General features: G+C 42.4%; 1 protein-coding gene, 1 non-coding gene and 1 pseudogene across 3 annotated transcripts; all 3 read right to left on the reverse strand.

Moving 5' to 3' along the window:
- Positions 1-43,643: 43,643 nt before the first annotated feature.
- Positions 43,644-43,718, reverse strand: Trnat-ugu (transfer RNA threonine (anticodon UGU)). Its single transcript has one exon. It is a non-coding gene; the product is annotated as a tRNA-Thr (tRNA).
- A 104,740-nt stretch (positions 43,719-148,458) lies between these two features.
- Positions 148,459-775,314, reverse strand: LOC126238059 (ecdysone-induced protein 75B-like). 2 transcript variants are annotated; one of them, XM_049947765.1, is made up of 13 exons: positions 775,091-775,314; positions 501,206-501,246; positions 470,507-470,615; positions 356,559-356,635; positions 320,869-320,977; positions 245,539-245,660; positions 233,057-233,108; positions 219,873-220,356; positions 206,474-206,578; positions 191,808-191,945; positions 191,452-191,629; positions 166,125-166,307; positions 148,459-149,867 (listed from the first exon to the last, which is right to left on the reverse strand). In XM_049947765.1, the coding sequence occupies exons 1-13, from the start codon at positions 775,149-775,151 to the stop codon at positions 149,766-149,768; spliced, it is 1,761 nt and encodes a 586-aa protein (XP_049803722.1). In that variant the 5' UTR covers positions 775,152-775,314; the 3' UTR covers positions 148,459-149,765. The 2 variants fall into 2 exon arrangements, with proteins under 2 accessions (XP_049803722.1, XP_049803723.1); XM_049947766.1 differs by lacking the exon at positions 206,474-206,578.
- Positions 775,315-857,823: 82,509 nt separating this feature from the next.
- Positions 857,824-857,941, reverse strand: LOC126209196 (5S ribosomal RNA; annotated as a pseudogene).
- Positions 857,942-1,153,433: the final 295,492 nt, after the last annotated feature.

A 1,153,433-nucleotide genomic window follows, 5' to 3' on the forward strand; every position in this document is an offset into this window, starting at 1 on the left:
AGAAAGAGATAGTTTTGTTATTTTTCAGCGGCGAACGACGCAGGCAGCACTCGTTGCAGCTCACGGTATTAAGAGCTACAGCGCAGGCGAGCCCCATCTTTCCTCCATTAGAAATAACGTACTTCATTCACGTCACTCCATTATATTTCTCACCTGACAGCCTGGACCGTACTCAGAAAAATTCAATTGGATAGTTATTGAAGTTGAGTAGACGTGGCTCTCAGCCATTCTGCCGAGTAAATAACATTCTTAAAGAAAAGCGATAAAAGAGCTTTCCCACACTTTATATATAAATGTCATTAACAGGATTCCTATCCATAAGAGGTAACCTCCTATTCCGAAAAGAACATGGAAATTTGTGTATCAGTTTATAAAGAAAAGTTTCATTTAATTTTTCTTTAATTTTGCAATAAATAATATTTTTCGTTCGTTTAATGTTTTTCTTAGACTAACTAGCAATACTCCAGTTCCCAGATATCTCACTAGATCCGTAAGAAAATAAAATATTTTGTGTCTTTTCCTTACAGCGGTAGACTCCAGAAGATATTTACTGCTGAAAGTTTTTCAGGCAATTCGTTTTGGTCCGTTAGGATCGTCTGTCTGACTTCTGTAGTAGAGTCGGGTGGAACTGGCTTCTTGCAGGAGCCAAAGGGTACTTGTCAGATCAATCCTTTGCACAACTCATCAACATAACACCCACACACTGACAGGGTTGATAGGTTTTATGGGAACATGGGCCACTACAGTATCAGAGACGGTCTTCTGGAGAAAAGATGAGGTGTGAGCAATGTTGTCAGTATGGTGGTTGTGGACGGGATGGTTTTCAACCTGGCTGTCAATTGGTTCCTGGTAGGCATTCTAATGAGCACAGTGGTAGCCCTGAAAGACCATGGGAGTAGTGAGAAGATGGGTGTGAAGGAGATGGTGAAAAGGACTGGGAGGGGGTCACTGCCAATAGGATCGAGGACTTCCACAATGGTATGCCTAAGTAGGTTGGGGGAAGTGAGGACACTGCTGGGACAAGGTCGCCTTGGAGGGTGGAAAGGAACTAATAACACCACCAGAGAATGGCAGCGTCACAGCTACGCATGTTAAGGTCCGCAGCAATCAAAAGGTGCAGTCAGTATGGGAGACGAATTCACCGCCGATGGGAACAGCAGGACGGATGTATATTGTGGAACAGGCGACGGTTAGGGCAAGGTAATAGGCGCTGAGGATAAGGTGTTTGGTAGGATCAATGAATAGGGGTTTTCAATGATGGGGACATGCTTAAGGTGGCCAATAGCAACCCCACCTCGCGCTAAGGGGCGGGGATTATCCTTACAGTTGCGGACATAGGGAGAGGTATGGGTATATGCTAAAATTGGAGGATGGTAAAACTGAGGAGGAGGGCGTCAACCTGCTGCCAGGACAGTGTATGCATGAACAGGGTCTGGTTGGCAGAGGAGGAGGGACGTTTTGATAAAGGAAGTGATACTGTCATCGCGCCAGGATGGAGAGAGAGGACGGGAAAGGAGGGGGGGGGGGGGGGTTCAAATGGTTCAAATGGCTCTGAGCACTATGGGACTTAACTTCTGAGGTCATCAGTCCCCTAGAACTTTTTAAACCTAACTATCCTAAGAACATCACACACATCCAAGCCTGAAGCAGGATTCGAACCTGCGAACGTATCAGTCGCGCGGTTCCAGACTGAAGCGCCTAGAACCGCTCGGCCAGTCCAGCCGGAAAAGGAGGGGAGCGAAAGAGGCTTAAATGAGGTTGTCAGCGGAGATAAAGACGTATTACGCATGGCTGTGGGAGTAAGTGGCGTAGGTGTTCAGGTGGAAAACTGAACAGGTGATGAGGGAGATCTGCTGGAGGGTGTGTGGGCGTTGGATGGGGTGGATGTTTTGAAGGACGATAGAAAGTAGCCAGATGATGTCTTCAGTTTTAGGGGGTACATGGAGTGAATTGTTGGCGTGGAGGAGTTAATCAATGGAAAGAACAAGGGCGGTGAGCTTACATTAAGAGCAATAGGTGGGGCGAGCTTCATTACATGTATTGTAGGAAGGATGGGCGGCAGTTTGAGGACACGAAATGCTTTGAAGTGCGGGCAGGTGGGAGGATTCTTAAAGGCAGGGGTAAGGTTATAGTTATAGACCAGGCCCTTTTGGACCGGTCAGAGGGGGTATCCATGTTCTAGGGTAGAGTCTTTGATTAATAATCAAAAAATTCTCGGTCCTAAGTTCGTAACCTGCCACCACTTAAATTGTTATTAATAATCAGCATTGGCGGCCAAAGATTTCTGGCATAAGAAGTCACTCTCATTCTGCAAACAGCCTTGTCAGAGAGGATGGATGAGCGGACAGAGGTTCAGGGCACTCTCTAGCCCTTGAGATGGGAAACTGCCGCTTAAGGCGGAAGAATCAACAATGATCAACGGCATGAGGATGCCAAAGTCAATGGAAACCACTGTATTAAGGATATATGTTACTTATAAATGGTGGAAAAATCGAAATTTTTTATGACTTTATTAAATTCTATAGTTTTTCTTGATTACATGGATATATAGATGATAGGGTTTCAAATGAAAAATGACCTATATATCCAAAATTTTAAAGTTGCCGTTATGTGTGGCGCCACGACCCCTTTATTTCTGTTACAGAGACCAGTATTATTTCGAAACGAACTGTGAAATTTCTGTTTCCAGCGATTATACGTATGATACATTGTGTAAAGCAAGCCACACTGTTGAAAGTAACCTATGTATCAGTTCTTTAGGGAAGAAACTCCCACATGACCCGCCACCTGGTGATTGAAATTTTTGTGTTAATGGTTCAAATGGCTCGGAGCACTATGGGACTTAACTGCTGAGGTCATCAGTCCCCTAGAACTTAGAACTACTTAAACCTAACTAACCTAAGGACATCATACACATCCATGCCCTAGGCAGGTTTCGAACCTGCGACCGTAGCGGTCGCGCGGTTCCAGACTGAAGCGCCTAGAACCGCTCGGCCACATCGGTCGGCTTTTGTGTTAACAATGACGCTATTTGTAGCGGATTTTTGTTGTTCATGTGGGCGTCTTGTCTTCTTTGATAAAGGAAGTGGCGAAAAGTAAACAATGCGACGGTGTAGGCTGTCTGGAAATAACTGAACAAGAAAGTAGCAGGAAGGGTTTAGCGTCAAAATTAGTTGTTTTGTGTAGATCCTGCAAAAAATATGCCTCGAAAATGATTTCGAACATTGTGCATAATTCATATGACGTGAATTTGAAGCTAATGTATCCAATGCGTGCAATAGAAAAAGGAAAAGAGGCTGCTGAAACGTTTTGAGGTTTGATGGACCTTCCTCCTCCTTCCAGTAGGGTCAGCAAGTACATAAAAATACTTTTAGGTGCCTTGACGTTTATGTCTAAAGCATGGTTCCTTGAATGGTGTTGTAAGTGCTACTTCATTGAAAATGGAAAAGTTGTGGATTTTGAGTGCTTATTTAAGTACTGATACGCCTGCCATGCAAACACTGTCGGACATATTGAACATCAGTGTTCTAAGAATTGTGATGGTTTCAGTGGAGGTGTGGAGTGTGGTGGAGATATAAAAATATTTCAGAAGTCTGTGCCCATTTATAACGTTAGATATACGAAGTACCTAGGCGATGGGGACCCTAAAGCTTTCAATAAAATTAATGAGTTCAATGTTAATGGTGATACCTTGGTAACAAAACTGGAGTGTTGTGGACATGTGCAAAAGAGAATGGGTGCTAGATTGAGGAAGATACGAAGAGAAATGAGAGGAAAGTTGCTATCTGATAGAAAATCTCAGTCTGGTCTAGGCAGATTGACAGAAACTGAAGTAAACCTTCTTCAGAGTTATTACGGACTGGCCAGTAAAGGAACTGAACCTCTAAATGAAGTTACAGCAATCAGGAAAGCTGTATGGGTCACCTACTTTTATAAGGTTTCCACAGGTGACTACCGTGTTCACGGGCTTCGTCCTAAAGGAGCAGACTCTTGGTGTGGTTACCAAAAAGCAACAGAAAATGGTCAAATATACCATCATAAGCATTCTCTTCCTGAGCCTGTTATGAATAAAATAAAACGAAGTTTTAGAGTCCTGAGTGAGCCTGTTTTGCTTAGTAATTGTCTTCATGTGAGCACTCAGAATACAAATGAAAGTTTCAACCGTTCCACATGGGTAAGATAACCCAAGAATATTTTTGTAAGACTAAATTCATTACTAGTTGGTGTACTAGATGCAGTGATATGTTTCAATGATGGAGTGATAGGAAGGTTGCAGGTCCTGAGAAATTTAAGCATAAAATGTGGTTCTGATATGGAAGATCAGCTGAAAAATTGGCTCTTCAAGTTACTAAAGGAGCAAGAAGTGCTGAAAGGAGTGCCAAGAGGACGTTTGAATATGAAGAAACGCTGCAGGATGAAGATTATGCTTCAGGAATGTTCTGAGGCATAGTATAATTGGACTCATATCTTCATTTGCAATTTCCCACAAGTTATGTTTCTCAGAATTTAGGTACAAATATTTCCTGAAGTTTATAAAGCACTGATCTAATTTTTTTCTGTAACTTGCAATAGTCCATAATTCTGTAGTGGACCTAAGCTTTATTGCGGAATCAACTAAATTACAAAAAAGTAACATTTTTATTAGGAAAAAATTATAAAAATTAAAATGTAAGGTGTGATTTTTTTTATCCTTGTAATATACATAATAAGTGGAATGAAATAGGTCTAGTACCTCAGCCATCATGTCACTTATATCTGGTAAAAATTTGGTCTCCTTCAAATGTATAACATTGGATAAAATGGTACCTCAATTTGACGAAGCATTTTGAAAAAAAATTACATCAGTTTCTTTGTAATTTTTAATAATCATAAACAGGTTTAAAAATATTCAAAATACTTTTAATTTCTTTAGAAAGAGTGCTGCATTACCTGCTACCAAAAAAAGTCTGTAAAACATTTACAGTATAAACAGTGCTTGAAAGAAATACGTGTTGATTTTTACGTAATATTGAGCTGGAAAAGTGTCCTGTATCCTTAAAGACATATAACGGGATATGTGGACTATAACTGAAAAAGTGTCATGATGATCTCTGCATTAGCAAAAGATTCCGGTACAGTCCCTCATTCGGATCTTCAGGAGGGGACTGCCAAGGGGGAAATGGCCACGAGAAAAAGATTGAATCACCAGCGAAAGGATAACGGTCTACGAGTTGGGGCGTGGAATGTCAGAAGCTCTAACGTGGTAGGGAAGCTAGAAAATCTGAAAAGGGAAATGCAAAGGCTCAGTATGGGTATAGAAGGGATCAGTGAAGTGAAATGGAAAGAAGAGAAGGATTTATGGTCATATTAATATAGGGTAACATCAACAGCAGTAGAAAATGGTATAACGGGAGTAGGACTCGTTACGAGTAGGAAGGTAGGGCGGGGAGTATGTTACTGTGAACAGTTCAGTGATAGCGTTGTTCCTATCAGAATCGACATCAAACCAACACCACAACGATACTTCAGGTAGACACGTCGACGTCGCAAGTTGAAGAAGAAGAGGCAGAGAAAGTGTATGATAATATTGAAGGGATACTACAGTTCATAAAGGGAGAAGAAAGTCTAACAGACATGGGGGACTGGAATGCAGTTGTAGGGGAAGGAGTAGAAGAAAAGGTTACAAGAGAACATGGGCTTGGGCAAGTGAATAAGAGAGCAGGGAGACTAATTGAGTTCTGTAAAAAAATTGTACTAGTAATAGCGAATACTCTGTTCAGGAGTCAAAAGGGCAGGAGTTATAAAAGGCTGGTTGACACGGGAGGATTTCAGTTAGATTACGTCATGGTCATGCAGAGATTCGCAAATCACATACTCGATTGTAAAGCGTACCCAGGAGCAGATATAAATTCAGATCACCATATAGTAGTGGTTTGTTTGTTCGTTTGTTTTGTTTTAGGTCGCAAGGACAACTAGGCTCATACGCACTCATGTCAGGGTGTAGAAAGCGAAGATAATGAGAGGAGTTAAAAACGACTACACGATAATCCAAATCGACGGAAGAGAAGACATGGAGAAAGGTTTATAAAATACGACTAAGAGAAACTGAGAGCCTAAACCAAAACTTTAATTGCCTTCGTCATATTGTTACCATGGATTAAATGGTAAACGCAGTCGAACCCGCACAGCTTTCGCTAAAACAGCCGATAACGCACACGCCAAACACAAACGAGAAAATACTTGAGTAAAAAAAGGATATTCCGTCAGGTAATGGTGGACCATCAACGGTTGAGCGCAATGGGCACAAAGTTGTGGGGGAGCACCCGTTAACGAATGGCAATGGCTAAAAAGAAAGTGCCCGATATGCAACCTCGCTAAAATGATCTCACAGTGAGACGGTCAAGCTTGTGGGAGTGGCTTGATAACCTGGAGCTTGTTCCCTTGGAAGGAGGAGCAGTGGTGCCAAAGTGACACCACCCACTGACAGACGGAAACACAGAGATCATCAAAGGGAATGTAAGAACCTGCGGACTGAATATGGGGACTGCAGCCTTAGCAGCAGCGTCAGCTGTCTCGTTTCCTGTCAGACCGACGTGACCAGGAGCTCAAATAAACATCACAGTGGCTCCATCAAGAGTGAGCAAGTGACTGCTTTGCTGGACCCGTGACTGTTTTAATATCTTGCCGTTCATATCGACAGCTGTTGAGGTTTAATTGTTACAGAAGTAACTAGTAAGTAGAGCAAAGAAATTCAAGGCAGTGTGCGATATTACATTACATACGGCCTAGGTAAGCCGGGAATTTAATTTTTTAATTCGAAATATTTTATAACAATTCCTCTAGCATGATTGTTTTTCAATATTTTAGCAAAACGACCAATTCCTCGATTATTCCGCGTAGTCGTCATAAAAATTTGAAGTGTCCATAGTACGATGAAAAGAAACAGTTTCATTCATCAAGCAAAACTGATAAAAAGAAACGTTAACGCATTCTGGCACTTAATAATAATTGCTACACTTACTTAGACAAAATTGGAATGGAGGGAGGAATGGTCGCGGCTGTTGTTCTGCATACTTAATCAAATTCGTAAAACATGGTGTTTCAGTCTGGTAACGCACAAATGTCTGAAGTTCAACAATACTGTTCCCACATCAGAAATGACAAATAATTAACGGAAATTATATTGTCCGACAATTTTCTGAGAAATGCTTTACACTGTCGAAAAATTTCATGATCTACAGGCTGAATCCTACTATCAGTTCTCGTCGAATTCGAATTATGTTAAAACTCCTCTCGTTGTCCTCCATACGACAGGTGTGCTGTTATGTCCCAGAAAGCTGGCCGCGGTGGCCGAGCGGTTCTAGGTGCTACAGTCTGGAACCGCGTGACTGCTACGGTCGCAGGTTCGAATCCTGCCTCTGGCATGGATGTGTGTGATGTCCTTAGGTTAGTTAGGTTTAAGTAGTTCGAAGTTCTAGGGGACTGATGACCTCAGAAGTTAAGTCCCATAGTGCTCAGAACCATTTGAACCATTTGAACCGACCCACAATCGTAACAATTACTCAGAATATGTATTAGAGGTAGAAGAAGAACAGATAGTTATCCTGATATAAATCTTTACCACCATATTCTAATACGAAGGGCGTAACGGCATTCTGGGGCGAGCAGAAGTACTGTCCGAAGCTGTAGATGACAGATGCTTACCTCTGCGTCACATCCACGTCCGTTGAGCTGTTACCGAAGACGATTTCCGGACAAGAATTGGCTTTCTCTCCTGGTTTCCAAATTAGAATCCGGGCTTCACGAGAGTCATGCCAAGGGCCGGTGATGATATATTCAAACCTAATGACGAGCTGAATGTCCTAAATGATCCCTATAGCTTGGAAGAAAACTCAAATTGCACGTTAGCCAGAAAAGAAGTACGTAGGAAGCATAAGTACCGGTTGTGCACTCATCCAAAAAACTGTTATATTGCAGTGCCTGTGTTGGCTCTGGTTCAAATGGCTCTGAGCACTATGCGACTTAACTTCTGAGGTCATCAGTCGCCTAGAACTTAGAACTAATTAAATCTAACTAACCTAAGGACATCACACACGTCCATGCCCGAGGCAGGATTCGAAACTGCGACCGTAGCGGTCGCCCGGCTCCAGACTGTAGCGCCTAGAACCGCACGGCCACTCCGGCCGGCTAGGGCCTGTGTTATTCAAAAGTACGATGTAATGTTTCTTCAGACGCGCTTGCATTTCAGGAGGAATATTGCATCGTACCCCTGATTAACACAGGTATTGCAATATCGTACTTATCCGCCACCACCGGCGATTAAAATATTTTCCCTGTACGGGAAGATTCGCAATGGATGTATGAGTGCAGGCTGTTGACTCATAGTAGACGACATAAGGAAGTTTGTGTGTGGCCGTGACACGTGCTCAGATAACCTAATGGTCTGCCGGCATGGTAGCTCAACGGATGTCATGTGACGTCCACTGCGATCAAATACAATGAACAATAACGAACAAAATGTAAATAAAACAATGGTAAGGTGACTACTCGCGATAAGCGTGAAATCCGGGTTCGAGTGCCGATGCGGCACAGATTTTTACTGTCGTAATTCCTTTATACAGCTGATGGTTGCCGAAATTCGCAACTGCGAATACATTTCATGCGTCCAAGATAAAGTTATAAATTATTAACTGGTAAGAGACAGTCTGAGTTTCTGGAGTTTGTCCCGACTAAGTTGGTGGAAAATTTTCCTTTAGCACCACGATATTGCTGTCAGACACATTCACAGGCGAAACTGGAATCAAATCTCGGTTGGTAGAGGGCGGCCAATGAGATGGCCAACGCTGTCCCCAGATTTAATTACCTTTGATTACATTTTGGAGATGTATCAAAGCCGTGGTGTATCAAGAGCGTCTTACAACGCACAATGATACGAAAGACAGTATTTGCGAAGAATGGAGGTCGTTCCCAAGTGGAGAGACCACTTTGGTAGTAAAAGTGCACAAAGGTGGCCATGATTGGGCTTTTAATGAGAAGGAAATTCTTTTAAACACTTGTTACCGCTAACAGAAACAGAAAAATGTTTGTTTCCTTATAATTTGCTTTAATTGTCAAAGTTAGAAGCAAATGTTACACAAAGACGAAAGTATAGGGAAACGTTTTTATATGTGTTCAACAATTAGAAAAGCATATTTATTTTCCAACAATTCATTTTACTTACTTCCGCGTTTTTAATTCGTCAGCCTTTGATAATACCAAATAAACAGCGTTAGGAGAGGAAAGATTTGATCGTTTTGAGAGTAATTTTTTTGTCCTAAATTGTCACTTGTTCACATTTGAAATTTTGGAGGTCCTCCACTTTTCAACAGCTTCCGCATAGTGTACAGTTCGTTTTTAATGGCTATAAAGATTTGTAGCCGCGCTGACGGTTCCATGCTTTGCCTGTCGACAACATGCAACCTGATTATAAGGTACTGGTAGACATCTAAGCAGAGTCCGAAATGTCACTTGTGAACTGCCAGCTGTTGCCAGCAAGCCGCCGCGAAGCGTCGAATCGCTGGCAGCGTGCGAACAGCACACTGCAGTGACGCACTTGAAACAAGCGCTACTCATCTAGTGCAACACTGAGCACTAACCGCGATCTGTCACCGAGCATAGCAGACAACAGGGCGTTCTAACCACTGAACATTTCACACCATGCAATAACGAGACTTATCCGAGGTAGAGCTGACAGACGTTAACGTGAGGCAATATCGGCGCGCGATAACGTCTCTAGCAACTAACGATCCAATCCGACATTTCTAAACCTGTCCTGAAATCTTTTACAGAGGAAGAATACACCTACAGAAACACTGTGTCAAAATTTTAGCTGCTAAGACACACCTCAAGTATTTTCTAAAACAAGAGTTGAAAACTGTCAGTTTCGTAGCTCGCCAGGCGGCCGGAGACGTTTACACCTCTACCTCAGCCGTAACATACAGCGTAACCGCAACGCGACAAGTGTATAATGGCTCTGAGCACTATGGGACTTAAACTTCTGAGGTCATCAGTCCCCTAGAACTTAGAACTACTTAAACCTAACTAACCTAAGGACATCACACACATCCATGCCCGAGGCAGGATTCGAACCTGCGACCGTAGCGGTCTCGTGGTTCCAAACTGTAGCGCCTAGAACCGCTCGGCCACTCTGGCCGGGTGGGTCGGTTCCATAAGGACACAGTTGCGAATCTGTGCCTCCAATGTTCCTAACAACATGTCGCGACCAGCTCGGAGGATCCTGATCCCTCCCTGCATAAACACTCCCTGCTTTTTGATAACTTTTGCCTCATTCTCCGAGAACAATAAACGTGTCTAATGTCCAATGGAGCGGTAGGGGAGCAGTAGGAATGGGTTGGTAACGTGTTCTAAGCTTCACAATATTTGTAAAAAGCCGCTGCACAATAGAAAATCAATCTGGCAGTCATTTAATTTCCGAATAAAACACTTCAAAGACAATAAACAGACAAAGCTCTTCAACAGTATAATAATCTATATGAGTAAGGCAAATTCCCGACAGACTGACTCATTCGCTGACTCATCGTACCCGCCTCGTTAACAGGGACAGATGTTTGAAACTTGCAGAGGCTGTTGATCTCATTTGTAGGGTCCATTTAAGAACGGATTTTTCGATATTCTGTCCGTAAGGGGGTGATATAGGGGACGAAATGTTTAGTGAAAATATGTCGCTATTAAGGTTATTTTTAAGGCAGTACTACGAAAATTGCAATTTCACTTCTCGGTCAGAAATGAAAACAAATAAAAATACGAAAGCATTTATTTGACCTCCTTAGGGTTTGAAATTCCAAGAACATTGAAACACATAAATCCATGTATCTGTGAAGTCACATACCAGCTTTCATGGATTTATCTTTAGCTTCAGTAGTTCTTTAATAATGACATTTCTTCGCCAAATAAACATTGAGCATCTATTTTCACTCTTTAGGGGATACATTTCCAGAAATGTTGCAACACGTGTATTTTTATTTGTGGTAGAGAACCCAAATATTAATTTTCGTTTTTATAGCTACCATAATCGCTTTTTGTACTGTGTGAAGATTTACACATGAGATTTGAGAGTAACAAACCACTAATTCAATTAAAGGAAAAGGAAAAAAAAAAATGTGCACACAATAGAGTCTACACGAGTGAAGCGGCAGGCATTAAGCTGGTTTTTCTGTAAAAAACACTGGCGGTTGACCTTGGAGAATAAATGAAATTAAAAATGATCTACTGCTGTAGAAGTGCTGTTAGTAGTTACACTATACTTGTAGACAACGCCCGGCATAGAATGTATTTGACTCTCACGGTGGAGTCCCAACACATTCGGCGACACATCCAACTTGACGGCCAGGTGAAACAGATGCACCTCGTCTACTTGCGCGACGGTGTGGTAAATGTACCGTCCAACTCTGGGCGTTGACCCGTGGCTTCGGCGACTGCCCTATGCGGCGTTCCGGCTCGGGCAATGTAGGGACAACGGCGACATGTGTATGGTCCGGCGACGTCGCTCGACAGCCCCAGCAGGAAATTCATATCCACAACGCCACCACTGGAACGGTGGAATTTCCGTCAGGGCATATAACGCATCTTCATTAGAGTATGCCGTTAATGAGCGAATAAAATGAACACGTCAAGACAATTATACAAGACTGTGCTTAAACTGACACACAATATTTTTTAGCTCAACGCAATCTGACTTTCAAAAATCTCTGCAAAAGAATGGCCCTGACTAACATTAACCTATACCTTTCACAAATCACTTACCTCACCAAAAATCTTCGTTACTCGAACTACTGCAATACAGCGAGCGCCACTACTGCCAGCTAAATAAAAGATTCAAACTACTGAAGGCAAAAACTACTAATAGGCACAGTTAGCAAATGAAAGATTTTGATAGAGAACAAACAATGCATTTACCTGAATAGTATTCAAAAGTCATAATGTATATAGCAGTTCATGACATCCAGTCTTACAAATTTCAAAACTCCGCCATCTCTCTCCCCACATCCACCACTGCTGGAGGCTCACCTCCAACTGCGCAACGCTACAGGGCAGACAACAATGCAAACTAGCCACAGACTGCACACAGCACAGCCAGTGATTCTCATACAGAGCGCTACGTAACGTTGCCAATAAGAAAACATAAACAGCCTACTTACATAGCCCCCATGCTCCCCACAAAAAATTTTACAAATTGTTTTGGGCAGTGGCCAATTATGATTTGATAAAATTTTTCATAATTACAATAACAAAGATATCAAATGCACACACTTATTGATACAATGTTGGTCAAAAGCTAAAATTTTCTCACAGTCCATAAAGACAGTCCTGATCATTCATCACAGTAAAATTGCAGTGTTTTTCTCAAAGTCTGAGCAGTAAAAGAAAATGCACACGGAAGTAGAGGATTTCCATGCAGTCTTGAAGAAGTAGTGTTGTCCTTCCAACGGAAAGACAGTGCTGACTCTCGACATGCAGACAGGTAATGGGCCACAAACAGAGCAAACCCACAGCAGAGTCAATCGACGTTTTGAAGAATATTGGTAGGTAGGTCATCACAGAGTAGACCCACTGTAGTCCTGGTAGAGATTACGGTATTGGTGGGCCACCAGAGGTGCAGACCCACTGCAGTCCTTGTAGAAATAATGGTATTGGTGGGCCATCAAAGATGCAGATCCACTGTAGTCCACGTAGGGATAATGGTATTGGTGGGTCATCAAAGATGCAGATCCACTGTAGTCCATGTAGAGATAATGGTATTGGTGGGTCATCAAAGATGCAGACCCACTGTAGTCCTTGTAGAGATGGCCAGCAGCCATCTGTTGTGACTTATGACCACAGCAGTTGAGTCCCATAGTGCTCAGACCCATCTGTTGTGACTGTGCAGGTGCACAATCACCATTTAAGAGTCTTGCGGATAATATAGCAAGTCCATAACCACCACTTGTGCACTCACAAAGTTTTTGGAATTGTCCTTAGAACCAGCAATGCTGTTATCCAGTCCCTTGCTGAATTATTAACACACATGCAAACACTAACAGTCCCTACTTCTCACATATTGTCCATATAGTATTACCAACAGAAACGTGTGCAGTGAAATGGAACTTACAAGTCACTTAATTTGATGAACTGCTGTCAATTACAATTTTGTAACATAAGAATACAATAACAAAGCTACAAAATACATCATTAAAACATAATAATACAGATAACATTTGTAGTAATACAGGCTTTAGAAAACAATAGAAATAAACATATACATCAGTGTTACAGGAATTATGAGATAAGTAGATACATAAAAGATCAGAATTAATTTTGAAACATCAACTTCACACATGAGCATTAAAACAAAACAGAATAAATAATCTCTAAACATCTTTACAAAGTAAATAGCATATTATTCATGCCAGTTATATTTGAGGATAACAGTATTCCTCATCATAGTGAATGTAGCTAAGTATTAGTAGAGAGAAAAATTCTATGAAACAGTACACAGAGACAGGAAGAAAACAAATACACAAGGGTACACAAACACATAGTGGGATAACACAAAAGGAAAGGACAGGGTTCGTTTTCAGTGTAACATTTAGTACTGCAGTCCAACCCAAAACTTCATTCCATAGATCTTTTTTTTCTTATTTCAACATTTGTTTCCACCAAAAAAATCCTATCCAAGCATGCTTTCTGTATTCTGTTCACATCCTCTTTCAAAAATAATTTTTCACCACTGTACACTACTTTTTTGGCCACACCATTTTCTTATAGCTTCTCAATGCATTTCTTCCAATCCATCATAGTTTCTTACATCGTCTACCCCCTCTTAAGCTAACTTAAATCTACTGAGCTCAGATACTAAACTAAGGGACGAGGCAATGCAGCAGTACAAAACAATTAACGCAAACAGCAATGGCAAAAAAATGGAAATTGGCGAAGCAATTGCAATATTACAATTAATATAAGGCAATGAGCAGCAAACAAGAAAAATAAATCAGTTGTAATACTGGCTTAACAGAGTAATATAAAGTGAAATCTTGTAGCACTATGCCTGGCAAACAGCAGCAGCAAATGCAATAACTTATATCTAAACATGACAAAGCTCAAGCAGAAAAAATATTACAGGGAAAATGGCCATGTTTAATACCTATGTCACATCTTAACACTAGATTGATGCATCACTGTAACTTGCTCAAGCAGACAAGTTACCAAGTCACTGACAAAAATTATGTATGCAATTCCTGTGAAGTGGAAATGTCTTATTGTGCTCCCTCATTTTTTTGGAGTACATCCATCATAAAGTTATTTTTTACTGGATATGTAGGCATAAAATATTTATATTAGTACATCTATAAAATTTTATTTTAACCAATGCTGCAGTGCAGCTAGGAACTAGATATTAAACAAAATAGGCAAAGCAAGGCGTGAAACGTCATTCACTAGCCATATGGCATTTCATAATGCAGTAAACAATCTTTCAACTAGCAAGACAATAGACACGAAATGTTTCTCATCATTTCATTTCAGTAAATATCATAAATTAAGAGCTCTACAGTGTAATCATGTTTTCAAGTTTGAAGGTGTCGTATTTACGATGCTTTCTACAAAGGAATGTCAATAGCGAGGATAATGGCCTCTTTTTTTTTTCTTCTCCACCTGTGCCTCTGTAAGGCACACACTAATGGCTTTTTTCCAGGCGTCTGTTGCGCAGCAGGGTGCCCACGACGCATTACGTGAAGGTGGTCACTTAACTTTCTTACCGAAATATTTACAACACCAGTTTGCACTACAGTGGCAGTCTCATATACAAAATTTCACGGGTCGAGAATTTGCGTTGCAAATGTGTAGAAACAAAATCTTATGAATATAACAGTGTCCAAAAAATTTTCGCCAGCATTGTGATACATACACGCATTTACACACATTTCATAGCTCTTAAAGTACGATTCTTGGTTTCCAACAACCTTTTTCACAAGTCAGAATCCCTAAGCACTATTCATTACTCCTTACCTTATTACACATATACATATTCGTCGACACGTCAATCTTGCGACGACACTTCAATATTTCATCGTAATAAATACATAGCATAATCAAATTCCCCATATTGCATCAGATTGTTGATCATAAACGTACCTCAACAGCATAATACACATCGTCGTCGTAAAAATAACATCATAATACCTCAGTCAAATCTCAAAAACGTCGTTGCTTTCTGTAATAATGTCAAAACGTAAAAAAATTCTCTGTTCATTTCAATAGTGTCATCTACCTCAAACGTACTTTAAAAATCATGATCCCATACCAAATACATCATTCAAAGCTCTCATAGTATCACAATGGTTCTGAAAAAATATGAACAGTTCACAAAGTACAGACTAAATACAGTTTCATAAGTGTGAAGTTATCCAACTGTGTAATTACGTAAACATCTGTCACTGATGTAGTAAAAAAAAATGTTTGTCTCTCAGTTAAATGATCAGATAGCTGTGTAATTTGTGTGTTAGAGAAATATGGTACCGATGTGTACAGTTGTATAAGCAAATACCATATTAGCTAGGGCTCCTTGTGCTTGCCAAACACATGGTACACAAAGTAAGCGTGTACCCCCCTGAGGATTAATGTAATTATACCCTCAGGTGTTACAGATTACAGCAATGGAATGACAAGTATCACGGAAAACCTTTGTATCATTGTACTTCAAATATCTTTAAAAATAAATGTTTTAAGTACAAAATTAATCACTCAAATACGTGTACTGTAGCGCTAAACTGTGCGTCTTGGTGTAAGATAATCTCTGTGGAAGTGTCGTAGTTATCGTCCTCCGAAAGCTAAGTTCTGCAGAAGTCAATGTACTTACCTCATGATACACAAAAGTGAAATGCTTTGCGTATAGATATCTTAGTTCTTACGCTTATTGCCGTGATGAAGAAATTACTGTGCTGTAACGTATTGTTGTCCTACAGAAAAGGCTGTCTGCTTGTAGCTACACCACAAAAGTTACTACTAAAACATGTTTTACTTTACAGAAGAATTCAGAAAAACTGTGAAGATATAAAACAGATACACCGCAAAAGCAACATTGTAAATTGTCACTCATTAGTAGCGTCGTGATAAAATCGTGTAGCTGTCACATAAACTAACCACTGTGTCATCTGGTATTTCACAGAAAGTACTTTAAATCCAGAATGTATTTTCAAGTAAACTAAAATGTTGCATGAAAATCTCATTAGCAGTACTGGTAAATGTTCTAAGTATGTGAGCCTTATAGTCGTTACGTAATCGTGCAGCTAACAAGCAAGAATGTACACACACAATAACACTGTGTCGTCTGTTCACAATAACAATGCATTCGTAGTTTCTGTTTAAATAAGTTCTCTTGGTTCTTGATTGGATATTTAACTTCAAACATTGTTGCATGGTAACAGTTTCTAAGTCTGACAATCCATACTAGAAATGTGAAGTGATAAGTTGTATGGCAAAGACAAACTTAAAAAGCAGATTATCTTTCAAGAAACGGTTTTACATGTGAAATGTGGTGCAATCCTTTATTCTTACTACTATGCAGAGCTCCAGCTTCAAAGGAATCATCGTGTGGTATATGTCGGTAAAGAATACAGGAATTTTTCTCAAGGTTAGCATCTATGTTATTTTTCTGTGAGCCAGCTGGCGCACACGGCTGCCTGCTGTGCGAGTCATTGTCTGTCTCTTTGTTGGCACGCGTCGTTATTAGGATTAGGAGACCTAACTTCTACAAATTCACCTTGTCGAGAGTGCCCTGCTCTGTTTGAATCCCGCCAGTTCTGATGCAATTCAGGTCTGTCGTTACGATCATATCGTCTGTCGTCATGTCGGTAGATTCCATAGTTCCTTTCTTGTCGGTCACGTGGTGTAGAATTTCTCCCTGAATCTTAACTGCGCGCTGGACCGTTGCATCTAAAGCTATTCTTTCTCCCTTGATAATAATTATTTTGGTTCCCATATTGTCTGTTTCTCTGATTGTCTCTGTGATAGTCATTACTGCGGAGAAGTGATCTTTCCCTGTAATTATTACTACTCTGCCAACGGTTGTCATACGGGTGGTGTCTGTTTTGGTCACGATTTACGTTGTAAGAATAGCCTTGTCGTGTATTACTTCTGTCATCACGGAAAAGTGACAGATGTGACCTGTAATTGTCGTGCTCCTGTTTTCGCGTTCCGCGATTGTCAGGGTCAATTTCCAGTTCTTGTAACAGTCCCTGAAAAGCTTCAATGTCGTCTTTGCAACGACCTGTTAAAATAACATGTCGTAAATGTTCAGGCAATTTGATTAAGCAAATGCGGATGAGTTCTGAGGGGCTGTATGGGTTTGAAAGCTACTGATTCTTATGCAACATGTCTTCAAAATATTTCATAAAACTGGAAGATTCAGATTGTTCGAAACGTTTCATCATTATGATGCTATGTTTTACTTGGTCTTGTGTAGCTTGAGACCAATAGACTGAGAGGAAGGCATGATAAAAATCTCCTTCACTGTGGCAATCGTGAATGACCGATCGCATTCTTACAGCTGGTTCATTCTCTAAATAGCCACACATAAATTCTAACCTGTGTTCCAATGACCAGTTGGGAGGAAAACAATGAGAGAATTGATGGAGCCACGCTTGTGGATGAATGTCGTTGCCAGAATTCTTAAATGTTTTAAATTTACGTGTAGTAATGAACAGCTTATAGTCAAAATCATCATGTTGGCGAGTCGCATATCGGTCATTGTTACGTCGTTTCGGCGGTTCCATCTCAAAATCCAATGCGCCTTTCAATTTCTCTCATAATTTCCGAAGTGTCCTGTGTTATTATTTTGTGGTTGTTCCGTATTTCTATGTCCCTCTTGCCGTACTGGAGCGCAAGTGTCCGCTGAAATATGTAATTCTTGTATTACTTGTGCCAACTGATCTTGTACTTCCCGGATTTCTCTTTTGTACTGTGTATTGATTTGATTTTGATTTTGTTTGAATTTTCTAATTTGTTCATACTCTACAGTGTCTGTGAAGGCTACAGGTCTTGTGTCATTCAGATCATCATCTACCTTTGTAGATAAGTTAGTGAACTGATCCGAATGTTTGGCTACTTTCTCCGATAGTGTACTTATTTCCTCAGTGTGTTTTTCTGAACCAAGTTTCAGAGTGTCCATTTGTGTTGAAATTGTAACTACTGTGTCCTTTAAGTTTTCTTGTGTTTTTGCAAGTTGCGTAACCGAATCGGTAGATGCAACTGAGTCAATTTTAGCTTGCAAGGTGTCGTGAGTTTCATGAACAATAGTTTGCAGTTCTTTTATGGCTGCTGCGTGATTCTGTAATGCATTTTCATGACGCGAAAAAATAGGTTGGAAATGCTCACAAATTTGTGTTTTTACGTCATTACAGACTTTTTGACATTTCGATTCGATGTTATGTAACTCAGTAGTTAAATCTTCACGTGTTTGTTCAAGTGTGGTTTCTAACGTTTGAAGATTTTGTTCCATTGTGTCTAACTTTTTAAGATTTTGCTCCACTGTGTCTAAATTTTGAAGATTTTGTTCAGTTGTGTCTAACTGTTGCTGTGTTTGTCTCTGGTGTTGTTCCATCGTGTCTAACTTTTGAAGATTTTGTTCCATTGTGTCTAACTTTTGAAGCCTTTGTCCCATTTGTTGCATTAACTGTAATAACAGTGCACTGGTGTCTGAAACATGTTCCTCAGTGCTTTTCGGCAGTGAATTTGCACTGGCAACATTCACATTTTGACAAGCAGAAAATATGTCATGACTTATTTGAGAAAACGGTGAGGACCCAAAACCTGAATCTACAGTATTTGCGAAATTGTGTCCTGTCATTTCGGATTCCTGAGGCGAGCTATTGCCGACCGAGCGATCGATCGATAATGCTTCCCTGTTCACTAATTGTTTCACTGCCTACACCATTATTTGCAGCCCACTCCATTTCCCTATGCACAATTACCAAATTACTACTTTGAACATTAGTTAATTCATTACATGGTGGCGCTAACACACTGCTTTCGTCTTCACTGTCATTTCTGAGTTTAGTTTGGAGCCTAGTATTAGGTTTTTCACACGCCATTATTGTCACAATATTTCACATGACAACACAGAAAAACACAATTTGAAGAGCAAAAATAAGAGAACACATTAACATAGCACTGAAAATAATATCTAGTTAATTGCAAGCGCAGCTGCGAAATACTTGGTGCAAATCTACATGCATGCCACCACAACAATGAAAGACTGCAACTACAAAGGAGATTCTCTCTACCATTACGCACTAGCAATAAACAAAATCTACACTAATTACACAAACTACAAGACAAAATCAGAAGATTCCAGTGATGTATCCTGGCAGGGTCGCCATATGAAACGTCCCCTTTGAACAATTATACAAGACTGTGATTAAACTGACACACAATATCTTTTAGCGCAACACAATCTGACTTTCAAAAATCTCTACAATAGAGTGGCCCTGACTAACATTAACCTATACCTTTCACAAATCACTTACCTCACCAAAAATCTTCGTTACTCGAACTTCTGCAATACAGCGAGCACCACTACTGCCAGCTAAATAAAAGATTCAAACTACTGAAGGCACTAACTACTAATAGGCATAGTTAGCAAATGAAAGATTTTGATAGAGAACAAACAATGTATTTACTTGAATAGTGTTCAAAAGTCATAATGTACACTCCTGGAAATGGGAAAAAGAACACATTGACACCGGTGTGTCAGACCCACCATACTTGCTCCGGACACTGCGAGAGGGCTGTACAAGCAATGATCACACGCACGGCACAGCGGACACACCAGGAACCGCGGTGTTGGCCGTCGAATGGCGCTAGCTGCGCAGCATTTGTGCACCGCCGCCGTCAGTGTCAGCCAGTTTGCCGTGGCATACGGAGCTCCATCGCAGTCTTTAACACTGGTAGCATGCCGCGACAGCGTGGACGTGAACCGTATGTGCAGTTGACGGACTTTGAGCGAGGGCATATAGTGGGCATGCGGGGGGCCGGGTGGACGTACCGCCGAACTGCTCAACACGTGGGGCGTGAGGTCTCCACAGTACATCGATGTTGTCGCCAGTGGTCGGCGGAAGGTGCACGTGCCCGTCGACCTGGGACCGGACCGCAGCGAGGCACGGATGCACGCCAAGACCGTAGGATCCTACGCAGTGCCGTAGGGGACCGCACCGCCACTTCCCAGCAAATTAGGGACACTGTAGCTCCTGGGGTATCGGCGAGGACCATTTGCAACCGTCTCCATGCAGCTGGGCTACGGTCCCGCACACCGTTAGGCCGTCTTCCGCTCACGTCCCAACATCGTGCAGCCCGCCTCCAGTGGTGTCGCGACAGGCGTGAATGGAGGGACGAATGGAGACGTGTCGTCTTCAGCGATGAGAGTCGCTTCTGCCTTGGTGCCAGTGATGGTCGTATGCGTGTTTGGCGCCGTGCAGGTGAGCGCCACAATCAGGACTGCATACGACCGAGGCACACAGGGCCAACACCCGGCATCATGGTGTGGGGAGCGATCTCCTACACTGGCCGTACACCACTGGTGATCGTCGAGGGGACACTGAATAGTGCACGGTACATCCAAACCGTCATCGAACCCATCGTTCTACCATTCCTAGACCAGCAAGGGAACTTGCTGTTCCAACAGGACAATGCACGTCCGCATGTATCCCGTGCCACCCAACGTGCTCTAGAAGGTGTAAGTCAACTACCCTGGCCAGCAAGATCTCCGGATGTGTCCCCCATTGAGCATGTTTGGGACTGGATGAAGCGTCGTCTCACGCGGTCTGCACGTCCAGCACGAACGCTGGTCCAACTGAGGCGCCAGGTGGAAATGGCATGGCAAGCCGTTCCACAGGACTACATCCAGCATCTCTACGATCGTCTCCATGGGAGAATAGCAGCCTGCATTGCTGCGAAAGGTGGATATACACTGTACTAGTGCCGACATTGTGCATGCTCTGTTGCCTGTGTCTATGTGCCTGTGGTTCTGTCAGTGTGATCATGTGATGTATCTGACCCCAGGAATGTGTCAATAAAGTTTCCCCTTCCTGGGACAATGAATTCACGGTGTTCTTATTTCAATTTCCAGGAGTGTATATAGCAGTTCATGACATCCAGTCTTACAGATTTCAAAACTCGGCCATCTCTCTCCCCACATCCACCACTGCTGGCGGCTCACCTCCAACTGCGCAACGCTACGCGCTGTTAACAGCCAACATCCCAACACTACAATGGCAGACAACAATGCAAACTAGCCACAGACTGCACACAGCACAGCCAGTGATTCTCATACAGAGCGCTACGCAACGTTGCCCATAAGAAAACATAAACAGCCTACTTACAGAGCCTCTGAAACCTTTGACAGTGTAGCCCCTACAAGACTCTTACCAATGGGAGTGATGTAACTATCAGTAAAAATGAAATCTAATTCAGAAACAACTGGTGTTTCCACCTGCGTACTTTAGTGGCGTGGAGATTTGCGAGGAAGCTATGGTATCGCAGAAGCGGCGTACAGGAGGAAAAAGAGATTTCGAAATGTCCAGCTTCAAGAGTAAGTCTCACGTGTACTAATTTTTATTCCCCTCGTTCCCAAATGATATTCTTAAGTTAACGTAGTTTACCTCCCCCCCCCCCCCCCGCCTGCCATCCCCAACAGCTACCAAATTTCACCATTTTGTTCCTCCTTGTGGTTTTCCTGGAATGCTGGAATGTATGTGCCTCTTAAGGTCTGATGTGTTGTTTCTAAGCCACCCTGTACACATCATATACATTCTGTGCACTTGCACTGTAATTCTTATCTGTGTGGAGACGACAGGAAAATATAAAAGTAATTTGAATGATATTAATGAGTACAACTACGTCTACTTTTTTGGCTAGAGGAACCGTGAATCTCATCGAAACGTGTATTCGAGGATGTCCCTGTCCTTGAAAGAGGTCAGTATTATTCTGTGTCAATAAAACACACCAACCCTAGAAAGAATTTATGTTGGCACCACTACTGGTATGATGGTTCAGGATGACTTACTAATGTGAACACAAAACTTTGTCAGATCACGATGTGACTACTGTACACGCACCTGGTAGGGCCGATGCTGCGAGCATAGTGATAGTATACGTTTACATTGTTTCCTTGTAAACAGAACTCTGTAAACTGATATATTGATTTCGTTCCACGTCCCTCATAATGCGTGTGAGCTAGTAGTCGTGCTAGTTACCCGATTGAGGGATGGTCGCCACTTTCGGTTTTCGCGGCTTATATTTCGTTGTTCCCTTAGGAGAGACAGGCTTCGGAGTAACAGAGAAACAGTAGCACCATTTATTTTAAAAACACTACGGAAACAGCGTGTGTACTTAAACTATTCGGTTGTATGGTTTTAATAATTCCGTAAGAATTATTTGTGGTATGGACTTACGTGTTGTGGCAACGAATCGATAGCTCAACATTCCTGCTACCTTTGGAAACAAAAATCCCTTTGCACACACGATACTTTTGTGACACGTGCAGCTTTGAAAGAACTCTACAAAACTCGCGAAACCACACGTGGCACTCGTGCACCAAATAAAACAATACTCTCGAAAGCTTTCGGTGTTGCGTTACGCAATGTACGGCGGGGTGTTACATTTTCCTTTCTTTCTAAAAAAAACTAAAAAGGGCTACGGAATATGCACATCTATATGTATTTCCAATTCTTCGTGATTATATATATTACATTAGGTGAGTCCTCAGTGCTCCTAGCTAATAACGTTCGTGAGCAAATCTAAGGGTCTTCTGTTTATTCAGTTCGACATGGAGATGAGCGTATGGCATGGTTGGCCGGGAGGCCTCTATTCGGGGAGGTTCAGCCGCCAAGAGCAAGTCTTACTGCATTCTACGCAACATTGGACGACTTGTGCGCCGGTGATGAGGATGAAATGATGATGAGGACAACACAACACCCAGTCACCCAGCTGAGAAAATCTTAAACCCGGCAGGGAATCGAATCCGGGCCCGCTAGCTTGGGAGGCGAGCACGTTACCACCCAGCTAAGCAGGCGGACATTCAGCTAGAAATGGCTGCTTTTCAGTAGCTGTCAAAGAAATTCATGCTATTTTCTTCTGACATACAGCATTAAATTGTCCAAATGGAACCTAAATATTTCCTATATGCATAGAGGAGTAACCACAACGTTCAAGAAGATAAGTTGCTGTTTTCTTTAAGTACAATTAAATATATGCTCCCTTACTTAACATTTATATGTATGTTTAATATGGGGAACGTGTTGTAAATGGTAATATGAGCGTTTTTATTCCAGAAATGATAGTGTACTGAAAACGTCAATACCACCAAAAGAAAAGTAATGTGATGTGATAGAATAAAGTGAGCTCATGCAAAGTGTGTGTGAGACAAGATTAGGAAATGACAGACTGAAAACTGTCTATGAGGTTTTTAATCTGGACAGGAAAAGGAATGACGAGATCAGAAGCGAAAAATATAAAGTTTAGACTAGCGATAAACCGTATATTTTCTGAAGATCGTCAAAGTGTTACAATCAAATATAAATTTAAGTGTTAGGAAGCTGACTCCAAAAGTAATTGTTTGGATCGTAGCCCTGTATGAAACTGAAATGTGGATGACAGTAGAGATGAGACAATGATAGAAGCCATTAGAAACGTTAGTTTGAGGACGAAACTATGTGTTATGGTAAGGAAAAGAAATTCATGTTTTTACTACAGCAAGGCAGTTCAAATGGTTGTAGGATGCAGCAGTAATGCAGAGATAAAGTGGCTTGTGAAGAATACACTAGAATGACGACCTGCAGCAGACCGATCTACGGATAATCTACGGACAGCAAGCAGATGCATGAGTAGAAATATGAAGTGAACTGAAGAAGGTATGGAAAATTTTAGCCCTGTAATACAGGAATACGCAATTCTGTTGTAACTAGAAAAATTGGAAATTAGTGATAAGGTGTGTGGGATCAAACTATTGAGATCATTGGTCCCTCGGCTTACGCACTACTTAAACTAACATAAACTAACTTATGCTAAGGACAACACTCACACCCATGCATGAGGTAGCATAACTTGATTTTGGACAAATGAAAAGATAACGAGGAAGGGGTGGGGGATGGGGGGTTGAGATTTGGGACGTGATGGGGGAAGAACACTTAAAAAATTGTTACAAACCAGATGTGGAGTTTTACACTTCACTCCAAGAGCCTCTTGAGAGTCAACAAGAGTAATGAAGCATATAAATGGCAATTCGGTTAATGTTGCTAAAAAAAGTAAGGCATTCATCAACCACATACGATGGATTTAATACACAGAAATTAGGCGTGAGTAAAATAGTCTCTTACTGAGGCTTAATTTCTTTACGAGGTATTGTATTTTGAAAATTTTCCAGAGCGAAACTTATTTGTTCCATTCAACCAGCGTAATTACTAAGTACCTTGCTGTTACGTGTGCTTGCAGTGTGCTTGGAACAGAGGAGTGCATTGGGACGTGCTAGTCAGTTGCTGTGTGACAGTCCAAGCTGTAGACCGTGAGTGGACGATGGGATTTACCAATGGACAAACTGCGGACATGTTCATGGTGTGTGGAGAGTGTAGGAAGAATGCAGTTCGTCGTCGCACCGTGTACATGGCGAGATATACAAACACACGTCAACCATCTTGACAATTATTTGTCAATCTCCCCTGTAAATTACTTAAAATTTGGTGTGTAACACCTAGACAACGTATGTAACACCTAGACAACGTAACAGAAAGAAACAAGTGACGACAGAAGATGGGGACATTAACGTTCTTGCTGCTGTCGCAGTTGATCTGCACTTTAGCTCCCGCAATCACTCGAGGAAATGGCACGAATCAGGCAAGTGCCCAATGCATTCTCCATCTCTTTCACACTTTTCTCCATCGAGAGCTGCTTGGAAATGACTAAGAGAATCGTGGTAACTTTGGCACGTGGCCATTAAAACAGGAGAATCTAGATGTATCACATTTCTTACTTAGTTCAAATTCAAATGGCTCTAAGCACTATGGGACTTAACATCTTATGTCATCAGTCCCCTACATTTAACACTACTTAAACCTAACTAACCTAAGAACATCACACGCATCCATGCCTGAGGCAGGATTCGACCCTGTGACCGTAGCAGCAGCGCGGTTCCGGACTGAAGCGCCTGAAACCACTCGGCCACAGTGGCCGGCTCTTACTTAGTCGTGAAACCACATGTACCAATCATGATCGGGTAAACCGCAAAGACATGCACTACTGGTCTGTTGACAATCCCCAATGGCTTCCTCAGTTAAAACCTGTGTCCATTGAGTGTATACGTGTGCTGTAGAATACATCCACATCTACATCATACTCCGCTAGCCACCTAATGGTGTGTAACGGAGGGTACTTTCGGTACCACTATCTGATCCCTCGAAAGCTGCTCTACTCGTGAATAGTGCGTAGGAAGAATGATTGTCGGTAAGCCTCCGTATTCGCTCTAATTTTTTTCGAATTTTCTCCTCGTGGTCAATAGGCGAGATGTATGTGGGGGGAGGTAATGTGTTGTCTGATTCCTCCTGAGATGTGCTGTCCCGAAATTTCAATAGCAAGTCTCTCCGTGATGCACAACGTCTTTCTTGTAACTTCTGCCAGAGGAGTTTGTTTAGCATCTCCGTAACGCACTTTCGCTAGCTAAACGATCCCGTGAAAAAACGCGCCGCTCTTCGTTGAATCTCTTGTATCATTCCTACCTTATAGGGATCCAATATAGATAAACAATACTCAAGAATTGGGCGAACAAGCGCTTTACAAAGCCACTTCTTTCGTGGATGATCTACATTTCCTTAAGATTCTTCCGATGAATCTGAGTTTTGTGTCTGCCTTTCCCACTATCTGTTTTATATGGTCATACCACTTCAGGTCGCTCTGGATAGTTACGCCTAGATATTTTACGGCAGACACTGTCTCCAGCTGTTTTTCATCAATAGTGTAGCTGTACAGTAGTGGATTTCTTTTCCTGTGTATGCGCAATATGTTTTATTTACGTTCAGGGTCAGCTGCCAGAGTCTGCAGCATTCATCAATTCTCTGAAGGTCGTTCTGCAAATTCTTACTATTTTCTGGCGTTGCTACATTGGTATAAACAACTGCATCATCTACGAATAGCCTTGAAGAGCATCCGACGCTTTCTACTGGATCATTTATATATGTTGTGAACAGTAACTGTCCTATCACACTTCCCTGGGGTACTCCGGATATTGCCTTTACATTTGTCGGTTTAAATCCATTAAGAGCGACGTGTTGAGTACTATCTGCAAGAAACTCGTGAATCCAATCGCTGGTCTGCTTCGATACTCCGTAAGCTCCTGTTTTTTCACTGAACGGCAATGCGGGGCGGTGTCAAATGCCTTACTGAAATCAAGGAACACGGTACCAGCCTGAGCACCGTTGTCCATTGCTCTGTGGATCTCATGGAGAAATAGAGCGAGATGAGTTTAGCAGGATCTCTGTTTGCGGAATCCATGTTGATTTTTGTACAGGAGCTGTTCATTTTCCAAAAAACGTCATGATTCTTGAACATAAAACATGTTCCATAATTCTACAACAGGTTGATGTCAACGACATCGGTCTTTAATTGTGTAGATCCGTCTTACGGCCATTCTTAAAAACGGGAATGACCTGCGCTTTTTTCCAGTCGTTAGGTACCTTTCGTTGCTCAAGCGTTCTACGATATATTACATCTACATCTACATCTACATCCATACTCCACAAGCCACCTGACGGTGTGTGGCAGAGGGTACCTTGGGTATCTCTATCGGTTCTCCCTTCTATTCCAGTCTCGTATAGTTCGTGGAAAGAAGGATTGTTGGTATGCTTCTGTGTGGGCTCTAATCTCTCTGATTTTATCCTCATGGTCTCTTCGCGAGATATACGTAGGAGGGAGCAGTATAGTGCTTGACTCCTCGGTGAAGGTATGCTCTCGAAACTTCAACGAAAGCCCGTACCGAGCTAGTGAGCGTCTCTCCTGCAGAGTCTTCCACTGGAGTTTATCTATCATCTCTGTAACGCTTTCGCACGAAGCGCGCTGCTCTCCGTTGGATCTTCTCTATCTCTTCTATCAACCCTATGTGGTACGGATCCCACACTGGTGAGCAGTATTCAAGCAGTGGGCGAACAACCGTACTGTAACCTACTTCCTTTGTTTTCGGATTGCATTTCCTTAGGATTGTTCCAATGAATCTCAGTCTTTCATCTGCTTTACCGACGATCAACTTTATAAGATCATTCCATTTTAAATCACTCCTAATGCGTACTCCTAGATCATTTATGGAATTAACTGCTTCCAGTTGCTGACCTGCTATATTGTAGCTAAATAATAAGAGATCTTTCTTTCTGTGTATTCGCACCACGTTACACTTGTCTACATTGAGATTCAATTGCCATTCCCGGCACCACGCGTCAATTCGCTGCAGATCCTCCTACATTTCAATACAATTTTCCATTGTTACAACCTCTAGATATACCACTGCATCATCCGCAAAAAGCCTCAGTGAACTTCCGATGTCATCAACAAGGTCATTTATGTATATTGTGAATAGCAACGGCCTACGACACTTCCATGTGGCACACCTGAAATCACTCTTACTTCGGAAGACTTTTCTTCATTGAGAATGACATACTGCGTTCTGTATACTGATAGAAGGGGAGCATGTTCTTTCGCATAATCTTTATAGAATCTTATAAGTATCTCATCTGGTCCTGAAGCCTTTGCACTACTAAGCGATTGTAGCTGTCTTTCAATTCCGCTATCGGTTATCTCAATATAAGCCATTTCGTCGTTCGCACGGTATTGAAAGGAGGAATAGTGTTACGATCTTCCACGGTGAAACAGCTTAGGAAGACCGAATTCAGTATTTCCGCCTTCTATCTGTTATCTTCCGTTTCGGTGCCGGTGTGGTCGCTCAGAGAGTGAATAGAGGATTTTGACCCACTTACTGAATTTACATACGACCAAACCTCTCAAGGCTTTTACTCAGGTCGTTTGGCAACGTGTTACTTCCGAAATCATTGAACGCTTCTCTCATTGCTCTCCTTATGCTCGGTTTTGCTTCGTTCAGCTTTTGTTTGAAAGCTAGCATTTTGCTTGCTTTGTATTTGAGATAAAGTGCTCTTCGTTTACTTAGCGCTTTTCTAACACTGCTATTAAACCATGGTGGATCTTTCCGATCCCTTCAAACGTTATTCGGAACACACTTTTCTAGAGCATATTATACGATACCTTTAAATTTTTTCCATTTGTTCTCCACATCATCGTTCTCATCGCCGAATATTTGTTGCTGACTGCTGAGATATTCTGAAATATGCATCCTGTCACCCTTGCTGAGCAAATATATCTTCCTACCTTTCTTAACATTCCTTGTAGGACCCGTTGTCACAGAAGCTGTCGCAGCTGAATCATCAGCTGATAGGCCAGTGTTTCATAGACGGAATAATAAACACGTAGAAGTATCGCAGCCACCTAACACCATCAACCAAAAATGCTAGAAGTTCCTCTACAGCGTAGGAGGAGCCTTTGGTAACAACATGATGGCTGTCCAGACCATAATGCCGAAGTACTACAGCATGTCTTCACGAACTGTTTCCGAATCGTCGGATTGGGCAGGAACTATACCCAGGCCCGTTCGTTCCCAAGATTTGTCGCTTATAGACATTCCATACATGTATTGCTGCTGCCGGTGGTCATTCTGAGCACAAACTGTGATGGTGAGTTGTTTCGTTACTGGTCGGAATCCACATGAGTGTATGCACTTGTGTTATCCTTTAGTGTGTTCTTTCGCGGTTATTATAGAAGTGTCGGTGAGGAACTTTTTGACACACGATCCTAGAAGAAAGACCCCTAACATTCTAATGTACGCTGCTTTAAGTTGGTTAATATCAATAGGCGTTATTCCATTCAAAAAAGTGTATTTTAACGCAGAAAATTCACTTTCTACCTATTATTACAATATTTTAACTGGCCAACCATACGAGCACCTGACTAACAATCCATTCTGTGAAAACAGCACATCAATATCACTTTCCACTTCCACAATATTTCCAGTACCAGTTTTAGGTAAGTCACCCTGTACATATTTCGGGTACCAATTTTAGGTAACTCACCCTGTGCATATTGTACAGGCCGCAGAGTCGTTCACTTGAAAAAAAGTTCACGTCGGCCTCTGATAGGAGCTGTGTCTCCTCCAACCTGCTGCCACTCCATCGAGCGCGTAACCGTCAGTTCCACATGAAGCCCCACTGAAAGTGACCGACTATCTCATGCCAGCGGTAAAGAAGCCTCGGTACACAGCCCAGAGGTTGAGAGAGAGAGAGAGAGAGAGAGAGAGAGAAGAGAGGGATCAGCTGAATGACAGAGGACAGCCAGTGACATACGGTAGTCACATGATAATGTCCGTCTTCTCGCTCTGCAATGTAGCTTTCTTGTTGGGCATCCGCAGAGTGTTCACCACAGATCGGATGCACATTCTTCACTTCGCCATTCTTCACAGAGGCGCCTCTTCGATCTCAGCATTAGCAGTGAGTCCTCTCTGAAACCCACATCCGCAGTCGTTGCAATAACAGCTTATCCTCCACTACGAGGTGACCCGAGAACTGGAACAGGAGAGCAGAGCATAAAACAAGTCTCTCAGCAAAAACACGATGACAGGATCTCCGACTTTGGCCCAAAGCTAATTGTAAGAAGGAAAGCCAGGAATCGTAAAGCAACCACGACAAATCGTAAATTTCAAAAACATTCATGAAGAAATGGGTCACATACGATCTGTGAGGTACCTCTAAAAGAGGTTGCATCACTAGAATATTACATCTCATAATATCTTAACCAGTTAATTATCCGCTTAACTAAACTAGAGACAAATACTCTGTTGATTTTCCGTGTTTGCAGATTTTTAACAAGAAGAGTTACCAGTGTCATGAATTACAGGATCACCCACAGCCCAGGACAGGGGCAACATGTTCTGTCAAAGCTTAATCCTGTGCCTACTACGCTTGTGAAAGTTTTCTTATAAAAACGTTCTGTCTGTGCACAAGTGAGCTTGGCTGCCGACCTGTGTTATAATTTGCATTCGTCTCTCTGATGTACGGTCTGGATGTTGGCCTTTAAACGTTTCTAGTTCTGCCTATGATATTTGGCTTGCTATCCTCGGCAAGCAAATCATTGGTCGATCACAAGTTGCAGACAACAGATTTGGGAGTGTATGAGAGCATCAACGTCGTTGGTGTAGTTCTGTGACACTCTTGACAGGCCGTTTTAAAAGCAAAGCTAATTCAGGGAATTTTGATCGGTCCCACCTGTTCTGACCTCCATCGTGGAAGCAATCAACATGGGCTTCAAATTCCGATTCACCCATCTCTAAGCATAGCATGGAGTTGTAGTGACTTGCAGAATAGAGCTTTCAAATAAAAACTCTCCCGACCCAATGATGACAGTGTTATCGCTTATGGTACCTCTCGGAGGATGAAAACTGTAAACTTTGTTCTTCAAACATTTAACAGTTATAGCTGCCATCGTTATATTGGTCGGTGTTAATCAGTCAAAGCACGAGAAAGCTTCTGTGATAACGAAAATGTACTTATTGCCTTTGCTGGACTTTGGCAAGTGTCCCAGATAATCAATAAAAACTCTTTCCATATGCTCAGTTTCTCTTCTGGATGTTAGTAGCTCAACGTTGCGTGTTTACGTTAGGTTTGCTTATTTTGCAGTTGCTGGCTGACCTTTTAATGACCCCAGTTCCACCTTTCCAAGTAAAGTAGTATTTTATCTTCATCCAGATATTAAAAATTCCTTCTTCAAACCCACCCCCTCGATGGATCCGTGCTAAAATTTAAAATCCACTGGCATCAACTATTCGGGAAGCACTGTTTTATTGTTTCCTTCCTGCTGATCGGTATAGCGACTATGCCGTTCTTGATGCGATATGGCTTCAGTTGTTGCCCGCTCTTTAACTTCTGCTTAATGTCGCAGACGCAAGCGTCTTGATTTTACAGGTGCTTAAATCCCCATAAACCACTGGTAACCCAGTCTATACATGGTTAACACTATGCTGACTACTCGCTTGCTTGATACAGGGTGTTTCAAAAATGACACCGGTATATTTGAAACGGCAATAAAAACTAAACGAGCAGCGATAGAAATACACCGTTTGTTGCAATATGCTTGGGACAACAGTACATTTTCAGGCGGACAAACTTTCGAGATTACAGTAGTTACAATTTTCAACAACAGATGGCGCTGCAAGTGATGTGAAAGATATAGAAGACAACGCAGTCTGTGGGTGCGCCATTCTGTGCGTCGTCTTTCTGCTGTAAGCGTGTGCTGTTCACAACGTGCAAGTGTGCTGTAGACAACATGGTTTATTCCTTAGAACAGAGGATTTTTCTGGTGTTGGAATTCCACCGCCTAGAACACAGTGTTGTTGCAACAAGACGAAGTTTTCAACGGAGGTTTAATGTAACCAAAGGACCGAAAAGCGATACAATAAAGGATCTGTTTGAAAAATTTCAACGGACTGGGAACGTGACGGATGAACGTGCTGGAAAGGTAGGGCGACTGCGTATGGCAACCACAGAGGGCAACGCGCAGCTAGTGGAGCAGGTGATCCAACAGCGGCCTCGGGTTTCCGTTCGCCGTGTTGCAGCTGCGGTCCAAATGACGCCAACGTCCACGTATCGTCTCATGCGCCAGAGTTTACACCTCTATCCATACAAAATTCAAACGCGGCAACCCCTCAGCGCCGCTACCATTGCTGCACGAGAGACATTCGCTAACGATATAGTGCACAGGATTGATGACAGCGATATGCACGTGGGCAGCATTTGGTTTACTGACGAAGCTTATTTTTACCTGGACGGCTTCGTCAATAAACAGAACTGGCGCATATGGGGAACCGAAAAGCCCCATGTTGCAGTCCCATCGTCCCTGCATCCTCAAAAAGTACTGGTCTGGGCCGCCATGTCTTCCAAAGGAATCATTGGCCCATTTTTAAGATCCGAAACGATTACTGCATCACGCTATCTGGACATTCTTCGTGAATTTGTGGCGGTACAAACTGCCTTAGACGACACTGCGAATTCCTCGTGGTTTATGCAAGATGGTGCCCGGCCACATCGCACGGCCGACGTCTTTAATTTCCTGAATGAATATTTCGATGATCGTGTGATTGCTTCGGGCTATCCGAAACATACAGGAGGCGGCGTGGATTGGCCTCCCTATTCGCCAGACATGAACCCCTGTGACTTCTTTCTGTGGGGACACTTGAAAGACCAGGTGTACCGCCAGAATCCAGAAACAATTGAACAGCTGAAGCACAGTACATCTCATCTGCATGTGAAGCCATTCCGCCAGACACGTTGTCAAAGGTTTCGGGTAATTTCATTCAGAGACTACGCCATATTATTGCTACGCATGGTGGATATGTGGAAAATATCGTACTATAGAGTTTCCCAGACCGCAGCGCCATCTGTTGTTGAAAATTGTAACTACAGTAATTTCGAAAGTTTGTCTGCCTGAAAATGTACTGTTGTCCCAAGCATATTGCAACAAACGGTGTATTTCTATCGCTGCTCGTTTAGTTTTTATTGCCGTTTCAAATATACCGGTCATTTTTGAAACACCCTGTAGCTTCATTATAGTTGCAAGCACCGCTCTCAATCTTCCCGTTTTCCGCATCCTCCTGCTAACGTAGGCCTTAAGCTATCCCTGACTACACTCTCCGTACCCCTCACATGTTTAACATTCAGTTGAAATGCACAGTTCATTATGGCCCATTTTGCTATCCGACCTGCCCTACAAAGTCTACCTAGAATCCAACTAATAGCTTCATTATCAGTCCCCAGACTAAGTCGTTTGTGCTCTTAGTAAAACTTTAATTTTTACAGGGCAAATAGGACAACAACGCTTCAAATTGGTACACTGGATGTTTTCTTATAAGTGGTATTAAGCATGGGATGCTGTCTCCCCTTTCCATCTATCCACAATAAAATGGTGGTAGTCCCCATCATAGAGGCATCGGTTTGAGATATAGAGCGCTTAGAAAATCCAGAGACCACCAGTGCCACAGCACTGGCTAACGGTTGCTTTAAGCCATCGAACGCCGTCCACTGAATTTCAGACCGCTCAAAATTGCTTCCTTTCGCAATTAGTTTTGCGTCGCGGCCAACTGTGCAAAGCTGGGTATAGATCTGCTAAAACAAATTCCCATTCCAATTAACTTTTCCACTTCATTACTATTCTTGGGTGGTCGAAACTTCGCGATAGCAGAGGTGCGACATTTATCTATCTGTGCTCCTCGTCCAGACACAATATGCACGAGAAATGATATTTCACGGTGGGCTAAATCAACTTTGAATGGTTTCGCGGTCAGCCCGGTATCTCGTAAACGCTGCAAGAGTGCTCTAAGGTACTCCACATGCCTCTCAAAAGTACTACTAAAAATAATTATAGCATATAAATAGTGAAAGAGAAACTTAAATTTTATTGATCCACAAGTCTTGTCTAACAACGGTGATAATAAGGCAGTCCCTGTTAACAGCCCACATATTACGCGACTAAACTTATAAAGTTTGAAGTCAGTACAGAATATAGTCGCTGCTTTGGACTCCTCAGCCAGATGAATCTGATGATGCACTTTATTGAGCTCTGAGACGGTAAAATATTGAATCCCCATAAACCATGAAAAACATGTGTGCAAATCCGGCTGTGGCGTTGATTTCAGAATAATTATTTTTTTGAAAATTTAAAACTCTGTAACAGGGTAACATCCGGAAACGACCACCCTCAAGCTTAGGAACCAAAACAGTGGGTAAGGAATAGGAAAAGATTGACGGTCTTATAGCCCAGCTCCAATAATTTGTTACTATTTGGCCCAACTGCTTCATTTTGAGTGGTGAAAGCATGTAAGGAGCCTGCCTTAGTGGTCCTTGATCAGTGAGTTGTATCTGATATCCAGTTTTCTCTTTTATGCCTAATTTAGTCTCAACACTTGTGGAATCCTTTATATGATCTGCTGCAACACATTCACTTTAGATTGTGACAATTGTTTCGACGAGATTACTCGGTTTCCTCAGCCACCTGATCTACAATACTACTAATCAACTCTTGCGCCACATGCGGGCAAGCTGCAAAACTCTGCTCGAACCCTCTTGGCTTCGCATCGTGTCACTCAACCTAATACTTCCGATTTCCAAACCCACCTCTTCTAACTTGTTAACACTCTCAATGCGCGTTAAAAGTATTAACGTAAATTCATCTTGTGATTTTAATCGTTCAGCTGCGTTCTGAATAATTCCTATTTCATGTACGTTTATCAGCAGGGCTTCCACACAGGGAAAAATTACAGTTATATAATGGTGAATAATATTTGTTAGTTAGTTCACGTATAAGGCTATCCAGCACAAAATATTCACAAATTTTTCTATGTTGTTGTTGTGGTCTTCAGTGCAGAGACTGGTTTGATGCAGCTGTCATCTCCAAGTATCTACTGCAACCTACATCCTTCTGAATCTCCTTATCGTATTCATCTCTTGGTCTCCCTGTACGAATTTTACCCTCCACGCTACCCTCCAACACTAAATTTGTGATCCCTTGATGCCTTCGAAGATGTCCTACCAACCGATCCCTACTTCTAGAGAAGTTGTGCCACCAACTTCTCTTCTCCCCAATTCTATTCAATAACTCCTCATTAGTTATGTGATCTACCCATCTAATCTTTAGCATTCTTCTGTAGCACCACATTTCGGAAGCTTCTGTTCTCTTCTTGTCCCAAAAATATTTATCGTCCATGTTTCACTTCCATACATGGTTACACTCCATACAGGTATTTTCAGAAACGACTTCCTGACACTTAAATGTATACTCGATGTTAACAAATGTCTCTTCTTCAGAAACGCTTTCCTTGGCATTGCCGGTCTACATTTTATATCCTCTCTAATTCGACCATCATCAGTTATTTTGCTCCCCAAATAGCAAAACGCATTTACTACTTTAAGTGTCTCATTACCTAATCTAATTCCCTCAGCATCAACCGACTTAATTCGACTACATTCCATTATTCATGTTTCGCTTTCGTTGATGTTCATCTTGTATCTCCCTTTCAAGAAACTATCCCTTCTGTTTAACTGCTCTTCCAGGTCCTTTGCTGTCTCTGACAGAATTACCATGTCATCGGTGAACCTCAAATTTTTATTTCTTCTCCATGGATTTCAATTCCTATTCCGAGTTTTCTTTTGTTTCCTTTACTGCTTGCTCAATGTACAGACTAAATAACATCGGGGATAGGCTACAACCCCGTCTCACTCCCTTCCCAAACACTGCTTCCCTTTCATGCCACTCGATTCTTATAAGTGCCATCTGGTTTCTGTACATATTGTAAATAGTGAATTTTTCTATAATAAATGTAAATTAATTCCTGACCCAATTGGCTCCCTAATGTACCGACGTAATTTCCCTTGACAGCAGATACGGCAACGCAAAAAATTCCTTACCTTCCAACAGAAGTACACTTACATGCTCCTGAATTTCAAAGACTAAATAACAGCACATTTTGTGTGTGCTGGACATACTCCCTATCGACAACTCCAGCACTGTCTGAAAGAGACGAAACTGTGGATTATGTGTAATTATAGGTTTATTTGGCGTAGAGAAATCTGCAATAGTTCTCGGGTACTGAACCGAGTGGTGTCGTCCAAAAGGAGCAATATTTCAGCATATCGACTGCTTGCAGCCTTCAGGCACTTCTAATGACTGGTCTTCTGGCATGGCTACAATGCTTCTTCATCCTCTTAGGCAGTTATGACAGGAGCAGACCTCCTCGTAGACTGCCGGCGGTCTTTAGTCACGATCAAGGTGGGTCCCAGGCCTTGCTTAATTGAAAACCGCTGTCCTGATTTATTAGTCTATCATGCAGTCGGGTCTCTGAAACATCTTTGAGAACGCAATCCCTGTAGGTGTTGCTACAGCTTGATCTCGTCAGAATTCATGGTATGTTCGTGAGAGACGCAGTGCTCCGCCCGCAGCGGTCTTCGTCAGCTGAACGTTGTCAGCGTGGCGTTTATGCTCATTGCATATCTCTTGAACTGTCAGGATAGCTGACCTACCCAGATTTTCTCACACTGGAAAGGGATGAGTAGTCTACCCAGGGACATACCGTCAACCATGACGACATCAGGTGTCGCAACACTTCAAGACCTTCTGGGACGATATTCGCAAGAAAACTGTAGCTATCGATTACATGAAGAACTAATTAATACGAACAGCTGTTTTCAATTAAGCAGGGCCTGGGACCCAGCCTTGAGCATGACCAAAGCACAGTGGCAATGTGCGTGTAGGTCCGCTCCAATCGTGACAACTAATGAGGACGAAGAAGCATCGTCGCCACGCCCACAGAGCTCCTCATGCTACTGAAGACCCTGGATCGACGCCCGACGTCGTGCCTCTCCCACCAAAGCAACAGGTCCGCACCCGGAGGCAGCTAGCAGGAGACAGTGCGAAATGATTTAAAGGCGTCACACATCAGATATCACTCAGTAATCAGAAACGCCTGAAGATGGCTAGAAGTCAGCTTGCCGAAATATCACGCCTTTTGGACGGTACTACTCAGCTGACTACGCGGGAACTATTCAGTGCATTAGATAACTTCGTCAAACGACTAAACAAACGTGACAATTGTTGTTCTCTGTTTCCAGCTACTGTTAACTGCGTGGCAGGCATATCATACTCAAACTGCAGCGATACTATTTTCCAACTGCTCTACTGTCGTCTCATAACACATCATTCTGTTTTCCATTTCCTTCACTTGGACTAACTCTCCCAGACACAATTTAAGTGTCTTAACACGAAAGCTGTAATGAATAACCTGTGTCTCTACTTTTTCTTATCTGCTGAATTTAAAGAGGCCAGCAAATAGTCTTAACTCAGAGAAAGCAACAATAATGCTAGTAACAGCCTCAGTCACCTCGCCAAACTGCTACGGCGCGATGGCGATTGGCTGGTAAAACACACTGCGTAGCCTGTACAGCTCCATTACGTTGACTGTCGACAAATAGCCAGTTCGTATTGCACTTGATCTCTCTTACTGACTCCCAATATCTGCCTTGGTTCCATACCACCAATTCTAGCAAGCTGCACACCAGTAAGGCTGTTACATTTGTAATTAAAACATAGTAAATTCTAACTGCTGTCCAGCGTCCAATGCAATTACAATCTGCTAATTATGAAAAGGTAGTGAATATAGGGATGGTATGTGAAAAGTTGTGGAGTTAGCACGGACAAATAAGTAAAAAAATTATTAATAGAATCCAGGGCTAGAGCTGTACATCTCTTTCCAAGAACTACCTTACAATAATCAATGTAGCACAGAGGCATTTATCACCGACGTAAAATGGGTTAATACACAGAAATTAAGCCTTACTAACACACCCTTCAATTATACTTTCAGTCTTCTTCAAAATAAATATTGGTAAATTCCAAAATTATTCTGACATAAAAGAAACTTTTTTTTTTGAACAACGACAATGAAAGTGCAAAATTTCAACTGAAATAGTATACAGTGCCAACTGCACTCTAAATATTTGACATAACAGTTATATTAGGCTACCTTTACTGAAACTGTGGACTACATTAAATATTACACTATGAAGTATATATAGTATCAGCATACGTAACAACTTAAAAGTAAGACTTGAAGCTACATTGTAGACAACCAGAACAAGGCAAAACTTTTTACTTTCGGACAGCCAGACAGAAATGTAGTCATTAGAACTGGTAGGACCACAGTATTCTATTGCACGGTAGGATGCAATCTACTATCAAATTAATAAACAAGGAGCGTAAGTCAGAACCGCTGCCAAGAAATTCAGTGTTATGACAACAACAAAATCTCTTCAAGACAGTGGCGTTGAAACACTACTTCAACGCACTACAGTTCCTCACCCACAGCAAAACAAATCCGTCTTTAATGATTTATACTCGGAAGAAAGTTCATGTTGTCCCCTGCCGGTGGCTACGTTCTAAAATGTTCAAATGTGTGTGAATTCCTAAGGGACCAAACTGATGAGATCATCGGTCCCTAACACACTACCTAAACTAACTTATGCTAAGAACAACACACACACCGATACGCTAGGGAGGACTCGAACCTTCGGCGGGAGAGGCCGCGCAGTCCGTGACATAGCTCCTCAGATCATGCGGCCACTCCTCGCGGCGGCTATGTCCCCTTCAACCCGCTGCCACTACAGCCAATGCGTGACCCCCACTTCCACATAAAGCCTTAATGAAAGTGACTGATGCCAGCGCCGTCCGTGGTAGAGAGAGAGAGAGAGAGAGAGAGAGAGAGAGAGAGGGAGAGAGAGAAATATCAGTCAGTGCTGTATAGTTGTAATTGTAAACTGTTCTTCACCTCACTCCACAGTGTTGCTCTCTTGTTGGGCCTTCGCTGACTGATCAGTCCAGCTTGCAGAGAACTCTTCTTTCCGCCATTTATCAGACGAGCTCCTATTTTACCCCAGCGCTAGCAGAGAGACCTCTCTGGGTTCGATAGTCACAGCAGTTGCAGTAATGGCTCAACGATGTTGTACCCGTTTCACTATGAAAGATATCTTTCCAAGATGGCTAAAATCGTTCACCTGCAACTAACATTGAAATAGCAGGGCTTATTTCAGTTTCATCAGCTCTCACAACACATAAACTGTGAGTTCACGTTTTATGCAACCGAAAGCAGTACGGTTGATAATCAACTCTATCTGGAACCCAAAGTACGCTGGTCGTTTCCTGCACTCACTCAGTCCTTGTCAGCTTTGTTACTATAGTAATGGTGTCGAATGGATGTAGGTTTTCTTTTATTCGTATTGGTCCCATTAAGTGCCATAAACATGCCTCTATGTTTAGAGGTTGTTTGTTCAGGCGTACTGCGAGTCATCGTCCCTATCAATCCAGAGAAACAAGTACCACCTAAGAACTTAGTAGAGAGGTGACTTTAGCTTGTTTCTGAGAAGAGGGGGATTAAAACCCTGGCCGGCAGATCTCAAGTTTGTTTCTTGTTCGCAGAAATGTCTTGAATAGGTCGGAGTACAGACTGTGAACACTTCTAGAATCATTACTCCTAGTATCTGCGGAGAAAGATTAGCTGTTTTTGAACTAATGTACTCTGAAATGGATTCTAGATTACAGTTGCAGGAATCGTTCACCTCTTCCAAACTTTTCTGTTAGGACAAGAGAAAACGTTTTAAAAAGAATTCTAATTTCTTAACTGGTCGGATGGAATGGGGACACAGTGTTCGGCCCATGTGTAAGTGTTGAGGAATCTGAGACCTGCTCAGAAAATGGTATCACAGAGTGATTTTTACTGTCATCTTGAATACAGGAATCGGAGTTGCCCAATTTCTTTTGAAATAATAGACTAAAATGAAAATTGGCCTATGAGCCGTGCGGTCTAACGCACTGCTTTCCGGGAGAGAAAGCGTGCCGGTCCCCGGCACGAGTGCGCCCGGCGGTTTAGTGTCGAGGTCCGGTGTGCCGGCCAATCTGTGGATAATTTTTAAGGCGGTTTTCCATCTGCTTCGGCGAATGTTGGCTGGTTCCCCTTATTCCGACTCAGTTACACTGTGTGGGCGACTGCTTACTCTACCACGCAAACAATGGGGTTTCACTTGTCTGGTGTGAGACGTTCCTGGGGAGGTCCACTTGGGGCCGAACCGCACAATAACCCTGGGTCCGGTGAGGGGGCGGCGGTGGGGTAAGTGGAGTGCTGTAGCCTGTTGTGGGGTTATGAACCACTGAGGGCTATGGCGGGGACAAGTTCACTCCGTCGTTTCTAGGTTCCCAGTTCCATATAATACAATAGAAGATGAAAATTTATAATCCATCTAACTAGTATACCTTTCAAAAATTAATTCTGAATTTTCTTCCGTCGTATTCAAACCGAGAAGTCCATCTTTATTTCGCCTTACCATTAGAAATCTATAGTATGCCACCAAACATCTAGATTTCCAAGGCGTGTGCTACTATACTGTGTGTGATGGGATAGAGTTAAGTTTATTCTCATTCTCTCCATCCAATTGCTTCTGCACCATTCATAATTGTTATGCGTGAATAACAACTTTCAGATTACCTCCACATAATTCGTATTTTGCCGACGTGTTCCCTGTCACACGCGTTTAACGGAAGAAGACGATATGCATGCATGGCCGCGCGGAGTGGCCGCGTGGTTTGAGGCGCCACGTCACGGTTCGCACGGCTCCTCCCGCCGGAGGTTCGAGACCTCCCTCGGGCATGGGTGTGTGTGTTGTTCTTAGCATAATTTAGTTTAAGTAGTGTGGAAGTCTAGCGACCGAGACCTCAGCAGTTTGGTCCCTTAGGAATTCACACACATTTGAACATTTTGCATGTGTGCGTGTCCGAAAAAGCAGGCACTGCGGCGACTACAGCCGTTATGAAATATAAGAAATATGTGAGTAGTAGCAAAAATCTTCATTTATGTGGATACTCTCCGAATCCCACTCATGCGCCTGGCAGAGGTTTTATGGAACCTCGTTCACACTAATTCTCCATTACTCTGCTCTCGAACAGTGCGCTGGAAGAATGAACACATATATCTTTCCACGAGAACTCTGATTTCCTTATTTTATTAAGATTATCGTTTGTCCTTATGTAGGTCGGAAGCAACGAAATATTTTCACATTCGGAGGAATAACTTGAAATTTCGTGATAAGAAGCCGCCGCAACGAGAAACGTCTTTGTTTTAATGATATCCTCTCCAAATCTTGTATCATGTTCGCGACCCTCTGTCCCCTGTTTTGCGATAATACAAAACCAGCTGTCATTCTTTGAACTTTCTCGATGAGCTCCGTTAATCCTGTTTGGTAAGGATCCCACACCGAGCAGTAGTACTCCAAAATAGGACGGACAAGCGTAGTGCAAGCAGTCTCTTTAAAATATCTGTTGCATCTTCTAAATGATCTATCAATAAATCGCAGTCTTTGGTTCTCCCTCCCCACAACATTTTGTACTTGTTCTTCTGAATTTAGGTTGTTCGTGACTGTAATTGTTTGTATTTAGTTGAATTTACGGCCTTTAGATTTGATTGATGTAACGTGTAAACGAAGTTTAAAGGATTCGTTTTAACACACAAGACGATGACCTCACATGTATCATTATTTAGGGTCAATTCTCAGTTTTCCCACCAAACAGATATCTTATCTAAATCGTTCTGTGTTTGGTTTTTATCAAAAATGGTTCAAATGGCTCTGAGCACTATGGGACTTAACTTCTAAGGTCATCAGTCCCCTAGAACTTAGAACTAATTAAACCTAACTAACCTAAGGACATCACACACATCCATGCCCGAGGCAGGATTCGAACCTGCGACAGGAGCGGTCGCGCGGTTCCGGACTGTAGCGCCTAGAACCGCTCGGCCACCCTGGCCGGCTGGTTTTTATCTTCTGATGACTTGGCTAAGAGACAGAATTAACTGCAAACACTTTAAGATGGCTGCTCCAGTTGTCTCCTAAATCAATTATACGAGGGTTGCGCAGAAAGTGATACACCGCAATTTTTTCTCCACCGAAAATAATACTACAAATGCAAAACGTTATTTATGTATTATTTGAAGTCTCCCGAGTGAGCGCGCCAAGTTTACATCACTTCCGACAGATAGCGTAGCTGTGGGACAGTTTCAAAATGGCTTCTGTTGGTGTTCTACGTTACAAGCAACGTGCCGTCATTGAATTTCTCGCTGCAGTGAAAGAAACTGTGGGGAATATTCATAAACGCTGGTGCAAAGTCTATGGAGCATGTACTGCCGACAGAAGTACAGTTAGTCGTTGGGCACGAAGGGTGAGATCATCAGAAGGTATTTCGGTGGAGCTCCACGATTTTTAGCGGTCGGCGAGACCATCCACGGCTGTCACACCTGACATGCTACAGCGAGCTGATGTCATTCGAGAGGACGGACACATTACGACCGGGCAGTTGGCGCTGCATCTGTCTATCGGGAAAGGAAGCACTGGCTCCGCCAGCAGGACAAGGATTGGTACTGACGGGGCATACACGCATTTGTTTCGCGCTGAAGGAAGGCCAGAGAACGATATGGAGATGTGTGTAGATAAAACACCATTCTTTTGTGTGTGTAATTCTCGCTATGTTCAATGAAGAATGGTGAAAAAAAAAATGCGGCGCATTAGTTTCTGGGGAACCTCCGTACGATAAGGAACGGCAGAGGACCAATAACACTACCTTGGGGAACTCCAGAAATCACTTCTGTTGTACTTGAAATGTGATTCTCTGACAGGAAATTAAGAATTCAGTGGCAGAACTGAAATGTCATTCCACAAGCATGAGATTTGATTACTAGCCACTTGTGAAGTACAGTGTTGAAAATCTTCTACAACTCTAGAAATATGGAATAAGTTTTAAATCCCTTCTTAATTGCGCTCAGCACTTCTCGTGAGTCAAAAGCCAGTTGTGTTTTACAAGAACCATGTTTTCTACAACCGTGATGACTGTTTGTCAGTAGACCATTCCCTTCGTTGTAATTCATAATTCGAACACGATATATGTTTCAAAATCCTGCAGCATATCCACGTAAACAATATGGGTTTCTTATTTAGTGGATAACTGCTATTGCCTTCCTTGAATATTGGTATCACCTGTGCAACTTTCTATTGAAAGTAACCTTACTGGTATGCAGTCAGGACCGAAGGACTTGTTTTTATTAACTGATTTAAGCTGCTTGACTACTCCGAGGATATCTGCTTCTAAGTTACTCACGTACGCAGATATTCTTAATTAGAATTCTGGAATATTTACTCCGTCATCTTTGATAAAGGCTGCGTTTCGTTACTCTGCTTTAGCAGAACTGTATCGATAGTATTTGCATTGCTATCGCGCGGAGAAAACATTGATTGTAATTGGAAATGTGTGGTAGTTTCCTACGGGACGAAACTGCTGGGGTTATCGGTCCCTAGGCTTACACACTACTTAATCTAACTAAAACTAACAGGCGCTAAGGACAACACTCATACCCGTGCCCGAGGGAGGCAGCCGCGTGAACCGTGCAAGGCGCCTGAGACCTCGCAGCTACCCCGCGCAGTTCACTGATTGTGTCTTGCCACTAGCATAATTTACGTATGACCAGAATCTCTTGGATTTTCTGCCAGGTTTTGAGAAAAGTTTCCTTGTGGAAATTATCCGCGCTACATTTCGAGCTTGTGTAAAAGATCGCCAATCTTGGTGCTTTTCGTTTGTTTAAATTTTTCATATTTTCTTCCTTGTTTCTGCAACAATGTTCTGCTGTTTTGTCTACCAAGAAGGATCAGCTGCATCGTTTATTAATTTATTTGGTATAAATCTTTGAACTGATGTCGATACTGTTTCTTTGAATTCAAGCCACATCAGGTCTACACTTACATTGTTAATTTGGGAGGAGTGGGGATTTTATCTCCGGAAGACATCAAGCGAATTTTTATCTGCTCTTTTGAGTAGCTATATTTTTAGTAATGAAATGATAATTAAATAGACCGTAGCTGCAAGCAGGCGTTGATACACTTCATTGGGGACATGTTGAAAATGTGTGCCCCGACCGGGACTCGAACCCGGGATCTCCTGCTTACATGGCAGACGCTCTATCCATCTGAGCCACCGCGGGCACAGTGGATAGTGCGTCTGCAGGGACTTATCCCTTGCTTTTAATTTTTTAAAGGATTTGTGGGTTACGGTATTCAGTTTCGCTAAGACAACCCTGTGTTCACTACTCCCTGTATCCGTTTTAATTCTCTCTGAGCTCTGAGCACTATGGGACTCAACATCTGAGGTCATCAGTCCCCTAGAACTTAGAACTACCTAAACCTAACTAACCTAAGGACATCACACACATCTATGCCCGAGGCAGGATTCGAACCTGCGACCGTAGCAGTCACGCGGTTCCGGACTGAAGTGCCTAGAACCGCACGGCCACCGCGGCCGGCGCTAAGAGGTCAAGTGTGTTTTCACAACGATTTACTATTCGAGTGAACTCATGAATTAAGTGCTCGAAATAATTTCCAGAGAATGCGTTTGCACAATTTTTGATGATGTTTTATGCGTACCTCCAGATTTAAACAAGTATTTTCGCTAACGTATCGAGGTTAAATTGAATTACTGCCAGCTATAATTGTGTGAGTTGGGTATATGTTTGAAATTAAACTCAAGTTTTCTTTGAACCTTTGAGCAATAGTATCATCTGAGTTGGGAGGTTTGTAAAATGAGCCAGTTATTATTTTATTTCAGTTGCCACGGATGACCTATACCCACACTAACTCGCAGGGACTAAGTGCTTCAATTTCTTTGCGAGATAAATTTCTTCTAACAGCAGCAAACATCTCATCGACAACTGTGCTTAGTCTATCCTTTCGGCTGAACTTATCTCCGACTTTATCAAGCTTTCAGTGCCTCTAAGGATTTGAGCATCAGTGCTTTCTACGTGGGCTTCATACTCTTATTAGCTATATGGACGACCATCAGCTGTGTGATGGAATGACGACAGCGAAAATTTGCGTCAGAACACAGATATCCCGGTTATCGCGAGCGGTCGCCTCATCATTTGGTTAACAAAGCACGACTCATGGACAGGCTATAACTTCCATATGTCGTCAACTATGTGTCTACAACCTGTGTTATTACATAATTATGTACATTTCCTTACATGGGAGATATTTTACTTGAAAGTCGCTTGCCTGTGTCGGCGGTTAAATACGATAGTGTAGTGCCTGTGCTATCCCGAATTACAATGCAAAGATTCCTCTACGGGAATACGCATAATGGATGCACGAGCACAGATTGTAGACACGGTTGACGACATACGTAAGTTTCGGTCTGGCCATGGGTTGTGCTCGGATAGCCAAGTTGTAAGGCGACTGCACGCGACAAGCGGGAAATCCGGATTCGAGTCCAGGTCAGGCAAAAATTTTCATTGTCATTATTCCTGAGCCGTGCGCGGCTCGTGTTCATGCCGTTTATTGCTTGTCATATTGTCTTTAGGGCACTGTCGCCTCGTTTCTTATTCGATTTACTGGTGTCACTAAGTTGTTGGTTTGCTTGCCCGCGAGTGTCAGCAGCAGCTCTTATCGATAAGTGCACTGTCGTACTATCTCTGAAGCGACTGATAGTATTTCCGGGCCGTCGTATGTGGGACGGTGCGCCAGTTAGGTGCGGATAGTCAGTACTCGCCGACCGTTGGCGACACACATGTACTGTCCGACAGAAGAAGGCTGGAGCCAGAACGACAGTTAGTTGGTAGTTCGGTCGGTCGTCTCATCGGACGACGTGTATTTGGTCGCCGACCGCTTATGGAAACTCTGTGTGTGTCGACTTGTGATTTCTCGTTGTGGTTTCAGTATTGTCGGAGTTCTTGGTGCAAGTGTTTGAGTGGAACTGTGTGTAGTTTCTGTGATTTCCACTGAGCAGTTATGATTGCTGTCTGCGTACTGGTTAAGGCAGTCGGTCGGTTGGGTCAGAGCATCGAGTGTGTGTTTCCTCGCCGTGTTGATACTGTCCGGCACGGCGTGTAGTTAGACAGCCTTTGGTGTTCCTTAATATTTTTGAGTGTATTTAGACGCCAATATTTGAAGACGTAGTGCTTCTGGTATCTTCGTCCTCGTTGACATTTTCCGTTCACGTGCCGTTGAACTGGCTGAAGGGAATTGATCAGATTGTTTGTCGGTCCTTCAGCCGTCTCTGGGTCGAGTTGCCCTCCGATTATTTATTATTACTTTTGGCTGCCTGTCTCACCTACACTTATGTTAGAGTTACCTCCTCAAGCCGACCCTTGGAGCATTTCTAAGCACCACTGTTGTGTTGTTTTAGATTGTGATTTTCTATTAGTTTCAAGTAATGTGTGTGGCTTTCAGCTGAACTTTACGTGAAATATTTTAAGATAGAACCTACAGCTGTCTATTAATTTAGTTTGTTTTAATTTTAAAGTAAGTCCTTCAGCCAACTTAAATTAACGTTTCAAGATTGGATTGTTTAAAACTTACTTTTAAAAAATGGAGATTTTGCTCTATTTCAAATCTTTCTTATTCAGGCCTTAAGCCTTCAGTTCTTCAAAGTTCAGTGTGTGGCCTTCAGCCCATCTTTTACGTAAATTTATTTTCTTTTTTTAACTAAGGCCTTCAGCCGTGTGTATTCCTTAAAGCAATTTTAATAACTGGTTTTTGAATCCTTTTAAGGGTATGTCTGATTAAGTGTTTTTACAAAAATAAAATTTGTGTGTTTTGTGCAACTAACAGTAACTGATTTCAACAACCGTACCCTGATTCGCTCTGTCCTATGAAACCAGATTTCAGTTCCATTATATAGCTATATCGCATATATACGCCGACAACGGGCAATCGCCTTTCAAGTAAAATGTCTCCCCCGTACGGGAATACACATAATGATGTTGTAGACAAATGATTGACGACACATGGAAGTTTGGGTGTGGCCGTGAGTAGTATTCAGATAGCCAAACGGTAAGGAGACCACTCGCGATAAGCCGGGAATCCGGTTTCGAATACGGGTCCGACACAAATTTTCGTTGCCGTCATTCCATTATTCAGCTGATGGTTGTGCGTATTCACCACTGCGAATACATTTCTTGTAATGGAACAAGAGATAATCGACTTGCATTGTCAAGTACAATCTCCATCTTGTAACTGTAAGCATTTCTTGAGGCGCAAATACTTTTCTTCAGTTATCTCACACTGTAGAGACAATCTAAATAATAAAATCGCCCACTGACGATTCCTCGGAAGCTTAATTCTGTAAGCGGGCTGTTCACCCAGTGCGGGGATCGAGAATCTCGACCGTTTCTACCTGTTATCGACATTGACACTGGTGAGGTATCGGTCGTTCGGATTCCAAGACGTGACATAAAGTAATGCAGGAGGCAGATGACTTATTATAATAAACAGCAGTTCTCCATTCAGGATGGTTGGGTTCCAATGGTGAAAGCGAAACATCAGGAATGGAATGACTTTTTTGTTCATGTGACACTTTTTGGAATTTAACCACCATCAGATATCCAGGAGCCATTACTGCATGTAGACATGGCGTTTCAGATTGTATGTAAAACACCGTATCTACATTCAGTAGTCGCTCCTGGATGTTTATCTGACGGATAAATTCCGCAACGCGTCAGAAGAGGAGTAATATCACTCGTATCTCATGTTTGACTTCTACCGTTGCGACCCAGTCAGCCTGAATGCAAAACTACCGACTGCTTCAATTTTAAATTTGACTTTGGATAACAACTAACGGAAAGCTTTTTCGCGTGGCATACTTACAGATTTTCAAGTTTTGGATTTCTTTTTCCTTTGATTGTACTGTAAAACCCTATTTATGGCAAAATTACGTGATTCTAGGCCAACGAAAAGTGCATTATACATTTCGATGAGTGAGTTTGTATTAAAGTATGTGACACAAATGGGCAGACGCTTAGACTGCATTGACATGTAAGGTTAAATTTTGTACACCGCCAAGGCACTGCCGACTTAAACATAATTTCGATATGTTACGTACAGCCGTTCCTGATAAAAATGGTTTTTAACAGTCGAACAAAGAGATAAACAGACAGTCAGACAGACCGACTATAAAGCGATCATATACAGGTTCCGTTTCTCCCGACTGAGGTAGGAAACATGAAAAGGGACGAAATATGATGCTCTATGCCAAAAACTAGTGCGACTGCACCCGAAAAGTAGGAAATTAAAACTTCAGACCAGGTCCTGCCACAGATTATCTGCTGTTCGTTTATATACATTAAACAATAATGCTATTTCGCTCCAGTACGTCAAAATCACTTTAGCGGAACTCAAAATGTGAAAGTGAACATATTTCTCAAATCAAAGTTTGTGGTGGAAAACAGATTTCTCTATTATGTTTGGTAGAAATAGAATTCACATTGTTCGTACCTTTCAATTTCACTGCATTCACACACTCCGCGGAAAGCTTTTTAAGTAAATCGCAGCGAGTAATTTGTCCCACATCTCACAAATGGGCAACTGTACCATCTCTAACAACATCTACGTCGACAGATAGGAAAAACTAATCCATAAAACCTGCCCTCGTTTTAATTTACTTTCTGCTGTTGGACGCTTACGGTCTTCATGGGTAACTACGAAGGAATGTATGAAGTTCGTGCTACACGCAGTGATTTTTCTTAGTTTTTATTTGCATTTGTTTCGAAGTAAACATTGTTTGGAACTTCAGTTCGGCGTTCTCCATTAGCTGTTATAAAATACGCCAGAAACTGCCTGAAGCAATTTATTCTTGTTGGTCTACAAATCCTTTCGGCATGATAAAACCACGGTAAAAGTTTTGATTGGAGGTTCATACACTTTCCACAAAAGCTTTACTAACTTCGCACATTAAATTACAAGAGCTCTCCGCACAGACTTGGAAAGCAAAGCGAAAGGAGCTATTTTCTGTAGAACGAGAGTTGCTAACATCTACCGCCACAAAAAAGTCTAACGGCTTCTAACAAACGGCTTCAAAGAGATCAGAACTCATTAGTGGGGGCAGAAACGACTCTTAAAAAAAAGTAAGAGAAAACTATTCCATCTGGTGTGCAAGATGACGTACTTTCAGACTTTAAGAAGAATTTAACAATTCCAGTTTACAGAGAAATCATGTCTTGTCCGGTGTGAATATTACGGAGCTATCAGTCTGATAAATCGTGATTGCAAAATACTAATGTGAATTTTGTGCAGTAGAATGTAATAACTTGTAGAAGCTGATCTCGGTGAATATCATTTTGAATTAAAGTGATATGTAGGAGCACGCGAGCCCATACTTAGCCTGTGACTTCTCTTAAAGTAAGGAAAGGTAAACGTAGGTTTACAGCATTTTAGACTTAAATAAAATTTTGAAGTGTTGACTGGAATACTAGTAACGAAATTCTGAAGATACCAGGGGTCTAATATAAGGAGCTAAAAGCTATTAACAAATTGAACGGAAATCAGACGGCAGTCATAAGAGCCAAGAGATATGAAAGGGAAGCAGTGGTTGAGAAGCGACAGAAAAAGGGTTGTAGCCTAGCCGTTATTCAATTTGTACACTGAGCAAGCAGTACAGGAAATCAAAGAAAAATTTGAAGGATGAATTAAAGTTCAGAGAGAACAAATGCAGACTTTGAAGTTTGTCGACGACACTGTAATTCTGTCAGATCCGTCAGAGACAGCAAAGGAAATATAGTCTAGTGAAATTAAATCGGGTGATTCTGAGAGAATTTGACTAGGAAATGAGACTTGAAAAGTAGTAGACGAGTTTTGCTATTTAGCCATCAAAGAAACTGATGGTGTCCAAAGTAGAGACGATGTAACATGTAGAGTGGCAGCGGCAAAGAAAGCGTTTCTAAAGGAGAGTAATTTGTTAACATAGAACATAGATTTAAGTGAAGGTATTTGTGTAGAGTGTAGCCATGTACGGAAGTGAAACATGGACAGTAAATATTTTAGCCAAGAACTAATGAGGAGGTACTGCACAGAGTTGCGGATACAAACATATTTGTGACACAACTTGAGTAAAAGAAAGCTCAGTTGATAGGACACATTATGAGACATGAAGGGATCACCAGTTTATTATTGGAGGGAAGTGTGGGGGGCATCAAAATCATGGGAGGAGATCAAAAGATGAATACGGTAAGCAGATTCAGATGGCTGTAGACTGCAGTACATATTCAGAGATAAAGAGGCAAGCAAATGATACAGTAGCTCGGAGAGCTACATCAAACCAACTTTTGCGCTGAAGGCCACTACACAAGACAATTGTAATAACTGTCCTGATTTACTATTAAGATATTTTGCCTGAAATCGTTGTATCGCATAATTATGAATGCTGCGTTAATTATTTTTAATAGGTAATGAAATATATAACGTGTTTCCATTTTATATTATAAATATTAATGTAGTGTTACCTCCATCAAAGGAGTATTTCACCTTGCTCACCAAAAAGTGGCATCTGAAAAGTCGAAACATTTAAACACATTCCGCTTTTATTTTTTTAAATATTGCAATGTAATTTAAATCTGAGAATTGATGAATATAGTTTCTTCTCTATTCTGTCAACTGCGTAATCAAATTTTGTACTTAGAGTTGCCGTTTCGAAACAATCCTAACAAGTACAGAAACTCATAAAAAGATTGAGCTAATGTTGTACTGTGAAAATACAGTTTTATAAGATATAATATGAGTTGGGATACGTGCCAGTATAATTTCGAATTTCAACTTTTGTATGTCTACCTTGGCCAGGCTGTAGATTTGAAGGGAGACATAAGGCCAGAAAACTATCGACGTGAAGGGAGACATAAGGCCAGAAAACTATCGACGCATCAAGCTTGGCTGGCAACCATTTGGGAAGAATTAAAAAGTATTCAGATCAAAAATGCCAGTAAATTTGAAGAAAGCAGTATTTGATCAATGCATTCTTCCTGTGATGACGTATGGCTACGAGACATGGACACTGAACTCATTTACAAAAGGGAAACTTAAGACAGCACAGAGAGCCATAGAGAGATCAATGCTGGGCTATACAAGAAAGGACAGGAAAAGGGCAGATGACATCCGGTCTGTGACGAAGGTTAATGACATCTTAGAGACAGTAGGTTCCTTGAAATGGCAGTGGGCTGGCCACGTCGCAAGAAGAAAAAACAACAGATGGACGAAGCTAGTAGTCCGAGAGAGCACCGGAAGCCTAGAGGAAGACCACCAGACAGATGGGACAAAGACATCAAGAAGATCGCTGGTAACACCTGGCAGAACTGCCCAAGACCGTCCCACTTGGAGAAGACTGCTAAAGCCTACCTGAATCCACGACTCGAAGAGGCCACATCATTTAATGAGTGAATTGGCTGATGATGATGATGATGATGATGTGAGAAGAAGTGATCATAAATCAGGCAATGTCGGTAAAACACTTCTGCCCATTAAAATTGCTACACCTCGAAGATGACGTGCTACATACGCGAAAGTTAACCGACAGGAAGAAGATGCTGTGATATGCAAATGATTAGCTTTTCAGAGCATTCACACAAGGTTGGCGCCGGTGGCGACACCTACAACGTGCTGACATGAGGAAAGTTTCCAACCGATTTCTCATACACAAACAGCAGTTGACCGACGTCGCCTGGTGAAACATTGTTGTCATGCCTCGTGTAAGGAAGAGAAATGCGTACCATCACGTTTCCGACTTTGATAAAGGTCCGATTGCAGCCTTGGTCGAGATACAATGACTGTTAGCAGAATATGGAATCGGTGGGTTCAGGAGGGTAATACGGAACGCCGTGCTGGATCACAACGGCCTCGTATCACTAGCAGTCAGATGATAGGCATCTTATCCGCATGGCTGAAACGGATTATGCAGCCACGTGTAGATCCCTGAGTCAACACATAGGGTCGTTTGCAAGACAACATCCATCTGCACGAACAGTTCGACGAGGTTTGCAGCAGCATGGACCATCAGCTCGGAGACCATGGCAGCGGTTACCATTGACGCTCAATCACAGACATGAGCGCCTGCGATGGTATACTCAACGACGAACCTGGGTGCACGAATGGCAAAACGTCATTTTTTCGGATGAGTCCAGGTTCTGTGTACAGCATCATGACGGTCGCATCCGTGTTTGGCGACATCGCGTTGAACGCACATTGGAAGCGTGTATTAGTCATCACCGTACTGGCGTATCACCCGGCGTGATGGTATGGGGTGCCACTGGTTACACGTCTCGGTCACATCTTGTTCGCATTGACGGCACTTTGAACAGTGGATGTTACATTTCAGATGTGATACGACCCGTGGCTCTACCCTTCACTCAATCCCTGCGAAACCCTACATTTCAGCAGGATAATGCACGACCGCATGTTGCAGGTCTTGTATGGGCCTTTCTGGATACAGAAAATGTTCGAGTGCTGCCCTGGTCAGCACATTCTCCAGATCCCTCACCAATTGAAAACGTCTCGTCAATGTTGGCCGGGCAACTGGCTCGTCACAATACGCCAGTCATTACTCTTGATGAACTGTGGTATCGTGTGGAAGCTGCATGGGCAGCTGTACCTGTACACGCCATCCAAGCTCTGTTTGACCCAATGCCCAGGTGTATCAAGGCTGTTATTACGGCCAGAGGTGGTTGTTCTGGGTACTGATTTCTCAGGATCTATCCACCCAAATTTAGTGAAAATGTAATCACATGTCAGTTCTAGTATAATATATTTGTCCAATGAATATCCGTTTATCATCTGCATTTCTTCTTCGTGTAGCATTTTTAATGGCCAGTAGTGTAAATACTTTTGGTCTATGTTTGATGTTTGGCTCATAGTGTCTCTCTAGATATGAATATCATGGACAGTTTCTGCGAGCACCATAATATGCGTTAATGTATAGGTCTGGCGGTGAAGAGTAACAAAAACTTCAGCGCCCAGTCTGTGTAAAGAGACTGAATTTGACTCTCAGAAGCTAGAAGATCGAAACTTTATTGGAGAGACGATGTACCAAGAATGATGGGTAACACTTCTAATGCTAGGAGGACTGGCCTACAAAGTGAGTGATGTACTTGCTGTTTTTCTGCAGTCGCGTGTCCTGACTGTCTGTCCTGAAATTGAGTACCTTGAGTACCTTACGTTATCTGATTAATAGGCTTCGCACAGAGAATATTCCCTTTAATGTCACTGGTCGGTTTAATGCGCATTGCAATTTTGTTTTAAATCTTATTTTATATTTTTTTGGTCTAAACCCTCTGGGTAAGCCTAAAGGAGAACTGTTAGGTTTTGTTAACTAGTTAATATTTATTTTTCGGGGACCTGCCTAATGTCTTCGTTTTGAGATCACTTACAGAAATTTATCTAGAGCTCAGTTTTAAATATTTTGCTGGTTTATTTAAATTTCTTTAAAAGCAAATATGGTTAAGGTCCTATCATCTTGCATCTTGTTAAGGACCGTTAATAGGTATTATTGTAACTCAGTAACAGCGTTATTCACTATTTCGAACGCTTTTCATGTTTGTAAATTTAACATGGCCATTAACTATGAATTTTCGAGGCTGTTTTTCTTAAAGGGGACCTGTTGTTGCTTTGAAAAATAAATATTTGTTGTCCAAGGATAAATGATGTTAATTGAAGGAGCTTAGTCCTTCCATGGCATTTTCCTAATCCTGGTAATTCCCGATCACACATAGTAAGATAACTGGTTATAGAGAACACTGATGAGCCTAACATTACGTTAACCTGTGTATTAGCGTGTTGGTCCTTTTTTCGAACGCAAAACTGCAGCGATTCTTTATAGTATGAATTTGTCTAGTTCCTGGTACTATTCCGGCGGTATGTTTCACTAAATGTCAACGCAGAGGTCACACAATTCCCGTAAATTACTGATCGCTAGTTTGTGGACGCGGGGCTGTTGTTCTACAGCTTTCCACATAGTGTTCAGGTAAAGTAAATTTCTTGGTCAAGACAGCAACGTGAGTGCCGTGGACTGTTACGACGCAATAGTTAGCGGCTGTGTCCTGTCAACGCTACAGAGCGACTTGTGTTGGTCAGACACTAATAGATTCGATGCTTTCCAAGGATATCAGTCCTAAACCTATCCGTAGTGCTTTAATGACCGTGGACATGTTACAACGTTGTAAGTGATTCGATGTGGGCGTGATGTCATTCAAGTAAGTAGAGCAATTCTGCAAAACTCTTAACTCAGTACGTTGAACATAAACGAGAAAGGAAGGAAGATTAGAGTGCAACTTTTCAACGACTAATTGGAAATGGAGGATGATCTCGGCTTTATGACAGAAGAGGAATTACGTCGGTCATTAATTTTCCGAAAACATCCTAAGCAATATGGATAGTGCGTGGCTAAATCTGGATGGTTAAATGTGGCAACCAGATTACAAATCCAGTTTCTTAACCACTGCGCCATCTCGGATCTGTGTAATCATAATGCTGATCCCTACGATACAGACGAATACCTTACAATTAATAAGGCAAAGGAATTGGCTACATGACTATTTCCTTGTGTAAGTCCTCGTTGTCGCAACGCTCACTAATAAACGTACTTTGTGTTTGTAGTGATCTGTTCTCAACAAAGTCAACAATTCAGGACGGAAACCTAGTAATACTGAACATCTGTAAGCTAAGAGTGTGAGAAGTTATGAGTGCTAGAGTCAGTTATTTGTTAGACAGTTACCTCAAAGTGTGAATAACGCAATAAATACACACAAACACACGATGTGAGACAGAATAATAGAATCTGCTTAAAAACACACACATAATAATATTAAAACATTTGTTTCATTTTAAGTCACGATCGAGTTTAATCCAACGATCTGTATCGTGAGTCTGTTAGCCATTAAAACAGAGAGAAATACATTATCTTGATCCTGTAATCTAAACCAAAGTTGCAAGAGAAAATTACACATTAAATACTGGTACAGCAGCATGTAGCAGACAAGGACAGCATAAAAGTGGTCTTAAAATGATACATGCCTTTAGTAAAGAGATCTATTGCAATCTGCAGGAGTAAGAGTTTTTTTGTGAAGGAATGTTACCTGTTTTTGCTTGCACTACAAAGTACTCTCAATACATGTGAAAACTAACTAAAGAAATGGTAGTCATTCACAAAAGTAACATGCGTATGCGAAAATGACACAATCTTTATAATCATTCACTAATATTCCGAAAATGTTTCAAAATTTTGAGTGCTGCAAAGATAAAATGGATTAATAAAGGCAAGCAACAACATTATTAAAGCAGATACATACATTGAGAGCAGGCTAAGTAAAGTAATGTCCTTTCATCTCATAATACATGAATATTTTTGTCTACTCCAAAGTGAAATTTACTTTCATGTGTCCTTTTCAAATCCAAGATGGTTACAGCGCAACGAATGAGACGAGTACTGTAGCAAAAATATTATAAGAAGAACAACCTGTATGAAGACACATTGGACAGAATAATGAAATGGCCGAGAAACCACAGTAAATTTTCTTTTTGTTAACGTACGCTAACTATTAAGATTAAGGAAAGGCAAACCTACTTTTCTGGCATTTGTAGACTTAGAGAAAGCTTTTGACTGGAATACTCTCTATCAAATTCTGGAGGGGAAGGCAATTTACAATTTGTACAGTAACCAGATGGCAGTTATAAGAGTCGAGGGACATGAAAGGGAAGCAGTGGTTGGGAAGGGAGTGAGACAGGGTTGTAGCCTCTCCCCAATGTTATTCAACCTGTTTACTGAGCAAGCAGTAAAGGAAAGAAAAGAAAAGTTCGGAGAAGGTATTAAAATCCCTGGAGAAAAAATAAAAACTTTGAGGTTCGCCGATGGCATTGTAATTCTGTCAGAGACGGCAAAGGACCTGGAAGAGCAGTTGAATGGAATGGACAGTGTCTTGAAAGGAGGGTATAAGATGAACATCAACAAAAGCAAACCGAGGATATTGGAATGTAGTCGAATTAAATCGGGTGATGCTGAGGGAATTAGATTAGGAGATAAGACACTTAAAGTAGTAAATGACTTTTGCTATTTGGGGAGCAAAATAACTGATGATTGCCGGCCGCGGTGGTCTCGCGGTTCTAGGCGCTCAGTCCGGAGCTGCGCGACTGCTACGGTTGCAGGTTCGAATACTGCCTCTGGCACGGATGTGTGTGATGTCCTTAGGTTAGTTAGGTTTAAGTAGTTCTAAGTTCTAGGGGACTGATGACCACTGATGTTAAGTCCCATAGTGCTCAGAGCCATTTGAACCATTTAACTGATGATTGTCGAAGTAGAGAGGATATAAAATGTAGACTGGCAATGGCAAGGAATGCGTTTCTGAAGAAGAGAAATTTGTTAACATCGAGTATTGATGTAAGTGTCAGGAAGTCGTTTCTGAAAGTATGGAGTGTAGCCATGTATGGAACTGAAACGTAGACGATAAATAGTTTAGACAAGAAGAGAATAGAAGCTTTCGAAATGTGGTGCTACAGAAGAATGCTGAAGATTAGATGGGTAGAGCACATAACTAATGAGGAGGCATTGAATAGAATTGGGGAGAAGAGGAGCTTGTGGCACAACTTGACTAGAAGAAGGGATCGGTTGGTAGGACATGTTCTGAGACATCGAGGGATCACCAATTTAGTATTGGAGGGCAGCGTGGAGGGTAAAAATCGTAGACGGAGACCAAGAGATGAATACACTAAGCAGATTCAGAAGGATGTAGGTTGCAGTAGGTACTGGGAGATGAAGAAGCTTGCACATGATAGAGTTGCATGGAGAGCTGCATCAAACCAGTCTCAGGATTGAAGACCACAACAACAACAACAGCAACGTTAATGATTTATTTAGAGAAAGATAAATACTGCAATTAACTTACATTTCAATGAATGTACATTTCTGAACTTTGGTCGCACTGGCTGCGACTTAATTGTGTTATAAAATGAAATAGATAAGAAAAGTACTGAAATAATATCCTTTCGTAACGCAATTTTTATTACCCTGTTATGACAGCTATGTTTCTCAGGAGCGATATTTGCAGCCTTTCGCGTCAAACTGAGAAATAGCCGCGCCCGTTCGCTTAGGCGGAGCACAGCGCGAGGCCAGTGGGAGATGGATTGCTGCCCGCGCAGACGATTCATCAATCAATTTTGGCAGCAGACAGCTTTGTTAATGGGCCTCCGGCTTCTCTAGTGATGAATGGATAAACCATCTGAGGCTCGGCGCAAGCAGAGCCTAGTAACTCAATAGACCCCTTCCGGTGTAACGCCACTCGTGCCGGCTCATTCCTTCTCATATCGTTCTTCTACGTAACGGCGTTTTAAGTAGCTGGAGTAGAAATACACGTTCCTCCTGCTGCTACGTCCTCTTTCGTCACACCATTATACGTAGCTGAAAATTTGTCCTAGGGCTTTTCATTTCTTATCTCTCACTCTTATAAATATATACCGTTAGATCGTGGATTTCGAAAAATTTTTTCTATACATTCATGTCAGTTAATTGGAAATTTTTTGATGACATTCAACATCTTGAACCTCGGATTACTTAATAATAGTACATGGCCTACAAGTGCATTTTCTCTTTCTGAAATCATTTAATAAAAGGATTAGTTCAGAGACATTTTAATTAGTTTCCGAAACTGTCACATTTAATAAATTTGGGGCAAAAGTTTTCCTCATGATTGAAAGGTAAATATTGTGATCTCTTAAAATAATCAGTCGGCCTAGATTTGCGTTTCTAATTAAGAACTCATATTTAGTATCAACTGGGACGTCACTTACCATTAAGTTCCAGATGGCTGCTGTAACCTACTGACGAAGACTGACAGCGTATCCACGAGATTGGCCCTAGTGAAGAGTAAAATACCGAACATTTGTGTTACGGCTGAAAGCTAGAGACCTCATTCTATTAAAAAACGCCACTACAACTGCATAAACGAAGTGGTCATTCGCCCTCTCCTCAATTTGTTTTATATTTAACAATGAATATTTTGAACAAATTGATTATGTTGCTATAGGAAATCCTTAGCAACATAATCAATTTGTTCAAAATATTCATTGTTAAATACAAAACAAATTGTTGCTATAGGAAATCCTTAGCAACATAATCAATTTGTTCAAAATATTCATTGTTAAATACAAAACAAATTGTTGTTATTGGAAATCCTTCCCCCCATGAACCGTGGACCTTGCCGTTGGTGGAGAGGCTTGCCTGTCTCAGCGATACAGATAGCCGTGCAACCACAACGGAGGGGTATCTGTTGAGAGGCCAGACAAACGCGTGGTTCCTGAAGAGGGGCAGCAGCCTTTTCAGTAGTCGCAGGGGCAACAGTCTGGATGATTGACTGATCTGTCCTTGTAACACTAACCAAAACGGCCTTGCTGTGCTGGTACTGAGAACGGTTGAAAGCAAGGGGAAACTACAGCCGTAGTTTTTCCCGAGGGCATGCAGCTTTACTGTATGGTTAATGATGATGGCGTCCTCTTGGGTAAAATATTCCGGAGGTAAAACAGACCCCCATTCGGATTTCCGGGCGGGGACTACTCAGGAGGATGTCGTTATCAGGAGAAATAAAACTGGCATTCTACGGATCGGAGCGTGGAATGTCAGATCCCTTAATCGGGCAGGTAGCTTAGAAAATTTAAAAAGGGAAATGGATAGTTTAATGTTAGATATAGTGGGATTAGTGAAGTTCGGTGGCAGGAGGAACAAGACATTTGGTCAGGCGAATACAGGGTTATAAATACAAAGTCAAATAGGGGTAATGCAGGAGTAGGTTTAATAATGAATAAAAAAATAGGAATTCGGGTAAGCTACTACAAACAGCATAGTGAACGCATTATTTTGGCCAAGATACACACGAAGCACACGCCAACTACAGTAGTGCAAGTTTATATGCCAACTAGCTCTGCAGATGACGAAGAAATTGAAGAAATGTATGATGAAATAAAAGAAATTATTCACATAGTGAAGGGAGACGAAAATTTAATAGTCATGGGTGACTGGAATTCGGTAGTAGGAAAAGGGAGAGAAGGAAACGTAGTAGGTGAATATGGATTGGGGCTAAGAAATGAAAGAGGAAGGCGCCTGGTAGAATTTTGCACAAAGCACAACTTAATCATAGCTAACACTTGGTCCAAGAGTCATAAAAGAAGGTTGTATACATGGAAGAAGCCTGGAGATACTGACACATTTCAAAGAGATTATATAATGGTAAGACAGACATTTAGGAACCAGGTTTTAAATTTTAAGACATTTCCAGGGGCAGATATGGACTCTGACCACAATCTATTGGTTATGAACTGTAGATTAAAACTGAAGAAACTGCAAAAAGATGGGAATTTAAGGAGATGGGACCTGGATAAATGGACTAAACCAGAGGTTGTACAGAGTTTCAGGGAGAGCGTAAGGGAACAAATGGCAGGAATGGGAGAAAGAAATACAGTAGAGGAAGAATGGGTAGCTTTGAGCGATAAAGTAGTGAAGGCAGCAGAGGATCAAGTAGGTAAAAGACGGGGGCAAGTAGAAGTCCTTGGGTAACAGAAGAAATATTGAATTTAACTGATGAAAGGAGAAAATATAAAAATGCAGTAAATGAAGCAGGCAAAAAGGAATACAAACATCTCAAAAATGAGATCGACAGGAAGCGTAAAATGGCTAAGCAGGGTTGGCTAGAGGATAAATGTAAGGATGTAGAGGCTTATCTCACTAGGTGTAAGTTAGATACTGCCTACAGGAAAATTAAAGTGACCTTTGGAGAAAAGAGAACCACTTGCATGAATATCAAGAGCTCAGATGGAAACCCAGTTCTAAGCAAAGAAGGGATAGCAGAAAGGTGGAAGGAGAATATAGAGGATCTATACAAGTGCGATGTACTTGAGGACAATATTATGGAAATGGAAGAGGATGTAGATGAAGATGAAATGGGAGATATGATACTGCGTTAAGAGTTTGACAGAGCACTGAAAGACCTGAGTCGAAACAAGGCCCCGGGAGTAGACAACATTCCATTAGAACTACTGACTGCCTTGAGAGAGCCAGTCCTGAGAAAACTCTACCATCTGGTGAGCAAGATGTATGAGACAGGCGAAATACCCTCAGACTTCAAGAAGAATATAATAATTCCAATCCCAAAGAAAGCAGGTGTTGACAGATGTGAAAATTACCGAACTATCAGTTTAATAAGTCACAGCTGCAAAATACTAACACGAATTCTTTACAGACGAATAGAAAAACTCGTAGAAGCCAACCTCGGAGACGATCAGTTTGGATTCCGTGGAATCACTGGAACACGTGAGGCAATACTGACCCTACGACTTACCTTAGAGGAAAGATTAAGGAAAGGCAAACCTACGTTTCTAGCATTTGTAGACTTAGAGAAAGCTTTTGACAATGTTGACTGGAATACCCTCTTTCAAATTCTGAAGGTAGCAGGGGTACAATACAGGGAGCGAAAGCCTATTTACAATTTGTATAGAAACCAAATGGCAGTTATAAGAGTTGAGTGGCATGAAAGGGAAGCAGTGGTTGGGAAGGGAGTGAGACAGGGTTGCAGCCTCTCCCCGATGTTGTTCAATCTGTATATTGAGCAAGCAGCAAAGGAAACAAAAGAAAAATTCGGAGTAGGAATTAAAATCCATGGAGAAGAAATAAAAAATTTGAAGTTCGCCGATGACATTGTAATTCTGTCAGAGACAGCAAAGGACTTGGAAGAGCAGTTGAACGGAATAGATAGTGTCTTGAAGGGAGGATATAAGATGAACATCAAGAAAAGCAAAACGAGGATAATGGAATGTAGTCGAATTAGATTAGGAAATGATACACTTAAAGTAGTAAAGGAGTTTTGCTATTTGGGGAGCAAAATAGCTGATGATGGTCGAAGTAGAGAGGATATAAAATGTAGACTGGCAATGGGAAGGAAAGCGTTTCTGTAGAAGCGTTTCTGAAGAAGAGAAATTTGTTAACATCGAGTATAGATTTAAGTGCCAGGAAGTCGTTTCTGAAAGTATTCGTATGGAGTGTAGCCATGTATGGAAGTGAAACATGGATGATAAATAGTTTAGACAAGAAGAGAATAGAAGCTTTCGAAATGTGGTGCTACAGAAGAATGCTGAAGATTAGATGGGTAGATCACATAGCTAATGAGGAGGTGTTGAATAGGATTGTGGAGAAGAGACGTTTGTGGCACAACTTAACTAGAAGAAGGGATCGGTTGGTAGGACATGTTCTGAGGCATCAAGGGATCACCAATTTTGTATTGGAGGGCAGCGTGGAGGGTAAAAACCGTAGAGGGAGACCAAGAGATGAATACACCAAGCATATTCAGAAGGATGTAGGTTGCAGTAGGTGTTGGGAGATGAAGAAGCTGGCGCAGGGTAGAGTAGCATGGAGAACTGCATCAAACCAGTCTCAAGACTGAAGACAACAAAAACAACAACAGGAAATCCTTTGACCCCTAATGGTCCACTTTGAGGAGAGGGAACTGGAGTCGGTGGAACCTGGCTTTTACAGCGTGAACACAAGCTGACGAAGGAGTATTACCTTTTTCAGCCTCTAAGTTAAAAAAAAGCAAAAAAGCGCACTTCTATTGCTCACGTCGGGAAATGAATGGATCATTAGGACATTTCGATTACCGCAAATTCACGTATAAGAAACTACTTTTTACTAAATAATTCTTACTACTTCAGTCACATTTTACTAGTTATTTGTTAGCACAACACTTTTCGGCAGCTTGCTGCCATCATTAGGAGCATGATTTACATGTTCATTAATTTTTAAGTGTGTATAGGATTATTGGCTGTGTGTGCCAGAAACTTACCCCTATATAGAAAGATTCATTTATTTTAGTGTATAGCTTGAGCTGTACCCTACATTTAAATCATTGCATTTAATTAGTTACATATTTGTGGAAATATACCTGTCTGGCTCACAGAGCACAATAATAAACACATCATCGTCACGCAACACTATTATATTCAGATGTTTGCATTGCAAGCACTCTTAAGATGTTTACATTCCAAACGCTCTTAACCGCTGCGAAGAACTTACTTTGATTGCTTGGATAGTAAAACCAACGAAAATACAATGTATTTCAGAAAAGCATACTCATGTCATCGGACTTACCAAGGAGTACGACTATTTGCTACTGCTTGGTTAGTTACTTTTTCTCAGTTTATGTCATGCATTAATAAAAGGGAATTTCACATTAGGGAAATTCATGAAGAAATTACAATGTTAGTTTCTAGATGACCACTTACCCACTCCTTGCCACATAGTGTATCATGAATGTTTACTTCTTTAGACAAGTCCATTTGGCGTCCCTGGCCTATTTTCTGTAAAGCATGACGTGCATTCCCGCACAATACATGAATGATGTGTGGAACTTGATCGGCACCTTCGCAGCGCAGTATGTTAGTCATAGCCAGGTATGGCATAACCACAGCAGATATCATGGACTGTTGAAAAGGAGGGTGGCTGTGGGAGGGATAAGCAGTCTGCTGAAACGAACGCGATTCTTCTGTTGTGCCCATCACGCCAAAAAATGGTTTAAATGGCTCTGAGCACTATAGGACTTAACTGCTGAGGTCATCAGTCCCCTAGAACTTAGAAATACATAAACGTAACTAACCTAAGGACATCACACACATCAATGCCCGAGGCAGGATTCGAACCTGCGACCATAGCGGTCGCGCGGTTCCAGACTGTAGCGCCTAGAACCGCTCGGCCACTCCGGCCGGTGCATCACGCCATTGTGGAACGCTTGGAGTACTTATTTCCAAGTTGAACACTGTTGCAATACCGGTAAGTTGCTTCTATTCAGAGTGCGATTTGTAACTCAACTTGATTGGAATATGTGTAAGCGATCACATTGTACACTATTTGATCAAAAATGTCCTGACACCCCAAAAAACATGCGTTTCTCGTATTAGGTGCATTGTGCTGCCACCTACTGCAAGGTACTCCATATCAGCAACCTCAATAGTCATTAGACATCGTGACACAGCACAATGAGGCGCTCTGCGAACTTCTAACGGGGTCAGGTGATTGGGTGTCGTGTCATACGTCTGTATACGAGATTCCCACACTCCTAACAATCCCTACGTCCACTGTTTCCGATGTGTTAGTGAAGTGAAAACGTGAAGGGACACGTACAGCACAAAAGTGTACTGGCTGACCTCGTCTGTTGACTGACAGAGACCGCCAACGGTTGAACAGGGTCGTAATGTGTAATAGGAAGACGTCTATCCAGATCATCAGACAGGAATTCCAAACTGCATCAGGATCCACTGCAAGTACTATAATAGTCGGGCGGGAGGTGAGAAAATTTGGATGTCATGGTCGAGCGGCTTCTCATAAGCCACACATCACGCCGATAAATGCCAAACGACGCCTCGCTTGGTGTAAGGAGCGTAAACATTGGACGATTGAATAGTGTAAAAACGTTGTGTGGAGTGACGAATCACGGTACACATTGTGGAGATCTGCAGGCAGGGTGTGGGTATGGGGAATGCCCGGTGAACTTCATCTGCCAGGGTGTGTAGTGCCAACAGCGGAATTCAGAGGTGGTGGTGTTATGGTGTGGTCGTGTTTCTCATGGAAGGGTACTTGCACCCCTTGTTGTTTTGCGTGGCACAACCACAGCACAGGCCAACATTGATGTTTTAAGCACCTGCTTGATTCTCACTGTTAAGGAGCAATTCGGAGAAGGCGATTGCATCTTTCAACAAGATCGAGCACCTGTTCATAACGCACGGCCTGTGGCAGAATGGTTACACGATAACATTCTATATTGGACTGGCCTGCACAGAGTCCTGACCAGAATGCTGTAGGACAATTTTGGGATGTTCTGGAAAACCGATTTTATGCCAGGCCTCACCGACCAACTTCAGTACCTATCCTCAGTGCAGAACTCCGTGAAGAATGGTCTGCCATTCCCCAAGAAAACTTCCAGCATGTGATTGAACGTATGCCTGCGAGAGTGGAAGCTGTCAATAAGGCTAAGTGTAGGACAACACCATATAGAATTCTAGCATTACCGATGGAGGCGCCACGAACTTGTAATTCATTTTCAGCCAGGTATCCGAATACTTTTGATCACATAGCGTATGTTATTGTAGAATGCAATTCTTACAGCCGTAAAACAAGAGAGACCGAAATACTGCTTCTTGTTTGGCTTCTATGAGGCAGTTTCCAGAAGATTTGGCTCTTGAAAATCTGTAGCAAAGATGCTGTGAAACTTGCAAGCGATAGAGGAAACGCTCGTAGTTTCCAAGAAGCAATGTTCCAAACATACGCCCGGAACAATAATTTTTACCTTGGAAATGAGGGCTTAGGACAGATACATTTCCGTCGTCTAATTTGCTTGGCAGTGCCACGAGTGATAGCGCACCATGTGAAACAGGGTGGAGTAACTTCTTAACGAACTTGAAATCCACAGAACACGGTTGATGACCTTCCAAAAGCTGTTATGTAACTCTTTGTTTGAAGTTTCGCACTCACAAATTTTTTAGTTTAGTCCAAGATATCGGTTTCCAAAATGGCTGTCATTATGCAAACACAACCTCCAGGGTTTTTCCCTCTCCCTTCTCATACTACTTGATTTTAAATTTCTGTTTACGGACCTGTTTTTGTTTTAAAGGGATGACTCCAGTCACACGGCCACCCAGTATTTAATTACCCTCGAGTCAATTTTTTCCTACAACACGATATATTGTTGTGCGGATGTGCGGACGTCCGTAAGCGGTAACAGTAAAATAACTAAGATTCAGTGACCTACCGTAGCATTTATATAATTAACCTCACTACTTAATGTGTCTGAAAAAACATTCCACAGTTGCATTGGAAACTTAACAGCTTTTGATGAGTCTTACGAATATATCAGTGAGTAACCACTTTTCACTTGTCTTCTGCGGTACACAGTCGAATAGCTGGATGTGGCTGAAGAACTGTGCCAAACTTTCATCTCATAGTAGCAACTGCAAACTAAGTCCTCAATTATTTCCAATCTCGTTATTCGTCTACAATTTTCACCCTCTATGGCTCCCTCTAGTATGATGGAAGTTACTATGTGATGTCTTAACAGATTTACGACCATCCTTTCCCTTCTTCTTATTATTAATTTCCATGTATTTCTTTCCTCGCCGATTCTGTGGAACATTTCATCATTGCATACCTCATCAGTCCACACAGTTTTCAACATTCGTCTGTAGCACCAGATCTCGAATGTTTCGTCTTTTCTCTCGAAGATTTCCCACAGTCCATGCTTCGCTACCATACGGTGCTGTGCTCTATTCTCAGAAATTTCTTCCTTAAGTTAAGGCCTATGTTTTATACCCGCAGAGTCCTCTTGGCCAGGAATGAACTTTATGCTTTTACTAGTCTGCTTTTTATGTCACCCTTGGTTCTTCCGCTGTAGGTTATTTTGCTGCCTAGGCAGCAAAATTCGTTGTCTTTATCTACTTCGTGATTACCAACTGAAGTTGCTCACTGTCCTCGTTTCTAATACTTCCGACTACTTTCACCTTCCATACTTTTCTCTCAGTCATGTTCTGTACTCATTCCACACAGCAGATCCTGTAATTCGTCTTCACTTTCACTCAGGATAGCAATGTCATCAGTCAATCTTATCACTGATATATTTTCACCTTGAATTTTAATTCTACTTTCGAACCTTTCCTTTATTTCCGTCATTGATTCTTCGATGTACAAATTGAACAGTAAGGGTGAAAGAGTTCGTCTCTGCCACTCTTTTTAATACGTACACTTCATTCTTGGTCATGCACTTTAATTGTGCCTTCTTGGCTCAAGCAAAGTTTGTATATTACCCATTTTTTCCTATAGTTTACTCCTAGTTTTCTCCGAATTTCGAACGTGTTGCACCACTTGATACTGTCGAACGCTTTTTCTAGTCTATGAATGTGTCTTGATTTTTCTTCGGTGTTGCCTACATTATCAACCGCAACGTCAGAACTACGTCTCTGGTGCTTCTACCTTTCTTAAAGCCAAGTTGACCGTCGCCTAACACATCCTAAATTTTCCTTTGTAACTTGGATGCGTCAGTTTTTAAGCTAATTGTGCAATAATTTTGCAGTCGTGGTTGGATCTCCGGCTGGTCTTTGGAATTTTCCTGTTATAATTTCTTTCAATTCTATAAGCCGTGTTGTACCACGGTTTCGTCTTCATATTAAATTCCAGGTCCCCCTGTAACTAAGGCTTCTGAGAAGTTGAAGTAAGGCTATTCTGTTAAAAGTTCAATAGTAGCATGGTGAGTAAAGTATTGAGGTGTTCAAACCAATCTGCGATGTAGGGACGGCTTTCTTAAGTCCAAAAACAGAAAATCCAGTAGTTCGTCATAACAACCGAACCACAGTTACGACACCTGCCGTGAGCCCTCAGGATCTGTTGAATGAGGCAGAACCATCTAGTGGGGCGTAACTAGAGGTGGCTATGACTTACCGTTCCTTGGCCAGCACTAGACAATAAAAGCATTTGAAAACCATAGTGAACCGTGATTTATCTATTACACTCACGGATATTGAGAAAAGTTAAGAATAAGACTCGTGTTGGAGTTCGAGACGGGCTCAGTAGGATTGCAGGAAGGTAACGAGAGTGCATTCAAGCACACACAGGTTTGTCGGACATTCATCAAAATATTCGAAAATACTCTGGGAGAGCACTGAATTCCGTTTTACGGAGAGCACACTTCGGCGTTGTTCCATGAAGTATCTTGCATTAATAGTGAAACACTCGCCCTGCCCTACGTTCCAAGCGGCTGGAAAAATGTGCGGGTGACTCCTACATGTAAGTAGCATAACAGAACGGACACTCAAAATATCTTTAACAGGATTCTGGAATTTATTCTCAATCAGAATGTAATTAATTTGCTGGAGATGAAAAGGCTTCTGCCCACCAATGAGTACGGATTTAGATAGCATTATACGTGTGTAACTGAGTTTGCCCTTTTATCACATGGTATCCTGTGAACCATGAATGAAAGGCTAAAGGGGGAGTCCATATTAGTAGATTTACAGAAAGCGTTTGACAAGGTGCCACGGTGCGGACTGATGACGAAGGTCCGGGTGTACTGTTTAGGCTCTCAGATACACGAATGGCTCTAATATTTTTTAGGTAATCGAATCTAATATGTTGTCCGGGACGGCAAGTGTTCCACAGACAAGGCTATCGCAAGGGGTGCCTCAGGGAAGTGCGACAGTACCGCTCTTGTATATAAACGGTGTGACGGACGGAGTGAGCTGAGAACGCTGTAGTTTGAGAAAATGTCGTCGTCGAGTGACTGCAGACAGAACTTCTGTCCGGTACGGCGAAGCACAGCTAGCTCTAAGTGTAGAAATATGTAATTTAATGCATATGAGAAAGAAGAAAAATACTATAATACTGGAATACAGCTTCAGTATTTTGCGGCTTGAGACAGTCATGTCGACTAATGATCTGGGCATGGCGTTACAAATAGATATGAGATGGTCGGGAGCGAAAGGTCGTAGTAGCGACTTCGCTTTTGTGGGAAATGCTCGGAATGCGTAGTTTATGTATAAAGGATAGCGCATATAGAACACTAGTGGAGCCCATTCACGATTACTGCTCGAACGTTTTGGATCCCCACCGGGTCGGGTTAAAGCAAAACGTTACTGCAGTTCAGAGTCATGCTGCTAGATTTGTTAACCGGTAGATTCGACTGACACGTGAGATGCTTTTTGAATTCAAAAGAAAATCCCAATGCAGGACGACGTTTACGGTAGGCACGAGCTGATGTAGTGCCGAAGCATATTCTTAAACTGGTAGTACACAGCAGTGGAAGCCGAGCAACGTTGTGTGTGTGAAATCTTATGGGACTTAACTGCTAAGGTCGTCAGTCCCTAAGATTAGACAATACTTAACCTAAATTAGCCCAAGGACAAACACACAGCCCGCATCTCGTGGTCGCGCGGTAGCGTTCTCGCTTCCCGGGTTCTCGGGTTCGATTCCCGGCGGGGTCAGGGATTTTCTCTGCCTCAAGATGGCTGGGTGTTGTGTGATGTCCTTAGGTTAGTTACGTTTAAGTAGTTCTAAGTTCTAGGGGACTGATGACCACAGGTGTTAAGTCCCATAGTGCTCAGAGCCATTTGAACCATTTGACAAACACACACACCCATGCCCGAGGGAGGACTCGAACCTCCACCGGGAACAGCCGCACAGTGTATGACTGAAGCGCCCCAGACCGCTCGGCTAATCCCCCGCGGCAGCAACGTTGTGAAGCGCTATTAAGCCGTCATATACGGTCTTACATGGAGCGTGAAGGAAGTTCCTCGTTGCAGCAGGTTGAGCTGGCTTTTGTAAGCGTACTGTGGAGCTGAATTTTTGGGAATATGGAATATGATTAACGCTAAGAGCTTTTAGGTGCTGTCACATTGGGAAGGCGTTGTGCGTTGATATAAAATCGTTCTATATGGTTGGCTAGAATTGAGGTTTGCTTCAGCACGACACGAGTGAGCATCTGCAAGTCTGTAAAAGTTCATTCATCGCCTCTGCTTTAATTGTTTAGTGTGCCTTGCACTATTCCTAACAGAACTGAGCTGTATTAGCCTTATGTTAATCTGGTATATCAGTGTGCCGGTTGCTTTTCTGAAAACAGGTGTGTAAATTCATTTAAAAGCGTTTGGCGGTTGAGTTGCTTTAAGCGGGAGAAGTTTATCGAGAACTCTTGTTTAGAAACCTTAAGATTTCAAACATCGGCCCGTTAGTTTGTCACAGAAACCGCTCGCCAACTGTTTGTCGTGGACGGCTATTGTTGGAGTCAATTGCCTTTTCCAAGTAAAGTAACTGCTCAATAATTTTGCGGCGCCATTAGCTGACGCCGTGTATATTTTAAAGTTGGGTTTTAAAGTTTGCTTGTTTATGAACATATTTTATTGATTACAGTTAATGCCGATGTTTTGTACAATCACAAGCGTGGGGCGGGGTGTCGGCTTGTGAAATCACTATGTTTTTTGTTACATGAATACTCGTTTCTTGTTTTAAGTTTCCTGTACAAACCTGTAATCTAGAGATCTGCAAATGGGTCGTTTCGTTCGATCACACTGGCTCGAGCTGACCGCGCTCAGTCATGGCTTTCCGGAATACGAACGCTCGAAGCGGGCTGCGGTCGACCGAGGCCCTGCGCCGTTGGGAGTGCAGAGGCTGGCCCGTGCTGGCACGCTCGCTGCTGCTGCTGCGACCAGTGCAGTACCAGCTCTGTGCGTCTGAGGGCTGGCGCCGCTCCTCACACGCTCCCATCAGCCGATAGAGCCACACTCAGTTTGCTTACGCAGCAGACGTGCACTCTCGGATGGCAGTTTCTAACCGTCACTTACTTCTGAGCCACAGGAGAAAACAGCTTGCTTTATTCAATAACGAAACTTCACATGAAAGCTAAGTAACTGACAACTTTTGTCGGGCTCATAGTGAAAGATCACATTGCTGCTCTTTATAACAACATCTGCTTTTTTGATTCAAATATGAACTTGACAATAACAAATTAGAAATCTCACAAAAAATATTTCCAAGCTTTTCTCCGTTTGCGTCATTACAATGAATCGACTCTTTTCGGATCTAGTCAATCAGAGATAACGTCCCAAACCACGCTGATTGCTTTTTGTTTTTGTGCTTTTCGTTCTAGTTTATCAGAACCCAATACTTCATCGTACATTTGACCCACACTATCTAACGCCTCATCTCTATCAAAAACACACCATTTTCAACAATCGGAAGGGTGAGTGAAATCTGGTTTCGCAGCACAGAGCGGAACATGTTGAGCAAAGGGGCCAAGGTCAATTACTGTTAGTTAAACAAGAACACACGACATTATTCCTCAAACCAATGCACAGTTTTCTCTTTGCCGGACGGAGTGGCCGTGCGGTTCTAGGCGCTACAGTCTGGAACCGAGCGACCGCTACGGTCGCAGGTTCGAATCCTGCCTCGGGCATGGAGGTGTGTTATGTCCTTAGGTTAGTCAGGTTTAATTAGTTCTAAGTTCTAGGCGACTGATGACCTCAGAAGTTAAGTCGCATAGTGCTCAGAGCCATTTTTAGTTTTCTCTTTAAAACAACAAGATCAGTTCACTGCTGAGGGCCCAAGTAACTTCTCCAGAATAAGTTAAATTAATGATTCCTTTTAAAACGCGAGGACCATAAGGCTGAAGGCCTTACTTAAGTAAAATTACAATATATTCTCGGCTAAAGGCCGAAATAATATTTCAGATCAGGTAAGGAAATTCTTTAGAAGCCAAGCGCTTACAATTTTCTGCTAAAGGCTGTATTAAGGAAAATTCAAATAAATTCCTCGGCTGAAAGCCCAATGAAAATATTTTACATAATAAAAGAGAGGGTTCAAAGATAAGCTTTCACACAGTGGAACAGATAAACATCTTAAGAAAACTTGAAGTATCTTGTCGGCTGAAGGCCCAAATAATTACTCAAGAATAATTAGAGACCACCTTCGGATAAACATTTACAGATCACGGCAGAAAGTCGTTTCAAGAACTAAAGATAATTAAAGAGAAACCTTACAGACAAGGATTTACATATTAAAGCCACAGATTCTGAAACAAACTCGGCTGAAGACCTAAATGAAGAGCAACAAGAATTTTAAATAAAACACGGCTGAAGGCCTAATCTTAAAATAGTTGTCATGAAGTTCGGCTGCAGGCCATATACTAAACATAAAACACACAATATTAATACACGGCTGAAGGCCTGGCACAATACATGTGACCAAATAAAATGACGATCACAAACGATAAACAGTGGTGCTCAGAAGTGTTCCAAGGGGAGGCCTGGTGAGGGAACTCTAATCACAGTTTAGGTGAGACAGGCAGCCAAGCGTAAAACTAAGCAATCGCGTTGCAACACGACCTAGGGACGGCTGAAGAACCAACCAACAACCTAATCAATTCCCTCTGTCGCAACCGACGAAGTGCCTATTCCAGTACGCAGGCAGCATTCATTTTCTCTGTGGAAATCACAGAAGCTACACACAGTTCCACGTAAATACAGTTGCACTAGAACTCGCACAATCACTGTGGAACAACAAGGATGAATCAGTTCGACACACAGACAGTCTCCACAAGCGGTCGGCAACCAAATACACGTCGTCCCATGAGACGACCGACCGAACAACCAATCCAGGTCGTTCCCACTCAAGTTACATGTGTCGGTGACGGTCGGGCAAGTCTTGGCTGTACGAAGCTGACTGCAGCTCTATCCCGACTCAACACCATGTCCGTTCGGAACTCGGAGACACGGCGGCTCGGGCACCCTGGTTCGGACCCAACCATGCTGGGGTAACTCTTGCCCATTGGCCACGACGTCTCTGCACAAGGAAGGAACCGACCCACGTCCGGCAGGATGACTAAGTGACGAGGCCCAGAAACGGTCAAAAGACCAAATACACGCCGCCAGATGAGACCACCAACCGAACGACCGACCAACGGTCGTCCCGCTCCAATCTCCTTCCACTGGACAGTCTATGTGTGTCGCAAGCGATCGGCGAACACTGGCTGTCCGCACCTCACTGGTGTTCCGTCCCCGATTTCACTGCTGATGCGTCCGAACCCAACTCTCGACAGACGACGACGCGGAAATACTAGCGGTCGCTAGTGTACTTATCGATAAGCGCTGCTACTACCACTCACGGGCAAGCAAACCAGCAACCTAGTGACGCCAGTAATTCGAATTAAAAGAAAAACGAGGCGACGGAACCACAAAAGCAAAATGACGAGCAATAAACCGCACTGCTCAGTGAGCACATAATTGTTACTACTGTGTGAGTTACTGGAATTTCAACTTTCTCATCTGCGAGACGAAGACAGCGATAATTCAACACTCGTAACGCTTATAGTTAATACATAGAAGTGCGAACTTTCCACTGTACTGCCATAGTACCTGTGACAAGAAAAGTGCCGTTTTGCAAATAACCGCAGTTTTGATTTGCTGGACATGCGGTGTACCTACAGTAATTTGAACGTATGCACTTATGTATTTTCGAGTCCTTGTTTCTGCACCCACAGCTAAGCAAACTTCTCGCCTTCCAGAATTTGTGTTCCATCTTTGAATGGCTCTAAAAATGTCACGAGTTCTTTTGCAGTGTTGTTGCCGCAACTAATAAGTTTTTTAGAGACATCTCTCTCTGGAAGAAGTTCCATGATTTTGTCCTACTGCCTTAGAACATACCGTATCATTTTAAACAAGCTATCATACTAACTCTATGTTTATTGCTTTAAGTTTGTCTCTGTCGCATTCGTATCACTAGTTTTCTCCATTAAATGGTCACTGTCTCTTAGCGGCATAGTCGTGGAATACACTACTGCAAGCCCATAGATCAAATAATCGTCTTCTGACATGTGTTTCAGGAATGTGTTCAAAATATGTGTAATGCATGTATAATGCTGAAAGAATTGCAGTACCTTACAATTATTGGCGCCTTCTCAGTGACAAATGAAATATTATAAAAAAGGCTGGGGATTCACTCCTAACAATTTTAATAATGTTTCCCCGTTGTAGTTCTTAATAAATTCCTCGAACCTTTTTTTTTTTCTTCTCACAAAAGTGATTTGTCACCAGTGACACATTTTGCAGTGCGTAGTCTCGATAAGCAAAGTGCACAGTACTAGATAGGTAACACATTTTCCTATACCTGTCATTCCATAGATACATTATGTCTCCACAAGCATTCATGCCTATGGCCTGGAAAATGCTAGGCATCATACTCTCTCATATTTTATAGGCTTGTCTTTCAGTGCTTCATAGTGCTATCATAGAATATGTAAGAATGTAGGAAACGTATACACCTCCAAGCCACGGGAACTACTAACGATTCAGAACTTACACTTTGTCGCTACCTGAAGACGTATCGTGCCTTCAGATGTGTGGTGGTGGATCTGTAAGACAAGAGAGCAGAGCACTAGCCACAGTACCTGCAGCCTACACCCCTATCAGTCACTGAAGAAAATCTCTCCCAAACATTGTTACAACCATCATCTTTCGAACTCAGGATATATTATTTCCAACCGAGTTTCGCTTTCGCACTCTCCTTCATCTCGCGTTCATTCGAACGTAAACGTCAGATGCGGAGTCCTACTGTAATCATGTGGCAGGCGGCCGCTGTTGACAGGGACATTTTTTTTGGTTGAAAATCTTTATTTGATTCAAAAGATTAGAATAAAATGTTGTGGATAAAAAATTTTTGCCTCTGTGTTATGCTCCTGTGCACTCTCGAGTTTCATCGGAATTTGGTCCTTCCTCTTGTGGTCATGATTGTTCTTGGGCTTTATTCAACTTGTTTGGAATTTAATCCCACCCAAAAAATTTCTTGTTCTATATAGAAAGGGATAGTTCAATAAGATTCAGATAATATAGAGAACTGGCACTTGCGACTTACTGCACAGCTGTATTGTTGGCAACGTTGGAGGACCAGGAAGAAAAATTAGATCTAGCACGTAAAAGTAAGTCGGTTTTTCCATGCTACTTTTGCTAATGAACAAGAATGAAACCGGCTAGTGGTGGTGCAAGGCACCCTCCAGATGAACGGTATGCTGGCTTGCGAAGTATGTATGTAGAGTATCTATGTAAACGTAGATGTAGAAAGCTAAATAAGTGATTCGCTTCTGCTTAGAAGCTTGGTACATAATGAACAAACAAATAGTCTATGGTGCTGGTGCTGCTTAAACAGAGGTTGGTACCCCACATTCCAAAGGTTACGATCCACCTCTTTGCTCGTTATCCCACAGTATCAAGCCTCTTCTATAGAATGCCATGGTATACTCGTACATTCTCAGCAATTTGTTCGTAGCCTAGTAGAGACAAAGGCTTTAGTTTGAGATAGGAAAGGAAGGGCAGAAAAGGAGCTTTCTGTCGCGGCTAGCTAACAAGTTTCCAGGCATCGGTCTAAGAATGGAGAGAAACACGACAGGCAGCAAGAATTGATTGAAGTTGCAGTGGACGTGACAAGGCACATCAAGAGACACAGAGCATTAAAATTAAGACTCTTATACGGAACCATCACTTGTTGGATGTAGCATGTTTAGTCTGATTTTGATGCAGCCTGGCAAGAATTCTTCTTCTGCACTAGCCTCTTCAGCTACGAGTAGCACTCGCAGTCTACGTTCCCCTTTGTTTGCAAGATGTATTCAAATCTCTGTCTTCCCCCACAGTTTTTATATTCTGCATTTCCCTTTAGTACCATAGAGGATACTTCATGTCGCCTTAACACGTGCCCTGTTATCATGTTTCTTCTTCTTGCCAATATCTTCCACATGATCCTTCCTTCGCAGATTCTGCTGAGAAACTCCTCACTCCTTATGTTATTAGTGCATAGATTTTCGGCTTCCTTCTTTAGCAACACACCCCGAAAGCTCCGTTTTTCTTCTTTTTCACTTTTTTCAATACGCACGGTTCACTACAATACAATGCTGTGCTCCAACCATATATTCTACGAAATGTCTTCCTCAAATAGAGGCCAATGTTTGATACCAGTAGACCCCTCTCGGTCCTCTTTGACTGTAGTAGTCTGCTTTTTAAGTCTTTCTTGCGCTGACGCATATTGTCGGTGGATCACGATAGCAAATATCCTTCAACTTTCCACACAGAAAGAAATCTGGGGACGTCAGATTCGGTGAACGTGCGGGCCATGATATGGTGCTTCGACGACCAATCCATCTGTCATGAAATATGCTATTCAATACCGCTTCAACCTCATGCGAACTATGTGCCGCACATTCCTCATGTCGGAAGTACATCGCCATTCTGTCATGCAGTGAAATATCTTGTAGTAACATCGGTAGAACATTACGTAGGAAATCAACATACATTGCACCATTTAGATTGCCATCGATAAAATGGGGGCCAATTGTCCTTCCTCCCATAATACTGCACCATACATTAACCGTCAAGGTCGCTGATGTTCCACTTGTAGCAGCCATCGTGGATTTTCCGTTGCCCAATAGTGCATATTATGACGGTTTACGTTACCGCTGTTGGTGAATGACGCTTCGTCGCTAAATAGAACGCGTGCTAAAAATCCTGGTGCATAAAAATATGGTACGTGTGCAATCGATGTTGATGTATCATTCTCAACACCGACGTTTTTGAGATTCCCGATTCTCGCGCAATTTGTCTGCTACTGGTGTGCGAATTAGCCACGACAGCAGCTAAAACACCGAGGAACATACATAGCACACTCCCGTTTGGCATTTCGATCAAAATAGCCATACATCAACACCGTATCGACTTTTTCCGCAATTGGTAAACGGTCCATTTTAAAACGGATAATGTATCAAGAAGCAAATACCGTCCGCACTGGCAGAATGTTACGCGATACCACGTACTTATACGTTTGTGACTATTACAGCGCCATCTATCACAAAGCGAAAAAAGTGGTCCAACTAAGACATTCATATTTACGTACCACACGAATATGTAATAAAAATGGGGGTTCCTATTTAAAAAGAAACGCAGTTGATATCCGTTTGACCTATGGCACCGCCATGTTGCGGGCCAACCATAGCGCCATCTGTTTTCCCCTTCAAGCTGGACGAGTTTCGTTCATTGTAGTTTTTTCGTTTGATGCTTATTTCGTGAGATATTTGGCCCGGTCACTATCAATGGACCACCCTGTATATAAATATATACCGCCTGCTATGTAACCCTGTGCACAAGCCGTGGGAAGTGAACACTCATAATGCCTACCGGCCGTAGCGTTATTGCTTCCAAGGACTGCTATGGGCCTTAACGTTCTTCCCTAAAGTTAAGTGCAATTTAGGAATCATTCCGAGTCATTATGTCCATTAATTGAGGGCACCTTGTTAATATTGGAGTTTCTGTAAGTCATTTTATTCGTTGAGTTCTTATTTAACACTCATGTTAATCATTTCTGTATCTTTGATGAATTTTCAACTTGTTATTATTCCGGTATGCAAGTTTTGCGACCTAGCTTGGCCCACTTTGTATTTTTAGTATAAGCATGTTTCACTGTGGACCTTTATGTGAGCAGATCAGTTTTATTAAGCTTTAAGATCTCTTTGTTCTTTATGAAGTTGTGGTATTGTGTGGCTGTGTAGCTTTGGTTGTAATTGTATAGTGTTATTACTCTCTTGAAACATGGTTAAACAAGAACGATTGTTTGTGATTGATTATTCACCATGCCTACTATCAATTATTTTGGTTGTGTACGCAAAATAATATGATTCTTATTCATGTTTATGTAATCGGATCAAAGTGAAGATTTGTATATTGCATTAGTAAGAGGGCAAATGTCAAAATTGAAGTTTATAATAGTCTGTTTTGAGTCAAATTAAAATTGTAAAACAATCACAAGCTTGTCCATCACCAGTGATCCTGGGCTTCCTATTTCTTTAAATAACTGTGGTGAGATAGTAATTTTCATTTTCTAAAGAATTGGGTAGAACCACGGTTCACATATGGTACCATTTATTTCAGCCCGTCTTCGTTGTTAGATACTTCACCACCACGAAACATTTTCAGGTGCAAAATGAGGTGGAAGTTGATAGGCGCTACATCAGGGCAGTAAGGAGCATAGTCAGACTGGTTCAGCCACCGTCCTGTAAGAGCCATCTCACCTTCTTCGCAGTTTTACGTGCGCGTTGAGCCGGTCGCGGTGGCCGTACGGTTCTAAGCGCTACAGTCTGGAACCGAGCGACCGCTACGGTCGCAGGTTCGAATCCTGCCTCGGGCATGGATGTGTGTGATGTCCTTAGGTTAGTTAGGTTTAATTAGTTCTAAGTTCTAGGCGACTGATGACCTCAGAAGTTAAGTCGCATAGTGCTCAGAGCCACTTTGAACGTGCGCGTTGTCATTAATTAAATTAATACCGTTTGTATCGATGCAGTTTGATAAGCGTCTCATAGTTAACTTTTGGATTAATTATTACATCTTGTAGCAAAATGGCCTGCCCACCCCAAATGACTGTGTTCATGATTTTACGAGGTATCAAGATCTGCTTGTCTTTGGCCGTTTCTAGTGACACAGGCTGTCTGCATCCCGCTGACTGTCGTTTCGATTCAGTTCCGAAAGAGACCCTTCTCTCATTCTTTGTCAGCACTTTAATTAGACAATCAGCATCGTCTCCGCCGTAACCTGTCAAAAAGTGCAGTACACTGCTCAGACCCTGTGCTCTGTGTTGCTATTTGACAGTTTCTAGCATCCAACGAGCAGAAAGTTTTCAAAAATTCAGTTTTTCGGGAATAAAAGATCATCAAATTTATTTTTGTTTGTAGTTCTGGATTACGAATTAATGTAATCCTGAATACATTTAACGGGTAAAGGAGCACACGAAACTGTCTCAGGAAATAACAGTAAAAGTATGTGGAGATAACATTAAAAAAATGATGCTGCCAGGGTGGCTTATAAAATGTAGCATGGTGAACTAATACTACATTTACCTTTGCTTTTGTTAATGAATGAGAATTTCACTCTGCAGGCGATCCTGCGCTGATATGGAACCTCCTGGCAGATTAAAACTGTGTGCTGGACCGAGACTTGAATGCGAGACCTATGCCATCTCATTCTGAAAACATTCCCCAGGCTGTGGCTGAACCATGTCCCTGCAGCATCCTTTCTTCCAGCAGTGTTAGTTCTGCAAGGTTTTCCGGAGAGCTTCCGTGAAGTTTGGAAGTTAGGACAGGAGGTACTGGCAGAAGTAAAGCTGAGAGGACACGGCCTGAGTCGTGCTTGTCTAGCGCAGGCAGTATAGCACTGGTTCGTGAAAGGGAACGTTCCCGAGTTCGAGTCTCCGTCCGGCACACAGCTTCAATCCCAGAAGTTTTTTACATCTTTCTTTGGTTACGCTCTGATTTACTTACAGTTGGCTGGTGATGTGTTAGAACTGTGCTTTCACATCTGACTCATCGGCCTCTTGAATACGGATACCTCTTTGTTCTTTTCATGTTTCAGTAGTTCCAAAGGAGCTGTGTTCAGATGTTGATATGAAATGACACGACACGTTAATAACACATTAACATCTTTATTGGGTTATAACACGCCACTTGTTAATGTTGCAATCAATTCAGTCCTGTTTGTTTAATAGTTTTCCTGTTATATGCAGATATTGTGAAGGTGATTATTACCGAAAACCATTAGCGATGGGAAAGAAATGCAGACAGTTGCATGTATCGGGAATCATCACGTCTGCACGCATGCCACTAAGAGATGTAATCTGCGCCTCCCTTATTAGAGATCCACGGTCCTAATAAATTTTTGTCGAATAGGAAGGCTTTAATTAAGGAGTATTATCGTATTAAAAGTTCACATATCCATATTCCGTAAACAATTGATACCAGTACCCACTGTTGGCCTGAAGAGTACCAAATGCACGAGAGAATCATTGCTGAAGGACACTCTTGTACTAATGTTTTCTTCCAGATATATTGTGACATATGCGTAAAATAAGTCTTTAGTGTTCAATATCGTCAAACAACCCTTGTTAGCCGGCTGCGGTGGTCTAGCGGTTCTAGGCGCTCAGTCAGGAACCGCGCGACTGCTACGATCGCAGGTTCGAATCCTGCCTCGGGCATGGATGTGTGTGATGTCCTTAGGTTAGTTAGGTTTAAGTAGTTCTAAGTTCTAGGGGACTTATGACCACAGATGTTGAGTCCCATAGTGCTCAGAGCCATTTGAACCAACCCTTGTCCACTCCGAGCTCTTTCTCCGCCTCCAGTATAATGTCGTCGGTTAGGGAATGCTGAGTGATAATTTTTTTTCCTTCCTCCTTTTCATCCTATCAAACACGCCATGTCTGAATTCCATGTGAGCAGTCTCCAATGGATCCCAGATTCGCAACAACCGGCAAGTTTTGCACGATTATTCACGTGAATCAAATCGAGTCAAAACTTTACAACCAGCAGTCTCTCATCTCATTTAGAATTCTGTTTCTGCATTTTCAGTAATGCAGGAAACAGCTCAAGGAGCCTGAGCAGATCCGGCCGGTCAACGCTGGAATTTGTTCCACCTTTACTGAAAAAGACGCCTCGGTGCTACCTTGCTTCTACCTGTACAGACAGAATACTAAAGCGTCTCTTCCTCTTTTCTATATTTATCCGTTTCGTAGGATATTCAATTTGCGTAAATCATATTGAGCTGTTTCAGATCCTTACCCCCTCCCCCCCCCCCCCCCGGGCCCCGTCGCCCCAAGATAATAAACCTCGGAAGTTATGTTCCTTCACGCGTAAAAAATTAACTCACTGTTATCAGCGACAAACTATAATACACTCAGTAATGTACTCGGTTTCATATTACGGTACCTGGTTTGTAAAGGACTGAAAATTATGGAGACGCAAGGGTATACGTTTAACATCAGATAAGATAATATTGCAACTGGAAAACCTATCAAAATAATTATGTGTTCGCCTTGATGCTAGATTTACGTTGAAGTTTTGTACTTCCGTTAGTGGCAGCCTCACAATACTTTATGGGCTTGTCGCCACTATACACACACCCAGTACAGTACCAATTTCTCGTTCAACATTAATAAAATACCTTCACATCTGTATCCGTGACCATGTCCACTGCTCTCACTACAACTATACCTCTGAGTAATAAGAATATTTCACTAGTGTACAGCTCAGTATATAGAATGGATTGTCTCATCAGGCTTCTGAAGGAAAGCTGTGGTTCCATGCACCAGCTGCTGTGTTCATTATTCTTACAAAAGTCGGCAGTCACAAATACACTCCTGGAAATAGAAAAAAGAACACATTGACACCGGTGTGTCATACCCACCATACTTGCTCCGGACACTGCGAGAGGGCTGTACAAGCAATGATCACACGCACGGCACAGCGGACACACCAGGAACCGCGGTGTTGGCCGTCGAATGACGCTAGCTGCGCAGCATTTGTGCACCGCCACCGTCAGTGTCAGCCAGTTTGCCGTGGCATACGGAGCTCCATCGCAGTCTTTAACACTGGTAGCATGCCGCGACAGCGTGGACGTGAACCGTATGTGCAGTTGACGGACTTTGAGCGAGGGCGTATAGTGGGCATGCGGGAGGCCGGGTGGACGTACCGCCGAATTGCTCAACACGTGGGGCGTGAGGTCTCCACAGTACATCGATGTTGTCGCCAGTGGTCGGCGGAAGGTGCACGTGCCCGTCGACCTGGGACCGGACCGCAGCGACGCACGGATGCACGCCAAGACCGTAGGATCCTAAGCAGTGCCGTAGGGGACCGCACCGCCACTTCCCAGCAAATTAGGGACACTGTTGCTCCTGGGGTATCGGCGAGGACCATTCGCAACCGTCTCCATGAAGCTGGGCTACGGTCCCGCACACCGTTAGGCCGTCTTCCGCTCACGCCCCAACATCGTGCAGCCCGCCTCCAGTGGTGTCGCGACAGGCGTGAATGGAGGGACGAATGGAGACGTGTCGTCTTCAGCGATGAGAGTCGCTTCTGCCTTGGTGCCAATGATGGTCGTATGCGTGTTTGGCGCCGTGCAGGTGAGCGCCACAATCAGGACTGCATACGACCGAGGCACACAGGGCCAACACCCGGCATCATGGTGTGGGGAGCGATCTCCTACAGTGGCCGTACACCACTGGTGATCGTCGAGGGGACACTGAATAGTGCACGGTACATCCAAACCGTCATCGAACCCATCGTTCTACCATTCCTAGACCGGCAAGGGAACTTGCTGTTCCAACAGGACAATGCACGTCCGCATGTATCCCGTGCCACCCAACGTGCTCTAGAAGGTGTAAGTCAACTACCCTGGCCAGCAAGATCTCCGGATCTGTCCCCCATTGAGCATGTTTGGGACTGGATGAAGCGTCGTCTCACGCGGTCTGCACGTCCAGCACGAACGCTGGTCCAACTGAGGCGCCAGGTGGAAATGGCATGGCAAGCCGTTCCACAGGACTACATCCAGAATCTCTACGATCGTCTCCATGGGAGAATAGCAGGCTGCATTGCTGCGAAAGGTGGATATACACTGTACTAGTGCCGACATTGTGCATGCTCTGTTGCCTGTGTCTATGTGCCTGTGGTTCTGTCAGTGTGATCATGTGATGTATCTGACCCCAGGAATGTGTCAATAAAGTTTCCCCTTCCTGGGACAATGAATTCACGGTGTTCTTATTTCAATTTCCAGGAGTGTAGATTAGCAGCCACACCTGAACAATCTACATGCATCTGATATACGCTAATGAGTCCAAACTTCTTGACCACCTGCTGAGTAGAGTCTAGATTTACTTTTGGTACGCAGTGCAGTAAAGATTCCACATGACATGGATTCGACAAGTCCCTAGTGGATTTCCGCAGCCATGTGACACTAGATGTCTGCGTACAGGCCAAGCAATTGACTTAAATTACGGGCCGATGTTTCGCGAGAGAGAAGCTAGTTCCCGAGATCGCCCAAGATGGGTTCAGGCGGGTTCCGATAAGGTCACTTGGCTGACCAAGAAAGCATTGCGTTCATTCTCCTCAAAACACTATAGCACGACTCGGAAACTTCGACGTAGACATTTATCTTGCTGAATGATGTCGTTGCCCTCAGGGAAGCCATCAATCAAGAGTGGATGCAATTACTTTGCACTAATGTTCGTGTTCTCCACAGCTTCAATTATGTCTGTGACTACCAGAAAGGGACGCATGGAAGCCCAGATAACTGTCTCCAACAGCATAATACTCCCTCGCGTCTGTAGGGTGGTGCATGTTTCCAGCAGCCAGGCGCTTGGATGGAGGGCATGACCATCAAACATGTCGAGCAAGAAATGTAATTTATCAGATCACAAAACTATTTTCCATTGACCCATGGCCCAAGCAGACTATCCTGTATGCACTGCAATCGTAACAGGCAGTATCGTTAGGCTTACATGGTGACTTGTAGACGTTCGGTTGACCGAAACACGCTGTCAGTAAATAATTACACATTAGCACAGTTTTAGTGGTTTTATGATGGAGTTATTTAATTTAAATACAATAATTTTAATGTGATAAATAGCAATGTTGGTGACACACACGGTTCTTTTACATTAAAATGACAACCCGTCGAACGCCTGAATAACCACCTTCTGCAGCGCAGACTTGCAGAAAGAGAGTTAGTGACGTTCTGGAAAGCTGTGCAAGGTTTCCCGGTTGAGAATCAACGGGGTGAGCAACCGATTGACTTGGTCCCACCAGACTCGATTGTGTTCAACCGCAGAACACAATGCAGTAAAATGTTACGTTGCTACTAAACCATCGTTCACTACTCCACATTTTATTCAAATGAGTCCGCTCACCCTGGTGGTCTTGGAATCACGCATGTACACTGCGAGCTGTGCGACACGTTACGTTATCATGCAGGTAGATGCCATCTGCCGATGAAACACAAAGTGCGTAATGGGGTTCAATGGTGGTTCAAATGGCTCTGAGCACTATGGGACTCAACTGCTGTGGTCATCAGTCCCCTAGAACTTAGAACTACTTAAACCTAACTAACCTAAGGACATCACACACATCCATGCCCGAGGCAGGATTCGAACCTGCGACCGTAGCAGTCGCACGGTTCCGGACTGCGCGCCTAGAACCGCGAGACTACCGCGGCCGGCGGGGTTCAATGGTCTCCAAGGATATATGCGTATCTTTGCTTATTCACTGTGCCTTCCAGAATGACAAGAACATCCTCGGAAGCCCATAAAAACATTCCCCAGACCGTAACGCTCCCTTTTTCGGCTTGGACCCTTACGAACATTGTTGCAGGGCCGTACACGCCAAAGGCGACCTTTCGGATGGAGCGGGAAACGTAATGCATATGGAAGAGAAAACGTGATAAACCTGCCAAGGCCACCTGTCACCATTCAGTGTACGTCTAGTTGCGGCACTGGCGTGAAAATTCCAGCCTTCGTAGCCGCTGAACAGCAGTCAGCCTTGGTGCATGTACCAGACGCCTGCTGCAGAGCCCATACACAGAAACGTTCGCTGAACTTTGTGCATCTGGGCGGTCAGATGCTCAACAGCTGAACGTCTTTTCGCCTATACACGTCTCAGCATATGTCGTCCATCCCTGACTGCGGCTCCTGTGCACCGTAAGAACCTCGGCACTAGTTTTGGATAGTCCCATTTAGCCATGCACAGTGTATTTTAACCACAACAGCATTTAGCCGTGGCCGGCCTGTGTGGCCGAGCGGTTCTAGGTGCTTCAGTCTGGAACTGCGCGACCGCTACGGTCGCAGGTTCGAATCCTGCCTCGGGCATGAATGTGTGTGATGTCCTTATGTCAGTTAGGATTAAGTAGTTCTAAGTTCTAGGGAACTGATGACCTCATATGCTAAGTCCCATAGTGCTCAGAGCGACTGGAAACCATTTGAGCCATTTATCCATGCACAGTATGCTTTAACCACAACAGCAGGGGAACAGTTTACAAACGTAACCGTTTTGGAAATGCTTTTATCCTTGGCATGAAAGCCAATGATCATATCTCTTTGGACGTCAGGTAAATTCCTTCGTTTCCGTATTACGAAAACGACAGTACTGTTCTCCGAATCACCCGACACGCTCCATGAGCCGTGCGTGGCTCGTGTTCGTGCCATATCTCATTTTACACCCTGTTTTTACTGTACTACGACCTCATTATGTTAATTTCAATTACTGGTGTCTCTGAGTTGCCGCCTTGCCTGCCCATGAATGGCAGCAGCGGCGCTTATCGATATAAGCCCTGGCGTATTATCTATGCTGACTGCTATTACTTCCCGGTTGTCGTGTGTTCGGAGTGAGTTGGTATCTGGCAGTGAGTTGGAACGCACCAGCAGTTAGTTCGAACCTGGCAGTGTTTGGGTAGGCACGCAGCACAGATTCAGTTGGGGCGCGGCAGCAGTGAGGTCCGGGCCGCCATGACTCGCCCAACGGTTGCCATCACACATGATTGGAGTGGGGACGACTTTGGTTGGTCGTCGGTCGGTCGTCTTGCCGGACGACGTGTATGTTGGCCGGCGGTCGCTTATGGGCTGGCTGCGTGTGCCGACTCGTGATTCGTCGCTGTTATTGTACAGGCACTGCCATTAACATTGTCTTGTTCTTCGTGCAAGTGTTCGTGTAACTGTGTGTAGTTGTGATATTTTGACTGACAAGTTATTTTAAATGTTGTCGGCGTACTGGCTCTGAGGAGTCGGTCGGTTGGTGTGGATCAGCCAGGAAATCTCCGCAGGGTGCAGTGGGCTGGGCCCGCTGGCAGTCTCTACGCAGTGTCGGAGTGTGTGGGAGCTGTTCAGATTGCTACGGGGTTCGTGGATCAACGACCCAGGACATCAAAGTTGAGGGGTGATTTAATTACCGAAGCCAGACTGTTCACGTTGTGCCGTTGCTTTTCATGGTTGGCTGTTGAGGGGGATATTCCCGTGGGCAACAGCGAGTGTTCGAGTCGGCTAAAGTTTGGCCACCATCCGGTGGAGTTTAACTGTATTTTTGTTATTTGAAGTCCAAGTGCACCAGCGGAATTTTCTACCTTGTGGCCGTTAGCGTTCTGGCTACCTGCCCTGGCCGGTGACGTAAAATTCAGGCAGTGTCCTTTCCTCACCGCCTTGTCGTTGTTCAATATGTGATTATAGTTTTGACAGCTTATGCATACTTGGTTGTGGGCAGCTACGCCTTTTACGATTTGTTTTTGGAGTTCCTTGTGCACTGGTCGGGTGAAGAGCAAGTCGTCTTCTCGGTGGGTCCGTTGACTGTTTCTAGGTTGGGCTGCCGGCGGCTCGGATATAGCTGGACCTGGTACCTGTCTCCCCTCAGCGAACGTTAATATTTCAAGTGCAGACCGACCACCTGAAACTTCTGAGCGCCGCCGGCTGTACTGTCTTTTCTTATTGGTGTTTGATTGTGTATTTTAATGGCTTACAGCAGACGGTTTGAATTTGTATGCTTTTAGTTGGGTTTTAAATAATGGGCCTTCAGCAGCTTTAAAATTGAAAGTTCCTTACTTGTCAAGTCTTGCATCGTTTGGGCCTTCATCCTAATTAAAATTTTTTTTTGGATAAAGCTTTGGGCCTTCTGCCTTTTGAAAATTTGTTGTAGTTGTGTTTTCCAATAATGAGATTTCAGCCGCTTTAAAATTTAAATTCCTTACTTGTTAAACCTTAGATGGTTTGGGCCTTCAGCCTGTGTAAAATATTGTTTAAAGATAAAGCTTTGGGCTTTCTGCCCACTGAAGTTTATTTTAGATGTTTTAAGTAATCGGCCATCAGCCGTTTTTAAATTAGTGTTCTTGTCCTTCAAGTATCAGACTGTGGGAGGCGTTCAGCGTAATTGAAGATAAGGCCTTCTTACTTGTTGTTTTACATAAACTCTTAAATCATGGGGCTTCAGCCGTCTTTAAATTAAACTTGTTTACTTCTCGAGTGTTAGATATGTTGGTCCTTCAGCCATGTTATAGAACTTACTTACGTGAGGCCTTCGGCCTTTATTTAGAGTCTGAAATGTCTGAATTTTAAGTTAATGGCTTTCAGTCGCTTTTAAATTTAAGTGGTTGTGCCCTTAAGGCATAAAATAGTGTGACCTATTCAGCCGACAACTAAATGAAAAAATTTTTGCTGTATTGTTTGGGCAACAAAATAAAGTTATGTGCGTTTGATTGTAACTTACAGCCTCCTTTTGGCCCCTTTCAATAATTCCAGCTACCTGTTCTATCCGGCGGACTTGAGGGGGGCGTTCACTTCATATAGCCTCCACTTCTTTTGTTGCCATATGTCGTCCGTGTGTAGTTACTGCACACTGATGTCGAAGATATGCGGTGGTCACGTTAACGTGACTGGACCGTGCAATTAAAAGTGGTGTCAAGATTTATGTCGAAGATGGCAGCTATTTTACTCTTTAATTTGTCATGTCGTTTTTGATGAAGATATGCACATTAACGACACCAGAAGAGTTGAACCTGACATAGTGGCCGTAGGAATCACCGCTTCTCTCACTCTTACTATTGTACAGATTTACTCATCTCGGCTTGTACCTAGAACATTTCACATCGTTGACTGTCCCGAAGAGTTTCACATGGACGGGAGGAGCGAGCGACAGGTTGATATTTTGTGTCAATCCGTGAGGCGTTATCGGGCAGTGTACCCAATGGCTTATTTTTTGTGAAATGTAGGATATACTTTCGAATGAAGATCTACTTCACTGTGTTAATCTGTCAGAGACGAACATCGCATCAGTAGCTATGCAGTGAGCAAAGAGCATTAGTTGTCGTCGCCAGTGATGACAGGAAATATAGGATTATCCACATACGTATCAAGTGCTACGTTTAGTATTACGAGGAAGCCAGTACCGTGGGGACATCCTCCTATCGCTGCTAACGCTACTTCCCGTTCCTCAGAATCTGCCACTTATATTACAGGTTTTCGTGGCAACAGGTTCCAAAGTGTACTACTCTGCAAGTCCTAGGAACAGTCTTCTGACTGATTTGATGAAACCCACAACGAATTCCTCTCATTTGCCGACCTCTTCATTTCAGAATAGCACTTGTAAGATACATCCTCAATTATTTGCTGAATTATCCCAAACTCTGTCTTTGATTTTTGTAACCTACTGCATTTATTAAACGTGGATTAAAGGGCTACATGCAATGTGACAGTTTTCTACAATATTATTCGATATAGAGGAAAACATTGCGTCAGTGGTATACGAGGGAATAAGGGGGGGTGACCAGAATGTATTTGTTAACAATAAGTCAAGAACTGGAAGATATTAGCCTAATAATAGGCAGAAAAGATGTGCTTTATATCGTGGAACGTTACATCGAAAAGAAAACTACAATCACGAATCAAAAGTCAAAGATCTTGCACTTCTTTTTTCACGCAGGAAAAGGCACTAACTTTGTGTAAAGAAACCCTATAATATTGAGCATTCTCAGTGTGATCATGTAAATCTGTCGGTAATTTATGAACCTTTTAAAGTCTCGGTACCCCGAAGACAGAACTAAAGCTATATAAAAGCAGGGGCAAAATATAAATCTGAAATGAAAATTGTATCATTCGCAGCTGGCTGTTTTGCATTTAATTGCTTTATAGGAGCAGTTTCGGTGTTCCATTACACCATCTTAACGCCCGTTGACCAACGTAGGGGCCTCAAGGTGATGTAATGGAATACCGAAACTGGTTACATACATAAATTAAATGCAATACAGAAGAGCGCAGGTATTTCAATTTTCATTTCATACTGAACAATCGAATTTACGGTAACCACCTACTACAAGGATGGACATGCAAAGTCTAAATATTAGATTAAACCTCGTTTTCTCATCATACTTGTAAAACTAGTGTTGTGAGAGTAGTTGGTACCAGAAGCAAATGTAAGTCTAGTTCTTCTGGAGAGGAAACCACTACACTATTATTTTGTTCAGCAGCTGACGATGAAGTAAAGGCGAAGGCTTTGCGTGTTTAAAGGGAAAGTGTGTAATTCAAAAGTAGAGCGACAGAGGGATTCCTACTTAGACTGCAGTGTTAACACGTGAATGAGATGGAGGTTGAAACTTTACGTACACGCAGGAGTAAAGGACTTGAAACCACTTACCGAGTAAAAGGTAACGTAACTCACTTTGAATAATCGAAGAACAGCTTTTTTTATTGTTCTTCGTCCTTGTCTCCAATTGATTATTGTATAATTATGTAATATACATTGCTATAATTTTTACTATTGTATTTTCGGTCATATGTCTTGCAGTGTAATACAGGGCGATCATTAATAAAACAGAAAAACTGCAGAAGCAGATTTATGACGGCAAATGAAGCAAAAAGGGTCAATGAAAATGTGTCTGGAAATGGACGGTGAGCGTGCAACGACAACAAATCGTTGTGGAATACAAAACAGAGCTGCATCAAATCCACGTCACAATATGTGTCCAAAGTGGCGTCCATGACAAGCAGTGCACGCATTCACACATCGCATCACGGATTGCCTCACTCTTCCGCATGTTCCGGCCTCTCTCCGAATGGTGTCATAGACGTCGTGGACACGCTGTTGAAGGGTCTGTACATCAGGAAATGACTCAACATACACAACGATTTTCAGATGCCCCCAAAGTTAATAATCGAGGGAATACAAGTCCGTTCGCTACAGGGCCTCCGCGCTGTCTTCAGCGTCCGCGTAAGATTTTGTTTCGGTGCCGACGAAGTACAATGCAGAAGTGGGATGGTGCTCAGTCGTGCAGTAACCATATAACCTGTCGTATTGTCAAACGCGCATTCTCAGACAGCCATAGCAGAATATTCTTCAGGATGTTCAGATACGTTCCTCCGTTGAGATATTGTGGAATAAGAACAGGTCCAAGTATGTGGTCACCAAGAATCCCTGCTCACACACCAGCTGAACCAATGCTGAGGCGATGCCTCAATCATTCTCCAGGCTTTTTTGTAACACACAGACGCCGATTATGCAGCTCTGGTAAAGATTGCTCAGTCGGTAAAGAGAACTAATGACACAGATCCCACAATTCTTGTGGTCCGGTGCAAAAACCATCGATAAAATCCTTCCCATAGAGGCAAATCCACTGCTGATAATCCTTGCACTCGTTAAAGATGATAGGGATAGCACCCGTTGTCATTCATGGTACACATAATTGGTATGGACAGTAATTTGCTATGTGTTTAAATGTCTTTCTGTATGTTTGAGCGTAGCGTGGCTACAATGAAATTTAAAGTGAAAGATTAATTTTACGGAAACGTTAGATAGAAGGAAGTAATCGTTCCTCAGTTACTGTTAAAACGGAAGTAATTGATGAAAGATTTTGAGATATGCATGAGCGTTGTAACAGAAATGAAGAATACACAAAATACTTTTACCATTTTCCTTGTAATATAAACATTACATTACATTTCCTCTTAAATTTATTTTTTCTTCAATGCCATTATAATTTACTTTTAATGTTATAAGGTAACCTTATATGGGTACATTTCCTTCTGATAATATTATTTCCAGATCAAATAACTTTTCCTTTCAGGAATCTAAATAGTACTTAATGAAAGTAAAATTCAAAGACATAATTAATCTGTGTAAGCAGTGTTATGTGTCAAAGTGAAGTTCCAGATAGGGAGAGATCAGAAAAAATGAAGATGACTTTTCATTATACTTAGTGTGCCTTAGGAATTAAATTTTTTTATGTGATGCTCGAACTCTATTTAGATTTTATGTATATGTTTGTTGTGTTAATGGATTTGAAAAAGTAGTATCAAACATACAGAGGTTAATTTGTACTGTGAGATGTTGACAGAAATGTATTGTCGGTAACAGATAATGGTAGCTGTGACATATGCAGAATAGTAAATATAAAGCTTATTTAGAATGTAAAGCGCAATACGATAATGCTAAGGTTATATTATGGTAATGGAGTAGGTAAGTTGTCTGGCAGTGATGGAAATACGTGTATTAAAGTAGAGGTATGTGATTCAATATCTGCATGTCCATCTTTTCAGAGATGATTGTGGAACTCGGTTGTTCATCAGAGGATGTCAAATCAAACACCTTCCAGCCGTCTAATTTCCAACTTTATTTTATTTGTCTACCAGTTTCAGCGATTTACTATGCCATCTTCAGGACCCTAACAGACTTACTGGAATATTCGGCCTCGGTTCTGGTCAAAACAGGGGCCAGCATTAGAATACTACGAGGGTCACTACAACAGAAATGCACACTATTTTTTTAATACATCTTTTATTCTACATGTTTGAAAGTTTTACAGTGTATAGATACATCCTTTAGGAACAATATTTTCATTTCTCCACATAATTTCCCTCCCTCTCAACTGCCTTACGCCATCTTGGAACCTGTGCCTGTATACCCGCACGGTAAAATTTTGGACCAACCTGATGCAGCCACTGTTTGGTAGCGTGCACAAAGGAGTCATCGTCTTCAAACCTTGATCCACAAAGAGAGTCTTTCAGTTTCCCACAGACATAATAGTCACCTGAAGCAGTCACCAGTTCGTTAACTCTGTGCGCATTGTCTGGAGTGTGTGCAGTATGAGGCATGCTGCTGCGAGGACAATCCTCAATATTGCCATACCCGCTTTCATCACGTAACCTGCTTGCACACCGACTAACTGTACTGCGATCGACAGCAGGATCTCCATACACCTTTTTCAACCTCTTGTGGATGTTACCCACTGTCTCGTTTTCACAGCACAGGAATTCTATGACAGCACATTGCTTCTGAAGAACGTAAAGTGTAGCAGCCATCTTGAAGACTTGCTGTGACGGCGCGACTCACGGGAACTAAGTTTGAAAAAAAGCGGGAAGGATGTATCTACACACTGTAAAGCTTTCACACATGCAGAATGAAAACTGTATTTTTACAAAAATAGTGTGCATTTCTTTTGGAGCGACTCTCGTAGTAGCTAGATTTCTGCTTGCTATAGCGATCACTTCAACCATCATCGGCATCGTCGGCAATGTGAAGGTTTGCAGGTACATTTGTCACTGAAATGCTTGCTCGCGCGTTATTTATGATGACTTCGAGAAAGTTAAATTATCGGTGTGACTTTTTTCAAATTGATTCGGGTCGGTTAGGTCGATTCTCGAGATGAGATTAAGCAAAACTATCTGCTACAAGCTTGGTATCAGAGTTACAGATTCACCGCTGCTTTACCATTCCATTAACGAACTACATAGGGGAGTAATGTTTATATAGAAGTGAATTTTTTAAAGATAATTGTAAAAGAAAAAAGTCTGTTTTATAATGCAGTTTTGAAATGTTAGCCTTTTATACCATTCAGTAAGTTCAGTCTCTTTCACCGTCGCCTAACTAAAGTTGTAGTTTGTAACCGCGTGCCAGTGTGGTCCCGTAGGAACTTACCACCACCACCATCCAAAAAAAGAGTACCGGTATTTGACAAGTTGATCGTTGTGAAGGAATCGTGATGATAAATGTAAGGATGATGAAGTTTCTGAAAGCACAGTTGTGGTTACTTATGCTGGTTCAAGTTTACGATCTATCAGAATGAAAACTTTGCCCTTTGAAGTTCTAGCTGATAAATCACAATATACTCTGAAGATTCATTACACTGTCTATGATATCAGGGAGGTAGCAGCGTCAGAAAATGTTTCTTTGGTGAACTAAACAAATCAGTGTGGCTATTGTGGATTTGCAGAACCATATCCTGGTCTGTTTATTTGTGGTCACAAAGCGTGTGTAAAATTCGAAAATCAGTTCTGTTCTTGAAACTGCAACTCAAAGGAGAGTTTAAGGGATTCTTGCTATCAAAGAAGTGTTAGGGGCTGCCAGCAGGTAAGCACATACGCGACCGTCTTTTCTAGGCGAAATGAATTCATTGCTTTCCAATCCACTTAAGGGTATGAAGTGGGTAGAAGAAGCATACAGTGAAGTGAAAAGAAAGAAAGTGGAAATAGTGAGGACGTCAGAACCAGCTATACCAGACACATGGCCCATCAGTGTCACGGAAATCCACATGATTAGATGAAAATAAACACAGACAGAGAGCCACAAAATGGACGATAAAGGTCAAGAAATTATCGATCAATAAATGAGTCGTCAATTCATGGGATGGGAGCAGGAAATTATGGATACTATGAGTGAGAAACAAATGAATAGCAGAGGAATAAGTTACGGTAAGTTCGGAGCAAGCGCAGACACGGTTGTAAATCAGTCTCCGAACTGCGAAATTAAGGAATTCCTGTGGACCGTGCAGCAGAAAACAACGTCGTGATACGACCGAACCGCAAGACCACGTCGGTCTCTACCAGCGGAAAACCCAGTAGAAGGCAACAAATAAGGTCATCACAGAAAGAAAGGACTGTGAGGAAAGATACTGACACCCTATCTGTTAGCAAAAACAAAGATCAAGTTGACGTGCCGATCAAGATTTTGTACCCACAAGAGTATGAGGATGTGAGACCAATAAGTGGCATTCGGAAATACGGATCCTGGACAGATGATACTACCGACGCTCCTTGAAAGTTGAAACTCTTTTGTTTTCAACCTATATAAAACACGGGATCATGGAGCAGATCTATACAACTTCCGCAACAAATGTAAATGAAGTAACGAGTAAATTATAAATATCATTATTTGTTAATTTCCTTTGCTAATATCCTGTGGCGGTAATGCTCTTGCGAAAAGTTCGTACAGGTGACGGGATACATATCTTATTTGAATATAGCCAAGATTGGTTCTAGCGGGATAGGTATACTAGAGAGCGAAGACGTTCCATGTTCGGAAGTAGAACAACTGCATTTATGTCGTGGAGTACCTCGATATCCTTTTGACATACCAACAGCGAGTATACACAGTCCAGTCCCATTAATGTGACAACCACCTACGTTCGACGTCAACATGCTATAACCACCTATAGACGATAGGTGGCAGCACTATCAATGGAAGCTACAAACTTTGTCGGGGGACGAGGATATCAGTTCAGTCGTTGTAGCTGAGCCGTGGTGTGCCTTTTCTGGCACACCAGTTCTTTGGCACGACTGTCGATTACCAGGCTGTACTACGATCTTTGCCCCTGTTGTGATCTGGTGGCAAGATTTGCGTTCATGGAGTTGGTCGTCGGACTGGTTACGAGGCTCTAGGACGTGCTTGAGGGGACGAAGGTGCAAACCATGCGGGCTCGACCAGCAGCGGCGCGGCCGGTCTACCTTGCAGGAGGGTCGCGAATTTGTGGTGCACCTGCCTGATCTCAACTCTGGGCGCTGCTCGTCGCATTGCTTTGTTGCCTGTTTTCTCGGACGGACCATTTCCTCGAGACCATCTCGAAAAACGCTATCCATCGGAGGTGTAAGTGGTTTTGGTGCCCTCGTTTCGTGGAACCATTTGCGTTCTAGCACCTGTCACTTGTTGGTTCGTTGGTTGCCCTAAAGTATCTGTTGTTGAAGTAACAGAAGCCGGTAAGGTGTGTGATCGCATGGAGACCAGCAGTCACTACTTCCTTTAAGGAAATCAGCGTCCCCAAAAGATCTAGTAACTGTAAGGTAATGAAGATATTAGGTCATAGTTTAGCTATAATTTTATGCATACCAAGCTTACACAATTGCCAGTTACATTGCAGACCTATGCAAGGAAATTAAAGTGCACCAAACCTAGTTTGTGGTGATGTTGTGCATTTGAATAACGTAATATTATCTTGAAATTATTTCCATTTCATCTTTATACACATTGTCGGCATTAAAGTCTGGTACTATTTCATAACAAAATTCATTTGTGTACACGTCTTAGTTTAAATGTTTGCAGCACTGATATTGCTGCAAAATTTAAGTGGTTATTTTGAAAGCACTTACTGTTTTTTTTAAAATTATATTATTATTTATTGGTTCTTAGCTTATATTGATATTTGTTTGGCGTTTTGCAGCACTGATATTGCTGCAAAATTTAAGTGGTTATTTTGAAAGCACTTACTGTTTTTTTATATTATATTATTATTTATTGGTTCTTAACTTATATTGATGTTTGCTTGGTGTTTGCCGTGCTCTATGCGGTCTGTCTGTGTCCCACTTTTCTGCGAGTTGGACTGTGTGGGAGCGGTGCCACGTTCTGCTTCGGTGCACAGAAGCTGTGACGTGTCGTCTAATGGGAAGTGACTCCCGGTGGGGCAACGGGGTTTAGGTGTTGTTTTGGACGGCTGGTCTGCTGCTTCCGAAATTTTAAGTTAAGTCACCTTTTGTCCAAGGCAACCTGGCGTCACTCCCCGTTTGGTAGTTATTTAAACTATTTTATATAAATGTAAAGAAAGGGTTTTTTAATTGCTTGGGAATCAATTGCATTAATTAACGTGTTGTGTTCCTTTGGGTTCGTAACTAACTGGTGTGCCTTGTAAATCACTTTCATATTATTGATTACTGCCTTTAAAAAAAGGGGGGAACATTATATGTGACACGTTTTAAAATCATCTTCTGATTGTAATTTGTTTCTTAAGTATTGGAATCTCCAGCAAGTTGTTGTAATTGTACATTTGATATTGTCTTAAGAACGGCCAAGTGTTGATTGCCTCTAATTTGTTTTATAAAAGCTTGTTTTGAATAAATTATTAAATATTGATCTGCTAATTGTTGTGTTAAGGAGTGACATACTAGGGGCCTTGACCTTCCATGCTAACAAGGGAACCTCGCCATCGCACCCCCCCCCCCCCCCCTCAGATTTAGTTATAAGTTGGCACAGTGGATGGGCCTTGAAAACCTGAACACAGATCAATCGAGAATACAGGAAGAAGTTGTGTGGAACTATGAAAAAAATAAGCAAAATATACAAACTGAGTAGTTCATGTGCAAGACAGGCAACATGAAGTGTAATGTGGGCTCAGGGGCGTCGTGGTCCAGTGGTTAGCGTGAGCAGCTGCCGAGCGAGAGGTCCTTGGTTCAAGTCTTCCCTCGAGTGAAAAGTTCAATTTTTTTATTTTAAGACCATTATCAAAGTTCAGGCACTCACACATAATCAACTTCGCTCTTTTCAAAATTCCAGGACATGTTCAGATTTGCTTGGACATATGCAGGATTTGACGATCTACACACGGAAAAATTTGAAAACGTTAACAACTTATGTTTTGACAGAGCACAGGGAAAACTGTGAAACTGTGGAACTGTTGCATTCATTTGTTGCAGTTTATGTACAAACTCTTATGTTTTCATCACTTTTTGGCAGTGATTATCACATCCACAAGAAAGCCTAAATCGGGCAAGGTAGAAGAATCTTTTTACCCATTCGTCAAGTGTACAAGTTAGGTTGGTCGACAACATATTCCTGTCATGTGACGCACATGCCGTCACCAGTGTTGTATAGAATATATCAGACGTGTTTTCCTGTGGAGGAGTTGGTTGACCTATGACCTTGTGATCAAATGTTTTCGTCTACTAATCGCACGGTTTTGCGGTGCGGTCGCAAAACCAGACACTAAACTTATTACAGTGAACAGAGACGTCAATGAACGAAAGGACAGATCACAACTTTGCGAAAATAAAGAAAGTAAACTTTTGACTCGAGGGAAGACTTGAACCAAGGACTTCTCGTTCCGCAGCTGCTCATGCTAACCACGGGACCACGGCGGCCCTGAGCCCACATTACACTTGATGTTGCCTATATTGCGCATGGACTACTCAGTTTGTATATTTTGCTTATTTTTTTCATAGTTGCACACAACTTCTTCCTGTTTTCTCGATTGATCTGTGTTCAGTTTTTCAAGGCCTATCCACTGTGCCAACTTATAACTAAATCTTAGGGGAGTGCGATGGGGTGGTTCCCTTGTAAGTGTACCCCTCATCCCGACTTCCTAAGTGACAGTCGCAATGGAGAAGCGGAGCAATTTGTGTAATGTCCAAAAGGGTACATTAACTGGCTATCGGTCCAAGGATGGAAGCATTTCCGAAACAACTAAGTTTGTAAACTGTTTGCATGCCACCGTGGTTAAAGCATAGCGTGCGTGGCAAAATGGAGCTCTCCAAAATTGGCGTCGAAGCAACTGTGGTGCACCACAGGCCATAGACGTCAGGGGTGAACAACATATGTCGAGACGTTTACTGGCGAACAGAGGTGCAACTTTTGAGAAACTGAATTCTCAGATGTACCAAGCGGCTACTTCAGCATCTCCTCAACGACCGTTCAGCTGACGTTTCTGGGTATGGGCCTCTGCAGCAGGGACCTGGTTCATGGATCATATACCCATGCTGACTGCTGTCCATGGGCGATGAGGGCTGGAACTGGCGCTCCAGTACCGCAGCTGGATGTCCACTTAGGACTCAACTGAGGAAGGTAGCGCAGCTGGCCACAGCACTAGCGTCGGCAAGGCTCCACATCCGTATGGGACCTTCCAGAACCTCATTGACTCTATTCCTCCTCGTAACGGGTCTCGTTGCCAAAGGTGGTGACTTAGGTTTCTCACAGTGGTCACGTTAATGTGGACGGAGTGTATGCTCCTTCCGTGTCAGGTAACAGAACGGGCAGTGCAAAATTTTTGAAGACAGAAGTAGTAAACTTGTTTCGTAAGGATTCAGAGAAAAATTATTTTGGGCGGTGATTTCAACTACTGATTAAATATTAATGATCAGCATCCAAGGATCACCGGTTGCCGGCCGGTGTGGCCGTGCGGTTCTAGGCGCTACAGTCTGGAACTGCGTGACCGCTACAGTCGCAGGTTCGAATCCTGCCTCGGGCATGGATGTGTGTGATGTCCTTAGGTTAGTTAGGTTTAAGTAGTTCTAAGTTCTAGGGGACTGATGACCATAGATGTTAAGTCCCATGGTGCTCAGAACCATTTGAACCATTTGATCACCGGGTCCCGGGTTCGATTCCCAGGCGGGTTGGGGATTTTCACTGTATCGGGACTGGGTGTTGATGTTGTCCTCATCGTTTCATCGTTTCATAGGACCGTGTAAAAATTGGGACTTCGTATGGGGGCAGATGACCGCGTAGTTGAGCGCCCCACAAACCAAACATCATCGGTATCCAAATTTATCGTTCACATAGGGAGTGTGAGGAAAGAATTACATTAATTACATCACATACAGACGATTTTAAACAAACATTCTTGCCACTCTCGACATGTCAATGGAACGGGAAAAACGGTAATAACTACTACGGTAGGATGTACCCTCTTCTGTGCGCTTCCAGCAGTTTGCAAAGTCTAGATGTAGATACAGATGAAGAACTAAATACGCTCGTTGAAATCCTTGGCTTCCATGACACGTGGAAACCAGTAGTACCGACGTACACCTACGTAAAGAATACAGTGAGTACGGTGTAAAGAATTTATGTAACTGAGCCATTGAAAACAATGTCTGTCACATGACATAGATCAAGATGCCACTACATGGAGAATTGCAAAACTAATTTCATGGAACATGGCGGACCTGTGTAAATAAAGTGCAAAAATATCCTAATGCACAGGTGGGTAAAACTGACAAAGCCAAGGGTTAGAAAGTTTTTAATACGCTTTCGAAGCTGAAAGGGAGAGAACAAAAAGAGAGATTAAACTTCTGCTACTCATGTGTTCGTGAATTACGCAGTAGACGAACAGATCTACACTGTGGTACACAAAGTATTAACACAGATAATGCTAACATTTTGCGTATGAAACTGTGACAGATGGATGGTCTGAAAGTAAGATCCCAAGTTATCAGTGAAGACGAGGAGACATCCTTGCACGATCTTATAAGACACAACAAATGGAGCAATCTGCAATAGTAAAAGAAATACAAATGGAAGAACGCAACGTTGTGTGAGATTAGAGAGGCTGTCAGCTATATGTTCACAAATACTTTAAAATTTTTGAATGATTTGTTTAAAACCTGTGTAGAGAGCATGAACCCATGATAAACAAACTCATGATCTTTTGAGACCAGTACAGACAAGTATGATGCAGAAAATACTCGGTCACTATACAGCCTCCTCACGGAAGACGAAATTCTTAGATCGGTAAGACAAGCAGGAAAGGGTTGGCCTCAGGTGGAATAGGCCTTAAAATTTATGCGAAGTTTTGGAAACGATAAAATAGCATATCACTGACGATATTATCTGTTAGGGAACTCAATGGTATTCCTCAAGATTTTATCGAAAGGCTAATAGTGTTTTTCTAAAGAGACAGAGCGAAGCGTTCAAGCCCACATACATTTTTTGAGCTCGGATTACAAGATATTAAACAGTGCATTGAATATTATATTGGAAATGTGATGAAGAAAGCACATCAGACAACCAGACAACCTCTGCCCCAGGTAAATCTATACTACATGCTGTATGTGATTTCAAAAATCTTGATAGGGAAAACGGAAGGAACGCGAGTGCCGCCGTATTGTGAGTTGACTTCTTGAGAGCGTTTGACAGAATAAGTCACAAGTTCTTTTACAGCGTAAAAAGAATTTCGTTAAGGATGCGTAACGTAATCAAAATACTGTACAGCTCTCCAAGCACAATAATTGTGGTAAATGATCAACTGACGGATTTAGCACATATAAATCGACTCTTGAAGCAGGGATGTCCATTTGTATAAAGGTTACCCAGTGATCATGGATTTAAAGAGACAGAAACTCACAAAATAATACGTATAGACATAGTCACTAACGTACACAAAATAACTGCAGCTAGTTGAAAAAAAAAACGTTGGAAGTTATTAGAGGAAACCGTAAGAAAATGTCGACGGAGACCTTTCATTCCTCCAAAAAGTGGAGGTTATTAATGATCATGTGTTGATAAAAATACAGTATGTGGCACAGATAATATCAACACCGGAAGTAATCACAAGTAGAATGACATTAAGAACAGTGAAAAATATCATCAATCCGCCTCCCATATAACTTAACTGCTTTTGCCTTATCAAATATGATGGTTTCCCTAATCAGTTTTAGCAGAGAATCTTTTATCTGCCTGCATTTGATGGTGTTCTTCACGCTCATATTTTCCATGCCACAGAAGAACTTGTCATTACAAATGTAAACAAAAGGGCAAATTCAGGAGGAAACTCTTGATTTTGTTTTACAGTTGAATGTTACTTTCCAAACAAGCACCCATGGCGTCCAGTTGTCGCGAAACACCGTCAACGCGAGCGGCGGCGCGTGTACAGGAGTGCGGCGGCGTGGATGGCTATCTCGCATCCGAAAGCTGAGACCCGGTCTTCAAAATTCAAGCTACTGAACGGAATTAAAAATGTTATGCAGACATAAGAGGTAATTTCCTCTCTTGTGTTTTGACTGGGGGAATCGCCGGCTCTTAAGGACGTAAGCATTTTGGTGATAGGTCAGTGCGCACCCATCAAGTTCGTTCGCTCTTTATACGCAGAGGCGAGAAATTTTATATTTGGAGAGAACTCACTGGAGCGCAGACAAGACCACTCACATAGTCTCTGCACTGTGATAAAATAAATACGGATTTCTCTATGGAATTTAGTTCGATTTTGCGTAGGTTTCTCTATAACAAGTAAATCCATTCGTTATGAGCAGTTCGGAATCATTATGAGTGATGATTTCGTATAGTTTTATATAAATTCAGATGTAATCGAATTCGGCGTTTAATCGCTGATAATGCACATCTTGTGTCATGTGCCCAGTTGACTGTTATGGCCGGTCGTTGTGGCCGAGTGGTTCTAGGCGCTAGAGTCTGGAACCGCGCGACCGCTACGGTCGCAGGTTCGAATCCTGCCTCGGGCATGGATGTGTGTGATGTCCTTAGGTTACTTAGGTTTAAGTAGTTCTAAGTTCTAGGGGACTAATGACCTCAGCAGTTAAGTCCCATAGTGCTCAGAGCCATTTGAACCATTTTTTGACTGTTATGATCTTCTCGCAATGAGCTATGAGCCTAATTTGGCGATACATTTAGTGATGTAAAGTGGTGATCTTTGCTTTCGATCTCTCTCTCTCTCTCTCGCTCGCTCCCTCCCTCCCTCTCTCTCTCTCTCTCTCTCTCTCTCTCTCTCTCTGCGTGTGTGCGTGCGTGCGTGTGTGTGTGTGTGTGTGTGTGTGTGTAAGTAATCTGCGCGTCAATTCTGAACGTTGAAAACAAATAACTTACACTCTACGTTTGCTGATCACCTAATAGCACCGAATCATATAGCCTATACCAAAAATTAAAAACTGGAGAAAATTATCACATCCCAAAATCCATACCCCACGAAAGACGATACTACAGGAGCACACATCACTGTAAAGCAAAAATCACCGTAGCCAAAACAGAATTAGTAGCTAGCTACCGCAAACGGGGTATAGTCACCTCCTAAAATTTAGTTCAAATGGTTCAAATGGCTCTGAGCACTATGGGACTCAACTGCTGTGGTCATCAGTCCCCTAGAACTTCGAACTACTTAAACCTAACTAACCTAAGGACATCACACACATCCATGCCCGAGGCAGGATCCGAACCTGCGACCGTAGCAGTCGCACGGTTCCTGACTGCGCGCATAGAGAAATTTAGTTCCCCTGCATATTTTTTTCCTCTTCTGACTGGTTTGATGCGATCCGCCACGAATCCTTCTTCTGTGACAATCTCTCCATCTCAGAGTAACACTTGCGACCGACGTCCTCAGTTATTTGCTGGGTGTATTCCAGACATTCCGAACTATGTCTTCCTCTACAGTTTTAAGCATCTACAGCTGCATCTAGTGCCATGGAAGTTATTCCGTGATTAAAAAGACGACATATCATCCTACCGCTTCTTCTTGACAGATTGTCCACATATTTCCTTCCTCGTCGATTATGCGGAGAACCTTCTCATTCCTTACCTTATCAGTACACCTAATTTTCAACACACTTCCCAGCACCATACCGCAAACGCTTCTGTTGTCTTCTGTAAATGTATATTCTCAGAAATTGCTTCCTTAAAATAAAGCCTCGATGTGGTACTAGTAGACCTCCCATGGCGAGGTATACTCTTTTTCCCAGTGCTAGTCTGCTTTTTCTAGATACTTGCACAGTCCATTATGCGTTATTTGCTGCCTTGGTATTAGAATTACTTAACACCTAATTCTTCGTAATTATCAATTCTGATGTTTCTCTCTATACTGTTTTCTGCTGCCTCTCATTACTTTCGTCTTTCTCCGATTTCCTCTCCAACCATGTTCTACACTCATTACATTTTTAATTCCATCCAACAGAACGAGTAAATATTCTTCACGTTCACTTAGGACAGTAGTGTAACAACAGAACTTTTATATCCCTTCACCTTGAAAATTATTCCTACTACACTGAAGCACCAAGATAACTGGTATAGTCACGTATTTGAATACAAAAATATGTAGACAGGCAGAATAAGCGCTGCGGTCGTCAGCGCCTTAATAAGACACGTGTCTAGCGCAGTTGTTAGATCGCTTCCTGCTGCTACAATGACAGGTTCTCAAGCTTTAAATTAGTTTGAATGTGGCGTTACAGTTGGCGCACGAGCAATAGGACACAGCATCTCCGTGATAGCGATGAAGTGGATATTTTCCGGTACCACCATTTCACGAGTGTCCCGTGAATACATCAAATCTCCGACATCGCTTGGACCGGAAAAAGATCCTGCCAGAACGGGGTCGAAGACGACTACAGAGAATCGTTCTACGTGACGCAAGTGCAACCCTTCCGCAAATTGATACAGATTTCAATGCTGGGCCATCGACAAGTGTCAGCGTGCGAACAATTCAACAAAACAACATCGATATGGGCTTTCGGAGCCGAAGACCCTCTTGTGTATCCCTGATGTCTGCACGACACACCGCTTTACGCCTCGCCTAGGCCAGTCAACACCGACATGACTGGAAACATGTCGCCTCGTCGGACGAATCTCGTTTCAAATTTTGTCAAAGTTATGGATGTTTGCGAGTATGGAGACCACAGTTCCGGTGGCCACCAAACTCCCCAGACAAGATCATTATTGAGCATATCTGGAATGCCTTTGTATGTGCTCTTCAGAGGAGATCTACCAACCTCGTGCTCTTAGGGATTCATGGTGTCATTTCCCTCAAGCAGTACTTCAGACATTAGTCGAGTTCATGACACGTCGTGTTGCGGCACTACTGCGTGCTCTCAGGGACCCTACATGATAATAGGCAGATGTACCAATTTCTTTGGATTTTTATATTTGATTTTAGAGTGGTTCCAGCTTGAGAATAAATGGAATACTTTTTTCGAAGACATATATCTCGGAAATTGCAGCGTCGTCAGGGGTTTTTAATATCATTTTTGTGAAACAGGAAAAATGATTTAACTACTTATACGCATATACGTTTGTGTTTTTAAGAGATATCTGGGAACCAGACAAAGTTTTGTACATATACCTTGTTATCAAATGCAATGGACTTCCAGAATGTAATGTGATTAAATGTAGTTGTTTTACTTTTGAATGCATTATGGGAACAGCAGTGATCAATGTCTTATAAATAATTACTACTAAAAACAGTCTTGATCACGATTTATTTAACAAGGTGACCGGTTTCGACCACTACTGTGGTCATCTTCAGGCAATTGAGTTGGAACCTCTTTCACAGTTCGTTACATACAACCGTATAGAACTTATTTACTTCGGAATTTTGCGACAGGCCTTGTTAAGGTAATGCTTACCGCTAACTAATATTATGTGCAAGACTGTATTTGTGTGTGTGTGTGTGTGTTTCTGAAACACGTGTCATTTACAGTTTATGGTTTACGCACTATATTCACAGTGGAAACTTTCTCTGTTACTGTTTACAACCTACAGAAAAAAGGCGCCAGTGAGTTAGTTAGAATATTCTGTCTGGTACCACTGGCTCACGTGTAGTATCGAGTATCCCTCTTGCGACCCCATTGCCAGCATCTGTGAGGAAGAGTTTGTATCTGTGGGTTGTGTTCTTAGAAGCTCTCTGCTTGCCGATGTATGTACGTGGTTCGCTGGCCCGAAAGGGAGGCACGACGTTTGCGAATTGGCGGTTGCGCCGCGACAAAGACGGTCACGAGTTCCGAGCGGCCAGAGGCACGAGCTGTGCGAGGAGGGACTGCGGGGAGAGAAGGTACCGGAATACTTAACTGGGATCAGTGTCGACTACAAGCAGCAGACCGACATCCCGTCGGCTGGTTGCCAACAATCATGTCGGACGACCGCTCGTGGCCTGGCTGTCCTTCCTACCTGGCTTTCATCGCCACCACTCAGTAACCTCCGTGACGCACCGTGGATCCATGGAGCTGCCTGCTGATAAAGGGGAGTAACAGTCTGTAATCTTGGTGGTGATTTGTTTCATTGTCTACCTGCCCTCCTTATTATTTTCTGGTTTGTACCCGACCCTCAGAGTTTTACTCGGTGGGCCCTTTGGTCGTAAATATAGGCAATAGTACTGTACTAAGACACTAGTTGTCGTTTGAAAATTTCTCCCGCTATTATATTGCCTTTCCTCTCTGGTTTTTACTTCATCATTAATGTTCTAACTAATCAGCTCTTTGTCGTAAATACACCCGGAACAATTGTACTAAGGCAGGCGTTACACCGCCCGGGGTAGCCGCGCGGTCTAGGGTTGTCTTCTCACAGTCTGCACGGCTCCTCCCGTCGGAGGTTCGAGTCCTCCCTCTGCCAGGTGTGTGTGTGTTGTCCTTAGCGTAAGTTAGTTTAAGTTAGGTTAAGTAGTCTGTAAGCATAGAGACCGATGACCTCAGCAGTTTGACCCCATAAGATCTTACCACAAAATTACCATTTTTTTCACAAGTTGCCGTTAAACAAAGGAGAGGCCTCATGATTAGATTTATCTGTTAACCGGCTCAATTCCTTGACTGCAATTGCATTTAATAGTCATTAGCTATAATCTGTTCGTTTCTGTGTTTGAAAGACCGGCTCATTATTGGTTTATTCTAGGTGGATCTTGTGGTTCCGCCAAGTGAGTTCTCTTGCAATGAGTTTTCACAAGTAATATTTTAAGAAGTTCCTTCAGAACGGTCTTGATAACTGACAATCAGTTTAACTTTGAAAATATTAACAGCCAACTGTCACCAGAGCTTTACTCAAAATAAAATTGTCAGAAGGGACGGGTTGGGATCCAGTTTCACCTTGGTCGCCGATTGAAATTAAGAGGTTGGTTGATTTGAAGTAAGCCTTATCACTGTCATATTGTTTGCTAATCTGTTTAACCTTTAAGCACAGGTGCACATCTTAACCTCGAACCTTTCGACATGCAGCTTTCAAATTAAAGGCTAAGTCATCTGTTTTGAGTAATTGAATCACTCTTGTCATCAATGGGGCTTATATAGTTTTCATGTGTTGAAGAAGGGCATTTAATAAGAGAACCTGCATCCAGCAGCCTGCCGCTGTGGCCGAGCGGTTCTAAGCGCTTCCGCCGGGAACCGCGCTGCTGCTACGGTCGCATGTTCGAATCCTGCTTCGAGCATGGATGTGTGTGATTTCCTTAGGTTGGTTAGGTTCAAATAGTTCTAAGTGTAGGGGATTTTTTTTATTTTTTATTTTATTTTATTTTGCATCCAGAGCGGCAGTAAACACCACTGTTTCACCGGATAACGGCTGCAGGTTCGGCCGTCTGGCAATCATTGTCATATTGTTTACTTTTTTGCAATACAGCACTTCAGATTTTCTTTGCAAAGACTACAAGCTTATTCAACTTAAGGTTTAAAGTCAAAAGAATTTTGCAGATTTGTTCATTTTGTTAAAGAAAATGTTATGGTTAAATGCTTCGATTATCTGAAAACAACGTTTATATATTGTTCATTAAACAGGTTGTGTGAAAAGAATGTTATATTGGTGGGTCCTCCCTTTCACGTTTTTCTTATTTCCATTAATTACCACGTCTCAATTAGAACTGGTTATCAAACGAGAAATAGTTTTGCATTGATATTAGTTTTAGAATAATAGCTATTTCTCTTATGTGGGATTTGGGAATGACATTGTGTTGTTCCAATTGCTCTTGATGATGTTGAAGGTTTCAGTGGTAGGGATATTCTCGTACATGGAGGAGATGTCGAATGATGTGAGTACGGCACCTGTGGGTATGTTGACGTCTTTGGTTTTTTGTATTATCTCTTTTCTGTTGCGTATGCTTCTGTTGTCTGTGTACATATTATGTTTCCGCAAGTTAGTGTTCATTTATCTGGCTAGATGATATGTGGACCCTCTTCTGAAATTTGCTACCAAATGTATCTGAATGTTCTTCTTGTGGAACTTCAGTATTCTCTTCAGTATTGGGGCATTTGGGTCCTTTTTTTGGCTAATTCACTTAATGTTTTGTGATTATGTGGCAGATACTTTTTAGATGTGTTTGTGTACTTTTCTGGTATCTTTTGTGTTGGGCAGCTGATTAGAGTTGTCAACTTCTTGCCTTGTAGAAATTTTAAGCTTTTGTGTTTGTATTCCTCCTGTTTTTTACTATCATGGTTTTGCCCTTGTCTGATCTCGTGATGAGAGCCCTCTTGTTTCTAAGTCTGTACATAATTTTATTGGAAGCTTTCCCTTCATCAATTTTTTTTCCTGTCGATATGTTTTTTTTTTTCCTTTGTTATCCATTTTATTTCTTCTGCAACTAACTCTCTTGTGAGACCTCCTTTGAAGTTTGGTTTACTGTTTCTTTCTTGTAATGTACTCACTTTCTGAGATAAGATTCTCTGCTACCTTGTGTGTAATGTGTATATTGATGTTGTATTAAGGTCCTTTTTCTAGAAGAGTTATTACTTGGTTAGTTAGTTGTATGTCGGTAAGGATAACCAGGCGTTTGAAGAGTGTGTGGTTTGACTGCCTCCAGCTTTTTATGAGTAATGATTTTGTTTTGTTTCATTAAGTGTGGCTAGTTTCTGTCGTTTTCCCATTTCATTTTTATTAGTGTGTCGGTTTTTTGTTTAACTGTATTCATGATGTTATTTTGTATTTTAGGGATTTTGATGTTATTTCCTAGTTCCAGATGAATTTTGAGAAATTTGGCTTTGAATTCGTGTCAGCGTGTCGGCTCTTATCGATGGTCGTCTCTACAAACGTTGCCGTCAAGTAGAATGACACCTCGAAACGTGCAGCGCACGGTCGACGCAGGCTGGTGATAGCATTGTTATACTCTCGGAGACGTTCTCCTGCATTTGCAATGGACCTTTTGTGCTAATGGAACACACGCTGACAGATGCGAACAATCTGCACCCGTTCAAGTTTGATGTCTCCTGCGACGGCGATGTCGCCTTTCAGCAATTGAATTCTCCGTGTTTCGGATTCAGAACTGTTCTATAGTGGTTTGAAGAGCATTATAGTGGACTAACGTTGATGTTGATAAAATTCGCCTGATGCAAATCCTATAGAATCCTTCTGGGTGCTAAAAGGAATTCATTAAACTTCGGTTACACGATAAATCAGTCAAATCTAAAGGCCGTAAATTCAACTAAATATTTAGGAATTACAGTTACGAACAACTTAAATTGGAAGGAACACGTAGGAAATGTTGTGAGGAAGGCTAACCAAAGACTGCGTTTTATTGGCAGGACACTTGGAAAATGTAACAGATCTACTAAGGAGACTGCCTACACTAGTCTTGTCCGTAGTCTCTTAGAATACTGCTGCGCAGTGTGGGGTCCTTACCAGATACGGCTGACGAAGTACATCGAAAAATTTCAAAGAAGGGCAGCACGTTTTGTAGTATGGCGAAATATGGGTGTCACTGAAATGGTACAGGATTTGGGCTGGACATCATTAAAAGAAAGGCGTTTTTCGTTGCGAGGGGATCTTCTCACGAAATTCCAATCACCAACTTTCTCCTCCGAATGCGAAAATACTTTGCTGACACCAACCTACGTAGGTAGAAACGACCACCACGATAGAATAAGGGAAATCAGAGCTCGTACGGAAAGATATAGGTTTTAGTTCTTTCCGCGCGCTATGCGAAATTGGAATAATTGAAAATTGTGAAGGTGGTTCGATGAACCCTCTGCCAGGCACTTAAATGTGATGTGCAGAGTATCCGTGTAGATATGGATGTAGATTGGTCGCTATGGACGCAGACACGGCGTACGCAGATCAGTCGCCCTTTATTTATGTGAATTAAATGATCTTATCGTAGACATCTCATGACACATACCTGCACAAACATACAAACAAACTGTCGGATCCCTGATACGCAGAATCTGTGATGTATTTCGTTCCAAAGCCGGACAAACAAACTATTACGCAGGGGTCGTTATGTTTTGGTTCATCAGTGTCTGTATCTTCTTCATTTACAAATTCATTAAAACATTTAGATACATGACAAATGTACGTCATAGAATGCCTGAACTCAGTAATTTATCTCTCAGCTCTGTACTGTGTGCAGAGTAATGTAACATATTTGACAATAATTGCTGCTTTTACAAATGTTTTGGCAAAAATTCGTATAACCCACACGACATTATAACATGTAACAACAATTTTGCAGAAAGAGAATAAAGAAATAAGCCCACGGAAGATAGCACAAAAAGAGCTGAAAAAAGTCTGGGTAAAAACGAAAGTACAAAATGGTGTCTCGCGTTACGTGGAATTCCTCTCTAATTTTCATTAAGAAGCACAAAAATAGGAACTGCAACATTCAAAATATGATTAATAGAAATTCCGAAGCGCAGGAACTTCAGACGGCGTAGCACTCAATGCCGAACATGAAATGTCTTGTACGTTGTATGCGTGATGTATATAGCCAAAGCCTTTGTTATAAAGCGAAGTGAACTTTTAATATGCTGCTGTATTTGATGATATATCGTCAACGTTAAAATGTCATCTTTAGCTTTACCGTAGAGTGAATGAGAATTGGAATTACCTGCTCTCAGATGGCGATGTGGCCCGTTACTTTTGCGTACATCACAGAAGGAAACACAAGCGTTCCCGACTGCAGTTTTGAAACGATATCTCACATCAGTCACTGGGTTAGGCTGTGTTACACAGACCATAGTTTTACACTGGACCAAATGACGCAAAACTTCCATAAAAGCTGCAGATGTGTATAAACAGAAGCTCCATGAACTCGAAGTGAACAGGATCGAAAGGAAACATACTGACAGAAACTGGGCACCAATGCGGGCCGATATATCCTACCAACGTATAACTCTTCAAGGGCAGTAAACGTGGTATCGTGTTGTGAATGAAACAAGAGCAACAGATGATAAGCTTAACACAATTACACAAAGCGAAACTTTTAAATGGTCTTTCTGTGAAGAAGAGGACAATCTAGAGCACATACCTATGTGCATTAAATACGAGTAGATGCTTCTGTGTTCAAAAGTTAAAGTTGCTTTAATGAATAAAACAGACCAAACGTAAATACAGATAGCCAGAGTTGAGAGGCTATCCGCCAATACAACAAGATGCTATACTGAGTCTGAGGTCAACTACATCATAAGTGAAAATGACAAAGAATTGGAGAGTTTCCTAAGTTTCTAAGAGTAGAGAGGCAGAGAATAAGAGGGTTTAAAACTACAAACGTATATATAAAAGCTACGTGGAACGTATTTTACAATAATTTTCTTACTGGGTAATAATTATTTCAAGAATTAAGAGATGATTCTTTCCTCTCCCGCGTTTTCTTTTATTTATCCATTTACGTGTATTTTCTTTACAGAAGTAGAAGTAGTATACTTTCTTCGTATGTTCAGTATTTACGTATAAGTACAATTATAAATAATAATATTACACCAAGAAAAGAAACTGACGACCATAAGGACAAGAAGGAACCCAGTTAATGGACAAACGCAATAAGAAGCGACTCACTGTCTGGAAGAAGAACCAGGCGCCGAATAAAGTGAAATTGGAGAGAACAAGGACTGGCTATTTTAAAAAAATAAAAGAAAAAAGGAAAATGAGTAGATCTGTGGTAAAGTGCTAAATCACATATCCAAAGGTCTCGGGTTCGATGCATGGTCAACATTAGGATTTTTGTGTCACTTATCACTTCTTTCACCATGCCAATGTTTGAGTAGACGAAAATTTCCGAATTGCACCTTGCTTCGGAATCAATCTTTACGTTGTGACCCCGCTTCCCACTGGTCGATTAAGTCAGCTCAAAGGTCTGAGGAAAGCAACGGTATACCACCTCGAACAGGATAATGCCTACTAAAGCACTGTCGAACCCAAAACAATCCTCGGATTGGTAACAGCTTGCCTTACTTTACAATCACACTTCCGATCCATTAGCACTCTAAAGCTGGAATGGCCGTTAGCCCTATTGGGCATTACGAATTGTAATTTCCCTGTGTACTTCAAATGGTTCAAATGGCTCTGAGCACTATGGGACTTAACTTCTAAGGTCATCAGTCCCCTAGAACTTAGAACTACTTAAACATAACTAACATAAGGACATCACACACATCCATGCCCGAGGCAGCATTCGAACCTGCGACGGTAGCGGTCGCGCGGTTCCAGACTGAAGCGCCTAGAACCGCTCGGCCACACTGGTCGGCCCTGTGTACTACAACCACTGTTAAGAGTCGTACCAATAAACGTACAAAGCCGTTTTCACAGTTAATATAAGAAAAGACGAGACAGAATAGTACGCAGCGCTTCCTGTTGTGATGACACCGGCCCGTGAATCTAGTGCGGGGTAATTTTCTGGTAAGCTGCAGAAGGTCAAAGGTCAGTAGGAAGGTCAGCTGGGGCCACGCCGGTCCGCGAGTCGCGTTTGTCGTCCTCAGCACGGCGAGAATGTCTGCGGACAGTGACCAGGAGTTCCTCGGCAAACTGGCACTCCAAGTTTCCAGTGTGGTCGTTTTCATTTTCTAGCACGTTGGCCAAGCGCGAGCAGTGTTAGCTCCGTCTCACTACCCACGAGCACTGCACTCCCTTGCCCCCCCCCCCCCACACACACAGACATACGAATCCCCATGTAAACCACCGTAAATAACTCTTACCAAGTTCATATCAGACAATGACGTCCAATGATGACAATATCAAAGGAAACATGAATTACTTTAACTTACAAACAGAAGCGGAAATGAAATAAAACCGTTGGTAGAAATAATGAAATTTACTGCAATGTAATAACGGCTGTAAAACGTCAGTACAAAGAATGTAAGATTATAACACATGGACACAAAAATAAAATTAAAAAAAAACAAGATGTTAGCAAACAAAAGTGTGCTGGAAAGGCGACCAAAATCACATATAATTTTTAATGTTTACGTTTATAAGGTTATCCAAGACTGGAAGCAATATGTACAAAAAATGGGTCAAAACAATTTATTTAAATATTTTACTTATCATAGATGTGACTTAGTACCGCAGTAAAAATAGGACATCGCCAGATGAGTAATTTATGTAAACAATGCTATGTTTATACCGAAGGTTATACAGGGATGAAGTTATCAGACAGAGTTACTTTCCCATATAAAATTGGTAATCGGAAAAATCGTCTTTAAGCTACTTGGAATGTCGATCTGGCCAAGACAGGAATAAAGATTTAGATGTAAAACTGTTCCATCTGGTTTGATGCTGTCCGTCTCTTCCCTTATTACGTTAACTTATATGTAACTTTGTTTAAATACTACTCCCAAAACCCTTTATAATGACAATGGTATATCGTAGCTTTGATCTTACTGTCCTTTACTGCTCCTTGTAGCATCGAGCTGCCCCGTTTTCTAAACATTTGTGGACGTATCTATAACATGTAAAGACAAAAAAAGGATAGGAAACCCCGCGACGAGGCCCTTAAGACCACACGTTATTGAGCTCACTACCGTGGCATCCAGAGTCGCTCATCATTGGACGCGGTACGGAATGGCATGGGTGTCAGACCGTTGTCGGCGTTCCGACCTTGCACCCGCTACCTCTCAATTGGGTGGTTCCTAAACTGGCGTAAAGAGAAAGAGTTCATCCCGGCCCAGTCCCAGGCAGTACGGAGACTCGAACCGAGACCCACGCATGAGATCCTCTCGTGATGACCACTAGGCTACGGGTTGATTCAAATGGCTGTGAGCACTATGCGACTTAACTTCTGAGGTCATTAGTCGCCCAGAACATAGAAGTAATTAAACGTAAGTAACCAAAGGACATCACATACATCCTTGCCCGAGGCAGGATTCGAACCTGCGACCGTAGCAGTCGCTCGGCTCCAGACTGTAGCGCCTAGAACCGCACGGCCACTCCGGCCGGCTAGGCTACAGGGCTGGACACCTAAAGCATATAATAATATGGGAACAAATACAATGTAAAAAATTTATAAAACTGCGTTTCTCGATGGACATATTTCGTGGGAGTGATTGACAAACTATTATAAAAAGGAAATAAGTATGCTTGACAGCAGACCATATTAGATACAGACCAGTGCAAAAAGAGCCGAAAATGGGGTCAGCTAAGGCTCCAAAATTTAAATATCGCTTACCTAGTATAAACACACACAAACGGTGGGCTGTTTAGCATTATCGTCTAAATTGGCAAATGAAAGAGTTACAGAATAATTCCTAGAAAGTTTTATGATGACAGTTGAAGAAGTTGTGTGTGACAAAGAATATCAGCTCAGGACATTTATGTCCACACATACACACATTTAATCGAGAACTGAGAAAAAGGAAACTGTGCTCAAAGCATCACTAAAAATTAAAATACCTGATCGTACTGGAGCATTTCTGTGGTAGTCAGCTTTAAGATCGTCCACGAGATCCAGAACGCCATAGAGAAGAGTACCTAGGCATGCCATGTTCCTTGTCTCCCTGTAAGCATTCGATTCAGTTCTTACTGGCCTTTAAGAATCAAATACGAGATTACCGAATATCAGAGCAGATTTGTGAATGAATGCGCAACACCGTTCAACATAACGGATCAAAAGTGAGAGATGTAAATGTAATTTTCCCCATTCAACAAGAGCATGTTATAGGCTGTCGACCGTTCACAATTCTCAATAATCTGGTTGAAAATGGAGGCTCCAAGAGATTATTCGCAAACGATTATGTTGTCTATAACGCAGAAGAAGGTCTATGATTGATATAGGTACTGGCAGTCGATCCTAAATGAAAGTAAAGGTAATTTGCTTTAACAAGCAAAAAAACCAACTACTGCTCGATCGGCGAAAAGAACTGAAAACAGTAACTTTCGAGAAATACCTAGGAGTAATCATTCGGAGCGTCCTACGGTGGAATGACAACATATAATGATTCACAGTACCAACGCGAGATGGCACTGATATTCATTATGAGGGCCTTAAGGAAATGTAATTCATTCATGAAAGAAAGCGTCTTGCAAAAAACTTTTCCCAACGATTTGTGAATGTTGTTCATCATTTTGGGTCGCTTAAGAATGTAGGTTTATAAAAGGGAAAAAAACATACTACGAAGAGGGGCACTATTCACTAAGAGATCGTTTCGTAAGATAGCTAGGTGGGGATGTACGCTGCGACAAGTTAGATTCCTCGATAGCACTCGGAGACGAGGTGTTTACTGCAGATGTTTCCTGTCGCTTCACCGTAAGACAAACGAGGTGGAACTTCTTCATAGTCTCGTGGGAAACAACTCGTTGGCGTATTTAGAGTAGCGGAAGGGAGAATGCAGTAGGGTTTTAGAACATATACTGTATTTGAACATTATGAAGTATCTCGAAGAAAACGATTTATTGACACACAGTCAGCAGGGATTCAAAAAATATCGTTCTTGTGAAACACAACTAGCTCTTTATACTCATGAAGTAATAAGTGTTATCGACAGGGGATGTCAAATTGATTCCATATTCTTTGATTTCCAGAAGGCTTTCGACACCATTCCTCACAAGCGTCTTCTAATCAAACTGCGTGGCTACGGATTATCGCCTCAGTTGTGCGACTGGATTCGTGATTTCCTGTCAGAAAGGTCACAGTTCGTAGTAATAGACGGAAAGTCATCGAGAAAACAGAAGTAATATCCGGCGTTCCCCAAGGAAGTGTTATAGGCCCTGTGTTGTTCCTGATCTATATTCACGACATAGGAGACAATCTGAGTGGCCCTCTTAGATTGTTTGCCGATGATGCTGTCATTTACCGTCTTGTCAAGTCATCAGATGATCCAAACGACTTGCAAAATGATTTAGATAAGGTATCTGTATGGTGCGAAAAGTGGCAATTGGCCCTGAATAAAGAAAAGTGTGAAGTTATTCATATGAGTACTGAAAGAAATCAGCTAAATTTCGATTTAAGTCACACAAATCTGAGGGCTGTAAATTCAACTAAATACTTAGGGATTACAATTACAAATAACCTAAATTGGAACGATCACATAGACATTATTGCGGGTAGAGCATTGGTAGAACACTTAGAAAATGCAACAGGTCTACCAAAGAGACTGCTTACACTACGCTTGTCCGCCCTATTCTGGAGTACTTCTGTGCGGTGTTGGATCCGCATCAGGTGGGACTGACGGATGACATCGAAAAAATACAAAGAAGGGCAGCTCGTTTTGTATTATCGCGAAATAGGGGAGATAGTGTCACAGACATGATACGTGAATTGGAGTGGCAATCATTAAAAAAAGGCGCTTTTCGTTGCGACGGGATCTTCTCATGAAATTTCAATCACCAGTTTTCTCCTCCGATTGCAAAAACATTCTGTTGGCACCCACCTACATAGGGAAAAATGATCATCACGATAAAATAAGAGAAATCAGGGGTCCCATGGAAAAATTTAAGTGCTCGTTTTTCACGCGTGCCTTTCGAGAGTGGAACGGTAGAGAGACAGCATGAAGGTGGTTCATTGAACCCTCTGTCAGGCACTTTATAGTGAATAGCAGAGTAATCACGTAGATGTAGTTGTAGATGTAGGTGTGGGGACTCAACTCGGGGAAAACTCTGAAGGCGATATTGGCTAAAATAAGAAACGATCAAAGAGTTTCGTATTGAGGACGTTGCTAAAGAGTATATACAAAATACCACGAGTCAGGTGCGGATATATAAGTATCGATATGTAGGAGAGGGACTAATGTGACATTAGTGTGTCTCCGACGTGCGTGCGATGAATGCAGAAACATGAACTATGGTGATGTCATTAGCAAATACGTCCAAACAGGACCACCGGGCTGTTATTCTTTTCTTGGCTGCCGATGGACAAACACTTGTAGATATCCATCGGAAGATGAAGAATGTGTATGGGGCAGCATGACCGTAGAAAACCACCGTTGCGGAATGGTACTCCTGCTTCATGATAACGCACGTCCACAAATCACGTGTCGTACCTCACAAGTTACTCCAATTCAAGTGGGCGACACTCGAGCACCCTCCCTGTAGTCCTGAGTTCTCCCCATGCGATTATCACCCATTAGGTGCCTTAAAAAAGGCCTTGAATGTTCGAAGTTTCCTGTCGGACGAGGATACACAGCATGCAAGCGAATTTCTCACACAGTAGAAGGCAGTTTATCAAACGGATATCTTCCATCTTGTACGTCAGTGGGATGAGTGCCTCAATTGTTTTTGTCTGGTTGGCATACGTAGTCTGGAGTGCACAGCCTTCGAATGGAAACGTTTTCATCCCTCCTTATGCAATATTTGGTAAATATAAGAATATTAAGTAAAGATTTTTGTAAAAATGTTCGCACTTGGTAGTTCCAGGCCAAACGCAAGCACATGCCTGTAATAAACTAATTATTCACTACAAGCTCAAACTTGTTGCAGTGCAAGGAAACACTGTGAAGTAGCAAAACGAGTGGTCACTAACACGCGAGAACAATTAATTATTCACTCATACTAGCAGCCTGGTTCCCATTGTGAGAATCCTTTCATACATACGATCATTTCAAAGGTTTTGCGGAGAGAGGAAGAAAAAGTTAGCTGCTTGATGGGCTGAAACAAAGTGTTTAAACAATAAAAAAGTCGAATGAACCTACGTGGAAAATACAAAATGCAGGAAAATCTCAATGCCATATAGTATGAAAAAGCAAAATACAGTGAACAAATGAAACCGCTGTCCTTTCACAAACTCTACGTAAAGATTTAAAACGTTTATTGTAAAGAAGTTAAGTTTTATTGTAAAACAATTACGTCCATGACCACAATTACTAACACGATTTTGTGGGAAACATTATACAATACCGCTGCCATTTGAGCCAGAAATAGAGTTTAGAGCATTGCAGCATAACTACATGCATGCGTCCTTGATATTGGAGAGATACTATTACATTCCTTTGTCTGGAATTATCCAATTAGAATGTAATGGCAGAAGAGTCCTACATACAAAAGTTTTAATAACTGATCTTAACAGAGAATTCTTATAGAGATTGACGAGGCCTTAGGTGTCTAGATATAATGGAGCCTTATGAAACGAAAGCATGCTTCATCTCATTACGCCACAAATATGTTTCGAACGAGAAAATTAGTACTGAATGCCAGTCTTCAATAGAAAACAACTTCCATTTGCTATGGTACCGACGAAAGAAGCTGCTACATCACAGTCCCCATGAACGAACTGTGGAGTCCTGAGTTACTGGTTCACTTGTTTGTGTCTTGAAAGAGGTGCCTTGAACAAGTGGTGACCGTAAATACCCGATTTGTGACGCAGCAGATAAAGATAGGAGGTAAGGGTCTGCTGTTACTTGTAACAAGAGACCGCTACAAGAGATTGGGTATAGGACCGACCACACAAATTAAAACAATTTAATCGTAGATGAGATTGACATTATAATTACCCCGTTGAAATAGAGAGTAGATCCCGTTTCGGCCGAATGGTTTTAGGCGCTTCAGTCCGCAACCGCGCGACTGATGTTGTCACAGGTTCGAACCCTGCCTCGGGCATGGATGTGTGTGATGTCCTTAGGTTAGTTAGGTTTAAGTAGTTCTAAGTTCTATGGGACTGATGACCTTAGAACGTAAGTCCCATAGTGCTCAGAGCCATTTCTGATTCCGCTTCCAGGCGCCACAAACTTTAACAAGTATCTATTGAAGTATTTTAAGCCAAGAAATTTTGAGTAAATTAGTGAGAAGTTATGCGGTGATTGGTTACATGACAAAATGCGTGAAAGGAAGTAATATTCCGATCTACAGGTTAGTATGACTAAAATCATACAACAAATACATTAACAAATTTTAGAGCTTAAGCCTAAATGATAGAAAGATGACACTGTTCCCGCCGAAACTGAAAGTTACTCCTTACATAAACCACTATGGGTCAGTTTCGTAATACAGCCATTTTCGTAGGTAACTCCGTAAATACTTAAGGAAAAAGTTAACTTTCACTTGATGAGTCTTTGATAAGTAACAGCTCGAAAAAACTTAGACCCTACGACATATAAGTTTTCTATGTATATGTACCGGTCATATTATACACTCCTGGAAATTGAAATAAGAACACCGTGAATTCATTGTCCCAGGAAGGGGAAACTTTATTGACACATTCCTGGGGTCAGATACATCACATGATCACACTGACAGAACCACAGGCACATAGACACAGGCAACAGAGCATGCACAATGTCGGCACTAGAACAGTGTATATCCACCTTTCGCAGCAATGCAGGCTGCTATTCTCCCATGGAGACGATCGTAGAGATGCTGGATGTAGTCCTGTGGAACGGCTTGCCATGCCATTTCCACCTGGCGCCTCAGTTGGACCAGCGTTCGTGCTGGACGTGCAGACCGCTTGAGACGACGCTTCATCCAGTCCCAAACATGCTCAATGGGGGACAGATCCGGAGATCTTGCTGGCCAGGGTAGTTGACTTACACCTTCTAGAGCACGTTGGGTGGCACGGGATACATGCGGACGTGCATTGTCCTGTTGGAACAGCAAGTTCCCTTGCCGGTCTAGGAATGGTAGAACGATGGGTTCGATGACGGTTTGGATGTACCGTGCACTATTCAGTGTCCCCTCTACGATCACCAGTGGTGTACGGCCAGTGTAGGAGATCGCTCCCCACACCATGATGCCGGGTGTTGGCCCTGTGTGCCTCGGTCGTATGCAGTCCTGATTGTGGCGCTCACCTGCACGGCGCCAAACACGCATACGACCATCATTGGCACCAAGGCAGAAGCGACTCTCATCGCTGAAGACGACACGTCTCCATTCGTCCCTCCATTCACGCCTGTCGCGACACCACTGGAGGCGGGCTGCACGATGGGGCGTGAGCGGAAGACGGCCTAACGGTGTGCGGGACCGTAGCCCAGCTTCATGGAGACGGTTGCGAATGGTCCTCGCCGATACCCCAGGAGCAACAGTGTCCCTAATTTGCTGGGAAGTGGCGGTGCGGTCCCCTACGGCACTGCGTAGGATCCTACGGTCTTGGCGTGCATCCGTGCGTCGCTGCGGTCCGGTCCCAGGTCGACGGGCACGTGCACCTTCCGCCGACCACTGGCGACAACATCGATGTACTGTGGAGACCTCACGCCCCACGTGTTGAGCAATTCGGCGGTACGTCCACCCGGCCTCCCGCATGCCCACTATATGCCCTCGCTCAAAGTCCGTCAACTGCACATACGGTTCACGTCCACGCTGTCGCGGCATGCTACCAGTGTTAAAGACTGCGATGGAGCTCCGTATGCCGCGGCAAACTGGCTGACACTGACGGCGGCGGTGCACAAATGCTGCGCAGCTAGCGCCATTCGACGGCCAACACCGCGGTTCCTGGTGTGTCCGCTGTGCCGTGCGTGTGATCATTGCTTGTACAGCCCTCTCGCAGTGTCCGGAGCAAGTATGGTGGGTCTGACACACCGGTGTCAATGTGTTCTTTTTTCCATTTCCAGGAGTGTATAATACTACTGTTGGAGAAAACCAACTTTTCGGCAACGGTTGCAGCGGACTTCTTTTGGGTCTATTGGTGCGTTCTAGCTATGCAGTGTCCGTTGTACTTTGTTGTTACTGTTCACTGCTCATGCAATTATGTCATAATTTTAAGAAGCTAGTTCATTTCATTGGTCACTTAAGGAGACGGAGTGGGTATTTTATTTTAATAGGTTACTGCGGTTGAGAGATAGCGTAACTTCTGATGGCTCTAGTATTATGTGCCATGATTGGTGGTGACCGGCGAATGAGAAGTTGACTCCTGTTTACCCGATACTGGACGTCGGCCGCGCGGCGTCAGTTATTCGCCAGTAGTGCTCACGCCTCGTGTTGACAGTGCGGTCTCTTGGGCTCTGATGGTAGCCAAGATTGGACAAGCCTGAGCTCTCCTCATGTTCTTAGGGTGTGTACGTATTTTGATGTCCTCTCTTATTTTGCGTTTCGTCATAACTGGCTCCTTGGCCAATACGCAGGCTTCGCTGAATTTTATTTCTTTCCGCAATCTTTCCGATGTTCTGCCACTGCAGATTTGTTGTGTCGCCGTAGACGAATATACCTATCGTGCTCCCGAATGCGCGTTGCTATTGGCCTGCCAGTCTCTTCGGTTTGTGCCTCTCCACATTCGCATTCCACCTTGTACACATGTGCAGTGAGTAATGCATCCACCTTGTCCTTTATCCTGCGACCACTATAGGAGACAGGCTGCACCCCAACCATACGAAGGTGTTAGCCTATTCGGTAAGTAACAATTTTCACATAAGGTAAGCGCACTGCTAGCTACATTTTGTCTGTTTCTTGCTTATCTTGCTTACTTGTATTCGTCGACGAGGCTGTGTGGATCGATTTATATGTGAAAGCGGCGATAACGGCGCCACTATGAGGATGCAAATTAGCTTTTCTTTAAGTACGCGGTTTAACGGTCGTGACCGTTCGTTATCTTACAGACTCGACGTGGTGAGTTGATGATAGTCAAGAATGCCTTTAAGGCGCAAAGACGCAGTTTTCAACACATCACTCAGCGTGTAATAGGGCTACGACAATCTGGATGTTCCTTCTGCGATATTGCAGGAAACCTTGACTGGAATGTAGCCACTGCACATGGTTGCTGGGCGCGGTGATCACGAGAATGTACGGTCGCAAGAAGATCGGGCACTTGATGGTTCAAATAAAATAATGGTTCAAATGGCTCTGAGCACTATGGGACTCAACATCTCAGGTCATAAGTCCCCTAGAACTTAGAACTACTTAAACCTAACTAACCTAAGGACACCACACACACCCATGCCCGAGGCAGGATTCGAACCTGCGACCGTAGCAGTCCCGTGGTTCGGACTGCAGCGCCAGAACCGCTAGACCACCGCGGCCGGCGGCACTTGATGGCCATGCGACAATATCAAGAGGGAAAAACTTCGTATTCAGCGTATGGCTCCGGCGCATCTTACCTGCAATAGCGATTTGAGCAACGACTGGCACCACAGTGACACAACGAACTGTTAAAAATCGGTTACTGTAAGGACAGCTCCGAGCGAGACCACAAACCGCTGCCAGTTGCGACTTCAGTGATGTCAACAAAGAGCATATTTGAGTGGAGGTGTGTCACGTTTTCTGATTATAGCTGGTCCTGCCTCGGTGCCATTGACGGCAGCACGTTGGCTAGAAGGAGGCCAGTCGAGGGCTTGCTGGGTACTAGACACCCTGGAGGTGCACGTGGAGTTATGGTCTGGGGTTCGATTTCGTATGAGCACTCACAGCGACATCCCACTGAAAATTTGTAAGCCAGTTTGGATGACTCTACCCGTTGTGCTACTATACATGTACAGTATTCCAGCTCCAGCATAACGCTCCCCCACAATCCGCTGTTGTAGCGCAACATGCTCTACAGTGTCGACATGTTGTCTTGGCGTTCCCGGTCTCCAGATGTGTCTCCAGTCGAGCACATATGGGATATCAGCGGACGATAACTTCCGCGTCATCCACAACCAGCATTAAACTGTCCCTATGACGACCGACCAAGTGCTACAGGCATGGATGTCCATCTCGTAAACTGACATCCGGCACCTATAAACTACAGGTCATCCACGTTTTCACGATTGCATTCAACGTTCTAACCGTTACACCGGTTATTAATGTACCAGCATTTCACATTCACGATGGCTTATCTCGCGCTTGCATCAAACTTGTGATTTTGCTGTTTTAATCACTTAAATATGTTACCTAGAGAAAAATACTCCCAAAATATCATTTTCCTAATTTAGTTATTTCGTGACGTTGCCATTTTCTTTTTCATAAGTGTATGTTCTACATAACTTAATGGCAGATGAAATACGCAAAAACAATAAAACTGACGTAATGGCGATTCCTACAAGTAGTGCTATGACAGAAGGTAACAAACAGGTGCATTTTGTTGATACAACACCAACGATGGCATACTGAAAGAATATCAGATGTCAACAACAAAAATGCGTCAAGGAATCCTTAGCCTAGTGACACCAAAAACAAGCCTTTATTATCAAAATACACTCCTGGAAATGGAAAAAAGAACACATTGACACCGGTGTGTCAGACCCACCATACTTGCTCCGGACACTGCGAGAGGGCTGTACAAGCAATGATCACACGCACGGCACAGCGCACACACCAGGAACCGCGGTGTTGGCCGTCGAATGGCGCTAGCTGCGCAGCATTTGTGCACCGCCGCCGTCAGTGTCAGCCAGTTTGCCGTGGCATACGGAGCTCCATCGCAGTCTTTAACACTGGTAGCATGCCGCGACAGCGTGGTCGTGAACCGTATGTGCAGTTGACGGACTTTGAGCGAGGGCGTATAGTGGGCATGCGGGAGGCCGGGTGGACGTACCGCCGAATTGCTCGACACGTGGGGCGTGAGGTCTCCACAGTACATCGATGTTGTCGCCAGTGGTCGGCGGAAGGTGCACGTGCCCGTCGACCTGGGACCGGACCGCAGCGACGCACGGATGCACGCCAAGACCGTAGGATCCTACGCAGTGCCGTAGGGGACCGCACCGCCACTTCCCAGCAAATTAGGGACACTGTTGCTCCTGGGGTATCGGCGAGGACCATTCGCAACCGTCTCCATGAAGCTGGGCTACGGTCCCGCACACCGTTAGGCCGTCTTCCGCTCACGTCCCAACATCGTACAGCCCGCCTCCAGTGGTGTCGCGACAGGCGTGAATGGAGGGACGAATGGAGACGTGTCGTCTTCAGCGATGAGAGTCGCTTCTGCCTTGGTGCCAATGATGGTCGTATGCGTGTTTGGCGCCGTGCAGGTGAGCGCCACAATCAGGACTGCATACGACCGAGGCACACAGGGCCAACACCCGGCCTCATGGTGTGGGGAGCGATCTCCTACACTGGCCGTACACCACTGGTGATCGTCGAGGGGACACTGAATAGTGCACGGTACATCCAAACCGTCATCGAACCCATCGTTCTACCATTCCTAGACCGGCAAGGGAACTTGCTGTTCCAACAGGACAATGCACGTCCGCATGTATCCCGTGCCACCCAACGTGTTCTAGAAGGTGTAAGTCAACTACCCTGGCCAGCAAGATCTCCGGATCTGTGCCCCATTGAGCATGTTTGGGACTGGATGAAGCGTCGTCTCATGCGGTCTGCACGTCCAGCACGAACGCTGGTCCAACTGAGGCGCCAGGTGGAAATGGCATGGCAAGCCGTTCCACAGGACTACATCCAGCATCTCTACGATCGTCTCCATGGGAGAATAGCAGCCTGCATTGCTGCGAAAGGTGGATATACACTGTACTAGTTCCGACATTGTGCATGCTCTGTTGCCTGTGTCTATGTGCCTGTGGTTCTGTCAGTGTGATCATGTGATGTATCTGACTCCAGGAATGTGTCAATAAAGTTTCCCCTTCCTGGGACAATGAATTCACGGTGTTCTTATTTCAATTTCCAGGAGTGTATAAGTAATAATCTATAATTAAAACGGAAATAAGCATTGTAAGTAACTGAAACTTCCTATGCAATTTTTTTATGAACAGCATTGTTATATAGCGTGAAAGATTTATCCACTAATTGAAATGCTTGTAAGTCACAGCTAATTTGGTATATTCACTTTCTGCATCTTTGAATGAAAATGTAATAAAGATTGTTTGTTTATTCGTAATATTACCACTTTAAATACGTTTGCGAGCTTAACACGTCAGTGATACACAATCTCTGGTTCCCAAAGGTTAAATTATTGTGAAAAACACAGATATACTAATTGGTGACATTCGAGTTGAGTCGCAGCCTTGTTGAGTTGCGGTTGAGGAGTCAGGGAGAGAGGATGTTTGAAACTAGTGGAATGAGCACCTTGGATAACAGAGGCGCCGCACAGATGTTTCTGTTTGGTATGTGGTGCAGGGGTAGCGTCTTCGATTCGTAATCAAAACGTCTCCAGCCACAGGTTCGAATCCCGCCGATGCTTAAATTTTGATTAATAATCAGCATTGGCGGCAGAAGACATCCAGCATTTGAAGTGACCCTCACTCTGCCAACGGCATAATCAAAGAGGGCGGAAAGAGTGGACAGAGGTTCAGGGCACTCTCTTGTCCTAGGTGTGGGAAACTTCCATTAAAGGCGGAAGAATCAACAATGATCAACGGCATGAGGATGCAGAAGGCAATGGAAACTACCGCATTAAAGAAAGTAAAGTGTATCCACAGGACATGTGGCCTGTAATTGAAGAAGTGTCATTATGAACTCTCCATTGGCAAAAAATTCCGGAATAATCCCCCTTTCGGATCTCCGGGAGGTGACAGCCAAGGGGGAGGTTACCGTGACAAAAAGAGTGAATAATCAACGTCCTACGAGTTGGGGCGTGGAATGTCAGAAGCTTGAACGTGCTAGGGAAACTAGAAAATCTGAACAGAGAAATGCAAAGGCTCAATCCAGATATAGTCGGCGTCCGTGAAGTGAAATGGAAAGAAGACAAGGATTTCTGGTAAGATGAATATAGGATAATATGAACAGCAGCAAAAAATGGTATAACGGCAGTCGCATTCATTATTAATAGGAAGGTTGGGCAGAGAGTGTGTTACTGTGAACAGTTCAGTGACAGGGTTGTTCTCATCAGAATCAACAGCAAACCAACACCGACAACTATAGTTCAAGTACACATGCTGTCGTCGCAAGCTGAAGATGACGAGATAGAGAAAGTGTACGAGGATATTGAAAGGATGATACAGTATGTAAAGGGTGATGAAAATCTAATAGTCATAAGGGACTGGAATGCAGCTGTAGGGGAAGGAGTAGAAGAAAAGTTTACAGGAGAATATGAGCTTGGGACAAGGAATAAGAGAGGTGAAAGACTAATTGAGTTCTGTAACAAGTTTCAGCTGGTAATAGCGAATACTCTGTACAAGATAAACAAGAGGAGGAAGTATCCTTCGAAAAGGCCCGGTGATACGGGAAGATTTCAGTTAGATTACATCGTGGTCAGACAGAGATTCCGAAATCAGATACTAGATTGCAAAGTGTTCGCAGGAGCAGATATAGATTGAGATCACAACATAGCAGTGATGCAGAGTAGGCTTATGTTTAAGCCATTAGTCAGGAAGAATCAATAGGCAATGAAGTGGGATACGGAAGTACTAAGGAATGGCGAGATACGCTTGACGTTCTCTAAGGCTATGGATACAGAAATAAGGAAAAGCTCAGTAGGCAGTACAGTTGAAGAGGAATGGACATTTTTAAAATATGCCATCACTGAAGTTGGAAAGAAAAACAGATACAAAAGGTAATTGGAAAGAACGGGGAACAGAAGAAATATTTCGGTTGATAGATGATAGAAGGAAGTACGAAAATGCCCCGGAAAGTTCAAGAATATAGAAGAGCTAGTTGCTGAGGAATGAAATAAATAGGACGTGAAGGGAAGCTAAGACGAAATGGCTGCATGAAAAATCCGAATAAATAATAAAAAAAAACAATCCTTGTCGGAAGAACAGGCTCAGAATACAGGAAAGTCAAAAAAACCTTCTGGGACGTTAAAAGCAAGGGTGGCAACATAAAGAATGCAACGGAAATTACGTTGTTGAATGGAGAGGAGAGAGAGGATACATGCAAAGAATACATTGAAGGCCTCTATGAAGGAGAAGATAAGCCTGATGTGATAGATGTAGGAACAGGAGTCGATTTAGAAAAGATAGGGGACCAGTATTTGTCTTAGAATTTAAAGAGCTTTGGAGCACTTAAGAACAAATAAGCAGAAGGGATGTATAGTATTACATCATAATTTCTAAAACTATTGGGGGAAGTGGCAACAAACCACTATTCAATTCGATGTGTAGAATGTATGAGTCTGACAACATACTACATACATTCGGAAAAATATCATCCACACAATTCCGAAGACTGTAAGCGTGGACAAGTGCAAGAATAATCGACAATCAGCTTAGCTGCTCATGCATCGAAGTTAATGACAAGAATGATATACAGAAGAATGAGAAAGAAAACTGAGGCTGTGTTAGATAACGATGTGTTTGACCTTCGGAAAGGTAAAGGGCACCAGAGAGGCAATTCTGACGTTGGGGTTGATAATGGGAGCGATTCTAAAGAAAAATCAAGACACGTTCATAGGATTTGTTCACATGGAAAAAGCGTTCGACGATCTAAAATGGTGCAAGATGTTCGAAATTCTGAAAAAAAGTAGGGGTAAGCTATAGAGAGAGACGGGAAATATACAATATTTACAGGTGCCAAGAGGGAATAATAAGAGTGGACGACCAAGAACGAAGAGCTCGTATTTAAAGTAGATGTAGGCCAGGGCTGTAGATTTCACCCCTTCTGTTCAATATGCATATTGAAGAATCAATGATGAAAATAAAAGAAAGGTTAAGGAGTGGAATTAAAATGAAAGAAGAAAGGATGTCAATAATACGTTTCGCTGATGACATTGCCATCCTGAGTGAAAGTGATGAAAAATTACATCATCTGCTAGATGGAACGAACAACTTAATGAATACAGAATGTGGATGGCGAGTAAATTGAGGACAGACGGAAGTAATGAGATGTAGTAGAAATGAGAAACGCGAGAAACTTAACATCAGGGTTGAGGGTCACGAAGTAATTGAAGTTAAGATTTTCTGCTACTTAGGCAGTAAAGTAGCCAATGTCCAAGGGAGCAAGGAGGAAATCAAAAGGGGACTGGAAATTGCAAAAAGTGCATTCCTGGCCAATAGAAGTCTCCTAGTGTCAAACATAGGCCTTGATTTGAGGAAGAAATTTCTGAAAGTGTAAGCCTGCAGTACAGCATTTTATGATAGTGATACATGGACCGTGGGAAAATCGGAACAGAAGAGAATCGTAACATTTCAGATGTGTTGCTACAGACTAATGTTAAAGATTAGGTGGACTGATAATGTAAGGAATGAGCAGGTTCATCGCAGAAAGGAATATGTGGATAACACTGATAAGGAGAAGAGACAGGTTATTGGGCATCTGTTAAGACATGTGGGTATGACTTCCATGGTACATCAGGGATTTGTAGAGGCCAAAATGGTAGAGGAAGACAGAGATTGGAACACATTGCGCAAATAATTGAGCACATAGGTTGCAAGTGCTACTCTGAGGTGAAGAGCCGGCACAGAAAAGTAATTCGTGGCGTGCCGTATGAAGCCAGTCAGAAGACTGATGAACCAAAGAAAAAGTAACAGTAAATGAAATCAGAACCAAATTTGGCCACATAAGAAACATTGCAGATGGTTTCACAACAACGGTAGTAGCGCAGACTAATTTAAGATTAGCTACGCTGTCTTTCTCTCTTTTTGTTCGTCAACGATATGAACCTTATACCTTTAGTTTTAATACATACAAGAGTTCCAGCATTGATCATGTACGGATGGGTCGTTGTTTTGGAACGGTAACATATTTCTGGAGTACGATCATACTTACATCTACATTATGCAGCAATCAACCCTTCAAAGTTTCTGCAGAAGGTTCTAGCTACCAGTTTCCAAGTCTAAGAATTATCCCTAAAACTTGCACCTCTTTCATTTCGTGTACAATTCAAGGTCTGAAAACAAGTTACCGGCAACTAGTAAGATTCAGAGGGTCACGTTGTTTCGTTGTAGGCGTAGCACTCGTAACTCCTATTTCAACTGAGATACTGAAGCAAGCAGGCAATTTCTAATTTCAATTTAGCATATTTTTCGGATAATTTGGGAAAGGGTCCAACGTCAACAGACACAAGCGCTACAGCACTGCGCTTGTGTTTTAAAGAGCTTTCAAATGCCGTTTGGAAAGTACATCGTCCGGTACAAAAATCCGCTTAAGTGAGAATAGGAGTCGCGCACCGGAGGTTCCTTAAAAAAAAAAAAAAAAAAAAAATGGTTCAAATGGCTCTGGGCACTATGGGACTTAACATCTATGGTTATCAGTCCCCTAGAACTTAGAACTACTTAAACCTAACTAACCTAAGGACCTCACACAACACCAGTCATCATGAGGCAGAGAAAAACCCTGACCCCGCCGGGAATCGAACCCGGGAACCCAGGCGCGGGAAGCCAGAACGCTACCGCTCCCCGGGAATTGAGAATTTCGATTATTTTTGCCTATTATCAAGACAGATACTGGCACGATATCAACACATGTGGCATAAGATACCGGATCTTGTGATTGCATTGCCATAGAAGCATAAATTTCTTACTCTGCCTAGGGACCGTAGATTTTACGTGAATCGTTCAATAAGTAATGCAGCACATTTTTTCGGACGGTTTCGGTTAAATTGGAAATTTGCTGTGGGGCATCGTGGAATATTCCCCCTTCACCCCTTACAGTTTCACGAATTTCCCACAGGGTCCGGAACTAAACGTAGCCTTCAAAATGTCGTCTGAAACAGTGGTGCGTTCCAAGCAGAGAGTTGTCTTTGGAGGAAAATCTGAGCATCGGTTTATATTCATAAGCACTTGCAGAATTTATACGGAGCCCTGGAAGAGAACAAAGGAACAGTGAGTCTTTGGGCAAAATCGCGGAAACCAGTCCCTCTCTCACGTGCCGGGTGGCTGCAAACAATTGCAAAGAAACATATTTAATTTACTACCTTAGTTGACAAAAGATATGAGTACTGCATATCGAAAAAAATTACGTGTAACTTTGCTTACTATTATTTATAGAAAACTTCGTTTCAGTACCTCTATCCTTTCACGAAATAAAAGGGGTTCCAAGAATTCTCGAAGGGCGAGTTAGATAAAGGACACTCATATCTGTCCATGTGAACTCTGATTTATCTCATTCTAATGCAATGGTCATTATTCCCTATGTAAATGGGAGGTAGTAGAAGATTTTAGCTTGCTGAACAGGAAGTTCTCGAATGAATTACATAAAGTATTCCGTTAACTTATCTCCTAAGGATTCCACACTAAAGAAAAATACCATGACGTAACTAGCTTCTTCAGTGGATTTCTTGGACAACGCAGTACTTGGTTCGCCTTCCCTACTATGACAGGGGACTTTTACACGACCTATAACGCAGACATTTATCCTGCGATGACGATGTAGAACCTGTTGCACGTTTGGAAGTAAAAAATAAATACCAGTAAGCACATACAAATACCTCTCTGTATTAATGTATGAAGTACAGACTGATTTCCCAACAGACCAGAAAGGTACAGCTTTTTTCCAGTAGTAGTGGGTTCCAAACTGCACAAGGCGATTGCGAGGATGAATTATATTTTATCGAAGTCTTCTCAAAGCTCCAGGGATAAAATATAAGTAACGAAAAGTTATCTACAATTTTCACATAAACCAGTAGGCAATTATAATAGCCGAAGGACGTGAAAAGGAAACAGTATTTCAGAAGAGAGTGACACAGATTTGTAGTGCAACCGTGATTAAATTCAGTCTTTACTTTGAGCAACAAGTAGGAAAAAAGAAATGAAATAAAATGTAAAAGAATCAGCAAGTGAGTCGATGTTTTAAGTGAACAAGTGAGTCGACATTCAAAGAGTACAAACAGAAAATTTGAAGTTTGCCACGAAATACCGAGAAGATCCGTTGAATGGAATAATTAGTGACTGCGAAAGAGGTTATAAGGCTTACATTAACAACAGTAAAGCAAAAAATAATAAAGTCTCTTTTAATTAAATAAAGTGACTCTAAGGCAATGAGATTAGGAAATGAGACCTTAAATATATTAGAGGTGGTCAGTTATTTTGGCAGCAAAATAACTGAGTAGAAGTGATATAAAATACAGACTGGTAAAGCAAGAAAAGTGTTTTTGAAAGAAACGAAGTTTGAAAGAAATGAAGTTCCTAATATCAAGCATAATGTTAGCAGATCTTTTCTGAAGGTAGTTGTCTGGGTGTAGACTTGTACTAAAATGTAACACGGAAGACAAACAGATCATTCGGGAAAATTAAACCTTTCACAAGTGGTGCTGCTTAAGAATGCGAAAGATTGGTTCGTGTAACTAGTTAGGAGGCAGGGAATCTAACTGATGTGAAAAGAAGATTACGATACTACATAGGACAGGAGTCGTTTGAGAGACCCCATCTTGATGTATGAAGGAATCTTGAAGTTGGTGAGGCATGGAAGTATGAGGGATAAAAATTTTGGCAGGAGACGAACGCTTCTGCGCAGTGAAGAAATGAAGGGTCTTGTATAGGATTACATATTCTTGACATCATTCAAGAACTGGGGCAACCAGAAGTAATCTGAAACACAGAAGTAACAACTCCATCATCCGAAATCAACACTTATAATCTTATTTCTGATGACCACTTTCGGCGCGGGCCGGAGTGGTCGAGCGGTTCTAGGCGCTACAGTCTGGAACCGCGCGAACGTTACGGTTGCAGGTTCGAATCCTGCCTCGGGCATGATTGTGTGTAATGTCCTTAGGTTAGTCCCATAGTGCCCAGAGCCATTTGAACCATTTTCAACCACTTTCGGCAGATCTGAGTTGCCATCATCGGACCTTATACAAATACATCTCCATTACGTGTACAATATATCGTGTGAAGTCGTAACACGATGCATTGTACCTACACTGGAGATATATTAAGATATATTTGCATATAATCCGATGTTGGCTACTTAGATTTTCTGAAAACAGTCATCAAAAATGAAATTATAATTAGCAATCTTGGCTGTTGATGTTTTTATTTCTAAGTTTCATCTCGTACAAGAATTCATCTCCAGACTGAACAAACCAAATTCTGACGCAACATACAAAGGCTGTGTTATCATGCGCATGAAATATCTGCTATCTGTAAATCAGGTACTACGATAAGAATACATTTCGCCATAGAGCAATGGTGTCTTATAAAACAATGTGTAATAAAATGCCAACATTTTCCCCGGCAACATTAAGATGACTTGTCTTAAGGACACTTTAAAACAGGGCCAGAAGAGTGTCTCATAATGTCGTTGATTCCTATACAGATACAAACCATAATTAAGCATTTAATCAAAAGTTCCTTTTATTTTCAACGTGAACTGCTTATTTAAATTACTATTTAGCTCGGAAAAATAACGTTTTCTTCGTGTAGACCTAGGGAAGTGTTCTGACCTCTTTACATAATTTACAGCTCACAAGCTTGTGAGGTAGACATGTTTGTTATTCTTAGCACGTCGATTCCAGTTTCATCCATTAATTCCTTAGGTCTATATTTCAGTGTATACGAAGTATGTCCTGGCTTCTTAACTTTCCAGTGTTCTCATTTTCCTAATGGCTCCATTAATCCAGATGCTTTGATGTAGCCGGTAACACCTCGGTTTTGTCACATCTGCGGCTTCTAGATTAGCTGCTACATTAGCGGTGCAAAAAGGCCTTTAAACAAACGCACACACAGCTACAATTCATTTTCAACCTGTATCATCTCTTTCATCAATTACAGTTGCATCCAAATATTTTGAGTGCAGTAGCAGTTTTCGACTTTCACTCACAATAACTGGAAACTAACATATTTCCCCTGCTGCCTGTCCTCTTATTTTTCGTGCTTTGCTAACTAATTATTTCTTATTTAAATGTTAGAACCATGTTATATTATCCTTCAGGTGCGGAAAGAAGTGAAGGTATGAATATAGGCACGTAAAGCTATTGAATTTAAATATGTTTAGCATTTTAGATTCTACAGCCAAATAATTCTCAAAATATGTAATCACATGTCAACTATTGTAACTGACTTCTCTCTCGCTTGCTCAAAGTCTGTCATCATGTTAGCTGAGTGTCCAATCGATCGCGCGTCCATCAACAGGTGCATTTTGAAACCTTCTGAAGCATTCCTAAAAATTTTTCCTGTTCCTTTCATTCGCGTGTACATTGCGTCGGTGATGATGTTTGGTTTGTGGGGCGCTCAGCCGGCCGGGGTGGCCGAGCGGTTCTAGGCGCTACAGTTTGGAACCACGCGACCGCTACGGTCGTAAGAAGTTCTAAGTTCTAGGGGACTGATGACCTCAGAAGTTAAGCCCCATAGTGCTCAGAGCCATTTGAACCATTTGTGGGACGCTCAAAAATGGTTCAAATGGCTCTGAGCGCTATGGGACTTAACATCTGAGGTCATCAGTCCCCTAGACCTTAGAACTACTTAAACCTAACTAACCTAACGACGTCACGCACATCCATGCCCGAGGCAGGATTCGAACCTGCGACCGTAGCGGTCACGCGGTTCCAGACTGAAGCGCCTAGAACCGCTCGGCCACACCGGCCGGCGGGGCGCTCAACTGAGCGGTTATGAGCGCCCGTACAAAGACCCAATCTTCACACAGTCCAGTCTAGCCACTTTCACGAAAGATGATGAAGTGATGAGGACAATACAAACACCCAGTTCCCGCGCAGAGAAAATACCCAACCTCTAATTGAACCCGGGACCCTTTATCCGGAGGTAGCAACGCTAGACACTAGACCACGAGCTGTTCATGACATTCTACTTCCGCCTGTAAAAGAAAACTTGAATTTTATGCGTTACTTTATCGCATTATGTCAGAAGTTTTCCTTCGCATTACTAGAGTTCGCTTTATTTTTGCGAGTTACGCGTTCTCCGTCTCTTTGGTTGTCTGTGCCTATGAATGCAGTGAGTTTATGATCTGTTGACTTTTAGACTGTTGTTTCATTAATAACACCAAAATGAAGTAGTTTTGCGCGAAATTTGTATGCTCCCAGCTATGGTTTGATGGCGGTTTGCCTATAAAAGTTACTTCTAAATATGCTCTTTATTGAAAATGTTCTGTAACTTACAATAATTAGACCCTCGAATTTAATTAGCAACGCGACCTAGAAAGAAAAAGTTAACTAATGTTGTCTAGCCAGATAAGGGTGACTTTGCACAACGATTTATAATGGAAACTGCAAAGGAAGATTTACTTACAAGATCATGATTAATCGTAACGAATCTCTGACTTTCTGTGAGAAACTTGTAATCAACGGCGCTTATAGCTCTGCGTCGTGCAGTGGACATTTAGACCCACACTGTGATTATAGTTCACAAATACGACACATCGCAGAGCAACTCTTCGTAGAATAAAGAACTGCGAATCTGCAGCTGCGACAAACTTGGACACCTACCATGCGTTCTGAAAAATCATGTATAGAAAAGAGAAGTATAATGTTAGCCGCCACTGATTCTAGTTTGGAGCCTGACCCTAGTGATAATTTTAGAAAACTGCTTCCATTTATGACGGAAAATAGTGCGCCCTCCATCGAGTAATATAGAGCTGACTGCTAAGAACAACCCGACGTAAACTCGTTTGAATATGATGAATAAGTGTGGTGAAATGAATGGGAAGGAAACGAGATGGGAAAGAGATAGAAAAAAAAATAGTAACTTCCAGCCGCACAGGGCATTGCGCCAATGCAACGGCGAGAGTTGGAAATTTATGCTGGGCCGGGACTCGAACCAAGAGGCTTTGCTTCTCTAGAATGGTTCCCTTAACTGCCTTTTTTTATCAGGTTGAGTCGGTACTTTCATGAACATTCAGACTACTATAGTCGAAATCACCATATAATATGAGCTGGAAATTGAGGAGACAAATAGTTATCCGCAACAAAACAAAAGTGAGAGGTTCGAAGTCACTAGGAAACTAACTTGAAACAAGCTGTCTACTTATTAATTTTATTTATTTTTCTTTTATTTATATTTTTTGTGTATCAGAAAGAAAAGAGAATAAAACAAGGCTTCAGGGATGAATCAAAGAGCAAACTGGAACTGAACAACACCCTGTCGATCAAAAACAAGAAAAATTATGTTTATAAATTGCGTTCGATAACGTGGCAACCGTAGCCAGTTCCAGTTCGCGGTCTCCAGATACTGGTGAAAGACACAGGTATCAGGGTCGGTCCCTTCTTCAACAACGTAGTGATGGAGGAGCCAGACGATTGTATTTGTTTTCATCTGAGGAAAAAAGGATACTTCCGGTCGAATAAGAAGCTCATCCCGAAAGTGGTTTCAGGACCTCGGGAAAAAAAAGCCTACTGTCGTCGAATCCAGAGTCAATGATCCCGTCCACAAGAGACCAGCCTGTGAACTAAGGTATCAGTGTGATGACATTCGTCGCACTGGTCAGTCGGACCAAGGTGGGTGCCGAAAAATGACGGTCGACAGCGAGTATCAGAAGATGGAAGACCTTGTACCACGACGAAGCGGTCGAAGACTATGTTGCGACCAGGCAGTTTTTCAGGATGTTGATGGGAAAGCTATCTCAGCAAGGGATAGGCAAAATGGTTGACCCCAACGTGTTAACGAGTCTCCAGTAGTAAGGTGCGTCATGGAAGGTAACCCCATTTAAGAATCTTAAATTTATATAATATTCTCCGATATTTCGCAATTTACGCTAAATCGACATCGATGGGAGGTGTCAGACTGATCAGTTGGAGATAGGAAAATAAAGGAAATGTAATGGAATACGGTGCCTTCGTAGATGGAACCTTCAATTTAATATCGGGAAGACCTAACCCCACCAAGCATGCGGGGCGTGGCCACTGATTGATATTGAACTTGAAAGATGTCGCCACAAGAATCGACTGCGGGAAATCATTTAGGGAAGAGGAAATATCTGAGGTACGTGATACACTTTTATTGGAAATATAAGCGTGTAAGACATGCACTTTGTGAAGGGAGCTAAGGGAACGGCTTTCGTACTCATGAACCGCTCCATGAACAGGACCCAGCTACGTGCCACCATTTTGGACGGGTTGCGATCTGCTCTGATCCTCAATTTTCAACCAGATCGTGCGCATCACAGTAGTTAAAAGTTAGATTGAAAAGATCATAATGGGACGTTTATATTCGACCATAGGCATTAGGGAGCGTTCCAATGCAAACACGTTTCCTGCACGCCAGCATAAGGATAAGATGGTACAGTGAAGTCAGTCCACTCTCTAAAGTGGAACGTGAGTGAGATCTCGTACAAAGTCTTTCCATCTGAAACTGTTTTAACTATAGCATTTTGTCTCAATTTCGCCATATATTCATGATCCGAGGAGGATCTTGCCTAGCGCTACCGTGATGTATACGTAATACGAAATAAAAAAAAAATTCTACGATCTCCCGTACGTCTGCCGACATTATAGCACCAAATCGCATAAGAGTCTTACGAGTTTGTGGCTTGACATGCAGTGTCCACCATGCCACAATAGACGAGTACCGTTCTATGGCGCAAGGGCAACGGGCCCTTTCTTCCTGAATGACAAAACCAAGGGAATGGCTAAATTGAGCATCCAGGGAAGACGACACAGCTTTATCAGCTGCGGTAAGTACTTAAATGTGACGGCTACAGCTCAAAGATCAGTAAACCAGGCGGGCCTCCGTAAGCAGTCGGAAATTTAAATGTGATCAATTCCAGAAGTGGGAGTAAAATAAGTGTATCGGACAAGTGTAGGATGCCGACAGGCATCACTTGTAATAGGTGCAAGGATTATACCGTGTCATTGAATTCTTTACTGAAACTTTAATTAGAAGACTGACCACCGGCCGGAGGACACAATTAAAATCACCACTCAATAGAATTTTTGTAGGTAATGTACGGAGAACGTAAAAGATATCCTCTTTGTAGTATCGCGAACGTCCCATACAGCGACCAGAGCCAGAAGAGGCATAGAGAAGAAGTAAAGTGAGATCACAGAAGGTGCATCCTGTTCCCCTGCCATCACTGAGAACCTTGCAATCTCGTAATGGAATGCGTTCCCAAGGTCGAGAGCCCAGGAATTGAACACTAGTTAAATAATACTTTCTGTAAAGAAAAGTAACGTCTGCACAAGAGTGATTCGTAGACTGTGCCGGAGTTCAGAACCAATCCAATAGTGAGAAACGTACGTGCTTGCATAGACAACTGAACTGGAATAAAAACTACTAAATTAAAAAAAAAAAAAAACATCTTCGAACGGAGCTGTGCACCAGTATCCATGGCAGAATTAACGTATAAAGTGGAGGGAGGGGAAGTGTGATCATCTTCCCATCTTCCAAATGTTTTTTCTTCTTCCGTGATGCAACTCTCTCAGTCTGGATACGTTGTTTGCTGTAGCTACTTGGAAGTTACACTACCTCATGTAATTGTATGAGTGAGTCATCCAGAAAATCCATTTCAGACTGAGAGGAAGAGACCTGTGTACGTCATTCTTCGATGGACGGGGTCTCGCATGTGGAGATTCGTTTACTAACAAGGGAACCTCCCCATCGCACCCCCCTCAGATTTAGATATAAGTTGGCACAGTGGATAGGCCTTGAAAAACTGAACACAGATCAATCGAGAAAACAGGAAGAAGTTGTGTGGAACTATGAAAAAAAATTAGTAAAATATACAAACTGAGTAGTCCATGCGCAAGATAAGCAACATCAAGGAAAATGTAAGCTCAGGAGCGCCGTGGTCCCGTGGTTAGCGTGAGTAGCTGCGGAACGAGAGGTACTTGGTTCAAGTCTTCCCTCCAGTGAAAAGTTTAAATTTTTATTTTCAGTTTATGTGACAAAACTCATATGTTTTCATCACTTTTTTGGAAGTGATTATCACATTCACAAGAAACCTAAATCGGGCAAGGTAGAAGAATCTTTTTACCCATTCGCCAGGTGTACAAGTTAGATGGGTAGACAACATATTCCTGTCATGTGACGCACATGCTGTCACCAGTGTCATATAGAATATATCAGACGTGTTTTCCCGTGGAGGAATCTGTTGACCTATGACCTTGCGATCAAATGTTTTCGGTTCCCATTGGAGAGGCACGTCCTTTCGTCTACTAATCGCACGGTTTTGCGGTGCGGTCGCAAAACACAGACACTAAACTTATTGCAGTGAACAGAGACGTCAATGAACGAACGGACAGATCATAACTTCGCGAAAATAAAGAAAGTAAAATTTTCAGTTGAGGGAAGACTTGAACCAAGTACCTCCCGCTCCGTCGCTACTCACGCTAACCACGGGACCACGGCGCTCCTGAGCCTACATTCTTCTTGATGTTGCTTATCTTGCGCATGGACTACTCAGTTTGTATATTTTACTAATTTTTTTCACGGTTCCTCACAATTTCTTCCTGTTTTCTCGATTGATCTGTGTTCAGTTTTTCAAGCCCTATCCACTGTGCCAACTTATAACTAAATCTGAGGGGGGTGCGATCGGGAGGTTCCCTTGTAAGAAAGGGGTCCTGCTGCCCCTGGATATCAATGAAGCTATCCTCATTAATAGATTGTGACGTGGAGGCCTCGACAGAGGTCGCAGAAGTAGTGTCGGAAGCTGCGACAACAGGAGAGGTACCCAGTAGAGACAGGGATGAGAGGTGGGGTCCTGAAACACTTAACAGGTTACGCCTTCGAGACGACCTGTACAATGAGAGAATCGCCCGACGGCTTATCAGTAATCACTTCATCAGGTGCATACGTATCCATTGCTACCTCGTCCACAAATTCGGGCAGGAGAAGAGCGTCCTTTACTGGGGGGCTATCCGAGAGGCGAGCCAAAGGAAAGGAATCCTCCGCTATCTCATCGTCCTGCGACGCTTTTTTTTTTTTTTCAATAATCGAGGCCGGCATTGCCGAAGTGACGGCGGTTATGTCCCTACGGGTGCGCAGCGGGGGAAAAATCGTGAATATTAGTTTTCGAAAAGCCATTTTAATCTTCAATAGACGGAGTTAGCTCAGCTGCATAATTCTGTGGGAGAAGATGCGCTAAAGTCAACTTTTACGCTGTTCGTAATCTGGTATGCGGGCAATTAGTACAAAGGTGGCCGCTCTGGTTACAAATAAAGCAGTCTCCTTCCCTGGCAGTATGAGTTGTATGCATCTGACAGCCACATACCTGCAAGTGAATGGGAATACATTTTTTAATCACCATTTCTACCGACCGAACACCACTACACACCTGTAAGGGGTACCGAGGAGACCAGCGTTCTCTCTGAATATGTCGTACATGCTCGTAAGGGATCCGAATGGACCTCAGAAACAGTCATCTACCTCAGGTGAAAGATCAGACGCCGAACGTCTCTACAGAGCAATTCTGTATTTTAAAAAAGAACCATGCTAGAGGAGCCAAGTTGAGTAAAGGGCACTTGAGTACTGAGACATATCCTCTTGAGAGTTAACGAGCATTGCGCTCTCATTTAAGTATATTGCCGAAAGTGTCAGCCTTGAGCAATTGTGAAACGAACCCTGTCGTCCAGGACCGGATGCCACAATGGGCGCAGATTCACCACGGGATAGGGAAACTCACAAGCGTCTATTTTCTATTGAGGTCTAAGCGCTGTAGTGTGCGAGTGAGACAGACGAGAACCTACGTCATAGGGAAACCCAGCAGAAGCCTTCTGCGGGCAAGGAGACGTAGCAGTGTTAATTATGGCGAATCTAAGATTGGCCATATAGGAAAACATTGTGTAATTCTGTAGTAATGCAGGGAATCAAGCCACAGTACTTTTAATCTGCCATCCTCCATAAATTGTCATGGTGATCCTAATAAAACTTGAATATTGATCATATCTGTAGTAGTTTAGGATTTGCTGTTAAAGTGAAATTAACAGGTTTTGTAACAAAGGCCTTAATGCTAAAATCTGAACGCTTTTGTCGATCTTAACAATTGACATTTAATGCAGAAGCGCGTCATTAAAATGACACCCGTTGTAAATATGAACTCTTTAACTTTATTTGCTTCAAAGATACAGTAAATTTAAATAATCAGTATTTTGTGTTAAGCATCAAATCATCATTTCCTCCACACAAAACACATTGGACGATGACAGCAAGACACTCTATTGATTCATTAGCTAATAGAATATTTGTTGTAAAGTTTAGTGCGTAGTAGTTACTTTTGTTCTTTATTTATCAGAAAGCACATTGGTGACATTCAAAGTTAAGAAGAAAATTGTATTGGTTTTATGTAAGAGAATTTAAGTTTATTATGTAATTGATATTATTGTTACTTTAATTAGAACGAGAAAGTGGTCAAGCTTTGATTATTTAAATATGTTAAAATGCAAAATATCAGAGAATAAGCTGTAGCCAATCAGATGGACGGCTTCAGGAAAGGGAACTGCGTTAGTCAGTTGAGAGAAGCTGTTCGGCGTGCGGGAAACGCGGTCAGAGACGGGCAGAGGTCAGTTCTGGTCGAGACACCAAAGGGGACTGTTCAGATGGAGACTTCAAAATGGGCAGTTCGGCTGGAGACACCAAAGGATACAATTCGGATTGAAATGCGAAAGCGGACAGTCGGTCTTTAGGCAGCTAGGAAGTGAAACGACTTAGAAAATTTCGCGTTGTGTGGTATTGCGTAACTTAGTCTCTGAGCGGTGAGCAGCCGCACGCCTGGTGTGAACTCTTAACTTTTCGCGTAGTTAACGAGGTCGAGTATCGAACTTGTATTTCGCGATGAGATTGTGAATGATCGAAATGTGTCAAATAGATAGGCGCTCGAGTGTAACAGTAACTCTAAATACGACCACTTTCGCTGTTAGTTTGCTTTCTCAATAAACATTATTCTAACAAAATCGTAACCATGTGGCCTAAATTATTTATGAGTCGTTAATTTAGTTCCCGATATTATTATTACCGCTATTATTTGTTATGTTAAGTTTGTATTTCGCAAACTTGCCATCAACCAGCCAATTTAAACAAAGGGTCACAAGTGTCTAATTTAGGGCGTTAAACGCGACACGTGCTGTTCAACCCCTAGACCAGTTTAAGACAAGACATTTCGACAAAGAGGAGCCACATGTAAGGCCGAACATCCTTGGGATGTTAGCTCGCACTCTCAACCCGAAGAGGAGGACGAAATTAAAAAAAAAAAAAAAAAAAAAAAAACATGTAAATCCGAATCAAAGTATGCATTATACACTTGATCTACCGTAATCTTGATCCTGTCCAGCAACCAGTCGTGTATCTCTAAAGAGCTGGGATGTACCGAGCGAGTGGCGCAGTGGTTGGGATACTGGACTAGCATTCTGGACGACGACTATTCACAATCCGCGTCCGGCCATCCTGATACAGGTTTTCCATGATTCCCCTCAACGCTTCAGGCAAATGACGCAATGGTTCCTGTGAAAGGACACGGCCGACATCCTTCCCCACCCTAGCCTAATTCGATGGGACCGATGACCTCTCTGTTTGGTCCCTTCCCCAAAATGAAACAACCAGCCAACTGGGCTGCACATGCCGCGTGGATGGATCAAAACTGAATCCGACGGTATCTCTATGTAGAAGAAACGTGGGGAGCATGCTGGGAGTCATGGTGCGAGACAATGCCGCATCAGGAAGGGCTGCACAAACACCAGACACTGGACGGCAAATAGCAATGCGACACACTCAAGGAATCACACGACACTGAACGTAAACAGCTAACACATGCGATTCTACGGAAAGAGATGGAACTAGGACAGTTTGCTACAACGAGGGGTGAAGCGAGAATGCGAAAACACATCGCAACCGCCTCGGCGATCAGGACATGCTTTTCGTCAGATCCAAATTCCCAACTTCACTCTCGCCACACCAGAACGACCCTCGTCCATAATACATTATCAGTTGTGGGTCCGCACTCAATCTCTTCATGGAACAGTCATCATGCTCATAGAATTATGAATAGAAAAAGGTGTCCGTTCTGCGTGTTCGCAACGGAACAGACACCAGTCACATCTACACCTGCCTGAATAGTAATGCGGTGACGAGGAAGACTAACTAATTTGAAAACTATTTGAATAGAAACCCGTATAATTATCTCCAACAGATACTTAAGTCACTACAGAAAGTGTGAAATTTCTGCTCAGCAATGCAGGGCACACCAAGTTTCAACATGTAACAATTTGAGACGTCTAAATCTATGTACAACGGAGAACTTTAAACAAGAGTCCAGAATGAGATTTTCACTCTGCAGCGGAGTGTACGCTGATATGAAACTTCCTGGCAGATTAAAACTGTGTGCCCGACCGAGACTCGAACTCGGGACCTTTGCCTTTCGCGGGAAAGTGCTCTACCAACTTTTTTTTTCTCTGCAAAAACAAAAAAAACATAACAAAAAAATTGTAAAACAAATCACAAATGTAAAGGAACAGGGATACAGGGATGTTGTTTTTTATTTATTTATTTTCCATAAGGACCACTCTCTTAAAAGGAACATGTAGATCATTTCATGGTATAGTATGTGCATTACATATGGAGCGGTGACAGAAGCATGAGGTTCATTATCAGCTGTCAAATGTGCACACTGACCGCACCCGGCACATCCCAACTACGTGGGGGTTCGAGGAAGACTGCAACCAACTGAGCTACCGAAGCACGACTCATGCCCGGTACTCACAGCTTTACTTCTGCCAGTATCTCGTCTCCTACCTTCCAAACTTTACAGAAGCTCTCCTGCAAACCTTGCAGAACTAGCACTCCTGAAAGAAAGGATATTGCAGAGTGAAAATCTCATTCTGGAAACGTCCCCAAGGCTGTGGCTAAGCCATGTCTCCACAATATCCTTTCTTTCAGGGGTGCTAGTTCTGCAAGGTTCGCAGGAGAGCTTCTGTAAAGTTTGGAAGGTAGGAGACGAGATACTGGCAGAAGTAAAACTGTGAGTACCGTGCGTGAGTCGTGCTTCGGTAGCTCAGTTGGTAGTGCACTTGCCCGTGAAAGGCAAAGGTGAGTCTGCCTTCGGCAGTGACACAGTGCAGACCGTGTTGCCTGCCGGCCGCGCTGTGGTGCGCGCGCCTGTTTGTTTACGCCGGAGCAGCTTCGCGTGTGCGGTGTTGTGAGTCTAGAACGCGATGGCACACTCGTACAGAAAAACGACTTTGAAGTTCAGTTTTGCGAACGACTATACACGACCAAAGGCACACGAGATTGAACGTTTCTTCAGAGAAGAGGTAAAAATCGATCCACAGGAAATCGTGGGAATCAATTTATCGCTCGTTTCAAGCGTCGTCTATGTCAAGCTTGTTGACGAGGCTGCTTGCGAAAGACTTCTACAACGATCACCGAACGGGTATCGTTTCTGTCATGCCGACGGGAATGTTGGTGCGGTTACAGTCGATCACACTGGATTGGGGATCCGCACTATACGAGTCTTCGAACTTCCATTTGAGGTCCCGTCTGAACTTGTTACCGACGCCTTTCGACCATACGGTACAGTTCTATCCCATGTGGCCGAAAAATGGACGAGTTTTACCACGTACCCCGTTTTAAATGGGGTGAGACAAATACGGATATGGTTCAAATGGCTCTGAGCACTATGGGACTCAACTGCTGAGGTCATTAGTCCCCTAGAACTTAGAACTACTTAAACCTAACTAACCTAAGGACATCACAGACATCCATGCCCGAGGCAGGATTCGAACCTGCGACCGTAGCGGTCTTGCGGTTCCAGGCTGCAACGCCTTTAACCGCACGGCCACTTCGGCCGGCTCAAATACGGATAGAACTGCGCAAGCACGTCCCCTCTTATTTGTACATAGGAGGTTGTCGAGCGATTATAATCTATGATGGGCAACCTCGCACTTGCTCGGGGTGCGGAAAAGAAGGTCACGTCCGCTCGGAATGCCTCCAGCGACGTTTAGTGCAAACTCCACGGGATGACGTTCAGGCGCCACAACCGACGACTGTTTTACCGTTGACCTTTGTGGAAGCCCTGAGAGGCGACGTGAGGGAGACTTCCGACGGGCACCAGCAGCTGCCCCCTATAGAGAACATGGACACCAACGGACTGGAACACCGACCACCGGTTCCACCACAGCAGACACAGGACACCACAGAAGAGATGCAGCTGACGGCCGCTCCAGGTTCATCCGTGGTGGCTGCCAGTGCTTCCACCGAGAGCGTCATAGGCCAGGCCCCAGACGGAGGATACGCAACCCCAACAGCCGATGCGGAAGCAAGGCAACGGAAACAGCGTTCGCCGAAAAGAAGAAAGAAGCGTCGACTGACTTCTGCTGACGATATCCATAGTCCCGAGGGGACAGTGGACGACAACGACAGTATCGACCTGAGACCAGTGGATTCAACAGATACCGAGATGACGATGCAGGAACTACACAGCGACGATAACTTGACCTCTCCTTCTGGTGACCGGAAGGCGAAAGTGGAGATGACAACTGTCCAACATCAGAGCGATGTCAACGTTACCTCCCATCCTTCGACCAGTTCCGGAAATATGCTGGGGGACTGGGCGCAAGAAAGGGACCAACAGGAACAGGATGAAAATACGAACGCGACGATTGAGGACAGTCCTGGCCAGAGGCCGGGAGGGGTCGGGAAATGTTGACCAACTTAGTGTGTTGAGGAGTGCCGGGGGCAGATGGACGCTTAATGACACCGCCCTACAACTGATGAACACAAGCCAGGCGTACCGCATTGCCACGATAAACATTAATGGCATACGGACACCGCTTAAAATTCAAATGCTGAAAGATATGTTACGCGCTGCGGACGTGGATATTGTACTCCTACAAGAAGTGCGTTTCACATCGCCGCCAGAGTTCTACGGTTACGAGGCACATTATTCAGTGCACGATGAAAGTGGATGCGGTGTGGCGATTCTCACCAGGGAAGGAATAGGAGTGGAGGACATCAGGTCTCTCCCTTCGGCACGCGGCATAGCGATCACTGTCGACGGCGTTCGTTTCATCAATTTATACGCACCATCTGGCTCCACAAAACGAAGAGAAAGGGCGACTTTTTACACCGAAGAGATAGCACCGTTGTTCGCTGGACGCTTTGATAACTATATAGTGGGCGGCGACTTTAATTGTGTCGTCGACAAAAAGGACCAAGTACCTCATTATGTGTCATGCATGGAACTGCGTGCGTTGATTACCGAAATGGCGCTTCTGGATACCTGGGAACTGCAGCATGGTGACAGACCGGGTTATACGTTTGTCACGGGACACTCGGTGAGTAGACTTGATAGAGTGTACGTGACACGAGCTCTACGGACGACGATACTGGATGCCGAAATCTGGCCAGCGGCTTTTACGGATCGTATGGCGTACGTCTGTACGATTTCACTAACGCGTCAGAAGATATGGCGGAGTAAAGGTCACTGGAAAATGAATTGTGCACTTCTACGTGACACTGAATGTCACCGGTCGATAGAGGCGGCCTGGGAGACCTGCGTTCGCCGCCAACGAGCATACACCTCGGTTCTCCAGTGGTGGATTAAATGCGCAAAACCAACGTTACGGAGAACGTTGATACGATACGGGCAGGACAAATCGCAGTGGAACCGCACAACGGCTGATTTTTATTTTACAGCCCTGAGGGAGCTGATTACCCAACAACCATCGCCGGAAAGGCACACGGCCATGCGAAGGCTAAAAGCCAAGTTATTACAGCTGACGAGACTAAGAATGGAAGGTATAATGGTCCGGGCGAGATTGGCGGACACAGTTGCTGCCGAAACCCCCTCCATGCACCACGTGGTACGTGAACGCCAACGAAGATGCAGGACATTGATCAGGGAACTAATCTCTGAAACTGGCCACCAAGTTGTGCACCAGCGTGATATTGCGCATGTGTTTACCGACTATTTCCGCCAGTTATATGGACCTGTACATGTGAACCACGAGACACTACATGATGTCATCTCGGAAATGCCAAATACAGGACCACCACTGGATGCAGAGACTTTCATCACAGCGATAACAGAGGACGAGCTGACAGACGCAATTGCCAGGGGGGCTCCGAACAAGTCCCCAGGACAGGACGGCTTCCCAATTGAATTTTACCGCGCCTTTGAATACCTCATGGGGCGGACTTGGATTCAGATGTACAACGAACTCCTGTTACCGCAGACTGAGATACCTGCCGAATTCACGGAGGGTATCATCATCCCAATACCCAAACCACGCAGTGGCAGAAATCCAGGAGATTATAGACCACTCACTCTCTTGAACTGCGACTATAAGATTTTCGCGCGCATCCTTGGGGTTCGCCTGCGGTCTTCACTTTCTGATAGACTCCTCATAGATCAAACTTGCCTCGGCGGTAAGAGCAACGTACATACGGCGCTCAGTGACTACCGAGATATCATTGCATTAGCAGCGGCATGCCGAGTGCGTGGGGCACTCGTCGCTATTGACTTCGATCAAGCGTTCGACAGAGTGGATCATACCTTTTTGCGTGCGGTGATGGGCAGATTGGGAATCCTACAGCCCTTCATCCTAGTGATCATGCGACTGTTACACGGCGTACGATCAAAGGTCTCGGTGAATGGGCGGGGCACTGACTACATTGTTATTTCAAGGTCAGTTCGTCAAGGTTGCCCCCTTTCGATATTTTTGTATGCAATGGCTTTGGAACCCTGTCTATATGGTCTCCGAAGACGGTTGGAGGGGGTGCCGTTGCCACAACTGATCTTTCATTGCCGCGCTTATGCTGACGATGTGATGCTGGTGGCACGGACAGGCGAAGAAGTACGTACGGCGTTGGCATGGATACAGCGATACGGGATGGCGGCAGGAAGCGTGCTTAATCTACAAAAATCACGCTGCATGAATGTCGGTCGAGGATTACAACCGGGGGAGGAAGGCCCGCTCATCTTAGTTAAGACCATAAAATGCCTAGGTATTACGTTCCACACGGATGTGCAGCGGACAGCAGCGGATAACTACCGACGCATATTGAAGCTGATGCGGACAATGGTGCTGTTACAGAAATTAAGAGCGTTGGATATGATTCAGAGGGTGACCTATGTTAACGTATACCTAGCACCGAGACTCAGTCACGTAGCGCATGTCCTGCCTTTAACGCGCACAATGGCATCACGGATACAAGCAACTTTCGGAACCTACGTGAGTGTGGGACACCTGTTTAAGATCCGATACACAACGCTTACGCTACCACCTGGAGAGGGTGGCCTTGGTCTAGTGAACGTATATGAAAAGGCACGGGCGTTATTCGTCAGTACGATTTTCCGACAGTGGCGCGGTCAATTTCGCAATATCTCGGGTGCGTTGGCCAATGTACTAGCGCCCACTTCAATGCTGCCCCCAGTCGATGTGGGCCATATTTCACCGAAGCTGTCGCATTTCAAGTCTTTTTTTTTGGAGCTTAGCTATGTCAGAGATTCCTTCCCAACAACACGACTACCGACGACGCGAGACGTATACCAACTCTTACTGCGCCGGTGCCCCGGGAATACCCTGGAAAAGAAGTACCCAGACAAGAACTGGCGACAGATATGGCGCGTTATACGGAACGTTTACCTCCCAACGTCGGTACGCTCAACATGGTATGTGGTGATAAACAGGAAGTTCGCAACGAATCAACGGCGGCACGCAATTCATTTGGCAGACACTCCACTATGTTTAGGCTGCGCAACAGTGGACACTGATGAACATCGTTTAGCATGTAGTGGGACGGCTCCAGTGTGGCACTTGGCACAACAGATATTGGCGTTCCTGTTACGCTCCGCCCCTCACACAATTTCATCAGACACACTTTTTTTCCCCCAAGAATCTTATTTCCCGGTCCAAAAAAACCAATGCAGTGACATGGGTGCGGGGAATGGTGGTGGGCTACGTGTATAACGAATCGGAAAAGGACAAAATTGATTTTTGGCATTTTCTCTTGGATGGACACACGAAGCTGCAACAGCATAAGAAATATAGGCAAGACTTCGCTAATTACTTGCGACTTACATTTACCGACCCGCCGGCCGATGGGGTGTGACGGGTGAGAGATGAGATAGACGAAGAAGCCGAGATAGACATCGATCACACTTACGGACCCTTAGTTAATTTCGAGAAGACGACCCAGTCTTACACCAACGTCTGGAGAACGAGTCGATAGATGGCTCTCTTGCTCTATCGAACGTCGGGTCGTGAGCAGGTGTCGCCCCCGACACGAATTTCATTTCATTGCTACAGGAGCATGTTTCTTTTGTATATGTACTATCCGCAATGTCTTCATGTCTTTCATTTGGACATTTTCAGTTTTATTCATATCCTTAATTAATTAATTTTCAAAAAAAAAAAAAAAAGATGGTAGAGCACTTGCCCGCGAAAGGCAAAGGTCCCGAGTTCGGGTCTCGGTCGGGCACACAGTTTTAATCTGCCAGAAGGTTTTGTTAAATACGAGGGCAGTTCAATAAGTAATGCAACACATTTTTTTTCTCGGCCAATTTTGGTTGAAAGAACCAGAAATTTCTTGTGGAATATTTTCAAACATTCCCGCTTCGTCTCGTATCGTTGTCTAACCGAACACCATAAAGAGCAAAGGAGAACCATCTGTGCGGAATTGCTTGCTCGTCATGTGGCTGAGGGTGACAATTTCTTGTCAAAGATTGTTACAGGCGATGAAACATGGGTTCATCACTTCGAACCTGAAACAAAACGGCAATCAATGGAGTGGCGCCACACCCACTCCCCTACCAAGAAAAAGTTTAAAGCCATACCCTCAGCCGGTAAAGTCATGGTTACAGTCTTCTGGGACGCTGAAGGGGTTATTCTGTTCGATGTCCTTCCCCATGGTCAAACGATCAACTCTGAAATGTATTGTGCTACTCTTCAGAAATTGAAGAAACGACTTCAGCGTGTTCGTAGGCACAAAAATCTGAACGAACTTCTCCTTCTTCATGACAACGCAAGACCTCACACAAGTCTTCGCACCCGAGAGGAGCTCACAAAACTTCAGTGGACTGTTCTTCCTCATGCACCCTACAGCCCCGATCTCGCACCGTCGGATTTCCATATGTTTGGCCCAATGAAGGACGCAATCCGTGGGAGGCACTACGCGGATGATGAAGAAGTTATTGATGTAGTACGACGTTGGCTCCGACATCGACCAGCGGAATGGTACCGTGCAGGCATACAGGTCCTCATTTCAAGGTGGCGTAAGGCCGTAGCATTGAATGGAGATTACGTTGAAAAATAGTGTTGTGTAGCTAAAAGATTGGGGAATAACCTGGTGTATTTCAATGCTGAATAAAATAACCCCTGTTTCAGAAAAAAAATGTGTTGCATTACTTATTGAACTGCCCTCGTAAAAGTCATTAGTAGAGAGTGCGATATTGAGATATTCAGCGAATCGAATAAATTAACAGCACACACACTCAGCACTGCACATGGAATTCTAGTCTCTTCGAGAAAATACAAAGACCATATCACTACATCGACAACATGCTTTAAAGTCATCAAAGATCCATTGTAACTCGCTACCTTAAACATGTCAATGCGACCCAAGAAAATTAATATACATGAACTACACTATTTCCGTCAATGATTAACATACTCATATTGCAATTATGCAAATTTTATATAGAGCCAGACTGAACCTTTCTACCCCGTCCCGTCGCAAATACCGAACGCCACCATTCGACTGCCAAGACAAGGCTTCGCCATATGCTCATTAAAACTTCTGAGTCTCTTCAAACACGATAGCCACAGTTCTCCGTCGAGCGGGAGGATACTTGATTGGCCCGCTCATTGGAACTCAGAGAGTTCTTTATAAAGACGAACTATGTTGGCGGCAAAGGTATGTATCTCTGCAGTAAACCTACAAGAGATAACTAAATAGGTCTCTCACGAAGTCTAAAATTTTAAATCTTAGAGCTGTTTCACATGATTCGTCAATTTATACACTTACCTGGGTGTTGTGTGATGTCCTTAGGTTAGTTAGGTTTAAGTAGTTCTAAGAGCTAGGGAACTGATGACCATAGATGTTAAGTCCCATAGTGCTCAGAGCCATTTGAACCATTTTTATATACTTATCACAGGTATCACCATATACGCACACTTGAGAATTATTGTATGACTAATATTCATTACCACCAATAGATCAATTAGTAGTTCTAAATGCGTGTAGCGTTAGAGTTCGAATTACATACACAGGTTTTTTTCTGCAACTTATATTATCCCATATGTTGGACATTAAGTGTCTTCTAGTTCCCTCCCATTCATATGACATAGTGACTGGTCCTCGTCTGGTAAATAAGAACTGTTGTCAATTACATCTCCCACGAATTATTGCAAGACTCTGAAAACAGAAACTGAAATATCAGGAACATACCACAAGGGAAACACACAACTTTTAAAATACATACACTTTATTGCATCTTACACAGTTACATTATTTCAAGTAAATCAGAATTTACAAACATATGACATTCACTTTATTATACTCAGTAGGCACTGGGTGTGTCTCTTCAAAAAATTTGAAAATTTGAGTGGACTTCAGAAGAATAATTGATCAGTCCGAAATAATTGCTACCTGCTCAATCTCGCTGCTCCTTCAAGTTGCCTAGTACAAAGGCAAATATGATCTCACATGAAATCGGTTATAATATGAATATTACAACATTATTTTCAATTGTTACATATCTCTCACGGCAAATCAGTGGGAAAGAAATTTGTGGCCACACACTTATGGAGACAGATCTTGACACAATCTTTAGTTCTTCGACGAAATAGGATTAAAATGACTGACAGCTACTTTCTTTTCTTTTCCAATATGACAAATAGATCACTATCGTGGAAGTACGGACATAAACCGATACTCAGAATTTTTTGATCAGTTAGTTTCGGATTTAGTCTTATAAAAAGTATGGTTTGAGATCTTGATATATTTTCTTTGAGAAATATTAGCTGAAAACGTATCGCAAACATTTTCACAACCTCTGTCTCCTACCATTTTGCGCACCGTTCTTAGACGTTGGAAAGTCGTTCCTTTTTCACTTTTCCTACTTCTATCTGTTTCTATTAGCCGTACAACTGTAGTTGACAGTACACATACAACACCAAGTCAATTTAGGAAGTCACAGTCGCTTCACAGTAGAGATTTTCAGGTTGAAACTGAGTACAGTTTACAATAAATGATGAAGACTAGATAGAAATAATTCATTGGTTACTTCACTCTAATTCTCCATCGCTTTCTTGTATTTAACAATGAAGTTGCAAATTAGTTTCGCCACATATTTATGTTTGCTGTACAGGACCAACAGAAGGGTCAGTAACAGAAATTTTTCCCAGCTTCATATCGTTCTAATTTCTTTCGGTGCTCTCAAATATCTTCAAATTATTTTATACACAGAATGAGATTTTCACTCTGCAGCGGAGTGTGCGCTGATATGAAACTTCCTGGCAGATTAAAACTGTGTGCCCGACCGAGACTCGAACTCGGGACCTTTGCCTTTCGCGGGCAAGTGCTCTACCAACTGAGCTACCGAAGCACGACTCACGCCCGGTACTCACAGCTTTACTTCTGCCAGTACCTCGTCTCCTACCTTCCAAACTTTACAGAAGCTCTCCTGCGAACCTTGCAGAACTAGCACTCCTGAAAGAAAGGATATTGTGGAGACATGGCTTAGCCACAGCCTGGGGGATGTTTCCAGAATGAGATTTTCACTCTGCAGCGGAGTGTGCGCTGATATGAAACTTCCTGGCAGATTAAAACTGTGTGCCCGACCGAGACTCGAACTCGGGACCTTTGCCTTTCGCGGGCAAGTGCTCTACCAACTGAGCTACCGAAGCACGACTCACGCCCGGTACTCACAGCTTTACTTCTGCCAGTACCTCGTCTCCTACCTTCCAAACTTTACAGAAGCTCTCCTGCGAACCTGCAGAACTAGCACTCCTGAAAGAAAGGATATTGTGGAGACATGGCTTAGCCACAGCCTGGGGGATGTTTCCAGAATGAGATTTTCACTCTGCAGCGGAGTGTGCGCTGATATGAAACTTCCTGGCAGATTAAAACTGTGTGCCCGACCGAGACTCGAACTCGGGACCTTTGCCTTTCGCGGGCAAGTGCTCTACCAACTGAGCTACCGAAGCACGACTCACGCCCGGTACTCACAGCTTTACTTCTGCCAGTACCTTATTTTATACACAGTTTATTCATTGGTCGTAATTTGAAAGGAAATATACTGATAATGTGGGTTTTATTCAAATTAGCTTGTGTATGCAACGACGAGCTTTTAAATGGAAACAATAAATATGCGTGCATCTGATATCGTTAAGATCGTTGAAACTTGTGACGATTGTGACTGTGGTCTAAAGTGCGCACATACTAGGTCACCGAGGTAACAACTGGAATTTCTGAGATTGCAGGGAACACAGCAAATATTATCACGATCCGTAGCGTCAATGAGTTCAGCTTCTTTCGCTGGATGCAAAAATTGTGACACCGTGTACTATTATTACCGCAAGCTTGTGGAAACGAGCTTGATTGCTTCGTACGTTGGTTAGAAAAAAAATATTTGTTTTTCGCAGGCTACTTTAGGAAAGCAGATGTACTGAGGAAAGGGGGTTGTGTTATTAGTAGTGAATGATATTTTAACGGTCAGTTTCTAGTAATAGTCGTATGAAATCAGTGGAATAATGTGTGTCATTTCTCTTTTTTCAGTACGCCGTTGAACGAAATGGAAAACAGATAAGAGATATCTCTATTTTCGCATAGGGGTTCTGTGATGCGCATCCTGTGCCTATTGTGTTCTTTTTAAGAAAATGCTTTGTGCGATTAATTTGCATGCAGTGAGTGGTGTTTGAGTCATAAGATTCGTTTTGTTTTTTTTTTTTTTTTTTTTGCCTCGTTCTGCATCAGAGTGTTTCGTCTCGTCTCGACTTTTCATCCAGTGACACTAGACTATGACTTTGGTATTAGTACATCCTAAAACCTGTGTACTAAGGGCGAAACTCAACCGAAAACCTAGGAGTGAAATGGCTTCTGAAGAGATCAAGGGATCCAGATTATTGACACTTTACTATTACATTGGTACACAATCACAATTTCACGCCTATGATACACTTGCTGTATCTCATATTTTAACTTGCTACGTTGGCATTCCATTTGTGTACATAGATGGTTCTGACACCACAGTATAAATGTCAGCGTTATTGTTTTCCCCTGGGATGACTATGTGAGAATTCCCAAATCGATCCACTCACAATGCAGTTTCTTCCGAACGGTTGCTAATCTAAGAAGCCGTATATTTCTGCTCTCTTTACACAGTGCAGTTCCGGTTTATTAAAAATAGTTTCATACAAACAGTATTGCGAGATAAATGATTCAAGAGATCTGTGGTAGTCATTTTCTAGCACAAATCTTGGTAGAAAATAGTCGCAATCCATTTTCGTGGTCGAATTTATAAATAGTCTTGTGTTCCTACATACCACATTCGCGAAGATTATAAAAATAAAATTAGACACTCAGGTTGTTGCGCGTTTTCCCCACTACCTGTCCGTAAGTGGAACAGAAGGAAACATATTAAATCAATACTCGCATGCATTTCACAGTGCTTTGCAGAATGTAGGTGTTAGTCTAATACAGCTCTCCAAGGTCTTGAGTTTTAAAACCGAAACATTCCGAGTACATCATTCATGTGATCAAACTACTGGGCCACATTACTTTGGTACATCAAAATTCGAGTAACAAATATACAAAAACTGGGTATAATAAGTGACTTCTGTACCATTCTCCAAGTTCACTAGCACTTCCTGTCTCCAAGATATGCATGTAACAGCAAATAATCAGTTATGTTAAATTAGGAGTAGAATTTACTATGTCTTATTCAGTTACAAATAACATATAGAGACTGTGGATACTCAGTCAAGCGAGCTCGAAACAGACGAGTTAAGAAATTCGTCCGGTTTCATTGACATACAGACATAATATTGTCTTTGATTTACTGACAAGACAACACCGAGAGAATATTGAACTTAGGCCGTTGCCAGTCTCTTAGTAACATTCGCGGCCCTAATTTCCAAATAGTCCTCGACACGAAGCATGCACCCTGACAGTAAACAGTACTCTCGCGCCTTTGGTGCTGGAACGTCGATGCGGCGACCAGAAAAAGACTTGTCACCAGGCTACCCTGCGAACTGCTGATGAGGACTCTCCGGGGGCAGGCCAAAGCGTCTTCGTAGCCATTGCTCCTCCCGGTGGCGGTTCATCAGTGCCTCCATAGCGCCCTGCCGACAAACAGAGAATAAGTGTAATGGACAAAGTTTCAATTACAGCATCTGTAGCCATCGCTTAACAAAACCTCAACTATAAACAACCGAAATCGCTATTCATTTGCGCTTGACGGTCGGTTTACATCATACCGTCACACTTAGACCGCGAAATATTGAAAGTAAGCTGGCATTCTCGGCAGCATCAACAAGCTGTTGAATTCACATAACTGACTTCACAGATTCTGCCAACGTTGCAACTTATTGTGGATATTTTGATTTGAGGATGGCTATACACAGTGTTTCAAAACTCGACGCAAGGCTTCAGGAATGGATTTCCCATATAAAAAGAAGCAAAAAAGGCTGTGGATCTGGAAAGGCGTGGTTATTCGAGCATGTTACTCTTACACAGTGCACACTGACAAATTACGTAAACGTGGATGAACGGGATGATTTCGTGATGTAATAAACTTTCAGGGATAATACATAAGGATAAAGTATCAATTTGAGGCAAGGGACCCTGGTCCGGAAACGGTTGAGTCGACAGATATCGTTGTGATAAATATGAGTGACTGTAAGTTATTTGCTTTCCATATCTTCGGAGAAGGCAGTATGACCAGAACAAGAAAATATTTGTAGTAAACATGCGGTCTAAAATGCAGACCTTAAGGGGGGTAGGATGTCAAGAGGGCCGACTTGGAGCAGGAGAGGCACCACACGACATTTTAATTTCCACTGTCTATACTTTTACAAATAAATTCATAAAACTTTGTCAACATGACCAGGAGGGATTCAGAATTCACACTCTTAGCAATGTAGGTTCAGAAATCTAACAAAATATTTTTTTTTTACGTGTGAAATTTCATCATTTTTTCACCTACTATTGGCTGCATTTGGTACTGTAGGTACACTCTTCTTCATAAGTAAGAGAGATTCTTCGACGAATTTTGCACAACATACAAACCATACGTACAGGTGTAAGAAGCTCTAGAATTTATTTAATTAATGAAAAAATGAATGAGCTGTTACATATTAAACTTAATGTTTAGAAAAAACTCAAATTTTATGGTTAATTATCTCATTTTTTACCACAGTTTTTAATAGATTTGGAAAATTCTTGAGTTTCATACACCTGTACGTATGATTTGTATGCTGTGCAAAAATCATCAAAGTATCTCTCTGACTTATAAAGAAAAGTTTACCTATAGTAACAAATGCAGCCAATAGTAAGTGAAAAACTGATGAAATTTCACACGTAAAAAAATTTATTTTGTTATATTTTTGAACTTACATTGCTAAGAGTGTGAATTCTGAATCCCTCCTGGTCATGTTGACAAAGTTTTATGAATTTATTTGTAAAAGTATAGACAGTGCAAATTAAAATGTCGTGTGGTGCCTCTCCTGCTCCAAGTCGGCCCGTTTGATGTCTAACCCCACCTAAAGGCTCTGAGCACACGTCCAGCAAAAGAGATGTGTTCCACAGTAGTAGCAATGAACATATGCAGATAGATTTCAAGGGATGCGCCTTAGGGCTCGCGTTTCTACAGGTAATTTTTCTCTTGTTTTAGTCCATACGACCACCTTTCAAAATACGAAAACAAATATCTGGCAGTAGATGAGATCCATTCTAAGATGTATTAGAAAGTTTTTCGCTCATATCTTTCGACTCGCTCGTTTCCAGATCAGGGTCCTCTGCCTCACGTTGATATATTTATCTTCCTCTGTCACCTCTGAAAGTTTTTAGTATCATTATGGAGGCATCCTGTATATCTAAGTCCTTTAATTTGTCAAATGTGCACTACTTAACAGTAAAATGCTCGAATAATTCGGCAACTATGCATTTCTGGTCTCATGATGACATAGCCTTTTGTTTGATGACGAATCCCTTTCTGAAGTTTTGCCGTCCAGTTTTGAAACACACTGTATAAGCGAAACTGGTCACCAAATAGAAAAACAATTTGTAGTGTTCTATGATCATTTTTTTTAAAGTTGACTACTGATATTTCATGCTATATTTAATTAATCGAACTGTACCGAAAAATTTTAAACGCAATTTTTAATTATTACATAAAACGAAAAATGCATTTGCCTGCAGCAGCAGTAATTAAAGAGGGAAATTTAAGTGTGACCGTCGAACGACATTATGGGATCAATTTTAGATGTTTCTTCACTGAAAGTGAATTGAGAAATTTACTAATATTAAGTAAGATGCAATAAAGTTTATAAAATCTGAGAAACAATAATACTCAGTTTAAAAGGATATCAATGACCACAAACAATAAAACATGTTTGCACTACATAAGACGTGCTTCCACTACTCTTTACTGATCTATTTACATGATGATGATTTTACATAGGCATTTTGTGGGGGGGGGGTGAAAATTTTTCCTAATGTTAAGCCCAATCTTCAGCTTGACGTCTTGCAATATATGTTACTGACATATACTGAATCACATGAAAATGGCATCAAAGGCCGAAACCTAGGACGTAATTAAATAAACAACAATACGGTCAAATGTTTGTGTGTTCATTTAAAAAATAAAAAAATTAACAGTAGACGTAATTGCTTCATACTAGAATTACGCCAGTATTACAGCCCTGTAGCGGCTAACAGTAGGGACGTTATGTTGCACTGAACTGTATTTTGTGCGCCGGTTGAAATATGTGACACTGAGTTTTTCTCCATTCAAAATAATGGTTCTATATACACTAGAATTTTGCATTTAACTAACTCTAACTAGCCTTTGGATCTGCGCATTTCTGTTCTCAATATTTTAAGAGCTCTCCAACCCGTATATTCAGGCTGAGATTCTGGAGGAGTTAGCCGCGAAATTTTCCGTGAACATTGTTCCTAGGTGCTATTTACCAAGTCCCTTGTTGCCGGAGATTTCTGTATTGTACTATCTCTCAGCGTTTGTCCTGGAAATGACCGTAGATTGTGTAGTTCATACTCCCGGCAGTAGCACAAAGCTATAAAAACTGTGTGAGACATTTATAACGGGAGCACCCCAGAAACAGTGATACCAAGAGTCAGGAAGGTGAGCTTCACAGGCACGAATCACTTTTAGGGCAAAGTGAGAGTTTTATAAAAAAATATATGGTGACAAGGGACAAGATCAAGAGCAGGCAGAGGGACCCATCGTGACAAATCGCCCCTTTATCATACGTATGAAAGCGTTAGTGATGGAATGGATAAGACTTCGAGTAAGAGAAAGTTTTAAGGGTGTTGCATAGTTGTCAATGTAGTTTTTAATGTGAATGGGAATCAAATGGATTGAAGGGATAGGATAATAAAGAATACCAGAGGAAGATTAGTACACTTCAAGAGCAGCTAGGAGTAGCCCTCTCCATGTGTGCACGTGTATTTCACCAACAGAATATATTCCATTCAGTCCACGTAATATACGATATACTTCGATAATGTGGCAATCACGTTCATCGACGTCTCTTACTTTCTCGCATTCGTCGATGTCTGGCGACGATAATCAGGTCCACCAGTAATCTAAACGGTCACAAATGCAGCGAGCACGTTATAACATTTCAGGACTTTTCTGGTCCGTTTACACAAATAATTTGATTTTTTGTCAGCTATCAACATTCAATGTATTACGAACTAGATAAATTAGAAAACGAAGGAATTGCTATTCAGACACGAATTTTACTTGGATATAAGGGGGAAAAAACCATATGGAGAGTAAATTTTCTATTCTCTTCAGCAGGGATCTTATAGAAATATTCATCGTGCGAGACGTTACTGCTTTTGCAATTGACTATAATTTTATATAAAGTTGTGTTTAATTTTTTGCACGTAACAGTGAGAAAAAAAAGGAAAATACGCCAACGCGGAAGATGTTACTTTCAGACAAGCAGAAAGAGTTCGTTCTAGATGAGAGCATCGTCAGAAGTTTACCATCGCTGTTTACAAAAAGAAGTAGGCTATATACCTCTCGACCAACGCAAATGAGCCGAACCTGTCTTTCCGGTGGTAATTAGACGCTAGGGCCCAAGCGCTTGGCTGTATGTTTTCCTAGCTAATGAGCTGTGTTTACAGCAAAAGGGGAAAGGCAAACACTAGAGATTACAGAGCACGGAATTGCACCGTATCTGTTTCTATTTATTTAAATATCGAGGAACCGCCGGTCTGTTTGTGGAAGATGAAGCCACACAATCTCAGGCAGCTATGCTAGCAGTCCTACAGCACTCGAGCTTCTACTCGAGTAAACGGAAGTTTTACTTAATTTGTTGTTGTTTTCTGTCTGAAGACTGACGTGAATCTGCTCTCCATGCCACTCTATCCTGTGCAAGCCTCTTCACCTCCGAGTAACTACTGCAACATACATGCTTCTGAATGTGCTTACTGTGTTCATCTCTTGGTCTCCCTCTACGAGTTTTACTTCCATCAAATACTAAACTGGTGATCCTTCGATGTCTCACAATGTGTCCTATTAACCGGTCAACTAGGCCACAACTTTCTTGTCTCGCAAATTCAATTCAGTACTTCCTCATTAGTTACGTGATCGATACATCTAATCTTCAACTTCTTCTGTGGCACCATATTTCTAAAGTTTCTACTCTCATTTTGTCTAAATTGTTTACCGTCCATTTTTCCCTTCCATACGAGGTTACACTCCACATATATACCTTCAGAAAAAACTTCCTAACATTGAAACCTATATTCAATGTTAACACATTTCTCTTCTTAGAAAATGCTTTTCTTGCCCTTGTCAGAACAGATTTTACATCCTCTCTACTTAGGCCATCATCACTTATATTGGTGCCCAAATAGAAAAACTCATCTGCTGCTTTACGTGTCTCGTTCCCTAATCTGATTGCCTTAGCATCACCTGATTTAATTCGATTACGTTCCATTATCCTTATTTTGCTTTTGTCGATGTTAATCTTGTATCCACCTTTGAAAACGCTGTCCATTCCGTTCAAGTCCTTTACTGTCTCTGAAAAAATTACAATGTCAGCGGCAAACCTCAAAGTTTTTATTTCTTCTCTCTGAACTTTAATTCCTACTTCTAATGTTTCTTTGTTTCCCTTTACTCCTTGTTCAGTATACAGACAGAATAACAACGGGGACAGGCTACAACGCTGTCTCACATCTTTCTCAACCACTGCTTCCCTTTCATGCCCCTCGACTCATATTACCGCCATCTGGTTTCAGTAAAAGTTGTATGTAGACTTTCGGTCCTTGTCTTTTACCCTAGCTACCTTCAGAATTTCCAGTAGAGTATTCCGGTAAACATTGTCAAAAGCTCTCTCTAAGTCCAGAAATCCTGTAAATGTAGGTTTGCCTTTCCTTAACCTACCTTCTAAGATAAGCAGTAGGGTGAGTATTGCCTCCCATGTTTCTACATTTCTCTGGCATCCAAACTGATCTTTCCCGAGGTCTGATTCTACCAGTTTCTCCATATTTCTGTAAAGAACTGGTGTTAGTATCTTGTAACCATGATTTGTTAAACTGATAGTTTGGTAATTTTCTCTCCTATCAGCAACTGCTTTCTTTGAATTGGAATTATCACATTCTTCCTGAAGTCTGTGGCTAATGCGCTTGTCTCATACATATTGCACAAAAGATGGAAGACTTTTGTCATTTCTAGCTCTCCCAAGCTGTCAGTAGTTCCGACAGCATGTCATCAAATCCTGGAGTTTTGTTTCGACGTAGACCTTTCAGAGCTTTTTTCGCAGTATCGTATCTCCCATCTCATATTCATCTACGTTCACTTCCATTTCTACAATATTGCTTTCATGTTCGTCTTCCTTGTATATACCCTCTACATACTCCTTCCACCTCCTTCTCTTCTTCGCTTAGGACTGGTTTACCATCTGAGCTCTTAATATGTATATAGTACCGTTGGTTCTATTTTCCCTAAAGGCCTCTTTAATTTTCCCGTAGGCGGTATCTACCTTTCCCTTAGTGAAATATGCTTCTAAATCCTTAGTTTTTTTCCTGTAGGCATTTCGATTTAGCAGTTTTGCACTTCCTGTTATTGTCATTTTTTAGACATTTGTATTCCCTTTCTGATGCGTCATTTCCTGCATTTTTAAATTTGCTCCTTTCATCAGTTAAATTAAATTTATCTTGTGTTATCCGAGAATTCCTGCTAAATCTTTTCTTTTTACTTGTTTGATTCTCAGCTGCGTTCACTATTTCATCTCTTAAAACTACCCATTAGTCTTCTACTGTATTCCTTTCTCCAGTTCTATTCAACCGTTGCCCGATGTTCCCTCCGAAGCTCTCAACAGCCTCTGGTTCTTTGAGCTTATCCAGGTCTCATCCTTCTAATTTCCTATCTTTCTCAAATTTCTTCAGTTTTAATCTACAGCTCACAATCAATAAATTGTGACCAGAGTTCACATCTTCCCCTTTTATAGAGGTGTCAGTCCTCTCCTTTTTGATGACCAACAACTCTACAACACTTCTCTTCCTGAAAATGTCTTACAGTTTAAAATCTGGTTAGTAAATGTCTGTTTAACCATTATGTGATTGACCTGAAACCTTCTGGTATCTCCAGGTCTCTTCCACGTATACAACCTTCTTTTACGATTCTTAAACCAAATATTGGTGATGATTAAATCATGCCCTGTGCAAAACTCCGCCAGGTGGCTTCCTCTTTCATTCCTTTCCTTCGCTCCATATTCACCTACTACTTTTCCCTTCCTTCCTTTTCCTACTATCGAATTCCAGTTTCTATTAGAATTAAATTTTCGTCTCCTGTAGCTAGCTGAATAATTTATTTTACCTCATCATAAATTTCTTAAATATCTTCATTATTTGCGGAGCTAACTGTCATACAAACTTGTACTACTAAGGTGAACGAGGGTTTCGTGTCTATTTTGACTACGATAATGTATTCACTATACTGTTCATAGTAGTTTAACCGCATTCCTTTTTCTTATTCATTATTAAACCCACACCTGCACTACTCCTATTTCACTGTGTATGTATAGCCATGTATTTACCTGACGTTGTCTCAGACTGTTTCATTCACCGTGGAAGACAGTAATGTTCTTAGTGACATCAAATCTAATTTCATATAGAAAGTAGTACATTTTTACATGGTAGGAGGGTTGCTTTGCCGACTGACCCGCTCCACAGGATCACATCCTAATTGCTCTGACCTGCTGCCCAACCATGATATTATTGCACTTAGCCTCCCGTGGCCGTTATTGAAAACGCGTCATGATATTACAGTAAATAAAAATCATATTGTATAAAATGCATGTTTGATGATCAGCTACTTTTATTTTAAATATAAATATCAGCCGGTTTCAGCCATGGACCATCTTCACAGATAAGGGTTAACACTTTTGTTTGTCACTCTTTTGTATTATTGCCTAGAGTGTTACATTTCTGTGACTTTTTATTAAATAAGGTAATTAGTGATTATACTTCATTTAACATTTTATGACGAAAACATAAAAGAGAAATATGTAGATTCACCTGGAACAGAGGAAGGGTCAGTTCTGACCCGCCCGGCGCAGTCGCTATAACAATCGCATTTTTCATGTAGCTTCATGCCTATTGTTAGTGTGTGTTTGGTCAACAATCGCAAAACTCGTTTTTACTTCAGTTACGGCTGACGTTTTGAGCATGGAACGAGAGGGAGAGAGGTTCAAACAAGTCTGACCCTGTATGTAAATATTGCGCACCCAGAGTTTTGTACCACGAAAACGGGTTTTGTAGTGCATTATGGCTGCGTAGATAGTGCTTGTAAATTACGAATATATTATGGCCAAATTTCTACGCACAGAAGAGGACATTATAAATGATCTAAATGAGATTTTAGATAATGAATCTGAGGGCAAACCGCTGGAGTCTTTATCCGAGGAAGAATTTCCATCGCCAATAATTCCGTATTCTTCATCAGAAGACGATGTTACTCCTGAGAAGGTTCTACTAAATGCTGATGAGAAAGTTATGCTTGTTTATGTGTTTGTTTTATAATAATTTTTGTTTATGTATATGTTGCGTAGACACTAATTTCAATTGCAACACTTATGTTTATACTTTGTTTCGTGTTGAATTTTTACAAGTTATATATTACATGTATGAAGGTGTTTCTTTGTTTTAATATTACGCAATATATTCAATATTAAATCGCGTTCTAATACGTATAACTACTACTACAGGAACAGCTGCCACAAAGACTAAGTCAACTCGAGGAAGTGGACGTCCTCAAGGTCGGCGTGGACAACAAAATGCCCAGGGTTCTGGACTACTTCAGTTTCCTTCAGAGACCCGTTACAGTGCATAGCATCTAATGATAACGGACAAAATTTTGAAACATACTGTAAAATGTACAGAAACTGAAGCACGTCGTGTACTGAGGTCAGATGAGTGGACTATAAAAATTGAAGAACTGGAAGATTCTATAGCTATATTGTACGTCCGTGGTGCTATTGGAGCTAAGAGCTCAGAACCAGACACACTGTGGTCAGTGAAGTGGGGAAATAATTTTGTGAAATCAACAATGGCTCGTGACAGATTCAGAGAGATAATGTGTTATCTCAGATTGGCATTAGATCCACAAGATCAGAACGACTAAGAGAAGACAAGTTTGCTTTGGTATCAGAAATCTGGAATGAGTTCATTGCGAATGCACAGCCTAGTTACATACCGGGTCCATATATAACAATCGACGAACAGCTTTTTACTTCAAAGTGACGTGGCAGATTCACGCAGTTTATGGCCTCAAAACCGGACAGATATGGGCAAAAGTATTGGATGGCGGTAGATAAAGACTCAAAATATATTCTGAATGCTATCCCTTATTGAGGAAAGGATGACACTTGGCGGAGTGATGAGCGTCTTGGTGACTTTGTTGTAAAAAAAATTGATGCAACCTTACCTCAACAAAGGAATAAATGTCACATGTGACAATTTTTTCACCTCCTTAATGCTCTCTGAGACACTGAAAGCTAATTCTACGAGTCTTGGGGGCACAATAAATCGATCTCGCAGGGAAATACCAGTCCGTATCAAGAAGGCAAGAGAACAGTTATACAGCACAGTATTGTTGAAAAAAGATGATTCCACACTGACTGTTTATCAGGGTAAGAGCAACAAGAATGTCCTGATTCTGAGCACTATGCATCCTTATGTGACGATTGAGGATGGTATAAAAAAGAAGCCAGATGCAGTTATGTTTTATAACTGCTCTAAATATGGAGTGGACGTGGTCGACCAAATGGCTTGCAAATACTCTGTCAAAGCACCATAGAGACGTTGGCCTGTTCACACATTTTACAACTTGCTGGATTTGGCTGGGATGAATGCGTGGGTATTGTTCAATTCTCTAACTAATAAAAACTGAAACCCAGTGATTCCATCCTGCAGCTGGGGGAGGGGCTTGCTGAGAAGTACACAACGACTAGAAAGACTAGCGTCCCTGTCAGACCTGAAGATATTCCTGACAGACAAAACAAGCGAACACGTTGCCTTCTAAAGTCTAACTGTGAAGGAAACAAATCATTTGTAAAGTGTGACATCTGCAAGAAAAATGTGTGCAACAAATGTACATCAAAAGCCTATTATTTGTGTTCGTTATGTAACGGTAGCCAGTAAAAACACCCAGCAAATACATGTCAGTTTTACTAACTACTACTAACTCCGTCTACAGGCCGCAAGCGACCCATCGGGACCATCCGACCGCCGTATCATCCTCAGGTGAGGATGCGGATAGGAGGGGCATGGGGTCAGCACACCGCTCTCCCGGTCGTTATGACGGTTTTCGTTGACCGGAGCCGCTACTATTCGGTCGAGTAGCTCCTCAATTGGCATCACGAGGCTGAGTGCACCCCGAAAAATGGCAACAGCACGTGGCGGCGGGATGGTGACCCATCCAAGCGCCGGCCACGCCCGACAGCGCTTAACTTCGGTGATCTCACGGGAACCGGTGTAGCCACTGTGGCAAGGCCGTTGCCCAAATACATGTCAGTTTTAAAATATAAAATTATAATTTGTGTAAACCTTGTTTATTTTTGTCAATTTCATTCTAAATTTCCTAGTGCTTCTAACAATAGATTCATTGGCAGTAACAATAACCCACTGACATAGGGCAAATAAAGGAAAAGATCGCGGGTCATTAGTGACCCAGCCGTGGTTCTAGGTGTGTCCAAATATCAGCGGTTCTAGTGTTAAAATGGTTTGAGCCACCACATTACATTTGTCATTACTTAAATAATGTGCGTGTCATGAATATCAAATTACGACTCAGGACTTCTAGAAACAAACGTATTAAGTGTACACAGAACAGTACTGAAGAAAAGATCAGGACTATAAGTACTACCCATACTTATAGTCGTGATCTTATCTTCAGTATTCCTTATAGGATTGCCCCCTTTTATGTGCCTGGCACTACTGGTGGGCGCTCCTCTAAGAGAGTTCAACTGAAATAGCCCAATGAAACATTTCACTCCTGGGTGGACGATGCCGATACTGAGGATGGAAGTTCATGAGGTATACAGGGCGATGGAACTACTTTAAGTGGGGCCGGCTCCCTCCCTGTCACAGTGATGTTCGCTTCCACTGGGACGTAACGGAGATCTCCACATACTTACCCCACGTTCGCGTCGTCAACTCTTCTGACGATGCAGTTTTCGAACTTATTGCATAGCCACGATCTTTTTCAGTACTATCTATGCACAGCATAAACTGGTATTACTCCATGAGATGCAGTATGCTGCAGAAGTTGACCTTACCCTCCGTCAGGAGGTGTGTGTTGGAACTTATTGTATTTCCCATGCTTTACCCACGGTAGAAGACCTGCGATCTTTTTACGTGACAGTAACATGCCAGACCTATGGCTCTCACATCTGGTGGCGTCAGGGTCATCAAAATTTATGCACCATATGTTTCGGGTAGCCGCAACGAATGTCCACTTCATTTTCAAAGGTGGTAGCGCCTCTCTTCTTGGGTCGGCAGGAAGCCGTGATCGTTAGACGTGACTTCATCTCCACGCAGGTGCCAAAAGGCCAATTGCCACACCACTCTCCGAGCGCGGCTTTCGAGGGAACTGTCCAGCAAATCAACCTTGTGGGCTCTTGGAAGCATATTCATGATAACCGTGAAAGGTTTACACATTTCAATAGCCATTAGTTTAGTCGCCTCAGGCGTGTTTATATCTGCCACGTGTTGTCACTGGACTGCAGATGTCTGATGACTGGCCCATTGCATTCTATGATCCTGACATCTAAAACTGTGCCATCAGTCTCTGACGCCATAAGATGTGGCACGGCTGCAGACCGTGGAAACTGACCACGATCCATCTTACTACACCGACAACCAGCACATCATCGAGACCACGTGGACAGCCTGCACTGTCATGGTGGATCTTCTGCGTACAGCCTGCCCACCGCCACAGCGCAGCGGTGACGAGGTACGGAATTTATGCTTCACCACCTTCCGAGAGTGTAGTATGATGCTGCATCCACCAGAGCGTCAGGCGACGGTTAATTGTGCCAAGGCACAGCGCACTACCTTCTCTCGACGTTACCTTGAAGGTGCTACGATCAGAGCACTCAGGAGCGTCCTTCTATGTACCACATGATAGCACACGGCACCACCAGCGGAAGACATTGGTTAATATTCTTACGACTGATGATGGGTGGTTCTTAGATACCTACCGTGATATAGTGTCTGTCCCCTATGCACTTTATTCTGTTACGCTGTACTCTGCACAACGCAACCATCCAGCCAACTTTATGGTGGTCTCCTGACTCTCCTTTGTCTCGGTTCCTGGCACTGTTACTATGGATCTGCTTGCCATCTTTATGGTAGACGAAGTCGATGATGCTATCGATTCGCCTCCTTCAAATAAGTCACCTGATGGCCTTCCTCTAGAGTTTTACCGGACATTTCGTCTGCTATTAGCGCCATTTTGGATGGAAATTTGTCAGGACCTTATGTCGCCTAATGTGCAGATTCCAGACGGTTTCGTCATTTCGTCAACGACCTCCTCGTTCCCATCCTTGGGCCTCTCAGTACATCGCAGATATGCAGTTATCGGCTGTTGACGTTACTCAACAGTGACATGAAGATCTTTCCTCGGATGTTGGCTTAAACGGACGGCCCGGTACGTGGTTTCTCCTGATCAAATCCCTTTGGGAGGTGCCAGTATCATCCGCACTGCCCTTTGTCCTTATCAAGACATACTCTTGCTCATCCTATGCCTGGTCTTTGGCCACACTCAGCTTCAGCCAGGCGCGCGATCGGGTCGATCATGACTACCTGGAATAGGGGCTCCGCGATGTGGGGTCCCCTGATACTACTGTCGACGTCGTGGTGTGTCTCGAGTACTCTATAATGGCTGTCTCATTCTTGTCATCTTGATCTGTCGTACGGTGTTGTATGCTAACGCCATGGATCCATGCTCTGCAGCCTCCATCAATGCTGGTCTGGGATGTCTTTCGGTGGCCACGTCTTTTGCTGTATTGATTATGTGAACGATTTCGTCCTTGTTCTTCCTACTGGTGTTGAGGTCAAGGAGTCAATGGCATAGATTATCATTTATGGCGATGCTTCTGGTAGCTGCCTTAACGTCCACAAATCGAGAGCTATGGTGCGGGGCTCCCTGAGAACAGCACAGTTCCATTGCGTGTAGCTGCTACTATCAGAGGCTTTAGAACCAGATTTTGGTATTGATCTGCGGTGCACTATTGCTCTCAGCTGACGACATCTACTGTTCCACTTAATGACTGGACTCTCTGACCATCGTTTACGAGCCCTCGAGCTTCAACTGTGGACATACAAGGGTTGGAACTTAAATAGTAACACCTATCTGTTCACAACCTATACCAAAGAGTTACATGAAACTTCCTGGCAGATTAAAACTGTGTGCCCGACCGAGACTCGATCTCGGGACCTTTGCCTTTCGCGGGCAAGTGCTCTACCAACTGAGCTACCGAAGCACGACTCACGCCCGGTACTCACAGCTTTACTTCTGTCAGTACCTCGTCTCCTACCTTCCAAACTTTACAGAAGCTCTCCTGCGAACCTTGCAGAACTAGCAGTTCCCTTCTGATGTCTGTTGGCTGGGAATCTTTGGCGGCAGACGACGCCTTCCTTTTCTCCGGACCCGGAACACAGGCGTATTTGCTTTTTGCCGTGGCGGAACTTCCGGCGTCAGGTGCCCCTACCAGCTGCGACGTGGTGGCTCAAGTTAAGGGGCTCCGGAACGCCCTATACTTGCAATGTTAAAATAACGCTTATAAAATACATCTTTCCTCACAAAGTATTTGAGGTAGGAAGTTGAACGTTTTACAATTTATTTATTGGAATATGGGCTACAACTTAACACAGGGATTTTACAAAATTTTAGTTCAGTTATTAAAGATGATTTTTTTTCAATTGTAATGAAAATTCACAACATTTTTTTGCAATTTTTTATTTATATATTCAAAAATATACAGTTTTTTGGAAAAAGGCTGTGTTAAATTATGCAGAAGGTACTGTGTAACATTTACTGAAAGTTTGAAACAAATATGTTTGGAAGATCCTTAGAAAACATGTAATTAGTATGAGAAAATAAAAGTTTTGGGAATCGAGCGACAAAGATTGGATTAACTTTTTAGTGCATTCCAGGTCCATAGGATGGATTATCTTCATCCTCTGCAAACTCCTCCTCCAGCTTCCTCTTGTTCCTCCTCCTGTTTACTCTTGCTTGTATTTCTAGACTCTTTACAGCCCTGTCTGCAGCCCGAAGGCGTTCCTTGTCTAAAGCAAGCATCGCTCGTACCATGTTAGAATCTATCTTCATTCCCATATTTCTAAATACATTTGGCTTTCCAACATTTCTCCTTTTCTTAAAAGCCAAAAGAGGATTTCTAATAACTTTACTTTTACTCATTATTATACTTCAACAAAACAGAGACTCAAGAAACAGAATTAATTACGAATATTTTCGAGATAACGACAGAGTAAATAAACATGAAACAATCGACAATCACACCAGCGATATATATTGAACCATCACAGGTTAGCCACAACACATACTTTATCTCACATCACTAAAATGTACTTGATGAACACGGACGTTAATAATAACACCATTTGACAGCAGTTTAACAGCGCCACCGTGGGTCACGCCCATGTAGAACACATTTCAAAATTTTTTTAAAAATAGTTGTAGTCTTCAGAATTGAATAAATTATATATCTATTAAAAGGTAATAGTCTGCAGATTCAGAAAACGCAAAAAAGTAAAAATTGAACTTTTCATGATTTTGAGCCTTTGCGGAGCCCCTTAAGTAGATTGATGCGTGCAACGGCGGAGTGTCGCCGATTAAGCGGGAACCAGTAGTCTGCTCTATATTGTGAATTTAATAAGCTCAGGAGGTTTAAGGCGTGTTTGGCAAGGCCGAGGTTCCTTCTAATTACACCTCTTTAAATACTCGTTTAAATCTTGTACTCTTGTTAGTGCTTTTCAGCGCATTAAGTTTAAGACCTGTTACTTATCAATATAAATCAATATAAACTGTCGAGTCTTACCTTGATGAATGGTCATCAGCTAACTTCACTCTTTGTGAAACTTGGCTGCTCCTTCCTTGTTGGCTATAACAGCCATTTGCTGTAGCACCCAGCTGACGTTGAATTTTGGTCAATTGTATATTTATTAAAGCTGATTGCCAACGTTCCTGCTGGTCTGTACCAGTTGGGAGTTGCATTTAAATTGCATGCACTCTCGACTTACCGCATTCTGGGCAATTGCGTTTTTATTTAAGCGTTATTTTTTAATTCTTGGCTGGAGTGCACAGTTTGGGATTTATATTTAATTTTTATACGTTCCCAGCATGTTTGTTTTGAGGGATTGTGTACTTTATTGCTCAAGGGATTTTCTATTATACACTGCTAAGCGGCCTTCCACCAGCCACTATCAGTGACGTGGCTTGTGATCCTTTCTGTACTTGGATGAATGTTATCCAATTGTACAACGGTTGCATAAGCTTGGAAGTTGTTAGTACACTTCATGGCTGTCATTGTGATTGATTTGTCGATATAATTGTTTGCTGCACCTGCTTGCAATCACGCCCAGTTGGTGCGAACTTGTCTTGTTTTTGGTAACTGTGTACTTCCGGGTTCAAGCCATGCTCTTAATGGTAGAATTGTAAATATTAGTTTTTTTTATGGATTGAGCCTGTTTAAGTTTTAATTGTGAGGATTGTGATTCTTTTCACATGGATTTTTTTTGAACCGTAGTGATAATATTGTTGTTAAGTAATAAAGTGTATTACGTGAAACAACAAATGACGAAATACGTGGGTCCACCTTCCCTGTGTTTTCCTTAAAGCTATCCCAACCCTAGTTGTAAGGAATCATGTAATTTATACTGAGTCTAGTTTTCGCTCCACGCAAAGATTTGACCAAAACGTTTCGAATGTCAATGATACGACCAAAAACGTTCGCTTTGAGTGCTCGTTTCGATATCTTGGACTGTTTACAAAATACGAAAATTTTTCCAACGGTGATTCCCGATATGCAGGAACTGAATTGAGCACACCGCGCGAAATCCAGTCGCCAATCAGAAAATTCAAAGTCTTCAGAATGAAGAGAGATATCGTTCTGATCTGAAACTAAAATGCAATTTCGATTTGTTGGCTACGCTACATTTCATATGCAGAAAGGTATGGTCTAAAATGAACTAAATGCAAAGGCTACATAATGCGTTTTTACCTCTACATATTTAAAGATTTCATGGAGTCGTTTACTTTGCTCCGTGCAGCACACTAACTACGACGAATAACGAGAAGAAATCGAGTCCTTTACCGAGAGAAGATATCATGCTGTAAGATGCGAAAGAATCAAATGTTTTAACCTAATAGTTTTATTATAATCAGATGATAAGTATTTCATAGTAGCGACCAGTCCAGCGCTCTGCCGAGAAGAATAACACATGTTGCTTTCGCTATCTTGCGCTCTGCAGTGACAAAATTCACTCATGACGAGTTATACAGTGCAACAAGCAGTGGTACGGATGTCGCAGAACTAGGAAACTTCCGTAGCTATAGCTACTGTCCTGTTTTGTGGCCTGAAGCTGTCGCATACTGCCAGTCGCCTATGTCGCTTTTTTTTGGACGCAGCCTAACATCGGTGTTGAATTACGTTCGCCAGCTCGCCGATACCCACGCCATCTGAGGCGGCTGGCGCGCATAACTTACGCTGGCGCAAATTTTTGAGCGAATGGGGAAATCAATCATGCCGCGAAACATCTTATTCACGGCACACTTTCAAGGCAAATGGTAACAGACACAGAGTTGTGACATTACGCACCTTTCGGAAGTGGTTCCTGCCACGATGTCTGAGACGGAACCACGTGGGCAGCGCTTCCAAGCCACCGCTGTCCCAGTAGTCACTGCTCAGGCTGATATCGCCGTCCTCAACCGCCACAGGGAAGAACGAGGAGGCCGTGGTCGTGTCTGGCGTCTCCCATCTCGCTGTTCTCGTGCTCAAGTTCTGCGAATACATAGACACCGTCGCATATGTGCACACATTCTGTATCTTACTTGTAAAATTTGTCATCTAACTAATTATAGCATATGTTGCTCCATTTCAATGTCTAGGTGGATAGCTATTTAACGATATCCTCCTTCTCAGATTAGGGACAGCGCCTAACTTACAAATAGTAATTTTTTCTCCATAATGGACCACAGTCATAATGTACTGTAACTCCGTTGGTGACAATACTCTGAAAAAAAACTAACACATAAGTTTAATAAAATCGTTTTAGGAATTTTACCAAGTAATGCTATAGAGTTTCAGAATTTGGTCACAGAGCGACAGGTATTTACGAGTAATTAATATTGACTTCCAGCAAGGAAGGTGGTACAGTGCTGAGCACGCTGGACTGGCATTCTGGAACCACAGGTGGTCAGCATTCGTTTGTTGGGTTAGGACTTGACAACTCTGGGTTACCTGAGACGTGGAATGGTGAACGGCGCCATGTAAAGTTTGACAATGCTTCAGCGACCGCTGTGACCCTCCGAGGTGGAACGACGTGCGTCACAGCGATCTGGGATGCCTGCTTAACCGCCTGGTCGCGAGGACGGTACACAGCTTGCTACAAGAACCATTTGTCTGAAGGAGTACTGATGAGCTGCAGGACTGTTGAAGTGGAACAGTCGTTATTGGGCTACCGGTGGGGACCTGCCGCACTTCGGTTGTATAAGGATTACTCAGGCAACCAGGATTCTGTATGAGTGGACAATTTCCCTCGCATCTCGTGAGAGTGTGATGGAACCTTCGAAATTTAATCCTCCAATTACCAGCGTTCCTTGTGTACCGTCAGGAAATACTCACAACCACTCATCGAAACGAATGATGAAGGCTCCTAATAATCAATGAGTCGTAAATCAGAAACTGTGTCTAGTGATTAAAAGGAAGAAGAGACATTTGAAAAAGTGTCCCCCTTTTATATTCGTAAACGTGTAGGAGGGCTTGCTGGTACCTTAAAGTCTATTAAGCGGTTATGAAATGTTTCCTTATTGGTCCAGAGTAACAGGGCAAAGCAGGTGGAACTTCGCAGGAACTCAGAAAAACTGAGCGACTGTGACATAATATTTGAGTTGCATAACTCATTCACCTCAAGTAAGTGCGTGATCACATGCTATGACATTATGGACATAGACAAATGGTTCAAATGGCTCTGAGCACTATGGGACTTAACTTCTGTGGTCGTCTGTCCCCTAGAACTCAGAACTACTGAAACCTAACTAACCTAAGGACATCACAAACATCCATGCCCGATGGAGGATTCGAACCTGCGACCGTAGCGGTAGCGCGGTTCCGGACTGTAGCGCCTAGAACCGCTCGGCCACTCCTGCCGTGGACATAGACATTTCAGAACTCAAACAAGAAAGGACGTCACAGAGGATAGAGGATGGGAGCAAACAATACAAAGGAGTATTGAAGGAATTGTGATGAGGGCCTCTTTTATTGTGAAATTCAGTTCTACTATGCTGCCTGAACTCGTTACGGGGGTTTCCTCGAACTAAAGGTTAGGCCTTAGACACTTAAACCTACGCGATGCTACAAAGGCAAGGGATCTGGCCATACGACACTGTCTTGGCTCTGGAAGCTACCCAATCTGGAGCTGAGACTGACTTGCTTTTGATAAGGAATGGTAAATTCAGAAAATAAAAGTGACCAAACGGATCCCCTACACAGAATCCAAAAATAAATGTGACAAAACCCCTGGCCTTTACTAATTCGTATGCTTTCATGGTGCAGAAATGTGTAGCCAAGGTGAACGCTTCGTCGCAGACGGCATTCAAGGTACCATTACCCACCGCTTGTACCTGTATTTGCATCCGTACGTGCCAGAGTAAGATGAATAAAGACGTAGCGATCCAGGCAACTACGACAAAAGAGATGAGCAATATTTTCACAGTGAGCATCTCGAAGGCACCTCAAAAGCAGAATGCCTCTCAATGCCCTCTCTCCCCATCATTCTCAAAGGGAAAGACTCACAATGTTCAGGTTAAAAGCTGTCCCAGGTGTCAACAAGCCGTCATTCTGGCAGATATGACTCATGTGGAAAATATCTTGGATTTCAGTGCCTTGTCACCGGATCCAAGCAGCTCCTTCACTCCGTCTCACTCTACATGTGCCTTACCACCCAACACAAGGGTAGCGGTAAATCAAAATCACACAGCAGAAATGGATCCCATGTCTAATGTGAATGGATACAGGACTCACGTGGAGGAGTTGAGACTCCTAAAACAGAACAGGCCTTTTTGTCCCTGTTTCCAAGAGACTTGGTTTAAACAGAGTGATGCGCCTGTACTAGGAGGTTATCACCTGTACAGAAAAGACGACCCTAGCGGTGACAGGGCGAAACGTGGTGTAACACCATGCGTCAAGGACGCATTTCTCTCCTCATCTTTCACCTTAAACACTACGCTACATTTGGTTGCTGTTCTGTCACAGTGTGCTCTGTAATGTGCCTGTTGACTCTGAGGTCATCTTCTTCGTGAACTACCCCATTCCTTTTTCTTTTTAGGAGACTTTAATGCACGCAATGCGCTATTGGGATTTAACACTGCTTGTCTCAGATCTCACATACTTGACGATCTTACAGGAACTACAGGCCTTTTACTGATGAACATTGCTCAAACTACATGCTTTAGCACGGCTACTGGTTCTCTTACAACCACAGGCCGCATCTCATGCTCGCCTGTTCTTACAAACAATTCTCACTGGGAAGAGGATGAGGACCTTCGGGGTAGCGACCAATACCCCATCTGGATCCATCTGTACGATGGAGCAGATTTCAAAACGAAGCCACTGAAATGTCTGCTCAAAAAGGCTAACTGGATGCTTTACAAGCCGTTAGCTGTTTTCGATTAGTGACACGGCGTCCGGAACTGGGTGCTTCACATTACAACTGTTATCCACCACACTGCTAATGCATCCATCCCGAAGTCAGTGGTAACACGTTGTACGCAGCCTGGACCTTGGTGGAATGATGTGTGTAGTTGTGCATCCAGAGACAGAATGACGACTATTCGAATATTCAGTCGCCACCCTACGGATGTGAATCTTCCAACCTTTTGAATGCCTTGGACAACAATCTGGAGAACAATTTGGGAGAGGAAACACAGGTACTGGCTAGACGTCATGGTTCCTTCAATAGTCTCACTTCCGCAAATAAAGAATGGAAACTGTTAGGAGAATCTCAGGGTGGAACTCACAACTGCCAATAGCAGCAGTACGAGAGCAGGAGTGTTTCATAACATCACCGAGAGACTTCTCAGGCAATGGCTGAGTCGTATAAGATCATTACGCTCGATTCTAACCAGAGTCCAGTGTTCCGTCCTTATCACGAGACTCGCGTGAGGCATGTTTTTCAATTGAATTCCACCAAACATTGAGGAATACAACTAGCCTATGTCTCTGTGGGAGTTGGATTCTGCTTTGTCGGTGGTTTGTGATACCACAACCAGTCACTACGCGATAACGTACAGCATGTTGAAACAATTGTACGCGCAGTGAAGAGGTTCCTCCTTCAGCTCTTAATGGAATTTGGATGACAGGAGACTTTCCCAATTCATGAAAAGTACCTACTTTAAGCCTCATTTTAATATGAGGGAAGCATCGACTAACCGAGTAATTATCATAGCATTAGTCTGACCAGTTGCATAGGAAAGATACAGGAGCATATTTTCAAGCAGAATGTAGTGTGGCCCTCGAAATCAGGTTCCTACACACTCACTCTCAAAGCTGGTTCAGAAGATATCTCTCCACAGACTATAACCTGAATGTGCTCGAAGCAGCAGTTCAATATGCTTTCCTCTGTAAGCAACACCTCATCAGTGTCTTCATCGATTTAGAAAAGGCCTACAATATTTGGTACTCTATCAGAGAAAGAAAGAGAAAAAAGAAAAAAATCAGTGGGGGTTTCGTGGATGTCTACCCACTTTAGTACAGTCTTTTCTCACCGACAAGTATTTTCGATACAAATTGGGAGTGCCCTGTCTGACCGTTTTCAGCAAACGTAAGGTGTTACTCGTTGGAGTGTTCCAAGCGTCATGGGATTCGTCACTGTGATTAACATTATTACGTCCAGAGTACGGCGTCCTCTACTGTGTTCCTTGTTTGTGGACGACTTCTCCGTTTTCTGAACCTCTTACAACCTTCCAACCAGTGATCGGCAATTGCATTTGACGATCAGACAGTTGGAGGGAGGGCCTAACACAAAAGTTTTAAATTATCCTTAGAGACATTTGTTTGTGTTAATTTTAATCACTGCCACTCTCTTTTTAATTTACCCGTTTTAAAACTGGGAGCTACTGTTCTCGCTTTTAACAAAAAGTTGAAATATATTGGCCTCACTTTTTATGAGAAGCTTAAGTGGCTGCCACACCTTAAAGAACTGAAACTGACATGTCTCAGTGCTTTAAAGATCCTACAATGCGTCAGCCTTAGGTCTTAGGGAGCCGATAGCCACGTCTTCTTCAACTTTGCAAAGCCTTTGTGAGGTCCCAGGTTGAATAGGGACACCACTAAAATGTTACACACGGTATACCCCGAGGGGCTTTTCGCACCATACGTTGCTAGCCTGTGGTGAGCCTCTGCTGTCTATTCGCCGTGTCCTCCAAGTGATAGTCTACCCCGGACTCGATAGAATCCTTCTGCGCTGCATGGAAAGGCTGTTCCATCACTATTCACAAGCAATGAAGCCCTCTGGGAGCCATGCGAAGGAGAGTCTTGAGTTCTACATCTACATCTACATTCATACTCCGCAAGCCACCCAACGGTGTGTGGCGGAGGGCACTTTACGTGCCACTGTCATTACCTCCCTTTCCTGTTCCAGTCGCGTATGGTTCGCGGGAAGAACGACTGTCTGAAAGCCTCCGTGCGCGCTCTAATCTCTCTAATTTTACATTTGTCATCTCCTCGGGAGGTATAAGTAGGGGGAAGCAATATACTCGATACCTCATCCAGAAACGCACCCTCTCGAAACCTGGCGAGCAAGCTACACCGCGATGCAGAGCGCCTCTCTTCCAGAGTCTGCCACTTGAGTTTGCTAAACATCTCCGTAACGCTATCACGGTTACCAAATAACCCTGTGACGAAACGCGCCGCTCTTCTTTGGATCTTCTCTATCTCCTCCGTCAACCCGATCTGGTACGGATCCCACACTGATGAGCAATACTCAAGTATAGGTCGAACGAGTGTTTTGTAAGCCACCTCCATTGTTGATGGACTACATTTTCTAAGCACTCTCCCAATGAATCTCAACCTGGCACCCGCCTTACCAACAATTAATTTTATATGATCATTCCACTTCAAATCGTTCCGCACGCATACTCCCAGATATTTTACAGAAGTAACTGCTACCAGTGTTTGTTCCGCTATCATATAATCATACAATAAAGGATCCTTCTTTCTATGTATTCGCAATACATTACATTTGTCCATGTTAAGGGACAGTTGCCACTCCCTGCACCAAGTGCCTATCCGCTGCAGATCTTCCTGCATTTCGCTACAATTTTCTAATGCTGCAACTTCTCTGTATACTACAGCATCATCCGCGAAAAGCCGCATGGAACTTCCGACACTATCTACTAGGTCATTTATATATATTGTGAAAAGCAATGGTCCCCTAACACTCCCCTGTGGCACGCCAGAGGTTATTTTAACGTCTGTAGATGTCTCTCCATTGATAACAACATGCTGTGTTCTGTTTGCTAAAAACTCTTCAATCCAGCCACACAGCTGGTCTGATATTCCGTAGGCTCTTACTTTGTTTATCAGGCGACAGTGCGGAACTGTATCGAACGCCTTCCGGAAGTCAAGAAAAATAGCATCTACCTGGGAGCCTGTATCTAATATTTTCTGGGTCTCATGAACAAATAACGCGAGTTGGGTCTCACACGATCGCTGTTTCCGGAATCCATGTTGATTCCTACATAGTAGATTCTGGGTTTCCAAAAACGACATGATACTCGAGCAAAAAACATGTTCTAAAATTCTACAACAGATCGACGTCAGAGATATAGGTCTATAGTTTTGCGCATCTGCTCGACGACCCTTCTTGAAGACTGGAACTACCTGTGCTCTTTTCCAATCATTTGGAACCCTCCGTTCCTCTAGAGACTTGCGGTACACGGCTGTTAGAAGGGGGGCAAGTTCTTTCGCGTACTCTGTGTAGAATCGAATTGGTATCTCGTCAGGTCCAGTGGACTTTCCTCTGTTGAGTGATTTTAGTTGCTTTTCTATTCCTTGGACACTTATTTCGATGTAAGCCATTTTTTCGTTTGTGCGAGGATTTAGAGAAGGAACTGCAGTGCGGTCTTCCTCTGTGAAACAGCTTTGGAAAAAGGTGTTTAGTATTTCAGCTTTACGCGTGTCGTCCTCTGTTTCAATGCCATCATCATCCCGAAGTGTCTGGATATGCTGTTTCGAGCCACTTACTGATTTAACGTAAGACCAGAACTTCCTAGGATTTTCTGTCAAGTCTGTACATAGAATTTTACTTTCGAATTCACTGAACGCTTCTCGCATAGCCCTCCTTACGCTAACTTTGACATCGCTTAGCTTCTGTTTGTCTGAGAGGTTTTGGCTGCGTTTAAACTTGGAGTGAAGCTCTCTTTGCTTTCGCAGTAGTTTCCTAACTTTGTTGTTGTACCACGGTGGGTTTTTCCCGTCCCTCACAGTTTTACTCGGCACGTACCTGTCTAAAACGCATTTTACGATTGCCTTGAACTTTTTCCATAAACACTCAACATTGTCAGTGTCGGAACAGAAATTTTCGTTTTGATCTGTTAGGTAGTCTGAAATCTGCCTTCTATTACTCTTGCTAAACAGATAAACCTTCCTCCCTTTTTTTATATTCCTATTAACTTCCATATTCAGGGATACTACAACGGCCTTATGATCACTGATTCCCTGTTCTGCACTTACGGAGTCGAAAAGTTCGGGTCTATTTGTTATCAGTAGGTCCAAGATGTTATCTCCACGAGTCGGTTCTCTGTTTAATTGCTCGAGGTAATTTTCGGATAGTGCACTCAGTATAATGTCACTCCATGCTCTGTCCCTACCACCCGTCCTAAACATCTGAGTGTCCCAGTCTATATGTGGTAAATTGAAATCTCCACCTAAGACTATAACATGCTGAGGAAATTTATGTGAAATGTATTCCAAGTTTTCTCTCAGTTGTTCTGCCACTAACGCTGCTGAGTCGGGAGGTCGGTAAAAGGAGCCAATTATTAACCCAGCTCGGTTGTTGAGTGTAACCTCCACCCATAATAATTCACAGGAACTATCCACTTCTACTTCACTACAGGATAAACTACTACTAACAGCGACGAACACTCCACCACCGGTTGCATGCAATCTATCCTTCCTAAACACCGTCTGTACCTTTGTAAAAATTTCGGCAGAATTTATCTCTGGCTTAAGCCAGCTCTCTGTACCTATAACGATTTCAGCTTCGGTGCTTTCTATCAGCGCTTGAAGTTCCGGTACTTTACCAACGCAGCTTCGACAGTTTACAATTACAATACCGATTGCTGCTTGGTCCCCGCATGTCCTGACTTTGCTCCGCACCCTTTGAGGCTGTTGCCCTTTCTGTACTTGCCCGAGGCCATCTAACCTAAAAAACCGCCCAGTCCACGCCACACAACCACTGCTACCCGTGTAGCCGCTTGCTGCGTGTAGTGGACTCCTGACCTATCCAGCGGAACCCGAAACCCCACCACCCTATGGCGCAAGTCGAGGAATCTGCAGCCCACATGGTCGCAGAACCGTCTCAGCCTCTGATTCAGACCCTCCACTCGGCTCTGTACCAAAGGTCCGCAGTCAGTCCTGTCGACGATGCTGCAGATGGTGAGCTCTGCTTTCATCCCGCTAGCGAGACTGGCAGTCTTCACCAAATCAGATAGCCGCCGGAAGCCAGAGAGGATTTCCTCCGATCCATAGCGACACACATCATTGGTGCCGACATGAGCGACCACCTGCAGATGGGTGCACCCTGTACCCTTCATGGCATCCGGAAGGACCCTTTCCACATCTGGAATGACTCCCCCCGGTATGCACACGGAGTGCACATTGGTTTTCTTCCCCTCTCTTGCTGCCATTTCCCTAAGGGGCCCCATTACGCGCCTGACGTTGGAGCTCCCAACTACCAGTAAGCCCACCCTCTGCGACCGCCCGGATCTTGCAGACTGAGGGGCAACCTCTGGAACAGGACAAGCAGCCATGTCAGGCCGAAGATCAGTATCAGCCTGAGACAGAGCCTGAAACCGGTTCGTCAGACAAACTGGAGAGGCCTTCCGTTCAGCCCTCCGGAATGTCTTTCGCCCCCTGCCACACCTTGAGACGACCTCCCACTCTACCACAGGTGAGGGATCAGCCTCAATGCGGGCAGTATCCCGGGCAACCACAGTCTTAGTCCGATCGGGGGATGCGAGGGACGAGCTGGCCGTCCCCGACAAACCCCTATCCAGACCCCCACAGTGATGCCCATTGGCAACAGCCTCAAGCTGTGTGACCGAAGCCAACACTGCCTGAAGCTGGGAGCGAAGGGATGCCAACTCAGCCTGCATCCGAACACAGCAGTTGCAGTCCCTATCCATGCTAAAAACTGTTTTGCAAAGAACGTCTGAACTAATCTACAGAGAGCGCAAACAAATCGACAAAATTTAAACGGCTATTAAAATACAAGATTGCCTAGTAAATGCAGTAATGCTGCTACTTGCGCACTGCTGACACACTGCTCGGAAGCGGAAGGAGACTACGCGATTTTACACTATTCAGGTACTAAAACGCGATGCTACAACTCTCAAATACTATAATACGCCCGAAATTTATGTATCAAACAATGCAAGTACCAAAAACACGCAAAGAAATTAAGAATTAAACTATGTAAGAAATGAGTGAGCTAGGAGTATACGACTTGCTGCTGCAGCTGCTTATCCAACGGCGGCAGATTGGGGACGTTAAGGTCCAAAACCAGGGGCGAAGTAGGGGATCCCCTTCTCCAATAAAGAGGCCCAGGTTACTTTTCGAACTGACTGCTTACTGGAAGAATTGAGCCTAAGGTCACTTTTGTTTTAAATGAAATCTTACGGGATTTTATACTGCCATCCGGATTTTATCAGTTTTTAAACGGGTGTAGGCAGAGAGATTTTATTGGCTTCCAATTCGAGTTCGTAGACATTGTCCTCAATATGGGGCTCCCAGAGCAGTTGCAATTTATTAAGCGGAACTGTTTGCTAGCCTGAGGGAAACGGAGTAGATGAGGTGGCAAGAAATTTCTCATATCCTCACACTCTCCTAGTGTCCTTCTCGCTATTGGTCAGATGCAGCCATCAAATAGGATGATGATAGAATTCCAGGACGCTCTTGTTCTGTTCCAAAAACAGAGCAAGGAAGTAATTTTCTGCTGCGTTCCATGGCAGATAGGGATACGGGGAAACGGACTCGCTGGGCAGCTCCTTTCCACCTGCTGTTCGCTGTTAAGTCCCTGTGCTGGCTGTCACCTCATTTGTGGCGAAGAAGGCCATGTGTCTCTCACCGAGACTCAGTGGATGAAATTGACGAATACTAAGCTACGTTCCGTAAAATCTTCAGTACGGTCGTGGCTAGGCTCCTGCCGACCACGACGAGCTGAAGAAGTGTCTCTTGCAAGGCCTAGTGTGGTACACTTTCTATTAATCCATGTCTTTATCATACGTAGCGAGGAGCCCATTGTGCCACAGATGTGAGACACAGCTGTCAATACATCATATTTATTTTGACTGTGTGTTTTATATTACAACCAGAGGGCTGATTTGCGTTCTTACAGGATCTGCCCTCTATTTTAACCGATAACAGGGCGAGTTGTTTCGTGTTTAAGAGGTTTTGTTTGATTTTTTTCCCAACATACTGGGTATATGATTTTAATGGAATACACAGTGGCTCAGTCCAGCCACTACTACAGTTACCTTTCCATTTTTTAACCCTTTGTGTACACATATTTTATCCCTGATTTTACATAGACAACCTGCTGTGTTTCGGCTGACTTTTATTATATTTTTTGATGCTGAACTCACACAGGTTCTCTTTTCAATTGTCATGTATGGTCGTTCCCGATTTACTATTATTTTGTAATAGATTTTCACCAAGCTCGTTTGAGTACCATTCATGCAAGTGCGGTGATGACCTCGCTTCATGGCGTCCTCATCCACAAATCAAAATCACCATCATCAGGACAACGCTTAAAATTCATGTTCAGCCATCGAATTTTTTGCCCATCATTTCCCACATCGCTTCAGACCACTACCAGGATGGTTCCTTTGGCGGGTCATTACCGATTACCTTCCCCATCCTTCCCCCTGCCCGTCTATAATGAACTTGTCGTGTCCCCACCTTCCGACGCCTCCAGACATACAAAATATTCTATTCACATACCTGTGGACTTCTCACTGAAGAAAAGTTCTTACGATCCCGAAAATGTGTACTCTTTATCTTTGACTAATTAATGAATAGTCATCTTAATCTAATAGGATTGGCCTTCAGTACGTTTATCAACACATTTTATTCTGCAGCATTTTTTTGAGAATTCCCGTGCACCATATTTTTCATGCTCCTTTGGCTACAAAACCCTATTTTTCAATGCAATCTCCGTTCAGTGCGGTGCCCTTACGCTACCTCATTGGGACTGTCTGTTTGCCCATATAGTACCACTCTACTGGTCGACACCGGAGCCAACATCTTGCCTCATTAATAACCACCTTTCAAAATCCCGGAAGACCTTTACCATGACTCTACCGGATGAGGGTACAGCTTTGACCATTGCACCCCGAGGGACGGCATCAAACAGAATGACCCCTAACGAGTCCGTAAGACCATCGCAACGACTTTATCAGCTATGGGTGTGGCTTTTAATTTTTTCTTCAGTGGAAAGGTGGTGTGGAGCCGCTCTATGGACATCCGTTTTGTTTCCGTTTCGAAGTGGTCAAACCATGATTCATCGCCCGTGACGATATTCGACAAAAAGTAGTCGTGGTCAGCCTCGTAAAGCGCAAGCAAATCCGCACAGATTGTAATTCGTTGTTCTTCGTGGTCTTCTGCTAGGCGGCGAGGAAACCAGAGAGCACACACCTTTGAGTACCCCAATCGGGGGACGATAGTTTCAGAACTACCAACAGAGACGTGCAGTAGCAACGAAATGTTTGATTGTGATCCTTCGATTAGCTGGAATGATAGTATCCACACGTTCCAACACTGCAGGAGTCAGTCACATCTGTGTGTGGCCAGCTGGTACGCCGATGGTCTAACAGCACTGTGCAGTCTTATTGCGAAGATGACAGAAGCCTCGTCCAACAACTCAAGTGATTTTGTTCACAGCCTGGTTTCTGATGACATTCTACAAGTGCCAATGAATATCTACGATGTTCTAGTTTTCCTCCAAATGAGACTCGATGACAGCTCTCTGCCTGGAATGCACTCCCATTATAAACGTCATCTTGAATGTTACATGTTATTCCGCCACGTACTGGAATTTCGTGAATCTGCAAGGGCTGAGGCGGGAATATCCCACGATTTCCCACAACAAATTCCATAGTTTTTCCATCGAAACAGACCGAGAAATATGTGTTGCATTACTAATTTAGCACCCCCCCCCCCCTTTAGTCCCCAAATAAGTTCACCCAATAAATAAATACATCAAAAATGACCACTGGAGGTGGTGGTGGTGGTTAGTGTTTAACGTCCCGTCGACAACGAGGTCATTAGAGACGGAGCGCAAGCTCGGGTTAGGGAAGGGTTGGGAAGGAAATCGGCCGTGCCCTTTCAAAGTAACCATCCCGGCATTTGCCTGAAACGATTTAGGGAAATCACGGAAAACCTAAATCAGGATGGCTGGAGACGGGATTGAACCGTCGTCCTCCCGAATGCGAGTCCACTGGACGGTCAAGCGCTGTTACATGAGTCGATGTGGAGATTTGACACAATGGGACCAAGGAGTTGTCATGTTTGAACGTGCCTATGACGACACAGTGTGTGAAGTTGTTATCTTGTTTGGTATACATTGGTGAACTGTCCAGCGCGCCTACAAGGGATAGTGTACCACACGCAGCCATGTTACACGGTGTGTATGATCGTAAAATGATCCTGAAGTTGGGGAGTGGAGAAGAGTGAAACCCCTCAATAATGATTGTTTCAGACCCGAAACAATTGCTCCTGCAAATGAACGCGAATCCGTGTTAATCAGTTTCCCAGTAAACCTAGCGAACATAACTGCCTGTACTGGACATCAGGAGTCGGATAGTAGAGAAAAATTTAATGCTCGTAGAAGCACATAAAAATGCTCATCTACAGTGGGTAAAATAACACAGAAACTTGGAAGTACCTCACTGGAGTCGCACAGCGTTGTTCAGTGAATCCCTTTTTGCCGTTTTTCAAATAATACATGGCGTCGAGTGCAACGATGCTATGGGTTCTTGAATCCATAGTATATTGTGTGGTGCATTTAAGGTCACAGGTGGTTCTGTGATGGTTTGATTTTTCGTGCCAGGACTTGGAACCACTTATTATTGTTTCCTTGAACATGTTCAAGGATTTTATATCACCACTCTTGGAGAACAATGTCCCAGCGGAGGTTCGAGTCCTCCGTCGGGCATTGGTGTGTGTTTGTCCTTAGGATACTTTAGGTTAAGTAATGTGTAAGCTTAGTGACTGATGACCTTAGCAGTTAAGTCCCATAAGATTTCACAGACATTTGAACATTTGGAGAACAAGTGTTGTCCAACTTTCTATATATTCGTAATTGGTATGCTGTCTCAAGATGTCAAAAGCCAAAGTCTCAGGTTTACACATAGAGCTCCATGGCTTGACGAACATCGAGGCATCCCCTTGCATTTCCACTTGTCCTCTAACCCGCTTGAAGTTAATCCCATAGAAACTGTCTGGGTTTACACTGTAAGACAAAACAACAACAAACGATGCACAAATAAGTTATTACAATGGGACGGAATTCGCTAGATGTACATGTACAGACAAATAAATGTCTTCATTTTCAGGAAAAATTGATGATTTATTGAAGAGAAAAAACTTCACAAATTGAGCAAGTCAATACGGCATTGGTTCACCTCTGGCCCTTGTGCAAGCACTTATGCGGTTTGGCATTGATTGATAGAGTTTTAGTAAGTCTTCCTGAAAGACATAGATTCAAATTCTGTCCAATAGGCTCCTTAGATGGTCACAATTCGGAGATTGTTGGAGGAGACTGCTCATAATATGCCAAACATTAACAATAGGCGAGAGACCCGACGACTTCACTGGCCAAGGTAGTGTTCAAGGAACACGATGTCAAGCAGTAGAAACTCTCACACTCATACATAGGCTAATTTCATCATGCTGAAATTTAAGGGTAGAATACCGTTAATATACCTCTGTGCTGCAAAAGTGACGCGGATGAATCCTGATATGAAAGGTAATATCAAACCGGACTACCACTCACAGTTGGCGGGCTATAAGGCGGGCGACAGGCATGTTGGTATCCGACCGCTGTATGAAGTGTCTCCAAACATGTCTTAAGCCTTGAATCTCATGGGCCGGAGTAGAGATGTCTTCAGTGGCTAGTCCGGCTTGGAACTGAGTCCCGACCACCAGCGTAGACATGTCTGGAGGCCCACCAGATGGCGGTAGGATACCTAACTGACTGTCACCCGACATACAGCCCGAAAACCAGGAATGATGGCAAGGGGTGCCATTTCATTTCATTTCTATGAGTCGGGGCGTGGAATGTCACAAGGTTGAACGTGGTAGGGTAGCTACTAGATCTGAGAAGGAAAATGCAAAGATTCAGTTTAGATACACTAGGGATCAGTGAAATGAAATGGACAGAATATAAGGATTTCTATTCAGATGAGTATCAACAACAGCAGAAAACGGTACAACGGGAGTAAGATTCGTTCTGAATAGGAAGGTAGGGTTGAGAGTGTGTTACTGTGAACAGTTTCGTGATAGGGTTGTTCTTATCAGAATCGACAGAAAACCAATACCGAAAACCATATTTCAGGAATACTGTATATGCCGACGTCGCAAGCTGAAGTCGAAGACATAGAGAATGTATACGGTTATACTGAAACTGTAATAGAGTACGTAAAGGGAGATGAAAATTTAATAGTCAGGGCGACTGGAATACAGTTGTAGAGGAATCAGTAGAATAAACGGTTAGAGCACAATATGGGCTCGGGACAAGGAATGAGAGAGGAAAAAGACTGAGTTATGTAATAAATTTCAGTGGACATCTCAAAAAAGGGCCATCACAGAAGTTGGAAAAAAATAATAGGTGCAAAGAAGATAACTGCGAAGAAACCATAGGTAACAGAAGAAATACGTCAGTTGACCGATAAGAGAAGGAAATGCAAAAACATTCACGGAAATTCAGTAATACAGAAATACATGTCACTGAGAAGTGAAATGAATTTGAATAGCAGGGTAGCTAAGACACAATGGCTACATGAAAAACGCGAGAAAATCGAACAAGAAATGATTGTCGAAAGGATTAACTCAGCCTATCATTTAACATTCGGAAAACTATCATCGACACAATTCAGAAGACTGCAAGAGCTGGCAAGTGCGAGAATTATCGCAGTCCATGCATCAAAGTTACTTACAAGCATAATACACAGAAAACTGGAAAAGAAAGTTGCGGATGCGTTAGATGGCGATCAGTTTGGCTTTAAGAAAGGTAAAGGCTTCACAGAGGCAATTCTGACGCTGCAGTTGATAATGGCAGCAAGCCTAAAGAAAAATCAAAACTGGGTCTTAAGATTTGTGGATGTGGATAAAGCGCTCGATAATGTAAAATGAAGTAAGATGTTCAAAATTCTGAGAGAAAAGGGGAAGCTATAGGCAGAGACGGGTAATATACAATATGAACAAGAGCCAAGAGGGAATAATAAGAGTGAACGACCAAGAACGAAGTGCTCAGATTAAAAAAGGGTATGAGACATGGATTTAGTCTTGCCCCTACTGTTCAATCTGTAAATCGAATAAACAATAATGGAAACAAAAGAAAGGTCCAGGAGTGAAATTCAAAGAGAAAAGACATCGATGAAACGATTCACTGATAACATTGTTATCGTGAGTGAATGTGAAAAAGAATTAGATGAGCTGCTAAATGGAATGAAATGTGTAATGAGTACAGAATACGGATTGACAGCAAATCGAAGAAAGACAAAAGTAATGAGAAGCAGCGTACATGAGAACAGCGAAGAACTTAAAATCAGGATGAAGATAATGAATTCTACTACGTACGCAGCAAAATAACCAATGAAGTACGGAGCAAAAAGGACATCAAAAGCAAACTGTCACTGGCAAAAAAGACATTTCTGGCCAAGAGAAGTCTACTAGTATCAAACATAGGCCTTGGTTTGAGGAAGAAATTTTGAGAATGTACGTTTGAAGCACAGCATTGCGTGGTAGAAACATGGACTGTGGAAACTCAGAAGAGAATCGAAGGATTTGAGATGTAGTGCTACAAACGAATATTGAATATTATGTGGACTGATAAGGTAAGAAATGAGGAGGTTCTGGGAGGAGGAAAGGAATGTGAGGAAAACATTGACAAGGAGAAGAGACAGGTTTACAGGACATCTGGGAAGACATCAGGGAATGACTTCCATGGGAGCTGTGGAGGGCAACATCTATAGAGGAATACAGAACTTGGAATACATCCAGCAAATAACTGAGGATATATGATGCAAGTGCTACTCTGAGATGATGAGGTTGGCGCAGGTGAGGAATTCGTCTTGGGTCGCATCAAGCCAGTCACAAGACTGTTGACAAAAAAAAAAAAAAAATTAAAAAAAACATATAAAAAATAAAATAAAAAATAAATAAAAGCAGGGCGGCTTCGGTTATCATCCGCGACACACCAGTACATCGACGATATTATGCTAGACGTTTTGCTTCACTTCATGGCAAGCCATCCTCATCAAGATAATATCCGCCCGCAAAAGCCGAGAGTTTCTATTTCTTGTCTTCGTGCCTGTCATTAAGGTCGGCAGATCTCGCCACAGTTGAGAACGTTTGGAGAATTATGTGCAGCGTCGTCCATCATACTCGCAGTTTAACGATCCAACACGCAAAACTGGACAAAATTTGGCACGATACCCTTCGGGAGGACATCCAAATACTGCTCAACCACTGCCAAGCCGAATAACTGTTTCCATAAGAGTCAGAGGTGATTACGCGTTATTGACTTGTAAGTAGGCTGTTTAGGTTTTTATGTAGCTAATGCCACGTAGTGCTCTATATGAAAATCACTGACAGTGCTGTGTGAAGTCTGTGGCTGGTTTGTATTGTTGGAATATTTGATATTGTAATGTTGGACAGTTGGGTGTGAACAGCGCGTAGCGTTGCAGAGTTGGAGGTGAGCCGCCAGCAGTGGTGGATGTGGGGAGTGAGATGGCGGAGTTATGAGAACAGGCGATCTGGATGTGTGTCCACCAGAAAGAGTAAATTGGTAATACTTGATATCATGAACACTATTAAGGTAAATACATTGTTTGTTCTCTATCAAAATCTTTCATTTGCTAACTACGCCCATCAGTAGTTAGTGGTTCAAATGGCTCTGAGCACTATGGGACTTAACATCTATGGTCATCAGTCCCATAGAACTTAGAACTACTTAAACCTAACTAACCTAAGGACAGCACACAACACGCAGCCATCACGAGGCAGAGAAAATCCCTGACCCCGCCGGGAATCGAACCCGGGAACCCGGGCGTGGGAAGCGAGAACGCTACGCACGACCACGAGATGCGGGCAGTAGTTAGTGGCTTCATTAGTTATAATCTTTTATTTAGCTGGCAATATTGACGCTTGCTGTATTGCAGTAGTTCGAGTAACGAAGATTTTTGTGAGGTAAGTGATTCATGAAAGGTATAGGTTGTTGCCAATCAGGGCCATTCTTTTGTAGGGATTATTGAAAGTCAGATTGTGTTGCGCTAAAAATATTGTGTCTCAGTTTAGCGTTGATCAGAATAGTAAAGAGAGAAATATCTGAGTACGTTCAGTTTTGCTCGGCTGTTTCAAAATCAAATAACGTAGAGGTTTTCCAGCACTGTCATTTATAAATTTTTTCTAAGGGGATGTTTCAGACTTGCCCAATTTGTGAATTTCTTTCTCTTGAATAGCCGGCCGCGGTGGCCGCGCGGTTCTGGCGCTGCAGTCCAGAACCGCGGGACTGCTACGGTCACAGGTTCGAATCCTGCGTCGGGCATGGGTGTGTGTGATGTCCTTAGGTTAGTTAGGTTTAAGTAGTTCTAAGTTCTAGGGGACTTATGACCTAAGGTGTTGAGTCCCATAGTGCTCAGAGCCATTTTTTTTCTCTTGAATAAATTATCCAATCTTTCTGAAATTGTAAGAAATTGTTTATCCGAACATTTACATGTATCAATTTTGGTATGATTCGAGTAATTTCTTGGGAGCGAGTTACTTTTAGTGTCTTAGAGTGTATGTCGAGATCCTAAAATACTGTAATACTACACTATAAATATTAATTTGCGCATATATACTAATAAAACTAAACTTCCCATTTATTATTATTTTGTTTCGTAATTTTAATATGAGACAAAACAATGTCAGTACTGGTAATTGTAACGAGATAGTGTTGGCATTCAAACGATGTTGCAATATAACACGAACATAATTTTAATCTTTTCATCATCGTAAAAAAATTTAACATGAGCTACTGCTCTCAAAATCCTTAAAGGAACTGACAATATTATAAACACTTATTAAATTAAAAATTAATTTTAAACTGAACACGGAAGATATATAAATAACGTTTGCCCTCGTAGAACATTTTGGGTGCTTCGAGAATAATTAGCACGGTTTGTACGAGCATTTCCCGGAAAGTGATGTACCGCATTTTTTTTCTTCAACAGTTCTTTATTGAACACAAGAAGAATTACACACACGAAAGAATGGTATTTTATCTACACATCATGTTCTTCTAGGTAATCTCCATCTCGTTCTACGGCCTTCCTCCAGGGCGAAATATGGTACCAATCCTTGTCCTGTTGGCATAGCCAGTGCATCACTGTGTGAGTCACCTCCGCATCGTCATGAAAATGTCTTCCACGAATGGCATCCTGTATTCTTTCCTCGCGAACGGCAACATCAGATTGCTGCAACTTGTCAGGTGTGACAGTCGTGGAGGGTCTGCTCGACCGCTGCAAATCGTGGAGCTCCGCCGAAGCGCCTTCTGATGACGTCATCCTCCGTGCCCAACGACTAACTGTACTTCTGTCGACAGCAGATTCTCCATAGACCTTGCACAAGCCTTTGTGAATATTCCCCACAGTTTCTTTCTCTGCAGTGAGAAATTCAATGACGGCACATTGCATGTAACGTACGTCACGTACAGACGCCCCTTTGAAACTGGCTGCAGCTACACTATCCTTCGGAAGAGACGGGAACCTGGCGCGCTCACTCGGGAGACTTTAAATATTACATACGTAACGTTTCGCATTCGTAACATTGTTTTCGGCTGAGAAAAAAGTGCGGTGCTTTACTTTCTGGGCAGCTCTCGTGGTGCCATCGCCTGCCGCCTTTCGCGTTAGACTCGTTTTGCTGCTGAAAGAGTTAGTAGCAAGTGAATCTCTTTGCAGACGGTGGTTTTGGAAGAGACAATGAAACAATTTTCAAATCTCTACGTTCGACCTGAAAATGGTTCAAATGGCTCTAAGCACTACGGGACTTAACTTCTGAGGTCATTAGTCCCCTAGAACTTAGAACTACTTAAACCTAACTGAGACATCACACACATCCATGCCCGAGGCAGGATTCGAACCTGCGACCCTAGCGGTCGCGCGGTTCCAAACTGTAGCGCCTATAACCGCTCGGTCACCCCGGCCGGCTTCCACCTGAATCTATGTTTATTTTGTGATACTGAGCTGTGTTTATGAGTGTGGTTTGGTTCACGCATAATGAAAGTAAAACCTAATATTTTGAAAACAAAAATTATTGCTTCAATCCTGTATTAATAACAACCCGGGATCTGATAGTCGGAACTAGTACGACGCCGAACATCAGAGGAACTGACGCCATATACACGTTAATTAAACTACATTTGGTAAAATGTGTTGATGTCCCTCTTAAAATGATTATACATTTTCGTCACTGTTTTGTGCACTCTCAAGACATGTCAAGGGCGGTAAGCATTTTCTACGTACTTAATTAGCAGAGAATCGTTAAACATGAAAGCAAATTTTTGCAGAGTTTCATATAGTCTTATCTAATAATACTTTGTGTGCTTTGCGGTATGTGCGACACGTGGAAGCGACATGAAGGGTTATGTTCCACTGCCCTTCTGTACATCTTTTATGAGATGCATATAGCAAGTCTAGTTTTCAGAATGAATACTCACTCTGCAGCACAATGTGAGATGTTCTGAAATTACCTGGCAAATGAAATCTGTGTACCAGACCGGGACTCGAAACACGGACCTTAACATTTCGCTACACGTACTCTGCCGACTGAGCTCTCGAAGTGCGGCTCATGGCCCGCCTGCGTAGCTTTATTTCCGCCAGTACCTCTTCTCTTACGTTCCAGACTTCAGAGAATATCACCTGTATACCATGAGGGCTCTGGTCACTCAGATATTGGTTTTTATTGCTGTGGGGGAGTAGTGATGGGGAGGGGAGTTTAAGTATCTGTCACCTTGATTGTTTATTTAGTGATATAATGGTTAAAGTAAATTACTGTTAGATATACATTTGTGATTTTCAAGCCAAATTTCACCATGGAGGCGCGGCGTTGTCCGGGGATCAACTTGTTAAGAGTCTACGAAGCTCAGATTCGCTCTCAATTTGACGAGGACAGCGTTTCCTGGTCTTACAGATCGAGTGAGAGCGGCTTTGGATAAGCTCCTCGGCGTCACCGCAGAAACTGTTGGTGAGGCATGCGGACTTTCAAATAAGTAAAAATGAGTAGTGTGTTGGCCCTCAACTACGTACCCTCCGATTCATAGTTCAAATATTAAAAGTTTTGCCTGGTTTCGTTATCTATGGGCTGGGATGCGTAGTTGCCACATTACAAGCCAAATACTGCTGAGTCTACAGTATACAATATGAATACACACATGAATCGAATGGTTGAAGGTTCTTATCATTCGGCAATTTCGAATTAATATAGAAATTTGTAAATGAAAAATTGCAATCAAATAAAATCTGCAGGTACTATTTTAACGACATAAAATGATGAGTACGATAATAGAATTACTTTTGAGAATGCGGTATATTTTTGCAAAACACTTATTGGTGTCAATGGTCCAGCAAGTAAATAAAACATAAGTTGAATAACAGGGAAACAATAGATTCCTACTGCACATAATTAATTATGAACGACAACGTAGCTTGTGAGATATTCACTTCGAGACGCTCACTACGTCTTCACTGTAGAAGCCACGGAAATCCCGTAAGTGCACAAGTCGGCACTCTATTTCTGTATGTCGCAACCACGCGCAAACCGCTCTACACTCTCCAAGTCTCTGCCGCGACCGTGCATTCGTTGCAGCGTCACGTCCAGCATTCAGCCATGCCCTCTCGCGTACCGTCCCTAGCGCCGCATTCTTCAGAACTACCCCTCCATTCACTTTCGTAGCCGCCTCCCTTAGTAATGAGTGCTGTGATTGGCCATAGCGCTCCCTCCATGTCTCCAAGCCAATGTACACTCACAAACGGATTGAAACACATACGAAATACTGGATTTACATTTAAATAAATATTCCTACAGGTGGACCATAAACACGCTCTAACACACTTTATTAAATACATTAACAATAAAATAAACACAAATCAAAAGGATAGAAACAAAGTAGGCCTGTAGCTTAATGTTTCTATGATTTCTAAACACAGTAAATAATTAACCAATTTCTTTATGAATAGTATATCTCCGATATAAGCAAAGACATAAATGAATAAATATAAGCATGCTGCTACCATTTTTTCATGTAACTGTGGAGTACTTATGGCCTGACGTGATCAATAGTAATCGGGCACTTTGACCTCCAATAACTCATGTACTATACAAGTTACATACCTGTTATTTATATCAATTTAGGTTTACACTAATAGCTTTCTAAAGACACGTCGATCGACATAATCAGATGACACGCTTACATTTTGGAAATCCGTTGCTGGGTGTTACAGTCAGATACTAAACTTAAATAATAATAAACTAATAAACATATTGAAAATCTGATTAGACCATCAGAATCTTCGCGCAAATAATGGTAATGTACATGTTTCCTTTTGGGGTATCATTATTCCCCTGGAAACTATTAATTTCTATATGAACTGTGAAATGCCTGCCATTAAGGTTTCACAAAGTCCGCCATCTTTGGCACTCCCGACATACAATTCTCTTTCATCGACACAGTGTCAACATGGAATTCGCAGCCACGCGCTCGGGCTGGACCCTTCTTGCTGCGGCCAACGTCCGGCATCACGTGGTCAGCCTTCCGAGCGGCCCGCACCCACTTAGCGGCCCGTGCGACCACGCCAACTTCGAACTTAGAATATTTTCAGGGCACCACAAGTTGCCCGTTACCTCACAGGCAGGAGACGCGATGCCACATTAAACTGCTGCATTTGACAGTGTAGTTCTGAACATAGATTTTCTTGACGGCGCTTGTCCCACTTGTAAACAACTCGCTCGCCTTCAGGCACTGCTTTTGCGTTGGGAAAGTCAGATTAATCATCTTGGCCATTTTAAGCCTGATGCCAAACAGTTGTAAATTATTCAACAACGGCAGGGTCAGGTTACCGAAGTGCAAGATGTTGCATACCTATTTGCTTTAGAGGATGTAGCAAGTTCGAGTGGGGACCAGGTTTCTCATACCCAAGTCCGTTTGAGTAATCCTAGTCAGGAGCTCACTTACGCTCAGTCCCTTGGTATGAGTAATTTCAGTAAAATACCACACCCTATAGGAATTTTACTGAGGGAAATTGATAAATAGGCTACTGAGTCCGTGAGCGACATCGACGTGGTTTTATGGCTTTTGGTTAAATTTGAGTGTCATCCGGACTCATTGAATTTGCCTCATGATCAGGTTCTTCAGTTACACTATCAGTTAACTAGCGAAAATCTGAGCCAAATATTTGCTGATAATTTGCGCGAGGTAAAAGGGTTGAAGGAGTTATGTCAACGGGTGATTAGTTTCAAGCTGTCACCCTATTTGAACAACAAGTTGCAGTGTCAGCTGCAATCAAGTAATGAGGCCTTGAGTAACTATAAAAAGCGGTTCATAACCTCTGTTTTGGCCTTAGAACTGCAAGTTCCCGAGGGACAATTTGTTGGTAACATACTGGAAGGGATGAGGCCCGAGAATCGACCTCGCATCTCCTTTGCTTGTAAGCCCATTACCTTTGATCAATTAAGCGCTTTGGATTGCAGCATTGAGGGACCTTGTTACACCGATAATCATCGAGTTCAATGATCTTTTGGTTTATTGGGAGCAAGTGATCGTTCCGTCTAACCCAGATTCGACAATGCCCGGCGACAATGATTTAATGTCTGTTTTTGTTGCCGGTAGATGGGACATTTTGTTCGTGAATATCCGGTTCACTGAAAAGGGCCAGTCCCAAAATTCCCAGCTGCGAGTCTGGATGTGGCACACAGTTTTAATCTGCCAGGTAGATTCAGATCAGCGCACACTTCACAGCAGGGTGAAAATACAATTTTGAAAACTGTCCTCAAGGCTGCGGCTAAGCCCTGTCTCCGCAATGCCGTTTCTCCCAGGAGTGCTAATTCCGCGAGGTATACAGGACAGTTACTGTAAAGTTTGGAAAGTAGAAGAAAGAGGTGCTGGCGGGTGTGAAGCAGTGTGGTGACGGGCAGTGAAGGAGAGGGCGTCGTGAGCCTTTCTTGGATAGCTTAGTCAGTAGAGCACTTGCCCACGAAGGGACCTGAACCAAGTTTCGACTTCTAGTCTGACAACCAAGGTTCGACTTCCAGTCTGGCATACAGTCTTAACCCGCCAGGTACTTTCATAACAGCAATTATAGCTCTCGTAACTTGAAGCTTTTCAGTATACAGCGTTACTCAGCTGCATATAACGCTGGATTTTATTGAATCCGGAACACCTTCAAATATCATGTGGAAGATTTTCGTATTCTCTCGCTCGCTACGTACAGGCTATTAGTCCTACTTAGCAAATTATCATGACCTTTTCGTAGGAAATTTAGGCTGGCCTGTGTGGCCGAGTGGTTCTAGGCGCTTCAGTCTGGAACCGCGCGGCCGCTACGGTCGCAGGTTCGAATCCTGCCTCGGGCATGGATGTGTGTGATGTCCTTAGGTTAGTTAGGTTTAAGTAGTTTTAAGTTCTAGGGGACTGATGACCTCAGATGTTACGTCCCATAGTGCTCAGAGCCATTTGAACCATAGGAAATTTAATGCAGTTAAAATTTGTACTGGAATACGTTTCAGCTAAATTCCATAGTTTTGAAATTATTCAAGTGAAACATTCAAAAGGTATCTACAAACTCAGTTATCTAGGATAACTAGAAAACCGTGCCCTTCAACGAAGACATATCGCAGTACAGATTTTAACAATATTTAGTGCTGTTTTTCTGGGGAACGCTGGGGGATGCGTACCCCTAAACTTTTTCGTCGACAAAGTAATCTTTTTATGCTGTTGAGAAATTAGAAGAGTGCCAAAGATTTATTTCACAGACGTAAATTTTTTATTTCATTTTCTCGTGTTGGTAATTGCAACAGGAACAGTACCAGTGCAGTTTTTGGTGGGAAAAGCGATGTCGTTGACTGTTTCAAACATTTCTAATCTGTGGCAACCGTTCTCGACAGCTGAATCGCTGGCAGCCAGTTCGACAAGCATGTGGTGATCTCGCCCGCTAATAGTGAGCGATAGATGTCTCTACAGTCCCACTACCATGATCCTTCGCGATTCATTGCCATCTTTGTTTTGTTGTTCTTTATTCGTTTGCGTTTGCTGGTCCGTTGTGCGAAGTTTTACAGTGTGTCGTATCTTTCGTTGCAACTTTCAATTTAAGTTGTAGGTGACAGATGAGCAGAAAACTAGCAAACTATTTTACTTGTTCTCCTGCATCTAAAACACCAAAAACTGTCAATAATTCGTGTGCGAGTGTAAATCCAGGAAGTTCAACATCAGTGGATGACGAAAGTGATGACGTCATGTCTAAAAGCAGACGGGTAGTATCCCATGCTTCAGTTATTAGTAATTTTCACTGCATTATATCCAATGTCGGAGTACCCTTAAACTTTTGTTTTAGGGAAAAAGCACTGGCTATATTAAATTTCCTACAAAAACGTACCTTTTATTTTCTCTGTAGGTCTAATGGTTTGCGCGTATCGACAGAGAGAATATGAAAATACTACACATGACATTTGAAGGTGTGCCCTGCTATATAAAACCCATTCGAAGGCTCATCTGAATCACGCTATCTAATATCCATTGGTGAATACGAAAGATTTATCTGCTTGAACAAATGGAGATTTACTACAAATACCCAACGACTTCTACGTAGCTAGATCAAGTACTGGAAGTGAGGATAGCAAGAACAATTTCAATCAGCATAATATGACCAGAAAGAGGAAGTCTAGCATAAAGATTTCTTTTCAACTAACTAGCCAAAAAGTTAAATATTAACGTAAACTTTTGATCCTCTACTTTATTTTCTAGGGATGGAGCACGAAAGAAAGGAACGTAAACAGAGAAAGAGAGGGAGAGAGGAAGACGAGGAAAGAGAGCATCATGTGTGTGAGAAATAATTCCAAATCCTGGCAGAATTAAAATGTAAACTTCTGGGCGTATTCGTTACAGTTTTATTAAATGTTTAATTCTTTTGTAGCATAAAAATGGGATCAGATCTGATCCCACCGATAGGAGGAATATTCTCCAACAAAATTCCAAGATGCTATAATGTTTTTGGTATTTAGTACCATTCTCAGTGATGTGCTTCTAGAAACCTACACTTTTTATTTCAGCTGTTAACGGTTCTCGGTTAGTTTTCTTACGTCCTATATTTTGATTATTTTATCGGCAGTGAAAGCGTGATGTTACCAAACCTATTATTAATAACGCCAGCTACTGTACACACGCTGCTGTTCATACCTCGGGTGAGACGTGCTGGTGCTGCTGCTGCTGCGTCTGGTCATCGTTTTTGTTGGAGTGGTTCCGCGAGTGGTTGCCAGGCAGCTCCACCATGGACACGGCGACGAACGCCTCCTGGTGGTGGCTGGCGGCGGCCACGGACTGCGCCTCGGTTACTCTGTGGTACGCGAAGTGTCGGCTGCAGAAGCGAACAGCATTTGCAGCAGCGAAGTGTAAATAGCAATGACTCGGAAGAAAACAAAAGCTTTTGATGATATGGAAAGGCATGTCACTAATATAATCTGGTCACGAACGAGTGGACATGATTTCAAAAGGGAACAGTATAGCCATGACGACAGATTGGGGTTGTCTGTTACCTCTGAGTGGGCGGCGGGTTGTGGGCGGCGCCTGCTGCGGTGACCGGCGTGGCGGACGTGCTGCGACAGGGAGGCGGCGGCGGCGTGGGCGGCGGCGTAGCAGGCATTGGTGGGGGCGGAACTAGGCCGCTGTCCGGCCTGCATGCACAAGCAACCTCACTGTACTCTCCACAACACACCTCACAACTCACGCACTGACTCGGACTAGCGAAGCAGCGCAGGTTAGATGCCGATCGCTTACAAATTACTAGGTGCATTCTTAAATTTCATTGATGGAAATGGAACGTGCCACACGATGGAGCAGAGGTCCGATACCTTTCAGACTTTGTGGGAATGTTAACCACACGTTACGTCGTTATTGTCTTCAGTCCGAAACTGGTTTGATGCAGCTCTCCAAGCTACATTATCCTGTGCAGACGCCGGCCGGAGTGGCCGAGCGGTTCTAGGCGCTACAGTCTGAAACCGCGCAACTGCTACGGTCGCAGGTTCGAATCCTGCCTCGGGCATGGATGTGTGTGATGTCCTCAGGTTGGTTACGTTTAAGTAGTTCTAAGTTCTAGGGGACTGATGACCACAGCACTTAAGTCCCATAGTGCTCAGAGCCATTTGAACCAACCTGTGCAGACGTCTTCATTTACGACTTACCACTGGAACTTACATCCTTCTATATTTGCTTACTCTAATGATCTCTTGGACTTCCTCTACGATTTTTACCCGCCCAAACTTCCCGTCAATGCTAAACTGGTGATCCCTTGATGTCTCAAAATGGGTCCAAGCAACCGATTCCTTCTTCTAGTCAGATTGTGTCAGATTGTGTCACAAATTTCTATCATCCCAAGTTCTGTTCAGTGTCATCTCATCGGTTAAGTGAGCTACCCATCTAATCTTCAGTATTCTCCTATAGCACCACATTTAAAAATCTTCTATCCTATAGAAATTCTTAAAATCCATATGTGGCATACAGCAAACCAGTGCTTAACAGTATTGGTTAAAAACAGTCTTGGTTGCAATTTTATTCTTTTATTTCTCAACGACTCGTTTCGCCTTCTTTAGGCATCTTCAGGTTATCTTTTCTAGATGGACGCAAGAGGCACCAAGATCTGCGTAACGCTTTCCCGTTCTAGCTGTTTACGATCCCTGTTTGACTTCCATAAATAGCTGAAAAATAAAAACTGAACTCCTCCCGAACAAGCCAGGAAGGCCGAACGGTACCGACCGACTGCCGTGTCATTCTCAGCCCATAGGCGTCACTGGATGCGGATATGGTGGGGCATGTGGTCAGCACACCGCTCTCCCAGCCGTATGTCAGTTTCAGAGACCGAATACATACGTGGCTACTCCTGACGCTTAAATCAATATTCCATGCTAACAAATTTCTCTTCTTCAGAAACGATTTTTTTTGAAAACGCCAGTGTAAATATTATGTTCTCTCTACTTCGACCATCGTAAGTTGTTTTGCTGCCCTAACAGCAAAACTCATCTACTACTTTAAGTACCTCGTTTCGTAATCGAATTCACTCAGTATCATTTGATTTAATTCCAATGACCAGTATTAAATGGTACAACTTTCATTCCATTCAGATCGGTTGTCGATCATCATAAGCGTGAGATGTGACTCCACAGGTATGCATACACAGTTGTGTTAGTTGTGGCAACGAAGGAAACAACCTTCGAACGATATCTTGAAGAGTGCCTGAAAAACGTACTGTATCCATTCATGAATTTTACTAGGTAGAGGCTACCATGAACGTGTACGATATCCTATCGAATCCTACATATATTCTGAGAAAGAGGATAACCGGGTAGGCTAGTCAAGGATTCTGACATTCCTCAAGGCGGTTCTGGAGTGGGAGAGATTTGTTAGGTTGCTGGAATATGTCAGTTCGTAGGCTGATGAACGTTTAGCCTCCCTTGAACAATTACCTAATATGTGACAGCTTTGTACACCACAATTACAAGAGTGGAGGGCTATGGCGCCTGAGAAGTGTTCCTTCTTGTGGTCTACGGACCCCTTGACGTAGCCGGCTGCGGTGGTCTAGCGGTTCTAGGCGCTCAGTCCGGAACCGCGCGACTGCTACGGTCGCAGGTTCGCATCCTTCCTCGGGCATGGATGTGTGTGATGTCCTTAGGTTAGTTAGGTTTAAGTAGTTCTGAGTTCTAGGGGACTGATGACCACAGATGTTAAGTCCCATAGTGCTCAGAGCCATTTGAACCCCTTGACGACAGTCTGGCCACCGAACCCATAAGTGTGACTCATTGCCGAACACCACAGGACAGCATTCTGTGTCTCAGTTGCCTGTGGCTCTGCATCATGCAAGTATCTGTTGTCTGTGATACAGTGTCAGCCACAAACAACGGAAACCAGTTCAAGTTTTCAATCCGTCCTTCAGTAAGCTGTTCCCAACGGTCTATGCAAACACAGTGTCTGCAACCTCTGTTGTAGTAATCCGTACGTTGCTCAGAGCCAGTCGAACAATACTACTGTCCTGTCTTGTAGTAGTAGTAGTCCAGGAGGGACGAGTGCTTTCCCTTCCACAATTGTGCTTATTGCATCAGTTACCTATGATTATTCCTTGTCCCTATTACCAATGATTCGACCTTTCTCAAAAACTGAAAGCTAGCGATGATTTACATTTGCATATTGTCTAGGGTGTACTGTTTTCTGATCCCCCCCCCGCACTTAAATTTTCCAGTTACGTTAGAAGCAAACGATTCTTCATATGTAGGAATGGTTTACTTCTGTACTGGAAAAAAAAAAACGAGAAAAGCTCGTATAACAATGAACTTTTACCTAACGTATCCGACAGTCATTCACATATTAGCATCTCTGCTTGTTAGTTTTCAGCTAGTGTAACATTCGTGTATAATATTTTCCACTTCCATCACTCTATATCTCGTCCATCACAGAATATAATAAATACTACCGACACACAAAGTAAATGTCGACGCAATGTTCGTAGTTGCGTAATATTATGGATTCCGTTTTAACTTTAAAATGTGACCAGAGGTAGTAATGAATTTCAGAGAAACCAAATAATTAAATGGCAATGGGAGAACAGTTTACTGCAAATACGTTCTGGCCCTTGCTGGAACCAAAAACACGGAGTCTCCTGAAAAGCCTAACCGGAAAATAAATGCCCAAAACTTTAGCACTGGAGCGAATGAATGAAAATGTATGTGAACTCAAATGGGACCTGTATGGAAAGCGATTTCTACAAACTGAACATAAATGCTAGGTGTCATTATGTAGGTCCACAAAAACGACATTTTCCCCTGATTCCAGACTCCGTAGCTGCGTTCGCTAACGCATTCCCTTGCTGTGGCGTTCGACTCAGCGTGAATACTGGTAGTGAAGGAAACTATCACTGCCGGTGTTAGGCTGGTACGGCGAGGACGCGCAGTGGCGTATTGATCCAAACTTTCAACAAATGTTCTGGATTAAATTTCAAACCTCATCGCAGTGTTTCACGAAGTGAGATCATGCGAAATGGTCGATGACGATCCATTCGTCTGACAGAGGCGCTATACCGGGCTCGCCATGGTGTTATTCAGAGCAGAAGGCTATATGATTGCATCGTGTTTCATTCTACAAAACACAGAGACTACAATGACAGCACACTCAGCATACATCAAAAGATATGCTTGAAATCAACTCTCACATAAGCGTGATAATACGCAACTGTTCGCGCTGGATCGGCCAGAGTGGCCGAGCGGCTCTAGGCCCAACAGTCTGGAACCGCGAGACAGCTACGGTCGCAGGTTCGAATCCTGCCTCGGGCATGGATGTGTGTGATGTTCTTAGGTTAGTTAAGTTTAAGTAGTTCTACGTTCTAGGGGACTTATGACCTCAGAAGTTGAGTCCCATAGTGCTCAGAGCCATTTGAACTATTTGTTCGCGCTGGAATAAAGCCCTCCCCTTCTAGGCGTCGTAATAGCCACCCCGTGTCTACCGCTGAGCGATGCCACACAACTCTTTACCTAATAGCGAGCTTCCGGGTGTGCTTCCAAGTTCTTGTTTCCATTTTATACATATATCGACCACCACCGAGCGAGGTGGCGCAATGGTTAGCACACTGGACTCGCATTAGGGAGGACGACGGTTCAATACCCCGTCAGGCCATCCTGATCTGATTTCCCTAAATCGCTTCAGGCAAATGCCGGGATGGTTCCTTCAAAGGGGCACGGCCGACTTCCTCCCCTTATCCGATGAGACCGATGACCTATCTGTTTGGTCTCTTCCCGCCTATTAACCAAATCCAGTCGACCATCGACCCAGACCGAGCGAGGTGGCGCAGTTGTTAGCACACTGGACTCGCATTCGGGAGGACGACGGTTCAATCATGCGTCCGGCCATCCTGAATTAGGTTTTCCGTGATTTCCATAAATCGCTCCAGGCAAATGCCGGGATGGTTCCTCTGAAAGGGCACGGCTGACTTCTTCCCCCGTCCTTCCCTGATCCGACGAGACCGATGACCTCGCAGTTTGGTCTCTTCCCGCAAACAACCCAACCCGACTACCACCGACCCAGCATTATCTCCAGGTACTGAGAGTTTTGCTATTATCCAATGTGAACTGACTGCTTGGAATCCAACCAAACGGAACTGTTGACGCATGCTTGACGATATACGGAAGTACGTGCCTTTCCGGCAACGATTTTCATCGTCGTCATTCCCTACTACAGTTGTTGGTAGCTCTTGTTCGGAACTGCGAATTTATTTGATGTGTTTCGTAACTGCCGTGGTCGCCGCAGTGACTGTTCCTTAGGACGTACATGCATGTCCAAAGGAAGACTGTTCCTTTCGATATACATGCATGTCCAATGGAACCCTGCATCGTACTCACAATAATGTAGGACTTGCAATTTCATATGACCAGTTGTTTGTCTCTTGCAGCTGTTTATTGTCGATTACGATTCCTGAGGCCGAATAAACTATTCGATGCTCTTTTGTGTCTCAGAACTCCCACTGGCATTTCGTGAAACACAAATTCTGTCAGCTTTTGAGATGTGTGGTAGTTGTGATGGCCGGTGAGTTTTTAACGAATTGAGTGTTGGAACCCAAGGTTATTTAAACTGAAACCGCCTTCCCTGTTTATTCGATTTTCTGAATTTTTATTTCGACAGACTCCTTAATTATGCTGTCCCAGGAGCTTGGCGTCTGTACTACTTTACTGGTCTCATCACATTATTCGAGGGAGGGCTGGGCGACACCTGATTTCCTTAGTTTCTTTAGTCGGATGTGTCACTAATATTCCTAAGATCTATCCTTGAACGTTCTGATAGTCTGGTCGATGTAAGTCATGCCACATTCGCATTGAATACGATACACATCCGGCGTTCGGAGACCTAAATCGTCTATAGCTTTACATGGAATATATTTTATCACAGTTGGAGAGAGAGTAGTGCACTGGATGCTATGTTTCCGTTGAAGTAAACAGATATTTCCATATATTCGCCCAGCTTAAGATAGATAAACGATTTCCAGCTTCTCTGGAGAAATTTGGAAATTTGTGCTAAGATCTAATGGGACCAAACTGCTAAGGTCAGCAGTCCCTAACCTTAGACACTACTTAGTCTAACTTAGATTAACTTACGCTAAGGACAACACACACATGACGATGCCAGAGTGAGGACTCGAACCTTCGGAGAGGGGAGCCGCGCGAACCGTGATAGGGCGCCTCAGACAGCGCGGCTACCCGTCGCGGCTCTAGCTTCTTTCTCTTGGTCTCAGTTTTAGCCGCTTCGTCAGGCGTTCTTCATTTTAGCTGCGACGATCTGAGTACTCAGCCCTTCGGAACGCTATTTCTAGGCATTTTAATTCTTCGGTGAGCCCTGTTTCGTTTGAAAATGTTTGATCTTTCGAGACAAAGGCACAAGAATACGCCACGTTGTAAACCATGCCTTTTAATCGGTACGTGGAAGACACATTTGTAGTGTTGTCGTATGGAGCCGAAAAGGTTCCAAAGATTCTGGAACATAATATTCTCGATAGAACTTGGAAAACAGGGCCAACTACCTTATCTGCCGACGTGTTAGTTGAGATAAGAAAGGATGCCTGAATCACACTGTACATAACAAACCTGCGCACCTCTGGAATATCATCAAAATATTAAATACGAGGCGACTATCGTGATGCAAACACCAAGATTCTGGAACAGCATAAATAACGATCCTATCGAACTAAAAACGTCAGAAAATTAATAAACAGGGAAGGCGGATTCAATCTCAGTAATACTCCTAGTTGAAAAGTATCTTGTAAACTATGTATTATTTTATTTTATTTTTATTACCCTTATAAAGAAATCTTCAGTTTGTAAGAAACCCATATCACAAATTGTGCCTGTAGCCCCAGAGATTACAGATCGAATATTAATTGTACCTTTCTATTCCATAAATAGTTTTGCAAATGTATTTATTTTTGCTTCAGAAGCGAATGTGTTGAAAATGTTGCAGTTTGTACCACAGGTGGGTCTCTTCTGCGTTGGAAAATAGTTTTATTTCTTTTCTTCTTTTACTACCATGTCTGTGTGGATATTCTTACAGCTACAGTTGTGGTAGCCTATCTGCTACGTTAAATGAAGTTAGTATTGCATGCCGTACACGTTTCCTTTGTTCGACATTCACTGATTTGACTGGAAGTGTAGTGACGTAAACTTCACGTTACTGAGTAGATATGCCACGTCTTTCTGCAAAAGGTCAGATCTTTTTTACTACCAGTTTTTTTGTTCTTAAAGGACACGATTGTCTGCAGTTAATATTGTAGGTTACAAGAAATTCGTAAATAAACTGTCCAGGAATGAAGTAGTGCACACCGAGTAGGGTTGTCAGAAAAAAAGTGGGGTCTTCTTCTTGTTGTTCTTGTTGTTGCTGCAATTTATTGCGCTACTGACCTTCCCCTTTGTAAAAACAATTCTACAGACCGATAGGAACAACTAAATTGGGCTTTTGTTTTCAGAATATCTCGTCAAACTCAACAGTGTAAATTTCTGCATTCTTGGCGCGCTGTAATCGCATGGTGTACACCACCGTCTAATGAATACTGCCAGAACACACTCTGATGTGAAAATTGTTACCGTTTTTGCGGCGCGGGGTAGCCGTCCGGTCTCAGTAGTTTGGTCCCATAGAAACTTACCAGGATTTTTTTTTTTTTTTTTTTTTTTTTTGTTACCGTTTGACAGCTGGAGCTACACTAGCGCTCCAAGCGGCGAGAAAGCAGTCAGTCACATGCGTTGTACGAATAATGTTTGTTTTTAATTATTTTTTCACTTAATTAGCGGAATAGTGCTTATGTTTGGTTACCAATAGACGTGAATTATTTTGAAATACATGTAACAACAGTCTTATCACACTGATTCAGCTTGATAATCTACAACTCATTCATGAAGAAGTACTTTCGAGTATGTCCATATCTGCGGCTTATTGCTCTAATAGCAAGAGACTATAAACATATTTCATGCATGACAAGCATATATTTCTGTTAGTGACGGCTATTATTATCATATGCACTTTCCTCCACACTTTAGAAAATTTTTATGGAGTCCAATGAGTCACCGTTTCATACACTTCACTTGACTTTCTAATACAAGAATATTTTTTTAAATGTAATTACTTTTGCTTCAAACGTAAATGTGCTGAAGGTTCTTGCTCAGATTTAGCAACAACCGAGGAACTGGTTTCTCCTCTGTTGGAAACAGTTTTATTGCTTTTGACGATTTACTATTGCCTCTGTGTGGTTTCCCCTTAAGCTAAAGTCGTGATTGGTTATTTGAGGCGTTGAATAATGTAGGTATTACATTCCATACAGGTTTCCTAGGCTACGCATTCACTGATTTGGCTGAAAATGTAGCGAACAAAATTCTGGTTTGCTGTACAGATATGCAACGTCTTCCTCTAATAGGTCAGGTCTTCTGGGGTTTCACTAGCAATTATTTGTTACTTAAGGAAAATGACATTAGTCAGTAAATGTCTATAGTGCGTTACAACAGAAACTGTCCTATAACGCAACGTTTCGTATCTGCCATGGTCCTCGGGAAACTAAATAATCTTAGAGTTATTGTCGATTTTTATGTCACTGCATACATAACCAATTGTAACAACTATGATACAGATCAATATAAATATTGGTTATCGTATTCAGAAATATCTCCTGCTGGCCGCTGGGGGCGTTGCTATCGCTGGGGTAACAAAAACAAAACGGAGTTTCGCGACCGGTATGTCAGACTACGCCATATATAAAGTAATGTAATTAAGTTCCTTCTGATCTTCTCTTCAAACTTTTCAGATTTGTAGGGTGTACATGTTGGAAACCCCGTAAAATATAATATGTATCGAATAATGTTTATCACTTTAGTAGTTAACAATGTTTGCAGTTTTTACAGAAACCTTTTATCACTACCATATTAATTTTATCTGATGAGATCATATTTTCAGATGAATGTGTCAGGAATTGTGCTCACATTATTTGAAAGCAGAACGACCAAATGCTCATTGCATCGTGTTATTACTTAAAATGTCGAATCTGCAGATTTATTTCTACGAAGTCGGGACAAATGCTGGAAGTCAATATAGTACTTTTACGGTCAACGAGATTTCAAAAAAAGATAGTGTACAATAGCCACCAGCACCCGATAATATGGCGTAGCCTTAAGGTATAATGAGAGTGATACTGTATAACAAAGAATCTGACTGGTTTTTGACGTTTATTCTAGTACTAACCGTATCGTGCGTTCCCTTTTGTGACTTGTCATTTCCGAGGCAAACCTTTATTCGTGCACTGCATACTTTTTACACGATTTAAACACTTCTCGCACATTCATATCTGCTAGGGAGGGAAGATACGTTACAAGGTTCGGCACCATGTTTGTTAAACTCTCGTTAGCCATTTCATCCAGCAGAAGAGACAAACTCTGAGAGAATTTAATTAAAACAGAGTATCAGTACGAGCACTGGAAAGCAAAAGAGTATCAAAGGACGTAGTGGGCGGTGAGCGTCGGGAATCGAACTCTGATATGAATAGTTGTGTGAGACCAACAGTAGTTCATAGTCTGGTTGCAATCAAGGCAGTGGGCACCCATAACAGTGAAACTCGTAGGGCCTGAAGAAGATGGCAGCGTTGCTCATCGAAATATTGTACATAAAGTGGAAACAACTAGGCAGAACACCCAGCAGCACACTATAAATCAATCATGCCTCGAAAACCAGAGAGATCATAATTATTTACTTTACTGTACTTATAATACCTTCCGGAAATGGTCCCTACAACGAAATACATAATACGGAAAAAATAGGACAATGTTTTAGTTACTTTATACCTAGGACATGAACGTACTGATTGTTTTGAATGTATTTGTCTACGTTTGCAATGTAAAGAGTGCAACGTATAAAAGAAGTTTGTGGTTGTAAGCTCGCACTCTGCGACTAGTTTTGCGTAAGATATCACTTTTTAAGGACACAGTGGAAGATCTGACATTAGTATCGCACTAAAACGTGACGAAATGAATCTCCTTAGTAATGGGAGTGTACTCGATACTTTGGTCACGGAGGAACATAATCTATCTCGAGGATAGCAACGTAGGGATAATTTAGGATTTCTGTTCCATACCGTCTGGTTCTCTGGCAGTCATCTTAGGGAATATTCAAGGGAAATTTCTGTGAGATGTTTGTTCCCACTTGGATAAAATGTCTTCGAAGTTCTTACAGTGTCAGCTTTAGGAATAACTTCGGTCTTTAGGTAAGGTTTCTCATAGTCATCGGACTCAGTAACTAACTTACGTGACATTTTTCTTTATCTAAAACACGAAATGTGAGTAGTACGTCGTTTTGTAACTGCCACTTGCATTATATTGTTACTGAACTGATACGACTACGTATATATTCTTTGTCCCTGCAATTTCTCAGTTTTCTTGTGGAAAATGGCTAGATATCAATAGTGAAATCATGGAACGTATTATAAATTTTTTCTGAAAGACCAAAGTGAGGGTGACATCCATTAAGAGAAAAGTTATTGGCTTCTTTTTGTACCAGTAACCGGCAACGGTATTGTTGAACACTGAAATAGTGAAGTTGGGAGGAAACCAAAGACAGTAAGGAAACCATGAATCACCAATGAGATGCTTTAGAACCTGGAGAAAAGGAGGAAGCGTAAAACAGTTAATTAATAAGGACACAGAAAACTTAGCGGCACACTCAGGAAATAAACAGGCAAAGCGAATGACTGATCCATAGAAGGAATGTGCCTCGAAATATGGGAACTACAAAGACGTGGAAGGTGCGACCTCATGTGCCAGAAAACGAAGGAATCGGGAGGGAGCGAGAACAAACGACCTCCGGAGTGCATGACTCCAGAGGACAAAAGTCGGAACAAGCGGAGGTGCTGAAAATATGAGAAGGCTGTACAATATGGAACATCGTCCGCAAGACAGCGAAATGAGACAGTGGAGGTTATTGACGAGGACGGAAAAGGTCCCAGTATACTGACAGCCGAAGCAGAGAAAGCGATTAAGGAGATGAAGAAATCTACAGGAGACCGCGGCATGCCCGTGGATTTGTTGAAAGAAGTCGGAAACGAAGGGTTTGTAATCGCTGACGCAACTAGTCACAAGAATCTATGAAATTTGCGAATGGTCGAAGGACTCTCGGGACGCCACAGTGGTGATGTCAAGAAGAAACAACAAGTCAACAAATGTAGTGACTACAGAACGGTCAGTCTGATCTTACACGTGGCGACGATCCTTGAATGAATACTCAACATACGGCTGGAACAAAATATTGAAGAAGTAATGGCAGAGGAGCAGTTGAGATCCAGGAAGAGAACAGAAACCAGTAACGCCATGCCCATGGTGTGTATTTTGTCAGAGTTTTTGCTGTTAACGAAGAAGTTCGCTCTTGTTTTATAGGCTGGCATAAGGCCTTCCACAAAATCAGCTGGATAAAATTGGTGAACATCTGAAAAATCAAGGAAAAAGCTGAAGAGATTACAGACTAATTCTCAACTTGTGCCTGGGAAAATAAAAGAAAGGTGCGATTGAATTTCAGCGTGGAATTAGGAAGTGGAGTCAGGTAAGGATGTTTTCTATCGAAGAGAGACTTAAACCTGTATGGAGAATGGCTTGCGAGGGAAGCTTTGAAAGGATAGGGCAACTTCAGGATTTGGAGATGACTCGAAAACATTATCGAGTAAGCAAATGTTCCCCAAAAATCACAGAGGAGTGTGACATATGACGAATCGGCTGGTGTAATCCCAAAGGGAATATGGGATGCTAATCAACATTGACAAATCAGAAGTGATGCGAATATGAAAATGGGAGAAACCTTTGAGGATTACTGTCGACAATCGAGAACGGGAGAATGTGAAGCATTTGAAGTCCTTGAGAAGCTTGCTTACACCGAATGGCCACTGCAGAAATGAAATTCGAATAAGAGTCGCATTCAGCAAGAAGAGGAGTTGAGGATGGAATTAAGGGATGGAATTAAGAAAGGAACTGGAGCAATGCACTGTATGGAGCAAAGGCGTGGACCATGAGAAAAATGCAGAAAAAATGTCTGCAAAGTTTTGAAATGTGGTGCTGAAGAGGAATAGAGGAGATGAAGTGGACAGTGGGTGAGAGACAATGACGAACTGAGAAGAGTAGGAGAGAGGTATGCTGTTCTGAATACAGCTCTTGAGAGGAACGCCAGCTGGATCGGACACAAAATAGACCCGAGAGGCCCATTAGCGACGTTATCGAACATTGCATTGTAAAATGTTAATTACATCCGGAGATATTGTAACCTAAAGTTGACGCTTGAAACCTCCGACGTTCAGTTGCGTGTTGTAACAAACACGGGCCACGGTCGGCGAGCAGCATCTGCAGGGACATGTTTACGATGACGACCGTGTTTACGAGTGTGGCTGTAGTGCACTGTTGTGGTTTGGTCTAGCTATCGCAGTGTCCGCATGTAGCGCTTGCTGCTGTTGTTATTCTGCATTCGTCTCCGCACGCAGACCAACTGTAGTACACCGTGTTACCAGACGTCTGTGATAGTGTAGTGTTGTGGGAACTGTGACCATGGTGTATTCGAACTCTGAAAAGGCGGAGATGATACTCATCTATGGCGAGTGTCAACGAAATGCAGCTGAAGCCTGCAGGGTGTATGCAGAACGGTACCCGGACAGAGAGCATCCAACGTGCCGCACATTGCAAAACATCTACCGCCAACTGTATGCAACAGGTATGGTCGTAGCACGCAAACGGGTCCGTAACAGGCCCGTCACAGGAGAAGCGGGTGCAGTTGGTGTGTTAGCTGCTGTTGCCATGAACCCACAGATGAGTACACGGGACATTGCGAGAGCCGGTGGACTGAGTCAAAGTAGTGTCATGCGCATACTGCAGCGTCACAGCTTTGACCCGTTTCATGTGTCGCTACATCAGCAATTACATGGTGATGACTTTAATCATCGAGTGCAATTCTGTCAATGGGCATTAACAAAGAATGCGTTGCAGTTTTACCTGTTTACCGATGAAGCGGGTTTCACAAACCACGGGGCAGTGAATCTACGGAACATGCATTACTGGTCCGTGGACAATCCTCGCTGGCTCAGACAGGCAGAGCGACAGCGACCGTGGACGGTAAATGTATGGTGCGGAATCATTGGCGACCACCTCATTGGTCCTCACTTCATTGCAGGGGCCCAAACAGCTGCAACATACATCGCGTTTCTACAGAATGATCTGCCAACGTTGCTCGAAAATGTCCCACTGGAAACGCGTCGACGTAAGTGGTACACCCGCACATTCCGCAATTAACACTAGGCTGACCATTGACAGGATGTTCGACGGGCGTTTCATAGGACGTGGAGGACGCATAAATTGGCCAGCCCGTTCTCCTGATCTTACACCTCTGGACTTCTTTCTGTGGGGTACGTTAAATGAGAATGTGTACCGTGATGTGCCTAAAACCCCAGAGGATATGAAACAACGTATTGTGGCAGCCTGCGGCGACATTACACCAGATGTACTGCGGCGTGTACGACATTCATTACGCCAGAGATTGCAATTGTGTGCAGCAAATGATGGCCACCACATTGAACATCTATTGGCCTGACATTTCGGAACACACTCTATTCCACTCCGTAATTGAAAACGGAAACCACGTGTGTACGTGTACCTCACCCCTCATGGTAATGTACATGTGCGTCAGTGAAAAAGACCAATAAAAAGGTTTTAGCATGTGGACGTAATGTGCTGTTCCAGTCTTTTCTGTACCTAAGGTCCATCACCGTTCCCTTTGGATCCCTACGTAATTCGCTCTCCGATACACACGATCGAACAGCGGAGGAGTGATACTCAAGCGTCAACTTTAGGTTACAATATCTCCGGATGTAATTAACATTTTACAATGCAACAAACGGCACTGATTACGTATTTGTTTATATGTTCAGATGTGCTAACAAAACTAACGGGGTTCCATTTAAAAAAAGTAGGTTTGTGTTAAAAAACAAACTTCCGTGCATTTTTTTATGGTTTGTATTAACCAGTTACACTGTCCCTTCTCCTCACGTTCGGTCTGTGGAATCGATTCGTCAGTATTTGATGTGGTTTACGAAATATATCCAGCGATAATGTTAGATGACTCGCCCTGTATATTACAATGAATTTTTAAACCCTGACAAAGACGGATTCTGTTGAAAGGTCAAAAACACAACAGAAGTTTTCTGTAACCTTCAGTGTTAGACGCCAGGTTACATGTACTACTGAAGCCACGGTCCTCGTTTAATATCTGTACATTTTTATTTTAGCGTCCTTCTGGATGACAGAATTTCAGTGAGTTGCAGTTGTTTAGTTGTCAGTATAACGGAAGCAGAAAAAAGGAATTCCAATATTTTATATAAATAAGATTTTCGAACTGTGGTCACACATATGCACAGTCGTCAGCCGCAACGACTCGTACATAGCAGAGTAGGTTTTATAATGGTGGCTGTGAATGAACTGTTGGTTGCATCTGTTAGACAGCTGGAATACAGCCGTTACAAGGGCTCGTGCTTAGTAACAGAGAGAAATTTCCCGGAACTTGGTATAAATGTACCTTATTTATCACTTCAATCCTGTAGGAACACTGTGGAAGCGTGTTCTGAAACTTACTGCGCTCGACAGTCATAAGAGTACTAAAACTAAAACTAAGACTAAACTCTTCCCGAACAGGCCATTAAGGACCAATGGTAGTGACCGGCCGCCGTGTCATCCTCAGCCCATAGACGTCACTGGATGCGGATATGGAGGGGCATGTGGTCAGCACACCGCTCTCCCAGCCGTATGTCACTTTCCGAGACCGGAGCCACTACTTCTCAATCAAGTAGCTCCTCAGTTTGCCTCACAGGGGCTGAGTGCATCCCGCTTGCCAACAGCGCTCGGCAGACCGGATGGTCACCCATCCAAGTGCTGGCCCATTCTGAAAGCGCTTAACTTCGGTGATCTGACGTGAACCGGTGTTACCGGTGCGACAAGGCCGTTGGCATCATAATAATACAGACATCGTAGAGTTTCAGGAACTACCAGAAAGCTCATACCCCTATTCCAAGGTGGACGCTCGGTAGAACTTATTCAGGCACGAACTAAAGCACACTTTTGAAAAGATGGTGAACAGGCCGGCGAGCCTGAATAAGAGGATGTGTCGGGGTTCGATACTGCACCTGCCTGGGTCCCCGTAGGGCTGCGAACCGCTGCCGCTGCCCAGGACGTGCCACAGGCGCTGGTCCCAGCCGGATGCCCACTCGTCCCGCGCGCTCCATCCGGGGCTGTTGAAGGCAATCCTGTATTTAGTACATTATGCACGGGTCCATTCCACAATTGACTGTAGACAATATCTGGGACACATTCAAAGGTGAACACGTAAACATACTCTACTGGCCATTAAAATTACTACACCACGAAGATGACGTTCTACAGATGCGAAATTTAACCGACAGGAAGAAGATGCTGTGATATGCAAATTATTAGCTTTTCAGAGCATTCGCACAAGGTTGGCGCCGGTGTTCGACTGCTGCCCTGGCCAGCACATTCTCCAGATCTCTCACCAATTGAAAACGTCTGGTCAATGGTGGCCGGGCAAATAGCACGTCACAATACGCCAGTCACTACTCTTGATAAACTGTGGTATCGTGTTGAAGCTGAATGGGCATGGGCAGCTGTACCTGTACACGCCATCCAAGGTCTGTTTGACTCAATGCCAAGGCGTATCAAGGCCGTTATTACGGACAGAGGTTGTTGTTCTGGGTACTGGTTTCTCTGGATCTATGCACCCAAATTTCGTAAAAATGTAATGTCAGTTCTAGTATAATATAATTGTCCAATGAATACCCGTTTATCATCTACATTTCTTCTTGGTGTAGCAAATTTTAATGGACAGTGGTGTAGAATTCATTTATTGACAAAAGCGAAATCGGCATTTTAAACAGTAAGTGTAAGAGCGCGATGAAAATGGTACCAGTGAGAAAAAAAGACAAAAAAAGAAACGATGGATTTATACGAGTGGGATAGAACTCGGTAGAAGCCATGTACGTATAGGAACAAACAAATGGTTACAACTTTAGAAGGGTTGGATGATATATTCAAGAGAAAGAGCTTCACGATTGAGCAGGAAGTAACGCATTGTTCCACTTCTGGTCCTTATGCAAGCAATTAGTCGACTTGCCACTGATTACTATGCCGGCCGGGGTGGCCAAGCGGTTAAAGGCGCTACAGTCTGGAATCGCGCGACCGCTACGGTCGCAGGTTCGAATCCTGCCTCGGGCATGGATGTGTGTGATGTCCTTAGGTTGGTTAGGTTTAAGTAGTTCTAAGTTCTAGGGGACTGATGACCTTAGAAGTTAAGTCCCATCGTGCTCAGAGCCATTTGAACCATTTTGAACTGATTACTATAGTTGATTGACATCCCCCCAAAGGATATCGTGCCGAATTGTGACCAATTGGCGCGTTACATCCTTATAATTTCCAGATATTTTGGGGCCCTGAACATAGCATTCCAAAAGTTCTTATTTGGGGAGAGATGCAGCGACCTTGCTGGTGCAGGTCAGGTTTGGTCAGCACTAAGACGAACAGTAGAGACCCTCGCTGTGTGCTGGAAACGTAAACTGGTAAGGAAGCCCAGATGGCTTGCCATGAAGAGCAATAAAACGGGGCGTAGAATATCGCCGACAAAACGCTGTGCTGTAAGGGTGCCGCGAAAGACAACCAAAGCGGTCCTGCAATGGAAACAAATTGCACCTCTGGTCACCACTCCTGTTTGTTGGACCGCTGGCGGCCAACAGTCAAGTGTGCACCACTACTGTCCGGAACGTTTCCAGACATGATTTCGTTGGTCATCGGAGCTCATTTCGAAGGCGGATTCATCAATGACAATTCTACTACAGTGAATGAGATTCCAGGACGAAGGCGTTTCTGGAGACTACCGGAATAGCGGTTGGCCAGAGGTGGATCAACGCACTAATAACGTGCTCAATTTGTGAAGCTCGTTCTCTTGAATAAATGATCCTGTTGTTCTGAAGTTGTAATCATTACGTTGTCTGTACGTGTACATCACATCTTCCGATTGCCGTCTCATGCGGATAATGAATTTGTGGTGCGTCCTTTTTTATCTTTGTCCTAGTCCTAGTACATTCCAGAAAAATTCATTCGATTTGTAGGCCAATACCCTGTATATGAATGAAAATCCAAGTTTGTTGTGAATATTAACTTGCGCATAATACTAATAGTTCAGTTTGGCTCCAGCAGTGTGTTTCCGGTTCATACGGTGGCCGGTAGGGCACCTCTGTGCAACTAGTTCACCCATTCGCTCGTTCAATGCCCATTGTGCGTGGAGACAAGATGGCGCCCACAGAGCAACAGGAAGCTTTTTGTGTTCTTACATCTGAATTACTGTCGTCCATCCTGAGGTGGTCACACCGAACGTTAGTAGCAGGTAAATGAGAAATTTGATCGATAGTCATAGAAGATGTGTTTCGAAGCCTTGGTAGCCTACAATGTTTGCCAAATTAAGACAACAGGAGGTATAATGCTCTCTATATGATACTCTCCTAGACTACTGCAGAGACGGTGTAGTAGAACGTCAAATGGGCAGATCGGAAAGTAAGCAAACTAGTTACGAAGGGCTGTCCAAGATGGTCGATCTGCGACCCCATCTTCTTGGATACAGCTGTTGAACACTTTCTGTATTTGTTGGATGGGTATAACAGTGCTGAGAGTGTTTTCACGTATGCAAATTATCAACTGGCAGTAGTTTCTGCAAAGAACAGAGCCCAGGGGAACACTCCATGTCATCATTTACTAATGGAGCAATAATAAACTCAAGACACTAGAAAATAAAACAGTTTACACATGTACACCGACGGGAGCCCTAAGAACGGATCCTTCAGTAAATATTGGGGACACAAATATCAAACGAAAAATCGTAACACGATTTCTTCAGGTACATGTAGTTGATAAACTAGAGTTCCTTGAACACTGAAAGTTGACAAAGACAAAGCAGAAGAAAGTGTTACACAATCTGGTAAACTAAATTCAATTGAATACAGAAACCCGAACACACAACTAAGCTAGCTTCGAATCAGTACTTGGGTTGTCAGTACTTAGTTTGAATACAGGGGCACATAGAAAGACTTTAGTTACAAACAAGGCATAAGTCAGACGAGGGCAGAGGATTGTCTGACTCAAGCTATAGGGGGCATTCGGTACCACCTCAGTGGAAGCTTTGTGGTTTGTGTTTGCTACTTGGTGTATGCCCGATCGATATCACCATCAGATATCGGACTGCAGTGTACTGATTACGACTGGGGAGAGTAAACCAGGTGCAAACAATTACCTGTGTAGCTGCACAAACAAAGCGTCAGCTTAAACTCTGACGCATACATGGCAAAGTGAATCGGAAATGATTGATATGAGACGTGGAGTATATGATTTTCTCCCTGTTAGGAAACAAACATACGAATCCTAGACGTGACATAGTGCATTTCCTAACTGGACACGGACCTTATCCTACGCACTTAAACGTCGTCGGTGTGGGACGGACTCCAGTCTCTAAATGCGGGGCTGAAGATTCCCCGTAACACCATGTTTTTCTACAGACAAAACAGAAATTTCAGAAACACTTTACATCTAGACTATGGTAAGACAGAATTAGAAATTAATACGATAATTGGAAAAGAACAGAAATGGACCCTACTGAACACACAGACAGAGAGCTTCACCGAAGCAACGCATGAAGAGTACCTAGAAACAGGATCCCACAGCGACAAGCATATATGCAGCCTCTGAATAGATTCCGTAGAAAAAAATCTCCTTAATGCTAGAACTCAGAACAATGGAGCTGATAGTGTAGTCACAATGCTGTAGTAACAAGCAGTGAGGTGTAAAATACTAGCACGTCCTTTCTGCACAAAGCATCGCCGTGAATATAAGACAGTGACACAACACTGTGGTGGAGCAGTTACATCAGAGATCAACTCAAGAATCAAAACGAGAGACTACAACAATAAAATCCCAATCTGGAGTTAGTCAACTGCAATAACATGTGCTACAAAAACTGTGTGCTACATTTTGTGAAGATATGAAATGGAAACCTTACGCCACTTCAATTCGTAGGTAACCCAGGAGGCAAGTGTCTGTTATTCATTGGTAGGAAACTGAGCAAACTGCTACAGTTTGCGAAGGGCACTGCTTACAAGACAGTAGTGTGACCTGTTGTTGAATGTTGCTCAAGTATATGGATCCCATACACAACAGGAATGACAAGGGACGTTGAACGTATACAAGGCATGGCAGCACGAACGATCGGTCCCTCGCGGAAGAACTTCACGGATGCTGAGAAATCTGAACTGGCACAGATCAACGAAGACGTCAGCTAACGCAGTGTATGCCTAGTTTAGAGGGTTTATGAACTGGTATTAAATGAGGAATCTAGAAGTATACAGCAACATCATACCTATTGACTAATTACAGTACAAACAGAGGCACTTCAGCAGTCATATTCAAGTAATATGTGACATGTACTTCACCATACTTCCGAGGATGTAGTTGTAGATGTAGAAGATTTTTCAGAGAAGGTTGCGTTGTGCGCATGGCATGCTCTTCTTCCAGTACTAAATGAAAAATCCCCTTTATTGGCCTGGTGGCTAATCGGTAGAGGAATTCGATATTATTAGCCCGGAATACGACTGAACTCCACGTTGGTGGGCAACATCAGTCTCCCCTAAATCTGCAGATAACGAAGTACTTGGTTCCATCAAACTGAACAATGCTTCTTCTGACATCCTAATGTTGAAGAAAGCGTACAATACTTCCTTGTACAGGATAAACCAGAATCCTAGAGACAAAATTTCTGAAGTTGTTCAGGGATAATTTTATGTAGGCGCTCGTGGTCTCCAGAGGCTGTTTAATGTAAGTGAGATTCACTCGCTCTGTTATCCAAGTTACACATTTTTCTGTGAAAATGCCTTCACAAGAACTATATACTAGAACTACATACAATCACCAAGACGTACAACACAAAACAGAGAATAGTGCAACAACCCTCACCCAATGCAATAATATAGTACCGTGGTTTCCGTGGATGCGAGATCACTTCAGCATAAGGTTCGTGTGCTGCTCTTCCATTGCGTTCACAAGAACTATATACTAGAACTACATACAATCACCAAGACGTACAACACAAAACAGAGAATAGTGCAACAACCCTCACCCAGATGCCATAATATAGTACCGTGGTTTCCGTGGATGCGAGATCACTTCAGCATAAGGTTCGTGTGCTGCTCTTCCATTGCGTTCAGTGAACCTACACTCGAGGTGCATTCGATCAAATTTTTCTCAGTAAACCTGTAAATACTAGTGTGGGTCACTGTTAAGGTAAAATTAACATTGCCGGTGGAAACAAACCCGAGACAGAACCAAGCTAGTAGGAGGGTAAAGAGTAAATTTAGCATTGCTTTTGTCAGCAGCAAATACCACGAGTAAATGAGATCGAAATTGTTTCCAGGAATGACACAAAGGGAAAAGCTTTTGCATTGTTAAACATATACTTTCACTACAGTAGAGATGTAAGGATAGAAGGGAGTAAGATCTCAGGCGAAATTAAGTTCTTTTGCAACGAGCGACGGCTCACTTGTACCAAAATACTCGAAGAATTTCCCTGAATGACTTCTCAAAATTTCATTTAGGAATTTCAGTTCACGTTGTATGCTACACTATCCGCCCTCTGAACTCCAACAACCCATAGTTCACCATCTAATTTCTAATTTTGGTGCACTGCTTCGCCTGCGCCGAATCAGTCCACTAAATATACATTCACACACACTCCACAAATCCAATTCTATCTGTGATCCCCTCATCTTTCTCTGTCTCTTTTTATTGTTTCCTTTTCATATCATGGCCCTGACATCCCTTTTGTCACCTGGTCCATTGATGTTACCTGTCATTCACTCATCCACTTACACTCATCTTCGAAGTATAATAAATTTCCATCTTTCTTTGCGCCCAAACTTCAATCTATCCCCTGTTAACTTTATCCTTTCCAAGTGAAGGTCCTCCATTTTTTCTTGAATTTACCATCCCTCTTTAAGGTCATCAACATTTCTGCTTCTCATTTTCTGCTTCAGAGAGAAGAACACTAGTAGTTGCATTTTCTAAAGCAATAAAAGAACCGTTTACAAAAATTCCTGATCACATGTAATCGTTCCACCTTTTTCATTATATTGTTTAGATTTAGGCTGAAGCAATACTGACAAAGCTTTCTCCTGCCGATAAGGGGACAAGACATTAAATAACTATTGTTGTTGTGGTCTTCAAGACTCATTTACGTATGTAGCTTTTCGCGGTAGTCTAGCCCGTCCAAATCTCTTCATTTCTGCATAAGTACTTCAACCTGTATCTAGCTGAATCTGCTTACTTCAATCTAAAAATGATCTCCAAAAATATTTACCCACCACACTGACCTCCATTACCAACTCTGTATTTCCATGACGCCTAAGGATGCGTCTTATTAACAAATACCTTCATATGGTCAGATTACTCCCCAGTTCGGTTCTCTATCTCTTCTTTACCTATCTAGTCTTCATTTTCCGTAGCACTAATTTTCAGAAACTTTAATTCTGTTCTTGCCTGAAGTGTTAGCAGTCCACGTTTCACTGCTGGAGGGTGCTATATTCCGTCAAATGACGACAGAAATTGGACTGTGATCACAATAAGATACCTAGACCTCAATTGGTGATAACTATTAAAGCACGAGGGTCGACGATGTAAAGTATGTGTAAATTGGGAGAGCTGGCTTAAGTTGTTTCTAGATCCGATACTAACTACCAGACAGCCATAGCCATAGCGAAACTCAAAAGGCGTTTTTGATCCTGGATTTATTTCTAGATAGCTGGAGCAAATTTTACCTATGTTTCTGCGTAGGAAATTTTAAACAATTCTATAGTGAAGTGATATTGTTATATGTAACACTGACATCTGTAATACTATTTTTAGCCAGCAGGAATAATCTGCGATGTATATATGTAATATCAGAAACGCAATAACATGTTTTTTTTTGTGATCAGTCTTCTGACTGTCTGACTGGTTTCATGGGGCCCGCCAAGAATTCCTCTCCTGTGCTAACCTCTTCATCTCAGAGTATCACTTGCAACCTACGTCCTCAGTCCTCAGTTATTTGCTGGATGTATTAAAATCTTTGTCTTCCTCTACAGTTTCGCAGATTCTGCGCAGAACTTCCTCATTCCCTACGTTATCAGTCAACCTAATTATAAACATTCGTCAGTAGCAACACATCTCAAATGATTCGATTCTCTTCTGTTCCGGTTTTCCCAAGTCCATGTTTCACTACCATACAATGCTGTTTTCCAGACATACATTCTCAGAAATTTCTTCCTCAAATTAAGGCCGATATTTGATATTAGTAGAATTCTCTTGGCCAGGAATGCCATTTTTGCCATTGCTAGTCTGTTTTTGATGTCCTCCTTGCTCCGTCCGTCATTGGTTATTTTACTGTCTAGGTAGCAGAATACCTTAACTTCATCGACTTCGTGATCATCAATCCTGATGTTAAGTTTCTCGCTGTTCTCATTTCTACTACTTCTCATTACCTTCGTCTTTCTTCGATTTACTCTCAATCCGTACTATGTACTCATTGATTGTTCATTCCGTTCAGCAGACCATGTAATTCTACTTCATTTTTACTCAGGATAGCAATGTCATCAGCGAATCGTGTCACTGATACCCTTTCACCTTGAATTTTAATTCCAGTCATTGCTTCCTCGGTGTACAGATTGAACAGTAAGGGCGAAAGGCTACATCCTTATCTTACACCCATTTTAATACGAGCACCTCGTTTTTGGTGGTCCACTCTTATTATTCCCTCTAGGATGTTGTACATATTGTATATGACCCGCCTCTCCATATAGCTTACCCCTACTTTTTTCGGGAATTTCGAACATCTTGAACCATTTTATACTGTCGAACGCTTTTTGCAAGTCGACAAAACCTATCAACGTGTCTTGAATTTTCTTTAAACTTGCTTCCATTGGTAACCGCAATCTCAGAATTGCCTCTCTCGTGCCTTTACTTTTCCTAAAGCCAAACTGATCGTCATCTAGCGGATCCTCTAGTTTCTTTTCCATTAATCTGTATATTATTCTTGCAAGTGACTTGTATGCATGATCTGCTACGCTGATTGTGCTACAATTTTCGCACTTGGAAGCTCTTGCTGTCTTCGGGATTGTGTGGATGCAATAACATAAAAAATGGAAATAATTGCTCTTTGAAGCAGCTGAAGAATCCCATTAAGACAAGTGTGGTATCATACGCTGAAGAGCCTAAGAAACTCGTGCACTTGTCTAGTAAAGTGTAGGGCCCGGCGAGCATACTGAAGTACGACCACACGACGTGGCTTGGACTCGACTAATGTCTGAAGTAGTGCTGGAGGGAACTAATACCTTGAAAGCTGCTGCGCTGTCCATAAATCCACAAGAGTACCTGGGGTGGATCCCTTCTGAACAGCTCGTTGCAAAGTATCCCAGATATGCTCAATAATGTTCATGTCTGGGGAGTTTGGTAGCAAACGAAAGTGTTTAAACTCAGAGATGTGTTCCTGGAGACCCCCCCACCCCCCCGTCTCTGTAGCAGTTCTGGACATGTGGGGTGTCACTTTGTCCTGCTGGAATTGCCGAAGTCTGAAGGAACGCACAATGGACATGAATGGATGCAGGTGATCAGATCGGATTCTTAAGCGTACGTGTCACCTATTCAGAGCCGTATCTAGACGTATTAGGGTTCCCATACCACTCCAACTGCACACGCCCGACACCATTACAGAGACTCCACCAGCTTTAACATTTCCCTTCTGACATGCAGAATCCACGGATTCATGAGATTGTCTCCACAACCGTACATGCCTCTCCGCTCTATATAATTTGAAACGAGACTCGTCCGACTAGGCAACATGTTCCCCGTGGTCAACGGTCCACACTCGGTGTCGAGGGGCCCAGGCGAAGCGTAAAACTTGTGTCGTACACTCATCAAGGGTACACGGTTCGACCTTCTGCTCCGAAAGCCCATATCGTTGATGTTTCGTTGAATAGTTTGAATGCTGACACTTGTTGATGGCCAAGGACTGAAATCTGCAGCAATTTCTCAGAACCGTTGCAGTTCGGCCACGTTGAATGATTGTCTTGAGTAGTCGTTGGTCCCGTTCTTGTGGGATCTCTTTTCCGGCCGCAGCGATGTCGGAGATTTGATATTTTACAAGATTCCTGATATTCACTGTGCACTCGTGAAATGGCCGTACGGGAAAATCCTCACTTCATTGCTACCTCGGATATGCTGTGTCCCATCGCTCGTGTGCCGACTGTAACACCACGTTCAAACTGACTTAAATCTTGATAATCTGCCATTGTAGCAGCAGTAACCGATCTAACAACTGCGGCAGACACTTGTCGTCTTACATAGCCGTTGACGGTCACAACGCCGTATTATTGTTTACTTATCTTTGTATTTGAATAAGCATTCCTGCACCAGTTTCTTTGCCCCTTTAGTGTAAATAACTGACACTGTCGGGAGGAGAGCGATCAATTAATTCAATATAAAGAAAGCTTATGGTATGAAGCTTTTTATTCCCTTGAACGCGTCTGTGTACACCACGTTAAGTAAATCTTTTATTCATTTAAGTAACAAAGTAAACTAATATTTCATCTGTTGTAGTTGAAAATCGACCATCTCCCAGAGCATTCAAAGAACCCACCGCTATGGACGAACGATAGTAGTTTCTTCTGGTCACAACAATCAACATAACTTTTAAAAGAAAGAAGAATACTATTTCGACAGATATATAATCACAAATACAAGTTTACTGCAAAATGTCCACCCAAGGCATTTGCCGATTACTTTATATTGAAATCTTCATCACAGGTTATTACTGTATTACAAAGGATACCCTGTATGTCTCACTCAAGTAAAATATGTGGTTGATAAAGAAAAAAATTATTATACTGTTTCCTGTTGCAAATGGGATTTTCATATGTTAGGTCCATGGAGCATGAACAAGAACAAATGATTACGGTCTTAGCGTACTGCAAGTTTCGTGGCAGGGAAATCCATCATTCTTCTTGTTGGCAACACTTTGTCGAGAAGAGAGGCATATTTATAATTTTGTAATCTCCAAATCGAAAAAAATAAGTTACGTTATTAATTTTTTGTTTCTTTGCAGTTACGTCCCTACAGTATAGGTTCACATTCAAATTCTAGCTCCACACTATAGCAGCAGCGGTAGAGTAGTGAAGCACGTTGATGAAATAGAGTACCCTGCATTATTACATTTTCTGCATTTTAAGGCGTCTGAGGTGGTGGGGGAGTACAGTAACAATGCATCACCATATGAGAAAATGGTTAAGTGGCTCAAAAGCTTATAGTGGAGTCAAATAAGTTCCCTCCCTCCACCATAATCTCCTGACAAGCCTCTTCTTTATTTTTCTTGGATGAAGTAACCTTGTTTGGTAGGCATTGCCAGAAGAGAAGAAAGCGATTATCGTGATGGAGCGTTTCCTAGACAGCCAACACGTAGAATTCCTCACGAAAGGTCTCCGTCATGATATCATCGATGGGAAAAATGTATCACATTGAAGGCTGAATGTGTAAAGGACGTCCATCTAGTTTCATGATAAAAACTCGATTCTGTAGAGATGGAAATTAAAACAGTGTGAGTATATTCGGCGAGGGGAGAAAGCAGTGCCCGCGAGTGATCGTGCGTCTCTTCAGCGACTTAAATTAAAATATTATGCCGTCAATTGGCACACAGATCTAGCGTGAGATTAAGACCACTCATGTAATTGATGCTGCTGTTGGTAGTCACTGTCCGTGCCCGTGTCCGTGTCTACACATTTCTGCATTTCTGCCCTCTGTTCCCCTAGAGCTTTCGGTCCGTAGATTCGTGATGAATTACCAAGGGCGGTGGGGAGTGGGGGGGGATGGGGGTGGAGTGGGGGGGGGGTATGTGGAGCCCGCCTTTAGAAAATATTTTAATGCAGTTACCGAGCGAGTTTAAAATACTGAAAACGAGAGTTATTTTCTGTAATGTTGTCTAGAATGAATTCATCTACCAGCTGTTACAAATATTTTAAATTTCTCAGTCAAGCTTAACCGAAAAATTCAATCTTGGTAGCATGTGTTCAATACTTTAAGGTTGAGGACCTTACTTACACATAAGTATCTCTCTAAAACCGACGTAGTGGGTAAAACCCAACAACCATTAACGAAATTTGCATTTTTAAAGTTTCTTTTACTGTGGGCATAATGACTCCCCTTAGCAGGACACGTTTTGTAAGTGTGCTGATCTTGCTTAGAGTGCGCCAAAAAAAAAGGTTGTGTTTTCATGTTCAGGACACTACTAACACATATGTAGGTCTACGTCTTTAAAAAGTAAGCTGTTAATATAAGTCAACAAAAGTTATCGAAGATTTTTTATAGGAAAAGCATAAAGCCCCCCTGCCCAGTAACAGGCGTTATGGAATATGCGTTGGTACTGCTATGGTTATTTCTCTTCAGATTTGCGAACGAAACTGTGGTAAGAAGTCTACAGAACATTATGTTACGAAGCTATTCTTACACATTTCAATTTCACCATCCAACGAGAATGTCACACTCTTCTTTCGTAAATACTGCTTCGGTGTGTCGCAAATTAGAATCATTGCATTTTTAATAAGATTTAAGTAAGGAAGTAATGTAAGAACTCATTGCTGATCTGTAGTATCATTCTTGAAACTTTTGAATCTAATATTGTTCATTTTAATAAAATATCATAGTTTCGCTTTTTGCATAACTTCGTGAAAAGTATACATTTGTAAGTAAGTTATACATAACTGCAACCAGTCAATTTTTTGAATAATTATGTTTTATTCCATAAACCGGTTTTCGAACCTTTTCAGGTTCATCTTCAGATGGTTTCAGGAAGTTACACCATTATTGGTAACATAATGCTGGGTGCTGGCTCTATGACAAAAAGATGGAAAAAGTTTTAATGTATCACCTTGACTATTGCTTACCTATCGATATGGATGTAAATTTAGTTTTTTACTTACTGCGACAGCATAGGCGGCTTTTTTCGATTAGTGTCCATCTGTCTGCCTCCATTTTTGATGTCTAGTTATGATGGACACTAACCGATAAAAGCCGCCTATACTGTCGCAGTAAGTAAAAAACTAAACTTTCATCCGTATCAACAGATAAGCAATAGTCATGGCGATACATTAAAGCGTGTTCAATCTTTTTGTCATAGAGCCAGCACCCAGCATTATGCTACCAATGATGATGTAACTTCCTGAAACCATTTGAAGATGAAGTTCAAAAGGTTCGAAAACCGGTTCATGAAATAAAACATAACTATTCAAGAAAGTGACTGGTTGCAGTTTTGCAGAACTTATTTACATTTCATTTACAGTCACGTTTCCATTATAACCCGTAATGGATAAGCATAAATAAACATTTTCCTGAAAGTCAAAGTCACAATATTTCGTCGGGACTTAAATGATAATAATGCCTTTGGCTCAACTCCAAAAATGGTGACAAGGGTTTAACGAAAATATGTAAGTCTCACTAAAGTACATAGGAGGCATAGCACTGTTAATGTACTGCTCTGTGGGTCGAATTCTTTATAGCAAATCTGCTCATTTCTCCTTAATAATTTCCGATTTTATGCCGTTTTTCTCCGTCTATATCTTATGTTGCTGCTATACTTTCGCGGACGCAGATGGATGCTCAGAATATTTTTATTTTAATTTTTTTGCAGAACTGGAATCAGCCCTGCGCTCACCATTCATTTTGGACCAATAATACATTGTCCAACGAATGGCACACCTGTTGAAACTCTCGATTTCCGTTACAGTTCCTTCTTGGATCGTTTCGTATTTTTGTATGGGCCAGATTCGCTGTTAACTCTATGGTTCGCCCTCACGCTGCATATCAAGGTAATATACAAGAAACTATCAGCCTCGATTGCGGTAATGAAACCAACGTTTACCTAGGTTTTCAGCCCAAGTAATTGAGCCTTCTTCAGAAGATAAACCTGATTCTATAATACTTATGTCTACGCGGGCATGGTCTGGAAATAAAACTAAAACAGCCTGAATAGGCGTAGTCACATTTTAAAAATGCTCAATTACTTGGGCTGAAACCTAGCTAATGGTTGGTTTCATTACCGCAGTTGAGGTTGATAGTTTCTTATATACTAAATTATCACGATTGCTGACTGCAATGTTGAAAGTACTAAAATACATATCAAAGTATTCTGATGTGTTCATAGCATCAGAAACATGTTATGTGACGATTTTTAATTGAATATTGTGATGAATATTACGGTTGACATCAATCTCATAATTCATGCCCCACAGATTTCTGAATGTTTTCCGAATGTAGTCAGACAAGAGTAGTGAAAGCAGAAGCAGTCACCGTCGGCTCCTTTCCACAACACGCAACAGCAGCGCGTGCCTTGCTGACGTGGCTGCTGTTGCTTCGTCGCTCCGAAAATACCGCACGACGTGAAAGGCAAAAACTAGTTACCTGTCGCCAGAGTAGAAAGCAGGCAGCTCCGGTGAATGCGCCGCTGTCAGCTCGTCCTCCTGGGACCCGCTCGCGATCTTCTTCAGCGCCCGTATGCGACTCTCGAGAGACATGTCGCCGCCGCCGAACTTGCGCGGCGGAGGCTGGGCTGGCGCGGTTCTGTGTGTCTGCAGGGGCTGTCCCTGCTCTGGTTGTTGTTGTTGCTGCTGCTGGCGGTGGTGTTGCTGCGAGCCATGGCCCGCGCTGTTACTGCTGCTGCTGCTGCTCACAGGCTTTGTGTCAGGCAGCTGCCTGCTCGGGGCATGCTTGGTGGTTTTCGTGCGGTGCCTCTTCTTGGGGCGCCTCTTGGCCGCGCCCGTGTGCTGCGGCCTCCTGGTGGGGTCGCCATTCCGGAGAGTCTGCTCCGAGCTGGGCAGCTCGTTCTTGCCAGCGGCCTGCGGGCGGCTGTGGTCAGACTTCTGTTCGATGTGGTGACTCGTTACTCCTGCGCAAGTCAACGACAAATAGCAAGTAGTTTCTGTCACACTAAAGAACAAATACACTGGATTTAAAAGTAAAATATGGAAATTTACGACGAAAGCCCATCTTAAAGGTTTGATAGTAGTATTGTTAATATTCGTACACATTTATTCTCAATTGCTCATTCAGAGCTGTTTACATCCAACGTAAGTGTCGGAAGTTCCATGCAGCTTCTCTTGGACGATGCTGTAGTATACAGAGAAGTTGCAGTATTAGAAAATTGTAGCGAAATGCCGGAAGATCTGCTGCGGATAGGCACTTGGTGCAGGGAGTGGCAACTGACCCTTAATATAGACACATGTAACGTATTGCGAATACATAGAAAGATGGATCCTTTATTGTATGATTATATGACAGCAGAACAAACACTGGTAACAGTTACTTCTGTAAAATATCTGGGAGTATGCATGCAGAACGATTTGAAGCGGAATTATCATATAAAATTAATTGTTGGTAAGGCGGGTACCAGGTTGAGATTAATTGGGAGAGTCCTTAGAAAATGTAGTCCATCAACACTCGTTCGACCTATACTTGAGCATTGCTCATCAGTGTGTGATCCGTGCCAGGTTGGGTTGGAGGAGGAGATAGAGAAGATCCAAAGAAGGGCGGCGCGTTTCGTCACTGGGTTATTTGGTAACCGTGATAGCGTTACGGAGATGTTTAATAAACTCAAGTGGCAGACTCTCCAAGAGAGGCGCTCTGCATCGCAGTGTAGCTTGCTCGCCAGGTTTCGAGAGGGTGCGTTTCTGGATGAGGTATCGAATATATTGCTTCCCCCTACTTATACCTCCCGAGGAGATCACGAATGTAAAATTAGAGAGATTAGAGCGCGCACGGAGGCTTCCAGACAGTCGTTCTTCCCACGACCCATTCGCGACTGGAACAGGAAAGGGAGGTAATGACAGTGGCACGTAAAGTGCCCTCCGCCACACACCGTTGGGTGGCTTGCGGAGTATAAATGTAGATGTAGATGTAGAAGAATAGCCCTTTGCAACTAAAATTTAGTTCTGTTTTTAATAGAAATGTTTCACTTAGCTGATTTATGTAGTAGAAAGGAAATGATTATTATAATTGAGCCTTGGCCAGCTCACGTTGATGCTGTTTCTTCTTTGGCATTTTCTCACAATCGATAGGCGTCTTATTCCTCCCTGAGTTGCTACCATAACGAGTTGCTGACTTGCCTCAATTAGTGGAAGCAGCAGTGCTTATCGATACTACTACTGCTGTACCATATATAGTGTGGCCGCCATATTTCCGTGTTGTGGTGTGTGTGAGGCAGTCAGTCGGTTGCGACAGAGCAGCGAGGAAGTCCCCACAGCCCGCGGTCAGGCCGGGGCCACTGGCGGCATGCACACGTCCTCGGATTTGTGAGGCACTAGCTACGAGAGCTGCAAAGTTGGTGACCCACCGAACCTGGATACTGGAGTTGAGTAATCAGTTTAACCTGCTATGAAACCTCAACTGCTGTGACATCTCTTCGTTCACGGAAGGCTGTTGCTTCCTGGGCCGTTCTCGCAAGCAGCAGCGTATGGTGTGCTGGAGTCGGCAAAATTTTGCAGCCGTCTTCCTCTATGTTGTTTAACTATTGAATTGATTGTAACTTATTATAGAAGTGTGTTTTCCTCGCTGTGTTGACGCCAATTGCCAAGACTTAGTGCTGCTGGTATCTTCGCCCTCGCTGATATTTTCAGTTGTCGTGTCGTTAGTCGGGTGGAAGGCAATTGATTAGGTTTTTGGTTGGTTCTTCAGATGTCCGTAGGTCGTGTTGCCACCCGATTATTTAGTATTACGCTTGGCTGCCTGTCTCACGTAAATTAATGCTGGAGTTTCCTCCCCAGGTCAACCCTTGAAACACTTCTGAGCACCACTGTTCTGTTGTTTTGGATTGCGATTTTCTTTTAGTCTCAGGTACTGTGCGAGGCCTTCAGCCGTGTATTAATTTAGTTTGTTTTAATGTTTGGTATGTGGCCTTCAGCCGAACTTCTACATGAAATATTTTAAGATAAGGCCTTCAGACGTCTTAGATTAAAATTTGAAAAATCATTTGAAAACTTGAAAATTTCCCTCTCTTTCCTAATTTTGTTATCCAGGCCTTAAGCCTTCAGTTATTCTATGTTCAGTATATCACCTTCAGCCGAACTTTATGTGAAATATTTAAAGATAAGGCCTTCAACCGTCTTAAATTATAAATTGAAAGGTCATTTGTTTAAAACCATTTAAAAGTTTCTTACTGAGATTGTAGTTATTCACGCCTTAAGCCCTCAGTTCTTCTATATTGTAACTAAGGCTTTCAGCCGTGTGTATTCCTTGAGGAACTTTTAATAACTTTTGTTCTGGCCTTCAGCCGTATTGTTTCTGAATTTTTTTAAGGGCATGTGTGATTAATGGTCTTAGCAAAGTAAAGTTTGTATGTTTGTGCAACTAACAGCAACTGATTTGGGCCTCTTTCCACAACGTAATCCGCTCTGTCTTGCGAAACCAGATTTCAATAATAATTATTTGTTTACCTTCAAATATTCAGTTTCCAGTCGTTTAGCTTTATATTCATGGGGTAGACATGAACATGGAAACTCCAAAAACACGACACTTTAACATTCCTAACAGGTATAGGATACCCACTGGCATTCATAACTACTCCCAGACGTCTCGTCAAGGATAAATAGAGGTCCTGTGTGGTTTTCAAGCGGATCTTATATCAGTCTCAGTGCAAAATACACTCCTGGAAATTGAAATAAGAACACCGTGAATTCATTGTCCCAGGAAGGGGAAACTTGATTGACACATTCCTGGGGTCAGATACATCACATGATCACACTGACAGAACCACAGGCACATAGACACAGGCAACAGAGCATGCACAATGTCGGCACTAGTACAGTGTATATCCACCTTTCGCAGCAATGCAGGCTGCTATTCTCCCATGGAGACGATCGTAGAGATGCTGGATGTAGTCCTGTGGAACGGCTTGCCATGCCATCTCCACCTGGCGCCTCAGCTGGACCAGCGTTCGTGCCGGACGTGCAGACCGCGTGAGACGACGCTTCATCCAGTCCCAAACATGCTCAATGGGGGACAGATCCGGTGATCTTGCTGGCCAGGGTAGTTGACTTACACCTTCTAGAGCACGTTGGGTGGCACGGGATACATGCGGACGTGCATTGTCCTGTTGGAACAGCAAGTTCCCTTGCCGGTCTAGGAATGGTAGAACGATGGGTTCGATGACGGTTTGGATGTACCGTGCACTATTCAGTGTCCCCTCGACGATCACCAGTGGTGTACGGCCAGTGTAGGAGATCGCTCCCCACACCATGATGCCGGGTGTTGGCCCTGTGTGCCTCGGTCGTATGCAGTCCTGATTGTGGCGCTCACCTGCACGGCGCCAAACACGCATACGACCATCATTGGCACCAAGGCAGAAGCGACTCTCATCGCTGAAGACGACACGTCTCCATTCGTCCCTCCATTCACGCCTGTCGCGACGCCACTGGAGGCGGGCTGCATGATGTTGGGGCGTGAGCGGAAGACGGCCTAACGGTGTGCGGGACCGTAGCCCAGCTTCATGGAGACGGTTGCGAATGGTCCTCGCCGATACCCTAGGAGCAACAGTGTCCCTAATTTGCTGGGAAGTGGCGGTGCGGTCCCCTACGGCACTGCGTAGGATCCTACGGTCTTGGCGTGCATCCGTGCGTCGCTTCGGTCCGGTCCCAGGTCGACGGGCACGTGCACCTTCCGCCGACCACTGGCGAGAACATCGATGTACTGTGGAGACCTCACGCCCCACGTGTTGAGCAATTCGGCGGTACGTCCACCCGGCCTCCCAAATGCCCACTATACGCCCTCGCTCAAAGTCCGTCAACTGCACATACGGTTCACGTCCACGCTGTCGCGGCATGCTACCAGTGTTAAAGACTGCGATGGAGCTCCGTATGCCACGGCAAACTGGCTGACACTGACGGCGGCGGTGCACAAATGCTGCGCAGCTAGCGCCATTCGACGGCCAACACCGCGGTTACTGGTGTGTCCGCTGTGCCGTGCGTGTGATCATTGCTTGTACGGCCCTCTCGCAGTGTCCAGAGCAAGTATGGTGGGTCTGACACACCGGTGTCAATGTGTTCTTTTTTCCATTTCCAGGAGTGTAGTTGCAGGTTTAGGTAGCAGTGATGGAGGTGGATACCGACCACAGATCCTTCTCTCCGAAGTAGACACCAAAGCTCAATAATATTGAGATCTGGTAACTGTTGTGGCCACGGGAGACGCGACAATTCGTCCTCGTGCTCATAAAACCCTTCCTGGACGATTTGAGCTGTGCTAAGGGTGGCTCCGTCGTCTTGGAACACAGCACAACTATTGGGGAACAAACATTGTACCCTGGGACGGACCTTACAAGTCATAATGGTCGCATAATTCTTCGCATAGTACCCACGGAAAACACGTAATACGATATGGGTGTCAAAATCAGGATCGACCACCCGCCTTTTTTCCCTCTTTGCACGTAAACTCCGGAAGAAGTTGTAAACAGTGTGAAACGAGGCTCATCTGAACTAATGACATTGTTCAATTATTCCACAGACCAATTTTTAGGACTTCAGCAACACGTATTCTCATCATGGACATTTGCGTCTCTCATGTGTGGTTTTGAAATTGCAGTTCGCACTGTAGTTCCCTGCTTCTGGAGCTCCGTTCATGTTGTTTTGACGCTGGCAGTGTTCATGAGTGCAGCAATGACTTTTTCAGCTGTCCTCTTTAGTGACTGCCTGTGGTGATGACTCAACTCACACTTTCGCCTACATTGTCACTTAGCGCATGCTTTTTTCCCATTTCCCAACTACGCGGTGGATTGGCTACGGAAGCACACGCCATAAGAGCACCAACACTTTTCTAAAGTTCGACAGTAGTTGCGGAATTCAATATTCCGAGATCCACAGCGTCAAGAGTGTACCGAGAGTGCCAAATTTCAGTCCCGACATCAGTTAGTAAGAGCTGATGGCAGGATTCGAATCTGGCGCAGACCCCACACAGCCATGGATACTGGTTATCAAGAAGATACTGTGCAAGCTGGTAGTGATTCCATAATGGTGTGCGATGTGTGTATATCAGGCTCTTCCAGACTTTGCCCCTGGAGCGCTAGCTGCCGCGATCGCCCGAGGCCAGCGAGTGTCCACCCGTCGCGCCTCGCCAAGCCGCTGTCAGCGCGCTTCGTACGGAAGACAGACCGCCGCGCCAGCAGCGGTCAGAAGCATTGATACGACACAAAGACGTTAGTCAACAGACATAAGACTACAGTGAATCGACATAAATGGTCAACAGCAGCAGACAAAAAGCGGAGGAGCAGCACGTCCGCACTATTTGAACCCGAGTAGGAAATAAAGTTTTTATTTTATATTTTACTTTTTTGTACTGCTGTCGAAAATCACGCCAAACGTTTAGTATGTCATCGGAACCTCAAGTACTAAAAAAAATACTCGACTGAACGGCACTTTAGTACCTGTTGCACAGATCAGTTCGAGAATTTGTCGTAAGGAAAGGAACGCCAGTCAAAGTACTAAAAGAAAATATCAAGCCGCATTATAGTGAAGTAAGTGTTTCCTATCGTATGACTTTTTATTATTTATAAAGATGATAAATAAAACTATATTTTGTAATCTGAAATGTCATTTACCAATGTGCCAGTTGTCCAACATCAGATTGTCAGCAACAAGGAACATTTGTTTTCGGTTAATTTTTATATTTCGTTTGCATTAATTCACGTCGCACGGACATAAGAAAAAGTTTCACGTGCGTTACTTTTTGCCACTTTTTGAAAAGCAGTCACAAATGCTCTGTCGGAGAGCAAAGTGTCATTACGAGTCATTCTTTGTTTTTGTGTATTTGTGTTTTGATGTATGGGAAGACATATGTTGTAGTTTGATCTATGTTTGTAGTTAATTAAAACGCAAGTATTCCAATAGATGAAAATTTAATTTGCTTGTTGTTAGTATTTTATTTGGCTTTCAGTGAATGAAACCATTAGTTGTTAAAATGATTAAAGTGTTTTAAAAACAGGTTTCTCCAATTTAATTGTAAGAGCTTTTTTTTCTTTATTGCCATGGTAGGAGAAGGAAACAAGTGGGAAAGGTTTGCATTCAAGCTACAAATGCTCACTGAGAACTGTGAAAGAAGGGATATCGTTTGCGGCTGGGAATTGCATCAAGGATTGCCTGGTCAACTCGGTGGCTTGTATTTGGCCAGCAGATGTCACGGAAAAACTTGAAAAAAAATAGCTCTTTCACCTCAAACTGTTGCTCGCCCAGTCGAAGCTATGGCCCCAGATGTGGAGCAGCAATTAACGGAGAGAGCGGAAAACTTATTTTCTGTCGCTCTTGAAGAGTACACGGACGTTGTGGGCAAAACTTAGTTCGTCATATTCATTACGAGTGCCGACGACAACCTGCGTGTCACCGAAGAATTTCTCGACCTTATACCATTGAAAGAGGCAACCATGGATTTGGATATTTTTGTAGCCGTGGAAAACGTGTCCGAGTCAGTAGGTTTGAAATGGGAACGCATGACCAGTGTAACAATGGATGGGGCTACGAGGGTTACGCACTGGATTCCTGGTTACGTCAGGTCAAAAATGGCTGAAGTCAACTGTTCCCTATTCGCGTAGTCCATTGTCTGATACACCAGGAGGCCCTTAGTGCGAAGATTGTCAACATAAGAAATGTTATGGACACAGTTGTTCAAACGGTTAATTATGTTCCCTCGCATGGACCCACACATCGCCAGTTGAAAGTATTTCTGGCAGATATCGAAGTGGAGTATCCGGAGATCCCCTACTACATTTTACTCCAAAAAAAATGTTCAAATGTGTGTGAAATCTTATGGGACCTAACTACTAAGGTCATCAGTCCCTAAGCTTACACTCTACTTAACCTAAATTATCCTAAGGACAAACACACACACTCATGCCCGAGGGAGGACTCGAACCTCCGACGGGCCCAGCCGCACAGTCCATGACTGCAGCGCCTTAGACCCATTTCACTCCAAGGTGAAAATCACTCTGTCGTTGATTCAGTGCAGACGATTCAACCATTCAAAAAAAAAAAAAAAAAACATATTTTGTGGAGAAAGGAGTTGCACGATGAGAATTGTGGACGCTCCCCTACATCCCTACATTATACAGCGTTAAAGAAGGTGTGGATTTTTCAGATTACGTTCGAATCATTTGCAAATTCCCCCATGAACCATGGACCTTGCCGTTGATGGGGAGGCTTGCGTGCCTCAGCGATACAGTCGTACCGTAGGTGCAACCACAACGGAGGGGTATCTGTTGAGAGCCCAGACAAACGTGTGGTTCCTGAAGAGGGGCAGCAGCCTTTTCAGTAGTTGCAAGGGCAACAGTCTCGATGATTAACTGATCTGGCCTTGTAACAATAACCAAAATGGCCTTGCTGTGCTGGTACTGCGAACGGCTGAAAGCAAGGGGAAACTACAGCCGTAACTTTTCCCGAGGGCATGCAGCTTTACTGAATGGTTAAATGATGATGGCGTCCTCTTGGGTAAAATATTCCGGAGGTAAAATAGTCCCCCATTCGGATCTGCGGGCGGGGACTACTAAATAGGATGTCGTTATCAGGAGAAAGAAAACTGGCGTTCTACGGATCGGAGCGTGGAATGTCAGATCCCTTAATCGGGCAGGTAGGTTAGGAAATTTAAAAAGGGAAATGGATAGGTTAAAGTTAGATATAGTGGGAATTAGTGAAGTTCGGTGGCAGGAGGAACAAGACTTCTGGTCAGGTGACTACAGGGTTATAAACACAAAATCAAATAGGGGTAATGCAGGAGTAGGTTTAATAATGAATAGGAAAATAGGGATGCGGGTAAGCTACTACAAACAGCATAGTGAACGCATTATTGTGGCCAAGATAGATACGAAGCCCACACCTACTACAGTAGTACAAGTTTATATGCCAACTAGCTCTGCAGATGACGAAGAAATTGAAGAAATGTATGATGAAATAAAAGAAATTATTCAGATAGTGAAGGGAGACGAAAATTTAATAGTCATGGGTGACTGGAATTCGAGTGTAGGAAAAGGGAGAGAAGGAAACGTAGTAGGTGAATATGGATTGGGGCTAAGAAATGAAAGAGGAAGTCGCCTGGTAGAATTTTGCACAGAGCACAACATAATCATAGCTAATACTTGGTTCAAGAATCATGAAAGAATGTTGTATACATGGAAGAACCCTGGAGGTACTAAAAGGTATCAGATAGATTATATAATGGTAAGACTGAGATTTAGGAACCAGGTTTTAAATTGTAACACATTTCCAGGGGCAGATGTGGACTCTGACCACAATCTATTGGTTATGACCTGTAGATTAAAACTGAAGAAACTGCAAAAAGGTGGGAATATAAGGAATGGGACCTGGATAAACTGACTAAACTAGAAGTTGTAGAGAGTTTCAGGGAGGGCATAAGGGAACAAATGACAGTAATGGGGGAAAGAAATGCAGTAGAAGAAGAATGGGTAGCTTTGAGGGATGAAATAGTGAAGGCAGCAGAGGATCATGTAGGTAAAAAGACGAGGGCTAGTAGAAATCCTTGGGTAACAGAAGAAATATTGAATTTAATTGATGAAAGGAGAAAATATAAAAATGCAGTAAATGAAGCAGGCAAATAGGAATACAAACGTCTCTAAAATGGGATTGACAGGAAGTGCAAAATGGCTACGCAGGGATGGCTAGAGGACAAATTTAAGGATGTAGAGGCTTATCTCACTAGGGGTAAGATAGATACTGCCTACAGGAAAATTAAAGAGACCTTTGGAGAAAAGAGAAACACTCGTATGAATATCAAGAGCTCAGATGGAAACCCAATTCTAAGCAAAGAAGGGAAAGCAGAAATGTGGAAGGAGTATATAGAGGGTCTATACAAGGGCGATGTACTTGAGGACAATATTTTGGAAATGGAAGAGGATGTAGATGAAGATGAAATGGGAGATATGATACTGCGTGTAGAGTTCGATAGAGCACTGAAAGACCTGAGTCGAAACAAAGCCCTGGGAATAGACAACATTCCATTAGAACTACTGACGGCCTTGGGAGAGCCAGTCCTGACAAAACTCTACTATCTGGTGAGTAAGATGTATGAGACAATCGAAATACCCTCAGACTTCAACAAGAATATAATTCCAATCCCAAAGAAAGTAGGTGTTGACAGATATGAAAATTACCGAACTATCAGTTTAATAAGTCACGGCTGCAAAGTACTAACGCGAATTCTTTACAGACGAATGGAAAAACTAGTAGAAGTCGACCTCGGGGAAGATCAGTTTGGATTCCGTAGAAATATCGGAACACGTGAGGCAATACTGACCCTACGACTTATCTTAGAAGCTAGATTAAGGAAAGGCAAACCTACGTTTATAGCATTTGTAGACTTAGAGAAAGCTTTTGACAATGTTGACTGGAATACTCTCTTTCAAATTCTGAAGGTGGCAGGGGTAAAATACAGGGAGCGAAAAGCTATTAACAATTTGTACAGAAACCAGGTGGCAGTTATAAGAGTCGAGGGACATGAAAGGGAAGCAGTGATTGGGAAGGGAGTGAGACAGGGTTGTAGCCTCTCGCAGATGTTATTCAATCTGTATGTTGAGCAATCAGTGAAGGAAACAAAAGAAAAATTCGGAGTAGGTATTAAAATCCATGGAGAAGAAATAAAAACTTTGAGGTTCGCCGATGACATTGTAATTCTGTCAGAGACAGCAAAGGACTTAGAAGAGCAGTTGAACGGAATGGACAGTGTCTTGAAAGGAGGATATAAGATGAACATCAACAAAAGCAAAACGAGGATAATGGAATGTAGTCGAAATAAGTCGGGTGATGCTGAGGGAATTAGATTAGGAAATGAGACACTTAAAGTAGTAAACGAGTTTTGCTATGTGGGGAGCAAAATAACTGACGATGGTTGAAGTAAAGAGGATATAAAATGTAGACTGGCAATGGCAAGGAAAGCGTTTCTGAAGAAGAGAAATTTGTTAACATCGAGTATAGATGTCATTTCTGAAAGTAATTGTACGGAGTGTAGCCATGTATGGAAGTGAAACATGGACGATAAATAGTTTGGACAAGAAGAAAATAGAAGCTTTCGAAATGTGGTGCTACAGAAGAATGCTGAAGATTAGATGGGTAGATCACATAACTAAGGAGGAAGTATTGAATAGGATTGGGGAGAAAAGTTTGTGGCACAACTTGACCAGAAGAAGGGATCGGTTGGTAGGACATGTTCTGAGGCATCAAGGGATCACCAATGTAGTATTGGAGGGCAGCGTGGAGGGTAAAAATCGTAGAGGGAGACCAAGAGATTAATACACTAAGCAGATTCAGAAGGATGTAGGTTGCAGTAGGTACTGGGAGATGAAGAAGCATGCACAAGATAGAGTAGCATGGACAGCTGCATCAAACCAGTCTCAGGACTGAAGACCACAACAAGAACAACATTTGCAAATTACAAGAAGAGATTGAAAACAGGTTTTTGGAGACAAGTGAGCTTCAACCAGTCTCAGATGTATTTGTTCTCCCGTTTCCCCTTCGGGCAGAGGACAGAGGACGTGTTACAACTATTTCAACTATAGCTGATTGACCTGCAGTGCGATATCCGCCTGAAGGACCGCTTTCTTATGTGTAAAACTTCGGTTTGTCTTTTACAGCTGCTTTCGATGAGAGAATTATCCTCTTTTGCATCAACACGCCGTTAAGGTCGCTCAATGTTTGATTCCACGTATATTTGTGAGCCTTTATTTCCCTTTTAAAACTTGGTAAGAAACTAAAACTAAGAACTGTTCGCTACTTAGCGATAAAAATTTGATTAATTCTTTGAGCTTAGCAGTCACCCGTAATATTGTACCAAAACTAGACAGAATCATTTCCTCGAAAATTAACAATATGTAAAATCTTAATGGTCTTCTTTAGCAAAGTTGGCAGAATGAGACACTATATCCCTTACGTAAAATTATTTCTAAAATAGAATATTTCTGACACTAGTTCATTTAAGAAATTGATTTATCTTTCAGAAGATGCCTACTCTGCATATGACGAGTGCTCATATGCAATACTAGTAGAATCAACCGGTGGGTCAGGGAACTATTAAGTTGTTCTTCGAGTCTTGTTTTGAATATTGTTTTCTAAAGCTCTGCATAGTAATTCTTCCACACGAACACTAATTGTTATCCAAACAGTAAACGGTTTGCTTCCTTTACCGCGCATCGACCACTTTTACAGTGCTGCGCTTCCTCTGTTATTTTGCTTACGTTGGATCTGACCGCGGGACAGTCCAGGGCAGAGCAGTGCTGTGCGCTCTCACTCGCTCCGCAGCTCTCTCTCTCGCTCCTATGCCGACACTAGCGACACACGGTCGCGTTCGGGGCGCTGAACTAAACTGCCTTGCGCCAGCGAAGCGCGGCCGCTCCCGCCGGGCACAATTCTTGGATGAGCCTGGTGTATATGTAATCGAATCCTCTGGTCCAATTGCACTGATCATCAAGAGGAAATTGTTATGTTCAGCTTCCTGGATACCATTTGCAGACACTCATTCTGTTTGACTTCCCAATCAACGATGGAAGTTTTATGAAGGACAATGCTCCATATCACTGGGCCAAAATTCAAGAACTTTCTAGACAATTCGCGCGACTGATTTCGCAACTCATCGAACATTTATTGGACATAATTAAAAAGTCAGTTCGTACACAAAGTCCTGCACCGGCATCACTTTCGCAGTTATGGACAACTATACAGGCAACATGGCCCAATATTTCTGCACAGGACTCCCAACGACTTGTTGAATGCATGCCACGTCGAGTTGCTGCACTACGTCAGGCAAAAGGATGTCAGACACGACATTAGAAGGTACGCCAAGACTTCTGTCTCCTCTGTGTATATGTCCTTTTACGGCGTATGGTAATAATAATTATTACTCTTATTACATTTATTTCAGTATTCGTTTCTTTCACACTCCTGTGGCACAGAAAATCACTATGGATCACGGCTTGCTTCTAAAAGAGACTCTGCTACTTTAATTTTGAAATCTTCAACGCTAGACGCTTTTTTGACACTCCTAACTGATTTGTCTTCCTGTTTATTTATCTTTAAATCGAACTAATAGTTAATAAGGTTTTAATCTTTCTCACGTTCTGCACGATTGACTTTATCACATGCGGATGATAGAACTCGTGCGTTGCCTTTCTGATGACTTTCTCAAGTGACAAATGAAACAGCAAAGACAATAAGCTATAATCGCTCTACTTAGATGATTTCGTCTCTCTGCACTTCTCTCTTGCCTACTGCCGGCTATACTCAGTTAGTGAATTCCTCTGCTGTAGCTCCATTTCTTTCCTTATTCAGGAAACCGAAAATCTTTTTTGAGTTCTGGTCTCAAAAGGATTTTATATGTTCAAAAGAGTTTTGAATCTAACCCCTTCACTCTTAGGTTAATTAATCGCTGTCTGATGAACAAAGCTCTCACTGTATGCTCTGACACTACGTTCTGCGACATTGCATTAAAAAGCAGTATGAGAAAACATGTTTGTAAGTGTATAGTCCGCAAAACGTTACGCTTATATTATTTGAGTCACTTCTTAGAATAGGTGATATTAGTGCACCTCTGCACATAATGCAATTACCACTGACCTTGTAGCTGTAGCCAATCGACGTTCTTGCGTCGCCCTGGCGTCCGCCCTCCCTGTGAAATTAAGAATTGTTTTGTGATTAGCAGTAGTGACATGATTAACGATAATATTTTTAGTAATGTGATTCCATTTGGTTTCTGTTTAACTGTAAGTGGATTCTGCGTACTGGTAGGCCAACTATAGCTTTATGGACCGGGACATCAGGTCTTGGGGAAAGGAGAGCACAAACATCAGAAGGAAGATTCTGCTACTTTCAATACGTCACTTTTAGATTCCATAAGACTGTATAAAAAACTATCTTCTCATTAGTACGTCACTCCGTCCTGAGGCTTCCGAATGAATGGGAAGACAAAGGTTGTCCCCGTTTTCAGGAAACATTAGTGGACTTATACTAAAAACAAATAAGTACATCAGTATTATGTACCCGTTTGTACTCTTACATGTTGTCACGATGGTGTCGGGTTAACGTCTTAAACTACTAATCAAAGCGTCTCAGACCACTGCTTAAATTCTGAATAGAAACCCTGAGCATTAGTGGCGGAACACATTCTGCGTAAAGAGTAATCTAATCCCTGTTTTCCAACGGCGTGGTCAAAGGAGAGCGGAGAGTCGGAAGAGATTCAGGGCACTCTTTTGCCTTTAGAGTGGAAACTGCCCCTAAAAGGCGGAAGGATCAGCAATGATCAATGTCATGAGGATGCAGAAAGAAATGGAAACCACTACATTAAGGCACTCAACATATATCCGTAAGACATGTGACTTGTAATAAAAAAAGGTCTCATGTGATCCCTCCATTGGTAAAATATTTGGATTAGTTCCTCATGCGAATCTCCAACAGCGGACTGCCGTGGTGGAGGTTACCATGGGAAAAAGATTAATTAACTGACGTAAGTTTCTACTATTGGGAATGTGGAAAGTCAGAAGTCTGAATGTGGCACTGAAACTAGAAATCCTTTGAAGGGAAATGTGAAGGCTTGTTGTGGAAGACAGTGAAGGAACTGGAAAGAAGATAACGATTACTTCAAAAAATGGTTCAAATGGCTCTGAGCACTATGGGACTTAACTTCTGAGGTCATCAGTCCCCTAGAACTTAGAACTACTTAAACCTAACTAACCTATGGGCATAACACACATCCATCCCCGAGGCAGGATTCGAACCTGCGACCGTAGCGGTCGCACGGTTCCAGACTGTAGCGCCTAGAACCGCTCGATCACCCCGTCCGGCATAACGATTACTGTCAGAAAAATACATGAAAGTAGCATCCGCAGTGAAAATCGTACAAGGGGAGTGGGAATCGCTTTGAATGGGAAGGTAGGTCAAAAAGTAAAGTACCTCGAACAGTTCAGTAAGCACTATTTTCATCAGTACCTGTAGCAATCCAACATCAATAACAATTATACAGGTATACATACCGACGTCTCAAGCACAAGATGTACGGATAGAGAGGGTGTATGACAGCACTGAATGAATAACTCAGTTGTAAAGAGAGGTGATAATCTAATAATTACGGAGGATTGGATTGGTAGGAAATGGGAAAGAGCAAAGAGCTACGTGAAGAGTATGGGCTCGGTAGCAGGAATGAGAGACGAGAAAATGTAATAGAGTTCTTCTGTAAAATTCAACTGGTAATACCGCATACACTGTCCAAAATTGAAAAGTACAAAAGGTATACTTGGGAAAGACTTGCAGACACGATATCAGCTGGGTTACATCATGACCAGACAGGAGTCACAAACTTAAATATTGGATTGTAGGGCGTATAAAATCTCAGGACACAATTCAGTATTAATGAAGAATAAGCTTAGGTTTAAGAGAATCATCTGAAAGAATCAATTGGGAAACAAATGGGATAAGGAAATACTGAGCAATAATGAGGTGCGTTTTAAATTCTCAGAGGCTGTGTATACTGCAATAACGAAAATCACTGTCTGCATTTCAGTTAAAGAGGAACGGAAGGCTAATCACGGAAGTTGGACAGAAAGATCTGGAACAAAAAGGTGGCTGTAAAGAAACCGTGGGTAACAGATGAAATTCTGCAGCTCATTGACGTAAGAAAAAAATGCAAAAATGTTGAGGGAAACACAGGGATATAGTAATATTCAATTTCGAATGGAAGAAATACGGCAAAAAAGGGTGCCAAAGCGAAATGGATATAGCAAAAATACAATGGAGCACGAAAGAAACATGTATAGGCATGCATATTCAAGTACAGAGATATGTAAACAGGCAGAATACGGCGGTGCGGTCGGCAACGCCTGTATAACGCAACAAGTAGCTGGCGCAGTTGTTAGATCGGTTACTGCTGTTACAGTGGCAGGTTACCAAGATTTAAATGAGTCTGAACGTGGTGTTATAGTCGGTGCACCGAGCGATGGCACACAGCATCTCCGAGGTAGGGATGAAGTTGAGGTTTCCCCCACGACCATATCACGAGTGTACCGTGAATATCAGGAATCCGGTAAAACATCAAATCTCTGACATCGCTGCGGGCGGGAAAAGATGCTGCAAAAACGGGACCAACGACCTCTGAAGAGCATCCGTCAACGTGACAGAGGTGCATCACCACTGAGAAATTGCTGCAGATTTCAATGCTGGGCCATCAGCAAGTGTCATCGTGCGAATCATTCAAAGAAACATCATCGATATGGACTTTCGTAGCCGGCCGAAGTGGCCGTGCGGTTAAAGGCGCTGCAGTCTGGAACCGCAAGTCCGCTACGGTCGCAGGTTCGAATCCTGCCTCGGGCATGGATGTTTGTGATGTCCTTAGGTTAGTTAGGTTTAACTAGTTCTAAGTCCTAGGGGACTAATGACCTCAGCAGTTGAGTCCCATAGTGCTCAGAGCCATTTTTGATATGGACTTTCTGAGCTGAAGATCCACTCGTGTACCCTTGATGACTGCACGACACAAAGCTTTACGCCTCTCTAGGGCTTGTCAACACCGACATTGGACTATTGATGACTGGAAACATGTCGCCTGGTCCGACGAGTCTCGTTTCGAATTGTATGGACCGGATGGACGTATATGGGTATAGGCACAGCCTCATGAATCCATGGACACTGTATGTCAGCAGGTGACTGTTGATGGTGGTGGAGGCTCTGTAACGGTGTGCGGCGTGTGCAGTTAGAATGAAATAGGAATCCTGATACGTCTAGATACGACTCTGACAGGTAACACGTACGTAAGCATGCTGCTGAGCACGTGCATCCATTCATGTCCATTGTGCATTCCGACGGACCTGGACAAGGTGACACACCACATGTCCAGAATTGCTACAGAGTGGCTCCAAGAAGACACTTCTGAGTTTGAACACTTTCGCTGTCCACCAAACACTCAAGACATGAACATTATTGAGCATATCTGGGATGCCTTTCAACGTGGTCTTCAGAAGATATCTCCACGCCCTCGCACTCTTACGGATTTATGGACAGCCCTGCAGTATTCATGGTGTCAGTTCCCTCCAGCATTACTTCAGACATTACTCGAGTCCATGCCACGTTATGTGGCGGCGCTTTCGCGTGCTCGCTGATGGCCTACACGACATTAGGCAGGTGTAACAGTTTCTTTGGCTCTTCAGTGCACGAAGTAATCGAAGAAGAAGAATGTTTGTCGCAAGGACCGATTCTGCATAGAAAAGTTAGAAGATCAATCGATGAATTAAAATCGAAGGTACCAACAGTAACGGTGCAACAGTAATTCCACTGTTTAAACACAGTGAAAAGAGCGGACAGGTAGGTAGAATAAAAATAAGGCTTCCAGGAGTGGCAGAGACGGTAGGCTGACGTAACAGAAGAAAACGTAAGAGTCGATGAGGTTACATAGCGGATACAATACTGTTTTCAAAGAATGATAAAGCTGTTGGTAGACTTCAGATAATTAAGGCAGAAGAATTTCTAAAATCTTTTCGGAAAAAGGGAATCAATCAACAATCATGTTGATGTGTGGAATCTATGCTACTGGGGACACACCATCCGATTCCCGGAAAAATATAATACACACGATTCCGAATACTGAATAGGAAAAAGACTGCGATAACTGTAGAACAATCTATCTAACACTTAGTGCATATAAGTTGCTGACAAGAAAGATTTACATATCAATGGAGATGAAAACAGTGCATCTCTTAGGTGACGATCGGTTTCGCGCAAAGGAAGGTACACACACAAGAGGGGCAGTTCAGACTTAGTAATGGAAGCAGAACTATAGAAATATCAAGACACTCTCAACAGATCTGTCGACAGTGTAAAATGGTGCTAGACGTTAGTAATTCACAGATAATTAGGTTCAAGTGACAGGGAAAGTCGATTAAAAGCAAGAAGGATCAGTAGAAATGGAAGACCAAGAACGAAATGCTCGAAATCAAAAATGGTTGAAATGGCTCTGAGCACTATGGGACTTAATATCTGAGGTCATCAGTCCCTTAGAACTTAGAACTACTTAAACCTAACTAACCTAAGGACATCACACACATCTATACCCGAGGCAGGATTCGAATCTGTGACCGTAGCGGTCGTGCGGTTCCAGACTGAAGCGCCTAGAACCGCTAGCCCACATGGCCGGCAAGTGCTCGAATTAAAAAGGGATGTTGGACTGGGTTGCTGTCTTTCTACCCTTCTGTTTAAGCTGTACATCGAAGAAGCAATGACAGAGACAAGAGATAATTTCAAGAACAGGATTAGAAATCAGGATGAAAGAGTATAAAATCCATTGAGAGCGATGCCATCTGCAGTGAATTCAAACAACTGCTGCATGTTATTCTGTGTGGTATGAACAGTCCACTGAGCACCGATAGTGGACTGAGAGTACACCGAAGAAAGAGAAAAATAATGAAGACTAGTACGAATGAAATTCTATGAAATTTAAAAAGCCTTTTAATTACCTAGATCGCGGACATATATAAATTTTGAAATGTGATACTTGACTAGTTTCAGTTGTCAATATAACCAACCTCCGATCTGCAAACAAGCACAGACACACACACACACACACACACACACACACAAACACACACACACAGCAGAAAGTCGCCTTAGCAAAAATCTCTTGTTACAGAATTATCTTCAAGCTTACAGTGTATGAAGGTATACACAAATACAAAGGGAACAACTGAGCACACATCGTAAAAATGTCAGCTTATAAAGGGCGGAACGAGCATCATCCTCAGTATTATCTTAACATGAAATAGTTGCACCTACGCAGTGTTATACGAAACCAAGAAGTATTGAACGTGCCATCCTCGTATAGGATGACAGTTCGACAGAAAGTGAATGTTTTAATAATAATCATAACGTGCCTTTTATAAGAGGCAACTTCAATGAAAAGTTTGGTTGTAACAAAACAACACAAATGAGACTGGCTCTATAGCTGTAGGAAAAAAAGAATCAAACAAATACATAGTAAATAGTAAAAACAAAAAAAATCTTAAGTTAAAAGCTGTGAAAGTATTAAAAAGGAAGAAGATATCAAGCGTAATAAAATTTTAGTCAAACTTATAACATAAAAAGGTCATCGAAACAAAAAAGGATCCTGCAGGGACGTTCTACAACAACCTCGAATGAAAAATAGATAATACCGCATTCCTATTTGCTGATTATGAAAGGAGATCTGTGAAAATGGTGAATCCCAGTAGCCTCCAGTAAACATAGCAGAGTCGTAAGAATGTTCATAGGAAAATTAAGTCACTTGTTAATAATACTAAATGTCCAAAATACAAGCTTAACAAAGCACTGAATAAGAAGTCGAAAGAGGCTATGCTTTTCGAAACACTTCTGATAGAAAAAATAGAAACTTACTAAAACTTTAACAGGCCATAAATTACCGAAAAACGCTCAATTATTATTACTTGACAATGGTCATTTACATACTAGTGTTCTGATTGAAGGTTATCTGCACACTATTAAGAACAATCTGCTATTGCACGTAACACGTAGTACTGGTAAAGTCACTGAATTGGCTGAATTACTTGATCTGTCATTATCTCATAATCATTTTAAATTTAATGGCGAAATTTATCTTCAGAATGTCTGGCTGGCATCTTAGCACTGATTTTCATTAATGAACAGGAAAATAAATTCTATAAAAGTACGACACCTTAAAAGAGAAAACAGTATATTACTATCGTTGTATGAATGATTTTTCAAATTTATTTTAGGGTAACGAGGTTAACTTAAGTAATTTTGCATCTCTATGATGTGCTATGCATCGTAAAATAATTTTTACTTTGGAAATAGAAATTGGCTGCTCAATAAAATGCACTGTACAGCCGAATTAAGGGATCACTTTTTCGGAAACTAATACTTGTCCCCAATTCTGACGCTTGTGTCTGAAATTTGCCTCAAATGTGCGAAAATGTTCCTCTGTAATGATAAAAAGCGAGACGCTCTACGACATCGTCCTTTGGTTCGACGGCGCTTCAGAGACCATGGTGTCGACACGTACGAAAACAGGCCAGATGTCAGAAGTTCATGTGAGGTGTAAAGTGGGTTAATGACTTCGGATTGGAAGTGTCACAAAATTGAGATGTCATCACAGCCCCTGATATCCATATTTCACGCGTTCGTTTGACGCCTCTGCTTTGGAGGTTAGATTCACGACGCTCAGCTTTAAAATCAACAGGTTTTCTTATGTGTGGCCGAGGAAAACATTTCAGACACACCGCCACGCAGAATCTTAACTAAAAGGTCTAAAGGGATGGCAGGAAGGGTGTCAGTGGAACTGCGCCTTTCCATGGAACTTTTATTCCCACACATTTCGTGGTCGAAAACTACAGTTCGCAGCTCGATGACCTTTTGACAACTTTTGATACTGACACCCTCAGATGTTCAAACCCTTCTCTTTGGACAAACTGGGGCTGCATCCGCATTGTCATGATAGCACTCGTTTGGCGAGACCGCAGTTTCTTGCTCTTGTGTACAGGCGGGAAACACTAGGGATTGTTTAAAACCATTTAACGAAATTTGAACTTGATCCGTGGTGGCAGAGAGACCTTATGTTTTTTTTTTTTTTTATTCTCTTTCACGCCCTCCTGTGGCTTGATCACGGAGTAGTACGACATTGACACATGCGAGAATAGAATGGCAAAAGTTCCTGCTAAGACCACTTCCTCCCCCTCCCCACCCCCTCACCGCCGCACTTCTAAAAACCCTAGGTGGCACCCGCTCACACCTACTGACAATCTTAGAAATGTACCCGAGCACAATTTTCATCGAGTATTAAATGGGTAAGAAAGCTTAATCAGAACTACTTCTTTAGTAATTTTGAGGAACTAAAATAAAAATAAATTTATCGTGTTGTGCTAACGATGCACAACAAAATTTCTAGCCCAAGTACTGTGTGCTACTACTTCTATATTCCTCCAGTTTTCTACACCTCACGTATAACTGGCAGTTGAATCACCTTCAAGTCACATGATGTGGTCTCCGTTTTGTGCGATCTGTCTTCTCACAGTTGCTGTAAACTTTATTTTGTAATATGATGTGTTGTCCAAACAGTAATTTTAAATTTCTTGTGGTGGTAACCAACCATACTCCTGTCACATGTTCTGCATGTAATTTTCTTGTAACTAACACTGACACCATTGCCTGGCCCACGTTTCTTATATAATTTGATTGTTAAATATCTTTAGTTATTATATTGTTGTCTTTACACACAACTGAAACTCTGATAGCAAGTATTCCTTTTATATGTTGATCTATGTAACTGTATACATTTGCACACCACCGTGCCATTTTTGTCTACGTTATGTTACTGCTATGAACGGGGAACAGTCATGTAAGTACTAGTCGATACACAAATATTTTATTTCGCTGTCGACCAATTACTTAGTGCAACGATGAGCCATCTATGTTTTCTGTTTGTCTATGGCTTTATTACGCATGGCACATTCATCCTTTTGAGTACTGTGACAGATTTTTACTTTAGATTTCGAGTTTTACTGTTGACTATATATTTGTTTGATTCTTTTATTGCTGCAGACGTACAATGAGTCTCATTTTTGTTGCACTATTACAATCAAAATGTTCATTGAACTTGCCTCTTGTGCAAGTTATTTTTTGATATGGTTGTTACAGCCACTGTTTGTTTGATTTACGTCTTATATGAGCATCGTATGATTAATTTTTTGTTCATTGTAGCTCCATATCGTTGTACATAGTTCACATTCGTACATACGAAGGTATGGTACCACAGGACATCTGTTAATGCATCTGGAAATAACTTCCACGATACTAGTGAAAGCTGTAGATGGTAAAAGTATAGAAACTAAGCCTGCTCTGGTGCGAATCTCACTACTTTTGTGTCTGTGTCACAAGGGAGCAGGATAATATCTGATCCCCTCTCACTCCTCCAACCACACCTCTGTTTTATGACCTCCCTCCTATCTCCATTCCTCCTCTCCCTCTAGGTGACATGTTTATTTTGAACCCAGTTTATTACCAAATTTATCATCCTTACCATGTATCTTACTGCGTTTCATCATCACCATACTGCAAGTATTCTACAGCTCATGCCGTTTCTTCCTTCCTTTATTCCACTTCCTCTGATCATCCAGGCTCCCCTAGTAGGACTCTGAAATCCATCACATCCTAGACATCTTGACCACAGCTGCTCCCATATCGCCTATGCAATTTGTTTCTGTTGTGGTCCACTGCCATCACCAGCAGCCGTCCATCCTGTTGTGAAGGCTATACCATTCTATACATTTCGTCTTCACTGAGTTTATTACTGATTTACGACATCAATAGCCTTTCTTATGTTAGTATTTGTTAGACAGTTCAACTTGGAAAACCCAAAACATCGCCTCCAAAAGTCTATCTTTAGTGGAAGCAAGTTGATTACCTGGTGCTTGTTTACTACCCATTTTTCCGTTCTGTACATACCACTCTTTTCAGCAACTGAATGATATCTCACGTTTGTGGTCCTTTTTGTTGTTTTATTATTCAAAAGACCAAGCTAAGTCGTTGTTGGTCCTTTTGCACTGCTCGGTTTTGTTATTTACATAATCTTCACTTTCTCCATTTGATGACTTCATGAACCCAGACACTTAAAAAACTTACATCCCTTGGTCTTACTGTGTCCAGCCTCCACGTTGCCTTTAATGTTCAAACCAACCATAAGATACTTTGGTTCTTTCAAGCTAATTGTTAGCCCCCTTTTTCATATTCCTCTTCTAATTTCCCAACCACGTCCTTAGTTTATCCAGGTCTCTTGCTGCTATGAATTAGTCAGCAGCAAAGAGCAGTGTGTACAAGATTTCGTCCTGCACAGGGACTCCCATGCCTTCACATTTGCTCCTGGAGGTTTTAAGTGCCACATACGTAGAAATTATTAAATAACACTGGTGCCATTACACATCTTTGGTGTAGCCCCTTTGCAACAGGAAATCCTGGTGACGCTGTATTTCCTACTTTGACGTAACACACATCGTTTCATAGATCTGTTTGACTAGTTTGACTTAAGTAGTTGACACAACCAGTAATCCACATATGTATCCACGGACTGCTTTGTCATACCGTATCATGGGCTGTGAGGAAATCCATGCATACCCAATGAGTTTCTGTTCTTCTGGCAATTGACTTTTCTGTCAGATTTCATGATATGGAAACCCCATCAATACATGTGCGTCCTGATCCAAAACCATTCTGTTCTTCATATATTATACTCTCCATTTCTACTAGCCATTACTCCTAGACCGTCTAAGGTGAGTCTCAGAGTCTCATTACTCTACATTTTTATTAGTTGTAAATATTTATACTACGATTTCGTCATTCACTATTCTAAAAGCATTATGTTTTGCTCCTGTAGATGATAAGTACAAAGATTTTATATTGTCTTTTAGTAACGAAATTAATTTTCGGATATATTTATGCTTGATGCTTGACCCAAGTAACTCAGACTCGTTTTACAGTCTTCTTATTTATTTACTTCAATTATAGTTCATTGAAGATCCCACATTATTGAGTGATATCTGGTAGATACAAACCATATTAGCTGTTGGTCTTAGAACATGATTTCGAGAAAATTGACAGATGAAGAAGTTCTTCCAATATTGGAAGAATCTGATGATCTTATCGATTTCAGTGATGAAGATTCGGACATCATATGAAATTATAAACATAAAGACAGGGAAGGAAAAACGGTAAGTGTTGTCAGGAAGTAAGTGATACATATAATGTAGCAGATATTTTGAACCTAGAAGATGATACCAACAATATTAAGATACTGAAAATGTGTTACTTAGATGTAATGGATTTGAATGGAATTAAATTCCACAGAAGGAAACAAAGGAAAGGAAACATAATATAATAAAATCTCAAGTTGATACAGTCAAGCTTTCCTTTCAAAACTGTTATAACACCAAAAGAATCATCTGAACTATATATTTCTTCACATGTTAGAGAGAATATAATGGGTTAAAGGAGATATGAGGAAAAGGAATTTGAGAAGAATTGTGTAAAATATGGTAGTGTAGAAATAAAAGTTCTGATGGGTCTTTTGATAACAGATAGTCATTGAAAAAGCAATTTCTCCAACGTAAGAGTGCAAAAATGCTCAGATAAATTCAGGAATACCGCAATACTGTCGCTGAGGAATGAAATAAATAGAAAGTGTTGGGACGCTAAGACGAAATGGCTGCAGGAAAAATGAGAAAAATCGAAAAACAAATGATTGCTGGAAGGACAGACTTAGCATATAGACAAATCGAAACAACATCCGGTGAAATTAGAATCAAGGGCGGCAACATCAAGAGTGAAACAGGAATTCTCCTCTGCATTTAACAAATGCAGTGGAGAGAGCAAATACATGCAAAGAATACAATGAAGGCTTCTATGAGGGGAGAGATATGTCTGATGTGATAGAAGAAGGGAAAGGAGTCGATTTATAAGAGATAAGTGATCAAATATTAGAATCAGTATTTAAAAGAGCTTTGGAAAACTGTAGATCAAATAAAGCGGAAGGGATCAACAATATTACATCAGAATTTCTAAAATCATTGGAGGAAGTGGCAACAAAACACTATTCAAGTCGGTGTGCAGAATGAATGAGTCTGGCGACATACTATCTCCTTTCGGAAAAAATCATCCACACAGCTCCGAAGACTGCAAGAGTGTACAAGTTCGAGAATAAATAGTATCACTCGAAATACATAAGTTATGTCACAGTCACGAAGAAGTTTCCAGCTATTCAAAAAATGCTTGATTTATTATAATTCCAGTCTTGAATTACAATACTTATTTGCAGTCAAGTAATTAATTTCGGTCAATGATGAACATCTTCAGACCTGGAAGAATACAAGCTCATGGATGTAGCCTAATTTACAGATGCACTACAAACATCGCATTGTCTTCAAGTGCATGATAATCAGGTATGGATATGTTATATAGTTGTTTATAGTGTTTCCCACTCTACACTCATATAGTTAGGAATGCATCTCTAAATTAGGCTCTTTCTATGTGCTTATATTTTTCTAGGTCTAAAAACGATAATTACAAGTCGAAGTTAGTTACCTGATTAGAAATAAAGATTGTGATTCAACATTGGAATTACAATAAAGCAAACTAAGTACAGAGTTGCACATCATGTGACCAATATGATGCATATATCATAATAAATAAGATAAGGTATCTGAAATAAAAAGGTAGCCATGTTATGACATTGGATCGTAAATTAGTTGTAAATAAATAATGGATAAGAGCACAAGTGAGCTACTGCGACAGGATTAAGTGTGGAGTAGCCATGTTATGGTAGTGGGTCATAAATTAAAGCCATGAAAATAATTGTGTCATAAACTTCGCTTAAACAAATGCTGTATAACACCATAAGTGAGTAGTTTGCTTATGCAAAACACCAACCAATTGTCCAGTTTGTGTGAATTAGAACATATCCAGCCTCTGGACTGTCAACTGCACTTTGTAGCTGAAGGAGATCACTTGCACTTTCCATAGCAGAATACTGCACGAACCTATTGAATTCATACGATACTGAACTGAAAGCACATTACCACATATTCTTTTCACTGGCAGGAGGGTTGTGTAAATATTTTATAATCCGTAACAGACAATCTCTAAAAAAATTGTGTTACACGATAATACTAGCTTAGACAATAGTAAAAATATGATTTCATGACAGAAACAGTTAATAGTCCGCAGCCTTCTAACTACTGAACTCACAGAAATGTTAAATCCAGAATTAGACTAATGTCGGCTTTCGCGAAGTCCATTCATTCAGTGGTACATGTATGAATCGAACAAGATGAAAGCTTAGTGTTTGGTTTAATAAAAAGTACTGTGTCTCACACTTAGCAGTCATATACTATACACCTATCTACTGACACATTTGCAAAAAGGAGAGGGGTGTATAAATATGACATCTAGTTCAGAAATCAAGTGTAGCCTTTTCCGCCGTTTTCGTCAGTTTCGAGTATGGCAATCTGGAATGTTTGGGTAAATATGCGGAGCCTTCTGACTCGGATTAGGATGTACCTTACCTTGCGCCCTCGGCGCGCAGCCCTGCGCTGCTGCAGGAATAGGTCTTCGTCGTCGAGTTCTGTTTCAGAGCTGAAGCCGCTGCCCTCGTCGTCTGGCAGCCACGGTTTCTGCGCATCGCGTTCTGCAACGGCACAAAAATCATACTACAGATTGCTTTTGCAACACATGGAGCTACAGATCACGGGATTCCTAAGTAAGTCAGAAAAGAAAGTTTTGTTGCGTTTTGGCTGGGTGGCGCCGAGGAGTAGATTCATCCGCATGACTGGGGAGGGTTTTTTTCATCTACACATGGTGTCTCTCCTCTTCCTTACCTTGTGTGAGGATTATGTGCGAAGGGTATACGTTGACTATAATGGATTTGTATGTATACTGTGGTGTTGTATTGTTTGATGATGAGAGAAGGATGCGGGGAAAATTGTTGTCGACACATTGCCTTCTCATCTCGACTATCACTAAGAGTCCACTGACCTTAATACCACATATTACGGATGGACCACCATTATAGTGTCACAAGCCCTCACTCTGTGAAGCACTGTGGGGGACTTTGGAACGTAATCCAGGCTATTAGCGCAATAGTCTGATCATCAGAAATGTCACGTAACCACCTCTCCTCTCTTTGCCAGTTAAATATGGCAGTGGAACATCTACCACCAATGACATTGGATTCTTCTACCTCCTTGTAGAGTGCCAACGAACTTGTGTGCACTCTTTCCGCTGTCAATCACAGTGCGACACTCGTCTGTACCTGAATCAGTTATTCGCTTGTATACTGTTAATCCAAATTGAGTCGAATGCTTAGAATTGTTTTGCTGTTGATAGTCTTTGCGCTTTGAATGGACTCAGACATCCCATCACGACCCATGAGCCTTGCTGCGGAGGCACGTCACATGTAGATCAACGAGATTGAAAGCCGTACAGTAGGAACAAAAACGTTGGGGAGGTATCTGTGGAGAGTCAATATTAAGAAGTGGTACCTGAAGAAAGTAAGCAGCCATTAGTACACTTAGAGAGCATTTGTCTGGATAACTGACTAGTGTGATCTTGTGATATTAGCTGTGGAATCTGCTATGAAAGCAAAGTGAAACAATAGCCGTTATTTTACCAAGGACAAGCAGCTCTACTGTATACCAAAATGTCAACGGCATCCTTTTAGTGATAATATCCCGCAGATGAATTACTTCTCTATGCGGACTCAGGGCGAGTAGTGATCAGGTGGATGTCGCCATAGAGAAAAAGGTAAACTGATGTATTACGTGGTGGAATCTGGAATGCTCTGTAATGGCACTGGCAAGAAAAACATTTTTAAGAAGGCATTTGTTTGCAGTATAAACACAGAGGAGTGAAAGGTGGACGATAAACCAACAAGGTACCGAAATTTTTTGTCTCTGGTGCCGCCGGAGAACGCTCAAGATTACATAGCTGGTCAGCGTAAGTGATGAGGCACCGGTACTGAGTCTATTTAGGAAAAAAGAACTTGACTATAAGAAGAAATCGCTTGATACAACACATACTGAGGTATGAAGCAATCTTCAGTTTTTTTTTTTTTTTTATGGAAGGAAATGTTGCGGTAAGAGTTGCACTGAGAGACCAATATTCGATTACAGTATGCAGTTTTCAATGGGCGCAGGGTGGAGTAGTAATGAAGGTACGAAAGACTTGTGCCTTATAGATTAGCATGGAGAACAGCATCAAACCAGCCTTCGGACAGAAAGGGCATAAGAGCAAGACTGGCACAGAAAAAAAAGCGCTTTCCTCGCTATGAAAAGTCCAGTTGTATGGAACATAGGCTTTAATTTCGGGATACATTTTTTGGGGAAGGCTACATGTATGTAAGTTAATCATTGTATGTAAGTTAATCATCGACTGGAAGAAAAACGGAAAGCTGCGCGGTATTAGCCGAGCGGACTAAGGCTCTACAGCCATGGACTGTGCGGCTGATCCCGGCGGAGGTTCTAGTCCTCCCTCAGGCATGGGTGTGTGTGTTTGTCCTTAGGTTAATTTAGGTTAAGTAGTGTGTAAGCTTAGGGGCTAATGGCCTTAGCAGTTAAGTCCCATAAGATTTCACACACATTTGAACATTTTTTTTTTTTGAAAAACGGAAAAGAAGAGCATTGAAGTGTTTGACATGCAGTGTTATAGAAGGATGTTAAATTTTAATTGACTGGTAAGATATGAGTTGTTTCTCCACTTAAACGGCGAGGTGAGGAATATGTGGAAAAAACTGACAACAAGGAGGGAGAAGATGTCAGAAAATGTTCCGTAACAACGGGGAATAACTAAATTTCTCGGTTTGAGAAGAAAGAGATTGCACTCTGATTCTAAACACTACTCTGTGATGAGTAAGCTGGAAAGAGGAAGTAGTCGTGATGGAGTGGTGTCGTACATCATATGAGCCAGAAGACCGATGAAAACATCCGTCCCACACCGCCCCAGCCTTGCCCACGCACGTCACCCAACTTCTCCCACAAAGAAAAACATAAGAAGTATTTACTTTATACGTGTTGGGAACTGAATGAAGGACATCCCATTAAAAAGCAAGCAGTGTGCTCCCTCAGCTTTTTCAAATCCGAGCTTTTTCTGCTGGCTAATGATGTGTAGCCGATAGACTTAATACCCAATCTCACTTCCTTCCCTCTGTATTCCTGGTGTGTTTTATTTCGTCTCTTAAATTGTGTTCAGAGATCGTCTAACACAGGTTACTTGTTAGCGGACGTTATCAAATGCTGCCAAAGAGACTAGTATAGTAATTTCACAGGATGTCACAGTGATTGTTGAAGCGTGAGAACAAACACATCTATACAGCTATTCTATCTATCCCACACAGAACGTATTTCATGTACACTTAACAGAATCGTCCATGTATGATGATATTACTCCATGACGCTAAAGCTTCTTCTATTTATTGTACATCCAAGCCAACACACTGCCACCTTTACTATAACCTCAGGTTAAACACGGTGCAGAGTAATTCTGGTAGATAAATGACGCCTCCTTAGCATACTATGAACGGGCGCCATTGTTAGCATGTAAGGCTCTTGTTCGACTCTGCAGCCAGAAGATGAAATGCATGGGCGACCTGGTCTAATAACGTAGGCGACAACTACTACATTTTAAGCAGTTTTTCTACGTTTAATAGTAGAAATAATAATAATGATGATAAGAATAATCTCATTACTCGTTCCCAGCCCGCAGCATAGCTCCATAAGAAGGACGGCCCATCGTCATAGTAGCACGCGCTGTGCATTGTCCGGGTGCGAGTTAATAACGAGGTCGTGGTTGACAGGCAAACAAAGAGGCGCGGTGTGCCGCCGCGACCTGCGGCCGGCAGCCTGGCAGGGCTGCCAACTTGGCAGAGCGCCAGGCTCATGACGTATCCGCCCCCTCTAAATGACGAACGGGGCCGGCAAAATTTGCTTGAACCAGCTTGGTCAGTCTAGCTAGTTGTTTGCATCCTCCGCAGTGTGCAGGTTCTTATTATAAATCGAAAGTGAGTTTGAACGGAAAGAAGAAAGGTATTGTTCATTCTTTCTGTGGTAGTTTGTGTGTGTTTTTGACGGTGGGTGAAAGATTTGCAGGAGTGATTAAAGTGGAAACTCTGGTGGACACCTCGAGTGCTAGGATCGGTATAATGTGTCAGGAGACACACTCTAATCACGTGATAAGGAAAGCATGTAATAGGAACTCAGACGATACTTGCCACAAATGAAATTCGCTGACATAGGCCTAAGCAACTTAGGAACGTATAGAATGTTATGGACTGGTGCTTGGGAACGAAAGTCTCGGAATCGGCGAAGCTGGACAACTATTTGCGTTTTACTGACGAGAGCACCTGTGGAAAGTGAATGAAGAACAGTGAAGCCACCAATTCGAGACAAAGTGTTGGATCATGCCTCATTAGGGAACGTTAAGGATGGAGGCGGCGGTATATCTCCAGACAGAGTACAATTTTGGTACATGCACAGATGTTTCGGTGTGCATCAGCACTCACTGTTGAACATGGGGCACGCAAGCTGACGACACCCATATCTTGCCATGTTGTCCAAACATTATCTTGTAGGAACATGATAGTGGGCTGCCGTTGATAACTCGGCCACCTGATTTGAGGCCGATGCAACACATCTGGCATGCTCCACAAAACCCCGGGACGTAATTTGCGGATACTGCGTGACCTATGTGTAAACATGTGTGCCGGCCGAAGTGGCCGTGCGGTTAAAGGCGCTGCAGTCTGGAACCGCAAGACCGCTACGGTCGCAGGTTCGAATCCAGCCTCGGGCATGGATGTTTGTGATGTCCTTAGGTTAGTTCGGTTTAACTAGTTCTAAGTTCTAGGGGACTGATGACCTCAGCAGTTGAGTCCCATAGTGCTCAGAGCCATTTGAACCATTTTGTAAACATGTGGTGCCACATAGCTCCGGGAACCGCAGGAGGAATTACCTAATCAATGCCAAGCAGAATAACTGCTGTATAGCATTCCAAACGCGGAGGAAAACGTATGAAAGATGTGGTCATAAATCTTTCGCTCTTCTGTGTTTGCAAATTACTGACAGATAACTCAAAGCCTCAACGAAGCAGTTGTGTACTAGTTGTTCACTAAAGTTGACAGACTGACAGATAATTGGTGCCTAGTCCAAACAATGACAGATGAATCTAAACATAAATAAACGACATGGAAGATAAATAATATGTATCGAGGGAAACAGACGAAATGCTCCGAAATCGTTTGACTGTGTGATCTACATCTGAACTCATTCGCAGGCCTCAGTTATCTACGCTCGTATACTGTCTGTCGAAAACGTTCTGAGATTGCTTTTATTCCTGGCTTAGAAGCGAAATCAGCGCAGCAACTACGGCGGCAACAGGTTTGCCCGGCACGCGTTGACTCCTGAACAAAAAAAAAAAAACAAAAAAAAAGCGAAGCTTAGGCGCTTGCTGCGATGTGATGGAGAATTCTTTTGTGGCAATCATCGTGACCGGTGATAAGTTTTGGCGCTGTCAGTGTGAACCTACCACAAATCGACAAAGTGCGGAAATTTCTTTAATGGAAAACGTTTTCACCACGTAAGACACATTCATACTTATCTGACGTGCAAGTTGAAAAACATCCCAAAGAAACTCTTTCCTGACAGTTTCAAATGGTTGTATGAACGTTCTGTGCGTTGCAATCAAGTGGTGGGAAGCTACGTAAAACATCTACCGCATTAAAACAACCATCTCAACATTTCTCTAATTTCATTAATCGTGTGTTCAAGCTTTTCGGATTGACGGTGTATTTGAGGAGTTATTTAAAGGGACACGATGACATGAAAGTAACTGTGTCGAAATCAGATGTGCAGGCTCACATTTGTTGGACGAATCCTCACAAGGTCAATTCACGCAAGAGAGATATTGATTGCAAAACTTCTGTTCGACCAGTTTTAACGTTTTGAGGATGGGGCTGTGAGTCTTTCGATTAACGTACGAGGTAGAGGAGATTCAAATCAGGGCTACACATTGGTCCCAGATTTGCTTAACCAAAACATGAGTGTCACGCATTGCAGTGGGATACAGTCGTCGTGGGGCCGAGAGCCTGTTCCTAGGATGCCACGTACATTGAATGAGAGATGAAGTAATTACCACATACACGAATTTGTTGTTAGCATGAAACGAATAAATGGTGGATCAATATACAGATGTATACGAAAAAAATGGGAATAGTTGGGAACACTAAGATCCAAAATTGAACCTATAAACAGTTAGATGCCTCTGGCCCCTGTATGTTCACAGTATTTCCCCATGTTTATTAATAACTCTTCACGTGTAATAGCTAGCGGTTTCCTTGTCCACTTCGCTAAAAAGTATGTAGCGCTATATAGATTTCCATTCGCCTTCCAGCGTTTATACCTTTCTGAATGTTACCCCTTAGCATATTTGCTCGATGTTAAGCAATACCATTACAGTTACATTCCCGTGGCGGCCATATTTTTCAAGAGTCCTGTGTGCAACTCCCGTTATCTTGTTAGTGAGTTTTTTTACAAACGTTGACATTCTTCTGTACACCTAGTATACCAAGAAGTATTAAAACTATGGAGGTGAATAAAACAATGCATAAGAAAATATAAAATCTAATTTCTAAATTATATTAAAACAAATCCAAAATATAGAAAGGGTGAATTTACAGAATAATTGCGTTAAGAATTTGCAGCTACATCCAACCCACTGCAACGAGTGCACTGCAGCATAACAGCACGTAAGGTGCGTGCGCTGCACACCGCAAAGCTTGGTCAAATATCTGCCATTGTTATTTGTGGTCTCGTGTGACCCAGTTCTTTCCGCCCTTTATATCTGAACTATAGAGATGCAGTTACAGAAATTCGAAATATCTTATTCGCCTTTGTACGCATGTAATATATCGGGTAACTACAACAGTTTATCGTCGAGGTACAGGCCTTTTCTAATTGCCTTCTGGTCTCATGATATACGAAGCATGTGACAGAATTAAAGACCTGTTGAACGGTAAATATAACTGTTTACAGTAACAGGCTAGAGCAATAGCACAAAAGATATTCCCCATGCACCGAATTGAACATTACTTCTGTGTGTGAATTACGGTCCGTTAGCCGATAACTACACGCAGTATGTCATAACACGGCTGAGATTTGCCATGAACAGTGTGCTCGTGAATTTAGAAAAGGCGGTTGAAACAGGCTCAAGAAAGCAACGTGTGGATGAAAATATAATCTCAGGCTTCAGTAATAACTGACCTACAGTCTCGATTGCTTTTTAAACTGAGACTTGACATTTGAAATGACTGTGCAAATTTAATAGCAGCAGTTGTCTTACTTCACGATAAGACCACGAAAATGACCTACACGGCCCACAAATTTAGAATTTCGAGTGGGTCTCTTTTCAGAGTGTAGTCAATTAAACATGAAAATTGTTGTCAACCATTTGAAATTACTGTCAACATTTGTTGATGTACTATTAAAAAGCAGATGATTTACACTAACTATCCCTCAGCCTATGTATAGTATAGAATGGTATTCAGGCGAAAATACAAGGCGGATAAAAATCGCAACAGCAACAAGGAGATGAGCGACATAAACGAAAGTTGGTAGTCTTGTTTATACCAATGAAAGATGTCGTCTATTCGGACTTCACGCTAGTCGCCTTAGACTGGCGCTGGTACCGCCACTAGGAGGATGCAGATCAGGTTTGCTCTAAACAAACGCTGTAACGGTCGTGAGCATTAGTTGCTTTTGAGATTGGAAGCGGTGAGTTGATGTTAGTCAAGAATGTCCTTAAGGCGAAAAAGACTCTGTGGTGTCACCGCCAGACACCACACTTGCTAGGTGGTAGCTTTAAATCGGCCGCGGTCCATTAGTACAGGTCGGACCCGCGTGTCGCCACTGTCAGTGATCGCAGACCGAGCGCCACCACACGGCAGGTATCGAGAGACGGACTAGCACTCGCCCCAGTTGTACGGACGACTTAGCTAGCGATGCACACTGACGAAGCCTCGCTCATTTGCAGAGCAGATAGTTAGAATAGCCTTCAGCTAAGTCAATGGCTACGACCTAGCAAGGCGCCATTAGCATTACATAGCCTGTATCTAAAGAGTCTCACTTGTATCGTCAAGAGCGATGTACCACAAGGATGGATTAAAGTTAAGTATTCCAGGAGCTACGTACTTTTCTTTATAGCATTCATTACGTATCCTGTTTCAGACCTATCTACTAGCCTGCGTGAGTTAACGCGTGCCTTTCGGCTACTTCCGAGTGGCGTGGCTGTCTTGTTACGCCACAACAGACTCCATTGCCAACACCTTACTAACGTACGACGTTACGAGGAGGTGGACTTACCTTCAACGATATTGCAGAACGACTTGACAAGGAAGTAACTATCGTTGCTGGCAGCGGTAGTCAGAAGAAGGTATGGTCGCAGGAAGATCGAACTCCGGACGGGCAGTTGACGCTACCTAGAGGTAAGAGGTCCTGTTCGGCGCATAACTCTGGCGAAAGTACTGTATCTGGAGCAGCAGTTTGAGCAGCAGTTGGTACCATAGTGACACAACGAACTGCAAATCGGTTACTTTAAGGACTGCTCCGAGGCAGACGCCCTGTATCGTGCATTCCGCTGACGCCAAAACGTGGTGTCAAGAGAGAGCTCATTGGAGGGACGGATGAAGGTATGTTGTGTTTCCTGACGAAAGCTAGTTCTGCCTTGGTACCAGTGATAGTCATGTCTTGGTTAGAAGGACGCCAGTTGAGGGCTGTAACCAATCTGTCTGTGCGTTAGACACACGGACCTAAATCTGGCGTTATAATATGGGCGAGCGGTTTTGTATAACAGCAGGAGCTCTCTCGTGGTTATCCAACGCACACTCACCGGAAATTTGTACGTCAGTCTGGTGATTTGGCCTGTTGTAATGGCATTCATGAACAGCATTCCAGGGGGTATTTTCCAATAGGATGACGCTCGCCCACATACCGCTGTTGTCACGCAACATGCTCTACAGAGTGTTGACACGTTGCCTTGGCCTGCTCGATCATCCGATCTGTCTCCAGGCGAGCGCATGTGGGATATCATCGGACGATAATGCCAGCGTCATCCACAGACAGCATTAACCGTCACTGTATTGACCGACAAATTGCGACACACATGGAACTCCATCCCGCAAACTGACACCTGGAACCTGTGCAACACAATGCAGGCATGCTTGCTTGCTTGCATCCAGCATTCTGGCTGTTGCAGCTGTTATCTATGTATCAGTATTTCACATCTGCAATAGCTTATCCTGCACTCATATTGACATGCTGCTTTGCAACGTTCATCAGTTAAATATGTTACCTAGGCATGTACTCCGAAAATTTCATTACTCTACATAAATTATATTTTGGTGCTGTGATTTTATTCCATCAGTGTATGTTTGGCCACCTACAAAGTGACGAGAAGACTATAACAGGCAATACAGCTAATTTTAAACACATAGCGGAACATATATTGTGATCGACCATTATGAATTACCTGGAAGAAAACGCTCTATTGACACACAGTCAACATGGATTTAGGAAACATCGTTCTTGTGAAACACCACTAGCTCTTTACTAGCATGAAGAGTTTACTGCAACTGAGAAGGGATTTCAGATTGATTGCGTATTTCTCGGTTTCCGGAAGGCTTTTGATACTGTACTACACAAGCGGCTTGTAATGAAATTTCGTGCTTATGGAATATCGTCTCAGTTCTGGATTCCTGATTTTCTGTCAGAGAGGTCACAGTTCGTAGTAATTGACGGAAAGTCATAGAGTGAAACAGAAGTGATTTGTGGCGTTCCCTAAAGTAGTGTTATAAGCCCTTAGCTGTTGTTTATTTACATAAACGATTTGGGAGATAATCTGTGCAGCCGTGTTAGGTTGTTTGCAGATGATGCTGTCGCTTATCGACTAATAAAGTCATCAGAAGATCAAAACAAATTGCAAAACCAGTTAGAAAATATATCTGTATAGTGCGAATATTGGCAATGAACGTTCAATAACGAAAAGTGTGAGATCATCTACGTGAGTGCTAAAAGGAATCCGTTACACTTCGGTTGCACGATAAATCAGTCAAATCTAAAGGCCGTAAATACCTAGCAATTACAATCACGAACAACTTAAATTAGAAGGAACACGCAGCAAATGTTGTGGGGAAGGCTAACCAAAGACTGCGTTTTATTGGAAGGACACTTAGACCTACTAAGGAGACTGCCTACACTACGCTTGTCTGTCTTCTTTTAGAATACTGCTGCGCTGTATGGGATCTTTACCAGATAGGACTGACAGAGTACTTCGAAAAAGTTCAAAGAAGGGCAACACGTTTTGCATTATCGTGAAATAGGCGAGAGAGTGTCAATGGAATGACACAGTATTTGGGTTGGACATCATTAAAATAAAGACGCTTTTCGTTTCGGCGGAATCTTTTCACGAAATTCCAATTAACAACTTTCTCCTCCGAATGTGAAAATATTTCTTTGGTCTGACCTACATAGGGAGAAACGATCGCCATGATAAATTAAGAGAAATCAGAGCTGATACGGAAAGATATATGTGTCCGTTATTTCCGCGCTATACGAGATTGGAATAATAGAGAATCGTGAAGGTGGGTAGAAAAACCCTCTGCCGGGCACTTAAATATGATTTGCAGAGTATCCATGTAGATGTAGATGTAGGTCACGTGATTATATCTCCTTGACTACTCCTTCTAGACCCCAAAAAGTTTCTGAATAAATCCTGCTACAATGCAAGAGTGTATCATGTGTGTGTGTGTGTGTGTGTGTGTGTGTGTGCGTGTGTGCGTGTGTGTGTACCGTTATCTATATTCAAGAACTGAACGAACAAAGCTGCACAAGTATTCATTTGGATATTTATAAGATTTTAAAGTAGTGAAATATAGCAAACTTAACTTCATAAATGAAAAATTGTTCACTTCGCAAAACATAGTATCCTGTTGCTACAAGAACAATTAGGCACAAATGAAATGAGTCATCTCAAGCAGAAACATGGATGTAAGTCTTTGTAGGGATATGTAATGGAGTGATACATAGGCTCATTTATACGTAAAGAAGTTGGCAAACTGGAGATCGTAGGTAGAATAATAGGGAAATGTGATCAGTCTGCAAAGGAGATTGCTTACAAAAGACTCGTACGACCCACCCTAGAATTTTGGTCAAGTGCATGGATCCATACCAAATAGGACTATCAGGGGATACTGAATATATACGAAGAATGGCTACACGAATGACCACAGATTTGTTTGACACGTAGGAGAGCGTCATGAAGACCCTGCAGAAACTACCAGGCCTGGAATACGACACAGATACCATATTTCAGAAGGCAGTACTATCAGCTGCGCATTGTGATCATGATATTTTCTCTACCCTCTTTCATCTTGAAATGAAACAACAGATTTAGTTTCGTAGGAGAGCGTCATGAAGACCCTGCAGAAACTACCAGGCCTGGAATACGACACAGATACCATATTTCAGAAGGCAGTACTATCAGCTGCGCATTGTGATCATGATATTTTCTCTACCCTCTTTCATCTTGAAATGAAACAACAGATTTAGTTTCGTATGATTTTTTTTTTTATTTTTTAAAGGAAAGATGCGTCTTAAAGACATCTCATTCTACGTCACATTCTGATCACCAGATCTTTGAGAATGATCGGCTTAACAGTAAAAGTCTCGAACTCACCATCGAATCCTCCCGGAGGATTAACGATGACGGTCGGTGTGCAGGCCATCCTGTATGTGGTTTTTAGGCGGTTTCCACATCCCACTAGGTGAATACCGGGCTGGTACGCAAGTCCCATCTCACTTACATGATTCGCCAACATTTAGAAAGCTATCGTTCACTTCCACGCAGACAGTTGAGGTATACATGTTAATTCCAGGGGTCCGTGGTTAAAGGGGGGACAATGACGTCGCGACAGGAACCGCATCCGGCCATCCCTAAAACTAACCATGCCAAATCTGTCAACAACTATGGTGATCCTGCACCGATGAGGGACAAAGGCACAAGACAAACAAGATGCAAGGGTTCAACGAGACTGAAATCAAAGAGTTATTGTTTGTGCACGTAGCAGATAGCTTAGTAGTTAGCACAGCGGACTCTGATTTGGGAGGACGACAGTTCAAACCTCCATCCGGCAACCAAATTTATGTTGTCCGTGATTTCCAAATATCTCCAAGTAGATGCTGGGTTAGTTCCTTTAAAACAGCACGGTCGATTTCGTTCCACATCCGTGACACAGTCCGAGCTTGTGCTGCGTCTCTTATGACCCATATGTAGACGGGATGTTAAACCTAATCTTCCTCCCTTCTTTTTCCAGATGTAGTCATGTCAAAATCTCTCTGTGTCATTTGTCGTAGTGTACGTTGTCTGTCTCAAACTTGGGTTATCGTCTTCCATGCATAATACATCTTTGCTGTCACTGGTTGCTGTATCACTCGGACCAAATCGAACTACATTTGTCGTCGATTTTCGAAATTTTTGAAACAAAAAGCCATTACAGTTTGAACCACTACACCACGCTATATTCTAGTGGCATCTGGAACAGTTCTTTCGGGCCAGTGTGGTTGACGGTACATAGATCATCTCTTTATCCATGCGTGTATACGTGCTTGTATTTTTGACAGACGTCATCATTTAGAGACCGGTACACTTCATTAGTTTTTATTTATACATTTCTCACCTATAAAGTGCTATGCCCCACAAGCGGCTTTTAACCAGTGTTATCTTCACTTCAGCAATTATTTTTTTGACAAATCATTATTTTCATAAATGTTAGTTTCGCCCTCTAATATTAGTTTTATATCTTCGCTCGTTTGTGCATCTTGTTATTTTACTATATAAATATCTACATAGTATATATGACGGTAGTATCTGTTCCCGAAAGAACAGTTACCGTGGATGACCATGCAGCTTTGCTAGAAATGAAATGATAATTAAATGGACACCCTAGCTGCAAACAGGCGTTGATGTACTTCATTGGGGACATGTTGAAAATGTGTGCTCCGACCGGGACTCGAACCCGGGATCTCCTGCTTACATGGCAGACGCTCTATCCATCTTTTTTTTTTTTTAATTTTATTTTGTTCGTTGTAGATCGTTGTGTTTGGTCGTTGCGGACGTCACAGTAACATCCGTTCAAGTTAGTTTGTTGATCGTGGCACTCGGTTTGTTTATTACAAAGGCCAACCGGCTCTCTGACCGAACACGCTGAGCTACCGTGCCGGCAATCCATCTGAGCCACCGCGGGCACAGAGGATTGTGCGTCTGCAAGGACTTATCCCTTGCACGCTCCCCGTGAGATCCACATTCCCCAACATGTCCACGCCACTACATTTCATTTACATAGTACTGTTTATTTTGCCCCATTTCACCCAATTTAATTTGTGGTTCAAATGGTTCAAATGGCTCTGAGCACTATGGGACTCAACTGCTGTGGTCATAAGTCCCCTAGAACTTAGAACTACTTAAACCTAACTAACCTAAGGACAGCACACAACACCCAGCCATCACGAGGCAGAGAAAATCCCTGACCCCGCCGGGAATCGAACCCGGGAACCCGGGCGTGGGAAGCGAGAACGCTACCGCACGACCACGAGATGCGGGCGAATTTGTGCTTCTTCTGATTCTTTCCGCCACAGAAGTATTTTTGTCTTTTTTGTGTTAATATCCATTGTGCATTGATTTCTTATAATTGTTTACGTATCTTCTAAGTTTGTTCGAAGGTTTCTTTCAGCTTAGGCTATCATACCTATGACATCTGAAACATAACTCTCTGCATTCCTACTGCCGTTTCTTTGCTTCATCGAAAAGACATAAATATTATGAAGAAGAAACTGTCGAAATAGTTCACGGGTGAACTACCACATGTCAGGGTCCAACGGGCAGAGCATGTTGCAAACGACCACGTTGCCTTGTTCAGGTGCAGCTGATGACAGAAACGTGGTCTTCTGGGAAAATATTGTGCCCGTTGGACATTGACATCCGACAATTTGCTTGTGAACTATTTAGAATGCTGTACTCTGTGAGAGACTAAAGAATCACAAGAAGAAACAGATTATAAACTTCATCCGCAGCACACCAACCGTTTGAAGTAGGCTGTTAACAGAAGCCGGCCGAAGTGGCCGAGCGGTTCTAGGCGCTATAGTGTGGAACCGCGGGACCGCTACGGTCGCAGGTTCGAATCCTGCCTCGGGCATGGATGTGTGTTGTGTTCTTAGGTTAGTTAGGTTTAAGTAGTTCTAAGTTCTAGGGGATTGATGACCTCAGCAGTTAAGTCCCATAGTGCTCAAAGCCATTTAAACCATTTGTTATCAGACACTTAAGAAAACGCTATGGAATGATAGAACCTACAAGTTTCACAGAGAACTGATGTACGAAGGGCATTAAGTAAAATAAATGAAAGAAGACGAGATCATAAAATACGCAACCACAAGTATTTTATAAGTATTCTAGAAAGAGGAATACGAAGAATCAGAGAGCGAGGCATACTTCACTGAGTTCCTTTAAAAGAAGTGGTGACTAAAGCGGGTGGCAACAATTATGAGAATATGACGTAGTTAGCTTATAATCAATCTACATGGAGAGCTGCCATGCAGTAGAAAGGTTCATGGTGAAGATAAAGACCTCAGTTCTTGAAATTATGTTGCACAGCTTACATAAAAGGTATTTAGTTTTTTTAATGAAAATAAAAATACCTCAAACTATTAAAAACTTACATTCTGTATCTTCAGTACACTTCCTATTGTATTACTATCATGATGTACATTGTCTCAAAACAGAAAAAGGTTATTAAAGCATCAACTGATTTTTACATGATAAGCAACTTACTGGGCCAAAAGAGTAACGAAATTGAGTATTTGTACATAATACTTGTAAGCATAGGGTCACATGTATCTACACTGATAAATAATCATGAATGAAATTTTAAAATTGTATATATGCGTTAGTGGGCAGGGCTAGCACTAGGATGGGTGACCATCCGATCTGCCGAGAGCTGTTGGCAAGCGGGGTGCACTCAGCTCTTGTGAGGCAAACGAGCTGCTTCACTGACAAGTAGCGGCTCCGCTCTCGTAAGTTGACATACGGCCGGGAGAGCGTTGCGCTGACCACATGCCCCTCTGTATCCGCATTCAGTGACGCCTTTGGGCTGAGGCTGACACGACGGCCGGTCGGTACCGTTAGGCCTTCCAAGGCCTGTTCGGACGGAGTTTAGTTTAGATATACGTTAGCCGCAATAATAAATAAACTGATCATGACGATGCATTAAGTGTCTGACTTAACAAAACGGAATGCTCTTAGTAACTACTGTGTCCAGGTTCTGCTAGACGGTAACCTCATGTAATTGCATAGGCTTCCGCGGCCAGAGTAGGTCGACATAAAAGTTTTTCTGGGTATGGTACCGCGTCATAATGTAAAAACTAGTGCTGCTGGAGAAAAGCCAACGTTTCGGCCACGAATGCAGCGGCCTTCTTCTGCGTCTAATGGTCACCATTAGACCCAGAAGAAGGCCACTGCAATCGTGGCCGAAACATTGTTTTTTTTTCAGAATAAGAAATGAAACTTATCTGCAACTTCTGTTTCTTTCTTTTTCCTTTTTTTTGGGGGGGGGGGGGACAAAATTTCTAAACATAAAGATATACATCGAAACATTAACTTACCATGGACGGTACGTTAACCTACTGATCGTTGAAGATTTTTTCGTCTTAAGATACATTGGTACATCTGTAGATTTATAGCAAAAAGTTGAATAAATAATTACTTGCCGGTAGATTGTCTTAATCAGGAAAGCGATCTCTGGGTACAGTTTGTACGAGCCATGCACGCCGAATTTAATTTCAAACAACGTTTCCAGTACCGACGTAATTACGTCGAGGAGTCGTTCTGCACGCAACGGCGCTGCTCGAGGAGGCGGCCCCGGCCGCACTGCTACCTGCTTCAGGAGGGCGGCAGTCCCGGCCGCAGCAGACCTTTCACTCCCCCGTCCGCGTACAACTTTTCGTCGGCCGCTAACAGCTACCCTACCCCGTTTGAGCGGCAGGCCGCGCCAAGCAGAGCCGAGCACAGGCTCGGCCTCAAACTTTTCGATTTAAGTAACAGAAATAAAATTAAGCCTAATTAATTGGAACATTTGTTACGGCATAATGGCGCCCTAGGGCGGCAGGCGCCCGTTGGGGGCCGCCTCTTAATCCTCGGCAGCCCCCGCGGGCGGTAATCCGGGATCATTACCAACTTTTCATCCAACTTGCCGCCGGAATCGAGGAACCATTACGGCGCCTCTGAAATTTGTTAATGGAATCATGTTCCTTCTGTCAAGGGAAGAAAAGCTGACAGACGCTTTAAACTTCCACCTGAGCCTTAGTTTTTTGTCACTACAATGCGTCACAAAGGGATGTGATTAACTCCTTCGTCCCCGCTTGCTGCTTTCGACTCACTTGGTCTTGCTTCAATTTGTCGCATGTATAGAGATACATGTTATTGGGGAAAATCAGAAAAGGCACATTTATTTTAACAATGCTTAATGCAGTCAGTTTCATGATATATCTCGCTGTACAAAGTGGATTCCATTAACAGTACTATTCTGATACATAAGATCAATCCAACAATTTTTGTCGCAGCGTAAGGCCGAAAATAATTCATGCAGTGCTAAGAATGACTCGTAAGTTGAAACTTGAGTAGCTATGAAAATTTACTGTCTGATAAAAGTTGAAGCACCCAGAACACATTTACTCCTCCATGTACATAGATACTCCGCAACGTACGGTGCGTGGCGGAGGGCGCCTTGTACCACTACATACTATTTCCTTTCCTGTTCCACTCGCAAATACAAGGAGGGAAAAACGACTGTCTGTCTGCGTCCGTAAGAATTCTCATTTCTTTTATCTACGCGGTCCTTAAGCAAAATGTACGTTGGCGGCAGTAGAATCGGTCTGCAGTCAACTTCAAATGCTGGTTCTCTAAATTTCCTCAATAGAAGCAGTGTTCCCTCCAGGGCCACCATTTGAGCTCACCAAGAATTTTCGTAATTTTCACGTGTTGCTGGACCTACCGATAACAGATCTTTCAGCCCGCCTCTGAATAGCTTTGATGTCTTCCTTTAATCCGCTCCTGGGGGGCCACAAACACTCGAGCAGTACTCGTAGATCAGTTGCACTAGTGTTCTATACCGACACTTCCCTAAAATTTTCCTAATAAATCGAAATCCTCTTTTACCTTTTCCTGCTATCATCCTCATGTGTTCGTTCCATTTCATATCACTTTGTAGCATTAACTTCTCGTATTTTATCTTCGTGGTCCTTGCGCACAGTGTATGTTGGCAGCAATAGAATCGTTCGGCAGTCAGTTTCAAATGTCGGTTCTCTAAATTTTCTCAATAGTGTTTCTCCAAAAGAACGTCGGCATATCTCCAGATATTCCCATTTGGGTTCCCGAAGCGTCTTGTTCGAACCTACCGGTAACGAATCTAGCAGCTTCGAACTGCGTCATAGTCTCCCTTCAATCCGACCTCGCTGGCTGAAAAAGATTTATTTAGCATCGGAAGTGATGCTATATGTTTTTATACATGTAAATCAAGTATACAGGGTTTGCTCTGATTGTCAGTTGTTCTGGTAAAAAAGGGGGAATATGAATAAAAACAGGCCGCTACGGTCGCAGGTTCGAATCCTGCCTCGGGCATGCATGTGTGTGATGTCCTTTGGTTAGTTAGGTTTAGCTAGTTCTAAGTTCTAGAGGACTAATGACCTCAGAAGTTGAGTCCCATAGTGCTCAGAGCCATTTGAAGCATGAATAAACACAAAAGTATTCGAGTTACTGTTACTTGTATCTGTGGTACCGAGAAACTCTTGCATGGAGAACGCTAATTAGGTTGTTTCCAAACGCAACATTTTAGAAAACGAAATTCCATCCACACAGCTTAGTGAAGCTCAACCTCAAAGAACATAATACACACACCAAAAAATAGTTTTGCATCACTTCGGTTGCAATAATTCTGGAACCTATACAGAAAATTGGAATAGAGATCACCATAAACATCATTTCCGCCCTTTTTATTGCTCATGAAAAACACACATTGCATGTTGTACCACCATACAGCGATACCTTCAGAGGTGGTGGTCTAGATTGCTGTACACACCGGTACCTCTAATACCCAGTAGCACGTCCTCTTGGACTGATTCGACCGATGTCGTTATCCTGAAGGAAGTGATTCACTAGATGTGCACAACGGGGGCGCGAATTGTCGTCCATGGAGATAACTGCCTCGCCAGTATGCTGCCGATATGGTTGCACGATCGATCGGAGGATGGCATTCACGTATCGTAGAGCCGTTCTGGCGCCTTCAACGACCACCATCGGCGTATGTCGGCCCCACATAAAGACACCCGAGAACAGCAGGGAACCTCCAACTTGCTGCACTCGCTGTACAGTGTATCTAATGCGTTCAGTCTGACTGCGTTGCCTCCAAACATGTCTCCGACGATTGTCTGGTTGAAGGCACATGCGACACTCATCGGTGAAGAGAACGTGATGCCAATCCTGAGCGGCCCATTCGGCATGTTGTTGGGCCCATCTGTACCGCGCTGCATGATGACGTTGTTGCAAAGATGGACCTCGCCATGGACTCGGGAGTGACGTTGCGCATCAGGCAGCCTATTGCACACAGTTTGAGTCGTAACACGACGTCCTGTGGCTGCACGAAAAGCATTATTCAACATGGTGGCGTTGCTGTCAGGGTCCCTCCCAGCCATAATCCGTAGGTAGTGGTCATCCAATTCAGTAGTAGTCCTTGGGTGGCCTGTCATCGACAGTTCCTGTCTCTGTGTATCTCCTCCATGTCCGAACAAAATCGGTACGGTTCACTCAGACACGCCTGGACGCTTCCCTTACTGAGAGCCCTTCTTGGCACAAAGTAACAACGCGGACGCGATCGAACCGCGGTATTGACTGTCTAGGCATGGTTGAACTGCAGAAAAATCGAACCGTGTACCTCCTTCCTGATGGAATCACTGGGACTGATCGGCTGTCGGACCCCGATCGTCTAATAGGCGTTGTTCATGGATGGTTGTTTATATCTTTGGGCGGATTTAGTGACATCTCTGAACATTAAAACGGACTGTGCCTGTGATTCAATACCCACAGTCAAGGTGTATCTTCAGGAGTTTTGGGAACTGGGGTGATGCAAAAGTTTTTTGATGTGTGTAATATCAAGTTTTTGTAGATTGCGCGTTGAAGTGCCGAAACTGGTAGCTACAAAATAATGAAAATCACGAGGAAGGCTGTAGGCGTTTCGTCTTCTCACAATAGTAATATCACGTTATTATTACATTCTTTGCAAGCACAGGAACACATACATAAGAAGTATGTGGACACCCCTATGTAATGCGGAACTGACCTCTAGACGTCACGACAAGAGTTACGGTCACAATAAAGGAAGGAGTTGTGGAGGATTGCCCTGTCACTAGAGAAGCAGTAAAAGCAGAAAAGATCGATAAGGAGAGCTCAGTCGCGGACTAGTCACTAACTGTCACCTAAGTATTTCAAGTCATCCACTGGTGACGTGACTGAGAAGTGGAAGGAACAACCACAGCTAAACCAAGACCAGGCAGAGCTCATATACTGACAGATATGGACCGTAGGGCATTGCGACGTATGGTTGTAAGAAACGACTCGATAGTTTCAAAGTGTTATCAGCACTCCTGCTGGTATAATAACTGTGCATAGGGAGTTGAAAAGATGAGGTATAATAGTTGAGCAGCTCCTCATAAGCCAAATATTTCTGTAGTCAGTGCTAAGTGGTGCAAAGAGCGAGGTCACAAGACAGTGGACCGGATGGAAGGGCTTGTTTGCGAGGAATGGCTGTAATCCCGGCTTGAACCCAGTGGAAGGCCTCTGGGACGAGTTAGTACGTCGACTTGGCTCCAGACCCTAGAGTCCAAAATCCCTACCCTCTCTGTTTTCGGCTCTTGAGGGAGACTTGGCTGCCATTCAACCAGAAACTCTCAGACACCGCACTGAAAGCGAGCACAGTAGAGTTCAAGCTCTCGTATAAGGAGAAGTGTGTATCCACTCTTTATTAATACCGTTCCTAACGTGCGAGTTGTCGACGGGATATTCAGGTATAGTTTCCTTCTTCCATATTAATTTGCACTAATAGATGTCCGGATGCTTTTCGTAAGACAGTGTAATATACGGAATACAGGATGCTTTAAAATTCTCTTTAATAGCTGTTAGGACTTGTAGAGTTGAGTAAGTAGATAATATTTTGTTTCCGTACCCATGTCCGAAACGCACCGTTTCAGTCATACAACCTATCAGAAAACACGTTAGTAACGACACCACTTTTACAAGCAATTTATTAGGGGGACACAGTACATCACTGGTTTCACAATTCCACTGATTAATAACCAAAGAAACAAAACAAGTTTTCAGAAACGCCAGTTAAACTCAAACGGTTTTGTCCTTTTCAAAGGTGGGTTAGCATTCTGGTCCGGTACAAGTAATGTTCGACGTGGAGACAACCTTACGCTCGATCACAGCTGGTGTCTCAGCATGCTGTCCTGAAGGGACCACAACTGGGGCCACCAGATCTTCTACTATCTTTATAGGAGTCTCATGAATCAAACTCTGCATTCGACCCCAGAGGAAAAGGCCAGTGGAGGGTACGCGCTGGAATCGGACGTTGTGCATAACGATCTTGATAAAGACGACGGGCAGCTCTTCCATTACCATGACCTTAGCCATGCGGAAAGATCATGCCGGTGTTTTCTACAAACGTGTACTCACCTATGCCGCTCTGTCACTCACACATAATGAGGCTCGAAACAGGTCAGAGAGGTAGGATAGATGTCAAATGACAGTAGGCGGGCCGACGTAAGAGAGACTATACAGTTAGATTACTACCTAGCAAATATAATTTAAAGCGTTTGTAGCACTGAAACTGTACGTTTATGTAGCCATTATTACGTCAAATAAAGCTTGAGAAATTTGTCAGATAAGTATCAAAAACAGCATCCCCAAAAGACAGAGAGCATAGAAGATGAATGAAGCGGAAACAGTACCCAAAAAGAATGCTCTACTCATTAACCAACGCATTCGTTACAAAATCACATAAAAGCTCATCTGATAAATATTAATCACTCCATTAATGGAGCACACTGTTCGGTTTGGAGCGCTATAAATGGTATCGAATTGGTAGCAGGTAGTGGAAAGGAGAAGTCGTGTTTCGACGTGCCGATGACTACACCGTGAATGAAATTTCACTAATTGTTTGCGTGTAATCACGTATTGCCCAACGAGTCTGATATGAATTGTTTGCCACTCGAGGCATGTATTATACAGAAAGAACAATGATATAAGAAAAGTACTAACCTATATACACTGGAAACGAATGTCACACCTTATCAGTGACGAACAGTTTCAAACCTGACTAGAACTGCTGTTGTCAGTGAGTGCAGAATTACTCAACCATCTTCCAGACGAACCTTTGCGAAGGGAACTGTACGTTAATTTCTCATAGCGGCGCTTAAAGTTGCTTGTTTTCAGCACGAGAACAACACAGAAACTGGATACTACATTACTGGAGATGCTATTGTGCCTCTTTTCGAGTGATGCAGAACGGCGCGTGCACCAGTGATCAAATCAGGTGCTTAAACGGGGATATCTTCGGTCGGATGTCGTTGTGTGATATTTTGGGGCTATTTCGTGTACTATTCCTCGGGTCAATTCATTCAGATAGCAAGGATCCTTCATATTTCCCACACCCAGCGAATCTAGAGCTCGCAAAAATATCTCTGTGGCATGTGACGGTGGAGAGAAGTGTAGTGCATGGGTAAACTGTAAAGCATTAGGTGAAAGTACTCAGGGGAGATTGGGAACAAATATGTGTGTTTTTATATGAACTACAAGAATCCAATAAAAACGAATCTGCATTAAAATCCTTTAAAGTGTGAATCCTTCTTTGTACCAGCCCCCTTACCACAACTGCATGTTACTAGCGACGCTAAGGGCAGAAATGCGAGATTACCAGTAACAATTAACCTTTAATTTGCGAGCGACGTGGTGTAAGAACCTACAGGTAAGTTTTCCCGTCACCAGTGGGACCGTTTTTATATGAACTAGGAGAGTTGCCTGTAAGCTGGGTCAAAACTACACGACGATAATAACGGTGAAATATGCTGCTTTAGCTGCTACCGGGAAAGACATGAAGAATCACTGTACATTTCCCAAATTCCACTTACAAGGTTACCGTGAACATGATCCAAGATGTTCATTTCAAATTTCTCAGAGACCACGTGTTGCTCATTCTTCTACATATTGATAATGACACTGCTGTTGACATTGCTGTCTTCCGAGATGACAGCCGTGTCCACAGGGCTGTACGCATACGTTACTGTTTTGGTAAACACCAAAGCACTGCCTCGCACCTTGACTCGCTCAATCACTCAGTCTTAATACTATGAAACATCCAGAGTGAAATTTTCACTCTGCAGTGGAGAGTGCTCTGATTTGAAACTTCCTGGCAGATTAAAACTGTGTGCACGCAGAGACTCCAACTCAGGACCTTTGCCTTTCGCAGGGACGTGCTCTACCCAAGCACGAGTCACGATCCGTCTTCACAGTTATACCTCCGCCAGTTCCACAGTTTTAATATGCCAGGAAGTTTCACTATGAAACATGTTTGCGACTGTTTGCAACAACGGTTGAAATGTAACGGTCAGTATCCTCGCTGTTTGATAACATTTTCATCTGGATATTGTATACCTGAATACACCTGTTGATTCTCTTCCTCGCCAAACTTAAGCGATATATAAAGATAGAAGTGGTATTAAAAGATATTGGCTCGATGACTTTCTGGAATGCTTATCTGTTCAGAACATCTCTGTAGGAGGGCTTTCTAAATGAAAGAACATGATAAAGATGGACAAAGTATTTCAAGTTACGCAGATCTTCTTGCACTACATCTGAAACGGATAAACGCCAGAACTGCAACGTATCCAGAACAGAAATAATTATTATACGAACGTGGCTTTGAAAATGCACTGCGCAAATGAATTAAGGACTAATTTCGCTGGAAATTCGTCATTTTCCCACTTACCGACCCAGAAGAACCCACTGGCACCGTGGACGTGTCACACGATGTGGAGGTCGTGTGAGCGCCCTCCATCTCCCATTAGCAACATTTCACGCTTCCTCTTGAAGTCTCTGCTGTGAAGGAGGCCGAAACCGCAACGCACAGCGTTGAAATTATGCTTATTTTCTTACAGGTGCAGAATAAAACATTTTAGAGGCACCACCACTAAGAATCGATACGAAATTGTCTCAGAAGGAGGCATAAAAGGTCTCAATGAAACCACTCCTTGCCTTGGGTCGTTCATTTACACCCATTTCGCAGTCAAAAGCGGCACTTTGAAGCGCATTGTGCAACAGAACGACGTTCTTGACAACTTTTGACACTGCCTATACACTCCAACGATTCACCCAACCTTCCAGGACGTCGTGCAGGTGCAGTTCCACTGCGCATGATGTGACAACTTCTGTGGTATACATGTGGAACCTCTAGGGACTGATCAAAAGTATTCGACGAAATCTGAATGTGGTCTGAGGCAGAAAAGGGTGTTTCTACTTTTACAGCCCTCTGTTCTGCACCCTACTTTGGCATTATCGAGGGATGCGGAGGGATGTGACATTAACTAATATATGCATTAAACGCCAAGGATCCCTTTAAGACCCATTATCGACAACGCCCTTTGAGCCACCTGTACACCATTCCTGAGCACTTTAAAAATATGCTTTTACACAGACAACCCTTGACCGATTTCTAGACTAGTGCGGGCCGGCAACGCCTTTGAAACCCTACAGCTGAGTGGCGATACACGCTGCTATAGCGCCTGCTTATGGGCGTGCGGTATCCGATGGGTCTGCAGGCGCTTAAGTATCGGTCTAGCGTTGTCTCTGTTTACAGTTTCAAAGTGTTCAATGAAGGTGAAAAGATGTCACTGAGCATGTTGCTGAATGGAGGGATCACAAAGGGATCCCTTTTCGTTTTCTTCAAGTACGCGGCAACGTCACACTCTCCCATGATCGCGCCAAATAGGGCGAGAAACGGAGGTGTCAACAATCATAAGCGTATTTTGCAGCTTGGATGACGTTCAAATATACTCGAATTATTTTGAGCGGTCCCAGATCACATTCCATGTGGTTGCTGTACCATGATGTCGTTAGAGAAGGGGCGAATCGTCCGGGGGCGTCTGCAATCTCAAAGATTGTGAAGAATGTGGTCCCGTTGCACATCGCGCTGAATGCTGTCGTTTTTGACCGCGGATGAAATGTAAATGAACAGCGGAAGGCAAGAGGTCGTGTCAGTGGGGCGTTTTATGCCACTTACTGAGTCCTTTTCGTGTTTTATCTGCGTGGCGATGTGTCTGAAATGTTTTCTTCAGACGCTTAGAGGAAAACCACGTCATTTCAACGCTGGGCGTCGCGGTTCTTACCTCTATGGCATTAAGAAAAGGTTGGAGATGTAGCTGAGGGGGGGTTGGAGAGGTGATGACCATCCCATCGTATGACATGACCATGATTTCGATGAATTCTGCTCCTAATGTGACACCATTAGCCCATCTTACAGCTCACATTCTTTTCTGCCCTCCGGCCTTTTTTTTCCTCAGCTGTCGACACCTCGCTGTCTGAAGCGTCGCCATGATTGAGAGTGACGCCGCGAAGCGCCAAGCTCCTGAATCGTACAGAGGAAGATTGTGGGCCCCTTTTGTACTAAACTTCAAACTTCTGCGTTGCAATGGGGGGAAAAGGCGGGATTTCAAAGAGGTATTCTTTAATTCTTTCGCGCACTGTAAATCGAGATTCAAACACTCGTAATCAGAGAGTTATTTAAAGTCCGACGAATGGTGTTCTTGTTGACCACCTACTGCAGAGTATCGAAGTCCAATTAAATCAGTAACCCACTAGACAAATACTCTACAGCCAAATAAAAGTAATAACGGCAATTAGGGAGAGTAAGACATAAGTTTGTGGCGCTTTGCTGATTTCTAACCAATTAGCAGAGAAAAAGCTGTTGGGATGTTACGAAGCCGTGTCATGTAGCTTACCAATCCCTTTACTTCTACAGAATGCTGTTTGTAATTTATAGCATTTATAATAACATATTTTTTTAATTTAGTGTGGTTGTTGAATGACATACCTCAACAAAGTACAAATTATAATATTCAAATTAAGTAGAAAGCTGTGCAATCGATCTTCAATTAATGTGTCTTAATAGGAATTGGTATGTTATTACGTTCATTTTACTATTTCCCATTCCCTAACCCAAACGGTACAAGAGGTTTGGTTGAGTAACGACCCGCAAAAGAGTCGGAAGCTATTCATCCAAATATCAGTTTATTAGAAGGACTCCCAGTTTGGAGGGGATTTCCAGTTCCTTAGGCTTTTTCCGATTCATACAACGAATATTTTCTCTTTATAAACCCAAATGCTTTCTTATACACTGATCATTAACTTGCACCAATAAAGGCAATAGCTAATTCATAGCATCGACGATTTATCATATTAGTGACCAACATCTGTTCATCATTTCAAGGGGGCACTCAGCAAATCTTTTCAAACCGAATTCATATGCTGCCTCGCTAAAGAGACAAACATAAGAGTTCAGTATGAGTGTGAAGAAACAGAGATGTAACAGATATCCACAATTACCGAGTGTACTCAGAGTATTTAAAGCTCAAAACAATTTCGTGATTTATCACGAAAGTAACATGAGTTCACCCTTCCGCTCCCTAGCTCTCATCCGTGGTCGGCGCCTGCGTCTTATTACGGTAGCCACAACAGGTAAATTTCCCAACAAGTTATTATGCACTACAATTAAGAAATCATTCGAGTGTATTCTAACAATCTATGTTAGTTGTCCATTTATATTCCGAAGTGTTTTCAGTACTCTAGTTCATTGTCAACACCATTTCACGGACATGTCAATGCGATGGGTATGTGTACCTGCGAATGTTGCTCTCTTTCCTCCCAAATGGGATTAGAAATGTAGGTACACTGTTTTCGATACACCGTCAAAAAATACAGCAATTTGCCTTAATAAAACAGGCCATTGTATCGTACTAATCTTTTACGTAAGTACTCAATATGAAACTGAGCTTCGAAATATACTTTTGTGATTAAAATACGCAACATTCAGACACTTGACATAATATATTATTAGTATTCTGAGATGGTACATCTTCATCGAGGTGTTAGCTGCAACTGATACTTTATGTACTAGTTAGAAACTCAGAAAAAAATCGAAGCATCAGGAAGGAGTTATACGACATAAACCAAAGCTGATAGTCGTACTTCCGTATCTGAAAGATTATATCTACTCAAATTTCGCACGAGTCACATATGACGAAGCAAATCACGTTTGTCGTAAATGCACGGTGCAGCGGTGGCTAGCGTTCGTTACCTGTGAGATTGTACATGGTGAGTTGATGTTATTGAAGAATGCCTTTAAGGCGACAAAGACATTAGCAACGCCTTACTAGGATTGAGCGAGGTCGTGTAATAGGGATACGAAAAGCTGGATGTTCCTTCTTTGATACTACAGAAAGACTAGACAGGAATGTAGCCATTGTACATGGTTGCTGGTAACGGTGGTCACGAAATTGTGCAGTCGCAGGAAGACCCGGCTTCGGATGATTACATGGCACTACAGAGGGAGAGGACCATCGTATTCGGCGTATGGCTCTGGTGCATTCTACTGCATCTGCAGCAGCAATTGAGCAGCAGTTGGCACCACACCGACACAACTAACGGTTACAAATCGATTACTGCAAGAACAGTTCCGAGCCAGTCCATCTCTAACGAACATTTCACTGACCTAAAAACACCGCCATTTGACACTTTAGTGGTGTCAAGCGACAGCTCATTGGAGGGCAGGGTGGGGGCCCGTTCTTTTTTCTGGTGAAAGCTGTTACTGTTCCGGTGACAGTGATGGCGGTGAGTTCGTTAGAAGAAGACCAACCAGCGTCCTGCAACCAACCAGTCTGCGTATTAGAAGGATTGGATCTACATCTGGAGTTATGGCCTGGGGAGCGGTTTCGTACGACAGCAGGAGCATTCTCCAGGTTATACCACGCACCCTGACTGTAAATTTATACGTCGACCTGTTGTGCTGCCTTTCATGAACAGCATTTCAAAGGGGGCTTTCCAGCAGGATAATGCTCGTATACATACTGCTGTTGTAACACAACAAGCTCTAGGTAGTGTTGACATGTTGCCTTGGCCTGCTCCGCACTACATGTGTCTCCAGTCGTGCATATGTGGGACGCCATCGGACGACAACTCCTCCTTCATACACAGCTTTAACCGTCCCTGTGTTGACTGACCAAAGGCAACAGGGATGGAACTCCATCCCACAAACTGACTTCTGGCAGTTGTACAACATAAAGTAATGCACGTTTGCATGCTTGTATTCAACATGCTGGTGGTTATATCTATTATCTCGCGCATATATTAGGCTGTGGTCTCGCAAATTTTAATCGCTTAAACAAGTTCAAAGCAAATGGTTCAAATGCTCTGGGTACTATGGGACTTAACTTCTGAGGTCATCAGTCCCCTAGAACTTAGAACTACTTAAACCTAACTAACCTAAGGACATCACACACATCCATGCCCGAGGCAGGATTCGAACCTGCGACCGTAGCGGTCCCGCGGTGCCAGTCTGTAGTGCCTAGAACTGCACGGCCACCGCGGCCGGTGCTTAAATATGTCACACAGGCAAATGTGTTGCTGAATTCCATTACTGTACATTAATTATTTTTTGTTGTTGCGATTTTTTCCGTCAGTGTATTTACATCACGACAAGCCGGCTTCGCAATTTTTGCCATTTCCAAGTGACCTTGTATGTTAGTAGGTGTTTGTTTTACGACTCAGCTGTTACGACATATGTTATTGTATTTGTTTCTGTCTCGTATTTTTAATTATGTCCCAGGTTTTGTGCTATAGGTAATCTTTGTATGTGATCACGATTATAACAGCACATGTAAGTGGTTTTCTGCAGTGATGCTGATATGTTTACAGCGAAACTTTTCGAGACGTACTCTCTCTGCATCACTGAGATTTTAGTATGATGAGACTTTCCTGCAGTGCCGTCGAGTATCCGGCGCTGCTCAAGAAGTATCGACCGTCGCAGAGGTACTGTACAGCGAAGCGGTATCACGAGGTGCCAATGAGACGCGAGGAACAAGGCGTGCCTCCTGTAGTTCCGAGGCACCGGCGTCGCTCCTCTACCTTGAAACAGCGTCGCCAGAGATAATTGGAGCTGTTCTGTTCGAGGTCGAATCCTGGCCACTTCCAGCAAATTACTGTCGGAATAGCGTCGTTCAACTTCCTACTCGCCGTGACACGGCCCGTGTCCACCGTCGGGGAATGGAGAGACTTCCGTCTCTAATGAACCCTGGCTACGCGCTAACGCTATCACAGCTGTGTCAACAAGTATCTACCGACTTAGGTTTTTTCGTGACTGTAGTGTAGCGACAGTACGACCATTCTGATCTTTTATCACTTTGCCACTCAGTAATCGTTGCTCTTTTAGCGTGTTCAAATATGTGTGTATTCCTAAGGGACCAAACTGCTAAGGTCACCGGTCCCTGGACTTACACACTACTTTAACTAACTTATGCTACGAATAACACGCACACCCACGCCCAAGAGAGGACTCGAACCCCCGACAGGAGGGACAGCGCAATCAGTAACGTGGCGCCTCTAACCGCACGGCCACTTCGCGCGGCAGTGTCTTCTGAACCTCAAGTCCACGTCTGCAGTTTCATAGCTGGAGCAGACCCTTGCTTAGTAACATGCCTTTTGTTGAAATTAATAAAGTACTATTTATTCAGAGTGTTCTAATCAAGTCTATTATTACAAGCCACCTCAGTGTCCCAGTAGTCGGACCCAAGTTCTCTGTAGATGTTGTCCTTTTTGTTGTGTTTTCAGTATATAATACGGTTTCAAAAGCTCCCCACGCTTTCTATTCTGTGCAAGCCTCTATCTTGGAATAACTACTGCTACCTGCATCCATTATTTTGAGCTGTTCACTATATACCTGACTCTATACAATTTTTACCCACGTCACTTTGTTTCATTACCAGACTGATTATTTCGTGACAGCTCGTAAAGTGTTCTATCAATCTATCTCCTCTAGTAGGCAACTTCTGCCAATTGTTTTCATCCGAATCATCAAGTATCTCCTCACTAGTCACTCGAACTGCCCACACAATCTTCGGCATTCTTCTGCATCACCACATTTCAAAAGATTCTTTTTTCTTCTTGTCTGAAAAGCTTATCGCCCATGTTTTCCATACTTCTGTACATGGATACACACCAAGTCTTAAGAAAAGAATTCATAATACTTATATTTATTTTAGATGTCAACGATATCCTTTTTTTCCGTAATGCTTTTCTTGCTATAGCCAATCTCGATTTCATATCCTCTCTATTCCGGCCATCGTCAGCAATTTTGCTGCCCAAACAGCTAAATTCATGTACTACTTTTAGGGCCTCTGTTCGTAATCTATATTTCCCGGAATAGTCTAATTAATTCTACTATATCCCATAAGCCTTGTTTTACTTTTGTTGATATTCATTTCATAACACACCGAAGAGCCAAATCAATGGTACATCTGCCTAATATCGTGTAGGGGCCCCGCAAGCACACACAAGCGCCGCAACACGACGTGGCATGGACTCGACTAACGTCTGAAGTACTACTGTTAGGACATCATGAATCCTGCAGCAGTCTATAGATCCGTAAGAGTACGAGGCGGTGGACATATCTTCTGAACAGCACGTTCCAAAGTATCCCACATATGCTTAATTATGATCATGTCTGTGGAGTGTTCAAAATCGGATAATGTGTTCCTGGAGCCACTCTTTAGCAATTCTGGACGTTGGGGTGTCGCATTGTCGTGCTGGAATCACCCAAGTCCGTCGGAATGCACAATGGACATGAATGGATGCAGGTGATCCGACAAGATGCTTACGACGTGTCACCTGTCAGAGTCATATCTAGACATATCAGGGCTACTGCATGACTCCAACAGCGCACGCCCCTCATAAATACATAGCCTCCACCAGCTTGAACAGTCCGCTGCTGACGTGGAGGGTTCATGGATTCATGAGATTGTCTCCATACCCGTAGACGTCCATACGATCGATACAATTTGAAACGAGACTTGTCCGACCAGGCAACATATTTCCAGTCATCAACAGTCCAATTCCTATGTTGCCGGGCCAGCCGTGAAGCTTTGTGTCATGCAGTCATCAAGGGTACACGAGTGGGCCTTTGGCTTCGGCTCTCGGCTCTGAGCACTATGGGACTTAACATCTGTGGTCATCAGTCCCCTAGAACTTAGAACTACTTAAACCTAACTAACCTAAGGACACCACACACATCCATGCCCGAGGCAGGATTCGAACCTGCGACCGTAGCAGTCGTGCGGTTCCGGACTGGGCGCCTAGAACCGCTAGACCACCGCGGCCGGCTTTGGCTTCGAAAGCCTATATCGATGATGTTTCGTTGAACAGTTTGCACGCCGACTCTTGTTAATGGCTCAGAACTGCAATCTGCAGCAGTTTGCGGAAGGGTTGCGTTTCTGTCACGATGAACGATTCTCTTCAGTCGTCATTGATCCGGTTCTTGCAGTATCTTCTTCCGGTGGCAGCGATTTCGGAGATTTGATCTTTTAGCGGATTCCTGGTAGTAATGGTACACTGCTGAAATTGTTATACGGGAAGATCCCGACTTCATCGCTACCTCGGAGATCGTGTGTCCCATCGGTCGTGCGCCGTCTATAACAGCACGGTCAAACTCACTTAAATCTTGATAACCCGCCATTGTAGCAGCAGTAAACTATCCAACACCTGCGCCAAGCACTTGTTTACTTACATAGGTGCTGCCGACCGCAGCGCCCTATTCTGCCTGTTTACATGTGTCTGTATTTGAATACGCAGGCCTGTACCAGTTTCTTTGCCGCTTCCTTTGTATCTCTTCAAGACACTATCCATACCGTTCAACAGCTATCCCACGCCACTTGCCTTCTCTGTCAGAATTTTAACGTCATTAGCAATAATGAAAGATTTTATTTCTTCTCCCTGAGTTTAATGACCTTTCGAAACTTCTCCTTGCTTTCCTTTATTTTTTGCTCAGTGACAATGAATAACCTCGGGATTAGGCTACAAACTCCTTCTCTATTACCGACTCCTTTTTGTATCGTTCGACTGTTACAACTGTTTTCCGATTTCATTGCTATTTCTGACCCTCCTACCTTCAAAATTACAACGAGTGTGGCATTGTCGAAGTTGTCAGAAGCTTTCTCTACGAATACAAATTCTGTAAACGTGTATTTGCCTTCCTTCGACTTGTCTTACAAGATCTGAGCGCGGTACTGCTTCCCGTGTTCCTATGTCTTTCCGGAACCAAAACTAAATTTCCCCGAGGTCATTTTATATCAGTTTTTTCATTCTTCTGTAGCCAGTTCCTGTCAGTATTTTGCTACCATGAATCATTAAATTTATGGTTCGGCAATATTCCCACCTTTCAGCACCTGACCCCTTCGCAGTTGGAATTATTACACTACTCTTGAAGTATGAGTGTATTTCCCCTGTCTCATATATCATGTGCACCGGGTGGATTAGTTCTGTCACGGCTTGCTCTCCCAGGGACCTCGATAATGTTGCGGGACTTTCTTCTACTCCAGCGGCCTGGTTTCATCTTCGGCCTATCACAGCTCTTTAGATTTCCTCCTGCAGTTTCATATCTCCCATCTCAACTTCACCTAATTCCTCTTCTTCTTTTATGACGCGTTCTCAAGTCTGTTTCAAGTATACAGGCACTGTGTTTCTACCTCTTTTCAGCTTTAGTTTCTTTGCTTGGACCGTCTTGCCATCTAAGCTGCTTCCTTTTTCTCCAAAAGTCTTACTTTTCCTTTAGGTGGTATGTATCTTTCGCGTAGACGAGCACTGTTTGTGCAGAATCGAATTTGTTCTCTAGTCAGTCCTGCTAAACCCGTTTGCATTTACTGTTAGTCTCATATTTCACACTTTTGATTTCCCTAGCATCTACTTAATTTGTTTCAGTTTTATACTTCCATTTATAACGTGAGTTTTATATTTTCTGAGTTATCCAAAGGTTTCTATTGGGGCTTGTCTTTTCACCTATGTGACCCTCTGCCGTCTTGACTGTTTCATCTCTCAAAGCTACCCATACACCTTCAATTATATTCCTCTACCCTGTTTCACTCCAACGTTTGGTAATGCTTCTTCTGGAACTCTTACGAAAATCTGTTTGCTTTTTTTTTCAATGTATCCAGAAGCTATCTTCGAAATTTCTTATCTTTTTACAATTTATTCTGTTTGCAATCAATAAATAATGACCAGAGAGCCCACATCAGGCCCTGGAAATACCTTACAGTTCAATATCTGCTTTAAAAATCTCCGTCTTGCCATAGAAAAGTTCTGCAATTTTCCGTCGTCCCCAGGGCTCTATTTCAATGATATTCTGTAGTTTAAGGCGCAAATATGTGACCACTGATCACCTAAATTCCTCTCAGCCTCATTACATTAAACATCCTATGTATATTATTAATGAGCTATATTCTGGTATGAAAATGGTTATAAACTTCGCATTCAATAGATACATGACTTTGGGAATCCATTTCTATTCTCACTTTCTCTATCTCTCTCTCTCTCTCTCTCTCTCTCTCTGTCCCCCCCCCCCCCCTCTCTCTCTCTCTCTCTCTCTCACTCTCTGATACACACTCATATTTTGTTAAGAAAAAACAGAGGACATGTGCTTCAGTATGTTCTGCAGAAATGATTAGCATTTGAACCACGCCGGCTTGGACTCCATTTTTCAGCTGCTGCTCGAACTTGTGCCTTAATGGCGTCACAAGATGTCAGCTTTTTTCCCGGACCACCAGATCACCAGACTTGTTGCCAATTGGAAATTTGTGGGATATGGTGACCCAATCCGATCAATCGCAGATGAACTCTGGAACCCGGTGAGTGCAGCTGTACTACAGGACACCATTTGCGCTTTCTCTACTCATTCAGCGTGTTCTTGTTTTAAAGAAGTAAATGAGTGTTTATACGAAAAGCCATAGAAACTCGTACACCTGCCTAATATCGTGTAGAGCCCCCACGAGCACGCAGAAGTGCCGCAGCACGACGTGGTATGGACTGGTCTAATATCTGAAGTAGTGCTGGAGCGATTTGACGCCATGAATCCTACAGGGTTGTCCATAAATCCGGAGGAATACGAGGAAGTGGAGGTCGTTTCTGAATAACACGTCGCAAGACATCCCAGATATGCTCAATAATGTTCATTTCTGGGGAGTATGATGGCCAGCGGAAGTGTTTAAACGTAGAAGAGAGTTCCTGGAGCCACTCTGCAGCAATTCTGGATATGTGGGATGTCGTATTGTCCTGCTGGAATTGCACAAGTCCGTCGGAATGCACATTGGATATGAATACATGAAGGTGTTCAGACAGGATGTTTACGTACGTGTCACCAGTGAGAATCGCATCTAGACCTATCAGGGGCCCCATATCGCTCCAACGGGCACACGTCCCATACCAATACAGAACTTCCACCAGCCTGAACAGTCCCATACACGTCCATCCGCTCGATACAATTTGAAACGAGACTAGTCTGACCAGGCAACATGTTTCCAGTCATCAACAGTCCAATGTGTAACCTCCTTAATAATATCTAAGGGTGACGTTCTTTAAGAAATATATTTGTGTTATCCAAATTTACTGTATGACGTGCTGTTGAGCAAATTGTGTGCTTAATCAGTTTTACTGTAATCCAAAGATAATTAAACAACTTAATCTCGAAAACTAGTATATAATGCCTGTAATAAAATCAATCACTCTGAAATTTACTCACTCTCGTGAGCACCGAGTTCTATGTTTCTGTGCAATTAAATTATAAAATTCCCTATGCAAATAAATAATGAAATACATTTTTCTTAGCTTTTGAGTCGCAACAGATGTAACCTTGACATTCTGTACTTTCCACAGCAGGCATACAAAATATTCAATCTTAGCTCAGCGAAGTGTAATGCCGGCCGTTAAATAGCTTCATACAAATAATGCCAGTAGTTTAGTTGATAAATGAATAACCTCGCAAATGTTCAGTGATAATTTTGGATATTGGCTCAGCGCTGTGCAATGCTGCCCGCATTGAAACTGTTACAAACATTAATACTTTTCTGATTCTGGCACATTAAATTTTTTTGACTCATTGGATTTAAAGAAACACCACATGGAAGAGGATCAGGTACTGATAACGGGATATGCTAAGAGCGAATTCTTAAGTTCTAAAATTGTATTCAAAATAAAGTCTCTCCTTCACAAAATCAGTGAACTTGTCAACTGTTCTACAATTCTCATTTAATGACGTAGTTAACAATACTTGAATAGTTACATGACAAAAGGTCTTACATCGTTTGGCAAAATAGATTCCAAAATTTAAATTCTTTTTATCAGGTATACAAAATACACAAAATATTACAAATCGGATATACACTCCTGGAAATGGAAAAAAGAACACATTGACACCGGTGTGTCAGACCCACCATACTTGCTCCGGACACTGCGAGAGGGCTGTACAAGCAATGATCACACGCACGGCACAGCGGACACACCAGGAACCGCGGGGTTGGCCGTCGAATGGCGCTAGCTGCGCAGCATTTGTGCACCGCCGCCGTCAGTGTCAGCCAGTTTGCCGTGGCATACGGAGCTCCATCGCAGTCTTTAACACTGGTAGCATGCCGTGACAGCGTGGACGTGAACCGTATGTGCAGTTGACGGACTTTGAGCGAGGGCGTATAGTGGGCATGCGGGAGGCCGGGTGGACGTACCGCCGAATTGCTCAACACGTGGGGCGTGAGGTCTCCACAGTACATCGATGTTGTCGCCAGTGGTCGGCGGAAGGTGCACGTGCCCGTCGACCTGGGACCGGACCGCAGCGACGCACGGATGCACGCCAAGACCGTAGGATCCTACGCAGTGCCGTAGGGGACCGCACCGCCACTTCCCAGCAAATTAGGGACACTGTTGCTCCTGGGGTATCGGCGAGGACCATTCGCAACCGTCTCCATGAAGCTGGGCTATGGTCCCGCACACCGTTAGGCCGTCTTCCGCTCACGCCCCAACATCGTGCAGCCCGCCTCCAGTGGTGTCGCGACAGGCGTGAATGGAGGGACGAATGGAGACGTGTCGTCTTCAGCGATGAGAGTCGCTTCTGCCTTGGTGCCAATGACGGTCGTATGCGTGTTTGGCGCCGTGCAGGTGAGCGCCACAACCAGGACTGCATACGACCGAGGCACACAGGGCCAACACCCGGCATCATGGTGTGGGGAGCGATCTCCTACACTGGCCGTACACCACTGGTGATCGTCGAGGGGACACTGAATAGTGCACGGTACATCCAAACCGTCATCGAACCCATCGTTCTACCATTCCTAGACCGGCAAGGGAACTTGCTGTTCCAACAGGACAATGCACGTCCGCATGTATCCCGTGCCACCCAACGTGCTCTAGAAGGTGTAAGTCAACTACCCTGGCCAGCAAGATCTCCGAATCTGACCCCCATTGAGCATGTTTGGGACTGGATGAAGCGTCGTCTCACGCGGTCTGCACGTCCAGCACGAACGCTGGTCCAACTGAGGCGCCAGGTGGAAATGGCATGGCAAGCCGTTCCACAGGACTACATCCAGCATCTCTACGATCGTCTCCATGGGAGAATAGCAGCCTGCATTGCTGCGAAAGGTGGATATACACTGTACTAGTGCCGACATTGTGCATGCTCTGTTGCCTGTGTCTATGTGCCTGTGGTTCTGTCAGTGTGATCATGTGATGTATCTGACCCCAGGAATGTGTCAATAAAGTTTCCCCTTCCTGGGACAATGAATTCACAGTGTTCTTATTTCAATTTCCAGGAGTGTACTTAAGCAACCTATACATTAAATCCGATGGAAGATACTTGATTCCTACATTCAAAGGTCGGTACAGTTAGAATTAGCAAAATCCATATTGCGTTTCTGCATAGTTAAAACTAAATATACAAAGTTTCATTACCTTACAACACTATATTATGCTGCGTCCAGAGGCCAACGGATAAATTCTCACAGCTAGCCACAAGCTTCAAGTCTTATATCCTACCTTTAACAGAGTGCAACGGCGACTGCTACTGCGCTTCGAGCGCTCTACTTGCAATCGATTCTGCCACTCAAGCAACATCTTTGGTTCAGTAGTGTCAAAGATACTAACTTTATACATGTGATAACCATTTAATGTCATTTTTCAAGAAATATTTTACAAAATCAGGCTCCTCGTATAAGTGGGTCCCTTACAAATGTGAGTGTTGACGTGCTCTGGCGAGGCGTGAAGCTTTGTGTCATCCAGTCATCAAGGGTAGACGAGTGGGCCTTCGGCTCCGAAAGCCCATATCAATGACGTTTCGTTGAATCGTTCGCATGCTGACACTTGCTGATGGCCCAGCATTGAATTCTAAAGCAATTTGCTGAAGGGTTGCAGATCTGTCACGTTATACGGATCTCTTCGAAAGTCATTGGTCCCGTATTGCAGATCTTTTTCCGGCCGCAGCGGTGTCGGACATTCGATGTTTATCTGGGTTCCTGATATTCAAGGTACACTCGTGAAATCGTTGTACGGGAAATTCTGCACTTCATCGCTACCTCAGAGATGCTGTGTCCCATCGCTCGTGCGCCGACTAGAATAGCACGTTCAAACTCACTTAAATTCTGATAACCCGCTATTGTAGCAGCAGTAACCGATCTAACATAGGTGTTCAAAAAATGGCTCTGAGCACTATGGGACTTAACATCTATGGTCATCAGTCCCCTACAACTTCTTAAACCTAACTAACCTAAGGACAGCACACAACACCCAGCCATCACGAGGCAGAGAAAATCCCTGACCCCGCCGGGAATCGAACCCGGGAACCCGGGCGTGGGAAGCGAGAACGCTACCGCACAACCACGAGATGCGGGCATTACATAGGTGTTGCCGACCGTAGACCCGTATTCTGCCTGTTTACATACCACTTTATTTGAATACGCATGCCTATATCACTTTGTTTCTATATGTATGTATATACGCACACTGAAGCACAAAAGAAACACTTGCAAGGGTGTAGCGGGATGGGTTGTGCTGTGAAATAATTCTGAAGAAAAAATTCGATACGTTGCGTCGTTTCCGATTTCACAAGTACTGAAGTTCTCAAACAGGCCTTTTCGCATGTAAATTCAATCAGACTGTCAATGACGGTGTTGCCAAAACGTTCTCTGTTTGGTCCCTAAAACCGAACAAGAGAGCGATATAAAAACTGTGCCTTGGATGGTGCAAGGATCGAATCTGAACCAACGGCTGAGCAGTTTCATGCGCTATCGTCTACGCTGTGAGAGCAACTGACATTAATTGTATCTGACGGGCCGCATGAAATACCGCTCAATGACCTAACTGACTAACTGTAACGTTAATAATGATAAGCCGTATCCGTTTGGTCTGACGCCCGCTATATGTTGCAAAGACGATAATGCAAATATCCGACAAAAACATAACAGAAAATGCGCTGCTTAAGACGTAAATGAAAGTTTGAAAAATAGTTTTAAGATATCGCAATCATTTTTGGATCCAGATCAATTACAAGAAAAGTCTCACCGAGTGATGCATATTTTCGTTGCATACACAAGCTAATTTGAATAAAACCCACATTATCAGTATATTTCCTTTCAAATTACGACCAATGAATAAACTGTGTATAAAATAAGGTACTGGCAGAAGTAAAGCTGTGAGTACCGGGCGTGAGTCGTGCTTCGGTAGCTCAGATGGTAGAGCACTTGCCCGCGAAAGGCAAAGGTCCCGAGTTCGAGTCTCGGTCGGGCACACAGTTTTAATCTGCCAGGAAGTTTCATATCAGCGCACACTCCGCTGCAGAGTGAAAATCTCATTCTGGAAACATCCCCCAGGCTGTGGCTAAGCCATGTCTCCGCAGTATCCTTTCTTTCAGGAGTGCTAGTTCTGCAAGGTTCGCAGGAGAGCTTCTGTAAAGTTTGGAAGGTAGGAGACGAGATACTGGCAGAAGTAAAGCTGTGAGGACCGGGCGTGAGTCGGGCTTCGGTAGCTCAGATGGTAGAGCACTTGCCCGCGAAAGGCAAAGATCCCGAGTTCGAGTCTCGGTCGGGCACACAGTTTTAATCTGCCAGGAAATTTCATATCAGCGCATACTCCGCTGCAGAATGAAAATCTCATTCTGGGAACATCCCCCAGGCTGTGGCTAAGCCATGTCTCCGCAGTGTCCTTTCTTTCAGGAGTGTTAGTTCTGCAAGGTTCGTAGGAGAGCTTCTGTAAAGTTTGGAAGGTAGGAGGCGAGATAATGGCAGAAGTAAAGCTGTGAGGACCGGGCGTGAGTCGTGCTTCGGTAGCTCAGATGGTAGAGCACTTGCCCGCGAAAGGCAAAGGTCCCGAGTTCGAGTCTCGGTCGGGCACACAGTTTTAATCCGCCAGGAAGTTTAATAATCTGGTAGCCGAGATCGCAGGAATTCTTTCTATTCCATGATTACCGGTTTTGGCGAAATTAAAGCCGTCATCATCGGATCTAGGGAGGACAGAAAACACTATAAAAGTAGGCTTGGATCCCACTTATATAACATGTGTACATATAAATTTAGTTACATACCTTAGGACACATACAGGTTACAACAACAAGGCAAACAGTGGTGACATTAATAGTTGCCTAAAACACGCAGGCCTTAGAAAATTGTCGTAAGTAGCACATAGGCGTCCTTGAGAGATGACATTATAAATGTTAAGTGCCTCCATCACATACAAGCGCAAGCTAGGTACTACCGCAACTCCGGCTCTGTTCTAACACTGCAGGCCGCGTCGCGAGATGGCGCTGGCAGAAGAGGCACCAGTGAATGTCACAGCTCGCGTCATAACAGGCTCTGCGTGTGTGGTAACACTACGTCGTTAGGGCTTGTACATAAATCTAGAGATTACTGTATCACGTAAACATATACAAAACTTATGAAAGCTTCAGACCTACACATTGCACATCTGCCTGGTCACATATACGACATATCGAAAAGCAAACGCAAATTTCATGATAACTGCGGAATACAAAAATGTACATTGTCTGGTACTATACGTAATAAGATACGATCATACATTGATATTTTATGGTATTTGCAGGGTTATACAAAGTACATCAGTCTGGTGATATATAAAATCTACCGAGAGTATATACAAATTTTAAGAACATTACAGGGTTACACAGTACTTAGCCGGCTGGTCATATATAAAAATACCAATAAAACACACCTTGCGTATAAGCGCAGATTTTTCCGGTCATATCAAATGCACATCTGCCTGGTTACATATAAAACATACCGAAAAGAAATACAAATTTTCTGGGACTGCCGAGTTACACAAGTGCACATCTGTCTGGTCATATATAAAACCTACCAAAAGTCATATAAAAATTTAAGAACACTGCAGGGTTACACAAATGCATATCAGTCTGGCCTTATATTAAAAAACATACCGATAAAATACACATTGCGTATGAGCCTACAGGTTTTGGTCTTAACAGAACCACTTAATATAAGAAGTACAACCATGTGGCAGCCTCATGTAAATGAACCACAGTCACCGAACAAAACCATTATCAAAAAGTTATGCCACCTTATGTCGTCTATATACTTATATAGTCGTAAAAGACCCTGTTCTGTGGTGTATGCGGCGATCGCCGGACCAAGACCAAGAAAACGTAAAACTGTGGAGGGGGGGGGGGCTATCTCCCTACAATAGGACATCCTCCCGACATTCAAAAAAGAATTGACAGCGTTCCCATGGTTCACTGTTGCTAGGACTTCGTCAAAAATACTAAAAAAATTATGGTCTGCAGATTCTAGTTGATCATTAAGCTTGAGTTAGGGTATCTTTTTTTGTTTCTATAAACTTGGATGTTTACTGGAAAGTCAAGCTTTATTCCTTTGGGGGCCCTATGCAAAGTCTCCATGTCTCGGCGTATATGTAATACTTTATGCTTAGATGCCCGCATATGGTCCCCAAATGTATTTGTGTCTTCTCGAAAACGTGTAAAAAACGACCTTTACTGCCTGCCCGACATAGAACCCTTCGCACTCGCCGCATCGTAATTTATTAACCCCTGTGCTTTTGTCATCTCTCTTGGACGCCTATGTGCTACTTATGACAATTTTGTAAGACCTGCGGGTTATAGGCAACTATTAATATCACCATTGTTTGCCTTGATGTTGTAACCTGTATGTGTCCTAAGGTATGTAACTAAATTTATATGTATACATGTTATATAAGTGGAATCTAAGTCCACTTTTATAGTGATTTCTATCCTCCCTAGATCCGATGATGGTGGATTAGTTTTGCCGAAACCGGTAATCATGGAATAAAAAGAATTCCTGCGATCTTGGCTACCAGTTTATTGTTTTGCAAACTAATAACGTTTATTACAAGAAAAAAACTAAATGAAAGACAATCAGATGATACGAAGCTTAAAACTCTACATAAAGAATTCAAAATATAGGCCTTACGAAGATTAACACCCAGACAAGATAAAGTGATCAGAGATAACATTTATCCAAGAAGAGAGTTGTAGCCGCATCGAGCTGTGAGTTCGCTGCGACTACAATGAAAAACTTCAATGGAGATGTTAATTCGCTCTCTTGTAAACGTTGCGATAACAGTACGCCTATTGACCGTTACTAGATTGTTTCAGACCGATCTGAAGTTCTAAAGCTTATCCAGTATCGTCTTGATGTGCTAGTCAGAATTCTGAACAGATGTAAGATAACAGTTACCGTTTAGCCAGACAACGAAACAGTTATTATACGTGGAGGAAAAATAAGTAGTGTGATACTTCATCAACTCTGGGACTTAATCGTCGTGATCTGTGATAGTAACGAACATTGAAGGATACAGCAACAGACCAACCGCCGACATAGCCTTGAGTAGGAAACATCTACACGCGTTCATGAAGAATTCACAGGTACGCCGTGTTGTCGGAAGCTGTAGTCAATGTCAGAATTGCCGATGCAAATAGCTTCAATTCCCTGAATGACATATCGGTGTGCTTTCAAGTGCAATGGTTAAATAATTCAAAAGTTCAATAAATTCATATATAACTTTAATGCTTCGTGTCGGCTACATCATGCAATGGAACTTTACTGTATAACTGTGAAATAATTATTTCTTGCGTGAACGCCAAAGTTAAAGGTGATTTAGTGACATTATTAACAGGGAACAGTAAATTTACATCGAAATACGACGCCTTCTGTATGTACGTTGTTTAGAGAATACATTATCTCTGGATTTACGAGAATTAGCAGTGTAGTGACGCAATAATACTTTACAAATCAACATCCTCGCAAGACTTTAATGTGGCATCGGCTTGAATGGTGGAACTTATAATTCGAGATATCATATTATCTATGTTTGAACATTCATTTGGAATCCAGGCATAAAGAACTACTGTTATTAAGTTTCGCGTAGGCTTATAAGCCCGTCGCGAACACGCGAAGGATATTTGGTTTATTGTTTCAGATAAGGGGAGTTGTGCAGTCACTGTGTGTGGCAGTATAGAAGACAGACATCCTTCGAACACCATTGCTCCAATTACAAGCGAGGGCCGCTTATACATTCCGGTGTGCTGCTCCATCGATACGCTGATGTCTGTTAAAAGGGAGATAGTATCTGAAACTAACCAAACAGAGCGAGGAGTTTGTTTCAACAGTTACAGATCGGAGTTGTAGTGATCGACGGACGCCGACCTGTGTCAACCAGACTTTAACCACCGTCCCTATCGAGCTGACACATGCAAACACACACACACTTACACACACACATACACACACACACCACAACATCTTCAACAGCATTACACATTCGACATTCGAAACCATTCTATAAACATCAAGCCTCGGATTATCCGGGTACAAATTATCCACTTTGCCGAGTATTTATGCATGGTTCGCCATTTTGGAAAAATAATAAAACAAAGTTTGACGTCTTCTGACATAATTAGAATGAATACTTTTGTCTAATAAATACTATGACTTGTGTTTCAACACCCACACGGAGTCACTGAAATGCGTTGATTTGTAATTAAGAGTATGCAGGACGAAAGGCATTAGGCCTAATCGAGCTATGGATTCTCTACAAAATGACGACCGTCGTTATGAAGAAAGTGAACGAAGTATAGAAACAGGAAAATATGGTAGTTTGCTCCCATCAGCATCCTTAAAATAAATCATACGAAGACAGTGTGTTTTAAGTATAGTTTGGTAAACAGATTCTAAGATTTGGAGAGTAAATAATTGAGTTGTGCTCTAAATGCGACACGAAGAATGTTTTGTAAATAGGGTAAACAGCTGTTTCAGGTAGGAACGCGTGTTGTAGAAAATCCGTGTATTTCTTTATCCGTGTAATAATCGGAACTTGCTGCGTATGTATTTTTCCGAAACCACTTACAGCGTCTGAGAGAGTGAGACGTGGATGAATTAGTCCTTTCATGACCTACGACACGAGCAGTAGCATTCACTAGCATTACATTTAAAAGAAAATGATGATGTTGTCCCTATAACTGTTATATCGATGACTAGATACTGTTCGTTGCTTGGTGTAGAATTATTAGATCATACTTCTGGAAATATTCGAGGTGAGCAGTTTAGTTGAATCTTATTGCCCATTCATTCTAGCAGTTGATCTTAGCCCTAATAGCAATGGTTCCTCGGCTGTACACCAAAAATCTTAAAATTCGTTGGTTACTGAATTATAAAAACAAGCGCCATTACTTTAACGAAGAAAACTAAAGCATAATAAATACGAATCACATCTATCAGTGGTTATGTGGCACAATTGATAGAACATTCGAAACTTAAGTCAGAAAAACGTAACAATAATACAGTAATTCTCGCTTTATTATGCTGATCAAAGTGAAGCTAATATCTTATAAGAAATTCAAAAATTTGCACTGGAATTCCTTGGACCGAGGAAGGGCGAATCAATGGGAACAAAATCGTACTTAACTGTGTAAGAGGGAACAAACTGTTCTACTCTTAAAAAGAAACAATACAGAACTGATAGAAATTGAAAGAACATGTCATACGAGAGGAAGAAAAGGATACTGAAGAATAACCTGCATTAGAATCTATCAGGAAGAAAACTTTTGAGAAGGTCTACGACAAGGTAAAATAACCATAAAATACTGCCTCGGTATAAAACTACGATATCAAAAAATGTAAAAGAAGAAGACGACTCACTTTACTGGTCACTGATGACGTTAATTAAGTTTTGTCCCGGGAAGGCTAATGCGAGCGCTGATCAATTTAACGAAAAAAAAAAAAAAGAACGCTTGAATGTGGTCTTACTGGGGCAGAAATCCAGTAACATTGGGATTTAGTACTAATTTGGCATGTAGAATTAGTTTGTGACGATTAATGAGAACAAATATTTGCAGTACTTTCGGCTGAAAATACAGACACACATGTGGCTCTATATGTACATCGTTCTACACATATCAGTGACCGACTTAGCGAGTTACTTGATACAGTCTCTTATTATCATTCACAGTAAGTACCACTTGATATTAGCTTCATGCACGTGTAATATACCTGATCTCCTAATGTTTCATAACCAAATGAAAGTATTAAAACACGTTTTACCTCAAAAATCTGTAGACTAGACATGTAATGTAAAGGCATTTACAAACCTAAATATCGAGGATATCCTGCTGTATTATAGAACAAAAATGTGAGACTATTGCGTGAAATATTCACTGCTCTCTGACTGTGTGCCAAAGTTCGAAACTATATTCGGTGAAATAAATGATTCATTCAAGAAGCTTGGTTGGTTGCAATTTTTTTTGTGACGATACAAAAGTTTCTGCGGGTTATAGTACTGAAAGATACGTGTCTTTAGTTGAATAATTAATTCTCTTACAGATTTCCAATTTCTGAGACACTTACGATTCCATTCGCATTAACATTAACGATATTGTCGAGCTTACCCTCACGCCTGCAGTTACTATATGGAAAACTGCAGTGGCATTTTCGAGCTGACAAGACAAAGGCTACCAACATAACATAGTTTTACCCGTATTACCACGAAATCTTCGACTAAGAGACTCGGGCTACCAACACTAGGATATTCTCTAGCTTGGTATGCCGCAATTCTATTACCAGATAACACAAGGTAAATACATTTAGAAAAGCCGTAGTTACTACTGCTCGTATGATAAATAACGCTAGAGAAACGGGATTACACGTATTGTATGATGATATCTTGCTTTCTGTTGTTCCATAACAAGCTTGCATAATGCCTTTCATCCAACAAAAAGATCTATTAAGCTGTATTCAGATCTATAACAACCTATCTATTACTTAGCGAGAAGGAAATAAATGTTGTATGAAGTATACCAGCACACATCAGCGTGAATAACAGACTACGTACTGAACTACTAACACGAGGCTGGGAAAGAAAAGAACTACTTCTGCAAAAAAAAAAAAAAAAAATGGTTCAAATGGCCCTGAGCACTATGGGACTTAACTTCTGAGGTCATCAGTCCCCTGGAACTCAGAACTACTTAAACCTAACTAACCTAAGGACACCACACACATCCATGCCCAAGGCAGGATTCGACCCTGTGACCGTAGCTGTCGCGCGGTTCCAGATTGTAGCGCCTAGAAACGCTCGACCACTGCGGCCGGCTACTTCTGCAAATCAGTGTGCTCTGTACTGATGATAATTGTAGCTCTATCTGTGGGAGTTAATAATACTTGCATTTTACTTTCCTCTTTAATGAAAAGTTGTGAAGTAGCTCTGTTGGTTAATGGTCAAAAGCTTTTAGCCTTTCACGACTTTCTGTACACAGCTTTTACTTTTTTTTGCAAATTGCTGACCGTGCCAACAATTATAATAACCGTAATAATTAAACGACGACTTTCACGGTCGGTGTTTTCTTCTATTAAACGTTCTGGGATGACGAGAAAACGTTAGTAAAACTAACAGAATAATAACAACAACAGTAATATTGTAATACACGAATGACCCAACAGCCATTCGATTCTCTTTAGACAGTTCAACAATCTGTATTTCGGTATCCCCACATCAAAAGCGTCAACCGAGTCCCATACACTACATATAAATGCTGACTTGCTGAAATAGTCGACCAATAGCATTTTCTGTGTTAATTAGTACTGGTAATTTATACCTCATACATGTTATAGAGATCCAGATAGTCGGCACAGGTATGTTAACCAACACTAGGAACTAGGGTGATCTCGAACGTAATTACTCCGAAATTTTTTGTGGCGATGAACACATTTCTCCCTGCGAGAGGCGAGTTCGTTGATACCGTTATTGTAAAATGTTTGACTTCGTTGACGGAGCGACAACCTCTCCTCGGGTTGGAACGCTTCATCATTATCACATGAGGTCCCCGAATGTGTTCTTTAAGGTTTGTGAGCAGAAGGATGTCGTGTGGGGCTGTTTGGAGGATGATCTACGACAGTAAATACAAGCAGTACGATTGGTGCAGAGATCGTAGCGCCAGTATGCAGTCTGGCATTGTCCTGCTGCAGGAAAAGGGTGATGTGCGTGTGGACGAACTCTTCGAATTCATGGTTCCAGGTTTCTTAGCGTTACATACCCCCATGTTACACGCAACAATCGAGAGCTGTTCTAGCGGCACCAGGTTGCAACTTGCGTTAGCGAAAGCTGACAGTGTGATACGCGTGTATTGTAATACCTCAACCGATCTTGAGAACTGAATAAAAAAAGTCGGAGGTATTACTTTTCATTACGCTAGGTAGATAACCTGTATAAAATTAATGTGTGTGTGTGTGTGTGTGTGTGTGTGTGTGTGTGTGTGTGTTTGTGTGTGTTTTGAACCAAACTTTGTCACACATAGAAACTTCTATTCACACATGAATGCTGTGTACAGAGGACGCAAATAACAAACTAAAATAGTTGCTCATTACAGAGGCTACTACTATACAGATGACATTACAGGGCAGAGAGTCTATGAAATAGTCATACTCATGCCTCTCCCAGGAGCAACTTTAAGTTACCTGCTCATCCCCATTCAAAAACTGATCTATTCTGATCACTGAATGCGAGACTAAAGTTATTGTTTCTAATCAAGTTTCGTTTCACTATCGTGGTGAATTTACAAACAGTTTTGTTTGTAAATATTTATGGAACATTCCTTCGGTATTTGGAGGAACACAGTATTTATGTTCCATATTAATATAAATTTAATATTTCATTACGTACCGGCTTCGGCTTCAGCTTCCTAGCCCATGGTCACATATCTTCCCACTAAACGGATAAACTACACAACTACAGCGAAAGTTCGTAGCTGTACATAGACAGTTTTTCAAGGATACACGGCATTTTACAATTATATATCGATACAGAAACACAACCGCACTGTAATACCAAATAAAAGCTCTGAACAAACAGACCGTATATAAGAGCGCACTTAAAAATTTAAGTAAAAGGATTTTATAGGTCAAAATCGTTGTACAAGAGAGTGACGGCACAGATTACTATGTTAAATGAATTAACTGCTGAGTGTGATCGACTGGCCGTGAAGGAGAAGGCTGGGCTGAGTGGGGGAGGGAGGCGGCAGAGAGGAGAAAGGAGTGTGTGGAATGTGAATGTGAAACAGTTATAGCAAGCATATTATCTTATGATGAAAAAAGTATTAAATAACTACTGTTACGCAGCCGCGCAAATAAAATTTCCTACAGTGGTATTTCGGCCGCGAACGATACGCGGCCGAAATATCAGTGGAGGAAATTTTATTTGCGCGGCTGCATGCCCGAAATTTAATGGACTATTCATAATGCCGCGAGAAGTTGAAAATACACAACTACTGTTACCTTCGTAAGGGTAAATAATGAAATTGTGTTTGTTCTTTAAGGATTAGTCGGGATTCTTTGATTGCTGTTTATTAACGGAGATAATTTCCAGTAATGTTAGTTTTCCGCTTTTGGGTCCCCTATGCAGAACATGACATTTAATATGCGCCATCCTCCGCCCCCCCCCCCCCCCCCCACCACCACCACTTTCATATAAGAATGAGATATGAGATTCATTCAGAGCATGCTCAGAAAAGATGGAACCTTTCTTTTTCAGTCTCCAACCCCATTAATGGTCAGTCTGTCTAGCACTAGCACATGATTAGGCTACACAAAATTTACCACTCAGATTATGGCAAATCGTTAATTCCACTTCTTAGCTTTTGATGTCTCTTCCAGTAGCTGTGAAATGATTATCTTTAAATACGTGTCGCTAGATTTTTCCTTCCTATGATCTTGTGATACGCAAGGAAAGAGCTCTAAATGCACGTATCAGGAAGACAAAAACATATCTACCTGGAACCCTTGACATGCGTCGCATGATTCAAAAGGCAGCTATATTTCTATTCTGATATTCAGGGGCACTTTTACGGTTTATGACCTCCTCTCTTTCTGGTTATTATTTCATGAGAAATGAGTGTCTCCAAAAATCTGTTTCCGCCACAGTGCAATTGGATTCCAAATTTTCGCTCTTGTGATATCAGAATAACTAATGCGAAATATGCCATAATCTTATCGCACATAGTTTAAAAGAATTATCACAATTTAGTTTGTTATCTGTCTTTATTGTTCAACTGTTTGCTCGCGCAAGCTTTAATCTCATCATAGGTCTGTCCGAAAAATGGCCCCATACATTCTAAAAAGATTCTGGCAATAATTTATATTTATTCAACAAATCTTCACAAACCCAGCTGTAAACATTAAAAGGGAATATACCAGGGCTATTATCAATTTTACATATCCCCTTCTCTTTGCTTAATCTACATCATAAGATGTAAACCTCTTGAAAGAATCGGTGCTCACTCACTACTCTCGTCACTTTCGACACTGCTTTCAGAACTGATTAATTTTCGAATGCTGCTTGCGATTCTTGAATCACTGACAGACAAATCGCTGACTTCATCATCATTTGTTGAGAACACTATCAGCAAGCTTCTGTAAAACCTCCTCATCACCGCCATGAACAACTCTTCGCCATATTGGTTGTTTACTAAGATTAGCTACACGTGACACATGGCTTGCACTTCGTTGCAGGAGATATGTAACATCACTGTATTAGTGTGAAACTCATTCATTCCTGCACAAGAACGCCCGAATTTGCAATGTGAGCTCGTCATACGATTTAAATATCATGACATGTTTATGGGTGTACAACTCGTCATTTGATGATGTTGGGTTAATGTACAGTCAACGTAAATGACACTGTTTCAAAGACTTCTCAGAGATACAGATAGCTGTAGATATAGATGGAACGCAGCAGTGTTTCTGTTGAGAATTATTTATAATAATCTGTGCCGTTGTACACGGCTTTGTTGGTATTTATTGGCCATAACAACAATGATCACTGACAATGACTCATAAATGGATGAACTTCCCAAAAAATGATGTAAACACGAAGATATGTTATTAACATGAAGATGGAACACGTCCATATCAATATACGTCCAGATATTAGTCGTTTCCGCCGAAGCATCCGTCTGTTTGCTGTTCATACACGCATGCACTGACAGAAAGTTCGTGGAAAGATCCGCCAGCCATGGCGATGACTCTCAAACACAGTCCATATTGCTTGTTTGTTGGGTGAACGTTTACCGCAGCTACACTACTGCGTATCACGTCGCAGACACTTCCGCCCAGCTGAAGAGAACAAATAGGGTTGAAATTGAAAAATCTGGAGATTCGTACTTCCCTCGGCGTTCCGCGAAGTCTTTCGCCTGGTGGGATTCATGAGACGCAGTGGTTTATTTTTTTGTTTGTTATTATCGGAGCAGAGGAACAAACAACGGCCCGACTCGGCTCGGGTGGCGCCACCTCCGGGCTTCATTTTGTTAGCGGGCGTGCTGGGGATTGCGAGGTGGCGGGTGTCGGGGGTAGCGGGACCGGAATGCAGGAAGCATGGCGCGGTGGGATGGGATTAGCATACGCCGGCGCGGCCACCGGAATCTCGTTAGAGAGCGAAAATACGGCTGCATTTCCCCAGGCGACAGCTGCTCGCTGCTCGCGGCGACTCCGTCTGGCCTGGCCGACGTTGCGCGAAATAACAGCTTATTGTGTGACAGAGGGAGGTACGGGGGGGGGCGGGAAGGGGTGAACACCTACTGCCTGCGGAGCGAAGGCCAACTGAATTACGCGGTAGTTTGTCAAAACTAAGGCACCGAGAAAGAATGGACGAAATGAATGCAAACAAAGAATGTGAAGAGTAGAAACGGGAGTGTAATATTACACCCTAACAATCTTGACTCCCATTTCGATTTTGTTGAATATTAGAGATAGCAAACTGAATAAAAGGCATATTCATGTCCTCATGGCGTATTGGTTGATCTACATCTACATACATACTCCTCTGCGTGGCGGGGGGTAGCTCGTACCATAACTAGCATCTTCTCTCCCTGTTCCACTCCCAAACAGAACGAGGGAAAAACGACCGCCTATATGCCTCTGTACGAGCCCTAATCTCTCTTATCTTGTCTTTGTGGTCTTTCCGGGAAATGTAAGTTGGCGGCAGTAAAATTGTACTGCAGTCAGCCTCAAATACTGGTTTTCTAAATTTCCTCAGTAGCGATTCACGGAAAGAACGCCTCCTTTCCTCTAGAGACTCCCACCCGAGTTCCTGAAGCATTTCCGTAACACTCGCGTCATGATCAAACCTACCAGTAACAAATCTAGCAGCCCGCCTCTGAATTGCTTCTATGTCCTCCCTCAATCCGACCTGATAGGGATCCCAAACGCTCGAGCAGTACTCAAGTATGGGTCGTATTAGTGTTTTATAAGCGGTCTCCTTTACAGATGAACCACATCTTCCCAAAATTCTACCAATGAACCGAAGACGACTATCCGCCTTCCCCACAACTGCGATTACATGCTTGTCCCACTTCATATCGCTCTGCAATGTTACGCCCAAATATTTAATCGACGTGACTGTGTCAAGCGCCACGCTACTAATGTAGTATTCTTTTTCCTATTCATCTGCATTAATTTACATTTATCTATATTTAGAGTTAGCTGCTATTCTTTACACCAATCACAAAAAATGGTTCAAATGGCTCTGAGCACTATGGGACTTAACATCTCAGGTCAACAGTCCCCTAGAAAAATGGTTCAAATGGCTCTGAGCACTATGCGACTGAACTTCTGAGGTCATCAGTCGCCTAGAACTTAGAACTACTTAAACCTAACTAACCTAAGGACATCACACACATCCATGCCCGAGGCAGGATTCGAACCTGCGACCGTAGCGATCGCGCGGTTCCAGACTGTAGCGCCTATAACCGCTCGGCCACTGCGGCCGGCCACCAATCACAAATCCTGTCCAAGTCATCTTGTATCCTCCAACAGTCACTCAACGACGACACCTTGCCGTACACCACAGCATCATCAGCAAACAGCGGCACATTGCTATCCACCCCATCCAAAAGATCATGTAAGTAGATAGAAAACAACAGCCGACTTACCACACTTCCCTGGGGCACTCCAGATGATACCCCCACCTCCGATGAACACTCACCATCGAGGACAACGTACTGGATTCTATTACTTTAGAAGTCTTCGAGCCACTCACATACTTGGGTTGTCCCATAAAATAGCAGAAATTCAGCTACAGCCAAACTTTTCTGCTAAAATTTTGGCTGTAAATGATTCATCTATCTTTTGATCAAGACAGATAGACAGACGAGAGAGCACTGCTGTACACCTTTCAAATGGTGTTTGGTAATTCCCGTTACAAGCTTCTTGGACTTGTAGAGGGAAGTGAGTACATAATGTTTTGAGCAGTTACAAGTGTCCCAAAAAGTTTGCTGAGGAAAAGAGAAAAGTCTCCAAGCTGCTTATTCAGTCCGGAACCACGCTGCTGCTACGGTCGCAGGTTCGAATCCTAAATCGGGCATGGATGTGTGTGATATCCTTAGGTTAGTTAGGTTTAAGTAGTTCTAAGTCTAGGGGACTGATGACCTCAGATGTTAAGTCCCATAGAACCTGTGGTGTCACCGCCAGACACCACACTTGCTAGGTGGTGGCTTAAATCGGCCGCGGTCCATTAGTACATGTCGGACCCGCGTGTCGCCACTGTCAGGATCGCAGACCGAGCGCCACCACAAGGCAGGTCTCGAGAGACGTACTAGCACTCGCCCCAGTTGTATGACGACGTTGCTAGCGACTACACTGACGAAGCCTTTCTCTCATTTGCCGAGAGACAGTTAGAATAGCCTTCAGCTAAGTTAATGGCTACGACCTAGCAAGGCGCCATTTGTACCATTGCATGTATCTCAAGATAGTCTCACTTGTATCATCAAGAATGCTGTATACCAAAGGACGATATAAAAGTTAAGTGTTCTAGTAGCTACGTTCTTTTCTTTATCACATTCATTACGAATCCTGTTCCAGACTTCGCGCCAGTCGGTGTGTGTGTACGTGTGCCCTTTCGGCTACCCGTCACTGTGGACTGGCTGCCTTGTCAGTCCACTACAGAACCATCAAAGCTGCTTGTCCTGTTAAGCAGTAGGGTAGCCAGGACGACTTTTACTATATTAGACGGTCACTTCATGTCACGATACAGTCAACATGGTTCGGTACACCTTTTCAGAATACGCAGATATGCTCCTTCTGTGTGGTGAAGCTCGCGATAGCGGAAAAGCTGCTAGTTGGCTGTAACTTGAACATTTTCCGCAACGTAGAACGCAGCCGCACTATTTTCCAAAGTTACTCATGCCACCGACGAACAGGTAACTTCACCATGAGAAGGTAGGATTGTGGTGCAACATCGCCAGCCCGAACATGATGAAGATGTGATGCAGCACGTTGAAGAGAACCCGTCAACGAATACTCGAACAATTCTGCGCCCATAGGGCAATGTTGCATGTTAGCCGGGGTCCTAGAAACGTCGGAGAGGCTCCGCCCCCGCCGCAGCCGCAGAGGTCTACAACCCCACGACGACCACCGCAATCCACTTCAGCCCTCCGCCGCCCCACACCGAACCACTCTTTCAGGGTCAAGGTGCGGTTTGGCCTCCGGTGGACCCCTCCAGGGAACGTCTCACACCAGACGAGTGTAGCCCCTATGTTTGCGTGGTAAAGTAATTGTGGTGTACGCGTACGTGGAGAACTTGTTAGCGCAGCAATCGCCGACATAATACAGCTGAGGCGGAATAAGGGGAACCAGCCCGCATTTGCCGAGGCAGATCGAAAACCGCCAAAAAACATCCACAGACTGGCCGGCTCACCGAACCTCGACTCAGGTCCGCCGGGCGGATTCGTACAGGGGGCCAAGCGCTCCTTCCCAATCCGAAAAGCCGTTCGTTAGATCGTACGGCTAACCGGGCGGGCGCATTGGGCGTTAGTCATAGCATCGTCTGGGACTTCGTACGTAAGCAACATTTACGTCCGTACCGCTTACAGCAAGTACACACTACGGGTCTAGCTGATTTTCCAAAAAGCGTGGCCTACTGCACGTGGTTCCTGCACTGCCACATCGAAACACCTCTACCTCTCCAAGCCGAGACAGATTGTGTTCGTGAAACAGTCATGTCTGGGCACACAAACATCCTCGTGCCATTCATATTCAGGAATTCAAAATATTATGTACTCAATCCCGTCAACAAGTCGTAGAAGCTTGTAACGTAAATTTGCGAACACTCTGTATACCGGCAGGGCGAGCACTGTACAACTGGCGTTTCGCTGAAATCAACCGATAAAAAATGGCGCGAACTTAAGAGTTGAGCTATGTGGTAGGCGAATATTTTATTAGAATGACTACTTGCCACAAACATTTGTTACCTTCGCCCGGCCGGCCGGAGTGGCCGAGCGGTTAAAGGCGCTACAGTCTGGAACCGCACGACCGCTACGGTCGAAGGTTCGAATCCTGCCTCGGGCATGGATGTGTGTGATGTCCTTAGGTTAGTTAGGTTTAAGTAGTTCTAAGTTCTAGGGTACTTATGACCACAGCAGTTGAGTCCCATAGTGCTCAGAGCCATTTGAACCATTTTTTTACCTTCGCCCACTCATCAACAAATTATCAATTTTTGAACTACCCACAGCCCGAGATACGCTACACATCGATCTGTCAGCAGAACCAAATCGAACGACATCATCTGAATGTCCCGTACTCTTGTCAGCAATTCATATACAGGGTGGTCCATTGATAGTGACCGCGCCAAATATCTCACGAAATAAGCATCAAACGAAAAAACTACTCCGTCTAGCTTAAAGGAGGAAACAAAATGGCGCTATGGCGGTGCCATAGGTCAAAGGATATCAAATGCGTTTTTTTTAAAATAGGAACCCCCATTTTTTATTACATGTTCGTGTAGTACGTAAAGAAATATGAATGTTTTAGCTGGACCAGTTTTTTCGTTTTGTGATAGATTGCTCTGTAATAGTCGCAAACGTATAAGTACGTAGTATAACGTAACATCCGCCAGTGCGGACGGTATTTGCTTCGTGATACATTACCAGTGTTAAAATGGACGTTTTACCAATTGCGGAAATGGTCGATATCGTGTTGATGTATGGGTATTGTGATCAAAATGGCCAACGGGCGTGTGCCATGTATGTTACTCGGTATCCTGGACGACATCATCCAAGTGTCCGGACCGTTCGCCGGATAATCACGTTATTTAAGGAAACAGGACGTGTTCAGTCACATGTGAAACTTCAACCACGACCTAAAACAAATGATGATGCTCAAGTAGGTGTTTTAGCTGCTCTCGCGGCATTTCCGCACATCAGTAGCAGACAAACAGCGCGAGAATCGTGAATCTCAAAAACGGCGGTGTTGAGAACACTACATCAACACCGATTGCACCCGAACCATATTTCTATGCCCAGGAATTGCATGGCGACGACTTTGAACGTCGTGTACAGTTCTGCCACTGGGCACAAGAGAAATTACGGGACGATGACAGATTTTTTTGCATGCGTTCTATTTAGCGACGAAGCGTCATTCACCAACAGCGGTAACGTAAACCGGCATAATATGCACTATTGGGCAACAGAAAATCCACTATGGCTGTGACAAGTGGAACATCAGCGACCTTGGCGGGTTAGTGTATGGTGTGGCATTATGGGACGAAGGATAATGGGCCCCCAATTTATCAAAAAAAAAAAAAATGGTTCAAATGGCTCTGAGCACTATGGGACTCAACTGCTGTGGTCATAAGTCCCCTAGAACTTAGAACTACTTAAACCTAACTAACCTAAGGACATCACACACATCCATGCCCGAGACAGGATTCGAACCTGCGACCGTAGCGGTCGCACGGTTCCGGACTGCGCGCCTAGTACCGCGAGACCACCGCGGCCGGCCCCAATTTATCGATGGCAATCTAAATGATGCAATGTATGCTGATTTCCTACGTAATGTTCTACCGACGTTACTACAACTTGTTTCACTGCATGACAAAATGACGATGTACTTCCAACACGATGGACGTCCGGCACATAGCTCGCGTGCGGTTGAAGCGGTATTGAATAGCATATTTCATGACAGGTGGTTTGGTCGTCGAAGCACCATATCATGGCCAGCACGTTCACAGGATCTGACGCCCCCGGATTTCTTTCTGTCGGGAAAGTTGAAGGATATTTGCTATCGTGATCCACCGGTAACGCCTGAAAACATGCGTCAGTTCATTGTCAATGCATGTGCGAACATTACGGAAGGCGAACTACTCGCTGTTGAGAGGAATGTCGTTACACGTATTGCAAATGCATTGAGGTTGACCGACATCATTTTGAGCATTTATTGCGTTAATGTCGTATTTACAAATAATCACGCTGTAACAGCATGCGTTCTCAGAAATGGTAAGTTCACAACGGTACATGTATCACATTGGAACAACCGAAATAAAATGTTCAAACGTACCTACGTTCTGTATTTAATTTAAAAAACCTACTTGTTACCAATTGTTCGTCTAAAATTGTTAGCCATATGTTTGTGACTATTACTGCACCATCTATCACAAAGCGAAAAAAGTGGTCCAACCAAAACATGCATATTTCTTTACATAATACACGAATATGTAATAAAAAATGAGGGTACATATTTAAAAAAACGCAGTTGATATCCGTTTGACCTATGGCAGCGCCATCTTGCGGGCCAACCATAGCACCATCTGGTTTCCCCCTTGAAGCTAGACAAGTTTCGTTCTTTGTAGTTTTTTCATTTGACGCTTATTTCGTGAGATATTGGCCCGGTCACGATCAATGGACCATCCTGTATAACGCGGGTTGTGGAGGTAAATGGTAACGTGATGCCCTCTGTGAAGATTTGGTGCCCCAAATTCTGATAGACAAGGTAACTGTAGCGGTACCACTGACGAAGCTAGTCCGGATTCGTCGAATTGTAGTGTCCAGACTGGTAGAACATAACTGTCACATACAACTTTGCCGTAAACATGTCGACCAGCGTTAGTGACACAACGTCTTTCAGACAGGGCTTCACGGTAACATACGTCTTTGCTGGGTGCAGTGTGTATCTTCCACTATGATCCACCGTGTTTATCAGGTTTCATACGTCTTTTCGTCTGACCTCAAGTATAGACGAATGATCTGCAACAGAAATACGCTCACGTACAGATAAAAAGAACACCTTGAACGACTAGAGACAGATCTTTCATATTCACACGATATGTTCATTAGTTATGTTCGGCTGAAATCATTATCATTTGAACCATGGTCGGGTGTGGATTGAAGATCAACATCGGTATTCCTGAGCAACAGCACCTACCGGTAAAATGTGCCTGTGGCTCTTGTTGTCGCTACAGACCGAATGTAATGGGTCAGTGTGATTTGAGCAGATATGAAGAATGCCTCGCAGACGTATGTGTGAACCGCGGCGTCGAATCAGTGAGTTTGAAAAAGAGCGCGTTATTGGTATGAGATAATGTGATGCATCCATCCCGGAAGGCGCTGCTCATTTGGGACGAAGTGTTTCGGCAGTTCAGAGGGTGCGTGCAGAATGGTTCACGGAAAGCTCTAGAACCCGACTAGATGGGTCACGTCGCACCATCCAGACCAACCCCCGAATATATCGGCACCTAATCCGAGTGGCATTCTAGTGCAGATCTTCGTTCTCTCCGGCTCTGGCGCAACAGTGGAAGAATGTAACTCGTCGTACGTTATCAGGGGTGACAGTTCGTCGCCGTTTATTTTACCATCGGTTACGTGCGCATTGTCCACTTCTCCGCCTACCTTTGACGAATGTGCAGAAGCATTCTACATGGCAATGGTGTATGGAACGTTGTCACTGAGGACAGGAATGGCATCACGTAGTGTTTCCAGACGATCTAGCTTCTGTTTGTTCTGGTTCGGCGCAGAAAGGGCGAGCGGCATCACAGTGATAGCATTCGCACAAGACATACGGCGCCATCTCGAGGCCTTATGCTGTAGTGTGCTATTGTGTACAACCACAAATCACAGTTCGTTCGTGTCCAGGGTAACTAACCTACGTGAATGACAGCCCGCGACCCGCAGCTATAGCCTTTCTGCCTTTCTGCCCCGTCGCCAACCGAAAATGTATGGGATATGTTGAAACGACGGGATGCAGTGCTGTGGCCCAAAGCCAGGAACCAGAGACAAACTTTGGATTGAGTTGAATGCAGTATCCATTGCTATACCACAGGACGCCATTCGCGCCTTATACGCATCGATGCCATTTCGCCTCGAACAAGTTATCAGGGCCCATTTAAAAAACAGAATACATGCTGAGCTGAGGGGACTGAAATGCTAATCATTTCTACAGAACATATTAATGCACATGTCCTGTGAATAGCAACATCCTATCTCTAGTTGTTGAAGGTGTTCTGCTTTTCCTGAACATGAGTGTATTTGCTGCACACGAATTTTGGTTAGGGTTTGATTCTTACAATTTTATGTATAATTAGGTAAACGTAATACCTGATTATATAGTTAGAGCTTAAGAATACACAAAGAGATCAGGTTTTTTACGTGATGTAATTTTATTTGTACCAATATGTGATCTCCAGTTAACGACATATATATTTCAAGCTAAAATTAGCAAATCGTTAAAACCATCGGTTAGAATATCGATGATGCAGTTACTTTATGTTCTGCTTGTTAGTGCTCCAGTTTTCTGCGCTTTTTCATTTGTGTTGCACAAAAACGGCGTAGTATTCACCATCTAGACCTAAGTATCCACGGATTTCTAGAATTGTTTTTATTCAAACTGTTCTCGCTTCGCGACTGATTTCACTTCGTGAATCTCACTGTTCTCAAACTGCGTGCTAAGAGGAACTGCAACTTGGCGGAATAGACCACCTTAACAGATTTCAGTGTCACAACTCGTTGCCAAAAAGCTAACACAAGTCATTAACGTCAGGAAAAGAGCACAATAGGAAACAGATAAGAGTGCTGGCAGTGACAAAGTTTCTAGTTCAAATGGCTCTAAGCACTATGGATTTAACATCTGAGGTCATCAGTCCCCTAGACATAGAACTACTTAAACCTAACTAACCTAATGACATCACACACATCCATGCCCAAGGCAGGATTCGAAATGGCGACCGAAGCAGTCACGCGGCTCTGCATCGAAGCGCATAGAACCGTTCGGCCACAGCGGCCGGCATAGCTTATAGCTATAGCTTTTTCAGTGTCCTCGCATAAATGTAGGGTAGGAACACGCTATCTGATAGGCGGTATATTTTTCCGCGATTTATATGTTATTTTATTGTTATTTGGCACAGCGTTAACACAAGTCGAATAAAAAAATATTTTTGAAGTGAGAACGAGCAACTCAATTGTAATTAATGAACGTATACATGATCCGTGTTAGGCTGTAATGTGATGTTTATATAATCGTGCGATTAGCTAATTTGGACTAAGCGTCACTGTCAAGTGCATTTGTAACATCTGCATTTCATGTCATTTCAAGTCATTCTTAAGTACACGAAATACAGATGTTACCATTGTGGTTGACAATGACGCTTATTCGAAATTAGCTAATCGCAAGATGAAATAAACATCGCATTACAGGCTACTAAGGACCATGTTTACTTATATTAAGCATCTGGAGGCTGTGGATCCCCACAAATACAAAATTTTCATTTCATTTCGTAGGCGGCAGATATATCATTATTCACTCGCGAGTGTCACTCAAGCCTGTATAGCAAGCCACCCGTGGTGCGTCTTTCTTTACGCAGGGAAATGAGCGCGGCTAGTGTGTCATCAGTAACGGTTTCCCATTTTGGCTACGAGCGCGTGACACAGAAATCCTGTTACGTGAGTGGCGGCTCCGTTGTCCCGTCGATCGATTGGGCGGGAGACGAGGAAAGGATGGCGGGACACGCAGGGTCTCAAGACGGCGCTGAGAAACTCAGGAAAACACGAAGCTCGTATCTGAGAGGAAAGTGTAGACTCGTGGCTATAGTCGCCGATGCTGCTATGTCAAAAAAGTGTTGTCGTGGTACTCTGTTTACTGGAGAGCTCTGAAACTATGAGATTTTCAGCACGGATTCACCTAATTTCAGGACAATTTCCTGTTTCTAACTATATGGAACTTGCATTTTCAGTAACAGCTGCGTAAGTTACTGTCCCGATTGGTGCAGAGAAGGTGTAAATTTTTCCCATTGGTTCTAAAGCACGGCTGATGCTTCCTTTCCGGATTTCCCGAACACATATAATTAAACAAAATTAGGCTGCAGTTAGTCTCAAGATTGTCGCTGCAGTCCTGATCTCAGCTCTGAGGTTGCCAGTACAAAATAACCCTGTGTTATTTAACCATCGTGTAAACATCTTTATTTTGTGGACGGGAACAATATGATGCATAGAGAAAAATCTAAATTATAAAATCACTAGAAAAAAATAGAGAAGGTGAAATATTATCTACAAATTGCTCAGAAACCAGACTGCAATTATAAGTGTTGGATACTAAGGAGGTGTAGTCATTGAGAAGTGCTGCAGATTACCTATCATGTCATTCAGTCAGTTTAATGAGAAAACACTAAAGGATTTGGAATGTCGTTTGAATTTCAGAAAGACGCTAAAAAGTTAAGTTTGCTCGTAGCAAACTTCTTACAGGCGGCTGGGGATTTCGAAGATTAGTAGTTCAAAATGTGTGTCAATTCCTAATGGACCAAACTGCTGAGGACATTGGCCCTCAGAAATACACACTATTTAAACTAACTTGTGCTAAGAAGAACACACACACTTACCCTTGCCCGAGGAAGGACTCGACCTTCGCTGGTGACCGAGCGAGGTGGCGCAGTGGTAGCACACTGGACTCGCATTCGGGAGGACGACGGTTCAATCCCGTCTCCAGCCATCCTGATTTAGGTTTTCCGTGATTTCCCTAAATCGTTTCAGGCAAATGCCGGGATGTTTCCTTTGAAAGGGCACGGCCGATTTCCTTCCCAATCGTTCCCTAACCCGAGCTTGCGCTCCGTCTCTAATGACCTCGTTGTCGACGGGACGTTAAACACTAACCTAACCTCACCTTCGCTGGCCGCGGTAGCCGAGCGGTTATAGGCGCTTCTGTCCGGAACCGCACGACTGCTACGGTCGCAGGTTCGAATCCTGCCCCGGGCATGGATGTATGTGATGTCCTTAGGTTAGTTAGGTTTAAGTAGTTCTACGTTCTAGGGGACTGATGACCTCAGATATTAAGTCCCATAGTGCTCAGAACCATTTGAACCATCTGAAATCGACCTTCCGGAGGGAGGGCGTGACGTGGTGCCTCAAACAGCTCGACAACTCTACGCGGCGAAGGTTAGTTGAACGGCATGGATGGTGTCTTGTAATGGAATTATGTGGTGTACACCATCAGAGTAAAGTAAGTGTAATGGAATGCTGCAAAATTACATCATATGCCGGTCAGGAAATTAAATTAGGAAAAGAAAACCTGGAAATAGAAGACACGTTTTTCAAGTTGATACCATTTGTAGAAAGGACACAAAATGTATACTGGGAACAACAAAAAACAAATTTCTGAATAAGGAGATATTTGACATCCATATATATTACAAAATGGTTGTACATGTGTATGTATGAATGAATGTAAGCATTAATGTATATAATGTATGTACAACACCTCCACCTAAACCACTGGACCGATTCCTACCGATTTTCGTACTCATATCACTTCTGTCGTGAAGGAATCACTGTGGGGGTAAGAGGTGCCTACCGTTCAAAGTGGTGAAGGTGAGCGTGGAAAATAAGTGTACCTCACGACACGTGAATACCAAAACTTTATTCATCCACTATTTGAGGGAGAGAGAGTTAGTGACCTGTAACTAACTTTACCCATACTTTAAAAAATAATATGAAACTTTGTTCTCGGTAAGAACACCCACAACGTCATTAAAGGGGGAAAAATTACCGCCTATTACATCGCTGTTCATGCAGAAAGCTGCCGCACCAGGTATGGCGTTCTAATTTGTTACTTCATTACGAGCAACTGTATTAGCGACACATTAGTATTTACATATACCACTGAATGCATATGCAAAATTCTATCATTTTATGGCACATAGTTCAGCACACATTACGTTATAAATACTGAGATGTGCGAAAATGTATGACGTTAACATTTATTACTTCTTTGTTACATATTTGATTCCCAAAGCATTTTGCACACAGCAGTCACATATTCAACTGATTGTACCAGCACACTGTTCGGCTGATATGACGACTTAAACATTGGGCTCTGGGCAGTCGAAACTTCATGGCACAGTTCACTAGAGATAGAGGTGAAATAGGTGTAAAATATATTAAATGTGTGTGAAATATATATAGCATCTGCATATGTCGACAAAGACACATATAGAAACTGCTCATATACCGATATCATCCATTCTTGGTGCATATATTACTTATTATCTGGAAAGAAATACTATGGCGGTATCGGCAACTTTCTATTGGAGTGGGGATGATAACGTGGAGAAATAATATGGGAGGAAGAGAGGAGAAATAAGAAATTGATACAGATATGGGGAAGGAGGGAATGGAAAGACAGGAGGTGGAGAAATGGACAGAGAAAGGGAAGAGCAGATGCACATAGAGAGTGGGACAATGACAGAGGAACTGAGGAGGAGACAAAGGTGTCAGGAGGAAATGGGCTCAGAGGGGGGACGTGCAGCTGAACAGAAGCGAATGGAGCAGATGGACAGAATGGGGGGGGGGGAGAGAAGATAGAGTGGGGACGATCAGGTGAACACAGAGAGGGAGAGTAACATATGGACAGAGAGAAGGGCAGGAGGAGACGGACAGAGAGTGAGCGGTGGAGGAGGAGGCAAAGTAGACGGGGAGAAAGAAATAGAGGGGAAGTGCGAAAAGGTGAACTGAGGGAGAGCGAAGGAGATGAGTTAATAGAAGTGGAATAAATACATACCACGGCAACGCTGGCTGCTCAGATAGTATAATACAAACATAAATGTTAAGAATCCATTTCTGGACTTAACCTGTTTGGAATGTTGCCTTGTACGGCAGTGAGTCGTGTGCATAGAAAGTACAGGCAGGAAAGGAGAATAAGCTTCTGGAAGAATACTAAAGTGGAGATGAACAAATCGTACAACTAAAGAAGAAATACTGAGGTGGATCGCGCAGAAAGGGAGCTAATGGGCCAACATGACTAAAATTGGGCGTCGGTTCTTATGATATTAAAGCTACAACTTTGATTTCGAAGTTCTTTCCCGAAGTTAGAGACTTTATGGTGAACAACACATTAAAACTTTATAACTCCAAGTACTGAACATCGATGTCCATTACTTCTCACATATTTTGGGGAGCATTCGAATCCTGCGGCGGAAGAGCTGAGCGCCTTGTGAGGAGATTCGTAAATGATCCAGTTTTGCACTTGTTCGTATGACTTCTGGTCACTCCGTCCCTGTGCGACTGATCGAAAAAGCTGGTAGTTAGAATAGTCAATGTATTTTTTTTTTTTTACACGGTGTCGAGCGTTGCCATGCTGCAAAATCACCTTTTCATATCTCTCCCAACAACGTGGCCGTTTGTCTTCCAGTGCTTGTCTCAAACGATTCAATTTCCTTTGATAACGTCCGCCTATGACAGTTCCCGTCGGTTTCAGTAGCTTCGAAAACCTTTTCTCTTCCATCGCCATGCCGGTCTTCGACGTCAAAATCACTGTTCTTGAAACGTTGAAACCATCCTCTGCACTTTCTTTCACCAACAGTTACCCCACCATAGGTATTACACAGCTTTCTATGAGCCTCTGCCGTAGATTTATTTATGTTGAGGCACAAAATTAAATCTTCCCCTCAAACGAAGGGAACTGGCCTCGAATGTTCACATCGAAAACAATTTTATAATGTAATCACAAATCGACAAATATTTTTATGTTGTCATATTTACAAGCGCCTAAACTTATTGTAAGACAATTGCAATCTACCACCTGTACCATCACTTGCCGTTCCATCTATTGCAAAATGGAGGAGGCAAAGCGTAGATTTGTGGTATCCTGGGACGTCAAGTGATAGTCAGTTTGTCAATGAAGGGGAATATATCGCCAGCGCAGAGATATGTTTTAGAGGGAGGCAAGCCATGACTAAATAAACACGTTCAGCCAGGTGTTGTCTAATAGCTACGCCGAGATGAAGAGGCTTGCATGCTATAGACTAACATGGAGAGCAGCATCCGATTTATCTTCGGCCTGAAGAACATAACAGCACAATATGGCCAGTATAAAATGGAGAACCAACTGTTTCAGCCTTTATTCTCGTACATCACCATAACCTTCGTACTTTCACGAACTATTGATCTCTTCTTAGGTTTCCGAATATCTCTTATGGTTGAACACATAACGCATTTGCTGATTGGGCAAGTCACGAGTTCCACACTGACGATCCAAAGAAACTGGTACACCCACCTAACATCGTTTAGGGCTCCCCACAAGCACGCAGAAGTGCCGCAACACGACGTGGTATGGACTCGATTTATGTGTGAAGTGGCGCTGGAAGGAACTGACACCACGAATCCTGCAGGGCTGTCAATAGACCCCAAGAGTACGAGGCGATGGAGATCTCTTCTAAACAATATGTTGCAAGGCATCCCAGATATGCTCAATAATGTTTATGTCTGGGGAGTTTGGTGACAAGCGGAAGTGTTTAAACTCAGAACAGTGTTCCTGTTGCCACTCTGTAGCAATTATGGTAGTTTGAGGTGAAGCATTGTCCTGCTGGAATTGCCCAAGACCGTCGGAATGCACAATGGATACGAATGGATGCAGGTGATCAGACATTAAGCTTACGTACGTGTCACCTGTCAGAGTCATATCTAGACGTATCAGCGGTCCATATCACTCCAACTGCACTCGCCTGACACCATTACAGAGCCTCCACCAGCCTGAACAGATCCAGCTGACATGCAGAGTCCATGGATTCATGAGATTATCTCCATAACCATACTCGTTCATCCGCTCGATACAATTTTAAACGAGACTCGTCCGACCAGGCGACATGTTTCCAGTCATCAAGAGTCCAATGTCGGTGTTGCCGGGCCCAGGCGAGGCGTGAAGCTTTGTGCAGTCATCAAGGGTACACGAGTGGGACTTCAGCTCCGGAAGCCCATATCGATGATGTTTCGTTAAATGGTTCGCACGCTGACACTTGTTGATGGCCCAGCATTGAAATATGCAGTAATTTTTCTCAAGGGCTGCACTTCTGTCACGCTGAACTATTCTCTGAAGTGCTTGTTGGTCCCGTTCTTGCAGGATCTTTTTCCGGCCGCAGCGATGTCAGAGATTTTATGTTTTACGAGATTTCTTATATTCACGGTACACTTGTGAAATGGCGTGCGGGATGATCTCCACTTCATCGCTGTCTCGGAGATGCTGTGTCCCATCGCTCGTACAGCGACTATATCACCACGTTGAAACTCAGTTCTTGATAACCTGTCACTGTAGCAGCAGTAATCGATTTAACAACTGCGCCAGACACTTGTTGACTTAAATAGGTGTTGCCGACCGCAGCCCCGTATTCTGTCTGTTTACAAACTTCTGTATTTAAACATGCATGCCTATACCGTCTTCTTTGGTGCTTCAGTGTGCATGCATGACTTAGTTTCGGATCGGGGACTGCTGTTCATAATTCTTCCACATTCGCTTAGTTCCATCCATGGCATGAGCTATATTTCTGTACTGCAATGGCTGACCATATCTTCTGAGGAGACTGAATACGAATGTTGCGACTTCTTTCCTTGTCTGTGGTTTTGTCTGACATGTTACCACAAAACGCCTGAAGTCTGATTAGTCAGCTTTCTGTTCTTAACGTTCCACCAGCATTCAACGTTAACGATTCGAATTCATAGTAGTATTCTTGCAATATATTTCTATCCTCCTCCACCTAATACCAGAATATTTAAATACTCTGGCTGTAGCACACGGATGCGTCGCACAAAAAGTGGACGTACCCTATTAACCATTATGTATTTTTATGCAACTATTTTATGACATAAAATTCATATCTGTTACTAGATATTTTTTTTTCGTGCAGCAGTTTTCACAAACGGTAAGATATGTTTCTCAGAGCTGGGCAGTTTAGGAAACACCAGTATCGTCCTAAGCTCGATACTTGTGAATCGAACTTACCATGATCGAGTGGGCGGGGAGGTGGGGAATCTGTAAACTAGGCGTGCAAACGGCTAATGACGCAAAGATGGAATATCTGACAAAAAACGGACACCCTCTGCGTCCATGTGCTGAAGTGCATTGGTAAGGGTGAGATGGAACAAGCGTTGTATCGTTGTAAGAGGTTTTTCTTTGGTCATCAGTCTACTGACTGGTTTGATGCGGACCGCCACGAATTCCTTTCCTGTGCCAACCTCTTCATCTCAGAGTAGCACTTGCAACCTACGTCCTCAATTATTTGCTTGACGTATTCCAATCTCTGTCTTCCTCTACAATTTTTGCCCTCTACAGCTCCCTCTAGTACCATAGAAGTCATTCCCTCATGTCTTAGCAGATGTCCTATCATCCTGCCCCTTCTCCTTATCAGTGTTTTCCACATATTCCTTTCCTCTCCGATTCTGCGTAGAACCTCCTCATTCCTTACCTTATCAGTCCACCTAATTTTCAACATTCGTCTATAGCACCACATCTCAAATGCTTCGATTCTCTTCTGTTCCGGTTTTCCCACAGTCCATGTTTCACTACCATACAATGCTGTACTCCAGACGTACATCCTCAGAAATTTCTTCCTCAAATTAAGGCCGGTATTTGATATTAGTAGACTTCTCTTGGCCAGAAATGCCTTTTTCGCCATAGCGAGTCTGCTTTTGATGTCCTCCTTGCTCCGCCCGTCATTGGTTATTTTACTGCCTAGGTAGCAGAATTCCTTAAGAGGTACAAGGGCTTTAAGTGTGCCGCGGCTTACCCCTGTTCTCCATCAGCGTTACGTCTTCATAAGGCGCCTGTGCTCAGCATATAGGGGACTGCAGCGTAATCTAAGAGTAAAATTAAAAATTAAAATAGTTTTTCCAAGCCGGTCGGGGTGGCCGAGCGGTTCTAGGCGCTTCAGTCCGAAACCGCGTGACTGCTACGGTCGCAGGTTCGAATCCTGCCTCGGACATGGATGTGTGTGATGTCCTTAGTTAGTTTCTGGATGAGGTATCGAATATATTGCTTCCCCCTACTTATACCTCCCGAGGAGATCACGAATGTAAAAGCACGGAGGCTTTCAGACAGTCGTTCTTCCCGCGAACCATACGCGACTGGAACAGGAAAGGGAGGTAATGACAGTGGCACGTAAAGTGCCCTCCGCCACACATCGTTGGGTGGCTTGCGGTGTATAAATGTAGATGTAGTTAGGTTTAAGTAGTTCTAAGTTCTAGGGGACTGATGACCTCAGATGTTAGGTCCCATAGTGCTCAGAGCCATTTGAACCATTTAGTTTTTCCAAACTTTGTCAGTGTATGCCTCAATACATTAACGTTAACATTGTTAAGTCTCAAAATAGGCAAATGAAGATGTTAGGCAAAATATACGATCTTCAGCAAAACATAGTGGCGCTGTATAATATGACTACTAAGCCAACAATTAGCCCGCATATGCACATGTATGTGACAATTAAAAGTTAAAAGTCTCAAATTTATCAAAGTAATATTTTGGCAAAAATCGGCGTTTTCACGTAAAATTGAAGGTGCTAAATATTAGACTCTGAAAAGAAAATTCGTATGTAACCTCTGCTACAGGTTACAAAATTGTATATGCGACACCAATAAGTTACCTCCATTAATTTTCAAGTTATTTACTAAAAATCAAATCTGGAGAGATAGATTAACTACAATTTGGACTACTAATTAAACACTAGAATACACTGATGCACTAATACAGCTGCACAAACTTCAAGGCCGTATAGTAAATAATAATAACTACAAGGAATCTTAAAGAACGTACGCTTCCGCGGCCGGTGTCGTATTGATTAAAATTCTTCTGGGTATTATGCTAAAAACTAACAACAATAATAAACTAAAACCGACGTTTCGGCCGAATTGCAACGGCCTTCCTCGTTCCCTGAGGAACGCCGTTGCAATTCGGCCGAAACTTCGGTTTTAGTTTATTATTGTTGTTAGTTTTTAGCAATGACGCGGCATAATACCCAGAAGAATTTTAAACACTAATACATTTCAGAGTTCATGTTGTAATTTCGGCTCAGTTCTAGAAATTCTACCCAGCAAGGTATAAAGACATTCGAGCTACAACTTCCAATGACTACAGTAAACCTAACGTTTTTAACATAAAAATTAAGAAGATTGCAAATTGCTAAACGACTGAGATATTAATTAATAGACGTCTGAAAAAGGGTCCATTCATATGCTGCCATCTGTGCCTAGGACGGTAGACAACTGACGTTCCTCTGGCGGTCAGCTGCTCCCTTATATAAATAAGAAGGAGACCTTCGCTCCGAGATATAAATCTGTTCGCGTCAGCCAAACGCCTGCGTCTGCTGTGCCCAAGGCCCAGAAGAAGGGTTTGCCTCGCATGACGTCACAGCTAGGCAGACTTAAATGCGTTTGCGGTAAAAGTAGTAAGTGAACTCGCGAGACCTATACGCCGTCCTGGATCGCTTAGATTTCACGAAAGTAACTTTTGACAAAAAATAAAAACATCTACAGCCGTTCTTTTGATTTAATTTTACACTACTGGCCGTTAAAATTGCTACACCAAGAAGATGACGTGCTACAGACGCGAAATTTAAACGACAGGAATTAGATGTTGTGATATGCAAATGATTAGCTTTTCAGAGCATTCACGCAATGTTGGCGGCGGTGGCGACACCTACAACGTGCTGATATGAGGAAAGTTTCCAACCGATTTCTCATACACAAACAGCAGTTGACCGGCGTTTCCTGGTGAAACGTGTAAGGAGGAGAAATGCGTACCATCACGTTTCCGACTTTGATAAAGGTCGGATTGTAGCCTACCGCGACTGCGGTTTATCGTATCGCGACATTGCTGCTCGCGTTGGCCGAGATCCAATGACTGTTAGCAGAATATGGAATTGGTGGGTTCAGGAGGGTAATACGGAATGCCGTGCTGTATCCCAACGGCCTCGTATAACTAGCAGTCGAGATGACAGATGTCTTATCCGCATGACTGTAACATATCGTGCAGCCACGTCTCGATGCCTGAGTCAACAGATGGGGACGTTTGCAAGACAACAACCATCTGCACGAACAGTTCGACGACCTTTGCAGCAGCATGGACTCCCAGCTCGGAGACCATGGCTGCGGTTACCCTTAACACTGCGTCACAGACAGGAGCGCCTGCGATGGTGTACTCAACGACGAACCTAGGTGTACGAATGGCAAAATGTCATTTTTTCGGATGAATGCAGGTTCTGTTTACAGGATCATGACGGTCGCATCCGTGTTTGGCGACATCGCGGTGAATGCATATTGGATGATTGTATTCGTCATCGCCATACTGGCGTATCACCCGGCGTGATGGTATGGGTTTCCATTGGTTACACATCTCGGTCACCTCTTGTTCGCATTGACGGCACTTTGAACAGTGGACGCTACATTTCAGATGTGTTACGACCCGTGACTCTACCCTTCATTGGATCTCTGTGAAACCCTACATTTCAGCCGGATAATGCACGACCGCATGTTCCAGGTCCTGTACGGGCCTTTCTGGATACAGAAAATGGTCGACTGCTGCCCTGGGCAGTACAGTCTCCAGATCTCTTACCAATTGAAAACGTCTGGTCAATGGTGGCCGAGCAACTGGCTCGTCACAATACGCCAGCCACTACTCTTGATGAACTGTGGTATCGTGTTGAAGCTGCATGGGCAGCTGTACCTGCACACGTCATCCAAGCTGTGTTCGACTCAATGCCCAGGCGTATCAAGGCCGTTGTTACGGCCAGAGGTGGTTGTTCTGGGTACTGATTTCTCAGGATCTATGCACCCAAATTGCGTGAAAATGTAATCACATGTCAGTTCTAGTACAATATATTTGTCCAATGAATACCCGTTTATCATTTGCATTTCTTCTTGGTGTAGCAATTTTAATAGCCAGTAGTGTATTTTGTCGCTATAAGTTTGGACAAAATAAAATAAAATCATAACGACGGCTGTAGGTGTTTTTATTTTTGGTCAAGATAATAAACGGCCGTCGTCCCAGAGAAGTCGTGCTAAAAGGATGGATACACAATAGCTTGAATTAGCTTTTTGTCTGCCGCCAGCAATGTTGGCAAAGTGACGTGGCAAATGGCGAGATTGTTTTCCATTTTTAAGGCAACGAATCAATTTTTGGTGTTTAAAAGTGAGGGTGGTAGACCATTTTAATTGGGACTTCCCGTACTGGTTGCCTCTGAACTGCACTATTAGTGCTGTCCCCGACAGTGGCGATTAAAGAAAAACCTCAAGGAGGGGCGCTAAGGATATCTTGAGCTACCTTTAATGTAACCGTAATAAAAAATAGCCAAATTACATGCAAAGTTTAAGAATATTATATTTAAACTCATTACACACATATACAGGGCAATGCTCTCATATGATATAAAAAAGTTACAATTCTTTCCTTCCTTAAATGATATGTTCCATGCGCCTACTCTTCCTGACAAATTGGTTAAACACATCGGCAATAGGACAATCAATATCAGGGTGAGTGTTCAACAGAGCTAAGCCATTAAGTTGATCCTCCAGGAGGATTTCTCCATTATTGTCGACCTCAGCCATGTCTTTGTACGCCGCAACTTTGAAAAACTTCTTTCCACTGTAGCAATAGATGCAGGTAGACCGGCAACTATTTTGTAGAGCGAGTGCAAAGTTGGATAGTTAGATTTACGACATGCGTGCTACATAGAAAAGTTCAACCACTCGATAACTCGATTCAGTTCAACTTATAACCAACGACGGCGGGTAAGACTAGGTCACATAACGTGCCAGTACAACAGCAGGCGGCGTAAGCTCCCATGGCCGATATACATGCGACGAAACTAAGCATATCGGCTTGCTTCTATCAATATCAATAATATACGACCGCAGATTAGGATGTCCTTACCCATATATATGCTCCAAGCAGCAGACATCCACATCGTCCTCCTACAAGACGTATACGTCGATGAATTCCCTGTCATGTGCGGGTAAGTATCCTACCTATCACACGCCTTCTAAGCTGGTAGAGGCACAGCAATACTTCTTAAAGAAGGCATCACGGCACGGGGATTAGCAATGACAGTACCTGATATACGACCCATCAACATCTATGCACCGACGAAGTTGCCCCGCTCCTTCAAGGTCGACACGACCTATTATTCCCAGGCGGCGATTTTATTTGTGTACTTGCACCGAAAGACCAATTTCCTCGATATACCCCTTGCCCGGAATTACCCCAATGTTGGCGCATAGTATGCATCTGGTTGACATTTGGAAGCATGTCCACGCCCTCCGCTCTCGATACACACATATAACAAGTCATTCCGCTAGTCGTCTCGACCGAATATATGTTGGATTATAGACAATAAATATCCATATCTCCTTTCCTTATCTCCCTCCCTTTTTTTTAAAAAAAACATATTCACTTTTTGTTTTGGTGGCAGTACCTCTGTAGGTTGCTCGCTAGGCGGGTGATCTTGAAGGGGACTTCGATACTTTGGCCCATATAACCAAGTACTCGTCAGCATTCAACTTCTTCTTTCTTCTAGTACAGGGCCGGCCAGAAATTCTGCATGCGCGCGGTGCTCCTGCACATGTGCAACTTCCGGGTCACAACGTGCACGCCGCAGCCGCCAGCGTTCATGTAGTGCATGTTTCTGCGCACAGATGCCGCTTTATCCACTTGCTGGGATACTCTGTACCGGCGCATTCTAGTGCTCTTTCCACAGCTTGCAAGCCAACCATGGGGAGGTATTTCGCGTATTAAACATTTAAAATACTGTCACAGTCTACTCATTCAGGCGTCTACTTTTATGTTAACAGTTTAACCCAGTAAGACAAGTAATACAGTTAACAACCGTGGGTTTTTATTAAGACAGCTTGACTGACGGCACGTAAATACGCGTAATGTTTTTGATCTAGTATTTAAGAAAGAGAGCACTTAGCGACTTCCAACGAACCTTATTCATGATTTCAAATAACATTAAACTAATGCAAGGTTTCCTATAACTAATTCTCGGTGCCCTCAGTTACACCCACATAATTTCTGTCTCACTGACCTCTGAACAGAATGATAACCCCAGACTCTCGATGATCACTTGTTATTTCAATACCATTATTGCTATATCTTTCATCAATTCCGTCTGAAATCTGCATAATAGCCGACAATTAGATGAATGTTATGTTTTATCGACTTCAGCTGTGCGTAGCCCTTCACACATTAAAAAAAAACTAAATGTAAATATACGAGGCCTGTTCAGAAAGTAAGCTCCGATTGATTGCCAAATTGAAACCATAGTGAACATCAGAAATCTTTTACTTGTAACAATTAGCTACACCTTTCAGCTACTTCTCTACGTAGTCGCCGTTCTGACTTAGACTTTTGTCATAGCATTGTACCAACTTTTCAATAGCCTCATCATAGAAGGCAGCCGCCAGTGCTTTCCGCCAATTCTCCACGCTGGCCGACACCTCGTTGTCTGTGTCAAAATGTTGTCTTCAAAGACAGCGGTTCATGTGACCAGAGATGAAACTCAGGGGGAGACAATTGCGGACTGTATTGTGGGTAATCTCACATTTCCATTTGAAAACGATGCAGGAGCATCTTCATTGCCCCTGCAGAATGCGGCTGAGAATTGTCTTGAAGAAGAAACAGCACGACAGTTATGTAATGTTAGCTGCATAGCTTCAGGCGAAATTTCTCACCAGGCCCTCGTACTTGGCGGCAGACACTATTTTCTAGACATCTTTACGCACTCACTGCGAGGTCAGAAATGAGAAGAGCGACGTGATGCTAACTGGGGTTATACTAGACACACTACCCAACACATCTGTGCAAAGCTTTATCGGATTTTCATAGTCGTTTCCATTTCGCGACCGATCGGAGCTTACTTTCTGAACGCCCCTCGTACATTGGAACAATCGGTTTAATGACTAATTTTCCTGATAATAATGTAACATGGAGCAGAATGAGGCAATAATGCACAGTTAGTATACAACAATTTTTAATTATGAAAGGAATAAATCCAAACACGTTTATCACTGGTCATGAGAAATGATATAGTTAATATCGGCCACAAAAGCACGGCTCATTGAAAAACGCAAGAAGTTGCGAAGATTTTCATCACTTATGTTTGATCGAAACCTTGATTTATTCATTTTCTTCACCGAGAAAAATCTTTCACAAACATGTCAACCCGAATATGGACATAACTCTCGCGGCTTCTCGATGCACGCCTGGAAATTCTTGTTGTGAAAAATTTTCGTAGAATTCTTTTGTACTTCGCACTGCAAGGAACTTGTCCTCCAGTCTTGTATTGCACTGTAGGTCGGTCACTTCCATCTGCAGATCATTCGGAGCGTCTTCAACTGACGACGAGAACGGTCGAGCAAAGAGGCGAATGACAGGAGACAAACTCGTAACATCTGCAAATCGTGCTCGAAAATGTTCCTTAATTTTTACAATTATTGACTCGTATTCTTGAAATCTAGCACTTTCATGGACCAGTCCAAGAGTCGGGAAATGTGCAGTGTTTTCTGTCAATAGCTGGCTCTCCCAAAGCGGAAGCTTCCTTTCAAAGGCATTTACTTTTCCCAACACGTCAGAAATTAAATTATTTTCACCTTCCAAACTGACGTTCAGGCTGTTCACGCGAGACGTAATGGTCACGAGAAATGCAAGGTCTGATATCCAACAAGGGTCTTCCTACATAGGTTCACTTTTTCCCTTCTCATGTAAGAATGTTACTATGACCACACGTAAATCAAAAAATATTTTCAGCATTTTACCTCGACTGAGCCAGCGTATTTCGGTATAGTAAGGTATGTCGCCGTACTCCGCTCCTGATTCCTCCAAGAACAGCCGAAACTGGCGATGCGTAAGCCCATGTGTCTTCAGATAGTTTACAGTACGCACAACAATTTGCATGACGTTTGCTAACGTTACCGATTTTTCACAAAGTGCCTCTCGATGCAGAAAGCAGTGAATTCCATACAACGTCTCGTCCGTGCGCCCTAACTTTTTGCGTTTCCGTGCTATGAGTCTTCTCTGATGGCCCTGCATTGATCGTGCTCCATCTGTGGTCACTGAGACTAACCGATTCCAGTCCATACCGATACCATCAATCGCTTGCTCGACAGCTTGGAATAAGTCCGCACCTGTAGTAGTCCCTATCAAAGGTACTAAGTCCAAAACGTCCTCTGTTACACAAAGTGCGTTATCGACACCTCGTATGTATATCACAACCGGGGCTGTATCTATAAGATCTGTTTCTTCATCGAGCGCAACAGAGAAAGCAACAAAGTCTTTAGCCTTATTTATTAGCTGCCTGTGCACGTCGCCGGCCATAGCACTGATACATCTTGCCACTGTTTGTTTGGATAGACTGATTTCTTGAAACCTGTCAACGTTCGTGGGACACACAAGTTCTGCAGGATCAGACAGACACCCTTTCACAAACTCCCCTTCGGAAAAGGGTTTCCCAGATTGTGCAATTCTTAATGCGATTTGAAAACTTGCTCGCAGTTGAGATTCAGTGTGATTGTCATTCTGGAAAATTGAAAACAGCACATTGTACAGCGTACAGTAAAACAGACATAAATGTAACACAAGAAACTAAGTGTTCAAGAAGTGTCAGTTACTCTGACGTACAGTAAAATCGAGTTGAGGTGTCTCATCCATTTTATTAAGGACATTTAATTTTGCTTGCCGTTCTTCACTGTTGAGTACCCTACACTCGTCTTTGTGATATGTATTATAGTGCCTTTCAATTGAAAACTTACGCTGGCCGCCTATTATTCGGTGGCACAGCAAACACTGTGAGTTTTCGCCAACGGCTACAAAAAATAATTGCAGTTGCCAGTCATTTTTAAACGACTGAGAAGATAGATCTCCCGTCCTTTGCTTTTTCACAGTACCTGCCTTCTCTGTTAAGGTTACGGTCACCAGGGGTAAACGAGACTGGGTATGTTTCGCTCTTGCTTTTACCACATAAACAGGGAAGTGGAGCCGCCGCCGTTCATTTAGGACACATGTCTAATAACAGATGTCGCTGTCGCTCGCTGTCGCACACGTGCGCACATGTGCAGCACTTCCGCACGTCTGCACACTGTGCAGCGTTTGGCCGGCCCTGTTCTAGTAGAAAGGGCTCTTATAGGGACGTTTTCCGCATTCTAATAATCAGAACTCCAGTCCACAGAGTTTGCAAGTTTGTGGTGTACTTGATCGTAGTTGACTCAATTTGAATACAAATGGGCCTCGCATTGGAGTCCTGTAAACAAAGTCAATTTATATTGTAGACGAGATTGTTTCACGGGAGAATTTGTATAGTTTCCTTCCCAATGAAAGTTTTGCCAATCAAGCACCATCCATTTTCTGACTTTTGTTTGTCATTGTTTTTCTAAGGTTCATCAGTTATTTGTAGCTATAGTAGGATGATTAAAAACTTGTCATTACGTTTGTAAAGTTAAATTTGCCACTGTTCTCATTCACACTCCCTCAACTATTCACTATTCTCATTTTTATAATTTTTTGCGGTAATATTTGGGTACACTAGCAATTCAAAGTTAAATCTCATTAAATTAGTTAATTTTATAATTAATTTGACTTCTGAAAGTAACTGAAGATATAGACAACAAATGTGCCATGAGTAAATTCACTAATTTCATAAATATTGGTTTAAACATGTAGTTCACGATTTGACGATTACTGAGAAGATAATACTTTTCTTTATGTATAGACAACATTAACCATCTGTCGGAGATATGCTTATGATTTAAACAAGCGACGACTTGGAGCGTTAGCATCCACACAGCGATTAATTGGCTATCAAAGAGGAATGAAAACAACAAATAAATGAGTTATGTAATGTATGAACTTAAAATCCATGAAGGAACTATGCGCGCATTAAACAACGAGGGCGGGAATCATGTACGTACAGATTCAAAATGAATTTAAGAAAGTACACAAGAGTTCGTGCAGGACGTTAGCTCATAAATTACAAATGAGAGGAATTATTAAATGAAATGTAAATTAAAACGAAGTGAAAGAAACAAATGCAGACACATTATGATATAGTTTCATATACGATTACACTATAGGCATGGAATATGATGTAGCTTCATAACCAATTACTATTACATTTGCAACATAAAATAGTTTTCTTACACAAAGATTTACAATAGTAAATAGGAAAATAAATACGTAAACATGATAAAAGTATGTGGCGTATGATCGTTAAAAATTAAAATGACAGATAATAATAAATTTATAATATAACTTATTAAAAACTTACAAGCCAGCGGTGATAAGAAAGATAAATTAGAAACTATGCTGAACCCAATCGACAACATTAACTATTTTACAGGTATATTACTATTGATACCGCGCAATGTAAGGTCAATCTAACTTTCCAATATCTTTACATCTTAAATGCTGTAATATGTAAACACGGTAAACTGTTTCGTTGGACAGTGAATGACTACGTACCCTATGCAGTATTTCACACTTTTTAGATTCCATACATTTTAGTTTATGACAGTTATTGTAGGCGCCAATGAAAATGTCTCTGTCTTTTACCTTAGTCCACGTCATAGAAAGCCCCTTAGTCTTAGATCTGTGGAAAAGCATTGAGTCGAAGCAAATTAGTTCACGATTAAGTTACCTATTTCCTGTTTTATTCTCCAGAAATTTCACATAACATCGAGGAGATACGCTTTATGGGTCTATGTAGCCAATGAAAAATCCAATATAATTACGTCTCCCCAAGGCCTTACATACAGCTGACAGAAAAGTTTACCACCGACAGGAAATACCTGTCATGTTCCAGGGAAAAACTGTTTTCTCTGGCTGCCAGCATTGTCAGATTTCCTCTCTAGAATTATTACAACGTTACGTTGTAGCAACAGCGAAATTATACTAGAGCAGAAATTAGATTAGGCAGATGACTGATGTACACAGCAGGAGGGAGGGGGGGGGGGGGAGAACTCTCACTCAGATAAGTACGGTCATTAGTAAGAGTGGTAGACAGGAAGTTACTGCTGTATACCTTACCTATTCGTCGGTGCAATGTGGCCGCTTTTGCAGTCGCACTGGACGTGTGTAGAGGATCTGTGCCAATTGTCTCCTGGCTGTTGTGCAGACCAGACTTCGACAGGGAGTCCTGAAATCACGTAAAAACACCTGTTGCAAGCAGCTGCCACGGTAACGATAAAAGTATTTCTGCAACTCTCAAGTACGTGGATTATAGCAAGGAACAACGTCAAGAACTTGACCTGCCCGCTTGCACTGCAGCCAATGAAAGTTGCAGCACCAGAAAGGACAGAAAAAAATAATTTGTTGTGGTCTTACATCTGAGGCCATCAATCCCCTTGAGTTAGAACTACTTAAACCTAACTAACCTAAGGACATCACACACATCCATGCCCGAGGCAAGATTCGAACCAGTGACCGTGGAAGCAGCGCGGTTCTCGACTGAAGCGCCTAGAACCGCTCGTCTACTGTGGTCGGCTCATCCCTAATGCATTACACTATGTTTAGGTAGGGACTCTGCGCAGGCAGTCTATTTCCGGAAAGTTATTGTCCAGAAAACATTGCGTCGTAAGCGGTGCAGTATGATGGGGTGCACTTTCATGCTGATTCGATCATCGATTTCGTTCTGTTCCTCTAGTATGCATAGCACACAGAGCTTCAAAACGAGTTAGGTCCTTCCGCAATAGGTGGTGGTGGAAGTAAGTTCCTATGGGAACAAACTCCTGAGGTCATCCGCTTCCTAGGCTTACACACTACTTAATCCAACTGAAACTAACTTACGCTAAGGACAACATATACACGCATGCTCCATAAAGGAACGCCCGACGGGGGGAGAGCCGCGCGAACCGTGGCAAGGCGCCTAAGACCACGTCGTTTCCCCGCAGTAAGGGACCACATCATAAGAATGTGCAACCCCATCATCAGTACCTCAGCGTTGACATTGCACATGATGGCAGGTAACGTTCTCCAGGCACTCGCCAAACGCAAACCCTTCCACCGGATTGCCACAGGATACAGCGTGTTTCATTGCTCCAGATGGGCCGGCCGGAGTGGCCTTGTGGTTCTAGGCGCTACAGTGTGGAGCCGAGCGACCGCTACGGTCGCAGGTTCGAATCGTGCCTCGGGCATGGATGTGTGTGATGTCCTTAGGTTAGTTAGGTTTAATTAGTTCTAAGTTCTAGGCGACTGATGACCTAAGAAGTTAAGTCACATAGTGCTCAGAGCCATTTGAACCATTGCTCCAGATGACTTGTTTTTATTCATTCCCTTGCAGTGGCCTCGCTCTTTACCCCATCTCAAGCGCCGCTTCGCAGTGGCAATAGAAATGTGTAGCTTATGGGTAGCTGCTCCACCACTGTATCAGATCCTTTCTGACTCTCTACGCACAGTCATTGTGCTAGCTGGACATCATGTACCGCTCTGGAACTGACAAGTGTTTCCACCGCTGATTTCATGCGATGATTCTGCTGTCACTCTCCGCAATACTCGACGCTTCCTGTCATTCAGGTTGGCCTGGTCTTGGATTAGCTCTGGTTACTTCTTCTCATTTCCGCTTCAAAATCAGGACACCCACAGTTTATTTTGGCACTTTTAGAAGTCCCTCATGAATGTTTTACTCAGGTGACATACGGTGGCAGTACACATTCGAAGTCAGCAAGCTCTCGTGAGAGATATACTTTGTTGTCACTGCTTCTATACTGACAACACAATATTACACTCACTCTTTTACAGTGGAAGGCTCTCCTCTGGTGATATCAAGTGGTCAGTTCTGCAAGTCATAGTGATGTGCGGATGAATTTCGATCATACATCAGTCAACGTTGCCTCATCACTACGCCAGGATCTAGCAGTCGCAGTGGTTGCAAACTAATGGCAAGATTTCTAAAGAACGAGCTGTCCGGGATAACAGTTGAACACCGTCTGTATGCAGGCAGATCAGGAAAATACGGACATGTTTTCTTGTTATCTTAATGAAATATAGCGTAACATGCACCTCGAACTTATAGCACAGCCACCGGAGACAATAGGTGGTAAATGTAATTTCTGCTTCCCATATTGTGGACTGCGCAGCAGAGGTTAGAGTGTTGTGTAGCTAAAAGAACCCCACGCCATGACGCAAGATGCAGAGTCCGAATGATTATCGCAAGTGCAATCTTATAACGTTCGTCTCTTCCAAGCTTTCACGACCATACATTCATCGTCATGTTGTAGATAGACGTGAAAAGACAAAAGGGGTGTCCCGCTCACGCTGGTGTTGGGTGTTGCCACTGGGCGCCACATTGTTGGCGAGCACTTTCTCTGCTGCCACATCAAAGGAAGCCACAAAAATGGTCACCATGCTGACATTCCGTCGTGCCTCAGAGGTCGTCTCTCTGTCAGTGAGGGCGCACCTTGCTGCAAAATTTGCCCATTTGCTGACTAATGGTATTTGATATTGCCGTAAGACCCAGCACGGTCGAGTGAACACTGTCGTTTGTCCACGTCGGCCGGGTTTCGCGGCCGTTGTAGTTATGAAAAAATCTTCTGAACCTTCAGGCCGTGTGATATTCCTGTTCAAGCTTCTTCAATGATCGAACAGTCTTCAGCTGTATAGTGATACCAGTGGAATCCGGAAGTATATACCAGCAGATGAATCGAATATTGTTGAATTGTATAGTAATATTAGTGGAATCTTGACGTATATATCAGCAGAAGAATCTAAACGTCGTTCATCTAAGAAGTTAGGAGGAAAACTGCGCGGCCTAACGACCCAGACGATGTTAACACCAATATGCTCGTCCTCTTGGGCGCTAGAAGCTGGGGCCGTTGAGATACTGCAGACGCTAAGAATAGCTATCCTAAACTCATTGATACCATATTCACACGACAGCCGTGGGATGCAGACAAAAGCTAGCATCAGTATTGGGGCACAATAAATCTCAGTCTCGATGGGTCACGATACTGCCACTGTCGACGTACAATAGGTGCAGATAGGCGTTTCTCCTTAACGATATTCCTACAAACAATACTCAAATGACACTTCTTACTAAAGAAATAAATCTTCCAGATTTGCAGAAAGCAGACGTCGTTACACCTACACAGTTTTAGTGGTTGTACTGAAATGCTGAACGTTTGTACATAGTACGCTTCACAGAAATTTAGCGCTTGCTGCATACCACCTTTATGGTGCTGCATTTTTAATGGCCAGTAGTATAACTCAGCGCGAAGGTCTCTGGCGTGCACGACGGGGAGGTTTTTCAAATCCAGAGCAAATGTGCGTCTCATGCAAAGGACGTCTCCAGCACCTTGTGTCATTATGAATGTAAATGTTTTCTCAGACCTACTCAGACAAAAATAGCGCTGAAACCACCTCTCCGTATTAACAGCGCAGTTCGCATTTATGTAAAACTTACGTATCTTTTTCAAATTGCGCAAAATTACGATACCTTTCTGTTTTTAGCGCGGGGTAGCCGCCCGGTCACAACCCCTTGTCACAGTTCGCGCGGGTTCCATCGTCGGAGGTTCGAGTAGTCCCTCTGGCATGGGTGTGTGTGTTGTCCTAAGCGTAAGTTATGTTAGGTTAAGTAGTATGTAACCTTAGGGACCGATGACCTCTGAGGTTCGGTCCATAGGATCTTACCACATCTACATCTACCTACATCTACATGATTACTCTGCAATTCACACTTAAGTGCCTGGCAGAGGGTTCATCGAACCATTTTCATACTATTTCTCTACCATTCCACTCTCGAAGGGCGCGTGGGAGAAAGGAACACCTAAATCTTTCCGTTCGAGCACTGATTTCTCTTTATTTTATTATGATGATCATTTCTACCTAAGTACGTGGGTGTCAACAAAATATTTTCGCATTCAGAAGAGAAAGTTGGTGATTCGAATTTCATAAATAGATCTCACCGCAAAGGAAACCGTCTTTGTTTCAGTGACTGGCACCCCAACTCGCGTATCATATGAGTGACACTCTCACCCCTATTGCGCCTATTGCGCGATAACACGAAACGGGCTGCCCTTCTTTGCAATTTTTCGATGTCCTCCGTCAATCCAACCTGGTAAGGATCCCACACCGCGCAGCAATATTCCAGCGGAAGACGGACAAGTGTAATGTAGGCTGTCTCTTTAGTGGGATTGTCGCATCTTCTAAGTGTTCGCCAACAAAGCTCAGTCTTTATTTCGCCTTCCCCGCAATATTATACAGGGTGGTCCATTGATCGTGACCGGGCCAAATATCTCACGAAATAAGTGTCAAACGAAAAAACTACAAAAACGAAACTTGTCTAGCTTGAAGGGGGAAACCAGATGGCGCTATGGTTGGTCCTCTAGATGGCGCTGCCATAGGTCAAATGGACATAAACTGCGTTTCATTTTTTTTAAAAAAAGAACCACCAATTTTATTACATATTCGTGTAGTACATAAAGAAATATGACTGTTCTAGTTGGACCACTTTTTTCACTTTGTGATAGATGGCGCTGTAATAGTCACAAACATATGGCTCACAGTTTGAGACGAACAGTTTGTAACAGGTAAGTTTTTTAAATTAAAATGCAGAATACAGGTACGTTTGAACATTTTATTTCGGTTGTTCCAATGTTATAGTTCTACCTTTGTGATTATTTCTGAGAACGCATGCTGTTACAGCATGATTACCTGTAAATACCACATTAATGCAATAAATGCTCAAAATGATGTCAGTCAACCTCAATGCATTTTGCAATACGTGTAACGACATTCATCTCAACAGCGAGTAGTTCGCCTTCCGTAATGATCGCACATGCATTGACAATGCCCTGACGCATGTTGTCAGGCGTTGTCGTTGGATCACGATAGCAAATATCCTTCAACTGATGTGACTACGAAGGCTTTCCCGGCGTAATAATTGATAATATTCTTCTCGGGTATGCAGCCGGATCATAACGTCTTCATGACACAATATTTCCGCGGTCCAACTGGCCGCCATCTTCAGGTGAGAGTGCTGGTGCACGATCTCGCCGGAACTGACTTCCCAGCGCAAGCGCGGCCCCTATATAGGCCGCAGAAGACCCACAACGCGTGCGCGAGAAGGTGCCGTAACTGCCCTCTAGCGCAAGTAAACATACCGCGCTGCCAGTGGTGGAAACACGCGGAATCGAGATATCGCTATCAAAAATTAAAAAATTTTATTCCTACGATCGAAACACAGACCGTCGTTTTTTAATGTCAGATAACATCGGGTCCCAAGTCTTACTTAAAAGATAACCCTTGTCTCTATTAATAATATTGTCAGATAAACGAATCTCTATGCATTCTCTTAAAACACAGTCCCAATAGCGAGATGCAGTGGCAACCATTTGTGTCTCGTCATATAGCATTCTGTGTCCCTCACCGGCCGCGGTGGTCTAGCGGTTCTGGCGCTGCAGTCCGGAACCGCGGGACTGCTACGGTCGTAGGTTCGAATCCTGCCTCGGGCATGGGTGTGTGTGATGTCCTTAGGTTAGTTAGGTTTAAGTAGTTCTAAGCTCTAGGGGACTTATGACCTAAGATGTTGAGTCCCATAGTGCTCAGAGCCATTTGAACCATTTTTTTCTGTGTCCCTCGGTGAGACAGTGCTCCGCCACAGCAGATTTCTCAGGTTGAGGGAGCCGTGCGTGCCGCTGATCCTCAACACATCGGTCCTGAATGGTCTACATCTACATCTACATTTATACTCCGCAAGCCACCCAACGGTGTGTGGCGGAGGGCACTTTACGTGCCACTGTCATTACCTCCCTCTCCTGTTCCAGTCGCGTATGGGTCGTGGGAAGAACGACTGTCTGGAAGCCTCCGTGCGCGCTCGAATCTCTCTAATTTTACATTCGTGATCTCCTCTGGAGGTATAAGTAGGGGGAAGCAATATATTCGATACCTCATCCAGAAACGCACCCTCTCGAAACCTGGCGAGCAAGCTACACCGCAATGCAGAGCGCCTCTCTTGCAGAGTCTGCCACTTGAGTTTATTAAACATCTCCGGAACGCTATCACAGTTACCAAATAACCCTGTGACGAAACGCGCCGCTCTTCTTTGGATCTTCTCTATCTCCTCCGTCAACCCGATCTGGTACGGATCCCACACTGATGAGCAATACTCAATTATAGGTCGAACGAGTGTTTTGTAAGCCACCTCCTTTGTTGATGGACTACATTTTCTAAGCACTCTCCCAATGAATCTCAACCTGGTACCCGCCTTACCAACAATTAATTTTATATGATCATTCCACTTCAAATCGTTCCGCACGCATACTCCCAGATATTTTACAGAAGTAACTGCTACCAGTGTTTGTTCCGCTATCATATAATCATACAACAAAGGATCCTTCTTTCTATGTATTCGCAATACATTACATTTGTCTATGTTAGGGTACAGTTGCCACTCCCTGCACCAAGTGCCTATCCGCTGCAGATCTTCCTGCATTTCGCTACAATTTTCTAATGCTGCAACTTCTCTGTATACTACAGCATCATCCGTGAAAAGCCGCATGGAACTTCCGACACTATCTACTAGGTCATTTATATATATATATTGTGAAGAGCAATGGTCCCATAACACTCCCCTGTGGCACGCCAGAGGTTACTTTAACGTCTGTAGACGTCTCTCCATTGATAACACCATGCTGTGTTCTGTTTGCTAAAAACTCTTCAATCCAGCCACACAGCTGGTCTGATATTCCGTAGGCTCTTACTTTGTTCATCAGGCAACAGTGCGGAACTGTATCGAACGCCTTCCGGAAGTCAAGAAAAATAGCATCTACCTGGGAACCTGTATCTAATATTTTCTGGGTCTCATGAACAAATAAAGCGAGTTGGGTCTCACACGATCGCTGTTTCCGGAATCCATGTTGATTCCTACAGAGTAGATTCTGGGTTTCCAAAAACGACATGATACTCGAGCAAAAGACATGTTCTAAAATTCTACAACAGATCGACGTCAGAGATATAGGTCTATAGTTTTGCGCATCTGCTAGACGAACCGTCTAGAAGACTGGGACTACCTGTGCTCTTTTCCAATCATTTGGAACCCTCCGTTCCTCTAGACTCTAGAGACTTGCGGTACACGGCTGTTAGAAGGGGGGCAAGTTCTTTCGCGTACTCTGTGTAGAATCGAATTGGTATCCCGTCAGGTCCAGTGGACTTTCCTCTGTTGAGTGATTCCAGTTGCTTTTCTATTCCTTGGACACTTATTTCGATGTCAGACATTTTTTCGTTTGTGCGAGTATTTAGAGAAGGAACTGCAGTGCGGTCTTCCTCTGTGAAACAGCTTTGGAAAAAGGTGTTTAGTATTTCAGTTTTACGCGTGTCATCCTCTGTTTCAATGCCATCATCATCCCGGAGTGTCTGGATATGCTGTTTCGAGCCACTTACTGATTTAACGTAAGACCAGAACTTCCTAGGATTTTCTGTCAAGTCGGTACATAGAATTTTACTTTTGAATTCACTGAACGCTTCACGCATAGCCCTCCTTACGCTAACTTTGACATCGTTTAGCTTCTGTTTGTCTGAGAGGTTTTGACTGCGTTTAAACTTGGAGTGAAGCTCTCTTTGCTTTCGCAGTAGTTTCCTAACTTTGTTGTTGTACCACAGTGGGTTTTTCCCGTCCCTCACAGTTTTACTTGGCACGTACCTGTCTAAAACGCATTTTACGATTGCCTTGAACTTTTTCCATAAACACTCAACATTGTCAGTGTCGGAACAGAAATTTTCGTTTCGATCTGTTAGGTAGTCTAAAATCTGCCTTCTATTACTCTTGCTAAACAGATAAACCTTCCTCCCTTTTTTTATATTCCTATTAACGGATTGTCTGACCAATATACGCCTTCCCACAGTGGCAAGGGATCTTGTACACACCGGGCTTCCTCAAACCCAAGTCATCCTTAACAGAGCCAAGGAGCGCTCTAATCTTGGCTGGCGGACGAAAAATACTTTTGATATGATATCTTTTGAGAATCCTTCCTATCTTCGAGGAAATGCTCCCAGCAAAAGGCAGAAAAGCCACCGATTTGCAGGTATGCTGCCGTGCCACCGAGATTATACGGTCTACCCAAGATTCATAAGAAAGGGGTCCCTCTTCGTCCGATCGTGAGTAATATGGGTGCTCCTACCTACAATCTAGCCAAGTATTTAGCATCTGTTCTTGGCCCTCACGTCGGTAAATGCGAACATCACATTTCCAATTCGATGGTGTTCATTCAGAGATTGAAGTCCTTTTCTCTTAGTCCCTGGGATTTTCTTGTGAGCTTTGATGTCGTGTAGCTTTTTAACCGGGTTCCTCTGGAAGAATCCTTGTAATTAATTGGTGAGAAACTGGATGAGGAAACAATCAGGCATTGTCACCACGTGTTGACGTCGACGTACTTTTTATTCAATGACAAATATTTTGAACAGACTGACGGAGTGGCTATTGGGAGCCCATTGTCCGCAATAGTCGCCAATCTTTTTATGGAAGATTTTGAGGACATGGCGCTGAAGACGGCGTCCTTAAAACCAACCTGTTTTTGGAGGTACGTTGACGATACGTTTATGGTGTGACCTCATGGGAGAGAAGCTCTTGACCGCCTCCTAGGTCATTTTAATTCCCTGAGTCCTAGCATCAAGTTTACCATGGAGGTGGAAAGTGATGGAAAGCTTCCGTTTCTGGATGTTCTGGTGTACGGAAAGGATGATGGGACACTGGGACACAGTGTTTATCGAAAGCCTACGCACACGGACCGTTACCTACATGCTTCTAGCTGTCATCCATCGTTCCAGCGTACGGGGGTCCTGCGGACGTTGGCGAGAAGAGGTTATGCCATTTCAGATGGAGAAAGCTTCACACAAGAATTGGACCATCTTAAGATCGTGTTCAAGCAGAATGGCTATAAACATAAACAGATCCGTTGTGCTCTCCAGTTTGGACCTTCGCCTGAACCACCAGAAGATACCTGCAAATCGGTGGCTTTTCTGCCTTTTGCTGGGAGCATTTCCTCGAAGATAGGAAGGATTCTCAAAAGATATCACATCAAAAGTATTTTTCGTCCGCCAGCCAAGATTAGAGCGCTCCTTGGCTCTGTTAAGGATGACTTGGGTTTGAGGAAGCCCAGTGTGTACAAGATCATTTGCCACTGTGGGAAGGCGTATATTAGTCAGACAATCCGGACCATTCAGGACCGATGTGTTGAGGATCAGCGGCACACACAGCTGCTTCAACCTGAGGAATCTGCAGTGGCGGAGCACTGTCTCACCGAGGGACACAGAATGCTATATGACGAGACACAAATGGTTGCCCCTGCATCTAGCTATTGGGACTGTGTTTTAAAGGAATCCATAGAGATTCGTTTATCTGACAATATTATTAATAGAGACAAGGGTTATCTTTTAAGTAAGACTTGGGACCCGGTGTTATCTGACATTAAAAAACAACGGTCTGTGTTTCGATCGTCGGAATAAAATTTTTTAATTTTTGACAGCGATATCTCGATTTCACCTGTTTCCACCACTGGTGGCGCGGTATGTCTACTGCGCTAGAGGGCAATTACGGCTCCTTCTCGCGCACGCGTTGTGGGTCTTCTGCGGACTATATAGGGGCCGCGCTTGCGCTGGGAAGTCAGTTCCGGCGAGATCGTGCACCAGCACTCTCACCTGAAGATGGCGGCCAGTTGGACCGCGGAAATATTGTGTCATGAAGACTTTATGATCCGGCTACATACCCGAGAAGAATATTATCTATCCTTCAACTTTCCCCACAGAAAGAAATCCGGTGACGTCAAATCCGGTGAATGTGCAGGCGACCATGGTATGGTGCTTCGACGACCAGTCCACCTGTCGTGAAATGTGCTTTTCAGTACCGCTTCAACCGCACGCGAGCTATGTGCCGGACATCCATCATGTTGGAAGTACATTGCCACTCTGTCATGCAGTGAAACATCATGTAGTAACATCGGTAGAACAGTACGTATGAAATCAGCATACATTTCACCATTTAGATTGCCATTGATAAAATGGGAGCCAATTATCCTTCCTCCCATAATGCCACACCATACATTAACCAGCCGAGATAGCTGATGTTCCACTTTTCGCAGCCATCGTGAATTTTCGTTGCCCAGTAGTGCATATTAACCTGTTTAAGTTACCGCTGTTGGTGAATGACGCTTCGTCGCTAAATAGAATGGGTGCAAAAAATCTGTCATATACCCGTAATTTCTCTTGTGCGCAGAGCTACTATGCGAAATCTTTTGTTATGAAAACTGTCTCTCTCTTTGTAGTGGAAAACGTTTACGATGTTGTTGTTGTTGTTGTTGTTGTGGTCTTCAGTCCTCACACTGGTTTGATGCAGCTCTACATGCTACTATATCCTGTGTAAGCTTCTTCATATCAAAGTAAATACTGCAACCTACATCGTTCTGAATTTGCTTAGCGTATTCATCTCTTGGTCTCCCTCTACGATTTTTACCTTCCACGCAGCCCTCCAATACTAAATTGGTGATCCCTTGATGCCTCAGAACATGTCCTACCAACCGATCCCTTCTTCTAGTCAAGTTGTGCCACAAATTTCTCTTCTCTCCAATTCTATTCAATGTGATCTACCCATCTAATCTTCAGCATTCTTCTGTAGCATAACATTTCGAAAGCTTCTATTCGCTTCTTGTCTAAACTATTTATTGTCCACGTTTCACTTCCATACATGGCTACACTCCATACAAATACTTTCAGAAACGACTTCCTCACACTTAAATCTACACTCGATGTTAACAAATTTCTCTTCTTCAGAAACGCTTTCCTTGCCATTGCCAGTCTACATTTTATATCCTCTCTACTTCGACCATCATCAGTTATTTTACTTCCCAAATAGCAAAACTTCTTTACTATTTTAAGTGTCTCATTTCCTAATCTAATTCCCTCAGCATCACCCGACTTAGCTCGACTACATTCCATTACCCTCGTTTTGCTTTTGCTGATGTTCATCTTATATCCTGCTTTCAAGACACTATCCATTCCGTTAAACTGCTCTTCCAAGTCCTTTGCTGTCTCTGACAGAATTACAATGTCATCGGCGAACCTCAAAGTTTTTATTTCTTCTCCGTGGATTTTAATACCTACTCCGAATTTTTCTTTTGTTTCCTTCACTGCTTGCTCAATATACAGATTGAATAACTTCGGGGAGAGGCTGCAACCCTGTCTCACTCTCTTCCCAACCACTGCTTCCCTTTCGCGTCCCTCAACTCTTACAACTGCCATCTGGTTTCTGTACAAATTGTAAATAGCCTTTCGCTCCCTGTATTTTACCCCTACCACCTTCAGAATTTGAAAGAGAGTATGCCAGTCAACGTTGTCCATAGCTTTCTGTAAGTCTACAAATGCTAGAAACGTAGGTTTGCCTTTCCTTAATCTAGCTTCTAAGATAAGTCGTAGGGTCAGTATTGCCTCACGTGTTCCGATATTTCTACGGAATCCAAACTGATCTTCCCCGACGTCGGCTTCTACCCGTTTTTCCATTCGTCTGTAAAGAATTCGCGTTAGTATTTTTCTGCTGTGACCTATTAAACTGATAGTTCGGTAACTTTCACATCTGTCAACACCTGCTTTCTTTGGGACTGGAATTATTATATTCTTCTTGAAGTCTGAGGGTATTTCGCCTGTCTCAAACATCTTGCTCACCAGATGGTAGAGTTTTGTCAGGACTGTCAGTAGTTCCAATGGAATGTTGTCTACTCCTGGAGCCTCGTTTCGACTCTAGTCTTTCAGTGCTCTGTCAAACTCTTCACGCAGTATCATATCTCCAATTTCATCTTCATCTACATCCTCTTCGACTTTCATAATTTTGTCCTCAAGTACATCGCCTTTATATAGACCCTCTATATACTCCTTCCACCTTTCTGCTTTCCCTTCTTTGCTTATAACTGGGTTTCCATGTGAGCTCTTTATATTCATATAAGTGGTTCTCTTTTCTCCAAAGGTCTCTTTAATTTTCCAGTATATCTATCTTACCCCTGGTGAGATATGTCTCTACATCCTTACATTTGTCCTCTAGCCTTCCCTGCTTAGCCATTTGGCACTTCCTGTCGATCTCATTTTTGAGACGTTTGTATTCCTTTTTGCCTGCTTCATTTACTGCATTTTTATATTTTCTCCTTCCATCAATTAAGTTTAATATTTCTTCTGTTACCCAAGGATTTCTAGTAGCCCTCGTCTTTTTACCTACTATATACTCTCCTGCCTTCACCACTTCATCCCTCAAAGCTATCCATTAATCTTCTTCTGTAGTTCTTTCCCCCAGTCCTGTCAAATTCTCCGTTATGCTCTCCCTGAAACTCTGTACAGCCTCTGGTTTAGTCAGTTTATCCAGGTCCCATCTCCTTAAGTTGCCACCTTTTTGCAGTTTCTTCAGCTTTAATCTACAGTTCATAACCAATAGATTGTGGTCAGAGTCCACATCTGCCCCCGGAAATGTCTTACAATTTAAAACCTGGTTCCTAAATCTCTGTCTTACCATTACATAAACTATCTGAAACCTGTCAGTATCTCCAGGCTTCTTCCATGTATACAACCTTCTTTTATGATTCTTGAACCAAGTGTTAGCTATCATTAAGTTGTGCTCTGTGCAAAATTCTACCAGGCGGCTTCCTCTTTCATTTCTTCCCCCCAATCCATATTCACCTACTACGTTTCCTTCTCTCCCTTTTCCTACTACCGAATTCCAGTCATCTATGACTATTAAATTTTCGTCTCCCTTCCCTATCTGAATAATTTCTTTTATCTCATCATACAATTCTTCAATTTCTTCGTCATCTGCAGAGCTAGTTGGCATATAAACTTGTACTGCTGTAGTAGGTGTGGGCTTCGTGTCTATCTTGGCCATAATAATGCGTTCACTGTGCTGTTTGTAGTAGCTTACCCGCACTCCTATTTTTTTATTCATTGTTAAACCTACTCCTGCATTACCCCTATTTGATTTTGTATTTATAACCCTGTATTTGCCTGACTAAAAGTCTTGTTCCTCCTGCCACCGAACTTCACTAATTCCCTCTATATCTAACTTTAAACTATCCATTTCCCTTTTTAAATTTTGTAACCTACCTGCCCGATTAAGGGACCTGACATTCCACCCTCCGATCCGTAGGACGCCAGTTTTCTTTCTCCTGATAACGACGTCTTCTTGAGTAGTCCCCGCCCGGAGATCCGAATGGGGGGCTATTTTACCTCCGGAATATTTTACCCAAGAGGACGCCATCATCATTTAACCATACAGTAAAGCTGGATGCCCTCGGTAAAAATTACGGCTGTAGTTTCCGCTTGCTTTCAGCCGTTCGCAGTACCAGCACAGCAAGGCCGTTTTGGTTAGTGTTACAAGGCCAGATCAGTCAATCATCCAGACTGTTGCCCCTGCAACTAGTGAAAAGGCTGCTGCTCCACACGTTTGTCTCGCCTCTCAACAGATACCCTCCGTTGTGGTTGAACCTACGGTACGGCTATCTGTATCGCTAAGGCACGCAAGCCTCTCCACCAACGGCAAGGTCCATGGTTCATGGACGTTTACGATACATATGCTGAATTGGTAGAAGGGCAAATAAAAGTGGATATGAAAAACTTAGTGACTTATAAAGACATCCTTGGAGCGACTTCTATTTCCGTTACGGTTATCAGTTGGACATCTACATCTACATCTACATGATTACTCTGCAATTCACATTTAAGTGCTTGGCAGAGAGTTCATCGAACCACAATCATACTATCTCTCTACCATTCCACTCCCGAACAGCGCGCGGGAAAAACGATCACCTAAACCTTTCTGTTCGAGCTCTGATTTCTCTTATTTTATTTTGATGATCATTCCTACCTATTTAGGTTGGGCTCAACAAAATATTTTCGCATTCGGAAGAGAAAGTTGGTGACTGAAAGTTCGTAAATAGATCTCGCCGCGGCGAAAAACGTCTTTGCTTTAATGACTTCCATCCCAACTTGCGTATTACATCTGCCACACTGTCCCCCCTATTACGTGATAATACAAAACGAGCTGCCCTTTTTGGCACACTTTCGATGTCCTCCGTCAATCCCACCTGCTAACGATCTCACACCGCGTAGCAATATTCTAACAGTGGACGAACGAGTGTAGTGTAAGCTGTCTCTTTAGTTGACTTGTTGCATCTTCGAAGTGTCCTGCCAGTCAAATGCAACCTTTGGCTCGCCTTCCCCCCAATATTATCTATGTGGTCTTTCCAACTGAAGTTGTTCGTAATTTTAACACCCAGGTACTTAGTTGAATTGACAGCCTTGAGAATTGTACTATTTATCGAGTAATCGAATTCCAACGGATTTCTTTTGGAACTCATGTGGATCACCTCACACTTTTCGTTATTTAGCGTCAACAGCCACCTCCCACACCATACAGCAATCTTTTTCTAAATCGCTTTGCAACTGATACTGGTCTTCGAATGACCTTCCTAGACGGTAAATTACAGCATCATCTGCGAACTACCTAAGAGAACTGCTCAGATTGTCACCCAGGTCATTTATACAGGGTGTTACAAAAAGGTACGGCCAAGCTTTCAGGACATATTCCTCACACACAAAGAAAGAAAATATATTTTGTGGACGCTTACTTTCCATGTTAGAGCTCATTTTATTACTTCTCTTCAAATCACATTAATCATGGAATGGAAACACACAGCAACAGAACGTACCAGCGTGACTTCAAACACTTTGTTACAGGAAATGTTCAAACGTCCTCCGTTAGCGAGGATACATGCATCCATCCTCCGTCGCATGGAATCCCTGATCCGCTGATGCAGCCCTGGAGAATGGCGTACTGTATCACAGCCGTCCACAATACGAGCACGAAGAGTCTCTACATTTGGTACCGGGGTTGCGTAGACAAGAGCTTTCAAATGCCCCCATAAATGAAAGTCACGAGGGTTGAGGTCAGGAGAGCATGGAGGCCATGGAATTGGTCCGCCTCTACCAATACATCGGTCACAGAATCTGTTGTTGAGAAGCGTACGAAAACTTTGACTGAAATGTGCAGGAACTCCATCGTGCATGAACCACATGTTGTGTCGTACTTTTAAAGGCACATGTTCTAGCAGCACAGATAGAGTATCCCGTATGAATTCATGATAACGTGCTCCATTGAGCGTAAGTGGAGGAACATGGGGCTCAATCAAGACATCACCACATCACCAACAATGCCTGCCCAAAGGTTCAGAGAAAATCTGTGTTGATATGATTGCACAATTGCGTGCGGTTTCTCGTCAGCCCACACATGTTGGTTGTGAAAATTTACAATTTGATCACGTTGGAATGAAGCCTCCACCGTAAAGAGAACGTTTGCACTGAAATGAGGATTGACACATTGTTGGATGAACTATTCGCAGAAGTGTACCCGTGGAGGCCAATCAGCTGCTGATAGTGCCTGCACACGATGTGCATGGTACGGAAACAACTGGTTCTCCCGTAGCACTCTCCATACAGAGACGTGGTCAACGTTACCTTGTACAGCAGCAACTTCTCTGACGCTGACATTAGGGTTATCGTCAACTGCACGAAGAATTGCCTCGTCCATTGCAGGTGTCCTCGTCGTTCTAGGTCTTCCCCAGTCGCGAGTCATAGGCTGGAATGTTCCGTGCTCCCTAAGACGCCGAACAATTGCTTCGAACGTCTTCCTGTCGGGACACCTTCGTTCTGGAAATCTGCCTCGATACAAACGTACCAAGCCACGGCTATTGCCCCGTGCTAATCCATACTTCAAATGGGCATCTGCCAACTCCGCATTTGTAAACATTGCACTGACTGCAAAACCACGTTCATGATGAACACTAACCTGTTGATGCTACGTACTGATGTGCTACTGTAGAGAAATGAGTCGCATGTCAACACAAGCACCGAAGTCAACATTACCTTCCTTCAATTGGGCCAACTGGCGGTGAATCGATGAAGTACAGTACATACTGACGAAACTAAAATGAGCTCTAACATGGAAATTAAGCGTTTCCGGACACATGTCCACATAACATCTTTTCGTTATTTGTGTTTGAGGAATGTTTCCTGAAAGTTTGGCCGTACCTTTTGGAACACGCTGTATAGATCAGGAACAGCAGAGATCCCAGGACGCTTCTCTGGGGAACACCTGATATCACTTCAGTTTTACTCGATGATTTTCCGTCGATTACTACGAACTGCGACCTTCCTGACAGGAAATCACGAATCCAGTCTCACAACTGTGACGATACCCCATAGGCCCGCAGCTTGATTAGAAGTCGCTAGTGAGGTACGGTGTCAAAAGCTTTCCGGAAATTTAGAAATACGGAATCAACTTGAGATCCCCTGTCGATAGCGGCCATTACTTCGTGCGAATAAAGAGCTAGCTGCGTTGCACAAGAACGATGATTTCTGAAACCATGCTGATTACGTATAAATAGATCGTTCCCTTCGAGGTGATTCATACTGTTGGAATACAGTATATGCTCCAAAACCCTACTGCAAACCGACGTCAATGATATAGGTCTGTAGTTCGATGGATTACTTCTACTACCCTTCTTATACACTGGTGCGACCTGCGCAATTTTCCAATCTGTATGTACATATCTATCGGTGAGCGAGCGGTTGTATACGATTGCTAAGTAGGGAGCTATTGTACAGCGTAATCTGAAAGGAACATAATCGGTATACAATTTGGACCTGAAGACTTGCCGGTATCAAGCGATTTGAGTTGCTTGGAAACCCCTAAGGTAACTACTCTTGAGAAACTCATGCTAGCAGCTGTTCGTGTTTCAAATTCTGGAATATTCCATTCGTCTTCCCTGGTGAAGGAATTTCGGAAAACTGCGTTCAATAACTTCGCTTTAGCAGCAACAGTCGTCGGTAACAGTACCATCGGCACTGCGCAGCGAAGGTATTGACTGCGTCTTGTCGCTTGTGTACATTACATACGACCAGAATTTTTTCGGACTTTCTACCAAATTTCGAGACAATGTTTCGTTGTGGAACCTATTAAAGGCATCTCGCATTGAAGTCCGTGCCAAATTTCGCGCGTCTGTAAATTTTAGACAATCTTCGGGATTTCGCGTTCTTCTGAACTTCGCATGCTTTTTCCGTTGCCTCTGCAACAGTGTTCGGATCTGTTTTGTGTAACATGGGGGATCAGTTCCATCTTTTACCAATTTATGAGGTATGAATCTCTCAATTGCTGTTGCTACTATCTCTTTGAATTTGAGCCACATCACGTCTACATTTGCGTAGTCAGTTCGGAAGGAATTGAGATTGTCTCTTAGGAAGGCTTTTAGTGACACTTTATCCGCTTTTTTAAATAAAATTATTTTGCGTTTGTTTCTGGTGGATTTGGAAGAAACGGTATTGAGCCTAGCTACAACGACCTTGTGATCACTAATGCCTGTATCAGTCATGATGCTCTCTATTAGCTCCGGATTGTTTGTGGTTAAGAGGTCAAGTGTGTTTTCGCAATCATTTACAATTCGCGTGGGTTCTTGGACTAACTGCTCGAAATAATTTTTGGAGAAAGTATTTAGGACAATCTCGGAAGATGTTTTCTGCCTACCACCGGTTTTGAACAAGTATTTTGCCAACATATCGAGCGAAGGTTGAAGTCCCCACCAATTATAACCGTATGAGTGGGGTATTTGTTTGTTACGAGACTCAAATTTTCTCTGAACTGTTCAGCAACTACATCATCGGAGTCTGGGGGTCGGTAGAAGGAGCCAATTACTAACTTAGTTCGGCTGTTAAGTGTAACCTCCACCCATACCAATTCGCACGGAGTATCTACTTCGACTTCACTATAAGATAAACCACTACTGACAGACACAAACACTTCACCACCAAGTCTGCCTAATCAATCTTTCCTGAACACCGTCTGAGACTTCGTAAAAATTTCTGCAGAACTTATTTCAGGCTTTAGCCAGCTTTCTGTACCTATAACGATTTCAGCTTATGTGCTTTCTATTCGTGCTTGAAGCTCAGGGACTTTCCCAGCACAACTACAACAATTTACAACTAAAATTCCGACTGTTCCTTGATCCAAGCACGTCCTGTATTTGCCATGCACCCTTTGAGATTGCAGCCCACCCCGTACTTTCCCGAGGTCTTCTAACCTAAAAAACCGCCCAGTCCACGCCACACAGCCTCCGCTACCCGTGTAGCCGCTAGCTGAGTCAAGTGAACTCCTGACCTATTCAGCGGAAGACGAAACCTCACCATCCTATGGCGCAAATCAAGGAATCTGCAGCCAATACGGTCGCAAAACCGTCTGAGCCTTTGATTCAGACCCTCCACCCGGCTCTGCACCAAAGGTCCGCAGTCGGTTGTGTCAACGATGCTGCAGGTGGTGATCTCTGACTTCACCTCGTAAGCAAGACCGGCAGCCTTCACCAAATCAGATAGCCGTTGGAATCCAGAGAGAATTTCCTCAGATCCAAAGCGACACACGTCATTAGTGCCGACATGTGCCACCACCTGCAGCTGGGTGCACCCTGTGCTCTTCATGGCATCCGGAAGGACCCTTTCCACATCAGGAATGGCTCCACCCGGAATGCACACGGAGTGCACACTGGATTTCTTCCCCCCCTTAGCCGCCATATCCCTAAGGGTCCCCATTCCGCGCTTAACATTGGAGCTCCCAACTACCAATAAGCCCACCCTCTGCGATTGCCCGGACCTTGAAGGCTGAGAATCATAGTCTGAAACAGGGCAGGCAGCTGCATCTCGCTCAGCTAGAGACAGTACCTCACTGTTTGTCAGACATACCAGGGAGGCTTTCTGAGCAGCCTCCGGGGACGTCTTTCGCTGCCTGCCACGCCTTCGAACGACCTTCCGATCAACCACAGGCGAGGGCTCAGCCCCACTGCGGGCAGCAACCGGGGTAACCACAATGGCAGACCGATCTGGGGACAGACGGGACGAGGTAGACATCCCAGTGCTACCCAATTCCGCCTCCGCACAGTGGTGCCCATTGGCAACAGCCTCAAGCTGCGCGACCGAAGTCAGCGCCACCTGCAGCTGTGAGCGAAGCGATGCCAACTCAGCCCTCATTCGAACACAGCAATCACAGTCCCTGTCCATTCTAATCGATGTTGAACAACAGTTACTGAAACACGAGTCAGTGCCTAGATAACGCAAGGGAAACACGCAAAGAATGTATGAACTAACCTGTACAAATTCCTAGCGACTGCGCTACAATCTGCCTGAATTTACGATTACAGTAACTAAAACTCGAAATTACGCCTCCTATACGAAACTCACACGCAATTTAAGTAAGAATCTACGAAGTAAACACAGAAAAGAAGCTATATACGTATCTTTCTGCGCTGTCGATGTGCACCAACTGGGAGCTCAGGCCACACTGGTCTACTCCCCAAGACGCTGATTTCAACTGCAATTTAAATATATTCAATGTTGATATTAAGTTTTCCTCTTTTAAAAAGTCTATAAATGTTGCATTAACAGTGACTGGCCTCTTATTTGAAAGATCTTTGTACTTCTAACATACAACGTTTAAAGTTGAGGGGAAACTTTACAACACGATTTTCAGGGTAATGTTCCGAACAACTGTCCTTCGCCAAAGAGAACAAGTGAGCAATTTCAGTGACGCTAACATTATCCGGCCACATAAGCGAAACATTAACATACTCCCAAAAAGTTCTTCCATGCTGTTTCTGGTTAATTATTCAATATTATGGATAAGATTTCGTTCCTATATTCTAAACACTTGTTATATTTGTCTCTCATACGAGCGAGTATCACGGACCATGGTGTAGGGGTAACGACTTTTACTAATAATCAATTTGACCTGGGTCCTCGTTTTAGTCTTTAAAAAATGGCTCTGAGCACTATGGGACTCAACTGCTGAGGACATTAGTCCCCTAGAACTTGTTAAACCTATCTAACCTAAGGACATCACAAACATCCATGCCCGAGGCAGGATTCGAACCAGCGACCGTAGCGGTCTTGCGGTTCCAGACTGCAGCGCCTTTAACCGCACGGCCACTTCTGCCGGCTTAGTCTTTAAAATTAAATAAAATAATCAGTAATGGCGAACAAGACTTCTGGTATAACGAGTCACCCCCAACCTTCCAACGACCGTGTCAATAACGCAGAAAATGGTATAACGGTAGTACGACTCGTTAGAAATAGGAAGGTAGGTCAGGGAGTGAGGTACCTTTAACAATTCAGTCAAAGGATTATGCTCGTGTCTATCAGTAGCAAACCAACACCGACAACATTAGATCAGGTACCGACGTGTCAAGCCGAACAGGGCACTAAATGTAATTGGTAACTCAATATGGAGAGGGTGGTGAGGATTTAATAATTAGGGAAAAGTGGAAAGGTCTGGCAGGGAAAGAAATACAGTCCTGGAAATGGAAAAAAGAACACATTGACACCGGTGTGTCAGACCCACCATACTTGCTCCGGACACTGCGAGAGGGCTGTACAAGCAATGATCACACGCACGGCACAGCGGACACACCAGGAACCGCGGTGTTGGCCGTCGAATGGCGCTAGCTGCGCAGCATTTGTGCACCGCCGCCGTCAGTGTCAGCCAGTTTGCCGTGGCATACGGAGCTCCATCGCAGTCTTTAACACTGGTAGCATGCCGCGACAGCGTGGACGTGAACCGTATGTGCAGTTGACGGACTTTGAGCGAGGGCGTATAGTGGGCATGCGGGAGGCCGGGTGGACGTACCGCCGAATTGCTCAACACGTGGGGCGTGAGGTCTCCACAGTACATCGATGTTGTCGCCAGTGGTCGGCGGAAGGTGCACGTGCCCGTCGACCTGGGACCGGACCGCAGCGACGCACGGATGCACGCCAAGACCGTAGGATCCTACGCAGTGCCGTAGGGGACCGCACCGCCACTTCCCAGCAAATTAGGGACACTGTTGCTCCTGGGGTATCGGCGAGGACCATTCGCAACCGTCTCCATGAAGCTGGGCTACGGTCCCGCACACCGTTAGGCCGTCTTCCGCTCACGCCCCAACATCGTGCAGCCCGCCTCCAGTGGTGTCGCGACAGGCGTGAATGGAGGGACGAATGGAGACGTGTCGTCTTCAGCGATGAGAGTCGCTTCTGCCTTGGTGCCAATGATGGTCGTATGCGTGTTTGGTGCCGTGCAGGTGAGCGCCACAATCAGGACTGCATACGACCGAGGCACACAGGGCCAACACCCGGCATCATGGTGTGGGGAAAGATCTCCTACACTGGCCGTACACCACTGGTGATCGTCGAGGGGACACTGAATAGTGCACGGTACATCCAAACCGTCATCGAACCCATCGTTCTACCATTCCTAGACCGGCAAGGGAACTTGCTGTTCCAACAGGACAATGCACGTCCGCATGTATCCCGTGCCACCCAACGTGCTCTAGAAGTTGTAAGTCAACTACCCTGGCCAGCAAGATCTCCGGATCTGTCCCCCATTGAGCATGTTTGGGACCGGATGAAGCGTCGTCTCACGCGGTCTGCACGTCCAGCACGAACGCTGGTCCAACTGAGGCGCCAGGTGGAAATGGCATGGCAAGCCGTTCCACAGGACTACATCCAGCATCTCTACGATCGTCTTCATGGGAGAATAGCAGCCTGCATTGCTGCGAAAGGTGGATATACACTGTACTAGTGCCGACATTGTGCATGCTCTGTTGCCTGTGTCTATGTGCCTGTGGTTCTGTCAGTGTGATCATGTGATGTATCTGACCCCAGGAATGTGTCAATAAAGTTTCCCCTTCCTGGGACAATGAATTCACGGTGTTCTTATTTCAATTTCCAGGAGTGTAGTTGAGAGGTACCGGATAATATGACCTCGGTACTATCACTGAGAGAGGAGAAAAGCTGATAGAATTTTGTAGTAAGCTTCCGCCGGTAATAGCAGATACACTGTTCATCAATTACAAGAGTAACAGGTATACTTGGAGACCTATACACACGTCAAGATGTCAGCTGGATTACATCATGGTTAAACAGAAATTTCTATCTGAGATAATGGATTGTAAAGCGTATCGAGGAGAAGATACAGACTCAGATCACAATTTAGTAAGGATGACGAGTAGAGTCGTGTTTAAGAGGATGATCCGGAAGAATTTGTTTGGAAAGAAGTGAGATACTGCAACGCTGATGAATGATGAGAAATGTTTCAAGTTCTCAAAGGCTGTAGATAGTGCGATAATGAATACCACAGTATTCAGTGAAACTTCAGTGAAAGAGTAATGGACATTCCAGAAAATGGCAATCACAGTAGGTGGAGATACAGACATTGATGGAAGAAAGATAGCGGCGTAAAAACTCGATGACAAAAAGAAATATTACGGCTGATGGACAATGAATGAAGTACAAAAATATTCTAGAAAAGACGTGAATAGAGCTATGTAAGTTACTCAAGAATGAAAGCAGGAAAGATAACGCGAAATAGCTGCAGGAAAAATGTGAAGAAACGGAAAAAGTAACTGTCGTTGAAAGAAGTGATTTAGCAAATAGAAAAATGGAACCAACCTTCGGTGAAATTAAAAGGACGGAAACATGAAGACGCAGAGTAGCGAGGTAGCGAGTGACTGGGAGTCTGGAAGACTAAGAGAGAAGTACTCGGATTAAAAATGGTCGAAGACAGCTGTGTAGTTTTTCGCCGCTACTGTTGTATCAAACGGCGAAGAAGTACTGACGGATACAAAGGACGATTTCAGGAGCTGGATTAAAACTCAAGGTGAAGGATATCAGTGATAAAAATTGCTGATGGCGTTGGTATCCTCTGTGATGGAAGGAAGAATTACAGGCCTGTTGAGTGGACTGAACACTCTTATGAGCATACGCTAAGGATTGATAGTAAACTGAACCATAAGCTGGGGGGAGCGTTCTTGGCCAAAAGAAGTCTAGTAGAATCAAATATCAGCTAGGTTTTGGGGAAGTTGTTGCTGAGAATGTATTGTTGAGCACAGTATTTTGTGACAGTGAATTATGGACTACAGGAAAACTGGAAAGAAGGGAATTAAAGCGTTTGAGATGTGGTGCTGTAGAAGGGTGTTGAAAATGAGATGTATTGACAAGATAAGGGACGATGTTTCTCGCAGAATCGGCGAAGAAAGGCATGTAAAGGGAGCTGTAGAGGATAAAACATTAGTTTGGGAAAAGGGCTCATCCAATCTTCCTCAGGTTCCATTTACAGTTCTTCTCTTCTACCAACCGCTATCACAGTACAGTGAGACTCATTCATTAACGGAGACTCATTTACATGCAGAGGAACTAAACGATCGCTTGTGATTCAACGGCCCCTGATGGAATGTCTTCAATACATATCTACTGTGGATACTGTCTCTGGTTTCAGTAAACTCTTCGTTGGAATCTACCGATAAAGGAAAATGTCCTTTCTCTCGGATCATGTGTTCAGTTGCGTATTAATCCATTAGTGAAATGCAGAAGAAAAGAAATAAATAGAATATGAAGAGGTAACTTACGTGTGCCTTTGGACATTAGATGATCTAACACTAACGGTGACAAAACTATGTATTCCACTAGGACTGTGTCTTGTGATACAATCACATCTAATATGAAAGATTTTATCAAATAATCTTAAAAATAAACTTCTCTGGGCTCTTTCGCCATATGATTGAAACTCTTCGCTACTCCGTCCCTTATATATTGGTAAGAACCTTCCGGAACTCTATATCGGCTATCATTGACAGCCATACAGCGATAAGGCCTGCTGATGCATCGGCCTCGCCGTTTCCCCGGTCAGAGGTCGGCGCTATTTCGACCGCTGTCAGCGCCAGCTTCCCTGCCAGCCTTAGCTTTTATGCAAAAGTTTGAGAGTGGAGGCAGCGGCCATATCGACATTCGATTGTCTTGATCGATGCTCCCCAACATGGGAGCACGCACAGTGGTGCACTTTACCCACTTGCGCCAGACGTCCCTTTCTGGAAATACACCATTTAGTCAAAGAACTGGATACCTTTCATCTTCTTTGATAGACTTCAGGCACTAAAAAGAAGGATTCGTGGTGATTACCCAATTATATGTGTTGTTCTTTTCTAACTGAATAAGTTCTAACAGAATAAGTCTCTGACTAAGCCTGCACCAAGTGTACACTTGGCATGAAAAGAATATTACAAGACCACGTCTCATCAATTTTACATTTACGTTCAACACTTTTAATAAACATTGTGTTTTATTTCACAATCTCAAAACGGTAGAACTGTCTAGAGAATGCCCAACTGTGATTAATTCACAAAATAGACACTGCCATTCCGGCCTTACCTCAACTGTCTTACAAGTTACAAAGACTCAATCGCTATTGCAAGAAAACAAGTAGACCACTGATACATCCTAGCCGTCCGTCAACTAACTATATCAAAATTTTTGACGTCCCTTTACAGTTCTCTATTATGTGCTCATTCTGCAAAACAGAATGGAGGAACAGGAAAAATGAGCTGTGTGTAAGAAACAACAAACCTGCATGAATTCTTATTAGTATTCGTCACTGATTACTTTACAGGCAGCCCACTTTCTAAGACTCACGTAATATAGACTTAGTTTGCTGTGTCGACCTCTACATAATACAATTTATATTTCATTCATACGCCCCCACCCATCCCTTATATGACATGTAATTATGTTAAGCCCTCCTGAGTTGCAAGTACTGGACTTTATGATGCTTCTGTGCGTAGCTGACATTTATTGCGCGACTCAGTTACAACTTGTCCCATTTCTATTACCGAACCAGTATTCTCCCATAACAATATCTGGATTTTGTCCCTCACTGCAGCATTTCCATCACTCTTGGTTATTATGTTTTCATCCTGCTTTACATGCACCGTAACCTCACATACACTATGTGATCAATAGAATCCGGACACCCCCAAAAACATGCGTTTTCGTATTAGGTGCATTGTGGTGCCACCTACTGCCAGATACTCCATATCAGCGACCTCATTAGTCATTAGACACCATGAGGTAGCAGATTGGGGCACTCCGCGTAGCTCACGGACTTCGAACTTGCATCACTGGTCTGTAAGCGAGATTTCAACACTCCTAAACATTCCTAGGTCCACTTTTCCGATGTGGAATTGAAGTGGAAACTTGAAGGGTCACGTACAGCACAAAAGCGTACAGGCCGACCTCGTCTTTTGACTGACAGAGACCGCCGAAAGTTGAAGAGGGTCGTAATGTGTAATAGTTAGACATCACACGGGAATTCCAAACTGCATCAGGATCCACTACAAGTGCTATGAAAGTTAGGTGGGAGGCGAGAAAACTTAGATTTCATGGTCGAATGGCTACTCATAAGCCACACATCACGCCAGTAAATGCCGAACTACGCCTCGCTTGGTCTAAGGAGCGCAAACTTTGGACGACAGAACAGTGGAAAAACGCTGTGCGGAGTGACGAATCACGGTGCACAATTTGGCGATCTGATGGCAAGGTGTGGGTATGGCGAATGAACGGTGAACGTCATCTGCCAGCGTGTGCAGTGACAACAGTAGAATTCGGAGGCGGTGGTGTTAGCGGTGGTGTTATGGTGTGGTCGGCTCACCTTGTTGTTTTGCGTGGCACTACCACAGCACAGGCCTACATTGATGATTTAACCATCTTCGTGCTTCTCACTGTTGAAGAACAATTCGGAGATGACGATTGCAGCCGGCCGCTGTGGCCAAGCTTTAGTCTGGAACCGCGCGACCGCTACGGTCGCAGGTTCGAATCCTGCCTCAGGAATGTATGTGTGTGATGTCCTTAGGTTAGTTAGGTTTAAGTAGTTCTAAGTTCTAGGGGACTGATGACCTCAGATGTTAAGTCCCAGCCAGTTAAGTCAGAGCCATTTGAACCATTTTTAGACGACTGCAACTTTCAACACGATCGAGCACCTGTTCATAATGCACGGCCTGTGGCGGAGTGGTTACACGAAAATAACATCCCTGTAATGGACTGGCCTGCACAGAGTCCTGACCTGAATCCTATAAAATACCTTTGGGATATTTTGGAACGTCGACTTCGTGGCAGTCTCACCGACCGACATCTATACCTCTTTTCAGTGCAGCACTCCACGAAGAATGGACTGCCAATCTCCAAGAAACCTTCCAGCTCCTGATTGAACGTATGCCAGTGAGAATGGAAGCTGTGATCAAGGCTAAAGGTGGGGCAACACCATATTGAATTCCAGCATTATCGATGGAGGGCGCCACGAACTTGTGAGTCATATTCAGCCTGGTGTCCGGATACTTTTGGTCACATAGTGTACTTTCTCTTCATCTTCTGGTTGTATATCATCCAGCCTCCTACTTCACCTATATTCAGGCACGTAGTATGTCTCCGCTTCCTAGGCTATTCAAATGTTTTTCGCCATTACAACACCTTGGAAAACCGCTCCAGGAAATCCGAATCGTAGACTAATCTGGAACTTTTTGTCAGTGGAAAGACCGTAATGACACTTTTTCAGTCACAGGCCACACAGTATGTTTTTGTAACACAGTGGTTTCCATTCGCCTCCTATCACATATCGTTGCTGACTCTTCCGCTTTTTAGAGGAAATTCCCACCTCTACATCCAAAGTGTGACCCAAAACTCTGTCCTATCCTCCGCTCTTTTGACGAGCCCGTTGGCGGTAAAAGCATTATTCTTATATTGGAAGTCTGTGACTGCATTACCGACGACATTTATTCAAAATATAAGGAACTGCTGGGATAGATCCCATGACACCAGACCCATGGAGTACGGTGTGTCCCAAATGGTATATGCTGGTACAGTTTCATACGGAATGATATTACGAAAGGAATGTAAGAGCGAGTTGCAACTTACAGAAGTATGAGACGTTAGTAAAAAATTAGATAAGAAATTCTATAGTCTGAATGCATAGAGAAGAAGTTGGAGCGTGCCCTAAGTACATATTTAAGAAAAGGTGGAAGACATTTTAGACATGCAATTCTCAGATGAGTCTAGTAGCTATGGTGGCCTACAAAAATTTTCAATTCGGTCCCTTACCGAAGACGAAGACGAAGATGAGGTAAATAGCAATGCACTTTCAGTAGTAAATGCCGAAGTCTTCATTACGATGCCGGTTTCTAAATTAGTTTCAAAATTACATTACGTCGTCATCAGTTCCCTTGACAAATTTAGTTTTGTGAAGGGGATTGATGACGATAAAATCCAATCGTGTGTAGTAATTGCAGAAGTCACAATAAGGTAACCTACGTCCACAAATACCTGATGTAACAGACGTCATTATATCGCTTGTATTACAGAACATCGGACATCGGTTATCTTATTGTCAGTCGTACAACGACTACATGCAATTGAATTTCATCCAATCTATTTTTGTCAAGGGGTATTATGACGGTGTAATGTAACTTCAAAACTGGCAGCGTAACGAAGAGTTCGGATTTTACGAGTAAGGTGTATTGCTGTTTACTTCAAATGCACCAGCTGATGTCAAAACCAGAATCCTCGACAAAGATGAGTCTACAAAGAATCGACGAGGGTGGCTGACAAAAACATGGAGTCAAGGTGTGAAAAGTTAAAGAGGAATTTGACGGCTCACGATGTACATACATATCGTGAACTTCTGGGCGGGGGAACGACTAATGTTGTAAGACTCAGGTAATAAAATTCTTTTTCATACCAGCTGAATAGCTGGCAGAACTAACTCCCACGAGTGATATATGTGTTATATCTGTAGTGGAGCAAGAAGTACACCGTCCAAAATACAGCAGCTCATAGTTCTGTAGACTATTGACTATATCACAGACGTCATGATTGTTGAGTATTTTAATTATCAATTATAGTGTCAAGGGAGAAAAATTAAGCCAGAACTTCTGGTCGGACATGTCAACGTGGTCTATTTAACGACGAGCAGATTCACAGAACCTTTGGAGAAAGTAATATTTCTAGGAACAGAAGACGGGATCAACACCACGAGACCATAAAAGTTAAGATCCTAGCTTTCGTCTGATCGTCCTAGGAAAATTTCTACCATCATCGCAGCCAACCAGAAAGAAATCAACACGGACGCGAAGAGACGGTATATTTCAGAAGCATCGAAAAATGTGTTGGTAATGTAAGGAAAGCGGAAGCAAGGCAACGTACACAAGTGATAATGGCCTTCGGAAGGCGTAGTATAAATTAGTAGTGTTAGCAGTAGCAAGGCAATCATCATCAAATAGTCAAGCAGTCTAAGTCTTGACAGTGACAGACAACACTCTGACAGAAGCTGTTACTGCCGTAATTGCAGCGCCAACTAAAGGAGCAGTGGAACCTGTTCCACGAGAATAAGTAATGATGTGGCGAAGGAGATACAACTGATAGATATGTGTCAAGTTTAGTAAAGTATTATAGACCCATAATTAATGTTGAACAAAGAGAGTTGGTCTTAATTTCAGTATTTGGTAGGAGCAAGTACCTGCGTAGTACTGGCTCCTGTGAATCAGAGCAGGAATCCCGTTGTTTTCATGGTAGACGAGTGGAAGTAACTGCACTTGTCTCTAATATAGAAAATTAGGTACTCAAGTTAGTGTATCTAATAACGATAAAAGCGAGACGTCAGATAGCTCTTGTATCTTGGATGGGCGATACCCTTCTATAAAAGGACATACAGTTTACGCCAGGAGTGGGCCAACTAATCGCCAGAATCGTAAATAAAGGGGTTTGGGCTGACACATAGTTCCACAAGCTGCGACATGGTCGCGAATTGAACAGAGACTAGAAACAGAATAAATTTCCTTTACTTCACGTCTATGGTCACAAATTTTTACGTCGTAAGACTACCGGTTTCGATCTATAATGACCATCTTCAGATATTTTTATAAAGCAGATCCGGAGATGGTCATTATAGACCGAAACCGGTAGTCTGATAAACATAAAATTTTGATACGATAGACGAGAGGAAAAGGAAATCTATTGATACATAGTTCATGGAGATTGTTAGTCAGACACATTTCATGTACGAGTAAATGTGTTTGATGGTGAATAAACTTATTTGGAATTAATTAAGAGTTAATGTCACCTTCCTATCTCGATAAATCACCATCCATGTCAGGTCACACTCCCTGTACGCCAGAACGGAACGTAAGCAACCAAGGAATCTTTACTCCCTCTTGACTCTATTTCAAACTAAAATTAGGCGAACATACGTCACGACAGAATTAAACTGTTGCCATTGTCCTGATTGCACGACGTAAGTCACACTCTTAATTGATCGATTTGATCTGTTCTGAGATACGACAGAACTAACGCTGCCTACAGCAAAATTATTTGTCATGTGTCGTAACAAACTGAGTGGCAACGAGTTCTGAAGTGCTTAGAAACTCACACACACACACACACACACACATTTTTGGTTTTAGTATAGGACAATCGACGCCATTGTCATAGAAATAATTTAAAAATGGGTCTGTTACGCGTACTGCCGCAGAACTGTTTATACACGACACCAGAAATACACGCTTTCCTCACACAATACGTAATTTGTATGTGTAGTGAGTTTAGCACGCCACGATATGTCTAACGTATTTTCTGTAGTCCCTTTTCTTATATGAATAACCATCGTCAATTATATGTAGGGTTAAGACATGATGTGGTGTTTCATCCCTGCTGTTCAATCTGTACCTTGAAGAAGCAATCATGAAAATAAAGGAAAGGTTCAAGAGTGGAAATACTAATCATTGTGAAAGTATATCAGTGATAAGATTCGCACGTAACATTTTTATCCTCAGTGAAAGTGAAGAAGAACTGCAGAATCTGCTAAAGGGGATGACCCGTCTAATGAGTACAGAATATGGATTGAGAGTAAATCGAAGAAAGACGAAAGCAATAAGAAGTAGGAGAAATGAAAACGGCGACAAGCTTAACATCAGGATTGGTGATCACGAAGTAGATGAAGTTAAGGAATTCTGCAACCTAGGCAGCAAAATAAGCCATGACGCACAGAGAAAGGAGGAGAGAAATAGCAGACTAGCAATGGTAAAAGCGGCATTCCTGGCCAAATCTACCTTTGTCAAACATATTCCTTAACTTGAGGAAGAAATTTCTGAGAATATGTGTTTGGAGCACTGCTTTGTATGGGAGTGAAAAATGGACTTTAGGAAAACGGGAACAGACGAGATGTGGTACTACAGAAGAATGTTGAAAATTAGGTGGATTAATAAGGTTAGGAATGAGGAGGTTGTCGGGAGCAATGGCGAGGAAAGGAATATACGGAAGACACTGACAAGAAGAAGAAACAGGATGGTAGGACATCTATCAAGACATCAGGGAATAACTTCCACCGTTATAGAGGGATCTGTAGAGCTTAAGAACTGTAGAGGAAGACAGAGGTAGGAACACATCCTGCAAATAATTGAGCACGTACGTTGCATGTGCTACTCTGAGATGATGAGGTTGGCACAGGAGAAAAACTCGTTGCGTCCGCATCAAACCAGTCCGAAGACTAATAACACCCCTTTCGTCCCCCCAAAAAATATATTTTTAAACGATTTTTATGTGCAGTTTGTAAGTGCCGAGGATATGTAAAGGGAATCAAAAAATAGCTAAACATAACTTAATTATAGTACAGACAACAGCGCCACGACTGAATAAAGAACAAATGACATTGTGATGTCTCACATACAACTCCTTCAAATGCAAATTGTGAAGGATTCATCGTATTTAACAGTTCGATCACTCAAAGTGGGGACACCATACATGTACAACTGTTTACGAAACCGATATTCAACACCGTCATTTTACTGACGAACAGGAATACTGACCCAGCAATGATACAACATTCTATATTTTATCACTGAAGATGCACCGTCAATTTCCTCCCAAAATTCCCTCAAAAAAAAAAAAAACATCATATTTGGGTGAGAAACAACATATAAATCAGTGCACTTCATCACACGATGCCATGTACAGTAATAATGTAACTGAAGCATAAAACTGAGTTTATTCAATGACTAACTGAACAATGTGTTCACATTTTCCTTTGGTACGTACTTTAAAGCATTGCGAGCACTATGACAAGGCTAGCGTTCCGCTCTCCGACATAATTTCCACAGATAATGACTGATAAATGAAATACATTTATAACATTTAAATTTGTGGGAAAATTCACCAGTAACAACGAATGTGCTAATCAACACCGTATGCGTTAAAAACTCCTGTCATTGGTCAATTTTCCCACAAGCAAGAATTGCCGAGAGAAATTAACAGTTTACTACGCACATAGTATGTCTTATTGGTAAGCAGGCAAGGACGTAGATGATGAAGGTAGTAGGAAGAAGAACAGCGACTTGCCTGTCACCTAAAGTTGTGCTGTCGAAGAAGTTTAAAAATTCAGTGCAGTGATGAAAAACGAATCGAAAAGGTAAAAAAAGAGGAATTAGCCTAGGGAAGAACTTTACCGGAAGATGTCAGTGGAACACCTGCCACTGTATAGAAGAACAGTTAACCTAGCAATGGAAATTACAGCACTGAGAAAAGCAGTAATATAAACAGAAAAAGTGTTGAAAATGCTAGACATATTATTGAATGTGGTGGGCCTATTGCTTACACGAAAGACGACTCGGAAAGGAGAGGTAGCATAAATATTTACTCCAGAACTAAATAAGAAGCAGAATAAGTTTCATATTGAGTAATTTACATAGATTCCGTCCCTTTAATAAGAGACATTCTCTTCACATTAGTTCACAAACGGTGATAGTAATGCCGAATAAGATTAACGTCTTCCTAGCTAGAATGGAGCGAGTGTCTTCTATGATGTTTGCACTACCTTTATTTGAAAAGTAGATCTATAATCTGAATTTCAGAAGCCAATGTCTTTATGTGACTGTTACCTTTTTTCTCTCTCTTTCTCTCTCTATCTCTGTCTCTCCCTCCCCCCCCCCCGTTTTTTTTTTTTTTTTAAAAAAAAGGCTGGACTGTCGTAAGCCTTCTTGTGATTTCGAATGCATCTGAATTTTTTTGTCATGGTTATCTTGAGAACTATGTGCGGGAGTAGTAAATAATAAGTTGGATGACGTTTGATTGGAACATAACGTACGCTGTAAGAATTTTAACACTAAACGTCTCCGCGAGGTGCAATATATCTCTTGCTGCGTCTGCCTAAGGTACTGGAGGTGGATTTATAAGACTGTATCGCTCTTCTCAAATGACCTCGTGAAAAACCACGATGACTTCCGTTGTATTATCGCTACTTCCGCTATTCATTGGTAACGACACAGCTCTCTCTGCTGTTAGTCCTATATGGGAGTGAATCTTGTCTATCTCCACCATTAATACTAGATGATAGTAGCCTTAGACTGAATTTCCGTGCTTAAGAATCGGTCTCTTGAAATATTTGCAAGCTACCTCCTTGGTGGGAAAATTGTACTTCCTTATGATTCATCCAATAAATCTTGCTTCTCATCTGTCTTTTCTATAATTAGTTTGTTTCGTTCTAATGAAATCGATTCGAACGAATTATCTTAGATAATTAAAGACTGTGAGTTTTCACAGTCATTGATTTGCGAGTTGTGTAATAAAACGGTAATTATTTGAAAAACTATCTGTTTGTAAGTTTTCTGGGTCAACTACGAGTCTCTGGCTTATTTACGACAATGCTATCTGTGCAGGGTGTTAAAAAAGCTATCTAATATTCCATATGATGTTTGTGCTAATCAAAACAAGAAAAAATGTCTTATAACCATTCTAACATATGACCATTTGTTCAGTGGAGGAGCTCAACATGATGTCCATTCATCTAAATGCTTGCCTCTGACCCTCGGTGTAAGAACTCACGAATTCTTTCAAATCACTCTGTTTCGTTTTAATGTGCTGATAGGAACGAAACACAGGATTGTATAGTGTCTGCACATCGTTTATTGGAGTGGAATAGACATAATGTTTCACCTGTCTAGTGGATTTAGGTCCGAGTAACCACCTGGCTAAGGTATGGGACCTCTCAGGCCAATCCAACGGTTTTCAAATGTTCTCATCAGGTGCCGACGCACAATGCTGAAAAAAATGAGCTGGTGCATCGTCATGCATGAACCACATCTGTAGTCTGCCATGACACGACACATCCTCCAAGAAGATGGGCTTTACGTTCTTCACAAGCGGTGATAACAATCCCTGGCTAAACCTTGTGATATCACATACGGATCTAGTGATCTATCCTACCCATGCATTAATTCAGTATCGGTCCTGATGCTTTGCTTCCTGAACTGTATGGGGATTTTTATCGGTCCACACATGCTGATTATGAAAAAAACAATAAAAAATAAAAACACAAATTAAAAAAATTGGAGGCAAATAGTGGATCTGAACCGCACTGTCGCAAGAACCATTGGGAGAACTGCACTTTGGCCCGATTGTCTTCTGCCCTAAGGACCTGGACGCGGTGACCATGCTATGGGTACAATAACTACCCGTGAAGTACCGTCCAGACCGGATGATGACTAACACCTGCAACTGCTGCTATTCGTTGCACACTACCTTCAGGGTTCTCGTCCACTGCACCTAAAACACGATCCTCCACTTAAGGTGTGAGAAATTAACAAGGCTTTCCAGTGTCTACTTTGTTGTGTGTCACGGAACCTATGTCCCCAAGACGCTTGAAATAAATTGGCTAAACCGCTTAACAGATGGTACCCTGAGTACTAGAAATTGTCCAGTGTACAGGCTACGGACTTTCAGATTAGCTCCATCTGCTAAATCTTGTCTGCCACTTCCCTTGTGGACTAAAAGGCCTACATTGCTAGACTGTCTCAGGGTATCTGCAAGAGAAGAAACATGTTGTAGGCACCGTAAACATAACAATAGTATCTACTTTAAATCTGACGCGTAAGTGCCGGCCGGTGTGCCTGTGCGGTTCTAGGCGCTTCAGTATGGAACCGCGTGACCGCTACGGTCGCAGGTTAGAATCCTGCCTCGGGCATGGATGTGTGTGATATTTAGGTTTAAGTAGTTCTAAGTTCTAGGGGACTGATGACCGCAGATGTTAAGTCCCATAGTGCTCAGAGCCATTTGAACCATTTTTGACGCGTAAGTAGATCGAACATCACGGTACATACCAGAGTTAGGAGAAATGTATACGAACGTAAACAGATGCAAGAAGATTACAGTACAATCACACAACTAACCGGAACAACTCACTACAGACCACTGAGCTAACTAATGTTTACATCGATACTGCACGGCAGTATCCTATCACGCTGTTGACCCTGGTATGTGACATACCGCGAATGCTACAATGGTAATCCTATCCGCGATCACAGGTCCATGATACCTTCCTACCTCGCAGTATTCCATGCCAGGGGTAATAATTAGCGTTAATTATAGGGTAGTCGTCTGCAGTAGGACAAGTTACGCATTGCCATAGATGATATCACAACAGTACCTCCTATGAACACGTGTTCATATGCTTTGTAGGACCTGTGATCGTACGACATTTTGGTCTTGTTTTGATGCGTATCATCCCCTGACACACTGAGGTTTTTCTTAACACATTGTATATACACTGTGGTGACCCCAAATCATGAGATAGCGATATTTACATGTGCAGAAGGTAGTAGAGTCTCTGAGTTGGCGGAGCTGTGTCATTTGTACTCAGGTGATTCAAGTGAAAAGATTTTCGATGTGTTTATGTCCGCACGACAGCAATTAACAGACTTTGAAATCGGGATGGTAGCTGAAACTTGAGACGTGGGCTACTCCATTTCGGAAATCATTAGGGAATTCTATTTTCCGAGATCCACGGTGCCAAGAGTGTGTCGAGAATACCAACTCGGGCATAACCTCTCACCACGGACGATGCAGTACCCGACGGCAGCAGCTTTTGCATACAATTGTCAGTCCTAACAGACACGTACAACTGCGTGAAATAACCGCAGAAATAATTGTAGGACGTACGACGACCGTATCGGTTAGTACAATGCGGCGAAATTTTGAGTTAATGAGCTATGACAGCAGACGATAGACACAGATGCCTGTGGTAACAGCAAGGCATCGCCTTCAGCGCCTTTTCGTGACGTATCGGCTGCAAGCTAGTCGACTGAAAAACCGTAATCTGGTCAGATGAATCAAGATTTCAATTTGTAAGATCTGATGGTAGGATTCGAGAAGAGCGCTGACCCTATGAAGCCCTGGACCCAAGGCAATGTGCAAGCCTGTGGTGCCTTCATCATGATGCGGGCTGAACTTGCTAGTGGAATGGGTCCACTGGTCCAGCTGACCATTGACTAGGAACGGTTATCTTCGGCTGCTTGGGCATCGTTTGCAACCATTCAAGGAATTCATGTTCCCAAAGAGTGATGCACCGTGTCACCGGGCCACAGTTATTCGCGATTGCGTGGAAGAAAATTTTGGACAGCTCGAGCGAACGATCTTGCCACCCAGATTCCTCGACGTGAATCCCATCGAGCATTTAGGGGACATAATCGAGAAGCCAGTTCAAACACAAAATCCAGCACCGGCAACACTTTCCCATGTATGGACATCAATGGAGGCATCACGGCTTCGTATTTCTGCAGGGAACTTCCAACGACTTGTTGAGTACATGTCACATCGAGTTACTGCACTTTTTTTTGCGTCATCAGTCTCTTGAATGATTTGTTGTGGCCCGCTACGAATTCCTGTACTGTACTATGCCGGGCAAAATGAGGTCCAACACGATATTAGAAGGTATCACATGCCTTTTGTCAAGTCAGTGCATGTGCACAATGACTAGCTGCTCTTATGTGGAACTCCTAGCCCTTTTGTAACGTCCTGCAAGAATGGCGAGAGCCCAAATTACTTACCTCGTGTTCGATGCTAGAGGCGCGATCGTAGAATGTCGGCGTCCGTTCGAGGTCCTCTGGCGTTCCATCACTTGTGTCTGAAACAGCGCAATAACGAAACTTTTAGTCTACTGCTAGAGGGCAAAATTAATGGAAAGTTTTAAACATGGCTACGTTGTTAGCGACCGTTACAAAGTAAAATTAAAGCAATAACAGTCCTCGATCGCCAAATGAAGTCTTTTTGACCTAGGTTTCGGCCACTACTGAGAGAGCTTTCATCAGAAATAAAGCATTTAAGCTGCCATGTCTAGTATAAAATAAACATAAAGCGACAATGCTATAGTCACTCTTAGTAGTGGCTGAAACCTAGGTCAAAAAGACTTCCTTTTGCGAACGATGGCTATTATTGCTTCTATTTTAAAATTAACTCTGGCAATCGTTCCTACTCATTGGCACGTGAAATAGTCGAACACCAGATGTTTAGAAACAGATTTGAAAATATTTACTACAACGTAAATTTAGTGATTGGATTTCAGTATCATGGTTTGGAGTATCACAATGCAATCATCGGAAGCGGAATGAAATTCAGCTGTGGTTATATTTTCCATATATTGCAAATATCTTGTCAGTGTCCGAAAAAAAATTGCGATGCATTCCTCTTATCCCGAAAATAAGATTTATACCTTATTAGGGGACGAGTGAAATCGTTGCAATGCGCAAACATGAATGGTATGTATGTATATTTGGAGTGTCCCAGGGGTTGTAGAGAGTGTGTAGAGGGTGTCTTGAGGAATAAATCGGAGATAGAAGCCAACCTCCGGAAGCGTAACCAAACAACGCTACAGAGCGTCTATGTTATAGGCGCCGGCCTCGGTGGCCTAGCGGTTCTAGGCGCTACAGTCTGGAACGGCGCGACCGCTACGGTCGCAGGTTCGATTCCTGCCTCGGGCATGGATGTTTGTGGTGTCCTGAGGTTATTTAGGTTAAAGTAGTTCTAAGTCTAGGGGACTGATGACCTCAGATGTTAAGTACCACAATGCTCAGAGCCATTTTTTTATGTTATAGGCGCCGGCGCCTGTCGCTAGTCCTCACGTTCTGCAGAGAGCGTGAATTTGTACGCCGACGGTGTTGGTTATTCAGTGATCGCGGTTGAGTCGTACGATAGCCAGTGGAGAAGATGGGGCTAGCTGCTAGGTAGAAAGGTTTTGTCTCCTATGAATGCGATGCTCTGTTGCCTCGGTGGTTGACGGTTTCGGTCACGGGTTTACATCCAGTTTCTTTTTGTCCCGGAACTCTGTAAAATCTCCAATGTTTTTCATGCACCAAGGAGACATAGCATAGCATTCTTAGGAGACAAGGCCTGGCCTCAAAGTTTTTCACAACATCAAATGATTCAAATGGCTCGGAGCACTATGGGGCTTAACATCTCAGGTCATCAGTCCCGTAGAACGTAGAACATCACACACGTCCATGCTCGAGGCAGGATTCGAACCTGCGACGGTAGCAGTCACACAGTTATGGACTGAAGCGCCTAGAACCGCTCGGCCACCGCGGCCGGCGTCGCAACATCTCTGGGACATCGAGTATATTAGACATTTCTAGATGAACCACAAATCGCCATTAAAGGCCAGGCAGATTAATATGCATGTGATATTATTCCAGAGATACCAGTCCATCTGCAACTCATACTTCACCATTGACTACTCGACATTTACATGAGAACATGTTTCCAACACTACTGTCCTTGCCTACACATACGAATGTTCCCTCTTCAGTACACATTCGGCACTTTGTATATTTTCATTACAAAATATATATCCACTCAACAACATCTTAAGGCCAACGGCCAAGTGTAAGACCTTTAGTTGGACGCCGCTTTGTGATCTGCGCCTGCGCCTTCCAGAGCCGACTCCACGCGGCTTATCTACACCTTCACCATCCTAGTATTAACGAGGCCCGAAGTTACTCTGTTCGATGAAAGGGCAAGAACAAGTGTTTTCAGCGCCACAATGTCCTTGGTACAGTGTTACTAATACCTTCCTATTATTTGTAAGGACAAATTTCGCCATAACGACGCCACACGTCGTGGCATGGTCTCCACGAGTTACCGAAATCTTCGTTGACTCTGACGGTCGGAAGCTCAGTCTGCACCATCAACGCCCATTTCGCTGGATGTCTTACATGTGATCTACAGAATCTGCGTCAAATGATAAGGACAGAGATGCGGTGGTTCAAAAATGGTTCAAATGGCTCTGAGCACTATGGGACTCAACTGCTGTGGTCATAAGTCCCCTAGAACTTAGAACTACTTAAACCTAACTAACCTAAGGACAGCACACAACACCCAGCCATCACGAGGCAGAGAAAATCCCTGACCCCGCCGGGAATCGAACCCGGGAACCCGGGCGTGGGAAGCGAGAACGCTACCGCACCACCACGAGATGCGGGCAGATGCGGTGGTTTAGGTACACAAGCACCTTCTTACTCTGATGCCTGTACATCGCTTTTTAGATGGCACTGCACAGTTCGAAAGGGATGTGATGGTGCATATACTTGCTGAATATCGTCATCTGTGTACTGCTAGCGAGAAGATACGGACGCTAAATTTCTTTATCGTTCGTCGCTGAAATTGGATAGTACATGTACCAGGAGCCTCACTTCATCGAACATGCGCATTTCCCCTTGTAAAACGAAAATCTATAGGTATAGCAATCGGTGGTCCATATCAATTTCAGTAAATGCTTTTGAAAAAAAGTCTGCGTCATTCTTTGAACTGAAGTAACAATGTTTCTACTTGTTTACATCTCCGTGGCCAAGAGGTTGACCAGCCTTACATATTGTGCTCTAAATCGGTTTTCAAGCGACAACTAATTTCAATCCCTTAATATGTCGTTGAAGAGTTTAGAGCTAACAGACTCTGGGAAGGCATGCTTACGTGAGAGGCTATTGTTTGAGCAAATAATTGGCGGACTACAATATTTTTAGATCTACATTACTTGGGATTTCAAATTTTCTATGAAATTTGAAAGACCAGCTTACTACAAATTCTTTGACTTCGCTTAGTAGGTGTTTCAAATTTTATTGTGTTCAATAATTACCAAATCTAGTGAAAACAGGATACCTGTAACTGCAACAAATCTTAGGAAATGATACTAATGCCAGATGTGGAATTGCAAGAGCATTTCTTCTGCCTGAGGAGAATGTTTCTTTCAGTTAACTCTGTGACGAAAAGTCGTTTCTCAGCCTCAAGATTTAGGAGGGTATTTTAAGATGCAATAGAAGAACTTTTAAATAACGGAAAATCTTTCAGTGCCAGCGACCGTGTTACATTCAGGATGTTTTTACCAGCAGCTCAAACAATAATAAGTGAAAGAAAGATTATTTCGACAGGTAAAGATGAGAAACATTATTGTTTCTGCTGATTTCCGAGTGTAGTTTATTTAGATATTTTCTAGAAAATTACACAACTCAAAGTGAGTTCTAAGCAACCTGGGAACGACGTGTAAAGTTGTGAACCGACAAGCTCCGTAGTTGTGCCGCTCAGCGTCATCTGCGCTGCTACTGGTGTTGAAATGGGTATTCGTCGAGTATCAGCAACATGTCAAAATATCTACTGGATGTATATGCCATGTTTATACCTCTTTTATTTGCACATATCGACGTGCCTCTTTTACGGCAGTGTAAGGAGACATTCTACTGTGTAATCGAAAATTACTTTAATCGCCGTGTCAAGGAAACGTGTCGCTGTGTGGCACCAGTAACTTTACATTTCGTCCGCAGGACGGTTATAAGGCTTGTTCAGCAGGGCATTCAAGAAAACGGACACTCGTTTGAACACCTGAACATTTCACCACCGCAACATCCATCTGAACACAGTCAATTCTGTACAGCATGTTTCATCAACGCTTAAAATCCTGAGTGTTCCTAGCACCGTACCTAAAATTTATATAAATTTCATTTAAATGCAGTTATACACAGTTGGGTTAAATATTTCAGCTAGATCATTGGAAAATAATGTTTTATTTCAAAAATTACAATTCATTTTTGTAACTTTTGGAATATAACTAAAGAAACTGTTTTCATAACTCATCAAAAATAATAACATTTCTTATGTTTATCTACTTTCACTCATTATCTTATAACATGCATAGAGAAGATTTGGCCCAGTCTGACTACCCCTGAAGCAGATCTTAGGATCTCCTAATGGTGATATTATCTCCGCCTTCTTGCTCTTTGACATATAAATTACAACATCAACATAAATGAATAATTAAGGGAACTAGTAACTACAAATGATAAATGCCGTTTCTGCTTATACATTTATTGTGGACAGAAATCCCTTTATATATTACAAATGTTTATATATCAATAACCAATGGACATAAAAAAGAACAAGTGGATTTCCTAACTAATATGATTGATCGATTGACAAAATCTGCCCCTTTTTGTGGCTACGTGATCTAATATAAATAACGCGAGATGACTGACATCACCTATGTACCAAACACTAGAAGAGACTACTTTCAAATATGATATAGTGTCTTGTGGAACCTCAGTTACGTCATCACAGCTGTTTAGCTTTATAGCCCTAATAAGCCGAAGCAATTAGTAATATCACCATATGTACTGCGTCCGGTGGTTCGGAGTGATGCCTCTCGTACATATCTGTAACAACGGAAGAACTCCAGCAGCAAAATAGAAAAATAACCCTCATTCAAACACTATGACGGCAGAAGACGGTCCTCTGACTAGTATACTCTAATCCTGTCTTCTCCTCTCTGTGTTCTACAGACGAGAAACGCGAACTCCCTGCCACAGGGACGAAGTTCAGACAACACCTCAACGTGAGCATAAGCAGAAGAAGTGCTCTCAATCACTGAAAGCTGCGTTATCAATGACGACTGCCTACCTGGAGGCGAGATCCAGAATCGTATAAGTTCGCAACAGTACAGTGTCTCAGCGTTCAAACTATAAAATCTCCTGAGAGCAAAGACAGCAAGTCCGTCTGTACCAACGAAAGCTGACACTGAGGGACCGTCAAACACGGGCGCTGAAAATGGAAGACTCCTTTCTCTCCACCGCTGGCCTCCCAGTATATCTCGACTTCCCTTCCTCGTAACTGCATAAAGCGAATCATATTCTCGAAACTACAGAATATTCTCCCTCTATACAAATTCTTCCGAACGCCGACCAACCATATTTTATCCTTTTGTCGTCCAGCGCGGAGGAAAGTTTGCGAGGAAATACCTATCCCCTTTAATTAGGAATACATACAATGGTACGCTTCTCAGAGTAAATATCCTTAGAAATATTCCAGCCTGCGTGATTTACGAGATAAAGCTTCCTCGTTCCTCTCTGCTGCGTCCAGGATTTTCAGAGTTTCCGAAGTATTATTCGGTAATCCTTCAGGCCCCACTACAACACCGGCCGGCCGCCGCTGTATTTTGCTTCAGCGATCAATTGCCCCTACCGCTCATCTTGGCTACTCTCTGTGTCAAGCAGGACAAACACACCTTTGTAGGCTCTTCCACACAGGGCTTGAGTTACGCCCGCCTTCTTATTTCCACTGGAGTTCCAACCTCTACTAGTATAGGCAATTATTCATTACGCCGTTTTGATGATAAAGATACTCTGCCACCTTCCATAATTACAAGATGTACATGAAAATGTCAGTCTTCCTTAAATATTCATATACACGATGTTGTTGTTGTTGTTGTTGTTGTGGTCTTCAGTCCTGAGACTGGTTTCATGCAGCTCTCCATGCTACTCTATCCTGTGCAAGCTTCTTCATCTCCCAGTACCTACTGCAACCTACATCCTTCTGAATCTGCTTAGTGTATTCGTCTCTTGGTCTCACTCTACGATTTTTACACTCCACACTGCCCTCCAATACTAAACTGGTGATCCCTTGATGCCTCAGAACATGCCCTACCAACCGATTCCTTCTTCTAGTCAAGTTGTGTCACAAACTTCTCTTCTCCCCAATCCTATTCAACACTTCATCATTAGTTATGTGATCTACCCATCAAATCTTTAGCATTCTTCTGTAGTACCACATTTCCAAAGATTCTATTCTTTTCTTGTCCAAAATATTTATCGTCCATGTTTCACTTAAATACATGGCTACACTCCATACAAATACTTTCAGAAACGACTTCCTGACACTTAAATCTATACTCGATGTTAACAAATTTCTCTTCTTCAGAAATGCTTTCCTTGCCATTGCCAGTCTACATTTTATATCCTCTCTACTTCGACCATCATCAGTTATTTTGCTCCCCAAATACCAAAACTCCTTTACTACTTTAAGTGTCTCATTTCCTAATCTAATTCCCTCAGCATCACCTGACTTAAGTCGACTACATTCCATTTTCCTCGTTTTGCTTTTGTTGATGTTCATCTTGTATCCTCCTTTCAAGACACTATCCATTCCGTTCAACTGCTCTTCCAAGTCCTTTGATGTCTCTGACAGAATTACAATGTCATCGGCGAATCTCAACGTTTTTATTTCTTCTCCATGGATTTTAATACCTACTCCGAATTTTTGTTTTGTTTCCTTCACTGCTTGCTCAACATACAGATTGAATAACATCGGGGAGAGACTACAACCCTGTCTCACTCCCTTCCCAACCACTGCTTCCCTTTCATGCCCCTCGACTCTTATAACTGCCATCTGGTTTCTGTACAAATTGTTAATAGCTTTTCGCTCCCTCTATTTTACCCCTGCCACCTTCAGAATTTGAAAGAGAGTATTCCAGTCAACATTGTCAAAAGCTTTCTCTAAGTGTACAAATGCTAGAAACGTAGACTTGCCTCTCCTTAATTTAGCTTCTAAGATAAGTCGTAGGGTCAGTATTGCCTCACGTGTTCCTATATTTCTACGGAATCCAAACTGATCTTCCACGTGGTCGGCTTCTACTAATTTTTCCATTCGTCTGTAAAGAATTCGCGTTAGTATTTTGCAGCCGTGACTTATTAAACTGCCGGCCGCGGTGGCCGTGCGGTTCTGGCGCTGCAGTCTGGAACCGCGGGACTGCTACGGTCGCAGGTTCGAATCCTGCCTCGGGCATGGGTGTGTGTGATGTCTTTAGGTTAGTTAGGTTTAAGTAGTTCTATGTTCTAGGGGACTTATGACCTAAGATGTTGAGTCCCATAGCGCTCAGAGCCATTTGAACCATTTGAACTTATTAAACTGATAGTTCAGTAATTTTCAAATCTGTCAACACCTGCTTTCTTTGGGATTGGAATTATATTCTTGTTGAAGTCTGAGGGTATTTCGCTTGTCTCATACATCTTGCTCACCAGATAGTAGAGTTTTGTCAGGACTGGCTCTCCCAAGGCCGTCAGTAGTTCTAATGGAATGTTGTCTACTCCCGGGGCTTTGTTTCGACTCAGGTCTTTCAGTGCTCTGTCGAACTCTACACGCAGTATCATATCTCCCATTTCATCGTCATCTACATCCTCTTCCAAAATATTGTCCTCAAGTACATCGCCCTTGTATAGACCCTCTATATACTCCTTCCACCTTTCTGCTTTCCCTTCTTTGCTTAGAATTGGGTTTCCATCTGAGCTCTAGATATTCATACGAGTGGTTCTCTTTTCTCCAACGGTATCTTTAATTTTCCTGTAGGCAGTATCTATTTTACCCCTAGTGAGATAAGCCTCTACATCCTTAAATTTGTCCTCTAGCCATCCCTGCTTAGCCATTTTGCACTTCCTGTCGATCTCATTTTTGAGACGTTTGTATTCCTTTTTGCCTGCTTCATTTACCGCATTTTTATATTTTCTCCTTTCAGCAATTAAATTCAATATTTCTTCTGTTACCCAAGGATTTCTATTAGCCCTCGTCTTTTTACCTACTTGATCGTCTGCTGCCTTCACTACTTCATCCCTCAGAGCTACCCATTCTTCTTCTACTGTATTTCTTTCCCCCATTCCTGTCAATTGTTCCCTTATGCTCTCCCTGAAACTCTGTACAACCTCTGGTACTTTCAGTTTATCCAGGTCCCATCTCCTTAAATTCCCACCTTTTTGCAGTTTCTTCAGTTTTAATCTACAGTTCATAACCAATAGATTGTGGTCACAGTCCACATCTGCCCCTGAAATGTCTCACAGTTTAAAACCTGGTTCCTAAATCTCTGTCTTACCATTATACAATCTATCTGAAACCTGTCAAAATCTCCAGGCTTCTTCCATGTATACAGTCTTCTCTTATGATTTCTGAACCAAGTGTTAGCTATGATTAAGTTGAGCTCTGCGCAAAATTTTACCAGGCGGCTTCCTTTTTCGTTTCTTACCCCCAATCCATATTCACCAACTACGTTTCCTTATCTCCCTTTTGCTGCTGACGAATTCCAGTCACCCATGACTATTAAAATTTCGTCTCCCTTCACTATCTGAATAATTCACTATCTGAATAATTTCTTTTATTTCATCATACATTTCTTCAATTTCTGCAGACCTAGTTGGCATATAAACTTCTACTTCTGTGGTAGGCGTGGGCTTCGTATCTATCTTGGCCACAATAATGCGTTCACTATGCTCTTTGTAGTAGCTTACCTGCATTCCTATTTTCCTATTCATTATTAAACCTACTCCTGCATTATCCCTATTTGATTCTGTGTTTATAACCCTCTAGTCACCTGACCAGAAGTCTTGTTCCTCCTGCCCCCGAACTTCACTAATTCCCACTATATCTAACTTTAACCTATCCATTTCCCTTTTTAAATTTTCTAACCTACCTGCCTGATTAAGGGATCTGACATTCCACCCTCCGATCCGTAGAACGCCAGTTTTCTTTCTCCTGATAATGACATCCTCTTGAGTAGTCCCCGCCAGGAGATCGGAATGGGGGACTATTTTACCTCCGGAATATTTTACCCAAGAGAACGCCATCATCATTTAACCATACAGTACAGCTGCATGCCCTCGGGAAAAATTACGGCTGTAGTTTCCCCTTGATTTCAGCCGTTCGCAGTACTAGCACAGCAAGGCCGTTTGACATTTGGCCCTGCAACTACTGAAAAGGCTGCTGCCCCTCTTCAGGAACCATACGTTTGTCTGGCCTCTCAACAGCTACCCCTCCGTTGTTGTTGCACCTACGGTACGGCTATCTGTATCGCTGAGGCACGCAAGCCTCCCCACCGACGGCAAGGTCCATGTTTCATGGGGGGGGGAGGGGGGGGGGGGTGGATACACGATGTACAACCTATCAAATGATACCTACTCCGGTTGTAAATCACAGCAAAGTATCGATATGAGTGCTTGTAAGGTGCGAAACTACAGCCACCTTACAATATACATTCTGTTATTGTGTCTTTTCCTTACATGTATGATCTTGTTCAATATAGTAGCTGCATTGCTATCTGAGCCTGTTGCCTGTAGGGTACAAGAGTAGAAGGTGATACATTGTAGATAATTTTAGTGAATCAGTTGATTATCCTGGTTAGCTAAGTACGCCCTGGTACAGTTATTGTCAGGCAGAAGCTAATTTAACTTTTTCTTTTATATCCACTTGTAATGTTAATCACAGGCGGAAACAAGTAAAGATTTTTATCTTGAAGTGGAGCTCACTTTATAGTCATACTGGAGCAAACAACGGACGTGTTTTAGCATGAGCTCTGTTGCATACTATGGTTGCTCCATGTGCAGCATGCAGTTTTGATTTATACACTCATGGAAATTGAAATAAGAACACCGTGAATTCATTGTCCCAGGAAGGGGAAACTTTATTGACACATTCCTGGGGTCAGATACATCACATGATCACACTGACAGAACCACAGGCACATAGACACAGGCAACAGAGCATGCACAATGTCGGCACTAGTACAGTGTATATCCACCTTTCGCAGCAATGCAGGCTGCTATTCTCCCATGGAGACGATCGTAGAGATGCTGGATGTAGTCCTGTGGAACGGCTTGCCATGCCATTTCCACCTGGCGCCTCAGTTGGACCAGCGTTCGTGCTGGACGTGCAGACCGCGTGAGACGACGCTTCATCCAGTCCCAAACATGCTCAATGGGGGACAGATCCGGAGATCTTGCTGGCCAGGGTAGTTGACTTACACCTTCTAGAGCACGTTGGGTGGCACGGGATACATGCGGACTTGCATTGTCCTGTTGGAACAGCAAGTTCCCTTGCCGGTCTAGGAATGGTAGAACGATGGGTTCGATGACGGTTTGGATGTACCGTGCACTATTCAGTGTCCCCTCGACGATCACCGGTGGTGTACGGCCAGTGTAGGAGATCGCTCCCCACACCATGATGCCGGGTGTTGGCCCTGTGTGCCTCGGTCGTATGCAGTCCTGATTGTGGCGCTCACCTGCACGGCGCCAAACACGCATACGACCATCATTGGCACCAAGGTAGAAGCGACTCTCATCGCTGAAGACGACACGTCTCCATTCATCCCTCCATTCACGCCTGTCGCGACACCACTGGAGGCGGGCTGCACGATGTTGGGGCGTGAGCGGAAGACGGCCTAACGGTGTGCGGGACCGTAGCCCAGCTTCATGGAGACGGTTGCGAATGGTCCTCGCCGATACCCCAGGAGCAACAGTGTCCCTAATTTGCTGGGAAGTGGCGGTGCGGTCCCCTACGGCACTGCGTAGGATCCTACGGTCTTGGCGTGCATCCGTGCGTCGCTGCGGTCCGGTCCCAGGTCGACGGGCACGTGCACCTTCCGCCGACCACTGGCGACAACATCGATGTACTGTGGAGACCTCACGCCCCACGTGTTGAGCAATTCGGCGGTACGTCCACCCGGCCTCCCGCATGCCCACTATACGCCCTCGCTCAAAGTCCGTCAACTGCACATACGGTTCACGTCCACGCTGTCGCGGCATGCTACCAGTGTTAAAGACTGCGATGGAGCTCCGTATGCCACGGCAAACTGGCTGACACTGACGGCGGCGGTGCACAAATGCTGCGCAGCTAGCGCCATTCGACGGCCAACACCGCGGTTCCTGGTGTGTCCGCTGTGCCGTGCGTGTGATCATTGCTTGTACAGCCCTCTCGCAGTGTCCGGAGCAAGTATGGTGGGTCTGACACACCGGTGTCAATGTGTTCTTTTTTCCATTTCCAGGAGTGGAAATTGTTATTCCCCAGTCTGAGTGTAGAGACCTAATGTTTGCAAGTGGTTGGATAATGTTGTTTAGTAAAGGGAATATTAATTATAAGACTATGCTTGTAGAAGCCCCCACAAAATCCTGCGCCACAGAGAATACTAAAGGTATAAATACGATATTCCAGTGCATGTATTGTTAAGGAGAAGAGTGCAATGTACCTTCGGACATGCATGCCTGCTTCTTAATAACACAATCACTGCAATATAGTATTTATCCGACGATACCAGGGAACCACTCTCAATTAAAAATGTCCTCCCCTGTATGGAAATTACATAGCCTGTGCATGAGGACAGGTTGTGACGCAGGAGCGACGACATATGGGACTGTCCGTCTGGACGTAGGTCGTACACGCATAGACAAAGCGGTTAAGGCTACATGTCGCGTAAATCGAGAAACACGGGTTCAAGTCTCTTTCCAGCACAAATTTTCGTTGTCATCTTTCAGTTGTATATTGGAGGGGTATTTGAATTAGCAACTGCGAATACATTTCATGAACGTGTCTCTCATTTCGAGAAAACTTTCGGCTACAGAGACTCCAGAGACGCTGTTATATCATTTTTTTCAAGACATCACCCATACCACAGGGTAATCGTAGGTTAATGCTGTACGCACACATAGAGTAAAAACATAAATACTCTGCCGTTTGTTTACGGTTTTGTTTAACGAACGCAAATCTTTCTACAAAAAGGCAAATACCATGCCAGTATTCTACGTAGCACACACTGAAATATTTTGCTAGTTGTGATTTTCAAACAAAACGTAAAGAAACAAAACAGTTTTATAGTAAAACTAAGTATTTTTAAATAATGCTTCCAGGTACGTGGAGGAACACAATCGTTTCCAAACACTTACGTGATAAATGTCATAAAAATACAGTAAACAATGTTGTCTGCTTCATTTGTCGCGTAAGAATGAAATCATACTAATGTTTCGCGTCTGGACGTGACTCTTTCTACCAGTCTAGTACCTTTGTAGTTGCTCTTCTCAAATAGTCGGTCTAAAGTGCGCTGGAGATAAACATTAGTAGTTACATGACGTGAGAGGGTTCAATATTAGGTTCAATTCTGATGGTGACAGCATGTAAACGTATTTCACTAGCATATCCAAAACGTAGCATGCTAGTATATTATTAAATGGTTTTTCTTTTTGGACGAGGGACGATAGCCAAAGAATGTTTGGTAAATCCTGTATTATATATTTTTTGAAGCGATAGCTCTATATAATTCTGGAATGTGGGAGGGATGTAATATGAGAGTCAAGTACTAATAAAACGTGGAGGTAATTTATTTTAAGGAAGGATGATAGTGTCACTATCATAGCATATAGTAACAGAAGAAAGAATGAATGATGGGTTAAATCACTGACGAATTAGAAAGAAACTTTCTCATTTGGTACACACTACTGGAAGGAAAGAAAAAGAGACCGAAAAATTAAGATTCAGATGCTTTCGGTAATAATTATAACAATAATAATAATAATAATAATACTAAGAAGAAGATTAATTGTGTTAAGTATCTAAAGATAGAGAGAAGAACGGACAGTAGTGTAGCATATCATGCAAACATCAGAAGCTACAACGTAACACATGAAAGGAAAAAGCAATCAGTAATTTAAATTAAGTACATTTATTTCATTTAAGAGATAACGTTGTTCTTCAGCAATGCACTTACGGACATAACCTCCACGCGCAGAGAATGTATTTACACATTACACAAGTAGCAGGAGAATCAGACTTCCAGGGGAAGTACGTAAAAGGCGTGAAAGTAGCCGAGCAGAACTAGAAATCCTAGTATTAAAATCGTAATGAATTTATTAATTCCTTACTTAATCTGAACCAAGGACCTTGCCGTTGGTGGGGAGTCTTGCGTGCCTCAGTGATACACAGAGCCGTACCTAGGTGCAACCACATCGGAGGGGTATCTGTTGCCAGGCCAGAAAAACGTGTGGTTCCTGAAGAAGGGTAACAGCCTTATCAGTAGTTGTGGGGCAAATGTCTGAATGATTGACTAATCTTGTCTTGTAACGTTAACCAAAACTGCCTTGCTGTGCTGATGCTGCGAACGGTTGAAAGCAAGGGGAAAATACAGCCGTAATTTTCCCTGAGGGCATCCAGCTTTACTGTATCGTTAAACGATGATGGCGTTCTCTAAGGTAAAATACTCCAGTGATAAAATAGTCACCCATTCGCACCTCTGGCTGGGTACTTCTCAGGAGGATGTCGTTATCAGGAGCAATAAAACTGGTGTTCTATGGATCGGAGCGTGTAATGTCAGATCCCTTAATTGGGCAGGCAGGTCAGAAAATTTAAAAAGGGAAATGGATAGGTTAAAGCTAGATATAGTAGGAATTAGGGAAGTTCGGTGGCTGGAGGAACAAGACTTCTGGTCAGGTGAATACAGGGTTATAAGCACAAAATCAAATAGGTGCAATACAGGAGTAGCTTAGGTAATGCATAAACAATACGAGCGCGGGTGAGCAACTACTAACTGCATAGTGAACGCATTATTGTAGCCGAGACAGACACGAAGCCCATGCCTACCGCAGGAATATAAATTTATATGCCAAGTACCTCTGCATATGATAAAGGGATTGAAGAAATGTATGATGCAATAAAACAAGTTATTCAGATAGTTAAGGGAACTTAAAATTTAATAGTCACACGGCACTGGAATTCTACAGTAGGAAAAAGAAGAGAATGAAAAGTATTAGGTGAATATGGAATTGGGATAAGGAATGAAAAAGGAAGCCGCGTAGTAGAATTTTGCACAGAGCGTAACTTAACCACAGCTAACACTTGGTTTAAGAATCATGAAAGAAGGTTATGTACGTGGAAGAGGCCTGGAGACACTGGAAGGTTTCAGATAGAGTATATAATGGTATGAAAGAGATTGAAGACCCAGGTTTTAAATTGTACGTGGTCGTGTGGTGGCGTTCTCGCTTCCCGCGCCCGGATTCCCGGGTTCGATTCCCGGCGGGGTCTGGGATTTTCTCTGCCTCGTGATGACTGGGTGTTGTGTGATGTCCTTAGGTTAGTTAGGTTTAAGTAGTTCTAAGTTCTAGGGGACTGATGACCATAAATGTTAAGTCCCATAGTGCTCAGGACCATTTGAACCATTTTTTAAATTGTAAGATATTTCCAGCGGCAGATGTGGACTCTGATCACAATCTATTGCTTATGATCTGTAGATTAAAACAAGAGAAACTGCAAAAAGGCGGAAATTTAAGGAGATAGGACCTGGATAAACTGAAAGAACCAGAAGTTGTAGAGAGTTTCAGAGAGAGCATTAGTGAACTATTTGTAAGTAGGCTGTTTAGGTTTTTTTATTGGTAACGCCACCTCTGTATAAAAATCACTGGCTGTGCTGTGTGCAGTCTGTGTCTAGTTTGCATTGTTGTCTGCCATTGTAGTGTTAGGCAGCTGGCTGTGAACAGCGCGTAGCGTTGCGCAGTTGGAGGTGAGCCGCCAGCAGTGGTGGATGTGGGGAGAGAGATGGCGGAGTTTTGTAATTTGTCATGAACTGGTATATATATTGTGACTATTAAGGTAAATACATTGTTTGTTCTCTATTAAAATCTTTCATTTGCTAACTATGCCTATCAGTAGTTAGTGCCTTCCGTAGTTTGAATCTTTTATTTAGCTGGCAGTAGTGGCGCTCGCTGTACTGCAGTAGTTCGAGTATCGAAGATTTTTGTGAGGTAAGCGATTTGTGAAATGCATAGGTTAATGTTAGTCACGGCCATTCTTTTGTAGGGATTTCTGAAAGTCAGATTGCGTTGCGCTAAAAATATTGTGTGTCAGTTTAAGCACAGTCTTGTATAATTGTAAAAAGGGGATGTTTCATATGTCGACCCTTAGCCGAGGATACCTCACTGGAATCTTCCGATTTTTTCTTGTAGTTTGTGTAATTAGCGTAGATTCTGTTTATTGCTAGCGCGTAATTGTAGAGAGAATCTCCTTTGTAGTTGCAGTCTTTCATTGTTGTACAGTAAAACAGTTGTGGCATGCATGTAGATTTGCACCAAGTATTTAAGAAGACATTATTTCCATTTCTATGTTAATGTGTAATCTTATTTTGCTTTTCAAATTGTGCTTTTCTGTGTTATCATGTGAAATATTGTGACAATAATGGCGTGTGAAAAACGTAACACTAGGCTCCAAAGTAAACTGAGAAATAATAGTGACGACGAGCGTAGCTTGCCAGCACCACTGTGTAATGAATTAACAGACGTTCAAAGTAGTAATTTGGTAACTGTACATAGGGAAATGGAGCGGGCTGCAAACAATGGCGTAGACAGTGAAACAGGTAGTGAACAGGGAAGCATTATCGATCGATCGCTCGGCAACAGCTCGCTTCAGGAATCCGAAATGACAGGACACAATTTTGCAAATACTGTAGATTCAGGTTTTGCGTCCTCACCGTTTTCTCAAATGAGTCAAGACACATTTTCCACTTGTCAAAATGTGAATGTTGCCGGTGCAAATTCACTGCCGAAAAGCACTTAGGAACATGTTTCAGACACCAGTGCATTGTTATTACAATTAATGCAACAAATGGGACAAAAGCTTGAAAAGTTAGACACAATGGAACAAAATCAGAGACAAACACAGCAACAGTTAGACACAATGGAACAAAATCAGAGACAAACACAGCAACAGCTTCAAAAGTTAGACTCATTGGAACAAAATCTTAAAAAGTTAGACTCATTGGAACAAACTCTTGAACAAACACGTGAAGATTTAACTACCGAGTTACATAACATTGAATCGAAATGTCAAAAAGTCTGTAATGACGTAAAAACTCAAATTTGTGAGCATTTTCAACCTATTTTTTCGCGGCATGAAAATGCATTACAGAATCACGAAGCAGCCATAAAAGAACTGCAAACTATTGTTCATGAAAATCATGAGACCTTGCAAGCTAAATTTGACTCAGTTGCATCTACCGATTCGGTTACGCAACTTGCAAAAACTCAGGAAAACTTAAAGGACACAGTAGATACTCTGAAAATTGGTTCAGAAAGACACATGGAGGAAATTAGTTCATTATCAGAGAAAGTAATTGAACTTTCGGATCAGCTAAATAATTTATCTACGAAGGTAGATGATAATCTGAATGACACAAAACCAGTAGACTTTAATGAGACAGAAGAGTGCGAACAAATTAGGAAACTGAAACAAAATCTGAATAAAATTAATACGCAACACCAAAGATAAATCCGGGAAGTACAAGATCAGCTGACACAGGTAATACAAGAATTACGTATTTCAGAGGACACTCGCGCCCCAACACGGGAAGAGGGACTTAAAAATACGGAACACCCACAAGATAATAACACAGGACACTTCGGAAATTATGAAAGAAATTGGCAAGGTGCACCGAATTTTGAGATGGAACCGCCGACACGACGTAACAATGACAGATATGCTACTCGCCGACACGATGATTTTGACTATAAGCTGTTTATTACTACACGTAAATTCAAAACATTTAAGAATTCTGCCAACGACATTCATCCACAAGTGTGGCTCCATCAATTCTCTCATTGTTTTACTCCCAACTGGTCATTGGAGCACAGGTTAGAATTTATGTGTGACTACTTGGAGAATGAACCAGCTGTAAGAATGCGATCGGTCATTCACGATTGTCACAGTGAAGGAGATTTTTATCATGCCTTCCTCTCAGCATATTGGTCTCAAGTACACAAGACCGAGTAAAACATAGCATCATAATGATGAAACGTTTCGAACAATCTGAATTTTCCAGTCTTATGAAATATTTTGAAGACATGTTGCATAAGAATCAGTATCTTTCAAACCCATACAGCCCCTCAGAACTCATCCGCATTTGCTTAATCAAATTACCTGAACATTTACGGCATATTATTTTAGCAGGACGTTGCAAAGACGACATTGAAGCTTTTCATGGACTCTTACAAGAACTAGAAATTGACACTGACAATCGCGGAACGCAGGAGCATAACAATTACAGATCACATCCGTCGCAATTCCGCGATGAAAGAAATAATAACGGGACGCGACAAGGATATTCTTACAATGCAAATCGTGAACAAAATAGACACCACCTGTATGACAACTGTTGGCAGAGTAATAGTTACAGAGAAAGATCGCATTTCCATAGTAATGAAAGTGACAGAGACAACCATAGAAACAGACAATATGGGAACAAAAACAATTATTATCAAGGGAGACAGAATAACTCCAGACGCAACAGTTCAGCGCGCAGTTACAATTCAGGGAGAAATTCTCCACCACTTAACCGACAAGAAAGAAACTACAGGAACTACCCACATAACGACAGACGTGAATTTCATCAGAACTGGCGGGATTCTAACAGAGCTGGGCCCTCTCGGCAAGGCGAATTTGTAGAAGTTTGGTCTCCTAATCCCAATAACGACGCGCGCCAACAAAGAAACAGACAATGACCCGCACCGCAGGCAGCCACCTGTGCCGGCTGGCTCAGAGAAAAATAACACAGACGCTAACCTTGAGAAAAGATTTAGCATTCCTCACCAACGTATAAAACATGACAATTGCTTTTCAGTTGAAAGTCTGCATACTGGGAAGAGTAAAGGTTTACACCACATTTCACATGTAAAACCGTTAATTGAAAGATAATCTGCTTTTTAACTTAGTCTTGGCTATAAAATTTTTCACTTTACATTACCAGTATGCTTTGTCAGACTTAGAATCTGTTGACATGCAACAATGTTTGAAGTTAAATACCCAGTCAAGAACCGAGGGAACTTAGACAAGTAATTATGAATGCATTGTTATAGTGAACAGACGACACAATGATTTTATTTGTACGTTCTTGCTTGTTAGTTGCACGATTACGTAACAACTATAAGGCTCACATACTTAGAACATTTACCGGTACTGCTAATGAGATTTTAATGCAACATTTTGGTTTACTTGAAATTTGGTGTATCATGAGGTAAGTACATTGGCTTCTGCAGAAATTAGCTTTCGTAGGATGATAACTACGATACTTCCACAGAGATTATGTTGCAACAAGACGCACAGTTTAGCGCTACAGTACATGTATTTGAGTGATTAATTTTATACTTAAAACATTTATTTTTAAAGGTTTTTGAATTACAAAGAAAGTTTTCCGTGATACATTTTATTCCATTGCAATAATCTGTAACACCTGAGGGTATAGTTACATTAATCCTCAGGGGGGTACACGCTTACTTTGTGTACCATGTGTGTGGCAAGCACAAGGAGCCTTAGCTAATATGGTATTTGCTTATACAACTTTACACATCGGTACCATATTTCTGTAACACACAAATTACACAGCTATCTGATCATTTAACTGAGAGATAAACTTTTTTTACTGCATCAGTGACACATGTTTACGTAATTACACAGTTGGATAACTTCACACTTATGAAATTGTATTTTGTCTGTACTGTGTGAACTGTTCATATTTTTTCGGAACCATTGTCATACTATGAGAGCTTTGAATGATGTATTTGGTAAGGGAGCATGATTTTAAAGTACGTTTGAGGTAGATGACACTATTGAAATGAGCAGAGAATTTTTTTTAGGTTTTGACATTATTGCAGAAAGCTACGACGTTTTCGAGATTTGACTGAGGTGTTATGATGTTATTTTTACGACGACGATGTGTATTATGCTGTTGAGGTATGTTTATGATCAATAAGCTGATGCTATATAAGGAATGTGATTACGTGTTTATATGTATATGAATAATGAATAGAAGTTAGGGACTCTGGTTTGTGAAAAAGGATGTTGGAAACCGAGAATCGTACTTTAAGAGTTATGAAATGTGTGTAAATGCGTGAATGTATCACAATGCCGGCGAAAATTTTTTTGGGTTATATCAATAAGAGTTTGTTTCTACGGATTTGTAACGCAAATTCTTGCCCTGTGAAATATTTTTATATGAGACTGTCACTGTAGCGGAAACTGCTATTGTAAATATTTCGGGAAGAAAGGTAGGTCTCTGTAAGCACCCAGCTACGCGAAAGATGCCTGGAAAAAAAAAGCCATTAGTGTGTGCCAGAGGCGCAGGTGGAGAATAAAAAAGGGAGGCCATTATCCTCGCTATTGACATTCCTTTGTAGAAAGCATCGCAAAAACGACACGGTCGAACTTGAAAATATATGATTACGCTGTGGAGCTCTTAATTTATGATATTTACTGAAATACCTAATGAAATGATGAGAAATATTTTTACGTCTATACAACTGATTATGACTACTGTTTCTCTAGTTGAGAGATTTTTCTACTAACTTATGAAATGCCTCATGACTACTGAATGATGTTCTTATGCTTTACTTTGTACATTGTTGCTTATTTCATTTGATATCTGGTTTCCAGCTGTGTTGCAGCATTAGTTTTATAAAATAAACTTAGACACATTTGCTAATGTGAACACTTTCTGTCAACAGATCTATTAAATAATTATTTTATGATCCACATTCTTCGAAAAAGGAGCTCTTGGAATGGAAAGAACAATAAGAAGGGACTGATAACAATAACTGCATATATAATTTTCTTTTCAAGTACTTGGTAATTTTTTGTAGAATTAGTTTTTGTGGTGCACCACTCTAATTACTTAGACATTAAGATGTGATTATACATTTCCCTTATCTGCATTGTTATCTTTAGTGTACTATTTTTTCTGCTTGTGCTATGTCATGTTTAGGTATAAGTTACTTCATTATCTGCTACAGTTTGCCAGGCATAGTGCTACTGAATTTTAATTTGTGTTACTCTGCTAAGCCAGATTTATTTTTCTTGTTTGCTGCGCATTGCCTCATATTAGTTGTAATGTTGAATTGTTTGGTAATTTAGATTTACTGTAGCTTGCTTTGCAAATTTCCATTTTTTTAATTGATGTTTGTGTTAATTGTTCTGTGCTGCTGCATTGCTTCGTCCCTTAGTTTAGCATCTGAGCTCAGTAGATTTAAGTTAGCTTAAGAGGGGGTAGACTATAGAATAGAATGAGTTGCTATGAATTGGAAGAAATGTTTTGAGAAGTTATACGAAAAACGTAAAGAAAGCAGGTATAGGTAGGACTTTCTTGAAAATAAATAATGAGGTAAGAAATATGTGAACATATAAATACAGAAAACATGCTTGGATAGGATTTTTTTGGTGGAAACAAATGTTGAAATAAGACGAAACATCTATGGAATGAAGTTTTGGGTTGGACTGCAGTACCAAATGTTACACTGAAAACAAACCCTGTCCTTTCCTCCTGTGTTATTCTGGTATGTGTTTATGTACCCTTGTGTATTTGTCTTTTTCCTGTCATTATGTGTTTAGCTAATAGGATTTATGTTGTAGAATTTTTAAAATACTATGTTATTTTCTTTGTAAAGATGTTTAGACATTATTTATTCTGTTCTGTTTTAATGCTCATGTGTGAAATTAATGTTTCGAAAACTATTCTCATTATTTTATATATTCACTTATGTCATAATTCCTGTAACACTGATGTATATGTTATTTCGATTCTTTTGTAAAGTTTGTTACTACAAATGTTATCTGTATTGTTATGTTCTTTAATGATGTATTTTGTACCTTTGTAATTGTATTCTTATGTTATAAAATTGTAATTGACACCAGTTCATCATATTATTAACTTGTAAGTTCCATTTCACTGCACACATTTCAGTTGGTCATAGTATATGGACAATATGTGAGAAGTAGGGACTGTTAGTGTTTGCACGTGTATTAATAATTCAGCAAGGGACTGGATAACAGCATTGCTGGTTCTAAGGACAATTCCAAAAACTTTGTGAGTGCACAAGTGGTGGTTTATGGACATGCTATATTGTCCACAAGACTCTTCAATGGTGATTGTGCACCTGCACAGTCACAACAGATGGCTGCTGGCCATTTCTACAAGGACTACAGTGGGTCTACACCTTTGCTGACTCACCAGTACCATTATTTCTACAAGGACTGCAGTGGGTCTGCACCTCTGGTGGCCCACCAGTTCCGTAATCTGTACCAGGACTACAGTGGGTCTGCTCTGTGATGACCTACCTACCAATATTCTTCAAAACGTCGAATGACTCTGCTGTGGGTTTGCTCTGTTGTGGCCCATTACCTGTCAGCATGTCAAGAGTCAGTACTGTCTTTCCGTTGGAAGGACAACACTACTTCTTCAAGACTGCATGGAAATCCACTACTTCTGTGTGCAATTTCTTTTACTAATGAGACTTTGTGAAAAAAAACTGTAATTACTATTATGATGAATGATCAGAACTATCTTTATGGACTGTGAGAAAATTTTAGCTTTTGACCAACATTGTATCAATAAGTGTGTGCATTTGATTTCTTTGTTATTTTAATTACGATTATGAAAAATTTTAACAAATATGTATTGCCCAGTGCCCAAAACAATTTGTAAAATTTTTTGTGGGGAGCATGGGGGCTATGTAAGTAGGCTGTTTAGGTTTTTTTATTGGTAACGCCACCTCTGTATAAAAATCACTGGCTGTGCTGTGTGCAGTCTGTGTCTAGTTTGCATTATTGTCTGCCATTGTAGTGTTAGGCAGCTGGCTGTGAACAGCGCGCAGCGTTGCGCAGTTGGAGGTGAGCCGCCAGCAGTGGTGGATGTGGGGAGAGAGATGGCGGAGTTTTGTAATTTGTCATGAACTGGTATATATATTATGACTATTAAGGTAAATACATTGTTTGTTCTCTATTAAAATCTTTCATTTGCTAACTATGCCTATCAGTAGTTAGTGCCTTCCGTAGTTTGAATCTTTTATTTAGCTGGCAGTAGTGGCGCTTGCTGTACTGCAGTAGTTCGAGTAACGAAGATTTTTGTGAGGTAAGCGATTTGTGAAATGCATAGGTTAATGTTAGTCATGGCCATTCTTTTGTAGGGATTTCTGAAAGTCAGATTGCGTTGCGCTAAAAATATTGTGTGTCAGTTTAAGCACAGTCTTGTATAATTGTAAAAAGGGGATGTTTCATATTGACTAGGAGGCTGGTTGAAATACACTAGAAGAATGCTAGGTAGCTTTGAGAGATGAAATAGTGAAGGCAGCAGAGGATCAAGTAGATAAAAAGACGAGGGCTACTAGAAATCCCTGGGTAACAGAAAAGATATTGAATTTAATTGATAAAAGGAGAAAATATAAAAATGCAGTAAATGAAGCAGGCAAAAAGGAATACAAACGTCCCAAAAACGAGCTCGACAGGAAGTGCAAAGTGGTTAGGCAGGGATGGCTAGAGCACAAATGGAAGGCTGTACAGGTATATATCACTAGGTGTAAGATAGATACTGCCTACCGGAAAATTAAGGAGAACAAGTTGTACGAAATTCAAGAGCTCAGATGGAAAACCAGTTCCGAGCAAAGATGGGAAGCAGAAAGATGGAAGGAGTATATAGAAGGCTTATACAAGGGCGATGTACTTGAGGGCAATATTATTGAAATGGATGAGGAAATATATGAAAGTGAGATGGGAGATATGACACTGTATGAAGAATTTGACAGGGAACTGAAAGACCTAAGTCGAAACAAGGCTGCGAGAGTACACAACATTCCATTAAGATTACTGATATCCTCGGCGGAGCAAACCCTGACAAAACTCCACCATCTGGTGAGCAAGATGTTTGAGACAGGCGAAATACCCTCTGTCTTCAAGAAGAATACGTTAATTCCAACCCCAAAGGAAGCAAGTGTTGACAGCTGTGAAAATTAGCGAACCATCAGTTTAATAAGTCACGGCTGCAATATATTAAAAGTTTGGATTCCGTAGAAATGTTGAAATATGTAAGGCAATACTGACCCTACGACTCATCTTAGATTAAGCAAAGGCAAACCTACGTTCCTTGCATTTGTAAACTTAGAAAAGGCTTTTGAAAATGTTGACTATAATACTCTATTGCAAATTCTGAAGGTGGCAGGGGTCAAATACAGAGAGTGAAAGTCTATTTACAGTTTGTGCAGAAACCAGATGGTAGTTTTAAGAGACGAGGGGCACGAAAGGGATGCAGTGGTTGAGGAGGGAATGAGACAGGACTGTAGAATATCCCCGATGTTCTTCAATCTGTAATTTGAGCCAGCAGTAGAGGAAACAAAGGAAAATTTCGGAGTAATAATTAAAATCCACGGAGAAGAAGTAAAAACTTTGAGGTCTGCCGATGACATTGCAATTCTGTCAGAGACAGCAAAGGACCTGGATGAGCAATTGACTGGAATGGGCAGTGTCTTGAAAGGAGGATATGAGATGAACATCAACAAAAGCAAAATGAGGATAATAGAATGTAACGTAGTCGATTTAAATCTGGTGATGCTGAGGGACTTAGATTAGGAAATGAGACGCTTAAAGTAGTAGATGTGTTTTGGTACTTGGGGAGCAAAATAACTGATGATGGTCGAAGTAGAGAGGATATAAAATATAGATTGGCTATGGCAGGTAAAGCGTTTCTGAAGAAGAGAAATTTGCTAACATCGAGTATTATAGATATAGGTGTGAGGAAGTCATTTCAGAAAGTTCTTGTATGGAGTGTAGCCATGTGTAGAAGTGAAACATGGACGATAAATAGTTTAGACAAGAAGAGAATAGAAGCTTCCGAAATGTGGTGCTATAGAATCATGCTGAAGATTAGATGGGTAGACGTCGTAATTGATGAGGAGGTGCTGAACAGAATTTGGGAGAAGAGGAATTTGTGGCACAACTTGACTAGAAGGAGGGATCGGTTGGTAGAACACGTTCTGAGGCGTCAAGGCATCATCAATTTAGAACTGGAAGGAAGCGAGGTGAGTAAAAGTCGTAGAGGCATGCATACACTAAACAGATTCAGTAGCTACTCCGAGATGAAGAAGAATGGACAGGATAAAGAACCGTGGAGATTTGCATCAAACCAGTCTCTGGACTGAAAACCACAACAACAGTCTGCGTTTTATGAGCGACACTTACGAACGCCGTCGTCACTTACAGAGGGTGTTAAAATGTCTTCAGTATTTTGAGAGATGTTTTGATGGCCTAAAACAAGAAAAAAATGCCTGGTAAATATGATCTCTAACTGCATATCTTAAGAGCTCTGACCACCTATTCATCTTCGCTACTGTGAAGCACATATATTCTACTACAAGCTGTTTGCTATTATGAACGACCTACAAAATGCAGTAAGCAAATAAGGACACATTCTTTTTGTTGTCCATGGATACAGAAGACAGTTATCATCTGTAAGTAGTGTTACTTCAAATCAAAATGTTGAAATGTCATCAGTCCCTAAGCTTACACACTACTTAACCTAAATTAACCTAAGGACAAACACACACACCCATGCCCGAGGGAGGACTCGAACCTCCGTTAGGACCACAGTCCCTAACAACAGCGCCCCTGACCGCTCGGCTAATCCCGCGCGGCCAGTAATGTTACTATAAATCGTATTCAGAGGTTGGGCAAGTGCAGAGACATTAGCTGTAGTATAATCAGCTTGTGTTTTGGTATGTTTGTGAAACGCTTTTACGTATCTCTGCACTTACCGGCATAATGTACACCGATTATTCCGCGCGGGAAATGGCAGACAGTCTTCTGTTAAGTTTTGATTTTCCAGACCATAACAGAAGAACATCTCTGTCATTTCCATTGTCGAATAACTGGCTTCCACTAAAGCGGTAAGAACAGAGATAAAATTACAATGTAAAAGCAGTAACAGCACTAAGAGAGGTTTACTGCATACTGTAAGCATGGAAAATAACAGAGGAATGTGTCGTAATTTGTTTGCTGCAGTACGTAGGTTATTCGTAATAGGAAAGGACTTTCAGTAGAAGAGATGTGTTTTTAGTTTGTCGCTACTAATACGTTTCAAAATATGGAACACTTTCTTTAGCACTCCGTATAGCACCTCGGTTACAGCTTGCTGACAGGAGAAAGTCTCTGTTCAGCATCACAACAGATCCCAAAGAAGGGAAAACATATTTTCTATATGTTACTAATGCTAGGAAGACGCGTATGCTTATACACACATCAACTCAAAATGGCGCGTAAGTGCGCTATTGCTTTTCGAAATAGAACTGTGTTCTAACACTGCCTCAGGTTTTGTCAAAATGATGAACCCGATGGCAATGGTCGTGATGTTTACTCAAAATGTCACCTTCCACTCCGTCTGAAAGTAGAAATTTTTTGTGCCGTGAATGAACGAATAGGAGTGCATGAGATCTCAAGAGGGTTTTTCTTTGTGATATCCAACGGAACGTACCTGATAAATACGCAGTTAAACATCATTAGCCTCATTCGTATGGTTTAAATCTAGCACATAAAATGTTCCAGCGGAGCACAGAAACATACCTGTAGTAAATTTCTGTCGATTGCCATTACTTAATACAGTTCGATTAAATTTCTCACGAACGAAGCACACGGTTCAAGTCCCAGAAACGGTAAAGAGGAAATATGTCGCAGCAAACAGTTAGCTGGTAATGAAACAAGCCTGAACTGTTTTGTGTCCAGATAGTACACTGCCGTCGCTATGCAGTTATATTAAGATATTCGACGAGAGTATTTGCAGAGCAGGCAGTACGTAGAGAAACCAATAAAGTAAGAATTGTTGAATTTCTTTACAATAAGGTCATCACATTATTTAGATTCTGAAAGGAGACTACGTGGCTTAGACAATGGGCAATCTCGGAATTACAAAAACACTTCCATATATGAAAAGAAAAAGTTTCAACATTGCTGTTCACCAAAACTGTAAGGCGAAAAATGATGGCCAATAAAGAAATTTGTAGCTGTTTTGAGGGTATTCAAGGTTTGAAATCTAGTGCACAGAGGTGCCATCTCTAGGAGCATCATTGACTCTAGACTGGCTGGACATCGAACAGAGCTTGACTGATGGACGCAGGTATGTATTCCCATGCTGCTTCATATCTGTTCCATTGCTCAGCACTTATAAGAGCTAGCGAATGCTGGTGTCCCACGCTTTTGGCAACGTATGATAGCGTCGGTGGCCCCTGAGTCTGAGATGCGCAGTAGACAGTTGCGCAACTGGTCCATCAGCCCTCAGTCGCTTTCCACATTCCGTACTGTGTGAAATACCGTCAGATTTGAGCGTTCCGTTGTATTTTATGTGAGCGAGACTACGAGTGACTGATTTCTGTGATATTCTGCGAATTTTCTCATTATCGCTGAAACATGTAGCAGGCACCAATCGGTTCATAACAGTACATGTTTTTCAAACGTGAGGCAGACTCAGGAGAGCTGAACTGCAAGGCTTCCAAGGCCTAGGAACACAATGTAGCGACGTGTGGCGGTATTGGTGAACGGACTGTAGGGCACATTCTGAAGGCCGGCCGAAGTGGCCGTGCGGTTAAAGGCGCTGCAGTCTGGAACCGCAAGACCGCTACGGTCGCAGGTTCGAATCCTGCCTCGGGCATGGATGTTTGTGATGTCCTTAGGTTAGTTAGGTTTAACTAGTTCTAAGTTCTAGGGGACTAATGACCTCAGAAGTTGAGTCCCATAGTGCTCAGAGCCATTTGAACCATTTGAACCACATTCTGAAGGAGGCCTAGCTGTCTCAGCAGGCAACCGGAAATGTAGAATTTCGGTCTCCGTGGAAGAAACGTAGCATGCCACAGCGCGTAACAGAAATCAACGACTTCGATTACAATGTTCTACATCGAAAGGATTTAGAATTTTATGAAAGAGGCGAGTTTCCCAGTCAGCGAAACTGCTCACTGCAATGCGTGAAGCTACTGGTTTCGATGGAAGTGCAAGGACAATGCAACTAACGTTTAAGTCATCGGATTTAAATATAGCAGGAGGAAATTTTTAAAGGGGCGTAGTGGTATTGCTAATGCTAGGATGGCATTTCATAGATCAGTGCACGAAGTCAGCTCAAAAGAAACGTCGGCTGTGTATTACTTGGACGAATAGAAATTTTATTGGGAAAACAACAGAGGTACAACGAGGCCTGAAAGTCACAATAAGAAAAGAAGGTCGTCTGATAATATGCCACGACGGTTCCGCAGCTACTGGATTTCCGCCCCAAAGTAAACCTGTATTCCGATCAAAATCGAAAACCAGCTGTGACTACCATTCTGCAATGAATGGAGAAACATTTCGAAAATAGTTTTAGAATCATCTGTTTCCTTATTTGCATCCATGTTCTGTCACCGTCGTGGACTATACAAGCGATCACTCTGTTATTCTCGACAAGTCTCATGGTACAAACACAGGAGCAAGTAACAAATAAATGTCGAATGCCTGGGGCCTCCCGTCGGGTAGACCGTTCGCCGGGTGCAAGTTTGTCGATTTGACGCCACTTCGGCGACTGGCGCGTCGATGGGGATGAGGAGGAAATCTCCGACTCAGCCGAGAATTGAAACCGGGCTCTTCGGATTGACATTCTGTCGCGCTGACCACTCAGCTTTTGGGGGCGGACAGAGCAAGTAATAGTCTTTCATGATTGTAAAGTAATAATAATACACGACATACTGAAATCACTAACAGGAAGGAGTTGTAGCGCTTTAAGATTTCAAAGGGCAACGGTAAAAATACGAAATTGATTTTATAGCAACATGGTCACGGTGTGGATACAGGTGGAAGAGATAAGTGGCAGAAAAAAATACTACGGTAAAATAGCTCACATTGAAAGGCTGACCATGAAGCAATAGAAAAAGTCAGCGTTACTGGTTGGAGACTGTTTCGTACGTCACGCTGATAAACTGGAAGAAAAATATTGCTGGGAAAAAGTTGATAAAGACGAAATTATGTATGCGTTAATCGTCAATCTGGCGTCCATTCCATAGGCTCCATTTTCGAAGGCAGTGACAGTGAAACATCTGAAGAAAAAGGTTTGTGAATGGAATATATATTTATTTTGTAATTTTCATGGAACATTTACTTTCTCTACATATATAGAAACTAGCCCAGAGCATAGTGTGTTCCGAAAAGGATATTGTATTTTCCCGATCTTGGTATTCTGACAACAATATAACGTAGTTTAAAATGCTGTTCATCCTACCGTAGCCGGACGTGGTGGCCGAGCGGTTCTAGGCGCTTCAGTCCGGAACCGCACTACTGCTACGGTCGCAGGTTCGAATCCTGCCTCGGACATGGATGTGTGTGATGTCCTTAGGTTAGTTAGGTTTAAGTAGTTCTAAGTTCTAGGGGACTCATGACCTCAGATGTTAAGTCCCATACTGCTCAGAGACATTTGAACGATCCTACCGTGGATATTTCGTATTTGAAAATTTTGCCGTTTTGTTAATATAGTAAGAGGCAACAGAAGGTTTAACCTATTCTTTAAGGTACAATTTGCTATAGAATCCATTCTGCAGTGGGAAAATCTGTATCACTGGTTTTTCTACATGTCATTATGACTGGGAAAGATTGAATACAAAATCAGTTCTGTAACACATATCTCATACTTATTCGGTACGCTAAATAAAATTATCACGAAACGGTTTCCTGCACACAGTGAATCACACCGTAGCAAGGTAGGTTAAACTTCCGCTATTGAAGCTGTTTGTAACGTAGCTGCTATCAATGCACTTTCAGCCTAACTGCCAACGCATCATTCCCTGTGAGAGGAGCGGCCACAAGGTGTTAACACTGTCACCGACCATAGGTGTTTTTAATAAGTGATAGATTTGCAGTCCGTGTTGGCCGGGACTGTAATCTAAAACGCTATGTATTGGCGACATGAGCAAGATGCCTTTTGTGTTCACGTATTCAAAGATGTAACAACGGTTAGGCAAAAACCATAGGCTGTAACACGTCATAAATGTAACACCTGATGTCCAAATTACCGGTTAAGCGTACTATTCATGATAGTGTTACGAATCCACGGCACCTCATGACGATGATCAGTGCCTTGGAGAATTCTCACACAAATACCCCACCACGATTCTGTCCAGAGAAGCGTGATCCATCTGAGAAAACGACGTGGCGTTACTTGTCGCGCGCAGTGCTGTTGTGCACACCACGGTTGCGGGCTTGTCTCCTCTGTGCGTTCCCCCAACAATGGTTGGCGTGCTGTCACTCTAAATAGCGCTCCAACGGTCGTGGCACTGTCTGTGTACCTCTGTTGGCTCAAAGTACCTCACATACCTGTGCGACCCTGCAGGATGTCCTTTAGTGTACAACTTGCATGGCACCGCTGAGATCGCTGTCTGCTATATGTTTCATTTAGTAATATTTTTATTTATAAATTGTAAAGCACAGCAAGCAGTCCTTCTTTTTACAGGTTTTATTAAGCAAATACTGATTTCGGCTAGTATTCAAAGAACTGTGACTGATTCCCGAAGAAGAGGGAACTAACAAACATCGAGATTAGAAAATAGTGATAATGGCTAGGCACTAGCCGAAATCAGTTTGCGTAATAAAGCCTGCAAAACATAGGACGACTGACTGCTGCGCTCTATAATTTCTAAGTCACATAACAGTCGTTGAGTGTACCCACTTTCCGAATGGAAGGCAACCTGATAATACTTTAACGTTCTTTTTCCTGATGATTAGCCTGGTGACTATGCACAACAGCACAGCTCCCAGCACGTGAAGAAGTCGACTGGGCCTGTCGTCCAAATTGTGTGCACAATATGGAATCAATCAGTCGGCTAAACACCAGTAAATTACCATTAAATTATTACAGAACGAGACGTGTTAGAGAGAAAGGGGATCAAATTTATTTAACGGTATGTTATATTCTCTGAAACTGTAAATTACTTAATCTATAGTTATTGTAACAGTCTCTGCTGCGTATTGACACATTGGATTACGTTCATAGTGTGATTTAAGACGAGCTGTGAAAAATCAAACGTTTTTGTAAAATAATTCAGTTACACTCTGTGATTAAAAATATCCGGACACACCCAAAAGCATACGTTTTTCATATTAGGTGCATTGTGCTGCCACCTACTGCCAGGTACTCCATATCAGCGACCTCAGTAGTCATTAGACATCGTGAGAGAGCAGAATGGTGTGCTCCACGGAACTGACAGACTTCGAACGTGGTCAGGTCACTGGGTGTCACTTCTGTCATACACTCCTGGAAATGGAAAAAAAGAACACATTGACACCGGTGTGTCAGACCCACCATACTTGCTCCGGACACTGCGAGAGGGCTGTACAAGCAATGATCACACGCACGGCACAGCGGACACACCAGGAACCGCGGTGTTGGCCGTCGAATGGCGCTAGCTGCGCAGCATTTGTGCACCGCCGCCGTCAGTGTCAGCCAGTTTGCCGTGGCATACGGAGCTCCATCGCAGTCTTTAACACTGGTAGCATGCCGCGACAGCGTGGACGTGAACCGTATGTGCAGTTGACGGACTTTGAGCGAGGGCGTATAGTGGGCATGCGGGAGGCCGGGTGGACGTACCGCCGAATTGCTCAACACGTGGGGCGTGAGGTCTCCACAGTACATCGATGTTGTCGCCAGTGGTCGGCGGAAGGTGCACGTGCCCGTCGACCTGGGACCGGACCGCAGCGACGCACGGATGCACGCCAATACCGTAGGATCCTACGCAGTGCCGTAGGGGACCGCACCGCCACTTTCCAGCAAATTAGGGACACTGTTGCTCCTGGGGTATCGGCGAGGACCATTCGCAACCGTCTCCATGAAGCTGGGCTACGGTCCCGCACACCGTTAGGCCGTCTTCCGCTCACGCCCCAACATTGTGCAGCCCGCCTCCAGAGGTGTCGCGACAGGCGTGAATGGAGGGACGAATGGAGACGTGTCGTCTTCAGCGATGAGAGTCGCTTCTGCCTTGGTGCCAATGATGGTCGTATGCGTGTTTGGCGCCGTGCAGGTGAGCGCCACAACCAGGACTGCATACGACCGAGGCACACAGGGCCAACACCCGGCATCATGGTGTGGGGAGCGATCTCCTACACTGGCCGTACACCACTGGTGATCGTCGAGGGGACACTGAATAGTGCACGGTACATCCAAACCGTCATCGAAATAGTGCATAAGCCGTAAAATAAACGGAATAGCACTGTACCAGACATCTAAGAGCGTTCAGTCGCATACAACATATTAATAAAGTCACCATTACGTGATAACAACGAGTAAAATTTTGTGGCAACTTGCAACTGTGGCTTTTAAAATTAATATGAAAAAAATTATTCAATTGTCTCTGAAGGAAAGTTGGAGAAAGAACGTTTCCATAACATGAGTTCCCAAGTAATTCGCCAAACTGATATCGTTTTTCTATAGCGTTTTCTTTTATGCAAAACAAACCTCTCCATTTTCTGGGAAGTATAAAGCAGGAGAAGCGCTGAGGATCCGTTACCAGATTCTTCCTACCGACCTCTTCGGCGGCTGCTCGAGCAGAGCCTTTCTAAAGATTTACACGGAGAGCTATAAAGTGCCGAAGACGAAACGGTTTCATATTTCGCCGTTCGCCGCTGCCCAGGAAGAGCGCTGCAGTCGCCCGCGGAGTGCGGCCCTCCCTGCGGCGAACCGCCGCTGCTGCTGCTGATGGCCCGCCTCGTTAGCGAGCTTTTGTTCCGCCTTGCCTTCCCAGCATGCAGCACTGAGCCACGGGCTAACTGCTGTGCAGCTCGTTACGGCACCGTCCCTTCTCTCCCAGCGTCATACTCGAACTGCAGCTAGCAGGTATTGTGCCGGCTCTTGCAGCCTCTCGACGTAGGATAATGAGCAACGGATCAATGCTTGAGTAATGCGAGAGTAATAATTTACGAGGTACTGTAGGAGCACTGTTGTTGTTGTGATCATCAGTGTCAAGACTAGTTTGATGCATCTCCCCACACTAGTGTACCCTATGCAAGCCTGTTCATCTACGACTAAGTATTGCCTAGGTATAACCTACTTGCTGTGTCCATGCCTTATTCTCACTCCTCTACCTTTATCCCCCAGTCGCCCTACCCGACTACCACCCCACACACACTTGCCTCAACTACCAATTTGACAATACCTACATGCTTCAAGACGCATTCTATCAACTGATCCCTTCTTTTAGTCAAATAGTGCCACAAATTCCTTTTCCTACCAGTTATGTTCAGAAACTCTTCACCAGCTATACCCTCCATTCAACCAGTTTTCGGCATGCTCCTGTACCACTACACATCGAAAGGTATTATCTTCTCGTCTTAACTATTTATCGCTCACGTTTCCTTCCCTACACTCATCACAAATAGAGCCGGCCGCGGTGGCAGAGCGCTTCTAGGTGCTTCAGTCCGGAACCGCGCGACTGCTATGGTCGCAGGTTCGAATCCTGCCTTGAGCATGGATGTGTATGATGTTCTTAGGTTAGTTAGGTTCAAGTAGTTCTAAGTTCCAGGGGACTGATTACCTCAGATGTTAAGTCCCATAGTGCTCAGAGCCATTTGAACCATTTGATCCATCACAAATACCTCCAGAAAAGCCTTCCTAGCTTTTATGTATACAGAATGAAGCGGCGAAAGGAAGATTTGTTCAAAATGTTCAAATGTGTGTGAAATATTATGGGACTTAACTGCTAAGGTCATCAGTCCCTAAGCTGACACACTACTTAATCTAAATTATCCTAAGGACAAACACACACACACCCATGCCCGAGGGAGGACTCGAACCTCCGCCGGGACCAGCCGCACAGTCCATGACTTCAGCGCCCAAGACCGCTCGGCTAATCCCGCGCGGCGAAGATTTGTACCAAGGCCAGGAATCGAACCCGGGTCTCGTACTGACTCGGCAGTGGCGTTACCCACAAAGCAACTTTGGCACAGCAGTTCACAAAAGTGCAGGGATTACCATGGCACGTCTCCCTCCTCGATTCAAATTCTCACCGCCCCTCCAGTCTACTGTAGATTCCCCCTTACACGCGAACGGAATTGGTGAGACTCTGCGTGTTCTGGAATAGCACCTCAGCGTCGTACGTAATTGGGAAAACCAGCCTGAGAGCCAGGTTGGAGGTAATTATACAAATGAAATGACACACCTGCAGAAACTTTACTGGTCTGATACAGACATGATTCTATGTACTGTATATTCCTACTAAGACTAAAATACATCTCTCGTTTTTCATCTGCAAATTAATTCAAATTATTTTCCGTGTAAATTAGCTCTTATGAACTGGCAACAAGACTGTGAATATTAGTTTAAACTGCCAATGCAAAATTAATCTCACACAGATCTACTTATTTATGTCCGTCTATCAAATTAGTCACCTTGCCTTTTGTTCTGTGAAATTTTGATGACAGAAGGAAAAAAAATTTACGTACTATAAAATCAGCGATTTTGCATTCAGGTTTGCTTAAAACCGTGTATAACGACAAATAACTGTATATATTTCCCTTCGTCTTTCAATTTTGCCGGTTAGAAATAGAACAAGTACTTTACACCTTTTTAAAAAAAGTAGGAAATATTCATTCATACGCCAGCTGTAATATTCGGTTTTAATTACTTTTTAGCCACAAGTGTAGCCGCCCGCATTCATGGGGCAGAGAGGACACCTGTAGCTGGACAAGTTTGTCTGATAAACAGTAATTTAGTGCAGTTTCTGTCTCTCACGTGTTTCCGCGAGCAAGTGATGTGTGTGTATTTTACTGTATAGACTAGTGGTTCCTAATGTACGTTAAGATTTTTTTGAGATAAATATTGGTGCATATCTATGTGAGGCAACCACCGCATGATGAGATACGTCACGTGCCTCAGCTTAAATCTAGTTTTGGTACACAGTGTACAGTTTAGATCAGTGCTTTGCAGTTAGCATATTTATTTCCTGAAGTAGCTTTTGTGAAAGCAGAGTGTCTAGTAAAAAGTAATTGTTGATACCGCTACATTCACTTTTAAAAGAGAAATTTATATCTCTTTTAAGAACGAGCAGATCTTGCGATCTTAGGCTGTATTGAGAACTTTACGCCTCTTATTTTAGTGTTTGTTTATTCTCCTCTTTTAGAGTTTACGTACCTTCCAATATCTGTAGCGCCACAGTCGAGTAATTTTCTCTTTTACGGGCGTCTGTTTCTACTTCCTGAGCTACCCCTCACTGTTGTGTTTATATTTTGTGATCCTAATCAGTTTCCTTTTCTCAGTATGATATGGATAGGAACTGAGATCGTCGTGGCCAGACATAAGGAGAACTGGCTGTTGTCTGTGTTGACCACGGCGACTGGCTTCCGGTTACTGCGACATCAGGTCGCTGGTGACCAGAGATACGACACATAGGTGCCGTTGGAATACCCTGGTGACCATGTTGTCACTGCGTCTTCTGGTACTCAATTTCTGACCGGATCGTATTCACACTAGACTTAGTGGCGGACAGTGGAGAGTTCGCGTGTCACTGGGGGAAGGTGAAAGAGGAAACGGTCTTCACGACTTAGTGACAAGTACGAGGTTCTATCCAGTACTGATAATACTACTAAGTCAGCACAGGATGCGTCTCCTGTTGGGCCAGCGACAATTTTCCAACCGCGTCCCGGAAAATGTAGGAAGAGGGTGTTCTAGTCATTCGGAGTTCCAACTTTAGGCACGTAATGAAACTCTCAGAGGAATAGCACGTAAGGCGGGAAAAATGACAGTGTGCACTCGGTATGTTTTTTGAGGGATCTCGTCCGTGACTTGGAAGGACCTCTGCCAACGACTATCGATCGCACTGTGTGCAACCGGTTGCTAAAGTCGGCACCAGTGACGCCTGCCGCTTGGGTTCTCAAGCCATTCTCGGTTCCTTTCGGCGGCGGATTGTTTTGGTGAAGGCAGCTAGCGTCGCGACTGGGGTGCAGGGTAAGTTCACTGTTTGTAGCATCGCACCCAGGATCAACGGCGGTCCTCTGCCGTGGAGCAAAATGGAATGTCCAAGCCAGTGGCTCAAATGATTGCGACGCGAATTTCAATATTTGCTATCGAGTGGAGACTTGTACGGCCCCCCTTAATACGTCAGGCATACACTACACACAGGAAGGGGCTACTAGTATAGCGGAGTATGTATGACGTGAAGTAATAGAGGAACCCCCTCCCCCCCTCTCTTTAGATTAGAGATGAATTGTCGGCCTAAATCGAAGAGCAACAATGTAGTCAAAGGATGCACGTCCTCACAGCCAGGATGTAACAAGGTTAATGTGATATTAGTAAACTGCAGAAGCATACAAGAATAGATCCCAGAATCGCTTATTAATGATTATAAGGCCCAGATGGTTTTAGGAAGTCAAATTTGGTTGAAACTGGAAGCAAAGAGCAACGAAACCATAAGTTCACATTGGAATATTTATCTGTTGCGGCCTCACGTAGCAAGCGTTGCTTCACGCAGTGGAGAGTGGCGAAACAGAGGCACGCCGGCGACCGAGGCGTTGCGAAGTAAAGCACGCACAGATAGCGTTGCTGACAGCAGCAGTCTAGCAACAGACTGACGCAAGTATGCACACAGACCGAGCACCGAGCGAAGCCTGAAGAGTGCTGAGTAAGGGGAAGTGAGGCCAGCACGCTAAGATACGCTGCAATATACTGCGGGAGTAATAACAGAAAGCTACCACTGACGGTAAAAAACGTCCTCCTGCCGGATATAAATAGTGGAGCGCAGGCAGCAACAGACAGAAGCCATTAGAAAGCAGTTGGGATCTGAGGACGGACATGGTCCATGTCCGAATGTTCAATCTTCTTAGGTGACGATTCCGGAAGTCTGTTCCAGCTCGCAGGAGTCGTCCGTTCGCCGCCAGACGTCGGCCCGAGTTCGATCGGCATCATGGCTGATTAACTACAGCGAGAACTTCCAGCAGGACCGGCCGCAGCGCGGTCTTGGTCACAGGAGCCGCCGGGGACTGACGCCCGGACTTCACGGCAACCCGGCCCCGCGGCGCGTTGTTCGTCCATGACGGGACATCGCGGGCATCGCGACTGACGGCTTCCCAGCCGTCGGTGCAGCAGGCGTCGGCAACTGACCTCACAGTGACGCGGCTCCGTCGGTGTTCCCGTACTGGGGGCGCCCAGCGGTGACGAGTTTGTCTCAACCACAGGCATCCTGGCTTCAGCGGATCACTGGTGGCCTGAGGCTCCTGAGTGCGATCAGCGGCCCGCGTGGCTCACATTTTTGGAGAATCTACACAGACCCAGCCAGGCGGAGGGATCCACAGGGCTGGGCAGCGACGACAAGGGAGAAATTGTAAAGAAAGTTCAATAAGTAATTGTAAAACTCCACGCCGTCTCAGTCTTAGGCAGCCACTATGTCTGCTGCTAACAAGTATTGAGAAGGCGTAACATATCATATGGATAGATCAAGCGCCAGTGGTGACCGCGTATTGATTGCAATAAAGAATTCGATAATATCTAGCGACATTATATCAGATTCCGAGTGTGAATTAATGTGGATAAAGTTAAGCATCCGAGGTCGGACAAAAACGGTAATTTCACCACAGCATGGCCGTCCCCATCACCTGATCTTAATCGGTGTGACTTCTTGCTGTGGGACTGACTGTAAGATGTTGTGTGCAGTGATCCGTTTGCAAACTTAGCTGCATTGAAGGCGCGCATTGCTAACACATTCTGAACGCTATCCCGGAAACACTTCGATCAGTCGTGGAACATGCTGGTTCTCGAATTCAACTTGTTGCGGAAAATGGTGGGAAGCATATTGAAAATCCAGAATGAGATTTTCACTCTGCAGCGGAGTGTGCGCTGATATGAAACTTTCCTGGCAGATTAAAACTGTGTGCCCGACCGAGACTCGAACTCGGGACCTTTGCCTTTCGCTGGCAAGTGCTCTACCACTTGCACTTGCCCGCGAAAGGCAAAGGTCCCGAGTTCGAGTCTCGGTCGGGCACACAGTTTTAATCTGCCAGGAAAGTTTCATATTGAAAATGTTTTGCGCCAGTCACACGGAAAGTAATAATCCGATCTGATTTTGATTCAAGCTTTTTTATGCGATTTTTGACTTCAAGACAATTAAAAGCTGACGTGTTTGATTCATTTTATACGGTTTTTGGCCTCAGGGCGATTAAAAAGCCATGTTAATGATGATTTTAGGCGTTTTTTGGTCTCAGGACAATTAAAAACTGATTTTTCCCATCAGATGTGATATGACGTAGCGGTTGCGTATGGACTTACGTAATTAACAGTATCACACCTGTACACCCATGCACACTGAGTAGTACAGTTTGTTTAACGTCCAACGTACGCCTTAGGCATTGTTGTAGGATTCATTTTCATTTGTAGTCGACCACTATTAAATTATGAAGCTTATGGCGCCATCTATTGCTACATTTTGTAACTATTTATCTTTCTTCTGCGACACGTTTTTCCCCTTCCCCGAAATATTCCGTTACAATAGGACGCCATTCTGACCAATGGTGTTATTTCTACAGCGGTTTGAAAGATCAGCTTCAATTGTAGTCTTCCTATATCTGTCGCAATACACCATCTCGTCGACGTCTCCAGTACTCACATTGCACAAATTGTGTAAGTAGCAGTTAATAATTAAATCAGTATTATGCCTTTCTTCCTTGTTTGACCTTTTCTGCCCACGTCTAGTTCATAGTCCTTGACATACTAAAACACTGCTATACGTCTTTCTTTGCATTCACAGCGCCAGATTTTCACCTGGTGGCCAAAATTTGAACCAACTTTTTTCTAGTGTGAGTTGGTTCCGCATTAGAATAGCTGCGAAGTATCAGTGTGATACGATAATTCCAACCCTCACTGAACCCCTGTGTGGGGCTGCACTTAAATTATAACCATCCAGTATGATAAATTACATTACATACAGGAGTACGCAGGCCGGGTTCCATACAAGCGACACATCATTTGGCTTCCAGTGTTAAATATTAAACTAACAAACAATTCCCCATTGAGAACCGTAGCTTTGCCGTGGCGAGGAGGTATATGCACTTTGCTATGACCATGAGGGCTATGCTGTCCGGAGATAAAGCTCCAAGAGGATCCAGCTTACCCAGACAAGGCGCTCAGGCTCGTGGAAGCCGACCCTCATATGGGAGACAGCCTTCGTGACAAACAGTGACGGGCATCCTAAGAAACTTCGAGAGAAGGATCTATAGCTGTACTGCACGCTGTCTTCTTAGGGAAACAACACTAAAAGAAAAACGGGTGTGTTCGCGTAGCTATAGGTATCAGCCCCACCCGTGGCAACCATGGCTACAGGTCAGTACCCTGCAACGTGGGAATTGTAATGTTACTATGTATCCACAGAAAAAAGCAATCAAGACGCATACATTGAAGACGAACTAAGCGTACAACAGGAATAAAGGACTTGGAATAGGCAGTGTATTCAAACTAGCTGCTTGGGATGTATACAGTTTGAGAATAGAGATACAGAACTGCAAAATCTAAATTCACAAAAAAAGACTTGGCCATCATAAAAGAGATTAACTTGAAAACAAGAGGTTCTACAACAATAAAGAGGTATGTCACGATGTGCAGCGTAGTCCATCAAAATGAAAGAGCCACAGTTGCTGTTATGTGGAAGAAAATATACAAAGTACATTCTTACATCTTCATCAATAAAGATACCAAGCTGTTATCTACCGATCATTGGAATATATGCCCCAGAAGAGGAACAGGATGCTGACTCTTAAGAATTCTACGACATTTTGTGAAGAACGCTGTATAAGATAACATAAATAATTATCCCATTGCAGGAGGAGATTAAAATTCAAGGGTAGGTAAAAATACGATAACAAATGTTGTTGGTTTAGAAGGGAAAAAATAATACATAATCATGGATGTAGATTAAAGGCGCTCTCATTACGTAATGAGTTAAGTATAAAAAATACTTCCTTCAGTCACAGTCTCTGCCACAATTTTAAGTGGTATAAAAAAAGGAGACTTGGCCTCTGAAGCAAGAGACACGATTATTCAGAGGTCCAGATGTTTCTTCGGATAATTTCTTGTTGGTCTCAAAACCAAAACTACCTAAATAATGCCAGATAACTTCTTACCAGAAACAAAATAATATTGCTGCACCAATTAAAGTACATTCTCCTCAAGGAGAGAATATCCGTTTCCTGTATAAGACAAGGGTTGAAAAACACGTTAGCTTAAAACTGAAAGTGGACAACGTCAACCAGGATTATATGAAGGACGCATTAATGAAAGCTGCTTTTGAAGCACTATCGCAGAAGAAAGGAGAAATTTTTTTCAAACGGTATCTGTGGTACTAGGATGGAGAAATACCTAGTCTCTTTGAAGATAAGGAAGTTGGCTACTTAGAAACATTGAGTTCCCAAGTCGTTCAAGATCTGAGATTGGATTACAAAAGAAAACCAGCACTAGTGGATAGGAAATTCATGCAAATTAAAAACTATAGTTTTTAGAAGTATATAGCCGATACTGAGCATGATGTAAGTGGAAAACAACATAAAGCATACAAAATAATGAAATATTTAAACGAAAAGGATAAGAACAATCTAGAAATTACTAATTGGTTACAATACTACAAAGCATTCTGGACAGATACCCACGATTCCCAGATACTTCTGGCTGAAGAAGGTAGGAACGTAGGCTTAATAACGTTGCAGGAACTACAAGGGGCAGTAACTGTTAGCAAGAACAGGAAGACTCCATGACATGATAAAGACTCAGTTCAATAAAGAACTGATAAATATCACTGAATATCGCAAGAAAGTTGGCTGTTACATACTTCAAGAAAGGATATAGTCCAGTTTTGCGCAATTTATAACAAAGCAAAGAACATAAATGTCAGAACTACTAAGGCATTAGCGTTTTAAATGCAAGTTATAAATTATAGGCTATGATTTTAACAAACGAATGTCACCAGTCGGTGAAACTATATTATTAAATGCCCAATGGCTTTCGCAACGGAAGATCATGCATGGATTGTATCTTCACCATGACACAACTTACAGAATATCACCAAGAAATCAATTTACCTACTTTTCATGCCTTCATTCACTATCATAAGCCGTTTGATATAGTAAATCCAAACAACCTGAGGAAAATTTTAAGACTACAGGAATCCCACTTCATCTTTTAAGAGCTGTACAATGTTTGCATTTGAATAACAAAATACGAATCAAAATAGCGGGCAGCAGGCTTGAAATGGTTGATACAAATAATGTGGATGATAGTACACTGCTTTTTGCTGACGACCAAGTAATTATTGATCAGAATACAAATCACATAGGAAAAAATTAAGGTAAATAGCTAGAAACACTATCTAAATATCCCCATAACGTATAAAAAGTCAGTGGCTGTTTAGTACACCAGCCCGTGAAAGTTAAGATGGAAATTGATACGCAGATCACAGAAAAAGTTAACACATTTAAATTGTTCTGAGCAAGAATGTCCAGAGGGATACTCTGCTGAGGTCCTATTACGTTACAGCTATACCTGCACTGCCCTACGCTTAAGGAAAAACGAGAAGAGAAATATGTGAAATGAGATTCCTTAGATACGTGGCTGTGCACAATTTAATGGGTAAAACAAGAAATTACAATATTCGAGCTGAACTGAATATCCAAAACACAACTGACAGCATGAAACAGTATCAGTTAACGTGGAAAGAACATTTAAACCGTATTTTAGATGACAGAATCACGAAAACAATGTGAACGAAAAGGTAAAAGAGTAGAAAGACCAATGAAGAGATGGTACCACAAGAGCTATACGATTTACTGGAAACGTATGAAAACATGTATAAGATAGGGACTCGAACCCGCATTTCCTGTTTGTCGAGAACGACTGCCCTAAGAACTTCGGTTATCCGAGCACGCTTCCAGGACGCTCCAATTATCCATATACCCCAGTGTCTGCTTCCCGAAGTGCTTGCACAATTATTGTCTAGGCTTTGGCATAAAATACATCTATGCAATGTCTGTATTTGACAGTGTCTGCATAGTTTGATGTGGTGTTCCGTCGGAGATGCTTGTATCTTGAGCTTATATTTACACAGGGATCAATACTACCATCGTTTGTTAAAGAACGACGGTCTCGTTAGACTGAAATGAAAGTAAAGGGAAAGAACAAACACATTTTAAGTGTTCTAATATTATGTGTTGTCTTCTTCAGTATGCGTTCGGGTCTGAAGATGAGCTATTTTATGGGATTATGTTAGTAAAATACAGTAAAATCTTATGAAGATCTTGTGATGAATTGCATCAAGATTTATTTAAGTGACGAACACTGGATGCAGCATAATTTATAAAATATTTGTCTAACAATTTGTACTAATTTTTAACCTATGCTTATGGCATTAGTAGGAAGAGAAGTAAATTACAGTGTTACTCTCAGCCAAGAAAAAGTAGTACACTAACTTTTATCTATAACAAAAGGATAAATCTATGTGAAAATAGCAAAGGGCTTCGTGATCAAAGCAGTGAATTTGGCATACGTGTGCAGAGTCAGTACGAAAATGTTAACTTCAGAGAAGCAAAGCAGTGTACGCAAAAATTTATTTATCAACTGTTGTTTGTTTTACTTTTTTCCTTCTTATCAGTAACGTGGATTAAGAGTGATTTTTGAGCCACGCATTTCGTTTCCGTTTACAAAGCGTCATGACTGATCGTCGGCATTTATTGCTCTCTTTTACATGTTCTGAAGTTTTGAAGTGTTAAACATTTTGAAAACTGCGGCACACTGAAGGTGGAGAAAAATAATAACGCATCTTAACAGCTACTGTGGAAGATGGTCCTACAGACAAAAACTCATTTCTTCATAAAAACGAAATTTCCAAAGATATACGCACCTCAAGAGTTGCCTCTAGCCTCCATATGGTGTATAAACGCAATCACTTCGTAAACAATGACACATCAGTCAAATGCAAGACATCACATATTATTCAAGGCGATAATGTACATGATGAATGGGTATTGACCCGTAGTAGACACGAAAATGCCATCCATCAAGCAGCATTGTATTAATTGAATGCCAGCACCGTAATGATGGACCCGCTTTTAACTCACCACAGACTGAATAGCTGGAGTGTTGCGATGACATTCAAATGCCTGAACTGAATGTGCACATTAAATGCGAAGAGCCGACGTTGCCACACCGACACTGAGGAGTAGGTGAATATCACCTAAATGATAGTTTAATTCAGAACTTCAAAAAAGAAAAAATGGTTCAAATACCTCTGACCACTATGGGACTTACCTTCTGATGTCATTAGTCCCCTAGAACTTAGAACTACTTAAACCTAACTAACCTAAGAACATCACACACATCCATGGCCGAGGCAGGCAGAATTTCAAGATTCATGGTATATGAGTGCTATATAAACAACTACACTACTGGCAATTAAAATTGCTACACCACGAAGATGAAGTGCTAAAGACGCGCAATTGAACCGACGGGAAGAAGATGCTTTGATATGCAAATGATTAACTTTTCAGAGGATTCACACAAGGTTGGCGGCGGTGGCTACACCTCCAACCTGCTGACACGAGGAAAGTTTCCAACCGATTTCTCATACACAAACAGCAGTTGTATGGCGTTGCCTGGTGGTGCCTCGTGTAAGGAGCAGAAATATGTACCATCAAGTTTCCGACTTTGATAAAGGTCGGATTGTAACTTATCGCCATTGCGGTTTATCTTATCGCGACATTGCTGCTCGCGTTGGTCGAGATCCAATGACTGTTAGCAGAATATGGAATTCGGTGGGTTCAGGAGGGTAATACGGAACGCCGTGCTGGATATCAACGGCCTCGGAGCACTAGCAGTCGAGATAACAGGCATCTTATCCGCATGGCTGTAACGGATCGTGCAGCCACGTCTGGATCCCTGAGTCAACAGATGGGGACGTTTGCAAGAAAACAACCATCTGCACGAACAGTTCGACGACGTTTACAGCAGCATGGACTATCAGCTCGGAGCCCATGGCTGCGGTCACCCCTGACGTTGCATCACAGGCAGGACCGCCTGCGATGGTGTACTGAACGACGAACCTGGGTGCACGAATGGCAAAACGTCATTTTTTTCGGATGAATCCAGGCTCTGTTTTCAGCATCATGATAGTCGCATCCGTGTTTGGCGACATCGAGGTGAACGCACATTGGAAGCGTGTATTCGTCATCGCCATACTGGCACATCACCCGACGTGATGGTATGGGGTGCCACTGGTTACATGTCTCGGTCACCTCTTGATCGCATTGGCGGCACTGTGAACAGAGAGCGGTACATTTCAGATGTGTTACTACCCGTGGCTCTATCCTTCATTCGATCCCTGCGAAACTCTACATTTCAGAAGGATAATGCACGATCGCATGTTGCAGGTCCTGTACGGGCATTTCTGGGAACAGAAAATGTTCGACTGCTGTCCTGGCCAGCACATTCTCCAGATCTCTCACCAATTGAAAACGTCTGGTCAATGGTGGCCGAGCAACTGGCTTGTCACAATACGTCAGTCACTACTCTTGATGATCTGTGGTATAGTGTTGAAGCTGCGTTGGCAGCTGTACCTGTACACACCATCCAAGCTCTGTTCGACTCAGTGCCCAGGCGTATCAAGGCCGTTATTACAGCCAGAGGTGGTTGTTCTTGGTACTGATTTCTCAGGATCTATCCACTCAAATTGCGTGAAAATGTAATCACACGTCAGTTCTAGTATAATATATTTGTCCAATGAATACCCGTTGATCATCTGCATTTCTTCTTGGTGTTACAGTTTTAATGGCCAGTAGTGTATTTTTCAGTTTTAGTTTCATGGATATTATTTCTACGTCAGCTGTCATCGAAATGATTACATAGTTGTAGTTTCTTATCGATACTTCTAAGTACCACCAAAATACCTCGTTTGGTCAAATCGATATAATTATCACATGGACCTAAATGTTTCAAAAAACTGTTTCTGTCAATGTAAAACTGATATATTAATTTGTCTCTCTTTATTTAACTGTAAATAAGAAGGAGAAGCTCAGTAGCATGAGCGAATGCGATACACGGACGTAAAATCCATCCGTTGTAATGAAAGTTAATATCAAGCTTTGATACTACTGTTGTGGGAAAACACCGTAGAAACGAGGTGGCTACTGGCAATGCTTTGTGTGAAACTTGCAATGTAGATACCGTTCGCAGTTCCATGGTGATTTTAGTGGATGATGCTGTTATCCAGAGAGTAGTTGCGGCGCTGTTGGTCTGTAGCGAAATATAGAAGACCTGCAAGGGATCGATGCTTGGTGCTGGGAACGACAGTCGACCCTCAACATAGAAAAAGTAACTTACTGAGAATATGTAGCCAGGAAAATCTTTTTCTGTATGATTATGCAATCACAGAATAGTTAGTGGAAGCAGTTACTTCAATAAAATATTTAGGAGAATGCGTACGGAGCGATCTGAAATGGCATGACAACATAAAATTGATCGCGAGTGAGGCAGATGCGAGACTCAAAGTCATTGGAAGAATCTCCAGGAAATGTAGGCCACCAGCAAAGGAAGTAGCTTGTCAAACATTCGTTCGAACAGTACTTGAATATCACTCTTTAGTGTTGTATTCGTAACTGATGGGACTGATAGAAGAAATGGAGAAGATCCAAAGAGGAGCAAAGCGTTTCTTCGCAGATTCATTTGGTAAGCACGAGAGCGTCACAGATACGGTCAAACAACTCCTGTGACAGACGTTGTAAAGGAGACCTTCTGCGTTGCTGTGAATTCTTCTATTTAAGTGCCGAGAGCGTAAATTCGAGGAAGAGTCAACAAAACAAACAATACTATACAAAGTAACCGGTATTTGTCAAGTTCAATGAGCAATGCCGTGTTTGCCTCGTTGGCACGTCGATAAATATAGGAACGTTGGGGAAAGAAATTAGTCGATAAAAGTAGCCTTTCTGTGATAATGTAAGGAAAGAAGAGACGAAACCACTTGAACTGTAACTCATTGAAATTGATCTCCCAAATTTGCCAGAAGTGTTTCATACGAAATGCCCCTGTCACAAAATAATGCCACATAAATAAGCCGCTGCGTTTCAGATCCTGGTTTTACAAGTATCATGTTACATTCTTTGTTGTTATGTATTTCTGGACAAAATTTACGCTGCTCTCTTGATTCAAGAAACGATTAAAAAGCGGAAAATCACTTGAAGTTGGAATGGAGGATACGGATCGGCATGTATGGTACATTTCTGTACATTATTTATTTCTGTACATTGTTTATACAGTCTCGGATATTTGCATTCTAATTATATTGACCATACTTACACTAATTGACTTTTTGATACGTTTTTGAAATAATCATGTTTTTCCTTATTTCGTTTCAGATCAACTAAAGATGACGTTAAGATAGATATTTATTTCTCTTTCCCTTCATCTTTCTTATAAACCCTTTCTTCTTCTCAGAATGAGCCGCGGTGGTCTAGCGGTTCTAGGCGCGCAATCCGGAACCGCGCGACTGCTACGGTCGCAGGTTCGAATCCTGCCTCCGGCATGGATGTGTGTGATGTCCTTAGGTTCGTTACGTTTAAGTAGTTCTAAGTTCTAGGGGACTGATGACCACAGATGTTAAGTCCCATAGTGCTCAGAGCCATTTTTTCTTCTCAGAATGAGCTATTTTCGTCTCACATGACCGTTTGACACCAATAGTATTCCTATTTATTTTACCATCCTGAAAACCTTTCAATTTCTAGACTTGTAGCATGAATTGTATTTGTTTAGCAACGTCTCCAATTTAATTTGCATTTATTGCTACTACTTTGTTGCCTTGGCTGCCTCACATTTTCTGTGTCTCCTTTCTAGTTTTTGAACAATTTGTGGATCTTCTTTGCTAATCTGTTTTCTCTACATTCTCTCTACAGATCTATGGAGTGTAATATGCCTTTACCCGGTCTCATTTTTTATTTTATGGCAAAACAAATGTTTTCCATATCTGGTTCAATTGGTTCAAATGGCTCTGAGCACTATGGGACTTAACTTCTGGGGTCATCACTCCCCTAAAACTTAGAACTACTTAAACTTAACTAACCTAAGGACATCACACACATCCATGCGACCTGCGACCGTAGCAGCAACGCGGTTCCGGACTGAAGCGCCTAGAACCACTTCGCCACAGCGGCAGGCCGTCGCGTAACGTACTGAGATAACACCATTACCAATAAATAATTCTCAAAGAAAATAACTTGTCTACGTCCCTCTTCAACAATGATGAGATATTTACAACGGGTTTTGGCCCTAAAGTGGTACTGTAGTATAAACAACACACGCCCATGAAAAAACAGAGCCGTCTTGGAGGTGTGTTGTTCATCCACATTTATACATCTACATTTATACTCCGCAAGCCACCCAACGGTGTGTGGCGGAGGGCACACTTCGCCAACTTAAACGTGTTAACGCAATAGTTCTTGGAAGAAGGTGGCCCTCAGTACTTCGGACTCTGCGTTCTTAGTCGGAGTGTAATTCACCTTAGCAATACGTTACGAAAGTGCAGCTTATCCAATACCGATGCACACGGAAACAATCCATGTCTCGTTTGATGTTTAATCGTGGACCCGACAAAGCACTGTTTCTCGTGATCGTATGGCCTACTCTAGTCACCCATTTTCCTAGGTGTTGTCGATGTGACTTTTGTTTGCTTACTATAAATATTTTTCATTTGTCAGAATAGTGGCGTCTTTTGAATCTGTTTGATGTCCGTGCTGGTACTTGCTTCTGCGCATGTTTCCTGTTCCCACTGGCTTCGTTAGCCTGTCTGGAAACAGTCAAAAATGGTTCAAATGGCTCTCAGCACTATGGGACTTAGTCCCCTACAACTTAGAACTACTTAAACCTAACTAACACACATCCATGCCCGAGGCAGGATTCTAACCTGCGACCGTAGAGGTCTCGTGGTTCCAGACTGTAGCGCCTAGAACCGCTCGGCCACCCCGGCCGGCTGGAAGCAGTCTGTAACAGCCATTTCCTTGAGGTTGGGCAATATTTCACTAATCGTAATTTGCTGAGATGTTACAGAGTCGGGTCAGTAGATTCTCGCGGAGCACCTGCTATACATGCGACGTTGACTCCGCAGCAAAAGTCCTCTGTCAAGTAAATGGAGCTCTGATGATGAAGCTGTGCTTCAGAATAACACTGGCTGTTTAAAAATAGTACTGAAAAGGCAGTAGATGGATTTCATTATTAAATTTCCGATGTGTTATTGTAACTTTACTCAGCGACCGCCATCCAAGTGCAACTAAATGAAAAGAAAATTGTGTTTATGTAAATGACTAAAAATCCTTGTTCCAGGGAAAGCTTTATGGAGTTCCGCTCCTTAGAGGAAAGTGACCGTTGTAACACCTTATTTTCGCGTTTGTCTGGAGGACGGGCGGAGGTAACATCACGACCTTGTTGTGCTCATCGCAAGCTGCTAATTGGCGCTCACGGACGTCCTCGTAACACGAATCCATCAGGTCCAAACAGTACTGCTCGTTAGGACTTTAGCCGCTCGTCTCAGTTACCGCCATAGGGGATCAGCGCAGTTGCGAGGGGGCACACGGAAGTGGCTCGTTACGTCTGCTAGCGGCCGCTTGTTTGCCGTGATTGCCGAGCGTGGCGTGTCGCTCTTCGCTCCAGAGCTACACGTCGGGCAGTGGGGCTGGGGAAGCCAACAGCCAGGCGGTTGTCCCTACTGTACAAGCTGCGTGCATGTCTCTCTCCCCCTCTCTCTGCGCGTGTGTGTGTGTGTGTGTGTGTGTGTGTGTGTATGTACGAGGGTAGTTTGGAAAGTTCCCCAAATCACCACGAAAGATCAGCGCTAGCGCAAAGAGTTGTTCACCTGATAGTCATTGGACTGTTGCCTGTAAACAAGTGACTCATCAGTGCTCTTGGGAGAGAGCTGTGGCGGTGACGTGGCTCTGTTGTTGTTCCCGCGTAGTGATTTCCGAAGATGGAAAAAATCGATATTCGAATAGTGATTAAATAGAATGACTTTTTCACTCTGCAGCGGAGTGTGCGCTGATATGAAACTTCCTTGCAGATTAAAACTGTATGCCGGACCGAGACTCGAACTCGGGACCTTTGCCTTTCACGGGCGAGTGCTCACTGAGCTGGGCAAGTGCTCACTGAGCTACCCAAGCACGACTCACGACCCGACCTCACAGCTTTACTTCGCAAGAGAACTTCTGTAAAGTTTGGAAGGCAGGAAACGAGGTACTGGGAGAAGTAAAGCTGTGAGGACGGGTCGTGAGTCGTACTTGGGTAGCTCAGTTGATAGAGCACTTGCCCGCGAAAGGTAAAGGTCCCGAGTTCGAGTCTCGGTCCGGCACACAGTTTTAATCTGCCAGGAAGTTCAGTGATTAAATACTTCGTAAAGAAAGGTATGAACGCAAAGCACATTAATGCGATTTCGAGAATAAACTGGGGGACTCTGCTCCTTCATATTCAACTGTTGCCAAGTGGACAAGTGAATTTAAATTTGCTCTGGAGAGCTTAGATGATGAGCTGCGCAGTAGTCGGCCAAAATGCGTCACTACTCCTGAAATCATTGCAAAAGTGCACAAAATGGTCATGGAGGATCGCCGATTGAAATTGTGTGAAATTATTCACGCTTGCCAGATGTCATCTGAAAGGGTACATCACATTTCAGCTGCAGAATTGGAAATGGAAAAATTATCTGCGAGATCGGTACCGCTACAAGACAATGCGCGCCCGCACCCATGTGCCGTGCGGCCGAGCGGTTCTAGGCGCTACAGTCTGGAGCCGCGCGACCGCTACGGTCGCAGGTTCGAATCCTGCCTCGGGCATGGATGTGTGTGGTGTCCTTAGGTTAGTTAGGTTTAAGTAGTTCTAAGTCCTAGGGGACTGATGACCTCAGAAGTTAAGTCCCATAGTGCTCAGAGCCATTTGAACCATTTTTTGTTGGCACACACAACTTATTCATCTGATCTGGCTTCCCAAAACTGAAAATTTTTCTTGCTGGACGAAGATTCGCTTCAAACGAAGAATTGATAGCTGGAGTTGACAACTGTTTTTCAGGCCTTGAGGAAACCCACGTTCGAGATTGGGTCAATGCAATGGAATATCGTTGGACGAAGTGCATTAATCTACAGGGAGACTACATTGAGCTCCGCGGAGTGGCCGTGCGGTTTGAGGCGCCATGCCATGGATTGCGCGGCCCCTCCTGCCGGAGGTTCGAGTCCTCCCTCTGGCATGGGTGTGTGTGTGTGTGTGTGTGTTGTTCTGAGCATTAGTTAATTTAGTTTAAGTAGTGTGTAAGTCTAGGGACCGATCACCTCAGTAGTTTGGTCCCTTAAGAATTCACACACATTCGAACATTTTTGACTACGGTGAAACTTAAAAAAAGTTTCACTGACGTAACTACCTCTTGTTTATTCCGTTCCGAGAACTTTTCAAACCACCCTCGTGTGTGTGTGTGTGTGTGTGTGTGTGTGTGTGTGTGTGTGTGTGTGTGTGTATGTGTGTATGTCTAAGAGGAGGGAGGGATGGAGAGAGAGAGAGAGAGAGAGAGAGAGAGAGAGAGAGAGAGAGAGTCAGCCTACTTGTTTGCTGAACTGGACGACAAGCTGTATTGCAGCAGATATACTGAACGTGATTGAGGGCTGCACCGACATGCGGGAACTATAGGACTGAGATTTATATCTATGTTTTTCGAAGGCCCCCTGGAGTGGCCGAACTGCTAGTTCAGCAAGTCTTGCAGGAGAACTTGTTTGCAGTATTGAAGGTAGGAGACAAGGTATTGGCAGAAGGAAACCTGCGAGAATGGTCGTTAGTCATGCTTGGGAGGCTAAGCTGCCACCCAAAGGTAAAAGTCCCTGGTTAAAGTTCCAGCACAGTTTTAATCTGCCAGGAAGTCTCTTACCACCTCACTCTCCACTGCAGAGTGAAAATTACACTCTGAAAACAATCCCCTAATCTGTGGTTAGGCTGTGTCTCCACATTATCCTTCTTCCAGGAGTGCAAGCTCTGTAAGTTTCGCAGGTGAGTTGTATACAGTGTTACACAAGGTGCTGAAGTTTCATGAGAACAAGGTGCAGTTGCATTATGCACTCGAACATGTTGACAGAACAAAAGGCAAGCATTTACAATTGACGTCAGGACTCGCATCTACGTTGACCTGTACTATATGAAAACACATGTTCCCGGACGACACTTGTCTCATGTAAATGGGGGCGATAAACGGTTAACGAAACTGGCTCTCTCTATTTCGCCTGCAATTTTATTGTCCTGTTGCGGTCTTTTATTACGAGTAGCTGGTGGCGCCTGCAACACCATATGACCTTGCCCCGCCCTTGAATGGCTTTCGAACAATAAATTTGCACGTTGAGATCTGTTTGGCTTTAAACTGAACAGTCTACAAACATAAACGAAGTGTACACGTGGTTGAGTAATACTTTGTCTATCATACCTTTTGCGTCGCGTTTAGTGAAAAACGTATGGGCTCGAACTTAGGGAGTAGCTACAATGAGAAAAGTTAAAACGTAGCTTCCACTACTTATCTTTAAGTATCGTTTTGGTTTTTAATGTTCTACACTAAAGTGCACCACATGTATTAATCGCTGACCCAAGTAGTAACATTTACTCTGATTAGTATATTTCCTTCTGGATAGTAAAAGTTATTTCCACTTGGTAATTCTGGTCGCCAGTCCTGAAGGGACGATTTTAGAGAATAAATCTGTGCATCAAACTTGAAACTGTTAATGGTTTTATTTGTGAATAATCATATTATTCGCTTTTAGTAACAGAATGAAACACTCTAGATCTCTGATGGCCTTATTTTCAGCAGTTACTTCACGAAACTTTTCAAATAAATATTTAATTAGTTACTATTTCTTGGCTGAATTTACTTTTGCCTTGAGAAACTAAACAAATAAAGTGAATCAAGCACTTTTACAACAAAGCCCGTCATAGGTGTGTGGCTCTGCTTTCTTTCATTAAGGATCTCATAAACATAATATCAAATGCAATGACTTCTCCACTGACGGATTTAAAGCTATGAGGTAATATTTTAGTAAGGTAAGCAAAACATACTTGCAATAGAAAGATAACAATATCGAGGATTAGCTCTTTCTCTGTTACTTCAAAAACACTATCGCAACTCTAATCTCGCTTTACTTTATATGATAAACACTACGCAACAATGGATTTGATACTGCTTGAAAATAGCGCGAGTGTTTTGTAATAGGGTGCGCTGGTACCTATTTAGCAACCAGAAATGTTGTAGGACGTCAGGATTTTTAGTTATAGCTGGAAGTCATATGATATTAGTAGCCTCTACATTGGTAATGATGTAGCTGCATCAACGAGTCGTGTCTGATGTACTATTACGTGAGTGTGTGTGTTCTCAAGGTTACTATGGGTTTGCATCTGTGGAAGGATAAGTGTCTAGTAGTAAAAACAAACAGGCAGACTTGGACAAGTTGTAACTAGTCCACGACAAATTTTAACTTGTCCGTGAGCTCTGCTGTCCCATCTCACAGTAAGAAAAAAGAAAATAGTGGTTGCTGGTGATTTTATTGTGGCTTTATTGAAACGCCCTGTCAGTGAACAATTATTGCAATCAGTACCACTGTCATTCAATGTAGTTCCTAGTGTGAACTTCACAACTTGGTTATGTATACGCTCTGAGACCGCTATTGATATTATCTTCGTAGACAAATCTAGAAAAAACAGTCATATCACATAACCAATAATAAATGGGCTATCTGATCATAACAGGCAGCATCTTGTGCCAAAAGTTGAAACTTGTCAGGATAAAAAATCTATTAAATCTGAGTACAGGAGGGTAATAAGTCAGTCATAAACTGAGAATTTTAGGAGATTGCCTAAAGACATGAACTGGATAGATGTTTACAACACTTGTCACTCAAACGGAAAACACGAAGCTTTCATTAATAAAGTTACTTCCGCTTTTGAAAACTGTTTTACCCCAAAAGTTAAATCAAACAGAAGTCAAAGAGTAAACCAGGCATTAGACAAGGATTAAACATATCATGTGGGACAAAAAGGAGAATGTATCTACTATATAGTGCCAGCTATGACGATAGCAGTGTAATGCATTACAAAGGATACTGCAGATTACTGAATCAAATAATACATAAATAAAAGCAGGTTTGTTATGAGGAAACGATAATTACATCTGGCAACAAAATGGAAAGTGTGTGGGATATAGTGAAGACAGAGGGACATGAGGCCAAAAAGGAAGATGGAGAGATAGCTCTAAAAGTAAATAAGACATTGATAACAAGCAAGTACTTTCTTTCTGTTACTGACAGTGTGGGGTTATCATGTTTGATGAACTGTGCAATGGAGTATCTGATCAAGTCTTTAAAAATAAAACTGTAAATTACACTCATTTCTCCACAGAAGTAGCATACATATAGAATCCTTAAAACCAAGGTATTCTAGTGGGCATGATATCATATCAACCAATTTAATCAAAGAGTGCTCAAACGAGTTGAGTTCTATCTTCAGTTATTTGTGTAATGAATCTCTTATCAGCAGAACATTTCTAGACTGGCTAAAATATGCTGAAGTTAAGATTCTTTACAAGAAGGGGGATAAAGAGACACCATCGAACTATCACTCAGTTTCCCTTTTGCTGGCTTTTTAAAAAATATTTGAAAATGTTGTGTTCGAGTGTCTCTTTAAGCATCTAACTGCAAGGAATATATTTCCAAGTCACATTTCGGTTTCTTAAGGGTTCTGATATAGAGAAAGCTATTTACATTTACAGTGAAAATGTACTTACTTCATTAGATAATAAATTATCGGCTATCGGCATTTTCTGTGACCTGTCAAAAGCCATTGACTATATGGAGCATAGCATTACCTTAAGTAAATTAGGATATTGTGGTGTCACTGGCAATGCTGCGAAATGGCTTGAGTCCTGTTTAACTAAGGCAAAACAAAGAGCGCCATTGCTAAATACCTTTGCAGTAATTAGTCAGTCTTTATCCGATTGGGAATTAATTACATATGGTGTTCCTCGAGGTTGCATCTGGGGCCCATTGCTCTTTCTTGTGTATATTAATGACCTCTCATCTGTTACACATTTAGAAATAGCTGATAATCTAATTTTAACTGACATTAACAAAAGGTTTGAAGCTAATTCACTGTCATTAAAATTTAAAAAGACCCACTGTATGCAGCTCAGAACCTGTAAGAGATTTCCTTTCAGCGTATGTATAATGTATGAAGATATACAGATTGAAGGTGTTGACAGTGTTAAATTTCTGATATTACAAGTCGATAATAGATTCAATTTTGAAGGGCATAACAGAGAATCACTGAAGCTCCTAAAAGAGTCTGTATCTGCAGTGAGAATGATGTCAGATGTGGGAAATACAAATATAAAAAACTTGCATACTTTGCTTACTGTCACTCTAGCATGCCACACAGAGTCACATTCTGGAGCAACTCGTCAAAGCGAGCAAACGTTCTTAGCATGTAAAAGCATGTAATGAGAATCATTTATGGCATAATTTCAAGAACACCAAGTAGAAACCTGTTGGAGGAACTTCGTATATTAACCACTGCTTCTCAGTATATTCATTCGTTAATGAAATTATTTCAAGTAAGATATCTCTGTTTCCAACATAGTATCAATACTAGGAATAAGAAAAATCTACATGAAGACCTAAAATCACTTACCTTGGCCGAAAAAGGGTTCCAATATTCAGGAACATACATTTTCAATAAATTGCCAGCAACCATTAAAAACATGATTTTAGGCAAACCACGGTTTCAACACCGTTTGAACGACTTTTTGTTAGACAATTCGTTCTGCTCTGTAGACTGTTAGACAAGCTTAGGTAAAAATGTCTATTAGGTTTTAGTTTTGACAGCACTTAACTCAACAGTCATGATTAGGTATTTTGTGTATGATACATTTATTAAAAGTGCATAACAGTGCTTTATTCTGACGGTGAATTAATTTTGACAATCTCTTGACAAATGATCAGGGTGGTTAGTATTATATCCAGATGTTTTATGTTTCTTATGTTATACTTTCTGACATGTTCCACACCCATGAGAATGGTCTCGTTTTTGGATCTATGGAACTAAAACGGAATCTAATCTAATCTGCAGCATGTAGAAAGGTTTCAACATAGTTTATAAAATTAGTTCCCGTGAAATTTGTCCTGTTCGTCCATCAGTCTGATTCGGAAGTGACTAGAGAATAGCTCTTGCTGGTGTAGTTCTGCGTTTTATTAACCACAATCGCACTGACATGCATTTAAGTGATTTCGTATAAGACGATTCGGTAATTTGGTATATGGTGATTCAGTAAACGAAAGATGAATAGGTGCAGTTGTGTGAATTTTCCGGACTGCTTTTGCTACATTTGTGGCAAGTATACGACGTCCGACTAGCACAAGGACATGGCGAGACAGCTACGTATAGCTGGCAAATATTACCTCGCATGTGAAATCGGAGATCAAACAAAATCCTAAGCTCCTCATGTCTGTTGTACAGTCCGTTACTCCGGCCTAATCCTATGGTTAAACGGTAAGTGAAATCTAATACCTCTTGCTGATCCCATGATTTAGCGGGAGCAGAGAGATCACTACTCTATTTCTGAGTGATCAACATATCCGGATATAGCTATTATTTCTGAGTGATCAACTTATCCGGATATAGCTAGAACAAGTCAAAAATCCTGTATCCGGATTGTCAGTCTGATCTAAGGCCTGTGGATCATGGTACAGATTACCGAGTACCAATAGCTCCTTCATCCGATGCAATGAACAACGAAGAAGGTGATAGCAAAGGTAATGACAGTGAGGTTCGAGCTATGGAATCCAAGAATGATCCAGACAATGACATTAAGAAGGCACATTTGGTCAGCCAGCCGAACTGGACGACCTGGTGCGCGATTTGTCCCTGTCGAAAGAAATGTCTGAACTGTTGAGTTCCAGACTGAAGGAGTGGAACTTACTCGAGAGAAGTGCTACAGTTACGCATTTTCGAGCTGGCCACCTAAAATTTATAGCATACTATGTTGTTGATCGCGGTGTTTGCTTCCGCCATGACGTGACAAGGTTCGTAAGGGAAGAGTGAAGACTTTTTACTGAATCTGTCTCAAGAAGTATTGAAGGTGCATTGCTAAATAGTGGCAACGAGAAAACATCAGTCCCTACTGTTCATTCCGTGGGAATGAAGCAAACCGACGAAATAATGAACACTCTCTTGATACTGAATAAGTCTTCTGAGCGTGATTGGATTATTTATTGGAATATTTGTGGTATTTCAAGGCTATAGTCCTTCCATTCGGAATGCAGACTGGGTATCCATACAGGGTGTTACGAAAAGGTAGAGCCAAACTTTCAGGAAACATTCCTCACACACAAAGAAAGAAAATATGTTATGTGGACATGTGTCCGGAAACGCTTACTTTCCATGTTAGAGCTCATTTTATTACTTCTCTTCAAATTACATTAATCATGGAATTGAAACACACAGCAACAGAACGTACCAGCGTGACTTCAAACACTTTGTTACAGGAAATGTTCAAAATGTGCTCGGTTAGTGAGCATACATGCATCCACCCTCCGTCGCATGGAATCCCTGATGCGCTGATGCAGCCCTGGAGAATGGCGTATTGTATCACAGCCGTCCACAATACGAGCACGAAGAGTCTCTACATTTGGTACCGGGGTTGCATAGACAAGAGCTTTCAAGTGCCCCCATAAATGAAAGTCAAGAGGGTTGAGGTCAGGAGAGCGTGGAGGCCTTCGAATTGGTCCGCCTCTACCAATCCATCGGTCACCGAATCTGTTGTTGAGAAGCGTACGAACACTTCGACTGAAATGTGCAGGAGCTCCATCGTGCATGAACCACATGTTGTGTCGTACTTGTAAAGGCACATGTTCTAGCAGCACAGGTAGAGTATCCCGTATGAAATCATGATAACGTGCTCCATTGAGCGTAGGTGGAAGAACATGGGGCCCAATCAAGACATCACCAACAACGCCTGCCCAAACGTTCACAGAAAATCTGCGTTGATGACGTGATTGCACAATTGCGTGCGGATTCTCGTCAGCCCACACAAGTTGATTGTGAAAATTTGATCACGTTGGAATGAAGCCTCATCCGTAAAGAGAACATTTGCACTGAAATGAGGATTGACACATTGTTGGATGAACCATTCGCAGAAGTGTACCCGTGGAGGCCAATCAGCTGCTGATAGTAGCTGCACACGCTATACATGGTACGGAAACAACTGGTTCTCCCGTAGCACTCTCCATACAGTGACGTGGTCAACGTTACCTTGTACAGCAGCAACTTCTCTGATGCTGACATTAGGGTTATCGTCAACTGCACGAAGAATTGCCTCGTCCATTGCAGGTGTTCTCGTCGTTCTAGGTCTTCCCCAGTCGCGAGTCATAGGCTGGAATGTTCCGTGCTCCCTAAGACGCCGATCAATCGCTTCGAACGTCTTCCTGTCGGGACACCCTCGTCCTGGAAATCTGTCTCGATACAAACGTACCGCGCCACGGTTATTGCCCCTTGCTAATCCATACATCAAATGGGCATCTGACAACTCCGCATTTGTAAACATTGCACTGACTGCAAAACCCCGTTCGTGATGAACACTAACCTGTTGATGCTACGTACTGATGTGCTTGATGCTAGTACTGTAGAGCAATGAGTCACATGTCAACACAAGCACCGAAGTCAACATTACCTTCGTTCAATTGGGCCAACTGGCAGTGAATCGAGGAGGTACAGTACATACTGACGAAACTAAAATGAGCTCTAACATGGAAATTAAGGGTTTCCGGACACATGTCCACATAACATCTTTTCTTTATTTGTGTGTGAGGAATGTTTCCTGAAAGTTTGGCCGTACCTTTTTGTAGTCACCGCCCGGAGATCCTAATGGAGAACTATTTTAACTCCGGAATGTTTTATCTAAGAGGACGACATCATCATTTAACCATACAGTAAAGGTGGATGACCTCGGTAAAAGTTACGGCTGCAGTTTCCATTCGTTTTCAGCCGTTTGCAGTATGAACACAACAAGGCCGTTTTGGTTAATGTTACAAGGCCAGATCGGTCAATCACCCATACAGTTGCCCCTGCAACTACTGAAAAGGCTGCTGCCCCTCTTCAGAAACCACACGTTTGTCTGGCCTCTCAATACATATCCCTCCGTTGTGGTTTCACCTACGGTACAGCTCTCTGTATCGCTGAGGCACGCAAGCCTCTCCACCAACGGCAAGGTCCATGGATGAAGCGTAGACAACGAAGTGAAGTGCTGAAGTTCCAGTCACGAAGCACTTTTAAAATAATTGTGCAACATGTATTTCTGCGTCCGTACATTGATATAACTATCGATGAAGTTATGTCAGATTCTGACTACACTATGTAAATGTAAACGTGATGCCGTTCTCTTGGAAATCCTTACATAGTAAAGATTTGGAACTCTAAGAATCCCCAATTTAGTATTAAAAGCGTGCGAAACAGTATAAAGATAAATACATGGTGTGGTCTGTTTCACGACCATGGGCTGAGGCCGGTCTCCTTTGCTCAGACGTCAATAATATCGACTGTTTATCGAGACGTTTGCAATTCTAGGAGTCCAGAAGTGGCAACCTGACATCGTGCTGTAGCAGGATGGTACTCCTCGTTGACCATCAGTCTTTGAGAAGGCTTCGCACACTTTTCCAGGTCACTGGATTCACAGAGGAGGACCAGTTTCCCGGCCCCGCAGGCCTTCAGACGTAATAGAATCCCCAATTTAGTATTGAAAGCGTGCGAAACTATAAAGATAAATACATGGTGTGGTCTGTTTCACGACCATGGGCTGAGGCCGTTCTCCTTTGCTCAGACGTCAATAATATCGACTGTTTATAGAGACGTTTGCAATTCTAGAAGTCCAGAAGTGGCAACCTGACATCGTGCTGTAGCAGGATGGTACTCCTCGTTGACCATCAGTCTTTGAGAAGGCTTTGCACACTTTTCCAGGACACTGGATTCACAGAGGAGGACCAGTTTCCCGGCCCCGCAGGCCTTCAGACGTAATCGCATTACTTTTTTTTTTCTTTTAGGTATTTTTTGGAAATTTGTGGTAAGTTCCTATGGGACCAAACTGCTGAGGTCATCGGTCCCAGGCTTACACGCTACTTAATCTAACTGAAACTAACTTACGCTAAGGACAACACACACACCCATGTCCGAGGGAGGACTCGAACCTCCACGACGAGGGAAGCCGCGCGAATCGTGGCAAGGCGCCCAAGACCGTTCTGCTATTCCGCGCGGCTGGGTTCCATAAAGGATACTGTCTACTAGATGCTGGTGCGGGTCTTGCGAGGACTGTGAGTTCGTATCAGAGCAGCACATAAGTTAATTGGGACATGCTAGGGCGGGAAAGAAAGTAACTGGAATATAAGATATCATGCGTGCTTCAGTGCTGCACATACTGAACTCTGTTAACCGGCTACCAAAACCTTAGTTGTGTGTGAACATTTTATCACAAATCGCACCTTTCTACCTTCCCCATTTTCCAAATATACGTCATCAAAGCTGTAAATAATCTTGGAAAACCCTATAACGGTGATGTATTGCTCAGCTGTGATGGCGCCTTCGATTACTATCACACGTCTCATGGACGCCAGTTGTCTGCTCTCTTCGTCTAATACTACCCCTACCAGCCCGTGTCTGTGGCGCGCTGGATGTTTCAAATGGTTGAAATGGCTCTGAGCACTATTGGACTTAATAGCTGTTGTCATCAGTCCCCTAGAACTTAGAAATACTTAAACCTAACTAACCGAAGGACATCACACACATCTATGCCCGTAGCGGTCGCGCAGTTCCAGACTGAAGCGCCTAGAACCGCTCGGTCACTCCGGCCGGCAGATGTTTCGAGCAGCCGATTGCCTGAGTAACAGCGTATCCAGACTCGTCCCTCGACCGCGTGTTAAAAAAAAAAGTGACTCATTACAACCAGGCGACACCTTTCCAAGGTCCAGTCTCGTGACCACTGCAGTAAAGTTGGGTCAACATGCAGGCATCTGCCACGAAACCCATCTTCATCAATGTGCGCTGAGCAACGTCCTTCGAAATATTTGTACTCGTCGTGTGAGATCTGACACATATCGCTGCCTATCCTGATTTACAAAGCGGACAACCGAGCTCTGATATCAGACATGCGAGTCCAACACCTTGTCGCCTGCTCATAGTTTCGCTGTACATCAAACACTCCGCACAGATGCTGACGACAGTAACACGCGAAGAGCTGACCAGCTTCGCCTTTTCTGCGCTCTGTCAAAATTATTTATGTCAGTGGATTTCCTCATGTAGAACTCATATAGCACCTGCAATGATTTCTTACTCGTCTCTGCACCGCTCACGCAATTTACTTGCTGCCTCAAATGCCTACAGCGCCACCAGGTGGCCTTGGATCTGGCGGTGGCAGCAGTCATAGTGTTTCGGCCCATCAGTACAGAATGTATTGTTTCGCTTGTCGACCATGGTTATTACTCCTAGCTGCTGTTGCGCATGCCACAGGCTGCTTTCGAAAGAACTTAAACACGACAGTACTTACACCTGTTGCATGGCACTTGAAAATCAATCGTGCCCGTCTCCAAACGGGCGTACAAAAGTTGTATATCGGTTGCCGTTAATAGGGTTTGATACGCTGTACGCCAATATGTTCTACAGGATGAGCGACATACATGGCGATTGTTCTGTAGCTGAATGACAGTATCAAAAATGATAGCAGTACTGCTGGAAGAGAGAGGTGGCTCGAAGGTTAATATCCCAGGTAGCCTGACGGCCTGAAAGATGAGCATCCCGTGACACGGGAAATGAAATCTGCCTCTATTACTACAAAGGCATCAGGTACGATTGTGCCGGAGCTGGAAAAGCATGAGTAACCGTGTGGCAGAAAACTGCCGCAGAATTGTGTGTCACACTCGCCGCCGGCCAGGGCGTTACAACGGGAGTTCAATACGTCATCCTTTTTTCTGAGCCAATGTCCGTCAAAAAATTACGGAATTTGTTGTGAGAAACCGTAGAATAACCCCGCTTCAGCCATCATAGTTTAAGGACGTTCCGATTCCCGGCGACGCCCTGTGTAGCGTCCAAAGTCGCGTGTGTATCACAGGTGCGTTCGTAGGAGAGGACTGTCACTGAATTTCTTTAGGAGGATAGCCGTAGGATCGCTGACATTCATAGGCGCTTGCAGAATGTCGACGGAGACCTGGCAGTGAAGAAAAGCACGATGAATCGGTGAGCGAGGCGTGGGTCAACATCGCAACTGGGCAGCGGAAAACTATCCCATCACCCCCAGGACAAATGGACTTTCTGCTGGTAGTGTTGAGGTACTCGTCCACAAGGTAGGGTATTCAAAGGTGTGCCCGTTGGGTTCCTCTCCACCTAACAGAAGACCTTAAAAACCAACGAAGAACCATCTGTGCAGAATTTGTTCCGCATTAAGATCATGGCAATTTTTGTCGAACATCGTCACAGGCGGTGAAACATGGGTTCATCACTTCGAATCGGAAGCAATACAGCAATCCACTGATTGGCGCCACACCACCTCTCCTCTGAAGAGGAAGTTCAGAGACACACCTTGAGCCGGTAACGTCGTGGCATGGCGACGGTCGTCTGAGATTCTGAAAGGGTTATTCTGTTTGATATCTTCCGTCATGGTGCAACGATCAGCTAGGAGGTGTATTGTGCTACCCTCAAGAAATGGAAGAAACGACTTCAGCGAATTGGTCGCCACAAGAAGAGCAAACGATCCTCTCCTTATGCACGAGAACCCAAGACGCACATGAGAGGAAATCATAAAATTTCATTAGACAGTTCTTCCTCGTCCACCCTACAGCCTAAATCTCTCACTTTCCGACTTTCATCTGTTTGGCGCAACGGAAGATGCACTCCGCGAAAGCCGTACGTTGGAGATAACTGATGCAAGAAAATGTTGGCTCCGTCGTCGACCAGTAGAATACTACCTTGCAGGGAAACAATCATTCCCAGCGAGGGGACGTCAGGACGTCAAACTGAACGGATAATATTTTGAAACAGGTTTTTGTAGACAAAAGAGTGGGGAATAAGATTGAATTTTCTCATTACGAGTATATTTAATTGCGATGTTTTGATTGTTAAAAACCATTCAAAAGCCAAAATAGCACAAAATATTTTTTTTATTCAAGAAAACTGGTTTCCACAGTCTTGAATAAAAGAGAAATATTTTATGCGATCTTGACTGTTTTAACAAGTGAGAAATAATATGGTGTACTGTAATCCTGAATAAAACGAACATACTTCCAGAAAAAAAAATGTGTTGCTCAACTTATTGAACGCTCCACGTATTTTTTCATTACGTGAAACTCCACGATGAAGCACAAATCAATATTTGCATTGTTGGAGCTGAAAATTTGATATATTTTCTGAGCTGTGGCCTCGGCTAGGGCGTTTGTGAGATTTCCATTGGTTGTCAGGCAAATGTTTTAAACCATGATCCATTCCCTAACACTGAAATTTGGGCAACCATCTACCCGACACCAAACTCTCTAGGATTTTACCATAACAAAACCAATACTCTACAACGGCGCGCCATGGTTACTTGTATACGAATGACAGATGATTCGAATCTATCAGTCCAAAATTATTCAAATTATGACTGAAATAAATTGAAAAATAATTATACGCAAGTAGACTGTTAGTTCGCAGTTGGTCTTGGGAAAATGCAGATGATATTTGACAATATTACCTTCTTAGTTCGTGTTTGTCACAATATACTGCAGCGAGTTAAAGATGTCAGTGGCATCTACGCTAACTAGATTACTGTACGCAAGCAACTAAAAAGTATTTTTTCCATATATAATTACGCATCACGTACAAGTATTGTCTCATTTGATAATCTACACTGCGCAACACAGTTAAAGGCCCCCGTAAGTATCTTCCACTGTGACGCACATCTTTGAAGTTTGGCTCAAAGGTGACCATAAACTCCCTTTGTAATGGTGCAAACTCATGCGAAAGAAAGTTCAGATCTCAGAAGTTCATGTGATGTGTAAGCTGGGTTTCAAGATGTCACATTGGCAACAGATTTCACCAAAATTCTGCACGATGCCAAAGTGGACGTGTCGCACAGTGAAAAGGTCATAGGCACCTTTGAACCAAAATTCAAACTTACACATCGCAATGGAAGAAAATTGCGTGGTTCCGAAAAGTGGTCCTTTAATTGTGTCGCTCAGCATAGTACCTATATTTTAATCGAAGCGTGAATACGTTTAATTTCTAAGGAATTTTTAAAATATCATCTCTCTCGTGCATTTTCATCGGTATACACATCCACTGGTACAAGAGTTAACGCTATAGTATTCAGTGCGGTGCTTTCTCATTCCCTTCCTCACACTGTGCTACTGTCCTTCGTACTTTCATCACCCGTGAGAAACTGTTGCCCAGTCCTTGTGTATGAAAATGTCCGACCTTCCTTCCGCTCATCCACTCTCGAAAAGCTGCTCGCACCTGGACAGAAACGAATTCTTTTTGACATAAAAAGGAATTCCGATGCAACTAAAAACAGATTCAGTAAGGTTTTTTATCTGGAGTGTAGTAGTGTAAGGTAGCGAATCATGCAGAGTCTGAAATAAAGAGGGAAATATTTTTATAGTTTTGCAATGCGGTTTGGGAGAAAAATGCTAAAGGTGAGCTGCAGTCCGGAACCGCGCGACTGCTACGGTCGCAGGTTCGAATCCTACCTCGGGCCTGGATGTGCGTGATGTCCTTAGGTTAGTTAGGTTTAAGTAGTTCTAGAGGACTGATGACCTCAGATGTTACGTCCCATAGTGCTCAGAGCCATTTGCAGCTAAAGGTGAAATGGGCGGGTAGAATAAATGAACTAGTATTGCTAACAATATACGACGAACGAAGACTAGTTTGTGGCAGTAGTAATAGTGAGAAAATTTGATGTAGCTCTGATATGTATTGCAAAGAAACTTCCTGGAACGAGGGGTCGTTAAAGGAATGTCTCCAGCCATGAGGATACAACAGGAATAAGACATGGAATGCGTGATGACATTGAAGATGAACGAATTTACCAGTGGTTTAAGAACAGGCGCAAGACATAGGTATACTAAATCTGAACAAAATCATCCGGCTCATAGGAGTGGACAATAACAAGGATCTGTCCATTCTTCACCTTTATGACAACTTGAACTCTGTTTGGCACACTTTGCATGAGGTATCTCAATGTCTGTGGACGAATGGCAGATCATTCTTCACCAAGAGCCGAAATCAGAGGAAATACTGATGTCAGATGCGAGAATGATGTCGACATTCAAGCTCAACTCAAAGATTTTCCATTCAGTCGAGGTCGGCACTCCGTGCAGACCAGTCCATTTCAAGAATGTTGTTGTTAACAAATCATTACCTCGCAGGTAATGTTTTATGACAAGGTGGTACGTGATTCTGATAAAAATAGTCATTATCATTACCATTCTTGCTCTACGCTATGCAGCACACAACACTGTAAAATGTGTTCATGCCTTTCTGCATTTAGTGGTTTCTTAAGCCTAGTGAGGTGACCGCACCCTTACCACGAGAAACACCAACGTACCGTAACAGCATCTCGTCTTTACATCAGTGCTGGCACAAATAACGGTGGTAAATAACGTTAGCCAGACATTCATCAAACCCAAAACATGCTATCCGATTGTCACAGTGTACAGCGTGATTCATCGCTCCAAATCACTCGTTGCCAGTCATCCATTTTACAGTCGCGTCGCTCTTTACCCCACCTCAAACATTGTTTAGTACAAAACAACGAGTGCTCCGGTTTCTAGGTATGTCAAGTGATTAAAATTACACGAGCTATCGGCCAAGCACTCCTTGGCGATTGTCAAGTAGTATTACTGTGAGTGGGCTGCTGCTACGTCCTATACACACTAAGACAATACCAACACCTCACTGGCACTCATATCGCTTGAAAATGGCCAAGGAGTGCTTGACCGAAAACTAGAGTAATTTTAATCACAAGACGCAGCTAAAAATCCGAAAACTTTTTAGTCAGTGTTACCGCCCCGGGAGTCCGCATTCTTAGGTCGTATAGTTTTGACACAGAAATATGTGAGTTATGAAAAGGTGCTCGACCATTGTAACCCATTCTTTTTTAACTCTCCTTGTAGAGTTAATGTCCCATCTGAACTTCTGGTAGCATTTTGAAACTTACGAGTGATTCCTTCCGCTGATTTCATGCGCTTTTTATCAACCGCATCCACAATATTGGACAGACCCTCTCCGTCTATATATGAAATCTCTTGGTTCGTGTTTAGCCGTGGTCGTTTCTTCGCACTTCCTGTTCACAATCGTAACACCCCTGTTATCGTGGGTAGTTTTAATAAGGTTGAAATGTACCTGAGGGATTTGTTACTCTCGTGACGTCCAATGACTAGTCCATGTTCGAAGTCACTGACCTCTTTTCATCGACCCATTCTGTCCGCAGCTCGTGGTCTAGTGGCTCGTGTTACTGCCTCTGGATCACGGCGTCTCGGGTTCAATTCCCGGCAAGGTTGGGGATTTTCTCTGCCCTGAGACTAGGTGTTTATATTGTCCTCATCATTTCATCATCATCATCATTCGTGACAGTGGCTCGATGGGAATTTGTTTAAAAAAAATGGACTGTGTAAAACTTGGGACTTTGTACGGGCGCTGATGACCGCGCAGTTGAGGGCCCAACAAACGAAACATCATCGACGCATTCTGGTGTCACAGCTTTTCCACTAACAACAAAACGCAGATCGTTTCATCCCCCCGTCCGAGGTTCGAGTCCTCCGTCGGGCATGGGTGTGTGTGTTGCCCATTAGCGTAAGTTAGTTTAAGTTAGATTAAGTTGTGTGTAAGCCTTGGGACCGATGACCTCAGCAGTTTGGTCTCACAGGAACTTAGCACCTCGTTTCATACTAGCACAGGGCTTAATAACTGGCCGGTTTTGAGCGCGAGTACTCGCGTCTGCTCAGGCACGTGCTCGCAAGCAGGTGCCAGGTCGCGGAGTAGGGTGGGAGGGGAGGGAGGGGAAATGCGCGCGCACGTTTGAATGTGATCTCGCGTTCTTAGCAGATTTAACTAGCCATCTGAATGCTTTGAACATTTTACTACAAGGTAAAAATCTGCTAATTACTCATTTCATAGATCGAATACGAGCTTTTAAAATGAAATTGACACTTTGGGTGAGTCAGCTAGAAACAGGAAACCTAGCTCATTTTCCTAAATTATCGTCCATGCAAGATGTTCACAAAGACTGTGAACGTTATTCACATCGTTTAGTTGATCAGCGCTTTCGAGATCTGACAGCACTAGACAGTGATTTTGATCTGTTCTCTCCATATTCAGCGAATATTTAAAAGATTCGTCCTGAGCTGCAACAAGAAATTATTGACCTGCAGTGTGACAGAGAATACAGAGAGAACTTTCAGAACAAGAAAAACATTTTGGAATTCTACAGACACTTCCCTCAGGATAGATTTCCTCGTTTGCACAAACTGGCGGCTACAATAATATCAATGTTCGGTTCCACGTATGTTTGTGAACAACTGTTCTCTGCAATGAAATGTAACAAGACGCGGCTGAGAAACGCATTGTCTGATCGAAATTTAAACTGCATGCTGCGCCTAAAATGTACAAGAACAAATACTCCGAACATAGACGAAATTGTAAAGGGCAAAAAGTACAAGATAACCGAGAATCCCACACTTCAGTGACACCTTTTATTGTGTAATAGTTCACAAAGTAATGGGAATATAGAGGCATACACTAAGCTAATAAAATTATGTGGCATGTGTACATTCTCCTTTATTTGTTTCATTTGTCGCAGTAATAATTCGTGAGTGATATCCCTGCAGGTGGCCGCGGATTTACATTGACTGGCGGCAGCTGTTGTGTGCCCCACGTGACTTTCCCCACTCTCCGCTCTGGTCTGGTAGTGGGGGTAGCGTGCTCGCGCTGCTCCGTGCTCGCGCCCTGCTGCTCACAGCTTGCTCCGCGAGCACGTATGTTGTGAAGCCCTGTACTAGCAGATCCGTCTCACCTGACATCTAGCGGTCAATTCCGTACTACTTTGGATTTTCTGGATTGGTTTGAGTAAATACTGTACACCAAATCGTAGAAGGAAAAGAAGAAGACAACGGTTGTGATGCAAAGAGTCATTTTCGAGCTCATTTGTGAGTGTCATATATGACCAACTTACATTGCCCAGTATCATAGGTCATGCGGAATGAACGACGGGTCAACACGAAGGTTTGAAGGCATGTTCAGAACCTGGAGCTCACAGTTTGATCGATATCATCTTGAGAGGACGATACTGCGTTGTGGTCTGCCTGCTAATGACTGGGAAGGTTGAGGCCTGCCTGTGCCCAGAGATACAGCTGCCTTATTTATATTGGCGCGTTATTCTCTTGCAATACGAGGTGTTGCTTACTCTGCAAAAGAGTCGCACTCCTAGTAAGTGAATTTTAACACATTATTGAACATAGAGGAAAGCGGGGTAGAAATATGTAGAAACGTGGCTCAAGGAAGAGAGGTAAGCCAGCAAAATGATGAGACAACAGAGCTGTCTGTTGACGAAGCGAATCGCCTGCCACGATAATCCCCTCCACTGCCTCCGCACCACGTCTCGAGCTTCAGATGGCGCGAGAGGACAACACAGCTGCAGGCTGTCGCGCTTGAAGACTGCACGGCTAAAGCGTGACGAAACGTGTCTGCATTCGTGTGCTTCGTTGACCACAGAAACTTTGCAGCTGATTGCCTTGGATTATGATCTATGTATAGAAAGAAAATTTTCTTAAGTTTTTCCTGATTTAACCTTCATCTAAATCCACACGGTAGCAATTTAATGGTACAGTGCACTGACTGACACGTAAAAATTACATCTTTTAGAATTACAGTGAGGTTAGAAATCTTCACAGTCATCTTTATACACACCCTTCACCATACAGCGACAGTTTCCGACCTGATACCACACTTTAAAGGCCAAATTAAGCTCTTGTAATAACGTCACATTTAGAAGTCATCTATTACGTAGTATTAAACAGCTTAGTACAGGGTGACACAGAATAACGGGAATTTGGAAATGAGTAGTGGCAGCCGTGGTCAGGTGGCAGCACTGCGGGTTCGTAACAGTTAATGAACATACAGTCCGCTATTTCAGTAATCATGGATTAGTGAAACGGACAATACCGTGCGTTAGCCATAAAAATGTTTTATAAAAACAATGATAGTTTGGTATCGGCGCAGAGGACGTCATGATGCCGTTATGTCGAAACATGCAATAAAATGTTGGGTTAATAACTCTCAAGAAACTGGACCTGCTCTAAAGAAGAAACCAACAGGACGACCAAGAAGTGTGCGTTCTCCAGCGAACATTGATGTTGTATGCGAGTCTGTCTTACGGAGCCCATGGCGTTCTGTTCGTAAGCAAACAGCAGTGGCTGGAATGTCCCGGGAGAGTGTTCGCAGAATTCTTCATCTTGATTTAAAATTTCATCCGTGCAAACTACAATTGGTCCAACAATTTAAGGATAACGATTACCGGTTACCATTAGGATAACTGTCAACAAATGATAACAAAAATAAACAACGATGATGAATGTCTGAGGAAGTTGTAGATGGCAGATGAGACACATTTTCATCTCTCAGGTTATGTGAATAAACTTAACTACCGTTACTGGGCAAACACAAATCCTAATGACGTTCATGAGCGCCGTTTACACGCTAGTAAAATGACAGTAAGGTGTGCTGTTTCATCTTCATGAGATTATAGGACCGTATTTTTTCGCAAATGAACAGGGAAACACAATAACTGTCAATGTCGATGGTTACTCGGAGATGTTACGAATTTTCGTTACACCTGCACTGAACTACTTTCCAAACGTTCCAGAAGCCTGGTTTCAACAGGACGGAGCGACAACACACAATCAACGGCAGTCAATGGCATATGTGCGAGAATTGTTTGACAACCGTGTGATCTCACGATTCGATATCATTCTCTGGCCCCCTAGATCGCCATTTATCCATTTGTGATTTTTTCTTGTGGGGCTACGTAAAGAGCAAAGTCTACACGACCCGACCAAGCACTCAGCATGAGTTAAAACAGTATCCCAGCTGGGATGTTGCAGCGGTCGATGAGGATCCTCATGTATTTGTACAGGAGGACGCCATATAAAGGACATTTTTTTTAATTATAGATGCCAGTAGTGTTTCGTAAATGACAAAGTTGTAAGGTTCCAATTACTATGAATGCAATTTCTTCCCTTCATCATTTCTAATTTTATTAGGTTGTGGAAATGTTCTGGTTTTTCTGTGTCACCCTGTACTTACATAGACTACTAGCTTGTGCAATATTTCTCTCCTCGTTCTAACATCCTTCATGGGCAGGGTACTCTAGAGCTTCTGGCGGTGTCTGCTAAGTCAAAGGAGGTATCTGATACCGACGACCGACACAGTAGCGGTAGCATTGCGTCTCTTCCAGCTATTCACTGATGCAATACCAGTTTTACTGGTACCAACAACTTAGCCGAGTCCAGCAAGCGCGCGAGTACGTCACACAGTCTGTCATCACTCAAGCGTACGTCATCTCGTGGCGGAAGATGCACTCGGTGCGACACAGCACACGCTGAAACACCGCATCACGATATTAATTCAATGTAATTCTATAATTCGATTTCGTCGATAACGTCACGTACGTTTACAGTGACTCTTCTAAAATGAACTGTTTCCTTTGTGTAGGAATATGACAACACATTTAATCTCTCTGATTCGCGTTCAATAATATCTTCTGACCTTTTGTTTCAGTGTCTCCACTGAGTCTGAAGCTAACCTAAGAAATATGGACGGGATATATGATATCTAAATGTATGGTTCCTCTTTTTACGTGGCGTAAATAAATACTTACCTGAACACATATCTCTTAAAATTGTTTAAATATTGAGATCGGTTAATGAGTAGCTGATTTCGTCCATATCTGATACAGCTTCTCCTCACGGCCTGCTGTGACTTCTATTTCGTATCTTTGAACCTGTTATTTAGAGTCGAAACATTTCTTCTCCTTAATAGAGCACTGCGTCTGGTTATCTTTCATTCCAAAACCCCTGTACAAAGGTCCACCATCCGGTTCAGTATATTTCGAACATTTTTTTGGAACCTCATGACCATGTCAACTGTACTGTGTCATCGTTTCTCATATGATTCCCACAGCTTGGGTTTTGTTTTTCTCCTCTTGTGTTACATGTTACTCCTAGCCATGTGCAACTCGTGACAGTTATAGATTAATTGCATTTCGTTAGTGTATGTGGGCATATTGTTGTTCAAAATGTTGTTCTCTATAACCGAGTATCCGAAAAATTTGAATGACTCAATGTCTTCAGTGGCAGTTGTTCAGAAAATTATCTTCTATTTTACTGGTAAAGTCTTCGAACTAAAGTTTCGATGGATTGTTTCCAAACGAAATGAAATAATCTGTCATGGAATGTTTTTGGATGGGGTCCGCCTTTAGCAAAATACTATTCCGTTTTATATCCCAATCATGTTACACTACCGCAGTTGCAGCATCATCAATGGGCTTTGATTTTATGGCTCTTAAGGGGCTCCGGAAAGGCTCAAAATCATGACAATTTTTACTATTACCTTTTAATAGATATATAATTTATTCAATTCCGAAGACTACAACTATTTTTAAATTTTTTTTGAAATGTGTTCTACATGGGCGTGACCCACTGTGGCGCTGTTAAACTGCTGTCAAATGGTGTTATTATTAACGTCCGTGTTCATCAGGTACATTTTAGTGATGTGAGATAAAGTATGTGTTGTGGCTAACCTGTGATGGTTCAATATATATCGCTGGTGTGATTGTTTCATGTTTATTTACTCTGTCGTTATCTCGAAAATATTCGTAATTAATTCTGTTTCTTGAGTCTCTGTTTTGATGAAGTATAACAATGACTAAAAGTAAAGTTATTAGAAATCCTCTGAAGGCTTTTAAGAAAAGGAGAAATGTTGGAAAGCCAAAGGTATGTGTTATTACTGTAAACAATAAAGACGATAACCAAGTGAGTGAACCTAACCTCTCAAGTACACCTGCCCATAGCAGTCAAAGTGGGAAAGAAAATACTTCACAGAAGAAGCTTGGTTCAATGAGTGAAAACTATGAATGTTTTATGGGCGAATCGGATGTGAATGAAATATTTGATATGTCGGTTCTCAAAGGAATTTTTTCAAACTGTGTAAGATGTATTCATTGTAGTGAAGTTGGTCTGGAACTCTCCATAATAAAGCACGTAGGACTTGCTAGTGAAATACAACTGAAATGTGATAAGTGTTCATACATGACCACCTTTTGGAACAGTGTTGCAGTAACTGCAACTGAAGAAAATGGTAGCAAAATCTACGAACACAACATTAGATTTGTTTATTCCTTGCGTTCAGTTGGTAAGGGTGCTACTGCAGGTGCAATTTTCTGTGGCATCATGAATCTTCCAAATCCCCCAAACAAGTTTACGACCTATAATAAATTAATAGGGTCTAAAGTAGAAGATGTCTGTATAGAATCTATGAAGAACGCTGTGGAAGAGGCAGTAATGGAAAATAATGGTAACAGAGATTTGACTGCAGCGTTCGATGGTACCTGGCATAAACGGGGACACACATCTCTTCATGGTGTAGTATCTGCCACCAGTATGTATACAGGGAAAGCTTTAGATGTAGCAGTAATATCAAAGTATTGTAGATGTCCACAAAAATATAAAGGTACACATGAAAATAATTGCAAAGCTAACTATAGTGGCAGTAGTGGAGGAATGGAAGTGGCTGGTGTTGCCAGTATATTCCAGCGTTCTGAGGCGTGTGATAAAGTGCGATATGTTAATTACCTTGGTGACGGTGATTCTAAAAGTTTCAAACATCTTCAAGGACTGAAGCCCTATGGTGATGATGTTGTAGTGCAGAAATTTGAGTGTATTGGACACGTACAGAAGCGAATGGGAACAAGACTTCGGCGACTGAAAGCTTCATACAAAAAACAAAAACTCAGTGATGGTAAAGGGTTGGATGGGAAGGGAAGGTTAACTGACAGTGTAATTGACAAAATACAGAACTATTATGGAATGGCTATTAGGCAAAATACACAAAGTGTCGACGAAATGAAGAAGGCTGTTTGGGCTCTTTTTTTTCATACTTCTTCAACCGATGAAAATCCCCAACATAGCTTGTGTCCCAAAGAAGAAGACAGTTGGTGTAAATATAACAAACGATTGCTAACTGGTGAAGTGTACACTCATATGCATAGTCTGCCTCATGCAATAATGGAGGTGATAAAACCTATTTTCAGAGACTTAGCAGCACCTGAACTGTTGAAAAAGTGTATTCACGGAAAAACTCAAAACCCCAATGAAAGTGTAAATAGTGTTATATGGTCGAGAATCCCCAAGACTGTATTTGTTGGAATAGAAACACTTCACTTTGGTGTGTATGATGCTGTTGCGACTTTCAATGATGGCAACATTGTAAGGTGCAAGGTATTTAGAAATATGGGAATGAAGATAGGTTCTAACATGGTACGAGCGATGCTTGCTTTAGACAAGGAACGCCTTCGGGCTGCAGACAGGGCTGTAAAGAGCCTAGAAATACAAGCAAGAGTAAACAGGAAGAGGAACAAGGGGAAGCTGGAGGAGGAGTTTGCAGAGGATGAAGATAATCCATCCTTTGGACCTGGAATGCACTAAAAAGTTAATCCAATCTTTGTCGCTCGATTCCCAAAACTTTTATTTTCTCATACTAATTACATGTTTTCTAAGGATCTTCCAAACATATTTGTTTCAAACTTTCAGTAAATGTTACACAGTACCTTCTGCATAATTTAACACAGCCTTTTTCCAAAAAACTGTATATTTTTGAATATATAAATAAAAAATTGCAAGAAAATGTGAATTTTCATTACAATTGAAAAAAATCATCTTTAATAACTGAACTAAAATTTTGTAAAATCCCTGTGTTAAGTTGTAGCCCATATTCCAATAAATAATCTGTAAAAAGTTCAACTTCCCACCTCAAATACTTTGTGAGGAAAGATGTAATTTATAAGCGTTATTTTAACATTGCAAGTATAGGAAGTTCCGGAGCCCCTTAAATATAAAGAATGTGTGTCTTTCACACACACACACACACACACACAGACACAGGCACAACCCTCCACATAGAATTCATTAATTTCAGGCATAGCCATAACAGTTTCCAAATCGTATATTTTGCTTGAGTAATTTGTCTACATTAAGTTCTATATGGTTGCACTAGAAAAATATAATACCTCAGGAATACCCCACCATATGGTAAAAAGTATGAATACGTAAGCATATGTGTCCTTCAAAAATTTGTAACTACGATTTTAAAAACTAATATTTGTTTACATGTGTACAAACAGTAAGAAACTTTCTTTATGTTTAAGCGCCATAAAATAAAAGCCCACAGATGATGTGGCAACTGCAGTGTAACATGTCTGGAATACAAAACAAAATTGTATTTAGCCAACTGCGGACCCAATACAAAAACGTATGTATTGTAAAAAGAAAGCACCGACAAAAGAGCTTCAACCTCAAGGTGATTAATCTGTCATGATTTCTGTACTAAAACTCAGAACTGACGGTTATATATGAATACTTGGTTGTGAATTAATGTAGTACGCACGCAAACGTTGTCTTTTACCGTTCACAATTTTCGCTATTTCCTACACGCATAGCCGGATTGTTATGTAATTTTCCACGCCACACAAAGCTTGTATCACATTTGACAAGGCTTCACTTATTCACAAGTTTCCTAGCGATCCTCACTATCCTAATGTTTGAAATCCAATAACGTTTCAATAATAATCTCTTTCAATTTCTTTTTCACATCGTGTAAGAACAAAGGTGGGTGTAACAATACACTTTTGCACGCATACATTGGCGTGAATGAGACTTGAATATCTCTCCTTGACCATTTTTCTTCTCTTCTAGTTATTCTTCCTCTTCCTCCTCCCCCTCGATCTTTTCCTCCTCCTCCTCCTCTTCCTAACATCCTCTGTTTTATTAAAAATAATAACTGCCCAGTTGCGAGTAGGACTCACGCACTAAGGTTCCGTACAGACTTAATTAAGAGTATAGATAGTGCATCCATTCCGGAAATCGAGAATCTCGACCAGTTTTTCTAGTTATCGACTTTCATCATTGATACTGGCAAGATATCTGTCCCAGGGATTTAAAGATATTTGTTTTATTCTCGGCTCTATAAATGTGACAAAGTCATGCAGGAGGCCGGCGACCGTTATTACAATAATCAATAGTTCTGCATTCAAGCACATTTGGTCGCAGTGGTGTAAGTCAAAGATCAGGCCGGGAAAAGCTTTATTGCTCATATGACGTGCTCCGGAATTTATCCATCATCAGATATGCAAGAAAGATTGTTGAAAGTATAGGTTTCAAGTTGTGAGTGACATATGACCAATAAAGTCATATCTTGCTGATGTTTGACTTTTATCGTTGCGATCCACGCAACTTGAATGCAGAAATGTTCTTGTTTTTATAAAATGCGTTTTAACCATCAGCTGTTTGTTTGTAACACTAGTCTGCTACCGGTTCAGGTTATTAAACATAATCCAGGAAGTAGGGTACCAAATTGGTTGAAATGGCTCTGAGCACTATGGGACTTAACATGTGAGGGCATAAGTCCCCTAGAACTTAGAACTACTTAAACCTAACTAACCTAAGGACATCACACACATCCATGCCCGAGGCAGGATTCGAACCTGCGACCGTAGCGGTTGCGCGGTTCCTAGAACCGCTCGGCCACACCGGCTGGCGATGGAGGGTACCGATACCGGTTCATGACTAATGTGAAAAATAAACAGCTGATGGTTAAAATGCATATTATGAAATACTTTATGGCTCTTGAACCTCGCCTTACGGAAACATGACTTTTGATTTCAAGTCCGACGCCGGATAAAAAATGACCAACGAAACATTTTTTCTGTAATATAATTACGTATTAATAACTTTCGGATTTTTTCCTTTACTTGTACTGTGAAACTTTACTTATTGTCAAATTTCATCATTCTTCGTTAACGGAAAGTACCCTATAGATTCTGATGAATAAGTGTGCTAGTATTAAAATGTGTTCTTATGTGACATAAATTGCAACTTGATAGATCTAAAGCTTCCAGAGAAAAACGTTTTTTAACAGTCGGAATGATAAACAGACGTACTGACAGGGGAACAACAAAGCGATCCGGTAAGGAACCTCGACTGAGGTACGGAACCCTAAAAAATTACGAAGCTAATACAGTAAACTCAGTTGAATATGTGGACGAAAGGGAAACAGCTGCGTTAGAGATACCGTCCAATTAACACAAATGAGGCCTGTAAAATCGATATTTTATCGGGCAACATCGAATCACATCTTGTAACAGCAAAAATACGTTTCCCAAATTTCATCGACGGCTGCTGTGGCCCAGCAGTTCTAGGCGCTTCAGTCCGGAACCGCGCTGCTGCTACGGTCGCAGGTTCGAATCCTGCCTAGGGCATGGATGTGTGTGAAGTCCTTAGGTTGGTTAGGTTTAAGTAGTTCTAAGATATAGGGGTCTGATGACCACAGATGTTAAGTCCCATAGTGCATAGAGCCATCTGAACCCTTTTTTTTTTTAATATCATCTTCCTCAAGTTGAGTTGCACGTTGGCATTCTCTATAAAGGCTACCATGTGTTGGGTATACGGGAACGCAGGATAAGCGACAGCAAATGTTAAGACACAGCTGGGTGCTATACGACATTTAACGCCCTGGAGTCCATTTGCATTAAGCTAGATCTCATTACACTGCACACAAAACTTCATAATTCACCGACCATGCTCCTGCTTCTATAGTCGACTGCACTTGGGGTTAAATGGCAGCAAAGGACGGCACGAGGCTGTAAAACTCGTATCGTTTGTTCGTGGATGTCGGACGAAAAAGTCAAAGCGTGCTGGGAAATGCAAAAGAAAGAAGGAGGCACTCGGTAGGGTCGGCGGCGGGCAGGGCTGGCTTGCTTTTCAATTTAAAACGTAATTGCTCGCGAGGCGAGGGCGTTCGCCGGCACGCGGGCATCGCAATACCCCGAGCCCGGCCTTTGCGCTGTTACCGGCCAGCAGAACGAATGCCCGCCACCACCGCCGGAGCAGCGACCGCAAAAAAGAGGAGCCGCGATCCGCCAATTCCTACCCGCATTCCGGACATACCTGCTGACTGTGGTGCTCCAGAGTCAGGAGGCACGCACAGATCTGTTTCCGAGAAGCATCCAATACGACCGAGAAAACTTGACGGGCATAGTATGCCCTAAAAGTAGTCAGGCGCATTTTCTCTGGCGTAGGTAACAAACGATATGGAATAGTAACATGCACATATGCACTACTGGCAATTAAAATTGCTACATCAAGAAGAAATGCAGATGATAAACGGGTATTCACTGGACAAATATATTATAGTAGAACTTACATGAGATTATATTTTCACGCAGTTTGGGTGCATAGAACCTGAGAAATCAGTACCCAGAAACACCACCTCTGGCCGTAATAACGGCCTTGATACGCCTGGGCATTGAGTCAAACAGAGCTTGGGTGGCGTGTACAGGTACAGCTGCCCATGCAGCTTCAACACGATACCACAGTTCATCAAGAGTAGTGACTGGCGTATTGTGACGAGCCAGTTGCTCAGCCACCATTGACCAGACGTTTTCAGTTGGTCAGAGATCTGGAGAATGTGCTGGTCAGGGCAGCTTTCGAACATTTTCTGTAACCAGAGAGGCCCGTAAAGACCTGCAACATGCGGTCATGCATTATCCTGCCGAAATGCAGGATGTCGCAGGGATCAAATGAAGGGTAGAACCACGGGTCGTAACGTATCTGAAATTTAACGTCCACTGTTCAAAGTGCCGACAATGCGAACAATAGGAGACCGAGACGTGTAAACAATGGCACCCCACATGATCACGCCGGGTGATACGCCAGTATGGTGATGACGAATACACGCTTCCATGGTGCGTTCACAGAACCTGGATTCATCCGAAAAAATGACGTTTTGCCATTCGTGCACCCAGGTTCGTCGTTGAGTACACAGTCGCAGACGCTCCTGTCTCTGATGCAGCGCCAAGGGTACCGCAGCCATGGTCTCCGAGCTGATAGTCGATGCTGCTGCAAACGTCGTCGAACTCTTCGTGCAGATGGTTGTTGTCTTGCAAACGTCCCCATCTGTTGACTCAAAGATCGAAACGTGGCTGCACGATCCGTTACAGCCATGCGGATACGATGCCTGTCATCTCCACTGCTAGTGATACGAGGAAGCTGGGATCCAGCAGGGCGTTCCGTATTACCCTCCTGAACCCACTGATTCCATATTCTGCTAACAGTCATTGGATCTCGACCAACGCGAGCAGCAATGTCGCGATACGATAAACCGCAATCGCGATAGGCTACAATTCGACCTTTATCAAAGTCGAAAACGTGATGGTACGCATTTCTCCTCCTTACACGAGGCATCACAACAACGTTTCACCAGGCAACGCCGGTCAACTGCTGTTTGTGTATGAGAAATCGGTTGCAAACGTTCCTCATGTCAGCACGTTGTAGGTGTCGCCACCGGCGCCAACCTTGTGTGAATGCTCTGAAAAGCCAATCATTTGCATGTCACAGCATCTTCTTCCTGTCGGTTAAATTTCGCGTCTGTAGCACGTCATCTTCGTGGTGTAGCAATTTTAATTGCCAGTAGTGTACAAATAACTGTAGTATCACGTACACAAGGTAATTAATGACAGTGGATTTGCATAGCTGTCGTTTGTACTCGGGAGATCTGCGTGAAAATGTCTTCCGACGTGGTTATGGCCGCACGACCGGAATCAACAGACTGAACGCGGAACTGTGGTGGGAGCTCGACGCATGGGACATTCCATTTCGGAAATCGTTCTGCGAACCACATTGTCAAGAGTGAGAGAATACGAAATCTCAGGCCTTACCTCTCACCACGGCAACGCTGTGTCCGACGACCTTCACTTAACGACCGAGAGCACCGGCGTTTGCGTAGAGTGTGTAGCGGCAGCCGCCGCGCCGAGAGCACGCGCAGAAGAGCAGCAGCAGCAGCAGCACTTGTGTGATAAACTGTAAATTAATTTAGTCTTTGTTTCTGGTTCACGTGCTTCTGCAGAGAAGTGAACTGTACGTCTATATTTTACTCTGTAGACTATTAGTTAGAAAATTAATCGTAGGTTTTGTTTCTTGCCTAAGTCCTGTGAATATCGATCTGTAGGGCGGCTTCCTAGTGTAAATTTTACGTGAAGAGAAATTTATTTCTGTTTAATACGAGGGCTATCCACAAAGTACATTAAGTTTTGGAATTAAAAATAAATAAAGTATTGGAAATTTTTTTTATTATATACAGATGAAATCCGCACTTAAATACTACTTTTCTACATAGTTGCCATTTAAATTAAGGCTCTTATCGTAGCGATGGACGAGCTTGGAAATTCCTTCGTCGTAAAATTCGGCCGCCTACGCCTTCAACCACGTGGTTACCTCTTCTTGAAGCTGTGCGTCGTCATCAAAACGCTGCATAGCCAACCACTTCTTCATTGCTGGGAATAAGTGGAAGTCGCTCGGTGCCAGGTAAGGACTGTACGGCGGACGAGGAAACAACTCCCACTTAAAAGATTCGAGAACTTCACGGGTGGTATTTGCCGTGTGGGCCCGGGCGTTGTCGTGAATCAGCAAGATCTTTGAACCCAACTTTCCCATGCGCTTGTTTTGTATTGATCTTCTGAGGTTGTGCAGAGTATGTCAATAACTTTGAGAGTTTATTGTAGTGCCTCTTTCCAGCAAATCCACAAAAATCACACCTTTTCTGTCCCAAAAGACAGTCGCCATCACCTTCCTTGCCGACATTGTCTGCATGCATTTCTTGGGTTTTTGGGGGGAATTTGTGTGCCCCCACTGCATTGACTGCAATTTTGTCTCGCAGTTCACATGCTTAACGCTTGTTTCGTCACCAGTAACGATGCGATCGAGTAATGAGTCGCCATCTTTCTCGTAAGCGTCCAAAAACGTTAACACTGCAGCCATTCGCTGATTTTTGTGAATCTCTGTCAAGATTTTTGGTATCCATCTTGCACAAAACTTGTGGTAACCAAGCTTTTCGGTAATGATTTCGTGCAACAAACTTCGTGAAATTTGTAGAAAACTCATAGAGAGTTCCGTTATTGTGAAATTATGGTTTTCACGGACCGCGGCATCGACGTTTTCGACAAGTTCGGCAGTCACTATGCTGGGTCTTCCACTTCGCTCTTCGTTGTGAACTTTAGTTCGGCCATTTTTTAATTTTATGACCCATTGACGCAGTCCACCTTCAGTGGTTATGTTGTCCCCATACACTTCACAAAGCTGCCGATAGATTTCCATCGGTGTACAGTTTTTTGCAGTCAGAAACCTTATTACAGCACGCACGTCACACTTCGCGGCATTTTCAATTAACGCTGACATTTCAAACTGTCACAGTAACTCAACGGAGTACAGCATGAACCTCTCACTAGCACGGCAGGATGCCGACTGAGCGGTGGAATGCCATGACACCCAGATGGCCGCGCTAGCCCCACCCCTAACGGACACAAAGGAAAACGTAATGTACTTTGTGGATAGCCCTCGTAGGTTGCGATCTCAGAGTTCAATGAGATATCTGCAAACTAACTTTTAGTGTTACTTTATTCTTCTTTGCTATATTTTCAAACTCAGTAGCGCCATTTAAGACCTTGTATCTATTTTATACACAGTAAGACATGGATAGGGACTGTGCTTCTAGTGAGCGGACACAAGGAGAGTTGACTGCTGTTCGTAAGAAGTTTCTAGGCAATGCGCGAAGTTGCGGTGATGTCGGGGCGCCGGTGACGAGACCTGCGACGCCTTTGGTGTCACTGGAATCCCCTGATGGGCCGGACGTCACTGCAGCTTCCGATACGCACCAACTCACTGGTCCGTCCTCACTCTAGATTGGGTGGCAGACAGTGGTGGGCTCGCGTGTCACTGCGCGGAAGGCGAAAGAGGGCGCAGGCAGTGCGGCTCGCTCCCTGCGTCTTAGCAACAGGTACGATGTGCTTCCCAGTGTTGATAATAACTCTGAGCCAGCACTAAAAAAAAAAAAAAAAAGTGGCTCTGAGCACTATGCGACTTAACTTCTGAGGTCATCAGTCGCCTAGAACTTAGAACTAATTAAACCTAACTAACCTAAGGACATCACACACATCCATGCCCGAGGCAGGATTCGAACCTGCAACCGGAGCAGCCGCTCGGCTCCAGACTGTAGTGCCTATAACCGCACGGCCACTCCGACCGGCTGAGCCAGCACTGTATGCCGCTCCTGTTTGGCCAGCTGTCGATTTTTCTGCCCAGTCCGGACAAGTACAGAGGGTGGTTATGCTAGTCATTGGGAGCTCCAATGTTAGGCTGGTGGCGGAGCTCCTCAGGAAGATAGCAGGCAAGGCAATAAGAAATTCCAGTGTGCATTCGGTATCTTTGCCGGGAGGTCTCATCCGTGATGACCTGCCGGTGGCTATCTTGCGCACTGGGTGCCACTGCACATGTCGGCACCAATAACGCCTGCCGCTTGTGTTCTGAGACCATCCTCGACTCCTCTCGGCGGCTGACTGATTTGGTGAAGGCAATTAGCAAAGCACGCGGGGTGTAAGCTAAGCTGTCTATTTGTAGCATCGTACCCAGGATTGGTCGCGGTCCTCTAGTTCGGAGCAGAGTGGAAGGTCTAAACTAGAGGCTCAGACGGCTCTGCGACGGTATCGGATGCGAATTCCTCGACCTTCGCTATAGTGTGCAGAATTGTATGGTTCCTATTAATAGAACTCTTCTGTCTCTGACGTTTCGTCCACAGCTACGTTGGACATCTTCGGAGCTGCTCCTGCTTGTGCTGAGTCTTGCCGACAACATAATTAGGAGCACACCCGAAGATGTCTAACATAGCTTTGGACGAAACTTCAGGGATAGAAGACTTCCATGGACCATTATTTGCCCGTTAAATGAGCCACAGCGACCTCAGAGAATCTTGGTCCTCGCTGATAAGAGATAGAAAAGATTAATTTGACTCTAGTAAACTGAAGGAGCATCCAAGGAAAGGTCCCAGAATTACTATCGCTTATTGACGATTGTAATGCACAGATAGCATTTGGAATAGAAAGTGGGTTGAAACCAGACGTTAATGACAACGAAATCCTAAGTTCAGATTCGAATATTTATAGTAAGGATAGGTTAGTCGCCTATGTTGGTGGCGTGTTTATTGCAGTAAAATATTCGATAAAATCTTTCGAGGTTATCACGGATTACGAATGTGAATTAATATGGGTGAAACTGAGTATCATTAAAAGGGTCCAAATGGTGATCGGGTGCTTTTATAGACTACCAGGGTGAGGATCTGCAGTTGTAGAGCGCTTCAGACAGAGCTTGCAGAATATCTTTTCCTGATCATGCCGTTGTAACAGTGGGTGACTTCTACTTGCCAGGTATAGACTGGGAGTGTAATGCCATCAAAACTGGTACCAGAGACAGGGAATCGTGTGGCATTGTTCTGGATGTTTTGTCCGAAAATTACCGTGAGCGGATAGAGAACCAACTAGTGAGGGTAATGTCTTAGATCTCCTGGCAAGATACAGATCTGAACTTAATCGAATCAGTTAACGTAGAGGAATTTATCAGTGCTCATAAGGCTGTGACAGCATCTATGACGACTGGTCCTACAAGGAATGTTAAGAAAGGTAGGAAGATATATTTACACTGCAAGGGTGACAGGATACAAATTTCAGAATATCTCAGCAGTCAGCATCAAGTATTCTGTCATGAGGACGAATATATGGAAAACAGACGGAAAAACTTCAAAGGCATCGTTCAATATGCCCTAGACAAATATGTTCCGAGTAAGGTTTTAAGGGATGGGAAAGATCCACCATGGTTTAATAGCCGTGTTAGAAAAGCGCTACGTAAACAAACAGCACCTCATCTCAGACTCAAGGGAAGTAAAAACCTAGCTGACAAACAAAAGGTGAACGAAGCGAAAATGAGCGTAAGGAGAGCAATGAGAGAAGCATTCAATGCTTTCGAAAGTAAGACGTTGTCAACCGACCTGAGTAAAAACCCTAAGAGATTTTGGCTGTATGTAAAAGTAGTTCAAATGGTTCAAATGGCTCTGAGCACTATAGGACTTAACATCTGAAGTCATCAGTCCCCTAGAACTTAGAACTACTTAAACCTAACCTAAGGACATCACACACATCCACGCCCGAGGCAGGATTCGAACCTGCGACCGTAGCGGTCGCGCGGTTCCAGACTGAAGCGCCTAGAACCGCGCGGCCACACCTGCCGGCTTGACGTCAATGTGTTGTAAAATTATGGAACATGTTTTATGCTCAAGAATTATGACGTTTTTGGAAAATGAACATCTCCTCTATAAAAATTACGATTGGATTCAAGACTTTCTTGCAGATAGAACACGTCGCTCTTAACGGAACTAAATCGACAGATGTAATGAGCACCACAAGGATGCGTGATAGAACTGTTGCTGTTCACAGTATATATAAATGATCTAGTAGAAAGCGTTGGATGCCCTTTATTCTCAGATGATGCAGTTGTTTATACTAAAGTAGCAACGCCAGAAGATTGTAAGAATTTGCAGAACGACCTGCAGAGAATTGATGAATGGTGCAGACTCTGACAGTTTACCCTGAACGTAAATAAATGTAACATATTGCTCATACATAGGAAAAGTAATCCACTACTTTACAGCTACACTATTGATGACAAACAGCTGGAGAGAGCGTCTGCCGTAAAATATCTAGGCATGACTACACAGAGCGACCTTAAGTGGAATCAGATAGTGGGAAAAGCAGAGACAAGACTCAGATTCATCGAAAGAATGTTAAGGACATGTAACTGATCCACGAAAGAAGTGGCTTATAAGGCGCTTGTTCGCCAGATTCGTGAGTACTGTTCATTTATCTGGGACCCCTATCAGGTAAGACTGATGGAGGAGATAGAGAAGATACAACGAAGAGCTGCGTGTTTTATCACGGGATCGTTAAGCTGGCGAGAGAGCGTTACGGAGATGCTAAACAAACTCGACCGGCAGACGTTACAAAATAGACATTGTGCATCACGGAGAGATTTACTACTGACATTTCGGTACAGCACTTTTCAGGAGTCAAACAACATATTACTTCGACCCACACACATCCTGAGTATTGATCACCAGGACAAAATTCGAGAAATTAGAGCCAATACAGAGGTTTACCGACAATCATTCTTCCCACGCACTACTCGCGAGCTGAATAGGGTTGAAGGGATCAGATAGTTGTACTGAAAGTACCCTCCGCCACACACCATTAGATGGCTTTCGGAGCATAATGTAGATGTAAATGAGAGTTGTTACTGCTAAGTGGCAAGTAACACTACGTGAAACTACCGCGGAAATCAATGTGGGACGTACAATGAACGTATATGTTACGACAGAGAGGTTAAATTTTGCGTTAATTGGCTGTGACAGAAGACGACCGACATAATTTTCTTTCCTAACAGCACGACATCACTTGCAGCGCCTCTCCTGAACAATAGACGACTGGAAAATCGTGGCCTGGTCTATTCAAAATTCAAATGGCTCTGAGCACTATGGGACTTAACTTCTGAGGTCATCAGTCCCCTAGAACTTAGAACTACTTATACCTAACTAACCTAAAGACATCACACACATCCATGCCCGAGGCAGGATTCGAACCTGCGACCGTAGCAGTCGAACGGTTCCAGATTGTAGCGCCTAGAACCGCTCGGCTGACCCGGCTGGCCGTGGCGTGGTCGGATGGGTTACGATTTCTGTTGGTAACAGCTGATGGTAAGGTTCGGGTTGGCGCAGATTCTACGAAGACATGAATCCAAGTTGTCAAGAAGGCACTGTGCGAGCTGCTGGTGACTTCATAATGATGTTGGTTATGTTTACGTGGAATGGATTGTTTCTTCTTGATCTTCGGCTACTTCGAGTGCACTTTCAGCCATTCATGGACTTCATGTTCTCAAACACCAATGGAATTTTCATGGATGAGAACACGCAATGTTCCCGACTGATTTGGCGAACATTCTCTGCAATTTGAGTGAATGGTTTAGCGATGCACGTTAGCCAACTTGAACCCCATCGAACATTAATGGGACAAATCAAGAGGTCAGTTCGCGCACAAAATCCTGCTCCAGCAAGACTTCCGCAATTACGGACGTCTATAGAGGCAGCAGGGCAGGTCATGGTACTCGCTTCCTATTTGTGCTAGGAACATGGGCTGCAACATTTCTGATTTAACCCGGATCAGCGGTCATTTATATACCTATTCTAACATCCGTCTTACTGTATTTATATTGCAGAATAGTAAGAAAAGTCTGAACAACGAACCAGAGCTGGCGTCCAGCGAATCGAGTAATTCATTTTGCAAAAGATGTTATTTGAGATGAAATTAATGCTTTGTATATCCATCGTTCGGATATTAAGTGCATAAACAGTCACTGTCATTCGGATATTGTGTGCAAACGGTGTCACCCTTAAATAACTACCAATCAAAGTGGCGCAGAGGCAAGAACACTGGACTCACATTCGGGAGGGCGACGGTTCAAAACCCTGTCGGCCGTCCTCATTTAGATTTTCCGTGATTTTCCTAAATCGCTTCAGGCAAATTCCAGGAAGGTACCTTTCAAAGGGGACGACGGTTTTCTTCTCCACTAATCCGAGCTTGTGCTCCGTCTCTAATCACCTCGCTGTCGATGGCACGTTAAACACTAATCTCCTCCTCCTTAAGCCTGCACTGACATCCGGCCATGTATTCTGGGTGCCTCGTTTTTTTTTTTTTTTTTTTTTTTGTCGGTCCCTGTATTACCCTGTATTTAGTGCGTCCTACAGCGGCTGCTCTGCAAGGCTCGAAGATTAATTCATGATATTCCTTTAAGCACTTATCACTTGAGAGAGTCGCTGACGGGTCACTTCAGGAACTTCTCCTAATCACGGCTTGAGTCGTTTTGTGGAATTTCGCCTGTATCCGGAGCTGCACGCAAGAACAGTTAATCCATCTGTTTCTCTTCAGGGAGGATAAGCAGTTCATTTCCGAGGTAAGCGTTTCCTTCCGGATTTCAGTCTTTACGTTCGGTGCCTCGTAGCTACATTGCGTATTCCTCATCTCGTGTTGGCTGCTGGACTAAATCATTTCTCTCAGTAGGAACGTGCTGTTAGGAGTGACGCATTTCATACTTTTTTCATGGGTGGCGCTATTCAGAAGTTAGAGTAGCTTTTCATGGTAAGAGTACAAGAAAAAATAAAAAAAAATTTCATGAAGATCTTCGTTGGATGATTTTTCCAGCTTTAGAAAATGCTTAAGTCAAAAACAATTCGTTTAATGGCTTCGTTCAGATTGAATACAACTTATGTCCCATATGTCATCGACGTCGTGCTACCGTAAGTGATGAATTTTGTTAAGGCTGTCAGTCCAAAAGAATCGAGGGTGAGCATATCATGACTGAAGGGGATCCAGACCGGTGGATTCAAGTTTGGCAAGTTATTCCTAATCTAGAGTTGTTTAATGAGACAACCGCTACTCGTATTTGAGTTCAAATAACGTTCCCCATAGCTACGCAAAGGTCATATTTCGGTCTCACCGCACCAACTTGTGACTGCAGCTTCGATGCTCCACGTCTAATGGTACTAACGCCATCCATAGTGTAATTACATGTATATAATGAAACAGACATATTTCTTTCATTAAAGGTTCTTTCAGCAAGCCCTAAGATTTTCAAAAGTATCTGGGGGTTTCATGGGTTTCATGAATGTTTTCCTTCTGTAGAAATACTGTGGCGTATGTATCAACAACCAGGAGGTATAAAATGACTTCAATGCTAGTACCTTGTATTTCATCATTATTTTCTGTTTCTGTCGTCTTTATTTCATGTGAGAGAGACTGCAATACTAAAACTTTTACTTGTCTTTTTTATTTTGTCCACAGTAAGTGTATCTCATATCTTGTAGATATAGTATATAATGTTTACATTATGAAACGTCCCCTTAGAAAAATTAATGAATTACTGTGCTGATAAACCTCTACATTATTTGATTTTCAAACAGCTGAGCAGAACTGAATGTACTCAGACATTTCGCTCTTTATTCTGATCAGCACTAAACTGACACACAATATTTTTTAGCGCAACGCAATCTGACTTTCAATAATCCCTACAAAAGAATGGCCCTGACTAACATTAACCTATACCTTTCAGAAATCACTTACCTCACAAAAAACTTCGTTACTCGAATTACTGCAATACAGCGAGCGCCACTACTGCCAGCTAAATAAAAGATTCAAACTACTGAAGGCACTACCTACTGGTAGGCATAGTTAGCAAAAGAAAGATTTTGATAGAGAACAAACAATGTATTTACCTCAATAGTGTTCAAAAGTCATAATATGTATAGCAGTTCATGACATCCAGTCTTACAAATATATTGTCTCTGTGGACACACGTCCAGATCATCGGCTCTCAAATTTCCGCCATCTCTCTCCCCACATCCACCACTGCTGGCGGCTCACCTCCAACTGCGCAACGCTACGCGCTGTTAACATCCAGCTGCCCAACACTACAATGGCAGACAACAATGCAAACTAGCCACAGACTGCACACAGCACAGCCAGTGATTTTCATACAGAGCGCTACGTGGCGTTACCAATGAGAAAACCTAAGTGGCCTGCTTACAACATTCCAAAACAGGAGTAGGTGAGTAGTTATAATGCATTAGAGAGACGGCTCGTGAAACCGTACCCCATTCACACACGTACAGGGTTCCTGTTTATATCTGAAAGTGCTTAAAGTAAATGCTCTTTTGAAAAGGTATTTACCCCGTCGTGTTTGATTTGTGTATTAATCATTCTCCCTGTTATTACTGGAATTATCATTTACACTGTAAGACAGAAAAAGAGACTCACCACCTAGGAATTATCCGAATGCTACGGAAATCACTGGATGTGACGTTAACGTACGAACAAATAAATGATTACAATTTGAGAAAAACTGGATCATTTGTTTAAGTGAAAGTGCTTCACAAACTGAGCATGTCAGTACCGCACTGGTCCACCTCTGGTTCTTATTAAAGCAGCTATTCTGCTTGACACTGTCTGATGGAGCTGTTGGATGTTCTCCTAAGGGATGCGTTGCCAACATTCCGTCAAATTGGAACCGTAGTCCGTCAAAATTACGATCTGATTGTATTGCACTGTCCATAATGCTCCGGACGTTCTCAATTGGGGAGAGATCAGGTGAACTTGCTGACTAAAGTTGGGTTTGGCCATCTCGAAGACAAGCAGTAAAAATTCTCCCCGTATGCGGATGGGCATCATCTTGCTGAAATGGTACCCGAAATGGTTTGCTATGTTGTTGTTGTTGTTGTCTTCAGTCCTGATACTGGTTTGATGCAGCTGACCATGCTACTCTATCCTGTGCAATTTTCTTCATCTCCCAGTACCTACTGCAACCTACATCCTTCTGAATCTGCTTAGTGTATTCATATCTTGGTCTCCCTCTACGATTTTTACCCTCTACACTGCCCTCCAGTACTAAATTGGTGATCCCTTGATGCCTCGGAACATGTCCTACCAACCGATCCCGTCTTCTAGTCAAATTGTGCCACAAACTTCTCTTCTCCCTAATCCTATTCAATACTTCGTCACTAGTTATGTGATCCACCCATCTAATCTTCAGCATTCTTCTGTAGCACCACATTTCGAAAGATTCTATTCTCTTCTTGTCCAAACTATTTATCGTCCATGTTTCACTTCCATACATGGCTACACTCCATACAAATACTTTCAGAAACGACTTCCTGACACTTAAATCTATACTCGATGTTAACAAATTTCTCTTTTTCAGAAATGCTTTCCTTGCCATTGCCAGTCTACATATTATATCCTCTCTACTTCGACCATCATCAGTTCTTTTGCTCCCCAAATAGCAGAACTCCTTTACTACTTTAAGTGTCTCATTTCCTAATCTAATTCCCTCAGCATCACCTGACTTAATTCTACTACATTCCATTATTCTCGTTTTGCTTTTGTTGATGTTCATCTTATATCCTACTTTCAAGACACTATCCATTCCGTTGAACTGCTCTTCCAAGTCCTTTGCTGTCTCTGACAGAATTAAAATGTCACCGGCGATCCTCAAAGTTTTTATTTCTTCTCCATGGATTTTAATACATACTCCGAATTTTTCTTTTGTTTCCTTCACTGCTTGCTCGATATAGAGATTGAATAACATTGGGGAGAGGCTACAACCCTGTCTCACTCCCTTCCCAACCAAGCTTCCCTTTCATGTCCCTCGACTCTTATAACTGCCATCTGGCTTCTGTATAAATTGTTAATAGCTTTTCGCTCCCTGTATTTTACCCCTGCCACCTTCAGAATTTGAAAGAGAGTATTCCAGTCAACATTGTCAAAAGCTTTCTCTAAGTCTACTGAAATGTCCCCTTAGAACAATTGTACAAGACTGTGCTTAAACTGCCACACAATATTTTTAGCGCAACGCAATCTGACTTTCAAAAACCCCTACAAAAGAATGGCCCTGACTAACATTAACCTATACCTTTCACAAATCACTTACCTCACCAAAAATCTTCGTTACTCGAACTACTGCAATACAGCGAGCGCCACTACTGCCAGCTAAGTAAAAGATTCAAACTACGGAAGGCACTAACTACTGATAGGCATAGTTAGCAAATGGAAGATTTTAATAGAGAACAAACAATGTATTTACCTTAATAGTCATAATTGACATCCAGTCTTACAAATTTCAAAACTCCGCCATCTCTCTCCCCACATCCACCACTACTGGCGGCTCACCTCCAACTGCGCAACGCTACGCGCTGTTAACATCCAGATGCCGCTGCCCAACACTACAATGGCAGACAACAACGCAAACTAGCCACAGACTGCACACAGCACAGCCAGTGATTTTCATACAGAGCGCTACGTAACGTTGCCAATAAGAAAACAGAAACAGCGTACTTACATATCCCCCATGTCCCCACAAAAAATTTTACAAAATGTTTTGGGCACTGGCCAATACATATTTGTTAAAAATTTATTCACAATTACAGTAACAGAGAAATCAAATGCACACACTTATTGATACAATGTTGATCAAATGCTAAAATTTTCTCACAGTCCATAAAGACAGTCCTGATCATTCATCACAGTAAAACTGCCGTTTCTTTCCTCAAAGTATGAGCAGGTACTGTCCTTCCAACGGACAGACAGTGTTGACTCTTGACATGCAGAAAGTTAATGGGCCACGACAGAGCAAACCCACCGCAGAGTCAGTTGAAGTTTTGAAGAATATTGGTATGTAGGTCATCACAGAGCAGACCAACTATAGTCTTGGTAGAGAGTATGGTATTGGTGGGCCACCAGAGGTGCAGACCCACTTCAGTCCTTGCAGAAATAATGGTATTGATGGATCATCAAAGGTGTAGACCCACTGTAGTCCTTGTAGAGATGGCCAGCAGCCATCTGTTGTGACTGTGCAGGTGCACAATCACCATTGAAGGGTCTTGCGGATAATATAGCAAGTCCATAACCACCACTTGTGCACTCACAAAGTTTTTGGAATTGTCCTTAGAACCAGCAATGCTGTTATCCAGTCCCTTGCTGAATTATTAACACACGTGCAAACACTAACAGTCCCTACTTCTCACATATTGTCCATATACTATGACCAACAGAAACGTGTGCAGTGAAATGGAACTTACAAGTTAATAATATGATGAACTGGTGTAAATTACAATTTTATAACATAAGAATACAATTACAAAGGTACAAAATACATCATTAAAGAACATAACAATACAGATAACATTTGTAGTACAGGCTTTACAAAAGAATCGAAATAACATTTGCATCAGTGTTACAGGAATTATGGCATGAATACATACATAAAAGTTCAGAATAACTTTCGAAACATCAACTTCACACATGTGCATTAAAACAGAACAGAATAAATAATGTCTAAGCATATTTACAAGGTAAATAACATATTATGAATGCCAATTATATTTGAGGATAACAGTATTCCTCATCATAGTGAATGTAGCTTAGTATTAGAAGAAGAAAAAATTCTATGAAACTACACAGAGACAGGAAGAAAACAAATACACAAGGGTATACAAACACATAGTGGGATAACGCAAAAGGACAGGGTTTGTTTTCAGTGTAATGTTTGGTACTGCAGTCCAACCCAAAACTTCATTCCATAGATCTTTCGTCTTATTTCAACATTTGTTTCCACCAAAAAAATCCTATTCAAGCATGTTTTCTGTATTTATATGTTCACATATTTCTTACCTCATTATTTAATTTCCATTATCTTACTTCATCATTTATTTCCAAGAAAATCCTACCTAAACCTGTTGTCCCTAAACCCTACTTTTTTGGTTTATATCCTCTTTCAAAATACTGTTTTGGCCAAACCATTTTCTTATAGCTTCTCAATGTATTTCTTCCAATTCATCACAACTTGTTCTCTTATATGGCCTACCCCATCTTAAATTAACTTAAATCTACTGAGCTCAGATGCTAAACTAAGGGACGAGGCAATGCAGCAGTACAAAACAATTAACACAAACAGCAATGACAAAATATTCAAATTGGCCAAGCAAGCAGCAATATTACAACTAATATTATGCAATGAGCAGCAAACAAGAGAAATAAATCAGTAGTAAAACTGGCTTAACAGAGTAATGTAAAGTGAAATTTAGTTGTACTATGCCTGGCAAACAGCAGAAGCAAATGCAATAAATTATATCTAAACATGACAAAGCTCAAGCAGAAAAATATTACAGGAAAGACAACAATGCAGATAAGGGAAATGTCTATTCACATCTTAATATCTATGTCATTAAAGTGGTGCACCACAACTTATTCTACAAAATAAATTACCAAGTACTAGAAAAGAAAATTATGAATGCAGTTCCTGTGAAGGTAAATGTCTTTTTGTGCTCCCTCATTTTTTTTAAAATTATTATTTACTTGATCTGTAGACAGAAAATATTTATATTAGTACATCTATAAAATTTTATTTTAACCAATGCTGCAGTGCAGCTAGAAACTAGATATTAAACAAAATGAGTAAATAAATACATTATGCAAGCCATATGGCATTTCTCTCAATTAGCAAGACAATAGCTGTGAAATGTTTCTCATCGTTTTATTAGGCATTTTAGTAAATATCATAAATTAAGAGCTCCACAGTATAATCATATGTTTTCAAGTTCGACCGTGTCGTTTTTTGCGATGCTTTCTACAAAGGAATGTCAATAGCGAGGATAATGGCCTCTTTTTTTTTTCACCTGTGCCTCTGAAAGGCACTCACTAATGACTTCTTTCCAGGCGACTGTCGCCCATCTAGGTGCCCACGACACATTACGTGCAGGTGGTCACTTAAATTTCTTACGGAAATATTTACGACAGCAGTTTCCGCTACAGTGACAGTCTCATATAAAAATATTTCACAGGTCAAGAATTTGCGTTACAAGTGTGTAGAAACAAAATCCTATTGATATAACAGAGTCCAAAAAATTTTCGTCGGCATTGTAATACATTCATGCATTTACATACATTTCATAACTCTTAAAGTACGATTCTTGGTTTTCAACAACCTGTTTCACAAATCACAGTCCCTAACCACTACTCATTATTACTTACCTTATTTGTCGACACTTCTTCAATATTTCATCATAACAGATACATAGCATACTCAAATAACTCATATAGCATCAGCTTATTGATCATAAACATACTGCAACAGCATAATACACATAGTCATCGTAATAATAACATCATAACACCTCAGTAAACTCTCAAAATCGTCGTAGCTTCCTCCAATAATTTCAAAACCTAAAAAAAATTCTCTGCTCATGTCAAAAGTGTCATCTGCCTCAAACGTACTTTAAAAATCGTGATCCCATACCAAATATATCATTCAAAGCTCTCATAATATCACAATGGGTCCGAAAAAATATGAACAGTTCACAAAGTACAGACAAAATACAATTTCGTAAGTGTGAAGTTACCCAACTGTGTAATTGCATAAACATGTGTCACTGATGTAGTAAAAAAAGTTTATCTCTCAGTTAAATGATCAGATAGCTGTGTAATTTGTGTGCTAGAGAAATATGGTACCGATGTGTAAAGTTGTATAAGCAAATACCATATTAGCTAGGGCTCCTTGTGCTTGCCAAACACATGGTACACAAAGTAAGCGTGTACCCCCCTGAGGATTAATGTAATTATACCCTCAGGTGTTACAGATTACAGCAGTGCAATGAAATGTATCACGGAAAACCTTTGTATCATTGTACTTCAAATATCTTTAAAAATAAATGATTTAAGTGCAAAATTAATCACTCAAATACGTGTCCTGTAGCGCTAAATGTGCGTCTTGTTGCAACATAATCTCCGTGGAAGTGTCGTAGTTATCGTCCTCCAAAAGCTAAGTTCTGCAGAAGTCAAAGTACTTACATCATGATAAACAAAAGTGAAATGCTTTGCGTATAGATATCTTAGTTATTACGCTTATTGCCGTGATGAAGAAAGTACTGTGCTGTAACGTATTGTTGTGCTACAGAAAAGGCTGTCTCATTGTAGCTATACCACAAAAGTTACTACTAAAACATGTTTTACTTTCCAGGTTAATTCAGAAAAAACTGTGCAGATATAAAACAGATACACTGCAAAATCAACATTGTAAATTGTCACTCATTAGTAGCGTCATGATAAAATCGTGTAGCTGTCACAGAAACCAAATACTAAGTCATCTTTAATCTCACACAAACTACTTCAAATAAGGAGTGTCTTTTCAAGTAAACCAAAATGTTGCATTAAAATCTCATTAGCAGAATATGTTCTAAGTATGTAAGCCTTATAGTCGTTACGTAATCGAGCAACTAACAAGCAAGAATGTACACACACAATAACACTGTGTCGTCTATTCACAATAACAATGCATTCGTAATTTCTGTTTAAAAATGTTCCCTTGGTTCTAGACTGGATAGTTAACTTCAAAACATTGTTGCATGTTAACAGTTTCTCAGTGTGACAAATTGTACTAATGCGTGAAGTGAAAGTTTTATGGCAAAGACTAAGTTAAAAAACAGATTATCTTTCAATAAACGGTTTTACATGAGAAATGTGGTGGAAACCTTTACTCTTCCTAGTACGCAGAGTTTCAACTTCAACGCAATTATCGTGCGGTATACGTCGGTAAAGAATACTGGAATTTTTCTCAAGGTTAGCGTCTATGTTATTTTTCTCTGAGCCAGCCGGCGCACGCGGCTGCCTGCGGTGCGAGTCATTGTCTGTCTCTTTGTTGGCGTGCGTCGTTATTGGGATTAGGAGACCTAACTTCTACAAATTCACCTTGACGAGAAGGCCCTGCCCTGTTTGAAGCTCGCCAGTTCTGATGGAATTCAGGTCTCTCGTTTTGTCGGTAGTTTTCATAGTTTCTTTTTTGTCGGTCATGTGGCGGAGAATTTCTCCCGGAATCGTAACTGCGCGCTGAACTGTTGCGTCTGAAATTACTCTGTCTCCTTTGATAATAATAGTTCTGGTTACCATATTGTCTGTTTCTATTATTGTCTCTGTCATATTCATTACTACGGAAATGCGAACTTTCTCTGTAACTGTTACTCTGCCAGTGGTTGTCATACGGGTGGTGTCTGTTTTGGTCACGATTTGTGTTGTGAGAATAGCGTTGCCGTGTTCAGTTATTATTTCTTTCATCGCGGAATTGCGACGGATGTGACCTGTAATTGTTGTATTCCTGTTTTCGCGTTCCACGATTATCAGTGTCAATTTCTAATTCTTGTAAGAGTCCCTGAAAAGCTTCAATGTCGTCTTTGCAACGTCCTGCCAAAATAATATGTCGTAAATGTTCAGGTAATTTGATTAAGCAAATGCGGATCAGTTCTGAGGGGCTGTATGGATTTGACAGGTACTGATTCTTGTGCAACATGTCTTCAAAATATTTCACAAGACTGGAAAATTCAGATTGTTCGAAATGTTTCATCATTATGATGCTATGTTTTACTCGGTCTTGTGTAGCTTGAGACCAATATGCTGAGAGGAAGGCATGGTAAAATCCTCCTTCTCTGTGACAATCGTGAATGACTGATCGCATTCTTACAGCTGGTTCATTCTCTAAATAGCCACACATAAATTCTAATCTGTGTTCTAACAACCAGTTGGGAGGAAAACAATGAGAGAATTGATGGAGCCATGCTTGTGGATGAATGTCATTGCCAGAATTCTTAAATATTTTGAATTTACGTGTAGTAATGAACAGCTTATAGTCAAAGTCATCATGTCGGCGAGTCGCATATCGGTCATTGTTACGTCGTTTCGGCGGTTCCATTTCAAAATTCAGTGCATCTTGCCAATTTCTTTCATAATTTCCGAAATGCGCTGTGTTATTATTTTGTGGCTGTTCCGTATTTCTATGTCCCTCTTCCCGTATTGGGGCGCGAGTGTCCTCTGAAATACGTAATTCTTGTATTACTTGTGCCAACTGATCTTGCACTTCCCGGATTTCTCTTTTGTACTGTGTATTGATTTGATTTTGATTTTGTTTGAATTTTCTAATTTCTTCATACTCTTCAGTGTCAGTGAAGGCTACAGGTGTTGTGTCATTCAGATCATCATCTACCTTTGTAGATAAGTTAGTGAACTGATCTGAAAGTTCGGCTACTTTATCCGATAGTGAAATTATTTCCTCTGTATGTTTTTCTGAACCAAGTTTCAGAGTGTCCATTTGTGTTGAAATCGTATCTACTGTGTCCTTTAAGTTTTCCTTAGTTTTTGCAAGTTGCTTAACCGTATCGGTAGATGCAACTGAGTAAATCTTAGCTTGCAAGGTCTCATGATTTTCATGAACAATAGTTTGCAGTTCTTTTATGGCTGCTTCGTGATTCTGTAATGCATTTTCATGCCGCGAAAAAATAGGTTGAAAATGCTCACAAATTTGTGTTTTTACGTCATTACAGACTTTTTGACATTTCGATTCGATGTTATGTAACTCAGTAGTTAAATCTTCACGTGTTTGTTCAAGAGTTTGTTCCAGTGAGTCTAACTTTTGAAGCTGTTGCTGTGTTTGTCTCTAGTGTTGTTCCATTGTGTCTAACTTTTAAAGATTTTGTTCCATTGTGTCTAACTGTTGCTGTGTTTGTCTCTGGTGTTGTTCCATTGTGTCTAACTGTTGCTGTGTTTGTCCCTGATTTTGTTTCATTTTCTGCATTAATTGCAATAATAATGTATTAGTGTCTGGAATCTGTTCCTCTATGCTTTTCGGCAGTGCATTTGCACCGGCAACATTTACATTTTGACGAGCAGAAAATGTGTCTTCACTTATTTGAGAAAACGGTGGGGACCCAAAACCTGAGTCTACAGTATTTGCAATATTGTGTTCTGTCATTTCGGATTCCTGAGGCGAGCTGTTGCCGACCGATCGAGCGATAATGCTTCCCTCTTCACTAATTGTTCCACTGTCTACGCCACTATTTGCCGCCCGCTCCATGTCCCTATGCACAATTACCAAATTACCACTTTGAATGTCTGTTAATTCATTACACAGTGGTGCTGATAAGCTACGCTCGTCGTCACTATTATTTCTCAGTTTACTTTGAAGCCTAGTGTTACGTTTTTGACACGCCATTATTGTCATAATATTTCACACGATAACACAGAAAAGCACAATTTGAAGAGCAAAAATAAGAGAACATATTAACATAGCACTGAAAATAATATCTAGTTAATTGCAGCTGCGAAATACTTGGTGCAAATCTACATGCATGCCACAACTGTTTTACTGTACAACAATGAAAAACTACAACTACAAAGGAAATTCCCTCTATGATTACGCGCTAGCAATAAACAATAGCTACACTAATTACACAAACTACAAGAAAAAATCAAAAGATTCCAGTGAGGTATCCTCAGCTAAGGGTCGACATATGAAACGTCCCCTTTGAACAATTATACAAGACTGTGCTTAAACTGACACACAATATTTTTAGCGCACCGCAATCTGACTTTCAAAAACCCCTACAAAAGAATGGCCCTGACTAACATTAACCTATACCTTCCACAAATCACTTACCTCACCAAAAATCTTCGTTACTCGAACTACTGCAATACAGCGAGCGCTACTACTGCCAGCTAAATAAAAGATTCAAACTATGGAGGGCACTAACTGCTGATAGGCCTAGTTAGCAAATGAAAGATTTTAATAGAGAACAAACAATGTATTTACCTTAATAGTCATAATTGACATCCAGTCTTACAAATTTCAAAACTCCGCCATCTCTCTCCCCACATCCACCACTACTGGCGGCTCACCTCCAACTGCGCAACGCTACGCGCTGTTAACATCCAGCTGCCGCTGCCCAACACTACAATGGCAGACAACAATGCAAACTAGCCACAGACTGCACACAGCACAGCCAGTGATTTTCATAGAGAGCGCTACGTAACGTTGCCAATAAGAAAACAGCGTACTTACACTACAAATGCTATAAACGTAGGTTTGCCTTTACTTAATCTTTCTTCTAAGATAAGTCGTAGGGTCAGTATTGCCTCACGTGTTCCAATATTTCTACGGAATCCAAACTGATCTTCGCCGAGGTCGGCGTCTACTATTTTTCCATTCGTCTGTAAAGAATTTGCGTTAATATTTTGCATCCGTGACTTATTAAATTGATAGTTCGGTAATTTTCACATCTGTGAACTCCTGCTTTCTTTGGGATTGGAATTATTACATTCTTCATGAAATCTGAGCGTATTTCATTTGTCTCATACATCTTGCTCACCAGTTAGCAGATTTTTGTCAGGACTGGCTCTCCCAAGTCTGTCAGTAGTTCTAATGGAATGTTGCCATGAAGTGCAACAAAATGGAGCGTAGAATATCTTTAACGTACCGCTGTGCTGTAAGGGTGTCGCGAAAGACCACCAAATAGGTCCTGCTATATAAATATGACACCTCAGGCCATTGCGAATAGCTGCTCCAAATTCTGACTCTTGATTTCACGGTTTAGTGTCATCAGGTTGTTAAGATTTTTGTGTTATTTTTTTGATGTTATGATGATAAATTTCAGCTTCCTCTGAGAAAATAATCACAAGACTTGCATTTGATTGCTCTGTATTTGGTACACCTAGAGACCTTTCAGTAAAAAACTTCACAATGATGAGGACGTAATATATTGTCGATTACAGGAAAGGAGCAAAGTTACTGGTGCGCGAAGTTAACAACATAACATTCTCATCAGCCGGCCGAAGTGGCCGTGCGGTTAAAGGCGCTGCAGTCTGAAACCGCAAGACCGCTACGGTCGCAGGTTCGAATCCTGCCTCGGGCATGGCTGTTTGTGATGTCATTAGGTTAGTTAGGTTTAACTAGTTCTAAGTTCTAGGGGACTAATGACCTCAGCAGTTGAGTCCCATAGTGCTCAGAGCCATTTGAACCATTTGAACATTCTCATCCAGAGACCATCCATGTAAACTGTGACAAAGAGAATCGAACAACTCACAAATGCGTTGCGTGATATACAGGGTGAGTCACTAAGTATTGCCACCGAGAATAACTCCGAAAGTATGATAGGAGCTGAAACGTTTTTTGGTCAGATGTTGCATGGTACAACGGGGGTCATAATATGACATTGGTTTTTTGTTGCTCGGTGCGATCGCGTCAGAGATATGAAGGTCAATTTTTTTTAATTGGGATGCTATAGATTGGTACTTATTTTCTGATAGCGGCTATCGAGACGAATCCAATGATGTTAACATTAAGGTCTTTGAAGCACAGCGATGGTCAAAAAGGTGGCATGAACGTCCATTTACAGAGGGTGTTCGAAGTGATGGCCATTGGTATCAGTGCAATGCTGAAATCTTCTTATCATGGATTGAATGGTTTTCCCTATCACTTCGGCACTTATCGAAGAACATGCTCTGACAATTCTGTCTCGCATATCTTCAGGTGTAGATGGAACGTCTTTATAAACAAAGAGGTGTATCCATACGACATATAAGACATTCCAAACACCAGAATCTTGTGATGATTACAAAAGAATTTGTAATGGGACAAACTGAGTGAGTCGATAGTTGGGAGAAAGAACACTGGGAAATCTTTCTGCAGAAACGAATTTGAAGAATGATACAATAGAGGAGAGAATGAAATGAAATTTTGAAAGCAACCGGCATAAACGTGTAATCATGGGTTAAATATCTAACAGAGTTGTTTGAAATCAAAAACCGACGAGCAAACGGAAAGATATGAGAGATTCATATGGAAGCAATGGATAGTCGAACTGTTTCACGTGCAGAGGTGGGCGAAAATTTCAGTCTGCTAAAGAAATACGTACTCCGGCGAAAGGTAGAAATCGCAATGAATCACTGTGTTACAGAGAATATCAGCTAACTGAATAATGAGCAAATTAAGTTAACTGTGTTATAGCTCGTAATAAAATTCCAAATGAAAAAAGCACTAGTGTAACTATTCTCATGTACAAGAAAGGAGAAAACAAAGACCCACAGAATTACAGAACGATAAATCTCTTTAACTTCAAAGCTCACAGGAAAGTTTCTTGTGTTCAGGGGACTTCCCTACAACTTGTTTAAGAATGAAAACTGGTGCACGGCCTAGAGGAAGCGTTATAGTGGTTTCTTTACGTTATTTTGTATTTGTTTATAGCATTTACGACAGGATTCAGTTAACAGATGTTGTAATCCTCGTCTACTATAGAGGTATTCCTTCCAACTCAATAAAAACATTTGAAGGTGTTTATTCCAACACCTAGTAGATACAGGAGAAAAATGAATTCATGTTAGTTGTATACAGGTAGCAGTTGAAATTGGTATTGAAAAAGGTGACTCTTGGGGACTGCTACTTTTTAATATGGTGATGGGCGAGGTGATAAGCTATTGGCTAGTAGTGATTAGAGAATAGAGGAGAATAAATAAGAATCATTTGTTATGTTAACGATGCAGTTCTGCTAGCAAATAGTGAAGATATCCTGGAAAAACTTTTACATACAGTAATATGAAAGCTAAAAACTTAAATTGATCGTACCCGCTCAGAAAAGTAAATGAATCACCATATCTGTGGAACAAATTAGACCCAAATTCGAAATAGATGGATAATCATGCAATAGGTAATGAAGTTTAAATAACGTATTACTGCATTGTCCAGCAGTGGAACTGTGGTAAAGGAGCTTAGAAAACAAGTAACAAAAAGAAGAAATATAGCATTATGTGTAAATGTTAGAATTTGAAAAAAAATTAGAGAAAGGTTCGGAACCTAGAATACACAAAATAATAATGAGACAAGTTATGGCAAACACATCTGCGACTAGGCCTGAGACGACAACAACTGGAAGCTTTTTGGAAACCCCAGAAATGAGAACTCTGTGGAGTGTAGCAAGAAGACACAGTCGGATCAAGACAGAAGTGAATGCATTAGGAAAGAATGTAAATTGCACTCCATTAATAAGTTCCTGTGTAAGAGAAAGCATGATTGGAACGAACACATAGGATGGATAAACAGAAGAATATGAAAATCGTAAGAAAGAAATCACCAGATGGTAAAAGTGATAAAGACCGTCCTAGGAAAAGATGGAGTGACATCAAGAAACCCTGAGGCGTACAGAAGCAAACAGACTTTAGACTACGTAAATAGGAAGAATGAGGAAGAAGATGATAAAGAATTACAACTACAGTCTTACTGAAACAAAGTCCGTAGTAGCAGAGGAGAAATTGACAAGCGTAAACCAAATAACAAAGCCGGTTCGGTACACCACAGGAGATACCTCTACGAAGTTCGCTATGAGAGTGACAGCTGACAGCAGTTTCATTGAGATAGGTCCATTTCACATACCACTGTCAAGGGCGAGGAAATGTACTACGCAACTAATAACCTACGCTAAAGTCGTCGTAAGGCAATGTAAACCGTCCAGATAGGAGGAAGGCACTATGGCAAAACTCTATCTGTACAACAGCGGATAAACTAACGTAAGTACTAATTACCGGAAAAAAGGCTTATAATTTCAGATGTAGAGATATGCTAAGAAGCATTAAAACAGAGTACCCACTCTGGCGAAGCCCGACACTCATAATCCAGCTCTCCCACGCTGAGCTCTTGGAATAACTGCAACGGTCAACAAACAGCTTTCGAGTGTCGTTAGAAAACTTCTAGAGAGAGCGGACGGACAGCCGTGGCACACATGCACAGCATTTCGCCTGCGGAATGAGTTCCCATCATCAGGCTCGCTGGAGGAGGATGTTTTTTCACCGTTCCATTCTCCTCCCAGAGACGTAACGGTGAATTTGTGGAACACGCGCTGCTGCTTCACATCCAAGCTCCCTTAAGCCATTCTATTTGTTGAAAGCATCTTATAACCTTTCGCGTTTGAGGTGGAATCAAGTTTGTTTATACTAATTCGTTCTATTTATATTTCTCTGATTCAAGTACTCTTTACGACTAAGATAAAAATCAAGTTTATATACTTTTTTGTTTTCTGTTATTTATGTTGCTCTGGCTAAAGTTGCATTAACGTCTACCACGCTGAGTTAATGTTTAGGGAAATGGTGGGAGTAAGAGGGGGTGAGGGTTCGAGTAGCGGAATAGTCTGTTCGTTGACCTTATACAAACTAAGTTTCGACCGTCTTTGTGGTGGCCCTCTTCAGGGTGAGGTACCTCAAGGTTTTGCTGATGGTCTTCCCTGTACTACGTCCTATTTCGGTTGTCATGTGAACAACAAAGTTACCCTTACACATCTACATTTATAACCCGCTACCTCTTCTACAACGATCATTCTACTCTTCCTCTGTTATATTCACTAATGGTGTGTGCAAATAACGACTGTCTATAATCTTTCGCATGAGCTCTAATTTGCATGATCTCTTCTTCGTGGTCATTTCGTAAGACATATGTGGGTTGAAGTAACATAATACCCGAATGTTCTTCGAATTTCAACAGTAAATCTCTCCGTGATACACAAAGCCACTCTTGCAGATTCTGCCGCTAGAGTCAGTTGAGCATCTCTGTAACGTTCTCGCTGCGACTAAACGTTCCCGGGACGAAACGTGTCAATCTTCGCGGTATCTTCACTGTGTCTACTGTTTACTTTACTTGGTAAGCATCAAGACTGATGAACAATACTCAAAAATTGGTGTAATAAGTTTTTCATGGATGAATTGCACTTCTTTAAAATTTTACCAAAGTCCTCATCAAGGCTGCCCCATATGTGCTAGACGTAGCCAGTTCTTGGTCCAAAATTTCGTAGCCTTACAATACTATAAGTTAAGTATATACGGTTATGTCACATTAATATCACCACTGCCTACGTTCGACGTCAACGATCAATAGCCACCAACAGACAGCAGTTGACAGAACTAGGAATGGAAGGTATATAAAGCATTTCGGGGTAACGATAAACAAAGTACAGTCGTTACCGCCATGTGGAAGCGGAGCGATTCATCTCACGTCCAAAAGGGCATGATCATTGTGTGTTGGGCCAGGGTAGAAGTATTTTCGAAACGACTTAGATTCTAAATTCACTACTGGCGATTAAAATTGCTACACCACAAAGATGACGTGCTACAGACGCGAAATTTAACCGACAGGAAGAAGATGCTGTGATATGCAAATGATTAGCCTTTCAGAGCATTCACACAACGCTGGCGCCGCTGGCGACACCTACAACGTGCTGACATGTCGCCACCGGCGGCAACGTTGTGTGATTGCTCTGAAAGGCTAATCTTTTGCATATCACAGCATCTTCTTCCTGTCGGTTGACTTTCGCGTCTGTAGCACGTCATTTACATCTACATCTACATCTACATTTATACTCCGCAAGCCACCCAACGGTGTGTGGCGGAGGGCACTTTACGTGCCACTGTCATTACCTCCCTTTCCTGCTCCAGTCGCGTATGGTTCGCGGGAAGAACGACTGTCTGAAAGCCTCCGTGCGCGCTCTAATCTCTCTAATTTTACATTCGTGATCTCCTCGGGAGGTATAAGTAGGGGGAAGCAATATATTCGATACCTCATCCAGAAACGCACCCTCTCGAAACCTGCCGAGCAAGCTACACCGCGATGCAGAGCGCCTCTCTTGCAGAGTCTGCCACTTGAGTTTATTAAGCATCTCCTTAACGCTATCACGGTTACCAAATAACCCTATGACGAAACGCGCCGCTCTTCTTTGGATCTTCTCTACCTCCTCCGTCAACCCGATCTGGTACGGATCCCACACTGATGAGCAATACTCAAGTATAGGTCGAACGAGTGTTTTGTAAGCCTCCTCCTTTGTTGATGGACTACATTTTCTAAGCACTCTCCCAATGAATCTCAACCTGGTACCCGCCTTACCAACAATTAATTTTATATGATCATTCCACTTCAAATCGTTCCGCACGCATACTCCCAGATATTTTACAGAAGTAACTGCTACCAGTGTTTGTTCCGCTATCATATAATCATACAATAAAGGATCCTTCTTTCTATGTATTCGCAATACATTACATTTGTCTATGTTAAGGGACAGTTGCCACTCCCTGCACCAAGTGCCTATCCGCTGCAGGTCTTCCTGCATTTCGCTACAATTTTCTAATGCTGCAACTTCTATGTATACTACAGCATCATCCGCGAAAAGCCGCATGGAACTTCCGACGCTATCTATTAGGTCATTTATATATATTGTGAAAAGCAATGGTCCCATAACACTCCCCTGTGGCACGCCAGAGGTTACTTTAACGTCTGTAGACGTCTCTCCATTGATAACAACATGCTGTGTTCTGTTTGCTAAAAACTCTTCAATCCAGCCACACAGCTGGTGTAGCAATTTTAATGGGCAGTAGTGTATTACAGCAATGATCGGAAGGGTCCCGCCCGAAGGAAAGAACGTTATGGAGTGAGGAATGCTACAATTACTTACTTCGGCAACCCCTGTTGAAAATGGGAAAGAACTGAGCTTTTTTCCGATTGCATTGCACCTTCCTTTGTCCCAGCAACTTAGGGTGAACTATTGTTACGAAGTACCGGTGCTTATACATAGGCAGTAGTTTTTTGTTTAACCACCCCTTAACAAGCATCTCGACGTGACGTCAGAAGCAGGACAGTGTTTAGAGAATTCTTGGTTGGATGGGCTTGTGTCTGCATACGCATCACATTCCACATGCAGGCAGGGCACAGGGACGGGCTAGTGACCCAGACAGCCGGCTGATCGCGTGGGCGCGGAACCGCGTGGCCGTCCGTGCATGTGTGAACCGATATCGGGGGCTTACGACGCCAGCGCTAGTAGGGCAGTCTGCCACGGGCGCAACAAGCTGCCGCACCCTCACAGCACACCACATCACACGACACCAGGCCCCCGGGGTTGCGCGACTTAGCAGAAGCCACCATAGCAGAAGCCTTACCGTGTTAGAGCTTCCACGTGAAGGGATCGCTCTAGCCGCCTGAGAGCATCGCTTGCAAACCGCATGCGACGCGTTAGGATCCTGCGCTAATAAGCAGCGACTTAAGCTAATCGCAGTACTAAATGCAGCAGACCTTAATAATCATGCGAGTTAGAGGGCTTATGGATATGCAGCCACAGCGGATCATGGGAGGCTCCATCGAAAAGTTCCGCACTGCGAAGTATACGGGGGGTACCCGAACAGGCATCTCACCTGGAGACAGTACATTGGTGACTTCAGAGGTGGTGGACTAGTTCGTCTGCAGGCACTTTATCCCACTATAAATCCACAATACATTTTGCCCTCGTACTGTGGTATTATGTTTTCGTTAGAGCTGATCCGAACAGTGCTAAAATATGCTGCCATACGGTGGGGTGAAGCCGCGTACGAACATCTCCGTCCACCTCAGCAACTGCTGCAACTTGCCATGTTCTTAACCCATGAATTCTCCACAGGCCAATTAGACAAACTCATTGGAGTTCTGCTACTGCGAGACAGTTTTAAATTGATTACTCAGCAGTTCTATGCACAATCGCAGCAATCGGACAATAGGTTAATTTCAAAACCGGGACAGGAGGTACACAGACGTGGGCATACAATGGTCCGACATGATACGATAATTAACGCCGCCCGTAGTAAAACAGTGGTGAAAATACACAAAACCGCTCTGAGAAAAATGGTGATGTTTGTTTATGGGGCGCTCGACTGCTCGGTCATCAGCGCCCACAGAGTGTCACAATATTTACACAGTCCAGTTTTTTACCCAATCCAGGCTAGCCCCTGTCACGAATGATGATGATATGATTAAATGATGAGGACAACACAAACACTCAGTCCCGGGGCAGAGAACATTCCCAAACCGTCTGGGAATGGAACCCTGAACCCCGTGATCTGAGAAAAATGACGACATACAAAAAAAATGTTAGACAAATAAAACAACAACACCGCTAGGAAGTGCACGAACCGCGACAAGCACTTAATATACAAGAAACACCGCCACAGAAAAGTTTGTCTATTATGATTTCCTGAATTACAGGGCTTTCCAAATATCACAAAAGATAGCACATTTGTTGTTATCACTACTTATCATTTTCGATCTCGTTGGCCTCCTACTGCTCTTCCTTTATGGTTACGGTCTGCTATTTTATTGATATCAAAACGCAGAAGTAGTCCTGTTTACCGATGATACCAGTTAAGCCATGCTACAAAAAAAAGTCAACAGATAAAATTGTTAATGACGTCCTTCGTGAAAATTAATGACTGGTGTAGCACAGATATGTTAGTTTCAAACCTTGACAAAACTTCTCATCCAGTTTTGTACAGTCGAAAATATCACACCTACTATTAACCCAGTATACCTACATAATATAAATTGGACATAAAGATCTAATGTTCTTAAGCCTATAAAAACTTAAACAGGATAACCACATACTGATGTTCCTAAAACGTTTAGGTTCTGCTACTTCTTCCATCAGAATGACTGCCAACTTTCAGGATACAGAAGACTACGTTAACATATTCTGCATTGTTGACTGGTGTCTCATGAAGTAATGTTCTCGGATGTCTCCTTACATAGATAAAACGTATTCATTGCTGAAAAGCTAGTAGTTGGATTTATGTCTGTGGCTCACACAAGTAGACATCTCTCTAAGCAACTAGGAATATTAATCACTGTCTTGGGATACATTACCCAATTAAGTTCATCAACAATCTCAATTTGACAATATTTGATTTTCATAATGCTAGAAGGAAAAATGATCTGCACTACACTGTAATGAATATAAGTTTGTTATAAAAAGTAGTGAAATGTACAGCTACACAAATCTTTGACAATCTACCAAGGGAAACAAAATTGAGATAGATAACAGAAACGATTTTAAATGCAGATTAACGATGTTTCTCCTGACCAGAACCTTTTCTAACATTCTTGAATAGAAGTAATTAATTACCTTTCAGTTAGGGACGAATTCATTCTGAATGAGCAGTTGAATCTATATAATAAAAATTTCTTCAACGCTATAAAGCGCTTACTTAGGAACATCTAAAACTGACTCTCCTTTTTCCTCAGAGTAGACATTAAAATATCGTCTTTGTCTCTCCAATACCAATAACTGCTATTGCATTAATCTGTATAGTATTCAACTTGCTTTGTACTGACTGTTGACTTGTAAACAAACCCTCACACTCTATTTAAAACGTTTTTGTAATTTAAGGAGCTGATTTCTTCGATTGCTAGTAGATGGCACGACTTGTTTCGCGACCACGTTGTGTCAACTTCGGACTGTGAGTCTCTTAGTCTCACTCCGCGTCCAGTGCGTGTTTCTTCTTGCATTCCTTAGTGGCGTATAATGTGCTACTCGATTTAATTATAATTTTACTGTCCACTACCAACTTTATGTCAGTTCCAGTGACTAATTTTATATGGCTTATATATTAACTTCCTGTGAAATGTTTTATATGAAGAGAGGTTTTGCTCTTAAAACTGTTCATGTGTTACTACACGTGAGTACAACCTCCTCATTAATCTATTTGGTATATTAAAACGGTTCAAATGGCTCTGAGCACTATAGGACTTAACATCTGAGGTCATCAGTCCCCTAGAGCTTGGAACTTCTTAAACCTAACTAACCTAAGGACAGCACACACATCCATGCCCGGGGTAGGATTCGAACCTGCGACCGTAGCGGTCGAGCGGTTCCAGACTGAAGCGCCTAGAACAGCTCAGCCACACTGGCCGGCGGTATATTAAACATCTATTCATAGCTTTTCTCTATGTCAATTATTTTATAAGCTTTTTAGGTAATTTGCATTTTCTGATGAAGACACTAAAAGTATCGTAAGCAGGTTACAGTGACATCTTGTTGCAACTGGTTGACTCTCATATTCTTATACGGTTTCTGTCTTGCGGCCATGTTTAAAACTGTCCCTAAGCAGACTGAAGTCAAATAATCTGTTCTAGCATATACCAAAGATGCAATCAAAGATATTACAAATGTATATCGGTATTATAAGCATATACATAACACATAGTTCATTGCTGTACAGAAAGATGATAGTAAAATAAATTTTCAAAATTATACGTGATCGTTTCCGCTCGTGCTTGATACAGATCATTTCAGCGTTGTTAGGAGATTCCATAAGTGAACTGTCATGTTAATTTACACGCTACACCTCCAACAGCACGTTACATAGAAATTCTATGTAAGTACTCTGCGGTACCACACGTCGAATCCTCGACTCTGATATTGTGTTTTCAGGGTTGTTGTATTCTTTAAGGTTGTGTGATTCACTCTTGCGTAGTTGATTAAATGATAAGAATAATTGAAGGCATACGGTTTGACAAGAAATAACTGAAAAAGTTATTTATAAATATGTGAATGCGAAAATAAAGTGTACATATCCAATGGCTAAACATGTGACGTCAAATAGAGGAAGGTTGTGTGTTGAATATGTAATTCAAAATAAATTTAAATATATAATAAAGCTTTACCATGATATATTGAGCACATATGGAGGCGGCTAGGGTGCTTTCTCTACTACAGTTTGATGTGATTTGTAACGCAGTACACGAATATGTAAATTATTTTGGTAATATGAGAGGACAAAGCATGCTAAGGAATTAGTTAATCGAGTAAGATTAAGTCTAGGGGTACGAGGGAACGCAGGCATATAAATGTAATTTTAACTTTTTTCACAGAATACTTAAGTAATATTACTTTTTCTAATGGAGAGATGAAAATTTTAGATAAGGGCTACAATTTTAACCTTCAACGTAAGCTATGTAATAGTGAAATTAAAAATCAAATGAAACTACAAAAGTGGCACTAGATATGGCGTCATTATGAATATGTGAACACAGTAATGTAACCAGTAAAGTAGAGGCGCTAATTGAAGAACGGATGAAACGTGATAAACACGGTATAACCGCTGGAACAATAGGGCTAAAACTGCATGGAATCATTAAGGAACTGACATGATAAAGCCCTAACAGCTGAGACAGACAAAGGAAATAGACCTCTCACAAATACCCAAATGATTACGACGATGGAGTAGAGGAATTTTTTTGAAAAAAATAAGTTTCATTAACTCTTTAGTGACCGTACAAATAAGTTTATTGGGTTCATTAATATGGCAGTATAACAATTAAATTTCATTTTTTTCAACAGAGAGATTAGGTAATGTACTATCATGAACCGAAAGACACAGAAAGTAAGAGCACAACCATAAATGCACTGTTATCTTATTCAGAAAATTTTATAGATAGTGCAGCGTATAGTGCAACCAAAAATTTCTGCAGCCTATTAAGAAATATTAAACTTATTTAAAAATTGATAGTAAAAAAATAGTTGAAGTTGCTTAGAAAATTAAAAATGTACAGATTCGCGCTGAAGAAAGTTTGTGTTGTTGGACGTAAGAAATCTTTACATTAATGTCACAATAACTGAGACAATTGAATTAATAGATAATAATCTCCTACAATAAAACGAAATTAGTGTATGAAGAAACATGCAAGATTATTGATCTTCTTAGATTCTTTCATTTAATTATTTGAATTGCTGCACCCCAATATACTGTCAACCTCATGGTGAAGCCATGCTACATTATACATACACTAACGGACGTACTTGTGTGTAATACTGCAAATAAATTTTTGACACATAGAAATACGACTGATGAGCTAATTCACTATAAAAGTTATATAAATGATACATTAGTTCTAATTAATGGTGTTAAAAATGAAATACACTGCATGCAGATGACACTAATTAGTCTGCATCACAAAACAAACTTCTCGGTGGACCTAGAAAAAGAACACATGATTAGTTTTCTAGATTTGAAAATTAGTAATAATAGATGTCTTCATGACCCATTATAGTGGATGGTTGCAACGCAACTGCATATAGCACAGTAATAAAACGAAACGTAGCCTCAGGCCTTAGTCATCGTTTTACAAGTTCTACTGCATGATTCCTTCCGAGACTTGACGCCTCATTCTCGAATATATCATTGCAGTTCGATGGTGTATCCGGGGATCGTGTATCTTGTAACATCATAACTGCAGGCTGAGGCTATTTTATTTATTGTTATTACCATATGCTGTCTCATTCCCACTATTCAATATTATGTATATTAAAATGATGTATATGCCACGCCAAAGAAAAGAAACACTGCACAGGTCAATCTGATGGTGAAGCGTGAAGTCTCGAAAGCAGTCTTGCAGTAAATCTTGAAACACCATAAATGCAGCTTGAGGCTACTTTGTTTATCGTTATTATTATATGCGTCTGCGTTCCTATCGTCCACTGTGAGGGATAACGAAGATACGTATATTCCATGCCACGAAATAGGAACTGAGCATAGGTACGTCTGAGGATGCGTCATGATGTCTCGCAATTGATAGTGCAATAAAAGTAGAAACACCATATCTGCTCCCTGAAACAACAGTATTACTGAACGAGATTTTCACTCTGCAGCGGAGTGTGCGCTGATATGAAACTTCCTGGCAGATTAAAACTGTGTGCCAGACCAAGACTCGAACTCTGGACCTTTGCCTTTCGCGTGCTATTTCTGCATGGTTTGGAGGAGAGCTTCTGTAAAGTTTGGAAGGTAGGAGACGAGGTACTGGCAGACGTAAAGCTGTGAGGACGGGGCGTGAGTCGTGCTTGGGTAGCTCAGTTGGTAGAGCACTTGCCCACGAAAGGCAAAGGTCCCGAGTTAGAGTCTCGGTCCGGCACACAGTTTTAATCGGCCAGGAAGTTTCAACTGTATTACTGTTGCGGTTATTATTTGTAACAATAGGGTCTCCTACAATTCTGATATTTTCCACAAACCAACTACAATTGACACAGTCATCCATAATAGTTTGCATCACCGAAAGAGTTCTTCCTGTATGTGATTGGTAGTATATTTAATAGTAACGCAGTCAGTAAAGAGCTGAAAACATTAAAACAACAAGCTGTCAGGAATGGACATAGAAGAGAATTAAATGGATGAGGCCATATGCGCTAAAAAGCTTAACGGCACAAATAAGAAAACTGCAGATCAACTCGCACTAGCTAACGAATAACGGAAGAGAAAGGCTAAGAATGTTGTACTGTCATACTACGTACCTACATCAGATAAGATAGCAGAAGTCTTTCGAAACACAATGGTTAAGATAGGCTCGCATATTGTCAGTCCACTTAGTAAAATGCTTCATAGTCCTTAACAGAAGGATAACCCCTTAAATTAGCTCTGTCCGAACAGGTCTCGGAAGACCCCGCGGCTCTGACCGACCTCCGTGTTATCCTCAGCTTAGCGGCGTCACTGGATGAGGATACGGAGGGCATGAGGTCAGCATGTAGCTCTCCCATCCGTTGTCGGTTTTCGTGACCGGAGCCGCTACTTCTCAGGCAAGTAGCTCCTCAGTTTGCCTCTAAAGGGCTGAGTGCAGCCCGCTTGCCAATAGACCTCGGATGACCAGACGGTGACTCATCCACGCTCTATCCGATCCCGACAGCGCTGAACTTCGGTGATCTGAGGGGAACCGGTGTTACCACTGCTGGAGAGCCGTTGGCTATAACCCTTTAAACTGGTTGGAATGTACAAGATTAACGACGGGGATTTTGACTAGTTCTATTGGGACAAACAGGTATGAGTCTCAAGGTGACACTAAGGGAATACAAAAATACTAGTAAAAGTAATATATCGTTGTTTGATGAACATTTTCGTAATAACAAGCATACTACTCATAAAAGTGACCCATTCAGGTTTTTCACAAACTTGACAAATGGGGTCAATGAATATTCTTGAGGAGACAGAAATTTATACTGCGTTCAATAAACGGCCACAGTAAGTTCTTAGCGAACAAACTTTCTTGAAACGTAGGAATTTCTTAGAGAACTTCAGGCACGTACTGTGTTGACAGTAGGTACATCGATAGCACCAGTGAGTCACACAGCATTTTCCAGAAGGACTGGTCAGTATTTAGGAATATGACAGGAACTATCATTCTAAGCAAAAACGTGTAGTAAACATGGAACCTAACATGCATACATTTAGAGCTAAGAACACTTCTTCATCGACGATACTGTGAAACAAATTTCTTCTACTGCTCTCTGCTTTCCATATTTTGAAAGGTGATAATATGGATGAAAACAATATGGACTCTAAAGTGCAATCCTTTACAGCTTGCCCACTTCGCCATCCTTGATAATGTGAAACGCATCTCTTCTATTCAACGAGTGCTTATAGCTTTCAAGGCATGCAGGTTGGAGCCCATGTTTACTAGAGAGTTTTTTCTTATTTTGGTCCACACCACCCCCGTCCCAAAATGTGGGAAAAAAAGAGCTTGCAGTGGGAGACACTTCTTTCACATTGTCGAGAACAAAGAAGTGCTTATAACTCTTGAGTTCGCCTTTTTGAGTCCATGTTGAACAGACTTTTTGGCTTCGAATTATCGTTCCTCTCATGTCCATGAATATCGACATTTCCTTCTCGGACGCCCTGTATTTAATTGTAACCGATATTTATCTATCATGTCGTCTGGCAGCTTTTCTTCTTATCTCCTTATTCCTTGCTCTGCAGGACTTTGTCATGAGAGAAAATGTTGACATTTGATGTTAATCTATTATGGCTGCTTAGATGCTACATTTACATGCTTTCCTTATGCAGCAGGTGATTTTATATGCTATTTTACGATAGATTAGAACAGTGTTCTTGATTTTTATATTATATATCAGGACCATAGCTTTACATTTTCTATGATACTTCATGGGATTTTACTTTTTCTGGATCTATGACTCATCTTTATATGTATCTTCATACACTACCCTCCCTTTCCTGCTTCACTGAAATCACATGAGGATTCTTTCGGTTTACGCAAAACATGTGTTAGAGTTAGTGCAGCATAATTGGTTACTGATGATATTTTAGCTTCATTATGTTTATAACCAGTGTTAGATGTACTGTAATAAGAAAATTCAGTTATGGTAACGTTCTTTCATTTCTTGTTGTATGTGCTGTACATGTTTTAGGTACTCCTTGCTTACTTGCACTGATAGAAGCTAGCATAAGTCTTCTCTTTTATTCGTGACAACAGTCACTCTTTTTTTTCTGCTCTCGATCCGTTACTGAGCTTGACAGTTAACTTCCGTATTTTATATTACCGCTATGTGCTTCGTGATGTTTTTCGATATGTGAAATTTATGAAGTTGTTAAGCAATGGTTTTGTGGATGAAGTTTATGTGGGACTTTCACACCGTTTATTTAATACACAGCGGTCATACCTGTTATTGGGAATGCACCTATCACAACGTTCGCTCATTTCTTGTTCTTTCGTTGCCCCTCTGCAGATCAGTCAGCGACAATTCAATATTTATAACACTGAGATGCGTTTAAAGAACCTCTAGTTTGATATGGATCCCCCATAGTTGTTGTTCTTTCATGATCCAAATTACCTGTTGCGTGCCTTTTTTTAAATTTTCTAATTTGAAGTAAGACATACTCTAGTTCCCTGTTTCTACGACTACATTTATGTGACTCTGTAACCATTGTTAGCAATATTATGATAATATAAGCACGAATGAAGATAGCGACTCATTCTTCATTTCCCTTCTCCTACTTAACTAGATCAATATGACTTCATAATTTCTAACACTGACGTGCTATTAATTGAAGTGCCCCACATCGATGATGCGAATGAGATTTACATATGGACTGTATACTTTTTACTACATATACATATAGTTCATATTACCTTCATTATGTTTTTATTACTCTGAGAAAGTCATTAACATTATGTATGTTCTGGAAATATAACATCTAATTAACAACATTCCGTACGCTAGTGAACTATGTATTATGCTTAGGCGTACAGTATCGACTCACATTTGTCATGTCTTCGATTGTGTCTTAAGTATAGGCTAGAACAGCTTATTGGACTTCAGCCTTCTGATGAATGTACTGGCTATATAAACTGAGGCTCGTTTTCGAAAAAAAGTGGTTCTTCATTGAATGGATGTCAAGTTCTTGCCTACACTGTATTTCACGTCACTTTTTCCACTGTTTTACAGTCTTTCTGTTCGTATTCGATACCGATCATGCCAGTTTTGAATCGCGGCACCTCACGCAGTCTGACAGATTAACTTACATGTCATACCTTCTACGGCATATTGCAGGGAGTTACTTTGTGTGCAAGTACTAGACGGGATCATACGTCGAATTAATTACCACAATATTAATTGTGTTTTAAATTTTCTTGGGTTTGTTACGCAGATTATTTTTTTATACTTACGTCATTGATATGTTTTATATGTGCTTGAAAATGACTTCACAGTCCAAATTGGTTAACAACAAGAAATAAAAAAAATTACAGCCAATTTCAGACAATTTCTATCGAAAAAAAGATTTCGTTCAGACTCCCTGTGTATGTACTTTATACTCAACAACTGATAAAAGGAACGTAAGTTCCCATGGATTTGTTTGGACAGTATTATCACAAATGAAGCATAATATTTTCGTACCATTGTCACCACGAGTGTCGGAGTAAACTACATAGAGGACCTCACCCAAAATTATGTCGTGGCATTCTCTCGTAGGACTTGCATTAGAATTTTGGTAATCCATTGGTTTCGGTTTTCATATATTACCAGCTGCCTGAGGGAGGCATTCGAGAAAGAAATAAAAAATATTTCCCAAGAAATTCTTGTAGTAATTAATTTTTGCTGAACAACACCAACGTCAATTACTTAAATTTTTCTAATGGAAACTGAATTGCAAGCACGGCTAAATATCATTACATGATATGATCAAATAAAAATAAAACAAAATATTATCAGACCTGCTTCTATTACACTTTTACTTATCTAGAATTTTTCATAATAATATCTTTCAGTGTCTTCGAAGTCCATTTTTTCTGTTCACCCTTTTGCGAAATGATTTGAACATGGGCTTACTTGTGTCTCTGAAGAGTGGCGCTTAATTTTCATAGAAATTAATTACGAAAAATTTGTCCCTTCAGTAGCGTTTATGACGATGCGACATAACGTGTTTGGAAACGTCCATTCCACTGTTATGTCAAACTTACCTTGATTACTTTTTGGCATATTTTTCTTTACTAGGTGCGGGAAAAACCGATTGGTTAAGACCAATAGAGGTTTGAATAACAGATATTTTTCTTTATTTGTTTGGTCTCGGTTGCAACAGGTTGTTTTTTATTTTTTACTTGTAACTGAGTAAAAAACGAAATATTTAATAGTCATAGCGGCAGTGAAAACAATTTTTGGTATTTAAATAAATTTTATTAAAAAAAGGAAGTAATTTTTATTCCTCGAGTTAGCAGTGGTAGGAAATACTGCGTTGTTATACTCGTATATGATTGGAAAGTCGATCAGTGCTATTTCAATAACCATTCTGACAGAAACGAACAACAAACACATGGCCTAAGAATTGGTACAGCATTGCAGGGACAAAACTGTCCCTTTGCGTGTGTCGTGCCTTAAGATACGCAAGACATGCCCCCTAGTCTATACGGTACTTTCTCTCTGTTGTCGCCGGACGTCCATTGTGTTGTAGAATGGCACCAATCCTTGTTTCTAAATATTTTTGCTGAGTGAAGTAGGAATGAAGTACAACGCTTTATTTGATGTACAATATTAAAGATTAAACTGCCATTTCTATGAAATAATAAAAGACTAATGAACTAATGATGCAGTAATAAAATTGAAAATGTAAAAATTCATTCACACTATGCAATGAAAATAGATAGTAGTTGATCTACTGGCTGTGTATACATAACATGGCTTTACCTGCATGTAGCCCTTGAAAACGAACAAATCAACACGCAAAACAGAGTTCTTCAACCTCATTTTCTACCATTCAGCTCTGACTATTCCTAATGCCCAAATAATGGTATGATCTATGGTTGTAACATGATATTTGAGCAGAGTTTCAAAAAATTAGAATCAATAGCAGAATGCTGGAGATCTTTCGTAGTATTCTACCACTTACCACGTTTAGAGAAAAGCAGCGAACCATTAACGGACTAAGTCTTTTTAATTGACCTATTTCATTTTATATTTCCATTCCATGTGTTCTGAAACTGATATAGAATCCAAATTTTTCAATCTTTGTTCGATTTCTACGTTTATTTGTTTAATTGCAAATGCTCAATTACAACTTCTTGTAATTCTACATGTATTCTTGTGCACGTAGTATGTGTGAATGAATGTGAAAAATAAATTTTAAATAATTTGATACAGCCACGCCTTCATCCAACAAAAATCGTACAAATTCTGTATTCCGTTAAACTTCGTGAAGTGCACTACCTCCAATAGCGCGCTATCTAGATGTCATCGGGAAGCGTAAGTATCCTAAGCTACAATGCACGACGCTTCACGAAGTTGCACAAGAATGTAGCACTTAATGCTGATTGCTGCGCGTTGCTGCCCTGTGGAATGTATTGTGTGTGTTACCTGTTGCCTCACTGTGGTAATCGTGGCCAACAGAAGCTGCTCCAGCGGTGTTGTTGTAGAGGGTCATAAACGGGCGCTCCTGGGCTCCAGTGAGCGGCAATGTGGAAACCTGGAATAACGAGAAAACCTTATTTTAACCCTTAAGAAGGTTCATATTTACACTGTATCAGTAGCCTCGCGGTATGAGATTTACGCTATATGATCAAAAGTATTCGGGCATCCTATGGTAATGCGAAATTGACCACAAGATGGCAGGAGAGACGGTCCCGTCAATACAACAGTAAGAGGGGAGTTCTGCGTCGTCAGTGGAGAATCAGTAACGCGAGAATGGGTCGGACAGAGAAATCAGCGACTTGGAACGTGGGCTGGTCATCGGATGTCAACTGAGTAACGAATCCGTCTGGTGCACTCCAAGCCCTCCAAAGCTGACCAAATTTGTGACCGGATTGGGAAGTGGAAACGCGAAAAATCACAGCGAAACTCTAGACCAGGCTACCCACAGGCATTAACGGACTGGGGCGGCCGAATGTTGGGGAGGTGGTTGTATACAGTAGCATGACATCAGCGGAAGAAAACACAATTGAGTTCCAAACTGCTACCAGCAGTGCAGCTAGTACAAAACATGGGTTTATGGAGTTAAAAAGAGTGAAGTACAGTGATCTAACAGTTCCTCAAACTATACATTTCCATAGTTAGTGGTAAGTGACGCTTGAGGTGGTGTAAACAGCAATGCCACTGGACAGCGAATGGCCTGAAAAGAATGATTTTGAGTGATGAATCACTCTGTACACGATGGAAATCCGATGGTAGTATTTAGGTTTGGTGAATGCCTGTAAAATGTCACCTGCCATCATGTTTAGTGCCGATTGTAAAGTACAGACGAGGAGCAGCCACAATTTCTGTGCTTTTAGTGCTTATGGAGTGGTTCCCTAAGTGTACATAATAAAACACTAAGTGAAGAAGGGTATGAACACATTTTACTGAAGGGTGTATTGCCTAGAATCGAGGGACTGCTCTTAATTGATCATTGAATGTATCAGAATGACAGTGCACCCTGTTATAAAACAGCACTTGTGACACATTGTTTAGTGGACAGCAACACCTACCGAGACACCCTACTCCAAGCCATTTGGAACTCGTTTGTGATGAGATACAAAGTTTCCGTTACTCCAAACCCCAGTATTCAATGTGACGACTTTCTCTGGTTGCCTCTGTTGAGGAAAATTGCACAGAAATTGCTCTACAGACATTCAGTCACCTCATGATGAGGTTCCCTACCAGAATGGAAGGCTCACGAAGGTGAATGGTGGACAGGTTCCATATTAATGTCTACTAGTATGTGATGGATACTTTTGGACAAATAGTGTATAGTTAGGTATTCATTTTAACATACTTGTAGAACCCTCGTTCACAACACACTTCAACTTTTTCTACCCACTCGACCACACTTTTGTTATTGATGACATAAGTCTGCATGATGTCAGACAGTTGAAAATAAAGTTTGTTAACAAATGACTTTGTTACATTGATTTCAGAACTATTGTTAGTCTTCTTATATCATACAGAGTTTTTTCGTAACTAGTTAGTTACGTGTTCCATAGAATATTTATACGATTTTACTGTCGCAATGCTGTGAAACGGGTCGGTTTACAGGATGTATACACACGATTGGTTTCAAAACTTAGAACATACTGTGTTTCAGCAGCAAGCGCAATACTCGTGCAATTACGCTTAAAAACTAGTTGTTTTACAGGCTACTCATTTTAGTATAAAAATTTATCTATGGAATAGGAGGGGTTTTAATGTAAAAGTGAATTTAATATTTAAAACCTACTCGTTTGCCAATCACACAATTTATGGTATTGGGCAAGTGATCAAAGACTTTTGCTTATGCCTGAGCCACTGACGGTTCCAATACTGAATAGCAAATGCCATTTTTTCTAGTGTTGTACGTATAGACGTTACTATTCTTCTCAATTTCTGATGGACTACTTGTGAGGAAATTTATGAGGGAATGTGTGGTGAATGTGCAGTTAAGTGTGACTACTTGAAGAGGTACCTACAAGATGTCTGCAGGTCAGCAACAGTAACGATTTAATTTTTTTTTTCAATAGTTTCCGCCCCTGGTAGCTGAGTGTTCAGTCGACGGAATGTCATACTTACCGGCCCGGGTTCGATTCCTAGCTGGGTCGGAGATTTTCTCCGCTCAGAACTGGGCGTTGTGTTGTCTTTGTCATCGTCATTTCATCCCCACCGACACGCAAGTCGCCGAAGTGGCGTCAACTCGAAAGACTTGCAGCAGGCGAATCGGAGGCCCTAGCCACACGGCATTTCCATTTTCATTATTATTAGTTACAGAAATTTTACTAGGTTAGAAATTTTGGCGCAAGAAAATACCCTGCATTTTATGGGAGTGTCGTAGCAGGGCAAAGGAAAGCACTGGAGAGAAAAAATTTGGCCATACTGAAGACGTTTCTTGCCTGCGTTTAACAATATCTTGCGTGCGCAGCTTTCAGACCACAATAAATATTTCTTCCACCACTTCATATTAAATCAGGCTTGATGCAGCTGATACTGCAAGATGAATCGCACTTTCAGTATTGTTCTACGTAATTTACCTTCATATGTCAAGAGCAATAATACTTCCCTTTCTCCTCATACTAACGAACTGATGTAAAATCACGAAGTTTGGAAAGCAATAAATATCGGAGAAAAAGATAGATGGACTTCTGTCACATCTGTTATTCAAAACTTTGTAGGGTGTAAAAAAACGTCCAATTATAGGAAAATTCCTATTATAACGTTGGAAAATTTCCTGAAGTTTGGTTGTGCATAGGTATAAAAATCTACTTCCTAAACTCACGTACTGACTACGACTTCGAAAACGTTGTAACGAACAGCACCAAGGCATCAAGAAGGTGGAAAGAAGAGGTACCATCAAATGTGGAATGAAAGTAGGTAGCCGATTATTGTTATGTGTTGAAGGGCTTTAAAAATAAACGTAGAAATAAGAAAAAGAGGGAATGGGACTTAAAGGTAACAGAATACTCACGACGTTACTAAAAATATTGTTTATAGTATTTCAGTATATCTCTAAAAGGTAATAATTTTTAAAATGTAGACCTATATTGGTATTTCATTTTGATATTTCTACTTCATTTACTTAAGCCGTGGAAAATGAGATCTTTATTCTGAAAGCTGCTGACGGAACACAACAAAATAATAACATTTTTAGCGAAGTACCTCTACCGTGTTTCGCAAATTTTTTTTCTGAACAGCAGTAAAGTTGCGAACATTTCACAGTTAATTATAACACTTGTAGCTTCTACTCGTTGTATAGTTCTAATGAATTACTGTTTCCCAAAACATAGAGTTCATTAGGTACTAGTAGCTGAAATAAACAAATTATTGGAGGGAACTACTTCGACCCACTGTGCAATGAAACGTACAATCACGATTGAGTTTCCATGTACAGGTTCTTCCAGCTACAAGGCACTGAAAGGCATAGACCACGCAGCAAAACATCGTCATTTCACTGACTGATGGTTTTTGATAAATTCTGTCAGAAGGAAAAGCGATACAGTTGTTGAGATACTATTCACTTATTTTGTAGCAGCGAGTTTCCGTTTCTGTTTTGGTGTAGTTCACCTGCATCACTTCATATGAGTGGCACTTACTTCCGTTCTGTCGCGCTGTCGCGAGTACAAGCCGTAGACAAGCGACTTTCTTGCCTCATCTGCTACATGCGACAAATAAATCTAGTTTAGTACTCCTGTACTGAGTCAGCTACTAATAGTTGATGTAGGGTGTATCTTCTGCTTCACGAGTTCGTTGGCAGTCTTGAACAACTTCACAGCAATTATTACCACAGAAGCCGTATTATTTTCCACTTAGTTATCCTGCAACAGTGCAGGTTCTGCAAGCATAGGTGACGTAGGATGTTCCACTTCAAGAAGCTGTAATAATGTTGCTCCATCATTTGCAACAGTGACCTCTCCTGTGTCATCCACCAGCATCTTGCCCAAACCAACTGGACGCAAGAAACTCCTTTCTTTCAGGAGTGCTAGTTCTGCAAGGTTCGCAGAAGAGCTTCTGTAAAGTTTGGAAGGTAGGAGACGGGGTACTGGCAGAAGTGAAGCTGTGAGGACGGGGCGTGAGTCGTGCATGGGCAGCTCAGTTGGTAGAGCACTTGTCCGCGAAAGGCAAAGGTCCCGAGTTCGAGTCTCGGCCCGGCACACAGTTTTAACCTTCCAGGAAGTTTCAACTCTTAATAATGTTTGCAATTGAAAAAGCAGCCAAAATAATTTCAGTTGTGAGACCCTCGCTGTCCTTCTAGAGACTACAGGGGCGCAATGCTGGACATTTCTTCTCGTTATCATTTCTTTGTGCTATATAACACTACTTTCAAAACTACGATAACACCACAACAAAACTGCGTGCCGGATCGAGACACAAGGCAGGTGCTTTAGCAACTGCGCAATTCTGGCACTGCAGGGAACCCAGCTACATGGATTCCCCCAACACGTCTCACTCCCTACAACGAACTCCACTTCACGCTTCATCCCATCGCAATGTTTCCCTTTTGATTTTATTCGGTAGTGCAGAGGCTCTGCAACTGCGGAACAGCAGCGTAGCATTGTGTGAAATGGGAGCCGGCCGCGGTGGTCTCGCGGTTCTAGGCGCGCAGTCCGGAACTGTGCGACTGCTACGGTCGCAGGTTCGAATCCTGCCTCGGGCATGGATGTGTGTGATGTCCTTAGGTTAGGTAGGTTTAAGTAGTTCTAAGTTCTAGGGGACTGATAACCACAGCAGTTGAGTCCCATAGTGCTCAGAGCCATTTGAACCATTTTTGTGAAATGGGATAATCCTGCTTCTACCTCAGGTGTAGGTATTATATTACTCGGATGAAATTATATGTTCCGACGACATACTAATTCCCAACATTATCCCTGATAATGAATACAGGCCGAAGCAATAAAATTTGTACCAAGGCCGGGGTCTGAATCTGAGCACGAATTCCGGCCTTGGTACAGTGGAGGTTGATGTTGGTCATTGATGAACTGGATTGTCACTAATAAGTCCTTAATTTTATTATTTGTCGTTTTACCGTAAAAAAGATGGTCCCTTATAAGCAAAAGTCTCAGTGTAATTTCTTGATAAAAATCGCATGGTAAATTTTCCACACTGCTCAGAAATCAAAGAACTGGAAAAGTATGTTCCAAATATTTGTCTACATTAACATTTAGTGACTCGATAAAATATGTACATAAAAACAAATCGGACAATATTTGGAAGGCAGTAAGCGTCGCTTTTTCTTTATCCTTTGTACTTAGTTTTCTTTCTAAAGCCTAAAAGAGATTTTCTCGTTCAACAAGTTTGATATCTTCTCAGCTGGAACAACTTTCCATTAGAAAGTTTATTTGTTTACTATGTTATTTATACACAGACTAGGCTATTTTAGCTCTACAGGTACGGTGAAACCTATATATCATTATGCTTTTTAAATTTCGGTCTCTCTTGTGAGTGAAAACTATTAGGCAAACTTAAATTTATCCATGTTATATGGATGTTGTTTGATGTTTGCAATTGTATTTTAAGATTATAATAACCTCCGGAATAGATCATGAAAGCAAAGCAAATGGTGAATTCAATCTGCAATCTAGGTCCTGCGCAGTGACCATATCATGTCTATGTCTATTTCTGCAGAAAGAAATGTAATTACATCCACATTGTAACAGTTAAAAATCTTTATTTTAATTTTAATCGTGGGACTGGGTTGTTTAGACAATCCAGTGTCAAATAACGACCGAAACCCCGTAATGACTGTGGACAAATTCGTCTCGTTCAGATGATCCTTTCACTACTAAGAACTCACCATAAATTGTCAAAGTATCAAAGAAAATTGCCTAAAGACATTTCTGCATGTTTCACAGATTGATTCGAAATAAAAATCGATCTATATTGCTTGTCCAGAGAATAATGTGGAGGAGTTACAGATTGCTTGATCTCTTTTAACTCAAGCAGCCGTATGGCAGTATGTGGACCTTCCAAATTTGCGATTTACATATCGCAGTGATTTACGTAATCTTGGGTGAAAAATTTAATATGTCTTTAAATATAGCCACACGTAGCTCGCTCAACCGGAGAAGCTTGCACATCACGGCTAATGACCACCTGGATACCGGGACTCCGGCAATACTATGCCGTTGAAATATGTTACAGATACTACTCCGTGTTTGTTCGGTGCTAAAATAAACCATCATTCGGCCGACAGTGTCCAGATGTAGTGTTCTGTTCATTCCCTGCTACGATAACATGAAAATTAACGAACTGCAACAAAAGATGATAAGCTAATGTAGGAAGGAGCACACGAAGGCGATGAAAAAGCTCACTTCTTTACTTAACGATGAAGTGAACGCACAAGAAGAAGCAAAACCTGGAAACTTCGAAGTAGACTGAAGTATGTGGATTTGGAAGTATACGGGTGTGAGATCCGTGCTATGTATAGTGAGGAATATAAAGGGCTTTCTCATCCAAGTGTACGTCTGTGAACGATTTGGTTTCATTCGGTCTAAGGTATCTGGCGGCTGAGTCAAACCCTTGCAGCATATAGTATGTCTTGATTGGTGCTACCCGATAATAGTGATGTATGTAAGTAATCAATGGAGTTTATGAACCCATTGCCTATTTATTTTGGCGGACCTTAGGAGCGGGGTACACTTTGTATCGTATTTCCTGCATGGATGTGTCGACCTATTCGTAGCTCAATTGAACCCAAATTATCTACCGTATTCATCACAGTATGCCACGTCGTTACAAGAATTTCCATTATATTCATGAACAAATTTTTCAGTGAAAAGCCTACACGTAACAGTGAAGTAAAAAGTATTACAACGACACAGAAAAATTAGAGACGGTCCTGAACAGATTTCAATGTAGACCTTCGAGTGCTCAGGAATAACTGACATCTGATGACAGTGAGAGGATTTTATGGAATTTTGTAGAGCTGAAATATAAAATTAGCAATACTTGTAGGAGTTGAGAATCAAACTTTGGTCTTGTCAACGATCAGTCATTGTCGAGTAGACTACGGCAGGTCTCACTGCAGTTGTTTGCCTGGGTGACTGTTGCTGACTTATGCAGACAGTTGTAGCAACTGCTGCTTACTAATCCGCCTGTATATTCTAATGGCGGAACCGTGTTTTATATAACTCTTCATTTGAGGTAAGATACTTGACAAAAAAGAAAAGAAAATGGCCAGATGCGAGAAGGGCTCTGAGGGTTCCATACAAACTTATTCATTTATAGACAGTTCATCCATCCCGAGATTCAAGAATCTCATCTATTATCGATAATGATATGGTCAATATATCGATCCAGGGAATGCCAAAACTTTCGAGAATTTTTAAATTCTGAGTTTGAAATCGGATAAGAAAAGATAACAGAAATATATTTTTCGTATCATATAATTACAAATTGACAGTTTTCTGACTTTTTCCCTTACTTGTACTGCGAACTCTTACTTCTTCCACTTTTCAGGATTCCTGGTCAACGGAAAGAACGCTATAGGGTTTGATGATTGAGTTTGCAAGTATCAAAATATGTGACGTAAATGGCCATGTATTTTTATTCCATTGACTCAGAAGGGTTATATTTATTACGCCGCCAAGGAACCATAGACGTTAGTATGTGACACAAATGTACATTGGATAGGTCTACATGTTCCTGAGAAAAATGTGTTAACAGACGGACGGACGGACAGACAGGCAGACAGACAGACAGACTGTCGGATAACAAACGACAAAAAAAGGATTTTTTTCCTGTAATACAATGATAATTTAATAATTTTCGGATTTTTTTCCTTTAGTTTTACTGTGAATTTTTTCTTCTTAGCAAATTCGATGATCGTAGGTCAACGGGAAGCACCCTACAGGTTTTGCTGAATCAGTTTATAAGTATCTAAATATGTGACTTTAATGACCATATCTCTCTACTGCATTGACGTAGAAGCTTTAACTTTTTTACGTCGGCAAGAGACCGTAGACGTTAATATGTGACACAAATTTCAGCTTCATACTTCTGCACGTTCCCAAAAAGGGATTTTTCACAGTCGAGTAGACAGACAGACAGACGGACAAGGTTTCGTTTTTATCCGCTAACCTACGGAACTCCCTGTTCCTGCACTTGATACGTTATACTCGTAGCACAAGAACAGTTGTGACGCTCTTTCCAGAATAATAGCAACCATATTTACAGAAACAGGCAATATTTTCCACTTCGTGGTTAGTTAAGCAATGTGTTATGTACACAAAAATACTAGGAGTCAGTTGTATGCAAGAAAACTCATGAGGCGTTGCAAGTATGGAAAATGAAGGTAACGTCAATGGAAGCGAACAAGGTAAAAGACTACCAGGTCACCATATGGTGACATGTAGGTGTACGACATTTCCCTAAAGAGATATAACAAGGATAAGTTGCTGTCCAAAGACATCAGCGACAAGCAGCTACTACATGGAGTATATGAATTGTTCTCAAGGGATGTTACAAACCGAGAAACATCAATTTTATATAACATCAGGGACTTACAATAAGAACGAATGGGGCCAGGGAGGAATTTCTCAATTTAAGAAGAACTGACCTATACCCACATTACGTTGCTAGGTAGATGTCACAGGGAACAATATCGCCAAAGACGTCCCTTCTATTCCACCACAACAGAGTAAATACACGGCTGCCCCCGTCGGAGGTTAGAGTCCTCCCTCGGACATGGGAGTGTGTGTGTGTGTGTGTGTCGTCATTAGCGTAAGTTAATTTAAGTTAGATAAAACAGTGTGTAAGCTTAGCGACCATAAGTCCTTACCATAAATTTCCAAAGAGTAAATACAGGGAGTATAGAAGAATGTTACTAATTTCAACATGCTAAGGTTTTTCCGTGTGTCACCAATTTTGAAGGAGGTTTACCCTTCGGACATTCGCCTGATAAACAAGGGAAACTCCATAGTTTATACCAGATTCTTTGTGTATATTTTTCACTCTCTGGGTACAGAGGTGCCGTTCGAGCAACGTCCCACTGTAGAGTTAGGAACTTCTCAGCCAAGTACCAGGCGAGCTGATAAAGAGTCAGTGGGATACCTTACTGGGAAAATGTAGCGGAAGATTTCAGCTCCGGCGTTTGCCTTACATTCAAGGGAAAACTTTCCGAAAACATTGGTCATATCTAGGGTGTACGACCTATTTGTACTTTAACTGTGGGAAAATATGTTCGAGACAAAAATTATTTGAAAGCTTTGTGTGTTTTTTCGGTGTATGCATAAGCTGATGACTTGCTCGACATTACAATATCTGAAGCTTTATTTTCTACTTTTTTTATCTTTCACTCGATTTTTGAGAGAGATGACAGTTCGGGATGGCGGAGTCTTTTTGGGCCAGTTGCTGCAATGCTGTGTTGTTAAATTTTATTTTCAAATGTGACTGTTTATGTGGCTGCTTCCTGTAGAAAAAAAAAACCTTAGCTAATATTGTTAGTCTGATGTCCTGGCATTTTTCATATTGTTATCGTCTTTTTATTTCCTATAGTCGACTGTATTATAGAAAAAATCTATTGTCATGTAGTCTTAATTTTCTTCATTATCTACACTGATTGAAAAAAAGGCAACACAAAAAGTAATTAATATAGAGTAACGAAATTTTGTCAATACATTTGTCTAGGTAACATATTTGTCTAGGTAACATATTTGTCTAGGTAACATATTTGTCTAGGTAACATACTGAAGTGATTAACATTGCGAGGTTACAGATAAACATAAGCGGGAGATAATCCATTGGAAATATAAAATGTTGGCACGTTAATAACCGGTGTAGCCCCCAGAATGTTGAATGCAGGCATGCAGACGTACATGCAATGTGCTTTACAGCTGTCCGACACCAGTTTGTTGGATGAAGTTTGATGTCTGTTGCTCTTGGTCGGTCAACATTGGGGCGGTTAATGCTGTTTGTCGATGACGCTAGAGTTGTCGTCCCATGACGTCCGATATGTGCTAGACTGGAGAGAGATCTGGTGATTGTCTATACTTTGTAGAGCTTGTTGGGTTACAACAGTGGCATCTGGGTGAGTATTATCCTGTGGGAGAACACCTCCATGGAAAACTGTTCATTAACGGCAGCACAACGGGTCGAATCACCAGAGTCTAATCAGGGTATGTCGGATAACCACAAGAGTGCTCCTGCTGCCATACGAAATCGGACCACAGTGCATATCTCCAGATGTAGTCCAGTGTGCAGACGAGTTGGATGCAGGCCCTCAAATGGCCTTATTGTAACCAACACACGGCCGCCACTGGCACCGAGACACCACCAGCTTTCACCAGTGTACACAACAGACCTCCACCCTGTCTGCTAATGCACTTTTGCATGACATCACTGAAAACGCAAATTGCAGTGGTTTCGGGTCAATGAAAAGCAGCGACGGGGCGTCTGGCTCGGAGCTGTCCTTGAAGCAACCGATTTGTAACAGTTCGTTGTGTCGTTGTGGTGCCAGCTGCTGCTCAAATTTCAGCTGCAGATGCAGTGCGATGCATCTTAGCCATACGCCGAGAACGATGGTCTAATCTCGATATTGCCATATGACCGTCCCAGACCGGTCTTCTTTCAACCGCACATTCCTGTGATCGCCGCTGCCAGCAATCATGCACAGTGGATAAAGCCGGCCGGTGTGGCCGTGCGGTCTAGGCGCTTCAGTCTGGAACCGCATGACCGCTCCGGTCGCAGGTTCGAATCCTGCCTCGGGCATGGATGTGTGTGATGTCCTTAGGTGAGTTAGGTTTAAGTAGTTCTACGTTCTAGGGGACAGATGACTACAGCAGTCAAGTCCCATAGTGCTCAGAGCCATTTGTACCATTTGAACAGTGGATAAATTTCTGTCGAGACTTTTTTGATTGCCGCAGAAGGAACACTCAGTTTCTCCTATCCCTATTACACGACTTCGTATAAGTTCAGTAAGGTGTTGATAATGGCGTCTTTGTCAACTTAAAAGACAGTCTTAACTAATATCAACTGAGCACGTCCTACCTCAAAGGTGATTAACATTTACGGCAGCGTTTATTTAAGGGAAAACTGATTTGCATACCATAAAAAATAGTGGCTCTACTAAAGTAACTCTTACACGAAATTTGAACACACATCATCTTTCAGATGTAGAAACACAACTACCGACTTTCGTTTATGTCGCACAACACCCTCTTAGTGTATATGAAATTTATTAGCAACAAAGAAATATTGCTAACATAAGCGACATTACATATGAAAATATTTCATATTGATAAATGTCTAACCAGAAGTTAAACCCGGATGTCCTGCTTGTTGTTCGCGATCTCTTAATCAGTTCGGCCATTCGAGGAACCTTCACGACCGATCTAAACATTCGTATGTCGTACTATCTACGACACGATCACCCCTTTACTTGGATTCCCGTCACAGATTCAAGGAGGCAAAGTGAACTCAACGTTCCGATCCGGCACAAATTCTCATGTTTCTCCAGTATCTAATGAAGTTAATTCTGAAATGTTCCACAAATGCGAATAAATGTTATGAATCCAGTACCGCTGCATCACCGTTACCAATATCTATTTCTTCAGACCTTGTTAAAATGGGTATTACAAGCCTCGATGCGCAAAGTCCATCGTAATAAAAATGTTGAATACGTTTGCCTCCAGATTGCATCTGGTCCTGCCGACATGTTGGTTTTCAGCTCTGTCAGTAATTTGTTTACGCCAGAGTAGCCTATTAGTATGTCTTCCATACGAGAATACATGCGATTGTCAAACGACTGTATATTTGTACGATCCTCAAGCGTGAACGATTTCTTAAACGTGAAATTTAAAAATTCAGCTTTCCATTTGCTTCCTGCTATCTCCAAACCAGAATTTTTGACTAGTGACTAGATAGAAGCCTTCGACCCCCATAGTAATCTTACGTAGGAATGGAATTTTCTCGGTTGCCGGCAGGATTTTTCGCTAAGGTATGACGGTGGATGCTGTTGCACACTTCGCGTATCGATCCTTACACAGACGCACGACCTTGTACAAGTCTTCACCTGATAATAATTGCCCATTCTTTTCTTAACCAAGAGTGCCACAGACTCTGACTCCACATCACTTAGCGAATACTGTTATTAAACCACGGTGGACACTTTCCGTTCTTAAGCCACTTGGTCGAAACTTACATCTCCACGAGGCATGCTACAGTCCGTATAAACGTCGCCTATAACTAAGTGCATTCATTGTTTAAGTGGGATGCTAGCAGCAAACTCTCCTAGCATTCTTGATGTATGTATTATGTTTAGTAACCATCATTGCTACGAGGAATTACTCTTTACTGACACTGTCGGTAAGGACATATCTCTGTGTAACTACGAGGTCTAAAATATTTCCATTACTTGTTGACTGTCGACGTAGTTGCTCAAGACAGTTATCGGAAAACGTGTTCAAAACTGCATCTCAAGAATGTCTGTCCGTACCTACTGGAATCTATCCATAGATTTCCCAGTCCATACTTCGGTGTATACCGGGTGATCAAAAAGTCAGTATAAATTTGAAAACTGAATAAATCACGGAATAATGTAGATAGAGAGGTAGAAATTGACACACATGCTTGGAATGACATGGGGTTTTATTAGAATCAAAAAAATACAAACGTTCAAAAAATGTCCGACAAATGGTGACTCATCTGATCAGAATAGCAATAATTAGCATAACAAAGTAAGACAAAGCAAAGATGATGTTCTCTACAGGAAATGCTCAATATGTCCACCATCATTCAACACTAGCTGCAGTCGAGGAATAATGTTGTGAACAGCACTGTAAAGCATGTCTGGAGATATGGTGAGGCACTGGGGTCGGATGTTGTCTTTCAGCATTCCTAGAGATGTCGGTCGATCAAGATACACTTGCGACTTCAGGTAACACCAAAGCCAATAACTGCTCGTACTGACGTCTGGGGACCTGGGAGGCCAAGCATGACGAAAGTGGCGGCTGAGCACACGATCATCACCAAACGACGCGCGCAAGAGATCTTTCACGCGTCTAGCAATATGGGGTGTTTTTTTTTTGTTCTAATAAAACCCCATGTCATTCCAAGCATGTGCGTCAATTTTTACCTCTCTATCTACATTATCCCATGGTTTACTAAGTTTTCCAATTTATGCTGAGATTTTGATCACCCGCTATGTGCTGCTCAGGGTAAACTTTCTTAGAATGATTCTAGAACTGCTATACCGGAATTGGGTGACAAGTAAAAACATCCAACAATTCACCTGAATTCATCTACGGCTACTACTCGTGTGTAGATAACAATATAGCACCAAATTCGACCTCTACGGTAACGTACCGTTTTCGTTCAAGGACGGTTTCAGTTCAGGTGCTAAACTCATCCACTTCTGCTTCAAAAATTAAATTAGGCGTGGCGCAGTACAATTATTACTTAACAATTCGAAAGGAAACATAACGAAGCGGCAATTTATCAGTTAAGCACATTTGTTTGTGTTAACACTCAAACACTGTTCATTTACATTATTCCAAAACAAAAGATTACCCAGCAAACTGTACCTACAGAACGGTACTGATGCATTACAACAGCGGCTCGATGTGCCGAGCACTAAGGTTGTTTCAGACATTGTGTGTCTCTTCAGTTACTAGTGTAGCGGCCAGAAATCATGCCAGCATATCTTCCTTTCTCTCTACACGAGTATCGTAAAGTTTGCATAATGTACGTGACATTAGGTGACCGTCTGACGTAGTACACGTACACAACCTATTGCGTATCAGGACAACCAGTTCCGAGACCTTTATCTTTCCCTCAGCAGACATGGATGCGTACACATCTGAATTGAAACCGTCGTAGAACGGAAACGGTGGGTTTCGGGACATCGTTTCCTATTCACAATATTATGTGCTCACTCCCCTCTACAAGTCCTAGAAGTCTGTAACAGGAATTTCCGAACACTCTGTCAATAAATGTATGCATTTTCCTAGCACTCCTACATGGCTTCCGTTCTTTTCGAAATATTGTTTCCATCGTTAAAGAGTAGACCTGAATACAGTCTGAATCATAACTTGGGAAAGAGTCGAGGTGCATCCGGCATTCGAACTCTTACGACTTGGACGCCCCTTTTCTTGGGTTGGTACACTCTTGACCTATTGTACCCCTAAGCGACGAAATCCGAGGATGTCCTATCGGATGTATGGAGTAGCCAGGGTGTTGCTGAACCTCTGCCCGTCCGTTGGCGAATCTTAGATTTACGTACCGGTATTCTCTTATTATGAGAGCAAAATGAGGGAGTGCTTCGTCCAGTTGGGACACGACTGTGTCAGGAAAGTCTTCTTGTAGAAGCTGCGGTTCCAGTAATTGCTCAAACATACTAAGACAACTTTATCCTCCAATTGCCTTTTTTACAAAAATGAAGGGTATTTAAAATGTAGCCTTTGTGAACATAAGTAACAAGTTTACATTTTTGGTGCCTCTTTGCCATTCAGTGGTAGTGTGCGCTGTTCCTTACAACATATGCGGCAGTTACGTTTGTTAACTATTCGGCAGATGTGTAATGTGGCCTCAACAGTAAACAAAATGTAATCCATTAAATATTCGCCATGTGTAGCTTCTCTCGAAAGGAAAAACGCTGCTTGGTAAACTGCGTAATCTTTGTCCTCTAATTAGTGAAGCACATAGCTGAAGTACGCTTTTTTCTTCAGCCTTATGCGTAAAACACTCAAAATAATTGATTTTACACTTGACACTTCACAATCGTTACATAAACGGAGTGTTGATGGCACCTCTGCCTGTTGCTATTACTTCTCACATCCGCTAAACAGTCTCTTGTAGTAAAAAAGATCTCTCACAGCCTGATTATTTGTGACGTTTCCAGTTGTATGGAATTTACTGATAAGTGAAATATTTCCTCTTATTGGTGTTGACTTACGAAATTTTCAGGTGAACTCCTGTTGCACCTCTAGATAAGGAAATGGCGCAATTACACAGTATACGGACATACGGTGCTACCACGCTGTGCGTGGCGGAAGGTACGTTGCACCACTATTGTCATTTATTTTCCTGTTCGACACGGAAATGCAACGAGGGAAAGACAACTGTCTATCTGCCTCAGTGCCAGCATTAATTTCTCTTATCTTCGTGGTCCTTGCGCGAAATGTCCGTTTTCGGCACTAGGATTGCTCCACAGTCAGCTTCAAATGATAGTTCTCTAAATTTTCTCAGTGTCATTCCTGGAAACCAACATTTCCATTCGTGTGGGCTGTCAAAATAGCTGCTCAACACAGTTTTCGGAAAACGTGTTCTAATGTACTTCGCAAGACTGCATGTCCGTACCTCCTGCAATGAATCCAAAAATCTGCGAGTCTATACTCACTAGGTTAAGTCGCTATCAGTTAATTTCGTGTGATCTGGGTATTACTAAGCTAATGGTCGTTGACTTTCTCTGAATCATATTCTTCTTGCTTATCCCGAAAAAAAGCTGCAGACTCACCTTATCACAGATACGAATTGTCATTGTCATTACATAAATGCATCCGCTATAACTTAGAAAAGGATCGCGCCTTAATGATCACCGATATTTTGGAGCTTTCTACTTCCGGTTTCCATCACCTTTTGGTTCCGTCAGCAATTTGAGCGCGACACCAGGATCTCTGTTACGAATACTTCGATAAGTTACTGGTAAAATTTTGACAATCGCCGTGTCTGTATTTTTGTGAGCGTTCATCAGAGGACCTTAAAGTACCGTCTAATCTAAAAATCCCCATGTAGACACCGCAAGCTCTCAGCTACCTGAGTGGCTGGTTACTTTGTATAGAGCATTCGTAATCTGTTAATGGGAGTTCTACAGTTCTCCATCCTACGAAGAAGGTCAAGAAATCTACAGCAGAGATCGTCAAAGAATAAGCGGAGCCTTTGGTTGATACCAGCACTAAGCTTCAAACGAAGGGACCGTCATCAAGGCTGGGTACGATTTTGCAAATTTTGAGCTCCGCTTGCACCCCATGAGCGAGGCCCACTGTCTCCACCAATTCCACCAGCAACGCCTCGATAGCTAGCTAGCTACCGATAACTAGAAATCCATTGCCCCATGTGCGTGCTTGGACACAGCTGTAGGAGCAGTTACGTGTCCATTCACAGGGAGAATGAACGAGGGCAGACGGCAAGCCCCCGCACTGGGTCTTCGCCTCGAGAGACGCGAACGTGCATGAATCGGCCATTAACTCTGCTGCGAAAGTGAATCTCGGGTCGAATATGGTGCAAGGTGCCTCGGAAGTAGTGCCCGTGGGCGAAACAAGCGACAACTGAGGTGTTCCATGCGACACGCCAGAGTCTCCACCGCCACTATGCGACGAGGCAGCAGCTTGCAGACGGCTGACGGCGGTCAAAAGCATGCTCAGCTGTTTGCGAACTGGGGCCAGCTCCTCCTGCATGCAGCGCACTCACATCCTATTCGTCCTACTACACTTAACTTACGAATTAAACTGTTACACAAAAAAGCTAATAAATGACAATTGCGCCGCAGACTACGCGAATCTATTTACAGCTACGTAACGCGAGACTACACCTCTTAAATACAAGAGCATGAAAGGAATTTAAAACTTAAACTCTGAAGGCACACAAATATGCGAAATACGCAACTTTCTGCTGTCCTTGTGTGTCACTAAGAAAGCAGGTACCAAGTGAAACGCTAGTATCATTTTAACTTCAGTGGAACGTATCCTTTTTCAGCATTTTGATCCAGTCGCAGCACGTTAAAATCGTATAGATATCTGTTAGGAAAAAGTATGAAAATCCTGTTTTGATAACTTCTGAGGTAATACAGTATTTTAACTCATGTAGTGCTTTTTGCTGGATGATTATCACCTTCCAAAAGCAAAGGGTAGCGCACGAAATACCGGCTCCGAGTAGAGACTAAATGGCTCTGAGCACTATGGGACTCAACATCTTAGGTCATAAGTCCCCTAGAACTAAGAACTACTTAAACCTAACTAACCTAAGGACATCACACACACCCATGCCCGAGGCAGGATTCGAACCTGCGACCGTAGCAGTCCCGCGGTTCCGGACTGCAGCGCCGGAACCGCTAGACCACCGCGGCCGGCCCGAGTAGAGACTGCTCGTCATTTACGCATGAACTGATGCCCGCCACGGCAGGCACAACTACAAATAGATAAAAATGTAATAGTAAGATAATAATGAAATAAGATACGGCAAGCAACAGCTTCGAAACAACAGATGATAATTGGCGGGCGCCAGTGAGCAGTCTAATACTCGAGGACACTTTTTCGGGCGCCACCCTGTATTATGTCACTGCTGAGCCACTATTTTTACATCTACTGCATACTTCGTTCGATTCCCTAGCACCTACCACCTTGTCGACATCGCATCGATGGGCGCTAAGGGCTTGAGTCACAGCATGCGGCCGGGAGTTAGCGGGCGCTTAGCGGGTGGGTGGGAGGAAGGGAAGGGGGAGGCGCGTGAGCTCTCAGGCTTCCCATTTCCGCTTTCAGCCCTCGCCACTGATATCGCTTCTGTTATCGTCAGGCTGCCTGTTCAGCTCAGCTCTTAGATGGAAGTTGCCAGTTTCGAGACAGCGGCGATATGGAAGATCGATCGCACGAGAGGGTTGCAACTAGCAGCTGCACAAAAGCACTTGTTCGGTCTCACAGCCCAAGTTGCTGTAAAGCTTCTCTTCAGGCAACAGCTGCCCGACTCCATCGACTTTGCAGTTGCTGAGCGTGCTTTGTCTAGACTTCGCTGAACTTGTGAAATGAAAGAAATATTTCAACGACTGTTCTTTTATCAGGGGCGTTCATTTCGGTTATGTTTTTAGACTGAAACATGTAACCACAATGAATCAAAGGTGCCACAATGTCTTCATTTGTCCCTGCAGTAAAACAGTGACTTCCAGACAAACTACTTACAATCAATGTTTCAAAAAATCCTATTAAGCCCGTCCAACTAAGAGACACAATGTAGAAATACACCTCACCTTTTATCGCAGCCGAGACGGATAAAGAATTGTAACTCTTAACAGGGAGACACCCTTATCAAATCAAGGTGATGGAAAAAAATTCTGCCGCGCGGGATTAGCCGAGCCGCTTAAGGCGCTGCAGTCATGGACTGTGCGGCTGATCCCGGCGGAGGTTCGAGTCCTCCCTCGGGCATGGGTGTGTGTGTTTGTCCTTAGGATAATTTAGGTTAAGTTGTGTGTAAGCTTAGGGACTGATGACCTTAGCAGTTAAGTCCCATAAGATTTCACACACATTTGGAAAAAATTCTCATTGGAAATACTTGGCCGTTCTCTGCTGAACAGATGAAGGCAAGAAATTCTTGATGATCGTTCCTTGCGTTCATGATATCGATCAAAGTGTTTAACTTACTACCCACCCGTGGTCTACCGGTAGCGTCTTTGATTACTAATCAAAACGTCTTCGGTCACGGGTTCCAAATCAGCTACGCCTTAAATTTTGATTAATAGGTAGCATTGGTGGCCGAAAACTTCCGACATAAGAAGTCACCCTCATTCTGCCAACGGCCTTGTCAAAGAGGGAGCAGGAGCGCACAGAGATTCAGGGCAGTCGCTTTTTCTTTGGGTAGGAAACTGCCACTAAAGATGAAAGGATAAGCAACCACCAACAGCATGATAATGCAGAAGGCATTGAAAACCACTGCACTAAAGGTACATAACGTGTATCAATAGGACATATGCCATGTAATTGGAAAAATGTCATGATGATCTCCCCGTTGGCAAAAGATTCTCGAGTAGTCCCCCATTCGGATCCCCGGGAGGGCACTGCCAAGGGGAGGTGACAATGCAAAAATATTGAATAACCAACTGGAGGATAACGTTCTACGAGTCTGGGTGTGGAATGCCAGAAGTTTGAACTTGGTATGGAGGCTAGAAAATCAGTAATGGAAAATGCAAAGGGTTGGGTTGGATTGTTTGGGGGAAGAGACGGAACAGAGAAGTCATCAATCTTATCGGATTGGGGAAGGACGGAAAAGGAAATCGGCCGCGCTCTTTCAAAGGAGCCATTCCGGCATTTGCCTGGAGCGATTTAGGGAAACCACCGCATGACACGCGATTGAACCGTCGTCCTCCCGAATACGAGTCCAGTGTGCTAACCACTGCGCCATCTCGCTCGGTGCAAAGGCTCAATCTAGATATAGTAGGGGTCAGTGAGGTGAAATGGAAAGAAGACAAGGATTTCTGGTCCGATGAATATAGGGGAACATCAACAGCAGCAGAAAATAGTATAACGGGAGTAGGATTCGTTACAAACAAGAACGCAGGGCAGATAGTGTGTTACAATGAACAGTTCAGTGATAGGGTTGTTCTTATCAAAATCGACAGCAAACCAACATCGACAACGATAGTTCAGGTATACATGTCGAGGTCGCAAGCTGAAGATCAAGACATAGAGAAAGTATATGTGGATGTTAAAGGGTAATTCAAAACGTAAAAGGAGATCAAACTCCAATCCTCATAGGGAACTGGAATGCAGTTATAGGGGAAGGAGTAGAAGAAAAAATTAGAGGAGGATATGGATTTGGGACAAGGAATGAGAGAGGAAAAGGACTAATGTATTTCAAAACCGATATGGCCTGTGGCTGTACTCATCATCGTTGCTCCTGGTTGATGTCTGTATGTTCAACTAACCTTAGATTAGATCGTCGTGTTAGGGTTTTCTTATCTCCTGAAATTCAAGAAAGAAATTTGTTACTCCAGCTACCATCCGTTCACTCCGCAATAAGTTCCACCAGTATATACTTCAGCTAGTAATAGCGAATACCTTGTTCAAGAATCACGTGGGATGCAGGTATATTTGGAAGAGGTCTACTGATACAGGAATATTTCAGTTAGGTTACATCATGGTCAGACAGAGATTCCGAAATCAGGTACTCGATTGTAAGGTGCACCCATGGGCAGATATAGGCTCAAATCACAATGTATTAGTGATGAAGAGCAGACTGAAGTTTAAGAGTAAGGAAGAATCAATACGCTAAGAAGTGGGATACATCATCAGAATTTCCATCAGAGTTTCTAGAGTCACTGGGGGAAGTGGAAACAAAACTACTATTCACGTTGGTGAGTAGAATGAATGGATCTGGCGACGCACCATCTGACTTTCGGAAAAATATAATCATCCCCACAGAATGAGATTTTCACTCTGCAGCGGAGTGTGCGCTGATATGAAACTTCCTGGCAGATTAAAACTGTGTGCCGGAGCGAGACTCGAACTCGGGACCTTTGCCTTTCGCGGGCAAGTGCTCTACCAACTTCTTATCAGCGCACACTCCGCTGCAGAGTGAAAATCTCATTCTGGAACCATCCTCCAGGCTGTGGCTAAGCCATGTCTCCGCAATATCCTTTCTTTCAGGAGTGCTAGTTCGGCAAGGTTCGCAGGAGAGCTTCTGTAGAGTTTGGAAGGTAGGAGACGAGGTACTGGCAGAAGTAAAACTGTGAGGACGGAGCGTGAGTCGTGCTCGGGTAGCTCAGTTGGAAGAGCACTAGCCCGCGAAAGGCAAAGGTCCCGAGTTCGAGTCTCGGTCCGGCACACAGTTTTAATCTGCCAGGAAGTTTCATCATCCCACAGTTCCGGGAATTGCAAGAGCTTACAGATGCGCACAATCAGCTTAACAGCTAATGCATCCAAGTGTGTTAATTCCGTTCGTGTGTCCATAATCAGGTCGAAAACCTTTCCACATTGATCACCTGCGTACAAACGAAGCTCTGCCAAAACACTGCTGTTTTATACCGTGTGTGCGCCATTCCATCGCCATCTGGATATATGCATATCACCATGCAATAACATTTGTCGCCTAAGCGTATAAAGATGCCATTCGACAGGTGTTGGTATCAGTGTCACGCCTTGTACGTGATAAATAATCGGTTTCGGTCATACAGAAATTACTGCTGTCATTGAATCCACGTTCTCAACCATATTCCGAGCGAACACTGCGAAGGGAATTACGGTCAGAGGAAATCTGAGGTACGATGCCTCTCAAAATGCCATTGCTGAAAGCGACTCATAAAGCTGCACGTCGTCAGTGGGCCAAACGACGTACAGTGTTTGATTGGAGACTTGAAGTATTGTCTGCCGAGTCACGCTTTCGCCTTTTTAAAACAGTTATGAAAGGAGTGAAGTGCTCCAACTGCTCAACGAAACCATTACCCGCTGTAGGTGGTGAGTGCAGTTAAGCCAGGAAACGGTTCTGTGACTTTTAGCGGTGTTCTTCGTACCATACTTGGACCCACACATTCAAAATACCCTGAACATGAACGGAACATTTATTTCAACATTCTTGGTGACATAGTGCTGCCCTGACGCCTACATCTTCATTATGAATGTGCTGTGGGTTATCTCTTCTAGAAAGATGGCTCGATCCGCGTTCACAGGGCTGCACACACGTTCCGAAGTTGACGAATGCTTCAGCTCATTATCGCGTCTCGCCCATCGTAAGACAAGTGTAAATGTCTGGGACAATTGGCAGCAGTGGTTGAAATATAGCAATTAGTAACCAAGTACTTCGTTAGCCTTATGGAATATAGGTATCAGGGGAGTGGATTCGACTAGATATGGCATAATTATGGTGAGTTGTGGACTCCCTTCAAATTGAGACCAATGTCAGAGCTGGAGGCTCCTCTATTATATCTTCTGGATTCCCGTTCTGCAGTGAGGCACCCGGGGAAGACTGACCTTGTCGTGATAGGTTCATATAATCTTCGTCCGCGGACTCGACATCAGTCCGCTGCCATCAAACGAGAGCGAAGGTTTCGCTATGGCGGCCACACGCGCTGTCGAAAACTCAGAGAAATCGTTAAACAAACGTAGGGCGAAGATCCCGGCACAGAAACCAACAGGCAGTACGTCAGCAAGTGACTACGAAGCTTGCACGTCTTTGTACTCTTCACATTTGTTGCAAGTTTGATTTGGATGCCCTATTTATGTAGTTTACCAAAAACAGAACAATCAATTTTTAAAACAAAACAATCAATTTTTACTTTTCTCTATACTTCTTTTCCTTTACATTCTATAGCTGACTTCGTCGGTCGTAACTACAGAAATTTATTGCCTCTATTATTTCAACATTAATTTTTAACATCTTCTTTTCGAAATATTGCTTATACAACATTTTACTAAAATTGTTATCAAATTTCAGCATTAAGTTCTTCTATTTTTTTCTTTTGTTAAGTTTATCTGCGCTAGAAGCAAATGATTCAATATGACCCGCATAACGAGAGTGGTTCTGTTATGTCCCGATATGCCATGTTCCCGAATTATTTTTCATTTTTCCTATTCAAGTATCTGAAGGATTCCTGTATGACTTCTAAGAATAACTTCAATGACATATAATCTACCTGTCAGTCTTCTACGTCAGTTCTTAAGTTCTCACTGTACTGTGAAGTGTAATGGAAGCTGTAAAACTGGCACACATCTTCTTTAGTGTACTGACATACTAACAGAGGCTGAGTCTAAGAGACTTAAGGCCTGACGGTACCGATTTTGTTGAAACTGAGCGGAAACCACTCTAAATAATAATTAATCAATCTTTGTAACATCGTCATTTAATTATTTATCCACTTTCGTGAAATATGTGTTTTAAGTAATGATTATCATAGTAAAATTATGTCTTAAAACAATTTATATCTACCGTGATTATTACCTTATTTTCTAGAGTCTTATGTTATCTAGAACCTTCCTTAGATTACTGCATCGTTTGACATTTCCAGTTAAGTGATTTTAATGTGAAATTGCTTGTAGAGATAACAAATCACTTTATCTACAAAAGTAATTTTGTTGCTCGAAAGTACGTCACGACTCCCTATCACGATTGTGTTTTGCGAGTATTCACTGTACGTAAACTAGCTTTATAGGTGAAGTGATATTTGTTTCATTAACTAGACATTACGACCATGTCTTCTCCAAATGTACCGTTGTTGAATGATCAGTGAGAGATCAGAAATTGCGTTTGACATTCTGCGCTTGTTCCCTTGCGTATAAAAAGGTTAACAGCAAGAGATGTTAGACTTCCGAAGCCCACGACGCTAAGCTCCAACAAAAGAGTTCAGTTTCAATTGTTTATGAAATCTGTTCAGAGTTTCATCGATGAAGTATATATTTATTAACTTAATAACATATCAGAGCAAAGTGTTGTACATTGGATGATTTCAGATTTTCGCCTCTTGCCAACCCTGTAATCGAAGAATTTTTAATTTATTGTTACTCCATTTTGAAACAATAGCATTAACTTTATGTATGCTGCAAACTTTGTTTTGAAGTTACGAAAGCTCAAAAGTTACTAAGGAAAAGTTATTATTTCAACATTTGAAAAACTGTTCAAAAGTAGAACACGGAAATCTACGCAGGAACAAATTTTGTATATATATTTAAAAGTGATGCAATCAAGAAAATCTTGTCAACGTTGTGTTTAATTGTCTGTGCTTTTTCAATTATGTATCTGCTAGACACTAACGATATGTAAGTGAAACAAATTAAGAAGTATTAACAAAAGCTAGTTACAAGTTAAAAACATTTTGAAATTGAAGCTTTTCTCAACTAACAGAAAATTCTGTTTTCGATACGAGGAATATTGCTAAGATATAAGAGAAACTCAGTTCATTTCAATCTCATGTGTTTCACTGTAGAAACATTCCTTCCGTTTCATTCTTTTTGATGAAACATTTGGTACCCGAACGTCTGGGTACTAAACTATAACATTATAATTTTTTCCTCGGGTATTAATTGCAACATTCAACGTAATTTTTTTGTTGAAGAGCAATGAATTGGACGAAAAAGACAAATTTATCGTGATGAGGCTACTTTTCTCGTTATTAGCCCTCATTTTTAAAATTTCTTTCCACGCTAACAGCCCTTAATCGCCCAGCCTGACGGCGACTTTCTGGCCCAGAGCCCTTTCGCCAGACCGCTGAGCTACCATTCCTCATCGGCGTTGCAAATGCTCGGCAATTACCCATAACGACTCCGGTTGAACGTCGAATCGGCTGCCACGACTAAACGCAGGGACGTATATTTTACTCGAAGAAGCTTCTCTTGCGGCAAACAGTCCGAATTTCCGGTAATGTGCTCAGATTACTGTGCTTGTTCAAAAAAGGATTTGCCACAGCAAAGAACTTTTCAGGTTTTGTCTGTAGATGGTGTGGCTCGGACAAATACCTTACATGTTTGAACTTCGCACCTGAACAGCTAAGTGACACCTAGCCCCACGCTTTCTTTTTACCTTTGCCTATTCCTATATTAGCAGCACCTGTAAATTGCTATCAAGTTTTGAACGATTCGAGAACATATTGCAAGTAGGCTGTTTAGGTTTTTATGTTGGTAACGCCACGCAGCGCTCTCTATGAAAATCACTGACTGTGCTGTGTGAAGTATGTGGCTGGTTTGCATGGTTGGAAATTCGCTGTTGTAGCGTTGCGCAGTTGGAGGTGAGCCGCCAGCAGTGGTGGATGTAGGGAGAGAGATGGTAGAATTTTAAGAGCGGACGATCTGGAGTGTGTCCGCCAGAAAGAGTAAATTTGTAATGTGAACATTTTTAATCATCCTTGGACTCATCAGCGTTCTTGTCGTCATCAAAATCACTCTCCAGATCAATCCCAATAGCATCAGCGTCTTCTTCTGTAGCAGAAAAATACTGATTCAAATGCGCTCATTTACTTAAATTGATTTCAGTTATCCTTTTGTGGATGTTGACCCTTCGTCTAAAATAGCGCCGCTGATTTCTGGTAACTGTCTACTGGAGAACCATGAAAATCGTAACGTCCCTCTTGTCACAAAAAGTGAAAAAATGTGGAGCTTATTCTTCATGTGTTATAACTTTAGTATGAACGTTGCTCCATATTTGCGAAACATATTTTTTTGTGTGTGAATTCCTATGGAACCGAAGTGCTGAGGTCATCGGTCCCTAGACTTACACATCACTTAATCTAACTTGTACTAGGAACAACTCACTCTCCCAAGCCCGAGAGAGGACTCGATCCTCGGGCGGGAGGGGCCGCACAATCCGTTGCATTGCGCCTCAAACCGCTCGGTCACTCCGCGCAGCGCGAAACATGCTTTGTTTTCAATAAATCCTATTTCGATCATATTTTACACGGCGATAGACTGCTGGCGTCAAATTAGTTACAACCGGATTTGGAGCTGTAGAAGGATGTTCACTTTTCATTTTATGCGTTTATGTAAAAAGGTTTCATCTAACCGAATCGATATCATTAATTCTTTTTGTTGTATAACCTGGATGTGAATTCTTCTAAGACGTTCAATACATTTGCAGCATCAGGAGAACATATGCAAAATCAGTGAAAATGCCTTTGGGTAGCGTGTAGAATTTTTTAGCGTTGTCAATGGTCTTTTTGGGAAAAGTGAGGGGCTGTAACCCAGCTGGTCTATGCGTGAAAAGCAGGTAATGATTTTGTTAGAGCAATCCAATTGTTTCATACAGACACGAAACTCCAGTATAACGGTGGGAATCACCAATATTAACATCCATCCAAATCTTTAAGGAACTTTTTACATTTCAGTAATTCCAAACTTCGTAAACAAATGTCCCTGTTGAATATGGGCCGATACCCGATCTCGTTAATTAATGTGACAAATATGATAAACAATCGGAGCACCTGCCTCCTCTTGTGTTTGACACCTTTGATCTTCATTAAGTGTTTGATTAACAACGGCATGTTCAACCCAATGTTCACAGCACATGTCGTGATTGATATCGATGGTTTCGCTCGCGATAATCTGCGTGATATCCTTCTGTGAATAAAATATTAATCAAAATTTCCACCAGACTATCTAAACGTTATTTATTTTTCAATTCTCTTGTGAAATCTGCAGGCCTAACTTCGTGCGTTCGTGAGATGTGAATTGAGGGACAAGACCGTTTGGTAAATATCAGCTCTCAACATCGGAGAGTAACAAGCGCTTTCCGTTTTTTGATGTAAAGATGAAATCAAAAATGTCTGGAAACAATTTAGTAACAAAGTGACAGTAACTATGTATGTAGTAAAAATGGACCCGGATGGAGCTGTGACCTTTTTAACAGCTACAGCCCACCTAGTTGGATTCACGATCATCTACTCCTGTGGTTTTGTACGGTTTTGTATGTAAAATGATGAGACTTGGTCATGGGCTGTTCTACCAGCATGGCGAAATAACAGTGGTTCTTCACAACATAAAAACATGAATACGCTTAGTGTCAGCGAAAGTACTGTGTATTAAAATCTAACACGTGCACGAGGAAGAGCAGGAATAATGACGTAAAGAACAAGGAAAGCTGAACACTTAAGACGCTTTAGAATAAAGCGAAACGAATTTTGTCTTCATAGGACTTTCATCGTAACTGCAAAAGACGGTATTTAACCTATAGAAATAGTAACTCTTAAAGCGTTTTAAATAAAACAAATGTCATTAACATTCTACACCTTTATTCGTCCTGTCTACAAATCTATTTCCCATCGCTGCCACCCCGGCGAAGAACATATTTCTACCAACGAGAGACCAGTTTGTTGATATCGTCATTGTAGAAAGTTTGACTTCGTTGACGGCGTCACGACATCACTTCCGCTTGCAGCGCTTCGTCAGTACCACAGTGAAGTTCTCGAAAGTGTTATTTAAGTTTTCGAAAACAGATATTTCGTCATATTGAAGAAGAGAATGTTCCACGTGTGGACGAACTCCTCGAATTCGTACTTTCGGTTTTTTGTCGCGCAGTACCTCTTGTCAAGCAAGGGCATAATTACGTCACACACCGTCGTGTTGCACGCTACAGTTCGGAAAACACGAGCAGCAGACTGTTGCAACTTGCATGAGCGAAGCGGGAAACTTGGTAGAACAATATGCATGACATTTAATATTTCTACCGATATTGAAATCAAAATGAAAACTTATAAGGTATTAGTCTTCAGTGCGCCCTCGTAATTCTTTGTTTCAACTCGTCATTGTTTTTAAGCGTTATTATTGTGTCACCGACCTTCTAGTGTTTCGAATTAGCTCAATTTTTTTTGTTTGTGTGTTACTATTTTGCTATTTCAGTTCTTTTGGTGAAGCATTTTAGTCGATTAGTTTTAGCATCAAAATGCAGAAACGTGAATTTCAGAGCCTGACCATTTCATTAGCGATAAGAACAGCAACTTGATAAGTAACAAGGAAGAACTGTAGAAAGATCGAGACAATATTCCTCAGAACTCTTGAGCCGCCCAGATTCATATGAGTTGTGCCCTATAAACACCGCGGCGGAAAGAAGAGATAAAGATGAGTGGGAAGTGGCTGAAGAAAACGTGGAGATTGCAGTGACAAGATTCATAAACAACAAGGCCGTAGGGGGACACAGAATAACACGAAAATTAATCAAAGAAGGAGGTGGGACCTTGCACTTAAAGACATATAAATAAATGCAGTTAGTATGGAAGAATGAGAATCTTCCAGAGGAATGTAAATTGACCGTAATATGCCAGAAGGGAAGCAAAATGGAATGTCGTAGCTGTAGAGGCATCAGATTGCTGAATGTAAACTGCAAGGTACTGTACTTAGAAAACTACAGCCATTCATAGAGAACAGTATACAGGAATACCAAGCCGGTTTACGATCAAAACGATAAAAAGCTGTAAGACAATTGGTTGAAAAACGACAGGAATATGATAAAGATACTTATAGATTGTTGGTCGACTACTAACGTGCATACGACAGCATCCAAAGGAATAGCCTGAAAATTCACCGCGTGACTACAAAATCCCCGCGATGATAGTATGATCGTGGAAACTTCTATGATTGGGCCAAGGGCAGCGGTGCGTTTCAGAGGGATTACGTCAGAAACGTTCGAGATTGAGACTTGTCTCAGACAAGGGGATCCCCTCTTGTGTGTTCAGTTCGATGTCAACATACAGAAGGTAATAAGGGAATGTAGGCAAGAAGAATTCACTGGAGTACAGATGGATAGTAATTTCAATTGTCACTCATGTTCATATGATATAGTAATGCTAAATGAGTCAAACCATGAGCTGGAAGAAATGTACCACAAAATGAACAACTACGTCCGGAAAGTTGAACTAAAGATGAAACAAGACAAAGCAGAGTGCAGGCAATTAGGGAGAAAAGAACTGTAAAAATGTCTCGAGATAACGGCATGCCGTCCAACAGATTTCGTCACTTCAGATACTTGATTTTCCAGCAACAAGAGCAAGAAATGAACATCACAGAAGTAATAGCAGTGAGAACGAAATGCATGTATTCCATCAGAGAGACGCTAGGCGCTAAATCAATATCAGAGATATGAAACATATCTAAGATGAGAATATATAACACAGCGATATACCCATCAGTTATGTACGGTTCAGAAATCTGGAGCATGCTTACAAGAGAAAAAGAAAAACTATTAATATTTGAAAATAGGGTAATGACGATGATATGGGGACCGAATTTAGATACAAGGGAACAGAGAATGGAGAACAATAAGGGAAACTACCTTTTGATGCAACAACCAGCAATACTTCAAAAGCCGAGAAGCAAAAGAATCCAATGGGCAGGCCATGTAGTCCGCGTGGGAGAGAAAAGACAGGCTACGGTCGCAGGTTCGAATCCTGCCTCGGGCATGGATGTTTGTGATGTCCTTAGGTTAGTTAGGTTTAACTAGTTCTAAGTTCTAGGGGACTAATGACCTCAGCAGTTGAGTCCCATAGTGCTCAGAGCCATTTGAACCATTTAGCCAGAAAAGACAGATGAAGGAAGCACTTGACGGGAAATCAAATGCCAGACGCAACACAGGACGACCAAGGCATCTCTGCATGGACGACCTGACGAAAGACCAGGCTACATTCGGCTCTGAAGAGACTTAGAGGAAGCGAGAGGAAACAGGAAGGACTGGGGTCAGTTTGTGGAAGCCGAGCGTGGTCTGCGGGCCTCTGACCGCAGGATGAGCACTGATCAGTCAGAATATTATGATCACCGACCTATCGATATGAACCCGTCTAGGCGATAACAGCGTCACGTGGCGAAAAATTACTGCTAGTCAGACGCAGGCACGGTGCATGTAGGAACAGTGAGCGTGCTGTCCGTGTGTAGAATGGCGGATCCGAATCTGACGGAGGGCAGATTGTAATGGCCAGGAGGCTCGGCACTAGAATTTCGGAAACTGCATGACTTGTCAGGTGATGGAGGAGTGCTGTGTTAAGCGTCTTTAACACGTAAGGTGAAGCCATGAGCACACCTCGTGGGGTTGGGCGGCCATCCTTCATTACAGATGTCGGACGTCGTAGGCTTTGGGCAATGTGTTTGTGAACACACAGTGTAGCGAACACACCTAACGATGTGCACCCGCAGCCGACGACCAATGAACGTGCCAGTGTTAACACCACGACAACGGCAACTACGACTAAAATGGATACGCGACTATCGGCACTGGACATTGACGCACAGGTAGATCATTGATTTGATGATACCCGACAATTTCATCATCATGCGATGAGACGCCGCGAGTCGGCCGTCTTCCATGGGAACAGTTCCTTCACACCTGTACTAGGAGACGGAGACAAAATGCCGATGGCTGCATTACCCTCTGGGAACATTCACGTGGGCATCTACGTGTCCAGTGGAGCTCGTACCAGACACCATGACCGCCAAGGACTGCCGTACAATAGCTGCAGACCACGTACACCCCTTCATGACGACCATGTTTCTCGACAGTATCGACATTTTTCAACAAGATTATGCACCATGACACAAGGCCACGTGATGGAGTGGTTCGAGCAACACGGTTGGTTGGTTGGCTGATTTGGGAAGGAGGCAAAACGAGGTCATCGGTCTCATCGGATTAGGGAAGGAAGGGGAAGGAATTCGGCCGTGCCCTTTTAAAGGAACCATCCCAGCATTTGCATGGAGCGATTTAGGGAAATCACGGAAAACCTAAATCAGGATGGTCGGAGCAACACGGTGGCGAATTCCAATTGATGTGCTGGCCCCGAACTCGCCAGATCTGAACCTGATCGAATACATCTGGGATGTGATCGAACGTGGCGCCTGAGCTCATCGCCCCACTGCATGGAATTTACGACAATTAGGTGGCTTGTGTGTGCAAATGTGAGGCCAACTCCCTCCAGTGACTTGAGAATGCTTGATTACTTCCATGCCACATGTCACCACCGCTATCCGTGCCAAAGGTCATAATGTTGTGGAGGCTCAGTGTGTTTACGTATGCACTTCTAGCACTAATGACAAAGGTGTTCTACATTTCATCCCAAATTTACAGAACCATATTATTCACTGCTTACACTCCAACAAGTATGTACGAGTAGTAAACTACGATATTACTCTAATGTCACTGCCGACAGAGCTGCCCATATTAACTAACAAGTGACTGCACAAATTTATTGGTATGTAAATGGATCCAGGATATTCACTTGCGGAGTCGGTAACCGTCGTTCTTCACAGTAACTGAAATAGCTCACCTTCAAGTAAAGCGAACGAATACATCACTGTTTAATCACATACAGTTTGAGAATCCCTTGTTCTGTTTAAATATTATCTCTTCTCACATACATAACTATGGCTGTCGTTTTTAGGCTTATGCTGTATTGTGGATGTATTTTGTTGCTACCGTTGACGCATTATGCAGGTATTTCCGAGCTTTTGCTAATTTACTCACCTGTTGCTCTGAGATGAACGCCCGTCCTCGTGTAACCGCACCTAGGAAAAGAGAGAGCAGCCGATGTAGTCAGCATTCAGATCATACACAACGAAATTTGCATCTATTCGGGGAATGCAGATTAATTAGCGTAAAATAATTGCGTGTGAGAGAAACGTTGTGGCACAGCATCTCAGTTCTTAGCTACAGCTTTCCACGAATACTGGAAATGTTAACGAAAGTTCAGGATTTTAAATGCCATTCATTATGGCGTAACTAATTTATGAACCGCTATCCATGTTGTTCAAAGCAGCACTCAATTTACCAGTAGAGCCGTAACAGAAATTCTGTACAAAGTAAAAGAAACCAAAGGCCGTGATAATATTATCAACATTATCAACACATACGACTGGTACGTATGAAAATGAGACGTCATGCAGTACGGTTGCAGTTTATTTGAAAACAAACGAGTTTAAAATACAAACATGGGTATATATACGAGTAACATTACTAACACAGTGTCTGTGGATACTGATGTCATGTTAATCTGGTTCCACGACAAGGAGGTCGAACGGCTGGGACACTAAAGAAGAATTAACCGTGTTGTTTTTAAAGAGGATAGACTGCATGAAACAGAAAGATACTTTTAATGCGGACAGAATTCTGCTAGAGTTATCAAGGCTACTGCTGCGACTGAAAGGAAGAGAGACTGTTAGCGAGATAAATCCCTTGTGTTAACACAATATTATGTGAATGGTTCTTTATACTGTCTAAATTTCTGTTATATATTTTCCTTTATTGTACTTTCATTCCACTGCTTCAACGTATGTTGGGTGTGGGTATTCAGAAGTAACAGTTAAATCCCTCTTCAGCTACGAAGAAGAAGAAAGTATAAAATAATTTTAAAATATCAAAAAGCTCTTATATTATAAGTAACATTTTTCACTTGAGACACATGTGACATTCATTGTCCCTTTTTACACAGTTGACGAACGATTATCTCAGTGATGCAATAGAAACTGATGTCTTCCTTTGACCTTTGGGATTGTTATTGATGCCGGTGGTTCATGATATGTCATGGAGACGGGGTGGTAAATTTTGAGAATGTAGTGAGCAACATGTGGTGTGAAATTTGTGGGTATGTTAAAAAATGCTTCAAATGGCTCTGAGCACTATGGGACTTAACTTCTGAGGTCATCAGTCCCCTAGAACTTAGAACTACTTAAACCTAACTAACCTAAGGACATCACGCACATCCATGCCCGAGGTAGGATTCGAACCTGCGACCGTAGCGGTCGCGCGGTTCCAGACAGTGGCGCCTAGAACCGCTCGGCCACCCTGGCCGGCTGTGTTTGGGAAAGGAAGTAGCGTGGAACGATGAGAAACAGGTGAATGGGATCCGTCAGATCCATTTAATATGTTGGCGTTTCTAAGCTGTATTGTTTCCGTGGTTTCGATGCCACTAGCTCCCCGTTTGTGATGGAAGGTAATCTCAGGAAAAACTGAACCCTGTTTTCTGCTTTTTCTCTCATTGTTATCCAGACGCATTTTCACCTATCAAAATACCGCGTTTTGATTCTGTACTCGTTACAGATTGTTTTCTAGTGGGTGAAGGCGGCCTATAGTCTGAAGGGGCAGTTTTGCCAACTTAGGGTGATTAAGGTTTAGCAACAGTTGGAGACAAGTGGTTTTGTATGACTGTTTATACAAGAATGCTATCGGGTAGTAATGGTCTTTGGCTTAGCGCTCTCACCATCTCTGGCTTTCGAAGCGCGTGAGCGATCGTCAGTCGATTGTGGAACGCTGATGTCCGAGTCCTTGGTAAAATTGGTTGACTGTCTGTCGTAGTCACCCAGAGATGTGGATTGAGACATTAGAATCTTGTTGTGCAGTGCAGGTTTAGGCTTAGAATGTTATGAGAAAATTTACATTATTCATTTAGAGCGTAATTTCGTATGTTTGTGGTTGTTTTTGATTTTTATATAAGTAGGACTTTTTCTATAGACAGTTTGAATACCGCATGGTATTTAAGATAAGCAAACCATGCTTCGATATGTTATCAATTTGTTTCATCCTCAATGCTTTAGGTAAATTAACAGCGTCTATTTGCACTAAGCACGATTTTATAATTGTTAACTTCTTGATTTTTACCAGCCTCCCTACTTGGGTGTTTATGTGATACTGTGATCGATGGGAATGATCTGTTTTCCTTGCATCTACATCTGCATCAACATCAATACCCCAAAAGTCATCTGACGATTTGTGGTGTGAGGTACTTCTCGCACCACTAACTGATCCTCTCGTCCTTGTTCCACTCGCGAATGGCGCTTGGGAAAAAAACTGCCGGTAGCCGTTGCATTAGCTCGAATTTCTCCTATTTAGTCGTTATTGTCATTTCACTAGATGTCTGTGGGAGGAACTGATGTGTTTTCCGACTCTTCCCGCAAAGTAGTAACTCGAAATTTCGTGGGTTGGCTTTCCATGATGCACAGCGCCTCTCTTGGAGCTTCTGCCACCGGAGTTTCTTAAGCAATTCTTTAACGCTGTCGCGCCGACTAAACGATCCCGTACAAGACGCGCCGCTCTTCATTGGATCTTCTATGTCTCACTTATCAGCACTGCATGGTAAGGAAGGGTCCCAGACCGATGAAAAATACTCAAGGATCGCTCGAACAAGCGACCTGTAATGCACTTCTATCGTGGATGATTACATATCCTTAAAAGTCCTCCTATGAGTTTCAGTCTGGCATCTGCTTTTCATACAATTTGTTTCATGTGGTCACTCCATTTACAGCCGCTCTCCATAGTTACTCCTATGTATTTTACAGCAGGTACTGTCTCGAGCAATTTTTTACATTCATTTACGTTCAGTGTCAAATGTGATGAAACTTCTACAGATCATTCTGCAAATTGATACTGTCTTCCGTTGTTGCTATTTGCTACAGACAATCGCACCATCTTGCTCGAACGACCGTAAAGATCTTCCGAGGCATTTGTATGCATTGTTGACAGCAACGGTGCCAGGGTAGTTAGGGTAACCACAGCTTAGGCTATACATTTTTGCTGTGAATGAATACCAGAAAAATCTTGGAAATAGTCTTAAAATCTTTATTTTTTTAATGAATGAAGTTTCTTGAAGACCATGTATTTTGTAGAGTTTCAGGAATTTCTTTGCCGTAAAACCCATCACATATCCTTGGGATACTGCGGAAATTAGATTTCCATTTGTCGATTTTGTTGCGTTAAGAGCGACGTGTTGACTTTTGTCTGCAAGAAAGTCTTAAATGCAGTCTCAAATCTGCCCCGATACTCGATAAGCTCGTACTTTTTAATTAAATGTCAGTGCGGACGGTATCAAATGCCTTTCTGAAGTCAAGGGACACGGCATCAGCCTGAGAGCCGTTGTCTACAGTGCTATCGATCTGATGGAGGAGCAGAGGGAGTTGGCTTTGACAAGATCTCTGTTTGTGGAATCCGCTTTGACCTTCGTTCAGCCAAAATGTCATTATTCTTCAACATAAGAAATGTCCCATAATTCTACAACATATTCAAGTCAACGATGTACGCCTATAATTGTGTCCATCTGTCCTACGGCCAACCTTGAAAACGGGAATGATTTGTGGTTTTTTCATGTCGGTAGGTACCCTTCGTTGCTCCACCGAACTACTGCTAGAAGCGCAGCAAGTTCTTTCGTTTAATATTTGTAGACTCCTAAAGGTCGTATTGCCTTTCCACTGCTGAGCAATTGTAATTTATGTTCTATTTCAGGATCCTTTATCTCAGTATCTGCCATTTCGACGTCCGTGCGATGATTGAAAGCAGAGGCCATATTACGATTCTCCACGGTGAAACAGATTCTAAACACCGAAGTCAGTATTTCGGTCTTCTCTCTGTTATTTTCCGTTTCATTGCCATTTGGACACAGAGTGACTGTACAGATGATTTCGAACTGCTTACTGATTTTAAGTAAGGCCAAAACCTGTTAGTGTTTTCAGTTAAGTCGGTTGGCACACTTTTATTTTCAAAGACATTGAACGCTTCTCTCATCCCGCTCATTTTTCCTTCGTTCAGTTTTTGTTTGTCAGCTGCATATCGACTTCTCTTGAATTTATGACGAACCTATAATTTGTTTCAGGAGCAGTTCTCTAACATGGCTGTTAACTTCCCCACTCCTTAAGACGTTGCTCGGAACATACTTGTTTAAGCCGTGTTGAATAACAGATTCGAATTTTTTCCATAGCCATTTTTCTCACAGTTCATTTTGTACTGTATTTAATAAATGTGGTGAGAATGATTCGTTTTACTCAGGTGTAGTTTTGTGGCAAAGTACTTATGTTTTGTACTTAGTGTCTTCATCACTGTTCTACCAACTGCTCACTAGCCTATGTCGACGGACCTATTGCCATTCACCGTTGCAATGTATTAAATTTTCGCTTTAAAACGAATAAGCGATAGAGTATTTAAATTTATTTGTTTCTCTCTTTTCAGGTTTTCGTAAGTAGTTATTTTGGTGGTCCCTTGTGCGATCCAATTCCTGTTGAATACTTAAGCTTTCAGCAGCTGTTTGCTCTCTTTCTCCCACGTAAAACGACTACCTATACATGTATCAAAAGTTTGTCTGTTTTTATGATTTCTCATTTAATGTCGTTTCATTATTTCTTACACAACTGTTTCTGTCTCCCATCGTGGTCATCAGATTATGCTGTAGTAATCGACTGCTGTCTTTCTCTGGTGCAAAATTAGTGCCTACTTGTGTAACGGGATTTTATTATTTTTCTCAGTTTAAGGAATTGGCAAGACTTGCTTGTCTGCCCAATCTGTAGTAGTTTCAGTAGATACGGTAGTGAGGTAGTTGTCTGTTGCTTAATCTATTTTTGTACGAGTGATCGAGTGTTCGTTCCAAATTTAGTCGTTTTCCTCATAAGTCCTCGTGTTTCCTTCACCACCCTCTCATTACGATGCAATGATCTCAGGTTCTATTTGAAATACAGGGGGGGAACATGCCCAGTAATTGTACATTTATAGCTAACCTTATTTTGAGCGCCGGTTGTTGTCTGATGCTGAGTACTGATTGCCTTACGTCATTTTTGGTTTCTGTTGGCACTAAAAATAAATATGATTCATGAATACCTAAACAAACTCTTGGTCTTCTACTGTTCAAGCCACGTCCCACACTAATTCATTCAGATGCCATTAATATGTGAAGTACTTTGCCTAAATTTAAACAGAAAATGTTGTTTTTCCGATGCCTAAATAAATTTTTATGCTAATAAAACTTGACTTATGGCCAAGGACAGGAAATTGGTCTCCCAATACTCATACTTTATGCTACGAAGTTCAGAAACAGTGTTCAGTTACATGTAAATAAAGAGACCATATGTTTCATTACGACACAGACCTCATGAAATATGCCGGCCGTGGTGGTCTCGCGGTTCTAGGCGCTCAGTCCGGAAACGCGCGACTGCTACGGTCGCAGGTTCGAATCCTGCCTCGGGCATGGATGTGTGTGATGTCCTTAGGTTAGTTAGGTTTACGTAGTTCTAAGTTCTAGGGGACTGATGACCACAGATGTTGAGTCCCATAGTGCTCAGAGCCATTTGAACCATTTGAACCTCATGAAATATTAAATTGTATATCCAGTAGCAAACAGGTAAATTTCACAGCAGCCAGAATTATGCAGTTGAAAACACGAGTAGCGGCGTGGGATGAAGAACTCAGGATATAAGAAGAAAAAGCCAAATATGATAAATTTGGGATGACTGTAAGTTAATGGGTAGTTAGTTGGTAGTTTCATGGGATGTGACAAGTTAGGAGGGGAAGAGCGTGCAAATGTAAAGTGTAGGGGATGTACCTGTATCATCACGACAGTGGGAAGTAGGTAGTCTTGAATGAAATGATTTAGTGGTTGTTGCCTGTGTAGCATGTGGGAGATCAGAAGAGGCTCATTTAAGGAGGTATAGTGGGAAGGTCTTATGTTAATGCACTATTCATTCAGGGAGAATAGAAGAATGTGGAAAGAGGGACGGACCGAATGGCGTTAGAAGACTTAGAGTGACACGACTAATTCTTTTCTGTTATTTAAATGACCTCTAATCAAAGGCTTCCCGTATACAATTGCCGGTGTCGTTTGCAAACAACTTTAGAACCAGTGTTTGGACTCGCGACAATTACAATTTCTCACAACGTTTCTGTGACACTTACACGCGCAGTAAAAAGCAAGTAACGAGTCGTTAAATTCGTCACTGAATATTTTCCATCTCTTCTATTTATCCAACCTGATAAGATACCCAGAATGAGAAATAACAGTACGGTACTGGTCGGATGACGGTTTGTAAGCAACCTGTTTCATACTGGCATTAGACTACCAATAAAACTGCCTCTCTCTTATAAGGTTCCTGTGGTTGTTACTTTCGTCCGCTCCGGACAGAAAGTGCTGTGTACTTTATGAGTGTGAACGATTTTAGTGACTGACCGACAAACACGTAATCAGTCGACATCGGATCGTTTCGTCCAATTACGGGCATGTATTTCTTGATATGTGCCGCTGCGACGAGTCTGTCAATAAAAACGAAACTTTAACTACAATGCAACTAATTAGTATGTAGCACATGTTTTATGTAGACCCCAAGGACAATATCTGCTTTCATATTCACTGTCATTATATTCCAAAGCGTGTATACAGAAAAGCATTGATTTTTACTGACTTTATTATAACATATTCGACAAGAAGGTGATTCAAGAATAATATGAGTTCGCATCATATTTCTGAAAAAGTGAACGGGACAATACATAGGTACATTACGTATACAAGAAATAGCGAGGAGTGAGCAATAAATGATTTACTTAAATTTCCTTTAAATACACTCTTCAAGACCTTGTGCCTTAGCACTTAATGTCAGGTATAAGAAATAACGACAGAAACGCATCACGAAAATCAGAGGCAAAGATTTCTGAAACTTCTCATCCGATGCTTTACCTCGGAGTTTCTGTAAGGAAGCTTGGACTCACTAGTACTTATAGCAATGTACATATAAGAAAGCTCTAGATGCGTTTGGTGTGTTTCACAGGAATGCTGCTTGAGAGATATGCTCGGATGAATAAATGATGACTAGTGTATAATTACAGAATATCTGAGTGCGATACATTTACTTCTACGCCGTTAACAGAAGAAAACAGTTCTATTGCATTAAAAAGTATCTCATTATTTCCAAATAATTAAATGAAACACAAGGCAACAATACAGATCATACGCGAATGACAAGAATAAGTAAACTACGCAAGTGAAATGTCGGTACGGTTTCTACACTGTCAACCATTACGTCATACTTTTTATTTACATAATCGAGTAACACCGACGATTCTCCATTGTCGAGGTGAAATGAGTAGCTACGTGTCAGAGATAGCAATAGCACACGTAATGTTATTCGGTGACAATTGAACGCTTATTTAATGACTGACATTACTTAAGTAACATGCTAACATTGAGCGTAGTAGGAAAGCGAGCAGACTACAAATGTTAGCCGTACAATAACTACGTCTGCTTCAATTAATTACGTAATACAAAACCAACGGAAACCAATTATCATAACACTTCAGAAATTCCTGCACTTTTGTTTAGAAATCACTAAAGGTTCGTACTGAGATTTACTACTTCTCGTGTTTGGAACGGCAGAACCATCGGTCGCCTTGCAGCAGGTAAGGCTTTAGTGATTGTTCAGAGACACAGGAGGGGCTCACCACAGGCCAGCAAAATGTTGATCGAGAGCTGTCACTCAACGTGAGCGCCGCTATCTTAAAATTACGACTAGCTCTTTATTCACATGAAGTGCTGGGTGCTATTGACATGGGATTTCAGATCGATTCCGTGTTCCTGGATTTCCGGAAGGCTTTTGACACTGTACCACACAAGCGGCTCGTAGTGAAATGGCGTGTTTATGGAATATCGTCTCAGTTATGTGACTGGATTAGCAATTTCTAGTCAGAGAGGTCACAGTTCGTAGTAATTGACGGAAAGTCATCGAATAAAACAGAAGTGATTTCTGGCGTTCCCCAAGGTAGTGTTATAGGACCTTTGCTGTTCCTTATCTATAAAAACGATTTGGGAGACAATCTGAGCAGCCGTCATAGGAAGTTTGCAGATGGCGCTGTCGTTTATCGACTAATAAAGTAATCAGAAGATCAAAACAAACTGCGAAACGATTTAGAAAAAATATCTGAATGGTGCGAAAAGTGGCAGTTGACCCTAAATAACGAAAAGTGTGAGGTCATCCACATGAGTGCTAAAAGGAGCTTGTTAAACTTCGGTTACACGATAAATCAGTCTAATCAAAAAGCCATAAATTCCACTAAATACCTAGGTATTACAATTACGAACAACTTAAATCGGAAAGAGCACATAGAAAATGTTGTGGGGAAGGCTAACCAAAGGCTGCGTTTTATTGGCAGGACACTTAGAAAATGTAACAGACCTACTAAGGAGACTGCCTACCTACGCTTGTCCGTCCTCTTTTAGAATACTGCTGCGCAGTGTGGGATCCTTACCAGATAGGATTGACGGAGTACATCGAAAAATTTCAAAGAAAGGCAGCACTTTTTGTATATTATCGCGAAATATGGGAGAGCGTGTCACAGAAATGATACAGGATTTGGGATGAACATCATTAAAAGAAAGGCGTTTTTCGTTGCGACGGAAACTTCTCACGAAATTCAAATCACCAACTTTCTCCTCCGAATGCGAAAACATTTTGTTGACACCGACCTACGTAGGGAGGAACGATCAGCACGATAAAATAAAGGAAATGACAGCTCGTACGGAAAGATATAAGTGTTCATTCTTTCCGCCCGCTATACGAGATTGGAATAACAGACAATCGTGAAGGTGTTCGATGAACCCTCTGTTAGGCAGAGTATCCACGTAGATGTAGATGTAGATGTAGTTCAGTGTCATCTGCAGGGCTGTTGTCTGCAGAGCGAACATCTGCTCAGATGTTGTTTCACAGACAGTTGTGTACCAGAGGATTACAGCAGTTGATCAGGGTGTCGTTAAGTCCAACAAGGTCTGCCGCAGTCAGGAAAGACATGTCGGTTTATAGTTGTAGGTAGAGACATCGTGACTGGATCAGTGATATATGGAAGACTGCATAGTAACAGGTGAATCCGTCTTATGTTGGCTTAATTCTTCTCATCACAAATTTACTACAAGGAAATGTAATTGATAGTACAGTCACAGAATTATCGTAAAAAGAGAGCAGCGTTGATGCGATGCTCCGGTGTGGGAAAACGTCATTTGGAGCTTCACTCCCTTCTTGCTAGTCAGAAGTTAGCCTTTAATGCACAGAATTACAGACTATAAAAAAGTAGAACAAATCCATGGGTTGTTGTAGCAAATTAACACACCCCACAGAAATGTGTCGAACTGACAGTGAGCCTTCACAAACATCTTACACGGGCGGGCGTTCTAGCCAAGTAAGTTAGTTTTGTATCAAAAAAGGATTGGTATATTCGAAGAATGTTGTTTTCAGCAATTCCCTCTGGAATCTCTGATTCTCGAGAGATCCGCCGTGGCCAGCTTGTGATTTCGCGTATCGCAGCTTTACGGCAGTCACCTCCAACCACTCAGTCTTCTATTGGAGTGTCAATCGTCTCCTGAACAGCTGTTTGGTCAGATGGTCAGTCTCAGGATTACGTGAATACAAGAAACGCTCGAAATAGCATTTACTTTGCATCGTGTGAACACAGAACAAAAAAGCTCTGTCAGACCACGCCGTCGCACGTGATGAAATATTACTAAGGAAAGCTTCAATATATGCTATTGACAGTTGCAGATTTACATATAGGTCCACTAGGCAAGGGCCTAGGGGTGGCACCTTAAGGGGGGCGGCATTTTTTGCTCTGTACTCATTTTAACCTTTTACGTCTTTAAAGGAACTGCGCTTACAAACGACATTTTTTTAAAAAAATATTGTTAAACAACTTGCTAGTTTAAATAAGACTTAAGAATGAAACTCAACAACACAGGCTTGGAAATGTACAAAGTTTATTTGGTGACTGAATGGAAATTTAACATTGGGTTTATGTCTGGTATCATCTACATGTTTGTCCAAAATATTTTGAAGTAAGCTGCCAGGACGGCACTCTAGAATACAATGTTTGAAAGGTTATTATTGCGAGAATGTTGTCGGCTTCTACTTAACCCCCACACATTTTCCCCGTGAAAATACCGGGCCGCTGAAAATCTGTGATAAACTAATCAGTACTTTCTTAAATACTGTAACATGTCTGGGCCTCAGTATGTGTAAATACAGGGTAGGGACATATAAGTTATCTTTTTTCAACAATCTGTGATGAAATAATAGAGCTTAGATCTGACGAATAAAAAGAATGATCGTAAGTGAAATAAAACAGGGCAAATATTTCTCTATAATAGTAGATTCTACTACGGAAATTTCACATACTGATCAATTACCGCTCATATTAAGATACGTGAACTGTTGAACCTGTTGAACGTTTCCTTCTGTTTTTACTCAACCCGGGAAACAAGTCCGAAAACTTAGATGAGGCCATATTAGAAGTACTGCATACAAATTCCATTGATATTAGTGACTGTAGAGGCCAGTCATATGACAACGCAAGCAATATGTCAGGAACCTGCACTGGTTTGCAGGCACGCATTACAGAATGAAATCCGAAAGCACGTTATGTGCCTTGTGCAGCACAATCTTTGAATTTAGTCGGCACTAGTGCTGCAAGCTATTGTCGGGAAGCATGTTCATTTTTCAATGTAGTGCAAAACCTTTATAATTTTTTCTCTGCTTCTATACAGCAGTTGGATAAACTTCTTTCTTTCATGGAACCAGGAAGTAAAACGGTAAAAAGTTTATCAAAAAAAAGTTTGTCAGCAAGAGAGGAAGTGTGTGCAAGTCTATATGAAAACTGGGAGGGCATTATCAATGCCCCTACATATATTGCTAATAATACGTTTAAAAAACCACTTGTACGAAATGAGGCATCAGTTTTACTGAATCAACTCAGCAGACTAGAAACAGTATTCATGATGACAGTTTGGAAGAACATACCCCAGAGATTTAATAGTGTAAATCTTAAATTGCGAAGTGCAAAAATTGATACTAAAATAGTGCATGAATTATATGAATCACCTGTAGGATTTATTGACTCTTTTCGTGGTATATTCGACTATTATGAAATCCATGGAGATTGTGACCGATATAGACTATGAACGCAGCTATAAAAGATCACGAAAACGCAAACTTCATGACGACGAAGAAGCGGACTTTGAAGAATTTTTTCTGACTGGAAGGGAAAATTTTAGGATCGAAACATTTCTCCGAGTACTCGACAACTTTTATGCCAAATTATTGAGGAGGAAGGATAGCTATAGAAAACTGTTGGACTCGTTCACAGTTTTCCTTAACCTTAAGAGAAGTTCACCTGACGATACTGCTAAACGTGTAGAAAAACTCCAAGCGTCATATGACACCAATTTAGAGGCTTCCTTCCCTGGTGAATGTGTACATTTCGCGGAACTTTTGAAATCGTCTGAGATTAGTGATACACCAGTAAATTTTTAGGAAAAGAAAGGTTACAATCCCTGTTTCCGAATGTTGACATTGCTCTTAGAATATTTCTATATATGGCACTTACGAATTGTTCAGCAGAACCCTCGTCTTCGGCTCTTAAAAGACTGAAATCGTATCTACGTTCTACGTTGTCTGAGGAGAGATTGAACGCCTTGTCCATTCTTCACATCGAAGTCGACCTCCCAACTGATAACCAACCATGAAGATAAGATCAACGAGTTTTCTGCCATCAAAACCAGATGTATACTTTGCTGACTGGTGAGTTTGTGCATTTATTCATATTAGTTTTAAAAATTTACGATTATAATGTGATTTTTATTACAACTTAGAGCACATTCATTGGATTTACAAACTACGTATTACCTGTTTATTTTACAGTTGCCGATGGCAGAACGCGGAACTAATCCTCGTTTACGTGCAGACGTGACCGAAGGCGCCCGACAATACTCAACAATACCCGAATAATAAAGGCCGCTCGGCGCTGTACAGTCACGTCATACTGATACTGCAGTATATTACAACTGATGCGTATTCTTGGCGTCTGCTGAAATGTATACTTATCGCGGAAATATACGTTATCGGAGAGTACGGTCAGATGTTAATAAATAACGTAGTTCATTTCTGTTGACAAATACGTAAAACCTTTGCTAATACCGTTAGAAAGAGCTACAGTAAGAGCAGTAGCTGCAGAACAAAACTGTTCAGCCCTTACATGGATTAAAGGTATTGTGTACACTTATTATGCAGCATCAAGCTACAAGTATCCTAATGCTTTACACGTTAACTATTAGATTTAAAACAAATTTGACTTTTCCACACTAGTCTGCAAAATGATGTAATAGCAATTCCTGTTCTGAGTTTGTTCGTCTGTAAATAGTTATTAGTTCGTGCACCGAAATGTCTATTTCATATTCACTTCTTATACTTTCCTACAGATTCACGTAATGATACCGGACGTGTTTTTTTATCTGCTACACATTTAAGTTATAAGATCGTTAAACGACAGTTCAGTTTTAATTTTGAACGCATCTATGTAAAAGCACGTATGTATTTCTGATGTATGCCATGTTATCTTCACTTTTTAGATCGTAACACAACTTTTTTATTTTCATTTTCAATGGTTTCGCGTAAAAGAACATATTAAAAGTGAATGTATAACGAAAATCCGTTGTCTCCTACACACACTGCTGAATTTTTACGTCATAAGAGGGAAGTTATTTTCCTAGTATTCGTTTCTGTTTTCTTTCGACAGAAGAATATGTTAACACGAGACAGTTTCATTTTTGCTTTATCCGCTGCCGTACACCGGGTACAGTTCAGGAACCATATTACATTTTGATTGATCGCGACTAGACCGCTGAAGCGTCCTTAAGAACAACGAATAGCAGAGTACGGAAACGGCTCACAGTGCTGCCAACGAGAACAGGAATTGTGAAGTAATCAGGTAATAGTTATTATTTAAAATATGATTTCTTAGGAGGGGGGGACACGCATATAATATGATGTGCCTGGGGGGGGGGGGGGAGGGTGAATTTTAATTCCACCACTGGGTATTGATGACTCTGGACAGGCAAGAATGGAAATATCACTACTGTATAAGTCAAAACTGCAGTCTATAACAATCAAATAAATGGTCTATCTGTTAATCATAAATACTACACTGAAATCGTAAGTAAGGTGAGGGGAAGAGTGAAGTAGGAAAAGACCTATTTGAGAAAGAAAAAATCTTTGATTCTGCACCAGGGCAAAGCAAATGTTCACAGTGCCTTAAAAGCGAAGCAAACAAATTGCTGTGCTGAATCAAACAAATTGCTGTGCCCTAGCATTCACCGTATCCGCTAGATGTTTCTCCACGGGACTTCCATCTGTTCCCAGGTGCGTACTGAACAGAACATATTTTGTCAGTGGAAAGGGTAAAAAGAAGAGCGGCAGCATTGTTCAGCAAAGTCATATATGATGAGCTACAACACAGCTTCGAGAGGGAGAAGGCACATATGAAGCGGTATATAGATAAGGGAAGTGGATATATAGGAGCAGGTGAAACTTAATTCTAATGTTATTTACATAATTCTCGTAGCAGAAGCGTTTTCTTTTTACCACACATCGATCATATTGCATGGAGGGATATTCCCTAAACAGTTTTTTCTATTTCTTAATGTTTAAATGTTCTAACTTCTGCATTCAGGGTCTTATAAAAAGTACTGCATTCTCGACATTATGAAGACGTACAGTATTACAAATTATACTGATTAATCTATTGTCGCGTGTCTGACGTATGGTATACAGTTCGTTTTTGTCTGACGTATCGTTCTACGTGTTGCAAGTTTAACATCGGTGTAGTGTGCTTCTATCGGACCCCATCATCGTCATACATCGTTTTAGGAAAGGCTACCCCACTAAAAACTGAAGATCAATATAAAACTGGCCGGGGACGTATTTTCACCATTACGTAACGACGTAATCTAAGCAGCAAAGAATGCATAGTAACTTGTACCTTATCTTTGCTCTCATTTCGTAGCAATGCGGGATATGTTTCTGTTTTCAAACTAACGAACAATTCAGGATCGCTGAGTTTATCGTTCGTATGAGCGCTAAGTAGCGTGTAAGGGTACTTACCGGATCTGAGATTTATGTCATTCATTAACAGCCGTAGTTTAACTCATGGAAAAATAATCATGTGCCATATGAAACAATTTTTTTTTCACTCTTATACTTCTTCTTAGGCAGATGTTAATGGTTTCCTTTTTAGCTCTTACAGTATGCATTTTAGAGCCGATGTTTAGTTGAATTTTTTTCTTGTTTTGGTTCTTATTACCACCTTCCAGAATTGCCTACCACAGTGTTCAAGCACCAACGGTACCAACCCTTTTTTCCACTGTTTGATGTATCAGAACGATTTTCGCTAGAAACTTTCGACTTGGGCGTATCCAGACGAGGGCCACCTACCTCACATTTATACATTTACCCTTGTGCATCATCCCTGAATTTTGTAACATCAACACGGAGTCACCCTGTCTAGCAAAATGCTGGAAACCCATATTACCACCAGCGTACTAGGCGGCTCGATGTTCTTCTACTTATGGCCGTGTTCCGTATCTTTTGGAAGTTTCAGCAGTGTGCAAATTATCGCAGGGACGACGCGATACTGAGCGGAGAAGTATTTACGTCTGTGTTCCAAGAAAGCGCACACAATAAATACTCCACTGATGACACTGATAAATGTGCTATTGGACAGAACATTCTATAATCTCATTAACAAAACAAATAAATTACAGTTTTGTGAAAAGTTTATAGTTTTTTTTTTTAATTTGAAGGATAATGACGATATCCGGAAAAATTATTAAGTCCACGGGATTTCGTGTCAAAGTTTCAAAAATTGCACACGACAATAATACTTTCATAATTCTGATCCATTACAACTAAAGCAGCCAGTTGTTTATTCAGATGACATGTCGAGTTATACACATTGAACTACGAGTAAATGCTGTCAAAGTGTGTAAGGAGTGCTGTCACAAATTCTCTCACACAAAATTACAGCACAGTATTCAGTTGGTAAGCAGGGTACTGGCGTATTGACGAGTGAGTGCTTACAGTGGTTCAGCGGTAAAAATAATGAAGCGTTCGCTGTAACTGCTACACGCGTAAAATAGCTTACATATTTCCGGGAAGTGCTGCTAACATATGCACGTGGTCGCCGCCTATAATCTCACAAACCTGCTGCTGTAGCAACCACACGCAGCTTCCAGACCTTCACTAAAGCCAATACAGCACTTGCCGCTTGCAGCATGATGCAGATGCAGATACGCTGGTGTCTTGTGTTATCGTTCGTTTCGTACCGAGATTTTGTTTGCTCCCATGTCTTACAGTAGTGGGTTTAAAATTTCATACTAATATGATATCACTGTTGCGTGTTATGTGATACTGAAAACTATTAGAAATAAGCTCAAGTGTTATTCAGTGGGAAAGGTCGAAGCTACTCTCCTGTCTAAGATATCCCCGTACGAGGTCAGTCGAAAGAAATGTTTCTGGAGTCTCAAGCGTACACTATGAATAATTGTTCTTGATAATGTTGGCAACCATTCCTTTGTGGCTGACAAGACGCTTGTTATGTCAATCCAGAAGTATGAGATGATAAGCTTCAGCGTCAGAATGTATACGTACCTGACAAATTTAAGAAAGTGTAGCTTATGGATCAAGTATCTCTCCATAAACTACTGTTGCCTGTACACGAAAACGAAAAGTTGCAAAAATTCGGATATGCTATGATTCGGTTGTCAAAATGTAAGTGAAGTTTATGGTTCAAACTCTCTCCATAAACTACTTGTCCCAACATATGAAACCGGAAAGTTGCAAAAATTGGGGTACACAGTCATTCGGCTGTCACTTTGTCATTACCATTTCAACATAATAGAACTGAGAAGGATCCTAATTAGAGATCTTTTGCTGAAAATAATTTAAAAATAATTGCGGTGGAGGCACATAGTAACGAAGTTATTTGAACAATTTGCTGTCAAGACAGGAAGAAAATCCTCAATCATACGCAGTGCATAATGGAAATAGCATAGCAGAATGCAGCTACTTTTTAAAAAAGTAGTAAGAAATGGGACCTCTTTAAATAACGACAGCAACAGTGTGGCTTGAAGCAAGGGACAGAGTCGGTAGCAATATCAAAATCGGAAAGTTTGTTTCATATGATCGTTTGGATGTGCGTTTTAATTATGTGAATGGTAACTATATTTTCGTAAGTACATGCATCATCATATCGGCAACTGAGTTCTAATTAAGTTCATCTAAAGAACTCAGTCATAACCCCACAAAAGAAATCACTTACAGTGTTCGTGTTATAAATGTAGCAGTACCAAGGAGATGTATTTCGTTATCACTGTTCTTCTTTCTTCCTAGTCGATTAGTTTTCTAACCTCGACTAGAGGTATAATTCTTAACGTTACATATGAGTAGCACGCTTGATCAGGAAACGTAATGACTGGTTAATTATAAAACTCACGCTCTGCTTCTCTCAAAGGAACCGAATTGGGGGCCGCTAGAGTTTTGATGCTCAGCATCATGTATCACATTTAATTCTTATTATCTAGTTTTAGTGATCTCCTATAGCCTTCCGTTTTAATGCAATCAAAATATGATATATTCTTCAAATTTTCCCCATATAACGTGTTCACCTAAATTTAATAACAAGAAATTTCCCCACATGTTGAAACTTCGCTAACGTCGTCAGGAAATACACTGTCGTAAACATTCCATAATCGTCTTAGAGATTTGTTGCTGCAAATGAAACTGAAATGAAAACGTAGAGTAGCTCTTTCAGAAGACACTAATTCCAGTGCTACCTATACGCCTCGAATACTTCCAGGTGTCTGAGCGAAATGAACGAAATGGATAGAATGGAAGTGATACATACAGGACGTGTTGTTTTACGGCATTGGCCCCTTACTTAGTTTGCGTTTATAGCGAATCTCTCGTCCAGCGCTAAGTCCTAAGCGATTGGAAAAAGCGCACGTGCCTTACGTATATAAAAACGGTAAAAGAACGGACCAGCGAAATTACAGATTGTTATCCGTAAGGATCTATTCTCCTCAGTCAGTCTATAATATAAGCAAGTTTTACGTTTAAAAAAAAAAACTTCACCAATATTTCCTTAAAAAAAAATTCAGTCGTCATAAAGCCCCCCAACCAAGGAGTTGCGTTTGATCTCTCCAAAGCGAGGCGTGTCCTTGACGAAAGTCCGGCAGTCTGCAAGTCATATCTGAAACCAAAAAACAAAAAAGTTTCTTAATGCATAGGATTTCGCGCTCGGGGTAAAATAGTAGAATGGTGGACGTTTGAAACAAAAATATAGTTTTTCACGTGTTTGGGTCACGATTTTTGTAATAATTAATGTATAAATTAAATAAAAATTAGCCTTTACCTTCTTGCGGAGTCTTTATTAGTGTGCCCGCAATCCGTTCTGTCAGCTTGAGAGACAGAGAGAGAGGGAGAGAGAGACTGTATGTACACACCTCATTTTTGACAGAGCAATGTTAACTTCTCCGATGGAGGGCTTAATGACGACTAAAGTTCTTTATAAAAAAATGTTCTTTAAAAAGAAATAAAAAAAATGTTGCCCAAGAATTAGTATATAATAAGAAAATGTTTACGTTTATTGCTACATTAGCTTTTCCTAAAAATCGCTTATTTTATAGGCTAACAGAGGAGAATGGCCCCTTAACATTGGTTTGCTGCAGAATTCTTGAGAATATTCTCAGTTCAAATGCTTCCGTCCACGAATCGGCACGATTTTAGAAAGCCTCGTTCATGGGAAACTCAGATTGCGTTTTTTTCACATGATAAATGGCGGAATACGGCTGAAGGGCAACAGGCATATTATACTATCCTAGATTTTTGAAAAGAATTTAACAATTGGTCCACTGCGGCCTGTCAACGAAGGTACGAGCGTACGGAACAGGATCCCTGTTATGTGAGTGGTACGAAGACTTCTTGACTAACAAAATCCAGTACGTCGTTCTCGACTGCGAGTGTTCATCAGATAAAAGGATAGCGTCAGGACCGCTGTTATTATCTATATACGTAAATCAACTGGCAGACATGGTAGCATCAATCTACGGATGGTGATCGGGAAGATGTCGCCTAGTCTTGCGAAAAATGGATGGAAGACAACAGACATATTACACTTTCCTAGATTTCCGAAATGCATTTAACACAGTGCCCACTGCAGACTGTTAATGAAGGTGGCGTCATGCAGAGTACTTTTGGACACATTTTTTGAAAACTGTCTTGAGCCGCTAGTTCAGCAGCCCACATGCAATGGGAATAGCATAGACCTTGTAGCTACAAATAAGCCAGGCATTATCGACAACGTCAGCATAGAAACGTGGACTAGCGATCGTGATGTCATTACAGCAACCATGGCTACGAAAGTTAATACAGCAATGAAGAAGACTGGGGAAGAGCTTCTGGTAGCATCTCACGTAGACAGTGAAAGGAATTACGAGCCAAATTTAAGCAGACTGTAAATCGTGGTCTGGAGAATTATGACGGAAAAGACCCACCACTGCGTAATAACGAAGTTCGGAAAATGCTCTGGAAGCAGGCTGGTGCACTGTCGGTTCGAAAGAGAATTCACAAATAACGACAAGCAAAGTAGAGATTCGTGCGTCTGTGAAAAGATAAATGTGCGAAGCATACAACTACTACCACCAACATACCTATTCAAAATACCTTGCACGGAATCCGAGAAATCTCTAGTCCTGCGTAAAATCGCTGAGTGGGTCTAAGGCTTCAATCCAGTCATTTGTCGACCAATCTGGTGCGGCAGGTAAAGATAGCAAAGTGAAAAACAAAGCTTTAAACTTCCCGTTGAGGAGGTCTTTGACGCAGGAAAGCCGTAAAAATGTAGCGTCATTTGACCATCGAACAGACTCCTGCGTGGACTACATAGAAATAATCATCCCTCGAGTAAAGAAACAACTGAAGGGGTTGAAAACAGATAAGTCACCAGGCCCGGAAGTGATCCCAATTTGGTTTTTCAAAGAGTGCTATGCGGATTGTCGCCTTTCAGCTTGGCTTTATATTAAATCCCTTGCCCAGCGCGAACTTCCAAGCAACTGGAATTAAGCGCAGGTGATCCCTCTCTATGAGAAGGGCAGAGGAACGGACCCGCAAAATTGCAGACCAATATCCATAACATCAGATTGCTGAAGAATCCTTGAACATACTCCTAGTTGAGATATAAAAAATTTTCTTGAGACCGCGAAGCTTCTGTCCGGAAATCAGGGTGGATTTAGAAAGCATCGCTCGTGCGAAACTGAGTTCGCCTTTTCTCGCATTATATACTATGAATTATGGATGAACGGCAATATGCAGATTTCATATTGCTAGATTTCCGGAAAGCGTTTGAGACGGTTCCCCAATGCCGGCTGTGAAACAAGGTACGAGGATACGGAATATGTTCACAGATATACGAATGGCTCGAAGACTTTGTGGTACACTCCTGGAAATGGAAAAAAGAACACATTGACACCGGTGTGTCAGACCCACCATACTTGCTCCGGACACTGCGAGAGGGCTGTACAAGCAATGATCACACGCACGGCACAGCGGACACACCAGGAACCGCGGTGTTGGCCGTTGAATGGCGCTAGCTGCGCAGCATTTGTGCACCGCCGCTGTCAGTGTCAGCCAGTTTGCCGTGGCATACGGAGCTCCATCGCAGTCTTTAACACTGGTAGCATGCCGCGACAGCGTGGACGTAAACCGTATGTGCAGTTGACGGACTTTGAGCGAGGGCGTATAGTGGGCATGCGGGAGGCCGGGTGGACGTACCGCCGAATTGCTCAACACGTGGGGCGTGAGGTCTCCACAGTACATCGATGTTGTCGCCAGTGGTCGGCGGAAGGTGCACGTGCCCGTCGACCTGGGACCGGACCGCAGCGACGCACGGATGCACGCCAAGACCGTAGGATCCTACGCAGTGCCATAGGGGACCGCACCGCCACTTCCCAGCAAATTAGGGACACTGTTGCTCCTGGGGTATCGGCGAGGACCATTCGCAACCGTCTCCATGAAGCTGGGCTACGGTCCCGCACACCGCTAGGCCGTCTTCCGCTCACGCCCCAACATCGTGCAGCCCGCCTCCAGTGGTGTCGCGACAGGCGTGAATGGAGGGACGAATGGAGACGTGTCGTCTTCAGCGATGAGAGTCGCTTCTGCCTTGGTGCCAATGATGGTCGTATGCGTGTTTGGCGCCGTACAGGTGAGCGCCACAATCAGGACTGCATACGACCGAGGCACACAGGGCCAACACCCGGCATCATGGTGTGGGGAGCGATCTCCTACACTGGCCGTACACCACTGGTGATCGTCGAGGGGACACTGAATAGTGCACGGTACATGCAAACCGTCATCGAACCCATCGTTCTACCATTCCTAGACCGGCAAGGGAACTTGCTGTTCCAACAGGACAATGCACGTCCGCATGTATCCCGTGCCACCCAACGTGCTCTAGAAGGTGTAAGTCAACTACCCTGGCCAGCAAGATCTCCGGATCTGTCCCCCATTGAGCATGTTTGGGACTGGATGAAGCGTCGTCTCACGCGGTCTGCACGTCCAGCACGAACGCTGGTCCAACTGAGGCGCCAGGTGGAAATAGCATGGCAAGCCGTTCCACAGGACTACATCCAGCATCTCTACGATCGTCTCCATGGGAGAATAGCAGCCTGCATTGCTGCGAAAGGTGGATATACACTGTACTAGTGCCGACATTGTGCATGCTCTGTTGCCTGTGTCTATGTGCCTGTGGTTCTGTCAGTGTGATCATGTGATGTATCTGACCCCAGGAATGTGTCAATAAAGTTTCCCCTTCCTGGGACAATGAATTCACGGTGTTCTTATTTCAATTTCCAGGAGTGTAAAACCCAGTATGTTGTCCTCGACTGCGAGTGTTCATCAGATACAAAAGTACATTCGGTACTGGCCCAGGGAAATGTGAAAGGACCGATATTATTCTCTACATAAATAAATGGTTTGGCCGATAATGTGGTCAGCAATCTGCGGTTCTTTGCTGATTATGCTGTGATGGGGTCGAAGTGTAGGTATTCCCTTTTTTTACCACCATCAATATCCTTCTGAAGTAGGAGGATATTAACCATAACTAAATTGAATATATTAATTTCATGTAGACAAATTAAGCTGTTTAAATATATTTAAATTTTGTAGTATATCGTTCAATATTGCGAGGAATAAAACAGATTTTAAAAAATTATGGTAGCAGCTGAGTTGAACCCAAGCGAGTGAATATTCAGTAATCGCACAAAACCACTCGGCCACGGCGTCCCTACACTCCTCAAGAATCGCTCGTACTCTATGCGTATACAATGCCGTACATGCACTTTCAAAGAAAAGTTCTAACCTGGTGCTGCGAGCAACGTGATACTGATAGTGGCGAGAAAAACGTCATCACAGTGAAACATGCACAGTCGAAAACAGACAGTTCTGTCCCTTCCCCAAACTGATCGTAATAGGTTTACCGTAATTTCAGCAGCTGACATTTGTTTCTAGTTATCGAGCAGAGAGCACTATAAAACACGTTTTCGTCTACTTTACTTGCATACCAACAACTTTAGTGTGAAATCTGGTTTACTTTATCTGGCTCACTTTCCAAGAGATATGGTGTAATATTTGCGCGATTTCCTGCTTGCATTCGAAGAGAAATGGTATAATTTTAATCCGATACTTACGATTAGCTGTTGCACATTAGCGCACGATAACTGGCTGCCCTTCCCCAAGAATTTTTCCTTTAAAATATTTGTCCTCTTTTGGGGACGGAGATTCATGGAAAAATTATCAAAGCTGTCGTGCAGCAACGGCTGTGTGTCACGCAAACAAAGCAATAAATAAAATGAAGAAGTGGTAAAAGCACAAAGTCCACCACCATATTATGAGAGAAGGCAGCGAGACTAGTTATTACTGACGACGGCACGCTGCTACCCTTACCTCCTTACCACTAACAGCACGCTAACGTCTTGATGCGTTAAGCTGACTTCACTGTAGAATGTTCTCTCGATTCGTTGTGTTGCGTCACGTGTGAGTCGATCTCAACGGAGCCCACGACTCGTGTATGTTTGGTGAGACGTAGCGTGCCAGACGGCAACAGCACTGGCTACTGGCGAAGGCAGACTACAGAAGTGGCGCGCCGCGCCTTGCAGTGGATCTCCCTCGTGGCCGGCTTCATTAGCGCGGGGGCGGTTGCTTTGTGCCCGGAGCTAAGTCGCGTCCAGCTCGAGCGCCAACGTCAGCCCCTGCCGGGCATTGTGCAGCTCGTTAGCCCGCACCCGTGGGGAGCGCGCCGTGTGCTGTGCTCGTGACACGGGGGGCACACCAGCACACTAGCAGCCGCTCTCCTGTCTCACGCGGCAGCACCTGCATAATTCACTGCCGTGCTGCGGTCTCCTCCTCCTGTAGTCGTGGCGCGTGCTCCGTTCTGACAGCTTGCCGGCGTAAAGGAAGCAGCGATTCGTCCTGAAACGTCGTGCTGCTTTGTTGTTGTTCAAAATGGTTCAAATGGCCCTGAGCACTATGCGACTTAACTTCTGAGGTCATCAGTTCCCTGTAACTTAGAACTACTTAAACCTAACGAACCTAAGGACATCACGCACATCCATGCCCGAGGCTGGATTCGAACCTGCGACCGTAGCGGTCGCGCGGTTCAAGACTGCAGCGCCTAGAATGTTGTTGTTGTTCTGACCAGAATAGAGAGTGGTTTCAGCGTCAAACTGGGTTTAGTTTCGCTGTTACATAGATCTGGAAATGTATCCTACGTTGAAAATAATGTTTCCTGCCAATTGTACGTCTGTCTTCCGATAGAGGATGTAGTATCCCGACCGCGCGTCTAATATAGGGTGCGTAGGAAGCTGTTTCTCAGATCGCTAGACAATTTTTTTTTTCCCTTTATTGAGATTCGATTCCCCCTGAAGGAAGCGGGCTGGCAGCAGCTTAGTACGCCGCTCTTCAGCCTAAATATTTTTTTAAGAACATGAAGACAAAAAATAATAATAGCAACGATAAAATCGGTGACTTAAATGGTAAAATAGCGGAAAATTGTGTAACTTAAAGCATAAAACAAAGGGTTCGCGATGCTAATAAAATACATAGGAAGCAGACAGGTAAAATAATAGATAGACAATTAAAAAACACATCTACAGTCTGGTTTCTGATCGGAAGAGACATAAAAATCACACCCAGCGACAGCATGATTTCTGTTCGCAACACTTTGGAAAAGACGCACAACACTGAACACTCATTTGAACACTGCACTAAAAGGTAGGCACAAATATGACACGCCACAGCCGAGGGCAGATGGGGGGAACCTGGACAGATGATAGGAAAGGAAAGGGGGAAGGAGAGGAAAAACGAAGTGGCGGGGAAGGGGGAGGGGGGGAAGGAGACGATAGCGGACGAGGACTCGTAAGAGGGGGGGGGGGGGGCGCTGGGCAGACGCGAGAGGCAGTGGGAAAAGGCAGAGAAGGGAAATGCAAAAGTACTCGGGGGGGGGGAAGGGGGAGAGGGGAGGCAGAGGAAGGGTAGGCGAGGAAAAAACAGCATGGAAGAGGAGGGGTGGAGAGGAAGCCCAGGGAAAGGAGAGAGAAAAGGAGGGGGAGGTGAGGATAAGAGTTGATAGGAGAGTTCGAGTCTCGGTCCGGGACACAGTTTTAATCTGCCAGGAAGTTTTATATTAATGTAGTTTATTACATAAGTTAAACTGATAATACTTTACTTTGCGTATTGACAAAGGTGTGCCGCAAGCAAATGGCGACACGTAAATAATCAGTGTCCTTCGTTATATACAATTTCAATGCACTCAAAACATAATAGTCCAGAAGTCACTGCTGTAGCGGCTGTATGACGGCTCGTCGTCCACTCGGCCCGCTGCTGGACGGCGCGGCGCTAATATTCTCTTCGTGTAGACGCCGCAGACGCAGACGCAGACGCAGACGCAGTCGTGGTGCCATCCTAGACAGCGCACCATTGGTTGACGTCGTTTCACAGCACAGAGCGCTCTTCCGTTCGTCATCGTCGTAACTGACATTACAACAGTGAAGGCGTCAGTAAATGAAAACACGGTATGTGATCGTGTGGTCGTCTTATTTTGCTTGCGGTTCTGGAGAATAGTACGGCATGTAATCTTGTTGGTTTTTGGTAGCGAGTTGATACTGTTGTACACATTTGTGGTATAATGGCTGATATAAATAGAACGTCTTCTTCTTAGACCATGGATGCATGGAAATGAACGAACGCCTTTATAATCGCTTGGAGAAAGAAGCTCCAAAGGACGCAAATCTTCTGAAACTGGAAAGAAAGGCCTTTTCAACTGAGAGATCTACATGTGACAGACGAACCATGCAGTGGAAGGCCCAAGACATATGAGAACGATAGTGAAGTCACTGAATACTTAAGTGTATAATTGTTTCCTTTACCACCAAAGACAAGGAGATGAACATTCCCACAACCTACATACGTTGACGAATGAAGGAGTAGGCTATCGTTCATTTCGACCCGACAGCGTCAATGTATTAAGTGATCATGATATTAACACACGAAGTTATTCGTGCGACTTAAATCTTTTCCAATATTGGCAGCTCGCCGTAAGGTTGTGACGACAGATGAGTGTACTGTCTGTCTTAGCTCCCGGTCCGCAAATATTTGTATCAGGGCGAAAGACAACAATGAGAATGAGATATCCCGAAATGATGCACCGGGCAAGCATATTCACATGGCAGCGTATCCAACCCTGTGCCAAGATTGATGCTCAGCATACAGAGAGAGTCTCAAATACTTAAGAAATCTGTAAGAACACTCGTTTCTGTGTTATTCCATTTTTGTGTGTATTTTTCTCTGTTAAATACAATTTCTGTTACAGTTAGGGAGTTGTTTATAGTCCTGTTTGATTTTCGTGTTAATTTTTGTCTCAGTACAATAAGATCAAATATTTCCTATAGTGACTTCTGGCCCAACCTGTACATGTTCATTCCCCAACAAAATACGTTTCTCCCAAAGGTGGATGAGTTAGTGGAGGCCTAGGGTGCAGGCGTTTTGGTTGTAGGTTGTTTGGCTGCTCACGAATTATAAAACTTCGAAAAACACCTAGTCACTGTGAAAATGCCTGCTACGAAATGGGATCTTCATCTTACGAAAGAGAAAGAGTCACTGAGAGCCAAAGCTGGAGGTTATGCGAAGTGAGACAAAATTTGGTAGGCGACAGAGGTACCATGCCCGATTGTTTCCAGATTAGATTGAACTGGAGCGTTGTCGTGGAACAAAAACAATCCTTGGACAGGTTCCCACGATGATTATTCTTAAAGGACTCAGGACCTTTGGGTAGTACACGAAAGTGAAGGTTTGCCCCTTACAACCATGATGTGATAGCCGTTCGCTACAAACTGCTCTCAGCGAAATTTGCTCCCACAAAAAGACGAAGAAATGGCAGCTAATTGCCCTGTACGAAGTCCACAACTTCGCCCGGCAGGTGGGAGAGCGGCGGTCTCTTACGTCGTGTACTGAATAAGAGGACTCGAGAAAAGTAATGTCTCAAAATCATTTTATGTGAAGGCTCTTAAAGCTTTTCAGATAAAACAGACGTAATTAACATTGTACATCTTTACATCTTTACTCTTCATGTCTACATATTTGCAACCGTTTGCTGCTAGGGGACTCCGAGCTATAGTGGGTAACATGGCGGTGTGTAGCCTAACAACGTCGGTGCTTGAGAGACAGTGTCTTGCAATCGAGTATCGCATTCGAAGAGTTCGTCGACATATGCTCTTCAGTATGACAATGCCTGACCACACACTAACGCAGAGACGTCTGTACTACTCCAATGCCGTCAGTTAAGTGTCATGAATCAAATAATGTAAACTGTATAAAGCTCCTCGTGCCATTTCTACCCCTGTGTGCTCGACATCTGTACCTGACTACCAATCTGAAAGCTATTATTATCTCCGTAATCATAATTCTGTATTGCTTCAAATGGCTCTGATCACTATGGGACTTAACTTCTGAGGTCATCAGTCCCCTAGAACTTAGAACCATTTAAACCTAACTAACCTAAGGACATCACACACATCCATGCCCGAGGCAGGACTCGAACCTGCGACCGTAGCGGTCGCGCAGTTCCAGACTGCAGCGCCTAGAACCGCTCGGCCACTCCGGCCGGCAGTTCTGTATTGTCAATATTGTCCACTGGAAGGTATATGAGCACAACGAAATTTCGTATTCACTAAGACGAACCCTAAAAGGACAGAGAGTGCGCCATAAAATGCTGAACGTTCTAACAAACCAAATATTTAATGTGACAATGCAGTACAGCTTTCCATTTTATTACAGTCGGACCACCATATAAGAAGGGAAAACAGTATTTAAACGTTAAAACAACTACAACCAGAGCAGTATGCGTATGAAGAGGACATACCGTAGAACATAATGTCGACCATCGGTGATGCTGTCCTTCTAGAAGAAGAGCGTTTACATTGCTGCTCATCTGCACGTTGTCGTTAACGCGGCTTAGGCAGGGCTGCAAAGCTCCTCGCTGCGGAGTCATAAGAGGTGGACGAGAGCTCTCGGGATGCAGGCAGGCTGTGACTTAATGAGCAGATAGTTTTCTGGGATACTGGTTGCAAAGATTTTACAGATTTTTGCGAGAGCAAAAAGTTCACTGTCGTAATATATATATCTATATGCAGACTGAAGTGACGAATGAAAATTGGTACCAACACCAGGATTCGAACCCTAATGTCCAGCGCACTACGCAGATGCGCTAAGCACTACGCCACCGTTATTCCGTGGCTTAGCACAACAGCACGAACTGCCCTGGCACGCCTCCCTCCTCATTCCAAATTCTCATTCATGCCTTAGCAAAATTGGTTCTCAGCATCACCTTCCCCGATGAGAATCGAAACATCTTATCTGTGCCAGTGACATATTCACATATTTACGTTGCTTACTTTCTTCGTTTGTCTCGGTCTAATAGTGACTGCCCCATCACTAGTCCATGGTGGTCACGTTTTTAGTTAGACTCGTGGTCTAGGGGTAGCCGGCACGATAGCTCAGCGTGTTCGGTCAGAGGGTTGGCTGCCGTCTGTAATAAAAAAAAACTGAGTTAATGATCAACAACGAACTTAAGTGGATGTCTTACGACGTCCGCACCGAGCAGAAGCAACGACCAAAACCGAACAAAATGAGATTTGGAAAAAAAAAAAAGAAGTAGGGGTACCGTCTTTGATTCATAATCAAAACGTCTTCGGTCCCGGGTTCGATCCCCGCCATTGCCTAAATTTTGATAAATAATCACCATTGGCGGCCGAAGACTTCCGGCATAAGAAGTCAGCCTCATTCTGCCAACGGCCTTGTCAAAGAGGGCGGAGGAGCGGATAGAGGTTCAGGGCACTCTCTTGTCCTAGGGGTGGGAAATTGACCCTAAAGGCGGAAGAATCAGCAATGATCAACGACATGAGGATGCAGAAGGCAATGGAAACCACTGCATTAAAGACACGTAACGTGTATCCACAGGACATGTGGCCTGTAATTGAAGAAGTGTCATGATGATCTCTCCATTGGCAAAAGATTCCGGAATAGTCCCCCATTCGGATCTCCGGGAGGGGACTGCCAAGGGGGAGGTTACCATGAGAAAAAGATTGAATAATCAACGAAAGGATAACGTTCTACGAGTCGGGGCGTGGAATGTCAGAAGCTTGAACGTGGTAGGGAAACTAGAAAATCTGAAAAGGGAAATGCAAAGGCTCAATCTAGATATAGTAGGGGTCAGTGAAGTGAAGTGGAAGGAAGACAAGGATTTCTGGTCACATGAGTATCGGGTAATATCAACAGCAGCAGAAAATGGTATAACAGGTGTACGATTCGTTATGAATAGGAAGGTAGGGCAGAGGGTGTGTTACTGTGAACAGTTCAGTGACCGGGTTGTTCTAATCAGAATCGACAGCAGACCAACACCGACAACGATAGTTCAGGTATACATGCCGACGTCGCAAGCTGAAGATGAACAGATAGAGAAAGTGTATGAGGATATTGAAAGGGTAATGCAGTATGTAAAGGGGGACAAAAATCTAATAGTCATGGGCGACTGGAATGCAGTAGTAGGGGAAGGAGTAGAAGAAAAGATTACAGGAGAATATGGGCTTGGGACAAGGAATGAAAGAGGAGAAAGACTAATTGAGTTCTGTAACAAGTTTCAGCTAGTAATAGCGAATATCCTGTTCAAGAATCACAAGAGGAGGAGGTATACTTGGAAAAGGCCGGGAGATACGGGAAGATTTCAATTAGATTACATCATGGTCAGACAGAGATTCCGAAATCAGATACTGGATTGTAAGGCGTACCCAGGAGCAGATATAGACTCAGATCACAATATAGTAGTGATAAAGAGTAGGCTGAAGTTCAAGACATTATTCAGGAAGAATCAATACGCAAAGAAGTGGGATACGGAAGTACTAAGGAATGACGAGATATGTTTGAAATTCTCTAACGCTTTAGATGCAGCAATAAGGAATAGCGCAGTAGGCAGTGCAGTTGAAGAGGAATGGACCTCTCTAAAAAGGGCCATCACAGAAGTTGGTAAGGAAAACATAGGTACAAAGAAGATAGCTGCGAAGAAACCACGGGTAACAGAAGAAATACTTCAGTTCATTGATGAAAGGAGGAAGTAATGTTCCGGGAAAATCAGAAATACAGAAATACAAGTCGCTGAGGAATGAAATAAATAGGAAGTGCAGGGAAGCTAAGACGAAATGGCTACAGGAAAAATGTGAAGACATCGAAAAAGATATGATTGTCGGAAGGACAGACTCAGCATACAGGAAAGTCAAAACAACCTTTAGTGACATTAAAAGCAACGGTGGTAACATTAAGAGTGCAACGGGAATTCCACTGTTAAATGCAGAGGAGAGAGCAGATAGGTGGAAAGAATACATTGTAAGCCTCTATGAGGGTGAAGATTTATCTGATGTGATAGAAGAAGAAACAGGAGTCGATTTAGAAGAGAGAGGGGATCCAGTATTAGAATCGGAATTTAAAAGAGCTTTGGAGGACTTACGGTCAAATAAGGCAGAAGGGATAGATGACAGAATTTCTAAAATCATTGGGAGAAGTGGCAACAAAAAAAATGGTTCAAATGGCTCTGAGCACTATGGGACTTAACATCTGTGGTCATCAGTCCTCTAGAAATTACAACTACTTAAACCTAACCAACCTAAAGACATCACACACATCCATGTTCGAGGCAGGATTCGAACCTGCGACCGTAGCAGTCGCGCGGTTCCGGACTGCGCGCCTAGAACCGCTAGACCACCGCGGCCGGCAGTGGCAACAAAACGACTATTCACGTTGGTGTGTAGAATATATGAGTCTGGCGACATACCATCTGACTTTCGGAAAAGCATCATCCACACAATTCCGAAGACGGCAAGAGCTGACAAGTGCGAGAATTATCGCACAATCAGCTTAACAGCTCATGCATCGAAGCTGCTTACAAGAATAATATACAGAAGAATCGAAAAGAAAATTGAGAATGCGCTAGGTGACGATCAGTTTGGCTTTAGGATAGGTAAAGTGACGAGAGAGGCAATTCTGACGTTACGGCTAATAATGGAAGCAAGGCTAAAAAAAAATCAAGACACTTTCATAGGATTTGTCGACCTGGAAAAAGCGTTCGACAATATAAAATGGTGTTCGAGATTCTGAAAACAGTAGGGGTAAGCTATAGGGAGAGACGGGTCATATGCAATATGTACAGCAACCAAGAGGGAATAATAAGAGTGTACGATCAAGAACGAAGTGCTCGTATTAAGAAGGGTGTAAGACAAGGCTGTAGCCTTTCGCCCCTACTCTTCAATCTGTACATCGAGGAAGCAATGATGGAAGTAAAAGAAAGGTTCAGGAGTGGAATTAAAATACAAGGTGAAAGAATATCAATGATACGATTCGCTGATGACATAGCTATCCTGAGTGAAAGTGAAGAAGAATTAAATGATCTGCTAAAAGGAATGAACAATCTAATGAGTACACAGTATGGTTTGAGAGTAAATCGGAGAAAGACGAAGGTAATGAGAAGTAGTAGAAATGAGAACAGCGAGAAACTTAACATCAGGATTGATGGTCACGAAGTCATTGAAGTTAAGGAATTCTGCTTCCTAGGCAGTAAAATAACCAATGACGGACGGAGCCAGGAGAACATCAAAAGCAGACTCGCTATGGCAAAAAAGGCATTTCTGGCCAAGAGAAGTCTACTAATATCAAATACCGGCCTTAATTTGAGGAAGAAATTTCTGAGGATGTACGTCTGGAGTACAGCATTGTATGGTAGTGAAGCATGGACTGTGGGAAAACCGGAACAGAAGAGAATCGAAGCATTTGAGATGTGGTGCTATAGACGAATGTTGAAAATTAGGTGGACTGATAAGTTAAGGAATGAGGAGGTTCTACGCAGAATCGGAGAGGAAAGGAATATGTGGAAAACACGGATAAGGAGAAGGGACAGGATGATTGGACATCTGCTAAGACATGAGGGAATGACTTCCATGGTACTAGAGGGAGCTGTAGAGGGCAAAAACTGCAGAGGAAGACAGAGACTGGAATACGTCAAGCAAATAATTGAGGACGTAGGTTGCAAGTGCTACTCTGAGATGAAGAGGTTAGCACAGGAAAGCAATTCGTGGCGGGCCGCATCAAACCAGTCAGTAGACTGATGACCAAAAAAAAAAGAAAAAGAATGACTGGTACTGACACTGCTGCACTTGTCTGCTCCTGCCTCTATTCGATCCAATAGGCTACACGATTTTGTTTTCGCCCTCTTGCAGCATACAACGGTAATGCGATACAGGGATTTCAAAGCACACAAGACCTCAGCTGAGCTAGCAAGAGTTTTCGCGCTGTAATGATCTGTACCGGCTGGACCCACCGGGAGACAGGTAACACCTTACGAAGTGAGATACGTAAATAATCCTGGTGCGTAACTCATTGAACTGTGTGAACAGAATGGCCCTGGTAAATGAATAGCAAATATTGCTCTTACAAAAATCATTAAAGGTTAAATAATTAAAAAGAAAGTTTCGTTTAACTACTGAATTAAGTTTTGACCCAGCTTAACCCCAGTTTATTAAATCATTGCTCATAATCACATAAGCAATAATTACACGTTAACGTGAGCAATAAATTACAAAGCCAGAGGAACTACATATTATGGACATTGAAACGCACTTAAATTATATGCAGACTGCTTGTCAAAGTTGATAAGGAACAGGTGGGACAGTAGTATACATCGTCTAAATAGATCATTTTTGAAAATACAGGCCGATTTCAATAAGTCATACAAAAGTAATCTTTAATTGTGAAGGCGGTAAATGACTTATGGAAGGGACTGATACAGCACCGAATGCAGTATATATACAGGTTTATTTTCAAATGTTCAGTGTGGCTTCCTTTTGTGAGACAACAAACGCCCCATCTGTAACCTTTTCAAAATGTTCAAATGTGTGTGAAATCTTATAGGACTTAACTGCTAAGGTCATCAGTCCCTAAGCTTACACTCTACTTAACCTAAACTATCCTAAGGACAAACACACACACCCATGCCCGAGGGAGGACTCGAAACTCCACCGGGACCAGCCGCACAGTTGATGACTGAAGCGCCTCAGACCGCTCGGCTAATCCCGCGTGGCTTAACCTTTTGTCTGCCAGATCGTATGAAACAAGTCTCGATGCTTCGTTCAAACTGTTTGTGTTATCAGTTGCCGCACCTCGTCGATATTTCCCGTAAGCGACAGAACCAACAATCTTTAATGTAAGTGCAAACACAGAAGCCCATTACCGAAAAGTGACCGTGGTGGTCAGGATATTATTCCACCACATCCAGTCCAAGTCGTACATCCTTTCGGAGATACGCAATAACTTAAATAGGATAATGTGGTGGTGAGCCACCCTGCTAGCAAGTGAATTGTGTGCCCATAACCTGTTGTTACTGAGGCATTAGATAATTATTACACATATCCAAGTATTACAGTTCTGTTACAGTTGGTTCAGCAAAAATAAAGGACCGAAAATCTTGTTACGGCTTATACTGCAAACCCAAGTTTTATCTAAGCGAGTTTCGGTGAAATGATCATACCAAATATCAACAATACGTCTTTAAGGTTGTGGCTTGCGACATGTAGTCCTGAATTGTCTCTAAACTGTAGTAGCGGATTTGGATGCATGAAACCATAAACAAGACAGCTCACTCTCTGCATCATTATACAATTCCCTGAAGATTGTTGGAATAACAGTGGTTAGCTGTGTAATGATTAGCCCAGTCATGCCAGAAAAACGGACAAGAATGATAAGCATACTCGGTCATGGATACACCCTCGAATTCCTCGCTAGGAATCAAGTGCGGTTGTTGTTGTTGTGGTCTTCAGTCTTGAGACTGGTTTGATGCAGCTCTCCACGCTACTCTATAATGTGCAAGCTTCTTCATCTCCCAGTACCTACTGCAGCCTACATCCTTCTGAAACTGCTTAGTGTATTCATCTCTTGGTCACTCTCTACGATTTTTACCCTCCACGTTGCCGTCCAGTACTAAATTGGTGATCCCTTGATGCCTCAGAACATGCCCTACCAACCGATCCCTTCTACTACTCAAGTTGTGCCGCAAACTCCTCTTCTCCTCAATTCTATTCAATACCTCCTCATTAGTTATGTGATCTACCCATCTAATCTTCAGCATTCTTCTGTAGCACCACATTTCGATAGCTTCTGTTCTCTTCTTGTCTAAACCATTTATCGTCCACGCTTCACTTCCATACATGGCTACACTCCATAAAAATACTTTCAGAAACGACTTCCTGACACTTAAATCAATACTGGATGTTAACAAATTTCTTTTCTTCAGAAACGCTTTACTTGCCTTTGCCAGACTACATTTTATATCCTTACTAGTTCGGCCATCATCAGTTCTTCTGCTCCCCAAATAGCAAAACTCCTTTACTACTTTAAGTTTCTCATTTCCTAATCTAATTCCCTCAGCATCACCCGACTTAATTCGATTACATTCCATTATCCTCGTTTTGCTTTTGTTGATGTTCATCTTATACCCTCCTTTCATTACACTGTCCATTCCGTTCAACTGCTCTTCCAAGTCCTTTGCTGTCCTTTGCTGTCTCTGACAGATTTACAATGTCATCGGCGAACCTCAAAATTTTTATTTCTTCCCCATGGATTTTAATACCTACTCCGAAATTTTCTTTTGTTTTCTTCACTGCTTGATCAACATACAGATTGAATAGCATTGGGGAGAGGCTACAACCCTGTCTCACTCCCTTCCCAACCACTGCCTCCCTTTCATGTCCCTCAACTCTTATAACTGCCATCTGCTTTCTGTACATATTGTAAATAGCCTTTCGCTACTTGTATTTTACCCCTGCCACCTTTAGAATTTGAAAGAGAGTATTCCAGTCAACATTGTCAAAAGCTTTCTCTAAGTCTACAAATGCTAGAAAGGTAGGTTTGCCTTTCCTTAATCTTTCTTCTAAGGTAAGTCGTAGGGTCAGTATTGCCTCACGTGTTCCAATATTTCTACGGAATCCAAACTGCTCTTCCCCGAGGTCGGCTTCTGCCAGTTTTTCCATTCGTCTGTAAAGAATTCGCGTTAGTATTTTGCAGCTGTGACTTATTAAACTGATAGTTTGGTAATTTTCACATCTGTCAACGCCAGCTTTCTTTGGGATTGGAATTATTATATTCTCCCAGAAGTCTGAGGGAATTTCACCTGTCTCATATATGTTGCTCACCAGGTGGTAGAGTTTTGTCAGTACTGGCTCTCCCAAGGCCGTCAGTAATTATAATGGAATGTTGTCTACTCCCAGGGCCTTGTTTCGACTTAGGTCTTTCAGTGCTTTGTCAAACTCTTCACGCAGTATCATATCTCGCATTTGATCTTCATCTACATCTACATCCTCTTCCATTTCCATAATACTGTCCTCAAAAGTATCGCCCCTGTATAGACCCTCTATATACTCCTTCCACCTTTCTGCTTTCCCTTCTTTGCTTAGAAATGGGTTTCCATCTGAGCTCTTGATATTCATGCAAGTGGTTCTCTTTTTTCCGAACGTCTCTTTAATCTATCTTACCCCTAGTGAGATAAGCCTCTACACCCTTAAATTTGTCCTCTAGCCATCCCTGCTTATCCATTTTGCACTGCCGATCTAATTTTTGAGACGTTTTTTAATTCCTTTTTGCCTGCTTCATTTACTACATTTTTATATTTTCTCCTTTCATCAATTAAATTCAATATTTCTTCTGTTATTCAAGGATTTCTACTAGCCCTCGTCTTTTTATCTACTTGATCCTCTGCTGCCTTCACTACTTCATCCCTCTGAGAACCCATTCCTCTTCTACTGTATTTCTTTCCCCCATTCCTGTCAATTGTTCCCTTATGCTCTCCCTGAAAGTCTCTACAACCTCTGGTTTAGTCAGTTTATCCGGGTCCCATTTCCTTAAATTCCCACCTTTTTTCAGTTTCTTCAGTTCTAATCCACAGTTCATAACCAATAGATTGTTGTCAGAGTCCACATATGCCCCTGAAAATGTCTTATAATTTAAAATCTGGTTCCTAAATCTCTGTCTTAGCATTATATAATCTATCTGAAACCTTCTTGTTTCTCCAGGGTTCTTCCATGTATACAACCTTTTTCATGATTCTTGAACCACGTGTTAGCTATGATTAAGTTATGCTCTGTGCAAAATTCTACCAGGCGGCTTCTTCTTTCATTTCTTAGCCCCAATCCATATTCACCTACTACGTTTCCTTCTCTTCCTTCTGTAGAGCTAGTTGGCATATAAACTTGTACTACTGTTGTAGGCGTGGGCTTCGTGTCTATCTTGGGCACAATAATGCGTTCACTATGCTGTTTGTAGTAGGTAACCCGCACTCCTATTTTTTTATTCATTATTAAACCTACTCCTGCATTACCCCTATTTGATTTTGTATTTATAACCCTGTATTCTCCTGACCAAAAGTCTTGTTCCTCCTGCCACCGAACTTCACTAATTCCCACTATATCTAACTTTAACCTTTCCATTTCCCTTTTTAAATTTTCCAACCTACCTGCCCGATTAAGGGATCTGACATTCCACGCTCCGATCCGTAGAACGCCAGTTTTCTTCCTCCTGATAACGACGTCCTCTTGAGTAGTCCCCGCCCGGAGATCCGAATGGGGACTATTTTACCTCCGGAATATTTTACCCAAGAGGACGCCATCACCATTTATCATACAGTAAAGCTGCATGCCCTCGGGAAAAGTTACGGCTGTAGTTTCCCCTTGCTTTCAGCCGTTCGCAGTACCACAACAGCAAGGCCGTTTTGGTTAGTTTTACAGGGCCAGATCAGTCAGCCGCGACGTGACTGGGTGACTCTCAGAAGTACAAGAGCAGTCTGTGAAGTCAGAATGCCATTTTCTCTACGTCTCCAATCCCTAAGTATCTACTTCCGCATTTTCAGCAGAGTATCCAAAAAATTCTTTCCTCTCGGCTCTGCACAAACCTGCACAAAAGAATACTCCACCAACCTGAAGGCTCCGCTAAACATAGGACAACGACATTACTTTTTAACAGTGATCCAACACCCTACCTAGCAGATGTTTTGGAGTTGTCCCATAAAACTTCGGGAGTGCAGCGGCATAAATTTCATTTCTTCTTGAGACATTTAGGTTGCGCACTATCGAACCAACTTCAGAAAGATCGGTGGGACTGACGCTCCATTTCTTTCTCCGCCCTTTTAAACCCGCGCACCGCGCCACTACGCATGTGCCCATAGTTAAACAACGCGCCAGAGACGTTAATCGGCAGCACAGTGGGTACAATATGTGCATGAAGTTATATCTATGGGTGCACGGTAAATCCACACTGTGATATCGATGTATTACTGCGGGCTGCAGCTTTTCGACGTCTTTGTGAGTTTATTGCAGAAAGTGCCTGATTCCACGATTTGCCCAAGCTAAGCCGCTATCTCGATTGATTAGATTCGTAACCAACCGAATTTCAGTTGCTTCTTTCACTACTGTGCCCCATAAAGACTAAAATTTCGACCTTATCGTACACTATAGAATGCCCAGTGTCAATAAAGTGCTCGGCCATAGCTGATTTATTAGATTATAAGAGTCGGACATGCCTGCGGTGCTCTATGCATCTCTCATAGACCGTACGTGTCGCCTTTGTGATATATGAATTGTCACACTCAAAGGAGATCTTGTAAACTCCAAGTTTCCGAAGCACCAAATCATCTTTAACGGAACCCAGGACAATGCTGTCTTTGGTGGAGGGCGAAAAATAACTTTCACTTGGAGTTCACTGGGGATCCGTCCCAATTTTGACGATAGGCTTCCCACGTTTGGCAGAAAAGCCATGGATTTATAACTTTCCCTTTCTTCTACTGAATTCCTTATGCCCACTGTTGGTTTCATTCGTGGTGCTTTACGTATCTGCTGTGGAGAATACCCCTCCCACACCCCCTCCCCCCCTCCACCTCTTCAAAACTCTTCTCAAATCTAGAAGCTCTTCTCCAGATTCCTTTAGTCAACAATGAGGTGTCCTATGTGTATTAGAGTACTGAGAACATCACAGTCTGCGAAGGATGGTGGAAGCTATTTGTAGTTAAATATAAATCCATATGCGTCGGCTTACGATATAGTGCATGTCCCGAAGTGCCATGATCTCTCCATCGTGCCAAAACGTCAAAAATGGAAGGTACCGATAATTTTCGGTTACCATTAAGAAATGTAGACTATTTGTTTGTGAATGGAATTCAAGTGATTTAAGAATTGTTTTAATTTATATTCTCCAACGGGCAACACTACTACTGTTTCGTCAGAATTTCTCCAAAATACTGTAAGCTTCAAACCAGTAGATTCCAACGCCTTTTTCTCGAATCCTTCGTAAGGAAGTCGGCCACAAAGGGCGCCAAAGAACTACCCATGGCGACACTATCAGACTGTTCATAAAATTCGTTATTGATTAAAAAATATCTCTAGGTCAAGACACGTTTAAACAAATATGAAATATCTATCCAAAAGTTTTGCCAATGAGAAATAATGATTATAAAATAGAAACTACCTCGAAACTGTTCGGTTTGAGTGATTTTAGTTTGCCAATCAAGTCCGAAGAGTTACGGATGTGACGAACGCATTGTACCGAAATAGGCCTAAATAACGACGCCAAGTACTTGGCACAGTCAAAGGTTGGAGAACCAATGTTACTCACTATGTGAAGCAGAGGCACATCTTTCTTACGGATCTTTGAAAGCCCATAAAGCCTCGTAAGAACCGCACTCTTTGGTTTCAATCTTCGCACAACTTCTGGTGCAAAGGAGGAGACATTCAGAAGCGAAGCAATCCTTCTTACCACCTTGTTGATGGGACCTTCACTAATTTTTCGATACGTGCTATCACCCAATAATCTTTTCATTTTGTCATGATAGTCGCCACGAGACATTAGAACAGAGGCATTATCTATAGCTGGAAGAACCACGGCCTTGGTATCCTGACAAAACTTACGTAGTGCAGCCCTCACCTGCACAGAAATGTGGGCGAGCCTTTGTTTCTGCTCTGCATGTTCCGCATCTTATTTCTTCTGCCGAATACGTGGACAGAGGCAGAACAGCTTCTTCAACCGTACTGACGAATATAGGTGTTTGTAAAACCTTTGGTGTGAGTGCAAAGTTCAGTCCATTACTTAAACCCATCATCGTAGAGTCGTCGAAATCTTTGTCCGTCATATTAATGACGGACTGTCAAATAATACACACATCAAATCAGTTTTGCATCACCGCGGTTCCCAGAACTGACGATAGGCGTTTACTGTGGTTATTGTATCAGAGACACAGTCCCTTTGACTGTTCAGAGATGTAACTAAAACCGCCCAAAGATGCATGAGCAACGCCTATTAGACGGAGGGGCTCCGACAGCCGATCAGTTCCAGTCACTCCACCAGGAACGAGGTACACGGCTCGTCTTGTCTGTAGTTCAACCATGCCTAGACGACCAGTACCGCGGTTCGATCGCGTCAGCATTGTTACTTTGTGCAGGAAGGGCTCTCAACAAGGGAAGCGTCCAGGCGTCTCGGAGTGGATCAAAGCGATGTTGTTCGGACATGGAGGAGATACAGAGAGGCAGCAGCTCATGCCTCGCTCATTCCGCCCAAGGGCTACTACTGCAGTGGATGATCGCTACCTACTGATTATGCCTCGGAGGAACCCTGGCAGCGACAACACCATGTTGGATAACGCTTTACGTGCGGCCACAGGACGTCATGTTACGACTGAAACTGTGCGCAGTAGGCTACATGGCCGCATGATGCGCAACTTCACTCCCGACGTCCGTGGCGAGGTCCATCTTTGCAACCACGAACCATGCAGCCCGGTACGGATGGGCCCAACAACATTCCGAATGGAGCGCTCAGGTTTGGCATCACGTTGTCTTCACCGATGAGTGTCGCATGTGCCTTCAACTAGAAAACCGTCGGAGACGTGTTTGGAGGCAACCCAGTTAGACACACTGTCCGGCGAGTGCAGCAAGGTGGAAATTCTCTGTTGGTTTGGGATGGCATTATGTGCGGCTGACGGCTGTAAGATATGCGAATGCCATCCTCCAACCGACAGTGCAATCATATCGGCAGCATATTGGCGAGGCATTCGTCTTCATGGACGACAATTCGCCCCCCTATCGTGCACGTCTTAGGAATGACATCCTCCAGGACTAAGACGTCGTTCGGCTAGAGTGGCCAGCGTGTTCTGCAGACATGAACCCTATCGAAGATGCCTGGGATAGATTGAAAATGGCAGTTTATGGACGACGTGACCCATCAACTACTCGGAGGGATCTGTACTGAATCGCCACTGAGGAGTGGGACAATCTGTACGAACAGGCCTTGAACTTGTGGATAGTATGCCACAATGAATACAGGCGTGCATCAATACAAGAGGACGTGCTACTGTGTATTAGAGGTACCGGTGAGTACAGCAATCTGGACCACCACCTCTGAAGGTCTCGCTGTATGGTGGTACAACATGCAATGTGTGGTTTTCATGAGCAATAAAAAGAGCCTAAATGATGTTTATGTTGATCTCTATTCCAATTTTCTGTACAGGTTCCGGAAATCTTGGAACAGAGGTGAAAAACTTTTTTTGATGTATGTAATTTGTTGCCGCGAAGACGTCTCAAGCCGGCTAAACTTTGCCGACTGTCTCGTTGCGGCCACCTCACGAACCCAGTCTTACTTGGCCCACGTTATGCCATCCATACAGTCCCATGAATCGTATGGTAATTCTAGAGGTGATTCAGGCAACAAAGTTGTTCGGAAACCAGGTCCAATTTTAGACGAGTAAAGCGGATTTTTTCCTTAAGAACAGCAGCACCAGCTTTCCTTAAAATCATATTCATGGTATTCGATTATATAAAATATACTAACCAGGCGGACTTCGGATCCATGCCATGGTAACGGCACCATAATAATAATAAAAAAACTTAAAGAGCTCAGTAACGTCGCTGTTAAGTTCCGTAACTTTTACAATCTTGATCATTTAAAACCATGCCCTCCCCGAAAAGGTATTTGATGTGTATCTTCATATTTTCGCGGCGCAATGATTGCTCCTTAAAATTTCGGGCATTCAGGCGAGTAAATTTCATTTCTTGTTCTGATATTTCTGCTGTGGAAAGTCCAGCCCATTTCGAGACAGCCAGGTGACGCTCCAGCAACACGCCACTGTGCATGCAACAACAGATACACAACGAGGCAGAGACTCCAGGAAAAATAACTACCCAAAGAATGTGATCTGTTTTATTTTATTTATTATTGTTTCATCAAGAAAACGCCTAATCTAATTTTCGCTCCAGTTTGTTTGGCGTACAAGTGGTACACAGCAGAGTCATGAAATTATTTTTAACGAAACAAATTTTTAACGTAACGTCGTAACCTAAAATGATACTCTTACTTGAGATGAAATTCATATAAATGCATCAGCAACTAAAAATAAAAAAAAAACTAATAGCCCTGTATGCACTACTTTCCCTATTTTATTCCCATTCTGCATACAAGGGTTCATGGATGTTTCGGAAAGACTTGAAGCCTTGCCATTCCTTATCGCATGTATTGAAACTACACAGTATTTAAACTGCATATAACTACCCAGCACGCTCTGGCTGTTATGTGTCTATGTGCTGCTCGAGTGATCGTACCCTCTGCGTGTTAGCATTATGAAATGATGTAAACAAGTGAGCAACACAGATTTCCGTGACATATTGCAGTAACAACAGCAGATACGCATCGTGTTTCATCTCATTTCATCTATATTGTATCTCACAGAGGACTTACACATTTTGATTATTACATAATTGTATGAGTGAATTCCTGGCAGACACACAGTTTTATATTGCCAGGAAATTTCAAAGCACCGAACTGTCGGCTGCAGAGTGACATATTCATTCTGGATCTGTTACAGCAAGTTTATTATGCAATAGAAAAATGGCTCTGAGCACTATGGGACTCAACTGCTGAGGTCATAAGTCCCCTAGAACTTAGAACTACTTAAACCTAACTAACCTAAGGACAACACACACATCCATGCCCGAGGCAGGATTCGAACCTGCGACCGTAGCGGTCGCGCGGTTCCAGACTGTAGCGCCAGAACCGCTCGGCCACCAGCGGCCGGCTATTATGCAATAGACAGCATTATGTTGACATTCGATGTCGATTCCTGCGGAGACGGTATACGTCATTACCACGTCCTAATATAGTTGATCACCGTTGGTAACATAGCCATCACGTAGAGTTCCAAGCGAATTATTCCATAATTCCTGTCGTTTTGGCCTACTTCATGATAGCCCCTCCCCGCCCCCTACTTTCCCGCAGAAATTTCGTTTGTCACTGTTCCATGACTTCTATAAACAGCACGTGTCTTCAATCCATAGTTGAACTTAATCGAAGTTATGTCTCGATACGCAGTTACTTCTTTGGTACGGTGGTCAATAGTTTCATTACGATTATCGCACTATGAAGCCTTATCAGGGTGATGTGAACAAACTTTCCTCCATCTCACTGAAACCGACATTTTGATTCTGTATGCAATAGGTTTTAATGTCAGGCTGACACTGTAGTTTTACAGAATGCTTAGCATAGGTAGTGAGTCAATGAGTGTAACGTAAAACGTTTTTCTCACATACGTATGTACAGGGTCATTTTATGATGTTACAAACTTTCTATGGTCATGGAGTAGGATAAATGTATCTATTTAAAGTCAGGTTCCCTGTCGCGGAAACGAACGAGTCAAAGTTTGACGCGAAAATCCTTCTGATACCTCTGACAATGTACTGGTGCTTTGAATGGTAAGACTGTAGGGTAGGCAGCTTTGAAAGATGACAATATGGAGAACAATAAGGAAAAGATATCCAATGAAAACGTGTTCTGAAATACGTACCTGAGACCCTATGAGCACTTGTTCATCTTCGCTACTACGGAAAACGTCTGCTCTGTTGAAGAAGTGCTCATAGCTTTTAAGGTAAACATTTTAGATCCCATTGTAAGACTACGCTACTGCGCACGATACTTATTAAAGCCTGTACTATGGTAAGTTGACGGGCTTCACCTTATAAGAAAGGATTTTGGTATATATGTTGACCGCGTGTATCTAAATGGAGGCAAAATCAGACTTTCACCCACTCAGTAACAACAATGATACGTCAAGCAAGTCTGAAGTGCAAATACACGTTTGGACGGACAAGAAACAACACAGCAGATGCTACCAAATTGTTAATAATACGGTCGACAGCCTAATTAGGCATTAACTGAGTTTCTTCCCAGTACAAGTTGATGCACGTTCATACAAAACAACACGTAACAACACTGCATACTATGGTAAATTTTAGAACCAGGAAATCTACTGAACTAATAATTTCACTTTCTGTACTAATATGAACAAGCCATAAATACACAACAATACACTATAATGTTTACTACAAACTTCGTACTGTCTATTGATCTGATTAAAATCGGGCATAGGTTACCCTAGAAACAGCACTTTCGAAACACACATACAATGTCAATTTTGAAAAAGGTAAAACACTAATAAAGTTTGGTTTTATATTGACTTTAACTTTGCTGGTCAAATCTGTTCAGTACACTTCAGAATTTAAATGAATAGAAAAGAAAAGGGTGGGGGGGGGGGGGCTGAAACTGTTATGATCACTGTACTGAAATTTTTTATTATCGAAATCGTTAAGCACTTAAGATTTCCAATGTATGAGTTATTTCTCTTTTTGGCTTACTTCCTGCTCATTTAACTACCATTATTTTTGTCTCAAATTAATTAAGCTTCATTACTAAACCAATTTCAAAATTATCTTCCAACTTTGTCAGACATTTGTTCTTTGCTAATATATTCATTAACAACAAAGTTCGTTAAACATCATTCTAACATAGGTCTGCAGGTAATTCTTATTAACATAAACTTTAATTCTTCATTCGGGACACTCGGGTTGCACAACATGTGGAAAGGACCCTGTCTAGGTTAGTGATGAGGATAATTAAATGATAGGACAGTTCTGGTAAAAGTTAAGTTGTTATTGAACAGTCAGGAACAAAAGTAACACTGGTCCACACGAATACAGTACTAAAAGATTCAACCTGTTCGTATCGATGCGGCGGTTGGCGGGCAGCAAGATGGTGAGGCGCAGAGCACACATACAATCACAGCTATGGCTCTTGATGTATCGGCACTTTACTTCTTCATAGCGTCGCAATAATTTTCCGTTTAGTGCCTATAGAATTTTGCCATGCTGTATAGCCGTCGGAACCGGCACATCCGAGGCTCAATGAAACTACGTTTTCCAGGAGAGCCTCATCGATCCAGAACGTGTAACTCAGACCGATGCCCAACTCCGACTACTACTGCTGAGCCCGTTATGCCGTGCAGCGCCCGTGTGCATTTTCCCGCGCTCGCCTGCTATCCACCTTTTACCGCTCCCCTACAGAAAGGGTATTCACCAAAGGTTTTGCATTCCACATATCCTAATACATTGCCTACGTATGGACCAGGCGCACAATTACAACTTTAACATCTTACAACAGTTTCAACATTTCTTACATTTCCATTTTGTTATAACATTGCTTGAAATTTGACATGAGTATTAATATTCACATCGAAAGTTGTTTATAGTTTCCTCAACCCAATGACATAAAAAGAAAAAAAAAATGAAATCGGAACATCGCTTACACCAATTTATCGAAAATCAGAAGAAAAAATTATTATATGTACAATAGAATAGCGTTGGTGTTGTTACACATGCCCCTGTTTCCAATAAATTTCACTAAGTGCAAATTTAATGGGAACACTAAATTTTACATTTATACAGTGGTTCTGAATCTTTATGTGAATGTCCCAAAAAAAAATTTATATCACAAACTTCCTTTCACTCACATTATATAGGTCTACACTTTTTAACATATCAAGAACATTTACTTGTCATTTACTTAAGTGCCTTTGGCACAGTCCAACCTTCTATCACAACATTATTTAAATAGCAAATTTCTCATTTTTACTAAATTTCTCAAAGAAATAATTTCAAAATCTGGAACACAATCACTTAACTACAAAAGCAAATGCAAATATCTATATACACTATAAGACAATTTGTTGCTGCTTGCATTGAATGGCAGTCCATTTCTGTACTTCCAAAAAAAACACAATAATATTTAGAAAAATCACTACATACATTTGCTGCCTATTATTCAGATTTTGGGCAGTCCATTTCGCATCATTTTACCACATCACCTGTACCACACTCACAATTCTCCACTGACTATTTATCTGCCCTCTTTGGTGTTTGGCAGTCCTTTATACACTCCTGGAAATGGAAAAAAGAACACATTGACACCGGTGTGTCAGACCCACCATACTTGCTCCGGACACTGCGAGAGGGCTGTACAAGCAATGATCACACGCACGGCACAGCGGACACACCAGGAACCGTGGTGTTGGCCGTCGAATGGCGCTAGCTGCGCAGCATTTGTGCACCGCCGCCGTCAGTGTCAGCCAGTTTGCCGTGGCATACGGAGCTCCATCGCAGTCTTTAACACTGGTAGCATGCCGCGACAGCGTGGACGTGAACCGTATGTGCAGTTGACGGACTTTGAGCGAGGGCGTATAGTGGGCATGCGGGAGGCCGGGTGGACGTACCGCCGAATTGCTCAACACGTGGGGCGTGAGGTCTCCACAGTACATCGATGTTGTCGCCAGTGGTCGGCGGAAGGTGCACGTGCCCTTCGACCTGGGACCGGACCGCAGCGACGCACGGATGCACGCCAAGACCGTAGGATCCTACGCAGTGCCGTAGGGGACCGCACCGCCACTTCCCAGCAAATTAGGGACACTGTTGCTCCTGGGGTATCGGCGAGGACCATTCGCAACCGTCTCCATGAAGCTGGGCTACGGTCCCGCACACCGTTAGGCCGTCTTCCGCTCACGCCTCAACATCGTGCAGCCCGCCTCCAGTGGTGTCGCGACAGGCGTGAATGGAGGGACGAATGGAGACGTGTCGTCTTCAGCGATGAGAGTCGCTTCTGCCTTGGTGCCAATGATGGTCGTATGCGTGTTTGGCGCCGTGCAGGTGAGCGCCACAATCAGGACTGCATACGACCGAGGCACACAGGGCCAACACCCGGCATCATGGTGTGGGGAGCGATCTCCTACACTGGCCGTACACCACTGGTGATCGTCGAGGGGCACTGAATAGTGCACGGTACATCCAAACCGTCATCGAACCCATCGTTCTACCATTCCTAGACCGGCAAGGGAACTTGCTGTTCCAACAGGACAATGCACGTCCGCATGTATCCCGTGCCACCCAACGTGCTCTAGAAGGTGTAAGTCAACTACCCTGGCCAGCAAGATCTCCGGATCCGTCCCCCATTGAGCATGTTTGGGACTGGATGAAGCGTCGTCTCACGCGGTCTGCACGTCCAGCACGAACACTGGTCCAACTGAGGCGCCAGGTGGAAATGGCATGGCAAGCCGTTCCACAGGACTACATCCAGCATCTCTACGATCGTCTCCATGGGAGAATAGCAGCCTGCATTGCTGCGAAAGGTGGATATACACTGTACTAGTGCTGACATTGTGCATGCTCTGTTGCCTGTGTCTATGTGCCTGTGGTTCTGTCAGTGTTATCACGTGATGTATCTGACCCCAGGAATGTGTCAATAAAGTTTCCCCTTCCTGGGACAATGAATTCACGGTGTTCTTATTTCAATTTCCAGGAGTGTATTATGACTCATATACTGCCCACTTTGATTTTTGACAGTCCCATCTTTTATTTGGCTTGCAGCATTTACCCTTTCTTTTCAGCCCTTTTCTCCATACATATTTACAGTTACAGTACATTAGGTAATCTGAAACTCACATAACTACATTAGCACACTGTCATTGGTATACATACATTTACAAAGATTTGTTACATTTGGAATAAAATAGTTTCAGCATAATATACAGCACATTTATTGCAAATTGCTTTCTGATTGTACTTAGGTCACTCACTCCTAGGAACATACAGTTTCAGGTCAACAACGTTTCTTACACCTAAAGGTCTTTTGGATTTTGGGTAGATCAGGTAGTAAGCATTATCGTGTGGAATGTTCTGTATTATATACGGTCCATTATAAATATATTTAAATTTGGAAATTTCATGGTTCAGTTCACTAGACTTTTCGTGGGTTTTTAGAAGAACATAATCCCCAATTTTAAATTTTGAAACTTTCAGATTTTTATCGTGTCTTTTAGATCTAGATTCAGCTTTTTGCTTTGCCCTCTTTCCGACTAATTCTTTCTTTTGACTCAACCCCTATTCGTACAAGGTGGAAACTCTAGTTTTTCCTCAATAAAACTTTTACTTCTGCTGCCTAACAGAATTTCTTCCTGTGGGAACCCAGTAGTTTCATGATGTAAGGTGTTCATGACATTCTCAAAATCCTATATGAATCTACCCCAGACTCTAAATCATGCCCCTTCCTGTTTTTTCCACAACGCACCTTGGTCGACTGTGATATTGTCCCAAGATACGTTCCTGACATGTGAACCATTTATATCTGGCGGCTTTTTAGATTTCTGGAGTTCAAAGTCTTTACTTACTTGAACTCGTTGCAAAATAAACACTGAGTCGTCTGGTGGATCTTTCTTTCTTTGTTCAGTCTCAACATCTGGATTTTGTTTTGAAACTTCGTCATCAATAGGTACAATATCGTAATTAGCTGTATCCCCATTATTTTCACTAGTACCGAAATATTCGTCATCTGAACTATCGTCAGAATCCGACCATTCTGGATCGCTCTCTGGTTCTAACATAAAAGCTTTTCTGAGACAGGCACTAAGTTCTCCCTCTGCGTTTTCGTCAGGCTTTAATTTTAATTCAATATCCTCTTTTGACAAAACGGCCTCATTATCAGCTTTACTCACATCCACTGTTACTTCCTATTTAGTGTAATCCTCGTGGAATTCAATAACTTTTAGGTAATCACCTGCCTCTTCCCCACGGTGCCTTTCGGTAGCAGCTTGTACTGTTGGTGGATCGTTAACAGAAGTTACTTCCTCATCAATGCATAGGATTTCATCCTCCAATTCCTTCCTATCTTTAATCTTCGTCCTATCGGCAGCACGCGTACTTTGCGCGGCGCTATTTACTCTCTCCTCTTTAAATTCGGGCCATGTCACCTTATCGACGTCCCTACTATCTCCTTTTTCACTAATTAACCTCCTTGCCTCATACTCCTTTTTAAAATCCTCCCACTCACATTGCTTTAGGCCCTTGTACAGATCGTCGATCTGCACACGCCAATTACTTACTACCGCTAATTCATTCTCGCCATTTACTTCATTGCTAACACTGCTAACCGCACCTCTCTGTGAATCCACAGTTTCATATATTATTTCCTTCGCCACGGAATTACCACTCGTAATGTATTTACAGGGTGTTTCGAAAATGACCGGTATATTTGAAATGGCAATAAAAACTAAACGAGCAGCGATAGAAATACACCGTTTGTTGCAATATGCTTGGGACAACAGTACATTTTCAGGCGGACAAACTTTCGAAATTACAGTAGTTACAATTTTCAACAACAGATGGCGCTGCAAGTGATGTGAAAGATATAGAAGACAACGCAGTCTGTGGGTGCGCCATTCTGTACGTCGTCTTTCTGCTGTAAGCGTGTGCTGTTCACAACGTGCAAGTGTGCTGTAGACAACATGGTTTATTCCTTAGAACAGAGGATTTTTCTGGTGTTGGAATTCCACCGCCTAGAACACAGTGTTGTTGCAACACGACGAAGTTTTCAACGGAGGTTTAATGTAACCAAAGGACCGGAATCGATACAATAAAGGATCTGTTTGAAAACTTTCAACGGACTGGGAACGTGACGGATGAACGTGCTGGAAAGGTAGGGCGACCGCGTACGGCAACCACAGAGGGTAACGCGCAGCTAGTGCAGCAGGTGATCCAACAGCGGCCTCGGGTTTCCATTCGCTGTGTTGCAGCTGCGGTCCAAATGACGCCAACGTCCACGTATCGTCTCATGCGCCAGAGTTTACACCTCTATCCGTACAAAATGCAAATGCGGCAACCCCTCAGCGCCGCTACCATTGCTGCACGAGATACATTCGCTAACGATATAGTGCACGGGATTGATGACGGCGATATGCATGTGGGCAGCATTTGGTTTACTGACGAAGCTTACTTTTACCTGGACGGCTTCGTCAATAAACAGAACCGGCGCATATGGGGAACCGAAAAGCCCCATGTTGCAGTCCCATCGTCCCTGCATCCTCAAAAAGTACTGGTCTGGGCCGCCATTTCTTCCAAAGGAATCATTGGCCCATTTTTCAGATCAGAAACGATTACTGCATCACGCTATCTGGAAATTCTTCGTGAATTTGTGGCGGTACAAACTGCCTTAGACGACACTGCGAACACCTCGTGGTTTATGCAAGATGGTGCCCGGCCACATCGCACGGCCGACGTCTTCAATTTTCTGAATGAATATTTCGATGATCATGTGATTGCTTTGGGCTATCCGAAACATACAGGAGGCGGCGTGGATTGGCCTCCCTATTCGCCAGACATGAACCCCTGTGACTTCTTTCTGTGGGGACACTTGAAAGACCAGGTGTACCGCCAGACTCCAGAAACAATTGAACAGCTGCATGTGAAGCCATTCCGCCAGACACGTTGTCAAAGGTTTCGGGTAATTTCATTCAGAGACTACGCCATATTATTGCTACGCATGGTGGATATGTGGAAAATATCGTACTATAGAGTTTCCCAGACCGCCGCGCCATTGTTGTTGAAAATTGTAACTACTGTAATTTCGAAAGTTTGTCTGCCTGAAAATATACTGTTGTCACAAGTATATTGCAACAAACGGTGTATTTCTATCGCTGCTCGTTTAGTTTTTATTGCCGTTTCAAATATACCGGTCATTTTTGAAACACCCTGTATCAGCTCTTACGGCTATGTTTGTACCTAATGCTGCCGCATCGCTAGCGGCTTCTCTCTGAACAGCTGTTCTGCTAGGCTGGGCCGTTGCCCTCTGATGCTCCACTCGCCTGTTAACATGTAGCGCTCTGCGCAGCGAAGATGAGCCATCTGTGTGCGCATCTGACGCTTGCTCCGCAACGACACGTTGCGTCGTTCCACGCCTGTCTCTAACCTGTCTCATAACTTTACTGTCGGTCCGGTAACCTTTCTTAAATCGGGGCCGGCATATACTGTCCACTTCCGTTTGGCCCGCAACGTTCGCGGAAATCAGTTTCCCGCATCGTTATTATTTTGCGCGGTGTACCCTCTACCGCGACCTGGAGAACTCCCTCTGCCTCTGCCTCTGCCTCTTCCTCTCTGTATTACGTTGACGCGAAATCCATCGCCGTCGTTTCTTTCGTCATTATTACGATTATTTCGGTTACCAAAATTTTGATAATTGGCATCACTTTCGCACCAGTGGTCTTCGTCTTCGACCCTCTCGAGAAATGCTTGGAAGCTGCGATGATTCCTTCCCACGTATCTCTTTGAATCTTCTGGAAGCTTTTTATATGGTTCCCAGATGATTTCTGAATCGGATCTTCTTCCTCTTAAATGCGTTAACTTCCGGTACCAATATTCGCAGAAATCTTTCAAAGAATTCCTGCCCCTGTTATCATGAAGCTTGGCCATGATAAACTCGCGCCACAAATGATCCTGTTTTTGTTCGGACCAATATTCTTCCGTAAATCTTTGCTTAAATTCTTCGAACGTCATTCGTTCGGTATTCAAATTAATTCCCCAGCGCTTAGCGTCACCTGCTAAGGCGCTAATTACTACGTTTATCTTTTCCTGATCAGACAAGTGTTCAGGAAAAATCCTCTCGCAATTTTTGATGAAATCTAACGGATGCCATCCGTTATGTTTCTTGGCGGGATCCAAGCGTTCCTCACCTTCTAACAGCTTCGTAATTGGTGTGCCATTACAGACAACACCAGGTCTATCTTTAATTTTACTCTCAAGATCGAAAATTTTGCCTTGAATTTTCGAAGTATTTTGTTCACATTTTTGTACACTTCCGGTAACTTTCTCACCTATATCTCTTTCATTGTCTGAAACTGCCTTTTTCAATTGTGAGATTCCGTGTTGACATTCGTTTACGATCTCAGTTTTAAGACCGAAAACTTTTTCGTCTACTTTTGTTTCGACTAGAGGCTCTACTTTCTCTTGAATGTTGAGGATTTCAACATCAAATCTACTGTTAATGTTGTCAATTTCCCCCTGCATAGTATCCATATTCTTGTTAATTGTGTCAATTTCAAACTTCATAGTATTTACTACAGAGCTTAAATTACCCACTTTTTGTTCTACCTGTTCTATTTGTTTACTAATTTTAATTCCTTGTTCTTCGACCTGTGCTTTAATTGACCAACTTGTGTTTTAAGCCGCTCGTCAACATGTGTTTTAAGCTGACTAACCTGACTGCTAACTTGTTTTTGAAGCTGATCATTCTGAGGTTTGAGCTGCTCGGCAACGTGTGTTTTAAGCTGATCATTCTGTGTTTTGAGCTGATTACTTTGTGTTTTGAGCTGCTGATCAACATATGTTTTAAGCTGATTATTCTGCGCCGCAATTTGTTTGGTTAATTGTTCAAATAAATCGTTCATGCTTAAAATTTTCACACTATTTTGTTCTACGGAATCGGTGTGTTCCGATCCTACTTCAAAAGTTTCTTTCGGTTCTTTCTTTATCTGTGGAGAATCAAACATGTCAGTGGATTCGTTCACGTACCCACTATCATCTACAAAGTCATCCTCTACTTCCTGTTTTATCCCTTCGTGTGTTCGCGGCAATCTCGACATTTCAATCTGTTCGTTAACATGTTCGTGATATTGTATGTACGCCAATTGTCTACCGCTAACGCCATCTGTTATCTGGCTGCGTACACTCCTGTCGTTGCCAGCCACATTTTCCATTTCGCTCGGCACATCTATTGTTTCTACGTTCTTGTCCATACTGAATGCCAATTACACCTCTCCACTGTACTTGACGTTCACTGCTATTTACTTTACTGAATATTATTACAATTCGTGCCACTGAACATCCACTGTTCGGTATTCACTTTAATTTGTGACTGACAACAACTGGATGTCCTGTCACCGGGAAGCCACTTGTAACACTACGCTACTGCGCACGATACTTATTAAAGCCTGTACTATGGTAAGTTGACGGGCTTCACCTTATAAGAAAGGATTTTGGTATATATGTTGACCGCGTGTATCTAAATGGAGGCAAAATCAGACTTTCACCCACTCAGTAACAACAATGATACGTCAAGCAAGTCTGAAGTGCAAATACACGTTTGGACGGACAAGAAACAACACAGCAGATGCTACCAAATTGTTAATAATACGGTCGACAGCCTAATTAGGCATTAACTGAGTTTCTTCCCAGTACAAGTTGATGCACGTTCATACAAAACAACACGTAACAACACTGCATACTATGGTAAATTTTAGAACCAGGAAATCTACTGAACTAATAATTTCACTTTCTGTACTAATATGAACAAGCCATAAATACACAACAATACACTATAATGTTTACTACAAACTTCGTACTGTCTATTGATCTGATTAAAATCGGGCATAGGTTACCCTAGAAACAGCACTTTCGAAACACACATACAATGTCAATTTTGAAAAAGGTGAAACACTAATAAAGTTTGGTTTTATATTGACTTTAACTTTGCTGGTCAAATCTGTTCAGTACACTTCAGAATTTAAATGAATAGAAAAGAAAAGGGTGGGGGGGGCTGAAACTGTTATGATCACTGTACTGAAATTTTTTATTATCGAAATCGTTAAGCACTTAAGATTTCCAATGTATGAGTTATTTCTCTTTTTGGCTTACTTCCTGCTCATTTAACTACCATTATTTTTGTCTCAAATTAATTAAGCTTCATTACTAAACCAAATTCAAAATTATCTTCCAACTTTGTCAGACATTTGTTCTTTGCTAATATATTCATTAACAACAAAGTTCGTTAAACATCATTCTAACATAGGTCTGCAGGTAATTCTTATTAACATAAACTTTAATTCTTCATTCGGGACACTCGGGTTGCACAACATGTGGAAAGGACCCTGTCTAGGTTAGTGATGAGGATAATTAAATGATAGGACAGTTCTGGTAAAAGTTAAGTTGTTATTGAACAGTCAGGAACAAAAGTAACACTGGTCCACACGAATACAGTACTAAAAGATTCAACCTGTTCGTATCGATGCGGCGGTTGGCGGGCAGCAAGATGGTGAGGCGCAGAGCACACATACAATCACAGCTATGGCTCTTGATGTATCGGCACTTTACTTCTTCATAGCGTCGCAATAATTTTCCGTTTAGTGCCTATAGAATTTTGCCATGCTGTATAGTCGTCGGAACCGGCACATCCGAGGCTCAATGAAACTACGTTTTCCAGGAGAGCCTCATCGATCCAGAACGTGTTACTCAGACCGATGCCCAACTCCAACTACTACTGCTGAGCCCGTTATGCCGTGCAGCGCCCGTGTGCATTTTCCCGCGCTCGCCTGCCATCCACCTTTTACCGCTCCCCTACAGAAAGGGTATTCACCAAAGGTTTTGCATTCCACATATCCTAATACATTGCCTACGTATGGACCAGGCGCACAATTACAACTTTAACATCTTACAACAGTTTCAACATTTCTTACATTTCCATTTTGTTATAACATTGCTTGAAATTTGACATGAGTATTAATATTCACATCGAAAGTTGTTTATAGTTTCCTCAACACAATGACATGAAAAGAAAAAAGAAATGTAATCAGAACATCGCTTACACCAATTTATCGAAAATCAGAAGAAAAAATTATTATGTGTACAATAGAATAGAGTTGGTGTTGTTACACCATGTTTACTACGCAATTTTTTGTTTTGGGCCATATTAGCACCTCTGCAAGTTGGCTACCCTACAATTTTATCAACAACAGTACCAGTACATTTATTCCAATGTTAGAAGTATCAGAACGGTTTCCAATTATACCCTTCCACTCGTTTCCTGGTACAGAGACCCTTACCTGCCATTGATACATTTATCGTTCTCTTATCTACCTTGAAAGTTTGTAACGTCATCACGGAATCACCCTGTATATACATACACTTACAGTTGCTGGCGCCTACAGCGCTGTCGCTCTGTGTCGTCGTTGGATGAGATTTCCTGACATGTATTCCTGTTCAAAATATTATGTACTCACTCACCTCTACAAGTCCTAGTTGTGTGTTACAGGAACTCTGGACACTAAGACTAGTTTTCGCTTAACATTGTTATAAAAAATCTCGAAAATATCTTGACCCATTTACTTCAGACTTTTACACGTTCGGTCGTACAACGGGTACACACTTTTCAATGTATATGCTATATTAAGATATATAAACTATACGTAGGGGAATTGTTGCAGGCAAAAATCGATAAAAGTTCTGTACCTGCGTGCTTTTTATTTTTTCGTGCTATTCTAGTAAATATTCAAATGGATGTAGGCCCTATATCTTTTTAAACGGCGATTTACATGTTTTCTGTTGGACCCAACAATGAATAAGTAAATGTCATACGTAGTTCTGTGAAAATGTGACGTTTAATATTCTTTGCCGCAGTCAAAAATAACTAAAATAGCAGTGCGTTTCAATATTAGATAAAATTGCTTCTCCCATATGTATTCTTTGCCTTTACATGTAATTTTGAACGTAAATTCTAAGCACAACGATGCGATGTTTTGTTTTCTTCGTCGCAGTCGTTATATTAGCAAATTGAAAAGTTGTACTTATGGTATATCGGTTTATGATTTTAACTGAATAATATAATTAATTTAATAAGGTTATTAATTTCTGGCCGTTTATATTAAATTGGAAGTGACGAGATCGTTGTCACAGCCATCTATCGCCACAACGTTCTTTTGTCAAACCTACATCTTAGTCTGATGACTATCATCTTTTTACGAAGCAATTTCTTTTGTATGAACATTAATTACACACAAGATCACTCGTCTACAACCGTACCATTAACCAACAATATTTTGCCCCCGCTCTCGTTTTTATTCCCACTATTAAAATTAATGAATACAATTTTACTGATGTTAAAATAATCACTATTTACAACATTTTTTGAAATGAGAATAATTGCCCTTCGTCTTTCTTATCGTCTTTGAAGTTGATCCCTTTGTTTGCAACAATGTGGTACATATAATCGAGAAATTTAATCAGTTTATAGAAAAGGATCCACATACTGGAGATATTTATTCGTTCAGTAAACGTCGTATGTAAGATTTCTCAAACTGTCTCTTTTTTTTCAGTCGGTGGAGTAATTCCTCTATTACTTTAATTCTTCTTCTCATGTTTTTATTTTGCCGTCTGTTACTCCAATTTTATGTCTAAATTTCACATGAGTGGCGGGTCCTCGGCATAAACCTAAGACACCGAAGGTAGCAGGATGACCTAGTTAAGTGATCTCTAAATTACATAACAACCACTTGCGCTCATTTACGAAATAACTGCAGGGGCCGCCAGAACGTCGTAGGCACCACTGCAGACCAGCGTTTAACACCTCCACGTCGTTCTGATATACGTCTGTCCTACTCACACTCCATTCTGGAGTTCATCGTAAATTCAGTACGTTCGAACTACGTCAATAATACACGTCTGCGCAAGTTTCACGACGAAATAAACGCCATTCCTTTTTGAATTCCAATTTGATCACGGAGAGAAAATAAACAGACTGTCTGTGTATACCGAATCTGCCCTAATCTCTAAAGATCACGATGCGAGTTATGCGAGGAGCATAACAAGTGTGTTTACCTGAGTTCCTGGATACATGGCGCGCAACAACAAGTGCTAAAATAGAGGCGAATGTGGTTTAAACAATGAAAACGAAAACTTTAAGCATACAGTTTCAATTAAAATTACATGCAGATGTATGAACATTGTTGCGAAATCTATGTCAAATACTGTTTGTCTACTCTCTCCACTGGAGGTTCTCACGGGAACAATGTAGCCTTCCTTGAAAAGGTATCCTTTAAGTTTGCGGTACAGTACTGTTATCATATTCGTTATACCGACCTGTTGCGGTATGAAGAGTGCGAATCTTAATTTCTTCCACGTCTTCCTTTAGGATCAATTTATGAGTCTGCTCACCACTAAAATATAACCTCAGAAGTATTCGCACTAGAGTATTGTATGAGATTCCTTAACAGTTACACCAGATTACACCGTCATCGTCCCAACAAATTTAACATTGTGGTTCATTTACTTCCCTTCTACTGGTTTACGGCTTGCATTGTGCTACATTTATCTAATACTTCTGAAATATGTTTGAAAGATATGACGGGATTCTGAAATTTACTTGTTAAATTTTAATCTCATACTCTCAACTATTTCTCTTTTCAAATGACACTGTCTTGTCATTTATCATAATTAAAAGAAAGTATCGCTGAAATCGCTAAGTGCGTCTAAGGTTTCTATCAAATCAATTGTTGAAGAGTCTTTTGTGGCAGTTGCAGACAGCAAAACGAAAGCTGACATTTTAAGTATCACGTTTCAGAAATCGTTCACGCGAGAAAATCGTACAAACGTACTGTCGTTAGACCATCGAACAGACTCCCGCATAGACGACATAGTAATATGCATCCCCGGAGTAGGGAAATAACTGAAGGGGTTGAAAGCATGTAAGTCACCAGGTCAGGATGGAACCCCAATGCTGTTTTTCACAGAGTACTGCATGGCATTGTTCTCTTACTTAGCTTGCATTTGTTGCGAATCTCTAGCCCATCGCAAAGTCCCAAGAGACTTTACTAAATCGTAGGTGAAGCCTGTGTATAAGAAGGGCAAAAGAACGAACCCGTAAAATTACAGACCAATATCTCTCACATCAGTTTGCTGCAAAATACTTGAATATATTCTCAGTTCGAATATAATAAATTTTCTTGAGACCAAGAAGCTTGGATTTAGGAAGCATCGCCCGTGCGAAACTCACCTTGCCATTTTGTTATCTGATACACTGCAGACTATGGATGAACGTCAACAGAGAGATTCCATCTCTATAGATTATAGATAGCGTTTGACGCGGTGCCTCACTGCAGGCTGTTAAAGAACGAACAAGCATATGAAATAGGTTCACAGATACGTGAGTGCTCGAAAAGTAATAGAACCCAGTATGTTCATCAAAGATAAGGGTATCATGAGAAGTGCCGCAGGGAAGTGTGATAGGACCGATAACTTTCCCTATACAAATAAATGGTTTGAGGTGACAGGGTGGGCAGGAATCTGCGGTTGTTTGCTGTTTATACTGTTGTGTACGTTGAGGAATCAATGTTGAGTGAGTGAAGAAGGATACACAACGACGCAGACAAAATTTCTAGTTGGTGTGATCAGTGGCAGCTGGCTCTAAATGTAGAAAATAGTAAGGTAATGCAGGTGAGTAGGAAAAACAAATCCGTAATGTTCGGATACAGCAGTGGGCATATCGCTGCAAGTCGAAGTGAAATGGAACGAGCACGTGAGGATTGATAGGAAAGTTGAATAGTTGACTTCCGTTTATTGGGAGAATTCATAGGACACTAGTACGACCTATTCTTGAGTACTGCTCGAGTGTTTGAGATTCACACTGTATCGGATTGAACGAAGACATCGACGCAGTTCAGAGGCGGTCTGCTGGTTTTTTGTTATCGGTAGGGTCCAACAACACTTATGCGTTAGAGAGATGCTTTGGGAACTCAAATGGGAATCCTCGGAGGGTATGCGACCTTTCCGAGGAACGCAACGGAGAGAATTTAGTCAACAGGCATTTGAAGCTGACTGCCGAACGATTTCACTGCTGACAACGTCAGTTTCGGTTAATAACCATGAAGATAAGACGAGAGAAACCAGGATTCGTATGGAGGCATATAGGTAGTCGTTTGTCCATTTCTCCATTTGCGAGTGTAACACGAAAGGAAGAGGCTAGCAGGAGAGCAAAACACCCTCCACTACTGGTGGCTTGTAGCCTATGTATGCAGACGTAGACAGAAGAACTTAAATTTTAGATTTTGACATGAGTTCGTTGATAACATATACATCTATATAATTACTTTGCAACCCAAAATAATGTGCCGGACAGAGGGTTCATCGAAACCGTTCCACTCTCGAACAGCACGTGAAAAATAACCGCTTGGATCTTTCCGTGCGAGCTCTGATTTCCGTTACTTTATTATGATGATCATTACTTCCTATGTAGTTGGGCGCCAACGAAATATTTTCACATTCTGAGGAAGAAGCTGCTGATTGAAATTTCATGATAAAGTCCTACTGCAGCCTGAAACCCTATTGTTTTAATGAGAATCACAACAATTCGTATATCAGGTCCGTAATACTTCCTCCCTCATTTCACGATAATACAAAACGAGATGACCTTCTTTGCACTTTTTCGATGTCCTCCGTCAGTCCTGTCTGATGTGGATCCCACACAGCACAGAGGGTAGACAAGCGCAGTGTAAGCAGTGTTTTAGTAGACATGTTACATTTTCTACTTGTTCTGCCAATAAATCGCAGACCTTGATTTGCTTCCTCCACACCATTATCTATATAATAGTTCCAATTTAAGTTGTGCGTGATTGTAATCCCTAGCTACTTAGCCTAATTTATAGCCTTTAGATTTCTGTGATTTATAGTGTAACTGAAATTTAGCGAATTCCTTTTCGTACTCATGTGAATGAATCACACTTTTCAGTATTCACAGTCAATTGCCACGTTTTACACTATACGGATATGTTGCGTAGATCATTTTACAATTTATTGTGATCTTTCGATAACTTTACAAATCGGTAAATGACACAATCATCTACAAACAATCTATCCGAAGACTGTTTCCGAAATCGTTTACATAGATCGGAAACAACAGATGGCCTATAATACTTCCTTGGTGAAAGCCAGATATCACTTCTGTTTTACTGGATGAGTTTCTGTCAGTTATTATGAACTGTGACGTCTCTGACGGGGAGTTACGAACCCAGTCACACAACTGAGACGATATTCCGTAGGTGTGCAATTTAATCAGAAGTCGCTTGTGAGGAACGGTCTCAAAAGCTGTCTGGAAATATAGAAATATGGAATCCATTTAGCATCTCCTGTGGATTGCTCTCATTACTTCTTGAGAATAAACAGCTAGTTGTGTTTCAATAGAACGCTATTTCCTGAATCCGTGTCGGCTATTTGTCAGTAAATCGTTTACTTCGAAGTGATTTGTAACGTTCGAGCACAGTCTACGTTCTAAAATCCTAGTGCAAATAGCAAATGGCTCAAATGGTTCAAATGGCTCTGAGCACTATGGGACTCAACTGCTGAGGTCATTAGTCCCCTAGAACTTAGAACTAGTTAAACCTAACTAACCTAAGGACATCACAAACATCCATGCCCGAGGCAGGATTCGAACCTGCGACCGTAGCGGTCTTGCGGTTCCAGACTGCAGCGCCTTTAACCGCACGGCCACTTCGGCCGGCATGCAAATAGCAGCTCGTGATATGTATCTGTAATTCATGTACCAGAGTTTGGGTACAGATCTTTCTACGAGTGAATGGTTGCATAGGATTGCTAAATATGGAGCTATTGTGTAAGCATGCTCCAAAAGGAACCTGACTTGTAAACAGTTTGGAACAGAGGCCTTGCCTTTCTTAAGTGTCTTAACCTGCCTCGCTTCACCGAATATATGTACTTGTAAGTTAGTCATGTTGGCAGTTGTTCTTCATTCGAATTCTGGAATATTTACGTCGTCTTGTTATCTGAAGAAATTTCGAAAAACAGCGTTTAGTAACTCTGCTTTAGTGGCACTATCATCAGTAACACCATTATTCCTATCGCACAATGAAGGTATTGACTGCTTCTTGCCGCTGCTGTACTATATATAGAGTCTCTTTGGAATTTTCGCCAGATTTAGAGACAGAGTTTCGCTGTGGAAACTACTGTAAGCATCTCGTACTGAATTTCTCGCCAAATTTTGGGCTTCTGCTAAACTTCACAAATCTTGGGGACTTTGAGTTCTTTTAAATTTGACATGCTTTTTTCGTTGCTTGTGAAACAGTGTTCTGACCGGTATTGTGTACGACGAGAGATCCGTAAGATCTGTTATTAATTAATTGGGTATATATCTCTCAACTGCCGTCGATACTATTTTTTTTTAATTTCAACCACATGCGTTCTATGCTTACATACGCAGACTGCGAGGAGTTGTAACTGTCTCTTAGGAAAGTGTCGACTGAATTTTTATCTTTTTTAAATAGACTTATTTTGCGTATATTTTTGGAGGGTTTGGATGTTACGTTATTGAGTCTATCTACAACAATCTTGTCGCCACTGATCCCTGTATCTGTAATGATGCTCCTTATTTGCTCAGGATTATCTGTTGCTAAGTTATCAAACATGTTTTCGCAACCATTTACACTTCGATTGTGTTTGTGAACTAGCTGTTAGAATAATTATCTGAGAATGCATTCAGTACGATTTCGGACTACGTTTCATTCCTACCACAAACTTTAAACGTGTATCTTTGCAAACATTTAGAGGATACATTGATGTCACGACAAGCTATAATTGTGTGGGTAGGGTACCTATTCCAAAAGACACTCATGTTTTCCTTGAACTGTTCAGCAACTGCACCATCTGAGCCGGTAGTAGGTAAAAAGGAACCAATTATAAAGTTATTAGGAGGTTGTTAAGTATAGCTTCTACTCATACCAACTCAACAGGAATTATGAACTCAAGTTTCATTACAAGGTAAACTACTTCTGACAGCAATAAACACTTCAGTAGCAACTAAATTTAATCTATCCTTTCTGAATCCGGTCAGGTCAGTTGTAAAAATTTCGACTGGATTTATTTCTGGCTTTAGCCAGTCTTATTGGCCGATAATAATTTGAGATTCAGTGCTTTCTACTAGAACTTGGAGCTCCGGTTGCTTCCTGACACACCTAAGATAGTTTACAACAACAGTATTGATTGTTTCTCTATCTTCTTCCTGTATTCGTCTTGTATACTTTGAAACTGAAGTCCTTTCTGCACTTTCCCGTGACCACATAACCTAAGATTGGGATTTTTATTTATTTATTTATTTATTTTTGAGCAGTTATTGCTATTAGTCACAACCAGCGATTCTGAAGTGGCGTTATTCCTGTATGGGTTTAGACAATGTTGTTTCTTGTGCTGGGGCCCATCACTCTACTATCCTCAATATTTTTATTTGCTGGTAGAAAATAACGTTACCGTCTCATCCGCTTAGGTACCTCGTCTTCCAGAAAAAGTCTAATAAATGCCTTGTTCGTATGAACGAGCACCTCATTACGGCCTCTGTCCATTGTTTCTCTTAACCCGATCATAATGTTCTGTTAATTTCTTTATTTCAATACAACATCTTTGGTGACAGTATTTCACAACATTTCCTTGACTGAAATAGAGTAGTATGTACTTCTCTTTGTCTCTTTCTTTCCTAGAGTGTGATTCTCCTGTATTTCGCATTTTTTGTACTGCCTTCCACCAGTATGAAACGAATGAAAACAACTGATTGAGTTTTTTGCATTAAGTGCAGCGAAGGTGTGGAACCACACAGATTTTGACATTCACACGCCACGCTCCTGGTCCGCCGAAATACTGCGTTGCTCTCCATTAAAGTTCTCTTGCGCCATTGTTGGAACATGGAGGTGTACCAAACCCGAACATCAAATTGCTATGCAAACCTTACTAAATATTTTAATCCGGCTTTTTATGTTCAGTTTTCAACACTACTAGAGTAGGAGACCAGTTATTATTTTAAAGTGGCACTCTCATGAAGGAAAATGTGTTAATAGATAAAGTGGAGACATTCAGGTATTAGTGAATACCTATCACAATCCAATATGGCAGGGCAGGTCGAGGAAAGGTCCCAGCTTTAGGGCTACGATTATAGAGTTTGTTTCTCTGCCAGGACGTCTCTGCCCGTGGGAAGCACATAGTGTCTCAATTAGAGCAAGCCTTTATTCCTATTTATAGCATGATCGTCATGGATAATGACGTTTTCTTGGTTTACAAGGGATAGTTTTCACAGGGAGATAACTCATGAGATACTATTTAATATTCCAAAACGAAAAAATGGTTCAAATGGCTCTGAGCACAATGGGACTTAACTTCTGAGGTCATCAGTCCCCTAGAACCTTGAACCACTTAAACCTAACTGACCTAAGGATATCACACACATCAATGCCCGAGGCAGGATTCAAACCTGCGACCGTAGCGGTCGCGCGGTTCCAGACTATAGCGCCTAGAACCGCTCGGCCACCACGGCCGGCATCCCAACACAAAAAAACAAATGAAGTTTACAAGTAATAAGAAACAGTACGTAAGTACTCACCCTAACATACAAAACGAATCTAAGGACGGCGAAAGGCGTCTCCCATGTCCCCTAGTTACCGCCGCAGTTCTTCCTCTTACTGATGGAGTCAGTTGCAGCGATAGGTATTGCTGCTAATGGCTTATAAACTGTTTCTGCACTTGCTTTTCGCAACTGTAATCCCTTCCGTAGTTTCTGTTTCCTTCGTCATCAGTCCTGTGACTAGGTTTGTTGAGGTCCACCATGAATTCGTGCCAAACTCTTCGTCACAGAATGCCACTGGCACCGTAACTCTTCAGATATTTGTTCGATAAGATTCAATCTCCATCTTCCTCTACAGGTTTACCCGTGCATGTCCCTCCAATACCATGGGAGTCATATCATGATGTCTTAACACATGTGATATCGCTCAGCCCCTTCTTCTTGTCAGTGTTCTCCATTTACTCCTTTGCTCGACGATTCTGCAGAGAACCTCCTCATGCCTTACCTAACCGGTTCACCTAATTTTCATTATTATTATTATGTACCACACACCTCAAATGCTTTTACTCTGTTCTGATCAATTTCTGCCACAGTTCATGATACGCTATCATACAATGTTGTGCACCGAACGTATATTCTAGAAATTTCTGCCTCAAATTAAGGGCTACATTTGGTTAAGAGTACTCACTTTGTCTATTCTAGTCAGCTTTTCATGTTCTTCTTGCATTGCCCTTCATATGATAATTTGTTTCGAAGGTAGCTGAATTCCTTAACTTCGTATGCCTCCTGCTCACCAATCTTGACGTTACATTTACCGCTGATTCCTTTCTGCAGCTTCTTAGTACATTCGTCTTTGTGCGGTTCATGGTCAGTCTATGTTCTGTACTCATTTGGCTGTTCATTCGATTTAACGGTTATTAACGGTTATTCTTCTTAATTTTCGCCGAGGTTGGCAATGACATTCGTGAATCTTATCACTGATATCCATCCATCCTGAATTTTTATCCCAGTCTTGAACCTTTGCTTTATATTCGTCATATATAGACTGAACAATATAAGCGAAATACTACACCCCTGCCTTACACTCCTTTTTAATCCGAGCACCTATTGCTTGGTCTTCCATTCTTATTGTTACCTCTTGCTTCTTCGATATACTGAATATCATAGGTCTTATACTAGAGCTTATAATTATTTCTGAGAATTTAGAACGTTTCTACACTATATTACATTGCTGAACGCTTTTTGTAGGTGAACAAAACCTAAGAGCTTACCTCGATACTTTTTCATTGTTGTTTCCATTATCAAGAGTACCTGATAACTGCCTCTCCGGTACATTTATCTTTCTGAAAGACGAACTGAGCCCCTTACTACAGATCCGGAATCACATTTTGCATTAATCTGAGTATTATTCTTCATTGCAACTTGGATGCACTATCGTTGAGCTGATTGTGCGATAGTTCTCGCGCTTGTCTTCCCTTGCTATTGTGAGGATTCTCTGCTTAATGTTTTCCTAAGGTCTGAAATTATGTCTTCAATCTCATACATTCTACAAACAAATCTGAATAGTCAATTGTCTGCTACTTCCCTAAATGAGTTTACCAAATTCTTAAGAGATGCTATGTATACCTTTCACCTTATTTAATCGAAAGTTTTCCACAGTTCTTTTGAACTCTTAAATCTACAATTGATCCCGTGTGATTTCAACTTCAGTATTGATGGTCACGAAGCAGATGACGTTCAGGAATTCTGCTACCCAGGTAGCAAAATAACCAATGACGGGCGAAGCAAGGTCATCAAAAGCAGACTAGCACTGGCAAAAAGTGAATTCCTGGCCAAGAGAAGTCTACTAGTATTAAACATAGGCCTTATTTTGAGGAAGAAGTTTGTGATAATATTCGTTTGGAGCACAACACTGTATGGTAGTGGGTCGTGGACTGTGGGAAAACCGGAACAGAAGAGAATAAAAATTGAAACATTTGAGATGTGGTGCTATTGACAAATGTTGAAAATTAGGTGGAATGGTAAGGTAAGGAATGAGGAGGTTCTCCGCAGAATCGGAGAGGAAAGGAATATGTGGAAAACACTGACAAGAAGAAGGGACAGGATGATAGGACATCTGTTACGACAGTATGGCCGGCCGCGGTGGCAGAGCGGTTCTAGGCGCTTCAGTCTGGAACCGCGTGACTGCTGCGGTCGTAGGTTCGAATCCTGCCTCGGGCATGGATGTGTGTGATGTCCTTAGGTTAGTTAGGTTTCTGTAGTTCTAAGTTTTATGGGACTGAGGACCTCAGATGTTACGGCCCAAAGAACTCAGAGTCATTTGAACGACGTCAGGGACTGATTTCCATGGTACTAGAGGGAGCTGTGGAGGCCAAAAACTGTAGATGAAGAGAAAGATTGGAATACATCCAGCAGATAATTGAGGAAATAGGTTGCAAGTAATACTCTGAGATGAAGAGGTTGACACAGGAGAGAAATTTGTGGAGGGCCGCATCACACCAGTCAGAAGACTGATGACTCAAAAAGACAATGATTTCAACATCGACACACATTTCTTCTTCTGTCACGTCATCTGACAGCCCAAACCACTCACAGAGACCTACAGTGTTTTCCTTCCAACTACATGTTCTCTTTCCATCGTGTATAAGAGGAATCGCTCCTGCATTCGTAATGTTAACGCCTTTGCTTTGATTTCAGCGAAAGTTGTTTTGAATTTTCTGTATGTTGAACTCGTCACTCCGATGATCATGTCTTTCTAGATTTCTCCACATTTTTCCTTTGCCTACTTCGCCTTGGTTTACCTGAAATTTGTTCGAATCCTCAGTTCACATATATTTCCTTTCCTGATTTCTGTGAATATTTTGCGCTGCCTTAGTTCTTCAACTGAAGTATTTCTTCTGTTAGTGAGTGTTTTTCTTAGACATTTTCCTTGTAACCATATTTGCTTGTGTACCGTCTATGTTCTTTTGCAAAGATGTCCATTCTTCTTCGTCTGAAATACCAACGGTGCTATTCGTTATCGCGTTGTCTGCAGCCTTTGGTAACTTTAAAAGCAAGTCGTCATTCCTCAGTACTTCAGTACTTGACTTCCTCCCACATTCTTCCTGATGATTCTCTTAAATTTTCCATTCTTCATCACTACAAGATTGTGATCCATTCTTCATCACTACGAGATTGTGATCCGACTCTGTATCTACTCCTGCGTTCGATAGGATTTCGGAATCTCTGTCTGACAAAGATGAAAGCCCACTGGATTCTTCCTCTTACCATGCGTGGTTCCCAAGTAATCCCTTTATGATTTCTAAACAGTGTATTAGCTGTTATATTTAACTGTAATTTATTGCAGAACTAGTGTTTCTCCTGTTTTTTTCGCTGGTAATTTTTCTTAATTGTTTTTTTTTTTTTTCGTATAGCGTTCGAGTCCTCCCATAATTACTGGAGTATCAGCTCATTTTAGATAACGGATTACTTGTTCAAAATACTTATATTCCTTCTATGTAGCTTCATCTTTTGCTTGTGACGTCGGCACGTATATCTGTTGGTAGCGTTCGTTTTCTGATGATTCTGGTAAGAGCATCCTATCATAGATATGTTCACAGTAACCTCATTTCTGGTCTAACTTCATATTCATAACGATGTCTAGTACCGATGTACCATTTTCTGCTGCTGTTCGCATTACGTAATATTCATATCAGACACCCTCAACTTCTTTGCATTTCATTTCGCTGACACACATTTTATCTATGTTACCTTTACCTTCCCAGTCACGTTCAGACTTCTGATCTTCCACTTTCCGACTCGTAAAATGTTACCCTTTAGAAGCTCAGGTGTGAGCTCTCATTTGGGCAGCCTTTGAAGCCTCGGTAGCGTTAATAGCCCCTGACTAACTGTAAGGATGCCTTTAATGGGAGTTTGGAACGCCCTATACCGACAATGTTACATTTTGTGACTTTGCTTCCCTGTATTTCAGGAACCACTGCAGCCATTGACGTGAAGCTTTTATAGGACATTAAACTGTATGTTCTGAGTCTACTGAACCACTGCTTTGGGAAATACAATTTTTAATTACACGGTTAAAATTTTGTATATTTTTTTGTACGTTGTCCGAAATAATTTTAATTATACATAATATTATGCTCTTCATTTAGTTCAATACACTCCGGATATGGATGTTATCACTCCCTGGAAATTCGATTACTCTAGCCGAAGTGGATTCTGAGATTTAGGGAAAAATGCAACAGAAAATGCAGATTTTCAGGAACGGCTTCTAAAGTTTTAGAAGACTGTAACTCACTTAATATATGCTTAATTTTTTATTTATAGCTACTTAGAAGCACCCTGTACCATACTGTACATCATCCTCTTGATCTTTTTCCAAGCTTTTTTCTTCTTTTCTTCTTTCTGGGCTCCTTGGTGGCCAACTGTGCTGCATACTCAGCTTTATCAATGCGAATCTTGTCCATCCGTTCAAGTTTTCTGATGCAGTTTGCTCCAGGATTAATTACCATATGCTGTAGCACTTTCACCCTACCGATGTTGCCATCATTAAAAGCAATACCAGCATCACTGACCCCCCCCCCCCCCCACTTTTCCAACAAAAACACATTTTGATAAGCGAGTCATTGGGATTTTGAGTCTGACTATGCAGACACTTCTTCAGTTATTCAGGATTTGCCAGGTCTCAGTAAATAGGTTTTATGATATCCATGACTGCTTCTGGGATGGAATGTTCATGGCTGTATGAACTGTTTGAGTATTGGGCATTGCGGTAATTGCACCATGAATCAGATCCATGGGGACAAAGGTGGTGTACTGGTTTTTCATTAGTTGACAGTCTGTGGAAGAAGGTAGCCCATTCTGCCTGCTTCATTTTCAACAAATCCTCAGTATTATTTCTAATGGCCATTCCATATTACAGCTGTACTTCATCAGTCCTTTGGTCTGTCAGCCTGTCTCTTATGGTTTTACCATCAGAAAGTTTTTGTCTCTCAACTTCCTCAACCTGGTGCCCATCCTCTTCTGGACATGACCTTTGTAACACAGCAATCAACAGCCTTCTATATAAAAAAAAATTTCTGATTTTATTAGCTGTTGAAGTAATGCAAGTAAAAATTTTAACATTTTCAGCCGGTGTAGATTATACTTAAAAAAATTAAATAAAATACTTGCCATGGGGGTTTATAAGTGTTATATACATAATTTTATCCGGAAAATTACAAATTTTATGAGATAAAAATCCGAAAATGTGAAAAAAAATTTCGTTCTAACTCCTCTTAAAGCGCTGGGGGACATTGTAAATCTCCAGTTATAAAAAATCTGTTTATTTCACTGAATAAATTAATATTTATACTGCGCCTGAACTGTTACGTTTTTGCCCCACTTTGAGATATCTCGTTCAGCTGGTTCTAAATATTAGCAGACTCGACAAATGCCACTACATTCTACCGGTGACTACTGCCTCCAGAATAATTAGCTGAGAGCAGTGTCGATGTGTGGTACAGGCAATATTGAAAACCTCCCAGTAACTGACTGACAGAGCGCCAATATTACAGGAACCCAATGCTTGCCATAGGCCTATAGCAGGCGAGTACATCGCAAATGGCATCATAATCTACATCTGACTTAGTGAAAATTTTACTTTAGCGCTTCCGGACACTGACGGATACTCTAATGCAAAGGCAAGCCACGCTTAAGAGAACGCTACTGGCTACCCCCACCAAGGATTCGTCGGCTGGTGAGTAAACACTGGTGAGAGGTTCTCGGCAGTAGTTACTCGCCAGTGCAAACATCAGCGAGAGCCCTTGACGGAAACCAACCAGCCTCCGCCTGAGGGCGGACCCGTCGGCATCTCCCGGCTGCTCCACGTGTTGTGGCTGCAATGCCACTGACGAGCTCCCTGGATACCGAATGTAGGGACACTAGCTACATCAACTGATTTCGCCCGGACAGAGTTATGTCTATCAAAATAAGTCTTTAATTATTAACAACCACGTTTTCAGTCATACAAAGAGTCAGTTCCAGGGGTGGCATAGGAAATTTTGATAGTTTGACTTTTCATTTATACAGTACATACTTGGAGTTCCAACGTTAAATATTCGTGCCACAGAATGCACATATCTTATGGCAACTACATATGGATATTTTCTGTATTCTTTCATTTGCATGCAGACTTAGACTCGTTGGCTTTTGTAAATTGTAACCATTCTATTTCTAACTTTTTTTTCCTGGAATTGTTGAGATTTTGATTTTCAATTTCGAACCTAACATAAACTAATTATCAGCACTTCTCTGATATCTTCACATCTTCTTTCACTTTGTAAGACGTGTATATTTGTATTGTCTACTGTCAAACCACAATTTATGAAAGATGTTTATATTTTATTAATAGGATTAAGTAGGAATAATTGATAATTGTCATGTTGGAAATAATAGTGGTAGCAGGGAATGTCTGCACCAAAGTATTGTTGGCAAGAGAGACGGCACATTGACATAATTTTAAAAAGGGAGGGAGAGACAGCGTGTGGATACATTGTAAGAAAAGAGCGGGAAAAACCGCGCATTGATACATTTTGTAACGGTAGCAAGGATTGTCTGCACCAGAAAGCATTGTTAGCAGGAGAGACCGCACTTTAGCGTTCGTAGGAAGTCGGTAGTAAGCGAGATGTGAAGCGAGTTGGTAGCAGGTCTGAAGCGAGAGGTTGAGAGGAGCGGTGTGCTGCCAGTCACTAGCTATGATTTACAAGAGATTATAAACGGGTGTACAGAGACATCAGCTAACTATTATAGTAAGAGGAACTAATATTATTAAATTAATGTCTTGAGAAACTCAAGACTACTGAAGGTATGTTTGCGCATTGCTAGTTGTAAGATTATTGTAAAACGTAAGTCCCATTTGATCGTTTGTAAAATCATTTCATTCAGAATATAATTAATTTTTGCCAGCAATATTGCATTACTGATTATAATCCATCTCAAAAAGCATCAACTTCGCAAAATTTTATTGTTGTCAAGAAAAAGTTTAACTATGATTTACGTAACTTCAGTCAAATTAATTAAAGAATAACGCCAGCTTTGCTATTAAAGAATAACATCAGCTTTGGTAATAAATACAGCCACTTATGACAGCCCATCAGCAGCTAATAGAGTATAGTAAAACAGGGTAAGTATATTCATGGTGCAGTTCGACGTAGCAGTCAGATGGCGATCCAGTAACAGTAAAATAGGTAAGGAACAGTTTTGGGTTATTGCAGGTAACATTCTATGTTTCGTCGAAATAATCAGAAAATAACTTTTAATAAGCAGTATTTAAATTTGTATGCGAAAATTGAGAAAGAGAATTAAATTCAAAGGGAAGATTTCATTTGTTATTATTAAGCAAGAGGTAGAAATCCTATGGGAAGGTTTCATAGGTTATTGTAAAAGGGAAGGTTGCGTAACAAAAGAGATATAGAGGAGACGGGAGGGTTTCAACTTTCATTTTCTTTTATTCGTTGCACTTATCTAACCTTCTTTTATTCGTTGCACCCATCTTCGAATTAATTTGTTCTTATCTCTTTTTCCCGATCTGATTTACTTTGTTGTGCGTTCGCTTAAAATTGTGTAAGCAGTCACTCCCTTATATTTCGCCACTTCCCCATTTTTTCATTAGGTGCTAGCAAACTGTCTTTAAAACGTGATCGTCGATAAGCCGTTAAATAATAAGAATTCTTCCAATTTTTAAAATCAGCTAACTACTATCAAATGCAGCAAGAAGTGTGACTCTTTACAACATATGCAACAGCGCTTCATAAATTCTTTCATTAGATTTTTCCCTGAATCGATAATATAAAAATTATTATAGGAACGTACTTACTTGTAAGTGACATTTACGTCAAGGTATCCCACATTTTGCCTCCTTAATTCTATTGATGTATTTAGCCTCACTGTGCACATTGCTAAAAATTGCCAGGATAAGAAAACTGTAGGAGAGAAAAGCTGAATTAATTTATTTAATTTATTTTGCTTGTAATTATAACTTCGATAATTAGTTTATGACCAAAGTAAATCAATATAACCACCGCATGGAGTGGCCTCCGCAATACAAACAGGTTTGTTATGTTTCTTAGCCAGTAGAAGTAAACATCAAAGTAACTTTTTCTTTGTAGTGTGGCTTGTGGAAGGCTCCACTCGGACCGGCGGCTTCAGCGTCGCCACGGATGGCGCCAAATTCACCGGCCTATTTCTGTAAGTCGATCACATGTCCTCGAAGAGAATAGGCACATAACCTTCCGCTGTACCATTACTTAGCGGGCTGCACTGCTCCAGGCCAACGGTTCCAGTCGTGGAGACAGTTCTGGTTACATTTTCACTTCAGCGAGCTACCTCGGACTGCAGCTAGCAGCCGAACTACGGTCATCGGGAAGCCATTGACCAACCATCCAGCTCTCTTGATCAAAAACTCTTTCTTTTCGGCTTTGCGTCAGAATGATCGTTTAACTCGCTTAGTCTCCGCATCTAACATGGGGACTATCAGACATAGTAATCACAAGTTTTGAGTCTTAGATATGTTGTAAAGACGCCTTTCTTCACTAGCTGCCTAGTGGTTTTTCGTGCTACAGCCCATGGCTTTCCGAGAGATCGACATATACGAGTAACATTTAGTGACATTTGGCCAAGCGACCATAGCACATCGGCTGAAGTTCACGGCTACCACGCTGGCCGTATATCCCCAAATCCTCCCCGTTCGCTTTCTTCCTTTTTCTCAATTCGATCGAACAGTACACCTCTAAGTAGTACATATCATACAAAATTAATTCTAAGTATTCATTTTCGCGTTCGTAATTCCATTAAGAAATCAATTTTTACAGCACACTTTCTTCAAGTAAATATTCCGTTTGTCGGTTGTCCTTAAAATTCAAAATATTTAGACTGCTTTAAATAGTTCACAACGATGGACGAAGTATTAGCAACTGCGGAATGATTCCAGGTACGGAGGAAGGTACTCATCCCTAATTTATACCTCGATTATGTAATTCTCATTATTCTCTCTTGGCTCTTGTACACAACGTGTAACCGGCTCTCCTTACAGCTTACCCTGTTTTCCTCAGAATTTCGAACATTTTGTACCATTAGTCCAGGTCGACTAATCCTATGAACCTGCCTTTATTATTCTATAGTCTTGCTTTCATTATCAACCGCAACGTCAGAATTAACTCTGGAGCCATTACCTTTCCTAAAGCCAAACTGATCTTCATCTAACACATCTTCTATTTTCTTTTCCATTGTTCGATGTGTTATTCTTGTCAGGTACTTTGATGCATGAGCTGTTACACTGATTGTGCTATAATTTTTACACTTGTCAGCTCTTGTAGTCTCCGGAATTGTGTGGATGATATTTTTTCGAAAGTCAGATGGTATATCATCAGGTTCTTACATTCTACACATCAACATCAATAGTCGTTTCAATGCTACTTTTCCGAACGAGTTTGGCGATTCTGATGGAATGTTATCTATCGCTTCTGCCTTATTTTATCTTGAGTAATCCAAAACACTTTTAACTTTTGATCCTAATACTGGACCCCCTATCTGTTCTTAATCTTCTCCTGTCTCTTCTTCTCTCACCTCAGACAAATCTTCCCTCTCATAGAGACTTTCAATATACTCTTTCCATTTACCCGCTCTCCCTTTTCCATGTAACAGTGGAATTACCGTTGCACTCCCAATGTTACCACCCTTGCTTTTAATTTCATCGAATGTTGTTTTGAATCTTCTATATGCTGAGTCAATCCTTCCGATAATCATCATATTTTCGATTGCTTCACGTTTTTCACGCAGCCATTTCGTCTTAGTTTCACTGTACTTCCTATTTATTTCATTCCTCAGCGGCTTGTGTTTCTGTACCTATGTGCTACTTTCCAACTTCTGTAATTGCCCAATTTAGAGATGGCCACTCCTGTTCGACTGTACTGCCTACTGAGCAATTTCTTATTGCAGTATCTCTAGCCTGAGAAAGCTTCAAGAGTATGTCTCCGTTTTTTAGTACTTTCGTTTCTTACGTATTTGCGTGTTGATTCTTTCTGACTAATCTGTTAATCTTCAGCTTACGCTTCAACACTACTGCATTGTGATCTGATTTCCAAATGTCTATCAGACGATGATGTAATCTAACTGAAATACTCCCGCATCTCCCGGCCTTCTCCAAGTACAAGCCCTCCACTTTTGATTCTTGAATAAACCATTCGTTATTACTAGCTGAAAATTATTAAAAAACTCAATTACTCTATCTCCTCTCTCATTCCCAGTACCAAGCCCATATTCCCCCGTAACACTTTCCTCTACTCCTTCTCCTACAACCGCATTCCAGTCCCCCATGACTATTGTCTGCAGCTCGTGGTCGTGCGGTAGCGTTCTCGCTTCCCACGCCCGGGTTCCCGGGTTCGATTCCCGGCGGGGTCAGGGATTTTCTCTGCCTCGTGATGACTGGGTGTTGTGTGCTGTCCTTAGGTTAGTTAGGTTTAAGTAGTTCTAGGGGACTGATGACCATAGATGTTAAGTCCCATAGTGCTCAGAGCCATTTGAACCCCATGACTACTACATTTCCTTCTCCCTTTAAATACTGAATTGCACTTCCAATGTCCTCATATACTTTCTCTGTCTCTTCATTTTCAGCTTGCGAATTCGGTATGTATACCTGTGCTATAGTTGGCGGTGTTGGTTTGCTGTCGCTTCTGATGAGAACAACCCTACACTGAACTGTTCACAATAACACTCAGTCTGTCCTACCTTCTTATGCATAATGAATCCTACTCCCGCTAGATCATTTTTGTTGCAGTTGATATTACCGTGTACTCATCTGACCAGAAATCATTGTCTTCTTTCCGCTTTACTTCACTGATCCTCGCCATGTCTAGAGTGAACCTTAACACTGGCCTTTTTTCCAAAAAATACAGTCACATAAAAATCATTATTATGCCCAATCTAGCGATACGGAAGATTGTTGTTTAGGTATCGAAGAACATCGATGCTGAAGTGATGTGGCACCCCGTCTGGTAGGGAAGTGAATTTCTCGGAATCTGCTGGCAGTTATGGAAACAAACAACTACAAGATTTCAATGTCGAGGTACCCGTCATTGTATTCTCACAGAAGGAAACCGACACGTAGAGCTTCGTCTTCGTTCGACGTATTTCGTCCACGTGCCATAATTTTATGATGATTTTATGCACCCCGCAATCGCACATTGTGGCGATTAATGTTCCCAGATAAGTGTAATGTTATATCGTCTATAGATATCAGCTTGGAGGCGAAATGCTCCTGCATTGTGATGCAATACTGAAGATGTTGCCCATAATCTTCCGGTTCTAATTGTTTGAGCTGCAGACGACACGATCGTAAAATGTTACGAAAATTTTTTGTGGTATTCAATGTTCGTGACTTGTACGTAATGTTAATTTTTTTCGACTGCTTACGAAACTTCACATCTCGCTCTCCGCGGTTGCAGCTGTCACACTTGGTCTCGGCGCTTTTATGTTTACAGAGACAACCAGTGCCTCGTAATTGTCGATATCAACTCACAATGTGTTTTTATGTAGCAGTTAGCATCCTCAGTTCCTTCTGATAGAACGCTGCAATGTTGTAACTGATATTAATTGCGCATATTCTAAAAAGGAAAGGTCTTCTCTTGCTTTATAACTGCCTTGTGGTGATCACAATGGAAACCCGGTGAGTTTAACCACTCTACAATTGGGTTGTATGTAACCCGCAATTCCGTGAAAAACTACACCAGAGATGTTCATATTCTCTCGCTCGCTATGCACAGACTTATGCTACAGAAAATATGAAAGGACCTTATTGCTGGAAATTTAATTTTCTTAAATTTTGTATGGGTTACGTTTCCGCTGGAGGCTACGGTTTCGGCGTTATTCAAGGGGGTCAGTTTTGTACATTTTTCGTGTCTAATTCGCAAACTACGGCATCTAGTGCAACGTATCCCAGTGCAAAATTTAGCTGCATTGAACTTCCTATACGGAGATACTGTTCATTTTTTCTGTAGTACTAATAGTTTACACACAGTAAGAGGAAGAACATAAAAATCGTGCACGTGGTATATGAAGAAGTTGCTGGTTGCATCAAAACCAGTAGTAGAGGTAGCTGATTCACGATGTACACACATCAAAGTTTTGCACCACCTCGGTTCCGAGAGTTCCGGAACCTGTACATAAAATTGGAATAGAGATCAACATAAACATCAATTCCGTCCTTTTTATTGATCATGAAAATCGCACAATGCATATTGTACCACCGTATGGCGAGACTTTCAGAGGTGGTGGTCCAGATTGCTATACACACCGGTACCTCTAACACACAGCAGCATGTCTTCTTGAATTGGAGCATGCCTGTATTCGTCGTGGCATCCTATCCACAAATTCATCAAGGCACTGTTGGTCCAGATTGTCCCACTCCTCAACGGTGATTCGGCGTAGATCCCCCAGAGTGGTTGGTAGGTCATGTCGTCCATAAACAGCCCTTTTCAATGTATTCCTGGATGTTCGACAGGGTTCATATGTAGAGAAAATGCTGGCCATTCTAGTCGAGCGATGTCGTTATCCAGAAGGAAGTCATTCACAAGATGTCCACGATGGGGGCGCGAATTGGCGGCCATGAACACAAATGCTTCATCAATATTCTGCCGATATGGTTGCACTGCCGGTCGGAGTATGGCATTCACGTATCGTACAGACGTTACGGTGACTTCCATGACCACCAGCAGCGTACGTCGGCCCCACATAATGCCTGCCCCAAACATTAGGGAACCTCGACCTTGCTGTCTAAGGCGTTCAACCTGACAGGGTTGCCTCCAGACACGTCTCCGATGATTGTCTGGTTGAAGGCATATGCGACACTCATCGCTGAAGATAACATATTGCCAGTCCTGTGCGGTCCATTCGGCATGTTGTTGGGCCCATATGTACCGCGCTGCATGATGTCGTGGTTGAAAAGATGGATTTTCCCATTGACATCGGTAGTAAAGTTGCGCATCATGCAGCCTATTACGCACAATTTGAGTCGAAACGCGACGTCCTGTGGCTGCACGAAAAGCATTATTCCACATGGTGGCGTCGCTGTCAGAGTTCCTCTGAACCATAACCCGTAGGTACCGGGCATCCACTGTACTAAGTAGCCCTTGGGCGGCCTGAGCGAGGCATGTCAGCGACAGTTCCTGTCTTTCTGTATCTCCTCCATGTCCGAACAACATCGCTTTGGTTCACTCCGAGACGCCTACCACTTCCCTTGTTGAGAGCCCTTCCTGGCACAAAGCTACAATGCGGATCGTCTAGGCATGGTTGAACTACAGACAACACGAGGCGCGTACCTCCTTCCTGCTGGAATGATCAGCTGTCTAACCCCTCCGTCTAATAGGCGCTGCTCATGCAGGGTTGTTTACATCTTTGGGCTGTTTTAGTGACATCTCTGAACAGTCAAAGGGACTGTGTCTAAATTACAGTAGTCATTGAACCTAGAAACGACGGAGAGGCTCCATCCCCGCCGCAGCCGCAGCGTCCACAACACGACGACGAGCGCAGTCCACTTCACCCCTCCGCCGCCCCATACTGAACCTCTCTTTCAGGGTTATTATGCGGTTCGGCACCAGGTGGAACCCCCACCCCCCCCCACCCCCACCCCAGGGAACGTCTCACATCAGACGAGGGTAACCCCTATGCTTGTGTGGTAGAGGAATGGTGGTGTACGCGTACATGGAGAACTTGTTTGTGCAGCAATCGCCGACATTTCGTACCTGAGGCGGAATAAGAGGAAACAGCCAGCATTCGTGGAGGCAGATGGAAAACCGCCTAAAAACCATCCACAGACTGGCCGGCTCACCGGACCTCGTCACAAGTCTGCCGAGTGAATTCGTGCCTGGGACCAGGCGCTCCTTCCCACTTCGGAAAGCCGTGCTTTAGACCGCACAGCTAACCGGGTATACAATATACATAGCGTCTATGATCAGGCGTTCTGGGAACTGGGGTGATGGCAAACTTTTTTTGATGTGTGTATATGTAAAGCTCTGTATGTTAGCTATACGCCATGGTAATCTATATCGTCACTACAGTAGGCAAAGCAAAAAGGAAATGCATAATGATAAAGTACAATATCGTGCAGTCATTCCCCTTCTTAATTTGTAGGAGAACACCTCTACTACAACCCATGCTGATGCGATAGAAGTGGCTATGATAAAGTGGGGTAGCTGGCGCAGACACTTATAGTATGGTTAAAGAAATCTGAATAACGAAGATCAAAGTGGCAAATCATGTGAGTGATTTCTGAGGCTACCATTGTGACGCTAACAGTTTATGTTTGAAAAGGGCATCCATCACAAGACTGTACTACCGAACTTAACCCTCTTGCCGAGACTTGAGGGGGCTGTCAATAGTAAGTATCGTGTGAAGCTGCCGAAGGGAAGCTCACAGTCACACAATCAGCTTCTGGGCTGTCAACTGTTGCCTCATCGTCCATAATCTGTAATGTTCTCCTATGGCACCGAGAAACTTCTTCCTTTCTGTTTCTCCAAAATGACGGTCTGATTTTCAAGGCAGAACATTTCCTGAACATCCGGAATGCAGACTTATCGTCCCAAGGTGTTTGCAAAGTCATGCACGGTCGCATTAAAGGGTGAGAGTGCACGAGGGACCAGCATTTCCACCGAGTCTCAAAATTGTCATTATCAAATCCTTAAGATGTGCCCTAGTAAGGCAGTTAGCAGCACTCACTGTATTCGGAATGGGACACGTATTCGAAACAGACACCGTTCATTGTGATGTGCTTGGCAGATGAACGTTGTGGATGGGGAATATTCACGATTTGTCTCGGGGATTTTGGAACGACTACACTGCGACCTAGCTAGCATGGAAGACATTGCAGACAAAAAGGGACTCCCGCCGTGCTGGGACATGAGAGAGGGGGATGGGGGAGGGGGCTGCCTCGTTAGCGGTAATTCCGTTACTTGTCACCGCAATCAAGAGCTGCCGGGAGTCGCGGGACCGCCCCCAGCCACGTACAAGGAGGAAACGCATACACTCATCCGACACACCTCGTGTGCCACACAAATCCTCAAAAATTCTCCTACTTCGTCTGGCTATTTTCTGTTAAGGTATCCCCTTTGACTTGCAATGACATGCATATGTAAAAGGTTTTTATGTTTTCTGACACAATGACAGTTATCTTTTTTTGTAACGGATTCGACCTTCTCAAACGGTCATCTTCAGATCTACAATAAAAATTAAGATCCTTATGTAATTATATTAAAGTTGTGTCGTCTTTTAGTTTCTTTTTATTTTTTAATATTTATTCACTACCAGTTTCGACCGTCACCATCTTCAGATGTAAAATAAAGAAGATAAGACCTCAATATAACTGTACTGAAATTATATACAGATTTGAATTTATATTTTAGATCTGAAGATGTACGTTTGAGATGGTCGAAACCAGCAATCCATAAATATTATATAAATGGATGTCTATTTATGTATGTAATCTATATATGTATGTATTAATGTTCCACATCTTGCTAAACCACTCGACCGATTTCGACAAACTTGCGCTATCGATCCTTTGTTTTCTGGGAAGAATCTCTACGGGGACAAGAACCACCTACATATTTAAGAGGTGGAACGGGGTGAAAATGTAGTGTAGCTCAGGACACGAAATCTGATACTTTAGTCATCCAGTATTAGAGAATGGGAGCACTTAGTGACGTGCAGTAAATTTGCACATAATTTTAAATGTTTACGAATTTTTTTCTAGTTCAAAACCCCCACAAATGATGAAGAATGAAAGTGGAGGTGGACGACAATTTCATGGCCAGCAACAGATACACTTGGACAGTGTTCAGCTGTGAGCCTATCTCCAATTGTTTTTTCCTGTTGATGTTTATCTATCGTACGGCGCTTCTGTAAAATGCTGGTGGTGTAATAAAACAGTAAAAACTTTTTTTTTAATTAAATGGAAGAAGAGATAACACGTCTAAATTTCCTCTTCAACTTATAAATGAGAAATACGTTTAAATGAACTTCTTACGTCAGTTATTCCGGAAGCTGCATTTCTCATTAGAGGTGTGTTCTTCATTATACTGGCTTTACACTTCAATATACATAGCTGCCATTATATATCATGATTTCCTGAAGAAGTAGTTCGTGTTATGCTGACACTGATACTGAATCTTCAGTATTCGAAATATATACAAACGCTTCTCTTATAACATCAAAGTGTGATGCGATCCTCATGATGAGTATTCGTGAACTAAGTTACAATACAGTAACAGTCGAGCAAGTAATTCTCTACCAGCGGCATTTCATGTGAGGTATAATACGTGTCACTGACAACAGATGCAGTACTGTGTGAAATTAAATCCTGAACAACGTAAAAGTCAGGCAATAAAATAAAATCATTTTTTCTTCAATCATATGATCCAAACGCTACAGACGCAACAATTACTATCTGAAAAAGAACAACAAATTTTTACTATCACAGACATATTTTATTGACAAACGGCTCTTGTAATTATTGAAAATGTCAGTGGCTTTCACCAATATTACTAATTTTATTATTATTCAAGTACGTGCCTAATACGAGCACACGAGGTATAATCCATCAATGGCACTTTTTATGGTCGGCCTTCCTTTGTGTCCAAATTTCTTTCCCCCCTTTCAGAATAAAGTCTCTTTCATCATACCACGGTGATCCAATGTTTTTTTTTAATTTCCTTCTGCCCAACCTCCCAAGAAAATATCATTTGCCTGGATGTTCTTCTATATGCAACGTCTGCCTGAATTATACCAGCTACTTTAAGATCCATTTAATTGGCACAGTTTTGGCCTTACTTCTGTTTTCGTAGAATTCTACTATTTGCTTTGTCAACCTAGTGGGTGCCATTCGTTTTCTCATGTCACCATGTATGCCTGTGTATTCTTCTATTTGCCAATTACTTCTCAGCCTATAAATTTCTCCATCAGTAATTTTGGGGCCTAATATTTTCCTAATAAACTTTCTTTCTTTCCTTCTTTTGAATTTCTCCAGTATTCCTCTATCTATTTAAAATTGGCGTTTCTGCTCCGTAAAGACATTAATGCCTAAGTTTAATTAATTTTGACAGCGAATTTTTATTATAAATATTTTGTGTTAATCTGAATGCAGTGGGCATTTTCTGGCAGCCTTCTTCGTTTGCAGCTTTTTCAAGACCGTTTTCCTGTATGATTTCCCCCAAGTGCTTAAACTGAGAAATCCTTTTTATTTTTCCATATTTTGTGTTAAAAAACTTTGGTGCTTGTTTGTTTCATGTCATACGTTCCGTTTCTTCGAATAATGTTTGTAAGCTTACTTTTTCCGCAACTTATTTAAGAATTTCAATTCATTTTTCAGCTGTGGTAATATGCCTAGTTGAAATTTATAGATCATCTGCAAAGGCGAGGCAAAGTACTCTGATATTACTTCTGCCTAACTCGACTGATTGATCTATATTTTGACTGGACTTTTGCTGTCACCATTCTGTAATCACCTTTTCCAAAAGGCAGTTGAACAGTAATGACGGAAGTCCATCTCCCTGTCCTACACGTCTTTACATCAATTGCTTCAGGAATTTCTCCCATGATTTTAACTTTAGAGCTAGTGTCAGTTACCGTTTCGTTAATCAGTGTCAGAGTTTCATTATCCAGCCCTTGGTCCTTTAAAATTTGGAGAAGAGATTCATGGTCAACTGAGTCGTAGGCCTTTTTAAAATCCACGAATGTACTTACAATATTGTTACCAGAAATCCTTTGATGCCTAAGGATTAGCTTTGAATTAAGAATCTGTTCGGGACTGGATCTGTTTGGTCTCGAGAGAATTTTGTACATGACCGGGAGAAGAGAGATTCCTCGGTAATCGTTAACATCGGTTCTATCCCCTTTCTTACGCAGTTGATGAATTAGAGCAATTTTCCAGTTCTCAGTTTGCCTGATATGTCCTATTTTATAGTGTTAGGGTCAGCTAATTTTAGTAGTTCTGCAATTACAGCGTCTTCTCTGGATGCTTTATTGTTTTTAAGTCTCATAATTCGTTTCATTACTTCAATTTCGTTAGGTTCTTTAGAGTTACGGTGTTATTCGTTTGCTGCGGCTGAAATTTATTCGCTAGTTCTGGACAGTTTATCAGCTTTTCAAAATAATTAGATAGTACCTTACAATTTTCCTGGTTGTTAAGAGCCAAACAGCCATTTTCATTTTTGAAGCAAAGAGTTTGAGGTTGGCAACCAGTCAGTTTGGTCCTGAATGTTTAAAGAAAGTTTCTTGCATAGTTCTTTTGCAAATCTTTTTCGATTTCTAAAAGTTCGCCATTTTCGTAGTTTCTTTCAGTGTGTCGGATTATGTTAGCTGTTTCTTTTCTTACAGTTAGAAATATGTTGTACGAATTTTCTGTTTTGTTGCTATTCCAATTTCTGAATAGCTCATGCCTAGACTTCACTGCTGTTTCACAATCCGCTTTTCACCAAGGGTTTTTTTATTTCTTTCGTAGCGGAATTAAATTTTGTGCTGTTGTGATGAAAATGGGATGAGAAGTTCCGCCTTATGCAAGACACCTTTTTTCTTTTGTTTCACTCATACATGTTTCAGCACTTTTGTGCTATCATCAGTGGGTTCTATTTTTATTTTTAACTTACATTATATTATTGTCCTCTTGTTTTGGTAGCTGTTATGCTACACAATATACAACATGTCATAGTTTTGAAGTTGTGGTACTTTTTCCTGTTTTGTTGGCGAAGTAAATGAGCTTACTTCTTTGCCTGTGTTCGTGTGGTAATGCAGTTTTTCGATTACTCAAAACATAGGCGGAGTTTTCGCTGCCATTAATGGCACTCTTTTAGTGAACTCAGAGTGTTAATACTGGAAGGATTAGTTCTAGAAAATAAATTTCAGCCGCACTATTGATGAACACTGACCAGTTTGCCGCTTGCTACAAGACAGACGCAAAGTGAATTTTGTTTTGTTTTTCCTTGGTCCGCGATTGCTTATTCTCTGTTCGCAGCTGTCCACCACATCTGGTAGAACGTTCACTATGCGCCACCTGTGATCCGTTAAATACCCTAGGCAAGGTCAGCATCTTAGACTTGTAGTTACAAAGTGTTGAAGCCGGGAATATCTAATTTTATGTAAAAGATATTAATAAAAATACTGGATCCGTGTCATACTCATATACATTTGAACAGAACGGCAAAGCTGACGGAGAAATCTAAAAGCTTGTGTGTTCTAATATTCGCTAACATATGAAAAACCTGAGTGATCTTTTGTTCTAATGGGTACGCCAGTAACTGCAAACTGGGTTACTGACGAGAAAGAGAATACAAATTAAATTTCAGGTATTTCTTTTTTTATACATTCACATTTCCTAGCAAATAGCCGAAATTTCTCTCTGCAACATCGTTACTAAGCTGACACAGTATCTGAAACAACTGATTTATCCTGTCGAAATATCCGTTGCTACAGGCTCGTCCATGTACTCGTGTCTGGTTGGCTGTCGTTTGTTGCTGTACCTGTACAACGGTGCACATGCGACCTATGGTTATCTGTGAAATTTGTTTTTAAGTTCGACGTCATTTATGCCGATCTCATTAACAGGGTTTCTTAACGTCATCCTCTGCTTTTTGCTAAAGAGTGCAGAAAAGAAATTCAATTGAGATTTTGTTTTATTCTTATCTGAAAATTACTTTCACGCAAAGGGTAATGTATTAGACCTCCTAGTACCTAGCACACACGAGTTATTCAAATCAGTTGATGTAGGTATGGCATCATTGACTGCAGGTGTTACACGAAATATTAAAAAGATAGAAAAACACCTTTGCCCAATCAGTGTGATAGGAAACAAATGAAAAACTATCTGAGTAATCATCATCACATATTAAGTTCTGAAGACGGAGATGTGAAACAAAACTGAAAGTAATTAACAAGCATTAGAGAACACAGCTTACTCGGAGAGGTCCCCAGCATTCGGATTGACTTTTTGAAGTAGTCTATTGGGTGATGTAGGTTAAGGTCCAAGGATTCACACCCTGCAGCCATTCACCCTGGTGAGCCCCCATTTGCGAGTAATCGCCGAAAACAAAATTTCAGAATTTCGAGTGATGCTCTTTAAAAATGGTAACAATTTGCAGCCTGGTTGCATAGTGTAATGGTTACGCGATTATACTCTCATCCAGAAGGTTGCTTTTCGAATATCGTCACGTATAGTAATTCTTTTTAATTTAAATCTTTATCGAAATAGTTTGGTCATTACTTTTATTCAATCAATTCGTTTAAATTGAACCTTTTCTATTCATTTGTCATGCCATATTAATCATCGTATGAAATACTTTATTTTCTCTCATTTTTCTTCCTATCATTGTTTTTCCAATTGGAATCCACGTCCATGTGATTTTGATTATTGTTGTGTATTAATTTCGATTTAATTTCTTCCTTTTTGCCATCTTACATTATCATCCACGTTACTGCATTCATTATTTCTCATTTACATTTTGCAAAGAAAAATTTATTATTTGATCCATTGCACGATGAATATAAAAATATTATTTCATCTGTTTTTTAACTGACCAAGCGGAATTTTCAAATGTTGAAACATTATGACAGACAAATAAAAATAATTAAATTCAAATGCACGAAGATTCCAAATAGAAATAGAATGACAGGAAAATTGAATTAGAGCTGATGATGAAGAAAAAAAGTTCAATAAAATTATGAGGTAGAGGAATACAAATATATAAAATTGCGTGTAAACCAATTAACTGAATAAAAATAATGATCAAAGTCATTTAGATAAAAATCTAAAATGAAAAGAAATTCAACGAACCAAACGAGATCTGAACCGACAACCTTTTGCGTGTGAAGTCAGTACCTCAACTCTTACTCTGTGCAACTTTTTTATTTTGTAATATATATAAATTTATTCATCAAAAGTCTCACGCAAGTTTGACATTGACTTTAAACACAGCATTTAAATTAGATGTATAAATGGGATGAAACTTTCAGTTTTCCATTTATTGTTCAGGATATCTAGTTTTTCGTCTCAAGTGTTGTTTCACGTCATATATACACTCCTGGAAATTGAAATAAGAACACCGTGAATTCATTGTCCCAGAAAGGGGAAACTTTATTGACACATTCCTGGGGTCAGATACATCACATGATCACACTGACAGAACCACAGGCACATAGACACAGGCAACAGAGCATGCACAATGTCGGCACTAGTACAGTGTATATCCACCTTTCGCAGCAATGCAGGCTGCTATTCTCCCATGGAGACGATCATTAGAGATGCTGGATGTAGTCCTGTGGAACGGCTTGCCATGCCATTTCCACCTGGCGCCTCAGTTGGACCAGCGTTCGTGCTGGACGTGCAGACCGCGTGAGACGACGCTTCATCCAGTCCCAAACATGCTCAATGGGGGACAGATCCGGAGGTCTTGCTGGCCAGGGTAGTTGACTTACACCTTCTAGAGCACGTTGGGTGGCACGGGATACATGCGGACGTGCATTGTCCTGTTGGAACAGCAAGTTCCCTTGCCGGTCTAGGAATGGTAGAACGATGGGTTCGATGACGGTTTGGATGTACCGTGCACTATTTAGTGTCCCCTCGACGATCACCAGTGGTGTACAGCCAGTGTAGGAGATCGCTCCCCACACCATGATGCCGGGAGTTGGCCCTGTGTGCCTCGGTCGTATGCAGTCCTGATCGTGGCGCTCACCTGCACGTCGCCAAACACGCATACGACCATCATTGGCACCAAGGCAGAAGCGACTCTCATCGCTGAAGACGACACGTCTCCATTCGTCCCTCCATTCACGCCTGTCGCGACACCACTGGAGGCGGGCTGCACGATGTTGGGGCGTGAGCGGAAGACGGCCTAACGGTGTGCGGGACCGTAGCCCAGCTTCATGGAGACGGTTGCGAATGGTCCTCGCCGATACCCCAGGAGCAACAGTGTCCCTAATTTGCTGGGAAGTGGCGGTGCGGTCCCCCACGGCACTGCGTAGGATCCTACGGTCTTGGCGTGCATCCGTGCGTCGCTGCGGTCCGGTCCCAGGTCGACGGGCACGTGCACCTTCCGCCGACCACTGGCGACAACATCGATGTACTGTGGAGACCTCACGCCCCACGTGTTGAGCAATTCGGCGGTACGTCCACCCGGCCTCCCGCATGCCTACTATACGCCCTCGCTCAAAGTCCGTCAACTGCACATACGGTTCACGTCCACGCTGTCGCGGCATGCTACCAGTGTTAAAGACTGCGATGGAGCTCCGTATGCCACGGCAAACTGGCTGACACTGACGGCGGCGGTGCACAAATGCTGCGCAGCTAGCGCCATTCGACGGCCAACACCGCGGTTCCTGGTGTGTCCGCTGTGCCGTGCGTGTGATCATTGCTTGTGCAGCTCTCTCGCAGTGTCCGGAGCAAGTATGGTGGGTCTGACTCACCGGTGTCAATGTGTTCTTTTTTCCATTTCCAGGAGTGTAGATCCTTCTCCTATGTTGAAGATGTTGCTTATATGACAATATATAAGCTACATGAGTTTTCTTGTCTTGGATTCTGGAAACGCTTTTATGTCCATACACATTATTTTATTGGAGTTTATTTTGTTAACATTGGTTTATAGGAAACTTGCTGATTTAAACTTCATCCATTTTCATAGACCTACAATTCTGGAGCAACCAACTGTTCGGTGTAGGACAGTGTCAACTATTCCACAATACTGGCAATACTATGACGTCGCGCAGCTGTCGAGATCAAATCTTTTATAAACATGTACGTTCCTGATCTCAACCTTGAACTTAAGGATTTGTCTCCAAAATTCGATCAGACCGTCTTGCAGTTTACGTCTTTGTGTTTCATCTGGTTTACTGGGGGATATGGAGTTCTTTCCGAACAGTTTCGATTATTATCTTTGTCGTATAGTATCTTACATCCGAAGTCTTCTCTAATACATATGTTGCCGTTTTACAAGGCATGAATTATGTTTACTGGCGTCTTCTCATTATTTCTGTTTTCTGTCGCGATACGATAGACCGCATTTTTCACTACAAGGGCTGAACATTTTGCCTTACAGTCTGTTGAACCAAGGCCACCTTCGTTAAGTGGTTTCGTCAGTTGATCCCTGGCTGCCTGAACTCACCTAACTTTCCAAAAGTACAGTCAATGTCCTTTTAAATTGTATGATACGTTTTCTGTCGATGGGTATGATTTGTACAACATATCCATTTTGGATACGCACCAGTATCTTTGCTTTCCTTTAATCTTGCCACTATGGCACGAGAAATTCTTTTCGAGTTTGGGAACAACAACGTTTCTGGCCCGAAATCCGTAATTCTTCGAGGAATCGTTTTCGTAGGAAACAGTACGATAACTCCGCCATCTTTTCCTGTGCATAGGTGTCTGCATTCCTGTTTCTCCCTCACTACTTCCATGAATTCTTTCTTAATAACTGACCAGAAAATTTTATAATATTCATATGGAATAGCGTCTCCTCCCGGGCTCCTACGTTTTGGCAAATATTTGACATCTCCAGTTTCTTTCTGTGATATTTGTTTTGATGACATAGTGATACTTTCGTTTATTAGAAGTGACGTACAATTTTTTAGTGGCTGTGCTGTTTTTTGAGGACCTGATGGTTATGTTCTATACAAACCTTGGAAGTGTTCTTTGATAACTTCTCAACTAACGTACACAATCCCATCTACATCTACATTTATACTCCACAAGCCACCCAACGGTGTGTGGCGGAGGGCACTTTGCGTGCCACTGTCAAAATGGTTCAAATGGCTCTGAGCACTATGGGACTCAACGTCTTAGGTCATAAGTCCCCTAGAACTTAGAACTACTTAAACCTAACTAACCTAAGGACATCACACACACCCATGCCCGAGGCAGGATTCGAACCTGCGACCGTAGCAGTCCCGCGGTTCCGGACTGCAGCGCCAGAACCGCTAGACCACCGCGTCCGGCACCCCTGTCATTACATCCCTTTCCTATTCTAGTCGCGTATGGTTCGCGGGAAGAACGACTGCCGGAAACCCTCCGTGCGCGCTCGAATCTCTCTAATTTTAAATTCGTGATCTCCTTGGAAGGTATAAGTAGGGGGAAGCCATATATTCGATACCTCTCGAAACCTGGCGAGCAAGCTACACCGCGATGCAGAGCGCCTCTCTTGCAGAGTCTGCCACTTTAGTTTGCTAAACATCTCCATAAAGCTATCACGCTTACCACATAACTCTGTGACGAAACGCGCCGCTCTTCTTTGGATCTTCTCTATCTCCTCCGTCAACCCGATCTGGTACGGATCCCACACTGATGAGCAATACTCAAGTATAGGTCGAACGAGTGTTTTGTAAGCCACCTCCTTTGCTGATGGACTACATTTTCTAAGGACTCTCCCAATGAATCTCAACCTGGCACCCGCCTTACCAACAATTAGTTTTATATGATCATTCCACTTCAAATCGTTCCGCACGCATACTCCCAGATATTTTACAGAAGTAACTGCTACTAGTGTTTGTTCCGCTATCATGTAATCATACAATAAAGGATCCTTATTTCTATGTGTTCGCAATACATTGCATTTGTCTATGTTAAGGGTCAGTTGCGACTCCCTGCACCAAGTGCCTATCCTCCGCAGATCTTCCTGCATTTCGCTACAATTTTCTAATGCTGCAAATTCTCTGTATTCTACAGCATCATCCGCGAAAATCCGCATGGAACTTTCGACACTATCTACTAGGTCATCTGTAGATAGTATGTTACTGACACGCATCGGCACCTTTTTCGTTCCCTTGTAAGATGATAAATACTCCACTATCATCTGGTATATGGCCTGAATCCTTGCAGGAGATAATTTTCCATTCTTGTTCACTTTTATGCAGTTCTAAAATTTTCTTTTTGAATTTTTTGAAACACTTTTCCGGTCTTCCCCGTCGCCTAACTTTGCTTTCATTTCACGTGTGATACGGTAGTAATACTCGATGTTACCTCTCTCGATTTAATTAATCCTGTAGGCGACATTTGTAAATTATCTCGAAACCACTCATTCGTATTATGGGAGAAACGTTTTTAAAAGAAAATGGTTCAAATGGCTCTGAGCACTATGGGACAACATCTATGGTCATCAGTCCCCTAGAACTCAGAACTACTTAAACCTAACTAACCTAAGGACAGCACACAACACCCAACCATCACGAGGCAGAGAAAAGCCCTGACCCAGCCGGGAATCGAACCCGGGAACCCGGGCGTGGGAAGCGAGAACGCTACCGCACGACCACGAGATGCGGGCAAACGTTTTTCGTTAACCCGCAATTTGTACAGAGCAGTGGACTCCATATTTACCTATGTTATGTGGATTTAATTCTGCCAATTAGTTTGGGAGGAGCTAGAACTTTTGCTTCCACAGTTACAACGTGATGGTCAGAAAAAGACTGACGGGGACCACTTTGCAATCTTGCACAGTTCCACCTGCTGCGATGTAGATTCTGTAAAGCCTTGATGCTGCTACTGCCGAGACATGTGTGTAGTGATTACGTGTAATGGCAAGTCACTGAACTCATCTTTCATGTCCAGACCTCCAATCATATTTTGCAGGTTACCACAGAAAGATGTTTTACCTTTGAATCTATCGCCTTTAAAATGCAATTAAAAACTGCTATGACGATGTCAGCTTTTTCTGTCTCCGAAAATACGGGACTTCATTGATGAAAAACTTTTCACTCGCAGCTCTGTTATTTGGTCCGGAGGGAACGTAGAGGTTTAAAAAGTTACACCACTCGGAATCCCTTTTACAATACGCCCTCTCTGCTCGTTTTCTACACCCTTGAATTATAATCCATTTCTGCTTCAAATACAACAACCTCTCCCACCATAGCTAATTTGTCATATACGTTACACGTCTGAAACAAATATACCTCTTCGCGGACTTCTTGCAAGAAGGCGATATCAGTATTATTTGTTCCAAGAAATTTCCCCAAAATTTTCATCTTTTTTTTCATTTCTAATCCCACAAATATGTTTCACATTACATACGTGAACATTCTTCTATTTCCAATACAGCAAATAGTTAATATTTTATAACTTCTTCGTGTGTTTTATGTTTTTGTTCGGATTCAGATTCTATTTGTTCATTTTCCATATAAAGTTTTCTTGTGTTTTTATGTTGTGCTTTCTCCTCTTAATTCTTCATTTTATCGAGTACTGCGGTTAAGTTCCGTCCGTCTTCATCTTTGACATTTGCTCCAGTTTGGTGTCTGATTTTCTCTGGTTCCTTAGCAGTGCGCTCAGCTGGTTCGTCAGCGACAGTGAAAGCCTGTTTCGCTTTGCTTCCTTGCTTGTTGTTTCCATTTTCATTTAAAACTGGTGAAGTCACACTCAGTCGTTGCTGCATTGTAGCCCTGTTATGCCCCTTCGTCTACCAGTTCTTGTTTCGTTTCTTGGGATTAGGCTCAGTTGGTCTGTTATATCTGGTTGATATGATTGATGTACCACAGCTTGCACTTCATTTTTTGCTTCCATCTCAAATTCGTTCAGTAAATTCATTGCTTTATCAAACGGTTGCCTTCTTAGTGTCTGTGATGGTTTTCCACCAAATTCGTCTTCTGAGTTGGAGCATATCTTTCTCCTGTGGCATCTTTTGATTCTTCTGATGGTCGTTTAAAGCGAGATAATCCTCCACTCTCGTTTTGGGGGCACTACCTTTTCGCTAAATCTCCACGTCGACCAGTTTTACGCTGTTACCATGCCCTATAGTTACGGGTTGGAACTGAGTACTCCTTTCTTTTACGTCGCTACTTGTTACGATTTTCTTGTTTCTTCAATCGAAGGTGAGTTGTCTTCAAATAATATCCCCTGTTGTTTTGTACATTACACTGGAGTGACCTCACTACTACCCTGAACATTAACGGGAGGTTTCATAGCTTTCAGCTGTTTTCCTCAAAATAAACACCCACCGTGGACACTTTGCGAGAGTGTCCTGGCTCGTTACACACGTGCCATTGGGGGTTCCGTCCTGAGTAGACAACATGTCTGTAATATGGGAAGGGATGTAGAGTTTTATGGACATCTGCATGTGACTTTATGCCAGTATAACACTGAACTTTGTATCTACTGGACCATCTCTCGAATTTAGTGTTTTTAACCTGGCTATATTTTAAAAGTATCAGTATTAAATCATTATTTCCTCGATTTAAAATTCTAGCACTTTCAGTTCACTGTATGCATTACATATGTCAGCCATGCTAAGAGACTCATCACGATGCCGAAATTCAAACTTTCACTAAGTTTACATTAAAATATTGTCCTCGGTAACAGCATTATACGACTTAAAAAACGCACAATACCTTTCACTTTCAGTCTGGGTGAATACAGCGTTATTTCCTGAAATACCGAAGTCATCATACAGCCTGTCATGGGTTTCCAAGGCAGCAGCTGTTGTCAAGTGACAACGTTAATATATTTTCCCTGAGAGATCCAGAAGATATGGGGAACGTGTGGGAAGCAGAAAACCCACTTCTTTGACGAAAACAAAGGAAGCTTGGTTACTAATATGCAATTATTACACACCTGGAAATTTGGCAATAGATCTACTAAAGAATACTCGATCAAAGGTCCACAAAATCCCAACACGAAGCATCTTTTGGGAACAAAGCCGTCCTGCGTTCGCAGCACAGCAACCGCTCACCATGGGTGCCAAAACCACACGGTACTTGTTTGTCGTCATCTGTATTGCTGGGACGTGTTTCATGTCAGACAACACAGCACAGAGCCGAACGGTTACTAATTTACAATTTTCAATATTATCGAGAGCAGTTGGAAACAATATTATTATCGTTGCTAGCCAGAAATGCCACCAGTCTGTATATTAATACTGTTTTTGAAACTACAGAGCATAGCGCAGAATTCCGAACTTTTCTTCTATTACTCGCAAAGGAGGGCTCACCAGGGCGAATGGTTGCCGGGTGTGATTCCTTGCACCTTAACCTTCATCACCCTGTAGATTTTCAAAAAATCGATACCACCGCTCGGTGTCTCTGCTTTTTAGATCAGCATGTGCCGCCCAAGACTGTAATGGATGGTACAGACCCACTGTGGTACAAGCACCGTATTATGAAGTTCCTACAAAAGCAAAGAGAGCTTCAGCATAGTTTTCAGATAAGCCAAGGCCTAATTCACAAGAAAAAGCTGAACGAATCCAAACTGAGCGTAAGATGAAAAATACGAGAAGCGTTGAATGAGTTTGAAACTAAAATTTGACGAATCATTCCGACTACAACTCCTACCAATGCGAGAAGCGCTCAGTATATCCGAAAGTAAAGGTTGGCTGAAATTTCTAACTCAAAGTTCTAAGAAGTTTTAATCTTACTTAACGTCATTAAACGGGTGGAAACACCTCTTCAATCGCTCAGTGGCCACAATGGCACCGAAACGGAAACATACTAGGCCGAAATACTGAATTCATTATTTCCAAATTGTTTAACCACCAAGACGGTTTCTCCTTTAAACAAAAAATATACGCAGGGGATACATTATGAGATAAATAACTGTTGAAAAGAAAATCCACAACATGCACGTGGGTCGGGCGAGGCACCTGTGAAATTCTGCGCAAAATATGAGAAAGAACTTGCTCTCCTTCGAGCAATAGTATATCGAAGGTCGGTGAAGAAGGATACCAGGCGATGGGGAAAGAGCAACTGATTTATAAACTCATTAGGAAAGACGAAGAATGCAACCGCAGTTCGTTTCTACGCTCCTAATGAATAAAGATAGCGGAGGTCTATTTTATGTGGAATGGAGAAAGTTTTCCTTTTATGTTGACAGAGCCAGTGATTCATGTTTATCGAGACCGACACAAGGAAGCAAGTGCGCTACTACGCTGCCGTAAGAATATTTGGCGATGTGACGGTCTGTCGATTCACAGCGGTTTGCGTTTACGGGGGGGGGGGGGGGGAGGCAGGGCCCATTACAGCACCCGTTTGCGGCTTGTGTGCTGCAAACAACAACATACCAGCCGACGCCAGAAATACTTTTTTTTTTCAAATTAGCTAAATTACATCCGCGATGCAATTACCGAATACCGCTGGCAGTATTCCATTACAGACCTGCTGATCCTTTATTGCAGAATCTAATTGTCCCTTTACCTTCTTTTTGTTTCGAACATATTATTAGTACAGAAAATGGCTTACGCTTCTCTCTAGAACGAATGTTTCCAGAACAAAACGCCGACACATTTCTTTTTTACCCAATTTTACTTTCTGTTGTTTCATGGAGCTGCGAATGTTTTGCTTATGAAAAACATCTACCGACTCTCTTAAAACTGGGCGTTAGCTTCTAAAAAAATTTCATTTAATCATAGTTGATTGACATTCATAAAAGGTAGCCTCACTGAAGATGGGGATCAGAAATGTAAGTTACTATACCTGATGGAGGAGTACGAGGTGAGTCAGGTAACATTCCATTAAGATTTTTTCCCTGAAAGGTTCCCTCTTCTTATAATTTTTCATCAGACCAGCAAGCAAATTAGTTAACGCGCTAGCTTGATCGTAGGTGACCGATCAACGTACTGCAATTCTTACGTAAAATATCACATAAGCTATTGCAGAATGATCGGCACAAAATGTTTCAGGGACGCATTAAGGGGAAATTAACGAGAGAATGTGATTATCGTCCGTTTACTCTTCGTCCAACAACCGTCACCAACACCTATTTGCAGCCTGAAATAAAGCACTAAAAAAAAGTGAAAATTAATTGCGTGAGAATACATCGTATCAGTAACGCAACTGAAATAACCGAACGGCAGAACACCACAGAGTGCAATAATTACTCAGTTAATTTGACATGCAGATCAACTTACTTTGACATGCAGATCAACTTACGAAACAGCAGAGAGTGAGTGAGCTCACAGGCTCGAGGCACTATGTTCTTATTCAAGTTTTTCTCGCTATTTTATATATGTTTCGTTTTACAAATTTCAAAGAAATTAAACACTAATGTGATTCCATAAAAATGTTCGCACAAATGTGTTTCCTACACTGAAATATAAATTTCAGAGATTTACCACCATGATGCCCGTTTCTTCTAAAAGGAGATAATTTTCACGTACTTTAAAAGCGATACCTTAAAATGCACATTGATATATTCGTGATTAAAATTTAGGAACTGAAGTGAAAAGGGAAATTTCGCAGAGTTACAGTGAATTTGACAGGCGATCGAGTTCATTGTTATACATACACATAAGTCACAACCTCACACACATTCTCTCATCTTAAGGCATATTAATAGAGGCATTCTAAAAGTGTTAACTGCATAAATGCGTAATTAACGGTAATTATAAATGCAGGAAACTTTGGATCGGGTCTTGCGTTATCCCTGAAGGGGCAATACGCTTTTGAATGTACTAAGAATACGTCCTTAATATTTGTATGAAATGCACTGTACGTTTTAAGCTGTCAGTGGCGTAGTATAAAATCGAGGTGGTGCATTGTTCACCTTGTGCTGAACCATCAGCAGCTCAAATAAACGTTTATTTTGGTCGTGAAATTTCTACTATAAAGAAATAAATTTTATTATGCAGCAGCAAAGAATTGTATTTGAATCTTAAATACGAGTATCTATTAAAATATTTTTTTTTCTTTTTGATTGGGTGTGGGTGGGGATGTGTGTGTGAAAGGGGAACTATGTTCACAGACTTGACGAAGTTTCACACTGAGTAATGCAAAACAGCCATTTTCCGCTACTTTATGCCATTCATGGACAAACTACATACTAACCACATTTACTCTTAGGTTATAAAACATATTTATTCATGAATGGAGTTTGTTTTTGCAAAATTTCCGCATCATTGTAGATTCATAATTCTTCCTTCACTAACCCGCAGTATCACTGAATCTGACTTTCTGTTTGTATCCACAAATTGATCCTTATCAAATGGTTCAAATGGCTCTGAGCACTATGGGACTTAACATCTGTGGTCATCAGTCCCCTAGAACTTAGAACTACTTAAACCTAACTAACCTAAGGACATTACACACATCCATGCCCGAGGCAGGATTCGAACCTGCGACCGTAGCAGTCACGCGGCTCCGGACTGAGCGCCTAGAACCGCGAGACCACCGCGGCCGGCTGATCCTTATCACTTAATATTTCATCATTAGACATACAGGGTGATTCCGCGATGATGTTACAAACTTCGGGGATAATAGAGAAGGGCACATACATCAACGTGAGTCCTAGCCTGGAAACGACGCTGTCGTAAGTTATAAGCGAAAATCGCTCTGATACCTGACTGTATACCTCTTCTACCGTAAGCTCTTTGCTTTCTATATTTTGGACGAAAGAAGCATAGACCAAAACAAAAAACAATTGTCTCTTAAACGTGGACGCTAAAATGTATACCTTAAGAGCGATGAGCACTTGTTCAGTAAGAAATGTGTTTCAACTTAGCAAAGATGAACTAATGCTCATAGTTCTTACGGTATGCACTTTAGAGCTCATATTTACTTGACATATTTTTGTGTTGGTCCGTACTATCTCATCTCAAAATATGGAAAGCAAAGCCAAGCCCTCCATTTATTATTGCCACTAGATCACGGTATCCTAAACTACGTTCCGCGGAGTACTGGTGTTCTGTGGGAAGAGAGGAGGTGCTCCGAGAAATGCTATTAATAACATGGCACTTCTTTATCATTTTGAAGATATTAACGATTGTTTTTAATTTTATTACGATTTGTGTCATTAGTTATAATTTACAACCCGAAGTAATAACTGAATAAAACATGTTGTCTTATTGTTTAAAATTTTATTAACCTTTCGAAATAAACTAAGCTTCTCAGATATAATGTTTGGGAACCCCTGCAACAGATGCAACCTGGTGGTGTTACTGCTCCTTTTTCCAAGCTGATCCTTACGGTACGGAGTGGATCCCGTTCGAGGCCTCCCTACCTCAGAACGATCCGAGAAGGAATCGGGAATCGAATCCAAGTCCTTCCGTAACTAGGTAGCGATGGTAACCATTCGGCTACGAAGACTGATGCAGCACTCATTTTTGAAATCCTTCAGGAAGTATTTTCGCGTCATCTCACCTTTGCCCTGAGGAAGGACAAGTCGGCCGAACCGTTGCATTGTTTTGCTATTTTATAAAATTACACAGTCAGCACATTCAGAACGATTTTAATGAGTTTTACGTGTGCCGCAAAGCCTAAGTATTTGTATTAGTAGCGTGTTTGCATTCTTCGTTTTGATACGAAATTTGTGCACTAGTAGCAAGTAACATTAGCTCAGTTTGAGAGAGAATGGCATTGCTTTATCTAAAAAAATTAAAGAAGAACTTAGTCATTTCTCCACAGGTGTTGTTGCTACGCTACGAGACATAGGTAGAATATCACGAAGCTTATGAGCCATGAGCCAAGAGGAAACTACGCGAATTTCTCCTTGTAGAAGGAAACACAGAGAAAAACGCAGCAAGCCCCATAGAGGTCGGAAAAAGATACTATACCAGTCAGTTAATTAATTTGATAATATTTTTTATCTTAACAATAATGAACCGTAAAACCGGTTGTTGCCAAGTAAATAAAAACCACTTAAAGCTGAAATAAATATTGTAAACATGACAATACAATAATTTGAAGAACACATTCACATTGATTACAGGCGCTCGTCGATTTTATTATATAGAACAATGGTAATAAAAGTACTCTAGCTGAATTCAATAACGCATTGCATGAGAGTATGGAAGGAATATTACGAGGGGCACCATATATGAGAATGATATCCTAAGAAATAGACAGCTGTTGAAATTATGTATAGTGCAACGTAATGAAATTTCACGTCTTTCCCTAATCATAATGCTAGTTTTCAATATTCATGGGTATTGATAAATACTTGTAAATTACTCTAAAACGAGATGTGAATAAATTCTTTATTAAAATGTGGTCCTGATATGGAAGCATGGATCCAGCAGGCACACGGTTAAACTTTACTTTTGTGTAGTAACTGAGACGTTACAACATGAATTTTGACAGATTAACGTAACCTACAAGAACTATAGTTCATTCTACGATACGGGAAACGGGGTGTTTCTGTGAGTGTGCATAATCAGAATTATATAATCCTCGAACTAATGCCTCTAGAACCTTCTGTCCAAGTTACTGAAGCGAGGCTTTCACAGTTGCTTAACCATTTGGAAATGAAAACGAATGAGCGTCACAAATAAGATAACTCTGATGCGCATAAAACTACAGCATTTATATAACGTGAGCCATTGTTGTATGGATGATCCGTAACTAATCAGAAATTTCGGTTGTCAGCCTAACAAAACAAACGGCAGAAAACGTAATATGTTGACGTGCGAGTTGAGAGTGGAGGAGGCTAGTTTTCGTAGTGGAACCAACGCGAATGATGAACGAAACAGAATGATGTGTTTCAGACTATTATTGAGTAGCAGACGTTTCTTCATGGAGTATCACTCTTTGTTTTCATGATACGTGACAGCACTGTGTAACGGTACTCTGCGTTAAGAAACTCTTAGGATCAAAATGAATTTATATTTGCTTGTTGTGAATTCCGGCTGTCTGCTCCTGAGTAAGTTTTAGAGTACTTTATTCTCCACTTAATCTCGGTAGCAGTTATTGTACGTGAATGCAACACCTTTATCATTTGTGTTATTGTCCCTTGAAACCTATTTCCGACAGATGGCTCTGCGGTAATCGTGATTTCTTTTAATGGTTTTAAAGGGGAAAATACACGAAGATTCACATTCTGTTCTCACTCGTGTTTTGAGGGGAGAGAACAAGTATCTGTTAAGTGCTGGAGTTACACAGGATTTGTATTTAACTAACGTTGAGCTTTGACTTGGTGTGAAATCTTTACAAGTTCTACAATGTAATGATCTCATATTAACACTACCGCAGCAGAAATTATTTCTACGAAATTTAAGCACTGAAAATTCGTTGTGTTTATTTAGTTCATATGGATAAATCAGTAAATTACACATATCAGTACTTTAGTTTTTGTTAAAATATGGGATCCAAGGGAGGTTGCCGTGATTTAACCTACAGGAGTATGTAGTAACTATTACTCAGTCCATACGAATTTCTTGTGGGATGTCCGCCTGCTTATCTGGGTGATAACGTCCTTGACTTCCGTGCAAGCGGGCCCGGGTTCGATTCCCGGCCCGGTTAGGGATTTTCTCCGCTCGTGGACTGGGCGTTGTGTTGTCCTCATCATCATTTCATCCTCAACAACGGCACGCATTTCGCTCAACGTGGCGTCGACTGGAATAAGTCGTGCACTTGGCGGCCAAACTTCCGCACCCAACATTACTATACGCTCATTTCATTTCCATTCTCTTGGGATGCTGATAGTACTGGTCCTCCCGGTCGTTTCTAGGAAGACAAGTAACGAGGAGTGTAAAATGGTTGCTTCATTGTCTAAGGTAGGTATTTCGAGTCGACGCTACATATATACTACATCAGTAATGTTATTTATTATCTCATCCTGCGACACTGGTACTTATGTACGAACAGAATTATTTGAGTTCCCACGTTGGCTTTACGGTCTTATACAAGCAATTTTTTTTCTCCTCTGTGGAAAAGAAAATGTACATAGTCTGCAAAAAGTTAAAAGATCACTACAGTCCAAGAGTGATACCCTCATAGATTCAGTCTTTAAACTCTTTCCTCGAATGCAAACGCACTTCGCAAGAACATCTTAAATATGCCAGAGGATTGCTTTTCTGTAAAGGATGACAACAAGATTAGCTCCTTTGCTAGAATGCTCATTCAGTTGCCTATATATGGGTCGTCAGGCGCATTTTTTCTGGTGTTTCAGGTGATATTTGAGGTTTTGTTTTTACGAAGTGTAGATGGAGTTCGCCCAAACAAATACTGGTCATTACGTCTGTTACGTGACGTCTAGTTTCCACGGAGAGCGTACATTTCTTTTCCTGTACAAACAGAATGATTTTTAAATCGGAATTTCACGTGCATGTTCGACAAAACGGTTCCAAAGTAGTCTAATGCAATATTATTTTCATCAGTGTGTATTAACATGTACAGTAAACCGCAAAGAATAACCTTGTACGCCGGCAGCGACATAGCTGCACCACTGCATGGCGCTAGCGGTCACCATGAGGCAGGGCGGTTCTGTCGCCGCTGGCGTGCTGTTTACACTTAGTAGTTTATTGTCTCTTTTAAGACATATCGATTAAACGAATATAGCACTGAGACTGCTCTGTCGAATGGCCACGTAAGATACAGACTTAAAAATCATTATGTTTGAAACGGGACAGAAACCGATCATTTCCGGAGAAATTGGACTGATCCTACATCTGTTTGACATCATGCTAACCGGTAGCCGTCAACTTGTACTGAGTACCTGTCTTCTGCAACTAGTTTAGTGGACGCATGATATGGGCTACCTGTGGAAGGAACCGCTCTTGTTAGTTTTGGGGTTGAGTTAAAGAGTCAGTATCTGTCATGTTCTCATCAGTGGACTGGATCTCTCCCTTGTTGAGCAAGTGTTCAAGGTATTGCACTAAACTCTTCAAATATTGTGATTTGTGTAAGCAGCATTTGAGTCTTGCGTCGACCAATGCTGTAACAAGGGTGCCTATTTCGGGCAGTTACTCCTGATGTTTAGTGCCTGTGGCAATTAAGTTATTGAAATAATTAGTGCAAGCAGGCATGGACATGGTAAATTGTTCCCGGTATCTCTGGAAGACTGCCAAAGGGGAAGAGATCACAAAAGGCGGGTGATTATATTTGTGCAAGGGCGTCCAAAAAGTTTTCATTGTTGTCTCTAATTCTTTTCATTTTTTTCTGGAGGGGAATAATTTTTTTATGAACATACTTGAAACATTTAGCTATAAGTTGGTATATGAAAGTATTTTATTTTAGTTACTGGTGAGCCATAACGGACCGTGAAGTAGATGTCAGCTTGCGACAACGGTTGGTGATGGAGTTCCTCTTCGATAGCGGCGATGACTGCCACATCGATTCACAGGAAGTTGTTCCTTGTGTATGGGGAGGACACTTCGATAGCAGCAGTATCCAGCAGTGGTTGCAGAGGCTTAAAGAAGGTGATTTCTCTTTACCGGACAATCCACGATGCGGTAAATCATCGACGGTAGTGAGTGATGTGAATAAGGAGACCATTGGAACCTGGCTCCACATTTAACTGGGACCGTTACTGTTTGTTATTGGACAGGCTGCGACGAGGCATTAAGACCCACAGACCGTAGCTCCAGGTTCAGCTCATCAGACTACACTTTGACAATGCCAAACCACATACAGCCCTTATGACGTAGGAGAAAATTGTTTCTCGTCATCCCTACAGTCTGGACTTGGCTCTGTCTGATTTTTACCTCTTTGCTCGTCTAAAGGCACATCTGCGGTGTAAAACATCTGATAGTGAGAAAGACCTTATTTCCTGTGTCAAGCGATGGTGTAAAATTCAATCCCGAGAAGTTTACGGAAGTACATTTACATCATAGAAAGAACGTTGGACAGATGCGTCACAGCTGATGGAGGTTACATTTAGTAGGCTCAATGTATAGCTAAATGTTCCATGTATGTTCACAAAACATTTTATTCTCATCCTGCAAAAAACAAAAAAGTTGGAGACGACTATGCAAAACTTCTTGAACGCCCTTTGTATAAGCCAAAAGGCGTGTTGATAACCATTGTGTGTTGCGCCTACCCGTGGAGCAGGATCTGCAGATGTGCATTGCCCAGATCTGTCTTAGAAAAATATTCAGCTCCGGCAAGCATTGTGAGGAAGTCCTCCCGACATGATATGGGGTAGATTTCTACCTATTCCTGGACACTGATTTTCTATTTAAATCCTCTACATAGTTGGAGGACAACATTGGGTTCCCCGACCACTACGGCAATTGTGGTCCAAGCGCTGGTATTACTAGGTTCAATCACACCAGCTCTTGGAGGTGATCGTGTTCCTGCTTAACGGTTGTCCGCAATGTGACAGGAATGGGCCGCGACCCACAAAAACAGGACACTGCACATGGATGCAAGAAGATGTTAGCCTGGAAAGCCATGTTTAGGTGCAAAGCGGCTCAAAACTCGTCGAGCTTCTGGAACAACCTTAACCTCGTCAGTGAAGTAGAATCCTAAAGAAAAGAGAGTACCCAGATCTACAAAATTTCAATATTTCTCTCTGCGTCACTATCGACAAAAAACATCGTTATCAGCTGTAGACAGTAGTGAACGTGAACTGAACCCAGAGGGGAATCGAACTGTTATGGGAAATTACTACCGTTCGAGAAGAAGGTGCCTATTCAGGGGAACCACACGAAACAAACTTGCTGGTTCGCAACTGTGAAGCTGACGGACAATTTCGTAGCTAAAAGATCTCCGTGGGGAACCATTCCCTGGATATCACCGTTTCTTGATGCATGTGGGGAATGGGGTCTGAATGTCCTGACGCTTTACAGCAGGGGGTATCGAGATGCCCGTCTTTGCCACAACGGGTGTAGTGCACATGTATGGGCTATGTGTAACAGTATGGACAGAAAGGAATACCCTGCCGCCCCTGGCCAATCGGATGTAACATCTAGTTCATAGGTCATCGACAGATCAGAAATAAGTAAATCAAGACACCGTCATCCGTTAAGTGGTTTACAAGTATTCCATCCCGTCACAGTACGAAGTGGTATATAGACAGCCCCCACCGTGGTACAGCCAAGAGGCGCTTATTTGCTGCATGCAGGATTTCGAAATAATGCGCGATTTTCAAAATATGAGCAAAGGAAGGGTTTTCCAATTCGAGGGCTGCCGTGTGTACTTTTGGATCGGGAGCCACTTATTGCTTAAGCAGTCAATGTAAGAGGGTTTCCATGCATTTTTGCACAAGTTATATTAGCACTGGCGACTCAGTCCACATAAATCCAGCATCCATGGCGGATAAAATTGACCATATTGCTTGTGATACTGGTAAAATTCGAGTGTTGATGAGACACTACATGGATTCAGTACAAATAGTAATTCGCAAGCAATGTGTATGTCTCCCCGATTTTCTGTAGGACTGATTCGAGAGGTGAGCCCAATTTTTACTAGAAAAACATTTCTTGTTAAGCCGAAGACAGGTAAAGTGACAGTTCGAGAGCGTCACCATACATCCAAAAGGTGGCGCAGTGCTGTTTCAATCGCTCTAAATGCGTGCCCAAATCGTCATTGGCATCATTAAAAGGTGAATACACGGTTGGAAAACTCTGCGCCTTGGCAAGAGATCACCACCTGTATGAAGTGGCTACCCTGAACCTGTAGTCGTTCCTTCAAATGGTTCAAATGGCTCTGAGCACTATGGGACTCAACTGCTGTGGTCATAAGTCCCCTAGAACTTAGAACTACTTAAACCTAACTAACCTAAGGACAGCACACAACACCCAGCCATCACGAGGCAGAGAAAATCCCTGACCCCGCCGGGAATCGAACCCGGGAACCCGGGCGTGGGAAGCGAGAACGCTACCGCACGACCACGAGATGCGGGCTAGTCGTTCCTTCAAAAGCTGAATTTCCTGACAGGGAAACTTGATTTACTATTGTTGTGCAAACTGCTGTAGGAACTGCAGCTGCAGTTTCTGGTGAAAGGATAGCTGCTGCTATTTCTGTTCCACGAGTGGGACGTAAACTTTTGTTTTGCACCAAGAAAGTGGTACACAACAAATACCGACAGAGGCCACCATCACAGAGGCACAACCGCTCACCTCCACGCAGCAGCCTACTGATGGCGCTCACAAATACCGACAATTTTCTGCTACCACAGCACGTATTACTGCACGCCGTAGTTGTCCAACGATAGTGTAGACAGGCGCCATAGGAAGCGCTGTCAGCCACGGGCTACATCACTTCTGTGTGGCTATGGAACACCTGGAAGTCCTTCCGCCACCAAAATATGACGCACCTTGGACACTCGGTCACGAACCAGTAGTTAGACACCTCAGTCTAGTGCCTGCAGTCTGCTCAGAACAGTACTCTGGAAACTACCTTCCGACTTAGCAGTCGCTTTTACGGAGTATTTGGACTATGAAGAGTGTCAGCAACAAAACTAGCAGTTATTTTATCATAGACTGTCAAGACACAGGAAAGTTATTGAATGTCATTGTATTAAGTACAAAATGGTTCAAATGGCTCTGAGCACTATGGGACTTAACTTCTGAGGTCATCAGTCCCCTAGAATTTAGAACTAATTAAACCTAACTAACCTAAGGACATCACACACATCCACGCCTGAGGCAGGATTCCAACCTGCGATCGTAGCAGCAGCGCGGTTCCGGTCTGAAGCGCCTAGAACCGCTCGGCCACAGCGGCCGGCCAGTGTATTAAGTTTAGGGCATCGAGAGCATCAAATCAGATTGTACCAAGAGGTACTATTTTGTAATATACTTTTAAAAAATGTTATTTATTAGCTCTTCTCCGTTTTATTGCGCCCTATCAAACAAGTGTTAATTAGCAAGTGTGCAAGCGAGCAAGGGCTACCTACAATGAACTGCATCAGTTCCTGCTAGTGTGGATGTTCGACCTGAATTAACAGTAGCATTCATCTACTACATTCAGACTATCGCCAATTACAGTGACCAAGATTTGGCAGAAAATTCGAAGCGTCTAAAGAATCCGCTAAGGCTGCAACACCTGGACAGGTTTCATCTACAGCAGTGTGAACAGGAAGGCGACGACAAGAAGAAAATAGGCCACAGGTGCCAGGACAGAGTGAGCAAGATAATCCAAACGAGTAACCCAGGATCCAAAAACGTAAGGCGTGGAAAAATTCAATAACAGACCAACGACATGTTATGAGAACGATACGAGAGCAGTGGGAATACACAACAGCATCCGAACGCAGGTTTGTCCCATTTATCTCGGCCACACTAAATAACTGCTTGTCCAGATGCAAATTATAAAATGTTTCAATAAAATGCTCTTTAGCCGTCAGGGGGACATCAATCAGCATGATTGCCTTCATTGTAGCTTTGTTTTCTACAAATATATGAACAGCGGTATGACTTTTTTAAATGGCACCCTGTATTTTTTATTCGGTAAGTCATTTCCTCTCCTATAGACCTATTCAAAAATGCATCACACTGTACCATTCACTGAAACACAACGTTATTAATTACATAATACAACATTGACTTTGAGCCCGGGATCACAAACTCGACCACTTGCTGGAGTTGTCAGAAAACAAACGAAAACAAAGTAAAAACTTAACACAAAATTGACTTTGACTCTCCTGTACCATTGCCCAGGAACAGAACCTTGAAAGTGGTGATCCTGGACACCGATACACGGGTGCACTCGTTGAATGAAAGAATTATTTACTGCTTCCAGTGTAGCCTGCTGAAGAGAATTACAAGCAAACACGGCACGTTCCTACATGTACTTGTTGGAATTGTGGAGTTGTTGGAATATCGCGATAGAGAACGTCTTTAATGCATCCCCAAAGAAAAAAGTCCAGAGGATTTAAATCAGGAGATCTAGCAGGCCAGGTAAATCTTCCTCCTCGACCAATCCATCTGGCAGGATACCTTCGGTTCAGAACACGACGTGCACGTAAGTCATTATGTACTGGACATCCATCATGTTGATATCACATAAGCATTCTGGTTCTTAGCGGCACTTCATCAAGAAGAGGCGGAAGAATTCGTCGGAGGAAGCCGGCATACGCTGTGCCGTTTACAATAACATTGATGAAATAGGGGTCAATAATTGTAGTATCAAGCATCCCACGCCAGACGTTAACTCTTCATTGACGCTGATGTTCCACCTGTCTAAACCATCGTGGGTTGTCCCCGGACCAATAATGCATGTTCCTTGTATTTACCTGTCCTTTGTTTGAGAAGGAACATTCATCGGCAAATAGAACTTCGGAGAAGAAGTTCGGGTTGGCGTGGATATGCTGCTGTGCCTCCAATGACAGAAGTGTACACGATTCTGGAAATCATTCACATGCAGTTCTTGATGTAGATGTGCATGATAAGGATGCAACCGGTGACGTCTAAGAATACGATATACACTGGTTTTAGGAATGCCAATCTTGTGTTCAAGCTGCCGTGTGCTCACATGGGGGTTCATAGCAACAGATGCGAGAACAGTAACTTCGGCGGCTTCGTCCGTGCGAGTGCTACAACTATTGCGTTGTCGTGGGTTGAAACTTGCCGTTTCCTGAAGCAGCGCAACAAACGAGAAAACATACGTCGGGAAGGTGGGTTCTTGTCAGGATATCGCTTTCCGTACAGTTACGCTGCCTGCGTAGCATTTCGCCTACGTTCAACAACAACATTAAAGAAACGTTATGTCGATGCAGTTTGTAAGAAGGATAGCCTTTACTTTATGCCTCCTTTACTTTATGGCTATTCTACACAAAAGTATTTAAAAGGGCTGAACTACTGTAATAAATGAACCCGTACATAAGAAAACAGTGTTGCAATTACTATTCTGCTAACTTACATTCCCCACAGATGAGTAGCATTTCTGTCTTCTCTTCGTTGGTGTACATTCTACTCACACAACTGTTTCAACAGGCGATGGTTTACGGGTGTGCATTCTATTTATGTTTGCTTTAGTCATGTGTCAACGTCAGCACGTGGATGTGTCCCATTACCCCGAGTACCTGCACTAAGCGCTGGGAGCGTCTACGTCCTTGTTGTGTTATGTAATTAATAACGTTGTGGTTCAGTGAATGGTACACTGTGATACATTTTTGAACAGCTCTTTAGAAGAGGAAGTGAATTACCGAATAAAAACTGCAGGGTGCCTTTAAAAAAGTCATACCGCTCTTCATATCTTTGTAAACAAGAAAGCTACATCGAAGAAAATCATGCTGACTGATGTCCCTCTGACGATTAAAGAACATTTACTTGAAATATTTTGTAATTTGCACGTGGACAAACAGTTATTTACAGTGGTCAAGAGAAATGCTCAAATGTGTGTGAAATCTTATGGGACTTAGCTACTGAGATCATCAATCCCTAAGTTTACACACCACTTAACCTAAATTATCATAAGGACAAACACACACACCCATGCCCGAGGGAGGATTCGAACCTCCGCCGGGATCAGCCGCACGGTCCATGACTGCAGCGCCGCAGACCGCTCGGCAAATCCCGCGCGGCGATATATATATATATATATGTGTGTGTGTGTGTGTGTGTGTGTGTGTGTGTGTGTGTACTCGCATGTTTGAGTGTCTCTGTGGTGGACTTTTGGAGCGAGGGAAGTTTATGATTTAAATTTGGCTCTATTTCGGCCTGAGAACTAGCTTAGGCTTGTGGTTGTTCTACGAGGTTGTAAAGTTGAACACTTTCTGGTTTGGTTGTCCGTGAATACTAGGTGTGGTGTTTGGCGTTTCAGTCCCTACTTAACATCACTTTCGCACCTTCGGGCATTGGTCAAAGAGCATCCGGAAATCGTCTTTCCCAAAAGGTCGTTGGGGGATGGGGTACGCGGCTATTAGGGTGATGATGCTTTAAGAAGTCGTGATTGTGGTCGCTGTGGCTTCCAGAGTTGCCAATGGTGAGAAGGTGAAGGGGGGCATGTAAACTGAGTTCTTGATCAAGACCGCCGTACCTGCCACACGACCATCTACAGTGTCTATTGTAGATAAATCGAGTTATGTTCTTCGGTTTGGAGGTCTCGGTAGGACGCAGGCGCGCTTCCGTGACGATAAGAATACCTGTCTGGTGCTATGTGACGAATTGTTCCACCTTAGTTTTTATTATTGTTGCGCCACTGCCGTTAACTGTGCGCAGTGAGAAGTCTTTGGCCCTTATGAGTCTACCGACCATGGCAGAGCTAAGAGTGACCGGCGCTCTCAAAGAAGACTATTAATTTCATTAGGTGTTACGTGCTTCCTTGAATTTTTGGATGGTGAAGATGCTTTGTTGCTACACGTGACTACGAAATCCCTGATGGTGATGAACATTCCAATACGATTGGTGTAACTAAATAGAACTGATCATGTCGGTGGATTTTTAGTTCATTGTTTTCATCTTTACGAGTCTTATGGCTTGCCTGATGATGTGGACGATGGTAGGTGATTCTTTCGGTGATTCTGCAGTTGTTGCCGTTTGCTGACCCCTATCTCCACTGCCTGGTCGTACGCAGCACCTTGCCGGCCGAAGTGGCCGAGCGGTTCTAGGCGCTTCAGTCTGGAACCGCTCAACCGTTACGGTCGCAGGTTCGAATCCTGCCTCGGGCATGGATGTGTGTGATGTCCTTAGGTTAGTTAGGTTTACGTAGTTCTAAGTTCTAGGGGACTGAAGACCTCAGATATTAATTTCCATCGTGCTCAGAGCCATTTGAACCATTTGAACGTACGCAGCATATGTGCGAAGGGCCTGGTGTAAGGTAAACACATGGTCTTCAAGTGAGCAGATGTTCACCAAACCTGACGCATCTGGTACTCAAACCGCAGTAATTGTCAGTGTGGAGAAATCATTGATAGCTCCTTAATTGAAGGGGGCCTTCCTTTGCTCATTAGTTTCAACTTTGATCCTTGTAATCAACAAGTGGTGGAGGTCGTAAATAGTGTCGCTGGTTGCTCCTAGTAGCAGACAGACATAGTAGATTGTGTGACACACTAGATGGGTAGTCTTGTGGACTTAAGATATGTTTAGGAAAGTACCTGGCGTGTAGTTTCTTTCAACTTCTTGTGCTCAGATCTCCGCCGGTGGCTATTTCATCAATAGTTTGAGTGTGTGTAAGGCAGAACCATAGCACGGCTAACTTAATAGTTTGGCTGTGAGCACAAACTGGCCAGAAAGATGGCGTCGCCCTATGGCACCACGAAGCCAGGGCTCGCAGCGTAGCAACGTTGTTTGGACAGCACATCAAAGAATTGAAAGTAATAGAGTTTCCAGTAGCTTTAAGTGAATTTTTCTTTTGTTTTTTTATTAAACGCGCAAACAATCATTCGATACTACAGCCTATTGGCTCTGACACTTGTAATGATGGACTTCCGGTGACCAAGTTACGCTGACAAAGATCACAAAAGACATTTGTTTTCATTCTCAGTTAGCAGCACTAAACGTTGCAGTTCATCGTCTCGTTCGACTACCGTGTGATGAATCCTGAAAAGTTCTCAGGAAAACCTGCAGTTACTTGTTTCTTATATTTATTATAACAGCTATCTATCGGAGGCAATACGTCTAGTGGCGTTGTATTGCTAGATAAATGTAACGTAGAAATCTTTTGTGTCAGGCAGATCAGAAGTGAATGCTAGAAGGTAATGAGATTAGCCGCGAGGCAGAAATCATCTGGTAGATGTACACATCCCGACGTGGACCGCCATAACAATTTCGCATTCCAGTGACTCTGGAATTTCAGGTCTAAAATCATGACGGCCTGAGTGGTGTTCAATGCGAAGTTAATTGCAGCATAAGGGCAGCTTGTACTTGAGTACATGTACTGCATATCGTTTGTCTGTCTGGTGTACTGCCGAGACTAGAGTGCTCTGGGCGTCTGGCTGTAATGGCGACGTGTAATCAGATTTGGTAGCACGATTAACACGCAGAATGCCCTCCAGGGTACCACGGCGGAGCACTTCATTAACTACAGCCTCACAGCTGCTGCCGCCGACATCAGCACAGGGTGGACGGGAGCCGGCGCTATGGCCTCACACCTAGTGCCGTTGCTCCAGTAAACCGGCCTGGAGTACACATACAAGTGTATAATGAACAGACCAAAGCGAAAGCAAAAAAAACTAAGTTTATTATCTGTTAACCTATGAGGTAATTCAGAGAGAACACCAGCAGAGAATGGTTCATTTTCGACAAGAGTGCTGTGTGCCACGTCACACGAGAACTACGCTACTGGCCATGAAAATTGCTACACAAAGAAGAAATGCAGATGATAAACGGGTATTCATTGGACAGATATATTATACTAGATCTGACATGTGATTACATTTTCACACAATGTGGGTGCATAGATCCTGAGAAATCAGTACCCAGAACAACCACCTCTGGCCGTAATAACGGCCTTGATACGCCTGGGCATTGAGTCAAACAGAGCTTGGATGGCGTGTACGGGTACAGCTGCCCATGCAGCTTCAACACGATACCACAGTTCACCAAAAGTAGTGACTGGCGTATTGTGACGAGCCAGTTGTTCGGCCACCATTGACCAGACGTTTTTAATTGGTGAAGGATCTGGAGAATTTGCTGGCCAGGGCAGCAGTCGAACCTTTTCAGTATCCAGAAAGGCCCGTACAGGACCTGCAACATGCGGTCGTGCATTATCCTGCTGAAATGTAGGGTTTCGCAGGGACCGAATGAAGAGCCACTGGTCGCAACACATCTGAAATGTAACGTCCACTGTTCAAAGTGGCGTCAATGCGAACAAGAGGTGACCGAGATGTGTAGCCAATGGCAACCCATACCATCACGCCGGGTGATACGCCAGTATGGCGATGACAAATACACGCTTCCAATGTGCGTTCACCGCCATGTCGCCAAACACGGATGCGACTATCCTGATGCTGTAAACAGAACCTGGATTCATCCGAAAAAATGACGTTTTGCCATTCGTGAACCCAGGTTCGTCGTTGAGTGCACCATCGCAGGCGCTCCTGTCTGTAATGCATCGTCAAGGGTAACCGCAGCCATGATCTCCGAGCTGATAGTCCATGCTGCTGCAAACGTCGTCGAACTGTTCGTGCCGATGATTGTTGTCTTGCAAGCGTCCCCATCTGTTGACTCAGGGATCGAGACGAGGCTGCACGATCCGTTACAGCCATGCGGATAAGATGCCTGTCATCTCGACTGCGATACGAGGCCGTTGTGATCGAGCACGGCGTTCCGTATTACCCTCCTGAACCCACCGATTCCATATTCTGCTAACAGTCACTGGGTCTCAATCAACACGAGCAACAATGTCACGAATGGATAAACAGCAATCGCGACACGCTACAATCCGACCTTTATCCTTACACTAAGCATCACAACAACGTTTCACCAGGCAACGCCGGTCAACTGCTGCTTGTATATGAGAAATCGGTTGGAAACTTCCCTCATGTCAGCACGTTTTAGGTGTCGCCACCGACGCCAACCATGTGTGAACGCTCTGAAAAGCTAATCATTTGCATATCACAGCATCGTCTTCCTGTCGGTTAAATTTCGCGTCTGTAGCACGTCATCTTCTCGGTTTAACAATTTTAATGGCCAGTGGTGTATATGTCCTCTCATATTAATGTGACGAACACTTATATTCGATGTCAACTTGCGATAGCCAGTTACAGACGGTAGGTGGCAGTACATGCAGTGGAGAGTAAATACAAAGTGTCTTGGCGAACGGAAAACAGTGCTTTCGTTTCACAGTGCGCATGAGGCGCGATTTAATTGACATCCAAAAGGGTATGTTCATTGGTTTTCGGGCCAAGGTTGGAAGAATTCCCTGAAATGCTATGTTCTGTATACTGGTCGCGAGCCGCCATGGCTACAATAAGGTGCATGGCGAAAGGGCGCTATCCAAAACCGTCGCCGAGACAACGGTGCGTGGACCAGATGCCATACACTCCAGGAATGAACCAAGGCTGTGGACATATATAGAAGAGAACAGACGTGCAACCGTTGAGCAACTGACCACCGAGGTGAACCAGGGGGCTATTGGCAGTGTCTCCTCAATAACCACTCAGAATACGTCGCTGCCAATGGGCCTCTGCAGCAGGTGCCTCGTTCATGCACCCTTGCTTACTACTGCTCATGGGCGTCGAATACTGGGATTTGCTTGCCAGTACGGCAAGTAGACGTCCATTGAGTAGCGACAAGTAGCCTTTCCAGGTGGATCACGTTTCATGCTCCGTCAGAGAGAAGACCATTGGCGTGCACGGCGTATAACACTTGAAAGCAACGGGCCCAGAGCGGCAAAGAGAGCGTTATGATTTGTGGAATGTTTTCGTTAGATTCCGTGGGTGATCTCGTCATTCTAGAAGGTACAATTCGACGATAGAAGTATGCATCCATATCTGTCACCAAATGGAGTTAGTTTTTTTCTCATCACGATAGTATCTGCCAGCAGGGAATACAACGTCTCACATAGCTTGCAGTGAACGCGCATGGTTCGAAGACCACTGCGATGAGTTTACCGTATTCCCCTTGCCCATAAACTCCCCAGATTTTAATATAGCTGATAATCTGTGGAACCACTGCGATCGAGTTGTTAGCGTCGTGGATTCTCAACCGAGAAACCTAGTGCAGTTGGCCACGGCATTGCTCTACCCACTGCCCATACCTTACAGTACCACACTGACTCTCTTCGTGCGATCCGCGCTGCAAAAGTGATTATTCAGGCTTTTGATATGTGGTCATATTACTATCACCAGACAGCGTTTTACTCGCAAAGCAGGCTCCTACCACTGCAGTAGCGGTGGTCTGTTCCTCGGACTGTGACAGCTGGCGGATCAAAGACGAAGTGGGCGACTTAGGAGCGGCCTCGGTAGAACGACAAAGTCGTCGCACCATTTAGCATTTCAGAATGATTTTTCAGTGCCATCTATTTACAGAAACGCACAGAGATTAAAAGTGAAGTCTTACAACCGAAAAGTATGCATCGACTGTCCAATTTGATGTGGCGCTTCATGTTCAACAGTGGCCTCTGTACGATGTGCTCCAAAGTACCTGTGCCTGTACTGGCACTGTTCTCTATCGTCAGAACTGCCACAGATCGCTGCGTGTACTGGATTCTGCCATGGAGGATCCTCCGACCTCTACGTTTTGTGATGAGACGCGGTTTTCCGATGCCATACGGCCAACTTGGTATTTCGCCATCCTCCAACCGCTTGTATAGGTGCTCTCGACAACAGAATGCCAACAGTCGACCAGCTTCGCCATTTCAGAGATTCTCGCTTCTAGCAGCAGAACCATAACAATGTGCCCTTTGTCAAAACCGCTTCTATCAGTGGATTTCCGCATATGCGGCGCGTATCTTCGCTATAGTGACTGCCTATTCGTCTATCTTCTGCTTACATTCTTTCCTTACCGCATCAGTGCCCCCAACACCATCAGGAGGCACTCTGTCTCGCGGTGGGCAGTGATCATAATGTCTTGACTCATCAGTGTATATTATATACACTATTACCTGCATAAAAGTACAAATGAAGTAGAGACATCTAGAAAGATAGTTCCAGTAGCCAAGGGTATCGGAATAGTTTGCCATGTCACCCCAAAAGGAAGTCGTGAGATCTTGTAGTGGCCATTGGTGTAATTCTAAAACACAAACGGAAAAACATTTCTCCTCTTACTTCCTATAAACCCCTGAGTGGCCGCAGTATGGTAAATACTGCCCCTGAAGGAAGCGCAATACCAAGAAGGGGTGGAAGGGGGGGGGGTCGGTGTCCCTCATGACCACCTTCTGAAAATACTGTTATCTAGACATATACACACATAAAAAAAGTTTTGCGTCAGCCCGGTTCCCAAATCTCCTGAAAATTTGCCTGTGGTTATTGTATCACAGACACAGTGCCTTTCAATGTTCAGAGATGTTACTAAACCCACCCAAAGACGGAAACAACCAAGCATGAGCAGCGCCTATTAGACACGTGGGGTCCGACAGCCGATCATTTACAGTCATTCCACCATGAAGGAGATACACGGTTCGTGTTGTCTGTAGTTCAACCATTCCTAGACGGCCAATACCGCGGTTCGATCGCGTCCTCATTGTCACTATGTGCCAGGAAGAGTTCCCAACAAGTGTCCAGGGGTCTCTGAGCAGTCCATTCGGCATGTTGGTGGGCCCATCTGTACCGCGCTGCATGGTGTCGTGGTTGCAAAGATGAACCTCGCCATGGACGTCGGGAGTGAAGTTACGCATCATGCTGCCTATTGCTCACAGTTTGAGTCATAACACGACGTCCTGTGCCTCCATGAAAATCGTTATTCAGCATGGTGGCGTTGCCGTCAGGGTTCCTCCGATCCATAATCCATAGGTCATCAGCTGCAGTAGTAGCCAAAAATGTTCAAATGTTGTTCGGACATGGAGGAGACACACAGAAATAGGAACTGTCGATGACATGGCGCACTCAGGCCGCCCAAGGGCTACTGCTGGCCGCGCGGAGTGGCCGCGCGGTTGAGGCGCCATGTCACATACTGCGCGGCCCCTCCCGCCGGAGATTCGAGTCCTCCCTCGGGTATGGGTGTGTGTGTTGTTCTTACCATAAGTTAGTTTAAGTAGTGTGTAAGTCTAAGGACCGATGATCTCAGCATTCTGGTCCCATAGAAATTCACACACATTTGAACATTTTTGGCTACTACTGCAGCTGATGACCTATGGATTATGGATCGGAGGAACCCTGACAGCAACGCCACCATGCTGAATAACGATTTTCATGGAGGCACAGGACGTCGTGTTATGACTCAAACTGTGAGCAATAGGCAGCATGATGCGTAACTTCACTCCCGACGTCCATGGCGAGGTTCATCTTTGCAACCACGACACCATGCAGCGCGGTACAGATGGGCCCACCAACATGCCGAATGGACTGCTCAGGATTGGCATCACGTTCTCTTCACCGATGAGTGTCGCATATGCCTTCAACCACACAATCGTCGGAAACAAATTTGGAGGCCACCCGGTCAGGCTGAACGCCTTAGACACACTGTCTGGCGAGTGCAGCAAGGTGGAGGTTTCCTGCTGTTTTGTGATGGCATTATGTGGGGTCCACGTACGCCGTCGGTGATCATAGAAGCGCCGTAACAGCTGTACAATACGTGAATGCCATCCTCCGAATGATAGGATAACCATATCGGCAGCATATTGGCGAGGCATCCATCTTCATGGACGACAATTCGCGTTTCCATCGTGTACATTTTGTGAGTGACTTCCTTCAGGATAACGATATCGCTCGACTAGACTGGCCAGCATGTTCTCCAGCCATGAACCCTATCAAATAAGCCTGGGATAGATTGAAACGGGCTGTTTATGGACGAAGTGACCCACCAACCACTCTGAGGGACCTGCGCCGAATCGCAGTTTCGTAATGGGACATTCTGGACCAACAGCGCCTTGATGAACTTGTGGATTGTATACCACGACGAATACAGGCATGCGTCAATGCAAGAGGACGTGGTACTTTGTATCAGAGGTACCAGTGTGTACAGCAATCTGGACCACCACCTCGAAAGTTTGGCTGTATGGTGATACAACATGCAATGAGCGGTTTTCGTGAGCAATATAAAATGCTGCCTGCCAGAGTAGCCGAGCGGTTCTAGGCGCTTCAGTCTGGAACCACGATACCGCTACGGTTGCAGGTTCTAATCCTGCCTCGGGCATGGTGTGTGTGATGTCCTTAGGTTAGTTAGGTTTGAGTAGTTCTAAGTTCTAGGGGACTGATGACCCCAGATGTTAAGTCCCGTAGTGCTCTGAGCCATTTGAACCATTTTTAAAAAGGGCGGAAATGATGTTTACGTATATCTCTATTCCCATTTTCTGTGCCGGTTCTGGAACTCTTGAAACCGAGGTGATGCAAAGGTTTTTTCTGATGTGTGTATTTCATAATTTAAAATTTTGAAAACATTATTTATTGTTATTATTATTTATTACACCAGATTCCGTAACTGTTTTGAATTGAATACTGTAGATGGTAGCAGTCACTCAAGGAATATGTTAGGAAATTGGTTCAAGAAATATATTTCGAAGGCCCAGTGAAATCTTTACAAGTTTTCTCACAGCGCAACTTACGTTGTTCCTACGTGACACAAGTTGCCTCTTTTTCAGAGCCGAGGCAGTTGTGACCAGTGAAAGTTGCCGACAAGAGACGGCTTCGGCCTTCCGCTGGAACGGGTAGCGAATTTACGCCATTGGTTTTAGCCAATATCGTGGTGGGAAACAAGTCACGTGTGTGGACGCTGGAGTGTACCCCAGTGCAGAACACAGTTGCTTCCCTCTCTTGTGATCCAGACCTCGAGCAGTACAGGCATCTTTCTTGGGAGGCAGAGCCTCTGGCTCTGCGCTCCATTACTGGCCACCAAGATAACATGAACCGCCTCCCCTTCCGTTGTCCACTTCAACTGGTTGTTCCACCTCCTAGACTAGCAAAAACGCGATAAGTTCCGACCCCAGACGCACTCATTGCATTCAGTACGCTGTAATATATTGTCTTTATTTGACCCAATTTCTTGTTCCTATTTTAACGGCATCTCTGGATGCCAGCTTACAAGTCCTGACCGATCGGCCTCCTGTACATTGTCGTAGTAAGCCATTTGTAACAAACTTCTTCGCCCTTCCATCCCCACGTATAATACATTTTTCTTACATATCTATACATTATTGAAAAGTATGTTGTAAATAAAACTGATCACAGTTAACGAAATCTGTTTCTTTTAAAAATATTTTTGTAAGTCAAAAACCATTCGTCCTCTCTGTGAACACGTTACGGTAAATGCGTTGGTCGTGTAAGATTGTAGTGAAAAATACTTTCTTGTTCTGGACCCTACTTATATCTCAGTACCTATTTAAAAAGACGTTAGTGGACGTTCTTGGATTCGGCTGCTAGTTGATAGATGGACATTATTAAAAAATACGTCTGAGAACCACTGGCCGCACGACCTGTTAGTTCGGCATTAGTTTGACGACCACTGACAGAGAGATGTGCACTTCCTCTTCTCTGTGGGCTCCTAGCACAGTAGAACAAGATGGCTAACGCCAATTTTTTCAAAATATCCCATGAGATGCTCATCTCGGAGCTTAGTCGTTGTCGTTATCAGGACGAAGGAAAATGCTGCACTCTGCTATTTAAGCCATCTTTTACTAATAGATCTCATCAGAACAACAAATCCAGAAAGATGTTAGCGGTCATTTTTTTATTAAATGATATGTATCCACTTGTCGAGTTCATTGCCTGTAATGTACTCGAACTTTCGACAATACCCACCACTACCTTCGACAGGAAAGCAACTGACTGTCCAAAAAGTAAGTGAATCACACAGATGACACTGACTTGGTAGTGATCACTGCAACTAGAATTTACGTTGGCACCAGCAATGAGACTTCACTCACATCGTTTTCGCTTCCACCACAGCGTGTTATATAATAGGGCTGTGGGTGGTTTTTCATACGTGAGTCAGGTACACTTTTTACTTTTCCACATTACGCAACGTACACATGTGAAATTATAACGAACAGTTAAATGAAAACGCGATGGATGAAACAATGTAAGTCAACTGCTCATAATTTACTTTTCATTAATCTCTTTTGTTTGCGTTTGACTCCCCCTCACATATTAACACATACACTTAGCTTAAATTTTTTTGTCAGGGACATAAACTCCCAGCATTAAATTAATAGCAGTTCCCATTCCCTCGTTCTGGTGGAGGTTTTCTGGAAGTTTCTGTTGGTTGCAAGGAAAATGCTGCAACTAGAGGTCACCTTCCAAATCTTCCCAGACCAGTAGTCTCTACTCTGCTCGTGCGCCTGGTGCTTTCCTTGCAAAATCTCCCTGATTCTTCTGTGGGTCGTTACTCGCAGTCTGCAGCTCGTGGTCGTGCGGTAGCGTTCTCGCTTCCCACGCTCGGGTTCCCGGGTTCGATTCCCGGCGGGGTCAGGGATTTTCTCTGCCTCATGATGACTGGGTGTTGTGTGCTGTCCTTAGGTTAGTTAGGTTTAAGTAGTTTTAAGTTCTAGGGGACTGATGATCTCAGAAGTTAAGTCCCATAGTGCTTAGAGCCATTTGAACCATTTGAACCGTTACTCGCACAATCCGCGAAGGTGGTGGAAAATACGAGTAGGACTTGGTCTCTGAGGTTCCCGTACGAACTTCATTACGTATATAGGCAATAATAATTGATGTGTTGGTGAATGTGCCAACACCTTGTAGATAGAGGAGGCCGAAAATGCACGCTATCTAACGCAGACGGGCGTGAATTCTGGAACAGGATAAGTAGTGAATTCTAATAAGAAAAGTATGCAGCTCCTCGAATACTTAACTTGTATTTATCCTTGTTGTGAATACAGCATTCTTGATGAGATATTTCATACGATAACTATCAAACTATCTAAGGCTAATGGCGCCTTGCTAAGTCGTAGCCATTAACTTAGCTGAAGGCCTTTCTGTCTCTCGGCAAATGAGAGCAAAGGCTTCGTCCGTATAGTTGCTAGCAACGTTGTCGTACAACTGGGCTAGTTCTCGTACGTCTCTCGAGACCTGCCGTGTGGTGGCGCTCGGTCTACGATCACACAGTGGCGACACGCGGGTCCGACATGTACTAATGGACCGCGGCAGATTTAAGCTACCACCTAGCAAGTGTGGTGTCTGGCTGTGACACCACAATAATAATTTCGTGTGCTCAGTGGCGTGATGTAAGTCTTTGTATTGCACGCCACTTCAGGGACTTGAGTGTCCCTAACCTACCTCAGATATCCAACCTTGAGCCACACGTTGTGTCTGGAAACTCTTTACGTCGTTACGAGGTGAGGGTTGGGTTAAAACGAAGATTGAAAAATCTGAGGTCTGACCGAAATTCAATCCCGCGATATCTCAGTTTCCAGGCATGCGTTTCACCGCTTTTTCAGTTGTTTCGTTTTTGTTTTTCTTGTTTCCTTCTTCTTATTTTTCCTGTTTTACTTTCGATCATTGTGCCCGCCATATTATGCCATTATCGGCAAGTTTATTTCTATTACATTTACGTTTCCTTAATTAAGTAAATTATTGTTCTTCAAAATTAATGAAAAATTTCTATTTCCTGCATTTACGGACATAAATATTGTATTCTGTAAGGGAAAGTAACATAAGATAATCGGCATTTTATAGCAAATTCAGTGGTTGAAGAAACACATATGACTGGAATCAAAAGAATTAATCAGCTTTCGATACAGCTGAGTAAGTTGAGGTACCTATTTAAATATGTGATATATATGGCCGTATCTGTTTCCTGCACTGATTTACAAGCTTCAATTATTTACACTTCCAACGGAACACAGACCACAGTATTTCACAGAAATTTCAATGTACCTCTATCTATTCCTGCCAAAAACGAGTCTCTATAGACGGCTGCATCTTTTCATTGTATTGACTTTAGAAGAACAACACAGTCAATGGATCATAGACGGTTTTTCACATATACTTCAACTTGATGCCTCTATCTGTTCCTGAGAAAAATGGGTCACAGGCGGACCGAGAGACAGACGGACAACAAAGAGGAAAAAGTTTTTTTGTATGATACGACTTCAGAATAACAAATTTCTGATTTTTATTTTATTTGTGCTCTAAAACCTTGCTTCCTGTCAAATTTCATGATTATAGGTCAACGGAGGAACATGGGTTTCAAACAACATCTTTAACCTGCGTGCAAATGTTATATATTTATTTGAGCGAAGATCCTCCAAAATCTCAACTTGGATTTGAGTAATGCCGATGTAGGATTCCAGATGACGTATCATACATGTACACCAGTCGAATAATAAATCGTTTGTACGCAGTCGAAAGTTTTTTTAATGTCCTTCGATGACAAATAAAGGCCCTCTGATCAAAAATTAATAAAGAAAGAAGGAATGAAACAACGAAGAAAAAAGACATTGTCACTTCTGGATTTTCAAAGCTCCCGTTATTATTTTATATTGGAACGGAAACAACAATTGGCAATTGCAGATGTTCGAATGGGATGAAAATCTGCCTAATTATGTAATGAGGAGAAACGTCACAACGAAGCTATCCTAGGCACATTGTGGCTTAATCCAGAGGCTGAGTTACTTTGCAGTTCGCAGTTACTGGCAGTTCGTTCCTGCTTAGGATTTCCGAGCGCCTTGGTTGGAGGCACTTAGTGGCACTTTGTTCATTAATGCTCTCTTCGTAGCACCAAGATCACAGGCTTAGTGATGTGACATCAAGTACTTCCATAGTCCCTTTGACTAAGATTATCGTCCGCATTTTGCTCCTCTCCGTTCCGTTAAATATTCATGCCTGACTCTTCACACGTCTTCCTTTCACTTCATGCGGTGTTTCAGAAGACGGCTCAAGAGGTTTGGCACGACTCCCGCCACGGTAGATTACTCTAGCTATTAGCAGCTGTTTTGCGCTACGGGAAAGTTCGCAAGTTTGCTTTCAGCTGAGAATGTAGTTTCTGACTTTCATCGTAAATAAATAACCAAAGATATCTCTGTATCAGTTATAGGCAGAAACATTAATTTAAGACGAACACACTGCAAAGTGCAACAGTAAAATGTGCACGGTTCTTAAAATGTACATCCATAGATCGAGAGCTAAGGATTAATGAAAAATGTAATTTTCAACTTTACTGAAAGATAATGTTCAAAATTTATTATACATGATTCAAAACATTAACATGATCAGCGGAAGTAAACGTCCATAATACATTTCAGTAAGCTAATGTTTATTTTTGTCGCCTAAGGAAGGCATGATTCCGTTGCTGTTTTATACTACGTTGTAAACCCGCTGGCGTGAAAACTGCTTAGAATATGTAAATGTTAATATACATCTTAAACTGAGTTGTTTTTTTTATACATTGTGGCAAGATATCACTATCAAAAAGTTTTTGATACACAGAGGAAACAGCCGCATATTCATGAAGTACAGTGCGTTGTAGAAGTGTATAATCTTAAATGTTAACGATCATTTTTATTTATTTTTTGCCATTCATTTCATTACAGGTTTCCATGCTTTTTGGCAAAATGAGGAGCGCGTTTGGTTTTGTATACACTTTTCTTTTCCTCTCAATATATCTCCATTCGTACACTGTGTTTCTTTTTACGTTCTTCTGTAGATCCTGAATTTTGTCGCACAAGTTTCTCAAGAAATATCTGTTTGTGAATTAGAGTTCTAATTATGTTCGATGCCATCAAGAATGCCAAATGCGTTAGCCAGTTGTTCTTCTTCTTCGATAAGGCTAAGTCTATAGTCTTGTCTGTGAGCCCGTTGGTGTCCATTCTGCATAGACATCAGTAAAAATATCATCGTTGTTTTCTGATGATATGTGTGGTTTCCATTCTGTAACTTGATAACCAGCCTGTGATTTCTTTTTCATGAAGATTCAAGTTTATCTGTTCCGTCCGAAGTTTTTCTTACAGTATTTTAGCTATACATAACAAAACCCTTCATTTACAACGTGGTTATTACAGTAAGTCCTCTCTTAAAACATTTTGTTTAGTAATTTTGTCAAAATATCTCAAATGGGAGTAATGTATAATAACAGAAATTTGAGTGAAAGAGCGGGAAATGATAGGATGACGCAGTAAACGAGAACAAGGGAAGAAAAGGGAAATAAATAAGGAACAGCAAATATATGACAATATAAGTACGGGTTGGTCTTGGTACAGAAGGAAGTCTGATGGAACGTGACGAAAGAGAATGTACGCCAATAACAAATCTCCTGATAGTCATACAGTTGGCAATTAGGATCCTGGAGGACTGAACATGTAACACCTGTTTTAGATTTTCGTCTAATAAATCAATGTGCCCTTTCTAACAGTTCACAACATATTTGATTTGACTTAATTGAGAATGAGGATAAACTATTTCAACCGTAAAGAATGGATGAGGTTTCTGAGCCTCAGTTTTGACGAAAAAAATACTTCACTGCAGCACGTGAACGACTGGAAAGTAAGGTGCCTCAGATTACACAATATAGTAAAATATGTTAGCCAGAAAGCTATGGATCAGACATAATATGTCAGCTCCAGATGTACCGAACCCTTCTGTACCCTCAGTTTTACAGTGGACGTATGTTGTATGGGTCGGCTGTAGAAGCGTGCTTAAAAATACACTACTGGCCATTAAAATTGCTACACCAAGAAGAAATGCAGATGATAAAAGAATATTCATCGGACAAATATATTATACTAGAACTGACATGTGATTACATTTTCACGCAATTTGGGTGCATAGATCCTGAGAAATCAGTACCCAGAACAACCACCTCTGGCCGTAATAACGGCTTTGATACGCCTGGGCATGGAGTCAAACAGAGCTTGCATGGCGTGTACAGGTACAGCTGCCCATGTAGTTTCAACACGGTACCACAGTTCATCAAGAGTAGTCACTGACGTATTGTGACGAGCCGCTTGCTCGCCCACCAATGACCAGACGTTTTCAATTGGTGAGAGATCTGGAGAACGTGCTGGCCAGGGCAGCAGTTGAACATTTTCTGTATCCAGAAAGTTCCGTACAGGTCCTGCAACATGCGGTCGTGCATTATCCTGCTGAAATGTAGGGTTTCGCAGGGATCGAATGAAGGGTAGAGCCACGGGTCGTAACACATCTGAAATGTAACGTCCACTGTTCAAAGTGCCGTCAATGCGACCAAGAGGTAACCGAGACGTGTAACCAATGGCTACCCATACCATCACGCCAGGTGATACACCAGTATGGCGATGACGAATACACGCTTCCCATGTGTGTTCACCGCGATGTCGCCAAACACAGATGCGACCACCATGATGCTGTAAACAGAACCTGGATTAATCCAAAAAACTGACGTTTAGCCATTCGTGTACCCAGGTTCGTCGTTGAGTACACCATCACAGGCGCTCCTGTCTGTGAAGCAGCGTCAAGGGTAACCTCAGCCATGGTCTCCGAGATCATAGCCCATCCTGCTGCAAACGTCGTCGAACTGTTCGTGCAGATGGTTGTTGTCTTGTAAGTGTCCCCATCTGTTGACTCAGGGATGGAGACGTGGCTGCACGATCCGTTACAGCCATGCGGATAAGATGCCTGTCATCTCGACTGCTAGTGATACGAGGCCGTTGGGACCCAGTATGGCGTTCCGTATTACCCTCCTGAACCTACCGATTCCATATTCTGCTAACAGTCGTTGGATCTCGACCAACGCGAGCAGCAATGTCGCGATACGATAAACCGCAGTCGCGATAGGCTAATATCCAACCTTTATCAAAGTTGAAACGTGATGGTAGGCATTACTTCTCCTTACACGAGGCATCACAACAACGTTTGACCAGGCAACGCCGGTCAACTGCTGTTTGTGTATGAGAAGTCGGATGGAAACTTTCCTCATGTCAGCACGTTGTCGGTGTGAATGCTCTGAAAAGCTAATCATTTGCATATCACAGCATCTTCTTCCTGTCGGCCAAATTTCGTGTCTGTAGCACGTCATCTTAGTGGTGTAGCAATTTTAATGGCCAGTAGTGTATTAAATGTTGTTCACCGTGAGAGAACTGCCCTGGCTATTGGGATATTAAAGACCTACACGGCTCCCAGCTTCCTTATAGTGTCTAGTTAGCCACCACTTGACATATGGCGACACCCCTCATGCTGTGACAAGCATACTCAATGTTTTCCTGTTTGCTATCAGCTGCATACCTCCCCATTCTTTGACCGCCTTTTGAATAACCAACATCTCTAGTAGAAACGCGACGAGGTCTTTTGGTATAGGTGTAAAGGATTTTATTTTAGAATTAACTGCGACACATATTGACAGTCTACAACTAGATTAGAATTAAAAGCAATTTTGACTTCGGAAGACATCCTAAATTATTTTAAAACTGCCGACTTTCAAGAAAGAACTAATAATGTAATTTTCAATGCTCTGTTTATAATACACCACCTGTGTTACAAAAAGTAGTTACAAACAAACATAACTAGTATGCCATTTTACGTTATCTGATTTTAAAAATTATTTCTGGTGAATCGAGTCCTCCGTCGTTGATGTATTGAAAAAGTCTTCCCGTCAACTTGTCCATGGTTCTTCGTGCCATTTCCAACGGAATGGCAGCCACTTCCTGGTTGATTGCCCCCTGAAGTCCTTGATGGTTTGCGGGACGGTGTTCATAAACTTAAAATTTTAATAAGGCTTCGAAATCACACGACGCTGTACGCTCTAGCAATGCTATCATTGTGGTCATCACCCCAAATATTACCATCCGTAGTTTCTCTGTGAAGGGAAACTACGCTGTCACTGTCGGCCTAACTAAAACAATGCATCGCCTTTAACATACCTATTTAATTTCGTTCGAATTATTCACTTCTGCATATTGTGTTGTAGTGAGAAGTACTGTTCAGATGTGACATCATGACAATTCATATATTAAAGCAAGGTACGACAATACTGCAAAATGTATGATAAATAACAAACAAAATCCATACTGACTTCTGCATTGCATCTCAATGCATACTGTTTGTCTGAAGTAGCTATTGAAACTGTTCAACGATATGTATTGTCATTCGTACAACAGACTTTAGTTAGAAGCAAACGTGTTATCAAATAGCTGTGAGAAATGTAATAGTTATAAGCGTCAAAGTGTAAAGACTCATAAACAATGTTCTTAATTTGATAACGTTGGAGGTGGGATGGGCTACCTATGTTGACGTGCAAGTCTGATTCACATTCTTCTTTAAGGTTACATTGTCCTCAGTCAGCCTGTCATATAAACGAATTCTACGATTTTTTGTGGAAAAACTAATGAAGCTGTCATCGTAAATCTTTTGCACATTATTTATTGATTCTTGGACAACGTTTTCTGATTTTGTTAGGAAATTCAGTCATCATCAAGTCTCCCATCTGAGGAATTAAAGTTGCTCTGTCCAAAATAAATTATATCCATGACGGAAATTCATGCACAGTACAAATTTTAATTTGAAAGCACATACCAGACAATTTATTTTATCTATAGCATATTGTGCATGGAGTTACAGCACAGTGTTTTTAAAATTCGAGAAAATAATAAAATGGTGGAAGTCTGTAACAAAGCTGTAGTTCTTATCGTGAGCTTTTGGTCATTTTTTGTAATAACTAATGAATTATTTAAAATAAAAAAGAGCCTTTAACTCGCTGCAGACATACCCGAAGAGTAATTCAGCCAGATTTCAGAAAGATATCTTTATTGGTGTACCCGCAGTCCATTCCGTCAGCTTGAAATACATTGTTTCCCAAGCTAACGGCATAGGTTGCGGGCATACTAACAATGATATCTTTCTGGATTTGGCTGAATTACTCTTCGGGCGTGTCCACAGGCAGTAATAGGCTGATTTTCTTAATTCTGATTTATTCATTGGTTACTGTAAACAATGTGAACAAAACCGTCCGACAGAACTACATGGTAGTTTCAGATGACCGTCATTTTATTATTTTGTAGAGTAAAAAACATGCAGTTACTCACCGCGTAATACCTTATAGATTAATAAAACTGTCTTTTTAAATTTCAAATTAAAATTTCTAGTATCCAGGACTTCCGCATGGACATACCTCCTTTTGGCAGAGAAATTTTAACTCCTCGGATGTGGACTTAATGGTGACTGAATTTCTTAACAAAATCAGAAACTATGTCGAAGAACCAATAAGTAATGTGAAAAATATTTAAGATGACTGACTGCTTCGTTAGTCACTGCACTATATATCTTATAAATCACCTTTACAGGCTGACAGAGGAGAGTGAACCATGCAGCCGAGTGCCGCTTTGTAGCGTAACGAAACAGCAGTGTTCCTAGCGCATAAAATGAAAACTATTACGTCCGTGACGTTAATGTTAATGGGGTAACGCACTGATATGAACAGAAGTGCAGCACCCCTTTCCCGACACGTCACATGAATAAATTATGCCGCGCAATACGCTATTCCGGGAATGCGTTCAATTTATGTTACCCCATCTTAAGACGTTTAAGTTTATTTCCGTGTCGTGAACAGGGTTTATTCACTGACGAAGTTTTACAATAAGTGCCTGAAGAACATTGTTGCAGAATTCTTCAACGCTGTTGGTAAAGAAACATTGTTCACGGCACTTGAATATGTGTATACACCTCAAGGTGGAATGCCAGTCACCTAGAAATATCAGAGTGAACAAACAAACGCCTATAAAAGCAACAGATTGTAGCTGATTCGTTATAAATTACCTTCTCTTTCAACAACTACAGTATTCTAATACGTCCAAAACGGACAAGAACTGTTTATTTATGTTAATACGAGGAAGGATAGAAAAACAAATTACTTCATTGAAGTAGGCAGTTCCGATAGACAGGCAATTGGGAATAACTTTGCCGTTTTTGGCTGGAGGAAGTTTAACCGATTGTTTGAAAATTAGTGTGTAAATATTCACAAATACCATTATCAAGAATTTTTTAAAAATATTTGTCCAAAAATACACATAGGCGCGTGTTGTTTCCTTATCGCTAAATAAATACAATGCGAGCGCCTTTCTCTCTGTGTCTCCCTCCATTTGGATTAAAATGATGCGAACTGTATGTAAAAAACATAAAAACGAAATATACCACCGACTGATAACAGAAGCTAAATTCCATGAAATAGTGTTCCAACGTCCATGCCATTTCGTTAAATTATATACCATTGGAAAACATGTAAATGATTGAAGTTGACATTACTTCTAAAGGATATTGCGGCCACCAGACTGAAGTAGAGTTTTCGCGAAGTGACAGCGTTATCAGCGCTTGTTGGGTAATAGCAGAACGTGGACGGAATCACGGTGATGGTCAGCGCTGTGGAGGATCAGAGCGAATGCTGTGTTCCTAAGTGAGGAAATGTTAAGAATTTCCGGGAGATATTGACAAAGAGCTCTGTGGATCTTCATGTGGCTAGCTGGTCAAATCCTGACACGAGCAGCCCGGTTTACTAAGAAAGTGAGCGACCTAAAATTTCGTGTCAAGGTTTTGGTCATCCAGGTCACGTGAATATCGCCGTTCTCTGTACCAAGCATATCGTAAATCGCACCACGTCCACACTTGTCAACTGCAAGTAGTGGATGATTCCCGCCGTCATTCTGATCCACTGGCCTGAGACCAGACTTCACGGACATCCTACGTGTTTTCATATTCGTTACTAGTGCATGTTTTCTAACGCCGTCTAAGCAGCCTATGCTGTCTCAGTCCTATCTAAGCTCTTGGAATACAGCAAATAATTTAACTGGCAAAATTACGACACACACACACTCGCCTGCTTGTTGCTCGATCCATCTTCATTTGAGCTTTTGTATTCAGCTACGCCCTCTAGCAAATCTGATCCGCAGTGATTTCTATTCTTCTTCTGTTTCCCAGTAACTCCAAAATTATCAACTCCATTATTCGTCGAGTAACCAACAATTTCTCAGTACTTTTCCATTCAAAGTTTCATGCTTCGTCGTCCTAAGGACATATTGGTGATCGTAGCTAACATTAAACTTTTGTTGTCACACACAGCGAAATGCAAATTTATCAAAACACAACAGATCATTTTACTCCTTCGGCGTTGCCTTCATTCGCTGTAAACACAAAACACTTAAATGGCGACGGTACCTTTATTTTCATTACTACAGTTTTTTAATCGACGTCTCGATTGCAAATTATTGTAGTCTAACTATAATTCTTCTTCAGTTCGATGTTGGAACTTACGCTTTTTCATATTTTTCTTAAAATTATGCCGCATGAGAGGTCAGGAAAATTTCGAGTTTCAATAAGACATTTTCATTGTTTCCTAATAGATAATAAGGGGACAGCTGTCGAAGTTATGCTTTAACAGACTTTTACACATTACTCAAAAGCCACCTGCTTTTTGAAGCATATTTATACCAGAGATAATTTTCATATAACATCACTCCGAAGTAATGTCGTCGGTCTAATAATGAAGTCACTGCTACTGTGACATGAGACCGATTATATTAACAAACGATGTGTTTGAGATTGAGATAGCAGAATTTTTTTGACAACATTACACGTTCCGATAAGCTGGTGCTGCAGGGTTTGTGTTCTACTAAATACTCGGTAGATTTGGCAAGAGGAGCTCTGACGTAGGTGTTTATTCACACTGTTCTAGTACTATTCATCGTTGCCACCACATTCTGTCCGTGCAGATTAACGCCAGCAATTAATTTCCTGCCGTCCGTCTTATTATTACACGTAACTATACAGTTTAATGCCCTCTTGAGGCTAAGAGCAGGTTTAATTTATTTTTCATTTTCGTGTGCAGTGGGTCTGTAGAAAAAAATGGCTCTGAGCACTATGGGACTTAACTTCTAAGGTCATCAGTCCCCTAGAACTTAGAAGTACTTAAACCTAACTAACCTAAGGACACCCCACACATCCATACCCGAGGCAGGATTCGAACCTGCGACCTTAGTGGTCGCGCGATTCCAGAATGTAGCGCCTAGAATCGCTCGGCCACCTCGGCCGGCCCACTGTAGAACTTTCACAAGAATTGTCACACATCCATTTTTTTAACAGGTGGAATCTCCATTACGGTAGGTCCCTACAATAGATTTATGATGTTGGGTGACTTTATTGCGTCATTTGAAAAGAAAAGACTACGCCTGCGTGTTACAGATACATGGGCAAACAATTTCTCTGACATCACATTTTCCCATTCTTGCATGAGACACTTGCTAAGTTTTCAAGCGTGCGCCAGTTTTCTTAGACAGAACTGAAGCATTGAAAACCTGTATTTGAAACGGAATCATAAGAAATTAGACAGAACTAAGATGCTATATGGACGATATGCAGGATATTCAGCAATACTGTGAATAATGGGTGTAAGTTAGGCACGAAAGCCATGTCTTTCAAAAAAGCAGCAATATAAATCTGTAAATGTGATCATCTGAGAGATATAGAAACAATCCGTTTGGATGCAGGTCTGCACTCAATATTGCAGTACTCCCTCGCGAAAAAAGTGCAAGCAGTAACACTGTCTCGTGAAATATTCATCGGAATGCAATTCAGCACGCACCGGGCGGGGATTGCGATCGCGGCAGCTCCCGCTCGTGATATATGCTGCTCCTCTCAGGTTCGCTGAAGTGGACACGAGGTCGACTGACGAATGAGAGCAATATAGCGTCACGAGTAGAAGGGTGGTTTCCAATCTATTGTTTCTTTACTGTGCGTAGTATTGTCCGACATGCAGCATTGTGGCGGATTTGGTACCACTGAAAGCTAGTTAAAGTAATGTAAGGAACTGTGCTTAGCAATGCAGAACGCACCGTCTAAAACGCCACCTGCGGTTACGCACATACTGATCAAACTACAGTTCAATGCATCCGAGAGGGCACCTTGTGTCAATAACAAGCGGTTCCTTTCCCATACGATTAGCTTATGAAATAAGGGTGTAACTAACGTACAAATCTGTTTTTTATCCACCGAAACTTACCTTACCATATCTGTTTCACTTTCGTGTGGATTACAGCAACATGAATGCATCGTAGAACCACGTCGAAGGAGTACAAGAAAACGATTCCGGAGTAGTATCGGGCTAGTATAGCACAAAGGAAATTGTAAGAGATATGCTCAGAAAGAGGTACCCGAACAAGTTGAGCTGGAAGAAAAGGAATCGAAGAGTCTTACATTAATTTCAGCCACATTCAAAACGCAACTGTAGCAATAACTGACTGAGAATGGCTGAAAATATTAACAACAGTATGTAATGTTTAACTACTCTTGTTCTTTAGGACCGCCAACGCAGTGTTAGATCTCCAACCAACATGTGAGATACGTGACGGAGTACAAATAGCAGAGTTTCTGTCGTTACGCATTATGAGAAGAGGGGTCAACTATTACGGTTGTTCTCATTTATAGACGAAATCAAGAACCTAAATTGGAACGATCAGATAGATAATATTGTGGATAGAGCAAACCGAAGACTGAGTTTCATTGGCAGAAGGTGCAACAGGTCTACTAAAGAGACTGCTTACACCACGCTTGTCCGCCCTATTCTGGAGTATTGCTGTGCGGTGTGGGATTCGCATCAGGTGGGACTGACGGAAGTCATCGAAAAAATACAAAGAAGGGTAGCTCGTTTTGTATTATCGCGAAATAGGGGAGATAGTGTCACAGACATAATACATGAATTGGAGTGGCAATAATTAAAACAAAGACGTTTTTCGTTGCGACGGGATCTTCTCATGAAATTTCAATCACCAGTTTTCAACTCCGATTGTGAAAACATTCTGTTGGCACCCACCTACATAGGGAGAAATGATCATCACGATAAAATAAGGGAAATCATGGCTCGCACAGAAAAATTTAAGTGCTCGTTTTTCCCTCGTGCCGTTCGAGAGTGGAACGGTAGAGAGACGGCTTGAAGGTGGTTCATTGAATCCTCTGGCAGGCACTTTATTGTGAAAAGCAGAGTAATCACGTAGATGTAGATGTAGAACTGCTTTTAATATTTGGACGAGTTGTTGCAATCGTATTACGCATGTAATTGTACATTTAACATATCTACAAAATTTCCGGTATTAATGCGATGGTTTATACATTTGGTCAGGTGAACATTGTGAAATACTTTGACAAACATTGTACTGATAGCTCTTTCTGTTTACAAGCGACAGAATTACAGTTCTTGGTCCAATTCCTGTGTCAATTACACTGTGAGTCACTTAGTTCGCTGCTTCCACAGGAGTATTTTAAACTAAATAAGAATCTACGTTTTACAGCTTTCGCTTAATCAGCTACATAGATCGAAACAATATCAAGATAAGAAGCATTATGTATCAGAAAACATAGGTTATAGAGAAAACTCTTGTAGTGATCTTCATAATAACATCATGTCGCCCCAAAATCTTCATCGTTCATAGAGTTTTAAATCTGAGAGCAAACGGATACATACATTATGACCCTTTTCATTCAGTTCGTAATACTTACACACAAATAAACTCTCTGAAATAGGGGACTATTTGTATCTGCTTGGTAATGGCATCAGCCATTTGGATTCAGCTTGTAAATTCACTGACTTACTCTCGAAAAATGTTCTTAACTTCTCCGTATTTTTAAAACAACTTTACCTACGGACAGATATATTACTTCCTTTGGAATATCTCTCGATGCAGCCAAACTCTGCACGTTGTTCAAGCACTGATCAAAGTAAAATTTACTGAAAATACTAAAATTTAAAAAAAGTTCATCAGTATAACTGAAGTTTTCTACAAATGTTTGTATCACTACTCAGCTGACAGAGATGTTGGTTTCAACATAATGACGTCATGTGCGGTCTATATCATCTGTAGTAAGAGCATGTACTACTGATTTAATGGACGTTCAGTTTCACATCTTTTCGTAGTGTAATGCTTAGGTACTCAAACGATATTATAACTTCCATAAGTTTGCGAGTGAATTCGATGATCTTCTAATATTTGGTGAGAATACTTATCCACATTTTATGCTTGTTTCCACACGTAGCCGGCCGTAGTGGTGCAAATGGCTCTGAGCACTATGGGACTTAATTTCTAAGGTCATCAGTCCCCTAGAACTTAGAACTACTTAAACCTAACCAATCTAAGGACATCACACACATCCCTGCCCGAGGCAGGATTTGAACCTGCGACCGTAGCGGTCGCGCGGTTCCAGAGTGTAGCGCCTAGAACCGCTCGGTCAGCACGGCCGGCAACTCTGCTTCGAATGGTAGAAAAACCGAAGTGATTCTGATCATGTATAAAGTACACTAGAAGCAGGACGCAATCCATACCTTTACCGACCGATAGAGCTGGCGCAAAGATTACCAAAGTGGCCTCGCATTCATGAGGACGACGGTTCAAACCCGCGTCCGGCCAACCTCATATAGGTTTTCAATGATTTTCTTAACCCGCTTAGGCAAATGGCGGTTTGATCCCTTGAAAGAGCATTTCCGACTTCCAACCCCATCATTTCTTAACTCAATGGGACTGATAACCTCGCTGTGTGGTCCCCTACTCAAAAACAACCAACCAACGAACCAGTACCTTCACTGCACGATAACAACGGTGACGTCACCGAATACAGTCCTACTAAACCAGAATTATAAACACGGTTTTCCCAAACCCCTTCACCAAAGAAGATGAAGTAAATATTTCAGAATTCGAATCGAGAACACCTGCCGACATGTGTAACTTAGAACCAGATATCCGCTGTGTAGCGAAGCAGCTTAAATCATTTAATAAAGGCAAGACCTTTGGTCGAGGTTGTGTAACAATCAAGTTCCTTTTAGAGTATGCTGAAAAAAAGCTCCATAGTTAGCAATTATGTACAGCAGCCCCCTCGTCGAAAGATCGATACCTAAAGACTGGAAAGTTGCATAAGTCACACCAATACCCATGAGAGGAAATAGGAGTAATCCACTGAATTACTGATCGATATCACTAACGTGGATTTGCAGTAGGATTTTGGAACATATACTGTGTGAGCACATTATGAATTACTTCGAAGGAACGATTTACTTATAAACTGCCAGCACGGATTCAGAAAATTTCTTTCTTGGGAAGCACAACGACCCCTTTATTGTCACGAAGAAATGAGTGTTATCGATAAGAGATGTCAAATTGATTCCATATTTTTAGATTTCAAGAAGGCTTTTGACACCTTTCCGGACAAGCAACTTCTAATCAAATTGCATGCCTAGGGAATATAGCCTCATTTGGGCGACTGGATTCGTGAGTTCCTGTCAGTAAAATCACATTTCGCAGTAAATGACGGAAAGTAGATGTAGATGTATCATCACCCAATACGGACACCAGTATCCTTAGAAAGCAATTTTCGAGTGTTGCTGACCACATAAAAAGTTCTTTATGAAACCATTGACGTTGCCGTTAGTGGGGAGGCTTGCTTGCCTCAACGGTAGAGATAGCGGTACCGTAGGTGCAACCACAAGGGAGGGGTATCTGTTGAGAGGGCAGACAAACATGTGGTTCTTGAAGAGGGGCAGCAGCCTTTTCAGTAGTTGCATGGGTGACAGTCTAGATATTAATCTTGCCTTGTAACATTGACCAAAACGACCTAGACGTGATGGTACTGCGAACGGCTGAAAGTAGCGGGAAATTACAACCGTAATTCTTCCCGAGGGCATGCAACTTTACTGTATGGGTAAATGAAGACAGTGTCCCTTTGGGTAAAATTTTCCGGAGGTAAAATTGTCCCCCATTCGGATCTCCGGGCGGGGACTACTCAGGTGGACGTCGTTACCAGGAGGAAAGGAAACTAGCATTCTACGGATTGGAGCGTGGATGGATATAAGGTCCACGCCTACCACAGTAGTACAAGTTTATATGCCAACTAACTCCACAGAAGATGAAGAGATTGAGGAAATGTATGATGCAATAAAGGAAACTATTCAGATAGTAAGGGAGATGATAATTTAATAGTGATCGGAGATTGGAATTCGATAAAAGGGAAAGTAAGAAAAGGAAAAGTAGTAGGTACATATGAACTTGGAGTAAGGAATGAAAGAGGAAACCGCTTGATAAAATTTTGAGCAGTGCATAACTTAATCATAGCTAACACTTGGTTTAAGAACCATTAAAGGAGGTTGTTTACGTGGAAGAGGCCTGGAGACACTGGAAGATTTTAGATAGATTATATAATGGCAAGACAGAGATTTAAGAACCAGGTTTTAAAGCTGTGACGACGGATCGTGAGTCGTGTTTGGGTAGCCCAATTGGTAGAGCACTGGCCCGCGAAAGGCAAAGGTCTCGAATTCGAGTCTCGGTCGGGCATGCGGTTTAATGTGCCACGACACTTCATACCAGCGCACACTCCGCTGCAGAATGAAAATTTCACCCCCCAGACTGTCTCCGCAGTATCTTCTCTCCCAGGAGTGCTAGTTCTCCAGGTTCGCAGAAGAGCTACTGTGAAGTTTGGAAGGTAGGAGACTAGGTACTGGCGGAATGGAAGCTGTGATGACGGGTCGTGAGTCGTGCTTGGATATCTCCGTTAATTAACCGCGAAAGTCAAAGGTCCCGAGTTCGAGTCTTTGTCTGGCACGAAGTTTTAATCTGCCAGGAAGTTTCAGGTTTTAAACTGTAAGACATTTCCAGGGGCAGATGTATACTCTGATCATAATTTGTTGTTTATGAACTGTAGATTAAAATTGAAGAAACTGCGAAAAGGTAGGAATTTAGGGAGATGGGACCTTCATAAACTGTAAGAACCAAAGGTTGTAGAATGTTTCAGAGAGAGAGCAATGTGGAACGATTGACAAATACAGGGGAAAGAAATACAGTAGAAGAAGAAAGGATAGCTTTGAGAGATGAAATATTGAATGCTGCAGAGGATCAATTAGGAGAAAAACGGGGGCTAGTAGAAATCCTTAGGTAACAGAAGAGAGATTGAATTTAATTGGTGACAGGAGAAAATATAAAACTGCAGTAAATGAAGCAGGCGAATAGGAATACAACCATCTCAAACATAATATCGTCAGTGAGTGCAAATTGGCTAAGCAGAGATCACAAGAGGACAAATGTAGGGATGTAGAGGCATATATCACTAGGGGTAAGATAGATACTGCCTACAGGAGAATTAAAGTCCTTTGGAGAAAAGAGAACCACTTGTTGAATATCAAGAGCTCACATGGAAACCCAGTTCTAAGCAAAGAAGGGAAAGCAGAAAGTTGGAAGGAGTACATAGAGGGTGTATATAAGGGCGATGTACTTGAGGACAATGTTATGGAAATGGAAGAGGATGTAGATGAAAATCGAATGGGAGATATGATACTGCGTGAAGAGTTTGACATAGCACTGAAAGACCTAAGTCGAAACAACGCCCCGGGAGTAGACAACATTCCGTTAGAACTACTGGCAGCCTTTGGAGAGCAAGCCCTGACAAAACCCTATCATCTAGTGAGTAAGATGTATGAGACACGCGAATGCCTTCAGTCTTCAAGAAGAATATATTAATTCCAATCCCAAAGAAAGCAAATGTTGACAGGGGTGAAAATTAGCGAACTATCTGTTTAATAAGTCACAGCTGCAATATACTAACCCGAATTCTTTATAGACGAATGGAAAAACTGGTAGAATCCGACCTCGATGAGGATCAGCTTGGGTTCCAAAGAAATGTTGGAACATGCGAAGCAATACTGTGTCTATGACTTGTCTTAGAAGATAGTTTAAGGAAAGGCAAACCTACATTTCTAGCATTTGTGGACTTATAGAAAGCTTTTGACAATGTTGACTCGAATACTCTTTTTCAAATTCTGAAGGTGGAGGGGTCGAATACAGGGAGCGAAATGCTATTTACAATTTATACAGAAACCAGATGGCAGTTATAAGAGTCGAGGGGCATGAAAAGAAAGCAGTGGTCAGGAAGTTGTAGCATATCACCGATGATATTCAATCTACATATTGAGCAAGCAGTAAAGGAAACAGAAAAAACTTCCGAGTAGGAATTAAATTCCATGGCGAAGAAATTAAAACTTTAAGGTTTGCTGATGACTTCGTGATTCTGTCAGATTCAGCAAAGTACCTGGAAGAGCAGTTGAAAGGAATGGACGGTATCTTGGAATGAGGATATAAGATGAAAATCAACAAAGAAAACCGAGGTTAGTGGATTCTAGTGGAATTAAATCAGGTGATGCTGAGGGAATGAGATTAGGAAATGAGACAAAAAAATGTTCAAATGTGTGTGAAACCTTATGGGACTTAACTGCTAAGGTCATCAGTCCCTAAGCTTACACTACTTAACCTAAATTATCCTAAGGACAAACACACACACACACACCCATGCCCGAGGGATGACTCGAACCTCCGCCGGGACCAACAGCACAGTCCATGACTGCAGCGCCCCAGACCGCGTGGCTAATCCCGCGCGGTGAAATCAGACATTTAAAGTAGTAGAAGAGTGTTGCTATTTTGGGAGCAAAGCAACTGATGATGGTCGAAGTAGAGGGGATATAAAACGTAGACTTGCATTGGCAAGGAAAGCGTTTCTGAAGAAGAGAAATCTGTCAACATCGAGTATAAATCTAAGGGGCAGAAAGTCTTTTCTGGGAGTATTTGTATGGAGCGTAGCCATGTATGGAAGTGAAGCATTGACGACAAATAGTTTAGACAAGAAGAGAATTGAAGTTTTCCCAATGTGGTGCTACAGTTGAATGCCGTAAATTAGATGGGTAGAACAGGTAACTAATGAGGAGATACTGAATAGAAATGGGGAGAAGAGGAATTTGAGGCACAACATTCTGTGGCATCAAGGTATCACCAGTTTAGTATTGGAGGGATGCGTGAAGGGTATAAATCGTAGAGGGAGAACAAGAGATGAATACACTAAGCAGATTCAGAATGATGTAGGTTGCAGTAGTTACTTGGAGATGAAGAAGCTTGCACAGGATAGAGCAGTATGGAAACGTGTATCAAGCCAGTCTCTGGACTGAACACCACAACAAAAACATGGATGTTCATTGCAGAATCGATTCTACGAAGTTTAATGGGGCCAATGTCGATCATTCAGTTTCCGTGAATCACGTTTTATTGGAGAAAGTCAGATATATGAGAGGGTATTTCGTGTAATCGTGTCTTTGTTATTAATAGAGAGACAAACAACTTTTTTAAATGTAGGAAACGCATATTTGCAAAAAATTGTATACCTGAGTATTGTTCAAGTGAGTATTGCTTCCTGAAACTTATGAAGAGTACCATTATAGTCTAGTTTCATATATTTCTATTTCTTTATTTTTTCTTCTCTTTTCACGAAAATGCAGTTGAAATAGTACTGGTTTCGTGTATCTTTCTATATAATAAATGACAACTATGGAGTTGTCATTCTTTATTTTCTGCTGTTGTGTTCTTGAAGTATTTCTATGTGCATAAAATTTTAATTTCACGTACGGTCCTCAAATATTGAAATTTATGTAATACTCTTGAAATTTATTGAAAGGTCGCTGAATAAAACAGTAACAAAGACGTATTGATAGAGCAGCGAGGACTGACTACTGTCCTGCGTCACTGAAGCTCTGTCATGTTTGTAGTAGCAACTTTCGACTGTTTTTTCTGTGTAGAACGCGCGCAGTTCTTGATGCATATTACAGATTGCTAAGTTAAAAATGAGTGAATTAGAGTGTCTCTTATAGTGGGCTACCACCTCAGAATGTGAACTAGAAAATTAAGACGTGTGGACAGTGGAGGCCTTCCATATCCATATCCATACCGAAAATCGAATTCTGTGTTTTTTTTTTTTTTTTTTAATAATACAGTGTTCGCCTTTAAGAGATTTAGCTACGACCAGTGGGGAAACAGTTGGGAGATTTTTACTGGTGAAGTATTTAGACCACGTGAAAAATTTTAATGTGACAATTGCATCTTGGCAGTAATTTGTATACATCTCAGAAATATTTCGGTGAATGTCAGTGACGTTTAAGCCATAAAGAGGGTAACTCTAAGTGAATGTTGGGAACAATCACATTTCCCTCTAATTTTAGTATTTCTTGTTGAAATTCTGATTCAATTTGAAGATCAGTTAGCTTTATTATCAATGTTGTTATATAAACACGTTCATTTGCAGCAGAATAATATTAGGCAGTTGTCTGTTTCGCTACAGGTTTCTTTCTCTCGAGGAATATCGTTACCTTCTAGTTTCTACGTACAATAAAGCTACACTATAAAAATGCAGACAATGAGAAGGACTGAAACCAGTCGTCTTCCTGGGAGTAACATTCCTGACCACAATATAACTGGACGATTGACTGTTGCGCCATTTTTAAAGTACTTTAAATTGCTTCTTTGTCGTATTTTGCTAACAGTTGCAGAGAATATCTACCAAAAGACACACTAACAAAAGTACACAGTGCTCTGACAGAGAGCCGGTATCTGTTGCGCGTTCAACTGGCGCGCTTGTTGCAAAGAGGCGATGTTCACACGCGAATAACTGGGGTACAGATAACCGCTGTTTCGAAAGAGCTCCGCTGTTTGGCGTATCGGTTGACTGGGATGTTGTCAAAGTGTAGTGCTACACCCAAAGGGGATTAGTTACACACAACGTGACACTTGTATTAAAGAAGGACTTCATGGGAAAAATAATTTACCGGTATTTTATAGATAAATCTTTCAGGACTGTATTCTCATGTCTCTTCTGTCCCGAGTAAGAGACAGAAATTGCGTCATTGTAATAATTTATCTCTGACGTACGTTAGAATAACTTTGTCACCTCAGTATCACTTCGCTTGTTAGTTTTCTCTAACATGTCGGACAACTGCAAAAGAAATTTAAAGACGAAATTCTTTCCTGCGCGAGGTGTTTTGAAATTAAGCTAAGCATCTACGCCTGCACCTGCTACTCTGCAATCCACCTTACGGTGTGTGACTGAGGGTACTTTCGGTACCATTGCCGGCCGGAGTGGGCAAGCGGCTCTAGGTGCTACAGTCTGGAACCGAGCGACCGCTTCGGTCGCAGGGTGGAATCCTGCCTCGGGCATGGATGTGTGTGATGTCGTTAGGTTAGTTAGGTTTAATTAGTTTTAAGTTCTAAGGGACTGATGACCTCAGATGTTAAGTCCCATAGTGCTCAGAGCCATTTGAACCATTTTTTTTTTTTTTTTTTTGAAAACCCTTACATATCAGCCATACGGTCCCGATCCATCCCCACACGATTTTCACACTTTTGGAGCCCTGACGAAAAATACATTTGTGGTCGTCGTGTTGCTTCAGACGAAGATGTGCACACCTGTGTGCAAACACGGCTCTGTAGGTAACCGCAGACTGTTTTCATATTGGGTTTAATGTACTAACAGGTTTTGCAGTTACTTTCGAAATGATGAGCAGTTGACTTACATTATTTCATCTATTGTGTTTTCATTGTACTCTTCGTTATACTCACACGCGTGAAAGTTGCATAACGTGGAAAGGTAAAAAGTGTACCTGACTCACGTATGAAAAACCACCCACCGCCATATTATATAACACATTGTGGTGGAAGCGAGCGAAGACAAAGTGAGTGACGTCTCATCGTTGGTGCCAACGTAAATTCTAGCTGCAGTGCTCACTACTAAGTCACTGCTATCTGTGTGATTTACTTACTTTTTGGACTCACAGTTGCTTTCCTGACGAAGGTAGTGGTGGATATTGTGAAAGCTCGAGTTCTTCACAAAGATTTAACTCGATAAGTGTATAGAGATCATTTAATAAAACAAATAACCGCGAACGTCTTTCTGGATTTGTTGGTCTAATGAGATCTAGGGGACTGATGACCTCAGATGTTAAGTCCCATAGCGCTCAGAGTCATTTTTTTTCGGTACCATTGCACGGATCGGAAACAGCTATATACAGAAAATCAGGGGCTACAAAGCCTTCAAAATCAGAGGTAGACAGAGAGGAGGCCGAAAATTCAAGATAGTTTTTCCAAAACTGTCTCAATGAATGAGATTGTGCTGTAATTCTTGCTTGAAATGGTCGAACCAACACCAGCCGTAGGATAGAGAAGCAACTAAAATTGCTCAACAGTGGAAAGACCAGCTGACCCGTTAGGATATCAATACGATTCTACACAGAGGACGCGAAAGAACTTCTCCTTTTCTAAATGCAGTGTACTGTAGATCGCTGGAGGAGCGAAACGCTGTTAGTGTTTGGAAAAAAAAGCTCAGGATGTTTTTATTTTTAAGAAGGGACGTGGAACAGACTGGTGAAACTATAGGCCTATATCTCTGATATCAGTCTATACTTGAATTTTAGAACTGGCTATAGTATTATTACATTTCTGGAGACCGAAACCCTCATTTGTAGAAGGCAACATCAGCTCTAATAACAATGTTCGTGTGAAAATCAGCTCACTTTCTTTGCCCATTCACTCACAATGCCGTAAATACCGGCTTCCAGCTTGATACCGTGTTCCTTGACTTTCGGAAGGCGTTCGATACGGTTCCACACTGCCACCTGATGAACAAAGTAGGGGACAAATATAGTATCACACCTGTTGCGTGACTGAATTAATGAGTTTTAAGTGAACAGATCAAAGCATATCAATCACAAAGAAGAGGGCTCTTCAAATGTAAAAGTAACTTTGGGCGAAACCCAACGAAGAGTTCTAGGAGCATTATTTTTCATAGTATTTAGACCGGTTAGCATAACTTAAAATCGGGGGTGACTACTTCATGACGTATGACTGCCAAGTAACATAGTTCGATTAAGTATGGACCACACGTACAAATACATCTTTCCAACATCTCCAACCCACGCTCGATGTCATTTAATTCGGGGAAAGGACAGATCAGTCCATTCACGTAAAATCCTCACGTTCCAAGAACTCCTCCACCTGCGCAGTCATCCAAAAAAAGGCAGAGCCGAATGCATTCTTTTAGAGACATTCATGGGAAAAGAACACAATGACACAGTAGCGCTGGCCCATGAGTGGAACTTGTTCAAAATTTAGGAAGTCAATACGCCCAAACAAGGTTATGCCTCTCAGCGCCATAACATCTCGACCAAACGAACATACGAGGGCTATCCACAAAGTACATTACGTTTTCGTTTGTGTCCGTTAGGGGCGGGGCTAGCGCGGCCATCTTGATGTCATGGCATTCCGCCGCTCAGTCGGCATCCTGCCGTGCTAGTGAGAGGTTGGTGCTGTACTCCGGTGAGTTACTGTGACAGTTTGAAATGTCAGCGTTAATTGAAAATGCCGCGAAGTGTGAAGTGAGTGCTGTAATAAGGTTTCTGACTGCAAAAAACTGTACACCGATAGAAATCTCTCGGCAGCTTTGTGAAGTGTATGGGGACAACATAATCACTGAAGGTGGAGTGCGTCAATGGGTCATAAAATTTAAAAATGGCTGAACTAACGTTCACGACGAAGAGCGAAGTGGAAGACCCAGCATAGTGACTGCCGAACTTGTCGAAAAAGTCGATGCCGCGGTCCGTGAAAACCGTAATTTCACAATAACGGAACTCTCTATGAGTTTTCCACAAATTTCACGAAGTTTGTTTGCACGAAATCATTACCGAAAAGCTTGGTTACCACAAGTTTTGTGCAAGATGGATACCAAAAATCTTGACAGAGATTCACAAAAATCAGCGAATGGCGGCAGCGTTAACGTTTTTGGACGCTTACGAGAAAGATGGCACTCATTACTCGATCGCATCGTTACTGGTGACGAAACATGGGTTAAGCATGTGAACTGCGAGACAAAATTGCAGTCAATGCAGTGGTGGCACACAAATTCCCCCCAAAAATCCAACAAATGCATGCAGACAATGTCGGCAAGGAAGGTGATGGCGATTGTCTTTTGGGACAGAGAAGGTATGATTTTTGTGGAGTTCCTGGAAAGAGGCACTACAATAAACTCTCAAAGGTATTGCCAAACTCTGCACAACCTCAGAAGAGCAATACAAAACAAGCGCAGGGGAAAGTTGGGCTCAAAGATCTTGCTGATTCACGACAACGCCCGGGCCCACACGGCAAATGCCACTCGTGAAGTTCTCGAATCTTTTAAGTGGGATTTGTTTCCTCATCCGCCGTACAGCCCCGACCTGGCACCGATCGACTTCCACTTATTCCCAGCAATGAAGAAGTGGTTGGCTATGCAGCGTTTTGATGACGACGCACAGCTTCAAGAAGAGGTAACCACGTGGTTGAAGGCGCAGGAGGCCGACTTTTACGACGAAGGAATTTCCAAGCTCGTCCATCGCTACGATAAGTGCCTTAATTTAAATGGCAACTATGTAGAAAAGTAGTATTTAAGTGTGGCTTTCATCTGTATATAATAAAAAAAATTTCTAATACTTTTTTTTATTTTTAATTCCAAAACGTAATGTACTTTGTGGATAGCCCTCGTATTAGACAATATTTCTGGATGGATTTATTTTCCCATCTCTCGCCATACGAAGCGTACATGGAGCAATTGTCAAACATTATTGTTTTGGTGGTACAGGTGTAATGGTGTGGCGCGGCATAACGTCGTATGGGCGTAATATCTGAAGACAGTATACTCACCTGTCAACGTTATCAGGATACAATACTCCGTCCCTACGTGCAATCGGCTCTGAGTTCATTTATCTGGATGACAATGACCGTATCGCAAAGGTTCAGGTGCCCTCGGAACGAGAGGATAATCTGTGAGTTAACTGGTCTGCGAGTCCCTCTGGCTTAAATGCCATCTAGCCGTGTGGCTAGCGTTTGGTAATGTATTGCAGAACTTTCATATACACCAATGACCGTCCAAAATTTGTGAACAGTGCTGGTGGAGAAATGAAACACTCTACCATAAGAAATCCTTACCAACATTGTGTCCAGTGTGGAATCTCGTTGTTGAGCGTGCATTGCCTTCCGTACTCCAGTGGATCGTCAATAATTGCCGTGGCTTCGCTGTGGTTATTGTCTTTGTATATAAATCTTATTTCTTTCGCCTCACTGTACATTATTTCAATTGCACTCCATACTATAGCAGTTCTATGTGTGGTACACGTTCCATCGAGCTATCTTACTTGCCAGTGACACATCACGGAAGTTACTTTCGTCCTTCAGTTTTGGACACCAGTGTACCCTTATAAATGACCTAGAGGGTGACATCGGAAGTTCCATGAGCTTCTCGCAGATGATGCTTTTGTACGCAGAAAATACAGAGCTTCCTGCTTCCTATACGCTGCGGAAGGACCATGAAAGCTAGGTTAGAGAGATTCAAGTTCACATGGGGGCTTTCCAACTATCATTCTTCAAGGGAACTACTAACAACTCGCGACTGTAACAGGAATATGGTCAAGAGACGGTGGTGCACGAAGTGTCCTTTCCCACATTGTGTTAGGTGGCTCGTCGAGTACGGATGTGGAAGTTCTGTTCCTGAGTGGTGTGTGGGAAGATTTATTATCGGTAAGCTTCCGAATGCGAACCAAGATCACTTTTTTCGCGCCGTAGTCTATTCTCGAGGACTCTGTATGAATGACATAGTATGTTGCCCGACTTTCTGGAACGTTCGCTGTCCGAATTTCAATAGTGGACTTCTTCGTGATGCAAACGACTCTCTTGTAGCACCTACAACCTACTGTAGTACCTCGAGCATCTACAAACGGCCTTTCACCGACTAAAACTGCCTGTGACGAAACGTGCTGTTCTTCGTTCGATCTTCTCTGTCTCTCATATTAGTCCAACTGAACAGAAAGAGAGGCGCTCTGCATCGCGGTGTAGCTTGCTGTCCAGGTCTCGAGAGGGTGCGTTTCTGAATGATGTATCGAATATATTGCTTCCCCCTACTTATACCTTCCGAGATCACGAATGTAAAATTAGAGAGATTCGAGCGCGCACGGAAGCTTTCCGGCAGTCGTTCTTCCCGCGAACCATACGTGACTGGAACAGGAAAGGGAGGTAATGACAGTGGCACGTCAAGTGCCCTCCGCCACACACCGTTGGGTGGCTTGCGGAGTATAAATGTAGATGTAGACGTAGATGTAGATAATTACCGGCCAATTTCACTGGCATCCATTTGTTGTAGAATCATGGAACGTATTTTGTATTCAGACGTAATGACCTTTCTAAACTCTGAGAAGCTCAACTGCAGACACCAGCACGGTTTTAGGAAACAGCAGTCAAGCGTGACACATCTCGCCCTCTTTCTGCATGATATACAACAGGCTCTAGAAACCGGTTCCCGAGATGATGCCATATTTCTCGACTCTCGAAAGGCGTTCCACTCAGTTCAGCACTGTCGCTTGCTCCAAATAGTGTGGGCCTACGGTCTATCTGATGACATATAAGGTTGGATAGAAAGTTTTCTAACAGACAGGGAGCAGTATGTCGTCCTGAATGGGGTGACTTCAACAGAAACAAGCGTAACTTCATATGTGCCCCAGGGCATCCTAATAGATCCGCTGCTTTTTACGATTTACATAAACGATGTGGTTCATGGTATTGACGGCGGCATTGGACTACTTGCCGATGATGCTGTAGTCTACAGTAAAGTAGTATGACATGAAAGTTGTCAGCAGATCAATGAGGATTTGCAGAAAATAAATGCGTAGTGTAATGACTGGCAGTTATCTGTCAATATCAGTAAGCGTAACCTACTGCGTATAACAAGGCGAAAATCCTCATTAATGTATGAGTACAAAATAAATGATCAGTCTTTGGAAGCGGTAACATCAGTCTAGTATCAGGGTATGACTATGCGAAATGATCTCAAATGGAATGATCAAATTACACTAGCAACTGTAGGCTGCGATTTATTGGTAGAATTCTGAAGCGATGCATTCCTTCAACAAAGTAAATTCCTTGCAATATGTTAGTTCGTCCACTCTTAGAGTATTGTTCGTCAGTATGGGACCCTTAACAGTTGGGTCTCATTCAAGATATTGAGAAGATCCAAAGAAGAGCGGCAATATTCATGACTGGTACATTTAGCCATCGCGTGAGCGTTACAAATCTCATAGAAAGTCTGAAGTGGGACACACCTGCAGATAGACGACGCGCTAAACGGAAGGGACTGCACACAAAATTTCCGAAATCCGATCTTCCCCGAGGATGTAGAGCATATATTATTACCACCAACATTTAAATTGCGTAATGATCACCATTGAAAGATAAGGCATTTAGAGCCCACGCTGAGCGTTCAGACAGTCGTTTTTTCCCTTGCGCGATCCGCGAGTGGAACGGGGGGGGGGGGGGGGGGAGGGGGCAATATTACTTTGGCGCGAATTGTACCCTCCGCCACACACCGACTAGTGGCTCGCGGAGTATATATATAGATGTAGATTCCTGTAATCAATCGACACTCGAGTCGGCGTTAAGGGTGACGCCCCTGGTCAATGAGTAACTGGAAACTACTTACAGTATTTCTAGTGAACAATGATACCGTAACATGTGCCAATCCGATGGAAGTGTTTCGGTGAATGCCGGGAGAACGTAACTGCCTTCATTCTGTCACCAGCAGTGAAGTATGGAGGAGGTGTTTAACACGGATAATGTATCACGAAGCAAATACCGTCCGCACTGGCGGAATATTACGTGATACCACGTACTTATACGTTTGTGACTATTACAGCGCTATCTTCCACAAAGTGAAAAAAGTGGTGCAACTAAAACATTCATATTTCTTTACGTGCTACACGAATATGTAATAAAAAGTAGGGGTTCCTATTTAAAAAAAAAACTGTTGATATTCGTTTGATATATGGCAGCGCCATCTAGCAGGCCAACCATAGTGCCATCTGGTTTCTCCCTTCAAGTTAGACAAGTTTCGTTCTTTGTACATACAGTTTTTCTGAAGAAGGCGAGCCGGCCGCTGTGGTCGAGCAGTTCTAGGCACTTCAGTCGGAAACCGCGCTGCTGCTACGATCGCAGGTTCGAATCCTGCCTCGGGCAAGGATGTGTGTGATGTCCTTAGGTTAGTTAGGTTGAAGTGATTCTAAGTCTAGGGGACTCATGACCTCAGATGTTAAGACCCATACTGCTTGGAGCCATTTGAAACATTTGAAGAAGGAGAAATCTATAACCATTATCTGTAATGAAGTACTGTGTGGAAAAACGTACTCGTACATAACTGCTTAAGCTCTGCGTTCTGGTGCACAATGGCCATTCAGGACCGACCGACTCATCTGCCAATGGCGTCATGAAGATGTAGTATGAAGGGGTATGCGTTCGACACGTCACATTCCCGGCCATTGTCAGCTTTCTTAGCATTGGAGCCACTATTTCTCATACACGTAGCTCCTCAATTGGCATCATGAGACTTGAGTGCACAACATTTCATTGCAGTCCTCCCGACAAGGAGGAATCCCTGGCGACATCGCGAACTGGACACGAGTTCTCCACTTAGTAGCCACACATGCTGATCACCTGGCTATGGAGCCACACAGTCTAAATAAAACTGGCCAAAAATTCAGAAAAAGTTTTGATAGTACTTCAGTGCTGTCCAACCATTCGCAACTTGTTTTAACTGTTCCATTGTGAAAAATCGTGCACTTCACAAAACGAAAAAAAAATCGTATCCTATGACCACAACCTCAGTAAGTCTCAGCTGTAAATCGTCAAGTCGTCCAAATGCGCTTATTAGAAAAGTATTGTTTGAAGAAATATGAAACGTATCGACCACAAAATGTCAGGCGCAGGAAAATCAAGTGGGAGACATCGATTCAAAGTTAGAACGCTAAGAGAATGCAATCATTGCACAAAGGAGCTTGCTTACAAAACACTGATCTGACCTATCCAGGAATAATGGTCAAGTGTGTAGGTCCTGTGTCGTATAGAACTAACAGGGGATTTTGAACGTATGCGAAAGGCAGCACAAATTATGACAGGTTTGTTTTTCCCATTATAGAGCTTCACGGAGTTGTTGAAGAAAGTGAAGTGGCTAACGTATGGAGATTGATGCAAACCAACCCGTGAAAGCCAACATAATGTTTCGAGAAAATACTTGAAGTTGCTAGTGTACTACAATTCACTATCTATTACTACCTTCGTAAATATTATAGCAGGTGTTTAAGCAGTCACTCTTCCAGAGCTATATACATGAAAGTAACGGACGTATGTCCTAATAACTGGTACAATGGGACGTAACCTCTTCCAGACACTGGACACTAGTTTGCATGCTACGATTGTAAGGGTATGCACAGCGTGATCCAGCTGCCGTTTTGTGCAACCTCTATATGTCTGTTCCTGGTAGAATATATGTGTAATGGATGCAAGTTTCCTCTCAGAGTTTTAGGCCACTGATTGAAAACGGAATGATACTGAAAAATACAACTCACTATTAGTCGCGAGTTACATGGTATTTTTGGACAAATGTCTACCTTACTGCCATACTTATCTAAGTGTCTAAAATCTTTCTTTGTGTAATTAGCGGTCTACTCATATGATTTTGGATTTTTCAGGTTCCATTATACTGTAGTTCTTAATATTTAGTAAATGTTTCAGAAAAGCTGCTTTATAAAGTGTGTCTTAGATCGGAAGCAATGAAATTAACAAGATAGATCAAAATGGGAAGTGTGCAAGTAATAACTTTCCCGTATAAAACCCAATGAAAAGATTACAGGTTGATTCGAGTGCCCCTAACGACGCCGCTTTATACAACCACACATGACAGAGTAGTGTTTTCAGCCAGTTCACTCTGAAGATGTGATGAAAATTGTCAAAATATTCCAGTATAACTAGTAAAGCATACGAAGACGTCTTAACTTATTGTTCAAATTTTGTTCCAAACTATATTAGCACATTAAGCAGCGAATCATATATTTATCTTTCATTCGGTTATTTACCTGAAATTTGTTATTTCTATACTTCCCATTTTAATATCTCATGTTAATTTGGTTGTTTCTGACGATGAAACACACTTTATAAAGCAACGTTTATGAACCATTTACGAAAGGGTAAGTGCTGTAGACAGAATAAACTTATAGAGGCATCTAAAGCCTGTATGACTGCATCGTTGACGGCCGCGGTGGCCGAGCGGTTCCAGGCGCTTCAATCTGGAACCGCTTGATTGCTACGGTCGCAGGTTCGAATCCTGCCTCGGGCATGGATGTGTGTGATGTCCTTAGATAGGTTTAGGTAGTTCTAAGTTCTAGGGGACTGATGACCTCAGATGTTAAGTCCCATAGTGCTTAGAGCCGTTTGACTTCATCGTTAGTTACAGATATAAAGATTGGTGGCACTTGAAGAAGTATGACGGAAGTAATATACATCTTGGTTAAAAAATCATGGAACGTCTTTGCTTGTATTTTTTATAGTATGATTCCCTTTGCTGACAGTCCCCAAACCTTTGTGAGAGAACTTTTATCAGTTGGTTCAAGTGGCTCTAAGCACCATGGGACTTAACTTCTGAGGTCATCAGTCCCATAGACTTAGAACTACTTAAACCTAATTAACCTACGGACATCACACACATCCATGCCAGAGGTAGGATTCGAGCCTGAGACCGTAGCAGCGGCGCGGTTCCGGACTCAAGCGCCTGGAATCGCTCGGCCACAGTGGCCAGCGAACTTTTATCGAACAAGTATCTATCCCCTGTCTGGATATCGTTACTGCTAAAGACGTAGTGCGAGTTGCATAAAATGGATCAGTAGGGGCAGTTCAATCAACCGGTAAAGTTAATAAATTGTGAGGACGTCGCAGACAGTACAAGGACTGAAGCGGTGAACGCCATGAGCAGAGAACACAGTGCAGCTCGTTGGTGATCTGGCAGGCCAGCGGACTGCCATGCGATATAGAGGACGATTTTGCTAGATAAAAAAAAGTCTGCAGGAAATAGTCCTTAAGAGCATAAGGAGAAAAATTAGTATATGGGCTTACTCGTATGCTATCTGATCAAAAATATCTGAATCCCTGTTCGTGGATATTAATATGAGGTGTACCCACACTTCGACTTTATGACGGCTTAAACTATGCAAGTGACACATTCTGTGAGATCTGTGGAGGAATTTGCCGCGCGGGATTAGCCCAGCGGTCTAAGGGCGCTGCAGTCATGGACTGTGCGGCTGATCCCGGCGGAGGTTCGATTCCTTCCTCGGGCATGGGTGTGTGTGTTTGTCCTTAGGATAATTTAGGTTAAGTAGTGAGTAACCTTAGGGACTGATGACCTTAGCAGTTCTCCCATAAGATTTCACACACATTTTTTTGTGGAGGAATGGCAGCCCATTCTTCCCCAAGAGCCACTAGCAGAGGAAGTAGTGATGTTGGATGCTAAAGGCTGGACTGTGGTCGAAATTTTAACTCTCTCCAAAGGAGTTCATACCAGTCCGTTTACGAAATTCTATTGTCCACAGATGCTGCTCTGACAGGATTCGTTGTCATGCAGTTATGAACGATCACCGTCTCCCAAGTTCTCCTCACCTGCATACAGTGGACAATGCTGTAAAACGTGCTCATGTTCTTCCGCATACAGCGGTTTCGTAAGCGTCGTTTGGGTGGCACACCGTAACCACGAAAACCACTCGGTCAGTGCGGACAAACCTGTGTCGCCCAATCCGTTCGTGGAATCGTTTGAGGACACTGTTCTAAACTCATCGACAGTGCAACCGAACTGTTTCTTTGCCTATGTAAATGTCAACGTTTCAGGGTAGCACCAACGGACTTCGGAGCACAATTAATTTTTGACTCGTCTTAAGTCCACACATGGGAATATCGAGTTCATCATGGAGACTCGGCAGGGGTAAAATACAGGGAGCGAAAGGCTATTTACAATTTGTACAGAAACCAGATGGCAGTTATAAGAGTTGAGGGACATGAAAGGGAAGCAGTGGTTGGGAAGGGAGTGAGACAGGGTTGTAGCCTCTCCCTGATGTTATTCAATCTGTATATTGAGCAAGCAGTAGAGGAAACAAAAGAAAAATTTGGAATAGGTATTGAAATCCTTGGAGAAGAAATAAAAACTTTGAGGTTCGCCGATGACATTGTAATTCTGTCAGAAACAGCAAAGGACTTGGAAGAGCAATTGAACGGAATGGGTAGTGTGTTGAAAGGAGGGTATAGGATGAATATCAACAAGAGCAAAACGAGGATAATGGAATGTAGTCGAATTAAGTCGGGTAATGCTGAGGGAATTAGATTAGGAAATGAGACACTTAAAGTAGTGAAGGAGTTTTGCTATTTAGGGAGAAAAATAACTGATGATGGTCGAAGTAGAGAGGATATAAAATGTAGACTGGCAATGGAAAGGACAGCGTTTCTGAAGAAGAGAAATTTTTTAACATCGAGTATAGATTTAAGTGTCAGGAAGTCGTTTCTGAAAGTATTTGTATGGAGTGTAGCCACGTATGGAGGTGAAACATGGACGATAAATAGTTTAGACAAGAAGAGAATAGAAGCTTTCGAAATGTGGTGCTACAGAAGAATGCTGAAGATTAGATGGGTAGATCACATAACTAATGAGGAGGTGTTGAATAGGATTGGGGAGAAGAGACGTTTGTGGCACAACTTGACTAGAAGAAGGGATCGGTTGGTAGGACACGTTCTGAGGCATCAAGGGATCACCAATTTAGTGTTGGAGGGCAGCGTAGAGGGTAAAAATCGTAGAGGGAGACCAAGAGATGAATACATCAAGCAGATTCAGAAGGATGTAGGTTGCAGTAGTTACTGGGAGATGAAGAAGCTTGCACAGGATAGAGTAGCATGGAGAGCTGCATCAAACCAGTCTCAGGACTGACGACCACAACAACAACAATACGGAGAGTAAAAACAGACCACTTCCATTTCTAGATGTTCTGGTGCAACGCGAAAGTGGTGGGTCTTAAAAAAACCCAAAATGGCAGTACCTATCCATCTACAAGATCATGACTGCAACTGCTATCAGCCGGTGCAGAGATACACTATAGCGAACACGGCCACGCATAGAGTCTACGCAATTTCCAACCAAGAATACCCCAAACGCGAGTTAAATCATCTGTGCACTGTGTTCGAGAAGAAAGAAAGACGTGCCATCCGTCCCAGACCGAGGCAGAAATCACTGCGGTCCACACAGAAAGAACCAAACGCCATGGCGTTCATGCGCTATGGCGCTCACATATATCAAGAAGTCGACCACATTTTAAAAGAAAATTAAATCAAGCGTGTCTTTCATCTCACGCTGGAGCGTAATCGCTTCGTGGCACAGTCGATGACGACCTACAAACAGCATTATATTGCGGCCTGTGTGAATGTGGGAATAAATACATCGAGCATTCCAAGAGAGACTGGAGAAAGACACCACGCTGCCTTAGCCAAAGAAACCAGCCGCACTCGGTTCCTAACACTCTATGCAGTGACGCCAAGGATAATGTAGGGATTTACTTTTTCAGAATCTCGTAGAGATGGCAATTGCTATAGCATCATTAATGCATGGAAATCTGCAACAGAATTTATCACGTACCGCACGTCAGCGCACTTGAGTGCAGACCGCTGTGAGACGAGGAGGCCGGGTGGAACGGAACATCTGCGGATACACGTCGGCGTCGAAGGCCAAACGTCGGTCAATGGCGTGATCCAGCACTGGGCGTAAAAGATGTACATGGAGCGGAAGAAGCGACAGTATACGCAACATGAGCGTAAAGCGTACGCAACACAGACTCCAAATCGTCTACGTCGACCCGGTGTCACTGGTGGTGAATTGGAAATTGGCCTTCAGTGCAGTAAGCCAAACGCCTTATCCCCCTAAACTTGGGGCAGTAGACATCTTGGTTGGAGAAACGGAACGCGGAGACAGTTTATCACTGTCGACAGGCGCTAAGGCGACGTCAATACTTCTAAGAAATGAGGGATAAACCAACGAGAAGGCCACGGCACGCTAGCTGAACGTGCTGCTATACCCGACGTCAGGAGTATCGCAGGAGCTTGGTTTTGGCAGACGCAACAGATGTCTGGAGTAACATGGCCGATACACACATCGATCACTTGTAGATGGAAAATCAAGCTCTCAATCTCGCTTTGTATGTACTTCGGGATTTTCAGATGGCGGAGCCCCGTCAGACATACAGATTACGCTACCTCCGGAAAAAAATTTACGCCAGGCCCGCCCACGGTGTATGCCGAAGCATACACGAACCACATGTGTGGGCTGCGTTCAGCCGAAGCTCACCCCGGCGTTGGCTTTTGTTTGGTCCTTCTTGGAAATACCCGCTGCATCGCGAAATTTCGTTACGTATTGCGATGGTGACATTTTTCCGTGGAAACAGCTCTCTTCATTTCGGCACAATCGTGGTATCGGCGACATTTACCTTTGCTTTTTTTTCGTGGTATGTAGAAAGTTCACATATCCAGCGGCTGTTGGCACAAAAAGACACTCTAGCGAAATATCGTCGCAAGCTTTTAAAACTCAGCGGGAATGATACAAAATATTGATGATAATTTTCAGTATCGATTATGTAGGCGTGTAATTAACAGATACTGCAAATTTGCTATGGAACGACTTTACAAAAGTGTGCATCAATGATTTAAGTATTTCGTTAACAATGAAAGAGCAATAAATTAAAATACAATTATCGAAAGGCGGTATTAATTTTTCTGTACGTCAGGGAGCACTTCGTGCTGGATTTGCAACCATCTAGCACTTGGAAAAATTGGTGGTTCTAACAGTGAAATTTCTGAAGAAACAGCATTATTCCCCTGTCAGTTGCAACAGTTTTCAACTAAGAGTCGGCAAGACTCAGCGGAGGAGCGCCTCTGGGGATGTGCAGCGCAGTCCTGGACGAAACGTCAGGAACAGAAGAGTTTCTTGGATCACGATCACGCATCCCGAAAGGTTTACCAGCAGCTATCAGAAGGGAGATTTCGTGCCTTGACTGAGTCCAGGGCCATGTCATAAGTGGAGTTTTTGATTAACAAGCTATTGTTGTTGGGCTTGTGGAGGGGGTTCTTGGGGGCGGGTGAGGGGCGGCGGCTGATTAATTGGAGGCATGGCTGTTGCTTGGGCTCGATTGCTCGCTGCCCACGGGAGGGGCAGGACAGCAGGGCTATTTCAGTAAGAGAGCATTATTACTGCTTCTTGAGCTTGCGAAGCTAAACTTAGGACTTCTTGACTTGATAGGTGCCCTTAAGCTGATAGCTTGCATAACACCAGTTGGCGACAAAATTCAATTGCGAGAATGTGTCGAGAAATGTAACTGCAAAAATTCTAAGAAAATCATGCTGTGTCTGAAACTTTTTGCAATCACAAAATCTGACTATGAATTTTAATGAAAAACTGATTACACTGAAATTAAAGTTGGTCCCTGTGAAATTTAATTAAAGAAAGAGTGCTTTCTCAACTGTTTGGTTTACCCGAGTCGCAGTGGATAACACATCGCAAACTACTCTCGTAGCTAGAGCGCGTCTCAATAACAGAGCTGCAAAATTTAATTACTGTGATACGCAAAGGTGCAATGCGTTCTCTATAAACATTGCTGATATTCTTGGTTCATAGCTTTTGATAACGGTTTTGAATAAATTGAAAATTAATCCACTCTTGGAAAGTGGACAATAACTCTGGGTTGAACGAATTCAATAGCAATCTCATATAGTTTGAGTTAATAACATTTAATGAAAAATGAATAACAGTTAAGCTTTCCCTGACATCACAGAACTATAATCAAGGATTTACGAGAATCAAACGTCGCATGAATAACCTTTCCTTCAACAAAATTCCAAAACATAATTCTTAAATCCAGTTTTTTCACAAAGATCGATAAACCTTAACAAAAAAGAAATGAAATATCAGAAACAGAAAGATTACTTCTCTGAATGTCTGACGAACCAAAAAAGCCGCATTACCAAACCTCTGCTGCAAATGTAACGAACTTGATCATTACTTGTAAATCATTCTTGACAAACAACGTAAACGTACCAATGTAAAAATCTTTTCTTCTTCTTTCCACAATAAATCTTCCATTAATCAATAACATCTCCATTATTTGCTGCTTACAGGTACTAAACCAGAACGCGACTGTTCACATGTAATCCCGAAGATGAACTATCTCTCTCCTCTCCTCGCGATCAACAGATGAATCTGGGAAGCATCTTCGCAGATCAAAACTCACCTCAAACTCATATCTGTGCAGCGCAGCTTCTCTGTCGAAGCTGCGTGCACATGTCTAAGCAATTCAAACCTTAGAAGCACGATTCCAGACATCCAAAACAAGAAAAGTTCGTACGAAAATTTACACATTCACCTTTCAGTATCTCCGGCCAGAATTTTGCCGGATGAGATTTGTAACTGACAAAGATTAGACTTCCAGATTTTCTAACGGATTTTTATTCACAAAGCACGTACGTAGAAATAAAGAAATGATAACCGTTACAGCATAAAAAGATAACTTGTTCACAATATTTGCAAATATCCGTTGGTCTATACTGCTAGAGTGGCTCTGAGCACTATGCGACTCAACTTCTGAGGTCATCAGTCGCCTAGAACTTAGAACTAATTAAACCTAACTAACCTAAGGACATCACACACATCCATGCCCGAGGCAGGATTCGAACCTGCGACCGTAGCGGTCACGCGGTTCCAGACTGAAGCGCCTTTAACCGCACGGCCACACCGGCCGGCTACTGCTAGAGAAAATTCTTGCTGTCCACCAAGTTGTGTTCCTGGACACACGAATCTGTCCACCCAAGTTGTGTGCCTGGGAGCACGGTTCTGACTTTCGTATTCGAATGGCGCGACGTTATATCGGTAGCTGCAGCGATTTCTGTCTCTGGAGTCTTGCTTTTCATTGATTTGATTAAGCAATCTGACCGGGTCAGTCACAGTTTCTTGATGAAGGGGCTCAAGGTTACCAGTCTCAGTCATACTGCGGTCAGGTACTATTCAGTCTTTTTACTGGTATTCACGCATCTGGCATAGTGAACGGACAACCTACTCCCCAGATAACCATCCTACGGGGCTTACCGCTGGGGAGCCCTCTTTTCGAGTCGCTTTGTGTTCTTTTCCTTAGAGCTTCTGCTTCGCCGTATTGCTCATCAATTAAGTGGCCGGAAGGTATTAGGAGAAAACTTCCCGGTACCAGCGTACCGAGCGTCGGGTATTACCACGTCATGTCTATGATATATCCTGGCTCAGGGACATATTGGATTCCTTTTCATCTCTCTCTGGGGCCCGCATTAATTAATGGACATTTACCCTATTACCACTGCAGGATTTTCAACAGGTTGTCATTCCATGGGAAAATCTTGTTGTTCGACACAAATCGTTGTGAATTGTTGTGAAACAGCATCCGATGAAAATGACTGCACTCAATTGGCGAGAGGTGATGAATCGAATTCAAGCGACAATTCGTCAACACGATCGCCATTCCCTTGTTGTTGTTGTGGTCTTCAGTCCTGAGACTGGTTTGATGCAGCCTCTCCATGCTACTCTATCCTGTGCAAGCTTCTTCATCTCCCAGTACCTACTGCAACCTACATCCTTCTGAATCTGCTTAGTGTATTGATCTCTTGGTCTCCCTCTCCGATTTCTACCCTCCACGCTGCCCTCCAATGCTAAATTTGGGATCCCTTGATGCCTTAAAACATGTCCTACCAACCGATCCCTTCTTCTAGTCAAGTTCTGCCACAAACTTCTCTTCTCCCCAATCCTATTCAATACCTACTCATTAGTTACGTGATCTACCCACCTTATCTTCAGCATTCTTCTGTAGCACCACATTTCAAAAGCTTCTATTCTCTTCTTGTCCAAACTGGTTATCGTCCATGTTTCACTTCCATACATGGCTACACTCCATACAAATACTTTCAGAAACGACTTCCTGACACTTAAATCTATACTCGATGTTAACAAATTTCTCTTCTTCAGAAACGATTTCCTTGCCATTGCCAGTCTACATTTTATATCCTCTCTACTTCGACCATCATCAGTTATTTTACTCCCTAAATAGCAAAACTCCTTTACTACTTTAAGTGTCTCATTTCCTAATCTAATCTCCTCAGCATCATCCGATTTAATTTGACTACATCCCATTATCCTCGTTTTGCTTTTGTTGATGTTCATCTTATGTCCTCCTTTCAAGACACTGTCCATTCCGTTCAACTGCTCTTCCAAGTCCTTTGCTGTCTCTGACAGAATTACAATGTCATCGGCGAACCTCAAAGTTTTTACTTCTTCTCCATGAATTTTAATACCTACTCCAAATTTTTCTTTTGTTTCCTTTACTGCTTGCTCAATATACAGATTGAATAACATCGGGGACAGGCTACAACCCTGTCTCACTCCTTTCCCAACCACTGCTTCCCTTTCATGCCCCTCGACTCTTATAACTGCCATCTGGTTTCCGTACAAATTGTAAATAGCCTTTCGCTCCCTGTATTTTACTCCTGCCACCTTCAGAATTTGAAAGAGAGTATTCCAGTTAACGTTGTCAAAAGCTTTCTCTAAGTCTACAAATACTAGAAACGTAGGTTTGCCTTTTCTTAATCTTTCTTCTAAGATAAGTCGTAAGGTTAGTATTGCCTCACGTGTTCCAACATTTCTACGGAATCCAAACTGATCTTCCCCGAGGTCCGCATCTACCAGTTTTTCCATTCGTCTGTAAAGAATTCGCGTTGGTATTTTGCAGCTGTGACTTATTAAACTGATAGTTCGGTAATTTTCACATCTGTCAACACCTGCTTTCTTTGGTATTAGAATTATTATATTCTTCTTGACGTCTGTGGGTATTTCGCCTGTCTCATACATCTTCCTCACCAGATGGTAGAGTTTTGTCATGACTGGCTCTCCCAAGGCCATCAGTAGTTCTAATGGAATGCTGTCTACTCCCGGGGCTTTGTTTCGACTCAGGTCTTTCAGTGCTCTGTCAAACTCTTCACGCAGTATCTTATCTCCCATTTCATCTTCATCTACATCCTCTTCCATTTCCATAATATTGTCCTCAAGTACATCGCCCTTGTGTAAACCCTCTATATACTCCTTCCACCTTTCTGCCTTCCCTTCTTTGCTTAGAACTGGGTTGCCATCTGAGCTCTTGATATTCATACAAGTGGTTTTCTTCTCTCCAAAGGTCTCTTTAATTTTTCTGTAGGCAGTATCCATCTTACCCCTAGTGAGACAAGCCTCTACATCCTTACATTTGTTCTCTAGCCATCCCTGCTTAGCCATTTGGCACTTTCTGTCGATCTCATTTTTGAGACGCTTGTATTCCCTTTTGCCTGCTTCATTTACTGCATTTTTATATTTTCTCCTTTCATCAATTAAATTCAATATTTCTTCTGTTACCCAAAGATTTCTACTAGCCCTCGTCTTTTTACCTACTTGATCCTCTGCTGCCTTCACTACTTCATCCCTCAAAGCTACCCATTCTTCTTCTACTGTATTTCTTTCCCCCATTCCTGTCAATTGTTCCCTTATGCTCTGCCTGAAACTCTCTACAACCTCTTGTTCTTTCAGTTTATCCAGGTCCCATCTCCTTAAATTCCCACCTTTTTGCAGTTTCTTCAGTTTCAATCTGCAGTTCATAACCAATAGATTGTGGTCAGAATCCACATCTGCCCCTGGAAATGTCTTACAATTTAAAACCTGGTTCCTAAATCTCTGTCTTACCATTATATAATCTATCTGATTCCTAGTAGTATCTCCAGGATTCTTCCAGGTATACAACCTTCTTTTATGATTCTTGAACCAAGTGTTAGCTATGATTAAGTTGTGCTCTGTGCAAAATTCTACAAGGCGGCTTCCTCTTTCATTTATTCCCCCCAATCCATATTCACCTACTATGTTTCCTTCTCTCCCTTTTCCTACTGACGAATTCCAGTCACCCATGACTATTAAATTTTCGTCTCCCTTCACTACCTGAATAATTTCTTTTATCTCGTCATACATTTCATCAATTTCTTCATCATCTGCAGAGCTAGTTGGCATATAAACTTGTACTACTGTAGTAGGCATGGGCTTTGTGTCTATCTTGGCCACAATAATGCGTTCACTATGCTGTTTGTAGTAGCTAACCCGCACTCCTATTTTTTTATTCATTATTAAACCTACTCCTGCATTACCCCTATTTGATTTTGTATTTATAACCCTGTAATCACCTGACCAAAAGTCTTGTTCCTCCTGCCACCGAACTTCACTAATTCCCACTATATCTAACTTTAACCTATCCATTTCCCTTTTTAAATTTTCTAACCTACCTGCCTGATTAAGGGATCTGACTTTCCGCGCTCCGATCCGTAGAATGCCAGTTTTCTTTCTCCTGATAACGACGTCCTCTTGAGTACTCCCCGCCCGGAGATCCGAATGAGGGACTATTTTACCTCCGGAGTATTTTACCCAAGAGGACGCCAACATCATTTAATCATACAGTAAAGCTGCATGTTCTCGGGAAAAATTACGGCTGTAGTTTCCCCTTGCTTTCAGCCGTTCGCAGTACCAGCACAGCAAGGCCGTTTTGGTTAATGTTACAAGACCAGATCAGTCAATCATCCAGACTGTTGCCCCTGCAACTACTTAAAACGTTGCTGCCCCTCTTCAGGAACCACATGTTTGTCTGGCCTCTCAACAGATACCCCTCCGTTGTGGTTGCACCTACGGTACGGCCATCTGTATCGCTGAGGCACGCAAGCCTCCCCACCAACGGCAAGGTCCATGGTTCATGGGGGAAGGCCATTCCCTTAGTCTTCTTTAAAAAGTGCGGATCTTGGATTTCTACATTTTCAGCAAAGTCGACTATGTTGCACAAATATCCACGCTCCCCGCTATGATGGCATTAAAATCGATGCAAATGCCCGTTAGCTTCCTTTGGAAGTCCTATTTTCCAACTTCGGTATAAAGCGGTTGCGAGGGCCCGTCCCCTTTGAAGGTTGGTATTTCCCAATATCAGTCAAAGTGAAGAATTCAGTATTGTTTATGCGGTGTACCGTTATAACATGTACTCGAGAAACTCATTCTGTTACATCTCGCTTATTATGTGTATTCGACCGGCCAGTCTGACTTTGCCTGCTGACGTTGCCCGGATCAACTCTAAATTGCAGCACGTACGTGAATTTTATATTATAAATAAATATTTTATCAATGACACATCGTACCACCGGATCCTTGCTTTCTCGATGGGGCGTACAGTCATCCCTCTGCCCAGTGGAAATAGTTGTGCCATTAGTACCCTGGAAAATAATGTGGTTTCACGTTATTCTCCCTATCCTCCAAATGGAACTCGCCTCATAGTGATACAGGGTCATTCACAATCTCGTCCCGACCAACGAACGGCTCCACCGCATTGGTCTTAGTTCGACTGGTCTTTGTGACACACGTCACGAAGCAGATACATTACCACAATGGTACTGGATTAGCCGACAAATGGCTTGCCTTACGCGATCAGCTGATCCTGCTTTATGTATTGAACTTCTTCTGTGTCCAGACTTTTCTGTTTTCACTTGGACCAAGGCTAATTCGTTCGTATGGATCATCGGACACAACGCCGACTATGTAGTCGGGTGTTACAAAGATCACGACCCCTTGTTTTTCGCAGTATATGGTGAATGGTCATCGGAAGTGGCAGGAGCTTCCACGTTACTGTGCTTTATTTACAAATGTGTTGCACCTTGTCATTAATCGTCAATGAATTGGGTAGGTGTTTTTTCCCTCTTCTCTGTTGGTGTTCTTCCTAGAAAAAAATTGTTGGCTTTGAGTACCAGTGTTGTGGAATTTTTGTTTATCAAGTTTTCTTTTCATAAAACGAATAACAAAAACAAGGAAAAATTAAAAAAAATAAAAATTAATGGAAAACAACAAAAATTTAAAAAATTCGTAATAAAAGGAACGCCCTATACCATGCTCATGTGAAGGACCAGCACATTGACAGGGGGGCGGGGTTGGAGGGGGAGGGCAGCGTGAAGTTTCACAAAAACTTTATAGAATCTTATAGGTATCTCATCTGCCCCTGAAGCCTTTCCGCTACTAAACGATTGTAGCGTAGCTGCTTTTCAATTCCGTGATCAGTTTTCTCAGTATTTGCCATTTCGATATACTTACGACGATTAAAAGGAGGGACAGTGTTACGATCTTCCGCGGTATACTACATTGTATAGTGCTTAAGGTTAGAAAAAAATATTTATTTTGTTGGTCTCCTTAGTTTGTACCACGTGTTTGTACTCTGAAATACATTATATACTGTGTACTAACGTCGGTCGAAAGCTTTTGATCAATAGTATGCATCACTTCAAAATGATTAGAAGGCTAATTCTAACTAAAAATGGTGAAATAACATAATCTCCCTACCCCCATGAACCATGGACCTTGCCGTTGGCGGGGAGGCTTGCGTGCCTCAGCGATACAGATGGCCGTACCGTAGGTGCAACCACAACGGAAGGTTATGTGTTGAGAGGCCGACAAACGTGTGGTTCCTGAAGAGGGGCAGCAGCCTATTCAGTAGTTGCAGGGGCAACAGTCTGGATGATTGACTGATCTGGCCTTGTAACAATAACCAAAACGGCCTTGCTGTGCTGGTAATGCGAACGGCTGAAAGCAAGGGGAAACTACGGCCGTAATTTTTCCCGAGGGCAAGCAGGTTTACTGTATGGTTAAATGATGATGGCGTCCTCTTGGGTAAAATATTCCGGAGGTAAAATAGAACCCCATTCGGATCTCCGGGCGGGGACTACTCAAGACGACGTCGTTATCAGGAGGAAGAAAACTGGTGTTCTACGGATCGGAGCGTGGAATGTCAGATCCCTTAATCGGGCAGGTAGGTAAGAAAATTTAAAAAGGGAAATGGATAGGTTGAAGTTAGATATAGTAGGAATTAGTGAAGTTCGGTGGCGGGATGGTTCAAATGGTTCAAATGGCTCTGAGCACTATGGGACTTAACATCTGCGGTCATCAGTCCCCTAGAAGTTAGAACTACTTAAACCTAACTAACCTAAGGACATCACACACATCCATGCCCGAGGCAGGATTCGAACCTGCGACCGTAGCAGTCGCGCGGTTCCGGACTGAGCGCCTAGAACCGCCAGACCACAGCGGCCGGCGGTGGCAGGAGGAACAAGACATTTGGTCAGGTGAATACAGGGCTATAAATACAAAATCAAATAGCGGTAATGCAGGAGTAGGTTTAATAACGAATAAAAAAAATAGGAGTGCGAGTAAGCTATTAGCAACAGCACAGTGAACGCATTATTGCGGCCAAGATAGACACGAAGCCCATGCCTACTACAGTAGTACAAGTTTATATGCCAACTAGCTCTGCAGATGATGAAGAAATTTATGAAATGTATGATGAGATAAAAGAAATTATTCAGGTAGTGAAGGGAGACGAAAATTTAATAGTCATGGGTGACTGGAATTCTAGAGTAGGAAAAGGTAGAGAAGGAAACATAGTGAGTGAATATGGATTGGGGGAGAGAAATGAAAGAGGAATCCATCTGGTAGAATTTTGCACAGAGCATAATTTAAGCATAGCTAGCACTTGGTTCAAGAATCATAAAAGAAGGTTGTATACATGGAAGAATCCTGGAGATACTAGATGGTATCAGATAGATAATATAATGGTAAGTCAGATTTAGGAACCAGGTTTTAAATTGTAAGACATTTCCAGGGGCAGATATGGAATCTGACCACAATCTATTGGTTATGAACTGTGGATTAAAACTGACGAAACTGCAAAAAGGTGGGAATTTAAGGAGATGGGACCTAGATAAACTGAAAGAACCAGAGGTTGTACAGAGTTTCAGGGAGAGCATAAGGGAGCAATTGTCAGGAATGGGGGAAAGAAATTCTGTAGAAGAAGAATGGGTAGCTTTGAGGGATGAAGTAGTGAAGGCAGCAGAGGATAAAGTAGGTAAAAAGACGAGGAATAGTAAAAATCCTTGGGTAACAGAAGAAATATTGAATTTATCTAATGAAAAGAGAAAATATAAAAACGCAGTAAATGAAGCAAGCAAAAGGGAATACAAACATCTCCAAAATGAGATCGACAGGAAGTGCTAAATGGCTAAGCAGGGATTGCTAGAGGACAAATGTAAAGATGTAGAGGCTTATCTCACTAGGGGTAAGATAGATACTGCCTACAGGAAAGTTAAAGACACCTTTGGAGAAAAGAGAGCCACTTGTATGAATATCAAGAGCTCAGATGGAAACCCAGTTCTAAGCAAAGAAGGGAAAGCAGAAAGGTGGAAGGTGTATATAGAGGGTCTATACAAGGGCGATGTACTTGAGGACAATATTATGGAAGTGGAAGAGGATGTAGATGAAGATGAAATGGGAGATACGATACTGCGTGAGGAGTTTGACAGAGCATTGAAAGACCTGAGTCGAAACAAGGCACCGGGAGTAGACAACATTCCATTAGAACTACTGACGGCCATGGGAGAGCCAGTCCTGACAAAACTCTACCACCTGGTGAGCAAGATGTATGAGACAGGCGAAAAACCTTCAGACTTCAAGAAGAATACAATAATTCCAATCCCAAAGAAAGCAGGTGTTGACAGATGTGAAAATTACCGAACTATCAGTTTAATAAGTCACAGCTGCAAAATACTACCGCGAATTCTTTACAGACGGATGGAAAAGTAGTAGAAGCCGACGTCGGCGAAGATCAGTTTGGATTCCGCACAAATGTTGGAAAACGTGAGGCAATACTGATCATACGACTTATCTTAGAAAATAGATTAAGGAAAGGCAAACCCACATTTCTAGCATTTGTAGAGTCAGGGAAAGCTTTTGACAATGTTGATTGCAATGCTCTGTTTCAAATTCTAAGGGTGGTAGGGGTAAAATACAGCGAGCGAAAGGTTATTTACAATTTGTACAGAAACCATATGGCAGTTATAAGAGTCGAGGGACGCGAAAGGGAAGCAGTGGTTAGGAAGGGAGTGAGACAGGGTTGTAGCCTCTCCCCGATGTTATTCAATCTGTATATTGAGCAAGCAGTAAAGGAAACAAAAGAAAAGTTCGGAGTAGGTATTAAATTCCATGGAGAAGAAATAAAAACGTTGAGGTTCGCCGATGACATTGTAATTCTGTCAGAAACAGCAAAGGACTTGGAAGAGCAGTTGAACGGAATGGACAGTGTCTTGAAAGGAGGATATAAGATGAACATCAACAAAAGCAAAACGAGGATAATGAAATGTTGTCGAATTAAGTAGGGTGATGCTGAGAGAATTAGATTAGGAATTGTGACACTTAAAGTAGTAGAAGAGTTTTGCTATTTGGGGAGCAAAACAACTGATGATGGTCGAAGTAGAGAGGATGTAAAATGTAGACTGGCAATGGCAAGGAAAGCGTTTCTGAAGAAGAGAAATTTGTTAACATCGAGTATATATTTAAGTGTCAGGAAGTCGTTTCTGAAAGTATTTAGCATTGGAGGGTAGCGTGGAGGGTAAAAATCGTAGAGGGAGACCAAGAGATGAATACACTAAGCAGATTCAGAAGAATGTAGGTTGCAGTAAGTACTGGGAGACGAAGAAGCTTGCACAGGATAGAGTAGCATGGAGAGCTGCATCAAACCAGTCTCAGGACTGAAGACAACAACAACAACAACAACAACATAATCTCAAGAATTAAGAAACTTAATACATGTTTTAGAGCATGAGCAATTTTTCAAATATTAATGGTTTCTCCTCTTTTAAGCTTACTTGAAACAAACAGTATTTTTCAACAGTAACGTTTCGCTGTTCTATCTCAAGCTACTTCGTGCATGGTGATTCTGGTTGCCTTGTTCGTTGTTGGTGTGAAAGGGACCAGGTCATTCTGGAAGTAAGGTTTATATTTTACTATTTATAGGTTAAAAGCAATATTTCTTTGTGAAAGTGACGTACAAGTGGAGCAAAGTCGACGTTCTAGCTCACTGCAAAAGGGTTCCACGGGCTTGAGGTCAGGACTCCCAGCAAACCAGTGAATTTCAGGAATGTGACTGTCCACAAACCATAGTTCCAAAAATGCAGCTTTATGATAGGATGTATTGTCAGTCAGATACCAAAAGACATCATCTACGACTGTTACACTACTGTACGCAATACACAACACGGTAAAATATGTATATATAGTTCAGGCGTTTTCCCAACGTAGTAAGAGGACCATTAGGACAGCAATAGCGACTCGTGAGAGAAAATTATCTTCAATGCTGTCCTAGGGCTTAAAGGTGTCAACTTCTTGAAATGAATACCTACGTCTCAAGCCCTCTCCCTCCTTATCAGTTACATCATCACTCTTTCAGTGTCATCATCATCCTTATCTGTGACGTCATCAGAAGGTGATCCATTTTCCCCCTGCCCCTCTTTTCAGCGAATCACAGTGTAGTTTCAAAAATGGAACAGCCAATCACTATCCAAGACGGTGGACGTAGCTCAGTTATGCTTCGTGGCCGAAACCCATACTTCCCCCATCGCAGCCAATCACAGCGAAGTATTAAACTGGTGCATAAAAATTATGTCGCCTTGCACTACTTTACTAGTATGTCACAAATATATATGTACCACTCTGTGAAGTCTCCATTGTATTAAAATGATATGTTTATAAGGCACATAGTTGCAGAATTTCTGTGAAAGTTGAAAGTATTTGCCTACCTCTGTATTTGATGAGCGCAATATTAAAATTCGTATTTCAGAAAATGGCATAACACTCACACATACACACAGCGCTAGATGGTAAATGACAAATTGTAAATAGTTAATGGTTATATGGTCAGTGTAAAATGATGGTCAATGGAGACTGATGGTCAGTGAAAAATGATGGTCAGCAATCTTGTAGCAAAATGACCCAAAATGTGTCTCATCATCGCAGTCGTCAACATTCTGAGCGCATTTTCAACCATGTACCGGACCTGAAACTTCCTGGCGAACTGATACTGTGTGCCCAACCAGGATTGTATCTTGGTACTGCGAGCGTGTGGGTGCTATTCTGTCATTCTGCGCAACGGATTAATCTGAGATGTACCCTTTACCCTGTGGCTCCTGCAAGATGCAATTTCCACCCCCATACAACTACAGAAGTCAGACAGACGCTCCTAACGTTCTAAAGAGAAATGCCTGAAAAACTTTCAGCAATAAATATCTTCTGGAGTCATCCGCTATAAGGTAATGACACAAAAATTCACAAAATTTATTATGTAACTAGTGGGATACTTGGGTACTGGAGTAGTGCTAGTTAGTGTAAGAAAAACATGAAACTAAGGAAAATTATCATTTATTTTGCAAAAATTCTGAGAAATCACAATGGCACTTTTAGTTATGAACTGAACGCGCTATTTTCTGGTTCTTTTCGGAATGTGAAGTTACCTCTCAAGGATAGGATTCGCTGATGAAATTTCTGTACAAAGTTTAAGATTGTTATTGACTTGTCAGAATGGCTGAGAGCTGAACCTACTCAACTTGAATAATTATACGTTAGAATGTTGCTAGATACGGTCGAGGCTGTCACGTGTGAAATGCAGTGAAGTGTACTGTTGTGAAGGAAATATGGGGCTCGCAAGAGCTGTAGCGCACAATACCATAAGCTGCGATTACTGCTGTCTGCGCTGCTCGCTGCTGACAAATAAGATAACTCTCGTTCTATCCGGATTGACCTCTAAGAGCGACAACGGAACGGCCCCTCTCCACACCAGGTCTCTTCCATTACTCCTTCAGCTCAAGGCGTCAGAAATATCGCCTGCCAATCAGCATTGCACTTCTAAAACGGAAGAATGACGTTTCGTTTAAGGTGACCAATCCGGAAATCTGTAGCATCGGCATTTGGCGTTTGCTGTCTCCCTGTGAAAATCTCTGAAACTGCGTGCTATATTTGCAAAAAATGCATAGGTTGGGCGCTCCCACACAATGTAGCGGAATTTGCTTTTAAGCCGAACACGGGGTCGTTCCCCTTTCACTCAGGCGAACGCTGTATGCTCTATGGGCGGTCGTGTCTGGAATATATGTGTGTACGCCAGCCTCGAGTATTTCAATCTCGGTGCGCATTGGCGATTTACTAGTTATTTGCGTATCGTTTACATGAATTTATACAATATTGACTTTATCTTATCGAGTTTGGGTTCGAACGAAGCGTCTTCATGTGCGGAATATGATTGTGATGGCGGAGTATGTAAGCAATGAAGGTCAGGAGACCACGACGTCTTACAGTACTTTTGCTTCCCACAGGGAAGTCTCCACTGATTTTTTTTCTTCTTGTTCCAAATGGGGGCACCATGAACAGAACAGGATCTGCTAACGGTGTACTACGCCTTCAACATCGCTGACAACAGGTTCTACACAACGCTGTTGACTACTTTCAAGGACAGTAACAGTTGCAAACACGTAACTCTTTTGTGTCGGTTGTAAATAAATAGTTGCCGCTATGTAATTTACAACCCTCGTTATCAGCTGAAATGTTTACGAATTCAGTTTGGATACATCGTTCTCTTTTTGTTAATGATATATTGTTCCCCCCTAATTAGGCAAATACCTTGTGCTGAAGAGTCAGAATCGCAAGTCAGCTGTAGCTTTACAGAATACGTAACCTACAACGGCTAGTAATTAACAAATAACTTCTCACTGAATAGTGCAGACTGTATCTGCGTGTAATGAACTGTCGTTACGAATACGAACGAGCAAGTACACAAGCATATAAATGGAACTCTCGCCGGACAGCATCGAAGCGGCTGTGGAAAAGGAGACAGTCGGGGCTCTCGCAGCAGCAGCGGCGGGTGTGCTAGTTCTGCACTGGCGGTGGACGGTTCGCCTAGCTGCAGAGTAAGTTCGTTAATTGGCCTCGGTGCGCTTCTCGTGCGCGCTGGCGTCGTCCTAAGGAGGGCGCCCAGGCAACCGCTCACCAGGCACCCAAGTTTCTTTCAGGAAACTCGTCCGTAACGGGCCCTTCCAGGTACTTCTCTGCCTTTGCCGTGAGCGTGGCCCTCCGCAGGTAGATTGCTCATCCCTTTAAGTGAGCAACCCCATCTCTTCATTACCTCTTCTGTTTACTGTGCTCAAAAGTTTGCTTTCAGAAGATGCACTCTTCTACGGATGGAAAAACGTACGATGAAGATGTCAGAGGAAAAAGTGTGGCGACGTCAAAGCTGCAGCTTGCGACATGATTATTTGCGTTCGTCTCAAGCGGTGGCAATAGAGCGTAAGGAAAGGGCAGCGATGAACTACTACGTTCCCTGGTTAGAGAGCTGATGTTACCACATTTTGGCTGTAATATAAAAACAGCACTACACCAAATAAGCTGACAGGACCAAGTGTTAGCCACCTCCATAAAAGAGCACACTCTTCCCTTTCGAGGGCTCTCGATAGTGTAGCGCCGGTTCCAGGTGGTAATAAGATACTCCACAGAGTCATGGCAAAGAAATGGTATGCATATTCGAGTCAGTTTTGTGATGTCAGTGTAGTATGCTGGCTCGACATCGTGACGTGACAGAACGGCAGAAAGAAGCTATGCTATTGGGACATGCTGGTGACCTTTACTGGCTTGTGCGCAGTTTTACCAATGTGCTGCGATACTGCACAAATAAAGAAATTGGGTATCACCACATCATCATGACAGGTGCAACTTAAATTTCTTGCCATATAAGCTTTAGCAAATGCACTAAGATAAAGTATGTTGTTTAAGTGTTAAATGATTTCCACTGTGTTTCTTCGTTAATAAATTAACATGACCTGGATCATTCACTGCCCCTCTACCCCATGCATAACTGATCGTGAATAACAAACATGGGAAACAAAGAAAGCGCACTGCGAACATCATATGTACAAATGCAAATCTTTTCACTCACTTTCATAATAAACTTCCTCATTTATTTTCTTTTTTACCACCACCTATAGCCTTCTAACTTACAAGGCTACTAATCCTAAGTAAATAGAATATATTAATTTTACTTATATGAACTGAACTGTTTAAGTGCATTCGAATTTTATAATTAATCGTTCAACCAGTGGCGAAGCTTGCCTCAGACGGGCCCCGTATCAACGTTTGTCGCGGGGCCGTTTTACCCCATTGTGGCGAAGCTCAAATGGAGTGTAAATAGTTTTCAAAAAAGAAATAAAAACTCTCATTTTGAATAAAATAAATATTTATTGATTAAGTTTAGGTTACACAGGTAAGTAATAATCTACAACTAGTGCACCTAGGAGCTAAGTTAGCCGAACAGTTCCAATGTATACTTTTCTCGCTTTATTTTCTGCAGACTTACTTATTAAACCATAGCTTCTTGAAGACGATTTTAGTTTTTCGAGAAGTTCTGCCTCTGTAGAAAGCACTCACAAGTCTGAATGCCGTTCTTTGCTCATAGAAGTCCTAGGATAGTATTTAATGACTTTCAATTTCGAAAGACTTCTTTCAGCTATTACGGTTGTTGCAGGTATGATCAAAAATAGGAAACAATCTATTATTACCTCCAAAAAGCAGAATGAAAAGCTGTTGAACTTAATCAGTAATAATTCCGGCCGGCTGGAGTGGCCGAGCGGTTCTAGGCGCTACAGTCTGGAACCGCGAGACTGCTACGGTCGCAGGTTCGAATCCTGCCTCGGGCATGGATGTGTGTGATGTCCTTAGGTTAGTTAAGTTTAAGTAGTTCTAAGTTATAGGGGACTGATCACCCCAAAAGTTAAGTCCCATAATGCTCAGAGCAATTTGAACCATAATAACTCCATGAGTTCATTAATGGAATGGATTTTCTGAATTTCAGTTTTTAAACACATTTTCAAAGAAATCAACTGTTCTTACAGATCAATGGATATTTCTTTATTTTGCGGTCAGTTTTCCCGCTTCCTTTTTCATGATTTCTTTTGAAAATAATAAGCGTTTCTCCGGTTGTAACACGTCGAATGTATTGCTAAAGTCACACAGGCCTTGAAATCTTTGTTATTTTGAGAAATTAATATGTTTAAACAGCAATAGTACACATTGACTTTGAATTACGATTCCGGGTCTGAAATTGTCTCACCTTCTGATTACTCGTCAAAGTAATGCTTCGTCCTATTGCGTCTCTTATTTTTAAAAACAGTTGTTGCCCCCTACTCTTTTCTAGGTTTCTGGACTCGTTTAGCAAACCATGGAATGAATTTTGATTTCTAATTTCGCTCAGTCTATCCAAAATATTACTTAGTAGGTTACTAGCTTTTTGTAAGTCATTATTTTCATGCTGTAAACCCTTAGAAACTGGATAAATAATGAATTAAAATAGGCGACAAGGACTATAAAATTGTAGTTCTCTAAAATATTAATTATACTTTTACATTCGTCACGCTCGTCTTTTTTTAGTGGAAATTAAATTTACCTGGCACGAAGTTTTTATTATTAATGAATAATTTTTCTTAATAGCCGATAAAGCGACGTGTCGTGAAGACCATCTAGTAGGGCATATATTCTTAAGAGTAATTTTGTATTATAAATATTTGTCTTTTTTCTGCATTGACCAACGTTTTATACTATTGCCGAAACAGGTATATATTTTACCAAATTATCGAAGCAAATAGACACTTCAAAAACGCGTTTCGCAGCATCATTTAAAATGAAATTTAATGCATGTGCCGCACAATAAATGTAATCGGCACTTGGCGCAGTTCTTTTGTAAGGGCTTGTTATCCTCCATACACACCTGACATAACATTTGCTCCAGTTGGCGGGAGCACCATAAACAGCTACTGATATAAATCCCAAAAAGGACTAGTAGATTTTTATTTCTTTAGGCACACGATCATTATTTTCTGCTATCGACACTTATCGGTAAGCTACAGAGAGTTGGTCAGTTTTCCACAGCTCTTGAGTTGCATCCAAAATAATCGCCAGAAATGCAGCTTTCTCTTAATTTCTAAAACAGTATTCTCTGTAGCAGAGGTAGCAAGTAAATTAACAATCTCATTTTTAATCGTGATTCTTAAGTAATCTATTTTACATTTTGGTTTAAAAGAAGTTCTTTTAAAATAGTCATAATTCGATAGTAAACGTAAAATTGACATGAAATTTCCAGAATCAGAATTATGGCCTCTTAAAGGTAAATTGCATGAATCCAAAGTAATTATGACATTAATAACACAATGCAATACATCTCGCCAGAAAGTAATTTTACTACTGATTTTACTTCGCAGTAAAATAGCGATAGTATTACCTTGTAACCAATTATTAAAAGCCGCGTTAATATGCTGATGTGAGTTTTCATGGTCAGATATACATTGTGTAAAACTGTTTCGAACTGAAACACCGTTAACCCATGCGGAGGAGAATGATCTGCAAACAACCGACAGAAGTTGGTTGAAATGGCTCTAAGCACTATGGGACTTAACATCTAAGGTCATTAGTCCCCTAGACTTAGAAGTACTTAAACCTAACTAACCTAAGGACATCACACACATCCATGCCCGAGGAGGGATTCGGACATTCGACCGTAGCAGCAGCACGGTTCCGGATTGATGCGCCTAGAACCGCTCGGCCACAGGGGCCGGCTGACAGAAGTTGTTCAAAATAGTAGAATAACATAGCCATTTCCTTGAAATTTTTGTACCAGCCCTATTGAAATATGAGTAATGAGAGACTGAAGAACCTCACTTTGCATCTGGATCCTATGGAAACGGTTCTTGCGGTTTAAATGGACCCAATATAAAAATAGTTTTTCGTTCGCATGTACAATGGTTGTCATCAAAATTTCCTCTATCTGACGAAAATAGACGAGGGTTGACTGAAAAGTAATACCTCCACCGTCGTAACTCTTCAACAGTTGGCAGCATTGGTATGCGGCAGGTGCTGGCTTGTTCCGTAGCCTCTTCTCTACAGCTCCAGTTGGAGGGCAGCCTTATCATTGAACAATTGTGTTGTTACAGTGTAAAGTATGGAACCCTGCGCAGACGGTAGGTCAATGCTATTTAAGCAACGTGCAGTCATTGAATTCTTGACAGCAGAAGGTGTCCCCCCAAAGGAGGCTCATCAGAGAATAAAAGCAGTATATGGTGACTGTGTTGACGTAAGTACTGCGCGTCGTTGCGCAAATAAGTTTAAAGATGTTGAGGCGGGAACATCTGACTTGGGTGACAAACAAAGAGTTGGACGTCTTGTGACAGCAACCACCGAGTTGTGCAGAGTTGTGCAAGGTGCCGAACGCGGATGAACAACGGTGCGGTGGAAGTTGAGACATAAATAGGTCTAACATGCGCCACATTATTCCGTGCAAGCAATACACAGAAATCATTTTCCTGTCGTGCCGCACGGCTGCTATGGTGGAGATTCGACGAATACTAGTGTTATTTCGTAGAAGCACTTTCTTTGCAGAGTCATTGATATTCGAATGTGGTATATTTTTCAGTCATAGAATATGACATTAGAGTAAGCAAATTGTGATACAGTTATTTAATGAGCAAGACAACACTAGCATTTAAAATACGTTACTTATTAAATTTATATGATCCGGTTACGTGCCCTAGAGGTGTCGAAAAAGTACTAGATAATATGCCAGGAAAACTTTCCATATCCAGTTAGTAATATTAGAGATTCAACTTAGCGCTCGACAAATCGATAATAACAACAATAAAACATACACGGCGTAACCGATACTGCAGCGCTACACGTATGATCACTGCAAAGATTGGCTGATGTTTCAAGGCAGTACGAAAAGTTCTAAGCATTACTGGCGAGATTCCTTAAAAACAGAGGTGGTTTGTAAGAAATTGAATAAGATAGTGGAGTACAGAGTTTATTTGGGCCGTAATACGGCGGAACGGTGTTTCGGCGCTTCCCATGGAAGATTTTTTTTTTTGAACCGAATGGACTAAGTCCGCACCGGTGCGTACTTATTTTAAAACATGAAGTAAAATAGATTTTGCCATTGGTCAGGCACCGGTGAACGTGAGAGTGATCGGCCTAATATCAGTTCGCAATAGCTGCAAAACTGCAGTGTGCGCTGACTGACCTATGCATTTGCATTCTTCCTCTTTCTATTCCTCTGTGATTATGATGTTCATCGAGAGATATTTCTGTTCATGTTACACTTTTGCAATGTGTTACTTATGCTCGTATACTGTAGTGTTCCTGTACTTTTTCGATAAAAAACATGGTTTTCTTTTCATTCGTGAGCAATTTTTTCATACTCTCCATTCGTGGGAAATGAATGTTGTAACAAATACTGTGTAAACATATTGAACTATGATGTTTTTCAAGGCGCATCAAGATTAGAAACAAATATTTGTAGTAGCTGCAAGACGAAAGTTGTGGTCTTGTGGAATACGTAACCGGCAAAGCCAACACGTCGATCATACCATCCTGGAATTTATATCATTCATTCAGACGTTTTCGTCTAACTCATTATCAATAAATTCCTCGATCTTACTCGAAAAATTCGATTATCGTCCTTATTTAAAACGAATTTTTCCTCGCGCCAGTTCTCCCAAGGAAGTATTTTTTTGCTATTGGAGATATCAGCTGTAATTCTGTCATCATTACGCGTGGCAAACAGCAAATATCTGTAAAATATACTTTCATAATCTTTGGTTAAATGTCCCGTACACGCTGATAATCGCGGCTCTCAACATAGATAACGTTAGAAACGAGTCGAAAATGAGTAGTTTGAATGAAATTACAATGAGACCTTTAGCTTCTTACAGGCGTATACACGGTGTTACAAAAAGGTACGATCAAACTTTCAGGAAACATTCCTCACGCACAAATAAAGAAAAAATGTGATATGGACATGTGTCCGGAAACGCTTAATTTCCATGTTAGAGCTCATTTTAGTTTCGTCAGTATGTACTGTACTTCCTCGATTCACCGCCAGTTGGCCCAATGGAAGGAAGGTAATGTTGACTTCGGTGCTTGTGTTGACATGCACATCAGTACGTAGCATCAACAGGTTAGTGTTCATCACGAACGTGGTTTTGCAGTCAGTGCAATGTTTACAAATGCGTAGTTGGCAGATGCCCATTTGATGTATGGATTAGCACGGGGCAATAGCCGTGGCGCGATACGTTTGTATCGAGACAGATTTCCAGAACGAAGGTGTCCCGACAGGAAGACGTTCGAAGCAATTGATCGGCGTCTTAGGGAGCACGGAACATTCCAGCCTATGACTCGCGACTGGGGAAGACCTAGAACGACGAGGACACCTGCAATGGACGAGGAAATTCTTCGTGCAGTTGACGAAAACCCTATTGTCAGCGTCAGAGAAGTTGCTACTGTACAAGGTAACGTTGACCACGTCTCTGTATGGAGAGTGCTACGGGAGAACCAGTTGTTTCCGTACCATGTACAGCGTGTGCAGGCACTATCAGCAGCTGATTGGCCTCCACGGGTACATTTCTGCGACTGGTTCATCCAACAATGTGTCAATCCTCATTTCAGTGCAAATGTTCTCTTTACTGATGAGGCTTCATTGCAACGTGATGAAATTGTAAATTTTCACAATCAACATGTCTGGGCTGACGAGAATCCGCACGCAATTGTGCAATCACGTCATCAACACAGATTTTCTGTGAACGTTTGGGCAGGCGTTGTTGGTGATGTCTTGATTAGGCCCCATGTTCTTCCACCTACGCTCAATGGAGCACGTTATCATGATTTCATACTGGACACTCTACCTGTGCTGCTGGAACATGTGCCTTTACAAGTACGACACAACATGTGGTTCATGTACGATGGAGCTCCTGCAAATCTCAGTTGAAGTGTTCGTACGCTTCTCAACAACAGATTCTGTGACCGATGGATTGGTAGAGGCGGACCAATTCCATGGCCTCCACGCTCTCCTGACCTCAACCCCCTTCAGTTTCATTTATGGGGGCATTTGAAAGCTCTTGTCTACGCAACCCCGGTACCAAATGTAGAGACTCTTCGTGCTCGTATTGTGGACGGCTGTGATACAATACGCCATTCTCCAGGGCTGCATCAGCGCATCAGGGATTCCATGCAATGGAGGGTGGATACATGTATCCTTGCTAACGGAGGACATTTTGAACATTTCCTGTAACAAAGTGAAGTCACGCTGGTACGTTCTGTTGCTGTGTGTTTCCATTCCATGATTAATGTGATTTGAAGAGAAGTAATAAATTTAGCTCTAACACGGAAAGTAAGGGTTTCCGGACACATGTTCACATAACATATTTTCTTTCTTTGTGTGTGAGGAATGTTTCCTGAAAGTTTGGGCGTACCTTTTTGTAGCCGGCCGCGGTGGTCTCGCGGTTCTAGGCACGCAGTCCGGAACCGTGCGACTGCTACGGTCGCAGGTTCGAATCCTGCCTCGGGCATGGATGTGTGTGATGTCCTTAGGTTAGTTAGGTTTAAGTAGTTCTAAGTTCTAGGGGACTGATAACCATAGCAGTTGAGTCCCATAGTGCTCAGAGCCATTTGAACCATTTGAACCTTTTTGTAACACACTGTATAAATGTCCACGGAGACAGTTGAAAGTGGATGCCCCTACCGGGACTGGAACTCAGTATCTCCTGCCTTCATGGCAGGCTCTATTCGACTAAGCCAACGAGGACACAGAGGATAGTGCGACCGCAGGGACTTGTCTCTGGCACGCTCCCCCTGAGACCTACATCTCCACTTACTGTCCACACAGTGCATTTGTTGTGCCCCTGCCCACTATACTCATTATTCACAGCAGTCAATCTACCGATTCCCGTAAGAGTTCGGGCAATGTAAGTGCATCCGCACTGAAGAAATCATTGTTCCGGTAAGCCTTATCTGTATGAATATGGTATCTGTTCTTTCGGACATGTCATTCGCTCCATTCTTTAAGATCATACCCAAATCCATGAAAATTTCGTTTAAATGAAAACATAACGAATTATGCAAAACAGTAGCTTCCAGCAAAGAAGTCCGTAATCTGACATTTTCGTTGCCTTGAGCTGAGAAATTACTTTAAGCATTGTACCATGTGACAATCACCGATTCTCTTCATTTGTCACAAACTTACAGAAGTAGATGTAAAAGTCGTTTCGTTCACAGCATACCTCAGCGGATGAAATGTCAGCTATTCTCTATTGTGCTTAAAATGGTGGCGTGAGTATTTCTTTAAAAAATCACAATTTTGTTCTTTTTTAGCTGTACGTGCTACTATGAAGTTCGTCTTATGCTCTGTAATTGCTCATTTGCACTTCGTTATAACACATATGTTTGTTATCTTGACGTGGTTCTTATATTTTAGGAAATAGGATTTTGACAATCCGGATGATCTGAAAATGGTTCCCTACTCGGAACTACTCATCGAGAAAGCAAAGGTGACATTTGAGACTTGGCTAGTTTTCCGTTGTACTGGTTAACACAAGTTGTTGCCTGCAATTACTCAAGCATGCCAGAAGTTCGTACCGTAGTTTTTCTCGAAAATGTTACTGTCTGTTGTTTGTGAGGACATTCTGATCGTATTGTGGTTTGTAAATTGGTCATGGGACTGTGTGCAGTATGTTTTTACTTAATTCTTGCGGTTTTTAACTTCGACGGATATGATACTTGGACTCGCTAAAACTCCAAGTGAGACCATTTACGAAATATTCAGCAGTGCCACCACATTGTTTAATGTGTTCCGGGAAATAATTTATAATTTTGTTTAATCAGTAGATTTTGAGGGTCTTTCTCTCTCTCTCTTGCGCGCACGCACACACTCACACACGCACACACACACACACACACCCACACACACACACACACACACACGCACATACACACACACACACACACACAAAGGTGCACCCCCAAAAATCTGATATTAGACGTAATATTTGCGTTCAGTAAAACTAATTTACTACACTGAAATCTTTATGAATTACAGATGACAATCTGTACCAAAATATCAGCTGCACTGAAGACCACTAACGGCTAAATTGGCATCATCTTTCGCTACTAGGGAGTATATTTTCTTAAAATGTGATGAATATACTGTAGTAAATAGAATCCAGAAATTCTGTATGTAATCATCTACATCTGTATCTGTCATTGGACAGAAAATGAAATGAACCCTCTGACGAAACATTTCTGACTGAAAGAGAAGAAAATTCTGTTTGTCTCAGAGAGGATACTTTTCTTAAACATTTATATTTGAAATAAAAACGACAACAAAAAATAGGGGTTAACTGGAAGATGAATATATCTACGTCATGCCAAGGATTTTGAGCATTTGGAATCTGACAGTTGGATCAGGTTCGGTTGTTGACTCATTTCTTTTTGTGGTTGATTAGTTACTCAGTTACATGTTCTGTAGATCATATGGACGATTTTTTTATAGGAGAGATGTGGAACATGTCAGTTTATAAGATATTTCTGTATGGTTAGTGGTAATGTTAATGAAGACATTTTTAGTCCTTCTCATGTAACTACATTTAAAAACAAGAGTTTTGAAAGTTACCAGTTTTAAAAAGAAATTCGTCCGTGTAGTAAAAGGAATTTTCCAGAAGAAATGATTTAGGTTAGATTTAAAACATGCTAAGACATATAATGGCTGATTATTTGTTTTCGAAAGTAAATATATCATATATTATCTTAAATAGCATCTATAGTAACTTAACAGTATATTTTTATTGATTGCACCGTGCCATAACAGAGCCAGTATGAAGCCACTTGATGGTCTCTATATTGAAGACAGTAAACATTTTTTTATTTACAGTATATCTGAGTATTTAGATACCATTGAGAGATTGCAGGGCACTCTCACTTCTGATTCAGTGTTATGCCGCTTCGTATTCATAGAGAATATGATCTTTACTGCGATTTGACTTCATACATTGTGATGAAATGGTGGGCAGTAGTTAATGGTCTTGTTTGCATGCTCTTTTGAAGGAAATACAGTAAGCTTTACCTGCGTTCAAAGGAATAGGGTACCGACTTAAACGACTGCAGTAAAAGCATTGGTGGGCTGACAAAGCGCGATTTTCTGGGAAACGGTGAGGAGACATTTCCATATTGCCGCGTGCCACGGTCACATTTTGCAAAACACATTAAGTTAGCGCCAGACGGGAGGCAGACTTGCAAGTACATGGGCTAGTGCTGAGAAGTCGCTGCTACACCGGACAGAGCATTGTACGTTGGGAATAAAGCAGAGGATCGGCCCTTGTTAGGGAGCAAGCCGCCAAAAGAAATGTAAACGTTCCGCGAATTTACGTTGGACAGGGAAACTGGCGTTCAGACGTCCAGACTCTGTTTCAAAACATGCTTGGGAAAGCACGAGGCTTTTGGCGAGTTTAAGACAGTTCTTTGGAAACTTTGAAATGGACGCCACAGGGGAGATAACAAGCTGTTTATGGAGGGCTGTGCTACCGCCCTGTATTGTGTTAGCAAAAGACACAGCAAACGCATGTGAAAGAGGCTGCAAAGCTGAATCATTTTTCCGTTTTCTGCCAATTAACTTTAAACTCTCTCATTGGTCAAATCGGTTTGCAGTCCAAAGTCCATTCTCCTATCCTAGAATACCGGGCTCCAGCTCGTGATTGGGGGTTGTGCGAAAGTGGGGGAAGTCAAAAAAAGAGAAATGTGCTTTTGGAACCGAGCTGAGGAAGTGGGGAGAAAGGAAGAAAGATCACTCTCGTACAAGTCTCTTGTATTGGTGTTTGGCTAGTATAGAACTGCAGATCTCTACCTAAACAGTGAGACTTGTGTCCTTTGCTAGTGTGCGTCTTAGAGCCTTTGCCAGTCACCTTCTGAACCATCAGAGGTACTACCTATATAATCACTGTTACAACGCGTGACGCATGTGTGTACTTATTTGTCTTGAGTCGGCCATATAAACATTTGACACATTCCAACAAGCACAGTCGTGGCATGGAGTCAAATTGGTTTGGCAGACTATCAAACAGCTCCACCTGCACACTGGAATCCGTCGGGGTTTCAGAGGCTCTTAGGGAAAGTACCTGTGTTCTGAATTAATCGAATGCGAGACCGCGTACTTGCATATTTCGGGAACGCGCATTTAATAACAGATTGCAGCCATCCATGACTTCAGTCGCCGAACGAATCGTGGTGTGCCGCCTTGACCAGCAGGAGGGTAAAGTATTTGCTGCTGCGACGTAGGGCTATAATATATATTTCTCAGCACCCTGTTCTTTCAAACCATAATTTTCTTTTTTCGTAAGAATATAGGTGCTTGATGGTGACGTAGTTTGGTGCCATAACCTTGATTAACGTGTATGAAGTCAAATAGAGCGATTAGTGTTCTGGTTAGTGTTGTGTGTCGATCCCCAGCAGATCACTTTATCCACCATAGATCCCATGTTAGTAAGGCGTTTGTTAAATAAAAATGTTTGTGTGGTGTTTCTTTAGTAATTTTGTTGCCCTGTCATGTTTAAGATGAATAAATTGAGTGTCAGTTAGGCTACAACTGCTCCCTGAGTTCTAATTCTTTAATAATTTTGTTGTCTTGTCATGTTTAACATGAATAAATCGAGTGTCAGTTAGACTACAACTGCTCCCTGAGTTCTAATTAACAGTTCATTCCCATTTTATTATTGCAGTCTAGATCTGATACATAAGGAGTAGCTTTTCACTTGGTGTCAACTGGGTGGATCTCTTACTTCATTAACGTTATTCCTTCTTTCAGCATACATTCAGTAGCGTATTAACGAACAAAATATGTCAACACCCAACACACAGATATTTATTGAGTGTAACTGAAAAATAAGTTTCTGGTTGAATTACTGATAAAATCAGACTGTTTCATTCCTGAGAGTGTGAGAATACTAATGGGAACTGCTTATCTCAGTCGATCAAACTCTTAATGTAACAAATCTTATTGATCATAGCATGTAAGCTTTCACGGCCGGCGTCTTCATTAATTAAAACTTCAGCGTTGAATTGCCGTGGTCCATATATAAAACTTCTTCTCTTTCCTGACGTTTCGTTGCCGGCTGCGGGCAACATCATCTGAGTCGGCGACTCACCTCAGAAGATTTTGCCCGCAGCCGGCAACTAAACGTCAGGAAGGAGAAGAAGTTTTATGTATGGACCACGGCAATTCAGCCCGGAAGTTTTAATTAATGAAATCGTATTGATTTCGGTGTCCCTATTAACCACGGCATATTTGGTTCACATCCTGAATTTCATCACAACCAGTCTGACTCGTCAATGTTACATTAAGTCTACAGACTTGCTGAGGAAGCAAGCTTTGTAGTGAATTAGTCTGGTAACTATTGTTGAACACCGTCTCATATACCGTTAACCTTTCGTGTTCCATATTTCGGCATGCCATTGTGCCTTCAATAGGAAAGGACGTATCTGCCTGTACCAAGAGGCTTTTTCCAGAACATCAATCGTAAATTCAATGTTTGATTCGCTTTTAGCAATGTTTATGAGTACCAATGTTTATGAGCAATTAGGTAGACAGCTGTAATGTATTTCTCTTTTACTACCTTCTGTGACGCGTGGTTGATTAAATACTGTGTCTTTTCGTTACGTGAAATCCTGTTCTTGGAGGTATCTCAGGCTCCTTTCATAAACGGAACCTGACGATGATCATGATTAGAAATTACAGTAATAGAATTGCTCTTGTCAACCACAGTTATCCGCTGGTAATTCTTGTTTCCTTCATGTCGGCAGGATTTCTCAACAAATTTACAAATTTTTTTCCAAATTTAATTACGTTTGCCTCATACCCAATCGCTTCGAATCAAGGATAATAAAAATGACTCACCAGTTACCTAGGATGACGTAACGTGAACGTGAATTCTGCTTGGCGTCCTCACTAGATGGCGCTGATTAGTTTACTGATAACTTCCAGCTGCTAATATTGTAGTACTTGCAAACTACAGTCTGGCACTGTTTGAGCAATGTTTTTTCCAAGCCTATATGTGCCCGAGATGCTATGTTACCACATAATTTGAAAGGCAAGATCCGCATCACATGGTTGTTTCCCTCCTCCCATTCAATTTCTTTATAATTTCACACAATTCTTCCAATATTAATAAGTATAGTAATTAATTTATACATTCTGGGCATTCTGTTAATGCGCCCCCCCCCCCCCCCCCGCCTCCCTAGATGGAAAGCCTTCAGGGATGTGGAAAGACGCAAGGCACACCCTAACAAGAAGAAAAGGAAAACATCGTAACTTAGCATCTGTACTAACAATAAACTATCGGTAAACTGCTTAATGATATCCATCTTTTTGGCATATATATTGAAATAAGTAAATGAAATAGTATGCTGCAGTTCCAGAAACCAGTTATCTTCCAGTTACACAATGAAGAGCCAAAGAAACTCATACGCCTGCCTAATATCGTGTAGGACGCTCGCGAGCACGCAGAAGTACCGCAACACGACTTGAAACGGACTCCACTAACGTCAGAAGTAGAGCTGGAGGTAGTTGACACCATGAATCCTGCAGGGCTTTCCATAAATCCGTTAGAGTACGTGGGGATGGAGATGTCTTCTGAACAACACGTTCCAAGGCATCGCAGACATGCTCAATAATGTTCATGTCTGGCGAGTTTCTTGGTCGGCGGAAGTGTTTAAACTTAGAAGAGTGATCCTGGAGCCACTCTGTAGCAGTTCTGGACGATTGGTGTGTCACAATGTCCTGCTGGAATTGCCCAAGTCCATCGAAATGCGCAATGGACACAAATGGATGCAGGCGATCAAACAGGATGCTTACGTACGTGTCACCAGGCAGAGTAGTATCTGGACGTATCAGGGGTCCATATCACTCCAAGTGCACACGCCGCACACCAATACATAACTTACAGCAGCTTGAACAGTCCCCTGCTGACATGCAGGGTCCATTGATTCATGAGGTTGTCTCCATACCCGAACCGGGTATATGGGAAAGGTGCAGAAAGAGGGAAACTGGGTTCTGCATGAACTGAATGAAAGAGAGCAAGCAAATCGAAAGATCACTTGTCAACGCTATTCACCAGATACAAAAGAAAGTTGTTACCCTATCGAATAGTAACAGATGATAAAAATCGATAAATTTTTAGGCTCCTGAGCGTAGCAAATCATTGGTGAATCCAGGTAAACCATCGACATCCACTGCAAGAGCAAATTGCTTTGGAAAGAAGAAAATGCTCTGTGCTTGATAGGATCAGAAGGGTGTCATCTATTATGAGCTGCTAAAGCCTGAACATTGATCGCTACCAACAGCGAATGATCGATTTCAATCGAGCAGGACGTGAAAAACGACCGGAATATGGAAAAAGGCAAAACAAAGTCATATTGCTCCATGGTAATGCCCCGCCACACACAGCAAAAACGGTGACAGCAGGATCGATGAGTTCAGTTGGGAAATACTAGGACGTGCCTTTTCTTCAGACTTGGCTCCGTCCGATTATCATCTATTTGCATCACTGGGACACACTCTCACTGAACAATGCTTCAATTCGTATGAAAATGTACGAAAATGGCTGGCTGGCGGGTTCGTTTAAAAAAAAAAGAACTGCTTTTTTGGCATGGTATTCATAGCCTGCCGGAGAGGTGGCAGAAATCTATAAATAGCAATGGAGATTATCTTGAATAAAATATTGTTTACAGGTTTCAAACAACAGACGTGTTATTATTGCAACCAAATTTCGGTTTCATACTTCTACACCTGATGCTTTAGTTCAACGGGCCCAGAATATCATTCTGTAAGATGGAGGATGTGAAAACATGCAACATAAGCCAACACTATTGTCTAGGTCAACATAATGAGGATGATGTTGGGTTTGTGGGGCGCTGCTCAACTGCACGGTCATCAGCGCCCGTACAAAGTCCCAACTTTTACACAGTCAAATCTACTCAGTGTTGCGAATGATGATGATAATGAAATGATAAGGACAACACAAACACTCAGTCCCCGGGAAGAGAAAATCCCCAACACGGTAGGGAATCGAACCCGAGACCCCGTAATCCAGAGGCAGCAACGCAAGCCACTAGACCACGAACTGCGACTGATCAACATAATGAGACATACTTCTAAGGTCATAACACTCGGAATGAGATTCTTGATTAAGTAAGTGTATCGGCATTAAGGTATTTCTAATGCTAACAGGTCATCATTCCTTGTCTGAAATTGCTTCATATATGTCTTTGTCAAAGGAAGGCTTAGACTTCGCTACCATTCTGATCTGTGTCCGCTAAGACTGAGTATGGGGTTGATTTATATGCTTGCTTGACAGAAAATATTACAGTATTAATGTTTGGACAATCGTGTATGTAGTTTAACAACAAAAATGGTTCCAGTAACGATGCTTGTTGCACCTCAAATGCTATGTTCCCTCATGCTGAGATGAGTCTCATACCTGAAATGCTGTCTGTTGACCAGACTCTCTGCATACTGTTATGATAGTAAATATTCAACCGTAATAACAGTTTAGTTTGCCAAGGACAGTTTTGTCATCCACACTATCAAAGCTGTGTCAATACCATGAAATGAGTCAAAGATATTTAATACATGACACCCCTAAGGCAGATCACACTTCAGCTCCATGCCGGACTGCATCAAGTGGCGAAATCAATTCCCTCGAGAACCACCAACTCACTGAGTGCACACAAGCCTCTGCTCCACCTGTGTTCCTCTATTCACCGATCTTCTAGGAGCACATAGAATGTCTTAAAGGCAGAAACACCGAAAAGAGACGCTGAATGCATTCAAGGAAGTGCCAAATTCCATAAAGATACCGCTTGGGTATATGGTGATGGTATGCTCTTTTGTTTTATACTTAAGAGTAATAAATTGGGAATAGTGATAACTTAGAGCCCATCTCTCACTGACAAAGTATCATCAAACTATTGTTCAATCCTTTGCATCCTTTTCACGTCCTGCATCTTCCCTCATACATTCCCTATCTTCAGCAAGATAATGGATCATTCCGTCGTAACTGTAGGATTATTTCGAAGCCGACAGTTAAATATTTATGAAGCACAAGCAAGACTGCCAAACCCAGGTTAACATTGAAGGGTGCATTTATTGTCCCATGTTCCTGGATTTCATACTCGATCCACTCCTAGCAATACTACAAGAACAGAAATCATAGCTCCGGTGGCATATGTGGTTGATGTAATTCTGTTTGTGAAGTGTAGCTATAAAAGCTATCTGGAAAGAGGTGGTAATGTAGTTCAGCAAGGGGTGCACTATTCGTGCCAAGAAGAAAGTTACCAAAGGAGCCCCGAAAGAACCCATGTGTCAAGAGACCCATTAAAGAGACATAGGGTGTAGATAAATTTATCGCACTGTGAAGTTATAGTACATCGTAATTTTTAATATAAAAGATATTTCCATACAGCTTACTGTATGAAGAAATATCCACAGAGCCAATGAAATATGCAGATACTAGGATATATAAATAGTTTTCAAATGTCTTAACTAGCAATTACAGTTTTATCTTGCAATGGTACTGATATTCAAGGTTTCTTTGATAATTCGTATGTGATGAACGTTATTCTTTTATTATAATTGGATATTATAGGTACAATACGTAGGTAGAACATTAACTAGGATCATCAAGTCACTCCTTGCGGATATTCCATTACCATAAATTCAGCACCTAAACACGATTGGTATCATGCACTCATCCATTAAAAATTCATAACGTAAAACGCTTTACGTCATCAGCAGAAAGCCTAGTGTATGTTGGAGACTATCACATATAGAGTATCCTATGCAAAGAAAGGGAAACCATTTTGTAGATCCACAAACTGAAAAATCAGCTTGGAAGTTTTAAAATGCTGTACTGTATCTTCGGGTGAATTCTATTTCCAAAAACTGCCGAGGGGAATAGTATACTCCAAGTTCTCCTTCCTTTCCTGCTTAATTTTGAAGTTTTAACTATTTTGCTGCTTTCCGTGCCCCCTTGGTCACTGATTCTGCCGTTTCTTTCCTTTTCTTTTTTTTACTTAGGAGAGTTTATTCTCCCCATACCTCCATTTATCAAATATAAAATCATATTAAGGCTCACAGATATTTTAAGCCTTAGCAACTTTTAATCTGCCATCCAGTCGTTCATTAAAAGTAATCTAACCATCACAAATCGCCATTGCCAATATTCTTCTTACAAAAAGCCAATATTGGGACATATCTTTACACTTCAGAAGTTGTATGACTCAACAGCATTTTGAATTTATCCGCTCACAAACCTTTTATTTCCGTAAAACGAACATATATATCAGAAATCACATTTCCTGTGATTGCCGTAAATTCCGTAACAGTGGAACATGTTTCCTCTTTTTTCGTCTAACTTAATGTATGGTTACTATTATTAACAGTCCTTGAAAATACACTCACGCTCATAAATTAAGGATAATGCTGACACATGGTGAAAAAAGACACTGGTGGGCGGGTTTGTGGGTTTAAATCACCTTGGGGTATGACCATGCGGTGCATTTGACCTGCGGTCGTCGCACGGTGGCGCCGGCAGCAGTCCACATACGCAGAGGTGTGTTCTTGCATGTCAGAGTACCGTGCAGCGAGAAAGTGTGCAAACGTTTTCAGACGTGCTAATGGTGACTGTGTGTTGAAAATGGCTCAAAGAACACATATTGATGACGTTATGAGGGGTAGAATACTAGGGCGACTGGAGGCTGGTCAAACACAGCATGGTAACGTGGGCCCTCTGTGTGACACAAAGTGTGATATCAAAATTATGGCAACAATTACAGCAGGCAGGAAACGTGTCCAGGCGCTACAGTACCGGACGTCCACAGTGTACAAAACCACAAAAAGACCGATATCTCACCATCAGTGCTCGCAGAAGGCCACAGAGTACTGCATGTAGCCTTCCTCGGGACCTTACCGCAAGCCACTGGAATAGTTGGTTCAAATGGTTCAAATGGTTCAAATGGCTATGAGCAGTATGGGACTTAACGTCTGAGGTCATCACTCCCATAGAACTTAGAAGTACTTAAACCTAAGCTAAGGACGTCACACACATCCATGCCCGAGACAGGATTCGAACCTGCGACCGCAGCGGTCGCGCGATTCCAGACTGAAGCGCCTAGAACCACTCGGCCACTCTGGCCGGCCACTGGAATAGTTGTCTACAGACACACAATCTACAGACGACTGAACAGACATGGTTTATTCGCCCAGAGACTTGCAAGGTGCATTCCATTGACTCCTGGTCACAGGAGAGCCCGTAAAGCCTGGTGTCAAGAACACAGTACATGGTCAATGGAACAGTGGTCCCAGGTTATGTTCACGGACGAGTCCAGGTATAGTCTGAACAGTGATTCTCGCCGCGTTTTCATCTGGCGTGAACCAGGAACCAGATATCAATCCCTTAAAGTCCTTGAAAGGCACCTGTATGGAGGGCGTGGTTTAATGGTGTTGAGTGGGATTATGATTGCTGCACGTACACCCCTGCAGGTCTTTGACAGAGAAACTGTAACAGGTCAGGTGTATCCGGACGTCATTTTGCACCAGTACGTCCGCCTTTTCAGGAGTGCAGTGGGTCTCACCTTCCTCCTGATTGATGATAACGCACTGCCCCACCGAGCTGCCATCGTGGAGGTGTACCTTGAAACAGAAGATTTCAGGCGCATGGAGTGGCCTACCCGTTTCCCACACCTGAATCCCATCGAGCACGTATGGGATGCTCACGGTCGACATACCGCTGCACGTCTTCAAACCCCTAGGGCACTTCAGGAGCTGTGACAGGCACTGGTGCGAGAATGGGAGGCTATATCCCAGCTGCAGTTCGGCCACCTGATCCAGAGTATGACAACCCGTTGTGCGGCCTGTGTACGTGTGCATGGTGACCATATCCCATACTGATGTCGGTGTATATGCGCAGGAAACAGTGGCGTTTGAAGCAATTGTGTTTCGGGACGGTTATATCAACTTATCACCAATACCGTGGACTTAAAGATCTGTGTCGTGTGTGTTCCCTATGTGCCTATGCTACTCTAGCGCCAGTTTTATGTAGTGCCACGTTGTGTGGCACCACATTTTGCAATTATCGTTAATTTATGAGCATGAGTGTAGTATGTTCTGTAAGTTGCTGAGAGATTTCTCTTGTGAAATAAAAAAAAAAAATCACCTTAGAGCTCGCATTAAAAGGACAACAGAAAGTAGTGGACGCATTCAGTAGCACAACTCAAGCAAAAAACAGTTCTAAAGCGTACAATTGCGGTACTGAACCATACCTAAAAAGTCCGAGAAGTTTACAATGCTGTTATGCCACACGGAAGTACGAGAAATGCATGTCATAATAAAACTAACATTCTGGAAACTAACAGTTAGGGACTAATGGCTGAAGTGGGCGTGGAATGCTCAAATGTCACATGTGCACCAACTTGTACATTCCTCTATAATTATAAAATCAATAAAGACTTTGTGCAGAAAGGTACGAAGAATATATAGGGACAAATTTTGAGAATTACACTTTATGAGGCCAGATAACTATTTATTGTGGTCAGAAAGAAACACCATATTCGATAGTACCGATATCGATGGTGATGGTCGTGGTGTTAGAGGTAGTAACAGTAATTACGTTGCATTTTCAACAGAAATGTTGTTGTTACGCAACTTCAACGCAGCATAAAACTGTCGGTACACACACACACACACACACACACACACACACATATATATATATATATATATATATATATATATATATATATATATATATATACTCCTGGAAATGGAAAAAAGAACACATTGACACCGGTGTGTCAGACCCACCATACTTGCTCCGGACACTGCGAGAGGGCTGTACAAGCAATGATCACACGCACGGCACAGCGGACACATCAGGAACCGCGGTGTTGGCCGTCGAATGGCGCTAGCTGCGCAGCATTTGCGCACCGCCGCCGTCAGTGTCAGCCAGTTTGCCGTGGCATACGGAGCTCCATCGCAGTCTTTAACACTGGTAGCATGCCGCGACAGCGTGGACGTGAACCGTATGTGCAGTTGACGGACTTTGAGCGAGGGCGTATAGTGGGCATACGGGAGGCCGGGTGGACGTACCGCCGAATTGCTCAACACGTGGGGCGTGAGGTCTCCACAGTACATCGATGTTGTCGCCAGTGGTCGGCGGAAGGTGCACGTGCCCGTCGACCTGGGACCGGACCGCAGCGACGCACGGATGCACGCCAAGACCGTAGGATCCTACGCAGTGCCGTAGGGGACCGCACCGCCACTTCCCAGCAAATTAGGGACACTGTTGCTCCTGGGGTATCGGCGAGGACCATTCGCAACCGTCTCCATGAAGCTGGGCTACGGTCCCGCACACCGTTAGGCCGTCTTCCTCTCACGCCCCAACATCGTGCAGCCCGCCTCCAGTGGTGTCGCGACAGGCGCGAATGGAGGGACGAATGGAGACGTGTCGTCTTCAGCGATGAGAGTCGCTTCTGCCTTGGTGCCAATGATGGTCGTATGCGTGTTTGGCGCCGTGCAGGTGAGCGCCACAATCAGGACTGCATACGACCGAGGCACACAGGGCCAACACCCGGCATCATGGTGTGGGGAGCGATCTCCTACACTGGCCGTACACCACTGGTGATCGTCGAGGGGACACTGAATAGTGCACGGTACATCCAAACCGTCATCGAACCAATCGTTCTACCATTCCTAGACCGGCAAGGGAACTTGCTGTTCCAACAGGACAATGCACGTCCGCATGTATCCCGTGCCACCCAACGTGCTCTAGAAGGTGTAAGTCAACTACCCTGGCCAGCAAGATCTCCGGATCTGTCCCCCATTGAGCATGTTTGGGACTGGATGAAGCGTCGTCTCACGCGGTCTGCACGTCCAGCACGAACGCTGGTCCAACTGAGGCGCCAGGTGGAAATGGCATGGCAAGCCGTTCCACAGGACTACATCCAGCATCTCTACGATCGTCTCCATGGGAAATAGCAGCCTGCATTGCTGCGAAAGGTGGATATACACTGTACTAGTGCCGACATTTTGCATGCTCTGTTGCCTGTGTCTATGTGCCTGTGGTTCTGTCAGTGTGATCATATGATGTATCTGACCCCAGGAATGTGTCAATAAAGTTTCCCCTTCCTGGGACAATGAATTCACGGTGTTCTTATTTCAATTTCCAGGAGTGTATATACAAGCACAAGGGATGTCTACCAGCCGCCGTGCCACCCTTTGCCTTACGGCGTCAGTCGCACACACACACACACACACACACACACACACACACACACACACACATATATATATATATATATATATATATATATATATATTGCGTAACACAGTTCTCAGACACTGTGCTGCCCACGTTCATGGTCCTATGAATACAGATCCGGCTGAGGAACCGCGCTTAATACTCTGCTGCAGAACCCGCAAGCTACAAAGTGCTTTACAGTCAACGAAGCAGTGTCTTCGTTACTTCGTTGCAGTGCTAACCACTTTCTGCAGTATTCTACTCGAGTTTTCAGCGAGGGAAATATGACTTATACGCTTCTGTAACCGCTATAACGCCTCTTAATTATTCTCATGGGTCCTACAAAAGACAAACGACCGAGATAGCAGAACTGATGGAGGTTTGTCGGATAAGAAATCTCTAAATTTACCGAATTTAATTTCCTGAGAACAACGTAGTCTTTCTCTAGAAGTTCACCAACGTAAAGCTTCTTAGTATGTCCGTTGCTGTTTCCTCTCCTTTTTGTAATAGTACGTCTCTTGAATTTGATACCCGCGGTCATGCTTATTTGATAGGGAGACTATTATAGTCTAGTTTCGAAGTAGCGTTTTGAAAGAGCATTCTTTACTGATGCAACACACTTTCTCAAAGTCTTCGCAAAGAATCCAAATCCTGCACTCACCTTCCGTACTAATGATAACCCAAGTTTGTCTCATTTCTGATCCCTTTGATGACCAATTGTGGAGAAACAATTCAACAATTAATAATTGGCTGTTTTGAATTGCTCAAAAATATTATTGCTCCATTTTCGTTTAGTTGGACAATATTACAAGGGAATGATAGCCACCTTCAACCATTTTATACACAGTAGTACGTAGTCCTGTGTGATAATTCGTTCTGGGGCACGTTAGTGTTATCGTTGATAAGAAATGTTTGCATTTATTTTTCTGTTATAGCAAATATACATTGTGGTCGCCTTCACAATTGAGTGGTCATCGTAGATGGCTGCCAACGATTTTTGTCTGGTGGTAGAATTGTTACGAGGTGCACTCAATTTCGTGATATCAGCAGAGGAGCTACTTCACTGAATATTAGAGGGTCCATGGTCTGGCAAGTCTGCAAACAGCCAGGAGAGGAGCATACCAAGTGCGACTGACGCCGTAAGGCAAAAGGTGGCACGGCGGCTGGTAGACATCCCTTGTGCTTCCACAGCCCGAAAGAGGAGCTCGTTTCAACGAACACCATGTTAGTATGTCCTGAACGAGTAAATATTGGCATAATATCAGCCACACTAGTACTCTGGTCTAACCTTTCTAATGAAGTGTGCTTAATATTTTGCACAATCAGTTGTTCATCATTTCGAACGCCGAAGATTTAAAACAGTTTTTTCTTAGACATCGGTGAGAATAGCGCATGAGTTTCTTCTTCATAAACGTGCATGTTGTCATCGTTTTCTGCATGACTTGTGGATGGGATACGCAGCTCCCTTTACGACATCTGTTTGTTTGATACGACAGGTTGCGACGTGGCTCAGTGTCGCTATCACGGGGCAACATTTAAAGACACAAAAAGACACACTATCTTTACTGCTGGTTTTATCATATCATTCGTGCAGCCTTCAACCCCTATCACTTTAAAGTGATACTAGCCAGGACCGAAACCAATTGTGTCAAGTACGAAAGCTAATCAAAAAGTGACATCACGCTGAGAAGCACAGAGTTGCCGAATTAACGTTTTTTTGTCTGCACGTATATACATGGTACACACTGAACACCCCGTGGCACAGTATTATAACGCACCAGCTTAAGAGCCTAAACAAACTATCTTAGTCGACTGGCAGCTTGGAGTATCTAAATCTACATCTATACTCTGCAAACCGCTGTGAAGTGCATGCCACTCCCATTATGCCAGTTGTTACGATTTCTTCATTTTCCATTTACCTAACGAGCGCGAGAAGAATTATTGTTTAAATGTCTCCGTGTGTGATGTAATTCATCTAACCATCTACTCAGAATCCCTATGTGGGCGATACGCAGGGGGTTGTAGTACGAGGGGCGTTCGATAAGTCTGGCAATAAGTTTTTTTCTCGGCCTATTTCGGTTGAAAAAATGCGGAATTTGTTGTGGAACATCGTGGGTTATTCCCGCTTCAATCTCTGTATATTGATGTACTTGTAGTTCCCATTGGTGGCGCGCTATACTCACCTCTCAGAGAGACGAGCATCTTGAAACTAATACGTGCTTGCAGAATACAAACGGAGACTTAGCCGTGGACAAGAGCACGGTGAATAGTGGGCGAGGGGTCTGTCACCATCGCAAAAAGGTCACCCAAACCTGTCCGATCTCCAGCGTGCCACCTGGCCGCACGAAGTTGCGACTCGAGCAATGTTGAAAAGTGCAAACGCTCTCATTCGAGTTGATTGACGGATCATAAACAGCTCGCTGCACAACTGCACATCACTGTCGCTAGTGATGATACACTCGTCCACCAGTTGGGGTACTCGAAGGTTTGTGCCACCTCGGTTCCTCACCGCCTAACAGAAAACCAAAAGGAGCAACGAAGTACTGTTGGTATGGAGTTCCTGGTACATTACGAGGCTGAATGTGACGTTTTCTGTCGAACTCCGACATAGGACACCTCCTGTCCTGCAAACAAGAAGTTCATAACCGCACCCTCAACCGGTAAAGTCATAGCGTCGATCTCGTACTCTGAAGGGGTTATTCTGTTTGATGTCCTCCCTCTTGCCACAACGATTAACTCTGAAGTATACTGTGCTACCCTCAGAAAATCGGAAGAACGACTTCATCGTGTTCACTGCCTGAAAAAAAAAAAATGAAACTTCCTGGCAGATTAAAACTGTGTGCCCGACCGAGACTCGAACTCGGGACTTGCCCGCGAAAGGCAAGGTCCCGAGTTCGAGTCTCGGTCGGGCACACAGTTTTAATCTGCCAGGAAGTTTCATATCAGCGCACACTCCGCTGCAGAGTGAAAATCTCATTCTGGAAAAAAAAATCAAACTAACCTCTTCTCCATGATAATGTAAGCCCTCACACAAGGCTGCGTCCCATCAGGAGCTCATAAAACGTCACAGGATTGGTCTTCCTCATGCGCCCTACACCCTGTATGTCGCACCAGTTACTTCCATCTGTTTGGCCCAGTGAAGAAGGCACTCCATGGGTAGCAGTACATGAATGATGAGGGAGGTTACTCATGAAGCAAGATGTAGGATCTGACGTCAACCAATAGAGTGGTATCACGCGTACATAAACGTCCTCACAGTATGGTGGCGTAAAGACGTCGTATTGTACGGAGATTATGTTGAATAATAGGGTTTTGTAGCCAAAAGAGTGGATAATAATGTGCTGTATTGAAATTCTGTATTAAACCAACCTTCTTTAAGAAAAAAAATATGTTGCGTTGCTTGCTGAACCGCCCTTGTAGGAGTGATAGCATTTTGACTCGCTGCCAACGGAAATGCCAAATATCCAACAGTCATCCGTAAGGTGATACTGAGTACTTTTTGGACTGGCATGATGGGGCTGGAAAAGATTATGCTCATAAGGGCAAAACCGTCATATGTGTACGCTACCAAGATCTCCAGAGAAGGTTATAAGATGCTGTGAAGATGAAGCGTTGTGGGATGCTGCCCAACTGAGGATTTTTTGGTCCAAGACAACGCTGTAACTCATACTGCACAAGACACAGTAACACATGCTGCTTCTTTGGGCTGTCAGATTTGCGTTACGCTTGTATTCCCCTGAATTGGCACCCCTAAACTTTTGTTTCTACCTTCGGATGACGAAACCACGGTATGGAAGGCATTTCCAGACTGTTGATGTTCGATTTTGAACGTTTGCATGATAAGTGAAACTGCAGATTTCTATAGCCAAGGTCTATACCAAGTTGTCCATCGCTGCGTACTATGTTTCGTATTGAAGGATGAATACGAGGAGACAGGCCAACACTACAGGGTGGTTCATTGATAGTGACCGAGCCAAACATCTCACGAAATAAGCATCAAACGAAAAAACTACAAAGAATGAAACTAGTCTAGCTTGAAGGGTGAAACCAGATGGCGCTATGGTTGGACCGCTAGATGGCGCTGCCAAAGATCAAATGGATATCAACTGCGGTTTTTTAAATAGGAACCCCCATTTTTATTACATATTCGTGTAGTACGTAAAGAAATATGAATGTTTCAGTTGGACCACTTTTTTCCCTCTGTGATAGATGGCGCTGTAATAGTCACAAACGTACAAGTACGTGGTATCACGTAACATTCTGCCAGTGCGGACGGGATTTGCTTCGTGATACACTACCCGTGTTAAAATGGACCGTTTACCAATTGCCGAAAATGTCGATATCGTGTTGATGTATGGCTATTGTGACTGAAATGCCCAACGGGCGTGTGCCATGTATGCTGCTCGGTATCATGGACGACATCATCCAAGTGTTCGGACCGTTCGCAGGATAGTTACGTTATTTAAGGAAACAGCAAGTATTCAGCCATATGGGAAACGTCAACCACGACCTGCATCAAATGATGATGCCCTAATACGTGTTTTAGCTGCTGTCGCGGATAATGGGCACATCAGTAGCAGACAAATTGCGCGAGGGTCGCGAATCTAAAAAACCTCGGTGTTGATAATGCTACATCAACATCGATTGCACCCGTTCCATATTTCTATGCACCAGAAATTGCATAGCTACGACTTTTAACGTCGTGTACAGTTCTACCACTGGGCGCAAGAGAAATTACGGAACGATGACAGATTTTTTGCACGTGTTCTATTTAGCGACGAAGCATCATTTACCAACAGCGGTAACGTAAACCGGCATAATATACACTATTGGGCAACGGAAAATCCACGATGGCTGCGACAAGTGGAACATCAGCGACCTTGGAGAGTTAATGTATGGTGCGGCATTATACGAGGAACGATAATTGGCTCCCATTTTATCGATGGCAATCTAAATGGTGCAATGTATGCTGATTTCCTACGTAATGTTCTACCGATGTTACTACAAGATGTTTCACTGCATGATAGAATGGAAATGTACTTCCAACATGATGGATGTCCGGTACATAGCTCGCGTGCGGTTGAAGCGGTATTAAATAGCATATTTCCTGACAGGTGGATTGGCCCGCACGTTCACCGGATCTGACGTGCCCGGATTTCTTTCTGTGGGCAAAGTTGAAGGATATTTGCTGTCGTGATCCACCGACAATGCCTGAAAACATGGGGTAGCGTATTGTCAATGCATGTGCGAACATTACGGAAGGCGAACTACTCGCTGTTGAGAGAAATGTCGTTACACGTATTGCCAAATGCATTGAGGTTGACGGACATCATTTTGAGCATTTATTGCATTAATGTGGTATTTACAGGTAATCACACTGTAACAGCATGCGTTCTCAGAAATGGTAAGTTCACAAAGGTACATGTATCACATTGGAACAACCGAAATAAAATGTTCAAATGTACCTTCTTTCTGTATTGTAATTTAAAAAATCTACCTGTTACGAACTATTCGTCTAAAATTGTGAGCCATACGTTTGTGACTATTACAGCGGCATCTATCACAAAGCGAAAAAAGTGGTCCAACTAAAACATTCATATTTCTTCACGTACTACACGAATATGAAATAAAAAATGGGGGTTCCTATTAAAAAAAAACGCAGTTGATACATATTAGACCTATGGCAGTGCCATCTAGCGGGCCAACCATAGCGCCATCTGGTTTGCCCCTTCAAGCTTGACAGGTTTCGTTCTTTGTAGTTTTTTTTCGTTTGGCGCTTATTTCGTGAGATATGGACCACCCTGTATAACCAAGTTTCAAGGCCATAGCTCGATAACTTTGCGAGGAGATGATTAAAATTCGTATACACGTTTCGATCGTGGCGCCTTGCACAAAAGACACCGGAGATTTAGCGGCAGACGAGGGTTTCGCGACCACGCATAGACGCAAACGACTTTTTCGAGCTGGCGAACGGTGCACTGGAACTGTGACAGAGCCGCTGCCAGTGCAGCGAGAGCGTGTTTCTTTTGGATGTGGCGCATGTGCCGGCTGATAAACTGTAATACTGTATGTGTATGTGGCACGGCGCCAGACGGGCAGAGACGGCCCGTCACAGTACAGACTGCACAGCCAGCACGACTAGCCCGCCGCTGCCGGCCTTTCCACCATCCAGACACGCTGCCATTGATCTGTACCGTCGCATTGTGTTCCGCTCAGAGGTATTTGCATACCATCCGCCTTCGCAGCAATGTCAATTGCGGAGTTTCCCCGTTAACGCCCGCCCTCCAACAGACAGCTGCATGACACGCGCAATACCCGATACTATGCTCCGCAGTAATGCTTTCGTCCGTCCTGTTCAATCAGTCATATTCCACTGCCCATGCTTCGTGGCTTGATGAAGATGGCGATTAGTGTCGTCGTAATTTTCAGTTCAACATCATGTGCGTCCACTTAAATTTATCCGATGGGACCAGGTTGAAAAAGCGTTACATTTTACATACCGGATTCTGTGATTTGAAGATTTATTATGCAGTAGTAGTGACATTTTTTTGGAAGTACAGTAAACATATTGTATGATAAATAAATGATGGTTATCGGTCAGATATATTTTTAGAAGTAAAATTACCTTCATACGTAATACGTAAGAATAGCTCACTAGCATAATCAGTGTACATATTTTTATAGAATTCATTTCGTTATGGAGCCAGTTAATGATCAGAATCCTTACCTTCAAGTGAATAGATCAAGAATATCCAACGAGGAAGAAACTAAAGCTAAAAAATATTATTTGTTTCTATTCATGTATCAGGGCGTGCTAAAAAGCAATGCCTTCCAACTGTTTACGTGAAACTTGTTAAAACCATTGAAATAAAATAAACGTTATTAACATTCTGAATCTTTATTATTCATGTCTCGCAGGCTTCTGCCGCTAGAAAGCTCCGAACTGTAGCGTGTAACATTGCGGTGTGTAACGTAATTGCCAGCCGTTGTGGCCTAGCGGTTCTAGGTCCTTCAGCCTCGAACCGCGCTGTTGCTACGGTCGCAGGTTCGAATCCTGCCTCGGGCATGGATATGTGTGCTGTCCTTAGGTTAGTTAGGTTTAAGTACTTCTAAGTCTAGGGGACTGGTGACCTCGGATGTTAACTCCCATAGTGCTTAGAACCATTTGAACCATTTTGTAACGTAATTATGTCGGCGCGTGACGAACAGCGTGCTGCAATTGAGTTTAGAATTCGAACAGTTCGTCCACATATGGGGACTCTCTCCTTCAGCATGTCAATATCAGAACACATACTAGGGCTGCGACATCTACAAAAATTCGACACTTTAGGTTCACTAAGATCCCCCATACAGTACCGACTTAGCCCCATCCCATTTTCATTTGTTTCCAAAACTTTAAGAACATCCTGGAGAATTTAACTTTGACAGTGACGAAGCGGTGCAACCAGAGGTGAGGTTGCGGCCCCGTGAACAAAGTCAGACAGTCTGTTGCGACGGTATCGACGAACTGGTATCTCTCTGGGAGAAATGTGTTCGTCGCCTGGATGACTACGTCGAAAACGAAATACGTAGACTTGAATAAAAATATGTAGAATGTTAATAAAGTTTCAAAAAATGTTCAAATGTGAGTTAATTCCTAAGGGACCAAACTGCAGAGGTCATCGCTCCCTAGACTTACGTACTAGTTAAACTAACTTAACGCCAAGGACAACACTCGAATCTCCGGCGGGAGGGGCCGCACGATTAGTGACATGGCGCCTGTAACCGAGCGGCTACCCAGCGCGGCAATAACGTTTGGTTTCGCTGGCCACTGCGGCCGAGCGGTTCTAGACGGTACAGTCCGCAACCGCGCTGCTGCTATGGTCACAGGTTCGAATCCTGCTTCGGGCGTGGATGTGTGTAATGTTCTTAGGGTTCTTAGGTTTAAGTAGTTCTAAGTCCAGAGGACAGATTACCTCAGATGTTAAGTCTCATAGTGCTTAGAGCCATTTGAACGATTTGAAACCTTTTTTCTCTTTTCAGCTGTTGTATTTGGATGCAAACATGAAGCACATTTGAGTGCATTTAGGCGCTCAGTCCGGAGCCGCGCCACTGCTGCGGTCGCAGGTTCGAATCCTGCCTCGGGCATGGATGTGTGTGATGTCCTTAGGTTAGTTAGGTTTAAGTAGTTCTAAGTTCTAGGGGACTGACGACCACAGCTGTAAAGTCCCATAGTGCTCAGAGCCATTTTTGAGTGCATTTATATTATTACATGATGATGTTCTTAACAGTCTACAACAATCGCCTTACTGTGTAATAGATGCATATCACCAGTCCACAATAGGTTTTATTTGTGGGTAGAGAAAAGGTAATCTACTGCTGTGTTCAAGTGGATAAGTATATAAGAAGTATCTTGCGAATTCACCACGCATATGTGCGCCAGTATGAACCTCGATCAGGGCTGTACGAAGAAGTAACAGAGCTTGATGAGAGCCACTATTTCAGAAAATGCTGTAAAAAATTCTCAACGGCCTTGGTTGCAACACGAAACGGCAAAACCCCGTTGCGACAAGGAAGCGGCACAATCCCTAGCGTCCACCTCGGCAGACGAGGAAATCGAAATCATATAATGAGTGCCGAGGCCTCAGAATTTTCCGCCACCCTCGCGAAATTTTCTGCGGTTTGGCAGAGTCGCAGACATTCATTGCCAGAAATGTCTGAGAATTCTGTAAGGAATAAAAAGTTTGTATCCCTCCCCTTTGGACTCCTATGCTGACCACTAAACATTAATTGCGTCAGTCTTTGCACACATTCCCTCTTCTCTCCAATGGTTGTTGTCTGAGGGGCAAAGCATACTATTTGCTGGTACAACACACAAAATATTGTTTCGTTATACAAAGTAGCTTCGGCAGAGTTCGTCCATTTTCAGAATCCCTTGCCACTGTTTTCCCTCAAATTATTAATACGTTATTGGATTGTCAAACAGTAGAATATATATTCTGTAATTTAGTTTTCGTCGTTCCGTGTTCACTTTGCATTTTTCCCAAATAGTAAAAACGTATCTGCAGATTAACTTTTTATTGAAACTTCCTGGTGGATTAGAACTCTATGACTGTCTTGGATTCGAAAGCGAGGCCCTCTGTCTTCCGCGGGAAAGTGGTCTACCGACTAAAATACAGAAGAGCGATTCTCCAAGAGACTCCACAGATGTCCGTAGTATCCCTTCTAGAGATGGGCAAAGTCGTTCATCCTTGGGAACTAGTTCACTGGTGATCGCTCTTTTTTGGGAACCGTTCATTTTTACTCGTTCACCGTTCATTGCACTTGGTATGCGGTTCTTATGAATAATTGAAAATTAACAGCATAGGTGACTGAAGGATGGAAGGCGCCGAGAGGGGGCACTTGCCTCCCCTCTGGAGTAAAGATTTTTTTTTTCATAACAGAATTCTCACACACTTGTAATTTTCGTGATTCTGCAAAACATCTCGTTAAGCCAACTGAAACGTTATGTGGCTGATCGCACTGTAATAATATACGGTGGCGCACGAAAAACCGGCTCTGAGCACAGACTGCTCGCCAATTACGCACAATTTGTTGACCGCTACGAGCAGATTAGGTGAACATGTAATAATTATTCAGTGAAAAAATAACAAGCTAATGCAAACAACTTCGAAACAAGAGATGATCGATTGGTAAGCGACAATGAGCAATCTACACTCCTGGAAATGGGAAAAAGAACACATTGACACCGGTGTGTCAGACCCACCATACTTGCTCCGGACACTACGAGAGGGCTGTACAAGCAATGATCACACGCACGGCACAGCGGACACACCAGGAACCGCGGTGTTGGCCGTCGAATGGCGCTACCTGCGCAGCATTTGTGCACCGCCGCCGTCAGTGTCAGCCAGTTTGCCGTGGCATACGGAGCTCCATCGCAGTCTGTAACACTGGTAGCATGCCGCGACAGCGTGAACGCGAACCGTATGTGCAGTTGACGGACTTTGAGCGAGGGCGTATAGTGGGCATACGGGAGGCCGGGTGGACGTACCGCCGAATTGCTCAACACGTGGGGCGTGAGGTCTCCACAGTACATCGATGTTGTCGCCAGTGGTCGGCGGAAGGTGCACGTGCCCGTCGACCTGGGACCGGACCGCAGCGACGCACGGATGCACGCCAAGACCGTAGGATCCTACGCAGTGCCGTAGGGGACCGCACCGCCACTTCCCAGCAAATTAGGGACACTGTTGCTCCTGGGGTATCGGCGAGGACCATTCGCAACCGTCTCCATGAAGCTGGGCTACGGTCCCGCACACCGTTAGGCCGTCTTCCGCTCACGCCCCAACATCGTGCAGCCCGCCTCCAGTGGTGTCGCGACAGGCGTGACTGGAGGGACGAATGGAGACGTGTCGTCTTCAGCGATGAGAGTCGCTTCTGCCTTGGTGCCAATGATGGTCGTATGCGTGTTTGGCGCCGTGCAGGTGAGCGCCACAATCAGGACTGCATACGACCGAGGCACACAGGGCCAACACCCGGCATCATGGTGTGGGGAGCGATCTCCTACACTGGCCGTACACCACTGGTGATCGTCGAGGGGACACTGAATAGTGCACGGTACATCCAAACCGTCACCGAACCCATCGTTCTACCATTCCTAGACCGGCAAGGGAACTTGCTGTTCCAACAGGACAATGCACGTCCGCATGTATCCCGTGCCACCCAACGTGCTCTAGAAGGTGTAAGTCAACTACCCTGGCCAGCAAGATCTCCGGATCTGTCCCCCATTGAGCATGTTTGGGACTGGATGAAGCGTCGTCTCACGCGGTCTGCACGTCCAGCACGAACGCTGGTCCAACTGAGGCGCCAGGTGGAAATGGCATGGCAAGCCGTTCCACAGGACTACATCCAGCATCTCTACGATCGTCTCCATGGGAGAATAGCAGCCTGCATTGCTGCGAAAGGTGGATATACACTGTACTAGTGCCGACATTGTGCATGCTCTGTTGCCTGTGTCTATGTGCCTGTGGTTCTGTCAGTGTGATCATGTGATGTATCTGACCCCAGGAATGTGTCAATAAAGTTTCCCCTTCCTGGGACAATGAATTCACGGTGTTCTTATTTCAATATCCAGGAGTGTATTACTCGGGGCCGATTTTTCGTGCTCCACTCCGTGCCACTGAAATAATATTGTAAGAGTTATCCTGTTCTCTTTACAAAATTTGGCAGCACACACTCGATTACGAAGTGCGGGCTTCATTCGGTTGTAAGTTGATCTGCCTGCCATAAGAGTGAACATGCTCTTTTACCTTGAATCAAAAAAAGTTGGAAAATGGCCACTAGTGTGTGCCGTGCCGACGTCCTTTGCGTGTGTAATAACAAAAAATCAGGCCTTTTTACTAGTATTTCTTCTTCTGTTTATCGAAATAGTGAAGTAAGCTGATACGCTGTTTTTTCAAATCGTTCAAATGTCTCTGAGCACTATGTGACCTAACATCTGAGGTCATCAGTCCCATAGAATTTAGAACTACATCAACCTAACTAACCTAATGACATCACACACATCCATTCCCGAGGCAGGATTCGAACCTAAGACCGTAGCAGTCGCGCGGTTCCGGACTGAAGTGCCTAGAACCGCTCGGCCACCGCGGCCGGCTGTCATTTTGTTACCTCAAAAGATGTATGAATTACATGCCACGTAATTTTTATGTAATTTACTTAGTTATAAAATACATTTTAATTACAGGTCGTGGACGCTGAGTAGAATACGAAAAGAACCAGAAATTCAGAGTTCAGAAAAGGTTTGAAACAGATCTAGAATGGGCGTGCGAAGCGAACGAAACGAACAATAACAACTCGATAATGAACTATAAGCAGTCGGCAGTGGAACTGCGAAGAGTGGCCACGCGAAGAAGGACGAGTCCGGCCGAGCGAGACCTAGAACGAGGTTGGAACGAGACCGGCTGACTTGTCGTTGCGGGAACGAGACCGACCGTTTCCCGTTCCCGGGAACTAAAAGTAGATAGCCGCGACCGAAGTGAACTATAAAAGATCGTTTCTCAGAATTCATTCCTCGCTCGTTCCGTTCATGTTGGTGAACCGTTCCTTTGGACCAGTGAGTTTGCGAACGACTTACGTCTAATCCTTTCATCCAGGGTTGTTAGTCCAGCAAGGTATGCAGGGATACGTCTGTGAAGTTTGGCAGGTAAGAGATGAGCTACTGGCGGAAGTAAAGCTTTGAACTCAGGCCGTGAACCGTCTTTTGCCTATCGCCGACAACTGCTGTATCGTCTGAGATATCCAAAGGTCTCAGTTTCGATTCCTGGACGGCACAAAGTTTTAATCCAGCAGGAAATTTCAGATCAGTGTACACTCAACTTCAGAGCTAAATTTCACGCTAGATACCTTTTACTATTTCTTTAGATGACTTGCGGCCAGACGGTACCAGTTCCCTTACAAGTTTAAGGTGCTGTGGAAATCAGTACCATGCTAATGTTGACATGCATTAAATTCTTCAAACAGCTTCTGTCATCAGACTAGAATTAATCAATACAAAATCGAACACTGTATTTCGGAAATGCATTGTAAGTAATAGGTGAAAATGAAAATTAATTATTGAAAATTACATTAATTTACGTGTATTATGTACTATGAATTATGTTCTGCAACAGTTGGCGCCTTGACATAAAGGAAAAGAGGCTGATTAAATACTCACAAGGACCTCCAATTCATGGATCTTTTATCATTTATTTCTGTGCTTCGACTTATTTGTTCTTTAATGAAAGGTAATTACATTCGATTAAAAACAAATTTTTTCGGGTGATCTGGTGAGAAAGGTAAAGCGAACAAAGACATACACATTTCTGTTTTTATTTAGAGCAGCAATATATTGGTTCGTTTTTCCTATTGGCTTTTATTACTCACAAACAATACAGGCAAATTTCTTAAAATCACTAGTGTATAGCTGGATATCGTACATTTGCATTCATGTTAATAAGGCAATAATGTAGTTGCTAATTTTGTGATACGCATAAAACAGAAATTATAAATTGAATAATTAACGCTTAATTACATACATGGAACTGAATGTGGCATTTGCACCTAAATATGCAAAACGATTAAGTGAATCATATGCGGGATTGAAATATGGAATTGGAATACAGATACATCGTAATTACATCTCTTTTTTATAATTCACTTACCTTAGGCCACAGATAAGTTGCATAACTACTAACCACAGAACACCACAACCCTCTCTTTAGCGACTATCAAATATTAGCGACTTGCTCACATGAGAGTATCGTCATTACTATCCGTTTTGGTATATCCGGGTGTCTTTTCTTGAGTTTTTAATCTGAATGACTTCGGGTGAAATTCTCATTGCTGGTAGACCGACTTCTAATCATGTTTTCTAGTTCATTATTTACCGCAAGGCAACGACGATGGCAAATAAAGTAACATGTGGTAACCTACGTCTGAAAAGCAGTAACATTGACTTCATGTTGAATGGCAGATTATGTGTTATCAGGAAGAAGAAGGTTGAAATACCGTCTTCTTGATGATGAGGTTACTGGAAATGGAGCACAAGCTCATATCCTAGAGGAACATGAGGAACAAATATAGTCGTGTCTTTTCAACGAAACCACCAAGGCATTTGTCGTAGGGGACCTTGTCGAGAAGGGGCCAAAAAAAAATCTAACTTTTCTATTATGTTCCATGTGAACAAGCCATTTTTTAAGGTTTCAAAAACATTTGGTATAGTAATACTTGCATTTTTCTTTCTATCTTGGAGGTACTTTGAATAAACGACTCCACACGGTCCACATCCCATTACAATTTAGTGACGGTACATGGGAAGAGGAAAATTAGATTTAATTCGAGATCGGGTAGTTACATTTTGAGAATGTTTCGACAAGCGTTATAAAGAAGGTGATGACCAATAGCAGAACTTTTATACAGACCCTTTTATTTTCTATCGTCCTAAGTTAATATTCGGTGGTGCACGCCTCTCAAATGTGACTTCACTTTTACAGTTTATTTCTGTTTTAACTGCGTTAAAATGGCAAGACTGTGGAAATTTAGTACTACAACTGAGTTATTTGCAATAAATTTCTATCACGGGTCTTACCAAGGACAGCACTCGAAAAGAGAAACGCATGGCAGTGCTTTCAAACGCAAAGTTCATTAGGCATGGAAAATGTAATAGCCCTGTAGCAGTACGTAATGAGATACCATATTACAATGATGAAATACACGCACCAGACAGTATAAGAGACTTTCAGAAGGTAATCGGAGCCAACCTGATGTAGCTACGTAAAGACTTTTCTGGAAACAAATTTTATAACTGTATAGTAAGCCCTGGTCGTCTTATGCATAATGAAGTAAACTATATGTAAACAAAATGATTTTTGGCATCCAACAAGAAGATATGTGGGGTGTGGAGGTCACGAGATGTGGAAGGAATTTGGAGAACTCGGAAAACGCAGCTTGGTTAACTTGATGGCCTAAAATATCTGCAAACCAAAACACGCAGCATGGACTGTGCCAACATGGGAAACCTTGTGATGATCGAATGATGCTACGGGCAACGAAAATGATTTTTTTTTGTTCGCCGCTGTTAAGGAAGCGATGCGACCAATATATAGGAATCTTTCAGATTCCTGTTACTCGTTATAGAGTACATGGCCCCATCTAATCCAAAAATGAAAACTGTTGATGGACGAGAGTTCCGAAAACAAAGATCCTTGCTTGTAGGAAAGTTCTGAAATCAGGTGTGAAGGAAGCAACGGTATAATTTAGAGAAATGAACTATTTGGCAACTTAGGCATAAGGATGGATTGTCAGCGAATGATAGAACTAAGAAATCTTCTGACTACAATATCAAGGAGCCCAGAAGAAGGAAGGGACTCTTGTAGGAGTATGCGAAGGGCAGAGAACTTGCTAGTCTACAGCAGTATACTGCTGGAATGTAGTGAAAGGGTTATATTATACGAAACATTACGACGGGACCTGGACTGTCTATGTGTGGGACTATAATCTTATAACGTGTGTTACTAGTGAGCGCTAACCGAATAGTCACCCTGCAGCTGAGCTGGCGAACCGCCTAAATAATGAGGCGACTCGTTACTCAGTAAGCGTTCGGTTGCACATTGTCGCCTTTTACCCCGCACGATACAAAATTCGCATGGCATGCAGAATAGTCTGTCAAGTTACATAACTTGGTGAGCAAGCGGTTATACCATTTACCAGATAAAGAATTAATAAAAAATGATAAACGAGAATGCACTGACTTAAATATTATTTGCAATGTTCATTACAATAAAAGAAAATAAAAGAGATCGTGAATGACCTGTGGCCATAAAATCTACTACTGTTAAGAGGTTCTAAATCATCTATGCAGAAATAAGTAAAACAGTGATAATTAAGTAGAGCAGTAGGCTATCGTCTGTGCGGTGCGTTATCTATCGTTGTCGTTAATGCCGCAAATACATCATTGTAGTAACCGTCAGCTACGAATGAAAAGTTCCATCCACGCTCAGAAATATACATTATCAAAGTTCACCACTAACTGAAGTTCTAACATTCACTCTGGAGCCTTTAAAATTCAGAATTGTAACTTAAATACACGCGGCGTGCGAAATATTGAGAGCAAAAACCACTCCAGTATTTCCACAAACAAGGAACGAAACACCTCAGCGAAACAACAGCAATCAGAAAGTCCCGAGCCTCCCTCTGTCTGTGTACGTAAAGTCACCTACTTAAGTATGCAAACGCAAGCCTCCCTATGAAACGCAATCGTAATATGTACTATTTTTTATAGCTCTTTGTAATGCATACATGTAATAAGCAAAGCTACAGTTTTTATGTAAGTGTGTCACTTCCGTCATTGAAGCAATTGTGAGGTTTAATGAGCGGATGGCCCAGCTCAAGTTAAATATTTGACTGACTACCGTGTGCTGTCGCAGCACTATACTGGTCAAACCAAACTCTGTTAACATTAATGATTAAAACGACATGTATATGCACTAATAAATACTTCATGGTACTTACTGAAAATTAAATTTCCTGCTAATAACTTGTGTGAATGTGGAGGGCTCTGTTTCGATCCAAGTTTCAATAACAATAAGTAGTAATTTTTTAAATAATTTATATGTGCATCATTTGCATCTCCATACTATCTTACCGTGTATCTGACTTAAGTACCTTTCCATCGGTGTGCCATGTGAGTCCTTAACTTGTCTGTACACAATCGTTACATTGTTAAGAGTAACAAACGTTTCAACAATAATAATTCCTGACCCACAAATCTGATGAAAAATTTTTTGGAGCCTGGAGCCTTGTTTAAATTAAAAGCGTCTTTTGGTTCCCTGCAGCACGCTTGGAAGTAATTTGACCAGTTCATCTGATTACGTTGTGTTTCCAGCCTAATAGTTCACTCGTTTGTCCATGATGGCTTCCATTTCAAGTGGGCACCTGGAGAAACCGTGCGCCTGTTCAACAGCTGCTTCTTTGCCACCTGGTAACAGCCGCACTTAGCAGTCGGCCGGCTCTCGAAGACATCTTGCAAGCCACTTGTAATGTCACATATAACCACCCACTTTGTATCAATTTTCCTGACATACTCGACACAAAGTCTCACCGGTAACACACTCTGCTGTTACTTAATGTTGCAAATGACTACATATTAATTGGTTTAGGTGCTCTGCATCAGCGATAAATAGCCACAGACGGATAATTACACACTATAAACGATTCTGTCGTTCTGCCGACGCTAAAACTCTGAATGTTAGTACTAGGCTGCGGACTGCGGTATTATTATTGATAGAGTTGAGAAGAGTCTGAGGCATTACACGCTGAATTCAGCATGTATTGCTCCCAACAGCCTCAAGTATATTGTATTGGTTGCTGTGTGCTCACAACTAGGAGAGACGGCAGCATGTTTCAGATATTTAGGAATAATGTACTCGCCTCACTAAATGGATCTTGTTTAAACAGATAATGTAATCACTTGCAGATAAAAGTGCAAACAATCTGTAGTACATTGTTTGAAGCCCAATAAATCAGGATGCCCCGTTATAAACGCAAAATCAGTGGAGAATACTGTTTTGTTGATCACTGTACGGGCCCTCGTGGCTATTCTTCGAATTTACACCGTTTCTTCACTCCACAATAACTTTTAACCAAAGATAGTGTCAGACTGCTGTTACTTTATCTGCAGAGATGAAGCAGAGTCGATGTGTTTTTGTCGAAATAACTACGTAACCCGTAGTTCATATTTCAGCCATCAAGAATTTGCCAACTGACCCGTAATACATTGATAAACAGAGATTTTCTATTTACAAGTACGCAATGTGTGAATATTTATGCATAATTTCCTTAAAAATTTCACGGATCAAACAATACGATAATAGAACAATAAGCCGAGAGAAACTTTTCGGATGGTTAAGACAGAAGGAAATCTGTTTGGTAAAATGCTAAGTATCTCTCTTACGTAGCGAATCATATGCGTACTCATCTTTATTGACTATGACGTTCATTTCATTACTTTATGTTGTTCTCTGTTGTTTCGTCCGTGCATACGCACAATAAACTGTTCATCAGGACCAAATTTCAAATCATTTAGCTCTTTTGTCGTATTCACAATCAACCATGCTTTTTCATTTAACTTTCACCGTTAGAAATTTCTGTCTTAATTTTAGTTCAATAGTTGATGCCGCTAAACTTATATTAGTCATTGTTAGCCAGTGAATGCTCCTTACTTTCTTTTCTTAGACGTCACGTGCAACATTACTTAATTATAGCGGAATTTTTCGATTTATTATACTCTACCTGCTTGAATTTAATGTTTAGTAAACTGGTACTGTTACTACTCATAGCGTTCCTTACAGGTATCACTGAAGTATTAATGTTTACTCTGGTTCCATGCTATTTACCATTTCACGCATTTTTCTCTCGTAACTAACATAAATATGATAAAATTTTGCATTTGATTTCTACGGGTAGTGTAGCCAAAGTTTTTGTTCTCCAGTAATTATTAATTGCTGTTTGAAACAATCCTGAAGTTTACGTTTAGAGGCTGTCATAGCGTTTAGTACAGTCGAATTGAACATCTGTGCTAGCGTACTGGAAGTTATAGTTATCAGCCTTTCATAGTAGGTTTTTCATTACAATTTTTCCTCTTTTTGGCAAACAGTATGCGATTCAGATGGAATGTATATGAACTTCCATGATGAGCATTCAGTTTCTAATATCGTAATGGTTGAGACTAGTATGGAAGAAAAGTACTCAAAAACTTACGTTTTCTGAAAATGTAGTCCTGACATAAGTAAGGAAATTGCTATAAACACGGCAGTACAGAGCCACTAATTTTTGCATTGATCGATTTACAGACTGCCAGAAAACATGCAACACCCTCAAGGACTGCGTTCATGGGCACCATATATGCGCATTGTGGGGTTGCAGTGTTAGTGATTCATTTGTCACGGTCATCAGTGATAAGACAGAGCTCTAGAGGCATGTCTGTTGCCCGTCTGTTTTGACTCAGCGCGCAGCATCTGCTGAGTTTAGACGTGAAGAGCGCTTCCAGCATTGATTCTAAAGTACAACCACATCCTTCCGAAGTGGCGAAGTGCTGACCAGTAACCTCAGCCATCTAAATGGACTCATAAGTAATGGTATAAAGCCGATTCTGGTAGACTTTTGATACAAAATTTGTACCAAATTAGTTGAGTAATTAAATAAATTTATTAATTAACAACCCCCGGTCCTTTCCTCACCCATCAAGACAAATGGCAAGAAACTCAAAATCGAACAGAAATTCAAAATTAGCGAGAATTTCATATTTCTTCGTAAATTCGAATTTTCTCGGTAGATTAAAATGCTATTTACATTGTATTGCAGAGTACATAATATAAACAGTAACACTACTAATAGTAATTAATAATATTCCTTGTTATTAAAAACCAATTTCCATATCACTCGTGTAAAAGTAGGCAGGATACTCTCCCTATTTTATCTGAGGAATACTGGTGTCACTATTTTATTTTAGGAATACTGGTGCAGTCTAACTAGCCATTACAGTCCCAGATGGCCGAGCCAGAATACTGTCACAGTTTAACTCCTCTCCTCCAATTGGCGTGAAATTCAAAAGTAAGTTCGAAAATGGGAGTTGTGGAGGGGTAGCTGCCATTTATGAAGCGCTAGTACGTAGCTCTAGTCAGCCCCATTATTAACTGCTGTACATAGTGAGGATACTTTTGCTGTTAGTCTCACACTAGGGAGTTGTTCCAGCCAGACTAGCCATGGCCCTATATGGGTATGTGGGAACGATGGGAAATTATAATGGGGCAGAACACTATTACTCTAGTGCAGGGGAGAAATCTTCTGCCAGTCATCTAGAGAATAGCTACTGGGAGAGACCTATGGATGAGTAATAATGTTAGAACGGTGACTGACTGTCTTAGTGCTGTTATAAACTCATGCTACCAACATACAGGAGTCATGTAGCAACAGCATTGGGGACTGAAACAAACTCATATCTATTTTTTGAGTCTCTCGTTCCATCCTAGCCAACAGAAATGTAGGAAATATATCATCCAATATTTACAAGTGTGTGGCTCATTACCTTACTTGAACATGGCATCTCAAGACAAAAAACTGGCCTGTCACCTGTAGTGTAGTCCAGCGCCATCTGCCAAGGGTATTGTGTATATGAAAAGCCGACCAGCTGCAGCCTTTCTTGGTACCTGCCTGGACACATCAGGCTGAGCTGCAGCTTCCAGTCAGTCAAGACCTCGTGGTCACACCTGGAGCTGGCAGCAGACTCGCATCGCTAGCTCCTAGCCACCTGAGAGACAAGCAGTCATGGCTAGAATGCGTGTATTTAAAGCAAACTTGATTTGCATCCTCATAGTGGCATTACTAGCGTCACTCTTATACGAGTGATTCCTTTGTCATTTCTGAATGTTGTTGTGGTCTTCAGCCCTGAGACTGGTCTGATGCAGCTCTCCATGCTACTCTATCCTAGGCAAGCTTCTTCATCTCCCAGTACCTACTGCAGGCTACATCCTTCTGAATCTGCTTAGTGTATTCATCTCTTGGTCTCCCTCTACGATTTCTACGCTCCACGCTGCCCTCCAATACGAAATTGGTGATCCCTCGATGCCTCAGAACATGTCCTACCAACCGATCCCTTCTTCTGGTCAAGTTGTGCCACAAACTTCTCTTCTCCCCAATTCTATTCAATACCTCCTCATTAGTTATGTGATCTACCTATCTAATCTTCAGCATTCTTCTGTAGCACCACATTTCGAAAGCTTCTATTCTCTTCTTGTCTAAACTATTTATCGTCCATGTTTCACTTCCATACATGGCTACACTCCATTCAAATACTTTCAGAAAGGACTTCCTGACACTTAAATCTATACTCGATGTTAACAAATTTCACTTCTTCAGAAACGCTTTCCTTGCCATTGCCGGTGTACATTTTATATCCTCTCTACTTCGACCATCATCAGTTGTTTTGCCCCCCAAATAGCAAAACTCTTCTACTACTTTAAGTGTCTCATTTCCTAATCTAATTCCCTCAGCATCACCTGACTTAATTCGACTACATTCCAATCTCCTCGTTTTGCTTTTGTTGATGGTCATCTTATATCCTCCTTTCAAGACACTATCCATTCCGTTCAACTGCTCTTCCAAGTCCTTTGGTGTCTCTGACAGAATTACAATGTCATCAGCGAACCACAAAGTTTTTATTTCTTCTCCATGGATTTTAATACCTACTCCGAATTTTTCTTTTGTATCCTTTACTGCTTGCTCAATATACAGATTGAATAACATCGGGGAGAGGCAACAACCCTGTCTCACTCCCTCGCCAACCACTGCTTCCCTTTCGTGTCCCACGACTCATATAACTACCATCTGCTTTCTGTCCAAATTGTAAATAGCCTTCGCTCCCTGTATTTTACCCCTGCCACCTTCAGAATCAGAGAGAGAGTATTTCAGTCAACATTCTCAAAATCTTTCTCTGAGTCTACAAATGGTAGAAACGTATGGTCAGTATTGCCTCACGTGTTCCAACATTTCTACGGAATCCAAACTGATCTTCCCCGAGGTCGGCTTCTACCAGTTTTTCCATTCGTCTGTAAAGAATTCGTGTTAGTGTTTTGCAGCTGTGACTTATTAAATTGATAGTTCGGTAATTTTCACATCTGTCAACACCTGTTTTCTTTGGGATTGGAATTATTATATTCTTCTTGAAGTCTGAGGGTATTTCGCCTGTCTCATACATCTTGCTCACCAGATGGTAGAGTTTTGTCATGACTGGCTCTCCCAAGGCCATCAGTAGTTCTAATGGAATGTTGTCTACTCCCGGAGCCTTGTTTCGACTCAGATCTTTCAGTGCTCTGTCAAACTCTTCACGCAGTATCTTATCTCCCATTTCGTCTTCATCTACATCCTCTTCCACTTTCATAATTTTGTCCTCAAGAACATCGCCCTTATATAGACCCTCTATATACTCCTTCCACCTTTCTGCTTTCCCTTCTTTGCTTGTAACTGGGTTTCCATGTGAGCTCTTGATATTCATGCCAGTGGCTCTCTTTTCTCCAAAGGTCTCTTTAATTTTCCTGTAGCCAGTATCTATCTTACCCCTCGTGAGATTAGCCTCTATATCCTTACATTTGTCCTCTAGCCATCCCTGCTTAGGCATTGTGCTCTTCCTGTCGATCTCATTTTGTATTCCTTTTTGCCTGCTTTTAAATAATAATAGTCCCTTTTTTGGAGGCAAATTTATTCACATTTCATTTCGTACCAATATAGTTTTTTCAGCAAGTTCCCAGAAAAATAGGCTGCGCCATGAGAGGGGTTTTGCACTCCAGCAGGAAACAGAAGGTGTTGATATGGAGACAGCGTACGACAACAGAAAAGACACCGCTAACGCTGGTGTACAGCCAGCTGGCGTAGACATGGCACTCATTATAGTAGTTACGGACAAAAACATGGGAGGCGTCTGCAAACTGCATCTAATTATCGCACTATAGGAACGAAGCCGAGACGGCTCCACCGATTTTAAGGCGATGTGGCAAACCCGCTGCAGCGGCACCTAGTGACAGGAATTTTTTCTCCCGACCTGGGCTGTATATAGATAGGGTCACAATTAATGACATGCGCTACGTATTTGATTCTCGCCGTGCTCCGTCAACCACACTCTTCGTAACCCGTCGTCGACGTTGCAGTGACGTGGGCTCTGCTCACGGAGTAACAGCGGGCCAACAATTGTTTGCTGCACATCGGACACTGGCGTGGATTAGCTCTGCTAACAGACAAAACTGGCTACCTTCCAGTGCTGCGAATCACTGCTGAGTTCCGTCAGTGTGACTGTGCTGTGTACTCGCTTGGTGATCTAAACCTCTGGTAATAAATCCTGCTGCACACTTGGTAATTGCTTTGATATCTTCCTTTAATCCAATCTAAAGAGGATCCCAAACACTCGAGCAGTACTCAAGAAAGGATTGTACAACTGTTCTGTATGCGGTCTCCTTTGAAGGTGAGTTACACTTTCATAAAACTCTACCAACAAGCCGCACCCGACCGTTCGCCTTCCCCGCTACAATCCTTTCGTGCTTGTCCCTTTCCACATCGCTTTGCAACATTATGCCTTCATACGAGAACTGAATATACATGATTGTGTCGAGCAATACACTGTTAATGCTGTATTTGGTTATTAACTTGCATTATTCTACATTTAGAGCCACCTGCCATTTATCACAGCAATTAGAAGTTCTGGATAAGTCACTTCCACAGTCACTCAACGACGATGCTTCCCCATATAGCAAAGCGTCATCAACAAATAGTCCCAGACTGCTGCTACACGATCCGACACGTCATTCATGTATAAAGAGAAGAAGAATGGACCTACCACTCTTCTCTGGGGCACTGCTGATGATACCCTCGTCTCTGAGAACACTCGCCGTCAACAACAACATACTGGGTTCTATTACCGAAGTAGTCTTCCAGCCACCCACATGTCTGGGAACCACTTCCGTACGCTCGGTCCCTCGTTAACAGTATACAGAGGGTCATCGTGTCAAATACTATCTGGGAATATAGGCATTTGGAATTTGCCCATTGCCCTTAATCTATAGTTCGCATGATATCATGTGAGAAAGCGGCAAGGTGAGTTTCTAACGAGTGATGCTTTCTAAACACATTCTAATTTGTGGACAGAAATTTTTCTTTATCAAGAAAATATGTTACATCCAAACTCCGAATATGATCAAGATTTCTGCAGCACATCGTTGTTAATGAGATAGGTCAGCAATTTAGAAGGTCGTTTTTTTACTCTTTTGTACACAGTAATCACCTGCGCTAATTTCCAGTCGCCTCGGAAATTGCGGTGAGCGAGAGGTTAGCTATAAATGGAAGCTGAACGAGATTCCAATGCCGTAGAGTACTTTCTGTAAATTCTAAATGGACTACCGTATGGGCCTGAAGACTTACTTCGTTTTCAAGTCTTGCTTCTCAACACGAGGGATGCCTATTTCTACGATCTCCAATCGGAAGTCTGTGCGATGGTCAAACGATGCTATGTCTCTACGACCATCCTAAGTGAAATTTAAAACTTGGCGTTTTCTTTTTCTGTCTTCTGTTGCCGCACCAGACTATTCGACGAATGACTGGATGTAAACCTCTGACCAGCTTAGTAATTTACGTGGGACCAGAGTTCTCGGCGAGATCATTCGCTAAGGTACGAAGGTGGAAATTGTATACTTCGCGCATCAACCTTTGTACAGATGCACAAATTTCTTCTAACTTTTACCCGTCAACATCTTCGTGTTCTTTTTTGACCCGAAAGTGGAGTAATCTCTGCTTAATTATCATTTTCCATATTTTGTTATTAAACTTCGGTGTCTACTGTCTTTAATACAAGCCGGCCGTTGTGGCAGAACGGTTCTAGGCGCTTCAGTCCGGGACCGCGCTGTTGCTACGTTCACAAGTTCGAATCCTGCCTTGGCCATGGATGTGTGTGATGTCCTTAGGTTAATTACGTTTAAGTGGTTCTACTTTAGGGGACTGATCACCTCAGCTGTTAAGTCCGATAGTGCTTAGAGCCGTTTTGGTCTTTAATACACTGACTCGTCACGCACTTTCCCAACGCTCCATATGCAGCCATTTCAAACTTTGCCCATAATCCATCTACGACCACTATAGTGAACTAAATGGTTTCATTTCACTGTCTGAATAGGATACTAGCAACTGCCTGTCTGCTCTTCTCAGCATGAATTCTCTCTTATGTTTCTAGGTGGATTTTAGTAACCGTCATCGCTACACTGACATCACGGTTACTAACCCCACTCTCTGTACTGACACCATCGATAAGGTCACGTCTATTTCCGGGTAAAAGGAACATTTCCATTTCAGTTGGATTTAGAGGTAACTGTTCAAGAAAGTTTCCAGAAAACGTGTTCAGAAGTGCTTCACAAGACTGTCTATCCGTGTAATCTCTAGTGACTTCACAGACATTCAAATCTACACTCGGTATGTTGAAGTCGCTTCCACTGATACACTGAGGTGACAAAAGTCATGGGATTCTTCCTAATATCGTGTTGGATATCCTTTTGGCAGGCGTAGTGCAGCAACTCGACGTGACTTAGACGCAAGTCGTTGGATGTCCAGTGCATAAACATTGAGCCTTGATGCCTCAGTAGCCGTCCACAACTGGGATTGTGTTGCCGATGCAGGATTTTGTGGACGAACTGATCTTTCAGTTAATACCTGTAAACGTTTGATGCGATTCGTGTCGGCCGATCTGGGTTCCAAATCATTCGCTCGAAATGTCGAGAATGTTCTTCAAACTAATGGCGAACCATGGTGGATTTGTGACATGAACTCACTGTTTGGGAACATGAAGTCCATGAATTGCTGCAGATGGTCTCCACATAGCCGAATGTACCCATTTCCAGTCAATGATCGTTTTAGTTGGACCAGAGGACCCAATCCATTCCATGTAAACACAGCTCACACTATTATGGATCAACCACCAGCTTGCACAGTGCCGCGTTGACAACCTGGGTCCATGGCTTCGTCGGGTCTCTGACACACTCGAAACCTACCATGAGATCTTAGAATCTGAAATCGGGGCTCATCTAACCTGTTTTCCAGTCATTTAGGGTCCAAGCGATACGGTAACGAGCCGAGGAGAGGCATTTCAGGCGATATCGTGCTGTTAGCAAAGGCACCCACGTCGGTCGTTTCTTGCCATAGTAATTAACGCCAAGTTTCGCCGCATTGTCCTAAAGGGTACGTTCATCGTACGTCCCCAGCCGCTGATCTCAGTCGTTATGTCAAAGCCGTCGGCCACTGCATCGGTCATGGTGAGAAGAAACGCCCGAAATTTGGTGTTCTCAGCACACTCTTGAAGTCTTGGATTGCAGAATACTGAAATCCCTAACGATTTTCTAAATGGAATTCCCATGGGTCTAGCTTGAAGTACCATTACGCGTTTGAATTCTATCAATATCCGTCGGAAACCTTTTCACGTGAATCACCTGAGTAGAAATGACAGTTCCGCCAATGACTGGCCTTTTATATCATGTCTACAGGGATAATACCGCCATATGTATGTACGTGTGCATATCGCTATATCATGACTTTTGTCACCGCATTGTATTTGTTGCTGGGCAACATGTATGACCTATTGTGTGTGCGAGTATATTCTTATGTGTGTGAAGATGCAAAATGACTGACCTGCACGACGTGTACTGAAGTGTATCTATCAAACACCGTTCGTGTGTTGTAATATAGCAACTTATTCGACCATCTTGAGAAATACAAGACAGAAGCAGGAAATTCCCACTACGTTGAGACACAGTAATTCGTAATTTTAATTCATCGTAGAAAATCTCATAAGAGAAACTAAGTGATGGAGATGTCCAGAAAATGGGCACTCGTCTTGTCCTAGAAGACAAGAGTAATTTACACATCAAGATTATGTTTTAAGAATCTCTTTCAATGGTACGATTCAGGGAGAATGACATCAAAATATTTCTGAAAGGAGAATGCTTAGTAAAGCTGATTTTAGCGTGGTTTTCGTTTGCGAAATACGTGAGGAGTCAGACATGAAACTTTTCCATCAGCTGTTAGTTACCTCAACTACTTTACAGCGCAAGTAATCGCAGACCACAATACGATGTCGAGGAACATCGACCCGTGCCCGAGTGCGCCGTTGATTTCAGAACCACGAAGTCAAGGATACCCTGTGTGTGTGTGTGGGGGGGGGGGGGGGGGGGAGCGGATAGGGAGGGGTTGTAGGAGGGTGAGGGGCCTCTTCCCATTAGCATCATCCGGTATCGCCAGCCCTGGTGACGGGCCCTGCTGCTTTATGCTAATCGACAAAGTGCCAGACCGACAGACACCGTCTCTTTCGGCACCAGAGAGCACTCTGGAATGCTGTACTGTACTGTCTGATGTACTACAGGGAAGATAACGGAAAGGAAGGGTCGCTAGCAACCGTAATAATCCGTCCAGCCACAATTTCTCCATCAAATTAAATTCTCTTGGGGTTACCACTGCAGCGGATGTTGCAAATTCCTTCAGGGATAGAGCGACGATGCTGCCACAGAACTGTGGTACGACTCACCCGACAGCCAGGTGGGGGTAGTACACATTTGGATCGATGACTGAGGCATAGTAATAGAATAGGACCCCGATAAAGAATTTGTAACTCTCAGACTATGTTATGCTGTAGCTGAAACACTGTTTGGTTGCTACTTTCACTCCCTTTAATTTATTTCCAACGTTATCTTCCATAACATAACAGAAATTGTCGCTCTCAACTAAGTAATATTCTGTATATCAAACACTACAGGACAAATTTATCTTCTCACAGACAACCTCCAGTATCAAGAACTCGATTTTTAATGATCGTCTTCAACATAAAGTAGCCGCGTGGGGTAGCCGTGCGGTCTAAGGGCGCCTTGTCACAGTTCACGCGGCTCCCCCCCCCCCCACCCCCCCACCCACCTACTCACAATCAATTACTGTTCCACGTTAAAAGTCATTCAGCACTTTTGCCCGACCAATTCTACCGTTACTGTGACTCTATTTACATCAAAATACTTGGTTTTGTACTGTCGGATCCGCCTCTCGTGAAACCTAGCGATCAATTGCTTATCACATAATTTCATACTTTTGATCAGACAGTGTTCTACTGCAGAGTATACCTGTGCAAGGTTGCTCCTCGGAGGACTCATGTGGTTGCTCCCCATGTACTGCCTGCCAGCTTTCTCACAAGGTTCAGTCGTGTTTGTATCTCCTTGGCCAAGTTGGGAAGGTGTTTATTGTAAGTGAAAGTGCTGTCCAGAGTGACTCCCAGGGTATTTTGGGCTTTCGTAGTATCTGACTGTGCCAAGATGGCCGAACTGTGGACTGATCTTTGCTGATGAAAGGCGATTAGAGAGGTGGAACAGGGTTAGCTCGATTTTAGAAACATTTGGTCTCAATCGCAATGTCCCAAAATACTCATAAAGTTTAGTAAGCTTGTTCGTTAGGTTTTCTTTACATTTAGAAAGGTCTTCACTCTGATGTGAAATTGCCAGGTCACCTGCATATTAAAATTTTCGGCAAGTCAGTCTGAGTCGTTTTAAAACTTGTGTACTGTATATAATTTTACATGTTTATTTTCATATATATTTCTTTGTTTTTCTAAATGCGTATTACTGTAATTGATGCATACGATAATAATAATAATAATAATAATGTCAGTGTTTACGAATCTAAGATATAATCTCCTCTTTTTGATAAAAAAATTGTAAAAAAGAAACAGTAACCCTAGGTTTCGAGAAAAAACACCTGTGTGAAATTCTCAGTTTTACTCGTACAGAAGTTACAAGTCTACTGGGTCCTAAGTGTTGAGATTAGACGTAAATAAGGATTGCTTGTGAAAAGGGGTGTTGTAATGGGACCGCTAGTAATCTCAATAAACACAACGATTTATTATATTCCTGGGTAAGCATTAGAAAACAGAAAATCTTGAACACAACGTCAACTAGGTGTAAGGGTAGGCAACTTTCTTCGTATATGAATAAATACGAAGGTTGCCCTAACGAAGATAAAAGACATGACAGATACCATATTAGTCGTAAATTGTTGTGTCCACCCTTTCATAAAATAACTGTATACAAACAATACTAAAAGGTTACAACTGTTGGGACGATGATTTAAAGTCAATATTAGGATGGTGGAATGAAGAATTGTATTCATTAGAAGAATTCTGAGATGTTACAGAGCATCTGTGAAGGAAAATGAATCCCAGGCTTTGGTTCTCGCGATTCTAGCGGCCGGAGTTGGGGTTTTATAAGAACAAAAAAAAAAAAAACAAATTTCACAAAATGTCCGACAGATGCGCGTCGTTTGGTGATGATCGTGTGCTCAGCCGCCACTTTCGTCCTGCTTGGCCTCCCAGGTCCGCAGACCTCAGTCCGTGCGATTATTGACTTTGGGGTTACCTGAAGTCGCAAGTGTATCGTGATCCACCGACATCTCTATGGATGTTGAAAGACAACATCCGACGCCAATGCCTCACCATAACTCCGGACAAGCTTTACAGTGCCGTTGACAACATTATTCCTCGACTGCAGCTGTTGTTGAGGAATGATGGTGGACATATTGAGCATTTCTTGTAAAGAACATCATCTCTGCTTTGTCTTACTTTGTTATGCTAATTATTGCTATTCTGATTATATGAAGCGCCATCTGTCGGACACTTTTGAACTTTTGTATATTTTTGGTTCTAATAAAACCCCATGTCATTCCAAGCACGTGTGTCAGTTTGTACCTCTCTATCTACATTATTCCATGATTTATACAGTTTTCAAATTTATACTGACTTTTTGATCACCCTGTATGTTGAACATTCAGATTAATCTTAATTGTTTTAAGATCATTCCTACGCTAATATTCACACTTCTTTTGTGAGTAAGGTTTCAGATATCACATGTAAAATCTTTCTCTCGCTCTCCCCCACCCCCATCCCTCTACCTGTCTCTCTCCCCCTTCCTCTCCCTGTCTCTCTCTCTCTCTCTCTCTCTCTCTCTCTCTGTGTGTGTGTGTGTGTGTGTGTGTGTGCGCGCGATTTTGATATACACCCTCACGGACGCACGTGTGTGCCCACACACACACACAGACACAGACACACACACACACACACACACACACACACACACACACACACACACTTTCTGTCATCGATAGGGTACTTTCATTCTTAGCCTGTCTTTTGACAAACAGATTCTTGTAATTTATACCTGGGTATCTACTATCGCAAATGGAAATTCAAATACGTAAGAAAATAACTGATTTTGTGACAGAGAGGCGTCTAGTTTTCATAACAGTTTTTGGTATGTGTTGCTTAAATGAAGGAAGGCTAATCCCTAGGAAACTATGCAATATTTAAATAGTTCTCAAACTACAGGGAAGAAGTTGGTAGGGACTGCGGACAGGTGACCCTCGGTGGGAGTGGCTCGGCCATGACCCGTGCCGACATAGTCAGCGCAGTTGCATTAACTCTGTGTTCTGGATCGCAGTCTGGTTAATGCACGTACCTAGTAAGTAGGAGATACGGGTTCGACTGCCCGTCCAGTACACATTTTCACTCGTCGCCGCTGATTCCGTGTAATGTCTCTATGCAACTAATATCAGTAATCCCTTTATTTTTCTCCCCCTCCTCCTCCCTCTCACATTCAATTTACATATAGTCAAATTACATATCCTGATATTAGGAAAACGTATGTATGATCCACCGGAATAATTTCTCGGCGCTAATAAAGTAGAAAGTTGGATCTCCAGTAGAAATCTCCACACACACCATCTGGAATTAATGGTTCAGCTGCAGACACGTAACAGAAAAAAATTTCCCCCCGACGATGTTCATCCTGTAGTCTGGTGGACAGGAGGGAGAGGGGAGCCTAAAAAGTTGTCGGCACACAACAAAAGGCGGCCCTGATGGGACGAGTTAAACCGCGCCGTATCACTCTTGTGCTTAAACAGCGAGCAGCACACCATTAGGCGGCGGCTGAAAAACCTGCTAAACTTTATCCCGCTGCTGCAAAATGAGTGTTCCGACAAACTTTTTCTGCCACTTTCGCCACAGTTCCAGTTCCTATCTGTTCCTCGCTGATGAGCTGCTCTGCAACATGTACACTTGTTCCTAACTCTAAAACAATCCTGAAGCAGTAGTATTTTGTTCCCTCTGTTTAAGAATCTATTTCCGTGTAATACATACATATCATAAAAATGGATGTGCGTGTATGTATGTATTTACGCACCTCCTCCTAACAAATGGACAGATTTCAACCAAACTTGTTACACATATCACTTACTGTCAGGTGAGAATTGCTGTGGGTATAACAACCACCTATCTTTCAAAGATAGAGGTGAAGAAGAAGTGTAGCCCTTGACGCGCAAATACCCAGAGTTTATTTATCCAGTAGATAAGAATGAGAGGACATAGTGATTTGCAGCAGGACATACAAATACGAGGGTTGTAACTTAAATAGTGGCAACTATATATTCACAACCCATACAAAAGAGTTACATGTTTGCACCTGTTCCTGTCCTTCAAAGTAGTCAGCAGGGTTGTGTAGTACCCGTGTCCGGCGATGTGGAAGGCGTAGTATACCCTAAGCAGAGGCTGTTCTGTTGATGGCTGCGAATGGAGCGGTTTTCCTGCAGTTGAATCTCTGGTACAGTTCTCAAGCGAATGCCACAAAGTGGTTCCTTTATCTTCGTAATCAAATGAAAGTCACAAGGACTTAAGCCCGAGTAATATGATGGATGGTACAGTACTTCCCAATCCCATCGACCGAACAGAGCAGCCACAGCTTGCGCTGTAAGCCCTCGCGCATTGTAGTGCAAAATGATGGGTGGGTTGGGCAGAAAGTGTCGCCGCTTCGCCGCGCGGGATGAGTCGAGCGGTCCTGGGCGCTGCAGTCATGGACTGTGCGGCTGGACCCGGCGGAGGTTCGAGTCCTCCCTCGGGCATCGGTGTGTGTGTTTGTCCTTAGGATAATTTAGGTTAAGTAGTGTGTAAGTTTAGGGACTGATGACCTTAGCAGTTCAGTCCCATAAGATTTCAACACATTTGAACATTTTTTGCCGACGCTTCTTTCGCAGAGCTTGTCGCAGGTGATGCTCCCAAAACGAACAGTAATACGACTTAAGTCCTTGTGACTTTGATTTGATTCCGAAGATGAAGGAACCACTTCGTGGCATTCGCCTCAGAACTGTTCCGAAGATTCGACAGGCAGTAGACCGCTCCATTCGCACCATCATCAGAACAGGCTCTGTTAAGGGTATACTACGCCTTCTACATCGCTGGCAACGGGTTCTACACAACGCTGGTGACTGCTTAACAGGTGCAAACATGTAACTCCTTTTTATCGGTTGTGAATAAATAGTTGCCTCTATTTAAGTTCCGACCCTCGTAATTCCAAACCTTCACTAAACATTTTCTCACTGACAACCCACACTAAATGGCGAAAGGCTAAAAGTTTTTCGGTTACTACATTTTCAATGTTCATATATAAAAACTGTATCATACATTACGTTTAATTTATTATTTCTCTACCACTGATTATATTCGCAACACATTATGCAGACAGTATTCAAGCATGCCACTGAATGAATTGTCAAATTGTATGACGCATAGTTCAGCAGGTATGAACATTGAGCTTCGTGAAAATCTAACTGCAGAGTGAAAATCGCTGGAGGTACCGATGAACAATGCAGACAAATTGTGTACCACGTTAAAAGTATGTGATCTGTGCGTACGCTAGTGAAGCCATGGGTAAAAGGCTCCTGATAAACCCCTGGATCGATTTCAGCCAAACTTGGTACACGGACTGCTTACTATACGGAAAGTAATACTGTGGGGTAAGAACCAGCAACCTCCTAATGGAAAAGAAGTGATAATTTGTAGAGAGAAGGGTAGAGGGAGGTGGACGGAAAGAGAGGTTGAAGGAGAAGTTGGGTAGAGATGGGTGGAGAAGAGAAGCTTTACAGAGTGAGGGGAGGTGGGGGGGGGGAATGGACAGAGACATGGAGGAGGAAGAGATGGACAGAGTGACAGTAGGAGCACATGGACAGAGAGCGGGAGGAGGAAATGGACAGAGAAAGAGAAGAGGAAAAAATTGACACAGAAAGGGGAGATGAGCAGATGGATAGGGAGAGGGATAAGAGGAGATGAGGAGTAGATAGAGAGAGTTGGGAGGAGCAGATGGACAGAGAGGGAAAGGAGGAAGGAGGCGGTGGACTGAGGGAGGGAGACGGAGATGGATAGGGAGTGGGGGATGGAGTAATAGTAGAAGTTTGGCAACGCCTATCACTCAGCTACTATCCAACACAAAGAAAGAGCAGGATCTATATGTACATGTACATGTACATCTCTCATGACTACTAAACAATTTATACTTAAGTGCCTGTCGATTCAGGGAGCCACCTTCTGTCTGCTTCTCTACCATCTCACTCCGAAACAGCCCACGGGAAGAACAAATACTTAAACCTTTTCGGTATCTGTTATTTTATTTCTATCACCATTTCTCCCACTGAAGCTGGCACTAAACAAAATATTTTCGCATTTGGAGTAGAAAGCTGATGATCGAACGCTTTTATCTTGATGACTACGTACCAACTGGCGTACAGTATTCATGAGACTCTCTCCCCTACTTTGCGGTAATACGAAACGAGCTTTACTGATTTTTTTCGAGTCCTACGTCAGTCCTATCTGGTAAGGATCCGATACTGCGCAGCAGTATTCTAACACAACACGAAAAAGCGTGGTGTAGGCAGTCTCTTCAGCAGACAAATTGCATCCAGCCAATAAAATGCATTCCTTGGTTCGCCTTTCCTACAACATTTTCTGTGTAACCGTTCCAATTTAAGTGGTTCATAGTAGAAGTCCGTAGACTTTTAGTTGAATTAACAATCATTAGATACCTGTGATTTATCGACAAACCGAAATTTAACGAATTCCTTTCACTACTCATTTGAATGACTTTTAATTATTTATAATCAATTGCCACTTTCCGCAACATACAGATATCAAGTCTCAAACCATTTTTCTATTGATTTTCATTTTCTGGTGACTGTAGAAGGCGATAAACAACAGCATCATCTGCAAAAAGTCTCAGAGAGCTACTCAGATTGACTTCTAAATCATTTATACAGGGTGTTACAAAAAGGTACGGACAAACTTTCAGGAAACATTAATCATACACAAAGAAAGAAAATATGTTATGTGGACATGTGTCCGGAAACGCTTACTTTCTATTTAAGAGCTCATTTTATTACTTCTCTTCAAATCACATTAATCATGGAATGGAACACACACAGCAACAGAACGTACCAGCGTGACTTCAAACACTTTGTTACAGGAAATGTTCAAAATGTCCTCCGTTAGCAAGGATACATGCATCCACCCTCCGTAGCATGGAATCCCTGATGCGCTGATGCAGTCCTAGAGAATGGCGCATTGTATCACAGCCGTCCACAATACGAGCACGAAGAGTCTCTACATTTGGTACCGGGGTTGCGTAGACAAGAGCTTTCAAATGCCCCCATAAATGAAAGTCAAGAGGGTTGAGGTCAGGAGAGCGTGGAGGCCATGGAATTGGTCCGCCTCTACCAATCCATCGGTCACCGAATCTGTTGTTGAGAAACGTACGAACACTTCGACTGAAATGTGCAGGAGCTCCATCGTGCATGAACCACATGTTGTGTCTTACTTGTAAAGGTACATGTTCTAGCAGCACAGGTAGAGTGTCCCGTATGAAATCATGATAACGTGCTCCATTGAGCGTAGGTGGAAGAACATGGGGCCTAATCAAGACATCAACAAAAACGCCTGCCCAAACGTTGTCAGAAAATCTGTGTTGATGACGTGATTGCATAATTGCGTGCGGATTCTCGTCAGCCCACACATGTTGATTGTGAAAATTTACAATTTGATCACGTTGGAATAAAGCCTCATCCGTAAAGAGAACATTTGCACTGAAATGAGGATTGACACATTGTTGGATGAACCATTCGCAGAAATGTACCCGTGGAGGCCAATCAGCTGCTGCCCGCACACGCTATACATGGTACGGAAACAACTGGTTCTCCCGTAGCACTCTCCAAACAGTGACGTGGTCAACGTTACCTTTTACAGCAGCAACTTCTCTGACGTTGACATTAGGGTTATCGTCTACTGCACGAAGAATTGCCTCGTCCATTGCAGGTGTCCTCGTCGTTCTAGGTTTTCCCCAGTCGCGAGTCATAGTCTGGAATGTTCCGTGCTCCCTAAGACGCCGATCAATTACTTCGAACGCCTTCCTGTCGGGACACCTTCGTTCTGGAAATCTGTCTCGATTCAAACGTACCGCGCCACGGCTATTGCCCCGTGCTAATCCATACATCAAATGGGCATCTGCCAACTCCGCATTTGTAAACATTGCACTGACTGCAAAACAACGTTCGTGATGAACAGTCCGCAGCTCGTGGTCTTGCGGTAGCGTTCTCGCTTCTTGCGCACGGGGTCCCGGGTTCGATTCCCGGCGGGGTCAGAGATTTTCTGTGCCTCGTGATCACTGGGTGTTGTGTGTTCATCATCATTTCATCATCATTGACTCGCAAGTCACCGAAGTGGCGTCCACCAAAAAGGACTTGCAATACGGCGGCCGAACTTCCCCGCATGGGCCCTCCCGGCCAACAATGCCATACGATCATCATCATCACTAACCTGTTGATGCTACGTACTGATGTGCTTGATGCAAGTACTGTAGAGCAATGAGTCGCATGTCAACATTACCTTCCTTCAGTTGGGCCAACTGGCGGTGGATCGAGGAAGTACAGTACATACTGACGGAACTAAAATGAGCTCTAAAATGGAAATTAAGCGTTTCCAGACACATGTCCACATAACATCTTTTCTTTATTTGTGTGTGAGGAATGTTTCCTGAAAGTTTGGCCGTACCTTTTTGTAACACCCTGTATAGATTGCTTACAGATTAATAATAGCAGGGGTTCTGTAACGCTTCCCTGCGGAACTCACAGGTATCACTTCCGTTCTACTCAAGAACTTTCCATCAGTTACTACGAACCGTGAATTTTCTGAGAGGAAATCACAAATCCAGTGGCTCAAATGAGACGATGCTCCCTCACAAGGACGCAGTTTGATTAGAAGCCACTTGTGAGGAACGGTGTCAAACGGTTTGTGGATTCTATAAATATGGAATCTATTAGAGGTCCGCAGCTCGGGGTAGCCGCGCGGTCTCGGCGCCTTGTCACGGTCCGCGCGGCTCTCCCCATCGGAGGTTCGAGTCCTCCTTCGGGCATGGGTGTGCGTGTTGTCCTTAGAGTAGGTTAGATTAAGTAGTCTGTAAGTCTAAGGACCGATGACCTCAGCAGTTTGGTCCCATAGAAGCTTACCACAAGTTTCCAAATTATTAGAGGTCCCCTGTCAGCAGCACTCGTTACTTCGTGTTATGTTTCACAGGTTCGATTTTGGTTAATTCGTGTTGACTGTATATCAAGAGATCGTTTTATGTGAGGTAGCTACAATGTTCGGACACAGTGTACGTTCGTACTGCACATGGAAGTTAGTCACATGAGAATTGATGTGATCGTTGTTAGTTGTTAGTCTTCAGGTATGGATCTTTTGTCGAGAGAGAGACTATATATGATTGTAGGTATGTTACTTCTATTCCAGCACTCTGTGAAAGGAAATTAATTGGTATACAATCTTGAATTGTCATCGGTAAGAAGACCATTGTTATCGCGCAGTAAAGACAGGTCTATTTTACATATGATCACAATCCCTTTGAATTTCAAAATGATTCCGAGACAGAATTTCGTTGTGAAGCATCACGCATTGATGCCCGCTACAAATTTCTAGCTTCAGTGAAACATCGCCAGTCTTGGAGAATTTGTGTTCTTTTATATTTGGCATCCTTATTTCGTTGCATTTTTGACAGTTTTGTACTCCATTTTGTGTAGCACGGATGATCATTACGTGTCATATTAATTTATTTGGTATACAACTTTTAGTTTCTGTCGATACTACTTCTTTGAATGTAAACTACATCTTGTGTACGCTCACGCATTTAGTTGGGCAGGAGTGGAGGCTGTCTCTTAGGAAGTCGGCAAACCAATTTTTGTCTGCATTTTTAAATAGACGTACTTTGCGTTTATATTTGGTACATTTGGATGTTACGGTGTCCACTATCGCTAGAACGTCTTTTGGTCACTAATTCCTATATCCGTCATGATGCTCTCTTTTGGCTCAGAATCATTTGATGATAAACTGTGAGGAATATTTCCGCAACCAAATTCACTTCGAGAGGACTCCTGAAATACTGTTCAAAATTTTTTGAGAGGATATGTTCAATACGATTTCTGACGATGAAGTAAAGACAGTAGCATGTGCTCGTTTCTCTACCTTAATATGCTTAAATTGCCTTGCCACCAAATCGTGCTATGTTTCGACAAATTATTCTAGAATATGAGTTCAATAACGAAATTCCCCAATCCTACCTTCGTCTGCCTACGGTGGTAGATAGAAGAAGTATCGTTGCTTTCATTTCAGAAAGGTTAAATTAGCAAACTAAGAGACACTATTCGCAAAGAGACACTGTTAAATGTACAAATATACCGTAGAAATGAGTAAGTTCATAAAGATTGTTGTTGCAGTTACCAGTCCGAACGCACTTCCACATTATTTCCGACAGCAGGAAATACCTACGGGGTATCTAGCAATCAATTGAATGAAAGACGATAATCCAGCAATATATATATATATATATATATATATATATATATATATATATATATATATATATATATATATATATATATATATATATAACAACGGTATTCGGGAACTGTGGTTGTTATACTACCTGAAAAAAAAGAAAAGAAGAAATGAAAAGAAGTGCAACCAAAAGCATGGTGGGATATAAATGTAATTTTGTACCCGTGCACATTGGCGTGTATGTAAATCAGCAATACTGTATTTCTAAGTTACAGGTAAAATGGGCACCCGAGTGCCTTATTATTGTAATTGCTGAAATAACATCTCATGCCTTGTCAACTCGTGAAGTTTCATTTCGTTTCCTGTTCCCCTTTTGAAAAATGGTTCAAATGGCTCTGAGCACTATGGGACTTAACTTCTCAGGTCACCAGTCCCCTAGAACTGAGGACTACTTAAACCTAACATCACACACATCCATGCTCGAGGCAGGATTCGAACCTGCGACCGTAGCGGTCGCGCGGTTCCAGACTGTAGCGCCTAGAACAGCTCGGCCACCATGGCCGGCTCTTCCCCTTTTGGCTGCTTCACTTTTTTTCAGGCGGAGTATTTAATACAGTATGCTGGTAATGTACAGCAGGAACCAGCCATAGTAATGCCAACACACATATACAGAATGGTTGATGGATGTGGATCTCAGTTCCATCAACGCCGTCACCAGTAATTCTTTTACTACGAGAGCATACTGAAAAGTCTGTCATCGTCTTTTTTTCGTGAAAACTCTTAAATTTTTTAAACAAAACAAACGTTAATCGCATTCTAGATCTTTATTCTTCATGTCTACGAATTCACTTCTCAACGTACTCACGCTGGTGACGAACTGATTTCTTCCAACGAGGGACCACTTTGTTGATCCTATCGCTGTAGAATGTTTGACTTTGATGACAGAGCCACAACGTCATCCCTCCTTGCACCGCTTCATCGATATCATGGTAAAGTCCTCGAAGGTGTTCATTAAGTTCACGAAAATGATAAATTATCGGAATGGGCGAAGTCGTGACTGTATGGAGAAATATCGATGACAGTGAAGGCGTCGAATTGTTGGAGATTTCTCACTGCTCGTGTGCGGTCTGCCATTGCCGTGTATGTGTGAAAGAACTCTTCGAATTCAAAACACGATTACAGAACTCTGCTGCTGCCGGACGGAATAATTACGCTGTACACCGCCGTGTTACATGCTACAATTTGGAGCCATCTAGACGGCAGAGGGTTAAAATTACGTAAATACGAAGAATAAAGATTTAGAGTGTTTGTAACGTTTGTTTTATTTTAAAAAATGAAGAGTTTTCACATAAAAAATTCAGAGGCTTACTTTTCTGTACGCCCTCGAATACTGAATTTCCGGAATTATGAGAACAAGAGATTTCCTCCTCAGTTTACACTGTGGCAAATGAGAGTTGTAATTGAAGCAAAATTGCACGACTAAATGATTCTACCTCTAAGAATTCATTATTTCGATGTGCTACGGCCGACGAAAATCCCCCATGGAAGAAAGAGATTATCCGAAGTTTTATACAGAGGTAGAAGTTATATAAATAGCACTCACATAAAAAATATAGGGTCTTGGAGACAGATACGATGACTCTTTTTTTCATACTGGTGTATGGTTAATTATCTTATGCTTGTAGGCTCAGCTTCCGTGTTGAAAATATGTATGATTCCCTTTGATAATTAACGTTTGAAGAAAATTAAATGAGAGTTTAGTGTTTATTTATAACTTGGCATTAACTAAGGTTCGAAACATTTTGCGACACTTTAAAATAAAATACGAGGGTAGTCACAAAGTGTTAACAATCGCAACGAAAAAAATCAAGCTGCGAACCGTTAAACTGGGTGATAAAAGTCCTCCTGTACTTATTCACCCTTGGGTGCGACCCATTTTTCCCAGTGATAGATGTCTTCGCGTATACCTAACTTTTGTCTATTCAGAAAATGACCCATCTCGAAAATCACCTCGTCCTCTGTCTGCAAATGCCTGGTATGCAATGGCCCTTTACTTATGGAGAGAGGGAAAGGTCACTTGAAGACAAGCTGGCGAATAAAAACGAGAAGCAATATTTGAAAGCCCAAAGAAGCAGCCTGTGTGACTGTGTTCTGCTCAGAAGAAGCTGGGACACTGTCGTGGAAGAAAATCGTCCCCTAGGACATCCTACAACACCTCGCTGTCACAGCCACGCATAACGTCATCGTGAGATTTCGGTAGCATGCTGCTGGAACATTCTGCCACTTATGAGCGTAGTGTGTCAACACCAGAATATTTCACTCCAACACTCAGTCTTACCTTGCCAGTTGGCAGTGAATACGAATCTTATCACTGCTTACTTTGTTCCTTTGTCTCGGGGCCATAGTGATACACAATTGATATACAATAGTATGAGCTGACTAGAGAAAACTTCTTGATACATCTGACATACGTGTGCTGTACCAGGGCATTCCGTTCACCAATCATACAGGTAAGACCGGCGGGTTGCCTAAGCTCCAACCCGCCAGCGCAGCTACCTTGGGAAATCGCACGTAAACATTCCAGCTCAAAAGATTAACATGGTGTTTTTCTCCCTTAGAAAACTCCAGCAGGCAGCAAGAACAAATTATATCCGCTGGTATGGCCACTAGAGACGTGAAATACATGTTACTACTCATTTAATGTAATGTTAATTGCCTCAGCTCTACTGGATGCTTTCAGACCCTGTGGCTACAATTGCTTACACTAAATTTTACTGTGTCTTAGTTGCAACACAAGCATTTTTTTCCTAATGGAAACCTGAAGTATACATTTGTGAACGTCCAACCTTTTCATGATGCTCAAATGCTGCCAACTGTTTGGAATCACCATGAAAATTTCAGCAAGTCAACGTAGACTATGCCACAGCTCGTGGCAGAACACACGGATATGGTCGTTAGGTATATTCCACTGTATAATTAAATACTGTTATTATTATTTTGCATGCGATACTCCCGGTCTTGCCCCTTGTATCACTTGTTTCGTCCATTCAGACAGGCGTTAAGGGGCCGTCGATTTGCCTCGGAAGAAGCAGTGAAGGAAGCGGTGCATACCTGGCTCGCAGCTCATCCGAAAACCTTGTTTTATGAGGGCATCAGGAAGCTTGTCACGGCCAAGTGCGTTGAAACGCAAGGCGACTAAATAATGTTCTTGTAAGTTTCCTGTTTGATTACAATAAAACTTTGCAACTACTTTATTGCAGCATAATTGACTTACCCCCGTATAATAGGTATGGCTAAGAAATAACTGGGCTGTTGCTGTAAAACACTTTATTTCAGAAACAAACATATTTAGTTAGCGTCACTCGTAATACACTCACCTCCTCTATCCCTAAAACGCTCCATGCGATTTTTCCATTGATGGAAATAGTGCTGCAAGTCTTCTTCTTTGAGCTCCTCAATAATGCACGTCGTTTTGTTATTTCACTGGTTCAGTTGACTGAAATCGTGATCATTTTAATGCACATTTGATCTTGGAAAATAGACAGAAGTCACATTGTGCCAGATCAGACGAATAAGGTGGGTTATGTAAAACTGGAATGCTGCACTTCAAACCTCTTAAGGGTCAATGTGGTACGAGTCGGTGCGTTGTCTTGATGCTGAACTGATGACCTTTTCATCCACAATTCGGGTCGTTTCTCTTATTTTCTCACAGAGTTGAGCAGGAACTTCAAGGTGGTAATCTTGGTTAATAGTATGATCAGGGACTCAGTGGAGATACGCGAACTCGTGAATATCGAGAAAAACAATCATCATCGCTCTGAATCCTAATTTGCTCACTCGAACTTTTTTCGCTCTAGGTAAAGTTGGACCCTTCCAATGCATGGATTGGCGGTTAGCTTAAACCAAGTTCCGTCACATGTTATCACTCTTTCCAAGAAATTAAGATCATTTTTAATGGTATTCAAACGCTCAGTACGAATATATTAATGAGCTTCTTTTTGCTCGATCGTCAGAATCTTCGGCACTTTTTTCATGTTATGTAAAATTTGCCTTATGAATCCTTTATCAATTCCTACGGTTTCAGTAATCAATTGTATACTCAACCGATAGCAGTACCGAATCAGATTACCTGCTTTTTAGATGTTTTGGTCCATTTTTCATGTCGAAGAGCGTCCTGGGTCTGAGCCATCTTCAGAGTCCTCTCAGCTATCTTGGAAACGCTTGTACCACTCAGACACTCGCGTACGTGATAAATAGTCTTTACGCTTCTCAGCTATTGGTCACTCAGCTTCGGCCCATGCGTATTTACAGTTTCATTATTTTATAGCCACACCAAGTATGTAGTTTTTATGTGCTAACTTTATTGCAGCGTCTATATAAAAGTAATGGGTAAGGAGGTTATTCCTCAAAACCTATTACGACATTTACATCCAACAAGCCAAATAATTTGCAATGTAAAGTCTCTGATGGGAGTACAAAAATAATTTGGAAAATTCGCAAGAGAGGTAACTTTGTGCACGGATGTTCTGTGAGCAGCTGTATGAAGTGGTTCGCTTGCAACCTTTTCCAGCCTGGAATTTCTCGGAGAACGCCCGTCTGCAGCCGGTCTGGAAGCCTCCCTCCCACTCCAGTTCTGCAGCTAGCCACTATTGGCGCCTCACCTTCTAATTTGCATGCTAATCCAGCGGCAGCCAACTTGCTAATCTTGGGGCCAGTTTTGCGCCGAAAGCTGTTTCAGACTACTAACTTTCTTTAGTAAATATTGTTTGTGCCCTGTTTGCGGAGGATCTCATTACTCCCTTTATTTTACTTGCCCTTCCCTTCGTGGTTTACACACTTCGCAAGGCTTAGTTATAAAGACACCGTCCAAATGAATTTCTAGGTCCCCTTAATTAACTTCTGTGGATGTCGTAAAATTTCTTCATTACCGCTAGCTCTTCTTACAGGTCACCACCAGCTTCAGTCAACTTACGGAGGTAGCGTTATTATTGGCTTCGACCTTTTACAGATCTCTGTTAAAAGGAGTTCGCATTTATTAGGTTTCCTGGTGGTAAGGATCAAACTTATATCAACCACTGTAGGACGATTTAGTATCATATTTCAGCTAAGAAAATTTCTAACATTGATGTATAGTATAATGTATAAAACGTATGCATATTTTTACGGCTAGCAATGGTGTTCAGTACTATCTACTGATAATCTCAAAACTAACAACTACTATTTCGATAACAGAGAATATACAATTATAAACAACATACCTGTGCTAAAATGTGTGCTCATATTTTATGAATCATTACTTTCATATAGGTGGCTCATTCGCTACTAGGCAATTGTTTTACAAATATTTTTGTAATGTCTCTGATGTTGCAACAACGTTTATAACGTAGTGGGACTCACAATCAGTGAGACTGTTTCCATCCTTCATCAAACAAGTTCAAATAATCTAAATGATGCTGACCTATCCGGCTGGCATCTGGAACTGGACACAATAAGCAATCACCAGGAGACTTTAAATTGCATTACTAAGACTGTAACAGTTATCAATCTCGCACTATGAAAATAAAGGATCTCGCTAACTAAGTTATTTAGTTACTTTTTTTTTCACAAAGAGAAAATTTTCTCGTAGTAGAGATCTTTATGGCGAAAGACAAGAACCATCTCTGAAACAGTTGCCAATAGCCGTTGCGAGACGTTCAGCGTTTACATTTTACTGAGTTTCGAAACAGAATTCTGTCGTCTTGGAAAACTGTGCTGACTTGCCGTTGCAGTAAGTGAATAGCATCCAAAGGTGTCTGCCACGTTGTTAATAATTTGCTTCTAACAATATTAGGAGTTAGGAATATTTATCATATCAAATACATTTATTGCGAACAGCCGATTAGTCCTCAGCTAGGTTCAGAAATACAACAAACAAGGGAAGCTCTATATTTTGCCAACAACTCAAATCTATGACCAAGGAACGGGTTACACGTCAGAACCAGGTGAATAAAGCTGCAGTTATACTCTTTTATGGCAAAAATTATCGATTAGGCGTAAGAATGTATGGGAACAAGATTTACTTTACTGGATTACACTTGCTTGACTGTAAAGAATTATAAGATAGAATTTAAAACTTTAATGAGATAAAACTAAGATAAATAAAAGAATGCGTGGTCGGTAAGATTAATTTCTCGTTATACACAAGACAGCGTAGAAAAGAAATTCCGAGTTTATGCAGGGAATAAAGAAAGAAGGACAAAAGCTAATAATGTGCTGGGAAAGGACTGGTTCCCTATCATAAAGTTTAGGTAAGATGGGTATGACATTAAGGTTCAAATGTTTGTGAAGTAGTGGTATTTGTATCGTCCATTATGACATATAAATTATTACAAAACATTTTAGGACGAACTAATATGGAAGAAGCGACGCTACATCAGACAACCCTGCATAATTACGTACGAATAATGGAATTAGAACAATTTTTCTGACAGCGTGTAGTCCCCTCATTCGCCTGAGGAAGCCAATGACGCTACGTGGATACAACAGCATAAAACGTAGACATCTATGGGGACCCAAATTGATAAATGACTATCCGACAGCTGTGCAAATTTCACGGATATTGACTCAAGTTGTTTGAAATGCGCGCACATCTCCTTCAAAAGCCTCCCAGATATCGTCATTATAAACGAGGTCAATTTCACTGGGAGCGACACAAGTAGTCTCATGTCCGTGAAGCGTTCATCAAAAGCGTTCCAACAAAGATGGTGGGCGATGGGGTGTCGAAGCCTTGCTGGATCTACAGTTTGTGTGTATGATGTATGTGAAACACATTGCTGGTGTTTACAAGTGCAACACCAGAAAAGTCAACAAATCACGAAAATTTATTTATTTTGCATATGCAGTAAAGGGAATAATACATTATCAAATTTATAGGTACACAGAGCTATCACCTCTGGCAGCAATAACTGCTCTAACCAATGTGAGCATTTAGTTCAACTGAACTTCGATGACGGACTTTATGCTTGAACTAAAGCCAGATTTAATCAGTTGTAGTAACTAGTGGAAGGTAGCATGTAAGCCTCTCAGCAAGTCATGACCAAATGTTTTCAGTGGGAGAGTCTAACTATTGTATTCCACTACCTTGTTGAAATATAATGCCATGCAGACATCGAATGTAAAGTACACTACTGGCCATTAAAAATGCTACACCACGAAGATGACGTGCTACAGACGCGAATTTTAACCGACAGGAAGAAGATGTTCTGATATGCAAATGATTAGCTTGGTTCAAATGGCTCTGAGCACTATGCGACTTAACTTCTGAGGTCAGCAGTCGCCTATAACTTAGAACTAATTAAACTTAACTAACATAAGGACATCACACAGATCAATGCCCGAGGCAGGATTCGAACCTGCGACCGTAGCGGGCGCTCTGTTAAGGACTGTAGCGCCTAGAACCGCACGGCCACTCCGGCCGGCAAATGATTAGCATTTTAGAGCATTCACACAAGGCTGGCGCCGTTGGAGACACCTACAACGGGCTGACATGAGGAAAGTTTCCAACCGAATTCTCATACACAAACAGCAGTTGACTGGCGTTGCCTGGTGAAACGTTGTTGTGATGCCTCGTGTAAGGAGGAGAAAGGCGTACCATCACGTTCCCGACTTTGATAAAGGTCGGATTGCAGCCTATCGCGATTGCGGTTTATTGTATCGCGACATTGCTGTTCGCATTGGTCGAGATCCAATGACTGTTAGCAGAATATGGAATCGGTGGGTTCAGGAGGGTAATACGGAACGCCGTGCTGGATCCCAACGGCCTCGTATCACTAGCAGTCGAGACGACAGGCATCTTATCCGCATGGCTGCGGAGGTGCGTGCGGGCAAATATACGACTGTTGAGCAATCACACAGATAAACCAAGCGGCTCCCAATAGTGTCTCTTCAACAACCGTTCAGCAAACATTGCTGCATATGGGCCTCCACAGAAGGTGCCTGGTTCATACACCCTTGCTGACTGCTGTTCACAGGCGGTGAACGGCTGGAACGACGAAGGCTGGAATTTTCACGCCAATATCGCAATTAGACGTTCAGTGATTGGTATGAACCGCGTTTTATGCTCTCTCTAACAGATGAATGTTCACGTGTACGGCATCAAATGTCTGACAGTAAACAATCTGACAGAAGGGTCCGGGCTTGAAGGCATTCCCTGGGTGGTCATTCTAGAAGGCACAGTGGATCAATAAAAGAATGCAACTTTCCTCACGAAGGTATATACCACCACGACAGTGCAAAGTCTCACACAACTCCAGTGCATGGTTTAAAGAGCAAGCGGATGCATCTACCTTAATTCTCTAGCCAAAAAACTGAGAATCTGTAGAACCACCTCGATCGGGTTTTTCGTGTCTCGGATCCTCAGCCCAGAAACTCAGCGCAGCTGGCCGTGACAATGGTATGGCTCCACGCTCCTTCCAGTACCTTCCAGAACCTCTCTGACACTCCTGCACGTCTCGCAGTGGTCCCAGTCGCTGACGGTGCTTTTGACAGGTGGCCATATTAATGCGAGTGGACAATGTATTTGGATATTCATTTGTGTAGTACAGTTCACGCAAGTTTGACATTTGTTGCATACCACGGTGTTGCAGTTACAAGCTTAATGACCAACAATGTAAAAACACATGATTAGTATTACGTTCCTGTATCGTTCGTAGTTAAGAGATTACTGGCCCGTTTCATCCCGTCTAAATCAGCCCCCCTCCCGTTTCTCCACCGTTTCTCCATTGCAAAATGAGAAGACGTGCAGCAGTGGATGAACGTCGTAAAGTTGAAAACCGCGATGGAATGACTGATGTGGCTTTTAATGTACACTACTGGCCACTAAAATTGGTACACCACAAACATGACATCCTACAGACGGGAAATTTAACTGACAGGAAGAAGATGCTGTGATATGCTAATGATTAGCTTTTCAGAGCATTCACACAAGGTTGGCGCCGTTGGCGACACCTACAACGTGCTGGCATGACGAAAGTTTCCAACCGATTCCTCATACACAAACAGCAGTTGACCGGCGTTGTCTGGTGAAACGTTGTTGTGATGCCTCGCGTAAGGAGGAGAAATGCGTAACATCACGTTTACGACTTTGATGAAGGTCGGATTGTAGCCTATCGCGATTGCGCTTTATCGTATCGCGAAAATGCTGCGCGCGTTGTCGAGATCCAATGACTGTTGGCAGAATATGGAATCGGTGGGTTCAGGAGGGTAATACGGAACGCCGTGCTGGACCCAACAACATCTTATCACTAGCAGTCGAGATGACAGGCATCTTATCCGCATGGCTGTAACGGATCGTACAGCCACGTCTCGATCCCTGAGTTAACAGATGGGGACGTTTGCAAGACAATAAAATTCTGCACGAACAGTTCGACGACGTTTGCAGCAGCATGGACTATCAGCTCGGAAACCATGACTACGGTTACCCTTGACGCTGCATCACAGGCAGGAGCGCCTGCGATGGTGTACTCAACGACAAACCTGGGTGCACGAAGGGAAAAACTTCATTTTTTCGGATGAATCCAGGTTCTGTTTACGGCATCATGATGGTCGCATAGGTGTTTTTGCGACATCGCGGTGAACGCACATTGGAAGCGTGTATTCGTCATCGCCATACTGGCGTATCATCCGGCGTGATGGTATAGGGTGCCATTGGTTACACGTCTCGGTCACCTCTTGTACGCATTGACGGCACTTTGAACAGTGGACGTTACATTTCAGATGTGTTACGACCCGTGGCTCTACATTTAATTCGATCCCTGCGAAACCCAACAAATCAGCAGCATAATGCACAACCGCATGTTGCAGGTCCTGTACGGGCCTTTCTGGATACAGAAAATGTTCGACTGCTGCCCTGGCCAGCACATTCTCCAGATCTCTCGCCAATTGAAAACGTCTGTTCAATGGTGGCCGAGCAACTGGGTCGTCACAATACGCCAGTCACTACCTGTGATGGGTAGGACGACGGTTCAATCCCGTCTCCAGCCATCCTGATTTAGGTTTTCTGTGATTTCCCCCAAATCGTTTCAGGCAAATGCCGGGATGGTTCCTTTGAAAGGCACGGCCGATTTCCTTCCCCATCCTTCACTAGCCCGAGCTTGTGCTCCGTCTCTAATGGCCTCGTTGTCGACGGGACGTTAAAAAACACTAACCTAACCTAACTACCCGTGATGAACTGTGGTATCGTGTTGAAGCTGCATGGGCAGCTGTATATGTACACGCCATCCGCGCTCTGTTTGACTCAATGCCCAGGCGTATCAAGGCCGTGATTACAGAGAGAGGTGGTTGTTCTGGGTACTGATGTCTAAGGATCTATGCACCCAAATTGCGTGAAAATGTAATCACATGTCAGTTCCAGTATAATAGATTTGTTCAATGAATATCCGTTTTTCATCTGCATATCTTCTTGTTGTAGCAATTTTAATGGCCAGTAGTGTACTTAGCCCATTATGGTGCCGAGTTCCAACCTGTAACACCACTTTCAGGCGGGTGGCAGAGTTCATTGTCGGTATAGGTACGCTTATTTTTATCTGTGCGCTCTGTGGTTTACTATAAGTAGAGGTAGACCTGTGGATCGTTGGCTTATGTACCACACAGCGGGCAGGTGGAGGCACTGAAGCCCATCTATCCGAAGCGACAGTCGGCGTCGAGTAATGTCATCGATACTTCGTAATATGTAATTTGAGTGCAATATGGCGGTTGTTGTTCACTCACGAGCCTCCCTTCACATGACAGGTGCCCGCATCTCGTGGTCGTGTGGTAGCGTTCTCGCTTCCCACGCCCGGGTTCCCGGGTTCGATTCCCGCGGGGTCAGGGATTTTCTCTGCCTCGTGATGGCTGGGTGTTGTGTGATGCCCTTAGGTTAGTTAGGTTTAAGTAGTTCTAAGTTCTAGGGGACTGATGACCATAGCTGTTAAGTCCCATAGTGCTCAGAGCCATCACATGACAGGCAGGAAAAGTCGGTCAGAAGACATTCCAGTCATGAGATGTGACACATCTGCCAGTTCTTCGTGGCGAGTGGAGTGCTCTGTCACAGTAGTTTTTTGAATGTTCGAGAGTCGATCTACAATCACTTTAAACTAACATTATTACCAAGACTTTCTAATTTCTGTGTGTGTGAAGCGCATTGACCACAAGCCATAGTCTATGTGACAAGAGCCAGGAGGTCTCCAACTTAATCACATTTCCCGGATGTGTGAAAATTTTACACCGGAAGAGATTCTCCGGCAATACGGGTAAGACAGGTCACGAAACAGAATGAGATTTTCACTCTGTAGCGGAGTGTGTGCTGATATGAAACTTCCAGGCAGATGAAAATTGTCTGGGGACCGAGACTCGAACTCGGGACCGTTGCCTTTCGCGGGCAAGTGCTCTACCAACTGAGCTACCCAAGCAGAAGTAAAGCTGTGAGGACGGGCGTGAGTGGTGCTTGTGTAGCTCAGTTGGTGCAGCACTTGCCTGCGAAAGGCAACGGTCCCGAGTTCGAGTCTCGGTCCGCAGACAGGTTTAATCTGCCAGGAAGTTTCAGGTCACGGAACAGTTCACAGGCACAAGATCTTTGTCTTGCCGAAAGTACCAAAATACGTCCGACCAGTAAACTTGACTAAATACTTTTTGGGCCATTTATTTGCACTTCTACGTGGCAATGCAGCGTGGAGATCTACGTATACTGGTTTGAAATTACATCAGTGCGAGCCTCCACTAATTATGTAGAATCCCAAATCAACTGCTGCTGTGGACCAGTTTATCTTGTGGTCGTTGGGTGTCCACGCTTGCAGGTATAAGTATCTTTTTAAAAAAAAAAAAAATGGTTCCAATGGCTCTGAGCACTATGGGACTTAACATCTGAGGTCATCAGTCCCCTAGAACTTAGAACTACTTAAACCTAACTAACCTAAGGACATCACACACATCCATGCCCGAGGCAGGATTCGAACCTGCGACCGTAGCGGTCGCGCGTTTCCAGAATGAAGCGCCTAGAACCGCTCGGCCACACCGGCCGGCTATCTTTTTTATGTTTGTAACAACGGTTGATGTTGAGCGTAATAAACAAAAGCTTCGAGGAATGTTTGTTTATTTAGCCTGCGTGTAACGAGTACAAGCAACATGATCTAAAATGGAAGCAAGCCATAATAAATAAATATTTACTGAAGTATGTAAAGGTCACATTCAGACACTACAAGAGCCTGAAATTCTTTGTTAGTATACAATTATATTACAAAGACGGGAATAGCTTTGTCAGCGAGTACTTCGCTTGTTCAATGATACTGGATTTTGAGTCCGTGACATATTAAATCTTCCCACTGCCCATGAATTATTAACGTGAATTCAGCTGACAACTGAAGTACTTCGCGAAATCGGTACGTATCAGATGGTGATTGTGAATGCATACTACTGAACAACGTGTGAAGTTCGAACGCTAACTGTATCTCATTATGCATGTGAGTGGCCAATGAACGAGTTATCATAATTAAAACAGACATTCTTGTATATTATCAGTTTAAAATTATACAATAGCTTTCTTTGCATATGAAGCGGTTGAATCTGAATGATACATTATTTATTACTGCACCATGTTCGACAAAGTACAGCATTTGCTGAATGCTGTAATTAGTTAAAATTCAGAAGTTTCCTTGCATGTGAAAAATCGGACTTGCTTGGCCCATAGAACCACACGTTACCGACTTCCTGCCACATGTGGCTACAGGTAATAGCAATGTTAATCTCCATAAAACGGAGATTCCTAGTGAATGAATGCGATTTTCTCTCTGGTAGCTTCTTCTCTCTTTTTATGCACTTTCCTCGTTTTAACCACATTCTTTTCAACTAATTTTGTATGGGCGCTAATAATCTAGTCGTTCAGCGCTGCTCGGATAAACACACACACACACACACACACACACACACACACACACACACACACACACACACACACGTACACATGCACACACGTGCGCGCGCGTGCACAGTCACACAATTAAACCTGCAAGAGACCTACGGGGCATGTGGCGCATTCACTCAATGAGAATCCTCTGAAGAAGGTGGTAGGAAAAACATTATGCAATTGTCTTGAAGGAACTTACTCATATGACGCATAACACACGGTGACTAAGGGTATGAACAACGCAGACTACACGCAGTATGCAAGCGGCTACTACTATGTTCAAGAATCAACAGGCTTCAATAATTTTCTAAGTAAATATATACTTGGTGCATATACCTGAGTTCATATCAAGGCTGTTGGTGCTCAACTAATCAATTTATAATAAAAATGAGTAGTTATCAGCTTCCTGTGTGTTCTAATGACCCTCCCTTGGACACTAGAAAAATTATTAAGTAGTGCTGATAAGAACAAAAACAGCAAACAGCAAACAAAATCAATTGTAACTGCTGTTCCACACTCTTACCAGGCCCTTATTCCTTCCTAGTATCAAATGATGTGAATAAATCTGTCCTTTGGTGTTACTATTGAATTTGAAAATTGACGTTTTCATCAAAAATAAAATATTTAGAACTGTGGATCTTGATTTCTGTCTTCTTGGCTGAAAAAGAGTAAATTGTTAATTTTTCAGTAATGCGTAGCGTCTCCGGAATGCAATCGAGCGCACTCAAGGTTAAAGTTCTTCTTAGCAACAAGCGTAATAAACAGCTTTTCAACATCTACGTCATAATGCATTTCTCAACAATTCTTGACCCTCTTATTGAAGAGCAAGTCAGACGGATACGATTCTGTACTTTCTATAATAGTCTGTGTCGGTAGAACATGTTCCACAAATTTTCGCTTTGCACAAAAGAGACTCTGTTCATTCCAGAAGACCGTGATGTTAAACATGGATCGCACAGTAGTACCTAGCATTCAAAATCGTGTCTCCTGCTTGCTGGCACTTTGTAGAAATGGAAATTTGTGGTAGGGTCTTATGGAACCAAACTGCTGAAGTCATCGCTACCTAAGCTTAAGCACTATTTACTCTAACTTAACCTAACTTACGCTAAACACAACATACACACACCCATGCCCGAGGAAGGACTCGAACCACCGACAGAGGGAGCCGAGCGGACCGTAACAAGACGCGTAAGACCGCGCGGCACTTGCAAATTGTTCAAATGGCTCTGAGCACTATGGGACTTAACTTCTGAGGTCATCAGTCCCTTAGAACTTAGAAATGCCTCGTGATGACTGGGTGTTGTGTGCTGTCCTTAGGTTAGTTAGGTTTAAGTAGTTCTAAGTTCTAGGGGACCGATGACCATAGCTGTTAAGTCCCATAGTGCTCAGAGCCATTTGAACCATTTGAACCTTAGAACTACGTAAACCTAACTAACCTAAGGACACCACACACATCCATGCCCGAGGCAGGATTCGAACCTGCGACCGTAGCGGTCGCGCGGTTCCAGACTGTAGCGAATAGAACCGCTCGGCCACATCGGCCGGCCGCGGCACTTGCCCTTTGTATCGTAATTACTAGGAGAGGAAAGATGAGCATAATATTTACTTCAAAAATGAGAAAACTGTTACCTCTTAAGATAAGAATTATTTTTTTTTTAAACGTTCTTCTCAGTGCTCAACTACTATAGAACATATTCACCTTCTGACAAAAGCGTAAACTGACAAGAATTAATATTTTCTTACATCGGCGGTAATGGTGACTGACGTTTCTTTTTTGACAATGGAAATACACCATCTTTGAAAATACTTCCTTCCGTAGTCATGTCTACTATCACAAAAGTATCGTTAGTAAAGTCACAGAATACACAAGTGTATTAAAAATCACGGAACGCTAACAAGCCAACGATGTTATTTATAATGCTGCGCTCTCGCAGGCGAAAGCGGTAATTCAGGTTATGGTTTGATGCTACAATACTAAAGACTTTATTCGCATTTGTGAAATCGAATCACTAGGGGAACGATCAATGCTAGTAAAAATTGTTAGAGACACTTGTGTTTCACTGTTGGAACGACTCTTCTATCAAAGCTTGGCACTAAATATTTCCTTAATTTTCCGAATGAGTAGTACTGTGCACAAGCGAAATTATAATACATTGAGCTGACATAACGCAAGAGATACCTCCTAATACCGTGTCGGACCCTCCTTCGCCAGCGTAGTGCGGCAACTCGACATAGAATGGACTAAGCAAGTTATTGGAAGTCCCCTGCAGAAATACTGAGTCATGCTGTCTATGCAGCCGTGCAGCATTAATAAAGTGTTGCCAGTGCCTGTGCTCTAACTGACCTCTCAATGATGTCCCGTAAATGTTCGAGGGAGTTCATATCGGGCGATCTGGGTGCCCAACTCATTCGCTCGAATTGTTCACAACTCTCTACAAACCAGTTACGAACAACTGCTGCCTGGAAACATGGGGCATTGTCACCCACAAATATTCCATCGTTGTTTGGGAACGTAACTCCATGAATAGCCGAACATAACCAATGGCACTCAATGATCGGTTCAGTCGTCTGGTATGACCCAGTCCATACAATGCAAACACAGCCGACACCATTATGAAGCCACCACCAACTTGCACAAAGCCTTGTTCACAGCCTTGGTCCACGGCTTTGTGGGGTCTGCATCACACTGTAACTTTACCATCAGCTCTCACCAACTAATATGACCAACCCACGGTTTTCCAGTCATCTAGGGTCCAGCCGATATGGTCACGACCTCGGGAGAGGCGCTTGCATGAGACGTTGTGCTGTTGGCAAAGACACTCGTGTCAGTCGTCTGCTGCCATAGGCGATTAACGCCAAATTTCACCGCACTGTCTTAACGGACAAGTTCGTTGTACGTTCCACATAGATTTTTGAGGTTATTTCACGCAGTGTTGTTTGTCTGTTAGCACTGACAAGTCTACTCAAAAGCCGCTACTCTTATTCGTAAAGTAAAGCCCGTCGACCACTGCATTGTCCGTAGTGAGCGGTAATGGCTGAAATGTAGTATTCTCGGTACACTCTTCAGACTGTGAATCTCATAAATACTAAATCCCCTAACGATTTCCGAAATGGAATGTCCCTTGCGTCTAAATGCAAGTACTATTCCGCTTTCAAAGTCTGTTAATTCCCGTCATGCGGCCAGAATTACGTCGAAAACCCTTTCCCATTGATCTTCTGAATACATATGACACCTTCGCCAATGCATTGCTCTTGTATACGTGAAACTACTGCCATCTGTATACGTGCATCTCGCTGTGCCATATCTTTTTGCCCTCAGTGTATTTTAAAACTGTCACACTCTGAAACAGTGTAAATTAATTTATGTTTCTAGCCGTATAAACAAGAGTTTCTCTGCATGCATGCCCATGGTAAATTTCAGTGACGTTGTAGCTTATTATTTTGAACTCACTTAGAACTTGACTCTTCAGAAAAAAATGTGTATGAGCTTTTCCATATCAATTTGTTATGGCTAAAGTAAAAATATATCTATCATGACTGTTAATACATTGTTGCAAAAGTGCACCATCGTTATGTCTCTTATTATTCACTGGTGTTCTTGCAATACCATTAATACTGAGAAAGTGATCAGTCGTATCTTACACAAATCATGGAGGACATTTGTTTGTAATATTAGCTTGATTCAAGATAATATTAGGGTAAGCGTAGGCTTCCGCGGCCGTTGTAACTGACAATAAAATTCTTATGTCAGTCTGCATTCTCCTGGGCTGTCGACCGTATAGTCAATAAATTAAAACTGTCCACCTTTTCTGCCTTTATTACAAGTGGCTCAGCACAAATCCCTGCGGTAGGGTTCTTGCAATAGTGGCCGAAACGGTCAACAGCTCAAAAGGACTTTATTGACAGGAGCAGAAAAGTTTGGTTACTAATTTCAGCTTAAAGTATTTTGATGTGAAGCATCAGCAAAAAGGCCTACACAATGGTGAGATTGTGTTAGTAACGTGCCTTGAAGGAAGATTAGGATTTAATGTCTCATTGACTACGATGTCATAAGAAAAGGTGCAGAAGTTATGACTGGGGAAGGGTACGGAAGGAAATGGGTGCTGAGCTTTTCAAAGTAACCACCCAGGCATTTGGATCATACATTCTGAGGAAACCATCGGATACCTACTTCTGATTAGCGGGGCGGAGATTTGAACCGTCGTCCTCCCGAATTCGAGTCCAGTGTGCTGATCACTGCGCTACCTAGTCCGGTCTGTTTATTGCTGTACACTACGATACAAATACTTTGTGGTATCTACAGACTGCCTATGCACATTGTTTGGAGAAATCAAAAGTCATCCATACTTTCGCTTCTTCATCCATGTAAAAGCATGTAGCTGCTGGTTGATGTGTGCGTCCATGTCACGTACACAGGATGAAATGGGTAACCCACATAAAACAGAGATACCTGCTGTTCGATAATGTGGAGGCATCATCTCGTTCAACAGGTTTGCTGTTCTTTCAGAAAAAAATGGTTCAAATGGCTCAGAGCACTATGGGACTCAACTGCTGTGGTCATCAGTCCCCTAGAACTTAGAACTACTTAAACCTAACTAACCTAAGGACATCACACACATCCATGCCCGAGGCAGGATTCGAACCTGCGACCGTAGCGGTCGCGCGGTTCCAGACTGTAGCGCCTAGAACCACTCGGACACTCTGGCCGTCGATTTTTTGAATATCACTCCACTGACAGTAGGCAATATTGTACGCCTGTCTCCGAGGTGAACTTATATCAGTCCTATTTATCACATAACAGACGATATCGAAGTGGATTTGCTCTCTTTGGACCCAGCTGCAATCAGTTCTCAAGATATTTGGATGGCGTTCGATGATCATGGGTCAGAGTGGTCCGATGTCTACATCTACATCTACCGTACCAAGCATGGGAAACGGTACCACGTATCACCACTAGTCACTTACTTTATGGTACCACTTGCACACAGAGCGACGGAAAGATTACCCTCTATACGCCTTTGTAGGATGTCTAATTCCTCGCATCGCATCTTCGTGGTCCTGATGCGAAATGTATCTTGGTGGTAATAAAATCGTTTTTGCAGTCAACTTCAAATGCCACTCCTCCACAGTTTCTCAATAGTGTTCCTCGAAAAGTACGTCGCCTTGCCTCTACGAATACCTGTTTGAGTTCCTGCAGAACCTCCACATTGCTTGTTTGTTGTTCATACCTAGTGGTACAAATCTAGGATCCCTACTCTGAATTGCTTCGAAGGATTACTTTAATCTGACCTTGGGCAGATCGTAAACACTCGAGGTGTACACCAGAATGGATCGCACTAACGTCTTCTTCTCCTAATAAACAGAAATCAACCATTTGCCTTTCCTACAAAAATCCTTATATGCTGGTTCTATTTCATATCGCTTTGCAACCTTTCGCCAAGACATAAAATCAATGTGACTGTGTCGTGTAGTACACCGCTAATGCTGTATTGGAACATTAAGGATGTGTTCTCCTACCGATCTACATTTAGAGCTAGGTGTTATTCATTGAACCAACTAAAAATTTTGTCTGTGTCATTTTTTATCCTCCTACAGTCACACATGCGGAGGAGGAAGAGGAGAAGAAGGGAGCCAGTACTGAATGTTTCATCTTCACCGAGGTCAGACGCAGCGGCAGCTCGAGTTAGGAAAGGATGGAGAAAGGAATCGGCCGTGCCCTTCCAGAGGTATCATCCCTGCATTTGTCTGAAGCAATTTAGGGAAATCACGGAAAATCTAAGTCTGGATGGCCAGACGCGGGTTTGAGCCGTCGTCCTCTCAAATCCGAGGAAAGTAAACGAAGTCGCCTTCACGTACACCATAGCTAACAGCTCCAGATTGCTGCTCATCCTGTCCACCAATTCATATATGTACACTGGGTGATTCAGCTGCCCCTAACGATGTGGCTTTATGCAACCCGCAATGTATCAGGCCTTCCAAACCACTAGAAACATTTTCATATTTTCTTTCCAACTAAGTGCAAACTACCAGTGCTACAGAAAACATGAATGGGACCATTTTATGTAGCTAATTTAATGCAGCTAAATTTTATGCTGGCATGCGTTTTCGCAAAAGGCAGTAGTATTTCAGTTATTGAAGAAAAACGGATAACAGTGAGTTTCAGACGCCACGCCCTCACCCCCCCCCCCCACTTCCTCTTACGTTGAACCCCCATTGGTCGTGATTTGTAGTATGGTGTTCATTAACTCATTCCTACCGCCGTACATGATTTGTTACAGCACAAGTTATTCCCTGCATTCGACCATTTTTGGTCTCCATTGACTGGTCTTCTTACGGCAACGCCTTAGTCCCGTACTTACCAATTGTAAAATTGACGTATGTGTAAACTTTACCTAACACGTTTGCAAATTTTATCAGCATAAAATAAACAAGTACATCGTTTACATGTCTGGCCTTCTGTGCTTGTAAGAGTTACGTTTGGATGGAATTGTCAACGTTGTTAGCTTTAGCATAACGTTCACAAAAGTCATTTTTTCTTTCTTTGCACTTACGGGCACGTAAAAACCTGAAATGTTAACGAAACAGCCGACAATGCTCGTGTCGTAAAACCCCAATCAATGCAGAACAGACAGTGTCTAATATCGCGAATAGTTGGTGAGAAAGAGTGACATGAACAACTTACTAGAAATTCTGACTGGTGTGAGTGAAGGTGAGTTTGAAGGTCTCTTTGGCACGTTTGTTTGAATATTTCGAAAATCTTGCCATGCAGCTAAAACGAATCACAGTACAAAATTTAACCAAATTATATTTTCTACACAAAGGTTTTCTTCATTTTCCTGTAGGACTTACAGTCTTCTCGTAGCGAGTGAGAGAATATGAAAATTTCGCGCATGGTTTATGAAGGCCAGACGTAATGTTGCGGTTGCATAAAACAACATCGGTAGGAGCAGCTAAACCACGATGCTTAAAAAATAACAGTAGGCCTATCACACTGTTGTGCTCCTGACGATATCCTTGTCTTTGACGAGCACTTGCCGTCGAGGACAACATATGAAGTCTTAGAACTACTCACATATCTAGGAACCTATTCTGTAAGCTCGCCATCTTCGTTGACAGTCTGCGGTGGGTCACATTGTCAAATGCCATTCGGAGATCTAGAACTGTACAATCTGAGTGTCGCCCTTCATCAATATTTCGCAGAATATCATTTCGATACATCTTTTAAACGGCATCACTGTGCGTTACGTCCGTTCTCAGAGTGAAAGGCAGTGTTACACTGTAAGATAGGTGTTCCTAATTGAGTTGCCATTTACTATGTATCTCCGTCTCACGATTTCTCTAAAGCAAACACGTCGTTTCTACCACTGTGGTGTAGACTGCATCTGGTATGACTCCTAGTCCCTACAACACCCTTGTATGTCTAACATGCTAAAGAACTTTAGCACGCTAAACTATCTAGATTGAACACACTGATGTTCTACGGTAATAATCTCGATAGTTGTGTGAATGTTAAACTGTAATTGTAGAGGGCGGGTTTTACTTAACTTATTTCACCTCCCATAGTTATTTGTAGGTCTGTGTATCTTGCCTAGTTTATGGAGAAAATGCATTTTAGCAATGTTACCAAATAAACGAGATTTGCTGGAGGATAGGGCGAAAATGGAAAACGAGACTGTACAACATAAGTGTTGTGAAGGATTGATTGTCGAACTGGAGAGTCTCTCGAGCAGCAAATAAATTTACGGACAACTCAGTACGTAGCACCCTACTTGGTTGCGTTTTATCTGAATTTAACGCCAAAGAAAGAAATACCCATAAACCGTCTTTTTTTAACGGTAGGCTTTATGAGTCCGTACGCCCAGCGTAGCTGAGACAATCTGCGGAGGCGGAGGGGTGCGTTTCTTACCTCGGTTCCGCGGCCGCCGGCAGGATGACTAATATTGGAGGACCGCATAGCCGAACTTCAATCTGCTTATGCGGGCGGACCCTCCCCGGACAGGGGCATAAATCCCCAGTAATGGCCGGGGGTCGGGCAGCCGTCTCCAGGCACACGGCTTTGCGCCTCATCCGGCAGAGAGCTTGCCAGATTACACTCACCTCCGGCCGAAAGGCGCCACAGGGCGACGGAAAGATGCTCCGTAGCTGCGGACCCACTAAAGATTTTTGTCGAATGAGGTCACCGTTTTACAATCGAGACGCATGTCACGATAAAGGCTGCGTAAACGCGTAAGTAACATTACTTTTCTTCATTATTGTTATTTCATCCCTCTTACTTCACAACGGCGGGCGTGCGTTGTCAGCGGTACAGTTCTCATCTATTCAGTCAAGAACAATTTTAAAACTGAGACAAAGATCAGAATGAAAATAATACACATCCGAATGTTTTTCTTTTATCAGATGAAAATCGAACTTGGACAGATAAGAAACGAATATATATATATGTTAAAAATACATCAGAGAATGGTGTAATTCTTCGTTGAAAAGAAACAAAGCATTGAAGTATTGCACTTTCACTGAAAACTGAATGACCCACACTGGGAGAGAAGTATCTCTGGAGGAGAGAATATGTTCCATGAGAGGTGTGTGTAGAAAAGATACATGGTCTGTTAGGCAGGAAAACTATTGAGATGAAAGGACATGATGGGTGGATAGTGCGAAGACAAGACGTGAGAAAGACACAGAGCGAGGAGGAGTTTGGTACTTGGATTCGGTGGTGATAACAGGAGCAAAGGGACGGGGGTGCATAGAGAGGGAAAGGGAGGGAGGGGCCCTGATGTGGATGGTCGAGAAGAGTTAAGGTCGGATGGAGTGTTATATTTGGGCAGATCTCACTGTGTGGGAGAGGGAGTTGGTTGAATTTGGGCGGAGTGTGTGGCGGTGGAGTTGTAGGAGCAGTGGGACGCATTTGTGAAGGCACGGCAGCATACCAGCATTGGTCAGTGTGGCCGTGCGGTTCTAAGCGCTTCAGTTTGGAACAGCGTGACCGCTACGGTCGCAGGTTCGAATCCTGCCTCGGGCATGGATGTGTGTGTTGTCCTTAGGTTAGTTAGGTTTAAGTAGTTCTAAGTTCTAGGGGACTGATGACCTCAGAAGTTCAGTCCCATAGTTCTCAGAGCCATTTGAACCATTTGAACCAACCAGCATTGGTGATCAGAGGGCAGACAACGGATTTATAGGAATCTTGTTTGCATAGGAGAAGCACGTGGCCAAAAAAGTTCTACAACGATATACTGGCACTAGAAAATAACCACAACATTTCAAGATTACATATACACTAGGAACCCTCAAGTCCGGATAGCCAGATGATGATCCCTCAAGTTGCCGGCATATTGCGCTGCTCATCGTGTGTTTCAAACTTCTAGAATGATTTATCTTTGAAATGATTCAAGGAATAATAAATAACGTAATTCCAACCTATGAGGCTGTCTTCAGGAGCCGGTGCCGCTGCTACGAACAGTTTCTAGCCCTGACATCGTTCATTAAGGCTGGATTCCAGAAGAAATTAAAGACATTGGTGGTCTTTGTTGATTTGTCAACAACATTTGATACTGTGTGGCTAGATGGAGTACTGCTGAAGCTACAAAAACATGTACCAAGTAAGAAACTGACAACACTTAATTCAAGATTGGCGTTGGACGAAAACAGAGTAAGTCATTTACCATAAAAAAAAGGCAGCCCCAAAGTTTTGTCCTTGCACTCTTGCTCTTCAGCCTGTATACCAGTGGCATGTCAAACACTACAAGTAAAAGTTTCGCTACGCCGATGACCTTGCCATAGCCACACAAACCAGCACCCTCGAGGAAGAAGAACATATATTGTCTACAGACTTCGAAAATCTGTACACATATTACAACGAATGGAGGTTCCAACCAAATGCATCCATGAAAGAAGTCTGCGCATGCCACTTAAACAACAGAATCGCAGACTAACAACTCAATGTCAATCTCTGTCAACAGAGGATTAGACACAATTTCAAGCCTAAATACCTTGAAATCACATTCGATCGGTCGTTCATATATAAAAGACACCTGGGAAACACTAGCCAAAAGGTAAAGACCCAATATAACATCACAAAGAAAGTGGCTGTCACAACCAGGTGTGCTGAAACTTCCACTCTACGGACTGCAGCTCTGGCACTAGTATAGACAGTAGCTGAATACTGGGCCCCAGTATGGCAACACAGTGCTTGTACAAGGAAACTAGACAACCATGTGAGTGAATCAATGAAAACTATTACGTGTACACTAAAATCAACACCGATTCCTCTGCTGCACACCATCAGAAACGTTTCACCCCCTGAACTGCGACGCCAGGAAGCGACTAATCGAGAATACAGAAAGCTGCATCGCCCCGATTACTCCCAAGGTCTTCCAAATCGTACAATCCTACAATCTTAAGCGACCCCTTCCAGACCGCTTCATATCACACTCCGCCGTGGCGTAGTGGAAGAATCAACAAGAAGTTTTACCTTAAAGAAAATTGGAAAAGGAATGCTGTAACAATAAAAAATCAAGATGTTCAAGATCCATCTGCAAGTCTACCAGGATTTGATCTGAATAGAAGTGAGTGGACACGACTGAACAGGAAAAGAACCGCTCACACCAGGAGCAACTCCGAAGCAGAAGTGGAAACTCGGAGACTCTCCAATCTGTGATTGTGGGGCCTGCGAACAAACCGCTCAACAACTGCCAGAGACTGCGCTCTGAGAAGGCACCCACGCCCATTCAGTGATTCAGTAATTTTATTAATGCTACTCCCCCTGCTATGAATTGCCTTCAGTCAACTGACTTTGAATTCTTAATTATAGAGTTCAAATGTCCTCCATTTAGTATTACTGAATTCTTAACTTTAAGAATTTTATCATATTACTTCTGTGCCTAAACCCTTAAACTTATAGTTGTAGATTGTAGGTATTTTCCAACGTTTGCTGTTGTCGTCATACAATAAATAAATAGGTGATGCAGAGGTGTTCGATGTGGGTAAGGCGTAGTGAAACTAGAGTTACAATACCATACTATGTTGCTATGTTGCTGATATGGCGTCTACAGTGTGTAGCTCTTGATGTTAAAAGTAGGCTGTTTAGGTTTTTATAACGCCACGTAGCGCTCAGTATGAAAATCACTGGCTGTGCTGTGTGCAGTCTGGGGCTGGTTTGCATTGTTGTTTGCTATTGTAGTGTGGGGCAGTTGGCTGTTAACAGCGCGTAGCGTTGCGCAGTTGGAGGTGAGCCGCCAGCAGTGGTGGATGTAGGGAGAGAAATGACGGAATTTTGAGAGCGGACGATCTGGAAGTGTGTCCATCAGAAAGAGTAAATTTGTAATATTGGATATCATGGACTGATATATATATATATATATATATATATATATATATATATATATATATATATATATATATATATAATGACTTTTGAACGCTATTAAGGTAAATACATTGTTTGTTCTCTATCAATACCTTTCTTTTGCTAACTATGCCTATCAGCAGTTAGTGCCTTCAGTTGTTTGAATCTTTTATTTAGCTACCAGTAGTGGTGCTTGCTGTATTGAGTAGTTCGAGTAACGAAGATTTTTGTGAGGTAAGTGATTTGTGAAACGTATAGTTTCATTTAGTCAGGGCCATTCTCTTGTAGGGATTATTGAAAGTCAGATTCCGTTGCGCTAAACAATATTGTGTGTCAGTTTAAGCAGAGTCATGTATAATTTTTCTAAGGGGACGTTTCAATGTATGTTAAGTAGTGTACACATAGTGATATAATTAATAGCGCTTCAGTCAGGAACCGCGTGACCACTACGGTCGCAGGTTCGAATCCTGCCTGGGGCATGGATGTGTGTGATGTCCTTAGGTTAGTTAGGTTTAAGCAGTTTTAAGTTCAAGGGGACGGATGACCACAGATGTTAAGTCCCATAGTGCTCAGAGTCATTTGAACCATTTTTTAATTAATAGCGAAAACTGATAAGGCTGAAAATATATGACAGTGCACCCCAGGCTCATACGGAGCGAGGAGGACGATAAACGTAGTACAACATACATTCTTCTTGTAATAACTCCGATTATTTTTTCTTAGAACCGGAAGCAGAAATATGTGCTTTGTTTTATGAATTAATGCGTGACAAAGATGGCAGCGTTGTACAGCACACAGAATTGTAGAGGCAGCGTTGACAGTGAGAACTGCTTTTGATGAGTAATACGCCGATGTTTTCCTTACAAGTAATCATTCGTTTTCTCCGTTTCCGTAGTGTGATATCTACCGAAATTCATCGGCAATTGAGTGAGACGTGCGGTGATGGTGTAATGGCCGTGTGTGACGTGCGTTCGTGGATGCGACTGTTCAAGGAAAACAGACCGTCGTCTGTCAAGAAACCAAAACGATCTCGGCCTCGTACCAGCCGGACAGACGACCTGCTCGAGCGTGTGGACAACACTGTTCTGGAGGAACACCGAATGAGTGTGGTAGTCATTTAATCGGAAGACGGCATTTCCGTGGGATCAGTGTACATTGTCCTGCCTGAAGATCTGAAAACACGAAAAGCGTTCTGCAGTGGGTCTTAGAAATGCTGACGGACGACCACAAGGTCGCGAGCGTGGAATTTGCCAGACAGTATTGACACTTGATGTTCGCATGAATGAGACTTTCTTTTCATCGACTGTGATAGTGGATGCGACATGGATGTCTAGTTTCAATGCTTAAACGAAGCGCCATTGAGCTCAGCGGAAGCAGACACACTCATTTCACGAAAAAAGGTTCTCGTAAGCGCCAGTGGTAAAAAATGATGGAGGAAATTTTCTGGGACAGCGATAATGTAACCCTTAGTCATTGCACTCCACAGGGCACTAAGGTGAAAAGGATAACCTTCCAAGGGGTTTGAAGAGCAAGTCCCTTCCAGCAACGCGTGAAAATGACTGTAAAAGCCTGCTAATGCGTTTTTTTCACATAGACAAGATACCACGGCATTGGGCGAAGGCGACGATTCAGTTTCGTCAAATTTGGTTTTTCATGCTCCCTAGCTGATAGTGACATCATTATCCACAGTGTCGTTTATTCTAAAAAATAAAATTAGGGCTACTTGAAGAAGTACCAGTTGTAGATTTTTTCATACTTGGATCATTTCGCCAATAAGACTGGAAATGTTGCGGTATTACAATTTAAAAACGAATGATAATTCGTTTATATAGACATTTAATGGTCCCCGAAATTTGGCTGAAGTAAGTTGAGGAAAATTTGAAAAGGAGAATTGTAAAATAACTTCAGGCTACCGTTGACTATCTCAAGTAATCGTAAACTACAGTACTATACCTGGTAGTTTTGAGCAGCTAAGATAGTACCCACGTTACCCATAGGTTAGGTGTGTTGCATATGTATCAGGTGTTACGTCATAACGATGGTTTTTTATCGGTATCAGATCAGTATCTTACTAGATTATCCTATAAACCAGAAGCGATGAGCCGTCCAGAAACAGATTGAAGATATATAAAAGACCACGTAACTTACGGAAAATTCTACACAGTTATCCTGTCTAAATAGAAGGAATTCGCAGTTGCGAATATGGGTAACCCTCAGGTCCATAATGGAATAACGACATTCAAAATTAGTGCCAGACTGGGACTTTAAACCGAATTTCCCACTTGCGAGCGAACGCCTTCATCACTTCGGCTAACCAAGACGGTCAGGGCGAAACTTCCATATGTCGCCGACCACGTACCTGCTACGTGCATTCTTACATTTACACAGTCCGCCACAAATTTTCAATGTCGTTATTCCATTATTGAACTGAAGGTTATCCGTATTCGCAACTTCGAATAAATTTCATGTATTTCGTAACAGTTGAAGTCATTGTCGAGCCTGTTCCTTGGAAGATGCATGCCCTGCAACACTGTATCCTTCTGTTTCTTACGTGAGAATAAACAGTATGTATAGTAAAATTGCAATTTTCAATGTTTATTTCAGGTTTTATTCAAAAATTATTCATTTTTAAAGTGGAACAGAGTGAGGTTGTGATAAGAATGACGAAAATAATATTGATTTATTATAGAGTGCTAGGAAATTCCATTTCGTCAAAAAAGAGAGTAGAATAAAAAAACCGCAAAATGAAGACATATATCGCTTCTACACATCGTCGAAGTTACATAAAACATATTTCTGATATTCAGAAACAACATTCGCTTTTGTTGGTAATATCAGGGAACTGTTGCCTTTGATCATGATTAAGAACGTTCTATTGAGTAGAAAATGACAATAAGTATGTACATTTTGTTATGTTTGCTAATGTAAACTGTACTTTCATCAAAGATAATTACTTTGCTAACATAAAAGCGCAGACGTTACGAGCTCCATTAATTTTTTTACTGGACTAACAATGAATAACGTGTCGTTCTAATTACGTGTGGAACAAACAACCACATTACAAACATAAAAATAAAAAAAGAGAAATCGTCTGCTCCCCGTTTCTCTCTGACATATTCGTGTATATTTCTTTCCCTACCAGCGCTACCAATACAACAAATTATCCTACTATTTACTACATCATTTATGTTCTGTACCTAACTACGGAGCCATGGTTTTACTAGAGCGCAACTACAATTAAAAGCCTAAACCAACACGTCTGGATGGACACTGGAGCCTTTGTCCTCACGAACACAAGCAACCAGAATCGGTTTATACTTAATGTACATTACTGTTGTACAAAGTAGATGTTTAACAATGTAAACAGCTTGTACTACAATATTCATTCGTTTCTCAGTACCAATTAACGCACAAACAGTACTTCATTACGTAAAATTAAAAACAATGTCATCTGACTTTTGGGTGTACATCACAGAGACAAAGGGTTGTGCGCTCGCCTATTATGTAATCAAAATCTTCAAGTAGTGTGAATTCCTAAGGGACCAAACTCTGAGGTCATCGGTCCCTACACTAACACATTACTTCAACTAACCAATGGTAATGACAACACAAACGCGCGCGTGCACACACACACACACACACACTCAAACACACACACACATATGCCCGAGGGAGAACTGGAATCTCCGGAGGGAGGGGCTGCACAATCCGTGACACGGTACCTCAAACCTCGCTGCCACATCGCCCGACTATTGCGTAATTCGGACATTTTCGAAAGAACAGATAACATCTTCATATATATACATATGGTTAAGGCTCACCGGCCATTTCACCATCTGCTTCCGTGCGGATGCACAAACAGTGCTCGAACTCTTACGGGAATAAAAAAAAAAAAAATGGTTCAAATGGCTCTGAGCTCTATGGGACTTAAATTCTGAGGCCATCAGTCCCCTAGAACTTAGAACTACTTAAACCTAACGAACCTAAGGACATCACACACCAGAGGAAGGATTCGAACCTGCTAGCGTAGCGGTCGCGCGGCTCCAGGCTGTACCGCTTACAGGAATCGGCAGTAAAGCCGCGAGTAAAGAGTATGATGGGCAGGCACTCACTCCGTCTTCAGGCCACAAGTGGCCCATCGGGACCACCCGACCGCCGTTTCATCCTCAGTTGAGGATGCGGATAGGAGGGGCGTGTGGTCAGCACACCGCTCTCCCGGTCGTTATGATGGTTTTCTATGACCGGAGCCGCTACTATTCGCTCGAGTAGCTCCTCAATTGGCATCACGAGGCTGAGTGCACCCCGAAAAATGGCAACAGCTCACGGCGGCTGGACGCTCACTCATCCAAGTACCGCCCACGCCCGACAGCGCTTAACTTCGGTGATCTCACGGGAACTGGTGTATCCATTGCGGCAAGGCCGTTGCCTATGATGGGCAGGGGCACTATGAATATAGTGTGGGACAATAAGTTGCGTATGTGGGTCTCACAGGAGGCCCGCCAGAGGTAAGTCCCTGCAATCGCACTATCATCTGTGTCCTCGATGGCTCAGATGAATCGCCGGCACGATAGCTCAGAGTGTTCGGTCAGAGGGTTAGCTACTCTCTGTAATACGAGGGCTGTCCGGAAAGTAAGTTACGATCGGTCGCGAAATGGAAACGACTATGAAAATCCGATAAAGCTTTGCAAAGATGTGTTGGGCAGTGTCTCTAGTATGACTCTAGGTAGAATTATGTCGCTCTTTCCATTCCTGAGCTCTTAGTGAGCGCGTAAAGATGTTACAGACGATAGTGTCTCCCGCTTAGTACGAGGGCCTGGTGAGAATTTTCCCCTGAAGCTATGCAACCAACATTACATAACTGTCGTGCGTTTCTTCTTCAAGACAATTCTCAGCCTCATTCTGCAGGGGCAATGAAGATGTTCCTGCATCGTTTCAATTGGAAATGTTTGGTTACCCACAATACAGCCCGTAATTGTCTCCCACTGAGTTTCATCTCTGCTCAAACGAACCGCTGGCTATGAAGACAACACTTTGGCACAGACAACGAGCTTTAGGCCAGCGTAGAGAATTGGCGGAAAGCACTGGCGGCTGCCTTCTATGATGAGGGTATTGGAAAGTTGGTACAACGCTACGACGAATGTCTGAGTCAGAACGGCGACTACGTAGAGAATTAGCTGAAAGGTGTAGCTAACTGTTACAAATGAAACATTTTGATTTTCACTGTGATTTTCATTTCGCGATCAATCGTAACTTACTTTCTGGGCAGCCCTCGTAAAAAGACTGAGTGAACGGATCAACGAGGAACCTAATCGGGTGTCATCGGATGTGCGCCCCGAACTAATTCCACGAACAATATAGAACTAAATGAGATAAAAAGAAGAAAAAAAGAGATGGATAGAGCGTCTGCCAGGTAAGCAGGAGATCCCGGGTTCGAGTCCCGGTCTTGGCACACATTTTCAACTGTCCCCGTTGACTTACATCAACGCATGTGTGCAGCTAAGGGTATTCATTTCGTCGTAATCTTATTACGTAACCATTGAAAAGAAATGACAGTCTGTGAGCAACTGTTAGATTCTATATGTAAGAAGAAACTTCAGGTGCCACCAGAAGAACAACAAAGCGCAGAGTGAGAGTCAAAGTACTTTGCCAGTGAAGAAAGTTCTCGGAATTAAAAACAATGGGGGGGGGGGGGACTTCGAAGCAGAAGGGAGAGAACTTGTGTGATGCCGGCAGTTTTTGTGGCTTGTGGCTCACCGCAACCCTGGCACCTGTTCCCGGACGGAAGGGTCACAGAGGCGTGAGCAGTGGCGGGAGGGGGGGGGGAATGGGGTAGGAGGGGCGGGTGGTGGTGCAGGCGGGACGGAATCAGGACGCGTGTGGGGAAGGAAGGGCAGCGGGGAAGCCGGAAACTTGCGCCGGCGTGGCGCGGGGCCCTGATACAGCGGGCCTAACCCCGCGCATGAATATTTCATGGCCGGCGGGCCGGCAGCTCAGGGGCGCGGCTAATCCAACGGGGCGTAGCCCTCACAACCACGCGGGCGCTCTTATTAACGCCCGTCGCGCTGATTGAAACCGCCTCCGTCGTGCAGTGACGATATTGTGACAATTAAGGTAAATTTTTTCGTGTATTAAGCCGGCTGAATTTGTTACAGTACAACAACTATACATAACGGACGAAAAAGTAGTCACCCGCTCCTCCCCTCCAGCAGTTATGAGGCTAGTACCGTGCAACACCGCCTTTAATCGCTGATAGCGGCCTCAGTCCGAAGTGGATGGCACACCTAAACATTCTTCAGGTACGCAGCTCGTGGTCTTGCGGTAGCGTTATCGCTTCCCGCGCACGGGGTCCCTAGTTCGATTCCCGGCGGGGTCGCGGACTTTCTCTGCCTCGTGATGACTGGGTGTTGTGTGTCTTTCATCATCATTGACTCGCAAAGTAGCCGAAGTGGCGTCAGCTAAAAAGGACTTGCAATTTCGGCGGCCGAACACCCCGCATGGGGTCTCCCGGCCAACAATGCCAAACGATAATTTCATTTCAGGTACGCATCTCCAGCTAAAGGTATTCGTTGCAGATAAGGGCTACCAAAGTGGGGCAACGTTTATTGCTACATTTCGCACGCTATTCAGAACTTGAAACGTATTTGCAGTTGGAAATATGGATAACTGTCAGCTGTATAATGGCATGACGACAATGAAAATTTGTGCAGTACTGGTACTCGAACTCGGATTTCCCGCTTATCGCGAGCGGTAGCCTTACCATTAGGCTATCCTAGCACGCTTCACGGCCACACCCAAACTTCCATACGCAGTCAGCCATGTGTTTACAACCTGCGCTCGTACGTCTATTATGTACCGGGTGATCAAAAAGTCAGTATAGATTTGAAAACTGAATAAATCACTGAATAATGTAGATAGAGATGTACAAATTGACACACATGCTTGGAATGACATGAGGTTTTATTAGAACCAAAAAAATACAAAAGTTCAAAAAATGTCCGACATATGGCGCTTCATCTGATCAGAATAGCAATAATTAGCATAACAAAGTAACACAAAGCAAAGATGATGTTCTTTACAGGAAATGCTCAATATGTCCACCATCATTCCTCAACAATAGCTGTAGTCGAGGAATAATGTTGTGAACAGCACTGTAAAGCATGTCCGGAGTTATGGTGAGGCACTGGCGTCAGATGTTGCCTTTCAGCATCCCTAGAGATGTCGGTCGATCACGATACACTTGCCACTTCAGGTAACCGCAAAGCCAATAATCGCACGGACTGAGGTCTGGGGACCTGGGAGGCCAAGAATGACGAAAGTGGCGGCTGAGCACACAATCATCACCAAACGACGCGCGCAAGAGATCTTTCACGCGTCTAGCAATAAGGGGTGGAGCAACATCCTGCATAACCATCGTACTTCTCAGCAGGTGTTTCTCAGCCAGGCTGGGAATGATGCGATTCTGTAACATATCGGCGAACCTCTCACCCGTCACGGTAGGAGTTACAAAACCAGAATCACGCAATTCCTCGAAGAAACAACGCCCGATAACGGTAGATGTGGTAAATCCAACCCAATCCGTGACTTTCTCGTCGTGCAATGGAGTTTCCACAACAGTTCTAGGATTTTCGGTAGTCTAAATTCTGCAGTTGTGGGCGTTGACAGTCCCTCGAAGCGTGAAATGAGCTTCGTCGGTCCACAACACGTTACTCAACCAATCGTCATCTTCCACCATGTATTGAAACGCCCACACCGCAAATGCCCTCCGCTTCACTAAATCGCCAGGTAACAGTTCATGATACCGATGGATTTTATATGGAGAGCATCGGTGGGTACGCCTAAGTCCCAACCAAACAGTAGTGTATGGAACGCAGGTGCGACGTGCGACTGCACGAGCGCTGACTTCCCCGTGCATAGACGAACCCGCTACAGTCTCTATTTCTTCCTGAATTGTCTCAGCAGCATTACGCCTTGCGCTCGGTCGGCCACTACTGGGTCTATCGTCTAAACAACCCGTGGCTTCGAACTTCGAAACCATTCTTGCCACAGCTGCATTTGTCAACGGACCTTTACCCGTTCGAATCCCCTTCCTATGGCGATAGGATCGTAACGCTGAACTAGCACATTCCCCATTCTGATAATACAGCTTCGTTAAAACGCCTTTTCAGGTAACGCCAACAAGCTGCGACTGCTGGCACATCTGATTCTCTCTCTCATTACAGCTCCTTTTATACACGATTGTCATGCGCAGTCGCTGACGTTTTGCTCTCCAGCGCCATATGTCGGACATTTTGTGAACTTAGTTTCTTTTTGGTTCTAATAAAACACCATGTCATTCCAAGCATGTTTGTCAATTATGACCTCGCTGTCTACATTAATCCGTGGTTTATTAAGTATTCAAATTTATACTGACTTTTTGATTATCCGGTATATTTCTGTGTAGGGGAGCCATTTTCATTGAAAGTCACTTGCACATTGTCGACCGTTAAATACGATACTGCAGTGTGTTCGAAACAGTCCTAGACATTTTCCGTTGGATTAATATCGGGTGGTTTTGCGGGCCATTCAAGGTACGATAGAGTGCGTGAGTACTCGTCGATCCTGGAACGTGTGCGTGCATCCCTGTGAACACGGCTTTTGTCATCCTGGCAAACGGGAGTGGCCAAAGCAAGCTCTAGAACATGTTAAAGAAAGAGAAACGCATCGTCAAGTGGGTTCGACATCCATTTGTTACACACTACTGGCCGTTAAAATTGCTACACCACGAAGATAACGTGCTACAGACGCTAAATTTAACCGACAGGAAGAATATCTTGAGATATGCAAATGATTAGCTTTTCAGAGCCGGTGGCGATACCTAAAACGTGCTGACATGACCAGAGTTTCCAACCGATTTCTCACACACAAACAGTAGCTGACCGGCGTTGCCTGGTGAAACTTTGTTGTGATGCCTCGTGTAAGGAGGAGAAATGCGTACCATCACTTTTCCGACTTTGATAAAGGTCGGATTCTAGCCTATCGCGATTGTGGTTTATCGTATCGCGACACTGCTGCTCGCTTTGGTCGAGATCCAATCACTGTTAGCAGAATGGAATCGGTGGGTTCAGGAGGGTAATCATCCGGCTTGATGGTATGGGGTGCCATTGGTTACACGTCTCGGTCACCTCTTGTTCGCAATGACGGCACTTTGAACAGTGGACGTTACATTTCAGATGTGTTACGACCCGTGGCTCTACCCTTCATTCGATCCCTGCGAAACCCTACACTTCAGCAGGATACTGCACGACCGCATGTAGCAGGTCCTGTACGGGCCTTTCTGGATACAGAAAATGTCCGACTGCTGTCCTGGCCAGCACATTCTCCAGATCTCCTACCAATTAAAAACGTCTGGGCAATGGTAGCCGAGCAACGTGTACGTCACAATACACCAGTCACTACTCTTAATGAACTCTGGTATCGTGCTGAAGCTACATGGGCAGCTGTACCTGTACACGCTCTGTTTGACTCAATGCCCAGGCGTATGAAGGCCGTTATTACCACCAGAGGTGGTTGTTTTGGGTACTGATTTCTCAGGATCTATGTACCCACACTGTGTGAAAATTTAATCACATGTCAGTTCTAGTATAATGTATTTGTCCAATGAATACCCGTTTATCATCTGCATTTCTTCTTGGTGTAGCAATTTTAGTGGCCTGTAGTGTAGAACCTTGTAATGTACTCTGAGCTCATACATAACTAGGTATCCCGAACAGATCCACCTCGTCCTTGCCATCCTAAAAGTATTTCGAAAACCAAGTTGATGTGAAACCAAACTCGCACTTCTCTCAAATGGCAAACTGAAAGTTATGTGTCAAGGCACTCAGGTAGGTGCCCTGTTTCTCTGTTTTGACTCAGTACCTCACCTATGTGTTTTAACAAAGGTACTATCTTATGTGGTATCACACAAAATATGTGAAATCTGTGGCTGTATCGAAGAGTTCTTGGTAGAAGGTAACCACGTTTTATATTGGATGGAGAAACATATACAGATATGGAAGTGACTTTGGGTGTAGTCCATGGAAGCGTGTTGGGTCCCTTGATGCTCACGAAATACATTAATGACCTTGGGACAATGGTAACGGTAACCTTAGAATTTACGCAACCGATGCAGTTATCTAAAGTGAAGTAGAGTCCGAACGGATCTATAAAAATGTTGAGTCAGGCCTTGATAACATTTCTATGAGGTGCAACGTTTGGCAAATTGCTTAAGTGTTCAGTAATGAAAAACTGTACACTTCAAAACACGAAACAGCGTAGTATCCTACAAATATAATATCACTGATTATCAGCTGGACTCTGTAAACTCATATAAATACCTTGATGTAACAGTTGGTAGGGACATGAAATGGAACGATAACATAGGCTCAGTCATAGGTGAATCAGGTAGCAGATTTCTTTTGCTTGGTGGAATATCAGGGAAATGCAATCAGTTTACAAAAGAGGCTGCTTACAAATCACTCGTGCGATCCATCCTAGAATACGGTTCAAATGTCTGGAACATGTACCTAATAGGCTAGTAGGTGTATTGAAAGTATACATATCAGGGCGGTACGAATAGTCATATGTTTCTTGAACCTGTGGAAAACAGTCACAGAAAAGTAGAAAGAACTGAAATGACAGACCTTTCGAGATAACGGAAACTTTCCCGAGAAAGTCAACTAATACAGTTTCAAGAAACGACCTTAAATGATGGTTTAATGTAATCTTGTTCTCACCATCCCGGTGGGAGCGATATGTAGGGGCTTGTAGCAGTATTTCTAAATGATGATTAATAACTAGATTACGGTAACTACAACACACACAGAGGCATATAAACAACCATTGTCCTCGCGTTCCATACGTGTATAGAACGGAAGAAAGAGCCAATGGCCGCGCGCTTTAAGTCGCCTTGCACGGTCCGTGCGGCTCCCCTCGCCGGAGGCTCGAGTCCTCCTTCGGCATGTGTGTGTGTGTGTGTGTGTTGTCCATAGCGTAAGTTCGTTTAAGTTAGAGTAAATAGTGTTTAGACTTAGGGACCGATGATATCAGCAGTTTGGTCACAAAAGGAAAAGCAAAAAAGAAAACAGGAAAAAGAAGACCCAATAACTGTTACAGTGGTATGTATCGTCTATCATAAATTTCACAGTGGTAGCAGAGTATAGATGTAAATGTATATGCCACTGAGAATGTGGAAATAAACATCTAGGTACATTTGCACGGTAACATGAATGAGTAGCCCTAAGTCACTGCGCGACAGATGCTCTCAAAATATCACAGAACCATATCCTACACTCCTCCCACTGAGTGTTAAACGCCTAAATCCCAGTCGGTGCACTCGACGCTTTGCATCATTTGAGAAGAGACCAAATCGAGGCTGTCGGATCTCACAACAGACGTTCAGGCAACTACCACCCGGTTTCAGTGTTGTCTGCTCCTCTGGAGGTGTGGAGATTTATGTGCTGCTGTGAACAGTGGTCTTTTGCAATGTACTCGACTCCAAGTGTACCGTGTTCACAGTACCTTTATCAATGTACCGTCATAAACTGGTTGAGATGGACTTGTACTGACCAGCAGTAGCTTTCCCTGTCAGGTTTTAAACCTGTTCTCAGTGTATCCGGTTTCTGTCGGTTAGAACCTGTTTACGACAGCTATCGTTTCTCCGTGTTACATGATTATGGAAACGTTAGATAGTCCGCATTGATAGTAACAAGCTCGCACGGAAAAATATAGGTGTTTGTTGTATTCGTGCTATAGCGATATGTGAAGGCGGTTCGATGATCTCTCTGCCAGGCACTGAAATGTGATTTGCAGAGTGCCCATGGAGATGTAGAAATCGCCTTTTCTGTCAGGATATCACGAATCCTGTTGTACAACTTAGACTATACTCCGTAGATACACAAGATGATCAGAAGTCACTTGTGAGGAACAGTGTCAGAGGCCTTCTGGAAATCTGGGTATATACAGTGAATTTGATGCGCCTTGTCGATAGCGGCCATTACTTGGTGAGACTAAAGCGATAGTTATGTTTCACAGAAACAGAATTTGTGTTTGCTGCTGGCAGTAAATCGCTTCCTTCAGCATAATTCATAATGCTCGTAAACAGTATTTGTTCCAATATCCTAATGCAGATCAACGTTAATGATATGGATATATTACATGACATCATTATCAGAACCCAGCACTTTCGCTGTCCCGAAGAGGACCACTATAAAGAACGTCGAACTGTTGACTTAACAGTTTGCTTTGTGTTAGAAAATTTACAGAGGGATTTCATTCTTCCAACTTGAAACAGGAAATAGAAGCCCACGTAGCAATACTGTAGCAAATGAATGGATCAGACTAGGACTCTTAAAAAAAAAATCGCCGAATTCAGAATACCATGAAGTCTTTGTAAACTGCCAGATAAAGAAAGTGTTGTGCTGACTAACCCTAACTTGGAGAAAGCGTAAAACAACGCACCAGCAGAAAGAGATTAGAGCTGCAGAGGAATTATCTACGCCTAGATGTTGTAGTGCCTGTGTCCTGTGTGATTACAAAGCTCAGTCTTACGGCAATATTTGTTATTTAAAAGCCGTCGACGGAAAGTGAAAGTGGGTATTGAGAGGTGGCATGAGCCCCCTCTCATATTTCTATCTTACGATTCTCCTCTCTAGTTGCATGCGGTGGAGGGTTGCTTTTCCTTAACACGCGTACTTCCCACGCAGTGTCTCTCGTCACCCGGGTGGGCCGGTGACAGGCGGGCTCTGTGGAACGGGAGAGAGTTAAGCCGACGTGTGTGAGGCAGTCGAGTGAATGCTTTTCAGACGCCGACATTGTCAAGAGACACGCCCGCTGGGGTGTGAAGTAGCGGCTGGGCTAGAGGTTCCGTTACTTCAGAGAAACTTTGCGAAAACACTTTCTGGCGGGCTACCAGCGAGGCGTGGGAATGACTTGTGTACCCACGCAGTTGCGGCGGGAAAATTCCCGCACTTTCTGCAAAATCAGCACAGAAATTGGCGCCAAGTATCTCCATTGGTGGAAAGGTAGTGCTCCGGCAATGGAGTGGAATTTCCGCCGGTTTTCGAGTTGCTGATTGGAACGTAACCACGGCCACTGTCGTGGGGGCGGGAATGTTCGGTGTTCGGCCTGTACGGGTGCTCTGGGTAGTCGGCAGTCGCCTTTCGGTCGAGGACGTCGGAGCAACCAGCCCTCGCCTGCGGTACGCCAGATCGTGTTCTGGGAGATAAGAAGACTGTTGGTAATGTACGTCCGCAGCACCGGCAGATAGGGATTTTCCTAGGTGATAATCAGAGTTCAGCAGAGCGCGCCTGTTCATCCTTTTCTAACTTTGTTCAGTTTCGAGTAGCAGCAATTACTATTGGGTTAGCTGTGTGTCTCTCTTGAGATTTGAGTGGAAAGGAATTGGCTCCACATACCACTTCGTCTTAAACCTCACGATCTAAGTTAGGGACAACTTCACCTTTACTGTGTTTGTATGAATCTCCAATTTTAGCCAATTTGATGTTTTATATTTCCTGTGTCTCTTTTACTATTCTGGGTTTAATCTTAATAAATCATATTGTTATTTTGGACAGAACTTTCTTTCTGTTAATCAATAGAGCAACCCTATCATTCCTCACTATGCTAATGAAACCTTTGTTTATTTAACTTATTTATCAAATTAAATTATTGCAGGTGCCAAACTCTCTTGTACTCCACTAGCAGGGTTGATTAGAGTCAGTTCGCGTATTTGTTTTATCCTTGTGCAACAGCAAAAGTCGGAGTTAGAATAGGGGGGGCTTAGAGCATGATTTACACATGTGGATTCTAGTAGAATTTAGTGATAAATACACTACTAGCCCCGGCACCTCGCATAATATGGCGACCCTTGGCCTCGGATCTTTCCTGTGAATCTCTGATAAACAAACAGGATTCTTAGTAGGAACATTCAATTTTTTTTCTCTCTATTTTTTTTAATGATTAATACCCAAGTTTTTTTTGGTAGTTCCGCGTTTAGTTTTAAGTAGCGGCGCATGACTACAGTTTTTGTTTTCAGTGTATATATTTTTTGTTCATTGTTTTTTTTGTGTTTCGCTGATGTGGTGTCTGTACCGCATCGCACTTTGTCGGATTTGTGTGCGGTTTCTGTACCACATCAAATTGTGTTTGTGATTACAGCGTTGGAACAGCGTTGTTGAAATTTTATGTTTATGTGTAAAAAATATATGGAGTAGATTAATTTTATTGTGCATTTTAGATGAATTTGTTTTTATGAATGATAACGAGAAGTAAGGCACGACTATTATCGGGCGAAGCTAAAACAAAAGAGGATAGCATAATGGATAAGGGGCAGTTTACTGACGGGAATAGGTTCGGAGATGAGATGGGCACATTTTTAGCAGGACAGGACGCCAGGGGCATTGATGAGGAAGGTGATTTGGACGCGATCTCAGAGCAGCGTTGCGGCCGTGATTATGATAGTGAAGTAGAGGATGAAACAGAGACAGGCACACAGGTCGAGACGGTAGCAGAAGTTTATAGTCAAACGAACGAGTGCAGACAGAGGCCAGCTCGGTCACGTCAGAGCTCTAGCGCCCAGGTGTCCAGAGTTACATCGCCCATGTTTGAAGAGGATCAAGAAGATGACGTAAACCCAATACTGAGCTTCCTACGATCAATGAAAGAAGAAGCTGACGAACAGCGTAAGAAGCAGGAAGAAGCTGACGAACAGCGTAAGAGGGAGAAGGAAGAAGAGGAGAAACAACGTAAAAAGGAGAAGGAAGAAGAGGAGAAACAACGTAAGAAGGAGAAGGAAGAAGAGGAGAAACAACGTAAGAAGGAGAAGGAAGAAGAGGAGAAACAACGTAAGAAGGAGAAGGAAGAAGCTGACGAACAGCGTAAGAGGGACACTGAGGCAATAATCTCGCATATAGGGGCAATTCGTGGGGAATTATTAACAATAAAGAAAGAATGTGGAGAAGCAAAACAAATGTCAATGGTAGCACAAAAAGTAGCAGGCCTAGCCAAAACTGCAGCAACAGGGGCAATGAAAATCGCAAGAGTAACTCTTAAACTCGCAGGGCGCTTGCGACGTGCGACACAAGTCCACTCGAAATCCCTAGCGGCCTTAAAGACTCAAGGTAATATTGCGGTTACGAACATCACGAAACGAATGAAAGAAGTAGAGAGTCGGATAGCAAAACTAGAGCGAAATGGGCACACGAGCACTGCGCGTTCGGATACCAATGATGGAGCACACAGGATTGTGTCTCCGAGGAAAAGCCCGCCGTGCTCTAGCCCAGTGACAGCGTGCGGAACAAACAATGCACACGCAGAAACAGCGAGTAATAGCTCCAATAATTGCAGCCCACTTAGAAGAGTGAATGCTGAATGCCACTTCCACTGTGATACAGACGTAGCACATCACAGTTATCAGCAAGATAGATCAGGACACTCCGCAGACGTGCAAGTATCGGAAACGTCTGACAACACCAGTGCGAGGATCGGACAGAAGTTTGATCACAATCACTTCCTGTCGATACTCAAATTCCAGAAGTTCAAAGATAATGGAGGGTCGATGCATCCGAAGAGCTGGGTGATGCAATTTACTAATTCATTACCGTCGTCATGGCCAACCCAGGCCAAATTAGAATTCATGTGTGGACACATCGAAGGCCAAGCCGCGGAAAAGATGCGGGGCGTGGCAGCGACGTGTCGGACTTATCAGGAATTTGTTGGTGCATTCCTGCGGACCTACTGGTCAAAGGAAACGCAAGACAGGATTAAAGAGGAAATAATATTTTGTCCTGAACTGGAAGTGTCCGGGCATAAGAGCGCAACCAAATTTTTTGATGATTTACTCAAGAAGAATCAGTTTTTAGATAGTCCATACAGCAACGGAGAAATTATTAAATTTTGCTTTTCGAAATTGCCAGTTAGGTATCAACAGACACTTGTCGGGAAGTGTGGATCTGACATAGATGCATTCAAGAGTCTACTGCGCGAACTCGAAGTAGTCTTCGATAAACAAGACGCAAAGGACAGGAAGAAGGCGCAAAATAACAAATACCACGGGCCAGCAAGGGAAGACGACAACAGATCGGATAATCGCACTGGTCAGTTAGGAAACCAGGGTTACCGAGATCAAGGTTACGCTATTCAAGGTTATGGAAACCAGAGACACGGAAACCAGAACGTCAGGGAACAGGGTCAATCCAGACAAGCAATCTGGGACAGGAGGAATGACGAACGGCAAAGCGACCGTAATTGGAGGGAGCGAAATCAAGGACAACAGGAGAACCAGGAGATTGAAATTAGACCTCCAAATCCTAATGCACGTCAGAGGAGGGGGAGTCTAAGAAGGGATTGACGCTAGTCCATAGGACTCCACCACTTCTCTCACATAAAGGAGTTCGTAGAATAGTAGTAGTGTAAGAAATGTACATAGTAGAATAGGCAAAGATATGAACCTTTTTTCGGGGAACAATAATCGTTACATTAATAGATTAAGATTGTTAAAGTATTAACACGCTGCGTTGTCTTGCATAAGAATTTACTGCTGCTATCCTCTTTTTGTTTATGTTCGCGATCTCCAATGTCGATGGAGTAGGAGACACTACCTTTTCATGAGCAATGTTTTTGTCCCTTCCTATCTGGTGTCCATGTTGAGGGATAATGATGAGTGACGAGATGTCGCACAAACGGGTGCATACAAGAACGTGCTCTTAGAAGCGTTCTGAGAAGTCGTGATACGCTCCATAGCGGCCACAACCAGTTCGTGAGTCGTTCATACCAATGCTTGCAGGCACGCGTCAGTGCACTGCAAGATTGTGGTATATTGCGTGATTTCGAGGGTGAATATGGGCAGTATAGTTTTTGCAGAGCTGCGCCGGTATCGTTGTCTTGCAAGTCGGGGTGAACCTGTGAGCATTTGACTCTAATGGTGCCCTAGACGAGAGAAATGAGGGCATAAAAGCCTACCATGCTAATGTGCTGGTTGGGGATTTAGCGTGCTGCTCGTTTTTGTCACAGATGAATCACCAAGGAATTGTACTTGGATATTCGTGACATACTGTGTAGCTGGCGTGTGTTGGGTGTCTGAATCATCAACAGGAACCAGTCCTGGCTTGGTCATATTACATTGCTTCTGGAAAGGAGTACTTTGATCGCGAAAACCGCATCACATAGAGAAGGTGAAGTTGGCTACATCATAAATAATCCTCCCTCTATGAGTTGCATTTTTCAGTTGCAATGATCTTTTTTATAGAGTGCGGTATGTGGAGTCACTTTGTAAGATTGTTCTTGGGCGATTGACTCACTACCTTGCTCCTAAGTGAGCCAACCGCTCACCAATTACAATCTAAAATGGCGTAGGGGCAATGAGAGGTGGCATGAGCCCCCTCTCATATTTCTATCTTACGATTCTCCTCTCTAGTTGCATGCGGTGGAGGGTTGCTTTTCCTTAACACGCGTACTTCCCACGCAGCGTCTCTCGTCACCCGGGTGGGCCGGTGACAGGCGGGCTCTGTGGAACGGGAGAGAGTTAAGCCGACGTGTGTGAGGCAGTCGAGTGAATGCTTTTCAGACGCCGACATTGTCAAGAGACACGCCCGCTGGGGTGTGAAGTAGCGGCTGGGCTAGAGGTTCCGTTACTTCAGAGAAACTTTGCGAAAACACTTTCTGGCGGGCTACCAGCGAGGCGTGGGAATGACTTGTGTACCCACGCAGTTGCGGCGGGAAAATTCCCGCACTTTCTGCAAAATCAGCACAGAAATTGGCGCCAAGTATCTCCATTGGTGGAAAGGTAGTGCTCCGGCAATGGAGTGGAATTTCCGCCGGTTTTCGAGTTGCTGATTGGAACGTAACCACGGCCACTGTCGTGGGGGCGGGAATGTTCGGTGTTCGGCCTGTACGGGTGCTCTGGGTAGTCGGCAGTCGCCTTTCGGTCGAGGACGTCGGAGCAACCAGCCCTCGCCTGCGGTACGCCAGATCATGTTCTGGGAGATAAGAAGACTGTTGGTAATGTACGTCCGCAGCACCGGCAGATAGGGATTTTCCTAGGTGATAATCAGAGTTCAGCAGAGCGCGCCTGTTCATCCTTTTCTAACTTTGTTCAGTTTCGAGTAGCAGCAATTACTATTGGGTTAGCTGTGTGTCTCTCTTGAGATTTGAGTGGAAAGGAATTGGCTCCACATACCACTTCGTCTTAAACCTCACGATCTAAGTTAGGGACAACTTCACCTTTACTGTGTTTGTATGAATCTCCAATTTTAGCCAATTTGATGTTTTATATTTCCTGTGTCTCTTTTACTATTCTGGGTTTAATCTTAATAAATCATATTGTTATTTTGGACAGAACTTTCTTTCTGTTAATCAATAGAGCAACCCTATCATTCCTCACTATGCTAATGAAACCTTTGTTTATTTAACTTATTTATCAAATTAAATTATTGCAGGTGCCAAACTCTCTTGTACTCCACTAGCAGGGTTGATTAGAGTCAGTTCGCGTATTTGTTTTATCCTTGTGCAACAGCAAAAGTCGGAGTTAGAATAGGGGGGGCTTAGAGCATGATTTACACATGTGGATTCTAGTAGAATTTAGTGATAAATACACTACTAGCCCCGGCACCTCGCAGTATCAGTGTGTATCAAGATGTCCTAGGCTGCAGCATTTCGGTGTGTCTGAAAAAAAAAAAAAAAAAAAAAAAGCAGGAAGATTACGCCGACAATGAGTTCATTAGGTAAGAATCATAATCTCGGATTCGAAAAGGAAATAGGATGTGAGTTTTGTAAAGGAACCCTTAGGGCCTCAACCTTATACAGTTTATGGTAACCACAGAAAAACTAAATTTGGATCGCCGGAAGTAGATATTAACTATCGTGAAAGTAAATCGAGCTCTAGTTTCTTATAAAATCGCACCAACTCACGCGATGAATTGTCTGAAGGAAGTACGTTTGTCATAATGCAACCTTGTGACCAAAGTACAGAAACACTAGATTGTCATAAGCTATGACTTCTGCGATCTAATGCAATTAATGTTACCACAGCACTGAGTGACCGTTGGCATAACCTATTATTCCGTTCACAATGTCTTCTCCAACTTGTAATGGAACAACAACAGGCTCTGAATAGACTTGCATTATCGAAGAACTACGAATCTGGGTCAATCTGTCATTCAGATAAAAAAGCGGCCAGTTCATAAAAAGGACTTTGCTACCCTACCATTGTTTTACCAGATCTGCAGTTTCGTATGACCTATTAAACATTTTCGGAATGTAAGGCAGGTAGTAATAACGTTTTAATTTTCAGCATTAGAAATAATTTTTTTATATGTGTAGGGTCGCTTCTTTCTGACATGTCCAAAAGAGCTGTCACCATTTATGTCTGATCCCCCAGCTTCATCACGTATTTATATCTGAACATTAGCCGTAAATTGGGGCTTGAAATAAATTCAGTGGCGGAAAGTGGAAATTTCTGCCACACTGGCACTCGAACCCAAATTTCCCTCGATGCTTGCGGACTCATGCTGATTCCCGCAAGAGGTTGGACGAAGAGGGCATCTGCACTGAATATTCATTAATTGCCGTCAGGTTGGACATATATGTATGTGTGGTGTCTGACCTTTCGGTCATGTCGACCTCTGTGGGTACTGGACGGAAAATGCTAAACGATAAGTTGCTAATTTGGGTTGGACGTGAAGCGTGCTCGGAAAGCCGAAGTAGTTACGGCGACCGCTCATGTAAGGCGTTTAGTCAATTAAGTCTACGTCTGTTCGCAGGAAAATGTCTGTAGTCTTCGTACAATCAGAATCGTCACCCCACATATCTCTATTACGCCACTAGAGGAACAAAAACGATATGGTGCAACCCAACGATGAAGTGGATTGTCGTGTATTGAACTGTTTTCCGTCTCTAAAGGAGAACGACTAAACCAACACGTACTGAAGTGTTGGAAGTGTACGAAAAGAATTTACCATCGTAAGACACAGTGCCTTGTCGGTGCAGACGCTTACAGTGTGCAGAGAGAAGTCTGAATGAACAAGTGACAGATCAAATCTCTGTGAAAAACCGGGAATCGCAAGGTAAGTGATGGGCTGAGTGCTGTAAGACTGCCATATCACAATCAAAGAAAAAAGTGGGAAAAACGGAAAGTAATATCTTGTACGACGTTTTGAAGATACGCATTCACCACCGCTACAAATATGTGAAGACCCAACCATAACCGGACAAAGTGATGCCGAGCGATTTTCAGGATTGCTGTGGGATGGCGGTAGCTGATCAGGCTCGAAACGTGGAAAACATGACAGGAGCACTGTACTGAAATCTCTTGACGCTGTAACAGGGGGCTACTGAAGCCATGGAGGGACAGCATGTATTAGTTGTTATTGCTTCACGATATTGCTCCAGTTCATTTTACACAGGTTGTTTCCTGTGATAATCCAATTTTGCTCCACCCCCGTCTTCTGCCGACATAGCACTCAGTAGCTTCATCCTCTTTCCCAGGATGAAGAAACCATCGCGTATCAGGTATTTCCAGATTACCGACGAAGTCATTTTCTAAATCGCACTTAAGTAGAACAGCAAAACTGCAGACTTATGCAGTCAAGCCAACGGTTTTGCGCCACAGTAGTAACACCGGTTCCCGTGAGATCATGGACGTTAAACGCTATCGGGATTGGCTAGCACTTGGATGTGTGAGCGTCTGGGTCTGACGAACGCTAGTGTCAAGCAGGATGCACTCAGCCAACTAAAGAGCTTCCTGACTGAGAAGTAGCGGCCCTGACCTCGAAAACTGTTAACGACCGGCAGAGTGGTGTGCTGCCCACACACCCCTCCACATCCGCATCCGTCACCTATCGGCTGAGGATTGACACAACGGGTGGGTGGTACCGTTGGACCATCTGAGGGCTGTTCGGACGGAGTAAACAATCAAGGTGTCTGGTAAGTCACCCACCGTTGGGAATAATGTGTAGCACTGAAGCGGCAGTATGTAAAGGACATGGAACAGCATTGCCACTTATAATCGCTAAACCTTTATTTTTTCTACGTGATAATCAAAACTATAGGTTACACCACGTACACTCACAAAATGGAAAGTGTTACAATATGAATACCTTGACTGAACGCTACCAAATTGTTTTTCCCTTATTTACATGCCTCTAGGATATCTCGATTAAAATTTCATTCTTACGTCAGCTAATTTACAGTATTTTTAGTAGAAAAAAAACTATTCCTGCTCGTTACGAATCGCATGAGTTCATGATTGCTGTTGAAAGTGTCGAAAGTTAGCGGAAATTCGAAACTTTTCCGTTGAAGATCTCAACATAGCATGCTCGAAGGACGTACGCATTCATCTGATCGCCGGCTTTTGCAACTTGAGGCCGGCCGGAGTGGCCGAGTGGTTCTAGGCGCTACAGACTGGAACCGCGCGACTGTCGCGGTCGCAGGTTCGAATCCTGCCTCGGGCATGAATGTGTGTAATGTCCTTAGGTTAGTTAGGTTTAAGTAGTTCTATGTTCTAGGGGACTGATGACCTCAGAAGTCCCATAGTGCTCAGAGCCATTTGAACCATTTTGCAACTTAAGAAATGTGAAATCACAGAGATACGGGACATAGGAGCACTATAGCCACTTACTTCACAAACTGTTCGCTGTTGTGTAACGAATTCAGTACGAAGGATGAGGAGACAGTGTTGGAAAGGAGAATAGGCAAGGGACCTCCTAGATGGACTACATAATGGGAAGATGACGGTGTTGTTCCAACGGCTCTTACGTATGGACGGATGACGGCAGGTGAAATGCACACAAATATAATGTCACTACGAACTGTCTGGAAGAGGTTAGTGGATGGTGTGTTCAGGGGTCAAGTCGCCATGGGACGCTTGCCGCTGACGCCACACCACAGATAACAAAGGCATTTATGACGTGGAACCATAGTGAAGTGGGACATTGACCGGCGTTCTGTGATGTTCAGAGATGAGACTAGTTTCTTTAATTGGCGATTATAGCGACACCAGAGTGTCCTTAAGGATTCAGTTATCCTCGGGACCCATTATACTTAAGTTCGTGAAATTATGGTGTGGGGAGGTATGACAGGTTGAAGGGAGCGTGAACACTCGCCAATTTGTGATAAGAATGATAAATTCTGTATTCATGCCCCTCATGACCTTGGTACGAAATGGCATACTTCAATAGGATAAAGCAAAACCTCACGCTGTAGCTCACATCAAAATTGCGTTGTGGAATATAACGGATACTCGACTGTATTGCCTGTTTTTCGATTTATCATCCAGAGCGCTCGTCTGGGATTTGATGGGAAGACGTATAATTATAATATCATACCCGTCTCTAGGCACTATCCTTCATGAACTGACATATTATATGTTTTAGATATTCCTCAAACTGACATTCAGAACCTGTTTGCTTCCGTGACACAACAAATAAGACGGTGTATACGTTCCCGTGGACGTAATGCCTTATATTGATATTGGTGAAGGACATCAGTTCGAAATATAATCAAAGTTTACTACTTAGTACCTGTTATAGAATGAACATCTGCATAAAGTTTCATAAACAGGGGACTGGTTAGTTCGTTAGCAAATTTTCCGTCATGAGCCTCATGCTACACGTTTTTTGCTCTTCGTGTGTCAGGAAAATTTCAAAGCTTCCCGAAATACCATGTCCTGGTTGGTTACATGTAGAGTTGATATTTAAACGAGAACAAGAATTCAAACCTGAAGATTACATTCACCTGGGCAAACACAAACTGCTTCTACTATACAGGCACAACTCGCAAAGATTTAGGTTAGCGGAAAATCTGCTCGCGATGTATTGTACAGTACAGATACCTGCGTCTAGTAATGTTGTGCGCGATGTGCAATAATCTAGCTTCAATAGCGTACATTCAAAAATGTTTCGGCGATTCTCTAAAACAGAGGTTGTTCCCTTACTGTGTAATTCACTATGAACAATGTACATCGAAAATCCAAATAGGAATTTCCATCGTAATATAGCGAGATATACAGAGTAACTCAATAATCAATAACTTAATCTCACAGTACGTTAGAGAAATTGTAACTGAAATAGAGGAAAACACGTAATACTCCTCGATAACGTTTCCAATGAACGATATAATTTAAAATATGACAATACAGGCTTAGTTTAAACTTGATGAAGCTCTTCGTGGAATTTATATTGTATTCGATCCTGTGGCATGAATAAAGATGTTATCCACCAGTGGGGCCATGACGGCAGATGTGGCTGTCAAACTGTAGTTATTTGGTACACGAAAATGACGAAAATCTTCGTGAAAACTGGGGTTTCTTTAAATACCAACCATCAGACAGCTAGAAACCTTTTTCTGTGAGTGTTTCGAGTGAGATCGTTAGTAAAAAATAATGAGGTTGCCGCTAGATTCAGTGTTCGTTAGATTCCAAAACTCCTGGTATCATAAAAATCAACTGATAATTGCGTGCCTGGGGTTTCTCTTTCTTTTCGGTGTAGAACGATAAGGCGTATAGAACAGAATCGTGAGCAGTAGTGAGACAAATGTTTCCTGTGGTAACGCATTGGTGAAAAGGCAATTAACATAGCTGTGTGACGCCGCCTCGTCCAAGAAATAAGAATCCAAATCCTAAACTATGAACTAGCTGTTAAAAAGAAGTTCTCACCGTCCTGTATTCAGTTCTAACGCTATTCCATATCGTCACGCACAGCAAAAGTAGCTGGGCTGGCGACACTTACACGCCAATGAAGAACCTCAAGACGCTGACATACGTATTATATAACCTCAGGAAGGTCATGTTTTAACAGATGGTATCTGTGTGAGACTTTGTTGTAAAACTATATGTATATGCAGTTTTCTACAACTACTACAGGTGATAATTCAAAACAGGACGTATCCCACGGAAGTGGTTGTAGCACGCTAGAGTCTCTGCTACAGTATCATAATTACTATAATGACTATATAATAAAAGTAATTGTACATAAAAAATCAGTGGAATAAGGTTACTGAGAATCCCCCATAGTTTTTAATATTTACACAGATAACATTCTGATGGACTGGGAGTATCAAGTTACAACCGAGTCCTGTCTAAATAGTTACACAATCGAAAAATTTCTTTCAAATGGCGAAGAAAGTACACAAGGAACTGAAAGTGACTTTGAAAGGACAATGTATGTATTACACCTATTCTTTTGTTATTTTAGATTTTCATTACCTAAAGGTATAGTAAACGTTACAGTCTTTCTAGACAAAGGCCGTGTTTGATCGAAAGTAGTGCTAGAAGCTCATATCCTCTAAGTAGCAGCGGACTTCAGAAACCTAGGATGCATGTTAACTATTAATAGAGATACTGATAACATGGTGAAGACTACTAAGTTTAATCATACGTATGGTAGAAAGCAAAAATTCCTGAATAATATAGCAAGGAAAGAAACCAGGATAAAATTTTGCAAATCAAGAGCATTTCAAAAACTGCTACACGGAAGTGAACAATTAACACTTGCAAATGCATTTGTCGTGCAGCCCACTGATATGTGGTTCCTTCGGCCGGCCACTGTGGCTGAGCGGTTCTAGGCGCTTCAGTCTGGAACCGCGCGACCGCTACCGTCGCAGGTTCGAATCCTGCCTCGGGCATGGATGTGTGTGATATCCTTAGGTTTGTTTGGTTTAAGTAGTTCTAAGTTCTAGGGGACTGATGACCTCATATGTTAAGTGCCATAGCGCTCAGAGCCATTTGAACCATTCGTGGTTCCTTCGAACTGTAAAATAGTACTCAAAAGACACAGTGACATGCGCGAGGAATTAATATTACAAAGTGTACCGGGTATAACAAAGGATTACGGAGAACGCTGCAGTATCTATGTCGTCAAACCGGCTCCCTATGAAAACATGGTGATATTGACGAACCAGCAGAAAGGACCTTGGAAGGTCAAGAAAACGATTATGAACAGAAACAGAGTGTCTAGCCTAACCGTTGAACAAAGATGGTGAACGCGATGATGATAATACCGATGATGATGATGTCAGGGATCTTTCAGATAGCTATCAGTCACAGTGCTAGTTTTGTAGACTAGTAACAGAAATGTTTAGAAGAAAAATTATTATAATCAGATGGATGTTTCTTCTCAACTGTAAGGCTGTTCTGCAGTTGGAATATAGATTGCCACAAATACTGATTTCTACATACTGACAGATCCAACTCCAACAAAGTGTCACAAGGTTGTTTTAGAAATAAAGAAGCAGAGGTTTGTTATTTTCCGTCATAACTTTAGGTGAATGACTCAGTAATGCTTTAAGACAGTTGAGCTAACTCAATGAAATATGTTTTGATATAGAAGTGACGGAAGTGAATAATCGTAGCTACTCTTCAAGCTTACGTTAGCTACGAAATAGTCGTAAAGTCCGCATAGATAATACAGTTAAAACAGAAATTTCCTTACTTTGCAGCAGATGTTACGTAACGTATACCGGAAAAGGATCACAAGAACCTATGAAAAATGATATTCTAGGAAATTTTAGCCAACGACTAACAGATTAACAACGCTGCGAACTTGTATCCGGACGTAAGAAGCTATATATTTATACCTAATGTCGCGAGACTGCGTTGCGCTGCGATATGTGAGGACAGAATAAAAGAATTATTATGAGTTCTGACAGCAACTCGACGTGGTACGGTACTGTCTCCCAGCAACAGGTCTTAGACCCTGCGGCTTACCAAGAAGCAACAGCCGCTCCACCATAAATTTCGTCCTCCCTCTCGGGCGAGCCAGAGCAGAACCGCCCTTGGCTGAAGAAACAGAGTGCTGTAGGGGCGGCCTTAGTGTAGGGCTGTAAATTGTGACGCAGTCCAAGTGCTTTTTCCTTCAACTATGAACTAAACAACTACTTTTCCGGCTAGATCTGAAGCACGAATTTGAAAAAGTTTCTCAAAATATTAACAGTAAGTTAGAGAATGTGATAGGGACATACAGTAGTGGCGCTTACCCTCGGTGGAATACTAACTGATATGCATTCTGAAAACAGTGCAACAGGTAAGGAAAAATTGCAGAGCTTTAAGAAATAGGGCGCTTCACCGTGTACGAAGCTAGTGATGCTAATTAAATATTTCGAATTTCAATAGTTGGCTCAAGGCGTATGGACGAAAATTAAGTTCTGAGAAGATGCAGTACACACAAATCGGTACAACTGTGCCACTCATTGAACTCTTAAACGTCTAACTGCAGTCCATTTCAACAACAAAATACAAAGAGCTTAAGGTTTCTTGGGACTTTTGAAACCGCAAAACCAACTTCGTATTTCTTGATGAAGGACCTTAATGAAGTGCGTTTACAGTATGCACGGTTACAGCTACAGGCAATTACAAAACAACGAACTTAGTTTAATGTATATATTTCCACTCACTGATGAGCTACACAAATAAATTTCCGGAGAAACTCCGCTTGTAACGGTAAAAATGTATTAGATGAAACATATTTGGGAAATAAACGAAACATTGTAGCTACTTGTTCAAGAAACATGATAATTAGACAGGCGTTGCACAATTCGTATATTTAGTAATGTTAATATCGGTATCCATATTTCTTTATTATGAAAAATGAGTACAGTAATTCTATGACAACATCAAGCATCAGTACGGAAGGTGCATTAGTATGGTTATACCGTTATTCAGATCCTGCCACAGTACATTAAACATTATGTGCGTAATATAAAGTCGTGTACTGCTAACGATACACGTCATTCATAACAATCAATGCTGACCAGACAGCACGCCCAGTCGACACCGTACACCAAGGTACGTCCGTTGCCACAACGAAGATTTATTTCTTTGTGAGATGATATGCGCCGCTTCCAAAGCGTCTCGTGACGAAAACTGAAGACCAGTCTAAAGTCGAACTTGGAACTTCGGCCGCGACACACAATATTAATGCATGAGACGTATGTCCTGACAAGGTTTTTCTTCAATAACGTCGGGGGAAATACCTAATGTCGCCTTAGCTAGTGGATTTCTAACACGTCATTCTTTCTTTTTGCTAAATTTAGCCCCTATGTCTCTGTAATGATGAACCCCTTCTACTCTCGTAGTGTCTTATAATTTATCTTGATTTCAGAAGTAAAAATTATAATAAACAACTTTTATTTTGGTTGACTTTGTTCAAAGTAGCTTTGTCTCTCGAGTGTAGTATCCAGAATTCTTGCTCAGAAACAGACGAAAAGTGTCCCCGCGGCAAACATACTGAAATCAGTCAGAAAAACATCAAACCTACGAACTCAGAAAAGAGTGCGGTACGCTTTACAAGACAGAAAAAGAAAATTTTGTCTGAGATAATGTCAAGTGCATTTAACGGATGCCGCTATCCCAAAAAAATGTTACTATCTCAAAAGAGTTCATTAAAAGTAATTACAAACAAAATGACGTCTATACATTACTATTCTGCTAATATTAATGCATTACACTATCTTTGCAACCGGTCAGCTCATGATATGCAGATCAGTGGCCCTTTAATTGCACACCTGAACTCTGCCTTTTTTCATGTTTTCACAAGAGAGTCACATTCATCGTGTTTTATTTTGCTACGTGTACGTAACATATGATTTTTTTCCATTCATACAGCTGCTCACGAGTGTATAATGATTCTGTGTAGGAAAACGGAACTTGTGTGATTGTCGATTTTAATCTACCAAAGTAGCTTTGTCTCTCGAAATGGATGTGGAACTATGAATCGCGCAGTAATGGCAGCGTTCGTTGTGAAATGATCCAGAGGAGGGCTCGATGGTAAAACTGAGGTACTGCGTCTTATACGAGAAGTAATTTTAAAATCTTAACGGTGCAGTACACAAATTCACATGACCCTACGAAAATCTTTTCAGGCAGCAGCCTATCAGTTTCAGCAAGTGTAACGGAAAATGACTGAACATGTTCTGAACGAACCATTTCTCGGTTCCCTGAATATTTCAAGACAGAACTATAAACAGGCCAGATCAGCTATTAATCCGGTACGCATTTTTGCTTGGCATTACTGCGTAAAATTAATTATAATTCATTCGCTGAGAAATATAATAAACTGTAATAAAAAGGAAGCTAAGAAAATTAAAAAATTCTTTCCTGTAAAGTATGGGTAACGATGAGCACGTTTTTGATTCACAGTGTCAGAGGCTAAAAGTAAAATTGTGTCGTTCTTGAAAGCCTGATTAATGTCCTGACAGGACTTAGGTGTACCAGAGAAACTGATGCGATTTTAAACTTGAAGTAACCGTCCTGATGTACTAACCTCTACTTCTGAGTTATATATTGTTCCAAAAATTATATAATTATAGTGGGATATCTGTGTAAGCGCTGGTTCACTTTGATATTTACCTGACTTGGTAAAATGTTATAATGTAGTAGAATAGTACCACGCTGTAGCGTCATTTAGAGAGAGACATTTTCGTATAATAATAATTTATAGTCCGTAATTAGTTTGCGGAAGGTTTCTTTGTCATAAGCTCTATTGGCTAATCAATTACTTGTACAAAATTTTCGTGATGTTGCGAACAAGTGCGTGCTTACTAGTGCGTTCCAGTATTTGTTTTTTGCTAGTGTGTGTGTGTGTGTGTGTGTGTGTGTGTGTGTGTGTGGGAGAGAGAGAGAGAGAGAGAGGAGTGTGCTTTAATCAAGAGCGTCTAGTGTGTTCGCTTGTTCGCTACCTACACTTTTCCACTGACACAAGTTGCTGTTAAAGATGAGGTACAAGTTAAGAATATTTGTGTATAAGCGAGACAAAAGGTGGACAAGTACCGTTCACACCTGATAAAGTTTCTGTGCCATACCTATTGCAATAAGATTTACAGTCACAGCTAGAAGGTTGCACTTTCTTCGAAAGTTCTTCATCAGTGGAGTGACTTTAGTTTTTGACTACTAAATGGTTATCACTATCAATTTAATACTCGCTCTTTGAATCAGTGCATCGAAAGCAGCAGTTGGCATATAATTATTCAGGCTTGTTATACTCGATATAACAGTAACCGATTATATGTTCACGTTATGTTATAAAATGAATGAACCCACACTGCTTATGTAAAACTTTGCAGTATAGCTTAATAACGTGTTTCAATAAACATACGCGAATGAAAAACTGGTGCAATAGCACACATCGTTCACTAAGACCAGGCTTTATTTGTTGGTATGATTCTCCCTTCCGTTCCATTTTATACTCGAAATAAGTTGTGCGAATGCTTTAATGAGATCCCTCAACAAAAATTTTTGGCAATCAAAGGGATTAGGAAAACTGGCTTTTAGAGCTACGGTACAATAGTGTTCCTAAGCTAAATACCGCAAGTCAAATTAGAAAGCACGAATTTAAACAATGTTCTTGTTAGCATATTCAAGAGTCTTGAAAATAAGTACGAAAAAAAGGAGAGGGTTTTCAAAATAACATAAAAGTGGCATTCATCGTCGTTAACACATACCTGAAAAATTACTATTACGAAGGTTAACAGGAAGAAGCAATTGTTTTCAGTGGGATACAGTTTTGCTCGCATTTGCGGTGCTCACTACTGTTAATCCACACCGGCAAAACTGTTGAGAATACTGTGGTCCACAATACTACCATTAAAGACCCACTTTGGCTAGCTTGTTAAAAAACAATCCGTTGTAAGAACAATATCAAATTAGAAGAACGAGTCTTAAAAAACATTTTCCGATCTCTATTTTTTTAAATTTGCGAAATTAAGCCGTTGTTCCCATGCTGAAGTATTCTCAAAATAGACGAAAAGCAGTGTACAGAAGCTGAAATAGTTTTTAGTGGGACTGTAATCACGTTGTCAGTGACGTGACACATTGAAGCTTTACACACTTGGCTTGCGTGAATTTCGCGCAATTACCGCATTATTGAAGTAACTCATAACATAGCGCCACGTTGAAGCTGTAAAAGGAACTCACCAAAGCAAGAGAGATAAACAGCGGCTAGTTGCAGAACGAATGACGACAAAGGGAACTTCATGTTGACTGTGTGGAGCCGGCTGCGAACGCTACACTACATTCCAGCCTGTGACGTACGAACACTCAGGCGAGACGCGCCGTGGCCGTCGCGCGACTCGACAGAAGCGCCATGCGAGGCGTGTGCGCAACGTGACAGCAGCCCGTCTACCGCTGTCTCGCGCTGGGCGTGCAGACGCGCACTGGAGACGCGACGGAGCGTCCGCGCGCTTATAGTGGCGCGCGGGGCATGCTGGGAGCGACAACAGTGGCGTCACCACGGCGACGCCGCCGTCGCTGCCACCTTGCAGCGTTGGCGCTCGAATGTTACGCGCAGAAGTACTACCTGCTCGAAGAGACGTCACGAGTGAAGAGTAGGGGTTGTTTAACTATTCCTATTACACATGTCTCGATTTTGTAGAGGCGACTTAGAAAGATGAGTTTTAACATTATAACTCTTGGGATTAGTTTTTTCCTAACGATTGCTTCTTCCGTACTCAGCTGTTACTTATCTCCAGAGGAACTGGTTTGACAATACGACAGCGTCGTCATGCAAATGCTTCTGCGGAAACTTGCTGTATACATAAAGGGCGAGATACTGTCACGGGAATTATAATGTAATTTAGATACATTTTTCAATTTTTTGACAACCTTGCTATTATGAGGGCTATTATTACACATCACCGGAGTATCGGGGTAAATATAAGGGGGTGATCAAGAAGTTACTGCAGTGTATATGCAACGTCGCGCTACTCCGACGCAGGTATATAAGCACCGACATGTAAAGAAGGGTTAGTATGGCTGTCATGTCTTTCCGAAGTGCGTGCGGTAAACGTGAAACGTGGCGATATTACTAGCAAATGTGTCCAAACAGCACCAACGTGTTATTAATCTAATCATCTTGGGGTGTAGCAGTTCTTGTTATGTTCGTGTTTGCCACGAAATAATAAGAGGAATTCCGCCTTATGCAAGACCCTTTTTTCTGTTTTGTGTACCCACACATATTTCATCACATTTTGTGCTATCTTCAATGGGTTATTTTTTATTTTCTAGCTGTAAAATTGTTGCTACGTATTAACATTTAGCGAAACTTTTGGTACATCATATTTACAATTGTGAATGAAATTGTGTTGTAAAATATTATACATCATTTGTTCATAGTGCACAGTTGAGATATTTATTAACGACCTGATGCACTATGTGTTGCACATAACAATATGTCAAAGTTTTGTTTACAGGTAACTGGCAAACAGAGTGGATGTGTGCAATAGTTTACATACCTTACATGATACCCTTTATTTTGGTAGCTATTCTGCTGCACAGTCTACAACTTCTCGTCTGCAAAAAAGCAAAACGTATTTTTTTTCTGTTTATTATGAATTTAAAAACGGAAATGAATAAATATCACGTTTATCGTGTGTAACTTACGGTTTTGAAATTGTGGTGCTTTCTAATATGTTGTTGGTGAAGTAAATAATGGTTCAAATGGCTCTGAGCACTATGGGACTTAACTGCTGAAGTCATCAGTCTCCTAGAAGTTAGAACTACTTAAACCTAACTAACCTAAGGACATCACACACAACCATGCCAGAGACAGGATTCGAAACTGCGACCGTAGCGGTCGCGCAGTTCCAGACTGAAGCGCCTAGAACCGCTCGGCCACTCCGGCCGGCGGTGAAGTGAATAGGCAGATTCCATGACCTATGGTCGCTTGCCATTGCACTTTCTCCAATTTTTCAAAACGTAGGCAGAGTTGTCGCAGCCATTACGTGTTGTGGGGGCTGTGTAGTGTTCATTTGTTCGTAGCGCGTTTGGCTGGATAAGGTGCGCGAGTTTGAAGTGTGTTTGGCATCTGTGGTGTTTCGTTTGTTTGAGTGTGTGTGTGTGTGTGTGTGTGTGTGTGTGTGTGTGTGTGTGTGTGTGTGTATGAGTGTGTTACTCTTTTCTTGGGTGCCGAAATACCAACACCGGACGAGGTCGATCGGAAGAATGTAAATTGGGCAAGACGCCTAATCGAAAACCCCCATTGTGGAATACTGCGCCAAATTCCGTGCTGGCTGTGTTCCGACACAAGACGCCAGGGCATTACGGACTACCTCAAGTGGAAGACACTTGTTGAAGAGTCGACGATTCCTGTCGGAAGACGATGCAAGCATTTATGGACTTCTCAACGCCATCAAGCAGTTACGGACTTCGTCACGCAGCAGGACGCGTCGTTTTAGCATATGGTTATCTTCAACATGGTGTGGCAGCTGCATGATGTCCTGAACGCTCACGGTGCTTTTGCCTCAGTGGCATACCAATTCTGGATAGTATGGCTGCCGGCCTCGGTGGTCTCGCGGTTAAGGCGCTCAGTCCGGAACCGCGCGACTGCTACGGTCCAAGGTTCGAATCCTGCCTCGGGCATGGATGTATGTGATGTCCTTAGGTTGGTTAGGTTTAAGTAGTTCTAAGTTCTAGGGGACTGATGACCACAGAAGTTAAGTCCCATAGTGCTCAGAGCCATTTGAACCATTTTGATAGTATGGCTCTCTGACGGAAACTTTTTGACAGCCATTTACAGTCAGATTAGACGAGGGATAATACATGATTTGAAAAAAGTATTAAAGGAAACAGCATATTAAGATAGAGCAAAAAAATGGCGGCAGACTTGTTAATACTACACTTCTATGTGATATATATAAATTACGTCGAACTTAAAATGCACTCGGATCAAAACCAGAAAAGAGCGAATGCGAGTTATTAATCAGCCATCAGACATCTAGACACTCGTTCAAGGGATAACATAGACTGAAGCAGGTACGAGCATATCGAAACACACACACACACAGACACACACACACAGACACACACACACATATATATATATATACTCATACGACGTAGCACAGCACAGCTCGTAGCATCGACCGCAGACGTGCGCCGGCCGAAGTGGCCGTGCGGTTAAAGGCACTGCAGCCTGGAACCGCGAGACCGCTACGGTCGCAGGTTCGAATCCTGCCTCGGGCATGGGTGTTTGTGATGTCATTAGGTTAGTTAGGTTTAACTAGTTCTAAGTTCTAGGGGACTAATGACCTCAGCAGTTGAGTCCCATAGTGCTCAGAACCATTTTTTTCGCAGACGTGCATGGGCTAAATTCCAGTGTTCATCGATACCATATTTTCGCAAAGCGATGGAATTAATGGCAAGGCTGCTCTGAGCATGCTGTTATCTACCATAGCGACAGACGTCTGCGCCATTGTACACGTTAAGAAAGAACGAATACGCATCCAGCGAGAAACGACTGAGATATGACTGATCAACAGATTAAAGGAATAAGATTGAAAGAGAAAAATGTGTCGAATGGGGTGAGCGCGGTGTCCCTTTCGGGCTTCTCACCGGAGGTTCGAGTCCTCCCTCGGGCATGGGTGTGTGTGTTGCTCTTAGCATAAGGTAGTTAAGTTAGTTTGTGTGGAAGTGTGTGCCGATGGCCTCAGCAGTTTGGTCCCTTAGGAGTTCACACAGGAGACCATAATAAGTCGCGGTGAACTCAGTGTAATTATTGTCTTCCATAAAAAGTGTCAAGCATATTCGTCTCATTGCGCATTTCTTTCATTAACCTCCAGCACTATAGTGTAACAGTCCTTCCTGTGTATAGTCCAAGTGTCATCGAGCTATGTTATTTGGCAGAGGCACATCATGTGAAAGTTAGTTTCATCCATAAATTTTACACACCTGTGTATAACCAAAGGAGCTGTGATTCTGGGGCTGTACGTTACTAGTAGCGGCTTGTACTAACGCCGTTTCTAATGAATGTTGGTAGATCTCAGCATCACTGTGCTGGATAAGTATACCAACAGTCAGAGTCGTCGATCCCGACGTCGCAATGTAAATCACAAATCTTTTCGACATCGCTTAAGGTACAGATATGAAAGTGCTAGTCACAGACTGCACAAGAAATCTTTAAGTAGGTATGAGACGAACCTTTCCCTCGAAATAAATTCCTCCGCGTCTAAACATGGTATTGAGTCTCATTGCACTTCTCAAAACCTTAGCTTACCATTTATTGCACCCATGGATACACTAAACTGAAGAAAAATACAAGCTGACAAGACTATAAGTCTGATGTAGCGTGTACTACGTAGAACCGCAAAAGTATAATACTCTGTGTATTTAAATATCTTTTTTCAGCATTTTTTTTAAATTCTCAGAATCACTTCTTGATTACCGTTGTCTTTATGACAGGACAGTGGCCAGTCTGAACCGAGCCAATCATAGTGTCACTTTCGTAACTCTTTGCACTGCAGTCTATCTCGTGACAAATATTTATGGTGTTCATTGTAATTCTATAGGCATTTGAATTTAATGGGACGGCTGAGAGGTAATTCTAGCGTTCGTTGTCTTTCAACGGTGTTCTACCCTCCTTTATCTGGGGCTTCTGCTATGCAGATCTTCTGATCTGCTCCTATAGTCAGGGTAGTACAAGTTTCTGTGCTTAGCTTTGGATGCGTCCTCCACAATTTACGCATATTGTTTTGCTCGATGACTTACCGTGACCCTCGTGAGAAGAAATTACGAATCCGGTCGCACTACTGAAGCAATACTTCCTAGGCATGGAATTTGATTAGAAGCTCCTTGCGAGGAAGGGCCTCAAAAGCCATCTAGAAATCTAGAAATGCGGAAACAATTTGAGATCCCCTGTCGATAGCAGTGATTCCTTCGTGGGAATAAAGAACTAGTTGTGTTTCCCAAGACCGATATGTTCTGAACCCATGCTATGTATCAATATGCCGTTACCTTCGAGGTACTTCATGATATTCGAACACAGTATATGTTCCAAAATCCCACTGTTAAGGTGAAAGAAGAGTTGTATGTAGGTGGTGGTGAGAGGGGGAGAATGAGTCAGAAGGAGAAGTCTACTGTTGTAATCTGTTTTTTCCATCCCCTGTCTCCCACCTCATCTGCCAGCTCTTCACCTACACTTTAGCAATAGAACAGACTCTGGTAGGAAGGCGTGAGCGAAACCTCGTGTGTTATGACTTTCGGAAATGCGTTTAAGACGGAAAGCATATGACGATGTATCACGTTCTGGTGACCATTAACAAACTGCTCGCCAGATAACGTAGAACAAAAAGAAAGATCTAGGCTTAACGTCTTGTTGACGATGATGTAACTGGCCACGGTACTCAAGTAGCGAGTTGAGAAATCTGAAGTAGGAAACTGGTTGTGTGCAATTGATAGGGATCCTACTATCATGTAGCTCAAGGGATTTGGACATCCAACATGAGGCCCAATCAGGGCGAATGTTTTGCCAATGCCCCACGTTGACTTGTTTCTGGCTTCGAAAAGGCATTTAAGGTACTAACAAACGAAAGGCTCTGAGACTGATATCGAAGGATTTCAGAATAAGCAAGGAGAGTGTTAACGCTGTATTTGTAATGATGGGAGTAAGGTGAAATATGTATAGACAGATAATCAGAAGGCAGTACAGGCTGAACCGTAATGAAGTTTCACTGACGTGTATTATCCATGTCAATCTCATTTGCAAACCACGGGGTTGGCATCTGGAACTAGTAATTCAATCTGGTCTCGAGCAGTCAAGCAATTAAGTGTTGAATCAAACTGTAAATAGCTCCAGACGATATTCGCGCTTTTGTTTATTTCAAAACAAGCTTTGGCAACAATTCACAGAAGTGTGTTGTCGGCAATAGAAATTGCTACGAAGGCGAAATATGTACTATCTGTGTCTTCAATGTTGTTTTCCTTTTATTATATTATTCATCGCGATTTTCTAACACGTTCCCGGACATACATATGTATAAAAGCAGTCTGTATAATCCAAATAATATCAACATTTACGTCCTAATGTATCCATAAGTAACAACAAACTAGTTGCAGCTGTTTTTTGTGGAGCATTAGCAGCATGGTTAACAGAAACTGCATTCACCTGCGTTTGGACCGAACACTTCACAACGAAACTGCTGTCGCGAAATGTTTTTCGTATCTACCAGGAGTTACCTTGAGAGCCTTTGAATCGGTGTAAAATATCAGGAAGCCGTGAATCTGACTTTGCATCCGTCGCCACTTCGCATTCCGCTCGGAGAAATCTGGTGAACAGATATACAGTTGACGTCATCGCTCTATAAACTCTCCTCCGAAAGAAGGCAAATTGAAAGAAGGATTTAGAGCGGAAATGTGTGTCATAAAGGAACATCTATATTCTCCGACGTTGCACCAAATCGTACACCTGGGGGATTCAATAAGCGTTTGTTTATTCTAGACATAATAATGCCTCTACTTAATTCGAAAACGTTGGGAAGAGCTTCTCTTGTGACTTATTATGTTTCCGAAATACAACTGTTTATTTTTCTTCTTACAAATAGTTCAACAACAAGAACACAGCGTATATTAACCTTAACGAAGAAATAGAGCAGAACCATGTAGGAGATTATCAATGAACAACTGAACTCCATAACTATTGCTAGTGTGTAAAAAATAGATAGTTTACACCGGCATAGGTATTACCTCTGAAAATTACATTTTCTAGTGGAAATAATTCCCAAAGGAACACAGATGTTTTAATGTCTCATGTGAATTCCTATAACTGTATTTGATATATCAATCTAATGACTTTCTTCATTACAGCGTTTTACTCCTGATCATCAAGTAGTTTAATCATATTTTCCGTCCTTTTACGAGATACCGGAGAACAAACATCGCAATGAAATTTTCACTTTGTGATGGTGTGTGAGCTTATACGAAACTTCCTGGCAGATTAAAACTGTGTGCCAGACCGGGACTCGAACACTGACTATAAAAATAGTGTAGGGTACTGAATTTTGCCAGTCTTGGTGCGTTCCAAGGTCGTAAATGACGCTAAAGAGAAACTCTCCTATATCATATTTACAAACTACGTTATTTTGCACCACAAAACTGCTTGTTTTGGCCATGTAAAGGATACAAGCCAGGAGCTTCTCTCATTCCGTTGTACTTTCACTCAGAAGACCGTTGCAGCCATCTATTCGCATAGTGACACACAGTGTGCTTGTGCGCCAGAGAGGGATCGAATGTACGTGGCCTATCGACGATCCTTGGCTGGATACATCGTGTAGCCAGACAGCTGTTTTCAGACATTCTCCATACTGGTTTAGGGCATGCTGGGCTACTTCCAAATCTGAGCCTTAGAAAACACGGTACAAAAGCAACTGAAATACGATAACATCTAGAACAAAGCTTAATTTTAGATACGTAGATGGCACACGAATTCCCTGCGTTAGGTTAAGTGACAGTTGTGGTGAGTGGAAGATTAACCAGCTGAAAAGTTGAAAGGAATATCACCAATCATGAAAATAGTTGACCACGTAAACACTAAAACGAGAGAGAGAAGACTCATTACAACAGGTGCGTTTTTGCTGGTGTTTGTATAAGAAAACAGTTATTTGTCCTTTTAAATTACTCTTCCTCTGTACTGAAGTGATATATTCATTATACGGTAGATGACGTCAACGTATTATAACCCTCCGCTAGTCAAATGGAAGTTATGAATGTAAAATTTCTTTTTTACCTCTTTTCATTTGAAATCTATGAAAAAACACGCACACACACCCACCCACCCACCCACCCACCCATATATATATATATATATATATATATATATATATATATATATATATATATATATATATATACTTTTATTCCAGCCAGTAAAAATTTTTACTGTCTGGAATAAAAGTTTTTTATCGGCTGTTTATCTTATTATGCAATGTTAACGTCACAGTTATATTGTGACGCTTCCTCTCATATATTCCCTTATGACCTTACTACCAGGTACGCATGAAAGCGACTGTAAGGTTCTACAATTGATATGGTATGTCGCATGTGTAAACAAGGTCTGTCTAAAAAGTATCCGACGTATGATTTTCCCGCTCAAAATAGAGACGATAGCGAGACGCCACTGTACACAGTAAAGGAAGAGGCTTTTATGCGTATGCGTGAATTTTGTCCCCGCCTTCCAGAGCGTCAGTCGCTGCCTGTCGGTCGCTGAGTGAGGTGCTACACAACGTGTTCGACGGGTTACCGATTCTCTCAAGATGACTGAGCGTGTTGAGCAAAGATACTGCATTAAATTTTGTCAAAATCTTCGTGTTTCCTGAAGCGAAACAATTCATAAGGTTCAGCAGGTGTTTGGAGAAGATTCGAAGGGTGTAACACAAATTAAGGAATGGTTCAACCCATTCAAAGATGGCCGCACATCAGCAGAGACGGCCGGCCGGTGTGGCCGAGCGGTTCTAGGCGCTTCAGTCTGGAACCGCGCGACCGCTACGGTCGCAGGTTCGAATCCTGGCTCGGGCATGGATGTGTGTGATGTGCTTAGTTTAATTAGGTTTAAGTAGTTCTAAGTTCTAGGGGACTGATGACATCAGATGTTAAGTCCCATAGTGCTCAGAGCCATTTCTGAATCAGAAGAGACTGACCCTCGTTCTGGCAGACCCCAAACTGCTCGGAGTGCAGTCGTTGTTGAGACAGTGCAAAATTTGGTCACGGCAGATCATTGTTTGACCGGGCGGGAGATTTCCAAAAAATTTGTAGTTAGTAAAGATTCTGCACATGCAATTTTGTGTGATGATTTTAACATGCACCGAGTGGCTGCGGAATACGTGCCCAAGTTGTTGTCGCCGAAAAAAAGAGACCTCAGTTTTGACGTTGCACTGGACCTTCTGGACACCACCAACACTGATCCTGGGTTTCCGAACACCGTGATAACTGCACATGAGTCATTGGTGTACGGGCACGACCCAGAAATCGAAAGACAGTCGTCGCAATGGAAGCATCCCGAGTCTTCAAGCCTGAGGAAACTGCGGCAGGTGCGAGGCAAAATCAAGGTGATACTGACTGTCTTCTTTGATCTCCGTGGAATTGTGCATCACGAATACGCATTGGAAGGACAAACAGTGACAAAGGAGTAGTATCAAGATGTTCTCCGGCGACTCCGTGACGCAGTTCGGCGCAAAAGACGAGACAAGTGGACCGCGAAAAACTGGCAACAGCATCAAGATAACGTCCCCGCACATTCATCCCACTTGACCCAAAATTTCTTGGCCAAACATGGAATTACAGCCTTTCGGCGACCTCCCTACTCTTCAGACATTGCTCCTTGCCACTTCTGGTTGTTTCCAGAATTGAAGACACCACTGAAAGGATCCCGTTTTGAGAGTAGAGGAGAGATAATGCGGAACACGACGACGGAGCTGAACACTATGGCAAACGAAGACTTCCAGAGGTGTTTCCAGCAGTGGGAGGATCGGTGGGCTAAGTGTGTGCAAGCACAAGGGGTCTACTTTGAAGGGTATTGGTGTCCCAACCCCGTCAGGTATTCGAAACATTATTTCTGGCCGAAGGTCGGTTACATTTTAGTCAGGCCTCGTATGCTCCTCAGGTATACTAGTGCATTACTATAGTTTGTACTCACTTATCCCAATAGGCAACGCTTGGTCACCGCTTAACAGTTTCCTTTAACACTTCGTTAATTGTAACAAGGAAGGGTTTTCGATGGTAGTTGGAAATGATTTTGTAAATAGACATGTACTATTTTAAAACCTTTTTTTTGAGCTACCGTGTATCCGTACCGATTTCTAAGTCAGTTTGTGATATTTCATACATGTAATGTTGTATCTGTCATGAAAATTCTTTGACTCTTTGTACATATTAGTTACGTGAACTTTTGAAAGATGTTGTTTTAATTATGCTTGTGAATTTAAGTAACTACTGAAATTATTTTTATATAATGTACTGTAAATGAATTGTTCCATAGTTAGGGAACATTGGGTTGAATGTAAAAGATGTGGGGATGCCCCGCATGGACGGAAGTAGCCTGGCGGAGTGGAAAAGGTGTGGTTGGCGCGCAAGTGGCCACTCGTCTCTTGTGACGGGTGAGGAATCTGGGCTGAGCAGTGCTGTGGTTAACACCTCGCTAGAAGTAGTGGATCATTGTGGCACGTATTCCTGGAGTTTTGAGGCCAGAAGAGCTTAAGGGCAGTATTTATGGACCTCGGATGCTGTATTTTTTTCCCTGTTAGTTTAATTACGACGCGAAGAAGATACGTAACAAGGCAAGGCCAACAATATTGCTATGATTGCATCGCCGTCTGGTTATTAGCCACTGCAAATTACGCTGCCATTAGCACCAGCCTTCCAGTAAATTGTTTGTATCTGGCACTCTGAAAATGGACCAGGTATTTGTGAAATTTCGTTGCTTTTATGATAATAATTGTGGTGTTGCTATAAACTCTATCTTACACCTGTGATTATCCCAAATCACAAACCCGGACAGGAATCCTATCCTAGTGAATTTAATTCGGAGTCTCGTAATTTATTATAAGGAAGTGGTTGAATTTGAATTTCATGTTGTGTTGTCATTTGCACAGCCAATTATATTTTTGAGTAGACTGCCTATGAAGGCACATTTGTAATTTAAAGATTTATAATTTGTTGTGCTTTACTTAATTTATAATTAATGATAAGAATACTTATCATTTCTCGTATATACTGATGTAATTTTGTTAATGAGCAAGGTTATTTAAACCATAAAAGTTTAAGGATCCTCATATACTAGGTTAATTAATGATGCAATGCAAATCTCCTTCAGAACCAATGTAGTAAGATTTGCGTTCTGTTTAGCTGCTTCAAACCGAGTTTAAGAAAGAACTATTTACTGTTTTAAAGTTGGTTAACGCACAGGCATAGAGACCCTCCTTCAGAACCAATGTAGTAAGATTTGCGTTCTGTTTAGCTGCTTCAAACCGAGTTTAAGAAAGAACTATTTACTGTTTTAAAGTTGGTTAACGCACAGGCATAGAGACCCTGTAGTAAGGAATGAAGTTATAGATTATGATCATTAACTGACCCCCTGATTTAAATTCGAAATCATTTCATGCTTTTCCGTGTTCAGCATTGCTACTAGTTTCATGTGTGTCTGTGATTGGTTTTATAAACTGTTACGCCTAGTTCATTTAAGGTACGTGTTGTTGAGAGGCATATGTTACTGTTTACTATACCATTGGCCATTTGTTTGTTGCTAGCACATTTATCTGAAAGTTCAGGTCGCTGTGTTGTAGCATGAACAGATATAAGGAAAGAGTTTGGTGTGTGTGCCAAGGAAGGTTAGGTTAGCCTTAGCACTGCCTTCTGCTTTATCATTTTGCTTGACGCAAGAATGCCTAATTAGGCTTGCGACCGGTTTTAAGACGTAATTTTGCAACTTGCTTTTGCGCTGGGAGCACGCCTGTTCCCGAAGTGACCCACCGTCTACTGTTGGGTACACTCTGGTGGAGTGTTTCGGAACCAATCCGAGTTTGATTTTTCTCTTTCCATTAGGTTATCTCGCTGTTACAACTTATGAAAACTTCGTGCAAGTGGTATAACGTTAGCATCGATAGCGCTTAAGGTGGTCGGTGGTATTGTTACAGGATGCAAAGACATTTCTCTACTGAATGTGACGACAACCTCTTACATTTGTTAAAACAAGTAAAACCATTTGAAATTATCGTGGTGACTAACTTTACATGAGTGATTAATAGTTTCACAAAGTATCAATATTATTAAGTGTGGTGTCACCGCCAGACACCACACTTGCTAGGTGGTAGCCTTTAAATCGGCCGCGGTCCGCTAGTATACGCCGGACCCGCGTGTCGCCACTGTCAGGGATTTCAGACCGAGCGCCACCACACGGCAGGTCTAGAGAGACTTCCTAGCACTCGCCCCAGTTGTACAGCCGACTTTGCTAGCGATGCTACACTGACAATTACGCTCTCATTTGCCGAGACGATAGTTAGCATAGCCTTCAGCTACGTCATTTGCTACGACCTAGCAAGGCACCATTACCAGTTTATATTGAGCATATTAATGTACCGTCAAGAACGATGTACTCCAAATATGGATTAAAGTTAAGTATTACAGCAACTGCGTCCGTTTTTCTAAGTTCTCATTTCTCTGACCTGTTCCAGACCTCACGCCAGTCTGCGTGTAATTAAACGCGTGCATTTCGGCCTCCTCTAGCAACACGGGGTTGGCTCTTCTGCCAACACAGCATTAAGTACACTAATGTATGCTCGACACAGATATGCGACCATGCTAAACGGGTACATCCACGTCCGTCAGATTTGGCGTGTGTGCTTTTTGTTCCGTCAGCGGGTTCATTTGCATTCTCTTAACCAGCAGGAAGTTATATAGTGATGTTCTATACACATGTAGTGTGTCTGTTAAAGGTGAAGTACATTTTTAGGTGAAAATACAACGTTCAAACTTGAGAAACGTTCATTCAGATCAATATCAAATCGAAACTTCTATAATTAAGAATTGGTTTAGGAATCTTTTACTAACTTTGTAAAATTTCCTGATTATGAGAGATTTCTCTTAAAAAGGGATAGTGGTGTAAACTCCTCTCTGATGCTATCAGTATTTTAATCCACCTTTCTTTAATTATTAATGGTTTGACTTTTCCACTGCTTCGGAACCTTACTTAAATATAGTGAAAGAACCTAATGCAGAAGACCCGGCTGTGGCAGTACGCCTACACCACCTTCTGGGCCGCGGAGCTGTCGCCTAAGCGTCGCCGCTTGCTCACCGTGTCCTTCACCAGCCGCAGACTCTCCGAGTATCGCGGGAAGCCGCCGGTAAGGCGCAGCTTGTGTCTCACAGGGGCTGGTATTCGTGACTGGTGTCCATTGACCTGAAGATCAGCCGAGCTACTCGTCAAAATTTTTCTAAAAATATGTACATATTCTAATTGACAAACACGGCATTACCGGGCTATTCATTTCGGCAATTTTCTATTAGAAACGAAAACAAAAAAATGAGCTGCGTTAACGTATAACACCGAAAAATTGCATTTCCGTTTTATCGCGAAAATGCTTCCGGTATTATGGAACAGTCGTACAAAGAAGTATGAATAACGTACAAAAGTGTAAGTACAGTACCCCTTGTAAAGACATTGCTTTCCCCGAATGTCGATATTTTTTTTTTCTTTTGTGCATTACCTTGTCATAGTACGTATGTATCATTTCTTTCAGCTATTCTTTATTTGTTAATACGTCACATTGTTTCTTCATTCATTTTGCTACTCTTTTATATTTTATATTGTACGAATATGAATGTTCTGGTTTTATATGCTTTGTAAATCTTTGGTTAGGCTAGGAGAAGTACTGTGTCAGAGAGAGAGCGAACGACTATCGATAGAGAGCGTGCGAGTTGTATCGTGGCCGGTTCGCGGGCGGAGAAACGTTACAAAGTCCGGCGTGAAAGACGGTGATACGCGGAGGAACAATGAATTACAGTGCGTCCACTGTGTTAATAGGAGATCGTGCATTATTAAGTGAACAGTAAAACCTGAAAAGTATGTCGAGTGCTTGCGGTGACGATTTTACATACTGTGTGAACTTGTGACAATTAGCCGTAAACCAGACACCATTGTTATGTAAAGACACTAACTGTTAGAATTGCGTGAAAGTGGAACAAACCAAAATGTGAAGTAAAAGAACAGTGCTGTGATTTGATCAAGAAACATTTATTATATCATCCAAACTGTCTTAAACACGACGACGTACACTGAACTGATGCTTAACAGACTGTTATAGTGATAAACACATGTGACTGTTTTCCTGTGCCAACACGGTGAGAGAACTGTGCGAAGTATTGGCATTAACCGGCTATATATCGTAAATACTAAAGACATTGCATAATTCCGACGTACCCGCACCGCGTGATTGATAAACTTTCAATAATAAAACGTCGCGCGCGTAACGACAACGCGCACACTGGAACTATTATTATCGCGCCAGTGCTGCCAGCTGATTCGACTACAACGGAGACGTGGACCACCGCCGTAACTGGAATATTAATGAAAGAGGAGGATCCATCATTATCTTCACGCCACGAACCAGGATTAACTTTACACATCGTCCGCGCGGACCGCCGCTGACGTCATACCACTGCCTGCAGCAACAGTTAGGACATTAAAAGAAAATTATTACGCTCTCTCTCATTTCAAAATTAAAGACAGTTGCAGTTAATTTATCTATTTCTAAAATTCTGTCACAATATCAAGGTTCAATTTTGTTTAGTTCCAATAAATATTCTTTCCATTATTTCGTCTTGTTGACAGTGTTGAAAACCCGCCAAATCAAAGTTCAATTAATAATTTTCTTTCAAAATTCTTCTCAGACATTTTGCTGCTCATCATAATTTTATTTTAATGTTTGTGTGTAACTTCTTTTGGAGGGAGTACATATTTTATTTTCTGTGCAATAAAATTAGCTACCATTAAATTACATATATTACCAGCTGATGCTGTCCGCCATTACTGCTTGAAAACTGACCAATGGTATTTTTGCACCTATTTTCTCATTGGCTGTCAGCTTCAAAAGGAAATCACGTTGTCTATGTAGGCCCCTACAATATTATTATTTTTTTTTTTTTTACTTTTGCAGGTTTACTGAAATTATATTGACTTTAATTGTTCATTTGGCCCCCGTTAAAGTGATTTATCGCATCTATATAATAATTGTACTGAATTACCTAACTTGTTTTTTATTAGTCTACGTAAACATTGGCATACCATATTTAGATTAAAATTGACGTCTTATTGGCCCCACTTAAGATTCTGCACGTTCTGACAAAGACAATGCCAATTTTTTTTTTCATCCATGACTAACAGGGGCAGTCAGATTCCTTGTATAGGTCATGTTTTATTATTTAAAAAGGTTTTTTTTTCAGAAGTAGAGAACCAGTTTCTTTACACCCTGTATAATGGACGCAGCTGCTTCGCGTGTTTACAAAGTGATTTTGTAGACGTCTCTATGGCAACCCCTCTTGATAGCGCTATTAACTGCTATTGTTTTCGCCTACAGCCATTCGCTCTACGTAGTTGCAAACTGTCAAATCTCTCCTAAATGTCAAGGAGTTCCTTAAGTTGACTTGCCTGTAGGTGTGCATTAAGTAGTAAAGATTAAATGTATTGAAACTACATGCATTGTTTTACGCATCTCTTTGTTAACGACCTCATATATCTTGCACACTGTGTCATACACCATTCGTGTAGATACACTCAACGGCGTATGTGCGTATTGTTTGGGAAATATCTTGCGGACATAATTAGTAGCAAACAAGTAATAAATTTAAACGTAATAGACAATGTGGCAGTTTTGAACGCATCTCAGTGTTTATGATGTCATACCTCTTGAAATACGATACGTAGATGATTCTTATCCCCCACAGCGAATGTTGCCTGACGCTATGGGATATGCGTACCAAGTTTGGTTAACTTGATCCCCTGGTTTACGCGTAGTGCTGAACCATACGTACACACACACATACACATGCACATGCATCCATTTTTATTATACACAGAGTGAAGGATGAATGACACATTCGGCAGTCGGCGTACTATTTCTCATCCCAGTTCAAGACAAAAGTGTATGTAGCAAAACCTAGACCTACCAATACGTTAAACAGAAATGTGGTTGTAAAACGAGGCTCTGACAACGCTGTAACTGCGTTTAGCGTGGCCAAGAACAGGTAGCATAAACTGTGTACTTTGTCGGAGCTGTCCCATTAGCTCGGTTGGACGAAATAATTCTGTGGGAACTGATTGGCAGACTCGCAGATGTTCGAGTCTCGTTCGTGCCAAACATATACTTTTTTCAGTTAAAGCGTCAAACCGTATGCAATTTACACCTCTATAACGCGGTATCTTACGTATTTCTATCTGTTACTGTGCTCTTTATTTTAACATTAAGACAAAACGTGAAATTCTTATAGACGTAAATGACACAAATAAAGCCAATAGGAAATAATAATTGAACGTCTTTATGCTTAGAGGTACGAAAAACATGGTAGGTATGCTACCCTTTATTACGCATTAGGCTACGCACAACAATTTCATTCTTTACGTTCAAATTCAGGCTTATTTTCGCATTGCGGTACGTACATATACGACCAATATTCATTTAAAAGAACATGTTTAAAAGTGGTTACCTCGTATTTGCAAACACTTCGCCACCTGCTGGATCATACTTTTCTGGACACTACGCAACACACCTGCATCCACCATTGCCGAAACAGCATGTATACCAGCTGTTAGGTCATCTAAGTCCGTGAGAGGAGTACTATAAACCTGTAGGTTTAATTGTCTCCGCAAATAAAAATCTACGAATGATGATCTGGGGAACGTCGAGGCTATAACATTGGCCCTCCACGACCAATCCATTTCTCTGGGAACGCTTAATTTAAATAGTTACGCACATTCATTCCAAAGTGTGCCCGTTCACCACCACGCTGAAACCATACCTGTCGCTGAATACCAACTGGAAAGTTTTCAAATGCGTGAGGAAACAAAGTATGGCAAAGAAACGTACAGTACAGGAGAGCAGTCAACATTTCCGAAAATAGATAAGGGCCCAAAAGCCCTCCTCCCGCGATTCCAGCGCACAGGTTTATGCTAAAGCGTACTTGAAAGCCACTAGCACTGGTGCATCGTATTCCGACCAATAATGGCTGTTTTGCTGATTGAAAATACCTTCACGATTGTAGTTAGTTTTCTCAGTCCCTATCACACTATTTACAAAATTTTCGTTGTCTTCCACTTGGTGCGAAAGCCATTCACAAAACTGTACTCATAGAATGTGATCTTCTGGCCTCTGGTGTTCACGTGTAATGATATTGAGGCATGCGCGTCTCGCGGTCATGCCGTTTATTGCTCGTCATCTTGTTTTTGTGGTTCTGTCGCCTCGTTTATCTTTTCATTCGATTTACTGGCGTCACTAGGTTGTTGGTTTGCTTGCCCGTGAATGGCAGCAGCAGCGCTTATCGATAAGTGCACTGTCGTACTGTCTCTGTAGCGACCGCTAGTATTTCGGGTGGTCGTGTGTCGCGAGTTCAGTCGGAGACGGAGCGCCAGTGAGGTGCGGACAGCCAGTACTCGCCGACTGCTGGCGACACACATGCACTGTCCGACGGAGGGAGACTGGAGCGGGAACGGGCGTTGGTTGGTCGTTCGGTCGTATTTGGCCTTTTGACCGTTTCTGGGCCTCCTCAGTTGGTCATCTTGCCAGACTTGGGTCGGTTCCTCCCTTGTGCAGAAATGTCGGGTGCCCAATAGGAAAGTGTGCCCGCGTCGCCGTGTCTCTGAGTTCTCAACGGACCTCGAGTTGAGTCGGGATGGACCGGCAGTGAGTTCCGGACAGCCATGGCTCGTCTGACAGTGGCCGACACACATAACTTGGGTGGGGACGACCGTGGTTGGTCATTCGGTCGGTCGTCTCATCGGACGACGTGTATTTGCTCACGGACCGCTTATGGAAACTCTATATGTGTCGACTTGTGGTTTCTCCTTGTCGTTCCACAGTGATTGGTTTTAGGATTGTCGCAGTTCTTGGTGCAAGTGTTAACGTACAACTTCGTGTAGCTTCTGTGATTTCCACTAAGCAGATGAATGCTGTCTGCGTATTGGAGTATCCAGTCGGTCGATCGCGAGAGAGCAGGGGAACTGATTAGGTTATTGGTTGGTTCCTCAGCTGTCCCTAGGTCGTGCTGCCACCCGATTATTTAGTGCTACGCTTGGCTGCCTGTCTCACTGTTGTTAGAGTTTCCTCCCCAGACCGACCCTTGGAACACTTCTGAGTACCACTGTTCTGTTGTTTGTAATTGTGATTTCTTTTGTAGCAAGTACTGTGCCACGCCTTCAGCCGTGTATTAATTTTGTCCGTTCTATTTTCAGTATATGGCCTTCACCCGAATGTTATGTGAAGTATTTTAAATTAGGCCTTCAGCCGTGTTTTATTTAAAGTTCTTGTTTGCTCTGTATTTGGGCTTTCAGCCGTTTGTTTTAAAATTTGTTTTAAAATTTTGTTTTAAAATTTGAAGTTTGTTTTAAAATATTAATTAAAAAATTTTTATAATTAAAATGTGTAAATTCCTGTCTGTAAGGTTTCCCTTTAATTATCTTGAATTCTTAAAATGGCCTTCATCCGTACTGTGTAAATGCCTATCTTAAGGTTTGAATAATTGTTTGGGCCTTCACCCGTTAAGATATTTCAAGTTATCTTAATATGGTTTTCTGCTGTACTGAGTAAATGCTTGTTTTGAAAGGTTGCCTTTTGTTATTTTGAAATATTATTGTGCTTTCAGTCGAGGAATTAATTCAACTTTTCCCTAATATGGCTTTTAACCGAAATTGGTAAATACTTGCATTTTAAAGAACTTCCTTTGTTGATCTGAAATATTAATCGGGCCTTTAGCTGAGACGTTATTTTAATTTTACTCAAGTAATGCCTTCAGCCATTTGTCTAAATTCTTGTGCCTTGAAAGGAATTATTTAAGGATATTTTAATTTTACTTAAGTAAGGCCTTCAGTCGTTTCTCTGAATCCTTGTGTTTTAATAGGAATTATTTAAACCTTATCATAGAGAAGTCACTTCGGCCCTCAGCCGTGAATGGATCCTTCTTGCTTTAAAGAGAAACTGTGCATTGTGTTTTCTAGGAATAAAGTTCTTCTTAGAGACATCTGAAACTGCCCTGTAATATCACGGGTACTTCGCTGAGGTAATTGGTGAACGGTTACAAGAATTGGGTCCCCTCTCTGTGGTGTCCCTTTGGCTCTAGGACCACCTCTGTCCATCACTTGTGGATGAAGATTACCGGTTCCCCGAAGGCGTATGCCCAGGCGACGAAAAATGTTCTTATTAGGATGGCGCCTTTGAGACTACCATGCAGGGTATGCACGAACAGCTGCAGCAGCATCTTGGTTATCGGGAGCGCCCAGTACCAAAAGCGTATCGACGGAATCATCGTTTGTGTACTCCATCAGGAAGCCGTCCCAGGTCAACAGGAGTAATTATGGTTGTGCATTGTGCGGTTAGTAGACACATGCATGGAGTTTAATGCAGGCTATTGTCTTGTGACAAAATGATTTCCACTTATACACGACGAGAAATAGGGAACGGATTCCTAAGAAATGGAACAGGGACCTAATCGCAGCTTGGGTTTGGTGGCCAAGCTTCGTACACAGTGAGCAACGATGGCTGGCACGGTACTGCAGGAAGGCAAACATTCTTCTGTACTCTCCAATGTGACGGACAATGTAACAGTGTTACCACATCCTCGTTTTCATACATGTGTTTTCAAAACACATCCTATCTGAATTTACAAGATAAACTTTTGTCTTGAATCTACATGTCGATCTACAAGCGCGGTTTTTTTTCTTCGCCCTGTGTACGCAGAGTGCAACGGGTACAAATGCAGATATTTTTATTGGCGACTGAAGCCGATCTACTGAACAACACTACGTCAGTGTTTACTTATTTTGGAACCTAATAATGATAGCTATAAGCAGTAAAGAGCAACCCAATAATGGCTGTTTTTCCCCGATCACCAGGTCAGGTGCTGAAATGTGGATGCATGAATGTAATACAGTTAGTCTATACTAACAGGTGTAATCTACTTAGTGCTGCAGTTACAACAGTGCAGAATACAGGTCTTAAAGATTGGGACGTGTTTGTGGGAAATTGTTCAACACAGAGAATAATAATCATCACACTGATACGTGTACATATTTAGGTACCATCTATAAAATATCTGCGTTTATACCTCATACACCGTCTATACACATAGGGGTTTCATAACCAGCTAGTTTGATCAACTTGAAAAGTTCCTGGAATTAGTTTCAAATTTTTAACGATTTTGATTTCACATCTTTCTGCATCAGTATTTCCATATTTGGAACAATCATAATTTTCACCCACTAGAACGTTCTTCATACGTAACGCACTGGTCACTTTTAAAATGAGATACTTACTGTCCCATTCTCGTTCCCCCACCGTATCCTACTGTTTCCATACACATGTGCATACAGGTACCTCATTCAACTCTTTCTTGATCATTTGGTGTAATGAATATCGCTAATATATAATCATATACTTGACACCATTTTATTAACTTTCATGCCTCATGTGCCTGAAGATGGAATGTAATCGCCGAAACTGGAATGATTGCTTATCTGCTCTCGCAGCTGAAACTCAAATTACGAGTTATAATCCATTAACACTATACACATATACGAGGGTTGCGCAGAAAGTAATCACCGCATTTGATTTCTCAGCCGAAAACATTGCTACGAATGCGAAACGCTACGAAGTCTCCTGAGTGGGCGTGCGAAGCTTCCGTCATTTCCGACTGATAATGTAGATGCAGAAGAGTTTCAAAATGGCGTCTGTAGGTGATGTACGTTACAAGCAATGTGCCGTCATTAAATTTCTCAGTGCAGAGAAAGAAACTGTGGGGAATATTGACAAACCCTATGGGTTTCGACAGAAACACAGTTAGTCGCTGCGCACAGAGGGTGAGGTCATAATAAGGCTGTTCGGCGGAGCTCCACGGTTTTCGGTGGCTGTCACACCTCACATGTTGCAGCGAGCTGATGTTGTCATTCGCAAGGTCAAACACGTTACGACTCGGCAGCTCTTCCATTAGTGGAAGACATTTCGAGGACGATGAGGATGTGATTCACACAGTGAAGCACCTGCTGTGCCCGCAGAACAAGGACTGGTAACGACACGGTATGCATGCTCTTGTTTCGCGCTCGAGGAAGGCCGTAGAACTGGATGGAGATTACGTAGAAAAATAGGGTGTGTACATAAGGCACCATTCTTTCGTGTGCGTAATTCTCATTATGTTCAGTAAAGAATTGTTGAATGAAAAATTACGGTGTATTACTTTCTGGGCAACCGTCGTACATACGAGCTCTTACACAAATCAAATTTTAATTTTTGACAAGGACGTCTCGTAACGTTGTCCGAGAAAAAAACTTGAAACACGTCCTATCTCCCGTTCCTAGTGGGGAATTCGCAAAGTATCACTTGATTGTGATGCAGGAACTGCAAGCCCGTTGCCAAACATTCCTATCTGGGGCCTTCTCCAGCACTCTCCCAGACTATTGGTGTATTGGCTGCAAAGATATGAATCCAATGGCAGGGCCCGTTCACAAAAACTCACTCTGCTAGGCAGAGGAGCGAATTAGAAAAAAAAGTGGTGTATGTCTCTTGGACGATTATCTACCCTTGTAAAAATGGCTATGTTTCAGTTGCATAAAGTTCGTCAGTTCTGTATTCCTGCAGTGTTCCAAAAATTTATAGATGATCAATACTAATAGGTCCTGTTGATTGGATTTTGTTTGATTAAAAGTGGGCATTCGGAAGCAATATCCTTTGATTCTGAACTTTTAAGTATCTTGATCTACCGGAAACAGTCGCATGAAAGTATATTTTTTCGATGTTAACGGCTTAAGGTACCATGAGCGTTACAATTTAAAAAAACTATTTGTCTTCCTTGTGTATAACAATTCATATGTGAATCTTAAAATTTACAGAATGAAAATTAATAGCTTTCCTATACATTATAATGGACAGTTTAAATTTTCGAATAAACGCTGAAACGTTCCTACAGTAAAAGACTGAAATAACCGCAGACAAAGATTTTTTGTGAATGGTATTAACATTTGGATCTATTTTAACATTATATGACATGCTGCATGTCTATTTCACAACGAGAAAAAAGAGACATTTCCATTTCAGTTAGGAATTTTTTTCATCATGATTATCCTGCCTGAATGTTGGTCAAATATTTATCAACATAAGAGATGGCTGAACTGTCCAAAATACATCACCTAGAAGCGATTTACCTTAGTCAGTAAAAGTGTTGAGGTTTTTGTTGGTTAACCTTTCATTACTTCTGCCGTTAGCCCTCTCATCTCAGGTTAACAATTTCAGTTGCATTTAGTAAAGCAATTAATTACGTAATGTTTGTGACTGAGGCAAACAATACGTTATGTTCCGAGGCAGCAACGAACAATAATACTTTTATTAGATCTAATGAACAGAATACAAGAGCACAGTTCCCTTGGGACGTCAGCCTACACTGTTCAGTGCAATGTGAAAGTCAGCCTCTGATGTTCAATGAGATTAAGTCTGTTGGGGTTATGGTCACCAGAGAGAAGTAGCACTGATCGAAGATAGAGTGAAGTGAACTTCCGTGCTGTATGATGGTGAAGATGAACTCCAGTGAAGCGATAAGGAAAGTTGATCTTCGTTGATGCAGCTGTGAGTTACTTCTCTCTGGCTCAGTTATGTCAACTGCGTTTGAAGAGCTACTGGGTGCAGCTGACGTAATCTCAGAGGGTGAAATGGCTGATAAGTTGCTGGGCAGTGACCTGAACACCCGCCTGGCACAAACATACCGGCTCGGCACTCCAGGCGCACGTGACGTGGCATCCGGAAGAGAGATAATCCCAAACGACAGCAGCTCTGAGCTTCGACAACCCTCAGTAGATTACAGTATAGTTGCTCAGTCACTGGCTGTAGCCTGGGGCACAGCATATTAAATCAGTAATTTAGAGTCTTTTGTTTGCTGGGGCTCTTTCAGCGCTCAGTACCTTTCAGCCAACTACTTAATATCACGTTAACATGGTTATTTCTCACATCAATGTTTTACATTACAATATTTTATCGGAGATGATGTTTGTTTGAGTAATGTATATAGAATTAGCATGCTCACCCGATAATTCCAAGATTTTACTGTTATCTCATGTAAATTCAACTGCTGTTACTGTGGGCTACGCCTTTATTATGGCTACATACTTCGTAAATGATTAGAGGTTTGTAATTTTAAAATACGTGGTATGGACAGAACATTATGGGGAGCAATTTTTCTTTGTAAACTTAAGAATTAGTGCACCACAAGTCTAATTCTGGGTAGTTGTTACAAGAATGGGATGCCCTCTCATATTGCATAGGAATTTCTTGTGACTTGTTTAAGTCTCAAAATAATTTTCAATTAGCTACAATATGGCCATGTGATATATTCGTCTCTACTAAGAGTTTAGAGGTTCAAATAAAGTGAGTGATTGTCACCTGAATGTTATTCCAGTTGTAATATCCTTCCTGTTTTCAGTTATGAGTTTATATTGATCTTTAAGTTAAAGTATATTTCGTGAGTCGTATTTCAAACATGAGTTTTCCTTTATTTTTATCATTGTGTGACTCCTGTGAGATATATGATGGACCTACGTGCACCTAAATTTTGGCGAATCTGTGGGCAAAGTGGAGTTGAGTTGCACCATTTTGTTTTGCCTCATCTAACGGTTTGCTACTATACTGTGCTGAAGAATTTAATACTGATCACAGCAACAGAAATTTGCCTGCCGACACACAAATTATTAATTACAAAAAGTTTATGTTTTCGACGTTTTAATTAAAACTGTGACTACACCTTGTATAGCCCACATCACATTTGCTGCGTATTGGGCTTTTATCAGAAGAAAAGTTAATTGTTCCCCAGGCAAAAAATACGTTTTTTTCTGCATTAATAATATTTCTTGTCGTCGTCCTAACAAGTGTACACTGTTAAGTAACACCTTCTTAAGTTCTTGACAACAGGCGACTATTTTAGAAAGCCGAAATTCGTTGTAATGATTCCAGAAGCCTCATGCTAAATAAGCTCTTTTTCTAGGACGACGATTTTAATCATCACTGTGACTGTCCATTTTCCATTGTCACTACTCTTACTTTGTTGTTTCATAACGTCTGTAGAGATATTCGTAAGTCACGAGTTTACCTCGACACATGTAAGCTGTAATATAAACAAATGTAAATTGTAGTAGATATTGTTTAAGTAGAATTTATTCATACAGATGAAAAAACTTGTTCACATGAACTGACATAGAAACAGGAGTCCTTTCAGTGTTACTGAATAAATTTTCCTATTAGCATAAGCAATGAGTTGTTTTGGATGTTTCCTTGTACACCGAACAGCAATTTATTTTGTGATTTAGCTTTCTGGACGTGGTAATATTCTTACAAGTTAAGAGAGTTTTCTTTTGTTGTGGATTCTAATTGTTTTCATGACTTCTTCCCTAGAGGTTGGTTTGTGATTGCGTTCTCTTAGATGTTTTATGAAAGTGGTGTGGTTTGTCCCGTACATCCTGGCTCTCGTGTCTTTTGTATCTGACATCAAATATTTTGCCAGTTTGTCCTATGTATTTGACTTCACATGTGTTACACTGTGATTCAAGGTTACATCTCTGTCCTTTATCAGCTTTGGTGTGCATTTTTCGATAGAAGTGGATAGAATTTTCTGTTGTGTATGCTTTGTTAATGCCCAGTCTTTCAAAAAAAATGATGGTGATTTCATGTATGGGTTTATGTTTGTATGTCAGTGTGTACCATTTTCTGTTCCCTCTTATAATTCCCTGATTATTTCGTGTACATTGCAGTACTGAATGTCTGTGATTGTGTTGTGTTGTGTTGTGTTTCTGTCTTTCATTTTATGTATTCGTCCTTTTTTTAGTTTTAGTCTTATTTTTTAGCTTTGTGTCCATGTTACTGTTGCAACAATTGATTTTGTGTACTTGCGATATTATGTCGAGTTCTTTTTGGTAGCTTTTTTTGTTGAGTGGCACTGTGTTCAGTCTATGGAGCATGTGTCAGAGTGCTGTTTGCTTTTGTGAGTGTGGGTGGGTCATAGACTGGGGAATGATAATGCCAGATGCTCTGGGTTTACAGTAAAGTTCAAAAATATACTTATTGCTTAGTTTTTTGATTGTTATATCCAGAAAGTTCTTTGGTTATTCTGTCCTCTTTCAACTGTGAATTTTATGGTTTTATGTACATTATTCAGACAGTATGTAAGTTTTAAATTTTTGTTTATGTTTTGCATATCAAGTAGGGGATGACAGCCGCATACCTGAAGCAGTACAATATGTTGTATTCTTTTGCTACTATATTCGTGAAAATGGTGTATTCAATGTGGTCTAAAAAAATATAAAAATTTGTTCTGTTATAAGCCTTTAATGTGAGGGTTACATTAATCTGTTCATCAGAGATGTTTAAGGTTTTTATCGATGGTGTCTATTGTTTTTGTACTAGTTTGTTGTAGTACAAGTTTATGAACCAAAAAAGAGGAGTGTTGGCATGTCAGGGATTTTTATACCTTTTATTTGTTGTATTAGCTGTAGAGTGGTTCTGTCTAGTAGAACTAAACGTTTGCAGATAGTAATAGTAACACATAACCAGCAAGCTTATCAGTGGGGGATTTTCTAAAACCAAGCGTTGGCCTCACAAGGAGATTTAGTTGGCGGACCTTTGGTTGGCTTCAGAGAAGAGGTGCAGTGTGATTAATTCCTGTAATTGAAACATTTAAATGAAGTTATAGTGCAAACCCTAGCGTGCGACCATATGAGAGGAAACGGAGATGCCAACCAAAAACGTGAAGAACTGTAAGCAATAATTTATTTAAGTAAAAAACGAAACGTGAATTGTTCTATAATCTACAAGTATCACATAAGTGAACGAAATGTCATTCTAGAACCCACCGAAGATGCCTTAAAGTAAAAGCCGAAATGCGCCTGGGAGAAACAAAATACACGCCAACATAAAGTATGGTATTTATTTGCAAAGTAAATATTTCTGTGCTTGCTGCGAATGATAGCCACACGAACAAACTTGTTGTTCATGCCGTACCACGTATTTCCATGTAGTCTGTACCAGAAATTATGAAGAGTTCACAAAAATGCTCATAAAACATGCATCACATAAAATTCAACACAGCATGCACTTGTAACGACCTTGTACCGAAATATATCAGCGTAAAGATTAAAAATACGTCATACAGCACTCAAAAAGCAATGCATGTCACGCAGAAAACGTGGTCGAAATTCGAAATCTAATTCCTATACTCTACAAAACAAAAGATAAATTGTGTGGTACGTAAGACACTTTTCCAAGTTGCAAACACTGTTAATACTATATCTGGAAATATTTTCAACTTGTAAACTCTATTAAATAAATGACGTTTTTCTCCAATATATCTAAATTCACACAGAAAATCCCCTGTACAAGGAATGCAAACAGTTCATAGAAGAAAGATTAATTAGCTCAAAAACCTCCAATCAAAACACAACTCCAAACACAACGAAACAAATTACACTCACACAAATTCAACCCCAGATCAGTGAACCTTAAAGACACAAAAATACACAGTAAATAAATGCAACCATTGAAGAAAGGATTAATATACGTGAATTCAGAAACATATAAAGATTACACAGAAAATCCAATTTTAGAAGCTGAAAGTGCATTTACTGCGGAAGATAGAAGAGAAAACGCAGTGTCAACATTGGATTAACTAGGGTCTAGTAAAAAATATCCATTATGTAATAAACAACATGATAAGAACACAGCATAAAAAAACACACACACAGAAAGTGTAACACTCCGAAAACTTTGGAACGAAACTTCAGGATAAAAATATCCTCATTTCAAAAGCAGACAAGGGGAACACAGTAGTACTTATAAACGAAGATCAACACATTGTAAAAACGCAATTATCTCTTCTATAAAATAACATTACAGAATTAAAGTCAGACCCAACAAACAGATTACATACAAAAGTAAAAAAAAACACCCTAAATAAAGATCGTACTGGTTAACACAGATAAAAGAAAACTGACACCGATTAATCCCTCTGCATCTGTCCTCCAAAGCCACCAAAGGTCCACAAAAGAATGGTCCTATTATCCAATACTGACTTTCAGAAAATCTGCCACTTACAAGCATGTAGGATACATGTTAACATTACTGTCCAGAGGTTTCACAGTGCAAAGAGAAAACATTACACAGATAATACAATAAACAGAAGACAAAAAGTCCCAGGGACAACATTACTCCTCTCAGTTGATTCAAACCAAGATACCAGTACAATAGGCATAATAGATGAAACCTGTAAAAACTTAGTCAACGCCCTGATGAACAGCCAAATGTGACATTCATATTAATAAAGGTCATAACAGCGCTAAAGTACTTCCAATTCAATAAAAAATTTTAAGTACAGGAAGATGGGTTACCAATGGGATCTCCAGTTTAAGGAGCCTTAGCAAACCTTTTGATCCACCAAATGCAACAGATCATTTCCGCGAAAACAGTAGCAAAAGAATACAACATATTGTTCTGGTTCAGGCGCATGAAAGACCTCCCTTGCTTAATATATAATACAAATCATACAAAAAATTGAAAAATTGCATGCTGACTCAACAGTGTACACAAAAATATAAAATTCAAAATCGAAAGAGCACGGAATAAGCAAAGTAACTTTCTGAATATAACAATTAAAAACAAAACAATAAGGATAGGTTTGAAATCTCCCATAAATCGACAGCAGTGTGTGCTTTAACGATGTCTCCTTTCCAAGCGAACAACTGTTTAGCGTCACGTACGCTACACGGAATGCCACGTGTCAGTGTTACTGGACGTGATGTAAAATGAAATAGTGTCACGCGATGTGACGGAGTATCTAATGCGATTGACGTCTCTGATAACTTAGCGTGACCGACAGAACTGCCCGTCTTCATGTCACGTTATGTTGACCTCGAGTTTCACTACGTTACCGTCAAAAAACTTTGACATCGCAGGAACAGCCATCACGAAAACAGCATTCGCATAGTCAACGGTGACAACTAGCTACAGAGAGGATTTCTGGGGCCTATCGTGCGACAAACTGCCAGCTAAACTGAACTTAATTCGCACTGTTTGCGCTTCATTACCAGACTATTGTAAGATTAGTATACTCAAAAAGTTGCTCTAGTGAAGTATCAAAACAGATACCCTCTGAGCTGCCGGAAGTCCATTTATGAAGATTAGAGAAAATTATTAATATAAAATTTAAGACAACTGTTGACTGTCGAGGGTAAATTAATATTAGTACCTACGTGATGTAAGTTAAAGGGAGAATATTTGTTCATTATTGAAGAGTTTGTGAAAAGACATAGGAATGAGTAAGGTGGAGGTTTTCACATTGTTATTGGTAATTATCATATCAACATCAGATCCATCTACCTTTGAAGACCATTAGAGATGTGCAATGTGACATGTAACTTTGATTGGCAGGACACCACTTGTACGAAAGTCCATAATCTTGGATTTTATGTTCATTTCGTAGATACGATGCTCATCAACTTGGAACAGGACAAATGTTGAACATCCCTGCTTTTAATAATTCCCCAGAAACATATTCAACAAAAACACATAAGCAATTCGTAAGTTATTGTACACGAAAGCGTAAAATATTTCTCCAAGTAGTCATTTGTACCGATCTTATTAGTTCCATTTTTATCTGAACAAGGCTAATTTTAATTAAAACTCACCATATGTGATATTCTTAAAATATCCACCACATGGTAGTTAAGGCCTATTACAGCAATAAGTTATAGCAACAAAATAATGTAGTAACGACAAAAATGTCATAATGGTCTTCTTACGCTAGATAAATGTTGAAAGCCGGTCACAAGTGTTAGGAAGCGTCGCTTGCTGATACAAAAAATTTTAGCAAGTGTAAATACAGGGTGTCCCAGCTATCTTGTCCACCCAACATATCTCTAGAACAATAACAGCTATTGGAAAAAGACTTTCACCGGTATCAATGTAGGGCTGGGGCCCATGAATGTACATATTTGGAAACATTCTAAAACGAAAGCATATGTGTTTTTTAACACAAACTTATGTTTTTTTAAATGGACCTCCTATATTTTTTCTTCAGCAATCCATAGCATGACAACGCACATACACAATGGCGTTGATTGCATCGCAATATTCCCATTACATCCCGAGATATTGAGACGCGAAGTTGACGCTTGAAACACCCGACATGCGCTGCTAGCGCAGGTCCTGAGGCTCAGGCGTGAACCCCATGCTGCCCGTAATCGCGATGTGATTGACATGTGTAATCACACCTCCATACTTATCAAGCGGTCCGAAACGAATGTCAATCACATCGCGATTACGGGCAGCATGGGGTCAAGCCTGAGCCTCAGGACCTGCGCTAGCAGCGCATGTCGGGTGTTTCAAGCGTCAACTTCGCGTCTCAATATCTCGGGATGTAATGGGAATATTGCTATGCAATCAACGCCATTGTGTATGTGCTTTGTCATGCTATGGATTGCCGAAGAAAAAATATAGTAGGTCCATTTAAAAAAACATAAGTTTGTGTTTAAAAAAACATATGCTTTCGTTTTAGAATGTTTCCAAATATGTACATTCATGGGCCCCAGCCCTACATTGATACCGGTGAAAGTCTTTTTCCAATAGCTGTTATTGTTCCAGAGATATGTTGGGTGGACAAGATAGCTGGGACACCCTGTATATTGAGAGCATAAGTCAGTGTGTCCTATTCTCTGGGAAAACTTCTGCAGGGCACTGCAGAATTCATGTTATGAATAATTCGCACATTATATGATCAAAAATATCCGGAAAACTGGCTGAAAATGACTTACAAGTTCGTGGCGCCCTCCATCGATAACGCTGGAATTCAGTACGGTATTGACCCACCCTTAGCCTTGATTCCAGCTTCCACTCACGCAGGCATGTGTTCCATCGGGTGCTGGAAGTTTTCTTGGGAATTGATGATGATAATGATAATGATGATGATGATGATATTTGGTTTGTGGGGCGCTCAACTGCGCGGTCATCAGCACCCCTCTTGGGGAATGGCAGCCCATTCTTCACGGAGTGCTGGACTGAGAAGAGGTATCGATGTAGGGCGCTGAGGCGTGGCTCGAAGTCGGAGTTCCAAAAGACCTCAAGGCTGTCCTATGGGATTCAGGTCAGGACTCTCTGCAGGCAAGTCCATTACAGGGATGTTATTGTCGTGTAACCACTGCGCCACAGGCCGTGCATTATGAACAGGTGCTCGATCGTGTTGAAAGATGCAATGGCCATGCTTCGACAGTGGGAAGCAAGAAGGTGCTTAGAATACCAATGCAGGCCTGTGCTGTGATAGTGCCACGCAAAACAACAAGGGGTGTAAGCCCCCACCATGAAAAACACGACCACACCATAACACCACCGCCTCCGAATTTTGCCGTTGGCACTACAAACGCTGACAAATGACGTTCACCGGGCATTCACCATACCCACACCCTACCATCGGATAGCCACGCTGTGTACCGTGATTCGTCACTCCACAGAACGTTTTCCCACTGTTCAATCGTCCAACGTTTATGTTCCTTACACTAAGCGAGGCGTCATTTGGCATTTACCGGAGTGATGTGTGGCTTATGAGCAGCCACTCGACCATGAGATCCTAGTTTTCTCACCTCCAGCCTAGCTATCATAATACTTGCAGTGGATCCTGATGCAGTTTGGAATTCCTGTGTGATGGTCTGGATAGACGTCTGCCTATTACACGTTACGATCCTCTTCAACTGTCGACAGTCTCTGTCAATCAAAAGACATATCGGCCTGTACGCTTTTGTGCTGTACGTGTTCCTTCTCGTTTCTGCTTCGCTATCACATTGTAAACGGTGGACCTAAGGATGTTTAGGAGTGTGGAAATCTCGTGTACAGAGATATTGCACAAGTGACACCCAATCACCTGACCACGTTCGATGTCTGTGAGTTCCGCGGAGCGTCCCATTCTGCTCTCTCGCGATGTATAATGACTGCTGAGGTCACTGATATGGATTTCCTTGACAGTAGGCTGCAACACAATGCACCTAATATGAAAAAAGTATGTTTTTGGGGGTGTCCTGATACTTTCCATCAATTATTTTACAAACTTTGACTTACCTTAAAGTCTTACCTCAAATTATGATGCATGACTGCAATTATGGCATCAATGTAAACAAGGTAACACGCCACTCCATTTTTAAAAACTGTACAGAAAACCTAGTGGCTCCCTTGGTCACGAAATGGGCAGGAAATGTATCGCACCAACATATACCTGCATATCATCTCCAACCATCACCCAGGGCTACCAGCAGTAGTGGACAGCGTTCAAAAGGTTGCCCCATTAGGAACCTCAGAAGACCCAGCCGAAGTGCAAATGACGTACTTAAGTGTCCCCACTGCCATTTAACACAATGAGAGAAACACGTTTACATGTTGGCCAGCACAGCAGGTCATCAATAGAGGAATTTAAAAAGATTTTGGCCAAACTGTACACTTCTGGGAAGTTCGCATACTGGCTAGGCGAGCAACTACCATGAAGAGAATAAGAGAATTTACGAAATGGACTGCGATTGTGAAACAGCCTATTCAAATGAATCGCAACCAAGGCCAAAGACTGCCATTTTCTGGGCTACTGGCAGTAGTGGACAGCGTTCAGAAGGTTGCCCCATTAGGAACCTCAGAAGACCCAGCCGAAGTGCAAATGACGTACTTACGTGTTCCCACTGCCATTTAACACAATGGGAGAAACACATTACATCGTTGAACTCTTCTACCTTCCTTCGCCGATAGCAGCTAGTATGAATACAAATAAAATTTACTGCCAATAAAGTATATCAGTCATTTATGGTAAAAAGACGCTGTCACGTGCTCCCAAAACTCTAACTGAAGACCACCCCTATCTGCTGGTTTGAATTTTCCACTTCTGTATCAAGTTCTGTATTGACTATAAATTCAGGAAGGAATAGCTGAACAAAGGAATGATACACAGGCTAAATATCATATGAAACACATAGGATTTACTAATTCTCACTCAATTTTAATAAATATGGAGTCTGAAAATAATGCATCTCTCCATTGGTTTATCGATTTACGACTCAGCCAGACTTTTTGTTATTATTTATTTGAGGCTAAATGTGTAAAGTGTCAATCCCATCTGGCAAGGTTTTGCTGCCAGAGATCTGCATTGGTAGTTTTTATTGATAAAACATCCTATAAAATTGAATTTACGAAACTTTGTACAAATATAATGCTTCTCCATCATGTTACGGATTTTAAATTGTACCTACCTGCAACAAGTTCAGACTTGCATGTAAACAATAAAACTCGTTGCTCGCACAGATTAGTGGAAACGCTCAATCATACTGTTGCAGTGACGAAATATTTTTGTGTGTAATCTTCCTAACAGTTTTTACCCAAGTATATATACACTATTGGCCATTAAAATTGCTACACCAAGAAGAAATGCAGATGATGAACGGGTATTCATTGGACAAATATATTATACTAGAACTGACATGTGATTATATTTTCACGCAATTTGGGTGCAGAAATCAGTACCCAAAACAACCACCTCTGGCCGTAATAACGGCGTTGATACGCCTGGGCATTGAGTCAAACGAGCTTGGATGGCGTGTACAGGTATAGCTGCCCATGCAGCTTCAACACGATATCACATTTCATCAAGAGTAGTGACTGGCGTATTGTGACGAGCCAGCTTCTCGACCACCATTGACCAGACGTTTTCAATTGGTGAGATATCTGGAGAATGTGCTGGCCAGGACAGCAGTCGAACATTTTCCGTATGCAGAAAGGCCCGTACAGAATCTGCAACATGCGGTCGTGCATTTTCCTGCTGAAATGTAGGGTTCCGCAGGGATCGAATGAAGGATAGAGCCACGGGTCGTAACACATCTGAAATGTAACGTCCACTGTTCAATGTGACGTCAATGCGAACAAGAGGTGACCGAGACGTGTAACCAATAGCACCCCACACCATACGCCAGTATGGCGATGACGAGCACACGCTTCCAATGTGCGTTCACCGCGATGTCGCCATACACAAATGTGACCATCGTGATGATGTAAACAGAACCGGATTCATCCAAAAACATAACGTTTTTCCATTCGTGCACCCAGGTTCGTCGTTGAGTACACCATCGCAGGCGCTCCTGGTTGTGATTCAGCGTCAAGGGTAACCGCAGCCGTCCTCGAACTGTTCGTGCAGATGGATGTTGTCTTGCAAGCGTCCCCATCTGTTGACTCAGGGACCGAGACATGGCTGCACGATCAGTTATCCATGCGGATAAGATGCCTGTCATCTCGACTGCTAGTGATGCGAAGCCGTTGGGATCCAGCACGGCGTTCCGTATTACCCTCCTGAACCAACCGATTCCATATTCTGCTAACAGTCTTTGGATTTCGACCAACGCGAACAGCAATGTCGCGATACGATAAACCGCAATCGCGATAGGCTACAATCGGACCTTTATCAAAGTCGGAAACGTGATGGTTCACATTTCTCCTCCTTAGACGAGACATCACAACAACGTTTCACCAGGCAACGGCGGTCAACTGCTGTTTGTGTATCAGAAATTGGTTGGAAACTTTCCTCATGTCAGCACGTTTTAGGTGTCGCCACCGGCGGCAACCTTGTATGAATGCTCTGAAAAGCTAATCATTTCCATATGGCAGCATTTTCTTCCTGTCGGTTAAATTTCGCGTCTGTAGCACGTCATTTTCGTGGTGTACCAATTTTAATGGCCAGTAGTGAAATTCGCGCACTCGGTTCTCCCAGCGCGACTCCGCACCTGCCAGCGATAAAAAAATGTGTGCCACAAAATTTCGTCTGGAGAGTACATCCGGCAGAAAAAGGACGTTAAAGATTGGCAACCTGGCAACACTGTAACCACATATACGGTAACTACCTCTGTCAGCACATGTTAATCGCGCTGTCCAGTTGGTGCAGTGGATAGAGCTTTGGATGAGCAAGCATGGGGTAGATGTTTCGGTCTTGGGTTAACGCATATGTTTTTTATTTGATTAATGTAGCCTACGTGGTACGGTATCTGGCATCTTAATCGTCAACAGCGATTACAGGGATCCTCTAGGGAAAATACTACAGTCGTAGAAATGAAAGATTGGTCAGCATTGAATTTATTTTCATGAATTTATTTGCACCACTTCATCTACTAGCTGCGAAATCTGTTTTCTTTGTACCGTCCTCCAGTGGTCTAATAGATTAGTACCAACTATTATTCTTGCCTGCTTCAGGTCCATTACATTTCGTTAGGGCCTTCCGTTACCAGTAGGACAAGCAACTTGCTTTCTGAATGAAGTCCAAACTCTCTTACTCTTTGCATGTGTTATTACCATGGTCCCACTTTTATGCCTTTCAACATTGAGTCTGGTAACCGCATGCTATTTAGTATGTATCTCAATGCATTATTATTATTATTATCATTTTCGATTATTCCCATTTAAAGAGAGCGTTTGAACTTGAATTCCTTCATGATGATTGTTTATGTTTCTTCTGAGACCAAATTTTCTTCATGTGTTCACTGTGTTGTTTCTTTCGCTCCGCTGTCCATTTGCATCCTGGTCTCTTCTGTGTTGTGGTGTCAAATTTATGTTTTTTGATGATGTTTCTGAATTCACTTCTATTTTCTGCATCGTTTACTGTTATGTGTGCTTGTCTGAGGTCCTCTTCAACTTCTTTTATCCATTTTGTTTTTCCCCTGCCTGAGTTGATGACTTTAAGAATTCGCTTTGAAATTTTGTTTTCATTCATCCTGTGGATATGTGCGTAGAACTGCATTCTTCTTTTCCTTATTGTATCCGTAACCATGTCTGTGTATTTATATAATTCTGATGTTGGTATCTTCTTCCAGATTCTTTGCTCTTGTATCGGGCCAAAAATTTTCCTGAGAATTTTCCTTTCTTGTTTCTCTATTTCTTTGATTTTAGTTTGCCCACCTATTTGTGTTGTTTCAGTTGCATACAGTGCCTCCGGAAGTACGACAGCGTTGTAGTGCCTCAATTTTGCGTTAATGGATATGGACGTTTTGTTATAATAGTTCCACGTGAGTTTATATGCTTTCTGTAGTTCTTTTGTTCTTTCCTCATTGGCCTTTAGGTTGATCCCTGATGACCGGATGATTTCTCCCAGGTACTTAAAATGTGGTACTTGTACGATTTTCCCATGGGTTGTCACAATGGGCAATTTGTCTTGTGGCACTGTTTCTGTGTACTGGGTTTTCTCATACGAAATTTGCAGGCCAGTTCTTTGTGAAATTTCGTGTAACTTCTCTATGGCGTTAGTGGCTTCTTTTCTATTATTTGTGAGGATTGCAAGTTCATCTGCAAAAGCTAAGCACTTCACATTGAATCTATTATCTTTTCTACTGCCAATTTGGATTCCTTTGACTTCTTTTTCCCATGTCCTGAATTTTTTCAAGAATGATATTAAAGAGTAATGGTGAAAGTCCGTCACCCTGTCGCACTCCAGTTTGGATTTCAAATGGTTCAGAGATATCCCCCATAAATTTGACCTTGGAGACTGTATCAGTTAATGTTTCCCGAATGATTGCTCTTGTCTTTCTGTCAATGCTGAATTCTTCCAGTGTGTTGCAGAGCGCTACTCTGTCTATTGAGTCGTAGGCCTTTTTAAAATCTACAAAAGTGACCACTGTGTTTCGGATGTTTCTTATCTGGAGAATCATTTTGAGATTCCAGATCTGTTCTATGCATGATCGACCCTTACGTAAACCAGCCTGGTATTCTCCTAATTGTGGGTCAGCTTGTTCTTGTAATCTATTCATGAGAACTTTTGATAGGATTTTATATGTGACCGGCACAAGTGAGATATCCCTGTAATTATTTGGTTCAGTTTTGTCCCCTATTTTGTGGAGCGGTTGGATGAGTGCGAATTTCCATTCTGAAGGGATCTGTTCTGTTTCCCAAATGATTAATATGATTCTGTGGATTTTTCCTGTTAATCGTTCATCATTTAACTTCCATAGTTCCGCAATAATTCCATCTTCCTCCTGGGGCTCTATTGTTTTTCAGTGTCTTGATAATTTCTGCTATTTCGTTGATGGTTGGTAGTTTAGCGTCGGGATTTGGTGTAGACGTCTGGTAGTGAATATCCTCTGTGGGTCTTTCGCAGTTGAGAAGTTTGTTGAAATAGTCTGCGAAGATTTGGCAGTTATACGTCGTGTTAGTTTCTAGTGAACCATCCGATTTCTTGAAGCAAAGATTGGGTGGCTGGTATCCTGCAATATGTTCTTTAAACGTCTTATAAAAATTCCTGGTGTTGTTCTTCTTAAAGTCTTGTTCTATCACATCTAGTCGCCGTTTGTCATAATTTCTTTTTTTCCCTCCGAATTGGTTTCGATGTTTGTTTTCGGATTACTAGAAATTGTTGCCATTTTTTGATGTTTTGTGACTATTGAAGTTTTTTCAAGCATTGGGCCTGTCTTCTATTGATTGGTCACATATTATATTCCACCACCTGTGTTTTCACCTTCTCGGAGGTTGACCCAATTTCATCGCGGATTTGAGGACGTCCACAAGTTCTGTCCAGTTTGTGGTGTTTGTCTGAATAATTTCCTGTAAGATGTTTTCTTTGTTGAGTTTTATGTATTTGGGGTCTGGTCTCAGCACTTTGTTTAGTTTTGGCTCTTTTCTGTTGGGTTGTAATCTGGTCCTTATCCGTAGAAGATGGTGGTCTGATTCAAAAAATTCTCTTCTCGTTTTCACATTCAGAATTTCTGTTGTGTTACTCTTGGAGATGGCCACACGGTCTATCTGGAATTCACCCAACATTGTGTTGGGCGACTTCCAAGTATACAGTTTCTTGTTGGGTTTTTAAATTGTGTTGACATAATTACGAGGCTGAAATTTTCGCAAAAGCTTATCAATCTTTCCCCATTCTTGTTAGTTCTCTTGTGAGCTGTATGGATTACGGTGATTTTCCTGTATTTTTTCTCTTTGCCTAATTTTGCGTTAAAGTCGCCTTACAAGCTTATTATATGGTGTTTGGCAATTTCGTTTGTCGTCTCTTCAAGGTCATTCAAGAAGTCATCCGCTTTCTGGGGGTTCTTCTTGTTATAGTTATTTGTGTGTGCGTGTGCGTTGATCAAGGTATATGCTTTGTTCGCCGATTTGACGGAGAGCTTTGATATACGTTCAGAGGCAGACTGGAAGTAAATGACAGAGTCGCTGATAGATTTGTGGAGTACAAATGCTGTACCAAACTGTTTGAGTCCTTTCTCATTAGTTTTAACTGCTGGTTTTCCTTTGTAGCTCCTGTAGTTGTCTGTGTCAAAATGGTTTTCGTCCGTAAATCGTGTTTCCTGGATTGCAAAGATTTTGATCTGGAATTTTTGCAGCACGTCTGTAAGTTGTTTGATCGTACCCAGTTTGAAGAGAGTATTAGTATTAAGTGTACCGATGAAGTGTCTTTGTTTTGTGTGTACTAATCTGGATGTCGTCTGGTTCTCAACCTTAGGCGTAACATGATGCTCCTGGTCCCACGGAATCCGATGACCAGGTAAACCCAGCATTGCGACTGGTGCCCGGGGTAGTGGATTCATTCCTTGTGTTATCATAATGTTTGGTTTTCAAGTTGAAAACTAACTTGGTGGTGGTCCTTCCAAGGAAAGATCACGAGGAATACGACTTGATTGTTGAGATCAAGAAGGTTGCTGCAGCCGCACCATCTAGGCGAACAGACGCTGACTCCTAACCGCTGGATACCAGGCAGACGTTAGTGGATTTCGGTTGATAGTTTTGGTCCACCCCGGGTATTTTATTTCCCCGGTACCCTCCATATCTGGAGAGCATTCCCCTATCCGCCACCTAGGGAGGCGCCCGATGGGAGACTATCAACTCCACACGGGAATGCATTATTATTATTTCTTTCTTGTCTCAGACGTTATGTCTGGTTAAAAATGGAAGGTGACGCGGACCTTGATCAAGCGTGACTTCCTTTTAACTGTACGGTATATGTTACATTGCATTTAGGAACTTTCGGGTAATTGAACAAGTGTCAATAATTACAGATTTCTGTAGTTGTATATATAAGTTTGGATGTAGCTGTATTGCATTGATGTACTGGTGGATATTGTGTGGTATGACTCCTGTAGTTGATAGTATAATTGGTATAATGTCAACTTTATCCTGATGCCACATGTCCTTGACTTCCTCAGCCAGTTGGATGTATTTTTCAATTTTTTCTCCTGTTTTCTTTTGTATATTTGTTGTATTGGGTATGGATATTTCGATTAGTTGTGTTAATTTCTTCTTTTTATTGGTGAGTATGATGTCAGGTTTGTTATGTGGTGTTGTTTTATCTGTTATAATGGTTCTGTTCCAGTATAATTTGTACTCATCGTTCTCCAGTACATTTTGTGGTGCATACTTGTATGTGGGAACATGTTGTTTTATAAGATTATGTTGTAAGGCAAGCCGTTGATGTATTATTTTTGCTACATTTTCATGTCTTCTGGGGTATTCTGTATTTTCTAGTATTGTACATCCACTTGTGATGTGATCTACTGTTTCTATTTGTTGTTTGCAAAGTCTGCATTTATCTGCTGTGGTATTGGGATCTTTAATAATATGCTTGCTGTAATATCTGGTGTTTATTGTTTGATCCTGTATTGCAATCATGAATCCTTCCGTCTCACTGTATATATTGCCTTTTCTTAGCCATGTGTTGGATGCGTCTTGATCGATGTGTGGCTGTGTTAGATGATATGGGTGCTTGCCATGTAGTGTTTTATTTTTCCAATTTACTTTCTTCGTATCTGTTGATGTTATGTGATCTAAAGGGTTGTAGAAGTGGTTATGAAATTGCAGTGGTGTAGGCGATGTATTTATATGAGTGATTGCTTTGTGTATTTTGCTAGTTTCTGCTCGTTCTATAAAGAATTTTCTTAAATTGTCTACCTGTCCATAATGTAGGTTTTTTATGTCAATAAATCCCCTTCCTACTTCCTTTCTGCTTAATGTGAATCTTTCAGTTGCTGAATGTATGTGATGTATTCTATATTTGTGGCATTGTGATCGTGTAAGTGTATTGAATGCTTCTAGGTCTGTGTTACTCCATTTCACTACTCCAAATGAGTAGGTCAATATTGGTATAGCATAAGTATTTATAGCTTTTGTCTCGTTTCTTGCTGTCAATTCTGTTTTCAGTATTTTTGTTAGTCTTTGTCTATATTTTTCTTTTAGTTCTTCTTTAATATTTGTATTATCTATTCCTTTTTTTTGTCTGTATCCTAGATATTTATAGGCATCTGTTTTTTCCATCGCTTCTATGCAGTCGCTGTGGTTATCCAATATGTAATCTTCTTGTTTAGTGTGTTTTCCCTTGACTATGCTATTTTTCTTACATTTGTCTGTTCCAAAAGCCATATTTATATCATTGCTGAATACTTCTGTTATCTTTAGTAATTGGTTGAGTTGTTGATTTGTTGCTGCCAGTAGTTTTAGATCATCCATGCATAGCAGATGAGTGATTTTGTGTGGGTATGTTCCAGTAATATTATATCCATAATTTGTATTATTTAGCATGTTGGATAGTGGGTTCAGAGCAAGGCAGAACCAGAAAGGACTTAATGAGTCTCCTTGGTATATTCCACGCTTAATCTGTATTGGCTGTGATGTGATATTATTTGAATTTGTTTGGATATTAAGTGTGGTTTTCCAATTTTTCATTACTATGTTTAGGAACTGTATCAATTTAGGATCTACTTTGTATATTTCCAATATTTGTAGTAACCATTAGTGGGGTACACTATCAAAAGCTTTTTGGTAATCAATGTATGCGTAGTGTAGCGACCTTTGTTTGGTTTTAGCTTGATATGTCACCTCTGCATCTATTATCAGTTGCTCTTTACATTCTCGTGCTCCTTTGCAACAGCCTTTTTGTTCTTCATTTAAAATTTTCTTCTGCATCGTATGTTTCATTAATTTCTGTGTAATGACTGAAGTTAATATTTTGTATAATGTTGGTAGGCATGTTATGGGGCGATATTTAGCTGGGTTTGCTGTGTCTGCTAGAGCTTTAGGTTTCAGATAAGTTATTCCTTGTGTAAGTGTATCAGGTAATGTGTATGGGTCTGCAATGTAACTGTTAAATAATTTAGTTGGATGTGAATGTGTTGAGGTGAATTTCTTTAGCCAGAAATTTGCTATTTTATCTTTTCCAGGTGCTTTCCAATTGTGAGTAGAATTAATTGCTTGGGTGACTTCATGTTGCAAAATTATCACTTCAGGCATTTGTGGTATCATCTTGTACGTATCTGTTTCTGCTTGTATCCAACGTGCATGCCTGTTATGTTGTACCGGGTTTGACCACCGTGCATGCCTGTTATTATTATTATTATTATTATTATTATTATTACTATTACTATTATTATTCTATCGATGGAATTGTGAAAACATCAAGTCTATTACCGTTAGGGAAATAGTACAATTTAAAACTGAACAGTTCACAATTAGCGGTGCTGCGATGAATCATGTTGTTGTTGTTGTGGTCTTCAGTGCTGAGACTGGTTTGATGCAGCTCTCCATGCTACTCTATCCTGTGCAAGCTTCTTCATCTCCCAGTACTTACTGCAACCTACATCCTTCTGAATCTCCTTAGTGTATTCATCTCTTGGTCTCCCTCTACGATTTTTACCCTCCACGCTGCCCTACAATGCTAAATTTGTGATCCCTTGATGCCTCAGAACATGTCCTACCAACCGGTCTCTTCTTCTTGTCAAGTTGTGCCACAAACTCCTCTTCTCCCCAATTCTAGTCAATACCTCCTCATTAGTTATATGATCTACCCATCTATTCTTCACCATTATTCTGTAGCACCACATTTCGAAAGCTTCTATTCTCTTCTTGTCCAAACTATTTATCGTCCATGTTTCACTTCCATACATGGCTATACTCCATACAAATACTTTCAGAAACGACTTCCTGACACTTAGATCTATACTCGTTGTTAACAAATTTCTCTTCTTCAGAAACGCTTTCCTTGCTATTGCCACTCAGCATTTTATATCCTCTCTACTTCGACCGTCATTAGTTATTTTGCTCCCCAAATAGCAAAACCCTTTTACTACTTTAAGTGTCCCATTTCCTAATCTAATTCCATCAGCATCTTCCGACTTAATTTGACTACATTCCATTATCCTCGTTTGGCTTTTGTTGATGTTCATCTTATATCTTCCTTTCAAGACACTGTCCATTCCGTTCAGCTGTTCTGCCAAGTCCTTTGCTGTCTCTGACAGAATTACAATGTCATCGGCGAACCTCAAAGTTTTTACTTCTTCTCCATGAATTTTAATACCTACTCCGAATTTTTCTTTTGTTTCCTTTACTGCTTGCTCAATATATAGATTGAATAACATCGGGGAGAGGCTACAACCCTGTCTCACTCCTTTACCAACCACTGCTTCCCTTTCATGCGCCTCGACTCTTATAACTGCCATCTGGTTTCTGTACAAATTGTAAATAGCCTTTCGCTCCCTGTATTTTACCCCTGCCACCTTCAGAATTTGAAAGAGAGTATTCCAGTTAACGTTGTCAAAAGCTTTCTCTAAGTCTACAAATGCTAGAAACGTAGGTTTGCCTTCCCTTAATCTATTTTCTAAGATAAGTCGTAGGGTCAGTATTGCCTCACGTGTTCCAACATTTCTGCGGAATCCAAACTGATCTTCGCCGACGTCGGCTTCTACCAGTTTTTCCATTCGTCTGTAAAGAATTCGCGTTAGTATTTTGCAGCTGTGACTTATTAAACTGATAGTTCGGTAATTTTCACATCTGTCAACACCTGCTTTCTTTGGGATTGGAATTATTATATTCTTCTTGAAGTCTGAGGGTATTTCGCCTGTCTCATGCATCTTGCCCACCAGATGGTAGAGTTTTGTCAGGACTGGGTCTCCCAAGGCCGTCAGTAGTTCTAATGGTATGTTGTCTACTCCTGGGGCCTGGTTTCGACTCAGGACTTTCAGTGCCCTGTCAAACTCTTCACGCAGTATCGTATCTCCCATTTCATCTTCATCTACATCCTCTTCCATTTCCATAATATTGTCCTCAAGTACATCGCCCTTGTATACACCCTCTATATACTTCTTCCACCTTTCTGCTTTCCCTTCTTTGCTTAGAACTGGGTTTCCATCTGAGCTCTTGATATTCATACAAGTGGCTCTCTTTTCTCCAAAGGTCTCTTTAATTTTCCTGTAGGCAGTATCTATCTTACCCCTAGTGAGATAAGCCTCTAGATTCTTACATTTGTCCTCTAGTCATCCCTGCTTAGCCATTTTGCACTTCCTGTCGATCTCATATATGAGACGTTTGTATTCCCTTTTGCGTGCTTCATTTACTGCGTTTTTATATTTTCTCCTTTCATCAATTAAATTCAATATTTCTTCTGTTACCCAAGGATATCTACTAGACCTCGTCTTTTTACCTACTTGATCCTCTGCTGCCCTCACTACTTCATCCCTCAGAGCTACCCATTCTTCTTCTACTGTATTTCTTTCCCCCATTCCTGTCAATTGTTCCCTTATGCTCTCCCTGAAACTCTGTACAACCTCTGGTTTAGTCAGTTTATCCAGGTCCCATCTCCTTAAATTCCCATCTTTTTGTAGTTTCCTCAGTTTTAATCTACAGTTCATAACCAATATATTGTGGTCAGAGTCCACATCTGCCCCTGGAAATGCCTTACAATTTAAAACCTGGTTCCTAAATCTCTGTCTTACCATTATATAATCTATCTGATACCTTCTAGTATCTCCAGGATTCTTCCATGTATACAACCTTCTTTTATGATTCTCGAACCAAGTGTTAGCTATGATTAAGTTATGCTCTGTGCAAAATTCTACCAGACGGCTTCCTCTTTCATTTCTCTCCCCCAATCCATATTCACCCACTATGTTTCCTTCTCTCCCTTTTCCTACTCTGGAATTCCAGTCACCCATGACTATTAAATTTTCGTCTCCCTTCACTACCTGAATGATTTCTTTTATCTCATCATACATTTCATCAAATTCTTCATCATCTGCAGAGCTAGTTGGCATATAAACTTGTACTACTGTAGTAGGCATGGGCTTCGTGTCTGTCTTGGCCACAATAATGCGTTCACTATGCTGTTGGTAGTAGGTTATCCGCACTCCTACTTTTTTATTCATTATTAAACCTACTCCTGCATTACCGCTATTTGATTTTGTATTTATAACCCTGTATTCACCTGACCAAATGTCTAGTTATTCCTGCCACCGAACGTCACTAATTCCCACTATATCTAACTTCAACCTATCCATTTCTCTTTTTAAATTTTCTAACCTACCTGACCGATTAAGGGATCTGACATTCCGATCCGTAGAACGCTAGTTTTCTTTCTCCTGATAACGACGCCCTCTTGAGTAGTCCCCGCCCAGAGATCCGAATGTGGGAAGATTTTACCTCCGGAATATTTTACCCAAGAGGACGCCATCATCATTTAACCATACAGAAAAGCTGTATGCCCTTTGGAAAAATTACGGTGTAGTTTCCCCTTGCTTTCAGCCGTTCGATGAATCATGCAGAACAATATCTATCAGAGAGGTAATGCACATTACGTGGAACAGCGCGGGGTTTGATGGCGTGGTTATACTATACGCGCTGTCCACCATAGAGGGATTAGTTATGAGTGGAGTAATGTTCCCAAACAGACTCCCGTGTACATGGGTACGTGTATCGAATTTTCTCATTTTAAACCTCTAAACCAGTGTGGCAGACATATGGCATAAACAAACGATGAATATGTGGATATTCTTCTGGTCTCTGGTGCATCTGATTACTGGTCTGGTGTTGCCACTCCTTAATATGCTGCTAGATATCCTTGTCGATGCCATCTAGAGAAAAATGTGTTTAGTTGTCTGGAGCTGCACCTTCAGGATTCAGGTTCTCTCCTTCCGCCATCATGTGACAGAGGTTGACCACGGACTCGCCGTACTCCAGCTACTGAAGAAGCTATTCTGGAGGTCATACACCAAGAACCTCAGCGAAGTGCACATAGCGTAGCAAGGCAGCTGCGTGTCTCGCTACGCACTGTCATTAACATGCTACACGGGCATGGGCTGCACCCCTATCATTATACTTTCAAGCAACACTTGCATCCTGCAGAACGCCATCAGCGGATGCAATTCTGTGAATGGTTCCAACAACAACAGGAAGCTAAGATGACTTCGTGAACAGTGTGATATGGTCAGATGAAGCAGCATTCACTCGTGAGGTGTCTTCAGTATGCACAATGTCCATCATTGTTGTGAGGTTAGCCCGCACGTCACCTGCAACCGTGGATATCAAGTTCCCTTTGGTAAAAATGTTTGGGCTGGAATATTGGGTGACAGATGTTTGGCCCCTACGTGTAGCCTGACCGGTTGAATGCACAAAGGTATCATGCATTCCTCTCAAACTATCTGCCTGATGCGATGGAAGATGTTCCATTACCTCTTCGGCCCAAGATATGGTACCACCATGATGGTGCACCTTCACATTCTGAAATTAATGAGGGAACATTTCCAGGGAAATAGCTCGGACGCAGAGGTCCAGTTGAATGGCCACCGCGTTCACCTGACCTAAATCCCCAGGATTTCTTCCTGTGGGGACACCTCAAGAAGCACGTGTACTCTACTCCGCCGACCAATATGGAAGAATTGGTAGTGCATGTTCATGCTGCACTCGTTACTGTGGACGCAGCTTTCCTGTGAAGCTTTCCTGTGAAGGGCCAAGAGCTGTATGATCCGGCTGGTTGCGCAATGTCTGGACGGCCAGGAAGGACGTTTTGAGCACGTGTTGTTCTGAGGACAACGTGTTCTGTTGTGAAGGTTCCGCGGTCATTAATATTGACATTACTAGTGTCACTGGTTGCTAATGTGCGACATCTGAGCGGTCGTATTACATGTAGTATAGATGACAAGTATATTTTGTGTTATTTTACTGTGCTGCCATCTTTAGCATCTCAAAAATTGATATTGTTGTTGTAGTTATTCTGTCCTATTACAGCTCGTTTATATCAACTGCCTACTTCTTATTTGTCTAACCATGTATTTGTTATGTTCAGAGTCATAAAATGTTGTAAACAAAGGACACCTGTGACCTAAGATGCGATGTATGTTATAATATGAAATGTCTGAATGAAATTAGCAAATATATATATATATATATATATATATATATATATATATATATATTCTCTTGCTAATGCTAATCCAAAGTTTTATCCACTGCACCAACTACACATCACGCGGAACTATAGTTATAGGAGATACCAAATTTACTTGTGCTTACAGTGTTGCAGATTGCCAATTTTTAACGTACTTTTTCTGCTGGATGTGCTCTCCTGAAGAAATTTTGTGGCAGACATTATTTTTAACACTGGTATGTGATTAATCGGGCTGCGAAGTTTTTAAAGTCACACTTGCATGATGGGTTTATACACTACTGGCCATTAAAATTGCCATACCACGAAGATGACGTGCTACAGACGCGAAATTCAACCGACAGGAAGAAGATGCTGTGATATGCAAATGATTAGCTTTTTAGAGCATTCACGCAAGGTTGGCACCGGTGGGGACACCTAAAATGTGCTGACATGAGGAAAGTTTCCAACCGATTTCTCATCCACAAACAGCAGTTCACCCGCGATGCCTGGTTGAAACGGCCGGCCGCGGTAGCCAAGCGGTTCTAGGCGCCTCAGTCCCGAACCGCGCGGCTGCTACGGTCGCAGGTTTGAATCCTGCCTTGGGCATGGATGTGGCTGACGTCCTTAGGTTAGTTAGGTTTAAGTAGTTCTAAGTTATAGGGTACTGATGACCTCAGATGTTGAGTTCCATAGTGCTCAGAGCCATTTGAACCATTTTGAACCTGGTCAATCGTTGTTATGATGCCTCGTGTAAGGAAGAGAAATGCGTACCATCACGTTTCCGACTTTCATAAAGGTCGGATTGTACTCTATCGTGATTGCGTTTTATCGTATCGCGACATTGCTGCTCGCGTTGGTCGAGATCCAATGACTGTTATCAGGTATCGGTGGGTTCAGGAGAGTAATACGGGACGCCGTGTTGGATCTCAACGGCTTCGTATCACTAGCAGTCGAGATGACAGGCATCGTATCCGCATGACTGTAACTGATCGTGCAGCCACGTCTCGATCCCTGAGTCAACAGATGGGGACGTTTGCAAGACAACAACCATCTGCACGAACAGTTCGACGACGTTGGAAGCAGCATGGACTATCAGCTCGGAGACCATTGCTGCAGTTACACTTGACGCTGCACCACAGACAGGAGCGCCTGCGATGGTGTGCTGAACGACGAATCTGGGTGCACGAATGGCAAAACATTTTTTTCTGATGAATCAAGGTTCTGTTTATAGCTTCAAGATGGTCGCATCCGTGTTTGGTGACATCGCGGTGAACACACGAATTTTTAGATTATAACTGTAGTCCAAGCGCTTTCTGTGATTCAGTAAGTGTAGGTTGCTTCCTAGGTTTTTCGAAATTTTCAGTAACCATAGCAGTCAGTTTTGCACAACATCGCGTATTCCAAATTGTTTTTGTCACACAGTTTAATACAACAATAGAGTCAAACCATTCCTCAAAATGGCCGAATTGTGTCATGAGCACCGCAAAATCGCAAGCAGCCGTTAATAGTAATTATTTCACCATTAATTGCAGTTCTTACTCAGTTAAGCCAACATTGGTGACATACGAAATTAATTTCATCAATTCATTCTCAAAAGAGTTTAAAGATATTTCTTGCAATATACATTAAGTGCAGCGTGGTGGTAACACGTAAACAATTAGTAAAAATGGAAGACGACAGACAACAGATGCAAACCGAATCCCAATTGGACATTAAACAAAACAGTGGCAATGACTCCAGAGTTCACTCTAATAGTAACGAACAATCAGCAGTTAACACACCTAGTGACGTAAATTACGTAAATATACCGACCACTAGTCAAAGAGCTAAATTCAGTTCTGAGCCCATTCTTGTCCGTGACGTCACGTCAAATGACGAGGCGAGGGCAGAGCAGTTTCAGTTGACAAATATTGCCAGTGTGTTTGACGCTATTATCAAGCAAATAACTGAAAACAAAATAGACATTGACGAACACATAACAGTTTTAAAAACGCGACATGACGAGATTAAGGCTGAATTAAGAGAACTAAAGGCTTGTAATGCTACTTTGTGTGAAAGAGTAGACGAGATTAATACGAGACTGAGCGGACAAAGGTCCGAACTTGACTCAGCACTTTCCGAATTGAACTTACAGTAGGAAATAACCACAAAAGAAGTTAAAGTATTCAAACAGAAGTCAGACATTTAAATGATACATGCGAAGCTGTTCCCAATCAAGGTCATGACTTAATAAAAACATGCATTACTGTAATTGAAGGCAAAGTTAACACTATGGATAAGCAACTTTCACACAAAGTGCAATTACACACGGACAATCATTTCGCAAACATGAATAAAGAATTTCATGACTGGGTTGATCAGAGAAATAAATATTCTGAGCAACGTATAGAGGAAACATTACCAACGGTTGTGCACGAAACCGTAACAGAATTTGTCAAAAATAATAAACATGTCATAGCTGAGGCGGCTCAATCCAACGATGATATACGACCGGCGTGTAGTAATGCTAATAGTAAAAATGCTCGCTTTGGTAATGAAAACAGATACATGTATGACACGTATCCTCTGTAAACAACACACACCTCACACCAACAACAGTACAAACCCGTACACATGACACCTATATACAATCGTGACAGGCGAAACTAGTTTATCCTAAAATCTGGTTTGGCTGGTATATATATATATATATATATATATATATATATATATATATATATATATATATATATATATATATATATATATATCTCCCTGAGTAGATCGACACGTCATCCGAATGGCGTTGCAGGACATATCTGCGCCATCCTCGTCTCTGAGGCAACCATGAAAAATCGTTCGCAGAATGGTAACAGCCCGTCGGCGTTAATTACAGAATGGTTTATGTGCGTGTCGTCCACTCTGCCTACATTCGACGAATGTCCAGAAACATGCCATATGACAATAGTGTGAACGACGTCATTGGGGACAGTAAAGGCCAACGGCCTCTTATCACTAGCAGTCGAGATGACATGCCTCTTATCCGCATAGCTGTAAAGGATCGTGCAGCAACGTCTCGATCCCTGAGTCAACAGATTGGGACGTTTACAAGACAACAACCATCTGCACGAGCAGTTCGACTACGTTTGCAGCAGCATGGACTATCAGCTCGGAGACCATGGATGCGGCTACCCTTGACGCTGCATCACAGACAAGAGCGCTTGCGATGGTGTACTCAACGACGAACCTGGGTGCACGAATGGCAAAACGTCATTTTTTCGGATGAATCTAGGTTCTGTTTAAAGCATCATGATGGTCGCATCCGTGTTTGGCGACAACGCGGTGAACTCACATTGCAAGCATGATACTGGCGTATCACACGGCGTGATGGTATGGGGTGCCATTGGTTACACGTCTCGGTCACCTCTTGTTCGCAGTGACGGCACTTTGAACAGTGGACTTAACATTTCAGATGTGTTACGACCCGTGGCTCTACCCTTCATTCGAACCCTGCGAAATTCTACATTTCAGCAGGATAATTCACGACCACGTGTTGCAGGGTCCTGTAAGGGCCTTTCTCGATACAGAACATGTTCGACTGCTACCCTGGCCAGCAGATTCTCCAGATCTCTCACCAATTGAAAACGTCTGGTCAATGGTGGCCGAGCAACTGGCTCGTCACAATACGCAGTCACTACTCTTGATGAACTGTGGTATCGTGTTGAAGCTGCATGGGCAGCTGTACCTGTACACGCCATCCAGTCTCTGTTTGCCTCAATGCCCAGTCGTATCAAGGCTGTTATTACGGCCAGAGGTGGTTGTTCTGGGTACTGATTTCTCAGGATCCATTCACCCAAATTGCGTGAAAATGTATTCACATGTCAATTCTAGTATAATATATTTCTCCAATGAATACCCATTTATCATCTGCATTTCTTCTAGGTGTAGCAATTTTAATGGCCAGTAGTGTATATAAATAGACTTTAAATTAATGGTCAGTTCCCTAAATTAGTTACACCTTTAAGTGAGCCTTAGGCAACAACTGTCGGTCTTCTTCTATAGAATATTATGAATTACACTTTAAATACTTTCATTGTAGCAATTATTTCTCTCATTGGCTTCTGGAGCTTGTTAGGAAAGGAGATCTCGAAATAACTCTCATTTATTCTTCAATGTCATTTGCACATTTTTATTACATTGCACTGTTCGATCACTGTGAATCATCTTCAGATCCAAGTAGCTGCGCCAGCAGCCCCTCTTGTCTCTTCAGAACCTCATATCAGAGTAGTCTCATATGAGGTACTCAACAGACAAGAAGTGTTAATAACGGAACTTCTTCGATTTGAAGATGATCCAGAATGCTCACACCATGTGATGTAATTAAAAATGTGCAACTGAAACTGAAGAACAAATGTGAATTGCTTTAAACATCAATACTGCTGCTGATTCTCTCGGGACGAGTATTTCGATTATAGCGTTGCAGTTATGTTTCGCTACACGGCGTCTTATCTCAATATTACTCTTGTAATATTTTTGAAATGGTTTTCGCTGTGATGTCTCAGTCTGGTCTGGATTCCTCAAGGAGTTGAATATGTTATCTTGCTTCGTACTTTGTCATCTGCCCTATGTGTAAACAGGCTATGGTAGTATTACATGTCCGGCGGAGCCTATTTCTCTACAAGCGCGTTCTTGGTTAAATAAGATGCACAGCCTATGAGTACGTCCGATTAGAACTTCGGTTCTCTGGTCGATGCCGGTCCTGAGTCGCGGTGGTGGTGTCGGTGGGCAGCTGTCGGAGCGGTGGGGTGGGGGGGTGGGGTGGGGGGGGGGGTTGGACGCAGGTGGCCGGGGCCCGCGGCAGAAGCTACAAGGTAACTACGTTATCGTAACACGGTTGTTGCCTGGCCGGCGGCGGTCCAAAGCAGGTAACGCAGTTTTCTAGCGGTCCAACCCGCGCATGGCTCGTACATCACCGCCGCTTATTAGGTTATGCACCGGCCAGGCGAGCCGAGAAGGGTGGGCACAGAAGAGACGCAACCGACAGTAGCTGGCAAAGGCGAAGCGGGCGGACGGCCACTCCTGTCACAGAGCAGCACAGCAATCACGCCGCCTGCCCACTCCACGCCAGCAACCGCGCGTGTACACGACACTCCACAACACTGCCGGGGCTCTGCCGCCTGACTACCTGGACGGAGTTTCAGTAAAATTGACACACAGGCACACCGGACTGAACATTAGTCACCCGCAGGAGACTTCTCGTCGATGTAGCACCGTCTCTATCCTTTATGCAGGGTGAAAAGTATTTAAACCGACAAACTCGGGAGGTTGTAGGGGACATCAAAACAAATATTTTTTCATAATTTTTCCTAAGAGGAGTATTTCAACCTGTAGAGGAAGATTTCTCTGGCGCCGAATTATTTAAACCAACAAACACTTTCCATTTTTTTATGACCAAGAGACAACACATTAACACAACCCAATTTGAATTACATTAGATTCTCAAAAATGCCTCCATTGACACGTAAACAAAGGTTACACCGTCGGCTCATGTTCTGTCTGACATGGGCAAAAACCCCAGGAGTATCCTGAATTGTTCCTGCTGCTGCTACCATCCGGGCATCAGATCCTCTTCTGATGCAACAGGAGTTGCGTAAACAAGGTTGCGCATCTCTTCCCACACAAAAAAGTCCAGATGAGACATATCTGGGGATCGAGCAGGGCATGATACAGGACCACCTCTGCCAATTCACGTTTCTGGGAACCATCGGTCCAGGAATCGACGCACACGACGACTGAAATGTGCCGGCGCCCCGTCATGTTGGAAACATATGCGTTGTCTTGTAGGGAGCGGGACGTCTTCCAGGAATTCTGGCAATGCTCTGGCGAGGCAATTCTAACAGTGCCTGCCATTTAATGGCCTAGGAGGCAGATACGGCCCGATTAAACAGTCCCCAACGACACCGACCCACACATTAACGAAGAACCGCACTTGATGAGCGCTAGTAACTTGTGGCATGTGGGTTATCCTCACTCCAAACATCCGAATTGTGCTTGTTGAAGACTCCATCACGCCCGAACGTTGCTTCATCGGTAAACAACACAGAGGATGGAAATGTAGGATGCATTTCACACTCTTCCAGTTACCACTGCGAAAACTGTGCTCTGGGTCGATAACCAACTGGTTCCAGGTCGTGGACTCGCTGTAATTGAAATGGACGTAACAACTGCTCTCGAAGGACTGCGCTTACATTCGTCTGATTCGTCCACATGTTACGTGCAGTTGCACGAGTCCTGATTGAAGGATCCCGTTCCACATGCTGCAAGACAGCTTCCTCAAATTGGAGCGTTCTTACCGTGCGACGGCGCCCCTGTCCAGGTAATCTGCTAAATGACCCGGTCTCACGTAGACGTTGGTACACAGCGGCAAAGGTCGTATGATGCGGGTTACGACGATTAGGATAATGTTGTTGATAAACCCGCTGTGCAGCTCGTCCGTTGTGGTGCGCTACGTAGTACGCACCAACCATATCAGTGTACTCACTCCAGGTGTATCGCTCCATTGGTAAGCAGAGACAATGCACCACTACATTGGTGGACAGCAGTTTCCTACAACTGAAGAGCGTAATACGCTCTCTAACAACTGAAGATCGTAATACGGCCTCTAACAACTGAAGAGCGTAATACGGCCTCCACCTGTTTAAATAATCCTCATGGCAAAAAATGACATTAGCGAAAAATATTTGTTTTGATGTCCACTACAACCTCCCAGAGTTTGTCGGTTTAAATACTTTTCACCCTGTATTGGCTCCAAACAAACTAGGAAGAGATTCTGATAGCTTATTCAGGCACGCCACTCATTGCTGACTGCTTACCGTAAATCTACCAAATAAGGTGGCCGTTCAATACTACGTTTGTAAATACGTTCAGTTCATTCACCGGACTAATAGAGGTGCGATAAGATAGTACACAGTTCGTCGAAACATATAGCCCTGTGAACACAGTTGTTATAACCGGAAGATCGAACCACGGACTGCATACTCGCCATGGAAACGAAGAAGAAACAGCAGTACTAGGTCTCCGAGGATCTGGTTCATATTCAACCAAAATCAATTTTCCTATGTCATGATACGAAGAACATCGACAAAACATCACACAGCCACGTACCACGGAAGTTATTCTCCGGTGTCGAAGCAAGTGCCCTATCATATTGTCCCTTCTCCTTGGCAGTGTATCCCATATGTCCCTTTCCTCGCCGATTCTGTAATCAATCTCCTACTTTCTTATCATAACAGTCCACCTAATTTTCCACCTTCTTCTGTAGCATCACATCTCCATTCTTTTCTAGGTTTCCTACAGTCTATGTTCCCCTACCATACAATGCTCTGCCCCAAATGTACATTATCATATGTCTTCCTCAAATTAAAGGCTATTTTCGATATTAGTAGACCTCTTGGCCGGGAATTCCCTCTTCGCAAGTGTTACTCTGCTATTAATGTTTTCCGGCCGCTGTGGAAGAGCGGCTCTAGGCACTTCAGTCCGGAACCACGCTGCTGCTGCCTCGGGCAGGGATGTGTGTGATGTCCTTAGGTTACTTAGGTTTAAGTAGTTGTAAGTCTAGGGGACTGATGACTTCAGATGTTAAGTCCCATAGTGCTTAGAGCTATTTGTACCATTTGAACTATTAATGTTCTCCTTCAAACTTCCTGGCAGATTAAAACTGTGTGCCCGACCGAGACTCGAACTCGGGACCTTTGACTTTCGCGGGCAAGTGCTCTACCAACTGAGCTACCGAAGCACGACTCACGCCCGGTACTCACAGCTTTACTTCTGCAAGTATCTCGTCTCCTATTGGCAGAAGTAAAGCTGTGAGTACCGGGCGTGAGTCGTGCTTCGGTAGCTCAGATGGTAGAGCACTTGCCAGCGAAAGGCAAAGGTCCCGAGTTCGAGTCTCGGTCGGGCACACAGTTTTAATCTGCCAGGAAGTTTCATATCAGCGCACACTCCGCTGCAGAGTGAAAATCTCATTCTGGAATGTTCTCCTTGTTCTGTCCGTCGTGGATTATTTACCGCCTGTGTAAGAGAATTCCTTAACTCGATCTACTTCGTCATCACCAATAATGATAAGTTTCTCACTGTTCTCATTTCTGCTGCTTTTCATTAATCTCTTTATTCGATTTACGCTCAATCCATATTCTGTACTCATTAGTGTTCATTCCATTCAACAGTTCCTGTAATTTTTCTTCATCATTCCACACCTGAGCCTTCGAATTATTACCGTCATTTCTTCTTCGATGTACACATTGAACAGTAACGATGAAGGACTACAATCCCGACCAACATGCTTTTTAATTCATGCACTTCATTCTTGGTCTTCCACTCTTATTATTCCCTCTCGGTTCTTGAACATATTTTATAAGACTCGTCTTTTACTATAGATTACCCCCATTTTTCGCAGAATTTGTAACATATTAAACCATTTGGCATTGTCGAACGCTTTTTCCATGTCGACAAATCCTACGAACGTGTCTTTATTTTCCTTCAGTATTGTTTCCGCTACCGACGGCAACGTCAGAATTGCCTCTGGTGCCGTTAACCTTCCTAAAGCCAAATTGATCGTCGTCTAACGTATCTTAAATTTTTTTCTTTTTCAGTCTTCTATATGTCACTCTTGTCATCAACTTGGATATATGAACTGTTAAGCTGATCGTGCGACAATTCTGGCACTTGTTGGCTCTTGCAGTCTTTGGAACATTATGGATGATGTTCCTCTGAAACTCGGATGCTATATTGCCAGTCTCATACATTCTACACACCAACGTTAATAGCCACCGCCACTTCCCCTATGATTTTAAAAATTCTGAAGGAATGTTATCTACCTGTATTGTCTTATTCGATCTTAAGACTTCCAGAGCGCTCCTAAATTCTGATTCTAGTACTGGATCCCCTATCTCTTATATATCGATTCTTGTTTTTTCTTCACGCCATCGGGCAAGTCTTCTCCGTCACAGAGGCGCACAACGTACACCTGTATGCTCCCTCCATGCCTTTACCAGTGGAATTCCAATTCAGCTCTATATGTTGCCACTCTTGCTTTTAATTTCGTCGAACGATGTTTTGACCTTTCTGTCCCTTCCAACAATGGTTTCTTTTTCGATTTCTTCACATTTTTCGTGTAACGATTTTGCCTGAGCTTCCCTTCATTTCCTATTTCTTTCATTCCTAAGTAACTAGTTCTTCTGCAGGCCTGATTTTCTCGCAACATTCTTATGCTTTCTTCTTTCATCGATTATCTGAAGCGTTATCCATGATTTCCTCGCAGTTACCTTCATAATGCATATGTTTTCCTTTCCAACATCTGTGACTGCCGTTTTAAGAGATGTCCATTCCTCTTTACCGGATCTGCCTATTAGCAATTCATTATTTCCTTGTCAAAGAACTTCAGGCTTATCTCATCATTCTCTAGTACGTACGTGTCCCAATCTTCAACATTAATTGTTCCTGACAACTCTTTTGAACTTACGACTCTTAGTCATTACCAGACTGTGATTTGAGTCTGTATTTGGCACTGGGGTACGCCTTACTCTCAAATATCTGCTATCGGAATGTCAGCCTGACCCTGATATAATCTAACTGAAATCTTCCTATACCTCCCAGGTTTTTACATTATACCTCCTCTTCTTGTGACTCCTGAACAGAGTATCCGTTATTACCATCTGCAATTTGTTGCAGACCTCAAATAGTCTTTCTGCTCTCTCATTCCTACTACCAAGCCCATATCCTCCCGTAACTATCTCTTCTACTCCTTCCCCTACAACCTCATTCCAATCCCCCCATCGTTATTAGATTTTCATCCCCCCTTTACATTCTGATTTGCCAGTTTGATATCCTCATTTACTTTCTCTATCTGTTAATCTTACTGCTTGCGACGTCGGCATGTACCTGAACTATTGTTCACTCCGGAATCGCGCGACTGCTACGGTCGCAGGTTCGATTCCTGCTTCAGGCATGGATGTGTGTGATGTCCTTAGGTTACTTAGGTTTAAGTAGTTCTAATTTCTAGGGGACTGATGACCTCAGATTTTAAGTCCCATAGTGCTCAGAGCCATTTGAACCATTTGAACTATTGTTCTCAGTTTCGGTTTGCAGTCGATTCTGATGAGATCAAAGTTGTCATTGAACTATTCACAGTAACTAACTCTCTTATCTTCCTATTCTTAATGAATCATACTCCCGTTATTCCACTTTCTGCTGCAGTTGATATTACCTTATACTCGTCTGACCAGAGATCCTTGCCATCTTTACATTTTACTTTACTGACCACTACATCATCTAGATTGAGTGTTATCATCTCCCTTTTCCAGATTTTCTAGCTTCCCTATCACTCAAAATTGTGACATTTCCACGCCTCGACTCGTCAGCAATTCTTGACAGGTTTGAAACCGACTATAATTGACGCAGCATGACACACGTCTGCGGTCAATATCTTTTAGGATACTATTCTTACGCCCTGTTCCATTGCAGTGGTGGGTCCACTTCTTTTCCATACTTTTGACAGCCTGTGTTGAAACATGAACAAACAGACACAGAAGGCATCCAAACATTATATCTCCATTCTGGCATTCTGTCACGTCTCCGGCGCGTCTTACTCCACCGACGTGCACGTGCAAACCTCGCTACTGTTACGATGTACGTCGCTGGAGCAGGGTCACATGACCGCCCGAAACCAGCACTACAGTTTCTGCACTCTATAACCCTCAGGGCTCCATAGCGACCAGTGGACTCTATTAGTGGGTCACTAATATTTTTAACGGTTAATTTATTTGAAGAGTTAGTTAACACTTGTGTCTGATTTTCGCTGCACATTCAGACAGTCATGTTGTTCATTTCGATATCAGGACTACTTGTAAGTGAATGTAAACGATAAAACGTCAAACGTCCTAGACGAATAATGATCAGGGGCTCGTGAATGAAAATCCAACGATTACAGAAAATAGGTTGACTTCCGATATTTCCGAGTCTGAGCAGTACATCGTTTTTGGTGTTTGAGAAGAAATTACGGAGTAAAAATACATCCAATGTGGGGATGTTTGTTCCGTTCTTGCTGTCGTTTGAATGGTTGGTCGCTCGGGTGTTTCCGCCTTACTCCACCTGCGTTTAAACGATTCTCATTATTTACGTCACTCTCGATGGAAATATGCGACGTCAAGACAACAGATATTTCTCCATGCTATAAATCGGGCGAAAGGCTTCCAACGGTATAAAACTACTTACTGCAAAAAATGTATGTCACTCCACAAAGTTTGATGCTTAAGCATGACGTTGCCTCTTAACCCTTCGATGCAAATTTCCGGGAAGATGTCACGAACTGTAAGACTAAATATAATACGGCCGCTACAACAACAACACGAAACTCGCAGTATGCTACGTAAAATGATACACAAAACTTAATGATGAAAGTAACTTTCGCACAATTTGTCAACGCCAACCAACACAACGCGATGAAACTTGGACCACATATAGAAGGACTGCTACAGAATAGTGCTGAAGGTAACTGTGAAACACACGTAATGAGTCAATAATGACACTTCTATTCAAATACAATAACTATACTGAAATAATCGCGATCTTTGACGATACTGTTGATATTACATGCGGCGGGACTTTAATAGGGTGTGTGTTCACCAAAGACGACCATGTATGTTCTTTTCCGTGCCCCATGGACGGCCACAAGGTTGGTAAGGACATTATTGTGGCGGAGCGGTTCCTCCACCAGCACGGTTGACAACTGCTGGATGCTCGATGATGCATGTGGACTTGCTGCAACACGTCTCTGGAATGCATTTCACATGTGATCAATGCGAATCATGTTGGAGGAACTGGTAGGCCAGCCCATTCACCGAATATCCTCTCATTCCAGGAACTACTACGCCATTACTGTTCAATGCGATCTCCAAATGGTTCAAATGGTTCTGAGCACTATGGGTCTTAACTTCTGAGTCATCAGTCCCCTAGACTTAGAACTACTTAAACCTAATTAACCTAAGCACATCACACACATCCTTGACCCCGACAGAATTCGAACTTGTGACCGTAGCGGTCGCGCGGTTCCAGACGGAAGCGCCTTGAACCGCTCGGTCACTCCGGCCGGACATGCGATCTCTCACCGTCGTCAATAACCACGTACTCAGGGCAGAATTCACCCATGAAAAGACGTAATTGGGGAAGGAATACAGCATCGCAATAACAGTGAGCAGCGAGTGTACTGTGCAACATTACGCCTCCGTGCACCCAAACATCTGGACCACCAAAACGATCATGTTCGGCAACGATGGACCTACCCTCATACAGCGAGAGATGCGATGACGGAATGTATTCTCGAAAATTTCAACGTAGGATTAAACAGCCACCGGTTGTAAATAAATGGTACGTACATTCACCTAGTTATGGACGCCTACTAAGGGTGTCTTCATCACAGTCAAATGTTGTTAAATCCAGTAAAATAATACGCAGGAAATCGGGTTTGACAAAAAAACATATTAACCAAGAATAACTACAAAAAGGCAATAGTCAGAAGTTACAGCAACTACGCTCATGCCAAAAGCGAAATATAATGTTCTAGCCTTTGCCACGTATCCCCAGCTGGGAACATCATAAGACCAATTGGCCAAGTGGCTTCCATTGCTGCCGGCTGCTGTGGTCGAGTGGCTCTAGGCGCTTCAGTTCGGAACCGCGCTGCTGCTACGGTCGCAGGTTCGGATCCTGCCTCGGGCATGGATATGTGTGATGTCCTTAAGTTAGCTGGCATTAAGTAGTTCTAAGTCTAGGGAACTGATGACCTCAGATGTTAAGTTCCATAGTGCTTAGACAGCGGAGAAGCCCTCGGGCGTTGGAGCGCCATGTACATGTAGTCTGCGGCCGCGAGCTCGGCTCCAGTTCACCATGGGCAATAGAGGGTGAAGCTTTGACAATGCCAGCCACTCGTGCTGGGGAAACGTCAGTAAGATCATTAGATGAACGTCGCCCGAAGAACCCGAGACAGAAGCCAATAGGCAGTTTGTCAACAAGTAGCTACGAAAGCCTTAACAATTTTGTGCTTAGAACCATTTGAACCTTTCGACCTTCCATTGCCGCCACGAAAACAACTGGAGTTGGTCCACCTATCAGGCGCGGACAGTAACATGTACCCATTTAAAACATCGTGAAACAGACGCAGTTCAGAGGGGAGAAACGAGAACAGAAGCCGAGAGCACATCCGTGTAGGCTAGAAGGCCCTACGATAAGGGACGGACACCCACATCGCCCGCCGGACGATCGCCGGGAGGTCCACCCCCCCCCCCCCCCAGCCCATGTTAAAAGATAGAGCCCTCCAGAAGAACAGTATAGATCTTACGTTAACACTAAAAGGCCCACACCAGCTGCAAGTTTTAGCGTGAGACTATACGCGTCTCTGTTACGTTGCAAACACTAAAAACATTGCCCCACCATGAAAAGTATAACGTTTCTCATTGGATGGACAGAATTTTTGTAGGCGGAGCTTAAGGTTAACATTAAGACCCTGATTGGTCAGTTGAATACACAGCCAGATACCTTTTCTTAAACCAACTTCGGTAAATTGTAGTAAGGAGAAGTTCGAGAGAGTTGCTACCGAGACAGAGAGGTGTGTGGAGCTGCGCCGCCCGCCGCCCCCTGACTCTGACTAACCACCGACAAGTTAATGAACGCACGTGATGCCGCATAAGAGCGCAAAAGGCTTCACTCAGAACTGCAGAAGTCTCATCTGTTGCACCCCCTTCTCACGTAATACTGGTGCAGATCGTCAATTAAACTTCGTAGTGCTCGCATTTGCTACTTGAAGTTAAAATCTGAAACGCGATGATTTTTCTGTTATATAATTATTGAGAAGCCACATCAGCCACTGTAATTTACAACAAGTTAAATAAGTAATTAAAGACAATTGAGGGTCAATGTAGACTACTTTTGATAGTTTTCTCTTTTATGAAACTTAATTTAAACCTAGATTATACATGTAATATGGCATAGATCATCCTTCGATCCATTATAGAACTTGGAAACCCATTCAGGGAATATTCGTTCACATTTTTGTTGAACGCAGTTGGTTTTTATCATCCTGTATTAAAATATTACCTTTTATCAATAGTACAACTTATAAAAGTGTTCTGTGAGTAGAATAAAAATTCCAGTGGTAAACTTGACTGTTTTTTGGACGTTATTTTACCAGAAAACTAAAAATTGGAAAGCCTGGAACCATTTCCTCTAAATTTAGTTAGTATTAAGATTCTTTTACAGGGAGTGCAGTGGAGCTGACGCTGAAATCATTAAGTATTTGATTATATCATCGCTAGTCTCACAGAACTCTTCTGAACTCTACATGGCATGTGTGGTCTGGCGTCTCCTTACCAGCAACAGGTCCCAGGTTCAAACTAGTCAATTCCCTAAAAAACACGCTCAGAGCGTCGTTCCGCGAAAGTGGTATGGAGACACGACTTAGAACAAACAGACACCATGCAGAATGTTTGAATATCTAACTCTTCGTGTACACAGAGCCTATGACCTTTCTTCTCTCTGTGTAAAATGGAAATATCTTCAATGCGTTTCGGTTTTGTTCGGAAATTAGCAGATGACCAACAAATGTGGAATTATGTACATTAGTGCCTGTTTTTATCTATAAATGTTCTTGAACCTGACACTAAAATACCTCCCAGTTTGTCCTATGTAATAAACGGGACACGTATTACGAGTATATTTATACACTTCTGAGTTGTGTATCGGAGCAACTGTGGACTTGAGATTGTGGATGAAATATTTTTGGAAGTTATTGTTCGCGGAACAGGCAACTTCGAATCTATACTTTTTAATCAGAAGACGAAACAGGGCTAAGAATGGTATCGAGAAAACACTTTTATATTCGTTACTATCAGGAATAGCACTGCTGCCTGATGTGGTCACCTTAGCGTCAGTTTTAACTTTAAGATCTTGTCAACTAACGTGGGATCACAGCCGTTATTAACTGCAATAGTTTTTATTACGTTCGTCTCTTCATTAAGCTTCTCAATTGACAAAGGCACAGAGACTGCATTTTGAATAGCTGAATGGAAGTGCTTTCTTATGGGAATGAGGACCCACTGAATTAGCGGGCGCAATTCAGTCTGTATTAGAGGCATTTCGAAAAATACCGAAAGAAAGTTGTCAATAACAATACTAAGACCCACTTAATTAAGATGACAGTCGTTATTTTCTAGTTCACAACTGAAGCTAATTATTTCATGAAGACTAACAAAAATTTAAAAAATATGCTGAATTCCTTCCCGAGAACCAATGTACGTGATCAAAATACCATCTACTTACCGAGCGTAAAAGAAAATACCAAGATCAGCAGCGGAAAAATTGTTGACAAATTTATCTTCCAGACAATTAATGAAAATATCTGCCAAGATACCTGCCAATGGGTTACCCACTGCCAGGCCGTCAGGCTGATGGTGTAATTTGTCATTGAGAAAGAAACAGTTGTTTTTTTACTACTCTTCTTAACGAATTAGGTCAGTTATTTGCTCATCAGAAATATCTTTTTTAAAAGTACGTTAGTGTATAGGTTCGTAATGTCTAATGAAAACAATTTACTGTTTTGGTCGCACTGCAGATCATTGGTTTTGCTTACTAGATTTTGACTGTTGCCGACAGAATAATTATTTCGAAAAACAAAGATTTTTTTATTTTTTCGTGAAGATACCTTGCTAACTCATGATATGCTCTGTTCAAGCTGTTCACACTCGGAATTATCGAATGGTAACTTTTGTGAACTTTAAACTGGGAACGCAATTTTGGGGTCTGTGGTTTTGTATTAAAAAGCTGTTTTTTATGAAATTGCTCGAGAAAATGGATAGGGCTGTTAACGGGGAGCCTAATTTCTTTTTGTATTACGTCGGCCGGATCTTCAGATAGCTCCGAACATTTTTTTATCTTCAAAAAATTGTAAAGTTTTAGACAAATATTCGTTCTGAATAGCAATGATTACAGCATTCCCTTTGTCAGACTTCGTTATAAGGTCACTCTTGTCTTTTAGCTTAACATTAACATTTTTAGTCAATATCTTGTGACAATCATATTGACAGGAGTTTTAAAGTGCACGTTTCTTAAAAATACTACATGTGTCATAATCTACTCTCGTTTGTCGAGAAGCATCTACTTTGACGCTATCGAGGCCTATTTTAAGATCTACAACCACATTTTCTACAACATTTTTATTTGCCAGGTTAGGTATTACATTCTATTTAAGTTCTTTTTCCAACAACGCAATTTCTTCATTTGTAAAAGTTATTTCATTCTTATTCAGCATTGTGTCGAGAAAATCGTGCTCACACCTTTGAAAACTGTATTCCGTCTCCCTTATTCCACCTCTCACTTTTTTACTACTGGAGTTAATTTTATTCAGCTTGTGGTTTTATTTATTTAGATATAATTATACATGTGTAGCAGCAAGTAAGTTGGTACATGGTAACTAGTAACTTTGCTTTACGATATTAAACTTTGGGTTTGCAATGTTCAGCCTGATATAACACTGAAACTGAGAGCAGATGGCAGTACACAAAATTATTTGTAACAAGTTGCTATGGTTTTGATTCAATGTTATTACACTGTCTTTACTTGGTAATTCACTCTTCATAAAAGCAAGTAACTTTGAGTAATGTTGAGTAAATATTTTACTTTGGCTGTATGAGTCAGACTAGCACACATATGTTAAGTTCAGACATGGAGTGGGAGAGGGAATAAACACATTTATTATAGATGTGGCACACCGTGAATCAACTTATGGCTTTTCTACATCTGCTCTGGATAATCATGTAGGGAACATTCACTTGCTACTGTAGCGTAATCAAGAAAGAACGAAAACTGTATCTGAACTCACTACCTTGCATCGTATTCAGAAAAGTCAGTAATGAAATTCAAATGATAGTTAAAGCACTGAATGTTGGTTACGTTATGCAGTGGATTTTTCAATACTGTCAATTAGAACAGGCGTGCGGCTAGCCCGCGTTCTCTTAATCACAGGGAAAAAATGTAAAATATTGCTTTAGATTCACAGAGCAGACCTTGCCACAAAATGTGAAAATGATAAAGTCATAACGCAGTTATTCGTTATATTTTTGTGCCCGCATAGAACATGTCGCACAGTACCTTCCAAATCAAACTGAGAAATGCACTGAATAATATAATATAGTCTGCCGGCACTGCTGGAAGTGTTAAGAAAATGTTAAATATTATTATGTTACCTCGCTTTACCGGCGAGGCGACTGAGATGCTTGAAATAAATATTTTTTAAATGTGCCGCGTCTGCGGCCGTTGCCCTCGCAGATTGGTACAGCGGCTTCCGCTAAATTTAATGCTGAAAATGTCTAAATTATTTACGGGACGAATGGCCGGCAACTTCACAAATTATTTTAAAAACATGTTTGCTCAAACTCTATATAGTCAAAGAAAAATGCATTAATCTTACACACCATTTTAGAACAACTCGCCAAATGGCGGATCTCAAGCTTCATGAACAAAGACTCACGGCCAGCATATACATTTGCTTAACACGCGGGTGTTACTCGTAACGAAACCCAAAGAGAACAGAGAGATTATTACAATGCTTTTTACTATTTGTACATGTACTGAATTGTCGTTTTCATCCGAGGCACGGATCAAATCACTATTTCATTTAACTCGAATACGATTTTCAAAGATAATAATATGTCGTGGATTCAAAGTTAAAAAATGCATAAAACGTCAAATAATTATGAATGTTGTACATACACACAGAATATATTCGTGAAATGTTTACACAGTCTTGCTTTATTGCTTCACTTCGTCATGTTTATTCGTGTTCAAATTATTTCTCTTTCGCCGTGTGCGTGGCACTATATCGATACATGTTAATTGGTCTTACACACACGGAAAAAATTCTATCACACGCTTATTATGACGACTGGCAAGGAGACCCTACAATTGGTAACAACAGGATTTACTACAGGTAACAAGCTCTTAAGAATAGCCAGTTTCTTCTCGTTTCCTTTTGCAATAAAATTCTTATAGTTTTCAAAATCGTCAATAATATCCCAAAATACATCAATTTCAGAGTCAAAATATAAGGGAAAACATTTTAGTGAGCTCATGATGCAACATTGTTCAAATCTGGGCACACGTGCCAAATGCTGTAACGTAATATTTTACTTTTGACATGAGCGTAGCTGCTCTAAATTCTGACTATTGCTTTTTAGCTATGTAATTTTACGTAAGTGAACTTTGTGCGTCATGAAAATTGTCATCTTCGTTAACGGGTTTCTGTCATACCCGATTTGCTATACATTATTTTATAGCACTTAGCAATACCCCCAGTACGTGTCGAAAGCTAGATCAGTGTACCTACCATTTATGTGCAACCGGTTGGCTGTTTAATCCTATGTTGAAACTAGTCTAGGGTTGCTGAATATCAGCCAGGTTCAAAACTGAAAAATTCTCGAAAAGGATCTTTTGATTGACATTTTTATGGTGTGGGAATACTCAATGTACCATGGACGTACTGACCTCCAGATATTTGTACACGATGCACTCGCTGGTCAACGATATTCTGACAGTGTACGCCTTCCTCATGTGCGTCTTTCTATGGGTGCATTCGGCGCTTATTTCACAAGCTCATTCATCAAAGCTTGAGGAATAACGGTCCACACATTTGTCGGACCTCTTGGTCTAGTAGTCAACTGGGTGCTTGAAAACTGAGGGGTCATGGGATGGAATTGCTGTTGGTCACCGGAATTTTCAGTCTTCGTTCTGACCTAGCCCTTACTTCTCAACTATGTGACGAGTCCCATGAAACGACACGTTGTTCAGACTACATGTGAGACTGTAGGACCCCTTTTCCCGGTTGAATTACTGTTTATGAATGGCAGCACTTCCCACGCACGGGTTCCCGGGTTCGATTCCCGGCGGGGTCAGGGATTTTCTCTGCCTCGTGATGGCTGGGTGTTGTGTGATGTCCTTAGGTTAGTTAGGTTTAAGTAGTTCTAAGTTCTAGGGGACTGATGACCATACCCGTTAAGTCCCATAGTGCTCAGAGCCATTTTAACAATTTGAGCCCAATGGCAGCACTCGACCGCGTCGAACAGGGCAAGTGGAGGAGAACTTGGAACGAGAGGGTATTCGGAGAGAGAACTGACCTGCTAGTTACAGCGACTGGAATCCCCATCGAGCACAAGTGGCACGCGTTGGGGAGACGTACTGATGCACTTTCAAATGGACCGCTGATCATCCACCGCAGTTTTCCGCCGCGCTGGTGGAGGAATGGAACATCCACTGACAAGAATTCGTTATCAGATGTGGAAAGCATGGGGGCCCATTGAAGAGCATGCATTGTGTTATGTCTCCTGGAAAAATTTACTACAAAATGTAAGTGAACCGTGTCAAAATGGCGTAAAAGAAAAAGATACACGGGACACAGGAATTTTACAGGATTTTCCAAATGGATATACAAGCCGCTTCTCTGATGCGACCAAAACAAAGAATACTTAAAGAAAATTGTTTCTTTCGTAATTTAGAAACAATGGTGTTCTTTGTCATCATTCTACTCGATTGATGAGCTATGGGAACACAATACATCTTCTATCAGAAAATAATTTCGAACAATAAACTGTCCACGAGGTTTAAGATGAAACGAGGGTGCAGTGAAGTAAATCTGAGTTTTAGACTAGCCACTGTCGATGTCAGAACGACCTACGTTGTTCGATTGCCCCATAGATCGCTCCATACGGGATAATATGCGTTTAACAAAAAAGGTGTCATTCAACACATAATTAATAGGCTAACCCTAGCAAACATATGACATGGGTGTTGTAAAGTACTAGAAAAAGCGCCGTTATTGTCGAACTATGAAATGAAACAATGATCCACATATGTCCGTGTTTATTATAAAGTTCCCTGTTGACATTTATGAATAAGATAATATTATAGGATCTGGTCGATCACAACAAATGCAGAAAAAATTAAGAATTACTGACATGGGATGGTACTAATGTGCCACTAGATTAGGCAATGAGGAGCCCTCTTACAAATGTCTCTGAGCACTATGGGACTTAACTTCTGAGCTCATCACTACCCTAGAACATAGAACTATTTAAACCTAACTAACCTAAGGACACTACACATATCCATGCGCGAGGCAGGATTCGAACCTGCGGTGGTAGCGGTCGCGCGGTTCCAGACTGTAGCGCCTAGAACCGCTCGGCTACTCCGGCCGGTTCCCTCTTACAATATTTAGGACCAGACGTTATGTAAGGTTATGGTCAGGTGGTTTCTTACTCTGTGACTGAACACAACTGTGTAAGCTGTAATGACATTGTTTAATATTGCGATCTTGTCACGGAAATACACGCTTTTACACAGTTTACAGTGTGACAATATTAAGACAGTTGTCAAAATGACGCATCTCGTCCTCTGAAAGTGAACTAATCCTAAACCCAATATTTTTAAATTTTAACTCTCAGAAAGTCAAATAAACGTAAACACAACAATATTAAAATTTAACTAGCAGTTTCATTACAAAAATATTCTTACAATACGTTATGATGTTGGCCAGTACTACGATAAATCATCCAAAGTTCGGTACCATTTTTACGATGACAATCAAGTCTATGGAGGATGGTTAGTTTTGTGACAAGTTGAGCAAACGATTACCCAAGGTCGCTCGAGTTTACAGTGGACGCAAATCGGTGAACCAACAATTTTACGCCTATACACACGGTATTTACCTTTGCAGCGATGAGCTGTTGTCTGCCTGGCTGATCCCGGGCTCTGAAATTCCTATAAAACCAATTAAACCTTTGCTTAATTTTCCACCAGAGACTCTCCCTACGTTTCTCGATATGAGAGAAAACGAGCTTATCTCTAGTCTCAGACTACAGTGATATACACTTGCCATGGCTAGAACAGTGTGCATATTATAATGCCCTCTCAGTTTGCGCAAGAACAATTAACTAACTGACTGGTTCGTTTCTCCACAGCTGGAGCTCAACGACGCTAGACCTGATTTCTAGCTGGATGTCAGCTGCTGTGAACGCAGTGTTCACACAGATTTCTCCTCTGAGTCGTACAGAATTTCTCCTCTGCGTCGTACAGACCATTATGTGCCCCTTTCTGCACTAGACGCCAGTTCAGAGAAGAGTCAGAAAATATCTGTCTTGTATTTCTCATAGCCGAACTGTCTCCCCACCTGGGTTCTTTCGTTATCCAAGTCACGGCTTTTTTCGACCAATAGGAGCGTTCCTCTTATTTTGTGGAAACTCTCTCTACCAATTGTAAGGGTCCTACCATTAAACTGTGTTGAAATCTCGACGCTTTACTCCTTCCCAGTGCGTTTCCGCCAATCGGACGTTTTTTGCCCACTCCAGATGCCTAACAAGTTACATGTGTCTAACACGTGTGTACCAGTCACAGTTCACGTGATAGAATGTGTCAGTGGGTTTGTTCGTATCCATTTGGAATTCTGAAACTCAGCTTTCTAAAGTTTTTTTCTGTCCTCCTCCTAGTGGCCCAGTCCATTACTCTCTCTCTTTTGTCTGAGTCACCTGGTCGGTCGGTCGTTGACTCTCGCGTGGGATGCCCCTTAAGTGGTTTCCGTGGTACACCCTGTGGCACGGCTTTCGCCTCTACCTGCCCTTGCTTCCTAACTAAAACGCTCCCTCTCGCTGCTTGTTCCACCTACTGCTCATAGACTTGTATTATATGGGAATGGTGTGTTAGTACCGTCAATTGAGTGTCATCCCTTATTGTATTACATACTGATTGGCAAATTTGCTCATTACCGCTGAATTAAGTTAGGTGTCGTATTCACCTCTGGATTACGATGTATAAAGCTCTTATGTAAGTTGCAAAACTTACCTTAATTTATTCTGCTACCTTACAGATACTAACCCCATGGAAAATGACAATGAGAAGTGGGTCCGTCACATTACAAACAGAAAGATTCTGTCTCCACCATGTAGGTTTCTTGTTTGTCTACATCTACATTTATACTCCGCAAGCCACCCAACGGTGTGTGGCGGAGGGCACTTTACGTGCCACTGTCATTACCTCCCTTTTCTGTTCCAGTCGCGTATGGTTCGCGGGAAGAACGACTGTCTGAAAGCCACCGTGCGCGCTCGAATCTCTCTAATTTTACATTCGTGATCTCCTCGGGAGGTATAAGTAGGGGGAAGCAATATATTCGATACCTCATCCAGAAACGCACCCTCTCGAAACCTGGCGAGCAAGCTACACCGCGATGCAGAGCGCCTCTCTTGCAGAGTCTGCCACTTGAGTTTACTAAACATCTCCGTAACGCTATCACGGTTACCAAATAACCCTGTGACGAAACGCGCCGCTCTTCTTTGGATCTTCTCTATCTCCTCCGTCAACCAGACCTGGATGCCAAAAAAATTTATCCTGTATTTTCCCCTCATACAGCATTCTTATACGTCTACTAGTCACTGCAAATCAAGGTTCCTTTGAAATGTATTTGGACCAGATAAAACTTTTTATAAAATCTGAGACTTTCAGTAAGTACAAATGTTCATCACGCTACGTTATACAATTTTTGTAAATGTATCCCTGGACCCCATATCACACAGGATGCATTATGCGAAAAACTGCAGGACACTGGCCTCCTTAAAAGTATGTCTCATGATACGTTTGGCCCCCATGACACCCCTATACTCTGCCTTAGCACCTCATCTCCTCACCAGCTGGAACACCCTCACCATTCTCCAACCCTCACCATTGTGATCATAAAGCTCAGCCACATTGTGACGGAGGATGATTTGTCAGCGGAACTGAACTGCCACCATGTCCACTTCGTCTACAATGACACTGGACATACCTTCCTCATGTCTATCTTTGTGGAACACCCCCCCCTCCCCCAACCACCACCACCATCGACCACGTGTTCACCCAGCTGCCACCCTGTTGACCCTTCCCGCTCCCTTCTCAAGTGCTATTGATGTCAAAAGTGCCTGGTCTACAACAATATCATTCCCTCTACCTGTAAAAATCCTCCCATCTGCCACCACTGCGAAGCCTGTCATTTCCTCCAACAATGTGCCAACTTCTCCCCTCCTCCTTCATGTAATAGATGTAATGAAGCTCACCCCACCAATTCCTCTAAATGTAAGGCAAAACTATCTCCCGTCAAACCAGAGTTCACCATTGCTGTTGATCCCATTGATTAACCTCACTACCCCCAAAGTTACCTCTGCCACCCCACACAGCCAAAGCCATCATCCAGTTCCTTACAATTGTCCTACAAAACATTGGTCCATTCCAATGCCCACATATCCTCCAACAGATCTCAGTTCACCTAAACACCTACACCATCTACTCTCGCAATGAAGCCCACTTTGTCTTCACCTGCCTTCACTCTTTCGTCCAAGCCTCTCTCGCCCCCATCTTCCCTTTCCTCTCTCTCCATCCTGGCGAAATGACTTATCTCCTCCTCTATAAAAACATCCACTAGTTCCCTGTCATCAAAGAGTCTATTCATGCATACCCCATCCCCTGTCATATTTTGCCCGCCCAAGCTGCGAATTCTTCCCACATTCAGCACTCTGATGTGTAGAGAATAGCAGGCTTCATGATCTGTCACAGACTATGACACACAGCTATCTATCGTATCTACAGACGAAATCTCTAGGCCAAGTCTTCGCCACCATGTTCTGAGCCTGTGGTCTTCTCCGACACGGAGCTCTTTCTTTCTCTATGAGGCTGCACGATTCCTGTGTACCAGTGAACTACGCTACACAAAAATAATGGCCAATGATATTTTTAAAATGTTGTTTTTGTAGAAATTCACACCCTCAGTGTGTTTTCAGAGTGAAGCCATGGTCCACATATGCTGTATTCTTTTTTTATGTCTACAATTAGACAGTTTCCACCGTTAGTCATCTTCAAGCACATGTCTTAAGCTGTCAGTGAAATGACGCTGAAAACTGAAAACATGCTCTTTAAAATGACACGCGATTGAAAATTGCCAATTGCACAGACCATAAAACGAATACAGCTAATTTGGAACACGTATCTATTCTAAAAATGGTATTTTTGCTAACAAGACAACTATCGTCTCTCCTAACAAAAGTTTGACAATAGCAGTCAATCGTTACACACTCAGGGATGCAGTTCTTAAACAATTACGAATTACTCTCGTCGCACTCCTCAGCTAAGTTTGCTACTACAGCATGATCAGTTCAACGCCTTCGTTTCTTGGAAACTGGCATTCTGATTTCTCCCTTTTTCTTTCTATGGGCTCCTGTCGCGTAGACCGATCGCCTGACGCAGGTTCTCCATAGTTGACGCCACTTCGGCGTATTGTGTGTCGAGTAGAATGATATGATGAAGACAGGACAAACACCCTCTCCCGGCGCCAAGAAAATGTCTAACCCAGCCGGAAATCGAACCCGGGCACCTCGCGTGACAATCTACTGCGCTGATCACTCAGCTAAGGTGGCGGGCAGATTAGACACAGCGGAGCCCTCTAATAACACTGAAGATCACAGAATGCTGAAGCCTTTATTCATAATGGGTCTCCCACGCACAGCGTTTTGGAAGTCGACTGTTCGGCACAGAACAAAGTTCGTTTGAAGTGTTCTGTGGCCGGATGGTACTGCTGTCAACGACTGAGACTCTCTGCGAGTGTAGGTATTGGTCACGCTACGTTATATGATTTCTGTAAACGTAGCTCTGAACACCACATCGTGCGTCGTACATTATGGGAAAACTACAAGAACGCCGCTCTCAAACGCCGGCACTGACAATGGCTGCGTCGCTGGCCACTGCCTGCTCTGAGTGGTCAGCTCGTATTATTCCCTCGGGTTTTCCTCTGAAAGGTGGGCCGCAATATCCCAGAGAATCCAGTCCGCCACCAAGTCACTAGACTGGTCAGCTGCTCCTAGCCAGGGACTTTCTGTGTTCAACTGAACTGCAGACAAAATTATGTGGAAAACAGCTATGAGGAATGAAAAGGAGTAAATATGTATTTTACATTAAGAGAGAAGTAGACATCTTACTCCAGGCAATGACTAACGTTATTAATAACAAGTGTTAACTAGAATGAGATTTTCACTCTGCAGCGGAGTGTGCGCTGATATGAAACTTCCTGGCAGATTAAAACTGTGTGCCCGACCGAGACTCGAACTCGGGACCTTTGCCTTTCGCGGGCAAGTGCTCTACCATCGGAGCTACCGAAGCACGACTCACGCCCGGTCTCACAGCTTTACTTCTGCCAGTATCTCGTCTCCTACCTTCCAAACTTTACAGAAGCTCTCCTGCGAACCTTGCAGAACTAGCACTCCTGAAAGAAAGGATATTGCGGAGACATGGCTTAGCCACAGCCTGGGGGATGTTTCCAGAATGAGATTTTCACTCTGCAGCGGAGTGTGCGCTGATATGAAACTTCCTGGCAGATTAAAACTGTGTGCCCGACCGAGACTCGAACTCGGGACCTTTGTCTTTCGCGGGCAAGTGCTCTACCATCGGAGCTACCGAAGCACGACTCACGCTCGGTCTCACAGCTTTACTTCTGCCAGTATCTCGTCTCCTACCTTCCAAACTTTGGTAGAGCACTTGCCCGCGAAAGGCAAAGGTCCCGAGTTCGAGTCTCGGTCGGGCACACAGTTTTTATCTGCCATGAAGTTTCAAGTGTTAACTATTTTATTAATTGATGACAATAGAGTTAAGATAGTAACTGTATTAAAACACTTATGAATAACACATGAGATGTGGCAGTCCAGCGATGGGCCCTTAAGTATCACAATCTACGTCTCTTGTGACAAAGAAATTTCCTTAGCAACACTACAATAAAACCTCTTTCACTCTGCGTAGTGTCGGAAAGTGATAATTTGCAAATAATTTCCTTGCACTAACCTTTCTCAACTCGCCCTTTTCTGACCATTCAACTGTAACCTAATTTCTAACCTTGTTTACAACACTAATCCAGCGTGCCTCCACACTTAAATCACAATGTACTTTGTCAAAGTTACTATTACTTTGTAGATGTATTACTGAAAGTGCCCCACAGAAATTTTGGTCTTGAACATTCTAAACATTCTAATTATTCGCGGTTTCAAAAGTGACTTCTTTATAATTTTCTCCACTTCTGGCTCATCCTTTCTGCTACATTCTGGGAAAGTTGATAATTCTCATTCTTTGCTTCAGCTTTTATTATCCTCAAAAGCTAAGCTATAGTTTTTTTTACACAAGCATCCTACTATTTATGAGCCTGACAAGTTTCTTTGTTTTCTATTCGTTTCGAGTTTTGTCTTTCCGCTTGTTTCTAAAAACTCATCTTTGAATTTATCAAAGGTATAATTTATGCAAAGTGTGAATTCAGAAAAAGTATCTAATTTGATGACTGACTCTTCTTCCACAGTTTTCGTAAGAGGTTCACTTTATTTACCTCCTGCCTACTCACTTCCCAAAGTTTGGAAGTTACCGTTTCCCTCTTTAATCGTAAATTTGTAGATCCAAGTTAACGTAATAAACCAAAATGAAAAAGATCTTCACTAAACTTCGAAACTGGAAACCAAAGACAGGAGACGTTCAATAAGAAAATGCTAAATACTACACTGTCCTGTCACAGCACGACCCTATGTGCAAGGAAACAAGAATTCCCGTTAATGTTAATACTACTAGAAACGGAAGAAGTGTTCACCTGTGCGATACATATGCACATATAAACCTACTGGATTCATTACATTATAACCACATATTCAGTGTCACATCTGTATACAAACAAAAGCAAAACGTATGAAGATCCTGTTCCACGTAAAATGTAGTTGCACTGTAGGGGAAACTATAAAGGAAAATTGTGTACTTACATTTATTTCATAATTTAGGTGAAGCGGTAACAAGCAGATGACCCAAAATAAAAGTGTTCATTAATCAAGAGGTCCATTATCAAGCTAAAATACTGCAGAATTCACGGATCACCTTTCCAATCAATGAAACCTATATTATGGGTGAAGCAGTACACTATATCAATCTAAAAGGATGAACGTGTAGAAGACAAAAGCCTACATTGACCTCATAACGTAAAATAGATAACTAAAGCCAGAGACTTCCTAACTGTGCAATAGGTAACGAAGGTCACATCAAGATAAAATGATCATTGAGATAAAAGAAAGACTGAGGAAAGAGAAAATTAAAAATATTACACAGACGTACCAAAGGGTAACGTCTAGAAACAGCGATGTAACTAGGCCACTGGATATCGCAGAACCCAGATCATCATCAAAGGGAGACTCAAGGCATCGTAGAACTTCTCACATTCATCCCAAGCAAAGCAAAAAAATCTGCTGGGCACATCGAATATGTCCACAGTTTTCTAAAGACTGGGAAACTTAAACAATTGATGGATGTATTACATAGACGCAAGATATTCGTACTATCACTTCAGGAAATACGAGTAAGATACAGGGATAAGAATGCAGTTTAATCAGAGGGCTACAGGATTTATTACGGGAAACCGACCGTAAAGAATAAACATGAAATCACTATGCTCGGAACAGCCTCATGGTCAAACGGAATCCAACAGAATCCATAACAGGTTTCGCAAAATACCAAAGCACCACATAAGACTACTCCTAGGAGACTTCAACACACAGATCGGCAGAGAAGAGAAATACAACGCTACAGAGGGTAACTTCCTGTACGCAAAGCCACGAGTAATAATGGAGGAAAGCTCATTAAGTTCTGTATACAGTTCAAGAAAATTACCAAGGACAAAGAAGCCCTGGTCCTGTCCTAATATACAAACATCAAAAACAGTTTTGCATCACCCTGGTTCCCAGAACTCCTGAAAATAGACGTTGACTGTGGGTATTGTATAACAGACACAGTCCCTTTGACTGTTCAGGGATGTCACTAAACCCGCCCAAAGATGTAAACAACCATACATGAGCAGCGCCTATTAGACGTAGGTGGTCCGACAGCCGATCAGTTCCAATCATTCCACCAGGAAGGAGGTACACGGCTCGTGTTGTCTGTAGTTGCACCTTGCCTAGACGGTCAATACCGCGACTGGATCGCGTCCGCGTTGTTAGTTTGGGCCAGGAACGGCTCTCAACAAGGGAAGTGTCCAGGCGTCTCGGAATGAACCAAAGCGATGTTGTTCGGATATGGAGGAGGTACAGAGACACAGGAACTGTCGATGACATGTCTCGCTCCGTCCGCCCATGGGCTACTACAGCAATGGATGACCGATACCTATGGATTATGGTTCGGAGGAACCCTGACAGCAACGCCACCATGGTCAATAATGTTTTTTCGTGCAACCACAGGATGTCGTCTTACGACTCAAACTGTGCGCAATGGGCTGCATGATGCGCAACTGCACTCGCGACGCCCATGGCTAGATCCATCTTAGCAACTACGCCACCATGCGGCAAGTTACAAGTGGGCCCAAACACATGCCGAACCGTTCAGTGTTGCATATGCCTTCAAACAGACAATCTTCGGAGATGTGTTTGGAGTCAACCAGGTCAGGCTGAACGCCTTACACACATTGTCCAGCGAGTGCAGCAAGGTGGAGGTTCCCTGCTGTTTTGGCGTGGCATTACGTGGGTCCGACGTACGCCGCTGGTGTTCATGGAAGGCGCCGTAACGGCAGTACGATACGTGAATGCCATCCTCCTACCGATAGTGAGACCATATCGGCAGCATATTGGCGAGGCATTCGTCTTCATGGACGACAATTCACGCCCCCTTCGTGCTCGTTTTGTGAATGACTTCTTTCAGGATAACGACATCGCTCCACTAGAATGGCCAGCATGAGGTTATTAAAGGTTGCGAGGAGACAGCTACAATACTTGATGAGTGGAAACAAGCCATAATCTACCCACTACAGGTACCAACAGTTAGATATATCTCTACTTCCAGTCATGCAGAAAAATTATATCCAATGATACACTGAATGATATAGAAGCAGAACTGCCACCTGGCGAATGCTAAGAGAAGTTCAAAAAAAATTAATTCTGTCTAGACCAATGTTTTAACCTGAAAATGCTTCTCAGGATCAGAAGAATGGGGAACCTTAACATCGTCGTCACGTTCATTGATTTCGAAAGTCCCACGATTCTGTAGAGAGACAGAAAGTATTCCTAACAATGGAAGAGGCAAAAATAGAAATAACCATCAGATAATTAGTAGAATAGACGCTTACGGACACAACGTCAAAAGTTAAATTCCTAAGATATGTTTCTGAACCCTTCTGAATGATCAAAGATGTTCGGTAGGACGACAAGCCCTGACCGATTCTTTTCAGCCTGGTCTTACACAAGGTTATGAGAAAGTGGAATAAAGAAATACAAGGGAATAACATCGAAGGAATCCATGGAGGAGAAGGAAGAGGAAAAGTTGATGCGAAATGTGTCGCCTTAGCTGACGATATTGCAGTAATATTGAAGGACAAAACAGATGTATAGAGCACCACTTAATTAATTGATAAACAAACATCGTACGAGAAAAGGGAATACAATGAACATAAACGCAACGGAGAAAGATACACACAGTCACAACACAGAAACATCAAGGGAGTTGATAAGATTAAGCATCTTGGAGAATGGATCCAACCAAATGGATTAGAAAACAACCTAAGCAAAGAAAGAGAGAATATAATTGAATTGATGTACAAACTTATTCAAGGCCAATATAATAAAACTTCAGTATAATTACAGGCAAAAGTTAAGCACTAAGCTGCACTTTAAGGATCTAAATGTCTCACATTGAATAAAAGAGTTAAACAAGAACAACTTGAAGAGAAAGAAAGGAAAATAGGAAAATATTAGAATCACAACAGAACGAAGATAACAATGGGTGAAGAGAAGATATTAAGATTGTACAGGAACATACAAACAGTCACAGACACAATACAGAGGAGAAGATTAATGTTTTACGATTATATTTACAGAATGAATGACAACAGAACAAGGAAGAAAATATTTAACTTCAAATCCAAACTGAAATACACCATTGGATGGGTGGAAGGTACAAAAAAGGATTTGAGAAGACAGAAAACACCATACAAAACAGGTAAAATTTCAGGCTGGTGATTAATCCTGTAAAATTTCCTATCCAACTACATAAGTCACAACCTAGCAGGGTGATGTGAAATGGATAGAAGTAGGCCATCTGCCAATGCATGAGGATGTTCTGGGAAGATTAAAGGAAAAGAGTTGTATCTCAGTCTTATGTTCTAAGGGGCCTTTAACTTACCAAATTCTATAACACAATAAGAGACGTAACACCGTCGTGGCGACATGAAGCAATTAGAGGTCGCCAAGACTGCAATTGTGCTGAACTGGGGACACTGTTGACAAGCAAAAGGACCTGTGCGAGTAAGGCTAAATGCAATGAGAAGCTACACAGAAACAGAATCATAACACAATGCAGAAGAAGTTGGGTAGCATCTCTAAAAGTAATTTAACAATGAATGATAGAAGAATATATGTTAAGAAAGTTCTTTTACCACGTAAAAAGGGCGCAACCCTGAACAGAAGAATAAAACTATACAATGAAAATAAATTTTCAAAAATTTACTAAAAACCTCTCCAGGAAGAAAAGTACATAACTGGCGATGGATGAAGCTCATAATAGTAAACAAATCTACATATTAGCCTCAGAAATACGAGAGTGGAGAATGATGATTACATGGAGGAATGCATAACAGCACTTAATAAAAACCGTTCGAAACAAGGAACAGAATTATGTACTCGGTTAATCTATTTAAGCAGTCGAAGTTTGCTAAAATGTAGTGCTGGAGTAATTCTAATTGCCCATTTAGTTTATGCACTGGGCATCACTTTTTGAATTTTATTATCTCGGTCTCTTCGAAAATATTGACATTATATTTCTGCTAGAATTTTTAAATTATTTTCCATATCTGTAATGGTGTGTCCTTCCTCACACAGATGGTTGCTTAAGATTCACTTGAAGTTCGATAGATTAAAATGTGTGTTAGATCTAGTACAAATGCTTCTGCCTGGTTGTCGAACGTAGCAGATAGCACGCCTGTCGCACGTAATATGCCAGTAGTATTGCACGTTCGGTTGGTAAAGTTTTCTTTCTGCCTATATTTCTTGAGTGTCATAAGGTATAATAATTGCTGATTGCATGTTGTTTTCTCAAAGCTGTGAGACATCTTTCTCCGAAATCTTGCCGAAGTGTGGGATATGGTAATAAGAAGTGTTGTCTCACAAGCAAGATTCTGCTTTAACCATGGTGATTGTGTTGTTCTCCGTTTCTTCGTAGATTAGATTTATTTAATTTTTTCAGAACATCCTTATTAATATTGTGAACGAACTTGACTTCATGATTCTAGGGGATGCAATGTGTATAATGAGCTGATGTTCTTTATACCTAACTTCCCTAAAAAGGGCACGTTGTTCCTTCTATATAATAAAACCTTAATGAGGCCATTCTGTAAGGCAAGAGAAAGTTAGAAAAATTATAAATTGTCAGACCTGTGGTTGTTGGCTCCCTGTTAACGTCTTAATAATTAGTGGATTGTACTAAGGTAATGATGAGACCAAGAAAGAATAATGTTCCACCAACATTTTGTTGCATAGTAAATTAAATGGTATTATGAAAACTGTTCATTTCATTTTAGAAACTGCAACGATATTTTTTGTTCCATTGTGCAACAACAATACGTCATCCATGAATCCGCATCATATAATGATTCTATTGTCCGCAATTGGAAATTGTGCCATTACATTACGTTCTAAAACGGACATAAAAATGTGTGCAACACCGTATGAGAGTCACGAAGGCAATACCAGCCCACGTTTTTTATTAAAGGCGTGTAGCCCGAAAGTAAAGAAATTATACTTTAAAAGAGTATCAAGTAATTAATAAACTCCATTTATTTCGCTTCAAGGCTTACCACTGTTTGTCTTCAAATTGTGTATGGCAACTTTAAGGACTTTGTTTACAGGAGTACTGGAGTAGGTGTTTGTAATGTCTAAAAACGTAATGTATGTATCGGCAGGCATTGTTATACTCGAAAATTTGTCAATCAGATATTCTCTGTATCATATACTGAAATCAGAGGGTTGTTGCTGATATTTATTTAAATAATCTGCAAGGGAATATTCAGTGTGACACCCAACACCTCCTCTCGCATTGGTATATTACTTTTATGTGGCTTAATCGTAACTTTGACTTTGGTGTTGTTGAAGTAATTGGAATCACCTTATTTTTTTTAAATCATTGGTAAATAATTTTAAAAAATAACTTACTGTAGGACTGAGATCTTTAAATGTGCAATGTATTTCTCAGTGAGATTGTAGTTATATTTTTCAGTGTCGCTGCCGTTAAAAAAAACTCAGTAACTTTACTAATGTATTGCCTTTCCTCTAGAATCACAAATGTTTTACCCTTTTCAGTCTGCATAAGGTTTCATTTTCATCTGGCGTCACATTCATACTTTGTAGCACAGTATCGTCGTTATTGGTATACTTGTTTACTACCTTCTGGACATAAGTATTATTTATAAGAGTTTCTGGGAGTTTATTTACATACATAGCTACTTCATTACATTCCAGCTTGGTAAGCATTTCTCGAGCCAAGGCTGTAACTGTTCAAGATATTAAGGAGGTGATTTGTTGCTGCGAGGATTTTCAAGTAGCAGCATTTCATTTTTATTAAAGGTTATCTCCGTCATGTTCCACACATTTAGGAAAAAGCTGAAAACTATTATTTTCAACTACTCAACTGTACATTGATACATAGCCTATCGACGTTATAATTACGTATGTTTGTGTAGTTACCTTTTAAACCGGCCATTATGTGAAAAATGTGTTCTTATTCCCAACCGAACTGTTCAATATTGACAGTTTTTGTGAGGAATAAATGTGCTGTGTACATTTCTCCTTTAGCATTGACTTTATTGAATTTTGCAAGTTAATTTTACTGCTAATAATGTCTATCCAAACATGCACTGAAAATATGCTTATTACTATGTGGAATGTATTTTTATTTAAACAAATGTTTTTCTACTGAATATTAAATCTTTGGTATCACATACATATACCACCGTAAGGGCATCACGAAGTTGGCAATGGAATTGTAAGTTTTCGTCCAACGCAGATAGCAGTTGTGCAGGATCTGGTGGACACAGTGGAGCATTCCCACCAACCAAGCCTATAGCGGCTGTGGACTATGACCGCCATCTTCTGCCGCAATATAGGACAGCCGGCGGCCTCATGCACTTTTCGCTATGACTACATCGTTTGTGCAAAGTCTTGCAAGCCTCGGTCTTGTTACAGTTGTGTCAACTCGACTCTATTTCTTGCTGCTTATTTATATTGAGTCTTTGCATACTTTGAGAAATACTAGTTAAGTATATCTTCTGATTACTGTGTTAACATGTTCGTTGATCATTTCTGCTCCCGTCCAACTGTCCACTAATCTGTAGAACGCTCTCCTTAGCGTTGTGTACAAAATGGTACACAACAATCTCCAACAGTTGTTAGTGCCTTATTAAAATTTAGAAATTTAAAATACCCCCATTTTTCCGCGTAAGGCAGTTAATTGCAAAAAGTTTTGTATTGTGAGCATCCACAGCAGTAGATCTATGTAACTGTGAGAAATGCCTGCTTCAGTAGTGTGATAAATATTAATTTTTGAGCCAACTAATTTTGCTTTTTTTTAGAGAAACATCTTCAGTGTTACCTCAGTATATAAACAGGAGTAGAGCTTGTAAATTCCGGTTTGAGTCAACACGTAGTTGAATTACATTCAAAACCATATACGAAATTTATGTACTAATATTTATTTCATAATTAGTTGACGTGATAAACAGTAGACCCAACATTCGCTGTCCAATTGTAATAAAATTGCTCAACTGTCAAGAGGTAGGCATTCAATTTTAAAATTAGCAAATTGTAGGAAGAATAATTTGGTTAAAAGAAACTAGGATAGGATAAAGTGGTAAACCATAAGGAGTTAAAAATGTAAAGCAATGTGTAGGTGAGCGAACCTATGTTAACCACATAAAATGTACATCAAAAACAGAGGCGACATAATTGTACATGGGTAAAACGTTGCTTACTGAATAGATAATCATCGAGATTAAAGAAGAATGGGGGCAAGGGAAGATTAAAAATATTATATGGACATACCAAAAGCATAACAATGTCATGGCAATATGAAGTACGCTGAGGCTGCCAATTCCACCAGGACACAGAGTGCTGCTAAGGAAAATGGAAGCACACATTTAAGAACGCATACAGCGAGAAGCGACATAGGAAAAGGATCATAAAATGTGGCAGAGAACGTTGGATAGCATTTTAGCAAGTAATTTAACAACGAAAGGTATCAGAACCTAACTTACTAAAGTTCTTTTATTATCTAAGAAGGGGGCAGGGGCCGTGCCTAATAGAAGAAAACTGTATACTTAAACGAATTATATGGAAATATGCTAAAAGACATCTCTAGGAAAAAAAGTAGATAACTTGTGATTTATGGACCTCATAATTATCAAGAACAGCAGACATTAACCTTAGAAATGGCAGATGCTTCTATACCAGATTTAAAGAAAACTGTATACTTAACGAATTATATAAAAATTTATTAAAAGACATCTCTAGGAAAGAAAAGTAGATAATGTCAGATTTATGGACCTCATTATAGTCATAAATACCAGACATCAACCTTAGAAATGACATAGTAGAGAATGATTAGTACAGGGAAGAATGTCAAACATCAGCGCACAAATAGGGTCAAAAATAATTAATGAAAAATGTGTACTCGGTTATTCTGCTTGAGCAGTCGAAGTTTGCTACAGTGTAGTGATGGCACGACCCAAGTTGTCTATTCAGGGCAGGCACTAGGAGACGCTTTTTGGATCTTATTATCTTAGTGTCAAAGAAATGGTGTGTCCATCTGCCCCTTGTGCAGTTCGTTACTTAATGCTGACTTGGAGTTAGAATAAGATGTTCTTTGAATCTGGTACAGAAGCTTCTGCCTAATTGATCAATCTATCTTACAGAACAGTTGTCACACATATATCAGTGTATCCTACTAGTACTGTATTTCCTATCGGTAGAGTGTTCTTTCTGCTTATATTTCTTCGCAGTATTATATGGTGTACAAAATGATGGTTGAATATCGGTTATTCATACTTATGATTACACTTTTCCACCATCTTATGGTGTTAAGGAGCCTTGTCTCGCATCCAAGATTCAACGTTAACCAAAGTGATCATGTTCTTCTCCTGTTGTAGATTAAGTCTATTTAATTTTCTCAACATTCTCTTATGGACGTTGTTGATAAACCTGGTTTCATAACCGTTAGGGAATGCAGTGTAATGAATCATTAGTTTCCTTGGAAATGGGCGTGCTGTACATTCTATCTAGTAAAGATCTAAATGAAGACATTTTACTTGCGAGGTTGGTTAGGTGAACTATGAATTACCAAATATGTGCCGGTGGACTACCTGTAAATGTCGAAACTAGTTGGTTCGTAAATAAATATAAATTATAAAGCGGTCTTTTTCGTCTTAGTTCAGTTCTACGACTGTGAAAATTCACGATACAAAGTCCCTTTCAACACAGAATTTTCTATTACAAAATACCGTGCCCATTTAATAAAGGTGGAGACAGCCGGGTATGTGTCTCACGAAATATGTGAAATTTACCCAAGATCTCATGTACATAAATGCGAAGGTAGCTTAGACAACAACTATTTTAACCTCCTTGGATTTCAATGAATATTATGCACACATAGGTTTGAGTTATTATTAATCCTTACCAAACAGGCAAGCAAGTGCAAACTCGATTAGAATACCATAGCATGTCGATCACAGACATCTCTGTAACTGGAATGCAACACACATTTGTCAAAATCATAGTTTTCTGGTCATATAAATACTCCACTAAGGGGAGTACGCTATCAATTATGACTCTGCAGCCCATAACAGACAGTACGTATTCCCCTAACACGTGACAAAAAACGAAACAGAACTTAATACAAAAGCCGCACCGCATACAAATATCGGAATAACACTCACAAACATTGAAAATACGCACATGAACGCAGTAAAAGCGAGAGAAAAATAAAAACTTGAAAATTTTCTATCGCTGCCAATTGAATATTTGCAAAAATTCTAATATCTGCAGTAGACACTTATTACAAGAACTAAATTAATATTAAATTAAAACTACCAAAATCGGTACTCAAAAATATTTGAAATTTAATTTACGTCAAAACTATCGTAATGAGAAACGAAACAATACAACTGATAATTTAATTACAAAATTCTTTCCTACATTTGTACGCGAAATTGAGCTTCCCAACGTTTACAGTCTGTCATCACTTAACTGATGTTGACATGTCATCGTCCGCTTGGCCAGTCCATACTCGTGAGTATATAATCCAAGTAATAATTGCTGTTGCGTTTATACTCTTCATAATGAGCGCTCATTCGTGCATGAAGTAGGAACGTGCGATGATTAGAGATGCCTTTTGATTAACATATCTGTAGCTGACAACGTAGATCAACCATGATTCATTGAATTTACACGGGCTGTATTCCGACGTCAGATCTTTTGTTAATCACTTCGCTGTTCGAATTTTCTAATTCCCGTCTGACTACTACTTCAGGGTGTCACAGTAGTCAATACGGAAGTAAATTAACATATATTCTTTTGATAATTTGTCGGTCCACGGTGCGCAGCAAACTGTTCGTGCTATTTATACTGGATATGGCACATACAACAGTCATACGACTTGGCGAACCACAAACCATATTTTCAAGTTTAATGTCCGGAACGCCAGTCCACGATGAGAAGCAGCGTGATACGTCTAGTTGTCGGCTTCATACGCATGACACATATAAAATGCCGTTTCATAACAACGGCCACCAACACAGCAAACACGCACACGTACGAAAATACAATCTATCCTTTACTTGCTGGAAACACTTCTGTGTTGTTGTGTTGGCGCTTCAGCTATCGACATCTCGACATATTCCTAAGACTCATCTCCCTTACCGTTATAAGAGTGCAATGTTTTACAGTTTCACTTAAAATCTTAATTTTATACCATCACATTCCTGAAAAATAGTATAAATAAGATGTTAATGATAGTGCAAACACACAACATCATTAACGGAAAATAAGAATCTCATAAATTGCAACTAAGTGTCGTCTACAGAAACAAGGTTAAAATACATGTAATGTAATGAAGCTCTTCAATGTAAAAAAATGGGATAAGAAAGGGAAAAGTAAAAAAAAAAGGATAAAAGGGAGAAAGATGAAGAACTTAACTCAAACTGTACTAGTAGAATGCTCAAGAACAGTGACGAGCAATCTACACATATTATAAAAATGGATGTGCATGTACATGTGTGTATGTATGAGTGTTCGACATCTCCTCCGAAACAACAGGACCGATTTCAATCAAACATGTTACACATATCGCTTACCACTGGGAAAGATTCGCCGTGAGGGTAGGAACCACATACCAATCAACACCGAGCAAGGTGGCACGGTGGTTTGCACACTGAACTCGTAATCGGGAGGACGACGGTTTAAACCCGCCTCTGGTCATCCTGATTTAGGTTTTCCGTGATTTCCCTAAACTACTTCAGGTAAATGACAATATTGTTCCTCTGAAAGGGCACGGCCGATTTCCTTCCCCACTCTTTCGTAATACGAACTTAAGCTCCGTCTCTAATGACTTCATTGGCAACGGGACGTTAAACTAAGAAACTAAACTCCGTCCGAACGGGCCTTGGAAGGCACAATGGTAACGGGCGGCCATGTCTCATCCTCAGCCCACACAGCCCACAATCGTCACTGGATGCGGATATGGAGGGGCATGTGGTCAGCACACCGATCTCCCTGCCGTACGTCAGTTTACGAGACCAGAGCCGCTACTTCTCAACAAAGTAGCTCCTCAGTTTGCCTCACAAGGGCTGAGTGTACCCAGCTTGCCAACAGCGTGCGGCCGACCGGATGGTCACCCATCCAAGTGTTAAACCAACCCAACAGCGCTTAACTTCGGTGATCCGTCGGGAACCGGTGTTACCACTGCGGCAAGGCCGTTGACACGGGACGTTAAAACTATTACCTACTAAGCAAGTACGCGGGTGTGAAAATGTAGTGTAACGCACGAGTCACGAATACTTATACTGTAGTCATCCACTATTTCAGAGTTCGCAGCTCGTGGTCGTGCGGTAGCGTTCTCGCTTCCCGCGCCAGGGTTCCCGGATTCGATTCCCGGCGGGGTCAGGGATTTTCTCTGCCTCGTGATGACTGGGTGTTGTGTGCTGTCCTTAGGTTAGTTAGGTTTAAGTAGTTCTAAGTTCTAGGGGACTAATGACCGTAGATGTTAAGTCCCATAGTGCTCAGAGCCATTTGAACCACTATTTCAGAATGACGGCACTTAACAGACTTCTAGCCGATTTTAAACATAATTTCAAACGTTTGCGAACCTTTTCTCGTTGACACCACCCACAAAATGATAAAAGGAACAGAGTTTATCGTCTACTACGTTTTCGCTGTCCATGCTGTAAAACTGTCCCACGAATCACGACGTCTTAGTTTTTTACTTTTTTAGTACTAACTGTATTCACAACATATTTCGTATACAGTATTCACATATATCACAGAATGTAACACTAAAAGTATAACATTGTACGACGCGTATTTCAGAGATATTACGTCATTAACAATGGGATATGTGAAAAAGTCTCGCGTCATGCAAAACTTTTAAATTTCTTGCTTAGTTGCTATTAATTGTAATCGCAACACTTTCCACCTACAGTATTCATTTTGGAGCTGAAAGTACCTACAAAGGAATATTACTGTACGATATAATGTTCAGGAGACGTGACGTCAAAAACAGAAATGCTAGAATAACTGCGGCATCATCTATGACATTTTAATTGAGTACTTCTATATTACCGACTCTATTCCCAACACTTTCCACAGTATCCACATATGCCGTTGACAATACGTGCATTATCATAGCAGTGTACGACATGCAGCTGTATGGAAATGAAACTGCAGCGTGAAACTTGCTAGAATATCAAATGGTTCAAATGGCTCTGAGCACTATGGGACATAAATTTAGGAAGGGCGGGGATCGAACCCGGGAGCGAAGACGTTTTGATTATGAATCAAAGACGCTACCCCTAGACCACGGGTTAATTCCTGTCATATCCCTGAATATTTACCATCAATTTTGAAAGACCCTGTATAGCAGTCGGTCGTTCTTCTAACGGCCAGCTGGTGTACGATGATCTCTGGCTTTAGCGCTCTGCAGCTGTCTGTGGGTTGACGGATGATCTTTGGCGACACCTCCTGAACATGCCGTACAAGGTACTCGACTATATGCACAAATACACAAGATATACATTACACACGGAATGTTAAAAACTTCTATGTGTTACTTTTCCCATAGTTTATTTGTCTCGTGCTGTTTCAATCGAGTGAAACGAACCTTAAAGAAATTATATCCCCAAAACGTCCGGAATCATTCTGTTTCAGCACAATTTCCGAAATATCGCAGAACTTTCATCATCAATAGATTCTTTCATCTGACAGATCCTAAGGTCACTCCCGCCTCAGTTACCAACCGCAAAGTCAGAACTGCCTCTCCGCAGCCTCTCCATTTCCTGAAGCCAAACTGATCTTCATCCTCAATTTTCCATTCTTATGTGTACTATTCTTGGTAGGTACATGGGCTGTTAAGATGACTGCGCGATAATTCTTACACATGTCGGTTCTTGCCATCGTCAGAAACGTGTGGATGACGGTTTTCCCGAAGTATGATGACGTATCGTCAATCTCATACATTCTACACACCCCCTCAATGAGAATAGTCATTTTGTTGCCACTTTCACCAATGATTTCAGAAATTCTAATGGGCTTTTATGTATCTCTTCTGGCTCATTTGGTCTTACGTCTTTCAAAGCTTTTTTAAATTCTTAATCCAATATTGGATCACCTATCAATTCCCTATCGTCTCATGTTTCTTCCTCTGTCATGTCACACACAAATACTCCCCTTCATAGAAGACTTCAGTGTTCTCTTTCTCCCTCTCCTCTTTCTGCTGTGCATATACTAGTGGAAGCCCCACTGCACTCTTAATGTTACCACCTCTGCCTTTAATACACCGAAGGTTGTTTCTATATACTGACTCACTCCTTCCCACGATCATTTCTTTCAGATTTCCTCACATTTTTCTTTCAGCCATTTTCCATTAGCTTCCCTGGATTTCCTATTTACTTCGTTCGTAAGTAGCTCGTATTTCTATATTTCTGAATTTCCGTGCACATTTTTGTATTTCCTTCTTTTGTCGATCAACTGAAGTGTATCTTCTGTTATCCAGGGTTTTCTTTCCAAGACCTATGATTGCCCTATCTAGAAATGTTTATCCCTCTTCAGCTGAACCGTCTATAAAGCCATTCACTATCGCAGTAACAATAGCCTCTGGGAACCTCAAGCATATATCTTCATTTCTTAGTATATCTGTATCGAATTGAAATATACGATTGAGTTAAAGAGATGCAGAAACAGTTAACATAGAAAACTGATGATTAATTAACGTGTGATATGAAATTAGAGTTGATTATGCAGAACATTACGAAAACAAGCAACGAATTTAGAAAAAAATGTCACTGTTAATACAAAGTTCATTGAAAGAAAGTGCTTGAAAGGAGAAATCACAGAGGATGTGAAATAAAGTTTGACGTCACAGTACGAAGAAATAAGTAAACTAAATGGTCGAAGACTGTAAGTAGGCTGTTTAGGTTTTTTTATTGATAACGCCACCTCAGTATGAAAATCACCGGCTGTGCCGTGTGCAGTCTGTGGCTGCTTTGCATTGTTGTAATACTCAACCATTGTAGTGTTAGGCAGCTGGCTGTGAACAGCGCGTAATGTTGCGCAGTTGGAGGTGAGCCGCCAGCAGTGGTGGATGTGGGGAGAGAGATGGCGGAATTTTGTAATTTGTCATGAACTGCTCTATATATGATATCAAGGTAAATACATTGTTTGTTCTCTATTAATATCTTTCATTTGCTAACTATCCCTATCAGTAGTTAGTGCCTTCCATAGTTTGAATCTTTTATTTAGCTGGCAGTAGTGGCGCTCGCTGTATTGCAGTAGCTTGAGCAGCGAAGATTTTTATGAGGTAAGTGATTTGTGAAAGAGATAGTTTAATGTTAGTCAGGGCCATTCTCTTGTAGAGAATTTTGAAAGTCAGATTGCGTTGCGCTAACAAAATATTGTGTGTTGAAAGTCAGATTGCGTTGCGCTAAAAAAATATTGTGTGTCAGGTTAAGCACAGTTGTGTAAAATTGTTCTAAGGGGACGTTTCTTTCTATTCTTTTGTAAAGCCCCTATTACTACGAATGTTATCTCTACTATTATGTTTTTAATGATGTATTTTGTACCTTTGTAATTGTATTCTTATGTTATAAAATTGTAATTGACACCAGGTCATCAAATTAAGTAACTTGTAAGTTACATTTCACTGCACACGTTTCTATTGGTCATAGTATATGGACAATATGTGAGGAGTAGGGACTGTTAGTGTTTGCACGTGTGTTAATAATTCAGCAAGGGACTGGATAACAGCATTGCTTGTTCTAAGGACAATTCCAACAACTTTGTGAGTGCACAAGTGGTGGTTATGGACTTGTTATATTATCCGCAAGACTCTTCAATGGTGATTGTGTACCTGCACAGTCACAACAGATGGCTGCTGGCCATCTCTACAAGGACTACAGTGGGTCTGCGCCTCTGGTGGCCCACCAGTACCATTATTTCTACAAGGACTGCAGTGGGTCTGCACCTCTGGTGGCCCACCAATACCGTAATCTCTACCAGGACTACAGTGGGTCTGCTCTGTGATGACCTACCCACCAATACTCTTCAAAACTTCGACTGACTCCGCTGTGGGTTTGCTCTCTTGTGGCCCATTACCTGTCAGCATGTCGAGAGTCAGCACTGTCTTTCCGTTGGAAGGACAACGATACTTCTTCAAGACTGCATGGAAATCCACTACTTCCGTGTGCATTTTCTTTTACTGCTCAGACTTTGAGAAAAACACTGCAATGTGATGAATGATCAGGACTGTCTTTATGGACTGTGAGAAAAAATTTTAGCTTTTGACCAACATTGTATCAATAAGTGTGTGCATTTGATTTCTTTGTTATTGTAATTGTGAAAAAAATTTTTTAACAAATATGTATTGGCCAGTGCCCAACAAAATTTGTAAAATTTTTTGTGGGGAGCATGGGGGCTATGTAAGTAGGCTGTTTAGGTTTTTTTATTGATAACGCCACCTCAGTATGAAAATCACCGGCTGTGCCGTGTGCAGTCTGTGGCTGCTTTGCATTGTTGTAATACTCAACCATTGTAGTGTTAGGCAGCTGGCTGTGAACAGCGCGTAATGTTGCGCAGTTGCAGGTGAGCCGCCAGCAGTGGTGGATGTGGGGAGAGAGATGGCGGAATTTTGTAATTTGTCATGAACTGCTCTATATATGATATCAAGGTAAATACATTGTTTGTTCTCTATTAATATCTTTCATTTGCTAACTATCCCTATCAGTAGTTAGTGCCTTCCATAGTTTGAATCTTTTATTTAGCTGGCAGTAGTGGCGCTCGCTGTATTGCAGTAGCTTGAGCAGCGAAGATTTTTATGAGGTAAGTGATTTGTGAAAGAGATAGTTTAATGTTAGTCAGGGCCATTCTCTTGTAGAGAATTTTGAAAGTCAGATTGCGTTGCGCTAACAAAATATTGTGTGTTGAAAGTCAGATTGCGTTGCGCTAAAAAAATATTGTGTGTCAGGTTAAGCACAGTTGTGTAAAATTGTTCTAAGGGGACGTTTCAAGACCAACTACCTGTGTATGGAGACTCGATTTCTAATAGAATAGTTCCTACTAGCCTGCGTGATCGAGAAGACATCAAGGAATTATTGTAATATTAATATGAAGAGCACAGGCCCACATAAATCGACGGGGGGGGGGGGGGGGATAGTGGTAACACTGGCTACAGACGAAATGGATACTGACAGGAAGTAACGGAGAAGACAATGAAGCAAACAGGACCAAGGGAGAGAAGAGGCAACAAGAGGAAGAGTTACGAAACCTAAAAGACAGACATCGTCGCATTAAAGGTGTGCCCACACAATCGTATGTACTTGTATATTCAGCTGCAACAGTGAAAACGGTATATTAAACCGTTGATGAAGGTGAATACGGAAAACACTTTGTACCAACACAAAGGTGCTCACTGTTCCCGAATTCTTCAAATAGCATATGTCCTGAAAACTGGATAGAAGAGTTTCAGGAGGCACTGACAATTATAAGGACTCACACCCTAAAGAAATACTCAGTATGTGAGCATTTCCGTGAGGAAGCATCAGCATGAACGCAAGTAATCATGGTAGAGAGTGTAAATTATTCCAAGACTGGAGGTGTGAGTTGTTGAACGAGAACGGTTTAAAGATTAAAATGTATCAGATGAAGTTAGGATTTGATGAAGAAGATTTATGCAAGATCCAATCCATTACACTACTGAAATGGTTAGCCACAATCGATTTCTTCAATGCATCATAAGTGGTGACTGATTTGTTAAGATCTGTTTGATGAAGCTGTCATTTTACCTACAAAGCTAGATTAAGGTATCAGGCTGAAATAACCAAGATATAAGAGCAGTCCAGAAGTATCTAGGAGCTTTGTTGCGATTGTGGTACAGGAGCGAGGAGCTGGTGCACTTCATAGGGACTTACATTCAAATGGAAAGATATTAACATAATGTTGAAGAGTGGAGCGTGACATCCACCTCGGAGGTACAGAAATCAAAGGAACCATAAGAGAAGCATGGACAGTGAGGGGTACAATATAGGTCGGATGCTAAATAACGGAAGCAGACATGATTAGTATAGAAAATATTCGAAAGACTACACATGTTGAATCCAAACCCTAACAGTAATCAGAGGATTGGAGGGCGAACGTTATAGCTGCTCAGACTCTGACTTCACCACTACAAACGATAAGTCTACCACGAGCATTGTTTGTGAACTGCGACGAACTAAAGAAAACTTTGTTTCAGGGAGTCAAGAAATTCGATAATAAGACAGAGGACATTGCGACATGGCTACATGTAATTATAGGTGTAAATATGGGTGGTAACGTGATACCACGTGTACTGACTGGTCTAAGGGAATTAGGTCTAGTGCAAAACAAGGAGGAGTATGAAATGTGTCACAGAGAGAAGAAATGTCCAATGTTCAAGCTGCACGAAATGGAGAAAGATCAATTCTAAATGGTAAAAAAAAGTAATAGAAAGAGAAGTGGAAATTGAGCAACAAACAAAAGCTGATAAACAGAGGTGAAGTGAAGGTGAATGAGAAGTTCAACAGTGCAATATTAGCAGTGCTAGTAGAGTGATCACATTAGATTCTTATATTCCATAGTGGGTTGCGAACTAGAAAGTAACTAAGAGATTTCCGAACCAGTATCAGCAGACTTCTGAGGTGTAATAGTGTTTTCATGTCTAAATGAATAACTAAATGTTAACTAACCCACTAACAATCCAAACCACACAAACCCGTCACCTACTTCCCAGTAATAATTAAAAAGATGGATATATGTATAATGAATAAGGAATTAGCGTTAAGCAAGAGACAACCTTGTCTGTGGTTGATTTCTTTGTAAAGAAAGTAAAATGCAAATTATGTCTGAGAGAAAGAAGTGTATATTCTTTAACGAAATTGATGCTGGATGAAATTATTTCGTTAAAGAATAATAAATTTTTTTTTGCTTTTAAGTTAATTTACTTTTCTTTACTTTCTTTGCGTGCGAACTTTGTTGTAGAACCTCTCTCTTATTTACGTGTGGTAATAAAAAAAATTCACTTTCAAAAGAATTACGTACATTTAAAAATTACGTGAACTCATATTAACTGATTAAGAATATTTAGTTGAGAATTAAATCCTTTACATCATTCGGCCTTGGCATACATTTTCTAAATGCAGTGGATTTTTTGTTAAATAATTACTGAATTCTATCCCGGTGTTAACTATAGAACACAAGATTATCTCTATTAGCAGAAAATGGTTAATTATTGCCAAGCCGACATTTAATTATCGCTGATCAAACCTACTTCGCTATACATTTAAGCTATTTGAAAGAACGAAAATTATTAAATTTCATCATTAACTATCCGTCTAAGAATGCACAAATGTATTATTAGGTTAAAAATTCTTCAGTCTCAGGATCACTGTAAAAGAAGAACAATTTCTTAATTCACTGTTAATTTTTATCTATCTGTTCCCGATTTACGGGTTTGGTTGATTTTTTCTTTAGCGGAACAATGTTTTAAATGTGCCGCCGCTGCAAATCGATCGGTCGCGGCACAGCCCAGCAACACCGCTAAAAATGCTGAAAATTCTTTAAAGAAATTTTATAGATGACATGGGCAAGCTAATTTACATTAATAATACACACTTTTGATAAATTCTGATATATTTAGATCAAACAATAATTGAACTCACATTAATTTGTAACGCCTCCTCTAATGGCGGATAAATCTAGACAGAGACAAAAGACATCTGCCCATTCACAAATCGCTTCAACACAGCTTCTTCTCGCATTCGCCTCTACCCAGAGAAGACCAAAGAATACGCTGTACATGGTTCTTTTATACGACTGCTGACTATTAACATTTCTTTGTAATTTGACAATATTATTCTCCTCTGGCTAAATTTCACATCTCTGTTATCACAGATATTGACACATTTAACAATTACGTTATTAATATCGAAATATTACTATCCAAACACAGAAAGAATATTACTACAAAAAATATTACAATAATAACAAATGTCTTTTACACAAAATTCAATAATATTTTTCGTTAAATAATTACATTATATACAGATTGCTCAGAGCGGCGTATATGGTACAAATAAATTTCAGTTTGTTAATGTGTGAGTTTGCCAGGGAACGTTACATTGCCCCCTGGCAGCATTTGGCAAAGAGTTTCTATACTTTGACACAATGGTGCCAGTAACATTCTTTACAATTCTTTATTTTTTATGGAATGGCTCTTTTAATTAGTCCCAGGGTTATATATGTTTATGGCTCCTCCATTTGGGCGAAGACAGACAGGAAACCTGGGCAAAACTGTGCCGGAGCCCAGCCATCCCAGTTGGTTCATGATTAATCTTGTCTCTTTAATAGTCATTCTTTTGAATTGATTTAACAGTTTGTCATCAACGGTTACCTAATGTCACTGTCACATACAGTTCAACGATGTACTGCAAGGTCACTTGTCCTATGATAAATCACTTAGTTTTTTGAAATCATTTAGCACAGCATCACTTTTTCTAATGTTCCCACTACCTATGTGTTACAAATCCATCTCCTACACTTGTTAGTGTTCATTTTCTTTTATCGGTTCACAGGTATACATAATAAATGTTCATTGTTTATCAAAAATGGAGTCATTGACATGTTGTGCAGTTTGTGTAAATATTTTGTAAAGTGACAACAATGCTGTAGTCGGTGAGCGGTGCGGAGTGATTGTTGAGCGGCGCTCGGCGCGGCGCGTCGGCTCCGTGTAGGTCACCGCCCCCGGTGTTGACAGCTACGGCGCGGAGGGGCGTGGCTGTCTGGTCTGCTACGGGCTGCTGCGGCCGCTGCATGGCTGATGTAGCCGGATGCGCGTTGGATATCAGCTCGCCCGTGTGACGTCTTCTTGCAGTGCTCCAGCAAACATGCAACAAGTTCACAAACAGTGTACTATCCTTATGGGCATTTTTCCTGCTGTGGGAAAAAAACGCATACAGTTATTGGCAGTTATTATTCAGTAGGCCTTCACTAGTCTGGTTTGCACAATGTTTCGTTGTCGCAGTAACACGTTTTACGGGCACACAATATTTTTCACCATGTCATGACTTGTCATTAGTCACACGCAAGTTTTCATCTTAGGACAAAATGTATCTCTGTAGTCAATGCGCTTTTCTGGCGTCCCTTGACACACAAAGAGTTAAAGTTTGACACTAACTTGATCCACCGTCCGTTATCGGCTCACTGTTCGTGTCGTGCTAGTTCCATGTCCACTTGCACACACGGCGATGATACAGTTTTTTATTACTTATACACAACAACTTCGTGACGTATTGCTGCAGGTTTAACAGTCACTGTCTGTCTCTGCCACACAATACTGCACTTTTGTTGAAGTTCCTTTATTTTTATTTACAAGGTCCGCTGTGCGATTTTTGTAACAGCACATTCGTAATTCTTTACCAAGGTGTGTAATATTTGCGTACATGGTAACAAATATTAGAATTTCGTATTAATTTGCCCAAAAATCATCTATATTCGTGTTCGCGTAGATTTTATTTGTGCATTCCAGCCAGATTCAGGCATATTGTTCAATAACTCCTTTGAAATTATGTCACACTTTACTATCAAGGTCCTACGTAACTACAGTGTAGTCTCTGTAGGTTAAAATTGACTTGGACTGTATCTGGCCAGCTCTTTTTTTTTTTTCCTGATTGAATCTGCACATGCTTCAATTGAAGCTTCTTTGTGCGTAACTTTGGGTTACATAAACTTGCAATAAGTTTGCCTCCCATGGTGCCCTCGGGTCACTACTGGGTGCATTATTCTCTCTGATAACATTGGTTGGATAATAAAGTTCTCAGGGTCTCATATTACTGATATTATTCTGGGTTCGAATCTGTCAATCTGACAGTTACACATATATACATACATACACATAATAGAAAGGATTGTGCGAAGAAATATTTCAATTTTGACACACATATAAAAAATTATGCAGTACACTAACTAATCATTACTAAAATGTTTCTCTTGATTGAACTCTGTCACAGCTTAACACTACAAATAATTGCACTAATCAGATTATCTGTGCAGACATTTAGAGCATGTTTTAGGTAACACAAATTAAAAAAAGACATGACACAAATATTCATAAACACATGAGAAAGTCAATAATATTCTTATAACTAAACACTTCTACACTAGTACATTATGTCTACAGATCACACATCATTAATGTTCATTATTTACAAAAGAATGGTGTCCACATAGGACTATTAGTCTTTTACTGTATGAACATTTTTACATCCTTACGCGGATACAGCCCCCGTACTCTTCCTGATTGGGGATCTGCTAAGAGATAGCTACACTCATGTGGCACACTTACTACTCTAAAAGGTCCATTGTCCACCAATTGCCACTTGCTATTCTGTTTCAAGGATGCCGAGGACTTAGGATGATTGCGTAAGAGCACCAAGTCCCCAACACTAAATTTTTGGTTATTCGTCACATGTCGATTATATATTTCTTTCCTTTTCTGAGCGCACCTGGTAAGGTTGCACCCGGCTTTTCTTATCTTCTCTTCCTTAGGCTCAGGAATGACTGGGACCTTAGGCAAAGGTGCCAGCCACTCATTCAGAACTCTATTATTACTCATTATAATCTCGTTTGGTGGATACCCCGTAGAAGCATGCGGGGTTGCGTTGTGAATTTCCACAAACTTAGGTATCAGATCTGGCCATCTTGTGTGCTTATATGCAATGCATAACCTGAAAAATTTATTTAACTCTCCAAATGTTCTCTCGACTAAACTTGCTTGTGGGTGAAAACGGGATATTAGTATGTGCTTTATATCTTGTTCATGTAAATAGTTTTTCCAGGTATGGCCTGTAAAATAGGAAGCGTTATCCGATATTATCGCTTCAGGCTTACCCACTTGTGTAAAATATTCTTTCCCTAACCATTTAACTATTCCACGAGCAGTGGCTGATTTAAGGCAGTATATTTTTAAGTATTTAGAGAAAAGGTCATACACCCCTAAAATGTACTTTAATCCACCCCTGGCTCGTGGGTAGGGTCCTGCTATGTCTATAGATACTAACTGAAGTGGCCGATGAGGCACTATAGGATGCAGTTCAAACCTTGTGGACTTATTTTGAAACTTAGCTTTTTGGCACAGAGGACAAGTCCTGATAATGGTGCGAGTCTGCTGGCTTATTCCCTTAAAGTAACAGAATCTGGATAAAATCCTTATTGTTTTGCCTATCCCAGCGTGACCCCATGCTAAATGCGTGTGCCACACTACAGCTGGGATAGCCTGTTGCGGTATACACACGACTCCATGGTCATTTGACACACCCGTTTTATAATACAGAATATCATCTATTATTTTGAAATTCTGAACACTTTTAAGATTGGTTCCTTCTCTAATTTTGCTAATGATATCTCGCCAAATCGGATCAGTTTCCTGCAATATAGACATATTCTTACACATATGTAAAAAGTCCCTCCTATGTACCTTACCTTGTACTAAGAGTATTCGATATTCCTCCGATTGTTCCAAAATCTTTGACATTGAGGATTGCCCTAGTGGAAGCCTCGACAAGGCGTCAGCTACAACATTATCTTGTCCTTTTAGGTACATAATATTAATTTTATATTCCTGCAATGCTAACCTCCATCTTAGCAAGCGGGTATGGTATAATTTGCAAGACATTAAATAGCTCAGAGCCTGGTGGTCACTGAATACTTTGACTTCTTTACCATAGATGTATTAATTGAATTTCTTTACCGCCCAAACCACTGCAAGAGCCTCTAATTCGGTAGCGGAATATGCTCTCTCGCAGCTGTTTAGTGTGCGGCTGGCAAATCCGATTACATTGATTGTTGTGGGGTCGTTGCTCCTGTCCCACTGAAATAAACAAGCGCCCAGACCGTATGAACACGAATCTGTCGCTATGCAAAAATCTTTTGTTATGTCTGGGTGTCGCAGTATGTTTGCATTCACCAAGGCGTTTTTGATAGCGTCAAATGCGCGTTGACATTCTTATGTCCAAACCCAGTGCGCATTTTTACGCAACAGGCTCAATAAAGATTCGTTATTCATTAATTGGTTTGGAACAACCCGTCTAAAAAAGGATGCAAGACCTATAAACGCTTTGAGTTGTCTCTTAGTTCTCGGACTAGGAAACCCACGAATTGCGTCAAGTTTTTTGCTGTCAGGTTTGATGCCTTGTGGTGTTATTATGTGACCTAGAAATTTAATCTGATTACGTCCAAATTTGGATTTCTCAAGATTCGCTGTTACTCCCGCTTGCTTAAACCTTTCTAAGACTCTACTCAGTAGTTCTACGTGCTCCTCCCAGGTGGCAGTGGCAATCACCAGATCGTCTACATACACTGTTACCCTTTGCAGCAAATCCGGACCTAAAACCGCGTCGAGGGCTGTTATGAAAACTCCTGCACTTACATTTAAGCCAAAAGGTAGTACCCTAAATTGGTAGCTCCTTCCCCCAAATATAAATGCAGTATATTTCCTCGACTCGGGTGTGAGCAGGATTTGCCAGAATGAACTTTTCAGATCAATAGATGTCAAATATTGCACTCCATGGAATTTTTGAATTTGCTCATCTAAGTTTTCCGGATGAGTCCTGACAGGTACAATAATTTCGTTTATGTCTCTCGCATCTAATACTAACCGTACCTGTCCGTCTGCTTTTGCTACCGCCACCAAAGGACTACTATAAGGGGACAAAGACGGTTCTATTATTCCCCACTCGATCAGTTTTCTTATTTCTTTAGCTACTACTTCCTTCTTGGACCAAGGAATGGAGTATGAGGCTCGACAGTAGGTTTTGTGAGGTTTCACCTCGATATTGTACTGATATCCCTTAACAATTCCTGGTCGTTCTGAAAACACATCTGCATAATTAGATAATAACTGTACCAAATCCTGCTGTTGCATTGAATTCAAATTTTCGGACTGTGATACTTTGTTCACAAGTGCGTCTACATTTGCTTTTAATTGATCACTTTGTACGTCTGGATAATAGAGATTTTGTCCTATAGAATGATTGTCTAAATGTAGTATCCACTGATTCCTACATTTTGTGTTAATAGTATTACAATTAGGCACAGGTACCTCTTCAGATCTGACCATGGACAATTCTATCCTCCTACCATCGTTCATCAAACTTAATTTTCCCCGAGAAAGGTCGATTATTGCGTCCCTTTCTCTCAAAAAATCTACCCCCAAAATGCAGGCTACCTTTAAACCCTTTACTACCAGGAATGAGCACGCTATGGCTTCTTCCCTTAAATACATCTCTACCCGCACTTGGAGTTTAATTATTTGTCGCTGTGCACTTATGGCTCCAGTGACTTTACAATTATTCACGGGAAAAGTCAGCATACGCTTTTCTTTCCCCAGTACTCTGAATAAGCCCATACTCATGACACTGACAGTAGCACCTGTATCTACGATTGCTTGCACGTCAATATTGTTAATTTTGATCTCTATTATCGCTTGTACTTTGTCTTTGTGCTCCTTTATGCACGTGGATGGTTCAGTTATTAATTCATGTCCCATCTGTACCCCGTCATTATACCTAAGGATACAGATTCCCGATGTTTTGTTCTGTGTCGGGCTGCTCTCACTCCAAACCTCAGCCGACGATGGAGAGCGTATCTCGGCTGAATCTAGTTTGTTGGATTATTGCTGGTGGATGGGTGTGGCTGCTCTGTGTCACTGACCTCCACTATGTGTAAGTTGTGTTGCGTCGGCCGCCACGGTTGCGCAATAGGCGCATTTTGTGGTGGCGGTCAGTTATTGTCATATCCTTCACTGTTTGGCCGGTCCGTACTGGTCCTCTGGTTCTGTGGCCAAGTTCGGTTTGCATCATTATAAGTATTAGTGTTCCACGGCCCGCTGGCATTTTTCCATCTACTATTGCTAGGTGGGCCTGTATCATATCGGTCATCAGACCTCCTTTTCCGGTCATTATTCACCGGCGGACTATTGCCGTTCCGGTCCCTACCTCTATTCCCGTTTTGTACATAATCTTGTCTCCTATTATTACCTCCGCCGTTTCCATTACTTGGTGGAGGCGTGTTATTTCGACCATTTCTGTAACCGTTTCCGTTACTTCTAGCCTGTTCAGTGGCTGCCTTAACATCTTCCTGAATCAGGTCAATTGAGTCCAGAACAGACAAGAAATGTTCCATATCGTTTTCGGGCACGTGTATAAGTTTTTCCTTTACATGTATCGGCAAGTGTGATTTCAAAATTCTGATCAAATCCCGGGATGAAATCTGCTCGTCCCAATAACGGGTCTTATTAATGTACTTCTCAAAATATTTTCGCAAATTGCCTAATCGTGGAGAATACGGCTCTGGATTATATACCTCCTTCCGTAATCTCTCCTGAATACATGTTGACCAATATTTGGCCAAGAATGCCTTTTCAAATTGCTCATATGTATCGCAACTGTCAGCTGCTTCGGTTGCCCATAATGCAGCATCTCCTTGTATGTAAGACATAACGAACTGTATTTTCTGTGTATGACTCCAAACACTAGGCAAAATGTTTCTAAATCCCTTGATAAACACTACAGGATAAACAGATTTCTTCTCCGTTGTAAAGATCTGAAACTGTCGGTTTCTAATCAGACTTTCTTCAATCACTACTTTGGAATGACATTTATTTGTTTCGCTTACATTGGTTGCCTGTTCTGTCTCGCAGTCGCAATTTTTTACTGCTGTATTTATATGCCTATCATTGTTGGACCTGGCTGGCGTGACACACGCCTGCGCGTCGCCGTGCCGCGAGCTGTTTTCTAGCTCGGCAAGACGACGGTTGACATTCCGCTGCGATAGCGGAATGTCAGTGTGCACCGCCTTTTTAAGGTCCTGTATTTCCGCATTGGAGCCCGCGTCTTTGGCTTCAATCGCGGCGTGCACTTGTTCGGACACTTTGTGTTCAATTACTTGATTTGTGTCAATCTCTAATTGTTCCACCCTGTTGGTCAGTACACTGATTTCCTCTACGATACTGGCGTTAGCCACTTGGATACTATCTACTCTTTCGCTTAGTCCTTTCACCGTTTTGGGTATGGTTTCATAGTTTTGCTTCATACTAACAATCTCACTTTGCATTGCTTCTAAAGATTGCATTATCTGCAAGTCTCTCTCATGCAGGCGTCGGTCACGCTCTGCTTGTTGAGATGCAAATTCAGCTACCAATCTCTGGTCACGCTTTGCTTGTACAGCATCACGTTCTCTTTCACGCTCTGCTTGTTTAGCATCACGTTCACTATCGCGTTCTGCTTGCATACATGCAAATTCAGCTACCAATCTCTGGTCACGCTTTGCTTGTTCAGCATCACGTTCTCTTTCACGCTCTGCCTGCATACGTACAAATTCAGCTTGGAAATTGAGCATGCGCTCGAACATTACTCTTAATGATTGCACTTCTGACACCTCACCACTCTCTGGTCCGTGTCCAATGCTTGCGGGTGGCACAGTATTTCTGCTATCAACTGAATTACTGGGTGGCAGTGGCAACATTTCTTGCCCTTCTGCCCCCAGATTCTCACATTGTACTTCCAGAACTACGTCACTAATATTACTTTGTGTCCCACTTTCTAACTCGGTATCACTACTTACTAACTGTTGCTCATTATCCATGTTGATATCCTTCTGACTACGCAATCTAACCATAGTAAACAAAAGAAATAAAATCTGAACCAAATATCCTAACACTCAGGTTTCACTGACATAATCACACAAGAAATGGTCATTTGTTGAAACATACTTACTATATACTACAACGACTAACTACTCAAATGTCCTGTTATTTTAAAACAAAGTACTAACAACAGGCACACCACTAATGATCCGAGAACACTGCACTGAGACTACTTTACTACCCACAGGACAACTACACTGTAGCTTTACCTTTTGGTGATCTATCTTGGGTGCAGCTGCCCCCTGATATTGTGGTAGGTAATTAATTTTTCGAAATAATGAGCTCTCTTCTTCAGCTTGCCTCTGGGTATATAGTGTTCTCATGCAAAAAAATCATATACAGGTATTACCACACAATATTGGTTATGCAATACATACAATACATGGAAAAATTATTAAATGTTCTCCAACAAAGTTCGACTATAATAATTCCCTAGTTATCTCATGGGTATTTAGTGGCCACTCCATATTCGGGCCCCACGTTGGGCGCCAATTTAACGAAATTGATGCTGAATGAAATTATTTCGTTAAAGAATAATATTTTTTTTTTTTTTTTGGTTTTCCGGCGTTAACTATAGAACACAAGATTATCTCTATTAGCAGAAAATGGTTAATTATTGCCAAGCCGACATTTAATTATCACTGATCAAACCTACTTCGCTATACATTTAAGCTATTTGAAAGAACGAAAATTATTAAATTTCATCATTAACTATCCGTCTAAGAATGCACAAATGTATTACTAGGTTAAAAATTCTTCAGTCTCAGGATCACTGTAAAAGAAGAACAATTTCTTAATTCACTGTTAATTTTTATCTATCTGTTCCCGATTTGCGGGTTTGGTTGATTTTTTTCTTTAGCGGAACAATTTTTTAAATGTGCCGCTGCTGCAAATCGATCGGTCGCGGCACAGCCCAGCAACACCGCTAAAAATGCTGAAAATTCTTTAAAGAAATTTTATAGATGACATGGGCAAGCTAATTTACATTAATAATACACACTTTTGATAAATTCTGACATGTTTAGATCAAACAATAATTGAACTCACATTAATTTGTAACGCCACCTCTAATGGCGGATAAATCTAGACAGAGACAAAAGACATCTACCCATTCACAAATCGCTTCAACACAGCTTCTTCTCGCATTCGCCTCTACCCAGAGAAGACCAAAGAATACGCTGTACATGGTTCTTTTATACGACTGCTGACTATTAACATTTCTTTGTAATTTGACAATATTATTCTCCTCTGGCTAAATTTCACATCTCTGTTATCACAGATATTGACACATTTAACAATTACATTATTAATATCGAAATATTACTATCCAAACACAGAAAGAATATTACTACAAAAAATATTACAATAATAACAAATGTCTTTTACACAAAATTCAATAATATTTTTCGTTAAATAATTACATTATATACAGATTGCTCAGAGCGGCGTATATGGTACAAATAAATTTCAGTTTGTTAATGTGTCAGTTTGCCAGGGAACGTTACAATTCTGAATAGTTATATAGTAGAGAGAGTTAAAGTGAACTTTTTTTTCTAAGGGTGTTTTAATTTTCATAGGTTAACTAGAGGAGGAAGGAATACCGTATGACTAAGGGATATTACTTGCACTTTAATATCTGTTGGTAATGTATTTTTGTAACAATATTTGAGGTTGCCGAGCTATGCATTGAGAAGAGGCAGGAGAGAGAGACAGAGACACCTGGGATGACATAATCATGGGGGATAAGGTTCATGGCACACCAGAGCAATGCAAGGATGGTGACCTAGGCCTACCTGGACAACTCATTACGGCTTTAGTGTGACTTCAGACTCACATTGGACACAACACTGTACTGCACACGGACCAAATTTGACACACCAGAGAGCAACACAACTGGAGCACTGTGTACCTTGGTCACATGCTGCTGGACCACTTCCGGTTGGCAGAAGCTGACTCTACAGGGAATCCTGCTAGCATTACTCCGCGAAACACTGGTAGTAAACGAGCCAGACCTGTTTCGGCAGCTATTATGTAAGAAATAATAATATTTACGTGGGTTCTGCACATAGACGCTATAGAGATATCTATTACTTGTCGTCCACGTAACTCAGCGAACACATCTTAAATTACATTACCCAATTAATTATGACAATAGCGATTAATGAACTGAAAGCGCTGTGTGTGAGTGATAAATTACACACGGCACAGAAAAATTACAGATGGGGATAAGCACAATTTTATCTTCACCTAATGGTGTTTGCGAAGTAAAAAGAGATCATATGAACGGCTTGTTTCAATAATGGTACAAGTCCGTTTTTGTTCATTCTGAGATGCAGAGTCCTAAAGTTAAATGAGTGCTGAAAAATCAGCTATTAAGATACTAGAAATATTCAAGTGTATACAGGGTGAGTCACCTAACATTACCGCTGAATATATTTCGTAAACCACATCAAATACTGACGAATCGATTCCACAGACCGAACGTGAGGAGAGGGGCTAGTGTAATTGGTTAACACAAACCATAAAAAAATGCACGGAAGTATTTTTTTTAACACAAACCTACGTTTTTTTAAATGGATCCTCGTTAGTTTTGTTAGCACATCTGAACATATAAACAAATCCGTAATCAGTGCCGTTTGTTGCATTGTAAAATGTTAATTACATCCGGAGTTATTGTAACCTAAAGTTGACGCTTGAGTACCACTCCTCCGCTGTTCGATCGTGTGTATCGGAGAGCACCGAATTACGTAGGGATCGAAAGGGAACGGTGATGGACATTAGGTACAGAAGAGACTGGAACAGCACATTACGTCCAAATGCTAACACCTTTTCATTGGTCTTTTTCACTGACGCACATGTACATTACCATGAGGGGTGAGGTACACGTACACACGTGGTTTCCGTTTTCAATTACGGAGTGGAATAGAGTGTGTCCCAACATGTCAGGCCAATAGATGTTCAATGTGGTGGCCATCATTTGCTGCACACAATTGCAATCTCTGTCGTAATGAATGTCGTACACGTCGCAGTACATCTGGTGTAATGTCGCCGCAGGCTGCCACAATACGTTGTTTCATATCCTCTGGGGTTGTAGGCACATCACGGTACACATTCTCCTTTAACGCACCCCACAGAAAGAAGTCCAGAGGTGTAAGATCAGGAGAACGGGCTGGCCAATTAATGCGTCCTCCACGTCCTATGAAACGACCGTCGAACGTGTACCTCACCCCTCATGGTAATTTACATGTGCGTCTGTGAAAAAGACCAATAAAAAGGTGTTTGTTAGCATGTGCACGTAATGTGCTGTTCCAGTCTCTTCTGTACCTAAGGTCCATCACCGTTCCCTTTGGATCCCTACGTAATTCGGTGCTCTCCGATACACACGATCGAACAGCGGAGGAGTGGTACTCAAGCGTCAACTTTAGGTTACAATATCTCCGGATGTAATTAACATTTTACAATGCAACAAACGCCACTGATTACGTATTTGTTTATATGTTCAGATGTGCTAACAAAACTGACGGGGTTCCATTTAAAAAAACGTAGGTTTGTGTTAAAAAACATACTTTCGTGCATTTTTTTAGGGTTTGTATTAACCAATCACACTAGCCCTTCTCCCCACGTTCGGTCTGTGGAATCGGTTCGTCAGTATTTGATGTGGTTTACGAAATATATCCAGCGGTAATGTTAGGTGACTCACCCTGTATATACTTGAATATAATAACCCACATTACTTCTTCCATTTTGTAGATCGACATCTTGTAAGATTGGTAATATATTAGGTAAATGTGTTGTTAGATCACTGCTTCTCCCCCTTTGTGAGGTCTTTTCATCATCAAAGCTAGAATACCAAGCAACATCACCCGACCAACGGCAGGCTTGAACGCCTCCACAAAGGCGGCAGAATCTGATCCCGGCAGAGAGTTATCTCCTCAAAGATAAGGTGGTGATTATCTTCGAAAGTTCGAATTGTAATTCAGTCTGAACACGAAGAAAATTTTATTCGACCGCACGAACAGTCTACACTCTGCCCATAACATAAATTCAGTAACAACAGAGACGCTACAGGCAAAAAGGAACAATATATTGCTCATTGTAATATTATTTCAGATTCCAAATATCCTTTACAATTTATGTTTCATCTTTGACTTTGACATTGTACATATTATGACAGAAGAAAATAAAACTTCTCTGACTTTAGATCGCTTTCGTTTTAGGTTTGGGCTTCCCAATGCTAAGAACTCACCTACCTTTCATATTTCACATATTTTCGCGGTTGCGAATACTATGAATAGTGAATAAACCACGAGGTTTTATTGGAAAACCATGCTTCCGAAGTTTTGTTCCGGAAACCGTTGAAGCTTTTCAAATAAAACATACTGTAAGAACTTCCCTGTTTGTACATAATTACCCTAGAGACGAACATATTTCTCTCAACGGAGGACCAGTTTGTTGATAGTGTCACTGTAGAAAGATTGACGCTGTTATCGGAGCCACGACCTAACGTCTGCTTGCACGGCATCATCACTTTTTAAAGTGAAGTCCTCGAAGGTGTTATTTAGGTATTTGGAAGAACTAATGGCATGTTTCAGAGACATAACGGTGAACCCAGCTTTCAACACGTGTCACAATGTTGTTGAGGAACCCAACAACCTCATCCTGATAACACAAAATGAGTTATTTATAGAAGTCCATTCTCCTCTGTCTCATGTCAGGAGATGGCATGCGAGGTACCCACCGCAGATAGAACTTTCTGTATCTAATTTCTGCAGTGATACTGTACATACTCTTGAGATATGCAGCACTTATCTGTGAAATGTGTCTGTGTTATCCGGTGAGTGTTCTCTTCGTGAATCCTATCCCTGTGAGTTTCGGCGGTTTCGTACGCAGTCGTCCTCTCTGAGCTCTGTCACACAAGCAGAGGTTAGCATCACCAGTTCATTGACTAAAAGCACGAACAACTCAATGTCGCCCATTAATGATGTCGATCCAATCATCATCATACAAAATTTTCACGGTAGCATGGATTTCAATTATAGGCACGTTTCCTACGGTCAGAAACCACTATAGCACCCTGTTCCTCACTTGCCGACATCGTTACGTTTCACACTGCCATGTTACACGCTGCAATTCGGAACCCTCTAATGGTAGTGTTGGAACTTGCGCCAACGGAAGCGGGGAATGTCTGCCAAGTAATAAGCATGACATTTATAGAGGAACTTAATAATTATTTTTCTTATTGATAAATGTATAGATTAATATTCGACTCACATACCAAAGATTAATGTGAAAAGTATTTAACACTGATGGACAAAAAAGATTTACGCTCTTCGTTTATTAGTTTTAGTATTAGATACCGTGCGTTGTTCTCATATCCTGGTGATAAGACGTGCTATGTAATTTTAAAGTGAAATTGTGTTATATAATGAACGCAATTTATAAACCATATGATTTTCTGACTTACAATACCATGGATCGCAGCTCCCGTAACTCTGGAAAGTTATTATTATTTTAATTTTGTATGGAGAATTTAGAAGCAGGCGACGATCTTCACGACGGCGCTGCTCAACAATACAGGTACTCGAATGTGTTCATCTCATCGTACGTTCGCATACATTTGAGTGTGTACCAGTATAACTGTACTTATGACGCATTGCCTTCGCAGTATTAATTCGTAATTTGAACCACTCACTCGCGAATGTATGTGCCTTCTTATTTTGAGTAGTCACTCGGGTGTATTCGTTAATATCATTACTTTTAATATCGAGTAGCTTAGTTTCCACAATTGACCTTTGCCTGTGTCGCAACAGCGCTTCACGCTAAATATTTATGACGCGACATTCATACGAACTCTCATTTCAAAATTACGACACCGGCTGACTAGGATTCCAACAATTTAACAGGGCGGTTACACGTTGATACCTCAACAGGCACTGAGAACAGAATAAAAAATTTGAAGTCATTTCTTGCAGCATGCCCTAGTACTGCAATGGGATACGTACTTGGAATAAGTACATATATACTATCCAAAAGCTAAGAACACAAAGTAAAAGATAGTACTGCATCAACTTCTGTGATCTTATGTGGGCAGTTTCGGCTGACAGGAAAATAATCCGTTATATTCAGAGATATAAATCTAATGTACTTTATACCTTACGCAACCTGTTCAGGTTAGCAGAGTAGCAATTCTTTTATTACAACATTTCATTTGTAACTTTAAAACTGGTGTAAAATACTATAGCGTAGTATTTTGTAAGGATGCAGTAAAGCGTAACCACTAAAAGCCCAAAATTAATTTATATTCCGTTGTTGTAGCAACGCGCTGTCAATAACACGACGATAATAGCATGGCCGAAACTTAATTTGAAACAACAGAACTAAATAAAAAGTAATAAGAAGTAGTAGCGATACAGTTAACACATAAACACATACTGTGCTAAAAATAATAATCAGCGTGAAATGTGCAGAAAAAGGGACATTTTTAAACAGAAAATACATTCGATCTAGCAACGGTGGTGTGAGAGAAATCTGAATGATGCATGACGAATGCAAGCCACGAGACATACAAAGAAGGAAATATCATTTCAGAAGACAACTTAATCCCTGCGAGTCTTACAGTCTTGCACATTGCGACAGGTTGTTCTAGTGTCGCACATAGCTGGCTATACGGCGTAGGTCATATTTCCGAGATTCCACTGTGTATTCAAAAGAAACTTAAAATTCATATGGCCAGAGGCAACAGAGAGAATCTGAACAACAATACTGGAATCCTTAACTGAGGTTCTGCTTCTTCGTGCCTTTGGGCATTGTTGAAGTTAGTGCGGCTGTCAAAGCACACTCAATAATGCATGACGGAGGAAAATACAGTCACGAGTAATATTCCGCAATTCCTCCAGATGACACCGCTGCAATACGAATCTTCTCCATTCGAAGTATCTGCGGCGTAACTTTTCATAGCTGTTTCTACAGCCAATATTCCGCCTTTAAATATGAATGAAGCCGTTGCGGTGGCAGTACAATGAATGTTTGATGGTAGCTGGGAATGAGCCGATTCCGAGGGTCTCTTGGGTGCAGCTGTTCCGTCGCCAGGACGCAGCGCCGTCGCTGAGAATTCAGAGTCCCTCCTCGTGGAAATTTCATGAGAAAAGCCTGTAGAAACTTGGTACGCACAGAAGCCAGCGACAACTCTTTTTTACAAAATAATCAGTAGTTTCTTTTGGAAAGTAAGAGTGTTTTTTAATAAATAGTTTCTGAAAACATTTCTACAATCTCACTGCAGTCATAACAAACAAAAATAACTGTAGCCCGCGTCACGTAGGACGGCGCTTCCGCCCGTGAAGGCGGAGCCGTAAGGAAGAGTGGAGGGACGAGAACTGCACACGCGCGGCAGCAGAGAGCGGGCAAAAGAAGTGCACGTTGCCGAACTGCATTTGCTGCGATCAAGTCAGGCTCATTTGCCTACGGTACATCGTATAATACCGTCAAGTCTGTGTGGGGGATAGTACTTATTAAAACCAATTTCGATCAAGCGTCACGAGAGAAGTATTAATTCACGTCTTGACGACGTTGCATTCACTTCTCCACAGATTTACTCTGCGTGTAGGGAGGCGAGAACAGCTGGCGCCGCTTTGTGAAGACGTGAAGTACAATTTCTCCCAAAATATACAGTTGTGTAACTGCTTGCAATAATGAGTCTTCTGGCCATCAATTACAGTGGTACTCACTTGAAGATGGCCAGAAGACTGCACCGAAATATCGTGGCGGGACGTTACTGACATCCGTCAGTTCTCCCGTGTTTTTATGGAACAATCAGAACGCCGGGAAATCTTTAAACATCACATCATTATATTTGCTTGGACAACTGCTTCTACTCAATACAATGTTTAAAAATGTTGAAGCTGTATGTGTGGATGAATTTGACTTTAGTTAAGTGTACTCACTGCACATAAAAAAGAATTAGCTACGAAGTTCTCATTGTTATGTATCCAGCTGATATATTGACCAACACATTTTTTAAGCCATGAGTCTTGAAAACTAAGAAATATTATTCATTTGTTCCAAAGTCAACATCGTAGTACCATCGCCACTTCAATTTGAGTCGGTTTCCAAACAATCTGACTTTAAATTTACGATGATGGGTTCAAGGCTTATATTCATCATCGCTTCCCTGTAAAATTCCTCTTTCTGAAGAGTATCAGCAAGCCGCACAGACTGTACCCACGCTATAGGTGAGATATTGTCTATTGAAGCATGCACCAGTGATTCAGTGTACGTTATCTTGTATGTTTTGTTTTTGTCTCCCACATAGCCTTAACCTTTGCCCAAATTAATTCCATGGTGCTACACTGACAGTGACATGTGGGTAAACGGAAAACTGTGTGCCCCATGCAAGAAAGTCAAGTTTGTACGTTGTCACTTGACATGTATAAACTAACGAACTGCAGGAGATGGGCACGATTCGGGTTTATACTGTGGTTCATATTTTTAGTTTTAAGCCATGGAAAAATATTCGCTTGTCTTGTGTTTGTATTTTGTGTTATCTCTGTAACAGCTGAATTATAACAGGCAATGACCGACTTCGGAGCAAGGTATCACAAGAATTGTGAATCATGTCACGAAACTGCAGCATTCACTTCCGAACGGTAGTACCTGCTGCTTTCTTACACGTAAATACAAGTTTATCCTCAGAAACAAAACCAGAAGAAGAGCCAGTGTACAGAATAATTATCCGAGAACCTATTCTTAAGAGAACTCTAAACCTCCAGTACCATCACTCATTTTTCAGCATATCTTCCTGAAATGATTGTAATTGACTCATATTTCATTAAGATAATACATTGTCGAACTACCTCCTTCTCCTCTATCGTGAATCTTTTATTTGGGATATAGTTCGTGCTGCACCTCTGTCACTTCTTTGAACTAAAAACTCTCTTCTCAACATATCTGGAACGAACGTCTTTTAAAATTATTTACATTGACGAGGCGCTTCCCATCGAAGCCAATTTTCTCCTGCGTAACTGTAACACGTTCTTGTTAATGTCAGGCGTTCATCATTCACATGGAACACTTTAAAACACGTTGTTAAAACTACCCATTTGTGTTACAAGTTCCTTGTGATTTCGATGCTTTCCAGGCGACATGAAACGAACTTTTTCTACAGCTCCTACTCTTCTGACACTTTCGTTTGCAATTCTCTTTATAATTCTCTTGAGGACACCACATGGTTATGGAGTCCATTCTTGTGTCTTCAAATGTCAACAGTGAGAGACCTGCTTCCAGATTCACTTTGGAAAAAGTTATAAATGTGGTTAATAATCCCCCTCGTCTGGTTGTGAAGCACTTCACATTTATTGCCGTCACCAGACTATTTATTCACACGTAAACATTTACCGATACACGTTCACAACTATACTGCCACAAGAAAAAGAAAAAAGAAACATGACAATTGAATGAATAATTCAGTTGTCGCGAAGTACGGAAACAGTGCAGCATGTAGGAGCGGAATTCTCGCTGTCAGGCCGTACGTAACTCGGTGCTAGCCGCCAGAAGGAGAATGAATGCTATTGGCTGCCAGTGGCCAGTGGAAGGGGATGAGCAGAACGGCTGAAATTGGGCCGCCTTGCAACATGACGCGGACTTTAATTGAACAATAATACAACGAATCATTCACTCCGTACCCTATCCCGAAGCAACTTCCACTCCCTCACGTAAACAATGGCGTCTGCCCTAATATTTATCGGCCCTACCAACTATAACACTTCCGCACACATCCCACCTCATATCAGGGCTGCATCTTCTTCTTTCTCCAATTCATACAACGGCCCTGACCAAACAAGAGATTCATCACACTTTCAGTCTTCCCACTATCCTTCCAATACTTGCATTCATCTTCGCAGGGCTGAGCCATATATTTATACTTACATCAGTCAACACAACGAAAGATATTTTCCCTTCCCTAATTTTTGGTTTCCGTGTTGGTCGTTTAGTTTTTATTAAAAGTCCAGTGATCCTTTTTTCTTAAAAAAAGAGAAAGGACATCCTCTCTGTCACCGTTTAAAGTATATATCTTTGTTTTATCTTTGTCTTGAAGTCCTACTTCTAAAGCTTTTGGCTAACGAGCGGAATGGTCTACCGCTGATACCTCACTCTCCGCACATATTGTGCTAGGAGGATAACCTACCAAATAAAAAGGAACAACCCACAATCTGAAGCAGGAAAATAGTTTTAACAAAAGAATTATCACTCAAGAAATGTCATAATTTAATTAAGCATAGATAATTTGATATCCCCCCCATGAACCATGGCCCTTGCCGTTGGTGGGGCGGCTTGCGTGCCTCAGCGATACAGATGGCCGTACAGTAGGTGCAACCACAACGGAGGGGTTGGTTCCTGAAGTTCCTACCCATGTCCACCAATGCGTATGAAAGCGAGGTTATACCTGCCCTGCTTGAGAGCTAAGATTTTACTTGAATGGGAATACTGAGAAACCTCGCATGTCCAGAAAACTAAACGTTTCAGGAGATACAAAAACCATTCCAGGTCTTAAATTTAATCTCAAATTTCGTTTTACTTACAATTTTTTTTTTAAATTAATGTTGACGGAAGAATTTCAATGCAGTGTAGACAAACTTGATTCATTTTCCTGACATTAAGCTAAAATTTATGTAGTAAACTTATGAGCTTCCTCAATATTTCGTAATAAATAAGCATCAATCGTTACTTAACTACCACTTTACCGCTAATGTGGCGAAAAGAAAAATTAAGCATATTTGCCGTTCTCTTGGCGCTTTATACCATATATAGTTAGTTCTTCCACAAATGTTGGCCATTTCTGGACTATTTCTGCTTTTGGTAGGAATGGCCTTGGTAGGAACTGCCTTAGGCCATGCATTTTCTTCTCATTTATGGACACATGATCTTGCTAAACCTGACTTACAGAGGTGGTGGAATTACAGAAGGGTTAGCCTGTAGGAATGTATGCTCCTCTGCTCCGTCACTGAATGGCCTAATTGTAACACGAATACTTTCGTGGGTAAAGTGGGACCGCATGAACTGTGTTATGCGATAGTCCTGTTGCTTATTTCTTATTTCTTTGTGTAGCCCTTCCTTGAGTTTCAAGGGAAATAGCATTCTTTTGGTAGAAAATTGGCCACCATTTATTAAAATTTAGCAGTTCTGGTTTTTGTATTTTCACTTCAAAATTAATATTCTTGCTAACTGTATGCACATATTTTTCAGCAGTTACATTCTGTCACACTGATTTTCCATTTTACCATGCTGAAATCCCTATCACATGGAAGGTAACTTATTGGAAAGTAATGGGTGATATACCGAAATCTTCCATGTGTCACAAGTATAGCTTTCATTAAGGCCTCCGCAAGAACCGGGGAAGAAGTGAAAGTTTTTAACCTGTTGTCTAACATTTTCATTTATGTAATAACAAAGAATTGAATAGACTTCATCAGGCGTTTCTCATGCTGTCCATCCATATAAAAGTAAAACTTAGCCTTTCTTTTCCGTCAGTCAAGCACATTAAAGACATTTACTGGAAGATGACCCTAGCAAAACACGTGTTTTATTGGTATCTGAACCAATTGCATGTTCTGCGTAATATCAAACGAGAGGCGTGTAATGGTAGAGTCTGTTTGAGTTTTCTTCAAACTGCATGTAATTTTGTGCAGAATTTATAAGCACACCGCTCGTCCATTATTAACTCAGCTGTTTCTGCCCTTTTAGCAGCATCATTCGGAGGCTGACTTGAATTTTACACAGAGTTCTTCACATTTAAAAAACGTGTTCCGTTGCGGCTGCCAAATTTTAAATAAAAATGACAAAGGAAAATTCTCTAATAAAGCTGATATTGAACTGAAATTTTGAAAAAGCCCAAATCTTTCATACATGCTGTATTTCTCCTCAGTTTAGGTGATACAATGCCTACATAAAAACACAGAAAATGGCAGAACACATGCGGTTTCCTCTATATTATGACTGCGCTATGTGTTTAAAGTACAGAATCATAGCCAACTCAATTTTGTCTAAAAATGGACATGTGGAGTTTCTCAATATTCCCAATCAACTATGGTAGTTTCAGATTGATAAAACATTACTCACTAGTCTACTGTACACTTAGCACACTTGCTGACCGATACATGAAGCAGCATGATGCTTAACTACCAGCAGTATCTACAGAGTAATTTATACCCCGTAGTAACTAACCAAAAGAGAAACAGGAAAAATCTTCAGAATTTTAGTTCACGTCGTAGTATGTAACGCTTGTTGACTAAACATAACTGCTACTCAACTTATTTTAATAAATATTCAACTAGGTCAGTTACAGCTTTAATTACTAGATGTTAGTCAGACATCGCTCGTCATAACGCAACTTCAGCTTCAAAGTGCTGGAACATAATTCTGCAGACATGTGAGTTTGGATGAAACTACCACAGTTCAGATCTATATTAAAAATGTAAATGTTCTTTGATTCATTCTCGGATGGCACCGTCGGCTGAGAGCGGACAGAAATGTTCTGATGTTGCTTCTCCTGGACTCTTCTTGCCTCACACACTAACGTTTGTGAACTACCCCACCAAACTGGATACAGTACGCAACTGAGAAGAACGCTTCCAAGAGGTGAGGTAGGGAATGGGGAAGCAGTCATTCACCTTGCTCTAGTCCTACCAGCCGCTGCAGTGATCACAACCATTGACCGCCCGAAAAACTTTCACTTACTTGTAGGCTTTATTGTCAGGTTTGATGTGTTTCAATGGTCGGCGTTCATGGCTCAATTTCTTTTATGTTCTATGCACATCCATAGGTGACAGTCTGGTTTTAGAAGCCGACCGGTGTTGATGCATGCTCAGTCCCTGCCTGCAATACGCGCTTCATGCATTGTTTCACTTTGCGCACATACAGTCTGCCTGATTGTGCACTGGAACACGGCCAATCACTTTAGGAAACACTTCGATGCATCATCAATAACGAATACGCAGGAACAAAAGTGCTGGAGGTAGAACGCTTCCTCCGTGATGAAGCAAAGATGCCACCATCGGACATACTGGGAATACACCTTTTCGTACTTAGTAGAGCCGCATATGTGGAAGTCTTTGACAGTGTGGCGTATGACAGAATATTGAAATCTTCTGTACTTGGCCTCTGGTTCTGTGACTCTTACGGTAACGTCGACGCGATCACGGTGGCGCATGCGGCCTTGAGCTTTCTTACCACACACGTGTTTAAGCTGCCTTTCGAGATAAAACGGCGAAAGAATACGTAGCAGCATTCCAGATTTACGGTGTGGTCCATGTCCACATCGCAGAACGATGGGCGCGGGGTGCGTCAGACCATGATTGATCTTCGTTGTCACACAGCGTGCTATTTAACCATCAGCAGGTGTCGACCGACGTTATACACGACGGTAAACCCAAGACCTGCTCTGGGTGTGGCAAGAAACCTGCAACGGCACATCACTGATCAATTACACGCTGAGGCACTGGGAGAGGCCCCATCAACGGTGTTGCTTGTCACCTATGTGACGACTTTCACTTCGCCATCCACTTGTCTGGGATAAATAAAGTCACTGACACAAATGATACGCCTATCGTTGGAGTCCGATGGAGCGGAGGTGAGTACATCCTCCCCTCCTCCTACCACATCGACGTCTGTCGAAGCCGTGGAACTTTCGTCGCTCACCGTTTCTACCTCGGCTTTTGTACCGGGACGTCGAGAAACCGTCCCGACGTCGGACACTGAAGCTCGGCTGCACAAAGAATGGTTGCCCAGGAATCGCAAGCGGAGGCACCACTCGACTTCCGACCGGGAGGCCTCGCCTTTCATCGGGGATTCCGTGACCGAACACCCTGGTGACATCTCGGCGATTTCTCATGAGGACAACGATGTTGATTCGGACGACGGACTAGTGCATGTACACGCTGCCAGCGCAAACAGGCGACCTAGTACGGCCCCACTGCATGACGGTTCAGCTGTTTTACCGACGTTTGTATGGACACATCCAAGGCACTAGCATGAAGCAACGTCGAGTACCCGCCGGATCCCCTACGACACCTGCAATGAATGCCAGGAATACCCAGAACGATTCACTCCTGGCTGCCCCCTTTCTCACGCTTGCTAGCGGAATCCCGCTAAACAGCGGGCCACAGCTTCAGACTTACCACACAGCTATGATTAACATCAATATCATTAACAGCTGGGTGACACTACAACTTCAGCGGAAACTGATTTGGGATTCCGACACTGACATTCTGCTGCTTCAGGAGGTGGCGGGTTCTTTCACCCCTCCTGGCAACGACCTTGGACGGAGAGTGGCAACATAAGTTCGTGAGGGCATATCACTTGTGTACGTCATGTGCCTGCCATCATTGAGGAGTGTAGCATTTACCAATATGGGTACCCATATTTTAAATGCGTCCACTCCGTCAGCTTCTGACAGTAAAAGGAACAGAGAAAGATTTTGCTCTTGAGGAGTACGCTACCCTCTTCCTCAGTCACTATGAACATTGCCTGCTTTACCGGAATTGCAGTTGTGGAACAACAACCTCAACTGAAACCTTGTCAGTAACTGCGATTTGTCGTCGTGAACTTTCCCTCTGTGATATTTGGGAGATTTGACTTGGCAATGGCCACAGTTTCACGAATACGACAGGCCACTCTGTAAGTCACCTGGATTTATGTTCCCTAGATCCTCGCCGGTGCTAACTTCGCAGTCTGGGATCACCATGCTGTCGTCAGCATCATCCTCATCCCACGGCAGGCGGTGGTGTGACATAGTTGTGCACCGTCGAAATTAAACAGCTCTCACCTTACCAATCCTGACGGCCAGCAGTGTGTGACAGAGGTTTGGCCAGCATGCAAATGCAGGCGTCTGGCATGTGCGAAGATGATGGCTTGCTGGCGGGATGTGTGCAGCATGTGATGCAGCAATGTAGTTTGGCTGGGAAGTGTCTGCATGTAACTACCACACAGCAGACTACTATGTCACTGTGCTCTGTGACGCTGATATGCAACTGCCCTCTCCAGCCGTTCAGATGAATTACAACAGGATCAGGTCTCACATAGTCACATTACCGCACCTCGGGTTGCTTGGAGTGGTTGTGAGTACTCGCTGTAAAGATACAGTGTGGCAGCAGAGCTCCACAATGCATCATATTCTAACTGACAGGTAGGACCACCAGCAACAATTAGTCTCAGATTTCATATGTCACTGGGCACTTTGGGCCACCAACCAAGCAGATATCGTGGCTGGTTTGTGGATCACTTGCAGCTCCTTCATCACTAAGGTGGAAACTCTAATGGAGGAATCATTTGAGACGATATCAAGGCTGCGATCATGAAGGATGCCTCAAAGTCTCATGGCGTTCACGGTCTCCCTGTGGAATTTTACTGGGATTCCCGGGATTTGGTGGCACCAATATGGATCACGATGGTCAAAGAATTCTTGACGACTGCTGCAAGGGTTTCACCAGCATTTGTAGAAGGCATTATCATCCCAGTACACAAGCCAACTGAGGTGACTGCAGTTGTCGATTACTGCCACTAAAACTTACTCAAAACCGACTGCAAGATATTTACACATACATTGGGGATAAGATGCTGTCGCATCCTTCTGAATATAATAGACACCAAACAAATGACACAAAGTGGACCTGTCGATGCCTATTGGTGAATATCGAGATGTGATCACTCTAGCAGTAACTCTCTGCACAGCGTTGGAGGACATCTAATGTGACAGCGCTTTTGACTCAATGTGACATGGATACCTCTTTGCTGTCATACAGGGGATGGACTTCACTGATACACTACGCTGTCTATGCATCAGCACGTGCTCATTTGTCCAGTTAAACGATCGTATCCTTGCATCGGGTATGTCCACTCTCGATGTGACTCGTGATCTCGCCCTGGAGCCCCTTATCAGGAGTTATAAGATTCACTTATCAGGATTCACCCTGCAGCAATACCCATTCCACTGTTGTGCCTATACAGAAGACCTGGTACTGTTCATATGCTCACAGGAAGAGACCACGTGCATACCTGTTGTGATCTTATATATTGGGACGTGGCGTACAATGCTTCGAGTGTGGCCAAATCTACAATGATACCACTTGGCCACGGGCTCATCCAAGGAGAACTAGCACCTCTATTCTGGGTCCAGAAAATCTGCTGTCTTGCCATCATCTGTAAGTCCACTAAATGCTGCATTACAATAGTCAGCTTCCAGTGTGCCCTCCAAGTCACCGACAAGGACATTTGGCACCATCGCCTCTGCAAGCCTGATGCACTGAGACATGTGGAATATCTAAATGTCCATGACGTTTGGAAGTTGGTGCACATAGCATAGGTCCTTCCAATGTCCCCAGCGATTGGCCGCCCCCTGCGGACCACGTTGGGCCACTTCCTGACGCCTATAAGCATTTTGAAGGTGCAATACGATATAATTCATAATGTGAATTCAATTGTACTTATCAATATACATAGCAGTCTTATATCTAATCAGCATGACTAAAAACTGGTCATCCACAGGGACATCACTCATGCAACATCTCTTGGACATTTACACCCAGGTCTCCATCTGCTCTTGTTGTTGGTAGGACAAGCTGCACCACTACTCATCCACCTTAGCTGTGCACACACTGGCCTCCTATACACACATCTCCCACGCCTGAAAGATTTCTACATTCTATTACTGCATGGAATATCTTGCAACAACGTTGATATCAAGTATCAACAAACGGTGTGGACTGTGTTATGGTGAAACTTAATGACATTTGCCCAAGTGACATGGTACACATCGCATGTGGAAAATTCGAAACAAACCCTCGTTGACATGCTATTGATTTGATGGACACCTCTTTATGTTTCATCTGCCACTCGCTGAGTGTCGACGCATATTGCCTGACCTGCACCAGTGTTCGTGAGCTCTGGATGCAGGGTGGCAACTGGTCACCTATTTCCTCCACGTTTTTCCATCATAGATAGCACAATATGTGTTCATTCATGTGGAGGATGTGTGCTACCCTACAGCCAAGACTCATGCAAAAGTCTTGGTCAAAAATAGATGGTCGCCTACCTTTATGGAGATGGGGTCAAAATGTGGCTTAGGCTATGGATCATTCTACAGGATGCATGTGCAGTGTTAATAGTCCTGATTCAAGAGTTAAATCTACAGGGTTTTGAGCAACCTCCTGCTCAGTTGGAATGTGCCTGGTGGAGTTGGCTTCAGTGCTGTCAAGTGCATTTCTAACACGCCTTCATTTTGTTTCAAGACACTGGTGGGGTCAGAGCCTGCTAACACATTGTCTTGGTTTTCTGTTTCCCCTCTGTCCTGCCTACCACACGATGGAATTTCATAATTACAGCTTACTATCTCTTTCCTTGACTGACCTTTCTCGTTGACTTCAGGTTGGCTGATGGTGCTGGTAACGCTATGGCCCGGCCCTGTGTGGTCAACCACTACACATTCTGCCCCGCGCCCTGAGGAGGCGCTACAAATGTGCTCATCTCCCATTGATCCCATCTTATGTCTGCTTACAAGGAACAGTCTGCACTTTTTCATTCTTTTTACACAGTTGTGTGTTGACATTGATATGAGATTACCAACTTGTAAGACCAATTTTTCGTTGAAAAGGTGCAGTCAGTGGGATGACTGCTATGCTGAGGGCGTAAATTCGATTCTTCACTGGCTCGGATATTTTATCTACTCGGCTTCTGGATACAGTGTTGACCTCATCAACATCAACACGCAAGTCCCTGAAGTGGTGTCAAATTAAAATACTTCCAGTAGGCGGCGAACAACTACTACATATGGAATCTCCTGACCAGTAATGATGCCATTTCTGCAGCTGTAGCATTTTTCGGCGTTTGAATGTAAGTGAAGAGGTCAGACCGAATCTTTTTTCCCCAGGTAACTTTGGAATAAAGCTGACACAAAGAGAGTAGAGTTCACGGTGTTGTAGCAAGTACAAATGTACCCGTAATGATATTTGTAAATGTGTTCCACACAGCTAAATCTGGATCAAACAAAGATCAACGCGGAATCGAAGATTTGTAAAAATGATTAGAGTAACTGTTACAACTGAAAGTAACGTGACATAAAATCAGTGCCGATCGTCAACGCCAGGAACGTCGTAAATAGCAACGAACAACAACAGAGTGTTCCAAATCAGAGTCGGAATACACAAAGTAATATATTAGTTGTATTTCAGAAACAGTTTATGGAGGTTTGGGACATTATCAGAAGATGACACGTAGAGAAGGAACACCTAGACGGGCAATGCAGGGAGGCTGGTGGGTTGACACGGATATGGGAATTTTCCTGAGGCACGAGCAAGTCCGGTTGGCTGAAGATTGAAGGTGACTCAACGGCATACATAAACTCTAACAGGCCGTGAAGGCCTGATGCTATTGACAGTACCGACCAGGCGCTGTGTCATCCACAGCCCACAGGCATCAATGGATGCGGATATGGAGGGGCTTGTGGTCAGCACAACCACTCTCCCACCTTTTTTGTCAGTTTACGAAAAAGGAGACGCTATTTCTTAATCAGGTAGCTCGTCAGATTACCTCACAAGGTCTGAGTGCATCCCGCTTGCCAACGGCACTTGGCAGATCATCCAAGTACTAGCGCAGCTGAACAGTGCTTAACTTCAGTGATCTAACAGGAACCGGTGTTACCACTGTGGCAAAGCAGTTCACTCTGCAGCGGAGTGTGCGCTGATACGAAACTTCCTGGCAGATTAAAACCGTGTGCCAGACCGAGACTCGAACTAGGAAGTCGGAACCTTTGCCTTTCATGAGAAAGTGCTCTCCCAACTGAGCTACCCAAGCACGACTCAAGACCCGTCCTCGCAGATTTAATTCCGCCAGTACCTCGTCTCCTACCTTCCAAACTTCATAGAAGCTGTCCTGCATACCTTGAAGAAATAGCACTCCTGGAAGAAAGGATATTACGGAGACATGGCTTAGACACAGCCTGGGGGATGTTTCCAGAATGAGACTTTCACTCTTCAGCGGAGTGTACGCTGATATGATACTTCCTGGCAAATTAAAACTGTGTGCCGCACCGAGTCTCTACATCTACATCTACATCTATACTCCGCGAGCCACCTTACGGTGTGTGGCGGAGGGTACTTATTGTACCACTATCTGATCCCCCCTTCCCTGTTCCATTCACGAATTGTGCGTGGGAAGAACGACTGCTTGTAAGTCTCCGTATTTGCTCTAATTTCTCGGATCTTTTCGTTGTGATCATTACGCGAGATATATGTGGGCGGTAGTAATATGTTGCCCATCTCTTCCCGGAATGTGCTCTCTCGTAATTTCGATAATAAACCTCTCCGTATTGCGTAACGCCTTTCTTGAAGTGTCCGCCACTGGAGCTTGTTCAGCATCTCCGTAACGCTCTCGCGCTGACTAAATGTCCCCATGACGAATCGCGCTGCTTTTCGCTGGATCATGTCTATCTCTTCTATTAATCCAACCTGGTAAGGGTCCCATACTGATGAGCAATACTCAAGAATCGGACGAACAAGCGTTTTGTAAGCTACTTCTTTCGTCGATGAGTCACATTTTCTTAGAATTCTTCCTATGAATCTCAACCTGGCGCCTGCTTTTCCCACTATTTGTTTTATGTGATCATTCCACTTCAGATCGCTCCGGATAGTAACTCCTAAGTATTTTACGGTCGTTACCGCTTCCAATGATTTACCACCTATGGCATAATCGTACTGGAATGGCTTTCTGCCCCTATGTATGCGCATTATATTACATTTATCTACGTTTAGGGAAAGCTGCCAGCTGTCGCACCATTCATTAATCCTCTGCAGGTCTTCCTGGAGTACGTACGAGTCTTCTGATGTTGCTACTTTCTTGTAGACAACCGTGTCATCTGCAAATAGCCTCACGGAGCTACCGATGTTGTCAACTAAGTCATTTATGTATATTGTAAACAATAAAGGTCCTATCACGCTTCCTTGCGGTACTCCCGAAATTACCTCTACATCTGCAGATTTTGAACCGTTAAGAATGACATGTTGTGTTCTTTCTTCTAGGAAATCCTGAATCCAATCACAAACCTGGTCCGATATTCCGTAAGCACGTATTTTTTTTCACTAAACGTAAGTGCGGAACCGTATCAAATGCCTTCCTGAAGTCCAGGAATACGGCATCAATCTGCTCGCCAGTGTCTACGGCACTGTGAATTTCTTGGGCAAATAGGGCGAGCTGGGTTTCACATGATCTCTGTTTGCGGAATCCATGTTGGTTATGATGAAGGAGATTTGTATTATCTAAGAACGTCATAATACGAGAACACAAAACATGTTCCATTATTCTACAACAGATTGACGTAAGTGAAATAGGCCTATAATTATTCGCATCTGATTTATGACCCTTCTTGAAAATGGGAACGACCTGTGCTTTCTTCCAGTCGCTAGGTACTTTACGTTCTTCCAGAGATCTACGATAAATTGCTGATAGAAAGGGGGCAAGTTCTTTAGCATAATCACTGTAGAATCTTAAGGGTATCTCGTCTGGTCCGGATGCTTTTCCGCTACTAAGTGATAGCAGTTGTTTTTCAATTCCGATATCGTTTATTTCAATATTTTCCATTTTGGCGTCCGTGCGACGGCTGAAGTCAGGGACCGTGTTACGATTTTCCGCAGTGAAACAGTTTCGGAACACTGAATTCAGTATTTCTGCCTTTCTTCGGTCGTCCTCTGTTTCGGTGCCATCGTGGTCAACGAGTGACTGAATAGGGGATTTAGATCCGCTTACCGATTTTACATATGACCAAAACTTTTTAGGGTTCTTGTTTAGATTGTTTGCCAATGTTTTATGTTCGAATTCGTTGAATGCTTCTCTCATTGCTCTCTTTACGCTCTTTTTCGCTTCGTTCAGCTTTTCCTTATCAGCTATGATTCGACTACTCTTAAACCTATGGTGAAGCTTTCTTTGTTTCCGTAGTACCTTTCGTACATGATTGTGAGTCTCGAAATCGGGACCTTTGCCATTCGTGGGCAAGTGCTCTACCAATTGAGCTACCCAAGCATGACTCACGACCCGTCCTCACAGATTTAATTCCGCCAGTACCTCGTCTCCTACCTTCCAAACTTCACGGAAGCTGTCCTGCATACCTTGCAGAACTAGCACTCCTGGAAGAAAGGATACGGAGACATGGCTTAGACACAGCTTGGGGGATGTTTCCAGAATGAGAGTTTCACTCTTCAGCGGAGTGTACTCTGATATGATACTTCCTGACAAACTAAAACTGTGTGCCGCACCGAGTCTCGAAATCGGGATCTTTGCCATTCGTGGGCAAGTGTTCTACCAACTGAGCTACCCAAGCACGACTCACGACCCGTCCTCACAGATTTAATTCCGCCAGTACCTCGTCTCCTACCTTCCAAACTTCACAGAAGCTCTCCTGCATACCTTGCAGCTTGTTTGGTAGAGCACTTGCCCGCAAGAGACAAAGGTCCGGAGTTCGAGTCTCGGTCCGGCACACAGTTTTAATCTGCCAGGAAATTGTTTTAATCTGCCAGGATGCTATATATATATATATATATATATATATATATATATATATATATATATATATATATATGCTGCAGGCCAAAGAAATGATATAGGCAGTCATATTCAAATACAGAGATATATATAGAGGCAGAACACGGCGCTGCGGTCGTCAACATCTATATAAATCAATAGGTATCTGACGCCGGTGTTAGATCTGTTACAGCTGCTACAATGGCAAGTTACCAAGATTTAAGTGAGTTTCAAAGGGGGGTTATAGTCAACGTACGAGCTATGCGACACCTCACCTCCGAGTTATCGATGATGTGAGGCTTTTCCTGTACGACCAACAACGATTGAAGAGAATGTTTCAGCGTGACAAAAGTGCATCCCTTTCGCAAATTGCTACAGACTTCAGTGATGGGCCATCACCAAGTTGTAGCATGCAAACCACTCAACGAATCATCATCGATATGGACTTCGGAATCGAAGGCCAACTCGTCTACCCTTGACGACTCCACGACACAAGGATTTATGCCTTGTCTGGAATAGTCAACACCGACTTAAACTGTTGACTGGTCGGACGAGTCTCGTTTCGAATTGTATCGAGTGGATGAACTTGTACGGGTATGGACTCTGAATGTCAGCAGGGGATTCTACAAGCTGGGTGGAGGTTTTGTAATGGAGTGGGACGTGTGCACTTGGAGTGATATCGGACCTCTGATACGTCTAGATACGACTCTGACTTGTGACACGTACGTAAGCATCCTGTCGGATCTCTTGCATCCATTCATGTCGATTGTACATTACGACGGATTTGGGAAATACCACCAGGACAATGCGACACCCCCCACCTGTCCATAATTGCTACAGATTAGCTCCAGGAACATTCTTACGAGTTTCAACACTTTCGGTGACCACCCCAGATATGAACATTGTTGGACATAGCTGGGATGCCCCGCAATGCGCTGTTCAGAACAGATCTCCACCCCACCAAACTCTTTCGGATTTATGGCAGCCCTGCAGGATTCATCGTGTCAGTTCCTTCCAGCACTACTTCAGACATTAGATGAGTCCATGTCATGGCACTTCTGTGTGCTCGCGTGGGCCCTTCACGATATTACCCAGGTTACCAGTTTCTTTGACTTTATATATATATATATATATATATATATATATATATATATATATATATATATATATATATATATATTGCTACACCACGAAGATGTCGTGCTGCAGACGCGAAATTTAACCGACAGGAAGAAGATGCAATCACATAAGGTTGGCGCCGTTGGCGACACCTAAAACGTGCTGACATGAGGAAAGTTTCCAACCGATTTCTCATACACAAACAGCAGTTGACCGGCGTTGCCTGGTGAAACGTTGTGATGCCTCGTGTAAGGTGGACAAATGGGTACCATCACGTTTCCGACTTTCATAGAGATCAAATTGTAGCCCGTCGCGATTGCAGTTAATCGTATCGCGACATTGCTGCTCGCGTTGATCGACATCCAATGACTGTTAGCAGAATATGGAATCGGTGGTTTCAGAAGGGTAATACTGAACGCAGTGCTGGATCCCGACGGCCTCGTATCACTAGCAGTCGCGATAACAGGCATCTTATCCGCATGGCTGTAACGGATCATGCTGCCACGTCTCGATCAGTGAGTCAATAGAAGGGGACGTTTGCAATACAACAACCATCTGCACGAACAGTTCGAAGACGTTTGCAGCAGCATGGACTATCAGCTCTGAGACCATGGCTGCGGTTACCCTTGACGCTGCATCACAGACAGGAGCGCCTGCGATGGTGTACTCAACGACGAACCTGGGTGCACGAATGGAAAAACGTCATTTTTCGGATGAATCCTGGTTCTGTTTACTGCTTCATGATGGTCACATCCGTGTTTGGCGACAGCGCGGTGAACGCACATTGGAAGCGTGATACTGATGTATCACCCGGCGTGATGGAATGGGGTGCCATTGGTTACACGTCTCTGTCACCTCTTGTTTGCATTTACGGCACTTTGAACAGTGCCCGCATCTCGTGGTCGTGTGGTAGCGTTCTCGCTTCCCACGTCCGGGTTCCCGGGTTCGATTCCCGGCGGGGTCAGGGATTTTCTCTGCCTCGTGATGGCTGGGTGTTGTGTGCTGTCCTTAGGTTAGTTAGGTTTAAGTAGTTCTAAGTTCTAGGGGACTTATGACCACGGTAGTTGAGTCCCATAGTGCTCAGAGCCATTTGAACCATTTTTGAACTTTGAACAGTGGACGTCACATTTCAGATGTGTTACGACCCGTGACTCTACCCTTCATTCGATCCCTGCGAAACCCTACATTTCAGCAGGATAATGCACGCCCGCATGTTACAGGTCCTGTACGGGATTTTCTGGATACAGAAAATGTTCGACTGCTGCCCTGGCCTGCACATTCTCCAGATCTTTCACCAACTCAAAACGTCTGGTCAATGGAGGTCGAGCAACTGGCTCGTCACAATACGCCAGCCACTACTCTTGATGAACTGTGGTATCGTGTTGAAGCTGCATGGGCAGCTGTACCTGTACACGCCATGCAAGCTCTGTTTGACTCAATGCCCAGGCGTGTCAAGGCCGTTATTACGGCCAGAGGTGGTTGTTCTAGGTACTGACTTCTCAGGATGTATGCACACAAATTGCGTGAAAATGTAATCACATGTCAGCTCTAGTAAAATATATCTGTCCAATGAATACCCGTTTTTCCGTTTTTCTTCTGCATTTCTTCTTGGTGTATCAATTTTAATGGCCAATATACACTCCTGGAAATGGAAAAAAGAACACATTGACACCGGTGTGTCAGACCCACCATACTTGCTCCGGACACTGCGAGAGGGCTGTACAAGCAATGATCACACGCACGGCACAGCGGACACACCAGGAACCGCGGTGTTGGCCGTCGAATGGCGCTAGCTGCGCAGCATTTGTGCACCGCCGCCGTCAGTGTCAGCCAGTTTGCCGTGGCATACGGAGCTCCATCGCAGTCTTTAACACTGGTAGCATGCCGCGACAGCGTGGACGTGAACCGTATGTGCAGTTGACGGACTTTGAGCGAGGGCGTATAGTGGGCATGCGGGAGGCCGGGTGGACGTACCGCCGAATTGCTCAACACGTGGGGCGTGAGGTCTCCACAGTACATCGATGTTGTCGCCAGTGGTCGGCGGAAGGTGCACGTGCCCGTCGACCTGGGACCGGACCGCAGCGACGCACGGATGCACGCCAAGACCGTAGGATCCTACGCAGTGCCGTAGGGGACCGCACCGCCACTTCCCAGCAAATTAGGGACACTGTTGCTCCTGGGGTATTGGCGAGGACCATTCGCAACCGTCTCCATGAAGCTGGGCTACGGTCCCGCACACCGTTAGGCCGTCTTCCGCTCACGCCCCAACATCGTGCAGCCCGCCTCCAGTGGTGTCGCGACAGGCGTGAATGGAGGGACGAATGGAGACGTGTCGTCTTTAGCGATGAGAGTCGCTTCTGCCTTGGTGCCAATGATGGTCGTATGCGTGTTTGGCGCCGTGCAGGTGAGCGCCACAATCAGGACTGCATACGACCGAGGCACACAGGTCCAACACCCGGCATCATGGTGTGGGGGGCGATCTCCTACACTGGCCGTACACCACTGGTGATCGTCGAGGGGACACTGAATAGTGCACGGTACATCCAAACCGTCATCGAACCCATCGTTCTACCATTCCTAGACCGGCAAGGGAACTTGCTGTTCCAACAGGACAATGCACGTCCGCATGTATCCCGTGCCACCCAACGTGCTCTAGAAGGTGTACGTCAACTACCCTGGCCAGCAAGATCTCCGGATCTGTCCCCCATTGAGCATGTTTGGGACTGGATGAAGCGTCGTCTCACGCGGTCTGCACGTCCAGCACGAACGCTGGTCCAACTGAGGCGCCAGGTGGAAATGGCATGGCAAGCCGTTCCACAGGACTACATCCAGCATCTCTACGATCGTCTCCATGGGAGAATAGCAGCCTGCATTGCTGCGAAAGGTGGATATACACTGTACTAGTGCCGACATTGTGCATGCTCTGTTGCCTGTGTCTATGTGCCTGTGGTTCTGTCAGTGTGATCATGTGATGTATCTGACCCCAGGAATGTGTCAATAAAGTTTCCCCTTCCTGGGACAATGAATTCACGGTGTTCTTATTTCAATTTCCAGGAGTATATATACTGAATATTTGTTATCTGGTGCTTATTTTTGTCGTGTAAACAAATGCACATGTACCATTCCTAACGAATGTTGAGTGTCTTCCCCAGACACAAAATATTTGTCTAGTCACTAATCAAAAGATACTACTTTAACTAACGTGGTTCGTATTTTACTTCAGACTTAGTATGTTTACAATACATTAGAAAAGCAGCGCGCCTTGAAAGGGCGAGTTTCTGTCTATGGCCAAGGAGTGTCATGCTGTCCAGGGAAGCTGCTCATTTGCCAATGTGCAAGCTAATTTCCACAAACTTGCATATTACTTGTAGTTAACAGTGACGTGTCGGGAAAACTTACCTGAGACTTGTACTGTTTCCTAAAGCAACAGAATATTAAGAAATGGAAGGTGGATTGGCCGTCTCCAATTAATTACATTATTTGACTAATCCTAATCTATAAGGAGCAATTAAATGGAAACCAAACAACCGCCACATTGTGAGCATGGAATGGTTTCATTCAAAGTAACCAGCATAGGCCTTAAGACATTAATATGCTGGGAGATGAGACAGTAAACGCATATTTTGTAAACTCAGTTGGCCGCTGATGCATTCACAACCACACCGTCTCTTGCATTTCATTGTACAATTGAAGCCGATGTCCATGTATGTGGTTTTTCAGGTTGCCAAGCATGTGAAAAACACACGTTAAAAGAGCCTGGCTGTGTGGAGGATGTCGCAGTGTTCCACACAAATTGCTGAAGCATAGCCTTTATCCAATTACCAGCGCGGGGAAGCTATGTGCGACAGGATGATTCCATCCACAGCATTCCTGGGCGTTTTGACTCGGTGGTGTGTCGTAATTTCTGCAAAGTATCTTTGTAGCCTTGTAAATAGATTGTAGTTTCACGCTTGGGGAACTCGATGAGCATAGGGCCCTATCAGTTGATGTCATGGTGACCTTCCTGGCCCTCTTATCAATGTATTTCTTTAGCGGAGGAGATATGGGATGCTTTCAGTAGTTGCTTTGCTATTTTCCATTGGGCTGTCGGAATGCTGTCAGATGGAATCTAGATTACTCTGCTATTCACAATAATGAGCCTGGCAGAGGGTTCAATGAACCACCTCCAAGCTGCCTCTCTACCGCCCCACTCCCGAACGGCGCGCGGGAAAAACGAGCACTTAAATTTTTCCGTGCTATTTCTTTTATTTTATCGGAAGAGAAAACCGGTAATTGAAATTTCATGAGAAGATCCCGTCGCAACGAAAAACGCCTTTGTTTTAATGATTGCCACTCCGATTCACGTATCATGTATCCCTTTTCGATTAGTGGCGTGTCTTGAGCAATTTTCCAGTCTTACGGGTCTTTCTGTGAGCGAGCGGTTGTATATAACTGCTAAGTATGGAGCTATTGTATCAGCATAATCTGAGAGAAACCTGACTGGTATACAATCTGGACCAGAAGCCTTGCTATTATTAAGTGATTTAAGCTGCTTTGCGACACGGAGGATATTGATTTCTATGTTTCTCATCTCGGCAGTTGTTCTTTAGTCAGGAATATTTACTTCGACTTCTTTGGTGAAGGAGTTGCGGAAAATCGTATATAATAACCTTTAGTGGCACTGTTCTCAGTGACTTCCGCAGTGAAGGTACTGATTGCGTCTTGCCACTGTTGTGCTTTATGTATGACGAGAATCTCTTAGGGCTTTCTGCCAGATTTCGAGACACAGTTTCGTTGTGAAAATTATTGAAAGCATCTCGCACTAGAGTACGCGATATATTTCGAACTTCCATAAAACTTTGCCAGTCTTGGGGATTTTGCGTTCTTTTAATTTTGGTATTCCTTTTTTCGCTGCTTCTGCAACAGCGATATGACCCGTTTTGTGTACCATGGGGGGTCAGTACAATCACTTATTAATTTATGTGATAAATATCTCTCAATTGCTGTTGATACTATCTCTTTGACATCATTCCACAACTCTTCTACGCTTACATGATCAGATCGAAGGGAGTGCAGACTGTCTCTTAAAAAGGCGTTAAGAGCATTTTTATCAGCTTTTTTAAATAGATATATTTGGGTTTCTTTTTTATGGTTGTAGGAGATACGGTATTCAGCCTAGCAGCTTGTCTTGTGACCGCTGATTCCTGTATTCGTCACGATACTCGCTATTTGTCCAGGATTATTTGCTGCTAAAAGGTCAAGTATGCTTTCGCTACCATTTACGCTTCGAGTGGGCTCGTGACGTAATTGTACAAAATAATTTTCTGGCAAAGCATTCAGTACAATTTCGGATGACGTTTTATGCCTGCCGCCGGCTTTAAACGTATAATTTTTCCAGCATTTCAAGGGTAGATTTAAGACACCACCTACTATAATTGTATGAGTGGGGTACCTGTTTGAAATGAGACTCAAGTCTTCTTTGAACCGTTCAGTAACTATATCTTCTGAGTCGGAGGGTCGGTAAAATGACCCAATTAATAGTTTAGTCCGATTATGAAGTGTAACCGCTACCCATACTATTTCGCAGGAACTATCTACTTTAATTTCACTACAAGGAAAACTACTTCTGACAGCAGTAAATAATCTACCACCAATTGTATTTACTCTATCCATTCTTAGCACTGTTAGATCGTTAGAACGAATTTCTGATGAACGTATTCCCGGCTTTAGCCAACTTTCTGTACCTATAACTATTTGAGCTATAGTGCTTTTTATTATGGCTTGGAACTCTGGTTCTTTCCCAACACAGCTAGGACAATTTACAGCTAAGATACCGATCGTTTCTACGACTAACGTACTGTGTTTTAACTGCCTCCTTTTAGACGGACGCCCTTTCTGTGGTTCCCTGAGGCCCTCTAACCAAAAATACCGCCCAGTACCTACCACACTGCTCTCGCAACCCGTGTAGAAGCTTCCCGTGTGTAGTGGACTCCTGACCTGTTAAGCGGAACCCTGAAACTTACCACCCGATGGCGCAAGTGATCCTGTTGCACGACAACACCCCCCCCCCCCCCCCCCCCCCACACACACACACACAAACACACGCACAGCGATTTGGTTGGGAAACAACGCAACATGCTCCGTCTAGCCTGAACATTTCATTGGGTCGTTTTCTCATATTTGGCGAGTTGAAGAAAGACGTGTGGACGCCCGGGTTCCCGGGTTCTATTCCCGGCGGGGTCAGGGATTTTCTCTGCCTCGTGATGACTGGGTGTTGTGTGATGTCCTTAGGTTAGTTAGATTTAAGTAGTTCTAAGTTCTAGGGGACTGATGACCATAGATGTTAAGTCCCATAGTGCTCAGAGCCATTTGAACCAAAGACGTGTGGACGTCAGCTGCAGTTGGACGGGAAAGTGCAAGAATGGTTGCGGATGTGGATCCATCAACGGCCGTTTGCGTTCTGCGAAACAGGAAATTATCGTCTCGTCTCACAGTGGGAAAAGTATCTAAATGCATGTGGTAGTTTCTTTCGAAAGGAACTACACCATGGTCACATTGTGGCGGATATTCTGTTTCAATATGACTGCCTCTCATATTTTGTAGCTTACAGAAGTTCCACCTACACTCCCTGTGTTACCTCCGACACATGCCTTGACTGCAGACAGTCAGATGCCTTAACGGCGGTTTAAAACCCGCACTGAACCGCTACTCGACCCCAGATGCTGGAAACTCTGCACAGTTCCAGTCGTCCCTTAGCGGGTCACTCCTAGAGCACTGCCAGGCGCACAACTGAGTTAGCGGTGGCCTCGTCCAGTAGCCGGCATCTGAGGAAGCGAGACCGCAGAATTTCGTAGCTGTCTGGTGCTGCAGGCGAAGGTATCCGGACTCCTCAGCCCGCAGCCATTACAGACCAGAGCAGAGCTGAGGAGCGCTAATCACGTTATGTTGGGCCGGCTGCAGATGGACGGCTCACCACCCCACCCCACCCCTCTGCCGTGCACCTGCTGCTGTGGTCCCTCGGAGTGGCCCAGCAGCCGCCGTCTCTAAGGGGACGGGGTGAATCGGAGGCCCCGAGGCGAGAAGGGACCAACTGCACCCTGACTGCAAACGCCTTTCCTGCAAATTCAGAACTCCGACACGGAAAATTATGAGCCAAGTCTGCAGGGAGGCCTTATATTCACTACCAAGAAATAGTATTACAGGAAAAAATCTTCTTGGTTTTCAGGGCACCTCAATTCAAGTAAAATATTCAATTATTATTCCCCAATCCTCGAACCACCCAAACGCACAAAACCAAGCAGCACTTCCACACATGCTCCATAGACTCAACACAGTACCACTCACCAAAGAAAGCTACCAAAAAGAACTGGACATAATATATGCAGATAGCACAAAATAATGGTTACGTAATAACACAGTTACAAAGCTAAACAACAAAATTAAAAGTAAAATAAAAGCAGAAAGATCCAAACCACAGATAACAACACAACAGAACCAAACACAAACACGCAGCCCATAACAAATACACAGGATAATCAGAAAAAGTTGAAAGAAAACACGAGACGGTACACAATGACATACAAACACAAACTCACCCATAAAATTACCAACATTTTCAAAAGACAGGGAATAGACATAGCACACACAACAGACAATTCTATACAAAAATACACCCCAAAACTGACCAGAAAGCAGGTATATACCGATTACAATGTAACACTTATGAAGACACATACAAAGGGCAAACAGGGAGAACATTTGATGTCAGGTACAAGGAACACATGAGGTTATGGAAATATGGGACAAACCACTCCACATTTGCAGAACACCTTAGAGAAAATGACCACAAACCAACCACTAGAGAAGATGGCATGAGAATATTTAGAATCAACAATAAAAAGTACCTTCTGACCACGCAAGAAAATTACCACATACATGAAACCAAAGCAGAGGGGAATGTCCTGTTGAATGACCAAGTACACATGCCAAGCAATTCATTATTTACACTAATAGATAAAATAATAGAATAATGTTCGCAAAAAGGATAAATACAAAAATAGTGTTCAATGTAATAAGCGCCACCCTCAGCCACAAAAAAAAAAAACGGTTCTATCCCCCCCCCCTCTCTCTCTCTCACTCATACGCGCACACACGGTATAAACAGCATAAACAGAAGTTACAAACGAACATATACTTGGTTAGATTGGCGACACATAGGTAAACATACCAAAGACGATGAAACACGTAATGGAGTCGCAATATTTACGCTGTGAAAAGAAGTGTACGACGAAATAGTTGTGTCGAGTGACAGAAGAACGATAGTCCACTACAAAAAAGAGTGAAAAACATGGTGTAAAGTGTGTGGAGGGCGTAAACACGGACACGAAAAGCTGAATATAGAACAGTGATAAAAGTGGTAGTGCGACCTCCAGACCAGGTATGAGGAAACGCAGATCAGAAGTTCGTAAGTAATCACATTTTTACAAAAAATCGCGAAGTGAACTGTTTGATAATCTGTAACTAACAAAACTGTATCATTATAGATCCCACGGATGATGCCTTAAAACAGTAGAAGGCGAAACGCGTAAGGATTAAATAAAAGCCGGCCGGTGTGGCCGTGCTGTTCTAGGCGCTACGGTCTGGAACCGGGCGACCGCTACGGTCGCAGGTTCGAATCCTGCCTCGGACATGGATGTGTGTGATGTCTTAAGGTTAGTTAGGTTTAATTAGTTCTAAGTTCTAGGCGACTGATGACCTCAGAATTTAAGTCGCATAGTGCTCAGAGCCATTTGAACTGTTTGATTAAATAAAATAATTAGCAGCAGGAAAAGGCAGTCGGATTTGCAAAACTAGTAAAATATTCAAGTTTTTGAGGGCCGGAATAAAAACCACTGAAAGCTCTAGAATTTTATTCGAACTGACGCAGCTTGAAAACCAAGATTATTTTGTTGACACATGACATCACGAAAGACTCCGAGGACACTAGAAGTATTACAGTGTATGATTTATATTTCTAAAAATGTGTGAAATCTTATGGGACTTAACTGCTAAGGTCATCAGTCCCTAATCTTACACACACTTAACCCAAATTATCCTAAGGACAAACACAGACACCCATGCCCGAGGGAGGACTCGAACCTCCGCCGGGACCAGCCGCACAGTCCATGACTGCAGTGCCCAAGACCGTTCGGCTAATCCCGTGTGGCATTTGTATGTTTAAGATTACCTAAAAGCATTCGCTATGTTGTTGAAGAAACTTGTAAGGAAGTGATTCGTTGATTATAATTTTATAATATATCTTAAATAGCAGAAAATAAGAAAAGTGAGTTACTTCTGGTAACGTTACTCATGGGTGATAACAGACACCTGGAGATACAAATGTAGCCGAGCAGTACCGTATTGTCCAGCAAAATCACGTTAAGAGAAACAACAGTATTTTCTTCATTTTTCATTATTGCACAAAACTTATTTCACTAGGCAGAAGTTAAATCACAAAATTTATTCTGAACTCGGTCACTGGAATAAGACATAGCCACCCATGTATTTAAGAACACATTAACTGGTGGCAGTGCAGTAAATCTGATTTGCTACAATTGCAACAAATGCAAGCCCTTTTGCAACTCGTACATTCGTGCAGCACACACTGAAAATAAGACATGATAAACTCACGAGACAGAGGTGGTACTCCTACTACAGATGGAAAAAAGTTCAAAAAAATACCAAATTAAGTTCGAAGTCTTCTGATCGAAACTTCATTTGTTGATTGGTGGGATTAGCTTTCACACGTTTAGTAATATCACGTCCCCACTGGGAATAGATCAGAGAGTTCCGGGTTCGATTACCGGCCGGATTTTCTCTGCCCGGGGATGGGAGTTGTGTTCTCATCTCATCATCTTTCGAGACGTGGCGACACTGGAAATGGAATGATTGGGAACCTGTGCGGTCGCTGATGGCCCGATATTGAGCGCCTAATAAACCAACGTCACCACCATCACCCACTGGAATTTGACCCTCCTTCAAGTGGCGGTTAACTAGTCGTTTATACGCAGTCAAAGACTACAGCTATTTTCTTTTTACATTCCTCAGGATTACGACGTTACTGCCTGGGCAGCTCTGCAAATGAAGATCGGTGAAATGAGTTGTCTTTGAAACTTAGTCGTAAAATTGCTACACACATAACTAAAAAGATATCGTGAATTAACACACTTTCTAGACCGCCGATGCCGCACGGGGTAGCCGTGCGGTCTAGGGTGTCTTGTCACGGTTCGCGCGGCTCTCCCCCGTCAGAGGTTCGAGCCCTCCGTCGGGCATGGGTGTGTATGCTGTTCTTAGCGTAAGTTAGTTTAAGTTAGATAAAGTAGTGCGCAAGCCTAAGAACCGGTGACCGCAGCAGATTGGTCCCATAGTCCTTACAACAAATTTCCAAAAAATGTAGTCATCGCTGAGTAAAAGAAACACGAGAAGACGTACAAACAATATTCTTCACGGCAGAGGATATATATACGTCAAGAAATGCTACTGTGTGATCTCATAGTGGTATAGCCGATGGCCCACTGCCAATTGGCAGATGCAATTGTAATTTCCATTCACCTACCTCAAGTGGCTATGTCCCTTCCCCCCTCTACTACTGCAACTAGGTAACAAAATTCCTAAAATAACAGAATGTGATAAGAGCCGCTGCGACACGAATAAGCATCCGAGCGCAGATGAAATTTCATTAGCAGAAAAGCCTATGTGATATGGAACAATAGTTTTCATCATTGTTATCAGGGCACTGAACTACATAACAACAATGAACTTTTGTTCTGCGGTAGATTTCATTGTGTAGTTTATTAAATTGGTGGAAGAAACAGCATCGTCTTTGTTAATCAGTAACATCCGAGGTGGAGCATATCCATGTTGGAACACATGGCGGAAACGCTTTCGTGATCAGTGATTACCTATTAAATTAATGTGTAATTCCAATACAGCAATGGCTGCCTCAGCTTGAATGTGAAATTAGCTTCACTGTCGATACAAGAATGAATGATCCTAGACATTTGTAGGGAGTCCGAAAGAACAGATACCATCTTCATATGCATAGTTAAGGGTCACCGGCTATTTGACCATCTTCTGTGCGGATGCACACACTTTGCCCGAACTCTTACGGGAAACGGTAAAGCCGCGAATAATGAGTGTATTTGGCAGGGGCACTACGAATATAATGCGGGACAATAAGTTGAGAATGTGGGTCTCACGGGAGGCGTGCCAGAGGTAAGATCCTGCAGTTGCACTGTCCTCTGTGTCTTCAGTGGCTCAGATAGATAGAGCGTCTGCCATATAAGCAGGATATCCCGAGTTCGAGTTCCGGTTGGGGCACTCATTTTCAACTGTCCCCTTTGACGTATATCAACGCCTGTATGCAGCTAGAGGTATTCATTCCATTGTATTGATTTAATTGCAATTTCGCTCTTTCCATCAACTAGGGTGGCGTGCAGCTTGCGCCCACAGTGCATAGCAGTAGTGACTGCAGTACACATTTACACTTATATTCCTCATTTTTCACATACTCTTCTACAGATATTGTTCACTTTTACAGATTGTCCTAATTTTTCAAATAGAATTCCGCAAGTATATCGTAACGAAGTACTGGCGTCGATGGCCTTGCTTATAAACCTGAAGATAGAGGAATAAATAGGATGTGGAGGGTTCATCAAATTAGCTTGAGAAGAGATAATGTACTAAAGCGATAATAATTTTAGGAAACTTCAAAAATGATGCTAATGAATTTGAAACTATTTTAGGAACAGTACCCAAATTTCTTCCCATATACATGTAAGAACACAGAGAACACAGGACTAAATTCAAGGCAGAAACACATCCCGTAGAAACTATTTTAAATTCCGGGCAACCGCAGCTATTGAAAGGCATGATGTCTGGAGAACTCCGCTAACAACTAGTAAAATTGTTATTTATTAAAACACACCCATTTCGCTGCCTAAAGACGCATCATCAGCTACAGCCTACGTGACAAAAAGGAAACTACAGTGTCACCACATTATGTGGCTATTAAAATTAGGAAAGGAATATCTAAAATATAACCACAACGTTAAAACATCATAGGCATACTCAACGCTCCTAGTCCAAATTTACTATTTAGTGAATATTATCAATAGTATGGCGTGCGAAAAGTAAAGCAGACGTGCTCCATTCTTAAACATTGACCTACCTCTGAAAAGAGAACAGAAGATAATTTATAATGAATGGGCGATAGAAGTTTTTAAAAAGGAGCCCGACTGGCGATAAGAAATTTGTCACTGCTAACATAATTAGTCGCGGCAACGAGCAAATTTCTATGTATCTTACTGGTGAGACGGCATGGATGAATGGAAGCTATCCCTGTGGGTAGTGTGACGTGATTTACTCAAGGCTAGGAGCTCCGGGTCACTACCCTTACAAGCGAGAATATAGCGCAAACCAGCGAGTTACTTTGATTTAGATTTCAGAAATACCTTAACTTAATTACCGCACTATCTACATTAACAGTACACTGGCGCCAAGAGAGACACAGCAACACAGCCCTTCAGAAAATTTAAAGATGCATAATGGAAAAAAAACATAAAAATGAAAATGAACAGTTCACGACTGAATAACCAACTGAAATTGAAGCACCATAGTATTCTGGCTAATTTTGATTTTTTACACCCTTAGATGTTGGTACGTAATAAAATTCTGTATTGTTCTCGGTTGTAAGGGTAGCGACCCTACTCACCATGAGTATGTGATGTAACACTGTCTACATGGGTACCATCCGCTCCACCAGCTAGCTAGTGTCTCTCTATTAGTGTGCGCAGCTCTTTCTTTTCCCAGTTGCCGTGCAGTCACACCGGTTACACACTTGCCACACAGTAATTTGCATTGTACCGCGACTAATCATGTTTGCAGTGACATATTTTTTATCGCCAATCCAGCACTTTTTAAAAGCTTTCAGCGTCCACTATGAAATATTTTCCTTTTAGATGTTGTAAATGTATAAATATGTAGCACGTGTCCGTTACTTTCACTCGTCATAGTATTGACGATATTCACTGAATAGAAAGTTTTGACTAGGAGCGCCTATAATCTTTTAACGTTGCCAGTGTATTCCTGAAACTCCTTTGATAATTTTAATATGCACTAAACGTGGTGACACTTTACTTGGTTTTTTACCAAGTAGTTTGCACCTAATGGCCTGCCGTGGTGGACGAGCGGTTCTAGGCGCTTCAGTCTGGAACCGCGCGACCGCTACGGTCGCAGTTTCGAATCCTGCATCGGGCCTGGAGGTGTGTGTTGTACTTAGGTTAGTTAGGTTTAGGTAGTTATAAGTTCTAGGGGACTGATGACCTCAGAAGTTAAGCCCCACAGTGCTCAGAGCCATTTGAACCATTTTGCACCTAATGAGGCGGCTTGTTTTAACAATCAACAATTTTACCGGTTGTTACAGGAGTCCTTCCGAACATCATGACATCTTTCAGAGAATGTATCCAGCCCATATATTGTTGGCAGTCACAATAAGTGAAAAAAGTAAAGCATCATAATGTTTCTGTAATTTTTGATCGCGTTTAATAGGAGTTCAGCAAAACCATATATTATAAAGAGGGTAAAGAACCAAAGATACTCAAATTGAAAACTACATCCTAGCATAATATTCAAGTATTTAAAAGTACCCAAAGTACCTCAAATCCAAAATTTGCATCCTAGAGGAAAATTTAAATATTTAAAGTTGAATGAATCAACTGCGAGAATTCTTAATGGTTCTCTGTGAAGTCTTAGCAACGCGCCTGTAGCAGCTGCTGCAGGCTATCGTGCACAGAATGTCTCCACTGGATGTGTTAGCATAAGCAGTCATAATTTTAATTTTCTGCTGCTTTTTCTTCAGAAGCCATTTGTAATACTATAACTGGAATTTCATTACCTCATCATAGTAGGACGGAATTATCTCCTTTGAATAAGACTTTTGTCGGTCTCGCTTTTGCGTCATTGCGGTAATTAGTTCAGCTAGGTCTGGTTCCTCATCTCCCTCCCCCCTAATCAACGCTGGACCTTCCCGCTGGCGGAGAGGCTTGCCTGCCTCAGTGATACAGATAGCCGTACCGTAGGTGCAACCACAACGGAGGGGTATCTGTTGAGAGGCCAGACAAACGTGTGGTTCCTGAAGAGGGGCAGCAGCCTTTTCAGTAGTTTCAGGGGCAACACTTTCGATGATTGAGTGAATTGGACTTTTAATATTAACAAAAACGACCTTCTTGTGCTGGTACTGCGAACGGCTGAATGCAAGAGAAACTACAGCCGTAATTTTTCCCGAGGGAACTCAACCTCACTGTGTGGTTAAATGACGATGGAGTATTCTTGGGTAAAGTAGTCTAGAAGTAAAATAGTCCCCCATTCGAATCTATGGGCGGGTGCTACTAAGGAGGGCGTCGTTATCAGGCGAAACAAAACTGGCGTTCAGCGGATCGCAGCGTGGAATGTTAGATCTCTTAATGGGGCAGATAGATTAGAAAACTTCAAAAGAGAAATGCATAGGTTAAATTTAGATATAGTGGGAATTAGTGAAGTTCGGTTCCAGGAAAATAAAGACTTCTGATCAGGTGAATACAGGGTTATAAATGCTAAATCAAATAGGGGTAATGTAGGAGTAGGTTTAATAATGCATCTAAGACGCAGATAAGCTAATACGAACAGCGTAGTGAACGTATTATCGTGGCCAAAATAGACACCAACCACCGAACCCCACGACTACCGCAGTACGACAAGTTTATTTGCCAACTAACTCCGCAGATGATGAAGAGGTTGAAGAAATGTATGATGAGATAAAAGAAATTATTCAGATAGTGAAGGGAGAAGAAAATTTAATGTTTATGAGGGACTGGAATTCGATACTGGGAAAAAGAAGAGAAAGAAAAGTATTAGGTGAATATGGAATGTAGGTAAGGAATGAAAGAGGAAGCCGCCTGGTAGAATTTTGCACAGAGCATAACATTAGCTAACACTTGGTTTAAGAATCGTGAAAAAGTTTGTTTACGTGGAAGAGGACTGGAGACACTGGAATGTTTCAGGTAGATTGTATAATGGTAGGGCAGAGATTTAATAACCAAGTTTTAAATTGTAAGACATTTCCAGGGACAGATGTGGACTGTGATCACAATCTATTGGTTATGAACTGTAGATTAAAACTGAAGAAATTGCAAAACGGCGGGAATTTAAGGAGATGGGAGCTGTATAAACTGAAAGAACCAGAGAGTTTCAGACAGAGCATTAAGGAACGATTGACAAGAACAGGTGAAACAAACACAGTGGAAGAAGAACGGGGAACTTTGAGAAATGAAATAGTGGAGGCAGCAGAGGATCATGTAAGTAAAAACTCGAGGGTTAGTAGAAATCCTTGGATAACATAAAAGATACTGGATTTAATTGACGAAAGGAGAAAATGTAAAAATGCAGTAAATGAAGTAGGCAAAAAGCAATACAAACTTCTCTAAAATGAGATCGACAGAAACTGCAAAATGGCTAAGCAGGGATGGCTAGAGGGCAAATATAAGGATGTAGAGGCATATATCACCAGGGGTATGATAGATGCGGCCTACAGGAATATTAAAGAGACCTTTGGACAAAAGAAAACCGCTTGCATAAATAATAATGGCTCAAAAGAGAAACCAGTTCTAAGCAAAGAAGGGAAAGCAGAAAGGTGGAAGGAGAATATAGACGGTCTATTCAAGGGCGTTGTACTTGAGGACAATATTATGGAAATGGAAGAGGACGTAGATGAAGATGAAATGTGGGATATGATACTGAGTGAAGATTTTGACAGAGCACTGAAAGATCTAAGTCGAAACAAGGCCCGGGATTAGACAACTTTCCATTAGAACTACTGATAGCCTTGGGAGAGCCAGCGCTGAAAAACTCTACCATCTCGTGAGCAAGATGTATGAGACCGGCGAAATAACTTCTGATTTCAAGAAGAGCATAATAATTCCAATCCCAAAGAAACCAGGTGTTGACAAGTGTGAAAACTACCGAACTATCAGTTTAATAAGTCACGGCTGCACAATATTGACAGAAATTTTTTACAGACGAATGGAAAAACTGGTAGAAGCCGACATCGGGGAAGATCAGTTTGGATTCTGTAGAAATGTGGAAACACGCGAGGCAATACTGACCCTACGATTTAGAAGATAGATTAAGGAAAGGCAAACCTACGTTTCTAGTATTTGTTGACTTAGAGAAAGGTTTTGACAATGTTGACAGCAATACTCTCTTTCAAACTCTGAAGGTGGCAGGGGTCAACTACAGGGAGTGAGAGGCAACTTACAATTTTTACAGAAACCAGATGGCAGTCATAAAGGTCGTGGGGTAAGAAAGGGAAGCAATGGTCAGGAAGGGTGTGAGACTGAGTTGTAGCGTTATCTCCGATGTTATTCAATCCACATATTAGCAAGCCGTAAAGGAAACGAAAAATTTAGAGTAGGAATAAAAGTTGGAGGTTTGGCGATGAGATCGTCATTCTGTCAGAGACTGCAAAGGACCTGGAAGAGCAGTTGAACTTAATGGACAGCGTCTTCGAATGAGGATATAAGATGAACATCAACAAAAGCCAAACGAGGATAATGGAACGTAGTCGAATTCAATTAGGTGATGCTGAGGGAATTAGGTTAGGAATTGAGACACTTAAAGTAGTAGATGAGTTTTGCTATTTGGGAAGCAAATTAATTGATGATGGACGAAATAGAGAGGATATAAAATGTAGACTAGCAATGGAAAGGAAAGCGATTCTGAAGAAGAGAAAGTTGTTAACAACGAGTACAGATTTAAGTGTCAGGAAGTCTTTTTTGGAGCATTTGTACGGAGTGTAGCTATGTATGGAAGAAAAACATGGACGATAAATAGTTTAGATAAGAAGAGAGCAGAAGCTTTCGAAATGTTGTGCTACAGAAGAATGCTGAAGATTACAAGGGTAGATCACATAACTAATGAGGAGGTACTGTATCGAATTGGGGACAATACTTATTTGTGGCACAACTTGACTAGAAAAAGGGGTCGGTTGGTAGCTCACGTTCTGAGGCATCAAGGGATCACCGATTTAGCATTGGAGGGCAGTGTGGAGGGTAAAAATCGTAGAGGGAATCAAGAGATGAATACACTAAGCAGATTCAGGAGTATGTAGGTTGCCGTAGGTACTTGGAGATGATTAAGCTTGCCTAGGAGAGCTGCATCAAAGCAGTCTCTGGACTGAAAACGACAGCAACAACAGGTCTGGTTTCCTTTTCTCGATTAATTAGTGTTCGTTTGTTAATGTAACTGTAGCTTCCACGTCTACTGCGCCCTTGATGAAACAGATAACATATGTCAAAACAAATATGGCACACGAAAGAAGAGATGAGCAGTGAGGACTAGAGCAACAGACATCAAAATCAAATACCAACAGGTGTGAACACCAACAATGCCACACAGCCGCCTCTCCATTGTTCGTCTAGTTTTACCGTCACCAGCTGCCGGCTGAGGCAGTTGGAACTGCAGCCAACAACAGCAGTACGGCATTCGGGTGCCTGGTGCCGTTTAATCGACACCGGGAAACTGTGAAACGTCTCATAAAATATACCTCCTGACAGTCGCATACTGACACCTTTTACGAATCTGCCGGTGCAGTGCAAAACGACTCTACGTGGCACGTGTTGGTATTGGTCACATTATTTCGTAACGAAGCGTTTTCATTATGTATAGCCGACATATAACTAAAACAGAGACAATAGAGCCCTAAATTTGACACCGTAACAGGAACCAACACTTTACATTTGGTGCACCGTGCATGGAATACACTTTTGAGTGATGATTAGGGGCTCGGTGCCCAGTCGTCAGAAATAGCTATGAACACTAGAGTGATGTTCCTACGTATGGAGAGACTAAAGGAGTGCGTCATCACCAACAGAATCGTGTGAGAAGCGTCAATGTGCATTACCTTCGACGGTACCGGTTCGAGACGAGAAGCACCTTGGATGGGAGTGGTTGGAGACAGGCATGTCAACGTGGTAATAGAGCGTGCCAGTTTACAACGTCACACCTTGACGCGTCAATCAGCACTCGCAGCAATAAACGTTAAGTGTTGCAAGAAAGTTAACTGAACATAGTTTGAATCGCTTGCTCTAGGTGAAACTTCTGAATCATTTGGCGTATGAAGTATTTTATGAAGAGGAAGTTCGGCTTTCGTTTTGTATATTACACTACCACGCATTAAAATGTTGTCAGCGAAAGAACAATTAGCAGCAGATAGTGTTGAGGGAGCTCAGCTCGCTAAGGAGGGGAAATAAAATAGTTCAGAATTAAAAACTTCGGGTCTGGGTCGTGACTAGCAGAGAATCTGTAAACATGGAACTAACAGTAGAACTAAGCGCGAGTAAAATTTCGACGTCATACATACAAAAACAGAATGAACTAGTGTCGACCTCACTTAGCAGTAAAGCCGAGATCAGGCACCTGAATGCAGCAGTTAGCTGGAAATAATGGCACTACTCGATGCGAAAAGCAAAAGTCAAGTGAAAATCACATAAGAAACAATATAATCTAGAGAGAAGTTCATAGAGTTTAGGGAGTACTAAGAAAAACCCAGAAGAGAAATTCACGACTGAAATTATTCATCCGAGGAGGATCGAGAGGGAATGGCGAAAGGATTTGTAGAGAGACGAGAAGAAAACGCAACGCAGTTAATGAGACGCAAAACATATCAATTCTTCCGGAATCTTCGTTACCGGGACCACAGGCGTCCGAATTGCTGATTGCGATATGTAATTCCGAACTTAACCATATACCGGTTAATCGGGTCTCAGATGACGAAACAAGTGAAAAATGCCCAGACTATAATTGTATTGAATCGGATTCACACATTCTCAATATGGTTACAGCTATATTTTCAGTGGTTAAGGAACGTACAATGAAGCAGAATAAGGTACCATCAAGTGGATTTACTTTTGTTAGTATGATACGTGTGTGAGGGTGTGTGTATGTGTGTGTGTGTGTGTGTGTGTGTGTGTGTGTGTGTGTGTTTTGAGTAACTTGAGGCCTGTCTATAGGACAGACAAAACTCTATTTCAGAACATGGTATCGGGTTTCCTTTGACAAAAAACAAAACATGTATCTAACAGTGAAAATAAAATAAGTGAAATAGAGTACCTCCAGTAATCGCAGTTTCCTTTCATTGTCACATGTGTACTGTCATATTTTGTAAACAAACATTTGGTGTGGAAATAAATAGATGCTAGGATCACATAGCAGAAAAGAAACATTATGGCAAATTATAAAGAGTATACATCGTATCAACATAAGGCCAGACAGGCAGATCATTTGAGATTTGATTCAAAGAACACATGACAGCAATAAAAACATAAAAATACTACACATCAGCAATAGCCACCCACCTACATGAAGCAAAACACCATGTTAACAAAACAGGTATCAGCATTCTACACATCCAACCGATAGATAAAATACCAGACATTACTGAAAAACTGCAAATATACAAACAACAAACAAAACAGCCCAAATACATCTTAAATGATAAAAATTACAATATTTACGATAGTCATCATCATCATCATAAATATTTACGATAGTATCATCTGTATTTTCAGCAACCGCCTATGTTATTAAATTTGTAATGCACACACACACACACACACACCGTACTATTTACCATAATTATTTAGTTATGTTACCTTGACATCCCCAACATTGAAATCCCTCACCTTGAAATCCCCCAAGTGTACAAGGGATTGACCTCACTAACAAATATACGATCACACCAACAGCTTATAACCCCTGTCAGCTTGATACTACATGTACATCAAATACTGGCACAAATTGTACATCAATCTGCATATAAAGCATCAACCAGTGTGTTATCCCAATCTTTACACTGTTATTTTATGTAACAGATATAACCTTAAGAACGCCCTGCTTTGGAATGTTTGGTCTCATCCTATTACTCATTCCACCCTCTCTCTCCCTTCACTTTCTCTTTCTCTTCCTCTCCCTCTGCCTACTGCCTTTCATATCTGTCTGTGAATCCCAACCGAAATTGTTATTTGTATATAAGTTTACCACTGTACTCAACATAATTATTGTGCTTGAAGTTTGTAACATGTCAACTGACTGTATCAACGAGTATGAAGTTTAAGCTATTTTGACTTAACCAAATCGGATTTGTATACCACCTGAAACATTTATTCCAATGCATTATTCAGTACCTAAAATTAAAGATCTCCAAAATAGTTGAAAATTCATTTTATAATAGTGTTGTTATTACGTATATTCTTTGTACTTTGTGACAATGTTTCTCTTCTGCTACCTTATCCTTGCACCTAACAGTATTAAGACGCCATATTTGTTTACAAAATATGACAGTATATATGTGATGTGTTACGACAGTGAAAGGAACTTGTGGCTACAGGAAGTTCTCTATTTTATTTATTTTTGCTGTTAGATATACTTTAGTCTTTGTCAAAAGAAACCCGAAACCATATTCTGAAATAGTGTTTAGTCTCTCCAATAGACAGGCCACAAATACCTCCAAAAATCTGTAACACAACACACACGCACACACACACACATACACACACACGGCATACTACAAATTGTAAATCCACCTGATTTACCCTTCAAACGCGTCGCGGAGATAAATAGTGACTGGTAACAGTAAACTTGTTGTTTCATTTAACATTGACGACGTTGCGGCTTCATGTACAAAATGGAGGCTATCATGTACTGGATGTGTGCACATCATATGTGGGTGTCAGTCACGAAATCTTCATGATGAAGTGAATAGTTTGACCTGAATTGTAAATATTTCAAATAAATGGGCATTCACTCTAACTTGACTACACACATTCGTCCACTCAGTCTACTTTTCTTGACCTTTTTCCCAGTTCTACCAGTTCTACGTTGGAATTTCATCAACAGTTTCCCCCTATGGGACTACGTATCTATTGAATATGCTCGCTCCACTTTACGTAAGATCACGTGGGACACAAATGTTCCCTTACAAAATGTTTTTGTACGTAATTTTCAGCAGTAAGTTCGATGTCAACACATCACTCCAATGACAAGTTTGCAGTTGAAAACTTTGGGCAATAGTAATAGTTTGTAAAGCTGTGATAGTTGTTGAGCCTATAAGTGGCATTTGAGTTTGTGAAGTTTACAGCTTCCACTACACATTCATTGCTATTATGACAGAAAATTTTCACCCATGCCATATCCTTGTTAACAGTCTACAGTCAGATCTCAAATAATAGTTTTTGAATGGGGTATGGACACTGACATTTGTGTGTGGTTAGTTTAAGGCTCGGAAGCTTTCTGCAGAAGTACTACTTAAACTGACATTGAGAGGAGTCTATCATTTCAACCACATCATTTTTGTACTTCGTTGAACTGTAATAAGAAATTCATTTAAGGTGTTGGCTAGTAAATTAAAGGCGTTGAATACTGTCAGTGAATGCCTGGTACATTAAATGTAAATACTGCACTGTAAACAGGTTATCATTGAACATTTTGAAGCATTTAGAACAGCTCTATGCCTTGGTTTTTACAGTGTCCGATACGCGCACTATTACAAAAAATGGTTCAAATGGCTCTGAGCACTATGGGACTTAACGTCTGAGGTCATCAGTCCCCTAGAACTTAGAACTACTTAAACCTAACTAACCTAAGGACATCACACACATCCATGCCCGAGGCAGGATTCGAACCTGCAACCGTAGCGGTCGAGTGGTTCCAGGCTGAAGCGACTAGAACCGCTCGGCCACACCAGCCGGCGTCTTATTACAGACCTGAACTGAAGTGCGCATTGCTCTTTCCAGTACAACACACATAATCACATGATAACTTTTTTTGTACAATTGGTGTTGGCATTACGATTTCAAGCGAATCGTCTAGAGAACGTACTTTAAAATGGGGACGGGAGGCGTGTGAGCAGGGAGGTGTATAAGTCAGATTTAGAAGATGCGAGTGTTCTTAGGAAATGAAGACTACAAAAACGTGAATATCTTGTACATTGTGGAGTTTAAATGTCTTTTTAAAAAACCTGTACTGAGTCAGGTGTCACACTTAAGGTAGGTTGATGCTCACACAAGTTCAATGAATGACTGAATTATTATACAATGTACTTTTGGCATGGTAAAGTCACGGAACTGTGTGTGTATAACGAAAAAAGTAACTTTATTCACTTGGTTCAATATGATATGCTCGCATTATTTATCAATAAAACAAATTTTTCGTTGGAAAATAGAACTCAGCAGTAGTGGAAGCATACATCTTTCAACGAGAAGTAATTTACTATGACTATTAGAGCCAACCGGAGAGATACTTTCAGCTGAGTGTGTGTGTGTTACAAATAGTTATCTGCTAGGATATGTCAGCACGTGTGCTACTTGTTTTTCGTTACTAAGCTTCGTTGTCCGACCTTTAGAATATATTACATTGCGTCAAACGAACTGCCAGCTGCCAGATGTGACTGTGTTGTTGGTGCTCCAGTCGAAGTTTCTATTTCTGTCTAAAGAAGCGCTGTCTCTTGTGATTTCATTGCTGCTACCGTCCGCCACCTAATAGCACAAGCATTATCCTGCCACAAATTTATTAATACGATTTCTGTTAATAACACGTTCATCTACATCTACATGATTACTCTGCAATTCACATTTAAGCACTTGGCAGAGGGTTCATCGAACCACAATCATACTATCTCTACCATTCCACTCCCGAACAGCGCGCGGCAAAAACGAACAACTAAACCTTTCTGTTCGAGCTCTGATTTCTCTTATTTTATTTTGATGATAATTCCTACCTATGTAGGTTGGCCTCAACAAAATATTTCCGCATTCGGAAGAGAAATTTAGTGACTGAAATTTCGTAAATAGATCTCGCCGCGACGAAATACGTCTTTGCTTCAATGACTTCCATCCAAACTCGCGTATCTTATCTGTCACACTCTCTCCCCTATTACGTGATAATACAAAACGAGCTACCCTTTTTTGCACCCTTTCGATGTCCTCCGTCAATCCCACCTGGTAAGGATCCCACACCGCGCAGCAATATTCTAACAGAGGACGAACGAGTGTAGTGTAAGTATCTCTTTAGTGGACTTGTTGCATCTTCTAAGTGTCCTGCCAATGAAACGCAACCTTTGGCTCGCCTTCCCCACAATATTATCTATGTGGTCTTTCCAACTGAAGCTATTCGTAATTTTAACACCCAGGTACTTAGTTGAATTGACAGCCTTGAGAACTGTACGATTTATCGAGTAATCGTATTCCAACGGATTTCTTTTGGAACTCATGTGCATCACCTCACACTTTTCTTTATTTAGCGTCAACTGCCACCTGCCACACCATACAGCAATCTTTTCTAAATCGCTTTGCAACTGATACTGGTCTTCGGATGACCTTACTAGACGGTAAATTACAGCATCATCTGCGAACAACCTAAGAGAACTGCTCAGATTGCCACCCAGGTCATTTATATAGATCAGGAACAGCAGAGCTCCCAGGACGCTTCCCTGGGGAACACCTGATATCACTTCAGTTTTACTCGATGATTTGCCGTCTATTACTACGAACTGAGACCTTCCTGACAGGAAATCACGAATCCAGTCGCACAACTGAGACGATACCCCATAGGCCCGTAGTTTGATTAGAAGTCGCTTGTGAGGAACGGTGTCAAAAGCTTTCCGGAAATCTAGAAATACGGAATCAACTTGAGATCCCCTGTCGATAGCGGCCATTACTTCGTGCGAATGAAGAGCTAGCTGCGTTGCACAAGAACGATGTTTTCTGAAACCATGCTGATTATGTATCAATAGATCACTCCCTTCGAGGTGATTCATAATGTTTGAATACAGTATATGCTCCAAAACGATACCGCAAACCGACGTCAATGATATAGGTCTGTAGTTCGATGGATTACTCCTACAACCCTTCTTAAACACTGGTGCGACCTGCGCAATTTTCCAATCTGTAGGTACAGATCTATTGGTGAGCGAGCGGTTGTATATGATTGCTAAGTAGGGAGCTATTGTATCAGCGTAATCTGAAAGGAACCTAATCGGTATACAATCTGGACCTGAAGACTTGCCCGTATCAAGCGACTTGAGTTGCTTCGCAACCCCTAAGGTATCTACTTCTAAGAAACTCATTCTAGCAGCTGTTCGTGTTTCAAATTCTGGAATATTCCATTCATCTTCCCTGGTGAAGGAATTTCGGAAAACTGCATTCAATAACTCCGCTTTAGCGGCACAGTCGTCGGTAACAGTACCATCGGCACTGAGCAGCGAAGGTATTGACTGCGTCTTGCCGCTTGTGTACTTTACATACGACCAGAATTTCTTCGGATTTTCTACCAAATTTCGAGACAACGTTTCGTTGTGGAACCTATTAAAGGCATCTCGCATTGAGCTCCGTGCCAAATTTCGCGCGTCTGTAGATTTTAGCCAATCTTCGGGATTTCGCGTACTTCTGAACTTCGCATACTTTTTCCGTTGCGTCTGCAACATCGTTCGGACCTGTTCTGTGTACCATGGGGGATCAATTCCATCTTTTACCAATTTATGAGGTATGAATCTCTCAATTGCTGTTGCTACTATATCTTTGAATTTGAGCCACATCTCGTCTACATTTGCATAGTCAATTCGGAAGGAATGGAAATTGTCTCTTAGGAAGGCTTCTAGTGACACTTTATCCGCTTTTTTAAATAAAATTATTTTGCGTTTGTTTCTGGTGGATTTGGAAGAAACGGAATTGAGCCTAGCTACAACGACGTTGTGATCACTAATCCCTGTATCAGTCATGATGCTCTCTTTACCTCTGGATTGTTTGTGCCTAAGAGGTCAAGTGTGTTTTCGCAACCATTTACAATTCGCGTGGGTTCGTGGACTAGCTGCTCGAAATAATTTTCGGAGAAAGCGTTTAGGACAATCTCGGAAGATGTTTTCTGCCTACCACCGGTTTTGAACAAGTATTTTTGCCAACATATCGAGGGAAGGTTGAAGTCCCCACCAACTATAACCGTATGCGTGGGGTATTTATTTGTTACGAGACTACAATTTTCTCTGAACTGTTCAGCAACTATATCATCGGAGTCTGGGGGTCGGTAGAAGGAGCCAATTATTAACTTAGTTCGGCTGTTAAGTATAACTTCCACCCATACTAATTCGCACGGAGAATCTACTTCGACTTCACTACAAGATAAACTACTGACAGACACAAACACACCACCACCAATCTGCCTAATCTATCTTTCCTGAACACCGTCTGAGACTTCGTAAAAATTTCTGCAGAACTTATTTCAGGCTTTAGCCAGCTTTCTGTACCTATAACGATTTCAGCTTCTGTGCTTTCTATTAGCGCTTGAAGCTCAGGGACTTTCCCACCACAACTGCAACAATTTACAACTACAATTCCGACTGTTCCTTGATCCAAGCACGTCCTGTATTTGCCATGCACCCTTTGAGATTGCAGCCCACCCCGTACTTTCCCGAGGCCTTCTAAATTAAAAAACCGCTCAGTCCACGCCACACAGCCTCCGCTACCTGTGTAGCCGCCAGCTGAGTGTAGTGAACTTCTGACCTATTCAGCGGAGCCCGAAACCCCACCACCCTATGGCGCAAGTCAAGGAATCTGCAGCCAACACGGTCGCAAAACCGTCTGAGCCTCTGATTCAGACCCTCCACCCGGCTCTGCACCAAAGGTCCGCAGTCGGTTCTGTCAACGATGCTGCAGACGGTGAGCTCTGCCTTCACCTCGTAAGCAAGACCGACAGCCTTCACCAAATCAGATAGCCGCTGGAATCCAGAGAGAATTTCCTTAGATCCAAAGCGACACATGTCATTAGTGCCGACATGTGCCACCACCTGCAGCTGGCTGCACCCTGTGCTCTTCATGGCATCCGGAAGGACCTTTTCCACATCAGGAATGACTCCACCCGGAATGCACACGGAGTGCACACTGGATTTCTTCTCCTCCTTAGCCGCCATATCCCTAAGGGGCCCCCTGACGCGCCTAACATTGGAGTTCCCAACTACCAATAAGCCCACCCTCTGCGATTGCCCGGACCTTGAAGGCTGAGAATCATCCTCTGAAACAGGGCAGGCAGCTGCCTCGGACTCAGCCAGAGACAGTACCTGAAGCCTGTTTGTCAGACGCACCGGGGAGGCTTTCTGATCAACCTACAGGGACGTCTTTCGCTGCCTGCCACGCCTTGGAACGACCTCCCAATCAACCACAGGCGAGGGCTCAGCCCCACTGCGGGCAGCAACAGGGGCAACCACAGCGGCAGACCGATCTGGGGACAGACGGGACGAGGTTGACATCCCCGTGATACCCAAGTCCGGCTCCCCACAGTGGTGCCCATTGGCAACAACCTCAAGCTGCGCGACCAAAGTCAGAGCCGCCTGCAGCTGTGAGCGAAGGGATGCCAACTCAGCTCTCATCCGAACACAGCAATCACAGGCCCTGTCCATTCTAATCGATGTTGAACAACAGTTACTGAAACACGAGTCCGTGCCTAGATAACGCAAGGGAAACACGCAAAGAATGTATGAACTAACCTGTACAAATGCCTAACGACTGCGCTACAATCTGCCTGAATTTACGATTACAGTAAGTAAAACTCGAAATTACAGCTCCTTTACGAAACTCACACGCAATTTAAGTAAGAATCTACGAAGTAAACACAGTTTACATGCTTTGAGTTCTTGAAAGTGCACTAAATTTGAAATGCAACTTAGGACGTGTCGATCACAGCCGCATTCACCCTAGGACGTGTTGTGTTTCTTGCTTATATGACAGGCTATCACTTTGCGTAAGTTTAAGTTCGATTATATCCATCAGCGTGAGGTGGGGGGGGATTGCTTAGTACTGGATTTTGATAGTTCACGCGTTAACCGTCCATAGCTTTACTATGAAAATTTCCATCACTGATACATTAATCGTCAAACGATTTTATATGCAATTTTGTCGATAACTCACATTCTGAGCCCATGGCTGTGTAAAAAATATACGTTGACTTTTACAGACAAGGAAACGGCAACCTACGACTTATTTAAATAGTGCTGTTGCCGGTTTTGAGCCGACAGCTTTATCTTCAGTCGGCTCGTTCACGTTAAGATACATTTTACTTTAGCTTTCGCTTTTTGTTTTCAATGATGAAATTTACGTGAGGTGGTGGTGCCCTACAACCAAACCAAGATTTAAGACAGTGTCTTTTTAACTCTAATTGTGTATTACAACGATTTTAAACGTTGGAAAACCTTTAGAATTCATGTCAGGCACAACTGCAGTTAAAAAGACATTGACTCACATTTTGATTTGGTTGTAGGGCACCACCACCCCCAGGAAATTTCATCATTTGGGAAAACAAAAAGTGAAAGCTAATGCAAAATGTGTCGTAACGTGAACGAGCCGTCTGAAGAGGAAGCTGTCGGTTCGAAACATGTAACGGCGTTATTTAAATAAAGAAATAACATTATAGAAAGTGGCTGGTATTCGTTATCTTGTTTGTATGAGTCAACGTATATTTTAAGTGCTTTGAATTTTTTTGCGCCTGCCCGGGTGGCGGAGCGGTTCTAGACGCTTCAGTCTGGAACCGCGTGGCCGCTACGGTCGCAGGTTCGAATCCTGCCTCGGGCATGGATGTGTGTGATGCCCTTAGGTTAGTTAAGTTTAAGTAGTTCTAAGTTCTAGGGGACCGATGACCTCAGATGTTAAGCCCCATAGTGCTGAGAGCCATTTGAACCATTTGTATTTTTTTGCAGTTGTGTCAACGATGGCTGTGCTACAAATTTGCTTTTAGAATGCAACTTCGGTAAAAAAGCCTCAGCGAATCTAGATCTGTGCTACAGTAATATATACTATATTATATATACTATAGATTTTCGTCGGTAAATCAAGGCAGTGAAGGCATTGTGTCTGATGTTACTGTCAGAGAAATGACTAATCAGACGTAAGCAGTGATGATATTACGCTTGAGGAGACAAGTTGCATCAGTATTAGCGTGAATGTATGTGATTCTAAATTCATGATTCCTCTTTATACGACTTATAATAAAGCTACAGTGCCTAGTCGTAATTCTCCTTCCCCTATCACCAAATGTGTTCAGACCGATCGCTTCAAAAAGTCAGGTTGATACTAGTCAGTTCGTACTACTGATTTTGAATAAATTCAGAGAAGAGGAGAGGGCAGGCGTCTGTGAACCAAGGGCAGAGGGTAGGCATTCAAAAATTAAGATAATACAGATGTATTTGAATTAAGTGAACACAGGAATGATTAGTACTTGTATAGAAACAATTGCAGTGAAGCACAAGTGGAAATTGGTGCTAATACGACGACTTAAAAGCACAAACCTAGAATCTGAAAAGCGAGTTTGCATTAATTAAAAAAAATGGTGTAAATGGCTCTGAGCACTATGGGACTCAACTGCTGAGGTCATTAGTCCCCTAGAACTTAGAACTAGTTAAACCTAACTAACCTAAGGACATCACAAACATCCATGCCCGAGGCAGGATTCGAACCTGCGACCGTAGCGGTCTTGCGGTTCCAGACTGCAGCGCCTTTAACCGCACGGCCACTTCGGCCGGCTTGCATTAATTGGGATGAACTTTAAAACAGATTAACGAACTCGCTCTTCAAGTAAGGAGAGCACTGCGTTCTGGATATGATGAAAGAGTTACAATTGTTGAGAATAAAAACGAGCTCCTCGTCTGTCATGAAGGTCCAAGGCATGTCTGGCGGGTGCCGTGTCATCTTCTACCTAGCGGCATCACGCCAATTTTTGGGGCGGGTGGGGGGTGGGGGGTGGGGGGAGCGTGTGGTCAGCACACCGTCTGGCAACGGCTTTCCAGATTTTCGGGACCATAGAGCCGCTGCTATTCTCTCGTCGGTTGGCATACCGACAAAAGAACGTTTCCTGATGTATATAAACAAGCTTGATGAAATTTGGTTGGTATGTAGAGGGGTCAAATTAAGGCAACACGTATTCTTTTCGCGTTGCCCCAGTTTTACTTTTAAGGGATAAAACAAAACCCAAAATGTTATTTGGCACATTAGATTTAGAGGGTATATCTGTCAAAAGAAATTATATAAGAAAAACCGCGTTTCTTGGAAAAGTTTAAATGTAAGCAACGTTCTTTAATAGTATGATCAGCTTTTGTAAGACTTTGAAATTTTGAAAGATAACCCGCCATACGTAATTAATTCTGAAAAATGAAAACCTTTCCTACAGCGTAAATTAAAGAATCTTTCACGCCATATCCATCCATGTGTAGTGAAGCCGGTTTCTGAAATACCGTTTTTGGAAAGTAAGCTGTACACAATGTGCTGTCGAAGTATTTTCAACTTAATTAATTTAAGTTCCTAAACCTTAATTATTACTGTAATTGTTTCCCTTATTTTTGTTTTATGTTTTAATTGTTATTAATATTTTTTCATATTTTTCTTTGTTTTTTAGTTTACCGTTTCATATACATGTGTTTTGTTCGCCGAAAATTGTAACAGAAGATCATTACAACAATGATTATGTCACGACATGCTTAAAATATATTTTTTTACGCCAAGTCATAAAATGAATGAAGTATCTTCATATAATACACATGTCCAACAACGCAATATAAAACAAATTTCAGCAGTGTTCGTACACTGTAGTAAGCGATCCCCTACATTTCTTGAGTTGTATTAGGCACATATTAATATATTGAGAAACCTTGGCGAAGACAACCATATTAGTGACTGTAGCAAGATTATATTATTTCTCATGGGGACATTGACATCATAATCTTTCAGCAGAGCTAGATGTGGGACTGTTCTCAGGAAGTTCTTCTAATACTTAAAATCGCACACGTCAATCGGGTTTACCTGTAGCCTTTCAGGGTCTCCAAATGAACAAGTACCTAGCCCTCAGGTACGATGCTGAAACGGCTTTTTCACGTTGTATCGATCAGTTTTAAAGTTCTAAAGAATGGGAGAATCGGACCAAGAGTAGCAGCGAAGAGTATCTACGATTGAGGAAAGGTTGGATGATGGATCTACGTATTAGAAACACCTGTCACATGAGAAGTCAGTTTCCTTATGGACAATGTGAACCGGGTCATGAGGCAGAGTCAGAGTTATGATGGGAGGCGGCTCGTCACAGTCGACAGCGGTATAATAGAGGTCAGATTTTGGAAACATGGCTTAAGGTTTATTTTGTATGCTGTATACGATTGCGAGTTAGACAATCGTCATTCACTAATGGAGTAAGAATTTAAGAGGGCCAGGAAGGGAGGGGCGGGGGACTAGATAAATCTTTTGCACCTCGTTTCCTGGACAATGTGTACGTTAGACTCTAGAGTATGAATTTTCTTGACATGAGCTCTTGGGTTTACATGCGAGTATAAAATACTCCACACACATCGTCTGTAAATTATGATAGCCGACATCAATCTGTCGTGGTGGATGTCGCTGTTTCCAATTTCCCACCATCTCGTTGAGCGAAATAATAATAAGCACATGTGAAGCTACATACGGTCCGTAAGAAGGAATTCTTGAAGGTTGGTTACAGATAACGCTTTGAACCCGTCAAGTCTACATAATCTAAATTACTGATACAGAATATGTGTCAGTCATTTCACAATGTAAGAGGCTAAAATATGATTTCGAATCATCATTAACAGCAACAGAATAGGGCAGCAAGTATTTGGTCGTAAAAGATTGTTTTGACAGCGGAACAACAAGTCTGCTGGGGGAACACCACGATTGTAGAGCGGTTCTCATTAACAAAAATTGAAAGAAAGTTCGTAAAATAAATCATTCACCTTTTGAATATAATCCATTATGGAGTCGAGGTAGCAGTTGTCGTTATACTGGTTATGACTGTTAGCATTCAACCGCGATTCTTATACATATATTTTAACAACGCGGTTCAAGAGACAATGGTCTCATCATCAGGTTGTAAAGTCTATGTCATGAAATTAAACGGACTAAAAAGACAAAATACCATCACAAATAGTTGGGAAGTCCATAGAGTAAAAAAGAATCAAAAGTATATTGGACTGTGGGTCCTCGTCTTACATTGAAGTCTTACATTGAAGTTGCTGACACAAGTCGATGGCCGTCCCATAGCTACCAAGTATGCTGTCGCACTGTGCCGGCTCGGGAGCTGTTGTGGTCTGACGTGCCTAGGTGTTGTGGTGTGGTTACAGCCGTGTGCTTGACGGTAACGCTATGCTATTGGGCGCCTTATTTCATTATTGCATTGGTCTGCCATCGTTAGCCTCTCGCAACTCCGTCAGTGACATGCTACAAGTTTAAAGTCGCATACCTACCCTAAAATAATTCTAAAAACACGCTAAAAAATCTCATTTCCTTAAAATTATCTTGTGCATTTAGAATATTGCTTTGTTTCTTTTCATGGATAGCTATCTCGAATTCCTCTAGTAAATCAAGTTTCCTCCCTTTCTTTTCTACATGCAATATTTCTACGTTATCTTCTATGTTATTAAGGGGATGGCCAGTTTCATATATATGGTTCACCAAAGCTGATTTGTCATAATTTTCTAACCTGAACGCATCTTTATGTTCTTTACAGCACGCGGCTGTAACCACGCTACAACACCTAGGCACGTCAGTCCACGACAGCTCCCGAGCCGGCACAGTGCGACAGCATATTTGGTAGCTATGGGACGGCCATCGAGTTGTGTCAACAACTTCAATGTAAGACGAGGTCCCACAGTCCAATATACTTTTAATTCTGTTTCACTCTATGGACTTCCCAACTATTTGTGATGGTATTTTGTCTTTTTAGTCCATTTAATTTCATGACATAGACTTAACAACCTGATGATGAGAGCATTGTCTCTTGAAACGCGTTGTTAAAATATATGTATAAGAATCGCGGTTGAATGCTAACAGTGATAACCAAATCATTGACCCATACAGCACCCATGTTCCTTGGGGAGCAAGATTTATTTGAAAAGTAAGATTAAAAGTTTTCCTCGTGCATAATTTCTTATTGCGGGTGTTCCGTAAGTGTTTATGTATTACCAGTACATACAATTGTACATTATATACTATCTCTGCAGTACTTTTTACTAACGCAATGCACTGATAGAAAACATATGCTGAAGCGGCAAACAAACTGGTATACGGATGCGTATTAAAATACATAGATATGTACACAGGCAGAATACGGCGCTGCGGTCGGCAACGCCTATATAACGCAACAAGTGACTGGTGCAGTTGTTAGATCGGTTACCGCAGTTACAATGGCAGGTTATCAAAATTTCACTGAGTTTCGCCGTGGTGTTATAGTCGGCGAACGAGCGATGAAACACAGCATCTCCGAGGTAACGATGAAGAGGGGATTTTCCCGTACGACCAGGTCACGAGTGAACTGTTAACATCAGGAATTTGGTAAAAGATGAAATCTCCGACATCGCTGCGGCCGGAAAAAGATCCTGCTGGGACATTACCAACGACGACTGAAAAGAATCGTTCAATATGACAGAAGTACAACTCTTCCGCAGATTGCTGCAGATTTCAATGCTGCGCCATCAACAATTATCAGCATGTGAACCATAGAACGAAACATCATCGATATGGAGGATAAAGCCCACACGCAAATCATCATTTACACTGTTTGCTTAGAAAACATCCTACAATGATGTTAAGACACCATCACTAAAGACTTTTTATGCAGTGGCCAAATCATCTTCAGATTTTAGATTCGACGTCACATAAGAAAGAGCTACGGAATTTTAACTTGCACAAATCTGTGATTAATGTTGTTTCGTAACGACTGAATTGTTGACATATCGATGGTTTTTGTTTGTCTGTATTGTGTCGAAAGACTCAAAGTAAAGTCAATGCATTACTGAACCAAAACATTTAGTTCGTTTTTCGGTTCGAATCTTAGTCAATGTTAATAGTCTTGAAGATTGCTGCACATTTTTCTCATTCATTTACTTAGCTTTAGTGGATCATTACAGCAAACTAAAAAATAAAAGATGATGAAAGCGTAAGACATGCAAGTGTATTCCAAACAGCGCAGGCTGTCCTTTTTAATCCTCCATATTTTATAGCTTTTTCTATGCCAGACTATGCCATTTTAGTTGCAGACACTAAGTACCTTATGTGTGTCAAACAATGTTTGGATTGTATTTTGGCAAGCTCTTCAGAAGCTAATTAGTCATATGCACATGAGTACACTGCTCTATACTTAAGAAAAGCAGATCTGGCAATTAGCTACCGGGCACGGATATTCTGCGTTCGTCATGAATGTATGATGCTTATTTATGGATGATACAGTTCGTTTCATGCCCATTATACATAAGGTACATACACTGAAGAGCCAAAGAAACAAGTACACCTGCCTAATATCGTGTAGTCCCCCCGGGAGAGCACGCAGAAGTGTCGCAACAAGACGTGGCATGGACTTGAGAAATGTTTGAAGTAGTGCTGAGGGAAACTGACACCGTCGATCCTGCATGGCCGTCCATAAATCCGCAAGAGTATGAGAGCTTGGAGAGCTCTTCTGAATCGCACATTTAAAGACATCCAGATATGTTCAATAATGTTCAAATCTGGGGAGTATGGTGGCCAACGGAAGTGTGTGCCTGGACCCACTGTGTAGCAGTTCTGAACGTTTGGGGTGTCACATTGTCCTGCTGGAATTGCCCAAGTCCGTCGGAATGCACAATGGGCATGAATGGATGCAGGTGGTCAGACATAACAGTTACGTACGTGTCTGCTGTCATAGTAATACCTAGACGTATCAGGGGTCCCGTATCACTCCAACTGCACACGTCCCACACCACACAGAGCATCCACCAGCTTGAACAGTCCCCTGTTGAGATGCAGGGTCCATGGATTCATGAGGTTGTCTCCATACCGGTATACCTCTATGTGCTCGCTACAATTTGAAACGAGACTCACCTGACCAGGCAACATACACTCCTGGAAATGGAAAAAAGAACACATTGACACCGGTGTGTCAGACCCACCATACATGCTCCGGACACTGCGAGAGGGCTGTACAAGCAATGATCACACGCACGGCACAGCGGACACACCAGGAACCGCGGTGTTGGCCGTCGAATGGCGCTAGCTGCGCAGCATTTGTGCACCGCCGCCGTCAGTGTCAGCCAGTTTGCCGTGGCATACGGAGCTCCATCGCAGTCTTTAACACTGGTAGCATGCCGCGACAGCGTGGACGTGAACCGTATGTGCAGTTGACGGACTTTGAGCGAGGGCGTATAGTGGGCATGCGGGAGGCCGGGTGGACGTACCGCCGAATTGCTCAACACGTGGGGCGTGAGGTCTCCACAGTACATCGATGTTGTCGCCAGTGGTCGGCGGAAGGTGCACGTGCCCGTCAACCTGGGACCGGACCGCAGCGACGCACGGATGCACGCCAAGACCGTAGAATCCTACGCAGTGCCGTAGGGGACCGCACCGCCACTTCCCAGAAAATTAGGGACACTGTTGCTCCTGGGGTATCGGCGAGGACCATTCGCAACCGTCTCCATGAAGCTGGGCTACGGTCCCGCACACCGTTAGGCCGTCTTCCGCTCACGCCCCAACATCGTGCAGCCCGCCTCCAGTGGTGTCGCGACAGGCGTGAATGGAGGGACGAATGGAGACGTGTCGTCTTCAGCGATGAGAGTCGCTTCTGCCTTGGTGCCAATGATGGTCGTATGCGTGTTTGGCGCCGTGCAGGTGAGCGCCACAATCAGGACTGCATACGACCGAGGCACACAGGGCCAACACCCGGCATCGTGGTGTGGGGAGCGAACTCCTACACTGGCCGTACACCACTGGTGGTCGTCGAGGGGACACTGAATAGTGCACGGCACATCCAAACCGTCATCGAACCCATCGTTCTACCATTCCTAGACCGGCAAGGGAACTTGCTGTTCCAACAGGACAATGCACGTCCGCATGTATCCCGTGCCACCCAACGTGCTCTAGAAGGTGTACGTCAACTACCCTGGCCAGCAAGGTCTCCGGATCTGTCCCCCATTGAGCATGTTTGGGACTGGATGAAGCGTCGTCTCACGCGGTCTGCACGTCCAGCACGAACGCTGGTCCAACTGAGGTGCCAGGTGGAAATGGCATGGCAAGCCGTTCCACAGGACTACATCCAGCATCTCTACGATCGTCTCCATGGGAGAATAGCAGCCTGCATTGCTGCGAAAGGTGGATATACACTGTACTAGTGCCGACATTGTGCATGCTCTGTTGCCTGTGTCTATGTGCCTGTGGTTCTGTCAGTGTGATCATGTGATGTATCTGACCCCAGGAATGTGTCAATAAAGTTTCCCCTTCCTGGGACAATGAATTCACGGTGTTCTTATTTCAATTTCCAGGAGTGTATTTCCGGTCATCAAAAGTCCAGTGGCAGTACTGACGGTCCCAGGTGAGGCGTAAAGCGTTGTGTCATGCACTCGTGTGAGCGATTTACTGTGTAATGGAAATGGAGCAATACTTTCTAACTTGGAAAAGGTATAAGACAGGCAGAAAATCACACATGTAGACACCACTAAACATATTAATGTAAACAAATGCACAAATGCACCTGAAAATAAGAGTAAATTCTCGAAATGAGCTGTACTAAGCGTCAAAAATTGAGTAACTGCTGATTATTTAAATCAAGAATAACATTTCTCTCCGTTTCAGTCTCGTAAAGTGGAAACTAAAGCAATGCAATGTAGCGTTACCTCAGAGGAATCATGGAAAATACATAATGCATCCTAAGTTAACCACATAGGGCCCAGAATGGTCGTTACAGTTACGTAACGCGACGTCAACCAATCACGATCTGCAGACGGCGGCAAATGGAGGGGTAGGTGTTGGCCATACGTTCCATGTATGGAGCCAACACCATGCAGCCACGTGTCCTGTGCGCTTACGTCGAGCGAGGTATAAGGAGACGAGTGGCCACCATTTGCAACTCTTCCTCCCAGAACTGTTTGGATTTCATCTGCAGCACCTCATAGTTCGCCAGTCCCCGCACTTGTCTGAATACATTATTACAGCGAAGAGTTAAGGAGAAAGCATTGTATTGTATTCCTTGAAAATGAAAAGATTTATGATGGCGACCAGAATGAAAATAGAAAATATGAATAAGACTCAGTAAACTGTCCAGGATATGTGCTTAGTATGATAGATTCGTACGTGATGCGGAGGATACTTTTTGACAGGGATAGCAATCATTGTGGTTGCTGACAGGGATAGCAATCATTGTGGTTGCATACAACTGGTACTGGTTGGGGTGCCGTACGGTTTGGTTCTGCAACCCGTGCTGTACTACAACAGCGACGTAGCGTGGCAGGTGCGAGTTTAAATCCCTGTACACTGGCGGCATTCCGAGATTACCTCCATTGTTAAGCACCTCCAAAGCCTCTAGTACCAAATCACACAATGGTGCACTGCCTGAAAGATGAAAATCTCTCCTAACAAGAAGCAACCAAGTCCATACATCACCTGTCTCTAACTCCCCAACAGCAATCAAAGGATTAGAGGCTTGGACGTGACTATTTGTGACTCAGGCAAATACCTTAGTCTCACAACGGGCAAGAGATGGCTTGAAGGTCACAGATAACCAATGCCGCCAATAATGGTTGTAACCTAGTTTAGCAATTGCACCCACCACTCAAGAGTGACGCTCTATCTGAAAACGGTAAACAGATAGTTTAGGGATCGATTATAATTCCGCAAATCTTGTATGGATCGTAATATTTTCAGTGGTCGTCGAGAAACACAAAGACTCCAGTCTTCTTCAAAATAAGGATTTCCAAGTTCTAAAGGACTCTCCATCTCTATATTCTCAGCATACATATTACGCATTACTTAGGGCAAGCGATACAGCTACCATTCCACCCAAAGGATATCCGTTACATTCAGCCCTCCTCAGTCTCATCAGTTCTCTAAGCCAAGAACCGCCAATTCACATCACAAATGACCAGACACGACCCCCACACGTCACTTTACCGACTGACTCACATTTACCGATTTTTTTTTTCATTTTGAGTCATCAGTGTTCTGAGTGGTTTGATGCTGCCCACCACGAATTCTTCTACGCCAATCTCTTCATCTCAAACTAGCACTTGCAACTTACGTCCTCAATTATTTGCTGCATGTATTCCAATCACTATCTTCCTCTACAGTTTTAGCCCTGTACAGCTCCCTGATGTGTTAAAGAGATGTCCTACCATCCTGTCCCTTCTCCTAGTAAGTATTATTCACATATTCATTTCTTCTCCGATTCTGTGCAGAACCTCCTGACTCCCTACCTTATCAGTTCACCTATTTTCAACATTCGTCTGTAGCACCACACCTCAATTGCTTATATTCTCTTCTATTCCGGTTTTCCCACAGGAGATATTTCACTACCCATGTTTCACTATCTCGCGGTTCTAGGCGCGCAGTCCGGAACCGTGCGACTGCTACGGTCGCAGGTTCGAATCCTGCCTCGGGCATGGCTGTGTGTGATGTCCTTAGGTTAGTTAGGTTTAAGTAGTTCTAAGTTCTAGGGGACTGATGACCACAGCAGTTGAGTCCCATAGTGCTCAGAGCCATTTTTTTTCACTATCGTACAATGCTGTACTCCAAACGTAAATTCTTAGAAATTTCTATCTCAAATTAAGAGCTATGTTTCATGCTAGAAGACTTCACTTGGTCAGGAATGCTCTTATCGCCATTGCTAGTTTGGTTTTGATGTCCTTGTTCCGTCCGCCATTCCTTATTTTGCTACTTAGGTAGTAGAATCCCTTAATTTCATCGACTTCTTGACCATCCATTCCGACGTTAAGTTTCTCGCTGTTCCCGTTTCTGCTACTTCTCATTATTTTCGCCTTTCTTAGATCTTCTCTCAATCCGTATTCTGTATTCATTAGACTGTTCATTCCATTTAGCAGATTATGTAGATCACGTAATTCTTCTTCACTCTCACTCAGAACAACAATACCATCAGCGAATCGTATCACCCATATCCTTTCACCTTGAATGTTAATTCTACTCATGAATGTGTCTTTTATTTCCATCATTGCTTCTTCGACGTACAGATTGAACAGTAGGGTCGAAAGACTACATCCTTGTCTAACACTCTTTTTAATCCGAGCGCTTCGTTCATGGGCGCCCACTTTTATTATTCCCTTCTGGCTTTTGTACATGTTGTACATTATCCGCCTCTCTCCCTACAGCTTACCTCAACCTTTCTACATCTTGCACCCTTTTACATTGTTAAACTTTTTCCCAGGTCGACATGTCTTGATTTGTCTTTAGTCTTGCTTCCATTTTGAACTGCAATGTCAGAATTGCCTCTCTGGTCCCTTTATCTTTCCTAAAGCCAAACTGATAGTCACGTAACACATCCTCAGTTTTAGTTTCCATTCTTCTGTATATTATTCTTGACAGACATTTGGATTCATGAACGGTTAAGATTATTTGGTAATTCTCGCACTTCTCAGCTCTTGCAGTCTTTGGAACTGTGTGGATAATATTGGTCCCAAAGTCAGATGGTATGTCCTACACACCAACATGAACAGTCGTTTAGTTGTCACTTCCATCAAGGATTTTAGAAATTCTGATGGAATGTAATCTATCCCTTCTGCATTATTTGATCTTAAGTCCTCCCATCTCTCTTAATGTCTGGTTCTATTACTGGATCCCTTGTCTCTTCTAATTCGACTCCTGTTCCTTCTTCATTCACATCAGATAAATCTTCCCCCTCAGAGGGGCCGTCAGTGTACTCTTTCCACCTATCGGTTCTTTCCTCTACATTCAACAATGGATTTATCGTTGCTCTCTTAATGTTAATATCTTTGCTTTTAATTTCACTGAAGGCTATTTTGACATTCCTGTGTGCTGAATCTGTCCTACCGAGAACCCTTTCTTTTTCGATATCTTAAAATTTTTCATGTAACCTTTTCTTCTTAGCTTCTCCGCTCTTCCTATTTATTTCATTCCTTCGGGGCTTGTATTTCTGTATTCCTGAATTTCCCAAAACATTTCTGTACTTCCTTCTTTCAGCGACCAACTGAAGCATTTCTTCTGTTATCCATGGTTTCTTCGCCGTTACCTTGTTTCTACCAATGTTTCTCTTCCGAACTTCTGTGATTGCCGTTTTCGTAGATGTCCATTCCTCTTCCACCGTCCTGTCTGCTGAGCTATTTCATATTGCTGCGACTATAGCTTAGACAACTTCAAGCTTATCTCGTCATTTCTTAGTACTTCCGTAACCCACTTCTTTGTGTATCGATTCTTCCTTACTGATCTCTTAAACTTCAGCCTTCTCTTCATCACTACTATATTGTGAATTGAGTCTATATCTACTGCTGGGTACACTTTACAATCCAGTATATGATTTCGGAATCTCTGTCTGACTATGATGTAATCTAACTGAAATGTTTCCGTATCATCCGGCATTTTCCAAGTATACTTCCTCCTCTTGTGATTCTTGAACAGATTATCCGCTATTACTATCTTAATTTTATTACACATCTCAAATAGTCTTTCTACTCTCTCATTCCTTGTTCCAAGCCCATATTCTCCTGTAACCTTACCTTCTGTTCCTTCCCCTACAACTGCACTTTAGTCCCCCATGACTATTAGATTTTCTTCTCCCTTTATGTACTGTGTTACCCTTTCAATACCCTCTTATTCTTTCTCTGTCTCTTCATCTTCAGCTTCATACGTTGGCACGTATACCTGAATTATCGTTGTCGTTGTAGGTTTGCTGTCGACTCTGATAAGAACAATCCAATCACTGAACTGTTCACAGTAACACACTCTCTGCTGTACCTCCCTATTCATAACGAATCCTATTCGCGTTATATCATTTTCTGCGGCTGTTGATATTACACAATACTCATCTGACCAGAAATCATTTCCTTCTTTCCATTTCACTTCACTGACCCCTACTATATCTACACTGAGCATTTGCATTTCCTTTTCAGAATTTCTAGCTTCCCTTCCACGTTCAAGCTTCTGACATTGCATACGCAGACTCGTAGAAAGTTATCCTTTAGTTGGTCATAGAATCTTTTTCTCATCGTCACATTCACCGTGGCATTTCCCTCCCAGATATCCGAATGGTGCACTGTTCCGGAATCTTTGGCCAATGGAGATATCATTATGCACTTTTCAATTACAGGCTACATATCTTGTCGAAACACGTTACATGTCTTTAATGCAGTGGTTTGCACTGATTTCTGCATCCTCATGCCGGGAATCATTGCTGGTTCTTTAGCTGTCAGAGGCATTTTGCCAGCCCAAGATCAAGAGAGTGCCGTGAAACTCTGTCTGCTCCTCCGCCTTCTTTGACAATGCCTTAGCAGAATGAGGATGACTTCCTCTGCCGAAAGTGTTCGATAGCAATTGTTAATTATTAATCAAAGTTGAAGCATTGGCGTGTTTCTAATCCGAGGCCGATGATGTTTTGATTACTAATCAAAGGCGCTACCCCCAGACCACAGGTGCATCTTCATTTACAGACTATGCTATTGGCATCATTATAAACCGTTCATATTTCATCGTTTTGATAGTCGTCCATAGAACAGTCTGAAGTTAGTCGGGAAGTTAGTTGTGGAGCTTCCGGCTGTTAGCAACAATCTTAGGCTCATCATTCTTGTCTCCACCGTGCTGGCTCCATTTTGCTTGCATCGCACTTCTCAATTATGCACACTCTATGGACCTGCATTATACAGTGATTTTAGTTGGTAACTTCTTTTGGATTCTTCTTCACCGTGATAAAAGTGATATTGTCGATTCTGGACTTTGGAGAAGGTGGCTGTAGCCTTCAGTTTGTTATAAATTGGACAATAACCATAGAAAAGTTGCTATTTTGCTCGATGTTATGATCACACAAGAATGAGTAATTCGTTTGAGAGTTTATTCTAACCGTAACACTCTCAGTTGAAGGAGCATCGGTTGATGTGTATGACAGCACCATGAACGTGAAGTTTCAGTCATGTTCAGAATTATCAGACTGATGTTCTAGAAGACTGACCCTCTCTGCAATGAACAGTAGAATGTCCGATTACAGCTGGTGAGTAAGTATTTCTCCCGATCTGTTGTGAAAGATGTGTGCCTCTGAGCACTATTGTGGTTAATTTCTGCCTCGTATGGTTGCTGCCTTTGCCTGTCCCTATTAACGATACTTCCTAGCTTCTAGAGCACCACAGCACTTCGTTTAGTGTTAACTGCTAGCCCCCGTTCCAGAAAATCTTTAAAATGGTATTCGTACCGTCCCTCCAGAAACTGTGGTTTTGAATTCCTGTAAACATTTCTGGCTTACACTGTTTATTAATCTACATCTGCACTATTACTCTACAACGCACAATTAAGTGCTTGGCAGAGAGTTCATCGAACCACCTTCAAGCTATATCTCTAGCTTCCCACTCTCGAGAAAGGCTGGAAAAACGCAACAGTTAAATTTTCCGTGCAAGCTCTGATTTCTCTTGTTTCAGTATGATGATCATTTCTCCCTACGTAAGACACCGCCGACAAAAGTTTTTCGCATTCGCAGGGGAAAGTTAGTGATTTAAATTTCATGAAGTGATCATGCTGCAACGAAAAGGGCCTTTGTTTCAATGTTCCTACCTCAATTTCGTATCATATCTGCGGCATTATCTCCCCTATTTCGCGATAACACAAAACGAACTTCCCTGCTATGAACTTTTTCGCCGTCCTCCTTCAATCCCGTGTCACATGGATCCCACACCCCGCAGCAATACTAAAGAAGACGGACAAGTGAAATGTAGACAGTTTCTGTAGTAGACATGTTGCTTCTCTTAAGTATTTGGCAACAAATCGCAGTTTTTGGTTTGCTAACTCCACGTAATTTTTTCTGTGATCTTTCAAAATTAATTTACTAATTCTTCTTACAAAAGAGTTGTGACAATATATGATGGCCTGATTATAAATAGTGAACAATTTTTCTTCGTGTATCTCTAGACCCGAAATATTTTTTTCTGTGGCTTCAGGTGCTTTATTAAAATCAGAAAATACTTGGAGCCTTACAGCCCTGAATTCGTATGTCGACTTCTCAGGTAAATATGTTTGAAAGCGGTTAGCGACACAATGTCCTAGCTGAAATTACGACCACACTTCACCTATGCAGTAATTGGGTTGTGAAGCGCCTGTTCACAGGAACAATTCATGTGCTCGGTGACTAATTGTTTCAATGGCCGCAGCTGTAAATCTGCCAATGCGCTGTTCGTGTTCAATGATTCTTTTCCCGTCTGATGATTCTTCATCTTCCTGTGCAACATCACTTTCCGATGGAGTTTATTTTTCTTTTCTGTGGTGTTGTGCTGACACATGACAGCTTATATCCTTCCGTTTTACGGAGAACGCAATCAAAGCTTGTTATTACTGCTTAGAATTCACTTGACACGCACAAATGCATGCATGAATCTGCAGCAGCTGTACGGCGATACTGTAGCTGTAGTTGCATTTTGGCCTGTTTGTAAAGAAGACATAATCAGTCTCTCATTACCTGCGGTGGAGCCTTACTGCAACACATAATGTGTGAGATCTTAAGCAAAGAATTCGGGTATCACAAAGTACCCCGCAATCTAACAGTGTCGTACAGTGTCGTCATTGTATTCCATACGAGCTCCGGTATTTTCAGGCACACGTAAGAGTGTACTAAAGAGACAGCAGAGTACAATGAACGAAAATTTCATAACTGGCACCACGTAGTGAACAGAGATCGTTCTGCTCCTTTGTTTCGCGCTCTGCATATGTGAGCTCTCTTTTGCGAGCCCTGTGAACTCGACCCTGCCCGACATTACCCCCTACTCCCTTTGAAGTCAACAACCTTCCTGTGCGACTACTGTCAGAATATCTGCGACGTCTACCGCTGCTCAGTGGTTAAAACTGTCACGAAGCATATGCACATGTTTCACCAGATATGAAATGCAGTACAGTTAATTCACAAATATTTGTTTATTTAACCTGGCAGGAACCACCACTGTGTCAAAATAAAATGTCTACAATTCTGAAATTGGAAATTTGTGATAAGGTCTTATGGAACCAAACTGCTAGGATCATTGGTCCCTAAGCTAACACACTACTTAATCTAACTTACGCTAAGGACGAGACAGACATCCATGCCCGAGGGAGGACTCGAACCTCCGACGAATTCTGAACATGTCTGAAACTTCACTTTCTGAAAAGACGAGAATGAGACAGTCTTCAAAGAGCTTTCGTCAGATGAGTTCAATGATGGTGCAAATGCATCACACTTAATGATTAAGGATCCCTCCGCGCCGGCCGAAGTGGCCGTGCGGTTAAAGGCGCTGCAGTCTGGAACCGCAAGACCGCTACGGTCGCAGGTTCGAATCCTGCCTCTGGCATGGATGTTTGTGATGTCCTTAGGTTAGTTAGGTTTAACTAGTTCTAAGTTCTAGGGGACTAATGACCTCAGCAGTTGAGTCCCATAGTGCTCAGAGCCATTTGAACCATTTTGATCCCTCCGCCTGGCTGCTGCAGTGTAGATTCTCCAACAATGCGCGTAATAGGTGCCACTGATCGCACTCGGGAGCCTCAGGCCACCAGTGCTCCGCTGACGCCAGGATGCCCTGTGGTTGATCCAAACCAAAACGACTCCCGTGAGGTTGTATGCTGTTTAGTGGCGTTGTGGGAGCATGACGTGGTAAGTCAAGTGCGTAACTGGAGCAGAGACTAATGATGGATATTTCTACCAAAGGTAATGGACGAAAACCACGAGATAAATGGTTTCAGTAAAGGAAAGGCTGTTGTGGCCGGCGCCTGGGAACGAGCACCTAAAAAACGGCGATGCTGTTCGTCTTTTCTCATGATAATGTCGGTAGCATATATGGTGTTACGACTTCTGCACCGCTTGTTACGGCTTCTGCACCACTTGTTAGCAGCAGACACAGTGGCTGCGCCAAAGACTGAGATGGCGTGGAGTTTTAGAATTATTTATTGAACTTTCTTCACTATTTCGCCTTCGTCGTCGCTGCCCAGCCCTGCGGATCCCTCCGCCTGGCTGCTGCAGTGTAGATTCTCCAACAATGCGCGTAATAGGTGCCACTGATCGCACTCGGGAGCCTCAGGCCACCAGTGCTCTGCTGAAGCCAGGATGCCCTGTGGTTGAGATGGTCGCCGCTCGGTGCCCCTAGTACGGGCACGCCCATGGAGCCGCATCGCCGTGAGGTCAGGTGCCGATGCCTGCTGCACCGGCGGCTGGGAAGTCGTTAGTCGCGATGTCCGTGAGGTCCTGTCATGGACGGACCCTGAAGTCTGGGCGTCAGTCCCCAGCGGCGCCTGTGACCAAGACCGCGCTCCGGCCAGTCCTGCTGGAAGTCGTCGCTGTAGTTAGTCAGCCATGGTGCCGACTGAACTCGGGCCGACCTCCAGAGTTGAAGTTGACATCTGGCAGTGAACGGAGCTGGAACAGACTTCTGGAATCGTCACCTACAAAGATTGGACAATCGGACAAGGACCACGTCCGTCCTCAGATCCGAACTGCTTCTTAGTGGCTTCTGTCTGTTGATGCCTGCGCTTCACTATTTATATCCGGTAGGAGGACTTTTTTACACTCGGTGGTAGCTTTTGTTATTACTCCCGTAGTATATTGCAGCGTAACTTAGCGTGCTGGCCTCACTTCCCCTTACTCAGCATTCTGCATGCTTCGCTCGGCGCTCGGTCTGTGTGCGTCCTTGCGTCAGCCTGCTGGTAGACTGCTGCTGTCAGCAAGGCTATCTGTGCCTTCCTACTCCGCAACGCCTTGGTCGCCAGCGTTCCTCTGTTTTGCCATTCTCCACTGCGTGAAGCAACGCTTACTACATGTGGCCACAACAATGGGCAGTGAAGGACGGAAACGCCACGAGCAGGTGACAATGTGTTGGACATCTGCGCCTCATTACGGAACAAGCACGTTGGAGGTTTGCCCTTTTCGTAAAGCAGGGCAGGCGGCGATCTGTGGCGGGTCTGATATGAGAGGAAAATGCTGATGCAGCCACTGGATTCAGAGTGCAATGCACACCACGCATTGATTAACAGTGGGCTTCAGAGCAGACGCCCCCTACGTGTTCGCATGTTGAACCACCGATGTTGTCAACTACGACAGCAGCGGGCACAGGATCATTGAAATCAAGATTTACACCTGTCTGTACTTCCTGTCAGCCAACACTAAACCAACTGCCGGGTGCGATTCAAAGGCCACGTTCGTGTTGGTTGATGTAGGTGTAAAAACTGATGGGCGTGATCTACTGTGGCCAGCAAATAAAGCCTGGGTTAGCAGTACTGCCCATACAACGCTTTATACGCCCTCTCTCTGACATTTCACCGAGGCGTTAATTTTATACTCGAACAGCTCATCACCACACTGAAAGACGCAAAAAAGCGTGTAACATAGACAACGCTACACTTTGTCACCGAGGCGTTAATTTTATACTCAACAGCTCATAACCACACTGAGAGACGCAAAAAAGCGTGTACCACAGACATCGCTACACTTTGTCATACATGGTACTGGAATCGAGTCAGTATGCTTTCTGATATTTTAAGCTTTCTTCCTGTTGGGATGTGAGAACCATGTTTTGAACGCTCTTGTCTGAATTCTTTGGGTGTTCTGAGATACAATATTGATCGTGGCCTCGAAGAAGAGTGGCTGTTCTACTGTAAAAATTACAATCATTGCAGTCTCTTTACTACCAAATGAAATTACGAGAGGTGTTCAATAAGTAATGCATCTTTTTTTTAAGCAGGTTGGTTTTATTCAGGGTACTAATACACCATACGATTCCGCAGTAATTTGGTTACTAAACTTTGTTTTCCAACATTGTCTCTGTTCAGTGTGACGGACTTACTAGGCAGTGCCACATGGTATTGTTCTAATGGTGCCTGTCGGAGCCTACTTCTTGCTGCGTCAATAACTTCTCCATCTTCCACGTACTGCTTCCCGTGCAGTGCATCAATCACTGGGCCAGACAGATGGAACTCGGAAGGTGCGATATACAGGTGATGGGGGGGCGGGGAGGGGGGGGGTGAGCACGAGCGGTCCAGTGAAGATTTTCGAGCTCCTCCGAGGTATGCAGACGTATGTGAGCCCTTGCGTTGTCGTGGAGGAGGAAAAGTTTGTTTGCATTTTTGTGGCGACGAACACTATGAAGTCGTTTCCTGAGTGTCCTGATACACTTCAGAGTTGATCGTTTCACCATTAGGCTAGCGCGTCCTTGTTGAGATGATGATAGACGCCTCGCCAACGACTCACAATGCTGTTGTTCACTGCCAGGTCTCTGTAGACATTCTGCAAGTACTTATGAATATATGCGATGCCCTGGTGTTTCGCCAACAGAAACTTAATGACAGCTCTCTGCTTAGAACAGACCTTCGTTACAGACGCCATTTTGAAAGCTACGCATAACACAGACTCCTACTGGAACTCAATGAAACTATAGCGGCTGAACTGGGAATATTCCACGAGGTCTCGCTATAAATTTCTCATTTTTTCAATCGAAACTGGCAGAGAAAAAAATGTGCTGCATTACTTAATGAACGCCCCACGTGTGGCATATATATCACCTAATATCAGAGATGCGAGGTATAGTCTATTACTTTGGTAGACATTTAACTACGAACTGCCAACCGTGGGTTATTACAGAACTATACAGAAATATATTTTATAGGCCGGCCGAAGTGGCCGTGCGGTTAAAGGCGCTGCAGTCTGGAACCGCAAGACCGCTACGGTTGCAGGTTCGAATCCTGCCTCGGGCATGGATGTTTGTGATGTCCTTAGGTTAGTTAGGTTTAACTAGTTCTAAGTTCTAGGGGACTAATGACCTCAGCAGTTGAGTCCCATAGTGCTCAGAGCCATTTGAACCATTTTTTTTATATTTTATACCCAACTCAAGAACACTCATTGTTATATTTTGTTGCTGGAACGCATATAGTGTGAAACATGATCATCAGCTGGCTCTTTTTTCCAAGTAGTCCTTCATGATGCTGACGGTAATTTAAACATTGCAGTACACACTTGGGCCTCACTTGTGCGAGATCATCTGTTCTATGAGGTTTTGTTTCAAAGAAACGCATTAATATTGCGGAAATAGGTCACCAGGGAAACCAGATGCTGTATACAGCCATTGTTGTGGGAGAGGCATTAGTTTTTACCATATTCTCTGGCTCACACACTCATCTGATCAGATCTGTCTAGTGATAATGTAACATTAGGGTCTCTTTGAGCTGCGCTTTTTCGGTAGAAGGCCCTGAATATCAGGCGAAACGAAGTCTTCATGATTCTTGTCTTGTTCACTGACAACGAGAAAACTTTCTGCGGAGATAGGCTGGAAAAGTATTAGCAATTGTCGAGAGCAGATCGGATAGTGAAATGGTTCAAATGGTTCTGAGCACTACGGGACTTAACATCAGAGGTCATCAGTCCCCTGGACTTAGAACTAGTTAAACCTAACTAACCTAAGGACGTCACACACATCCATGCCCGAGGCAGGATCGAACCTGCGACCATAGCAGCAGCGCGGTTGCGGACTGAAGTGCCTAGAACCGCTCGGTCACAAAGGCCGGGTCGGATAGTCTCAATGACTATCTTCATTTAGCGTGTAAATACAACAGAAGACGTTGGTTATGTTATGTCTTATATGAAGTCATGAGATATAGAAAGTGTCAACCAAAACGTCTCCGGAACGAACTGAAAATATTTTGAAACCTCTAATTCCTTCATGACCTAAAAAGGTGCAGTGCTCAACGTTCACGTCGATACGTTTTGTTACCAGGTTATCTTTTTTTTTTTTTTTTTTTTTTTTTTTGTACGGGGTTTATCTTAATACACGAATTTCTCACACGACATCCTCTCCCATGTCTTAAGCGTTTGTTTAGTAATACTGTGCATGGGTTATCGCATATCAGCACGTTAGTACTTTTATGTTTAAAACCGCAGCCAAGCTCAGCTAATTTCAAGAAGCAAAGTCAAGTGGTTATCAATCTGTCAACGTCTTATTATTGTTTGAGCCTTATTTCCTCTTTCTGTATCGTAAAATGTGAAGCTGAGGTCGTCAACCGACAAAGAGTCCGCCTAGAAAATTCTGCAACACTGAATAAAAACCACATACTCTGCATGTTTGTGCTAACAACCAACGGTTGCCAATGTATCACGCGAATTAACTCTGTTTACCACTCCACAGCCAGTGCATTCCGCAAACCAACATTTCCTTGACATTTCCGATGCCTGCGTGATACCACTTTCAGATGAGAAACTGCTTAGTGTTAGAAATTTTGTCCTGGAGAAAAGATAACTGGCTTTTCACTGCCGAGAAAAAAATTTATGCTCACATTTTTCAACACTTTTATGCTGGTGTTTCGTTACAGCCAATTATTTTTTCGATGCAATACAGAGAAATTTAAATACAAAGATTTTAGGGCAAGTGAACACCATTACTTTGTACAAAGTGTAAGACATTTTGAGACTGAAGTTGAAGTAAGTTTGGTCTTAATTCCATGGCGCTAGGAAGCAGTGTTGCCGGAATTTGTATTTAACTTTCCCCGTGCGCCGACGAGGTCCCAGGTGGTAGCACGAGGCACCAACACCTCCCTCCCATCCCACTCCACCCGCCTTCCACCTCCGCAGTGTTACACCGAAACCCCTCCCGCGTCCCTGGTGCAGCACTGTCTCACTCCATTACTTCCAACGTGGCAGTCAGCGGCGCAGAACAGAGACGCCTCGTCATCTGGAACTCAGCTCACCAGTTCTGCAGCTATTCTCACACATTGCATAGCATGTTGGATTTAGCAGGCAGTGTGTCAGCGAGCGTTAACTTGTTGGAACAATACCTCACCTTTATGTTGCAAGAACGATGCACAACAAAATTCTGCATTTACCGAGCCGCGGCTTAGCGTCCCCCCCAGAAACACCAAAGATGGAAAAGATTTGTTGCCAGGTCTGTGTTGTAAGCCCAAAAGACCATCACTTCGATGCAGTTAAAATCTACTTTCAGCCCCATTCCATCTTCCACATCATTCTCTGATAACATCAATCAAGCTGAACGCGTCGATGCCATGGCGTGAATGGAAGATAGGCTAGAGGAAAATTTGGAAATTTGTGGTAAGTCCTGTGGTACCAAACTGCTGAGGCCATCGGTCCCTAGGCTTATACACTACATAATCTAACATAAACTAACTTACTCTAAGGACAAGACACACACACACACACTTCTGCCCAAGGGAGTACTCGAACCTACGACGGAGGGAGCCACGCGAACTGTGGCAAGGCGCCTTAGACCGCTGGTAAGTAGGCTGTTTAGGTTTTTATATTGGTAATGCCACATAGCGCTCTGTCTGAAAATCACTGACTATGCTGTGAGCAGTCTGTGGCTGGTGTGAATTGTTGGAATATTCGCTATTGTAGTGTTGGGCAGTTGGATGTGAACAGCACGAAGCGTTGCGCAGTTGTAGGTGAGCCGCCAGCAGTGGTGGATGTGGGGAGAAAGGTGGCAGAATTTTGAGAGCGGACGATCTGGACGTGTGTCCATCAGAAAGAGTAAATTTGTAATATTGGATATCATTGGAAATCTTTCATTTGCTAACTATGCCTATCAGTAGTTAGTGCCCTACCAGGACAACAGTGGGTTCGCTCTGTGATGACCTACCTACCAATATTCTTCAAAACTGCGACTGACTCTGCTGTGGGTTTGCTCTGTTGTGGCCCATTACCGTCTGCATGTCAAGAGTCAGCATTGCCTTTCGGTTGGAAGGACAACACTACTTCTTCAAGACTGCATGGAAATCCACTACTTCTGTGTGCATTTTCTTTTACTGCTCAGACTTTGAGAAAAAAATTGCAATTACTACTGTGAAGAATGATCAGGACTGTCTTTATGGAATGTGAGAAAATTTTAGCATTTGACCAAAATTGTATCGATAAGTGTGTGCATTTGATATATTTGTTAGCGTTAATATAAATTATTTTAACAAATATGTATTGGCCAATGCCCAAAACGATTTGTAAAATTTTTTGTGGGAGCATGGGGGCTGTGTAAGTAGGCCGTTTAGGTTTTTATATTGGTAATGCCACGTAGCGCTCTGTATGAAAATCGCTGACTGTACTGTGTGCAGTCTGTGGCTGGTTTGCATTATTGGAATATTTGCTATTGTAGTGTTGGGCAGTTGGATGTGAACAGCACGAAGCGTTGCGCAGTTGTAGGTGAGCCGCCAGCAGTGGTGGATGTGGGGAGAAAGGTGGCAGAATTTTGAGAGCGGACGATCTGGACGTGTGTCTATCAGAAAGAGTAAATTTTTAATATTGGATATCATGAACTGATATATATATATATATATATATATATATATATGTATATATATATATATATATATATATATATATATATATATATATATGATGACTTTTGAACATTATTAAGGTAAATACAATGATTGTTCTCTATCAAAATCTTTCAATTGCTAACTATGCCTATCAGTAGTTAGTGCCTTCAGTAGAATCTTTTATTCAGCTGGCAGTATTGGCGCACGCTGTATTGCAGTAGTTTGAGTAACGAAGATTTTTGTAAGTCATTCATTATTGTTAGTCAGGGCAATTATTTTGTAGGGATTATTGAAAGTCAAGCTGCGTTGCGCTAAAAAAATATTGTGTGTCCGGTTAGTGATGATGAGAATAAGTAAAGAGAGAAATATCTGAGTACGTTCAGTTTTGCTCAGATGTTTGAAAATCAAATAACGTTGAGATTTTCCAGCACTGTCATTTACAAAATTTTTCTAAGGGGATGTTTCACGCTCAGCTACCCCGCCTGGCAGGTTCGAGGTGTGCGTACCCATAGTCCCATTGCTAATAACCAGACCATCTTACCTGCTCCGTGGTACCTGTACGAATTGCTTCTGCCACCTTTACGACGATCTTGGCTGGCGTATGTGCTGCGAAGACGTCCGAAGCCTCGGGCGTGGGTGTGAGAACGTTTGTGTGATCACTGATAGTAGCGTCGATGCACGCCTGACTCAGCAGGTCCAACTTGTGTGACAATTCTCCGAAAGGGCCACCCCACCTCTCGGAAAGCAACAGTTTGACCCCATTCGAACTCTCTCAGTTGGCTGTAGGACGTACCAAGTGCATTTAGTTACACTATTGCGTACTTGCTTCACATTTCTAGCCAACACTGAGCCATATAGCTGTGAGTAATCACTACTTATGGGTAGACACCAATGGCGCTCTGTCAGCTACATGACTACACTATCCATTCAGTACCTCTAAAATCCCCACGGATCAAAATCGACGTCGTCTTTCCAGGTCTACTAAACTTTTGCTCCGGCAGTGTGAGTACCATAAGCGCGGCGTGGTTCTCTTGTGGTTCTCCTGCGTTTTTGACAATTTTACCTCATAGTGTATAATTCAATATGTGAAAATAATAGAGAAGATGATTCTGTTCTCAAGGGAATAATATATCCAGTAACTTACTAAAAGAAAAGGAACGACTAGTAAAGACTGAAGTCCCATATGCATCGAGCTCATTAGAGACGAAACACAACCTCGAATTGATTAAGACTGTGATGGAAATCCATCGCAACCCTTCAAAAGAACCATCTCGGCTTCCAGCTTAAGAGACATAGGGACACCGCTGAATGTCCTGACAGATTTGAGCAGCTGTCCTCCCGAAGACGAGTGCAATGTCTTGCCACTGCAGCACTTCTTTCGTTTCACTAAAGAAGTGATTATCATGAGAAATGATTATCATGACCAGTTAGGACTACGACTACCTTCAGCTCTTTGAATCTGTAAGACAGCTAGTGGGACTCGGAACAGAAAATATCAGCTTCAGTCACAACTTGCCATCAGGGTGAAATACAATTCTAAATCCCAGTTTACAGCGAACTAAACACAATGAGAATATATTTAGGGATATTCACTTAAAACTTGAACCGTACACTAGAATTACAGAGACCTGAAATGCCTGACTAGCCTTATTCTGAGAATAATAACACGATTTCCATGTTTTGACAGCCTGGAAGCATCTTCTATCTGCTGGCTGCATCGGGATATCTGATCTACTCTACAGTTTCCTCACAGGTGTTACGATGTAATCAGTGGTGGCTTAGTCACAAAAATACTTATACCACAGAATGACCTTCAGCTGTAAGAAAGAGTTACAAGTGAGCCCCCTTCAGAATTTTCTAAATATCCTGGCTCAGATTCATAAGAAATTTCTTGAGAGGAATCTTGTCCGGAGTTTTTTATTAAGGTTTGAAATACCGTACCTAGTTTTCGAACAAATTATTATAAAAAATTTATGTAGGGCGCTTCCTATGAGTCGGTGCGGTCCGCGCCCCGGGCGCGGTCCAGGTACAGCGTCCGTTCTTCCGCCGTCTGGGCGCGCTGCGTTCTAGGTATTCCGGCACCGCTCTCGTTATTCTTCCCTCGTCCCTCGAAGTCGGTACACTCTGGGAAATATCCTTTTTCTTCTTAATCCGGGTAATCGAGGGTTCCCACGCGTTGCTAAGGATGTAACCGCTGTCACGATTTCGTTGTGGCTCCCTTACTCTGATCTCTATAGCCTCTTTGATAACACAGTCGCAGTATTTGGAAGTCTGTGTCAGGACTTTGGTTTGGTCATAATCCATGCTGTGGTGTTCCGACAGGCAATGCTCAGCGATTGCCGACTTACTGGGCTGTTGCAGTCTAGTGTGCCGTTGATGTTCTCGGCATCGGTCCTCAATGGTTCAAATGGCTCTGAGCACTATGGGACTTAACAGCTATGGTCATCAGTCCCCTAGAACTTAGAACTACTTAAACCTAACTAACCTAAGGACAGCACACAACACCCAGCCATCACGAGGCAGAGAAAATCCCTGACCCCGCCGGGAATCGAACCCGGGAACCCAGGCGTGGGAAGCGAGAACGCTACCGCACGACCACGAGATGCGGGCATCGGTCCTCAATGGTACGAATGGTCTGCCCTATGTATACACTACCGTGTTGGCAAGGTATCTGACAAACCCCTGATTTACGTAGACCAAGGTTGTCCTTGACACTGCCAAGAAGGCTCTTGGTTTTGCTTGGAGGACGGAAGATGGTTTTCACTTGGTGTTTACGTAAAATGCGTCCAGTTTTTCCGGATAAGGCCCCACAAAGTGGAATAATAGCCAAGGCCGCCTCCTCCTGAGGTTCATCCTCAGTTTCCGCCGGTGCAGCAGGTGTGGGACGTAGAGCCTTTCGAATTTGCCCTTCCTTGTAACCGTTCCTCCGAAACACGGTTTTCAGATGGTCCAATTCTTGTTTGAGACTGTCCCTGTCGGAGATGGTGTAAGCTCTGTGTACAAGAGTATTGAGCATGCCATTCTTTTGTGCCGGGTGGTTGGCAGCTATCCACATGTAGGTACAAATCGGTGTGCGTCTTCTTCCTATACACGCTGTGGCCCAAAGTGCCGTCAGCTCGCCTTCTAATCGAAACATCTAGGAAAGGGAGCATCCGAACCGTTTCTGGAGTTGAGATGTGTGAGGAAATCTGCCTGTTTATCTCTTCCATGTGGCCAGATAACGAAGGTATCATCCACATATCTGAAGAATCAGGTGGGTTTTAGATGTGCTGATTCAAGAGCTTCCTCCTCGAAATGTTCCATGTACATATCTGCGACAACGGGTGAGAGTGGACTCCCCATAGCTACTCCTTCTGTCTGATCGTAGTATTCACCGTCAAATAAGAAGTAAGTTGAAGTCAGAACATGTCTGAAAAGGTTGGTGGTCTCTTCGTCAAATTTCTGGCTGATGACGAAGAAATAAATGCTTACTCAAGAGCATGGAGAGACGGAAAGAGAATTTCTTACGTTGTATGTTACATCTAAGGTGACGCAGCTGTCCGGGCATATTGTGCAACCAGAGCCCTTCAGCGCTAATCATGGCGATTTGTGCCGATATTTTGAGAAATATTTGAATATGGAACACTTTCTTTATGAACCTGTAGTTACGAGCGATATACTCCGCCCACTGAAAGCCAGATTGCCTTTTAACATTAAAGAGAAGTTACTGCACATTCCAGACAATGATGCAGAATATTTTCTGTCTGTGCTTGATACTGTTACTATGAGGATCAACGTTCCGCATGGCAAAACAGCTGCCACAATGTGTACGTCAGTGGCACGCAAAACGCGCAGGCTAACCAAGTTACTCCTAGCACACCGGAGGCTGCTGGTAACGTAGCGCAGCAGAATCGACTCCTTCCCTCCGCAAACCACTACAAGAATCAACATAAGCAGACGCATCCCGTTATGAACCATAATCATAATACATCATACACAACGAGCGACAATCCACACAAGAGGTGCCGCAACAACAGTAATGGAAATAACAGTAATGGAAACAACAAAAACTGGAACAAAAACAGAAACAATTATCAGCCTGTATAAAATCAACAGCGAAACTGGAACAATAAATACGGTAGTGCGTACCAAAATACTGGTCCACCACCTCAGTACAACATCAACACAGGTCTGTGGCAAATACCGCCACAGTCTGTGCAGAATAAAAGTTGAACTTTGCCCGAAAATTAGCAGCTGAGTCAAGGTGCTCAAGCACAAAAGCCGCAACAGATTGGTGAACGGAATACACCATGCCCTAATGTAAACATAATGGAAATGTCAAATGAAACTCCACCGCTGACTGTATCAACACCTGCACCAATTACGACGCTGTCAAACTAAAGACAGTCACTACTGTGCCCCAGGTCGTTGTTGAAGAAGGTTTGGGAAGGTTTGGGAGGGAGGCGAGGACGGACTTCCATATCAAATCTCTGTTTGATAAACACACTTGTGAACAACACTGTGATTATGTATCAAATAGTTTTAAGCGAAACCACCGTCACTTATGCGCTACAATCTTGATGAGAGCTTATCTGATGAACTATCGCAGGAAAATACACAGTGTCGTTCATTTGGCAAAGAAATAGTTTCAGTTACAACTACTCGTGGAGTAGGAGGTATTCCAACCAGTTCCAACCAGTTTTGGACACAGAAGCGGCTGTGAGTGTTTTTTCTTTTAATTTCTATAAGAACATGGCTGAATTTGATCCTGTACCAGAGTATCCTGTTCAAAAGTGTAAGATTTTAACTGCCATAGGTAATAAGTCTAGTAGAGTTGAGAAACAGGTTTTTGTGACCATTAAGGTAGGTAAAGGAACAGTACAATGGCCACTACTCGTGATCCAGAATATATTTGCTAATTGTATTGTAGGTTTAGATACACTATGTGGTCAAAAGTGTCCGGACACGGGGCTGAAAATGACTTACAAGTTCGTGGATCCCTCCATCGGTAATGCTGGAATTCAGTATGGTGTTGGTCCACCCTTAGCCTTGATGAGAGCTTCCACTCACGCAGGCGTACCTTCAATCAGATGCTGGAACGTTTCTTGGGGAATGTAGGCCGAGGCTTGGCAGGAAGTCGGCGTTCCAAAACATTCAGGTCAGGACTCTGTGCAGGTCAGTCCCTTACAGGAATGTTATTGTCGTCTAACCACTCCGCCACAGGCCGTGCATTATGAACAGGTAAGTTCCTCGATCGTGTTGAAGGATGCAGTTGCCGTCCCCAAATTACTCTTCATTAGTGGGAAGCAAGGAGGTGATTAAGGCCTCATTGTAGGCCTCTGCTGAGATAGTGCCAAGCAAAACAAGAAGGGGTGCAAGCCCCCTCCGTGAAAAACATGACCACACCATAACACTACCGCCTCCGAATTTTCCTGTTGGCACTACATACGCTGTCAGAAGCCGTTCACTAGGCATTCGCCATACCCACACCCTGCTGTAGGATAGTCACATTGTGTACCCCGATTGGTCACTCCACACAACGTTTTTCCTCTGCTTAGTCGTCGAATGTTTTCGCTCCTTACACCAAGCGTGGCGTTGTGTGATATTCGCCAGCGCGATGTGTGGATTATGAGCAATCGCTCGACCATGGAATCGAAGTTTTCTTACCTCCCGACTAACTCTCATAGTACTTGCAGTGGATTCTAATGCAGTTTGGAATTCCTGTGTGATGGTCTGGATAGATGTCTGCTTATTACACATTACGATCCTCTTCAACTGTCGGCGCTCTCTGTCACTCAACAGACGAGGTCGCCCTGTACTCGTTTGTGCTGCACGTGTCCCTTCACGTTTCCACTTCACTATCACATCGAAAACAGTCGACCTAGGGATGTTTAGGAGTGTGGAAAACTCGCGTACAGACGTATGACACAAGTGGCACCCAGTCACCTGACCACGATCGAAGCCCGTGAGTTCTGTGGAGAGCCCCATTCTGCTCTCTCACGATGTCTAATGACTACTGAGATCGCTGATATGGAGTACCTGGCAGTAGGTGGCAACACAATGCACCTAATACGAAAAACTTATGTTTTTTGGGGGGGGTATCCGAATACTTTTGATCACATAGTGTATGTTATGTGAGAAGGACAGTATTATTGACTTCTCGAAACGTAAATGTATCCTTAGACAGAAGAGTAGTGAAATCACGACTGACTTGGACACCAGGATTCTCAAACATGACAAGTGTTGTATTGGGTTCAAAATCCAATTTTTGCAAGAGAGCGACGAAACACACACACAGACTCTCGCAACTGATGCAAAATACGATGATTTTAAAACATTGATTAGCCATGAGTCAAATGAAACCACAGCTATTACTGGTGATGGACGCAATGAGATTTATCAAGTACTTCCCAAGTATATGCAGGTCTTTAATAAACGACCAGATGTCATTAAGACATATGTTTATAAAACTGATGTCAAGCCTCACCAAATTTTCTATCACAAAACCTGTAATGTACCACTATCTCAACGACCTCTTGTGTGAAAAGTATTTAGACAGATGTTACAGTGGAAGATCATCGAACCTTCCATATCTCCCTACTGTATTCCATTACTTGTTGCCAAGAAACCTAACGGAAATTATATTACGTGTACGGACTAAACCAGAAAATTTAGATGAACAATTACAAAAATGTTCAGGCGCTAAGTACATTTCCACGATCGACTTTACAAATTTGTTTTAGCAAGTGGCAATCACTCATGAATCTAGAAAATATACTATTTTCATATCCGGCGGGGGGGGGGGGGGGGGGGGGGGAGCGGCGGATATATTTATTCTATGCCCTTCCTTTCTGATTGAGTATCAGTTTATGTGTGTTTACTAGTGCTTTGGATACTGCGTGTGGTGGTGAGTTATTTGAGACTGTTAAACATTATGTCGATGGTCTTTTGATAGTTTGTAAGTCTTGGAATGAACATCTTGACACCCTTGAAAAGATTCTGGATAAATTTGCACAAGCTGGTGTAACAGCTAATGTAAATACGACAAAATCTGCTTGTAGTGAGATTAGGTATCTTGGGCACATAATTAATACACAAAGTATACCTCCTGATCCAGGTAAGTTGGACGCCATTGGGAATTTTCCTAGTCCCCGCACTGAAAAACAACTGAAGTCATTTTTAGGACTATGATCTTTCTTTCGACGTTTCCTGTTAAAACAACTATTGAACAGGAAGCATCACCTAGATGAAGAATCAGGTATGGATCTGGTCTGGGCAGTGCCAGCAAGACTTTGGTAACATTAAGCACACATTGGTGAATCCAAACAATTTAGGCCAATCAGACTTTAGATTTATATATGACGTATTATGTAATTTTTATGTAATAAATTTATTATGCATTTTTAGTTTTTCTCTTTCATTAGCCACTAATACATTAAAAGTACTAAGAGTTGTGCATGAGACAAGAAACTGTTACTAGGCAACATAGGGTTGTACATTAGTTTTGGTGTAAGAAAAACAGAGATCCGTGTGAATGCAAATGATTCATAGCCATTCGACCTAGGATTAATTTTTAATATAATGCCAGAGATATATTTACATGCACTGTCATCTTCGAGTTTCACAGAAGTAATTTAACTTGACATCATCCACAGACATATATTTCTAGACTGGCTACACTGTATACAGTATCAATGGTGTGACTGAAGCCACTACAATAGAGCGCCAATATGGCCAATATAGCGATTAGCGCAAGGACGTGTAAACAGCCTTTTATTTACGGACAAAACAGTCGTAAGAAATGGGGATGAGCTTGAATAACTACGTTATGTTTAGAGTTTTGACAAAATGGTTAATACATGCGCCGTGTTTGGGTGTAATTTGGGTGTAATTTCTCGTACAGCGGATGGATGACACAAAGAAAGAAAGGAACATGTCACAATACAAAGATAAGTAGAAATTTCTATGGTTTTTGTTTTTGCACTTCATGTAATCATAAAGAATTGCATTACAGTTCGTCGTATCTGAAAACCGACTATGATTAAATAATTTATACAAATCTTAAGACGTTCCGCATGTCTTTTATTAGCAGACATAGTTTAATGATGCTTACAAAACACTTGTTCGACTAATACTCGAATACTGTTCGTCAGTATCGGAATCGTGCCAGACGGGAGAGGTAGAGAAAATATAAAAGATCCAGAGAAGAGTAGCAAGTTTCGTTACACTTTAGTTTAATAAACGTGAAAGTGTCACCAGGGTGCTCAGTCAAGTTTCAGTGGCAGACGCTACAAGACAGACGTTCCGTATCTCGTTATGGTCGACTTTTCAATTACCGAGATGGCACATTCCTGGAACAGTCCACCAATGTATTGCTTCCTCTTACATATATCTTGCGAAAAGCCCATGAAGTCCTTCAGAAAGTGTCATCACATCTGTCTCTATGCTGTACATTTTTGGACCACAACCTACGACCAGCTTAGAGACAGAAGTGATGTCACTTTCTGCAGTGAATGCCGTCAAGTGTTTCCTTCAGTTTAGAAATCGAGTTGACCTTACGAGGGCTTATGTCAACACAGCTGGCACTGCTAAGAGTATCCTACGACTTCCACATCGCTGGCAATGGGTTATACACAATGCTGGTGTCTACTCTGAAGGTCAGTAAAACTTTGAAATACGTATATATTTTGTATGAGCTGTAAATAAATATTTGCCACTATTAAAGTTCCAACATACTTCTGCACCATTTCAGTGCAGTAGTGTGTTCATTGTAAATAAATATTGCAGTATTTCTATTAGTGTTTATTACACCATAAACTAAAAAAAAATATTTTAAATTCAGTGCATTAATGCGATCTTAGTAAATGAGTGTTGTAGAATGATCCTTTCACATTGCGTTCACTAAAAAAGTTACGATCATTACACTTAGGACCTGTGGAAGGTACATTAGCTTACTTGTTTTAGTTGTAAATATTTGTCATGTATTATTGTTTTTCTGACATGTTCTACATCCTGGAGGACCTCCTCACTACGGATCAATTCCAATGAAAGTAAATCTAATCTGATCAATCTATTACCCTATCCTGGAACATGTACGAAGACTGAAGACTCTGTTCAGAGATACATGTTTATTCTGTTTGCTAGAAACTCTTTAGTCTAGTCACACAGTTCGTCTGATATTCCATACGCTCGTATTTTGTTCATTAGGTAGCAGTTCGGAACTGTAGCGAATGTCTTACTGATGTCAAGGAACACGGAGTCAACTTGGCACCAGTATCTACAGCTCTCCCATGGACGAAAAGAGCGAGCGACGTTTCACAGATCATTATTTTCGGAATCCATTGTGGTTCCTTCAGAGGAGATTTTCAATCTACTGAAATATCATTATAAGCGTGCATGAAACGTGTTACAAAATTCTGCAAGAGACCGACCCCAGAAATATAGGCCTGTAGTAATGTGCCTCCGTTCGCCGTCCCTTCTCGAAAACGGAATCAGACTTTACTTCTTCCCAATTCATACGACCGATCCGTTCCTCAGGAGTGCTACGGTACATTAGTGACAGAGAAGGGGAAAGTCCTTTCGTATGCTCATTATAGAATCGCAGTGGCATCCCTTCAGGTCGAGTGACCTCCCGTCTCTACAGTGATTACAGTTTCTTTTCTATCCCTTCGTCACTTATTGCGGTGTCTGTCATTTTGTCGATCGTGTGACGATTTAAAAGAGGAACTACAGTGTGCTCTTCCTCTGTCAAACAGTTTTCGAAAGACGGTGACTACAAGATATCAGTGGAGTCCCTTATCGTCAGGCCATCTTCTCGTTTCGCTTGTAGAACTTATAATGTCAACTTTAGCAAGTAGCAAATGATGTATCTTCTAAAACAGAATAACGTATTCCTTTGATTTTGGGCTCCATCTCTTAACTTTTACTACCTTTCTCATTTGGACCTTAGGGTTTCCCAAACTGTGTAACTGGCGACGACCACATGAACTTATCTTCCATAGAAATTGCATATGTTTTTCATTCGAATTTTCTACTGTAACTATTAACAGATGTTTTCTTTATTATCATTATAGTTACTATTAGTATTGTACCGTATATATTGTACAATAAAATACATTATAATTTACACGATTATAAAATACAGTTGTTGTTCTGATTTTCAGTCCAGCGACTGATTTGATACAGTTATCCATCCTCTACAGTTTTTACCTACCACATTTCCCTCAGTTGCCTCTAGTATCCTTGATGTTTCATGAAGTTTCCTGTGGATCGGGGCCTTCTTTTAGTCAAGTTATGCCATAAATAAATTTTCCTCTATTAGAATCAGTACGTACTCGTCAATTATTCAATGTTTCGATATAATTCTCCATAGTCTTCTCTAGCACTACATTGCGAAAGGTGCTACACTCTTCTTATCTGAACGATTTATCGTCCACGTTTCACTTCCATACGTAGCTGCCCTGCAGACAGATACCTTCAGAAACAAATATCTAACACTCAAGCGTGTATTTTGTAGTAACAGGTTTCTTCTTTTCTGAAATGCTCTTCTAGACGTTGTCATGCCACTTTTGGTATCCACATTACTTCAGCCATCAGCAAGTACTCTCAGTCCCAAACAGCAAAGCTCGTCTGCAGTTACACGTATCTCATTTCCTTGCGTAATTCCCTCAATGTCATCATCACTTATTTAATAGATTGTTCGAAAACATTCACACTTGTCAGTACCTGCCTACTTCGGACCTGGACTTACAATAGTCTTAAGTTTGAGGGTATTTAGTCACATATATCAAGCACTCCAGGTGGTATGGGTTAGTCATGACTCGCTCCCGCAATGGTCTCAGTATTTATGACAATGTCGCCTACTCCATGGGTCTTATACCACAAAGGTCTTTCATTGCTCTGTCAAATTCTTTTCGCTGTATTATATACCCATATCATCTTCACATAAAGTTCTTGCTTTTTGTTTTATTTAGTATTGTCCTGAAGTCCATTTATCTTAAATACCCTATCAATACATTCAGTCACTTCTTAGTTTTACCTTATTTGCTTAGTACTGGCCTGCCATCTGAGCTTTTGACATTCACATAACTTCCCAAGCGTCTCTTAAATTTTCTTTTAGGTGATATCTATCCTCCCTCTAGTTAAGCGTCTTTCTACAGCTTTGGATTTCTCTTTCGCACGTTCTGTCAACGTCGTATTTCAGATATCTATATTCCCTTTGGCCTGCTTCTTTTCCTGAATGTTTGGGTTTTCCCTTTTCATCAGACAAATGAAGTGTCTTGTTTGTTGTCCAAGTCTTTCTAATGGGCCTAGCCTTTTGCCTATTTGAGCCTCTCCTACCTTCACTATTTCGTCTCTCAAAGGTACCGTCCTCTGTTGTACTCCTTTCACCCATTAGTTACCTACAGCTCAATTTGATTCCTTCAAGAATCTCTGGTTCTCTCGATTTACGTAGTTTTCATCTATTGAAGTTCTTCCCTCTTTGTAATTTCTTTACTTTAATCTGCAGTTGGTAGCCAATAAACTACAGCCGTAGCCCACATGTGCCACTTATTGTTTTCCAGTTTAAAACCTGGTATCAAAGTCTCTGTCTTACAATCACATACGGTCCGATTAAAAAGTTTCCGTTCGAAACCCGTACAATCCAGAATCGGTATGCCAATCAGGCAAAATTCCTGCTATCATTAAGGCCATCATCGCACCGACCCAACAGGTCAAAGATACTCATTTGGTAAAAATCAAGTCCTACTTCGTGAAGAAATCTATAATTTCCTACTACACTCCTTTGTACGACAGGAATCGTCGATCCTTCAAGGGACTTTTTAAGGTACATAATAATTGCATAGGTAGAGTTCAGGACTATAGGTCGGGTGATCAAGTGCCTCCCACTTAAGATGGCGAAGAGGCTGGCCTTACAGTCCTACCGGCGCCTTCTCTTGTATCGCGAACACCACGGACTTGGTGCACCATTTCCCAACAGTGGTTTTCGTGAGACATGCTGCCTCATACACACTCTTACTTCTCTGATGGCTGTGTACCAGTGTTTGCCCTTCTTGCAATTGATCGGTTCTTATATAGCAACAGCTGAGTCATGCTACGTAGTATATACACTGCAGCAACGCCCGAAAAGTGAAATGCATTAGGGAGCTGGTGTTCAGTGGAAAGGTACTGAGCCATAATGAATTTATTAACGTTTCTAAAAACAATAATGAATTTATTTTTAAAAGCAAACATCCAAGAATGACATTAACTTAATCGACTAAATCTCAATAACGAACTGACGGCAAACACTTCAAAAGGGCAAGAGTATAAAGTCACTTCCTTTTTGTAAACATTATTAAATGAACTAAAAAATACATTTACATTACAAACAGCAAAACATACTATCAAATGTCTATATCACAAATATCACGCATCGGTTATTGCCAATAAATATCAAAATGCCATTGCCTATGAAGTAGCCAAATTGACTGACAAAGGTGGTTCAAATTTATCATGATAGAGGTGGTGGCAGGGGCGACGCCTGTAACAATAATTTTTCCTTCTCTACTAACATAGCACTGCGGTTGCCGCTACCACAGTACTAGAAACCTTCATTAAAAACTTTAGTCATGGTTCTCAGGCATCTTTAACAAGATCACAGTTAACAAGAGATACAATCACTTATTCTCTAACACAGAGACAACTCGTTAATTATTTATAAAAATTAACATACTACAAATGCAGAAATTATTCTTTAGTTTTTTTGTAGATGCAAACAATTTAGTAAACAGCTCGAGCTCGTCATCATAGCCAACAGGTAACTATAGACATGGTTCAGAAATTAGGTTGCAAGATTCAACAATTTTCACTGATTGTAAAGTACAATTCGTAAATCAGAAGAATTACATCCGCATTCTCTACCCTTACATACTAAACCCATTTTGGAATAGTGACAGCTACAAGTCCACACATATTGAAAGAACTGGACTCAAGTATTACTAGGCAAATCCTTTATAATTAACGCATTTAGATACATAACAATGGGCAGATACAGAGTCAAAATAGCCACCACATGACACGAAGTGATATGAACGCAAATCAGGTGCTCACCGTTATTTCTTGTGAAATCCAGCTCCCGTTGATGAACGCTTTCTTATCGAGTGCCGATAGGAGGATGTAATGAAGATTACACATAGTCGGAAACCCACGGGACACCACATTCAGTACTTGCTAGGGTCACACCGCACTTCAACCGGTCACCACAATGGACACAAACTGCTGGCATTTTCAATAGCAGAGGGCACGCCCAATTTTATGTGTCCTGCCGAAGTAGTCTTTAACGAGCCATGTTCACAGCTGTGACCAACAATCGGCCCGCCAAACCCGCAGTGAGCCAAGGCACCTCTCTTATCCAACGGACCATGGTAGAGGCTTGGCCACAACATGCCAGCTCACTTGCGCTCCTCGTCGTCGATGTCAGACTCTTCTCCAGGATGCCGGAGACCTTTACTACCTGCTAAAGCTCTGTATAGGCAAAGTACAGCCAACTTGTCAAACGCCGCCATTTTTGGCCCACTGCGCCACTGGTGGTACACGTATTACCAGCAGCGCCATTGGCACAAAATGTCGCACACTGGCAACTTGGAAGTACTTTCCCTATACAGAATTTTACTACCTGTTCCACCAACTTGCCCTCTACCGGCGACAGTAACGCTCCATGCTCCCTTGCGACCCGAGGGATTGGAATTCCGAGGGAATTACTCGAAATTAAACGTGTGCGCACGGCACAATTCTTACTGCTCTTAAGCTTGAACTGGACGGTGGATGGGTGGAGGATCCATTTGATTCCGCCGTAGCATCCTCATTACCTTTGGTCACCAAGAGTTGGCTTATATGGGCTCTTATAAGTTTCAGGAAAGGTGGATCCTGTATCAGAAAACTGACTGTGGAGATCGCTCGTATGACTGTATTAAGGCCCGACAAATCTAGGAAGCATTTTAGCAGTGATTTTCTGAGCACCTTTGCTTTGTGCCCAGAAGTTCTTCAAAAATACAGTACTACCTACCGGTAATGAGATCGGAAAACTTCCCTGATTGTAGCGAACAGCCTCCCATCTATGCGCCATCTGAAGATTTTTTTTTAGCAGCCTCCCTTTTTGCCTTGTGGTTTCAGGATCATTATCCTGTGGAAGCAAGTCGTTGTTTCTCTATAAGTTAGAAAGTGGGGAATTGACTGCATAAGAAAACATCAAATTGGCAGAAGTCATCTTGTGGGTCTTATGCACAGCAGTATTCAAAGCACAATTCACCCACCCAATAGACTGAACCCACTTGATCTGGAAGTGCGAGTGAAAGATGGTACGTGACAACTTCAGATCCCAGTTCACTCTCTCGGAGAATGATGGGTGAGTGTAATAAGGAATGGTGGTTATGTAAGATATCCCAGTACCAAAACAGAACCTTCTAAATTCTTGTGAGACAAATTCTGGCACATTATCGCTCACTAAACCTTTTGGAGGACCAAACAACGCAAACACCCGACCCAGAAGTTCAGTAGTTGTTCCCAAAGTTCCAGACTTGCTCGGCATTAACCACACAAATCTAGAGAAAGCGTCAACCATGCTGAAGTAACACCTGTTTCCATGCCTGGCAGGTGGCAAGGATCCAAGATAACCGACAAATATTTTGTCCAAGCGGTTTTCCTCCCTGTTCGACGTTAGTTACGCTTTACTCATATTCTGGACAGGTTTCCCTTTACAACATTCTTGGCGTCGGCCTACTAACTTTCGAATGTCCCCATTTAAGGTGGGCCAGGTAAGGTGTTGCTGTACCTTCACGATGGTGTTATAAACACCCAAATAACCCCCACATAAGGACTTAGGGAAATACTGAAACACAGCAGAACCAACCCCTTGGGGTGACGCAACGTCTCTTTGCCATCATAATGAGTCCTAAAACACAGGATTCCCCTTTTAATGGAATATCCCAGAACCTCTACTCCTTTCGACAGCTTGCGGTCTATGGGAGCTAACTGAGGATCCTCATACTGCTGGTGACTCAGATCACCAAAAAAGCCCGGAATCTCGGCTAAAACTGCTCCAACACAAACACACTCCTGGTCACACTCGCTGGATGGCCAGAATCGTCTTCCGAAGACATTCGTCTTAGAACATCGGTCACTTTATTATTATATGATATGACGCACCTGAAAACGGAATGCGGAAATTCTCACCACCGCACATGCCTAGGCGTCCTGTTTTCCGCGGCCGGGCCAAAACCCACGACAATGCTTCGTTGTCGGTTTCTAACAGGAAAAATATATGTTCAAGATAAAACTTGAAATGCTCCAAGCTGAATAACACCACCAATGCTTCTAACCCATGTACCAAACATTTCTCTTCCACGGTGGACAAAGATCTCGAACATAGCCAATTGGCTGTCTTTCGCCCTCGTTTTCTTGCAAGAGGACAGCAGCAATCCGGAATTAGAGGCATCGGTTTGGAGAATAAAATCCTTCTCAAAATTAGATATGGTCAAAACCGGCGCATTAGATGAAGCAGCTTTCAGAGCATCGAAGGATGTTAGCTGAGATTCGCCCCAAACACATTTCACCCTCTACCGCCTCAGTTTGTTAAGAGGGGCTGACAACTTTGCAAAACTTGACATAAAATTTCGATAAAAATTTGTCACCACGACGAATCTCGCAATATCCTTCTTACTCTGCGGCACCGGAAACTGATCGATGGCTTTAGTACGTTCTTGAGCAATTCTTACCCCATTCCCCAAAACTATGTGACCCAAGAAGGAACTTTCCTTTCTCGCCAGGCTAACTTCTGACAGTTTAACTTTAACCCCACATCCCGCAGCCTAACACCTGACCTAAATGACTTAAGTGCTGTTCAAAGATCTCCCTAGAAATCACGATATCGTCTATATAATTATATACACACTTCAACTTTAAGTCCCCCAAGACAGAATCTAAAAGACATGACAACAAAACAGCTCCCATAGACAAAACAAAAGGGACACTATTATATTCAAATAAATTCCAGTCACTACAAAACGCAGTCAAGGGTTCGGACTCCTCCGCTATCAAATGGTTCAAATGGCTATGAGCACTATGGGACTTAACATCTGTGGTCATCAGTCCCCTAGAACTTAGAACTACTTAAACCTAACTAACCTAAGGACACCACACACATCCATGCCCGAGGCAGGATTCGAACCTGCGTCCGTAGCGGTCACGCGGTTCCTAGAACCGCACGGCCACACCGGCCGGCCCTCCGCTAACAGAATCTGATGATACGCTTGGTTGAGTTCCAGGGTAGAAAAATGCTGGGCATCTGAAAACCAGGTAAAACAATCATATAGATCCGGCAGCGGGACTGTTTCAAAAATAAACTTCTAGTTCAATTGTCGGTAATCAACCACCGGCCAGAACCCTTCACCTCCGGGCTCCGCCACTAAAAAATACCGGAGAGGCATAGGGAGAGGTGGATTGACGAATTACCCCATTGACCATTTGCTGATCTATGTTCTTGCGAAGTTGTTTCATTTTATGGGGTGATAATCGGTAAGAGGATTCCCGAACCCCGAGCGGTCTAAGGCGCTGCAGTTATCGACTGTGCGGATGGTCCCGGCGGAGGTTCGAGTCCTCCCTCGGGCATGGGTGTGTGTGTTTGTCCTTAGGATAATTTAGGTTAAGTAGTGTGTAAGCTTGGGCAACGGCCTTGCCGCAGTGGATACACCGGTTCCCGTGCGATCACCGAAGTTAAGCGCTGTCGGGCGTGGCCGGCGCTTGGATGGGTCACCATCCCGCCGCCACGTGCTGTTGCCATTTTTCGGGGTGCACTCAGCCTCGTGATGCCAATTGAGGAGCTACTCGACCGAATAGTAGCGGCTCCGGTCAAAGAAAACCGTCTTAACGACCGGGAGAGCGGTGTGCTGACCCCATGCCCCTCCTATCCGCATCCTCACCTGAGGATGATACGGCGGTCGGATGGTCCCGATGGGTCGCTTGCGGCCTGTAGACGGAGTTAGTTAGTTAGTTTAGTGTGTAAGCTTAGGGACTGACGACCTTCGCAATTAAGTCCCGTAAGATTTCACACACATTTCAACATTTTTGAACATTCCCGAACCGGCATCTCATCTGTTAGCCGAATTGTATATTCAGTCTTATTACTGGCCCACAATCTATAAGTGAGGCTTCTGGATACTGATTTAACACCTATAATAAAGCACTGACCCGCTGAGCTTCCAAATGCGAAAGCTTCAAGGAAGACCCATCTTCCACCACTACACATATTCGTCGTCATCGCTTATGAGCACACCTCTGGTACGTTCTACCAGGACAAAATTTAAACATAATGTCTCTATTAATGTTATTCAACTGCAACTGGTGCTTTCAAAGAAATCATACCCCAACAATACATTGGTACGCAAATCCTCTACCACCGCAAACCCAATTGTTTACGACCACAGTTCAATCTTCAGATATAAAAACCACATTCTCTACGGCTGAAATTATCCTGCCATTAACAACACTCCGACTAACTTGGGACTTTTGGAGCTTAGGAAATTTACAAATTTGAGAAAACCTACGATACCAAGATTCACGAAGAAGCGAAAGGCTGCTGCCAGAATCTAACAACACACAAACCAGCTCACGGCCTAGAGTGGCACTCACAAAAGACAGTTTCCACGGGGCGGCCGCTCTGATTTTACGGGTACTGTTAATTAATTTATGCAGGCTTCCACAGAAATCTGCACCCCTCTGACGTCAGCTCAATTTCCTTCCTTTCGGTGTGCCGAACATTCACGAAAAAAACGTCCAGCGTGATCAAAACGATAACAAGTAGGCCTACCCAACTTTATGAGTCTACGCTATCTCAAACTTTCTGTACTGACAGATCTCTCACCTACTAAGCTAGAATCATTAGGAATAGCGCCCCGCCTCTCATCGCTAAACCGAAATTTCTCAATATCGGTACCAAACCCATCAAGGTCCGAAAAACTTTGCGTCCTCTCAAAAAAAAAGCACTCGCGATCGATCCGCAGGACGCGTTCCGCGATAACATTGTTCACAACTTCCAGTTCGGGATCATTAGAACATAACGCTGTAACTTCCATTCTAATTTCCTCAATATACCGTGCCAGACTCTCTTCAAGCCCCTGGACATGATAAACACATCGAGTTCAAAACGAAACCTGCTAGACAAACCATTTTCTAACAACTTTTGCCTAAACTCAGTGAGTGAGGTCTAACCTGCAATAGCGTGAACATTTACTCTGCTAAGTTTGCCTCGGGCTAAAGGATATATAGACTGCAAAATGACAGTATCAGCAAGTTGTAACATCCTGCCTTGATTCTGCAAACGAACTGTTAACCACAACAAGTCAATAATTTGCGCATTCGTGTCCATACACAACTTATAATGCCTTGAAGTATAGTCAGAACATGATTAGGTAACTTACTAAATAAATTCCAATTATGACGATTACCCCTCTACAGTACCAACTACCTAAGAACCATTACATCCCTGGTACCAGAACCCTCTCCTGTAGCCACATTCACTTTCCAGTTCAAGAGACTCCCGTCTAGCTGAAGCTTAATTGCTTTATCCTTCAATCTTTCAATGACTGTTTTCTGCTTAGCGTCTGAATTATTTACACTAAGGTCGCCAAAGCGATTATGAACGTGATTGATATGCGCTTAAACGCGGAACACTTGAGTGGCTGTAGGCACACTGCCGCGCAATAACTGAAGGTTGGCCTGTAAGTTGTGTAGGAAGCTGTCGCAAACAGAGCAAGTGTCACATACCTCTCCTACGGTGTCCGTGTCGACAACAAGCGAAAGACTCAGTGACCCTCAGAGGCGCTGTGCCACTTCAGCCACCTTACCTTCCTTATTTTCCCCTCGTACAGCCAGCTCATATTGAATTTTTGGTTTTGACATACAAGAAATTCCAATCACCGGTCTCGGATTCATGAACGACTTTGTTAACAAATACACTGAAAGCAAAGCTGTCCAAACAGTAATGTAGTTCAAAAAATTTAATCATAAAATCTTACCCCTTTCACTAAACTGGATCAGAACCCTGCCACTCGTTTGTAAAACACTCTCCGCTCCCATTGAAATGCGGTAGGGAGTTGGTGTTGAGTGGAAATGTTCTGAGTAATAATGAATTTATTAACGTTTCTCAAAACACTAATGAATTTATTTTGAAAAGCAAACAGCCAAGAATAACGTCAACTGAGAAGACTAAATTTCAGTAACTAATTGATGGCAAGCACCCCAAAAGGGCAACGGTATAAAATCACTTCCTTTATGTTAAGAATATTAAATAAAGTAAAACATATACTTTTACATTACAAACAGCAAAACAAATGATCAAATGATTATAAAACAAATATCAACCAGCGGCTATTGTCAGTAATTATCAAAACGCCATTGCCTACGACGTAGCCAAAATGACTGACAAAGGTGGTTCAAATTTATGATGATAGTGGTAGAGGCGACACCTGTAGCGATAATTCTTCCTTCTCTGCTAACATAGAACGGCGGTTGCCGCTACCACAGTATTAGAAACCTTCATGAAAAACTTCAGTTATGATACTCAGGCATCTTTAACAAGATCACAGTTAACAAGAGATACAATCACTAATCCCGTAACACAGAGACCACTCGTTAATTATTTACTATAAATTGACATACTACAAATGCAGAAATTCTTCTTTAATTATTTTAGTACATACAAACAAATTAGTAAACAGTTCGAGCTCGTCATCCTAGCCAACATGTCTCAAAAATAAGGTAGCTAGATTCAACTGACTATAAAGAACAATTCGTAAATCAGAAGAATTACTTCTGCATTCTATACCCTTAGATTCAAAAGTCAGTTAGGAATAGTGACAACTACAAGCCCACACACATTGACAGAACTGTACTTCGGTAGTACTAGGCAAATTCTTCAGAAATAACGCATTTGCATACATAACAACGAGCAACCAGGATACAGAGTTAAAATGGCCACCACACAGAATCAAGTGACATGAACATAGATAGGATGCTCACTGTGATTCCTCGTAAAATCCAGCGCCCATGGATAAACGCCTACTAATACAGCGCTGAGGGAAAGATGTAATGAAGATTACTCATAATCGGAAAGCCACGGGTATCATCCAGCAGACGACACCGCATCCAGTACTTGCAAAGGTCACACTGAACTCCAGCCCGGCACCACAAAGGGCACAAACTGCTTTCAACTTCAATAGCAGAGGACAGGCCAAATACTCTGCATCCTGCCGAAGTAGCCTTTAATGAGCCGTGTTGCCGGCCGAAGTGGCCGTGCGGTTAAAGGCGCTGCAGTCTGGAACCGCAAGACCGCTACGGTCGCAGGTTCGAATCCTGCCTCGGGCATGGATGTTTGTGATGTCCTTAGGTTAGTTAGGTTTAACTAGTTCTAAGTTCTAGGGGACTAATGACCTCAGCAGTTGAGTCCCATAGTGCTCAGAGCCATTTGAACCATTTGAGCCGTGTTGATGGCTGTGACCAACACTTGGCCCACCAAACCTGCAGTGAGCAAAGGCACTACTCTTGCCAACGGACCATGGTAGAGGCTTGGCCACAACAGGCCAGCTCACTTGTGCTCCTTGTCGTCCATATCTGACTCTCCTCTTCTCCAGGACACCGGAGCACTTAACTGCCTGCTAAAGTTCTGTATAGGGAAATCTAACCAAACGTACGGATAACATCGCAGTTCCTGGCTCCTGCGATCTCATCGATTGTAAACACTAACAATGCAGAGGTGACAGTAGAGCTTTTGAGTTGGTCACCATGCTTGTGCGAGCGTGGAGGGGCTCACACCTTGTATAGGGAAAGTACAGCGAACTTGTCAATAGACGCCATTTATGGCCCACTGCACCGGTGGTGATACATCATCACCAGTGGCACAGTGTGCCCAAAATGGCGGCCACTGGCAAGCTGGAAGTACTTTCCCTACACAGTACTGTACTACCTGCTCAATCAACCTGCCCTCTACTGTAATACTCCATGCGCTCTTGGGATTCCAATTCCGCGGGGATTAGGGCATACAAGAAATTAAACGTAGGCCCATGGCGCAAAATGGAAACTATTTGATTGTCTCTTACATAATAATCAATCTGGACCCTGCATATCCAAGTCTTTCTACATGTACAAAATTATTTCACGATTCTTAAAGCAAGTTCCAGCAATGACTAAATTACACACCGTGCAAAATTCCAACAGGTGGCTTTCTTTTTCATTCCTTTCCTGAATTCAATGTTGTCATACTGATTATCCCTCTATTTACTTTCCTAGAATCTAATTCCATTTAAATATTTGTGTACTTTAACTGAATAATCCCTTTTATCTCGTCATGCAATGTTTCAGTCTCTTCATCTTCGATGGTGTTTGTAGGTGTATAAACTGGTATAAATGACAACTGAAGAGAGGAATGTAAATTTGGTACTAAGGATGGGAGTTGAACCCAGATATCCTGCTTACCTTGCCAATACTTTAACCACTATACTATCTCGGCACACTGGCTTTGCACAATTGAACATACTACAATGCAGTTTCATTTGATATAAACTTGTACTCCAATGGTAGCTTTTGATATAAATATCTACTACTATTGAAGGGGCAGGCTTCGTGTTTGTCTCGGCTTCTACAATGCATTCACTATGCTATTCATTCTTATTTTATTATATCTTGTTAGACTTCCTCCTCCATTATCCCCATTATATTTGTCTTTATTACCCAGTACAGAAGTCCTCTTCTTTCTGTAACTGCATTTCAATATTTCGCGGTCTAACTGCAAGTGAAATACTCATTTTTAAATTATCTAGGCTACCTAACTGTTTATGGGGCCATACATTCCACTTTCTGATATATACAACGCCAATCATGGTTTTCATGACAGAAGTATCCTCCTCATTAGGTCCTGCCCAGAGACAGGAATTGTGAACTATTTCAGCTTTGTGATAATTTACAGGAAACGATGATAACATTATTAAGCCATGCATTAAAATTTCATTCGCTCAGTAAAACTAACGGTTGTGGTTTATCCTCGTCTTCAGCCTCCCACAGTATCAGCACAGCAAGGTAATATTATATCCCACTGCCATGCCACATCGGACGTTAGTCCTGTTCATGACTCCACTGTGATGTAAGAAGTTTTGTGCGCGTGAAACCTTGTTCTGTAACCTGAATGCCGTAATATGATCATTTAAACAGCTAAAAGAACTGTCCAACAACTTTGCTGTGTTGATAAATGCGTTTCAGAAATTTACCGATTTCGAAATTGCAGGATTCCCCAATTTATCTCTTAGATATCTGAGCATTCACATAAATTACAATGTCATTTAATTTGAAAGTGGAACTAGATCTGCAGCAGACAGGTCGCTGCGAGGGACTTTGAGATAAATGTGTGAGGAGAGATGACAGTTGCATAGCAGGAACATACTCGAGGACGTTCGTTACAATACTGCCTTCACAGTGGTGATGATTTTAGCGAGTAGTTGTCCGCTGTAAGCTGTAAATGACTGGATAAAAACACAAGTGCTTGTGAAACACGATGTACTTCCTTTAACGCTGAAATTCGTTTGTTTATTTCAGGATACTACATGCCAAGAGTATAACATTAACTGTATTTTCTATGTCAGAAGTATATAACACAAATTTCGAGAACACAAAATTATTGCATTGTTGGAGGCGAAAATATTTACTTTTTCTGCATGTTAACAAGACACCTGACGACCCTTGCTAGACATATCTCGATTGTGGTAGTGACGGAGTGGGATAATTAAGTAGCTCCCTAAATTTGGTTCTGTCTGAAATTTAGCCCAATTTTACAGAACATAAAACGAACCGAAGTGTAACTGATATGAATGCTACTTTTCTTTATACTAAACCCGGAACGGAAATAAAACAATTATTTGGATCTAATCAATACTAGAAGGTTACAAATAAATTATATAATGGTAAGACTGAGATTCAGGAATCAGGTTTTAAATTGTAACACATTTCCTGGGGCAGATGTGGACTCTGACCACCATCTATTTACAGAATGAGATTTTCACTCTGCAGCGGAGTGTGCGCTGATATGAAACTTCCTGGCAGATTAAAACTTTGTGCCCGACCGAGACTCGAACTCGCGACCTTTGCCTTTCGCGGGCAAGTGCTTTACCAACTGAGCTACCGAAGCACGACTCACGCCCTGTACTCACAGCTTTACTTCTGCCAGTACCTCGTCTCCTACCTTCCAAACTTTACAGAAGCTCTCCTGCGGACCTAGCAGAACTAGCACTCCTGAAAGAAAGGATAAGGTAGGAGACGAGGTACTGGCAGAAGTAAAGCTGTGAGTACCGGGCGTGAGTCGTGCTTCGGTAGCTCAGTTAGTAGAGCACTTGCCCGCGAAAGGCAAAGGTCCCGAGTTCGAGTCTCGGTCGGGCACACAGTTTTAATCTGCCAGGAAGTTTCACACAATCGATTTGTTATGAACTGTAGAATAAAACTGAAGAAATTGCGAAAAGGTGTGAATTTGAGGAGATGGGACCTGGATAAACTGGAAGAACCGGAGGTTGTAGAGAGCTTCAGGGACAGCATTAGGGAACGATTGACAAGCATGGAGGAAAGAAATACAGTAGAAGAAGGATGGGTAACTTTGGGAGACGGAATAGTGAAAGTATCAGAGGATCAAGTAGGTAAAAAGACGAGGACTAGTAGAAATCCTTGGGTAACAGAAGAGATATTGAATTTAATTGATGAAAGGAGAAAATGTAAAAATGCAGTAAATGAAGCAGGCAAAAAGGAATACAAATGTCTCAAAAATGAGATCGACAGGAAGTGCAAAATGGCTAACCAGGGATGGCTAGAGGACAAATGTAAGGATGTAGAGGCACATATCACTAAGGGTAACACAGATACTGCCTACAGGAAAATTAAAGAGACCTTTCGAGAAAAGAGAAACACTTGTATGAACATCAAGAGCTCAGATGGAAACTTAGTTCTAAGCCAAGAAGGGAAAGCAGAAAGGTGGAAGAAGTATATAGACGGTCTATACAAGGGCGATGTTCTTGAGGACAATATTTTAGAAATAGAAGAGAATGTAGATGAAGATGAAATAGTAGATATGATACTGCGTGAAGAGTTTGACGGAGCACTCAAAGACCTGAGTCGAAACAAGGCCCCGGGAGTAGACAACATTCCATAAGGACTACTGACAGCCTTGGGAGAGCCGGGCCTAACAAAACTCAACCAGCTGGTGAGCAAGGTGTATGAGACAGGGAAATACCCTCAGACTTCAAGAAGAATATAATAATTCCTGTAGTGGACTGTTAAGGCAGCCAGTCCACAGTGAAGTAGCCGAAAGGGCATGTGTCAACTCACGCCGTCTGGCGTTAAGTCTGGAACAGGAGTCGTAATGAATGTGATAAAGAAAAGAACGTAGCTACTAGAACACTTAACTTTTATATCGTCCTTTGGTATACAGCATTCTTGATGATACAAGTGAGACTATCTTGAGATACATGCAATGGTACAAATGGTTAATGGCGCCTTGCTAGGTCGTAGCCATTAACTTAGCTGAAGGCTATTCTAACTGTCTATAGGCAAATGAGATAAAGGCTTCGTCAGTGTAGTCGCTAGCAACGTCGTCGTACAACTGGGGCGAGTGCTAGTAAGTCTCTCGAGACCTGCCGTGTGGTGGCGCTCGGTCTACGATCACACAGTGGCGACACGCGGGTCCGACATGTACTAATGGACCGCGGCCGATTTAAAGCTACCACCTAGCAAGTGTGGTGTCTAGCGGTGACACCACATTCCTCCCCCGCAAATCGGCGAACGGTCGTGTGATAAGGCTTCCGCCCGCCGTGGGGAGGACCCCATGGTGACGTATGCGATGAGGTGGGGAGCCTAACAAACAGGCGAGGCTGTGCCACCCGCACCCGGCCATTCGGTCCAAGGGGAGCTAGGAAACGCCTGAAAACCTAGTCCAGGGTGCACGTCAACATGAGGTGTATGCGCCCGTAAGGAGACAGGAGGGGCCGAAGGGTCGACCTCCATGGCGTCGGGGGATCCGTCGCGCGATGACGACATCTGGTCCGGAGCGGGCAAGAGTTCCATGGCGGAGGACAGCTGGTCACGGGAAGCGATCAGCGGCGCGTGACCCAGGGAGGCGCTGGGCGGCAGCAGCGAAGCGTCCACTGCGGGCGGCGCCGGCGGCGGCTGCGGCGGCGGCGCGGCGCCATGAGGCAAAATGGAAGGCATCGTCGGCAACACCTGGGGATGAGGCGAGCCAGTAGATGGGTCCCCAGGGCGCTGACCGGACGGCACCGTCGCTGAAAGCAGACGGGGAGCGGCAGAACCCGTGCGACGACAGAGGCGCAGCTGATGGAGATGCCGACGCACCTCACCAGAGGCCTCCAAAACCAAATACATCGCGCGGCCGAGGCAGCGAAGAATGCGCCCTGCGAGCCAACGCCGTGAACCTCGATAGTTGCGACAGAATACAACGTCGCCTGGAGCAAAAGCAGGAGTCTGCCGCTGCACAGGAACCTGATGCGGCGGATGCTGCAAAGACATCAAGGTTCGATGAGGACGACCGTGGAGCAACTCAGCCGGCGAGTGACCATCGCGGGGCTGAGAGCGATACGAAGACAAAAAGAGCAACAACGCGTCCTCCCGAGAATGCGACTCTTTCAACTTCAACATCTGTGACTTGAAAGTCCGGACCAATCATTCAGCGGCACCATTTGACTGAGGCGAAAACGGCGCGGATGTCAGATGTTGAATACCATTGGCCTTGCAGAATGACTGAAATTCTGCGGACATGAATTGTGGGCCATTGTCGGAAACAATAGTCTGCGGAAGACCTTCAACGCAAAAAATAGCGGATAACGCTTGTATGGTGGCAGATGACGTCGTGGAACACATCCGGACAACAAAAGGAAAATTACTGAAAGAAGCGACCACAACCAACCATCGAGCATTCCAGAATGGACCGGCAAAATCTATGTGCAAGCGTTGCCAAGGGGAAGTGGCTTGCGGCCATGCAAAGAATTTCCGCGGCGGGGCGGATTGTTGTTCGGCACACGCCATGCAAGAAGAGCACATATTCGTAATCGCAGCATCGATTCCGAACCAAGTACAGTGCTGACGAGCAAGTTGTTTCGTGCGCACGATACCCCAATGTCCTTGGTGAAGGAGCCATAAGACAGAGGACTGTAACGAACGTGGGACCACTACTCTGGACTGATCATTATCAGAACGCAACAACAAAACACCACGTCGTACAAAAAGTCTCTCCTTGTGAGCAAAAAATCGGCGAACCAACGGATCCTCGAACCGCGACTTTGACAAGGGCCATTGCGTAGCAACAAAACGCAAAACGGTAGCAAGGACAGGGTCAGCAGCTGTGGCTGTAGCGACACGACGAAAATCAATCGGAAACGATTCGACCACGTTATCGGTTTCCGCATCAATGAACATGCAAGCAAGTTCGGAAGAATCGAAGGCTTTATCCTCAGCAACAGGCAAACGGGACAACGCATCAGCGTTGCCGTGCTTAGCAGTGGACCGATACAAGATATCGTAGCGGTGGGCGACCTCAGAACGCAATGCGTGGGGAACATCGCGCGCTCTGAAAAATTTCAGTTGCGCGTTTACTTGCAGTTCCAAATGTGCTTCATAGTTCTTAGCGCAACCAAGGCCAGGTGCAAAAATGTCTGCAAATTCTTCACATAGACTAGAGACACTGGCGGAAGGCACAGTCTGATTCACTGATAGGACCTGATTCACTATAGACATGTTAAACAACTGAAATAAATCTAAACCAAACAAGTTCACTGCAGTAGAAGAACGAAGAACGTAAAATGACACAAGTTTTGTTTGTTCCTTGTATGTAGCTAGAAGAGTGCACTGTCCTAAGACAGGGAGAGCTTGTCCCGAATAACTCTTGAGCTGAACATTTGCGGCACGCAACGGAGGTGCGCCCAGTCGTTTGTACGTGGCGTGATTGAGCAATGAAACCGCAGCTCCGGTATCGAGCTGGAACGGTATCACTTGTCCGGCAAAGTCCAAATCTACAAAAAGTTTATTGTCCTGCTGACGACAAGAGCGACTGTTTTGTGCAACGTGAACAGACACTGGTACAGAATCACGTGCAACTTTACGGGATTTCCGGCGACGTCGACGCACACTTTTTGTGGGACGAACACAGTCACTGTTAGCGAGAGGAACACTGGACGGGGTGGAATTAACTACATGAATGTCCATGGGCGAAGGTTCCCGAGCCCGAGTGTCCTTGGTTCGATTCCGGCGCGAAGCAAAGGGCCTGGAATGGTTGTGAGTGTCTGATCTGAGCTTTTTCTGGCAAACACTCTGAACATGCCCTTTCTTATTACAGAAAAAGCAAATAGCTTGGCGGGACGGGCAATTGTCACGCGAATGTCTAGTGGCACACCGCGGGCATGATTTCACTGCATTTGCTTGCTTGCGCGGGACATGTCGCGGTGCGGACGTGCGCGAAGGCTGTTTACAGGACCGCGCAGCGCGCCTGGCAGGCCGGTTAATGCGACACACTGCTGGCGAAGTTTCAAATGATGCCTGAGCAAAGTCAAGTGTGTCTTGCCTATCCAATATGTCTATCACTTGTTGAAGGGAGGGATTAACTAGTTTAAAAATCTGTTCCCGTATGCGAACATCTGAAACGTTCTGTGCTATTGCATCACGCACCATAGTATCTGAATAAGGGAGTCCACAGTCACACTCAAATGCACAGTCCCTAGTAAGTCCTTGCAAAGTTGCAACCCACTCCCTATTAGTCTGACCGGCCGTACGTTTTGTACGAAAGAACGTATACCTTTTTGCAACGACATTTACTGTTTCCTTGAAATAGGCATCTAAAGCAGACAAAATTTCTTCGTAGGACAGAGTTGCTACGTCGCGCCGGGGAAACAATTTCACTATCACACGGTAGGTGGACACACCTACACACGAAAGCGAAAACGGCTGCCGCTCATTACCTTGAATTCCGTAGGCGGCAAGATGAAATCCAAACTGTCGGGGCCATTCCGGCCAAGATTCGTTGGCTGCATCAGAACTACGGAAGGACGGTGCAACGGCGTGTTGTGGCTGCGGTAGCGATGAAGCGGCGGCGGCCGCATCGTTTTGCAGCGCACGTTGACCCTGGACGAGCTGTCCCAGGGCATCCAATAACGCCTTCGTCTGCTGATTCTGCAAGCGATAAAATTCGGACAGTACATCTGGAGAATGTGGCGAAGCCATGACACAAGTAAATGGAAGCAATGAGAAAGAACAAGATCCTGATTAATCCGCGTCGCCAATGTAGTGGACTGTTAAGGCAGCCAGTCCACAGTGAAGTAGCCGAAAGGGCACGCGTCAACTCACGCCGTCTGGCGTTAAGTCTGGAACAGGAGTCGTAATGAATGTGATAAAGAAAAGAACATAGCTACTAGAACACTTAACTTTTATATCGTCCTTTGGTATACAGCATTCTTGATGATACAAGTGAGACTATCTTGAGATACATGCAATGGTACAAATGGTTAATGGCGCCTTGCTAGGTCGTAGCCATTAACTTAGCTGAAGGCTATTCTAACTGTCTCTCGGCAAATGAGATAAAGGCTTCGTCAGTGTAGTCGCTAGCAACGTCGTCGCACAACTGGGGCGAGTGCTAGTAAGTCTCTCGAGACCTGCCGTGTGGTGGCGCTCGGTCTACGATCACACAGTGGCGACACGCGGGTCCGACATGTACTAATGGACCGCGGCCGATTTAAAGCTACCACCTAGCAAGTGTGGTGTCTAGCGGTGACACCACGATTCCAATCCCAAAGAAAGCAGGTGTTGACAGATGTGAAAATTACCGAAATATCAGTGTAATAAGCCACAGCTGCAAAATACAAGCATGAATTCTTTACAGACGAATGGAAAAACTAGTCGAAGCCGACCTCGGGGAAGAACAGTTTGGATTCCGTAGTAATGTTGGACCACGTGAGGCAATACAGACCCTACGATTTACCTTAGAAAATAGATTAAGGAAACGCAAACTTACGTTTCTAGCATTTGTAACCTTAGAGAAAGCGTTTGACAATGTTGACTGGAATACTCTTTTTCAAATTCTGAAGGTGGCAAGGGTAAAATACAGGGAGCGAAAGGCTATTTACAATTTGTACAGGAACCAGATGGCAGTTGTAAGAGTCGAGGGGCATGATAGGAAAGCAGTGGTTAGGAAGATTGTGAGACAGGGTTTTATCCTGTTCCCAATGTTATTCAATTTCTATATTGAGCAAGCACTACGGAAACAAAAGAACAATTCGTAGTTGGAATTAAAATCCAAGGAGAAGAAATTCAAACTTCGAGGTTCGCCGAGGACATTGTAATTCTGTCAGAGACAGCAAAGGACCTTGAAGAGCAGCTGAACGGAATGGGCAGTGTCTTGAAAGGAGGATATAAGATGAACATCAACAAAAGCAAAACGAAAATAATGGAATGCAGTCGAATTAAATCGGGTGATGCTGCGGGAATTAGATTAGGAAATGAGACGCTTAAAGTAGTAAACGAGTTTTGCTATTTGGGGAGCAAAATAACTGATGATGGTCGAAGTAGAGAAGATATAAAATGTAAACTCGCAATGGCAAGGAAAGCGTTTCTAAAGAAGAGAAATTTGTTAACATCGAGTATACATTTAAGTGTCAGGAAGTCGTTTCTGAAAGTATTTGTATGGAATGTGGCCATGTATGGAACATGGACGATAAATAGTTTAGACAAGAAGAGAATAGAAGCTTTCGAAATGTGGTGCTACAGAAGAATGCTGAAAGTTAGATAGGTAGATCACATAACTAATGAGGAGGTACTGAACAGAATTGGAGAGAAGAGGAATTTGTTGCACAACTTGACTAGAAGAAGGGATCAGTTGAGAGGGCATATTTTGAGGCGTCAAGGGATCACCAATTTAGTATTGGAGGGCAGCGTGGAGGATAAAAACCGTTGAGCGAGACCAAGAGATGAATACGCTAAACAGATTCAGAAGGATGTAGGTTGCAGTAGGTACTGGGAGATGAAGAACCTCGCACTAGATAGGGTAGCATGGAGAGCTGCATCAAACCAGTCTCAGGACTGAAGACCACAACAACAACAATCAATATTTTTACTTACCTTGCGTCTGACAACTCTGTTGGAGTTTTTTCGAAAGCACAACGGCAACACAGCAAGCAGATAGCGGCTAAGCTAGAATTTTGTTTCTAAATACATATTCAAACTGTTGCATATGGTAATGCGTGAAGGTAAACAATGAGGTGGGGAAATTAACTATGCCCATGAATTGAAATTCCAAGATAAAGATTTTAGAACGGAATATCTCGTGAGTAAGGCACCGTGAAACTGCGCTTCATCTTCAGACATAACATGGGTCTGAACAATACAACGGCTAACAAACTGAACAACTATTTTCTTTTTAAGAAAAGTGTACAAAATTAACAGAGAATATCTATAAAAATCATACAGCCTAATCAATTGCTATGTTAATCCGTGATTCAGGGAAGTGGGGTGATTCGTGCAAGCTAAGTAGCTGACAATAATCATTCCGACAAATTAGTTGTGCAGTGCTGCAGTCTTACCTCAAACTTCTACTCTTAAAAAAAACACATTATTCAAAATTTATATTCGTTTCACCCTTTCATTCTCTACATCATATTCATCCCTGCAGCCTTTCTTTTGTCTAATTGATGCAATCACAAGTTCACACAGCGCTATTATAAAGTCTGTCACCTACCACACTTCAACTTAGAATGTCTCAGACTGCGCAGAGAGAAAACTGTGTCGCGACAAAACCAAAGATAGTTTGAGAGTAAAATGGTTCAAATGGCTCTGAGCACTATGGGACTTAACATCTGTGTTCATCAGTCCCCTAGAACTTATAACTACTTAAACCTAACTAACCTAAGGACATCACACACATCCATGCCCGAGGCAGGATTCGAACCTGCTACCGTAGCGGTCACGCGGTTCCAGACTGAAGCGCCTAGAACCGCACGGCCACACCGGCCGGCGTTTGAGAGTAAAGTAATTGCTCTTTCTCTGATGTGTACATCGATGACATAATAATATCAAACTGACATACGACCTTACACATCTAGGTCTAGGAAAAACCTGCAGGCTGTGAGGAAACTTTGCTTGCGTCTCATTTTAATATGAAATGACGAACACACTTTCTATCCACGAAAGAAGATGCAGCATTACAGATTACAAACTTACCTCTTTAACGTTTTCTCAAAATGTTCAAATGTGTGTGAATTCATAGGGCACCAAACTGCTGAGGTCAGTGGTCTCTAGACTTACACACTGCTTACACTAAGCTATGCTAAGAACAACACACTCACCCATTCCCGAGGGAGGACTCGAACCTGCGGCGGAAGGGGCAGTGCAATTCGTGACATGGCACCTCATACTACTCGACCACTCCGCCTGGCAACATTCTCTCACTCTCTCTTCCTGTACATTGGTACGACATACACACACACACACACACACACACACACACACACAGAAGCTCACGTGGAAGACAAAGAGCGTATCATCAGTTTCTGTTAGAGGAGGGCCGGCCGGTGTGGCCGAGCGGTTCTAGGTGCTACAGACTGGAACCGAGCGATCGCTACGGTCACAGGTTCGAATCCTGCCTCGGGCATGGATGTGTGTGATGTCCTTAGGTTAGTTAGGTTTAAGTAGTTCAAGTTCTAGGGGACTGATGACCACAGCAGTTAGTGCTCAGAGTCATTTGAACCATTTTATTTGAAGACAAAGAAACTAGGATTCATCAAAATGAAGCCGAAAATGAAACAATAAATTTTGAAAAAGAGGGTTTCATGACCCACATTTACAAATAACGCATGAGAACAAGGCAGGTAGAAAGAGAAACATGAAGTCATGTAGACGAACACCCACCACAGAATTGCTGCAGTGATGTTTCCAGGTTTATTGTGAAGCTATCAAGCTGGAATGATTCGAAAACTGAAGGACGCGAAGCTGCATACTGGTTAATACGCACGCGTAGCAGAAGATTTCCTTGGTAACAGATGATGCGCTCCGTTCTCTTTTACGGCTGCTCTATTCCAAGCCTTTCCGGGAGCGCTGGCGCTGTGAAACGTGCGGCGTTCACACGAGCATACTCCCGCGTAGGGGACACGGAGATAGGCTTACCTCCCCCCCCCCCCCTCCACCCTCCGCATGGCCAACGGGCAGGTCGGCGATTTCATCTGGGAGGACCTTCAAACTACCCTCCCCCTCCCCACCCGCCTAACCCCCCCGGCCAAGCACGATGTGGTCCCCAGACTACCGCCCCCTGGAGTGGCTCTTTCTTCGGATGGCAGCGTCCGCGTGCCGTGAGGAGACACAGTTTCATCTGCGCTGTTACTGCTGCCCACTCTTTTATTTCTGCGTCCTCCGTCATTAGGCATATTTCAGGGGGCCGGCGTCTCTGCTATCCTGTCTGGTTACCACCATCACCATAACGTTTTACTACACGCAGATTTTGATATGAGATTCACGACGACTGTGGAAGTTTACGTGCCACATTTTCCCAGCTCTCTTTCGTCGTGGCTTCAGGATGGTATTTTTCTCTGAAACAGAAGCGGTATTCTAGCTTGTGCGCACGTATTCCGAAATACAATAGCGTGGAAACAGTACTTCAAAGAGAAACGTTACTATGTTTTCACATATTTCCATACCTGGAGCTGAGACCGAAACTAGATTTTGTTGTTAGTGTAATTACAAATAGAAAATAGCAACACATCCACGAAATGTGCTGTAGTTCATTAATTCTCATGATACTTGCACTGATGTGCTAAACTTAAGGACTAAATTAACATCCGCATAATAAGCCACCGACAAGTAACTGATCTCGATGAGCCGGCCACTGTGGCCGGGCGGTTCTAGGCGCTCGAGTCCAGAACCACGCGGCTGCTACGGTCGCCGTCAGAATCCTGCCTCGGGCATGGATGGGTGTGATGTTCTTAGATTAGTTAGGCTTAAGTAGTTGTAAGTGCAGAGGACTGATGACCTCAGATGTTAACCCTAGGACGCCTAAGGGGGGGGGGGGGGGTTCGTGGAACCCACAATTTCTTTATGTCCCCTGCTTTTGCCCAAGTAACTTTCATACTACATATTCCGTTTGAGTTATTGTTTGTTGCCTATTTTATGAAATGTTAGTGTTAATATACACTCCTGGAAATTGAAATAAGAACACCGTGAATTCATTGTCCCAGGAAGGGGAAACTTTATTGACACATTCCTGGGGTCAGATACATCACATGATCACACTGACAGAACCACAGGCACGTAGACACAGGCAACAGAGCATGCACAATGTCGGCACTAGTACAGTGTATATCCACCTTTCGCAGCAATGCAGGCTGCTATTCTCCCATGGAGACGATCGTAGAGATGCTGGATGTAGTCCTGTGGAACGGCTTGCCATGCCATTTCCACCTGGCGCCTCAGTTGGACCAGCGTTCGTGCTGGACGTGCAGACCGCGTGAGACGACGCTTCATCCAGTCCCAAACATGCTCAATGGGGGACAGATCCGGAGATCTTGCTGGCCAGGGTAGTTGACTTACACCTTCTAGAGCACGTTGGGTGGCACGGGATACATGCGGACGTGCATTGTCCTGTTGGAACAGCAAGTTCCCTTGCCGGTCTAGGAATGGTAGAACAATGGGTTCGATGACGGTTTGGATGTACCGTGCACTATTCAGTGTCCCCTCGACAATCACCGGTGGTGTACGGCCAGTGTAGGAGATCGCTCCCCACACCATGATGCCGGGTGTTGGCCCTGTGTGCCTCGGTCGTATGCAGTCCTGATTGTGGCGCTCACCTGCACGGCGCCAAACACGCATACGACCATCATTGGCACCAAGGCAGAAGCGACTCTCATCGCTGAAGACGACACGTCTCCATTCGTCCCTCCATTCACGCCTGTCGCGACACCACTGGAGGCGGGCTGCACGATGTTGGGGCGTGAGCGGAAGACGGCCTAACGGTGTGCGGGACCGTAGCCCAGCTTCATGGAGACGGTTGCGAATCGTCCTCGCCGATACCCCAGGAGCAATAGTGTCCCTAATTTGCTGGGAAGTGGCGCTGCGGTCCCCTACGGCACTGCGTAGGATCCTACGGTCTTGGCGTGCATCCGTGCGTCGCTGCGGTCCGGTCCCAGGTCGACGGGCACGTGCACCTTCCGCCGACCACTGGCGACAACATCGATGTACTGTGGAGACCTCACGCCCCACGTGTTGAGCAATTCGGCGGTACGTCCCGTCCACCCAGCCTCCCACATGCCCACTATACGCCCTCGCTCAAAGTCCGTCAACTGCACATACGGTTCACGTCCACGCTGTCGCGGCATGCTACCAGTGTTAAAGACTGTGATGGAGCTCCGTATGCCACGGCAAACTGGCTGACACTGACGGCGGCGGTGCACAAATGCTGCGCAGCTAGCGCCATTCGACGGCCAACACCGCGGTTCCTGGTGTGTCCGCTGTGCCGTGCGTGTGATCATTGCTTGTACAGCCCTCTCGCAGTGTCCGGAGCAAGTATGGTGGGTCTGACACACCGGTGTCAATGTGTTCTTTTTTCCATTTCCATGAGTGTATTTTATAGAAAATTCCTGCTGTGAAGGAAAAAATAAATAAACTTATTATGGGTCCAACAACCCCCCCCACCCCCCCACCCCTTTGCCTTCCATGTTATAGAAAATTTCCGTTAGTAGGATTTCGTATTTGTCATCTCTACAGCAATGCAAGTTAGTTTCTTGTTGCTTGGTATTCTTGATATTCACAACAATCGGTTTACTTTCAGAGGAAGTGGTTGTTGATGTCAGTCAGCTGTTATTTATCTTGTAAACTTGCAGTGAGTTAATGCAGTTCCCAACACGTAGGCCTCCAGTAACTTTGGTTTCCTACACAGCAAAAATGAGACCAAGTAAAACTTACTGATGTTGTCAACAATGGACCAAGATAAAGGCACTGTTGGAGGAGAGAAGAATAAAACCGAGATAAATGCATATTATAATTCCACTAAAGGTGGAATTGATACCACTGATCAAATGGCGCGTATGTACACCTGCAAGAGGGGAACAAAGAGATGGCCTCTATCTGTATTTTACTCTCTCATCGACATTTGTGCTATCAATGCAACCACCATATTCATCCAGCAACATCCAAGATGGAATGAAAAGAAACACAACAAACGGAAACTTCATCTTCTGCAAGCTGGGATGGAACTAGCGAAATTGCAGGTAGAAGAAAGAAGTGCCAATGCAAGAGGGTTATCTAACCAGATTGTTCAAACAATGGAGACTATTCTACAAAAGAAAATCAAAGAAGTGACAACAGAAGCACGTCAGCCTCCTGCAGGGAAAGGTCGGTGCCATATTTGTGTAAGAAAAGCTAAAACAAAGAAGCAGAAGTACAACAATCTAAGTAAACCGAAACAGTATTGTGGACAGTGTCATAAACATGTGTGTAACGCACATTCAGAAAAAATTGTGAAGTATGTCTCTTGCCTTGAAGTCGAGGACTCAGAGTAGTCTATTGTATAGGAACACATCTGTATTTTGTATTGTAATATGTCAATTTTTTATTCACTCAGTCCAATATTTATAACAATTAACGACATTTATAAACCGATGCCTTAGTTGAAATAGATAAACCATTTTGAAAGCTGTAATTTTTCGTCAGTAAACTTATTTAATACCTGTGGGCTCGCCGAACTCCCCCCCCCCCCCCCCGCCACCCCTTAGGTATCCAAGTTAGAAAAAAAGGCTTGGGCGTACTAGGGTTAAGTCGCATAGTGTTCAGAGCCTTCTTTTTATATCAATGAAAGTTGGATCATACATAGAAAGAACTCTTCAGTACAAACAGGTAAATGAAAGAAATACGCTAGGAGACCAACAGAACTAACATTTTATTCAATGGTAGGAATATCTCTGAAATCACAGAAAACTACGAAAGGCGGGACACCGTTGTTTATACGGTGTGTGATCACCATGAACAGCAATAAATGCTATTGAAAGTGCTTTCATGCTGGTCACAAAGACTGGAAAAAGAGTTCCTGTTGTCGGACGTTCCATTCCTCCTCCAGTGCGGCTGGTAACTGCTGGATGTTCGTCGGTACATGGGGGGCGTTTCTCCAACACATCGCACAGGAGCTCCATAGGATTTAAACCCGGAAAACGTTCAGGACAGTCCATCAACCGAATATCGTCTCGTTCCAAGAGCTTGTCCACCAGCACTGTTCGATGAGGTCGCTCATTGTCATCTACAAAAATAAAATCAGGGCCGAATGCAACCGTGGTAAGAAGCACATACGAGAGGATTACAGTGCCACTATAGCGTTGAGCGGCAAGTGAGTCGTGGCCAAAAAATTGGCTATCAGAACGTCAATGCGCACGATAATACAGGGTGTTTCAAAAATGACCGGTATATTTGAAACGGCAATAAAAACTAAACGAGCAGCGATAGAAATACACCGTTTGTTGCAATATGCTTGGGACAACAGTACATTTTCAGGCGGACAAACTTTCGAAATTACAGTAGTTACAATTTTCAACAACAGATGGCACTGCAAGTGATGTGAAAGATATAGAAGACAACGCAGTCTGTGGGTGCGCCATTCTGTACGTCGTCTTTCTGCTGTAAGCGTGTGCTGTTCACAACGTGCAAGTGTGCTGTAGACAACATGGTTTATTCCTTAGAACAGAGGATTTTTCTGGTGTTGGAATTCCACCGCTTAGAACACAGTGTTGTTGCAACAAGACGAAGTTTTCAACTGAGGTTTAATGTAACCAAAGGACCGAAAAGCGATACAATAAAGGATCTGTTTGAAAAATTTCAACGGACTGGGAACGTGACGGATGAACGTGCTGGAAAGGTAGGGCGACCGCGTACGGCAACCACAGAGGGCAACACGCAGCTAGTGCAGCAGGTGATCCAACAGCGGCCTCGGGTTTCCGTTCGCCGTGTTGCAGCTGCGGTCCAAATGACGCCAACGTCCACGTATCGTCTCATGCGCCAGAGTTTACACCTCTATCCATACAAAATTCAAACGCGGCAACCCCTCAGCGCCGCTACCATTGCTGCACGAGAGACATTCGCTAACGATATAGTGCACAGGATTGATGACGGCGATATGCATGTGGGCAGCATTCCGTTTACTGACGAAGCTTATTTTTACCTGGACAGCTTCGTCAATAAACAGAACTGGCGCATATAGGGAACCGAAAAGCCCCATGTTGCAGTCCCATCGTCCCTGCATCCTCAAAAAGTACTGGTCTGGGCCGCCATTTCTTCCAAAGGAATCATTGGCCCATTTTTCAGATCCGAAACGATTACTGCATCACGCTATCTGGACATTCTTCGTGAATTTGTGGCGGTACAAACTGCCTTAGACGACACTGCGAACACCTCGTGGTTTATGCAAGATGGTGCCCGGCCACATCGCACGGCCGACGTCTTTAATTTCCTGAATGAATATTTCGATGATCGTGTGATTGCTTTGCGCTATCCAAAACATACAGGAGGCGGCGTGGATTGGCCTCCCTATTCGCCAGACATGAATCCCTGTGACTTCTTTCTGTGGGGACACGTGAAAGACCAGGTGTACCGCCAGAATCCAGAAACAATTGAACAGCTGAAGCAGTACATCTCATCTGCATGTGAAGCCATTCCGCCAGTCACGTTGTCAAAGGTTTCGGGTAATTTCATTCAGAGACTACGCCATATTATTGCTACGCATGGTGGATATGTGGAAAATATCGTACTATAGAGTTTCCCAGACCGCAGCGCCATCTGTTGTTGAAAATTGCAACTACTGTAATTTCGAAAGTTTGTCTGCCTGAAAATGTACTGTTGTCCCAAGCATATTGCAACAAACGGTGTATTTCTATCGCTGCTCGTTTAGTTTTTATTGCCGTTTCAAATATACCGGTCATTTTTGAAACACCCTGTATATGCACCATCCAAATGAACATGTTCGACAATGTTCCTGGGTGCATTGTTTCCACCTCTCGGCATATGTGACTACGTCCTGAATCACTACGCAGACTGAATCTGCCCTCATCCAAGAAGAACAGGCGAACCCATTCTTCGTTGGCAATGCAGCTGCACCGTCGCAAACGCTGCCGCCGATGTGCGGATGTCTGCGGAACACAACGTACTGATCTATGCAGCCGCAGTGCCACTGTGGAACGTAAGCCTGCGTGCCTTGCACTCTTGTTAAGTGTGGTTGAAATTGCGCAATGCAGCGGTCATCTGGTGTTATAGCTGAGCGCGTCGACCATCTCTCCTCCTTCGGGCAACAGTGCTTGTGGTTCAGAAAACTCCCCACGCACGTGAAACAGTTTATACCCAACTCATTTGCTATACTCTTCGCCACGTCCAGTTTCCCGATGATTCTACCCTCCGTGAAGTAAGTGGAACTTTGTCTACGAGCGGTATTGTGAGGAAGTACACCAGCAGAGTGCACAGTAGACACTCGCTGATTCAGACACACTGTTACGTTCCATTCCTTCAACTGCATCCTTTTGCTGGCAAAGCCGCAACTGGCGCTATAGTCATCCTAACCTCACGATACATGTAACGTCCATCTTTCAGTGTATGACTGCAAGCCCCCTGTCAACGTACTGCCGCACTTTGAGTCTTTTCCCTCTAGTAGTCAATACGTTATGTAGTCAATATGTGATGTCACTTTATCCACCTTCTCCTTAATATAGCACAGCTGCGTCATAGACTTAATTATCTATCGCAATGCAGTGGCTCATGAAATATTAATGGTTCAAATGGTTCAAATGGCTCTGAGCACTATGGGACTCAACTGCTGTGGTCATAAGTCCCCTGAAATATTAATCAACATGTCTGTTCACATTGGGCCCATGAGTAACATGCGCAAAGAAGGTTAGAAGAATCCTCGGAGTTGCAATTATGTGACACAAAATTGGTTCGAAAAGTTACTGCAGAATCTCTAACTTACAGACATCCTCCGTTTATTTCTACGTTTTTGTAGACATTTCAGCCTATCATGGCACTTGAAATTGTCTCCTGAAACGAAGTTCCACGTCGTAGTATTACAATGGCCTGCGAATGTGAGTTGACGTGCTATTACGCAGATTTATGGAAGAATGCTGAATCAAATAATACGTGACATATAATATTAATGTTCTTAATTTACGCAATTACAGTTAGAATGTCGGCTCTTGGATCAAAGGGATTACTGAAACATACCTCACACTTCATACTAAAACACGATTCGTTCATGAATTTAAAGCAGTGAATGAGCGCAGGTCAGCAATGAGAAATTTTTCCGTTGTATGTACGTGCATAGCAAGAAACGACGCAACATCCGTCATTACCTGTGAAGGCTTTGGTGCTAAGTTACAAGATAATTATTAGTGGAAGTATACTCTAAAACGGCAGAAAATGTCCGTGACATATAGAAAATGAAACTTATGTGACAGGAAATTGCAAACTTACATTCTGATGACCCGTAAATGAAGCATTACAAATTTGAGGATAAAATAATACCAAACTATCCTGGAATTGATGTTTGCAAGAATTTCTCTGATCTCAGGCGTCGCTACTGCTAACTCACATAGTATCCCTCAACATACCCAAGTTCCTAATGCAATGTTGCTCCGCAGTTGGCTCTTTCACGGAAGTCTCATTTTGTAGCTCGATGCCGGTACATGATACTTGTTAAAATATAACAGAGTTACAGCTCAATATTTCATTAATTTTACTTTAAGGAAAGAAATTAAATAAAATACTTTTGATTGACAAACTGAGCACTATTAGAATTTGACAAGGCCGCTGTCCCAAATAATTTTTAAAATGACAGGATAAAAACTTTTCGAGGTCTTACAAGACTATGAATTTTACAGAGACAGAAAGAAATGTGTCTTGCTCGAAGCCCGTCAAACAAAGTTACAGGGGTTGCGAGCATTTCCTTATTCTTCTACTTCACTAAGGATATTAGAGTTCTGTTAGAAAGTTCTCTTTCTGTCCCTCTCTCTCTCTCTCTCTCTCTCTCGCTCTCTCTCTCTCTTCCATTTTCATCAGGACTTCCCCCTCATTACTGAACTGGAAGTTAAGAGTTAAGCAAAAGGTACTGTTTCTACTTCCAGAATCTTCTTTTGGCTGTATATTCTTCACTTCTCGTTTGTGTTGTCGTCTCGGTTCCCTTCTCGGACTTCTACTAGCAGCGCCAACAGCTTTAGGGTGGCGAACAGGATTTCAGTCCTCTCTACTTCCTGGCAAGCAGATGTTAGGAGCGACTAAACGTGCTGGGTGTTCATTGACAGTTTCATTTACGGGACTGTTTCTTCTGTTGAGTTAGTTAAAAAAGTAAATGTAGCAAGTTTTGAATGCTGAAGACTTTGAGCTCGTACAGATACAATTCGACTATTTACCTTAGTTGTTTCCTCTGTATAGCGGTGCTCATATTCAATGACCTTGAAGGCAAAGCCTAACCCTCTACATTGCCATCCATCCTATTTTCAAAATGACTGTGCGAGGAGATGGTTTGAAGGAGAGCCAATCTCGCGTGTCATTGTGCCAAATGGGAGTGCCTCGGAGAGATCAGTCTTCGTTGGCTGTGTTTGACGAATCCATGGCTTTAACTGGTGATCGAAGCAAGTCCCCTCTAACCGTAAGTTTTGCGACCACGCTGCAGTACGGCGGTGCAACGTTGTGTGCCACAGAGAACGGGGATCTTGGCTTAAACATGCGGATCGCGAAGAAGGTACAAACCTCTATAATAATATCAATCCCTCTTGTGTGCTGTGTGTCAATGGAATAGATGACTTTTGAGATGCAACAATCCTAAGCGGCAACCTCTTAGAACACTGACGCTCCCCGTTTCTATAAAACTTATTCACGTATGTGAGGATCTGGATGGACCTTCAACTTCCTAGCTATTCCACGGAATTATCAAACTCTATTCTTCCCAGTCCCAGCAGGATGGGTGTACCACTGCTAGTTGCACACAGGAAGAGTGCGCATGCAACCAGTCCCCTGAAAAAAGAATTGCTAAAACTGAATTCGTTGGCAACAGGTTCTTAACGCCAGTCAGTACGAATTTTTGTCGATTATAAAAGAGAACACCATTGATAAATGTTGGCCATCCTACATTCAAAAGGACCTGTAAAACATTTCTGGCAAATAAAGTCGGTAGAAAAAAAGAGGACACCATTGATAAATGTTTGCCATCCTACATTCAAAAGGACCTGTAAAACATTTCTGGCAAATAAAGTCGGTAGAAAGTTCGACATATGGGACATTGTCCTTCGAAATACTAAATTAGCATCAAGCAACAAGGCTCCAGGCAGCATATGCCTAGGGGAATATGACATACAGAGAGAGGTACACGACACTTCGAAGTATAACAGCAGTGATGTGTTACGTTGAGATCTAATAGAAAAATTGAAAGATGATTTTCTCAAGAAAGAGTAAGTGACGTGCAAATGGCTAATCGGTAATAACAGCCACTTATGTTCTTACATTTAGGGAACACCCCATGGTACATCGGGGCAGGATAAGTATGTACAACACTCTGTTGTATAAGAGAGATACCACTTGCACCAAATGTGGTAAGGCTACTCACGGTAGAACCGATTGTTCGTCTCTTCCAAGGTGTATTAATTACTCTGAGAAAACTTGCTGTCCACAATAGAGAATCCACTAATTACCTGAAATAAAAGAATATATATGAGCTAAAACAACAATGCGGGTGTGTAAACTGGAGCAAAGGGTTTTGCAAAACTCTCAGGCCCCTACTTTCGTTACTTCTTCGGTTCATCTTCCTAAAAGCCGGTCCGAAAAGCTCAACTTCAACAGAGGCTGGCAATGTCAGCAGTAACACCTGCACTAGTACGTGTGTGCAAATGCGAAACTATTTACCTCAATACCTCCAGACATTAGAAAAGCCCTTGACTGCCAAGGGAACGGAACTTCCAGCACCTCTGCAGGCAGACCCCAGTAATCAGGCAAGCATGGTCAGTGACATGAAAAAATAGCTCCCAGCTACCATGAAAAAGTAATACCAAGAGGTCACTGTCAAACAGAAAATGACACATCTTCAGACCATACCCTTAGGTATCTGACGAGTCTGACGATTTCTCTTTGGAGACTGTAGAATACTACAATTCCAAAAGTGGCGTCAATCGAATATCAAAGAGCAGACTATTGCTCAGCAGTGACGACAGGGTGGAAGCTATAATAGTAATTTAACTGGCCATTACCAAACATTGGCAAGCAACGGTAGTTAAATCTTAGAGACTGCAGGCGTGTACAGATGCATTAATAATAAAAGGATAAACAAGTAATCATATTAAGGTAAATAATTTCGAAAGGTAAGGCTTCTAGTCATTACTATTAAGCAACTACTTGCCATCCGAAAGCAATAGCTATAAGCATTAAAAATAAACGGTCAGAAAATAGTATGCACAGCGTACGAAGACGATGTGAGATTCATTTCGAACAGTGAATGCGAAAGAGGAGAAACTACACAGTTCATACACTTCTACGAACTCGTGTAAAGTGCAATACTCAACTAAACCAAGTCCGAAATCACGGATATAGGCCGTGGAACGATAATTCGAAAGAAAGGCTTTTGTTACAGGCCCGACATACTGCAAACTATAGTTATGAATTACAAAACTACACTACCTGAGGAAAAAATGAAGGATCGAGATGACAAATTCGCACATCAATGTAATATCATACACTTACAAACCATTCGCGGATATGTAAGCGATTAGAGTTTCAGTATACTGGTAGCAAGGCAAAAGAGTCTTGTTTAGTCTTTTTACCCGGTATAGTAGGCTCTTTGGTGGGCATGAACAGCGTCAGATGTTGACTGATTACTGTGACGGATACGTGAATGATTCATACTGGTGTGAGACAATGTTGTCATTAGATGGCAAATATGAAAGTGGCGTCATTGATGGTCTCCGTTTGGTCGCTCCTTCGAATCTTGCAACGTCCTGATCTGTGGGACATTGAGATGTGACGGTGTTGGACTTCATTTGAGGATGAAGACAAGCGTACTCGTCGTCAAGGTTGCGGTTGACCACATCTGACAACCACAGAGGTGGATCTCCGTATTGCACATCGTAAACTTTTCACATCTGCACCTGCCTCCCTGCGACATACTGTGTCATATTGCACTGTTGGTCGCAGACTAGCAGCAGCTGAACTAGGGAATTTCGGACCAATGCGTAGGCTGGAGATAACACAAAATATTTAAAAGTTCAAATGTGTGTGAGATCCTAAGAGACCAAATTGCTGAGGTCATCGGTCCCTAGACTTACACACTACTTCGACTAACTTCTACTGAGAACAACACTCACACCCATGCCTAAGGGAGGACCCGACCTTCCGGCGGGAGGGGACGCGCAGTCCGTGACATGGATCCTCGAATTGCGCGGCCACTCCGCGCGGTAGAATAACATAGTAACACACTTTGCGTCTTGAATGATACCATGACCAGGAAGCATGAACTGCTGATGAATGGCGTCGCCTTGTCTTCAGCGATGAAACGCGGCTCTACACGACCCCAGATGACCATAGTAGCCGAGTGTGGCGGTGACGAGGAGAGACGCCCTTTCATCCAATGTTGGTGAGAGGCACAGTGGTGTTGCTCTTAGTGTCATGGAGGGGGGTGACCTTATGTCACAAAAGGTAGTTGTTGAAGAAAATCGGACGCCACAGCGGCACGTCACGGACAACCAGCTTTCTTATGTGCTACCTCTGATGTGGGGGTATCATGGCGCCATTTTTTAGCAGGGCAATGTTCAGTCATACGTAGTACGTGTCTCTAACAACCGTCTGCCTGATGTTGAGGTACGAGGAGAGAATAATAACTGTCTCTCCCATATAAAACATATGTGGGACCAGCTCAAACGTCAACATTGTCCCATTGTCGGTATCCAGTAAATCGAGGTCCGGTTACAACAGTTAGAAGCCAGATTTCCCCAGCAGAATATACCACTGTTTTGTGCCATCCTTATCAACCAAATTATTTCATCCACACCTGAGGGAATGCAAAGACGTGATGGTAGTTGGAATCATATTGCCAAATTGAAGTTAAAATCTTCTGGGTTATCAGCCCGCGTCATATTTCTTCTAAAATGATCGACGTTTCGACCCATCGGCTGGGTTCTTCCTCAGGATCTTCTGGTGTCCACTAGTGCTAGAACACTACTGCTAGAAACCTGCAGACTTACATATTGCCAAATTCTTGTAAATTTGATTCCATTTTGTAATCACTGAATAACATCACATGCCGCCTCAACCACTGAAGGTTCATTTTGTTCCCTCTTACACTTCTGGGTGCTTCACTTTCTTTATCAGGCAGTATATATTGACTAGTATATGTGCATGTGAGTGGGAACAGAGCTTATGACATTTAAATTAATTATAGAACATTTAATCTGTTAACGCACGTATTATTTCGAAGGGGATGCAGAGGGTAAAAATTATGGAATGTGTTGGTGCAATTCTGGATTGAAGAGATCTTGACGGGTTGCATTAAACCAGACAGAAGACCAATGAATCAAAAGAAAATTGTCACATAATTACATTAAAATAAATGGGACTGGGTAGGTGATGAAGAAATTGAAATATATATATATATATATATATATATATATATATATATATATATATATATATATATATATCTAAAAGTAATAAGAATATAAAAATTTTACGCAACTAAAATATAAAAATAACGACTGTGCACGACATGGAGAAACATCAGCAAACAAGATTTACCATCACAGGTGACAAGATCCGGATCTTCTACAGTCAAACACAAGGTACCAAACAAACTAAAAACCGCACGCAATAAGAACTGAAACCACACTTTGGGTGATTTGACACATAGAGATGAACTCAAGTTCATATACGGAAAGAAATGTGGCGTTCTACATGACAATATCTAGCAACATTACCAGAACTTTACCAACTTCGATGACGCCACAGACTTCTTATATCTACACGCTACATACTTCTTATATCTAGACGCCAAAACCTATCCTAATGCCAAACGAAATGCAGCAAATTGTCTAAAAGGTAATACGATGCGCTACATTCTCTATAAAAATATAGAAGGATTCAGAATGTAACTCGCAACGCATCATGACAAGTTTCCGCAAAAAAAAAGATTGGAAGGAATTTTAAATAAAACGAAAGAATACACTGAAAAAGCAAGTACAGTTTTAAAACAGATGGCACCTTCAAAAACTAATTGACTGCTGAGACAGATGATGCAGAACGAAAACTTGACGGTGTCCCATCAATATGCCAAACATATTGTTACTGAAGCCGAGTATCATTTTGCTGACCTTCTTCTTCGTTGAAACTGATGTTTCTACAACTTCCGGGGTAGAGGGAATGATTGTGCATTAATTCTTTGTTAATTGAAACTCCGTGCAGAATTTTCTTAAATTGTGAAATTATTTAGTGGAATGTTAAGAGTTCGTTATGAACTTCACAACGGAACTGATACATGTCTCGGTATTTTGTATGACTATGTCAATACGTATTATGTAATAAATAAGATTTAGCCTTTCACCTCCTCAACTAAACCGCCAATTGTCGAAAGATACTGTCCCAACGGAAAACATGGAAGAAATATATATCTCAGTGATAAAATGGCTTCTACTCTACGGACTAACCTCAATTGACTCAGTGTTAGGGCTTCGGTACAAGGGACACCATTGTCTTCAAAGATGACGCATAGCATGTCTCCCTCTTAACACCGTCATACACGTAGTTACTGCTGCCGTATAGAGTCAGTATGGAGTCACTATGTGTTCCATCTACATGCCCCCATCATCAGTTTCTCAGTCAAGAAACTCTCCCCAAACCCCTCATGTATTACTTATTTGTGCGGATTTAATTGTGCACGATCAGTTTTGGAGCTATGCTACCATATTCCTCCAAGTTGTCTGCTGATATCCTCCTAAGGTACGCCATAAGTAGGATTGCAGCGACGTGTGGTAAGAGCCAGTTTTTGCTGTAATGCAAAACGGAAGTCTCCAGATTAACCAGACAATGGAGGAACATTTCACCAGAGTAAACGCCACCGACAGATAGCATCGAGCGTTCCAGCACCACACAACTGTTTCTGTAAGGGTTGTTGGGTTTAAAGTTTCTCCAGTGACGAAACTCCAGACGAGTGCTGGATTCGAGATTTCTGCGATTCGAAATACACAGGGTGCGGCAACATTGCATTCCGATTTGAAGAAGGCAATTTTTTTTTTCATAATGTGAATAAATATCCAAAGTTTTGTTTTACACAGTTTTAAAAATCATGTCAGGTATATGACGCCCCAATGCCCAGACACTGAATAAGCCGATTTCTGGCGTTTCTCGTAACCTTTACCAATACATCAGCGGTTTTGTTGGCAATTTCTGACCAGATGTTAGCCTTCAGGTCTTGGAGGGTTCTAGGAGGGTGGAAAAAAACACGGGATTTCTTAAAACACCACAAAATATTCCAAGGGGCGAAATCGGGGACTGACGTCGTGCCGGCCCAGTAGCTCATGTTCTGATTTTTAAATCATCCAGACAAGCGAAACTGGGATTCGTCACTGCAGAAACAATTACTTCCTCAGGAACGTTTACGAGAAGTGTTTGACGTGCTTTCTTCCGAGATTGAAAGTCGCATTCGGAAAGTTCCTGCCCAGTCGTCAACTTGTTAATGATGGTCATTGTGAAGAATTCGCCTCACTGAACGACCGGCAAGTCCAAGGACAGACGCATGTCCGTGCGCCGAGCGCCGTGTTGATTGAAAAATTGAAGCTGTCACTGCCTTAATGTTCTCACACGATCTGATGGTCCGAGGGACTGCACTTCTCCGCTTTGTCGTACTCGCGGTTCGCATGAACGCATGATCCACGTAACAACTGATTTGCGGTCCTGGACACGGCCAAACCCTGCTACATTGAAACGATTTCGGAAGGAACACTGTGTTGAGATCACGGAGTGTCCGTTCGGAAAGTAGGCCTCGGCGGCAAACGCACGGTCCTCGCGTTCCAATGCATGACGGTGGCTGACCTCGAAGAGAACAACATTTTCGATCTATGCCTGCCGAATGAGACGACTCCCGCTCTACTACGATCGCTACAGCCTGAATGGCATGCATGTCAAAGAAAAAAAGTATGTTGCCGCATCCGGGCAAAGGAGGCGGGGGAGAGGGGGGTGGGGTGTTACCTACCTGATATGATTTTCAAAACTGTGTGTAACTAAACTTTGATATATCCTTACATAATAAAAGAAAATAAGAAAAACTTTTAGTCATAAAAAGGGTGTTATTGCTTTTTGAAATGAGGGAATTAAGATTCCGCGCCATATTTAACATGATACACTACAATGTTGTGCATCACCTCACCTCACCTCAGGTGGCACACAGAAATCCTATTCGCCATTTTTAGTTTCATCTGGTTATCTGGCGAATTTCCACACTTGTGCAGATATACCATTTTAATCCTTCTCCTAAAAATTAAGAAGGACAGTACTGTTCCGAGAAGCCACTTTTATCCCACACTAGTTGCACTGTAATAACATTGGAGTGGATGCTCTACCGCTTTTAGACAGGACATCAGTCGTTTCCAGTATGGCTTGAGGTGAAATCGAATGACCATCGATAATAATCTGACTATGGTGGAGGCTGCCGTACAATAGACTAACCTGCACAGACGTTGCCCAAAGGATATATTCTCTACTCGGACAGCTCAATGAATGGGGCATCAGAGGAGATTCATCAATTTTCTGCGGTCCTTCCTCTCCCTACCCGGTACTGTACAATAACTTGTCCGTCCTTTTAGAAGAACAGAACGATATCCCTCTATGCAGCGTCCTAAGCACCTTTGCAGGTGCTATTAATAGTGCTATGCCCACAGTGAAGGACCTAATATAGGGTTCCTGTTTCGTGGACGACTTGTCTATTTTTAGATTTCCACCATCGCTGATTTCAGCTGACGTTTCTCCATCTAAGTTTTTATGGAAACGGATTTGGTAAAATTTCTATAGTCATATGCCTTTGGGAACAGATATAACTTGTTTGCTCCAGTTTGCTCGAAAGCTTCTACGATCCCGGACCGATCGAATATGTATGTTGTAAATATTTAGTATGACAGAATGAGGTTGTCCATTGGAGTCCTTACGATCAGCCCCATTCCCAGTCTCTGGGTCGACCATGGTGATGCGCTACTGGTCACCTTGCTGCAGCTCCTCAAACTGTTAACTTCATACAAAATCTTCTCCCTCCTTACCACCACTCTGCTGCGTTATTTTCCCGCCTTTCGAACTGCTCTTTGACACCCGTTGGTGGACGACGAGGATTTTTGGGCTATGCATACTGGTTTTTCTTTTGGAAACGAGCGGGGGAGTTATCAATGTTTTGCACCAAGTTTTGAGTAGCAACCTTCCTTGGTTTCTTAAAAGGCACTGAATTACGTGAAAACTAAATTCAAGCATTGAGAAAATGCATCTATCAAAGCAAATAATGTACTTACTACAGAATTAAGTGCTTTGCCTAGACCAGCAGGTTCTCAAAACGCTGGTTTCCTTGGTAAGAGGGCTTACAGGAATTAAGGGAAAAGTGCTAGCAGTTGCAAACCATTTCTGTAGGGAACACAGTATCACACAACGTACCATTCCCATGCAGATTGATATTCGCTGTTCCCATGCACCTCTGGGAGGATGAGTGGCAAGGAGTGAGACACAAGCTGTAGTTAGTGATGCCTCCTCTCCGACCATGAAGTACGAGGGTTATTCTGGAAGTAAGGAACGATCGGTCGCGATGCGGAAAGCACAGTGAAAATATGATCACGTTTTGCACAGGTGTGTTGGGTAGTGTCTCTAGTATGCCCGTCGATAGCGTTACGTCGTTCTTTTCAGTTCTGAGCACACAGGGAGCACATAAAGATACCTAGAACAATAGTGTCTCCCGGCAAGTATAAGGGCCTGGTCAGAAATTTCGCCTGAAGCTATGCAGCCAACATTACGTAACTGTCGTGCGGTTTCTTCTTCAAGACAATTCTCAGCCGCAATCTGCAAGAGGCAATGAAGATGCTCCTGCAAAGTTTTCAATTGGAAATGTTTGATTACCCACAATACAAACCGAAATTGTCTCTCTCTGAGTTTCATCTCTGCTCACATGAACGGCTGGCTATGAAGACAACATTTTGGCACAGACAACGAGCTGCAGACCAGCGTAGAGAATTGGCCGAAAGCACTGACGGCTGCCTTCTATAACGAAGGTAGTGGAAAGTTGGTACAACGCTACGAAAAACATTTAAGTCGGATCGGCGACTAAGGAGATAATTAGCAGGAAGTTGTAGCTAACTGTTGCAAATAAAACAGTGTTGATTTCACTGTGGCTTCCATGTCGCGACGTATCGTTCCTTACATTCCGAATAACCCTCCTACATCATCACTCAGTCCGATGGGATGATGTTACCCTGATGTAAACATGAACTAAATAACCCTCGATCACAATTTTTAGTCATTTTGAGCAGGTTTCAACACTTCGAAGAGTGTCTTCATCAGAATTTAAATATTTAAAGTCGCCTATAGGATAATTACAAATTTATGGGTAAATAAAAATTTTATATAAACTTTAAGTACTGACTGACTGTACAAGAAAGAGAAAATACTTACACATCACATATAAAATAAATAACGAGCCAGAAGATCTTTAGTCATAAAAATTTTAAAAATAATACATGAAAAACGAACCACTGTGGGCTGCTCATACCTACAAAGCCACAGGTAGCATCAGACTGAGGCAGGTGATCATTGCACCGAGAGTGCCATCTAGTTGCCGCAAGTACAACTTGGCTACTTAACATTCAAATGTAGACAGACGAATATTATGAAGAACATTATTCAGTACATGATGTAAAAGGCAATATTTTGTTTAACAGCGGCAGATAAAGTAACATATTGTCTACATCAGAGCTTAGAAGTACAGTTTAACGTATGATAACATCGTTATAGAAAATACAAAAAGGGCTGAATGACACAGCCTGTAGCAAACGATATAACATGAAATACAGCCAATAAATCATTTAATAAAAGAAAATTGTGCGTTGACATAGATTGACCAAACATTTCGGCAACTGCACGAGGAGAACCGAAATTAAACGTCAAGTAACGGCATTAAACCATTGAAGAAATCTTTATTACGCAACTGGAGCTGATCATTCAGAATGATACTATGATTTCGAGAAAGATGTTTAAAAATTTCTAATTATTTGAGAATATCTATTCTACGGCCTTTCTTCTCGGTGTGCAAAGTGTTGGTATCCTGAATAGTTTTAGTAGCGTGACCTGTAATCACAAGGTGGTCGGCAGAAGACGAATTTGGGAGCTAGTGTCATTTTTTCTTAAAAGATGTTCATTGTATCTGGATGTAGTGGCTCGTCCTGTTTGTCCTATGTAGTACGAAGAGCAGGTGTCGCAGAAAATCTTATAGACGCCAGAACATTGTAAAGGGAAACGAGTCGATTTTAAATTATGAATGAAGTTTTTTTCCAAATTATTATTGGTAGAAAAGGCAACGCTGCAGTTGTATTTATTACGAAGAAGGCGTTGGATCTGGTAGGAGATGGGCCCCAAGAAAGGAATAGAAAATTGTTATTTTGGGTTAGATCCAATGATAGAGGTGCCGTGCGTAGTAAGTCCTTTAACAGTTTTCTTTTTGAGGGTGTCATCTGCTATGCCGGGTTTATATTCGTTATTAACTGCTATCGTTTCGAGTAAATTGACTTCATCATTGAACTTGTCTTTCGAAAGTGGAAAGAAATAGCTCGGTGAATAGCAGAATGTAAGAAAGCCTTTTTATGAGGTTGTGGATGCATAGAAGACGCAGGTGCGGTCTGATCAGTGTATGTTTCTTTATGAAAATACTGAATGAGATTTCATGTTCTTCTATTGTCAGCGTTAAGTCAAGAAAGTGTAATTGGAGGGCCTCTTCTACGAGTCCAATCGTGAAACATATTTTCTCAAGAAGTTCATTGAAGACATTGAAAATACAGTGAATGCCATCAGCAGGCCCCCTGTAGACGACTAAATATGATCAACGTATCTGAAATGGGAGAGAATGCTTAGTGGTTTAGCTGAAAAAAAAATTAAAAACTTTTCTTCTAGAAAGTTGATGAAAATATCGGCAAGAATACCAGCTAAGGGATTTCGTATAGTGAGACCGTCGAGTTGCTGGTACAATTCAAAAATGGTTCAAATGGCTATGAGCACTATGGGACTCAACATCTGAGGTAATCAGTTTCTTAGAACTTAGAACTACTTAAACCTAACTAACCTACGGACATCACACACATCCATACCCAAGGCAGGATTCGAACCTGCGACCATAGCAGTTGTGCGGTTCCGGGTGAAGCGCCTAGAAACGCTCGACCACCGCGGCCGGCGCTGGTACAATTGTTCATTAAATTCAAAGTGGTAGTAGTTGACTACGACTGTGATGAGATTCATGAAAGCAGTGATTTATTCATCTGAAAGATCTTTTTTCAAATGACGTATTTTTTTTCTGCGATTGTAAGCGTTTCTTGTACTGGAGCGTTAGTATAAAGTGTTTTGATGTCTAATGAAAACAACTTCGTGTCTGTACTGCATTCTAAATCTTTTATTTTATGGACTAAGGCGTGACTATTGGGGATGGAATAATTGTTCTCGAGAAAGAATCATGTTTTTAGAGTTTAATGCAGAAATTTGGCCAAATCATGGTACGCGCTTTTCATACTATTAGACATCGGATGGTTAGGTTTGTGAATTTTAAATTAAGAACGTAGTTTGGGATGTTGAGAGTCATGTTGATAAGCATTTTCTTCTGAAACGATTTGATTAGAAATTTTGCGTTATTGATGGCTGACCTGACGTATTTTTGTAATTCTGTAGTCGGATCCTCCTGCAGTTCCGAAATATTATTTTCCTTAAAAGAGTCTAAGGTCTTGGAAATATATTCAGAACTGTAGGCAATAACTAAAGAGCATTGGCTTCTTTAAGTTTATTATTAATGGAATTAATCAATTTTCTATCGTCATGTAACATTATGAAGAGAGGCTCTGTTTTTACTGAGAATATTAGCCACATCATAAGCAATTCTAGTTTGACATGATCTATCTATTTTTTTTACAATCAAGACCAATTTTTACGGTGACATGAACTTTTTCTATTACAGTTTTGTCTCACAGGTTGGGCGTGACATTAAACTTCAGCCCTTTTTCGAGCAAGACAGTTTCATTCTGTGTAAATTAATGTTAGTTTTATTTAGAATACTTTTATAAAATACGTGATTGCTTTCTTTGAAAGTAAATTGAGGTCTTTTTCAGCAGGAGACAGACAAAAAAGCGTCCTAAGTTTCTTTTAGTGCTCACGCATTATGCTTTGTTTACAAATTTCTAAATGTTCATTAACCTGTATCCAGAAATCGTCAACATTAAAACTATAATTAATACGAAAAGATATTTGTGAGTTCTTAATACAGGTAATATGCCGCTTCATTAAGATCTTTTCTAGCGTATACCTTTTTAACATTATCAGAAATGAGATTTTTAACGATAGGTCTGAAGAACTTGAGACCTTTCTTACGATTAGCAAAATTTATATACGTTTTCGCATAACTAGCGACTAGTCCCCCTTTTTTCTCGTTGCTTATTAAACTAAATGGCCATACCTGTACATTGTAGTTTCTTCTTTAGATCCTTATATTTAGAGGCGGCCTTGGATGTTTGGGCAGAGAAAAATCGCAGAGTTTAAACATGGCTGCTTGGTTCAGTGACCGTTTATAAATTAAAGCTCAACTAAACAAGCCCTCGGTCACAATTTTTAGTCTTCTTCTTGACTTAACGCTTACAGTAGAATAAAATAAAATCTCATTCAATATTTTCGTAAAGAAAATTTAATTTCGGGTCTCTTCGCACAGTTACGGAAATGTTTTTTTTCCATCTAAGTCAGCTCACAATTTTTTTTTTATTAAATGCTTTCTAGGCTGTATTTCATGTTACATCGTTTTCTACAGGCTATGTCATTCAGTCTTTTTGTATTTTCTATAACGATGTTTAAATACTTTAAACGTACTTCTAAGCCCTCATGTAGACAAAATGTTACTTTATCTACGGCTGTTAAACAAAATATTGCCTTTAACATCATGTACTGAATAATGTCTATCGTAATATTCGTCTGTCTATATTTGAGTGTTAAGTAGCCAGGTTGTACTTGCTGCCACCAGATGGCACTCTCGGTGCAATGCTCACCTGCCCGCAGTTGTTAACGCGGGCGCCTCAGTCTGATGCTACCTGTAGCTTGACGTATGCGAGCAGCCCGTAGAGGCTCGCTTTCCACGCATTTTACTTTAAAACTGTGACTAAAGTTTTTTCGCTTAATATTTATTTTATACGTGATGTGGAAGTACTGCTTCTTTTTGTACGGTTAATCAGTTTTTCAGTCTTGAAACTGTATTACTATGCTTTTGCATAAGCAAAAAGTTACCATGTCTGCGGTTGTCATATAAAACATTTGCCTGTGAGTTCCTGTACTAAATACTGTTCATTCTAACATTCAGCTGTCTATATTTTAAATGGTAGGTAGCCTACTTATATGCAAGGCTACTAGATGGCACTCTTGGTGTAATGTTCACCTGCCCGCCCTTGTTAACGCGGGCGCCTCAGTCTGTTGCTTCCTGTGGCTTTATAGGTATGAGCAGCCCACAATGGCTCGCCTTTCATATATTCGTTTTAAAATTTTTGTAACTAAAGCCCTTCTGGCTCGTTATTTATTTTATACGTGATGTGTAAGTATTGTCTCTTTCTTGTACTGTTAGTGAGTACTTACACTTTTATATAAAATTTTTATTGACCTGTTAATTTGTAATTATGTTGTAGGCACTTTAAATATTTAAATTCTGATGAAGACACACTTCGAAGTGTTGACGCCTCGTTAAAAAGACTAACAATTGTGATTGAGGGCTTATCTAGTTCCACTTTAATTTATAAACGGTCGCTGAACCAAGTAGCCATGTTTAAAACCCTTTACCCTGATGTATTTGTAAACAGGACAGTGTCCATAAACGCTTAACTTTTGTGAGAGCATCCCATAGTCTTTCTTTATAAAAGAGATTTTACACTCAGGCCATTAGGGAGAAACCTTCGGAAATCGGGACCAGCTTTCTATTTCGGCTAACGATGACAAGAAAGTGAGAAACATTTCTAAAAATTTTGTAAATTGCCTGGACTCCAGGTTAAGATCTCAAGCCGAAGGTTTTAATGTATCAAAGGTTTTCTGGATTATCCATTTTTGGTCTAGTGATCAAATACGACGTACAATCGCCACACTATTTTAACCACATTTTTATTTAGGTAAGTCTCCGTGTCAAACGAAATTAAAAAAATTGGTATAGGAGAAATTTTATTTCAGAAGTGTTCTTCGTTTGGTTTCGTAGAACCGATCAAGAGAGTGATACAAAAACAAGACACGGGACGATAGTAAGGTTCGAATTCGTGTCAGAGGCTGAGCAATCGGTATCATTTACTCTGATAAAAAAAAGGACACTATTTTTGTTTTGCCGGGTCTCTTGAATTTGCAGACTTTTATACGGTCTCTAGCGGCTTCGAAATCGTGCTCCAAAACGGTTAATTTACCAACATCAAATGTCTGAATTTTCAGGCATTTATGTAACAAAGATAAAAATTAATTTCAGAATTTCATTAACGAGAGTGATGTTCTGGAGAATGAGCTCTTGAACTTTTCCTTTTGCGGATCACTTGAAAATCGTGGTGCTTTGATGAAACATCTCGTTTATTTTTGAGGGCTAATAAAAGTTTCAAAAATGATATAACTTGTTTTATTCAGTGATTATTTCAATTTTAAATTGTAACTAGTAACACAAAACATATATCAAAATGTCAAAAAATTGATTAGTATCGCCCAAATGTCCGAAAGTAGATAGAATTGGTAATCCGTATCCAAGAAAAATTAATTAACAACACAATCTAAAACTACATTTGATTCATTATTTCCCACAATATTTGTATCATCTGCAAACGCAACGCTCTTAGAAATGTCATTGATACACAAAGGAAAAGATGAAGTTTTGAGAGTGTATCTTGTGGAATACAATATACAATTTGTCCTCATTGTGATGAAGACTATGAGCTTAATACACGACACTTACCCACTGACATGTTTCGGTTTCCGTTCGACACATGCGGTTTAAATCATTTCATTGAATTTACTATTACTTCATAGTCTTGAAATATACTTTAAAAAATGTAGTAATTTACGCAGTCAAATGTGACTTCTGAAATTTTCCCGGCGTATTTCGTCTTCTAATAATTTCCGGGTATGCACCCGGATCCCGTCGACATACTGCCACGATATTTCGGCCCAGAGACGTCCGGCCATCATCAGTTGAGTACACAACTACTGAAGATCCCAGGTGCAGTCGCGGTATTTATGCCGAATCTCGCGCGAGATTCGGCATAAATACCGCGACTGCACCAGGGCTCTTCAGTAGTTGTGTACTCACCTGATGATGGTCGGACGTCTCTGGGCCGAAATATCGTGGCGGTATGTCGACGGGACCCGGCTGCATACCCGGGAATTATTAGAATACGCAGTCAAATGTCGCACAAGAAAGGGAGCTGTTGATGCTATGTTTATCCCGGTGCAATGTTGATCACAGAGTGCTGCTACGTTGATGTATGCGCCCTACAATGTTTGAATTCATCTGACCCTTCTTTATAAGTTTTGCCGTTCTCAGCTAATGTACTGCATACTTGAGTCCGAAGACGAAAACGTCTAGACCAGACGTCTCTCTTTGTGATGTACGATAAATTGACTGTGAAATTAAGTTACGTACATTGCCGTATCTGACAAGCAGTGCAGACTTTTGAGTTCGCCTACAGGAAAGCACGGGTGCTATGGTATGAGGTGCGGTGTTGTGGTACGAGGCGAGGTTCCGTCACGTAAGCGGTGTCCCTTGGTCTGGTAATTAAGGAGGGTGCTATACAGGGTCGGCTCCATTCAGCTCGCATCGCCCGGGGAACATTGCTCAAGCGCTATTACACAGGTCCCCGCACGCTAACGTGATTAATAGGTAGGTGATTCCAATTCCCAAGTGGTTATGAGGCGGCAAACTTCACACACTCTGTGTCTTACAAGTTAGGCTATACTCTCACACAGTAAATTCCTTGTCTAATTAACTTGTACGCTGTCTGAAGTCACTAAATACTCCTTACGAGAAATTTTACACTAACACACACAGGTGCTAAGCCTCAACCTATGAGCAAGATACGAGTACAGGCCTCGTTTAGGTAATCTACACAAATCGGACAATCTGATATATAATCAATAAGTTCAAACACATGTAACTAGCTACCATTCACTTAAAGTGGGGATATTTCTTTAGCAGATGTCAAAGTTTTCCACCTCTCGTATTTGCAGAATTTTAGTGAGCGCAGAAATGTTTCGCAATTGCTATAGTCTACGAAAGCTTGATTCACAATTGGAGGCGCTTAAAATGAATAGGTAAATCGCTTAGGATCATTGGTATATGGGGTATGAGGGAGACCTCTTCACCTGGTGGATATGTGAGATGTTGCACTGAATGTATATCTTAAGGCTTCTCTGGTGAAAACACCAAAGAGAGTACGTCAACTCGGTCATTGTCGTACCAGTAATGTTGGCTGGTAGGTGAAATGTTGTCCCGGCTACTTCAGAAACTTTTCGATTAAGTAGCTTGGCGCTGTCTTTTATCTCCATTTGCGTCACGCTTTGTATTTTTCTTCTTCACCTAACAATTCTCAATTACTATCCCTAGAGTGTAAACCAAATACACCAACTTCGCGCCAATTCTTTGATATTACTTTCCACCGAAACTCTGTTGATTGAAATTGCATTGCAATGAATACCCTAGCTGCTTACAGGCGTTGATGTAAGTCAGCGGGGACAGTTGAAAAATGTGTGCCCCGTCCGGGACTCGAACCCGGGAACTGCTGCTTACATGGCAGACGCTCTATTCATATGAGCGACCGAGGATACAGAGAAATAGTGCGAGTGCAGGGACTTATCTCTGGCACGCCTCCCGTGAGACCCACATTGCATTGCGTGAGCTTATAGCGTGCATTTCGGCTTCCTCAAACGACACGCTGTTGGCACTTCTGCCGACACATCAAAAACCATGAGTTTAGTTTCCTTTTGTTCTCTTTGTATCTCTTGATTTAGTATTTCCAAACCAGTGAGGTTTGTAATGTTTTGTTTAGGGGAATTGTTTCATGTTTGCAACAAACTTAAAGTCCCGCACTGTATTCGTTGTGCCCCTGCCCATTATACGTATTACTCGCGGCTTTACTGCCGATTCCCTTAAGAGTTCGAACACTGTTTGTGCATTAGCTCAGAAGAAGATGGTCAAATAGCCGGTGAGCCTTAACTATATATATACACTCTGTTGATTCACGTTTCCCCAAGAGCAAATTTACGTCACATGCTTGTTTGTCAATCCAGGCGTCATGGAAAGAACAGTCCATGATACGCTCATACTGACGTCCCCGTAACTCTTCCTTGGGCATCAGTACATAAATTTCACTGTTTTCTGAAATTTCACTAGTGCGTACTTGTACCCATTTCCCTATTCTGCTCCATTTCATCATGTAAGGGTGTACAATAAAACACTGATACTGTACATAGAAAACATATTCACTGAAAATATATTGACAGGTGTAGTCTCGCCCCATCTCCTGTAATATCGACTGCCAGCATGCTGTATAGCAACGCTACATTGCCCTCAGTTGGTTCCGCTATATTCCTTCACTCAGTTTTGAAATCCTTCTGTGCTTCTCGTAGCCATGCTAAGGTCTCGTGGCAATAGTGTAGCACTACGCCCATCATGAAATGGACACGAATTCCTCACGTTTCTTGATACTGTCTGTCCAATCTGTAGCAGCCTAACTACAGCTGTCTGCCCATCTACTGCAGCCAGTTTATTCTGTACCCGTTCTAAATCAGTTCTGTGGCTAATTCCTCTGTTATTCACTACGGCCTGCTCGATGTTCACAGTTAAGTGGTATGTCAATCTACCTTAACCCTATTTCATTGGGTAAAGGTGTACAATAAAACGTTGATACAGTGCATTCAAGCCTTCTACATGAGAGCATATCGACACATGTAGACTCCTCCCATACATCGTCACTTCGCCTACCGACATCTGATAAAACAACCCTAAGTTCTTCTGTGCTTTTCATAGTCATGCTAAGAACTGATATGGCGGTAATAGCATAGAACCTATTTGCTACTGCTTGTGCCTGGTCTTGTGTGCTGCTTAAATTCTGAATATATTCATCACCTGCTGCTCTGAACACTGTCTTCAACAGTTTCTGCGCCTGCTGTCATCTGTCCTCTCTTCCTCTAAATCAGTTGTCTCAGCACCGTGTTTCCGTTTCTCCTATTCTCATAAATAATTGAAATCTGTGGTACTCCTCCTGAATCTCCGCATGAATGTTCTGTCTCCAGTACCTTGTGCAATTTTCCGAACGTTTCTTATATCTTGTAAACCTTATTTCTCGTCTCGTACACATTCCGAGTTAATCAAGGCCTCTACCAATAACGTTTTAAGATGACGTCGGTTTGTCTTGAGAACACCACTCTAAATTCGATAGGCTGGTTCCATAACTCACCCCCTTACTTCGCCCTGGAAGAGACATAGCAACAGCAAGATTACCTACTACTGACTGTTACATAATATGTATCCCTTAATCTACCTGTTGCAAACATGAAACAATTCCCCTAAACAAAACATTACAAACCTCACTGGTTTGGAAATACTAAATCAAGAGATACAAAGAGAACAAAAGGAAACTAAACTCATGGTTTTTGATGTGTCGGCAGAAGTGCCAACAGCGTGTTGTTTGAGGAAGCCGAAATGCACGCTATAAGCTCACGCAGGATGGCGTGAGGTCTGAAACAGGATACTTAATGAATGCTATAAAGAAAAGTACGTAGCTTCTGGAATACTTAACTTTAATCCATAATTGGTGAACATTGGTCTTGTTACTGTACATGCTTCATTAGATACATAGCAAAGGAGAAATGGCGCCTTGCTAGGTCGTAGCAATTGACTTAGCTGAAGGCTATGCTAACTATCGTCTCGGCAAATGAGAGCTTAATTCTCAGTGAACCTTTCCTAGCAACGTCGGCTGTACAACTGGGGCGAGTGCTAGTCAGTCTCTCTAGACCTGCCGTGTGGCGGCGCTCGGTCTGCAATTACTGACAGTGGCGACACGCGGGTCCGACGTATACTAATGGACCGCGGCCGATTTAAAAGCTACCACCTATCAAGTGTGGTGTCTTGCGGTGACACCACAGTTTTAATGCATATAGAGAATTACATGAATCCTGAATATTTTTAGTTACTGTTTTCTTCAGTTTCATAGAGTTATTACACCATACCAGCTGCGTTGTTGGAATCTGACGCAAAGCGTTGACTGCTTCACAGAAGTGTTTGACATAGCTTATATGAATAACTGATGTCTTTGTTGGAAGCTGCATCATCACATTTACCAGTGACATCATCTCTGTCACTTGATAATGGACTGTGGTACCGAGTTAAATTTTTTGTTCTTCCTTTTGGTGTGAAAGGGTTTGTTATGAAAATACACTGACCCACTCTACAGGGTGAGTCACTAACTATTACCACCAAGAATAATTCCGTGTGATAGGAGCTGAACAGTTTGAGCGACAAAAGTTGCATGGGACAAGGGGGCCTTTATATGACGTTGGTTTATTGTTGCTAGGTGGGGTCACGTCAGAGATATGAAGTTCAAATTTGTTTTTTAAATGGAATTCTATAGTTTGGTACTTATTTCCTGACAGCGGCTATCGAGAAGAATCCAACGATGTGTAACAGTAAGGTCTTTGAAGGTCAACGAAGGTCACAATGATGGCATGAACGTCCATTTACATAAAGTGTTCGAAGTGATGACCCCACCTGGCAACAAAAAACGAACATCATATTATGGTCCCCTTTGTCCCTTGCAACATTTGTCCCACAAACTTTTCAGCTCCTATCATACTTTGGGAGTTATTCTTCATAGCAATAGTTAGTGACTCACCCGATATAATGGGACAATTTCCCCCCCTCCGTCCTCATCCCCCCCCCCCCCCCCCACGTTGCCCCATCTTTTCCGGACATTCGACTGCCTTGATATTCGTTTGTACTTCTGCCAGAATTGTATTAATCGCTTCATGATGGGTTTCACTGACTTCTCATTAGCATCTAATTTAGGTTTTGAGCTTCAAAAGGAGATGGTTTATTTCTTCCATAAACCACGTCATATGGTTAAATATTTGTAATATGCTGAGACAATATATTGAGGATATATGTCCCAATTACAATGCTGACAATGTAGATACTGTCTGAACATTTTAGAAATTGCACAGTGAACCCTTTCAGCAAGAGCATTCGTTTGTGAAAGGATTCAGATGCAAAGCAGGCAGCACAGTTTGTTGAAAAGGTCTGAGATAAAATCTCCACCCTGATCTGTAATATAGTACCATGAACGCCATACGTTAGTGACCAGTTATTAACCATGGCTAATAATATAACCCAGTGATTAAGATTTGCCCTATCTAGACATGATACATAGTGTTTTATGTACAGTTCAACATCTTGCTCTCGTGATCTCCACCAAAAATTTTTTGACTATCTGTCATTCTATATCCCCCATGACCGAGGAATAGGTTCTTTTCTAATGTACAAACCACCATGCATGAGCTGCACTTCGTACTTCTACACAGCCAGCTATCGTATGTCACAAACTGGGGATGTGACTAATGGTCTATGTCAGCTGTTTTGCCTTTCACCACGATCACAAGTTTTTGTCTAGCACTTGCAGAGCTCCAATTTTCCTGCTTATAATGTCTCCATTAGTGTATGTCTTCCAAGGATTATGCACCACTTCATAATTAGACACGCTTAGCTTCAATATCCACCATCTAAATCTGCTGGGTGTAGACTCTTACGGGAAGCAGGATCAGTAACTACCTAAAATGCCTGTCCAAAAAAATAACAGTGAAAGTAGACAATATCGCAAGTAACAGCTTGGATATCTTTTTCTCTCAGTGAATTGTTATATTCTGTCCTGGTCAATTGTCTCTATGCACATAGCACTTCATGCCCTCTTATGCTCAAAACACAGATTGCCATATTGCTCATGTCACAGGGAAGGATGAACTCTTGTTTGAAGTTAGGAAATACGAATACAATAATCAAAAGCAAAGCATTTTTCAGTTTCTCAAATGTGGCTTGGTACTCGCTGACCACACAAGTATCATTCCTTTTCTCAACAGGCAATTCAGATGCTCGCCAGTTTGCATAAAATCACCTACAAACTTCCTATAATAATTACAGAGTCCTCGAAATGACTGTAATTGCTTTGTAGTCTATGGCGATGAAAAATCACGAACCGCTGATATCACCTGTGAATCATTTCTTACCCCTTCCTGGCAAATAGTTTACTTCTGTTTGAGCGAAATGGCACTTATCAGCAATGACTGTTAGGCACGCTGCCTGTAGCTACTGAAAGACTTCTTCCAACCGTTTCACATCTTCTTACATGTCATTCGAAAATTCAATTATGTCATCATGATGCATCATGCACATTTTAAGTTGCAGTCCCTGAAAAACTACATCTAGTTGTCTCAGAAGTATAAGTGGTGCATTTGTGACACCAAACTGAGTCTTACAGTATAGGTAATGCCCTATTGTGTAGAAAAATCTGTCTGTGGCCGGTCTTATATAACAACTTTAAGCTGATGGTACCTACACCTCAAATCCACGGTCAAGAGTTATATTGACCCATATTGTCGAGTGTCTTCGTAATGTTCAGGATTGGATACACATTGGTGACAATGATTGCATTTTCCATTCAATGATTATAATGTAATCTGTCTTTCCTAGTACCATGCAATGCCTTTTTGGGCACAATGACAGCATTTGCACTCCAGGATGCTCCCACTATTCACAGCGATTTCATCAACGAGCTACTGGTCAAAAAATTCCTAGATCAAAAGTTTTTAATGCATTGTTACCTGTATAGCCTCTTATATACAGGAGCTCTGCTTGCTATTGATATCCTTTGCGATGTTACATGCGCCAGTGGTAACAGACAAACTGGACTTCACAAATCTGCAAATCAAAACATTAAAGCTTCGATGTCTCCTTAACTTTTCCTTAGAAGTGTTTGACTTTATGTCGTGGTGCGTAATTGGTAGCGACCTATCAATATCACCTTCCTCCATCACAGTAAAGCTGGGACCATTAGGCCTTTTGGCAGCCTAACCTCTTCCACGCCAAAATTTTCCAAACTCGGGGAATCATCAGTTCTCCACTTGTAATTGTGAGGCATACTACGCCCCTACCTTCCATACAATGCAACTTATGCAAATTTTAGTCGGAGCCGAATTGTTCTACCATGCACAACAGTTCCCTCTTAAGTCAACTCCTCCAATAATCCAGATCAGTTTACCTGTACCTGCTGGTATGTTATCCCACGAATTAACCTTCAGTGTATGTGTACACAGTTTAGTTGGTAACACCTTCATGACAGCTGTATCATGCGGCATTGTTTCACTAGCAGCCACCTTCCGTAACGGAAAAAAGGTTTCAGCAAGTTCACCGTGAATGCTCAATTATATAATGAAGTTCATTGACACAATCGAGTCCGAGAATTGAATAGTACCCCTCTCCAAGCCTGCACATGCTCCTTAAACCCTCAGTCACAATGCTAAAAGCGAGCAATGTTGTTCCCAGTGACTCCACCTCATTGACACACCCTCCACGTAATCTGCACTGTGGTGGTTGAAGTCCCTTCCTTCCTAAGAGGACCAGACCCACAATTGACACTGGTGGTGCCAAGAATTTGCATTTCTTACTGTTCGCTGCGCCAGTCAAGCAACAATCTGTCTCTGCACATCTCCTTGCAGTGTAGTACTTTTGTGGGAACGACTTCCAACGCTCAAGGCGCCCACGTTATTGTTTAGCGCACACTACTTCTTACTTATGTAGTCTCGCGCCTTGTGCCCAACCTCGCCACATTCAGTCCTGGGTGACTGGCGACATTGATTCTCACATGACCCGCTCGTGAATTTAACGTCAGAGGAGAAGAGACCACTTCTACACCATTTCTGGGTCGCAATATTTATCTCGTCGAGCTGTGTGGCAACTCTGATGGCTGAATACAAGACATTAGGATTTTCTATCCTCACCCGTCATGACACATCCGCTGAAATAAGCCTTATTTTCTGCTTCCCGCAAGACGATACTTTCTGCCTCTGCAGCGCATGTTAGTTCATAAGTCTGCGAGTTTAACTGACGAGTTCTGTCAGAGATTGCCTCTATATATTTTACTTCCATCTTTAGCTCATGAACTATTCTCTGAGAAATCTACCACTATTTTGCCTGCGACAGCGTTCGGTAAGCCCATTGACCAGCTGGTCAATTGCTGAATTTTAGTTAGGGTTTCATGGTATGTACAAAACGTTTTAACCTCACCCATTAAGCGTAAACCAGCCACAGACATGTCGCAATTGACCAATTTCCTAACCACCCTGCTTCCCTCATATCATCCAGAGAGGCTAATACATCAACGGATGCTTTCCCAGAAAAAAAAAGGTGTAATGAGACTGGCTGCAATGGGATAGGTACACTATGTGATGAAAGGTATCCGGACACCACCAGAACATATGATTTTCATATTAGGTGCGTTGTGCTGTCACCTGCTGCCAGGTACTCCATATCAGTGGCCTCAGTAGTCATTAGACATCGTGGGAGAGCAGAATGGGGCGCTCCGCGGAACTCACGGACTTCGAACAGGGTCACGTGATTGGATGTCGCTTGTGTCATACGTCTGTACGCAAGATTTCCGCACTCCTAAACATCCCGAGGTCCATTGTTTCCGATGTGATAGTGAAGTGAAAACTTGAAGGAACAGGTACAGCGCAAAAGTGTACAGGTCGATCTCGTCTGTTGACTGACAGAGACTACCGACAGTTGAAGAGGGTCGTAATGTGTAATAGGCAGACATCTATCCATACCATCACACAGGAATTCCAGACTGCATCATGATCCACTGCAAGTACTATAACAGTTAGGCGGCAGGTGAGAAAACTTGGATTTAATGGTCGAGCGGCTGTTCATAAGTCACACATTACGGCGGTAAATGCCAAACGACGCCTCACTTGGTGTAAAGGGCGTAAACATTGGATGACTGAACAGTGGAAAAACGTTGTATGGAGTGATGAATCACGGTACGCATGGTGGCGATCCGATGGCAGGGTGTGGGAATGGCGAATTCCCGGTGAACGTCATCTGCCAGCGTGTTTAGTGCCAACAGTAAAATTCGGAGGCTTTGGTGTTATGGTGTGGTCGTGTTTTTCATGGAGGGTGCTTGCACCTCTTGTTGTTTTGCGTGGCACTATCACATCACAAGCCTACGTTGATGTTTTAAAAAGCTTTTCTTGCTTCCCACACTTGAAGAGCAATTCGGGGATGGCGAATGCATGTTTCAACACGATCGAGCACCTGATCATATTGCACTGCATTTGGCGGAGTGGTTACACGACACTAATATCCCTGTAATGGACTGATCTGCATAGAGTCCTGGCCTAAATCCTATAGAACACCTTTAGGATGATTTGGAACGCCGACTTCGTGCCAGGCCTCACCGACTGACATCGATACCTCTTTTCAGTACAGCACCCCATGAAGAATGGGCTGCCATTCCCAAATAAACCTTCCAGCATCTGATTGAACGTATCCTGCGATATTGGAAGCTTTCAACAAGGCTAAGGGTGGTTCAAAAAATGGCTCTGACCACTATGGGACTTAACATATGAGGTCATCAGTCCCCTAGAACTAAGAACTATTTAAACGTAACTAACCCAAGGACAGGACACACATCCATGCCCGAAGCAGGATTCGAACACGCGACCGTAGCAGTCGCGCGATTCCAGACTGAAGCGCCTAGAACTGCTCGGTCACGGCGGCCGGCCGCTAAGGTTGGGCCGACACCTTATTGAATTTCAGCATTACCGACGGAGGGAGCCACGAACTTATTTTCAGCCAGGTGTCTGGATACTTTTGATCATATAGTGTACGTTTACTACCGTCCTAGTTTGCCTCACTGGGATTACGGCAACTCAGTAGCAGCATGCAACACTTCTAGTTTTCTCTATACTTATTTTGCTAGCCTGGCTTCCTTATGTTTTATCCGGAAGTAAACCAGCTACCCGAAATTCACCACCTCAACAGTTTCAGTCAAAGTTGCTGCCCGTGTTTATGGTCGTCGTGTAACTTCGTTTTTGAATCATAACATAAATCACGTGGGAACTAGAATAAAGGCTCAATGCCAATAAGCAGAAACAACTATATTTAACTTTTCAACGCGTCATAGTCCAGCCGGCCGAAGTGGCCGTGCGGTTAAAGGCGCTGCAGTCTGGAACCGCAAGACCGCTACGGTCGCAGGTTCGAATCCTGCCTCGGGCATGGATGTTTGTGATGTCCTTAGGTTAGTTAGGTTTAACTAGTTCTAAGTTCTAGGGGACTAATAACCTCAGCAGTTGAGTCCCATAGTGCTCAGAGCCATTTTGTCATAGTCCAACGGGACTCACTGCACTGCTGTGCTTCATGGCCAAACGTTCTACGAATCCCACACATTGCTCGCATTGCCTTTGTACACGGTAATTCGTGCCCTGATGAATTCTATGCTGGTACGTCGTCGGCTGTAAGCATTCTTCCCTATAACTCTATGCTTCCCTGCGTCTGTGAAAGGTCTTCATGTTCTTGTGGCACATAAAATATCGCTTTCAAATTCGTGTAGACATCCTTACGACTCAACAAGCCTCCTCCCCTCCTACCCTCCCACCCCACAAAGAAAATAAACAGAAATGTCTTACGTGAGTTTAGGATAGATGAGCGAAGGTGCGGTGGTGGAGTGCGTCTGAGAGCCGGGGCGTTAATAAGACATCACGCAGTTATCACACATTTAATTATAAGATTTGCACGATCACTTTGTTCCCAGTGTTGCCTGGCAGCGGCCGTTCTGAGCCCGCGTTGCACAAATCCCCAGGGTAATTTGCCAGGGCCCAGTGAGGAATCTGCGGGCGACAAATGGTTCTGCATGGACTACCAGATGTGAAGGAGATTATGCCATAACATTTCCAGCGGACGAAATCCACTCTCCATTTTGGTGCCTCCTCATCGGCTTCTACCCACAGGTTTGACTGCTGTTTTACTTCTGGTCTAAAGCAGTGGACCCTCGTCTGAAGGCCAATAGGAAATAGTTCCGCAGAATTAAACAATCTCTTTTTAACGCAGCCGAAATATCGCTAACAATTACTTTCCACGGTGTTCTTGGTCTGTTTTCGACAAATCTGGCTCCGACCTACCACAAAGTTTTCACATACTTACCTTTTATAATCTACTATGTTTCTTCATATGATGTCAATCATTCAGTAAATCTTTAACTGCCGATAGCACAGTACCAGGTTGAGTGTTTCTCGATGTGCACCTGTGTAGTTTCTTTATGTGAAATATTGTTACTTTGAATTCTTTAACTCTTTTAGGCGTGGATAATGAGAAAACAAACTTTAACCACCTTTGAATAAAGGAAGTATTCTAAAATAGAGCTCTTCATGGGGGTACTGTATCCGGTTTATCTGTTTGAAAAACTGTATATCTTTTTACACGATCTCGGCTTGACTACGTAACAAAATATATTTCCAAAGTGTTGTCAGCTCCAGCAGTGTTGAGCATACAAAAATAGCAAAGCCATCATTTATTATACAGTATCAGCTCCATATCTGTGCGAGGCCAAGATGTTAGCGTGTTACACTCCTGTTCTGGAAGCCTGAATCTTTTATTACAGATTGTTGTCAGCTCCAATAGTGATGAATGAGCCAGCAACAAAACATCCTAGAAGTGACGGTGAAAGGTTTCCGGTTTGCAGCACGACGAACAAATGCCAACGTACAATGTGGCGATGACTTACACGTAAATGTTGATTTGCCCCATTGCACTGTCATAGTGAAACCTGGAAAATTTCGTTGGGTACAGGAAGCCACCGCCACAACATGGAAATGCATATGATACAATTTTTATTGGCTACTTGGATATGTCTACAATGACGGTACCCGGTAAATATTTACTGTATCTCCATTTATACAGAAAACAAGGCACTCCTTTCTACTACAACCATAAGTTGACACAAGCCGGAAAGTAATGATAGGAGAAATTGCATAGGTGTAGAAGTGTGTCAGATTACGAAGACCAGTGGTCTCCGCCAATGAAATGTAGCAGGCCAGAAAAGGTGGCGCTCTATAATTTAATGGTATGTGCCCTGGGTAAGAGAGTAAACACTATGAAGGAGGGGATTATTTAGAGAAATGGGAGAAACAAAAATGTAACTAATCCGATGAATATATGAATCCCTACTCTGATAAGTTTGTATCCAAAGCGTTAATCAGTTCTTTCCGTGCTCTTTCGGCGATATTTTGTACATTATTTCGTTTCCTGGATCACTAACAACAGATCTGTTATTTACAGAATTAGATTTTCACTCTGCAGCGGAGTGCGCGCTGATATGAAACTTGCTGGCAGATTAAAACTGTGTGCCGGACCGAGACTCGAACTCGTGTAGCTCAGTTGGTAGAGCACTTGCCCGCTAAAGGCAAAGGTCCCGAGTTCGAGTCTCGGTCCGGCACACAGTTTTAATCTGCCAGGAAGTTTCATATCAGCGCACACTCCGCTGCAGAGTGGAAAAACTCATTCTGGTAACATCTCCCAGGCTGTGGCTAAGCCATGTCTCCGCAATATCCTTTCTTTCAGGAGTGCTAGCTCTGCAGGGTTCGCAGGAGAGCTTCTGTAAAGTTTGGAAGGTAGGAGACGACGTACAGGCAGAAGTAAAGCTGTGAGGACGGGGCGTGAGTCGTGCTTGGGTAGCTCAGTTGGTAGAGCAGTTGCCCGCGAAAGGCAAAGGTCCAGCACACAGTTTTAATCTGCCAGGAAGTTTCAGATCTTTTATTTATTCATATAAAGTTACCAAAGGCTACTTTTATATTAATTTGTTTCCTATCGAAACGTGTAGCCAATATGTCTATTTGAGCGCAGCCCATAAATTTGTCAATAGGGCCGCCATATGAAACGTCCCCTTAGAAAAATTATACGTGACTGTCCTTAAACTGACACACAATATTTTTTAGCGCAACGCAATCTGACTTTCAGTAATCCCTACAAAAGAATGGCCCTGACTAACATTAACCTATACGTTTCACAAATCACTTACCTCACAAAAATCTTCGTTACTCGAACTACTGCAATACAGCGAGCGCCACTACTGCCAGCTAAATAAAAGATTCAAACTACGGAATAGTTAGCAAATGAATGATTTTAATAGAGAACAAACAATGTATTTACCTTAATAGTGTTGAAAAATCATAATATACATAGCAGTTCATGACATCCAGTCTTACAAATTTCAAAACTCCGCCATTTCTCTCCCCACATCCACCACTGCTGGCGGCTCACCTCCAACTGCGCAACGCTACGCGCTGTTAACAGCCAATTGCCCAACACTACAATGGCCAACAACAATGCAAACCAGCCACAGACTGCACACAGCACAGCCAGCGATTTTCATACAGAGCGCTACGTGGCGTTACCAATATAAAATCCTAAACAGCCTACTTACAATGTGTTGCGCCCACCATTCAGAAAGCGTCTAGAAAACAGCAGTAAACAAGAGCTATTTCGAAAACGGTGGCCTGTAAAGGCAAAAGAATGAATACGACTCACTGTTGGGTCGAGTACTGTGTCAGTCAGCACTGACACTAACAGGGAAGGATAGAAACTGCGACGGTCAGCAGAAGACCAAACTGTACTGTGCACACACTTTCAAATTAATAGGACACTTTATTTCTAAGAAGAAGAGAAATATATCATTTATACACTACGTGTATTACTACTTGCAGAACGCAGACTAAGTATGGTCTTCCTATTACAAATTACTGATGTTCTCGAAGTCTGTTACCGAACTGGGACCGACCAGTGATGAGTGGCTTGTTAAGTCAGCATTGACACGGGGCGGTGCTCTTCCTGGAGGTCTGGCGCTACCCGCTCTTTCCATTAGCTCGCTGGTCAACGCCTCCCTGATGCCGTTTCAGGGCACTGCACTGGCCGGTGTGCAGTCGATGGTTGAAGACTGAACACTCACGAGCTCCTTTTTCCAAGTATTATAATGGACAGAACTGATCACACATCTATGTAAGCAAGAAGATTGTGATTGACCGATTTTCGATCATTAGACATCACAAATTCTAAATTTCGTTTTCTTAGAAAAGCTCATCTGATGAGCACTTGGAACCACCACCACATTGTAATCAGCACGTAAAGGGTTGACAGGAGCTAACAGGGTATCCATTAATAATTAAGCTAATCGTTTCAATACTTCAATCCACATTCTGTAAGTTCAATAGTATGATCGTTAATTTCGTATGGCTTACGGTAAGGGTCAAGAGGTTGATTCTACGCAAAGGACTCCTTCCGGGTTTTCATTTTTACTTGCCACGAGGTTTATTTAAATAGTTGCCTCAAATTCCTGTACTTTCCTAGTCTGTTGGCACTATCTCCACACTGAGGATTTTCTGACATACTTCCTGACCTATGTCCTCTGTCCTTGGAGGGTGCCATACCATGAAATTTTTCTGTTCCATCGTGTCTGCCTGACTAGAGATACTTCTTGCTGCATTGCTAACCAGGTCTCTTGCTTTAATGTCTTTGTTCACATTTACACTTACAGCTTCCTAACACAAAAAGGCATTCCTCATTTGGTTTCAATCAAACGTTAGTATTCACTCTGTATTTTCCTTCTGTAGCTCCTTCCCCAGAGAATGTTCATAGAGAGAGAAACATGAGCTTACGGTCACTTGTGACGGCCCTTCCTACAGCCCAGCAACCTGGTCGTTTGTTACTGTGATGTCTGTGTTTGATTTTCCACCTGATCTTTCTTCGTATATCAACGGGTTACCGCCTCTATTAACGACACGGACGTTAATCTTCATAGTGACGTCCCACAGTAGAGTTGTTCTTTCGAGTTGCACCACAGTATGCCACAGTGGGGATTTCGATTTCACAACCATTGCATAAATTAGATGTGTCCTCTGACCAAGATGATTAATGCTTTTAATTTGAATAAATTACGGCTCGCCGCCAATTCCTCTCGTGTACCAACATTATCATCTTAAAGTTGGCGTTGTGACCTACTTCCTCAGTTTATCCTGGACGTATTCCAATCTTCCTCTACAGTTCTTAGCATCTACAGCCCCGTCTGGTACCCTGGAAGTCATTCCCCAATGTCTTCACAGGTGTCACATTGTGTCCCTCGGTCTTTTCAGTGTTTCCCACATATTATTTTCCTTGCCGATTCTGCAGACGACGTCGTCACTCCTTGTCTCATCAGTTTATCTAATTTTTAATATTCGTCCGTAGAATCACATCTCAAAAGCTTCGATCCTCGTCTATGGCACAGGTGAATTAAAAATGCGTTGATACAATGACCGCCGGCCGCTGTGGCTGAGCGATTCTAGGCACTTCCGTACGGAACCGCGCTGCTGCTACGGTCGCAGGTGCGAATCCTGCCTCGGGCATGGATGTGTGTGATGTTCTTGGGTTAATTAGGTTTAAATAGTTCTAAGTCTAGGGGACTGATGACCTCAGATGTTACGTCCCATAGTGCTTACAGCCATTTGAACCATACAATAGCCTAGTTTCCTCAAACGGACAGAATCCCCTTACAGTTCAAATGTTTTCTGCAATTTTGTTACATGTTTTCAGTAGATGTATCTTGGATGAACATAATAATAATCACATTCATCTGTTTCTGATCGCGTTTGATGACCTGAGCAGTGTGTGGAATTTCAAGGATTTTACTTTTGGCTTTCGGGTACTGATTTTGCACACACAAAATGTCGATTTCATTTCTTCACCATCATTTGAAATATTATGGTTGTACGTGAGTTCACATAATGTTCTACTGCAACCCCCTCTATCGGTCTGTGGGTAGTGTGGATGTATATAGCAACAATGTCACGAATGTCGAGAGTAGATGGCTATCCCATTGTGTATTGCAACAAATTCTTTACAGGGCTTCTCGGTGTCATAACATAAATTTACTCTGTTTAAAATCACATCCAGGAATGGTATATCTTTTTGGAAGATATTTTGCTGCTAAATGATTACTATCGATAACGCCACGTGCAGGAAACTTCGTGTTTTCCCTTTTAGATTGTTTCTTTCGCACTATATGCCTGAGCGCTACAATTCTGTCACTTTATAGTTTGGAATCTGTTCGACATGTTTTTACCATTTGAAATCGTTTTCAGTCAGTTGGCGCCTATCTTCTTCTTAACTTCCATGGCACCCATATTGTGAGCTCCTGGTCTTCAAAGAAACGAATTCTTGCCCTGTTTCTCCGGACGTTTTAGTAGTAATGACTTATTTCCAGGTGTTACGGCATCTCCTCGCTCCCAGTCCTTGATGATTCATTCCAGTCATTACAAAGTGACGGTATCGTTGTTTGATTACGTTGATGTCGTCTTTTCTCGTGCTTTAAACATCATTTGCTTTAATCTTGGAATCTTCTTATAGCCAAAAGATTCTGTTATCATTGCCAGGAAGTATAACGCCCTACCAGTTTTGGGACGTCGCACTTGTAGCACAGGCGTTTTTGTCGCTCCATTGATGAAGACTGTTCTATGTTAGATTTGAAGAATCTGAGGTGTATTTTCTTATTACCAAATTGGCCAATGGCAATGACGTTATAATTTAATTTTGTCCTCTTTATCCGAAGCTCTCTCAGATATTGATATTCATTTAAACCGTCTCCTTGCTGTTGATAATGTGTCTCTGTCCATGTTCTTGAGGTCTTTGTATTTCTTCTTTCGATTTGAATCAGTTCCAGACTCTCTGTTCTGTTTCGAAATGTGTCCCGTTCTAACATAAGGCTTTCCGGATTGTCAGACCTTCCAAGGTCTTTCCGAGATTCTTTAATCCACGTCGTGGTGGCTGGCTCTGAGCACTATGCGACTTAACTTCTGTGGTCATCAGTCGCCTAGAACTTAGAACTAATTAAACCTAACTAACCTAAGGACATCACACACAACCATGCCCGAGGCAGGATTCGAACCTGCGACCGTAGCGGTCGCTCGGTTCCAGACTGTAGCGCCTAGAACCGCACGGCCACTCCGGCCGGCACGTCGTGGTGGTCTTCTAGTTTATGAGGTAATCATGTATTTGTTTGAATTGTCTACTTTAGTCCATGCTGTACAGGTATCCAGGATACTTGAACCTCCTCTTCCTAGTGGTCTCAGAGATTATCTCCTAATTCTGTAAGACTTCGTAGTTGCTCTGATGTGTCCAGCCAAACTCTGGATTGCTACCATCATCTTAAGGAGGACTGTCCTTTCATGGATCCCCATTTTCACTAGCTTGTCTTTCATCGAGAGGCATTGAATGGCATCCAGGCATTGTTTGACCACTGTATTGCAGCGTCATATTTTAGCGTTCCAAGAGATGCACTTCCTGTTGCTAAAGTTTTCGGTCAGTCCATGTCTTTTCTCCATTTCTGAAATCTGAACGACTACAGCAAATTTGTCTAGTCAATTTTCGTGTATCATCCCGCAAGGTTGTTAAATTTGTTTACCTCAGTAATGTGGATTATCTCTGTTTCAAACAATTTCGATCCATATTTGTCATTCGTCGTGAATTAAGTTCGTCCTGGCGAGATCCTCTGCTACGTTCTGCTGGTGATCCTTTCTAGGATGTTGATCTGAATGGTCGCTTCCTCTGGGTTTTCAAAAAGTATCGCAAAGTTTTCAGCAAAGGCCACCAGTAGATTTTAATTCCCTCCGACATTTTCTTAATCAGATCGGAGCTTATTCCTTTATTTCCAACTTCTGATTTCGAAAGTATTACCTTGTCTCACTCCTCTCTTCATTTCAAACGGCAGCGCCAGCTCTCCCATGGACAACACCTTATGAGCTGTGCCTGTAAGGTCTCTTTCATTATGTTGTCAGTTTGGGTATGCCCCCAATTTCTTGAAGTTTACGTCCAGGGTATGAGGTCCACAGAGTCAGAGGTCTCTCTAAAATTTATGAATGACGCTACTGCTTACCTGTAACTCAGCATTATTTGACGGATTACTGACTTCAAATCAGTGGTCTGCTCGGTGGTGTAGCGACCTTTCCGGAGTACTTTTCGTGTACTTATCTTCAATTTTCTGCGAAATACTTACCATTCTAGCTTTCTTCTGGACGGAGATTTATGTCTCTCACACATTCCGCAGGTCTTCGTCTCTTTAATGCTGGGCCGGCCAGGCGTGCCGAACTTTGCGCAGGCTGAGTTTGCAGGTAGCGGGCGGGCCAAGTCTCGGTCTGTGTGGGCTTTGCTGCTTCCTTCCCGGAAGTACTCGATACAGCACGACATTTCATGTAGTAATGCGGTGGCGACAATTATCGGTCGGCCCAACTCTCTTCAGATTGCCATAGTCATGGTGGCAGCGCTGTTTACCCTTCCTGTCTGTTAGCAATATGAAGGACGTTCTCAGTTTCAGTGCCTGTTTGCAGAAGAAGAGGCTGTCTAGCGATCTATCGTCACAATAAAATGAATGGGAATGACAGAATAGACTGATGAGTATTCTCTGTACTGTAAATATTATGCAGTTGCATAACCGACGGGTACTGGAAATTTTCTGTGAAACAATATTTCATTACCAAAAGATCTAGTTGTCAATGAAAGAGCAAAAAATAACAACAGTCGACAGACGGGATTCATTTTTTTAAACATCAAGGATCACCTTATGCAAAATTAGCTTTCCTCAGGCAGAGTTTCCACGTGTCCATAATGAGAGTGGAAAAATGCGACAATATTGCGATCGATATACAGTGTGTTTATAAATGAATATCTTGGTCGCTTTATAATATTTATTGTATTAAACATACAGTTATAAATGTTATGTCAAATGAAAGATCAACTCACAGTTTTACCAAGAACCTTATAAATCTTCAGTGTGAGTACCATTAGTCACACGCCATACATCAAGTCGCTAGCCGAGTTCTTCCCTAACGTTGATAAATGTGTCTTCAGTGATTGTAGCAACAGCTGCTTCAATCCAGTTTCTTACTTCAGGGATGTCTGCTGGTAGCGCAGGCACGTACACACGATCCTTGATGAAGCCTCAAAGAAAAAAATCGCATGGCGTTAGGTCGGGTTAACGTGGCGGTAATGCAAAGGAAGAAGCCCTGTCATTGGACCCCTTGGGGCCTATCCAGCTCCTGGGAAGAGTGAAGTTCAACGAATTTAGCGGATTGCGGCGGAAACATTGCGCGCTGCGCACGCTCACTGGTGCCAAACACAACTGTTTGAATTGCTCTTTTATTTGACATATAATTTATAACTGTAAGTTTATTGTAATAAATATTATAAAGCGTTAAAACCCCGATATTCAGTTATAAACACCCTGTATTTGTGCGTAAGCCCTATTTCCGAAGGTGAAGCTAAATATCTCACGATTACGTGGCAACCTGAGTAATAATGTCTCCGTCTGTCTGAATGCCGACTCTTTGTACCTGATAATAATTACGTTACGTCCTCAGCGCAACCAAAATAATTAAATAATACTGAAAATTTGTTTTGATTCTGATCCATTTGTTGAGAAATCTCAAATGAAATTGTACTCAGTAGTACTGCACTATCACTTAAATGTGGGGTTTTCGTAGTTTCCTCAAGTCCTCCCTCTTAGCTGTCAGACAGTGTTGAGTGCCTATGGGGGAAATGTGCAGTCGGGTCGAGCGCTATGCCACTCGTGCCAGGGCACGACCCGTACGCAAAACTCTTTGCTGCCCTGCTTCCGCACTCAGGTGAAAAGAGTCATGGGACACTAAAATCACATATACATATGGGTATGCTCTGAAAATGTTTCCGACGTGATTATTGCAGCGCGACGAGAATTAACGGACTTTGAACGCGGAATGGTAGTTGGAGCTAGACGTATGGAACATTCCATTTCGAAAAGCGTTAGTGAATTCACTATTCCTATATCCACAGTGTCAAAAGTGTGCTGAGAATACCAAATTTCAGGCTTCACCCCTCACCATGGACATGGCAGTGGGCGACGGCCTTCACTTAACGATCTAGAGCAGCGGCATTTGCTAACCTACAAGCAACAATGCCTGAAATAACGGAAGGAATCAATGTGGGACATACAACGAACTTATCCTTTGGACATTGTGGCCAAAAATTGGCGTTAATGGACTGTGGTAGCAGACAACCGGCGCGAGTACCATTGCCAACAGCACGACACTGGGTGCGGCACCTCTCCTGGGCTCGTGACCATATCGGTTGGACTCCAGACAACTACAAATCCGTTGTTTGCTCAAATGAGTTTTGATGTCAGATGGCAAGAGTTGATGGTGCGCTTCAAATGTAGTTCAGGTTCCCCGACGGCAAGGATTCAAGTTGTTAGCAAGTCCCTATGCAAGCTGGTGGTAGCAAATGGCTCTGAGCACTATGGGACTTAACATCTATGGTCATCAGTCCCCTAGAACTTAGAACTACTTAAACCTAACTAACCTAAGGACAGCACACAACACCCAGCCATTACGAGGCAGAGAAAATCCCTGACCCCGCCGGGAATCGAACCCGGGAACCCGGGCGTGGGAAGCGAGAACGCTACCGCACGACCACGAGATGCGGGCAAAGTGGTGGTAGCACCATAGTTGTGTGGGCTGGGTTTACGTGGATCATTGACTGGAAAGGGTTATGTTCGGCTACGTGGAGACCATTTCTATCCATTCGTGGACCTCATGTTCCCAAACAAGGATGTAAATTTTATGGATGACAATAAGTCTTGACACTGGGCCACAATTTTTCGCGATTGGTTTGAAGAACATTCTACGGAATTCAAGCGAGTGATTTAGCCACTCAGATCCCCGATCTAAATCCCATCGGATATCAATTGGACGTAACCGAGACGTCAGTTAGTCACAAAATCTTGCACCGGCAACTCGTTCGCAATTATGGACGGCTGTACAAACAGGATGGGTCAATAGTTCTGCAGCGCACTTCAAGTGACTTGTTGCACTACGCCCGGCAAAAAGAGTTCATACATGATAAAAGACGGTATTCCACGATTTTTGTATTGAGTACTATCTAAGATTCCTGAAATACTCTAGAGCAGGCGACATGCGGGAGGAAAAACTGATTCTTTGGAAGCTTAAACTCTGTTCATCATATGTGTAACGGTCTGACTCTCATTCTATTCCAAATACGCCTACAAAGATAATTGTGGACGGGAAACGTTATAAGCCAACGAAAGAGGTTATTGTCGTCGTAGAAAGGTACAGTATTCTGTAGACCTTCCAGAAAAACCCTTCAGGAATACATCTATTGTTTGGAAGAACGTTGAACAATAGTTACCCAAAACCAGTCCTTTGAAAACATCGAGTCGTGTCAAACTGCCGATTACGCTACGATCGAGACGTCATTCACTTGTTATCAAATACACTCCTGGAAATTGAAATAAGAACACCGTGAATTCATTGTCCCAGGAAGGGGAAACTTTATTGACACATTCCTGGGGTCAGATACATCACATGATCACACTGACAGAACCACAGGCACATAGACACAGGCAACAGAGCATGCACAATGTCGGCACTAGTACAGTGTATATCCACCTTTCGCAGCAATGCAGGCTGCTATTCTCCCATGGAGACGATCGTAGAGATGCTGGATGTAGTCCTGTGGAACGGCTTGCCATGCCATTTCCACCTGGCGCCTCAGTTGGACCAGCGTTCGTGCTGGACGTGCAGACCGCGTTAGACGTCGCTTCATCCAGTCCCAAACATGCTCAATGGGGGACAGATCCGGAGATCTTGCTGGCCAGGGTAGTTGACTTACACCTTCTAGAGCACGTTGGGTGGCACGGGATACATGCGGACGTGCATTGTCCTGTTGGAACAGCAAGTTCCCTTGCCGGTCTAGGAATGGTAGAACGATGGGTTCGATGACGGTTTGGATGTACCGTGCACTATTCAGTGTCCCCTCGACGATCACCAGTGGTGTACGGCCAGTGTAGGAGATCGCTCCCCACACCATGATGCCGGGTGTTGGCCCTGTGTGCCTCGGTCGTATGCAGTCCTGATTGTGGCGCTCACCTGCACGGCGCCAAACACGCATACGACCATCATTGGCACCAAGGCAGAAGCGACTCTCATCGCTGAAGACGACACGTCTCCATTCGTCCCTCCATTCACGCCTGTCGCGACATCACTGGAGGTGGGCTGCACGATGTTGGGGCGTGAGCGGAAGACGGCCTAACGGTGTGCGGGACCGTAGCCCAGCTTCATGGAGACGGTTGCGAATGGTCCTCGCCGATACCCCAGGAGCAACAGTGTCCCTAATTTGCTGGGAAGTGGCGGTGCGGTCCCCTACGGCACTGCGTAGGATCCTACGGTCTTGGCGTGCATCCGTGCGTCGCTGCGGTCCGGTCCCAGGTCGACGGGCACGTGCACCTTCCGCCGACCACTGGCGACAACATCGATGTACTGTGGAGACCTCACGCCCCACGTGTTGAGCAATTCGGCGGTACGTCCACCCGGCCTCCTGCATGCCCACTATACGCCCTCGCTCAAAGTCCGTCAACTGCACATACGGTTCACGTCCACGCTGTCGCGGCATGCTACCAGTGTTAAAGATTGCGATGGAGCTCCGTATGCCACGGCAAACTGTCTGACACTGACGGCGGCGGTGCACAAATGCTGCGCAGCTAGCGCCATTCGACGGCCAACACCGCGGTTCCTGGTGTGTCCGCTGTGCCGTGCGTGTGATCATTGCTTGTACAGCCCTCTCGCAGTGTCCGGAGCAAGTATGGTGGGTCTGACACACCGGTGTCAATGTGTTCTTTTTTCCATTTCCAGGAGTGTACATTAACTATGAACCGCATGTATACACTGATGCGCCAAAAGCTGGTATCGGCATGCGCATTGAAATACAGAGATATGTAAACAGGCAGAATATTTGCATCCATTGGTGTCCATTGTGTATTCCGACGGACGTCGGCACTTCCAGCAGGAATGCGACACTCCATACGGCCGGAATTGTTACACAGTAGCTCAAGGAACACTCCTCGGAGTTTAAACACTTTCGCTGCCCACCAAACTCTTGAGATATTAACATTATTGAGCATATCTGGGATGCCTTCCAACGTGCTGTTCAGAAGCGGGCTTTAGTAGTTTCTCACGCAGCAGCGAAGCCCAGTTTTAGTGCGCTTTGTAAGGTATCAGATTAAATTCAATAATAGTTATGACCACTAAAAGTAGTGTGATAGAGCACGGTGTAGCTGTTCAGCAATATTGTATTTATGTGAGGCTGATGAGTGTGGAAGAAAGAGTATAAAACTATTTCCTAACTATCAGTAATCGTTGAGTTTGTTTCACTTCCAGAAATGCGAGTCCTTTTACATCTATAACGTCAGTAAACCATTCTCTCCAGATTTTAGCTTGCGCTCCGCCGTGCACGTGGACAACAACGATTGACTGTCTTCTTTTCTTCCCCGTGATCTTGCGAAATCATTCATTTTCATTCGTCATTTCTTTCACTGTGTCCGCAGCTCGTGGTAGTGCGGTAGCGTTCTCGCTTCCCACGCCTGGGTTTCCGGGTTCGATTCCCGGCGGGGTCAGGGATTTTCTCTGCCTCGTGATGACTGGGTGTTGTGTGATGTCCTTAGGTTAGTTAGGTTTAAGTAGTTCTAAGTTCTAGGGGACTGATGACCATCGATGTTAAGTCCCATAGTGCTCAGAGCCATTTTTTTTCACTGTCATAGTATTGGTATGGACTAGGTTGAAGACCCGAAACCAAGTTTTTTACGTGTGTCAGCTAGTGACACTCGCGTCTTTACGTTCTTTCCCAGAGCCACAAGATGAACGTGATAGCACGTCCCGGTGGAACTGGCAGAGTGGAAGTTTCGTAGCCGGAGAGCGGGCAGAAGCGGCGGACAGAGTAAGTGTGTTATCTGGGGTGCTAATCCTGCGCGTGAGTTATCAGCGGGCTCCGTGTTAATAGCAGCCGGGCAATGGGCGCCAGGCCGGCTTAAGGGCGCGCGCCGCCGCTGCTCTTATCGAATTACGAGTATCGCTGCCGTGCGCGGGCCCTGCTATCCCCGCACAGCCGTGAGGCCGGTGTTATCGTGCCGCACTGCTGGGACTCACCAAACGGCTCCACTTGGATATCTGTACACTCTCACTCGCCGACTACAATAAAATGGAAACGACAGGACTGTGGTGTTTCTCCACAACACTGAACAACACATCAAACTGTACTGAATTCAATATACCTCCATTCTATTTCCTCATTCACTTTCTAACTATAATTTAAGACTGTTTAGCATCATTTTTACGCCTTTACTGAATATATTTTACCTTTCAACACGCGACTGCAATTTTGAGAGCTTAAAACAGTATCTTAGATTATGTCAAAATACCTTGAAATTACACAAACATCAAGATATTTGAGGCAGTTACCAAGTGAGCCTAGTTGATGTCATAATTTAAATTTAAACACAGGTCCTATTACACAATTGTCTCTGCTCTAACACCATGGAGATAACATGCAGAAACAATTGTTTAGGTAAAAATGTGTTCAAATGTGTGTGAAATCTTATGGACTTAACTGCTAAGGTCATTAGTCCCTAAGCTTACGCACTACTTAACCTAAATTATCCTAAGGACAAACACACACGCCCATGCCCGAGGGAGGACTCGAAGCTCCGCCGGGACCATTGGTAAAAATTATGCCAAACGTTGAACTATGGTGCCATCCAGCTTCCTAGACGAAAACCTCGAATATCGTGATGCTTGTGTCGGCCAAATACTTTTCAATTACGCTATGGCATTGTTTATAGTATCTGACAGTGGCAAATGTACCAAAATTGCAATCGTGTACTGAAAACAAAACATTACAGACACAGTAAAATGGTGCAAAATGTTCGAAATTCTGAAAAAAGTAGGGCTAAGCTATAGGGAGAAACGGGTCATATACAATATGTACAACAGTCAAAAGGGAATAATAAGAGCCGGCCAGCGTGCCCGATCGGTTCTAGGCGCTACAGTCTGGAACCACGCTGCTGCTACGGTCGCAGGTTAGAATCCTGTCTCGGGCATCGATGTGTGTGATGTCCTTAGGTTAGTTAGGTTTAAGTAGTTCCAAGTTCTAGGGGACTGATGACCTTAGGAGTTAAGACCCATACTGCTCAGAGCCATTTGAACCATTTGACCTGTAGTGTTGGCAGAAGAGCCAACACCGTGTTGCTAGAGGAGGCCGAAATGCACGCGTTTAATTACACGCAGACTGGCGTGAGGTCTGGAACAGGTCAGAGAAATAAGACTAGCAAAACAGGAGGTACTGGTAGAATACTTAACTTTAATCCACAATCGGTGTACATCTCTCTTGACTGTACATAATTTCCATTTCAGTATACACTAGTAATAGCGCCTTGCTAGGTTGTAGCAAATGACGTAGGTGAAGGCTATGCTAACTATCGTCTCGGCAAATGAGAGCGTAATTTGTCAATGAACCATTGCTATGAACGTCGGCTGTACAACTGGGGCGAGTGCTAGTAAGTCTCTCTAGATCTGCCGTGTGGTGGCGCTCAGTCTGAATCACTGACAGTGGCGACACGCGGGTCCGACGTATACTAATGGACCGCGGCCGATTTAAAGGCTACCACCTAGCAAGTGTGGTGTCTGGCGGTGACACCACATTCCTCCCCCGCAAATCGGCGTACGGTTGTGTTATAAGGCTTCCGCCCGCCGTGGGGGGGGACCCCATGTTGACGTATACGACGAGGTGGGGAGCCTAACAACAGGCGAGGCTGTGCCACCCGCACCCTGCCATTCGGTCCGAGGGGAGCTGGGAAACGCCTGAAAACCTAGTCCAGGGTGCACGCCAACATGCGGTGTATGCGCCCGTAGGGAGACAGGAGGGGCCGAAGATTCGACCTCCATCGCGTCGGGGCAGCCGACGGGCGAAGACGACATCTGGTCCGGAGCGGGCAAGAGTTCCATGGCGGAGGACAGCTGGTCACGGGAAGCGATCGGCGGCGCGTGACCCAGGGAGGCGCCCTGCGGCTGCAGCGACGCGTCCACTGCAGGCGGCGCCGGCGGGAGGACCGGCGGCGGTGGCGGCGCGTCGCCATGAGGTAAAATGGAAGGCATCGTCGGTAACACCTGGGGATGAGGCGAGCCAGTAGATGGGTCCCCAGGGCGCTGACCGGACGGCACCGTCGCTGAAAGCAGACGGGGAGCGGCAGAACCCGTGCGACGACAGAGGCGCAGCTGATTGAGATGCCGACGCATCTCACCAGAGGCCATCAAAACCAGATACATAGCGCGGCCGAGGCAGCGAAGAATGCGCCCTGCGAGCCAACGCCGTGAACCTCGATAGTTGCGATAGTATACAACGTCGCCTGGAGCAAAAGCAGGTGGCTGCCGCTGCACAGTAACCTGATGCGGCGGATGTAGCAAAGACATCAAGGTTCGATGAGGACGACCGTGGAGCAACTCAGCCGGCGAGCGACCATCTCGGGGCTGAGAGCGATACGAGGACAAAAAGAGCAATAACGCGTCCTCCCGAGAATGCGACTCTTTCAACTTCAACATCTGGGACTTGAAAGTCCGAACCAATCGTTCAGCGGCACCGTTTGACTGAGGCGAAAACGGCGCGGATGTCAGATGTTGAATTCCATTGGCCTTGCAGAATGACTGAAATTCTGCGGACATGAATTGTGGGCCATTGTCGGAAACAATAGTCTGCGGAAGACCTTCAATGCAAAAGATAGCAGACAATGCTTGGATGGTAGCAGATGACGTCATGGAAGACATCCGGACAACAAAAGGAAAATTACTGAACGAATCGACCACAACCAACCTTGGAGCATTCCAGAATGGACCAGCAAAACCGATGTGGAAGCGTTGCCAACGGGTAGTGGCTTTTGGCCATGCAAAGAATTTCCGCGGTGGCGCGGATTCTTGTTTGGCACACGCCATGCAAGAAGAGCACATATTCGTAATCGCAGCATCGATTCCGAACCAAGTACAGTGCTGACGAGCAAGTTGTTTCGTTCTCACTATACCCCAATGTCCTTGGTGGAGAAGCCGTAAGACAGAGGACTGTAACGAACGTGGGACCACGACCCTGGACTGATCATTAACAGAACGCAACAGCAAAACACCACGTCGAACAAAAAGTCTCTCCTTGTGAGCAAAAAATCGGCGAACCAACGGATCCTCGATCCGCGACATTGACAAGGGCCATGGCGTAGCAACAAAACGCAAAACGGTAGCAAGGACAGGGTCAGCAGCTGTGGCTGTAGCTACACGACGAAAATCAATCGGAAACGATTCGACCACGTCATCAATGAACATGCAAGCAAGTTCGGAGGAATCGAATGCTCGATCCTCAGCAACAGGCAAACGGGACAACGCATCGGCGTTTCTGTGCTTAGCAGTGGACCGACACAAGATATCGTAGCGGTACTGCGAGAGGAAAATAGACCAGCGAATGAATTTCTGCGCTGTACGTGGAGGTACAGGCTTGTTCGGATGAAAAAGCGATGTCAGAGGTTTGTGGTCTGTGATGATGGTAAAGTGACGACCATACAAGAAATCATGAAACTTTGTAACACCAAATACGAGAGCCAAAGCTTCTTTCTCGGTCTGTGAATAATTTCTTTGCGCAGACGAGAGAAATTTGGACGCAAAGGCAATAGGGCGATCATGCGATCCATCTTTGTGCGCAAGCGCAGCACCGATCCCGAAATCCGATGCATCTACCATCAACAAAAGGGGTTTCTGGGGAGCGAATGACGTAAGGCAAGTATTTGAAAGCAACGCCGATTTCGAGTGGCGAAAGGCGCGTTCGCATTCCGTCGTCCAGACAAACGGAACACCTTTACGTCGTAAGCTATGAAGCGGAGCTGAAATGGAAGAGGCATGCGGTACATATCTGTGGTAATAATTAATTTTTCCCAGCACACTCTGCAGCTGCTTCAAATTCTGCGGCGAAGGCAAGTCTTGTATGGCACGGAGGTGCTCTGGACTGGGATGTATGCCTTGGGCATTGATTACATGTCCCAGATAGGGTAATTCACGAGCAAAAAACACACATTTGTCCTTTCGCAAGCGAAGACCATTTTGTCGCAAGACCTGAAATAATGTTCTGAGATTGGCTAAATGTTCTTCTTCTATCTTTCCGGAGATCACAATATCGTCCAGATAGTTTGCTGCAGTAGGGACCGACGCACAAACAGTTTGCAGATATTGCTGAAACAATGCAGGGGCGGATGCACACCCGAATGGCAGTCTTTTAAATCTATACAAACCAAGATGCGTGTTAACCACCAAAACGCGCTGGGATTCTTCGTCCACCGGTATTTGCAAGTACGCATCTGCGAGGTCCAACTTCGAAAAATATTTACCCGGGCACAGTTTGTCAAAAAGATCTTCCGGGCGGGGTAAAGGATAAGTTGCAATCACTAGTTGTGGATTCACTGTAGCCTTGAAGTCCACACAAAGTCTCAATTTTCCGGAAGGTTTTGGCAAAATGACTAAGGGTGAGGCCCAGAGAGAAGCCTGCACTCTTTCAATCACACCTTGTGATTCCAAATCGTGTAAGGTTCGTGCGACCTCATCACGCAATGCGTGGGGAACATTGCGCGCTCGGAGAAATTTCGGTTGCGCGTTTACTTTCAGTTCCAAATGTGCTTTATAGTTCTTAGCGCAACCTAGGCCCGGTGCAAAAATGTCTGCAAATTCTTCACATAGACGAGAAACACTGGCGGAAGGCACAGTCTGGTTCACTGATAGGGCCTGATTTACTATAGACAAGTTAAACAACTGAAATAAATCTAAACCAAACAAGTTCACTGCAGAAGAAGAACGAAGGATGTAAAATGACACAAGTTTTGTTTGTCCCTTGTATGTTGCAAGAAGGCTGCACTGTCCTAACACAGGGATAGCTTGTCCTGAATATGTAGTTAGCTTAACATTTGCGGCACGCAACGGAGGTTTGCCCAGCTGTTTGTACGTGTCGTTATTGACCAATGAAACTGCAGCTCCGGTATCGAGCTGGAATCGTATTACGTGGCCATGAATGTCCAAGTCTACAAATGTTTATTTTCCTGCTGACGACAAGAGCGACTGTCTCGTGCAACGTGAACAGACACTGTTACAGGATCACATGCGACCGGACGGGATTTCCGTCGATGTCGACGCACACTTTTTGTGGGACGAACACAGTCACTGGTAGAGAGAGTGGCACTGGGCGGAGTGGAATGAACTACATGAATGTCCATGGGCGAAGGTTCACGAGCCCGTGCATTCTTGGTTCGATTCCGATTCCGGCGCGAAGCAAAGGGCCTGGAGTGGTTGCTAGTGTCCGATCTGAGCTTTTTCTGGCAAACACTTTGAACATGCCCTTTTTTATTACAGAAAAAGCAAATAGCTTGGCGTGACGGGCAATTCTCACGCGAATGTCTACTAGCACACTGCGGGCATGACTTTAGCACTGCATTTGCTTGCTGGCGCGGAAAACGTAGCGGAGAGCTTGGCGGCAGTTGCGCGGACGAGCGCGAGTGCTGTTTACTGTTCCGTGCAGCTCGCCCGGCGCGCCGGTTAATGTGACACACAGCTGGCGAAGTTTCAAATGATTCCTGAGCAAAGTCAAGTGTGTCTTGCGGATCCAATATGTCCATCACTTGTTGAAGGGAGGGATTGACTAGTTTCAAAATCTGTTCCCTTATACGAACATCAGAAACGTTCTGTGCAATTGCATCACGCACCACAGTATCTGAATAAGGGAGTCCACATTCACACTCAAAAGCACAATCCCTAGTAAGGCCTTGCAAAGTTGCAACCCACTCCGATCAGTTTGACCAGCCGTACGTTTTGTACGAAAGAACGTATACCTTTTTGCAACGACGTTGACTGATTCTTTGAAATATGCATCTAATGCAGACAAAATTTCGTCGTAGGACAGAGTTGCTACGTCGCGTCGGGGAAATAATTTCACTATCACTCGGTACGTGTGCACCCCGACGGATGCTAACAAAAAAGGCTGCCGCTCGTTACCTTGAATTCTGTAGGCGGCGAGATGGAATCCAAATTGGCGTGACCACTCCGTCCAGCTTTCCAGTGCCGCATCAAAAGGACGAAAAGATGGTGCAACTGCGTGTTGTGGCTGCGGTAGCGGTGAAGCGGCGGCTGCCGCATCGTTTTGCAGTGCACGTAGACCCTGGACGAGCTGTCCAAGGGCATTCTATAAGGCCTGCATCTGCTGATTCTGCAAGCGATAAAATTCGGACAGTACATCTGGAGATTGTGGCGAAGCCATGACAAGTAAATTAGGGCAATACGAACGCTAAATCCTCGTTGCCAATGTAGTGTTGGCAGAAGAGCCAACACCGTGTTGCTAGAGGAGGCCGAAATGCACGCGTTTAATTACACGCAGACTGGCGTGAGGTCTGGAAAAGGTCAGAGAAATAAGACTAGCAAAACAGGAGGTACTGGTAGAATACTTAACTTTAATCCATTTGGAAAAATAAGAATGGACAACCAAGAACGAAGTGCACATTTTAAAAATGGTGTAAACAAGGATCTAGTCTTTCACCTCTACTGTTCAGTCTGTACATCGAGGAAGCAATGAAGAAAATAAAAGAAAGGTTCAGTAGTGGAATTAAAATTCAAGATGAAAGGATATAAATGATACGAATCGCTGATGACGTTGCTATCCTGAGTGGAAGTTAAGAAGAACTACATGATATGCTGAACAGAATGAACTGTTTAATGAGTATACAATATGGATTGATAGTAAATCGAAGAAAGACGAGGGTAATGAGCAGTAGTAGAAATGAGAAGTAGTAGAAATTTGAAGAAAAAATATATGCATTAATTTCTGCCACTGTTGAAACATTGTCCAGCCTTACAGTTAGCTATAAGAGGTATGTGAGGCTTGGGATTTTAGTGAAGAGCCATATTTTATTGGCGAATTTTACAACAAATAATGCATAGATGCAGGTACTGTAGTGCATTGTTGGCTCTGTTAACTAGTGCTCTGTATGCAGCAAGTTTGTGTGTTGTGGAGTGACAGGATGAGTTGTGTATGGTGGTATCTGTTGCTGTTGTGTTCCTGTAAACTTTGGAGATGTGTGAGTTGTTTTCTTTATTGATGTCTGGATAAAGGACATTGATGCTACTATTGCTCTCATATTCCACTGCGAATTTCATCCTGTCATCCCAGAACACACAAACTTGCTGCATACAGAGAGCACTAGTTAACAGAGCCAACAATATACCAATGGATAAATACACACATCTTGATGAGCTCAGCGTAATAAAACAAATACTTTCAGCAAATGGCTGTGATGAAGTATTAGTTGATAACATTACGCAAAGAAGGAAAAACAATAATAAACCACCTTCCACACAAGAAACGAAAAAGAAACCAACGGCTTGCATACCTTCCACAGCGAAACTCTCCAACTCACAACAAACTGCAACACATACTGAGACACAATATATACACACAGACAGATAGGCACTCACAATCAGGCATTTACAAAATAGTATGTAATACCTGCAGATCCCTCTATAGAGCCCCAACCGGGAGAGACTTCCAAACAAGATATCATGAACACACAAATGCCTACCACACTAACAATTACAACAGATAAGCAATAGCCACCCACATAAAAGAAAAAAAATGGCTCTGAGCACTATGGGACTCAACTGCTGTGGTCATAAGTCCCCTAGAACTTAGAACTACTTAAACCTAACTAACCTAAGGACATCACACACATCCATGCCCGAGGCAGGATTCGAACCTGCGACCGTAGCAGTCGCACGGTTCCGGACTGCGCGCCTAGAACCGCGAGACCACCGCGGCCGGCCACATAAAAGACACAGGGCACCCAATCCATGATATTGCGAATGATCTTCATATATTACATAAAAAGCGTAAGCGACACCAAATGGACTTATATGAAGAACTGGAAATCTTCATTCATGGCACATCACATGGGGATGCATTATTAATGATAAGCTTGAAACTAATAATGTTAACTTCTTCAAAAACTTCTCCAACATCAAATGTTTATTTCATAGACAGAATAGTCTTCACTAAGTATCCATGTACCATTCTCCATAATGCCAATACATCTAGATAAAAGCCCTCATCTTCACTGCAGGTATATATTACTTTGTTTGAAACTGTAAGTAGTTTAGCTTAGATTTTATAGCTCTCTGGAAAGATTTTAATAGTCTTTGAAATTGTAAGTAGTTTAACTTAGATTTTATAATTCTTTGGAAAGATGTAAAGAGATGTTCGTGAAAATGTGAAGTTGTGATTTACTTGTTACTGTGCTCTGAGTGCCAGAAAATGAAATCGCCATCAGAAATGTAAGTAAACGTATTAATATATTACCTAATCATGCTATTCACTTAATGTACACACTGTAACAGATTTATCCTTTTACACAGGTTTATTTTGCAATTATTGGCCCCATGGGCACACACAGCTAAGGTACATAACCTATCAGCTGATGTATAAGTGCCTGTACAATGCAACTGATGATGCAAGCATGCTGCCGAAATGCATCATGCTAATAAAATATCAGTAAAAGTGACTGCAGCAGCATAGATTATTCCACATAAGCGATAGAGTAAGATGTTCAGTTGAATAGAAGTGGCCTTTTTGAAAAGAGGCACAAATATTGGACGTACAGACTTAGGTACAGGGAAAGCAACTGCGAAGAATCCACGAGTAACAAAATATACGCTTCAATTCATCGCCGAAACAAGAAAGTACAAAAACGTTCAGGGAAAGCAGGAATACAACAGCATAAATCCCTTAGTAATTAAATGTATAGGCAGTGCATGTCAGCTAAGGCGAAATGACTGCAGGAAATATGTGAAGAAATCAAACAAGAAGTGATCGTCGTATAGACTGACTCAACTTATAGACTAATCAAAACAACCTTCGATAAAATTAAAAAGAAGGAAGGTAACGTTAACAGTTGAATTTGGACTCAACTGTAAAATGCAGAGGAGAGACCAGAAAGGTGAAAACAGAAAACAGATGGCTTGTATGAGATGGAGGACAGTTCCGATGGCGTGATAGAACAACAAACAGGAGTAGACAGCGAAGAGATAGGAGATACATTATTAGAATCACAATTTAAAAGAACTTTGAACAATTTACGACCAAATGAGGCATAAATGGTAGATAAAATTCCATCTGAATTTCTAAAATCACTGAGGAAAGTGGCAACTAAACAACTATTCATATCGGTGCGTATAGTGTATGAGACTTACGATGTACCATTACATTTTCGGAAAAACCTCGTTCACATAGTTCGAAGATAGCTAGAGCCGACAAGCGAGAATATCACAATATCAGCTTAACAGACAATGCACCCCAATTGCTGACAAGAATAATACACAGAAGAATGGAAAAGAAAATTGTGGATGTGTTAGACGACGATCAATTTGGCTTTAGCGAAGGCGAAGGCACCAGAGAGGCAATAGTTACATTGCGTTTGATAATCGAAGCAACGCTGAAGAAAATTCAAGAAATACTCACAGGATCTATCGACTTAGAAAAATGTAAAATGATGCAAGCTGTTCGAAAATATGAGAAGTATATGAGTAATATACCAGAACCAAGTGGGAACAATAAGACTCGACTACCAAGAATTACGTGCTCCGATTAAAAAGGGTGTAAGACCAGTATGCAGTCTTTCGCGCCTACTATTCAATCTGTACGTCGAAGATGCAACGACGGAAATAAAACGAAAGTTCAAGAACAGGATTAAAATTCAGGGGCAACAGATGTTAGTGAAAAGATTTGCTGATAACATTGCTATCCTCAGAGAAGGTGAAGAAGGAACACAGGATCTACTGAGCGATTCTAACGAATACAGAGTGTGAACTGGGAGTAAACCTGAAAAACGCAAAAATAATGAAAAGCAGCTGATATGAGAACTGCGAGACACTTAACATCAAAATTGGTGATCACGTAGTAGACGAAGTTAAGGAGCTCTGCTAACTCGGAAGGAAAATAAACAACGATTTACAGAGGAAGGACGACATGGAAAGCAGACAAGCACGGGCAAATATGATATTAATGGTCAAGAGAAGCTACTCGTACCAAACATAGTCCTTAATTAGAGAAATAGTTTCCCGAGAGTACATTTGGATCAAAACTTTACATGGTGGGGAATCCTGGGTCGTTAGAAAACGGGAACAGAAGAGAATCGAAGCGTTTCAGTTGTAGTGTTGCAGAAGATTGTTTAAATATTGATGGACTGATAGGGTAACGAAAGAGGAGGATGTCTGAAGAACTGGTGAAGAAAGGAAGATATGGAAAATACTGACAAGAAGAAGTGAAAAGATGACAGGATAGGTGTTAAAACATCAGGGCATATCTTCCAGCCGGCCGGAGTGGCCGAGCGGTTCTAGGCGCTACAGTCTGGAACCGCGCGACCGCTACGGTCGCAGGCTCGAATCCTGGCTCGGGCATGGATGTGTGTGATATCCTTAGGTTAGTTACGTTTAAGTAGTTCTAAGTTCTAGGGGACTGATGACCTTAGAAGTTAAGTCCCATAGTGCTCAGAGCCATTTTTGAACCATATCTTCCATGGTCCTATATGGAGTGTAGAGAATGAAACCTTAAGGGAGGACAGATACGGGAATACATGCAGCAGATATTTAGAGTCATGGGCTATTCGTGGCGGGCCGCCTCAAGCGAAGCAGGTGAACGATTAAAAACAGTCACGAAGTAATTTGGTAATTATTCCAAAATTAATAACGGGAATTTAAAATTATTACAGAGGTCAGCAAGGTTCAATGTATGATTTACGTCGAGAATTGAGAAATTAGGTGGCTATTTGACTAGGTTTCAAAGTCAGTAGATGTCTAACGTAATAAAGAAAATGTCATGTGATTAGGGCCTCCCGTCGGGTTCAAGTCTTTCGATTTGACGCCACTTCGGCAACTGGCGCGTCGATGGAGATGAAATGATGATCATTAGGACAACACTACTCGCAGTCCCTGAGCGGAGGAAACCTTAGACCCAGCCGGGAATCGAACCCGGTCACTGAGGATTGACGCTCCGTCACGTTGACCACCTTTTTTTTTATTTAATCTCATTTTGTTCGATATTGTTCATTACATATGTTCGGGGCGGACGTCCCATGACACCCGTTCAAGTTCACTGTTGATCCTTTCACTCAGTTTTTTATTACAGAGGGCAGCTAACCCTCCGACCGACCATGCTGACCTACCGCGCCGGCACCACTCAGCTACCGGGGGTAGACGCGAGATTTGATGCGTAATGAAAACCGTACTTACATCAGTCGTTTTGCGCACTGCTGTTATTTTTCGAATTTTTTTTAATACTTCCACGGTTTTGTTCAGTACTTCCTTTACGGCTTCCCGATGTCCACCGGATGATGTCATGAAACAATAACAGAATAGATTAAAAAAATTTTATCAAGTACCTGTTCGGGCGCCACATCTAGTATGATAAAAAATTATTATTATTATTATTAGGTTAAATATATTTCAATTCGTCCAATTTAAATCTGTGTTTCATACTAGAATGTCGTGTTCCTAGTTTGGCACAGCTTTGCCACAGGAGACACGAAAGCGGTCGAAGACGTCCGTCTTCTGGTCGGCTCCTGATCGTTGTCAGAAGGAGGCTAGTTTTTGCTAATGCAAAGACTTCTATTATTTGGAAAAGAACAACCCGGATTTCTTTACGTAATCAGTATGAATTTTACAGTTACCTAAGGGACCTTTAACAATGAATAGTAAAAAAATGAAATCATTAATAAATGGGGCAGCTATGAGTTGTATAGAAGACAAGGAGCGGCCTTCTCTCTACGACCAGGATGCCGCAGTATTCTCTGCTGTAGTAAAGGCTGTTTGACATTTATAAAAATAATATGGCATGGAAGTTAAAAAGTATAAAGGAAAAGAACAGAATAAGAAATCTGGTAAATACTAATATATATTCAAACAATTCTCACTAGCAAATTAGGGCATATTTATAAACAATATAACTTACATAAGTACTTTTCTAACTGTATGGTGCGATCAGATTCCAGCCTGTCCTGTGCTGTCTCCTTGGTTCACGTTTTTGTCACAAATTACAGTCATTACTTTTCTCCGTCATTGAAGACTATTCTTGCACTGTTCAACACCTTCATAACAATAACTTGCCGATTTACAGTTTCGAACATAAATTACTTTAATTTTATTAAGTAATAATGTTGTCTGCACGCTGGCAAGACCGTTCACTTTTATAGCTTAAAAACGACCTTCTTTACGCTATCACATTACAAGCAGAAGTACATTAAAAATCTGAAGATCTACAAAAGTTTGTTACTGTCATCTTTTATTTAGATCGAAGCGGAACGTCAGTTCAGCTTCTGTTAAAATGTTTCTTTGACTGCGCAGTCGATGTATTAGCGTCCGCGCTAGATGCGCATCTTTACAGTTCGTAAATTATATAAAACAAATGTCTTTCAAAGAATAGATCTCATCTCATAAGTTGATCATTTAAAATAAAGATAGGTGAATGCCTTTCCACGGGTACTCAAAGCTTTCATAGGACGGAAATACCAATAATATTACATCGCTTCCCGCGTGAGGAGTAATGATTCTGAAAGATCGTTACGACTCACTCGCAGTCGTAATATTATTGGATTCACGTACTTAGTGAATGGAGTATTTAAGGATCTCTCCTTGTAGAAAGGAAAACAAACATAACGTAAGGCATATAGAGTTATATACGTTTCACACTAAGTCGTCAAAGCTACTCACAGTTGCTTGATCATTAACAAACTTGGTTATGGCATGATGCTATCATAAGTGTTCAAGGATTTAACATAGGTTCCTTTTTTTGCGTGTTCTCAAGAATTACTCTCTTTCAATCAATAGAAACATTGAAATACTAACATAGGTACAAATACAAATCAAATACACATATAGATACTTACATACATAAATACTGACAAGAAGAAAAAAATTCGATTACAGTATTGGTGCATTTCCACCAATTTTGAACAGAACATAAAACTTTTATCAGTCTTTCTCGTAGCGACGTCACTCTTCACTTTGTAGTTGGGAGTATTTCCCATGAACTCGGGTCATTTTCACAGGGGAATTCTTTCATCACCTTTCACTTTTCACTGCACTAAAACTGGGGATCACCTTTTCACATTCTGGTGGAAAACACTGGGAATTTCACTATGTGAAGGGGGAAGTGATATTTCTTGACTCGACGATCCATCGGAACATGTCGGGAAACAGGACAGTTGATGACTGGTTCAATGACGAATGAGTCAGTTTGGTGGCTGTCTTAATCTCATTCCAATTCATGTTTCAACACATGAAAATACAGAAAAAAAATCTGTATTAGGACTTGCTCATTAACTAGCATCTTAATCTAAGGGAATATAGAGTAAGAATTTAAGACAATAAAAATTACTACATAGACTATGTACATATACATTATATATTATTCATATTTTGTGTCTAGGTTTTATATTGTTTCGTTAGCAAATATTAGCAAAACACGTTTCGTTTTGTACAGGTCTTTCTTAAGCAATGTATTTAGCAATATTGCCGTAGCAATTTTCATAGTTAAGGAAAAAGTCATCATTAGTGTCCCTTTAATGTAAATATAGTAAAATCGTGCGTAGTTTATCTAAAAACTAACTCCGTCTACAGGCCGCAAGCGACCCATCGGGACCATCCGACCGCCGTATCATCCTCAGGTGAGGATGCGGATAGGAGGGGCATGGGGTCAGCACACCGCGCTCCCGGTCGGTATGACGGTTTTCTTTGACCGGAGCCGCTACTATTCGGTCGAGTAGCTCCTCAATTGGCATCACGAGGCTGAGTGCACCCCGAAAAATGGCAACAGCACGTGGCGGCGGGATGGTGACCCATCCAAGCGCCGGCCACGCCCGACAGCGCTTAACTTCGGTGATCTCACGGGAACCGGTGTATCCACTGTGGCAAGGCCGTTGCCACACGTGCGTAGTTTATCAACGTTTTATAATTTTTATGTCCATTTTCATCTCAAATCTGGAGCACGCTCGCGCCCGTTATGGAGAGGAATGCTTATTGTTGAGTACGGGCCGGCGGGCAGTCATTGAATGTTGCACAGTCACGTGATAACGAACTGGCGGTTTAACAGCGTTGGCAGTCCGCGTCCTGCACGTGGCAGATAGTTCAGTGGCTACCAACCCTTTTTTTTTTTTTAACTTGTGCATTTTGTTGAATCGTGGGTACTGGAGCAGCTCGTCAAGGCGACATGGTCAACCTGGACGGTAAATTGACTGCACCAGCGACGAAGAACAGTCATCGTTGAAAATGACTACTATCACCTATTGCAGTGAGTACAATAGCTTGTCTATCCTTTGACTGATAGTCACTGTATCGTCGTTGCAACGTGAGAATACTTGTAATGCTACTTCACACGCGGAACATCACTCGTGTCCATAAGTTTATTACAGTTTTGATTCACACAAGAGATAACTAGTTTTCGTGTCCATACCTGTGTCAAATTACGATTTTACACACGTGTCCATCATTTTGTCACTGAGTCACACGCAGCAATCCATACGTGTCCATTTAGGTGTCTTTATACTACAGAGTAGTACAGGCAATGCTAAAATTACTTATCATGAAAGGATCATTTACAAAATATACATAGTTTTTTTTTATTACTGTCCAAGACGTAACGAGAAAACGTGTTTGCTATTATGAATGGTGCTTCTGAAGCACATTAGATTTTGTATGTAATTTAAATCTGATTCTTTTCCTTTTCTTATTGTTCTGTAACAGCCCCTTTTTTGTTTGGTTTCTTTGTTCATTTATTCGGTTACATCAATAATCAGTAAAATATACCCACTTTGGCGTGCCGAACAGTTCACGTTCAAAACTTCATCTAACAGATATCGGGAAAATTATTCCTATTTCCTAGGATGCTTTTGCTCACAGCAAATCAGATTTACATCACGTTTCGATAAGTAACTGCAGATACGCATTAACCAACGAGCCACGATTGTCAATACACACAATATACACACGTCAAGTCTTTTGAACCAATTCCCAAATTTCTTCCCCTACCGGGTAGGGTAGAAAGGTAAGAATGCTAAAGAAGAAAACTACAATAGGATAGTGCAAGGAAATGAAAGATACGAAGATAGTTAATAGGTGAAATAATCAGTTGAGCAAATTCATTCTTCGGCTCCACCGTTTTTAGTGTCATCCACGCGGCATAACTTGACTTCAGTATTGAAATGTCGCACAAATCCGCTGCCAAAGCATCTTCAAATATATCTCAAAATCACGGCATGCGGATATAGCAGAAGAATATAAGCAGATTATCTCCTCAACTAGGTATCTTAATATCGAAGGTTTCTGCATGATACTCATGACATAGGAATAGTCTCTCTAAGTTTCTCCAATACAGGACCTAATAATCATTATAAATGCATATTTCTTAACTGGTTGACTCATAGTAATAAATAAATTAAAGTTGCTCTCCAGTTGCGAGTACGATTATTCATTTCTTTGTACACTAACTATATGTTGCTGCTTATACTCGGTGTAATCTACAGATTACAATATATCAGTTTTGCATCGTACATGGTTCTAGCGACTTAAAATATCAATCCTTTGAAAGCTTAACTTAGGTTAATACTTCACATACACGGACATTCTGGTCTGAATGAGGGATTTAAAGAAAACCTTTACTACTTGGTCAAAAAAAAAAAAAAAAAAAAAAAGGAGATTTGCCGTAACTTAAAACTAAAGCAGCAGGTGGCACTCTGGCACATCCCTTACTCAATTCAACGACTGCAGTCTTCTATTGCTCAAGAAACTTAAAACTACCTTAAAACTAAAGCATATCTTATTTTCCAAATACGTAGAAAACCTTCTTCAATCACTTCATATCTTTCAAGCTCCATCATTACTTTGTGTCCACCTCACTCAAATGATTACGTCACCTGCAGAATACATGTACATGCTGTTGACTCACATACTTTCGAAACAGATCAAACTCTTGTTTCAAGTTGCAGCTTAACATAATAAATGATATTTTTTTAATGTTTTTCATGGTACTTCTTTAGGTCTACATGGTGGTAAAGGTCTTTTATTCGTCCACTAACAGGATCTGCCAACACGTAACAACAAATATGTGGCTTCCTGACTATAACAAACGGTCCTTCGTATAGGTGTTGCCACTTACGATTTTTACGTAAGATGAGAGATGGTTTGAAGTGTGTCCTCAGAAGTGTCCTCATAAGTTGATCATTTAAAATAAAGATAGGTGAATGCCTTTCCAAGGATACTCAAAGCTTTCATAGGACGGAAATACCAATAATATTACATCTGGGAATCGAACCCGGTCCCTGAGGATTGACGCTCCGTCACGTTGACCACTTTTTTTAAAAATTTAATCTCATTTTGTTCGATATTGTTCATTACATATGTTCGGGGCGGACGTCCCATGACACCCGTTCAAGTTCACTGTTGATCCTTTCACTCAGTTTTTTATTACAGAGGGCAGCTAACCCTCCGACCGACCATGCTGACCTACCGCGCCGGCACCTCTCAGCTACCGGGGGTAGACATCTAATGTAATGGTAGAAGTAGACAGCGATAACGAATACCAGGCAACAGCAGGCTGTGGAATAAGTGAAGAGCAGCTGAGATATAGTTTCAGACTCTGAGATTTTTTACGAACTGTTATCAATTAACCTTACGTAACTATATTCCAAATAATTAAGAGACAACGCTCTAAGACAGGTTTGGTTTCGCATACCATTCGAAAGAGGAAAAAAATTTGCAGAGATAGCACCCTGGATTGCCACTAAATCTTATCACTGAGCAACTTCACAAATTGTTAAATGTCTTTTTGTTAATTGTAGAAGTACGCTTAAACACTTTTAAAAAGGATGCTAGATGCCGTTATATAAAAAAATGCATCGCTAATATTTTTAATTAGAGAATCCCATTGTGTAGGAGCCTCAACGAGAATTTTGTTTTGTCAAACAATATATTGCTTTTGTTTGTAAGACTGCGCTCATCAACTGCAGATGTATCCTATTCTCGCTTTTGATTACGCCTTTGATGTTCAGCACTGCAGTCGAACAGTCTCGATGCGGCTAAACAGCTGCCACACCAAATTCATCGACGTCCAGTTGAACCACACTGTCCGGTTAATAACTGGGGCAATCTGACCAGCACCGATTTATTGGCTTCCTCTGCTAAGCAATGTCTATCCACCCGCAATCCGTTGAAGCGAGGTCGTGCTTAGGGAATACCGCAAGCTACAGGAGAACCTGGAATTTCTCATACAGGTAGACATACCAAGTCTACGAAGAAATAGATTGCGTTCAAGAAACCCACCATCACGGCAAGCAGAACAGCTAGATGCCAGTAATATCGGGATGGGAGTCCTGTGGGACCAGAGCTGTAAGCTTTTTGAAAATACTGAAGAGCGTGAGTGGTTCGGAAACTACACTCCTGGAAATTGAAATAAGAACACCGTGAATTCATTGTCCCAGGAAGGGGAAACTTTATTGACACATTCCTGGGGTCAGATACATCACATGATCACACTGACAGAACCACAGGCACATAGACACAGGCAACAGAGCATGCACAATGTCGGCACTAGTACAGTGTATATCCACCTTTCGCAGCAATGCAGGCTGCTATTCTCCCATGGAGACGATCGTAGAGATGCTGGATGTAGTCCTGTGGAACGGCTTGCCATGCCATTTCCACCTGGCGCCTCAGTTGGACCAGCGTTCGTGCTGGACGTGCAGACCGCGTGAGACGACGCTTCATCCAGTCCCAAACATGCTCAATGGGGGACAGATCCGGAGATCTTGCTGGCCAGGGTAGTTGACTTACACCTTCTAGAGCACGTTGGGTGGCACGGGATACATGCGGACGTGCATTGTCCTGTTGGAACAGCAAGTTCCCTTGCCGGTCTAGGAATGGTAGAACGATGGGTTCGATGACGGTTTGGATGTACCGTGCACTATTCAGTGTCCCCTCGACGATCACCAGTGGTGTACGGCCAGTGTAGGAGATCGCTCCCCACACCATGATGCCGGGTGTTGGCCCTGTGTGCCTCGGTCGTATGCAGTCCTGATTGTGGCGCTCACCTGCACAGCGCCAAACACGCATACGACCATCATTGGCACCAAGGCAGAAGCGACTCTCATCGCTGAAGGCGACACGTCTCCATTCGTCCCTCCATTCACGCCTGTCGCGACGCCACTGGAGGCGGGCTGCACGATGTTGGGGCGTGAGCGGAAGACGGCCTAACGGTGTGCGGGACCGTAGCCCAGCTTCATGGAGACGGTTGCGAATGGTCCTCGCCGATACCCCAGGAACAACAGTGTCCCTAATTTGCTGGGAAGTGGCGGTGCGGTCCCCTACGGCACTGCGTAGGATCCTACGGTCTTGGCGTGCATCCGTGCGTCGCTGCGGTCCGGTCCCAGGTCGACGGGCACGTGCACCTTCCGCCGACCACTGGCGACAACATCGATGTACTGTGGAGACCTCACGCCCCACGTGTTGAGAAATTCGGCGGTACGTCCACCCGGCCTCCCGCATGCCCACTATACGCCCTCGCTCAAAGTCCGTCAACTGCACATACGGTTCACGTCCACGCTGTCGCGGCATGCTACCAGTGTTAAAGACTGTGATGGAGCTCCGTATGCCACGGCAAAATGGCTGACACTGACGGCGGTGGTGCACAAATGCTGCGCAGCTAGCGCCATTCGACGGCCAACACCGCGGTTCCTGGTGTGTCCGCTGTGCCGTGCGTGTGATCATTGCTTGTACAGCCCTCTCGCAGTGTCCGGAGCAAGTATGGTGGGTCTGACACACCGGTGTCAATGTGTTCTTTTTTCCATTTCCAGGAGTGTATAACTGCGATACTGCAGGCACACAACTAGACAGGAAACTATGGGTCAAACTGAACAGAGCTCGCACTGGTCGTTGACGATGCACAGACTTTCTTCACAAATCGGATGCTACAGAGTCTCCGGTTTGTGACTGTGGCGGTCCGAACCAGACAATCGAGCACATTAAAGATGAATACACCTTACAGTTCTAAAAGGAATTTGGAGCGACCTCATGAAAGCTGATAATACGGTTCGTATATGGATTAGGAACCCAGCTATTGACATTTAGTTAGCTTTATTTGTAATTTTGTATTTTCGTGTGCCTGTTATATATATGTATTACTAATGTTATATGTCTCATTTTAAACTGCATGTGACCGAATAAATAAATGAAAATGCAGTCGGAAATGGTGAAGGTGGACCGACCGCTGTAAGTACTTCCGTACTCGCTAGGAATATTATAAAACATCTTAAAGCCCTAGCTCCTAGACCTTCCGGGTTGTACTGATTTCTTGAAGTGCAGATGAAAAGTATTCCACTCAGACCAATTGCTTGCATTATTGGCTTTCCTACTTATAGGGTAGCTAAATATTTAACTTTGTGGATGACTCTGATAGTTGGCCTTGCGAACATCATATCAAAAGCTCTTAGATAATAATTGAGAAAACTGATTAGACATGGTGCAAACGATGTTTCAGTCAACCTCGATATATGAAATTTTTTAGAATGAAATTTTCAGTCTACAGCGGAGTGTGCGCTGATATGAAACTTCCTGGCAGATTAGAACTGTGTGTCGGACCGAGACTCGAACTAGGGAACTTTGCCTTTCGCGGGCACGTGCTCTACCGACTGAGCTACACAATCACGACTCACACCCCGTCCTCACAGCTCTACTTCTGCCAGTACCTCGTCTCCTACCTTCCAAACTTTAGTGAAGGTTCGCAGGAGAGCTTCTGTAAAGTCTGGAAGGTAGGAGACGAGGTACTGGTATAAGTGAAGCTGTGAGGACGGGGCGTGAGTCGTGCTTGGGTAGCTCAGTCGGTAGAGCACTTGTCCGCGAAAGGCAAAGATCCCGAGTTCGAGTCTCGGTCCGGCACACAGTTTTAATCTGTCAGGAAGTTTCAACCTCGATGTAGTCTCACTGTTTATAAAAGATCCAGTTGAGCCGTATGGAAACTGTTGACAGAGCATTTTCCTCTTGAAACAATAAACGTATTCACACATATTATAGTGACAGCCTATTTCTTGTACGGTGGTATATTTTATGAAATGTCGGACGTAATAGCTAAGCGCTCTCCGTTGTCTCCAGCAGCGGATAACTATATTATCAAACATTTTGAAGAGCGTTCATCAAACTTGGCTCTCCTTCGTTCATTTTTGTGTCACGTCTATGTTAAGGACACGTTTATGTTGTGGCCACATCGGACGTGGCACTTCCTTGAACATATGAACAACGTGCATACTGAAGAATACTCAGTATTATAGAACACTCAGTATAATGTCGTTTATTGAAACTGAACTACACTTCTCGAACAATCACTATATACACACAAAGAAAACAAGTAACTAGTAGGCGACTATTCATCAAGAGCGTCGGTGAGGTCCGTCGGAGCTGGTCCTAGCTCGGCGAGGAACTGGCTGTACTGCTGCTGCGCTGGCCTTGTAAAGCCGGCGGCGGTCGGCGGAGTACTCCTACTTCCCTGTGTCTTTGAGGCGACCTCTGCAGAAAAAGGTTCGCATTAGTCTCTAGCAAATTCTGTTTATTTTTGAAGATTTGTTTTCCTCTTGGTTGCGCCTGTAAGTGCTTGTGTATGTTATATGGTACACAGGGGTGTCTTGAGTGTAATCTGAATGGCAGAGGCCGTCTGTGGCAGACGTAACACATAAAAACATCCATTTCAGTGTGGAGGCTGAGACAGAAGGTACGTTATCGTTTTTATATGTTTTGGTTAAACGGAAGACGGATGGACGTCTCGGACACTCAGCCGTCACACACTGATTTATGTCTTAGTATGCAGAGTTTTCTTCAGCTAGTCCGACAGAGAACAGATTTAGATACATTGATACACAGAGTAAAAACTGTTTCTGACGAGAAGCACTTGGATACCGAAATTAACAATATGAATTACGCGTCCCGAAAGAACGGCTGTAGTTCGTGATAATAACGATAGCGTTCTTCAAGAAAAGAAGGTATGAAAATATTGACCATCACGTGATGAGCCACCAACAGCATTCCTTCGTTTCTGCGGTGCTAAATTCTGCAAAAGAGGCAGAGTCTTGGGAAGACAAACTGTAAGACCTTTCGGTCTCCTACGAAGATAAAGGAACTGCGACGCCCTTTTAAGAAGAGTCTAAAAATTTAAAACATTCCTTGTGAGGGCGGGAGCAATTCCATTCATCAATGCATCTGTACCGTTTCCGACCGCAGTCCAGAACATCAGCGATACATAAAGCATCGAGCATTGTGGAAATCTGCAGTTGCTGAGCAGAGACTTAGCGTCAAACATAAAACGTTGTTTGAAGAAACAAAAGTTTTGTCAAAGACTACTACATACTGGGATTCTGTAATTGAAGAGGCTATTGAAGTAAAAATGTGTCAGAGGCACCTCCACTGTGACAGCGGATATAATTTTAGCGGTGCGTGGAAGCGAGCTCTCAGCGCAGAGAGGAGCGAGAGATATTCGTCGCAATGTTTAGGCTGTTACGAGAGCGTTGGTGCTATGAGCGCAGACGTAGACGCCATCTGCGACAGCATTACGTAAGTGCTGACCAGTCACAAGCCGTCTATGAGCTACGAGGCCTGTTCAGAAAGTAAGCTCCGATTGATTGCCAAATTGAAACCACAGTGAACATCAGAAATGTTTTACTTGTAACAATTAGCTACACCTTTCAGCTACTTCTCTACGTAGTCGCCGTTCTGACTTAGACTTTTGTCATAGCGTTGTACCAACTTTTCAATAGCCTCATCATAGAAGGCAGCCGCCAGTGCTTTCCGCCAATTCTCCACGCTGGCCTACACCTCGTTGTCTGTGTCAAAATGTTGTCTTCAAAGACAGCGGTTCATGTGACCAGAGATGAAACTCAGGGGGAGACAATTGCGGACTGTATTGTGGGTAATCTCACATTTCCATTTGAAAACGATGCAGGAGCATCTTCATTGCCCCTTCAGAATGCGGCTGAGAATTGTCTTGAAGAAGAAACAGCACGACAGTTATGTAATGTTAGCTGCATAGCTTCAGGCGAAATTTCTCACCAGGCCCTCGTACTTGGCGGCAGACACTATTTTCTAGACATATTTACGCACTCACTGCGAGCTCAGAAATGAGAAGAGCGACGTGATGCTAACTGGGGTTATACTAGAGACACTACCCAACACATCTGTGCAAAGCTTTATCGGATTTTCATAGTCGTTTCCATTTCGCGACCGATCGGAGCTTACTTTCTGAACGCCCCTCGTATATAAGACCACACCACAGCAGCAGTTAAGTCAGTTGCTCCTGACGAAGACGATGGAGCTAATGGTCGAGAGCTCGAGGTTTTACCCTGAATGGTCACGGCAAGAACCATTATCTCCCTGTTTCCACTACACACAAACATTAGCTTATAAACTGGAGATCGGGTGCGACTGCATAGCGTCCTGCGTGTGAGCCAATCCGACAGTGTGTGTATTCGGCTTACAGGTGAGACAGAGGGACCAGAGTCAGTGTGGGAGCGAGGCTCTGGTGATTGTTAGGCGTGCTACGGCGGGCGATACCGCGTTACGAGCCTGACCATTGGCGGAGAACGGACAGCGCCCACAGGGACGACGGCGAGAGGTCGTCGCGAAGCCACAGACCGGCGGACAGGGAGGCCCGCGGACACAGCGGCAGCAGGCGTCGCAACGACCGGCGGCTCCCCTGGGAAATGCCGAGCAGGCGAGCAGCCGGCGGGAGGGAACAGAGGAAGGGCGGGCGCCGGCCCAGGACAATCACGTTGGCGCCGCTGGCCGGGCTGCTGCCGGGCTGCAGCTGCCGCCGCCAGATTGCGAGGGCGCACGCGCCGCCACTGAGCCCACGGCTGGCCCCGCTGCTATCTCCTTAGGCGATCTGCAGCAGGTACGCCGATGCGCGGTTGCCGGTTCCAACAGCGGCGCTGATTTAGCGAATTCCGTGTCCCGTGTCCCGACTTAAAGTGTAAGTGACCATTTATAAAGCCCTTTGTCAAATACACTCCTGGAAATGGAAAAAAGAACTCATTGACACCGGTGTGTCAGACCCACCATACTTGCTCCGGACACTGCGAGAGGGCTGTACAAGCAATGATCACACACACGGCACAGCGGACACACCAGGAACCGCGGTGTTGGCCGTCGAATGGCGCTAGCTGCGCAGCATTTGTGCACCGCCGCCGTCAGTGTCAGCCAGTTTGCCGTGGCATACGGAGCTCCATCGCAGTCTTTAACACTGGTAGCATGCCGCGACAGCGTGGACGTGAACCGTATGTGCAGTTGACGGACTTTGAGCGAGGGCGTATAGTGGGCATGCGGGAGGCCGGGTGGACGTACCGCCGAATTGCTCAACACGTGGGGCGTGAGGTCTCCACAGTACATCGATGTTGTCGCCAGTGGTCGGCGGAAGGTGCACGTGCCCGTCGACCTGGGACCGGACCGCAGCGACGCACGGATGCACGCCAAGACCGTAGGATCCTACGCAGTGCCGTAGGGGACCGCACCGCCACTTCCCAGCAAATTAGGGACACTGTTGCTCCTGGGGTATCGGCGAGGACCATTCGCAACCGTCTCCATGAAGCTGGGCTACGGTCCCGCACACCGTTAGGCCGTCTTCCGCTCACGCCCCAACATCGTGCAGCCCACCTCCAGTGGTGTCGCGACAGGCGTGAATGGAGGGACGAATGGAGACGTGTCGTCTTCAGCGATGAGAGTCGCTTCTGCCTTGGTGCCAATGATGGTCGTATGCGTGTTTGGCGCCGTGCAGGTGAGCGCCACAATCAGGACTGCATACGACCGAGGCACACAGGGCCAACACCCGGCATCATGGTGTGGGGAGCGATCTCCTACACTGGCCGTACACCACTGGTGATCGTCGAGGGGACACTGAATAGTGCACGGTACATCCAAACCGTCATCGAACCCATCGTTCTACCATTCCTAGACCGGCAAGGGAACTTGCTGTTCCAACAGGACAATGCACGTCCGCATGTATCCCGTGCCACCCAACGTGCTCTAGAAGGTGTAAGTCAACTACCCTGGCCAGCAAGATCTCCGGATCTGTCCCCCATTGAGCATGTTTGGGACTGGATGAAGCGTCGTCTCACGCGGTCTGCACGTCCAGCACGAACGCTGGTCCAACTGAGGCGCCAGGTGGAAATGGCATGGCAAGCCGTTCCACAGGACTACATCCAGCATCTCTACGATCGTCTCCATGGGAGAATAGCAGCCTGCATTGCTGCGAAAGGTGGATATACACTGTACTAGTGCCGACATTGTGCATGCTCTGTTGCCTGTGTCTATGTGCCTGTGGTTCTGTCAGTGTGATCATGTGATGTATCTGACCCCAGGAATGTGTCAATAAAGTTTCCCCTTCCTGGGATAATGAATTCACGGTGTTCTTATTTCAATTTCCAGGAGTGTATTTGACAGTGTGTTATTGGTCTTTTGTAAAAGGCCAGCATTGGCTCGGTATGTATTTACTCCAGCCTCATATTAGTCCCCTCTCTATTCATTTCCTCCCCTTTCCTTTTCTTTGTCCATCTCCTTCTCCTTCCTCAGCCCCTCTATCTATTTCCTCCTTATCGTTACAAAAAATAAAACACCTGCAGCCGTCCTTACGATTTTATTTTATTTTGTCACTACCAGTTTCGACGCATCAAATCAAATCGTAAGGACGGCTGTAGGTGCTTTATTTATTGTGACGATGGTAAACGGCCGTCGTCCCAGAGACGTCCTGCTAAAAGGATGGACATACAAAATCTTCTCCTTACTCCCCCAAAATCAACCTCCCCATGCCCTCTCTCTCTCTCTCTCTCTGTCCATCTCCTTTACCCTCCCTCAGTCCATGTCCCCTACCCCTTTCTCTCTGTCCACATCTTTCTTCACCCCTCTCTCTCTACTTCTATCACCCACCTCTCTCTGTATATCTCCTCCTCGTTCTCTGTCCATCTCCCCTTTTTCCGTTTCTGTCCATTTTACCCTCCCGTCTCTCTGTCCACGTCCTCTTCCCCCAGATATGAATCCACATGTCTGTCCATCTCGTCATACTCTCTCCTGTCTCCAAGTTATCAATCCCAACTACCATGAGGTACTGTAGACTATCTTACGTAAGCGCAGTGTACATTAGATTTGTAGCAGCTTTGCTCAGTTACGAGCATAACCCCAGTACCTGAACGTTAGGTGTGTTCTATACCTATCAGGCATTACTTCATAATGATGACTTTTACTGCGTATGCGATCAGATTCTCCTACAGACTGGAAGCGGTGGTCTAGAAACTGAGTGAGGGTACGTAATTGGTCAGGTAAGCTACGGAATATTTTTGTTCGCTATAGCTATCCTCTTGCGTCCACATAAAAATAAACAATACTTATAGCAAAGCTGATACTGTCAACATCTGATTCAGGTCTTGTTTGAAAATTTTTATAGCGCAGGAAAATGCATAAAGTAAAATCAAAAAGAAACGCAAAACAAAAATGTATCAAGCATCACTTCAATAACTCATCGAACTTCATACAAAACCTTTGCATATTGTATATTAATATTAACAGGAAACTCTTGTGTTTCGCCATGATGAAGAACTTTCTGTTGAGTATGAAATAACAGCTCTCTCTCTCTATCGGTATATCTATCCATATATACAGGGTGAGTCACCTAACGTTACCGCTGGATATATTTCGTAAACCAAATCAAATACTGACGAACCGATTCCACAGACTGAACGTGAGGTGAGGGGCTAGTGTAATTGTTTAATACAAACCATACAAAAATGCACGGAAGTATGTTTTTTAACACAAACCTACGTTTTTTAAAATGGAACCACGTTAGTTTTGTTAGCACATCTGAACATATAAACAAATACGTAATCAGTGCCGTTTGTTGCATTGTAAAATGTTAATTACATCCGGAGATATTGTAACCTAAAGTTGACGCTTGAGTACCAATCCTCCGCTGTTCGATTGTGTTTATCGGAGAGCACCGAATTACGTAGGGATCCAAAGGGAACGGTGATGGACCTTAGCTACAGAAGAGACTGGAACAGCGCATTACGTCCACATGCTAACATCTTTTTATTGGTCTTTTTCACAGACGCACATGTACATTACCATGAGGGCTGAGGTACACGTACACACGTGGTTTCCGTTTTCAATTACGGAGTGGAATAGAGTGTGTCCCGACATGTCAGGACAATAGATGTTCAATGTGGTGTCCATCATTTGCTGCACACAATTGCAATCTCCGACGTAATGAATGTCGTACACGCCGCAGTACATCTGGTGTAATGTCGCCGCAAGCTGCCACAATACGTTATTTCATATCCTCTGGGGTTTTAGGCACATCACGGTACACATTCTCCTTTAACGTACCCCACGGAAAGAAGTCCAGAGGTGTAAGATCAGGAGAACGGGCTGGCCAATTTATGCGTCCTCCACGTCCTATGAAACGCCTGTCGAACATCCTGTCAAGGGTCAGCCTAGTGTTAATTGCGGAATGTGCAGGTGCACCATCACGCTGATACCACATACGTCGACGCGTTTCCAGTGGGACATTTTCGAGCAACGTTGGCAGATCATTCTGTAGAAACGCGATGTATGTTGCAGTGCTCTCCGATACACACGATCGAACAGCGGAGGAGTGGTACTTAAGCGTCAACTTTAGGTTACAATATCTCCGGATGTAATTAACATTTTACAATGCAACAAACGGCACTGATTACGTATTTGTTTATATGTTCAGGTGTGCTAACAAAACTAACGTGGTTCCATTTAAAAAAAACGTAGGTTTGTGTTAAAAAACATACTTCCGTGCGTTTTTGTATGGTTTATATTAAACAATTACACTAGCCCCTCTCCTCACGTTCGGTCTGTGGAATCGGTTCGTCACTATTTGATGTGGTTTACGAAATATATCCAGCGGTAACGTTAGGTGACTCACCCTGTATATATATATATATATATAATGTTTCTCTGTAGCCGGCCGAAGTGGCCGTGCGGTTAAAGGCGCTGCAGTCTGGAACCGCAAGACCGCTACGGTCGCAGGTTCGAATCCTGCCTCGGGCATGGATGTTTGTGATGTCCTTAGGTTAGTTCGGTTTAACTAGTTCTAAGTTATAGGGGACTAATGACCTCAGCAGTTGAGTCCCATAGTGCTCAAAGCTATTTGAACCATTTTTTTGTTTCTCTGTATGGACTCTACTTCCATGACAAGTAATAGCTTTGGTTACATAATAGCGTAATCAACTAATTTTTATTACTTATAACTTGCAGTGTAGTTTTTGTAAGGGCATGTGCAAACTCTGAATGACGCACGTTTCCAATTATGTGCAAAACGAACAACTAAATAAACTGAAATACAAAAAAGTCGTCGGCTTCTACTTCCTGTTACATATTCGTTTATGTTTCTTTCTCTACCACTGATACCAAGACTACCACCAATCGTACCATCTGCTACATCATTTATGTACTGTACCAAAATTACCGGTCTGTAGTTTTGGTAGGGCATACTTCTACTCCTAACCCACAAGGGGCCGGCGGGCTCTAATGCCCACAGTATTTATTTCCCGACAATAAGTAGTATGTGTACCAATTTCGGTTGAATTTAATCCAGGGATTTAGGAGCAGCTTTTATCTCGTTGCTTTGCGTGCGCGTGCACATGTCACATATAATTCACATAAATTTAACTCATTTCACACGTTTTGTACACTTGGTTACCATGTATCTCTAGCAAATTTCACGCTACAGTTTCTGTTTCATTAATCTCAATATTTACGACGTAATACGTCCTGAAGTAAGCGTTAAACAATGGTATAATGTTTTAAGTACATTCAGCAGAGGATGTGGGTACTGTCTGCGAAATGTGTTGCGAATAATTATCAACAAAAATTTAGTAAATTTAGACATAATGTATGATGTGACGGTTTCAAGTATCTCAGTGGTTATTCGTCCTAATGGTATTATTTTGCATATACATTCGGTGGGACATGTTCATACTGTCCGCAGTATTTACAGTTAGCATTAAATAAGCAATGAGCTAAAACGTGTTGCCTGATGGGATAGTTTTACTGCGACAGCAGTGAAATTGCAGCAAGCGATGAGCATTTTTCCTTTCAGTATTTTGTGGGTGCTGTCAGTGAGCCAAGCTTATTAAATGTTTCAAATTATGCGTAGAGTTTGTTTCAAGTAATTAACTGCTCCAGTGCTGAAACACAGGATTAATAACGTCTAGGGATTCAAGCGCCTCTTTCACACCCACCCGTATGATAGATGCATGGTTCTTATCCCCACAGCGATTCCTTGCAGGCAGTAGGCGGTATCTGTACGAAATTTGGTTGAAAATGGCCCAGCGGATTAGGAGGAGATGTGACACATACGTACAAATATAAATACACACATCTTTATATGTACAGAGTTTTGTTGTCAAAGGTATTCCACAGAAGAGCGTGGGCCTAGGTTTCATAATACGTTCGTTACTCTACAGTTGTCACACCGTTGCTTTAGTGCGTTTAACCTGTAAAGTCAGGTCGAACTATATTTGGTGTGCATCTACCACCTCAGCGGTCATTTCCGAGTGTAAGAATCACGCAATTCTTCGTAATACAAATCACACTGAATACACATATAGCAATAAGCAGCTACAATCCTATTCAAAGTGGCTGCAACGTACATGAAATAACAAAAGTGGATTAAGAAGTCAATACTTGTTGGAAAAGTTGATAGTAAGTACATAGAGCTGCAATTGATTCTAAACACATTTCTTTTACAAAGCAAAAATTATTTGCGTGCATATATCCAAGTTTGTTTATGGATCAAACAAAGTGTCGAGAGCACATGGCATCAAAAGATACCTATAAACACCTGCGTTTTGTGCCACACCGAATTGGATCACCATTTTCACAGATGCCAGCAATCTTAGCCATGGCTACGTGGTACTACAGTTCGTGTCATGTAAGATGGCGCTTCCGCACATAGAGGCGGGGCAGTGAAGGGATGAGAACTGCGCATGCGCGGTAGCAGTGAGCGGGCAAATGAAGTCCACGTTGCTGAACTGCGTTGCTACGGACAAGAGTCAGGTTTATTTGCCTGCGGTACATCCTATTATATGTTCAAATCTATGAGGAGAAATTAAATATTAAAACCAATTTCGATCAGTCGTCATGAGAGAAATATTAATTCACGTCTTGACGACATTGTGTCCACTGCACCACAGATTACTCTGCGTGAAGTCAGGAGTCGAGAACAGCTTTGTGAAGACGTGAAGTACAATTTTTCTCAAAATGACAACTGTCTAACGACAAGATCATTGAAACTGCTTGCAACAATTATCATTTATTGCGATTTGAACTGTATTATAAGTAAAAATTTGACACAAAACAAAAGTAACTTTAACCACAAACCTAAATCAATATATTTGCTTGACAGCTGCTTCTGGTCAATAGGATTTCTAAAAATGTGTATAAGGTATGTGTCTAGTGATGTGTTTGACTGTAGTTAAGTGTAATCATTGCGCATAAAAAAGAATTATTGGTGGAAAAGACTAATGAAAACAGTATCGTAAAAATGGTCAGTAAATTGGCATATTTTTCGCTGTTAACGGGCGTTATGAGTGTAAACTAACTCGTCCGACATTATAGTGAGAGATCGCATTTATAATCCATTGAACAAGCAAACAATTAACGAACATCTGCGAATAACTCCAGGTAATGATGACCGATAGCATCGAAAACTACCGATATCTCGACAAGTAACAGTTACCGTCATTTTAGAGCCTTATCCAGCTGGTGCCTTGAAAATGACAGGGGTTTTACATGTGGAAATATCGGACTTTGACGAATTTATCCAGCTGCATGTCACGTATTAGATCATACAACATGCTGGGAGAAGCTTAACTTCTACTTGGGCAACATGTTCAACCTTACAGTCTGCGTAATTCAAAGAATGCACAGTCCTAATCCAAAAGGCTAGGAAGTTCTCATTATTATGTACACAATTGATATGTTGAAAAACACAGTTTTTAAACCACGAGTCTTTAAAACTAAGAAATATTATTAGTTCGTTCCAAAGTCTACATCGCAATACCAACGTCACTTCTATTTGAATCTGTTTCCGAATAACTTGATAGTAAATTTACGATGATAGTTTCAAGGCTTATAACCATCATCATTTCCATCTCAAATTATTCTTTCTGAAGCCAAAAAGCCTGCCGCACAGATTGCGCCCACCCTAGAGGTGGGATGTTGTATATTGCCTCATGCCCAAGCGATTCAGTGAATGTTATCTTGAATGTTTTTTTCCTCCCACATAGACTTATCCTTTGCTCAAATTAATTCCAAAGGGCTACATTTACAGTAACACACGGGTAAACGGAAAACTGTGTGACCCATTCACCTGCAAGGAAGTCAAGTTCTTACGTTCTGTTACATGAATTGTATAAATCATCTAGCTGCAGGATATCTGCATGAGTCTGGTTTATACAGTGCTTAATATTTTTATTTTTAAGACAGGGAAAAGTATCTGCTTTTATGGTGTTTAAACTTTGTGTTTCCTCTTTAACAGTAGAATTATAACAGGAAATGGCCGAATTCGAAGCAAAGTACGACAAGAATTGTGAATCACATCACGAAACAGTGTTCATTTCCGAATGGAAGTCACTGTTGTTTTCCTTACACGTAAGTACAAGTTTACTCTCAGAAACAAAACCAGATGAAGGGTCAGCATGCAGAATAATTATCCGAGAACCTATTCCTATGAAAAACTTAAAACCGCCTCTACCATCACTCATTTTCCAGCAGATCTGCCTGGAATGATTCTAATTGACCCAAGCTTCATAAAGGTAATACACTTGTGGGCTACCTCCTTCTGTTGTATCGTGAATTTTTATATAGAATGTAGTTTGTACTGCACCTGTGTCACTTCTTTGATCTAAAAACTCTCATCTTAACATATCAGGAATCAACGTCTTTACATTGACGAAGCACTTGCCATTGAAGCTAATTTTCTACTCCATAACTGCAACATGTTTTTGATGTCGGGCATTCACCATTCGCATGGAACTCTTTAAAATATTGTTCTTAAGACAATCCATTAATGTTACAGCTCACTTGCGATTTCGATGCTTTCCTGGCGACATGAAAGCAACTTTTTCTACTGTTCCTACAGCTCTGACACGTTTACAATTCTCTTTACAGTACTCTTGGCGACACCACATGGTTCTGGAGACCGCTCTTGTGTCTTCAAATGTCAATAGCAGGAGACATGCTTTGAAATTCACATTTGAAAAAGTTATAAATGCGGTAAATAATCCTCCTTGCCTGCTTGTGAAACACTTCACATTTATTGACGTTACGTGGCTTTTTTTAATCTTACGTAAACAATTACAGATACACTTTCACACCTATGCTGCTACAAGAAAAAATAAAATAAAAAACTGGCAGTTGAATGAAGAATTCGGTTGTCGTGAAGAACGGCAACAATGCAGCATGTATGAGCGAGATTCTCTCTGTAATTCGCTGCTAGCCGCTCGGAAAGAGAATGAACATTGTTGGCTGCCACTGGGTAGTGAGGGGGGGGGGCGGGTGCAGAATGGCTGAAAACTCGGCCGCCTTTTAACGTGATGTGGATTTTACTGTCACCAAGAACGCGGCTGTTACGAGACATGGGACTGACGGGGGTGTCATTCTGGTCGGGCTGGGGAGAGGCATCTGGTCTGGACTCTAGTAGGATGATAACATCTCCTGAAAAAAAGCGTCGGGTCAGTGATTGAGGCCAGTGGTGAACCGTTGAAACTCATCGCGGGGCACAGAAGGCTGCAGCAGTGGCCCAGGCTGAAGGCTCGGCCTATCCTTAGAGATGGACAGTCAGTAACGGTTTGTCACTGGAGAGACACCAAGGAAAGCAGTTCTGCAGGAAGACAAGTTCAATCCTCTCACCAAGTTTGCTTGGGCATCGATACCAGTCAGATACATTCAACATGGGTGACACTGGAGGCTGGACGGCAAGTTGTTGAAGTGGATACTGTTTTCTCCAGTCGCATACACAGATGTGTAAAAAGGCGAGGAACGGCTTCAGCATATTACAAGGAGCAGAAATTGTGTCTTTTGAGTTAACGTTCTTATCCTGGTGCTTTTGTTTCCATGTTCAGTCAGAGTGTTGTGTGCAATGTCAGTTGCAGCTCAATTTGTTCAAAAGTTGAGAGCATTGAATTACCGCTTGTTGTTGGATACTGCATACAGGGCCATTCTAAGTGAACATTGTATACTTACGCAGGGCGGCATCGTAAAGTGAATATTATGTCATAAAGCAAGCCGATCGATTCATCTCAGTATGGACAGTGGATATGACTACTCAGTTGTTAAATATTTTGTAAAAGCTTGTTACAACTGTGAATCTTTTCTGTATTCTGTGGTTTTTATGTTGACTCAATATGGATAATTTTGTTGGACCTGTTGTTCATACATGTATATTGTAAATTGCTGTAATCTCTTATACTATTTAATTCATTGCATATGTAGGTGGTGTACTTACCATCTAGGCATAAGCATGTTTACTCGAGCAGTATATCGGTGGTTGCTATCTTCTTGAATGGGGGTAGTTAGTAGAAGCGAGGAAGGTGGTAGCTAGTAGCGATGTTACTCAATTTGTACTACAGGTAGCTCAATATTTTGTTGAATAATACGTTACTATTGTCATAAATGTTTAGGCTCGAAAGCCATATATTGTAAAGCGTTACGTTCTTATTAGGGTTGCCCATGTGGGGCAGTTGGAATTGTTTTGTATCAACTATTGTTATCATTTCCACAAGATATTTTTTGTTGTTCAAGTCCTTTACAAGTTCAAGAAACATTTTGTTTTTTGATCATGTACGCTATCTTGTTAAGTTGGTCTTTGCGTGGTAAATAAGGTGGTAGTAAAAATATTGAACCCCTCACCTGCACAACTACCAGCCAGAACCCTACTGGATCTAAATCCCACGCAACGCTTTATTGTTGCAGATAAATGCGTTTCCTTGATAAAACAACAAGCACTGATGAGAGGCGTAATTTTTCTGTTGTTGTGCATTTTATTGGATTTAGGACGTGATGGAAGAGGCCGATAAAAGTACATTAAATACGCCGTCATGTGCTTCAAGTATGCCAGCGGGTGGTTCATATGCATGCAGTCAGAAGAAAGAGAAAACTATGAACTTTCTATTGTGATGCGGAAATCTGGGTTTTATAATAAAATGTACACAACTGATACAAATGTATTTCCTTGTTACTCTAAGTATCTTGTGATTATGATCACAAATTTCTCCACTAGTCATTTACGTATTACTTCACACATTTCTGGACCACTACATAAAATGGGGTACTGTGTAATGCGAGAAGAACATTGCAAAGTCTAGTCCCTTTCACGAATTGTTTGGTATCGTTAAGTAATCGTGAGATGATCATTAGCAGAAATGGCACTCCTTACATGATTTGTTAGTCTTACCTCAATTAATTTCCGTAGTTCTTACGTCCGCACACTGTAACACATGAAGTAAATTCCACATTCGTGGCCATTTCTCCTTCTTTCCAAGCAATGCAGAGACGAATAACGGTTCAGCAACCATTCCCAAGCAACTATTAGGAAATATTTTACAATAATGTTATAAATGCAGTGATGTAGTTAGACGAAGTTTTGTCGAAGATAATTTAGGATGTAATGAAAGCATATCGTAAACAGATACAACCATTTGTAAGAAAATTCTGCTATCCTTGGGGATATACGTTAAATAAATCCTTTCATTTGTGGGAATGAATATTAAAATGTGAAAGTGAATACGAAAAGTATCTTTCTGTATGTAAATATGTCTGAACTGAAAACGTAAGTGAAGTTAGTTCTGCTAAATAAGTGGACCTCTTCACTAAGGCTTGCAGTATAGGACACTCAGACGAGTGAGTTCGGAAGTCAAACTAAACGACGGAAAACTTTCGATTCGTAAGAGGGAGCTTGGTGAAATTCACTTACTTCTACTGAACTGAATGTATGACTTTGTCATGAGGCAAATCTATGAACAACCACTGAGTGATGAAAATTCCTTACGAACTGAAGCACGCTAGCTATTCAAAGCACTATAGTGAACACACGAATGCAGCGGCTATGAATCAGTGGCTGTTATGGCGCGAACCAAGTCAACAACCAGTGCTATATTTCTCACTGTCGACTCGAGTAATTTTGTGTGTTCTACTACAAAACTGAAAATGACATACCGGGAGTAGGATTTATTATGAATAGGAAGGCAGGACAGAGAGTGTGTTACTGTGAACAGTTCAGTGATAGGGTTGCTCTTATCAGAATCGGCAGCAAACGATAACTGATAACGATAGTTGAGGTACATATGCCGTTGTCGCAAGCTGAAGATGAAGAGATGGCGAAAGTACATCAGGATATTGAAAAGATAATGCAGTACATAAAAGGAGAAGGAAATCTAGTAGTCATGGGGGACTAGGATGCAGTGGTAGGGGAAGGAGCAGATGGTAAGGTTACAGGATAATATGGGCTTGGGACAAGGAATGAGAGAGGGATAAATTTCAGCTAGTAATAACGAATACTCTGTTCAAGAATAACAAGAGGAGAAGGCAAACTTGGAAAAGGCTTGGTGACACTGAAACGTCCCCCTTTGAATCAGTAGTAAAACTGGCTTAACAGAGTAATGTAAAGTGAAATTTAGTAGTACTATGCCTGGCAAACAGCAGAAGCAAATGCAATAAATTATATCTAAGCATGACAAAGCTCAAGCAGAAAAATATTACAGTAAAGACAACAATGCAGATACGGGAAATGTCTATTCACATCTTAATATCTATGTCATTAAATTGGTGCACCACAACTTATTCTACAAAATAAATTACCAAGTACTTGAAAAGAAAATTATGAATGCAGTTCCTGTGAAGGTAAATGTCTTTTTGTGCTCCCTCATTTTTTTGAAAAAAAATATTATTTACTCGATCTGTAGACAGAAAATATTTATATTAGTACATCTATAAATTTTATTTTAACCAATGCTGCAGCGCAGCTAGAAACTAGATGTTAAACAAATTGAGTAAATAAATACGTATAGCAAGCCATATGGCATTTCTCTTAACTAGCAAGACAATAGTCATGAAATGTTTCTCATCGTTTTATTAGGCATTTTAGTAAATATCATAAATTAAGAGCTCCACAGTATAATCATATGTTTTCAAGTTTGAGGGTGTCGTATTTACGATGCTTTCTACAAAGGAATGTCAATAGCGAGGATAATGGCCTCCCTTTTTTTTCTCCACCTGTGCCTCTGAAATGGCACACACTAATGGCTTTTTCTCCAGGCGTCTGACACAGCTGGGTGCCCACGACGCATTACGCGCAGGTGGTCACTTAACTTTCTTACGGAAATGTTTACGACAGCAGTTTCCGCTACAGTGACAGTCTCATATAAAAATATTTCACAGGTCAAGAATTTGTGTTACAAATCTGTAGAAACAAAATCCTATTGATATAACAGAGTCCAAAAAATTTTCGTTGGCATTGTAATACATTCACGCATTTACATACATTTCATAACTCTTAAAGTATGATTCTTGGCTTTCAACAACCTGTTTCACAAACCAGAGTCCCTAACCACTACTCATTATTCCTTACCTTATTCGTCAACACTTCTTCAATATTTCATCATAACAGATACGTAGCATACTCAGATAACTCATATAGCATCAGCTTATTGATCATAAACATACCACAACAGCATAATACACATAGTCATCGTAATAATAACATCATAACACATCAGTCAACTCTCAAAATCGTCGTAGCTTCCTCCAATAATTTAAAAACCTAAAAAAAATTCTCTGCTCATGTCAAAAGTGTCATCTGCCTCAAACTTACTTTAAAAATCATGCTCCCTTACCAAATACATCATTCAAAGCTCTCATAGTATCATGATGGTTCCAAAAAAATATGAACAGTTCACAAAGTACAGACAAAATACAATTTCATAAGTGTGAAGTTACCCAACTGTGTAATTGTGTAAACATGTGTCACTGCTGTAGTAAAAAAATGTTTATCTCTCAGTTAAATGATCAGATAGCTGTGTAATTTGTGTGTTAGAGAAATATGGTACCGATGTGTAAAGTTGTATAAGCTTGCCAAACACATGGTACACAAAGTAAGCGTGTACCCCCTGAGGATTAATGTAATTATACCCTCAGGTGTTACAGATTACAGCAGTAGAATGAAATGTATCACAGAAAACCTTTGTATCATTGTACTTCAAATATCTTAAAAAAATAAATGTTTTAAGTGCGAAATTAATCACTCAAATACGTGTACTGTAGCGCTAAACTGTGTGTCATGTTGTAAGATAATCTCTGTGGAAGTCTCGTAGTTATCGTTCTCCAAAAGCTAAGTTCTGCAGAAGTCAATGTACTTACCTCATAAAAAACAAAAGTGAAATGCTTTGTGTATAGATATCTTAGTTATTACGCATATTGTTGTGATGAAGAAAGTACTGTACTGTAACGTATTGTTGTGCTACGGAAAAGGCTGTCTCATTGTAGCTGTACCACAAAAGTTACTACTAAAACATGTTTTTCCACAGAAAACTGTGCAGATATAAAACAGAAACACTACAAAAGCAACATTGTAAATTGTCACTCATTAGTAGCGTCGTGATAAAATCGTGTGGCTGTCACATAAACTAACCACTGTTTCATCTGGTATCTCACAGAAAAAATTTTAAATCCAGTATGTATTTTCAAGTAAACCAAAATGTTGCATTAAAATCTCATTAGCAGTACCAGTATATGTTCTAAGTATGTAAGCCTTATAGTCGTTATGTAATAGTGCAACTAACAAGCAAGAATGTACACACACAATAGCACTGTGACGTCTGTTCACTATAACAATGCATTCGTAATTTCTGTTTCAATAAGTTCTCTTGGTTCTTGACTGGATATTTAACTTCAAACATTGTTGCATGTTAACAGATTCTAAGTCTGACAAGCATACTAGTAATGTAAAGTGAAAAGTTATATGGCAAAGACAAAGTTAAAAAGCAGATTATCTTTCAATAAACGGTTTTACATGTGAAATGTGGTGCAAGCCTTTACTCTTACTACTATGCAGAGCTCCAGCTTCAACGGAATCATCGTGTGGTATATGTCGGTAAAGAATACTGGAATTTTTCTCAAGGTTAACGTCTCTGTTATTTTTCTCTGAGCCAGCCGGCGCACGGGGCTGCCTGCAGTGCGAGTCATTGTCTGTCTCTTTGTTGGCGCGCGCCGTTATTGGGATTAGGAGACCGAACTTATACAAATTCACCTTGACGAGAAGGCCCTGCCCTGTTTGAAGCTCGCCAGTTCTGATAAAATTCAGGTATGTCGTTATGTCGGTAGTTTACATAGTTTCTTGTTTGTCGGTCATGCTGTGGAGAATTTCTCCCGGAATCGTAACTGCGCGCTGAACTGTTGTGTCTGAAGTTATTCTGTCTCCCTTGGCCGGCCGTAGTGGCCGTGCGGTTAAAGGCGCAGCGGTCTGGAACCGCAAGACCGCTACGGTCGCAGGTTCGAATCCTGCCTCGGGCATGGATGTTTGTGATGTCCTTAGGTTAGTTAGGTTTAACTAGTTCTAAGTTCTAGGGGACTAATGACCTCAGCAGTTGAGTCCCATAGTGCTCAGAGCCATTTGAACCATTTGTCTCCCTTGATAATAATTGTTTTTGTTCCCATATTGTCTGTTTCTATGGTAATCTCTGTCATATTCATTACTACAGAAATGCGATCTTTCTCTGTAGTTATTACTACTCTGCCAACGGTTGTCATACGGGTGGTGTCTGTTTTGGTCGCGATCTGTGTTGTAAGAATAGCCTTGTCGTGTCCAGTTATTACTTCTTTCATCGCGGAATTGCGACGGATGTGACCTGTAATTGTTGTGTTCCTGTTTTCGCGTTGCGCGATTGTCAGTGTCAATTTCTAATTCTTCTAGGAGTCCCTGAAATGCTTCAATGTCGTCTTTGCAACGTCCTGCCAAAATAATATGTCGTAAATGTTCAGGCAGTTTGATTAATCAAATGCGGATGAGTTCTGAGGGGCTGTATGGGTTTGAAAGATACTGATTCTTGTGCAACATGTCTTCAAAATATTTCACAAGACTGGAAAATTCAGATTGTTCGAAATGTTTCATCATTATGATGCTATGTTTTACTTGGTCTTGTGTGGCTTGAGACCAATATGCTGAGAGGAAGGCATGGTAAAGCTCTCCTTCACTGTGGCAATCGTGAATGACCGACCGCATCCTTACAGCTGGTTCATTCTCTAAGTAGCCACACATATATTCTAATCTGTGCTCTAATGACCAGTTGGGAGGAAAGCAATGAGAGAATTGATGAAGCCACGCTTGTGGATGAATGTCGTTGCCGGAATTCTCAAATATTTTGAATTTACGTGTAGTAATGAACAGCTTATAGTCAAAATCATCATGTCGGCGAGTCGCATGTCGGTCATTATTACGTCGTTTCGGCGGTTCCATCTCAAAATTCGGTGTGCCTTGCCAATTTCTTTCATAATTTCCGAAGTGCCCTGTGTTATTATTTTGTGGTTGTTCCGTATTTCTAAGTCCCTCTTCCCGTATTGGAGCGCGAGTGGCCTCTGAAATACGTAATTCTTGTATTACCTGAGTCAGCTGATCTCTTTGGTGTTGCGTATTAATTTGATTCTGATTTTGTTTGAATTTCCTAATTTGTTCGCACTCTTCTGTGTCATTAAAGACTATCGGTTTTGTGTCGTTCAGATTATCATCTACCTTCGTAGATAAGGTAGTGAACTGATCCGAAAGTTCGGCTACTTTCTCCGATAGTGAACACATTTCCTCAGTGTGTTTTTCTGAACCAAGTTTCAGAGTGTCGATTTGTGTTGAAATCGAATCTACTGTGTCCTTTAAGTTTTCTTGAGTTTTTGCAAGTTGCGTAACCGAATCAGTAGATGCAACTGAGTTAATTTTAGCCCACAAGGTCTCATGATTTTCATGAACAATGGTTTGCAGTTCTTTTATGGCTGCTTCGTGATTCTGTAATGCATTTTCATGCCGCGAAAAAATAGGTTGAAATTCCTCACAAATTTGTGTTTTTACGTCATTATAGACCTTTTGACATTTCGATTCAATGTTATGTAACTCAGTAGTTAAATCTTCACGTGTTTGTTCAAGTGTGGTGTCTAACTTCCGAAGATGTTGTTCCATTGTGTCTAACTTTTGAAGCTTTTGCTGTGTTTGTCTCTGATTTTGTTCCATCGTGTCTAACTTTTGAAGATTTTGTCCCATTTGTTTCTGATTTTGTTCAAGCGTTGTGTCTAACTTTTGTAGCCTTTGTCCCATTTATTGCATTAACTGTAATAACAGTGCACTGGTGTCTGAAACATGTTCCTCAGTGCTATTCGGCAGTGCATTTGAACCGGCAATATTCGCATTTTGAAAAGCAGAAAATGTGTCTTGATTTGTTTGATAAAACGGTGAGGACGCAAAACCTGAATCTACAGTATTTGCAAGATTGTGTCCTGTCATTTCGGAATCCTGAGGCGAGCTGTTGCCGACCGATCGATCGATAATGCTTCCCTGTTCACTAATTGTTTCACTGCCTACACCATTATTTGCAGCCCGCTCCATTTCCATATGCACAATTACCAAATTACTACTTTGAACATTAGTTATTTCATTACATGGTGGCGCTAACACACTGCTTTCGTCTTCACTGTCATTTCTCAGTTTACTTTGGAGCCTAGTATTACGTTTTTCACACGCCATTATTGTCACAATATTTCACACTACAACACAGAAAAACACAATTTGAAGAGCAAAAATAAGAGAAGACATTAACATAGCACTGAAAATAATATCTAGTGAATTGCAAGTGCAGCTACGAAATACTTGGTGCAAATCTACATGCATGCCACAACTGTGTACAACAATGAAAAACTACAACTACAAAGGAAATTCTCTCTATAATTATGCACTAGCAATAAACAAAAGCTACGCTAATTACACAAACTACAAGAAAAATCAGAAGATTCCAGTGAGGTATCCTCGGCTAAGGGTCGACATATGAAACGTCCCCTTAGAAATATTATAAATGACTGTGCTTATCCTGACACACAATATTTTTAGCGCAACGCAATCTGACTTTCAAAAATCCCTACAAAAGAATGGCCCTGACTATAACATTAACCTATACCTTTCACAAATCACTTACCTCACAAAAATCTTCGTTACTCGAACTACTGCAATACAGCGACGCCACTACTGCCAGCTAAATAAAAGATTCAAACTACGGAAGGCACTAACTACTGATAGGCATAGTTAGCAAATGAAAGATTTTGATAGGGAACAAACAATGTATTTACCTTAATAGTCATCAAAAGTCATAATATATATAGGAGTTCATAACATCCATTCTTACAAATATCAAAACTCCGCCATTTCTCTCCCCACATCCACCACTGCTGGCGGCTCACCTCCAACTGCGCACCGCTACGCGCTGTTCACATGCAGCTGCCGCTGCCCAACACTACAATGGCAGACAACAATGCAAACTAGCCACAGACTGCACACAGCACAGCAAGTGATTTTCATACAGAGCGCTACGTAACGTTGCCAATAAGAAAACATAAACAGCCTACTTACAACACTACAAGATTTCAGTTACATTACATCATGGTCAGACAGAGATTCCGCAATCAGATACTGGATTGTAAGGCGTACCCAGAAGATGTAGACTCAGTTCACAATGTAGTAGTGATAAAGAATAGGCTGGAGTTTAAGGTGTTAGTCAGGAAGAATGAATATCCAAAGAAGTTGGATACAGAAGTACTAAGGAATGACGACATACGCTTGAAGACTGTAGATACAGCAATAGTAGGCAGTACAGCTGAAGAGGAATGCACATGTCTAAAAAGGGCCATCGTGGAAGTTGGAAACAAAACCATACGTACGAAGAAGGTAACTGCAAAGAAACCATGGTTAACAGAAGATACACTTCATTTGATCGATGAAAGGAGAAAGTACAAAAATGTTCCAGGCAACTCAGAAATACAAAAATATAAGTCGCTGAGGAATTAAATAAATAGGGCCGGCCGGAGTGGCCGTGCGGTTCTAGGCGCTACAGTCTGGAGCCGAGCGACCGCTACGGTCGCAGGTTCGAATCCTGCCTCGGGCATGGATGTGTGTGATGTCCTTAGGTTAGTTAGGTTTAATTAGTTCTAAGTTCTGGGACTGATGAACTCAGAAGTTAAGTCGCATAGTGCTCAGAGCCATTTGAACCATTTTTGAAATAAATAGGGAGTGCGGGCAAGCTATATGAAGCTGTATAAAAATTTGAAGAAATAGAAAAATAAATGATTGTCAGAAGGACAGACTCAGCATACAGAAAAGTTAAAACAACCTTCGTTGACTTTGAAAGTACTTCGTTTCAGCGGAAAGACATCTGCTGCTGGCAGCATACGTATGAAGCAGCCAGTCCACCAGAATTGCGCTTATCCTGTAGATTACTGCGGTAAGGCAAACCCATCAAGTCCAGGTGATGGGTTTTGAAGTACCCGACAACGTACCTCGGTCGCCACCCGTGGCTCTGTTAATTTAAACTCGTCGCGCAGTAACCCTCTGCTGGCGCCGCTGCTCGAGGTCTGCCTTCGCTGTTGGCGTTACAGGGCCCGGCGGGCTCTGATGAGCACCTTTGTCCCGGCAGCCCTTATCAGACACAGTCGTGTTAGTCTGCCTCTCGAATCCTTTCATCTCCGCGTCCTTCTGACGACTACCCTGCATATAAGTTCGCCCGCAGCCAAACGAGCTCAACGACGTGTACTTTGACTTACAGACGCGTTTCATCGAACTACTCGGCGTTCGTACATCATAAATATGCTGCTCACGCAGGTTAAACGTAGAACTACACGGTAGCCTTACAAGTCTCTATCCCCTCTTCACTTTGTACCACCAGGACAATAAGCAGTTAATTTATTGCCATTCTGGATTTGAAACTGACGAAAAACACTGCTGTCACTTGTGCAATTTTTATCTGTGAGGCCGTGGTGGTTTTGGTTCGATCAGAGCCTTTAAATGGATGAAATGACTAAGATAATGAGGATATTTACAGATATCTGTGGCAACGCCCCACTTCGTGAAGCAGCCTGCACTGACTGGAAGAAAATGTTCGTTTGATTCAGGCAGTAACACGTAAGAAACACGAGGGGAAAAATACGCCGCCATCGCTCAACTGACTGAACAGTCTCCAATGAATTCCGTTTGTAAAAGTGCAGCTGAAATTCAATCAACACTTTACCAACATTCGGGCACATTGAAAAAGATACAAAAATTACAGGGTTCAGCCGATATCTGTGAATAAATTATCTGAATGTGATATGGAGCACTTCGTTCTTGGTCGCCACTCTTGTTATTCTCTCTTGGCTCTTGTACATATTGTATATTGCCAGTCTCTCCCTATAACTTACCCCTATTTTTCTCAGAAATTCGAATATCTTGCACAATTTTACATTGTCGAAAGCTTTTTCCAGGTCGACAAATCCCGTGAACGTACCTTCATTTTCCTTTAGTCTTGCTTCTATTATCAACTGCAACGTCAGAACTGACTGCCTGGTGCCTTTACCTAAACCAAGCTGTTCTGCATCTAGCACATGCTGAATTTTCTTTTCCATTCTTCTCTATATTATTCTTGTAAGCAACTTGGAGGCATGAGGTGTTAAGCTGATTGTGCGGTAATTCTTGCACTGGTGAGCTTTTGCAGTCTTCGGAATTGGGTGGATGATATTTTTCCAAAAGTCAGATGGTATGTCGCCAGACTCATACATTGTTGCCATTTCCCCTAACGAGTTTATAAATTCTAAGGGAATGGTATCTACCCTTCTGCGTTATTTGATCTTAAGTCCTCCAAAGCTCTCTTAAATTCGGATTCCAGTACTTTTCTCTTCTATCACATTGTACAAATCTTCCCTCTTATAGAGGCTTTCAGTGTATTGTTTGTACCTATCCGCTCTCTTCTCTGCATCTTCGTCAACACTAGTCTTTCATCTAATGGCGTCCGCCGGTTATTTCATCTCTTAACGTTACACGGAAATACCTCATTCGACCTCTGTTTGCTGCATCTGTATAGCGAATACTGACAAAGGACACACAGTGCAACTGACGCTGAACTTGGGTAATAAATATATTTATATTAGTATTTAACAAGGCCTAGCCGGCCGAAGTGGCCGCGCGGTTCTGGCGCTGCAGTCTGGAACCGCGAGACCGCTACGGTCGCAGGTTCGAATCCTGCCTCGGGCATGGATGTGTGTGATGTCCTTAGGTTAGTTAGGTTTAACTAGTTCTAAGTTCTAGGGGACTAATGACCTCAGCAGTTGAGTCCCATAGTGCTCAGAGCCATTTTAACAAGGCCTGATCACACCATCCGAAATAACCAGAGACAGAGAGAGAGTATACATAGAGAGGCTGTGACACGTTGTTCAGCGCTCACTGCGGTGCCACGTCGCACTATTATCCCCCATACTTTCAGAAGTCATTGTGTACGAGTAACTAAAATGAAGAAGTACTGCAGCGTGCCACTGGCGTTCGGAAATAGGTCACATTGCGTCAGTTGCTTGATGTGTTGCACCATCTTTGCCTAGACCGTCGAATTTCCGGAAAAACAGTTAGGGATACGACCAGAGCTGAATGCGACAAGCGAGAGTATAAGTATGATTACTGGGCTCTTACGTGTCTTCCTATCCAAACTCTTGGAAATCACAACATATTCGGGAATAAGCACCGAAGTATTTGTGACATGCAAGAACATGAAGAATGTTATTGCTGCTCATTTAACCTGTAGCAGTTACATTAGATCCTTGCCTAACTTCTCTTTTCATTTGCGTACTTGGAAAAGGCGGGATGATATACGAAGATTTCAATTGGATTACATCGTCGTCAGACAGAGATTCCGAAATCCGATACTGGATTGTAAGGCGTACCCAGGAGTAGATACAGATTCAGATCACACTGTAATAGTGTAGTATCTTTATCGCCACTGTAGTATCCATATCGCCACTGTAGAGTCTTGTATCGAAAGGAAGAAAGGGAGAGGATGTTGATGTGGGTGGCCGGTATACTCTTCCTACAAAACAAATGCACACGTGGTTAACACGGTTCTTTATTAACATGAACTGGAAGTTTTTACTTTTCTTGGACAGGGTTCATGTGTTGTGGTACAAGCTCATCCATAACAGTCCTCTTGCAGACAATATCGATAATCTTGCTGTCACAACTTTTAATATCGTTGCTAGTCTCGATCTTACAGCTGTGCACTGTCGTAGCCTGAGTGAGTCAGTCAGGCGAGTGAGGCCCTCCGGACAGCGGCGGCGGCCTAAATACACTCCTGGAAATTGAAATAAGAACACCGTGAATTCATTGTCCCAGGAAGGGGAAACTTTATTGACACATTCCTGGGGTCAGATACATCACATGATCACACTGACAGAACCACAGGCACATAGACACAGGCAACAGAGCATGCACAATGTCGGCACTAGTACAGTGTATATCCACCTTTCGCAGCAATGCAGGCTGCTATTCTCCCATGGAGACGATCGTAGAGATGCTGGATGTAGTCCTGTGGAACGGCTTGCCATGCCATTTCCACCTGGCGCCTCAGTTGGACCAGCGTTCGTGCTGGACGTGCAGACCGCGTGAGACGACGCTTCATCCAGTCCCAAACATGCTCAATAGGGGACAGATCCGGAGATCTTGCTGGCCAGGGTAGTTGACTTACACCTTCTAGAGCACGTTGGGTGGCACGGGATACATGCGGACGTGCATTGTCCTGTTGGAACAGCAAGTTCCCTTGCCGGTCTAGGAATGGTAGAACGATGGGTTCGATGACGGTTTGGATGTACCGTGCACTATTCAGTGTCCCCTCGACGATCACCAGTGGTGTACGGCCAGTGTAGGAGATCGCTCCCCACACCATGATGCCGGGTGTTGGCCCTGTGTGCCTCGGTCGTATGCAGTCCTGATTGTGGCGCTCACCTGCACGGCGCCAAACACGCATACGACCATCATTGGCACCAAGGCAGAAGTGACTCTCGTCGCTGAAGACGACACGTCTCCATTCGTCCCTCCATTCACGCCTGTCGCGATACCACTGGAGGCGGGCTGCACGATGTTGGGGCGTGAGCGGAAGACGGCCTAACGGTGTGCGGGACCGTAGCCCAGCTTCATGGAGACGGTTGCGAATGGTCCTCGCCGATACCCCAGGAGCAACAGTGTCCCTAATTTGCTGGCAAGTGGCGGTGCGGTCCCCTACGGCACTGCGTAGGATCCTACGGTCTTGGCGTGCATCCGTGCGTCGCTGCGGTCCGGTCCCAGGTCGACGGGCACGTGCACCTTGCGCCGACCACTGGCGACAACATCGATGTACTGTGGAGACCTCACGCCCCACGTGTTGAGCAATTCGGCGGTACGTCCACCCGGCCTCCCGCATGCCCACTATACGCCCTCGCTCAAGTCCGTCAACTGCACATACGGTTTACGTCCACGCTGTCGCGGCATGCTACCAGTGTTAAAGACTGCGATGGAGCTCCGTATGCCACGGCAAACTGGCTGACACTGACGGCGGCGGTGCACAAATGCTGCGCAGCTAGCGCCATTCGACGGCCAACACCGCGGTTCCTGGTGTGTCCCCTGTGCCGTGCGTGTGATCATTGCTTGTACAGCCCTCTCGCAGTGTCCGGAGCAAGTATGGTGGGTCTGACACACCGGTGTCAATGTGTTCTTTTTTCCATTTCCAGGAGTGTACACGCTGTCGCGAGAGCGTTTCCGGCGTGTTCCTTTCTGATGTGGTTCCGGCCTCTCTCGTGATAGGAGCGCTTGATCCAGCACCAACTAGCGATCTTTGCGCTACATCTCTGCCAACTGGTGTGTTGGCGACAGATTACGCCAGCACAAATAGTGATAAAGAGTAGGCTGAAGCTTAAGAGATTAATCAGGAAGACTCAACATGCAAAGAACAGAAAAACTTTGTGTTCTGCCTTACGGCAGTTCTTGTCATATGGGAAGCCTCGTCAGAGAGGTCCACCGCATGAACGTCTAGGCAAGTAGTGATTCCACTGGTGGTTTCCCGAATATGCAAAGAAGTGGGATACGGAAGCACTAAGGGATGACGAGATACGCTTGGATTTCTCTAAGGCTATACATATAGCAATAAGGAATAACTCAATACCTACTACAGTTGAAGAGAAATAAACCTTCCCCGTCATATATGGTTCAAATGGCTCTGAGTACTATGGGACTCAACATCTCAGGTCATAAGTCCCCTAGAACTTAGAACTACTTAAACCTAACTAACCTAAGGACATCACACACACCCATGCCCGAGGCAGGATTCGAACCTGCGACCGTAGCAGTCCCGCGGTTCCCGACTGCAGCGCCAGAACCGCTAGACCACCGCGGCCGGCCCCGTCATATATGCCTTCAATGTACTATTTCCGCCTATTCTCTCACTCCTTTGCATTTAGCTACGGAATTCCTCTTACTGTTACCACCCTGGCTTTCAATTTAATGGAAGGTTGTTCTGCCGTTCCTATCTGCTGAATCAGTCCTTCCGACAATCATTTCTTTTTCGATATCTTCACATTTTTCCTGCAGCCATTTCTTCTTAGCTTTTCTGCACTTCCTATTTTTCATTCCTCAGCGACTCGTATTTATGTATTCCTGAATTTCCCCTAACACTTTTTACTTCCTTCTTTCATCGATTATTTCGGGAAGAAAAATGTAGGTAAAAAGAAGGTAACTGCAAAGAAACAATGGGTAACAGAAGAAATAGTTCAACTGATCGATGAAAGATGGAAGTAAAAAGCGTTAGGGGAAATTCAGGAATACAGAAATACGAGTCGCTGAGGAATGAAAAATAGGAAGTGCAGAAAAGCTAAGACGAAATGGCTGCAGGAAAAATATGAAGATATCGAAAAAGAAATGATTGTCGGAAGGACTGATTCAGCAGATAGGAACGGCGGAACAACCTCCCATGAAATTGAAAGCCGGGGTGGTAACAGTATGAGGAATTCCGTAGATAAATGCAAAGGAGTGAGAGAATAGGCGGAAATAGTACATTGAAGGCATATATGACGGGGAACGTTTATCTGATGTGATAGAACAAGAAACAGAAGTAGATTTAGAAGAGATGAGGGATACAGTATTAGAATTAGAATTTAAGCGAGCATTGCAGGACTTGCGATCAAATAAGGCAAAATGGATGGATAAAACTACATCAGAATTCCTAAAATCATTGAAGAAAGTGGCAAAAAAACGACTTTTCACGTTGCTGCGTAGAATGTATGAGACTGGCGAGATCCATCTGACTGTTTAATAAATATCATCCAGACAATTCCAGAGATTGCAAGAGGTGACAAGTACGAGGATTATCGCACAATTAGCTTAGCAGCTCATGTATCCAAGTTGCTGACAGGTAATAATATACAGAAGAATTGGAAAGATAATTGAGGATGTGTTAAGTGATTATCAGTTAAGCTTTAGGAAAGGTAAAGCCATCAGAGAGGCAATTCTGACGTTGCAATTGATGATGGCAGCAACACCAAAGAAAAATGAAGACACGTTCACAGTGTCTGTCGACCTGGAAAAAGCGTTCGACTGTGTAAAATGTTGCAACATGTTCGCAATTTTCAGGAAAATATGGCTATGCTATAGGGGGAGATGGGTAATATACAATATGTACAACACCCAAGATGGAATAATAAGAGTGGACGAATAAATAACGAAATGCTCTCAATACAAACAGTGTAAGACAGGAATGTAGTCATTCGCCTCTATTGTTCAATCCGTACATCGAAGAAGCAATGATGGAAATAAAACAAAGATTCAGGAGTGGGATTGAAATTCAAGGTGAAAGGATGTCAAAGATAAGATTCGCTGATGATATTGCTATCCTGAGTGAAAGTGAGAAAGAATAACATGATCTGCTGAATGGAATAAACGGTCTAATGAGTACGGAATATGGATTGAGAATAAATCGAAGAAAGACGAAAGCAATTATAAGTAGCAGAAACTTAAAATCAGGATTGATGATCACGACGTAGATAAAGTTAAGGAATTCTGCTACCTAGGTACCGAAGTAAACAATGATGGACGGAGCCAGGATGACATCAAAAGCATACTAGCACTGGCAAAAGGACTATCCTGATTCAGAGAAGGCTACTAGTATCAAACACAGGCCTCAGTCTGAGGAAGAAATGTGTGAGAATGGGAGTACAGCATCGTATGGTAGTGAAACATTGGACTGTGGGGAAACCGGAACAGATGAGAATCGAAGTATTTCAAATGCCGTGCTACAGACGAATGTTGAAAATTAGGTTGACTGATAACGTTAACAATGACGACGATTTGTGAAGACTCGGAGAGGAAACGAATATGTGGAACACACTAACAAGGAGAAGGGGCAGGATAAGAACACATCTGTGAAGATATCAGGGAATGACTTCCAAGGTACTAGAGGGAGCTGTAAAGGTCAAAACCTGAAGGGGAGACAATGACTGGAATATATCCAGCAGTCAATCGAGGACATTGGCTGTAGTGCTACTCTGAAATGAATTCGTGGCAGGCCGCATCTTATGAGTCACAAACCAGATGCCTCAAAAAAAAAAAAAACCTGTTACAATTATTATCTGTTGGTGTTTTTATTTACAAGTGTTACACACCAACACAGGAAGACCTTCCGTGTGTTTCACTCCACGTGAATATCGGAATTTATTATCTTAGGCCAGGTTTCGTAATTTCCCTACTCTATCATGTAACACGTATCTTTCGAAAACATGGCGGAGGCCTGATCAGTTTGCTTCATTCTCGTTGCCTTGTTGCCTCTCTATTCTGTAATGCATGAAGGTCATTGAATAAACGGTAAAGAATTGAAAGAAAGTGTACTCGAGCACACTTGTATGTTGCACCCGAATATGATAATAACGTTAATGTAACCTAAAATGAAACTCTGATATTATAAACGATGTATGTATTTGATACTCTTCCTAATGCGGATCGCTGACTGTGTACGATCGCAGACCGAAACATATCGCTTCTGGTCTGAAACTGTAGAGTTGGAATAAGAGAGCGCTTGGTGCACAACTGTAGGTAGCTGTCTGTGAGCGAAAGACGATGGAGTTGGCAGTTTTTGTGGTGTGCTGTGTGAAGCCACCAAGTGTTAAATTAATGTAGGAATTACGAGAACATGGAAGAAAAAATCTTCATGGAAGCAAGGTAAAGATGTTAGACAATTATGATTTTCGTTTTGCAAGCGCGTTAGTATAGATGAGTTGGCTGATAACCTGTAATCGTTGAGTAACCCTAGAATATACGTAAACTTATTTGATAAAAAGGCTATCTAGATATTTCACTTTTGTAATGTTTCTAAGATATGTTAACACAGCTAGATGTAATTTGATGATTTGCATTTACGCTGCTTTAGTGAGGTTAGATAACACTTGCTGTATAAATCTCATTGTTTGTCGATCATTTAGGAAATATGATATATTACTTTAACCAATGTTACTTCAGTCGTAGATGTTTCTGAAAAGACAAACTTAACTCGCAACATAATTTTGCTACAACAAAACTATATGTTAGTAATGCACCATAATCAGTACCGCTTCCTTGTCCAGGTCATATATTTTCCAAAGAAGTTGGATTTTCATAAATATTTTCATTGATCAGCCAAAACAATTTCATGGGCATTTCAAAGTAATACAGCCAGCATTGTACATCGCTCAGCCAGTAGCTAGAATATTTATATTTTTTTCGTGTAACGTTCTTTAAAAATGAAAGCTTTTGGATACTTAGTAAAATTATTCTGCATTGTATGGAATACTTTGAATGACGGCGAGTGCATATAAATATCTGAATGAATGAGGTCGGAACGCATTCAAAACTGACGTTCTCGTGTAGTGTGTTGTCACTGCAAGCGGTGTGCTTACTGTGTGTTACTGCTAGCAAAATCTTTATATGTAGTGGTGATTGGGCAATGCAACTTCAAATACGAATAAAGAAATACAATCACTGCAAAATACGTTCAGCCCCTTAGGCACTGAATCCTCTGAACCTGTCCGAAACTGGTAACTCTGATCCCTGCGCACATAACAAATAAATTAAATTGTCTTACCTCTACAGCACCAACGGTGGATCGCGATATATTCCGGTCTCTCATAAATAAATATGCTAGCTACAGGCTCAGCGGTGTTCAATTTTGCTGACGTGCACATGTAATTGTTTTGGCTGATTAACTGATTAATGAAAACATTGATGAAAATCCAACTTATTTGAAAAATGGATAATCTGGAAAGGGCGGCGGTGTTGATTGTGGTGACTTACTAACACTGAGTGTTTTTTTTAGCAAAATAAGGTTGCAAGTTAAGATTGTCTTTTCAAAAACATCTACAACTGAAATAACATTGGTTATGGTAATATATCAGATTAACTAATTGATCCACAAACAATGATATTTATACAGCAAGTATTGTCTAACCTCAATAAACCAGCATACATGCAAATACGTGGAGGTATGTACCGTCTGTGTAACTAAATGGACGCCGTTTGTTTGTTGCCAATCGCGTTTCGCTTCATTTATTAGGGAAGCATCATCAGAGGCCTGAAATACATCTTTCTTTTTATATTCTTTTTATACATACAATAAACGTGTTATGTGATAGATATACTATGCTGATATATTACATTTTGTCGCGTTTTTCTCTTGCTTTTTAGATCTGAAGCAACTTTTGTAGCACAAGTTTCGTATTGTGGATGTTTCGTTCGGTGTTACGATTTACAGCGCTGTGTATGTTTCTGGAGATGTATTTGTTGGTCTTCATACTCCAGCTGGCCGATTTCTGGCGTTGTTTCATTCACAATTTTCACATCGCATTTTCACTTTCACTTTCGTTTGGTGACCAACGTATGTGTATTTTCGGTGTGTAGTGTTGCCAACTGTTGTTGGGTGTTTGCCTTTTTTTTGTTTGCTGTTTTCATTTGTGTGTGTGTGTGTGTGTGTGTGTATTCTGTGTCAACGCTGGAGTGTTTAAAAGTGCTTACAATAAATTGTAGTCGGACTTCGTAAATCTTGGAAAGATAATGAATGCAGGAACTACAATTATTTATCTTGCAAATCTGCATATGGGGGGGGGGGGGGAGGGTACACTGGCAGTCGATATGTGCCGTGTTTCGAAACCTTGCACAAAGTTATGGTACTGTTCGACTTTGTGCCTCTCTCGTGGAATCGCTGATTGCGTAGAATCTCATTACCAGTTGCGTAGAATCTCATTACCAGTTACAAAGTAAAGAAAGTAGAATCTTATAGTGTGAATGCGGTCCGCGAGGCGGCGTGGCTCTAGCAGCGAAGGAGTCTTGAGTTGGCAGGAGCACGATAGTGGGGCTGTGTGCCGGAGTAGCACGTGTAAGTGCCGGAATACGATTTGGCCGCACCTGGAGCGATAGCGCGGCCTAGTTGTTGTTGAGAGCCGTTGGTTGTAAAGCCGTAATTTGGAAAGGGCTCCCCTTTTGCACGGAAGAGCGCTTCTGTCTGTTGAGATCGGCGGTTAAAGCAACGGCTGGAGGTCTGTGCAGCCGTCGCTATACTGTCGCTGCACACTGGTTGCATTCGAACACGAGTACTAGTCAACTGCACGTGAAGCTGAGTAACTTCATTATTGAGTACTTGACCATATGTGTATTTTAATTGGTCGTCTTGCAAACTTGTAGTTGAGTCTGCTTTGTGGGGCGCCATTAGTACTACTATTTCGCGATTGTCATCTGCTTGTTTTAACTGTTCATGTTACAAGACTGTCGTTGAATTTGCGCTGGTTGGGGCCATTGTTTTGTATGCTTGTGTGGGACCAGTAGAAACACATTCATGTTTCAGGTCTTATCATGCGAATTTCAAAACGTATGTAATGTATTTGAATGAAGTGTGCGCAAGATTGACGTGTGAAATCAAACAAGACTGCAAGATTACGAGGTAGCAGCGGATGAATTCTACTGCTGTAGATTTGTTCTTGAGTTAATTAACTACCATTCGTAATTAAACAGTTCGCATCTCTTATTTTGACGTTCATCTGAAGGATTTTTGCACCTAAACTTGTTTTGAAATTGTTCGGTACTCCTGTACAGTAAATGAGCGAATTTTAAATTGTGGCACGAGAAAAACTGATGTGTACAAAACTTGCGATAAGCGAGTCCCGCTGTAATTTCTTGTTGTGTGTTTCACCTGGTTTTGCTAAATTGTATTTACCACATATTGTTCTTAAGTTTGAATTGCTGTCAGCTTCTTATTATAAATTACATTAAAGGTTACTACATGCATTTTTATGAAATCATTCGGGATTTAAAATTTTTTATCACAAGTAGTTATCGAGCATTGTCCTGTTGGAACAGCAAGTTCCCTTGCCGGTCTAGGAATGGTAGAACGATGGGTTCGATGACGGTTTGTATGTACCGTGCACTATTCAGTGTCCCCTCGACGATCACCAGTGGTGTACGGCCAGTGTAGGAGATCGCTCCCCACACCATGATGCCGGGTGTTGGCCCTGTGTGCCTCGGTCGTATGCAGTCCTGATTGTGGCGCTCACCTGCACGGCGCCAAACACGCATACGACCATCATTGGCACCAAGGCAGAAGCGACTCTCATCGCTGAAGACGACACGTCTCCATTCGTCCCTCCATTCACGCCTGTCGCGACACCACTGGAGGCGGGCTGCACGATGTTGGGGCGTGAGCGGAAGACGGCCTAACGGTGTGCGGGACCGTAGCCCAGCTTCATGGAGACGGTTGCGAATGGTCCTCGCCGATACCCCAGGAGCAGCAGTGTCCCTAATTTGCTGGCAAGTGGCGGTGCGGTCCCCTACGGCACTGCGTAGGATCCTACGGTCTTGGCGTGCATCCGTGCGTCGCTGCGGTCCGGTCCCAGGTCGACGGGCACGTGCACCTTCCGCCGACCACTGGCGACAACATCGATGTACTGTGGAGACCTCACGCCCCACGTGTTGAGCAATTCGGCGGTACGTCCACCCGGCCTCCCGCATGCCCACTATACGCCCTCGCTCAAAGTCCGTCAACTGCACATACGGTTCACGTCCACGCTGTCGCGGCATGCTACCAGTGTTAAAGACGGCGATGGAGCTCCGTATGCCACGGCAAACTGGCTGACACTGACGGCGGCGGTGCACAAATGCTGCGCAGCTAGCGCCATTCGACGGCCAACACCGCGGTTCCTGGTGTGTCCGCTGTGCCGTGCGTGTGATCATTGCTTGTACAGCCCTCTCGCAGGGTCCGGAGCAAGTATGGTGGGTCTGACACACCGGTGTCAATGTGTTCTTTTTTCCATTTCCAGGAGTGTAGAACACGGTAGTGACCTGGTTCACAGATAAATATTGCTTGTCTTGTTGAAAGTTCCCACGTTGGTTGTACATCATGGGAATAATAATTTTATTCACATACAATTTACTATTTATGATCTCTCTGAGCTTGAAAACGTGCTTGCTTGGCTAGCTATGTAGATACTTCATTAAATGCTGATGGGCATGTAAACCTTAAATTTTCTCTGGTTTTGGAAAAGTCAATGATAATTGCCAGGGTTGGTTATATAATGATCTTATATGGACCGATGTAGAGCACGAATCGTTTACTGTTGCTCTCAGTCTGTGCTGAAGATTTCCTATGTGATCATAGTGAATCTGTTTCTCCAGGAGCGAGTGTTGGAACTAATTTAGGATCACTCTTTGTCGTGTGTTATCATTCGAATTATGGTGTGTTCTGTCAGTGTAATAACTGTGTCTCTTACCATTTCTTGTAGAAAGATTTCTTCTTTAGGCACACGTGGGAATGGATTTATCCAGTTATTTGCTTCTTTGCTGTTGATCAGTAATTCAGCATGTCTGTATCTTGTGGGGTAAATTGGCAGGTTATTTACTATTTGTTTATAAGGTTCTATAAACTCTATTCATCATGTGTGTTGTGTATATGCATTTATTGCTGTAAATCGGTTAATTACCCCAAAAATGCGTTCGACAGGAATACTTTGCATATGAAATCTTGATGTCAAAGCATGCTTAATGTCATTGAGTTTTATAAAATCTCTCCATTTCATATTGTATTGTGCATTGTGTGTGAGGAATGCTACAGGGTTGGCCAGCCGTGGGTGCGTACAGTTCGTGAATTCTTCTTATTATAGCAGATGCTGTTGTTGTTTTCAAGGTATATAATGTGACATATTTAGAGAAAAGATCAAAAAAGCTACTAAAAATATGTCGCCACCTCGTGCAGTTGACGATGACCCAGGCATATCATCAGATACTAAATGCATTGGTTGCTTTGCTAGTAATGGGTGCAGTTCAATATTACGGCATTTATTTGTTGGCTTAATCTTCTGGCAACCGAGAAAGGTTTTGAAAAGCTGTTCAGTGTATCTTTGCACTTCACCGAAGTGACTCCATAATAGTAAGTACGCCAAATTATAGACTCTCTACATGCACTAGGGATACATACACTCCTGATATTGAGTTCAAATAAATTTCGAACTTCCGCACGTGCCAGTCATCTCCAGGTGAGCCGTCGCAGAATGGCGAAAACGTCCTCCGTTCCGCAATACATAGCGCGCTGTAACTATTCTGCGCATGAATCGAAAACTTGTTAGATGAGTCACACTGCCCGCCGGCAGCGCCTCCTTGGTGGAATAGCGGAACTCAGTCGCCGGCTGCGTTGCTGTTTGCCGCGGCCGTCGACGCACTCTGTCGTCCTCGATTTGAGCAAATCGTGGAGATGATGGAATTACATGCACTGTTCAGCTGTCAGCCGCTGTCAGGGTTCAACATATTTTCCGCCAGACGTATTTCTACGGATGCTTTAATAATGAAGTCCCAGAAAGTTGTTGCTGTGGACAAAATCATTGACCGAGCGAGGTGGCGCAGTGGTTAGCACACTGGACTCGCATTCGGGAGGACGACGGTTCAATCCCGCGTCGAGCCATCCTGATTTAGGTTTTCCGTGATTTCCCTAAATGGCTTCAGATTAATGCCGGGATGGTTCCTTTGAAAGGGCACGGCCGTCTTCCTTCCCTAATCTAATGAGACCGATGACCTCGCAGTTTGGTCTCTTCCCGCGAAATCAACCCAACCAAAAATCATTGTTTTTTCATACTCCATTGAATGTCGGGTAGAAATACAATGTTCAGCAACAGCGGATTTGCTTGGCCGCAAACGGCGGGTTTAATGTTGATGTTCAGTGCAGCGTTCTTTCGTGATGCGTGTGGTTTGACCTATATAAACCATACCACATTGGCACGGTATCTTGTAAATTCCGACCTTTCGTAGTAACAGATTGTCCTTTACTGATCCCACAAGGTCCGCAATCTTCGATGGTGGGTGGAAAACCACTTTTATCCGAAATTTTCGGAGGATTCTTGATATTTTAAACGATGTGTTGCCAACGAAAGAAAGAAAAGCTTAAGATTGTTCCGGTGTGTTCTCCTATTATCCACTTTCCGCTTCTTAGTTTTAACTGTTAGTGCCCTGTTAATCTGCCGGATCGAATACACATTTTCGCTGAATACTGTCTTTAGATGGGCGAGTTCTTCAGGTAAGCTATCTAGATCTGAGACAGTATGAGCTCTATGGACATGTGTTTTAATCACACTCATGGTTTGCGACGGGTAATGGCAACTCGAAACTTACAGGTACAAATGAGTATGAATGGGCTTCCGATAAACTGGATGCCCTAGAGAACCATCATTCTTCTTTCGGAACAGGACATCCAAGAAAGGCAACCAAGCATCTTTCTCCATTTCTATGGTAAACCGGATGTTGCTATGAATGGAATTGAGGTGACGTATAAACTCCATTAATTTGTCTTCTCCAAGAGGCCACACCACGAAAGTATCATCCACATACCTCCAAAAAATTGTTCGGTTCAGGGCAGCTGATTCAAGCGCTCTCTCCTCAAAATCCTCCATAAAACGTTTGGCCACCAAGTAAGACAGGGGGCTACCCCTTGGGACACCTTCAGTCTGTTCAAAATATTCTTAATTAAACATAAAATAAGTGGAGGAAAGGGCGTGCCTAAACAAAGCAGTGATATCAACAGGAAGCATGTTACCAGTGTCAAAGAATCTGCAAGAGGAACCTTTGTAAAAAGTGAGGCCACATCAAAACTTACTAGAAAGTCTGCATTGCTAAGACGAAGAATCCCAAGTCTATTGATAAAATCAGCTGAGCTTCGTACGTGATGTGTGCACTTGCCCACGAAAGCTCTCACCAAGGAGGCGAGATGTTTTGCTATATTATATGTAAGAGCTCCAGAGTTGCTCACATATCAGTTTCACTTGCCAAATTTCAAGCTTTCGTCGGCGCTTGCACAGCAATGTAAATGGGTATGTGTCTTGAGCAGTTGTTCCTGTTATGGTATCCCTTGGCCCGTGCTGGTTGGAGGGAGGCATGTATGGATTAACTCGTATATTTAATGACTTTCATAATTGTTGTTTAAAAGTATATATATATATATGTATATCAATATGTGGTGCCTTTCGCCTGCGCGAGCGAAATATTTATTCCATGACTTAGCGTTGCTCCATGGCGAGCGACCAAAAGTAAGGAAATCGGAATGTGGGACGTTGTTACGGGACAGGATAACGAGAGGACGTGTAGGAAGTGTGTGCAGTGAAACAGTCATAGTTAGCCGCCACACTGTATAATTTGTGTTTCTTAAGATTCACAAGCGATATGGAGTGTTAATGTGGAGTCTAGTAACGGTCCTAATACAGTCTGTTGCATTTCAAATGTAAATGCGCGTATTTAATTTCATCAAAGATGATGAACTATTATGTACTACAATGTTTTATACGACTTAAGAACATTTGTTGGTCAATATTTGCTGTAGAAACATGATAAAAAGCATAGAGAAAGTTTTCTCTGCTAAAAAGAACTCATTTCTCTCGCAGACAATCATCGAATGACCAAATGCGAACGGCAGTGTTCCAATTCGAGAAAATTCTATGGAAGTTTTCTTTCTTTTACATTTCAAGAATTTTACAGACCATCGTCGGAGTCGGCAGCTATTTTTCCACCCCGAGCGTAATTTGTTAGCGAGTACGAAATTACGTACGCTGTGGTAGAAGTCGACGCCGTTTGGGATATTGTCCTGCATAGAGATACAACGAGAGACACTACACACACTAGCTCAATAACAACGAGCTTCATATTACCAGCTTGAAGAACATTAATTTCTTCTCTTGAGCAGTAATATTATAAAAATGTCTAAAACGTGACAGGACCCACAACGAGTGAAACATAGACAGTCAACTATTTCCTGACCAAAAACAAGTTAATACATGATCATTCGGTTATATGTATTTAGTGTATATATTGTGATTACTTGTGATAAATGTGTATTTTACATTCTCTATATGTACTAATATTGGCATTGTATAATTTCATGTACGAATGATGAAATCATTCTATGCGAGCTGCATTAGACATCAAGCAGCCGCGACGACGCGGGCTCATCACATATGACCTTCATGCGATTCTACTCTGCCGTAAAGGCAAGTATAATAGTGACATGCTAACTCATTGCACACAACTATGTAGATAACGACTGGGTTAGGATTGTTTGTAGCTTTAATTATTATTTGTTTTAGTACATGCAGAATGATATGTGTATTTTGTGTGTTCACACTTGTGGAGAGACATTCTGGGATATAGAATCTGATGTGTATTATCGTGGGGTAAAACTTAATTTTGTCCCGAGTAAAGTAATTAAAAGAATAGTGAACAACTGAATTCTTATGGTTAAAACCAGATCACAGTTTAAAATTCAGAGAGAACAGGAAGCGAATGAGCAGCCCAGTGGTGATGAACAAAACCCAGGCAGATGCTGGCCAAGGACAATCCAAAGATCCTATGGCTGAGATCTTAAATCAAGTGAAACTTTAGATAAATACCTTAACTAGTTTAGGTGCAGAACAGTCTCACATGTCTGCTATTCAAATGCCTATGTCTGCTAAGCAAGTGAATATTTCAACAACAGTGGAAAATTTAGCTTCGGAACAGTCTCGCATATCTGCTACACTAGCGAATACTTCAACAACAGTTGAGAATTTAGCTTCGAAACAGCCCAACATGTCAGATACTCTGAGGAATGTGTTGACTGAGCAAGTGAATATGTCAGTTAACAGGAGGCTATTTCTGCAAATGTAGAAACCATAGCTGTGGAACAGGCAAATATAGTGGCTAAAGTAACAAATCTGACCATCACAGTGAGCAATTTAGTTACAGAACAGGCAGAGTTAGCCGAGACAGTAAAGGGTATAACGAATAAAGTGAACGAACTGTCCACAGGGGAAGATTATGTTAAAGTACTAGCTGATGTGAGTACTTTGCCAAATGAACAGAGAGAAAACAGGAAATAAATAAATAGTATGAAGCAAACCCACGAACAATTTCCGATCGAAGTAAACCGTGTATACAGTGAAACTGAACCCTTGCGGGAGGAGACAACAAGTAGAGGTACAAAACTTGGCCTCAACAGTAAGGGAATTAGCGTCCGGATATGAAGGGCGAATGGAATAAAGTTATAAGGAAAAACCGAGCAGTTTAAGCCACAATTAGATGACTGGATCGTGAACAAGGAACAGCAGGTGATATTGTGTGTTAACAAACGTATCGAGGAAACGGCAGAGAATATAGTGTGTGAAGGCCTTCCGTTATCTCGCCAAATAGTTCAAGAGTTGAAGGAAGTTCGCGAGCAGATAGGAATCGTGTTCCAAAGATGGAAAGGAGAAGTTACACAGAATTTGCAATCGTGCACTCAAATCTCAAAGGATAGAAGAACTGCGTAGGGGGGAGGGGGGGGGGGGGCTTCGGAAGAAAGGAAGGAAGGCGGCTATAGTGGCGATCTACAGGTAGAAATCAGAGCTCGGGTGATGAGCAGTATCCCGATACAAGCCCTAACGAAGAGATGTATCGAAGTGTATCATCTGTGAGTGATTATACGAGATCTATCATGAAAGAGAAAATTTTAAAGCATAGGAAACTCCAAATTTTTTTCCGGAAAAGAATACATTAAATCCTGTGTCGTATTTATTAGACGATTCAGAGGAGTGTTACCACGAGCTTGGTCTGATCGACAGAAAATAGAATATTTATCATGATACATCCAATGCGATGATAGTCTGTGAGTGTCTGACGTAATAGACACGTGTCACACCTACGAAGAATTTGAGAAGGCATTTCTCAATAGATATTGGTCAAGAGGCATTCAGGAGAGAGAACCCGAAACCTTTCTCTTACCGAAACGAGAATTTAAGGAGATACTTCGAAAAATATTTGAATAAAGCATGGTATTGGGATCAACTAACAGATACAAAAGTGTGATAATGATCATAAGTTTAGCTTCCGATGGAGATCAGGGAAAAACTGCTGCATGTTTCAGAAAATAATCTGGAAGAAAACGTGTCCGCAGTAGATTCAATCGATTTGGTACACTAGGAACAAAGATATCCTGTCAAATGGAAAATAGGCGGATAGGCTATAACAGTAATAACGGAAGAATGAGTGGAAGACACTTGGATAATTTTCATCGATCCAATATGAATAATGGTTACAACAATGGAGCAAACTGTATGGAACAACAGAATAACGGAAGAAATTATGAGCAGATGTAATATTAGTATCTGTTTCGATAGCTTAAATAATAGTACATTCAATAATCTAACCATGCAGGCTAATAAAAGCCATACAATTCGTGTAAAAATTTCTTATATCGTCGCTGAGCAGCGACTACCTGATATTTCCAAGAATATCTTACGCGCCACGGAGCAGAAAGCGAATTGTTCATAAATTGTATCGATAGTGATATTTTGTGTTTCTTATTTTTTGACAGCTGAAGAATAGTAATCCTCTTCTGTTACCACAGTCCTGATATATTTTTTAAAAAGACTGCGGACGTGTATGTGGCTTGATCCACAATCACTAATTAGTTTTTATTGATTGGCGACTCCATAGTGTCCTGTGCACTACGACCAGATAATGGGTATACTTGAAAGGAGAGACAGCATTGGTCGTATATTTTTGTTTACTATCGCAAAATCGATTTTCGGTCACTTAGTGACCATCTTCAGTCTATGAGATCGCCGTAAGGTTATTGACACCAGTGCTTACTAATTTAAGTTATATATTACAGCACTGAAGATGGTCACTAAGTGACCGAAAATCGATTTTGCGATAGTAAACAAAAATATACGACCAATGCTGTCTCTCCTTTCACTAATTAGTTATTATAAAATATTACTATTGTGCAGTAATAATAGTAATAATGGCGTGTGACGAGGGCCTCCCGTCGGATAGACCGCTCGCGTGGTGCAAGTCTTTCGATTTGATGCCACTTCGGTGACTTTTGCGTCGATGGGGATGCAATGATGATGATTAGGACAACACAACACCCAGTCCCTGAGCGGAGAAAATCTCCAACCCAGCCGGGAATCGAACCCGGGCCCTTAGGATTGACAGCTTGTCGCGCTGAAAACTTTTTTTTTCTTTTTCTTACAGCACCTTAGACCGCTTTTTTTCCATACGCTACCTTTTTTTTACATTTATTTGTTGGTATTCTATTTGGATATAAAATTAGGCAGGTCACAAACACAAAATGAAATGCATACTCTGCAAAAAAAAATCATTGTAAAACAAATCATAAAGTTAAAGGAAGGGGGATGTTGTCTTTTATTTATTTATTTTCAATAAAGATCACTCTGTTAAAAGGAACATGTAGATCATTTCATGGTGTAGTATGTGCATTACATATTGAGTAGTGAGAGAAGCGTGAGGTTCATTATCAGCATTCAAACGTGCACACCGACTGCAAAAAATGGTTCAAATGGCTCTGAGCACTATGGGACTCAACTGCTGTGGTTATCAGTCCCCTATAACTTAGAACTACTTAAACCTAACTAACCTAAGGACATCACACACATCCATGCCCGAGGCAGGATTCGAACCTGCGACCGTAGCAGTCGCACGGTTCCGGACTGCGCGCCTAGAACCGCGAGACCACCGCGGCCGGCACACCGACTGCACCCGGCACATCCCAACTGCATCGTGGGTCGAGGAAGACTGCCTGAAGATAGTTGGCAAAGGTTTTCCGATAGTGTGACCAACTATGAACCTCATTGTGGGCTTGCTGCAAGAAATACCAGAAGTCAAGTCGCGACTTGGCAGCACCCCCATAGAGGTACGCGATCGTCCAACCTTTCACCCAAATGATCGACTCACTCTGTGGATGTAAGAAGGAAGCAAGTGTAACATGTTGCGGGGTCACACCGAGGTAGCAAGCTACCATCTGTCTTCCTAGGAGCCAGACGTCCTCCACCGCGATACAAGTTAAGCGGGCATAGTGGAGTGTCCACTAGTCCAGTTGCATGGAGCCGGTGGTTGGTGTTGAACTTGCCACAGGCGACAGAGAACCACAGTGCCCGAACGAAGGTAGGAAGGAATTTTTGGTGCACGTGTGTCCAAATCTTCGGCCAATGCAAACTGGGGTGTTTGAGTTCAATGACATTACGACTTGTCCGTCGTAGCAGCCAAACATAATAATCCTTCGCGTTATGCGGTCTCGTGCGCGGAAGCTCGTCTCTGATATAACTAAGTTCCACGATAAATGTTGATACATGCGCAAAATGTGGCCTAATGTTGCCCACCGCCACCGGAGGTGTGTAGGACGCTGGAACCAGGAGATCCAGTAGGCGGGATGTAAGGGAATCAACCCCGCTACGCCATTGCTTGTACATCGTGGCTAGAAGGAGCGCCGTCGCTCGGCAGTGAACATTCGTAATTCCGAGTCCCCCCTTGTCCGTAGGGAGCGTGAGCGTTGTGTATCGCACCTTGAGGGGCGAACCAATCATCACAAAATAGCCTAGTGCTGATTGAAGTCGACGTCCGAGCTTGAGTGGTAGGGGGAGGATCTGCGAAATATGCACCATTCGAGAACCGACATAAGTGTTCAGATACTCGACTCGCTGCAAAGGATCAAGGGGCCGTAGGAGATGTTGTCGGACAATGATGCGTGTCCCAAACGTCGCGAAAGCCATTCCCCTGGCCGACGGAAGGTAATACACGTTTTCCACTGGGAAGCCATCTCGCACGTAAACTGCCACCCCACTCCCATTGTGATCTCGATGTGACGAATAGGATTGGTAGCCTGCGATGTATGGGAGTGCAGCTATGTGGACTTCCGGCAGCAAAGAAAAATCCACATCAGTTGCCCAAATCGTTTCCTTCAGTAGGTGTATTTTGGCAGGTGAACGCACGTCATTTATATTTAATGTCGCAATACGGTTCGCATGGCGTCGAATCCCACTCTGTCGAGGCGGAACAACATCTCCCTGCATCGGCGCTGAGTTAGAAGACGTTCTCCCGCCCCTCTCCCTTCACCTTCAGCAATTATTAGGCCGTCTTCTTGAGTGCCGACTGCCTCTGTATGACGTCCGGCGCCTCCTCAATATCGTCATACCACACCTTTTCAGGCAGTGATATATTCGTGTCCACAGCCACAGCATCTGCGTCTGGAGAGCCAACTGGCTGTGATTCCTCTTCAGAATCACCAAGTCCCTGTACCGTTAATGTGACAGACCGCTGCCGGTCTGATCGATCCGTTTCCATTGCCTCATCCTGTTTCGTAGAGGCTGTTGTGTCGTCTTGGTCCACAGGCACATCGTCGTAGGGGAAGGGGAGTCATCCCGAGGAGATGTCGTGCGACGCCACCGTTTCCTTCTTTTTCACGGAACGTTGTTTGCGTGACCTTCCTTCCGTGTCCTCAGATTGTAAGGAATCACGGCTGCCCGACAGGAAAGCATCCTTAGGAACTGGAAGTGTTTCGAGTCCCATCGTTGTACTTGGCGGGAGTTCGGTCGAAACTGATGTTGTCGTCACAGAGTGCGTTCCTGACGGAACAGCATCCGCAGTAGCTGGAACTGCTTCGTGTACTATCGGTGTGCTTGGTGGGAGTTCGGTCTCATCTGATGTTGCCGCCGTAGATTGTATGCTCGATGGAGCAGCATCCCCTGTCATCCCGACGTCTGCTACAAGGTTTCGGAGAGTGATATCTTGATCTTCCATCGGGGCTGTGTCCTTTCGGTCATCAGCGGACGCTGTGAGGGCTTTGGCATAGGTGCTCGGTAGTACTGTCATCGCCGGCGACGGCTCCCGCACATCTGAAGGCAATTGCGTAATCCGCCGTTGCATACAGTTTGACCTGAGGTCTCCCTCCTGGCCACAGCCAGAACATGTACGTGGTTGACCATCGTAAATCACCACCGCCCGACAACCACCAATTGTCAGATAGAACGGTACATGCTTTTGAAGATCAATAGTGATGTGTCGCACTCTTTTAAGAACGGGGTACATGGCGAACTGTGTCCAACGTTCTGCCGTGTGACCATGTACCGTGCCGTATGGCTTAAAAGCCTCGATAACTTCGTCAGCCGGGAGCTCAAATGGCAGCTCAAAAACACGTATTGTCCGTACACCCAGACCAGCATGTTCTACAGTAACCGTGCCTACATTCCCGTCACCATGGCAAAATCGGAGACCTGCTTTTGTCGCCTGTAGAATTCTCTCACACGCCGCGTCATTTACCATCTTAACATACATCGTCGGACTAATGGTGGGGGTGAATTCCGACAATATCGTTTGGCGGTATCTTGATTTCCTCTCGAATGAATCGCTCCACTGCTAAAGCCTTTGGTCGTTCGAAGTCTTTGCAGAAATTGAATCGTAATGTAGTTTTCCCGTACTTGTTCGCCATGATCGTTGTTACTAGCCCGCGCGCAGACTAAGTCCACAAGTAAACAAAACTCGCACACGCCGCACTGGCGGAAGTATCGGACCTCCACTTCGCACGGCAGCTAGCACCGAACTGCCACTCAGCTACCGGGGGCGGACACTATTGTGCAGTGCTATGTGAGAATTTGTGTGTGCAGCTAAGATGAAATGTCGAAAATGTTAAAGGACTTTATTTAAACAAACAGCCAGCAAGATATAAAATTGAAATGTACGGAGCCTATTGTTGGCAATACTGACTAAGGTAATTAAATTGGGTATTGTGCTCTCAAATGCTGTAGTGCCTGCTTATTGCTTAAAGTATTTGTACGCTAACCATCTCCCATTAATGGCAACGGAAATAACGGTGTTTTTATAGTTTTCATACGGCTACCAGGGACCGACTGCATGTCGGCAAACGTCGTAGTTAAGGCAGAAGGTGCATTGTTATTTACCTTGTTTGTGATTTAAATCCAATTTCTTTTAATGTGTGGTGTAGTATAGCAAAGAAAATTTCCACGTCTGTTTCGTCCCTTAGGTTTCTCTGTCCGTAGTTGCTATGTCTCATATCCGGTCGTGATCGAACATGTTCACGACACAAATAAATTAAGTGGCATTGCGAACTCTGTTCTTAATCTTGAGAACGCTACGCCTTCTGCAAACGATTTCAGGTGACATATAAACTATCACATACAGTACTGAAGTTTTTGAAAAGTCTTTGCTTTTCCCGCCAAGAAGTGTTGCAAAACTCACAACAGATTTCTGAATATTCACAAGAGAACAATAATTTAATCAAAATATAAATAATTAAAAAAACACCACACAGAACAGGAACAGAAAGAGGCGATAATGACGGTAGAAATCAAGGACTAAGTAATCAAACGATCTACGAGGCGAGGCCAAGGCCAACAAATAATCAAGCGTGGCGAGAAAAAATACCGGTCGTAGTCGAAGCAATTGGTGACAATAACAGAGCGACTAGACCGAGCAATTTAAATTGAATCCGATCGGATTACGCCTCAGAGGTTTCGTCTATAAAAGAGTAATGGGGGCAATCAATCACCTGCAAATTGTTTTAGATATAACGATGGAATGAGGATAACTGAGGAGCTAACGGAAGACGTCAATCCTGGGGAACACGTTTCTAATAAAGCGCCAATATCAGCGATCCGTGCCGAAATATTAGACAAATCTATCAGAGTAATCTTGGATACCGGAGCTTCGATAAATGCGATCGCCAACAGTTTATTGAAATGGCTATCCCAGAAGACAGAGTTACCGACGTTGCCGTTACGAAACTGTAAGATCACTGGAGCCTTAGGAACCTGCTCGCAACCAGTCCACAATCAGTCATTGCTAGAGGTAAGAATAGGAAATACAGTGATAAGATACGTCTTTCTAGTAATTCAAAAATTAATAGAAGATTCTATAATAGTATTAGGGACTATGAGGGACAAGGGTTTAAAAATAGACTTATCGTCCCGTAAAGTCAGTTTTTGTGATGATGGGGAAATGACACAAGTTGATCTGATCAGGGAAGAAACGAGTATTGGAAATTACTGTCCTGGGCATGGTATTAAGGTCATTAGAAAAGTAGGAGATGTAAACATACAGAAGATGTAAACAAAAGCAAGATACACGGGGTAGCAGAAAAAGTGGAAGAAAAGGCAGAGGAAGCTGATGGATTGGAACACTAACAAAATGATCAGTTGGTAGATGTTTTGGAGAAATATATCCAGGTTTTTTAAAGAATAGACAGGGATTTACATTCCAATTGGGAGTGTTTCCTCATGAGACATATTGTAATAAATCATATCGAATTCGGTGGAGATTGAAGAAATAAGCAAGTGAAGAAATAAAAAGTATGATAAACTGGAACCTGGTAGAACCATTGGTCATTACATTTTGCAGTCCACTGGTAGTTGTACCCAAACCAGGGGGAAAAATAAGATTGGCGTTGGATGAAAGAGTCATCAATACAATTATTGTACTGGTGAGAACTCATCCAGAAAGTATTGACGAACTCATTCAGAAGTTTCATGGAGCCAATTACTTTACCAGAATTGACCTGCAGACTTCATATTGGCAGATCAAATTGGATGAACAATCAAGACAATATACAGCCTTCATATAAGCTGGAAGAAGTTATCAGTTTAATGTGTTGCCCTTCGGTTTGGATATGAGCACAGGAGTTCTTATAATGTCATTAGATGCAGTATTAGGACCAGAACCAAGAAGTCAGCTCACCATGTTCCTCAATGACATCTTAATCAATGCTGCAACATGGGAACAGCACATATGCTTATTAGAGAGATTACTGGAAACTTTAAGATCTGAAATAACCACAAACCTGCAAGAGTCGTACTTCAGGATGAAGAAGTTAATATTTTTGGGTCATTTAATTGATGACAAAGGAATTTGGCCAGACAGTGCCAAGACATACGTTATTAAGAATTTTCTTAAACGTAGGGATCAGAAACAACTTAAGACATTTTTGGGTTTAGCCTCATTGTCTCGACGGTCCATAGAGGACCAAGTCATGAATGCAGAGCCGTTAGTAAATTTGTTAAGAAGGAATGATTCTTGGACAAATGACTGTCAGTATGCATTTGAGAAAATCAAATACGCTGTGGTAAATGCGAAATTCTTGCATCATCCAGATGTGGACTTCGAGTTTTGCTTGATGACAGATTCTTTAAATGCTGGATTAGGATCTTGTCTTTTCCAGATTAAGATAATTAATGGGTAACCTTTGTTCTGTTCTATAACTTTTGCAAGTAGAATATTATCGAGTTGTGGAAGGGCATATACCACGACTGAGCTGGAAGCATTAGCTTTAGTTTGGTCTTTCAAGTAGTTCCATTATTATTTATATAGGATACAAACAATAGTCTATAGTGATCACCAAGCCCTCAGCTTCTTGCAATTGTGCGAGGTGATCAGACTGAGATTATTACGGTGCACAATGGCGTTACAGGAGTATCGATTTCACATACGATGTATTAAAGGAAATAACAATCAAATTGCATACTCCCTAGCTAGGCTGCCACAACGATTAGCTCAGGAAGAACAATTAGGTGATCGCAGAGAAGAACTTACTATCACGTTAATGAAAGAACCAATGGCAAGCAGGTATTATTTGGAATCATGCCAGGGGATAGAGAAGTGTTAGTAAAAGGATATACGCTGGTGTGGTGTCCTATAGAAATTGGAACAACCTGAGTATCCCAACCTGAAAGACTATTTTAAGGTGATTAATAGAGTTTTATTCCATTGGGGGAATACAAAGGGTGATAATTGGTGTGCATGTATTCCTGAAAGTCATGAAGTCAAGTTGATGCAATATACACATCTGGCATGGGCCCACTTTGGAGTGATTAAGTTTGCCAGTAAGGTGCGAACATATTGCTACTTTCCTAATTTGCGACGGAAAGTACTGAAGGTCACCAGAATGTATGCAATGTGGCAAAAAACAAAACCTAATAATAAAGATTGCTGGGTTTCCTCCATTCTAAATTGCAGGAGTAAGGTCTACGGTTGGTATCCACAGATGTCTGCGAGGCATTACCTAGAGCGCCACGAGGACGTAGATACTTTGTAGGCTTCTTGGATGTATTTACAAAACATGTGAAGTTATATCCAATGATAAACGCAACGATTAAAACCATCTTAGGAAATTATTGCCGGAATATATACCGCTAGTAGAGAAACGACAAGCTATTACATCAGATAATCGCAGTAATTTTTCCAAATATACCTGGAGAAACGCACTGCAGCAAAATAGAATTAAACAAATACTAACATTAAGATATAATCCACAAGCGAGCCCGATTGAGATGGTTTTCCCCGAGCTAAATCGATTTATGAGGACGTATTGTCTGAATAGTCAAACACAGTGGATAGAATAAGTGCAAAAATATGAAGGCATTGTAAATAATTTACTGCATACACCAGCGGAATTGATATTTCAAGAGGAACAAAGTAATGAATGGGGGACAGAGTGTTGTTGCACACTCATCCACAGGTATGTCTATTGAAGAAGAGGAACAAGTAATGGCAATTGTTATTTGTTGGTCCGTTTGAAATAATGAGGCTTCCACATCTTGGGGAATATCTATTGTCTACCCAGTGACAGGAAAGGTGAAGGGACACTATCCTCATCATGTTGTTAAAAAGTACTATGCGAAGTGAAAATTAGTAAAGATGATATATATTAAGGATATTTTATTTCAATAAGTTTTTAGGTGTAGGTAGGTTTAGTTAGATAAGTAAGTTTATTGATATTTGTTTTCAGCAGAATCACAGGAGGAGAGCTGATGCTGAATGGGGATACTACACAACAAAGTCCACGGGTGTGCATGTCGTCTTTTGGTTGGCTTTACTATAATTAGGTGGACCTTTGCTACATAACCAAATTTTCAGTGTCATGTAGAACGTACACTAACGGTGGCTGAGCTATGTTAGATTCGGATGATAGCGAGAAATTACCATGTATTGGCGGTTAAATGTTTGTGTTACTTGAGCAAAATTGACTTCCAATGAAGCAAGCAAAGTGATATGACATTTTAAATAAGGGAATATATGGCTGATTAAATTACATATGAATTTATAGAATTATAAGTGCAGCGTAATTGTGCGTGCCCACGGACAACCTGTGACTGTTGATATGGTACAACCAATGCATCATTATTAGGAACATTATGAGAATTCATATCGTGTTGAGACTGTTCCAAGGTGTAATTCGATGTAAATAGGATCTAAAACTAATGAAATTTAACAGAATTGTTATAAATATGAAAGAATGGTGAAAAATGAACAAAGAAAAACTCGACCCGAATCTATCATGCCAGTGCAGAAACATGTTAGGATGCCAATCTAGTAACAACTTCAGGGCCCAAGAAGAAATTTAGACTAAGGTGTCAGAAGTCTCAGACTCGTCATTCATTCCTGATCCAAATGCGAGCCAGTAACCACCTGGTCCATCACGAGAAACAACCCGATCCCGATCCATCGACTACACATCCTGGTACCAGTCGTGGGGCAGAGAGTCATCATTCGAGACCAGCCTGCCCTGCAGCGCGCATCTCCCCTGCGAGATCGACCGACGTCACCCAGCTTCTCTGCAATAACTAATTGTGAGAAAACTGAAAAAGAAGATTGTAATTTAAATTTAGAAATTTCAGTTAAAAGTACCAAAATGCGAAATGGGATTTGGAAACCAGTTTTGCTGATCTCACTCCCGGTTTTCCATGGTTTCCCTTGGGGGCTTTGCTCACTGTTAGGAGACAGCATAACGAGAGGATGTGTATGAAGTGTGTACAATGAAACAGTCATTGTTAGCCACCACACTGTATAATTTGTGTTTTTTGAGATTAAGAAGCCGTATGTAATGTTAATGTTGACTTTAGTAACGCTCCTAACACAGTCTGATTCATTTCAAAGGTAACTGCGCGTAATTAATTTTGATCAAAGAATTCTGTGACGAAGTATTGTGTTCTAAGTATACAAACTGACATCCAGTACCTGTAGAACACAATGCACTCACATTTCCATGTCTGCATTCAACATTCTGACGGTTGCGCTGATTATTATTAGTATACCAGCATTTCACATTTGCAATGACTTATCGCACTCTGTGTCCTGCAATGTTAATCAATCAAATATATCATCTACACAAATGTATTCCAAAAATTTCATTACTCTACATCAATTACTTTATGGTTTTACGACTTTTTTCTCCCATGATTAGTTGGTCAAAATTTCATTTTATCCAGAATGGTAACTCAGATTCCTACCTGCGCCTATAGCCCAATGTGCAGAGCACGAGTTCAGGAGACAGACAGGCTGAGTCATACCCATACCGAATTAGCACGGTATATTAACGACAGTTGGTCTAGTACACTAGTTATTGTGAGTTTGCTTTTTAGGCGGTTCTCCACGTTCATTTATGCAAATGCTGGGCTCTGTCTCAGTAAATACGATACACAAACAGTTAAAACACGATAAGGCGTGTGAGAAAAATTTATACGATTCACTGCGAGATAGCGCAAACGACTTTTGGTTGCCTGATGATAATTCCGGTAGAAAAATTACCTCGCCACAAAGTTAAAATAAGACAAACAAGCCAAAAAGGATAAATGCTGAGAAAGATAGATAATACGATGAATTACTCTCGTTTGTGAGTGGTGGGATCATAGGTGAATCATTAGAGCTCCCAGACCTTGTATTTTTCTGTTGATTGCTCAAGGAATATTTCCACTGATGAAAACAACACACTCAGGAGCAACCGGAAGAACGCATGAATGTGTGTACGAATATATTCGCAGCGATTTCTCTCGCCGGACGACTGTCGAGACATAACGATTTTGGCAACAAAGATAGCAGTGATGCTAGCCCGTGCATAATTCAAATGTACCAAATACACATTGAACTGTACAATTTTCAAGCTTCCTAAAGTAATCTATTCGTAGGAATATTGTGGCCGTCACAAAATAATAATTTCTTAAATAGTAATTTCTTAAATATTGTCTGGAGTACTATCTTCTTACCGAATGTGGCCGTAGACTGACACTGATAATGGCACATTCCGGAAAAAGCTCCTTCCGCCTCCTATCTCTCTCCGCTTTAGTGCTCTACATTTACTCTGCATCTCCTAACTTCGCTTTATCAGCATGCTGCCTTTCCTCTTTGTGTGCATGCGTGTGCGTGAACGCGTAAGTGTGTGTGTGTGTGTGTGTGTGTGTGTGTGTGTGTGTGCGAGCGCTAACAGGTTCCCCTACACTGGCACGCCGTGACGAGATCTTAGGCCGGATGGCACCCTTGGGACCCCTCTATAGTCGAGAAGTTTGTTTTTACGGCTAACACCACCCTGGCGCGGGTCCAGTCCACTCCAAAGAACTTGGTCCATCCCCCAATAGCGGAGCGACATTCTCTTCTCTGCTGAAACGTTGTGTCTCTAACACTGGCCGCGTCTTCCACGTGGCGCAGATCACGTTCTGTCTGCTGAGTCAAATCACGTATGATTTCGTTTTAACCTCTAGAAACCTAAAGCCAAATTTCTATGTTATATCCGTAGCATTCGACTTCTGATGTATGGCACAAGTAATAATAAATAATGAATAATTACGTTCTAGGATACTAATAATTGTTTCCTGCTATGTAATATATGTAGTACGTCATTATGATAACTAAAATCAGGAATGTAATACAAACTCGTTTTCGCACTGTAAAGCGCACAATATTGTACAGTTTTATTTCGCTACTGTAACTGATGGAGAAAAAAAGAATGAAGAGAAAATTTTGCATGAAAAATAAAATATTTTCACAATGCCTTTTATGTTATTTGAAAAAGAATTGTTGTGTTCTGCAAACGATTGCGTTTAGTTTTTTTAGCTTGATACACCCTCTTTTCTTTTCAGGTCATTTAAATGAGTGTCAAGTCCACAATAAAAGGTATATTCGACTGTTGTTGTTGTTGTGGTCTTCAGTCCTAAGACTGGTTTGATGCAGCTCTCCATGCTACTCTATCCTGTGCAAGCTTCTTCATCTCCCAGTACTTGCTGCAACCTACATCCTTCTGAATCTGCTTAGTGTATTCGTCTCTTGGTCTCCCTCTACGATTTTTACCCTCCACGCTGCCCTCCAATGCTAAATTTGTTATCCCCTGATGCCTCAGAACATGTCCTACCAACCGGTCCCTTCTTCACGTCACGTTGTGCCACAAACTCCTCTCCTCCCCAATTCTATTCAGTACCTCCTCATTAGTTATGTGATCTACCCATGTAATCTTCAGCATTCTTCTGCAGCACCACATTTTTCAAGCTTCTATTCTCTTCTTGTCCAAACTATGTATTGTCTATGTTTCACTTCCATACATGGCTACACTCCATACAAACACTTTCAGAAACCACTTCCTGACACTGAAATCTATACTCGATGTTAACAAATTTCTCTTCTTCAGAAACGCTTTCCTTGCCATTGCCAGTCTACATTTTATACCCTCTCTACTTCGACCATCATCAGTTATTTTGCTCCCCAAATAGCAAAACTCCTTTACCACTTTAAGTGTCTCATTTCCTAATCCAATTCCCTCAGCATCACCCGACATTATTCGACTACATTCCATTATCCTCGTTTTGCTTTTGTTGATGTACATCTTATATCCTCCTTTCAAGACACTGTCCATTCTGTTCAACTGCTCTTCCAAGTCCTTTGCTGTCTCTGAAAGAATTACAATGTCATCGGCGAACCTCAAAGTTTTAATTTCTTCTCCACGGATTTTAATACCTGTTCCGAATTTTTCTTTTGTTTCCTTTACTGCTTGCTCAATATACAGATTGAATAACATCGGGGAGAGGCTACAACCCTGTCTCACTCCCTTCCCAACCAATGCTTCCCTTTCGACTATTTGTGCTTCTTCATCAAATCGATACGCCAAAGCCGCAGAAGCTGCTCAAGACGTTTGTGAAGAGTATAGAGAAGAAGCGATGCCTGTTCGAGCGACTCAGAATTTGTTTAAGCAATAGAAAGACGACAATTTCGATCTCAAAGACATTTGTGATAAACCAGGGGTCGCTTGGTCGGAACCAAACAGTGCATATGAAGCTATACGTGCAACAAATGAACGATTCAATGATGCCATCCAGCAAAAACGACCTAATTGGAAGCATGGCATTTCTTCGGCAACACGACAACGCCCGCCAAGCAAGCAAATTAACAAGCTTAGCTGGGACATACTGCCACATCCTCTATTCTCGCGACAAACCTCATTCGGATTTCCATTGTTTCCGTCCTCCCAGGATTGCATTGCTTGTCGTTTCGCTCAGTAATCATGTTGAATTGAAGGCTTGACTGGACGATTTCTTAGAATGTAAACTAAGTGATTTCTACCGTGTAGGTATTGACCAACTTGTTGAACGTCGGGAAGATGTTGTAAACCATAAAGATAAATACATTATAGACTGATTTGTTGTTTATTGTCTCATTTCTTTTTGTGGACACCTAAACATTATACTAAAAGTCAGTGCGCAAGGGCAACTCAATACAACACATATTGGCCGGCCGTTGTGGCCGAGCGGTTCTAGGCGCTTCAGTCCGGAACCGCGCGACCGCTACGGTCGCAGGTTTGAATCTTGCCTCGGGCTTGGATGTGTGTGATGTCCTTAGGTTAGTTAGGTTTAAGTAGTTCTAAGTTCTAGGGGACTGATGACCTCAGATGTTAAGTCCCCTCGTGCTCAGAGCCATTTGAACACATATTGGAAAACATCTTAAATTATAATATTTTATGATGTATGACAGTCCTTGAAACAATGTACATCTGAAATAAGACCCAGTAACACTTTACTTTAAGAACACTGTACATTTATCCCGGCGCGAACTCCTCGGGTTCCCAGCAGTCAAAGCGTCTACACATGTTTCGACCATTGTTGGTGGTCGATGATTTACTTTATTCTTTTTTTTTCCTCTTCTTCCCCTGCACAACATTATTTGTTTCCTTCGAAAGTTCTCCTAAAGTGCAACATCCTCAAACGCAATGTATTTTTAAGTAATGTCGACAAAAATCATGTATAGCATAGAACCGACAATCTGGAAAACTTACATTTTAAATAATGGAAAGCCACTTACTTTATTGCGAGCTTCTTTAACACCGTGCAGCAGCGCAGAGCTTAAGCCTCTTGCTGACTCGTAGACGATCATTCTAAAGCTATTCCATTTCTAGAAATCACTACGTCTTTGTCGAAAAGAAAAGTGACACACGAGCTTTGACGCCTGTCGGCGTGGCAGTCTAGGTGGGGATTTGGTAATGCTGTTCTTCAAGGCTTACGGCGGCAGTCAAGGTGACATCGGAAATTACTGCTTTCACAACAACATCTCGCTGGTTTCAGGCTTTACGTATAATAGCCAACAGACGACAAAAACATATAAGGCACAGTCTTAACTCTTGTTGAGACTGGATGGTATGAGGTTTGAAATTAATGTCCTAGTTGAATACTTAAGTATGTTACATCCCAATACTCCTAGCTGCTCTTTCTTTGTTTTTAGCATAAGCATTTCCATGTCAGAACGAATTTTTGGAACTCATATCATTTAGTTAATTGGTCACTTTCGGTGTCTCTCGGTGTGTTTCACGGTATAAACCCGTTTTTTAATCTTGTAAGAAAACTCAGATATAGTTTTAAAATGAGTTCCGCGTTTGCAATATACAGTATACAAGTAATAGTGGTAACAAAATATTATTGAAACTAAAACTGCGCAGATAAAACCGTTTTGGCAGCCAGCTGCCAAGAGGTGTATGAAAGGTAGTCATGGAACCCAAAGTATTCAGTATGACGCACCTACTAAAAGTAATATTTAGGATAGGTGCTCCAGAGAATTTAAAAAACGAAAGCGATAGGTTTAATTTAGATACTGTGGGAGTTAGCGACATGGAATAGCACGAAGAACATATAACGATATGTTTACGTAATGTGTATACATAGACATACAGTTATAAATGTCCCCGTTCGTAGTCTCTAATTATAACAATATGTTACTTTTGTGCTCTAACATATAGCTATAATCAGCGGTGGAAACATATTTGCGAACGCCGACCGTGTGCGGCTGTTTCTCGTTGGATCGTCTGATCAGTCGGAAGTTGCATTGCAGAGGAGAGTAAATGCCTATTCAAAATATAATTATTTTGGATAGCTCAACATGAATTTCCTAAGGGACCGTAGTTTATCATGCATTTACCAATAGAATATGGCGCGGAGAAAATATTTCGCCGCATGCAACTTCCGTCCGAACTCGACGAAAGAATTCGTGACTGTGAACTCTCTATTTGGCAGAAACATAAAGAAAATTAAATAATTTGATGAAGAAGTGAGACATAGATTCTATAGTAAATGAATAGTCCATACACCAGTTCCATTTAACTCTGAATTTATGGCAAGTAATAGACAAACTTACACTGCAATGACGGATTTAACATGGATGCCGGTTTGACTGGCACTTCTCTTAATGAAAACAATTCCTTTGACGTTTTCACATACACGTCGCACAATAAATCTACTGCTAGGCACTTTTAGTATTACACATTTACTTTACACTAGAACAATATTAATTTTGACAATAATAATACGGCGGCAAGACATGCGCGTCCGACACAAGTTACAGGAGACAAGAGAAGAATGAGTAACTGTTCATCGAGAATATCTCGTACATCTAAACAAAATGTGTAAAAATGTTCTTCTTCTGTCCGTTTTTCGCGCCGCGGTTTTCAAAGTCAATAACTCACAGCATCTCTGACGGCGCTTCGACAATAAACAAGTTACATCACAGGTCGTTCACCTTTTACATTTTCGCAACATTATTTGCTAACTGTAGCTGTTGCCGAGCGACTGCTCGATTAATGAATGATTTAAAATGATAAGGCAATCACATAATGTTACAAACAGAACCTCTCCACAGATGTGTTCAGTGTCATAAATACAAAATGAGATAAGAGTAGTAGAGAAATAGGTGCAATAAAGAAAAGGAAAATAGGAATGAGAATAAACTACTGCGAACAATAAAGTGAACGCATTGTCATAGGTAATAGCGACACAAGACCTACACCCAGAACAATAGGAAAAGTTTTCATGCCAACCAGTTCCACAGATATTGAAGAGATTGGAAGAGGTAATAGAAAACGGCAGTAGTTAAGGGAGGTGAAAATTTAACTTAGTGGGCTACTGAAATGCGATAGCTGGAAAAGGACGGGAAGGAAAACCGGTAGCGGAATATTAACGGGGGGAAAGGTATTCGAGTGGAAGCCACCTGACAGACTTTTGGACGAAGGATAATTTAATCACTGTTAACACTTGATTTAAGAACCATTGGAGAAGACTGTACACATACAACAGTGAGCCGTGCTGGCCCCAGCTTATGCGTTGGTTTAAATCTTAACTGTTTCTCTGCATTTGGTTTCCCGCAGTTATTGTGGTTATGCCGTGGTTCTTCCTCTTTCTACGTGTGGTAGCAGCGGTGTGTATCGATATTCACACCTTGTACTATCTTTGGTCTGGTGCTGATAGTTTCCAGCTAGCCAGTGTGCGGCAGTCAGTTGGTTGTTGTGTATCAGCCAGCAAATATCCGCGCGGCGCAGTGGGCCGGGCCCGTTGGCGGTCTCTACTCAGTGTAGAAGTGTGTGGGAGCTGTTCCGATTGCTACGAGGTTTGTGGCTCACCGACCCAAGACATTGTGCCACTGGTTTTCATGGTTGGCTGTTGGGGGGGGGGGGGGGGGGGGTAATTCCCGTGAGCAACAGCGAGTGTTCGACTTGGCGAAAGTTTGACCACCATCCGGTAGAGTTTAACTGTATTTTGTTTATTTGAAGTCCAAGTGTACAGCGGAATTTTCTGCCTTGTGGCCGACAGCGTTACGGTTACCTGTCCCGGTCTCTGACGTAAAATTCAGGCAGTGTCCTTTCCCAACCGTTTGTCACTGTCCAACACGTGTGTGTATTTTTGACAGCTTATGTGCATAGTTGATTGTGGGCGGCTACGCCTTTTACGTTTTGGCTTTGGAGCTCCTTGTGCACTGGTCGGGTGGAAAGCAAGTCGTCTTGTCGGTGGGTCCGTTGAGTGTCTCTTGATTGGGTTGCCGGCGGATCGGATGTAGTTGGGCCGAACATCCTGTCTTCCCTAAGTGAACGTTAATATTTCAAGTGCAGGCCGACCCCTCGAAACTTCTGAGCGCCACTGGCTGTACTGCCTTTTCTTATTGGTGTTTGATTGTGTATTTTAATGGCTTAGCCGATGGTTTGAATTTGTATGCTTTTATTTGGGATTTAAATAATGGACCTTCAGGTGCTTTAGAACTGAAAGCTCCTTACTTGTCAATTGCATTGTGTGGGCCTTCAGCCTCCTTTGAAATATTTTTGCGATAACGCTTTGGGCCTTCTGCCTTTTGAAAATTTATTGTAGTTGTGTTTTTCTATAATGGGCCCTCAGCCACTTTAAAATTTAAATTCCTTACTGTTAGATCATAGACTGTTTGGGCCTTCAACCTGTGTAGAATATTGTTTAAAGGTAAAGCTTTGGGCTTGTGCCTACAAAAAATTATTTAGTTGTTTTAAGTAATCGGCCTTCAGCAATTCTTAAATTAAAATTCTTGCCTTTCAAGTATCGGGCCGTGTGGGGCCTTCAGCCTAATTGAAGATAAGGCCTTCTGCCTTGTGTTTTTTCAAATTAATTTTACCTGCAGTCTTAAATCATGGCCCTTCAGCCGTCTTTAAATTAAGCTTGTTTGCTTTTCAAGTGTTGGATTTTTTGGGCCTTCAGCCAAGTTATAGAACTTACTGACGTGAAGCCTTCTGCCTTCTAAATAATCTGTTTTGAGTCTGAATTTTAAGTTAATGACTTTCAGCCATATTTAAATTTAAATGGTTGTTCCCTTAAGGCATAAGATAGTGTGGCCTGTTCAGCCAGTAGCTAAGTTCTAAAAATTTTGCTGTATTTTTTGGACAACTAAATAAAGTTAAATGTGTTTGACTGTAACTGACAGCCCCCTTTTGGCCCCTTTCCCCTTTTCCAACTACCTGTTCTGTCCTGCTGATTTAAGCAGAGCTTTTCAAACAGACCTGGAGAATCGGGAATGTTTCATATTGACTACATTCTTGTAAAACAAAGATGTCGAAACCAGACTGTAAACTGTGAGACGGATGTGCGTGACTATAATTTATAGGTTAACAACTGTAGACAGGAACTGAAGATATTGCGAAAAGTTGTGAAATTGAGGAGATGTGACCTGGATAAATTATAGGAGCCAAGGGTAGCTGAGACTTACAGAGTGAAATGTGTGTGAACTCCTAAGGGACCAAACTGCTGAGATCATCGGTTCCCTAGACCAAGACACTACTTAAACTAACTTCTGCACACACACACACACACACACACACACACACACACACACACACACATGACCGAGGGAGGACTGGAACATCCGGTCGGAGGAGGCGTACAGAGTGAGTAAACTACGAGATTCACTGAAACAGGTGAAAGAATACAATAGAAGCCGTATTGATAGCTTTGAACGATGGAATAGTTAAAGATGCAGAATCCCAAGTAGATAGAAGAGCCAGGTCCAGTAGAAATCCTTACGGTTGGATAACACATGAGGCACTGAATGCAACTGTAGAGAGAAGGAGTATAAAAATGTAGCAAAAGAAGCAAGAGAAAGATAATACAGACATCTAAGCCATGAGATTAACAGAAAGCGTAATATGGCAAAGCAGGAATGGCTACAAGATAATAACAAGCCTGTACAAGCATCTATAAAACATGCTGTAAATAAAAAAATTAAAAGCTACGTTTCGAGAAAAGAGAAACGCCTCTGCGAATATCGAGAACTCACAAGACAGGCCAGTTCTAATCAAAGAAGGGAAAGCTAAAATTTGGGAGAAATGTATAGAAAGATTACATAAGGGAAACGCATTTGCAGCTGATGTTATGGACAGAGGAGGCAAATGAAGATGAAACGGGAAATATGATACTGAGGGAAGAATTTGACAGAGCATTGAAGACCAGAGTCGAATAAAAGTCCCTGTGGTAGACAACATACCTTCAGAACTACTGAGGTCCGTGGAAGAGCTGGCCATCAAAAAGTATTCCGCTTCAGGAACAAGATACGTCTATGAGACAGCTGAAATATCTTCAGACTTTAAACCTTGCTTAATAGTTCAAATGAGTCGATCGTTTCGAAAGTCCGTTATCTGCATGAAACAAAAATTTTCAGAAACCACAAAATACGTTCACCTATTTGTTATTTCTTTTTTATTGTCATTCTTGTTTATTACAATTTTCTGTTGTATCCTGGGTTATATTTATACTACCCATAAATTATATTTATACTTCCAACATCACCTCATTTAAAATAAATATTTTATTTTCAACACAACTGACGTTTGGAACTGTAATCAGGACATAACTGTATATGGAAATATTTTGGTTTTAAAATGATAGGTTCAAATTAAAATTAACACAAATATTTCATAATATTTAGTTTTGTTACAAAGTTATTAGTGAGCAGTTGAAAGAATAACATAGTACATACCTGCTAATTAATTTTTTGAACAATTGCCATCAACTTTATATTGAAGTAGCACCTCATTGTGAGCTAACTGCTTTTTACGTCAAACACTGATATGCTCTTCAGACTTATCAGACAGCTCACCGACATCAGATTCTTCATCTAGTTCAGCTCCAGACCGCTTGTTAAAGACATTCGTAAAATAAATGTTCATTAAAGTCCATTCTTTCTGGTACTCAGTGGTTCTGTAAAAGAACTGTTGCTTCTTTGATTTTATTTTCGTTTTACCATAACACCTTTACGCATCTCTAATGGTTTTAGTACCCTTCAAATGTTCAGATGTGTGTGAATTCAAATGGTTCAAATGGCTCTGAGCACTATGGGACTTAACATCTGAGGTCATCAGTCCCCTAGAACTTACAACTACTTAAAACTAACTAACCTAAATACATCACACACATCCATGCCTGAGGCAGGATTCGAACCTGCGACCGTAGCGGTCGCGCGGCTCCAGACTGAAGCGCCTAGAACCGCTTGGCCACACCGGCCGGCTGTGTGAATTCCTAAGGGACCAAACTGCTGAGGTCATCGGTCCCTAGACTCACACACTACTTAAACTAACTTATGCTAAGAACAACACATACACCCATGCCCAAGGGAGGTCTCGAATCTCCGGCGGAAGGGGCCGCGCAGTCCGTGACAGGGCTCCTGAGACCGAGCGGCGACTCCGCGCGGCTGTTAGTACCCTTCATGCAGATACTTGAACATAGTTCGATATCAGCGTTGTAGCATTGTTCCCCTTGAATATTAATAGGGCTCTGATCTTTATTTTAATTAATATCATTTTTGAAGGTTTGAACTGAAAGTGCCATGCAAAGGGAAGTTGCATGGCATATTTAAGACATGTCTTCGTGTCAGCAGCAGATCCAAGTTTGTAGATTGTCCCAGAGTTACCGATAATGTCATAATAATCACTCGAGTTCTAGGCAGTGCTATTTCATTGTACTTTCTTTTGAATCCGGCCAACCAGCTTTTCTAAGAAATGTGTACTAGCTCCAAAATCAAGGCTGACAGCTACATCAATATGAAAAATATAAAATGCAAAAAGCTAAACGAAATATAGTCGCATACGCCTGTCAAGAGAAATTAATGTATGTTCAAAACGTATTCCAAATATGGTCCGCAGCTCGTGGTCGTGCGGTAGCGTTCACGCTTCCCGCGCCCGGGTTCCCGGGTTCGATTCCCGGCGGGGTCAGGGATTTTCTCTGCCTCGTGATGACTGGGTGTTGTGTGATGTCCTTAGGTTAGTTACGTTTAAGTAGTTCTAAGTTCTAGGGGACTGATGACCACAGATGTTAAGTCCCATAGTGCTCAGAGCCATTTTTATTCTAAATATGATTCGACAAGTGTACTGAAATAACCGGTTTTGGAAATGTATGTTTTTCAGAGCATTAAATAAGCACTGAATATAACAAACAGTTTTATGTCCTGGGTTGTTGTCGGGCATTAAGGTCTACTGGACCGGCCGTATTAGCCGATCGGTTCTAGGCGCTGCAGTCTGGCACCGCGCGACCGCTACGGTCGTAGGTTTGAATCCTGCCTCGGAAATGGATGTGTGTGATGTCCTTAGGTTAGTTAGGTTTAACTAGTTCAAATTTCTAGGGGACTGATGACCTGAGAAGTTAAGTCCCATAGTGCTCAGAGCCATTTGAAACATTTTAAGGTCTACTGGAACTGCAGCCATCATGGCTGGAACTTGTGTTATGTTATAAGCTGTGCATCTCAAAGCGCGCTCTTTCAACACATAAAAAATTTAATACTGGAAAAAATGGAATTAGCAGGTTTTGGAAACGGGAGACTCATATGCCTATGCAGGCAGGTGCTGGCAGGTGTAATATACGACAAAAGTGACAGAGTCATAATAATTACAAAATACTGGTATCACTTATTTATACAAAAGTGGAAAAACAGGTAAAAGCGATTTCAGAAAAGAGCAGTTTGTGTCCAAGAGCAACGTAGTGAGAAATGTAGGCTGATGCAAATCAGCACTCACACTACGACTTTCGCAAGAAGATAGATTAAGCCGCTCCTCCTTTTCAATGAAAGTATTGGCAAAAATTTGGCTGTCTGAAGTTCGTAGACAACGGACTTCTCGATTAAGGGGGCACAGGAGGGCGAACGTAGACCCAACGGGCACATGTGTGACTGTGAAAGTTCCCGTCCTTGCACGTATAGGCAACCGCACATTCTACCTATATTCTAAATATGTTCATAGTCCTCGACAAAATATTATCGTTAAATTGATCAAGCTAAATGATTTTAACACTGATGTAATAAACACTCGAAGTATTAACATAAACCACAACTAATGTGTCTCTACATATCTATTCTTTCACGTTCTACAGCCACACTCGCTCACTAAACCCTTCTTGGTGGAAGTTTCCCACCCACCATTGTTTATTATTTTTACGGCCGTCACCGAATTATCATTTCCTAAGAAATGGGACAAATAATTTCTTCAAATTATGTACTAAATTTGTCCGACATATTGGAAACCCCTCGCGCACGCGATCCGTTGCGCGTAGGTATTGCACTCGGACTGACTCACACTCACTCCGCGTAGCTGTTGAACTTGGACTGAGTCATACTTACTCCTAAACTCGTGCAGGCACTGAAACCTCGCTCTGCTGCTATAATGAGGCTCCCACGTCATTGATGCTACCACAAGGGAGCGAACATGTGCTACGGTTGACTCGGTCAGTCAGGTACAGGATTAATATCTGTATCCTTAAATCTACAATTTAATTTTTCAAAATCAGGGTTAAACAAGGATTTTTGGAAATAAAGAAAAATCCACCTCAAACACTGAAAAGAATTCCCACAATTTTCTGAAAAGAGAATACATAGGGCCAATGTTTCCGCAGATTTAAAGACGAAATACCGTCAAAGCGAAAACAGTCATTGGTGTCCTTATAATTAAGAAGGTCATTCATCATCAACAACGTTTTCATTCCTACACGCCACATTCATCCAACCCTATTACCTAAAATCTTACAAATAAGGTATTTCATGAGAAGCTTTGTTCAGTATAATGACGAAATACTAGAAATACTACAGATAGTCTCTTGTTTTGCGTCGATTCAAATTATTTCAGAACCATAATAATTGGAGAAGAAACTCATTTGCCAGGATTTTCAGTAAATATGTATTTATTAATTTAAACCAAAAAGTTTCTCTTAGATAACTACTTGACTGAAAAGAATGTTCTGAATGGAAGGAAATGTATCTGTCTCTTTCCTTAGAGGCACCTTTACCTAATATTGTAATGTTGGGAATGCTTCATATTTCAAGGACAATGAGAAACATCTATTTTAAATAGTTGCATGCACTGAGAAAGGAAAGTTTATTGAACTCGTAATTAATTTAATATAAATGCGTGCACTTCTATGAACATGGAAAGATCCGGCCAGCGCAAACACTATTACTTAATAAGGGAGCCGCACACTTGCATATATTTCACCACTCAGCGGCTGCCAATTTCCCTTCCTTGCATACTGCGTGGTAAATTGCTGTGCTCCGTAACTGCAGCCCACTACTGCCTGCGTTTGCTACTACCAGTAGATTGGGTTTGTTGACTTCAATCGCTGGAGAGACAACGTCGACTACTGAAATCTCCCCACCCCATTGCGTGCTTCAGCCACTGCCTGAAGTCTAGTCCACCAGTCAATACGCGCTCTGCTGCACTGTTCTGCAGTCAAATGTAGTGCCACTTTCTTCAGTGACTCTCAACAGGCAATACGTCAAGCATGTCATCAAATCGTTCAAATGGCTCTGAGCACTATGGGACTTAACTTCTGAGGTCATCAGTCCCCTAGAACTTAGAATTACTTAAACCTAACTAACCTAAGGACATCACACACATCCATGCCCGAGGCAGGATTCGAACCTGCAACCGTAGCGGTCTCGCGGATCCAAACTGTAGCGCCTAGAACCGCTCGGCCACTCGGGCCGGCGCATGTCATCGGTTCCTGCAAGTATCTACATTACAGAGGCTAACACCTGCTACATGACCTAACTAGTGTCGCAAGCGCTCGACCAGCACATTCCTTACTACTACATCACTGTACTTTAATGCAATGTTAAATGAACCTTGGATTGTTACCTGTCGAAAATGAAATGAGACATCAATATCATAACGACAGCAGGCTCGTTTAGGTAATTTCTTTATTCCGGTCCTCGGCCATAATAAATCAGGAAATCGATTGGTGGAGGCGTCCAGCATCCGGTTGCCTCTCATGTGGAACAAAAGACGACGTATGGCATTGCTGACTGCACAAAGACCGAGACCACAAGTGTGGTGTCACTGCAATGTCACCAACACCTCTGGCTGTAGCTGTGACTGCAGCACAGCTGACGATGGCCATGAACTTCCTCCAGCGAGAGGGCGGTTTCGTCGTGATTCAGGGCAGGCTGCCCAGTCTTGTAAAAAATCGACTTTTCGTCCAGGGACACGCTACATAATTTATGAACCGTTCTTACCCATTTCTTTCGAGGACTATCAACTCCAGCTAGTATGTCAGTTCCTTACATTTCTTTTCCAGACGATTTGTTAACAGATCACCCAACATGTACTTTACTAAGTTTTCCGAACATCAATGTCACCTGAAAAATATTCCATATGGTTTCCTTCTCCACTGGCTGTTTGTTCACTCGCCATACGATGGATATACACCAGCAAGAATCGACAACTCGAGGTATGCTTGAAACGGAACAATGTCAATATATGTCCATTGCTACTGGTAAACTCGCTTACTTTCATTGTTATTCATGACACTAATTTCATTTTCAGTTGCGTAAGAGACTACTGCTGATGAACTTGTTACACAAATTATTATGATTGTCGAATGTCTTGCATTTCCAGATTTGTTCATGATGATGATGGCTGCTGAAATACGCCTCTCTTTTAGATGTAGACTTAACTATTATGCCATTGTATTATGCCCCGAAAACAATTAAAATAATTTGTGTATTTCTGACAGATTGTTGACCATGGCAATCATAAATTTCTGAACTACAGTATTACACATTCAGAAACTGACTCCCCACTGCCAGAAACGTTTAAGATCACTTCTGTTTCAGCATCAGGTAATGAATTGTTCGCCATTATGACTGTTCACTAGCTACATTGCAACATAATAGCAATCGAGCCACCGACAGACGTCTTTGGCAGCAGGATTTCATGTGAGAAATAATGCAAAAGAAGGCAGTCATTAACAGTAAATTTGTTATTACACGAAATTAAATCCAGGACACAATAGCAATAAATCTCACAAGATATATAAACATCAGACAAAAACGATAAAAGATTCCTTTCTGGGTCACATTTACCCGAGTAAGATTTATTTAACAGTTGCCATTAGGGACAAAACTAAAAGAAATTTTTTTGAGTCATAAACAGCGTTTGCCATTACCGATAATGGAAGTGGAACAAGTAGAAATTATGTTAAGGATCATAGACTAACCTCCGCAGCACAATTGAATGGTCACTTTTTCGGAATCCAGTAACTGTCGCCCAGTGCGATGCAGAAGTCGGAAATTTGGATCAAAGGTGTCCACAACGTCACCCTCGAACTCGGCGATGCTTCCAACAGCAGGGAGTCGACACCTGCGAAATGTAGATCAGAGCTGAAAAGATCATTTGAAGTGTGAGTTGAGTTAACGGTGTCACGTTAGCATCATATTTCACAAAAATACTGCTAACGCCGCCGCGAAAATGTCACTCGAGAGAATGGTCGTCACACCCCCTCTTACCCACTGTTTTACCTCTCTCTGCGATGGAACCGCTACTCCCAGCGTTCGAATCACACGTTTTTCTTGTGGGTGACCGAGGAGAACATTTCAGAGACGCCACTGCTCCGAATCGACATGAGAACACCTCCTGGGGTAAGATAAAGTGCGTCGAGGAAACCACCTCTTCTCTTGGGGCATTGATTCCCAATATTTCGCCACAGAAACAAAGTTCACAGTGAACGAACAACAGTACGTCCTTCTTGACCAGCTTTGTCAAACTCCTGACAACCACCCGGAACACTGAACTGTTCTCTAAGGACATTCTGGGGCTGCAACGCCACTGAACATGAAATATGAAAGCAAAAACACTTTCAGCCGTCTATATTCCCAGTTTTATTTTATTTTTAATTTTTGCGTTTCGCCGCGGATCTTCAGGCTCCGGACAGACGTGTAGATTGATCGGGTGGCCGAAGATGGGTAGCAAAATGCCGAAACTTGCCACAAAACTAAATAAAATTGGTAATTTGGACGGTTGCAGATGTTTTTGTTTTGATGTTTTATAGTCAATAACCGAAGTCCCACTATCATCCTGTATAAAGATGAACTTTCTGGTACTATTTAAGAACATCACACCCCTTTGGAGTCCATTCAACGAAACTGGAATGTGATCCGAACCAGCAAAGGATGTTCGTGCTTTCTCAGCCCTCCTGTTTCGCGACCTCCCGTGGTGCGATCAAGCGGGATGCGACATCGAGACACACGTCAATTAATCACCAAACTTCAGAGACAGCCCAGTTTGGCAACGCCATCGGTGCTACTCGTGGACCTTTGTTGGGACTTTTAAAAATGTTTCCGTTCACCGACAGCTAGTCATTCACTCATACGCGCCACTGTCACGCACACCCGTTTCGACACACCTTAGCTTTGGTGTTATGCTTGCTTGCAGCATACGAAATATAAGGGATGTCGAAAGAGATGTCTGTCATGCTGGCACCTAGGATTCAATGACTGGCTGTGCCCAACGAAGGTGCGTGGGTGCCCCGAATTTGTTGTGGAGCTAGCGGAGTTAGAGGTACCCTACGCAGTTTCACTTGCGCATGCGATTCCCTCATTCTAACCATCCATCCTTTCTCACTATCACTCCACAGGAGGGCCCAAGAGAAACCTTTTGAACGCTCCCTAGTTATTCCAACCTATACGCTAGATCAAAATTTGCGGTCGCTCTGCACCCCAAAGGTATGCGACCAAGTTCTCTACGCATGCAGCACCACAATGTCCGTAGAACAGGTCTGACACTCCCGAGGGTTTCAGCAATGTCAGAGGTTGTCAAACAACTGTTCCTGTTGCTCATCGAACCGCAAACTGTCGATTCCGATCGCGAAATGTGTGGGCATCCACGTCCAAGCCTAAAAGGTGATTTAATTGACGCCTTTTACGCCATCCCCTGAGGCTCTTTCGTGCCATTTCTGACCGGCGCACAGTGGGCCAGAATCTTGATAACGTGGCCAAAACGGAAAAAAAGTTTAAAGATGGGGATTTTGAACTATCAGGTTGGCAGCAGCAATGCTGGGACAATTGAATGCCGGCTGTGCGGACGACCAGATGTTCATTTGTTCGGTAATATCTCAGGTCAAATGCGGCAGTTCATTGTTAGCGTTCGCGCAGCTGGCCAGGCTACAAAAACAGTCGTGTTTTTGAAGGAAGTTATTTATGTTTAGTGCAAGTGAAACCAATACTTTCAATATGGAATGTATTCCAGGAGGTATGTACTAGCGAAAAAACACTTATATCACTATTAAATCATCAATTACGCACGTTTACATTTCAATTAACGTACTACAGGGAAATTAATGACAAAATCGTAAAATGCGCTTAAAAAATAGAGATAAGTTACGAATTCCGCTTCCTTTTGCGCTGTGAACGCAAGTATATATTATTACCTTTGTAAATTAAGCTTCAAATCCTGCGACTAGTAGCGACTCTAGCTTTGAGCCACGTTTTAAGCGACACTTGCAAAATGTCATTGTTCAGACATCTTCAAAAATGACAGTAGAATCAGAGTTTTGTTGGTCCAATTTAAATTACAATCGACACGTAGAAGCATTGTAAAGAATAAAACAATTAGAAAAATGACAAAAAGTGTAACACAGATGTTTTTTTAAATTTCAGTTTCATCTGATCCAGCGTATTCCAGAATCGGATTTTCGAGGAATGATATTTTTCTAATAACAAAAGAGTATTTGTCAAATGATTTGGAAGGGGTCATAGAACATTTGGAAAGGACGTTGACAGAAAAAAATGGACATACAATTAAAATTCCCTATGATATGAGGCCTACCATTTCGATTTTGTTAACAAAGTTAAGCAGCAAGTATAAGGAAGCAACTCGGCGACAAGGATATTTTTTCAAGAAGGACGAAACCTGGTTAAATACAATGGTATATATTCCGATTGATTCGATACCTGCAAGTGTGACTAAATCAACAGGCCGACCTGCCACAAAATTTGAAACATTATCTGATAGGTCTAAAAGAAGGAGAACTGAGGAGATTCGTACGAAGTTCAGTCCTGTCGAATTATCGTTCGCCGCGCAAATGAGTCTTCGATCTTCGGGGCACCCAGATGCTGCGAAGATTGTGAAAGACGTCACACTCTCAAGTCTATCCAAGGTGAAAAAATACAAGGCAGGCTTGCGATTTTCAACATCATCGCCATCCTCATATGATGCAAATGAAGGTCTAGCACTCCTTTTCGACATGAAATTGTCAAAAGAATCTTACCAGCATTTGAGAAATGGGGCTAAAGGAAAAGGCTTAAACACACTATATCCACCGTATTCAGCTGTTTTGGTAGCAAAAAAAGCTTGCTGCCCTCCAGACGTAACCCTCATTTTTACCGAATCAAAAGCTGTGGTTCGGTTGCAAACTTTGTTAGACCACACTGTTCAACGTGTTCTACTGCTGAAACGAGACGATATTTTACATATGAGTGATTCGGAAATGTCTAATATGGCCCTCATTTGTAAGTGGGGCTTTGACGGAACCTCCGGGCAAAGCATGTATAAAATGAAGTTTTCAGATTCGAGTATTTCAGATGCAACTTTATTTTTCACTTCGCTTGTTCCACTGAAACTTGCAGGTGTAAATGAAGAAACTAAAGAAGAAAAGATCTTATGAATTAATCCGAAGCCGTCTTCAACCCTCTTTTGCAGACCACTGAAGTTAGAATTTACAAAGGAAACAGAGCAAACGTCTTTAAATGAGAAAGTGTATTACGACAAACAGATCGAACGACTCCAGTCATTCGAAACAGTTATTCATGGGAAAGATATTTCCATTAAATACAATTTAAGCATGACCATGGTAGATGGTAAAGTGTGCAATGCTATCACCAACACTAAATCTGCGCAACGGTGCTATCTCTGCAAGGCTACGTCTGCCCAATTTAATAACATTGACGATGTTTTGAAAAAACAAGTTACCGCCGATTATCTGCAGTACGGACTATCAACTATTCACGCCTGGATTCGATGTTTTGAATGTTGTATTCATTTGGCATACCAAATGAAAACAAAAAAGTGGCAGGCACGTAAAGCACAAGATAAAGAGGAAAAAGCAATACTGAAAGCCAACATTCAAAAAGCTTTCAAAGAGCAGCTTGGAATTGTAATTGACATACCGAAACAAGGGTTTGGCAGTACGAATGACGGAAACACCGCTCGACGTTTTTTTGAAAACACTCCAACATCAGCGCTGATAACTGGAGTTTCTGAAGAACTAATCCACCGTTTCCATATAATTTTGCAGACGATTTCGAGCGGACGTCAGATCGACGTTGAAAAGTTTCGAGCATACGCCTTAGCAACTGCCAGGCACTACGTGAAAGAATACCCCTGGTACAAAATGCCAACAGCAGTCCATAGATTGTTGATTCACGGTCCAGACATTATTCTTCGGCCATTTTACCCATCGGTCAACTATCGAAGGATGCTCAGGAATCAACCAATAAGTTGGTAAAGCAATATCGCCTGAGTTTTTCTCGACAGTTTTCAAGAGTTAAGACTATGGAAGACGTGTTCAGGAGATTGTTGGCAACTACAGATCCCTACGTTTCTTCCTTACGCAAATCTTCGCCGAAGAAACTGAAGCGTTTGTCGCCAGAAGCCGTTGCCCTCTTAGTTCCTGTGGCGGAAGACTATGAAGATTCAGATGCAGATGCAGATAATGAGGAAACAGTGTTTGAGGATGATGACGATTCAGTTGAAGCATAAGATGAAAAAGAATAAGAAAATGAAAACTTGTAAATTAAGTTATAAAAAATTTACAAAATAAATAATTGTAATTAAAATGAAAAAAATTTTTGTAACATTTTACACCATCTTGTAACCTATATTTGGTCCTTTCTTCGAGTTTTCCACTTTTTTGGTTTATTTTTTAAGCATTAACTACAATAACCCCTAAATACTGACTTTTATATGAATAAAAATATATAAATATAAATAAATAAAAAGACATAGATTTTGACCGCCATCTTGGATCCACCATTTTTAAATTTTTTGAACTCTGTCATCATCAGTAACCTCGATAATTCCCTAAAAATTACTTTTATACGTAAAAAATGATAGTGGTGTACATAGAGCCTGCCATCTTGGGTCCGCCATTTTGTTTTTTTTTCACTTTTTGATATCATATTCTTAATCAGAAACTCCGTAAACCCTTACATACTAAGTTTGGTACAAATTGAACAACTACTTATATTTTGACCAGCTTTTTGGGATTCTTACCCACTGTGCGGCGGTGTGCCTGAAATGTTTTCTTCGGCCACACAAGAGGAAACCACTATATTTCATCGTTGGGTCTCGCAGTTCTGCCCTTCACTGCAGAGGCGTCAAGAGGAGGGGTGAAGTTGAGTAAAGGGTATGACGACCTCTGCATCCAGTGACACTTCCATGACGTCTCTGGACAGAATTTGGGTGACATTTTGAACCAATTGTACATCAATAACCAACCTTACACCTCACGTAAACCTCTGACATCTGGACTTTTCTTTCGCATGTCTCGACACCTTGCAGCATGAAACGTTGCGGAGTCCGAGCGTGACATCGCATGGCAGATTGTAGGCACTTTTGAGGCAAATTTGAAACTTCGATGTCGCATAGGACAGTTACAGGGTTTAGTAAAAGTGATCGCTTAATCTCGTTGCGCAGTGTATTTTGAATTGAGGAAACGATGGGCAAAAGTGAATATTGCAGGGGCTCCAACGGCATATCAATTTACATAGGACAGAGAACCAGAAAGTATAACACCAGTTACACAGGGCGCAGAGGATCTTTAAAAAGTAACAGCTATCATTCTACGTTTTCTCAAAACTTTATGGACATGAAGAACAACCGGCAGACATTAACACCGACTTCATAACACTCAAATACAGCAAGAGCCCCCCTCCCCCCCCCCCCCCAAAAAAAAGACTAATAATTGAACAACACTATGAAAAACAAAAAGCCGTAGCTGGAGGACACTACTAATGAATTAATACACAGAACTGTGCAATGGAACTTTGTTCTGTGCCCTCAAACAACTATGAGACAACACCAGCTCATAAACAAACCTACCCACCCACAAACAAACATACTAAACACACACACACACTTGTTTTCATATTTGTAAATACTGTTTTGAAAGCTCAAATTTATATGTGTGCAAATTTCTCCTTTTTCCATTTTCCATTTTTCCTTTTTCATAGAAAGAAAATAAAAGCTCACTGATGATGCTGAAACATCAGTGAAACAAGTCTTGGAAATAAAAGAAAAGATAAAATTGTATTTTTCTCTAGGCAAACCCTTTACAAAAACAAATCTATTAGTAAGCAAACACGCACAGAAGTGCTTCAACCTCAAGATGATCATTACGTAATCGTATGTGACGGGTCCGCAGTGGTGTTTACCACGGTGTACACTTCAAAACCGTTTGTCCAAGATGGAGTGTTCCTGGTTTAATGTATTGCGTAGGATGTAGTACTTGGAAAAGCAAAAGACTGTCTGTAGAAGAGTTTCGTGACAGCATCATGCTAAGTGGAACAAGTTTACAAATGTTGATTAGGAATTAATAAAAAGACTAGGTCATTAACACCACCTACAGTCATATAAAGAATTGTTCTCACAGCAGATTAAGGACCTGGTGTTGGTGCGCATGGATAGATTTCGTCTGGATGACACCCTTCAATTTTCCCGTGAAATGCATTCCACGAAGAATACAGTATGCAGAATAATAGACAAGCAGCCTTACATTGAAACCCATGCATTGCACTGTACTGTAGCTTTCAACAGCTGATAAGAGCTTAAAACGTCCTTATGTCGTGAAAACTGCGCATGCAAATAAAAAAAAAAAGAATATTAATTTGCAACCATTAATTCCTGTTCTCAGAGTATTCAGTGCAGAATCTTCTACCATGTGATTCAATTTTAATGTAAAGATTTGGTCACCTTATGCATATGCATGATTAATTAAGCGCAACGACGCAGTTAAATAAGAGAAATGCGTGTTGCATCCGTGGGTCAGAGTGTAGGCTATAGTAAGAAACGTAAGTTCCGACATGAGGTATTCCACTGTGTCATTACATCTGCCAATGGACGCTACCCAGGTACCAGTTGATTTGGTTTACGTAAAGCCTGAAACAAAATATTTTACTTTTTAGGCATGGCTCGATGCAGAACAGACAACTGTCTGCATATTCAGAAAGGTTTATTGTTGCCAGTGGCTGAATGCGGCCAGCCGCTGTAAATGTGTCCATGAAACTACGCAGATTTCATGCTCGGATATCTATCACAGACAGCAAGCTTTGTTGTCAGGGTTAAGAATGATGACAATAACTGCATGTAAAATTAAAGACAGTTGTGCTTAGGAGTTTTTGTTCCAGTTCAGTCTACACTGGGAACAGATAGATGTCGTTCTCTGTCAATGTAACTCAGTTAGCTAATCACACAAATTATAGCTTGATTAAATAAATGTACATGGATTCTGAAGTATCCGGGAACAAAAGAGAAAGACAGAAGATACAAAAAATACGGCCATTAAAATTCTAACACTAGGTAGGATAGCAAATAAATTTAAATTAATTTAATGTACATGTATGCAGGGGTGTAAGCAAGTATGTAACTGGCCTGGGGCAAATGAAGTTGATGAGCCCACGGATCTCTAAGAGTCTAAATAGAAAAAAGAAGAAATCAAAACATAAAAGATAACAGGAAAAAATTTGTGAAATCAGTCAGTCAAGTGATGTCTTTCCCTACCGTAAAGTAATCAGAACTGGTTCTGTAAATGACTATGACGTATGTACATGTGAATCAGTTAGTTACCTTTAGTTAACAGGAGACAATTTGCTCAGTGCATCTATGTGGTAGCAAACGAAAGTGGATGTAACACTAAGAATTAAGTATCAAATAAATGTTATTTGTAAGTGAATCTGAAATCATTTAAATTTATTGATCTCTCTGCAAACAACACTGAAAACGTGAAAAATTTGTAGCCACTGGATACAAGCGAAAATTAGTAGGAAGACGTACACAGTCTTTTAAATTTTATTGAAACACAGCGTTTCGTCAGTCACTGCTCCGACAGTCCCTTTAGAGTGGAAGAGTAATGCTTACAGTACAGTAGGGATATAATACCCCCTGGCCCGCACTAGCGCGTAGGAGTCGTGGATCGATCAGCTGATCGATTCAATCGACCCTCTTCGAATTGTATTGAAACACATGGTTTCGTCAGTCACTGCTCCGAGAGAACGTTTAGAGTTGAAGTTTAATGCTTGCGTTATAGTAGGGGCATAATGTCCCTTGTCCCGTACTAGCACGTAGGAGCCGTGATTGTTACACGCCATCGTGTGTAATTTGTGTTTTTTGAGATTCACAAGCGATACGTACCGTTAATGTGGAGTCTAGTAATGGTGCGAATACAGTCTGTTGCATTTCAAAGGTAACTGTGAGTATTTATTTTTGATCAAAAGATTATCTGATGAACTGTTTTGTATTACAAGCTTGTATAGCACTTCGAACATTTGGTGCTAGATGTTTGCTGTAGAACCTGCTTCAGTAACACGGTCAAAAGCATAGAGAAAGTTTTTTCTGCTACGGCGAACTCATTTCACTCGCAGACAATCATCGAATGACAAAATTCGGATGGCAGTGTACCAAATCGAGAATATCCTATAGAAGGTTTGTGTCTGTTATATTTCAAGAATTTTACAGGCAACCGTCGGAGTCGGCAGCTGCTTCTGCACCACGAGAGTAACTTGTGTACGCCGACGAAATTATGTACGCTGTGGGAGTAGTCGACGCCGCTGTGGATATTGTCATTCACAGACATACAAACAGAGACACTACACTGACTAGTTCAGTAACGAGTTTGACATTACCAGGTTAAAACATTAATTTCTTTCTTTGAGCTGTAATATTATAAAAATAGCTAAAACGTGGCAGGACCTACAGGGAGTGAAACATAGATACTGTCAACTATTTCATGACCAAAAGCAAATTAATACATGATCATTCAGTTTTATGTATTTAGTGTATATATTGTGAATTTGTGATAAATGTGTATTTTATGTTACGTATATGTACTAATGTTGTGCTTTGTACAATTTCATTTACGACTCGTGGAATCATTCTATGTGAGCTACATCCAACATCAAAGACCCACAACAACGCGGGTCCATCACATATGACCTTCATGCGGTTCTACTCTGCAGTAAAGGCAAGCACAAGAATGACATGCTAACTCATTGCACGCCTTAGTCTGGTTTTTAATATATAGCGACTGCGTTAGAAATATTTTTTGATTTAGTTATTGTATCTGTTTTAGTATATGCAGAGTGGTACGTGTTTTTTTGTTGATGTGGTCACAATTGTGAAGAGATATTCTAGGGTATAAAATCTAATGTGTATTTTTGTGGGGTAAAGCTGAATTGTGTCCACATTAAAGTAATTATAAGAATAGTGAACAACTGAATTTTTATGGTTGAAACCTCATCACTGTTTAAAATGCAGAGGGAACAGGAAGCGAACATGCAGCCCAGTGGTGATGAAAAAAACCCAGAGGAAACAGTAGACGCTGCAAAAGGGGAATCCAAAGATCCTATGGCTGAGCTCTTAAATCAAATGAAACTTTTGATGAATACCACAGCTAGTTTAGGTGCAGAACTGTCTCACCTGTCTGCTACGCAAGCCAATATGTCAACAACAGTTGAGAATTTAGTTTCGGAACAGTCCAACATGTCTGCTACACAGACGAAACTGTTTGCTGAGCAAACGAATATGTCATTTGCTCAGGCGACAATTTCTGCAAATATGGAAACCATAGCTATGGAACACACAATTATAGTGGCTAAAGTAATGAATCTGACCACCACCGTGAGTAATTTATTTACAGAACCAAGAGAGTTAGCCGAGAAAATAAAAGATGTAATCCACAAGCGAGCACTATTGAGAGGGTTTTTCCCGAGCTAAATCGATTTATGAGGACATATTGTCCGAATACTCAAACACGGTGGATAGAATATGTGCAAGAGTTCGAAGACATTTTAAAGAATTCACCGCATACCTCAGCAGGTTTCACACCAGAGGAATTTTTGTTACAATAGGAAGAAAGGAATGAGTTTGTGAACAGTCTACCAAAGGCACCATATGATAAGCCCACTTGGAAAGAAAAACTCAAGTTGGCTTTAGTGAACATGTCCGAAAAGGCCACAAAGAGAAAGTCAAAATATGACAATAAGTTGAAGAAAGTACAAAATTTTGCTGTAGGGAATACAGTGTTGTTGCGCACTCATCCACAGGTATCTTTATTGAAGAAGAGGAAAAAGAAATGGCAATTATTTTTTGGACCGTTTGAAATAATGATTCCACATGCTGTGGCGTATCTATTGGCCTACACACTGACGGGGGTGGTGAAGGGATTCTATCCTCACCATGATGATAAGCGTAAATTAGAATTAGTCCAGCCTTTAGTAAAGATTATATATAATAAGGAGATTTTATATCATTGACTTTTTAGGTGTAGGTAGGTTTAGTTAGATATGTAAGTGTATTCATGTTTGTTTTCAGCAGAATCACAGAAGGAGTGCTGATGCTGATTGTATACTTTTAAGTGTATATGATTAACTTTCGTGTTTATTTCCAGAATGAATTTTAATTTTTTATGCGTTCATGTTCTCGATTAAGTAGAAAGAGTAATGTAGTTCATGAGTGATGGTGTCAGTACTTACTGGAAGCAAATTCTTTGACGGAAAAAGAGCCCAAGTAGGTCTGGACACTGAACTTCAAGCACTTGCCTGAGAAGTGTGCTAAGGCAGTATAATGTTTGTGGGGATACTAGACAAAAAAGGACAGGGGTGTGCATGTCGTCTTATGGTTGGCTTTACTATAATTAGGTGGACCTTTGCTATATAACCAAATTTTCAGTGTCATGAAAAAGATACACTAACGGTGGCTGAGCTATGTTCGATTCGGATGCTAGCAAGAAATTACCATGTATTAGTGGTTAAATGTTTGTATTACTTGAGCAAAATTGACTTCCAGTTAAGCAAGCAAAGTAATGTGACATGTAAATAAGGGAATATGTGACTGATTAAATTACGTATGAATTTATCGAAATTTAAGTGTAGCGTAATTGTGAGTGCCCGCGGACAACCCTTGACTGTTGATAGGTTACAACCAATGCACCATAGTTAGGGACATTATGAGAATTCATATCGTGTGCAGATTGATACATGGTATAATTGGATGGAAATATGGTATAAAACTAGTGACGTTCCATGAAAGTGTTATAAATGTGAAAGAACGATGAAAAATGAACAAAGAAAAACTCGATACGAATCTATCATGCCAGTGCAGGAACATGTTAGCATGCCTATCTAGTAACAACTTCAGGGCCAAGAAGATATTCAGACTAAGGGGTAAGAAGGCTCAGACTGGTCATTCTATTTCATGTCCACCACATCCCATTCCTGATCCCGATGCGAACCAGTGGCCACCTGCTCTACCGTGAGAGACAACCCGATCCCGATACATCGACTAGGCATCCCGTTAGCAGTAGTGGGACAGAGAGTCATCATTCGACACCAGCCGGCCATGCAGAGCCCAGCTTCCCTGCGAGATCGACCGATGTCACTCAGCTTTTCTGCAAAAACTAATTGTGAAAAACTGAACAAGAGGATTGTAATTTAAATTTGGAAATTCCAGTCAAGAGTATCAAAGTGCGATGTGGAAGCCAGGTTGGCTGACCTCACTCCCAGTTTTCCCTTGGAGGCTTTGCCCAGATGGGGACATAGGAAATAAAGAGGAGCCATGGTCCTACCAATCGCCTATTGTTGGCAGTGTTTGGTAGGCAAAGCCCAGCCTGGAGTACGGATGGATGCATGCAGATCGTGCTGGGTGGGTTCCGAAATGTCGTGGACAAAGTTTCGCTTCTACTGCGGTCCTTTAATGTCCCTTGGCCCGTGCTAACTGGTGGGAATCGTGGGTCCTTTAATGACCCTGGCCCGCTCTAACAGGTGTGAATCGTGAATCTATCAGCTGATCAGTTTAACGACCTTCCAATGGGTTTTGGCTTAAAGGTAATATATATCGCAAGATGGCACGTTTCGTCTGCGCAAGCGAAATATTTATTTCCTTACTTAGCGTTTCTTCAGGGCGACCGAAGGAAAGTAAGTAAATCGGATGTGACGGGACTTCGTTACGAGACAGGATAACGAGAGGACATGTATGAAACGTGTGCAATGAAACAGTCATTGACAGCCGCCATATTGCATAATTTCTGTTTTTTGAGATTCACAAGCGATATGTAACGTTAATTTGGGGTCTAGTAACGGCAATACTAGTCTGTTGCATTTCAAAGGTAATTGCGCGCGTTTATTTTTCAGAAAAGGATTCTGTGATGAATTATTACGTATTACAAGCTTGTGTAGGACTTCGAAAATTTAGTGCTAGATGTCTGCTGTAGAACCTGCTTCAGTAATACGGTCAAAAGCAAAGAGACAGTTTTGTCTGCTAAAACAAACTCGTTTCACTCGCAAATAATCATCGAATGACCAGATGCGAATGGCATTGTTGCAATTCGAGAAGATCCTTTAGAATTTTTTTTCTCTTACATCTCAAGAATTTTGCAGGCAACCATCGGCGTTTTCAGCTGCTTCTACACCATGAGAGTAACTTGTCTAAGTGTACGGAATTACGTACGCTTTGGGAGTAGTCGACGCCGCTCGGGATATTGTCCTTCACAAACATACAAAGAGAGACACTACACACACTAGTTCAATAGCAATGAGTTTAATATTACCAGCTTAAAAAATTAATTTCTTCTGTTGAGAAGTAATATTATAGGAGGTAGACACTGGCGTAAGGTGCCATATACAAACAGTACTCTCTGTAAAAATCAGTTATCAGCGAAATGAAACAAAGCATTGAACGACGACGAGAATGATATCACGGTATCATTTCATAGCCGAGGTTGACAAAGGGAAGAATCAACATATTAGCATTTCGAATTTCAGACGCCCCTACTGATTGAGTACCAGGAAGCCAAGAAAGTATGGATGCTCAAAGCAGGGACTGAGCGTAGAGCCTGCACTCGCACTAAGGCGCAAGATATCCTAAATCATTTACTTATAATTAAGCAGGAACAATGATATACAATTAGGTTTGAAAAACCCAATTACCATTATCATACAAATGACTGCAGTGTAAAAACCTCTATAAACATTTCAGATGTATGTCTCTGAGATTTTTTGTTCCAAGTTCTCATAGAGATCCAATCAATTTCATTGCTTTGTTTTCGGTGCCACAACTTGCAGAACGGAGACGTTTGTTAATGACTTACCTCTGAACGCTTTCGTTTGCTCTCTGCGCTGTAACTGTATTTTATGGTTTTCTTAAGCGTTTTCTGAACGAGGACTGAAACATTCATGTTCCTATCAGTGTTTTCAGATGGAACTGATGCTAGGCAACGGTGTGGGCTATTGGAGATACTTATATTGTTAGATATTTTATTTACTCTAAGAAGATATGCATGCGACTAACAATCGCTACACAATTCAGAACCCTTTCCTGTGGTAATATCTTGGTGCTAATAGGATGGGAGAACCTGGGCAGAACTCTTAGGATAAAGTGCCTGTGAAAAAATGTGAGAAAGAAAAGAGAGGGAAAATGAAACAAATTAAAATGAGAAGGAAGAGTGGATGAATTAGTAACATCGATCAATACTGAGCTGTCACTGGGTATTTTAAAATAAGGAAAGCCAATTTTGGACACCTTTACTATATAAAGATAAGTGAATCATTTTCCTCCTTTACCCAGGTCAAAGGTCAATTTGCACTCGTATACGAAAATCTGTTAACAGAATAAACAGAAAAGTCCTACCAGTGAGATAGTATTTCAGCCGTGTCTATGACGGAGCATCCATCATGTGTGGTGCATACACTGTTGGAAGAAAGGAATAAACTTGTAATTTTGAGTCACTTCTAAGTCGCTGCAACATTTAAGAGGGTAATGAAGGAACAGTCCTGTATATGAAAACGGTTGAGAATATCTGCCAATTTTTTGGCACCTAAGGCGGAAGCATTAAAAAAGTTGTTATATGAGTATTCTGAAGATAACGAAACAAACATAAAATCCAACGCGTTTGACTAGGAATAAGGAGCCATCTATACACTTAATGAAAGACACTGATAAAATAAATTCAAAAGAGAAGAAAATGTAGCAAACGATGTGTAGTAATAGGTTTTAAAAACATAATCAGACCGTTTTACGAGTAAGTGTAAATCACAAGGAAGAATCAGTATATTACCTAAAGTCCTGAAGTCTGATGGTATGCACATTGGAACAGCGTATGGCCTCTTAGGAACGCTGCTGTCAGAATAAGACGAAGGATAAATAGTGTATAATTTCCTATCGAAGACGATGTCATTACGAAACAAGTGCAAGCTCGGGTATGTGAGGGATAGGTAAGGAAATGGGTCATATTCTCCTCAGAGGGACTATCCCAGTATTTGCCTCAACTGATTTGTGAGTGTAGTGGGAGGGACGGATGACGCGAAACCTCAGTTTATGTGGTCTTATTGGGATTCAAATCATTCTTCTCGCGTATGCTAGACCAATACTTGACTGCGCCATAGCGTTAAGTTGCTAACAGAAATATCTGGCATCAGTGGATCACATGACAAACTGTTTTACGAAACTTTCAACCTCTGTGAAAACTTTGACGCTGAGTGTGAACAGTTAAGCAAACAAATGAAAGCCGGCCGGTGTGGCCGAGCTGTTCCAGGCGCTTCAGTCCGGAACCATGCGGCTGCTACGGTCGCAGGTTCGAATCCTGCCTCGGGCATGGATGTGTGTGATGTCCTTACTTAGGTTTAAGTAGTTCTAAGTTCTAGGGGACTGATTACCTCAGATGTTAAGTCCCATAGTGCTCAGAGCCATTTGAACCATTTGAAACAAGTGAAAGCAGTGAAGAAGCCCTTTGATGAAACTCGTGATCGTTATTGGAGCTAGACATTTCTTATCGAGTGATGGCCAATATGCATTCGCAATTAAATACCTCGTTTTCAGGAATGAAGTGTGCATCGATGCGTAGGCAGTAATAAATCAATTTTTCATACCTACAGCCCATGACTAAGATATTTAGAAAATGGTTCAAATGGATCTAAGCACTATGGGACGTTACATCTGAGGTCATCAGTCCCCAAGACTTAGAACTACTTAAACCTAACTAACCTAAGGATATCACACACATCCATGCCCGAGGCAGGATTCGAACCTGAGACCGTAGTAGCAGCGCGGATTCGGGCTGAAGCGCCTAGAACAGCTCCGCCACAGCGGCCGGCAAAGATTTTTAAATGAAGCACTTAAATTTGTCAGTGACACTTGACGTGACATTACAGTTTACAGCAGAGATAATACAGATCTGTATTTAGAGCTATCCTGATGTATCAAACAGAACACAAAGCTAAAAATATTTTTAAAAAGTACCTTCTACAATGAGATAGAAATGGTTATCGATTTTGAAACACTATCAACGGAAATGTGATGCCTACAGTCTCAGGCTTGGGCTGGTGGCAGAGAGTAACAGAAATACCGGGAAAGTGCGGTTGGAGTGCGTGAGGAACATATGCTTCTGTGCCTCTGTGCTCGCTGTTATCTGCATCATGTTATCATCACGTTTTCTATCAAGGGACTGAAGAATATTCTTAGTTTCTAACTTGATAAGTGGGTCTTGGAGTTATCCTACCACGTTCCTCGGAGATGTATGGAATACTGTTTAAAGTTCTCTTTAAAAAGGGCCTTGGATATGTGCAGCACCTGATATGTGCAGTGAAGCAGGGACGAATAGATCTTTCATGTACTGATAAATCAAAGTATATAAATTAGTATTCACTGTTTACCTTACTTATTTCACATTTTGGCCCAAGAGGTGGGAGAGTCGTCGGACGGAGGTGCAATCTAATGAGTGTATGTTAGACAGTGAAGGACGGAGGGGCGTCTGGTCTAGATTAGGGCCGAGGGCATGTTCGTAAAGTTGCGAGCCCTCCACCCTCCAGCATGCCTTCACCCACTTCAACCCATTCACAGCTTAACAAAGCGTCGCCCACATCAGGGGGCTATTCCAACAATAACGCTTGTTTTTGGCTGGACCCTGACGTCACAGATTAGCGCAACGCAGCGATGTTGGTAAACGGCAAAGGCACTGCACCATATACACTGAGTGAATTACTTCCGGTTAAGTTCGATAGGAAGCAGGAAAAATCAAATGAAGTGACTTGACCGAGCTATTGCACCTTACTATTAAATAAACTATAGTTCAGATAAAAAATAACTCACTCATTTGGAGAAGAAGCAGATGTTAATGCAGCCTGTTCCAAATTTCTGTTGCCAGGTACGAGAAGAAGATGCAGTCCACAGCTTCTGCCTCCTTGTGGAATAATTGTTCATGGTTTGAAACTTTGCTCCTTGATTCAGATACATAACCCCTATCAGTCTTCTTGCTTTTACATAAAAACCAGTACCTGTGTCGTGCACCCAACGAGACATTTGTTTCAGAATAGAGCACAGATCTACATGGTGTATCAAAAAGAATCATTCGATTTAAAAAAATCGTAACTATTGCTGATTTGAGATATGTGCGGAAACAACGTACTGCTGGAATGAGCAAACTCTCGAGTTTGGCATTTTTCCCGCTAAGTAACAGCAATATGCGTCCACTTCAGTTCTAGTACAAATGGTGTCGGGATAAAAGGAAACGTTTTGTGTTCTACGTTTTGCGCAGTACGGGTAAGTAATAACTGTTCAGCATGACCTTCGTGCTAGGTATGGTGTGGCTCTACTTACAGCACAGAGCGTTACACGATAGCATGAACAATTCCGAGCAACTGGTTGTTTGTGTTGTACGTTTTGTGCAGTACGGGAAAGTAATAACTGTTCAGCATGACTTTCGTGCTAGGTATGGTGTGGCTCTACCTACAGCACAGAGCGTTACACGACAGCATGAACAATTCCGAGCAACTGGTTGTTTGTGTAAAGACAAATAGCCCCGCCGTGCCTGAGTATTATGACATTTTTTGTTACTTTGCACATTCCGTTTCCATGAAACACAGCAAACACTCTTTCAAAGTACATCATTTTATTTTTCCTTGCTGGCATTGAATAGTAAAGGCCCCAAAAGGTATAACTTCAGTCTGTATTAGAATCTCGAACTTCACATTTTTTCTGCAAGTAAACCCAAAGATTTCCTATTGTGGTGGGATTTAAGTCCAATATAGCCTGCAATGTGTTTCACAGTATCTGGAGAAACATCCAAGATTACAGAGACATTGCGCATTACTACCACATCGGTTAATAATTTTTTCGACTTTTACAGTGTATAGTGCTCGGAATTATTCATGCCATCGTGTAACGCTCTGTGCTGTAGGTAGAGCTACGCCATACCTAGCACAAAGGTCATGCTGAACAGTTATTACTTACCCGTACTGCGCAAAACGTACAACACAAACAACCAGTTGCTCGGAATTGTTCATGCCATCGTGCAACGCTCTGTGCTGTAGGTAGAGTCACACCATACCTAGCACAAAGGTCATGCTGAACAGTTATTACTTACCCATACTGCACAAAACGTACAACACAAACAACCAGTTGCCCGGAATTGTTCATGCCATCGTGTAACGCTCTGTGCTGTAGGTAGAGACACGCCATACCTACCACAAAGGTAATGCTGAACAGTTATTACTTACCCATACTGCACAAAACGTACAACACAAACAACCAGTTGCTCGGAATTGTTCATGCCATGGTGTAACGCTCTGTGCTGTAGGTAGAGTCACACCATACCTAGCACAAAGGTGATGCTGAACAGTTATTACTTACCTGTACTGCGCAAAACGTAGAACACAAAACTTGCGATTCATCAAAATCAGTTTTGAGTGGTTACAAAGTGTAGTGGTAATGACACCTTGTTGACCTAGCTAAGTGCATTAAAGCTTAAAATACACTTCATTGTTGGCGTGTGGATCTTAATTTCGGTTGAGCATGTAGCACGTAGCGTAAAAACAATGATCATGTAGCTTCACTATAGTTTTAATTCTTTACAAATTAGATATATTTTAACCACTGAAAATACTAATTGACAAAATTTAAGTCGTAACTTTTATTACTGATGACCTTCCTTTAATTAGTAGACGTAGGAAAATAGATTAAAATATTTGATACAGATATGCAAAATGGCTTTTTAAGAAAAGAACCAAATACACCAATAATTCTGTTCAATATCTAGTCATAAGACAGTATTTGCTTTTGTATCTGACGCTTCACCCATCGATGTCATCTGAGTACTTGCATTTTCTCTCAAATAGTAGTTAAAAGTAAAGATATGGAATCATAACTAAAATTATGATTCAATATTTGTTAATTAATATTTCCTTTTTCTTAATTAATAAATTATCAAACCCATATGACAATAGCAAAAATCGATCGAGTTACTTTACGATCACCGTCCTGCTAAGCTACGCAATGAGCAACCGACAGATTCGCTTAGAAGTCAGAAGGACTTCTGAGGTTTTCCACCTCGGCTGTTTTTTGCAAGTACTGAACTGCGTCGTACTGCTTCAAGAAATCGGTCCTTCAAATCATGAAGATAATCGGGGAGACCCATTCTAAGTGTAAAATCTTTTTATAAGACCTCGGATCTCATCGGCATCTGTTACGGAGCTTCTACAGGGGCAGAATTGGTGCTGTTTGCTTTATGTGGTGCTAAGGCTCACGATGTGTCTATATCAATTCTTCTTCCTTTCCGTTAAAGCCGTGTTTATACTTCTGGGGAATTCTTTTCCATCAAGTGATTCTTTTCTGTTCTTTTCGATTTTGTGGTTTTTGAGGATTTAATTTATACATGATGTGAACCTTAGCGCTAAAGAAATGGAACAATACCAACTACTGAACGCAAAAAAAAACGCCTTAACACACGTCGTTGCGACTCGTTAATTTGTCAGTTGGGATTATTCAGTTTTATCAGATCCAAGCTGCTATCTTTAACTTTATAGACGCTGATGATGTCTCCAGCCTTACGAGGCGAAGTATTCTATATACAAACTCGTATTACAGCACTGCCTAATGCCCCTTAGAAACAACCTAAATTAATTTTTCCTCTTTCTTGTATGTCCAAAAATTGACGATTTTATTAGAGAAATCAATTTTCCGTGTCTTTTCAGTTTGTCTACGGTTTTATCACGTCCGTTCTTGTTCGATTCACAAATATAGGTCCTGAAAAGTGACAGCTTCTAAGTTTCCGTGCGAGGTTAATCCCACCCGCACGGTCCTTTGCGGACGGCGCAGCGATATTCGTAGTTTCTGCGCCTAGAGACAGGTTTCGGGGATTTCAACGTACCTACTTGAGAAATGTACGGTGTCTTGCTTCGAGTTCCGCTAGTTCAGATTTTTTCCACATTTCTGCTACATTCTCTCGCCACTCAAACTAACATGCGACTGTTCGTACCACACTTCTTCAATTGATTGTATTGCAAACCGTATAACCATGCCTGACCCGCTGCAGAACGTAAGCCCTTTATAGAAATGTTTTAACCTTGTTAAAAGAGCTCTTACTGAAACAGCCGTTTTTTGGATACTATAAATACGTCGGTGTAACCCAACATTATCTTTGCTAAGTCCTACTCCAGACATTTTTATCTTTTTACCGTCAATAAATTTTTAGGAACTTTGGCTATGTATTAAAAAGAAGCAAAATGACAAAAGAAAATGACATTGAAAAACGTAAGGGCTTCATTTTTAAGATCTTCATTACATATGAAGAAGTTGTACTGCAGCGTAAATTTCAGGAAGATATATCGTTCCTTAAAATTAGATACCGGTACTTAGTTGTGAATAAATGTTGTCAATCAGGTCACAAAAATTTACTCCAAGTCAAGTTATGGGTCCTGTAGCTCACTGTTATTCCCAAAGCTCATTCCAGTGATTCTCTACTCCCTCCATTGGATTAGTAGACATTTTGCACTCAGCTGTTCACTTCACATTTTGAATGATTCGTCAAGTGGTCTGTTGTACTGTTTTACAATGCTTTGACGCTGGCGGCGAGCGCTGGGACATTATATCCCATTATTTCATCTTTATTTCTACCAACGCCGTTGCTAAGAAGTCATATGCATGCTCTCTTTCGGTAAAGCCTTAACTGCTGCATTTATTCTTTCTAGTTCTTAGTATTGCGCCTGGAACGGCAAAGTTGAGTTTTCGAGACCTATTGCTACATTTCGTTCGTTCGCTACACTTCATAGTCTTACGAATTATGTTTGTGGGAGTATAAAAACGCCTTTGAATCTATCTCTAAGAGCATAAATGGGTATTTATCTATCATACCAACGGGTTGCATTTGGTATATTTAGCGTTGCGCTGGAAGTACTCATCGAACAAGTTTTTAAGATTTACCGCGGCAGCGTACAATAACCAAAAATTGTTGACCTTCTCAACCGGTTCGGTGTACAGTGCTGTTTCTCGATCTGCCTCTTAATGCAGTACAGCGCCTTTAAAAACTAAATTTAAACTGTTACTTCATTGTTTCTTGCACACCGTTACAAGCGACATACGACAGATACCCCCTCATATTCTTGGTACAAATGGTTGAAATGGCGCTGACCCCTATGGGACTTGACATCTGAGGTCATCAGTCCCCTAGAACTTAGACCTACTTCACCCTAACCAACCTAAGGACATCGCACACACCCATGCCCGAGGCAGGATTCGAATCTGCGACCGTAACAGTCGCGCGGTTCCGGACTGAAGCGCCTAGAACCGCGGCCGGCCATAGTCTTGGTCGAAACTCTTGCATATACATAGTGCCCACAATTCTATTCATTCAATTAACTGATGTTCATATACTAATAAAAGATTCATATTCAACCTGTGGAAAGCGGGATCATTATTTGCATATGTTTTCGTTTGCTTTGCTAAAGAATCTATCATTACAGTGACGTGACAGATACCATGGGATAGCGATATGCACACCTAAAAATGGCGGTAGTGTTGCGTGCACCAGCTGTAAAAGGGCAGTACACAGACGTAATTCTCATTTCTATTCAGGTGATTCATGTCAAAAGGTTTACGACATGATTAAGGGCGAACGATGGGAGTAAACGGACTTTGAACACGGAATGGTAGTTGGAGCTGGAAGCATGATACATTCTATTTCGGAACTCGTTCGGGAATTCAATATTCCGGAATCCACAGTGCGAAGAGCGTGCCAAGAAAACTAAATGAACTATGTCCTCTGGTCAAACTAAACAAATTATTCACTGGAAATGGATATGTTCGGCTACTTGGACACCATTTGCAGGTATTCATGGACTTCTTGTTCCGAAACAACGATGGAATTTTAATAGATGACCATGTGCCATGTCACTGGACCACACCTGTTCGCGACTGGTTTAAAGAGCATTGTGGACAATTCGAGTAAAATATTTAGCCATCCAGATCGCCCGAGATGAACCCTATCGAACATTTATGGGACATAAGCGAGAGGCCAGTTCGTGCACAAAACCCTGCGCTGGCAACACTTTCGCAATTTTGGACAGCTATAGAGGCAGCATGTGTAAGTAGCCTGTTCACGTGTTTGTATGTTGGCAGCGCTGTGTATCGCTCAGCATTAATAACTCTGACAGTGCTGTGCGCACTCTGTGAGAGGCTCTGTGGCTGGTCGGACTAGCAGTTGGAGGTGAATCGCCAGCAGTGGTGGAACTTGGAGGTGAACAGCCAGCAGTGATGGAATTTGGGAGTGAGTAGTCAGCAGTGACGGAGGTGTTTCCGTCATGGAGATTTATTACTGATGATTATACAGGGTGGTCCACTGATCGTGACCGGGCCAAATATCTCACGAAATAAGCGTCAAACGAAAAAACTACAAAGACAGAAACTTGTCTAGCTTCAATGGGCAAACCAGATGGCGCTATGGTAGCCCCGCTAGATGGCGCTACCATAGGTCAAACGGATATCAAATGCGTGTTTTTTAAATAGGAACCTCCATTTTTTATTGCATATTCGTGTAGTACGTAAAGAAATATGAATGTTTTAGCTGGACCACTTTTTCCGCTTTGTGATAGATGGCGCTGTGATAGCCACAAACATATGGCTCACAATTTTAGACGAACAGTTGGTAATACGTAGGTTTTTTAAATTAAAATACAGAACGTAGGTACGTTTGAACATTTTATTTCGGTTGTTCCAATGTGATACACGTATCTTTGTGAACTTATTGTTTCTGAGAACGCATGCTGTTACAGCGTGAATATCTGTAAATGCCACATTAATGCAATAAATGCTCAAAATGACGTCCGTCAACCTCAGTGCATTTGGCAATACGTGTAACGACATTCCTCTCAACAGCGAGTAGTTCGCCTTCCGTAATGTACGCACATGCATTGACAATACGCTGACGCATGTTGTCAGGCGTTGTCGGTGGATCACGATGGCAAATATCCTTCAACTTTCCCCACAGAAAGAAATCCGGGGACGACCGATCCGGTGAACGTGCGGGCCATGGTACGGTGGTTCGACGACCAATCCACCTGTCATGAAATATGCTATTCAATACCGCTTCAACCGCACGCGAGCTATGTGCCGGACATCCATAATGTTGGAAGTACATCGCCATTCTGTCATGCAGTGAAACATATTGTAGTAACATTGGTAGAACATTACGTATGAAATCAGCATACATTGCACCATTTAGTCTGCCATCGATAAAAAGGGGGCCAATTATTCTTCCTCCCCTTGCTTCCTCCCATAATGCTGCACCATACATTAACCCGCCAAGGTCACTTGTCGGAGCCATCGTGGATTTTCCGTTGCCCACTAGTGCATATTATGCCGGTTTACGTTACCGCTGTTGGCGAATGAGGCTTCGTCGCTAAATAGAACGCGTGCAAAAAATCTGTAATTTCTCTTGTGCTCAGTAGCAGATCTGTACACGACGTTTAAAGTCGTCGCCATGCAATTCCTGGTGCATAGAAATATGGTAAGGGTGCAATCGATGTTGATGAAGCATTTCCAACACCGACGTTTCTGAGATTCCCGATTCTCGCGCAATTTGTCTGCTACTGATGTGCGGATTAGCCGCGACAGCAGCTAAAACACCTACTTGGGCATAATAATTTGTTGCAGGTCGTGGTTGACGTTTCACATGTGGCTGAACACTTCCTGTTTCCTTAAATAACTTAACTATCCGGCGAACGATCCGGACACTTGGATGATGTCGTCCAGGATACCGAGCAGCACACATAGCACACGCCCGTTGCGCATTTTGATCACAATAGCCATACATCAACACGATATCGACCTTTTCCTCAATTAGTAAACGGTCCATTTTAACAAGGGTAATGTATTACGAAGAAAATACTGTCCGCACTGGCGGAATGTTACGTGACACCACGTACTTATACGTTTGTGACTATTACAGCGCCATCTATCACAATGCGAAAAAAGTGGTCCAACTAAAACTTTCATATTTCTTTACGTACTACACAAATATGCAATAAAAATGGGGTTCCTATTTTAAAAAACTCAGTTGATATCCGTTTGACCTATGGCAGCGCCATCTAGCGGGCCAACCATAGCGCCATCTGGTTTCCCCCTTCGAGCTAGACGAGTTTCGTTCTTTTTAGTTTTTTGTTTGAAGCTTATTTCGCCCGGTCACTATCAATGGACCACCCTGTATAATTGTTTTGAACTGGTTGTCACTTGATTAAGGTACAATCTGCTAAATACATTGTTTCCTCTGCAAGAAAATCCTTCCTTTGCTAAGCACATGCCTATGAGTAGTTAGAGCCCTGTGTAATTGTTTTGAACCGGTTGTCACCTGATTAAGGTAAAATCTGCTAAATACATTGTTTCCTCTGCAACAAAATCCTTCCTTTGCTAACCACATGCCTATGAGTAGTAAGAGACTTCAGTTGTTAGAATCTTTTATTTAGCTGGCAGTATTGGTGCTTGCGGCTTTGCTGTAGTTCGTGTAATGAAGATTTTTTGTGAGGTACGTGACTTATGAAATGTATGAGTAATTGTCAGGATGTCTTCTAGTTCAGGGCCATTCTTTTGTATTAATTATTTGAAGTCAGATTATTATTTTTGAGCAGTCAGATTGCGTTGCGCTAGAATATTGTGGGTCAATGCTGAGATAATGAAATTGCAAAGAGACAGTATAGTCAATTTCACTCAGCAGCTTAAGTAAAAATCTTTATAAAGAAGTTTCGGATGGTTCCATATTTCTGTAAGGGACTTCCAACGACTTGTTGAGCCCGTGCCACGTCGCGGTGCTGCGCTATACCGGGACAAAGGAGATCCGACACCATGTTGGAAGGTATACAACGACTTTTGTCTCGTCATTGTATTCTACGTAGCGAAACACTGCACTTGGCTGTTTAATATTACTAATATTTCCGCCTTTCCTCCCATATCAATTATTTATCATTTTTTGCAGTTTTCTTTTCTTTCCAAATGCACCTTATCCTCCGAGCATTGCTCCAGGGGTCTCAGCTTAGTTTTACGCTTGTTGTTATTATTCGAAAATTTTCTTAATCATGTTGTGATTATTTTCCGCATATCGCGACGAGACGCACACTTCAACAGCTAGAGTCGCCGTTGCCTAGAATCAGTTTCAGACTAAACGACCACAAGGCAACGTGAATGTTTGAGTCTACTTTCAGCAAAATCTTATGAAAAACGTGGTCGCATTTAAAGAGCGGAGAATCGGTGATAGCATTTCACGAGGTGGACATCCAACAACCGTCTGAGTTCCGCCACTCCCAAAACAAAGTTGTGAAATACAGTGCACCTTTCTGTGGACAAATTTTCAGAAGCATCAATATTCAGTGTGGTTTCAGTTAAATTTTTGGTACTCGAGCCAGTATAGACGGAGAACTATTTACCGTATGGCTACCCATCTTTATTGGAACGATGTCAGACTACGTGCTCAGGGATTGTGTCGATGGCAGTGCTAGTGTCAAGACTTGCCGTTACGCACCGGCACTGCTAGGACGACATAGGGTTGAAGCACAAGCATCAGTCTGCATTACAGTTGCAGATAGTCAACATGGGTCTGGACAAAGTGAGCAGGGCTTCGGTCGTAAATCTCTTTTATCAAAACAACAGCAACAGTGCTGGTTCTCTCACCGTGTATCGACTCAGTGAGAATTACGTTGCGGTTCTCTTTGCGCACCGGGATTAAGGAACATGGCGATCTGGTAATTGTTCCTGGGAGAAGTCGACAGCCAAATCTGCCACAGAGTGTTGAAGAAGTTACTGTTGCCACGACTGAGAATGCTGGACGCAATGTGCTCTTATCAAGCAGTGCACGAGCTGTGCTACCGTTCAAAACGTGCTGGAAACAAGTGTCAAATGGAATCCGTACAAACTTCAAACTACTCACCAACATTCGCCACCTGACGCAGACTTTGCTCTTACGCTGATTGCAAGGGTTGATTTTAACGACATTTGGCCTTGGAACATTTTTTAAAATGACGAAGCACACTTCACGCTCACTAGGGTGCTAAACACTCACAACCGTCACATTTTGTGATCGTCACTGGCAATTCACATTCATGAATTTGCCCAGCACAGTGAACGGGTCTCTGTGTGGGGTGGTTTCACGGCACAGTTCATGATTGGCCAATGTTTCTTTGAGTAACTCGAACCCCTAGGAACAAGAACATGCAGCGCGAACGGCACACGTTACATTGGTTTACTTCGACAAAAAGCGATCCCTGTTTCAAGGAAGAGAGATGCTTTGGACTAAACTCTTTTGGTGCACGTTGGAGCTCCACCTCAGATTGCACGTAAAGTCACTCGGTTTCTCCGTAACGGGAGGAAAGCAACTCACTGGCTGGTCGCTCGACACTGTGTGATCACCTGACTTCTAATTTCTGGTTGTGGGGTTACCGGAGGGATAGGGCTTATCAACGTGACACCGACACGCGTTGGAGTCCGAAGATGAGCGTAACGAGGGAGGTAGGCAGGAGTAGAGCAATCCCTAGCGTATTTACAGGCTGTATGATTACATACTGTCGTCACATTAAGTAACTTCCGTAGCTTGAAACCTAAACATGGTACGTAATTCACAAATATTCTTTCATGAGGAAATTGAAGAGTGTTTCTTTCACTGGTTTATTCGTTAGTTCTCTTCCGTATATCCTCACAAATGTTTTACTAAGGTCGTGCGGTAGCGTTCTCGCTTCCCACGCCCCGGTTCCCGCGTTCGATTCCCGGCGGGGTCAGGGATTTTCTCTGCCTCGTGATGACTGGGTGTTGTGTGCTGTCCTTAGGTTAGTTAGATTTAAGTAGTTCTAAGTGCTAGGGGACTGATGACCATAGATGTTAAGTCCCATAGTGCTCAGAGCCATTTTGTTTTACTAAGTTTCGTTGTCGTACAGTCACTCGTTTCTGATACGGGCCTTTTCTAGTTGTGAATGTTCAGTTATAACAACCAAACACGGAAATCTTCGATACTGGAGTTATATACAGGATGATTTGATTTTGGCATACCAGTCATCCAGTTTATCACGGTTTGTTTAAGGCAGTTTTTTTTTTTTTGGATATGCACGAATTTTATAAGTCTTCTAAATACAGGTAAATCGGAACATTGGAAATTAACATTCTCCTACGGATTTTCAGTGCTTAGTGTTCCCAGCTTTCTCTCATTTGGACATTGTTTGAGAAGTCGAACGTATCATCATGATGTCTTGAAGAGATTTTAAGAATATGTAAAGCATTGCAGACGTGTTTCAAGCTTTAAGGAGTATTTTTCACATGAAATGAGTTTGCTTTTTCTATCAACATCAGCTTATAAACGGAATGAACTGCAATGAGAAATTGTTGTTACTGCTTACACACGTGCTTCAAGCATTAAATAGTATTTTTCAGAAACTTAATTTGCATTTCAGATCAACAGCATCTTGTAAACTGAATAAACTGCTGCTGTAAATTGTTGTTACTGATTGCTTGCTTCTATTAGAAAAGAAGGTGGTCACCCTAAAGCTCTTTGTGCTAGTGCAGTTCGTATCTTGAAATTCTGTACAGTGCTCTCACATTTTCTGTACTCTGCGGTATGCACGACACGAATATGTATAAATAATTTCGAGACAACAGGCTGCATCTACGAATTATATCTATGGAAGAGAGTAGTCAGACGGTTTGGGAGGATAATGAAACCGCCGGAAAATATTTTCCGATGTGAAATTTTTTAGGCGGTTGCCTCACGTCTGGTTTCTCGAGAGATTTAACACAAAGATAATAATTTACGAGATTCGCGTGCAGGGGGTGTCGATGATATTATCCTCCCACGTTACATTGACCACAGATCGCCTTCGACACGAAGTTGGTTGCCAAGGAGATTTGTTAATGAATATCGATAAAATTCAACAAAGAGCGATATATTGAAAGAAGAAATTATGCAGCACCCAAAGTGACCTTGATGTTGTTCAGATGCTTCTGTGCGACGTCACAGCAAGATACAGGTCAACCTAGGAGGGGGGACGAAGACGGCGGCTTGCGGCTTCGTCCGCTGGCGCCTGATCGCTGCAGCTGTTTCGCTGTTTCCCGAAGCCCACCTCCCAATATCCTGCGTCGTGGGCGACGGCAAACCCAACTCTCATTTCCTGCTCCCCGCTCCTTCTGTTCCCCAGGCTCAAACAGTCGCTCAATATCAGACCAACTCCGGGCAGGCAGAGACCTATAGTCAAGGACATGACTCAAGATTTTCCGCAACATGTTACCTGAATGATACGATTATCTTCCGCATTAAATATTTGTCTCGTCACACTAAATTATTAGCATATATCAAGAAATAAAAAAAGGAATGTTTTACATTAAATTTGCTGTAAGGATATGTTTAGAACCCTTCCTACTAATGAGGAAGCTTAAAAAATCAAACGCAATGTTCCTTGTTGCGTTGTGCCAACAGTGTTTTATAAGGTATTGGTTTGAAAAACCTTGCGCATTCTAATAAAGTTGAAGTGAATTACATACGCTCAAACGAAGGGTGTAGATAGATGTGGATGAAATCAGTAAACATGAATCGATGTCAGTGCAAACCGTCCACCTATGTAGGACTTACAATGTAAGGGATATGAAGTTATAGATGCTGTAGATATTGCTTTTGGAAGAACTATTGAAAGAATCAGCTATCGTGCCTTTTACCATTTTCCTGTTAGCATATTAAAAAAAAAGCTCTGCACACTATGGGACTTAACTTCTGAGGTCATCAGTTCCCTAGAACTTAGAACTACTTAAACCTAAGTAACCTAAGGATATCACGCACAGTCATGCCCGAGGCAGGATTCGAACCTGCGACCGTAGTGATCTCGCGGTTCCAGACTGTAGCGCCTAGAACCGCTCGGCCACCCCTAGCATATTAAAGAATTGACATCTGCCAGTCTTTATTTTCCGACGACTGCGTTGATATCGTATCTATTCTCTTTCTGCATGTGTTTCGATTGCCAGAATGAATCATACAAAGAAATAATGGGGGAGGGGGACATACAAACAAATAGCTGAAGCAGTTCAAGGAGAAAACAGAGAATATTGATTGTCTGAAACAGCGAAAATGCTAGGTAGTCCTGCTACACAACTGGAACAAAGTAGACGCGCAACTGACCATTAATTCGCGAGCAGCAGTTTTGCTATGGAAACAAATAAATACTACCAAACACATAAGTCTTCCAGACCCTCGAGAGTGGTATTTGGAGAAACGAGATGAACTGTTGGAGGTAAACAAAAAGAACGAAGGTGGTTATCCATAAGGAGTTACGGATACGAGCGCAAAGAGAGGGACAGTGCAACAATGCTTACCATGCCAAGAGCACTAATGAAATCGTCGTACCAACTGCTAGCGGTGCAAGCGGCCCAGTCGGGTAATAATAACGACGGAATAGCCGCTACCATGCTGTCGTGAACCATCCTAACTAATACTGGAATTAACCTCACCAAGGCTGCGCCTATGGTGATGAAAGTCAGTTCATGATGATGAATTTGACAACTTCGCAACCGTTCATAACCTTGTGGTTTTTTAGTTTAATTGACTGTCGGACTTGGAAATACTATCCACCCCACCATTCCATTTTCCTGTACAAAGGTAATACACCAGCGATATTTGAAGACTGACGAAAATTGACATTTAATGAATAAATTAAGCAATTAATTTTACCGACAATTTAATAAATGAAGCAATAGGTTCGTCATTAGTAACGTCGAAACGTAATTATGTATACTGTATTAATCCGCTATCGAAACGTGATTATTATGAAATTAAATTCTGTTCTTCGTGTGGGGCTGTATAGCACAGCTTCAAAGGATTTTCCACAAGAGTTAAACGTCTCAGAAGAGTCTCACGTTAAGAATGTAACAAATTAAAATTTTTTGCAGGGCTCGTGTTTTCTCCTAACACAAGCAATCGCCTAGCATATTTTAAGTTTTCGCGTCATATCCATGAAACCAAGCTGTTTTCATTTATCTTAAGCTAATTTACTGGAACCGGCTGTGTGGACGGAATCTTACCAAATAATGATTAGGGTTTAACGTCCCGTCGACGACGAGATTATTACAGATGGAGAAGAGGCTTGCAGGAAGAAGATCACAACAGCGAAAGAAATCGGCCATATTCCTTTAATGGAACAATCATAGTTAGTTATACAAAGGATAGAACGAAGAGCGCAGGCGTCTACGTTGTTACGAAAGTGTTAAAAGAGTGTAAAGGAAAGGATTGTAGAGTAAGCTGATAAGGTGGTCTGCAATGGAAGTTCTTTTTTTCCCTAACGAATGAAACACTGAACCGATACTGACACCCCTCAAAGAGTTTTTTGTGCCTAAGACGAGGAAAAACCGAATCTTATATTTAAGAGCTGCCATATTCGCCTTCATATGTAGAAGGAACAAAAATGTAAAATACACACCAATAAACTGTTTGCTCGACATCTGATTTCCAAAAACCGCCTATAAAAGGATACAAGGCCGAGAAATGACTTTAATTTTCTCCGAGTCTTGACAACCGGTAAATCTACATTGGTTACTTTGGCCAGTTTGTATATCCTCCAGTGGCAGGCAGCGAAAGACGTCCCCGGAGGCTGATCAGAAAGTCTCCCCGGTGCGTCTGACAAACAGGTTTCAGGCACTGTCTCTGGCTGAGCCAGATGCAGTTGCCTGCCCTGTTTCAGAGGATGATTCTCAGTTTTCAAGGTCCGGGCAGTCACAGAGGGTGGGCTTATTGGTAGTTGGGAGCTCCAATGTTAGGCGCGTCAGGGGACCCCTTAGGGATATGGCGGCTAAGGAGGCGAAGAAATCCAGTGTGCACTCCGTGTGCATTCCGGGTGGAGTCATTCCTGATGTGGAAAGGGTCCTTCCGGATGCCATGAAGAGCACAGGGTGCAGCCAGCTGCAGGTGGTGGCACATGTCGGCACTAATGACGCGTGTCGCTTTGGATCTGAGGAAATTCTCTCTGGATTCCAGCGGCTATCTGATTTGGTGAAGGCTGCCGGTCTTGCTTACGAGATGAAAGCTGAGCTCACCATCTGCAGCATCGTTGACAGAACCGACTGCGGACCTTCGGTGCAGAGCCGGGTGGAGGGTCTGAATCAGAGGCTCAGACGCTTTTGCGACCGTGTTGGCTGCAGATTCCTTGACTTGCGCCATAGGGTGGTGGGGTTTCGGGTTCCGCTGAATAGGTCAGGAGTTCACTACACTCAGCTTGCGGCTACACGGGTAGCGGAGGCTGTGGCGTGGACTGGGCGGTTTCTTATGTTAGAAGGCCTCGGGAAAGTACGGGGTGGGCTGCAATCTCAAAGGGTGCATGGCAAATACAGGACGTGCTTGAATCAAGGAACAGTCGGAATTGTAGTTGTAAATTGTTGTAGTTGTGCTGAGAAAGTCCCTGAGCTTCAAGCGCTAATAGAAAGCACAGAAGCTGAAATCGTTATAGGTACAGAAAGCTGGCTAAAGCCTGAAATAAGTTCTGCAGAAATTTTTACGAAGTCTCAGACGGTGTTCAGGGATGATAGATTAGGCAGAATTGGTGGTGGAGTGTTTGTGTCTGTCAATAGTGATTTATCTTGTAGTGAAGTCGAAGTAGATACTCCGTGCGAATTGGTATGGGTGTAGGTTATACTTAACAGCCGAACTAAGTTAATAATTGGCTCCTTCTACCGACCCCCAGACTCCGATGATACAGTTGCTGAACAGTTCAGAGAAAATTTGAGTCTCGTAACAAATAAATACCCCATTCATACGGTTATAGTTGGTGGGGACTTCAACCTTCCCTCGATATGTTGGCAAAAATACTTGTTCAAAACCGGTGGTAGGCAGAAAACATCTTCCGAGATTGTCCTAAATGCTTTCTCCGAAAATTATTTCGATCAGTTAGTCCATGAACCCACAAGAATTGTAAATGGTTGCGAAAACACACTTGACCTCTTAGCCACAAACAATCCAGAGCTGATAGAGAGCATCATGACTGATACAGGGATTAGTGATCACAAGGTCGTTGTAGCTAGGCTCAATACCGTTTCTTCCAAATCCACCAGAAACCAACGCAAAATAATTTTATTTAAAAAAGCCGATTAAGTGTCACTAGAAGCCTTCCTAAGAGACAATCTCCGTTCCTTCCGAACTGGCTATGCAAATGCAGACGAGATGTGGCTCAAATTCAAAGACATAGTAGCGACAGCAATTGAAAGATTCATACCTCATAAATTGGTAAGAGATGGAAACACAAAACAGGTCCGAACGCTGTTGCAGAGGCAACGGAAATAGCATGAGAAGTTAAGAAGAATGCGAAATCCCGAAGCTTGGCTAAAATTTACAGACGCGCGAAATTTGGCACGGACTTCAATGCGAGATGCCATAATAGGTTCCACAACGAAACATTGTCTCGAAATTTGGTAGAAAATCCGAAGAAATTCTGGTCGTATGTAAAGTACACAAGCGGCAAGACGCAGTCAATACCTTCGCTGCGCAGTGCCGATGGTACTGTTACCGACGACTGTGCCGCTAAAGCGGAGTTATTGAACGCAGTTTTCCGAAATTCCTTCACCAGGGAAGACGAATGAAATATTCCAGAATTTGAAACACGAACAGCTGCTAGCATGAGTTTCTTAGAAGTAGATACCTTAGAGGTTGCGAAACAACTCAAATCTCTTGATACGGGCAAGTCTTCAGGTCCAGATTGTATACCGATTAGGTTCCTTTCAGATTACGCTGATACAATAGCTCCCTACTTAGCAATCATATACAACCGCTCGCTCACCGATAGATCTGTACATACACATTGGAAAATTGCGCAGGTCGCACCAGTGTTTAAGAAGGGTATTAGGAGTAATCCATCGAACTACAAACCTATATCATTGACGTCGGTTTGCAGTAGGGTTTTGGAGCATATACTGTATTCAGACATTATGAATCACCTCGAAGGGAACGATCTATTGATACGTAATCTGCATGGTTTCAGAAAATATCGTTCTTGTGCAACGCAGCTAGCTCTTTATTCGCACAAAGTAATGGCCGCTATCGACAGGGGATCTCAAGTTGATTCCATATTTCTAGATTTCCGGAAAGCTTTTAACACCGTTCCAAACAAGTGACTTCTAATCAAGCTGCGGGGCTATGGGGTATCGTCTCAGTTGTGCGACTGGATTCGTGATTTCCTGTCAGGAAGGTCGCAGTTCGTAGCAATAGACGGCAAATCATCGAGTAAAGCTGAAGTGATATCAGGTGTTCCCCAGGGAAGCGTCCTGGGACCTCTGCTGTTCCTGATCTACACTCCTGGAAATTGAAATAAGAACACCGTGAATTCATTGTCCCAGGAAGGGGAAACTTTATTGACACATTCCTGGGGTCAGATACATCACATGATCACACTGACAGAACCACAGGCACATAGACACAGGCAACAGAGCATGCACAATGTCGGCACTAGTACAGTGTATGTCCACCTTTCGCAGCAATGCAGGCTGCTATTCTCCCATGGAGACGATCGTAGAGATGCTGGATGTAGTCCTGTGGAACGGCTTGCCATGCCATTTCCACCTGGCGCCTCAGTTGGACCAGCGTTCGTGCTGGACGTGCAGACCGCGTGAGACGACGCTTCATCCAGTCCCAAACATGCTCAATGGGGGACAGATCCGGAGATCTTGCTGGCCAGGGTAGTTGACTTACACCTTCTAGAGCACGTTGGGTGGCACGGGATACATGCGGACGTGCATTGTCCTGTTGGAACAGCAGGTTCCCTTGCCGGTCTAGGAATGGTAGAACGATGGGTTCGATGACGGTTTGGATGTACCGTGCACTATTCAGTGTCCCCTCGACGATCACCAGTGGTGTACGGCCAGTGTAGGAGATCGCTCCCCACACCATGATGCCGGGTGTTGGCCCTGTGTGCCTCGGTCGTATGCAGTCCTGACTGTGGCGCTCACCTGCACGGCGCCAAACACGCATACGACCATCATTGGCACCAAGGCAGAAGCGACTCTCATCGCTGAAGACGACACGTCTCCATTCGTCCCTCCATTCACGCCTGTCGCGACACCACTGGAGGCGGGCTGCACGATGTTGGGGCGTGAGCGGAAGACGGCCTAACGGTGTGCGGGACCGTAGCCCAGCTTCATGGAGACGGTTGCGAATGGTCCTCGCCGATACCCCAGGAGCAACAGTGTCCCTAATTTGCTGGGAAGTGGCGGTGCGGTCCCCTACGGCACTGCGTAGGATCCTACGGTCTTGGCGTGCATCCGTGCGTCGCTGCGGTCCGGTCCCAGGTCGACGGGCACGTGAACCTTCCGCCGACCACTGGCGACAACATCGATGTACTGTGGAGACCTCACGCCCCACGTGTTGAGCAATTCGGCGGTACGTCCACCCGGCCTCCCGCATGCCCACTATACGCCCTCGCTCAAAGTCCGTCAACTGCACATACGGTTCACGTCCACGCTGTCGCGGCATGCTACCAGTGTTAAAGACTGCGATGGAGCTCCGTATGCCACGGCAAACTGGCTGACACTGACGGCGGCGGTGCACAAATGCTGCGCAGCTAGCGCCATTCGACGGCCAACACCGCGGTTCCTGGTGTGTCCGCTGTGCCGTGCGTGTGATCATTGCTTGTACAGCCCTCTCGCAGTGTCCGGAGCAAGTGTGGTGGGTCTGACACACCGGTGTCAATGTGTTCTTTTTTCCATTTCCAGGAGTGGCTAAAATGGCTCTGAGCACTATGGGACTCAACTGCTGAGATCATTAGTCCCCTAGAACTTAGAACTAGTTAAACCTAACTAACCTAAGGACATCACACACATCCACGCCCGAGGCAGGATTCGAACCTGCGACCGTAGCGGTCTCGCGGTTCCAGACTGCAGCGCCAGAACCGCGCGGCCACTTCGGCCGGCATTTCCAGGAGTGTATATAAATGACTTAGGTGACAATCTGAGCAGTTCTCTTCGGTTGCTCGGTTGCTGTAATTTACCGTCTAGTAAGGTCATCCGAAGACCGGTATCAGTTGCAAAGCGATTTAGAATAGATTGCTTTATGGTGTGGCAGGTGGCAGTTGACGCTAAATAACGAAAAGTGTGAGGTTATCCACCTGAGTTCCAAAAGAAATCCATTGGAATTCGATTACTCGATAAATAGTACAATTCTCAAGGCTGTCAATTCAACTAAGTACCTGGGTGTTAAAATTACGAACAACTTCAGTTCGAAAGACCACATAGATAATATTGTGGGGAAGGCGAGCCAAAGGTTGCGTTTCATTGGCAGAACACTTAGAAGATGCAACAAGTCCACTAAAGAGACAGCTTACACTACACTCGTTCGTCCTCTGTTAGAATATTGCTGCGCAGTGTGGGATCCTTACCAGGTGGGACTGACGGAGGACATCGAAAGGGTGCAAAAAAGGGCAGCTCGTTTTGTATTATCACGTAATAGGGGAGAGAGTGTGGCAGATATGATACGCGAGTTGCGATGGAAGTCATTTTGTTGAGCCAAACCTACATAGGTAGGAATGATCATCAAAATAAAATAAGAGAAATCAGAGTTCGAACAGAAAGGTTTAGGTGTTCGTTTTTCCCGCGCGCTGTTCGGGAGTGGAATGATAGTGAGATAGTATGATTGTGGTTCGATGAACCCTCTGCCAAGCACTTAAATGTGAATTGCAGAGTAGTCGTGTAGATGTAGATGTAGAATATGTCCCAGGTAGCAACTCCAGAGAACTTTACCAAATGAGGTGGCACAATAGTTGGCGTACTGGACTCGAATTCGAGAGGACGACTTTCAAATTTCCGTCCGGACATGAAGATTTAGGTCTGTAATGATTTCTGTTAATCACTGTATGCGGATGCTTCCTTTGCATGGGGCACAGGCAGTTTTCTGTCCCATTCTTTCGTAATCTGAGCTTAAGCTCCATCTCTAATGATGCCCATGGGACGTTAAACGTCCGCAGCTCGTGGTTGTGCGGTAGCCTTCTCGCTTCCCACGCCCGGGTTCCCGGGTTCGATTCCCGGCGGGGTCAGGGATTTTCTCTGCCACGTGATGACTGGGTGTTGTGTGCTGTCCTTAGGTTAGTTAGGTTTAAGTAGTTCTAAGTTCTATGGGACTGATGACCATAGATGTTAAGTCCCATAGTGCTCAGAGCCATATGAGCCATTTGGACGTTAAACTCTAGGAGTCTTCCCTTCCTTTCTGAGAACGCAACAGAACCATACGCAATAACGCAAGGTAACTCACCACTTATTCGTTACAAGAAGCAAATCATCTTCAAAAACTGTTACTTGATCAGGCAAGTAAAACCCAAGAACAGTGGCCAAAGCGGCTATAAAAACGCCATACGGTAGCGTCTTGAGCTAGTATCTGGGACCACTTATTATAAAGGAAGATTTTTTTTTTTTTTTTGTGAGTCATGAGGTTTCTGACAAGCTCCAAGAATTCCTCTCCTGTGCCAACCTCTTCATTTCAGAGTTGCACTTGCAGCCTATGTCTACAATTATCTGCTGGATGTATTCCAACCTCTGTCTTCCTCTACAGTTTGCCTTCTACTGCTCCCTCAAGTACCATGAAAGTCTTCCCTGATGTCTTCACAGATGTCCTATCATCTTATCCCTTCTCCTTGCCAGTGTTTTCCACATACTCCTTTCGTCTCCGATTCTGCACAGATTATCCTCATTCATTACCTTAGCAGTCGACCTGATTTTCAACAATCGTCTGTAGCACCACATCTCAGATGCTTCGATTTTGTTTTGTTCCGCTTTTCTCACAGTCCATGTTTCACTACCATACAATTCTGTAGTGTAAACATATATTCTCAGGAATTTGTTCCTCAAATTAAGATACATGTTTGATACTAGTAGACATCTCTTGGCCATTACCATACAAAGCTGTGCTCCAAACTCGCATTCTAAGAATTTTTTTCTCACATTAAGGTCTATGTATCATACTATTAGACTTCTCTTGTCCAGGAAAGCTATCTTTGTATTTGCTACTCTGTTTTCGATGTCCTCCTTGCTCCGTCCGTAATTGCTCACTTTGCTGCCTAGGTAGCAAACTTCCATAACTTCATCTACAGCCTGATCCTGATGTTAAGTTTCTCGCTGTTCTCATTTCTGCTACTTCTCATTATTTTCGTCTTTCTTCGATTTACTCTGAATCTATTATGTGTAATCATGAGACTGTTCATTCTATTCAGAAGATCATGTGATTGTTTTTCACTTTCACTCAGGATAGCAATTCCATCAGCAAATCGTATCATTGATATCTTTTCACATTGAATTTTAATTCCACTCCTGAAACTTTCTTTTATTTCCATCTTTGCTTCTTCGATACACAGATTGAGCAATAGGGGCGAAAGAATCCATTCCTGTCTTACGCGCTTTTTAATCCGAGCACTTCCTTCTTGGTCATCCACTCTTATCAGCCCCTGATGGCTCATGTACATATTGTATATTATCCGTCTCTCCCTATATCTTAAGCCTTTTTTCTCAGAATTTCGAACAGCTTGTACCATTTTACACTATTGAATGCTTTTAGCAGGTCGACAAATCCTACGAACGTGTCTTAATTTTTGTTTAGTCTTGGTTCCATTATCACCCGCAAAGCCTCTCAGGTGCCCCCTTACCTTTCCTAGAGTGAAATTTATCGTCATGTAAGACATCCTGAGTTTTCTTTTCCACTCTTCTGTATACTATTCTTGTAAGTAAAATTGATGAGTGAGCTGTAAAACTGATTGCGCGATAAATCTCTCTCTTGCCAGCTATTGTAATCTTCAGAAATGTGTGGATGATATTTTTCTGTCAGTCAAATGATATGTTGCCAGACTCATAGATTCTACAAAACAACATGAATGGTTGGTTTGTTGCCACTTTCCAGAATGATTTTAGAGATTCTGATGGAATGTTATCGAACCCTTTCGTCTTATTTCGTCTTAAGTCTCTCAAAGCTCTCTAGAATTCTGATTCTAATACTGGATCCTCTATCTCTTCTAAATTGACTCCTGTTTCTTCTTCCATCACATCAGACAAATCTTCCCCCCCCCCCCCCCATAGAGCCCTTCAGTGTTCTCTTTCCACTTATAAGCTCTCTCTTCTACATTTAACAGCGGAATTCCCATTGTTACCAGCTTTTGCTGTCTGCTTGTTATTGCTCGCGTGACAACTAATATATTGATAAATGGATGAGATTAATATGTTGCTAGAAAAGAGCCCTGAAATACTTTTTAGAGATGCTGTGCTGTGACTTTCTTTGGATCACTAATTTTCAACAAAACAAAATATATTATGTTCTTATTATTCCGGATCTGGCTTTCTATAAAGGGGACATTGTTTCGTTACTGTAATCCACTATAAAGTTCAGCATATCTATCTTACCTTACAGTTATTGATAAGGTTACTGAAAATTATTTCGTTATCAATACTGATGTTACTGTACGCAATGTTTGTTCAACATCAAAATTTTGCAGTGGATTATTGTTAACATTAAAACACCAATAAGTACCACGACTAACACGAGAACATGAGACTATTATCAGAGAAAAAATGTTTTTACTATAATGTTTGCCGGACCAGAACTACGCACAGCAAGATTTCTTTTATGTCATGAAGGTAAATTATCTTTTTGCACTGTTAATAATACATCATGCGCAGTCCGCGTCCACCTGTAAAACACATCATAAAATATGCTGCTCTGCCCTGCAATCCCGAAAGCTGAAAGAAATAATTTTAGTTCACTATTACCTGTACGCTTCTTTGCGGTATGATTGGTTTCATTTAATGCAGTTTAAATGCGCCGCGGCTGCGGCTCGTTCGTTCGTAGCGCAGTTCTGCACCACGAATAATATTTAAATAGCTGAAAATGTCTTAAAAGGATGGGATAAAATACCAGGCAAGCTTATTACAAATCATAATGCAAGTTTTCACTAAGTAACTCTATTCAAAACACTTAAACAGATTAAATTCTTACGCACCTTAATAATTCAATGCCTAATGGCGTCCTTCTCTCAACCTTGACAAAAGAATGCTACACAACCATACAATATAGCGTCACAGGCTCTTCCTACTCACGTCACTCCAAAAAGACGACAGAGAAATTAATGCTTGGTCGCTACTATTTATACTTGGTGTGATATATTTTCATCTTTGTTTAATATTTAATAAGTATTGTCTGTGGCGGTTTCAGTACTCACCGACACAGATATTATCTTTTGAAAAAATCGGTACATAGTCCTGTACAAGTATAAAACATGACACATAATGGTTTATCTTTATTACATAAAGTTCACACAATCATTGTCCACGCATTTACAATCATCCAGTTAAATTATTCCTTTCTTTTTTTTACCACATATGTGTTTTGCCAGGAGACGTTACATAACCCTGCTTTTAATTTCACCTACAGTTATTTTGGCTTTCCTACATGCTGAGTCAATATTTCTGACAGTCGTTCCATTTTTGATTTCTTCACATTTTTGTTGTAGCCATTTCGTCCTAGCTTCCCTCAACTTCCTATTTATTTCATCTCTCATCGCCTTGTATTTCTATATTCGTTAATTTCCCTGAACATTTTTGTATTTTCTTCTTTCATCGATTAACTGAACTATTTCTTCTGTTGCCATGGTTTCTTCGCAGTTACCTTCTTTCTGCCTATGTTTTCCTTTTCAACTTCAGTGACTGCGCATTTTAGAGTTATCCATTCCCCTTCAGCTGTACTGCCTACTGCACTATTCCTTATCGCTGTACTGACAGCCTTAGAGAACTTCAAGCGTACCTCGTCATTCGTTAGTACTTCCGTATCTCTTTTCTTTGCGTACTGATCCTTCGTGAGTAATCTCCTAAACTTCAACCTATTTTTCATCACAACTACATTGTGATTTGAGTGTATATCTGCTCCTGCGTACGCTTTACAATCCAGTATTTGATTTCAGAACATCTTTCTGACCGTGATGTAATCTAACTGAAATCTTCCGGTATCATACTGACTTTTCCAAGTATATCTCCTGCTCTTTGGCTCTTGAAGAAAGTATCACTCGCTGAAATGTAATACAGAAGCCAATTAGTTTCTCTCCTCGCTCATTTCTTGTCCTAATCGTAATTCTCCTCTAACAGAGCCCATACAGAAACAAATACTTTATTTACTGCTGTGTAATCTAGAACAAGTATGACACTTGTAATTAATATGCGCATTTTATTTCTTATATATCAGTTGGCCGTTTATATTAAGATGCACGAGCATTAAAGGAAATTTTACCGTGTGCTATCGAAGTGGGAGTAGACAGTTCTTCCAGGTTTTCGGTGTTATAAGGCGTCCCGAAATTTTCTGGTGGCATCGGGTTGGTACCTCTAATCCTGAGGATTTCCTTATTTCTAACATTCACCTCACATTTTGATGTTGTGATTCAAATTGTCATGTTTAATACAAATTTTGTGATGAATTAATTTGATTGCGACAATGATATTATAAAACACTGTCAAATTTCTCTTGAACATGTAATACTTTAAAGTGTTATAAAACATCTGTTTAACTTATGAGATTTTACGAGGTTAGAAAATTCTATTTAACTTCACTTAATTTTTTATATGTTTTTCTAAGGAAAGAAAAGAAGAGGCACAACAAAAGCTAGTCATTCGTTAGGGATCTAAAACTGCTTCCTTAAAAGCATCATATTAATGCTCATATCCTGCTTAACCGTTTTCGAAATAAATTCAGCTGTAATGTGGCAAGAAAATTGTGATTGCATTAATACAGGCCTATACGTACAATCGTTACCAATGACGTTCAGTCGATTAAGGCCCGGTCTTCCTTTCAAAATCAACCAAAACACAAGTTGTGCGTCACAGGACGTATATAATCTGGTATATAAAAAAGGGCGTGTAAATGTACACTGTCAGTCTTCCGTTACAGTTTAATACAGTTCACAATAATTCCAATTCCCTATATAACGTATTTCACTGTTTATGATTCATGAGTAAGGATATATATATATATATATATATATATATATATATATATATATATATGCAACGGCCTTGCCGCAGTGGATACACCGGTTCCCGTGAGATCACTGAAGTTAAGCGCTGTCGGGTGTGGTCGGTGGTCGGCACTTGGATGGTTGACCATCCAGGCCGCCATACTCTGTTGCCATTTTCTGGGGTGCACTCAGCCTCGTGATGCCAATTGAGGAGCTACTCGACCGAATAGTAGCGGCTTCGGTCAAGAATACCATCATAACGACCGGGAGAGCGATGTGCTGACCTCACACCCTTCCTATCCGCATCCTCCCCTGAGGATGACACGGCGTTGAGATGGTACCGATGGGCCACTTGTGGCCTGTAGACGGAGTGGATATATATATATATATATATATATATATATATATATATATATATATATATATATATATAAGAGATGAAATTTAACATATTGCGTCACCTCTTAGCAGCTGGCAGTGTGTGTTATCCGACACCATACCTCTGACATGAGAAGCTCTCTCTGTCTGAGCCACCCAGCCATTATCTGTACTGAAATCATATTGTTTCATCAAGTGTGTGTGTGTGTGTGTGTGTGTGTGTGTGTGTGTGTGTGTGTGTGTGCGTGTGTACGTTTTGGATCTGGAGATACTGCATGTTACACCCTTTACATAATATTTTGGATAAATTTCTTTCAACATCACTCAAAAAGTTCATGAGAAGCATGACAAAGATGGCGGTTCCGGGACTACATTCTGGTTGGCTGTTTCATTTTAATAGCTACTAAAATACAAATCTCTAAGTTGTGGAAGAGGATGGGTGGGGCAGGGGAGAGGAGGGTGAGGGGGACGGTGATGTGGTTTAAAGGAGGAAGTGGCTTCTCATACGACTGTGCGGTTACTGCCTCCTGCATGCAGGCAACCCTAAGTAGTACTGATACTTTGCTTCAGTGGTACTGACAGGTTGAATACCGCATTTAAATTCAAAGTGCGTCAGGATTCTCATAGATATACCACTGGCTTCTATATAACAGACATCTGTATGCAAACTTCACTTAATTGGTGTTTCGTTTTTAAGGATAACTAATACTATACAGAGTCCTAATTTCCTCAGAAAAGTTGACACAAGGCGTTTCTTGCTTTTTCATGGTTCATTTCGCCGCTACGTTATTTCAGGTATGGAGAAAAGGGATTTCTTAACCTTTGTTTTGTACTGGAATACAGAGTCCCTCAAGACAGCACTTTAAGTGTGATCCTCTGATTAACAATTATACATAGCATTATGTCCATAGTAAGGAGTCTTTTCAAACCACCTTTCTTTGTGGATGACGGTTCAGTTTTTAGTTCATCTTGCAGCTTTGCAGAAAGTACACACCAGCTATAAATGATTATTAGATAACTGTAGCAGTGGGTGCAAAATATTGGCTATATGTTTCCAACAAAACATTCTCGTACTTCTCTTATTAGTCCAAAACGTAAAATAAGGGTCATTACTGTAAACGATAAGAATCGGTGACATATTAGGGCCCCACACTCGACGACAAATTTTTGCGGGTGACATATTTGAGGTGCTTGGGAACTTGTTCGTTTACAGAGACGAATATTTTAATGGTTTGGCTACCAGATACTGGGAGCAGCCCTAGTCCGTCTGTTTTTTCGGCACTGACTTCGTTCTGAATGCACGGTATATGCGTTCCGTTCCCATGGCACCTACATATCATACTATTGCTCACCCATCCACAGAGTGTAGTTTCGCTAGTTATATGACAGAAACAACGGCATTTATATAATGAAACACTGTTTAAAACTTGTTGTTGCGAATAAATTTGCCTTATGTAGTTTCGCTAGTTATATGAGAGAAACAACGGCATTTATGTAATGAAACACTGTTTAAAACTTGTTGTTGCGAATAAATTTGTCTTATACTGGGAAGTCACCAGCTTGGCTTCTTCAGTGACTTAGATTTGTCTTAAATTTGACTGTATTTAGAAAAGAAACATTAAAAAACTGAAAATATTTCAGATGAAAACCACAGTTTTAAGATTAAATACAGCCTAGTCAAATAGTATGTCTTGACTGCTCAATAGCTTTCCTTGAGCGTATTTTCCATTTCCGCCTTCCAAATACGTCTACAACGCACCATGATGAGTTGTACGTGAATCTAAAGATACAGGAATATATGAGACGGGACTAAGGAAACATGTATCTTATCTACTCCGACTCACTTAGTGTTGTACAGACCCTTAGACAAATGTGCCCAGGGGTAAAAATTCCGTAGGATTTTCAGGATACTCTTCTCCTGCTGCAACAGCGTGAACAGGATACTGGACGTACTGGTCGAAACGGAAACGAACAGACACAGTAGCCTGGAAGGTTGTATGGGCGAGAGCGATAAACAGTGCAACGAGTCAGTTTTGTCTATAAGTTCACTGTTGAGCGAGAAGCATGTGGGCTAATGGCAGAAAGAGTAACTGAAGGTGAGGGACAGTGAACTGAAGCATGAAACCAGCTATCCATCCTTGGTAATCCTCCTGGGCAGATCGAAGTCATACTCAAACACCTCTCTCTATCTAGGGCGATACCTTCCGCATGACTCTTTGTTCCTCCTGGAGAAGCGAAAAGTTTGTGGAGTCTCTGGCATGCACTTTTTACTACATCATATATACATGGAAATTTCTTATATTATGACGCAGCAGTAAATGCAGCATTGGTTCTGCCCTCTATTTCTGCAGACATCGAATCGTAACATTTTTCAGCTGTCCACCATAGAGCTGAAATTATTAGGTTGCGGGTTTTACTGTTTTGCAGGGTTGCTGGATTTTCTGCTTTATTATTTTAAATAGGTCACTGCGTTTCGTTTTTATTTACTGTGCTTGTGTCTGTGTGTGTGCGTGTGTAC

The sequence above is a fragment of the Schistocerca nitens genome, chromosome 1 (assembly GCF_023898315.1).
Source record: "Schistocerca nitens isolate TAMUIC-IGC-003100 chromosome 1, iqSchNite1.1, whole genome shotgun sequence".
NCBI classification, from domain to species: domain Eukaryota; kingdom Metazoa; phylum Arthropoda; class Insecta; order Orthoptera; family Acrididae; genus Schistocerca; species Schistocerca nitens.

Excerpts from the sequence above, each read along its gene's own strand:
- LOC126238059 (XM_049947765.1), bottom strand. The coding sequence starts at position 775,151 with ATGAAGTTCCCTTTGTCGTCATTCGTTCTGCAACTAGCCGCTGTTTAT. Across the intron at positions 501,247-775,090 it reads TGTTTATCTCTCTTGCTTTG|GTGCGGTTACACGAGGACGG; the intron begins GTGAGTTCCTTT and ends CTCTTTTCCTAG. Across the intron at positions 356,636-470,506 it reads TTACCACAGTGAGGCAACAG|ACACAAGTGATGGAACGCCA; the intron begins GTAACACACACA and ends GCGCTGTTTCAG.